The sequence below is a fragment of the Marmota flaviventris genome, chromosome 11 (assembly GCF_047511675.1).
Source record: "Marmota flaviventris isolate mMarFla1 chromosome 11, mMarFla1.hap1, whole genome shotgun sequence".
Taxonomy (NCBI): Eukaryota; Metazoa; Chordata; class Mammalia; order Rodentia; family Sciuridae; genus Marmota; species Marmota flaviventris.
In genome coordinates this window covers 91315705-92469137 of record NC_092508.1, presented here as the reverse complement: position 1 = coordinate 92469137, position 1153433 = coordinate 91315705, and the positions used below count along the sequence as shown (strand labels likewise).

Below are 1153433 nucleotides of genomic sequence, written 5' to 3'. Positions count from 1 at the left end.
AGAGTGCCAGATGAGATTATCTCTGATTCTAAAAGTCTAGTCTTCTAACTTAAAGTTTTGCTTGACCACATTTTGAAGTACGATATCTAAATGTAAAATGGTCTGAATCTTTGAAGCATTTGAAGCAGAAATGATAATGTTACATTGAAGGAATGTGCTATTAGAAGGAGGTGCTAAACTAGTTTAGATTAGGACTTCTTTTGGGTTAGACACAAAGTTCTCAGAGAGAGAGACTGTCTATTGACTTTTGGGTCCCTTCCCAGTCAAGGCAAATTCCCTCACCACCAGTGTGTCCAATGGAAGATCATTAACCCAAGAAAACCAAGCCAAATAACTTCAAAAAAGGAGAAGCATAAAATCTTAGCTGCTCAGATCAGAACCCATTTTGGATGTCAGTGACTGCTAAAGTCTCCTGACTCAAGGCTGGCTTGTTAACAGTCTTCCCCAAGCTTGTGAGTAGGTGTTGGGTTTGTGTGTCTAGATAGCATGAGCTCAAAGATTCAAGAGCTAGTTAATTCTACCTTGTATTTATGAACTTCTTATGCCAGGTCATGAGCATGATCTTGTAAACCAAACTCAAGACATTTCAATAGAAAAAAAAATATGTTGTTTTAGAAAATTGAAGGTCTGTCATGGTTAATTTGTACTCAAAAGACTAGTTTTATAAACATGGCGGCTACAAGTTTGCAAGGTCTGCTCCTTGGCCAAGGTCCATAAGAGAGAGGAATATTTCACCTGCTGCCCAGAGCTTTTGTCCTAAGTCATGACCCTTCCAGCATTACTGAGTTGCCTCCAAACTGCCAGGTTTCTCCAGCCTCTTGGTCTCTGCCTTCACATAGGATCTCTACATCTGTTTTAGGTCCAGTTTTGCACCTTGCCTCTCCCAACTCTTCACTCTATCCTCTGAACTTCCTGATAGTTTTCCTCTTATGCAGCATGCCTGCTGATGAATTGTTCAAAACCCCTACAGTTGGCAACTCTCTTCTCTCATTCACTGTTGTGGAAGGCAGCCCCCCAACACCCACTCTACCATACGGTTTTCCCAGTTCTTTCCTATACTAAGTCCCCTAATCATACCCAGATACCATCTGGCAGAACTCTAGAAAGTCATATCTGACATTTTTTATTTCTAAATAAAAAGAGGAGGAGAAGCAACAGCACATCTTAATGGACCATGACAAATGCAGGCTACTTCCTAACAATGCTTGGTATTTGTCTTTATTTTTAGAATGTCCTCCTGCTGCTTTTACTATCATTCTCTATTTGTTCTCGATAAGGTTCATAGAACGGGAGAGAAGGGAAGGAGTCAGGAGGGAGTGTAGAGAAACAGTTCATTTAAAAGAAAAAAATAATGTTTAAAAGATAAGATAAGCTGCCATCCCTACCACAACCCCAGCTAGTAGGAGCCTAGTGATGCTCTGGTTTCTCTCCTCGGTGTTACACAACACCAGCTGTGACCTTGACTCTTCGTTCTTCAGTGCTGGTCTGATGAGTCCCACGTGGCAGCCCCTGTGGTCCTATGATAAGCAGCAGCTTCTTGAACTGACAAGTGACACACAAATCCTGATGGTGAGAACAATAGAAAAAGGAGGCAGTGTTCAGTAAAAAGAAGGGGTTTTTTTTTTTCTTATATTTTCAATAATTAAGATGATGGAAGCTCATCAGATGGTTCTTTCAGTCAAAGGAGGGTCAGAAATCAGACAATCCATCTGAAAACTGGGGTCTTGTGTCTTCTCTGGAAAGCTTTGCTTGAGTATTCACACAAGCATTCCTGACTCCTAGCTTTCCACCAAAATCCAACAACTATTTTATATCTTCCCCAAATCTAGAACTATATTAGAGCTAGAAACTGTTATGAATCAGTGGTGCTAATACAGTTTATCATCTGATTAGAGATACAAAATATATACAAATGTATATAGAGAGAATGTCATCAGATGTGTACATTACAAGGCTTCACATAGAATTATGTTAGAATACAAGGTTAAGATGCTGGATAAATTTTTTCTGTATTCTCTCTCCTCTCCACATGACCCCAAACCACATGCCACTCTTTATAAGCAAGCAACACACACACACACACACACACACACACACACCCTGATCCTGTCCAGTGATGGGAATCCCAAATCATCACTCCATTCAATCTGCCTTCTCTCTGATTTTTAGACTCCTGCCCCTTAGACTATTTTCTTGGACCTTTGTTATGAGACCTATGGCCCTTTATTGTACATATTTATCTTTTGTCTGTTTTTCTCTAGTATATTTTGGTGCATTGACCCAAGTTCAACGCACCAAAATCTACTAGAGGTTCTTGAGGGCAGAGGTCTTTCTTATCCATCACAAGTTCTAGAGCTGATATAACTAGATATGTGAACCTAGGCAAGCAATATAACCCCTTTGGATCTCAGATATCCACATATATTAATTAGGGATTAATGTTGTCCTTATTGCATGAAGGGTTGTTGAACCTTTAAGACAATAAAGTTAATTTATGCAGCCTAATGCCTCACACAGAATAAGTATTCAATACGATATAAATGAAACACACAATAGGACATATATATTCTCAATTATGTTGCAACCTGGGCTCACACATAAAGGTTCTAATTAATGGCCAATGAATGACTGAACTAAGTGCTTCATTCAAGGGAGTTTCCCTGCAGGCGAACATTTCTAGATGCATCACTCTCAAGCTGGAGATAAATAGTGATGCCTAAATTTTTTTCAATTAAACATAAATCTTCATACCTTTTTCTGACTCCTTGTAAGAAAGAAATGCAAACTTTGCTAAATCGGGATTACAGACCCACTGAACAGTTCTGAAGGAATTGCTGATCAGGCAAAGAAAAGCACCAATGTCAGTTAATCTGAAATTTTGGTCAATGCACCACTGGGTAGAGGTTAAAAAGTGGTCTGATCTTTCTCTGAGCCAATCCCAGATTGCATGGGTCCCTGACCCAGACCTGTGGGCTATGCATGATAGTCAGAGAAGACCACTGAACCTTATTACTTTCTAGATTTCTGACAGCACATTTGCCCCACTTAAAAGGAGGTGAATTGGGGTCAGGGTCTCCACATTATACTAGTATAAATGGGCTGTGAACTACCCACATTTCAGTCAATTCTGAATAAATAGGAAATTAGAGGGCAAGTAAGGTGTGCAGGTGGGATGGGTCAGAGGGGAAATGGAAAAGCAGGTGAAATGTGTTGGTTACTACCTTTCTGTGTCCTGCTTTTGGTACTTTCTTCTTTTTGCTGGGTCTCGGTATCCCTGTGCTCTTGGTTTGTCTCTGCTGATTTCAGCTAGCTCAATCAGAGTCAGGGAGATGTGGTACCTAAAGAAGTAGCCCCATGAATTTATAGCTCTAGCACAACCAAGACTGGGAAGTTGCATCAAGCTGAACCTAAAATTTGGCAGGAACACTGGCATTCTGCTTGATCTTTGAGCTCTAGTGTCATGTTTTGCATACATCTAGCTGGCATTCTCTTTCAAGTTCCATAGACACCACTGCCTCCTTCCTGACTCTGTGATTCTTCACAGGAGACTCCTACTGCTATGTCTTAACCCATAGATTAGAATCCCATCAATGTGGACACACATCTAGTTCAAGTTCATCATTCCTCTTGGACAGTTAAATCTGAAAGAACCGTAGATATGCAGTCCCCTATTCCATAGGCTGCAGATTTTAGAACTTCCTATTCCCACTGCTTACCACCTGTTTGTCCTAGACTCTGCCTTTCAACTAGAAGGTGAGTTAGAAAGGGATATATGAACTAGAGAGAGAGAGAGAGAGAGAGAGAGAGAGAGAGAGGAGAGAGTGCTAGCGAGAGTGAGTGAGCGATAGTGGAATTTTATGCTCTAATGAGTGGGGAAATTAGCAAGAGGTAATGTAGACCCTCTTGGCCCCTTTTAAATTACCCTACTAAGTGGTTGGCTACTCCACTGCCAACCCAAACTGACTTGGTAAAAATATATTTAGTAAATTAACATTATAAATGCTTCACTCTGTGCTTCCTCTCACATCACAGGGTTTTTGCTAATTTTAAATGACATTGCCTCTTCACTGGAGATTAACAAGATATGAAGCAATCCCAATATTTTAATCAGTGTTTGGGGATGATTCTTGCTGAATAGCAGGAAATGCAGTTCTTCTGGAAATCCATTTTTCATTTGTTTTCTCATTTGCATCCCTAGTTTAAAGAAAATTGACTTTTAAAAAGTGAATGATAATTAATCTTTGAAAATACTGCAATTGGTTGGCTTTACTGCTGTTTCAGAATTCCCAGCACATACCCAAGCCAAGAAGAGAACTGCCATGAGAGAGGCTAGAATGACAGAGGAGGAGCCTCAGTGGCCTACAGGTACTTTGGTATTAGGCAGAGTGCCCGCCCAGCAGGTGGGGAGGAACTGCGAGGCCAGAGCCCAGCTCTCTACAGCCCCTTTATGTGGTCTGGGGGAAAAGTTTGTGCTCTTTGGAGGCACTTCACATTCTTTCCACAAGTAGAGAAATGGCCTGTTCAATTCAAATGAACTGCAAGGGCAGATTGATGGATGGTTCAGAAATGTATTATAAAAGTTAAATTATAAAGGAATGGATTTCATCCCCAGCAATAAGATGGGGAGATAAACCCCATCCAGGTATAGAGCAGATAGAAATTCTGGATAAAATGCTTCAACATGTATTTGTAAAGCATGGATGAGTTTGCAGTGAATTAAGGGAAACCATTGAAGACTATAAATGATAAGAATATGTTCTTCTATGAAGGTAAGTAAGCATTAGAGCTGGTAATTGTCCTGAGGGCATGTGCTTCCAAGAGGACATGGTCAAAGTCATATATATGCAGACCATATCTGCTTGTGCCTATTTAATAGGACCTTAGAGGTCTGGAATCTTAGAGTCTGGGTTTTCAGCCATCACCAGGATACACAGTATATAGTTGATAAAGCTTGGAGGCCTTACCAGCTTGGCAGGTTGGGATATAAAATCATGAATAAAGTATAATCCTCAAAGTTCAACACCTTGGTAGGTGAGCTAGAACATAATCTGCCCTTCTGAAGGGGGATTGTTTGTCTTTGCCTCATTTCTGTGTGGAGTAAAAACAAAAGGAAAGAAAGCAAGTTGCACCAAGAATTTCTTTCTCTTATGCCTGCCCTTCAGATTTGAGGGTACCTGTGTAGTTATAATGAAAAAGACAAAACACATAAACTCATTAAACTTAATGGGCCCTGGATTGACAAAGAGCTTAGAAAAAGTAAATGTTAATTCTCTATGAAATAATACACTTTAATCCCAGATCCTCAAATTCCTATAGACTAATCTGAAGGAAAAGGAGATCACAGCCCGAACCTGCCAAGTACACATGGAAAAAAGCCACCATGAGTGTCACTCAATAGAAACAGCAGGCTATGGACTTAGACCCGCAAGGAATGATGTTTGTAATAATCTGATATAGAATGTAAAAACATCTGTGCTTCATATGCTTAAAGAAAGATATGAGAGGGCTGCAAAGGTGACAAAACATAAGGTTAGAAGATTTAGAAAGAGGTAAAACAGAAGATTTAGAAGTAAGAATAGTAATTGAAAAAAAATCATTATACACAGACTAAACTGCAGATTGGATATAAAGGAAGAGTGAATCAATGTTCCAGAAAATAGATCTGAAGAAAGTATCCAAATGCAATTTAAACACAAAGTGATGGAAACTATGAAAGAGGTTAAGAATTACAAAGAACAGAATGAATAAATCTTCCCTCTGGAGAGAGAGAGAGAGAGAGAGAGAGAGAGAGAGAGAGAGAGAGAGAGAGAGAGGAGCGCGAGCAGTGAGAATGGTGGAGAGGCAATATTCAAATTAATAATAGATGAAAAACTTCCAGAACTGGTAGAGAAACTGAACAAGTTGAATCACACCCCAAACTAGGACAACTCAAATCAAGAAAATTGCAGGCTATTTTCATTCATGAACCCATAAATGAAAAATTCCACCACAGAGTTCTAAAATAAATCTGGCAATGTGTAAAGAAGATAACAATACAGTATGATTGGTCCTAGGCTGTCTTTTCTTCCTTTCTTGGTCATGTTGTCAGATTTTGTGTACTTAAATGCCATATTTCTGATGATGACTTTCTAGTTGAGAACTACCTAACATCTAACTTCCTAAGCATCACAGTTATCCCAATCAAAACAAGTTCTAAGTGAAGACTTTCATTTTTCCTCCTGAGTCTGTTTCCCTCTCACTTCTAGGTCTTTCCCTTGGCTATTCTAACTTGCATTGCATTCTGTTTATCTAACCCATTTCTATTGTTCTTCACATCTCAAATTCATCCACCAAGAAGTTTTTCCTTATCTACCTCCCCTCTTCCCCTAAAATCAGGGTGAGTTGTCTCTCCTATGCCTGCCTCATAGCTTCCTGAAGGTTTTAGCATAGTATTTATGCAGTATAGCAAAGAGGGTCTGTCTCTCTCTGGAAGCATCTTGAGATAGCATCAGCTGTGAGCACAGTGTTTGTCCCTTATTTCTCAAGAGTTCAGTAAATGTTAGACGACTACCTGAATGAACAGAATAGGATAATAGTTTAGTAGAGGTATGTGCAGGGAAATAAAGGAGTTCATGAGAGAGACTAGAGGAATGTTTCCCACCCAATCCAAAAGTTGCAGCCCAGGAAATTTTTGATCATAGTACACTTAGGGTAAGTATAACCTTTGACCATTTTGAGAGGAAAGTTGGAGTATGGAGAATATTTTAGGTAAGAGAATACAGGGAGCAAAAGCTAGTGTGGGAAAACGTAACCAAGGTACCTGGAGCTGAGAGAAGTATTTGGAGAGCACAAAAATGTCTCCAAAGAGGTCGGATTCTCTGTAACTTGGGAGGTCAAGCCCTCAAGCGAAAGGAGAATTTTGCTATTCTCCTTGGGACAGAAAAGCTTTGGAAGGATTTTGATTGTGGGATTTATGTGACCACATTTATAGTCAACCTATCCCCCTAAAAATCATTCTGGAAGCAGCAAGGAGAATAGCCCAAAGGTGTGGAATTGGGCCCAGGAAGGGAAGTTGCAGGACTTTCAGCCATCAGTTGATAAATGACAAGAGCTGAATAGGACAGCAGTGGTTCCTTAGCAAGGGAGGAGTCGATTGTTCTGATCAGAGTGCTGGGGAAGGTGCTGGTGGCAAAATTAAATATTCTGCTAGGACTGTCATTCAGGGGATTATCCAGCTGTCAGCACAGTCACTGGCCTGGCTGGGGCTAAGCCGATCCTGTTTGTGTCTCCCAGGAACTACTGCTGGAATCGGCAGAGACATCCCCCTCATCCAAGAACCATCTGGAGAAGGTCACTCTGACTTGAGGGATTCATATTCATTAAAAAGTTTCAAAAGCACAAACCATTGCTCAGAAAGGGAGAGATTACATCAACATTCATTCTTTCTCTTGTTCCTTGTCTTCTGCTGGTTTTATGACTATGTTGGCACCACCCTTGATTTTGAAGCTGAAAACAAATAGTACCTACAATTCCCAATATTCATTAAAGGTGAGAAGATAGCTTAATCCTCAGGAATCTAATTCTGATATTAAAATTAAAACTCTTGCAGACTGCTCTTAGCATTTTGAATGTCTTTTGTGGAAACTGTTGACTAATTATTAAAGACAGGTTACACCTTATAGGATGATTATGGTGCATTTTTCTTTTATCATCTTCCTTTTTTATATTTTAGAAAATACTAATTTATTAAGTAAACAGTGATATCCACACTGTTATCTAAATATTTAATTTGCATATTGAATCATACATCTGATAGGGTGGAATAAATGTGATTAAATTCATTAATATAGATGTTCCAAGATGAATGTTTTCCTTGCTGCGCTGTGATGTTTTCCAACCCAGATTTGAATTAGAGCCCACTGGCTCTTAATGCCACACATTACTATCTCTTCTGTCTTTAATGGATAATGCTGTCAATACAGCTAAGCAAACAAGCACCAGCCAAGGCGTTGTATGTGCTGGCTCTTAGCAGGAGGCCCCTGAGTGGCATGGATTTAGATGAGCACATTCCAGGAGCCTTACCATAGGCTTGGGCACATTTTGGTGTTTTTTTTTTTTTTTTTTTTTTGTGCCTAGCCTGCCTAACAGGGTGGGTCAGCCAGCCCTTAAGGCAAGCTGTTAGACTAGGCCATGGTATGGACTCCAGAGGAAAATAGCTTTTGGGAATCCAGAAGAAAACCTACTAAGTTAAAGTATGTCACCAGTTATCAGATAGGGTTGACTAGAAGAGAAAAATATGCCCATAAACATTTGCTAAAGTACAATGTGCTCTACAAATGGGTCCGTATACTAATTTTTACTGAGAAGCAGCATGGCATAGAGTCGAAGGAGACAGACTTTTACACAGACTTCCTTGTTTTTAATCTATGCCTCAGTTTCCTCATTTGTAAATGGGGATTTTAATATGAGTTCTCTCAGGTTAATGTGAGGGTAAATGAGCTAATGAATATAGAGTGCTTAGAAACCAACTGTCACAATGTAGTCTTTTTCTTTTGCCTGCTGGTATGTTGCCCTCTAGCACAGGGGTTGATCAATAGTTAGCACTCAGTGTGCCTAAATTCAGTCCCCCAGAATTTTGTACCCACTCACTAGGACCAGGCACCAGGACAATGATGAATAAGACACTCTCTGCCTCAAGGAAACAGAATCTAGTAGAAGAGACAGATTTGTAAACAGTGGGTCAATTCTGTGCTTGGAAAGTGATAACTGAGGCAGGTAGAATATTCTAGAAGGAGTAGAGGAGAGGAGCCTTGGTTCTGACTTAAGTGGTGTTATGGTTTAGATATGAGGCATTCTCTAAAATCTCACATGTGAGACAAAGCAAGAATGTTCTGAAGTTTTAACTGGGTGGTAACTATAGGCAGGTAGGGTATGGCTGGAGGAGGTAGGTCACTGGGGGCCCTTTGAGGTTTATATTTTGTCCTTGCTGAGCAGAGCTCTCTACTTTCTAACTATCATGTTCTGAGCTCCTTTCCTCCTCCATCCCCTTCTGCCATGATGTTCTGCCTCATGTACAGAGCTATGGAGTCAGCCATCTGTGGCCTGAGACCTCTGAAACCCTGGACCACAACTAAACTTTCTATCCTTTATATTGTTCTTGTCAGGTCTTTTGGTTACAACAACAACAATAACAATAACAACAAAAAGCATCTGACTAAAACAGGAGTTTGTGCAGGAAGTGATTTGTATAGGTTTCAAGTACTGAGTTTTGAAATGTGACTAAGAGTTGGATTGCCAGAAGTGTGAGTGATGAGAAAGAAGGAAGGGGTTAAAGATGTCAAGAATAGAATGCAGTATGTGGGAGAAAAAATATGCCATATCTTCTATCCCTTTTGTTGTTTCTCTGATTTGGCCATGGGATTTATGGTTCTGGATTATTACCAGTTCCTAATCTAACTTTGGAAAGAATTGCATGCCTAATGGAAGAATCAAACTAGAGAATTCCCTCCTATTTTGGTACTGGCATGCTAATGTCCAGCTGTATGTGTACTGCCATTTATAGACCACTGGCTTGCCTCCAAAGCCAGAGTCTAGACTTGGTGCATTATTTTGTTTCTGAGACCGTCTTCTGGCCAAACCAAATCAAGAAACAGTTTTCATAGCAAGTCCAAACCCCTTAACTATTCAGAGTTTCATTCTTCTGAGAGAAATGGAATGGCAAAAATTGGAGACAGTTTATGTATTTCAAAATATAACCATTTCCTTTGAGGGAGGGAGACTGGGGTGGGAGTAACAATTCTACAGTCACCTTCTCCATTTCTTCTGCCCTTCAGTCACTTGCCTGTCTTTCAATGTACCATCATACTGAGAAATGGATTTAAAAAAAAAAAAAAAAAACCTTGGTTTCCAATTCATTAAAATTAAATGTGTCACATCTTACAAGTGAAAATACAATTTCTCAGATGGAAAATGAAAACATTTTCCCCTCCTATCTTGCTATTACTGTCCCCAAGGACTCATAGTTGACAGTTTTAACTTTAAAAGGCTGTTTTACACAAATATGCATAGAATTCATATTGGGAGCATTAGGAATCAAGGAGAAGTGCACACTGTTGCTCTCAGGAGAACCAGACTATGTGAAGGACCTTTGAATTGACCATGAGAACTATACCCCCTTTTTGATGGCTTCACTTGGCTGAAGGATGGATCATTTAAGCCAAACCAACGTATCCACAGCACATTGTTAAACATGAAAGGATGTGTATTGTGTCTAGGTTGCTATGGTTCTTCTACCTGCTCTGCCTGTAAGCCAATGGAGAAACAGAGATCTTTTCATTTTCTCTCTAAATATCTTCCAGTTCTTGGATTCACAGTCTTAATGAGAATCATCTTGCCTTCTGAGAAATTTGGAAATCTCTTGACCTAATTTGTCAGTGTTATTTCTACCTCTTTTTTGTTTCTCTTCCTCCCTCCTCCTCCTCCCTCCTCCTCCTTCTCCTCCTCCTCCTCCTTCTTTTTCTTTCTCTCTTCCTCTCTCCCCCCTCCCCCTCCCCTTTTCCCCCTCTCTCTTTTTTCCTCTCTCTCCCCACCCCTTTGTGGCTGTATGAATGGAGGAAGACCCTTGAGAAAAATCTCCATTTCATGACATATTTCAAATCATTACCTATCTGAGTTTCTGTAATAACTCAGCACCAAGTCTTTCTGCTTTGGTCTCCTACTTCCATTTGAAAAAATGATTGTGTTTTGCACTGTAGTGTATAAGACCAGTTTGTATACCACTTCCAACTTTTAACGTGGACTAGATGGCAGTAATTCATCCCATATGTCTTGCAGTTTTCCTTTGTGTCTTTCCATTGCTGTTCCTGCTATTTGATGTCCCTTTCTTCTCCAATCTTCCTGTTTAACCCTTTAACTCATCTCCATATAATTTTTCTTTAATCACATGGCAATTACCTTATGTCAGGGCATAGCTCATTTGAAATGGGTGACTTAAGAAGTGTCTGGTAAAGAAATTCCTTACAGATATGTGGGAAGAATATGGGAAACCATCAAGACTAAAGTAGTGAGTACCCTGAGGCCAAAACAAAGGCTCTCATCTGCCTCCTCCCTGGGCAAGGGAAATATTACTTAAACCTAGAGAAAAGAGTGCTGTGCGAGGGATGTGAACAGCCCACAGTTATCTTCTGCAGGAAAAAAGCCTAGGGAAAAAGTATCCTCACTCTTTTCCCTGCTTCAGGTCTCCTGCAAACACTCACCAGCAGGGGTAACTCAAGAGGAGCAGGGAAGGAGAGAGCAATGGAGTCAGGTCAGCCACCTGGCCCACAGCAGCATGAAGGAGAGGAACAGATGCAAAAGGGCCAACTAAAAATATCTGGCACCCAAGCAGAAACGATCACTTTGTGCTTCAAAGGGCCTGGTTCATACTTCTTTTACTTGCATTATAATGCCACATTTAAATCACTTGTTTTTGTCTTTCCCCTACTATGTTATAACATCTTGAATAGCAGGATATCTGTTGTTGTTGTTTTCCTAAAAGTTTTTGGTCTTTGTATTCTTTTTTTTAATAGAGAATTTTTTAATATTTATTTTTTAGTTTTCAGTGGACACAACATCTTTATTTTATTTTTATGTGGTGCTGAGGATGGAATCCAGTGTCCCGCGCATGCCAGGTGAGCGCGCTACCGCTTGAGCCACATCCCCGGCCCCTGATCTTTGTATTCTTGTTTCTCACCCAAATGCCTTGCATATAGCAGAGATTCAATAAAATTTTCCCTAAATGGACCAGTTTCTCCAGACAACCATGAAGAAAGTGACAGCCCTAGAGGGTAAGAGAACTGACTGTCCCTCAGGTGATACATCAAATGACATTAACAACACCTTCATGTCCTCTCCATCTCCTTTGCCTGATATTTTCCACTCCTATCCTCAGTTCCTCCCTCCAGTCTGTGGATTTCTTTCTCAAAGGACACCAATGTCTGAAATCCTTAAATCTCAAGTCATTATCCAGTCACTTCGAGGAAATGAAAAAGACATGAGACTATTGCAGATAAATGAGAATTCATTTCTTCCCCAGTTTCTATACCAAGTCATTGATACACTTGTGCTGTTTCCTTTGAAGGTTCCACCTCAGTTTCTACCTGGCCTTCCTAGCAATTTATTGTGATTACATTTTTCACGTCTGTCTCTCCCACTAGACTACATATGCATGAGGTTAGGGAATTTGTTGTAAGCCCAGTATTTAACACAGCACCTGACGGACACTCAACAATTACTTGTGTGAAAGAATGGCTTCACACTGTTTGAAGGACATGTTTGTGCCAATAGGAGGCTTTCACTCTGTTCAGTAAAAGAGACCAAGTAAAGAGTGTTGCCATGGTCAGGATGATTCTTTCATTTCTTCTGACTCTCATGAAGGGATAAGGCATTCAAGTTAATTTTGTACACCAATATAATAAGACCTAGAAAAGTGAGATTATTATGATTCGAAGGCTGTTGTGGCCTCAAAATATTGCCTTTTACTATTTGCATTAGTTATTACTATCCTATGTCAAGATGAAAATATATATTATTGGTCAGAAACACAGAGATACATCATAATTAATTTCCATAACTTGTGAAACTGGAATAACATGTCGGGTAAAATGTGGATGTGGGGCACAGGATAGATCAATTTTCATTACAGCGAAGAAAAAGGGAGACCTTTTTTTTTTTTTCAACAGTATCTTTATTTTATTTTTATGTGGTGTTGAGGATCGAACCCAGCGCCCTGCACATACCAGGCGAGCGCACCACTGCTTGAGCCACATCTCCAGCCTGGGAGACCTTTTTTATATTGGTCCTCCATGTAGGGTGAGTATGAAGGAAGGAAGTTCTGTAAGTTATAGAATCTGACAACTGATCCTCTGACCACGGTAGAGTGTTGTCATGGGGAGGAACACTTGAGCAGATAAAGAGCCAGGAGAGAGCAGGATGAGAGGAGGGGCCTGCAAATATTTCAAATGTTGACCTGACACTCTGCTGGGAAATGTGTAAGATGAACTAGGACAAATGACTCTGACATCAGGGTCTCTGACATCAATGGCCCTTAAAACACCATCAAGTCCTATATGAACTCGGAGAAACGTGGCTAAAATGGATCCAATATAATTCAAAGTGATTGTAAGTGCCTATTGAATATCTGCAAGATACAGTTTCAGATTTTTGTGGGACATACAAGAAGCATGTAAGACACCATCCTGTCCCCCAGGGATCTCACGGTATCATTTTGAAGACTTCATAACAGAATATCAAACCAACCACTTCTTTCCCTTGTATTTAAAACATATCAGTCTTTGCTCAATCAATAACATAGACCATCTGCCTTCCAGACACTTGTCAGAGAGAATAACCTCAAATTGTCAGCTCTCCTTTATCTAGCCTTTATCAGAATCCAATCTGAGAGAAGAGATACTTAGGAAGATAGTCTCTAAGGAATGGTTTCATACTTTTTTATTTTCGCAACAGGTTTTTTTCTTCCAGTGATATCTTACAGGAAACGAAGCATAAGAAGTAGAGAAAAGTGAAGGTGCTCTGGTTAAAGAGGGCAAGAAATTCCTGAAGCCCCTAACCCTTTTGTGTGGCTGTAGCCCCTAAGGATTATAGTTTAGGTCTAAGGGAAATGCAAGATCTTTACTCCTTCCAATGCTCTGCCCTTGCAAGTATGTAGTAGAGAGCTAGAATCAGGCCTCATTTAACTTTGCACACACAAAACTGCCTTTTCTGAATTATGCCTTTAGCTTACCCTTAGGGCAAGAGTAAAAAGTATCTTATGGATTTTTTTTCTCTTTATATATTTTTTAATTGATAGGAAAAAAATAAGGCAAGTGTGTTACTTTTGTAGTTCAAAAGAAAAAACAACAGAAACAGATGATGTAATAAAAGCAGTATCATAAGAAGGTAGATCTGGCAGTAGAATTAGAATAAGTTGGAAATATTAGAGTCTGCAAGCAGACAGAAGTTTGGAAGCCAGTGTCATCAGCCAAGAGCAACATTGTAGCCACCTGGATCAGGGTGGTGACACATACAAGATGGAAATCATTGTCTATGACACCCATTCCGTGTGACGGTAGATGGATTGGGGAATATCACAAATTAGCGGGACAGAAGGACAGCAGAGCCAACGTAAAAATGGCAGAGGGTATCAGTGAAGAAATCCTGAGAGATCTGATGTGTGGGGTTTGTACAAGGAGGCAGTGCTTGAGCAGTCAGGCTCAGAGAAAGCCACAGTTGGTGAGATGATTATGCTGCCTTGACTGATGAGGGCTGTGGAGGTGAAGGGGGTTGAACACTTGGAAGTGGTATTACCAAGCACTCTCTTGGGACTCTAGTTTACATATAAAATCCTTCTACTAAAACTCCTTGAGGATGAGAGAGTTGTCTACACTCTATGATCTTCTCTGAATAATGCATTCTGGCCAGATCCTAGTGATTCAATAAAAATAATAACCATTACAGAATGAATGATACGCAGTTCTTCTCCAAAGGGGTTTCACACCCACTCTCTTGTTTAGCCCTTCCAACAACTCTGTGAAGGAAGTAAGCTGAGGGTGTCTTGATTTCTTGGAAAAGATAGATTGAAATTTAAGTAACCCACTTCTATATGGTCTAGCCATGCTAGGACCTGTGTCTTTTGCTTGCAGTACTGCATTTAGTCTACACCACCCCCCTACACACACACATTCACATAAAAGCTCATCTGGGGGGCTTTGCATCCCTGTATGTCTACTAGTACTTAGGAAATAGCAAACTCTTGAAGTCATTCAGAGTTTCTGCTGTGTTTGGTAGTCCATGCATCACCTTTTCTGAATTGGATATTGATGTTGGCTACTTGGCTCAAAGGACTGTGTTTCATTTTTCCAATGTCTCAATTTTATTCATTTAGTTGGTATCTCGTCTCTCCTTATCCATATTTTATCCACATTAGCACCATCTTGCGTGTCTGAGCTCTCATTTAATATGCACAGGCAGGTGTGGTCTGCATGTAGATGCCTTTGAGGATGTCTTCCTTGAAGTTTCCTGTCCTCCCACTCTGGATACTTTGGCTGGTCCTGTGGCCTGTCTCTGTTTCTTGTCAAAGCACTTATGGTGATGTCCTATATATTTTGTGTAAATGTGACCTTTGAAGTGTTTTGAGTTGGTCTCTTTTACTAATGAAGAATGATTCCTCTTGTTTGTGAAGTAGTGTGTAATGAGGCATTGAAAACACACACATAGTATATACACTCTATGTGTGTATGTTTTGTGTGTTTGTGTAGCATATAAATGTATACATAGATTATTTGGGATGTAGTCTATAGCATATGTGTGGTTGTGTGCAAATGAATGTTTGTGATTCTCTAGTTCCCTACTTACCTACTTTCCATCCAGCCAATCTATCTGTTCACACACCTGTATATATATTACATTCAAGACTTGGTCCTGAAATCTAGGAATAGAAATGTCCCTGAGAATGACCTTGAATATGAAATGTCTGTGGGAGAACATGGCCAGTTTGACTTATTCAGTCCCCTGAAGAGCTTATTTATACAAAGAGGAATCATTTATTTAGAAGCACTGAGATTTAGACATAAAAGTGTTCTTAAAGGTCATCAAGTCCAAACTCATGTTTTAGCTAAAAAATAAAGTTTATGGAGTTAGCTCAAAGTCAACCACCTTACTATGATTTATAACTCAGCTGGGATTGGAGCCTGGGAGTTCCCTTCCTTCTGTCCCTCTGTTTCTTCCCTGCATGTAACTTTGTTTCAAGGATATGTAATAGCTTAGTAGAGTAATTAAAATTAGAGTTTAACATCATCAACCTATAACATTTTATTGTGAGAGTTGTTATGAATGATAATGTTTGACTCTGAATTCTCCTGGGACCACAGAGTAGCCAGAGACGTGGAAGGCAGAGGCAGAGAATAGAGAACCTCATTGGTGAAAAAGAAGTCTTCGAAGTGGTAAAGTGCTTAGAGCTACATCTAATCTGAGGTATTCCTTCCTAGCCCTTGGTCTTCTAACCTTCTCCCCTAACCTGTTCATTTCCCCCATCAAGTTCTAGATACAGGAGCCCAATCATTGGTATATAGACATATGTCATTGTCCTTCACAGAAAAGAGATACAATTACCAAAGGCTATTTTCTTCCCATCATCCTAAGGCTGTTTTTTGTTTGTTTGTTTGTTTTTGTTTTTTTGCAAGTACCTCAGATTATGGGGCAATTTTTGCATTGGATAATTAGGTTTTCCTGATATTGAAACCACATTTAATTTATGCAATTTAGTCAGATCCTTGGTAAAAATCACTGAGTGGAAACCCTGATGTAATTAGTGTGTAAAATAACTGGTTATTTGAATTTGAACCCTCAGATGGGTAGTTTTGTGCTGCTATAATACATAGAGAGCACCAAACTGAGCTGTGTCCTCATGCAATTTTGATGTAGCAGTAAAGCATAAACTTGCATAGAAACTTTGTAAGGGGCTTTTCTCTAAATGGGCTTGTTAGTGGGGATTTTCTGTTTTACAGAGAGAGAGATAAATTTGAGCTGGGCACAGGATTGCCACTCATTGGCACTAATTTTTGTATCCATTGATGATTCTTGCCTTATTTCTTTTTGAATGGCTAACTTAGTGATTACCTACCGTGCTTCAGCTATTGAAGTAGTAATCCCAGTGACTTGGGAGGCTGAGGCAAGAGGATCAAAAGTTTGAAACCAGCCTCAGCAACTTAGCAAGATCTTGTCTCAAAATAAAAAGCAAAAAGAACAGGGGATGTGGCTCAGTGGTAAAGCACCCATGAATTCAATCCCCAGTAGTAAAAGGAAAAAAAAATTGAAAGAAGAAAACTACCAAGGGGTTGTGTTGACATGGCACCTATGTACCTGGAGAGGAGAGAGCTGGCTAAAGGGCAGGCAGCTAATGCTTTCCCATGGCTGGTGGTGATTCAGACTATGTAGACTATTTTGGACTTTTGACTGGATGGCCTGATCACCAACCAACTTGAAACTACTAAGTAATTCATCAGTTTATCTAAATGATATGGACTGTTTACAGATATAGCTAAAGTCTCCTAGTTTTGCTGGTTTTTGGACAGAGCAGGTCCAGGCTTCATTCCTGCCTGTGATTTTGGAACCAAAATACCTAAGCATTCTTAATGTAAATTACATAATGCCATCTAGTTATCTCTATGACTAACCAGACATAAGATAGTGTTGTCTTCAATTTATTCGTTTTTAATTTTGTATTTAGAAATGGTTTTATATTTTAAAAAGAGTTACATTTCTCTCTCTCCTCCCTTCCTTCCAATACTTGAGTGTCTATTTTCTAAAATTAGAAGTATGCTCTAATATAACTAGTGTACACTACCTAAATATCTAGATTCTCATTAAAGTTTCACCCACTAATTTTTGTATCCATTGATGATTCTTGCCTTATTTCTTTTGGAATGGCTAACTTAGTGACTATCTACCGTGCTTCAGCTATTGAAGTAGGTACATGCATGACTCCAACTCACCCACATCAGTAGCACACACTAACCAGTTATGGGAATGGAGCTCCTACAGCTCACGCTCTCACTTCAATCCATTAGAAAAAACAGGCACATAAGCCAATGCATTATAGTCAGAGAGGCAAGTGCAATAAGGGCAGTGAAAGAGCAGCTCAGAGAGGTCAGGATGCACTCTCCCTGGGGGAGAGGTCAGGGAGGACCACCCCAAAGAGGGAATTTCTGGACAAATGTCTCCAATTAGAGCTAAGGACACATTGTTGGCCCTATACATTATGGTGATGTGAAGTCCTAGCTACTCTAAATTTAAGACATCACTACTGCCTGAATTGTTTTTTTTTTTTTTTTTTTTTTTAACTTCTGCCCACAGGAATAAATACATTTTACATCGTGGGGTGTGTGTGTGTGTGTGTAAGTGTGGTGTGGTGCATGCATGCATACATTCACAGAAATAAAATCTTCAGAAACAACTTCTAACCTTAGTTCTTTTGAGGCAGCCTCATATTGTTATTCTAATCTCTCCTGTTCTATTCCATTTTTAAAGTGAGTGTAGGACAAATACACCCAGTGCATTTGTGGAATCTGCATTTCTAACAAATTTCCATGTCATTCTGGTGCTGGCCCAGGACATTGTCCTAAGAAGGGTCGAGTGTATCCTAAGACAAAGCAATTGACCCTTAGTGGTTCCGTTCAATAGGTAAGTCGGCAGATCTCAGTTTGCTCCTTGGGAAACCCTGCTCTGGTTGATGTGCTAGATCCATGTCCTCAGAAGGCTCATTTCCTAGATACTGGCAAAGGCAACGGAACTACTGTCAAGTGTTACTTGAAAGCTCAAGTCCATCTATGTTTGTGGATGGATGAGGATTCTCTAGAAAATACAGGAGAGTTCTCCCATGAAAGAGAATAAAGATTTCAGTGTGAAGTGATTCATTCTATTCTTTATCTCAGGCTTCATCCACCTCCATTAGGCTTTTGTAGAGATGTAAGGTGCTGTGTTGAAAGGCAGTAAGAACAGGGGAAAGACTGTGTAATTCTGGAGCTCCGAAAAGAGATTTCTTGTGCTTATTGTAAGATGCTTAAAGCCAGCTCTCTCCTCTCCAGGTACATAGGTCCCATGTCAACACAACTCCTTGGTAGTTTTCTTCTTTCAATTCTTTTTCCTTTCAATACTGGGGATTGAATTCATGGGTGCTTGATCAAATGTCAGCTTACCTCAGATGAACAGATACTTTCCCTATAATTCCTTTTCTCCAAATAATTAAGACTTCCAAATTCCTGTGAGCCAGACTGTCCTTTATTTTAAAGATATAAGATCCCAAAGGACTAGGAACACAGAACAGGGGGTATTTGAAAAAAACATAGAAGACCATCCAGCAGTCAAGAGGGAAGATGGAGAGAAACTGGATGTAGTCATGCAGGTATCTACTTCAATAGCAGATAGTCACTAAGTTAGCCATTCAAAAAGAAATAAGGCAAGAACTCGTAAATTACTAGTGGGAATGTAAAACAGTATGGCCACTTTAGAAAACCATTTGGCAATTTCACGTAAAAATAAACATACAACTACCATACGACCAAAAAAAAAATATACTTTTGAAAATTTATCTCAGAGATGAAAATTTATTTTTACTCAAAAAAGTATAGATAAATATCATAATAGCATAAAACATGAAACAATGCAGATGTCCTTCAAGAGGCAAACTGTTACACAAACTATGGAATACTACTAAGCAATATATAGGAACAAAGTATTGATGTATACAACAATTTAGATAAATCTCAATCAAATTATATTGAGTGAATAAAGTTAATCCAAAGTAGTCACAAACTGTATTGGTTCCATTTTCACAACATTCTAGAAATGACAAACTATAAAAATGAACAACTGATTATTGGGTAACCAGAGCTTACTTAAGAGGTGGGAGAGAAGCAGATATTCCCAGAGCAGAGAGTGACATGAGGGTTCCTCATGATGATGACTGTTGTGTATCTTCACATCATCAGTGTTAGAGTTCTATTGTGAAATTGTACTATAGTTCTGCAAGGTATTGCCATACAAGGAAACTGGGTAACTAACACATGGGATCTCTATTTTTTCATACAACTCCATGTGAATATATAATTGGCTCAATGTTAAGACTTAGTAGTAATAAAAAAAATCCTAAGATTTGAAAAGTGCTGGTGTTCAGTTCTCCCAAAACACCTTATTTTTCAGATTTTGATACAATTGATTTGGAATAGGATCTATACAATTGTATGTTTGAAGTTTTCCATGTGATCCTCATGTTTGGTGGGGGTTATGAATGAGTTCTGGCAACATGGCTATGAACAAAGTATTGATATATACAACAATTTAGATAAATCTCAAGCAAATTATATTGAGTGAATAAAGCTAATTCAGAGTAGTCACAAACTGTATTGGTTCCATTTTCACAATATTCTAGAAATGACAAACTATAAAAAAAAAATGAACAACTGATTATTGAGTAACCAGAGCACTGGCCACAAGCACCTAGCATCTAGCCACAAGCACCATTCTTTCTTCCTCCTTTTGGGTCACTTGACCTTGAGATCTTTCCACGTACATGGACTGTATGAATCCCTGGTATAACCTTCATTCTTTTTGAAGATGCTTCTGCTAAAGACGATGGTGACGATGCTGGTGGCTGTGGTAGGTATGGTGGTAATAATAAAAATCATTGATCTGATTGAATTTCTATTTCATTTTTCAAGCTTCCAAATATAAAAATAAAATGATAAAATTTTAAGAGTATTTTCATATTGGATTCACAGGGAGTCTGAGAATGGGAAAGGATAGATATGCATGCAGACTTCTTTTCTTGCGTAAATCATAGCTACTGGCTTATCCCATTCTGAACATATGTTTGGTAACAGTTATGAGTTGAGCATATGTTGTTTTAGGAGATTATTTAAATCTTACTCTAAATCCAAAAGATCTTGTCTGAATATAAAGAGGCCTACAAAGCACTGAGCAATGAGAAGTGGTGTCATGAATTCTGGCCTATTTTTCTCCCTGATTGCGTTGAATCATGTGCAAGTGTACTGAATTTAACATTTGTCATCTCTTGTTGGTCTAGCACAAAATTAGAGAAGCTATTTTAGTGATATGATTGGCTATTACTTTTAATTATTAGTAATTAGGACTAATTAGTATATTGGTTTCATTATAATCAAAATTTATGACTGTCAGGAATAAAGATGTTCTAAAGGTACTGATCAGGCTCCAGAATCATACAGCAATCATTATTTCTGAGTGCCTCTCATGGGTCAAGCATTGTGCTAGGCACAGGTTTGTCAAAATAGATAACTACCAGGATACTGTGGAGTTCTCACAATTTGGGAGCAAACATATCTTTCTAAAAAAAGAATATTATCCCTGGGCATAGGTATATTTTCTGGCATGTTGTTTTTGTTAAGCTTCACTTAAAAGTTACAGCTCTCTTTCTCTCTTCCCTTTTCCCTTTTAAACACAAATCCATGCTGATTTGTACAATCCTTCACCTCCAAAACCCTAACAAAAGCTGAGTGTGGTAGTGCATGCCTGTAATCCCAGCAGCTTAGGAGGCTGAGGTACGAGGATCACAAATTCAAAGCAAGACTCAGCATCTTAGCAAGAACCTTCTCAAAATGAAGCAAAACAAAAATAAAATAAAATAAAATGGGCTGGGGATGTGGCTCAGGGGTTAAGCACCCCTGGCTTTAATCCCTGGTACAAAAAACCAGACAAACATCCCAAAACAAAACTACAACAACAAAATAGACCTAATAGTGCTTGCTACTCATGCACAATACTCTTCCTCTTGCCAACCCCTCCCTCCCCACTACAGATATAATTTTTACCTGTATATTTCCTTGCCACCCGAACAGTAGAAGAATTCTTTCACCTCCTGTCAACAGCTCTTTCTATCCAGTGAACTTACTACCTGTCTCCTCTGTAATTTTGCTTCAATTTTCTCCTTCCTAACTTCAACTTTTCCTGCCCTTCTTCAAGAAAACACGCCCAACTCTCTCCTTTTCTAAATAGAATTTTTGGACCTCTATGATGCCCCCTTCTTGCTATTGACCTATTTCTCTTTTTTCCTTCTCATCAACATTTTATGAAATTGTTGTCTTAAACCCATTGTCCTGACTTCCTGATCTCCCATTCACTTCTCAATCCATTGCAATCTGTCTTCTTCCTCCCTGAATCTGTTGCAACTAACTTCTGTCCACGTTGATGATTCCGCTCAGAATGCATTTTCTCTTACGGTCTCCACCATGACCCTTTCTTCCACCTCCCAGTTGGGTTGTGTGCCCTCTCAGACCTCCCTGGGCATATCATTTTCAGAGTGCCTATTACATTTTAGTCCTCTTATGGAACTCTGAGACATTTGAAGGCATCTTCATAAGTCTAACCCCCTAGTATGGTATTTAATAAGGGGAACATGCAATAAATGTTTATTTCATGGATGAAACAACAAATGGATGAATAGCAGAATCCCAAATCTATGTCTACAGCTCAGTTCTTTTTCATAAGTTTTAAAATATATAATCAACTGTGTACCAGATATCTGAATGCTTTATAAAAATTTCAAGCTCAACATATACAAAACAGAACTTATCATTTTCTTCTGAAAACTGGTTTGAGTGGCCAATCTTTGTGAATAACACCATTATCAATTTTGTAAGATAAGAAAAAAATATTAGAGTCTTCGATTCTTTCTTTCCACCACCCACCTACCTGAATAATTCACTTGGTCACACCAATTTATCCTTCTACATGTATTTCAAAATCACGCTCCCTTTTCTACTCTGCCACTGCCTTAGCTTAAAAATACATCGTCTCACACCTGAACAGTTTTAATAGCCTCCTAGCAGGCCACTAAGCAATCATTATCTTCCCCTCCATTTTGTTATCTCTACTTCCTTGGCAATTCTCATTTTAAAACTTAAATTTTATACGTCTGTTCAGTACCTACTATTTATTGAGTACCTACAGAAATCCAAGTTGTTTCAAAGGCATTAAGGATGCAGTGGTGATCAAAACAGTCCTTGACCCCAAGGAGCATCCACCCTACTGAGATATGATCATACTGAAGTACAACTTTTCACCTATTCCCAATTGCCTGTGTGGTAAAATGAAATAAAGGATTCCTAAAATGGTACACAAAGTCCTCCACTATCCAGCCAGGTCTCTTTCAACCTGTTGTGCATATTTGAATCATTTGAGTTATTATTTAAAGCGTATCTTTGGATCCTCTTAAGAGATTCTGTTGGTTCTAGAAGCCTTGTATGGAGCCCCTGTAGCTCTATATTATTAATTAGACTCCCAAGTGATTTTTATTTAGGTTATTTATGAACCACACCTTGAGAAACACCTTTTTTTTTTTTTGCCTACCTCACAGCCTCACTTTCTACTTCTCCCAGCTCATCTTCTGTTTTAATAGTATTACATTATTTTAGTTTCTTCACCAGAATGTGACGTTTCTTCCTTCCATGCACTTGGCCTATCCCAGTTCTGTCAGGCAGGCTAATTAACATCAGCTGCTGTAAGGACACCAATGAAATCACAGTGAATTGAGGTGACAAAATTTCTCTTTTACTCAAAGTCTGGTGTAGCTCTTCCTGAGTACCTTTTCTAGGTGACTCTCTTTGAAGTGGATACTCTGGGACTCGACAGCAGACTTGAGGTGCTGCTAGTAGGTGGCCTGTAAAGGAAAAGATTTTGGGAAGGAAGCCTCACAAAATACTAACTACCACAGACTGGAAGGGACACGCTTCATTTTTGCTCTCATTCCGTGGCCAGAACTAGTCATGTGATCCTTTGGCAAAGCAACAGGGCAGTGTAGCCTAGGCTGGAAAGCTTCTTCCTAGCTTAAACTCCACTTGTAAACCTATAACAATCAGAAAGACGTCCCTACCTCCATCTGCCCCTCTGGTCACTAACTATCCACATGCCTCTGTGTTCCCACATATAACAGTTCATTCCCTCTCCCACAGGGCCAACCCCAAGCCAGTTTATTCATTGTATCCAACTAAAAAAACCTATGATTTTTGAGTGACGTGTGGTCTTCCTCACCAGGTTTGGATTACGGACTAAAAGGACGATTTATGCTTTCCACATTCAATGTCTAGTGGTAGAGCAGAGGCAGAGTAACCTCAGGACAGATTCCCATTTGGAAAAAGGAAGGATGCCAGACACAGCTGTCATGGAACTGCAAGTATTTTTGAAGCCCCCCTAATTTGACAGTGTGTAAATTTTCTTGCTTAAGTCATGATAGTTCTTTCTAGAGACAGCTTTCTTGCCCATTGGTTTCCTTGACCCCTGGATTTATCCTTTGGGAGTTTTTGCCCCTCTTTCTCCTTTTGCACGTCTTCTATGTCCACAGCTGAAGGTGTTGGGGAGCATGCCCTCCTTAGGGACTGAAGAGCTTTCATACACCTCTTCTTGCTCATGAAAACTAGAGAATCCAGGGGTTATTGTATTATTGGAGTACTCAAAGTCTTTCATTTATTAATGAAGTTTCTTCAAAGCTTGATAGTCTTCCGATATATTTACTTATAAGCAATATATTATATTCCAGGTACCTATAAGCCTGTTCAAGAATTACCAGACATAACACTTGAAGCCGATTTGTTTCATTGCATCTTCTCATGCTCCTTTCTTATTTCAACTTAATTAAGGCCACCTTACTGCTCTCTGAAACTATGGATGGAATGGTTATAAACTTAATGTGATCTTTATATTGAACCCCTTTAATCATCTGAACGAAGACTTAAATGTTTCTCATTTAGAACTCTTTAGTTTTTAAATTCTCTTCCCGTAGTATTTGGGGTCTTGAAGCAGTTTTTTAACTATCCAAAGCATGTTGTATTGTTTCTCTACCTTTCTTATCTCATTTCTGTTTGCAAATTAGATGATTATTTTTTCTATTTAAAATAAAAATTTAAAAGTGATACCTATAAATTATACATATGGGGTACCACGTGATGTTTCGATACATGTATACATTGTGTAATGTTCAAATCAGGGTAAACATATCTATCTTTTCAAACATTTATCATTTCTTTTTTTTAAAGAGAGAGAGAGAATTTTTTTGATATTTATTTTTTAGTTTTTGGTGGACACAACATTTTTATTTTATTTGTATGTGGTTCTGAGGATCGAACCCAGCGCCCCGCGCATGCCAGGCGAGCGCGTTACCACTTGAGCCACATCCCCAGCCCCCATTTATCATTTCTTTATGGTGAAAACACAAAATCCGTTCTTCTAACTTTTAAAAAGTATACATCACATTATTATTGTCTATACTCATTCTATGGTGCAATAGCACACCAGAACTCCTTGCTCTTATCTAACTATAATTTAGTACCTGCTAAACAACATTTCCCCTCCCTTCACTTTCTCTGCTGTACCCAGTCTCTGGTAACCACTATTCCAACTATTCTATTCTCATCTTCAAAGAGATGAACTTTTTTTTATTCCACATATGAATGAGTAGTGTAGTGCTTATCTTTCTCTGTCTACTGATTTCACTTGACACAATGACCTCCAGTTCCATTGATGTTGTTGCAAGTGTCAGTATATTTTTTTATGGCCAAATAGTATTCAGTTGTGTATCTGTATCATTGTTTTGCAAGTCAGCCAATTGTTTAACTAATCCAACAGATCACTAACTGTTTAACCTCTTCTTAGAACTGTAGACCAAGTAGTAATGTCTGCTCCTCAATTCACCACATGAAAAATGTAACCAGGTGTTTTGTTCTAAATAACATGAACTGCCATATTTCCAGCCCCAGATATTAGTTTTCTTGCCACCCAAGAGCAAAGCCAATGTCATATTTCTCGATTTTATTCTTTAAAACATAAATGCCAATTGAACCTGTGGATAGCAACAGAATTCCATTAATAACATTAAATAATGTCACTTGATCACATCCACAATCTTTCAGGAAGAATCTGTAGAGCCCTGGAAGGTCTTATACTTTGGGAGACATAGTGATTTGACAAGCATGTTTGCTTGCCCTAGAGTGCCTCTGCTCTTCTTCCAGAATCCTCTGGGCACTGCACGTTGGTCCTGCTTCCACTCTTTTCTGCTAGGCACTTGCTAGGCATTTCCACGTTCACGGGGCATCTGCCATCTCCTGCTAAACATCTCATTTTCTACTAGTACCTTCCACCCCCATCGTTTTTAGTTGTCAATGGTTCTTTATTTTATTTATGTATATGTGGTGCTGAGAATCAAACCCAGGGCCTCACACATGCTAGGCAAGTGCTCTACCATTGAGCCACAACCCCAACCCCTACTAACTTGCACTTCCAGAATACACTAAGTTTTTCTGTGCCTAAGGGGTATTGCATTTTGCATTGATTTGTCTTGTATATTTGGTATCACTATTTCATGTCATTCATAATGTTTATTCATCATACTTCAAGATAAATTCATATACATGGTTCCTGCCTCTGACTTTGGCAGCACTCTTTGTTCACAGAGCTTATACTGTGCCATCAGGTCCAGCTTTAGCACATGTGCCATCTCCTCTCTATGTGGGCTTCCTCCAGGCACAGACACAAAGCTTTTTCCTTGCTGATCCTTCTCTGGGCAACTGGACTCTGAGGAGCCCTGGGCTCATACCTGTAGGTATTTAAAAATCGTAGCCTAGATTCTCCTATAATTGCTCCTACAAATATATTTTGTCATGTGAGCGAATAAGTATTCTGTCTTCCTAGATTATCACTCCTACCTTGTTTAGCCAGAGAACTGCTGTTCAGTCTTCAAAACCTTAGCTCAGGATAATCTTAGTGCACCATCACAACCATGTCCCCTCGCCAGAGAATCTCCTGCTCTGTGCTCACTTGGCTTACAGCTTATTAGACTGATTATCTTGCTTGTCTCTCTCCCTGGTGTTATAGTGAAACCTTTAACTGTATCCTGTGTCTTCCATTTAGAAGGCATTTGGTCAATAAATGTTGCATTTAATTTCATCAAATTCCCTTCCTTGAAGCATGTCTCATCTTCGCAGGTGAAGGCTTTTCCACTCTGCTCTCCCTCTCTGTCATACACCTGTGGGTTAACTGTCTACCTCCAGCCAGTTCCTGGAAGGCTGTGAGGTGAGGGAAACACCTGGTAAGACCTAACATGATTTTGAGAGTCATGTCGAAAATATAGATATACCTCCTCCACCCCCACTCCTTGTTATCTGAGCAGCTCCTATCCTTGGTGTGCTAAGGTTTTATCTGTTCCTGGTATTTCAGAAGTTCTGAAATGATCTGTAGAGCTGTGTGTGGCAGGGAACAGCACTTTGTCTTACAACATTATTCGAGTTGTGACACAAGTCTCCTTGACCTAATTCATGAGAAAGCATGATACCATTTTGATCTGAAAACTGCTATAGAAAGTAATTGTCCTCTGAAACACATCTCAGACAATGCTGGTACCAACTTAATTTTTCTCCTTCAGTACTGTTATTTATGAGGCAAAGGCGAGGAGAAGAGAGATGTTTTTAGATGAAAGGTGAAATATTCTATTGTGGAGTATGTTTTATGAGGAAAGGAAAGCGATATATAATTTCTGACTCTGGGTTTGCATAGGCTCCAGATATCTTTTAAGTTACCATCTCCACACATTATTTAAGGCTCTGTTCTTTGGGATCTTGAAGTCCTAGTTTATTTTTTGATATAAAATCCTATCACCGACATGGTAGATTCTCCCCTAACATCACCAAGTCAACAGCATTGTTTTTCCATGACCCCTCAAGGTTAGAGGGTTCCTTTGACTCAGAATGTGTTTAATGAACATTTCATCATACAATATATTCTTTGGGCTTATCCTATGTTATAGTCCATTAATTTCTTTGATGGTGGTAACCTTTCAGCTGTGATTTGAACTGCAGAGGTAGAATCATGAGTGGAATAGAGATTTTAAAGCAAAACTGAGGCCTTATATGAGAGAGGCATTTTCAAGGAATTCTTCCAATATACCTGGTTCCAGCACTGAATGGTCACAGGTATAGGCTCCAAACCCAGCCCCAAGCCCCACCATCGCATAGATGAGGTAATTATTATAGGGGTGGTGGCAAAGGAAAGCGTTTGAGATAGCTGGGGAGTGAGGAAGGTCCTTTTCTTATTCCTTCTTAAGCAAGGTGAAGTCTAAAACTGACCATGAAAGGAGCAGAGGATGTGAGCTGATACATTCTGGGAAGGATGCGAGAGGAAGACCAAAGGCAGAAGGAAGGGCCTGAGAGAGTTTTGAGCAGGCTGGTAGATACAAAATGGAGATAAGAAGAGGGCAATGGAGAAGGCAAAGGAGGAATTGGGTATAACAGCAATGACAGGGGACAGCTTTGGATTGCAAGGTCATATGTTCTTATAGAAACCGTTGGGGGGTATCAGATTCAGGCATGGTCCTGAAGTCCCCGGAGCGGTCCCCAAATAGATGTGGCCAGACCACATTCTCAGGGCTACACAGGTGCCAGCCATGATTTTAATGTCTCCCCTTATCTTGGATACCCCAAACTGAAGGGTGACATCATCTGCAGGAGGAAGAAAGCAATGGTCCTCTAATATCTATAATACTAACAACAGGGGTGGTTGGAGCTGCCTCAGGGAAGGGGTGTTAACATTTTCTTCCCTCTTGGCCTGGGTTTCTCAATGTGTCAGTATTGACCTTTCAGGCTGGATAATTCTTGGATGGGGAGGATTTGTCTTATGCATTGTAGGCTGTTTAGCAACATCCCCGACTCTCTGTACTAGATGTTACTATCCATAGCCAACTTCTCAGTTGTGACAACAAAAAGTGTCTTCAGACTTTGTGTATCCTGGGTCTTAGAGAAAGTGGGATTTGAGTTCCACTTTTCAGTTCTTTGAATAACCATGGAAGAAGCTAGATAGACACTCCAGATGCCAAGCAGGGACATTTTTGGTGTCTTGGGGGAAGGCAGGAGTGGTCAGCAGCTCTGTTTGGCTGGGCCAGAGGAAAGCAGGATAGGAAGTCTGGGTTGTGCTGCTGTTAGGGCTGGGCTCATGGAAGGTGGTTCATGGCCCATGGGTGAGCAACTGTCTCTGGCAGAGTGAGGATAAGTTAAGAATAAAGCTCAGGCCCAGAGAAGACCCAGAACTGAGCAGCCAGGTAGAGGCATGAGGACGATGGAATGATTATGTATATAAAATCACTGTTCAAATTATAGAGGTTTCAAAAACCTAGTTTTATCTGATAACTAAATATTAATAAGGTACTAGAAGTTTGAATTGCTAAAGCATTACTAAATTTTTAAACCAGTTTGCCCTTTTCTTATTTCATCTTAGCTAATATTTTCTTCTGCAATATTCATTTTCTTTTTAATCGCAGTGTAGGCTTATTGAGAATCTACCATCTTTAGGCCTTTCATTTGTAACATAGAAAATGCAACCCCATTTCTTACATAATATATATTTAAAGAGCAATGATGAATCTTTTGGAGTTTTTAACTGGCTATTTAATGGTAGACTTACCTTGAGCTCTAAACTTTTCCAGACAATCAATAATTGTTCTATAAAAATGCAGGAATATTCATTATTACGGATAATAACTCTCTTATGCTCCCAGCTGCATGATCTAACATACTTAAAGCATTATTTGTCTTACACGTGAGGCTGCAAATAAATACAAGCAGAAAGTGCTAAATTAATGATGACTTCACTTTGAGACAGTCGGACTCTTCTGTTTTTCTGAGTATGTTTTTGAGGTTGAAGAAGAGTGCTGCTGATCCCTGTGTAAAGTGGTTAGACATGATAAAAGACCTGAGAGGTCTCATGTAGGAGATGAGACCTGAGAAAAGACTGACTTTGAAGGTTTCTAAATAGAGATGGATTCCTGCAGGGCAGGAGAGGCTGTGTGTGTGTGTGTGTGTGTGTGTGTGTGTGTGTGTGTGTCTCTGAATGAGCATATGTATCTGCATTTATGTGTTTTGTAAACTTACTGAGGAAGTGGAGGCTACAGGCCAGATTTTGATCAGAAGGCAAGCTAAGGAGCATCATTGTTGATAGAGAAAGCAAAAGATCATTTCTTAGGTCCAGTGAAGATCAAAGTAGTGTCTCGATCCTGGAATCAACCTGAGGCACTTAGATCTAAGCAAACTGTCTAACACAAGATCACAAGGAATTTCTACAATGTTCTGTTTTAGAAGTTTCGTAGTCTTAAGTGTGGCATTTAGATGGCATTCTGTCCATATCCAAGTACTTATGTGGCAAGTACTATTCTAGGTACTGAGGATTTGGTGGTGAACAAAAAAGACAAGGTTTTGTCCTCTTAAAGTTTATATTCAGATGGAGGACAAATTTTACATACAGACAAATATAAGATGATTCTAGAAGATGGGGGAAATGAAACAGGGTAATGTGATAGAGTGAGTGGGGCTCAGATTCTCGGGGTGAAAATTGGAGAAATATCCCCAAGTGTTCCCTGCAGGGAGATGGGAAAAGTAATCATTGTGAGGTGCACCCAGAACATTCTGTTCTCTTAACCAAAGGAAAATTGTTTTACTAGTGTCTCACCAACATGGGATTGGCGAAATGTGCAACACCGACCTTCTCTAGGCTTCCTGTCTTACCTCAGGAGGACAAAAACTGAGAAGCTCATGTGAAGGTTTTAGCCCAGGGGCACAGACCCACTAAAAGATGGAGACCTAAGCATGGATCATAGAATACTTCCTCTTTCTTCACACATTAATGCCACATCCCCTGCTGTATTATGTGGGGATTATAACTAAAAGACCTGTAAAGTTCAGGCTGTACTTAAGGAGCACTCTCTAGGGAATTCCAAAGATAACACAGAAGACAAAGACCAGACCACTGCAGAAAATTTTAGTCTCTTTATCCATATCCACAGAAAATAATAAATGCAGCCTAACTCCTAGCCAGGACAAACAATAGAGCTCACAGGATAGGCCCATCACCCAAAATGTACTGTCTGACTTTAAACAAACCCAATAAAGGCATTAGACTCCAGTAAATGGGGTGACCCTGGGAACTTCTAAGTAGGTGACCCAGAGCTAGCTGAGTCTTAAATTCTGCATGCGGAGAGAACCAGTCTCCATTAGAGGAAGAGTAAACAACAACAAAGTCAAGGCCCCAGGCTGGGAATGAGCTTAGTCCAATCAGGAAGCAACATGTGATTGGTGGTAACTGAGCAAAAGGACAATTGGCTTGAGATGAGGTTAGAGACAGAGGCAGGGCCATGCCATGTAGAATCTTGTAGACCATGGTTAATGATTTTATTTTACTGACTCTAGTTCCGGTATCTCCAAATCTTTCTTTCCCATCCCTAATGGCTGCTCCTGGATGACATGCAAAACCAGACCCTGTCCTGTTCCTTCTCCATGACAGGCCAGGTTCCCGTAAGATGAGCGCTGTCTTCTTGTGGGATGCTGATCAATCCTACTGTCCTTAACCATCTGCGGCAACTCTCTATTGACCAACTTCCGTGGCAGCTGGTTACACCTTTAGCCTCCTGTGCCCCCAACTGTGTCCTGATGATCAAGCATTTGCCTGTTCTGCCCTCCATACAAGTGTGATTCCCATCTTAACTTCTTTCAGCCAACTGAAAAGAACTCCTGCTGAGCCCCTTATTCCTAATAATTATTTTGTTCTGACACTTTTCTTAATAAGAAAGGTCCAAAATACAGTGGATGGTCTGTTCCTGTTTTAGGCTTTATCCATTGTCCTAAACTTGCTGTGGTGTCTGGGACAGGGGGAAGGAGCAGCATGTGTCTAGCCCTGCACCATCCAGACACCTCCACTGTGCTGCCCCCTTGGTACCCGAGGTGAGCCTTGGTCCTCTTTCCACCTCCAAACTTGATCCCCCTATAGTGAGGTAAATCCCCTGGAGTCCACCTTCAGGTACTACTGTGACAGATGGCATAGAGACAGATAAACAGATCAAATAAAACAATTGTCAGGCTCTGTCATTTCTAGATTCTACATTTTATTGATTGATTTCCATAGAATAGACCTGTTCTTTAATATACTGCATTTATCTGAATATCCTAGCTGACAGAGATAATCACAGGCTCCATAAAACAAGAGAAGGCACATTTATGCTCATAAGTATAGCAGATATTTAGCTATTTGTTCTGGTTTACTCTTATTCTTTATGAGCTTATCTTTTCCCTTAGTGATAAATTGAGGAGCCCTCTCAAATATTTATCATCCTCCATGGCTGTTTTTGTCAATAATAACGAGGTCATGACAACCATTCATTGGGCTCCTTCCATGTGCTAGCACAGTAACAAGACATACATTCTCCCACCTTCATTCCCACCTCTATCCACACAATCCTATAGCAAACTGCAATACAGGCACTTTTATTCCTGTTTTTCAGATTAGAAAACTGACGCCTCCTAGACATAGGCAGGTCACCCAATGTTGCCCGTCAAGAAAGAAGTAGAATTAGAATTTAAACTATAGCCATTTGAATTTGAAATCTATGCTTTCTTAGGTGTTCTCAGGGAGAGGGACCTGAGACCATCTGCAGAGCTCATGCAGTTGTGGAAATTTAGTGTTTGGGGATGCTAATGGGTGAAACATTTTGCGGGGAAAATGCCTTTGTTTGGTGTTCTAAGGGTAGAAAGATGAATTTGTTTGCAGCAAATAAACACATAGTGGGTTTAGCTACTCAAATGAGAATGTATCACCCCATATTTCTGCCTCTCTTACCACTTATCAGGTTGCATTTTTTTTTCCTCGACATTTGAGCTTCTGAATCCTCCACTTGTCTATGACCTTTTCTAAGCCATTCATCATGCTTCACCTATTGCTGTTGAGTCAGATGCTTGGTGCAGTCAGCATTCTGTTGAATGAATGGCTTCTATACCATCTCGATCAGTGTTCAGTGTAATTCCCTGCAGTGCACCTCCACCTTGAATGTACCCTCTACTCAATCCCTCACTCACCTCCAGACTTTGATCCTTCATCTTCATAGTAAAAAATATAAGAATGTTGCTATACTCTTAAGCCAGCTGGCATTATCTGATTTTAAAATTTTTATGTTAAATTCTATTAATTTATTTTTAATGGATAATCACATGCACATAAGATAAGTTTCAAAAACTTCCAAAGAGCCTATGGTTAAAAATCTAGCTTCTTCTATTTCTTATACATCCTCATGTTTCTCATGCAGAGATAGTCTATGCACATATAAGCCTGTGGGGAGGAGGTACAGTTAAAATTACTCCTTCCAAGAACTGTGTGTCAAATATGGTGCTATATATGAAAATATATATAAATGTTTAGATGACTTCTTATGCCAAAGTACCCAATACATTTACTTAAAATAACATTGTAGTATTTGGTACAGTGTCATAAAACTAATCATATCATCTCTACTTTGGACTAGATACAAAGTCATATGCAGTGAAAATACTGAATGGCTTCCTAGTGATTCCAATGGACTGTGGCAGCTTCCAAATGTGCCTTCACAGCTTAAGCCCAAACAAAACTCTTCTATGATTCCACTGATGCAAATAAATTCAAGTGGCCTTCAGTAGCCCCTGGTCCCTGGTTAATAATCTTGACTTCACTAATGTCCTTGCTACAGGAAAAGTTAACGAACCAATTTGTAAGACAGAAAAAAATTATTGCAGAAAAATCACTTCACTAACAAGCATCAACTTTGATGAAATGTTTAATGTTCATGAATGTAAAAATAATGAATAAAAAATATGAAAAGAGAAGTTTTATTTAAGTCCAATGAAACACTTTTTTTCTTTTTCTGTTTTTTTTTTTTTAAGAAACTTATATTTCTCAGGTTTTATCTTAGCTAACAGTGATGCCCTAAAGTATGAAAATGTTTTGAAAGTAGTTTGTCCTTACATGACGATGGGTCTAAAACATTTTGTTATTGCAATCCTGAGGGCCAGGTCCAGTGAGAGAATCAAATAAAAGGAAACTCAGCCTAGAGAAAGGAAAAAGAAAAAGGTTCATTTTTTTTTCTTTTTGTCAGGTTCTCTGACTTCATAAGGGATCTCTGCAAACATTCTCCCCAAACTGTCCCTAACTGTGAGTCTGCTTTTGGTGAGCAAGCAAGGTAGTACCTGTGATCTGGACTCCAGCAGGATCTGCCATCCATCAATCCCCTGAAGATAGTCCAAGGGTCTGTGTCCATTGCTCGGGCACACTGTAGAAGATGGCCCATGTTATCTATTTGATTTTTTTCCTCCTCTTTGTGCTACAGCTGAACCATTTTTATTTGTAGTCTCTCATTCTATTGTAGGAAGACTAATCTTTCAGTATTATGGAAAGAAAAGTGCTCCAGTTCATCAGCCTCTTGAGCAATATCATAACCTGGAGCAAAGGCAGAGCTCAGCAATCTCTGCCTGGCTATTTCTGTATTTCGTCACTTAGCACCAGGTGAAGATTTCTGTTGAAACTATCCTGATGAACCCTTTTCCTTTTCTACCATGAACAAAGGAAATTTGGTAGGTTGATCCTAGGGGAAACTGGAGAAGGCAATTACCCTTGATGAGAGGGAGAGGGAGCCAGTAACCAAAATGACAAGAGCCAAGTGAAGCTTAAACCAGATTGGACTACAGCTGGTGAATCTTGTGCAGGACCTCTAGGGGTTGTGTACAACAGAGTTATTTGTTTGTTTGAATATCTCAGAAGTTTCTTTCTGGATACTGTAACGGGAGCGGGAGAACTAAGGATAGAGGAGGCACTTGTTAAATATTAGTTTTCTTGTCTGGCATGGTGGTGCATACCTGTAATCCTAGCACCTTGGGAGGCTGAGGCAGGAGGATCAAGAGTTCAAAGCTAGCCTCAGCAATTTATCAAGGTTCTAAGCAACTCAGTGAGACCCTGTCTCTAAATAAAATACAAAAAAGGGCTGAGAATGTGGCTCACTGGTTGAGTGCCCCCGAGTTCAATCCCCAGTACCAAATATACATATAGGTTTTCTTTCTTGCCCTTTTCTTATGTATTAGCTTCTCACTTTTTCCATTTTCTTAGATAGCTGAAATCAAGCTATCTCTGTGTAGATATTTCCACTTAAACCAGACATGAGTCTTGCTTGGAGCTCTATGTCAATAAGCACCTTCTCAAGGAGAGAAGAAGACACAGTAGGAAATTGAAGAAAATGGTTGCATATAGCACAAGTAGTCTAACTTTGGTGCCTAGGTGGAGCAGGTGTGTCATGGAGACAGAGATGACAATATATTCCTCATTTTGGCACAGAGCTCTGGCCTCATGATTACTCCCTGGATTCTGATTCCTCCAGCACCTTGCAATTTACAGCTTTGAGAACATGGAAAGGCAACCCTTCTGGCACAAATGCCATTAGTTCTCTGATGGGCACCAGTAGTCATAGATCTGTGAGCTTTATATATTCTGACACTGGGAGTCAAGAGTGATTATAAGAACCCATGAGAGAGACTATGGAGGTGCAGAAAAGAAATATGCTGTAGATGACTTTGTTAACCATTCAGGAGAAAGATCCAGAGAAATTCAAGGTTTTGCCTTTAATGTGACCTTGTTTGCATGTCCTGACAAGTTGTAGTGAATTCAGGACAAGACAAGCAATCCATAGAAAATACTTTGGCTTATTGTTCCATATCCAGGTGCTATTGAATGAAGACATGAAATTAAACATCAGTGGGGTATTATGTTATACAAGAAAATGCCCATTGAAAAGAAGCAGGGAATAAACATGAACACTATACTCCTACTCTGCTATCTAACACTAATTGAGTGTATATAATGTACAATCCTCTTCTAAACATTTTACATAAATCAACTCATTAATCCTCCCTGAAACTCAATGAGGTAGTACTGTTTCCCTTATTTTATAGATGAGAAAATGGAGATTTAGACGTGATAGATGATTTGCCCAAAGTAGCATAATCAATAATTTGTGGACCTAAAATGTGAAGGCAAGTGTGTCTGGCTCCAAAGACTTGCAGAATTTTTTAATTCTTAAATTCCTTTTAATTTTATTTTTAATTGACTTAGAATTGAATTATCATATAATCTAGCAATCACACTTCTGGGTACATAAAAAAAAGGAATTGAATCAGTATGCCAAAAATATAGCTTCACTGTATGCTCTTTGTAGCATTATTCATAATAACTAAGATATAAAAGGTACCTAGGTGTCCATAATTGGGTGAATGGAAAAAGAAAATGTGATTTTATATATATATATATACACACACACATATGTATATATATACACATATATATATGTATATATAATATAATGATATATATGTATCTCTCTGTCTCTCTCTCTATATATATACATATTTATATATATATATATTATATATATATATATATATATATATATATATATATATCCCCACACACATACACATATGCAATGAAATATTATTTGGTATTTAAAAAGAAAATTTTATCATTTGAAAAAACATGGATGAACCTGCAGATGACACTACACCAAAAGAAATAGCCAGATATACACCAATTTTATGCTTTTAACAATAGGCTAAGTTACCTCCCCTGTTGTTTACCTAATATTATATGATTCCCTAATCAGATTGGAAAGGAAGCACTAGCTGTATACTATCCAGGTAGGGGAGCTACTAGAGAATATTTAACATTCTGAACTTTCTCATTGTACTTATGGTATACAGTGAAAATAATTATAGCTCCTATGATTTTTGCTTCTATATCAAAAATAAGTAGAGGTAGTGGGAGAGATATTGCTCTCTTAAGAAAGAAAAGAGCTAGGACACTATCATGTATTGAGTAGATACTATGGGCAGGATCTAGGTTGGACACTATGCGTATTTCTGGTGAATAGAAGTAACAGGTGAATCTATTTCTACTTTTTTTTAAAATTTTTTATTGTTGGTTGTTCAAAACATTACATAGTTCTTGACATATCATATTTCACACTTTGATTCAAATGGGTTATGAACTCCCATTTTTACCCCGTATACAGATTGCAGAATCATAATCTACTTATTTTTGATCTCTAAGTTTTCCACACAGGAATAGAATGCAATATAAATGTTAGATCTTAGGATCTTGAGGAACTTAGAAGTGTGCTGGTATATCAGTTGTTTTAGTTAGCTTTTTTGTCACTGTGGCCAAAAGACCAGAAAAGAACAATTAGGAAAAGAAAAGTTCATTTGGGGTTCACTCTTTCATAGGTTTCAGTCCATAGACAGTCAACTCCATTGCTCTTAGCCTGAGGTGAGGCTAAATATCATGGCAGAAGGGTGGAAGTGTTGTGGAGGAAATCAGCCATCAAGAAGCAGAGGGAGAATAAACTCAGCTTACAAAATGTATACTCCAAAGGCACGCCCCCAGTGAACCTGTTCTGTAGTCACACCCTACCTGCCTATAGTTACCCCCCCCCAGTTAATTCCTATCAGTGGATTAGTGCACTGATTAGATTAACATTTTAATAACCCAATCATTTCACCTCTAAACTTTCTTGTATTGTCTCACACATGAGCTTTTAGGGGAGGTACACTTCACATCTAAACCATAACATAATTTATAATTCTACATATATAATAATAACAACATTACAATGTATATAATCTTCTACATATTGTTATAGTAACATAATTGTTATTTCTCCTATTAGAGGAAAATAAGAGAATGGAACTGTGTACTAAAAGACATAAAGTAGAACTAAAAATGTCATTACAGTCCATAGATGGAAGAGCACCCCAGGGACCAGAGTAAGTATATAGAAAAGACTCGGAGGAGGTAAGAACTGAGCTCAACTTTTGCTGGTTAAAAACATGTTGGTTGGGGTTTGGCAGACAGCTTGCATACAACCAACACTTCCAGCACTAGAAAAGTGGATTTTAAAACCATAATTTGAAGGCATTAGAAAGCTTCTTAGCAGCAAAGACTTCCAGACACCAGAAAAGAGAGTCCAAAGAAGCAAGCATTAATGTTTGGCGTTGCCTCATATTCCAAGATCTTAGCCAACTCTAAAGTAATAGCTGATAGGTTTTGGTAATATCATGGGGATAAGGGAATGATGAAATCCAGTATTTGCCAAGGGGAGAAAGCTCTCATAAGTACTTGAGACCTTTGGCCAGGACCCTTAAAGGCAGCATTCTGGGAATAAGGACAAACTGGAAATAGACTTGAAAAAACTAAAACTTCACTTAAATCACCTCAATCTCAGATTGGAAGAAGATGTGCTCCTACATTAACTGCCTGCCATAGGCAAAACTGAATTCACATTGGAAAAATATAAAATCATTCAGAGACTCAAGATGACGTTGGTGTTTAGTTTATAAAAAAAAATAAGCAAAGACAAAAGCAAAACTAGGCATGCAAAAGTAGAAAAATTAATCCAAGAACCATGAGGTCAAAGGTATATAGAAATTTTCACAGAGGAAACCCACATGTTCAGTTTTTAGACTCAAATAACTGTGGTTACTGTGTTTAAGATATGAGCAAAATGGATATTTTAAGCAGAGAAGTGAAAATTTTAAAATAGTGTCAAGTGGAAAGCCTAAAATTGAAAAACATAGTAATTAGATTTAAGAGCTTAGTAGATAGATTTAACAGCAGATTAAGCACAATTTAAAAGTAGAAAAAGTAAGGTAAAACATAGACAGGAAAAAAATAATATAGGAAACAAGTATAATAGATATACAGAATATGGTATAAAGCCCAAGTATGCCCTTGTATTTAAGCCATTGAAGTCCAGAAAGGCTAGGGTGAAAAACAATATTTGAAGAACTATTGCTAAGATTTTTTTCATTACAAGACATCAAGCCACAAGATCTAAGCACTACTTCAAACCTAAAGAAGTATAAATACAAGACACACATGCTAAGAATATAATAGTAAACCTTTTGAAAACTAAACACAAAAGAAGATCTTAAAAGTATCTAGTAGAAAAAATATTACCTTCAAAGAAGTAAGAATATAAAGAAAAAATGGAAACCAGAACACTATGATTGACAGCTGTAATGTGTGTGTATGGGAGGGTATCATTTATAACCTAGAGTTCTATACCCAACAAAAGTATTCTTGAAAATCAGCCAAAGTAAATATCATTTCAGACAAACAGAACCAGAGAATTTATCACCAGTAGATACATGCTGAAAGTAATAATGATGAATCTTCTCTCAAGTAGAAGGAGAATAATCCCAGGTAGAAGCAGGGAAATAAAGGAGGAAATAAGAATTCCTGGAAAGAGTAAATACATGGATAAATCTAAACAAACACACCCCATATAAAACAAATGCTAATATACTATTGAGTTTAAAGTATATTTAAAATATGACAATAAAATCCCAAAGAGGGTGGATGAAGTAAAAATATCCTAAGATTTTGAGTTGTCTGAGATGGTATGTGTCTATTAATTTACATTAGATTTTAATAACTTTTATAACAAAATATGTACATGTATATGCCAAAGATACATGGAAATATATATACATATATTTATATATATTAGTATTAGTATATTGACCCCAAACTAGAAACAAATCACATTTCCCAACAGTAGAATGGATAGATGTTAATATACTCATACAATATCATATCATACAGCAATTAAAACTAACTATAGCCATTAACAAGAAATAAATATTTCTCAGAAATACAGTGGCAAACAAAAGTCAGATGCTTCCATTATTTACAAATTTTAGAAATCTGCAGGATATATGGGGAATTGTGAAGAAGCTGCTCTACAGGAACTACAAGACATATACTAAACATTTTGGGGAATATCAGGCTCAGTTAGAGGTTAAGACTGGTTGCAGTAAGTAAAGACATTTGTCCTTGACATCATAGGTATTATAAATTCATTTTTGCCTGTGAAACTCCAGGCTTTGTTCCAACTGCCATTATTGGCTCTTCACATGTAACCCCATATTAGAAATAGAAGTTTCTTCAAGTTTACTAGCTTTAGTAAAGTGTATAACCCAAGTAAGAATTTAATGGGTAGTGATGAAATTAAAACAAATAATAATGGGGAACTTTGATTTATTTAAAATCAAAATGAGGACAATATTGCATACATCATTAAATCATTGTGAAAATTATTCATTTGAAAATTTCAGCCTTCTGTCTTAAAGATCCTAAATTAGGCAGCAGTAGCACAATGATGAATTCAGCTCTGCAGACACATCTGACTATCTGTGGTTGATTTCAAGAGAAAGTGAATAGGGACACAAATTTAAAGTAACTTGGTGTAATTTCTGGTGGAAAGTGTTTTGAACACAGATATGAACAGATTTTATCAACTGTGTTTGGGGGCAAGTCAACATATATTTAAGGAGGTGCCATTATTGTGACAGACAGACGCTTTCTTATAAAAAGAGTGTTATTCTGATCTGTCTGTCACTTTGTCTTTTCTTTCTCTGACTAACACAAAAGACAAGTGAAAATTAAAATGGAAACTTCTGGAGGGGGCAAATCATGAGTATTCTAATTATTAAAGATTCCTTTCAAGCCTCCTGATAAGACATAGGGTTGAACTGTCTCTCTTCAAATTCCATTAAGCGCAGAACAGATATGCCTGAAAATGTTATGATGGTGTTTCATGCCCAGCCTTCTCTGTCAGCCCCCAACCCGAGGAAAAAGGGAAGTGTCTTTCTGGTTAGATTGTGATTCATTTTTTTTGGGGGGGGGGAAATTAAGTTCCTCGCTGATAAGGTGATACAATAGATGCCTACTTAGTGTTGACTATTTGCCTGTGAAGCATCACCTAGCAGAGAATCAGAAGGCAGCTTTTCTCCTTCACATGGAAGATGGGACAGATGATGTGATTCATGCAGCCAGACACTTTATAGAGCTGGGTGAGTGAGAGATGTTTCCAGTTTCCAAAGAGCCCTACAGTGGAGAGATTATTATTTTTTCAGAATAGTAGAAATCCATATGAATTTAATGGTGATTACTTGTTTATTGACTGTTTTTGTTGCAAGAACAGTTCACCTTCTCATGAGCAAAAATAACCACCTTCAAATTCCAATCACTTCAACTAACATTTGTCAGCAGAAGGGACTCAAGTTCAAATGACTGTGACAACCAGCTCTCTACTTTAATTGCTTCAAAACCCAAAGTCAGATCTGTTAAGTATTTGTTTTGGTAAAATCTAGTGCCCACAGGTGGTCCTGGTCAGAAGTTGGGGAGGGGAGATTGGGAGAGGGCTGTGGACCCCCGCTGCCAGACACACACCTGGTTTCCTGAGCTTCCCAGTCTTACTTTCCTGGCTGGATACCACATTCAGCCCTCAGGGTTTCTATCAATGTCTGGGCTGATACACAGAGTAGCTTTGTCAGAGAGCATAATACAAACACATGGGCAGCACTGGAAAGCTGCCCGCTAGGAGTGACAAAGAAGCCCTCAGTGCAGTACTGGCATATTGAAAGTAAGCATGAAATTATCCTGTGCTGAGGCTTAGAACTGTGCAGCGTTCTAAGTTATACTGAGCTCAGAATTCTGGGTGGTTACAAGCTCTTCTTTGTTCCAGCTGTGAAAGGGTTGGCCAGGTTGTCTTTCTTTGACAAAAACATTACTAATGTTGAACAAAATTTTCCATCTTCCTTCTCATCCTTCTATTTTGCTTTGGCCTTTAAGTTGCAGTTTACTTCCTGTATTCACAAGCAAATGCAGTATGTGTGTATATATTATGTATGTATGTATGTATATGTATGTATACACACACATACATATACACACACAAATTATTACAGTTTTAAAGTTCCTTCTTGATGATCAATTGGTTAGCTTTCCTTAAGAAAGGGATCTTCTCCATATGGTCCTCCCATGCAATGCCATTGTACTAGAGAGAACATTAATCCAAAGAGATGCACTTTTATCTTCAGAGATATTTTTGAATCTCCCTTGGGTAGTGGTACCTTGGGCAATGATAAGAACAGTGGCCACTACTAGAGGATCCTCTTCCATGACTTTACTTTTTCTTTGGAAGCAGACAAAGCAAGATGGAGAAAGGAACTCTATACTTGGCCCCATTTGAACATTGGTTGTATGGTAATTATAGAAGTCAGAGTGGCCAGTTAAAGCTGGGTAAGCACTTCTAGATTTTCTGTTTCCAGATTTTTATAACCCAACCATAAATATTCACTAGCAGGAAGAAATTAAACACATGGTATCTAAAAGGAAAAGATATTTTTTTCTTTTGAATAGTCTTTCTAAAGGAAAAGGAGAGTTTGTGCTGGTCCCTGGTGTCCTGTGAGCTTTTCTAAAACTTTAAACTGGACATTTTTGTTTTCTTCACTCTGTAGTGTTAATATAAATAATCTCAAATTGAATACTTTGAGTGTTCTTTTATTCTTCCAATTTGTGGCCTGAGATGAAAACCCATAAATGTTCAACATAATTGAAAAGAAAATTTCTGTTCTGATTCTCCCACCTGATTTTTCCCCTATCCAGCTACCAAACATTTATTCAGCATCTTTTTCTGTGTGTCAATCACTTTGCTAGACTTTGAGGACCAGCATGCATAAGGCAACATCCTTGCCCTTGAGAACAACAGATAAACTCAATAAACTGTAATTCATATAATAATAGAAATGGTCACTTAATGGTTTAGAATTATGGTGAATGGGGTCTTAGACAAGAATAGAAAGTTGATTTGTCTCAGGGGTGACTCCTGGTAGGAAACAACCCTAAACTTTTAAAGAGTAGAACCTAGTCATGCAGAGTGGAGTCAGGATTTCAGGTAGCGAGAACAACATGATCTAAGACATGGAAGAATTGTAAATAGGTTAATAATGCTGAGATGCAGGGACAGAAGGGAGATTGGGATGCGGAGGCTGATAGGCAATAGACCCTAAAGAATCTTGTAAACTACACTAAAGGTTGGGATAACTGTTGGGAAGCTATTATTGGCATCCATGTTAAAGATAAAGGGCTGAGTTAGAGCAGTGTTGATTAGATTGACAAGCAGAAAAAATAGAAATTTGAAACATATTTAGGAGATAAACACAGCAGAACTTGGTAGGGGATGAAGAGTTAAGAAAAATATAGGATGCTTCCCAGATTTCTAGCATAGGTATCAGATCAGATGTTGGTTTGTAGGTAGCAGATAAGATGGTAATGTACACAGTTTAGGCTTAGTTCAATTTAAAGTGCCTGTGGATATCTAGGTCAGCATGTCTCAGAGAGTTGGATTTATGATTCTGAGGCTTAGAAGAGAAGTCTAGCCTAGAGATGAATACTTGGATATTACTGACATCTAGGTGGTGGTTGAAACTACAAGTGTAGGAAGATTAGATTATCCATAGGCGAGGATAACAATATGCTGAAAACAAAGACTATGAGAAAGACCATTCTTCAGGAGATGATAGAGGGAAAAGAAAATAAAGAAGACAAAACAGGAATCATCAAAGTATGAAGAGATAAGCACATTGTCACAGAAGGTGAGCAGGTTAAAATAATGAAAGATCAACCAATAAATGCTACCGAGAAATCCAAAATAATAAAACCTGTAATGTGTCTAACAGATTTGATGTAGCATGCTAAGTCCTGACCTCTCCTGAAGGAAGAAGCCAGTTGTTCTTTACCAAAGATTTTATTAAGAGAGAAATAATGGGACCCAGAAACACATAGATGGTCCTACCTGCTTCACACTTGGTGCTTTGCCCTGAAGACTAAACTCTCCACAAGCCTGCAATTTTTAGCTAGTATGTGTGCCTGTGTCTCTGCATGATTCCTCATCAAATAGTGGGAACTATATGTAGGTCATGTGATAATTCTAGGAATAAGATTAAAAATATTTCATTCCGTCAACCAGGTAGCATCTTCTTATTTTACATTAAGATGAGCAATAACTAGAGGCTCTATAACAAACCCTTATAATTCAGGGTCTTGTTTATCATGCAAGAGAGTTGCTGTGGTACTGGAGATATCTAATCCTATCCCAGAGTGATTCAGATCACTGCTCAACTTGTTTTCTTGTTTTCAATTGTAGTTTCATGATTTCCCACTAGTACGTCCAAGGTCTGCCTCCAACAGCTTCCAACCTTTTCTAGACTCAATAATGCATGTACTTGGTGGGCATAAGACACAAGACAAAAATATTCTTTTTAAAGTGGTTAAGTTTTCATTTTTTGGAATGACTTATCAAGATAGGGAATGTCATGCTTTCTGCAGGTCATCCCTATGTGAGAGATAATTTTGCCCCTATACACAATATTTGAAATGTCTTTTCATGTTTATAAATTTTGAGAATACACTAAAATGGCTCATTTGTGTTGCCACGTACCTATTCCAAGTTGCCATGTCTCCAAATATTGTTTCTATGAAAATATAGATATCACATCACAGGTTGGTTACTGTGCTATCTTGTCTATAATGCACTATTTTAGCCAGTGCAAATTAACCCAATGTCATGTCAGATAAAAGCAATTTACTGGCTATGACCGACTGAAGTCTAGTGCTGAATCAAGAGCTAAACATATAATGAAAAAACACATTTATTTTCTAGTTTGTTTATAATCATACTGAAGAAGCAAAATATATTTCAGTATCAAAAGATAGTATTCAAATGTTTTTTTTTCCTCTAGAAGTAGTAGGATTAGTCACTGTATTTGGTTCTTTACCCTGATATTAAAGAATTAGCTAGAGCATTGGTATTTATATTACTCAAACTTCTCCAGAGAAACAGAACCAATTGGAATAGGTTCTTCAGAGAAACAGAACACACACACAAAAGGGGATTTTTTAAAATGAGGGATTCATGCAGTTGTAGAGACTGAGAAGTCGCATGGTCTGCCATTATGTAAGCTGGAGACCTGGGAAAGCTGATGGTGTCTTTTAGTCTGAGTTCAAAGCACTGAGAGTTCAGGGAAGCAAGGATGTAAGTCCCAGTCTGAGGGCAAGAGAAGAAGAGATGAGATGTAATGAGGTGGGGAGAATAAAAGGGGGACCTAAATTCCTCCCTCTTTGCCTTTAGTTCTATTTAGGACCTCAAATGGATTAGGTGGTGTCTAACCAAATTGTGGGAAGGCAATCTACTGAGTACACTGAATCATATGCTAACTGTTATGGTTCACATATTAGTTATCCCTTAAAAGCTCATGTGTGAAACCATACAAGAAAGTTTAGATCAGATTATGAGAATCTTAACCTAATCAATGTGTTAATACCCTGAGATGGATTAACTGGTTGGTAACCATAGGCAGGTAGGGTGTGGCTGCAGGAGGTGGGTTCCTGAGGGCATGCCTTTGGGGTTTATATTTTGTCCTTGTTGAGCACAGTTCACTCTCTGCTTCCTGATGTGAGGTCCTGAGCTGCTTTCCTCCATCACACTCTCCATGATATTCTGCTTCACTTAAAGCATCATGGAATGGAACTGGCTGTCTGTGGACTGAGACCTCTGAAACTGTGAGCCCCCAGATCTACGTTTTGGCCTTGAAATTTGTTCTTGTCAGGTATTTTGGTCACAGCGGTGAGAAAGCTGTCTAAAGCAGTAACTTTTCCAGAAAGTTTCTCACAGATGCATCCAGAAATATGGCTTGATCTAGGTGCCCTAAAGCCAATTCAAGTTGATGCATAAAATTAATCACCCCTGATCAAGGGGTAGGAGGCAGGGAAAGTGCTGGGGAGTGATATTGGCCAAATTATATTGTTATATTGTGTGCACGTTTGAATATGCAACAATAAATGCCATCATTATGTACAACTGTAACACACCAATAAAAAGTGTAGAAAAAGATAAAAAAAAAATTAATCACCCCTGATTAAATGCCATTGATGAGCTCTTGTAACTTTGGGAGCAATTGTTATATTAAGGTGCATGTAGCCCTGAAAGCAGTGGCTATCAACATTGAGATGTGTAAGGGTTACATTAAAGTTCATTTAATGCAAATTCCCTGTATCCTACCCCAGATTCCTACTCAGTAAATATGGATATAAGCCTAGAAATCCAGATTCTTATAACAACCCTTTGATTCTGATATAGTCTGAGGGCTCCAATGTGCAAAATATTCAACTAGAGGAATGATCTCTAAAGTAGGTTATGCATGTCCTGCTACAGGAGAGAGTAGTACAGGAAATGTTTTACAACTTACTTTTGTTGTAAAACATCTTAGGTTGATCTTAACTGGAAATTCCTAAGCTTTGCCATTGATTTTCACTAGTGCCCTCATTGAACCTATATAAAAATCAGCAGATAATGTCCTAGACAAAACATGCAGAATCCCAGAAAGTTCGGTAGGAGTAGAAGTTGCTTTGAGCTTAGCTTTCTGTGATGTACTATATATATTGCCTGGGAAAATATATCAAAGGGACAATGATCTTGTAGAACTAAACTTTCCCTAATAAAATAGGCAGGTGACTTAAATAGATTTCTATAAAGAACACGTGACTAGATGATAATGCCAAAGGGACATCCAACAGGGAGCAAAAGAAAATGGCCATCCTGGCACTTGTCCTACTCATTAATAGCTCCTGGTCAGCTACATTAAGTGGTAAAATGCAATGACAACCTAATCAGATATGATTACTAAGAAGACTGGTTGAAATATGGAATTACAGCCACTATCAAGAATGATTAACCTCTCCCAAAGTGCACATCATGCCTCGAAAAATTAGCTAATACCATCCTGATCAGCATAGCAGAAGAGCAATTAGAGAGGCAGGAGAGTGCAGCACAGAGGTTAGGACTCACATGTTAGAACCTGATGACTAGGTTTGAATCCAGTCACTGATGCTTATCAGCTCTATGACCTCACGTGAGTTAATTATCTGCATTGTCTTAGTCTGCATCTGCTGCTGTAACAGAATGACCTTTAACTGCGTAGTTTCTAACAATAAATATTAAAAAATATAGAAATTTATATTATTATCTGAGGAGCTCTATCTGCTTCAAAGATAGTGCCTCTTGCTGCATCCCTACTTGGTGGAAGGGAGAATGGCCCCATCTCTTAATCCTATTACATTGGAGATTCAATTTCAACAAAAATTTTAGAGGGACACAAACATTCAAATTATAGCATTTTAGCCCCTGGCCCCTCAAATTCATGTTCTGCTCACATACAAAATATATTCATTCTATCCCAATAGCCCCCAATGTCTTAATTAGTTCCACGTTGACTTCAAGGCCAAAGTTCCAAATCTCATCTGAATATCATCTACATCCGATACGGGTGAGACCCAAAGGACAGTATATCATGAGGCAAATTCCCTCCCCTCCAGCTGTGAGCCTGTGAAATCAAACCGAGGGTTTGTGAAGTGAAGGATTTCTCAGGCTCACAGCTCGAGGGGGCAATTTGTCTCAAGAGGAATTGTACTTTGAGTCTCATCCATATCTGTTATAAAATATAATGGTAGGATGGACATAGGGCATACTTTCCTATTTTAAAAAAGAGCAATAGAAAGAAAGAAAAAGACATAGAGAAAGAAGAAAGAAAGAGAAAGAGATAATTTGTTCCAAGTAATTCCAAAACCCAACAGGATAAATATTAAATTTTATGACTCTAAAATAATATTCTCCATGTCCTACCTTCTGGAAACACTGGGTTAGGGACTGGGCCTAAAGGCCCTGGGAAATGCAGCCCTCATGGATTTGCTGGGTGCAACCCAGAGTGCAGCTCACATCTCAGAGCTCACATGTTTCAGAGTCGTTTTCCTATGACTGTCCCAGGCTGAAGTTGCACATTGGTGGTTCTATAGTTATGTGGTCATGGGAGCAGTCTAGCCCCTATGACTCTGTGGGATATTGCCCCAATGGGGACTCCATGATAGCCCTGACCCTGTGGTAGTTCTCTGCCTGGGCCCCAATGCTCTCTAGGGACTTTTTGTAAATCCACTTGGAGGCAGCCATGCTCTCATAGTTTGTGCACTCTGCATCTGGTGGAGATGGCACCATGCACATGCCATCAAGGTTTATACCTGTGCCTTGTGGAGAGATGACCACTGCCGCTCACACTGTTATGGGCCAGGGTACATGGTCAATGACCAAACAGACTCCATTTTACCCTGAGACTCCATGTCATATAAGAAATGCTTCTTCTATGAGAAAACTCCATTTCTGCCATCCTGATCCTGCTTAGCACACCCTGCTTAGAAATGCAAATGTTTCTGTTCTTAGACAATGTAAAATTGTTCTCTTTTTGGTTCCCATTTTTCTTGGACAATGTACCCTGTCAGAGAATGATTGTCTAGACATTAGTAACCATTCTTTAACTGTACTCAACTAGGGTCGTTTTGACCCACTTTCCCTTTTGCTTATGATTTTAGATCTCATGTTTTTTTATGGTCTTAAATCATAGCAACAACCACTGTGATTAATGTACTGACATGCTTTACTTATGGTATAAAAGATTTGTTCTAATCCCTGGAGTGGATCAGAGGGTATAGACTTGCAGCCTTTCCCTTGACCCACCAGCAGGTGAATAAAGATGCTTGAAGATCGATTCAGTGATTTATTGCCATCTCATCATAAAAATACTATACTTGGGATCAGTGGAGTCATACCTGGAATGGTTAAGGAGCAGCATCCCAGAAGGCAAGGGCCAGAGAATTCAGGTGGCTCACTACAGTGAGTACTAGAGTTTCATGGGTATCGAAAGCTTCTCTTGTCACCATTCTGTCCTCAAAGCCTTTGGCACTCTAGGGCTAAGTTGGAAGTGACAGCATCCAAGACTCTCAGAAATGCCTTTGGGTTTGTTTTCTCCCTTTGTCTTGATGAATTGCATTTAGCTTCTTTCTATATCCTTGGTGTTTTCTCATTTTTTACAGACCAAGAATTTTCCAAATCTTTAAATTCTGCCTCCCTTTCAATTACAAATACCATCTGTAATTTGTTTCTATTTTCTTGCGTTTTAGTTTAAGCAGTCAAGAGAAGCCATGCCATATCCTCAACGATTTGCTTAGAGATATATTCTGCCAACTATCCTAATTCATCACTCTTAAGCTCTGCCTTCCACACTAGGACTTGAGCACAATTCAACCAAGTTCTTTGTCACTTTATAACAAGGCTAGACTTCCTTTCATTTTCTAATAATGTATCCCTACATTTCCTCTTAGATCTTATTAGAAAGACATTTACAGTTCAAATTTCTATCTACATTCTGATTATAATCCCTTAATCTTTAACAAGATCAAGGCTCTACTATAGTTCTCCTCTTCTGAGTCCTCACTGGGTAGTTGTTTATAGTCCAGAGTCTATTTGCTATGAGTTCTGAAGATGTATCTACATTTTTAGATATCTACAATAGCAGCACCCCATTTCTTGATACCAATTTTCTATCTTAAGCAGTTCATGCTGCCATAATAAAATACCTTTGGACTGGGTAATGTATGAGTAATAGACTTTTTTTCTCACAGTTTTGCAGAAACTGAAGTTCAGGATCAAGATGCTACTGGATTTTGTGTCTGGTAAGAGCATACTCTGCTTCAAGTACTGTTTATAAATTTCTAATTAGTTGAAAAAGTGTGGAAAATATATAAAATATGAGTTTATAGGTCATATGTAAATTATTTTTGGATAGCCAGGTTTTATGTAAATTATTTTTCTTATTTTCTGTTATTTTACAAATTGTGTAGAATAAATATATGCAGTCAAATGCCACCTAATGATGTTTTGGTCAATGATAGTCATGGAGGTCCCATAAGGTTATATTAAATAGTGTATCACACACACACACACATAAAAAGAGCATACTCTGCTTCTAAGATGATGCTTCTTGCTGCATCCTCATATGACAGAAGGGGCAAGAAAGGGATGAATGCTGTGTCTTCACATGATGGAAGGGGCAGAAGGTCCTGGTAGCTCTCTGAAACCTCATTTCATAAGGACATTAATCCCAATTACCAGGATGGAGCTCTTATGACTGAATCACTTGTCCAAGAGCCCTACCACTTACAACAATGGGGTCATCCCATTTCAACATGAATATTGGAGGCACACAAACATTCAAACTATTCAAACTGAAGCCCTATGCTTCAGTTTCCCTATTTTAGTTGAGGGCTAGTGTGAGCATTAAATGGTTAATATGTATACTGTACTTAGACTAGTGAACAAAGTATATACAATTCAAATTTAGTTTTTAAAAATAGTTTGCTGCATTTTATGTCATCCTTTAAGGATTTCTAGTTTTTAAATATTTTATATGGGTATGTGGTATTATAAATTGTAAGTAAATATATTGATTTTTCAGTTATATGCTTAAACATTGTTGCTAACAGGAATGAATGAGTAAAATATATATAGTGGGTATTGATATATCTAAAATACCCACTTTCCAGCAGATAATGGTACCCTTGAAAGTTCACATCCCTGGAAGCATACACAGTTACTAATGTCATCTTCCATTGGTGGGCACGACTGTTGGTGCAGGTAGGTACTAGGTATAAAAGCAAAAACATGTTGCCTTTCAACAATCCCTTTCACACATCTCTTCTGTATATTAAGCATTCTGACCTAATTGTCACTTCGTTCTGCTTCATTTCAGACCCTTTTATTCTAGTTCTCATGACTACCATGCCAAGATGTTACCTGAAAAGTAAATGCACCAATTTGGAGTAATGAGATTCTGGAAGCTCCCTTGCTCCTCTGCTACTTATTCCCCTCCACCAGGCACCAATCCTCAGTCCTGAGACCTCTGTTCATGAGCATGAAGGCTCCCCTGAGCCAGGCATGCCTACACCTCATGTACAAATGCACATACAATTTATTTTCTTTTGCATTTAGTACAAGTATAAGACTGAAGCTTTTTTCAAAAGTACCATTTCTGAGAAGAACATAACATGAAATGATCAAACACCAAACCAACAAAGTAAATGGGAATGTCCACTATTTTCTCCAGTCATCATTTATGAACACAAAATCTTCTCTTTCCTCAATCTGCTATAGCAAACTACTGCCCAAGGTGAATTCAGGTCAGATCCTTTGTTTCCACCCAGTAAATATTTTTTAGTTGCCATTGCCTGTTGGTCAGAATCTAGACTCTGCCAATTTTCATGTGGTTTCTTCCATATTTTGCATGTATTTTAAGGTCTCATGTACAGGATGGTAGTAGAAAGCCTTTAGTGCCCCCCCCGCCAACTTTGTCTTCTTATTTCTCTATACAGACTTTTCCTCCAAGATTGTTTTACCTGTTTCTAAGCCATCATTATCACTTGCTTATGGCCTCTTCTTAGAGTCTTCCCCGAATGCTCTCAGCTGATGCAAAACACTGCAAGCTTCCTAGGACACTTCAAATCCCTCCTTATCTGACTCTCCAGACCAAGGAGAAAGGCAACTTTTGCTCCATTTCAAATCATACCCCAGAGTTGGTTGGCTGCTTTGTCTGAAGAAATTGATAGTATATCTTCATTCAGGGTTACTTTGTATGGAATAGAGCCTTCAAGGAACTTTTACAGAATAAATTTCCTTCTAGTACAGTGAAATGATATCCAGAAAATTCTAAACATTATGATATCATTATTATGGCATTGCATCTCAGGTTTGGAAAAGAGCTTAGCTTCTACTTTTGTCCAACATGTGAGCACCCTTGCGCATGATTGTCCATATGTCAAAACCCCTCAAATGGTGGTGACCTCACTAACTCTTCATCCATCTCATTTCTCAAAGCAGAATAGCTTCTATTTATTTTAGAATTGGTATCATAAAACATAAGTCTAGATTTCAAGACAACACAGCAAAGTGTAAAAAAAAATAATGTTGAACTAGTGATGAATTTGGAACATGATCAGACATTTTGGGTGATTTGGGAACATATATTGAATATAGCCAGGTTACTGAGGCTTAACATTTGATTAATATGTGTGCCTGGCTACTTTCTCCTCAAAGTGAATGTTGAAAAGGTAATGTCCTTTGAAGCAGATGAGGTTGTATTGGAAAGTACATAGCTTTCTAAAATGGTTGAAGGCCAGAGAGGACAGAGATCTCAGGTCCTTTTTCTAAAACCTAAATTTCTTTTCTGGGCAGTAAAATATTTACTAAACTGAAGCATTATAATTTGTTGGTTCAGTGTTCATTCAAACAACAGTCTCGTTGCCTGTAAAATATAAACATACATTAGCTTTGCCTTAAGGACATTGGAGATAGGTAGGGAACACTTCTTGACAAGGTTGATAAGATTATATTTTTTAAAATTTTAAACACATGGTCATTTGTGCTTTATTTTTCCCCTTGCTTTGATATTGTTTTTGTCTTTACATCTGGTCTTATTCTCAGGGGAATCCTGTTAACTGTGATTCTTCAAAGTCCTTTATCAGTTCTTGCCTTGTTCTTCAGCTTCCACTTGCCCCAGATTTTCATACTAAGTTTCACTGTTGGCTTGATCTGCCAGGATTGACTTCTTCATTGATTTTTCATTCCGTGGAGTACTTGATGATAGTGAGAACACATTCAAGACCTTGACACATTTTTCAACTGAGGATTGAAAGCAGCTTATGATTTTAAATTAAGGATTTATGCATCTTGTCAAATTCTTTAAGTGAGTAGAGTCAATGATATACCAAAGTAGATAAAACTATACTACATTTTGTTATAAAATTGTTTTTCACTGGTCATAATACAATAAAAGACAGGAGAAGCCAGGCATGGTGGCACAGACCTGTAATCCCAACAACTAGGGAGGCTGAGACAGGAGGATTACAAATTCAAGTCCAGCCTCAGCAACCTAAGGGAGACCCTAAGAAACTTAGTGAGACCCTGTCTCAAAATTACAAAAAAAAAAAAAAAAAAAAAAATAGGACCAGGGATGTTGCTTAGTGGTAAAGTGCCCCTGGGTTCAATACTCAGTACCAAAAGGGTGGAGGGCAAAATTACCAAATCTTTCTGTGGTAGAATAATGCTTCTCCTGCTTACCACCCCAAGATGCCTATACCCTAATCCCTGAACCCATGAAAACATTAACTTCGATTACACATATGATTAAGTGTACAGACCAAGGGATGGGGGGATGATTCTGGATTATCCAGATGAGCCCAAACTAATCACACTATGATTAGATTAAAAGTGGAGACCCTTTCCCAGCTGTACTCAGAATGTTATGGAAGAAAGGGGATATGTATCAAGGAATTCAGGCATCCTCTAGGAAAAGGCAAGGAAAAACATTATTCTCTTGAGGCTCCAGAAAGAATCACAGCTCTGTTGACACATTGCCTCAGCCTGAATGAGACCCACGTCAGACTTCTGACCTTTTGGAAAAAATAAATAAAATTACATAGATCCAGTAACTTTGTGATGATTTGTTATCAACAATAGAAAGCTGGTGCATTGTAGTTTGAAGATCCCTCTCTATCTTGGAAATATGGTCATTATGGATTGGATATGGAAGAACTTGCAGCAAAGTCAAATGCTGCCCATCTATGTAAAGCTAAGGGTCTTGGGCAACACAAGTGTCTGCATGTTCTGAATGCTGTTTGTCTTGGAATCATTCAGTTAAATGACTGACACCTCTTCTATGAAGTCTTAGAACTATTGGTCAATCAAGCAATTACTTTAATTTTGCACCCTCAAGTGACTTTTATAGAATGCTAACTGGATGGTACTCTTTATCTTAAAGTCTGTTTGTTGCTTTTCTTTTCCTTCAACAAAACCCAAGCTTCTTAGCATAATTTACAAGGTTATTACAGAAATAGCTCTTGTCTACTCATCCATCCTCCTCTTTCGCCCTTTTCTATATGGTGGACATACCACTGCTTGCTGTTCTCTGAAAGCCTCACACCCTTTCTGACCTCCATACATTGCACATGCTGTGCCAGCCTCCTTCTTCCCAAGACTTGCTCCTATTTGTTCATGACTCAGGTCAGGGATTATTTCTGTATGGAGATTTTCTTGTTACTATCTAGCCATTTACATTCCTTGATTCTTTGTACTTCCATACAACATTCACCTTAGTCTCCATGTTAACATTTATCATACTTCATTGTAATACAATATTTGTCTATATTTTATGAGTTATTTATAGATCAGAAAAACATCTTTAATGTCTAACCAAAGTGATCACCATGTCACCTGGCACCTGAGAGGCATTCAGTAAGTATCTGATGAATGGAAGAATACATCGTGTACTCATTATCCTTGAAAATTCTGTAGCTTGATCAGGAGTTGGGTTCAGATGTTAAGAAGGTACAATGGTTTCTTTTCACACTTCAAAAATGGCTCAGGATTTCCTAAATCTTCTATTGTTTTCCATTTTTTTTTTTTTTTCAGATTACATTTCTCCAGTTTGACCAATCTAGGATGTATAGGGAAAAAAAGCAAGATTTGGTGCAAGAATCTTTAACCTAGGGCCCAGGTATCCCCTAGAATTTCATGAATAGGCTTCATGGAGCTCTGTAAACCATCTGAAATGTTTACATTTCCTGTTTATATGTGTATTTCTGAGAGAAATGCTTTTATAATATTCTCAAACAAAAGTCACCCAGGGATTCTGTTCTAACAAGGAATTGTGCAATTATGAAGAAATATACTCCAATGAGATCAACTTTTCCTTAATCTTGGGTAGCTCCAGTTTAACTCCAGGTTCCTCCATTTTGGGAGTTTTTATCCTCACATTTGTACTCAAAGAAAGAAATTATCTCTCTTTTTGCATAACAGGCAGGTTGAGGCTGTAGCTTCACTGGGGTGGTAGTCTATACTGATAACTCTTCTCTGTTCGCAGCGGAGGTTGTTACTATAGCACACTTCTGATAAACACATGGAATATAAGGATCAGGGTGGCTTAACAAGTGTAATTTAAGTGGGGTTTTATATTTTCTTAGGACTGACAGGGAACTTTGAAAGTCACTTTGCTGTACTACCTGCTTTGAAAAAAAAAAAAAAGCCAGATAAATTTTAAGTATTAGGCTACATTCATCCCATATGTAAGTACAGTTTGGTTGTCTCTGAAAAGGTAATGGCCTAATCCCAATTAGGTCATTCCAAACTCACAGAGCCATTTGGAATGAAACCAGAGGTCAGCCACTTGAACAACATCCTGTGCCTTTCCTTTCCCATCAAGCGTAATGAAGTGGGGAGAGTAAAACCTGTGACCATGGATTTAAATCCTTTGGTTAAATGCTGAGCAGTCTTCCGAATCTTGGTGCATGGTGCATTCTCCAAATAGGCAGTACACTTGCACATGAAAGCTCTTGTGCAAACAAACCACAAAGCTACAAACTTGGACACTGCATTTGAATAAGAGAGAGAGAGAGAGAGAGAGAGAGAGAGAGAGAGAGAGAGCAAGAGAGCGAGCACACAAAGTATCCCTTCCTCAATGGTCAGTTATCTATGCCTCCATGAATTCTTCATTCAGGGAACATGAAGAAACTCTGTAATTGGGAGATTTTCCTTGGTGAATGACAATTTTCTGATTGCTGCATCCAAAACTAATTTACCATTGTTAAAGCTGTGAAGTGAGAGCTGGGAAAAGCTGGCCTTTGTACCTTAGTTAATATCTGTGACTGCAAATACAGCACTAATGTTTTGGAGGTGTGTAAGAAGCAAGATGAGAGAGCCAATCCTATGATTTGAATCAATTGTGTTCCTCTGTTCATTCATTCACATGTCAGTTAAGTGTTTAGAGCATCTACAGTGAAAAAAGTATTGTGTTAAGAACTGAGATTCTCCCAAGAGAGATGGCCACAAGGGACTCAGTTATTCATAGAATAGAAAAAGCCAATGCTTGCCTCTTACCTTTGTTTATACTGCTGAATGTTAATTAATCCATATACATCCATTTAGGTTATATTAATCCTACCTCTGTCATGTACAGAGCCCAGAGTATTATTTTGTTAGAGATAGCGATGACAGAGTGCCCATCCCTAAGGAATTCACTGTCTACTGTTTAGTTTCTTCTTAGCCCCTTTTAGAAACAGGCAAGTAATACACCATTTTTTTAAAAAAGTGTTTTCACCTGCCCTGCTCTCCCTTTCCTTTTGAAGGAAGCACTTCAGTATAAATGTTGGGTTTTTAGATTCTTTTAAGAATTAAGACAAACTCAGCTGGTTTGTAAGGGATTGGTGCACTCTTGTTTTTATTCAAGGTCACCAAAATTCTTGAATCTTCATAAAATCAGCTGGTGGACTTAGCAAGTAGAACATAATCTTAGGAATCTGTTTTCCTTCTTTATTTCTTTACATAGTGAAATATTTTAACTAGTTTGGTCGATTGCGTTATTTTCTCTTCATCGTACCCATTATGAGTTATGCATGTATCTCTGAAGCCTGCCTTCTTTCTGCTATTCTAGCATCCTTTAACTATTGGTTTATGGGTTCATATTAAATGTTCCGTATTTCCTGGGAGATAGGACTTTTTTCTTTGTATTATGTTGATGTCTACATAATCTTGGTGTTCCTTCCCTTTGAGGATCCTTTGTTCCTGTCTTTGGCTCCTATGTGGCTCCAACTTTTTTTTCTTAGCAACATTCCTTTTACTTTTGTAGAAACCTCTTGACAGTTATTTGTTTTAATGATAAATCCTATTCAACATTTTTCATCAAGTTTTAATTTTTTTACTTTTAATTTGATATATATGACAACAGAATGCATTACAATTCATATTACACATATATAGCACAATTTTTCATATTGCTGGTTGTACATAGAGTCACATCCTTCGTGTCTTCATACTTGTACTTAGGGTAATGATTACCACCACATTCCACTGTCTTTCCTACCCTTATGACCCCTCCCTTCCCCTCCCTCCCCTTTTCCCCTTTGCCCTATCTAGAATTCATTTAATTCCCCACCTGCTGCAGCATATTATGAATCAGTATCCTTAAATCAGAAAAATCATTTGGTATTTTTTGGGGGGGATTGGCTAATTTCACTTAGCATTATATTTTCCAGCTCTATCCATTTACCTATAAATGCCATGATTTTATAGATGCTGAATAATATTCCATTGTGTATACATACTGCATTTTCTTCATCCATTCATCTACTGAAGGGCCTCTAGGTTGGTTCCACAATTTAGCTATTGTGAATTGTTCTGCTATAAACATTGATGTGGTTGTGTCCCTGTAGTGTGCTCTTTTTAAATCCTTTGGGTATAGATCAGGGAGTGGGATAGCTGGGTCAAATGGTGGTTCTGTTCCCACTTTTCTAAGGAATCTCCATACTGCTTTCCATACTGGCTGCACCAATTTGCAGTCTCACCAATAATGTATGAGTGTGCCTTTTTCCCCACATCCTCACCAACACTTACTGTTGTTTGTATTCTTAATAGCTGCCATTCTAACAGGAGTGAGATGAAATCTTAGAGTAGTTTTGATTTGCATTCCTCTAATTGCTAGAGGTGTTGAACCTTTTGTCATATATTTGCTGATTGATTATATATTCTCTTCTGAGAAGTGTCTGGTCAGTTCCTTGACCCATTTGGTTGATTGGGTTATTTGTTTTTTGGTGTTAAGATTTTTGAGTTCTTTATATATTCTAGAGATTAATGTACTCTATCTGACGTGCGGGTGGTAAGAATTTGTTTCCAATTAGTAGGCTCTGTATTCACCTCACTGATTTTTTTTTTTTTTTTGCTGAGAAGAACCTTTTTAATTTGAATCCATCCCATTTATTGATTCTTGATATAATTCTTGTGCTACAAGAGTCTTTTTTTTAACTAGTCACATGTTCCTTCTAATACTTCTCCATGAATTTTCTTCTTTTTTTTTACTTTATTTAATTTATTTATTCATTTTTATGTGGTGCTCAGGATGGAACCCAGGACCTTGCACATGCGAGGTGAGCGCTCTGCCGCTGAGCCAAAATCCCAGCCCTACAGGAGTCTTATTGAGGAAGTTGGGGCCTAATCCGACATGATGGAGATTTTTGGCCTACTTTTTCTTCTAATAGAGTGTGTCTGGTTTTATTCGTAGGTCCTTGATCCACTTTGAATTGAGTTTTGTGCATGGTGAGAGATAGGGGTTAATTTCATTTTGTTGCATAGGGATTTCCAATTTTCCCAGCACCATTTGTTGAAGAGGCTATCTTTTCTGCAATGTATGTTTTTGGCACCTTTGTCAAATATAAGATAACTGTAATTATTCTGTACCATTGGTCTACAAGTCTATTTTGGTGCCAATACCATGCTGTTTTTGTTATTCTTGCTCTGTAGTATAGTTTAAGGTCTGGTATAGTGATACCACCTGCTTTACTCTTCTTGCTAAGGATTGCTTTAGCTGTTCTGGGTCTCATATTTTCCAGATGAATTTAATGACTGCTTTTTATATTTCTATGAGGAATGTCATTGGGATTTTGATTGGAATTGCATTAAATCTGTATAGTGCTTTTGGTAGTATGGTCATTTTGACAATATTAATTCTGTCTATCCAAGAACAAGGGAGATCTTTCCATCTTCTAAGGTGATCTTTCATTTCTTTCTTTAGACTTCTGTAGTTTTCACTGTAGAGGTCTTTAACCTCTTTCCTTGATTCCCAAGTATTTTTTTTTTTTTTATGTAATTGGGGTAGTTTTTCTCATTTCCCTTTCAGAGGATTTGTCACTGATATACAGGAATGCCTTTGATTTATGGGTGTTGATTTTGTATCCTGATACTTTGCTGAATTCTTTTACTAGTTCTACAAGTTTTCTGATGGTATTTTTTGGGTCTTCTAGGTATAGAATCATATTGTCGGCAAATAGTACTAATTTGAGTTCTTCTTAACCTATCTGTATCCCTTTAATTTCTTTCATCTAATTTCTCTGGCCAGTGTTTCAAGAACTATGTTAAATACAAGTGGTGGAAGAGGGCATCCGTGTCTTGTTCCAGTTGTTAGAGGGAATGCTTTCAATTTTTTTCCATGTAGAATGATATTGGCCTGGGGCTTAGCATAGATAGCTTTTATGATGTTGAGATATGTTCCTGTTATCCCAGTTTTTCTAGTGTTTTGAACATGATGGGGTGCTGTATTTTGTCAAATGCTTTTTCTGCATCTATTGAGATGATCATATGATTTTTATCTTTAAGTCTATTGATGGGATGATTTATTGATTTCTGTATGTCAAACCAATCTTGCATCCCTGGAATGAACCCCACTTGATTGTGGTGTACTATCTTCCTGATATGTTTTTGTATTCAATTTCTCAGAATTTTATTGAGAATTTTTGCATCTATGTTCATTAGAGATCTTGGTCTGACGTTTTCTTTTTTTGATGTGTCTTTGCCTGGTTTTGGAGTCAGGGTGATATTGGCCTCATAGAATGAATTTGGAAGTTCTCCCTCTTTTTCTATTTCCTGAAATAAATTGTAGAGTATTTGTCTTAGTTGCTCGTTAAAGGTCTTGTAGAACTTGGCTATGTATCCATCTGGTCCTGGGCTTTTCTTGGTTGGCTTCTGATGGCATTCTTCTATTTCATTGCTTAAAATTGATCTGTTTAAATTGTGTGTATCATCCTGATTCAATTTTGGCAAATCATATGACTCTAAAAATTTGTTGATGCCTTCAATATTTTCTATTTTTTTGGAATAAAAGTTTTCAAAATAATTTCTAATTATCTTTTATGTATTTCTGTGGTGTCTGTTGTGGTATTTCCTTTTTCATCACATATGTTAGTAATTTGAGTTTTTCTCTCTCCTTCTCTTCTTTAGCATGGCTAAGGGTCTGTCAATTTTATTTATTTTTTCAAAGAACCAACTTTTTGTTTTTCAAGTTTTTTAATTATTTCTTTTGTTTCAATTTCATTGATCTCAGCTCTGATTTTAATTATTTTCTGTCTTCTACTGCTTTTGGTGTAGATTTGTTCTTTTTCTAGGACATTGAGATGTAATATTAAGTAATTTATTTGTTGACTTTTTTTTTCTGTTAAGGAATGAACTCCATGCAATGAACTTTCCTCTTAGAATTGCCTTTATAGTGTCCCAGAGATTTCAATATGTTGTACTTGTGTTCTCATTCACCTCTAAAAAATTTTAGTCTCCTGCTTGATGTCTTCTGCAACCCATTGTTCATTCAGTAGCATATTATTTAGTCTCTTGGTGTTGGAGTAGCTTTTATTTCTTATTTTATCATTGATTTGTAGTTTCATTTCATTATGATCTGATAGAATACAGAGTAGTATCTCTACTTTTTTATATCTGCTAAGAGTTGCTTTGTGGCATAGTATATGGTCTATTTTAGAGAAGGACCCATGTGCTGTTGAGAAGAAAGTGTATTCGCTTGATGAAGGATGAAATATTCTATGTATGTCAGTTAAGTCTAAGTTACTGATTTTATTATTGAGTTCTAAAGTTTCTTTGTTCAGCTTTTGTTTGGAAGATCTATCAGTGGTGAAAGAGGTATGTTAAAGTCACCCAAAATTATTTTGTTGTTGAGTCTATTTGACTCTTGAACTTGAGAAGGGTTTGTTTGATGAACGTAGATGCTCCATTGTTTGGGGCATATATATTTATAATTGTCAAGTCTTGTTGGTGTATAATTCCCTTGGTTAGTATATAGTGTCCTTCTTTATCCCTTTTATCTACTTTATTTTGATTTGAGGATGGAAACTCCTGCTTGTTTCTGCAGTGCATGTGAGTGGTATGATTTTCCCCAACCTATCACCTTCAGTCTGTGGATATCTTTCCCTATGAGATGAGATTTTTTTGGAGGCAGCATATTGTTGGGTATTTTTTTTTTAAAAAATCCAATCTGCTAGTCTATGTCTTTTTATTGGTGAATTTAGTAATTCAGTAACTTTCAGGGTTATTATTGAGACATGATTTGTATTCCAAGCCATTTTTGTTTATTTTTGGTATTTAACTTGATTTGGTTTTCCTCTGAATAGTTTTTCCTTTAGTGTAATACCTCCCTCTCTGATTTTCATTATTGTTTTTCATTTCCTCTTTGTGGAGGAAATATTTTGCTGAGGATGTTCTATAGTGCAGGCTTTCTAGTTATAAATTCTTTTAACTTTTGTTTATCATGAAAGGTTTTTATTTCATCATCAAATCTAAAGCTTAATTTTGCTGAATATAAGATTCTTGGTTGGCATCCATTTTCTTTCAGAGCTTGGTATATATTGTTTCATAATCTCCTGGCTTTGAGGTTCTGGGTTGAAAAATCTGCTCAGATATGAATTGGTCTTCCCCTGTATGTGATCTGATTCCTCTCTCTTGCAGCTTTTAAGATTCTGTCCTTATTCTGTATGCTAGGCATTTTCATTATAATGTGCCTTGGTGTAGACCTGTTGTAATTTTGTACATTTGGTATCCTGTAAGCCTCTTGTATTTGGTTTTCCAATTCATTCTTCATGCTTGGGAAATTTTCTGATATTATCTCAGAAGAGATTGTGCATTCCTTTGGTTTGAAACTCTGCGTCTTCCTCTATCCCAATAACTCTTAGATTTGGTCTTTTAATGCTGCCCCCAAATTCTTGGATGTTCAGTTCATGATTTCTTACTATCTTCACTATGTGGCCAACTTTATTTTCCAGATTGTATACTTTGTCTTCATTATCTGACATTCTTTCTTCCAAGTGATCTAGTCTATTGGTTGGTTATGCTTTCTTTCTTTTTTTTTTTTCAGAATTTTATTTTTTGGGGATACTGGGGAATGAACCCAGAGGGGCTTAACCACTGAGCCAAATCCCCATCCCCTTTTTTATTTATTTTTTTTTTATTTATTTTTTTTTTTTTTGGTTATGCTTTCTATTGAGTTTTTTTTTTATTTGGTTTATTGTTTCATTCATTTCAAGGATTTCTGACTGGATTTTTTTCAGAGTTTTTCAGAATTTCTCTATCTCTTTCTTGAAGTAATCTTTTGCTACCTGTATTTCCTCTCTCATCTCTTTGTTGGAATGATCAATTTTTGCCTGTATTTGCTCATTCTTCAATTCACAGATCATTTTAATTATGAACCTTCTGAACTCCTTCTCTAACATTTTATCAACTTCGCTGTCTAAGGGTTCTGTTATTGTAGTATTTTGGTTTGTTTGCAACACTTTTCTCCCTTGTTTTTTCATGTTGTCTATGTGTCTTCCTTTATTGCAGTGTGGATCTGAGATATTACAGTTTCTACCCTATATTCTTGTAGTACTCATGCAGATTGTCTGTACCTCACCTTGATGTTGGGCTTCCAGACCCTTTTGGTGTCACTCAATGGATGCTACTGCAACTAAAGGTGGTGGCAGCAATAGCTGAGGTAACTCAAGATAATAGTGGAGGTGCCTGAAGATGGTTGCAATGTCTTCCAGAGATGGGGCTGAAAGGGTGGGCCTCACACTGTCTTTGGTATGCTTGTCTGAAAAGCTTCTTCTAGGTCCTGTCTGTTGTCAAAAGGTAGGGGGTACTACTTGAGGAAGGCTATGGCAATGTCTGCAGCGTCCCAAGATGGAAGTGGGTTAGGCTTGGGCTCCTAGGTGGGAGGGTTGGCAAACTTGGACCTACCCTGGGCCTGGGTCCCCTGTATGTTGGTGTGGGTGGATCTGGGATAGGCATGAGCTTCTGCAGTGGTCTGCTGGTTGGAAGAGGTGGTCCTGTGCTGGAGCCTAAGCTCTGGCGGGTGTCTGCCAGTGGTGGGATGGATCAGGGCCTCCTATGAGCCTGGGTACCACGCAGGTCCTTCGCTCTAACTTTGAGTCAACCTGCACATGATGGGTGGGTGCCCTTCTGTCTATTACCATAGTTGACATAATATGCATATGATTATTGTGTAAAATTATCTCCTCTCAAGTTCTTCTCCTTTCTTCATTTTGTACTCTCTTTCCCTAGGTATATTCTCTGAAGGCTAAAAACAAGCTATAACAATTTTCAGTGGATATTTATCTAACTCCTGAAAGTGTCTGGAACTAGGATCTTTACTGAATTGGGTATTTTCTATTTAGAGAATAAAGGATTTTTAAGAGGATATAAATAGCACTTTTTATGTTGAGTTTAAAAAATGTTTTCCTAGCCAAGAAAGGCCTTATTTAAAATTCCTTGTAAATTATAACTTCATTAATAAATCAAGAAGGTAAAGGAAGATGCATACAAATCATTTTGGTGGGCTCTGTGCCATTTATTATGTTTTACACTATGTATTTAGAAGAAAACATATGCTGATTGATTTAAATATTTTTATATATTTATAATAGAGGGAAATATGTTTTGAGAACATAAAGGCTAATAAATCCCTACTTTACAGTGGTAGAGTCTTATCATTTATAAATCTACATAAGGAATAAGGTGGTCCTCTTCTGTGCTAAGGTTGTATCTAGTGTTTGCATTTATGATGACATTTATCAGACTGCATTATAATTATTAGTGTTCTTATTTGTCTAACCATAAGCTTTTTGATTATAGTAAATATATTTCACTCTATATCACTGCTTACTGGTTAAAATGTTTTTTGACCAAAATAAGAAAAGATAATCTTTTATCAGGTATGGTTTGAGGGGCCTTTAATTACTGCATTGCTCTCTGGTGTTCCAACAATTATCTACAAGATTTAGTAATCTTGAAAGAGTGGGTTATAAACATCTGTTAAATGTTTAGAAAAAACAAAAACAAAAAAACAAAACTCAGACCTGCTAACCATAAAAGGAAATTTACTTGTTTAAATATTGACAATGTCTGAGCTCCAAGCAGGCCTTGGTCCAGAGAGTCCAAGGTTTTTCTGACAGTATTTCCTTTTCTTCTGAATGCCTCTCATGCAATTGAAACATTAACTGCATTTCTCCTCATGGAAAAAGACTTCTTCCATACAACCAATTAAGATGGTGTATGCAGCTGTAGCATGCTTGTAATAATCTTTGGTTTCTTGATTTCCATTCAAATTATCTAATATTATCTCCCTCCAAAATTCATAATGAATTCTTTTTTTCCAGACAACTCATTCGTTCATTGTGACCATGATCTGCCTTTTGGCCGTTAGATAACTAGTTGATTTTTTTGGCCCTTTATTTGGGAGTGGGAATTTTCTTGAAGCTTTTCCACATTGTTCTCTTGCTTTGATATCTGATTCTTAGATTACTATTTAACTTTTAATATACATAAGAGAGCATCATTAAATTTTTACTAATTTGATTTGCTAGAAAGAACTATATAGCATGGAAATTTTTGCATAATTTATTCCTTAAAACCCAACATTTAAGGTTTGGGGATGAATGTACTCTATATATGTTTGAATCTTTTTCCATGATAGAAGTTATGTGGGTAGGTAGTTTGAATTAAGCTAATGGTTCTCTTTCTTACTGGGTAGTGAGGAAATTTTCATCTTATTGCCCTAAATCCCTCCATATATAAAACACAGATAACAGAAGATAAAACACAGATAACATAGATAAAACACAGCCTTCTACTTCAGGCTTTTGCAATAATGAATTAAGTCACATTTTATTTCACTGTCATTGTTCTGAGTGCTATATTTTGCCAGCAATGAAAGGTGGCTGCTGTCCATAGTGCTGAACAAAGCCCATTATTGTAGGATCAGGTAGTGTAGGTCCTCAGTTTGGTTGGGTATCTTTTTTCAAACAGTGGGTGTAGGCAGATCTGAGATAAAAATAAATGGATCAAAGTTATCTTTAATACTTATTTGCCCTACATTTACATAATTTTCATTCTTTAATTATTCACATATTATTTAACCAACAAATATGTATTTGTTGCCAAGAACAAGTAAGACAAGATGCCTGGCTTACCTTTCTCCAACAGTGGTTTTAGCAAGGCAGGTAATTGTTCTGAAACATATGTGTGTGTAAGACTCACACAGGGACCTTGTTAAAATACAAACTACAGGATCCTATTCCTAGAGACTCTGATGCAGTAAGTCTGATGTGAGATTCCCTAAACCTCTATTTGCTCATACCCTAGGTGGTCTTTGGATCACACTTTGAAAGCCAGTGATTTAATACATGTGAAAAGTCTGTGAATTATAATAATTATTCTGAGACGATAATAAGAATATTCTGTTTGATTTCATTAACGGCATGGATTAATGGCATTAGGGAAGAAACTTTCCATCCAATAATGCTGAAATCATTCCATAATGGGTTAGAATAATGCTCAACTATACCATGGAGGAATCTAATGCCCTTTAATAAAGGTGCTCAGACAGAAGTTATGAGACTGAACTGACATTAGCAGTTGTATTGTCAAGTAGAAATAATAGTGAGGGAATCCCTGAATCATTTTCATTTAGCTTTCTAACAGAATTCATCCTTATGAAACTTTTGGATAAGTTGAAACTTGCATCCCTCCAGTCGTTGGGAGAAAAAAAAAGGAATACAGGAGATTTTTCTGATTCTCCATCTTGATTCTGCCAAACCCCTTAATCTTTTATCAGGTATGGTTTGAGGGGCCTTTAATTACTGCATTGCACTCTGGTGTTCCAACAATTATCTACAAGATCTAGTAAGCTTGAAAGAGTAGGTTATAAACATCTGTTATGGTTTGGGTGTGAGGTGTCCCCCAAAAGCTCATGTGTGAGACAATGCAAGGAGAAATAAGTGGGTTGTAAAGTCTTAACTCAATTGGTGATTTAATTCCTGAGAGGGATTAACTCAAGTGATAGGGTGTGGCTGAAGGGGGTAGGACTTGGGGCATGGCTTTGGGGTATATATTTGTATCTGGCAAGTGGCGCTCTCTCTCTGCTTCCTGATCACCATGTAAGCTACTTCCCTCTGCCATACTCTTCCACCATGTTGTTTTGCCTCACCTTCACCCCTGAGGAATAGAGGTTTGTGGGCTTAGACCTCTGAAGCTGTGAGCCCTCAAATAAATTTTTCCTCCTCTATAATTGTGTTGGTTGTGTTCTTTAGTCGCAGCCGCAAAAATAGCTGACTAAAACAACATCCTACATTTTTAATAGTCTTTTCAGATGCACATGGCATTACCTAAATATAGATCATCTCAACCATTTTCCCAGTTCAGCAGGCCTGTCTCTGCAGCCTCTTTGTTGACTTTACCCTATTGATGGCTGCTTGACTTCTGGGTTCTAAATGACTGCAGAGTATTATTTCTTTTCTCCATCAAGAGATAGTCATAGACAACAAAATTTTTCTTGGATTCTGCCCTTCTAGATCTACTTTCTTAAAATAAAAAAAAATTAAAATCAATACTGCATTTTTCTTCATTTTCTGAAGCATCAGTTTTTACTTCAGTTGTAGGAATAATTAAATATAATGGATATTTTTTTTTAAACTACAAAACAGTATAGAAACACTACTCATAGCAATAGTATTTTCTCTTAAATAATCTACATACATGCTCTCTTATATTCACCAAACTCAGTAGTTTAGTAGATTTTGTGAAATTAATACTTAAATTTTTAACAATTTGTATAGTTTGCTTTGTTGTCTACATCATTCTCTCTTAATATGCTGAGGTAATATAAAAGCACATAATCTGCAAATTAGATTCTAGACAAAAATGGAACATGATTTATCAACTTTCTAGGCACTAGAAATGTAATGTTCATGTAATCCCATGCTCCAATGTCATAATAGCCACCAATTAAATAAGCCAACATTTTCTTTGAGATATTGCCTATAGAGATACCATTTAATAACTTGCATATTTCTGAAGACAACTGGATGATGGATTTTTTTTAATTAAAAGAGACAATATTATGGAGTAGAGTTTTCTTTTACAAAATCTGAACAGAAGCACTTTGGCATGCATGAATTTACTTTAAGGGATCTAAGATTTAGAAACAAATCCCATACTATCCTTGACTTCTAATAACCCTCTGAATCAGGTGGGTCCTTTTCTTGGGGATCCACCAGGTGTCTTTCCTTTCCTCTTTCTATGGGTAAACAAATATTTGCACAAATCAGTACAAACAGACTATTTGTCAGAACTTGCTATACATCAAGGAAGTGAGCCACACTTGCATTCACAGAGACTTAAGGCAAGAAGAACAGTAGGAAAGACTTATTAAAAAAAAGATATGGCTTCAGGTATGCTCTGATTAGAAGTTGTTGGCATGGGGAAGCTGGAGATGAACTAAACAGAAGTGAAGTGATTGGTTCACAGAACATATTTGGCCCTCTCTGATTGGTTCTATATTGGGAAAGGAACACTAAATAGGGAAGCCAGAAGTCATTGACTAAGTCCTGACCAATCTGGAATGATTGCTGCAAAGGTTGTGTGATTTGGCTTCCTGAGTTGGTTGCTACAAAATTTGTGGGTCAGAGTTCTACTGTGGTATATGGTCTGGCCATTGTCTGTATATTCAGTCTCTTCTTTACCTCTTCTGCCCCTTGTGGTTATTCTGTCTCTTGTGAGAGGTTGAATAATTCATCAAAAGTTAGGCTTCAGATATTCATCTCCTGGGGATTGTTTAGTTGTCTCTAGTCAATAGTATTATGATATTTTCTTGACTTTTTGTTGCTATATCATGATAGCAATCATCTTAAGAAACAGCCTCTGTGTAGAAGAATTTAATCCTCTGGATAGAATGGTCCACCATAACAAAAATTAGAACAATTTAACCGTCTCTGTATGAGGCTTTGGAACTAGGAACTCCAACTGCCCAATCCAAGCCAAGAGAACAAATCCGATAGGCCATAAGTTTTGTGGCCTGTTCTACATTGTCTGTTTCATCAGTCTAAGTACAGCAGGAAGTATTAACTATGGAAAAGACACCACCATGGCTAGCCAAGGAGAAATCTAGAGCACTTTGATTTCACATAATTACTTTGGCCAAAGAGTTTAGATGAATACCTATGACATCCAGATAAGTGGTGATATTATTAACCACTTCTGCCTGAGTTACTAACACGTTTATTAGAGTCATTTCTATTGGCATAATTGCCACCAATGGAAACACCAATCTGTTTGTTTGCATGAAGAATAAAATGTTAATTGTTCCAGATATTGTACCTATAAAGGAATGGGCTTCATTTTGGAGCTCATCTTGAGTTGGAATGCCCACTCTTAGCGATTTATAGAATTGAGATTTCTATGTGCAGACAAGAGTCAGAATATTATTCCTAATATACATGAAGTATTCGTCTTAGGCAAACAATACCAAACATTCTGAATGCAAATGAAGTATTATCCTGTAGGAGCCTCAGGAATAATAATAAGAGTTGTTGAGTTAGCTGGGTTTACACATTTATCTCTTTATTAGCCCCTTACCATTGGCAATTAGTTGGCCTATCAACTAAGAAGGTTGTTGAATTCAAGCTTAGAATTACCTCAATCTGACCAATAGATTATAATAACTGGTTATATTTTTTTCCAGAGAGAGGTACATTATCAAAGTCATAGGTTAATTTGTTTAAGGTCATTTTTCCATGTAGGTGCAAGAGGAAATGACATTAGCTACAATTCCCTGTGGTCTCATTTGGTAAGACTAGAATTTCCCAGGGGTTTTCATCATGGGAATCTGGTAATCAACAACATATCTATAGTCAGTAAGATCAGCTGCTATTTGGAATGAGTAAAGAATGGGTTATTAGAATGAGTATGTTTTGACCTACCAGATAATAGTGTGGAGAAAAAGTGCCCTTATACGTGAAGGGCCACTAGACATCTATAGAAAATGGGGGAAAATATTATGAGTAAGAAGATGAAATAAGTAAATCAGGAAAATTAGACATGGGTCTTTGTCTAATATTTCTGGGGAGTGGTGTCAACTGTCTGAAGTTATTAGCTTGTTCTGAGGTTGTAGGTCAGTGACATGCTTGTGAAGATTGGTTGCTCCTAGAGGTTCTGTAAGAACACTTAGTTTGGAAATCCCTCTTGGGGTACTCTTCCAATCATTCAAATTCAGAATTGTTTCTATAGTTGTGAAACAGGAACTGAAGAATGGAGTCCCTAGAGTTTCACTGTTGTGGCTGTTGTTAAAGGTACTTCATAAGGTCCTTTCCAATGAGATTCAAAATTAATTTTTCCATGATGTCTCTTCCAGTAGACAAAGTCTTCTGGTTTACGATCATGAAGAGGCTGTGTAGGAAGATTTTGTCCCTTGCAATATTCTGATATGTTTGTATGTGGTAGGCCTACTATCAGAGGAGAAATCCCAAAATACATGGACCAATTAGTAGGGTTAGTGGGAATGCCTTTGGCAAAAGTAGTTCAAGGATTTCTGAGAGCTTTACAAATATTAATATAAAAATGCTATCAGTTCTTTCAAACTTAAATAAGATTGCAAGTGATCAGAAAAATGTAATTTTTAAATAAGAGGTAACACTTCACAGAGTTGTTGTTTTAAAATAATTCTCATGAATTGTATTCCCCAGCCACTTGATATAAAGTTGATCAAATCAAGGTTGGAAACACAAAATCAAGTAGCATTTTGGTGAATATAATTTGTAGCATTTTCCCAAGGAAGCATCCTATAAGTAAACACATGATCACTAAAAATTATTTAAAGCTTCTGGAAAGCTGACATCTGAAGGTGTCCAAAATGGCTTTTGTGGTTCCTGGCCATGTCCCACCTCAAAAGTTTTTCCAGGATTTTGTTGTTGATACGTAACACATGATCCAAAAATAACCTCAACTTTCTTTTACAAGTTTTCCCACTGATATTGATTTAAGATACTAAGTATTTAGTCTATTTCATTAGGAGTAGTTTCATGTAGAAACTTAGCTAATAGCTATTTGAAATTATCTGGTGCTATGAAGCAGTTATCCTGGAAGAGCCAGAAATTAGATTTTCCCCATTCTTTTAAAAACCAGGGGTTAAACATTAATATTTCATAAGGGGTTCCTTGAATTATTTCAGAGATTTACCCACTGAAGGTTTAGATTGAATTATAATCTAGGTTAAGGCTGCAGGTTTGGCACATGATCTGCTAGTGCATTTTCTGTTGCTTCCATGTAATTTCTTTCTGCATGAGCTACAACCATTAGGATGTACACCTGTCTTGGATGTGGAGTGCATTTATAAGCTTCATAAAGAGGCTATGTAGAAAGATGTTGTGAGAAGTCTCTTGCAATACTTTGATATATTTGTATGTAGTAGGTCTAGTATTAGAGTAGAAATCTCAAAATACATGGACCAATTAGTAGAGTGACATCAGACATGTCCTCAGAAGAGTTAGTGGGACTACCTTTGGCCAAAGGAGCTCAGGGGTTTCTGAGAGTTTTGCTAATTAGCTTGCCCATTTTTTTATGGAGATTCCAGTGAAAGTAAGAATTAGCATTTATTTCCAATGCATCCCAAAGTCATGAACTTGTCCAAAAGCATAGTTTCTCTCTGCATATGTGCTTCCTCCCAGGTCTTTGACTAGTTGATAAGCTCTTAGTAAGTGCAAAACATTCTGCTATTGGGGCTGATTTTATCTCACAGAGGGGAGAATCTTCCAACAAAGAACTTAATTTAACAATGTTAAATTCTGCTTGATAAACTCACATTTCAGTTTTCCATCAACAATATTAGGTCAAAGTCCTCAGTGAGATTCTGTAATAAATCTGAATGAGTCACAAGGTTCTCTAGCTTATTTAAAGTAATCATGAAGGTGTTTTTCTTGTAGGGACAAGACAGTAGTAGAGTTCAGGATGTTGCTACACTGGATAGTAATGTGAGCTGGAGAGATTAAAGGAACCTCACAAAGTTTAGTGACTGGCAGAAAAGCTCTCTGTTCTCTGTCAGTAGTAATGTCTGTACTCTATGCAGAACTATGTGGTTCTTATCCCTAAGACAAGGAAGAAATCCTTTTCAACAAAGTCCATGAGGTTATAGCAGGCAATGTATTTTTGTTGGTTCCCATGAAGTTGAGTTAAAAGCCCAAAGGCTTGTCTAGCTCACCTAAGTTCAAATGGACAAAGTCCCTGCTGGTCTGGGTCATTATTTTGTGTAGAATATGTACTTCTCTATTCAATCTTCCCTACAATGCCTTTCACCATTTGTCACACCATGCATTTGACTTTTTATATTTATCTTCTACCACTAGAATATAAACTTCATGAAGGCAATGAATTTGTCTTATTTCCTGATGTATCTCTATGCTGAGAGCAATCCCTGATACCACATGTATTGAAGGAAATTAACCATTATCTAAAATATTATTATCTAAAAACCATTATCTAAATATAAATACTTAATAGAACCCATTATGTGATTCTGCTACTATGCTAAATACTCTGGCAGATCCTAAAGAAATAGAAGACAGTCCACAACTGAGAGACAAGACTGTCAAAAAATTTTAAAAATAAAAAACAAAGGTTAGGGAATGATTGGGTGCTAGCACAACTACAAGTGCTATAGAAATTCAGAGCAAGAAAGGACCTTCAAGTTTAAGTGGGGAGGACTTTGTAGAGAATGAGAAAATGGCCCAATAAGTACCTCAGAATTGAGAAGGAGGAGCTCAACTGAGAAAGAAGGCATCAACTGTAATCAGCCATTCCTTCTTTATATTATGTAAATAATCAAGGTCCATATTGGATGGGGAGGGATTCAACCACCCTTCGTGGTCAAAAGTTCTGGTTTCAGAGTTCTTAGGGTAAATTATAAAGGTTTACCACCTAACATGTCATTCTTTGTTCATTTGTTCTTTTCAAGCATTTATTGAACACTTATTTTTTTATTCAGTATTGTGCATATATCAAATAAATGGTATGATTTTTGGAAGCTTTTATAAGGCAATTGGAGAAAGAAGAAACATAATATATACTCAAAGTAGACACGTAAAAGGACAAGGAGTCCTATAATTACAAGCCTAATGAGTTGCTCAGTCAATGTCTGGTTTGGGTTTAAGTGTCTCACGGTTCACTGTTGAACAGATATAATATTGCCTGCAGCATGGAATTTCTGTGCTTTACGTGAGCTATCATACAGGAAAGTACTTTATATACTGTGAAGTACTATCACATTTTTTATCACTCTCTGGAAGCATGGGAGGGTAAAGACTGCTGAATTTATCTATACTTCTGATGAGAAATTATGAAGCTTGAGAATCACTAATATGAAGATCTTTAGAACTCAGCAACTTAAAACTGTGGAGAAAATTGATGGCAAATTCAAAATTTTTCTTTCATCCCAGAGAAGGCAATAAACTTATCCCCAAACTTCCAACACAAATAAGAACATTTCAAACTCAGAAGCCAGTGAGAGTCTACCTTTTTCTTGAATTATTCTGGGGAAAATGCATTATTTAAAGGCCTTCCATGAAATCAAAGTTAATTGGTTCCATTATTTTTAAAAAGCCTGTTAAGCAAAATTGCTTTGGTGCAGCACTTCTTATTTTCTCCCTTCTATCCTAGAAGGGAGCTTGGTTGCTAATGTGATTCTTCTGGATGAACTTGGACTTCCCCTGAGCTCCTACCTTTCAGATGGTACCTTTTTCCAAAATGCATATATTTGCAAGAATTACCCCTCAGGAAATTGTCATTACCAGAGAGAACAAACTATAGGAACCCATTTTCTCTCCTTTATCAACAAAGGTGGGTTGAATAGGTTTTTTTTTTTTTTCAATTTCAAGAATTGATGAAATAGGGGTAAAGAAGCACTTAGATTTTTAGAAGCAAGAAATTGAATGAAACTTTTTAAAGCTTGAGAAAGTTCACACTGGAAAAGGGGTAGGGGCAGTTTGATACATACTCTTTTAAAGTATTGATTTTTTTCTTTCAAAATTGATCTGAAAGCATGACAAATGTTTACTTGGACACCCAATACAATATTAAAAACCCAAATGTCAGGATGAAAATCCGATGGGCTGCAACTTTAGTGGAAAGAAGGATAAAATATCTTATGTGACCCACAGTTCCTGAAAATGCTTTGTCTATATTTTTGCTATTTTTTTTTTTTTTGGTCTTTATTTATTTACCTCAATTTCACTCATCTAGGAGAGAAGAGGAGGAAATCATTTCTAATACTAGTGTTGCCAATGAAATTTTGCTTCTCCCCAATTTGTTTAAATAGGAATGACCAAACTTGTTAATATTGTTCATTACTTACTCTTCAGTAATAGATGTTCAATCATTAGGCATCTACTTAAGGTGATGAATCAGCACTCTATAGAATCAAAGGGCAGCCATGCCATACTAAATAGTTTTCCTTACAGACATCACAAAGGTTCTTTCCACCCAAGAATATATTGATTTCATTAGATGTGCTAATTTAGCAGTTCTCTGGTTTAAAGACCAAAATTACAACTCAGTGCACAACCCATGTATGTATATAGGCTTATTGTAGGGAGAAAAACTTTTGCTTTCAATTTATTAACAGCAAATGTACACATTTTTTTTTTCTGCAAACACTAGCTATAAATCTCCCTTATGTACCCACAAGTCTCTGTTTTTATAGTCTTTTATTAATAAAGTGAACAATTTCATACTGTGTTAATGAGTTAGAGCTTATCTCTTGCTCCCTTTTATGGTTAAAATGTGCTGGAGAACTGGACAATTTATCTAAGCATGTGGGTGACTAAGGTACATGACAGTTTTAATAATTAGGTTCCATCTATCTCTATTTTCACTGATGGAAAAATGTTACACTTGATTTTCTCATTTTCATAGCTGTATCAGAGTTCAGAGAAAACAAATCAAACACAGTAATATGATAATAGAGCTGAATTATAGAGCATCTTCACTATAAGTGGATTTTTACTGCATTCTGTGTACACTGTGTATTTGAAACAATTACTAAGGCATGAGGAATAAATTAGGTTGCTCTTTGTTATCTTTCAGAATACTAATTTTACTTAAGGCACATCTGCCTGTTTGTAAATGTTTGCTTCCTTGCCACTCCATGTTTATTTTATTTGTTTATTTATTTTTAAAGAATCAATTGCAAATCTACCATGTGCTGGATGGATCCTGTGAAAAGAACAGTTTCACTCTTTTTTTTTTTTTTTTTACTTTGTTCTATCTACATGGTTGGATTTATTGGTGGTAAGGGGTATAGTGGAAGTGTGTGTGTGTGTGTGTGTGTGTGTGTGTGTGTGTGTGTTCGCTGCCCTCTACTGGACTTCATTTCTAAGTAAGTACTTAGAAGATTAATATATATATATATATATATATATATATATATATATATATATATAAAATTTATAGGAAGGAAAAGGCAAAAGAAAATCTAGAGAAGACTGCATTTCTTCTTATCTAGTTATAAGTTCTTTGGGAGTTGGGACTGTATTTTATACAGGCCAGGAATCCCTCAGTTCTGCGTAGCACCTTGTGCATAGTAGGCACTTGATACATGTTTGTTAAGTAAATGAGTTAGAGAGCTTACCAGAATTTTCTTTCCCCAATAGATGGGAGTTTTCAGGTATTTAACCCAAAGGACATTATCTGACCTTGGAATTTATAATAGATTTAGAAAAGAAAAGCCACAAAGCTTATTAAAAACAAGTAGGTCTTCATAAAACCCCACATTTGAGTAACCAAATTTCCTTGCAAATGTCAAATTAACAATTTGTAGTTAGGGATCCAGAAGCAAGAAGAGCAGCCACTTAGATATTTGCCAAAGATTTTATCCAAGTAAACAACAATGTGAGACTTTAATTTGGCCATGCGTATTTCCAATTTATATAGGGGAGAAATTAACCTTTCATCAAGTGTCTTGAACTTCGGTCACATAGCAAATTTCACCTATTTGAAACCCAGCAAACAAACAACCAATAAAAGTAATGACCTTGTGCTCTAAAGGGAAAATAAACAGTGGGAAAGATTTCTATCTACCCAAATCTGTGTGCATCATCCACATTATGAAACTTTAGCTGGAAGATGGCTAAATTCAAGGGCTGAATTTCCCAACCCTCCTTGCGTCTAAGAATGGCCCTCCAGTTATACCAGTCACAAACTAAATGACAATGTGAGAGATGAGAGCCACATCTAACCCAGGACTTTAGAGAAGGTAGTAAGTACATCCTTTTATCCTTTTTCCATTCTCTTTCCTTTTCCATTGATCAGAGCTGACAGCAGTGTGACACAAGATAGCACGTGAAACTGTATCTATTGTATTTGAGCAAGATTGGATACTAGTAAAAAATAAAATTTTTGTATTAAGCCTTCAGGACTTGTTTGTTACATCAGCTAGCATTTCTTACCTAACTGATACAGAAATAAATATTCAGTATATTCTTCCAGATTAACAAGGCCAGTATAAAACTGAAGCCTGTAGTAGGTTTTAATTGGGTCTGTAGATCCAGTAAGAAAAACCACAACAGAAAGGGCACAGTCTATGGATATACACAATAAATGGCAAGGTATATATACCAAGCCCTTGGTCTAAGTAAAAGCGAGGCAACCTTGAAAGTGCTAGTGGGAACCAGATATGAGGGACAAGGGAGAAAATTACTACTGTGTTTTTATGCTAACTCATTGTGGAAAAACCAATTTCTATTATCATTAAATATCTGACTCTCCACAAAAATCAGTATCCTTATCTTCAATGGACTACATGGCAGATATTTTTAAGATATCTTTAATTAATTAGTTAGTTAATTATATTCATTTACCATCTTCATTCATTTGTAGTGAATGAAAATATTTGAGTATGTTTTTTAATAAACCTGATTCTGTGCTTCACTGAATATAGTTGAGATGTCTCAGAAGAGACACCTTGACCTATGCTGTGTGCAAAACAACATCTAATAATGAACTAGTTTATAATGGAGTTCGGATGCATGCACTTTGGGCCCCATTATTATCATCCTATTTTCATAAATGATCTTTACATTTTTAATGGAAAAAGTAGACATAAAAACTCACTTGTTGGGTTAGAAGGTGCTTGAAGATATTATCTTTCTCTTTCTTTTCTTGTTCATGTTTTATTGTACATTTGCCCAGGGGCTATGGAACAAGATCATGTTTATTAATCCAATAAAGAAGTACATGTAATGATGATCATTTACTCCTGACCTATAAGAGATAGGTATTTATTTTATTAGTGTAATGAAGTGTTGTAGTTTCCGAATTTCTTTGCTCTTTAATTCCTCTTAGATTCCCAGGTGTTCAAAAAGAAAAGAAAGAGCATGTTGATGCAAATCCACTCTCTCAAAGTCTTCAGTCTTTATATAGCTTTTTGAAATTCTTCTCGTGTTTTTTTGAGTTTTCATTTTCTAGCTCACGAAAATGTTTCTTTCTGGGATTTTACCTTATCAAACACTGCTTGAAATAAACTGGCCAATTTCTGGATCAGAGGGATCTTTTTATCATTTGGAGATCTGAATTATCATGGGTTATAATAAGATTTGACCTGTAGACACAGATAGAAATGTGCTCGTGATAGCTTTGTTGCAGTTCTGCCTGGAGGCAAGGTTATAAACCAGATAACCTCCTGAGGTTCCCTATAACTCCATAATTCCATGATACCAATCTCTTTGAGTGAATCCTACATTTTTATTTCTCCTTTGAAGATACTACTATTTTGTGCTTTGAAAATATGTTTCTCTTTGTTCTTTTGGGGCTTCAGAATATGTTACCAAAGAACAAAGTGGAAATTTTCAGGAAACTCATGAGTATGAGGCTCATTTCATTTTTCTGAAAAGAAATGGGAAGATGGAACAGATCCATGGTTTCCAAAATTTATTTCAGTTTAATTTAATTCAAAAAACAAGTACAGGGCTGGGGTTGTAGCTCAGCAGTAGAGCGCTCGCTTAGCACATGTGAGGCCCTGGGTTCAATCCTCAGCACCACACACACACAAAAAAAATAAATGAAAAAAATATATATTGTGTCCATATATATATATGAAACACATACAGGATGAAGATTGTTTATTTGGCAAGCACAGTGGTAGGATGGGCTACCTCATCCACAGCAATGGGGAAATACGATCCAGCTTAATGGTGAAAAGAAAAGATCACAAATATGTACAGATCTTGGCACAAAGAAAGTCCTTAATAAATATAGCTGTTATTGTCAATATTAGGAAGTACCTGGATAACCTGAAAGCACTTGGACATGTAAAGTTTTGTTGATGTCAAGGTTTCAATCCTTCAAAGTGCTTTCTGAATAGTACTGAATGGGGAGGTGATATCAACAGTTTCTAGCAGAGCTGAGTGTGAGACTTACATCCTCATTATACTATTCAGTGTCAATTTTCTTATTTAGGACTCTAAGTTTTCTGAATAAACTATCTCGAGACAGGCTCACACTCAGAGATAACCCAGCCTAGGATACTATAATCATAACCATGGTTATCTTCAAAGCAGAGCAGGAGTCAGAGTTTTGGAAAATGACCCTAGGGAGTAAGAGTTGGGGGTGGGGGAAGATTGGGAAAATGGAATAGGGAGACATGGAAAACTAATAAAATTTATTGAGTTGGTCTGTGCTACAGGGGACATGTTCACTCTCATCAGAGTGTTCTAGAGATTCTTATGAAATATATCAAAAGAAGGAAGTATTTTTTCAATGGCTCTCAGGCAGTGATGGGCAAGAAGGAAGGGATATGGAGATAGATCTTGGGCTTGGATCAGGGTATTGACACAGTCATGTGGCATATGAATAGAGCTGATTGATCAGAAAACTAGGCATCCCAGTCGATCAAGCAAGGGATGAGGTCAAGAGAACATGCAGTGTTGCACAGAGGTGTCCATTAGGCTGCAGGACAGTCCACAGCCAAGAGGCACAAATAAGGCAGTCACATTGCCTGCTAATAGGGAAGATGAAACATGTGTGTAAAGTATAAAACACATTTAAAGGAATCAAAAGCTAAACCTTAAATGAGAATTCAGGGATCCATTGGTCATAGTAGGCATGTTTCATTTGTTTTTGCTGCACATCCTTTGAACTCTTCTCATATCACATCAGCTGTTGGTGATTGGGGAAATAAAAAGAACAGAGAAAGTTCCCAACCTTGAAATGTAATAAAATCTCTGAGAGTAGATCATTTTTGCTGTCTCTTCCCACTTTCTAATATTGTGTACATCATTCTCCTAAAGCAGAGCTCCAACAAGAGAACTCCCTGGATTTAGGTTGGTCAGCAAATCTTTAGAGGAGAAAAATGAAATGTAGATGTCTTGAATTGTAGCTGTATTCAGAAGAAAGCCCTCTTTACAAATTCCTTGAACCAAAAGATTGTTTAAACTTCACTGACTGATGGAAAATAATTTTAAAAAGAGAAACAGAAATGCCTTCTATTCTGCTATCCCTGAAACTATTAGAATTCACATTTATAACATTTTGTCTTCTCCAGAAGAAAACCTTTATTCACCTTTAAGAACCATCCCTGTAATATTAGCCTTAGCAGGATTTCTGTAGTGTTCTGGTGGAGGTTTTGGGCATTTGAAGTAACATTTACAATGAGGAAAAATTTGAGGCTCTCAAATTTTTCAGGCTCTCAAATTTTTCAGCTTTGTTTTTTGAATACCATATAAGAGGAATAAAGTTTCTCTCTAGGGGCTGGGGTTGTGGCTCAGTGGTAGAGCACTTGCCTAGCATGTGCGAGACCCTGGGTTCGATCCTCAGCACCACATAAAAATAAATAAACAAAATAAAGTTTCTCTCTAATAAGCTTGTCATTTAAAGAAATAAAATATTCAAACACATTACTACACACCTCTGAGTAGGCAGTATGTATAAACCTAAACAATTAAAAAGTTATAGTTCTTTACTACTAAGTTAAAATTTACTATGTAGTGAAAATTTAAGAGCTCAGGATTAGCAAGGAATAGTGAGTAAAAACTTTCATCTCATTTTAATGTTATGTCAAAATTCAAAGATTTTTTTAATAATATAAGCTCTCCAAAAGGAAAGAAACCTATGGTTTGATATTTCTAATTTATTGACAGTCATTTTTATCAAACTATCGCGTTTGTCAAAGAAAACATGCTTTTTAATAACATTTATAATACTTTGTTTAAAATTAAAATTTTCTTTGAATCAAAATGTATGTCAGTATTATCTTAGCATATTAATTAATTATCTTTTTAAAAACTGATTATGGTTCAAAATTCTAATCTTCCTTAAATGTTTAGAGTTTAAAAGAAGCTTTCATTATAAAAGAATTTAATGCTTTGGAGATTCTCTTCCAAAAGCATAAAAAAAAAATTGTAGGATTTCTTTGACTTACATGAGACTTTAATCTCTCATGGGTTTAAAATGATGGCTTCAAATTAACTCTTACCGTGGAAGAAGAAAATCTAAATTGCATAGTTGTATTAATAGTATACTGGTAAAACGTGTTTAATAATAGAGTTTTGTCATTCGCAGATATCTTTTGTCTTAATGATCAGAAAGATGTTGTGAAACTCAGAAACTGAATCACAAGATAAAATACTGAAAATGAAATACTAAATCTTTTGTCCTTCTTGTTCTGTTAGCTTGAAAATGAGGAATGGCTTTCTGATTTTCACAATAATGAGCCAGCGTGCTGATTTTAAGATAAAGTAGAATATTCTGGATTAAAATTCGGAGTGAATTTGTGCCATTTCCCGAATCAATCAGCAGTTGCTGTGCCTGCACAGAATCATTTGTTCATCTCTTTTAACTGAAATAAGTGGTCTCTTCCAACATCAGATTTAAGAGATTTTTAAGGTCAGAATGAAAAGAGACAAACATTGTTTGCATGTATTACATAATCATTGGGACGAAATTTTCCACTGTATTGACTAAATGAACTAATTAATAGCTAGATTTTGTGTTCTGTGCACATAGGGTGACCTTCCAAGCATAGTTTGCACATGGAGAGTGGAAGGCCAGTGTCCCTAGAGGTTTATTTGGTGTGAGGACATGACCTTATTTTGGAGGAAAGCCAGCTTTAATGTTGCTAATTGTGTCTAAGCTTGTGTTCTCCTTTTAATTCAGAACCATTGCTGCTTGTTATGTATCTATAAACACCAGGAAAATGACATTTCTAAGAATAAGAATAATACTCCCTTGGGAGATAAAGATTGGTCAAAAAGCCTTTCATCTCCTATAATTTTGGAGTCCAGCCTGAGTAAACTGTTGGCCTCATTTCAAGGGCTATGTCTCTATCACACATCACACATCATGTGGGGATGTCAAATAAAATATTTAGGTGGTGTTTTTGGAGACTTCCACGTATTTTGGTATTTTTTTAATCTCCTCTTTCAGACAAAACCTCTGAACAAATGAATGCAGTTGCTCTCTTAAATTGAGCAAATCTAAAAGCTGAACCACATACTTTCAAAGTGAACTCATAGATTAAAAGAAGTATAGTATTATGTTTTCCTCTGGCACTTTTTGTAGAGGTTTCATCTCCCTTCAGACCCATGTGTACGTGTCAGGAATTACTTATCAGTTCATTGTTATCAACTCTCTTGGAAGGATTCATTAATTTTATAACACAACATCCCTTTACAATGAATAGTTCTGCAAACTGGGAGCTTCGTTATTTTATTCATCTCGAGCCTGCTTGGCATGCTGCATGATTCTTTGGGAATAGAGTTTTGCAGGATGAGACTATTCCCATTTTCAATAACCCATGCATCTGTTCATGCAGCGTCATCAGTAAAGCAAATAATAAACCACTCTCAAGGAAACCCATAAAAGCCCCTCCTCCCCATCCTGAGCTGGAGTGTAATCCTCCCAAAGATCCACTCTTATTGGGCTCAACAAAACAGTGTAAGTAAATTATTGTGGCTATTAACCATGCAAATCATGGAAAGAGAATGGGAAAAAAAAGCAGTTGAATTAGGAAGACCTGTATTTAAATCCTAAATCATGAAAATATTATTCAATCTCTCTAAACTTTAGTTTGCACATCAGTAAAATAGAACAAACAGAGTCTTCCCTGAAGAACTGATATATTATCATGTGTGATAATGTATGTAAAATGTGAGTATACATAACCAATTATTGGATGATATTTTAGTCAACAAAATAATCAGACTACTTCTGGTTCCAAGTAGTGAAAATGCAACTTGAATAGTTTAATATGATTTCTATGTCACATTACAAGAAGTCTGAAGGTAAACCTGGCTCAAGGTTGACAATTTCTACAGCACGATAATCCCACAGAGATTTAGGTCCTTCCAGCTTTCCAAACATTCTGATTATTTTCCTGAGTATAATTGCTCATAGGTCACAATATGCTCTGTTTATTTTTAGGGATCATATCTTTATCAAGGATTGTTCAGTCAGAAAATGGGGCTTTATAGCTCAGTATCTCATAATTTTTAGAAGCCTTTCCCCAAATCTTCCTGTTTCCCTCATCAGTAACTTGGCGAGAATTGTGTCGCATGCACAGACTCCCGCTCCAGTCATTATGGAAAGTTATCCCCTGATTAGCATAGACCAATCCTGATTTGTCCATGGACCTGGGGCTGGAAATGGGCTTGAGTCCCATTCCCTTGGTGGCACCTGGATATGCCTACCTGATAGAAGTCTAGGAAGTATTAAAGAGAAATAATGAACAGGTACCCAATGATCCTGGCTGCACATTTATCATCTTTAACTCCACCATAGACTTCTCAAGATGCCAAATGCTATGAAAACACAAAAGTTGCCGCCTGTAAGGGTGACGAATTCAGTTGCAGGAGATAAGATCCTAAGCAGACTCAGTAAAGTTGTATATGGCACAGAGATATACTTCTAAAACCTTAATGTACCTATGAATCACTTGGGGATCTTGATGTAAATGTAAATTCTCATACAGTAGTCTAGAGTCCTGCTGAGATTCTGCATTTCTAAAAGCTTCCAGGTGATACTGATACTGCTGGTATGAGGACCACACTTGGAATAGCAAGGACACAGACCATATGTGATGCTTGATGTATAGGAAGAAAAGAATCTAGCTCAATCTGGAGTGCTTTCCAGTGGTAGGAGAATACTGTGTAGGACCTAAAGATTTTAGGATTTTGATGGAAGTGACAAAATACAGTTCTCTTTGGGATCTTTTATGGAAATCTGATATTAACAAGGAAACTAATGTAACTATAAAGATATTTCAAAAGAGCATTCATTTTCCATACAAGCACAATGTGCTGGAAAGCCATGGGCTCTTAGGATAACCTGCTCTTCTTTTCTTTAAGACTTAATGACCAAGACATGTGACAGTACACCTGAATCACAGAGCAAAACAGTAAGCCTGGATTTGAGTTTATTTTTACAAATGGGAGTGGACCTTTGCCTAAAAATAAATTAATATATTTGGGGTTGTTTTTAATGTCCTCTGCCCTTCAAAATAACCAAAACAAAACTCTATCACTGTCTTGTTACATTTTTTTTTCTTTTTAAATACTTTCTGTTTTGTGAATAAATTAGTCAAATGAGTTCTTAGCAAATCAAGAATGCAAGGCGGGTAACTAAAGAAAACAGCTGATGTGTTCTCAAAACTCATCTGCCTCTTCACAGTGAGTACATAGGGACTATCCTCCCATCAAGTCCATGAGGCTGGGGTTTAGAATATCAGGAGACTACTTTACTTTTACATGAATCAAGATGACCAGTGATGGATGGTGGAGAAAATAGAAGAGATCCTAGCACCAAATTCTGGATTCTTCTGCATTTGCACTCCGGGACACTGTATTTTTCCATCATCCAATGTTGTTGATCAAATGAAAAAAATAATAGCAGTGAGCAATAAAAATAAATGAGGCATGGAGTTTAGGATGCTAGCTCTGGCATTCCTATGAATTACTGCCTGGTTCTCAGGTTTCTCACCTATGAAATCAAAAAGTTGCACTTGATAGTTTTTCCCAAACATACTTGGCATCAAAATAATACTTGGGCTTTGGACCCACCTGATACCTGATGAATTGGAATTCTTAGGAGTGAGGCAGGTCTTAGGAAAAGGTCCTAGGGATAGGTAGTTTTATAAAGTCCCTGGCTGATTTTCTTCACTCCTCATGTTGGAGGACTCCACATTTGGAAAACACTGAAAAGCATCTTTTAGGCTCCAATTCAGTGCTCACATCCTATGATTGTAATGCAACAGTTATGGTGGTGAATAGCAATAGAGAATGACTGAAGGGAAATTATTTGGATAACCATGATAGTGTTCTTAAGTTATCAGTTTACCCTGAAATGGTTTCCACAGTGACTTTTCTCAATTTTGCTGCACCTCACCTTTGCCTTTGGGAATGGCCGCCCATCAGTGCAAAGCTGATTTGGAGGTAGAGAGGAGGGGGAAACCACTTTATTTGTACTCATAGATCCTGATCTGCGTTTATTCAAGCACAATTAAAAACAGTAGGGTTTCCCAGTTAACATTTGGTAAAGCTCACAAAAGATTGTTTCTTTGCTTATTGCTTTGAAAAGCCTGTGGGGGAGGAAGCATGTTTTGAGGAAAGTAGTGTCTTAAATCTCCAAATGTGAATTTCTGTAATGGCTTATGTATCTGAGTGTTGGTTATAAAGTACTCTGTGGTCAGCTCTGTGGACCCCTTGGGAGTAGGAACTCTTTTTGCATCTCTTTTTCATTATCTGCTGTGCATGTTTCTTAAAAGGATGGGAGTCTTTTCTTAAAAGATGTTATTGGAGTTATTTATTTCTATTTGCATTTATTTATTTATTTTTGGTGGTGCTTTTGCCTTATTGACTCTGCAAAAGGTGTTCTAGACATCTCATTTTAGGGAAATAAATATACATCTCATCAGATAGGTCTATCTTCTCTATGTGTGCCTGTAACCAGGCCAGTTCCTGCTCAACACAGTTGGCACCAGTGCAAGGAGATTGTCCTTCTGGGTTTTATGTTTACAACAACTGTCTTGTCTCTGGCTCCCAGGCCTGCCCTCACATCCCTGTCATGTTAGCTATGTCCCCTCTACTCCATGCCTGTATTTACCTTGTCTTGGGCCTTCTGCCTTGTCTTCGGCTCTTGGTCCCAAGGATGGAGTTGAACTTCAGTGTTGTTTATTTCCCTTTTTATGAGATCTGAATTGTTTACCTTCTAATTGTATATGTTACTTCAGAAAACTAACTGATGAAGAAAATTCCAGTCCCTACTATCAAATCATTGCTGGCTATATCCATCTCCCTTCTATCACCCACCCTCAGACACCTTCTAACATTGTTCTGTGTGCTTGTGCGTGGAGACTAGAATTGAGTATTGGATCTATCCAAGAACTATCACAGGGTGGTAGAATTAACGTTATAATTCACTACCCTCAAACTTCAAAATGCAAATGAATGGCCTGGAGACCTTATTAAAAATGCAGATTCTAATTCAGTGGGCTTGGAATGAACTTTTTGAACAATCTCCCAGCTGATGCAGTGCTGCTAGTCTGCAAATCACATTTTTCATAGTAGAATATAGCTAATCCCAGAGGCAATAGAGCAGGGGTTTTCAGTCTCTGCCCTATTGAAAGTTAGGACTGGATAATTCTTTGCTGAGGGTGGCTGTTCTGTGCATTAGAGGCTAGATGCCAGTACTATTCTCTTTCCCCAGTTATGAGATTAAAACTATCTTCAGACATTGCCAAATGTTCCCTGAAGGGTAAAACCTCTCTGGGTTGAGAAACACTGGTATAGATGTTATTACTAAGGGCTCTAAATTAAAATGCTCAAATTCAAATTCTGTCTTACCACCTTACTGAATGAATGGCTTTGAGTGTCTTTGGACTATTCACTTTTCTGCACCTTACTTTCCTCCTCTGTAAAATGGGAATAATATTTACATTAGAGACTTGATAGAAGGATTAAATGATTAAATATCCATGAAATGCTTAGAACTACACACATGTGAGTACCATGTATATATTTAGCAAATATCATTAACATTTTCCTCTGTCTGGCTTTTACATTAAAGGATACCAATTTACCATCTGAAAACATACATTGATTAATCAAAATAAAATATATAATCAAAAATATATGTTTTTATATTCTTGAATTAATACAATGTAGTTTATTTATCTATCCACATTAAGAAATGACCCATTCAAATACACCATGGCATTGTGTATTGACTTGATTTAGTTAATTATGATCCTGAATTCAATACCTAATTAATTTCACTTGAATCTCATACAACAATGCGGTGGGGGTGAGAAGATATAGCATGTTGATATATCTGACTCCTAACTACATAAGCTAATCTAACTTCCATCCAATCTGAGGAAATCTGAGACAGATGGTAGTCCTGCAGTTTTCCAACCTTCTTCTAAGTTTGGGTGCTAGATAATTCTATGAAGTATGAGGGTTTAATATTTTGGGATGCATTTGACAAAGGGGAAGAGATATAAAAAAATAAATCATCAAGCACTGGGGACTGAAATGGAGCAAATTAAATTCCATGCATGTAGGATTATGTCAAAACGAACCCCACTATTATGTATAATTATAAGGTACTAATAGAAGCATTTAAGGAATTTTAAAAAAATAAAGATATCTTTAAAAAAATAAAGCATACATTCCTGCTGCTTTGGGATTGAAATTGCCTGGGGAAGGTCCACCAAAGAGAGTTGTGCTAGTGGCTAAAAAATAGGAGTGAAACAAACCTGCCAGGTGTGGAGTTTCAAACTTTGTGTGTCCGGCCTGTAGGCTGCTCTGAAACACAAAGCTCCCATCTAGGAAACAGGGCTGTTTTAACTAATTTAGGCTGTATGTTAGCTAGATTTTAGTCCCAAATATACTTCTAATGAGTTTTTGAGCACTATCAAGTTTGTGATAAGTCACTAAAACTCTCTGGTCACCTCATACCTAGTATAGGTTAACCCTTCCAGTGGCCTCCCCTAAGCAGAACTGAATATCCCTTACTACCTGCTGATTAGTCAATCAACCCTTCGCTCAGAGCATGCTGCCCACACCCTCTCTGGTAGCAGTAAATATAATATTTTCCAGATTTCTAGGGGTATGCCTTGATTTAGTCAATTATGAGTTTATAGTCAATACCAAATTAGTCCCAACTGCTTGTTGGGAGTTTTAGGAAGAATCTTTCTTTTCATTTGCAATACTTTTTGCCAGAATGGCATATAATTTACTTTGGAGAGAACTCTCAAACATGATATTTGAATTGTTCTTTCCAAGCATATGCTTCCACTGACCTTGCACAGAAACTTTCAGAGTGAATTTTCTTTAGAATTTGCAGGTCTCTGAGGCATCTAGGTGTATGGAACAGGAAAGCATAAAGCATTTACTCTTAGAACATTTCCACATGGTGTTAGAATAGCTGGTCATTTCAGTGGAATAAAAGTCTACTGGTATTTGTTTTTACATAGATCAAAAACAAATGGATGAATAGATGAAATTTTAAATTGTTGTCTGAAGTTTTCACGTGGTTTCACTGCATTGGATATTTCAGCAAAATGAAGTGAGATTCATAGCCTTCTTTCCTGTTGTCTATTCATAATCCTGAGCAGACAATCCTTGTGGAGTGCTTATTGTGAGCTAGGTACTGTGTAAGGCACATTTTGTGCATTCTGTTGACTTCGTCCTAATTCCCAAACAATATTTCCTCATTTTACAGTTGTTTAAAAGGAAAGATTTCATATCTAAAAAGATTTAGTATCTTGTGCAGGATTGCCGGGCTAGAAGGTGATTGTAAGCAACATCTGGACTGAAGTATTTAGACTTCAGATTTCTTGTCCTGGATACTATCTTCATCAAGACTTACACAGGGACTTTATTTTAAAATGTCCTCCATATTTACCCACGAGATGACACTAACTTCACTCTGAATATGTTAAATGGAAATTTCCTAGTGCTTTTGGCTGAAGAATCATCGAATTCACACAAAAATAAATAAATAAATATATTCTGCTTGAAAGTCATTGGCACATTGCCCAATCTCATTGTTGATATTTTGAAGACATCTCTAACAATATCTTGACTCCTTTGAACGCTTATCTTTCTTTAATAGAATACTATGTTTGCTATCTGTTTTCATTGTCATAGCAAGAGAAAACCAATTTGCTACTCTACCAACTACCCTCTTTCACTTATTAAAATGACTGTAAATTCAGAGCTGGTGAAAAGTGTCAGATTGATAGCGCTGCTTTAGAAAGCCACAAAAAGGAAATGTAAATCTTTCCCTCACTTCCTGCCAATAATCTCTAACCAAAACCTGAGGGTGCACTTTTAAAAAGAAGCTACTAATTCGTGGTCTGAGGCAGTCACTCTAAAATTTCCTTGAAAGCCCCAATTAGAAAGTAAAAGTACACACTAAAATAAAGAGGAGATGAATTCTTCAGAGTTCTAATGATTAAAAGGGAAAACACCTTTTGAAAAAAAAAAAGACTTTGTATATATTAATCACCATTAAACTGTTAGGAAGGATGAGATCTTTTATTATTTTCAAGTGTGTGGTAAAGTCATGAAGAGCTTTTTAAGGGTCCAGAGTTGTTAACCAGGATGGAGAACCATTCTCAATGTGACTTTTAGACTGATTATAGGAAGTGGAATGTTTGAATTGAAGAAGTAAATAATAGGAAGGGGGGTGTCTTACTATAATTATCCTAAAATATTTAAAGAACTATCATGTTAATAATAGTAATATTAACAATGATAATAAGATCTACCTTTAGTTGGTGCAGTGAGGTATTCAGTCATTGCACATATCTCTTATAATTTAAATTCCACCATAGCCCAAAGCATTATCTGCCATTATCATCTTTATTTGACTGATAAGAAAATAGAGTTTCTGGGGTTGAGAACCATGTTCACAATGGTAGTTTCTGGTGGAATCAAGACTCAACCAGGCTCCATCTGTTCTCAGAACCCTTTCAGCCATAATATGTAGTCCTTTTTTTGAATGAAAGTGTGCATTGATTATTATTCTGTTCACTTCTTAAGAGCAGAACGATTACTAATGGGTAAAAGCTATAGGATGGTGTAGTGTATATTCAAATTTAAAATAAGTAGATTTAAAGTAATCTTTAATAAAGAAATAGCAGTGAAATAGCAACAGTAAGCCACAAAGGGCTTTTAAACAACAGTCTTGCATTTGAACAAGGTAGGGAAAATAAGATTGTTATCTTTTTGGAAGATTATTATAATAGTGTAGGCAATAGATGGTGAAATCTAGACTTTGGGCAGATGAGAAGGGGATGGTGTATCATAAGTATATTCCAGAGCTACCCAAGAGGTAGGTACAGGAGACTATTGATCAGCCGAAAGTGGTAGATGACTGATTTGGTGTTATGGAGAAAAAGTGATGCATGTAATCTTAGACTTCCTGAGTTGCAATGTCTGTGGCACATCAAGGTAGAGATATAACTTGGGCAGTAACAAATGAATCTAAAGTTCAAGGGAACATTCAGAGCTGAAGATGAAGTTTAGGACCCTCAAATTGCAGCTGTGGAGTGGGTAGAAGCTTCAAGGGAGAGTCAGAGTGAGAAGGCTGGAGGGCCAAGGACCGTTAACAAAGTAGTCATGTCTGTTCTGACCATTTAGCAGGTGGTTGTTGGTGAAGAACCACAAAGAGAAAATTAGATAATCAAGCCTCAAATCACAAGAGAACATGTTGTTTTTCTGAGATTGTCTGCTAAATAAAGCAATCTGTGTGCAGCTGAACATTTCCAGTCTTCTTTTACAAAAGGCTCCCAATAGGATAGAAGCAGTAGAAGCAGGTTCCAGGGACTGTGATTTAACCTGGTATTCGTAAGACCTCTTCTCTTCTCCTCCCACTGCCTCCCATGACCATTCACCCCAATCATCTGGAAACGAACCTCTCTTTTCAAAATTATGATTTGCCAATATTCTTATGTTCTGAAATTGTTTTCTGTGTTAATGACATACTATACTTGAAGTGTAATAAAATATGTGAGAAGGCCTCAGATTTTCTGTTATTTTGTAAGAGCCTGGAGCTATTTCTCTTCCTTTTTATCTTTTTAAAATAGTTTTCTTCAACTATAGGAGAATGGTAAGAAATCTGTCTCACATGTTTTCTCCCTTTCTATTTCTTGACAATCTGTGTGACCTTGTACAAGACACCTCAGCTATCTGGGGCTCAACTTTCCTTATCTTTTAAACACAGGAATTGGACCATATTTTCTCTGAGGTCCCTTTCAGCTTAAAAGTTTTGTGATTCCATAATTCAAGCTCTGCACATAAATGCCATTTAAATGTCATTGGTTAGATCACCAAAAGGCTAATAATTGTATAATCAGGGATAGATCAAATACCATTGCAATAAGGGTTCCTCAAAGATTGAATAAGTCCTCTTAATAGGAGTAAAATCAAAAGTTTTTTTTGTCACAAGGTCAAATTTTCCATTTAAGTACAAGCTCTAATTAAATTAAAAATGCTGAGAAGTTTACACTATATATATAGGAGACCCCTTCTTTCCCCTGGCTGACTCTAAAGGTTACAAGATAATAGAACATGTTCTTTGGGGGAATGTACAGGCTTTTAAGACAGGTGAACAACTAACTTGTTGAGGAAGTTGTAGCTCTAAGTTACCATTTAAAGTGGGTAAACTTAGCTGGAATATCTGCTTTGACAATAAGGACTTGGAGATTAGACTAGATGAACTAGAGTGTTGTCCTCAAACAGCTGACCGTAGTATCACCTGCAAGAAGGGCCAAATCGTGATTGGCATGAGCAGCACATTTTCCAAGTAAAAGGCACATGCTGAGTGTTGCTCTTAGTATCAGGGTTAAAAGAGGCCATAAACACAAAGCAAAACCAAGGACTCAGTGATTGGGAAGAAAGTCAAGAAGAAAGGTATTGCTGGGCACGGTGGCACACACCTGTAATCCCTGTGGCTCAGGAGGCTCAGACAGGAAGATCTCAAGTTCAAAGCTAGCCTCAGCAAAAGCAAGGTGCTAAGCAACTCAGTGAGACCCTGTCTCTAAATAAAATACAAGCTAGGGCCAGGGATTGGCTCAGTGGCCAAGTGCCCCTGAGTTCAATCCTCAGTACCCAAACAAAACAAGACAAAACAAAACAAGAATGAAGAAGAAGTAGAAGAAGAAAGGCCTGAGGATGTTTTCAGAGAAAGCAGAGCTGGACAAAGTACATCTTGAGGGCCTCTTTTATATGGCCCTAGCAACATGTCCTGACAATTTGGAGAAGCAAGGTGGAATCATAGGCTTGAAGATTGTTACATTAGAGCTGTAGGAAAGAGGAGTCCACAGTCTAAGAAGAGGAGACTGCTAAGCACATGGAAGTCTTTCCTTCCTTGACAGTTCTAGAAATCGGGCCAATGGTGCATGCACGTGATGTGATGCTGTGATATTGGGATATGCCATTTATTATGGCACCTGTCCTTTCTGTATATTATGGCACCTGAACTTTCTGTTTATTTCAGCGGACTTAAAAAATGGGCCCTTGGGTCAATCCTGTCTCCCATCCTGTCACTGCTCCCCCCTCCACCTTGGGTGAGTCATCTCCTTCCAGAACAGTGACAGCCATCACCAAAATTGAGAACTCCGTGTGACAAAAGGGTTGTTTTCACAGTTCTCTGGCAACATAATATAAAAGTTCACCACATCAGGCACATCATCTTAATCACCAGGGTCAAAAGAACTTTTAGCTGTGACAAGGAGCTTCCTCCTTAGTTAACTTCTTCCTTCTGATTGGCAAGAAGAAGACTGCAAACTCCCAATACACAGATGATCTCTTCACTGTTTCATTTCTTTAGATTTGTCTCTATCAGTGGCAAATAGGGATTTTTTCCAGAGTCTTTTGTATTAAAAGGGCAGATGAAAAGAAAGCCAATACTTACTTTTAAAATAAAAGATGAAAATGATCAGTGGCAACAGGGTTTGGAAGTAAACTAGTGAATGTGTTTCTTTTGTTTACCTTTATTGAGCAACTACATTGTGCCTGGTACTGTTCCTCTGGGCCCTGGACAGTGACAAGAGTGAATACACAAAAATTCAGCTCTAATGCAGCTTACATTTCAGTGGACAACCAAGTATAAAAATAGCAAAATATTACATAGAAGTAGTCAAAGAATCAAGTAGTCACCAAGAGACTGGCTACTGCTGGCTACTTTATTTAAGAATCCCAAAAGCCCTCTCTGAACAAATTTGGAATTATCACTGAGATCTGAATGATTAGAGAGAGAGAGGCGGCGGCATGCAGGTCTGAGATTGGGAGATCCAGGCACACCACAAAATTCATGCCACAGCCTCAAAGTGGCACATACACTGGCACCTAAGACTGCAGTTCAGTGACGACAAAACAGAAGAGTAGGTGATGGCTTCCCAGAAAAAGAATGGTCAGATAATATGAAGATTTCAGAATGAATTCTAAGTTTATTTTTATCAGAGGGTTTTAAGCAAGGAAATGATTTTATTCAGTGTGACTTTTGAAAAGATCATTCGAGTTTCTATGTGGAAAATGTATTTATAAGGACAAGTGTGTAGGAAAAGAAGTTAGTTACAAAGCTACTGTTCAACCACTCACCATGAAAGACCACCATGGCTTAGATCAGAGTCACTGGAATGGAAATGGAGAGAAGCGCATCCATGTGTATTCATTTAGGAAATAGATCTAGCAGAGCCTGTTATTTCCATATACGTAAAGTAAGAGGAAGAAAGAATGAAGGGTCATTCCTAGAGTTTTGGGTTGAGCAAAATATGTTCCGTTTGAAGTGTAATGTTAAAGCAGAAGTCAAGCAAGTGCTTGGATATAGAATTGCAGCACTGAAGAGAAAATTATTGCTCTTTGCACATTCATAAGCTTTCCCATATTTTTGAACATCCTGCATTTTGATAGAATGACTCATTCTGGTCAATGAGCTATGCCACTTTGGGTTGAAACATACAAGACAGAATTTGGGTTTTTTTATGATTTCTCCTAATGCCCCAGGCAATTGCCACCAGCAATGTTCCAGATGGCAGAGACTTTTCAGCCTGTTTCCCTGAGTGGGTTATGTAAAGCAGAGTCACCATTTCCTCTGCTAAACAGTATTAGTCAGATGGGATGAGAAGAGGAAAAAACCTTTTTGTGTGAAGCCACTAAGATTTGAGGGTTAATTTGTTACTACAGTGAAACTTAGCCTCTACTGACTACTATAACCAGACAAATAGATTAAGGCACTGATAGTAAAAGAATTCTCTCTAAAATCATGGGAATAGACATGTGCACTTAAGGAAAAGGTGTGGATGGGAAAGAAAAGAGAGTCTAGTCTAGAAACCTAATCTATTTTAACAAGTAGGAATTGAGCAAAAGATGAAAGTAAGGGTTGTGTTATACTTGGGAAGCACAAGGAAGAAGAGGTATATTAGGATTATCACCGTTGATGTGGCAAGTGAGCAGAAGGGCTGATTTTGTAGCATGCATAGACATTGCAATAACAATTGTGATTTCCCTTGACTATTGGTTATAAGAGAACCTGTGCTTTGACTTCGTAGAATTAATTTATGATTGGAGTACAACACACTAAAAATGTTACAGTGATGAAACAAACCCTTTCAAGATAGAAGATCACAAAATCTGAGGAAATTGTTCCTGGCTCTGAATTTGAGCAGATGCAGATGTATTCTAGCTGGCAAGCTTTTACCGACTTGCTCCCGACTAGGTTAGATGATCTGTCTTGGAGTTTGCATTGTGACCATGGAATACCTCCTAGGCTTGTTATGTTGCGATGTAAGTGTCTGTTTCCTCAGATAATAATTTCCTTCAGGACTCTCTCCAGTGCTTACAATGGTGCCTGCCACAAAGTGATTCTCAGTCTGTTTGTTCAACGAATGCACAGTCTTGCCTGGCACCTGGCAAGATCAGCTTCTGTAAACATAAGGTGATAAGGGTGCTGGTTGTTACAAACATAAGGTGATAAGTGTTTCTATTAATGTCACATGACCAAGGGAAGCCTGACCCTCTCGTTCAGAGTCTTCACACATCTTAGTCCATCAACAAGTACTTACTGAGTGCCTGCTGGGTACCAGAAATTGTGTATTGCAGGAAAAAAAAAGAACTATCTTCCTTATTCTCAAGGAACTAACATTGCAGTTGAGGGGACTTGACTAATGGCTACATAACTACTAGAGAACAGTATGAGATGGTATACAGTTAATTGAAAAGCTGAATGGCATATACAATGCATATTAAAGGAGTCTGATAAAGCGAAGAAATAGATAACTGTAAAGTAAAATTAGATCCAGGACAATTTCTTAGAGGAGGTGGGACTGTAAGGGGAGGTAAGGTTTGCAAGGCTGGAGAGGGTGACACAGAGACCCCTGAAATCAAAGTAAAGGGCAGGGGTGATAAGCATGGGTAGAAAGTTAAGGTGGGCCAGATTAGGAAGGACCCCAAAGAGAGTGAGATTATAACTCACACCATTCATTGATTCATGGAACATGTATTGAGGACCCATCGAGTGCCAGGCATGGAAGGTGTGTGTGTGTGTGTGTGTGTGTGTGTGTGTCCTCATGGGATTCACACTTTTGATGAGATGATACATAATGAACAACCATGTAGCAAAATTTCAGACTGTGATAAGTGCTATGAGGAAAAATAAGACGTAATAAAGAAATACGGAGAGATGGAACATGCTATTTTCTATAGGAAAAAGGTTAGGGAAGTCTTTTTCTGTTGAGCTGGTATTTATGAAGGGACCCATATAAAGTGACAAGATGAGACAATAGTAGCTTTCTGGGAATCAAAGTGATATGACAGAGTATTTTAGGAAGATAACACATAATATAGAGAAAGGTAGAGAGTCAATGAGGTAGCCAGCAGCAAGGGAAATGGCATAATTCAGAATTTATGAAGAATAAACTAGAAAGGTTTAGTTACAAAGGGCTTCTTTTATATATTTTCCTTCCAATACCAAGTGCATTGGTTTCATTCCCCTATATAATTGGGCACTGCAGTTTAAACCATAAGGGAAAAAAAAAAACAGCTCTTCTATTCATCCCACCACCCCTCACATCTCACTTTTGTGCACTGCAGCTTGTGATCTGTTGACAACACTGTCATTTTTTAGCGTTTTCTATCACTCCTACCTGAAAGGGACCTGCTACCTATTAGATAGACTGATGTCCTTGGAAAACAGCAAAATAGAAGATACACGTTCTCTTGCCCATCTTGTGAAACTTAGGCCTGTGAGTATTGAATGGCTTTGTGCCCAGTAGAAGAGGATTAAGGTTGCCAAATCTTTGGATAATAACAAGCTCCAATCTACATAACACCTGGTCTTTACAGCCCAAGTCATTATGAATGTAGTCCAAGTTGTCACTCCAGGGGTTTTATTATTTCCACATCAGTTGGAGTTGTTTCTTATATGTATGGAAGTTACCTGCCTATGTTATTTACCTTGGTTAGTATAAATTGAGTGAGTGCCTCTCCCAACTTGGCTGTGGTCTGGTTATTTTACAGAGCAGTGGGGAAGAAGGGATGATCACACACCAGATCTCTTGGTCAGTAAATAGTATTGGAGGCTGAGCAGACAAAGAAAGAACTCAGATAATGTTGGGATTTGAGTGGGGAGGAGGGGGCTGCTAGGACAGGGATCAGAAGCAAAGGTCTCAGAGTTGGCCAAATGGGAGACTCATTGCTGTTAATCTTCTCTGTAACACTCGTGTATGACAAGTGAACAGACCCAAGATCTAGAAGTTCAGATGAAGAATTTAGGATTTAGAATTTTTCAAAAGAGACTTTAGATCTTGAGGTAACACGTAGATGTCAGACTTGGGGAGAGATGGAGAAGTAGAAGTAGAAATGAAGATATTAACAATACCTTCCAAATATCCATCAAATCCACTTGGTTCTCTCCCTTTCCTTTAAGTTACCATCATCTCTTGTCTTGACCACTGGTCTCCTTGCATTTTATTTGCTCATGCATAGCACCAGTGTGATCTTTTTAAGAGTCTGAACTAGCTGGGTGTGTTGATGCACACCTATAATCCCAGAGGCTCATAAGGCTGAGGCAGGAGGATCACAGGTTCAAAGCCAGTCTTAGCAACTTAATGAGGCTGTAAGCAACCTAGTGAGACCCTGTCTCAAAACAAAAACAAAAACAAAATCAAAACTCTGGAGATATAGCTTAGTGGTTAACTGACATTAGGTCAATCCCTTGTCCAGCCCCCCCCCCCAAAAAAAAAGTCTAAATTGGATCACATTGTTTAGATGGTTAAAGCCACCTGTCGGCTTACAAACCTGCCAGCTCTGCTCTTTCCCTGTCTCTCCCAGCCTGCCTTATGGCCCTCCTCACTATTCTTCAGTTACTTCAGCTCCTGATGGGTTCTTTATGTGCTAAGCAATTCCAGCCACAGAATCTTTGGCCATGCTATTCCTCTTTCCCCCCTTTTCTTGGCTGATGCCTACTTATATGAGATGCAATGTATCTTGGAAGCCAAAAAAACGCACACATTCGTGCCAGGCTGCCTGGCCAAATCCAAACTTTTCTACTCATCAGTTGTGTGACTTTCGGTAACTTGATTAAACTCTCTATGCCTTTTGTGTAACATGGAGCTGATAATAAGGTCTTGGGGTGATAATAAGGTTATGGGGACCCAATAGTATATGTAAAGGATCTATACTTAATACCTACTATCTAGAGAAATCTCAGTGTTACTTTCCATTATCTTTGAGGTTTGAGCCTAAAGGTCATTTCCTCTGATTTTGTCTAATCCTGACCCTTTCTTTTCACGCCCTCCCTGGTATTTCATTTCTTTTACACAGAACTCTTCAATATTATATATTTATAAGAATTTATATACCTGTGTACTTATTGCCCCTATTAGACTATATACTCCACAAGGTCAAGGACTTAGCCCAGTATATCACTTAATAATCCATACCTACGGTAGTGACAAGCACATAGGAGACACTCAGCAAATATGCTTTTGAATGAAACTGAGGCTGATGGTTCAGGACTAAGCTTGTGAATGCTGACAGTCTGCTGGGAAAGCTTGGGCACCTCAGAGGAACCAAGCTGGGCCACAGGCCAGTGGAATTCCACTACACTACTTTTTAAGATATTATCTTTACATTGTATTTTAAGATGTTGACATATCAAAATCAAATTACTGGACCAAGCTCAAAACTTACATTAATATGCCAGAATTAAATGTTCTTTTTTGGCAGAAATTTTTTTTTTTTTTCAGATTTGCCATAGGATCTCATCCAACCTGGAATTGGCTTGAATGAATTTTGTAAACGAGACAATCATGGTTCTTTTTCTCTTCCCTGCTCCTCCTGTTCTGTTCTCCAAAGTGACTGAATATTTGACTCAATTCACTGCTTCTGTGGATGGGCTATAGTAGACATGAGCAGCGACTTCCCGGGTGAAAAGCTAAAAATACTGGCTCCTACTTGCATTCCTCACTCCTGTTTGAAATGGGCTTCTTTATCTCTGATTTGTTTAATGCCACTGACTGTTTATTTCATTTACACAGTGTTTTCCCATCCAAGCTTGTTAGACTGTATGGAGAACATCATGTTCAGAAAGAGCAATGGAAAACATACACAGCAACAGAAATGGAAATTTAAACTCCATCAGTTCTAGAATAGCATCAGGTTACTTGCTCTATAGCTCCCCTTTGAATTTCACTACAGAATCTACTCCCAACAGACCTTCTCCTCCTACCCCTCCCCTCCTCTCCCATTGTTCTATTGTTTTGCTTCCTGCTCATTAGAAGCCTGGTGGTGACTGTGGCCTTTGGCATCTGTGCATTCAGGGTTAGGGGGATTTCTTATCTCCAGCTTATTTTTCACCCCTATTGATCTATTTCTTACACCTATTTTTCAAGACTACCTTCTTCCAAATTCTTTATTTTGTCCCTTCTTTGGTAAAATTTCTGTTCCCCTCTTCATTTTCTACATTTCTTTCCCTGTCTAGGCTATACTTTAAATGTTTTAAACCCTAATCTGAATTTTAAGGGCAGTGTTTTTATCAGCACCAAGTTGACTGTGTTGGCAAGAAACTCAAATTATCAGTAAAATCTTTATTAAAAATATAAACTGGGAGTTTGGGCTACAAGAGGAAAGCAGGAGTTGGAAAAATCTGTATCTGTATTTTTTTGTCTAACAGATTTGTATGCAATTGAATAATATCAGATAAGGTTCAGGCATCTTATACACTTTGACTTTGCTGATATACCTGCTGTCTGTGCAGTGCCTCAAAGAAAAGTGACTATTCTGTAGAAATGAAAGAATTGGATATAATATTCATGGATTTCATATTTTAGAAAAACCTTACATTTCATTCTTATAAATTACTTTTTTTATTTTAAGAAGCCAAATATGTAGAACATAATTGCTATATAATTACTCTCTCATATCCTAGATTAAAAAACTGGGAGACCAAGTACAAACAACATGACAGAGGAAAGTTGTGTCTTAAGAACCAAGTATCCTTATGAGAATTATGTTATTGTTGAGGTAGAGTACAGGGTTAATGAGAATAGGCTAGCATATTAAATTTAGAATGCATATTGAAATGGCCAGGCTAAAGAAAAATAATATATGTTATTGCATCTGAAGAGGAAGGTGAACCATAATTCCTATGACATCCATAAATGACATATTCAGAGGTCATCGCTGAAAACTTTTTTCCAGAAAGGTTGCAAAAATAAGTATTTATGTGTGCATGGATGTGATCTGAAAATGTGGCACTGATTCGGGAAGACTGAAACCTGGGAAGCCTGGGTGTAACTGTTCAGGAAAGCGGAAATGTTTTTCTTTGGCTGTTGTTCCTCAAGTTACTTAAATGAGACTCATTGACTATTGATCTGTATATATCGAGATTACAATAAAACATAATGGACCGGTTTCTCTTTCGCCTGGCTCATAGGACTGGCATTTTACCTCTCAGGAGTAACAAATCATGGTCTTGAATCTGGGGAAATATTCTGGGGTCTAGATAATAGTTGATATATTTTTAAGACAATGATGTCAGAAAGAAAAGCATAAACTAGAATGTGACAGTAGCGCTCCTGGGGAAAATAATGACTGCTGCCTAAAGTATTCAGGCTTTCCCACGTTCAGAAGCTGTCCCACTGCAAGCTGGGTTGAAGCTCCTCACCAAAGTATTCACGTTTCCCTTTACAATGCCACTTATATTCTTTTGATTTGTTTTTTTTCCCCCCTGGTGACAGATCCTGGCTGCTCTATTTATCTCTTTAATCTAATTTGTGCTATGACATCAAGCTTTAATTCATCATTATTATTTTGCTTCTCTTTAAGCACCCATGGTGTGCCAGGCATTGGATAAAATAGAAAAGATACATTCCCTGCTGTCGCTGGGCTCACACATTTAAACAGAGATGACAGGCAAAATATCCAGTAATTGGCAATAGTAGTCCTCATGCTTTTTTCCCCTTCTCCCTTTTGAAGCAACTTCATCTCTCTGAACAAGCTTAAGAAGTTCCCTGGATCAAAGGTGTCAAAAACCTGGAGGGTTTGAAACAAGTGTCAGAGTAGGCAAACGACTTTCAGATGTGACTCTGCTCCTCGCCTACCCACGTGCTCTTTGCTCTGCACTCCTACCTCACCTGGGTGCACTCTGACTTTACAGCTCCTGGGCTGTCTCAGGTGTCCCTACTTGGCTGGGGAAGGCTCTCTTGCCTGGCCTCCCGGCAGCTTCCCCAGAATTAATACCCCCCACCCCCTACCCCCGCAAATCCTTTAGACAAGATGCCCCAGAGCTAGAGATTTTCTGAGGCTCTGGTTGAGGTGGGTTGACAACCGCTGGGAACCTCTCAACCAGGGATGTTCAGGCAGGTGCGGACCCAGTTCCTGGCGTTTCCCCAGAGATGCCCTCAATGTATATTCTTCATCTTTTTTTCCCCTTCTCTTTGTCTCGCCCACATATCTTGCTAGGACCTTCTTTTGTCATTTTCCTAATAACCCTGAAGCCCTCTCCTGCCTGGGGACTGCAGAGGAACACTGGGCCATTCGGACCGTGCGGGATGGCTCAGTGAGAGTGTGCTTTATCTCTGAATGTTGGCATTCATGACTGTTAGGGTGAGTTATAAGTGGGGGCCAAGAACAACCGGACTCTTTTCCTCTTTTTCTCCCATCATTTCGCGAAACCTGGAGGAGCAAAGCGCTCGCTCTTTTCCGCAGCGCTCAGCGGGTTGGATACCCGGGGCTGACTGGAGAGTCTCACTCAGACCATACCTGCACCCCGAAGCTTTAAAGTTGCGGAAAACAGTTGCGGGGAGCAGAGGAGGCTAGGTTGCGGTTAATGCATCCGCTGCTGCTCGCCAAAAGGAGCGGGCTAAGTCGAGGGTCAGGCGGGTACGCTGCTGGAGGGAGGGGAGGAGGATCTAGCGGCTGGGAGGAGAGAGAAGGGAGGGGCGGCGGGGAGCAGCTGCTGGGGGAGGCGAGGCGCAAGGTGGCTCCCCGCGGCCCCGCGCCCCGCGGCTCCCGGGGACGCACCAGGCAGCCAATGGCTGCACAGAGGTGTACAGCAGATGGCGTCCGACTGCGCGGTTCCTTCCTTCCTCCTCTTCTTCCTCCTCCTCCAGTGCTGAGGAGCCAGAGTCGCCGCCGGGTTGCCAGACGCTGGAATGGGTGGTCTCCCGACACACACCACCATCTTTCTTGCACTCGAGAAGCTTGGGGCTCGGCGGCTCCCAGAGGCTGCGGCTGCGGCTCGGGCGAGGCGGGTGAGTGCGGCCGCGCTGCGCCCGGAGCTGGGGATGCCGGGTCCACTTGGCCGGCCAGCGGGGGCGTGAGGTGACAGCGCCCGGGGTTGGGGGCGCGCTACCAGCACAGACTTTGCTCTTTCCTCACCCGGCTGCCTCCCTCGCTCCTTCTTGCCTGACAGAGCGGGAACTTGGAAGCGGAGCTTCTTGGACGCCTCTGGCTTGGATCTGCGGAAAGGAAGGCTACCTAGGGCGCAGCGTGCGGGATCCCTTCAGCCGGCTGGCTGGGCAGACTGGGACACCCCCGCTCGCAGCTTGGGAACCGACCTTAGGCAGTAGGATTAGCGATGGGATGGGGGCGTCAGAGCTCTGTTCACTCCACCTCTAGCTTGCTTTGGAGGGTGCCCATAAAGGGAGCCGTGTTCCCCATCCTGCGCCGGGAGCCTAGGAGCCAAAGATTGAGGGCGGGGAGTTCTGTGGGCTTTGCGAACAGGTTAACTGAGGGGATCCCTTTCCATAGCGCTGACTGCGAAATCTGCGCGTGGGCGTTCAGTGGCCCTGGAGGATAGCTGAGCAAGCCAAGAAGTTTTGTATCTTCCTCTGATTTATCGGCAGAGTGTTAGTAGGCTGTAGCAACAGTTTACATTTCCATGTCTGTGTGGGGTCGAGGGTATGCTGGAGAGAATGGGACTTGCGGGTCCGACGTGACAGCCTGTTATTTATCAAGAGAAAACTGGGAATGGTACGCGTGAATGAGAGGCAAGGAGGACGACAAACATATTTTCAAGAGCACCACCCATCTGCACCTGTCACCTTTCGTGCTGTATGTTCCGCTGTATTAAAGTTATTTGAATATGAAAATGAAATCTCCCTTTTTAGGCGTCTGCATGTTTTGACTATTGAAGTTGGGAAGCTTGGAGTGGTGTGTGTGTGTGTGTGTGTGTGTGTGTGTGTGTTGGGGACAGGAACATTAAGCTCTCTGGCTCTTTAAATACAAGAAGAAAAAAACTTTATTTAAAGGGAGGGACAGATGATCTAATGATATATATTTTTTTCTTTTTGGAATACCTGAACTCTAAACATCTCTTAAGAGCTCTTGCGATTCAATTCTGTACAGGAAGGTGGAGTTTGTCTAAGATTGTGGGGTTTTGGCATGGTCTAGGGAGGATTCCAGTGTTCATTGGAGTGCTCTATTTATTGCCAGAGTGGTCTGCTGGTAGCCTGCAGTTTCCCACCTTCAAGTGTACTGGTAATCTTATAAATGACAATCTGGTAAAGAGCCTGCCTGGCTTTTCAGTACACCTGTGAGTGCTCTGTTATTATGGAAATGGCAATCCAAACAGACAGGCAGGGGTCACACCAATCAGGTTGTGGGGTGTGTGTGTGTGTAGTGTCTGTCTGGAGTTTCCTTTTAGCAGGCAAACTTTGGGTGTCAAAGTGATATACTTATTCCCCTGACAGTGTTGAGACCATCTGGGTTTGTTGGATAACTGGGGGGGGGGGGGGCAGGTGATCTCCAGGGAAGCCTTTTTGTGTTTTTGACCATACTCAGCTGCTGGTTAAGGCTTCCTGGAAGCCACTTAGGATGTTACTAACCAAATCAAGAGATCCTGTTCAGTGGTGAGTGAATGCTCATGTCTTAGTGGGCTAAAAGCTATCTAAATTCCCTGTCTTGAGGCTTCACTTTGATGCACTGCTGTTTTTAAACCTCAGTGCCATTAATAACAGGAATGCTCTTTTAAAACTTAATGTGACCGGTTCTCTGTTTTCCTTGGGTAGATGAGCCAGGGGAGTAAATTCCCTGTAATTGACATTTACCTTCCTGGCTTTTTGTTGTTGTTTGTTCTAAACCTATCTGCTGGGAGTGAAGGACTGGAAACTTTTTTATGCAAATTTAAGTAAAATTATAAAGATGATTCTTTTGACCCTGTAACAACATAATTATTTCCACAGAGTTGTGGATGTAATTGTTAATTTTAAAAAATGGTCACATTACCATAGACACTATTGGAAGCCATTCAGGTTTCTCAAGATTGGAGATTAATCCATGGTAAGAACTTGGAGATGTGTGGTCCGGGAAAGGACTGATACTGTTGGTAGATTTCAATAGTCTATTTGAGGGTTCTTAACACAGTGGGTTCACTTTATATATACCTTTAATAGTAAATCGATAGTTGAAAAGTGATATTTCTGATGTTTCTCAATCTCCCACCATGTTTTAATCAAAGTTGTTGCTTGTTAAAGAGTTGAAAGGCTGAGAAACAGGAACACTATTAAATAGTAAATGATTACTGATTATGAAAACCATATAAACCCCAACTCTACTGTTCAAGGACTGACATTAATACACTGGTAACTAGATGTACCATTCTGTTCTCTGTTGAGTGTTCCTTTTAAGAGAAAGAGATAGAAAAGTGGTACTGCTAAAATGCTCATCAGAAAGGCTATTAAGGTCTTCGTCTACTTGCTGCAGATCCTATTTCTGAAGGAACAATTGTTTTATTAGCATCTGTTAAAAAAGTTTGTCTTTAAATCACAGACTACAGAAGCAGAATGAAAAGATAGGAGTTAAATTAATAGAAGAGGAGTGTCCAAACAAGACAAATTCTAAGGCATGTCGGCTCATTTTAATTACACTTCACAAGTTGAGACTGAAGTCATGTGCTTCTTTCAGAGAAAAACAATCTTGCCCAATCTGAATTTTGCTGTTCTGCACACGTTTGTAAAGATTAGGCATTAAAATAATAACACTGATTTTCAGAAGTTTGAATAGAATGATGAAGAATAGTTGACTGGTCCTATTGAGTCAACAGTCAAAATGACAAATATATATGATTAAAATAAACAGATTAAAGAATTCCAAGCAGTGACAACTATACTAGTTGGTAGGGGAAAAGAACAGCACCATGAAAATCAAAGCTTTTGAGACCCTCCACAAATGAAGTGTAAAGGGTGGATCTTTGAATAAAAAGAGTAGGGGTATTGCAGTATCAAAAACTATTTATATGAGCTCCTTAGATGTGATTTTGGATTTTTCAGTATGGGTTGCATAAATGCTTTGTTTTCAAAAGAAGACATTTCCTATGTATAACTCCAAAAGAAGCAGCTGTAATCACTTCACCACCAGTCAGCTTCCTAAATATACCACAGGTCCTTAATTTAGAGCTGTTAACAGGATTAATATCTAAGTGATAATTAACACATTAAACCTGTGAAAGTAGGAGGACTTTTTTTTTTTAAACTCCACTTTTAATTGTAGAAATCTATTGTCAGTTTCATAGGACTCTGGTTTTGCAGATCTGAAATCATTGGCACCCTTGCTTTAAGATAAACATTTTATTCACCCTTTAAAACTTCTCCATTAATTGAGATTATCTTGTTGATGGTTTTAGTGGGAAAATAACAGTGAATAATCACGAATAGTAAACAGTGACTATTGATGAAATGAGGGGTATTGAGTACAGTTCCCTGGTAAGCTTGTTTGTACCTCTTGAGAAAGAAGGAAATAGGAGTCCTGGTAATGGAACTCCTAGGCTCATGCTTTCATTTTGAGTCATGATTCCAGGAGAGGACCATTCATGCAAAATATTTACACGTAGTTATTTTTCTGCTTTATAATCTACTGTGATTTCTAATGAGCATTCTATAGCTACTAGATCAAGCGTTTGAGAGGGAAATAGAATATTAGTGAAATTTTAGTTACTTCATACCTTTTGGTGAAATTGTGAAACCAACTCTGAAGGTATTATAGAATAGAGTTTCGCAGCGTGCATGTCAGTGTTATTGCTGGAGGGGAGGAGTTAAACAATTCAGTCATCTGGTACACATTAGAGCTATATATTTTAAGAGTGTAAACATGCTGGTATGAATAGAGACATTTGAGAGCATTATGAAATTTGTATTACTTTTTTCGTCATTATGTATTTTCACAACATGTTCCAAAAGCACAACTTTTTGCTAAAATGTGGAAATCTAGAATTTTTGGAAGTTTAAAAAAGAGGTCTTCATAGCAGAAAAGATTATACATTAACCTAGATGTGGGGAATTGGTGAAAATATGGAAATGTTTCCTGTATGGAACAGTAGGCTATCATTTTTAAACTTGTTTTTTTTTTTTTTTTTGCAGCAAGGGCCGTGATGCATCTTTTGATTTTGCCTCTCTAGGCATATTTTAATTGTGAATCTCTTATAATTAAATGTGCTGTAGCTAAAAACAGAATCCTACACAGCTAATGCACAAACAATTCTTTAGTTCCTTGACTGGTAAGAAGCTTGTTGCTCTGTTCCACTTGCCTGCATGAGGATTGGCTGCAAATTTGTGCCCAAGTGTTATGTTAGCAAACAGTTCATTACTTCCAGAGGAATCACAATGTTGAAAAAAGCTCTAGACTTCACGGCAGTTAGGCAGGATTGGTCTTAGACTGTAGTTTTGTAGTAATGCATATTTTAATTTTGTGTTCTTTCAAATGGTTATTTTAAAAAGCAAACCATGGAGTATGCATAAATGAAGGATTTAATTATAGTAAGATTAAGACTTGCAGTAATCTCTTGCAGAATTTGCTTCTGGGCTCTCTTGTATTGATTTCTACCTTTTGTGCTTACATTAGACATATTCAGGGAGATCTGGCCAGTGTGCATTGATACAGCCTTACAGGATGTAAAAGTATTGAAGTATTTCTGTGCTATTAGGTAAATGGGTACTCTCTGAACTCCCACCCTCCCCACCCCCCATAGATGCCATTTCCTGGGTGTCCTACAGAACACCATTTGGCCACTTCTTGATATAGTCACTAAGAGTATTAACTCACTTGGCATGACAATGGAGCCTTGGGTCCTGCTCCAGGGATATTGTCAGAATCTTCTAATTGGTTTGTGCCTGACACTACCAGTTGGCAAATATTTTTAATATTATTCCTTGGTATTTTTACTTATAAATGTAACCATTGGCATTGTGCATAGTTTAACTTGAAATTTGTTTACATTTACATTTTAGTGTTTTCTAACACATGTATCCATTACAGTACTGAAATATTGTTATTCTATTGCATATATTTACATTACCTAAGAGCCCAAGGATATTGAAACCTCTTTCAACTGATTTTCAATTCATATAAAGCCACTCTACTTTCAAATTAATTTGCTTTCTTGGAAAACGTAAAATAAGAATGCTAAAATGTAAAACAAGAATATTCTTAGGGGCAGAGCTAAATTTCTAACCCAGATCATCTGTCAAAACATTAAGTCCTTCTCCCTCACATCTGTCTTAGACCAAAATCTATGTATACAAGAATAATTTAACAATGCTTTTCTTTTAGAAAAAAATAATTATTTTTTTTCCACCTCCTCCATTTTCAGTCTTCAGATAATTTAGTTCATATTGACTTTCATTCATTGCTTTGATTCAGTATTGCTAATGGGGCTTCATTTGACCTGAATTGATGCATTCCTTGAGCTGAAATATGTCTGGCTGATCACAGAGAAGCTAGGGATATTGATGACTTTGAGGACCAAGGGATACTTGGATGCTTTCTTCTGGATCTCTTGTGGCTAAAACTAAAACATTGTTAGATAGGCCCTGAAAAAAGCATAAAGTATGCTTCTTGAACAGAAAAAAAAAATAGTATTCCACATCCCATCTAAGTTTAACTCATGCCACTCAAGAATTTTGTATCTCATTCTGTATTCTCTCAGGCCTGTCTCCCACAAGATTCACACTCCCTCTGTCCCTAGTTATCCACAGTTTGCCCATTAGTCAAGATCCAGTTTTAATTATACTTCCACTGGGCTTTCTCTGATCATACCAGTTTGCAAAGCGCTGTCTTTGGCTGAATAACTGAGGTGGTAAATTCTGATTTTAATGTTGAGTCTGTTTTCTTTAGCATCTACTTGTAGAGTTCTGATGGTTAAGACTTTGAGTGGGAAAAGGCACTATTCTCTACTGAGAATTTGGAGGGGAAAATGTGAAAGAGAATTGGGACAAGATGACATTAGTCATTTGAGGATTCATAAGTACAGGATGTACACCAGGCTAAGTGCATTAACATTAGAATTGCTTTGTCTAATCCTCATAATGTTGCAAAGAGGGTATTGTTATCTAGTTCCATTTTTTTTAAATGCTAGAAAACAGAGGCTGAGGGACTTTATACTTTGTCTAATGCCAGTACAACTTGAAAACCACAGAATCATGATTTGCATCATGGCCTAGTTTATTGGCCTACAAGGATTATTCATGTACTGATTCACTAGGCTACTCTAGAGTCTAAAGTTTGGGCAACAAGTTCAGTCTTGACCTCTGCAGGAATTTCTTCAAAATGAATGAGTGCATATACTCACCAGCTGCCAGAGTCTCTGCAAACAATGGAGGTGGCTGATGGAAAGAGTATTGCTGAATCACTTCTACCTGGAGGTGGAAGTGTCATTTGGAGATATGAGGAAAAGCTGTGTTTGGTTTTGGCACAGACCTTGTGTGTGAAGATTATATCTTAGAGTTGTAAAGAGCTTAAGATGTTCACATATAAAAATGTTGACTTCTGGAGGAGCCATTGGAAAATTCAGGAAATAGAAAATGTACACCATATTCCTATTGATTAATGGTTTATCATTAAGAGGGAACTATTTTTGACAAGTGTGCAAAACCTTAGCTTTGAAATTGGCATAAAGAGGAGAAAAGAGGGGAAAATAATTTTTCAGATATGGGTGGGTGTGGATGAACAGTGGCCTTGGTTATTCCTGAGATTTGGCCCTTGTCTGTCTTCTTTGTGTGTATTCCCATGGAAGGTGTCCTTGGTCAAAGGGGACAACTTAGAAGAACTGTTCTGTGGTTAAGCATGCATGACAAGTCATAGTTTTAAAGATCTCTTAGAAGTATGAGATCTCCTGATGTGAAATTCCATGGAATGTATAATAAACCCATTTCCAATATCAATGCCTCTTAATTTTTATAGAAATATGCTGTTGGAATATGACCAGTTTCTTTTTGCCTCTGGCAGAATCATATATAAAGAAGTGCAGAAGAGTTGTAAAGAGATTTTTTTTTTACTCATTCCAGGAATGAACTTTTTCACATTCAGAACTGTCTGGAAGTGTGATAGGCTGTCTCAAGGAAATGTGAGTTTCCTATCTCTGAGTGTATTCAAGCAGAGGATGAGCAACTACATGTCAAGATATTTGCAGAGTGGACACATGCATTGAAGATTTATTGAGCACATACTGTGTGCCAAACACTGCTCTTCATGTACTGATTTATGAAGTCCTCTCAAAAAATGTGTGAGGCTGGTTGTATTACGATTATTTTCCCACATCATATTAGTAAGTAACTTACCCTAGGTCAGGATTTACACCTAGGCAGTCTTGTTCTAGAGCAGCACTATTGAAATGAAGTATAAATGCAAGCTACAAATACATTTCCCAAATTCACTCTTACATTTTTTAGTAGCCACATTAGAGAAAGAAAACAAGCATTGAAATTTTTTATTAATAAATTTTGTTGATTATAATTTTATTAATATATCTAGAATTTTTCATTTCAACATGTACTGATTATGAAAAGTTATTAATGTGCTGCTTTAGATCTTGCATGTACCAAGTATTAAAATCCAGTCTGTGTTTTATTACATTGGAAGAACATCTTGGTTCAGTCTAGTCATGTTCTAATTGCTCAATAGCCACTCGTGGCCAACATACTGGATATGCCCAGAACCCATGCTACTGACAGTCCCTTTCTTTTGCCTGCCTGTTAACTGCCAGGTTTTCTTCTAATGGATATACCATCAGTTGCTGCACAGACAACTGATTCTATTAAGTTTTCCCTTAAATATCCGCACAAATAATATATTAGAAAAAATGCTTAAAACACTCCCATGACTTCTTTCGGAACACATTTACTTTTAAACCTATAAGATAAGGTTCCTTTATATCTCATCTGTAAAAACTACTGAATACCATATACCTTTCATTGGTGAAGACCGAGCACATCTGGCTTTCATTCACTTTGCCATTATATATACATGTTACATCACCAAATCACCTTGCCCATCTTGTTTCCAGGCTAAAGAATCTGTTTCTTTTGTCGTTTTTGTTTATGAGTTGTAGTATGTGTGTAGCCAGCTGCATATGAAATGGGCATAGATTAGGATCTGTTTATGGGGCATGAGAAAGGAAAAATAAACTTTTAAGACTGAGCCTAACCGGTTTTTCTAATTTGCACCTGATGCCCATTTCTCAGCCCTCTTTTACTATGTCACTATTATGATTACTGTAGTCAGAAATTACATGTGGCCCACCAAAGTGATATTTCTGATCAAATTGTAATTTTTTGGTAGGGTTGTTCGTTTCCTGGCAGGTTGCGTTCTTCCCAGTGATCTGAAGGACTTTTCTCAAGTTGAATTTCTGACAGTAACCGACCCTCTGGGCTGTGACATGCTTCAGTTGAAAAAACAGAATGCGACATGATTTTCATTGTGTGGAACATGTTAAAAAAAATCCTGTATTTCCTTTGTGAGTGCAACATCTATCAAACTATATGTGAAACTATATGTGTGAAACATTTTAATAATTTAAAATCTTTCGGTGTGGGGGGCATATTACATACATAGCTTAAATCTGACTTTAATTGTTTAAAAAAGACTATTAAGAAAAAGGCTTCTGTTAGAAAAATTCTAAACTTCACGGGGAGGAATTTTCTTGTGAAGACAGAGTCTATGAATGTGTCATCTAATATTATGTGCATTATTATTAGATATTTCATTTGGAATTAAAACATAATGCTTGTGGACATAATATATTTCCAGTTACTTCTTTTAGGTTTTTTAAAATATAACTAAGCAGTTTGTACACAGCAAGGTAAATTAATGTAAAGTAAATGATGTGCTTGTAAGCTATATGAATAAATTCAAAGTTTATTTATTGAGCACCTGCTGTGTTCATGGCACAGAGTAGATAAAAGTAAGTATAAGATACCAACCCAATTTCTAGAAATTACAGCCTACCTGGGGAGATGGGACATACACATCCTTTGCCCATAGCAAAACCAAATCACTTTGTTTATATATGTCTATCTTTCCAAGTAGGAGCTCCATAAGAGCAGATAATGTGTCTTAATCTTATTTGTATCCTCATCACCTTGCAGAGAGTAACTATACATAGCTATGTGCTGAGATAAATGAAAGGGGTATGCTGGTTTTATTTACACATATTAATTAAAGTATAGCTACAATGCTATTATTTATAATGGGATCACCTACATTAAATTTGCATTTTAAATAAAGAAGAGGAATAAAGTCTAGTCTCAATCCCTTTTGTGCTCCTCTGACCAGATCAGCTTTGCTGACTCTATTGACTTCTAACAGCTCAGCTGCACTAAGGAAAAAAAATTATGTTCACCTAAAGGCAGTATGTGGATATGGATCTCTTTTTCAAAATGCCAAGATCATACTTTGATTTAAACTGAGTCATGGACTCCTTCAATATAAAATTTTTTGTTTGTTTGTTTAGAGGCTGAAGAACCCAAACTGGGCTCCCAATGTCTGTTGAAGAATACACTGCTAAACACTTCCAGGACAACCACTAAAAATTAGTAAAGCTATGTAACCTGCAGAGCTGGAGCCCTCTTGGACTATTCAGTTAAGGGCATCTAGCCGGCTGTGCTACCATTTGGGCCATTTGAGCTGGTTACAAAAGTGGATGCAGTGAGGAGACTAGATCACAGGGAAGACATTTCTTTGGCATTTTACATGCAAAGACTTCAGTGCCCTTTGATAGATTGAAATAATTCTTCTTAGCCTATTGGGTTCCTCAAGCAAAATTTAGCCAATGATTATGTACTATTTGTCTACAGTGTGTCATATATTATGCTTGGCCTGGTTGGGGTATATGGCAGTACTTGAAAATTGGCCATGCACTTATAGAATTTTTATGGGGCTTGTGTGGAGGTAGGAAGGAAATGGCAAGGATGCTTCAGAGATACAAATTGCATCTGTGGGATTTTATAGATGAGTAGATCCAGGATGAGAAGGAAGGAACTGGTCTCCCTGTGTATCTATTTGTTTTTGCTACACTTTTCTTGACATTATTTTTGATTCTAGACTACTTATGTTATTCTTTCAATCTGATTTTTGATATCCTCTTTAATATAAAATCTTATTGCACAGTGTTTGAAGCTGATGGCTTAAGAAAACTCTTTAAGATTAATTAAAAACAACAATGATAAGAATACTCCTCTGTAGCCTGGTAATGCAAGCAGAATAGTTTATTGGTCCACATAAAACTTAATAGCATTCTCAAACTCTGTTTTGAAAACTTGTGATGCTCACAGTGTAAATAAGTGAGACCCAAAACTTCATAATCTAAAGTAAACAGTTTTGTCCAGGTGTGTCAGAGTGTGACAGGGAAGTGTACACAAGGACAGAATTATCCATTAATTTGGCAATAGGTTGGCAATCATAAATGGATGGTGAGTGCCTACAAGATAAAAGCACCTGGTATGGCAACATAGTCGTTCAGCCCCAACAACTGAAAACTGAGATGCTCAAAATAGTATGAAGTCATTCATGCTGTGATGCCTGAGGAAGTGAAAATAGAATAATGGAAATTTAGTAGGGCATACATGTACAGGTACATGCCCCCCCCCAAAGGAAATGTACACCTATTTGAATGATAGGAAAGAGAATTCAAGATGAGAGATGAAGGAAAATAGAGAAGAGGAAGCAGAAAATTTAACTGAAATTGAAAAAAAGCAGCTGTTGGGATTGGACATGTTTAGAAATATTATTTGATTGAAATTAACAAATGGAATGATTAAAATGGATGGAGGGAAAGAAAGCATAGTGCTCCAGAGACGTAGACAGTTACAAAGGTGGGAGGAATTTGTACAATCTAGTTAGATTATGCATTGTCTTGACTTTAGAGAAACTTTATGAACAAGAACAAAAACAAAGAGGAGAGAAATGAAACAGTGAATGGTGTAGTGAAAGTTATTGCTGTTTATAACGTACTGTCAGGAATTCATTCATAGTACTTATGTAAGCTCAAGTCTTCCCCATTTAAAACCAGGGGGATACTCTTTCCAGTTATATTCTCATCTTGTGTTGACTTTTCAAAATTCTAGCTTTTGAAAGTAGAATTTGCTCATCTTTGTGCTCCCCCTTCATATCACCCAGTGAGGATTCTGCCCCTACTTCTCCAACTGACGTAGTTCTTTCCAGAGTCACAAATTATTTTCCAGTTGTCAAATCTAATGGACACTTTCCAATCTTCATTATGATTATTAAAAGAAAAATCTTAGTATATAAAAGGAGCCAAGAATGGATTGGCAAAGTCTCCATGATCCTGCCATTTTGATTTTCCTTTTAAAGTTGCCAAAAATAACTACTGAGGATTTACACAAGGGAAACGGGTCATTTTGAAATAAATGTGAACTGAAAAAGATTAAAATGTAAAATTTTGCCAATAAAGCATAACTCCAAAGTAGAGTTGAAATTGGTCGATTAGCCTTTGGAAATTGAACAATACATGGGTAAGTAAAGGGAAATTTCATTAGAACTTATTAACATAAAATAGAAGTGTTTTATGGCAGATACCCTATTAACTCTATGGGGAAGTGTTGCCGGTGTAGTCATATTTCTCTTCCTGGAGGGCGTTGACATCAAAATGTGTAAAGGGGCAATGTTTTGAAGGGATGCATAAAGATGGTCATGTGCTTAGACATAGATGCCCAATGAGCACCCAGTGTTTATTGATCAAGAGTGTGGAGAGAACAAAGGATATACTTTGTGCTTGTAGAATACTCTGGTTGACAGTGTTACCAATGAAATTGTCTTTATAAGAACACCTGCCAACTCGTTTGAGTAGTTCTGCATTTCTTTGATTGCATCCTCTTCATTGTTCCTTAATTTCCTGCTTAAAATCTGTCATCAGATTTATTTGGTTAGACACTGTATTATCTAGACTGTCATCTGGAGGTCTCATGCTTAGTTTTGTAACATTTTCTGCTAGTGTCCTTGCATAGTTCTGGGGTGGCTACACTTGTCCTTGAAACACATTGTGTGTTTCTCCTTTCTGTGGCTCGGTGCAGCTTTGGTGAATGTTTTGCCCATCTCTGTATCTGATTCATCCAGTCCTAGTTGAAATAAGCAGAATTTCCATCCTCTATGACCAGCCTCAGGAGTAGATCTTGCCTTCCCCAAGAATTCTTCAGTGTCCTGCCCAGGAAAAAGACAAGGTGAGCTAGGGCCTTTGCAGTTATGTAAGAAGAGTTTTGATGCACCTTTAATGATAATAAAACACCACTGTCACCTATCTAATAATTGCTGCTTGGGTTTTTTGATTAAATTTTTAGATCTTCTCTTATAGATTCTGATTTTACTCTAGATTTACTTTTTTCTCATCTTTTTTATTTGGTTAGACACTGTTACTTTAAAGGAATTCAAGAGTGAGGAGTGTTGAAGAAGAGAAATGTTAAGTCAGTTCTTTTAAAAGAGAAGGGACATACTAATGCCACTATAACCATTAGGCACAGACATTTATTAAATACCTGCACTGGGACTTTAAGTCAGCTCTAAGGTTGGGGAGGAATTCTGAGTGCCTGGACACTCCACAGGGAGATTTATCTGGAGGAAAAGAATGTATCAGCTCATTTTAAAAAGAGACTCAGGACATCAAAGTCATCCCCAAAGTACCCTTTCAAATCTAACAAGTCAAGCAAAACTATGGTTAATGATATACTTGTGTTTATCACTGCTGGCATTAAGTAAAATTTATAATGCATTCGAGTTTACATTATAGTTTTATTTTTGTGCTATGTGCACACTTGAGTACATTGGATCCCATTGTATGATTTCTACATTATTATTACTTCTTTTTGGGGACTCTTATATTACATTAAATTGCTACTGGAGTGTCTTGCATTTTTTTTTTGTTTTGTTTTGTGATGTTACTGAATGTGTGTGTGTGTGTTCTTTTTAATTCCAAGTCCTTGATCAGAAAAACACTCCCTCAAGTTGTAATTTATAATGTTTTTTTTTCTTCAGGAAATGTAGTCCAATTTATGACCCAGTTTTTCAACACACATTAGAGCAGAAAGAAAAGTATCTTCATTGGTGTGTGGCATTAGTATAAATATTGTTATGTTGAAGTGTAATTTATGTTCTGGCTTTTCTTTTCATATGAGTATTGTAACTGCTTTCAAGTCCCAAACCTTGTAGTATATTTGGTTTCTCTCCATTATGCTGAGCATATTATTATGTATATAGTAGGAACTAATTTAAGAATTTCTTAAATGAATCATATTAGAGTAAGAAAAAAAATCTTAACTTCATTGAATGTAGGTTAATCTTGCTTTGATAATTTAGAGTTCTTTTAGGAACTTGGAGTATTCCCAGAAACACTGAGAAAATCAATTACCATTGAATAGGACTATAAATTCTGTTTATTTAAGTTTTCTGGGGTTTTAGACGTATATAAATGGGATTTTACTATAAATAGGAAAGATAAGTAGATCCATTCAGTCTACAACAAATTTATCAAAGAATACAAACCTAAATTAGTTACTGATGCAAATGGGGCCGACCTGTGGAGAAGTTGGTGTTAAGCCTGTTTTTATTTTTTTTTTAATTTAAGGTCCTGTATTCAGAGTATAATGGGTAGAAATTGTGGAAGAGAAGAGGTGTCGGGTTTGAATCTAGGTAAACATAAAAGCCAGAGTTGAAGGAGTGGGTTGGCAAAGGTTGTAGACTCCCTGTTCACCAGAGATATGGTGGATTTTTGTGGAGGTATGTGCATGTTTATCTTAGTCCCTTCTATGATGTTACAATGGAACACTCAATAATGGGTAATTTATGAAGAACAGAAACTTATTCTCTGGCAGTTCTGGAAGCTGGGTAGTCCAAGATTGAGACACTGGCAGGTTCACACCCTGGGGTCAAGGTGGTACCTCATGGCTGCATCCTGTAGAGAGAAGGAAGGTTGTGTTCTCACATGGAAGAAGAAGAAGAGAACAAATGCCTGCAACCTTTTATATAATGGCATGAATCTACTCATGATCTAAACACTTCCCTTAGGCACTGTTTGCCAACACTATTGCTTGAATTTTGGAAGGGACAAAACCATTCAAACCATAGCAGTGTCCATTTGGGCTGTTACAACAAAAATACAATCAACAGATGGCTTAAGACCACAGAAATTCATTTCTAACAGTAGGTGGAGACCTCCAAGATCAAGTTGACAGCAGATTCAGTCTCTGGTGAGGGCTGCTTCCTAGTTCATAGATGGTTCCATCTCCCTGTATCCTCTCAGGGTAGAAGGGACAACTCTCCGGGGCCTCTTTTATAAGGCTGCTTACTAATCTTCTTTAGGAGGACCCAGTCTCCATGACCTAATTGCCTCCCCAAAGGTTCTACCTCCAAATATCATATCACATCAAGGGTTGGGATTCCAATATGTGAACTTTGGAGGACACAGACATTCAGATTGTAGCTTTGTGTATGCGTGCATGTGTGTTCAGCTTTTCTCTTTCTAGCTCTATACCCCAAACCCCCACTGAATTTGATTTCCTTTATTCAAGTGAGTAGATTCCAGTTTTCCCCCATCTCTAATGTCTAATGTAGACTTTTCATTCTCACTTATGTAGGGGTTTTCCCCTTTCCCAAATTATTCTGTAAAGTAGCAAGAATCATAGAGTCTTTCATATAAGGCTGCCTTTTGTACATTTAATTTTTTGATCAGGGTTTAAATAAACCTTTTAGATTTTTTTATCCAAAATCCAGAGGCATTAATGGCTTTTCATATTCTCTGAATAATCAAGGTGACAGTTTGCTAGTGCACCTCACAATTTGAGAGAGGCATAAAATAGGTCCATGTTTCTGGTATAATTAAAGGGTTAAAATCATAGAAAGAGGGCTAGACTCAGGGGAGGTAAAAACTTAGGGGATCAATGCATGTAGGTTATGTGAAGGTGCATGTAAATTGCTTTATGTGCATGTGAAAAGCAACATTTTAAAGTCACCAAATGATCTCTTCTGATTTTAAATATGCATGTGTAACAGGATTAATCAATTTTATAAGTAGATATTTTCAATTTAACATACATATCAAAAGTATATGTGTGTCTATTCAAGTTGACTCAAACCACTTTCTTTTGCATTTTATCACTGGGAAAATGGGGCCTTCATTATACTCTAGTCCTCTATGCATGGCTTCTGTATCCAAACTTCCTCTAATTGAAAATTTCTTTTGTTTTGTTTTTTTTTACTGCATCTGCACTAAAAGTGTACAGACTCTTTTCTTGGCATTACTCCCTGAACACTGCAGTATAACAACTATTTAGATAGCATTTCCATTGTATTAGGTATGATAAGTCATCTAGAGATGATTTGAAGTATATAGGAGAATGTGCATAGAGTATATGCAAATACTATGTCATTTTATGTAAGGGACTTGAACCACCTCAATTTTGGTATTTGTAGGGGATCCTGGAACCAAGCCCCCGTGGATCCTGAAGGATGACTGTATTTACAGGCCTACTTACCACTTCCTTTGGAGACTTGTTGGGAGTCCAGCTCCCTCCTGCCAGTCCACTTTCTATACCTAGCAGGCTGCACATGCAGCCCCTGCCTAACACTCCAGCTTTCTGATTTCCTCTCTCATCATGTATCTATTTTCCTGCTCCCTCATCCTGGTCTTCTTTTAGTTCCTGTCCCCTTTCACTTTTCAGGACAGTGTCCATTCCCTTCTTCTCTCCTAGTATAAGTATCATTGCCCTTTCTTTCAAAGTATGTTCTGTTCCATTATAAAGCAGCATACACCTATTTCAAAACCACCACACTGTGCAAAATCACACAATAAAAATTCACAGGACTTATGGGAAAAGAGTGTAGGTCACAGCATTCAAAAACTTCCCCCAGTCACCCATAAAATAAAAGATAAGAAATTAACACAAAATGGTAGTATGTTTTGCACATATAAAATAGTTAAGAAATATCTAAATACTGCAAATGTGGTATTTTACCTTGAAGAAAGATATGAAATTTACTTGTGAAGTTGGTTTCAAGAGGGCTGTTGCTTGTCCGTAGTGAAATGGTGTAAGGAGATTTATTGGAAATCTGTCAGAAAGTGGTAGAAAGTTGTGACACCAACAGGGTGTGGCTTAAGGTGAACTGAGGTCCCTGGAGAGGTCTGTGCTTTTGTTCTGTTTGTGTATTACTGCCTGGCTCTGTTCTGCTGGGTGCAGATTTTTGCATGTTCATGTACTGTTTCTCACAGATGCAGCTGCTGCATAAGCAAACAGAAAATCATGCCATGCTCAAATAGCTCCCTAATATATCAATTTCATGTTTTCAAAATAAGCGCCATGGCAGAATATAAAAATTTAAAACTGTACACTGTTGTGAACTTATGTGGATTTGCATGACTTTCTGTAACTGTCCATCTTTCCCATTTTACTAGATATTTGAAGGCAGGGCTGGTTTTTTTGCTTTTGCTTAAGCCCCCAACCAATTTGTAGCCCTATCATCTAGTGCATTGCCTGGTTAGTGGTAGGCGCTTCAAAAATTGAATGAATCTTTTAGTGCATCCTTTTCTATTTTCTCAAGACCTTCATGTCTGTTTTTTGCCTTGCAAGTGAAAGGGTTAATGGCGGATTATGGTATAGTGTATCCCTCTTCCTAGTGAGCAAAACCTTGGGATGGTTCTTTCATGAATTAAGCACGGTCCCTGTATCAGGCCAAATTGAACTGAAAAAATAGTGCATGTCAGATCATTCAATGGATGGATTTAAGAGAGGTCCTTGTTCAAAAGTTATTTTTGAGAATTGAAAAACAGAGGATAGTAAATAAATTCTTTACTGAAGGAAGCTGTCACCCAACTAAGGACTAGAGAGACCAATACAGTTGGTGCTGTTACCAGCCCCTAGGAATGGAGCTACACAGAGGGACCTAGAACCACGAAGAAGTCAATAGCTGTTGCTAAAAATGCTGCAGAGAGAAGGAGGTATTTCTGTCTTCCCACTGCCAGTTTCCTACCGGGTCTTCTATTGGGAGCACTGAATGAGAAGCCAGTTAGTAGGTGAGTATCAGAAATGTAGTTTGTAGGAACCAGCTGCCTGTTCCACAGAGAGGAGCAGGAGGTAAGGCAGAGGGCAATGGGGGCAAATGATGGGTATGCTCCCCCCACCCCCCGTTTTCATTGCCTTTTTTTTCAGCCCATCAGTGGTATCAATGCTGACTTATGAATCACTTTGTGAAAGGCTTCCTAATCAGTTCAGTAAGATGCACGATGCTTTGGACTTTAATTAAGTTTCCTTGAGAGAGCTCATTGGGTGATGGATTATTTATGTCAAAAGTGTGAAGTGTCAGCTGTGCAGATCCAGTGAACCAGAGGGGTGCAATATTTCTCATGAAGAATTACCCCCCACCCCAAATCAGTTGATCATAATGCAATTTTTTTTTTAAAAGGTGAAGTCTCTTTCTGGCATGGAGTCATGATGGCAATGTGGCACACCTCACCTTTAACCTGTCTTATTGTCCTTGTGGTTTATAGGAAATATCGTCCTCCAGAAATTATATTAACAGCTGAATATCAAAAGTATTCTCCAGGGCAAAGCAAAAGTAATCAAAGCAGAGCTTTTACAAATAACAATTTGAGCAAAAGTTCTCCACGAGACTGAGGACATTCTTTCTACTCTGGCTGCTTTTTTATTTCATTCATTCCTTGTATTATTTAACACAAGGCTCTATACTGCAGAAATGGAAGGCACAGATTTCTTTTTGCAAGATATTAAAGGGCTCAAGCCATTGAAAAGACAATATTTTATAAGCTCCATTCTTTGTTTTTATTTTTGTAAAATATAAAAATTTAAAACATGGAAATAAGGAGCTTTAAAGTCATTGGCTGATTCTTTCCAGAAGAAATTAGTATTATAATGCAAAATGGAAATTAATGTTAATAAATTATCTTAAATTTCCAAAAAAAAATTTGACTTTTTTCTATCTGGAAATATTTAGTTCTAAACTTGAAAGACATTATGTGTAAGATAATATTTTATTCTTAGTCTATAAAATTGTCATCATGATGAAATATTTTTTTAACCTTTCCTCTGTTGGTAGCTCTGTGAAGTGCAATTTATAAGGCAAGTTACAGTGACATCCACTGGCTCTGTGAAGAGGGATAAGTTATTTCAGCTACCATATTTTTAAGTCACATATTTAACAGGGCAAATAAACAAATTTCTTTATATATATTGTTTTATCTTGAATGGCAATCTGTTTTCATAATGCCAGTCAGCCTAATGGCAGCAAATGTAACCTTAGCTAATTGTAGCTTATCTTCACCATGTCTCCTTCTTTCCCTCATTCAGTTCCAGTTATTCCTCTCACCTCTGGTCCCTGGATGGTACCTTCTGTGGGAGGGGTATTTGGCCCACAGTGATCTACCCTTGTCTGAACTGGCTCCTGCTTTGCTGGTCCTTGGGCCTTGCCAAACTTTCCTAATACTAGCTTCTGCCCAGTACACCAGTTCCCACCTGCTGCCACACAGCCTTTGGTATAGCATGCTCTACCATTGGAGGCCTTTCCATCTGCTGCTTGCCCTGTGTGCCACAGCCTTGCCCCTTGCCCCTCTTAGCCTGGAGGATGATGTTCAGCTGCTTCCCCTGCTCCAGCAGTCATGCAGAAAGCTTTGTGAGACAGAGTAACCCCTCTGCCCGGCCTCTGCTGTCTTTGCTTCTGGGCCGCAGCAGTACCAGGACAGTGAGATGTAGGACTTACCATTTCTGAAGGCTCCAGAAGGAAAGCTGGATGAAGCTCTGAGGGTCTGATTGTTCTCCTCCACTCATTCCTTTCTTAGAAATTCAAACCACATCTAACTTTTATTTCCTTTTAAATATATGTGCACTGTTTCAAGCAGAACATAAGACCAGTTTGCAAACTTGATAATCAAGAATTGGAGATTTCTTTTTTCTGATTCTCATAGAATCCCTTTGAGGCAATGAGCAATTCAGAAGATGGCTTCTGGATTGGGTAAAGGGGTCCTAAGATCCCAGTTAAGAAATTTGTCAAAACCAGGGAAAGGCCACCACAGCCAATACCAAGGTTGCTTTCTGAAACCACATTGTATTATTCCTGGGAGTCTATTTTCTTAGATCTCAAAGAGGGATTATAATACTGAGCTCGAATGGTTTTTATTAAGATTTAGTGTGATTGATTAGTCCAGTTACCAAAGAAAAGATTTCTTTTCCTCCCACTTGTTCCCGTGACCCTATAGTTTAGAGACAGAAAAAGATTTAACTGAAGGATCAAATAAAATCAGAAACCAACTCAGGGCTGTATTACCCATGTAATCACGCAGAGGCAAAACCATCATAAAGTAGCCTAGTGCTGTTGCAGAAGCAGCATGTATGCAGGGTAGAAAATCAGACAATGCAGACAAGCAAAAGTAGAAAATCATCACTGTATTCCATAAAGAGAATACCACTTTTAACATGTTAGTGTATATCCACTGTAATCTCCCTCTGTCTATATGTATATAATGTGTGTGTGTATGTACATACACACACACACAATTTTATAAATGTTTTCATCCTGTTCAGTATCAAAGAACATGGAAATTTCCCAAATTGTCTCCAAAATGTCTTTCACTGCTGTTTATCCAAAGTAGCATCCAAAAGAGGACCGCAGATTGCTTCTGTTTGTTATGCCTTGAGTTTCCTTCAACTAAGAACTGGCAGTTTTTAATGATGTTAGCTGGTTTAAGAATCCTGTCTAGTTGTCCTGTCAAATGTCTCACCTTCTGGATTTGTCTGATTGTTTTTCCAAGGCCTTGTTGGATTGTTTCTTTCTTTGAGTGGATGTTTTATCTAAAATGTTTTTCAATATTTTGGACTTTAGGACTTCTGTGGTGATTTTGCCTACTGCGTTTGCATCAAATTGGAAGGCACACAGTCTTATCGATGTTAAACCTGATGGCTGGATTGGAACGATGATGCCCTGACCCTTCCATCACACAGTGTGTGTCCCTTCTGTGTAGAAAGTAATTGTGGGCTTACTTTGGCATTAAATAAATGTCTGATTTCTTGCCAACTCCTGTACCTAATAGTTTAGCATCCATTAAATAAAAGTAGTTGGATAGAAAGGGATGGTTAGGTATGCTGTAGAAATAGAGATTGGCATGGAACATTTGTAGTAAGGGGGCTTCCTCAGCTCTCTGTGTAGGTTAGGAAGGTGGAGAGATTTCAGTAGTCTTAGGTGAGAGACACATCTTGGTGATCAAAGCACAGGGGATTGCCAGAATTATCAACAACTGATCCCCAAATTCAGAAGAATACATCAGGAATTGTTAACAGAGATGATTACTTTGGATTTGTATCTGGGATGAGTGTAAGGAGAGGGTCAAAGTTTAGAAAATGATGGAATTCATAATCCAGCATTACTCAAGAAGTTTAAAGGACTATAAAAATAAAATCCAAGAAGCTTTAAAAAATGATACTGGTGACTTTTTTTTCGAGGAAAGTCTTGAGTTTGGAATATATTTTCCTTTATATCTATATAGCCTACTTTTGATTAAGTACCAGAGTTTTATGAGCTCTGACAATTTTTTCATAAGCCCTCTCTTTTCAGCTCTCCAGGTGTAAATTATTCTTTTCTGTTTGCCAGGAGTAAATTATCCTGTACTCTGGCACAGTGACTATTTCTGAGTCTGCTGGGAAGATTCCATGGTTCTGGATCCTTAAAGAGTTTCAAGGTCTGGTTTTAGAAATAAGCTCCTTTAAGTGTGCCTGAAATGGAAGTTCACAAAAGGGACTTACTTGGCTGGTCTTCTTGTCCCCCTGAGCAAGGTTCAAAATCCCTTGGAGATTGAGAGACAAATCTAGACTTTTCCTTGGCAAATGTAAAGATCTGTGGTTTTAGAGGATATGGTATATCACATTATTGTTCTTTTATTACCTATTGTATTATTAGAAATATATTGCTGTCCTTTGTTCTAGGTGCTTCCCCTCTATAATTGAGTCACGGAACTTATTTTGGCCAAGGAAATATTAGAGGAAGTTATGAGTGCTCCTTCTTAGTAGAAGTTTTAAGCCATTGCATGGTTCTACCAATGCTCTTTCCCCTCTCTTTCCTAAAAATGGCATGTCAGAAAGAGATTGCTCTTTCAGCCTGGCTTTCAGATCTGTGAATGTATAACAAGTGTGAGAAATGAACCTTTTGGGTTGAAAGCCACTATAATTTTGACACGTTTGCTAATGCAGCATAATTTAGCTAACCCAACTGATAGGAGAAATGTGAGGTGTGAAGATAAGACAGGGCTGTGCTGAAGTCCATGAGAGAGTAAGATTGAGAAATTTAAAGTTGGTGACCAGCTTTGCTTAATTGACTTGAAGCCACCTGAATTTCCCTTTTCATCCTATGAGTCAATGAATTTGGTTGCCAGACCAGAATGGGGTTAAGGTTCCCAATGGGAGATAACTGAAGCTGCAAGGGATATGCCTGCCACTACACATCACGGTTGTTTATGAGGGTGAGAAGGGACTTCCTCTGTTTGGAGCATGATTCTACTTTGAGGTTAATACTAGTGGTCATTCAGAACAATTAGCTGAAAGTGAGCTGGGACTTTTTAATTATTTTTCTTCCAGATATGCTATCAGAGATAGTTATTTGAATTGCAATGTCACATTGTGAAATAACACAATCTGTTGCTTTTATAGTCACACAAATTAATTTTTAAATGGAATATAAATGTCAGATGATGTATGTCTTACTCAGCTTAGGAGAAAAAAGTCCTTTATTTGTTTTTTTTTTTTCCTTTAGGAGAAAACATGCTTAGAATAAACTGAGAGCTGTGAATCGAGGAGAAACCATTCTCTCTTCAATTCAAATTAATTTCTCAGAACTGAAGCAGGATAAATACTCCTGTTGAAGTGTGTGCCTTAATTACAAACCTCAAGGATCTTAAGTTTTATGGCTCAGTTTAAGAATCCAAATCTGTGTAGCATGCCTTAAGCTAGCCAAGTTACCTACAAGGTGGCTATAAAGCATTCTTCCACATAAGGGGTGTTATATAAAAATCAAGAATTAGTGATCCATCCCTTTTTGCCTCACCTGTGAATGAAGCTTATCTTCAAAAAGGATGTTCTTTTTAGCAGATCATTTTGCCATGGGTTGGAAATTTCTGGATATAAGTTATTCAGGCAATCAAGAAACAGAGATGAGGGTCTATAATTCATAATTGAAATTTAGCCTTTAGATTAACTTCATTAGTATGCAGTTGATTAGGAGGTATGTGTTTATTAAATGAAATGACCTCTAGATTTGCATATTCAGTAGAAAATTAGGTTATTGAAGGCGTAAGGATTTTTAAAATCACTCTTTAAAGGGATATTATTGCCAAGAATGAATAATTAAAATTTTAACAGTTTGGTTTTTAAAGTTTTTATAGTTTTGAAATTGCTTCCAGGCCATTTCTTTCTACACTTGAGTCCTCACCAAAATGCATTTTTTTTAATATACAAAAAAGTGAATGCAAATTTCCCCATCCTAAAGAGCTGATAATTACCACTTAGTTTTACTTTGAATAAAAAATTCAGTTCAATAAGTGTATCAATCATGTGCTAAGTTGGTGACACAAAGATAAGATTTGCTCTCTGCCCTCAGGAGGCTTGCAATCTCATCAAGAAGATAGATACTTAGAAAGTATACAATGGACAGCTCTGTATGTGCCATCATGAGAATATCATAGGACAGAGAGCAACTCTATCATGAGGAATTGCAGAAAGATGAATGACTAGTTCTGAAATCTAATTTTAGCCCCGAGAGTGGCATTTGTATCTAAATAACAGCAATTTTAGGATGGGTACAGAAAAAAACTTTGTGGGATAGTTTAGATAGCAAGGGATGTGTTAGTTTTTATTCCTAGTTCTCCTAACACGTGACATTGCATGAGCAGGGACCCTTTAGTTAAAAGTGGAAGAAAGGATGGGGCATTCTACCAAGATGTCCTGTACTCTTTTATTCCCTAAACTTATTGGGGAACTTTAGTGCCTTGAGGAAGGAAATTTGTTTTCAGGCCTTTTCCACATTCTTAATTTACCTAATTCTAATTTACCTAATTTGTGGCCCCTAGTGCCTGGTGATTTTTCCTTGTTAGTGTTACACATCCTACTTGCCCTGGGTTTCTTTGGGAACTAGGCTTATGAAATTCACTCCCCTCCCCACCCACCAGCCCCACTTTTGATGAATGATGTTTCCCCACTGACTCAATGGTCAGTGAAAAAAAATAGAGAATATACCAAATATGGAGGAAGAAAAACCCCATGTTATTTAATATTTCAAAAGAAAACTAAAATAGTATCTGTCTACTTTGTTTTAGTATTTAATTTTTTTTTAGTTGTAGTTGGACACGATACATTTATTTATTTTTTATTTATTTTTATGCGGTGCTGAGGATAGAACCCAGGGCCTTACATGTGATAGGCGAGCGCTCTATGGCTGAGTTCCAGCCCCAGCCCTCTGTTTACTTTTATTGAACTAGCTATTGTTAAAAAGCTCCCGATTTCAATTCTACAACAAATCATATTTGTTTATGAAAGGTAAAGTACAATCCTGCCTTCTTTTTGAAGCTTTTATCAATAATTTAAGTCACAGTGATCTCTACTTTTATTACAAATATCTGTAACATTTTCAGTTTGTGTAGTTAATAGAGCTCTCCACTGCCTTGCGTTTTGTTTCCTATTGTGTATTGAAACGTTTCCTCCCTGAAAAAGATGAAAGTCCTTGGAGATTTCAGGGACTGCGATTTACACTTATTTCCACTATGATAGTTAGCATATTGGCAGTGGTAAAAAAAAATGGTACTTAGGGCTTCTGAGTAATGCATCTACCTAAATCCAAATCTATCCACACATATTTCAAAGAAAGAATACAGATCAATAAGAAGAGCAAGTGAAACCACAGCACAGCTAAGAGACAGAGGACACTACAAACTTTATCTTTATATAGACACTCAGCTCCAGCAAAGGAAACTGAGCAAAGGGGTTGAGAGAAACAAAGAGTATTCATTCTAAAGAAGGAAAGTATTGCCTAGGTTGGGGGTTCTTAGCAGGAGGGCTAAGATGTGGTAGGTCTGCAAGCTGGCTACCAGGGAAGTAAAAGGAAATGAATGCTATCTCAGGACTGTTGTACCTCTGATGGTCAAGGAGTGATGTGGCATGGGGGGCATAATGGGAAAGAGAGAAAAGGGCTAGTATATTTGTAAAGTTGTCTAGCTATCACCACAATAAATTTTAGAATATCGCCCCCCCCAAAGAAATCCCATGTCTATTATTACCAATTTCCTTTTATTCCTAGGCAACCCTAATGTTTCTGTCTCTATAGATTTAGCTACTCTTGATTTTTTCATATGAATAGAATTTTATGATATGTGCTCTTCTGCGACTGGTTTCTTTCATGAAATATGATGTTTTCCAAGTAAAGCCTATTAAAAATTCTTTTGGAATCATTTCCTCCCATTATGATCACCATTTCAAACTCAGGCAACCATTGATTTTTTTTCCCCTTATCATTACAGTTTCATTGCCTGTTCTGAAAATTTTATATAAATGAAATCATAGCATTTGTGTCAAGCTTCTTATCTTAGGATGTTTTGAAATTTCATCCATGTTATTGCCTGTATCAGCAGTTAATTCCTTTTTATTGCCAGGTAGTGTTGTATGATTACATGGATATATGGCATTTTGATCACTCTTTCACCATTTGAATGCCATTTGGATTATTTCCAGTTTGGGGCTTTTATGAAAATGCTTCTATGAACATTTGGGTGCAAGACTGTTTGTGTGGGCTTCTGTTTTCATTTCCTTTGAGTAAATAATACATGAGTGAGATTGCTGTGTAGAATAGTAGTATATGTTTAACTTAAAAGAAACTTCTAAATTCTACCAAAATAGCAGTACCATTTTGTATTTTTACCAGTAATGTGTGGAGTGCCCAGTTTCTCCACATCCTTGTCAACCCTTGTAATGTCCATCATTTTGCTTTTAACCATTCTTGTGAGTGTGCAGTGGTTCCTCATTTTTGTTTTTTATTTACATTTGCTTAATAAGTTACGATGTTGAGTATCTTTTCATGTGCTTACATTTCATTTGAATATCTTGTAAAATATTTGCTCAAGTTATTTGTCAATTTTTTATTTTGTAAAGCAGTTAAGCTCAGTCTTCCTGAAGTATTCAGCTGATTTTTCATTGTTTCTTGCCTATTTAGAAAATTGAGTTCTTTGATGTACGTATATGGATACACCACAGTGAATTCCACCTTTATAGCTACAAAGCACCAGTTTAAAAAATAATATATAAATATAAAGCAGAACAGTAGAGTAGAGGACAGGGAGCAGGGAAATGGAGGAGTGGAGAAAAAGGGGGAATTATTTGGGATCATGATGGAGCAAATTATATTTCATTCATATGTCTAAATGAACCCCATTATTATGCATAACTATATTACACTAAATAAAAACATAAAAAAGTTGTTTGTATTCTTATTAACTTATAAGGGTTCTTTGTTTATCCTGGATGAGAAGTCCTTTTGTTGTATATATAGGATTCATAGATATTTTCCTCAGTGTTTTTTTTTCTTTTGCCTAACAGTGTCTTTTGAAGATGAAATTTATTTAATTTTAATACAGAAAACTCTCAAATTTTGTCTTATGTTATTCTTGCTGCATTGAATTTTGACTATTAAATCAATCTTGCATCAGTGGAATAAAATTACTTGATCATGTAGTATCATCTATTTTTATGTATAGCTAAATTTGTTAATATTTTGTTTAGGAACTTGTATCTATATTCATGAGCAATAATGATCTATAATTTACTTAATAATATCCTTTTTAGGTTTCAGTGTCAGGATTATTCCAGCTTCATAAAACAAACTGGAAAGTATTTTCACTTTATTTATTCCATAAGGAGTATATTTAAGTTTGACATTGTTTCTTCCTTAAGTGTCTGGAGGTGTTATGGTTTGGGTCTAAAAATGTCTCCCAAAGAGCTCATGTGTTAGGCAATGTAGCAATTTTCAGAGGGGAGAAGATGAACTATAGACAGGTGGAGCTTAGCTGGAGGAAATAGATCATTGAGGGCATGGCCTTGGACTGTATCTGTTCCTAGCCTCTTTCTCCCGCTTCATTTCTCTTTCTCTGCCTCTTTCTGCCTTTGTTTCCTTGCTGCCGTGAGCTGAGCCAAGTACCCTCCTCCACCAAGCCCTTCCACCATGATATTCTGCCTCAGCTCATTCCCGGAGCCGTGGAACTGACTGAAACCTGAGCCCCTAATAAACTTCTCCTTCCCTAAGTTCCCTAAGTTTCTTTTTTATTCCTCATAGCAATGAAAAGCTGGCTAACCAAGGAGGCATCCATCAGTAAAGCCTTCTGGGCATTTGTGGAAAGAATTTTAATTATGGATTCAGATTTTCATTATTTTTCCATGAGTTTTGGTAATTTTTATTTTTTAGTGAATTTATCCCTATCATCAAGATTGACAGATTTATCGCTATAAATTTGTTCATGATATCTTCTCATTATCTTTTTGTGTGTAGTGATATCCCTCATTAATTCCTGATATGTGGGCTTTGTTTTCTTTTTTTTTTTTCCTTGTTCGGTCTTGCTAAGGAAGATTGTAAAATAGATTTTACAAAGGATTTCAAAGAAGTAGTCTTTAACTCTATCGAATTCCATATATCTGCTTTCTATTTCATTAATTTTTATCCTCCTTATTTCCTTTCTCAATGTTTAATTTTCTCTTTGAGAGAGAACCTTGGAAATTGATCTTCCTTCCACCTTTATACTTTTCTAACATACATTAAAAGCTAAATTCCCTCTTTAGCTACATTTCATACATTCTAATATATTGCACTTTCATTCACTTCAAAATATTTTGTAATTACCATTTTTTTCCTATTTAGGTATATATTATTAAGTTTTCAAGCAGTTGGTGAATTTTTCTAGTTATCTTTTGGCTTTTAGTTTATAAATTATTTCCACTGTGATCAGAGCACATAATCTATATGATGCAATCCCTTGAGATTTATTGAGTTCTGCTTTATGATCAAATGCATGAATTATTTTGGAACTGTTTTATGTGTACTTGAAAATAATTCATTCTTTTTTTATTGGTTCTTTTTAGTTATATATTACAGCAGAATCTATTTTGATATATTTATACAAGCATAGAATATATCTTATTAGGATCCCAGTCTTGTGGATATACAACATGTTGAGATTCACTGTGGTGTACTCATATTTGTGCATAGGAATGGTATGTCAGATTCATTCCACTGTCTTTCCTATTTCTATCCCTGCCCTCCCCTTCATTCCCCTTTGCCTAATCCACTGAACTCCTGTTCTTGCTCCCCTTCTGTATTTTGGGTTAGCATCCACATATCAGAGAAATTTCAACCTTTGAGTTTTGGGGATTGGCTTATTTTACTTATCATGAGTCTCCAGATTCATCCATTTACTGGTGAATATCCTAAAGTCATTCTTCTGAGCGAGTAATATTCCATTATGTACATTTACCACAACTTCTTTTATCCATTTGTCTGTTGATGGGAATCTAGGCTGATTTCAGAACTTAGCTATTGTGAATTGTGCTACTATAAAAATTGATGTGGCTGCATCACCTCAGTATGCTGATTTTAACTCCTTTGGATAGATATATACTGAGAAATGCAATAACTAGGTCAAATAGTGGTTCCATTCCCAGTTTTTTGGAGAATCTCCATATTGCTTTCCAGTGTGGTTGCACTAATTTGCAGTCCCACCAATGTATGAGAGCGCCTTTTCCCACACATTTATCATTGCTTGTATTCTTGATAATTGCCATTCTGGAAGGGGTGAGATGAAATCGCAGTGTAGTTTTAATTTGTGTTTCTCTAATTGCTGGAGATGTTGAACATTTTTTCATATATTTGTTGACTGTTCATATTTCTTCTTTTGAGAAGTGTCTATTTAGTTCCTTTTGCCCTTTATTGTTTAGGTTGTTTGGTTTTTTTTTTTTTTTGTGTGTGTGTGTGAAGGTTTTTGAATTCTTTGTATATCCTGGAAATTAACACCCTGTCTGAGGTGTGGGTGGCAAAGATTTGAAAATAATTTATATTCTGCCATTGTTGGATATTCTATATGTTTTGTATTATGTCAGTTTAACTAACTGAGTTCTTCAGGTCTTCTGCATTCTTACTGAGTTTAAAAAAATTAGTTATAGATGGACACAATACCTTTATTTTATTTATTTATTTTTATGTGGTGCTGAGGATTGAACCCAGTGCCTCAAACATGCTAGGGAAGCGCTTTACCATTGAGCAACAACTGCAGCCGCTTTACTGAGTTTTTTCTGCCATTCTTCAGTTCCTGAGAGAAGGGTTATTTTTGACATTTATTTAATTCTTGATTCTTTTTTAAAAATAAATTACAGCAGAATGTGTTATAATTGTTACTACACATATAGAGCACATCTTTTTATATTTCTGGTTGTATACACAGTATATTCACATCAATTCGTGTCTTCATACATGTACTTTGGATAATGATGTCCAACACATTCCACCATCCTTGCTACCCCCTGCCCCTTCCCTTCCCCTCCCACCCTATCTAGAATTCATCTAATCTTCTCATGCTCCCCCACCCCACCCCACCCCACTATGAATCAGCCTCCTTATATCAGAGAAAACATTCACCATTTGTTTTTGTGGGGTTTGGCTAACTTCACTTAGCATTATCTTCTCCAATGCCATCCAGATAGGTGCAAATGCCATGATTTTATTCTCTTTTATTGCTGAGTAATATTCCATTGTGTATATATGCCACATTTTTTAAAATCCATTCATCTACTGAAGGGCATTGAAATCTCCTGTGATGACAGTGGATTTGTCTAGTTCTCTGCTTTTTTCCCCTTGAGTTTAAAGATTTAGAACTTCCATGTTTTTTGGTTAAACTCACACTTTATACTTATATAACAAGCATATATGTATATATATATATATATATATTATAAACATGTATTTGTATATAAAAATGTATTTAAAGTATATATATGTATATATACATGTATATATGTGTGTGTGTGTATGTATATATATATATATATATATATATATATATATATATATACACACACACACACACTTTATATATATACTTGGCAAAGAGTCAGGTTTTTGTAGTGTTAACATAGCTACACCTCTTTTGGTTAATATTTGTTTGATGTATCTTTACATTTATCTTATTTATCTTACAGTGAACTTTATCTTACAGTGAACTTTATTAGTTTCCTCTTTCTGCTATAAAAAAATCACAACTTTTTTCCTTACAACAGCAAAAAATTATTTTCTTGAAGTTCTGAAAGTCACAAATTTAAAATGCATCTCACTGGGCTAAAAGTCCCGTGAAGGCTGCATTCCTTCAGGAGCCTCTAGGGAAAAACCATTTTCTTTCCTTTTCCAGCTTGTCGAGGCTGTCCACAGTCCTTGGCTCATGCCATTTTCCATCTTTAAAGATGCTGGTCAAGTCTTTCTCATGCTGCATCAACCTGATGCTGACTCTCTCCCATCCTTCTTTCACTTCTAAGGCCTCTTGTGATGATACTGGGCCCACCTGGACAATCCAGAGTAATCTTCCTGTGTTTAGATCTCTGCAAAGTCCCTTCAGACATGAAAGGTAACATATCACAGATTCTGGAATTCGGACATGGACATCTTTGTGGCGTCATTATCCTGCCTGCTACATCAGCATGGAGTTACTCTGACAGTTTTTGTCTTGTACTTTGATTATTCATCCATTCACATAATTTAATGGCATAGATGAATTACATCTACAATTTTCTATTTGTTGCATTTGTTACTGATTTTTTTCCCTACTCCCCCTCTTCTACTTTTCTATAGATTAAACAAGTATCTCATTCTATTTTTCTCTTCGAATCTTTTTAGTTAAGTTAGTTTTATGATCTTTAGTGGTAGTGTTCACAGATTTCAGTACGCATACTTCCTTTTGTCCATTTTGAATTGTTATTTTTATCATCTTTTAAAGTCCTTGTGGCTAACACTTATAGCTGGCTCATGTGTGAGACTGCTTCTATTTTTTCCCTTTTACCAATCTCACTTGCCTATTGAATACACACACACACACACACACACACACACACACTCACACACTCACATACTCACTCCACCGTCATTTACCCCTCTCACCTAGAGAATGTTTTTCCCTTGCTGGAGTTTTAGTTCATGTAAATGTCATTGCTTCTATTGCTTTTTGATGTTTTTCAAAGTATGTTTTTTTTTGGAAGTTTTCTTTTGATTTGTAAATAGTTTCAGCAGGACCACTTCAGGTTGCCCTGACCTCTCCAACTACCCTAAAATGAGCATGAGTCAGGGAATTTTGTTTATGGGGGAGAAAAGTTAAATAAAGAGCTTGGAAGGCAGGTGGTTAGGGAACCTAATATAGACACTGGCTTGACCTCAGGGGGGATGTTCACTGGTCTTTGGTGACACTTTCATCTTTGTTTTCCTAGGATCCTACTAACTACTTCATGGAAAGATTTGTAAATTTTTATACCTTATGGAAACCTACTGGGTACTGGAAACTTCAACGGTACACTAGAGGGACATCTAATACACATAATTGAGGGGTTGTTTGTCGTCAAGTTCAGTTTTACTAAACTGTCATTTAAATCTTTTCACATTGAATGGTGACATTTGGGTTCTACCTGTAGGTGATAGTAGAGAGTCATTCAGTTGTGATAGTATGAGATTCGAGATCTTCAGAAGTTAATTACTGAATTGTGCATTTGAAATATTTATTTCAGTATTTTCACCTTGTACTTCTGATCAGTTCTGAAAATTTTGAGTACATTTACGATCAATATTTAGCTTTGGAAAGAGACTTTATGAAGTTATAGATCTGTCTGTCAAGAGTGAGATCATAAACTTGTCTTTCTCTTTGAAAAGCTTCCATTTTTAGGATGTGTGGTTTGTAGAAATAGTAATTGAAAATAATAAATGAAACTTTCTATTGTTCTATAACTGGGGCATTTATGATGAAACCATAGATGAGCTATGGAAGAATTCAGCAGAATACAACTTAAATTTTACTGGCTAAAATATGGCTAATGTATTTGGTCTTACGCACATGGAAACAACACATTTATTTATTCATTTATTTTCCAAGCTCCGTACCAGTCTCTTTATTTAACTTTTCTCCCCCATAAACAAAATTCCCTGACTCATGCTCATTTTAGGGTAGTTGGAGAGATCAGGGCAACCTGAAGTGGCCCTGCTGAAACTATTTACAAAGGAGATACATATTAATTAGTAATATGTGATGTATCTGGTTCTTTTTTTAAATAAAAAAACAATTTTTGTTCATTTTGAAGCCTTGGAAGGACAATGGTCTGACACTTCTGTGTATCGCTAACCTTCATCTACAACAACAGGTTATTGAGAGAGAGAGAGAGAGAGAGAGAGAGAGAGAGAGAGAGAGAGAGAGAGAGAGAGAAAAGTTTTTCTTTCTGGAAATTATTCAAGTCTCTTCTAGTTGGTTTAAATACTCATCATTCCTACCTGCCTACAAGTCAGAGGAAAAATCCAAATGAACACTTTCTCTCAATCTCTCAAGGTCATAAGTCAGTAAAACACACAAATTAATTAAACAACCTCTTGGAATTTTGAGTAGATGGACTTAAAACTGACTGGAAAGGGCATATATCTTTTCATAGGTGCTTCCATTGAATGCATAAACTTCAAGCAGATGTCTGCCTAGAGGGGGTCTCAGGAGCGCAGATGAAACTTCACAGAAAGACCATGGAGTAAGACTTAGTTAAAATGGGCTTGTTCTTGTGTTGCAGATGGATAGGCCATTGATTAGACATATTGCTTTTTCTTGATCTTTTTGAGACTGGTCAGATGGAAAACAATATAGTTCTGCACACATTTTAATCATTTTTATTGTGTGTTGGCACCCCATTTATTTGAGCCTTTAGAGGGATATTTCATGGCTTTTTTCATGTTTTTTCCCCCTTTGTCTTATGATTCAAACAAGGAAGGTATTTATCCTGATAACAAGTGATGCATATTTTGAAGCATTAATATCTTCTTATGAGGAAAATGATATTGCCAAGGACTTCCTACCATATAAAAATACTTAGTTATTAAAACTAAAATTTTTTTTGATAACCAGGGATGGATTGAACCTAGAAGTGCTTAACCACTAAGCCACATCCCCAACCCTTTAAAAAATGATTTATTTTGAGATAGGATCTCACTAAGTTGCAAAGTTGCTGAGGTTGCCTTTGAACTTGCGATCCTCTTGTGTCAGCCTCCTGGGTGGCTGGGATTATAGGCATGCACCACCATGCCTGGCAAAAACTAGAACTTTTATATGGGTTTGTTCCATATTTATACCAAATGGTCTGATGGATTTTTCCATGACATTTGATATGTCTGACTCTTGTTGAGAGGTGGTTTATGTACAAGATAAGTCACTTCTTTGATAAAACTAGTATGTGGGATGTTCTTCAGAGAAATAAAAAGACTTTCTTTACTACAATTACATATAAGTATCAAGCAAAATTATGCATTCCATTTGATTTGTTCTTTCTTTCCTATATTCTCTTCTATGACCCTTTTCTACCTGGATTATAATTTCTTTGGCCCCTATCTGAGGGTGTCTACGGATGGATGTTGTACATTAAGCTGTGAAATCATATCTTTTATCCAAACTGTATTTCTTCAGCATGTCTGTCTTTCCTCCCTCTTAGGAGAGGTCTCACTTACTTTCTTTTTTGGTACTAGGGGTTAAGCCCAGGGGTGCTTAACCACTGAGCCACATTCCCATCCCCAGCCCCTTTTATTTTTGATTTTGAGACAGAGTCTAACAAAGTTGCTTAGGGCCTCACTAAATGGCTGAGGCTGGCTTCAAACTTGCAGTCTTCCTGCCTCAGCCTCCTAAGCTGTTAGGAGTACAGGCAGGCACCATCAACACCCAGCAGATGTTGGGTTTTGATGGTGGATTAGGTTTAACTGGATCCTAACCTCTTAAGAAAATTTCCTTAAAAGTTTTCTCTTTAATACTTTGGTTTCTTCACAGAGTTATAAAATTAAAAGAATTGCTTTTGACACAGCCAGTTTTCTTTGGGAATATAATTTCCCATAAAATAAAAGAATTGCTTTAGACCTCCATAAATTGGATTTTGAGGAGGAGGGAAGTATGGTGGATAGGGAACCATTTCAGTGCCCCTTAATGGAAGCACTAACAGCATTTTGGGTGGGACAGTTTTTGTCCTGTGAGATGATCTCATATATTCCTGAATGGTTATCATCCTTGTCCCCTTCCCTATCTGTGGAATGATAATTTCTACCTTCAGTCAACCACAACTGCTGCACATATCTCCAGAGGACCTCTGTGAGAGGTGGCATCATTCTAGATTGAGAACCACAAACATAATATTGACATTGTGCCCCAAACAAAAACAACACCACAACAAAACTGGCCAGTTGACATCTTTACTCCTTTGCTAAATCATCCCTGGCCAATGGCACACTGTCTTTTTGAAAACACTGATCATTCTCTCTGGAGCTTAGTTAAAAATAACATAATCACTTATCTGCAGTTGACCCAGCCAGTTTTCTTTGGAAATATAATTTCCCATAAACCTTGACCGGATTCACTAGAAGCAGTTATTAATGCTTTTTTGTTTGTTTGTTTTTGTTTTATAATCTACACACATTTCCTAATTTCATTCCTAGACATTCATGCACCAAGTTTTGACAGCTTATCCCACTTGACTTTTACATGTCTGCTTTTGAGGAAAGTTCATAGGTAAAGGTTCTTTTGGGCTTTGCTGGCTTGCTGCTATCTCTTCTGATGAAAGAACTTTCTCTTCTCTGCTCTCCTTCACTAAGCAGAAGCAATATCTTCCATCTAGGTGTGCCCTGAAGGGTAGTGTTAACATTCCTCTGTTAGCTGAGTAAGAAAAATAATTTGTTTTCATATAGCAAAAAAAAAAAAAAAATGTTGGCAGGCCTTGGGGTTTTCTATATTGTTATTACTGCTCTACACTATAATCATCTAATTTATTAGCACAAAATGCATTTTTGAAGTATTTTGGGAGATTGAAGAAATAATTTTAACGTTTAAGATTCACAAATTTTACATGTGTTTCAGTTTGAACAGTTAGAACAATTAATTAGAACTGATTTATTCCTGTGACAGAAAAATTCCTTGTTTATCAATAGTTTCATGGACTGCATTTTTTTTGGTTTGCAATCCAAATTCACCTTCAGTTCTACTGACCTGTGTTCCAATTATGTCTGTAATATAATTCAGATAAGTTCAGATGTACTGTAAGTCATTACCTTCTTTCCAATCAGCATTTGATTTTCTGAAGTCATTTGTTTTTTTAAGCCAATGTTCTGTGGATTTTCTTTTATTTATTTTATTTGTTGTATTTAGATATACATGAACATGACAATGGTGTGTATTTTGACATAGTATACATACATGGAGTGCAACCTATTTCGATTTGGATCCCATTCTTGTGGTTGGACGTGATGTGGAGTTACACTGGTGGTGTATTCATATATTAACATAGGAAAGTTTGTGTACAATTAAAACTGACTTCAATGTTTGAGTCCCCGCTTCTCACTCTCATAGATACTAAATATACTTTTATGTAAATATCATACACTCTTTTTGTCACTGTGAGATGCTTCTCTGGAATTCATGTTCCTTTGAAAGAAACATAATTTTCAAAGATTTGAACGTCACCTTTTCAATAGTATCACTATGAAAAGTGATATTATTCTTATATTCTGTAATTGCATATAAGATACTCTTAACATGCCTGTTTCTATTTCATATATCATATATACAAGGGTGTGTCCCACTATTCTAGATCCCAAGATAAGTCTTAGGATCCATGTGGGATTTGGTTTTATTTCTGCCCTCAATAATATGGCATATATTGAATATATTGAATAATTGTGCCCATGAAATGACTGTCAATATTGCCATAACAAACTAATTAAAAGAAGAAAGCTTTTAAAACATATGGCGTTCCCTTTGAGATATGCATCCACTCTAGGTAGATTAAAATATTCTGATGTGTGAAGGTCTGTAGAAAATTAATTTCTTTTTTTTATTGGTTGTTCAAAACATTACAAAACTCTTGACATATCATATTTCATACATTAGATTCAGGTGGATTATGAACTCCCATTTTTACCCCAAATACAGATTGCAGAATCACATCGGTTACACATCCACATTTTTACATAATGCCATATTAGTAACTGTTGTATTCTACTACCTTTCCTATCCTCTACTATCCCCCCTTCCCTCCCCTCCCATCTTCTCTCTCTACCCCATCTACTGTAATTCATTTCTCTCCTTGTTTTTTTTTCCCATTCCCCTCATAACCTCTTATATGTAATTTTGTATAACAATGAGGGTCTCCTTCCATTTCCATGCAATTTCCCTTTTCTCTCCCTTTCCCTCCCACCTCATGTCTCTGTTTAATGTTAATCTTTTCCTCCTGCTCTTCCTCCCTGCTCTGTTCTTAGTTGCTCTCATTATATCAAAGAAGACATTTGGCATTTGTTTTTTAGGGATTGGCTAGCTTCACTTAGCATAATCTGCTCTAGTGCCATCCATTTCCCTGCAAATTCCATGATTTTGTCATTTTTTAATGGTGCGTAATACTCCATTGTGTATAAATGCCACATTTTTTTTTTATCCATTCATCTATTGAAGGGCATCTGGGTTGGTTCCACAGTCTAGCTATTGTGAATTGTGCTGCTATGAACATCGATGTGGCAGTATCCCTGTAGTACACTCTTTTTAATGTCTTCAGGGAATACGACTCCCTATGCCCGCGCAGCTGAAGAGGTCAGAGACTTGATCTCTCTGTGCCCGCCGCCATGTTGGATCCTAGAAAATTAATTTCATTTGAAAAAACAATTTTATATACTATGACTTAAGGAAACCCTAATAACATAGAAACTCAAACATTATTTCTGATGTTAAAATCTATACTATTTTATGTAGAATACAAAAAATAGTTCAACTCCCAGAACACTAATTTTTTTCCAGTCAGTATATTTCATCAGTTTTAATTATTTTTATAATGACTCCCTCCTTTTGCGATGTAGTTAAGCCTCATCTTTAGGAACACAGTGGGCTTAAGCTGCCTGGATCTGAAAATTCCCTCCATCATCTTATGGCTTATTTTACCTCTCTGTGGCTCACATTCAGTATCTGTCAGTAAGTGAATATTTTATGGTATCTTCCCTGCAGAGCAGGTTGTATAATATGACTGGTGGCTTCCAACTCTGAATAGAAAACTTAAAACTGGTAGCCAAGGGAGAATGACTGTTTTTATCTGTTAATCACAAAGCTATGCAAAACTGTTTAGTGCAATGCATTGTTCAGTTTTATCAAACCTGCTGAAATTGTTGTACTTTGAAAGTAAAATGTTTGCCAAGATGAGCCATTTTTCAAGTAGGGGCAGATTTTTCTAGGTTTCCATAATTGTCTCTTGTTTTCCATCTCGAGGGAGCGGGTATCAACAGATTTTCTTCTCTTTCTTGTGTCTCAGATAACACAGAACTTATGTAGAGGTTAAAGATATTTGTTTTTTTGCCTATTCAGTTCCCTGGGTTTATCATGAGCTCCCCATGTTCGTGTGCCATGTAAATGCCCACTCATCCTTCAAAACACATTCAGAGTCACCTCATTCATTCATGAAGTCTTTTCTGACTTTGCCAGGTAAACATCAAGTTTTTTCTCTGGAGTCCCCCTTTACTCTCTGTACATGTGTCTATTCTAAGAATAGTCTTTAAGTCTTATTTTATTTGCATATATCTGCCTCTCCAGATAATCATGCAAAGATGCTCATTCCGGCAAATGATGTAACTTGCAGTGAAATTGACCTTGACCAGTGGGGACCATGGACACCAATAATTTTAGAATTAAAAGAAATCCTGAAACATTTTCAGTTAATATTTCTCATTTTACAGATGAGGAAAAAACTGAGAACCCCTAAAATCCCATTTTCCATTCTGTAAGTTTGGTTGTATCTAGAATCGGTTGAGATGTCATTGGATGGGTCATTTAAAATAGAACCCATTTTAAGAAAAAGCTCATTCCTGAGCTTCCTAGAAAGGTTTACGTTGGTCTCAACCTGATGTAGTCATGGCCACCTCTTCAAATAAGGTTTACATGGTCATTCATCTGCCTTCTGCTCTCTGTTTCAATATTCTCTGGTTAGCATCTGCATTAGAAGGAAAAAATGGCAGCAGAGCAAAGGCAGAGCCCATTAAAGAGGCCCTAGCTAGTATAAGAGCATTTTGAAAGAGAGGAGGATGGTTTGAATAGTATTTTAATGCAATTGGCAGGCTAGTGGAGTTGTGTCTGAAGGCTGGGGTATGATTGTGCAGCTTTGAATGGCTAAAACGAAGGCAGTAATTTTCAGCACATGCTGTGATCTGGAGGGCTAGAACGAAGAGGAGACTTCAGAGAAGGAAATGATAGCATCTTAAACCAGAGCGTTATTTCATTCCGGTTGCATAATGCAGACGTGGTGGTTAAACTGTTATTGTAGAGAAATAGCTTATGCATATTTAGTGAGCTGCTGCTATTGAAATGAGTGGCTGTTCCAATAACACAAATGCATGTGTGGTTTCCGAATAGTTAATAATTGTTTAATAAGCAATTCCTTGTAAACCTCCCGGTGTCATTGTAACTCTGGTAGAGATGGATTGTTCTTCTCCATTATTAGGGACAGAATAAGAAATAGCTGGTAATGTGAAAAACACTTTAAATGTAAGGGGAACACTAATGAGGTAAACTGCCAATTACCATCACGAGAAATTTTCAAAGCCAACAGCAATGTACCATGTGGGGAAGGAAGTGAGAATAGCCAGAGGCAACACAATCCCATGGATCCTTGGAGAATTAACTTTCTTTTATTTCCAAATAGATTTTAGCAGTACATGTACAATGAAGGCAAAGAGGAAAGCCATGTCCTCATAGAGAGCCAGAATATTTTGGCTCAAGTACTGAATTCCTTTGTAACATGAGCAATGAATATAGCTTCTCTTGATTTCAGAAATATACAGAGCAGGAACTGAAGTGTACGTGGGTTGTTTCTCCCGAGAGGCTAACAAAATATTTAACAAATAAAATGCTGTAATTTCTTTTGATAAGCTGGTGTTGGAGTCCTTCACGTATTCCTATATGTGTCCTATTGACTCTAATGCCTTTAAAACTGATTTATGATTTAAATTTCTATAGGTGTTGTACTAGATCACTGGTTTTGTACCCAGGAGTAGGCAAAACCTTCTATGATTTGTCTACAATGAAATATTAAGCAACTCACTAAATATTTAATCCATCTGCTGAGTGTAACAGAATAGTTTAGAAATGTGAGACCTTCCTCTTCACTTAGAGGGACACTTGCTGTATAACCAAATGAATTATTAACACCACTGTTATTATTTTGATCTCTATTATCACCCAATGATGGGTATGCTAGGAACCATTGTGCCTGCAATAGATAGCAATGACTCAGATTGTTAGAAATTAGCTCTATTATTTTTCAGAGAGTACATCAAAGCTCATAAAAATTATGAGCCATGGTACAGATCAAGGAAAAGATGCTTATTTTTAAAAACATTTGACAATCCACCCAGCAAGATCCTCACTATTATGGATTCCTATTTCATGGATTTAGATATATCATGGATCAAATAATATTTCTTGGAATATAAATACATATATAGTAAAAAAAGACTGCTAATGTGCTCTGTTGCATTTTCAGTAAGCATATAATAAGTTTGATGAACACACAGGACCATGAATAGAAGGAAAAACAAACACCACCGACAACCCAATACAGCTGTTGTGATTCAGTCTTATATTTGATGCTTTCTTGGCAGTCAAGACTGGGAGGCATATTATGATTTGTTGCAAAATTCTTGTTATCAGGAAGGAGGGAACATGCTCATTTTAACAGTAAATGTCTGTCTACACTGAATTCTAAAAGAAATTTTTACATAAAGCAACATGTAGAGGACTTTAGGAGTGATGGTAGTTAAATGTTCTCAGCTGTTTTATAGGAAATGCAGAGATAATTTTTAATCTGGCTGTTTAATATAGAATTAAAATGAGATTATATAATCATATCAGAGTTATCCAGAGAAACTGGTTTTATGTGTGTGTGTGTGTGTGTATGTGTGTATACACACACATATATAAATACATACATATATATATATATAAATACATATATATAAACACATATATATATAAACACATATATATATATAAACACATATATATATATATATATATAAACACATATATATAAACACATATATATAAACACATATATATATAAATATAAATATATATATATATATAAATATATATATATATATGAAGAGATTTATTATAGGAGTTGACTGTCATGATTATAGAGGTTGAGAAGCCCCACAGCATGCCATTTGCAAGCTGGACATCCAGGATATCCACTGGTGTAATTCAGTCTGAGTTCTAAGGTCTGAGAATCAAGGGGCTATTGGAGTAAGTCCTGATCTGAGTCTGCAACCTGAGAGGGAATGCCAACAACTGAGGGCAGTAGAAGACAGATGTCTCAGACATCCCTGAGAGGGAATTTGCCCTTTCTTCACCCTTTGGTTTTATTTAGGTTCTCAGTGAATTGGATGATGCCCATGTGCATTGGTGAAGGCATCTGCTTTGCTCAGCTCACCAATTCCAATGGTCATATCTTTTGAAATGTCCAATAATGCTTTGTCTGGGTATCCCTTAGCCAAGTCATATTGACACATAAAATGAACACCAAAATACTCCTGAAGAAAGCTTAATATGATCTGTCTTCTGAAGGAAACATAGTACATTGGAAGGGCTTGCTCTATGAACACTGGCTTGGTCGTTGACAGCTGTGGGATTTTCCACATTGTAATTCTTTTTCGTGCTGTTTCTTCAGCTGCACAGATGTTCCTTGAAGAGTTATTGTGAGAGTGCAATGAATTAATGTGCATATGTAGAAGTTGAGGCTCAGTGTTAGTTTATCACTTCGTCCCTTAGCACCAGTACTCTGAATGAATCAGTGCATCGTACACACATGTCATTTTCATTTGAAATTTATCCATAACAAGGTTAATGCTGGAGAAAGCAGAGCTGATTTCTTATTAAATATAAGGGCATGAAGATCAATATGAATATCAAAGTTTAACTTGGGATGTTTCAGTCATGTTACAGCGTTTTGCAAGACAGCTTCAGATAATATTGAAGGAGTGGGTAAAGATCATCCTACAGAAAACTTGGATTTCTTCGCCATTTGCATTTCTTTTCTTGAAGTCACTTTTTTTTTTTCCTGTTGGGGACTTCAAAGATCTTTAAAAATTAATTATTCAGACTGACAGGTCATGATGTTGCCAGAGAGTTATGAATATAACTTTTGGGGCTTTGGAATTATGGCCAGCACTTTGAACCATGCACTCTGTGTTCACTTTTGGTTCTGGGGAAATGGTTATCCTGGTGTTGGGCCACCCAGGTCCATCCCTTTGGGGACGGTGGCTAAATTGACTATTAAATTGAGCTAGACTTTAAAGAATTGAGGATGTGACTGTTCTTCCTTCACTCTCCCTAGAAAAATACTGCAAGTGTAAGCGGTCTCACACAGTCCTCCTCTTTATTACTCCTGGGAGAAACTGGGTGAACTAACAAGTGCCATCTCTTATCAGCCCCCTTCAACTGCTACAACATGTGTTGAAGTAGACTCTTGTGTAGTTGGCTGTTAAACAACCTAGAGATCAAATTTGAAGCTTTTTTCATTTGCTTAAAGTAGAATCAGAAGAAAAATGTAGTATGTTAAAATAGCATTCAGCAGAAGTATGTAATGTTTTGAACAACCAATAATAAAAATTTAAAAAAATAGCATTCAGCATTTTTTACAGTTTTATTTTTAATTAACAGATAATATTTGGGATCTGTAGCTCATGTCAGGTGGTCTCCTCCTCCTCCTGTTCCTCCTTCTTACTGCTTCTTTTGTAGGACTGGGGATTGATTGCAGGACCTCATACATTCTTGGGAAATACTCTTGCATGGAGTCACATCCCCAGCCCCACCTGGTTATTTTCTTAAGCTCTAGTAACTGTTCTGTCCTCTAGTTTCTTCCATCTGAAAGGGAGTGATAACTATGGTACCTCCATGGAACTGTTCTGTTCCTTGTGGCTTCCCTAAACCCAGCTATCACCTTTTAAAATCATGCCTTTGTTGACCTGTCCCTATATTACCCAGAGTGTGCTATCTGCCTCTGCCAGGGCCTTGGATTGCTGCAGTCATGTAGTGCTGGTATCTACTTAGAGGGTGGGGCCCCCAGGAGTAAATCTGTCTAAATATTACTTGCCAAAGTTGACTCTTGTTCTCTGGAAGGCCATAATGTTGAAGCTACTTTTTTAAGATTGTGGAGTTACAAAGATTTTTTTCCCCCCTCATTTTTCCAGCCCATTGTATTTTAGACTTAAGGAATAATGTCATAAAAGTCAGAATAGTGTACTAGATAGAAAGTGGACTTTGGAGTCAGGGAGATATAGGTTTGAATTCCACCTCCCCTGTTTCCTAGCTGCATAGTTCTAGATGACTTTACATAATCTTTGTTGCTCTATCTGTAAAGTGTGAGCCTAATATTTGGCTTCTAGGGCTGTCATAAGACTAAATAATAAGATGAAGTATGAAAACCACCAAATATGGGTTTGTGTCTAAATATAACTTGTTTTTAAATATAACTTGTAGATGATTGTGGAAGATTACCTGGCTTAGGAAGATGTTCAATTTTGCTTTCTTTTTGAAATAAAGTTGATTTTAGAGTAATCTTACATTAACAGAAAACGTACAAAGATAGTACAGAGAGTTCCTACATTTCCTGCAACCAGCCTTCCCTATGGTAGCACATCACTGTGGTACATTTATTACAACTAAAGAATAAATACTAATCTATTATTAACTGAATTCTATCTTTTATTCAGATTTCATTAGTTGTTCCCTAAGGGTCTGTTTCTGTTCCAGGATCCCATCTAGGGGAATTATTCGTTGGATTTTGCAGGAGGATCCTTATTTGGGTCTACCTGATACTTTTTGGTGATTCATATGTTGTTCTGGGGAGGAAGACCACGGGGGAAAAGTGCTCTTCTCAACCCACACTCTCAATAGTACATACCATCATCTGACCCATGGCTGTTCATATTAACCTTTTAACCTTGCTCTCCTGACTGAGGTAGTATTCCAGGTTCCTCCATTGTAAAGTTACTTTGTAATTTGTCCCCCTTGCTATACTGTGTTCCTTGGAAGCAAATCACTAAGGAGAGCTCAAAGGTAAGGGATGGAAAGTTATGTTCCACCTCCTTGAGAATAGAAGGAATGCTTACCTAAATTGTTTAGAATTTTTCTACACAGGATATTTGTTCTCCATTTACTTACTCAAGCATTTATTTCTGTCAGCATGGCCTCAGGAATATGCATCTTATACTTTGAGTTTTCATCCTGTAGTTCCCTATATGTTCTTTGCTCACCTTGTTCTGACTGTAGCCATTGGGTGTTCTTTGGGTTGGCTCCTGTGTTCCCTTGATATACCCCCCTATTTTTTTTTTTTTGGCACCATGAGATATTTCTAGCTTACTTTGTGTATTTCTTGCATCAGTCCTAGGACCAAACATTCTCCAGGAAACTCTGGTTCCTTCTATTGGGAATTGGAAATTAAGGTCTGGGAAACGGGCTCTCTGCTACCAGGGCGTCACAGATTGGGGACCCTTTCAGGGGATGGAGCTGGAAAATATATGCATATAAGCACTGTCTCCATTATGTGAAATGTGACTTCCTACAGTTGTCTCCACTTCTGTTCTGATATCACATTTTATCCTGGCTTTCTCCCCTTGCTTTCCCCTAACATCCTACACCAGTAGTGAGAAACCATTCCTTTATTTACATGATCAATCTAAGTCTACACGTGCAACATTCAGAATTGCTAACTGTGCCTGTGTAAGGAATAACTTCACAAGGTTCCCCGTGCCTATGTACAGGTCCTTCTGTCTTTAGTCTTACAGTTTCTAGTCATTTCCAAAGTTATTTAGGTCAGTGCCTCTTTTTCCTTACTCTTTTCCGTGAGGTTATGGCAGACATTCGTAATAGACTCAGACTCATTTTCCCATTTCATTCTGGGATTGGTATCTTCCTGTTTTTATTTTTCTTTTTGCAGAAATTAGGTGTGCATATAAGATTCATCCATATGTTGAATTGCTCTCATAGCATTTTCCTTTTCATCACTTCAGTGTCATTCATTTTATTAATGTACTTCAGTTTATTGAAGGTACGTGTCCTTCACCTATTGAAGAATATCTTGGTGGTGTCTAGGTTTTGGTGATTATTAATAAAGCCGCTATGAATTTTTATGTGTAGGTTTTTCTGTGCAGATATATTTTCAAATCAGTTGGGTAGATGCCTATGTGTGGGACTTCCCAAGTGACTGTCCCATTTTGCCTTCCTGCCAGCAGTGAATGAGTGTTCCTGCTGTTCCACATCCTCATTAGTACTTGGTATTGCCAATTCTTTTCATCCCCAGAAATATCTAAATTTAAACACATGTATTTCTTATGTTTGAACTATTGTATAGCTTCTGGCTGCAGCTCAAGCTTCCTGGAGTCACCTGGTCTTTTGTAGATCTGTCCCCTTGCTATGGAGATTTGACCAAGACTCCTTGTCAGCTACAGCTAATTTTCTTTCAGAAATCAGCAGTGCCTTAGATATTTTTTTCAAGGTCTGTAAAAACAAGTTTGGATACTTGCCTAAGCCACTGTTCATTAGAAGCGCTAGTTTCATATATTCACTTGTTCATCAAATATTTATTGAATACCTACTGTATGCTGGGCCATGGGGATACAGCAGTGAAATAAATAAATGACAAGGTCCTTGCAGTTATGGGGCTTATATTGGTAGGGGAGAACAATTTTTCATCTAAGCATATAATATAATGTAATATATAAAGAAGTGATAAATACCATGATCAAATCAAAGCAGGATGCAGGAATCCAGGAAATACTGGAGTTGGCAGGGGAGAATGGGGCTGGTGAGGGAAGAGCTGAGAAAATGACAGTTGGTGTCACAGAAGGAGAGAGTAGCATAGAGGTCACTTGAGGCTGGGAAGGGTGGAGGTGATAAAAGGAGGTTGGATCACAGTTACCAAAATATGGTTGGAAACGAGTAAATTCTAGTGTTCTATAGCAACTGATTATATATTTCAAAATAACTGGAAGAGAGGATTTTGAATGTTCCCATCACAAAGAAATGATAAATGATTGAGGCAATAGAAAAGGTAATTACCCTGATTTGATCGTTATATGATGTATACACGTGTTGACCTGTCACACTGTACTCTGTAAATGTGTATAATTATGTCAATTAAAAAAAATGATGGCAGTAACAGGAATCTGAAAGTGGTGAGCTACCTATGTCAGCCAGGACAGTTTCCTGAGGGATGGACGTTCCAGGCAGAGGAAAGAGTTAGAGCAGGTGCCATAGTATGATGAGGCTTGCCACATATCAGGAAGAGCAAGGAGTCCAGTGGCTGGGGCTGAGTAAGCAAAGGTGGTAGTATGCACAGTTGGGGTGGGGGAGGGAGCTCAGTCTTGTTTGATTTGGTAGACGGGTGATCTTCAAACTTCAATGTGTCTGCACATCACCTGGGAATCCTATTAAAATGCCGAGACTGATTTATGTGGTCTGGGGTGGGACCTGAGACTCTGCATTTTATTTTAATTTTTTTTCCATTTGTTTTATTTAGTGATACATGACAGTAGAATGCATTTATGCCCCTTGATATATCATACATAGATGGGATATAATTTTCTCATTTTTCTGAGCGTACATGTTGCAAATTCATATTGGTCATGCAGTCACAAATATACATAACAGTAATAATGTCTGGTTCATTCTACTATATGAGTTCCTAGGTGATAGTGTTCCTGCTGCTTCATGGATGAATAGCAACATTGGAGACTGGTCAGGGTTTTGTTCTGAATAGACTAAAAGTCTTAGGTGGATTGTTAGCATGGGAATGATGTGATTTGAGTTTATATTTTTTTTAAGTCTTACTCTCCCTTGAATAGAGAATCTGCTGAGGAAGCAAGGCAGAAAGCACATTGACTGCTTAGGAGTCTATAGCTGCAGTCTGAGTGAAAGATTCCAGTGTTCACACTTGAGTGGTGGTGATGGCAGTAGTGGGAACAGTGCCCATCCTCACAGTTGCATGCTTTGTGCGCTGCCCAAGGTACTCAGAGTGGGCATGTTGGGCTGGCGATTCAGTTACATTTCTTTTGGGTAATCCATCCTTTAGGTGAGTCATAGCTCAAATGGGACATCAATTCTGCAATTCCTTCTTTGAGAAGTTGAGGGATGCCTTTTTATTATTCATGCAAAGGCAGGATATGTGTTTGTTGGACTCTCCTTTTAGAAGGGGTTGGATTTACCATAGGAGACTGGACAGTTAACACACAGAGAAGGCAAGTGTGACAAAAGCCTTTGTCTTTCAGTTTTTCTTTGTTCTGTCATGTGCTGCTGCCTGAGTTCATGGCCCATGAAAGCTTTTCCTGGAAAGTAGTACAGCCACAAGAACTAAGCTGAACTTTGAATTTTCCAGAGAGTAGTCTTTCAAAGAAATTGCTCCTGCCAGAGGAGATGGAAAACAGACCCAAGTCATTTGTTTTAGGCTTCTCTCTGTGAGCAGATAGAAGTGAAATCTCTTTTTAAAATGTCTCTGTAGGACTATAAAAGTGGTCACTAAATATAAGAGGAGAGAGCCATAGCTACCTATGCCAGTTTCTAAACTACATCTGCTAGTTAATCTCCTACTCCCCACGGGCAGAAGTGGTCTGAAAATATGTCTTGCCAGAGAAGCGAACCTGTGAAGAGATGCATCATGTGTTCGGAGCTGGTGAAATGGTGTGGTTCCTCCGAGAATGTCTTCATCAAGCTGGCCAGTGGCTGGTGCTTGCCTTGGGTTGAAGAACTAAAGGTTGTATCACCCTTATAGGTTTTCTGGTAGTGCAAGTTATGTTCCTTGGCACTATGTATGTTAATTAAATGCTGCTCCTTGAGGACACATTCCTTGTGGACTGGACATTGGCATAGCACCAACGCTACTTGAAATATAAACAACAACAAAAACAAAATACAAAACCAAAGCAAAACAATGATGTTGTTGTAACCTTTGGACCAGTGATGCTCATAGCATGGGTTATTTGAGTTCTGGTTCGGGGGTATCGTGTTCAACCTGTGTCCTTCACTGAATGTGGACTGATAGATCCTGATGACAGGCAAGGGTATGACATTCACCAGGACTCTATGTATTGTTTTAGAAAAGAAGTCAAATGAATAGAGACCACCTCGACAGAAACGGGTGATGCAGTGGGCCCCCCAATACGGAAGGTTCTGGGGAGTCACATTCACAGCTTGGGACCCCTAAAAGGGGGCTTAGTCAAGGGGAGATCTGGGTGTTTTTTTTGTTTTTTTTTTCACTGTGGTGTTCACTGTTAGGTCTCCCAGATCTGGTTGGGACTCTGGGTCCCCCGCCCCCCACCCCACATTGGATTAAATGTCTTTCTTCTTTGTTGAGAATTTGAATTTTATTTCACATCATATTTGTTAAGTAGATATAGGAGTAGTATTTCCCTCATTTCTGGAACCTCAGGCTTTAGAATAAAGACACAGTATATGGTAGGTAAATAGTTGTCCAATGAAATAGAGAATGAGTGTGAGGACTTGGACTCTTCCTAGTTTGGATCTCTGCCTTGTTGGAATGGTTTAATTATCTAGATCATGGACCATTGGGTTACTTCTTTAAATTATAAAAATTAATTCCCTAGTTTACAAGAATTCTTTATCATGAAAATTTCTTTCCCTCAGTTCTCTTGCAGCTCACTAGCTTACTGGTATTTTAATACGTTTCATTTTTAACAAAGCAGGATATCCCTGCACTAGGGTTGAGCTTGGAGTATGCATTTCAGTGGCTGAATCCTGAATCCAGACTTTAGATAAGATTTGGTCTGAACAGTGCTTAAAATCTTTTTGAATGGATTTCTATCTTTTAGATCTCAGAAGATTTTGCCCCAAGACTCTGGATTTCTGATTTTTGTTGAAATGTTTCCAAATGACAACATAGGGACCTTTTTTTGCATGTGGTGACTGTTAGCATGTGCTCAGTGGTGGCTGTCCTCCATGTTCACTGTTATTTGCCTTCTCTCAGTTGGTGTTGGATTTTGGGTTCTCTGGTCCAAGATTATGCTTTCCTGTGAGGAGTTAGTTCCAACTCCAATTTAAACTAACATAAAATGAATTATTAATTGCAATAGGAAGCTGATTACTTGATAAAAACAGTTTTTCCCCCCGAACTTCTTAGGGTTTTGTGAATTAAGTGATTTATTTGTTCTAAAGTGTAGCTTTGGTTTTAAAATACCAATAATTTGAAGGCTCATTCTGGTGCCCTTCTAAAGTTGCTAGAGCCTGTTTTGAGCATGCCCAGTTATTTCAGACTAGAAATGGAGGGTTTTTTTCCTTGTTTAATTGTCTAACACCTTAATATGTTTGCACAATTGTTGTCTAGATAAATTTTAATGGCATATACTCTGAATTATCTCAACATAATAGAAAAAGTTTGTGATACTAAATAGATATGAAACTTGATAGTTGATGATGTTATCGTATTTGTCTGGTTCTTTGTAATATAAAAACAACATTTTCATTCTCTGGCTTACATGATTCTGATAAAGGCTTGATAAGGTAGTTGTAAGTTAAAACTCAGAAGCTAAGCAACATGATAATAAGTATTATTCTTCATTAACGTCTCTATATTACTAACATAGTGCTAAATATCTCATGTACATTATCCTATTTATTCATCAAGCAATTCAAAGAAGTCATCAACATGCTCATGCCAAGATGAAGACTTGAGAAATCTTAAACAGTTTGTAGTAGTTTACATGAAAATAGATAGCATAGTGGAACTCAGCTTCAAATCTCTGCCTTACTTTGATGTCACCACCATGACTACTTTAAATTATACTATAAATTGAATAGTACTAGGACTCACAGATCTAAGCCAGATACCACAGTTCTTTGGACTATTGTATATCTTGCTATAAAAGCACAATATTTTTGAAAGTTCATAGAAGCAGTCATTACTGAGTAAATAAATATGAATCTGTTTGTATATATCTGCTGATGCAAATGAGAATCGTTAGCATTTAGCCAGCAGAAAGTTAAATTCTTTCCCTATTTTTCAATCTGTTGATTTACAAGTTAAAATAATGCTGTTGGATAAAAGTGTGTTGTATGCACCATGCTTTTCTTCTGTTAAGTATTTTCTTTTGTTTAATTGATATCTTTTCTGTGTCCTCATATTTACTTTCCTTTGATGAATATTCAGTGATTTTTTTTCTCAGTATGGTTACCTTGGTTTGAAGGAAAAATATTGACCTATGTGTCAAATAATCTTTCATTTTTATTATTATTCTTAATTAAAGCTATTTAACCTGACCTCAGACCTGCTGTGACTTACCAGACACTGCTGTGCATTCAAACCCTTTGGATTAGCCCCATAGTGTGACTGCAGAGATCATGTTGGCTGGAAAGTTAATGATGGAAGCTCTTCATTTCCCAAGAGAAGAAAAAAATAGAGAGACTGCTCTTGCAGATGACTTAAACATACACGTGGCATTGACAAATGGCTTGACTGTACTTACATTGATATTAGTTTGGAGACAACAGAAGGTTTTTAACTCCTAATTTCAAGTTTGAACTCATATGACTTTGAACTTCAACTATAAAATTGCAAATAATATTTATGAAAATGCCATGATTCAACTCCCATGCTATTCTGTCGTTGGGTTTCAGTGAGCTCCACAAATCAATACAATAGCTCAGAGTGATTTTCTTGTTGTTTCCAGAAACAGTGTGTGAAATGATGGCTGTGTTCTACTAAGTGAGGTTGCTTATTATATTATTTAATGAGGGTTATCAGGTTATTTCTCTACTTCTGACTTGACGAAATTTCTCTCTACATTTTATTAACTTTTCTGTCACCTTCGTAGGTTTACAGATTTTTTTTTCTCATTTTAATTTTTCTTAATTTTTTGGTTGTGTGTGTGTGTGTGTATGTATGTGTGTGTGTGTGTATGCTACCTGATTGCCATTTGTCCAACAAGAGAACACAGTGATTTTGCTGGTGGCCTCAGGTTTCCTGACTCTGAATCTTGAAATTTCCAATATCATATAGTGTTTTATAGTGTTTGCTACATGAACTCTCCAGAACCACCAGGCAGGAACTTTTTTTTTTAACATCTATTTTCCTTTGATCTTTGAACTTAGAATTCCCATAAGGTAATTGTTGAATACCATCACATGCACTGCATAAATTGCTTTGTTCCTTGGATGAGGATGTCTAAATTCTCATATAAGGTAAAAACAGACTTTTAGTGGGGAGAAGTGGAAAAATTAAAGCTCTGTTATTAATGTGCATTCACTTTGATTATCTTCAGATTTGATTTTAATGTTTAAGCATATATGCACAGAAATCTTAAGGGAAAATATAACAAATAGTTGGATCTTTGCCTTCTATCACTTTATATGGTGGCAATAAAAATTGCCAACCCTGTTGGTGGAAAGCAGGACTTGACAAACTATGGCCAATAGGCAAGTATGGTCTACTACCTTTTTTGGTATGACTCTGGAGTTTTGAGGGAAATGATAGTATAAGGGAATGCCCAGATAAATGTGAGGCTGTTCTTCTAGGTGGAGGTGAGCATCATGGAAGGGATGCTAGGATTTGATTTAGGATTGGTGGAACCTGAAGAAAACATTTTTTATTTTTTGCCCCATGTTCTTTAGTTTATCTAGGCAGGTGTTACATGATTTCATTATACCTGATTGGATTTTATGAGAGAAATTATTTGTTATTCTTACAGATTTGGGGATTTGAGAAGCATGGAAGCTACCTTCTAATAATGCTAAGTGTAGATTTCATGCATATATTTATGAAATGGAGACTGCTCTCTTTCTAATTGGGTAACTTTCTTTAATAGCATATTATTTAAGATTTGCTTAAGACTGTTCTTGAAAACTATGACCTTTAATAGCTGCATAGGGTTTCATTTGCTTTGATGAGAAATAGTGTCGTTAATTAATTGTTCTTAAAATTTGGATTTTTATTGTTTTTGTTTTGTTTGCCAATATAAATAACACCGGGAAAGACAGCCTTCCTTTAATATAGGATGATAATTCCTTGGGATATTTTCCTTAGGATAGGTTTTTTACACAGGGTTCCTTGGGTTAATGAGAATTTAATACCAATTTGCTCTCCAGAAATTTCTTTCTGTTGGAATATATATAAGTGCAATGTTATTGTGTTTTACTGTCTGCATATTTATCACTTTATCACTCAGAAAAGTTTTATAATTAAAAAATATAAAACTGGCACATTTCTTGTGAATACTATACCCAAAGTTATCTGTTGGTAGGGTAATTAGGAATATTTATTCCATTATTTTCCACAGGGTTATTGCTGGTGCGTTAAGATAAATTTTATATAGGGATATAGTGCTTAACTCTCCTATTTCCAAAGTTTTTAGTTTTTCTCTCAGTTTGCATCAGGCCACAGAGAGGTGAGAGTGCACTTTGAAGTGTACAAGTCTTCAGCTTCCCTTACCATGTGTGAAAAGGCACACTAAAGTCTCTATTTTTGGTCCATTCTCATCTAAGCTCCCTCCAAAACATTACTGGTAAGTATCATGCTGATAGGATCTAAATTGGGGGAATACAGCTCGATTAATCTGTCACTTTTAATGCTTCTGTTTTTAGAGTAGATGTTTAGAAATATTAAGGTTTTGTTTTGTGTTAGTTGTTTTTTTTTTTTTTTTTTTCCAGATATGATTTTTTTCTTTTTTTAAAGAAGAGAATCCTGAATTGTGTTCGTCATTACAAGAACTTAGAATGGGTTCGGAAATGACTATAGTCTCTTGCTTCTTTTAGCCTAAAACAGAATTTATGTTTTAATTTAGTTTGTGAAATTGTTTTAACATGAGTGTTAAGGCCAATGGTATAATAAAATGTCACTGATTTCTCATTTCTAATTTTTTTCATTTAACAATGTCCATTGGCTTTCAGATACGTTGATTTTTAGGGGATTGGATTTGACTGCTTATAGCTCTTATAAAATTATGCTGTTATAATGGTGAATTGTCATTTTAGGTGCTATCCGACTTTTATGTTCTCTATACTCTGGCATTTCAATGGAAAATTAGGTATTTATGTGTGGGTGAAAGCAGATTTAATGAACACAAAAACCATTATCCTTGCTCCTTCAAAGCTGTCTCCATACTTACCATACAAAAACCACAGAGAAGCTGTATGCTTAATATTTTGTTTTGCTTATTTTGTCTCAGTCCTCTAATGTCAATATTAGGAGGATCAAAAACTAGTGTCCTTGAAAAAAATATGATAGGTCCAATTGCTATTTATCAGGGACTTTGAAGATCAAGACCATTATTATATGTTTATAATAATTTATAAGGAGACAAAGTGTAATTGTGTAAACGCACTAATAATGCACCTCGGTTGTTTTCCACTGTGGACATCATCTTCCTTTGCTCAAAGTAAAGACCTTTGAGTCACCCTTCTGTGATTCGTTCACTGTGTTCTGGGGTGAGATTGGTGTGTTTGGAGGTTCAGTTTTAATCCAGCTGTTGTCAATCCAAACCCCTCTACCTGCCATTCTTCCTCTTATCTCCAGCCCCCATCCCATAGGAATTTACTTGGGAAGAGTACAGCAACCATGGTAACCAGGAACCAGGACTCTCTAAGTAGTTGCTCTTAGGAACTGTCCTTGGTCTGTTGGAAAGTGATACTTATTTCCCCCAGGATGATGGAATGAGAATCTTGAAAGGCTATACCTGGGCTGGTCATCTCTACCCACATTTGGGGAGCAGAAATCAGAGGCAAGAGCTTGAAAGAGACAGGCTCTTGAGGAGTCCCTTATGACCCTCAAGCCGTCTAAGACTGAAGTGAGCTCTGCTTTTGACATCAAAATGACATTCTTATACATTTTCTTCCCCCCTCCACTCCCTTTTCATTTGTTGTAGGAATTTAGGGAATGCTTTGGTCATCCCTAAAGGAAAGAATACTTTCCCCTTCGCTCAGCTCACTTGGTTCCAGGCACACTGGCTCTTTGCTGTCCCTTAGACATACCAGGCACCTAGGGCCATTTACATTTGCTGGGACTTCTTTCTGGAAAGCTCTCCCCATGGTCTTGGTCCTTACCCCTTCAAGTTATTGCTCAAATCTCAACTCAATGAGGACTTCCCTGACTATCTTATTTAGAATAAAGCCCGTTCATCTCTTCACAAATTCCATCTACCTTCAAGTATGCTAAATATGTTGTTCACTGTCAGTAGTTCTTCACTGTCACTGGGTCTTTGAATCAAGAGATTTTTTTTTATCAGTTTTATTTCCTGTGAAACCTCCGGCACCTCAAATGGTGTTGGATACGGTGGGTACTCAAGGAATACTGTTGAACTATATATGCTAACAGCCGGTTGTTTCTCTGTCCCGAGATTATTTGTTAATTACAAGGGAAAAGTAGTTTATGCAGCGGAATTACCTGGAAGTCACACTCTTAACTGAGTGATTAAAAAGTGTGCATCCCCAACAAGGGGACAAAAAGGCAATCCTTGCCTCTGAGTGTGAGGCACTGGGAAGGACACAGCACCACTTCTGTATTATCATCATAAGTGCCAGGAAACATAGGAAAGCATCAGACGAATCCACTGTGAGGAATGGTCTATAGTAAACAATTGGGGTGTACTCTTCAAGAACATTTGTATAATAAATGACAAGGAAAGGCTGGAAAGTTTTTGGATTAAAGCCAACAAAAAAAGATGTGGTGAACAAAGGCAGTGTGTGATCCTGAATTAGAAAATGATGTTATGAAGGGTCATTATTGGAGCAATTGGAATAATTTGAATATAGGCTATATATTAGATACTTGTAGCACATGGATGTCAAATTCCTGAATTTGACAATTATACTGTGATTATATAAATTAGTGTCCTTGTCCTTACCAAACACTCACTGAAGTAGTTAGGAGTCAAGCGTTAAGGTGTGTGCAACTTTAAAAAAACTCAGCACTATCTTTATGTCTCTGAATACATTATATTTACATGTGTCTTTAGAGAAAGAAGCAAAAAATCAAGTGCTGTGATGTTAGCAATAGAGAATTTAGGTGAAAGGTGAATGAAAATTCATTGTGTCAAAAAGAAAATTTACAGATAAATTTCAATAATAATAGGTGGGACAATATGAAATAACTAATATCTGGTAATTTTTTATTTTTATAAGTGATAATTTCATATGGTCCATCTAATGCAACTTTTCTGTAGGTTTGATTTTTTTTTTTAATGAAAACATAGTGCAAATGTGGTAGGTATGACAATCTTCTGAGTCATGTATTTCTGTGGATCACTTTTCCCCCAGTAATTTTATATCAGCCTGACTTTTTAAGCTCCCATATCCTGTGTACTTACTGAGGGAAAGAAAGAAAATGTAAAGTTGCCAATTAGTGGCTTTTCAGTTCATGATAATTTTGTCATACTTGATATTCATTTATAATCAGTTTGAAACTTCAAACTTCATCCTGCATGACAGTTCAGGGCTCCCTGGGCCTGGCTCCTCTAGAGTGTGTTTCTTGGATTGGCTCTCATGGACTGCATTCTCTCCTCTCCCTTCTCTACTTTAGTCTTCTGGGAAGCTGGTGGGGTTGGGGATGATAATGGCTCTGGAGGGCAGGGAGAATCCTCTTTTGTGGTTGACAAGCACAGAAACTGGCTGAGGTGGAGGAAGTTGCTTTCTTTGGTATCATCTGCTTCTCAGGCAGGTGCTGTGGATGGATGACTGTGACCTCTGCAAAGACTCTTTTCTCAGTTTAGCTGGTGTGTGCTCTGAGCTTCTCCTGCCTTGAAGTTCTCAAAACAATGTGTGCATTCAGTCCTAACTCCAAATTCTGACCTCTGAGGGAACCTTTACATCTCATACCACTAGTCCATTAGTTGGCTACAGCCCAACTTCAACTAAGAATTTCTTTCCTTTGCTGCAAACTTGAGGAGGGCAGAGCCTTGCAGTATGCATGGATGGGACCTGGTAAGAGTTCAGTCAGTGTGCACTGTTTATAGAGAATACAGTACTTGATGTCTGGTTTTGAATGACCAGGAATATAATGAGATGTCTGGGGCCTGGATCATAGATCAAGGTTCATCACTTAGTTTTGAGCCTGTTTTAAGTAGAAGGAGCTGTATTCGCTCTAGACAGAACAAAGTAACTAGGTCATGATTGGAGAAGGACGTGGGAGTTACAAAGCAGTCCTCTTCCCTTTTGTATTTCTCTGAGTAATGAAGAGGCTTGTTCACTGCCATTGTCACTGAAGTGATTGGTCAGAATTTTAGGATCATGGAACTGAGATTCCATCCAGACTGGCCTCCATCAAGGCCACTTTAAGATGATTTAATGTTAGCATAGAACCCACTGGTGTTTGTGTGGGTATGTGTATAGACATACAAAAGCCCAAGGACCTCATTCTTCTAGAAGTAATTGTGGACCCATGCTGAGACTGAGTCCTGCTGGTGTTGGCAGTAGCTGATGGCCCTCCCTGAAGGATAAGTGAGTGTCAAATACTCCCTCAAGTACCTTAAGCAGTTGGAATCATTTAGTCCTCAGCTGAACAAAGCAAACTTGTAAAATAGGCATTATTTCCGCCATTGTGTAAAGGGAGATTTTGACTCTAGTTCTGATTGATTCTGAGTCTGTTGCTTTAAAACCCTGAAAACATGCATGTTACTTAATAAAAGAAGGGACGAAGTATCCTGGGAAGGAGCAAGTGGATGAAGGCTGGGGGCACATGCTAAACATCTCCATGGGACATTTTAAAAGGGAGACTTTTTTATTAATTAATTTCTTTGCCTCATGGTTCAGAGGATAGAGTAGAGAATATAGTAAGTTTCAAAGCACCCCAGATAATTCAGATGTCCTAGCCCTAGAAAGTTAGCTAGATTTAGCCCTGTACCTCAAAGTGTTTATTCTAAATAAATGTGTGAATTCTAATTTATTTTTGTAGTACTCTTTGGGACCAGTCTTTGAAGAGTTTGGAGTCTAATTACAAGGGAATATTATCACTAAGCAACTGTTTTATACTTCTTTTATGACGTGGGTAAATTTAGATCAATGGTAGGCACGTAATGCATGCTTTCCAGTTGCTCGGTTAACTGCAAGCAGGAAGAGGTGCATATCATCTGCAAGAGGGGCATTAACATGTGGGATGTCCTTGCATGAGATGGGTTTTCAGAGATGAAGACAGAATTGATGACGGATAACCAAAGAGAATGGGCTCCTTGTAGAAACATTTGGAAATTCCTTAACTATCTCATTCCAATGGGCTATTGACGTTCTAATTTGAAGACATCCAGCTGTTTGAGGAACATTTCTCTCTCCATTTTGGCTGTATTTTCCTTTTCCTTGTGATAGCCGGCACTTGCTTTGGTTGGCAGAAAGCAGATGACACTTGTTTGTAAAGGCACAGTTGAAAGCACAAGCCTGCTTCCCTCTGAGTCTGCTCCTTCAGGTCTTCTGTGTCTTTTGCTAGTAACATTAATCAATTTTATCTCTTCACAGATTTCCTTCTTTAAATTTAAAACCTGGCTTAACTTACTTTTCATGACTTTACCGTTTATTCTTTATTCTCCATAAAGATCTCATTTTAGCCAATTTATTACTTGGGCAAAAATTTCTAAAGTTCATTTTTATTATTTTTCTGAGTTTTGTCTTCTTTTCCTGGGGTTTAGAATTTATTACTGTGGAATCGCATCTAACAATGATATCCCACTGAGATTCCTCTGTGACTCGTAACTAAATTAATAAAGAACACTTGGGTAAGCCCCTTTCTTTGAATTGTTCCTATTAGTATCAAGAAATTGTCTAAGACACGGCAAAAATGAATCTGGTTAACTGTGGTTCATTTCCTGGGTTTTCTAGCAAATTCTGTAGTAAATTGTTCCTATCGAAAAATTGAGTGTGATACTAATAACTGATGATAATAATGCTAATATGTATTAAGGGCTTCCTGGGGATCAAATATTGTACTAAATATTTTGTACCTCTTATCTCCTTTAATCTCCACAACAGTGTGCTGAATTCAGTATGCATTTATCACGATCATACACAGATGGAAACTGAGGCATAAAGAAATTACAAAACTTTCCCAAAAAGGTAAAGGTAGTAAGTGTTGTGTACATAGTTGCTTTAAAAATATTTTTGTCCCTTCTCTGTTTTGTTTTTTAAAAAACTTACCTACATTTAAATACATTTTATTTTTGGATTTTGTACATTTTTGTTATCTAAGCACACTCTGATTACTTAATATTGTATGAGACTGAGATCCTGTCTTTGTTCATATCCACAAGGAGATTTTTCTGTTAGGTTAGTGTGGAAGTTCAGTTTATCTAATGTGTGAATCCCAAAGTTATCTCCTTTAAAGCGCTGTTCTGGAATGTTGACAAATCATTTTGTGTGGCTGGGCTTCAGTATTTTGAGTATACCAAATATAATCAATGTTTGACTGATTAAATATGTTTCTTGCAAAATATTTTATTAGGTTTGCAAGCTCTAATACATGGCCTGCTGTCCTGTTTCTGATAGCTAAGGGTGGATGTGGAAACTTTTTAATACATGGAGTGTCTCCTCTTTGCTGATAGATGTTTCTGTAAAAAATGGATAAGGTGATGAGATCAGAATCAACTGTGTTTCTTATGCAGAACCAGTGCTTGAGATGCATGCTAAGTCCCTAGCTATGCATCTCATTAACTTGCCTAGCAGTTGGAGATCTGCATACTGACTTTGAAAATATTTCATTACAGTATTTTTCTAAGGGAGGCTTTACATTTGCCAAAGAACTGACAAGATATGTGTCTCTATAACTCACCTAGTTTTATATTATGATCAATATGAAAGATTGCCTCTGATTACCTGGGGATGCCATGGAACTGTTAAGATATATTAAGTTTCTAGTTTATTTTCTGATTGACTGGATCTTGTAAAATACAGGAAAAGGAAGTGCATTGAAGGAAATTTCAGACTGCTATTTCTTCCTACTCGGCTCTTTTCTTTAAAAATCTTTGTCCAGTATTTGTCTTTTAATGTTTACAACCACTTATAAGAAATGAAAAGATTTTTTTCCCATTTTACAGTTGACCCAATATAAAGGAAAGCATGATAGTTTTCTGTTGCTGCTGTTAACAGATCACCACAGATTTCAATGACTTAAAGCAAATTTATTACCTTTGTATTAGTTAGCTGTTTGTTACTGTTACACGATGCCAGAGATAGACAACATAAAAAGAGGAAAGGTTTATTTTGGCTTATAGTTTCAGAGATTCCAGCCCATGGTTGGTTGGCCCTGTTGCTCCAGGCATGTGTTGAGCTATCACATCATAGCAGGAAACACTGGTGGAACAATGTTCTCATCGTAAGAGAGACAGGCAGGGATGGGAGCCTCTAGTGACCTAAGACTTCCCACTAAGCTCACCTCTTAAAGGTGCCACCTCCTTCCACCACCAAGGGGGACCAGACCCTTAACATATAGGCCTTTGGGGGACATTTTAAATCCAAACTGTAGTATCTTATTAATCTTTATGTCAGAAATCTGCCATGAGTCTCACTCAGGGGCTGTAATCAAAGTGTTGGCAGGGCTGTGTTCTGTCTGCAGTCTCTCAAGGAGAACGTTTCCTCACCTTTCTTATGAACTAGAGGCCAATTGCATTCTTTGCTCATGTTCCCTTCTTCTGTCTTTGAAGCCTGCAACAATATTCCAGTCTCTTGAATGCTTCCAGTCTTCCTTCTAACCTCTTTAACACAGCCAGGATGGATCTTTTGCTTTCAAGGACTCATGATTAGATTGGGCCTGCCTTTCTAATCCCAAATCATCTTGCCATCTCACAACCCTCTTCTCTCACAACATATGCAGTCTCCTTCTGTGATGTAAAATAGCACATTCACAGGTTCTGGGGATTAAGACGCAGACATCTTTTGGGATGGAGACATTATTCTGCCTACATCAGTTTCCCCAGTATTATGTCAGGATTGTTTTTACATAGTGTTAGTCTCATTCCTTTCATTATGAAGCAATATGCTCTGAAGTAGATTTTTCAGACATGTAAAATAGTTCATAATTATTTAATTGGACTGTAATGACATAGATTTTTAAGAAATGACAGATATGAAGTAGGGTGTCTTTGTTTAATAAATTTCCTCAGACTAAGAAGACCGTTTCCCAGGATTGACATTGACAGGATTCATCATCATCTTCTGCAGAACTTATTTTAGAGATTTGTCACAGGTCCCAAATAAACTTTTAAGTTCCTTAAAGGAGGTGATTCTGATCCATCCTGTTCCCCAATGGATCCTGCTCAGTGCTGAGCTGGTAGTTTCATGTTTGTTTCTCAACTGCTCTTAAAGAGCTGTTTGAATACTAACTCCAATAGGACTGGCCCAGAGAACATTGGAAAAGGTGCGGACTGTCTTTCCTGGCTCCAGCCTCTTTCTACCCCTCTCTCTTCCTAGGCCACACTGTCCCATCTCACCACCTCGGATGGTATGGGGAGCCTTTTTTCCTAGCAAGATCCTTACTCACGATGTCTGGAAAAATTAGTTTGCTTGCATCGTAATAGTAAAAACACCAAGAGAGGTGTGATGGAATATTTAGATGCAACCAGTAAATAGAGAATTTCTTTAAAATAAAGCCTTCCTGGAACCCCTAACTCACACTCTATTACCTCTCAGAAGATATCTCAAAAGGAGTGATCTTGGATATATTTTAGCAATATCCTTGAGGGTAGAATCTAATTCTGGGATAGACTTAATGATTAACTGACGTATTTACATCCCCATGTCTTTGAGAATAGAGTTTCTGAATTTCCTTGACAAAGGGTATATTCTAATAAATAGAAACTTAGAAAATAAGAACAAGTGCAAAAGAAGAAAACATGCTAAATCTTAATGGAGCCAATATAGTTTCTGTGATCAGTGATCAGCTTTAACCTTACTAACCACAGCACAAAGAGAATCATGAGAAGCTGCCAGTCCCTCTGGCAACATTAGTCAACTCCAGACATTTCCAGGATCTCTGTCCAGCGTTTCTGGAGATCTTCTGTTGACTTGGAATGCTGGGTACAATATCCAAGACCTTGAGAAAACCCCCGTTTGTGGTATTCCAGTGTCCAGATCTGTGCGTGCCAGAAAAGAGGGATGAATGGATATTCTTGAACTGTTTGGGACAGAGACCAAGACATTGTGCGGTTCTAGGCAGCAAAGGGAGAGAAACTTAACTCTAGTTGTCCAGCCCAGGGTGACAATTCATCTGTACACTAGGGGATGAAAGGGAAGTCTTATTTGAGGAAAGAATAACTCGGTGTCCTCAGAGGGCCTGACTCTGTTGCCACAGTGGTGCTGCCCTTTAGTGGAGGTTGACCATGGGGTGATGGGCGTGAGGAAGCACCTCCCAGCTTCAGAGGCTGGGCTGAAAACCCAGCTACGGCGTGTCACAGACCCTCTCTAGGGGAAGATCCAGGTACATTTCTTAAGACTTAAATGTAGTTGTTATTTGTCAACAGAAATGTGTGAGAGATTTAGAGATAGTTGTATTGAAGGGAGGGGGAGGGAGAGAATAAAAGAAGCTCATTTTTTTATGCTTTGTCTGATTGCACATTACTGAAATTAAATTCAGTCCAATTCTTTTAGTACTCAGGAACAATGTCTAGTAGGTCGCGCGTGTGTGTTTTGTATGTGTGTGTTGTATACAGGTGCCCTCAAGGTGCTAAGGTGACTGAAGATGGGCTTGCATTACACTCTCTGCTCTTCGTTTCTTGATCTCTAGTTTTTCAGTCCACTCTTACCTGTCACCTGACCCTTCTTCACTCCACTTAAAATTACTGACGTCTGTCTCTAATAACCTTCATGTCTTGAAACTCAAAAGTCCTCATTTAACCTCTTAAGAGCATTCAGCTCTTATCATCCTCTCCTCCTCTAAGTAGCTTTTTTTCCCCGTGTTTCTTCCTCATTTAATAGCAGGTGTCATTCATTTTGTTACGCAAATCAGAAGCCAAGGAGCTGTCCTTGAGGACCCCTCTTCCATATACCCGCATCTATCCCATGGGCAAATTTGGCCATCTCATTCCGACACCCTCCTGGCTTCTTTCCTTGTCTAACATGATATCATTTCCTACCTGAAGTAGTCTCTTCAGTATCTCCCCATCTCCAATCTTGCTCTATTTCTTCCCTCACATTGTTGCCAGAAATTTACATCTGATAGTGGTGTTCTTTCACAGTGAAACCTGTAACATGACCAACAAGGCCCTGGGTGCCTGTGTTTGCCTTCCTCTCCAGCAGCATCTTGTGTCCCTCGTTCTTTGCACTGGAGCCTTCTTTCATTTCCCCAGAATTGCCAAGCGTCCATTGGCCACAGGGCTTTTGCACTTGCAATGTACTCTGTGAGATTCTTACCTCTTGTGTTTTACCTCGTTGGTGTCTTTTTGTCTTTAGATTTTAGCAACACTGTTGCTTCTTCTGGAATATTCCCTCTGAATTTCCTTTCTAGGCTCCTTCCCCCTTTTACCTCCGACATAGCAGCCTATCAATGCATGTCTCTTACTAGACTGTGAGCTCTCTGAGAGAAGGAGGTATGTCTGTTTTGGTACCTGATACAGTATGAACTCAGTAAATATTTTTGAGTGAAATCCTGTTTCTTCTCTGATTCTTCATTCATTGTTCATATCCTTGAGACATCTTCCTATCTCAAGATTTCTCTAGCCCCCGTCACTGAAGCAGGAGTCCTCTTGTGTTCTCATTCTCAATGTAGTGTTCTTCTAACAAGACAGTAAGTTCTTTAAGGACTAAGTGTAAGTCTGTGGGAGCAAGGGAAATGTCCTGTGTTTTAAAGACCCCCCTCCAGCGTTTTAGACTGCTGCTGGGCACACAGGGGAGTTTACACCTAGATATGGGGATCCATCTGCTTTCATCCAAATGCATGTGGGAATCCAATCATAATCTTCTGCACACGACACCTCTTCTATTGGCTTTTTCCTATAGCCACCTCAGATATGGAGCGGGTTGGGGTAAAGGAGATGTGGAAATAAAACCATTAGTTTGGATCCCTTCCATGTGGGAGGTGGGGGAGCCTTAGGGAGCACAGGTTTCAACTCTTTTACCTTTTAGATCAGGAAACTGAGACCTGGAGAGAAGAAACTCGTGCTTTACAGGAGGCAGGTGTGCAATAACTTGTACCAGGTTACACGACTAATGAGAAGACAAATCATGGCCATAACATGGGTCCCCTGACTCCGGGCCCATTGTTCTTTACTAGATTGTCTCATTTAAATTTAGAGAGGGAAGATTAAGTTCTCATTAATACAAAGAGGAATACATGCTGGGAATTGAAATTAATAGGGACAGGGAAAGCCAGGAAAATCCTGGGGGAAAGTACAGGTGTATGGGTGAGGCCAGGTGGAGCAGGGGTGGGTTATGTATTTGGTTAAAGTCATTACCTATAGTTTATTTTTGTTTGAAGAATATACATTACATTTATTTCCCTTATCGCTTACCACTTTAATCTTTATTTGTAGAATAATTATACAATAAAAAATCCCTTTTAAAATTATCCTTTTCCCTCTTGACTCTTTTTTATCTTTTTAATATTTTTATTATACAAACTCCAGCTCATGACCCTACAGAGTCTCATGGTCTGTAAACGCCAGCAGTTGTGTATGCTCAACACAACACAAAACTTGTTGCTTTATTGTATACCTCTTTCTTCCTTTGTTTTTCTAGGTACCAGATGCAATTGTTTTTCTTTGCAAACCTGTGCCATGCCTGTGTGTATGTGCACATGAGTATACACACACACACACACAGACGCACGCACACACACACACACACACACACACACCTCTACCTGAATGTGCATAAACAAAAACTTAAGCCGAAGTGAAATAATGTGACATATGGTACCTGATAAGCCAGAGTCTCAATAGCAGATCTGTAATCAAGGGTGCAGATGTTTGGCATTTGACAAATGAAATTTTTTTTTATGTAAAACTGTTTTAGCACATTAAGTTAAAAGATGGAAAATTAGCTGCATTCTATAATGAACATTTTCTTCTCCTGAAAAGAAATAAAATGAGAAACTTAACCAAACAAATAAGTTAGGCCCCTAGTGATCCTCTGAATATGTTTTTCAAAGGACTCAGATTTCATTTTTATTGCCTCTTGGGGGTTCTTTTATTCTGTTTTCAGTATTCACTTTATGTAGATAATAAAGGTGTTCTGAGTTTTGTTAACCTTAAAGTATTTGGAAATCATTTCAATAGGATATTGTTATGTTTTTTTTTTCCTCCAGTGTTGAACTTTGCCATAAATGAAATTTTTCAATACCTGTTGAATCTTTTCAGGTATCCCTTTTCTCCCCATTTATGAGACCTCTTTTCCCTTCTAAACAACTATATTTACATGTTTTAAATGGATAATGGTTTATTTTTCAATATGTGTTGTTGTTTAAATTATTGTCATCAAATTTAGTTCTACATACAATTTGGTCTTAGTTATCCCCTACGCAGAATTACTTCTTGTTTAAGAGTATGCTAGTCTCTTAACTGTACCTTGCCTGTAAATCCCTTTAAATTAGGAGTGAGATCTTATGATAAGTGATCCAAGACACCTTTATTTCTTTTAGATTCCTTTTGGAAAAGGGAAGAATTGAACTGCTTAGCAGAAAATGACACATGTAGATCAATTATGAATACATAAAGCAATCATAAGAGAATAATTGCTGTCAATAAAACTATTTGGCATTTTATCTATGAAGTCCTCAAAAATGGTGCCACCACTTTCCTCCTTCTCTTCATTTGCTTGGTTCTCTGGAGTTTTAGGCCTGCAGAATAATCAGGTCAAAAAATAAAGGGCTTCTCTTTGCCAATGAAATTTTTTAAAATTTCTTTTTATCAGAAGCAGCTCAAAATGATATTTCTATCACACTGTTATCTTTACAGTGGGAGGAAATAAATATCACAGTTAAAGATTGAACATAATTTACATATTTAGTAATTAATATTTGTATAAAAATTTATTTTATTATTTGAGCCTTCCAACTACCTAATCCAATAACTAGAGAGACATTTACATTCTCTGTTTTCGTATGAAGAAACTACCATATTAAATGATCATGCAAATGTACGTATGTTGAATAGCAGACCTTGAGCTCCAACCCAGATATCTGACTTTAGATCCTTTGGGATTCCCACCATGGCTTACGTCTTTGGCAGAATAGCTAAGCTGTAAGTGGACACTGTTATTTCTGAAGTTAGCTGTTCTTCAATGTGTATAATAATAGCATTTCTATATGGCAAACAAACCCATTAAAATCCATCTGCCTAGGAGCTCAGATTTCATTAGAAAAATGTGGACATCAGTTGTTAGTGTACCAAATAGAAATACTTGGTAGTTAGGGTCAAATGGTTTATGAGATTTTGAGAATTTGAAGCTCTACCAAATATCAACTTTTGTGGGGTGGGAGTTAGAGATTTTAGCAGCTATATTTATTGGTTTTGGCAAATGGTCCTTGGTATTCATCATCTCCCTCTTATGCGTCAGCCCCCTTTTGTGAGGCTTCTTCTTCATTCAAGCCCAAGACAGTACTTCTGTAGAGAACTTTTCTCTGTTGATCAGGATGCTGGAATCTCTTCCTTCTAGGAAACTCCTGTAATAATTGTAGGTCCTCCTCTTTTAGCACTTAGCAAATGTGTTAGCTTAATTCCCTTGTAAATGTTCTGCCTCCTCAACTGGACTTAAGGTCCCCTGTGGATAAAACAGTGCTTTTTCTTCTTTACAATATTAGTTTGACCATAGTGCCTTATATATAGTAGGCAGTAATAAATACTGGTTTCCTCCAGAGGAAGACTGAAGTATAGGAAGAGAAAAAGAGGAAGAGCGGGATGGAGGAGGAAGGGAGGGAGGAGAGAAGGAAGGTAGGAAGAAATTTATCATGAGGAATTGGCTCCTAGTTTCAGACCATGAGAATCCCCAGGTCTGCCATCTGTAAACTGGAGCCCTGAGAAAATTGCTGGTATAGCTTAGCCCAAGTCTGCAGACCTGAGACCAGGGGACCTGTGGTGCAGGTCTCAGTTTGAGGGCCTGGGAAGACTCATGTTCTAGCTTGTGCACTCAAGCAGAAGGGATGAATTCTCTTTCCTTCTGCCTTTTGTTCTATTTAAGACCTCCGCGGATTGGATGACACTCACCCATGTGTGGAGTTCAGTCTACTTTACTAAGATAAGTTGCTAATCTTATCTGGAAACACCTGCATGGACATACCCAGGAATAATGTTTAATCTGGATATCCCATGTCCCAGTCAATTTTTGAATGGTTATAAGATGGTACTATAATGAATGGATAAAGAAAATGTAGAATATATACACAATGGAATATTCATATAAATAATGAAAATATGGCATTTGCTGGTAAATGGATGGAATTGGAGGCTTTCATGTGAAGTGAAATAAGCCAATCCTCCAAAAACAAAGGCCGAATTTTCTCTCTGACTTGCAGATGCTGACTCACAATGGCCGGGTTGGAGGGGAAGAGTGGAGGTTCACCGGGCCCGACAGGAGGGAATGGTGGGAAGACATGATGAGAATGGGAGAGGCAGTAGGATAATCGGACATAGCTTTCCTATGTTCGTATTTGAATACGTGACCAGTGTGACTCCACATCATGTTCAACCACAAGAATGGGAAGTTATACCTACATGTGTGTATGATATGTCAAAATACATTCTACTGTCAAGTACCAAAAAGAACAAATAAAAACATTAAAAGAAAAAGATGGTACTGTACCTGTGGCCTTAATACGCTTGCCATCGGCTATCCTGGTCTCCAACTTTCATATAACATAAGTATATATAGCTATAATTTATTTTGCATCTAAAATTTAGCAAGTACGAGGAAGGATGCTTATGAGAGCAGTCTCCCCTTTTTATAGTTCAGACACTGAAGCGTAGGTAACCTACCCAGGGTTGCCAATATGTAGCATATCTGGAATGCATTCTACTGTGTTGCCTCTGGAAGCCTGGCCAGTGTTTTCACTCCTCACGATACAGTTTTATTCTCAGTTGTATCTTTGCTCTCTGTCTGGAAATACTGGTAGCTAGACCAACAGAGGCAGATCATTCTTCTAAAATCTATTAATGGGCTATATTTGTGATGGGTGATTATCACACTGGTGGAAATTAATACTCTAATAAGTTTAAAACTAAAGGGCACTTACATGCATAGAGCTTGATTATTTTCTGGGAACTTTTTTTTTTTCCCACAAAAAGCTGGTACTTTTAATGACCCATCTCATTCCTTTTTAAATTTAAGACAGTAATTAGAGCTAATCTCAGCTGGGTGAACTATGAAGGGTCAAGTGTGAGTCTCATAATTTAAAGGCCTTTGTGATGAATATTATTAGAAATATCCTACTTTGCTATTTTACTTTTGTGTATGCGAAGCCACATTTTTGTAAACTGCTGATTTAGAGCTTGGTTTACGGAAAAAAAGGTTGTTTTTCATGCAGGCAAGTGCAAACAAAAGGCCGACTAGAATAATTTAGACTATCCTTAAGCATCTTTCTATGTATAATAGATCTACTTATTCAGCCTTTGATGAAGGCAAAGAAATGAATGATAGATCAGATGGGTGGAAAGATTGTTGAGATATGGTTAATGACTGTAACTTGAAACAATTATTAAATTTATAAAAAAAATAATAAAAGTATTCATGGCAAATTTTACTTGTCTAAAATGTGTGGCATTGTTTCCAAATTCTCATAATTTTTTTTTGAGATTTACTTTTGTAATTTTGGAGTTCAGTAGTTTAGCCAGATTCTGTATCAGAACATTTTCTACTGGGGACTTTCCCCTATAAGTAGCTAATACAAAGCAGTATGACCAAATAGCTTATCATATTGGCTGGTAAATGTCACTGCCCCAACCTGCTAAAACCCAAGAGCAAAAGGATTAATGTCTACAACATTGGGGCTACCAAGTACTGTGTTCCTGGCTAGCACCCATCCTGTTGGTGCAAAGTGTTTTGAATATCACCCTTGGTAGTTCCTGTATGATCTCTGCCTTAGAATGTGTAAGGTTGTGTAGCTCAGAGCCTGTGGCTCTTTTCTGCTCTCTGTCAAGCCAAGAGTTGGCTTCTGAATATTCTCTGACATTTCTAATTAAAGTTAATCATGGAGTCTTCCAAGGTGTATATATATCCCATACCTTGAAAAAGTTCCATGTATCTAGGCAAAAGTCAGTGGAATAAGGCTCGTGTTGTACATTCCTCATTTGCGATTGGCATTGTTTCCCAAGAAATTGTGTGTAGCTTGATTGTAAACTATTTGTAGGGGTCTTAGAATTTTATGCTGAAGGTATCTAGACTAGAGGAATAGAGGTTTGGATTTGGTGAGTGTAGATGGAAAATGTATTCCATAATTTGTGAAATGCTTTTTATTTAAAAGAAGAGGGTCTTAAACTCTTCATGTACATACAGTCATTATTATTGCAGTAGGAATGGCAACACTTAGCATTTGCTGAACACCTATTTGATGCCTGGTATCACATGGACAGCTGGCATTGGTCAAGTGCCACATTGATACTTATAATAAATCTATGTTCTGTAGCTTTTGTAGCAATAAACTGTTTAAAATAATTAATGAAATAAAGGTTTAATGTAAGGAAATGTTCTAGTGTAGCTAATTCTCATTTTATCCTCATGAAACGAGAGAGAGAGAGAGAGAGAGAGAGAGAGAGAGAGAGAATGAGAATATTAAGTGGCTTGACAGAAGCCAGATGCTTGTGATAGGTGGAGCTCATCTTGCCATACAGATCAGCCTCTGTAGCCCATATGCCAGTCTGTGCACCACTACTCTGATGCTAGGACATCTCCCAATAACCAGGGCCCTATTGCCATACAAAGCCCAATTTTTGAATGAGGAACTCTTTAAAGTTATGAAAAATTTCCAGCTATAAATGTAAAAAATATATAAATATAAAAAAGGGAAACTGTTTTGTGGTGTTTCCACATCATTCAAGAGATGAGAGGGAAGAAGGGAGATGTGTGGAATTTTTAAATTGAGTCCAGGTATAACTCTCCTGTGAATGCTAAAGCATATTTTCCTTAGTTATTGAAATAGAATTATTAACATTAGTTTGCCTCATAGGAGATGTTAATAATTGAGTGTTGAGAAACTTTTAAATTAGGAATATTGATGATGTAAATTATCATGATGTCGAAAGTGAATTCATTAAATTTCGCAGCTGGGAGGAGACCCTGGCTTTAACATCTGTCCCTCCATTAATGTCAGGAGAAGATTATGCCCTTGGGCAAGCTGACTTGGGTGCCCATTCTCCTTCTACACTCTGTGGGCAGCCTTTTGAATTATATCCTTGGTCTTTGGGGGGAAGTAATCCTGTAATCAGTAATTTGTTTTAGCTTCTTCTCTGCTCAGTTAGGAAGAATGTCTAAAATATCTCTTAGACTTCCACTTTCCCCACAAACAATGTAGACATAAAAGACTTCAGTACATTTTTTTTTCCCTTCCTGGAGCACTTGCCAAACTTCCTGAAGGCCCTGCGTTCTAAGAGAACTGGTACACATTTGGGTTGTTACATAAGGGACTGAATATATTTTGGATGTTGTTAAAAGAACACAGGGATTTTCATTATATAAGGACAGAGACAAGAGAATTAATGTGTGTTTATCTTTGATTTCAGGGAAGAAATTAAACTAATCTCGTCAAAATTATTTGGGAAGTTTCTAACTGTACTCTGAAATCTTTGTTTCCCAAAACAGCGGAGTGCATTGTTAGAAAGGAGATCATTGCATGTGGGAAGAGCATTCAGCTGGTGTCTGTTTTCAAATATGAAATTAAAGAATTTGAAGTTAATTTCAGAGCTGAAGAAAACTGCTAGTCAAAACAGCGTAGGCCATTTTGGAAGTGTTATTCCATTATTTAAATCATATTTACTCAAGAAGTATGTATGTGCAGTGCTATACAAGCATCCTATGAGTGTCATTGCAAATGAAAATTTCACCCATACTAATTGAGCTCCAGCTACTAATTGGACAGTGGGACCTGAGGTTTTTAATTTTATCTCACTTTTTTAGTTGATCTGTACTTTTGCCAGAGTTAAAATGTGACAGCTGAGAAGCCCCTTTCCCATCATCACAATAACGAGATGCCTGTGCATGTGCACACATCCTTAATGATTTACCCTGATATTGTCAGCTCTGAGGGCAGTATGGATGCCGTACAGTAGTTCACATGCATTAACTTGTTGTACCTACTATACCAAAAATGGTAAAATCGCCTTGCAACCTAGTATCCTCTCGGGGATCTTAGCACCTCCCTGGCCATTCTTTCCCTGTCACCTTTTTTGGACCACCATCTGTTGACCTCTGATTATTGCATGATCCTGGGATAATTCTTGGTCCATTGCTCTCTAACTGCACTCATTCCTTGGGTGATTTCAGCCACCATAGCTTTAAATAGCATCTACCTGCAGAAGATGTTCAGATTTTTTATTTCCAGTTCCAGGAGCTCCTGACTTTTGCTCATTTGTGTTGAATATATATCTCTTGTTGGGTGTCTGAAGTTATCACATGCATGGTGTGCCTGAGATGACAACTATTCATTCCTGCCACATGCACCTGTCGCTTATCTTGGTCCTCTCCTATCTCCTCCATCTTCCAATGGTACTACTGTTTTCCCTATTCCCCGGCCCCCCAAAATCTAGAGATTATTTTTGAACTTTATCTTTGTTTTACATTACACATTCTATCCAGTAGCATCTAAGTTCCATATGCTATACTTTCAAAATATGTTCCACATGTATCCCAAAGTTTGGCTTCATCTTCCCAAAAGATCTCCTTGTGTTCACTCCTAACACGATGGTACTCTGTATTCAGAGTGAATCTTCCAAAATATAAAACGAATCTTCCTGTCTTCCAAAGTGAGATTAGTCTTCCTGTCCCACTGAGAATTAAATCTCAAGTCTGAACCATGGGCCTGCCAGATCCTCCATGGTATGGCCATTACTTAGTGTTTTTCTTCATTGTTTTTTAAATTGCTCTCTTTTACACTCACCTAATTCACTCTGCCTTATTCATACTCATTTTGCTGACCAACTCTCTACTGGGGGGTCTCTGTTGCCTCCATTTATACTGTTTTCCCGCAAGATACATGCTTGTCTCACTCTTTTACATCGTGTGTGTGTGTGTGTGTGTGTGTGTGTGTGTGTGGAGGTGGGGGTGTACTGGGGATTGAACTCAGGGGCACTTGACCACTGAACCACATCCCCAGCCCTATTTTGTATTTTATTTACAGACAGGGTCTCATGGAGTTGCTTAGTGGCTTACTGTTGCTGAGGTTGGCTTTGAACTCGCGATCCTCCTTAACCAAACTCTTGAGCCGCTGGGATTACAGATGTGTGCCATTCTGCCCGGCCTCACTCTTTTGATTGAGAAATCCTTACTCTTCCCCTGGATACCTAGAATAACTCATGTATTACACTAAAACAGCAACTGTGCCTCTCTCTCTATCCTTGTTCCATGTTTCATAGCCCTTCTCCTTACCTGAAATAATATTGGTCATTTCACTTGCTCTTTCATTGTCTCCTTGGGAAGCGTGGAAACTCCATCTGGACGTGACTGTGTGTGTGTTGTTCACCACTGTGTGGCATCTACACATCTGGCACATAATGGGTGAGTAAATGATATGCTTACTCTAATCTTTTCTTGGATACTTTTACCTATTAGCTAGTCTTCATCTTGTGATGGTTTACATTATTTCTTTTACATCACATCTTACCGCTGTGAATACTAAACAGTACTTTGGTTCCCTTCGAATGAAGGAGCTTCTCATTTAAGAGATAGTCAGGAATCATAATGAGTCCAGCTACTGGAATTGGAGAGACAATCTTGGGTTAAATGCTGGATGTTTAACTATATATTTTGGGATTTATAAACAATTTGCTCCATTTCCTTTGCCCTCATTTTTATCATCTGTAAACTGGAAATAATGATATCACACTCATGATTGTTGAATAAATAAAATCATATGTGGAGCTCTTGTTATAGAGCAAATGCTCAAATATAGTACATGCTATTATTAGAGTTGGTCATAAAGAATTGGGTAAACTCTGTATGTATGTGATTAGATTATTGATTATCAAGTGACCACATTTGTGTGTGTGTGTGTGTGTGTGTGTATGTATATGTATGTATATGTATGTATATATATATATATATATATATATATATAAAATCTGATTATCTGAATGCGACTCTGGGTTTTCTTAGGAACCTCTTTCGTGGGCTGGGATTGTAATTCAGGCAGAGAAGGAAGGCAGGTAGGCAGTTTGTGGCCATTCTTAAATGAGAAGTCATGCTTCAGGCTTAGAGATACTATGTGCTATTTCCCTTTTATCATTAAATATGCAGTAGAGTCAAGATTTAAACCACCACAAATAAAGCTGTACAAGAAATGTTAGCTTCAGTATTTTCTATACTTGATCTCCCCTTGCTTGCAAGCCTTCCCACAAAATGTGCTAGGTCTTGATAAAACATAAATTTTCTGATTCCTTGTTTTAAAAAGTCATATTTTGTTATTGAAATTTTTTTTTTCATGTAAAAATAGCCAGCTTTCCTTTTTTTTTTTTTTTAAATCTTTTCTCGTTCTCCTTACCAAGATTGGGTTCATGAGTCAAGAGGAACCAAGGAGACTGACACATTAACTTCTGGGTGTCTGTGTGTGTGGGGGGTGGGTAATGGGCTATAGCTATTTTGGTGTGACCCTCGAAGTCTGACTTTGAACCTGAAGGGGTATGACATGACCCATCTGCAAGTTTTGGAGCACCATGCTGGCACTTGTAGCTGACCTGCGCAGCTGCCTTGTTCTATGAGCCTGGGTTCCTTCCTTTCTCTCAGCACCTAGAAAGCCCTGAAAGTGGCAGGACATTAGGATCCCTCCGCTGATTTAGCTCCAGCATGCTGGACATTCAGTACTCAATGAGAGAATGCTTTGGCCCGTCACCTAGAACTCTTTGGTATTTGTGTCTAAATTACTACAGACACTTTTCTGTTGCTCCCCATGCCAAGCTGGATAAAGGAGTTTGCAGATTTCTCTAGTCTGTGCTTCGAAGATTACTTGGGAGTTTCCTCACAAATTTGAGGATTTCTACCACATCATCCTTCTCTCCATTGCCCAAGAGTCACTTCTGTCTAGGAGGATACTCCTTCCACTTCTTGATTCTCCTGTGTCTCCGTAGTTTCTGCTAATGAGAAATACAAGAATTTCTGCTTCTAGAGTTTCATATCCTCCATCCCCAATACTATGGCTTATAGTAAAACTTTAATTTGAGTTTAACATGCTTGATATATAAATGGGGGGTTTTATAATGTAAAAAATAGAACTTTTTCTATCAACCCTGACCTTCAAGATTATTGTCTCATTATGGACTCATTCATTTTGTGCTCTGAGACTCTGTCTAGCACTGACCTCCTTCCTCTTGGCAGAAACCACCCACAGTTCCCAAGAGACACTTGACCTTCAAAGTGGAGTGTGAAAAAGGAAAAGACTTTCAAGGAAATAATCAATGACCTTTTTTTAACCTATTGATAATATTATTGTGTGAGAAATATCCAGTCCCCTTTTTGTGCTGGTTCTGTGCAGCCTGATAATCATCTAGACCTTTTCTGCTTATGCTGGTTTTGCTAATTCGTGATTTCCATCAAACAAATGGTTCTAGACAGATGCATGTACCTGAGTTGAGTCAAAGGGCTTTGCAGTGGTTTCTCTTACACATCCAGGATACAGATTGAATAAGCATGTATTGAGTATCACTTATGTGCTCGTCAGTATATTATGGTTTGGGGATATTGAGTTGAAATGACTTAAGGAGAATCCAATTTAGTAAAGGAAAAAGATACCAAAAAAAAAAAAAAAAGAGTAAAAGGCAGGTGAATTACATACAATTGTAGAATGTAAAAGGATACAGAGATGGAAGTCACTATTTCTCTTGGGTAGTTGCAGGGCAGATCAGAGAAGGCACTCTAAGTTCGAGGTTAAAGGGAAAAAAAAAGAATATAATGTCAAGAGGTATGCAGTAAGTAGAGTGATATGACAGGAGATTAGGTCTATAGGGAATGACAGGGAAAATATGAAATGACTCCAGATTTTTTGGTGTGTTTGACTGGATATTGTGGTACTACCAGAGGAGAGGGGGAAGACATCAAAAAGATCTTCCTATTCTGTTATTAATGCATGTAGCAGTTATTGAGCAGTTGCTGCCTGCCAAGTCCTTCACGTCCTTTACTCTTAGATCATTCTCCCAAAAACTCTATAAGAATCATTACCATCTTCCATTTTGCATAGCAGGAAGGAGAGCCTCAGTGGATTGGATGATCCACACAATGGAAGATGTCAGAACCAAGAATTGAACCCAGTCTGTGTGACTCTAGCTTGCTTAAAATATATTTTAAATGTCTGCATTTTAATGTTTAATATAATTCATGATAGAGAAAATTAATGATAGAGAAATGAGAAAAAAACTTAAAGCAAAAACGAGAGATATGGCCATTCAGAGTCTTACCACACAAAAACCTTGTGTTGGCTTTATTTTTCTAGATGAATATGCATGTGGAGATGAAGGTGTGTTAGACACCTACAGGTGGGACAGCTGAGAATATCATCTCTAGGTGGTTGATAATGAGTCTGGATCTCATGCCAGCAGTCACACTTAGAGACATATTTGGGAAGCATAGCTGGATGGATGGTAGATAAACTCTAAACATGGAGACATTACATTTAAAAGGGAAACCCCAAACCTAACTATTGCAACCATATGGACCTTGACCTTCTGTAGAGATCTCTCATTGTATTTGCAGAAATGAAAGGGTAGGTTCATACCAGCAAATTTTTAAGGAATCTCGTACTGTCATGATAACAAACTTCTCAATGATTCTAGAGATTTCTGGTGCTTTTTTCCCATGTTAGTTGATTGCGAATTTGTCAGTGTCTCCTGCTTTACCTATAATGGGACCTAAGTCGTCCTAGCAGGCTAATTGAACTATAAAAATGACACTCTGAGGCAGCTAAGTCTCTGGAAGCATGAATTTGTCAAATAAAAGGATTTAAAGACAATTGTTTTTAAAGAATAGCTTGCACTCTTGTGTTATCACTTCCTTTTTCATCCAAATGATTTCTGTGTTCTTGGGAAAATACCAGCATTCATCATTGTTAAGATGGAAAAAAAACCTGCACTGGGTTATTTTATAGATGTCAAAAGCTACACAGGAAGGAGAGAACACCACGAGGTACTAACAGTATGAAACAGTTTGTGTTCCTTGTACCTTGTCCAAAAATAATTGACTCATTAATCTCAACTATATCAATCTGGTCCTATTATGAGGGTCAAAGATAGGTTAATTCTAATAAGTGGATGAGTATCAGTTCACAGATAGGCATGCATTTAACAGATATTATCTTAGCAAGAAAGCAATAATTAGAAAAAATTATTTAGTGAGGTAATCTCAGGAAAAGATACCATAGTTAGTGAAACCCCTAGTATCTATCTCAGGACTACAGAATGAAAACTGAGTTATGTCCCTAAAAATGACATTTGAAAATTAGACTGTCCTTTTTGGAAAACACTTTATAAAATAATTAGCAAAACACTTTCAGTATGGGAACAATAATCTCACTCAAATCAGAGAACAGTTTGGATGAAAAAACATGGGGCTTTTGATGTTAGATTGCTTTGGCTGTACTGCCTGACCCTGTCACTTGGCTATTTAACTTTGGGCAAGTCATGTTACTACTAGTCTTTGTTTTTTTTCTCCATAAGAAGGTACAACAATCTATTTCTCAAACTTATTTTAGGAATTCAAGGAGAATATATCAAGCACTGTCTTTCATATATTGTAATTGTTCAATAAATGCTCCCTCAACAATAATGACCACTAATAAGGTACTGATTGGCATGGTCTCCCTTTCCAACAAAATGTTATTGTAATTTTAAAATTGAGCAAAATAACTTCACTGATACCAAGTGCTTTCTTTCTTTATGCTTCTTTGTTTCCTAGTAAGATGTTCCTTTCTTTTCTTTCATTTAACTTAACAGCTTCAAAAGCACTGTTTATACATCTATTGTCAAGGGTAATCATTCAGTTGAAGTAAGGCAATGTCCCATTGTTATAGTTATTGGTGCCTATTGGGAAGAAAGAATTTCATCAAATCTGCTTAAACATTGCATTTTCTTACATTTCCCAAGAGGAATCCTGGCTTCATCTAAAGTTCTCTGGGATGATACTTACATTAACACACTTATCCTGCATAATGGAGTCATACTTGTGAATGCCACACTGTTCTTTTCTCATGCATCATAACCATATCAAATGCAGAGGTAAACCACAAAAGTGGATAAAAAATATTAAATAAAACTTTAATAGTCAAGCGAAAATTAATGCAAATTTATGACCTATACTTTCTTAAGGGATGAAATTTGATGAAAAAGATGGAATTATCACCCTAATGGAAGAGATAGGCATGCAAAGAACCCATATTGAACTCATACCTTAATGGAGACATGCATCTATTTTTATAGATACGTGAAAATGATCCATTGCGACAACATGTCCCTTGGTGTGCAAATAAAAGGTGCATATTTTAATAAGGCTGTTTCTCTGTACTGGGCAGGTGAGGAGGGATCCAAAACAGGACACCCTGACAATTTTTGAGATGGCTGTTCTCTGGTGTATTGTCATATTTTGGGGGTTCTGTGTTACTTCTTGTTCTCATAGGAGCAAAGGGGAAAGTACTGTGCTTCCAAGTGCCTTTTGGCAGGGTTTGGTGACTTTGATCTTTTTTAGACATTGGGCTTCTGTATATGGGTTCATTTCTGAGAAAGATTTATTGATCAGAGTCCAGGCAGGCAAACTAAAGTCATTCTAAATTTCAAACAGAGAATTTTTAAAAAATTTATTCTACTTAGTTATACATGACAGCAGAATGCGTTTCAATTCATTGTACACAAATGGAGCCCAATTTTTCAATTCTCTGGTTGTACGTGATGTAGAGTCGCACCATTTATGCAATCATACATGTATCTAGGGTAATGATGTCCATCTCATTCCATGATCTTTTAATGCAGGAAGTTACCACAGGGGAATGGATGAGCTGAGAAGCCAAACAATGGGCAATTTTAACTGAAAACTGAAAGCTACTTACATCTTTAAATCCGGAAGAACAAAGGAGAGGGAGGTGTTGTTGCCAAAGCCCTGGAGCTGGGGCCAAGTGATGAAAGCTGGAATTACAGCGGGCCTGCCTGCTGAATGCTGGGAATACTTAGGGTGGAATTTTCCAGAAGGAGTTGGAACCAGAGAGAAGAGGCTCCTCAGATATCAAGACAAGGAGAGAGAAGAATCTTGGCTTTTTCCCCTCCTTCTTGCTATTCCCCTTTCAGTGCCTCCTGTTGGCCAAGCCTGGCAAGGGAATTGCAAATGTGTGGAAGGTAATTTTGAAGGAGAAGGGCTGAGATTGAATTTGAGGACAAACAGGTGATGGCCACTGAGGCAGACAGGAAATGAGCCCTCCTTCAAGGAGGAATCAGCAGGAGGTGGGGTCAGCAGACAGTCTCTGCCACTCAGCTCATTCAGCCTGTCTCAGAGAGTCAGATTGCCTAGGTCATGCCCAATTCAGTGCTGGCCTGCCTCTGGTGACTGAAGTAGGACAACTTGTAAGGGCTAGCTAGCCCTCTGACCTTAAGACACCATAACTCCCAACAAGTGTATCCTCTACCAAGACTTTGCTAAGCCTAAACAGCAGTTCAGCTTCTCCCTTTGTCTACTTCCCCTTCTTCCTTTCACAGGTATTGATACCATGTAAATGTGTTGCACCCCAACTCCATTTCAGTATATTTGTTAATTACTTGATGTTGAACAGAGAAATGTTTATCAACTCACACCTTGAACATGACGCAGAGTAGAGGGACTAAAGAGCAGGCTTGGGGTCTGGGAAGAGAAATTTGATTGTACTTTACATATTAGAGAAAAATGATTGTACTTTCACTCAGGCGAGGGAGAGGGCTTCAAGCATTGGATGAATTCACAGAGGAGGGAGAAAGATTGGGAGATGTTAAATAGGTGGGTAGTGGTGAAGTGAAGATTCTGGAGAGATGAAGAGCTCAAGGTGTTAACAGTGGGAATTAGTATGCTTAGTGCAAGTGGTACTACAAGAATTTAGGACCTGGCTGTGGTCCTAAATTCTGCTCCAAGGAAGGACAAGAAGTCATGATAAGTGAGACAGGTTTTCCTTTTTAACTTTGCAGCATCTGGGGGACATATATTTCACAGTGTGGCAAAAAGAGGCATGCAGATTTTAAATAAGCTTTATAACAAGGTTTTGTATACCACTTCACATTTTTGCCCCATAAATACTTTTAATTACAAAAGCATAACTGAGACAAGTGCAAAATATGATGTTTAAATGCAAACTTTCTCCCTCCTAGGGTTTCATATTAGGAAGAAAATCTGAAAGACACAATTATAGAATGCAGCATTGTGCTAACCTGTTGTGCACTTTGGTTTAGAAAAGGAGTTGTGGTAGTAATACACAGAGGGAAGGTGTAAGTTTTTGTTTTTTCCACTTAGATGTAGGTAGTCCGTGAACATGAATTTATCGTGCTTCTCAATTAAACTGAAGATAACTATGCTAAAAATTAAAATAATGTTGCATAGTTATTGAAGAAGAGAGGTGTCATTAAAAGTTATTCCTGAACATTTAGAAGTTTAAGTGGAAAATTTCCATTGTTTTCTTGTGACATTATATAGCACCTAGGATATGCTACTTATTTAAAAGACTATTTGGACTATTCCTGTTACTGACCTCATGAAGGAACTCTGGTGAGAACAGGAGGGAGTCAAACACCTTCCTATCATTGTCCCTGATCTTGGCTCTGGGATAATCAATAGACTTCCTGATGGATGTTCCTTAGTTAAGATCAATCAAGGAGTCAAATCAAGAGTGGAAAGTCTTCCTGACAAGATGAGACCTTTGTTTCCATCCAGGTCAACATCCACAATGATTTGGTGTGAGAGACTGAGCTTCTCAAGTCATTGCCTCTTCTGAAAGAGATCAGAATATGGCAATTAAGGAGGCACCAGCTACTGAGACAGATGCCTTAAGCCACGCTTAAGATTCTTTTTAATGTCATGTGGGAAAAGATCAGTAACTAGAAAATGAAATCATTTCTTTTCATTAAAGAAATGAAAACAATTTCTGCTACAGTAATTTGATAATAAAGTTTATATATTACAAGAAGCAAGAGCAACACCCCACTACCTGCCTGATTTTCTTTAGTTATAAGGCTGATGCTAAATAATTAACATGAAAATCGTTTATAGATGCCCTTATTTTATTGAAAAGCACTCTGTGATTCCATTTTAACCTTACTTAGTAATTCATTGCAGAGTGCAAGCAACAAAGGTATCATCATAATTATACATTGAAAATTGCTCTACTAGGGTGTAACTTTCTTATTCATATTATGAATGAGTTATGAATTATGTAGAATTCAGTTAGAATATGATCACAGCCAGTATATGGAGAAGAAAATCATCTACTGAATCACTGTATGGATTTTACAACACACAGATTTCCATAGTCACATTAAGATAGCTTTAGAATTTACTAGCAATTCTCTTTTCTAGGACTCCATTGATATGTAATAAATATCAATAATAAATAATAATGGCAAGGAGTTGACACTGCATTTATACATCCTGCTTGGTCTATATGTGATCATTTGGATTATTTAGAGTTCATGTAAAGATGAGCGCTGGCAACAAGAGACACATTTGAAAAGCTTTCATCTAACACAAATTTCCCATTTTTTTCCTCATGAGAAAGACTTACACTGCTTAATTAAAGGTGGGAATTAAGATGTCTTGTGAACACATCTTAATTTGGATGAAAATAAATGGAGTTACTTTGATTTGGAATAAACCTTCTGGTAAGGAAGTCTGCTGCCCTATTTAGAAAGGGTTCTGCCTCTGGCCAAGGTGCTACTGTGCTAATAAAGTCAAAGAGAACTGGGGATGAGCACAGCATACAGAAGTCAAAATGTGGTCAGTGGGATATGAGAGCAGTGGGTGAACTTTCCACGATGGAAATGAATATGCAAAGGAGTTGCTTGATTTTAGCTCCATCTAGAACTCTCTGGAAAGCAGGTCCTTGGAACGAGGAGGTTTTTTTCTGCAGGGGTAGAGTCCACAGGCTGAAAGGAGAAAGGATACTTTGGAGGGTTTGGGCGCTTTCTGTCTCTTGAAGCAAAAGAGATGATTGATTTTCCTGGGAGGGGCACCATGCCTTTCTAAGAAAGTCTTTAGTGCCTGGTTAAGAAAAGGTGAATGTATATTGAAATGGTAAAATATTCATTAAAATTTTTAAAAAATTAGCATATTATTATTTTTTGAGTGATTTCTTTGTAACTCTGATGAAAGATGGATATATAAGATGCATGATAAAGATGCATGTAGGGGACAGAACCCTCTCTTTCAAGGAGATCTACCTAAATCCCACCTTATAAAACCAAATCAGAGGACATTCAAGGCTATCTTTAACTTCTGAGATCTTCAGGTATCTTTGATTTTTAACTCACACATTGGCAGAGTGCTTGTTGCTGCTTCAGGGTTTTATTTAGTTGGACTAAACTAACTATGAAATAACTAACATTAGAAGCAGAACATTTGAAATTCTAAAACCATCCTTCATTCCCTTCTTCTTACAGGAAAATGTTTCCTAAGACTTCAGTGTGTATTTGAAGGTTTCCTTCGTGCCATGCTGGATCACCCATTATAGAACTTTTCAAGTGGAAGGGACCTAAAACATTGTCACGTGGAGTTGCCACCTATGTGTTTTAAAGCACATTAGGCAAATCCAGAGACCATTGTTTGTAACATCAAAGATGTAAGGGATCTTAGTAGTGTTTGAACCCAGTCTATAGACCAGTGTAAGGATTCCTTGTACAATGTCTCTGGAAGATGTGGTCAGAGCACTGTAAGCAGCACTGGGCTATTTTTATCAAACTTTTAAGACTGTGAATCTTTTATTATGCAACCTATTGCATCTCTAACTTGTATCAGAATCATCTGGAAAGCTGGTGAAACAGATTTGCTGGCTTCAGCCAGGGAATTTTGTATTCAGAAGGGCTGGGACAGGGCCCTAGAATTTGCGTTTCTAACATGTTTCCAGGTGTGGTTGATGCTACTATCCTAGAGATCATATTTTGGGACCCAACAATGTAACTTATAGTTTTGGATGATACCTGAGATTTGAAAGCTAACAAAAGGACATACAATGAAAAGATAGTTTATCAATAATATATATTCTAATAACTTTCTCAAGAATGCTGTTCGTTTGAAAATCTGAATTTTAGATTTTTTTTATGGTCCTCTGAATGTATTTGTTGAGGGCAATGAAGACTTAAGTATTTATTCTTTATTGTTCAGTTTTTTTTTTTTTTGCCAAAAAGCAAGTCTCTCAGTCATTTTGAGAAAGCTGTAGGGGTTTAGTTATGCAAAGGTGTGTTGAAGATGAAATGTTGTTATTCTCTTGAAAGTTCGTGCAGAGACACATTAGATTGAACAAGATTTTTCATGGTTTTAAAATTTGTAGTTAAACTTCTCACTTTGTGATCACAAATGCCCTATTTGTTTTCTTCTCTTTTTCTCTCCCTATTTTTAGAGAATGATAATACTGACAACAATGATACTAATAGCAGCTACTGTTTATTGACTTTTTTATGTCCAGCATTTTAACTTATGGAGGTCTTCAAATAACTCTGCAATTCTCATTTCTGAGTGAGGTGATTGGCACTGGGAAATATTACATGGTTTATTCAGAGACATATGCATTCTGATACCATAGGCTGAAAAGACTTGTATTTTCTTCAGTAACCGCCCCCATTAATTATATATAGCCATGTGCCACATAATGATGTTTCTATCAGGGATGGACCATGTGTACAACAGTGGTTTCATGAGATTCTAATTGACCTGAAACTTTTCCTTTAGACTAGCATGTTGGAACCTTCATTTTTTAAGTACACTATTTGGTATTTGTACAACAGTGAAAATGCCTACTGATAGTTTTTCAGTAAATGACCTGTTGTTAAGTGATACACAACTTTATCTGGTTTCTGAAGCATTTTGCCTTTTGTTTTTATCAGTTTCACTTGAAATCTAAGGGACTAACATATTGAGTACCTACTAGATGGATGTACATTTTATTTTTGTTGTTTCATTTCTTCCTTACATATTCTGAAAGTGTAGTAATTTTAAACTCATTTTATAGATGACACTTCTGAAGTTTTGAGAAGGCTAAGGGACTTAATATCTAACTAACCCTGGGAAAAGTTTTTGAACCCAAGCTGTTCTGCCTCCGAACCCTTTACAAGACCTGACAATGCTTCCCTAAGCCTTGAAGTGGTCTTACTGTGAGTCACTATTAAAAATGATAATTGTGACCAATCACCTTTAGTATTATTGTAAGTCTTATCCATAGGCAGAGCCTCTTCTTTCTAGAGAGATTTGAGCTGTTCAAGGAAGTCCTGCTCCATACTAACTAGTAAAACATGCCGAGTCTGGAGAGACTGGCATTTATGTATTAATGTTTCATTGCAAGCAGCCTCAGTGTCTCCAGTTGTGCAAATGTGTCCCCCTGGGGAGGACTAATGCACTAAAACCCTTAGAGATTACTTTTCATTTTCTTCAGAAATAGGCCAAATGATCCTGAGAAAAGTTGTTCAGGTATTTTTGTTACAGAATCCTAGAGACATACAGAAATGTACAGCAAATAATATACTACCTATGTATATAGCACACAGCTTTCTTGAATTTTAATAGTTTTCTATATTTGCTTCAGGAGCTTAACATTACTTTTACATTGAAGCATCATCTTTGTCCCAGGCCTATTCCCTTCCACCTTTCTTCTGACTTAAACACTATCTATTTGATATTTATAATTTCAATTTGTCTTTTTATACTATCACTGTACATATTCATCTGCAATCTGTATACGGGGTAAAAATGGGAGTTCATAACCCACTTGAATCAAAGTGTGAAATATGATATATCAAGAACTATGTAATGTTTTGAACAACCAACAATAAAAATAAATAAAAATAAGCATATTTTATGTTTTAAAAATTTTTGTAAGTGGTTTCATACTTTATATGTCAGGTTTTTTTGTATTCTTTTTTTTATTCTTAATTTCTTTTTTTTTGTCACAAAGGATCAAATTTATTATTTTTAAGCTTCAAAATTCAACTCAAAGCTTTTGTTCATAGCCTGTGTTCTAAATATTTCCAGACTTATAAACAAACTAATAGCAGTATAGAATATTTAAATCAGCAAGAAAATGAATTACATTGTCTCTTCCTTGTTTTCTTAAACTTTGAAATTATTTTATTTAATATATAAGAACAGAAAAAGTGTACCTATTTATAGAGGTACATGTGAAATTTTGATACACATATAATGTTGAACACAGGTACACATGTCTCACATATGGGAACAATGTTCCAATAGTTGAAATATTTTAAGACAGGATTAGAAAAATAGAAAGGAAAAGTTTTGCTCTGTTTGCTTTTTATTCTTAATTTCTCTAGTAGATATTTTTATTTTTTTTATTGGTTGTTCAAAACATTACAAAGCTCTTGACATATCATATTTCATACATTAGATTCAAGTGGGTTATGAACTCCCATTTTTACCCCAAATACAGATTGTATATGTCATTTTTCAATTTGTTTCTTTATGCAATCTTATTTTTTTGAGAATTATCTATGTTGATGAGTATTTTTTTCATTCATGTTTGTAAATTGAATGATCCTGTATTATGTATGTACACTTAAAATGACTTGTCCCTTTTGTGTAGTCTTTTAGATTCTTTTTATAATTTCTACTGTGAAAAACACTGAATAATGTGTAATACTTTTTTCTTTAATTATATTGGAAAGATTTTTCTACTGTATATAAAAGAAAGAAAAGAAATGAAATTGTAGGAATGAAGGGTATGTAAGTCTTCAACTTTTCTGTATGATACCAGTTTTCTAAAAGTGTTGTACCAGTGTGCTCTACCACAGGCAAGGACCTTTTTTTTTTTTTTTTTTTTTGTAAGACATTTCATTTTATTTAACCTGGGAAATATAAAGTGCATGACTTTGGTTTTAATTTTTTATTTTCCTAATTATACTGTGAAATATTTTTTCATCTGCTTATCAATGAATGAAATGTAATTTTACCTATTTTGAAGCAAATGATAATGGTCTTATTTCTAATCTTTGAAGATATTTTAAATTTACTGATGCATATTCATCAATATTTTGTGTTCATTTTCACTTCTTATGTCTTCAATAATTTGACTTTTCCTTCTGAAATATATTTTTTAGGAATTTTCTTAAATATATTTAACATTTAAGGGTCTAAAAATGTGTTTATTATGAACTCATTCAGGAGTGATAATTTAGCTGGTTATGAAATTAGATACTTCCACTTACTTTTTGTCAGTCATTTAAAGATATCGAGCTACTGTCTTCTGTTACTGATAAGAAATGTAAGACCAGGATCATTGTTCCATTATAAGTCATCTGTCTTTTCATTCTGAAAAACTTACTTGTTGTACTCTGTAGTTTTTTTCATAAGTCTAAATATGAATTCATCTTTAATTCTTACTCGGTATTCAACATACTGTATAGTTCCTAAATTATGACAAACTGTCATCTAATATCTCTAAGTATTCTTGCCCAACCCCTTTCTATTCTTTTTTTGTTTTTTGCAACTAGTGTCAGTTGTGAGCTCTTTGGCCCTTCAGTCTACCCCACCGTGTCTTTTAGCTACTCTTTGTAGTTATTATTTCCTCCTCTGTCTTCATATACTGGATTTGGGGTGAATTCTTCAGTTATGTTTTCTGATTATTTTATTTAATATATTGGGACTGGAATTTCTCTCACATTGTGAACTATTGCACAGGAAATTACCATACAAATTAATTGTGTAAAATTGCCTTTCATTGTGTTTTTGCAGTATCTGTTGTCAGATGGAAGTACCTAGTTTTGACTCAACTCAGCTGGAATAACTTTCTTCCACGAACCATGCTCCTCTTCTTTGATCCAGGGACCTAGGGAGAAATATTCTTCTTATGGCAACTGTAGAAATATAAGAGAGCAAGTAGACACACTCAAAATTTCTTAAGGCTTAGTATTGCATCATTTCAGCTTGTTTCTGTTGGACACAGTAATTAAAAAAAAAAAATTGTGACCAAAGTCAAGAGATGTGGAAATATATTCTGCTATTATGGGAAGAATTTTGAAAATCATTGCTAAGGGTATAACCAGAGGCAAATGTGAAGAACTGAGGCCAATAATGAGTCCGTAGCAACTAAAGTTTGTAATCTCTGAGGGAAGAGAATAAGGGTCCTCCAAAATTGTTCACACCCTATTCCCTGTTGATATGTTTTAAGGAAAAGGGACCTTGCAGATTTAATTACAGTCATGTATGGCCCCTTAAAATTGGGAAATGATCTTAGATGTGTACCCCATGTAATCAAATGAGCCATTAAATGCAGAGAGTCTTCTCTGACCCAAAAACATGTGGCAGAAGACAAAGGCAGAAAATATTTGAAAAAGAAAGGGGGAATTGAAGAGATTCCAAGTATGAGAAGGGCTCTGATGTATAGAGGGACACATGCCAGGAATAAAGAGATGTGTCTAGAGGATAATGTTGACCTGGGTTGACAACTATCAAGGAAATAGGACTACTTCAGTCTTCCCTCAAGGAACTGAATTCTGCCAACAACCTGAATAGCTGGCAGGTGGCCTCTTCCCCAAAGCTTTCAGAAAAGAGAAAACCCTGCAGACACTTTGCTTTTGATCTTGTGCCACCCAGAGAAGAGGAACCAGTTGAGTGACACTGAGCTACTTGTCCTTCAAAACCCATTAGATGATAATGAGTTTTGCTTTGAGCTAGCAAGTTTGTGGTTATTTGTTACAATAGCAATAGAAAACTAATATAATTGCCAAGGTTTCAATTTAGTTCTTTCACAAAATATTTTAAACTATAATTTCTGACTGCTTTATCATTTGTTTGATCTTTTTACTAAAAGCCTATTTTTATTCTATAAATGAAAAAGCGCCCAAATATTTTTATTTTTACAGTGCCACACGGAATTAATTTTGTGTTGAATTCACATTGTATGTGTTCAAATATTTGCCTTTCTTACCATTAATTTTTTTGTGTGTGTTTTGGCATTTGGTTAGAAAATTTTGTCTAGAATTTTTTTAAACTTTTAAAGTTGTTTCAAATCTACAGAAAAATTAAAAGAACAGGTAAAGCACTCCTGCAGCCCTAGCACTCAGTTTTCTCAATATTTAACTTTTTATTGTACTTCTCCATCTCTCTCTCTGTGTGTAAGCACAAATGAAGTAGTTCACACTTCCTGGAAATAAGAATTCTCTCTTAAATTATTGCTGACCAGCCTATGTATCCTCATAATCAGGAAATCAACATAGATACACTCATTATCTGTCCTGATGACCTCGTTCAAATTTAACCATCTGTTTCACCAAAGTCTCTTATTCCTCCTTGGTCCACATGCAATCTAGGATTTTGTGTTGCACTTAGTCATCAGGGATCAATGGCCACTTTAAATAACGGTTTCTCTTTCCTTCCATGTCTATCATGATCTCTACATTCTTAAAGAGTACAGGCCTTTATTCTACAGTGTGATCTTAATGTGGTCTGTCCACTGTTTCCCCATGACCAAACTCAGGGCATGTATTCTTGGCAGCATACCATTGGAATGACTGTATGGTTTTTCTCGGTACCTAGAATCAGCAGACACACAATATTGACGCATCAAATCACTGGTGATGCTATCCTCTATTATCTATTATATCTTCGGATCTTCATAGCATCTGTATCTTCCAGATAGTATCTAGGTTTCTTATTTTAAAAATGCCACTTTTTCTTTGTTTTCTATTAACCTTTTGTGGGGCAATATTGCTGTACTATGCAAAACCTCACAGATTAGGCTTGGCATTCATCGATGACTCCTGTTTCTCTTAACTACCACTACTCTGATTATCAAGTAATGATTATCTAACTTCTGGTTTCTTCTTTCTTTTTACATTTGCAGGTAAGCAGTCTACTATGAGAAAGAATTTCCCCTTCTCCCAAATCATTCAATTATATCAGCATGGATGCATTAATTCCTAGCTTATTCAACAGGGTGTTATTAGAGGGAGGTTTTTATTTTTATTTCTTTAATATTTGAATTGCCCTGAATTTGACCAGTGGTAGAAGGCTTGTGTCCTTTTGCCATATTCCCCAACCTTTTTCTGCCTCCATCCTTATTTTCTGGCATAACAGATTATACAAAACTCATCTTGTCATCTTGTATTTTCTTGAACCAGCCTAGAATAAGCTATTCTTCCTGAAGAATGGTTATTTCCAGACCAGATCTTGTCACTTAATGTGCTCATGGCTACTGGAATGTTATTGTTTCTAGGGCCTCTTAGGAAGTAGAGATGGGGAAATGTGTGTGTATGTGCGCACATGCATGTGTGCATGCACAGGCATGCTATCCATAATCATGTGTACATGTAATTATTTTTATATCTGGTATATGTATGCCTATATGTGTAAAAATATATAAATCCTATGAATTACAAATACTAGATAGTGAATATGGTCTCCACGATCTTTGATATATTTACCTAATCAGCACATTTGTTCAATTAACTAACTTTCCCACCATTCCACTTTTTCTACCACCAGCTAGCCTTCACATGACACCCCTGCTCCTCCTACTTTCTCAGGGAGTATCACCATGACTTCAACACAGTACCCATTTTCCCCATTGTCCTGTTTCTGCACGTGCTCTGTTTGGCAAGGTAGAAAAAGATAAGAAAGAAAGATGAGAAATTGGGAAGGGACATTTTGAAAGGAAAGACAGAGCACTTTAATTGAGTCCAACATTTTGTTTGGTTTTCTTCTTTCTCATTTTACCTATCCTTCTCGGCTAGGGTTTTAGAATGACATTTTGTGCTCCTGAATCATGGTGAAACTAGGAAGCAGTGAGTACCTTGGTTCGGATCTTCATAGCATCTATATCTTCCTTCTTCCTAATATTTTCTGTGAGTTGGTTCCCCAGTTGGTGGTCAGCAGGGGTTTTTATTTTATTGTTTAAATTCCTTTTCCAAATATGAAAAGCCCTTTCTTGGGCACTTGCTTCAAATAAGAAGCCTTAGTGTGAAGTGTCATATCATACAAAGACGTTTTTTCCTGTCTGCCTCAGATTATGATTTGGTCAACTTTTTCATCACTGTGACCAAAAGTCCTGAGAAGAAGAAGAATGTGGAGGAGGAAGAGCTTATTTGGGGCCCTCGGTTTTGGGGGTCTCAAACCCTATATGGCTGACTTCATTGTTCTGAGCTGGAGGTGAGGCAGAAGGGCATGACATCAGGAAGCAAAGAGAGCTTGCTCTTCTCACCAGGGACAAAATATAAACCCCAAAGTCATACCCCCAGTGACCTACCTCCTCCAACCATAATCTACCTGTTTATAGTTACTTCCAAGTTGATCTTTATCAGTAGATTAATGCACTGATTACATTAAGGATCTCATAACTCAATTATTTCACTTCTGAAAATTCTTGCTTTGTCTCACATGTGAGATTTGTGGAGACACCTTATATATAAATCATCATATTTCATCCTAGCCCCCCAAAGCTCATGTCCATGTCATAAAGCAAAATACATTTAGTCCATTTCTAAGAGTCCCCATTGTCTTAACAGTTCCAACATTACCCAAAAGTCCAAATCCAAAGTGTGAGCCTTTGTAAAAAATAATTTAAAAAAACCCAAGTTACTATATGCAATATATAATGGCACAGAGTAAACATTTTCATCCTAAAAGGGAGAAATAGGAAAATAGAAGAGATGGGGTCCAAACAAGAGCAAAATCCAGGTGGATAAACAAGTCCTTTAGCTCTGTGTTTAGCGTCTGGGGCATGTGGCATTGTGATATTCTTTTCAAAGGCCTTTTGCAGCTCCATCCCTATGGCCTTGCTGGTTGCAGCCCACATGACCTCTCTTTTGGATTGTTTCTCCTCTATTCCTGAAGCTTTCTTTGGCAGATGACCTATTTTAACTGACATCTGTTAATCTCAGTGATCTCTACTGCAGCTTCCTTCTCACATCTTCATGCATCACCCTTTTGGGCTAGATCAGAGGGACTTTGACCTTCCCATACTTTGCTTGGCCTCCAATGCCTTCCTTTGAATTTTTGGTGGAAGCCTACATGACTCTCCAACTCCTGCATCCTGCATTCCTGTATAACCAGCACCATGTAGTGTAGTTGATGCCAGGTTCTACCACGATCTCACAAAATAGCCAAGCCTTTCAAGATCAGAGCTGTATCCTCTGAGTACCTGATGGTAAAGCGTGATCAAACAACTACCTAGGTCCCCCTGTACAGGCAGGATTCCACAATAACCTAAAAGGAAGTTTTACTTTTATTTTTATTATTATTATTAGTTGTTCAAAACATTACAAAGCTCTTGACATATCATATTTCATACATTTGATTCAAGCAGATTATGAACTCCCAGTTTTACCCCGTATACATATTGCAGATTCACATCGGTTACACATCCACTTTTTTACATACTGCCATACTAGTGTCTGTTGTATTCTGCTACCCTTCCTATCCTCTATTAACCCCCTCCCCTCCCCTCCCCTCCCCTCCCATCTTCTCTCTCTACCCCATCTACTGTAATTCACTTCTCTCTCTCTCGTTTTTCCCCCTTTCCCCTCACTTCCTCTTATATGTAATTTTGTATAACAATGAGGGTCTCCTTCCTTTACCATGCAATTTCCCTTCTCTCTCTCTTTCCCTCCCACCTCTCGTCCCTGTTTAATGGTGATCTTCTCATGCTCTTCCTCCCTATTCTGTTCTTAGTTGCTCTCCTTATATCAAAGAAGACATTTGGCATTTGTTTTTTAGGGATTGGCTAGCTTCACTTAGCATAATCTGTTCTAGTGCCATCCATTTCCCTGCAAATTCTATGATTTTGTCATTTTTTTAGTGCAGAGTAATACTCCATTGTGTATAAATGCCACATTTTTTTTATCCATTCATCTATTGAAGGGCATCTAGGTTGGTTCCACAGTCTAGCTATTGTGAATTGTGCTGCTATGAACTTCGTTGAAGCAGTATCCCTATAGTATGATATCTTTGAGCCTGAGATGGGTGTTGTCTTGCCAATTCCTTGGATGCCTTCAAGCCATCTTTCCTAATTGTTTCTGAGTAAAGTGGTTAGGGTGTCTTTAGTGGTTGTAATCTTTTTAACAACCACACTTTCCTCTGCCTAAGTTTTACTTGCAGTTTTCTGACCAAACTGATTTTTTTAAAAAATCTTTTGGCTCTGGTTTCTGCTTTTGATTGTCACAGTAAACATGGCTAAAAACCACCAGTAATATCCATGCAACTGCCTGAATGCTGTGCTGCCTTGAAATTTCCTCCACCAGATTAATTTGTCCATCACCTTTAAATTCAGCCTCATAGAAAGTTTCAGGAACAGGCAAAATATAGACAATTTCTTTGCCAGAATGTAATATGAATGGCTTCTAGTCGAGTTTCCAACAGAGTCCTCCTTTTCCTCTGAAATCTCATGAGCCTGGTCTTTACCATCTGCAGTTCTATCAGCCTCCTGGTTTTCTGAGCCCCGACCAGAATTTCCTATTAAAATCCACTTAGAACATTCTAATAGTTTTCCAAATTGCATCTCTAAATTTTTCAACATTTCTCCTCCAACAAACCGGCTCCAAAAGCTTCTGATCCTCATGGTCAGGTTAGACACAGAAATAACCCCACTTCTTGGTACCAGTTTTGGCTTTAGTCAACTTTTTTTGTTACTATGACCAAAAGACCTGATCAGAACAATACAGAGAAGGAAAAGACTTTTAGGGGCTCATGGTTTTAGAGGTCTCAGTCCATAGATGGTTGACTCCATTGCTCTGAGCCTTAGGTCAGGCAGAACATCATGGCAGAAGGACGTGATGGAGGAGAGCAGCTCAGGACATAGCAACAGGAAGCAGAAAGAGAATCCTGCTCATCATGGACAAAATATAAACCCCAGCATCACTCCCTCAATGACCTACCTTCTTCAGCTGCCGCAGTCTGGCTGGGCACAAATCAGGAGCCACTGAAGCAGGAACAAACTTTATTTTTAAACTGCAGGAAAACACTTCACACAGCTCCCGGGGAATCCTCCTGAACCGCCATGAGGCTTGTCCAGGAACCCCCAGCCGGAAATATCTCTCCCGGAAATCCCTCCTCCTGCACTTCCCCAACCAATGGGAACTCTCGGGGAATCCCCGGAAATCCCCACGAGAACTCCAAAATAGTGCGAGAACTCAAAAGTTGCGGCAGAGGCGGACAGGCAGAGGCGCCTGTCAATCAATACTGTTGGCAAAATGCCAGGGGCCATACAGACTCAGCCGTGGCTCTCAGCATTCAGCCACACCCTTCCTGCCTATAATTACTGCCTAGTTAATCCGTATCAGTGGATTCATGCACTAAATTAAGGGTGTCATAACTTAGTCATTTCATTTCTGAAAATTCTTAACATTGTCTCATGCATGAGCATTTGGGGCCACCTCATATCTAAATCATAACAGATGAGTTTGTGGCTGGTTCTGCATACTTCCAAGCTTGGCACTTAGAATGCTTATGGTTTTGCTCTTCTTGGTGCTGCGCTATGGAGATAGCTTTATTTGATTTTCTGTATATTTATGTAAGCATTTTCCCTATTCTGATTTTATTTTTATGTATAAAGTGAACAATGGATATATCTTCACTAAAATTTGACTCTGTTTCTAGTATTCATCAGTGCTTGTCATCCTTCTACCCCATCCCATACTTCCTCCAATGAAAATCTTATAATGGTTTCACATTGTCCTATAATAAATTCAAACTATTTATCATTACTTAAAAGGGTCTATAATATGATCTGCCACATGCCTTTATTCCCTATTTTTTTTGTCAATATTCCCTCGTTCATTGTGATCCTACTTCAGGGTTGTGGGGAGGGTAGCATCAAATCACTGGCAATGTTCAATGAGTACCTTTTTGCCCTGAAAGACACAAGCCCTTTGTGGTCATTTTGAAGAAAATATGGAAAAGGATCATGACCCTGAATACAATAATATGAGCCTTGGTAGATCTTCCCTCTGCTTAAATTCCCCTTCTATCCTTCCCCAGATCTTTACCATCATATTTTATTTCCTTATTGCATTTATCATTTCACAAAGAATTCTGTGTATTTTTCAGTTGATATTTTTGTCCATTGCAAAGGTGGGAGAACACTTCTGAGTCACTGGTGTTATAAAGACTCTTAATAAAGTGCTGTTGAATGGATGAGTCCCGCGCTATCAAGAGGGAACCAGGTAAATATGGGCATTTAGGGAGTTGAGAGAACTCAAATGTAAGAAGAGGCTGAGGGGTCTTCCAAAACATACCCTACATTCATTTTCAACAGGCTGGGGTCAGCTATGATTTTATTCACCAAAAGGCTCACATTATTGTATTTAGGGTCATGATCCTTTTCCATATTTTCTTCAAAATGACTCTTAATGTCAGTGCTAAATCTTTTCTTGAACTTGGGTCAATTTACTTAGCTCTTGAAGTAAAAGATCACTCAATTACAATGAACTGGATATTTGAGTGGTATTCAGAATTTCTGTTAATTGTTTTCCTGGAATCTCCATTTAATTTTTTTCATAGAGAACACGTTCATAGTATTCATCAGTGCTTGTCATCCTTCTACCCCATCCCATACTTCCTCCAATGAAAATAAGCATTTCAGGGGCTCATGGTTTTAGAGGTCTCAAAACTGGTACCAAGAAGTGGGGTTATTTCTGAAATGCTTTTCTTACATGTTTACTTTTCATTCTTTTAGAATAGAGACCTAGATTGGTTTCTTGATGTGATATTCTGTTTTGAGATATTCATTTTATTTCCAGTTTTCATTCATTTTGGCTGATTTTATTTTTACAGTCACCAAAAAGTGTGGCATGGCTTCTATGAAAGATCATTTGGTGTATAAGCATTAAAATAAAATTTAATTGTCTATATTGGTTTTACATTGTCACCAATTAGGAAATGTCAGTTCATGAAATTATGTGTTCAAGTTTAAATGTTTAACAAGAAGAAGAATGACATATTCTTGAGTCCCCAGTGTCAGTCTCTCATTGTGACATTTGGTAAGTCCACTGTGGTTAAGACTATGGTTCTGTGCTACCATGGTAAGCAGAATGTATGTGTCCCACCAGATGTCACAGTAAAGTGACTAAAAGTGTCCATGACTCCTTTTCTCCGCTCTCTGATCCTGAAAGTGCTAAAGCAAAAGAAGTGCTAACACACCTTCCCAATTCTTCAAGGCATCCTGTGTTGTTTTTCTCCACTCTTCCTAAATTTTGAACTTAGTTCTGTCCTGTATGATGTCTATAAAGTGTTTCTACACTATGTAAAATTCGCTAATTTATATACTTATAATCATATATTTCTTTTTTTAAGAATCATATAATTCCTAATTTATATATTTACAAATGAATGAATTTAAGCTTAACTAAAATGATTCCAGTGCTATCGAGTGGTGACAAAATCATAAAACTGCAGGAGCAACCTGAAGTTCTACCAGATACAAACATAATATTGACTCCAACAAAATAAATAACCATATTATAAAATATGACCATATTTTAAAATATGATCATAGTTTAAGATAATTTGAGGAAAATGGAGTTCTTCTTTTTCATAATAATGGTTCTCTATTGTTGAACATTGATATATCATTTTTTTTTTCTGTCTAAACTAAATCCTCTCTCTCACACCTACAGGTTAAACCTGTTTCTTGCTGCTCGGGCATCTGTAGAGAATAGCTGTTTGCCTCTCTTCCCATTGTATTACTTGAAGGTGACTGTATTTATGCACTGGCATCCTGCCTTTTAATTCTGAAGTATCTGCAGTTCCTTGAGCCTTCTTCTTAAACCTTATATTATGCACTCCTTATTTTGGTTGAGAATAGTGTTAGAAACAGATGTCTTAAAACCATGGTTGAACACAGCAGTTGAGGAAAATAATTAACAGTGCAAGGGAACAGAGATTTGTTACTTAGATAGGCTAATTAAAAAACAATTTTAAAGTGATGATTATTAAATTAATAGTATCCTAGGCTTGGACAGAACATTTTTACTACGTTTTAGAATGATTCCTTGGGAGAATTGCAAATGTCTAGTTTGAAAAAAAAAATCAAGAAATAGTAGCTATTTAAAAAGGGAATCGATAGGTGTGTCCAGCGATGGCTGGACCTGCCATGGGACTTGCAGACATGCCGAATTGTGGTTCGTCCCAGGCTTACATCCTCATTGTCATTGTCTGTTCATTCCATGCAATATAAGGCTAATGGCCCTTCACATTTTTGTCCATTTTTCTGATCATCCCTGGGCATCCTGTGAAATGCTTAAGTAATACATCAAAAACATGTTCTTTCAGACGATATACTACTAACACTATTATTTTCTTTATACTATCTAAAATATTGATGCCATTGTTGCTTCACAAGTCTAGTCCATTTGCGTTAATATTTTCATATTCCTTTCCAATACGTGTGGGAATGCTGCCCTGAGAAACTGACCTAATATTTCCAGATGATCAAGTCCTCTTTTTCCTCCCATCATCTGAATTGCTCTCGCCACCCAGTGTGAAGATGAAAAAAAAAAAATAGTAGGCTGATGTCCCATAATATCTTCCCGTGGTGCACCCTTATTGAATTATTTCCAGGTGGATGCGACAGATGTTCATCAAGTTGCTCCCGGCTTCCACTGTTAATTGAACCATAATGGGAGTGACAGCAGGGAAGGACAAATTACAGGAGTTGAGATACAATTTGAACCCTGGGTTCTTATGACCTTCCTAGAAACGTTGGTTGGGCTAACAATTCTTGTTTCTTTCCCATGTGTGGGAAGAAATGTGAGATGGTTTCAGCTACACTACATCAATGAACTAATGTCCTTGGAAATTAGGAGTGTCTTACTGTTGACACTTGTTATCAATCAACTTGTTATTTCCTTCACAGTGATGTGTTAACACGTTACAAATCAAGAGTCATAACTCCTAAGTATGAATCATGTCTTTAGAGAAGTCACTTAATCTTGATGAACCATAATTTCATCATTTTCAGAAGAAGCAAACATTAGCTCTTTTTAAAGTGTCAGAAATAAGGCCTCCACATGCCCGTGAATATTCTTTGTAAGGATATAACTGTTATGCGTGTGCCTGTTTTAAAAGCCACTTAACTAGGATTAAAAAGTCGCTACTCAAATAATTGAATCTGGTGCAGAGAAAAATGGATTTGAAGTTAACCAGCTCTGTGCCAATATGCTAATCGATGATGACGATAGTTAAAGAAGAGACTATTTTGAGAATAGAAAACAGGGATGGCAATGTAGTTTAGTGGTAGAACACTTACCTAGCATGCATGGGTCTTTGGGTTCAGTCCCTAGCACTGGAATAAAGGAGAAAAGAGAAAGAAAAGAGAGAATAGAAGAACTTATAGTTTCTAGAGATGAGTTCATGGTAAGAGTGAGTGGCATTCTTCAAATAAGGTGGGATGAAGGGGTTGATGAGAGGGCTGGTGTGGGTGTGAGCCCCCTGCCTCTGGGAAGAACCCCAGAGGGGAAGACACTGCAAACCTGTCCAGGTTTGGATGCTACTGTGTTCATTAGGAAAGGCTTCTCTTCAAGTTCTTTGGTATTTTTTCTTAAGAGGAATGATATGAACCCAAAAGGGAAACCCAGAACTAAAGTTGTCATCAAGGAAGGGGAGGAAGGGTCAAGACCCATTAGTTGAGCCATAGTGGAAAAGGAATAGGACCAGCCATCAGTTCTCCCAGTGGATACCAGGGGGTAAAAGAGCATAAAAAGAAACCAAATCAATCTCTAAAATCTGGTATTGCAAGAAGTGAGTGTGGAGCCCAATGTCATGCTGGAGTGGATTGGAGAAGAGGACTGTTTTATCTGAGGAGTTGAGGGCAGGGGTTGGGAGGCCAGGGAGGTGGAATGAGGGAGGACTCGAGGAGACAGGGCCATGAGCCGATGGAACACGCAATTGCTGTGTTACAGCCCTTGACCTCCTCTACCACGTTCACAGACTATGTGGGGAGTGCCTCCCAAATCTACCCCACCAACCCAGGGCTTGCCCTCAAACCATAGTCATGTGTACAACTTCCTATCTGCTCTCTCTACTTGGAGGTGTGATAAACAGTCTCAACATCAAAAATTGAATTCCCAGTGTCCCTTCCTACCCCAAACCTCTTTGTTGCATCTCATAGCTTTCCTGTTAGTTAGCAGTTCCATTCTTCAAGTTGCTGGTATCCAAAAGAAGTCATCCTGACTCCTCTTTTGTACTCTCATTTCATCCATCAGCAAATCTTATTGTCACTACCTTAAAAATATTTCTAGAATTTAAATAATTCTTTCAACCTCCACTCATAACTACCTTTATAAATAAATCTCCCTGTTCCTATATTTACTCCTCCTATAGTTTCTTCTTAACACAGCAACCAGAGAAATCTTGCTAGAATGTAAGACAAATCATGTCACTCTTTTGTTCAAAATACTATTGTCACTCCTCTTCTTACTCATAGTAAAAGAAAAAAATCATTACAGTGGCTTACCTGTGCTCTTTTGCTCTTCTGAAATTATTTCCTCTATATCTCCTCTTACTCTTTCTACTCCACTCTCATAAATTTCCTACCTCAGGACCTTGGCACTTACTATTCCTTCTGCCTGAAATACTGATTCCCAGAGGGAAGCACAGCTTACCCTGCTATATTCTTACCACCAAGAATAATACTTGGTATATAGTAGGCACTCACTAATATGTATTGAGAGACTTAATTTAACTTAAATTAGGATAGGGGCCAGGAGGCTGGTGATGTGGGTAGGACAGGAAGTATCTGCTGAAGAAGCAAGAGTATGTTCTGTTACATGTAGGAGTCAGGATTTGGCATAGAAATATTTTGTGTAAGGCAGTAATCTAATTTTAGAATTTCACTGTATTATAGTTTACATTCTATTTTTTTCCTTCGCTTATTTTAAAATCTAGTTTCTCTTTGAACTGTTCTTAGATTGTTATTCAATTTATATTTATTGAACACCTACTATATGTCAGATTATATGTTGAGTGCTTAAAAATTTATCACATTTGAACCACAGAAAACCTGTGCATTAGGTATTATTTTCTCATTTTGCAGGGGAGGAAATGGAGTTTCAGTAAGGGCGAGGAGACCTACCTCGAGTCAGAGCAAGCCAGTTTTGAATATGGTTGAGTCCACTCTCCAGTCTTTACTCCATCAGCAGAATCATCAAGCCTTTGTGGGAGTTACTATTTTTGGACTATCCATATTTATCTTCTTCCATTTTGGTAGGAGATCGAGAGAAATAGAAAGAATCTAGGTATGCTAGTCATTTATTGCATAGTAAATTACTCCAAAGTTTAGTATCTTAAAACAGAACTCTCATTGAGTCTCTGGTGCAGCATTTTTTGAGAAGGATTAGTGCCGGTGTCAGCTGCAGGTTCATCTGGCTTCTAAGGAGACGACCATACAAGTGTGGAACTTAGTGGTGGCCATTGGCAGGGGCTCTCATCTCCTTACTGTATGGACTCCGTAGTTGGTGTGTCTGCACAATAGGGCAGGTGAATAAGAGAGTGCAGGGCAAAAGTATTAAGATCTTTAATGACCCAGCTCAGGAACTCACATGAGGTCACTTTCACATTTTCCCATTCAGTGAGGGGGCAGAACTGTGCCAAGTGTGGCCGTGGGGAGGTGAGAATCATCAGGAGCCATTGTGGAATGGCTCAGCCTGAATACCTCAGCCTGCTCTGTGGGCCCAGCAACTCCCAGCTCTCCCACACAGGTCCCTGGATCTACTTTCCCAAATCCCCAAAGTCTGCACTTATAACATCAAGTCCATGTCCAGAACCCCATCATCTGAATTCAGTCAGGCATTATTAATATTATTCCACAAAATTTTGCTGTTTTAGATTCTCTTCTACGTATCAGATCACTTTTATTTCTTTGCTGGACATTGAACATTTGATAAGCATTGATTAAGTGTCTAGGCACTGAGATAGGAATATAAAAATTGATAACACAGAATCCTTACCTCTGGGAAGCTCACTGTGTGATGTATGAGAGAGATGCATAAATAATTATTGCACAGCATGCTTTGGGATCATATGTTGGGCAGTTAATAATTTGTCAAGATGAAGGAGAAGACCCTAGATGAGGGGCCATTTATGCTTCCTGTGTGTCCCAGAGAAGTTCGTAAAGCAATTGAATTCATAAAGGCATTTAACCTAGAAGAGAGAACATGAAGCAAAATCTACTTATTCTTCCTCTTAAATATGATCAGCCCTTTGCCCTCTGCTCTTTCTGTACTTCTTTCTCTTACCCTGAGAACTTGTTCTATTTTCTACTTTCATGGACTTAACTACCAATTTAATGGGCCTGAATTTCCAAATCCATTGCTCATTGAGTTACATCAAAAGCTCTTGGTTCAGATCCTTTACCGTGAGGCTTCCCTCTATTTCTAAGGCTCTAGTCTTAGCACTTTAGTGTGTGCCATTCCTGTACTGGATGCTTCATGCTTTCCTGTGGTCCAACCTTGTCTGAACTCTCCTCATCTTTCAGACTCTGCCCCTGGAACTCATTCTAGAAGCTCCTAGAACACTTATGATCTGCAATGAGAGATTGGCACTTACACAGGGTACCTTGTTAATGAAACCTTTATTATGTGGCCAGTAATTGTCAATTAGTTGATAAGCAGCCTCAGAGGAGGGGCCACATACAGTTTTTCTTGTTTTCACCTGAGCACAAAACTGTTTTTCTCTGTTTTCTGGTAATTATTAAATAATTGATGATGGCAATGTTTGATATGAAGTATGGTGTTAGAGGAGGGAGCAGGATTATGAGGCTCTGCTCACTGTGTCGCCTGAGACATAATACCACGAAGTTAGGTGTGTGTCAGATTTTCACAGCATCAGAGGGACCATCCAGATTCTTGTGCATTCGAAATTCATCAAATATTAAATGAAATCAGCTGGCAGTTGGCTGCAGCACTGACTGTCACTGTGAGAGAATTTGGACTCAGTTCTTTGAATGGATAGCCAATTGCAACAGAGAATATTGAGGGAAGAAGGTATTGCAGTGGACTTTGGTTGACTTAGGGCACTGAGAAGAACAACTCTTAGGGGTGAGAAGGATAAACAGAGAGAAGCAGGCATTTCTAGCTCTGCTTGACTTTAAGCCTTCATTACCAAACACAGGAGCAGCTTCAACAAAAATAAATCAAACTGAGGATACCTTCTTGAAAGAGGCAAATCATTTACATTTATTTCAATTTTCATGATAAACAATATCAAAGTTATTCTGCAACAAACCTTGATTATATACACTGGGCCACGAAGCCCAAGGGTCTGCTTCCTGTCTTGCTCCAGGCATTTCCATTAAAAGTTGATGGTAACTCTGAGTTTAGATGAGCTTTGTATAGCACAAAAGAGAGGGAAAGCATGCCCCTCTTTGCTACTTGGAGAAGAATGGCTACATGGGGAAACAATACTATTTTTAAAGTAGTCATTAAAGTTTCTTTTGCAGCAAGATTATTTTCCTTCCTGGGAAAAACATCGTTTCACTGACAAATTGCCAAAATCCACACAGTGCAGTGAGATGGTCTTGCTGAGCTGGCTTCTTCCAGCAGAGAGCAGGTACTTTTACTAAGCACTCAGTATGTGCTGCAAATTGTGCTCATGTTGGTGTTGGGTACACACAGTGTGTCCTCCAAAATTTAAAAAAAAATGTAAAATTGAGGTGTTTTGAAATACACATTGTTATTAAAATTGAAGTTTGAAAAGAGGACAAAGAAGAATAAAATCTCTATTTCTACTGTGCATACACAACTAACATTTTTAGTATATTATTTCTTTTGAAATTTAATGTGTAGATTTTTTCCTCATAATTTTAGACAAACATAATATTGAAGATTTTTCAAGTCACCATGTACACATTTTCCATAATTTTATTCTCTTCGTAGCTAAAACAATGTGGTTATACAATATTCCATTGAGAAGGTAGTAGCAAAGTTAATCATTTCCCCATAATACGCTTTTGGGTTACTGCCTTTCTAATTAATGTTATTATGTTCCTAATTAATATTTATAATAAACCCTGACATGAACACTTACGTGCACCAGTTTATTTTTTATACTTATTTTTGGAGGACCCTTAATTGGGAATCAGTTTTCCATAGTGTTTGAGAATTTTTACTCTCCTAGCCCAATTGTTCATGATAATCTTATTTCTGGCATGGGTATTATGCCACCCTGTACCCTTTACCTGCTGGCTGCCTGTCTCTCACAGCCCTGTCCCTCAGAGAATTGCCCTTCACCTCCTGGAGAAAAAAGCTATTTTGATGAAGGATTGAAACCCTGATTAATGGGCAGTGGCTGAATGAGCTGGACAGGCTTAACCTAGAAAAGTTAAGTCTTGGAGTTTTATCATTTGTCAGAAAGATGAGAAATACTTTAGCTCTAACTGTAAAGGGAAGAGTTAAGATCAAAGGCTTTAGATTAAGAAAGGAAAACAATCATTACAATTTGAGATGAACATCCTAATAATTAAGAGCTGTCCAAAACTGGAATGTACTGCTTTAGGGGGCATTGTATTAATTTCTCTGTCATTGGAAGTATTCATTCCTGCAAAGAATAGTGGAGAAGCTTTGAGCTGTGGAGATGTCTTCCCACACGCTTTCAATTTCTTGATCCTTCTAGAGTACCTATCAGTGCTATTAATGTTCTCTTATATGTTTTGATATTGATTTTAACATTCATTCCTTCTTGTGTTTGTGAGTTAGAAGATGTAAGGAGATTTGCCTTAGAGGGAGAGGAGGAGGAAGTTTACAAAAACAGTGGAGATGGTTGAGGAAGGGTACAGTCATCCCCTCGGAAGATATCTGCACTGGATCTGATTATAAAATGAACACTATTAACAATGGTGTTTTTTCCCGAAGTGACCGATCCTCTTTAAGAATTATGCTATGGTATTTTTCTAAATGGTGACAAAGATTTATTGGAGTGCAGCCTTCCACCTTGTCTCCTACCCTGTGACCAATGACAAGCATTTTTTTTTTTTTAAAGCAGGTGGAGGATTCAAGTGCAGTGGTGGCCACAGACCAGACAGACACCTGACCCACAAGGTGACACTGTGTTACTTTTTGTCTCATAAATATACAATTCCATGCAAAATAGGATTTGCTCAGCTTGGAGGATATGCTTTAGCTCTGGTTTCCCAAAAGGATTATCAACACCTATTGAGTAAGTGTGATTATCACTTCCAACAATGTACCCAACCAGGAAAAAGTGAGATTTCTTTTTTAAACATTGTGAGAGTATCATTTCATTCTTGTCATTTACCCAGTGCTTCATAAGCTCACCTTATGTGGGTACTAATGTATTTAGATTGTGTCATTTTGTTTTAAAGCGTTGAAGAATCTCTGCTATTTCTTTCTCTGTGTCAGACAATTGCTTCATTCCCATGGGTACCTCTTTTTGACCTTCAGATTTCTGAGTGTTATTTCTTTTTCCCCAGCTTACAGAGGTCATATTTGTGTTGCTGTTAATATCTAGTGCAATGATACAGCAGAAATCAGGCCTGAAGGAAGTTATGTTCTGAACTTTAATAGAAAATGATTGTATTAAAACTTGTTATCTTAAAAGACCCACGTTCCTTGAAGCTTTCGTAACTCTTCCTCACTCTTAACTCTGAAAAAATATGAGTGACTATTTGTAGAAATTATAAGGCATCTGACATTCCAAGACTGTTAGTCCAGGGGATATAATTCATTTATTTTCTTTAAGAACTTTACTTAATCATTAATTAAGGCTTGCTTATTAAAGCTTCAGTTTGACATTTTATTTTCCACGTACCATCACATTCAGAAAAAGCATCTCTCTTTGAAGCCTTAGAGATCTTCCAACATCGTACCTGTCAGAGCTTACTTCAGCTTTGGAATTGCCTGTGACCTGGAAAATATTTGCTTTTTAAATGTGTCATGATGATAGGGTGAAATGAAAGAAGTTAGGTATCTAAGGTCTGTGAAAAACGGAATGTTGTAATGTTTTGGGAGGACCCAGAACTGGGAATCAGTTTTCCCTAAGTGTTTGAGAATTTGGGCTCTTCTAGCCTTATTGTTCATTATAATCTTATTATACTATGATCTATTATTATAATGGAACGTATCTATTTGCTTCATTCATTCCTTCATTTATTTAACATCTTCAGTGTCCTTACTGGGTCCAGATGTTGGACTACAAGCTAGGAATACAAGATAAAGAAAATAAAGCCTCTCTAAACTCTTGTTTGGATGCCACACTTCAGGGATTTTTAAGTTTTTGAAAATGCATGTCTTCAGCGTGCTAGCATTCCATGTAAGTGAGTTAGTTTATGCCAAGAAGGAAATGATAGTAAAGCCATCTTTCTTTTCCTGGCTGTCCCGTTTGGGCCTTGCTACTTCAGTGGATACCTTGGTGATCAATATTGGCTTATTTGCCTTCTTCTGAAGCCCGTGTGTCTCCATGCAGTGTGGGGCTATATCAGTGTGGCTTGCAAAGACAGTGCACAAAGAAATTATTTTTTAGTCCCACAGTTCTTCATTGGTCCTCTTCTCTCCTCAGTTTTCTTCCCTCTTAAATGAGAGTGAAAGGTTTAAACATACTTTTCAGAGTGGAGTAATTTCGAATAAGATAGTAAATAGTTTTAATGAACTATGTGGGTAACAGTAATATCATTTCACAGAAGAGATCCGTCCTATTGCTGTTTAATTAAAATCTTACTGCTGATGGAAAGTTCTCTCTCTGGTGTTTTCTTTAATGCATTCATGATGCATCTGTCTGGGCTCCCTTGCTAGAGATATCTTTCATTATAATCCACTTATCTAAGTTTGTAATTAAACTTGTGAATGTAAAATTTCCGGTGGCAAATTGCCAGGATACCCAGTGAACTTTTGTTCTGTTTCTGAGACAAATCACTCTGAAATTTTTGGTTTTGTGTTTTGGCCAGTTGAGCATTTTAAAAGTATTGTGTTTGTAATTGGTGAGAATATAAATTAGTGAAACCATTATGGAAAACAGATTCCTCAGAAAACTAAAAACAGAACTAGTGTATGATCCAGCTATCCCCCTGCTGGGTATGTATCCAAAGGAAGTGAAGTCAGCATACCAAAGAGATAGCTACAGCACTGTGGGTGGAGAGCCAAGATAGGGAATCAACTAAGGTACCCATCAACAAATAAATTGATAAGAAAAGGTGGTATATATACACAACAAATATTATTCATCTATTAAAAAGGTCAAAATCTTGAAATTTGCAATAGCATGGATTGAACTGGAGGACATTATATTAAGTGGAGTAAGCCAGGCACAGAAAGACAGATACCACATGTTCTTTTTGATATCCAGAAGATAAAAGAGTTGATTTCATGGATGTAGAGAGTAGAATGTGATTATTAGATGGAAGGGTTGGGGAATGAGGGACAGAAAGATGTCAGATAACAGGTACAAAAATACTGTCAGTATGAATAAGTTATAGTGTTCATCAGCACTGTAGGGTAACTATAGTTTACAACAATTTATTTATATAAATTGAGAGAAGTAAAAAAGTTGGCAGGCTCCCAACACACACACACACACACAAATAAATGTTTAAGGAGATGGAAATGCCCATTTCCCTGTTTTGACCATTATACATTATGTACATATGGCAAATTGTAACATTATACCTGATAAATGTGTATGTTTATGTACACATACATTTTAATATTGTGATATGATAATGAAGATGAAGAGCATTAATTTCTGTTCTTTGGGATTGGAATTAGATAGTATTGATTGAATGCACTGCAGTTTTTTAAGGTAGGAAAATGATAAATGAAATGTACTTTGAGACAGTTGCCTTCAGGCTGTGTTCATCTGTTTAAAACATTCACAGTTTTGAAGATGCCAGTACAAAGGATATAGTGTGTCTTCTGTTGATCAAACATATTCTTGCAACTTTCCTTGTGGTCTCTGTAAAAATAAAAAGTCTGGGGCTGGGGTTGTGGCTCAGTGGTAGAGCATTTGCCTAGCATGTGTGAGGTACTGGGTTTGATTCTCAGCACCTCATATAAATAAATGAATAAAATAAAGGTTCACCAACATCTAAAAAAATTAAAGAAAATATAAACAGTCCTTTTGCATTTCAACGTTGTTTGGGATGTTTGCTTTCAGAATTACTCCACTGTTTGGGGAAGTGGAGATGACACAGGACCAAAGAACATTCTACCAAAGAATCTAATGAGCAAATTATTAATGGTCAGTGCACTGCCATAATAAATGAAAACTATTAAAATACAATGGAGGAGCCTGCTAGAAAATTTTACAGGCTTATAAACACGTTATTATTTTCATGTCAATTGTGGACACATTTTTCAATAAATTCCTTTGCAACAGTGGATGCATAATTAATCAAGAGAACACAAAGCTATGTTTACAGTTTAACTGGATAATTGTCCTGACATTAAATATTTAGAATTTTATATTGTAGGAAATATTAATGAGTAATTAAGTATTTTTAATTTTAAAGGTCAACACATTTGAAAAAAAGGATGCATCTTATTCATACAGTCTAGTTATCCTAAAATCTTATAAAGTTCTTTAGAGTAACTATTAAATATTAGCCCACATAAATTCCCTTCTCTGCATAATTTGCATAATGTGTGTATGCATATATAATGTGCACGTATGTATACAATTTGGTAAAAAGAGATTATTAAATCCCTGTACCTTCAAGAAGGACGGACTGTAGACTAACACCATAGGTACCTATTTTATTTCTTAAACTATCTACAGAAGGCATTATATCTATTTTATCACTCTTTTTACAATGTAAGATTTTCAAATGGAATGTGTTTTCTTTACATAATTAACCTAAACTCCTCTAAGTAGGATATTATAGATTTTTGTTTTTTCTTTAGTGACTATGTTTTTAAACTTATTTCTATTACAGTATTAAACTTTTACATTTTCTCTATAGAAATCTTCTACTTAAGACATTTAAAAGTTTAGACAATATTCAACATTTTCTTTTCAATGTTTGGGGCTGATACAGTGAAATATTAATAACTTATTTCTAAAATAGGAGTAATTTGTCAGATATCTGGCACAGGGCTGTATGACTACATGAATTAACTTCTGGTTTGTGTCTGAATTCTCTTTTCCATACTTAGTAACATTCTTAGTTGTGCAAATCTTCCACTACTCCCTCATTTTCAAACACTTTCTTCAATTGAGAGAGAAACATTAAATTCTTCCATATATACATGCATACATACATATGGCTACCTCTTTTGGGCCTCCATTCCTGACTTCTAAATTGGTGTGGCTCTGACTCTGTCATTTCTTTCCCAGCTTTGTTCACTCTCCAAGATGAACTTATTTATTCCTACAGCTTCATAACAAAGCTCATTTCTCCGTATTCATTCCCATATCTCTTGTTTTGACTTCTTCTCTGACCTCATGCATCCACTTACCAATCAACAGCTCCACGTTGATATCTGGTAGACAGCTCTCACATAAGTATCTGAGAGCAGAGTTCTTCATTTCCTGCATATCCCACAGCCCAGTTCTTGCCTCCATATCACCATCTCAATAATGGCTGCATGCTTCACCAGACCAGAAGCCCAGAAATCATCCTGAAAACCCTTCACATCTTAAAATTGATCCATTAGCACTTCTCATTTGGCACAGGCCAACAGTAAACTTAAGAATGTTAGGAGTAATGAGATGATTCTTTCAGGAAATGAGATGACTTTCCATGGAGCGATGACAAGCTGGTTCTGAAATCACAAGAATGTGCCATGATACCTTCAAGAGGGTATGGCATCTGCATAGAAGGAAGTTGTATAGATGTATTCTTTCTTTAGAATGGAGGGAGTAGTGGAAGATTTGCACATTCTGCCTGTGTGAATGGATTTGTTCTCACTGAGGAATCTGGGGCATTTAACCAGAGTAATTGCTACCTTTCTTTGGTCGGCAGCCTCAGATCCCTCAATGAGAACAAACTCATTTATATAGCTTCTTTGTATGCAGTTACCATCATAAATTAAGCACCTCTTTCTTCGCTGGAGTAACAGGTATGAGAAATGCAACAGATGCAAATAATTTTCTGGGACTAACGTGTGTATTATATGAAATAGCTAACCATGTTCAGGTCATCAGGATGTTCCAAAGTGTTGCTTGAATCACATGAGATGAAAAGTTGTATTTCAGTTTGTGTAAGTTAGAGAGACACATTCATATGGATAGATGTGTATGTATAGAACATCTGCCCCTAGTGACATGGATACTGTAGGACTTAAGTTGCTTTTAGTTCATGCAATGGAATACACACAAAATAGTAGCTTTAAAATAAAGGGATTATTGTTTTCACAAAACAGAAAGTCTACTAGTTCGTGTTCTAAAACAGTAGCTGTAGCCCCATGATGAAGCTGAGTCTGACTCTCAGGATTCTTTTGTATTTCTGAACTCATTTATTTTTAGAAGATGATATTCAATCTCTGGTCTGAAGATAATTCTAGCAACTTAAGGTATTATATCTGTGTTCTTTGGAAAAGAGGCCAATGGCAAAAGATCATATTTTCTTTGGGGCTTTTATATTTTCATTTAACAGCAAGGTCTTCACACCTCTAGACACTTATGCCTACAAATCATTGACCAGAACCATGTCTTATGACTGGTTTGGTGACAAGCAAATCTGGGAATATGATTTCTTTCTTTTTCAAACAGGGCTTGCAGACTTCCTAAAAAGCTGTAGCTCTAGAAGAAAGTGATAATATAGTAATATCTGTCACCATACCAAGTTGTAGCTTTGAAAGTGTCAGAAAACCTATTTCAAGCTCTCCTTCTATTATGTCCCCTGGCAAAAGTTTGTTCAGAGATACGTAAAATATTTGGGTCAACTTTTCTGCAGAATTTTCTGTGGCTTTATACATGATGCAACTGACTGCATTTATTAATGCAGCAAACCCCAAACAGTGCAATTTAATATTTTTTTAATGATACATAACTATGCATTACATGCTCACATTTGATGTCATGACCTTTCACTACTGTTCTGGAGTCTGCAGACTGAGGTTCATGGCAGTAGTTGGTGGTTAAAAGGCCTGAGAACGTTACTAAACGTCTTGTCATTGCAAGGCCAGAGGTTACTTTCTCATTAAATAGAGATGATAATACCTGTTTTCTCCTTCACAGGGTCAGTGTGAATCTTTAATGAGACTCTTGGTAGAAGAGTGTTCTTAGCTCTTCAGAAATAAAGCACAAGTCACAAGATTAGGATGTTGAAAAATCATCTCCTGTTTCTTTGCTGCAGGGCAGGATTGCACTGGAAGTGTTCCTTAAGTATAGCTGGAGTAAGGGTTTTTCTTAATGTTGAGAGACCAATGACAGTGGGAACAATGACAACTCCTTAGTGAGAACACATCCTCTGGCATGCCCTCACCTGCAACACTTTCTATATTTTATTTCATCTTTACTCCCCTAAAGGTTGTGGGAGGACTGTTGCCCTCATTTTATAGTTGAGGACCCTCAGCTTGGAGGTCATCTGGTACCTCAGGAGTACTGTGGTAAATGCAAGTGCTGTGGTGTCTGGGCTGTTTTCTGGCCCAACTTTAACACCTTCTGGCTGAGGTGACTTTCAGCATACTTATTTAACATGCTTCATAATAATTCTCTTTTGCAACAAAATAGGAATAATTGCTCACAGTTTTATTATGAGGATTTAGTGAAATGGTATGTGACTTGCCTCATACAATCTTCTAACAGAACCCACAGGGTTGAAAAGGATATACTTTTTCAGGGACATGAGGAATTGCTTGTATCAATGTTGACTCACAACATTAGTTTCTCTTGTTTCCGAGGAAGATTGCTGAGGTTCCTTGCAAACAACTAACTACCTTTGTGAGCTCAGTTTGTCACTTAATTCTGTATGCCTCAGTTTCCTCATCTCTAAAATGAGAGGTAATGTGGATAAGTACTTCATAGGACTATGGAGTACTGAGGACTGAGGTCAATATTTGTATATAGTAGCATATGGTAAGCACATGATAGAAGATGAAATGGAATGTGTAACGTTGTTATCAAAAATTAGCCTGTTAATCGCCCATCATTATTGAGCCCTCTTCTCTGCACACTTGCCATGAGATGGCACTATGGGGATATGCATAATCACAGTTTGCTTTTCTCCCATTCATTGCTATTCCTTCAGGCTGAAAGCAAATTGGAACAGTTTTTATTTTATTTTTTAAGGTTTGTACCTTCTAAATATTCAAGGGCTTCAATGATAAGAATATATTTAAAGGAAAATGAAATGCATATGAAGTATAAGGCACATTTTTCATAGTTTGGGTTTTAAATTATTAGAAAACTAAGGCTAAAGGGAGAAAACTGTGTTTTTATTTCTCTTAGTATTCATCAGTTTAGAGCTAACCTTGCAAATACATTTTGGATGCTAAGATATATAGTAAATAAGTTGATTTGGAAATTCGACGACCTTCATGATATAAATTATTCATGCCATCATGGATAGCACATCTCCTGCATACCATATTTTATCATAGCTATAGCATTTTTTCATTTGTGTTATACAAACAGTGGAGTGGAATGTGTGTCTTGTCCTTTCATTTTGTTACAGTGAACTTTTGTGTGGCTCCTCAAGTTAAAGACATCAGAATGAATCCCAGTGTCTTCTAAGGCATAATTTAGTGAGATTCAGGCATTTGGGGAAAAGAAAGGCAACATGGTTTAGTAAGACAAACCTGTGTTCAAATTCCATCTTGCATTTTCCATCAGCTCAGCAGAGTCTCCTTTTATTTATGTGTGAAATGTTAGCAGCAGGTTCAATGGAGAAAGCTCCATCAATGCTGGTCTCCTATTCTCTGCCCTCAAGCTTCTTGGGAAAGGGATGTAATGAGGAAGAGCAGTGTGGTCAGTGTAAAACCTAAAACATGTGGGTGTTTTTAGGAGGAATCTTGCTGTTACTTCCTGAATCAAAATCTTTTTCTTATTACCTAGGATCTGTTGTAGATTTTTCTTTTGTTCCAGATCTGTCTTAGGTTTCCTACTGGTACTCTGCTTTGTTAGTGACAGCTAGGAGATATGATGATTGCAGGAGTCCAGAAGGTTCTGCAAGCCACTCTGCCCTAGCATCTTCCACGCTGAGAGTTGGGTCCTGGCCTAGGTAATCACAGAAGGAGCTGTGAAGGCATTAGTTTCCTTTGCAGTGTTCATACAGAGCTTTTGGCTGGCGAGACAGCTTAAGAGGAGACCAAGGCTCATAGTAACCTGTGTTAAGATAATATTAATATTTTTTTTCCAAGAAAAATACAAAGATTGATGAAAAATTAAAAATATTTATGTGTGAATCTTTGGCTACTCATCCTGGATCATTCATTCTTTGGCTACTCATTCTAAAAATCTCTTTTTAGCTTCCTAACTACAGCCATTCATAGTAGAGCAAATATGCTTTTGGTCCATCTTTTCCTTAATTTACATTTTAATGACCTTAATAGATTTTAGATGTGCTGAATACATGCCTCCCACTAATGAGAATGGACAAAGTTTTCTATTTCAGGGTGATTCTTTTTTTTTTTTTTGTACCAGGGATTGAATTCAGGGGCACTCAACCACTGAGCCACATCCCCAGCCTTTTTTTGTATTTTATTTAGAGACAGAGTCTCACTGAGTTGATTAGGGCCTCACTAAATTGCTGAGGCTGGTTTTGAACTTGTGATCCTCTTGCCTCAGCCTCCCCTGCCACTAGGATTACAGAAGTGTGCCACCGTGTCTGGCCCAGGGTGATTCTGTGTCATGAAAAGGGCGGCTTCAACAGAGAGCTGGTCCTACAACATAGTTACTTTATAACTTTGGAAATAGCTTGGAATCAACAACCCTAAAATATAATCATTTTTATCAAACACACTCTAATGTGGCACTGACTCAAATTCATTTTTATGTATAAGGCCAGCTTTCCCATGGGTATGTTTGTCACCAGGAAGAAACTTTGTAACTTCACCAGGAAGTTATTTTATTTTATGGTGACAAGATAGATGTAGATTTTTTTTTTCCTACTGCTTCTGTGGCATAATTGGCCATGATATTTTCTGAAAAATATTCACTCTAAAGTGTTTGTTTCAATTCCATATTATACAGTTGTAATCACATCTCTCACTGTGTGTGTGTGTGTGTGTACACGCATTTGCATGTCTGGCAAAAACCCTGTGTTGGAGTTTCTAATGAAATAATAGCCTGATTTCAGTCCATCTTTCAGTAAAAGTGGAGTGACCATCCATTGATACACGAAAGTAAAGTTGAAAATATCATGATACAATGCCCTTTGTTTCTTAATAGCATGTGAATTTGTCATTATCAATGTGTTATATCCATATTTGAGGGTATGTCTGGATATTCAAAGATATGTCATAAAGGGGCCACAATTCATTGATAGATGCTAACTTGCAAGGGAGCATGTGGAGGGGAATTGAGATTCCAGGGCTTCTAGGGTAGAAGGGGGAATTCTTTCCCCCATAAACCCATTGCTGAGCCCATGGCCTTGTGCACTCGATATAGCAGGTACTGACTTGTGAACACATAAGCCTGTGGTTGTGCCCTGTCCCCTACCACTCCCAGAGGTCCTTCTTTAGCTCTGTGGCAGCTCCAATCTGAAATGTAGCAGTCTTTTCACCTGCAGAATGGGAGGGAGGGCATGCAGTGTGCTTCCCCGTGGTGATGAAATGTGTCTGTGAATCGTCACATTGGCAAGGGAGCTAGAGTGGGCCTGTATGTGCATGCTGGCTGCTGTCCATGGGGTTCTGGAAAATAGCTCATGGCCAGAACAATTAAGGTTCTGTAAAAATATACTAATTTTAACATATTTTTCTGCCTCACAAAGAAGTGCCATATGGGCTATCAATGGACTTAGAACAAACTATATTTTAGTATCTATGTTGCTTGGCCCTTAGCAAAAGCGCAGCTACGATCAGACATATTCTTGATTGTTTGCCCCAAGTAAATTTGTCTAGTTCAGTTCTCCTGGGGCAGAGGATTTAGAATTGTGTCTAGTGATGTCCCTTAAGTTCCATGAAATCCTCCAAGAGGCCACTCTTGAAGACAAACATCAGCAAAGTGGGTCTCATTTTATTTCAGCCAGAGCCCTCTGCTTTTACTATTCTCAGTACTGGTTTGTAATATGGAACGTTGAAGAAAAGCTTCTGGTTGTCTTTCAAAGTATTCTCTTCATCCCTGAAATGATACAGGCCATTTGAGAGCTGTGTACTTGAACTTCATTGCTTGACTCCTTGTAGAATAACTTTTACTGACTTGTACTTTGTTACTGTACCCTAGGAGTGTTCCAGGAGTGCCAAGAGACTCCGCCATATGCAACTTGCGGTTGTCTGTTTTATTTGATGAAGTAATGTGCTCATCTGTATTTATGAGGACTCCTGGGGTAAATCTCTTCAGTGCTTGAGAGAAGGACAATGGCTTTTCTTGGAGAGAAAAGAAAAAAAGGAGTTATACACATGAGGACTATAGGACTATAGTAGCTATTTCTTTTCTTTGGTCACTAGGAAGCTCATGTTTAGATTTGTTACCCACCTTTAGCAATATTGCAGATGGATATTTAGGGTTATTAACTTCTATCCTTGGTATCCTTTTGTACTGTTCAAGATTTTTATCCTCTATGCCTATGTGTCTTTACATATTTTTTTCATAATTCATGCATTATGGAATGTTATCTCAGCTGTCTTTAACACCAGGCAGCATTTCTCTCTTTCTTTCATCTTATTATTTTGCATTGCTGGGGATTGAATCCAGGGTTTCACACTTGCTAGGAAAGCACTCTACCACTGTCCTACATTTCAACCTTTTATTATATTTTAGAAGGTTGTACCTGGAGGTTATAGTTCTATGGCACAGCATGGCCTAGAATGCACATGGCCTTGGATTCAGTACTATCCACCCAAAACAAAAACAAGAACCAAGCAAACAAACAAATAAAAAAAATTCTATTGGATATCTAGCATCACATTGGACTTCAACTACTCTAAAGTAAATGCCTTTTATCTTCCCTTTCAAATCCATCTCTTTTCTTCTTTCTCCTCTTTGGGTTCCATGGGTTCAGTCATCTAGGTTTGCAGTCATGCTGTCCTATTTAATCTCCTTCCTCTTATATAACACACCCAATTGTCAACCAGATCCTTTTAATCCAACCTGAGCCCTACCTCTCAAATCTCTCCAGGTCTTTTTCATCCATGAGTAGTTACCTGGACTGTTTTACCAGTTTCCTAACTGCCCCTGATTTCTGTAACATCATCCACTAATAATCCTTATGCACACCGATTTCAATTTTTTCAAAGTCATTCTCTTCCCAGAATTCTTCTTGTTACTATCCACAGCATGAGCTCAAATCCCCCAAGGATCTTTATAATTTGGTCCCCAGTCTGTGTTGTGTCTCTCATCTCTGTGCATTTCTTCCTGCTCCTTGTGTCCTTCCCTGCAACCACCCACCTCACCACTAGTTCCCCAACATGATATGCATTTCCACGCCTTGTGGTTCATTCTGCCTGATGTGTCCTTCCTGACTCCTTCTAGCCCTTATGATTCCCTGGGTTCTTCTCAGCTATTATCTTGTGTGAGGTTCCCCCCTCTTTTTCTCAGCACAGAAGAGTAATTGCCTTGTCTTCAGTCTTCCCATCTATTTTTTTATGCTACTTTTAGAGGATTCTTTACCCTTTTTTGAACTTTGTTGTGTTTACTTACCTTTCTTCTCCATTTGTGAACTATTTGGAATTTGGCTGAGTGGAAGGGAACATGCATACCAGTTTTCTGCCAATCTTGCTTTCTCTTAAGAATAAAATGCAACTGACTGAGGGGCTACCAAGTCCATAGAATCAATGATGGCTTCTGTGGGTCTGTGGGTAAGGATTGAAAGTGTGACTGATTAACTGCTGACCTTCAAATATTGGTATTGTATGTGTTATCATCTTCAGGTTAATGGAAGATTTCTAATACTATCATGATAAAGGTGCCAGAAGTCAAAGTGAGTTTTCATCATTTATGAACAGAATAAACTTAATCTGATTTTCTTTTATTCTTTTAGGAATAGGCAAGTCAAGAGGCTGAGAAGTCTGAAGAATGTTTCCAAAGGATAATCTGGCTGTTACTTGCTGGGTATGGAGGAGCATGAGGAAGCTGTTTCTATTACTGTCTCTCTTGCTGCCCCATGCAGCTCATTTGGAAGGCAAAAGAGATAATCAGTTCATCTGGAAACCAGGTAGGAATGTCCTGGCTGTTCCTTTGTCCCATTGTTATTAATGAGAAATCATGCTTTCCATCCTTGATCTTATTATGGAATAGTGGGAAATATACAGGCAGGAAAAATAAACCCTTTATTTTATAGCTTACATTGGATTTTTATTCTTGCATAATTGTCACCGCTATCCGTGATGCTTGTTATGCTTCAAAATTTTCATGTTGTTGTCAATTAAAGTTATGATTTCCATAGTTACATCTACTTCTCCTTTGTGAAATATTTCACCACTGTGCAGCACAGTTGCAGCAAAAATGACATCTGAATTTAGCAGGTATCCTTTGCTACAAATGCTTTGGAACAGTCCTGTATGAGTCTTTCTTTCAGGGTTCAAACTAGTTAGCTACTTAGTATTAAATACTTTCCAGCATACATCCTGTATATCTAGGTTTGGGGGCATGAAATATTATTCTAATAGCTTTGCTTACTAGTTGTGACTATAAAGTCATCTTAATGATGTTGGTGATCCTTAGCTATATTATGTATAAACTTTTCATATATATGAATAAGTTGAGCTTGGTGTTTGGAAGCTTATATATAACTTACATTCTTCCTTAAATATTTCCTTAATTTAGCTGTGAAAAAAATTTGTTAATTTAATTTCAAAGTTAATAATTTATTAAGTTAAATTATGAGCCCCATATATCTTGGCTCTTTGTGTCACTGATACTTTTTTGTTCTTCTGGATTTTAATTTTCTTAACATTTCACAATCAGATCGTTTAAAATATTTATTACTGTTTCAAGAATCCTTTCTTGCAAATACAGATAACTTATACTCCTAATATAGTGGAAGGAAAATGTGATGTTGTAGAAGATCTATGGTTCTCAGAGTTTTCATTTTGGTCTCATCATCTGTAAATTAAATAGACTGTGAACGTATTGTCACCATGGAAATATGTATAAAAGTGATATTTGTAATATTTAAATGACTTTTCAAAAATGAAAGTGAATTATGCTTTAAAGGATATTAAGTAAAAAACTCCAGCACCATTAGAGAGATAGTCTAGAGGAAATTTAATTGCATCAAAGCCCCTATAAATTAATTTAATTGTGGCTCCAAAACCACAGTAGTGATTTGTGTTTTTCCCCCTTTACAGTAGTTTTAGGAGGCTTTGAAAATAGTTTTAAAAGTCAATGTTGCTTTTCTGCAAATGGAGCTATTTGGTTTTAATAACAAAAGACAAATATTTTATCACATTAAAATAAGCACATTTATCTGATTCTACTCCTGTCTAAATTTCTCCAAAAAATGCAATTAAAATGACAAATAGCAAATTTGAGATGAATGAGATATGTTAAGAGAATGGGCTTAATTTGAAGTAAATTTAAAAAATATCTGCTTTTTCAAAAGTAGGTCATTAGAACAGGAAGGAGCAGAATCAACTCTACACTGAATGAATACATTGATAACTGTCAAACTTGAGGTTTAGCAATGAGGATCCTTCCTATCAGATACATTGCATGTTCAAATGACTATCCAGGTCATTATTTTCATTTTCCCTGGTATTCTTTGCTTCCTTCCCTTCTTGCTGTTACATTACAAAGGTAGTAAGATACATTTCTCTCATTTCTGAATTCAATTCTAAACCAAATTATTTGTACCTGATCATATATTTTAAAATAGGAAAGTTGAAGCAGTATAAAATTAAAGCAAAAATCCAGACTATGTATTGAATTCACCAATCTCTTTAGGGTTCTAAAATATTCCTTTCATGTGTACATATATATTGTACATATTTATGTATATAAATTACAACACACAAGTATTGCTATTAATGTTGTTTAGGATTTTTCCAGGAAAGAAATGGCTAGGGAAAAACACTATTCATGAAAGTGGGCGAGGCCGAGGAGAGTTTGAAGACAGCCACCAGGATTGTGCAGTGCCCCTAATTACATCAGTTGGGGGGGTCTTTACAATTTGTAGGCCAACAGGGGTAAGGAAAAAGAATGGTTTCTAGAATCTCAAGAAAAAAGCATTCATCTGTAGATGCAGTGCCTTCCAGATGCCTTGGCCTTTAGAGGACTAGAACCAACCAAAGGTAGAAACTAGGAAAGGAACTGGAGAGTGAATGGACCTTGCCTCATCTTTCCTTCTGTTTCATCTTCTCCCGAAGTTTCCATTGTCTGAACTCTACCAGAAGCCACAAGAGAGGAGAGCCTATTGAATCCATGTAGATGGGCCTCCTGGGCAGGGAGGATGGTGGAGAATGATGGATATGAAAATACCTAATTAATACACATACACAACTAGAATCATGCTCTCAGCTTTCTTTTTTTGCAGCTTCATTTATCTCATATAATTTATCATGTAATTGACATATAATGGTCTTGATGAATATTACATCATAGAGCCCATAGGTCAGCCTCATCTTTTAATGATTGTCTAGTATTTTTGCATGTTTTAATTCAATAAGTTATTTCACTAGTTTCCTTTTCATTTATTTTTTCTTTCCCCGTTGCTTTGCATTTCTGTGGTTTCTAGTTTCTTTGCTTTTATAAAAACTAATGACCTGGATGAATCAGGATTTTAAAGGTAAGAAGTAGATTTATTTACTTGAGGAACCATATATCCTGGAGCAGTTCTGGATCACCCCTTTCATAGTCAACTTTGAAACCTTAAAATCTGTTACCTATTGATGAGTTTACTATATTTCATTTCGATTTTAAAGCTGTTTTTAGTTGAAACTAGTAATAATTTTTACAGCATGTTATCACATCACAAGACCAATGTAATCTGGAATTTGAATAGACTTCCATGGAGACTCAGATAAGTATATTTTAGAAACCTGGAAACCATTCTCTTGGTTTAGATTGTAGTGTCATCCACTTAAACTCTTTGTTAGTGTCTATTGTTTTTTCTTTGAATCAGAACATTAGATGTTAGTCAACTTTACCCAAATTAGTGGCATTTCTAGGTGAGTCATGGTTTCAGAAAAACAATGGATTGATAAATAATAATATATGTTGCTAAAGATTTCTGTACTAAAGGAGAGTCTAGTGTATCATAGACTGTGGGGTCATTGATCTGGCAAGGCTGTTGAATGCCTGATCAGTTAGTTAGTGTCAGGCTATCTACCATTCATGTGAAGAAAGAAGGGTCACGTTAGGAAGAGTATCAGTTAAGGAATAAGGTTGCCTTCTGTTGTAAGTTTAGGTATGTAATTATTCATGTGTACCTTCTTTGTAGGAGACAGTAAATGGTAGTTTGTAAAAAGTTCTAAGTATTAATTCTAAGAGGTGCACTCATCACTCATTCCACTAATACCTACTGAGTGCTGACTGTGTGTCAGACACTGTTACAAGGATGTGAGATAAATGGATAATTGAGAGTAAGTCAGACAAATCCTTGGTTTTCAGGAACTGGGTACTAAACATGATCAGTAGTTAGAGAACAGGTTAGATGATGAGAAGTGCTAAGAAGCACAGACAGGGCAAAGAAGACAGATATATGGTGGTAGATGAGAGACTGATAGTTTTAGTTGGTTGTCCATGGGATACCTCAAGAAGGAAGTGAATTTGAGTGAAGACCTTCAGGAAGTGAGGGAGCCAGTCATGGGGATATTGACAGATGGATGGTGCAATAGGGCAATGGCTCTGAGACAGGAGTGCTTGGGACACGTTTAAAGACCAAGAGAGGAGCCCAGCATGCTGCAGCAGAGAGAACATGGGCATAGTGATAGGAGATAAGGACAGAGAGGTAAGGGGGCCAGATCAGTTGTGTTCCTCAGAGGACAAGGTTTTTACTTTGGATGATACACAAAGACGCTAGAGGGATTTCAGTGAGCAGTGACATGATCTAACTTTCTTTTTAGTAAAATTTGAAAAGGGTCCTTGTGGTAGGTAGGTAGTTGAAAAGGGTAGAGCAGAAAGACCAGTTAGGCAGCTAGAGAAATAAGGAGTGATGATAATGATCTGAACCAAGGTCATGGCATGAAGAAGGTGAGAAAGGGTTGAGTTCTGGATATAGGTAGGGCCATGTTTTTCTGCCAGAGGTGATTTTGGCCATGTATGAAGACATTTCTGGTTGGCACAACTAGGTGTGCTACTAAATATCCTACAATGCACAGAATGGCCCTCCTCAAGAAAGGAATTATCAAGCCTCCAAATATCAATGGTGCTCAGGTTGAAAACCCTGATTCAGGGCACAGCCCTCAGGATTTGTGATGGGGTGGGAGGGAAGAGACATTAGGTGATTTGGACTTTTCCTTGAGCAGCTGGAAGAGTGGAGTTGACATATTTAAGATGGGCTGTCTGGGAAGGAGCTGCTATGGAGAGAATGCAGTATTAGGAGGTAGGTATTGGGCAGTGTGTTAGAAATTCATGTGGAAGTGTTGACCAGAAAGTGAGATGTGTAGGGTCTGATTCAGTAGGAGACTTTTGCTGGAGAAATTAATTTGGGAACCGCAAGCAAAGTGGTAGAATTTAAACGTGAAGCCTTAGAAATGAAGAGATGAGCTTGAAATATGTGATCCTAAATATGTAGTGGATCACATTCTAATTACTTCCATTTGGAAGCCAAATGACATTAAAAAATTATTTTGGTAAATGCATATAAACTTTGCCATTTTAGCAGTTTTAAAGGTGTAAAATTCAGTGATATTTAGTACATTTGCAGTGTGGTGGAACCATTACAGCTATCTAGATCCAGAACATTTTCATTATCTAAAATTACATTTGCAACTGATCTTATAAAAACTAGGAAACAAATTTTTTTTTTTTTTGGAAAACAAGTTCCAAAAGAAAAAGATATTCTGTATTCGTTTTTTTGTGACAGACTTTTTAAATAGCCTAAGTCATTCTAAGAGATCACTCTGGCGTAATGAAACGTGCTAAAGTTTTGTGCACAAGCTGAATCCTCAAATCCTGAGTGTTTAATGGGGAGAAAGTTATTGAACCTCTATGGGCCTTATTTATCTGAAAATGGGTAAACAATCAACATTTCACAGGATTGTTTTGAGAAGCAAGATACTATTTTGAAATGCTTATTGTGTAAGTGGTTACTCAGATGTTACTATTTCTATCATTATGTTATAATTTCATATTTGAAATATTTGATTTTATTATACAACTTTTGCATGCATTAGACACACAAAAGGAAAGTTTGTTTTATAGTTTTATATACTTATTAATAAATAATTATAAGTAATATTATAGACATTTACTTTCTTGCCATATGCCAAATCCTTGGAAAGTTTTAATTTTCATAGTTTCTACCCAGTGAATAAAAAGGGTGAGAAGAATGACCTATGTTCTAAGAACTAAGTAGAAAGATTGGAATTATTCTTTTGGGGAAAAAAAAAGGAGATGATCGAAATCACATTGCATAAGGAGAAAAGGATCTTACATACGTTCATATTTATTATAGTTTAAGTAATATTTTCAATGTTGAAAGTACTTTAAGGAAAAATTGCATTATATATTATACATATATTATATTAAAGTTCAGAAGTATTTAGAGAAAATAAAATGTTCTTGGAAGAAAGCTATTTTTTGATAGTGCAATAAGCCCATGAAATATTTTCTCTGGATCATTTTAATTTCTTCCATGGGTTTTAGTTAATGGAGAAGGCACATGTTTATTATACTTTCAGTGGTGGTGTTTCTGTGATAGCAAAAATTTTAAACATATGGGGCTTGGGATTTACTGCTAAAATTTTTAATCATTTTTCATTAGAGACTACAAGCGCTAATTTCATGATATTGCCAATAAGTCAGAAAAAATGTATATTACCCAAATAACATAAAATATATTTCTCTGCTATTTTTTCCTAAATAGCACTAAAATGTAGGTTTCATGAGAACAGGGGATTTTGTTGGATTTGTTCACTAATATATTTAAGAACTTAGAACACCAATAACTACTGTATAAAAATATACCCAGCCCATTAATAAGGGGCACTGTTTTTTGGTGTGTGTGTGCATGCATACATGTTTGTGTGTGTGTTGTGTGTCTGAGATGTGAGGAGACAAAAATGTATGATCTATGTTATTCTGGAGCTTGAAGATATTGAGGATCTATGAAATGACTGAAACCAAAGTCACACTTTACAGATTAGTGAATGTGGAAATAAAGTCTATATTTCCACATTGCTTGATTTTACTAGCAGTGGTGATCATATGTGGAAAAATGTTTTCAACTCATTTTCTTAAAAAATAGAATACAATATTCTGGAAAATAACGTTAGAGATAAAATAGCGTTAAAAATAAAAATATTACTACCACACTTAGGTGAGATAGACCTATAGTATCTCATCTTACCAGTTCCATTCCACAGAGGGAATGGAAAATAACGAGATAATAAGTTTCTGTTATTTTGATGTTTATTAACTCCATATTTCTAAGCAGCATTTTCATTATTGATACTTCTTGATTTATAAATATTAGATATTTCCTATCAATCTGCTGTTATGCTAAATGAGGATTTGATCTCTCATCCATCTACCTCTCCCGTCCTACCTGCAGTCTTCCAAACTAGTTGTATCAAGATCTTTAAGTCAATGGGTGCTCATTTCCTATGTAGATATTGTTCTATGCTGAGCCAACAAGTGTACCCTCTCTCTTTCAGCTCTTTGTTTTATACAGAAATGAAAAGTTGCCTCATTTTGTTTTCTGTGTGGTCTTTGAGCCTATTGCTGTTTTTCCCCAAATACTCCATTAGAGATGTCACATGCCCAAACATTCCAGTGCAGCTCTTAAGAATAATTACATTATTTTCTTTGGGAGATCTTTGTGCAGCCATCTGTCCCCTGAATTCAGTCTGGACTACAGTGTCTAGGTGTTTTCTGTGGAACTTCCCTTCACTCCCTTTCGTCTTGAATTCCTTCTTTCCTGTGCTTGTTTCTCTCCCTTGCGTTATTTTCCAGAATGGCTAAGTTTATCTTCTGGTACTGCTGAAACAGGGTGTGTTGAAAGTAATTTTCAAACCCTCTTAGGTTGTGAAGGGTCTGTGTGCTTGTGTTGGATTGATACCTTGGGTGTGGAGTTCAAGATTAAAAAGTGCATTTTCCTTCAGAATTTTGAAAGTCTTACTCCATCGTGTTATGGCTTCCAGTGTGGTTAGCGAGAAGTTCAGTGCCACTCAGATCTCATCTGTTCCTTATGAAACTCTTCATGGAGACATATGAACTCTCTAACTAATGTTCAACTTTGAGACATTTCCCATTTTTGTTTTTGTTTACATTTTTATTCCAGTTTCTAAAATTTTTCTTCTATTTTCAACCATCCTTTTTGAATTTTTTTTAGTCATCCCATTTTTTTTTTGTTATATGATCTTTTAGTTATTCTAAGATTTGAAAAAGATTGTATCCTGTGGTCACAGATATAGGGCTTATTCATTCAGGGATTTTAATGCTTGCTTTTTTCCCCTTGGGTTCTATCCACCATTTATTCTTCTTTTAATGCACGGTTCCTGTTTTATTCACTTGTTTCTTCAAGGGTGGCCATAGAGATGGATAGCTTTCTTCTAATGCATATTGATTATTGACAGTCTCATTAGTGTCTCACTTTATTAAAAATGAAATACTAAAAACTGATTGGTTATTCCTTGCAACTGACTCAGTTGTTGGACTTCGCTGTCAGAACTTCTTGAGTGGCGAGCTAGCTTTTTTATTGAAGGTGGGTTTCTCAAAAATCTATATCCATCAGTACTTAAAAGTCTTTTCTCTGAGGCTGGTTTTATTTAAGGTGAAGATTAAGCAGCTATAACAAAGATGCTCCCAAATATAATGGCTTAAAACCCCAGAAGCTCATATCTCTTTTATGTGAAGGTCACAGAGTTAGTGGTCCAGAATGACTGATGGGCAGCTCTGCTCTCTGTGTTTATTCAGCCAGGCATTTTTCTTTTATTTTCCTGAAGGACATTATCTTTCTCCATCCATCCAAGATGGACTACAGGCATTTCTACTATCTATTGGATGAAAAGGGCACAGAGCTGAAGTCAGGAACAAGAGGTTTCACATAAGTGACAGAAGTTGAACACATGTTCTGTTTCTCTATATCAACTAGCCACAAGATAGTGACTTGGAACAATAATTGTCATTGATTTTGTTCACACATTGAGGGGGTGACTGGATTCAGCTAGGAATGATCACTTCATAGTGGAGTCTGCAGTTATCTGGGAGGATTCTTCACTTATGTACCTAGTAACTGGACTGGGAAGACTCAAACAGGGGTTGGAGCAGCTGGAACTCTTTTGGGTATCTTTTTCCTTGTGTGTTCTCTTCATATGGGGCTGCAGAATCCCAAAGGAAGCTTCTGCCGAGAAATAAGAAGGCATTGCATGGCTTGTGGTTGCTCAGCCTGGGAGTCATGTGTGGACACCAAAGCTGCATTCCATTGTTTCCAAGTAAGTCTCTGAAAAGAGAGCTGAGGTTCCATCTTCTGATCAGAGGTGTGGCAAAGGATTTCCAGACTGGTTTTAAATCACAATTCATCACTTCTCTTTAGAATTCACTGGTAACAGGGGAGTCACCTGGTCACAAAGGAAGGTGGAAGGTATAGCCTGTGTTTGAGTAGCAATGTCAGAAGGGAAAATAGATTTATCATAATAGGCAGCCTTCATTCCAGGGGCTATCCTGTGTCTCCTGTACTGCATGACTGAAAAGAGAGCAAGGGGAGAGTTCTTGGCCCAACATAGATACTTCTTCTTTTTACTTCATTGCTGTCTTTTGAGCTAACTCATGGTTGCCTTCTCCTTTGTCTGCTCTTCTCAAAAATGTTTACTTGACTTGAATTTTGCTCTTTGCCTGCTGAGATTGGGTAAGGGACAGAGGAAGGGGACTAGAGGGCTAATTAACTCGATTTGTAGATTTTAAATTATTCTCTATTTCAAGTCACAAGCCTAGTTCCTCATCAATGTCTCTAATTCTCCAGCCATCTCATACTTTTTTCAGTATAAATTTCTTTTTTGTTGTTACCATGCCCTTCTGTAATGACTTAATCTTCAGCATCCTCTACCTTAAAAAGAGGTGTAGAGCTCCTCTCTCTGCTCTTCAGGTCTCAGAACTCATTTCTTTGGGACCACTGTCTCTGTATTTCTGATCCTTTTTGGGTTATATCTTTTAGTACCTTTACTGTTGTTTCAACAGGGTAACAGGAGGGTGTGAAAAAACATATCATCCCCACACAATGGGGATGTCTTCACTGTTTTGTTTTTATTGGTGCATTATAATGATACATAATAGTGTGGGATTCATTGTGACATATCTGTACATGTATCTATCTATCTATGTATGTATGTATATATATATATATATATATATATATATATATATATATATATTACATAATCTCATCAATTTAATTCTCCTTGCCTTCCCCTGGACCCTTCTATGCTACTGGTCTCATATTTTATTTAGTTTTTATATAAACTGGGTTAATTGTGATTATTTATACATGACATAGCAAAATACTGTCAATTTTGTTTCCCAATACCCTTCCTCTGCCCCTATTCCTTATCCTCTATTCTGCTGATCTCTCTTCTATTTTTGTGAAATCCCTTTTTTGTTCTCCTTTTTCCCCCTAGCTTCCTCATTGAGAGAACATTTGACCCTTGACTTTCCAAGTCTGACTTCTTTCACTTAGCACAATGTTCTACAGTTCCATCCATTTACTAGCAAATGACATAATTGAATTTGTCTTTAAGGTGGAGTAAAACTCCATTGAGTGCAAATACATCACATTTTCTTTGTCCATTCATCTGTTGACACTTGGGCTGGTTCCATTACTTGGTTAATTCATTTACTTTTTATGACTTTTAGTAACTTTTGGTTGTTTATTCTGGATAGGAAACATGGTGAACTAGGTGAATCTTAAGGAAATTGACCTAGATGTTCTCTTTGAGCATGTGTTACAAAATGTATCTATTATAGAATCAACTGACCACCAAACTTTTTCCAGATTAAAAGTTTTTTTTTTTTAAAAAGCTTTATTCAAATGTTCATTGGTTATACAGGAGTGAGTGTGTGTGTGTGTGTGTGTGTGTGTGTGTGTGTATGTATGTGTGTGTCAAATTGAGCTACTGGATTGGTGATTGCTATAGGAAAGGTTTCTGACTGGTGGTCAGATTATCAAGGGACAAACACCATTATGGCACCTGCAAATATATCCATTCAACTTTGTCTTCTATGACAGTATTTTGACATCAAACTCGTTTGAATTATGATTAACTAAGAAATAAAGGTTTCTAAGCAAAGAAAGATAAGAGTAAAGTTCAAAATAAGTCATACCTATCAAAGTGAAATTGAAACATGAATTAAAGACAATGAGAGTATTATACATTCATGAAACAACTTTAGAAGCTTATTTAGTTAACATCTTCATGGTCATGACCTTAGGTGCTATAAAGTACCACCACTCTTGAATGGAATGAAAATGCCCACATTCCTGTGGGCTCCTTATTTACTCTATTCATGCAATTATTTTATATTTCAACAAAGTCCTAAAAATTTATACACAGATGACATCTGTGCAGCATACATTAGTGCCACACTGAGGTTCAGAAGAATAATTTAAAAATGTGTATTTAACTTCACTCATAATTATTACTTTCTTTCAATAATATTTACATTAAAGCTTATTTTCTTGGTGTTCAAGTATTTTGAGTTCTTTATATATCCTGGAGATTAATGCTGTATTTGAGGCAAAGATTTTCCTCCATTCTGTGGATTCTCTCTTCACACTCTTGATTGTTTCCTTTGCTGTGAAGAAGCTTTTTAGTTTGCTTTAGTTTTTTTTTCCCCTGCTGTGACTAAAGGTCCCTACCAGAACAATTGTAAAGCAGGAAATGTTTATTTGAGGGCTCACGGTTTCAGAAGTCTCAGTCCATAGAAGTCCAGTTCCATTTCTTGGGGCTCAAGGGGTGAACACCACGGTAGAAGAATGTGGCAGAGAAAAAGCAGCTCTCATGATGGTCAGGAAGCAGAGAGAGACTCCACTCTCCAGATACAAACTGTATACCACATAGACATGCCCCCAGAGACCCACTTCCTCCAGCCACACCCCACCCACCTCTAGCAACTACTTAGTTAATTCCATCAGGGATTAATTCACTGAGATTAGGTTAAAGCTACAACCCAGTCATTTCTCCTCTGAACCTTCCTGCATTGTGTCACATAGGAGCTTTTGGGGGACACCTCATATCCAAACCATAATAGTTTGTTACCATCCCATTTATTGATTCTTGATTTTAATTCTTGTGCTTTACGAGTCTTGTGGAGAAAGTCAATTCCTAAACAGACATGATGGAAAGTCGGGCCTATTTTTCTTCTAGTATATGCAGGCTTTCTGGTCTAATGCCTAGGTCTTGCTTGATACACTTTGAGTTGACTTTTGTGAAGGGTGCGAGATAAGGTTCAATTTCATTCTGCTATGTATGGATTTCCAATTTTCCAGTCTGGTATCATGATGCCTTTGGCTTTGCTTTTCTCAGTAAGGATTGCTTTGGCTATTCTGGGTCTCTTATTTTTCAAATGAATTTCATGACTTAACACCAAAAACAAAACAAAAACCAAACCCAATCAATAAATGGGCAAAGGAACTGCACAGGCACTTCCCAGAAGAAATACAAATGGTCAATAAATATATGAAAAAGTGTTCAACTTCTTTAGCAATGAGAGAAATGCAAATTAAAACTACACTAAGATTCAAGAATACAAGTAACAACAAATGGTGCTGAGAAAATTGGAAATCCATATGCAACAAAATGAAATTAAACCCCTATCTTTCACCATGCACAAAACTGAAGTGGATCAAGGACCTAGGAATTAAACCAAAGACGCTGCATCTATTAGAAGAAAAAGTAGGCCTAAATCTCCATCATGTTGGATTAGGCCTCAACTTCCTCAATAAGACTCCTATAGCACAAGAATTAATATCAAGAATCAATAAATGAGATGGATTCAAACTAAAAAGCTTCTTCTCAGCAAAAGAAACAATCAGTGAAGTGAATAGAGAGCCTACTAATTGGGAACAAATTCTTACCACACATACATCAGATACAGCACTAATCTCTAGAACTCAAAAATCTTAACACAAAAAAAGAAAATAAAACCAAATAACCCAATCAATAAATGGGCCAAGGAACTGAACAGACACTTCTCAGAAGAGGACATACAATCACTCAACAAATATATGACAGAACGTTCAATATCTCTAGCAATTAAAGAAATGCAAATCAAAACTACTCTAAAATTTTATCTCACTCCAGTCATAATGGGAGCTATTAAGAATACAAACAACAATAAGTGTTGGTGAGGATGTGGGGAAAAAGGCACACTCATACATTGCTGGTGGGAGTGCAAATTGGTGCAGCCAATATGGAAAGCAGTATGGAAAAGTAGGAATGGAATCACCATTTGACCCAGCTATCCCTCTCCTCAGACTATACCCAAAGGACTTAAAATCAGCATACTATGGGAACACAGCCACATCAATGTTTATAATAGCACAATTCACAATAGCTAAACTGTGGAACCAACCTAGATGTCCTTCAGTAGATAAATGGGTAAAGAAAATGTGGTATACATACACAATGGAATATTATTCAGCATTGAAAGAGAATAAAATCATGTCATTTTCAGGTAAATGGATGGAGCTGGAGAATATAATGCTAAGTGAAATTAGCCAATCCCCAAAAGCTAAATGCCAAATGATTTCTCTGATTTAAGGATGCTGATCCATATTATGCTGTGGGGGTTGGGAGGATTAAATGAATTCTAGATAGGGCAAAGAGGAAAAGGGGAGGGAGGGAAAGGGAGGAGTCATAGGGATAGGAAAGACTGTGAAATGCAATGGTCATCATTACTATAACTACAAGTACGAAGACACGAATGATGTGACTCTACTTTGTGTACAACCAGAGATATGAAAAATTGTGCTCTATATGTGTAATATGAATTGTAATGCATCCTGTTGTCATATATAACAAAACAAAATAAAAAAATTTAAAAAAAGAATATAAGTAACAATAAATGTTGATGAGGATGTGGGGAAAAAAGTACACTCATATATTGCTGGTAGGACTGAAAATGGTGCAACCACTCTGTAGAGCAGTATGAAGATTCCTCAAAAAATTAGGTACAGAACCACCATTTGACCCAGTTTTCCACCGCTTGGTATATATCCAAAGAACTTAAAATCAGCATACTACAGTGATTCAGCTACATCAGTGTTTGTAGCAGCTCAATTCACAATAGCTAAGCAATGGAATCAATCTAGGTGCCCTTCAAAAAATGAATGGATAAGGAAATTGTGGTATATATACACACTGGAATATCACTCAGCCATAAAAAAGAATGACTTTATGACTTATGCCAATAAATGTAAAGATATAGAGTCTATCGTATTAAACGAAATAACCAATCCCAAAATACCAAAAGCTAAATGTTCTTTTTGATGTGATGTTGCTAATACACAATAAGGGGATGAAGAGGGAAGAATAGAATTTCAGTGGATTAGACAATGGGGAATGAAGGAAAGAGAAGGGACATGTTAATAGGAAAGATAGTAGAATGAACTGGACATAACTTTTCTATGTCCATATATGAACACACCATCAGTGAAACTCCACAGGTACAACCACAATAATGGGATCCTAAGTAGATTGAGTTGTACTCCACCTATGTACAATATGTCAAAATGTATTCTATTGTCATGTATATCTAAAAAGACAAATAAAAATAAAGCTTATTTTCTTCACCAAAGTATGATCATGAAATAGTCATCTCATTCTTTTGTTTTTTTTCCCCCTTTTTAAAGTTAATATAGGAATAAAACTGTGGATTATGTAGGGAATCTGTGATATTGGAACCCACTTATATTGATAAGTCCAGTTTCCCCAAAAGTACAAAATAAAAGCCATTATGGATATAATTTGTTTTATCATCAAATGATAGATTTCATTCATGAACACTCTTTACTACAAAACTAACAATAAATGATAAAAATAACATGGTTTTTTTCCCTCAGGGTTAATAATTTTTAATGGAATGCAGCTGCTCAAAGTTTTCTATTGCTAAGTACATGCACTATGTTGAAAAGGATGCTACATTTTGAATCTTTTTTAGAAAACGTATTTGAGGCTTAATTACCTAGCTATATATGTACAGAGTTTTATACCATTTTCAAATATTAATGTTTATAAATCATACAGAAGCTGACAGTACATACCAAGCAGGGTGGTGGAATGGTTCAGAGCATGAGCACTGAAATCAGACTGCTAGCTTCTGTGACAAACTGTGTGTGACCTTGGGTAAAGTCCTTAACTTCATGCCTCTACTTTCTCATCAGCACAATGGAAATAAGAAAAACTGACTTCATATTCTGTAGTACATGCTCAAACTAAATTTTGTGTATTCAAAAGTAAATATTACAAGCTCAAAGTCATAGTAAGCACTTAAGTAATTTTATTCTTTATTACTGGAAAAGGAGTGTTACTTGATAAGACTTATTCCCTATCCTCTACCTCTGACATGTAGAATATATTCTAGTTTGGATAAATAGGCATGCATTTAATAATAAATGTCATTTCTCTAAAGAGGCAATTAATTATTCTTTATCTGTACTGTATCTTTCAAAATAAGTGTACAAGTTTCCCTTTTACCGTGTGTTTCTGGTGGCATGCCTCATGTACCTTAGCCGTTTCAAATATTGTACCTTCGATATTTTCCCCTGACGTTCCTATTCATAAAACTCTATTTTATTGTTTTCAAAGCAAGAGCTGTGGGATTCTTTTCAAAGCAATAACCATGCAGGATGCAGTCTCAGAGCTTTCTTAGAACTGATAATGTATGTGGCCAGTTCAACCAAGCCTGGGTTCAGGCTTTGATAAGTGCTCTGCATTGACTTCTATCATCTTCAGACTGAAAAGAGGGAAAGCCAGCGTGCAAGTGGCACCATTATATTTGGCAATAAGTTAAAAATTATAATATTCTAGAACCCCTTCCTCTTTCATTTATCTTACATGGGCTTCACCCTAGGAAGTTGTAGGCAGGGCAAGGATCCCAATTGCTTTACTGTTGAAGAAACTGCATTAGAATACCATAGATATTATGCAGTGGAGTCTTTCACTACTTGAACTTCCACGATGAACAGGCCTTAGGTTCACCTCTTTGAAACTTTGAACTTACAGCTGCTTACGATGTTGCCAGTCTCCCCAGAGGCTCTCATGAACACAAACAACAACAACAATAACAACAACAAAAATGGAAAACCCCCCACACATTTGTATTTTCTAAATTCCACGTTAATTGCTTTAATTTTGGGTGATTGGTGATCTAGATGAACACATGTTTTATATGGAAGCTTCTCATTTATAGCATTTTATACTGTTTAATACTAGTAATTATTAGTCTGAGAGACTGGCTATTTTTAAACAAGTTTATTGAGGCCTAGTTTATATAACAAAATTTATTCATTTAAAATGTATAAATTCATTGTTGAAGCACATTAACAAGCTGTGCAACCATTTCCACTATTTTCATTTTTATCACTTCAAATTAACTTCTGCATGCCCATTTGTAGTTAATCCCTGTTCCTACCCCTAGTCCTCAACCACGAATCTACTTTCTGTCTCTATTAATTTTCTTTTCTGGATATTTCACATAAATAGAATCATATAACATTGGTCTTTTATAACTAGTCTCTTTTATTTCACATTTTTAAGGTTCATTGATATTATAGCATATACCAACACTCATTCATTCATGTCACTGAATTCCATTGTATGGCTATAGCACTTCTTTTTAATCCACTCATAAGTGGATGGACATTTGAATTGTTTCTACTTTTTTGTTTTTTGTACCAGGGATTGAACTTAGGAGCACTTGGCCACTGAGTCCCAAATCCAGCCTTATTTTGTATTTTATTTTGAAACAGGGTCTCACTGAGTTGTTTAGGGCCTCAATTTTGCTGAGGCTGGCTTTGAAGTTGAAATCCTCTACCTCAGCCTCTCAAGCCAGTGGAATTAGGTGCATGCACAACCGCCCCCCCCCCCCACCAGTGAATTGTTTTCACTTTTGAATACTGTTGTGAGCATAGTATGCAAAACTTGGTGTAGGCATCTACTTTCACTTCTCTTGGGAGTGGAATTGATTGGACTGCATGACAAATACATGTTTAATTTTTTAAGAAATGCAACCTGTTTTCCAAATGTGGCTCTACCATTTTATGTTCCCACCAGCAATACATGAAGATCCCTGTTTGTCCATATTCTTGCACATAGGATTGTCTGTTGTTGTGTTTTTTTAAAATTGTAGTCAGTTTAGTGGATATAAAATAGTATCTCATTATGATTTAGATTTGCATTTCACTAAAGGCTAATGATATTTTCTTTGCAAGTACTTATTTGCCCTTGTATTTTTTCTTTAGTGAAATGTCTTAGCAAATCTTTTTGTATTTCTAAATTGACTGATTTGTCTTATTATTGAGTTTCATGAGTTTTTGTATATTCTGGATGAGATTTCTTTATTGAATATGAGGTTTGCAGATAATTTCTCAAAGTATATGGCCTGTCTTTTCAGGTTTGGGTGATGTCTTTTGAAGTGCAAATATTTTATATTCTGGTGAGGTCCAATTTACCAATTTTTTTCCAATTATGGATTATACATTTGGCCCTACATCTAAGAAATATTTGCCTTACTCAAGAACTCAAAGATTTTTTTCTTATGTTTTCTTCTAAAATTTTTGTAGTTTTAGTCTTATACTTAGGTATGTCATCTATTTGGAATTAATTTTTCATATTGGAAGGAGTAAGGTTGTAAGTTCAGTCTTTATTTTATTTGTGTGTTTTTTTTTTTTTGGCATGTAGATATCCAATTATACCAGCATAATTTGCTGGGGGAAAAAAACAACAACTATACTTTCCTTATCAAATGGTCTTTGCCTCTTTTTTCAAAAATCAGTTAACCATAAATGGAAAGTTATCTCTGGACTGTCAGATATGAACTATTATGAAAAATGTTGTTGTGAACATAGTGTGAAAATCTTGGTGTGGGCATGTATTTTTACTTCTCTTGGGAGTGGAATTGAGTATGGTAAACATCCATCTTCATGCTAGTATTTTTCTTTCTTGATATATGTAGCTTTATAATAAATTTTTAAATTGACAAGTGAAAGTCTTTCATGTGCATCTTTTAAAAAAGTTTTTTGGCTATTCTGAAGTCTTTTTAATTTCCATTTCCATTTTAGCATCATTTTGATAATTTCCACAGAACACCTGCTGAAATTTTGATAGCAATTTGGTCGAATCTATAGATAAATTTAGAAAGAATTTTTATCTTAATGATAGTAAGCTTCCCGATCCATGAACATGGAATGTCTCTTCATGTCTTTAATTTCCTCCAGCAATGTTTTGTAGCTTTCAGTGTACAAGCTTTCTCTTTTAAACTTACTTATGTTCAAAATAAAATAAATATCTTATTTTGAACAGATATTTTTCCTTAATTTCACTTTCAGAACATTGACTGTTAGTACAAACAAATACAATATATTTCTAAAAGGTTATAGACATTTATCTTATTGTCGTGGTTGGTCTTTAAATTTATTATTCCGTGATTAAGCTGCTATGATTAAAAATTGATAATATTTTGGAATTATGCAGATTGAACAAATCTTCTGGATATTAAACATGCATGTAAAACAAACTTGCAGTAGTCTCTGTCTTATAGAAACTCACAGTTTGTTAAAATTCACATGGATTATAATACTCAGGAACTGGCTTCTAATGATTATTGCTATTCCTCATGTCCTGAAGGATGCTCCTTGACCCTTGTCATCAGAAGATTTTTCCCCAGGAAACAAAACAATAGAGCAAATACCCCTTAAAGTATCAATGAACCATGTTAAATGAAATAGTCTTAGTAAAAAAATGAAATGGACTATTAATATCAGAACCTGGCCAAGGTCTTTAGGTTAGTATGCTGTTGAGAGTACCTGGCTCACCTAGGGAAGAATGATCACTCCTGTAGGCAGTCTAGTATTCTAAAGTTCTAGCCCCTTGAGGATTAAGTGTTGTTTTTGTTTTAATATTTCTTTGTATTGTGTATTATTATATGCTTTAAGTAGCTGCTGTTTATCATCCAACTATTTGGGTCATGATAAATGCTTATTGCATCCTTAAATGTGATTTTTCACACTAACTTTTCTTCTGGGAAAACATGTCCAATTTTACAAGATAAGTCAATTGGACAATGTATTTTAGTTAACATAATTTGTGTACTGTAGTTTAGAGTGAAGCACAGTGTTTAACTCACTCAAGTAGTTTGAAGTTTCATAAAGTTCAGAACGTTACAAGTAAGAATTTGTGCATTTCGGTAGATTTACTTACATTGTTCTAAGTTGGATAGCTGGTGGGAAAATTCAAAGATTAGAAGTTACTGGGCATTCGTGTGTTTGACACTTAAAGCATTTCTGTTAAATTCAGAGAATTAGATGGATTCTTTCATGTTGGGTATTCTAAACTGATTTGAAGATCGAGTCATTGGACAATTCAAACAAAGTATAAGTTCTGTAGTTGTTCAGGAGTTGATAATACGCTAGTGGATACTTAGCTGGCAGCTGTGGTAGTGCAGCCTCCTGCTCATAGAATGTCTTGTATGGCTAGTCATGAAAAATCACTTTTGAAATTAGAACTTAATAAAAACTTTCCTGCTTTGAACACTAAGCTCGACTCCCTGTGCGATTAGTGGTTTCATTTCTTTCTCAGCAGTTGGGTAATGATTATGGCTCCAGATGCAGTGAGAGTGATAAAGAGATTGATTAATTTCACTTGAAAGGGCATATGTTCAAAGAGAATCCAATTGGAACACCATGAATGAGGAGCTGACATCTCTGCAGCTGGGAGTTGTACTCTTACTGGTGTCTGATGGATGCTGAGAATAGGATCTCCAAACCAATGTCACTAATCCACTTGGTCCAGAAAATTTGGGGTCTGGCTCATATCTGCTGTTCATATGTGAGTATTTGTGTGTTCTTGCTGCCTTTCTCTCTGTAATGAGCTTCGTGTGACAGCTAAAAAGGTTATTTTGGCTTCTTTGCCCTAGGGATGCCTTCAAGTTATTGGTTGTTATTGATCAGTAGGACCAAGGTTGCCTCTAAACCATGGCTTAATTTAGAGCGCGCGCACACACACACACACACACACACACACGTACTCACGCACTCAGAATACAACATTCCACACATTAAGACCTCTCTATATTTTAGTGTGAAAAACATTCTCAATATTATTGTATCCATTGAAAAAAGACTTTTATTACATTTTATAAAAGAGAAAAAGGAGGTCTGTTCTCTTTAAGGTTTTATTAGCTTACATTTATTTGATGCTTCATATTTCTAAGAAACTCTTTTAAACAGAAAAGTATCTTTTCGTATACACCCCTTTTTATTTGCATGGATTATATAACCTCTAAAATAAATATTTTATGACGACTTAAAAGTGATTCAAGACTTGTTTTTGAGAGAAAAATTTTAATATCCACAAGAAAAGATTGGCTCAGAGTTTGATGATAGATTAGGCTGCATAGCAGTGGTTTTAGTATGGAACTTGAATTTAGAAAGCTTTGATTCTGAGTTTGAAAATGAGGAGGGTGGGTGTTTCTCAATAAAGAAAAATCCTGGTACCCTCCATTCAGAAAGTGTCTGTTGTATACAATCTCTATTGTTAGGCATGAGTACACAAGTACATGGTACCTAGAAAACCATCATTATAAACTTTTATTCAGTGCTTATGTAAATCATGATTCTCATTCCTTGGATTTTCTTATTTTTTAAAAATTAATTAATTAATTTTTTACAGACATGACAATAGTGTTTTAATAGAGGAGAGAAGTTTTGATCTGAAAGGCCGTAAGTTCTTTTTTTCTTGCCTTTATCTGTGAATCCTAAGATTCTGTTCATGCTGTAAATAGTTTTTGGACACTATATGTTGGTGTTGTGCTGTGACTTACAAAGCAAAGCAAGACCTAGTTCTGTTTCCAAGTAGGAAGGGCAGTGTTAACTGATCCCAGTGTGGAAAAACTGGCCCATAAGGACCGATTCTGAAAGAGCATCTAAAGGAATTTACCGCTAAGTTGTATTGATGCAAAACATTTGATATTTTAATGACATATTCTTTTTTAAAAAAATATGTATTTAGATGTTGATGAACCTTTATTTTATTCATTTATTTCTATGTGGTGCTGAGAATCGAACCCAGTGCCTCACACATACTAGGCAAGGGCTCTGCCACTGAGCCACAACCCCAGCCCAGGACATATTCTTTCTATAGACCTTTTTCAAAGGTCTAGAATATTATCCAAGGAAGCTCGTGTGCTTCCTTATCATTAAATTCTAAAATAGAAAATATGGTCAATAAAGGATGATGTTGAGATGAGTAGAAAAAGGAAGTTTGAGACAAATTCCATGGATATTTAAAAACTCCTCCCTGCTTAAATTTTTCAAAATTATTGGGGAAGTGACTTTCACTCTTTAAACCTTTTGATATTTTGAAGACATTTCCATTAGAGTAAACTTTGATAAGGAGAGACTTCCCTAGAGAGTCTTATTTATAACACTCAAGAAAGGAACTCTGTGTTCTCACCAGGCTTTTTACAAATCAAGGATACTTTCTTGAAAAGTTTTTTGAAAAGCATTCTGTATTCAGTATTAAAGCTAGTGATGCTTTCAAAGTTAAGCTTTGCCATCTCTTATTCATCTTTGTTAAACTCTCTGATTTGTTTGCCCTTGATTGATTTTGAAATAGGTGAGCCAGCTTTTAGAGGAGAAAGATTTAATTATTACAGAACCCAAGGCCCAAAATCAGATTTGAGGGTATGTGGAAGCAGCATTCAGAATGTATTAGTGAACAGATGTCGAGTACATGTTGCTGATACTTGATATCCCTACGCTGGCCTGAAAGTACTGACGTTTCTTGTAGGTCTTCAACTCCAAATGTCAAAGGGTTGAATTTAATGGTGGCACTTAATCTACAGTGACTACACTTAAGTCACATAATAGAAATCCTGAGACCATTAAGGAGCCTAGAGCTTAGAAAATGTAGGAAAGGGCAAATGCATGATATACTGAATTTATTGGGTGGTTAGGGACCATGTTTTAGGATGATTAAATTATCAATCAACACTGAAGTCAATACTGACATCAGAGATCAGCTAAAGTACAATCCATTTTTTATTAGTTTGAAAGGTTATGATTATTTGGATCATTATAAGATATATTTTTAAACCAGCTTTTTTTTGTAGGATTTTTGAGCTAGGAGAGACCTTGAGATCAGTAAAACTGGCTTCCTCATTAACCAGTGAGCAAAATGAGGGCCAGAAAGACAACTTGGAGCAGCAGAAACAGAACAAGGGCATGTGCCCTCTGAGTTCATTCTCCCTGCCCCATTTTAAGTGTAGACCACATTCTTCTTCCACATGGACTGTTGATGGGGAGGGGAGCAGAGCCTTATGTGAGGGAGGGAGCAGATGGTGGACTTCATGGCACACATTTCACTTTTTACAGTGGAAGTAGTAGTTCATTAAACATGGGAGCTATCATCAATGATTTAGATGAGTATTTTGAGTTAGAAAAAACAGGTGAAAAAGAGAGTACATATATCTAGGATTATATCATTAAACACTTGAGTGTCTGGGCCATAATAGATAGCTCTGAGACCTGGGGAGAAAAAGCAACCATCCCAGTATATTTACATCATTTTAAAATCAAAGGCAAAAGAAAGGTCAACATTATAAATTAGGATTCTTTTTTGGGAGGAGGGTATACTAGTGATTGAACTCAGGGGCACGTGACCACTGAGCCACATCCTTAGCCCTATTTTGTATTTTATTTAGAGACAGGGTCTCACTGAGTTGCTTAGCACCTTGCTTTTGCTGAGGCTGGCTTTGAACTCACGATCCTCCTGTATCAACCTCCAGAGCTGCTGGGATTACAGGTGCGCACCACCATGCCTGACAGTCTAGAGGCTTCTTGATGTTAGACGGATACTGGTCTGTGTCCAGTTTCTTTCTTACTAGTGTGTGAGCTTTAGCCAGTTGTGCATAGCTTTATGTTCCTTCCCTAATTTATCTGGTATACATGAATGTAGCATTTATGGTAGCCTTTACCATATTATGTAAATAAGGTTATTGATAGCTACACTAGACAGTTTTCTTTTTGAGTATGAAATTGGATAATACATTAAAGTCCTTAGCACAGTGCCTAGCATACATTAAATGCTCCATAGGCTATAGAATGGTTGCTAGGATTGCTTTTCTGTCAAAGGAAAACCAAGTTTTTTGCTGGAGAAGAGGAGTAATGTGATATAGCATCTGGCATAAAGATGATCAAAAATGTGGCTGTGCAGAGAGAATATGGCGTGGAGGTGGCCTCTGCCTGACACCGGGAGGCACTGGCTTCATGTTTGTTGTTGAATGTTTGCTTTCAGAACTACATTTCTTTTTTAAATTTAAGAGGAGAATAAAGGATTTTAAAATACAACTCCCTTGTGTACTTGTATAAAGCAGGAGTATGGACAGGGTGGAGGTCTTTAAGTGCTCTCTACCTCATTCCTCTATGGTGGGTGGTAGAGGCACATGGAGGGCCAGGCCCTGCCCCCTAATCAATGATCAGAACTGGCCCAAATAGGAAGAGCCCAGCTTCCAGCTCATATCATGGTGCCAAAGAGATATGCTGATGCCTCCAGGGAGGTTGGGAATGCATGTTAAGAAAACCCTTTTCCCATTAGAAATAGGTAATACATGAGGTTGCCTCTGAACCCAGCACCCCAGGGTCAGTGGGCTTTATACCAGACTCTGTATCCACCACCCCTGCCTTTTTTTTTTTTTTTTTGTCTCAGGACAGGCAGAAGAAAAATAGAACTTTGAAAGGAATTCTCAGTACTCAATAGAGTCTCCTTGAATGTGTGTGTGTGTGTGTGTGTGTGTGGTGTGTGTGCGCGCGCTGGGAGGGGGTGGTGTGTGGGGGTATCTGAGCTGAGCCAGAGGCAAGATATTTGAAGTTTTAAAGCAAGTGACTAAATCCATAGGCACAGTTGTGTCCCCAAATGCTCCCAAGGAGTGAGGAAGGTAAAAGTAGGCATTTTATTGGAAAAAAATCTTGTTGTTTCCCTATGCCCGAGTTCAATACTATGTGGTATTGGGTGAGAGTATATAGCAACCCTACAAAAGTGGGAAGGGAATAGAATTAGGGTCATTGACTAGTGGCATCCTGACATGGCAGAAGTATATGGCTAGCCTGGGCTGTGGGAACTGTCTATATGAATGAGCCATCTTGATCCTTGAGACAGAGCAGGTGCACAGGAGAGGAGGCAGAACCCAAGATGAATGGGTCTGCAGTAGTGTATATTCATGAGGATGCCTTACCACCCTGATGCCTGGAAGAGTTCCCACGTCCAAGTCCTTCCACAGCTGGCTCTGGGTGGGTGACAGGGCCACATTGTTGTGTGGCTGTGATGGATGCCTCCTTCTCCTCCTCTGATGACTGCAAATCTGTTATAGACTAAGGATCCATGAGGAGAAACCACACACCCTTAAGTTGAGAGCCAAGGTGCTTGGGCCTTGGTATGTCCCAAGCCATCTCTGACCTGGTTGGAACACTAGGTTGGGACAGCTGATGCTCAGGCAATGACAGTGCATCCCAGTAGGAGAAACCCTCTGTGGTCTGTAGACCCCCAGGAACCTTTAATGATTGACCCTGGGATCCTAATGGGAGATAATTTTGGAATAAATAAAAAAAAAAACATTGGATAAAATATAGAGAAAAATGAAGGGGGGGGGGAATCCTTCTAGTGAATGCATATTTCATTTGATGTGATTTTTTTTTGTTTTATTCATCTGAAAACCTTGGTGTTTGGCTTAGGAATTCGAAGTACTTACTCATACAACTCTGTGTGGTACAACTACCAATTTTATAGTTCAGGAAATTGAGTCTGTGGGAGAGGAAGTGACTCTCATTTACTCCTTCTTTGGCCTCTCCCTTCACATTTTCTCTCTGATGTGATCTTCATCAGAACTGTATGAATGATATGGGTGGCTATGTGTGGGTTGCCTAAGACAAGACAAAAAAATCATTGGTGGAGATAGAATCAGAAGGCAAGTCATTGACTATCGTCCTTTAAAATTTAGTAGTAAAATCTTTCTTTTTTTAAAGAGAGAGAGAATTTTTTAATATTTATTTTTTAGTTTTCGGCGGACACAACATCTTTGTTTGTATGTGGTGCTGAGAATCGAACCCAGGCGGCACGCATGCCAGGCGAGCGCGCTACCACTTGAGCCACATCCCCAGCTCTAGTAGTAAAACCTTAAAAAAACACTTAACCTTCATTCTTTCAATTGGCTCTCAAGTTTTTATGAGTCATTTTCCATGCCTTAAGGATATAATGATGGTACCCTGTTCCTCTATTCTCCAGAAGTTTCCAGTCTGGTTGGTGAGGCAGTAAAGAAATAGACAATTACAGAAAGAATTCCTAAAAGCAATATATCAAAGACATTATGTGAACCCAAAGATTATATGAGAAATACAGTTTAAACAATGCAATGTATATCAGGAACAGTGTGTCGTTTGTGGTTGTAGGCAGATACACCAATAATAACCAACAATTTGAGGCAATTACATCATTGTGCCTGGAGACAAGTGGCAATCTAAAATCGAGGGAGCATGTGGCCTCATGCAAAGACAGAACTCCAGGGACAGTCAGACAGAGGGAGACAGTTGGGGCTAGTGATGGAGCCTCTTATATTCGGGTGGGGGAGGGAAAGGCACACATGCTACTCTGAATCTTGAATACCCAGTGGGGATACTCATAGCTAACCACAGAATCAAGCTGTGTCATTCTGCTTGCTGGGCAGCCTTTGTGTAGACAGGTTCTTACTCAGTGGTGGAAGAGCAGTTCCCACAGTCCAGCTCCTTCAATCTGCTCTTCCCTGCCTTTCAGTCCCTCTGCTCTGCTTTCTCTGAATCCTTTTCTCAGTAGAAGTAAATAATAGGGGCTTTAAAAATATTCTGTATTCCCTCTTTTATCCAATTTTGCTTGATTGGAGTGAATTTTCAAAAAAAAAATCTGTTTGGAGTGAGCATTTAGTATTCAGCTGCCGGTATAGTTTTATGAGACCTTCCTAGTTTAAAAATGCCTCGTGGTTCAAAGTGCACTCTGAATATTGGTTAGACAGAAAAAGCACATGTGTGTGTCTTGTGCATATATGATGTATGTGCATGTTTACATTTATATATCCATATCTTTATTAATCTACCTACCCACAAGCTATAAATAGTATGGAGGGAGAAGTACCCACACTGGTATCTATCTATAGATACATATTTTTTGTAGTACATAGGGCTTTCCTGATGAGAAACAAAAGATTTATTGGGGAAGAGTGTGTGGGGAGGATTCACATAAAAGAAACCTGAGAACTTTGGGGAGTCCTTTTTTATATATTTTTAATTTATTGATTATACTAACACAAAGCAAGAATATGGAAACATCAAAACGGTAATTTAAAACAATGATATATTTGTTTTGGGAGTTCTAGTGATACTTTTGCAAAGTCTTCTGTTTCCTGCTATGAAAATAAATAAATGAAAGGTGACTCTGTGTAGGGAAGAGAAGAAATATGGCACAATTGATACTGCTCTTTCTTTTATAGTAATCGTTTTAGATTTTCTATAAAATCTTTGCAAAAGTCATCTATGGAACTATTTAGTTTTAAAAACTAAATAAAATAATTGTGAAAATTATTGTTAAACTTTGTATATGAAATTGAACAAACTATTGTTCACACTTAAAAATTTCCCTACATAATTATGAAATGTCATTTTTACAAAATGTTTCTTTTTTTGTGGCTTTAATTTATATTTCTTTTTTTAAAATTTTTATTGTTGGTTGTTCAAAACATTACATAGTTCTTGATATATCATATTTCACACTTTGATTCAAGTGGGTTATGAACTCCCATTTTTACCCCGTATACAGATTGCAGAATCACATCAGTTACACATCCATTGATTTACATATTGCCATACTAGTGTCTGTTGTATTCTGCTGCCTTTCCTATCCTCTACTATCCCCCATCCCCTCCCCTCCCCTCCCCTCTTCTCTCTCTACCCCCTCTACTGTCATTCATTTCTCCCCCTTGTATTATTTTTTCCTTTTCCCCTCACTTCCTCTTGTATGTAATTTTGTATAACCCTGAGGGTCTCCTTCCATTTCCATGCAATTTCCCTTCTCTCTCCCTTTCCCTCCCACCTCTCATCCCTGCTTAATGTTAATCTTCTTCTCATGCTCTTTCGTCCCTACTCTGTTTTTAGTTACTCTCCTTATATCAAAGAAGACATTTGGCATTTGTTTTTTAGGGATTGGCTAGCTTCACTTAGCATAATCTGCTCTAATGCCATCCATTTCCCTGCAAATTCTATGATTTTGTCATTTTTTAATGCAGAGTAATACTCCATTGTGTATAAATGCCACATTCTTTTTATCCATTCGTCTATTACAAAATGTTTCTTGACAAGAGATTCAAAAGTCTAAATATTTCAGTGTTTCTCATTAAAAATGAGAAAAAAAGGAAACCTGGAAGAGAATTAAGCAATCACTAATGTTTATTTCCGGGATTAGTTACCGAGGAAGAAAATAGATTTTTAAAAATTTTAAGTGAATTTTTAAAAAAATTTCAAATAGACATATTTTAGTCCACATATTGGATTAAATAAATTGTAAACTAAGAAACAACAGAAAACATAACAAGAAAAAGATAAAATGATAAATAAAATTCATTAAATATTTATGACGATTACCTTAATAGCTTCTTACCTAGAAGTAATCATCAATTTAGTTCCATTAAGTGATTTAGCAACTTATTAAAAATCTCCTATAATTTATTTTGCTTAATAGAAGCTGAAGTAATAATTATGGTCTCAGATACTGATAAATTATTTTTTTTCTACTTTTGAAAGGCAACTGCTGTAAATCCCTAACCTACAAAGTTTTCAATGTATTATTATTATATTATTATTTTAGTTTAAAATTTCAATTTTGGGGGTTGTTTTTTCCCCCTATTAAGGTGAAAAGTAAATGTCATCAACATTAAACAGGAAGATGTCTACTTTGGTGTGAGATTTTAGGTAATAGTGATGACATTAATAGGGGGAATGTGACATAGGAAAACAGAACAGATGGAAATTTTTGTATTTGCATGAAAATTTAGCATCTTAAAATTATTAAAATCGTGTGATTTACTTTTCATTCTTTCAGGGAATTTATTTGACATCTTTGGTTTAAAACACTTGGTGTAATTTTATCATTTTTGTTTATTTGTTTTCTGTAGGAAACTTGAGTATAGCAACCACAATTTGCTTCCTAGGGCTCATTTTAACTCTCTAGAGCTACATAAGATACTATGCCACACACAGAATTAATAATAAGACAAATCTTACAAAAATTCCTGCAAGATGTGATAGAGAGAATAGCAGCAATAGTAATGGTAATGTTGATAGATAGGTTATTATTAGATCCCTGATTGCTTTTATTTTCATTTTTTGGGGTATTGAGTATTGAGCTTAGAAAATGCACAAGAATTGTTACTTTCAGCTTATGGCACCTGAAACAAGGACAGGAATGCCAGGTAGAGTTTAGATACCTAAGAGATGGCAAGAAGGGCAAAGAGGTTGAAGAAACAGGGGTAGCAGGTGAGAAATGAGGTAGGGAAAAGGACATGGAGGGACAGCAGAGAACTGTCCTTGCTTTATCCATCACTGATACTGACTGATGCTCCACCATTGGCACTCCTGGAATATCTTTCAGGGCAACATGGTATTTTATTCATCTTTATACGAGACTTGCCACAAAGTTCTGTTTCCAGAGTTCAGCTTACGTTTAAGCTCAATAAATGTGTGTAGCAAATAGAGGAATGAATCTGTGCCGAAATGCACAAATGACTTACTTATTAGGATGTCTCTAAAATATAGTCCAAAATCATAGTAGAAATGAAGGAGAAAAGTTGATGTCATTGTAAACATGAGCTAAATGATGTTGAAAAGTCATTGAATCAGAAGAATCCACAAGCTACTTCAGTAATTACAATGTGACCCAATTATTGACCGTTGTCAGTTGTTTTGTTCTGATGTTGGTTATCATTGCTATACAGCTTTCTTCACTATTTCCTTAGGGGGTAAACGTGAATTTATGGAATAATGGGATGACTTGCTGAGAAACCCAAGAGAATAGGAATGTGGTTGGCACAGAGAACTGAAAGGATCATGTTCTTCCCTACAGATTGATTCCAGGTCCCCTCAGGCTTGTGGCAAGGTATCTCCCCTGGTTTGAGCTACTTTCCAGAGCAGGATCTGGGTTTTGGGAATCATGGAGCAGGTTCGTGGAGAAAGAAAAGTCTCTTAGTGTGTCATCAGTCCACAGAGGAGCTCTGTTGGAAGGGTGAAGACAATTTGAACCACACAAATTTTAGAAGAGAGTGTAAACTGAACATGCTGTTAAACGAGGTATGCAGGGCAGGAGAAGGAGTCAAGGAAAAATCAAGAGTTTAATGTGTAGGGAATTTGTAGCTGGTTCTCCAGCTAGTTCTGGCCACAGTGCATCATTCTGGAATATGCAGACTTTTAGGAATGAGAACCAGTATTTCGGAAGGGACTTAGTCACCTCCATGTGGGAATATAATTAATAGGAATCTGAAATAACAAGTTGATCCTCAATAAGATGTTCTTTTTCTAAAATTGTCCTGTTTTCTAACCTGCACAAGGGTTTTGCTCAATTAGTCCAAATATCTGTGATTCCAAGACTCTCATGAATGTTATGAAAATATTTGCTTATTCAATGATTTTTTAATAGAGAGAAGAATCAAAGTGCTTTGTATATATTAACAGTTCAGAGTTACCAATGTAACTGGAAAGAGAACCATGAATTTTAATGCTATTTCTCAGATCTGAAAATTATAAAACTTGGGAAAATTTTTTAAAATTCTCTAAATCTATTTCCTTTATACATAAAATTAGGTTTTAAGGTATTTATAGGATAGTTACAAAGATCAGATGAGATAACACATGGGTCATCATGCTTTGTTCAATAACTAGTATATAACAAAAGATCATGTGAAAAGAATTTGAAGAGATAGTAATTTTGGTCAGCAAACTCTAAGGCTGGCTTTTGGCCAAGATACATATTGCTCTTTCTGCTAAGGGCAGGCAAATTCCTGTTTTGCTCTTGGAAATCTTTAATGTTTATACCCACTGAGAACATTTGGAGAGATGATTATGTTGATATGACCCATATTCACATTGAAATTGCTCTTTAAATGCCATTCATTAATAATTCTCTGATCATCTTTGTGCTTAACAAAATTGATAAAATTGCTTTTGCTGTTTCTCTCTAATAAAAACCTTTTGGCATTCCTCTGGAGATTTTATTGATAAACTCTCCCTTAAGCATACATCCAAATTAAATGTGAGAACCTGCAGCTAAAAGAAATTGCTTCAAGGCAATGATTCACTAGGATGAAAAATCAATAGCAGTTTCATTAAGGAAGGAAAGATAGTTTAGACTTACTCCTACCTTGCTTTCTTCCCATAGAAAGCAAAGGAACAATTGTTGATTATGTCTTTCCTTTTAGATATAATGTTAATATCTTAGTAACATGGCTGCTGTATAGCAAGATTGTACAAGTCCTTTCAAGTCTGCTGGGTTCCTTGAATAGAGCAAGGTTTTGCATTTTGAAAAACTGACACTTATTTAAGGCACTGTTTCTTTAATAATGCATGCCCTGCTGAGTCTACTACAAGGGAGTATTTTATAGCCACCAGATCCTACTGGTCTATTTGAATTAGTTAAATTCCAAATTTCTTTCTAAATATATGCTTTAATTAATTCTTTCTTCCCATATAATGCTTGATTGATAGCTTGATGGTGTGATGGACAGGTGAATATATGGACAGATGGAAGGGTGGTAGATGAACAGATGGATGATGAACAGATGGAAGAAGGAAGAAAGGGAAGTGGGGAGGAAGAGATTAAAAAAGTGCATAGGAATTAGAGTCTAGTGTAGTGGTATGTGAACTTTTCAGCTGCATGACTCTGGGCAGTTGATTCAGATTCTCTATCTCACTTTTGTAACCTGTACAAAGGTCATAATAATACTTACTGCCTCATAATACTGTGAGAATTGAAATCAGTTGTGTGAAGTGATGCGTTCACTGTCTCTTTCATGAGAGTCTCTCTACAGGTGTATAATCTTGAGCTTTAGAGCTAGTAACATTATTAAAGAAAGATGAAGAAATAGGTAAGGTAAGCAACGAATTGACAAAATGCCATTTTAGGCTAGCAATTAAGGGTTTTAAAAAATGCCTTTTAACTAAAAGAAACACAAAGAAGATTTCTGGGTTATCTTAGGTGAGATTTGTACTATTCAGGCAATGAGATGTCACAAACAGAAGGTGATTTTTTCTTTTTTTTTGTCCACAGGGTGGGATCAACATGGAGTGGAATTCATTCAATAGAATGAGATACCAGTGTTCTTCATGACATTTTAGTATCCAGGAAACATTCATATGAGGTCCATACTGTGTTCCAAAATGAGATAAGGGGTTGTAAAAAGTCTTTTCCAAAGCAAGGTGAAATGGTAAATTTTTCATAGTATGGGAATAATCAGTGCACTCGTTCCAGAGATGGGGACAGAACTTGATCATAAACTGCTGCACCTCCCCTCTCAGGTATGAATGTGGCACTGTGCCATTGTTTCTCCTGTGATCACAGTAGGTAACATAACTATCAAAGAGTTTTTCAGGAACTTTATTATAAGATACTCTTTCAAGACTCTCAAAGTTCAACTAGTCCATCTAGTCCTAACTTATCACATTGCCCTCAAGACCTGTGAGATTTCACTCAGTAATAGCTACCCCAAATTGCTAACATTTGCTGCTTTTTTCTGGACAGGTCCTATTCCAAGTGCTTTGAATGGGTTTTTACATTATTTTGCTTACTTGGATTGTTAGAAGGTTAGTGCTATTATTAGTATTTTGATTTTATAGATGAGGCACTACAGCACAGAAAGGTTAAGCACCTGGCCCAAGGTCACAAGCAATTTAGTTGCAGAACTAAGTTCAAACTCACTGTGATTCCAGAACCTGAGTCCTAAATCAATGCCTCATATAGAAAGTACTTACATTTTTGGATGACTATAGTAAGACCTAAGATCTAGGATCAAACATATGGAATAAAAGATTTCTGCTCAACCTGACAGTTTACTTAATAGATTTATATTACATGTGTAGACTTGAAAAACGTTTTAAGAACTAACCATCCATCACCTTCTCTTTATTTTAAAATATAATGGACAAAGACATGATGAACCAACCACTCTTACTTTTCCTAATAATTGCTTAATTACTTTTTTTGTTGTAAACTTCACTAGAGAAAAGATGACAACTGTTTTTTATTTCTTAAGTACATTTCCAGCTACCAAAATGAAAAGCTGGCTAGGCACAGTGGCGCAGACCTATGTAATCCCAGCAGATCCAGAGGCTGAGGCAGGAGGATCATGAGTTCAAAGCCAACCTCAGCAAAAGCAAGGTGCTAAGCAGCTCAGTGAGACCCCATCTCTAAATATAATACAAAATAGGGCTGGGGATGTGGCTCAGTGGTCGAGTGCACCTGAGTTCAAGTCCTGGTACCACTCCTACTCCCCACCCCCATCTAACCTCACCCCCCGGAAAAAAGAAAGACTGGAAGAGCTGAAGAGCCAGTTTCATTGTACTTGTTAGGTGGTTAGGTGTGGTAATGCTCTGTCTATGGCCATGGGGAATTAGGTGGGAAGGATGTGTACTAGTCTCTGCTATGAGAAGCAGGGGGATATTGCTTTAGACTTAATTTGTGGCCTTAAAAGATGGGTTGGCCTCAGGCACACACAGAAAGTGCCTTATGTGCAGTACCTACTATGCCAGGGACACTGGTTAATATGCGTTCATTCATTTCCTAAAATAGTAATGGAAAAGAAGCGTGATTAGTCTGGTACTACGGATGAGAAGACTCAGGCAAAAAAGAAGCCCGATACTTTGCTCAAAATTATACAGCTTATGAGCAGCAGAGCTCAGTTGGGGCTTGGGTGGCTGGAACTCTTGCCCACTTTCCTTCCCGTAGAGTCTTTTATTGTGGTCCACGTGTGTAATCTAAAACATTGCTTCTCGGCATGAAGTGCAGCTTCTTAATGGGCAAGTGTTTTGGAGTTTTCTGCCTTCCCTTCCCCGTTTGCCTCATATAGTTCAGCAGTGGGCAGGCTGTTTTAAAGTGCTTCTGGTTCCGTTTCCACACTCTTAGGCAGGGATGGAGGAGGCACATAACACTGTGTACAATGGAAAAGGATCTGAATCCTGAGGCCATGTGTATCAAATCAGTGGTTTCATTTAGTTGTGACATTGCACAAACTTGAGTAGACCTTAGAGCCCCATCTGTGAAATGACAAATAGAGACAGCACTATTATGAAGCTCTAAAAAAAGAGTTTGTAGAAATATCGAGAAAAACGGCATTCAAGTAGACACTAGTTTTATCAGTCTCATGTAAGTGGCTATTTAGGTAAATAATCAATTACTTTCATGAGGAACATTTTTGACTATGATGTGATTTTTATAAATGGTTTAAATACCAAATTTCAAACTTTACAGCACAAGGTAACCCCCTTATTGAATTGATATGGGATGGACATATAGTCACACTGAAGCTGTGTACGTAGGTATTATTAGTTTATAGAGATTGCCCATGTTGCTGGGTTCTTTCAGCAGGAAAGGACAGGGATGCATGGCTTTGTCTGTGGACTCGCACGTCAGCTCTTGTCTAATTGAGTCAGTGAGTCAACTTCCATTTATTGAACTCTCAGCTGGGGGTGAGGTGAAACTAGGCATTTTAACCAGAATTGAGCATCTGCTCAGTGCTTAAGTGGCATGAGCCTCCAGACTCTGGCTGGCCTAATGGACTCTCCACCGCATCTCTGCTATTGAGCAGTGATTAGTATACAGATTGGGACATATTTGGTTTCACTTCAGTCTGTTCCCACAGATGAGACCTGAGAGTGATCACATCGTATGAATTATTTAAGGTGCAGTGTCTATGTAACCTGAGCCATAAGTAGAAGTTGGCCTACCGTCTGTTCTGTCACCCTGGAGGACTCTTTATTTTCCAAAGGAAATAGTCCATCTTGTGAACTGACATCATTAGAGTCATAAAAATTCAAATGTGCCTTGAGCGATTTCTTTTCTTTGGCATAAAGTCTCAAGTACAATATCCAAAGCTTAACATCCTTTAACTGAAATATAATGGTTTAGAATTAGGTGGAAGGAGTTTCTAGAACACTAATTGCAGTTCTAGAGCCACGTGCCTACTTGTAATCTGAAGATATTTGAATCTCTAAATTGTATCAGTTTCACAGATTCTGAAAAAGTTAAGTTTTATTTTCATTTGTGAATCTAGTTTGCTTATTAATACATTTGGCTATCAATTTGGGGGCTGGAGCACAGAATAGACTCAGAGATTATTTCTGTATAATCTTTCGGTTTGTACCTGAAGAACTTTGGGGCTAGAAATAAAATGGACTTTCTGAAGCCTGCATTCTGGAGAACCAGAGCCCAGATCACCAGATTTTTAAGGAAGGACTTTTCTATTACATCATCTCCCATCATATCCTATTTTAGGCAGGCACCAAAACCTAGGTCTCTTTCATTTTCATTTTCCCACTCTGGTTCAGCCAGTTGGACAAGGGAAAGTCAAGGAGAACTCAATCCATCTTCCCTTTCTTCTTGTCGAATCCCCTTGCCAAATAAAGTTTCTATATTCTGTTTATTCTTATCCTTGTCTGGATGAGACCTGGTGCCTGAGTCTGTCCTCCTCGTTTGTCCTGATTGGCTGTAAATGAAGATATTGGGATAGATTGTGGCAAGGGGCAGTCTTCCTGAAGTTAAAGATCTGGTAGTTACAGCCTCATTGCTGAGAGGGTCTTTAAGTCATACTTCTTAGAGGAAGGGGTAACAACAAGAAGAACCCAGAACTTTGTCTTTCTCTGTGAAAGGATTTTCTGAATTGGAGCAGTGGGGACCATATGGTTTCTCCTATCATATGAGGCAGCCTGGCATCTTGAGTGATTTTCCAGAAATGAAACTTTTAAGTCGGCTAGCCTATTTAAAATACTAGTTGGTATAGTTAGAAGAAACCTTAGTTTCTTAGGCATGACATCTATCTTTTTTTAAAAAACAAAATTTTTTTTAGTTGTAGTTGGACACAATACCTTTATTTTATTTAATTATTTTCATGTGGTGCTGAGGATCGAACCTTGCACTTGCTAGGTGAGCACTTTACCGCTGAGCCACAACCCCAGACTGATATCTTTCTTTATATATGCCACACTGGTTTTCTGATCTGGCTGAATAAAATAGCTCCTTTTACTCTGGGAGACGTACTTGGGACATGAATACTGTGCCTTGTGGTGACTAGGAGTTGGAATTCTCCTCATGGAGGCATTTATACCTCAGGTCTTCTTGCTTGTTCTGCACTCAATTTAGAACTCCTTTTAAAAGTGGACTTAGTTCTAGTCTCTTAAATTGGTGCTTCTCAAGCCCCAAAGCAAAACAGTTTCACAATGATGAATTCCTTAAAAATGCATGCAGTTTAGGACAGCAGTAGTAAATAATTGGCAATTCAATAGCTTTAGTCCTTTTTACTCTCCTAAAGCTCTTGAGATGGCACTGGAATAAAACACACACAAAAGTAGTAGTTGCCTATAAAGTAATACCATGGAGTACCTTTCTTTCTCCTGCCAAGATACATTCTTGATGATTTCCTGGTAATTAGAACTAGCCTCAGGCAATTCTCAAGCAGCTAATTTCTCTGGTAGCATTTCCTGCCCTTTCTTCTCCACACTTCTCACCTGCAGGAGTCTGTTTTTGTAGGAGAAGAGCTTGCTTTGGACTGATGACCCACACCAAATTATGGAAATGACTGTTTATAGGAACTGTTACTGTCCAACAGATTTATGTTAAATGTGCAACATCTTGGTTGATATTGAGGTCAGATTGGTGTCAGGACATTCCTATAAAAAGACCCTTCCTGAAACATTTAATTAGGTAGAAGAGAAAATACAATCGAATTTGTTAAGAGAAATCTGTGTAGGAGAAATGGGGAAAAAGTTCATGTGCTTATATATATTTAAAAATTTTACATATGAGCATTTTAAAAGAATCCTCTAAAGAAAGAAGACATGGCCCTTAGACATGGGCATGTACATGATCACGGTAAATTGAAACTTCCATATTATAAATAATGGAAAATAGAAGGAATACCACTGGAAACTGTTGAGGGGAGATGTTTGTAGGAGGGTGAAGGAACCCAGTGGCCGTATGAGTGGCATTACGAGTAGTGTTCCCTTTGTTATTGCATTATTAAAAGGATTCTAATGGGGATTTTTTGCATTTGTGGTAGCTATAGAGCTTAATATTACCTGGAGTCCCAGAATAAAGGTAGAAAGCATCACTGAAGAAAGTACCTGAAAGTATCTTAATTAATTCTTAACTCTTATAAAAATAAGATTTCTTCACTGCAGCCTACCTGTCTGTGTTTGTGCCTTAAAGAATACTAGTAAGATTTCATGAAGTAAGAAAAACATTGCAAAAAATTGTGTAACAACTAAACTGAAAGGGCTAACTCTATGATTGGGGCAGTGGGCTTGCCCAAATGGAAGTTCAGGGCACTTTTACCTCTAAGAGACCCACAAGGAACACATGTAGGCAGGCTTCTTATTTTGCTTATGTGCAAGCCTGCTTCTGTAGATACTGGGTTTTGTTTCTCTTATGAGCCTGGCTGGTCATAGGCCAAGAAAGATATGCTATGCTAAGGAGGGTGGAAAATAGTTTATGAAGGAGGTGGAATGTTTGGCTTTTGTTCCAGGTGTTGCTATTGAATACTGCCTTAAGGACTGGATAGAAATTTCAATTTAGCATTTTCTTGATTTTTGAAAAAAAAATAGGTTCTGAACATTTTCTTTAATTAGAATTAATTAGCATGTTTATGGAAAAAGCACTGGATGGTGGAATTCATAAAGTTCAGTTTTTGCAAACAATTATTTGCAAAACAGAATTCTATAGATTTTATTACAGCCAATAGAACAATTGGGTCAAATTGTACTCTGACCTTAGATTGTGCAAATTCACATGTCTCTTATCTTTCTGACTGGTTATCACCTGGCCCAGAGGCATCAAGTTTCCTTATCAACTTTCCAAGCTGCAAAGATATGTTATGGAAGGTACAGCCTGGGATTGCTTTTGTGCTTTCTCGTATTCATTTCTCCTTAGTTTTTACTACCTAATGTCAGGTAAGATTTTCTACACATTAGCAAAGGAATAAACGGTCCTCATGTTCTTTGCAGAGCTCCTATTTCCTCTTCACCCACAGCCTCTTGGTTCCCTGGTACCTGCCATCATCTCTGTTGGACATGAGAAACCAAGTCCAAGGTCAATGTTCCCAGCATTGACTTTCACTTAATTCCCACTTGGTTGCCTGGCCCACTAGGGGAACTCAGTAGGGATGGTCAGTAGTGTTAAGTATATTCAAATTATCTTGCAACAGACCACTAGAACTTTTTCATTTTGCAAAACTGAAACTCTGTACCTATTAAACATACAGTCATATTCTCTGACCAGAGGGGATTCGTACCACATAGTATTACACGATACTATGTAATTATAGTATTATGATATCTGCCCCATATTTTCCCACCTGATTCTACTGAGAAGATGCTGTGCTTACCCATCAGTAATCAATTTCTCTTGTCTGGAAATCTTGCCATTTCCATCTTCTAAAGGTGGTAGAAAGAGGAAGGAAAGTGTGTTTAACAAAGCCACATTATTTGGGAGAGAGCATCAACTTAGCTGACCATGATGTAATTTGCAGTTGACAATCTTTTTTAATCTGTCAGTCAGAAATTGTATCTAAAAATGCAATAAGTTTCTTTATCTCTATGTGTTTCTATTTTCAGTTCCTCCAGTGTGCTTCAAATATAAATATGAGATACACATTCTGTTTGTTGTACTTGATTAATGAACCCTTGTTGGCTATAGTAGGTAACTTTGACAGAATTATATATTTCTCTAAAATAAACCCAATAAAATGTTTAAAAAAAACCCTTTTTTGTGACTAATCTTTGTTAGTCAAGCTCACTATAACCTGCTTTTTTAATTAAAATAGCACAGCCACTTTTAACCTTCTTCTTCATATATCAGAGATGAATGATGCTCTGTAACACTTTGTGAAAGAGAGAAATTGCACTTGGGGAAGTGGCATCCCTCTGCATATTCATGTATCTGAGGTGCACATGGGTAACCAACTATGTTTTTTTCAGTATCTTTTTAAAAATTGTGGCAAAATACATAATATTAAATTTGCCATCTTATCCATTTTAAGTGTACAGTTCAGTAGTGTTAAGTATATTCAAATTATCTTGCAAAAGACCACTAGAACTTTTTCATTTTGCAAAACTGAAACTATGTACCCATTAAACGTTAATTCCCCTCCTCTCTACCCCTCAGATCTTGGTAACCACCTCTCTCCTTTAAATGTGTAACTTTGACCACTTTAGATATTTATTTTTTTTAAAAAAAAAAAGTATTTATTTTTTAGTTGTAGTTGGACACAACACCTTTGTTTTAATTACTTATTTTTATGTGGTGCTGAGGATCAAACTCAGGTCCTCACATGTGCTAGGTGAGCACACTACCACTGAGCCACAATTCCAGCCCTACTTTAGATATTCCATGTGAATAGAATCATACAGTACTTGCCTTGTATGACTGGGTTTTCCTTGGTGTAATATCCTAGTGGTTTATTCAGATTGTATCCTGTGAGGGGATCCTCCCCCTTTTTTAAAAGGCTTCACAAATTCAGTCATACATACAGGCCCCGCATTTTCTTTATCCATTTATCTGTTGACAGACGTTTGAACTATCCCCCTCTTGGCTATATTGAGTAATGTCATGATGAATATGGATGTGACATAAATTTTATGATTCCTGTTTAATTTTGAATATTTTGAATATTTTAAGGAAACTCTGTAATATTCCTATCATTCTGGCTCCAATTTATATGCTTGCAAACAGTACATGGAGGTTCCAGTTTTTTTCCTTCCTCACTAACACTTGTTATTTCTGTTCTTTTGATAGTGACACTCCTGATGGCTTATGGTGCCATCTCGGTTATTTTGGATGGTATTTATCTTACAGTTAGTGATGTGGAGCATCTCTCATGTGTTTGCTGGCCATTTATACGTCGTCTTTGGAGAATGGTCAATTGTTTACCCATTTTTAATCAGGTTTTACACTTTTTTGTATTGTCATTGAGTTGTACAAGTTCCTTATGTGTTCTGGATATTAAACCCTTATCAAAAGTATAATTTGCATGGACTTCCTGTCATAAATAGGCTGTCTTTTCACTCTTTTGAATGTTTATATAAGTTTGGTAGTTTCATTTATTTATTTTTCCTTTTTCTTATCTGCTTTTGGAGTCATATCCAAGAAATCAATTCCAAACCAAATATCGTGAAGCTTTCATGGGTTTTCTTCTGGAAGTTTTACAGTTTTAGGTCTTATATTTAGGTCTTTAATCCATTTTGATTTAATTTTTTTTGTATATGGTTTAAGTTAAGGCTCCAACTTCATTTTTTTTTCTTTTGCATATGTATATCCAGGTTTTCCAATACCACTTGTTAAAGAAACTGTTCTCTGTCTACTGTGTAGTCTTTACAATTTTGTCAAAAGTCATTTGGCCAGATATGTGTGGGTTTATGCCTTGACCCTTGATTCTGTTTTACTGGGTGATATATCTGTTTTTATTCCAGTGCCACAGCATTTTAATTACTATTCGTTTATATTATGTTTTGAAATTGCGATATATGAGAGCCAATTTCTTCTTTTTCAGAAGTGTTTTGGCTATTTGGGATCCCATGAGATTCCATTGGATTTTAGGATTTTTCCATTTCTATACAAAAAAGCTATTAGATTTTTTATAGGGATTTCATTGAATGCATACATCACTTTGGGTAGTATTTTAATAATATAACATGTGTCTTGTAGTATATGCCTTTCCGTCGATGTGTCTTTTCTTGCTCTCTTTTGTAGTATTTTGTAGATTTCAGCATATGGTTCTTTAAAATCTCCTTTGCAAAGTTTTTTTTTCTAAGTGATTACTTTTGATTCTGAGGTAAATTTTTTTTAAATGTTTTGCTAATTGGTCATTATTACTGTATATAGATGCAATTGTTTGCATGTTAACTTTGCACTCTGCAAATTTGCTGAAATGTTCACCATGACAAGGTGTGTGTTTGTGTTTATGTGGTCCTTAGGGCTTTCTACAGTAAGATCATATAAGATCTCCTCTCCCTCTCTCTCTCTTGTCTGTAAACAATACTTTCATTTTCAATCTTAATTTACCTCTAATGTCCCAATGGTATTTTCTACAGTCAAACTGTATAAAGGCTATGATAGAAAGATCAAACTGAGGATGTGGTACCCTGAATACTGTCATGTCATGTTGGACAAATGAATATATACCTTTCACACTTTTATTTTCGTCTTTAAGATAAGGATAATAGTAACAATAATAGTGGTAATATCTCCCTTATAGGATGGGAATTGTGAAGATTATAAACTTATACTTTGTTCTTGATCTCTTTTGATATCTCTGATACAGTTGACATTATTGGAGTATATTTTTTCCTGGGAATTTTTCCCTCTCTTAAAAACTGTTCTGATTCTCTTCCTCCATCTCTGGCCACTCATTTTAAAAAAAAACATTAATACATGTCATACAGAATAATTTCATTGTGACATATTCCTACATGCACATAAAATATTTGATCATATCTAACCTCCCATTCTCTCCCTCCCCCTCACCCCTTCATTTTCTCTTATATCTATATTTTTAATCTTTATTTGGGATACATAACATATACATGGGAGAAACACAGACATAACACACACTTCCAAATTCTGAAATCAAGATGTGCTTCTGGTCTGTAGATCTTCTCAGATCCTGAGCAGTAGTTTCAAACTCACTTGTCCAAACCTGTGCTCATCAGCAGCATTGAGAACCTCTTCTGTCTACTTTGCTTGCTATTTCTGTGAATTGCTGTGAGATCTTCTTGGCCAAGCTAGTAATAGACACATCCCCAGCCCAGTACTCTAAACACCTTTCCCTTGTCTGTATCATAAATATTCCTATAATTTCTCCTTGTTTCTCAAATGTGTTGCTCTTCTATTGTCCTCAAATGTTCTTGTCTACAAATTATGAATTGGTTCATTCCTTTTATTAACAGAAACTTATTTCTAACACTTCTTTGCTTAAAATCCTTTGATAATTTTTTACTTGTTTTAGGATAAACTGTATATTTCCTTTTATGCTGAGAAGATGCTTTAGGATTTATCTTTTGCTTCAGCTGAAGTCTGAATTCACATACAATTTTGAGCAATATGGAACTTCTTGTCCTTCTAGGAAAATGTATTCTCTTCCCTGCTCTTTGTTTTTGCTCCTCCCTCTTCTTCCTCCCTCTCTCCTTTAACCCTTCTTTCCCTCCTTATCTCTCTCCTCATATCTCCTCATAATTAATTTGTTTTAGTCTGTTAAGAGCATCTAACAGTCACCCGCTGGGTGGACTTTTTCCTGACCCCCACCTCACATCTGTACACTTCCTTAGAGTAAGCTTAACTCAGTCAGGTGCCCAGGCATGGTGACTTTCAGGAAAAGTTGTCTTTTCACTGTTAAGCAGCCTAGGAAATGATTTGAGTTGCAAGCTAGTTTACTTCTGCAACAAGGATTTTCTGTAACAAGGATTTTCTTCTGTTTCCTCAGCCCCATTAAACCACACATATATTTTGACATTTAAATAATGTTGTGGGATCCTTATTAAATAACTGGCTTTGGTGATGGAATTCTTATTCCGTGTTGAACAGATAAGGTCACCTATGTACCTAGCATAAGGTTTAAGTTTGTTAAGCTGCTGCAGGACATGTAGTTAGTATTCCTGAGAAATGAGTGTTGCCTTCTGAGCTTGTTTTTGTCTCTGGGGAATGGAGTTAACTTTGGTGCAATAAGTAGACTGTAGATAGGGAGGAATGACTGATGGCGGACACAGGGCAACCAGAGCTTAGGAGTGCAAGGAGGTCAAGAGAAGATTTTCCAGCTTATTTTTTGACACTAGTTATTTCACTTTTTTTTTTTTTTGCTTCTTAATATGATCACCATCTTAAAGCCCTTTAGATTATTTGTTAAGGCACATTGGGTCTTATCCATTGTTATCCTAGTGTCCCTACGGGGGAGAGGGCAGATGTTTTGCATATGTTTTTACCTAAGAAAGTCAGCATAGAACTGATATTTTTGTATATACTTTAATATTCTGAAAGCATTTGGGTAGGAGATTTTAGTGTAACCCACTGTACCTTGTGTTTGACATTGTCACCATCTAGTTTGTAATCATGTTAACAAGATTATGTGTCTGTATCTCTGATATGCCCCAAAGGATATACATTTAATGGTCTAGGTTTAAAGAGGCATTCTTGATATGAAAAAGTGATTGTTTCTTTGGCTAATGACTTATACAGTCAATAGCCAATTTTACATATTAATTAATTATTTTTTTTAGTTGTAGATGGACACAGTGTATTCATTTATTTATTTTTATGTGGTGCTGAGGATCGAACCCAGTGCCTCACATGTGTGAGACAAGCGCTCCACCACTGAGCTACAGCCCCAGCCAATTTTATATACAAGTTTAAATACCTAAAATTGAATGGTATGTTTCTTATTTTGATTTCAAAAAGTCTGACGTTAAAAAAATTCATGCAGAATAAAACCACAGTAAACCTTTTAAGAAAGAAGTTATAAAAACAAGTTTATGGTAGAGTTTTGAGAAGCCCGATTTAAATATGTGTACACAGTGGGTTGATAGAAGAGTCATAAAATCTAGCACATGTAAAAGGAAAAACTTGATTATTCACATTCTTCTTTTTACCCTTTTTTAATCATAAAAAATCATGAAGATTGTTCTATAAACATGAGTGAGCTAAAAAATATTACCAGAGTATTAGTTACTAGAGAAACAGAAATGAAATTTGGAGATGAGATTTATCATCTTCTCACTTTAATTTGTACTCCTGCTGTACTGTAAATGTAATAACCATCAACATGAAAAATGTAACAGATTGATAATACCATTGAGTTTTAATTAAACCACTGAAATGAAAAGGACCCAGATGGATAACTGGGAAATGTAGTTATCCTTTATGAAATGTGCAGGATTGCCCGTTGTTTGTTCTGTTTCTTACGAATTAATGCTCTGCCAAAAATACTGCCCCATCAGAAGATTTACTAAAAATTAATCATTTAAGTTTGTAAAGCAGATGGTTGCTTTAGTTTATTCAATTTAGTTTTGAAACACTTATCACTCTAAATCAGCCATTGTTCCCTTTTCTGTTCCTGTGCCAACTGTGACTTCCCATTTCTGTGGCTTTCTACATAAATAGTACTAATGGATGTGCATCTTGTTTTTGTATGAAGTCAGAGGTCTAATGTAATTGTTTCCAAATGTCATGTTTTTGCATGTGATCAGTAGGGTTTTGGTACTGTGAATTCATAAATTTTAAAAATATGAAATGACACTTTAAGAATCCACTCTGTTGGAAAGTTTTCATCATTTTATCACAATAACAACCACTGACATCAGGTCTGGTAAGGTATGAAGGAATGGTGTATTTTCTTATTAGCTTGATGGAATGCTGAATTAGCTACTTAAGATTCAGGAGATGAAATTTTTCTGATGTCTTTAGGAGACAGTTGCTGGTGTCTGTAACTGCCAACATTGCAGACTACTGACCTGTTTGTGAACTAGAGTATCAGGTCTCCCTGGGGAATAGCGCATGCACTGAAGTTCTCGTAAACATGTGCAGATTTCCAGTTTCTAAGCACCCCTAAGTCACATGAGCATATGAAAATGACCTTTATTCAGTAGTAGAACTGGAGTTAAATGTGGGGGCATGAAAATTGAGTGTTTGTAGTTGAGTGGGCATTATATCCAACCATGACAATGAGATCCCTGAGGCATGTCTGTATTCTTAAGCACTTATAACCTGAGAAATGGTAGAACCAATAGGAAACAATAAATTATTACAAAATTGATTGCACCTGGATGCTATAAGAGTTCAAAGAAGGAAAAAAATAGCATGAGTTGCATCCAAAAATAGAACAGAATTCGAGCATTTGGTTGTATTGAGTTATTGGATTTGGAGTGGAGAGATTAGAGCATTTTGAATAATAAGATTAACATAATCAGGAGACTGATGGAGAATGAGTAACATGGTCAGGGAATATTAAGTATCCCAGAAGAATGGTTTAACTTAAGCAATAGTAGCAGATAAAGTGGGCTGGATACGGGTGGGCCAGACATTGAAGGAGCTTTAAGGCTGAGTGGCAGAGGTTTGATCTCTTATGATAGGTCACAAAAAATCCATGTTAGTTCTTGAATCTGCAAGTAATGTGACAGATGGTGGTGGGAAGTTGAGTCTGAAAGTGGTATCCAGCCAGAATATGTCTGCAGTCATCCAGGCTGATGGATTTACTTTCAGAAATGAATAATGATTTGTGACTTTAAAGATATGTAAGAGTTTATTGATTGTACAGAGTGAGGAATTCAAGATGCAGACATGGTTCTGCACAGGCTGGTATTTGTGTCTGCTCAGAAGCCTGCCCAGCCTCCATCAGCTAAGACCTGTGTCCCTTCAATCACAGATGAAGGTAGTTCGAGACAGTACTACCTTCTCTAGGGAAAAGTAATTTGTTTTGCAATGAATATTTAACTCTGGGTGGGCCAACAAGAGTGCTTTCCCAATTATTATATTTTCCTCTGATTATCTGGTTAGGAAAAGTCCTGCTTTTCTTGCAGTCATGAGGTCATAAAGATATAAGACCAGATCTGTCTGTTACTATTGTTACACTTGCATGGAGCACCAAGTCCGAGAGAATGAAGCCAGAATGCAGAAACTTGCAGTGATTAGATCAGGAATTGGAAATACATGCATGCAAACTTGTGTGTATTAGTGCAGTCCTAGAGTAAGTTTTACTAGTCATATTTTACAGGTTAGAAAATCAATGCTGGAAGAACTTACCAATTTGGTTAAGGTTAAATATCTACTTATAAGGTAGGTTAAGAATTGAAATCTAAATTTGGCTCCAAATCAGCATTCTTTTCTCTTTATGAAATTTCCTGTACTCACAGTGGTAGAGAGTACCCTTTCTTGTTTGAGCTAATGCTAATTATATTAATTGCACTTTTCTGGTGCTTCTCTCATGCTGGGAGGGTAGATTCTTGGCAAATGTATCACTGTAGTTCTGTTCTGTGCTCTAGGAAAAGGACTCTTTGTTTTTCATGTCCAGATGATTCTCCGTTGTATGAAATATGGAAAGCTTTTCCTTATAGAAATAAATATCACTAAAAGTCTTTAGTCAAACACTGCCAATAAAAATGTATATAATCCCCCAAATAGTCTGTTTTAGGGAAGAAAGAAGTAGACAACATTGTTTCCCAAGCTGAAAATTTGTAAAAATTAAACCAGAACTAGCTTGTAATTAATAACATCTTTAGTATATAGGCACATTTGTTTCAAAGGTTTTGATAGGAGGAAAATAGTTGTAGAGATTTTAAATGACATTTTAGGTCCTTTTAAAGTAATTCAATATAGACAGTAATAGGTCAGATATATTTTCAATTACATATAATGTAGATTTACTAGATCTAGCATTTAAAAAATTATACTTAATATAGATAATACCGGTTCTGCTATTTTTTTAATTGCTTTTGTAGCTTTCCTTTATCTTGATATGCAGGCAGTCTCCACTTGACAAGGTTCCACAACTTAAACAACTTTTTGACTTTCAGAGGATGTGAAAGTTATATGCATTCAGGAGAAACCATACCTCAAGTTTAGAATTTTGGTCTGCTCTCGGACTGACCATAATATGTAGTTAGATCCTCTTGTGCGATGCTCTGAGCTGGACGATTAGGAGGGTAAGTGCCTGGCCCTCTACAGTATTCCGTGTTGCTAAGCTGTGGTGTTTTGGAAGTGAAGTGTGTTAAATACATTTTCAACTGATAATATTTTCAACTTACAAAGAGTGTATCAGGACATAACCCTGTCATAAATTGAGGATCCTGTGCAGTTAGATCCCATTTTAAACCTCTTTGGCATAATTTTCTAAAGTTCTATCACTGGAAATAATGTACTTACTTGTGAGGAATTACTTGAACTTTACCTCTAAACCCAGTGGTCATTTTCAGCTCACTGTACCTAAGGGATGGGAAAAAGAAAAAAGAGATAATTTTCTTAAGGAAATTTACCAAAAATTGGAAGAGATAAAGAAGTCTGAACAAAATGGACAGTTAGTTATACAAATGAATCTGAAAATTGACTCTTGCGATGGAATTATTTATGCCAGAGGATGGTATTGAAACAGTGAAAATAACTGAATTTGTAGAGTGAGGTAGGGAAATAAGGTGATAGGATGCAAGAAGCTCAAGAGGTCCCCCTCCTGGCCACCAGGGGGTGGTAATGTCCTAGAGAAGCTTGGAAGGTAACGGGCAATAGGCCCAACTCAGGTGTAAAGCATTACGGGTAGTAGCATTGAGAGTGGTTAAAGAAAAGAAGGACAGTATTTGTAAATCTGTCAGGGAATGTCCTAATATCAGGCTTTTTTCATGAAATAATTTCCCCTTTTCTAGATTATCCATTCTCTCTCCTGTTCATCAGTTGGCTATTTAATTGTTCTTTAATATATGCTTAAGTAGGTTGGATTTAGAAATAAAAGATAAGCTCTAGTCTGTTGTGATTACTGTCTAGCAGCTAGCATAGAATATTCTTGGTTGGTGGAGAGACTCCAGCAGGGGGGCTTTTTGTTGTTGTTGCATTTTTGTTAAATCACTCTTTTTTTCCACAACCGATCTCTTTCTCTCCTCTTCCTCCTTTCTCTGCTCCGTGTCCCCCATCCTCCAGAATTGTCACAGAAATCCAGTCTCTACTTACTTTTTTCATATTCTAATGCTAAATTGTATTAACCTAATTGACAGTAAACCTAACTGAAAAATTTAACCAGTTTATCTCTTCTACTCACTTAAAGGGACAAATAACTAAGGACCAAGCGAAACCACATGATCCTCCAAATCCATAGCTATTTAAGTTGTGCTATTAACTGACATTCCCAAGCCAGAAGTGTATTAACTTCCCCTTTTAGGAGATAAAGCAATTCAGAATTCAGGCAGTTTGTCAGGCAATCTTTTTCTATAAGCTCTGTTCACACAAAAGGTATTAGTCTAATTAAATTAGGGGCTATTAAATTCACAAATTAGCATACAAAGTTAGAAAAATCAATATCTTATTAGTTTCAAAATCTTTTATCTAACTCCTGTAGAATTTTGTTTCAGAACTTTTTGTAGTAAATGACATGAAAATTGATTTAAAGCTTTCCAAAAATTGGTGATCAATAATTGTTTTCTAGTCACGGAGAAATTCATTAACTTCTATACTTATTGCGTTGCCACATATTCTTATTGAACTCTCTTCTAATCACCACATTATTCTTGGCTGAAAACACATTAGCTATAAAAATTCATGAAATGAGAAACATAACATTATAAAGACTTTGTTTAGGTATAGCAGTTAATGGATTGTGCAGAACAGTGGAACACTCTCTCATTTCCAGTAAAAATAAATTTATGTCTTCCATTGTTTTACACTTAAACATGGATAACTTCACTGCTTTATCATTGCATAAACAAATTATTGCCAAATGAATTTGTAGACCCACAGAATTTTTATTTGTCTGGAAAGATGTCGGATACCCAGGATCTTCTGGAGAGGAAGACAGACAACATTTACATGTGCACTAGGGAAAATGAATTTTAAATAAGAGATTATTTGTCAGCATTAACTTTAGAAGATAACTGTAGTGTAGCAAAAAGAAATTAGGCATACCTAAGTTGTTTCAGAATTTTTAACACATAATTCATCTTTTCGGGAGTTAGACTTAAAATAATCATTTTAACCTATGGCAGAGTTTCTACCAATTCTATAAAAATGCTGAATCAGTTACATTTAGAATTTTATTTCTTAAATCACATCAAAATACCAGTTAATAGACTAATACTAATTTATAATTTAGTATATCTAAAGCATTCAGGAAACTTTGAAATTCAGGTGACTATAAAGGATGTTGACATTCCTCTGGGTTAAAACTGCAGTATTTATGAGAACGTGATCATGAGAAAAGGCTTATGGATTGAAAGACAATTAGAGGTCGATATTCATTCTTAAAAACATCCAAAGACTTGAATGAAATGATCCAGATGTAAAACTATCTTCTTTTCTATGCTCTAACTTCAGTTAATATTTGTACTTACATACAGCTTTATTTTCTTTCCCCTTTGAACCTTTCTTGGTTGGCTTTGGAGTCAGCTAGACCTGTCAGAACATTGATTTTATCACTTACTAGTAGTGGAGAAAATCACTACACATTTCTGAGCCTCAGTCTTTTTCTCTATGTGATGGGTTTTATTACCTTTCAAACATGGAATTTTGAAGAGAACCTGTAGGAAATACTTAGTACATGCTAAGGATGGAGTAGATTAATATTGCATCATTTTTATTCTCAACAATGTTGGGGATAAAACTGGATGGAATATATAGAATATATCCTAAGAACCAGCAATCTTTGACATTTTTAGGACATTTGCATATCAACAGGAAGGATAGGTGTAAGAGTAAATATTTTTGACTTGAAAAAATTCCACTGGCTATAAGAAATAGCATATTGGATTCAGAGGTATTGTGACCACAAAATCATTTGTCCAATATACAATATCAGATGTGACTAGTTTCATTTATTCTTTCCAAAGCCTTGAGGCCTGCTAACTAAGTCTGTGGTGCTTTGGAGGGTTGCTAAGATGTGGAAGTGGGTGCTGTGAGGACTGCCAGGGGAAAGAGCAAGAGACAATGATGCCCAAGTGTTTGGGGGGCAGTTGCAGGGATATTTTTAAGATTTTAGGATATTTATACCAAAGATAATTTTGAAAACTCTAGTGACAGTGACTAGTCAAGGCCTTTTGCTCTCACATTTTTTAAACAGCTTTATGGATATGGGATTTATATAGCACATTTACCTACTGAAAATGTTCATTTCACTGCTTTCTAGAAGATTCTCAAAGTTGTGAAGCTGCTTTTCTAATTTAAAAATTTCCATCAATTGCATGGTAAAGGAAGGAGACCCTCATTGTTATACAAAATTACATATAAGAGGAAGTGAGGGGAAAGGGGATAAAAAAACAAGAGAGAGAAATGAATTATAGTAGATGGGGTAGGGAGAAAAGATGGGAGGGGAGGGGAGGGGGGATAGTAGAGGATAGGAAAGGCAGCAGAATACAACATACACTAGTATGGCAGTAGGTAAAAAAGTGGATGTGTAACCGATGTGAATCTGCAATATGTATATAGGGTAAAAATGGGAGTTCATAATCCGCTTGAATCAAATGTATGAAATATGTCAAGAACTTTGTAATGTTTTGAACAACTAATAAAAAAAAAAAGAAAAAAAAATTCCATCATCCCCAGAAGAAATATCATTGTTTTTAATTTTAGAGTGACACATGATATTTGTGTTTATGGAGAAAAGATGCAAGACTCAGTTACGTTGGGATTTATATGTATATTAGATAGTGGTCATTTCAAAGCAATTAGCATACCCATCATTCTCCATTCTCCCCTGCACTCATAGGTAGGCAACCACTAATCTACTGACTCTTTTCTTACTTGTGAGACTTTCTCCTGCTTTTCCTCTGATTAGAATTCCTACTGTAGCCACTCTGATTTACATAAGTTCTCTACTCCATGGTTTTTGCTTTGGCGTCTCTGCCTTTTTATCATATAGTTTGCTTTGTATACCTCTTACTTGGTATTCGTGTCCCTATCTTGTTCTACCTATGCAGATCCAATAATCCCAGCTCACCTCTCATCATCTTTGTGATATCTTTGCTCATGTCTCAGAATGAATTGGTATATGTCTTTTCAGAACTCGAATTGCCCCATATGGCGAGCATATATTACATGGTCTTGTGTCAAACCTGCTGTTTTAGATTGAGATCACATTTGATTGTTCATTCATTGGCATTAACTTCCCAAATTAATTGCAAGATGCTTGACCCACATGTATACTGCAGAGGGAATGTGCCTTGTGTAAAGTTGATATTCAACAAAATATTTGTTGATTTTTCCTCAATGCATGAGTTAGTATTAACTGTTACCTATCTTCACTCACCAGTTTGATATAGTTGCCTAATTTGGCCAAAAAATCATCTTCACTTTCTCATAACAAAAGAAATCTGATTCTTGGGCATATGATGGATATTTTTCTGTGCAGAAAAAAACTGTCCTCCTTTGCAGTTGAAGAGATCTTGAATTGAACTGTTGAATAAACAGTTGAGTAGAGCAGTTGCTTGAATTTGTAATTGAATACATGAAATACCTGCCCTAGTTAAGCATATGGCATTTGGTAAGTATATCCCATATAGGTTGGGTATGCATCAAGCCATGTTCTACTTCTGTTACAATTTTATACAGGTAGAATAAGATAAAGGGAAAATAAAAATACTTCAAGAGGTAAAAAAAAAAGTCCATAAAAGAGTATGAGATGCAGCCCAAGCTAACTTGAGCTATACTTTGGAATCTGCATCTTGACTCTTGCTGAAGTGGGTGCTGACACAAGTGGTCTGCAGCTCAACCTGGAGAGTGCTTAGAGTGAATGAAGTGCCCATCCTTTCTATAGAATCTGAATGTAAAATTTTCAGGGAAGTTGGAGTTGAGTGGAAAATAAGCCTGGATCATTGAGCAGCCACAAATGCTAAGAAAGAAAGAAGAAAGAGAAAAGATACAAAACTCACAGATGAAGTAGCTGACAAACTAAGTTTATCCTGCAATGGAGAAGGACAAACAGGTATTTTACTTCTTTGAAACTCTAAAATCTTAATATTGAACCCTTCCATTAAACCCTTCCTTTTGTTCCCCAAATATATATTTTATTTATTTTTTAATATATACATATATGTGTGTGTGTGTACATAACACACACACACACACACACACACACACATATATATATATATATATATATATATATATATATATATATATACACACACACACACATACATATATGCATTTGGCATTTGTTCAGACACTTCTAGAACATAGTATATGGGGAAAGATGTTCACTTCCTTTAGTTTGGAGTCAAACATGATGATATTCTGTTTTTGTTGAAGCAGAGATCTTAATTTGTACTGAGACATACTTTGCATTTTTGTACCACAGTGAATCACTAGGAAGTTTGTGTTGGAGGCTGCAAGGCCTTGACAGAGCTTTTGAAGGGAAGAGTACGATGAGAATCCAACTGGTGATGCCCCCGTGTGTCCATGTCTGTCAAAGAGTAATTTGATGAATAAACCAATCTGAGTTGGTGTAGCATCACACAGGTGACTGCCAACATAGAATATTTGTTCTCATGTAGATTCTAATTACTAGAAAATTAAGTTAAATAATACAATCTACACTGCTAGAGAAATGAAGATGCATCTGTGCAATGTGAAAATGGTGCCGGGAGGAAATCTTACACAACTCCTTTGCTGTTTGTGTGATTCCTATTGGCCAGCAGCCCACCTGGCCATGCAAAACAGGATTCCATGGCCTCGTTCCTAAATATCTTCCTTTCACACAGATTTCAATTAAAAAATGACTACATCATTTGGTTACCTGGACCTGTCTTCCTGTAGCTGGCTTTGGCTCAGTTTCCTCATTCATTTTTCAAGTCCAATTAATCACCATGTTATGTGGAGAATTTCTTCAAATTACCTTTGGGTACCTTTCACTACTACCCTAACAACAGCCCCTTAGTTGTTCTCTGCTCTTTGGTCATATCCTTTTCCAGGCACTTGAATGGCAAATAATGGGTTTATCTTTACCCCCCAAATGCTAGCATGTTATCGTGGTACTTCAATTAAATTTTTTTCCCCATTACTGCAATAAATAGTTCCATTTACTTTCATCTGGCATACTGGCCTTTACAGCTTGTGCTTCATGATTTTATCATATTCCTGCTAGGTTGGATCTTCCCTTTTACCATGAAGATGGGTGGCTCTTTCCAACTGGGAGCCATTCCCCAAGCTTTTCTCCTCCTCCCTTCTTTTCTCTCTGACGAGTTGTGGTGATCTTTCTTTTCTGTGAACCCTGGTGTGCACATTGTTCTTCTGTTAGAGCTGCTGTAGGCATTATACATGTTTCACTTCCAAAGACTTCCTTCCTTGCTCTTTATTTCACAGGCACAGCTTACACTGTCTAACCATGCCATCCATCTTGTGACTTTGCACCATCTATCACGAGGAATCTCTAGGCAAAAGAATTGTGATTATTTAGCAGTCTCCACTACCACCAGGGCCACCCTGTGGTGTCACATGGCTTTTATATTTGTATGTAAGGACAGTACTTCTTAGCTCATGGAACTAGTATCCTAGTCAGGAAGTCCTTCCTGCTGTATGATAAACAGGATCTGTAAAATTAATACGTCCGTTCTTTTTGATTTAATCCTAATGTAGGCAGCTGAGAGAGTCTTTTTTTTTTCTTCTACCAGGAAAAGTATTTGAAGCTTTGTCCCTTTATTCATTGTTGCTTTTTCAGCTATTACCACATTTAAAGTCAGAAAGGAAGGTGATAGATGGCATTAGAAATAATGGGCAGATAGAGATATTTAAATGAGGTAGCTGAAGAATTATGAAGATGATTTTTCTTCCTACCGTGTGTAATCTCTTTGATATTTATTATTCCTTCCTCCTTTTTATAAAACCCTGAAGTAGACAGGCAAAGGGATTGTATTTTAGATCATTTTCTGAATTTGTTAGAATGCTTCCATAAACAATGCTGCCTTTTTAATAACAACAACAACAACAAATTGTCATATGACAGTCAGGGGTTGAGTCACCTTTTAAGTTTCTCTGTTATGTATATGATTCATTGGAGGGTAGACCCCTTAAACCCAGGGCTCCATGATAGCCGGTCACTCTGACCAGAAATTATGCAATCTGCAGATATTTTGGTTTCTTTCTCTCCTATATAAATGTATATACACATATGTATATTTGAAGTTTTATAAATATAAAATCAGATTGCAATTGAATCCTAGATAAAATGAAATAAACACTGTGTTATACAGAGTTCTAAGAGATTTACTGCTATTTTCTTCATCTCATCTTTACTACAATTCTAAGATACAGAGAACATGTGGGTCACATTTTATATGAGAGAGATGCTGTAGATGGAGGAAAGCATACAGAATTAAAGAGTACTCCTGCAAAACCTTGGTGTTGTGTTACCAGGTGGTGATAATATAGATGTAACTTGAAATTCATTGACTCTCTTAGTTTAGAAATTAATCGATTTTCCTAAAAAAAAAAAAAAAAAGATTGGGCAGTTCATGTTATTTCTGCTATTTTGAATATTATACGACCTTATTGCAGTTTGTCATTTACATAATTCAATTTTGCACAGAGACCTCTTGCCATAGGACTGTAGTATTGATTGAATATAATTTGGATAGGTGGAAAAGAGTAGGGAACATCTCCTCTCATGTATTAAATAAATGCAGTAGAATTGTATTATGTATGGTTTTAGCTTACACAACCTCAACAATACAGTGTTAATGACAAAAAGTTTACAGAGAATACCAATACAAGCAATTTATACAGTTCTATTCAGCTTTCCTTTTAATGATCATACCTCCTGGATTAAACTTGTGATAGGGGGATTTGATTGTATTTTCCCCTCATTGGTCTTTATAATTTTGCCTTTCTCAATGAGATTCTTTGAGAGAGAATCACAGTTGATTGTTAAAACAAAATGTGGTCCTGTTTAATGTGGCCCCAGAAATAGAAATCAAATATTTCATGTGCTGCTCAACTAAAGAAATAGAAATCTGTTCTGAACATTCAGGAAAAGCTAGCTGTGTTAGAATTACTGAGATCTAGTATGTGAGCATTATGTTAGCATGATAGCTTTTAAATTCACTTTCCAAAGTTGCTTTGTGCTATACATAATTTCTGCTTCATGCACCAGTTTTGGAACTTAGATTTTGTAAGATGCATTGTCTATGGCTGCAAGTCAGCTTGTGAGGTTATTTGTTCTGTGCTCTCTGCAGCATATTGGTTCAGGAGTGCTTGCAGACAGAAAAACCCTGTGTATGCTCAATTCCCTAATATAAAATGAAGGAGTCTTTGTCTATAATCTAATGCAAATCCTCCTGCATACTTTAACTCATCTCATCTTTAGGTTATTTATAATACCTAAAAATATATAGAGTAGTTGTTACACTGCATTGTTTAGGGAATTATGACAAGAAAAAAATCTGTATATGTTCAGTATGGACACAAATATATTTCCAAATATTTTTGATCTACAATTGGTTCAATATGTGGATTCAGAACCCATTGATACGAATACTGACTACACATTTCCAGGGGGCTTCTTAAAGCTTACCTTTTCTCAGTTTTAATGGCCTTTAGGAACACTGGAAGTAAGCTGGTAGATTATTGGGGTTACCATTTGTACTGACCACCAAAGATATCTGGCTCTCTGCCGCTGCATCTTATTATATCATATGGTGCAATTATATCTCCATGCCCCTTTGGAACTGAATGTCACACAGAGACTTACTTCTCCAAAAAAAAAAAAAAAAAAAAAAATGCAAGTTAGGGCTTGAAGAAAGCTCTGTGAGCAATGTGATTCTCTACATTCATTTTTTCCCTGCCTGGGTCTCTGTGTGAGAATGGACATGGGGTACATATTAGTTTGGTGTCCAAAGAATGACATAAAGAAAAACCTAGATGAAATGCATTTTAAACTTCTCAAATTTGTTGTTTTGAGCCTCTGATATTTTGAGGGTTGTTTATTACTGCAGCATATCCTAGATTATCCTGACTGATAAAACTAAGTTTTGCACTTGATTGTCTTCTAGCATGGCTGCTATAGGGCTCTGTGTATATCCCTCAGACTGCTGTTGAAATTTCAACTTAGTGGTTTAAGGGGTTCATGTAGTCACTATAGACCAGGAATTCTCAACCCTGGTGTTTGTTAGATTCATCAGTGAGTTTAGAACACATCATGTAAGGTAAAAGCCCCCCCAGAGTTTATAGTTTAGGTAGTCTGTGATGGGTCCTTAGTATCCAGACTTTTTTTTTTTTTTTTGTACTGGGGATTGAACTCAGGGGCACTTCACACTGGCCACGTCCCCAGCCCTATTTTGTATTTTATTTTAGACCCAGGGTCTCACTGAGTTGCTTAGAACCTCGCTTTTTGAGGCTGGCTTTGAACTTGTGATACTCCTGCCTCAACCTCTCCAGCAGCTGGGATTACAGGCATGTGCCACTGCACCTGGCTCTCTTAGTATCCAGATTTTTAAAAGCTCCCATGATGATACTAATTTTCTACCAGAATTGAGACTCACTGATCCAAAAGTTGGCTGTTATCTCCTGGCCTCTCTTAACTGTCTTTATGATATAGTGACTTTAAGTCTGATTATTAAGACTAAGTTTAGGTGGAATAAATTTACCCTTGATTATGTCTAAATTATTTAATTAGTAAAATTATGCATGGGAGGTCTTGCCCCCACTCATATCACCATAAAAAATGAATGATTAGTTTTCTAGGATGAAGTGGACAGAGAAAATGACATCTTTAAGCACAAATAGTGGTGTTCTATTAGTCTATGATTAATGCTCCCACAATTATTTTCACAGATTCTGTCAGGTACACTGAATAAAGACAGCAGACCAGTGGTTGTGCATGGCATTCTCTTGATCCTGAGGAAAGCAACCAATTAATAACTCCCTTCTTTTTTTTTAAAAAACAGAATATGTTGTGTTTTGGACAGGTAGTGGGGAGAGATACAAATGTGTTGTGGTTGTGGTACAGACCTGTATGGTGGTAGCCAGAGACTGAAAGTACTTTAGAAAAACTGCTTATTTAGATAACTTTGAGGTTTCCATCATTATCTTGCTTCTCAGTGCTAGCATTTCCACACCTGGGAGGATCAAGAAAGGGTGAGATCCAGGAGAGGGGCCTCACAGCATCACTAATTATAGTAGGTCTCATGAAACCAATTGGGAATCAGTCTACCTAGGGATGAAGCATGCACTGAGAGCTGGCTTTCGAGAGAGAGGTTTATTGAGTATCTAAAACTGTTTTGTTTTGGATAAGTGTCTCCCAGAGGCCCATATATTTAAGGTCTCCAGCCCATAGTGCTCCTGGGAGCTGGTGGAACCTTTAAGAGGTTGGACCTGGAAGTGTGCTCTCAAAGGGGCTGGTGAGACCTGGCCCCTTCCTTGTCTTCTATTTTACATCCTGGACACAAGTTGAATGTTTTTCTCTGTTGTGTTTTCCCTCCCTGATGTGCTGCCTCAGGACAGGGACAGAAAAAAATGGGCCAACCATTCACAAACTGGAACCTCTCTAACTGTGAGCCAAAACAAACTGTCCTCTCTTTAAATTGGTTATGTCAGGCATTTAATTGGTGTCAGAAAGGTAACAAAGTTTGAGAGATACCAAATAATATTCTCTCTCTCCTTCACCTCATTTTCTTATCATTATCTGTACTCTACATACACACTATGTACACATTTAACTAGTTTGATTGTTAATGTGTCCTGAAAATCTATTTAGATAAAAATGTAAATATAGTTCTACTTCTAATGTAGCAAAGTCTAGAGAAACATCCCCCTCCCCAAAAAATCAGGAATACTATTAAAATTCATGTGTATATCTAAACTGTGCTCTTGGCCAATAGGACTTTGGGGACAAAAAAATCCCTCCAGATAATTGTATCTTGTTCTCTAGTAAATAAACTAGAAAGAAAAATGTGGCATGACTCCAGAAGGAGGGAAGAATAGTTAAATATTTTTTTCTCTGACTTTCTGAGTTTTGTTTTTCATCTTTTGCCAGTACTCAGAGATGCAGATGGTGCTGTATTAGGAAAGATGGTTTAATTGTTTTGAATTCAGATATTTGAGATAGGACGGTCATGAACATTGTAATTGTTAGTTGGTGGTCAGAAAAAAGAACTGGCAAAATATTAAACTAAATCATAAATCAACTTTTATTTGCTATCTGTGATGCAGGTAATTCATCAAGATTTTTCTTTCTCTCTTTCCTTCCTTCCTTCCTTCCTTCTTTCTTTCTTTTTTTATTTTTTGTAGTGCTGGAGATTAAACCCAGGGCCTTGTGCATGCAGGGCTCTCTCTCTCTCTCTCTCTTTTCTTTCTTTTTAAATAACTAATGTGTTTTAAATGAGGAACCTGAAAAGAAAAATATTTATTTTGAACTCATTGATATTACATCAACAAAATATTTCAACAGGTTGAGACTTTCTTGTGTGTATCATTTCTTTGTTATAAATTATTTAATTTCCTTTCCTAAAATTGTCTGATATAATTTAAGTATAGAGTCATTCAGTGCCAGATGACCAATCTTTGGAAGTTTTTTCAGGTCATTACAGTAAATCATCTAACAGCACAAAGTCCTTTTAATATTTTATTCTTTGTGAATTACTATATAATCTGCAGGATATATCAGTGATGGTGAGATACAGGAGAGGGGCCTCACAGCATTACTAATTATAGCAGGTCTCAGAACCTTTAAAGAGGTTCTCAAAGAGCTTAAGCTGTCTCTTACATTTTATGTTTAGTTTGGTAACAAAGGGGATATGGCCTCTTCTTGCCTTGAGTGTGCTCTCTAGGACCAAGTGTGAAGACTTTGAGCCCATTTTACCTTTGACCTTGTGATTCTCTGGAGGAATGTTAGGATAGTGGGTTACCTTCCCCTTGGGTATATGTAATATTTGCTATTAGTAGGTATAAAAAATTCAGAAACTACTTAGAATTACAGTGTCATATGGATTCTGCCAAAGCAAATGTTTGTGATAATTTATATCTACCTAAATGATATATAACTCATGTGACATTTTTTTAGGAAAAATGAAGACTTTTGTAATATACGTGTGTGTATGTATACACACATATGTATATAAAACAATATTGGCAAATGACAAGAAACTTTGTTACAGATCCAGTAAAAAGTCACAAAATATTTTTTAAATACTGGAAATTATGACTAGAACACATATGTTCATGATTAATTGTGATTTTTAACTTGTACTTTGAGAACAAAGTAGAGTACCTCTTCCTACAGATGAGATTTTGTAGGAAAGATAAACTTATTTATTGGACTTAAAGGCTTGCTAACTCCTTTGAAGACACTGCTACTTAGTCAGATTATTGGCTTTGAAGAACACATTAAGCTATTTTAAAGAGCAACTCTTTTCAGCCTCAGGGACTTCTGCCTGTATTAGGCTACGATATTTACTACCCAAATAAGAAGTGACCTAAACAGAGAAGCAGAAAGAAAGAATTATATATCCTTATCTTTAAGCTTTTCTTGTAAATGCTGAGATTATATCTGGTTTTTTTTTCATTATTATGCCACTTATGTACCAATGTATAAAAAAATCATTAATAGAGTTCACAAGGATCAGGTTTAAATGGAGCACCACAGTGGGAAGAGAAATGACCCCAGAACCACTCCACCATTTTCATGCATTCACATCCTTTATAAATTAATCTCATCAATCCTAAAGCACACACAAACACAAAGCCTGCAAATAAGCATTTATTCCTAGAAACACCAATGATTCCTAATCCTTAAAAGCTTTTTAAAATTCTCCCCTGAGAGTCTCATGGACATTATTTTGTTTACTGTGCTTGCTCTTCTCCAAGGTATTGGGAGTCCTGAAAGTCACCCACATTTCTAGAGTTCAATATGAAGAGATGTAAGGGATTTGCTTAATGACAAATGTATTTGAAATACAGCCTCACCTAGTTGTCTGAATAGTGATATGCCCTCAGATTTTATTTTAGAGTCACATTCTAGGGAATGAGGGAATTAGATGGTTCATTCAGTTATTCGCTAAAAAATTACTTATTGGGTTATTTATTGATACTGCTAGGTGCTGGGAACATGAGCTGAATCTCTGCAGTCATTCAGTTTGCAACAGAATAATCAGGTATTTTAAAAATCATTACAGTATTCATTATGGAGTCTCAATTGTGAAATGTGCTCTGAAAGAGGAAAACAGGCTACTGTAGATGTATAATGGAAGGGAGGCTCATCTGGTTTGGGGGTTAGGAAGGCTCCCTAAGGAGGTAATGTTTCAGCTGAGATTTAAAGAAACCCATCAAAGGGTAGTCAGGTGAGAAAAGGTAAGAGTTTTGCAGATCTTGCCTGTTCAACTCATCTTAGTGATTTTCCTCCTCATTTGATGTATTGACCAGTTAGTGTCTCTGCCTTGCTTATTTTTTTCTACTTTGTTTTTAAGACATCACATAACAACATTTCTATTCTTTTTTTTAATAGACTCTTTTACTAGACTGTGAGAGCATTCATTTCTGAGTTCTTAGTCTTTTGCTATAAAATTCATATATATATATATATTTATTTTACATAGTGTATATAAAGTCATTCTTTTTGTATTTCAACAGGCTCTGAGGCCAAACCATTTTACTTTGTATCAGTAAATTGTAATTTAGCTTTCTTAATTGCAGTTATCCCTCAAATCCACATATTCAGATTAAGTTTTATCAGAGGAACCCCAGAAAACTATAATGGAGAAAAAAGGAAAGAGCAGTCTCACTAATGAGGTAGATTGAGGACCAGTGATCACCCTACCTGAATCACAGCTTGGGGAACTGCGCCTTTGTTAAGAACCAAGGACTTAGCAATATAATTGTGTGCCATTTATGGTGATTTTTGGATAGCTGGAAAATACTGAATCACCTTGATAGAGCTGATGTATAAATGAAAATGTAAAGAACCATTGTTTGCCCAGATCTTGTACCGAGTAAGTTTCAAGTCTATAACAGCAAATTGTTGTAGCTTAATTTAAGAAAATCGCCTAGCTAAATTAGCCTTGCTCCAGAAGGGAATTGAATTGATATGACTAAACGTAGTCTACTCTGTATAGATTCTTCCTATGTGTTAACAATAGCTTACCATGCTTGTTAAAAAGGAAACTCTCAGAGAAACAAAAATGCCATCTCACGAAACTCAGTCATAGAACCACCCATCAGATTCCCTTAAAGTTTTAGTTTCCTTTAAAACATGTTAATATCCATTAGTGTTTGAGTGCGTGGATTTAAAATTTTGAATCTGAATTTTCAGAATTTAAATTGATATAGAAATTTCAGAACATGGTATGAGAGATGTGAATGTTTAAGCAAGGAAAAAGTGAAGGTATTTAATTTATAGGAGGTAGCAGCAGAAGCAATAGAAAATCTAAATGTTTTCTTAAACATGAAAACACTGAAGTTCTTACTCTCAGGCAGTAGGAATATAATAAATCAGGCATGTAGGAAGATTAACTTTACTCTAAATTCTTTAAATATGTAAAAAACCAGCTGCATGAAATCCTGAAGGAAACCTTTGATCTTAAAGGTACTCTGAGAAGCAGATATAACTGCTTTTTAACTTGGGGTGAGCCAAATAATTTATTGAGCAGCCTACAGTGCCAACTTGGCCCAGAGTCAGAATGGATCGTATGCTGGTTGAAATGGAAAATGTGGTGGCATAGTTTGTTAATCTGGGAGAAATCATTGCTCATTTGTATCTGGAAACATCTGAAGTTTTCTTATACGTCTAACTGATATCACCACTTTGCTCCTTTTTCATCTGGCAAGGTGTTCTCCCATGGTTAGTGTGCCATAAAAATTTTATTATGCATATTTAGTGGTCATTTCAGGTTTTGGGTCCTCTGCCCCACAGTATCCATTCACCCTTCTTCTGGTGACAGTACCTCAAATGCCTACTGCCTCCTTCTGATTGTGTTCCAAAGGGTTTCCTTCCTGGTTCCAGAGGGGAATGTGTAACTTGGTCTGAACATACAGTGTTATTTAGTCTATTTGCTGCATCACTTTTTGGAGATCCTTGAGCTTGTAATATCAGAAAGAGATTTTTTTTTCCCCCACTAAGGATTGATTCCAAGAGGACACAGGACAGTTGCTGCTGACAGCCATCTTGCTCCTATATGCAATTGGAGAATGAGCTGGTGTGGAAGAGAGCAGAGCTGAAGGGTGAGAGGAAGATCAGGGACCAGTTCTGATAGTAGTACAGGAGCCAGGACTGTGCTGTGCTTACTTTGGCCTGTTCAGTTACGTGAACCAATACCTCTTTTGTAATTTTTATTTTTTTTTTGCATTTATTAGTTAAATTATCATTATTATTGATATTTTATTTTTGAACCTTTTAGAAGACAGACTCCTGACAAACATGGTTTCCTTTGGTGTGGCTGAACTATTTCTCTTTCTTTGTTATTGTATCAAATAGAAATTTGGATTTTATATTTGAATTAAAGCACTCTACATAATGTAATAAAATTATGTAGTTATATGCATTATAGTACTTTATGTGTTATCATACCTCATTACTTCTTGGATCAATGTGGGCAAAATTTGGGACAAATTGATAGCACATAGCTAGAAAGGTTATTGACTAATTGAAAGACTGTACTCAAATTGTGGGGATTAAATTTGCAATATTAACATTATATTTGTTGCTCACAGTGTGTTAGTCCAATCTGGCCAGTATTTTTCTTAATCTTGAAGTTAGCCACTAATGAAAGTATTTATTAGTTGGACACAAAACTGAATGGGATGATTGATATTTCACGTATCTAAATCAGAAATGCTAGGAGTCTCCAACAACTAAAATAATTATTTGTATGTAACAAGAAAAAAATTAAAGAGGTCTGCTTTTTTGCAATGGTACAAATTTAGTAAGATTCGTGTTAAGTCTTTTTTTCTTTTTAATTATATCGCTTTTAATCCATTTGCCCAAACAAATTAATGTTCCCATCTTAATTAATTTACTTTGTGGAAATAAGGTGAAAATTAAAAGTAACGAATGAAGAAATAAAAAGAGATCAGAAGAGAGATATTTTGAAGTTTATGAAAATGCAAATATTGGAAACTCAAATTTTTAAAAACAAAATGAAAAAGTAATTCTAAAGTTTCTATTAAGTAAAGATTTATCATTTTGTCATAAAGTTTAGCCTGCATGAACACAGGGTGAAGGACTTATGTGATTTACCAGCAGCATTGTGAAAACAATTTAGTGAATTTATTTGATTTTGAACATATACAATTTAACAACTTGTTTACTAGCCAAAATGATGAATTTAAAAGCATTGATTCAGATGTAGAGTAGTTTAATCTTCCCCATGTGTGGGTGGTAATAATCACCTGTAATTCTGGGATGAGGTCCATAGTCTAGAATCAGATTGCTTTTGGCACTGTGTTTGAGGAATGTTGACAAGGGTATATGTTTCAGAGGAAAGGCTGAGCAAGGGTGAGAGGAACTGTCACTATTCTCAGTGATTCAGGAAAGTTTACTTCAGAGGTAGAATGAGTATTTGAACAGCATTTATGTGGGAGAATGTTGTCTTAGTCTGTTTTGTGTTTCTATAATATAAGTCCTGAGCCCAAGTATATTTTAAAGAATAGAAGTTTATTTAATTCAGAGTTCTAGAAACTGGGAAATTGAGAAGCATGTCACTGGCATCTGATGAGGGCCTTCTTCCTGCATTCTAATGTGTTGGAGGGTGTTGCATGGTAAAACAGAGCAAGCATGCTAGCTCAAGTCTCCCTTTTCTTATAAAGCTACTAATGCCAACGTGCCCCCCACCACGGCACTATCTAATCCAATTACCTCTCAAAGGCCCTATCTCCAAATACCATTGATGATTTTGGGGACGAGGTGTCCAACACATGAAATTTTGGGAGACACATTCAAACATACCCTTGAGTAACGTGGAGAGCACACATGGGCCCTATTTATGGAGGTAGGTTTCAGCTGACTAGACCAAGCTTAGCAGACCAAGCAGTCCAATAGACAGAATTGGCCCCACTGTGAGGTAAATTTCATGTAGAGCAGGTATTTTGAGATCTCTGAGCTCCCCATTTACTCTCAGGTGGGAAAGCATTACTTGGAAATAAGAGAGGGTATTCACACAGACAGGCCTTTGAGAGCATAGTAATGGTGCTGAGTGGGGAACAAGAGTGTATATTTAAGATTCCCTCCAACCTGGGATTCTGGTAAATTCCTTTAGAATTTTACTTGATTTCAAGTGATATTAGAAAACAGAGACATAAGGAAACTTTGAGGTCTGATGCTATTTAGGGACCATGAGCACATCTTAGAACCAGGAGGTACTTCAATATAATACAGTTAGAACTAATTTCCTTCAGTCATTGTGAATTTCTTAATGATTTCTTGCTTTTTTTGTTTGGTAGGACAGCATTCTGCCAAGATTCCTCCAGCTTGTGGTGGCTTAAGGGAGTGGAAGTGGAGATAAACTCTGGCTCTCTTCTGTTACACAAGAGCTTAGCATCCTTTTTTTCTCCAATTTATAGCCTTTGTTGAAGTGAATTACTGAAATGACACTCCTACTTCTTGTCATAGAACTTGCTCATTCTCTAAATTTACTATGCCCTCAATGCAGTTTTGTAGAAACCTACTACTTTCCACATCATCTTAAAATTACCTGGTTGTCAAAACACTTACTTCATGTACTTTTTGAATAATACATTTGGTTTGGTCAGAGAAAACAACTTGAATATTCTTGTTGATCTTTTAGCAGGGTTGGCTGAATTTGAAGTTAATTAAAGTCATTATTCTTCCTTGGTCAAATGCTTTGCAGCCTAATATCTGGTGGACTAGAAATCGAATACATAGCCAGGAGGGGTGTGTTTGCCCCTGCCATTTACCTCCCTAAATATATTGTAGAGATAGTCAGGGGCATTTCTCAGCTTATTTGGTAAAAGTACTTTGTCCTCAACTAGAGTGGAATATTTAGCAAGGAAGATACTCTGTAGGAATTTTCATAGGCAGGAATTGGATACTAAGTTTGTGAAAAGAACCAAGACACTAGCCTGAAGGAAGGCATACTGACTCAGGATTATAATTCTGATTCTAATTCAGCTATGAGCTGAACTGCTAACCATTATTGAGTTGGTAAGTTCTGGTTGTTTATCTGCGACTGAAGGGATATTGCAGTGGATAGATGACCCATCATATGAGTACTCATTTGAGAACACTCTTGAGATGTATTGGAGACAGGAATGGTTTTTGAGTCTCTTCTAAATAGAGTCATGTGCTGCTTAATGATAGAGATATGTTCTGAGAAGTGTGTTTGGTGATTTCACTGGTGAACATCATGGAGTGCACTTACACAAACAAAGATGGCTATGAAGACATTAGGTGATAGAATCTACTGGGACCATCACTGCATATGCAGTTCATGCCTATAAAGTTTCCATGGTCTTTGTCCATCCATGGTAGTAGCAACAGGCTAATTTGGGGAGGGAGATGCATTTAGCCTTCTCAGGGTCACCTTTAGCTTTACTCTTCTCCTTGAAATAGATAACTTCAACACACTTTCTGAGAAGTGCTCTTGAAGCAACAACTTTAACATATATCCTCTAATGTCAGGTCTTTCCTATTCCATGATATTCCCATCTTGAATTGCCTTATGTAGAAAATATGGGAGCTGCCACTGTCACTGATGCTCTTATGAAAGAATGGAGGATGAAACGTGGGCTTGGGGAGAAGGAAGACTGATAGTGTGAAAACGAAATACCATGGTCATTTCAGAAAATTCTCTGGTAAGAATTAAGGTATTAGTTTTGGACACAGCAAAGTGGTTATGTTAACTTACAGACATTATTGGATTCTACTTTCCAGTGGGAGTTGGAAAACCATGAGGGAATGCCCTAAATGAATAATTCTTGGCCGGACTCAGTGTCTCCTACTAAATGGAAATCTTTATATCTCACTTGTCCAGTGGGAAGCAAAGACAAACTTGGTATTATGGATGTATCATTTTTAGTTTTATGTTTAAGAAAGATAAATTACCATAGACAAGGGGCGTCCACATGGGTTCTGTAAGAATGAAGGAATGTGGTAGTTTCCATTTTCTGAATGACAGGAGAGAGTTGAAGTCTCATACAACTTTCAGCTACTTATCATATCAGCAAGAGAATTGGGAACTAAAGAAAATGACTTTAAGATCATAAAAATATTTCTTAAATTTTCTAATATTCCCATCAGTCCAATTACCACTAAAATTCCCATTTCCTAATGCCTGAAACTTACTAATATGTTAGGTTATATGGCTTAAAGTGAATTAAGGTTGAAGATGGAATTAAAGGTGCTAATCAGCTGAAACTGAGATGGACAGGGTGTCCTGATTCTTTGGACAGATCCAATGTAACAACCAGAGTTTTTATTACTGGGAAAAGAAGGCTAAAAAAGAGTGATTATCCAAGGAATGCAGTGTGAGAGACAATCAGCCATCGCTGGTTTTTAATGTGGAATGAGGTAATGGAGTGCAGATGGCCTCTGGAGAATGGAAAAGACAAGAGAACATATCTTCATTGCAGCTTTCAGAAGGAACCCAGCCCTAACAGCACCTCAATTTTAGGCCAGCAAGACTAGTTTTAGATGTTTGAACCCACGAATTGTAAGATAACAATTTGTGTTAGGTCATCAACTTTGTGGTAATTGGTTACAGAGGCATTAGGAAACTAACATGCATGTTCTCTCTCTCTCTCTCATATACATATACATATATATATATGTATATATGTATATTTTGCACATATATATATATACACAGATGATATGTATTTGATCTTTTAATTCATATATATCCCATAAATATGTTCACTTGGCAATCAGCAGACCTGTGGGGAGTTTGGATAGCATTACTCTACTCCATGATCTTCCTGGATGTAAAGGAGGAGGAAAGTATCTCTCCAGTAAGGTATATCTCCCAATAAGGTGAACCCAGTGCCTCACACATGCTTAGCAAGAGCTCTACCACTCACTCCTATAATGAAGGCAATGGAGTTCATGAGAATAGTTGGATAGAAAAAAGGGATGACCTAAGAGCTAATCTGGGCTTGAGAAACTACAACTTAAAGTAGAAATGCTCAAGACACATTTAATGAAAAGTGCCAGCAAAATTATGTGAGAGTATTACAGTAAACTGTATATGTATTCATATGTGTGTGTGTATGTGTGTGTGTGTGTGTGTGTGTGTGTATTTCTCAGCCAATATATATGTATACTCATACATAAATATTGGCTGAGAAATATAACTTTATAAAAATAAGTGATTCATTACTTTTTAAATTTAATTTTACTTTTTATTCTCATTAGTTATAAATGATATCAGAATGCATTTCTATTCATTGTACACAAATGCAGCACAACTTTTCATTTCTCTGGTCATACATGATGTAGAGTCATACCACATGTGCAGTCATACTTGCACCTAGGGTGGTGATGTTCATATTCCTGTTCCCATGACCCCTCCTCTTACCTCTCTCCCTGTTGCCCAATCAAAGTTCCTCCATTCTACCCATGTTCCCTACCCCCATCATGTATCACCATCCACTTATCAGAGAGAACATTCGGTCTTTTGTTTTTTGGGATTGGCTTACTTTGCTTAGCATGATATTATTCTCCAACTTCATCCATATACCTGCAAATGCCATAATTTTATTTTCTTTTAATGCTGAGAAATATTTCATTGTGTACATGTACCACAGTTTCTTTATCAATTTATCTGGTGAAGGGCATCTAGGTTGGTCCCACAGTTTAGCTAGTATGAATTGAACTGCTATGAACATTGATGTGGCTGTGCCCTATAGCATGCTGATTTTAAATCTTTTGGTATAGACTGAGGAATAGGATAGCTCTGTCAAATAGTGGTTCCATTGCAAGTTTTTTAAGGAATCTCCATATTGCTTTCCATAGTGGTCGCACCAACTTGCAGTGCCACCAGCAATATATAAGTGTACCTTTTCTTCACATCCTTACCAACACTTATTATTACTTGTATTCTTATTTTTAAAATATTTTTAGTTGTTAATTGACTTTTATTTAATTTATTTATTTTTATGTGGTGCTGAGAATCGAACCCAGTGCCTCACACATGCTTAGCAAGTGCTCTACCACTGAGCTTCTACCCCAGCCCTATTGCTTGTATTCTTTTTTTTTCTTATTCTAGGTGTTATCATTTTACTTTTTATGTTGTAAAGCTAATAATTAAATTCTGTATTTCATAAATTGGTATCTTAAAGAAGAGATAGATGTAACGCAAATACCAATGTCATAATATACATATAGAAGCATGTAGTTTTGTACACAACATGTATTTCTACATAATCATTCTTATGACTTCACTATTATAGTGAGACAACTAGTTTAAAAACATGGTAAAATTTTCTATCTTAGTTCAATAAAATCTGTTTTGCTTTATGACTCTTTTTTTAAATTTTTTATTGTTGGTTGTTCAAAACATTACAAATTTCTTGATATATCATATTTCACACTTTGATTCAAGTGGGTTATGAACTCCCATTTTTACCCCATATACAGATTGCAGAATCACATCAGTTACACATCCATTGATTTACATATTGCCATACTAGTGTCTGTTGTGTTCTGCTGCCTTTCCTATCCTCTACTATCCCCCCTCCCCTCCCCTCCCCTCTTCTCTCTCTACCCCCTCTACTGTCATTCATTTCTCCCCCTTGTATTATTTTTCCCTTTCCCCTCACTTCCTCTTGTATGTACTTTTGTGTAACCCTGAGGGTCTCCTTCCATTTTCATGCAATTTCCCTTCTCTCTCCCTTTCCCTCCCACCTCTCATCCCTGTTTAATGTTAATCTTCTTCTCCTGCTCTTAGTCCCTACTGTGTTCTTAGTTACTCTCCTTATATCAAAGAAGACATTTGGCATTTGTTTTTTAGGGATTGGCTAGCTTCACTTAGCATAATCTGCTCTAATGCCATCCATTTCCCTGCAAATTCTATGATTTTGTCATTTTTTAATGCCATTCTGACTGAAATGAGATGAAATCTTATCTGCATTTCTCTAATTTCTAGAGAAGTTGAACACTTTTCATATGTTTGTTGATCAATTGTATATCTTCTTAGAAGTGTTTGTTCAGTTCCTTAGCCCATTGATCGATTGGTTATTTACTTTTTTTGTGTGTCAAGTTTTTTTTTTTTTTTTGAGTTTTTTATACTTCTAGAGATTAGTGCTCTATCTAATATGCATGTAGTGAAAATTTTCTCCCACTCTCTTTACATTATTGATTGTTTCCTTTGCTGAGAAGAAGCTTTTTAGTTTGAATCCATCCCATTTATTGATTCTTGATTTTGTTCTTGTTCTTTAGGAGTCTGGTTAAGGAAGTCAGGACCTAAACTGACATGATGAAGATTTGGACCTACTTTTTCTTCTATTAGGTGCAGGATCTCTGGTGTAATTCCTACGTCCTTGATCAACTTTGAGTTGAGTTTTGTGTAGGGTAAGAGATAGGGGTTTAATTTCATTTTGCTACACATGGATTTCCAGTTTTCCCAGAACTGTTTGTTGAAAAGGCTATTTTTTCTCCAATGTATGTTTTTGGTGCCTTTGTCTAGTATGAGATAACTGCATTTATGTAGGTTTGTCTCTGTGTTTTCTATTTTGTACCATTGGTCTACATGTCTATTTTGGTGCCAATACCATGACATTTTTGTTACTATGTCTCTGTAGTGTAGTTAAAGGTCTGATACAGTGATGCCTCCTGTTTCATTTTTCTTGATAAGGGTTGCTTTGGCTAGTCTGGGTCTCTTATTTTTCCAAATCAATTTCATAATTGCTTTTTCTATTTCTGTGAGGAATGTTGTTGGGATTTTACTTGGAATTACATTAAGTCTGTATAATGCTTTTGGTAGTATGGTGATTTTGACAATATTAATTCTTCCTATCCAAGAACATGGGAGATCTTTCCATCTTCTAAGGTATTCTTCAATGTCTTTATGTAGTGTTCTGTAGTTTTCATTGTATAAGTCTTTTACCTCTTTTGTTAGATTGATTCCCAGGTATTTTTTTAAAAGCTATTGTGAATGGCATAATTTTCCTAATTTCTGTTTCTGAAGGTTCATCACTGATGTGTAGAAATGCATTTACTTTATTGGTGTTGATTTTATATCCTGCTACTTTGCTGAATTCATTTATTAATTCTAGAATTTTCTGGTGGAGTTTTTTGGATCCTCTTAAGTATACAATCATGTCATTGGCAAATAGTGATAGTTTGAGTTCTTCTTTTCCTATTCATTCATATCCCTTTAATTTCTTTTGTCTGAATAATTGCTCAAGTTAGAATTTCAAGGACTATGTTGAATAGGAGTGGTGAGAGAGGGCATCCTTGTCTTGTTCCAGTTCTTAGAAGGAATGCCTCCAAATTTTCTCCATTTAGAATCATGCTGGCCTTGGGCTTAGCATAGCTAGCTTTTACAATGTTGAGGTAAGTTCCTACTATCCTTAATTTTTCTAGTGTTCTGAACATGAAAGGGTGTTGTATTTTATCAAATGCTTTTTCTGCATCTATTGAGATGATCATATGATTTTTATCTTTAAGTCTATTGATGTGATAAATTGTGGCTATTGATTTCCATATGTTGAACCAACAATCTTGCATCCCTGGGATGCACTTGATAATGATGCACTATCTTTTCAATATGTTTTTGTATTCAATTTGCCAGAATTTTATTGAGAATCAGTGTTATTGGTCTGAAGTTTCCTTTCCTTAATGTGTCTTTTTCTGGCTTAAGAGTGACACTAGCCTTATAGAATGAGTTTGGAAAGTTTTCCTCCTTTTTCTATTTCATGGAATAATTTGAGGGATATTAGTATTAGTTCTTCTTTGTAGGTCTTGTAAAACTTGGCTGAGAATCCATCTGGTCCTGGGCTTTACTTAGTTGGTAGGCTTTTGATGGTGTCTTCTATTTCATTGCTCAAAATTGATCTGTTTAAAATGTTTGTCTTCTAGATTCAGTTGGCAGCTCACATTTCTCTAGAAATTTGTTGATGTCTTTGATATTTTTTTATTTTAATGGAGTATAAATTTTCAAAATAGTTTCTAATTATCTTCTTTATTTCAATGGTATCTATCATATTTCCTTTATCATAATGAATTTTAGTAATATATGTCTTCTGTCTCCTTTTTGTTAGGGTGGTTTAGGGTTTATCAATTTTCTTTAGTTTTTCAAAGAACCAGATTTTTTTTGAATTGTTGCTTTTGTTTAATTTTCATTGATTTCAGGCCTGATTTTAATTATTTCCTTTCTTTTACAACTGTTGGTGTTAATTTGTTCTTCTTTTTCTAGGGCTTTGGGATGTAATTTCAGGTAATTTATTTGTTGACATTTTCTTTTTTTAATGAATGAGCTCAACTCACTGAACTTTTCTCTCAGCAATGCTTTCATAGTGTCCCAGAGATTTCTTGTTGCATAGGAATTCTCATTTACTTCAAATAATTTTTTTTATTTCTTCCCTGATGTCTTCTGCTATCCATGCATCATTCAGTAGCATATTATTTAATGTCCAGGTGTTGGAATAGCTTCTATTTTTTATTTTCTCATTGATTTATAATTTCATTCCATTATGGTTTGAAAGAATACAGAGTAATATCTCTATTTTTTTTTTGTATTTGCTAAGAGTTGCTTTGTGGCATAACATATGGTGTATTTTAGAGAAGGATCCATGTGCTGCTGAGAAAATGTGTATTTGCTCATTGATGGATGAAATATTCTATATATGTCTGTTAAGTCTAAACTATTAATTGTATTATTGAGTTATATAATTTATTAGTTTAGTTTTTGTTTGGAAGATCTATCCAGTGGTGAGAGAGGTTTGTTAGTCACCCAGTATTATTGTGTTATGGTGTATTTGATTCTTTTTTTTTTTTTTTTTACTATTATCTATATTTCTTTTTTTTTTAATTTTTTATTGTTGGCTGTTCAAAACATTACATAGTATATTTGATTCTTAAAATTCAGAAGGGTTTGTTTGATGTTCATAGATGCTCCATTGTTTGGGGCATAAATATTTACAATTTTTATGTCTTGTTGATGTCTGATTCCCTTAAGCAGTATGAAATGTACTTCTTTATCTCTTCTGACTAACTTTGATTTAAAGTTCACTTTTTCTGATATGAGGATGGAAACCCCTGTTTGTTTATGCAGTCCATGTGAGTGGTATGATTTTTCACATCCTTTCACGTTGAGTCTTCCTATTTTTTAATCCAATCTGCCAGTCTATGTATTTTAATTGATGAGTTTAGACCTTTAACATTATTGAAGTATGGTTTGTATTCCCAGTCATTTTGGTTTCTTTTGTTTTTTTTTACTTGCCTTGGTTTTTTTCCTTTGATTGGTTTTTCCTTTAATGCAGCTCCTCCCTTTTTTGATTTTCATTTTTGTTTTTTATTTCCTCTTCATAAAATATTTTGCTGAGAATGTTCTGTAGAGCAGACTTTCTTGCTATAAATTCTTTTAACTTTTGTTTATCATGGAAGGTTTTTATTTCATTATCAAATATGAAGCTTAATCTTGCTGGATATAAGATTGTTGGTTGGTATCCCTTTTCTTTCAGAGCTTGGTATATGTTGTTCCAGGACCTTCTACCTTTGAGGGTCTGGGTTGTGAAATCTGCTGAGGTCCAAACTGGTTTCCCCCGTTTGTATTCTGAAACTCTTCTCTTGCAGCTTTTCAAGTTCTATCTTTATTCTGTATGCTAGTTGTTTTTATTATAATGTGCCCTGGTGTAGATCTGTTTTAATTTTGTACATTTGGTGTCCTATAAACATTTTGTATTTGATTTTCCAATTCATTCTTCATGTTTCGGAAATTTTCTGATATTATTTCATTGAATAGAGTATAAATTCCTCTGTGCCTGCCTTTATTCTGAGAGATCTTAGATTTGGTCTTTAATATTATCCCATAATTTCTGAAGGTTCTGTTCATGGTTTCTTACCATCTTCACTGTGTGGTCTTTATTTTCAGGAGTATATATTTTATCTTCATTGTCAGAGATTCTGTCTTCCATGTGATTTAGTTTGTTGTTGATGCTTTCTATTGAGTTATTTTATTTGGCTTATTGTTTTTCTGCTTTTTTTTTTCTTCAGAATCTCTGTCTCTTGAAGTAATCTTTTGCCACCTGTATTTGCTCCCTTCTCTCTTTGTTGCAGTGATCAATTGTTGCCTGAATTTTCTCACTTAGGTCATTCTTTAATTTGCAGATTATGTTAATTATGTACATTCTGAACTCCTTTTCTGACATTTCATCTATTGTGCTGTCAGTGGATTCTATTGTTGTATCATCTTGGTTTGTTTCGGGGCACTTTTTTTCACTGGTCTTTTTCAAGCATTCCGTGGGTCTTCCTTTCTAGCAGTGCGGATCCTAGGTATTACAGTTTCTATCCTATAATCTTATAGTGTCCTTGCAGGTTACCACTGTCTCACCTATAAGGGGGAGATCAATATTAATAGCACCCTATGCAAACGATATACAGTCTTAGACCAAATAGTTCCTATTTAGATGATTACAGTTTTATCACAATAAACAGGAATGATGTGTTCAATTACCATCTGCAATATAAACAGTAGGTTTGCAAAAGGGTCTACAGATTCTAATGGTGGATAAAGAGAGAAACAGGGTGTTATAGGGTGTGATGTTTATGAAGTAAGAGGTAAGAATACAGAGGTATTAGATTATAGGAAGAATGAAAGATGAATCAAAAGAAGTTGGCTGTAAAGAGGAGAAAAGAGAAAGAGGTGACCCAGTACAAGACTCCCTCCTACCTCTGCAACAAGATGGTGGCTATTAGCATACTTAGCAGGGATGCCTCTGGTGTAACCAAGGGACCTTGGTGCGATATTCCATGTCCTGGCTGCTGTCTTTATATGGAAGTGGCCATGTCTGTAGTTGGTGGTGGGGTAGTATCAAACCTGAGATGGCATTGGAGGTGTCCCAAGATGGCGGCCACCACTTTTAGAGATGGTACTGAATGGGTGGGCTCTAAAGGGGTCAGCAAGACTGCCCTGGGCCTGCCTGGGCTCTGCGGGGGGTCAGCTAGAATCATGATCTATTACTTTTCTTATAGGAATTATAAATTGTGGGGCATTGTTTTTGCTAGTTTAAAAGCATATGTGCAGTTTTAAAGAAGTAAAATAAAAGTTAATACTTTCAGAATGATTATGAAGTATTTATTATAAAATTCAAGTTTTTATGGTGTTTTTTCTCTTGAGACAAGATGATAAAAGAAATCCAAATGGAAAGGAAAATAGAGATGTATTACTGTTTCTGAATTTCATGTTCTAGAGATGGATGCAACATGTAAAAATATTGATTTTTTTTTTGAGGGTATGCTAATGAAACTGTAACAGGGACAAATGTATGAATATTCACCATCCCTTTCCTGTACTTACTCTTTTTGGATAACTTTGGTTCGGCCATATTGGTACTGCTTTCTCACTTGGTTTCCCTGACTCCAGTCCTTCCATTTTATTTTGTAGACAAGACTAGAGAAGAATAGAAATAGAAGAGAATAGACAGTTGGCATGGGAAAGAGAAATGAAAAAGAATAAAGACAACAGAAGAAAAACTGAGAGGAAAATCAGAGCCCAGACCATCCTGTGCCAGGGCTGGGTTTAGACTGGGAAAGTCATGAGTAAATGGTGATGAGAAATTTCAAGGATGTTTTAGTCAGCTTTTGTGTTGCTGTGACCAAAATACCTGACAAAAACAACTTAGAGGATGAAAAGTTTATTTGGTGCTCCTAGTTTCAGAGGTCTTAGTCCAAAGATGGCTGATTCTGTCTGGGCCCAAGTGGAGGCAATACATCATGGAGGAAGGGCTCAGCATAAGAAAACTACTTAGCTCATGGAGGGGTCAGGAAGCGGAGAGAGAGAGATGAGAATGACCACACAGAAGATGTACCCCTCCAGATACACCCCAAAGAACCCACTTCCTTCAGCCATGCCCCATGTGCTCACAGTTTTCACCCAGTCAATCCATTTGATATAGAATGCATTCATTAGGGTACAGCTCTCATGACCTAATCATTTTATCTCTGAATATTTCTGCATTTACTGGAACTTTTGGGGGACACCTTATATCCAAACCATAAGAAAGAATATTAGGTGATTATATTGGTGTATTGGCCAGCTTTTCTTTGTTGTGACAAAATATCTGAGAGAAATAATTTTAAAAGGAGGAAACATTTATTTAGCTCCCAGTTTCAGAGGTTTTAGTTCATGCAATCCACAGTTTTCCTCCTTGATTTGGGCCTATGGTGTGGTAAAATATCATGGAGAAAGATTGCGTGTTGCAGGAGGCTGCTCACCTCATGGTCTCCAGGAGGCCAAGTGAAAAAGAGGAAGAGGCCCAGAACAAAATAAACCCTTCAGAGTCACACCCCAGTGACCTACTTCTTTCAACGAGGCCCCACTTTGTGAGGTTTCCACCACTTACCCAGTAACCCCAGCTGCCAACCACACCTTCAGCACATGAGCCTTTGGGGGACTTTCCAGATTAAACTACTGAGAGAATTAAAAGATTAAGAAAGTGACATTTGTGTCTTTTGCATTGAATCTTCTTTAAAAGATAAATAATTTCTTTTGATAATTTGATTCTATGTATGGGGTTATTACTCTGCTGAAATGCTGGAGTAATCTATGTGAAGCTCAGCTCTTTACGGTTACAGCCACATGTGGCAGCATTTCATGACAACATAGAAGATATTGGAGATCATAGTTTAACACCTAGATCTTCCTCAGCTCTACAGTTGTGCCCTTGCAACTGAACAAAGCTGGAGAAGAATATCCAATTTTGTTGTTCAATGATTTATTTTAAATTCCTGTGGGTGGTACCAAGAGATTCTATCTCATCTCCTTAGTAAATTCATGTTTTCCTGCCCAAGACAACTGCTTCACATCTTCTTTCTTAAATATCTAGCTGACTCAATGCTTCTTTCATGGAGAGTAATCAGAAGAGGATATTGTCTTATCATTTCATCTGTTCTAGTCTTTGCTCCTTTCACAATGGGAGGATTTCCTCTGTTTCTGTCTAGGTCTATCCCCAACCTTCCAGAATCCACCTCCCTTCATTTCTCAAGGGTGTCCCTTTATTAACTATCCCATATTTTTTTCATTATCAACATATTTTCTTTCTACTTGAACATTTTAATCTCTGAGCTAAAATTGTATAACATCTTTTATTTGTATAACAAAAAGAAAAACATCTCCCTAGATATCATCTCCTTTGTCTTGCATATAGATCAAACCTCCTTTGAAAAGTTATTTACACTGTTTTACTATGTCACTACCCTTTTATATTTTTACACACTTCATTTTTTTCACATTGTTTTCTTGAAATTGCCCTTGCTAAGATCATCTTCCAAAATTGGTTTATCAGTTCTCTGCCTTCATATTATCTGACCTTTTATGAAAGGTCATGATTATATGACCTTTCATAAAAGGTAAAACTATAAACATGATTTATAGTTAAGTAATGCTTCTTCACTTGATTTTTGAGAACATCTTCTATGTAGGCACTATTCTAAATACTGGAACTTGGAGCATACTAGACATGTATCCTTTGTTTCCATGGAGTTTATATTTAGACAGATAATAAACAAATATAAATGATTAAAATATTTGGTGCAAAGTGCTGAAGTGAAAAATTGAATGTTGGATTGGAAAAAGAGTGTTTGAAGGTTCACATATTAAATGGGATTAAGAAAGGGCTCTCAAAAACCATGGCATTTGAGCAAAAGTTCTCCAAGAGAAAGCAACACACCATGAAGAAAATGTCCTGAGCAGAGGGGTCAGGTACATAATTTTCTCCTCCCAATAAAGCACTTCCCAGGAAGCCTTGTGAATGATATTGTTTCCCGAAGTTCACTAATGACATTGAAGTTGACAGTGGCATTTCAAAGTCACCTTCTTTGTTCATTTTTCCTTGACATCTCTGTTGTATGTGCCTCTAATAGTCTGTCTTCAGCCATTTTTATAATTAGTGTTCAGTTGAGTTAATCTGATTTTCCTTTTGTTCTGATTTTTTATGTTTCCTTTTCTTTTCACCTATAAACTTGATATTACACTTTTTTCTGTATAACTCTTGTTCTGTCTTCTTCGTCAAAGTGCCTATTATGGTATTCATGTTGGGTAGGTACTACATACATGATTTTTTGATAAACTCATTAGAATTCTTTCCTCTGGATTCAGCTCTCCCTTCTATGTGCATATATCACAGTCCTTCTGCTGACTGACCTTTTTTCCTAAATAAATGTTCTAATTTTCCGCAGCCATATTGGGCTGTTTTGCTTGATTAATCAGCTTCTGTCTCATTGTCTTCCTAGTGCATGAAACTGAGCTCATGTCCTTCTCTAAACTCTCCTCCTTCTGGCAGCCTTCTCTCACACAGTGATCTTGGGCATCTTGCTGCCCAGACTTTAGACCTCAAAGCTGGTTTAATTTTTTTCCCTCTTCCCAAATTTATTTAAAAACAAATTCTTTCTAAACAACACTTCTTGAACCAGTTGCTTTATTTCTATTTATGCTGCCACATTTTAAAAAAATATTTATTTTTTTAGGTGTAAATGGACACAACACAATGCCTTTATTTTTATGTGGTGTTGAGGATCGAACCCGGGTCCCGCCCATGCTAAGCAAGCGCTCTACCACTGAGCCACAATCCCAGCCCCCACATTTTGTTTTTTTAATTAATTTTTTATTTGTTTTTATTAGTTATACATGACAGTAGAATGCACTTATATACTTTGATATATCATACATAGATGGGATATAATTATCTCATTTTTCTGAGTATACATATAATATAGTAGAATCATATTGGTCATGCAGTCACATATATACATAGAGTAATAATGTCTGTTTCATTCTAGTATCTTTCTTATCCCCACATCCCCTGCCTTCCCCTCCTTTCACTACTCTCTACCTAATCTAAGGTAATGCTATTCTTTATTTTTTGCCTTTATACATGTACCTTTTTTTGCATTACAATTATATATATATATATATATATATATATATATATATATATATATATATATATATAATATATAATACCCACAATTTTTTTATTGTTGTATATAAAGTATGTTGACACCTAATTTAAGTCTTCATACATGTACTCTGTATAATGATATTGATCACATTCCACCATCCTTGCTAATCCTCTGCGCCCTCCCTTTCCCTCCCACCAGTCTCTCCTATCTAGAATTCATCTATTCCTCCTGTGCTTTCCCACCCTACCCCACTATGAGTCACCTGTCCTTATACCAGAGAAACATTTGGGGTTTTGCTTTTTGGGGACTGGCTGACTTCACTTAGCACTATCTTCTCCAATGCCATCCATTTACCTGCAAATGCCATGGTTTGTTCTTTTTTAATGCTGAGTAAAATTCCATTGTGTGTATATGACACATTTTTTTTATCCATTCATTCACTGAAGGACACCTAGGTTGGCTCCATAGTTTAGCTATTGTGAATTTTGCTGCTATATACATTGATGTGGATATGTCCCTGTAGTATATTGTTTTTAAGTCCTTTAGGTATAGTCCAAAGAAATGAATAGCTGGGTCAAATGGTGGTTCCTTACCCACTTTTCCAAGGAATCTCCATACTGCTTCCCATATTGGATGCACCAATTTGCAGTCCCACCAACAGTGTATGAGTGTACCTTTTCCCCCACATCCTCGCCAATCCTTATTGTTGTTTGTGTTCATAATGGCTGCCGTTCTGATTGGAGTGAGATGATATATTAGAGTGGTTTTGTTTTGCATTTCTCTGATTGCTAGAGATGATGAGCATTTTTTCATATATTTGTTAATTGATTGTATAACCTCTTCTGAGAAGTGTCTGTTCAGGTCCTTCGCCTATCTGTTGATTGGGTTATTTGTTTTTTCGGTGTTTAGCTTTTTGAATCCTTTATATACCCTAGAGATTGGTGCTCTATCTGATGTGTGAGGGGTGAAAATTTGCTCCCAGGATGTAGGCTCTCTGTCTACCTCACAGATTGTTTCTTTTGCTGAAAAGAAACTTTTTAATTCAATTCATCCCATTTATTGATTCTTGGTTTTAATTCTTGTACTATAGGAGTCTTATTAAGGAAGTTGGGGCTTAATCCCATATGGTGAAGATTAGGGCCTATTTTTTCTTCTATTAGAGGCAGAGTCTCTGGTTTAATCCTAGGTCCTTGATCCATTTTGAGTTAATTTTTGTGCATGTGAGAGATAGGGGTTTAATTTTATTTTGTTGCTTAAGGATATACAGTTTCCCCAGCACCATTTGTTGAAGATGGTATCTTTTCTCCAGTGCATGTTTTTGGCACCTTTGTCTAATATAAGATAATTGTACTTTTGTGGGTTAGTCTCTTACCATTGTTCTACCGGTCTGTTTTCATGCCAATACTATGTTCTTTTTGTTACTATTGCTCTGTAGTATAGTTTAAGGTTTGGTATAGCAATACCACCTGCTTCATTCTTCCTGCTTAGGATTTCTTTAGCTATTCTGGGTCTCTTATTTCTCCAGATGAATTTCATGATTGCTTTTTTTTTATTTCTATGAGGAATGCCATTGGGGTTTTGATTGGAATTGCATTAAATCTGTATAGTGCTTTTGGTAGTATGGTCATTTTGATAATATTAATTCTGCCTATCCAAGAGCAAGGTAGATGCTTCCATCTTATAAGGTCTTCTTTGATTTCTTTCTTTAGGGTTCTGTAGTTTTCATTGTATAGATCTTTACCTCTTATGTTAAGTAGATTCCTAAGTATCTTATTTTTTTTTTTTGAGGATATTGTGAATGGGGTAGTTTTTCTCATTTCCTTCTTGGAGGATTTGTCACTGATATACAGAAATGCCTTTGATTTATGGGTGCTGGTTTTATATCCTGTTACTTTGTTGAATTCATTTACTAGTTCTAGAAGTTTTCTGGTGGAGTTCTTTGGGTCTTGTAAGTATAGTATCATATCATCAGCAAACAGAGCTAATTTGAGTTCTTATTTTCCTATATATACCCCTTTAATTTCTTTCATCTGTCTAATTGCTCTGGCCAGTGTTTCAAGAACTATGTTGAATAGAAGTGGTAAAACAGGGCATCCCTGTCTTGTTCCAGATTTTAGAGGGAATGCCTTCAGTTTTTCTCCTTTTAGAAAGATGTTGGCCTGAGGCTTAGCATAAATAGCCTTTACAATGTTGAGATATGTTCCTGTTATCCCAAATTTTTCTAGTGTTTTGAACATAAAGGCATGTTGTATTTTGTCAAATGCTTTTTCTGTGTCTATTGAGATGATCATAGGATTCTTTAAGTCTATTGATGTGATGAATTACATTTATTGATTTCCGTATGTTGAACCAACCTTGCATCCCTGGGATGAATCCCATTTGATCATGGTGCACAATCTTTTTGATAAGTTTTTGTATTCGATTTGCCAGAATTTTATTGAGAATTTTTGCATCTATGTTCATTAGAGATATTGGTCTGAAGTTTTCTTTCTTTGAAGTGTCTTTGTCTGGTTTTGGAATCAGGGTGATATTAGCGTGATAGAATTGAGTTTGGAAGTGCTCCCTCTTTTTCTATTTCCTGAAATAAATTGAAGAGTATTGGTATTTGTTCTTCTTTAAAGGTTTTGTAGAACTTGGCTGTGTATCCATCTGGTCGTGGGCTTTTCTTGGTTGGTAATCTTTTGATGGCTTCTTCAATTTCCTCACTTGATATTGGTCTGTATAAGTTGTGTATATCTTTCTGACTCAACCTGGGCAGATCATATGACTTGAGAAATTTGTGGATGCCTTCAATGTCTTCTATTTTATTGGAGTATAAGTTTTCAAAATAATTTTTAATTATCCTCTGTATTTCTGTAGTGTCTGTTGTGATATTGCCTTTTTCATCACATATGCTGGTAATTTGAGTACTCTCTCTCCTTCTCTTTGTTAGTGTAGCTAAGGGTCTGTCAATTTTATTTATTTTTTCAAAGAACCAACTTTTAGTTTTGTCAATTTTTTCAATTGTTTCTTTTGCTGCTGCCACATTTTAGATTAGGTCTTTTATATCTTTTTGTCTTAACTACGATAGCAACATGATCTTCAAACTGTGCTCCTTATACTTGCTCTGTTTTCTTGCCTCCTGTTCATTTGATGAAAAAAAATCACTGTTGTCTCTATTTTTTCTCTTATTCCCAGACTTTTTCTATTCACTGTCCTCTGAATATTAAACTACATTTCCTATTTGGGTAGACTTTCCTATCCTTTCTAAGTCCTATTTATGCTCTAACACACAGATAAAAAAACAAGTAGTAAGACATGGCTCTCTCTCTCTCTCTCATTATCTATCTATGTTTCTGCTTACCTGACTGTCCATCTGCTCATTGTTCTATTCACCTATTCTATCCACCATCCATCCATCCATCCCTTTATTTTCCTTCCTGCTTCCCCACTAAACCCTCCATTATTTATATTCTCTGCAGTTCATTTACCTGTGCCTCTTAAATGGTTGCCATTCCATTTATATGTATTCTATACCTATAGATAAAATATAAGCTTCCTAGGGAAGAGTATGCATTGTATATTTTATTGTATCCTCCACAATGCAAAGTATATACAAACCTTCCAAGGTTCAGGTACTAGGAAAAGAATTTATTGTTTGGCTATTTGAAATAAATGATTGCTGATTACCATGAAACTGTATTACAGATCAGTGTTTCAAGCCCATTGAACATCTCTAGATGAATGTCATACAGGGGCATTAAACTAAAGTGTCCAAACTGTTCCTATCACCACCCCTACCTTCTTCTGTTGCTTCTCTCTATGGCATATTCAGTTACCTGAATAAAATCTTGTAGACATATTTGTTTCTACTATTTCTTCATTACTGTAACCAAGCATTCACCAAGTTTAGTTACTTCTAATCACTGTAGAACTCTCCATCTCTCCATATCCTTCATCAATGTTCAAGACCACAGGTCCTTCCTCCTGGATTGTCACAATAGGTTTTCCCTTCGTTTTTGACAAATTTTCTGTCTCCCAATCCTATTCATGTATTTTATAATATTTATATATTTTATTTTATACTAGTATATATACTTAGAATACTACATATAAATGTAAGTTTGAAGAATAAGAACAAAGTGAGCCCTGAAACAACTCAGCCTTAGAAATAGAATATTGCCTGTGCTCCCTGTGTGTCTCTTACTTATCACCATCTATTCCTCCTCACCCAGAGGAAAGTGCTTCCTCTGATGTTTGTAATAATCTTTACATTCCTTTTTTTTTTTTTCAGTTACTGCAGATGGATGCTTCCCTAAAGAAAATATCTTGGTTTTGAACTTTATGTAGATTTATGTTAATGAAATTATACTGTATATGGATCTTCTGAGACTTGTTTCTTTCACTCCACAGTGTGATTCTGAGATTCATCCATACAGTGACATATTGTTGTATGTTTTTTTATTGCTGTTCATCTTTCTATGGAATGAATACACCACAATTTATCTCAGCTATTCTGTTATTAATGGACATTTAGGTTGTTTCCATTTTTACTATTTCATACACTGTTTCCCTGAATGTTTTATGAATATATCACAGTATGGATGTGCAAAAGATTGTATAGGATTTGTATCTTGGGGTGGATTTGCTGGCTCTGAATATCTTCAATCTACTATTAATGGCAAGCTCTTTTTCAAAGAGATTAAACCAGTTTATACTCCTATTTTTGTTATATGAACATCAATACTAATCGATAGTCTAACACTATGTGGTATCATCAGGGTTATATAAAATCTTATTTTTGTCTTATTTGTGTGGATATTTAAAGGCATCTTTGAATTTCATTTCGTGTTTTTGTAAATACTGATAAAGTTGGAGATTTTTTTATATATTATTGGCCATGTGTATTTCCTTTTTGTTAAATGCCTATTTGAGCTTTTTTTTGCCCATTTGTCTACTTTGTTTTCTCTTTATTTCTTATTGATTTTTAGGGAATACTTATATGTTCCTGAAATAAGTCCTCTGTTAGTTAAATAGGATGCAAACATATTTTCTTAATATGTCTAGATTTTAATTTCCTTTGTGAGGTCTTTTAAAAATAGAAGTTCTTAATTAATGTAGACCAACATATCAATAATTTACAGTTAGTGCTTTAACAATCTTGTTTAAGAAATCCCTTCCCACCCTGAGGTTTTGTAGATATTTTCCTATATTATCTTCTAAAAGCTTTTAATGTCTGAGTTAGCCACCTTTGATTTTTGCTAATGCTGTTTGTTAGGTGGTAGGCAATGGACTTGAACTCCCTTTGGCTCTCCCTGTAGTTCCTTCTCCTCTCATCTACCTCATGTTCTACAAGGAGACTTGAATTTCTAGAACATTGTATAAGTTTATATGTGAAGAGTATATAGAATTTTATTCAGCACACAGAATTAACTAAAGCAAGATTTTAAAATATTAATATCATTCAGTTACCCAGAGAATACATTCCAGTGTTTTTGCCCTAAAATGTAAGATATTGCTTGGGTCACCACAGTGGACATTTCACACATCTCTTGAGCTACTACAACTCTGCCAGCTCTCAGTCTGCTTGCCATTGTAGTAAAGGTTCTTGCTTTGATTCCCTAGACTTCTTGGGCTTTTCCTTGAAATTTCCCCTTAACTCTTTCTCCATCTGATTCTGGACTTTAAAATCGTTCACACCTAAAAATCTAGCTTATTCTCAAAGTCTTTTAATGTCCCTTTAAGGAGAAAAGTCTATTCCACGCTTACAGGACATGGTGTGGTATGCCCCTATTGTTAGACTTGCTCTCTGTACTAGTGTGAAACATAGGTCTCACATGAAGTGAAGGGTGGGGAGGGGGCTTGGGGGTAGGAAGGATAGTAGAATGAATCAGACATTATTACCCTATGTGAAGATATGACTACATGACCTGTGTAATTCCACATCATGTACAGCCAGAAGAGTGAGAAGTTATACTCCATTTATGTATGATGTGTCAAAATGCATTCTCCTGTCACGTATAACTAATTAGAATAAATAAAAAATTTAGTTATGCCAGGACATTTATCTCTAGCAGACAGTGAACTGTCTGGGGGCAAATATTTAATCCTATATATTTTTGGATTTCACAAAACATCAAAAATAATGTGGGATCTCAAAAATATTTTTTTTTTGGATCAGTTAACCAACTCATCTGTTTTACTTTTTTAAAGATGAGCTTATAGGTATTATCTGATGAGTAATATTTTTGTAAAAATATTTTGTGAAAATTTAAATGAAGTAGAAGTTGGAGACTCCGGGCCCTCAATTGCTGCTGTGTTTGTAGCACACATTGGTTAGAAGGTAGAAGATTTTTCTTTATAGACACTGAGTAAACTTAGAGGAAAGATCTAGAAATACCTATATTTGGGAATCCCTAGTTTCCATTTGGAAAAATAAAATAAAAAGGGTGTCACCTAATCACTGTTGGTGAAGCCCACCATGTGACAGTCTTTGTAAAGATTTTCAGTGCTTTGTGTTCAGTATGGGAAAACAAGACTCTCTATACATGGAAGGAAGCCTAGAGTCATAGCCTACATCAAGACAAAAACTGCAAACCTACAAAAAGAACTTGAAGTAATGGGAGTATAATAAAAGTATAATATTTTTAAAGCATTCTGATCTTATTTCATGAGTGCAATATTTTTAAAAATTAATTCCTTGAAATGAATAGGAAATTTTTACCCATGGGAAAAATCAGGATGCTTTAAAAACATAAATACTTAGAAAATATCAATGTATTCTAGAAAATTAGAGGAAAGAAAAACATCAAATGAAAAGTTGGATGATAAAGCATAAAATGTTTTATAAATTATTAGATCCATCTATGCCTTGGCTTTCTTAGTATTAGTTGTGATTTATGCCTATGGATTTGGCATAATCATGATAATACAAACTTTCACTTTCAGAAGTGGCCCAGGTAGGATATTGAATTACACAATCACCATGGACATGTTGTAACATGTGAAAAATGGCACTGAAAGGGACTTGCAGTATAGGAAGAAATAACTACAGGGAGAAAGCAATCTAAGTAATTGAAAAATGAAGCACATTTTAAATTCCAAGAAACACTAAATATTATGCAGAAAAGCAAATGTAATTATTGCTTATTACTGAAAAAAATTACATAGATACAGAACACTTTTATTTAATAATAAAAATTGTGTTGTGTGTACACACTGATATATATGTACACCTCTTAATATATATTTAATGAAATAATGTTAAATGGTGGAGAAGTATCCAAGGGTTAAGACATATGCAACTATAATACAAAATTACAAACTCAATTTAAATTTAAAGTTAAAACTAACATCTCACATGATAAATTTAGATATAGGGAAGGGACAAGATCAGTGTTGGCAAGGGTCTAGCTCCTGGATAAATGTTTAGCTCTCTCTTTCATTCTTTTGGCATTACCCTCAGGCAGATAGCAAAATGGCTATGGGGATTCCAACCATTACATCCAGTTATGATAAAGTCCAGAAACAGCAAGAGAACAAACTTTTCTGAGGTCTCCTTATAATCTGAGCTATCTTTCCCAGTGGCTCTTTACCTGAATTCCCTCAATTCTCTGTGACTAGGACAAGTTACATACCTATACTTAAAATCAATTGCTGTCAAGGCCATCACCTTGACAGGTTTGGAGTCTTAGTCCATGGGTGGACATTGGGCAGGCAACAAACACTTTCTGCTGACCTTGAGGTAGGAAATGTTTAGGGGTAATAAAAGCTAAGTTCTTATCTACCTAGGAAGTTAGCACATAGTGTCTAATATTGCTGAATTAAGATAAAGAAGTGTAAATGTGTGGTGGTTAGTATCAGCTGAGATAAAACCAAAAGTTACTCTTACGGAGAGTAGGCAGGAAGTGAATAAAACAATATTTTTTTGAAACTTTCATTATATCTCTCAGTGTCATTTGGTGTTTTCAACGATATATGTATTTGATAAAAATATTTTTTAAATGATGAATATTAAACCTCTCACCTTAATTATAAGTAAAATCATATATTTCACTATCTACTTTTCTATAATATTTAACCAGTCCTTCACTAAAAGGTATTTAGAATGTTGAAAATTTTTGCTAAGTGTCGAAGGGTAATCCTTGGTTCATTTAAAATACTTTCATCATAGACATGAAATAAACTTGGGATTAAGGCAAGTACTTTTTAAGGAGGAGATCTAAAGGGTTAAAATGTCATTATCAAATGCTATATTACCCATGAATCACTGGAGGGATTTTATAAAATGGGTTAGTTGTACCCAAACCAATAGATCAAGATGGGAGGGAGGTGTGGGGCACTTACATCAATATAGATTTATCTGGAAAAGTCTTCTAAGTAACCTAGTGAATAGCAAAGATTGAGAATCACTAGTTTGCTTTCTTCCTCTTCCTTATAAAAACATGATTTAAAAATATAATATGTCTAAATTTTCAAGTCTTAAATAGGTTCAAGGTCAGAGTGATATAATTTCTTCTGCCCCTTATTCTCTTCTTCACATTTTCTGTTCTCCAGCCTTGCCTTCTGGTCACTGTTACTGACAGTGCCAGTCTCAAGGCAGGCATCTTAGAAAGTGCTAGGTTGTACTAGGGGGATATTGTTTTTTCTCTTTTCCTTCTTTCAGTTTTTAATTTTTCTAGAGAAGCAGACAACATCTCATCTGTATTTTCCATTCTGAATTTTGTGCTTCCTTAACTGACTTCCTTTCCTTTCCAATGTATAGTTAATATATTGTCTGTTTTTATACCACTCACATTTGGAGTGCTTTCATATTATCTAATGGCTTTTGTTTTTCAGTGTGTAAGACTCTATATTGACATTCTACTTTGGCAAATAAGTTAAATTTAAAGACTAAATGCCTTTGTTTATGGTTTTTTTCTGCATTTTCCCCCTTCCAGTGGGATTTTATTTTGAAATGACATTTGTCATTATAGAGTAGGAAAATTCACCATTTTCCAAAATTATTTGTGAAAATGGATTTTCAAGTCTTTAACATATTCCTTCTATTATTGTACCAGTAGAAAAGTGTTTTCAATTTACTTTTTTGATAAAAAACCAAACTTGAAAAAAATACATTGTACTACTGTGCCATCTGTAGCAAACTGTTGTAATTACCCATCTGTTTCAAATTGCTGTTTTGCTAGTACATTCCTGCATTTGGTGTTTTGCATAATTAAGTTCATTAAAGTAACACCCTTGAGTTTTAATATTTAGGGTAATATTTTTGAACTTTGGCATTCTGGAGAGTATAAGATAGCATGTAGAATTTTGACAAAAACAGATATTTTATTCCTTACTAACTTATATTTGTGTAGAAAATTATTTTAAAACTAGTATCATGAGGTAATGTATCATATAATAACCTCATATTTCAAAAGGATTTTATATTTTAATGAAAGACTAACTAGAAGTGATTAAGTAATGATCATGTAAATTATGCTCCTTCTAATTATGATTTATATAAGAATTTAATGAAAGTTCATCTGATTTTATGTCATTTATTTTCATCATACTAATCATTGGCTCCTTGCATTGTATATTATTACATCTATAATATTTTAGTATCCTTATGACTTAAAAATGTTTATATATATAATTTATCTAAAATGTAGTGCTTTATTTTTATAAGAAGTTTTACATAATAAAAGAGTTAAATAGTGTGCACTAGGATATATGTAAAAGGATGAACATAATCTTATATGTAAAGGGTGAGCAGTGCTGACTAAGGAACTTGAGATTCTGATACTTGTTTTGAATGGAGGTTTTGTAGTTGATAGATGACTCTTATGATGACTTGCCTTATGAATGGTGGCAACTGCTGGAGACGAGGCTTCCAGTTTTGCCTGCCTGGAGAAGGAAGCTGAGGTGTTGAGAGAAAGCTGAGAATTGGACAAGAAGGCAGTGCTGCACATTGATCTGGGCCCTGTGGTGTGTGCATGTTGTGAGGGTTAATTTTCCACCTTTAGTTTTACATTTGGGTAGTTTCAGTGATCTACATGAATGCCTTTTTCATTTTGCTTCATTATTAACCTAGCGTGTTCTGTTCATGTTTTAGTTTAATTTTGCTGTAGCTATGTCTCCCTTGAGGGTAGCTGTGTGTTTCTGCTCTGGGCAGCTCTTAGGAACAGAGTGCCCTTACCCTGTAGCAAGGCCTGCAGAGGTTTGGGTGCTGCATCCATATCACCGCTGCTGCATCTTCGTGTTTTATTTGGGGATCTCTAGTTGGATGCCTACCGTTTGTTCACTATACAACTGTCCTCTTCACCATGAGCTTCTCTGGAAAACCTTGGTGACTCTTTCAGGCTGAGCAGGAACCCTCACTGTACCCTCAGGATTGCTTGCCACATGTGCAGCTCTTCCTGCACCATCTTGCAGTTATTCCTTTACCTAATTCTCCTTTATTGGCCTGTGAGCACCATGACTGGGAGAGCTTTGTCTTACTCATTTGTTGACCACTGAGTAACTGTCACACTTCCTGGCTTTTATAGAGGTCTTGAGAACCACTATGCAAGAAGTAAGTGCTGGGTAAAGTTCTAGGGATACCAAGGTGGACCTGATGTCCCTTAACTTTCAAGGGGCTCATAACATACTTTGGGAGATGGATACATAAACCACTAAATTTAACACCGTATTGTCTATTTGTTCATAAACTGTGACAGAGAAATGTGCCACATTAGAGTAAATACAGAACCTCATATCCACAAAGCAGTGGATGAAATGTGATAAGACCCTTCTTCTCTCAGGAACTTGCAGTTTTGCTAACCTGGACTTCATAAGGGAATTTAGTTTGTATCAACTACACAGAATGGGAAATTTCTGAACAACTTAAACATTTTAATGGATGGAATCAATGAAAACATTTTGAGCACTGACTGAGCTAGTTAACATGTTGGCAAGGTGCAAAGTACAGCACAGTCTCTGTTCCTAAGGCAGCAGTCCTCAGATGGGAAAATATGATGTGAAGGACTTTAAAGAAAAAAACAAATATTTTGTAAGTACCAACAAGGAAGTCTATGATGAATTATCAGCTGGACATATATCCTGGACAAAAAGTGTTAGGAGGCTCATGTTCTCTTTTCAATGGGTGTTATCCTTCTTATCCTCAGAATGGTCTAGTTGAAGAATGTGAAATAAGCAGGGATTTGGAAGCAAATAACAGGTTTCTAAATGGAGAGGTAGTTGGACTGTTCCTCCTGTATTTTTGTAAGACAGTGTCCAATAGCACTGGTGTTGTCATGGTATTTTTCAGAATCAGATAGTATACGTACTTAAGAAAATGAGTTACAGGGTAGATAGTCATCCTTGGAAACAGCAGCAAGTGGACCTTTGTAAATCATTTTTGAGAGTTTAATTCTGTCAATTTGTCAGCTCCCATAGGTAAAGACAGTATGATTATAAGCTTAGCTTATAATTTGAGAAACAGACCAAGGCTCTTTTGATGCACTAACAATTTCTCTAGTAGGTTTGGGAGTGACTTAGAGCAATCTCCAAGTCCAGAGGTGATGGATGACAGTAAAAGTATCGGTTAGGAGTTATTTGGCTACCCCCAAATTGAGCATCTACATTATGATTGCACTATGGTATGATCTCTGTATCTTTCAGTGATATTGAAAGGTAGCTATAATGACCTCCATTTCACAGATGAGAACACTTGGATTCACAATAGTTCAAACGGTATTTTAATATATCCTATTTCTGTTATAGGCTGTCACATTTAGCATATAGATCTGCCAGTCACATCTCTCATGTATATGCTAGAGAGCAAATAACAGATTCCTTCATTTTGATTTTGCAAAGCTGTTTAGCAAGGGCACACAATTGAAATTCCTGCAGAATGAAATACTGGTGTACTTTATTTGGCAAAGAATATCACACCTGTAGCATTTCCGGTTTGGAGAACCTCTGGGTCTTTTATTTAATTAGAACCTTGATAAAAAAGAATAAAAATGTAAAGTAATTTTTAAATGCTTTAAAAATGTGGAAACAGAATTGACAATTATTCGTAAATGGATCAGGTACACAACAGGCAGAATATTGCACATTTTAGGCTGTGTGAAAGGTGAGAAATGAGATCCACATGTCACTACAAGGAGAGAGGGATGAGGCAATGTGGACATTGAGAGACTGTAGTAAGGAATTGGGATGTTAGCGATTCTAGAATACTGATGGAGATTTACCCTTCTCACCAGCCTTTCCACCACACAGCATAAGGTGTCTGACTTCAACCTCAGAGAGGTGTCAAAATTTTAATTTGGTTTGCATTATTCCCTCAATCTTTCACATAGCCTCATAATTGTGTCCGTTTGCATTTGGTCAAGCACAGGACATATGCCAAAGATTTTACATTCAGCCAGTTTCCATTTGACAAAAAGAATGAAAGAAGAAAGGACACATTATTTTGGAGTGACACATTATTTGCCTTGCCTGGGAACCTCTGGTGATATTATTAAGCCGAGTTCCCCACATTCTTAGACTAAGATGAAGAAAGAAAAAAAAAAACATTTTAATATGGAGTCTTCTCTTCGAAACTTGAAGCCAGAGAATGCCACCTGATTAAGAACAAAAATTTCTTTTTAAAAAGCAAGCTTTCTAGAGATGTAATTTGCATTTCATGAAATTTATCCATGTTAAATAATACAATTTAATATTTAGTTAATGTATTGAGTTCAGCCATCATTATCATAGTCCAGTTTTAGAACATATTTATCACCTGATGTTCTTTTATATCTAGTTAATCCTCTTTCTCACTTCTAGCCTCAGATGATTACTAATGTACTTTATGTCTCTACAGGATTTGCCCAAGGCTTTAAGAAAAGAAAGGTGGTTTAGGAAGTTTTTAGGTTGGTGTTTGTTGTCTCTGGTCTCAGAGGTAGGGTAGCAGTGCTCCATGTGAGCTCAGGTACTTCATTCTGAGTTCTGTTGAGTCTTTTGATGTTACCTGTTATGGAGGAGAGTGGCCTTGAGAAGTGGAAGAAATGATACCTTATCCAAATCTTTAAAAAAAAAAAAAATATATATATATATATATATATATATATATATATATATATATATATATATATATATATATATCTCGATGGACCGTTATTTTATTAGTTTATTTATATATGGTGCTAAGACTTGAACCCAGTGCCTCACACTTGGTAGGTAGGTGCTGTACCACTGAGCCACAACCCCAGCCCACCATATCCAAATCTTATTTCACATTGGCCACAGTAATTGAAAACCATCTTTAAAAAGTAGTTTCAGATTGTTTAATTCTTTCTCTGGCCAGAGTATGACCCCTGGCAATCTTACTTGAGAAGGCCAGCCTCTACTGATGTGTGAGTAAACTGGTTCCACGTATAAGGAGCTTCCAGAAAAGACTGTCCTCAGGGTGTCCAAGGCTAGAAATCTTTGTTCTCACTCCCTGAAATATTTCTGCTTTCCAAAGAGAAAGTCTTGTTTGAGAAGTGAAAATTGTGGATTTTCACTTTGGGCATCTGAGTTTTTCCTAGTGGGAATGCTCTATTTTTTGTTCTCTATTCAAAATCTGCTCTATAAAATCTGCTCTGTTGAAGCCGAGCTCTAGAATCAAGTCTGTCATTTAACATATTGAAGAAGGCTTCACAACCCAGAACACTCTCATTAGTCCATTGAACAAGAATTTGTCATTTTGAGCATTGTTCTAGAGGATGGGATGCAGGTGTGAATAGGAAAAGCAATGTCCCTGATCTTTGAAAGTTTGCATTTAGTAGGGGGAGTAAAATAACAAACAAATAGGATGCCTTCAGAGGCAGGACAATAACAATGAAAAATTAAAACAGGAGGTTTAGGGAGAAATTATTGGTAGGGATAATATAGATGAGCTATCAGGAAAAAAGCTTCAGTGAGGGATGAGTATTCCCATTGAGGTTGAAATGTAACATAAGGAGCCTTCCAGATAAATATTTATTGGATGGGTATTCCAAGTAGACAACACAGGAAGTGAAGTACCAAGGCAGAATATCTGGGCATATGTTTGGTGTGTCTAAAGACCAAAGGGAGGTCAGTGTGGTTGCTACTCGGGAAGGAGATAGTGAACCAACATAGACAGACTGGGATCAGTGTTTGGAATTTATTCTGAGTACATTAGGCAACCATGCAGGAGAGGGCTACAATATAACCTGTGACTCTAATCCATGTGACTCTAAGGTCTGGGTATAAAATCTAGGTGTCATGGGGGTGATAATGATAGAGGTAAGTTCTGGTACTTTAGGTCTCTACAGGATTTGCTCAAGGCTTTAAGAAGAGAAAGCTGGTTTAGGAAGTTCTTAGGTTGGATTTTGGTATCCCTGGATTCAAAGATAGGATAACAATGCTTCATGTGAGTTCAGGTACTTCATTCTGAATTCTGGAGGCACCTAGGTGTTAATTCTTAAGCCCATGTTTCCTTTCTTCATTCTTTGTGCCTTTGTACTATTATAACATGACATGTCCTCTGCTTTCTTTCCTTTTTGTCAATGGTCTCAATTGAGTTGGCTAACCTAAAGTGATGAAGACTTTCAATCTTTGAGTTAGACACATTCTTAGAGATAATATAATGCAGGCCACTCATTTTAGAGTTGAAGCACCTATGTCAGAAAAAAAAATCAGTGGCATTTCAGATTTTATTCATCTGGTTAATGTCAGAGCCAATGGTAAAACTCAGAACTCTAGGTTTCTCTTGCTCTTTCTACTCATGTCCTGCCTGATTTATAATTTCATAAAGTATGCTTTTTTTCTTCTGTAATATGAGGAGCAGATATTCTGTCAGATTGGTCACTGGGCAGAGATACCTGAGCTGATAGAACAGGCTGGTGGAGTAGATCGTATGTCAGCCCAAGGTGATCAAAGATGCCTGAGCAAAGGTGGCAGAGTTGGGAAATCGACAGGACTTTAAAGGTCAGAGTGAGGAAGACAGCAGATGGACAGGGCTGCAGCGGGGGAGCGCCAGGCAGGGAGCAGATGAACCTGAGACTGTCTGAGGCATTAGAGGACAGTCAGCAGATGGGCTGCACCGGAATGTGGGGGTGAGAAACACTGTCACTGACACTAATTACTCGTGATGGAGGTGCTTTGCAAAACATGGGGGAAAATGGTCCCATTTCATAAGGCGTTTACTGTAACAGTGGACAAGTTTGCAACAGCTTTCTACATTAAATACACTAAATTGAGGAACTAGGGGAATATTTGCAGTTTGTATTTCCCCTTCGCTAACACCTTGTTTAAGATGGAGACACTGAAGAGGACATGCCACAGTGCCCAGCCAATGGCATTTCTTCTGAGCACTGAGCATTTTCACAAATTAAAATTCCTTGTTAAAGTAAAATAGTCAAAAATGAAACAATGCGTAACATGACTGGCGAGGCGATTTTGGAACACAAATCAGCAGGTAATGAGGAGAATGAGATGTGAGAGAGATGTTGACATTGTCACATGGTTTCTGCTAGCACAATTAAATACCTGAAAAAAAAAAAAAGAGGTGGTTATCTATTTAATACAATGGCCTGAACAAAGGTATCTGACATTCAATAGAAAGGCTATACATTGTTTTTTTCATCAGAAAGTTCTTGGTATATAATTTAGCATTTCAACTCAATAGATTTTTTTTAAAGTGATAATTTTTTTTACTGGGCTTTGTTGATGCATAATTGAGCGAGACAGGATCCTAAATTGCAAATAGCTCTCACCATTTAGTTAGAGCACATCAAAAAATAATCGTAACATAACTGCTGTTGTGGAGGGAAGTAGGATGTACTTTGGTCATATGAACAATGAATTCCTATGATAATAGTAAGAGTAAGGAATAAAAATATGAAGGTCAGCCATGATCTAGTGAAAGATTTTAGCTAAATTATGTATTTGCCAAAAAAAAAAAAATCTGTGCTTACATTTGTGTTGTTGGAAGTCACAAGCACATTTGGGTGTGCAATGGAGAGGGAACCTCTCTCTTGTCTTCTGAACTTCGATCACTTTGGCTCTAGAGTAGTGAATCCTAACTCGTAGGTGGGTGATTCCCAATGCATTTGAGTATCTGGAGAGATGGGTCAATTGAGTGCAGCGCATGAATGTGTTTGTAAACTCCTTCATTCACTGTTCATTTACAAGGCAGTGAGAATTAGGGTTTTTACTTAGCCTTATTGTTTGCATTCTGTCCTCATAGCCAATTCTTTCATCCCATTAATTTTTCTTCTGCTTCATTTCTCTCCTTCAAATTCTCTTATTTCCTCATCACTGCCCCAAGGCCAAATTAAATTTGTCAAGGGTATTTTGTAACTCACGTCCATAAACTTTGAATGCCAAACCGTAACTGTTTGGTTTTCACGATTTTCAGAAGCTTGTCTGGCCCTAAAACAGGATTTCTTATTTGGTTTCTGGTTTCTCCATTAGTCACTTTGCCATAATAAAGATTACAGAGACCCCTTCAGCAGTCACATAAGCTACAAAGTCACATTCATGAAAACAAATTAAAGTTTTATCCTCATTGTCTCTTTCTTCCAACACACCAACATATAATTTTATTTCAGACTTGGAAGAAATAATTTAGTTGATTGATATAGCAATAAAGAGACACATCAGATCAACCAAGATAAAAAGCTTGACTAAACTGTCTTTGTTTCACAATTATCTTTCTTCTCAAGTTACCAAGACCTTACTTAAATGACTAAAGTATGGTACATTAAAAAAAAAATGTTCTCTTTGCAAAACTTATACCAATTGAAGGCTGAAACAGATCTGAAGGAGTTTCTATCTTCCTGTCAATTTGGTTTTTTGAAAATCATGGGAACCAATTTAGTGGTTTGCTTTTTGGTAGCTTTTGCTCTTTCAGAGGTACATGTGTCTTACTGTGAAGGCTTCTAGCAGTGGATCTGATGAACAGAGGTGAGTGCCAGGAGCGTCCTTGGAAAGTAAGGAAAAGTCCCATAGGTAATGGAGAAGTAAAGTGGTACAGGAAAGAGAAAGAATAGTCAGTAAGGGTGAACTGTTAAATCAGTGGTGGGTTCCTGGAGCTTATTTCAGAGAAGATTTTAGGGAATACTGCAAAGTACACAATTGAGGGATGAAGTGGGTAGGACAGCTGCATACCACCTCTCAAGACTTGGACTTAATAGTACCCTGTCCCTAGGAGTGTTAACTCCTTGATGTTTCTGTCCTGCAATAGCACATTCTGGCAACTTTTGGTTTGATCCTTGTAGGAACAAATGTTTGCTGCTAGCATTAAAAAATCAAGCTGACACCCATACATGGAATAGTCCCATGATTGTGCATAGACCGTTGGCAGTGTGTGCCACAGCATCTATTTCCAACATTAGACTATCTGAAGAACGAAGGAATGGAGAGAACAAAGTTAAACCCTGAGATCTTTATTCTCTTGTATTCTCTTTTTTAAAGCATTATTTCCACCTTTTCCCCCTCATAAATAATCTTATCAAGAGATTTTAGTTCCTTCATCTTTCTAGTCATGCTCTTGCACAGGAGGAAATACGCAAGCAGGCAGTGGGCAAAATGAGGAGACACAAAGCTACCTGAATCATTCATAAACTGAGGAAGCAGACCATGAATAATCAAGGGTTGTCAGTGCAGGCCTCAGCAGCCAAGAGGGCGCCTTAGATGTTTCAGAGGTACATGAGAACAAATCACTGCCTGCTTGTATCACTGTCATTAATATCACACGTTTAGTAGGCATCTCCATTTGAATATGACACCTTTAGGCAGTATAAAAAGCACACCAAGCCAAGGCATTTCTTTGTCCTAGAATCTAAAATCCTAAACAATGAAATGGACATCAAATCATGGTCTATAGTGCACAAAATGAGATACCCACACGGGCTATGAAAGTAGCCAGGTGTAACAAGACAACTTAGCCATGTGGTCAGGAGCATAACAGTGAGTGTGAGAGCCTTTCCTTAGGAATGCAGGAAGCCTGGGCTCCACCCAGTGCAGTCAGGCTGCCTGCCAGATGGGGATGTCAGGCCAGTGGTTATGGATCAATCCAACTTCTCATAGTAGGCATATAGTTGTTCATGTGACACTGACAAAAACTTCTTTTTTAAGTATCTTTTTATAGTTGTAGATGGACAGAATGCCTTTATTTTATTTGTTTATTTTTATGTGGTGCTAAGGATGGAACTCAGTGCCTCACATGTGCTAGGCAAGCACTCTGCCACTGAGCTACAGCCCCAGCCCAAAAAAAACTTTAAATAAGAAAATATCTGTACATTTAAAACGGTATGTGGGGGACTGGGCCAGTGGCTCAGTGGTAGAACATTTGCCTAGCATATGTGAGGCACTGGGTTCGATTCTCAGTACCACATATAAATACATTAATAAAATAAAGATCTGTCAACAACTAAAAAATATTTAAAAAAACAAACAAACAGTATGTGGCTCAAATCTTTTCAGATTTTCTCAATGGAGAAAAATTGAAGGCATTCCCTCTAAAATCTGGAACAAGACAGGGATGCCCTCTCTCACCACTTCTGTTCAACATAGTTCTCGAAACACTGGCCAGAGCAATTAGACGAAAGAAATTAAAGGCATAAAAATAGGAAAAGAAGAACTTAAATTATCACTATTTGCAGGTGACATGATTCTATACCTAGAAGACCCAAAAGGGTCTACAAAGAAACTATTAGAGCTAATAAATGAATTCAGCAAAGTGGCAGGATATAAAATCAACACGCATAAATCAAAGGCATTCCTGTATATCAGCGACAAAACTTCTGAAACGGAAATGAGGAAAAACACCCCATTCACAATATCCTCAAAAAAAAATAAAATACTTGGGAATCAACCTAACAAAAGAGGTGAAATATTTATACAATGAAAACTACAGAACCCTAAAAAGAGAAGTAGAAGAAGATCTTAGAAGATGGAAAAATATACCCTGTTCATGGATAGGCAGAACTAACATCATCAAAATGGCGATATTATCAAAAGTTCTCTATAGGTTTAATGCAATGCCAATCAAAATCCCAACGGCATTTCTTGTAGAAATAGATAAAGCAATCATGAAATTCATATGGAAAAATAAAAGACCCAGAATAGCAAAAGCAATTCTAAGCAGGAAGTGTGAATCAGGCGGTATAGCGATACCAGATTTCAAACTATATTACAGAGCAATAGTAACAGAAACAGCATGGTACTGGTACCAAAACAGGCGGGTGAACCAATGGAACAGAATAGAGGACACAGAGACTAATCCACAAAGCTACAACTATCTTATATTTGATAAAGGGGCTAAAAACATGCAATGGAGGAAGGATAGCATCTTCAACAAATGGTGTTGGGAAAACTGGAAATCCATATGCAACAAAATGAAACTGAATCCCCTTATCTCACCATGCACAAAAGTTAACTCAAAATGGATCAAGGAGCTTGATATCAAATCAGAGACTCGGCGTCTGATAGAAGAAAAAGTTGGCTCCGATCTACATATTGTGGGGTCGGGCTCCAAATTCCTCAATGGGACACTCATAGCACAAGAGTTAATAACAAGAATCAACAAATAGGACTTACTCAAACTAAAAAGTTTTTTCTCAGCAAAAGAAACAATAAGAGAGGTAAATAGGGAGCCTACATCCTGGGAACAAATCTTTACTCCTCACACTTCAGATAGAGCCCTAATATCCAGAGTATGCAAAGAACTCAAAAAATTAAACAACAAGATAACAAATAACCCAATCAACAAATGGGCCAAGGACCTGAACAGACACTTCTCAGAGGAGGACATACAATCAATCAACAAGTACATGAAAAAATGCTCACCATCTCTAGCAGTCAGAGAAATGCAAATCAAAACCACCCTAAGATACCATCTCACTCCAGTAAGATTGGCAGCCATTATGAAGTCAAACAACAACAAGTGCTGGCGAGGATGTGGGGAAAAGGGTACACTTGTACATTGCTGGTGGGACTGCAAACTGGTGCGGCCAATTTGGAAAGCAGTATGGAGATTCCTGGGAAAGCTGGGAATGGAACCACCATTTGACCCAGCTATTGCCCTTCTCGGACTATTCCCTGAAGACCTTAAAAGAGCATACTACAGGGATACTGCCACATCGATGTTCATAGCAGCACAATTCACAATTGCTAGACTGTGGAACCAACCCAGATTCCCTTCAATAGATGAATGGTATGGCAATATGTAAATCAATGGATGTGTAACTGATGTGATTCTGCAATCTGTATACGGGGTACAAATGGGAGTTCATAACCCACTTGAATCAAAGTGTGATATACGATATATCAAGAAGTATGTAATGTTTTGAACAACCAACAATAAAAATAAAAAAATAGATGAATGGATAAAAAAATATGGCATTTATACACCATGGAGTATTGTGCAGCACTAAAAAATGACAAAATCATGGAATTTGCAGGGAAATGGATGGCACTAGAGCAGATTATGCTTCGTGAAGCTAGCCAATCCCTAAAAAACAAATACCAAATGTCTTCTTTGATATAATGAGAGCAACTAAGAACAGAGCAGGGAGGAAGAGCAGGAAGAAAAGATTAACATTAAACAGATACATGAGGTGGGAGGGAAAGGGAGAGAAAAGGGAAATTGCATGGTAATGGAGGGAGACCCTCATTGTTATACAAAATTACATTTAAGAGGTTGTGAGGGGAATGGGAAAATAAACAAGGAGAGAAATGAATTACAACAGTAGATGGGGTAGAGAGAGAAGATGGGAGGGGAGGGGAGGGGAGATAGTAGAGGATAGGAAAGGTAGCAGAATACAACAGTTACTAATAGGGCATTATGTAAAAATGTGGATGTATAACCGATGTGATTCTGCAATCTGTATATGGGGTAAAATTGGGAGTTCAAAACCAACTTGAATCTAATGTATGAAATATGATATGTCAAGAGCTTTTTAATGTTTTGAACAACCAATAAAAAAAACAACTAAAAATATTTAAAAAAACAAACAAACAGTATGTGGCTCAAATCTTTTCAGGTCAAATAAAACTTTTAGTGGCTAGAGATGGCATACAGATCAAATGGTATTTGGGCTTTCTGACAGAGAGGCGGCTATTTTGATAAGTATCTCCAGAGGCCCATTGCTAAAGGCTTAGTCACCAACCATTTCACTATTGGTAAGCTGCAAAAAAGGTAGGACCTATTTGGGAAGCCCCTGAAAGGGGATATTTAGACCCCAGCCCCTTCCTCCTTTTCTCTTCCAAGCTATCAAGAAGCGAACAGCTTTATTTCCCATGAGTTCTCTGCCATGATGTACTGCCTCACCATGGACCTAATAGCAATGGGACCAATTGATCATAGTGTGGAACAGAATAAACCTTTCCTTTTTCTAAGTGTATTATGTCAGGAGTTTTGTTACAGTAAGAAAAACCTGACTTAACACAGAGTTATATGAATACTAGGTTACTTACATTAGTAAAGATTGGGCTCTGTGTGTGTGGGAGGTGGTAGGGGGAGAGAAAGAAGGAAGAAAAGAAAAACTGATGTACTTGTAATGAATATGCTCATACACCTTTATATGTGTGTATTTATATAAAAATATGTACAAATATATTATGGAAAACAATGAGATATGATGAGTGGGGGAATAGTAGAGGTAACTATTTCTCACATACTTTTTCCATTTTAATCATATTCCCACTTTGAGGCCAACTCTGCCACTGCCACATCACTAATTCCTTGTCTTCGTAAGAAAGATTGCTGTAGGAGTCATTTGCTTGGTGGATTCATGGTGAGAAATACCTAACTGAATACTGCTGGCATGAGAAGTTTAAACTGTTCATTTTATTAAAAAAAAAAAAAAGATGGGAAAGCATGGAAAAGTATACAAGAACTTTGAAATGTAGATTAAGAATAACAGTATATATTGAGAATTCCTGGATGCTGAGTCCTGAGACAGGTAGTTGCCTCTCTTTTCTTGTTGAGTCCCCACAACCATCTTGCATGATGTTAAAAAAACACTTTTCAAGAAGAGAAAACCTATGTTCCTCTATACATGAGCACATGTTTCACATCAAATAAATAGTGAGCCTCAGCTCCAAGGTTCAAAACCAGATTACACTCTTTAAAGTATGTATATAGCCTAAACATAAGGTTTTCTAAGCCACAAGTATTGTCTACATTTTTTCAAATATAGGAAAATTGGCATTAAGTTTTATTTATCTCTGGTATTCCTGTTTGGAACATAGGTTGGTAAGAGTTCTTGATTTGGAGGTCTTCGGGTTGAGCATGTGGTGTGTCTCTTATGATGACTGAGCTAGCCTGACTCTGCATTGCTGCCATTGTTAAGAGGTTAGCTCCAGTTTGTAGAGCCAGATGTTAATCTGTGGCAAGCATCTCAAACAGTTGAAAGCTGGCTGCAGGAATAGGAAGAGAGGATCATTCCTATCCAGCCCAGAATTCCACAACTAAGAGTAGGTACCTCAGCTCGAATTCTGGTGGGATCTATGACCAGAAGTTGGAAATGGATGTTTGCAGGCATATGTTGAACATAATGTGTCATCAAAGCAGGAAAAGCTGAGGTGGAGTGGGGAAAGGAAGATGGTCAAATTGAGAGTAGTAAAGCTGAATCTCAGAGAGAGTCAGAGACCAGCAAACCTGCATCCCTGAGTTATGGAGAAAGCAATGACACCCTCTCACCTCTTCTCCAAGACTAAGTTTTTCTTCTGTCTATAGTTATATTCTCTTAATTCTTCCAATAAATACCTAGTTTTTATTTGAACTTAGGTCTGAGTATCTTTCTCTTCCTTGAAATTGGAGTGACCCCAGCAGAGGAGACACTTCTTGGGGAGGTGTGATGTGAATCAATATTGAAGGCACAGATTTTTACTTACTTTGAAAAAGAATAAGATGAGCAAATAATTGCTTTTTCTGACATTATCTTAAGGAGAGAAAAAAAAAAACTCTCCTAGACTCACCTAACAAAGAGAGGTAGTTGTTACCAGACTTTATCTTTCTCATTTAGAGAAAAATCAAGAAAATTTGCCAATAGTAGACTCTCTACACCATAATGAAACATTTTTCCCCCAAGTTATGTATTTTTAATCCTAAGCTTTATTTTTAGTTGGGTGGAGTGAAGAAAGTACATGTTATTATTGAGGTCAGAGCCAACAGTAGTGTGTCCTGCAGAGAAATGGTTTTCAGTCCTCATAATCTTGATCCATTATTTTTTCTCCTCAAGGGTTTTAAGGGATTATCTTTATTTTTAGTTTAATTTCACATAATATTTTGTATCTCTGAATAGCAGCATATAAAAATGATAGTGTTATCTGCAGTTGCACTCTTATTTTTTTTAGGTATAATACTGTGTGTGTTTTCATTTCTGCAGAGATGGTGTTGTCGTGTTAATGTTTTCCCAGTTCTGATCTGTGTTCACGAGTCTAGCCAACTGAAAAAGTTACTTAAAAATTCAGTGGGTAATTGGAAAAGACATGAAATCCTATTTTAATTTACTAAAAAAGGAGTCAGACTGTGTTTTTTTAACCTGTGATTTAGAAATACATTGAGAACAAATTTCTGCTTTAAATAAAATAATGTAATCACTTATTAATATTCATTGTGTATCCTTAGAATAAGTGTGTTTTATGCCAAAATACATGTATCTAAAAAAGGTATAGAATTGAATGTTTGAAAGATCTTTTAATTTTACTAATGAAATACTGTACTTTTTCTGATGAACTGAATTGGAAACATTTCCAATTAAACTTTCTGGACTGGAGTAATAGGGAGTGGGTTGTCTTTACTGATTACATTTTGTAAGTATTGATGGAAGCCTTTTACTTTTCTTTTCTGAAATATGTATGGTTGAAAATCTATAATACTATTATTTTTTTCAACTCCTTATCCTTGGAAACAAAGCTGATAATGTGATCAATCTCTCTCTGGATCCAGGATGGTTTGCTACCACTAAATGAGTCCTAGTCCCTTCAAAGGTTATTATAACTGTGTCAAGCTGAGAATCTTTCCAGGTGTGATAAACTCCGTTTCCCTTGCCCTTCTATCTTCATTTTTATTTCATTATACCTCTCTTTTCCTTTATTTACAATCCTACTCACAAAATTGTTTTATTGACATTTATTCTTCAAAATTAGAGTGTAAATAAAAGACAAAATCCACATTCTTAAAGATTTTGCTTAATTAGAGGTTAAAGTATAAAATATCTAACACAAGTTATATTCTTTATTTTGCTTGGATGTGGTCATGTCTTAGAATCACAGAGGATAATATTTTTAAAATATCAACCAAATGTGGTCATTGTAAAAAAATTACACTCATCCATTTATGTTCCACTTCTGTCATTTCAGATAGTGGAAAGCAGGTGCATAGGTGAACCGGAGGTGGAAAATCCCTTGGGTTAGTGAAAGTAGAAGAATAGAAGGGAAAGGCACCGAGGTGGCAGAAACAAACCATCTAATAGTTGAAGGGGCATGAGTTAAAGCAACCAGACCAGGCATGGATTCATTATGTGACAGGAGTGTTTTGCCTTTTGGGAGAAGGAGAACTCTGAGCTCAAAGCCTGGATCCCAGTCCCATATGTTGGCTACAGGGCATGTAGCTTAAGCCAGAGTCGAGCAGGAGGACTTGGCTTAGGCCCAAAGGGTTACCTGCACTAGCAAGAGCTGAGGGAGGGAAGAATTGGCAAGGGGAAGATAAGTGGGCCTGGACTAAGAGAAAAAGCCAGAAGTTTGCCAGTCACACCTTATCAAGCTACAATGTAAGTTGCCCAGGACAGGATGAGACAAGAGAGACACGCTGACCAAGACCTACACAAAAAGCAAAGACCCCACTCAACTGCTATGGCATCACATAAGCTTTTGCTGCTCTTAAGATGACATTTTGTGAAGAAGAAGCATTAGAAACCCTGAAAGCCTATAATTTGTCCTTAAAAAGCGCAGTTTACCTTCTAAAATAATCTTATAAATGGAAAAAGACTGAGGCCAAAAAGGTAAAAAAAGAAAAAGCAAAAAAGACACATTTACTAGCAAATTTATTTTTCCTCCACTGCTTTTTATTGCCGTAGGAATATGCTTTTCTGTACATTTTTGTGTATCATGTGGATTTCATCCCATGACTCTCACTAGTGTGGATAAGGTCAGCTGCTGCTTTTCCCCTCAGGTCATCAGTGCGAGAACACTCTAATGGCAGAGGTGGGAAGATCTTTGTAATGTCTTACAGAAGAGTTAGACTTAAACACAAAACTTCACCTTTTCCAGAGGGAGAGGGGGATCTGCTAGGTGCAGCCTGGAGTGTGGCCTCCTAGTGGAGGCGTATGCATTTGCTTTCATTTGGTACCATACTAAGCTCACCCCCCAAAACTCTGCTTCCGATTCCTTCCTGGTCTCAGGTTCTCAAGTTCCTGCACCTAAAGTTGTTTTATGAAATTGAAATATATGCTTTAAAAGCTTGAAAACATATCGGTGGTGGGTAAGAAGTGATTGGTGGCATTCATTGTGTCATCATCTATGTTTCTCGCTCCTTGAAATAATCCCCAATACAAACGTTCACTCATGCACACGCACACATTCACTCACACCTTGTTTACTTGCTTTCTTTTAAGTCTTAAGAATTCGTAATATTCCTATCAAGGTTTGCCTCCTCTTTGAAGTCTTGGTCAAGAATTCTCACCTCTTCTTTCCTGTCCACACCTGTATCCCTTGTGAAGGGACTGGTTGTATTTTGCCTCCAGAGTTCTCTGCAGTTTTAGGAGAAGTGAGTCTTCTCTCAGAAAGATTATAAGCCCCGTCAAAATAGCCACCCTCCATAGCTCCTGATCTTATCCTCTGAGCACAAAGAAGACAGCCAATTCTTGATAACTGAAATGGAAGCACTATAACTATCCACAATCAACAGCCTATTCTTACAAATTCCTGGTGAATCATTGTTCTTAGTTCTGCCAGGTTGTGGATTCCTTCATATTTAGTAAAAGGCAGAACTTGATAAACCTGGGGGTGGGAAGGAAAGCTAGGAAGGTTTGGGATAAAAGCAGTACATGATGATAAATTTGTGACAGAGATCTTGTTATTTTTTTTTTCCAAGGATAGTGTTGACTTTGATTTATCCCTTTTGTGCATTTATATGAACTGGGCTGAACTCACCCTAGAAATGCTGAAAAATGTCGGCAGGTAAGGGATCAGTTAATTCCCCAAATTTGAAAATCTGTTCCCCTGTCTTCCTAGCATGTGATTTTAGCATCTGTCCACCAGCAAGCTGCTATGAGTCTGCAGTATTGTGATAGAAACTCACAATATTCAAGAAATATGAGCATACTGTTGAGATTACATATTTCAAAAACTGCACCTCTCTCTTAATGTCTGACTAAAGCCCAGCTGGAAAGTAATTTTGGTACAGTGGAAGTTGTATGCCAATTTGTATTTTTCAAGTTTTACTTCAGGGCTCAGTCAAGAGAATCCATCCTGTGCTAACGTGTTCAATTTGGCACTTTCTGGAAATGGATGGAGAGCAGTTGGAGCTCTAAACCTAATTGTGTGCAATATTCCAGACCTGTTAGGGTAGATTCCAATTCCAATGAAGAAATTTCATTAGACAGCTCCACGTTAAGACAAATCACACTTAATATTTTTTTTTTTTGTAAATTCCAATAAAAATGTCCAGCTGAAGATATTGGCTACTAGTTTTTCTCCAGGAGGGTTGAATTATAAGGCTGAAAGAATAAATTCATAGAGCTTGAGTATCTTGGATGAGAGAGAAGTATAGATGCTGTTATGCTCATAAACTTGTAGAGCAGCAATATATATACTAAGTATCCCTGACTCCCCCACCCCTGGGTTGAGGACATGTTACTTTAACTTTTGAAAATTTAGGGGGGCTATAACCGATTATTGTTATGTGATCTGAGAATTGTAGATTTCCTCCTTCCTCAGACCTTATCTTGGGAGTTGTATTGACCTCATGGAACCTGCAGTATCTTGGAAAGTCTTTTATGTTCAATCTTATTAAGAGATCACATACTTTAATATGCATCATAATTGTGACTGCATGGTTATCTTTAGCATTTAAGATGAAAGACTCATCCCATGAGGATTGATTATTAACACTGTTATTATGTTCCTAGTGTACTCATGAAACTGTTTGGTAATGCACCCATAATTTATTTTTATTTTATATTTTGGAAGCATTGTTATGGGTTAATTGGCTCTATATTTTACAAGTCTGCATCACAAATACCAATAAAAATCTGTTTATATTGTTCTTTTGGGATTCTGATTGCATTAAGGAATGATTAGTCCTAATTAAGTCCTGTAGTCTGTACTAATTACAATCAAATAAGACTTTACATAAAAATGTGAACTGATGCTGAAGTAAATGCATTTTTTTGATCATTAATTAGAGAACTTCCAGGCATACCTTTGCAGATGTTATTTTATTTTTTATTTTCAGTCACTAGAAAGGTACCTCACCAACAAGCCATTGCATTTTGAAAGGGTGCCTCCCACAGTTGTAATGGAAGCCATCTAGTTAATTATAGATTTGAATGATGTTTCCTTATTTTATTCCTTATGATAACTAAAGTGTCCTCAGCTGTTCCCCATTCACCCTCCAGGTAGTAATATTATGTTTGCATTATAGGATGAAAACAAGAGGCTGAAGGTTTTAAGAGCATGTATTGTTTTATATTGCCTCGTTTAACTTTTATGCATTGCAGTCTTTTTCACGTTTTACATTTCCCTGATTTCTTCTTAATGCGGTGGATTCATTTGGACTTGCCTGTGTGAAGTGATAATGGTGCTTCTATTTGTTCTTACTGGTGTAGAGATGACTGATGAAGAGTATCCTCTTGGCATCCAATTGTTTAATACTCAGGCCTACAAGGAGGATTGAATTTCATTTATGGAAAGGATAAACAGGATAGGATCACATTTCTGGCCAGCCACATCTTTTTCTCTCCTCAAATAAAAAAGCACTGAATGAGATAGTGCCTTTAAAACACAGCATGGTTCCCAGTGCATGGAAGGGTTCAGTAAATGTTAGCTAAGAGAAAATAATTATTGTTAGGATTGCATCTCATTTGGTATTGCTGGAAGTCTAATTTTAGAACAATTAAGTTGGTTTTGGGCTCAGGAGGAAGAAAGTATTTCATCAGAATTATCCAACAATTTCACTTCCTGTTCTACATTCATCCTGCTTGTGGATGCTTTGAGTGTGACAGCTAAAACATTGCAGAAGCCAATTTTTTTGGCTGATGCATTGACCTCAAAATGCCCATTTTTGATGCAGTACTGAAGGCTCCAATTCAGAAATAATGCTCAAAGCTGATCATTCATCTATATTTAGCCTCAACCCACTTTTTCTGAACCTCCAACTCATTCATTTTCTCACAACCACTTGTTTTCATTGACACAAGAAATACTTTTCTTTCTACTTTTTTTTTTTTTGCTTTTAATTTTATCCCCTTTCTTTGTTCTCTTCGGTTCTTTTCAATATTCTCTCCATGATTTTATTCCTGTATATTTTCTGCTATTGTGCTGCCTTCAGATGAGTTGCTGGTTTCCAATACCTGACCTTGTTACTCATCTCATTACTGTTATTTCTGAATGAGTTCATCATCCAGCTAAGCAGGTGTAAATTTTGCCTTTCACACATGACTATTGTTTCTAACTCTGGGATTTTTGCATGACTTGTTTTCCCTGGAATTTGCTCTTTGACAGTTTGTCAATAACCCATTCATTTCCCCTCCCTTTTGGTTCTACTTCAGTGTTTTTTTCTTTCAATTTTTATTTTTTTACTTCCAGATTATGGGGCATGCCTCCCCTGTGCACTTGAATTACAGGATACTTTAAGTATTGTTGAAATCATGCAGGTGAGAAAACTGAGAATCAAAGGATTTCACCTGAGCTGCCCAAGATTATGAGACCCTGCAATACTGAAAAGGGGCATAGGACCAGGTGAACCCTAGCCCTGTGTTCTGTTTATTGTCCCTGTGATATCTCAGCATATAAGAATTGATTTCCCTTTGGTATCTTATGAATTTTATAAAACTTTGTTCATGCCTATGACTATCCCTGTCTCCACCATTATAATATCTTAGAAAAGAGAGACCTTACTTCTTTGCTTTTACTCTTTGTTTTCTGTCATCTTGTATAACACCTAACATAAATTGAATTCTCCATGGAGGTTCGCTAAATTGTCAATGTAAAATAACAATGTTGCTTTAAAAAAATAAATAATTTTATTTAATTTTTTAAATAAATTATTTCAACAATACTTAAAGTATCCTATAATTCAAGTGCACAGGGGAGGTATGCCCCATAATCTGGAAGAAAAAAAAAACTTGAAAGAAAGAAACACTGAGTCAAATATGAGTGACCATGGCCCAGGAACATGAGTTCAGGTTACCCTCATTGACATGTTCCACCTAAGAAGAGGTTAATGAGCTTTTGTAGTCACAGAAAAAATGAAATTCTTGTCAATACATTTTCCAATTACATTGGTTACACTCGTGACTTTGTGGAAGTGATAGGTAAGTAGGCAACAGAAAAGTTGGGAAATCTCTTCCATGAGATTCAGATATTATCACATTCCCATCTTGATGGAGGCTGGAGGTATTTCAAGCTTAGTGATGCTTTCCAAGAATTTTATCTAAATGTCACTAGGATGTTAGCTCACATACATAGTTTGATAGTAGATGGCTATTAAGTGGTCTAAAAATAGCCCAGATAACTTTGGTTCCTGATCTACAATATTCCCTCTTTACAATCATGATGTTCAGTCTGCCAAAGCCAAATAGGCTATCGAATCTGTAATACAGATGGAGATTCTCAGTGAATAAAATCTCATGAAATATAATTATCTATATCACCCAGCATCACTTTTATTTTGCCTTTGCCTTTATTTATATATATATATATATATATATATATATATATATACACACACACACACACACACACATATACACTCATATACATAACAGCAGAATGCATTTTGACACATTGTACACAAATGGAGCACAATTCTTCATTCCTCTGTACATGATGCAGAGTTACACTGGTTGTTGTGCAATTGTACATGAACATAGGATAATAATGTATGTCTCATTCCACCATCCTTCCCACCTCCACAACCCCTTCTCTCTCTCCCCTCTGCTCAAATTAATGTTCCTCCATTCTTTCCTAGCCCCCCACCTCCACCCCCTTTATGGATCAGCATCTGCATATCAGAGAGAACATTTGGCCTTTGGTTTTGGAGATTGGCTTATTTTGCTTAGCATGATATTCTACAGCTCCATCCATTTACTGATAAATGCCATAATTTCATTTTTCTTTCAGACTGAGTAGTATTCCATTGTGTATATATACTACAGTTTCTTTATTCATTCATCTGTTTAAGAACATAAAGTTAGTTCGAGTAGTTTAGCTATTATAAATTCGAGTAGTTTAGCTATTGTAAATTGAGCTGCTATAAACATTAATGTGGCTGTATCACTGTAGTATGCTAATTTTAAGTCCTTTGTGTATAAACTGAGGAATGGGATATATGGGTCAAATGGTCCTTCCATTCCAAGTTTTCTGAGGAATCTCCAAACTGCTTTCCAGAGTGGTTGCACCAATTTGCAGTTCCATCAGCAATGTATGAGTCCCCTAAATCTTTGCCAAACTTATTGTTGCTTACATTCTTAATAATTGCCATTCTGACTAGAGTGAGATTAAATCTCAGAGTGGTTTCAATTTGAATTACTCTAATTTCTAGAGATGTTGAACATTTTTACATATATTTGTTGATGGATTGTATTTCTTCATCTATGAAGTATCTGTTCAGTTCCTTAGCCCATTTATTGATTGAGTTATTTGTTTCCTTGTTAAATTTTTTGAATTCTTTACATATCCTGGAAATTAGTACTCTGTCTGAAGTACATGTGGTTAAGACTTTCACCCATTCTATAGGCTCTCTCTTCACATTATTGATTGTTTCTTTTGCTGAAAAGAAGCTTTTTAGTTTGAATTTGTTCCATTTATTGATTCTTGATTTTACTTCTTGTACTGAAGGAGTCTTTTTAAGGAAGTCAGGTCCTAAGCCAACAATATGAAGATTTGGGCCTACTTTTTCTTCTGTTAGGCACAGGGTCTCTGTTCTAGTGCCTAAGTCTTTGATCTTCTTTGAGTTGTTTTGTGCAGGTTGAGAGGTAGGGGTTTAATTTCATTTTGCTTCATATGGATTTCCAGTTTTCCTACTACCATTTGTTGAAGAAGCTATTTTTTCTCCAGTGTATCTTTTTGGTGGCTTTGTTTAGTATGAGTTAACTGCATTTATGTGGGTTTGTCTCTGTGTTTTCTATTTTGTACCATAGGTGTACATGTCTATTTTGATGGCAATATCATGTTGTTTTGTGACTATGGCTCTGTAGTATAGTTTAATGTCTGGTATTGTGACGTTTCCCGCTTTACTCTTCTTGCTAAGGATTTCTTTGGCTATTCTGGATCTCTTATTTTTCCAAGTGAATTTTATGATTGCTTTTTCTAGTGGTTCCTGATTGCTTTTCTCCTCCTATATGTAGTCTGATAACTTTTCTCTTGCAACTTTTAAAATTCAATCCCTGTTCTGTATGCTGGGTGTTTTGATCACAATGTACCATGGGGTGGGTCTGTTGTAATTTTGTACATTTGGTGTCCTGTAAGCCTCTTGTATTTTGTATTCCATTTCATTCTTCATGTTTGGGAAATTTTCTGATATTACTTCATTGAAAATATTGTACATTTCTTTGGTTTGTATCTACATGCCTTCCTCTATCCTGATAAATCTTAAATTTGATCTTTTCATGTTATCCCAAAATTCTTAGAAGTTCTGTTCATGTTCTCTTACCATCTTCGTCATGTGGTCAAATTTATTCTCAAGATTATATATTTTGAAAATCAAAGAAGAGCCAAAGGCTGCAGCTTAAATACATTCTTTGTAATGGAGAAGGAAATGATGTGGGGGTATGGGCAATTTTAGAGGGGCAATGAATGAATTGTAGGAGAAATAAAGGGACTAAAGAACAGAAAATAGCCTGGGATAAAGTTCACCAGAGCCATAACAATGTGACAAGTTTCCAGAAGTAGAGAGAATAGTCTGTCTGTGCTGAAGAATAGATGGTGTATTAAGTATAAATACGTGGGGACTTTTAGACCTCTTTCTATGAGTTAATCATCCCTTGTTAATGAGATTTCAGGATGGGGGTCCATGAAAAATTGCATATTTATATTTTTTTTTTGGAAGAACTTCTTTCTGTTAGTTAAGGAAGCTTTGGAGACATCCTCTCCTTGTGCTTGGAGAGTGAGAGGGAGAGAGACAGGAAAAGTCCCAGAGACCTTAATTCCAATTGCTCAGCCTGTCAAGGTGCCAAACTTTGGGTACCACTTTCTGAGTCCTAACATTATAACTAGGTTTCAGTTTGGGAAAAACAAAAGTTGATTGTTAAGGACTCTTTTTAGTGGGTGAGCAGCTAAAACCAGTAACATGGATGTCTATGGAGGTTGAAGCCATTGAAATTTATTCATACAGTGTCTGTATAAACTAACACTGCATATCCTAACTCAAGTCTTTTATCCAATTTATTTATTAGTTTGTAAGTCTGTTAACAATTATGTGTCAATCTGCATCATAGGAAGAATTGAACTACATGCCACACTGTGCTTCTGTGGAATGTGAAGACCCATGCTTTGCTTCTTTTTTTTAATGGTACTGGGGATTGAATTGAACCAGGGTGATTTACCACTGAGCTACATTCCCAGCCCTTTCTTATTTTGAGACAGTGTCTCTTTAAGTTACTGAGGCTAGCCTTGAACTTGGGATCCTCTTGCCTCAGCCTCCCAATTCCTGGGATTATAGGCATGTACCACCACGCCCAGCTCATGCATTGCTTTTTAAAAGGCATACTATATAAAACTCAGGGGTGTATTTTGATTGTCTTTAGGCTGTGTCTTTAAATTGTGCCCTTTTTTCCATCTTGAAAGGAGTTTGAAAGTTTTCCAAAGGAAAGTGGGGAAGAACAATCCAGGGATGAGAAAAGGCATAATTTAACTGTTTAAGAAGGAGTGAAAGAACAGGTTACTCTTTCTTTTTGCCTTTAATAGAAATTAGAGGATTATAGAGGTAAGAGAGATATAATAATAGAAGAGTTGCTCAAATTCTTAAAATCCATGACCAAAAATCTCCCATTTGAAATAAAGAGGATATATAAAGTATAGCAGCTCTCTGGAGGCAGAGTCATTAAATGAAATTGTCTCTGCCTTTGCAGGACTGGATGGAAGTCTCTGACTTCCATGTGATGATGATGATGATGATGATTATTATTTTGATAGAAGAGAGAGAGAAATTTTTTAATATTTATTTTTCAGTTTTCGGTGGACACAACATCTTTATTTTATTTTTATGTGGTGCTGAGGATTGAACCCAGCGCCCTGTGCATGCCAGGCGAGCGCGTTACTGCTTGAGCCACATTCCCAGCCCCTTCCATGTGATTATTAAAGCACCTTGTCCAGATGAATTTCATCTAGAAAGTATTTTTATTTATTTATATTTTCTGTGTGATGGTAGGAATTGAACCCAGAAGTCTCTACTACTAAGCTACATCCCAAGGCCTTTCTATTTTTAGGCAAAGATCTCCCTAAATTTCTGCTAATTTGTGATCCTCCTGCCTCACCCTCAGGAGCTGATGGGATTATAGGCCTGCACCACCAGGCCCAGCCAAAAGGATTCTTCATAAGCACCTGTTTACTGGATGCCTACTCTTTGTTAGCCCTGGCTTTTCATTTGTGAACTCACTAGTCAGCTTGATAATTCTGAGGTGAATAGTTGTAAGGATAAGGAAGTTACAAGGCATTGAAATAAAAAGCCCATCGTTAAACAATGAGTGCTCAGACCTGCACTTCACTGCATTTAAAATAATTTTTGCACTCCGTTACTTCTTGGTCTTAAAAATATCATGTATATTTTGTGAGTATTGCTCACAAAATCCTACACTGCCTGTCCTCTTCCACTTATGCCAAAAAATACCCTTCAGTGCCCCTCCTGAAAGTGACTGAATGAATGATAACTTGCAGAGTTATAATTCTGCCTCAGTGTCCTGATTGTTAAAAGATAGAAAATTTCTGTGGTAATCAGTATGAACTCATAATTATATATGAAAATATTTCCTTCATTAGAAGAAAAATATGATGAGGATTCAGTTTATTATTTTTGGGGGGGTTGGTAAAATGAGATGTATATGCATTTATGCATTCATAGATTGCTCTACTTACCTTAATCCACTTTTATCCTCCTTCCCCGATCCAGTATTGCAAACACTCTCTCTCTCTCTCTCTCTCTCTCTCTCTCTCTCTCTCTCTCTCTTGGCATTCTAGGAGCCACTGTAAGGTCATGTGACTAGTTTTGTTCTGCAGACCACATTATTGTTTTTCATTTTTTTTTTTTTTTTTGATGTCCTGGGGTCAGACCCAAGGCCTTGTGCATGCTTGGTAAACACCATAGTACTGAGGTACACCCCAGCCCAATCATGTTGTTCTTAAGGAATAATTGCTCTTACTTATGGATTCATGGAGACACAAGTCTTTTAATGTGCCTCCTATGATGGATTTTTTTTTTAAGTCAGTGAAATATAAAGAACAGACTAACTCATGGGAAAATTTGCTTGTCTGATAACTCATCTTTCTGGAAAATTGTGATCTTATACCAAACTTTCAAAAAAACCTACTTTTAAAATCCCAATAACTGTAAGTCTTTAAAGAAATATAGTAATTTAGATAGGATCTCATCTTCTGTTAAAATAATCATCCAGCTTTGCAGACAGTTTATTGGACCCAAATATTTGATTAAAACGTTTCTTTGTTTCCTTGTAAATATTTATTCTCAACAGTGTGTGATCCTCATTTTGTTTCTTTTTTGTAATGTTTTGAAATATATTCTAGAATAAACTGACTTTATTTTAAAACACACTCTAGCTTCCTTAGAACACATCTATCCTAAATATCCATAAATAGTTAACCATTATGGTATTATTCTATTTATTTTGAAGTGGGATTTCATATGACTGTATTATCTATGCACACATGCATGCATTTTGTAACTTTTCTTATAATTTTAAGAAGCAAACTTGGTCTTAATAAATAAATAATTGCCACTGCTCAGAAAATCCTAATGAAATATGAATACATATAACGTATCAGAAGAGATCTCATTCTGCCAGTCCTTAAAATCATTATTTGATATAAACCAGGAGAGCTGGATTATTGTCAGGCTTTTTATATGAAAATGTGATGTGATTTCAGTACTCATCAAACTTATTTTAGCAAAATTTCCCTCTCGAGCCACGAAATGTTTATGAACAAGTCAGATGGAGGAGTTGAAAGGTTCTGAAACCTGCCAAAACATGTCAGTTGTTTTATGTTTTGAATCCCCCAGAGAAAAGAAATGTAGGGATGATACAGAAAATATCATCTGCTGTCTTCTCTCCCCAGGGCAGTAGCTCGGCTTTGCCATCAGTGAAACTGCCCATCCTTTACTTTATTTGCCTGGCACCTTGTGACTTGGCAAATCAGTGGAGTTTTGAGATGTTATACTACTCTTAGATCAGACTGCAAGTGTTGGCATCATTGTAGAAGAAATTGAGATATCTTAACAGAAGTAATTATATACCTATATTGTTGGCTATTCTGTGTCATAATTCTGCCATTGCCAAGTTTCATGAATTTAAATTCATCCAATTAATTTGGCATCTATTGTAGAGGAAAAATGAACCTAAATCTAGAGTTTTCAATTATACAAAGAACAAGGAGACAAGCTCTTTTTGTTGGATTCCTTTGTATGTATTTCAGATGGTAGAGTCATATTATACTGTTAATGGAGATTTCACTTTCTAAAGTCTATGCTTTAAAATTAAATAAAATAAAAATAATGTCATCGAGTAAATGACATAATTTTTGGTGTTATCAGACTGAGAAGAAAACTCAACATAACTCTGTGTGTGTGTGTGTGTGTGTGTGTGTGTGTGTGTGTGTGTGTATGCATATACCATGTTTGCAATTAATCCTGATGGTTTAGTCAGCTTTTTCACTGCTGTGACTAAAAGACCTGACAAGAACAATTTTACAGGAGGAAAAGTTTACTCAGAGGTTCACGGTTTCAGAAGTCTCCATCCATAGAAGGCTGGCTCCATTCCTTGGGATTTGAGGTGAGGCAGAAGTGTGTAGTGGAAGGAAGCAAATCACATGATGATCAGGCAGCAGAGAGAGAGAGACTTCACTCTCTAGATACAAAATATGTACCTCATAGCCACCCCCGCCCCCATGATCCTCTTCCTCTAGCCACACTCCACCTGCCTCCAGTTACCACTCAATCTCATCAGGGATGATTTCACTGATTAGATTAAGGCTATAACCCAATTATTTTCCCCCAAACCTTATTGCATTGTCTCACATGTGAGCTTATGGGGGACACATCTCAACCATAACACCTGAATACAATCATTCCTCAGAATCTACAGGTAATTGATTCCATGAGTCCTACTAAGAGATATGAAAATCCACAGATACTCAAGTTCCTTATAAAAAAAAATAGTGTAATGTTTACATATAATCTTCATGCATCCTCCCATATACTTTAAATCATCTCTAGATTACTTGTAATACCTAACACAAGGTAAATGCTATATAATAGTTGTGTTTTCTAGAGAATTATGACATGAAGAAAAGTCTGTACATGTTCAGTATATATGAATTTATCTTTTGAATGTTTTCAATCCTCTGTTGGTTGAATCTGCTGATGAGGAACCTGTGGTTACGGAGTTTGGGCTGTATTATATCTTTTTAAATTATTGAGAGGAAAGATCTGACATACTCCCAAAGCTGAATAAAACATCGTTTCATACTTTTAAATGTAAAGAAATAAGGACTGCCTAAAAAACTATGCAACCAGAAGCCCCATCTGAACTGTTGAAGGAATACATATGTGGTGTATGAGAAGCCTGCCCACGTGGCTGAGACATGACCTGGAGTTTGTGTAAAGAAGGTTAAAGAACTCTTGTAATCTTCATTTTCTACTGGTTTGACACATCTCTTCTATATTGTCCAGCCATCCTCTACTATCAGTGCTGAAAACTAAAATAGCCAACTTCTCCAAATCCTTTTGGAAATAAGCAAATATTAATTAAATAGTTAAAAAATTTATCTAAACCACTAAAAATATAACACAATTTAATCAATGGGAGAGTGTATATCAACAGTTTTTGAACATTTTACTTTTGGCAGCGTGCTTTCATATGAAAAATCCCCCTACACAATAAGGAAAAGATTTTGCATTTTCTATTATCCAGTACTCTCTACAGCCATTCAGTTTTAAAATGTTACTCATCACATTGGGTGCTAGGAAATTGTGATTCAAATAGTGAGATATAAAGAATTTAAGGAGAATTTTTCCATGATAAAAATGTAATTTTTACACAAACTGGTATTATTGAAAACATTTTCTTCTAGCCATGTATATGAAAAACACAATAATCTTAATGTACTCTTAATTTCAAAGATGTTATATTCAAGTGTATTAGGGTAACTAAAGTTATTTTTTTCTGTCACATCATTGGATATGACTAACAGTGGAAATTTGTATGCAGACAGACATCCCTGAGGGTAAATGTGTAGGCTCTCTTACTTGTAGGTTGTAAATATTCATGTTGCTTGGGCAGAAGTGAATGAAACTCTGGTTAAATAATTTTAAGGGAGAGATTTTGTGGGCATCTTAAATTATACTTGAACATATTTAAATGGCTTAAATGTACACTAATTATCACAGAAAAGTTTAAATTACACTAAGAAACATTTTAGCAATTAATAGTTTCCTGTGGATTTGAATTGCATTAACAACTAATGGAGACAGATGACTGTCTTAATGGAGAAATGAAGACAGGAGCCCTATGGAAAAGATTAGAGGAGCCTCACTTGATTTATTTCCATATCCAGAGAATAAACAACTTATGAAGAAAGTATAAGCTGATAGATAAAATTTATGTTGGGGAAAGATAAATGAAGTTTGTGGCCGGGTCAAACCTTGAATTCTATACTGAGGTCATCAACTGTTGCAAAGGTATAACACCATGAGATAAGAATTGCAGAGATATACTCTTGTAACATTTTGGTGGTAACATTTAAAGAAGCAGAAATCAAGGCATGCATCAACAATAATATTTCTTCAGAGATCATATTACCAATGAAAAATCTGGGCAAAGAACTCTGTATGATTAATTAATTTCACCAGAAGTCTATTTATTTTACTATGAATCATCTAAATACTACTTTGATTCCAGGTCAACTCACATTATCATTAATTATTTTAGTATTTGTGAAACAAATCTCCATCATAAAATTTGGACTGATATATGAACCACTTTTCTGAGCATGATTGATATTAGTTGGCATAACTTCAACAATAATTAGTTGAAGGATTTAGCTATCTAGATAAGTTTTATATGATGTCAAGGCTATAAGACTTAATGGTTTCATAACTAATCTGTCTCTACTAGTAAAAACATGAATAAGTGGTGTATAATCAGAAGAGTGTATCCAAGTTGGACTTAATAAGAAAAATACCCTCTGGACAAAATTTCTGTTCGCAACAGAGAGCAGAAGGCTTTTCTGAATTCTGCACCCTTTGCAGTACACTGTTAAATGTTGTAATGATAGAGGAGTAGAGTAAAATGGGTCCTAATGAGAATGTCCTTTGGCAGACAGTGAATTGAATGTGTGGAAACAAATTAATGCAGAAGGCCCATTTTTGAAAAAGTTAAATGAAAAACAAGAAAGAAATCAGCTTTGGCTAAAAGGAAACTAAAATACAGACCCCTCAGCCCTATGAATACATTGTATCTTTAGATGTTTGCCTATAAAATATCTTCATTAGCTATTAAGAAAACTGAATGTGTGACCTAATGACCAATCTGAGCTTGATGTAGTTCTTTAGTTAACCAGGCAGAAGTAAGGTTTCTCAGAATAAGACTAAATTTGTGTATATTGCTCTGATTGATATTGCTGTTTCTCTGATGTGTGTGCAGGGTGTGGATGGGCGTTCTATTTCTATTCAATGTGAAAGGATTGGAATTCTTATTGTCTATAAGAATGTATAGAAATCCTTATATTTGCATGGACACCACAATTTCTGGAACATTTTCATTTTATGTAGGGGTGGAGAGTGTAATAAAACGGCTAATGAAGGAGATAGTGCTTGTTTATAAATAGTGAGAAATCTGTTATTAACCACTAGAGAGATAAATGATCTAAAATGGTTTCTTTTCATTCTCTTGTATTTGAACAAAGTCCTTTTTTCTACAACATATACAAAGTACAGTGTAATTTCTGTTATTTGAACATCAGTTTGGCCTGTGTAAAGTTTGACATAAAAATACTCTAGCCTAATATGCCACATGGTACATTTTCGTTCTTCAGCAGATAGAAAAGAACAGAAGAAGTTAAAAAACATTGAGCGAAAATTTGCAAACTTTTGGGGCTATGTGTTAAATGGCACCAACATTTACAACCTAGATAAATTATTATGTAGGATTGATATTGCATGTCAGAGAGGGTGGAGAACCATGAATTTCCCCTGGTGACTTCCAGAAATGTGGATATTGTGTGCCTAGGTCATCTATATACACTGCACCTTGAACTTACCATGTTCATGATCAATCACTGAGTCCTTAATAGGAGGAGTTATTTCTTTTGATCTTTGGATCTATAGCATGATTTCTCAGTCTTGAACCAGATGATTCTTTATTGTAGGAAGCTGTTGTGTACATTTTAGGATGTTTAGCAGCCACAAAATCCACTGAATGCCAGAAAATCCTCCTTCCCTCTTTCATGTCAACCAAGAATCTCACTAGATACTACCACATATCATTGTGGTGGGTGGCTCCAGGTCTGGTGCATAATTGTTTTTTTTTTGAAGAAGCAAGTGCAGATCTCATGGCAGCATACAACATTTACACTTTTAGCAGAGAACCCACAAGTTTGTTCTGGATTCAGACAGGTTATGAAAATGTGATTCAGTCACGTTGGCATTCTAAGAGCACATATTTCTTAAATCCAGTTCTGTTATCTAAATCTGAATACATTACGGTGACTTTTCCTTCTCCCCTCATCCTCACTTCCTCCCACCCCTCCCACCCCTCCCACTCCTCCCACACTTCTGCTTCCAGACTCCTAACTATGCAGTGCTGGCCAACCACCAACAAAAGGTCATCTCACTGTGTAGCCATCTTCAGCTCATTTTGATTCAAGGAGATGTGTAATCCATTACAATCAGATACAGAGTGGCGCACAGAAACCTTCACATCCTGCCTGCATGGAAAAGAATATATATTGACGCAGCATGTATATGGCTCGTACTTCAATTACATGTGTACTTCAAAAGAGTCCTATTAGTATTCACATCTAAGCAATCCATATTTCCTTACAAGAATCTCGAGTCTCATCTTCCTTTCTCAACCAAATCATTTGGAACAATTCTGCTAAGTTCTATGACTTGCTGTTTTCTCACTGATAAAATAACAGTTGTATCCATCTCCCCTGATGCTGCTCTGGGTTTCTTCCACATGCTGTGCTCGTCTGTCATACTTTCAGCATTCCATATTGGGATTCTTATCATGTTTATTTGTAATTATTTTTTTTTTCTACTGCCTGCCACCATTTCAGACCTGTAAAGTGAGCAAGGGGCAGGCTTGTATTTCTTTTACCATTGTCTCTATCCCAGTGCCAAATGTGTTTTTTTCCCCCATCAAATTATAGTAAAAGTGTTTTGTAACATTGCACACTATGTGCAAGTTATTGTTATTTCTTCGTTCAATAGACATTAATGCCTACTTTTCAAAGCCCAGAAGGGAAACTCTCTAGACTCAGGAATACAGTAGGTAATTAGACAAAGTTCCTGACTTCATGGAGTTCACATTCTAGTGGGCCTGCCAGTAAATAAGAATTAAAAATTCTATCCATTTATGTAATTTCAGGTACTTTTATGTAAGTAAGTGCTATGAAAAACATACAGCAATGTGGGATGAGAGTGATGGACAGTGGCAATGAAAGACCTCTCAGGGAGTAATTAACATTGGAATTTTTATCATTACCATGATTAACATTATCATCAAGATGCTGTTATTAGTCTTTCATTAGTATAACGTGTGCTTTGATTTATCTTCCTAATGGTGATGCTGAACTATTTATGTTCTCTCTGACCTGCTTCTCTTTGAGACCAATAGTAAGGAGTGTTAAACTTCGCAGGGTTTGGGATGGGTCTTATTGCTTTGGAATAGAGATTTTTGACTCTCTGGTGGGGTATGTTCCAAGGCCATCAGCTGATACCTAAATTTATGAATAGTACCATAGGTTTTTTTTTTTTTTTTGTGTGTGTGTGTACATGCATACTGTGGATAGTACCATAGAAATATACTCTGTTTTTTTCCTCTACATGCATTCTTATGATAAATTTTAATCGATAAATAAGGCACAGTGATTAACAACAGCTGTAATAAAATAGAGTAATTATACTGCAAAAAGTTATGTAAATGTGGTCTCTCACTTAAAATATCTCATTATGATATACTTATTCTTCATGTGATAATGTGAGATGATACAATGCCTATGTGACATGCAGGTGGTAAATGATTGGGCATTGAGATGTAGCGTTGGGCCACATATCAGGGTCACTTGAGTACAAGTGGTGTGGTAGTTGGGAGTTTGAGTACTAGGTAGCTGCTAACCAGATGGTAGTGTATACACTGCCTCTGTTGGACAAAGGGGTGATTCACATCCAGCATGAGGCATGTCAGATGGCATCACACTACTCAGAAATAAACTCAGTTTATTTCTGAAAATTTCCATTTAATATTTTGGAGCATGATTGATTATGGGTAACTGAAACCATGGAAAGAGAAACCGTGTACAGTGATTCAAACCTTTAATCCAGCCAGTCTGTACTTGAAGCCATCTATTTGGGCCTTGCTTCTAGTGCTTTACATACCATTTGTTGTTTAAACTGTACACCTCCTCCCCCCTTTAAATCTCTCAGCTGATTGAAGAAAGCACCTTTTAGTGAACTACTTCAAATAAATCATAATTGAATATTTTTAATTATGTGCCTAAGGACATAGAAATTGTGTTTTTAATGGTGTATTGTTATTTCTTTGTTCAATATGTATTAATGCCTACTTTTCAAAGCATTAATATTTATTGAATGGGGTGTTTGATGTTGTATGAATACTTTCTGTGATGCTCAAATTACATAAAGAGTTAATCTCTTTAAATGTTTATCATTTCATTATGATAAAACCCTTCAAAAATTTTTTTTCTAGCTTTTCAAGTGGACAGTACATTATTGTTATTTATAGTCACCGAGCTCTACAATAGCACTTCTTCCTCCTTTCTAACTGTAATTCAGTACCCATTGATCAACCTTTCCCCATCCTTTCCACCCCCTCCTCTCCCCATCCTCTGGTAACCCCATGTTCAACGTGTATTAGGGTTCCTCAGTGTTAGCAATTTTGATGCTTTAGGTGGGGGAAATTCTTTATTGTAGAGGATTGATCTGTTCATTGTAGGATATTTAGCAATATCTCTGACCCATATCAACTAAATTCCAGCAGCATCCTCTCTGTGTTTGCATAACAAAAATGACCCCAGATACTGGGATATTGCCAAATGTCTTTTGGGGACAGTATCAGCCTTGGCTGAAAACTGCTGCCTTAAATAGAGAGCTTCTTTCTCTAGCTACTGTGCACAGTGTATACTACAAGTCTTTGCTGTCCTGACTTATGTTTGCTTGTGCAGCACCCAAAGCTCCTTTGTCTTCTCCAGTGGTTTCAATCCCATCTATCCTTTGAGACTGAGCTTGAACTTCAACAGCTATACCAAGCCTCCTCTCAGCACTAGAGCCCATTTCATGTCTTCTACTTCTGAATTCCCATTGGGCTTATTTTCTGTTTGATAGTGGCAAGCTTCATCCATTAGCTGAGCCTATTGGTGCTTATTGAAAGGTTTACATATTTTTATTTCTACTAGGTTATAAATCCTTTGAAGAGAGAAATTACGCCTTAGATAACTTTGCATCTTGATAGATCACCTAGGAAAGCTCTTGGGATAAGGACACTCATTAAGTAATGGGTTGAATGTGGCATAAGCAATCTTATTGTAAAAAAAAAAAAATGCACCAACAAAATTATTCTCCATCTGGAGAAGTGAGAACATAAATTATATGGTCTCCATTGCAATCAGTTATTTTGGAAATTTTTTCTTTTACCCACCTACTGTGTAATTCAAGTGTAACTAATATCATGGAGGTGTAGTAACTGACATTGGTGAAACCAACTTTATAAGGCTACTTTTTCTTTATGGAAGTAGCAATCTAAGAGTCTCCAGAGTTTGGAAAGTCAGAACTCTATGAATATATGGTCTTCCACTTGAGCAAGAAAACTCCTGTTAATCATTGGCCCCTTGTCAAAAAAGATGGTTACATAACCACTGAAGACCCTGGGCTTGATTATTTTTGGTACAAGGTCCTTTAAAAACCCTAGAAGGAGCATCCATTCAGGTAAATCAAACATGCATCTTTCTAGAAGCTAATGGCTTGGTTTTACTACTGAAGGGAAGGTTAATAGATTAATAGGAAATCTTGCACAGTTAATTCTTTCTCTATCCAAATACAACTTGTTATTCAGAGTGTATCTGGTTGTTCAGTAAGTTCAGTACTCATGTGGCATTCAGGTGATTATTAAACATTGGAGAGCCAAACTCAAGGTCCTTTCAGTGACATTTTGAGAAGTGTAGGACAATCACAGCTTTCTAACATCACATACCAGTAGCTCAGGTTTCCCAATATGTTCACTTGTCATGGAGGATCTTCCTTCTGCTCCCACTAGCACATTTAAACGATTGTTTAGAGATTTCAGAAACATGGACATTGCTCATATCATCTCAAAAGTAAACTCTTTTAAATAGTAAAGCTAATTATATTCTTTCTTAACATAACAATGAGATATAAACTACCTGGCCTATGGTCACACCTGGGAAATGGTGAAGAATTTATGCATCAAACTCATCCAGGTCCATCCCTTTATGGATTCACTTTAGCCTGTCAGAATAACTCTGAGTACTTACAAAATTCTTCATAAGGTTACAAAGGTTATTACATAGTGACTTTTTATGTCCTATCTGCTCTATATAGAAAAAAATAAATCCTGAACTCAACCTTTTTTTGCAGTTTCCCTTTAGAGGATTCCCTTTGGTGGTATGTGTCAAGTCACAACAGTCTTTGTTAAAACCTTTCCCCCATTCCTGCCTTCTGTGCCTCTGTCCCAGGGAGGACTCCAGGAACCAGGCTAGTGTATGTGACCTTTCCCTTCTGAGGCAGAACAAGGGATCTCCTGGGATTTAGTAATGGATATTTATAGAAAGGAGTCAGTCTCCACTAATAACTAATGAAATATAAAACCGGGGGGTTCTGGGGAGCCATAGTCCATCATATTTATGTTGGGAAAGTAGAGGATGTGGAGGCAAGCATACATTAGAAGCAGAGAGAGACAGGGATTGCTTTCCACAACTTTTTAGCTTCTCATATTATCTTAGGAGGCCTGACTGTCCAGCCATTGAATTAGGCCCATCAGACTCATCATTAATGTCATCCCCTGTTGTTTATACTGGTTGACTGTGTTTCTGCCACCAGTGAAGCCTAGCAAAAAATCATATTTTCTCTGCTCTCCCGATGAGAAAAGTGAAGTTCAAAGATGTGGGCTATTCATCCAAAACAGTGTGGTTGGGATGTGGCTGAGTCAGTTTTCAAGCCCCATGCTCAACATTCCTGTCTGCAACTGCTTGTGCGATTCTGGTTTCTGTTGTACAGTTTAAGCTGACATAAAACATGTTGCAGAGTAAATGTCTTCAGAATAGCCCTGAGCTGGGCACTTGTGGGACGGGCTCTCTTCCTATGCTGCTGCAGCTGATGCTACTGTATATGCTTAGAGTCTGCTCATTGCTGAAGACAGGTCTCCTCACCTGTGGTTCCGGATCAACTGTTCTGTGCCACTTTTCCACAACTGCTCAGAGCCTTGCCTGTTTACTTATAGCCGTTCTCTTGGCTTGGAGTTTTCAATTATTATCAGCCCTGGAGTACTTTTATTTGGTCCATTAAAATTTAAATACTTATCTTTGTTAGGAGCCCCCATCTAGGCTGTTCTGCTGGGTGTTGGTGGTGTTGGCTTCTCCCTTATAGGCTCCCTCTGGGTGTTTGCTTGTTTTTTATTGTCATGACAACTAGCAGCTCTGACTCAACCATGAACTGCCCTGTCAATTTATCCAAGTTATTCAGAGGTTATCTCTCCAGATCAGACCTCTTCTCCCTCCAAGCCCACCCCATGGCATTTCCTCCCTTGTGTTGTGTGTGTCAGTCCAATTAGTCATCTCTATCCTTGACTGCATCATTGAGTTCTCTCTTCTCTCTGGAGCTTTGTGCATGCTGTTTTCCCTGCTGGGAGCACTTGCCTCTGTCTTTATCTGCTCTCCTTTTTCATATGCTTGAGCCTCAGCTTTATCTTCACTCCCTCTGAGAAGCCTTCCCTGAACCTAGGCTTGGTTCTCTTCTTTGGCATCCACTTTTGTCTCACACTTCCTGCATCATAACATAGTCTTAGTAAACTCTAGACTCCCAAGTAGTGATGCCCCTGCCTCTTGCTTACTGTGGTATACCTTGAGCCTGCCATAAATGGTAATAACAGAGTCATGAAAATAACATAGATAACTAAAGTAGACATGGGTCTCATACTAAGCACCAGATAGCCAAGACATGACTTTTATTTTTATTGCTATAAGTCAGTATTATTCGTGACTCTAAATTACTCAGAGGGACTGTTAGGAAACTCAGCTTGGCTGGCCTGGGCTCTCCCCAAACGGCTGTGCCACAGTATTGAGGCCTTTCTGGTTATCATTCATGTGTCCTCAGAGGTGACTGCTGAGATAGCTGTTGTTTCTAAAGCTCTCTGCTGCTTTGGTGCTATGAAGAGAACTGGAAGTCACTGGTGAGGAAGGGTACCTAGAGTTCTCTGAGCCCTTCTCTCTTGACACACTTATGATACTTTATTGCATATGAAACATTATGTAAATTTCATTTAGCTTTGATGTACCATTTTTTACTTTGTCACCATAGTGTCTGCTTCCCTGGCTGCAGCCAGTGTTATAAAACTGAGTCCTCACTATCTCAAAACCAAAACCCTCTCCTATACCATTAGGCTTGGGCTCTTTCTAAAGAGTCTTTCTTATCTCTGGAAGCTCTTCTTTGCCTCCTGATTCTCTGACTTTTTATCTCTTTCCTAAACATTCTTTATATATCATTATAAAGATATAAGATATACAAAGCCACTCTCTGTCTTTCAAAAATATACTTTGGCCAGTTGTGGTGGTATATACTTGTAATCCCAGTTACTTGGGAAGCTGAGTCAGGAGAATCCCAAATTCAAGGCCAGCATGAACAGTGTAGGCAGATCCTGTCTCAAAATTAAAAAAAAAAAAGAAAAAAGAAAGAAAAGAAAGAAACAAAAGGGCTTGGGATGAAGCTCAGTGGTAGAGTGCCTCTGTAATCAATCCACAGATCTAGGGGTGGTGGTGGTACATATCCTATAAATTTTAGAACCTGAACTATCAGCACACAGATATTAGTATCCCTTTCCTTGAGAGGAGGGAAGGCTTAGTGAAGAGAACTTCCAAGGAGATGAAGAGAAATGTAAATATCAGTATTCCCTTCTTTCTAGTATAGTAGCGAACAACAAAAAGACAGATGAATAACTTGCATAATGAAAGAGAATGTTCATATCCTATTACACTAACATTTGTGGAATGCTTTTCCTGTGCTTTGCATTGAAAAAATCAGGTCATAATGTGAAACATGAGGATTCCAGCCCAGCTGGTAGTACCTTGGAGCCTGCAGTTTCACTTCTGCGTTTTCCCTTCCAAAAACTGATAGGGTTTGCTGAATGAATAATTAGGTTAAAAACAACAACAAAACCCCCGAGATCTTTCCTAACTTAACAAATGATAAAAATGAATTTTTACAGATAAAAGTGATTTTGCCCGAGTGGGAACCCTATTTTTATTTTCTAAATGAAAGGAATAATCATAAATAGGAGAGTTGTACATTCTCCAAGAACATAATACTATCCAATTAATTTTGGAGTTTTTACAAGAAGCTACAACTTGAACTCAGTTAAGGATAATGGTAAAAATACTCTCACCTCCTGGGTCAGTTGGACAAACATCAAATTTACTTACCAGAGCACATATCTTTCTGTGAGGATGATACTCCAAAGTTCTTAGTTGGGAGGGATGCAGGTTGTAGTTATTTTATCTTTTTCTCAGTTTTTTGATTATCCTGAACATTATCAAGGCTTATTTCACTAATAAGTCTCCATATTTGGACCAGGATATTCTCTGAGAATATTGAATGATATATAAAAGAGTGTCTAGACATGTTAATGCACCTTAATGTTTTACTGTAACATGAATGAGACCACAGTTCAGTAGAAGAACTTCTTAAGTAGAAAACCACCAGTATATCATATTAGCCTCTATATTCATCAAGCACAATCTGTAAATACTTGTACAAGTCCTCCTGGCTATTAAGATTTATTTGAATGATAGTGCAGGTTCATAATCTTTTACCCCAAATCCTTGGGGCCATATATCTATAAAAATATGGACATTTACAATTTTATAAATGTAATATAGTGCATGTATGCTTTATTTTATAAAGTACCCCCAGTATGCTATAATCAGTCACAGTGATATTTCTATTCCAGAAAGTAAGAGTAGCTTCTCCAAGTGTCAAACTAGTGGATCAGGTTTTGCCTTCAAATGAATTGATTTTAGATATGTGTGTGTGTATGTGTATATGTGTGTGTGTGTATATACACACACATAATGTACACATATACACATACATACTTGTGTATTTTAAGATATTTTTTGCATTTTAGCAATGACACTATGGATGAGGGATTGTGAACTATAATATGTATTCACTATTCTGAATCAGAAAGCATCAAACATGGTATAATAAATTGAGGTAACATTGAAACTGAAAAAAGGAGTTTCTGTGGAAATCTTCATATCCCCTGCTTTTTGTATAAGAAATATTAGGAGGCTGAGAGAGAGGAGTCATTTCAAGAAGAGATTGGAAGAGAGATGCGTACCCTCTGAGAGAATAGGAGGGGAAGGATTGGCAATGGTAGCCAGAAGAGGGGTGTGTGTGTGTGTGTGTGTGTGTGTGTGTGTGTGTGAGAGAGAGAGAGAGAGAGAGAGAGAGAGAGAGAGAGAGAGAGAGAGAGAGAGAGAATAATGGCTCATGGAAGGTAGGAAGGAGGAAAGGCATGGAAGTGAGGGTCTGATGACCTGGTTTTCATACCATAGGGGCCAGGCTCATCTGCTCAGTGTCACAGGGGCAGTATTTAGGTTGGAAATGGCAAATCTGAATGTAGAAAACTGTTGCAGCCACAGCCAAAGGGGCCCCAGCAAACTTTCAGACTGCCAGCTGATGATTGGCTCACAGCAGCCGCAGCAACATCTAGCTGATTGGCTCCTCTGCAGTGATGCTCATTGGGCTGTTTCCCTGCCCTTTCAGACCATGGAGCTGCTCATTGGGGGACTTTTTTGGCTCCGCCCATGCGACCCAGCCAATCGGCCTCAAGAGCAGGAGGATTGTGGGAGGTGGAGAGGCTTGGGGTGGTGGGAGAGGCTTGTGGGAAGCCGGTGGTGGCAGTTGGGCTCTGAGGGTTTTTCCTGAGGAGCTGTTTTGTTTGGCGTGTGTGGTTCTAAAAATAAAGTTTGTTTCTTTTGACAAGTGGCTCCTGAATCGTTCCCAGCCAGACTGCGGCAGAAAACAGGTTGTTAGGCTGAACTGTGGGTATATCTGATATGTTGTTTTTACCAGTCAGCCACATGCCTGGCCTTTTTAAAAAAAATTTTTGAGACAAGGTCTCACTAAGTTGCTTAGGGTCTCAACAAGTTGCTGAGACTGGCTTTGAACTTAGGATCCTGCTATCTCAGCCTCCCGAGCCACTGGGATTACGGGTTTGCACCACTGTGCCCAGCCTGATGTGTTGATTCTTGCTTCTGAGATATTTTGATGTCACAATGTCCCTCATTCTCTGTCACCCAAACAGGCTTCCCTAGTCCATCAGGTATGGTGAGGCCCTTCTCTAGTCTCAACAGCAATAACATACCCTGTACTATGCTTCTATGACTTTTTCAATTTTAGTTTGAAAAGTTGCACAAAATCATTTATTAACTTTTGAAGATCTCATCAAAAAAGAATCTCCAAATCCTTTTTCTTTAAATTCTTAGAAATTGGATTCAAAGTTAATGCTGTACCTTAGCTTGCACTATTATAATATTTCCAAAGGTTCTGCCATGTAAGATGGGATAAGAGAAATTATTAGCATCTGTGAAGCTGAAGAAAAGATACTTTGTGTCTTATTTGCATTGTAAGTTTCTTTGGAGAAGATGCCTTCCTTTTATGAGTCAAGAATTTTGATCTTTTTTCAGCATCTTTAGATATAGATTGCTATGGGTAAAAGTGGGTATTCAGCTCTTTTTTTTTAAAGCCCATAATTATTCCTTGAATTTAAGGAAAATACAGTATAAATAAATTTTCATTATATAATTCAATACTTTTAAATTCCAAATGAACACTTATAGATAAAATTTTAAACTTTAGAATATTTTACAAAAATGTTAAGCTATTAGAAAGATCGCAAAAGTGTACTTAGTTCTTATTGTATTCCTGCATATGCATGAGAAAATATTCATGAGTTCAAAGAATGATTTATTTGTTGGTAATGAGATTGCCAAGATGAAAGCACATAAACCAAAGAAACATGTTAGGAGTTCATAAGTGCTGGGAACAAACAGATGATCTATGGAAATGTAAATATCTATTCCTTGAATCACAGAAAATCCTGGGAAAACAAAAGCATTCACTAGCACATGTGACATTCACTCTTAGAGTGATGCTATTGTCATATAACCTGGAAAGCTCTATTGTGTCCTGTAAATGCCCATTTGCAAATGTTCAGGGAATTTAATGTTCATAGGGTAAGATACCTGTGTAACAAGAAATCAAATAAAATAGGATTTATTATATTAGTAAGCTCATATATAGATTATTTTGAGAGCGAGAAAGCACCATGTTGACATTATCTGCTAAGTAATCTAATCATTAACATTAGAAAATGACAAAACATGAAGTTAATAAATTATTATCTTGTTTGCTGTTATCCTACTTCCAATGTTTTCTTTCTGTTCAGTTCTCCTTTTTGTTTGTGAATTATTGGTAGTTTCCCATTATTTTTTATGAACCTGTGCACAGACTCATTCCTCCACGAACTTTATCACTTTTTTAAAAAATATTTCTTGTATCTTAATATCCTCATCAACTCAGAAGGCTAAAGATTTTAGTTCCATCCCAGACTCTTCCCTCTACTTCTTTCTTGTCTGCCCACATTTCAGTAAGTCACTATTTTAATTGTTTCTAAGACATAATTCTCAAATAATGCTCTTCATAGCTGAACCCACTCTTTCAGGGACACCAGCCCCCTTCCTGTGGATGACACACATGCTTCCTCTCTCCATTCTAACATGTGTCCCCTCTTCTGTTCTCCATAATGTACTGCTAGGAGTTACTGTAGTTTTCTATATTTGTTGATTTATTTGATTCTAACATTCAGTTGAAGACTCTCATTTATGCCTCCAGTTTCAACACAATGCTTTGGTACTCCCTATCTACTTGAATAAATGAAAGAGGTGCCAATGTGGTCTTAAATATCCTTTTGTGATGGCTATCCACAGAATAACTTGAAATTCTTGGGTGTGACAAAGCAGACCCTCCTAAGCTGTCCTTGATAGTGTTTCTACTAATGCTGCTGAACAATTTCCAACACTCTGTGGAGTTCTATAATTCTTTGCCTTTGGACATGTATTCTTTCTCTCTCGAATTTATCATCTCATATTCCCACATCCCCATGCCATCCTTTTGACCAGGCCCTTTTTTGCCTGAAAAACTTTCATATATCTTGTAAATCCACTATAAATGTCACATTTTTGTGAGGCCTTATAATTCTTTGTATGTATCTTTACCTAATGCTTTTATATGACTGTGTTATAAGAACCTGGAATTTATCATTTACTGAGTTCTTTTTTTTTTTTTTAGTTGGTGATAGACCTTTATTTTATTTATTTATACATGGTGCTGAGAATCAAACCCAGTGCCTCACACATGCCAGGCAAGTGAGCTACCGCTGAGCCACAGCCTCAGCCCCTGGTATACCTCAGATTATTTTTTAAATGTGATTTGATTAAATTGCTATGTCCTCATTTAATAGAATAGTTCAGAGATCAAATATGTAAATTTTGGATTCAGAAGAAATATAGTTTGAATATGGCTGTCATAATTAGGTGCTGTGTGACTAGCCACTTAGTAGCTCTGATTTTCAGTTCACCTGCCTGTAATTAAGGGTAATGATTCCTGCCCAAGATTTGTGAGGATAAAGTTAGGGAGCATGAAGATGCCAGGCACAGAACTGGGAACATACAGTTGTCCGGTGAATAGTAGCTTTTTAAAAATTATTATTATTAGCTATGGAAATCCAGCAAAAGGTAAGATCATTTATAGATGGATTGGATTTCCAGGCAATGTAGTTTTAACTTTAAAGGATGAATAAGACTCTAGTAAAAGAAGATGGAACACATGCACAGACTGAATAGCACAGGCACAAGTACAGGGGCAATCCAACCCAGGTTCTGAGGGAATCAAGTAGACGAGCTTGAATGGAGCCTGGTGGCACATAAAGCCCAGAGACAGCAAGGCCAGATGGTGGAGGGCTTTGAACACTAGGCTGAATGGTTGTTGACTTCTTTCCAGACCTGCTAAATTGCTGCAGTTCCTTTAAAAAAAAAAAAATTGTTCTTGCTTATTTTCTCCTAACCTGATCCAATTGCTGTCCAGTTAAGATGTTACCTCATTCCAGCCCCACCACTGGGAACAGTCATGTAAGTAGCACAGTTATGCTGTATTAGGGTGTATCATTATTTCATTGAGAAGCTAATTGCAGCAGTCACTGCAGTGAGCAGAAACCTTTGGACCCTATGTATTCTTGCCTAGAGCTCTAGAAGCAGAAACCATCCCCACCTGCCTCCAGTGATTCTTCTGCATGGCAGGCAGCCAGATGCATGGAGGGACTGCAAGAACTCTTTTGCTTTGCCTCTGAGTTGTCTGCCTTGTCCTCCAATTGCATTTGTCAACTTGTCAAAGAGAGCGGCCTTCTGAGCCTGCCATCCCCTTTCCCCACTGTGACGATTGCCATTACCGCTTATAATCATACTGAACTCCATTGTCCACGCAGAGGTAGGGCTAGTAGGAAAAGCTATAGTCTAAAATAATTCATTTCATTTTAGCCATTCTTTTCTTAAAGAAGAAGCAAATTTAAGAAGGAAATGTGCGTCTTTTCCAGGCGACAGCATCATGTTAGTTGGGTAAGGAATTGTCCAGAGAGAATAGTGCATCTCTTTAAGTAGTTTGTCACAACTGGTTAGTGTTTAATACCCTGGAGGCTTCATTACCTTTTTTGGAATCACAGAGTTATTAGAGTATGAATGTGTGTTTCTTTGTAACAAGTGTGGTTTCTGAGATTAATTTTGTGTGGCCATTTTTTTCAGTTTAATGGCTCAAATTTAGCTATACTTTTAGCTGCTCTAACCCAGAAAGAAGATCTAAAGCTACCATGTCCAGTGCTTTAGCCACTGGCCACAAGTGGCTGTTGAGCACTTAAATTTAATGAGTGCAGCTAAAGATTGAAATTTTAATTTTATTTAATTAATTTAGATTTTAAAACACATTTGATTTTGTTATTGGGAAACTTTAAATTATCAACTTTTTCTTAAAGTTGAACTTTTTATTTTTTAAATTCCTCTGCAGATTTAAGAAGTAACCCAGGAATTCCAAATATCCCATACCTAATTTCTCCAGTACTAATATCTTGCAAAACTGTGGCACCATATTATAACTTGCATGCATTAGTCCACTTTCTATCACTGTAGCAAATACCTGCGATAATTAATTTATAAAGGGAAAAGGTTTATTTTGGCTCACATTTTTGGAGATTCCCATTTATGGTCTTATTGCTTTGGTCTTACTGCTTTGGGCATGTGGTGGTATAGCACATCACTGTGGGGGACATGTATCACAGTCAAGCTCTTCCCTTCATTGTCAAGAAGGAAAAGACAGGAAGAGGAAGAGACCAAGATCCACCATGTAGTATTTTTATTTTTGAGTCTGGGTTCTTTCTTATAATACATTTAAGATTTATTCATGTTGTTGTATATATTAATAATTTGTTCCTTTTTCTTGCTGGGTAATATTCTTTGGTATGGCAACTTGTTAACCATTAACCTGTTGAAGGAATTCTATTTTTTTCCCCATTTGAGAATATTATAGATTAAACTACAGTGAACATTTGTGAACATTTTTTTTGTGAACCAAATTTTGATTTAACTGGGATTAATACCAAGAGTATAATTGCTGCATCATATGGTAGTTGCCTGATTTGTTTCATAAGAAACTGTGTAACAATTTTCACTGTGGCTGTAATGTTATCAGTTACCACCAGTGATGTATAAATGAACCAAATTGTCTTCATCTTCTCCAGCATTTAGTGTTGTCTCTATTTTTATATCCACTTTACTGGATGTGTCATGTTACTTTTTCAACACTAAATTTGAAAAAGTCTACATAGGAATCTAGTATTTGTAATGAAAATTAAGCATCTAAAATGGGATTTGCTATAAGTATGAAGTACACACTGGGTTTTAGAAATAATACAAAACAGACTCAATAGTACTTTACATTGATAACATTGAATCTATTTTTTCAACTATTGCAATTAATTTTATCTGTTTTATTTTACTTTTCTAATGTGACTAGAAAATTTCAATTACATGATAGTGTACTCCATATTATTCTATTGGGCTAAATGATCACAGAGACTGGAAGGGCCTCTGGATTAGGGGTCTTTTAGTATTTATTTATTTAATTTTTAAGTGCAGGAATTACCAAGTTTTTTTTTTTTTTTTTTTTTTTGTAAAAAGCCAGCTAGAACCATTTAGTGAACCATTAAATCTCTATTGTTGGTTCTTATCTCTGTCATTGTAACACAAAACCAACTATAGATAATACAGTGGTTAAGTGAATGACCACATCTGTTTTCTAGTGAAATTATTTACAACCTCAGGCTAGGGGCCCAGTGCCCATCATGTACTAGTCCCTGGTATGAGGAATATAAAGAATCACACACAATGTGCTTGACTTGACCGGATTGGCTCTATCAGATATGCTCTAATTAATAAATGAGAAAACATCCTAGATATCTCAACAAAGGAATTTAATACGTGGTTATTTACAAAGAAGATGGAAAAGTTAAGAAGCTAAACAGGGGATGGTAAACCATCCCTGAAATTAGCATCCACTGTAAGCAGCTACTAATCCTAAACTTGGAATGTCAGGGAAAGAGATCAGGGATGTTCTCTGAGGTCATCTGAGGGCTGTCAGGGTCTGGGATTGCAGAAGAAATGGCCATCAGTGGGACCAGACACTGGAGGACATGTTGGAGCTGCTGGTGCCATGCAGTGGGTAAGGCTATATTAGGGAAGAAATCTGTGAAATGTAGCTGCTTGTCACTCAGAGCCAAGCTTGAGAAGCCTGGGGAAAGGATCTGAGAGCAATGCCTTCTTAGTTAACAGATTAAAACAAAATATAAAGTGTGTGTGTGTGTGGGGGGGGGCGGGCTGTAAGAAGCTTTGAGCTAGTTGGTGCCAAGAACAGAACCAATTTGTGTAGCAGATCTTTCTTTGTGTGGACTCTTTTTTCAGTAGTTTTGCTATTTAATCCCTAAGAGAAATTGGTTAGTCAAGAAAGAAGAAGATAAAAGCCCTGTGGACCAAGATCCATAGGTGGTAAAATCTCATTTTTTTTTAATCTGTTCCTGAGTTCCAAGAACTAGGTTAGAAACTATCAAGGGAAAGGCTACTTATCACACGTTCTTGCTTTTTGAATTGATACCCATCCCTTGAAATTTCTTTTCTTGCACCCTCATTGCATCCTGTGTTCTCATTTTCCAGACTTCTATTTGTTTTAAGAGAGAAACTCTTTTCTCTTTATTATTTTGGCTCAGAGTTTTGGAGGTTTCCATCCACAGCCAATTGGCCCTATTGCTTGTGGTCTGTTTCAGCTCAGTACACCATGGCAGGCAAAGAAAGAAAGAAAAATGTAGGAGAGAAAGAGACCTAAAATCTAGAGCATACCCTGGTGACCTAAGTCTTCCCACTAGGCACCGCCTGTTAAAGTTTCCCAATATTCCTGAGAACAAGCCCATAACACATGGGCCTTTGGGGAACATTCCAGATTCAAACCATAGCATTTATAATTCTCCTTAGTTAAACATTCTAAATTCATGATTGATTGCCTCACTCTCTTCTTGGGAGAATAGAGGAGAATACTTAACTGATGGGTGGTAGATTTGAGATGACATTGTAAGCATATGTGATTCAAACCCTTCTGAAAGCATGAAATGGGATGTGCTCTAACCTCACTATAGTGTCGGCATGCTTCTGTTCACAGATACCCATGGAAGTGTGTGTGGGGGGTATCAGCAAGGCTACTTAACTGAAGATGTAAGTTTACATGATCTGATCAGCATTACCCATGTTTACAGTGATATTTAAATCTCCCCATGACTGATTCCTGGTCTTAGTTGATTTCAAATTTAGGGAGTAGGGTGGAGTGATATATTTGTTGTTTCACTCAAAACCCTCCACCAATTAGCACCCTCTCCCATTAGAGTAGGGGCTAAAAGCAGGTATTAGCATGCCCATGTTAAAATTGATATTTAATATATTTACCACATTAAAGTACACACATAAAATTCCAATTTTTTTCCACACACAGTCATCTTTCTATTCCCTCAGTTTTCTTTCTCTCATCAAATTACACATCCATCTACTTGGTTTTTTTAGACCAAACATATAATAAGCATCAGTGGTTTCTTGGTTTTTCTTCACCTCCAATATCTAACCCATAATCGAACCCTTTCAGCTCTATCTTAACATTTATTCCAATTTGTTATCATCAGCACCATTACTGATGTAGGCAAGCTACCATGTCTCTCATACCTAGGGTCCTACAATGGTCTCCTGTTTGGCCCTATTCTTTCATCTTGCTTAGATAGCCATCCTTCACACTGTAGCCCAGAAAATGAACTAGATCATTTATGTCACTCTTTTCCTTAAAATCTGAATTTGAGAGTTAAAATCTTCTCACCACGCCACTGAGATCCACATACCAGCTTTGTCTGCCTCTCTCCATTTTCTCACTTGGCTTCCCTCTCTCTCGTGTTTGCTCTTCCTTAGAAGCATAGAGTTAGTTTATATCCTAAGAATTTTATATGTGCTATATTTTTGTCCACAATCCTTGTCCCACATTTTTGCCAGACTTCTGTCAAAGTGTGATCTCTTCAGAGAGAGGCTTTCCTCTGATCTTCCTATCTCAGTGAATCAACCCACCTCATTAACAAATGGCTTTATCCATTACGCAGTTTTAGTTTCTTCCTATTTCACTATTTGGAATGTGGATTGGATTGTTTAGCATTGACTAAGTTGGCAACAGGTCCCTAAATTGTGTGCTAATTCTATTGTGGCAGTTCATTTACTACTTAGGTTCAAAGTCTGTGTTCCTGGTTGGCGGACAGCTCTCCTGCATGTGAGGATTGAGGGTTTCAGATGCCTATTGTCTGTGACTCTGCTCTTCCCCTAAAAAGCAGAAGTGAGTATGTGGGAAGCATGTTCACTTCTTAAAATTTTTCGTCCCATAACTGGAACATATTATTTATGCTCAGATTCTTTTGATGATATCTCATCACATGGCCTTATCTACTTGCAAAAAGGTGGGGAAAATGGGGTGTAGCACCCCTGATTGGCAAGATGAAAACCACCAGTAATGCATTAAGAAGGAAAGAAAAAAAATTATTGGAAATTAGTCCTCTTTGTTATTTCTGTTCCTCTGGAAACCAATTTATTTATTTTTCTTTCTTTTTTAAATATTTCATTTAGTTGTAGATGGGCACAGTGCCTTTCTTTTATTTGTTTATTTTTATGTGGTGCCAGGGATCAAGCCCGGTGCCTCATGCATGCTAGGCAAGCACTTTACCACTGAGCCACAACCCCAGCCTGCAATTTCTTTACATAACATTTTTCTTGCATAAAACACATTCACTCCCTCCTCAAGCAAGACAACTAAATGTTTTGTTCAGATCCTGTTTCCATGTCCAAATCCAGAACTTTTGAGTGGTGCTCTGTTATTTCCATTGTCCACTTGTGATTTTTTTTTGTGTTCTGATGACTCAATTAAAAGTGAGCTATCACCCTGCCACCCCTACTGTCACATGGTAGGACAGTGACCACATATGGACAAGTCAGTTCCCATTCAATTCAGGGAAGATTGATATACACATACAATTGTTGTCCAGAGCAAGGATGGAAGGATGGATCCTTCTGGACAGGGATTGTAAAGTTTCTACTTTTCTACTGAAAGGAATTCCTGATTAAGAACCTAGATCATGTTTGGGGGGATCTTTCTTCTCCATTTTTTTTTCTGGAATTTTTTGCTTTGTTCTCTAGGAAGTTCTTTCTTGTCCACTTTCCTCTGTGGCCGCATCTGAAGAGAGCTTTAGGAGAACATTTTCCTTAGAGACTCGGCAATTTTTGCAAATTGCTTTCTGCTCATAAAACTTTGAGAGACCAAAGTTATCTTAAATATTTGGAAATCCAAGGCTTTTTTTTTTTTTAAAGGCTAGGCTAATGGTTTCTTTGAAAATACAAAATTTATTAATCTTTGACTTATTGGCTTGCACTTACTGGTATGTATCTGTATATTTCCTCCAATTCTTTCCTATATATCTTTCTTGAGTGCACTTTGCTTCTTTGCTTCTGAAAACCCATGCCTCTCCCTGTCAGCCTTATGGTGGCCACCTGTGACCATCTGAAACAGTATATATGAGCTGGAAATCACCACCTGTAATCTTTTTTTGTTTGTTTCTAGCTGAATCTCTTTGTTTAAATCATAATTTTAAATAAGAATTTATCCTTACTTTTCTGCCTCCTACCTACATTTATGGTCATAGATTATTTGATCTCTCTTTCTCAGCAGATTTGTTAATTCTGTTTCCAAGGCAGTTATCTATCCCCCTAGTGTTATCAGTTGCATTGGAAAAAGACAACTCCTTGCGGTTAGAGGTTTGGTATGTCCGTAGCTCACCTTCTTAGTTACCGTAGGCAGCAATTCTCTAATATATTAAAACTCCTGTGATACCTTTTCCGTACTACTCATTGCTTGGATATAAAATTAATACCACATACTTAGATTATTTTCACGTTAGCATCCAAATCAAGGGTACCAATTTCTGTAGGGTTTAGTATAGTGCTAATTGTTATAACAAATAAACCACATAGTAGAATGGATAAATTGGTAAATATCTATTTCTGGCTCACAAGGCAAGTCTTCCTAGTGGGCAAGCATCTTTTCTTCAAGTAGTGATTTTGGAGACTGAAGCATGTTCCAGCAGACTTGCCTCTCTTTCTTAGGCATTTGTCATTGTCATGCAGTTCATAAGAAGAGAAAGAGAAAAGGAAATACACTCCACAAGTGATTCCTCGAAGGCTTTGTCCAAAAAGAACATAAATCTCTTTAATTTGCATTCTGTTGGAAAAAGTAGCCACATGGCCATGTCTATATGGAAGAGGAAATGAAAAATTGAATGCTGGCTGACTTCCTCCTGATAACACAATATTCTGTGAAAGAGATCATATATGTTTTGGTGAATATTTTGGCTATCTTTCCACATTATGTCTGCATGCTGCATGCATGCGCTTAAATTTCCAATTGTCCTGATTAAAATTCCATTTGTCCTGATTAAAATTTAAGTTCTAGGAGTCTAGTGTCTTTCCTGTTTGTTCACTAGTATATTTTTAGAACAAAGGGCAGTAGAACTCAATAAATATTTTTAGAATGAATAAGCAATAAGATTAATAAGTCATAACTCTCACACTCGTTGGTCTTTTAAACTCAGGATACTTACTTCAGTTTTTCCATCATCAAAGCGGAAAATCAAATCATCTATCTGAGATTTAAATGAGATAATAGCTGCATATTTTTTAGCTTAGTGCCCAGCACATAGGAAACATTCAATAAGTGCTGCTTTCCTTCGTATTATCCTTCTTATTTTGTGTGTATATATGCCTATGCATATTCACCATATCATGAATTTTTGAGAATAATTGAATGGATTTTCATCTCTGGACTTTAAAGAGATTCCATTAGTAATATGGTTGTCTTTTGATCTAAGTAGCAGTTTGATGCTAAAACAATTCACTTTAATGGCCTCCTAAGCCTAGAGAAATGTATTCCAACTGAAGCAAATTGAGAGACTCCAACAGAAACATTTACAACCCAACAGTGCTAAAGCAGTTATGCTATAAAATTAGATAATGACTGGCAGGGATCCCTGTTACCATTTAAACTAGTTGGGGAGAAAATGACTTGTAGACAAAATTTCATAGGAAATATAAATTATTGACAAGTATATGAACAAGATCAGCTATGTTAATAGCAGTGTCATTTGAGAGAAAAATGTTGTTATTCCAAAATACAGATATTACATTTTTTTGCTTATGTTTTTAAATGTTTAGAAAATTTATACAGAGGAATTTTAAATTTTTTGCTTTTTTTTTAAAATTTTTTATTGTTGGCTGTTCAAAACATTACATAGTTCTTGATATATCATATTTCACAATTTGATTCAAGTGGGTTATGAGCTCCCATTTTTACCCCATATACAGATTGCAGAATCACATCAGTTACACATCCATTGATTTACATATTGCCATACTAGTGTCTGTTGTATTCTGCTGCCTTTCCTATCCTCTACTATCCCCCCTCCCCTCCCCTCCCCTCCCCTCTTCTCACTCTGCCCCCTCTACTGACATTCGTTTGTCCCCCTTGTATTATTTTTCCCCTTCCCCTCACTTCCTCTTGTATGTACTTTTGTATAACTCTGAGGGTCTCCTTCCATTTCCATGCATTTTCCCTTCTCTCTCCCTTTCCCTCCCACCTCTCATCCCTGTTTAATGTTAATCTTCTTCTCATGCTCTTCGACCCTACTCTGTTCTTAGTTACTCTCCTTATATCAAAGAAGACATTTGGCATTTGTTTTTTAGGGATTGGCTAGCTTCACTTAGCATAATCTGCTCTAATGCCATCCATTTCCCTGTAAATTCTATGATTTTGTCATTTTTTAATGCAGAGTAATACTCCATTGTGTATAAATGCCACATTTTTTTAATCCATTCATCCATTGAAGGGCATCGAGGTTGGTTCCACAGTCTAGCTATTGTGAATTGTGCTGCTATGAACATCGATGTAGCAGTGTCCCTGTAGCATGCTCTTTTTAGGTCTTTAGGGAATAGACCGAGAAGGGGAATAGCTGGGTCAAATGGTGGCTCCATTCCCAGCTTTCCAAGAAATCTCCATACTGTTTTCCAAATTGGCTGCACCAATTTGCAGTCCCACCAGCAATGTACAAGTCTGCCCTTTTCCCCACATCCTCGCCAGCACTTGTTGTTGTTTGACTTCATAATGGCTGCCAATCTAACTGGAGTGAGATGGTATCTTAGGGTGGTTTTGATTTGCATTTCTCTGACTGCTAGAGATGGTGAGCATTTTTTCATGTACTTGTTGATTGATTGTATGTCCTCCTCTGCGAAGTGTCTGTTCAGGTCCTTGGCCCATTTGTTGATTGGGTTGTTTGTTCTCTTATTGTCTAATTTTTTGAGTTCTTTGTATACTCTGGATATTAGGGCTCTATCTGAAGTGTGAGGAGTAAAGATTTGTTCCCAGGATGTAGGCTCTCTATTTACCTCTCTTATTGTATCTTTTGCTGAGAAAAAACTTTTTAGTTTGGGTAAGTCCCATTTGTTGATTCTAGTTATTAACTTTTGTGCTATGGGTGTCCTATTGAGGAATTTGGAGCCCGACCCCACAGTATGTAGATCGTAGCCAACTTTTTCTTCTATCAGACGGCGTGTCTCTGATTTGATATCAAGCTCCTTGATCCATTTTGAATTCACTTTTGTGCATGGCGAGAGAAAGGGATTCAGTTTCATTTTGTTGCATATGGATTTCCAGTTTTCCTAGCACCATTTGTTGAAGATGCTATCCTTCCTCCATTGCATGCTTTTAGCCCCTTTATCAAATATAAGGTAGTTGTAGTTTTGTGGATTGGTTTCTGTGTCCTCTATTCTGTACCATTGGTCCACCCGCCTGTTTTGGTACCAGTACCATGCTGTTTTTGTTACTATTGCTCTGTAGTATAGTTTGAAGTCTGGTATCGCTATACCGCCTGATTCACATTTCCTGCTTAGCATTGTTTTTGCTATTCTGGGTCTTTTATTTTTCCATATGAATTTCATGATTGCTTTATCTATTTCTACAAGAAATGCCGTTGGGATTTTGATTGGCATTGCATTAAACCTATAGAGAACTTTTGGTAATATCGCCATTTTGATGATGTTAGTTCTGCCTATCCATGAACAGGGTATATTTTTCCATCTTCTAAGATCTTCTTCTATTTCTCTCTTTAGGGTTCTGTAGTTTTCATTGTATAAGTCTTTCACCTCTTTTGTTAGGTTGATTCCCAAGTATTTTTTTTGAAGATATTGTGAATGGAGTGGTTGTCCTCATTTCCATTTCAGAGGATTTGTCGCTGATATACAGGAATGCCTTTGATTTATGCGTGTTGATTTTATATCCTGCCACTTTGCTGAATTCATTTATTAGCTCTAGTAGTTTCTTTGTAGACCCTTTTGGGTCTGCTAGGTATAGAATCATGTCATCTGCAAATAGTGATAATTTAAGTTCTTCTTTTCCTATTTTGATGCCTTTAATTTCTTTCGTCTGTCTAATTGCTCTGGCCAGTGTTTCGAGAACTATGTTGAACCGAAGTGGTGAGAGAGGGCATCCCTGTCTTGTTCCAGATTTTAGAGGGAATGCCTTCAATTTTTCTCCATTCAGAATGATGCTAGCCTGAGGCTTAGCATAGATTGCTTTTACAATATTGAGGTATGTTCCTGTTATCCCTAGTTTTTCTAGAGTTTTGAACATAAAGGGATGCTGTACTTTGTCGAATGCTTTTTCCGCATCTATCGAGATGATCATATGGTTCTTATTTTTAAGTCTATTGATGTGGTGAATAACATTTATTGATTTCCGTATATTGAACCAGCCTTGCATCCCAGGGATAAATCCTACTTGATCATGGTGCACAATTTTTTTGATATGTTTTTGTATGCGAGTGGCCAGAATTTTATTGAGGATTTTTGCATCTAGGTTCATTAGAGATATTGGTCTGTAGTTTTCTTTCTTTGAAGTGTCTTTGTCTGGTTTAGGTATCAGGGTGATGTTGGCCTCATAGAATGAATTTGGAAGTTCTCCCTCTTTTTCTATTTCCCGAAGTAGCTTGAAAAGTATTGGTATTAGTTCCTCTTTAAAGGTTTTGTAAAACTCTGCTGTATACCCATCCGGTCCTGGGCTTTTCTTAGTTGGTATTCTTTTGATGGTTTCTTCTATTTCCTCAATTGATATTGGTCTGTTTAGGTTGTCTATATCCTCCTGACTCAATCTGGGCAGATCATATGATTTAAGAAATTCATCTATGCCTTCACTATCTTCTAATTTATTGGAGTATAAGGATTCAAAATAATTTTTGATTATCTTCTGTATTTCTGAAGTGTCTGTTGTGATATTGCCTCTTTCATCCCGTATGTTAGTAATTTGAGTTCTCTCTCTTCTTCTCTTCGCTAGCATGGCTAAGGGTCTGTCGATTTTGTTTATTTTTTCAAAGAACCAACTTTTAGTTTTGTCAATTTTTTCAATTGTTTCTTTTGTTTCGATTTCATTAATTTCAGCTCTGATTTTAATTATTTCTTGCCTTCTACTTCTTTTGCTGTTGTTTTGCTCTTCTTTTTTCTAGGATTTTGAGATGAAGTATGAGATCATTTATTTGTTGGTTTTTTCTTTTTTTAAGGAATGAACTCCAAGCAATGAATTTTCCTCTTAGAACTGCTTTCAATGTGTCCCATAGATTCCGATATGTTGTGTCAGTGTTTTCATTAATCTCTAAGAATTTTTTAATTTCCTCCTTGATGTCTTCTATAACCCATTGATCATTCAGTAACCTATTGTTCATTCTCCAAGTGATGTATTCTTTTTCCTTCCTTCTTTTATCGTTGATTTTCAGTTCCATTCCATTATGATCAGATAGGATGCATGGTATTATCTCTACTCCTTTATATTGTCTAAGAGTTTCCCTGTGACATAATATATGATCTATTTTTGAGAAGGATCCATGTGCTTCTGAGAAAAAAAGTGTAACTGCTTGATGTTGGGTGGTATATTCTATATATGTCAATTAAGTCTAGGTTATTAATTGTGTTATTGAGTTCTATAGTTTCCTTATTCAACTTTTGTTTGGAAGATCTGTCCATTGGTGAGAGAGGTGTGTTGAAGTCTCCCATGATTATTGTATGGTGGTCTATTAGACTCTTGAACTTGAGAATAGTTTGTTTGATGAACATAGCTGCACCATTGTTTGGGGCATATATATTTATGATTGTTATGTCTTGTTGGTGTATGGTTCCCTTGAGCAGTACGTAGTGTCCCTCTTTATCCCTTTTGATTAACTTTGGCTTGAAATCTATTTTATTTGATATGAGTATGGATACTCCTGCTTGTTTCCGAAGTCCATATGAGTGATATGATTTTTCCCAACCTTTCACCTTCAGCCTATGTATGTCTTTTCCTATCAAATGCATCTCCTGTAGGCAGCATATTGTTGGGTCTTGTTTTGTGATCCATTCTACTAGCCTGTGTCTCTTGATTGGTGAGTTTAAGCCATTAACATTTAGGGTTATTATTGAGATATGGGTTGTTCTTCCAGCCATATTTGTTTATTTATGTTACTAAACATGGTTTGTTTTCCACTTTGATTATTTTCCCCCCTTTAGTGTCCTACCTCCCACTGTTGGTTTTCATTGTTATTTTCCATTTCCTCTTCCTGTAATGTTTTGCCAAGGATGTTTTGAAGAGATGGTTTTCTAGCTGCAAATTCTTTTAACTTTTATCGTGGAAGGTTTTAATTTCATCTTCCATCCTGAAGCTTAATTTCGCTGGAAACACAATTCTTGGTTGGAACCCATTTTCTTTCAGTGTTTGAAATATGTTATTCCAGGATCTTCTAGCTTTCAGAGTCTGTGTTGAAAGATCAGCTGTTATCCTGATTGGCTTACCCGTAAATGTGATCTGCTTCCTTTCTCTTGTAGCTTTTAAAATTCTCTCCTTATTCTGTATGTTGGGCATCTTCATTATAATGTGTCTAGGTGTGGGTCTCTTATGATTTTGCACATTCGGTGTCCTGTAGGCTTCTAGGATTTGGGGTTCTGTCTCATTCTTCAAGTCTGGGAAGTTTTCTCGTATTATTTCATTGAATAGATTGCTCATTCCTTTGGTTTGAAACTCTGTCCCTTCCTGTATCCAATGACTCTTAAATTTGGTCTCTTGATGTTATCCCATATTTCTTGGATGTTCTGCTCATGGTTTCTTAACAGTCTTGCTGAGCTGTCTATGTTCTTTTCAAGTTGAAATACTTTATCTTCATTGTCTGATGTTCTGTCTTCTAAGTGTTCTACTCTGCTGGTAGTATTCTCAATTGAGTTTTTAAGTTGGCTTATTGCTTCCTGCATTTCTAGGATTTCTGTTTGTTTGTTTTTTATAACCTCTATTTCCCTGTATAGTTGATCTTTTGCTTCTTGGATTTGTTTATGTAATTCATTGTTGAAGTGATCTTTCATTGTCTGATTTTGCTGTCTGATGTCTTCCTTGAGACTCCAGATCATCTGAAGCATGTATATCCTGAATTCTTTATCTGACATTCCATCTGCTGCAGCTATTACCTCTTCTAACGTTGAGTTGACCTGCATTGCTTGTGGTCCTTTCTTTCCTTGTCTCTTCATACTGTTCGCGTTCCTTTCTACTTGGTGAAACTGTTGTGCTATTGAATTTTCCCCCTATATATTTATATTGGTCTTGTATAGTTGCAAAGTCTCCCTCGCAGGCGCGGGCGGCGGCTCTGCCCCTCTTCCAATTGGGGCAATGTGCCTACCACGCCGGCAGGCCGCTGGGCCTGCTCTGCCGGTCGGTAGCAGGTCCGCCGACCTTGCAGGCGCGGGCGGCAGCTCTGTCCCTCTGCGGGCCGCTAGGCTTGTTCTGTCGGTGGTCGCAGTTCTGCCTACTTTGCAGGCGCAGGCAGCGGCACTGACCCTCTGTAGGCCTCTGGGGCTGTACTGCCAGTGGGTCGCAGGTCCGCCTACCTTGCAGGCGCGGGGGCGGGGGGCTCTACCCTTCCTCAGGCCACTGGGCCTGTTCTGTCTCTCGGTTGCAGGTCTGGCCTGTTCTGATGGTGGTCACAGTTCCGTCTACCTTGCAGGCGCCGGGGGGAGGGGGCGGCTCTGCCTCTCAGCATGCCGCTGCTCCTCTTCTGCCGGTGGGTCGCAGGCCCGCCTACCTTGCAGGAGTGATTGGAAGCTCTGCCCCTCCGCGGGCCACTGGGCCTTTTCTGTCGGTGGTCACAGTTCCGCCTACCTGGCAGGCGCGGGGGGTGGGGGGCGGCTCTGCCCCTCAGCAGGCCACTGGGCCTGTTCTGTGGGTGGTCACAGTTCCCTCTACCTTGCCGGCGCAGGGGGAGGGGGCGGCTCTGCCTCTCAGCAGGCCGCTGCTCCTCTTCTGCCTGTGGGTCGCAGGCCCGCCTACCTTGCAGGAGTGATTGGAAGCTCTGTCCCGCCGCGGGCCACTGGGCCTTTTCTGTCGGTGGTCACAGTTCCCCTACCTGGCAGGCGCGGGGTGTGTGGGGCGGCTCTTCCCCTCAGCAGGCCGCTGGGCCTGCTCTAATTTTTTGCTTTCATGTATACAAATATGTGATCTTTTTGTCCTTTGAAGATAATTTTGCAAATCTTTTAAAAATTTATTTATAATTTTTCATTCATTCAAAATTTGTTAAATACCTCATATATTTTGAATTTTTTTGTTCTTTTTGACTGTCCATGACAGTACAGTCTATTTTGACATATTTATACAAACATGGAGTATATCTTGCTCTAATTAGGATCCCAGTCTTGTGGATGTATGTGAGGTTGAGATTCACTGTGGTTGTATTTATATTTGTACATGGGAAATTTATGCCAGATTCATTCCACTGTCTTTCCTATTCCTATCCCCACTTCCTTCCCTTCATTCAATCCACTGAATTTCTATCCCCTTCTCCTTGTTGTGAGTTAGTCTCCACATAATAGAATATTGCATCTTTGAATTTTTGGGGATTGGCTTTTTTTACTTAGTGTAATATTCTCCAGATCCTTTCATTTACTGGAAAATGTCATAAAGTCATTCTTCCTTATGGCTGAGTAATAGTCCATTGTGTATATAGATCACATTTTCTTTATCCATTCATCATTTGAAGGGCACCTATGTTGGTTTCATAGCTTAGCTATTGTGAGTTGAATTGCTATAAACATTGATGTAGCTGTATCACTGTAGCATGCTGATTTAAACTTTATTGGATGCATACTGAGGAGTGGTATAGTTGGGTCAAATGGTGGTTTCATTCTTAGTTTTTTTTTTGTGTGTGTGTGGAATCTCCACACTGCCTTCCAGCATGGTTGTACCAATTTTTGATCCTACCTAAAGGATCTGGAGGATATTACGCTAAGTAAAATAAGCCAATCCCCCAAAATTCAAAGGTGAAGTATTCTATTATGTGGAGACTAACACAAAACAAAGGGAAGGGGATAGAAATTCAGTGAATTAGACAAAGGGGAATGTATGAGTGTATGTACCCTTTCCCCCCACCCCAATATTTCAGAATTGAAAAAACCCCCAAAATTTCAATTATTCAATAATAATTGAATATTCTAGTCACTAGGCCAGGCACTGGGATTACAGTGATGAATTAGAGAGAAATTATAGTCTATACAGTGTATAAGCAAGTAAATTTAAAAATGCAATGATAAGCACCATGAGAGGAGAGTGTAGTGTGCTATGGATTCTCTCATAATTATGTGATCCTGGATGGTTTCCCAGAAAAAAACCAAAAAACTTATATCTAAGTTTAACCTGAGAAATAGTTAGGAGCCACTCAGGCAAATATGCTTTGACTCTTTCTGATGACATAGAATTGACTTTTTAAATACACATTAAATCATATTAGAAGATGTAGAATTATATATGTATGTACATATAATACATATATATTATATAGTATGCATGTGTATTTTTTTCCATATCCCCCTGACTAAAGAAAAGCACTGTTAATATTATAGTTTATTTTATGGCTGTGTTTCTTTGTAAATTTTATATAATTGACATATGGCAGTATGAAATATTTTTCTATTTTTCATTTAGAATAGTATTAGAAGCTTTTTCCAAAGTCTTTATAAGCATTTTTTTTTTTTTTTTGGTCAAACATCTTTACTATGCCAGGCACCATTTAAAGCATCATATAAGCATTGTTTTATGGCGTAAAATAAATAACATCTTAAAGATAAATCCAACAATTGAATACTTACCTTGTTGCTATACATTTATTTTTTTTCTATTTTTTTACATCTTAAAATATCACTGGGGATTAAAATTCTATTTTAAATAAATTCAGAGTTATGCTAAAATACTTGTCATGATATAGCAATGTCTACACCTCAGAACAGCTTAAAAAGTAACATCAAGAAAGAATTCATTTTCCTTGGTCATTATAACTGCACAAGTGGAATCTCCTGATAGGTATAATCTCTCCAGATCTCTCTTCCTAAAGTTAGTGTCTCCTTGAGTGTTTTTCTGTGTTATGTGAACCAAGCTGTCCTTCAGGATGCTAATCAATATTGAAACAGCCGATTGTGGAAATTCTCAGAGCCACTAATGTGCTAACATGCACTGTTTGTCTGTGTGACAGAAGGTTTGTCACTGAGTTGCAATCCCAAAAGTTGTGTGAATGCAGTATCCTGTTTTTACAAAGCATTGGATTGGGCTATTTTTCTAGTGTTCCATGGAGCACAGCTTTGGAAACACACACTGACTTATTATAACATCATTGTAACATTGAAGAGACTGTTGCTGATTGAGAGTTTGTGGAAGCTAATTGAGTAACTGAAGTAATTAGGGTTGCTTTAATTCATCTTAGGTGGGTCATAAGTTCCTGCTCTGTATAAAACTGTGCTGCACCCCATGGGGCACATGTTAGGATATGAGAAGGAGCTCTTTCCCTCAGTTTTTTTTAATGTAACAAGGGAGTGTGTGTGTGTGTGTGTGTGTGTGTGTACTTATGTGCACGCGTTGCATGCACCTGTGTGTATACATAAATGAGTATACAGTCTATAATAAGTATTCCAGGAGAAGGGTATTAAAGATGCTCTAAGAGATCTGACAGCTCACTGAAGGGCTTAGGAAACATATTTTAACACACAAGGGGTACACAAATGATTCCTGTGAGCTCTTCTTCCTTACTGGGATATGCAGTATTAGGTTAGGTTAGCCATAATAATCTGACAATGGTCCGAGGAGTGTAGCCTACAAGGTAAGAGTTGGGCTGCGAGACAGAAAGTTGTGGGTGTAAATCTGAACTCTGTAATTCAGGATCTGTGTGACCTTAAACAGATACTTTAACCTTTCTCAGTCCTGGCTGCCCATAAGGGGATGATCTGTGTGTTGTGAAGATTTAGTGATAATTTTAAGCACTGATACTCAATAAGCACTACATTATAGTTCTTGTCAACACTGTTATTATATTTAATATTTCACATTTATACCAAGAGAAACTAGAGTGAAATTTAATGTAGGATAAAATGTAGACTTGTTGTTCACAATTCTCTACTGAAAATAGTCTCTTGCTTTTAATGAAACCCTTGTATTTTGTCACACGTCACCTCAGAGGCAGTACGACACAGATGAATCTAAGGGCATGCACATACTTGTGACTAGCACCATACCTAGCTCATGTAGGATCTCATTGACTACATTCACAAAGGAACATAACAAAATGTATTTATTTGTTAAAGTGACCCATGCCACCATATTACATTATTTTGCCCATTTCTTACATCATTGGGTAACCGACCATTGCTTTTCAGTGATCTTGGATATGGTCTAAGAAATGCTCTTAACCCAGCACTCCAACTGATAATAAGATAGCAGTTGGGATATGAAGTCCAAAAAATGTTTCTATTGATATTTGCCCTCAGGTCTTTTGTTTAGCCTGAAGATCCTTGACTTGGACTTGCCTGTCTCCTTAAACAGATTATGTTTCCCCAAGGACATGAACCTACCCATCTTAGTCATATCTGCATACATATACATACACAAAGTACCATACAAGGCACATAAGAAGTGCTCAGAAAGTGTTCTGTAAGTCTATGAGGGAGTGAGTGGTCCCCAGCTGGTCCTAAATCATAATATTCTGTGTCTATCTCAGGTCTTCCCAAGAGGGAAAAGGCATCTGTAGTCAATGCTTACCAATACTTCAGAACAGCCTTAGAATACCTTAGAATGTCTTAGAATTCCTTAGAATGTTTTAGGATAGACTTAGGTATTAATAGTTGTAGACCTGAGGTGCTTCTTATATCATGTAACCAATATGCTTCTGAAAAATTTGCTTGGAAAGTAGATTTCAGTAATTGGATCATAGCTTAAATGTGTCCTAGAGTCATTTAATAGATCATTTACAAGGCATAAAATATCATGTAATACATCTAGCACCATCTAATTTATCATGTTTATAATTCTGATCTTTGTTTCCAGCAAAATTAAGACTATAGTTGGCAACTTTGGGAATGAACTGCACTGGATAGCTGGTGTTTTCACAGGTTTTAGATTTTTCTTTATGTATTTTTAATGGCCACTTCAGATGAAAATTTCTCTAAAATGTCTTCATTCTTTTCTGCCTTATTAAACAGAAGATACTGGGAAGGATTTCAGTTTTTTTTCCAATGATTAATTTCATTGTTTTATGGAATAGTTAATATTTGCTGAAATCCAATTACATAAAGTAGTTATTACTTCGTAACTTAAGTTAGTGACTTAAAAAAATAAAAAAGTTAGTGACTTAAAACAATAAAATGTTATTTTTGTTTATGCATTTACATATCAGAGAAGTAGTTCTGCTGATCTGATCTACACCCAGCTGATTTGGGCTGAATTTTCTTTCAGCCCCTTTTAGGTCAAGGAAGAGTCTAGAAGCTGATGATGTAAGAGGGTTGTAATGACCTGAATACCATGTGGTCTCAGTCTCCTGCTGGCTAGCCCAGGCTTATTAACTTAGTAGTAGTGAGGTTCTATCACAGTGAGCAGAAATGAATAGGTCTCTCTTGACGTCACCTTCCATGCTTTTGCCCAAAGTAAGTCAACAGGTTAGCCCAATTTCAAGAATGGAGAAGTGGACTCCAAATCTTGTTGGAGTTGCTACAAAGTTCTCTTACAAATGGTGTAGATTCAGGGAGAGATGAACAGGTAGTGCTCTTTCTTTCAAAGGACCTAAAGCAGCAGCCTCATGAAGAACTAGCTCAGGTAGTGGGATCCTGAGGCTAATTGGTCTCTGACTGCTGTGAAACTTTGGGCTTTTTTGTTTGTCTTTTTTGTGGATATATGTGTCTCATTTCTTATCATTAGGCTGTCTCTAATACCTATTTACATAACCCTTTCTTTATTACTGTGACTAATTTCCTTAGAAATCAATTGACCAAAATCTGTTAAGGATTTGTCCAAAGTAATTCCTTGTAAGTTTTTGGTATGAGAAGACCTCATTTGTGATGTAGATTTGTGGCTGGAGACTTCAGTCTGCTGCTGCTAGCGGATATCCTACAGAGGTGTGTTTCCAGATGGCCTAGGGTGAGGTTCAGGATAAGAACAATGTCACCATGTTGGTTTCTTCCCCATGTAAGAAAGCATCTTACACTTAACACAGTGATTTCCAAGAGAGGGAAGATGGACATAGTGCTTCTGCTTAACTTTGTTTCATTCTATCTTTAGGCCCTGACACCTTCTTTAGGCCTTGTAATAGGTAGAATGAGTGAGTAAATGCATTGATGATTTGTAGTAGCTCTAAACCCAGCTGGACTTGCAAAAATTCCTAGTGCTTGCTGTAGCTTAAAAAAAAAAAAAAAAAAAAAAGCAGTGCAGGTAATACTTCCTTGCCTCTGAGGAGTATTACAAGGATTAACTAATGCTGGGAAAGGGTTTTGAGAGGCCTAGATGGAGGGCGTCCCATAACTATAATATTTTATTGTTATAATACCATAAAATGCTTTTTGGACATATAGCTTACATATTTTCCATAAAATTAATCCATAAATCATGAACAAAATGTATCAAATCCAAAAGCAATAGCTTTGACCTTAGAATTGCTGCAGCAGTAGTTTGATGATATACTGCCTACTACATCAGCAGTACTCCAAAGTACATAAAATGTGCTTCCATATATTCAAAATGTGCAAACACTTAGAACAAATGACTAGGTCCTTTAAAAAAAAAAGTAGATTAAATGATTCAGTGTTTTTCATATGCATTGTAGGTATTTTTTAGACATTATCATGAATCCTGAAATTTTTAGTTATTTTCACTAATCCACATGAAATATCCACTGTTCATATTCAAATGTTCCCTGGAACTACTTTACAACTTCTTTCTTTGAAAGATAATCCTTGTTTCCTGTACATTCTGCTTAACAGCCATACACAAATGGCCACAGAGCTATTAACAAAATGTCAGCATACATAATCTTTTTGTTACATCTTTGTTTTATGCCATCAACGTGAAAATATAATACTTGCAGTACCCCCCCCCCCAAATACTCATTTCTCTTCCTTAGTTGCAGTACCAAGTTTATGAGTAATATCTATGAATGATGAAAATATATTATCACTACCAATGTTACCCTAAAGTAGTTATTCATTTGAGTATACCTGAAGGAACTATTATGACTTTCTAAATATGAATTCCAGAAACCTGAAAAGATATCCCTGTCATAAATAGACTTTTGCTTAAATAAGGTTATCAAATACTTCCATTGCTCTATATGCTAGTAAAAATTCATTATATTATCCAAGTATTAAGTCAGAATTGTGTGTGCATTCATTTCCCAGAGGGATTTGGTGAAGTCTGGAATGTCACTGAAAGGGTATCTGTATCACAGATACAGGTAACCTTTAAATATTTGCATAGTGTACTAACAGGCAACAGGCTTAGAGAGACCATCACTCATCCCTGCAGGATTCCTGGTCAGTCCTCAGAGTAGCTGGGCTGAACTTTCTCACATGCTAAACTCACATCTTATTGATAAGGTCAAGAACACTTGGTATAAATTCCTTTAACTACTCCTCCCTTAAGATTTGCTTATATACTCCCATTCTCCTTTTCTTCTCTGAGAAGGAATAGAATATATGTAGTTATATATTCTATTGTCAGTGAAACATTCAATTTTCTGATTTATTTTCCTAACTTCCTGTTTCTAAAGCTTTTTTACATTGGTTGGTGTAACTACTTCATAATTCTTTGTTTTAATATTATTGTTGCCCAAGTCTTTTTTTTTTTTTAACTAATGCATTCTAAGCAATCTGAGGAACAGAGATATCATCTTAAGTATCTATGCCTGGTATTTCTGATACGATTATGACAACTGTGTTTTATACATAGAGGCTACTTAATGCTGATTGAATTAAGGTTACACATGGCAGTGATATAAATAGTACCATTTATAGTACTTAATACTGAATTGTATAATTTATATAGGTGGGTGCTAAAACTCTGAAATTTTATACTGAAATAAATATAAATGGATACTAGATTTTTTGTACGTAGACTAGTGATGAGTAATGAAAATAGAGATCATCTTTTTGAACTGAATGTATGCGTATGAGCATATATATATGGTGTATGTGTTTGCAGCACATTGTGAATACTGTACATTTATTTAAAAAGAACAGACATGTAAGAATACAGCTTTTTTCCATGTAAATATGTTTTGCTTTTTTCATTTTCACACCTTGTGTCTAAGAGAAGGTCTTATTTTTTTCCCAATGGGCCTTGACTTGGGATGGGAGAATCACAGTTCTGCTTTTTCTTTTTTGCCCATTCTCTTCAACTCTTAGGATGATAAATATGGATTTATCCAGCTACAGTACTTTCTGCACTAATTTTATCTTAAGATTGTTGTTTTTCTCACATTTCCAACTGTGTGACAAGGTGGTACAAACAGTGTAGTTTATATTAGCTGCATGATTTATAGAGACAGAAGAGAAAGCATTCAGAGGACATAAGGAGGATGCATTAAGTCAAGAATGATGGATAAATGGAATAAGTGTTGACTGTATTACCTACAAAAAGGATAATCCCACATGTATCTATGTATTAAAATTTTCACTTTAATACTTAAGAAAAATTAAAATGTTTCATCATTATTATTTATCTTGTAAAATTTTAATTCCAGATACAACTCTGACCCATGTTTTTATTTTTATTTTACTTTGTGTTTTCATTCCAAATCAGAGATATAATTATCATTTTGTAATTTTAAAAGGCTCTATGTCCTTAAAATTGTCCTTTCACAAGTACATTTCATGGCTTTTGATGCTCTAGGAAAGTGATCGAAATGTTTGCTATTTTATGATATTTTTACACATCTTAGTAAGACCTTCTCATTCAAGATCACTACCAAGAAGAGGTTTAAACATGAATGGTCATGTTCAAACCTGCCTGATGAAAAAGATTAATTTTGTCTCTGCTGGGTTATAGGTCTTCGCCTCCACTTTCTGAAAACACATACTCCTGATAACCTTGACTCTTTTTTAGAAAATAAATGCAACTGATGGACCCTTTCCAAAGTTTGATAGCAGAGAGAACAGTTGGGTTACCGGTGATTTGTATGAATTTCATTGGGAAGTTGGATTCTTTATAACGGGTGTTTCTTTGGAGAAGGTGAGATTACTCTTTGTAAACCTGTGAATCAGCCAGGGCACATTTAATGGAGGGTCAAGAATTCTACTGCCTCTGATAATGGTCCTGTAGATAAGGGTTGAGGAGCCAGGGCTGCACCCCACAACTGCAGTTTGTAACTTTCACCCCTGCCCTGCATAGTAGTCTGCAGGGGAGGTCTGGCTGTTAACTCCACTGTGAAGTTGACAAAACCTATTTGCTTTTCTGTGGGATATAAAGGTGAAATTCAGTTAAAGTGCCCAGGGTCACACAGCCAGAAAGTGGAGGAGCTGCTGTTCCAATCAAGGCTGTCTGAATCTAAAGTTTAGAGTCTATTTCTAGAGCAGGAAATGAGAAAGATAAAGTGAATTTGTTTAAATAGCACTCAAATGTGGCAATAGGGATGGTTCTGAAAACTTGTTTATTTGAGGATTAATAAAAATGGAGGGCAGGTGGTGCACACTATTGAATGTTTCTTTGGGAAGCCACAGTTGAACTTAGAGTGCTGAATAGACATTAGTGGTGCTCTGATATTCACCTTTATAAAGTACACATTTTAAAGGTATGTGACACAGAGATGTAGTCAAACCTTAGGCTGTCTGTCCTAAATCTCCCCTCATTTCTTTTTTTAAAATTTGTTTTAATTAGTTATACATGACAGTACAATGACTTTGATATATCATACATTTGAATCAGATGGGATATAATTTCTCATTTTTCTGAGTGTACAGATGATGTGGCTTCTTTGTAATATAGAAAAGTCACCCATCTCCTATGATTTTTGTTAGGATTAAATGATACAGTGTACATCAGTGACCTCTAATTATGGAGATATTGTTCCCTTGGGGGAAATTTGGCAATATCTGGAGACATTTTAGACTTTAATATAATTTTTAAAAACTCAATAGATACAATTAAATATATTGTGTACAACATGTTTTGAAGTTTTTGTACACACACACACACACACACACGAAATAACTAAATCTACCTATGGAGAGATTTTTGATTGTCATGATGGTAGTACTCCTGCCATTTGTTAGGTTGAGGCTAAGGATCTGCTAAGCATCCTGCAATGCATAAGGTTGCTCCTCACAGCAAAGATTTATCTGGCTTCACATGCACTGCATGTGAAGTGCATGCACATGCCTTCAGTTACATAAAAGTAGTGTACACCCTAATCATGTGTTTCATCAGGAAAGGAATTATGAGGTACTCAAAGTAAACTTTATTATTCTCCTCCTCTAGGTCAACAGCACAGGAGGTAGGTTGCATTTTTTTCTTTCTGAGATCCAGTAGATGGGGCATCCACCATACCCATGGTTTATATGGTAAACTGGGGAAAAAGTAAAAGAGAGAAACTCTTGTTGGGTGTCTTGAACAGGCTAAGATAAAACCTCAAGTAAACCTTGATGTAAATTAGAAGTGTTGCCTTCAGTTACATCAAAGTAGTGTACACCCTAATCATATGTTTCATCAGGAAAGGAATTATGAGGTACTCAAACTAATTCTCTGAAATCACAGGGGAGTAAAAAGTTTTGGTAGTGTGTTATGGTAAGTTAGTGCTTGGGGGATAAAATGTTATAGTCAACATTAAATCTCCATACTTAGACCAGAATTAAGTATTGATTTTTAGTGAACAGGGATATTACAGAGTACAGTTCACTCTAAAATGACAATAAATGTAATCTTTTTGGATGGTTCAGAAAAATCTTCCTGTATTTTATCAATTTCTCTGTGGTCACTATGAGGATAAAGAACTCAAATTTCTTAAATACTGGATATGTGTACTCATTTTCATATCATAACACAAGACTAAATGGGGTAGTATTCCATTTGTTTATATAAAAAACAAGAGAAACAGAAAAAGTCTCCTTGAGGGTGTTGGCCATGAGTGGATACAAGGGATGCTAATAAGCAATATCTTTGGTCATGGAAGTAATTAATGCAAATTAGGGGTGATTGATGTATGAACAAAATGTCCTAAGATGTTAAGAAAAACTAATACACATTCACATGTGTGTATATATACACACAAGACTATGTGTGTGTGTGTGTGTATCTAATATACATCTATGAAACAATTATACATGTATTTCATTAATACATGTACTTATATACAAAGATATGCATAACCAATAATTGGTTAAAATATATCTAATATATCAATATAATATTGATATTACATAATATATTGATACAATGATTCAAATATATAAGCCAATTCTGTTTAGTAAATATTATTACAGAATGTCAGATTCATGTACTGTTCCCTGATGTGGCACACAGAGTCAATAATAGTATGTTCTAAAATTGGAATCAATGATTGCATTGCTATAATTCACTAATGTATGGCTAGTAAAGTACATCCTATCATATCCTGAAATAAATCCTAGCATAGCATAAACTCTGCTTGAAATGATATAGAAAATCTAAAATTAGTCCCATATGCAAGACCTCTTCATTGTTTGAAGAGTTAGCAGCATATTCAGCGTTTATTCTGAATTGTTTTGTGCCTTTGCCTTGAACCTTGTCCCTATTCCATTCACTTTGGTTTTGTGTCTTGGGGTTTTGGAAATTGCTTAGCTAACACCTAACAAACATGCTGTCTCTACTGTGTGTTTTATAACCATCCACCTTTGTGAACATGTGGCAGATCTCTGACGTTTTCTCTTGTGTCCATTGCTTTTTGGTTTTTATTCTGGGAAGGATGTGAATAATGGGCTTTGGGTTCAAAGATGACATGGAACCTAGATGTATGAGATGTGATTTCTAAAATTAAAATTTTTAAATGTTTTCATCTCATGTTACCTATAATCATGGAAGTTAAAAACATTAAAAAGATGAACTGCCTCGTATAACAACCCAAAAGTATCATGTATGCAAAATATTTCTTTTTTTTCTTTTAAATATTCAGATTTTTAAATTTTTTTTAGTTGTTGATGGACCTTTATGTATTTATATGCGGTGTTAAGAATCGAACCCAGTGCTTCACATATGCTAGGCCAAGCGCTCTACCACTGAGCTCGACCCTAGCCCCAAAATATTCCTTTTTAAAAAATTATCTTTAGTAAAAAGGGTTACATACTTTGCGCACTAGAGTTCAGGTCTTGGGAATTCAAAATGTGTATTAAAATCCTTGAAGAGTCTTATAAAATGGAGAATTTTGAATTTTATTTAACCCTGCATTCTTCCCAAATGTATTTAATAACAGGGTCTCTCCTTGCCTACTGATCTCAGGAGATACACTCATTCCACTGAAAACAGTTTGGGAAATCCTGTCTGTAGTAGGAATAAGTACATTCTATCCGTAGTAGGAATAAGAGGAGGTGATTACTCCAGGAAAGGCAAGGACAACAGCTTTCCTTGTCTCCAGGAACTTGTATATCTCAGCATTTTTTTTTTTTTTCAGTAGTCTGCAAACTAACATTAAGTCTATCAAGTGAAAAAAAAAGAAACACCTTATAATAATTACTATTTTCATTATGGGAATGTAAAGTACCCCCTTAACTGAAATGACATTTATTCAATTCACTTTCTTTGGAAGCTGAATTCCCACAAAGCACTCTGGGAAATTCCAATCTTGAAAAAGCTAAAAAGAGTTGACACCAACTGCAGGTCATTGGTATGTGCTCACGCTGCTGCGAAAGGGTAATGAGGATGGATTTCTCAGTGAACTATTGAGCGAAGGCTTGCATGTCCTACAGGCTTGTCAGTCCCTGGACCAGAGGGAGACGCATTTATTAATACTTCTTTGATTCCCTTTAAAATTATAATTATATGTGCTAGTGATTGTTGCAGTAGGTATCAGTCTTAACCCCAAATATCTCGTGTATAAGAAATATAATTTTGTTTTTCTCTATCTTTATTTGATTATGTTTTGAGCCCTTTCTACCATGAAGTTCCCTGACTTTTTCTCTAAGAGGTCCACCTTTCTATGTCAGATTACAAGTGCATACTAATTCCTGAGAGGCCAGCTGGCAACACTCTGACTCTCTGGAGCTTCTGTGCTGGGCTAGTCCTTTATGGTACTTTTCTGCTACGTTGAGCCCTTCCAGGAGGTACTCAGTGGCTGTGGCTTGCTCTGCTTGGATAGAGCTGAGGCTTCTTTTCTGGGAAAACAAGGTACAGGGTCTGTCACGGACACTAGCATCTCTAGTCTAATCAGTTTTGCTCAAGGCAGGAGAAGGGGCAGGGAAGAGGGTTTTTTTGTTGTTGTTGTTATTGTTTTTTTTTTTTTTTGTGTGTGTGTGTGTATGTGTTATTGTTATTTTTGTTTTGTTTTGTCCCTTGAGCCAGGAAATACATACACTACTTCAGGGAAGAGAATCTGCCCCTCAGAAACACCCAACACCCCAGCGTAACCTATGTAATAAATTATACTACCAGAGACTTGGCTGTATTTACTTCTTCTTTATTGCACCTCTCTTCTAAAAAATATGAGCATGGGTCACTAATGACCATTTAAAAAGTTGCAAAACAGAAAAGAGAAATACCAGGAAGAAGGAAAACTCTTGTATATATAAATATTTTTAAAATGTCTTCTGACCACTCTCATTAATTTTTGTATTTCTATAATCAAAATTCATTTCTTTTTAATAATTTTTTACTTGTTTTAATTAGTTATACATGACAGTAAAATGGATTATGCACTTTTACATATCATACATAGATGGGATATAATTTCTCTTTTTCTGAGTGTACATGTTACATATATACATAAGGTAATAATGTCTGTTTCATTCTACTATCTTTCCTATTCCTACATCCCCTCCCCTCTTCTTCCATCACTTCCCTTTACCTAATATAAGGTAGTGCTATTCTTCTCTAGTGCCCCCACCCCCTGTCTTATTGTGAATTAGCATCTGCATATTAAAGAAAACATTGGGCCTTTGGTTTTTTGGGATTGGTTTATTGCACTTAGTATGATATTCTCTAACTCCTTCCATTTACTGGCGAATGCCATAATTTCACTCTTCTTTAAAGCTGAGTAATATTCCATTGAGTATATATACCACATTTTCTTTATCCATTCATCTATTGAGGGTCACCTAGGTTGCTTCCATAGTCTAGCTATTGTGAATTGAGCTGCTATAAACATTGATGTGGATGCATTACTGTAGCATGCTGATTTTATGTCTTTTGGGTATAAACCAAGGAGTGGGATAGCTGGGTCATGTTAGGGTCCATAAACAAGTCAAGTTGGCGCCTGGCACTTTGCCAGAGGGAGTGGTTTGTGAAGTAACGCCAGCGAGCCATTAGGATGATAGAGATTCCTTAATGACTGACTGCTGTGTCTAGATTATGTCAATTAAGTTAAGCTGTGTGTAATTATTAAGATGATGAGGATTCCTTAATGGCCAATTGATGTAAATTGAAACAAGTTGTGTATAATCAGTTAAGTGTATATATACCTCTACTGTCCGACAATAAAGCGGCTCCGGCTGTATCAATCTTCACAAGTTGCTTGTCACTCACCCCCCCCCCCCCCCCCCCCGTTATTTTGCCCAGCCAGCCGGGCTGCGGCAGGGTCAAATGGTGGTTCCATTCCCAGTTTTCTGAGGAATTTCCATACTGTTTTCCATAGTGGTTGTACCAATTTGCAGTCCCACCAGCAATGTATGAGTGTACCTTTTTCCCCACATCCTCACAAACATTTATTGTTTTCTGTATTCTTGATGATTGACCTCCTGACAGCAGTGAGATGAAATCTTAGTGTAGTTTTGATTTGCATTTCACTAATTGCTAGAGATATTGAACACCTTTTCATATATTTGCTGATTGATTGTATATCTTTTTCTGTGAAGTGTCTATTCAGTTCCTTAGCCCATTTATTTATTGGGTTATTTGGTTTTTTGGTATTAAGTTTTTTGAGTTCTTTATATATTCTAGAGATTAATGCTTTATTGGAGGTGCATGTGGTAAAGATTATCGCCCAGTCTGTAGGCTCTCTCCTCACATTACTTAGCTGAGAAGAAGCTTTTAAATTTGAATCCATCCCATTTATTGATTCTTGATTTTACTTCTTGCACTTTAAGAGTCCGGTTAAGGAAGTCAGATCCTAGACTGATGTGGTGAAGATTTGGGCCTATTTTTCTTCTATTAGGCACAGGGTCTCTGTTCTAGTGCATAAGTCTTTGATCCATTTGAGTTTATTTTTGTGCAAGGTGAGAGAGGTTTAATTTTATTTTGCTATATATGAATTTCCAGTTTTGCCAGCGCCACTTGTCGAATAGGCTGTCTTTTCTCCAGTGATTGTTTTTGGAAACTTTGTCTAGTATGAGATAACTATATTTGTGTGGGTTTGTCTCTGTATCATTGATACACAAGTTTATTTTGGTGCCAGTACCATGCCATTTTTGTTACTATAATTCTGTATTATAGTTTAAGGTCTGGTATTGTGAATTTAAGCTCCTACTTCACTTTTCTTGCTAAGGATTGCTTTAGCTATTCTGGGTCTTTTATTTTTCCAAATAAATCTCATGATTGCTTTTTCTATTTCTATGAAGAATGTCACTGGGATTTTAATAGGAATTGCATTAAATCTGTATAACACTTTTGGTAGTATGGCCATTTTGACAGTATTCTGCCTATCCAGGAGTATGGGAGATCTTTCCATCTTCTGAGGTTTGCTTCAATTTCTTTCTTTAATGTTCTGTAGTTTTCATTGTAGAGGTCTTTCACCTCTTTTATTTGATTGATTCCCAGGTTTTTTTTTGAGGCTATTGTGAATGGGGTAGTTTTCCTAATTTCTCTTTCAGTGGATTCATTGTTGATGTATAGGACTGGGTTGATTTATGGGTGTTGATTTTATATTCTGCTACTTTGCTGAAATCATGTATTAGTTCTAGAAATTTAGTGGTGGAATTTCAGGTATCTTCTAGATATAATATCATGTCATCAGCAAATAGTAATAGTTTGAGTTCTTCTTTACATATATGTATCCCTTTAATTTCTCTATTTTGTTTAATTGCTCTGGCTAGAGTTTCAAGGATGATGTTGAATAGAAGAGGTATTTTTGTATTTCTGTAATCAAAATTCATTTCTTAAACATGTTTCAAGGTGGGTCCTGGGTCTCTGATACAGATTCTCCCCCTCTGAATAAATAGTTCCATTGCCAGCCCTGCTAGGGTGCAAGCACGAGACATTTTCTTCAGAGTCTTCCAGGTTCTTGCTAGGAGTCTGCATCTGACAGCCTTCTCCCTGCTGTTGGGGTTTTCTGCATCTTTTAGTGCTTCATCATCAGGCAGAGGACAGGTCCACATTAATAGGCTTAAAACATACCTTCTATGCTCTTCCTTTAGGCATTTTCTTAGGCATCAGAGAATATCATCATGTCAACAATCTGTAAAAAGATCACATTCACCTTCATTTCCTTTGTTCTTTTAATATTCTTGAAAATATTCGGGAAACTTAAGGTACTTGGAGTTCTTATAAAGATTAGTCTGCTAATCTTTATAAGAACTGCATTACATGATTATTATAAATCATTGAGTATAGTGTGTAGTGTGTTGCTGCTGTTGTCATTGTAATGAGCCTGTGACCATCACAATTCCATCTCCCATTCTTCTTTAGTTTTGCCAATAGTAGCCAACTTGATAGGATCATATTTGCAATTCTCATTTATCTTTTCTTTTTCTCAAAGTATTTAAATAATTGCAATCTTACTTGTTGAGTGTGTTTCCTGGATCATTTTGATTAGACATATGCCTAAGACGAAATATGTTTTTATAAACTTGGGAATTTTAGTACATTAACATGCTAATCAAGAGAAGATTGGACACTCCATTACTAAATTCCATTGGATTTATGGAGGTTGGCAAGAAAGGGTCCACAGAGTCCAACAAAGAAAAATGGGCATTACAGATGGGATTTGTGAAAAAAACAGCATTTGAAAATTCTCTGGGGTACCATTTTTAGAGTTCTCTTCCTATAAGCATAAGTTAAGGCGACACAAAGGAAAGACTTTTTTTAAAATTTGTCCCCTATTTTCTCAAAACCAACATGCAATTGCCCTAGTGAGTTCACAGTTGTGATATTACTCCTAACTGTAGTTGTCCATGACTCTGCTACATACACTGCTACTTCTTCTAGCTTCAATGATACACAGTTCTGATTGAACACTCATCACATGCCAGGTGATGAGCTATTGCCAGGAATGGAGTAGTGAATGGGACCAACATGTTTCTGTCATAACAGAATTGTAGAGTCATGTGGGTGAGTCAAGGATCAAACAATGAATTACACAAATAAATTTGTAATGGCATGAGTGACAAATATTTTGAAGGAGAATAAAGTACTATCAGAGCACCAGAAAGAGTTTACTAAGGAAGTGATGTAAGATCTGAAGGATGAGTAGGAATGAATTTCATTGGAGTCTCAAGTGCAGTGGGTATGATTCGGTTTAAGACACAGTACATATGGATGCAGAGATAGAGGGGGAACGGGGCACATTAGAAGGATGCCAGAAGTGGCTGATATGATGGAACAGCAGTAGGTGACCCAAATGATCAGGACACTAAGGGAATAAGGTAGGGCCTGGTCAGATAGGTACTTGCATGTCATATTAACTATCTTGTAATTGTTTATTCTGGAAAGAACAGGAAACTGAGGTTTTTTTTTTAATTTTTTAATTGATTTTTTTAAAAATAAATGACAGTGGAATGCATTACAATGCTCATTATACATATACAGCACAATTTTTCATATCTCTAATTTGTATATAAAGTATGTTCACACCAATTCGTGTCTTTATATATGTACTTTGAATAATGATGCCCATCACATTCCACCATCTGGCCCCCTCCCTTCCCCTCCTACCCCTTTGCTCTATCTAGAGTTTGTCTATTCCTCCCATGCTCCCTCTCCCTATCCCACTATGAATCAGCCTCCTTATATCAGAGAAAACATTTCGACATTTGTTTTTCTTGGGATTGGGCTAACTTCACTTAACATTATCTTCTCCAACTCCATCCATTTACCTGCAGATGCCATGATTTTATTCTCTTTTATTGCTGAGTACATTCCATTGTGTATATATGCCAAATTTTTTATCCAGTCATCTACTGAAGGGCATCTAGGTTGGTTCCATAGTTAAGCTATTGTGAATTGTGCTGCTATAAACATTGATGTGGCTGTGTCCCTGTAAGTATGCTGTTTTAAAATCCTTTGAGTATAGCCTGAGAAGAGGGATAGCTGGGCCAAATGGTGGTTCCATTTCCAGTTTTCCAAGGAATCTCCATACTGCTTTCCATATTGGCTGCACCAACAGGAAGCTGTTGATGGGCTTTTAGCATGGGAATAACATCCAGATAATACATTGCACTAAATTTGAATTATTAAACAACACATGGTAATAGGGAAAAATAATTGATGACAGGGGTGGAATGAGGGTGGATCAATATATTGTGGAAGTTTATATGTTATTGGATTTCTAGCCATAGGCCAACTCTAGGGCTTCCAACAAATCACATACAGTCACTTACCCCAAAAACAAATGGAAAAAGTATTGTTAAAAAAGCAAGAAAAGAACTTTAATCAATATAGCTATACATAGAAGACCATGGACAAGTTTTTCCAGCCCTGTTTTAGGGGTTACTTGTATGAGCATTGTGTTTAAATAGAGGGAGAATTAGGGCAGCGGCAAGAGGGTATTGTAACTCTGCAGCCTTGGTCAAAATGATCTGGTCTTTTACCAGCTCAAGCCTGGTTCTTCAAGGTCCTGGAAGAAGTTGTTATCATCACTGCTTGAGGAAGCAATCCATTTCCCTTGGGATGATTGCTCATGTCAAAGGGGAGCATCCTCAGTTTCTGTATTGTGGTAATCACTGTAACTTAGTGGTTGATGTCATCAGGGGGGATGTCATCATGGGGGGATCTGTTTGTGAGGCTTCACTGTTCTTGCAATCCAAGGTTACTGCAGGTTTAGGGCAGTGGGTAAAGACTTTTATTCCATGTTCCAGGGGTGTGAAATGGGGCGTTTTAACATCTGGCAGTTGAAGATCCCCACAAATATTGATGATGTCTTGTGGTTTTTAGCAAAAGCAGCCTCTAAGTTCCTGTTACGTAAACAGGTAGTTCATCCTCTCACACATGAAACAGAGAGGGGAGCTGGGGCTAAGGTGGCCACAGCGGCGATGAAGAAGCATCAATAGGGTAGAGTGACATTTAGGAGGTAAAACTGATGAATGAGTGATCGGATGTGATCTTTAACATTGTTATGTACATCTTTAGCATACCCATTAGACTACATAGGTCAAATAGGTGATTTTAGTTGTTTCTAGATAGAAAAAAAAAAGTTAACATTGTGATTTTGCCACGATACTGCTATTTCTCAGACTTTTTTCCAAGCATAATAACTTGAAAATTATTTTCCCAACTAGAAAAGAATCTAAAATACTATTAAAATTGCTGTTTTGAAAGAGAAATAATTATTTCTTTTAAAAAAAATGAGACGAGCTATTCTGTCTGCCAAAATGCAGCTAGTGTTTTGTTCTCTCTCATTTGTACTTCATACAAATATCTGCTACTAGAAAGAGAATGTACTCTAAAGCAGATATACTCCATGTGACCATTACAGTGACAGTTTTTTCAAAGTCACAAAGAAAAATATTATCTTGAATATGCTCCTGTGCTATTTTTATTCTTAGGCAGTTATTTCTTAAGTTACCTAATGGAGAATGCCATGCTTGATACCATCCCACCCTTCTGGGTGTTTTTAAAGCCTGTTTGCCTGGCCCCATAACTGCAGTGCTGCCTTTTCCTGAATCTCTAGTAGAAAACATAGAAGGCCTCCAGGTAGTCCAACATTTACTGACTATAAGCAGAACTATATGCTCCGTTTTTGAGCAGAGACACATCTTAAATGTTTCCTCCTCCTTTGCATGTTTTCCAGTTTGCTTTCTGCACAGGGTAAAGGAAACAGAATTCTGACTCTCCTGGAGAGTCCAGAATGCCTAGGTGGTCAGTAAACTGAGCGAGGAAATCCTTGAGAACAACAATGTGTGGTATTGGCTTTATTCCATCTCTGGCTTATTTGCGATTGTCTTTTCCACTTAACTAACACAAAACAGCTGAGTAAATGATTTTCTTCCACCTCTCCAGGGAATCTGGAGAGCTGAGCTGAAGCATTTACTGTAAGTAAAGTCAAAGTTGAGTGGAGCCATATTTATGGGATGAGAATACCCCATAAATATCTCTTGACAAGTATCAGAGCCTTGGGAGTTCTGAGGCCACCACCTGAGCCAGCCCACTGAACTGGGACAGAGATGGGGCAAAGAGCTATAGGCAGATGGCGGGGGGGGGGTGGCAAAACCCTCAGTTCCTCATGCTAGCTGCATACCCATCAGACAGACCCCCTTCTAAATATCTTTTGCCTAATGGGCTTTGCAAGGCTTCATTTGTTCACCGGCTATCACTGCTAAGAATAGATTCACTGCAGTTGTGGGAAAGGTTTAGCATAAGAGCTTGAGAGGGCTCCTGAGCTGTTTACCTTGAGTGATTCTTGGATCTCAAGTATTGATGTTCTCATCCAGCAAAGCAGAACAATATCAACGATATGAATAATGCATGTGTGGCACAGGGAAGATAGTAGGTGTTCAGAAGGAACTGGTGCCTGTTACTGTTATTGCTGTAGCTAGTCTATGGACACATCATTTCTTATTGCTGCTTGAGGGTTCCTTCTTGTGTTAAGCCCCCAAACCTTAATGTATGTACTCAAGCAGGAATTCAGTCTGTTTTCATTGCATATAAAGGCACGATGTGTCACAATTCATATAATAAACTGTGAAGGGCCCTTGGGAGTAACTGTCTGCTCTGGGTAACAGTTCAGGGGGCTGAGAAGTCTCAATAGGCAGTTTGTTGCCTGTTATATGAGATTTAATATAATTTTCATGTGTTTTTTTCCCTCCGTTTTCTCCCCCACCCGTTAGATTGCAATCATTTATGGAGTACTTATTCTCCCCTTACATTCTTAGAAATGTAGTAATAGAGACCAGAGTATTATAGTATGCAGACCACTGGGTTAGGCGCATGGAAATGACATTGTCATTCTCATTTCCACTTGAAATGCTTGTGTGACCTTGAGAAAGTCATTGAATTTGTCTGGGCTTTATTTCCTCCTGCACAAACTGTGAGCTGTGAGATTCCCTTTCTACCCCTGCATTCTAGGGAGTTAGTAGGGTGTGGGTTTAGTGATCCTAAAAGACTCACTTGTGTCAGAATGCTGTGAAGTATAGTGGCTTGAGAGTCTCTTTTAGCCTTTAGAATTTTTAGAAAGTGGAGTTCAAATCACATATATTGATAAACAATTTTTTAAGGTGGTTTTCTGTCTCTCTGGTGTTCGCATCAGCTGATGAGTCATTCAGATACATTTCTAATCTATTTTTCCTGCCGAGCTACTTTTAATGGATGTTCTAGCCAGTGGCGACTAATACTTTGTAATCAAAAATGATAAATAACAGATGCAGTTTGATTTGAAGTCAGAGGTATCTGTCTATAAAGGTGAAATGGATAGAGAATATGTTATTAGTGTCAAACATAATATAATTCTTCAGAAAGAATCAGTGATGTTAGCAACAATGCCTATGCCTCCATGAAGTATGAATGTCCTGTCACAATTCTGTGACAGGAATCATGGATACCGTTGAAAGTAAGTTTTTATACCTATGAAAATGAAGTTGTATTTGGAAGCATTTATTTTTTTCCTGGGAAGATTTCTTAGGAGATTTATTGGAATGCTTTAGCATACATATTTTTTAGGCCATTGGACATGTTTTCTGAAAATAATTTTAGTGTTAAGGATTATTTGAATTATAAAAAATGCAAAAGGATGCTTTTAATGAATGGCCTTAAAACTTAAATTCCTTCCCACCTGAAAATATTTGTGTTTCTATATTCTCTGTTGTATTCTTAGCAGCATCTGGTGACAAATGACTCAGTAATGAGTATGTGAAATGAGCAGATTTTCTTTGAGAGTTCATAAAGTATTGAGTATTTCAGTGCATCCTCTGGTGGTGGATTTACTGATTATCCTGATAGATACAGAAATCTGGGCTTGGAACCTCACAACTCTTCTTTTTTTCATCAGTATACCTGCTTCCAAGATTCCCTCCCAGCTTTGGGTTTGCTGCTTCAGATCTAAAGAACTCTGGGAAACCATTCAGGTTGTTAATACAGTGTATGGTAGGTTGCAAATAGGCTTGTACAGGGGGTCATAAGACCTTCTCATGGGTAAACCAGCAGTACCTTTAGAATACAGATTGTGTAAGAGATAATGTCTCATTAACTTTCATATTCCCAGAGTCTGATGTACTACCTGTCAAATGGTTAGTGATGAATAATTGTTTAAATGAATGAATACCACTTTTTCTCATTCTTGTGTTCTTGGATGTATTTTATTAAGTGAAGTTTCTTATATAAGCATCTGCTAGGTAAGTGAGCTATTACTTTATTCTAAAGTTGTTGCAGATATCTTTGGAGCAATGAAAGTTACTACATAAATTTTGAGCTATTTCTTGAAGATGAAGTCTCTTGCAAGTGAGTCACTGTTGTTTTATATCAGATTTTATAATTCTGTGGTTTATGATAGTGCTCTGGTAGAATAATTATCCACAGATATTTTAACTTAAGATGGTAAAGTTCTGCATTATGATTCATGTCAGTCCTCAACCCTCTTTCCCAAGTTAAAACTACAACAATGCCAGGATAATAAAAGCTGTGGCTAGGAAAAATGAATAATAAGGCAAGCATCTCTTCCTACTGCGTGAATGATATTAAATCAGGGTTGCCACTTCAAACAGTGATACGTACTATGCAGAAGCAGTGGAGAGTGTGTTGATTTTCTCTGACCTGAAGAATCCCCCCTTTTTTGGCTGCAGACATTTTAGTGGGCACCACACCTAAATTGAAGGATATAGCAGTCTGTCTCAAATATGATAATTTAGATTGGGTAACATATTCATCTAAACTAATCAAGTTAAGGGATAACTTAATTAAGAGAATAAAATTTGCCAGCACTTTTCTGCTTCTGGCAGAATATTACATTAGAGCTTTCACATATTTGAACTTCCTGCCAAAACACAGGCCAAAGACAAAAAGGAACCAGTCAAGAATTTGAATGTGACCTCAGTTCATCAATGCTACCCTTCAACGTCCAAAGAACTTACTTGAAAACCACAATTTTAATTTGTTAATTAAAACTGATGTGGCTTAAAATACTTAGCAGTTTATTCGGTAGTAACTGAATTTAGTTGTACTGAAAGCATAGTAAGTTGCAGATAGAAGACAGATAATATATTCAAAACCACCATCCCTTTTGTATCATTGAAAATTGTTTTCAAGAATGCAATATAGCATGAGTTGAAGTTTAGAGCAATCTTAGTAACTAAACTTTTAAAATATTTTAGGTGTTCTAAATTTTGTTTGATTTTATAATCTGGTACCTGTGTTCTAATTAAGACAAAAGTTGGAACTGATATTTAAAATAATAATTTTATTATTTTTTCCTACATTACTTATCCCAAATATATATTCTGAATGTAATCACATTTTATGTATGTGGTAAATTTAAAGATGATATTCTTCTTTTTTTCTGCAACTGCTCAAATTTTTAATCTTCCATTTCTGAAATTGGACAAGAGATATAAGCTTTCTCCAACTACAGGCCACATTTTACTTCAATATGTTTTCTGAAAACCCCTCAGGGCTAGGTGATTTTCACTCTGTGTATTGAAAGTTTGTTGCCAATAAAAGTGAATAAATCATGGAACACATTTTCTTCCATGCCTGAGAAATGCAAATTATTACAGGTCAATTGCTGAAAGGTCTTGTCTCCATCTCCTATGTCTTTTTTTTTGCAATTTGTTTTTCATTTAGTTTAAGCATACACAATTTACTTTGCATTTACTTGTTATTTAAATGTTTTCAGCTGTCGCCAAAGTTTGCTTTAACATGAGGAACTGTTCTCACTTCACTCTGTTTTTCTAAATGTACCCTCTAATGTTTACAAATATATGCACTTTTTATCTCATGACAGCTACTGCCTAAATTTCCAGCTCTAGGAGGGAGAAATCATTGTTCATCCACCACTTTCATTTGTTGTTGCTTTTATGTCCAAAGGAATATTAACCTGCCAATAGGAGACCATGGCTAAGCTAACAAGCAAATCTGCAATAGTAGCAATTTTAATTTCTTAATAGTTATATTTTGTCTTCCACTGATTTAGGAAAATGTTACTATTTGGTAAAATTCTGTATGACTGGAGGATGTGAAATCTAAGAGAATAACAGTGACTTATCAATATAATTTATAAAGTGATAATTATTTCAAATAACAAAAAGGCTACCATAAATGTTTATAAGTAACTGGAGAACTTTTAATAAGAAATCAGTATTATAATGGTAAGAAAATATATTAGTCAAATGCTTTGAAAGGAAGAAGTAATAAATGAGTTAAATTTGATATTAAAATTTTCAAGATTGATTATAAGTGGCTTGACTTTTCTTGTCTTTATTTAATCCACATATCAAATATCCTGAATAGAAAGTTGCATGTTTTTAATATCTAAATAAATAGTGATAAAATGACAACATTGTTAAAAAGCCTCAGTGCTTTTCCAGAAAGTTTAATTTTATCCAAAACATTTTTTAATTTAAATAATTTTTTTCTTTCTATATGACAGCGAAATGCATTACAATTTTTATTACACATATAGAACACAATATTTCATATCTCTGGTTGTATATAAAGTATATTCACACCAATTCCTGTCTTCATATATGTACTTAGGATAATAATGCCCATCACATTCCACCATCATTTCTAACCCCATGCTCCCTTCCTTACCCTCCCACCATGGGAGGAAGAGATAAACTCATTTTATCCAAAACATTTTATGTTGTTTGAAACTGATTTTTAAAAGTTGGCTGCAAACTTCAAAATTTTAGACTTTTAAAGTTGTATAATTCTGAAATTTCTCTTTAGTAACTGGACTTTTTTTTAATAAATAGTAAAAAATTTACAAGTGTATTCTGACATGATAGAAGTTGCTAAGACAATTAAAGTGCTCCAGAATATCTGGACTATAGAGCATGTAATAACATGCCAAGTAATAACAACTATCCCAAATTTCAAAGTTCAAAACTGTAGGTAACTGTGGGAACATCCAGGGCAGGCAATGGAATCTGTTAGTGTTGAGATCATCATTTCCCACATGTGTTCTCTGAACCATGACCACTCAGTGCTGCCATGACACACCCCAGGATGTGAGTAGACAAACCCACAGGCATTTTCCTGAGTAAAATCTGACTTTCTAATCAATGAAACCCATTCTTGTGTTTCAGCAAGAGGAAACTCTTGCTTGTGGTGAGTGAAAGAAGATGAGGGTTATTTTTCCATGTTAATCACCCTTACAAAGTGACAGGAGTAATTATCAATGTAGCCCAACATGTTAATGCCAAGAATTATAGGTTTGTATGAACTAGAAGAGGATGTGAGGAAGAACTGGGATGACTGTAGTTTGAAACCGTTGTCTTATCGTCCTGCTTAAGTAAGACATCCTCGTTGTCACACATAGTCCCAAATGCAGATGCTTGTTTGTCTGGGGATACATGTTTCTGCCACAATGCATGTGGCTATGTACGTGCCCTACTGTTGCTACAAATGTAATGAAAATGTGCATGAAAATACAATTAATTAATTGGAAATTTGAGTGGATGATCAGATTTGGGGGGAAAGGGAGAAAATGTATTTCTCTAGTCCCTGTCAATTAATATGCTTCTCGACGTGTGAAGTACCTTAATGATCCTCACAGTTGTGCAGGGGCAGAGGTTAACTACTTAACCTTATAAAACTTTTTTCAGGTTCAGATGATATATTTAAATAAAGGGAAAGAGAGGCAGCCATTTTTTTTTCTCATTGACTCAATATATGATTACTTGCTATCCTTGGGAATAAATACACGATGAACCTTTTGGATAATGCCAAGGGGTATGTCTATAGATAGAAGCCAAAAATGTGATAAACATCAATAGGCAGCCCTCTGGTTTGCTCATTTCTTGATCTCTTTCCAATGAAGACTAATTAATCAAAAGATATGATAAATTATAAGCTAATGTTGTCAACTTCAATACCCACCAAATATTAAAACTGTCCAGCTGCATTGGTGCACACCTGTAGTCCTATGTAATTGAAGGCTGAGACAGGAGAACAGCCTAGGAGTTCAAGGCCAGACTGAGTAATATAGTGAGACCTAGTCTCAAAAAAAAAAGATAGCACATTTTATTTCTACGGTTCTAGGGGCAAAATTTCTATAGGCAATTCAGTGCTGTTGTTTCTTATACCACCTTACTTTTTCAATCCTGTATTAGTTTAAGTTTTTCTTCATGCAGTTTCCTCTGTAAGCACCAACTGAAACTGAGGACAGTTATTTAGAAAATGAAAATATATTTAGGATACTTCAGCAAGTTATTTTTTAAAACATATTTCTCTTCTGAGTCTCTTAGGGTATGAACTAAATCACTGGAAACATGAAAAATTCTGCTTTATTAAAATCCTGGCTTTAGGGCTTTGCTTTAAATGAACCATTGCCTAACTAGAAAAATATTAGTATTGAGCTAGATATATAGGCTTTGGAACATAGTAATTTTAATGGGAGCAATCATTTATTAAATGTGTATTGTCTTCTTGGCACCACATTGTATCATTGATCCTCATAACTGCCGTACAAGTTGGTGCATTTATTATTTTTAACCTAATGTAGGTAAGGAACTAAAGTTTGGAAAGTTGAAGTAATTCTTGCAAGTTTACACTACAGATCAGAGGCGGAATGAGATTTCAACAGGAGAAAACTGAGGCAGAACCCCCATTCTTAACTGCTACATTAAGTCTGTGTTCCACTGAAGTTTATCATTTCACACTGATTGGGTTGGGAAGTGTGTAAACTGATCTCCATCTTCATGTGCGTAGCAGAATGTGTCTCTTAGTATCCACACCCTTGTTTTTCTGCCTGTAGGTCCCTGGGGAAGGTGTACAGGAGACTGTGGGCCGGGAGGAGTCCAGAGTCGTGCAGTATGGTGTTTTCACGTTGAAGGGTGGACAAGTCACTTATCTAACTGTGATGAGAGCAGCAGGCCTCCAACGGAAAGAAGTTGTTTCCGAGTCTGTGACTGGCACAGTGACCTCTTCCAATGGGAGGTTTCTGATTGGCACCACTGTGTGCTTGTTCCTTATGCCCAGGGAGAAGTCAAGCCTAGGACTTCTGAGTGTGTGACCGCTCAACACGGACTGCAGCACCGAACAGTACGCTGTCTTCAGAAGTTGAACAGAACCATGGTGGCCAGTGACATCTGTGAACACTTTGCCCCTCAGCCCCCCACAGAACAAGCTTGCCTCATTCCTTGTCCCCGAGATTGTGTTGTATCAGAGTTCTCCCCATGGTCCAAGTGTAGCAAAGGATGTGGGAAGAAGCTGCAGCACAGAACTCGGGCGGCCATCGCGCCCCCTCTGTATGGCGGTGTGCAGTGTCCCAATCTGACCGAGTCCAGGGCTTGTGATGTTTCCATCTCCTGCCCTCTTGGGGAAGAGGAATATACTTTCAGCCTTAAGGTTGGACCGTGGAGTAAATGTAGACTTCCTCATCTTAAAGAAATTAGCCTCAGCGAAAGAACTGTTCTGGATTTTAGCTCTGATTCGAATGAGCAAGTCACCTTTAGACATCAAAGTTACAAAGCACATCACCATTCGCAGCCCTGGGACATAGAGATTGGCTATCAAACTCGACAGGTTTGGTGTACTAGAAGTGATGGGAAAAATGCCCTGTTGAGGTAGGTGGTCTTTCAGTGCTTTCTTTAATTGGCCTAAACTATTTTCTTATGTGATTTTATAAGGCTTTTTGGTGATTTTCTACAAAGGGAAAATTGTAATAAAGTTTATAACTTGGGTTTTTAGAAGTTTCATTGAAGAAATTTTAAATTTCCATTAAGAAATGTTAGAAGTCTCATAGTCAAAGCATCCATGCATTAAATTCTAATGTGATTCCTAGGGTGGTCATAAAGGGAGGTCAGCCATTTCCACATTTTATCAAGATAACAACCAATAGAAACACAGGTCTTTTGTTAGTTTAATAATCAGTATAACTGAGTATTTCTTTATAATAATTAACACATTCAAGTTCACTCCCAAAATTGTCATGGGAATTATGTCAATGTTTATTTATTTTTTTAACAATGATTTTGCTTTTTAAAATTTGTTTTGCAGAGTTCACGTTTTTTTTAAATGAAAATTCTCTCACCTCTGAGTTGTTGATTTTTTTAAAATATTAGTTAAAATACCAAAAGTTATTCTAATAGGGCTTTTTTTGGTATTGAACTGATAAAAAGGTCAACTTACCCCAGCAGTAATTAGAATTACCTATCTATAAATGGAATTAACTCTTAAAAGCAAAAGTTTAGATTTGAAAATTATATCTACGAAAATGTGGTCTCCTTAATATCCCATACTGTTTTTTCTGCTGTGAGTATTATAAAGAATTTTCTTATTCACTTTACTTGTTTTTACTATATATATTTTTTAAAATTAGACTTTATTTTTTAGATCAGTTTTAGGTTTTCTGGTTGGGTTATGAGGGTAATGCTTCCTAGAATCAATTGGAAAGTATTTTCTCTGCTTCTTTCTTCTGAAAGAAATTTTTAAGAGTTGGTATAATTTTTTTCCTTGAATATTTATAAATTTATTTGCATAACACAAATTGTGATGTTTTCTTTTTTGGATGGCTGTTAATTATTGACTGAACTATTTAATGTATTCACACATAATTCAGATTATCACTTGTCAATATCAATTTTATTAGATTGTGGCTTTTAGGGAATTAGTCTAATTCATGTAGATGTTTAGGCATAAAGTTGCTCTTAATAGTCCTTTATTGTCCTGTTAATAGTTATAGGATCATTAGGGTATCATTTTCTTTCATTTCTGATATTAATAATTTGTGTCTTTTTTGTGGCTAGTTACCCTGAATAGAGCTTTATCAATTTTGTCAGTATTTTCAAAGTACTCACTCTAGGTTTTAGTGATTTTTTGTCCATTGATTCCCTCTTTCTAATTAATTTGATTTTGCCTAAGATCTTGATCAATAATAATTTTATTGTTTTTAGATTATGAAAAATATAAAGTTAAGATATTAATATAACAGACATATTAAATATTATCTAAAAACAGAATCAACATACATTTTAAAAGAATATGAATTTAAATAGGAAAATTTTAATTATTTTCTTATGATTGCTTTATATTTACTCTTTTTCTAGTTTCATAACATTATCAGTTTTTGATATTTTTTAATTTTTTTTCTTGATGTATTTTGCTACTCAGGTAAGGTATATATCATGATTGCAATGTCGTCTTGGAGACTTAACCTCATTATTTTATAATGTCCCTATTAATCCCTGACAATTTTATTTTTTGATGTAAATTCTCCATTTTCTGAAACTATTAGAATTACTGTATTTGATTAGTGTAATTATCATATATTTTTCTTCATTCTTAACCTTTTAATCATCTGTGTATATATTGAAAGTGGGTTTCTTGTAGTTGACATGTAGTTGGATCTTCTTTTATTCACTGTCTTTAATTTGTATATTCAGACTATTGAAGTTTAAAGTGTTTGTTGAAATACTTGGATTAACATCCACCATATTTTTTTTACCATTTTCCATTCATTGATCTTGTTCTAGTTGATATTATTCTATTTTGGGGGGGGAGGGTTATCAGGGATTGAACTCAGGGGCACTCAACCACTGAGCCACATTTCCAGCCCTATTTTTGTATTTTATTTAGAGACAGGGTGTCACTGAGTTGCTTATCGCCTCACCATTGCTGAGGCTGGCTTTGAACTTGAGATCCGATCCCCTCATCAGCCAGCCTCCCAAGGTGCTGCTGGGATTACAGGCATGCTCTACCATGCCCGGCTGATATTATTCTATTTTATCTTTGCTCTTAGAGTATCATTTATATTTTTTAACCTTTTTTGATGGTTTCCCTAATGTGCTTGCAGGAAAATTGACTTTCAAACAAGACCCTGTGCTTTGCAAGTTGTGTAGGTAACTTATAGCAGTTTTTCCAGTTCTTCCAGCCAGCTATCCATCATACTATCACATCATTCATTTCACTTATTTATAACCTATAATCACTAAATACATTGGTGCTATCATTTTAAACAGTTTTTAATTATTATATCAACTATGGATAGGGAAAATAAAATATTTTATTTTATCTTCATTTTTTTCTCCAGTGACCAATCTTTGTTTTCTAGATTTGATCTGATCTATGTTGTTTCTCTTCTCTGAAGAACATATAACATATTTTTGCAAAGTCAGTCTACTGGTGACAAATTCTCTTAATTTTTGTTTGAGAAAGCCTTATTTCTTCTTCATGTTTGAAGGATAATTTCATTGGACATAAGATTTAATTTGATAGGGGTTTTTTTCTTTGAATACTCTAGTTGTTTTTACCATCTTCTTTAAAAAATTAGACTTTTTTTTTTTTTAGATCAGATTTAGATGTTTGAAGTGCATAGTGTTTGAAGAGAAGGTTGCTATAATTCAGATCCTTTTCAGTTGGATAACATGGATTTTCTTCTATTATCTGGCTTATTTCCAGATTTTTTTACCTTTGGGTTTGATTTTCTGAAGTTAAAATATAATTTGCCTAGATGTCATTTTTTGATATTTACCTTATGTGATATTTCCTGAGCTTCATATTCTTATGATATGGTGTCTGATATTAATTGTGGAAAATTATCTCCCATTACTGCTTGAAATATGTTTTTTCGCCTCTTTTTTCAGTACTGGTGGTTAAACCCTGAGCCCTAAAATATTTTTTTCTCTTCTTTTCTCTCCTTTTTCTCTCTGATATTCTCATGTGTACGTGTTTCACCATTTGTAATTATACTACATTTCTTGGATATGCTGTTATTTACAAGGTTTTTTTTTTTTCCTCTTTTTTTGCATGTTTGGAAATTTCTATTGACATTTCTTTAAGCTTAATGATTCTTTCATGGTCTGTCTATAATCTCTGGACAGGCCCATCAAAGACACCTTTCATTTCTGTTATAGTGCCTTTAATTTCAGTCATTTTCCCATTCCTTTTTAGAGTTTCCCTTTCACTGCTTACAGTGCTCATCTGTTCTTAAATATTGTTTATTTTTCCTGCTAGAATCTTTATTATACTAACCACAGTTTTACATCCCTAGTCTGATTACCCCAATATTGCATTGAATCTGGCCCATAGTCTAGCTAGAATACCATGTTAGTCCATTTAAGATTCTTAATTTATTTTTTAAATATTGTTATTCATCTTTTGGTATACCATGTAATATCTTATTAAAACTGGACATGATACACTGAGCAAAAGGACCTGAGCTAAATGGGTCTTTAATATGAAGTTTTATGTTCACCTGGTTTGGAGCTACACCAGGTCTGTTTTATTTGTTAGGTGTCAGAGGCTAAAATTTAATTGGTCTCCTCATTTCTTTTTGTTGATTTTTTTGTTATTATACTTTTTCCTATTATCTGTGAATTGTTACAAATACTTCTTCCTAAATAAGGTCTGAAAGATGCAAATATTTCAGTTGTAAACCGGTAATAAGTAGAGAAGCCATATATGTGATGTGCTAAATTTGGGGGATAGGGGAAGTTTCTGTAGTCCTGTTATTTGGACCTAATATTTTACCAAGCTTGAGTCTCTGGGTGTTGATATTATAAACGTTTTTTATCTCCCATCCTCAAATTTAGGTAAAATAAGAAGGTCATAAGGAGCTAGAGATGAATATTTTTCTTCTCCCATTTTGATTAAGGTCTGGTAAAATCTCAGTTGGTTTGGCCATGGTAAAATAGTTTCTTTGAGGGAAAATCTTAAGAAAAAAAAGAATTCTCTGGGTCACTTCAAAATGTCTAATTTTTTTCCTCCCCCTACTGGAAGCGTAAAGAGAATATTCTCTGATTTTTCACAGTGGTTTTTTTTTTTTTTTTTCTTTTTTGAGTAAAACTCATGAAAGTATCTAGCCCCCACTAGGGTTGGTGCCCTTTGAAGTTTCTGCCAGGCTTATCTACTTCTAACCTCCAGTAATTGTTAATCATATTTTAAAAATTGTTCTGCCCTGATGTTGACCCCATTGGTGATTTCTGTTCCTGGCTTTTCCATCAAATAACTTATGACTCTTTTTATCTGATACTTGTCTCTCCAATTTGAGGGGCAGTCATTTGCCTTTTGACTTCAAGTCTCTGATGGATCTAAGAAGGGTTGTTGATTTTCAGTTTGCATCACTTTTTTCTTATTGTGAGCATAAGAGTGACTTGCTCCTAATAGCTCTGAATGGAAGAGAGAATTCTCCATGATTCCTTTTGCATCTTAGATAGTATTTTAAACCAAAACAGCTTCCTTTGCACCATTCCATGAAATCAATAACATTCATTCATTTAGTAATCAAAGATTATGAAATGACTCATACACTATTATGAAAATATTAGAGTATTATAAAAATATATTATTAAGTGAGGCCATCTCTATTTCTGTAACTTCCACTTCCCAAAGCAGAAATGTTACTCTTGACAGCTGTGTGATCATGTAGTCAACACTATTGTCTCATTTCTTTTCAACTTGATGAACTGTGTTGACATTGCCTAATAAAGGAATTTTGCTAAAAAGCTCAAATTCATCTCTGAAAAAATACACATTGTTTTCTTTTGTGGATTTTATGCATTCAGAAAACAGTGATATTTTTGTGCATCTGTTCATTTCTAGTATGAACTTTAATCATTGTAATTTATCCTGATATAGATTTCTTGTACTCTGTACTTATATCTAACTTCAGATCTATTTCTTTTTGGTGATCTCCATGATACTCTAGGGACAAGAGGCATTTTGTTTTATATGTGTTGACTATGGTTGTCATCACATTTGGAATAAGAAGGGCCTATCTTTAGTACCATAATATAAGCTCCTGGTCTTGCTTTGCTGAAAGTCACTTTCTCACTCTAGAACACTACAGAGCTATAATTAATGCCCTTTATTAGCTATCTCATTGATCATTGTGACTTTTTTATAATCACCTTAAGTGGTTTTCCCTTCACAATTATTATTTGCAATGTGGTAGGCTGTTGTATTGTTCTTGGTGCTCCTCTGCTCCCTCATCATTGATTTCTCTCTTGTGTTTAAAGATATTTTGTTTTTAATTGTCTCAGCTCATATGTTAATTTTTGTCTTATTTTGACAAGATTTTCTCTCAAGTTCCACTGTTGCATTTTAGAATAGCTGCTGTACAGCCTGTTCATCATTTTTGCCCAGATAGAATTGATACCATTATCGACTTTTTACACTAACTTATTTTGTGAAATTAAATAGATTATTCAGTTTTTGTCTTTGTTTCATTCTTTTTCCATTTTTTCATAGAAACATATCTGATTAAGATATCTGAGTTGTAGACTAGTCAGACTGTTTATGAGAGCAGTGAATCATATTGTTTTTGAATAAATCTCAGATGAATGTGTTTTACTTTGATACAGAGGAGCATGTGGTATGGACAATCTTTAAGAGCTCTAATCATTTGTACATGTTAAACATACTTTAAATTCTCAGACCACTTTAATAATATAAATATTCTGTAATATCCCTGTAAAGGAGCATCCAAAATATAATAAATTTTAAATACTATATAAAGAACCATCAGCTCAAAAGCTCAGATCTTATTTTTACTTTGTTTGCTTGTTGCTTTTTCTTTTTTAATATGTACCACTAAAGTAGATTTGGAAATAAATTTTCCATTTCTATTCATCCCCAAACATGAACAAATACAGACCCCAAACAACACAAGTCCTTTTCATAATTTTTTCTTTGAAAGTAGTTGGGAAAAAATGGATATATTTCCTTTTGTTATGCTGGTGAGAATGCAAATGGAGGACATTTACTTTTCTTTTCCCCAATTCATTTTCAGTTTCATACTTTGTTTCCCCCCTCTTCATCTATACTGATATAATTTTAACTTGAATCTTTTGGATATTGATAGGTTTTTAAATCAAAACTATACATGGTTATACTCAGAAGAGTGAGTGAATTCCTTCATATATACATTCACCACCACCTCACTCCACCCCCGTCTTCTATTTCTTGCAATTAACCAGTTTCCTTGATTCAACCTTCCTTCTTTACATCTTCTTACTTTCCCTACATTCGTTCACAAAAGGTAGCACCTGGTACTGAGTTTTCCACTTAGTGTTATTTACTGGGAATTGCTTCATATCAGTTACTCAACATCTTTCCCATTCTCTTTTACAGTTCCATAGTCCTTTGTTGTGGTGTGCAGCCATAATTTTATTTGAACAACTTCTTATGCATGAATATTTAGGTATATTTGAATAATTGACAATTACAAATACTTTTGTCAATAAATTAACTTCTGCATACCTATTTTTGGTATTTTTGGGAATAATCGTCAGGGTAATTTCCTAGAAATGTGATTCCTGGGTAAAAAAAAAAAAAAAAAAAAAAGTAAATGCATTCAAATTTTATAAGATATTCCTAATTCTTTCATGGCGGTGTTGACTGTCAAATTCTCTTTCATGGTGGTCTTATTATCACTCACATCTGCTAAGTTACATTTTGCCATTTAAAATAACATTTCTCAGGTCTTGAGGATTACACATGGATCTATTGTGAGAAGGGCATTATCTTACTGTCATAAGGTTTATATATTTATTTCTGTGTTTGTGCACATGTGTGTATTTTGTATTTAATCATATTAAAGAGTTGTGTATCCATCCATTTCTTTTTTCTTTTACTTAATGTTTGTATTACTAATAGACATTGATTTCTGTCAAAAAGTTTTCCAGCATCTTTGTAGATAATCACATGATTTTTAAAATTTAATTATTTGGCAAATTGTGTGAATAAATTTTCTGATAATGAATCATCCCTGCATTCTATAACACCCTCCACTTTGACGTTTTCTTATTGCTCTATCAAGTGGAAATATTATTATTACATTAGCTTTGTAAAAAGTGTGGGCATTTTTTTCCATTTGTTGTTCATATGTTCTAAACAACTTACATATTATTGAGAATATATGGTCATTAAATGTTTGGTAGAATCCCTTTTTGAAACCATCTGTGCTTGATTCTGTTTTTGTGCATGCATAAAGTATTTCTTTGAAAACTCTATTTATGTTGGGTTTAGTTTTGGTCTGTTTGTGCTGGATTACTTTTGATAGACTGTATTCTTGAATGACTCAGTTCTAGATTTTCACATTTATTTTCATAAATATATATATATATATATATTCTTTATCAAGAGATTCAGTTGCTCCATTTTATACTTTTATGTGTTTTTTTCTCTCTTTCATTATTGTTTAATATAGTTAATGCTTTGCTTGTTTTTTTTTTAAATTTTTAACAGTATTTTGGGTTATTAATGTGATCTACTGGTTTTATGATCTCTACCTTATTGATTTCTTCATGTTTCTTTACTCTTTAGTTCCTCATGGTTCCTTTGTATTTTATTGTTGTTATCTTTCCAAAGTTTAGAATAGAGGTTTGATTAATTTATGTCCAGTTGTACTGATATACATATTTTCTTTGATCACTGCTTTAAGTGGATTCTATAGACACTGACATGTAGTATTTTACTGTAATTTTTATAGAAATTTGCTATTTTCTCTGTCTTCTTTCAATGAATTTTTTAATGCAAACCATTTTAATTTCCAAATAAAATGGACATTTTCTTTTTCTTGCTTCTAGTTTTATTGCTTTGTAGGCAGAAATAATTGTTTATGTTTGCTTTATAGAAAATATATTTTCTATTATTGGTAATGAGTTATTTCATAAATGTGTACACACAACATTTATTGATTATACTTTTTAGGTTTTTTAATAATTAGTATTTTTTCTGTATTTTAGTTAGTTGTTTTTTTTTTTTTAATCACTGTGACCTAAATACCCAACTTAGAGGAGGAAAAATTTTTTGGGCTCATGGTTTCAGAGGTCTCAGTCCATAAATGGCCAACTCTATTGTTCTGGTCCCAAGTTTAGTCAACACACCATGCAGGAAGGGCCCAGGGGAGGAAAGCTGATCAGCTAATGGTGGGGTCAGGAAGTAGATGGGGGTGCGGGATCAGCAAAGGGTTTCAGTAAACATATACCCTTCCAGGGCACATCCCCAGTGAACTGCCTCCTACAGCCATGCCCCACCTGTCTACAGTTACCACTCAGGCAGTCCATTCAAAGTAGGATGGACTGTTCAAGTTACAGCTCTCAAAATCTAATCTGTCTTAACTTTCCTATGCAGGGATGTAAATACATCACAGTGAATCTTTACATCATGTACCACCACCACAAGGCTGGGATTCTAATTAGAATAAGATTTACTTCATGTTTGTAAAAATATGTCAAAATATACTCTACTATCATGTATAATTATAAAAAACAAATTTTTAAAAAGTAGTTTAAAAAAATCTAATCATTCTGTCTGCATTAACAAAGGAACGTTTTGGGAACACCTCATACCTAAACCATAACACTCTACTTGGTCTGTTTTATAGTGAAAAGAGTTGTTAGAGTCTCTGATTATTTGTTTATATCTATTTCTCTGGAAATTTCTATATGTTCTCTATACTTTGTTCTTCTGTTATTTGGTTCATATCAAAACTGCTGTTTTTATTGTGAAATAATAATTTTAATATTTTAAGTATCTTTGTCTCTTCTAATGCTCTTTATTTGAACTTTGTCTGTAATTAGGATTGCAAAAATATAGATTTTTTTGTGTGTTTAAATTTACCTTACAAATCTGTGTCCATCTCCTTATTTTCTGCTCTTTTGAATCACACATTGTTAGGTTTGTCTCTTATTCAGCAGCAGCATGGTTTGGGCTTATCTTTATGAGTCAGTACAAACACTAAAATTATTTTATTAAATTAATTAACTTTACACTTATTAATGACTCTTTTCTCTGTTCTCAATTCTGTCATTTTATTTTGTAATTATAATAGGTATAACTTTACATATAACATATGTTTACTTGTTTCTTTGGGGAATAGTTTTTGATTTTTAAATGTAATTCTTTTATCTATTTAGGAATGGTAGACTTTGCATTTTAGGGGTTGCCTTTATATTTAACACTTGTTGTAATGCCCTTAATCTGTCACCTTTTCTACCCTAATGCTTTATTAATTATTATATTTGTTTTCAATGATTAGCACTTACTACCTATAATCTTACTCTTCGTTCTCTATTTTCTATACTTGTCTTTCCATATTATCCATTTTACTTTGTTAGAGAATGTGATATTTACATATTATTATTCTTCCCATTACATGCCTCATTGTTATCTTTTCTGTACAGTTATGTATTTGAAATGCTTAACTTCAGTCATTTTACTAAAGATTTCAAAGTGTTTTAGTCAGCTTTTTCATTGCTGTGACTTAAAGACCGGATAAGAACAATTTTAGAGGAGGAAAAGTTTATTTGGGAGCTCATAGTTTCAGAGATTTCAGTCCATAGATAGCTGGCTCCATTCCTCTGGGCCTGAGAAAACATCATGGGGGAAGTATGTGGCCCAGGGAAGTAGCTGACAATATGTTCAGGAAGCAGAGAGAGACTAAACTCAGCTCACCAAATCTATCCCCCCTAGGTACATCCCGATTGACCCACCTCCTCCAGTCACACCATACCCACTTTCAGCACTTAATCTCATCAGGGATTAGTTCACTAATTCAATCATTCCTTCTCCAAACCTTGTATTGTCTCAGACATGAGCTTTTGGGGAACACCTAATATCTAAACCATAACACCAAGTTATCTTTGCTTGGATAAGTCTCAACTTCTCATGGATTCTTGAGGAAGTTCACAATGTATAATATTTCCTCAGTTTGTTAAATTCACAACTGAAGAGTGGTTTATTTATATATAATATTCTTACCTTACACTTTCTTATTACTTTTCTTGAAAATGCAACTTCACTACAGCCTTGACATGTGTGATTCTTGTTTCGTTTTGTTTTGTTTGTTTTTGAGAACCCTCTGCTGGTTTAAGTTTTTTTTTAATGCATTTTTAAGTTATTCCATCTTTTTTTTTTCCTGAAAACTTGTTCTCCCTTTATTTTTTAAGGCTTAACAGTTTTACTAGTATGTACCTAAAAGTTGATTATTCTGGATCACATTTCTGTGGTATGTGGCATATACTTTCAATGTATAGAATCAGATCTTTTATTTTTTTTTTAATGGGAGGAATAGGTGAACTCTAGATAGGGCAGAGAGGTGGGAGGGAAGGGGTGGAGGCAGGACATTAGCAAGGATGACAGAATGTGATGTGCCGCAGTCTGGCTGGGCACAAATCACCCCCCGGTTCTTTTGCTGCAGCTGGACTGCGGCAGTGATGGACATCATTATCCAAAGTACATGTATGAAGACATGACTTGGTGTCAACATACTTTATATACAAACAGATATGAAAAATTGTGCTCTATATGTGTAATAAAAATTGTAATGCATTCTGCTGTCATTTATTTTAAAAAATCAATTAAAAATTGGGGGTTATAATGTATATATCACATAATATACAATATATAATATGTAATATATGTTATATTACATATATAAAATGTATAAATATATATATATATATAAAAATAATATATTTCATATAATATATATATTTTAAATAGTCACTTGGTAGAGTGTTTTGATTTTATCAAGGACATGAAATATATATAAGTTGGACCACTCATTTTCCATATTATTTATTTTCTCTTTTTAATTATTCCACTTTAAAAATAAATTAGAGCTTTACAGTTATACATGGTAGTTGGGTTCATCTGGACCAATTCATACATGCATGGAAATTGATTTCAGTTCATGACCCCCCTTTTTCCCTTTCCCATTTTACCTCCCATCCTCCCTCCCCTTTCCTATTCTTCTTTTACTACTGTACTTGACTTCCTTTCACTAGTTCTTTAATTTATATTTGATTGGTTATTTATATTATCCTTCACTCCCCCTTTCCTTTCATTTATTTTACTGTAGCTTTTGCATATGAGAGAAGATATTCAACCTTTGAGTTTCTAACTTTGTCCTATTTCAGTTAGCATGATGATGTTCTCTATTTCTATCCATTTACTGGCAAATACCATGATTTCATTCTTTTTTATTGATGATTAGAACTCCATTGTGTAGCACAATTTCTTAATCCATTGATCTCATCTATTTTACTTCTTCCTCATTTCTTTTTTTTCTTTTTTTTTACAGTTCTTTTTCTTTCCTTTAATATGCTCTATTTCCTTTGGATGTGTCTTTCTTGTGCATCTTTTAATTCAAAATTCATTTTTGAAATGATTTTTTCTTTTATTTTCTGAGAACAATCAACTCAAGGTCCACCCCCATCCCCAAATATTTGAGGATGTTTTCTTCAGTGTAGTGTGTTGTATTATATAATTTTCTCAGCTTTATGTTTGCTTTGGAGGAGATATTTTATTAGTAGAAACTCTTTTACAATTTCTAATACTGTATTGAAGTTGCAGTGTGTTTTGGTTAAATTTCTGTCCATTTCATTAATAGGCCTTCTGATTCAAAAGCAATTCTTTTGTCATTTCTGCCTTCATTTGTGAAGTTTCATTTATGGATATTGCTTCTGGTAATGTTATTGAGGAAAGGATACCATGTCTTATTTCTCCTTAATTCCCTCCCAATTTCCCTTTTTTCTTTTTTCTGTCTCATCTCTAAGGATTAACTACCAGCCCTTCTCTCTTTATGTGATTATCCCTCAAAGGAATGCTTCTCCAGGACTGCCTTTTCAGTCCCATACACTTCACAGCTTTTCTCAGTATCTGTGTTGTGATTCAGAACTGCCAAGTTCTGACCTGTATTCTGTGTTTTGAAGTCAGTGGTGAACTTTTCTATTTTGAAAGTGATCTTTTTCTATGTTTCATCTAAGTCGCTTATACCTCTGTAGCCCTTTTCATGTAATATCTTGGGACTCACCTCTTCTTTTCATACCCACTGGGTTGGCTCTATCATGTATAATCTGTTAGAATTTTTTTTTCACATATATAATTTGGAGGTGTGTGTATGTGTGCGCGCACACACGTGTGCATGTGTATATGTTTTCTGTTGCTAGTAATGGGGAATGCAAGGGTAATGTGTAGTTTTATTTGTTCGCTTTTTTTTTTTTTTTTTGTCAAGAGGGTGGTTTTGATAGAGGAATTTCCAAGTTAGGTAACTGCCATTGTTTTCCAAACCTGGAGGCCAAGTAGGCTTTTTCTTTTTAATGCAACTTTAGGATGTTATAAATTTGAGTCTGTAAACAAGCACAGTTCTCCCATGCCAACATGGTTTTGAACTAAAAGGCACAGTAATTCAGTTTTAGCCTTGGTCAATCTATAGTTTTGCTGTTTATTCATTACAAAATTGTTTCTCTTTTGGGGAGCCTCAGTTTCCATCTCTATAAAATGAAAGTAGTGGCCATAACCTTCAGATAATTGCTGATACAGCTTTCATCTCTAACTGGTTACATGCACACCCACAAATATGAACCAACATATCATACTTAGTGCTCTGTCCAAGAAATTTGGAGAAGATTAAATCTGTTATATTCTGAAACTTGCACTGCATTTTAAATCTGCTGAATAATGTTTTCTAGTGATGGGAAATGATCATAATACTGAACACATTCTATTTTGATATAACATCACACTCAAGGATATTCCTTTTCAAAAATTTAATATCTCCATATATCTGTATGCTTATGTCTATATCTATAGAACAATCTTTGTGTTCCACAGAAGAAACTGAACAGCACATTTAAAACCTAACTTCATATTGCTACTTTAGATTTACTATGTGATTTTAGGTTTATTACCTATTGAAAAATTTAAAATTGTATAAATGGAGATAAGAAATTAAGAGAGGTTTTAATCATACAGTTTTATCTGAGAAGTAAAAAAACAAACAAACAAAAAAAAAAAAACCAGGCTGTACATCCCAATTTGTGCCCCTGTTAGCTGTAAATACTAACCTTAGATAAATAAGTCATAAGTACCAGGTTAATTTGGCTAAGAAAGGAGGTCATAGAAAAAAGAAAGTTCATGCACTTTTCCAGCTAAGGTTTCTCAGTAATCCTCAATGATTTTTCTTGGTAGGTTAACATTCTTGGTAAACTAACATTTTCAAAATTATCTTCAAGTCTCTATTTATAAAACTCTGTTTATTGAAATATCTTTATTTGCTGAATCTCATGTTGTAGTAGGTGGCAAGGCTCATTTTGGGTTCTGTTTTCTCAAGCAGTTAGGGATTTACATAAGCCTTGGCATATGCATATTTTCCTTATTCCAGTTATCATACTTGTCATTTTTTTTTCATACATTCCTATTATCTGGACTTGTGGCAGACAAATGCTACCAGTTTGGAGTCAAAATCATTAAAAGTAATAGCATACATCCTGTCTGATTTCCCAGATCTAGGCTCCTTTAAGCTGGTCTCAGTTCTGGCTCATTTGTCTTCATTTTTTTTTTTTCACTCACATTTTTATTCCTTGGTGTTATTTTCATGATGTGATCTTGCAAACATTCCCCAAGTTAGAATCTGTAAGCTTCAGGAGCAACTGTTCCCTTGTTGTTATGCTCTGATTTGGGTATGGGGCTGCCATATGGATAGTAGTGTTTTTTGCTAAATAATTGCAAAACAATGCTTTTGTATGGCCCACGGTTTTATTAAGGGTTTCTAAAGTGCTTTCTTAGTTGCAATTTCACGTTTACAAAGAATTACTTTTTAACTATGAAGTCTATTTTGGAAATATTCAATTAGATACACTGATTTTATTTAATTTAGAACAAAAGTAAAATAAATGGAAATACTTTCACAATTAGACTCTTAACTCATACATTTTTAATTACTCTAATCAGTACTTTCTCCCTGTGTAAGGTAAATTTAGCTCTCTAGGAATACATTGATTTATAGATGGGATTAATATATGGCTTTAGCAAAGCTTTGTGTCACATAACTTTTCTGTTTCTGGTCATAAATTACAAAATGAACACAAACATGTATTTCTGCTCTTTTCTGGAAGCCTTTTTAAATGACAGTAATGAATAAAAAGACACAAACTCTTAAGCACAAATGCGATGGCAAAATATATCTCCACTGAAAAGAAAGATCAGCAAATTTAGGGAGCTGAAAACCAGATGAGTGGTAAATCATGCAGCAGCATGGAGGAAATAGAAAGCCCTCCTTCAGTTGGAAAATGTGTTAGAAGTGACACAATTTACATAGCATAATTGCATTAGACACACATCTATTGATTTATCACGTTTGCCTCTTCTATCGTGCATGGAAATTTATCTCACTGTCTTTTTTGTAGTTATATTAGAGCCAGTTGTCTGAGTTCTGGTCAGTGACATGGGCAGAAGTGAGAGAAGCCACTTCCAGTCAAAAGTCATGAGTCGCCCTGAGCCATCTTCCTGCTCGCCCCTCCCTTTTTAAAGGTGAACTTGGAAGCCACATATTCCAGATGGTGAATCTGTAAGGTAGACACAAGCTGAATCCTTAAGGCTTAAGTTAGAGGAATAAATGCAGAAAGCTGGATAACCTACAACAAATTTTATGAAGAGACAAAAATGGAATAAATAATGGAAATAAAAATAAAGGAAGACTTTTTTAAAAGACATTTTTATTGGTTCTTTTTAGTTATACATGACAGTAGAATTCATTTTGACATAATTATATAAACATGGTATATCTATTAATCTAGCTCACACCCCCCATTCTTAAGGATGTACATGATGGTAAGATTCATTATGGTGTATTCATTTAGGAAAATTATAAGATATTGATTTTGATAAAGTGTTGAGATTCCAGTTTGTTACAGTACTGTAGCTTATTCTGTTCCAACTTTAATATAAGATTCTTGGAAGTACTAGACATTATAGATGCTAAATGACCAAGGATGAGCATGTTTAATGGTTCTAAACATTAACCTCTTACCTGCAGAAGATCACATAAGTATAAAACATTATCCTTTGATCATGCATGTTCTCCAAAAATCCATACATAGTTTGTAAGCATGCTTCCTTTCTCTAGTCAGCTACCAAAAATCTAACATCCAGATCTACACAGGTGAAGCAAATGACAGGAGATTTTTATCTTGGGAAAGAAGCAAGCTAAAAGTAAAGCCTGATGGAGACCAATATTTAAATTGCTCCAGTAAAATGGCCTGACCTTTGCCTTGTTAGCTGATGGTAATATCTATCATTTGATAAGCCCTACCTATAACCAGAGGGCTTCCAGTTTGCATTTGCTATTTCTTATCCCAGTCCCTATCACAAAGGATCACCAGGTATTTGAGCGGAGTCCAATGTGAAACAGACCAAAATAAGCAGAAGTCAGAATAGAATGAGATAATGTAAGAAGCAAGAAATACTTTTAAAACTCACTTTAATATTGTGAAAGATACAAGATGAACTATGGTAGTCATGAAATAAAGATAGGATGATATTTTAAAAGAATAATTCAAAATAAATCATGAACATTAAAATCTAATTACAAAATATGCTTAAAATCAGTAGATAATTTTGGCAAAGTCATTTGGAAAGAAAAAAAACACATGGAAAGTAGGGCAAAGACATAAAAATTACATAGGTTAAACATCTGCCTGGTAATGGTTTAAAAAATGGAGGACCTATAAAACATACATGAAGATGAATATCAAATTGATGATTTAAATAATGAAGAAGGAAGGTATAAAATTTTTTTCTGGAAGAAAAATTATGAGAGTATGACATTATGGTACTGGGATAGGGGAAAATTCCAAAGTATGGCATAAAAAGCACAAGCTACAAGAGGAAAGGCTGAACAAGGGGAATTAACATTTTTGCCACAATAACATATCACATGAAAATCAAAAAACTAATTGTGGGAAATATAAGAAAAAAATAGAGGTAGAAACATAACAGATAAAAAAAAATATCTTAAATGGAGGTAAAGCAATGCATCTTCTTTCTGGAGGCTCTGGGGAGAAGCCATTTTCTAGCTTTTTCCTGCATCTGGAAGCTGTCTACATTCCTCAGTTCAGAGACCCTGCATTGCTTCAACCTTTGCTTCTATCTTCACATCTCCTTCTTTGACTCTCTGACCCTTCTTTCTCATTCTACAAGAACTCTGTGATAGCTTTGGGCTCACCTGGATACTCTGGAATTATCAAACCAACTCAGGATTCTTAATTACATCTGCAAAACCCCCTTTGCCACATAAGGTTACATATTCACAGATTCCAGCCAGTACTTGTGAACATCTTGGGTGGTGAGGGAGTGGGGCCATTATTCTGCATGCCCCAATATGCAGGCACTGTGGGCGGATTCACAGATTAGAAAATCTGAGTCATCACTAAAAGGATGAAGAGAACATGAAGCTCAATGGTAATCTGGAAAAGAAATGAATTTTCTCAATGTTTTTGAAAAGTAAGTTCAAGAATACCAAGAACTGAGAACAGGTAGGAAAGGAGAAATAAGATCATATCTAATACATTTGAGAATGCAAGTATTCATGACTCAACTCTAGGCAATAATAGTATCTCTTACATGTACAAGGAGGTTCAAAACATTACCTGTGGAATTGCAAGACATTGAGCACAACCAAAGAGCCCCTAATTGGGGAATGAATAAATGAATTGCTGCATATTAGAATATAAGTCAGCAATAAAAATAAGTGCACTCTATCCATATTTATTAACACGTAGATCTAGAAGTCACATTATTACACAAGGAAAATATTTTCTAGGACAAGTGGTGTAACAAAATAATATTGATTCAAGTTTTAAGAAACTTGTGGCAATGCTATTTGCTACTTATGAATATATGTATATTTATTTAAAGTGTAATATATAATCTAAAATAATGCAAATCAATTTGAGGAGTTAGGGATTAGTGGCAGAGAACTTGCCTAGCACATGCAAGGCCCTGGCCCTGAAACAAAAACAAAACAAAACAATTTGAGAATAGTGGTCATATAATGGAAAACAGAAATGTAACTACAATTGCAAAGATAATGTGAATTTTCCTGGATTTGTAATTTTTAAAAAATTTATATGAGAAAATTTTGAGCTAAATCTAAACCTTAGTATTTACTTGAAAGATATCAGAGTATTTGTTTTATTAATCTATTTTCTGTATATTTGAAATATTTAATATTGTTTTAAAGTGCTGGTAACTGAAGTACTAATGAATTAGGGGTACTTCACTACTCTTTTTTATTTTGGAAGCGTTTCTGACCTTATTTGTAAGTTGAGAGATTTCCTTATATTTTCAGAAAGAAAAAAAAAAAACTATAGTAATTTTTAGGTTTCAAAGATTCTCTTTACAGTTGAATACTTGCGAAGTAATTTACAGAAGACAGCATGCTCTGTAAATGTCAAGGAGGTATAATTACCATAGCATCTCCTGTTTAAAAGAAAAATCAACAGTGTCTGAGTGTCTGTTTCATTAAAAAGACACACCTGCCTTCTATGAAATAATTGATTCCCATTTCTGTCTCTGGACAGTTTTCTTTGTGGACTATAGTTTTTAAGGTGATTCTACTTACACTACCCTTGGGTGTGAGCAAATCACATTTTATTAGTATTTTATTCTTGTGCAGATTACAAAACTAGGTAGTCAAGAAATTAAAATCATGCTACTATATTGTGATACAGAATCTAGGATCCAGATATTTGTGATTTATCACCTATTGTTCCTTCCTCTATTCCAGTTAAATGTAATCTTACTAATCAAATTAGAAGGGGCCTGATGTTTTCATCATTTCAACCAAGGGGATGGATTGTTGTAGCTAACATTAAAATAAGTAAATCTGTAACCAATGGGACATATGATTTATCTTAACAAAAAAACTTCTTCAAAACAAAAGAAGATCCCTTTCTCAAAATGCAAAAGCCTCACTTAGTGTAATTCCATGCACTTACTTTTGTTGTTGGAGACTAGTGACTCCAGTGGGAACAGTCCAGTCTGTGTGAGAGAGATGGGAGTAGAATCTGGTAAGTGGGAAGAACCAGGCCACCACTTCTACCACAGGGAACTAAATCCTGCTGGACTTTATAGGAAGAAGAAAGTCCATCTTGTTAATTGAAACTCATTTCTAAAAACACGTACACGTTGAAAAACTTTATTAAGTTTATGCATTAGTTTGCTCAGGCTGCCATAATAAATGGCACAAACTGGATGGATAATCAACCAAAATATGTTTCCTATTTTTTGGAATCTGGCAGTAAAAAATGGAGGTGTTGGCAGCACTCCTTTCTTAGATCTCTCTCTTTCAATTTGTGGCTGTCTTCTCTGTGACTTTTCTTGATTTTTCTTCTGTGTGTGTCCTAATAACCTCTCATAAGGACACTAGTCATTTTGCATTAGACCCACCTTAATGCCTCATTTTTAATCAATTACCTCTTCAAAGACCCTATCTCCAAAAATGAGGTTGCATTTCGAGTTGCTGAGGGTTAGAACTTATTATAATGGTTTCAGAAAAGTCAAAACCTAGAAACTTCGTTGATTGACAGTTTTCTAATTATGTCACACTAAAGAATGAGGTGGTTCCCTTACTCCACTCCATAGTGCCCCCAAACAGTGACAATACATTCGTTGGGTGGTTGGGTGTAGCTTTGCAGGAGACATTCTTCCTAGTGCATTTTTATTCCAGGTCCCCCAAACACCACATTGGATTAATGGTAATGTAGTTTATACTGCTCTTTTCATTTTAGAATTGCTAATATGATCTAACTAGATTGTACAAAAGTAAATACTGTATCAAAATTTTGTTTTATGTTATTTTCTCTTTTTCTATTGGAATGACCTATTAACTGTCAATGGCTTACTGAGGGATGCCAGTATGGAAATCTCACTATAATTTATTCATCAATGTGGACAAGTATGAACTTGTTTTACTCCCTTCTGATTACTATCTTTTGTAAATAGTAGCTCCTTTATATGTGAGTTTTTCCATGTTAGGAACCCGGAAGCAATTTAAGACTTCTCTCTCTGAGCACATATGGAGGGGCCATTATTAAATTGACTGTAGCCCCTTATTCTACTAGAGTTCACAGGCTCAATTTTGGAAGTCAGCATTAGAATATTGACTTTTCTTTAGTGTACATTTCTATGAAAACTATACTTTTTCTCCCAAAGTAATGGATGCCTTTGAGTAAAAAATGAAAGGCTAACAATGAAGTGATGAAAAGAATGCCAATTAATGTTTTGAAATATTATATTTGCTATGAGTTTGATTTTATTGCACATACGGTCAAATCCATGTTTTCTAGGCCATGATGTGAAACCTTTCTAGGCCAGCTTTTGAAGAACTCTCATAATATCTATCTGATTTCTTAGTTTCAGCAAAACAAATTAGCTTTTAGTGTTTCCCAAGAGAGCTTGTAAAGGTTTAACAATTCATCCTCAGGGGTTAGGAAGAGAGGATTTGATTTATAGCAGTTGCCAATTTCTGTAGTGTAAATATTCCCAAATTGGCCAATTTCAGGTTACAGAAATATAGTCAAGCGTCTTGCAAAATTCCTAAAAGTTAAACAGCTGGCTCTTGGGAGATGTATAGCCATCTCCAGTATTTCCGTTTTCATGATGTGTGATTTCAAGGCTTGCATATGCTGCCCCTTGACTTATAATAGTGTTCTCTTTGTGCCTAAGAAGCTTCCATTTATCTTTAAAATTGCAGCTCAGATACCCTTCTCCCTAAACACTCCCTTTCTGCCCCTGGATTCATCTCCACTTTACCAGTACTGGTGCTCTTCCTCATAAATGCTTTTATGTTGGCTTCATCACCATGTCACATTATCTCATCCCATTATTTATATTTTGCAATTAAACTCTCAGTCTACTTGATTTCACTCAATTTTTGCAGATTAGGAAATTGATGCTCAGAGCCTAACAGTGTGAGGAAACAATCAATACCCTATTTTAAAAATTTCTAAATATTTATAGGAATAGGTAGATGGCTCTAAAGCTTCCCGTACCTGTTTGGTGAAGAACAGGTTATATAGCCTTCCTGGACTTAAATTTTCTTATCTGCAAAATGAAGATAATAAAATCTAAGTTCCTATAATTGTTGTGGCCTGTGAAGTGCAGCGCAGTTGGGAACCAGTCAATAAATGGTAATAGTGGGCTGCATCCTCAGTGAAACACCCTATTAAGGACTTCTGTTGTTTCTGATAATGCTCTGAACAGGGATAAGATGTACCCACATTCCATATGTATTTTGCCGAAGTAAAAGAGCTTCATTGTTTCCAGTAAAATAGAGTATACAATCTCGGGTTTTGTTTTTTTTTTTTTTTTGGTTCCAGGGATACTTAACCAAGGAGCCACACCCCAGTGCTTTTTAAATTTTTATTTTTTTTTAATTTTGAGATAGGTTTTTGCTATATTGAGGCAGACTTTAAACTTGTGATCTTCATGCCTTGGCCTTCTGAGTCACTGGGATTATAGGCATGCACCACCAAGCCTGCCTAGAGTACACATTCTTAAAAGTGATGTCCTCTAGTATGCTATCATTGATGCACTGTTAAGAAGTATATGTCTTCTTCTTTAAAGCTTACACTAAATTTAAATTTTTTCTTCTCATGGTCAGAACTTAAAATTATGTTGATTGCATTTATTTCATCTTGTCCTCATGTTTTCTGCTATTGTCCTTCAGCCTTTGTATGCAGGACTCCTTCCCGCTGACTGTTCAACCTTGCCTCATGCCAAAAGACTGTGAAACCTCCGAGTGGACCTCCTGGAGTCCCTGCTCCAAGACGTGCCGTTCAGGGAATCTATCACCAGGATTTAGGAGCAGGAGCCGGAAGGTGAAGCACATTGCCATTGGGGGTGGAAAGGAGTGTCCAGAACTTCTAGAGAAAGAGGCCTGCATTGTTGAAGGAGACCTTCTGCAACCATGTCCCAGGTAGTGTGCATTCTTTGGTACGAACATTTTTATTTTATTTTATGACTTCATTTGGAGCGGTGGTAGGGATGTTGACAATAATAAAATTAGCTAAGACTCACTTATTGAGTCTTTCCTTGGTATAGAAGTTCCATACTTGACATTATAGGGTGGTGGGTTAAGAGCATGGGTTTTGATGTCGACTCCTTGTGTTCAAGTCCTGCTTCTGTGGATTTCTAATTATATGGATTTAATCCAGTTACTTAATTCTAGTGCCTTGCTTTACTCATCTACAAGCAGTTCTTACTTCACCTAGTACTTGGCACATAGTAAATGCTTAGTAATTATTAGTTCTTATTATCTGACATGGCACACCTAACTCTAATAAAAACCTCTGAAACCTTCATACTAATTTTGAATGAGTCCATTAATGGTCATACGTTATATAATTCCTGAGGTTGCATTCTTCATGAGTGACAGCACTCTGGTTATAGTGCATTTTTGGCTGCAAATATTACTGCCATTCTGTGGCATGATTTCTATTCCAGAATCTTTAGGGAGCCAGAGGGAAAAAAGGGTTATCTATTAATAACTATATTTCATCATGTTGGTATCAGTTATAGTCCAGGTTATATTTCACTAGATAAAGGCCTCCTGCATATCCTCCTTTAGATTGTTGGCTTACTGGGGGCCAGGTGGGTCTGATACTAGCAGATCTTGTTTTTTTAAATATTTTTATCAGTTATTGATGTACCTTTATTTATTTATTTGCTTATATGTGGTTTTATTTGCTTATATCTGAGACTTGAACCCAGTGCCTCCCACATGGTAGGCAAGCGCTCTACCACTTAGCCACAACCCCAGCTCCCAGATGTTGATTTAAGCTGGCTGTTCATAAGTCTGTTAAGGTTGGATTTGTGGTAATTTCTGCTGGAAATCTGCCCTCAACTTTAAAAAATAATTTTTAAGTTATAGATGAACATGATACCTTTATTTTATTTATTTATTTTTATATGGTACTGAGGATCGAACCCAGGGCCTCATATGTGATAGGCAAGTGCTGTGCCATTGAGCTACAACTCCAGCCCCTGAACTTTATCTTTTAAACTCTTATCTATTTAAAATAAATATTTTTTTCATATTTTATGGCCTTAATAACATTTAAGAATCATGCCATCAAACAAAAGCAAAAACAAGGCAAAAGTAGTTTCTTGGGTGAATTAATTATTTGGTGTCGTGGGAAGGGCGGGTGGGTTATAAACCCAACAGGTGTGCCTGATGGGCTGAATCTGGCTGTTCCTTAACCCTGAAATAATGTGTTTTGAGGTAAGGGTTAGAAAGGCAAGTTTCTGTTGTGAGATTCTTTGTCATTCCATCCTTCACTTCACAAGTGGAATCAATTTTGATTGGAGTTGATTTTTTTTCCAAAAGACTTCTTACTTTACATGCAGAAGAGGTGAATGAAGTTCATGATCGTTTACACACTAACCCACAGTCTCACAGAATTCTTCTCTTTGTGTTCAGTATATATCCACCTTTCCAAACACTAATTTTTGAGCATACAAAGACTTGGAAAGGGCGTGTTTCTGGGGTCTCTGTCCCTTTTGAAAGTGGATATACTTGAATTAAAATTGCATCTCCATGACTTACTAGCTGTGTGAACTTAAACAAGCTATACAATATCCCTAAGACATTTCACATTTCAGTAGAATGTGTCTAAAAATATTGTTTGTAGTATACGGTTGAAAAATGAGACCAGATACTAACATGCCAGGCCCAGTGCTTGGCATACAGGGCCACTAATAAAGGGGTGACCATTATTGTTGCTATTTGCAGGTGGACTTTTTTTCCTCAATAAAGAGAACCCCTCCTTTCCTTGGACTGCATGCTATATTCATTTCATGAGATAGAAACTTATTTCTTCTGGGTAATTTGAAAATCATTTTTTCCCCATACAAGTGTAATTCAGAAGTTTTCTTAATGATTGGCAGGCAGGGATGGAATCTGGGTTAAATAGCATTGTATTTGTGCCTATGTCTTTATTCGTTTCATGGAATGGCAAGTGCCTACTTCCTGCCATTTCAATAGTTTATCAGTAGACTTACCCCATTTTTTTCTCAATAACTATTATTATTCTGTTGAAGTCAGAGTAAAACTTTCCTGATGATGCTAAGAAAGTTGGGTTGCATTTATATTTGTTAAACTATGCCTATGTTTCATTGAGTATTTATAGTGGACCAGTAATTATAACAGATTTAGAAATTAACTAAATATAAAGACTATTTAGAGTAATGACAGTTTATAATCCAAATGGGGAAATTTTGTGAGTGAAGGATGTATAAACCGACATTGTTAAGATTCGGTTCAAGCTGTCTCTGTTGAGATGGACTGTATTCTCCCTTGAATGGATTTTTTTCCTCCTTTACCCCAAAACACATCTCTCCCTTGAGATACTCTGCAATCTCCCTTGAATGTGTATCTACCTTCCTAAATAAATCTGTGTCTCTGAGGAAAAAAAAAAAAAAAGTTTCAGCTGAAGTCCTTTTGGCTCTTAAGTCAGTGTTCTTCCCAGTACATCACGCTGATTCTCATATAGGCTCAGTGAAGATTGCACCAAAATAACCAAGATAAGAAGAGGAGATATATATATATATATATACACACACACACATATATATATATATACATATATATATGCATGTATATGCATATATATATGTATATATGTATATACACACTCAGGTGATGAGGGGAAAACATTCCAAGGTATAGTAGAGATGTTCTTTATTCCCTACCTATTAGTGTGTGTGTGTGTGTGTGTGTGTGTGTGTGTGTGTGTGTGTGTATACACACAAAAAAATATATATATGCAGTTATATATTAGGATATGTATTTATTTGGAATATATATCTTGTATTTATATCTTATATAGAAGAAAAAGATATATATTATATATACATACATATATATATATGTGCATAATTAAATGCACCATCTTTTACTCCAAAAAGTTTGGAATTATTATAAGTTGATATGTATGCAAGATGAATTTCTTCATTGATCTTCATTTTTTTAAATTTGATTTTGTTTTTATATTTTTAATTTTTATTTATTTATTTTTAGGCATAATGATCTTCATTTGATTGATCCTTAATGTCTGAAAATTGAGACTGGCAAATTTCACTGGTGATGAACCTGGCCCCCTAATTCTATTTTTTGGAAATGTTGCTGATTTTGGAATTTAGTAAAAACAAAACAAAAAACCTTTCACATGATGAATCTTTAGGAAGTAGTTGTCTTGGAGAATTCACTGAAATATCAACCCCTGCATTTTCTGTTGAGAATGATGTGTAAACTAATGATTTTACTTGGTTGTCGGAAGAAGAATGAATAAATAACAGCAACAAAATTAACATCAGTTGACATTCTTATTTGTCTGAAACCTGAGCTGTGGCCTCTACCACAGGAAAGATATACCACACAGAATAAAGGTGTGCATTAACGTCTGTTTCTAGTTTGACATCAGTGATTGAAATTCATTGTGAACAAGGCAAATGGAAACAGAAATCTATTAGGGAACGGAAATACCCATTATCCTTTCCCAGAATTCATGAGCAATTCTTATGCATCAAATAATTAATTCACTCCATTTCTCCCCAGCAGGTAAATGTACATTTCTCTTGAGTCTTCATATTATTTTTTCAACTGTCTCAGAATGTGCTTTGGCTTTTACCCTCTGTCATGTTTGCAATTGAAGATATGTTGTTCATTCATTCAGCAAATACACATTGAGTTCTTGCTTTATGCCAAGTACTATGTTAAGTGTTTGGGGTATTTCAGAGAATACCATAGACTACTTTCCCTCCCCTTGTGAAACTTAATGAAGAAAATGAGTAAACTATTCACTTGATGTATACGTTATGGAAAAATATAAACTACTAGAGCAAGGTGAAAGTAAAAGCTTCTGGAATGCTGTGATGGGAGTCAGCACAGGTTATAGAATTACACAAAGCCTCATTTGAACAAACAGGGTTTGAGGAGGGGATTGGTATTTAAAAGCATATGATATGTCAAGAGCTTTGTAATGTTTTGAACAACCAATAAAAAAATAAAAAATAAATAAAAATAAAATAAAAGCAGTGAGTAAATTAGCTACTCAGGTGATGAGGGGAAAACATTCCAAGGTATAGTAGAGAAGTTCTTTAGTCCCTACCTATTAGTATTCTTCAGTTGCTTAGCTCTTTGGGACAGTCTCGTCAGCTGGGCTTTCTTCACCACCATTTTAACTATGAATCCTGCATGTCAGTCCCTGAGGCATGATACAAGGAATGTAACCAAGAAGAGTCCATCATAGAATTACTCTTTGGAATCAGTAGATATTGCCTTGGAACAAGTGACCAAACCTGAAAGGACATAGAGACCCATCTATGTTATGCTGATGCCAAAGGTTTAAAATAACATGGGGGTTAGCACTGGGTAGCCTTAAGTTTGTTTCAGAGGTGTGGGTTTTGACCAAAACTCACAGACCCCAGAAACTTCTTCCTCCAGCATTACACAGTTGACTGGCGATTTTATGCTCCCCTACCCCATCTACAACATAACACTCACAGAGTATATTGATATGGGGAATGGACATGAGAGAGTCACTTGTCACTTTCCACTTTCACTCTTGCTGCGGTTCTTTGTGATTACTGGGCATTGTCCTCTGTCCCCAAACTATGAGAAAATGCAGTGTGTGAGATGCCTTGCACTCGGTTCTTTCCTGTGTCCTGATTAACACCTAAATCATGAGCCCCTATGTCTCAATCAAGGGGAAGGAGAAATGTATTTTAACACCTTAAAGGTTGAGACAGCTTTGTTTACTAGACAGTATAAAGACAAGTGGCACAGGACTGTAATGTTTTAAATGCTTCATGTCACAGGTCTGAGACACAACCTGATTCTGGGACAGCTGTGATTCAAGATCCCTTGTGTTTAACCAGAGAACTCCAGTGTAACTGGAGCCACTGTGACTAACACACACGGATATTGATAAAACGTCAACTGCAGACATCTTTCTCAGAAGTGACACCTCAGATGACCCGCCAGCAACTTCTGCCACCCCACAGGGAGGCAGCTGTTTTCATGTGAAAATGGCTGTTCTATCTCTTAGATGATAATTTAAAGTTCAAAATTGAATAGGAGACAGCATTATTAAATGGTGACAGTGACCAATGCAGAGTAAAACTCTTAAGAAAATCTCAAGGCAAAAGTTTGATGGCTGACAAGTATTACATAGATAGATTGTGATATCACTATACAGAAAAGCCAATTTGTTAAAAATCCCTTCTATGCTCTGGTCTGGCACTGAATAGATAGGCTCTTTTAATCCATACTTCCTGTTTCTGGTGTGTATGAATTGATCCTAATTATGGGAAGGCTTGAAATTCTTTACAAAAATTCTGTCTGTGCAGACTCATGCTGATAGATTTCTCTGGGCCCCTTGCACACACACATACCCCATTGATTTGCTTGTTAAACAACCAGCCTGGTTCTCCTTGACATCTTTTTGAGGCACTGATCTCAATTTTAGATTTTCTAGATGGATTTATTCTTCTTGAGAAAATTCTGGAGATTAGCTGATGGAATTTCTGGATATGTATTCACACCAGAGGTGGTGCCCAGGAAAGAATGGAGAACGAGAACCTGCCTTGATTATGTGCGCCCTTTGCCAGTTGAAACAGACGGACATGTCTTTGAGGTGATGTTTGCTTAGCACCTTCTTGGGCCTGCCGCTGTGTTAATCACCAGAGAATTCAGAGAACTGACATTTTCAGTCACTTAGCTTATTTATGTTAGGAATCTTTTATCCTTTACTGTTTCAAACTAGAGCACACAAAATATTATCACCATGTTCACTAAGAATGTTTAGTGGTTGATAATGTTCTCATCCATCATCTCACACATGTGGATGTAACCTATTTTGTTTGTTTCTTTTTTCTCCACTTTCGAGTAGCACCTAGAAAAAGTGCGCAGCTTATAGTAAATGCTCAGTAAACACTGGATAAATGACATGATTGAGTGTAGCACCCCAGAACAGTACTGCTCACAGAGTACTTTATTCCATGCAAAGGGCTACTTAATAATGTGCACAAAGGACTCAGAGGTGTTTTTCCAAAGAGAAGATGAAATTTACATCATCAAAGAGATCAAATAAGGGAATCTATCCAGGACAGGAATGGACATGTGAAGCTTGCCATGGTCCAGAATGGTCCTCATGTTCCTGCTGACATTATGTTTGGTTTTCCAGGTGAAAATCATGGTTATATGAGTTGCTTCAGAAATGGTGAGGATAGAGTTTGCCTTCAGACACATTACCAACTGCGTTTTCTGAATCTTCTCCCATTGATTTCTATCACTGTACCTAATGTCCTCCACGTAACAGGGATTCACAGAAGGACTTTCAAATGAATTAAGGGATTCCTTTAGAAAGTGCTGGTTTTATTTAGGTAAGCAGCTTTTCTGCAGCAGTAGAGGACTGGAGGAAGTCTAACCTCAGGAGAATCTGGTTTAGGAAAGGAATAGCAATTTTTAAACCTTTTTATTGGGTCGGTCTGTTCTGGTGTGTGTTGTTTCATGAGTCCCCATCAGGCCACTTGATGTCCTCCTGGATGGAAGATTTGTTCCCCAGTTAGTCTAAGAAAGTTAACGTACTGTTAAGTGCTGTGCATAGCGATAGAAGTCCATTAATAATACATATGTGGAGTTTGGCAAGCAAAGCCATCTGCTGAAGAGCAAAGAGCTTTACACTTCAGAGTGGCTTTCCATAATCAATAGCCCCACTCTACCCAATAAAAAATTACTGGAGCATAAAATGCATGAAGCTTGATCAGTTCCCTTTATTTTGGTCGTCTGTTCAGCAAAATATGACAAGTTAATTCTTTTCTAAATGCCTTTACAACTTTAAAAGGACAACAGACATTATCATAAATTAGTCATGCTGCAGTACACTGATTTTTAATATACACACACATTTAATTTGAATACCTTGCACTAGCATTTCAGCCCAGGAGTGTTTGCAAATCTATATGTGCTCAGTCAAAACATGACTATTAACTGATGCAATTATTCTTTCAATCTGCCATCATTAAATCACTTAAGATTCTATTCCATGTTGCTGTGCCTTAAATCTAAGCCTTTGGAAGAAGGAAAAAAGAAAGCCATACTTGGTAAGCAATTCTAAGACTTATAAAAGTGACAATGCTTGGATTCTAAAGGGCAGAGGTTGCTGTAAATATGTGCTAGTCTGGGCATCTTATTGCTATTAGCATTACTTTCTGTCACATTAATAGGATGAAGGCCTTTTAAGAATTGTCACTGAATGTGCCAACTTTCCTAATTTAGACTTTGATAATTTAAGCTAGCTCTACTTATTGCTTTACAGCAATGAATTCTTACTTCTGACTCCCTTCCCCCCTCAATTTAGGGACTAGTTTAATTATGACTCTCTGGATCGCACAGCATGACTCCCAGGAAGCCAGGCTGGAAATCTAAGTTATTTAATTCCAAAATCTTGAGTAGGCTTTCTTAATCCAAAATTTGTTTCCTGTATCTCTTGATGAGGATATATATTTCCACAGTTAGAAGATCTCTTTCTTTGAGTTAATCTCTGTTTCTTTTTTTAAGCTACATATATATCTCCTGAGAATGATAGCATATTAAATCTTAACTGTTTCTACCTCGTGTGGATACATTTATTGACTATTTCCTAAGAGTACACTTAAAATAAGAAGAAATATGAAGAAGTTGGGTAATGAGTTTCAGGTACCAGGAGAAAAGTTATAATATATGATTGTTCTGATGTTGGGGATTTAGTTCCCTTCACTGGACTGTGTGACTTAAATACTCAGTGCCAAGAAATCACACTGCTAATATGTGGGGCAAAAAAAAAAACAAAACATTGAAGTCATTCATCACTCCTTTCTTTCTCTCCAATCCCATTTCTAATCTGTTAAAAGATTGATTCCTCCTTTAAAATATATCCAAGATCTAATCCCTGCCCACCATGCTCACTCTTATTGCTACAGCTGAAGCTGCCATGGTCTCCTCTAGACTTCCAGAGGCCTCCATAATTCTCTGGCTTCACCTCCCCCTTCTCCACCCAGTAGTTAGGATGGTGCTTTGAAAGGTTAAGGTTAAATTGCAATACCATGTCAACATTTTCCCCAAACCATCACATGATTTCCCATTGTGTTTGGAAAATATAATCCTTACTTGGACATGCAAGGTTCTGTATATGGCCTGACTCTTGACTTGTCCTCATGTCCTGCCTTTGCTCCTGTACCCTGATACCCTTGCCTCAGCCACACTGGCTTCCTGTTGTCCCTAGGGCATGCCAAGCACTCGTGCTCCTGGACATTTGAACATGCTCCTCTCTCTGCCTAGAACACTTCCAGTCCACCTAGTCTTGTGCTCATTTTATTCAGGATTCTGAGGATTTCCCCAGACCATGTCTCCCCTCTGCAGGTTATCTGATACTATGTTATGTATTGTTGCATTTTTGCCTGACTATCCCACTAGAAGACAGTCCTCCAAGGTTAGGGACTTTGTCATGCAGACTGTTATCCATCCCTACTGCCTGAAATCATCATCATGGCATAGTTGGAGCTCAAGAATTACTTGTTGAAGGAAAGGACAAGTGAGTGATTCATTTGCTATTTGGGACGGACTGTTTATTTTTGTAAAGCCGCCTGCTTCTTAACTCCTTTCTGGCTTCAGTCTCTTAACATATCTTTATCTTAACTAAAATGTCACTATAGCAGTTGTCTTCTCTGCAGATTCAGAATTTGAGTTGTTAGCATTGCCCTTTTTGGAGGTTTGGGGTTTCAGCGTGGCTGACAGTGGGTATGCTTCTCAGTGACAGTAGGGACATGGAAGTCAGTCCCACCGAATGGACCTCTGGATCACCTAACACTGAATGATTGGGGGGCTGTATGCAGTATTTGTGTTTGATTTCAGTGCTTTAAAGGGGCATTCACCTTTAGAAAGTTGACATGTATATTTGAATTTTTATTATTAGTGGGAATTTGAATTTTTATAATTAGAGATTCCTTTATTTGACTTACCTTTGGTTTTATTTCTAACTTACAATTGTCTCCTAAAAATGCTAAAATTAGTGGGTCTGTATTACCATAGTGCTGTAATCATAACATGTATGGCCATGAAATATTCTTAAATTGTGTTTATGTGTGAGAGTGGAAGAAAAATATTTTAGCAGTATGAAATATGTGATATTGGCAGTTGTCCCTGACAATATCATTATCACAACAGAAGGTGTACACACACACACACACACACACACACACATATACACACACACATTGTTTGTCAGTCAAAAGTGCACTTTATCCAAGTCATACCAATATTTTTTGTTCATGTCATAGTGAGACAAGTGGCTCTCTATTGTTTCCTGAAGTCCTGATTGGACTTCATGGGTTGTCCATTCACTGTTTTATTCACCAGAATGCCATTTCATTAAGAAGATGTGCTTTTAGAATCAGATCTACCTGACTTTGAACCCTATTCTTCCCTTTACTTTTGTGACCTTGGAAGAGTTACCTACTCTTTTTATTTTTATTTTTTTGAGAGAGAGAGAAAGAGAGAGAGAGAGACAGAGAGGGAACATGAATAATTTTTTAATATTTATTTTTTAGTTTTCGGTGGACACAACATCTTTATTTTATTTTTATGTGGTGCTGAGGATTGAACCCAGCGCCCCGCACATGCCAGGCAAGCGCGTTACCGCTTGAGCCACATCCCCAGCCCCAGAGTTACCTACTCTTTATACCAATTATTTTATCTGTAAAAGGGGAAGTGATATTTTTATCATGGGTTGTTAGGCGATTAAATGAAGCAATGCACCTAAACTCATTGGTGCAGTCCCTGGAATAGAATAAGCAGTCAGAAAATGTTGGCTGTTATTTTTATTACTTGAAGGATCTGTTATGATACCCTAGTAGCCAAATAAATAAATGCCATGTTTATTTTATTCAGACAGACCCTTTGTAAAAAGCAATTGATCCTGCACACTTGCAAGGGTAGGGGGCCACAAAGATTGATTCATTTCTTTATTCCATGTTCATCTGCTCAACTTGAGGCATTCACACAGCCAACTTCAAAGTGCTTCTCACTCCTAAGAGGTGGGACTCTGGTCTTTGAGGCTCTCCATGTTTCCCTCCTAAGCAGGAGGACAAAATGAGGACGTGTTGAAAGGCATCAGAGTGGCGTGGTCTTTGACACAGGCTTAGTCATTAAAGCAAGTGTCCTGGGCATCAAGAAGTGAAGTTTTCCGGAGGCCAGAGGACTATCATTGTAACAGCTTCTAAAGGAGAAGGGGAGTAACGTTTAGCTGAGCGGACTCCTTTGATTTCTTATTCTGTCAGATCCTGAGACACTTTCTCAGGTTGGTGGCGTTCAGGGTGCTCGGATTTTATGGCTGCCGAGTGATTTGTAACTAAACATAGATAGAGCTTTTGAAAAACATAAAGTAAAAGAGGATGAGCAAGGGCTATGAAATGATCCACATTCAAAAAGGAGTATAGAAGTTTCTGACTGGGTGCTTTTTTTCCCCCTCTGCTTCTTGCTGGGTTGGCATTTTCTCTGAGGTAGTAAACAATACCGATAGTGATAAATGTTCTAAATTTCTTTAGAGATTTTGCCAATTGCCGGTGAATGAAAGTTGGGTACTTTTGGTTAATGAACTACCAATAGAGTTTTTGTTACTTTATATAAAACCATAGTCATTAAACTTTCCTTTTCATTTTTCTCTCTAATGATTTCTCAGATCCCTCCATTGCTAATTTTTATAAGGTCATGATAAATTAATTGAAAAAGCAATTTATATAGTATGGCCTATTCATTTCAAACAGGCAAACAAATTACCCTGACTTGCTATAATTCTAAAACTTTGTTTTTTTAATGCTTTGGTGAACTTTGGTCGTCATAATGTACGCTGTGGTAATCCTGGATCCCTAATATTAGGGCATCTGATGAAATTTTCATAAATCAAATGTTAAGAGTGTGTGTGTGTGTTCATATGTGTGTGTCTGTCTGTCTGTCTTCTGAGGCAGCAAGGGGCAAATAGTACATGTAGAAGGATATTAGAAAGGGAATTGATATTTAGTGAATTTATATTCAGGGTCAATATTTGATATTATTTTTAACATTTTATAAATGTTCGGAAAAAGTCAAATTAGCAAAGCTCACATCCAGACAAGGTCAATTTGACACTAAAGCATGCTTGTCATCTATACCGCATGGCCCCAGTTTGCAGGTCTTTCTTATTGCTTGTACCATAGCAGCCCTGAAGTTACCTGCTGTATCTGACTCCTCTGGCTTTTGCCAGAGAGTTCTTTAGGGAAGTCCTTGAAGGGGAGGGTTCGAGAACTTAGTAACCATCCAGCAATACAGACCCTAGTCTGATTGCATTTACAGAGCTGCCTGTGTCCTGAGACTCAGAAACAAGAGGAACAAGTCCTCCACTTTGGTGACCATGCAGTTAAGATGAGAATTCTGTGAGAAGGAAGGGCTTCGGAGTTCTCCTCTGAAGAAGGGCTGTCTCTGGAGAGAACTGGTCCTCTCTTAATCCTAGGAATTAGAAACATATTGCTGTATCTACTCACCTGGCCGGAGTAGGACCTGAATTCCACCCTCCAAACTCTTCACGTACCTATGGATAAATTTTGAAGCTTGGAAAAGCCATGTGAGATTGAGGGAGAAAAATTGTGTTATAACAAGCCCCAAATGATTGTCTAAGTCCTTTTTTTCTACAATGATCTTTTTACAAGATGAATGGTTATCAGCTTTCAAGCTTTTTAGAATGATGTATTAATTGCAAGGGGTTTGGTCACTGTTAGGTTTCTTAGGGATTTGCTTCCTTATTTTGATAGCTATTACTTGATTTCAGTTTTACTCTAGTTTCTGTAAGGTTAGGGTCTTGGTGACATGATTTTTTTTTAAATTTTTATTTTAAACAATCATAAACCCAAGAAATTTTTCTTTATATCTGAACTAGGACAGAAGGTAGGAAACTGTCCTTAAATTTTTGTTACTATTTCAGTAGTTGGGCTGTTGGCCTTTTTTAAACATTTTTTTTAGTCTGTTGGTGTTTATGTGAAGGCTGTTTTGGGCTTGAGGAATGGTATAATAACCCACAAAAGAAAATTATTTCTGAAGTAATCATGCAGATATTAATACAGTGCTATGATAGTTCTGTTTTCTGTATGTTGTATACAAACTACATTGTGGGTTTCTGCCTTATTTGTGTGTGTATATGTGTATGTTTATGTGTATTAGAGAGTTTCCTAACCAATTATAAACCAGGAAGATATATTCCTGAGTCAGTTTAAGTAACAGCATGGCTGCATGTATAAGTGAGTATTCATCAGTTAAATGTAGTGACACTGTTTTAACTCATTTTTAACATATACTCCTTTGTCCCAGTAGCAGGGAGTCAATTCAATGGATACAAAAATTTTCCTGCTTCAAAAAGACTGAAATGTAGAAGATTATCTCTGCCTATTTGAAATAACATATTCACAAGTTCCTACATCCACACACTACACTGCTAATTAAAATGGAAAGGCTAACTTTCACACACTGTCATCTGGAAGGCTGTGAAGGGTTTCCAGTTCCTTCCTCTAATTCTTCACTCTTTTTTCATTTTTTTGGACCTGAGACATCCCAATGTTTAGCCATATTAGTTTCCCTCTTCAGGTTATCATCCCATGCTATTACAATGATGGACTGCTGTGGTTGTCTTGGGACTACTAGGGATTAGTCATTCAATGCCAGTAGACTTCTTTATCCATAAAGACTTGGCCCTAGAGAGACTTTCATATATACTTGATGTCATGACTTGTTTTATTTAGAACTGTATATTTTCCTTATTGCCTCTTCTTCTTTTAAATAAATCAAACAAAACAGGTATTCCTGGAGAACCTCTGAGTGGAAAGAATGCCAAGTCTCTCCCCTCCTGGAGCAGCAGGACCCCCATTGGCATGTGACAGGACCTGTTTGCGGCGGTGGGATCCAGACCCGTGAGGTGTACTGTGCCCAGAGCACACCAGCAGCCACTGCACAGAGGGCCAAGGAAGGTAGGCAGCCAGTTCCTGGATAGATGGTGCTGCTGGTTGGAAGGGAAATCAACTCCAACACCATCTCCTAGTCATCTTCTTGATAAATGGACCCTTAGCATTCAAAAACTTAATATTTGTTTTGTTGACCATTTGCAAACTACCCTCAATTGGGGAATAGTTAAACAATAGTAATAATAATAACATCTCTCACCAAAGGTTTGTTGTGAAATTTAAGAGAACAACAGTACCAAAGGTGTTTAGTGTAAATGGATTCTACATGCTAAGAGATTGGTGTGCTCAAGTGAGACTATTGGTAATGAATGAATAGCATTTGTTTTTCTCCTCAGAGTATTTTTTTTTAAATTTTGTGAGTGTGAAAATTTCTACAGGCATATCCCTTTCAAGTGTCAAAGAGCCACTTTTTATAAAAAATTATTTGTAAAACAAAAGAAGGGGAGCAGAGGAGTAGCTTTCTCCATATAAAACTCTCTCTTAGGCAGATACACCCTCAGCACTAGTCCCTTTGTTGCAAAGTTTAGGTGAGTGATAGCATGTAGAGTCTGGGAAACCTGCTTCAATTTAGGCAGGTCAATGGATTAAAAAGCCAAGCACGGACAGCAATACTTCTATCCTAGAAAAATGTGTGGCCTCTTCCAGCCATGTTGGAGAATATGGGCAGGGCCTATACAGAATTGGTAAAGGTAAGATGTTTCCTTGGACTTGCCGAGCATGAGTACGCCCTTACGCTGTGGACTTTGTTTAGGATGGAAGGTGAAAGCTTTCTTGGTGTGGTAAAGCATGACTTTAATTTAATTTATTTATTTATTTGGAGTTGGAGAATATCATGCCAAGTGAAGTAAGACAATCCCAAAGAACCAAAGGCCTGAATGTTTTCTCTAATAAGTGGATGCATTCCTTCTCTTGTGAAAACCTTTTTATGCTAGATACTTTTGTGGTATGGACTCTCAGAGTTGTAGAAATAGATGATCACCTTGTATCACAATTTTTATAGACTCCTTAGCATTTTGCTTCAATAATCAAATTTACAGATCTGCACTTGTGGGGCCAGCATTATAAATAATAGTAGCTATATTTTCTTTCTTCTCTAAATTCACTTTTGGAAAGTGAAGACTGACTTTCTATTTCAATACAAAACATGACTTTGCTTACTTCTCTGAATTTGGAGAAGCAGAATTTAGATAAAACACTCTAGGTTATTTTATCAAACTTTGGTGGTCTTTGCATTCCATCTCCTCTCTTCTTCCCTTTTATTACAATCTATAGTTCCAGAATCTTTTAGGAGGGACACATAAATTTTTTAAAATATAGAATTAATTTTTTATAGCCTACCTATCTATTTTCAGGTTCAGTGTTGAATCATGCATTGAAATTTGCATCTTCTGAAAGTTTCTTATGGATCACCTAAGTTTCTAAGTTTCTTTTACCTTAGTATTTCCAACTCTCTTAATTGAAACATACTGGGCAGAAAGATTGCAATTACGAAGAAAGTAGAAAGGTGGTATCTTAGACTTGGAAATTAGGTGCTGCATGGTGGGGGACAAATAAAGAATGGGGGTTACTTACAGGTTTAGCAGCCTACCTGCTTCAGGCATCCAAAAAAGAGGAAAATATCTTAGCATAATGCATACTTCAAAATTCGTACCAGGGTTAACATGGAAACAAAGTACTTCAAATCTCTCAGTCTGATAGCCCAATTCTCAGGAAGAGGAGGTCTAATGAGAAGCCAAGATGTAAACGTATCACTGTGTATCATGACCATGAACTCCTGAACAGCATTGAATGCAGTGAGTAAAACCATATTGGCATGGTCACATTAAACTCATGCTAGAGCTTACTACTCAACTTTGTAGTTGTTATCAAAGTCTTTATTTTGCTCTTTTGTGCAAGTAAAACTGAGGGTTATTCGACAATTACATCAATTAATTAAGCCTCACTTAGTTGCCTCAAATTTGCCATCCTCCTGCCTCAGCCTCCTAAGTGGTTGAAATTACAGGGTTCTCTATTGTGCCCAGCTATTCCTTTCTTTTAAATGCTTTCCTTTCTTCCTGTTATCATTTCTAGATTGTTTCATGACAAACCTGGCAACATGGAATTTCTTCTTGGCCCAAGATAAAATCAAGAGAACAATTGAGTTCCTGCTGTAAGAGGCCAGCTGAGGGTTTGAGAAATGAAATAGGCAGCATTTTAATTTTCTGACCCCTTCTGCTAATGTAATAAAGGTCAAAATCGATGCCATGTTTTGCATTTCAGTTTCTGTGATCAACTTTTAAAAACTATTATTATTTTAAATTATGGAGGAAGAAGGCATTTTTGTAGCATTGATTTCAGAAAGTCCTTTCTTAGTCATAGATGACTTCACCACAAGGTTAATTTTCCCTTAGACTCAGTTATTCTCTCTGTTGACTCCCTGGAGTGTAATTGCTTATCTTTCTTTCCTTATAACATTCGCCCATCCACTGTAGGTTAGCTACTATGCATTCCAAGACCCTGACCTTAGAGGAATCCACAGTTTTGGGAAGAAAAGACAAAACTCTATTTACATGGATCTCTCATGCATTAGAATGTAATAAAATTCCAGATGCCAGAATGAAAAAGAATGCTGATTCCCAACTGTTTCAAATTTCTTAAGCTAGCCTGGATCCTGAGGATGAATCATGATGTTGATGTGGTTCATTAATGACTTAACTTTGGGGATTGCCTGTCCCCTTTAGATCTCATTCATGGTGTTTGCAGAGCAATGTTTTGATACTTTTTGAAATATTTACCTGAAACTGTCGTTCAGTGTTCATGTGCTATTTTAAATGCAACCCAAATAATCCTGTAACAACCCATAAGAGAAGTATTACCAGTAGTATAAGCAAAGCCAATAGCATTGAGAATGAAATGAGGAATACTTATGATTTTGTTTACCAGTTGTTGTTTTATAACTTAGAGGCATCTGTAAAAGTGGATGCTTACCTTTAAATCTAGAATCTTGGATATGGTAAGACCACTTTCTTGTTGCTCTTTTCTCAAATAAAATTAAAGCCACTCAGTCTTCATTCAAGAATCGTTCTCAGAAGGTAACGTGTGAGACATATCTTCAAAATCTAATAAAGACTAGGGCAAATTTATTCTATTTATAACAATGTTTCCCAGAGCCTGGAATATCAACAAATATGGAAATATGTGTGTGTATGTGTAAATAAAATGTTTATGTTTATATATATATCAGACACACACATTTATATGTTTCACATTCATTGTTTGGCATCAAATAAACATAGCTATTTTAGGAGTGAGACTCTTAAGGAGCAGCTTTGAACTGTTTGTTAAATTAACTGGTCACCTCCTCTACCCCACTAGGGCTGTCTTCATTAGGCTTGGCCCAGAGTTGGTGTGAAGGGAGAACACGAGCAGATAAGGGACATGTCCTGGAATGCTAGGTGTTGTAGGAAGACATCATATTTTAGGTTTGAATTCTGACTTGGAAGGAAGTTTTATCAGCCACTTAAATGTTTGTACTATTCATAATTCATCCCATTGTAGGCACTATGGTGATTTGGTAAGTTAAAATAGATGATAATCATTATTTTTTTTTTATCCGTCCCCCAAACAATTTGTCACGTACCAATGTCACGTACTATGTTTTATGCTGTGTGCCATGCACTGCTTCTATAAAGGCACCCTTCTATAATTTACTAGAATTGGAAAAACAATTTTCCTGATAACCATGCTATTGTGTCTTAAGTCTTGTGATCACTGCATATATCATATGGCTAAAACCATTTAATGATGCCTAGAGATAATGTTTCAAAGAGGAGGCAGTGATTCTAGGAAGTTTGGAGGGTCAATAAGAAAAAATGTTTAAGTATGTGTGAGAGAACATATGGATAGGACTGGAGATGCCTGTGTTCAGTGGGGCATGCCCACTGGTGTGAGGAGAACTCAGAAAAGAAGGAAGCCACGAGGGCACTGGAAAACAAGGCTGCCTGTGCTATTCACAAGGTAATAATTCATTTTTTGAGAGTGTGAGTGCCTATTACAGCCTTTACCACCCACCCACCTCAGACTTTTAAATCAGGAAAGAAATTTCATATGCTTATCTCTCTCTCTCTCTTTATATATATATATATATGTAAAACTGACAGTAAGATTATTCTCATGAGTAGTCATGTCCTATTTGAAAACTTATCTGATTATTCGGTAATATTTTGAGATATGAAATAAAGTAATTTACAGTTTGAACAGAAGAACGGATTGCTTAAGGGGCAATTGGAAAAGATATTCCATCATCATTTGAGAGACTGGGAATGTCCTACACCTGTCTTTAGAAATTGATTTTAAAGTCAATAATATCATTTGGGTGTGAGAATAAGGTGTCAGGAAAGTGGTGAGCTGAGGACTTTTCTTCCTGTCAACCTGATAGGAGAAATGAGACTGTTTAAAGGGAGTGGTAGCATTTTCTCTCACTTTCTGCTAGCAGAAACGCAGAGATAACGGAATGAAATAACCTTTGCTAATTAACAGCAGGATACTTGATGACAATTCACATGAGGCCAAGAGAGATAAGGCTCTTGGCTAGCAACATTCCTCCTTGGAAACATCCTCAATTATAGGTATCATGGATGTAGCAAAAGTCAGCAAAGGGAACTAGAAGGTAATTATCAAGAGGCTTCTCTCCACACCCCCCCTTCTTCCTCTCTCTCTCCTGCCTCTCCTTCTTCCTCTTCCTTTCCCTTTACCCCCCTCTTCCTCTTCCTCTCTCTCCACCTTTTCTCATAATGAAGCGGGTAGTGATGGCAGTAGGGGAGGCATTTGAAGCCAGGTGGTTGTTCCTTTTCCTTAAGAAAAAGAAGGGAGGAGGAAAGGAGGAAGAAATGAGGGAGGAGGAGGGAAATGGATAACCTCTAGGACTTTTCCATTGTGCTATGTTATTTCTCAACTTATATCTTAAACCTACAAACTATATAGGATTAAATTTAGGGCTTTGAAATTTGGTTATTGGTATAGGATCCTAGCTGCACAGATGCTCAAGATTTATAGGATTGATTCCATCTCCTTCTTTTTGAGAAGAACACTTACAATGTCACCCTGCCAGGGATGACTGTGGGCCTTTCTGTAAATGAGAGAAATAGAACATCTGGTGTAAGCAATAATGTGTATTCCATTGTTTAAGCCCTACTCTATTTCAAAGGCAAACAAAGCAATGTAAGATATACATAGAGGCATATATATATAGATGAATATCGTTTAAATATTCTCTGAAAAAGAGTAAAAACCGAGAAAATTTTAGGGAAGGAGAAAAGGAGCATTAAATATTTAGAGGCAACTAGGTCACCAGGAATCTAAATTGAAATTGGTTTCCATTGTTTCTGTTTGATTGCTTTTGTATCTAAGTTTAGTGATTTTTTTTAAATCAAGTATAATAAAATTATATTAGTGTAATATAAAAATGTTTATTGACTTCCTATGCTTAGAAAAAATATTGGAGAATTATCACTGTAAGCATTCATTAAATTATCAGGTAGTTCTTGACATTAAATTTTCCTAATTTATTTAACTCAAGGTGTAATTTACATGATTTAAATGAGAGCAGGAGAGAGTTTCCCTGTACAGATGACAGAGGCACGGTATTTGAGAGACTTTCTTATACTGAGTAGAGGTTGTTTCTTGAAAACATAAATGGTTTGTGGAAAAAGAGCCTTCTTTGATGACACGTGGATCCCGCTTAATTTGATTTTCTAAAGAGGAAAAACAGATGTTCTCCTTTGCATAAGGTGTTATATATGTCTTTATAATTAACACAGCTAAGTTAATATTTCAAAACTGTGTGTTATGGAAATCAAAGCATGTGGTATCATGGAGGAGGTTGTTAAGGACCTAAAACTAGATATGAGCTTGGACTTTCCCTGTGGTTTTATACTGATATTTCAGCTTTCCTAATCTTGCAGCACTGAGTCCATACTTCTGCAGTAACACATCAGTTTCTGCCTGGTATCTAACCATTAATATTATTGACTTTGTTACCCAGTATGCCATCAGGGCCTTTGAAGGTCACGATTGGCTTCCTTCTTGTTTGTATTGCCAAGTGCCAGTGCCCATCATGTAAAAAGCAAACGAAAATCTCAAGATGAGAGAATAGTATGTTGAGTTTTGTTGAATTCCTCTTGCTTTTGGGTAGTGCTAAGAAAGGAATTGCTTTACTATTAAACAAATAAGCACGATCTGCTATCTGGATATCAGCATTCCATGCCAAGACCAGGTTGTCTAGAACTGCTAGAATGGAATGAGATAAAAGAGAAGATATGAGGAGCATGAAGTGATGGAAATGGTCTGTGGAAAATGGCCCATGACAACATTTTGAAATAATTTGCAGAGGTAAATATATTCCTCTGTTGTTTTCCTGAGAAAACCGATTAATGGTCTAATGTTGTTTATTTATGTCAGTGTTGCTTTTGATTTCTTGAGTAGCCTAGGAGGGGTGATGAGACAGTTAAACCAATAACTACAGAAATAAGTTCCTTGAAGGGAAAAAACAAGAATTTGAGGGAAGGAGAGTTTAAGCCAGTGGAGGTCAGAAAGACATAGGTTACGCTTGAGGAGAAGAAAGTTTTTACCTGGGCCTTAAAGAAAGGGCTTGGTTTATATAGGAGTTCAATGAAGCGTGTACAGAAAGACACAAAGGTGAAATATCATAGTGCACATTTAGAATGAAACTCATATTCAAACTGGACATAAATATAAGGTGGGTGAAGGCAGGGGCTGTGATTTAGGCTCGATAGGTGGATGGGTAGACTGTGACTTTAAGCTTTATGGTGATGGGAAGGTAGGACCTGAACTATTACCTTCTTCATTCTTGTCTATCACCTTAACTCTGATGCTGAACCTTTCTAGTGCTCTAGGTCTTTGCAGCCAGTTGCTCTCTGTCCACTGCCCATTATTCTGAGATGTCCATTGTTTACTCCACCCTTGCAAACTCACTCCCTGGCTCACGCTTATTACCTTGCTAAGCTTTACTTCTTAGAAGTCTTTTCTTGTGGGAACTCTGTGAGATGACATAGATCATCTCTGCTCTTCCACTGTCATAGCTCTTTATCTCACTCATTGTCACTGTGTATACTGTTCAACAGGATGCTGTGCAGGTTTATGAGATCAAGGGCCACATCTGTGTACCTGACACAGAATCTGGAAAATAGTAATGTTTGTATTGAATCCAAGTTTTATGTACCTCATAGTATTCCTTTCACCACATTTGTTCTTTTTATTTTTTTTTCTGGTTGATGTTCTACAAGCACAGGAATACCAATTCACTTTCATACTTGGATACATCAGCACATGGTGGTGTCTGGGACCTGACCTACTGAGAAGCAGCCAAGGTGCTGGATGTTCCAGTCTGGGAGATACAACTTGGAAGTGTAGGTAACGTGGCTCCCAGTGGAGTGAGCCTGGGCCAATAGGAAACAAGATCCAGGGGGAGACCCAATACTCGTCAGTGTATCTGTACATTATTCTGATATGGATTTCTTCTTGTACTTTTTACAGGAACATACTTTCTTGCCCCAAACACAGATCTACCATGAACTTGTTATATAACTTGGTGGTGGTTTGGTGTGAAATGATAGCACTGTAACACATCATGCACTCAGTCTCGTATTTTCTGTTCTGTTCCTGCTATTTCCTCACAGCCACTTCTGCTTGGCCTTGTGCTTCCCAAATAAAGTATTATCGACAGGGTCTCATTGTAGGCTCTGCTTTCTAAAGGACTTTGGCTACAGCAAAATATGATGAATATTTATCAAAGGAAAGAATGAGAGACACTGTTTTGTATGGTTTATTACAATAAATGGTACGTGATATGGGCCCAAAGGAGTGGGGAAGCTGTAAATAGTAAGTCTTCCTTCTCTTCCTCTATCTCACTTCTCTTTTCTATTCCTTAACTTCATTTTTTAATTTTTATTTTATATATTACTTCTTCCTCATAATCCAGTATTACCAATTCTTCCCCTCTCTCCTTCTTTCACCTTGTATAAATCTTGAGAGCGAGAACAATTTTAGTAATTGTGGTAGACTTCACAGCAGTTAGCACATTGCTTGGCAAAAGGTAGATAAAAACTCAGTAGATATTTCCTGAATAAATGAATATATTCTTCTGCCCACAGTCTTACCATTCAATTTTAGGCATTCACTTTTTAATTTAAGACAGTTTCCTCTTCATTCCATTGTTCACATACACCTGCACTCCATTAATGAACTGTTCAGGGAGCTAGGGATGATGCTCAGTGGCAAAGCATTTTTCAAGCATGTGCAAGGCCCGGGGATCAATACCCAGTACCACAGAGGGTAGGGGGAGAGAACAGTTAGGTTCTCTTTTACAGGGTAGAAAAACTACATTTGGGTAAACGTGCTGAGATTACATTTACAATCTTTAGTTGAATGTCTCACTCAGCTTCATTTTCCTAGCTGGCCTGGATTTTTCTTGAACACGGAGCCAAGAGGTAATGGTGTTCTTTTTGGCAATGGAATTTCTGACAGTAAGTGATTGTTTCCAAATCTGTTCCTCTAGCCTTGTTGAATATGTGAATTCACTAGCAAAGTAGGATGTGGAATAAATAGACACTTATTGCCCAAACCTTTCTGCAGGAAATCTTTAGCATTGGCAATATTCTATTTAGCACATTTTCTTTTTCTTTTTCTTCTTTTTCTTTTTTTTTTTTTTTTTTGAGAGAGAGAGAGAGAATTTTTTAATATTTATTTTTCAGTTTTCAGTGGACACAACATCTTTATTTTATTTTATGTGGTGCTGAGGATCAAACCCAGCACCCCGCGCATGCCAGGTGAACACGTTACCTCTTGAGCCACATCCCCAGCCCGTATTTAGCACATTTTTCCCCTAAGCTCTGATTTAAACTTCTCATTAGATTTTAGGCATTTGTTGAGATTTCCATGTACTTAAGCTTAGTTAAGTGACTCTGTCTGTCCTCTGGCCATTTTCTGAAGAATACTTTAGAAGTGATGGATTTCTACATCAAGAGGAAAGCTAGGAAATCAGCTGACTTGTGATGGTACTTCTAAGTACAAGATTTGTGCATCTTAGAAGGAGATACATAATTGTAGCTCATTTTATTTTTTTAATTTACTTCTTTCCTTTTTTATTGACAACTAAGTTGTATATATTTATGGTGTATGACATGTTTCTTTTTTATGCATACATTAATGAGTGTTGAATAACAACATCAAGCTATTTGAAGTATGCATCAGCTCACATACATATCTGTTTTTGTGGTGAGAATTCTTGAAATCTACTTTCATGACAATTTCTAAATATATGTAATTCAGTGGGCCACTTGAATTTTTTTCCCTTTATACCTGCTTTTCTATTTTGTTTTGTTTTATTTTGTAACAGGGAATGAACCCAGGGGCACTTAACCACTAAGCCACATTCCTAGCCCTTTTTTATATTTTATTTAGAGAGAGGGTTTTGCTGAGTTGCTTGGGGACATCGCTAAATTGCTGAGGCTGGCTTTGAACTTGTGATCCTCCTGCCTCAGCCTCCTGAGACACTGGGATTACAGGTGTGCACCACCACGCCCAGCTAATACTTGCTTTTCTAGGATAGTACTTGTGTTAGAGACCTCTGGTTTGATCCAGTTGTCCCAAAGCTTTCTAGGCTCAAGATCATTCTTGCACACAGCCTTTCGATTTGAATGATCTACAGGCATTTTTAATTCAGTGTTACCTTCATTCGACTCTTCTCTGTCTTCGCCATGCTCGTATCAGAGGTTCATCCAGGGTTTAAAAATTTGTGAAATGATGTCTTTTTGCCACACACTCAGCTGAAAGACTAGGAAATACCCCCACCATCACTGATGCCTTTACCTGCCTTCAGCTCATCACTAAGTTCTTTTCATTTTACCTACAAATAAAATGTGTTTATCATCTTCATTTAATTTCCATCTCCTTCCACTTCTAGCACTGTTTTTTTAATATAGACTGCAATAGTAGTTTCCTAACTGATTTGTCTCCTTCTGTTCTTACTCCTTCCTAAATACAGTGGGGCATGGTTTTTGTGCTTAGCACAAGGCTCTGCAGACAGGCTAACCTGTGCAGAGCCTCCATCACTTATAAGCTGTATGATTTTGTACAAGTTAGTCTGTTTTTATCCTTTAGTTTCCTCATCTGTAATATGGACATAATGATAATCCCTGGCACATAAGAATGCTGTAAGAAGTAAATGAACACATACCACACACATCACTGAGAACAGAACATTATATAATAAGCACTATTGTAACTGCTAAGTATTAGTTGTTACTGTTTTTCTTCTCCACATTCCTGCCATAGGCATCTTCCAAGTGTAACATTATTGTGCAAAGTTATTTCAGTGCTTTCCCTTGAACTCAAACTTCTTAACATTACTCATAGGGCCATGTATGATTTGGTCCTGCCTACCTCTCCAGCTTACTTTATTTTACCCTTTCTATCATTGTGTTCCAACTCATACTGAGAGGCCTTGAGCAAGTTAGTTAAAGTTTTGGTGCATGATTTTCCATTTTGTGGCCAGAATTGTGTCACCCAGGCAGTAGAGAGCAGGAAGATCACACACCAGAATGTAAATGTCTTGATTCAAGACTGATACACTTAGGTGGTCCACTGAGGATATTCTTTATTGTGACTCAACCCAGTGCAGAATAGTCAGGGCAGGAAACTGTGGCCCCTAGCAAGGTAGCCACTTTCTTTTTTATTATTATTTTTAATTTGTTCTATTTAGTTGCATTTCAATTCATCATACACAAATGGAGCACAGCATTTTAATTCTCTGGTTGTATACAATGTAGAGATGCACTATTCATGCAATCAGACATGTACCTTGGGTAATGATGTCCATCTTATTCCACCATCTTTCCTACCCTCACAACCCCTCCCTACCCTCACCTTTGCCCAATCCAAAGTTCCTTCATTCTTCCCAGGCCCCCTCATCATAGATTAGCATACACTAATCAGAGATAACATTCAGCCTTTAGTTTTGAGGGATTGGCTTACTTTGATAGCATAATATTCTCCAACTCCATACATTTACCTGCAAATGTCATAATGAATACCAAAAAACAACCCAATCAATAAATGGGCTAAGTAACTGAACAGAAACTTCTCAGAAGAAGATATACAAGCAATCAACAAATATATGAAAAAATGTTCAACATCTTTAGTAATTAGAGAAATGTAAATCAAAACTAAGATTTCATCTCATTTGAGTCAGAATAGCAGTCATCAAGAATACAAACAATAATAAGTGTTGGAGAGGATGTGGGGAAAAAGGGACACTCGTACATTGCTGTTGGGACTGTAAATTAGTGCAATCACTTTAAAAAACAGTGTGAAGATTCCTCAGAAAACATGGAATGGAACCACCATTTGACCCAGCTATCCCATTCCTCAGTATATACCCAAAGGACTTAAAATCATTACATAGCCACACTGATGTTTATATCAGCTGAATTCACAATAGCTAAAGTGTGGAACCAACCTAGATGCCCATCAATAGATGAATGGATAAAGTAACTGTGGTATATATACACAATGGAATATTACTCAGCATTAAAAGAATAAAATTATGGCATTTGCAGGGTAGCCCCTTTCTACCACTGACTCTGCTCTTTAGGAAGGAAGCATGGATCTTTGAGGGGCAGCTAGCTATTTCTTCTACAGGAATTTTCTGTTACACCCCTATGTTGGCTTCCTATTGCTGCTATAACAAATTAACACAAATTTAGTGACTTAAAACAATAAAACTTTATTATCTTACAGTTATGGAGTACTGTAGTCCAAACTGGGATTAACTGGGCCAAAGCCAAGATTGGAGCACTGCTGCATTCTTTCTGGAGGCCCTAGGGGAGAATCTGCTCCCATCTTTTAAAGGTTGCCCTTATGGGTTTTTTTGTTGTTATTTTGTTTTGTTTTTGTTGATGTTGTTATTTTTAGATAAACATGACAGTAGAGTATATTTTGACTTGTTTTATATATATGAAGTATGACTTATTCTAGTTTAGATCCCATTCTTGTGGTTGTACATGATATGCAGTTAACCTGGTTGTGTGTTCCTATACAGGATAGGAAACTTATGTCCAATTAATTCTTCTGCCTTCTTTTTCCATTTAAAAAGCAATGACGTTGGATCCACCTAGATAATCCAGGATGGGATAATATCCTCATCCAAAGGTCACTTTATTAGCAACCTTAATTCCATCTGAAACTTTAATGCCCCTTTGCCAAGTAATCTAAGATATTCACAGGTTCCAGGTGGTTAAGATTTAGACATCTTGGGGTGGCCAAAATTCTGCCCATCCAAAACCTTTTTCTTTATATTTGAGAAATAAATGGGATTTCTTAAAACTAACGGGAGTGCAGTCATTGTGACTTTATGGATTTTGCTGTGTAATATAAGTGTACCGAGGTCTGATTTGCTTAATGGTTAAGACCTTAGGCTTTGAAGTGGGGATTGCCAGGTTTGACATTTCCAGCTTATGATGTTGGGAAAGTCACAAAGCTTCTATAAGCCTCCAGTTCTCCAGTTATTTTGTGTGTGTGTGTGTGTGTATATATATATATATACACATAAATACACACACACACATACATACATGCACACACACACACAATAGAGTTGTCAGGATGATCCCATTTTAAAGGAGAGAAAAATCATAGCACAGTGACTAAGAAATAGTAAGTATTCAAAAAGCAAAGATATTATTATTATTATTTTTCTTTCTTAAGTATTCACCTGTTTATTATAGCCTTTCTAAATGCTTGGCACCATGCCAGATTTTTCAAGATACACGGATGAACAAATCAACCTTAAATATCACAAACCAAAGTCAATTTGGACACCCAAACAAATTACATGAGTATTATATGATGAATCTTGTATTCCAGGTAGGTAAATACTATTTTTTGAAGGCCAGATTAAACAAGCATCCTGGAAAGGGAAAGAATATGTCCTTCGAATTTTCTATTAAAATGGAAAAAAAAAAAAAAACACTTCAGCTTCCTCATCTGTAAAATTAGAGTTATAATATGATCCAACAGGAATGTTTCTTCCTGTAATGCGATTATGTAACCTGTTCTCTCTGGGAAGATATAGAATTAAAAATGTTTAGGAGCCAGTAGAGCATGACTCAGGAATTGGCCTGGACATTTTACTGCCTGGCTTGTGATATGAGGTGTATATAAGATGTGCTCCTTTATCTCTGAGAACAAGACACTACTCTGAGTTCTTCAGCTGTGGGGTGCATTCAGAACTGATTTGTAACAAACGTGGAAGTACCTTAATAGGAATTTGCAAGTCAGCATCTCAGTTGATTTTAATGCAAGAAGTTTTCAGAACATGACTTAAGAAGCATTCTTTTGCAACAATTTGATACAGAAAAAGTGGTAAAGGTAAGGATGCAAGAATAGGTATAATAGAATTCACGAAAAAAATTTTGCACTTTTCAAAGAATTTCCCAGGGCTAGGTCATGCAATTGAAATGGATAGTTGTAAAATGAATCTCCAGGGTTTCTAAGAACACAGTTGAGAAACAACTGATTCTAAGGGAATTGTACAAAACTACTGTATTGACTATTTGTAAATTCAAATGTGAATAACTACTATTCACACATGTCAAGAACTTCAAAGAATCTAAGATATTACCCTACTGATGAGCTAACATGTTAATCTATGGCTTTTGCATAGATATTGGTAGAAGCAAAGGTACCTATGTCCAGGAGAAAGGGATATTTATTACTCAAAGTCGTGTCAAAGTGTCATCATTTATACCAGTTTCTTGAATCCCAGTTCCAACAGTAAAATTCAATGAAAGCCCTGTATGCCTACACACACAGTGATGTGAGACAAAAGAGGAACCCTGGGATTTGGGGCTTGAAGCACACCTGCCCAACCTTTGGCCCCAAGGGTTGAATTATCTCTCTTCCAAGCCCATTTGTTATACAGACATTTTTGAGATGGTAATCTGAAACAAAAGCTGTCTGTATCTGTGAACACAAGAAGTGTTGCCTTATATATATGACAGACCCAGAGAGTTTTGTCTTTCAATAACACGTTAACACACTCTGTGCATGAAAACTATACCTGTGATAATTACATATAGTGAGTCAACTGCTGATTTTCCAATTATAATCAGAAACCATTATTTATACCATATGAAACAATAAAATACCCACGTCCTCCAAAATATTTGATTGATTAAATGTAGCATGCATGTAAGAGGTTTTAGTTATATTGTTTTACAGCATTAACACATAGAAGGCAATGATTATAGATAAACTATATACACAATGAAAGTAATCATAACCTTTTTTGGAATATATTACATTTTCCTGAATCAAATGGGTTTGTAGAGTTATTAAGATATGTAAAGTATTTATATAAAATAAATATATAACAGTTTGGATTCTGCTGCAGAAACTCTGGAGATGCAAAATAAAATGATTCTATTCAACTTTTTGACCTGTGAAGCTGATATTCTGGAAATTCTACTCTAGATAATTAAAGGTTTACATTTATAGTTGATTTGCTTTCTATTGATCTTAGGTAACAGAAACAAAATTCCCCAAAGAATTACATAAAAGAATTTAAATTAAATGTATGGATCTTAGGAAATTAGAAATTTTTATTTCATAATGTTTTACAAAGTGAAAATGCTGTAAGTGAAATATAAGTTGAGCATCCCTAACTCCAAATCTGAGATGCTCTGAAATCTAAATTTTGAGAACCTTTTTTGATTTAGGAACATTTCAGAATTCAGAGTTTTAGATTAAGGATGCTAAACCAGTGAAGCCTATGCAAATATTCTCAAATCTGAAAACCTTTGAAATTACACATTTCTGATTCTAAGCAATTTAGATAAGGGATACTCAACCTTTAAAATGCAATTTGCTTATTTGGGGATTTTAACAGTAATTTTGTTGCTCTGGCTTTTTCCCTTAGGAAAATCTTCTTTCATTGAATAAATTATTTGGATTGAACTAAGGGGTGCACTACGCTGAGCTACATCTTCAGCCATTTTCATTTTTTAGTTTCAGAAAGTGTCTCACTAGGTTGTCCAAGCTGGCTGGCCCAGAACTTGAGAATTCCCCCTGCCTCAGTATCCCAAATAGCTGGGGCTACAGACGTATACCACATCACCCAGTGTGAATGTTACACATAATTAACCACCACCCTCAAATTATATCCTATAATTTTCTTTCCCTATTAGTTTGAATATACTGTAAACCTGATGAGACTCCTTTAGTATAGGGTTGACTAGATAAAGCTTACAACCTTTAAAAACTATCATTCCTAAATCTGATAACTTCATTAAAATAAATTAATTATTGACTTAATAATATCTTCCTACATTTATTTGTTTAGGTTAAGATAAAGTATAATTTTAACTAAGGTTTAAAGAATTGGGAGTGGGGAGAGAAAATTTAATTATCACTTAAGCAGGAATTATTAACACCTGTTGAAATAAGTAACCCTATGATACTCACCAAACACTTTGCTTCCTGAGCTCTTCTTGAGATTCTTGTCCTGAGTCTAGACTGAGCCTGAAAATGTTAAATTTTGCATAATACAATAGAGAATGTTAGAAAAATTGATATGATCTGATGCTTTTATCCTAAGATGTGCAAATTGAGACCTGCAGAAGTTGAAACGTGCATAAGTTCTCAAAATGGATCCATTGCAGACCTTAGACCCATGCCTTAAAATTCTTACCCTTGTCCGCTTTTCCACCATTACCCACGACCTGAAAGTCGAATGCCTGTGAAACATGTACCTTTTCTATTAACTTACACTAATTTTTCCCCCACACTAATTTACTCTGGTAAATAGCTAAACTGTGGAATTTCTTCTCAGCTAAATTCAGCAACTATTCAAGTTCCACAGCTTGGAAGGTGGCGCCAGGAGTCACAAAGCTCCCATGAGAATGTGTTTCCAGTGAAAATCACTTTAGGTGGGAGGGCTCAGTGTTGAGTTTGTGGCTTTAGCATCAAAGCTTTTAATGACTTGCTAACTCTAATTACTTTTTAGCTAAGACTTGCTGGATTTCTGTTTCCTAGTTGATCCTTATATCTTATATAATCCACATGACTTTTTTCTTTATGACCCTGCAGAAAACTCCTATTGTGATAATTCTATGTCAAAGATTTTTGAAAATCTGTAACCTTTTATACAAACAAAGATAATTATTTTTTATCCTATTTCCAAGTCATTCCAGGTGGAATCAAAGCCTAAAAGATGTGGCAGCTAAATACCATGCATCAATCAGCTTACTTTTGGAACTCTGTAGTTCCATGTATTAAATCTTTGTTGCTGACTTCTCTTTTATCCTTCTTAGAGGGGGAAACTGTGTAGTATAATTTAGGTCCTGTTGCAGATCAACACATTTTGCTCTTCTTTTCTTGTCAGATGTATGACTTCTTAAAGGAACTTTTTTTTTCTTTTGAGTCTTATTTTGAACTTTGTGTCATACTTTTAAGCTCAGCTTTACCCAGAGATTTCCTTATATCATTTATCATTCATTACAAGTATTCATTACCTGCATTTTGGCCATTTGTATTATGGGGTGGTTGGATTCAAACTTCTAAGATAAATCTATTTCTGAGTACTTTAATTTTGTTTCCATACAAGTATATGGGTAAACATTCTGAGCAGAAATGAAGGAACTAAAAGAGATTTGTATTCAAGTATACTTGATATATGGCATTAGATGACAGATGGCAGAATATGTCTGAGATTTTTGATTGTCACAGCCAGGAAAACAAGAGGTCTTTCAGAAGTCAACAAAGGAGCTAGGTTGGGAGGGGTTTGTCTTGAGGAGCAAGGGAAAGGAGGAACAAGAGGCAGGGGCAGAGAACTGGCAGATGGGTGATATTGCATAAGTAATATTGGGTGTGGGGAGCTGAGATTGGCATAAAGGATCTGGAATGGGGCAGTCACTGAAAAGAGAAATAGTATATGGTTAACTCATTGTTACATATTAATAGATATAGTAACCCAAGTCCTTTGTTCAAAGGGCTAAATTATATTATAATTTCAATCTCCGTAATTCTATAATGCCAATTTCCTCCCCACACTAATTCTTTTTGTAAGGAAAGCATACACACACACACACACACACACACACACACACATATATATATATATATATATATATATATAGAGAGAGAGAGAGAGAGAGAGAGAGAGAGAGTGTGAGTGAGTCTTTGGTAACTTTTTTTTTAACATAAGAATAATGGAATAGACCATTTCTTTTGGCAGGGTAGAGAAACTTTCTTGCTTGTGTTCATACTGCATACTGTCAAATTTTTTATTACTTGTGCCCAATATTAAGGGATTATCAATTCCAAACCTACCTTTTTTATGTTGGTAAAGGCTAGAAGTTATGGTGTAATATAACATTAATCTTATAATGACCATTCCTTGTTATCTTTGCTAACAAATATGGTGGAATCCTAATGTTTACAATTTGAAAGGGGATTGATTGGTGCAGATGTCTCCTAGACATAGTGAATTCCTCCTTGAAGTGACCCAGGGCATGGTTTCAGGTGGCATGCTAGTGATAAGTAATTCATTACAAAGTTGAAATTATTCCACAGAAATTCCCCTTGTATAAATTTGCCTCATTTTTATCCATTTCTTCCAATTTGGAGCTTACAAGCTACATAAAAAATAATCTATTTTTTTAATATAAATTCCTTCAAAAATGTAGAGACAACTATTCTGTACTTCATGTTTTCTTAATACCAAACACCCTTCTTCAACTTTGGCTTCATTAGTCATATTTTTATATTCTTTCATCACAGAGGATACCTAATTAATTCTAATTATCTCTTAATGAAATATGATTTCCTTTCTGTGTAGTTACTATCTATTTAAAAATAACATTTTGCTTTCAGTTATTATCACGCTGAATGCACTGTGGTATCTACCTCTTTTCCTTTTAAAATAAAAGTTCACCATTGGTTTGTTTAGACCTTCTACTTCCTCACCCCAATTCCTCATTGTAGTAAGGCCCCACATACTCTATTTTAAAGCATCCTGAAAGGATGAAAGGACAGAGTTCCTTTGAGGGATGGTGGAGAGTGGGGTTTTAATAGTCTTTCAGGTTCTACAGTCTGTAAAAGGAAGAGGTTGGGCAAATGGAACCTAAACTTCTCTATGTAATGAATTCCAAAGAAAGCCCCATTTCTTCAAAGCATTGTGAAATTAACTGATATTTCCTCTAAAATCGTGTTTTTCATATTCTAAGTACAATATAAATTACCTGGGAATCTTTAAAAATGAAGATTATGAATCACTAGGTCTGAGGCACATTCTCACAAGCATTTCTAATAAGCTCCCAGGAAGTACTTGTGATGTTAATCTGCAGATCACTTGGAGCAATACCTTCCTTTTGAAGATGTCACAAATGTGAACCACATAAGTAATATTAAGTTTCCTAACAGTCACATTAAAAAATAATTTAACAGTATACTTCATTTTACATAATATATCCAACTAACTGTCATTTCAACATAAAATCAGTATAATGATCAATGATATTTTAATTTCCCTTTAAAATTATTTTAAATTTATTTGAACTGATATTTGTATATATTTTATACTGGCAGCAATCTCTTAGTGGTTTAGCCACATTTCAAATGCTGAATAGCCATATGTGGCTATGTGACTACCAGTCACCATACTGGATAGTGCAGAACTATTTCTCAGAACTTGGAAATAACACAGATAACTAGTATTTGTTGAGTACTTACATTGTGGATGGCACTGCTGTGAAATGTAAATGCCTTATTGCTGCTTCAGATGAGTCATCTCAGAAGATTGTTGCAACATCCCTGTAGGGTGAGCTACAACACCATCCCTTTCATACTCAGCAAGAAAGCAAGGTGGCAGTAATTTGCATAAAGGTGCAATGACAGACCAGGATTTAGATCTCTGATTCTAGAGTGCATGCTCTTAACCACTTAATCCAGAGCACTTAATCCTCTGCACTTAATCCAGAACAGAGCACTCTGAGGGAAGGCAGTCCTCATCCTTCCCAATGGCCAGGAAAGGTAATCCCCTGTGAAGGGAAGAAACCACTAAGATCTGACACTAAGTATCAAATTTCTTTTTAGGTGATGTAGCCTTTTTATGGAAACCTTAAACCAGTGGCCTCTTTTTGGCAGTGCCTTCAGGAATTACAGTGAAGGTTAGTGGGGAAGGTGAGGGACGCTGTGTTCCAATGTGCCATAGAGTCCCAAAGAAACAGGGACATCTGGGTCAGCCGGAGTGGAACCCTGGAGGAGTTTTGGAGGTACCTTGGCTGAGATATGGCACTCTGGGGGATCCTCAAACTCCTCACCATGGGACCAGGGTTCCATAGCCTCATGGGGCAAGGGCTTGAATGTGGGATAAAGCCAACTCTTGTGCCCTCCTCTCTCTTCTCGGCAGCACGTAAGTCTTTGGTTATACACATTCCCTTTGTATTCTGGGCTATAATTGATCCAGAGTAAGAGGCTCAGATTATTATACATGATCTCCTTGCCTGCTTTAGAGTTTGATTCCTGCTTTCTAAGTTTCTACCTTTTCAGGTGTAGCCCAGGATTTCAGTAATAATAGCAACAATGAGAGTTTAAAAGGTAAATGACTGCATGGTGCTTACAAGGACAGGTTCTGCACTCAGAATGAAGTGACTCTGGCTGTTTCCCTGCAGGCTTTGCCTCAGAGACAAAAGCACTTACACTAGGAACCTCAATGTCTTCTGAGCATAAAGGAAAGATTGATGACAGTACTGGCCTCACAGGGCTGTTGTAAGCAACATGTAAAATAGTAATATACAGTTTGTATCTCAGTACCATTGAGAAAATATTCAATAAATATTAGACTTTTAAATCATTATTGCCCTTCTTACCCTTGTAATCTCACTATTCTCTCTGCTGAAACAGAAGTCATCTGATCCTTTCAGTTACTTTTCTTATCAACAATTTTTAAAGTACCCCTTCCACATTTGGGGGATTTCTTCAGTATTTTTACAAGCCTAGTCTATCAAGGTTTAGCCCTTCTAACATTCTAATGTCATTTTGAAGTCAAATCACTAATGATTCCCTTAGCTTTTGTCAAGCTTCTGTCTGAATTTTTTCAAGTCCTTAAAACATGTACTCCTAAGAAAACTCCCCGTACAGCTCCATGAGTCCTTAGAAACTTCCTTCTCTCAAATCCACTTTGAGGTTCCTGCAATTTGAGGTTCAGAATTCCTTTTTGGAGGAGTATACATCTTAAAATCCTTTTTAAAAATGTTTGTGCTCATAATTTTATTTCTGAATCGTCTGGGCAGAGGCTGGCGGACTAAGACGTTACTTTGTATGACTCAGTCATTCAAATTGTACTTATAACATTTACTATTTTTAATAACCACAAACTTTGCTTACATTTCATACCAGTTTCAACAATTTCTTCTCAAGAAATATCGTCCATTTCTTTTCTCTGACCCTTTGGGAACTTACCTTTCTGATGTTGAGGTTCAAGTTTAGCTCAGCTCTCTGTGTCTGTCACAAACCTTAAAGGAACTTGAAAAACCTGACAATACCTGAATCTCCACGAGTTTCGCCCACTTTTGACCTGCGTCTACCTGGGGACAAGACTTATTCTTAGAACACAGTCTCCAGATATAGCTCCAGTGATATGATGATTTAGTGAAAAATAGATGTTCCCAATGGTTTAATGAGAAATGGATATTTTTCTAAAGATTTGAGGGAAGAAGGAAGTGAAGAGTCATATCTTACATCAGACAATTATACGTAATGACATTCCTCATTAGGGCCATTAGACCCATTGTTTTTTCTTAATGTCATTCTCCATTTTTCTGTGTCATCTTTATAGACTTTTCCTCTTAAACACAAAACTTTCGAATTTTACTTAGAGATAATTCATTTCTTTTCATGTTAGCCATACTGTGTTTAGCAAATCCGTAGCCTAAGGGTTAGAAAAAATTGCTTTCTGCCAATGCTCACCATTTCTGAACTAATGAAAAATAACTTCATATTTGTAAGACTTTGTCTTGGAATAGCAACTTCTTTCCCTGCTTTCTTTACAATTTCAAATATGAATGCACCATCAGTAGGATTTTCCAGGTAGATATTTAGCTTTTATTTGAATGAAATTTCTAGAAAATATTTGCACAGCTGAAATCCTCACTTATATTATACCTCTGTGATTTTTAATTGCAATGTAATATAAATGCAATAAAATGTTTGGATTATAAGTGTGTGTTTTGACAGATGTTTATTAAAACACAAATATTTGCATCACCATGGATAGTTTCTCTGCCCCTTCCATTTGTTTCTTTCCACTTCCTCTCCCAACCCTCACTAGAAGCAGCCATTCATCTTTCCGTCACAAATTACTTTATCCTTCTCTAATATTTTCTATAAATTGTATCATATGTGCTTTTTGTGTTGTCAGGATAATGTCAGAGTTTTGGTCTTCTATGGCTGAATAATTCCATTGTATGAACATGGCACATTTCATTTGTCCAATCTGCTCATGAACATCAGGGTTTGGTGGTTGATAACCTTTCTACTATTATTTGTTGTGCCACTATGAACATTCTTGTACTAGGATTTTCGTGGTAAAAACAAATCAGCTTTTATTTCTTTGGTTTTATAACCGAGGATAAAATCGCTAGGTCATAGGGTAGATAAAGGTTTATAAAAATCTCCTAATAGATTACACCATTTCCCAATTGCTGGCTAGGTGTAAATATGAGGTCCTTGTTGCTTAATACTCTTATCAACATTCAGTGTTTTCAATTTTTTTTTTCTGACTATCTTGGTGTTTGTTGGCCGTGGGGAGTCGGGGGTACCTCCTAATGGTTTTAGTTTGTATTTCCCCAGTGACTAATGACGTTAAGGGCTTTTTCCTGTGCTTGTTGTAGATCTTCTTCCCTAAATATGGACCCCAAGCCCATTGTGAAGGGGTGGTGGACTTTCTTCCTGGGATAGAAATGTACTGTTCATGTCCTCCAGCACTTTGAGTGGGCTTACTAAGCTCTCTAGATCCATCTGTATTTTTGTGCCTCCCCATGTTTAGAGTCGTTGAGTCCCACAAAGGTGCACAGGGCTGTGACATTAATGAGAATATGTATGTAGGGGAAGCCAATGTATTTTGAAACTTCTACAACTTTGAAGTAGGTTCCTATGTCCTTTTTAATATCAAACTGGCTTCGTTTGAAGATAATTGAATGCTTTAGTTGTGCTCCTCAGTCCCATATATTTTCTGCTATTTATAGCATCCTACCTCACTTCTTTTGGATGTTTCAGGTGATATTATTGCCCATACTGTTTCCAAGTATTTGATCCTATATATTACCTAGCAGATCTTCAGTATTGCTTCTTTTTGTCCCGTCATTCAACATCATTTTCTCCATCTAGTGCATGTTGCATATTGTTATGTTTCTTTCCTTTCCTTTCCTTTTAAGCTTAAAGTATAGTCTATAATTATTTGTTGGGTGTTAAGTGCTGAGTTAATGTGCAACTTCTACCAAATTGTCATGTTGCTATTGGTTAAAGGTCAGTAACATATGATCAAGGAATTATTTCAAGTCATGCTAGCTCAGTTCCAATTAGTTAACACTATTTTCCTAGCAGATCATGTGAGAAACACCTTTGCTGATAAATTTCATGTCTTAAAAAGGAAAAAAAAATTGATTAAATAATGGGAGGATCTGCTATTCTGGCTCTAAACGAATGTAATTATGAGGCAGTTTGGATTGTGTGCAGAGTCAGTGTGACATGAATGTGAGTCTACTCACTGGGACCACAGGTAATATGTTGCAATCGTATGAGGAGGGTATCTAATTAAAGCAGGCATCTGGTATTTTTAGTCCTTTGAATGCTAGTTATAGAATCTCCAACTCCCCACGTCAAGCCCTTAAGCAGTTTGCCAGCCAATGAGCTGCAGTTAGTAGGTGGTGAAGAGTTGAGCCTCCCCCAGACTGCGCTTTGATTGATGCAGATATTGCATTGGTCTCAGTGATCTATTAAGGTGCTATAGGAAGCCCTTCGCACTACAGGGCTCTTGCTGAGATGCCCCACTGGCAATTTCTTCCTTTGATTTAAGAGAAACTGCCTTTAAAAGCAAGTATCTCCAGTGAACAGTTAATACAGTATGTCAAATACCTTATGGCGTTATGTGTCAAGGATACTTAAATTTGAACTAGTTCAATGAGACTACATTCTATTTAATTTTATTTTTTCCTGTTGAATTTTATTTATAAAAGAAATGTATTGTTATAAAACTTTACATAGAGTATATATAGTATATAAAATTTAAACATTCTTTTCAAGTCTGCCCCAATAATATCAGGAATACTTATTGTAAATGAATTGGCATAAATACTTCCTGGTCTGGTTTTGCATCTCTCTCCCTCCCTCCCTCCCCCCCCCTCTCTCTCACACACACACACACACACACACACACACACATACATATCTAAGTGTGCATATAGTATAGTCCTCCATATCTTCAGGTTTTACATCTGTATATTCACACAAATCAAAAATACTTTAAAAAGATTTGATTGCATTATTAAACATGTACAGTTTTTTCTTGTCATTATTCCTTAACAATATAGTATAATAATTAGTTACATAGCACTACAATGTATTAAGTATAATAATAGTCTAGATATGATTTAAGATTATGAGAGAATCACACAGGTCATATACAAATACTGCACCATTTTATATAAAGGTCTTGAACGGCCATGGATTTTCATTGGGGTGGGAGGTCCTACAGGATACCCACGGGGTCAGTTTATCAAAAATCAAATTGCCACTTGTCCCATCCCCCATGTAACTTAGTATGTACAAACCTCAGTATAGCAGTTGCTGCTTAATGTCCATGTATGGATGATATTAATTGATTTGATCATTTCCATTTAGAAGGCTCTTTAGGATTTTTTTCCCTTGTAACAAATAGTGTGTTGTAGGGCATCTAGCTATTCTCAAATAATATTGAAGAGAACATCTTTCTACTCCATGTTTCAAAAGTCACTATTGTAACACGATCCCATGGCATAAACTTGTTGGATATGAGCACTTCAAACTTAAGGAAGACATTTCCAAAATTTATTTTTAAAATGTTGTGCCATTTAAGTTTCTTTAACAGTGACAAGGCATGGCAGCTTCTTCACTTTCTTGCCTGTGCTAAATATTTTAATTAAAAAAAATACCCACTGATTAAAAAAGAAAATTGGAGTCTTGCGCTATTTATAGTTTATTTCCAATATCTTTTTTGGTAGTTAATTTATCCAATAAATATTTATTGAGACACACTCTATGGTAAAAAAAAAAAAAAACAAACTATTTTAGGTCCTTAGAATATAACAACAAAGCAATCAAACTCATTTTTGTAGTACAAAATTTTGATGAAAACAGAGAAAAATGGATAATTAAGGACAAAATAGATATCAAGGGCTGATAATTGTCTGGAAGAAAAATAAAACAGTTTCAGAGAAAAGAGAAAATAATAAGAGTTGAGTGAGAGTGTGCCACTTTTAAGATGAAAGTTGGAAAAGTTCTTCCCTCTGTGGTGATATTTGACCAGAGATTTAAGTAAAGTAGGAGAGTGTTGCTCTCTGGGAAAAGTGTTCCAAGCAGAGAAAAATCAAGTGCAAAGAAAGTCCTTTGGCACCAGATACCAGGGTGCTTAGACTGTTCCCCAAGGCAGCACAGAGCTTCTCACATGGAGGAGTGTGAGCCAAGGGAGAAGGGCAGGAGGTGAATCTTGGAGTCATCCAGGGCCAGGGTCAGAGAAGGCAGAGATGTGTTAGCCAGACAGGGGTTTGAGATTTCATGAGTGAGATGGGATGCCTGACTTCTCGGAGTTTTGTTGCAGCCCACAAGTGAACAATATGAATAATAAGCTCAGAAGCAGACAATAAAGAGAACATTTTAGAGAATTCACAAACAGAAATAAAATCAATAAAAAAGTAGAGGTCAATAGATTAGAGGTTTCTGGGGGTTAGTGTTGGGAGGGTTTGGGTGTGGTAACACATGAGAGCCTTGTGGTGATAGGACAGTTCTGTATAGAGATCTGGTACCAGCTACACAAATCTGCACAAGTGATAACACTGCATAGAAACATGTATACAAGAATGCACGTGAAACTGGAGAAATCTGAATGAGTATGTTGATTGTACCAATGTCAACTTCCCCTCAATATCATGCTGTGGTTATAAAGGATGTTAACATGAAGGAAACTTGGTTTAAAGTATCTGGAAACTTCATGCACCTTATAACTTTTTGATAACTTCCTGTAAATATATAATTATCTCAAAATGTGAGAAAACAAAGGTATCACCATGTGCCTAAAATTCTGAATGAATTTGTCACAAAAAGTACTCCTGCTCTTGGACAGACCACTGCATGTCCCCATCTTTGGTACTTAGTTTCACAGAGTGGAATTTACATTTATTGTTTCTGGCTCTCAGTCTTTTCTCCTAAATACTCAGGTACTAGATATGGTAAATACAAGATTTAATGTAAATAAATAGATAGAAAGAGCTTTAGTTTTTTAAAAAAATTTTTATAGATGGACATGTAACTTTATTTTATTTATTTATTTTTATGTAGTGCTGTGAGGATCAAACCCAGTGCTTCACACATGCTAGGCAAGCACTCTTCCACTAAGACACAACCCCAGCCCCATAGCTATAGTTTTGTTTTAGGGTTTTAACCATAAACTTCCCATAGAGTTTTATTACATATCACACTAAACATTCTGATAAACAATAATCCAACGATATTCTTTATCCAGAGAAAAAATTGTTATAAAATGTAGCAGATGATTTGAAAAAAAATGTAAAGGCAGTGTCAGTCTATGTTCTGCTGTTTATAATAGAAATGATAGATTGGCTGATTTATAATCACAAGTAATTAGTAACAAAAATGTTACTTCTCTGATAATAATAAATTACTGAATAATTTAGATGGAAATTTATGGGTTCACTGTTCTGGAACCTGGGGATTCCAGTAACAAGATTCTGAACAGAGAGGGCCTTCTTGTTGTGTCGTAACATGGCAGAAGGGCAAGAGGTGAAGAATCATAATCAATCCCTGGCTGCAACAGTCCATACATGGATGATGGCATTAGTCCATACACTAGAAGGGGGGCACTCATAATATGAGCACGTCTTAAAGATTCCACTTCTGAGTGCTATCATAATGACATAAAATTTCAATATGAGTTTTGGAGAAGACATGTACTCTGACCATATTGTAAGACTCTGAGAAATTAAAGACAAAAATCTTACCTGTTATATTATCTTATGAATTCTTAGTTTTTATTTGATGTTCCTGAATTTTCTAGACAATAATCATATGTAGGCATCAATATATATCTTTTATCATTTAATATTTATAACTTTTGTCTTTTTTGTGTTATTGCCTTGGGTAGGAAATCTGGTAGTGTTAGGTTGTAGCATGTTAGATGGAATTCCTTCTTTGTTTCTGACTTACTTTTTCACTTCTAGGTATGATTTGGTTGTGATATGTGTTAGATGGTGTTAATTAAGTAATGGTGGTTTTTTAAATTTCTTTAGGAGATTTGGGTGGTTAATTATTAATTATTGTGGAGTTAACAAAGACGAGTTTTTGAGTTTGCTCCTTCCATCTAGAGATGCAGTAAATTACACCAATATATATCCCAGTATTGAAACCATCCTTGCATTTTTGGTGGGTGAACAGTCTTATATACTACTAAGGTATGTAGAGTTGGCCAAAAGGCAGTGAGAACATTCTGGATTCCTGGAACCCTGAAAAATGAACCACCAGGAAAAAAAAGACAGGACTGAATATCAGTTTCACAGTTAGGCCCCAGTTATTTCAGAATCAATTAGAATTTCTCATGACAATCTTTCCTTCTCTGAACATCTATCTCATATGCAGTTGGTACTATATGCACATGGATGTCTGACCCTGTACCTGCTTTGTAGTAAAGCTCAGTTTTCATACGCAAATGTAATTCTTCCAGCTATATTATAAGCGCACTAAGATGTTCATGCAGTCTCTTCTTTGGTACTTTGTAGCAGTGCCTAGAAAATGGAAGGTCATTAGTAATAGATGCTTTGCCTCAAGGAAGTAGGCAGAAGTGTGAAAGGGGAAATTTGTAGCTCACCACTTTAATTCCAATTATATATCAGATGGCATGTTTGTGTTTTTTTTTTGACAGTGTTAAGGAATCTTATTTGACAGTGCATTAAGGAGGTATTTTCTGCTTTCAGAATATTTTCTTTTATGAACATATTCTTTCCTTTTATAATTATACTGTTTATTGCTAAGAGGTTATAAAAAGTAAAGGGCCCAATATGGGTACTTTAATACTTTCCTACTTAAGTTTTTAGACTTTTGTATCATTAGCCAATAAATTTATCATTCTGACCTTTAATCCATGCTTCTGTTAAACTCACTCTTTGTCCCTCTAGCCATTTTTTTCATTTTATATTAGTATCTTATTTCTAAGATGCTGTTATTGATTATATTTTCCATCTACTGTGTTTTCATTGGTGTGGGATTTTTAAAAAATTTATTAATTTAATCTAATTTGTTATACATGAAGCAGAATGCATTTCAACTCATAATACATATATAGAGCACAATTTTTCATATCTTTGGTTATACACAAAGTAGAGTCACGCTATTCATGTCTTCATATATGTACTTAGGGTAATGACGTCCATCTTATTCCACCATCTTTTCTACTCCCTTACTCTCCTTCCCCTTTGCCCTATCCAAAGTTCCTCCCTTTCTCCCATGACCCCCCACATTATGGATCAGCATCCACATATCAGAGAAAACATTTGGCCTTTGGTTTTTTGGGATTCTCCAACAATCCATTTACCTGCAAATGCCATAATTTTATTCTCTTTTAATGCTGAATAATATTTCATTGTGTATATATACCATGGTTTCTTTATCCATTCATCTATTGAAAAGCATCTAGATTGGCTTCACAATTTAGCTATTGTGAATTGTACTGCTATAAGCATTGATGTGGCGGCATCACTGTAGTATGTTGTCCTTTGGGTATAAACTGAGGAGTGGGATAGCTGGATCAAATGGTGGTTCCATTCCCAATTTTCCAAGGACTCTCCATACTGCTTTCCCAATTGGTTGCACTAATTTGCAGTTCTACAAGCAATGTATAAGTCTTCCTTTTCCCCCACATCCTCACCAACACTTATTGTTGTTTGTATTCTAAATAGCTGCCATTCTGCCTAGAGTGGGATGAAATCTTCGAGTAGTTTTTATTTTCATTTCTCTAATTGCTAGAGATGTTGAATATTTTTTTCATATATTTGTTAATTGATTGTATATCATCTTCTGAGAAGTGTCTGTTCAGTTCTTTAGCCCATTTATTGATTAGGTTATTTGTATTTTTTTGTGTTAACTTTTTTGACTTCTTTATATGTCCTAGAGATCAGTGCCCTGTCTGATGTGTGTGTGGTAAATATTTACTCCCATTCTGTAAACTCTCTCTTCACCTCACTTATTATTTCTTTTGCTGAGAAGAAGCTTTTCAGTCTGAATCCATCCCACTTATTGATTCTTGATTTTGTTTCTTGTGCTATAGGAGTCTTGTTAAGGAAGTTGAGGCCTAATCTGACATGATGAAGATCTGGGCCTACTTTTTCTTCTGTTAGGCACAGGGTGTCTGGTCTAATTCCTAGGTCCTTGATCCACTTTGAATTGAGTTTTGTGCAGGGTGAGAAATAGGGGCGTAGTTTCATTTGGATGCAAATGGATTTCCAGTTTTCCCAGCACATTTGTTGAAGAGGCTATATTTTCTCCAATGTGTGTTTGTGGAGCCTTTGTCTAATATGAGGTAACTGTTTATGCGGGTTCTTCTCTGTGTCCTCTATTCTGTACTATTGGTCTACAAGTCTACTTTGGTGCCAATACCATCCTGTTTTTGTTACTATTGCTCTGTAGCATAGTTTAAGGTCTGGTATTATTATGCCACCTGCTTCACTCATTTTGCTAAAGATTGCTTTGACTATTCTGGGTCTCTTATTTTTCCAAATGAATTTCATGATTGCTTTTTCTATTTCTCTGAGGAATGTCATTGGGATTTTGATTGGAATTGCATTGAATCTGTATAGTGCTTTTGGTTCGTATGGTCATTTTGACAATATTAATTCTGTCTATCCAAGAACTAAGGAGATCTTTTCATCTTCTAATATTTTCTTTAATTTCTTTATTTAGCATTCTGTACTTTTCATTGTAGAGGTCTTTCAAGTTGTTTTGTTTATTTATTTCATTTTGAATCTATGATAAATGAGGTAGTTTTCCTAGTTTCCCTTTTAGAGGATTTGTCACTGCTGTACAGAAATGCCTTTGATATATGGTGTTGATTTTATATACTGCTACTTTGCTGAATTTATTTATTAGTTATAGAAGTTTTCTGGTGGAATTTTTTTGATCCTTTAATTATAGAATCATGATAGTTTGATTTCTTCTTTTCCCATCCATATCCCTTTAATTCCTTACATCTGTCTAATTGCTCTGGCTAGAGTTTCAGAACTATGTTAAATAGAAGTGGTAAAAGAGGGTATCGCTGTCTTGTTCCAGTTTTTAGAGGTAATGTTTTCAATTTTTCTCCATTTAGAATTATGTGGGTCTTGGGCTTAGCATAGATAGCTTTTATAATGTTGAGATATATTCCTATTATTCCTAGTTTTTCTGATGTTTTGAATATGAAGGGGTGCTATATTTTGTTGAATGCTTTTTCTGTATCTATCGAGATAATCATGTGATTCTTATCTTTAGGTTTACTGATGTTATGAATTACATTTATTCCCATATGTTGAACCAACATTGAATCACTGGGATGAACTACACTTGATTGTGGTTCACTATCATTTTAATATGTGTTGATATTTGATTTACCAGAATTTTATTGAAAATTTTTGCATCTATGTTTATTAGAGATATTGCTCTGAAGTTTTCTTACTTTGATGTGTCTTTGTCTGGTTTTGGAATCAGAGTGATATTGGCCTCATAGAATGAGTTTAGAAGTGTTCCCTGTTTTTCTATTTCATGGACTAATTTGAGGAATATTGGTATTAGTTCTTCTTTGAAGGTCTTGTAGAACTCAGCTATTTATCCATTTGGTTCTGGGCATTTCTTGGTTGGTAGACTTCTGATGGCATCTTCTCTTTCATTGCTTGAAATTTATCAGTTTAACTTGTGTATATTGTCCTGATTTAGTTTTGGTAAATCACAGGATTCTAGAAATTTGTCAATGTTGTCGATATTTTCTATTTTATTGGAGTATGCAATGAATGGTCTTCTTAGCACTGCCTTCATAGTGTCCCAGAGATTTTGATATATTCTATCAGTGTTCTCATTTACTTCTAAGAATTTTTAAATGTCCTCTTTGATGTTTTCTGCAATTCATTATTCATTCAATAGCAAATTAGTCTCCACGTGTTGGAGTAGCTTCTACTTTTTATTTTATCATTGATTTCTAATTTCATTTCACTATGATCTGATAGAATGCAGGGTATTATCTCTACTTTTTAGTATTTGCTAAGAGTTGCTTTGTGACATAATATATGATGTATTTTAGAGAAGAATCCATGTGCTTCTCAGAAGGATGTGTATTTTCTCATTGATGGATGAAATATTCTACATATGTCTGTTAAGTCTGTTATTGATTGTATGATTGAGTTCTGTATTTTCTTTGTTTGGAAGATCTATTCATTGGTAGAAGTCACCCAGTATTATTGTGTTGTGGTCTATTTGACCCTTGAAATTGAGAAGAGTTTGTTTGATGAATGTAGATGCTCCTTTTGGGGGGCATATTTATTTATAATTTTTATGTCTTATTGATGTATGGTTCCCTTAAGCAGTGTGTAATGTCTTTCTTTATACCTTTTGATTAACTTTGACTTGAAGTCCACTTTATTTGATATGAAATTGGAAACCCCCTGCTTATTTCCACAATCCACATAAGTGGTGTGTTTTCTCCCAACCTTTCACCTTCAGTCTGTAGATGACTTTTCCTATGAGATGAGTCTCTTGAAGGAAGCATATTGTTGGGTCTTTTTTAAAGATCCAATCTGCCAGTCTATTTATTTCTTTTGATTGATGAGTTTAGGCCATTAACATGTAGGGGAATTATTAAGACATGATTTGTATTCCCAGTCATTTTTGATTATTTTTGGTATTTAATTTCACTTGGTTTTTCCTTTGATTAGTTTTTCCTTTACTATAATACCTCCATTTGCTGATTTTCATTGTTGTTTTTCATTTCCTCCTCATGGAATATTTTGCTCAGGATGTTCTGTAGAGCAGGTTAGTTGCAAATTCTTTTAACTTTTGTTTATAATGAAGGTTTTTATTTCATTATTAAATCTAAAGGTTAATTTTGTTGGATATAAGATTCTTGGTTGGCATCCATTTTACTTTCATAGCTTGGTATACATTATTACAGCTTTCACTGTCTGGGTTGAGAAATCTGCAGAGATCCTTATTTCTTTCCCACTATATGTAATCTGATTTCTTTCTCTTGTGGCTTTTAAAATTCTCTCCTTATTCTGTATGCCTGGCATTTTCATTATAACATGCCTTGGCGTAGATCTGTTGTGATTTTGTACATTTGATGTCCTGTAAGCCTCTTATATTTGATTTTTCAATTGATTCTTCATGTTTGTAAAATTTCTGATATTATTTCATTGCATAGATTTTTCATTCCTTTGGTTTGTAACTCTATGCCTTCCTCTATCTCAATAATTCTTAAATTCGATCTTTTTATGTTATCCCATAATTCTTGAATATTTTGCTCATGGTTTCTTACCATCTTCACTGTGTGGTCAATTTATTTTCAATATTATATCTTTTGTCTTCCTTGTTTGAGGTCCTGTCTTCCAAGTGATCTAATCCATTGGTGATGCTTTCTATTTAGTTTTTGATTTGTTTTATTGTTTCCTTCATTTCAAGGAATTCTGTTTTTTTTTTCAGAGCTACTATATTCATATTGAAGTAATATTTGGTTCCTGTATTTGCTTATGTAGCTCTTTATCAAAATGATCTTTTGTTGCCTCTATTTGCTGTCTTATATCATTCTTTAATTCACAGAACATTTTAATTATGTATATCCTGAACTCCTTCTCTGTCATTTCTTCAGCTGTGCTGGCCATGGATTCTAATAATGCAGTATTTTGGTTTGTCCGGGGCACTTTCTTTTCTTGTTTTTTCATGTTGTTCATGTGTCTTCCCTTCTAGCACTGCAGATACGCGGTGTTACAGTTTTTACTGTATAAGCTTATAGTATTCCTGCAGGGTTTCAATGCCTCCTCTTTAAGGGGGAAATCAATATTAACAGATCCTAACACAAACAATATACAGCCTTAAACCAAATAGCTGCTATTAAGACATTTACCGTTTTGTCACAATATACAGAAATGGTAAGTTCAGTTATTATCTCCTATATAAACAATAGGTTTCTAAAAGGGTCCACAGTTTCTGATGGTGGACAAACAGAACCAGGGATGGGGTGTAGGATGGTATGTTAAGGATGTAGAAGATGAGGATATAGAGTTATTAGATCTTAGGAGGTGTGAATGAGGAATCTAAAGAAGTTGGCTAGTAGCAGGAGAAAAGAAAGTGATTTGGGGGAGACAAGTAAGTTGGAATACAATAGAGAGAGCATAAAAAAACATAAAAATTAAGAAAAATAAGTAATGTACAAATAGGAGATAAAAGCATATACAACACAACTGTAATGTACTATTCAGACATCCCAGTCCTCAGTAGCCTAATCCAGGAAATGTACTTGGTTTCACAAGTACTGGGGATGCGAGGACAGGAGGAGAGAAAAAAATATTTGAAGGAAAATATAAGGATTGTTTTTATTGGAGTTCAGTACCTTTCCTGCTTCCCTTCTCATCCAATAGGTGGGCTTATCTGTTGTTTGCTGGTATCTCCACCCTCAGGATGATGAAGGTTTTTAGGGTCAGAGTGTTGGTCCAAGGATCTCCTTTGGGGCCCACTTATGGATGTTGGCACCTGGTCTTATCTCCTTATATCACCTGTAGACCTCACAATTCATGATCTCTAATTTAGTCTCTAAATTGTATCTCACTCACCCCTTCCCTTTCTACTTCCCAATCAGGAACCTCTCTCTCCAGTGCTCTGGGGGCTGCGGTGCACCTGTCATGGAGAGCTGTTTTGTATTGGGTAGTTCAGGACCGGCTGCATAGCCGCAAGCACTGGGCTGGGTTAGTGGTTGCCAGGGGGAGAGGATGGAGTTGGAGACTATATGTACCTTGATACTGCTTCTAGACCACAGCTGGTGTCCAAAGGTGGGAGTTGCCCAGCTAAAGATGGCAACAAAGGTGTCCCAAGATGGAGGTGGCTGCTTTCAGAGATGGGTTGTCCGGTCAGGTCAGGCCAGGTGGTGGCATTGGGTGGCATGTTCAGAGATGCAGCTCTGTGGTATGCAGTGTTGTGGCTGGTGACTGTCTCCAGACCCTATCCTGTGTCCCCAGGTACAGGCGACCGTGTATAGGGGACTGTGGCAGTGATTGCAGTGTCCCAAGATGGAGGCAGCCGAGGGAGTCCCATGTTGGTAGATGGGGGTCAACATGGGAGTGGTGGCTGGAGATCCTGTGTATGAGCAGTGACCGGGTGTCCTGTATGGGAGTGGTGGCTCTAACAGTAGGATATTTCATAAAATGGAATCATGATTCCTGCATGAGTATGTGGCCCGGGATCCTGCGCAAACACTGATGCTGGGGGTCCTGCTCAGGCACAGCCCAGGGTCCTGCGCAAATGAACAGCTGACCGGGAGCAACTGTGTGGGGTCCTCTAATAACTTGCAGAGAAACAGAATTCCTATTGTTTGAATTTCAGGTCACGGAGCGACACAGAATGCAGCCTCTCTCTAACCCACCAGGGATATATATATATATATATATTTGCCTAGTCATCTGATTTGGTGGTGTTACATCTCTCTGATATATTCATATATAGTAAGATAATTATACTTTTCAAAGTTCTAGATTAATTTTAAAACAAGTCTGAACTCAGAAATGCATGCCTATATGGGTGCCTTCTAATTTCCAGATGGTACTTTTAAACCAATCTGACCCTACAATGGACATGGCCTGTGGCAGCATACATGAGTCTCCAGTTGAATTAGAAAAAGTTTTCCCTCTTGGTGGAAGCATTAGAATGAGATGCCTTTCTGGACACAAACTAGACATCACAGCTTGGCAAGAAGAGAGTGGGCTGGATTTCAACCTTTGATTGTCCCTGTGGCTTGGTGAAGTTTTGCAGGCCCAACCTGTACCACCATGAGTGGTACTCTGTCTGTGTGGATTTTCAGCCATTTTCATATTCTTTCAGTTGTGCATCACATCTTTGCTATCACATTTCCCTTCCCCCTCCATTTTGTTTTAGCTATCTGAATTAGGATTATGAATTCAGATGACCATATTAAATTCATTATTTTTTGAGCGCTGACTATCTGCTTGTCAGAATTGGAACGAGCTGGATTCCACAAGGTGAGCAAGAGAGAGTTCCTGTGTTATAGGGGGATCTGATTCAATGTACATGTTACTGTCTAACTATCTACATAGTGTACACAGCCTTTCACCGTAGATATAATGTTTATTTTAAACTGCTTACTTTAAAAAAAGCAAGTAATTTTTTTCTTGGTCATAGGCACTTGACTAGCTGAAAACATGCTAATAATGATTCTCTGGTAGAAATAAATGAACTAGTCCTAAAAACAGTTTTTGCACCCTAATTGGAAAGGGAAGAAGTGCTGTTTCATGGAGAACATCATTATCTGCAAGATAAATTATGTCCTGAGTGTATGTGAAGTATAGGCTGAATTGGGGTACTCTAGGATAAATTAACATTTCAATTTTAATATGTTTTGAACAAAAGGCAGTATGAATGTATGAACTAATAAGCATCTGGATAGGGAGGTTGAGACTATTTCTTACACTAGCTGTTGATCCCAGATAAGTCGTATGACCACTCAATGCCTTGAGTTTCTCAGCTATAACAATAGGATATTTCATAAGATGGAATGATGATCTTTTTCATTCTTAGATTCTAAAAGGAAGCACATTCCTATGGGGAAAGATGTTCCAGGGAGGCTACCACTTTCTTTAGGTTCTGATTGTTACTCTTTGAGACATAAAGCTTCTTGTGCCAAGCAAATGTCAATCAGATAAGCTTTAACAACATCCTTTTCCTTGAAAAATATAGCAGTAGATGTCAGGTTATTTAGTATTATAGATAAAACAATCTAGATGAAAGTGACTGATATGATTACTTGATGATGTTAAGAAGCCAAGATTGGCTCTTGCATGTTGGCTGACAGGATGTGGTTTTGTCTTATTTTCAAGATAGACGTTACTAAACAGCATAAATGGTTCAATAGGAGTCCATGTTGTGTTTGGATTCTGCAGGACTGGATTGGAGGCAAGATGATTTTGGACAGGTAATGCTGATGGCTCCCAGATGAGGTGCTTCATCATCTGTATCCCTCACAGGGAGACCCAGAAATCTCCCTGACTTTCATGCGAGTAGAGTTCTTTATTGTAGAGATCTTGATCTTCCAAAGGCCTGAAAATTATCTGATACAAGACTACTGTTCTATTCAGGGTCCCCCCATTCCAATTATGAGGTATAATAAGCATATCTAATTTTTGAGCTACATTTGTTTGAACAAAAAAATAGTTGTTGAGAGTACCACAATTAAAAAAAAAATAGTAAAATGGTAGCTGCAGCTGTATTACTTTTTATGTTATAAAAGGTCTGCATTACCTTGAAAAGTTCAATTCACCTGCCCTTTTAAAAAAGGGTAAATAACACTGGCAGAATTAATGCTTACTTGAATTTGAGAACTTATAAATACATTCATGATGCTTTAATATAAAATTATCTAAGTGCAGTTTGAAATAAAATAATTATTATTGTTTCATTATTTTTATGCTTTCTCTCCAAAATTAAGATTTTAAGAGGCACTTACAACATTTTAAAATTTAAATCATTTTTGCTTTGATATATACAAAGTTAGAGTCTGCAACTTTGCAAGATAGCTTTTTGTAACATGACAGCTACTTAAGCTAAAAAATTCCATAAAATTCTGCAGCCTAATAGTTGTTTATTAGCCTTATTCTCCATGTGCATCAGAATTCTACCAGAAAATACCATATTTTACAGGTTAATGTTCTGTCTGCTGCTCATTACAGTGAAAATATCAGTACATAGATTCTAACTTCAAGCAAAACACAGCTATTGAGAAGCACCATAGTCAAATTAAAAGGATGCTTTCAGCCTATTCTTATGGCAATGAAATCCCAGAGCTTCCCATCCTTAGCTTGAAGGATAAGGAGATAAAGAGAGAAACTGGCCTTACTCTCTCTGGGTTGGAGTCTTGCCTCTGCCATTTACAAATTATAGAAATTTGAATAGAATTTTTAAACTTTAGTTTTTTTATTGGAAACTGGAGATACTAGTTGAACTCTTCTCATAGAATTGTTTTATTAACTAAATCAGATTCTATTTGTAAATTGCTTAGCATATAAAGCATTCTATATGTGTTTCAGCCCATTCTTTATCAGTGGGGGAAAGATATCCCCAAAGAGACAAAAATTGATTCTTAAGGTGAAATAAAAATCTTACACCTTTTATATTTAAAGCATAAGTATGCTTTTTAATATGCAGATATAGAGTATATCTGTATTATAAACATGTCAGGAGGCAGGGAGAGATTATTATGGAAAAATGTTTATAAAGGCTCCTTTGGGACTAGATAATGAAACAAAGGTAAGAAGCACTGTATAATCTAATCTATTTATTTTATTGAAGCTCTGTTGCTCAGAGATTTGTTGGGTTCACACAGGTAGTAGCAGATTCTGTGTATAATGGGTTTTTAATTAAAGTATTTTGCCAATTGGCCTTTTAAAATTATACATTATAAATTATTCAGAGGATTGACTCTCCAACTTGCTAATCATAAATATTTTGAAAAACTATGAATTCTTGTACTCTGCCTTATTCTGATCCACCATTCTCTCTTGGTTCCATATTAGGTTACATTGTTGTAGATAGGTTGAGAGTTGCCAGTATTGGCCTTGACATACTGAAGAGCTATAAAGGAAGGCTTACAATAAATGAATGGGCCCAGAGGAAGTAGCTTTCATCTATTTTTGCAAAGCAGGGGCTTTGGTTTGTAATTTTTCTAAAAACTACACCTTTTCTGATAAAAATTTATTATGTAGTTCCTCATTCTAAAGAATAAATTATTCTTCATTTTGAAAATTGTTGAAGAAAGCCCTTGTTCCTGTCCCTACTGGTGAATCCCATGAGCCTTCCTTTGAAGTTGAATTAACTTGTTCAGTCCAAATTGATTTGCAAATTTAAAGTAACACATACCAACAAGAACATCAGGTACAGTGAGGTTTTCTGTTTCCCCTCTTTTAAAAAAAGGTTTGTGTACATATTTACTGTAGAGACTCAGTTCTTTCTGGACTTTTAAAGTAATCATTGCATATCTTTCCTACCCAGCCTCCAGCCCCCTGCCACCCCTTAGGAAGAACTTTAAGCTTTAGGATTTGTGGTGGTGTTCTTGGGGGACAGTGTTGTTCAAGAATGTGGATTTCCCCTTCTTGGTTCTATTAGTAAACATTCCCATTCAAGTATTCCCAGGTTTTGATACCAGTTTTCTAAACCAACACAGGTGAAGGTCTCTCTTGGTTAGTTTTCCCTCAGTGGGTTACAGGGCATCTCATATTCAGTCTGAAATCTGGGGACCTTTTGCTTCCCTCACCTCTTTGATAACATGATCTTCCTGTGGCTTTTCCCTCCACACAGAATCTTACCTAAACCATGTTTTTTTTTTTTTTTGTATTTTTTAAAAACTATCCATTGTTCATTGCAGTTTCTGCCTATTGGTCTTAGGGACATATTACTGTCACCTCTGTCCATTCTCAGTTGATGATGGGAAAAAATTTATGCAAGCGATAAGATCTGTGTCTGGTGAAAGGTGAGTTTTGAAACCAGGTACCACCCCTTCCCTAGCTTCAGTGCTGCCTTAATTAGTTTGTTTGGTAATTGGCACTTTCATTGAGACTTTAGTGTAAAGGGAGAGGCTTGTAATGGATTTTTATCATTAGGAATTGTCCTAAAACTAAATTTTATTTAATTCTTAAAAATATTTCATTGTTTATTGGTACAGTATAACTGTACATAAAAGTGGGATTTATTATGACATATCTGTACATGCACATAATATGATTTGATCAATCTTATTTCCCATTTAAAATAAGAAGAATAGTTATAAGCCAGTTACCTCTACTCTTTCCTAAATCATTAGGAAAAACCGTAAGTAACTTTCAGAATCACAACAAAAATATCCATCTAGATCCTCATCTTCCTTTAACAACATACTCCTGAGATTTGGCATTTACTATTGATATTTTTCAACGTTTGTTTTACCACATTTCAAAAATTTTTTGGAGTGGGGTGAGGTTTTACATGCCTGTAATCCCAAATACTCAGTAGTCTCAGGCAGAAGGATCATGAGTTTGAGGTCAGCCTGGGGAACTTAGCAGAGTCTGTCTCAAAATTAAAAATAAAAAAGAGTTGGGATATAACTCAATGGCAGAGTGCTCTGGATTTAATCCCTGATAATACACACACACGCACATACACACAAATTAGAAGTAGATACAATGTTTATTTTTTCCTAATTATTGCTATAACAGGTGTTTTTTCTATCATGATCTTTATTGCAAATACAAAGCCATTGTATAGTATAATACTAAAGGATATAGGTTATTAAGAGCCCTGGAACTGTGTTTGTCACTTATTGTCCTTGTCATTTTTGACAAATAATTTATTCTCGGTCATTGCCTCTAAAATGAAATGATAATTGTAGTTACCTTAGAGTATCTGTGACGATTAAATGAGAAATTGAATTTAAGTACATAGCACCGTGCCTAGCACCCAGTGCATTGTCAGTGTTTATTAGCTGTTATTGTTAACATTAATCAGTTAAATAGGTATTTTGTTCATTCCTGGGAAGACTGGCTCTCATTTAGCTCTTGTCATTGTTCCTGTGGAAAATGAATTCCAGCTTTCAAAGTAAAAAGGAATCTTGGTCTAAAACACTTTAAAAGCTACACTTCCCTGACATTACATATTTCTGCCATTGATGTCTCTGAAGATAACTCTGTTCTTTTACCTGCTTTTCTGTCTTTCCACCTTTTCTCTTTGCCCTGACCACTTCCCCATCTCTCACTTACCTCCCTTCCCTTCACTCTCATCAATAATGGTATTTTTAACTTTGTCAAGTGTAAAAGATGCCATTTAGGTCAGCTCTTATTCTTCCCATCCTCTCCTTATCCTCCTTTTAGCCCTTAGCTGAAGGTCCATGAAGCAATCCAGAGGAACTTTTCAAAAGAGAACCAGAAGGGAGAATCTCTAATAGAAATAGATAAATACACGACTTAATGTTATAATATTTCTTATTTAATTATCTAATGGTTGCCTGTTGAGTCTAATTGCTTTGTAAAATTGCATGCGTATTTCATTTATTTGGACTTTTTTAAAAATTGTAAACATTGTTTTTCCATCTTTGCCTATAATGTTGTTACTTGGTAGCGCAGGGAATTCACTAGTCAATAGGCATTTTCTAATTGGCTATATGATATGAATGAAATTTAGAAACTTTTTGAAATGTGTCCAAATTTCACATAATTATTTCTAATTGCAGGAATTATTTTTAGGTATTAAATCTGCTGTGCACACACGCATCCTGCCAAATTGTACTGTGCAGTACTTTGCCAAGAGAGTCACAATATGGCTAAAATTAAGTTTTATTAAGTGTAATAGGATGAGTTGAGATTTAATTCTTTAAGCTGACTGTAAGTGCTAGAAGACAGATTGGCTTTTATTTTATCCACTAAGTTAAAAGAATGATACAGTATTTGCAAATCCCTGTGGCAAAAGGCAACTGAAATAATGCATGAAGCTTTGTGAAGGAAAATAGCTTTATGGTTAAAATTGTAATATTATTTATCTTTCCCTTTCACCCAGTTGACTCCTTCAGTCTGTAGAAGAGGCCTATTTATTTTAGCAGTAGGTGGATTGAGTTTCTGCCAAGTCAGTGTACTCCCTAAATGAATATGTCAGAGACAATATTGTTTCTCAAAAATCATTTAGAAAGCAGCATTTTTACATAAGTAGGCGCTTTCATTAGTTTTGAATTAAATTTGAGCAATTGCTGCTTCTATTAGGGTTGTTTCTCAGGGAGTCCATGGAAGGAGGGCGTCCTGAGTCCTTGAGTGAGAATTTTCTTTGGGGCTTATAGTGCCTGGATTTGATTTGGAAAATTGAAACGAATATAACTCCTTTGTCTAAATTCTTTGCGGAGGTTGGTGTTACTCATGAAATCAAATATCTTATAGACAGTCAACTGAAAATAGGTTTTATTTGTAGAATTATTTAGATCTCGCCAGTATAGAAAATGGGCAAAGTAATACAGGTTTGGGAGGCTCCCAAGAAGTGTCATTACCTTTATTTCTTTTCATTCCTATCTCCTTGAAAATGCTGGGAGTGAGGGGTGGAATCAGTATCTTGTGACTAATTCCTCAACCATCTTGAAGAAATTTCTTCCTGTCCTGAAAGAAATATGAGTTCCATTATGACAGAATTACCTCAAACACTTTCTGAATTTTGAAAGACTGACTTGATTTTTCATTCAGTAATAGATATACCAAGAAATAAGAAAGTGCCCTTGACTCCTCTAATAACTCTTTTTGCTTTAAGCAAATATGACTCATTATGTATAAACTAAAAAATGATATGTCAGTATTAATTAAAATTAACTAAATAATAATACTGTCCAGTTTTATTTGAATATCTTTTTGAGGAGTTAAAAATTAGATCTTACAAAATGTGGATCAGTAGGGGTGGGAATGGTATCCTCTTATTGAATCTTTGGCAACTTAACTTTGTTAATGCAAATTAGTTTGGATTAGAGCTTGATTTAATTTCAAAGAATAAAATGTGAAGCTTCTCATTTATCTTTACAGTTGCAATAGTGCTAATGATCACAACAGGCATTTTTCTTCTTAATTACAATTCAGTTTGTTTGAATTTGTGTGCTCATCTGAAATCACCTTGTCCTTGAAAATCATGAACTTTGTTCATTTCTAGGATTAAGAATGGTATTATATATTTCCAATGTTGAACATATCACCTACCTAGCATATTTTGCCCCTTGTTAATTAACATTCTTTGAGTTATTCATTATTTAAGGTGACTTTGCAATCATTAGTACCAGACTTCAACGTTTCTTGTAAGGCAGGTCAATTTAATCATTTTTTATTGCAAATGAAAAATTCCAGGCTAGCCCCTAAAATATCCAAAATATTAATGACTATGGCAGATGTGCAATCACTTATAATATTAAAATATGTTTCTTAGCATTTAGAAAGATGCTGCTACATAGTAATCTGAATTTATTCAAGTGATGAATTATTTTAGTAGTTTAATACTTTTTGACCATAAGAAATCTCTAAGGGAAGGGACATTGTTGTCTACAAAATCTAGATAGCCTATGAGAACTCAGATAATTGCTTATCTAGTCCAGCAAGTGGTCAGTGCAGGAATAATAGAAGGCTTCAAGAAGGCAGGGTCACAAAGGCAAATAATATGGAGAAAGGTGTGTAATCACAGACCTGCCCTCAGTAAGTGTGCTTATTTAACAGGGATTCGTTGCATCAGAAAAGACAGAATTATTTATTTATTTATTCATTATTTATTTATTTATATATGACAATAGAATACATTACAATTCTTATTACACATATAGAGCACAGGTTTTCATATCTCTGGTTGTATACACAGTATATTCACACTAATTCGTGTCTTCATACCTGCACTTTGGATAATAAAGATCATCACATTCCACCATTGTTAATAACCCCTTGCCCACTCCTTTTCCCTCCAATCCCTCTGCCCTATCTAGAGTTTGTCTATTCCTCCCATACTCTAGCTCCCTATTCCACTATGAATCAGCCTCCTTATATCAAAGAAAACATTCGGCATTTTTTTTGGGGGGGGGTTGGCTAACTTCACTTCGCATTATCTTCTCTACTCTATTTATTTACCTGCAAATGCTATGATCTTATTCTCTTTTATTGCTAAGTAATATTCCATTGTGTATATATGCCACATCTTTTTTTTTTAATCCATTCATCTATTGAAGGGCATCTGGGTTGGTTCGACAGTTTAGCTATTATGAATTGTGTTGCTATAAACATTGTTGTGGCTGTGTCCCTGTACTATGCTGTTTTTAAGTGCTTTGGGTATATTCTGAGGAGAGGGATAGCTGGGTCAAATGGTGGTTCCATTCCCAGTTTACCAAGGAATCTCCATACTGCTTTCCATATTGGCTGTACCAATTTGCAGTCCCACCAGCAGTGTATGAGTGTGCCTTTTCCCCGCCATCCTCGCCAACACTTATTGTTGTTTGTATGCATAATAGCTGCCATTCTGACTGGAGTGAGATGAAATCTCAGAGTGGTTTTGATTTTCATTTCTCTAATTGCTAGTTATGATGAACATTTCAGAAAAGACAGAATTAACAGAAATAAAGCTGTTAATAAAGTTTCATAGAACAGAATGCAGCTGAATAGAACCCCAGTAATTCTTACAACAAATATTATGACTGGCATTTTGCCAAGGGGAAATGAAGACTCAATAAAGAGTACACTCTGTAGAATATCCAACTCCTAGTGACTGGGGAATACCCGGACCCTATCCACCCACTGAGATAGTTTTAACAAAACATGAATAGCCATGAGTAAAAGGGTTTAACTCTCATAGGAAGCAGAGCAAATTTTGGTCTCTCTCTTTAGTGGGGCAGGTCTGGGAAAGAGTGGGAGTTTTACACCAGCAATATAGAAGGATTTAGATGTTGTTTTACAGATTAAATTAGGTCTATATGATTCATGGATTCTTTGAACCTGTCATCTCACTGGATACCTCTGGTTGTAGTCACTGTGATTCCTAAGCTAATTATCCATGGTACAAATGACCTCACCTGTCCTGTCTGAAGCCATCATATTATGGAAGGAAAACCAAAGACAGGTGGAGGTGAGTTGGCTACTGGGGACATGGCTCAGGTCTTACTTTGTTATAAATGTGCTGAACATGGGGGAAGCTACCCCAAGTCTTTGGAGCTTAGTTTTTCAGTAACATTGAATAATTCAACAGAATTATCTCTGAAGTTCCCTCCCAGAGCTAGCAGTCAATAGGTGTAGAAAGACCTCATAGTCACTTTTCTCTGCAGGATAACCCCCTAGGAAGAGGTAAATGTGACACTGGTAAGTGCTTTGTGACTTACTCATGATTTATTTCTAAAGCAAATCTAGCTTGGAGCAGAGATGGGACAAGGGTCTGTAATAAAGATAGTTTGACCCCAGCACATTGATTCAGTGTCTGTAGGAAGCATCTTAGACATATCACCAGGAACTAAGAAATTTATTGATATGAATTGAGATCCACAGTTCATCAATGCAGCAGGTGCTGAAAAGACAGGACTGCTCTGACAAATGGCTTCCCTTCTCCCCCTGTGCCTCTAATCTGTCATTTGGTAGTCCCCAGGGATACCCCTTCCTGTTTTTTTCTCAGCATATAGAGTCATTCCCTATTTTCAAATCTTAGGAATATCTTTAGCTGCAATGTCCAATTCTACTGGATGTCCAGTTCTAGCTGTCAATTCTACTACTAAGCCTTCATCACCAGAGAGAGACTTAACTCCATAGTCCCTAATATTCCTCAGTTGTCCTCCAAAAAAAAAAATAAGTGGAATAAGCATGCTATCAGTGTTGACACAGTGTCCCCAACAAACGCAGCTCAGGACATATTCCTCGGATGTACTGCTTCCTGGAAGTCTTTCCTGCTCAGACATTCTGGGGGCTTAAAATGAGATTTAGTATGAGTCTACTGTGTGTTTGGTAGTTGCTCTCTCTGGTGCATTGAATAGTTTCAACTGCAGGGTCCATCCTCAAGTGCAGAGGTTGTAGAGGCAGCTGGCTCCTAGGTCTTGGAGCTCAAAGGTTTGGGTAGTTCGACAGACACTTAAGTTTGTCTGATGTTGAAGGGAGAAAGCCATGGAAAGGTAAAGGGGCAGCAGTAGAGCTTTCTCATCCTGTTGCATCTCCTGGACTCAACGTGAGTATTGGTAACAACTCATATGTGGGCTCCACTCAGACAAGGATTTTGTTTTACTTAGTATTGTGGATTCAGCAGCTAACTAACTGTTAACACATGGTATAAAGCAGATCACTTTGCACTGGTTACTAACTTTTCTGAGACCAGTGAAACAAAACTGACTCTTATGCAACTTGTTGCATGAAGCAAATTAATTACTCATAGGTAGACAGCAAGGAATAATAGAAGCCTAAGATTTATTATAAGCCAGTCTACGAGGTGCAGGAAGCCACCCACATGGATGTATTCTCAATTGTGCATGTCTTCCTTGAGTGGTAGATGAAGGATGCTCGAAAGTGGCCCATGCTGAGTTTGATATGCTGCGAGATATATGACATTTTGGGCTAACGTTTTGAAGAACATATTGTCGTTCTAGGGCAACTGGAATAGAGTTTGGGTTTTTCTGGCCAGTTCCCTTTTATTTAAGGATGTTTCATCCTAGCCTATTGTTTAGCTTTTTAAGAACTATAATCTACTGTGTGCATGTACAAATATGTGACAACAAATCACACCATTATGTACAACTATTAACATGCCAATAAAAAAATGCAGAAAAAAAAAGAATTATAATCAAGAAAGGATGAGCAAAAACTAAGTTAGTTTGGGGCCACCTAAAGAAGCATACTGTGCATGGTAGGCACGTAAGCAATGTAGGTTGAATGATCAATGAGGAAGTCACATAGTAAGTCACATTGTTAAGAGCACAGACTCACCAGGCGCAGTGGTGCATACCTGTAATCCTAGTGGCTTGGGAGGCTGAGGCAGGAGGATTGCAAGTTCAAACCCAGCCTCAGCAAAAACAAGTCACTAAGCAACTCAGTGAGACCCTGTTTCTAAATAAAACACAATATAGGGGTGGGGATGTGGCTCAGTGGTCAAGTTCCCCTGAGTTCAATCCCCCAGTAACACCCCCCCCCGCCCCTGCAACAAAAAAGAGCATAGACTCTGGAGCTCAAGTGCCTTGATCTAAATCCCATCCCCATCATTCACTAGCTGGGAATGTAGAAAAGTAAGCTAACATTTCAATGCTTCAGATTCTTCATTTAAAAACCAGAGATAGTAACTATATATCTCAAAGAGAAGTTATTCAGATTAAGTAATTTAACATTTTTATAGTGGTTATAACCAGAGTCTGATGGGCCTAGTAAATGTTTATTAAACAACTAGATTTTTCAGCTGATGAGTCCAATTCCTTTTCCCTCTGTATCAAAGTTGTGTTTTTAAATCAGATTCACATCACCATGGCAAAGTACTTGACATAATCAACTTAAAGGGAGGAAAGATTTATTTTGGTACACTTTGAGAAGGTTCAGTTCTTGGTTGCTTGACCCTTTGACATTGGGTCTGCTATGAGGCAGAACATCATGGCGGGGAGTATATACTGATAACAAAGCCACTAATCTCATGTCAACCAGGAAGAAAAGAGCATGACCCCAGTGACCTAACATCCTCTAAGTAGATCTTACATTCTAAAGTTCACCCCTTCCCAGTAGTGCCATGAGCTAAGGGCCAAAGCCTTCAATACGTGAGCGTTGGGTGGACATTTAAAACCATAACATCTCTGCTAATGTGCTACTTGACTTATTCTTGTAGACTGAGAGGTCCTTCAAACCAAATACCACCCAAGAATGTTTGCTTTAGATGGCTGGAATTATATGGCTTTACTCAAGGAATAACTGTCTTGCATAATTTATCTTCCTCACTCTGCAGGAGATAATCATAAACTCTTTAACCATCTCGCATGTTCTTCCTTAGACATGGTCTTTCATCCTCTTATGTACCAGTTCTGGCCACTGCAGCCTCTGTACCCCATAGTCATTTCCAGAACAGTCATTGTTTCATCACCTCCTGTCCTCCACCTCCTAGGTAACTGCCTTTTGCTTTTCTCTAATGTCTGTCCTCTCTCCACATGGCATGCAAACTCTAACATTTATATTGGTAATCTTGCTTTGCCCTTGCTTTCATATTAAGTCAGGTCAAATCCTTTTGGTAAACGTTAAAAAATAATTAATTGCAAACAAAACAGTATTTTTTCCCCCCACAACCTCTTTGTTTCTTTCACCTTCATGAGTAACTCAAGCTGCCTCATTGTTCATTAGAAAGACATTTTCCCCACAGGTTGTAACTTTTTCATCACAGTGTTTTGATTTTTCTGTTAGTTTGGTATTTGTTCGAAGTTCTGTTGGCCAGAGCTGTGATTGATTGCCACCTTTACCAGATTTGACTCTTACACACATGGAAAGGGCAAGGGCACAGAGTAGAAGGTATGATTTACCACCTGATCCTCTCATGCTAGTTTCCACCTTTGAGGTATTTATAATCCGCTCTTCTAGGTGGAAATGACATAGAAAACATTTAGGCATAGTACAAGCCACTCTATAAGTCTTCTGGACTTAAGCCGTTTACTCACAAACTCAGAATCATCCCAAATATTCTTAGCATGGGAATTACTTTATGCAAAAGTAGTTCATTCTGTGTTTGGCTATTCATTGCTGTATCATTTTCAAGGGCCCCCACTCTATTATAATGTGCACAAAGATGGGAATGGTATTCTCCTTTATCTGGGCTTTCTCAAGTTATTCAGAATGGGTGTAACATACAGAGGATGCTTGGTGAAAAGAACTGTGGACAGATGGTCACTGCATCTTGAAGGGACCAGACTCTTGGACCAGAATGGGTGCAGTTGTACACTAGGAAGAGCTGAGAGATCCTAGTTTTGTCCTTCCCTAGGAAGAGCCCTGCACCTCTGGGCAGCCTTACTAATGAAACTGATTTCCAGCGGCCAGGTCTGCAGTCACACAGCCTGATTTTTCTTCCTATCTAAGAACCATTTTTCTTCTGTTTCTTCACCAGTTCCACCCCTCCAGGGAGTCACAGCAGTAGATTGGTTATGCTAAACACTCTTCCTCAGGGGTTCGATTTTGATTTTTTCCACAGCGACCCAGTCATTTATATAGTCCAGATAGACTCATCTTGAAACTTCACAAAGCCATTTAATTTTGTTTTAAATCATAACTCTGGATAATTTGTATCTATGGTATTTCCAGTGCTCTCTTGCATTCCCAGGAAGTATTCTGTAATGCAGGAATCTCAAGTGCTTGCCCTCTGTTACTGTCTTCTTTTCCTTTCTTCGCCCCAAATGCTAATAATGTGTATTGGAGGGTGTTGATATTTAGTTTGTATATACTTTTTATTACCATGGAGCAAATGTGAGCAAAGTAGAAAAAGATACAGGTAAAGAGAGGAGCAATATTAAGGATGTCCAGAATGTGTGACATGGGCCATTATTTTTTTTTTGTCCTTCAGTCTTTAGACCTGTGGAAAATGCATTGTGTTTGGGACCCGCCCCCACGGCCTCTCAGCTCTGCAGTGTTCCTTGCTCTACTGACTGCATAGTATCCTCCTGGTCAGCCTGGGGCCTGTGCCTCCATGAAAACTGCCGTGATCCTCAGGGGAGAAAAGGTGAGTGCTTTGCTTGTGTGTGCTTCATTTACTTCCAGTGTACACACATTTATTCTGCTAGCTAAGTAGCTGATTAAGCCTGCTTAAGACAATATTTGTTTCTAAAATTTAGATAACTAGCTCAAGCCTAACAGCATTCAGGGAGGTAACTGGGGACATTTCTATGAAGCATAGAATCTGACCTTGATCAACTTTCCAGTTAGGCTCACAGCTGATGAAGTGACTGTCATTCAATTGGATATAAGTTAAAGTGAATATATATTTCATTCATATATATGAATGAAACATGATGAATGAAGTGGTTACACTGAGGGAATTAGATGAGATTTCTGTAATCATATCAGAATCCAACTGTTTTGATTAATATTCATTTTTAGACTTCCACATTTAAAATTTGATGTTATATTTTACATGCTTAAAAGAAGCATTATGTATGTTGTATACTTTTCAATATTGTCCTGATGCTTAAAATAAAATCTTCAAACCTTTTGTGCAAGCTTGATATTTTTTAGATCTTTGTAGTTTAGTTTTCTTTAGTTTTGATTAAATTGTGCATGTCCATCTTCCTTCTCCATTTTCAGAAACATCTTGTCTTTCCTTTCATTGATGTTTTGGTTTCTATTGATATTGTGTTCTCTTAAATTCTGGTGTTAAGACGAAATATGCCCTTTACTCAGAGAAATGTGATACAGGATATTCCAGACGTTACGCTGTTTGAAGAACAGTAATACTGAGTATTTTATATGCAAAAAAAGGAGCATAGGGCTTGCTTCTGCAGTCCTGGTGTTCCCTGATCCCTACACAGCTTTATGCCACATTCATTTGAAACCCCCCATTTCAATCATTTCTGCAGTGATCCCCGACACACACGTGCATTACCAGAGTTTACAGCCTGTTGTGGGGAGACTGCTCAGAAAACACACCAAGTCCAAATTTGAAATAATTTGAAGGATTTTTGTTTCACCAATTTTGCCAGTCATACCTGGCCGGGGTCTGAGTCTATCAGTGTACAAGTGGCTCTCTGAAAGAACAGCAGCCCCACTCTGAGGGAAATTTGCTATTTAAGGAGGAAAACCCCATCCTATGGAATTTTTCAGTTAGCAAGCAAGCAAGTTACAGAAGCTAAAAAGAACAACTCAATTAACTGCATCTTGGGTTCCAGCAGGTGCTAGAAAACTGTCGAGTGGGTGGTTAGTGGGGCGACAATCTATGTCAAAGTTATAGAGGTCACTAAGACCACCATATCCTGAGTAAATCTTGTGGGATACAAAATACAGAAGACTATATATATATATATATAAATTTAGCAGAAAACAGTTTTCATTTTGTTTTCTCAGAAATGGGTCCTGCAGCTGTCTCGTCACAGGAGCAATAACAGAAAAACTAAGGTGGAGTCTAGAATAGCTGAGATGGAGTCCCTATGGCCACATCTGTTTGCTCGTATAGCCATAGTGACTCCATTCTTGTTGCTCCAGCAAGGAGGGAACTGTTCCAAGTGATCAGGTGGTTTTACTACAGCAGTTGCTTTACACAACCAGTATTAGCAACTTATTGACTGTATTGATCAATTCACATCATAACAAGCCCATGTTCCCAGGCTCCTCACTTAATTCTGACACCTTGAAGGCAGAAGAGGAATACAGGTGTTGCTTCTTAGGCAAGAAGAAGCTAACTTTTATTCCTTTATCAAAGAATGGAAGTATGAGTCTCAATGGAACCTGGGGAGGGGAAGCTCCTGCTACTTTCTTTGACATGCAACTGGAATGTCCCCCAGGCTACTTTAATTTATGGGCAGATAAGATCACATTGTCATTAATGTCTAGACCTATGTGGTCTACACATACATAATCAGATCTTTGTGAGTCTTTTGCAGTTGATTATGAGACTCCTCAGGGAGACTTTCATGTTCTTAGACTCAGTGCTTCTGTGTCCCACCTGTTCCACACCTGTTTACTGTCACCATCTAGAAAACCACAAAAGGCTGGTCTGAGGCTCCACCACTTCAGCTATGGCTGTTGGTGTTTTGCCACATGGAGTCCTACTTCCTTTGTCTTCAAAGCTGTAGAACTTGCACTGGGTCAAGCGGGCTTTATATTACTCAGAGTGCCTTTGGCTATAAAGGATAGAAATCCAATTCACACTGACTTAGGCCAAAATTAGAGGCTCGTTAGCTCATACAGCTAAACATAGAAGGGACAACAGGGCTGCATCCAACAGTGTAAACCAGGTCAGTGGGTCTCAGTCTCTTCCTCTTGTTCTTTCTTTACCTTCATGATTCTTTGCTTCTCCATCTCTTTTCTACTTCTCTCTGTATGGGTTCAGTTTAAGGCAGGCTGTCTTCATAGAGTGAAGGTCAGCATGCTTTTCATTTTAGATAATAAATAACTAGTAAGAAATATCTTCCCAGTAGTTCAGGAAGAGTCCTGGAAATGACTGTTTCTGGCTGCTTTGTGGCATGTGCTCATTTCTGAGCTATTAACTGATAGGAGAAAGGACTCCAGTGACCAAGTCCAAGTCTCCAAGTTTGGAGAGGTACTGCTGCAAGCAGCCTCACAGACTGAGAATGGAGATGGGGAGAGGTGGCTTGCTCAAGGACACTACTAAAAAGTAGAAGCAATTCTGGGGTCCAGACTTAATTATGATGAATATTAAATTATAATGAATATTAAATAGATGTTTATTAAATGTATCATCCCCTTTGTTCTGTTCCATTGTTCCACTACTGAAATTTAGAAAATGTTCATTCTCTCCTTTTCCTAATTTTGTTTTGCATCTTTAGTCACTTTAGCCCAAATTTTCACCAAACCTCTGTATAAAACTATTACTTTAAGGTTTTTTTTTTCTTTTCAGTTTTTCTTTTCCACAAAACTCAGAACTAGTCCCTGCAAGTCATCTGGGAAACTCACAACTTTCTGTCCCATCTTCTATCTTACTCCAAGAAGGCTTTACACTAGCGTTTTTTTCTCATTGACCCTTATTACCCTGCTGTTTAAGTCAACTCCTGAAATTGTACTTTTTTCCATCATTCATTAGACACCACCTGTTGCAGATTGAATTGTGTCCCCCAAAGGATATGTTTCCATTCTAATGCCTGTTTTGTAGGCTTGTGACAATATTTGGGAATGGGGTCATTGCAGATGTAATCAAGGTAAGATGAGATCATACTAGAATAGGGTATATTCCAATGACTGGCATTTTTATGAAAAGAGGGATATTTGGTCACAAACATACTGAGAGAGGAGAGTGCTATGTGAGGATATAAGGACACAGAAGACAAGAAGAGAATACCAGATGAAGATGGCACCAGACATTGGGAATGATTCCTTACACGCCACAGGTTCCCAATTGCTGTCACTTACCAGAAGCTAGGAAAGGGGCATGAGAACGATCCTCCTCTAGAGTCTTTGGAATGAACACAGCCCCACTGAAACCTTGATTTCAGATTTCCAGCCTATAGAATTCTGAGATGTACATATCTGCCACTTTATTTTATTTGTGGGGGAGGGTGCTGGGGATTGAACTTAGGGGCACTCAACCACTGAGCCATATCCCCAGCCCAATTTTACTTTATTTAGAGACAGGGTCACACTGAGTTGCTCAGCACCTGGCTTTGCTGAGGCTGGCTTTGAACTTGTGATCTTCCAGTCTCAGCCTCCTGAGCTACTGGGATTATAGGTGTGTGCCACCACACCTGGCCGTATCTGCCATTTGAAACCACCCAATCTGCTGTACTTTGATATGGCAGTCCTAGGGAACTAATAAACCACCTATCTTGCCATTAACATTTAGGCTACGTGATGATGTGATGCTTCATAAAAATACTGTGGTGATTTAATAATGGCCAAGCCAGCACAGGGACTTCGGTTTCCTTTAATTCAGTCCACACTCCCACCAAATACTAATCATGCTTAGTTCATTTCCTCCAAAGAAGTTTGGATTGAAGCACAAGTTTACCTCTGAGAAGAAAAGCCAGCTGCCTTTTGTACCTCACTAGTCAAGGTAAACCATTGCCCTTGAGAGCAAATCCTTGAGCTGCTATAGGAGATAAGGAGTAGAGCTGGGATGGTCTGAGTGCATCCATAGTGTAGAAGAAAAGTGACAGGAATCCAGGAGTCTGCAATTGTGGGAGGGAGGGAGGGTGCTAGTGACATCTTGAGAGCATCAGGTAACCAGGGTGGGTATTTTTTCCCCCCAAACTACAGTTGTTTTTTTTTTTTTTTTTTTTTTTTCCTCAGAGGCTCAGTCTTTGGAGCCCAAGGTAAGGGCTGAAGCAGTGGAAGCTCTCACCTAAAGGTAGTGGTGGCTCTCAGGATTTGGGAATTGTTCAGAGAATATTGGAATAAATGAGGCTCCATTCCTGTTTCATAGGGCCCAGAGTGGGGAGAAATGATTTTCTCTCAGCACTAAGTAATCACAGACAGGAGAGAGTATGAGCCTCGATGATTGCTATTCAAGTCTAAGAGTTAGCTATTTTAAAATGCTTCCCTTAAAGCAGAGAGAATGTTGGTTTTTAAAGTCTTTCTAAAACCTGGCAGGACCACCTGCCTGTAATCCCTCTTGGGAAAAATAAAGAATGGAGTTTCCCCTCCAGGGAAATGATTTTGTGACTACAAGGTGTCCAAGCATGTTACAATGGCAGCAAGTGATCTTCTTGTTATTTCTACTGACTTGTCAGCATGAGCTGGAGATCGCCTCATTCTCCCTTTCTATCCTGTGATCCTGCTTGAGTTCCTTCAGAATCACTGAGGGGCAAAAACTAAATGTAGTTTTGAATTCTACAGAGTCTGGGGTGCACAGGCTTATGCATTAGACATTGCAAAACTCTGGAATGTCAACAGTCTCCAACTTCATGTTTTAATCCCTCCTCTAAAGAAATGCTGAGTCCACTGGCAGAAATCTAAGACATTCAATCATTTCTTATTTTTATACACTTTTAAAGTGCACATATATGCATATATGTTTATATTTACATGCATTTTTAATATATATGTGTATATATTCTATTATGTTTATACTTATATTTACAAAGAAATGTGGAGGATATGAGTGGGGAGGGGAGGAGAAAAATATCATCAAGAAAATAAATGGAGAAAGTTGGATATCCTTGAAATCATTCCATTTTTTCCTAGTCATCACGTTGTTCTTTTGGTATGTTCTTTTTGTTCATGGTTAAAAAAATAGTAGAAAGGAATGGGAAAGTAGGAAATGTTTTATTACCTAAGAGATTAGTTATTATAACAATTATCTATGTGTGACTGTCAGACACCCTTCAATCAGGCATCATCTGAGGTTCGTGGCTGTCAGCTATTTGGAAGTCACTAGAAAACCAGCCCATGTTCACTGGCTTCCTGGTCTTTCATCAAGTCAGTGACAGGCAGACATAAGGAGCAGTCCTCGGCAGGTCAGCGCATGTTGAATGACGCCAGGACACCTTTCAGAGGAATTAAAATTGGATCAGATTTTGTTTTTATTAGTTCATCTTTGAGACAAACCTAGAATGTTATAATTAGAGAAATCTGAAAGAGAATTAGCCTTAAAAATGCTGATGGGTAAAGTGCACGTGGATGTGATGCATTTGTAGATGCATACTTGATACCCAACACCCTTGCCACTCTCAAATTTCTATAAAGAGAAACTTCTAAAAAGAAATTTGAGAGCTGAAGGTGTAGTTCAGTGGTAGGATGCTTGCCTAGCATGTAGAAGGCCCTAGGTTTTAATCCCCAGGACTGTGAAAGACAGAGAAAGAGAAAGAGCCAGAGAGAAGTTAGGGAGGGAGAGAGGGAGGGAGGGAGGGAGGAAGGAAGCAAGGAAGGAAGGAAGGAAGGAGAGAGATAGGAAATTTGGTAGAGATTTCTCTATATGACATCACAATAGATATATGCTTATGTGGTAGGGCTTGAGGGATTTCTTTCTCCTCTAATACAGTATCCTCCTTAATCACAGCACCTAAGAACCTAAAAATTCCATAGGAAAAGGCATTTTGAAACAAAGAAGTGATGACTGTTGTTGAAGTCTTATTGTCTCAAACAAATTAATTTAGGTAATGCACTAAAATCCATACCATGACATGTCCTAGATCATATATAATAATAAAGGGGAAAAATCTCCATTTTCCACCCTTACTTGTAGATAGGCTCTACCTTTAATGAGAGGCATATAAAATCATTTTGCTTTATCACAAATAATATGCATGCCAAGTTACAGTTTTTTCATTGTCTTCTGCATCTGTGTGCTGGGACTGGCTGCAGGCTGTGCACTCTTATTCTAAGCATTGAGAATTCTCATACGGACTTTACCCTATCAGTGCTGTTGCTGCTGCTTTTCTGTGTTCACCACAGACTGGAAACCAATAATGATACTGTAACATGCTATGCCTGCAGAAATGGTGGTGGATATCTAAAGATTTGGAATCCAAGATTCAGTCGGCTTAGAATCTTTGACTCAGTTGTTTTCCTTGTCCGGAGCCACAAGAGACAAAGAGCAAATGGAATGTTTAAGATGGAATAAGCTTCTGTCATCTGTTTAATCTGCCGGATATTTCTTCAAGCCTGTCCCACTGGAGTCAGTGCAGAGACACAGTGTTGCCCACAGACAGCTCTGTGGAAGCTTACCAGGACACTTCTGGACTAAAAACAAAGCAGAAATATAGTCCTCAGACCTGTATGCCCCCTCTCGAGCTTTCTCTCATTGTTCCAAGGCTCCAATTAAAAAACATTGACCCCTCTTCTGCCATCTGTTCTTCTTCCCTTTTCTCTTCCCAGCCCATTATTCACTCTGCAAATTATCTCCAGTACAATGATGCACGTTTACCACAAGTCTTAGGGCCATAGAAAAATAGAAAATTCTACCAACATTACTTTTGCCAGAGGTGAGCTGAATTTCTGGTTAACTCTCTCTGCTCAGTGTCTCAAATTCCACTATTCATTCTGTTCAGCTTTAGGTTAACAAAGTAATCCCTGGTACCATTTGGGTTCACGCTGTGGAGTGGAGCTAAAGCACAACATATACAGCAGCCAATTTTGATCCTTTTTTTATGACAGGAAAGACCTGCTGTGTTTCATACCCATCCATATAATCAGTAAGGCACCTTTGGGGAAACAATGTAGTCTAGCCTTGGTTTTCCCATATATAAAATGGGAATAGTAACTTAAAAATAGTTTTGAGGATTTATTAAGTTAGGGTACTATAAGAACAGTGTCTATCCCAGTTTTGATAGAAGCTATTCCCTTTTTCCTAGAGTATGTGCTCTGTGAAGATTAGATGTGCTTTCTGTTCTTCCTGATCTGCACATGATAGTTAACATTTATTGAATCATACTACCTGATTAAAATGGAATTCAATAAATGAAGTGAGTGCTTGGCTAGCCCAGCCACTGTGGACATAGTTGTTGTATATCTTTCAGAACAAAACACCCAGGGGATGTCTGATGTCTATTGCAAGCATGAATGCCAATGCATGATTAAAGTTAAGTACTAAAAAGAGATTCCAAGGTTTTGTTTTATGCTGAGCTTGTGCTATGATTTGATCCTAGTTAGAGTCAGGACAAGGGCAACACAAATGAAAGACTAAAAAAAATTATTGACTGAGGAGATGTAATCTATAGATTTATGGCAAGGTGGATGCAGTGTGATTTATAGAGGAAAGCTGCACATGGCCCTCAATGGCATTAAGTTCCAGGAATAGGACACCCAAAATCCCTTAGTAGTGACAGCTAAGTTTCTGTGCTCAACTCTGAGCTGGTTGTCAAACAGCATAAATCATGAGGACTATACCATGACTTGCTCAAAGATAAAAACCAAACAAGCACAAACGTATGATGATAAATAAGCATCAGATAGTTTTGCATGTGATAACACAGACCGCTCAGATTGTATGACAACAGAAGCTTGGAGGTCATTGAAATTTCATGTTTACCAAATATAGTTTACATCCCTTTATGTCCCTTACTTCTCTTCTTGAGATGGCTTAATAAGGCAGCTGAGTCCTTTAGTTTTATTTTGTCTAGTTAATGATGTAGACTCGGAGACATGAATGAGGGCAATTGCCAATTTTTTTTTTAATTGCCCCTGATCTTGACATTTTCAATGTCATGAGAACATGGTCACTGATTGACTCAAAGATGCCTGCATATTCCTAGATGGTCCTTAAAGTGAGAGTCTAAGAGTCTCTTTCAAAGCGAGGGTATGGGTTACCCCAGATCAGGAGAACTCAAATAAAATACTTACAACTCCCAGCCCTGTACTATTCTAAGCAAGCTCATCTTCCTTCGTGTCCTGAAGCCACATTCATTGCATAATAGCCTTCCTGCCTATGTTGTATAAGTCTTTCTCTGACTATACTTCAGTTTTGTAACCTTCCGATCTCATTTCTCATGGTGGCAAAACTGTGAGGCAGCGTGCCTGGCTTTGTTACTTCTCATGGCCCCTAAGTTGTCCTCCTTGGCCTTATGGGAAGGATGGTAGAGAACCTCTCATTTGGGGAATTCTATGTTCTCTTCTTATCAAAACTCTCGTATTTTCTTTACTTACTCCAGGGTATATGCATGATCATCTCATAAAATATTATTTATGCAACAGATTGGATTTGTGAAACAAAAACAAAGGAAATTAAAGGAATTCAACTGGTTGGTTGAATTTGGAGTACAAATAATGAAAGATGATGTATGAGCTCTCCAGGAAGTAGAAGTAGGTTTTAAAAGTGACATCTCATGGCCGGCCATGGTGGCACATGCCTGTAATCCTAGCAGCTAGGGAGGCTGAGGCTGGAGAATTGTGAGTTCAAAGCCAACTTCAGCAACTTAGTGAGGCCCTAGGCCACTTAATGAGACCTTGTCTGAAAATAAAACATAAAAATAGGCCAAGGATATGGCACTGTAATTAAGCACCCCTGGGTTCAATCCCTGGTAATAAGTAGATAGATAGATAAAAATGACAAATTATGAGGGCCAGAGATTAAAGCCTAGAGGATTTCTGGTTCTCGGTCATTCTCTTTTAGTCATTTTTTAAAATGTGAATTTGTTTCCATTATTAAAAAATATTTTATATAAAAACAAAGCATAACTGATAGCTATGGTTTCTTACACAAAATTGAAAGGCCTATTAACTAAGGGTCTGTGTATTCTTGGGCTATACTCAATGGAAGCTGAATAATAGCATTTTAGAACAAACTCTAGACTTTGTCACTGTCTTCGGTTTTTAGATGGTTCCTTACCCTCAGCAAGTTCCTGCTTAACTGCTATTGATGTTAAGTTTGTGACTGAAGGTCCTTAAGGATTTAAATGTAAGGTCCACTTATGTCCTCATTATGGTCTTTGGCTGGTGGATTTGAGGACCTAGACTTACCGTATATATTTTCTAAAACTGAATAATAATCGAGAGACTCATGTTCAGTCAGGATGGAGAAGGAGGTCCAAAGAGATGCTGTCTTTACGGACCAGAGTGATGCGGAAATCTCAGTGAAGACATACATGGATGTCTTAAAGTAAGAAGCCCTGAACAGTCAGGCACCAGAGATATGCCAAAGTGTAGATGATTTTTCAGCTTACCGCAGACTATCAAGAGTATCAAAAACAACAGCAAAAACAAAATGTGGATTAATCTGTGATAAGGTCATTTTTATGAGTCTCCATTTATTTTGCTGGTTTATGAAACCCTGTGGATATACCCTATTTATTATTTCACTTGATATATGTGGCCTCTCCAATTTCCAGGTTGTAAACTCATGGAAGACAGATTTCTGCTCTAAATCGCTTTCATTTTCTTTTTCTCCTTTCAACTTCTTATTCCTCCGCATCCCATAAAAATTAAAACACATCAAGATAACATATGCTTTAAAGCTCTAAGTATTTATATAAAAGTCTCATCTCTCACATAACAGCTGCTTCTTTCCATTGTGGGCTAAGAGCGGATTCCTGTGAAATTTGTTTCCTTTTTTCCTTTTAGGATTTAGAACGAGGCAGCGCCATGTCCTCATGGAATCCACAGGGCCTGCAGGACATTGCCCTCATTTGGTGGAATCTGTTCCTTGTGAAGATCCAATGTGTTATCAATGGGTGGCTTTAGAAGGGATCTGTATCCCTGATCATGGAAAATGTGGCTTGGGACATCGCATCCTGAAGGCCGTCTGTCAGGATGACCGAGGTATGATCCAATGATGCACTAGAGGTGTTGTGACATCAGTCAGAGGACACATTGCCTCTCTCCAAAAGTCATTTGCTGAAGGAAGAGAAGCACAGCTTTTTCTTTGCTTGAATATTCGTGGTTCAATCAAGGGGCACATTATTGACAAAGGAAATGGCAGTCACTTTCTATGTGGCCATGTGCTTCAGAACATAAGAGTACCATTTGACTATGCCTAAGTGCAATGCAGTGGACTCTAAGCTCAGTGGACTCTAATGAGCTCCTCTCTAAGAGTTGTCTGGGGTTTTTAAGTTTCTCAAAACAGATACAAAACAGGAAACTCTTAGGTCGTCTTCAACTTATTAATACAAAACAAGTTTTACTTTCTTGTTTTTAGGTCCATATATATTATGTCCTTATATTATTGACAAGTGCCTCCTTATAAAGATTCCATGTTAAAAAGAAAAAAAAATAGTAAGTGAAATCTTTCCATTTTCATAGCATTAGAGCAGAATCAGTTCTAGACATAATACTAACATTTCTAAAGAACCATTTTTAAATATAAGTTGTCAAGACTTAGAAATCTATTAATAATTATGTCTTTCTGTGATCAGCAAGCTTCTGAAGGTACAATCCTTGTTAGGAGTTAAGGGGGATTTTAAAATATGTGAGTCACATGGCAGTGAGAAAAGTGACATTTAAAATCTTTATCCTAGAGATTAAAAAATATTCAGTCTCTTCACAAGGAACTAGGATATTGAGTATGTATGTCTACTAATCAGCTCTGCCATGAGAAGCCCCCTTTGTAACGTTCTTGGTGTGCAGGATGAAGTGTTTTGATTTATAGAGTGAAATAATCCATAGAAGAGAAGGAAATTGCATAGTGGATTCTGACTGTGTATTAGCATCCACACGGGGTCGACTTATAGCGCAGTATTTTCTTTTGTCTTTCTCTCTCTTTTCCTCTTTCCCCTTTCTTTTGTCCACTGTTTCTTCCTTTCTTCTTTCTTTTAAATCACAAGCATAATTAGGCAAATATACATTTTTTATCAAATGATTTAATTGGTTACCTCCAGATTCCAGATGGTGTTTTAATTAAATAGAAGGTGACAACAGATTGTAATAGCTACAGTAAATAGTAAAAAACTAATAGTGTCTGCTTCTAATATTACCAAATAATGTTTGAATTGTGGTAAGAGATGTCCAGCTTAATAACCTAGGCAAATGAGATCACCTTTGTGTTGTTTTTCTTTGTATTACACTGTGATTTATAATAAGAAATATATATTTTGGTCTTTATTCCTGGTTCCTGGCACAATGATTCTAAATCCTTGCTATTTCTTGAGCAATAGGGATGCATGTTTTAATATTTGGTCTTTGATCCTTGTTTCCTTGGGATTTCCCTAGGTGATGAAAGTGTCTTTTATCCTAATGAGATGGTTCTTGGTTGACTTTTGGAGGAATGGTAATCTGAAAGAGCAAGCCATGACTTGGAACTTTCAGCTCTACCCTGTGTCCTCTAGGAAAAGGAGAGGGGCTGGAGATTGAGCTTCCATAGGTAATGAAGTCTCCATAAAAATCTCTCAACTATGGGGCTCAGAGATTTTTTCCAGATTTCCAAACATGAGGTATAGGAACGGTGATGTACCCAGACCAGGCTAAGAAGCTCCATATTCTTTCCCCAGTACCTTGCCCTATCTCTTTCTTTTGGGTATTCATCTGCATCCTTTGTAATGTTCTCTGTAGTAAACCTGCAACATAAGTAAGGTATTTCTGTGAGTTTTGTCACCAATCTAGGCAAATTATGGGGTTCAACAAAAGGGCTGTAGGAATCCTGATTTATAACTCATCTGTCAAAAGCATAGATGACTGCCTAGGGCTTTTGATTGCCATATGAATCTGGGGTAGTCTTGGGGGAAGGAGCTCATTACTTGTTGGCTTTGGTGCTGTCTCCAAGTAGACAATGTGAAAATCAAAGTGAATTGTCGGACACACCTGCTATGGCAAAGTTGCTTGGAGTGGGGAAAACCTCACACATCTGCTCACAGACATCTTCAGTGTTGAGTGTGGTGTCAGATGTGAAGTGTTAGAGGTTTCAGATCTGGATCCAGAGTCACAAAGGTTGGAATTTTAACTCTGCCACTCACCTGCTGGATGGTTTCAGGGAAATTATTCAATTTGCGGTAACATCCTTCCCTTCAGTTATCAAGAGGAGATGATAAAAGCTACCTCTTATTGTCAAGATTGTGACAGTTAAATTCATTACACAAAAGTGATTAGTAAATTACCTGGCACAAAAGAATTGAAAATCAGCTTATAATACACGTTTATTATTACATTTTGTCCTGTGGAAATTGTTCAAAGAACATTCTTTTCTAAAATGAAAATAATACTGAAAATTTGAATAACCACTTTTTTCTCCCAGTCTCCAGCTGAGAAAATAAAAGATTCTGAATTTGGTTGGGACCCAGTGCCAGCAATGATGCTGTGTTGTGTAATAGCAGGTGTGGAGAGTGGTCATGTATCTTATGTTCATAGGTAGGGCTGTCTTTTGCAGTATGTGCTGCTATAGTTGTAGAGGTCTCAAAGTTACTGCAGTTTAAGAGCTTTTTTGTTCATTGTGTAATAATTAATTTTTGGTGTTTACATATGCTCTCCCCTTCTGGGGAGAAGTAGGAATTAATGCTGGCTCATATCAGCTCTATGATGTTTCGTAGTTTTAAATACCTGATGACTCCTTCATTGTTTGGGATACTGGGCACCTGATAGCTGAAGCCAACTTGTGTCCAGGGAGAAATTGAAATGAGCTCTGTTTGTACTTTTTTTGAATTAGCCTCTGTGTGATTCTGAATGATTGATGATGGAAGTTTGCAGAGAAGTTCTTATCTGAATCCACATGTTTTTAGGGTGTTTGCATAGTTATAAGGATTAACAGAAGTTTTAATGCTCATTTAAATGCCTGGAGAAAAAATAGGTAGTTTCCTGTGATTACTTTCTTCTTGTAACATTTTATAGTATTCTCAGGATTGGACAGGGAAGAATAGGGGGATGGGAATGGGAAACACAGTAGAATGAATTGGACAGCACTTCCCTGTGTTCATATATGAATACATGACCAGTGTAACTCTACATCATGTACAACCACAAGAATGGGGAGTTATATTCCATGTATGATATGTCAAAATATATTCTACTGTCATGTATAACTAAAAATAAAAATTAATAAAATAATTTTGAGATGCACACAAACACACACACACATACACACAAAGAATACTGTTGCCAGTTTGCCAGTGACTTCAATGTGACATAGATTATATATTTTTGAAGTTTCCAAGCTAATGAGCTGAACAAACTTCTGGAGAAGAGAATACATTTCACTGGTGGCAAGAGGAGCATCCAAGAAGACACTGGAAGGAGCTCTACAGAAGAGTGATCATAGTTGTGTAGAAAAATCTTGGTTCCACAGTCTGAATGGGACTTGATATTTTGTTGGGATGCTGAAAGTTTCTCTCTGTATGTTCAGGATACCTGAAGTGAATTCATATGGATAAGTATAAAAGTGGAGAGAAAGCAAGTCATTCTTGTAAATTCTGATAGGCCTCAAGTCTGATAAAATCTAATATAAATTTTGGAATTACTTTTAATCAAATATAAGATGATTTATTTTGGCCTCAACCATTTATTTCTGAATAAATTCTGAAGTAAATGACCTATGAAATAATTGCTAAACTCAGGATGATGAAAAGAAAACTATCACTACCTAGGTTGGTTCCATAGCTTATTTATTGTAAATTGAGTTGCTGTAAACATTGATATGGCAGTGTCACTATAGTATGGTGATTTTAAATCCTTTGGGTATAGACCAAGGAGTGGGATAGCTGGGTCAAATGGTGGTTCCATTCCAAGTTTACTGAGGAATCTTTGTACTGCTTTCCAGAAAGGTTGCACCAGTTTGCATTCCCATCAGCAATGTGTGTGTGTACTTCTCCTGCCACCCCCGCAGCATCCTCGCCAACATGTATTGTTGCATGTATTCTTGATAATTTCCATTCTGACTGGAGTGAGGTGAAATCTCAGTGTGGTTTTAATTTGCATTTCTCTACCTGCTAGAAATGGTGAACATTTTTTCATATATTTGTTGACCATTTGTATTTCTTCTTCTCTGAAGTGCCTGTTCAGTTCCTTTGCCTATTTATTGATTGGGTTGTTTTATTTTTTGGTGTTAAGTTTTTCAGTTCTTTGTATATCCTTGAGATTAATGCTCTGAGGTGCAGGTGGCAAAGATTTTCTCCTATTCTGTTGGCTCTCTCTTCACAGTCTTGATTGTCTCCTTTGTTGTGAAGTAGTTTTTAGTTTTATTCCATACCATTTATTGATTCTTGAGTTTACTCCTTGCACTTTAGGAGTCTGGTTGAGGAATTTGGTTCCTAAGCTGACATAATGAAGAGTTGGGCTTACTTGTTCCTCTAGTAGGCACAGAGTCTCTGGTTTAATGCCTAGGTCCTTGATCCACTTGAGTTGAGTTTTGTGCAAAGTGAGGATTAGTGTTGGTTATTCTTTGAAGGTCTGGTAGAACTTGGCTGAGAATCCATCTGGTCCTTGGTTTTTCTTTGTTGGTAGGCTTTTGATGGAATCTTCAATTTTGTTGCTTGAAATTGATCTGTTTAAATTTTTATGTTCTTCTGATTCAATTTGGACTAAATTTAATGTTTCTAGATATTTGTCAATGTCTTCAACATTTTCTATTTTATTAGAGTATAAATTTTCAAAGTAATTTTTGATTATCATCTATATTTCAGTAATATCCATAGTGATATTTCCTTTTTAATCACAAATTTTAGTAATTTGAGGTTTTTTTCCCTCTTCATTAGCTTGGCTATGGGTTTATCAATTTTATTTATTTTTTAAGGAAACAACTTTTTGTTTCATTGATTCTTAATTTTTTTGTGTTTCAATTTCATTGATTTTAGCTCTAATTTTAATTAGTACCTCTCTTCAACTGCCTTTGGTGTTGATTTGCTCTTTTTTCTACAACTTTGAGATGTAATGTTAGGTTATTTATTTTTTGTCTCTCTATTCTTTTGATGAATGCGCTCAATGCAATGAACTATCCTTTTAGCACTGCCTTTACAGTGTCCCAGAGATTTTGATATATTGTATTGCTATTCTTATTTACCTCTAAATAGCTTTTTATTTCATCTGTGATTTATTCTCCTATCCATTTGTTATTAAATAGCATACTATTTCATCCTCAGGTGTTATAGTACCTTCTATTTTTTATTTTAATGTTGATTTATACTTTCATTTCATTATGATCTGATAGGATGCAATGTATTATATTATTTTTGTATTTGCTAAGAGTTTCTTTGTGGCTTAAGATATGGTCTATTTCAGAGAATGATCCATGCAGGCTGAGAAGAAAAGTGTATTCAGACATTGATGGATGAAATAGTCTATATATGTCTGTTAAGTCTAAATCATTAATTATATTTTTTAGTTCTTTAGCTTTTTTATATAGTTTTTGTTTGGAGCCTCTATCCAGTGGTGAGAAAGGTGTGTTTAAGTCACCCAGTATTATTGTGGTGTTTCTGTTTGCATCTTGAAATTGAGAAGGGATTCTTTGATATATGTAGATGTTCTCTTAAGTAGTATGAAATTTCCTTCTTTGCCCCTTCTGATTAACTTTGGCTTAAAGTTCACTTTGATATGAGGATAGTAATCCCTATTTTTTTTCAAAATCCATGTGAATGGTATGTTTTTTTCCCCATCCTTTTACCTTCAGTCTGTGGGTGTCTTTGCCTATGAGGTATCTCTTCGAGACAGCTTATTATTGGGTATTGTTTTTTAATCCAATCTGCCAGTCTATGGTTTTTGATTGATGAATTTATATTCAGTGTTATTATTGAGATATGATTTTTATTTCCTGTCATTTTGATTCATTTCTGGTTTTTAATTTGGCTTAGTATCTCTATTGATTCATTGTTGTTTTTAATTTTTTATGTAAATTTTTTATTTATATGTGATAGTGGAATGCATTACAATTCTTATTACATATATAGAGCAAAATTTTTCATATCTCTGGTTGTGTACATAGTATATTCATACCAAGTTGTGTCTTCATACATGTACTTTGGATAGTAATGATCATCACATTCCACCATCATTAATTACCCCATTCCCCCTTCCTTCCCTTCCAACCCCTTTGCCCTATCTATAGTTCATCTATTCCTCCCATGTTCTGCTCCCTATCCCACTATGAATCAGCCTCCTTATATCAACGAAAACATTCAGCATTTGTTTTCTTAGGATTGACTAACTTTACTTAGCATTATCTTCTCTAACTCTATCCATTTACTTGCAAATGCCATGATTTTATCGCTGAGTAGTATTCCATTGTGTATATATGCCACAATTTTTTATCCATTCATCTATTGAAGGGCATCTAGTTTGGTTCCACAGTTTAGCTATTGTGAATTGTGCTGCTATAAACCTTGATGTGGCTGTGTCCCTGTAATATGCTGTTTTTAAGTCCTTTGAGTATAGACCGAGGAGAGGGACAGCTGGGTCAAATGGTGGTTCCATTCCCAATTTTCCAAGAAATCTCCATACTGCTTTCCATATTGGCTGCAGATTTATTGTTCTTTTAGTGTAGTTCCTCTCTTTGATGGTTTTCACTTTTCTTCCTTTCTTTATTAAAAATCTTGAGTATTTCTACTTGTGAATTCTTTTAATTTTTGTTTATCATGAAAGGTTTTTTATTTCATCATCAATTCTGAAACTTAATTTTGCTGGGTATAGTATTCTTAGCTGGCATCCATTTTCTTTCAGAGCTTGGCATATATTATTCCAAGACCTACTAGCTTTGAGGGTCTGGATTGAAAGATTAGCTGAGACCTAGATTGGTTTCCTACTAAATGTTACCTGTTTTTTTTTTTTTTTTTTTTTTTTTTTTTTTTTTTTATGGCAGCCTTTAAAATTCTATCCTTATTCTGTATGTTAGGCATTTTCATACTAATGTGCCTTGGTGTGAGTCTATTGTAATTTTGTATATTTGGGGTCCTGCAAGCCTCCTGTATTGGATTTTCCATTTCATTCTATAGGTCTGGGAAATTTTCTGATATAATTTCATTAAAAAGATTCTGTATTCCTTTGGTTTGTGTCTCTGAGTCTTCATATATTCCAGTAAATCTTTAAGTTTGGTCTTTTCAGGTTATCCTGTATTTCTTGGAAGTTCTGTTCATGGTCTCTTAATGTCTTTTCTCCACATTGAACTTTGTTTTCAAGGTTAGTATTTTGTCTTCATTGCCTGAAACTGTCTTCCAATTGATCTAGTTGGCTGGTGATGCTTTCAATTGAATTGTTAATTTGATCCCCTTCTTTTGAGGACTTGTGCTTGTTTTTTTTTTTTTTTTCCAGAATCTCTTTTTATTTTGGTGATCTTTCACTTCCTGTATTTTCTCTCTGATTTCACTCCTTATACTGTCCTTTACTTCACAGGTAAGTTTAACTAGTACATTCTAGACTCCTTCTCGAACATTTCTTCTACTGTGGTGTCAATGGGTTCTGTTATTGGAGTATGTTGGTTTGTGTGTGGTGCTTTGTTCACTTGATTTTTCATGTTGTTTGTTTGTGTGACTACCTATCCAACAGTATGGATCTGAGGCTGTGGAGTTTCTACCCTATAGACTTATAGTGTCTCTGACAGTTTCCCATACCTTACTTGCTGAGAAGCTGCTTGTGTGCTTTCTTAGTTTTATGCCATGGAGTAAACAGGAAAGCAACCTCCTCTATTCTGCCATTTTGAAAATCTCTAGCAATTCTTGATATGATTAAACCTGTGGATTTATTTAAGAATGTGATCTACCTTGGATCATCTACAATCCAAGTAGTCATGTATGAATTTCTACAGCTATGGAATATGATATTTATGTCTTCAATTGGTAGGACAGCTTTGTTTTCTCTCCCTGTACAATATCTTCTCAATGTCTACTGTGGGTCTACAGAAATTTACTGAGTGTAGACTATACATAGGTTATTCTTATTTCGTTGATAAGTACATTTCCTGATTTTAAATGAGACATTTTAAATGTAATGGAGTGTGATAAAAGAATCTGAGCCCAGCATATTTCTCTCCTAGATTAGATTATTAATGTGTCTTATTTTGACCTGAGTTTGTTTTATTTTTTTACAACCTTTTAAATGTGTATATTAACTATATAGAACAGTGAATTTCATTTGTGGCATATTTATATACACATATAACATTATTCACAATATTTTGAACTTTGACTCTCAAACATAACTGGCTCATTATTGCCAGGTTTCACTGGCAATTCACTAAAGTTTCCCACTATGTGACATCTTTGTTGAACAGGTTGAGAAAAACTCTGTAATGTGAGAGAAGTAGACAGTGTTCTCAGTGACTTGCAAGTGTTCACTGACTGTCATTGTTTGTGTATCTAATATGGAAGATGAGCAGGATCATTGGATAAACATGGATCTGTCTGATAGGCTCATCAGATCCTGAGCAATCACCTCCAGCTTTGTACCATAATTTGCCAAATAAGCTTCCTGGAAAAAAAATATATGTATTTTAGCAAACATATTTAATCCAAGATATTGATATATTCCCTTTTAGATATCAGGGTTTTATTTTCACCTCTGCACTGGGCTTTTTTAGAGCAAATATTTTCCTTCAGTTTTGTCTGTATTTGCACAGAAAGCGTGAAGAATGGTTTCCCATTATTAAGGGACTCTGTTTTTCATCCCAAGGCTATTTTACTAGGACTCCTTGTTTTTTCACTAATAACTTTGAAGAATCCAAGAAGGTGATCTTTAATTTTGTCTAAAGTGGCATGTCCTTGTAAGTTCTAATGCCGTAAGTACTTTTTAAAGGATGACTTTGATTGGTGGAAAACATGTCATAATAATAATTGATCTGAATTGGATGAACTATTTTTATTGTTTTAAAATCTGACCAGAAAGGAAGTTTTATTTTGTTCATATTATTTTTAGATCTCAAGAAATGTTCTTTGGCTTACCTTTGTGGATAATGTCAAACTCCATTCAGATAAAAGATTATTTTCTGACTCACTAGAATTCTAAATAAAACCCCTTTTGTATTTCCAAGTCTGTATTTTCTAAACCCTTTGATTATGCTGTATCTCATATTTTTTTTTGTCAAGTGCTGTTTTTCTCCTCCTCCCTATATTTTTTTATATCTCTTACAAGAATTTCTAAATTCTGTTTTACCACAATATTTATTTATTTATTTTTTTGTATTTTAGGAAGAAAAAGAAATAGGTTTTTCATCAAGTATTTTTTTTTGTCACATAAGTGGATGTCCTGCAGTGAATCAGCCTATTAAAGATACACTACAAATTTAGAACTATTACTGGGAATATAGAGGCTCCAAAACAAATTTCAATTATGAAGTTTTGAGCAGTGGCACCTTGGTTGAAATAGATCTGCACTTTATTAAGATGTGAATTTTGGAATATATAATAATTGCAATTTTTAAAAAGGATTACTTATCAGGTTTTTTAAAATTTCTTTTTATTTTGATATGAAAAAGCCTACTTTGCATGAGAATGGAAATCTTAACTTTATTGCCGGCTGTAAGAAGGGATCAAAGAAGGGTTTCAATAAACATAGGCATGTATGTAATGTAAGCAATGCAAATTCAGAGAAATGCACTTTCAGAATAGACAGATTTAGTGAACTGTAGCACTCAATGTAGTTTTCTGCCCACATCTTTTGGACCACTTAACAGAAATGCCAGCTGAAGCTTGCTGCACCTCTTTACCTGAGGACTTTAAATGGCCACTGTAGTCTTGCCAGGGACTTAAGGATCCCAGGAAGGAGCCTTTAGCCAGTGACTGAAAATTGGTATGAAATAATCTGAGGTATATTCCATATTGTTTCCCTCCTAGCAAGATGAAGCTCTTGCTTTCCTGGTGACTTGTTTTATTAAACACCCTTTATTATCTATCTTTTTATCACTTCCTACTGTTTTGCTGGTTGCCCAAGAGTCTTTGCCACAGTGTTTTTATATAGTACAAATGGAAACAAGTATGCTTGGAGAGGTATTTAGGAGATCCAGTCCTGCAGGAGATATGTGATCCAAATTAATCAAACCATATTGATGATGATTTTTAAAGAATCACTTTTCAGATAAAAATATGAAAGCCTATGAGAGACCTTTCAATATTTTGAAACACACTCACATTTTATTAATTATTTGATAATAAAGAGCTTCAACTGCTTCTGTTCTCCCTTTGAAGGCATAAAAAATATCATTGAATTCTGTTTATTTTTGAGTTAGGGCATCTGTGTAGCTTGTGCTATCCTCCTGACTCTTAAATTCTACCAACTGAGTCACTATATGGCTGTCTGGAGGGCAGGGAGAACTAGCTTCTTTACATGTTTATTGTAGTGGATTCTAGAGTGTTAGTATAATGATTCTGAGTGAGAACAAGAAAAACAGAACACTTTGGGGTGTTAAGGTGGTTATCTGTGCTGGAAATTTTGGTCTGAGATGCGAAAACTCATTGCTCAAGGCTACATCTTTGTTCTTATCCAGTGGTTCTAAAACTAGTGTTTCCCAGAATCATCTGGAAATTATAAAAAACACAAGGAATTTCAATGAGGAATTTCAGTGGCCACTATAGTCTTACCAGGGCCTTAAGGATCCCAGGAAGGAGCCACCACAGTTTCTGAATCAGTGGACCTGGGATGGGACGTGAGAATTTCTGTTTCTATCAAATTCATTAGAAATGCTGATGGTGCTGATGCAGAACCATAGTCTGGAAAGCACTGCTCTGGGCCAAATGGGGCCCTTGGGCAACCTCATAATATTTGAGGCCAGATTGGTATAAGGTGTATCTTACACTCAGTCAGAGTCAACAATAGTATTGATTGTAATCTGTTCTTTCTTTTTTTCCTGCTGCACAAGTTATTTTTTAAATCTTTGAAATATGATACTGTCTTTCTAGAAGCAAGCAGTGAGTAAATATTCTTTTATTTTGTTATCATTACCTAGATGGATTACTAAAAGATCAAATAGTGGAAAGCAATACTCTTTTCTTGCAAAAACAAGATATATAATATGGGAGATGAGTTATTTAGGTTTAAAGGAGAGAGTTTTCTATTTTCAGCAAGCTATCTTTTTCAGACCACCAACTGGTAGCCATTTGGTATCAGTGTCCTTCCTGAAGGAAGTGTGGTGATGACAAATACATTGTATTAAATTTTGAAATGAACCTGACATCGCAGTTGAAAGTGCCAGTAAGATCAGACTGTGCTATTGATGCTATACGAATAAGAATGTAAAGAAGATTAAATCTGAGAGTTCCTGTAGCCAAGTTTCTAATTCCCATTCATTTAGATGTCTCGCAGTAAAATTAAAGATGAAACTCTAAAAATGGTTGGCACTGAAGGGATCCAAAACAGAAAAATAGAGACTCATTCTAATCACAGTTTCCCTGTCCATGTTTGATGGGAAGATGGGGAATAGAAATAAACTGTGCATCAATTTAGGTGCTAAAGAGAGAACTACAATGCAGTTTTAAATGCATTGACTATGTGTTGTCTGTTGATAAACAGGTGTTGTATTTTAAATTACTTCTTCTTTTCACCCTGTTACATACATTGCAAGATAGTTTTCATCTTTTCTCTCCTTTATTGAGGTGCCTAAATAGATGATTGTGTTCCCATCACTACTCCACTGGTATTTCACAACCAGACTGTTTTTCCCAGGGTTTAATATTTAGATATAGCATAAAGTAAATTGCTTCCTAAGTGTGCCCATATCTCTTATAGGAAGACTGTCTCCTTTTCTCATCTCTAATGAAATTTTTAGATGGCAATATATTGTCTTTTCCCCTTCCATATCATTTAAAATAAAAATGAATCATCAATTGAACTGACATTTTAAAATGCAGTACATATGACTAAATGGTCAACCCAACCTTCTGTAGGAATTAATGTGAGATTTTTACCCTTTCCATCATGAGCAGCTTCTCCCAGGACATGGTCTAAGCATCCTATTCCATTGTATAATTCACGATAGTGTTAATAACAGAGATTAGTTATAATATTAGTCACAAGGATACAATTTGTTTTATCATTCAGAAATGTATTTTGAATGGTATTTGGCGGTTTCGTATCACCCAAGGTTGGTACTTCATAACACTGAATCTTATAGTTTTCCTTCCTTGCAGATATATAAAATGTAAAGAATATGGATTAAACCCGATTTATACTATGATGGAATAATTTTCACTGAGAGAATGGCCAATATGACTAGCTAAGGAAATGCAGTCAGAGATTCTTCTATACCCTACCCATCTGAGAGTTTTCAGGAAAATATAATGGAAAAAAAAAACTACTAGAAAGTTCTATCCATCCAGTGAAACACCAATTAGAAAATTTAATTTTATAATTTAAAACTTTTGAATTACTTAATAAAAAATATATACAGTAGTTTCCCCTAATCTGTAGAGGATATTTTGCAATAGTCTCAGTGGATGCTGAAACTGCAGATTGTATTAAACCCTATATGTACAGGTAATATGTATTTTCCTATATATACACACCTACAATAAAATTTATACATTAGGCACAAAAAAGATTAGCAACAAACTCAGTAACAAAACGAAAGTGATTTTAATAAAGTACTGTAATTAAAGTTATGTGAATATAGTTGGTGTCTTTTAGAATACCTTACTGTACTGTACTAACCATTCTTCCTGTGATGCTATGAGATGATACGTTGCCTATGTAATGAGATGGAGTGAGATAAATGACATGATGTTAGGCTACTACCTAAGAGTTACTTGAGCACAAGCACTACAATAATGACAGTTGGTCCCATAACCGCAAGGTTTTAAAAATGACTAACAGGCAGGTAGCATATACATAGTGTGTACAGACAGCACAAAGGGAACCAGGTGGAAGGGAACAGATTGATTTCAGTATACTGCTCAGAATGGCCTGCAATGTAAAATATATTTTATTTGTTGAATTTTCCATTTAATATTTTTTGACCACAGTAAACCTAAAGTAACTGAAACCATGAAAAGAAAACCACAGACAAGAGGGAACTACTGTCTGTATACTATAACTTATAATTAAATCAAAATTAAAAATATGTGTTCCATTATTCTTTCTATACTGGCTTTGTTGAGTGTCTACCATGCCCAGAGAAAAGCAAAATCTATGTAAAATATATAAGAAGTAGAAATTATTTTGTTCTTAGATTATACATTCCAAGAACACAAGAGTTAAAGAGGAAAAAGCAATGTGTTGTAAGTGAATTTAGGGATATCTTAAGACTATGATCCTTCTAGTACTCTAGAGGTGAATTTCAGCCAACAAATACCTAGAAATCCAACTCTCATAAGAAGTGATCCCCCTGCTGCTCTTACCTCAATGGTAACTTGCCTCTGTGATGTTGTTCCCCTACATAAGAATTCATCTTCTTCTTTGAGCTAATTCTTACTTATCCTTTAAAATTCTTGATTGTTGTCCTTTAGGAAACAGTCCCGCCACCCACTCCGGCTCTTTAACCTTGATCTAGATAATCAGGTAAATCTTATAGTCCTCACCCCGCAAATGATGTCATGTCCACTTTAGGTAATTTCATTTTTTCTTTCTCATGATTGATTCAGCCATGTGTAGAATGAGATCTACTTGGGGGCAACAAGATATCACAAGAGGGACTTGAGTAAAGAAGGGTGCTGTTTTAGTTTCTACCATGATCTATATTATGATCAAGGTTATGTGAAGGCATTACTTACTGAGTAGCATAGGGCAGAGATGGAAAAACACTCTGGGTCATGAAGGATGTTGTCAGACACCTGAAACAACATTTGAGTACTGGCTGCTATGTAAAACAATATGTTTCCTTGCTATTAAAGCCAGCTTCTATCATAGTTTGTATCAGCTGCTGCAGAAATCATCTGAATTGATAGCATGCCTGTCTTTTGTGTTCTCATAACACCTTGTGATTCAGTTATTGATGCCTTTACCACATTATATTGAAATTACCTGCTCACTTGTCTGCTTCTCCTATTTGACTCTTAGCTTCTCAAGGACAGAGACCTTGACTTATTTATTTTACTCTTGGCATGATGCCAGAGTGTCTGGTATGTTAAGATATACTCAATAAATGCTTACAATATTTAGGGGAGTTATTTCATTTACACATCAGCCCAGTTGGGAATTATTATTACTCCAGTTTTACTAATGAGAATATTCTGTGTAGCCCAGAGATATTAATAGTCTAAAATCACTCAACTAGTAATAGGTAATGTCAGAAATTTGAACTCCTAGGACTCCAGTACTTGTTGTTCTTAAATCAGTATTAACAAATGCATCTCACACATGCCAAAACATTGACATCACCCTGTACCAGTCTGAAGCAATAACTCTCATTAGTTAAGATGCAGTATATTTGTCAAGTCAGACATGGTCTGAGACTTTTTTTTTCTCAATGCAGCCCTAAAAGCAATCATGCCAACTCACTTACTTATTTGGACCCATGAAATATATTTCTAACCACTCACTAAACATAGTGCCTTTCTATTCCTTAGTGTGACCTAAGGGCAAGAGAGAGATCACCTGGTACAATGAAAACATAAAGCTCACACACATTTCCTTCTGGTACAAAGTGTATTTGAATTAGACATATAGTACTTAGTTATCTGTTTTCTATTGGTAACTGTAGCTCTAATCTTGATTGTATTCAGTCAGCTAAGTACTATGGAATTTATCCATCAGACTGGATGGGAATAGAGAGAGAAGGAGATATTCTGAAAAAGGAGATATTAGAAACCACAAAGCAGAAGGTCACAGACAGCTATTTAGGGACAAATAGCTTTACAATCTTTTATAGTAGAAGTGTTTCCTGAGGGAGATGAGAGCAGAGCTGCTAATACACAATGTCATGAAACTTGCGGGAGTTTGCTGAAATGTAAGCCAAATTCTATATGCAAAAGTGATCCTTCAAATTGCATCAGAGGTTACTAAAATACACTTAAGTAGTTGTTCACTGAGATTGAGGGGTGGTGCTGGTTTCTCTGCATTGTTCCAAAAGATAAACAGTTCGAAATAAAGGATGGCAAGCACTGGCTTAGCCTACCAACACATGTTCCATGTTAGCTGTGCAGCCATGTGAGTTGTGAGCTTGGGGCCCTGAAGCATTTTCACCTGGCTGGGTCCAGCTCTCAGTCCCTGCAGGAGACTCACCATATTGTTCCATAAGTTAGTGTGGCTCTGTGGACTTTCTGCTGTCATTCTGGACAGTGCAACTCTGTGTTTTCTTTTTCCTACTATTGAGGACATTAGCATCTCTGGCTCTCTCCAATAAAATGTCATTGTGTCTTTTAATGATTGTGTCAGACAAAATGACCCCACATATTTCCCGACACTCTAAAGTTTGATATTGATATTGATTTAATCTATGCCAAGTTAAGGCAGTTTCCAGCATGTATTGTTACCAAAAATATTGGCTGTTTTTTTTTTTTTTTTGGTATAATTATTATCTGAATTAATTTGCTTAGATACTTCATAGAATGAATTAGTGTTATTCTGATGGAAATCATAGATAGGAGATTTCCAGATTCTTTTCCTGAGATATCAAGAAAAGGCTATTTTAAATATTTTTTTTATTAAGTAACTTGAGGTAAAATTTATTAATTAACTTTAAATAATTAATAAAATGAAGATGAGAAAATTTGCAGTGTATTACACATGCATTGCAATTAAGGCCTAAAATAAGGTCATGTAGTAAATTAGTATCTGAGACATCAGGCAAATAGAAGATTCACTTATCTGGAAGGGCCAGCCAGCATCCTGGGTAATAAATAAGGTTTTTTCTTTAAAAAGTATCCTAAGGCATAAGAGAGTGCTCTGAGAAGTATGCCTTTCTCTTTAGCGGGCTATCAAGGCATGTGGACACTTGTTTATTGAGACAGGTAGAACCCTGTGCTTTTGGAACTTAAGAAGACACCTAATCATTTCTGTCCAACACTTACACTAGCTCAGCTGTCAAAAACAATGTTAGTTCAGATATTCTGAAATCTTTCCCTAGACTGAGTCATATCAGAGAGAACTGGGTACCTGGTAATATGAACCACCTACAGAATCGTTTTTGCAGCATTGTTTATTGCTATGATGTCAGTTGCCTGTAGTGTGTGAGCTGATGAGCCTCTTCCTGTGAAAATCATTATCATCCCCTCAAAGGACATCTGAGTTAGATTTTTACATGACATGCATCAGCATCCTGCCCGAGGAACCTTAAGGAAGCAATGGTCAATCCTAGATGAAGCATACATGCCCACCTCCTAACCATATGGCTGGCTTGCATGGAATGTACCCTGAGGATAGCCTGGTCCTCCAGACTTCCATATTGCCCCTCTCCTCCTATTAGCTACTGCCTTCCTCCCCTGCCACTCGAATGTCAAGTTGTGTACTGTGTATCATCCTCATTTCGCCACTTGCTGGATTAGTGCTCTTTAGCTAGCTGCTGATCTTGGCATCTCAGCTTTTTTATGAGACATGACAACTAGAATAGTACCTACACTATAAGTGTGATGCATATATTGAATTTCTCTCTGCCAACCAAGTTAATATGGTTTCTGGCATGAGATCACTTTTGCAAAAAAATATTAGCTATTTTTTCTTGTTAAAAATATTATTATTAATTTTACATAAATTAACTTCCTTAGACACTTGATAGACCGAATTGGTATAAAAACTTTTCAGCAAATGGTTAATTTCTTGAAGGCCTAGTTTCTATACTCATAGTTATTGGGACTCTATTTTGTAAAATGTTGCTTTTCTTATTTTACGGGGTGGGGGGGATGTCATGGGGAATTGAATTCTGGGGAGCTTTATCTCTAAGCCACATCCTCAGCAATTTTCATTTTTTAATTTTGGGACAGGGTCTTGCCGTGTTTCTTAGGGCCTCCCTAAGTTGCTGAGGTTGGCCTTGAACTTGTGATCCTCCTGTCTCAGCCTCCTGAGTTACTGGGATTACAGGCATGTGCTACTACTATATCTGCCTAAAAAAACTTTATTTTTAGCTTTACTTTTTTATTAGACAAATTTTTTAAACTTGCAGAAACATTTAATAGTCACAAAAGGACCACAAAGAGTTCCCTTATTATTTTTATCCACTTCCCCAGTGTTAACATCTCATTTATCCATAGTTCAGTTATCATGGAATGTACATTAATGGCAGTACAATATATCTTGTTAAATACCTAACAGCTATTTCATTGTTCTGGAAATTGCCATTGTCTCCATGTGTAGTTTTCAGTCAGTCTAGATGCTTGGAAATATTGTTTACTGATGATGATTATGAAAAGATCAGAACTTTTGAACTGAATGGTGTAGACATATGCTGAGCTTTAGGTTTATATCACATTTGGGGGGAAATGGCTTTAAAAAAAAATAATTAAGAAAATGCCTTGGTAACAGTACAACTTAATATGAATCTTGTCATTTCCCTTTGGTAAGAGAGAAGAAACTTAGTGGCTTCAGGCTCTGATAATAAAGTCAGCCTAGCAGCTATGTGATCAGCCATTATTATACCCAGTGTCAAAGCAGGGGACCTAGGCATTGATGGATATAGGTCTTTACAAGCAATAGGAAAGAACGTCTATGGAAAATCAATTTTTTGTTGTTGTTGTGAAAAATGTCTCATTGTCATTTCTAGCATTTTACTTTGGGCTGATTTCATTTTTAGGGTTTAAATTTGTTTATGGTGTCAATAAGGATGAAAAATGTCTATGTTCTCTTGAGGTTTTGATTAAAGATAATGGAACCTTCCATTTGTATACTAATTTACAGTTTCAAAACACTTACTTTCACTTACATTATTTCATTTTACTACTCACAATAGCCCTGCCAGGTTGTCAGAGATGGATGGCTCTCACAGTTTTGGAGGCTGGCAGTCCAAGATCAAAGTCCCAACAGCTTCTGTGTCTGGGCCTGGCCTCTGTTGTGATGGTGCTGTGTTACCACGTCCTCCATAGGGGAGGAACACTATCTCCTCACATGGTGGACAAGAAGAAATGGATAAAATATTGTGCAAAGCTTCTTTATAAGGGTCTTAATCTCTGTCATGAGGGAGGAGCCCTCATAACCTGATCACCTTCTAAAGGCCTCACCTTTTAGAACTATCCTAGTGACCATTATGTTTCAACACATGAATTTTTGAGGGAGCACATTCAAACCATAGCCATGACTTATGTCCATTTTTACAGTGGAGAAGTTTGAAAACAAGAGAGGTAATGTGACTTTCCTGAGGGTATAAGGCAAGCAACAGTTTCCTTCCCTTGACCCAGTATATGTCCAAGATTTTAGCTACTAAATCCTGGGATTCTGTACTGAAATTCAAATTTGAGATAATATAAAATAATAAAATTTACATATCTGGAAAATTGACTATTACTTCTATTCCTTCTGTAATCTAGGAGAACATTTTAAAATCCACGTCTATATATCCATCATTGTATATATTGTATCTGTCTATTATTCTCTCTCTGCAGCTGGCTATGTCCAAAACTCTGATATCCGACACAAATATCTTGAGGAAAAGAAGAAAAGGAAACTAGAGATCAGGCAAAATAATAAGAATGTCCAGTTTTAGGATCCTATTCTTAAGGCATAGGTGGTACAAACTAATTTGAGATTTATTTGGAGGTGATGATAGGCATCTATGGATGTGAGTCTTCATTCCACTTTCTCAAAATGAAAGTATTAGAAAGATCTCTTTATTCTCTTTTGATTTACATGTCCTTAATATTCACATATAAACAACTCTGAGCTCTTTTATTGTTTGCCTGTTCCCCTGTTGATTCATGTATTACAACAGTGTGCAACAGCATTATAAAAAAACAATGGCATGTTTGATCAGATGCACTGAGTATCCCCCAAAACAAGCATGGGAAGTAGCAGAAAAGAACTGATTCTTTTAATAATTGTGTGTATGTGTGTGCAAAAGGTGAAAATCAGTAGGAACTTGATAGCCATGAAGTTTTATTTTTGTTGCCTCTTTAAAAATTCTGTGTAGAAAATCACATGATTTGTGTGACTGGACAGAGTGTAAGCTTATTTCCTTGTGCTATCTTCCTGGTTTTTCTCTTAAGATGACATTTGAAATCATTGCAGTGCCTGTGAAGGTATTGCCAAGCCTCTGATTCTGGGTGGCTACCTCTCTGAACCACTGCTCTGTGAAACAGAAGTAGCTTGGGGAACAGAGGCTTAGGTCCTAGAGGGTTAAGATGAAAGATGGGCATGCACAGCACCCAGAGTGGCTCGGTGACTGCAGGGAAGGGCATGCCATTCCCCAGGAGGTTGTGTGCTTCACACTGTGACCCACTAAGTAGACTATGATATGCCGGATTTATACAAAGCTCAAGAGTTGCACTTCCTTTTTATGGTTTAGAGGGCAAGGAATGTTTTGAATTCTAAATTACTTCTTTTGGCTTAAGTATTTTTCTTGAACTGATATTAGTAATCTCAAATAAATGTGGTAGATCAGTATATAATAGGTTCTAGGACTTAGGCAGATACATTCTTCATCCCTCTGCTTATAAGAGGATAAGAAATGGAAGATTTCAGAATGTGATCTGGGAGGCTTGAGGAGAATACTGCTACCCTGGCCAAGGCACCGGAATCCTGAGCAAAGGAGTCAGAGCTGTGGTGAACGAACGAAGTGGGATGCGATGCCATTTCTTTTTCTTTTTCTTTTTTGTGTTCAGATAATACCTCATGTTGGCAAGGTATTATTGTGTTGTGAGGTTCTATGTATAGTTCAGTGTTTCTCAGTTTGACTAATTGGTTTTAATTATCTTTAATTTTCTTTTCAGTGTTTCTTACATCCGTATCTCTTCCTAGCTTTGTATATATTCCTGATCTGAAATTTTAATATCAATTTGCAAACACAATTCTTTATTTGCTTTTTGTGGGAAATTCCCCAGGAACAAAGACCCTAGCTAAATGGACTGCAAGATGGGTTTCAAGCCAGGCACAGTGGCATATACCTGTAATCCCAGCTGCTTAAGAGGCTGAGGTAGCAGGATTTCAAGTTTGAGGTCAGCTTAGGAAACTCAGTGAGACCCTGTCCTAACATTTAAAAAAGAAAAAAAAATTAAAGGGCTGGGGATATAGCGCAGTGGTAGAGACTTTTCAAGCATGGGTGAAGGCCCAGATTCCATTGTTAATTCTAAAATAAAAAAAAATGATAGACTTCATTGTTCATTCTGTATCCTTCATTCTTAATATGGTTCTTGACACATGGTAGGTACTTAATAGAGATGAATTATAAGAAATGTTCGATCTACCCAACGGCAATGTAGAAATCATAAGATTGAAGAGCTGACTTTGGCATTGAATTCAACCCTGTCATTATATTAGGATTCAAAGAGGTTTGCTTTTCCAAAAAGAAGTACTGAGACCAGAATCCAGGCGCCTTGCAGCCTGCCAGATATTCCATCACTCTATCAGCAAATGGGTATTACATTTCTCACATCAGTGCCACCTTTGATGTTCTTGTTTTTATGAATTGGAACATTGTGTATAGCAATTGTATCCGGAAATCTTCTAACCCATCCACTTAACAGAGCATTTTCCAAATCATATTCCATAGGACATTAGCTCCAGGACTTCCTAATGAATAACTTGGAAAAGAGATTCTCTGGTTAAATAAAAGTAGAAATTGCTGCATAATTTATCTCTCTTGCAGATGCTCATGGTACATATTAGGATAGAAAGGGCTCCAAGAAGAATACCTTCACAGAAACCTGCTTAATTGGGTTTCCTTGAGACTGTCCTAAAATTGAGCATTGAACACTTTATATGTAACATGTGCTCTAACACTTTGTAGAATAGTCAGTCTGGGAATGACCAATTGGGGATTGCTGCCATCTGACTTCCAGACTGACCACACATTGCCCAGTGATCTACAGTCTTTGATAACAACCTCTGTTAGCTATGCTCTGATGACCTGAAGGCTGACCCAGGTTTTTTTTTTTTTTTTTTTCTTTTTAATTTACCATAGGAAGCCTAGTTACATGAGACAATTTCAAGGAAGGTTATGAATTGTACTGAAGTTTTCATAGGAAACATAAAGGTAGAGTTGTTCATAGAGTGATTATTTGCCTGGTCAGCTCAGTAAGACCCAGCTATTCCCATTGTCCTCCCTATATTCCCAGTAACATTGCTCCCAGTATAGGTCCTATACTGGCCCAATGATGGATCCACTCTAGAGCCCGTTCTTTCTTACTGCACATGTAGATTCACCATTTAGGAGGCCACAAAGCCAATGTCATCCATGGCCTACAACCTCTGTAGCCTGGTTCAAGTTTGATCCATCCCTAGGATCCTCTGGATTGTTAACAGTGGTGTTCTGGTTTCTTCACTTCTGTCTTCTACTGCTTGCCTTCAGTCCCATGTGGTGTGCTGCAGGTGGAGCCTTCTCTGACTATGCTGCCCTCATTGCCTGCGCCCTTCTGTCCTATCCCATCTCATATCTAATTGTTGTCACACAGTTTCACACTTAATTGACATTCCTTCCGATACAGTTTTTGAAACTACAAACTGTCTTAATCATTCTGAACTACCTCCCATGTGTGACATTTTATAAAATGTGAACAAATCACAGAGTTACAATTAGAAGTACCTTAGACCTCATCATATTTAGCTCTTAAACATCTGCAGTGACATGCATAAGGTCACTATGTTAATCAGCTTTTTGACACTGTGACAAATACCTGAGAAAAACTACTTAAAGTGAAAAGGTTTTTTCATTTTGACTTATGGTTTCAGAGTTTTCAGTCCATGATAGGCTGGCTTCAAGGTAGAACATTATGGTGGAAAAGTGTTGCAGAACAAAAGTGCTCAGTTCATGACCTCAAGAAAGTAGAGTTAGAGAGAAAGGGGCCAGGAACAAGATGTAGTCCCCCAGGATACAAACCCAGTGTCCTACTTTATTCCACCACACCCTACCTGTCTGCAGAATCAACCACCTCCCAGTAATCCATTCAAATCATTAATCCATTAAGTGGATTAATCCACTGATGAAATTAAAGCCCTCATGTTCCAATTTTTTCCTAAAAATCCTCACTTCTGGACATTACTGCATTGTGGATCAAGCCTTTAGCACATGAACTTTTGGAGGACATTTCGGATATAAACTGTGTAGTTACCCATTTGTGGAAACCAATCTGGGTAACTAGCAAAAACTGGTAGATTAATAAGAGGCAATCATCCCATAGTAAAGGTGCAGAAATTCCAGGTTACAATGGCCTATGCTGGGCTTGACTGACTAGGGGATTTCTTCCTCTTATTGTCTCTTCTGTCTTCCTCTTATTTCTTTGCTGGCTTGTGGTTAGAATAACATGAGAAAATATATGTCACATGCTATTCTGAGTCTGGGACATATCAGGCACTTAGTTTGTTTTAGTTAATATCAACGGTTTTATTGTTAGCTTTAAATTCATTTGTGTTTGGATGTCTTGAACAACTGAAGCAAGTTGCTTGATTTGGGGCAGCTTCTGATGTAGAATCTGTAGCATAACATCTGCTCCTGCTGTCTCTGAGGAGGGACAGGAGTGTGGGATTGCCATAGTGACAAGAATTCTGCCAGACCTGCCTGCAGCAAGGGAGCTTGCTCTTTTTCTGAACCCGTTCGCTTTGATGACACTTGGCAAAAGTATCCTCAGGTGTTTGTGGCCTTGGTTTCTGTGCTGCATGGTTCTTCCGGTTATTCTTTCCTGGAATTTTATGGGTTGGAATGACAAATTCAGTGCTGAATATTAGGCAGAAATCCCCGGAGACTGGTTAAAGCACATATGCATATCTACCACTTTAATTCAGAGAAGAAGTGATTTGCAGTTCACAGTGTCAGCTAAGCACATTTTTGACAAGCATAGTTTTTTTCAGGGTTTTTAGGGGATTGCACCTTTTCCCTCATGTAGAGAGTTGATGAGGCACACCCTTGTCAGCTGTCACTGGTGCTCTGGGAAAAGGCTGCCCACTGACAGCCTGGCGGCTGTTTGCTGGCAGCGAATTGCTGCATGTCTCCTCAGGGCAGACCCTTTATCATGGAGCTAAACCAGCGCTGAGAAAAGCTGCAATTTCGCTGCCACGCTGTTGCTGACAGGTGATCACCCAAGCCAGGCTGCCCACTGCAGTGTGCCATGGCCCTTACCAAAGGTCTTGGGGCCCAGATGGAGTTTCTTTCATGACTGGCCTCCCACAGGGTCTGCTCAGTCTGTGGAGTTGCCAATGATAACCTCTGTGGGTGACACCAATCTCCCCAAGAATGGCAAGTAGGTGCAAAAGCACAAATATTCTTTCCTTTACTTCCTTCACCAAGTATTTATTCCACAAAACACTTTGTGTATTACTGGTGGGATTTGTATTTCCCTTCTCAATCAACTTCACCCTTTCCACATCAGTTTGCAACTACAAGATGTCACTGTGTTTCTTTATAATTCCTAGATAATTTTATTTTTAAAAGTTTATATAAATTACCTCATCACGACTTACTTTTTCATTATTCCCTTGCTGCATCCTCAAGGTTCAGATGGCAACTATATATGGGGCTTATGCTGGGACCAGGGGTTGCTGCACTGTTTTTTGACAGACTAACAAAAGGGTGGGGAGTCTTTTGCTACCAAATCCTGTGCTTTCTTTCTTTCTTCCCCTCCCCAGTTGTAGATGAACACAATACTTCTATTTTATTTATTTATTTTTATGTGGTGCTGAGGAACACAGTTCCTCACATGTGTAAGGCAAATGCTTTACCACTGAGCTACAACTTCAGCCCCCTGTTCCTTTTTTTTTTTTTTTTTTTGACACTAGGTGTCTGGGGATAATGTGTAGTAGCTACTTGAGAGGTGCCTCAAGCTTATGCTTGCTCCTGCCGCTGAACCTTTATTAACACTGGCCCATCTGCTGGTGCATGTGCTGTACTATACACTCATTGCTGCCCTCTGTCTTTTCTCAGTCACTCTTTTCAGCCTATTGGTGGTCACCTTTAGAAAGCTCTCTGACCCCCACCATTGGGTTTATTGGGGAGATACTCCTCCACTGTGACCTGTGCAAACACATAGCCCTGACTCTGCTGGTATGAATTATATTATATATGCTGAAAGATATCCTGCCACTTTGCTATGAACATTTTCCATGTTATTTGCATGTTTCTCTACATTTTTGTTTAATGGTCTCATTGTATATCACAGGATAACTGCATCATAGTTTATTTAAAAATTACCTACTGTTGGATTTGGGAGTTGTCTCAGTTTCTTTGGCAATTACAAATAATACTGAAATGAGTATTCTAGTAATTGAATCCTTATGCTATATTTAGGAAAAAATGTTAGAAGAGAAATTTCTAGTGTCATCATTTATGTTTTGTAGGTTTATACTACCTACATTATTATTGGAATTGGAGATTAGACCATAGAGTGAAACAAATGATAAAAGTGGAGAATGTTCCAGTAATTGAGTTTATCCCAGTTTGATTAAGAGTATGCCTAACCTAAATTATTTTCTAATACATATCATTTATTTATTAAAAAAATAACATATACACATGTGTTCCAGGATATGGCCATATGCATAAACAGTAAGAATTTTATACTACAACATATAAACATGATCAATATATAAATGCTATAAACAAGGAAATACAGTATATAATAAGAGTAAGGTGACATTCAAAATCAATGATGAATTTCTTCTCTAGCCAGAGTGATTAGGGTAGAGAAACTCTCTGTATAAGGTGATATTTGAAATGAGACTCAACATATTGGTGTGATTTATTTATTGGAGAAGAAAGATAGGAGATAGAAAATTTTCAGTGTAAGGAATTGTGAAAGTAAAGCTTGGAAGCAGGAAAGCAGTAGGCATTTTTTTAGAATAGTGTTTCCAATTTTTACATGAAAAGTAGCATTGCTTTTTTTCAAGTACCAAATTTTAATGATACACCTTCATATTAAATATAATGAGTGCAGATTAATTGTGAAAAACATTAAATTCTTTCAACAAAATAGTAGGACTTCTCATAATTCACTTAAGATAATATTTTGATTCTTTGTTTATAATTTTTGGTGTATCTATTATAATTATTTCTTTGTAGTTATCATGAAGCTTACAAGAAACATCTCGTTATTATAAAAGCTATTTTTTCTTTTTTAAATTTAATTTTACATGAAAATTATATTTATTTCTTCAAACATTTCTTTGTGGTGGAAGCTTTCAAAATTTTTCTTTTTTTGAAATGTACAGTTCATTATTGTTATCTACAGTTACCCTACCACACAGGATATACCAGAATTTCTTACTCTGATTTAACTGTAACTTAGTACCCATTGATTAATATTTCCCCATCCTTCCCTCCCTATTTAACTTTTATTTTGGGGTGCACAATATTTATACAGAATAGTGGGTGGGTTTCATTGTGGTATATTCATACATGCACAAACACAATCTGATCAATTGGCATTGTTTTTATGAACCTCTGCCATTTTTACACCAACTCTCTGTTTCTTGTTCTAACTACATACTGTTATTTCTGTAATATATGTGGACATATATTTCATATTTAATTTTTTTAATTATATGAATATATTAAAAACTAACTACATACTGTTATTTCTGTAATATATGTGGACATATATTTCATATTTAATTTTTTTAATTATATGAATATATTAAAAAGAATATTATTTTACCTTAAAGAAAACTCAGTGTTTACATGCAAACCTGCACATATTTGCATAAGCTGGGTTTTATGTATGTTAATTCATTTTTGAGACAGCTTTGAAGTTGGAAACAGAAACAACAAGATAGATGTGATTGATAAGAAAGCACCTTGAGGTAACAGACCTAGCTTCCGCAAATCAAGAAGATCTGCAGATGCTCTTGGCAGATCATGTGACTCACTTCTTGATACCCTGTGATAAGTGTGTCAACAGACTTTTACTAAGCAAAGTGGATTCCTGTTTGATCAAGATATATTGTTTAGAGGAATGTTAAGCTATATAACATGTAATGGCCTAGGGGATGCATGTCCAACTTTTCATCTGTCTTGAAGCATTAAAGATCCTTTCTTGGACCTAGATGGCAAATCACAGAAATAAACTTGTGCAGATGAGATTATTTCCTCATTCTAGAATTTTTCACTTCTGATCCCTATAGCTATTTGACAATAGATCAGAGCCTAAATTTTGAGCCTTAATTTCCTCATCTGAAAATGGGCTCAATGGTCTAACCTATCAGGGTTCTAATAAAGATTAAATGAGGTGGGCTGGGGTTGTAGCACAATGGTAGAATGCTTGCCTAGCATTTGTGAGGCATTGGGTTCAATCCTTAGCACCATAAATAAATAAATAAAGGTTTTTTAAAAAAAGATTAAATGAGGTAACAACCAAGGCAATGCAAATCATCTAAGATGAGAGTCCCAGCTTTTCCTCCAAAAACAATAGTAGACACCAACCCAGTGAGCTGCCTTCTGCACTCCCTGTACACAGGTAGCTGGTGGACTGGGGAAGGGTTGTGCTATAGGAAATACAGGGTGGAGGTGGGTAGCATTTTTTCTCCTATGAGTGCAAAATGTTGAAAGAATGAACTCCACTTTAGAGCATTCCTTCCTGGGAGGTGAGTTAAAAATGCATGCCTAACCTGTGTAGGCAGTCTTCTACTGGGGATGAAGAAATGTGTTAGTATTTTTGTTTGGATTACACTATCTTTATAAATTAAGGTAGGGAGAACTTTGTCTTTGTAATGTTGATTTTTCCTCTCAAATAACAAGAGTATCTTTACATAGGCTCAAGTCTCCCTTTGTATTATTCAGGACTGTTTCAATATTTTCCTGATATAGATTTAGACATTTCTTGTTAAAATTATTCCTAAATGTCTTATTCTTTTGTTTCTATTGTAATTGATGTTTTTGTTCCCTTTGTGTCCTCTAATTAATTATTATATGTGTAAATGATCACTGTTGGTTTCTTATGTTAATATTGTAGTTTCCTACATTTTTAATTATTTTTTATGATTTCATTTTATCACTGGTTCCCAATACACAATCACATCATCTGCATAAAATGTTTGTTCTACCTATTTTTATTCAGGCAATTAATGTCTCCTATCTAAATGCATTGAGTAATATGTGATTAATAGTGGTAATAAGGAAAGCTTGCTCTTATCAGATCTTAATGAATATACCTTTAGGTTTTCTCCATTAAGAAAACTGCTGACTTTAGTACTAAGGTAATTCTGTTTTGATAATCCAGTCATCATTTTTTATTTTCTTGTGTTTCTTTAAATTGGTGGTTATTATAGTTTGGATGTGAGATGTTCCTCACAAGCTCATATGTGAGGTTCAGAAGAGAAATGGTTAGATTATAAAAGCCTTAATCCAATCAGTGTATTAATCCCCTGATGGGGATTAACTAAGTGGTAACTGAAAGTAGGTAGGGAGTAGCTGGAGGAGGTGAGTCACTGGAGTGTAAATTTTATATCTTTAAGAATGAAGGATAAACTTAAGAAAAGTCAATATAAAACCCAGAGAATGCATGGAAAGATAATTTACACATACACACACATACACACACACACACACACACACAAAGATATGTAAGTGACCTTTAAATTATAAACACTTTTTCAGCTTTCCCTATTATGGTGCAAATGAAAACTATACAGATGCAATTTCTCACCTATCAGATTGGCTGATGTTAAAAAGCTTAACACCACATTCTGTTGTGAGGAAGCAAGCATTGCTATATGTTGCTGGTTGAAATGAAATTTGACCTTTATGCAGTGGAATTTGGAAATATCCAGAGACACTGTGTGTATGTTTATATTCTGATTTGGCATTCCCTTTTACAGATATTTACCCAAAAGACACAGCTTCAATAAAACAAAAATTAAAAATTAAAAAGAAAGAAAGACATGCACAAAGTTATTCACTATGACATTGTTTGGGATCACAAAATATAGGTATGAATGCTCACATTTAAGAGAATAGTTGAAAGGAGACTTGTTGAATAAATGATACATCCACCCATGAAGTTCTTTGAAGTTAGAAAAGAGGAACAATAAAGAATGCGTAAACTGATATAGATTGATTTTCAATGAGAAATTAAAGTGCAAAAGTGTTGTCATAGTATGATACATTTTGTGTAAGAAAAATTAAGATCCACAGAAATAAAAACATAGAAATTATTAAGACATGTATCTTTAATATATGATCAGGAACTGGATGGAAAGGGGAAGGGGGCTTGGGAGCAGGCCACTGGGGAATACTTGTGTGGGTATACCTTTTTCATAGACTTTGATTTTTAGGGCACTGTTAATACTACATATATTCAAACAGAAAAAAAAGAAAATCCATAAAAATAGGGAGAGTAGATATACAAGCAAAAGCAAATAGAAATAAATTGAACTGTATTTAAAGTGAATAAATATAATCACAGTGAGATAGAGCATAGGGAACTAACCCAAGTGACTTTTCAACAGAATTTGGATTATACTCCATCAAATAAAAGGCAAAAAACAAACTCTAAAGAAATATCAAAGTCTGATCTAATAATAAGAAATCTTGGCTAAAACAGGTTAGCAATTCTGAAACTATTTTAACATTCTGTAAGCCAAGTATTATGTTATTGAAGGGAGTTTCAAGTACGGACAGGACGTCATGGAATGAATGCTGTGGTTTCAATTTAGGATCAGGGTCATCTGTGAAATCATGATGATAAAAAAAAAGGCAATAAATGCATATAGAGACCTCTTGCTTCCTTTTCAACATGAGGAAGAACATGGATATCTTCATTCCCATGTTTACAAACAAGAAAAGCTAGCAAACTATAAGTCTATGGATTTTCTTGGACCAATTAAGGAACTGAGGTTCCAGAGCAAACTGCCATGCCGACGTCTGAAGAGACAGATGAATTCATAGAAATAAAACACCTAAGATCTGTGTATGTTGAGCAGAAGCTGCCAGAGCCATAAACTAGTAGGAATATATAAAGAGTAATTTGACAAGCTGCTAGAGGCAGTGTGTTGTCTAGCTTGACACTGGGGAACTCATAGGAGTCACAGTGTTGAGGTGTGTATGTAAGTACTTGTGTTTAATTAAAAAAAAATCAATTGAAACAAAGCAGGCGATCTGGGTAAATCACTACCAAAAGATGTGTCAATGAAAAAGTGCCCAACGAAAAAAATTAGGGACATCTGAGTTTAAGGACACTGAAATGGGGAGCTTTTGATGGTTGAGTCAGACATGTCAGAGTCATAAATTCTATGTAGATGAATGAGGGAGGCTGGAAGTACAGTTGGCACTCCAAAGATCCTCCAAAGACTAGAGGCAGGAGAATTCTCTTCTTGGGTTTTGGATGCTTAGGCATATCACTGAAATAGAATAGGTATTCTTTGCTCATAATCTTAGGTCATTAGCAATTTGTTTATAGTTTACTTCCCTTTGTGAAAGCTGAAATGTTTTGATTTCCTAAGGTATAAAGAACACCCATTATATTGATGAGAGTAAGACCATGTCTTTGGGGTCATTGATGGACGGCTGAATTCCATATGAACCAAATGTCCCAGGTCATTCAACACACAGTCCCTCACAATGAATACACAGGCACACTGGTGTTAGGGTGAAGATTTGTTATGGTTTGGATGTGAAGTGTCACCCAAAAGCTCAAGTGTGAGACAATGCAAGAAAGTTCAGAGAAGAAATGATTGGATTATGACAGCCTTAACCCAATCAGTGAATTAATCACCTGATAGGATTCAGTAGTAACTGAAGACAGGTAGGGTATGGTTAGAGGAGGTGGGGCATTGGGGGCTTGGCTTTGGGATATTCATATTTTGTATCTGGCTAGTGGAGTCTTTCTCTTTGCTTCCTGATTATCATGTGAGCCACTTCCCTCTGCTACACCCTTCCACGATGATGTCCTGTGTCACCTTGAGTCCTGAGGAATGGAGTTTGCTGAATTTGAACTGAGACCTCTAAAATTGTGAGCCCCCGTATAAACTTTTCCTCTCCTAAAACTGTTGTGGTTATATCTTTTAGTTGCAGCAAAAGAGCTGACTAAAACAGGATTGTTAATTCAGTTTTTACTTTGAAGGAGTAGGTCGTATTTCCTCCATACTTTTTACACCGTCTTCCTTTCTGTTTCCTTTCTGCTTGCTCTACAGTGATTTAGCTCCAACTTTTCATTATTTCTTACAAAAAGAAGAAATAGAAATTCTAATGAGTCTATGTAGTCATTTATCATAAAATTTTCACAGGTATGATGAGTCCAGAAATAAATGGTATTTGTGAGTTTATCTGATCCTCATTTGTTTTCTTCCTTCTGGGGTTCCCCTCTCCACTGCTTTACTACCCTCCTCCAATTTTGAATGGAGAATACGAGAATGGTATTTTTCCTTTACCTCTCAATGATAACCCACAATATCATCCTTCAAGCTCTGAAGAATAGATCAGGAAACTTAGGGAGAAATTACTTAACTAAAATCTGCTTACTGACAGTAAATGAAAAGTGCTTTGCTATAGTTACCTTCCTCCCTTACTTCTTGCTCAGGTAAGAAGCTGCACTTAGGAGCACCTTGTGCATAGGAGACAATTCTGCCGATACTGTCAACCTCCTAACCTTTGTAGAAGAGACTCAGGATTTCAGCTGCTAGTTTTCAACCATATGAATGAGGACCAGACAATACCTCCTCCCCCTCACTGCATATGTGTCTTGGAGTGGTAAAACTGCGTTAGGGAATAGGCTGAGGTGGGCCTTTTCCTGACCATAGCCTGCATATAAATTGGAATAGGCATTCTGATCAATTTCTCATTTCTGTGGATTCTCATTTAATTTCTATTTCTAAACACAAACATTTATTACAGGAAAAATTAGTAAGTGACCAGTTTTATATACATATGGAAAACTTTTGACAAGATTTTGATTTATGTGTTTTCAGACCAAGAATTTAAATTATCATTTAACCCTTATTATTTGAGTGCTATCATACCTTTGGTGGATTATTTTCATGGTTTTATTTAAGATCTTTGAGTTGAGGAGTTTGAATGTTCTGGATTTGCATTATTGACTTAAAATTTAATAAATTTTAAAAATTTATAATGTAGAAATTGATGCACATTGTAAACCTAAAAATATTCATATAAAATAAGTTCCCCTTTCAGACCTGCTCCTATTTACGCTGTCTTTCCAATTCCAATAATTAACAAAGCTTTGCTATTTTAATTTTTCATATTTGTGTATATGTTTACATTTGTCCTGTATTGTATTGAGATGCAGATATATTTGCCATTTCCTTCAGTGGTCTCCAAAGATATGATATACTTGCTTTTAGTGGTGCTTCCTCTGAACTGACTGAAAGCATATCCCAATACTCATTTTATGGAGTGGCAAAAAAATCATGCTGTGATGAATATCTCTAAAATAATTTTGATAATAAACATATCATACTGTGCTGTTGCTTTTGATAAGTGAGAATAATTCATTTCCCTATCTCAGATCTTTAAAAATTATTCTCTATGTTCTGCTTTAACTAAGGGAAATATGTAAATATGAGAATCTTGCATCACACTTCTGAACTTTGCCTGGAAGTGGGTTATAAAAGAAAAAATGAAAAATATCAAACTAGTCTAAGATATTTTTCCAAGTCCAGGTAGCTAAAATGATTAATGAGAAAATGATTGTGGTGGCCAAATATTTCTAGAGACACAAATAAGACTTGGGAGGAAATAGCCTTAGAAAATGAGTGTTGCACAATCTACACATAATCACATTCTTTCAACCCTTCAAGGAGCATTGAGACTTGAATATTTTTCAGTCTTTAAGGACTTTTTCCTTAACTCAAATCCTTAAATCTGAACCCTGTTAGATATTTCAGGCACACACATACACCTACATACCCAAACAGTTTTTTTCCTCTATGAAGGCTATAAAAATTATTCAAAAGCATAGGAGTGTCTCTTTATTCTTATGTATTCCTGTATATTAATTTGGGTATAATGTGGATGCTCTGAAATTTTTTGTATAATTAGTGAAAGAAAGTAATTATCACTTTGATTTAAATCTCCATTTAGCCCATTTTTAAAATTTATTATATACATATATCTATATAAATATTTTACATCAAATATTTGTTTTAGACCAGTTTTCACATTTTTCTTTCTTGGTTTGTCAGAAACTCAATTTTTAAAAATGAATTCATCTTGTTTATTTTTTAAAGAACATTGTCAGAAAGTATAACACACACATAGAAATAGACATAAATCATAATATTCCCTGAATGAATTTTTAAAGTATGAACACATACATATCCAGTGCTTACATTAAAAAAGTAGAAAATTCAAAACTCCCCATAATCCCTCCTTATGCCTCATCTCTGTTATACACATTATCCAAGGTAAACCACTCTTTTGACTTCAGATCTCATGGTTTGATTTTTGCCTGTTTTAGAAATACACACACACACACACACACACACACACACACACACTATTTTAATGCATTATGTTTCTGTGATTAATCAGTTGTGAATATTAGAGATAAATATATAGTTCATCACTTTTCATCTTAAATAACTCCCCACTGCTTAAAAAATATTAGATCTATCTATTCTATTTTGATGATCATTTCTGTATGTCTTCTGCATTTAGTTCTCAGTAAACATGACAGAATTTCCTTCTTTTTAAAACACTTTATAGTATTTCTCTGTGTGTATATGTGATACATTTTATTTATCTATGGATCATTGATAGATACTTAAATACGTTTTATATGTTGGCTTAAATGCTGCAATGAAAATGGAATTATATCTTTTTGAAATATTGATTTCAATTCCTTTGGCTATAGACCCAGCAGTGATTGCTGAATCATTGTATTTCTAGTTGTAGTTTTCAGAAGTACCTTCATGCTGTTTCCATAAAGGAAACACTAATTATATTCCTACCACCAATGATACATATATGAAAACATCATATTATGCCCCATAAGTATATGCAATTATTTGTCAATTTAAAATTATATTTAGAAAACTAAGCCAAACAAATCTCTCTGCAGATTTATGTCCTAGAGTGAATGCTGAGTAAATGTTCATTTTAAGTAGAATGTGCTGCACAGTCCTCCCAAATGATGGCCCCATAGCAGTGGGAGTGTTAGTGCTACACGCCGTGGTCAGTTTTAGGGCTGTCAGTCTTTTCCTGTTAGCCATTTGGGTGGCTCACTAACTGTATTTCATTTGTGGTTGAACTTGTATTTCTGTGATTAAAGAGCCTTAAGCTCATTTAATATTTTCATCGGTCATTTGTGATATTACTTCTGTGGTGTTCCTGATTAATTCTTCACCCTTTTTTCTGATGGTCTTTCCTCCTTTTTCTCATTACTCTTTCAGCATCTTTGGGTCTCTACATATTCTGGAATTAGGTCCTTTTTTTTTGCATAATCTTTCCCTCTTGTTGTATTTTGTGCAATTTCACTTTCACAACACTGTCTTTTGAAGAAGGTTCTTCACTGCCATGTAGTAAGCTCATAGCCATTTTTCCTTAAGGATTCTGATTTTGTTTTTGTTTGATTTTGAATGAGTCCATTAATGATTTTCTTTTTGTTATATTCTCTGAGTTTGTGGTAGGCGACAAAATTGGTTCCCAAAAAATATCCACATCAAATCCTTGGAACCTGTGAATGTTACCTTATTTGGAAAAAGTGTTGCAAATGTGATTAAGTTAAGGACTTTAGATAATGAGATAATCCCGGATTGTCTCAAGTGGGGTCCAGATGCTGTCCTGGTACCCTCATGAGAGAGGAGAGAAGATAGACAGCAGAGGAGAAGATACAGACCAAGAAGACAGTGTGGAAAGATGGCAGCAGAGCAGAGAGTGATGAGACCAGGAGCCAGGGAGAGCAGATGCCAGCAGGGGAGCTACAGAGGCAGGGAACACTCTCTTGGAAGCATCAGAAGGGAGCCTTGCCTTGGCAACACCTCGGCTTCAGACTCTGGTCTTCAGAACTATGTGGCAATAACTTTCTCTTGTTTTAAGCACCACATTTGTAGTGATTTATTATAGCAGCCTTAGGAAATGCATGCAGCTTTCTTAGGGTTTTTTTAAGATTGTGGCTCCATGAATTTGGTCCAGGTTCATATCAAGAATCAGCTGTGAGAGCACAGAGACTGCGGGCTGTAGTCAAGGCTCTTTGATTTCATCCTGCTGGGACCTAGACCTCAGATTCCTAGTTAACTCAGTAGTTGTCCTATGGCTTCAGACAGATAGATGGATGGATAGGAAGATGATAAATATATGAATGGCAGATAGATTGTTGAATAGCTAAATGTATGGACGGACAGAGAGTGATGAATAGATAGACAAGTATGTTAACCATCTTTACTAGTTGATCTCAGTGGGATTGCTGGTGTGTTTCAAGCTATTCCATGTAGCCAAAAGCCTGAGGTAAACTCTTTTTCAGTTGAAATTTCTCCCACTTTTTCTATAAATTCACTTTGTTCTATAGAAATAAAAATAATGAATGTTCCTAATTCTTAGGTAAAGTATTATCTGGTCTAGCGTACAAAGCAATAAATAGAACAAAATCTCCAATTTTCCTTATTGGTGCTTCATACCCTTGAAGTAAAAGTGCTTTTTGATTTATCCTTTTCTGAATAGAACAATAATAATTGAATTAGACTTCCTGGCATTAACATTGGTACAAGGAATAAGGATGGCTAATTCAAATAGTAATACGGTGTATTTCTCTTTCTCTTAATGGAATAGAAATATAACAGTAACAGGCTGGGCATAGAAGGTTTAATTGTAGTCTCTGCTATGCAGGAGTCTAAGGCAGGAGGATCACTTCAGCCTAGAAGTTCCAGATCAACCTGGGCACCTTAGTGAGACCTTGTCTCAAAAATAACAAGAAAACTAATTTTCTTTATTTGCTTATTTAATCATTTGTATGTAGAGCAGACTTTTCTTTTTCTTCCAGTTCACCCCCATACTTCATTTTTCTTTTTCATGGAGAAATAAGAAAACAAATATTTTTTCATTATTTTTAATAATTAAAAATGTAACTTATTAGTAGCTATGAGGATTGTTAAATGCCTGGAGGACAGAGATGGTTGCTTGATATTCCACTAGGGATTTTAAAACATATCAAGATGTAAAGACTGTGTGTGTGTGTGTGTGTGTGTGTGTGTGTGTGTGTTTTAAAAAGTAGGACGTTTAGAGTTGGGAATGTAGTTCAGTGGTAGAGTGCTTGCCTGGTGTTCAAGAGGCCCTGAGTTTAATCCCCAGCACAAATACAAAACAGCAACAACAGAAATTCTGAATATCTGAAAGTAGAATGTTGTTCACTAAATTTCTCTCTTTGAATAGCTATTGATTAAACTAAAATTTTTGAACAGAAACTTAGAAAGGTGTATCACTGTATATGAACCTTTGCAAGAACTCTTGTTATCCAGAGAGTGTGCAGACCACTTGGTGAGAACTGTAAAGTGTAGAAGGAGCACAAGCATAGACAATCTCAAGGGAAAAGTAAGAGTTGAAAACTTCAAGGGAATTATCATCAAATGTGATGGTGATATGATGATAATTGGCATAGAGGTACACTGTTTAGTCCTCTGGGATAATATGTGAAAGACAGGCTGTTGCATGGCACTTGGAGTTGGTATCATGGAAATAAATTTCCAATGGGGTCAAAGAGACACTTTTATTTAAAGAAAAATAAAGATATAAAAATGTATTTTAATGCTCCTCTAAATTAACTAAATAAATGAATACAATGAGCTCTTAATAAAGGGAACAAATCGGAAAAAAAAAAAGTTGAGTTTTCCTCTTACTTACTTGTCTTCAGTTGGGAACGCCTAGTCAGGAGGAGTATGGTGTATATTGTTGTTCTCTGGTGTTGTGATCTTCAAATTTCCTTTTCTTCTTTACTACATTATAAGCCATGAGTTTTGGTCAGGGATCTTTTGCCTGTCATGTTATCTGCTGTTCAGTTGTCTAAGTGTGATTGATATCTGAGAATAAAGACTAAGCCTTTGTGAGATTTGCTCATTGTCATTTTATAGTTGAGTTTTTTAAAGGAAACCATTTCATAAATGAGATATTTTTATTTATAAATGCATATATATTTGCATAAACATGGTGACTTTGATCTCCACATGCATCCATTCTCTTTGTTTACTCTGGGTAAATCCAAGATATGTCTGGCTTGCATTGGCTAAATCCCAATGGGACAAAGACAGCAGGGTGCTTCTGGACACCCTTTTCTAATTAATGCTAGGTTTATTGGTAAATACAATGTCAGTGAAGGCAAAAAAACTATAAGTGTTTTATAGAAGATTCTTGGGGATTATAAAAGTTGTCATTTGGTATTTAAAAGTTTGTCATGTTGAACAGGATTTAAATTTGTTCTGTAAGGTCCCAGAGGGACTCTGGAAAATCCCAAAGAGTCTCCTTCAGAAATAAATGGGTTTTATAAAAAATCCTTTCGGTAAACATAATTAAGATCTAAGTTTATCTTCACTGAAAAAGTTAAAGACAGACCACTAGCTGGGGATATTGCCAGGAAATTAATGAAATGGATGGTTAGACCCAATTCTTTAATTTAATTAATGTAGTTTTCTTTGTGTGTGTGTGTGTTTGGTACAACAGAGACTTTTGTATTATTAAGTTAAGCAGACTTGAGACTTTTACAATATTATGATTTTAAATGACATTCTCCTCTTTAGAAGTTCTTTTCCTCCAAGTTCATCCCTTTCTATAGAAGTTCAAACAGTTAGAAAATGATCCATCTTTAAAGGTTCTAATGTCCTGCAAATCCCCAATTTTTAATTTAAATATTTTTACTTTTAATACTATGTGCATCTTCAATCTAGAGAAATAATTCTATAGCAGCTTTACATTTACTCTATGGTAGTTTGCATTAATTCAGGTCCTGCTTGCTCTTCTAATACATTATTCATTCTTGTGTTAAGAATAGTGCCAGTGGTAGATTGCTATCAGCATCTTTCTACATATTAATACTATCTACCAACTTATTTCCTTACATTACTAGAATAAATAGACAATATGAACCTGTGCCTCTCCTGACAAAGTAGTTCATGTTTCCATCAAAGATTCTGCCCCACTCTCTTTCTTTCTTGATCTATATGTCTTTTGTATTCCTTTTTTTTTTTTTTTTTAAAGGGAGAAGCTTTATAGAGGATGATTTTGGAGGCAGAACATTATTTTTAGTAGTTGATTTTTAAGTAGCTGTTGACTGCTTTGTTTAGTCATTTTCTAACTATATCATTTAGTTCTTGACAGTATCCTCAAAGGGAGGAGGGCTCATTAAATTCTGAAGATCAGCACTCTATGGCTATGAGAGGTTAAATGACTTGCCTAAGGGAATGCATATAGTACCTGACACAAACTAAAGGGAAATGATCTTGACTTTCAGCAGTGTGGTTAATGAGGGAGAAACAATAAGCATAAGTGAACGCATTTAAAGTCCCAAGTATACAATCATATGTATCCAGTTGCCATACAAAGTTCTCATCCATGACTGCATATTAGGATTACCTTTTGTGCTTTTAAAAGATATCAATATAACTTATTCCAAAATAGTGATTTAGTTCTATATGGACTGAGTTCTAGCATTGAAAATTTTTATTTTAAAGATCCCCAGGTAATTCTAATATGCTAACAGTACTGAGAATTACTCCTTGTGTAAGAATTAAACACAGACATGTGTGGTCAGAGTATGACCATGGAACATTTTGTTTAGGAAAGAGTTATGGCTTGAAAGAAGGCATGTATTTTCTGAGCAAGGGCAGGGATATATTTTGTCTAACTTCATTAAGACAGTCATTATTCACAGACACATTGTTTACTGAATCCTTTTACTTGTAGTTAAATAAATGCAAACAAAATAATAGATGCATTTTTGTGGTTGAAGCTGTGAATACAAGTCATTATATTGAAAGAAATACAAGTACCAGGTAAGGAAGGAAAATCTAATTAGAGCAGGAAAATGTTCCTCATAAGCTTTCCAAGGAGGGATGTGAATTGATCAGGTGAAGCTTGAGGAAGGAAAATTCCTATTTGTCTAGAAAAGAAAGTTCAGAGTGGGCAGAGGATGTTGTACTGGAAAGGGGAACATATTTCAATAGGTAATTGAGGACTGTGTGTGAAGGAATGAAGAGCTGTGGAATATAAACTGAAGAGAAGAGGAGAAGAATTCATCTACTATTCAGGGCCACCTTCTCTGTTCTCCCTGCTTCTATCTGTTAACAGCTCAACCTGATAGTTTATTTATGGATATTTTATTATAAATGAGGAAGCTGAGGCTCAGCAAATTTAAATTATTTGCTCAAGGCTTGAAGATTAGAAATGGGTGACATCACTCAAATCTAGGTCCTTCTAGTCCAAAGCTTGGCTCATTTCACATCACTTTTCTCTCAAGCCCCACTGCCATATAACGGACACATATTACAAAGATCCATCAGTTAATCAAAAACTATTGAATTAATGAATATGAGGCAACAGGTGAGGACAAATTTCTAGCCAGTGCTTTGCTGTTAATCTTTTATCCACCAGAGCATAAGGCAAATAGTTTTCAGGAGGAAGAACATATTAATAAATAATGCAGTATGAAAGCAAGTGGAAAAAGAAATAGTTAGCTGTAAGGAGGAGTACCCAGATGGCTTTAGTAAAATTGGTGAGAGATGACATTGGATTAAATTATTTTTGGAGAGGAGGGAAGACACTTAAGAGGTGGGTGATGGAGCAAGAACACAAAGAGAACTTGAGTCTCCTATAGTCCTGTGTCTCCCCACTGACTTAAATGTTGGTTCCTTTCCACTTCTTCTGTGAAACCCTTCCTAACCCCTGCACATATTATGGACCACTTCCTCCTGTGTGCCATTGTTGCAACTTTCAAATGCTTCCTACAACAATGAACTAGTAGATCTCTGCTTACCTAACTGACTCTACTGTATTCTGGCCTTTGGAAGATAGGCACCATGCTTTCTTTCTCCTTGTATCTGTACCTATTGGCAAAGGGAGTCCCCCACCTCACATTAAAATATGTACATTAAAAATAAGGAGGATGGAGAATAGAAGTTAAGTATATTAGACAAAGGGAAATGAAGGGAAGGAAAAGAAATAGGAATGGGAAAGACAGTAGAATGAATCTAACAATTTTCCTAGGTACATATAAGAAAATACCTAAGTGAATCCCACCATCATGTGCACCCACAAGAATGGGGTCCTAATTAGAATACAATATATTCCATGCTTGTCTATTTATATCATAATTTATTCTACTGCTATGTATAACTAAAACGAACCAATAAAAATAGATAGAAAAATGAATGAATAGATGGAATTTTCTCTGTTCACTAGTGGCTAGTTTCTACCACATCCTACAGTATGTCAGATTTGTGATCAAAGATGCAAATTATAATTGCATTTCTTAACCGTAAATAATGTAAGGACTGGTATATCTGTGACTTGTTTTTAAAAATCTGAAAAATATGATGATATTTGCCAACTTATTTTTTGGAGTCAAATTTAATAACTTAAACTTGGTATTGCTAGATTCTGCAAATGATCAAATCACTATAATAATGGTCAAACAAAATGATATCATTGAACATGCAACTTTATTTTAACTACATAGAAGAGAAAGAGAGAGAGCATGAATTATCAAGTATTAACTATATTTAAGAAATGCTACCGTCATAGTAAGTTGGCATGTGTTATGGGGGTGAATGTTGTCCCTTCAAAATTCATATGTTGAAGTCCTAGCCTCTGGTACCTCATATTTGGAAATAGTGTCTTGAAAGAATGATTAAGTTAAAACTAAATCATGAAGGTGGACCTTAATCAAATCTGACTGATGTCCTTATAAAAAGAGAAAGTTTGGACAAAGAAGAACAATGTGGAGCTTATACACAGAGGAAAGATCAGTGAGGACATAGTAAGAAGATGGCCATCCACAGTCAAGAAGAAGGACCTCAGGAGGAATCACCCTGACCCTTTGTATTGGAGTTTCAGCCTCTAGACTGTGAGAAAATGAAGTGCTGTTGTTAAAGCCAACCTGTCTGAGGCATTTTGTTACGGCCATCTGAGCTGACTAAACAGCATGGCACTCATTTCCTCCTCAATCATGCAGCATTATCTAGGTTCTCAGTCTTATCAAGACTTCACTTGTGGGTATTTAAATGACTGTTACCATTAAATAATCCATAAATATAAGTAGACCACACCTAAGCACATAGGAATATCATATTAAAAATTCTGCCACGTGTAGCGGGAAAAATGCATAAATGTTTCCATGATGTATGAGGAAAACAAGTGCTCTATAAAAGTGATTTTAAAATATATGCATTTACTTAAAAATCATCTCCTGATTTGAAGTATTTGTTCTGATAGTCATGTAAGAACCTGTAGTTATTTTTTTTCAAGTTTAAATAATTAAAACATTCAAGGCTGTATCTCTTTGTAAAATACCTACAAGTCATTGTCAAATTTTTATAAATTTTCAGTGTAGGAATTCCATAATAAATTACTAGCTGCTTAGTGTGATTTATAGTAATGCATTTAAACAGCATTTAAGTGAAAATGAGAAGAGTATTAAAGACCAGCAATAAACATTAATTTCTCCCGAAAGTGTTTAACATTTCTCCTATACAACTTTTATGTTCGCTTTTGCATTATGTCATTTAATGAGATTATGTTCCACTTAAAGTTTTTTTTTTTTTTAAGTTATTCAGAACATAGAATTTAGCCCTCTAGGTATATAAGACTTTTGGATCTCATACAGCTTTTGAAGTCCTTATCTATCTTTCATTTATTCAGAAGGCTTGTTAGAATAATTCATTTGGAGAAAAAGGAGAACTTATTGATGATAGAGTTGTCTCTTCCAAACCTTGATTCTGCTGATTGCAGGAAAATTAACTACTCATTTTTAGTTAGATTTTTTTTGGTTTTTCATTTCTGGAGATGAGCAGCTTGTTAAAGAGAACATTCATTGAGAAGGTATTATTGCAAGATACTTCTCTGGCATTTAATGTTTCAAAGTATCATAGTGAGATCAAATAGCTTTCACTTTAGGAGGTGATATTTGCATAAATAGAAATGGATACAGGCCAGAGAAAGCGTTTTATGATTTAACTGTTTGATATAAATTTGACATTGAGCAATAGGACATGGCCCAGTTGAAAATATGAACCCAGATTTCCTGTTACTTGACCAGTCTGCCTGTTCTACAGATGCCCGTATGTATGGTATGCACATGCCTTCGCGCGCGCGGGCGCACACACACACACACACACACACACACGAGACAATGTGTCAATTGTGTTCTCTCAATGTCCCAAATTCAAAATTTTCTCAGTGCCAGTATTTTCTAGGAAAAGGATTAAAAGCATTAACTTGCTTAGAGATTATATAAAAATTATGTTTATTTAATTTCAATTTATTTTCATATTACAATAATGTACCTTAATTCTTTGGCTAAACTTTTAGTACTTAGTACAGAAATTATAAATTCTCTTAATAAGAAGTCCTGTGTTTACTGACTAGTTGACTTGGAGCAACCCAATTAATCTTCTCTTATCTCAGTTTTCTTGGAAAATGAGACATGTTCGTATGCATGGTGTGTGAAAGTGTTTGGTGAACAATTCAGGGTGCCAATGGATTTGCTTTTTGTGATTTTTGCCACAGCAGTTATGAGTGTTGTTTTTAAGTTTCGTTCATGACACTTACATGAGCATGTGCCCATTATGGGATAATGGAGTGAAAATATAAGAATGTGTCAGCCTTCTTTGATAAGCCTTTATTCACTCATAATTCATTTAATAGTTGCTTATTGAGAGCATGCTCTGCGCTAGGTTCAGTGTTGGGGTGAAGATGCAAATCATGTTGAGAAGAAGAGGAACTAATTCTCCCTCTTGGAACTAGATAAAAAAAGGAGAAATACAAACATAAATCAATGCAATCATATACTTATAAAACCTTGCCAGTATTTTTTGTGATGTCTTCTAACTTGTTCTTGCAAAGGAAAAAAAATTAAATATTTGATTTTATTAAATATCCTTTAAATACTGTATTCTGTGTAAAGTATTCTACTTCTGTATTCACTACCCTTTGATTTGGGTCAGTTTTTACGTTTTGTTTCTTTTTGGCAGATAAAATAGTTTTACAGGGATTTTCCTGAATTAATTTAGTGATGTATAGACTTTATTAATTTTATTCTTAAAGCAGGTACAGACCTTTCTGAGCCCACTTTAGTAGTACAGAAACGGCTATCCTATCTGAATTATGAAAAGCCTTCATAAGAAAACATTATCAATACTGGCGAGATTTGAGAATGCTTAGAAATTATTCAAAGTCTACTTTGATTTGTCAAGATTTTCATCAAACTGGGTAATTGAAAAAGTGTCAAAGAGAAATAGTCTGTAGAATAATTTTAAAGCAAATTTAAACAGTCTGAATTGGAACCAAGTGGCTTTCAAAGTGGAATTCCCTGAGAACTCACAGGGTAGCACTAAATGCTAGAAGGTAGGCCTATTTCTAACCAGGCATTTTCTTTAATACACAAAGAATGTCATTTTTCCCCTGTGACTTATAGTTCAGAAATTGCTTAAGGCAATCCATAGTCATTCGTGAACATAAAACATTTTTAGGATGAGTATTGAATGTGTTTAATATGTAAAAAGATGTTCAGAGTCTTAAAGATGGCTTCAGGGACAACACCAAGATGCTATAAAGAATAGGGCTGGGGAAGAACAGCAAATGTAAAATTATGATCCTGAAATCCATATAAAACTATGAACCTTTTCTTCATAGTTGATATCTGAATAAAGGTTCAAGGATAGGAATGTAACTTAGCTCTAGATTTATGATATCTACCTATGCAGAAATTGTTTTACAAATTGTAAGATTGATCTTCTCTTTTCTGTCAAAGTTAAACCTGTAGTCTGAGTTTCCTAATATGTAACAAAAATATGTTTGCTGTGATCTAAACCATGTGGTTGAAGTGTAGCTATTTTGAACCTTCCAACATACCTCCCTTTGTCCATCATAATGTCTGCAGTGTAGTAAATGATCCAATCATAATGATTTCAGTCCCCAATTTTAAACTAGTCAGTTGTGTAGATTGTAACCTCAAACTCCTTCTATCAGAACAAGGGGCAGTGCTGCCTTATGGATAAAAACTTGAGCAGACTTCCTGCCCACTGGGCCTGCTTACCAGATTTTTTGGTAGCACACCCTTCTGTAGAAGAAAAATTGACCTTACCGAGTAATTTTTGAGTATGTGTCTGATTTCTTGTGGCACCTAAATATTTCTAACAATCTCTAAGCTAATGCCTATATGCTAAACAAAAAATATTATAGAAAAACTTTATCAGATATACAATATTTTTGAAAGCCTACATCGGAAGGAAGCTGAGAAGTACTTCAGAATGCATTGAAGACTATTAGTATATTGTCAGCAATAAACATGTATACTTGGGCCTCAAAAGTTTTTTGACTGTTTTTAAAATTTAAATTCCAACGGTAAATAGATATCAGCTAGATACTTGACAGAGCTTCAATGTATCTTGGGTCAAATATACTAATTATTTCCCTTGCATATTTTACTACTAATGGTAATTATATACAATACATGCACACTATTATTTTTGCTTTATAATGTGGATATGATATGCACTATTAAATATACTGTTATCTATTATAATACACTATAATATAGTATATGTTACATACTATTATATGTAATATTAGTTTAAGGTATAATATATAGGTTATATCTAATAATATAATATCAAATTTATATTAAGTTAATTATAGATTATATATAATATAAACTATAGCATACTATATATAGCATGATATATTTAAAGTGTGCTTTGGTATATATCATTTAGATATATAAGCTGGTAATCATTGATAAAAAATTCTTTTTAGTTTATGTGACAGTAGACTTTAATATAATAAAGTTATAAAATCAATGAGTACATCTTACTCTAATTAGAAACCCAGGCTTGTGGATGTACACAATGTTGAGATTCACTGTGGTGTGTTTATATATGTACTTAGGAAAGTTATGTCATATTCATTTCACTGTCTTTTCTATTCCTGTTCCCACTCCCTTACCTTCATTCCCTTTTCTCTAATCCATTGAACTTCTGTTCTTCCCCTTCCCACTCATCTTGTTGTGAGCCGGCATTCACATATCAGAGAGAACATTTGACCTTTGTTGTTTTGGGATTGGCTTATTTCACTTGGCATGACAGTTTCCAGACCCATTCAGTATGGAGATTCCTCAAAAACCCAGAAATGGACCCACGTATCCCAGTTCTGGGTAGATATCCAAAGAGTTAAAATCAGCATACTATAGCGACATAGCCACATCAATGTTTGTAGCAGGGTAATTCATAATAACTAAGCTATGAAACCAACCTAGGTGCCCTTCAACAAATGAATGGATAAAGCAAAAGTGGTACATATACACAATGGAGTATTAATCAGCCATAAAGAAGAATGACCTTTTGACATAAGCCAGTGATTATAATTTTAGACATAATATATCTGATTATTTACTAATAGTAAAAATGAAATTAAGTAGCAAGTCAGAGAGTTGACTCCTTATTACCAATATTCTCCTAGCCAGATTTAGCTGCCAAAACAGTGAACAGTTTTAAAACTGTGGTCTTGATTCTTGAAATTATAGTCAGCCTTAGGTCCTGGAATTATTCCTACTTCATGTTTTTTCGTTTGTTTGTTTTTGTTTTGTTTTGTGTTTTACATTATTGAGGTTTGAGCCCAAAGGCTGTTCCCCCAGAACTTTTTTGTTTTTTGAGACAGGATTGTGTTAAGTTGCTCAGCTGGCCTCAAACTAGCGATCCTCCTGACTCAGCCTCTGGAGTCACTATTATGCCTTACTTCCCATTGTCATTTCAACCAAGAGAGATCACAGCCACAGAATGTTGGCAAAACTGGTGGAGTTGGTCACAGAGCAGGTCCTGGACCACCTAGCTAATAGCCTACTCCATTCTATACATTTCACAATAAATTTGATTCTGTATCTTATGCACTTGAGATTTTTAGAATCCACTTATTGTGTAACTTACTAAATTTTCTAATGTAAAGCCATAAATTTAGATTCTCTTTAATGCTTTAATGTTTTGGCATGAACATTTATTTAATAGGCCCTATAGAATTAAACATAATTCTGTTCAAAATTAAATGAGATTTCATTTTTATCTTCTGAGAATATACAAAAAAATCTTTCCTTTTAAATGAAAAGAAAGCTAGGCATGGTGGTGAAGGCCTATAATCCTAGAGACTCCAGAGACGGAGGCAGGAGGATCACAAGTTCAAAGCCGGCCTTGGCAACTTATCAAGGCCCTAAGCAATTTAATGAAACTCTGTCTCAAAATAAAAAAAAAAAAATAGAAATGGCTGAGGATGTGGCTTAGTGCTTAAGTGCTGCTGGGTTCAATGTCTGGTACAAAAAAAAAAGTAAAAGAAATAAAAACTGTATTAGCAACCCAAACTAAACCAAGGCCTTAGCCAGTTTTCTTTGCTCACACTTATACCAGTACACAGTGTCTGAACTAAATAAATGATGTACAAAAATCCCATCCCATCCCAAAGAACACATTGTTTTATTTGCTATACAATTACTCTGATTGATACAAATGTGGATATATTACATATACACATAAGATAACATGTGTATTCATGTAGTGGCATATTATGCATGCCTTCTAGAGAATGATATTAGTTTGCTTTAACCAAACTATATTTTACTTCCTACAATGTGTAGAAGATCAGGTAGCATAATAGAGAGAAAAAAGGAAGAATATTGATAATGATATAACATTGAAAAGTAAAGTATATTCTTAATATTTCATTTATATTAAAATCCAGAGTCTCAAGTAATTAATAATAACAATAGTATTTTGTTCTGAAATAAAATTTGCATGTCAGAATGTTTAAAGGGAAGGAAAAGAAACTAATAAGTTGAAGACTGATTCTAACTAATAACTATATCCCATAGATTTTTTGAGTGCTAATGGTAGGATAATATAATTTCTTCACATGTGCTAAGTTGTGTTAAGTTGTTCTTTTGGAGAAACAATGAGCACTTAATACTGTTGGTATGCCTATTTATGTACTTTTATCTGGATTTTCCTTGGGTTTACCATCTTCTCCTTGTTTGAATCTTAAGTTTGTTGGTATCAGGTCCCAGAAAACAAATGGAAACAGACACTTAAATAAGATGAACATCTTCGCTGGTGTATAATAAATATGTGAATCATAGAAGTCATACCTTTGAGTCCAGGTTGAATGACACATGCCTGTAATTTCAGATACCCTGGAAGCTAAGCCAGAAGGATGGTAAGGCCATTCTCAATATAAAAAATAAAAAGGGCTGGAAATATAACAGTGATAGAGCTTGGATTTAATTTCCAATTTTTTTTTTTAAAGTGAAAGCATGTTAACAGAAACTTTTCTCATTCACTTCTACAAAAGCTGCAGATTCCAAGACAGGAAAACAGGTTGTATGAATTCTGCAACAGACATAATCAAGCCCTTATGGGGAGGAGTCACTCAGAATAAAGGGTTTGCCTAATGGAATATTTCCCCAAAGGAAGTGCAGTCCTGGGTGGGCAAATCAAACTGCCAACGCAGGCACACTGACAGATGAGTTGGTACTGCCCAAAGATCTGCAAAAATATCTGTTGTTCTGTCCATCACTTGGTACACATGTCCCTTCTCTCCTGTGTTAGGATAGTCTTTCACAGACTGGATTGTTTTTAATGTGAACTTACACAAAATCTAAAAGGCATTATAAAGGTTGGAAGAGAGCAGCATGCTGGCCTGGAGAGCTCCAAGGCCTTCAACAGTGGAAAAGGACCTGTTAATCAGGAAGTTAGAACATTGCAGTATTCTCCAAAATGATGATCAAATAAAGATGCCTGTCTAGAAGCATGCGTCTTTTCCTTGGAAGACTCCTTGGACTCTTTTCTAAAACTTTAAGGAGGGCAGAAAGGATTGTGTCAAGACATCAACCATATTGTCTTTTTTTAATCAGTTAATTCTCAGGAATTAACTTCTTTTGACTACTTTTGTACAAATGGATACAGTATTTCTGAATTTTAAGTATTTTTTTCCCTATGATACCCAAAGTAATTTATACAAAGAAGAACCCAGGAAATTATGCATTCCTTAAATAGGTTTTTAGATTAAACTAGGAGATAGACCCAGAAGTACATAAAGATAGTGAAATTCTATTTGCAGTGTCAGTGTTTCAATATTTTATGAAATTAGCAAAGCTTTATTGTATTTTCTGCCTGGGTACTCAATTGAATAAAAGGCATAATAAATAAGAATTAGAAGGTAGAATTTTGTTGAGGGGAAAAATAAATTAGAAACAGTAATGCAATCACACTCATATATATTTCATGAACTTCATGCATTCTGTATTTGAAAGTTTTTCAAGATATGCTTGGGTTTTAAAATATGGATTAACACTGAAAGTTTTAATATTTTTATCTGTTTACACACTTATTCCTTCATACATATAAGTTTAAGAAACTCTGCCAAAAGCAGTTGTCAGGAAATTATCTTCCATTATAACAACTGAATAGTAAGGATTGAAGAATATTTCTTAAGTTAGAGAAACAATATTGCTTTCTCTAACTCTGGGGCTTTTTGTATTTTGAGCAAATTTATCACACCTAGTCTTCTTTCATTTCTGCATACCAGTTTGGGAGAGTAGACCAAAATTATTCTTGACAGGCTTGAGATTTTTAGGTAAAGCAATGGACGAGGGAAATTGAACAGATTTCCCTTTCCACTTTGTTGGAAATTCATATATATGAAATTACAGACAGTTCTCTCACAGCTTGGCAGTAAACACTGCACAATTACTTCTGAGTTAAAAACAAGTGCCCTGTGGTACCCAGGTGTCCAAGATGGGCTTGGCATCTACAGCAAAGATCTCATAACTTAGCTCTGGCTGCATGTAGAGAATGGGTTGGTGATTAAGCTTTCAGAGTTTGTGAAATTTCACAGGAAAGGAAAATATGGTTTCCTAAGCTTGGCTGAGAGCCACAGACTAGAAGAGGAAAGTCATCTCAGGCCAGGTCTGGAAGCAGAATGATGTATGAGATGCTCAGACTGCCAATTCCAGTGTTCACATTTTTACAGATGCTCAGATAGCACTGCCTATGTTATCTCCTTTGATTGCCTTAGGGCAAGTTCACTCCTGTCTTCCAAAAAGTCTATATAATGGGAATTTAACTCTTGTGAAAATTCTACCATCTTCTGTCTTGGCACTTTGAGTCATTTTTGATTACTTAAATGAGAGACTCTGTTGCAAAATTTTCCTTTTGACAGGGCCTTCCTGCCATCCAGTATTCTTCTTCAGCATTTATCCCTGAGGAAACCTATACTAATAGGATGTTACCCCAAGAAAAATTAGTAGGCTGGACAGGCAAATTCAACTGTCCAAGTAAGCACACTGACAAATCAGATGGTGCCACTCAAAGCATTACACGAATGTTTTTTTTTTGGTATATCAATCATTTTTTATGTTCATCCTTTTTTCCTTCTTGCATTAGAATAGTGTTTCATAGACTTGACTGTAATATACAGTGAACTTGAACTTATGCAAAATATAAAGGCATTAATGAAGGTTGGTATTATGTACTTTGTCACCCTCCTCAGCACCATCATCATTATTACCAACACTTACTTGGTGCCTGTTACTTTAATCTTATTTCATCTAATCATCACATGGCTCCTGTGCTGTACTGGTAGAAATCATGAACATATTTAAAATGAGGGACCTAACATTGAAAGAGATGAAATAACTTTCCCAGAGACACATACTTAGTAAGGGTGTGCTAAAATTCAGACACAGATCTGTCCACTTCAAAACTGTTTTTACCAACATTCATAGTAGTTGGATGTTGATCAGATATATTGATGCTGGTACCTACATGGGAATTTAAAATTCCCTCAGTTTGTACTAGCTGTATGAATGTCAAAAATGTCTCAGATGCCAAAAGTGTGTTCATCCCTGTTATATTCAGTTCAGTTCAATTAGCATTTATTCAACACTAGTTATGAGCAAAGAAGGTTCTGTTCTAGGCACTAAGGATTCAGAAATAAATAAAATGTGTTGTTTTCTCTGACCAAGCAAATGATAAAATGGCTTAAAACTTTAAAAGATATTATGTAACCTTAAATTTATTGAGCAGGTATTTTCGATCATTTCTTATGTCTCAGTAAGTGTCTGAGTACAAGTAAACTAATAAATGCTAGTTTAGCTGCCTAAAAGGATTACAATCTTATTGTTTTTAACCAGTGGGCCAGTTAGAATAAGATAAATGATCAGAGATGTCTAATGTTCTGAAATTGCTTCTAAAGATACCATGCCTTGCAGGCAATAAATGTCAAAATAATTATTAATGATGTAATTATGGATTTGACCTCTTAAGTAAAGACAGCATCCAGTAAAATAATATTTAGTTCATGAAATAATAGCATGTTTCCTTTTGGTCTCAATGCAGAAGACAAAGGAATAAACCAGATTTGAAACATCCATATTGTTCATCCTTTATTCCTTTGAGCACACAGCTTGAATTGAATGTCACCATTTGGGTTATGAAGAGTTGAAGAAAATTTGTCCATGATATAAAGGGATGTTTAGATTTTTTGAAACATTGCTCCTTGTATGTTTGAAACTTCTCAGCATACATTTTATGCATATTTTAAACTTTTCTTAAGTTAAAGTTTTGAGTTTTTAAAGTTATTTGAGATGGGCTAGAAAAATGACAGTGCCAAATTGAGTTATTGTAATGACTAATAGATCCATTTGGGGAAGACAGAGCTTATTGTACTTTCAAATTCATTCCATATAAAAAGACATCACTATTAGTCTTAAGGCAATACTTTTGCAGTATACTATGCAAAAAATATTACAGTTGAAATCTATATATTATGCGACCTCATATCATCCATGTAATTGATTTAGGTGAAAACATTTTATTTACTATGTCTGCAATTTCCATCTAACATCAGTTTGTCTTGAATATATGCTTTAAAATTATGCCTTCAGTGTTTATGCTTTTTTATTCCAATTTTCTGATTGCTATTAGCCTAATTCTCATTTTGTGATTTTATTCTTTCATGTGTCTGATTTCACTAATGACTGAACTCAGCTTTTTCTGTTTGGTTCTCAAATTCTGATGGATAATGACACATTTCCTCAGCATTAGTTCCTATGCTGTCTGATCTACAGTTTTGTAATCTCATATCTGAAGTAAGTTTGTGAAGCATATTGGAAAAATGGTATGCAATCATTATTTTAGGGTCTTAATTAGTTTGTAACATTTTAATGAGAAAATTATATTGCTTGATTCTACCTTATTTCATAACTGCAATCCATCAGTGTAGTTGGGTGGTTTGTCATTTTATTTAACTTCTTCAATGTAGGACAAAACTAGTCATTTGCAGCAAAATGAAATAGAAGCAGTATAATATCCAGGGGATCAGGCATGGGAAAAACATCAACAAGGTTTTTAAAGGGAAGCATAAAACTCTGCAGTTATCCCTTAGAATTATATAGTCAAGCAAATGTACCTGCTTTAACATATTCTGTTTTGGTAAACGTATTCCCCAGTACAAGTATTCTTATATGTTGGTGAACTGCACATGTTCTTCATGGATCCTGAAATGTGTGGGATCTAAAGAAATCATGCGCATTTTTATGACAATATCATTCTTGCTATAATAGCAAACTTGCTATTCAGGAAAAGAATATGTACTTATCAACTTACGAACAAAGCAGCCTTATCTTTCCTTTTACTTTATTCAAAGACAAGCTTTGCAGAGGCTTGGGCTTACACATTTATTAGAACAAAAATAGTTTGTGACTTTTGGTATGTTGCTACCACAATTGTATTTTAAACATTGTTATGTTCATTATCATGTTGCAGCAGGCTCCCTTCTTAGGGTTTTATGTCTATCAACTGATTGAATTACTAAAATAACAAAGCAGAATAAGGGTGCAATGAAATAAGTCCTCTTGTTATTATGGTCATTCTATGAAATAGAAGTCTTCATCGTAAAATGAGGACACGAGGCACAGAGAAGTTAAGTAGTATTAGTAAGGAAGTGGTGAATACAGAATTTTAACTCAGGGCAATCTGACTCCAGAACACACGCTAGCTATACTGCCTTCTAGTTAATGTTGGGGTTAGAAGTCTGATCTTTGGGATGAAATACAGAATTATGGATGTATAGTATATATCATACATAAACTAACATCTTTTCTCCTACTCCTTTTTTATAACCTCAGCCATAATTCATTGAGACCCACTATGGCATTGTTCCAGATGTTTGATGCAATGTTATAAGACAAAACTCAAATCCTGTCTTAATAGATTATGCACTGTATTATATGAATACCACACAAACATCATTGTGGCCAGAGGCAATTTACATTGCATGGAACTCATTGTCAGGATGTTATGGTGCTAGAATCTCAGTTGTTACATCAGTAATTACTCACCATGGAAAAATTGTGCTTTAGTACCATATATGAAAAAATAGTGTTGGTTTTATATACTATGACACACTAGTTGTAGAATTCACTCCATCAACACTATGAAATTCTAGATCTAATATGTAAGTTTCAGCTCTTCGTTTTTTTTCCAGTAAGAAACATATATTTCATTCTTTCCTGAAAATTTGTCTTTTTCCTTAACATATATAGTCTTTACTGTACAGAAGTATAATTATGCATATTGAACTGCAATGTGACAAATTAGTGCAGTTGTTCTCCTGTATCCATTGATTTGTTCCCATGACATTCTACAAATGCTATAAACTGTTAGTACCAAACCCTTCAGAGTGCTATTTTTTTCCTATACATACATGCAATAAAGCTTAATTTAGAAACTAGACACAGTACAGTATTAACAATAAAAACTAATAATAAAATAGAATAATATAACAACATACTCTAGTGAAACGTATATAAATGTGGTGTCCCTCTCTCTTTCTTTCTTTATTATTATTTGTTCCTTTTAGGTATACATGACAGTAGTGCGTATTTTGACATAACATGTATATATGGAGTGTAACTTATTTTAATCAGGATTCTATTCTTGTGGTTATATATGATGTGGAGTTAGCCAGTTTGTGTATTCATAGACAAGGATAGGAAAGTTATGTCCAATTAATTCTACTGATTTTTTTTATTTTCCCTTCCCCACTTCCTTTCCTTCAATCCAGTGTACTTCTATACTTCTTCTCCCTGCCCTCCCTTGTTGTGGATTAACATCCAAACATCAGAGAAAATTTTGGCCTTTGGTTTTTTGGAATTGGCTTATTTCACTAAGCATGATATTCTGAAGCTCCATCCATTTACCAGCAAATGCCATTATTTCATTATTCTTTATGGCTGAATAGTATTCAATTGTGTATATATACCACAGGTTCTTTATCCATTCATCTGTTAAAGGACACCTAGGCATAGCTTAGCTATTGTGAATTGAGTTGCTATAAACATATGTGACTGGGTCACTGTAGTAGGCTGATTTTAAGTCCTTTGGATATAAACGCAAGAGTGGGAAAACTGAATCAAATGGTGGTTCCATTCCAAATTTTCTCAGGAATCTCCATACTGCTTTCCAGAGTGTTTGCATCAGTGTAGTCCCACCAGCAATGTATTGCATGGGTGTTCTCTTGTCCAGCAAGGAGGTCCACGGAAGAGGGTAGAGGTAAGTGTGGCTGCGAAGTCACTAATTAAGACCTGCAGAGACCAAGCAGTAAGCAGGTCTAATTTTATTGCTCAGTTACCATGTATATATACTCAGGCAGTAGCTAAGCAGATTACAGGCAGTCACCAATACAATTTCTTGCCAACTGTCCTTGCAGTGACCAATCAAGCGGGCCACAGAGCAAGCACAGGGACTATAACACGTGGCCTATGCCAAGGGCTGTGCCTATGGGGTAAGGGGTTTGCTGCCAATGCTGTAAGGGGTTTGCTGCCTAGCATGAGGGGAGTGGCCTGCCACTCAGACACCCTTAATATATGCCATGTATGCAGTACTCCATGCACTTGTTCCCACAATGTATGAGTGTACCTTTTTCCCCATATCCTCACCAACATTTATTTTCACTGACTAGAGATGAAATCTCTGTTTTGTATTAACTTGCATTTATCTAATGGTCGAGATGTTGAACATTTTTTATTTATTTTTTGAGCGTCCCTTTTTGGTTTCTGTGAAATGTTTGTCCAGTTTCTTTGCTCATTTATTGATTGGGTTATTTGGGTTTTTTATGTTAAATTTTTTTCAGTTCTTTATATATACTGGAGATTAATGCTCTATCCGAGGTGCATGTGGTAAAGATTCTCTCCTATTCTATAGGATCTCTCTTCAAGTTCTTGATTATTTCCTTTGAAGTGAAGAAGCTTTTTAGTTTGATACCATTGCATTTGCTGATTCTTGATTTTACTTCTTGCACTTTAGGAGTCTTAATAAGACTTGGTTTCTAAATTCTTATGATGGAGAGTTGGGCCTACTTTTTCTTCTAGTAAGTTCAGGTTCTCTGTTCTAATGCCTTGGTTCTTAATCTCCTTTGAGCTGAGTTTTGTGCAGGGTGAGAGATAGGGGTTCAAATTGGTTCTACTATATATGAAAATTTTTTCCTTTTAAAGCATTCTCATAAAATTCCAAAGTGTAATCAATAAAGGGAAAAGTTGATAAATTGTACTTTTGTAAAATTAAAGCTTTTTATTTTGCACAAGGCATTGTGAAGAAAATGGAAAGCCCCATACCATGAGAATACATTTGCAAATCACATATCTAACAGAGAATTTCTATCTAGAATATATAAAGAACTTTTCAAACTCAACAATAAGAAAGTAAGCATCCCAATTAAAAAAAAAAAAGTGAGATTTGGAAAACATCTTTCACCAAAGAAGATATTCAAATGGCAAATAAATGCATTAAAACATTCTTTTTTAAAATTTTTTATTTTTGGTTGTTCAAAACATTAAAAATTTCTTGATATATCATATTTCACACTTTGATTCAAGTGGGATATGAACTCCCATTTTTACCCCATATACAGATTGCAGAATTACATCAGTTACACATCCATTGATTTACATATTGCCATACTAGTGTCTGTTGTATTCTGCTGCCTTTCCTATCCTCTACTATCCCCCCTCCCCTCCCCTCCCCTCCCCTCTTCTCTCTCTACCCCCTCTACTGTCATTCATTTCTCCCCCTTGTATTATTTTTCCCTTTCCCCTAACTTCCTCTTGTATGTACTTTTGTATAACCCTGAGGGTCTCCTTCTATTTCCATGCAATTTCCCCTTCTCTCTCCCTTTCCCTCCCACCTCTCATCCCTGTTTAATGTTAATCTTCTTCTCCTGCTCTTCGTCCCTACTCTGTTCTTAGTTACTCTCCTTATATCAAAGAAGACATTTGGCATTTGTTTTTTAGGGATTGGCTAGCTTCACTTAGCATAATCTGCTCTAATGCCATCCATTTCCCTGCAAATTCTATGATTTTGTCATTTTTTAATGCAGAGTAATACTCCATTGTGTATAAATGCCACATTTTTTTAATCCATTCGTCTATTGAAGGGCATCTAGGTTGGTTCCACAGTTTTGCTATTGTGAATTGTGCTGCTGTGAACATCGATGTAGCAGTGTCCCTGTAGCATGCTCTTTTTAGGTCTTTAGGGAATAGACCAAGAAGGGGAATAGCTGGGTCAAATGGTGGCTCCATTCCCAGCTTTCCAAGAAATCTCCATACTGCTTTCCAAATTGGCTGCACCAATTTGCAGTCCCACCAGCAATGTACAAGTGTACCCTTTTCCCCACATCCTCGCCAGCACTTGTTGTTGTTTGACTTCCTAATGGCTGCCAATCTTACTGGAGTGAGATGGTATCTTAGGGTGGTTTTGATTTGCATTTCTCTGACTGCTAGAGATGGTGAGCATTTTTTCATGTACTTGTTGATTGATTGTATATCCTCCTCTGAGAAGTGTCTGTTCAGGTCCTTGGCCCATTTGTTGATTGGGTTGTTTGTTTTCTTATTGTCTAATTTTTTGAATTCTTTGTATACTCTAGATATTAGAGCTCTATCTGAGGTGTGAGGAGTAAAGATTTGTTCCTGGGGTGTAGGCTCCCTATTTACCTCTCTTATTGTTTCTTTTGCTGAGAAAAAACTTTTTAGTTTGAGTAAGTCCCATTTGTTGATTCTAGTTATTAACATTTGTGCTATGGGTGTCCTATTGAGGAATTTGGAGCCCGACCCCACCGTATGTAGATCATAGCCAACTTTTTCTTCTATCAGACGCCGTGTCTCTGATTTGATATCAAGCTCCTTGATCCATTTTGAATTAACTTTTGTGCATGGTGAGAGAAAGGGATTCAGTTTCATTTTGTTGCATATGGATTTCCAGTTTTCCCGGCACCATTTATTGAAGATGCTATCCTTCCTCCATTGCATGCTTTTAGCCCCTTTATCAAATATAAGATAGTTGTAGTTTTGTGGATTGGTTTCTGTGTCCTCTATTCTGTACCATTGGTCCACCCGCCTGTTTTGGTACCAGTACCATGCTGTTTTTGTTACTATTGCTCTGTAGTATAGTTTGAAGTCTGGTATCACTATACCGCCTGATTCACACTTCCTGCTTAGCATTGTTTTTGCTATTCTGGGTCTTTTATTTTTCCATATGAATTTCATGATTGCTTTCTCTATTTCTACAAGAAATGCCATTGGGATTTTGATTGGCATTGCATTAAACCTATAGAGAACTTTTGGTAATATCGCCATTTTGATGATGTTAGTTCTGCCTATCCATGAACAGGGTATATTTTTCCATCTTCTAAGATCTTCTTCAATTTCTCTCTTTAGGGTTCTGTAGTTTTCATTGTATAAGTCTTTCACCTCTTTTGTTAGGTTGATTCCCAAGTATTTTATTTTTTTTGAAGATATTTTGAATGGAGTGGTTGTCCTCATTTCCATTTCAGAGGATTTGTCGCTGATATACAGGAATGCCTTTGATTTATGCGTGTTGATTTTATATCCTGCCACTTTGCTGAATTCATTTATTAGCTCTAATAGTTCCTTTGTAGACCCTTTTGGGTCTGCTAGGTATAGAATCATATCATCTGCAAATAGTGATAATTTAAGTTCTTCTTTTCCTATTTTTATGCCTTTAATTTCTTTCGTCTGTCTAATTGCTCTGGCCAGTGTTTCGAGAACTATGTTGAACAGAAGTGGAGATAGAGGGCATCCCTGTCTTGTTCCAGATTTTAGAGGGAATGCCTTCAATTTTTCTCCATTCAGAATGATGCTAGCCTGAGGCTTAGCATAGATTGCTTTTACAATATTGAGGTATGTTCCTGTTATCCCTAGTTTTTCTAGAGTTTTGAACATAAAGGGATGCTGTACTTTGTCGAATGCTTTTTCCGCATCTATCGAGATGATCATATGGTTCTTATTTTTAAGTCTATTGATGTGGTGAATAACATTTATTGATTTCCGTATATTGAACCAACCTTGCATCCCAGGGATGAATCCTACTTGATCATGGTTCACAATTTTTTTGATATGTTTTTGTATCCGATTCGCCAGAATTTTATTGAGGATTTTTGCATCTAGGTTCATTAGAGATATTGGTCTGAAGTTTTCTTTCTTTGAAGTGTCTTTGTCTGGTTTAGGTATCAGGGTGATGTTGGCCTCATAGAATGAATTTGGAAGTTCTCCCTCCTTTTCTATTTCCTGAAGTAGCTTGAAAAGTATTGGTATTAGTTCCTCTTTAAAGGTTTTGTAAAACTCTGCTGTATACCCTTCCGGTCCTGGGCTTTTCTTAGTTGGTAGTCTTTTGATGGTTTCTTCTATTTCCTCAATTGATATTGGTCTGTTTAGGTTGTCTATATCCTCCTGACTCAATCTGGGCAGATCATATGACTTAAGAAATTTATCTATGCCTTCACTATCTTCTAATTTATTGGAGTATAAGGATTCAAAATAATTTTTGATTATCTTCTGTATTTCTGAAGTGTCTGTTGTGATATTGCCTTTTTCATTCCGTATGCTAGTAATTTGAGTTCTTTCTCTTCTTCTCTTCGCTAGCATGGCTAAGGGTCTGTCGATTTTGTTTATTTTTTCAAAGAACCAATTTTTAGTTTTGTCAATTTTTTAAATTGTTTCTTTTGTTTCTATTTCATTAATTTCAGCTCTGATTTTAATTATTTCTTGCCTTCTACTTCTTTTGCTGTTGTTTTGCTCTTCTTTTTCTAGGATTTTGAGATGAAGTATGAGATCATTTATTTGTTGTTTTTTTTTTTCTTTTTTTAAGGAATGAACTCCAAGCAATGAATTTTCCTCTTAGAACTGCTTTCAATGTGTCCCATAGATTCCAATATGTTGTGTCTGTGTTTTCATTTATCTCTAAGAATTTTTTAATTTCCTCCTTGATGTCTTCTATAACCCATTGATCATTCAGTAACCTATTGTTCATTCTCCAAGTGATGTGTGCTTTTTCCTTCCTTCTTTTATTGTTGATTTTCAGTTTCATTCCATTATGATCAGATAAGATGCTTGGTATTATCTCTACTCCTTTATATTGTCTAAGAGTTACCCTGTGACATAGTATATGATCTATTTTTGAGAAGGATCCATGTGCTGCTGAGAAAAAAGTGTAACTGCTTGATGTTAGGTGGTATATTCTATATATGTCAATTAAGTCTAGGTTATTAATTGTGTTATTGAGTTCTATAGTATCCTTATTCAACTTTTGTTTGGAACATCTGTCTAGTGGCGAGAGAGGTGTGTTGAAGTCTCCCATGATTATTGTATGGTGGTCTATTAGACTCTTGAACTTGAGAAGAGTTTGTTTGATGAACATAGCTGCACCATTGTTTGGGGCATATATATTTATGATTTTTATGTCTTGTTGGTTTATGGTTCCCTTAAGCAGTATGTAGTGTTCCTCTTTATCCCTTTTGATTAAGTTTGGCTTCAAATCTATTTTATTTGATATGAGTATGGACACTCCTGCTTGTTTCCGAAGTCCATATGAGTGATATGATTTTTCCCAACCTTTCACCTTCAGCATATGTATGTCTTTTCCTATCAAATGCGTTTCCTGTAGGCAGCATATTGTTGGGTCTTGTTTTGTGATCCATTCTACTAGCCTGTGTCTCTTGATTGGTGAGTTTAAGCCATTAACATTTAGGGTTATTATTGAGATATGGGTTGTTCTTCCAGCCATATTTGTTTATTTCTGTTACTAAACATGGTTTGTTTTCCTCTTTGATTATTTCCCCCCCTTTACTGTCCTACCTCCCACTGTTGGTTTTCATTGTTATTTTCCATTTCCTCTTCCTGTAATGTTTTGCCGAGGATGTTTTGAAGAGATGGTTTTCTAGCTGCAAATTCTTTTAACTTTTGTTTATCGTGGAAGGTTTTAATTTCATCTTCCATCCTGAAGCTTAATTTCGCTGGAAACACAATTCTTGGTTGGAACCCATTTTCTTTCAGTGTTTGAAATATGTTATTCCAGGATCTTCTAGCTTTCAGAGTCTGTGTTGAAAGATCAGCTGTTATCCTGATTGGCTTACCCCTAAATGTAATCTGCTTCCTTTCTCTTGTAGCTTTTAAAATTCTCTCCTTATTCTGTATGTTGGGCATCTTCATTATAATATGTCTAGGTGTGGATCTCTTATGATTTTGCACATTCGGCGTCCTGTAGGCTTCTAGGATTTGGCATTCTGTTTCATTCTTCAAGTCTGGGAAGTTTTCTCATATTATTTCATTGAATAGATTGCTCATTCCTTTGGTTTGGAGCTCTGTACCTTCCTGTATCCCAATGACTCTTAAGTTTGGTCTCTTAATGTTATCCCATATTTCTAGGATGTTGTGCTCATGGTTTCTTAACAGTCTTGCTGAGCTGGCTATGTGCTTTTCAAGTTGAAATACTTTGTCTTCATTGTCTGATGTTCTATCTTCTAAGTGTTCTACTCTGCTGGTAGTATTCTCCATTGAGTTTTTAAGTTGGTTTATTGCTTCCTGCATTTCTAGGATTTCTGTTTGTTTGTTTTTTATAACCTCTATCTCCCTGTATAGTTGATCCTTTGCTTCCTGGATTTGTTTGTGTAATTCATTGTCGAAGTGATCTTTCATTGTCTGATTTTGCTGTCTAATGTCTTCCTTGAGAGTCCAGATCATCTGAAGTATGTATATCCTGAATTCTTTATCTGACATTCCATCTGCTGCAGCTGTTACCTCTTCTAAAGTTGAGTTGACCTGCATTGCTTGTGGTCCTTTCTTTCCTTGTCTTTTCATACTGCTTGCGTTTCTTTCTGCTTGGTGAAACTGTTGTGTTTTTGAAATGTTTTTTTCCCCTATATATTTATATTGCTCTTGTATAGTTGAAAAGTCTCCCTTGCAGGGTCGGGCGGCAGTCTGCCTACCTTGCATGTGCCGGTGGCGGCTCTGCTCTCTCCTTACTCCAATTGGAGTGTCGTGACTACCACGCCGGCAGGTCACTGGGCCTGTTCCCGGCGCGTGAGGCGGCTCTGTTCTGCCCCTACTCCAATTGGGGTGACGAGTGTACCACGCCGGCAGGCCACCGGGCCTGATCCGCCGGTCGGTTGCAGGTCTGCCTACCCTGCAGGCGCGGATGGCTGCTCTGCTCTGCCCCCCATCCAATTGGTGTGACTTGTCTACCACACCCGCGGACCGCTGAGCCTGTTCCGGGTGCGGGCTAAGGCTCTGTTCTGTTCCTACTCCAATTGGGGTGACGTGCCTACCACCCCTGCCGGCCGCTGGGTCTGTTCCACCGGTCGGTCGCAGGTCTGCCTACCTTGCGGGTGCGGGCGGCGGCTCTGCTCTGCCCCTACTCCAAATGGGGTGACGTGACTGTCGCTCCGGCACGCCACTGGGCCTGTCCCGCTGGTCGGTCGCGGGTCTGCCCACCTTTCGGGCACGGGTGGTGGCTCTGCTCCGCCCCTACTCCAATTGGGGTGTCGTGACTACCACGCCGGCAGGTCGCTGGGCCTGTTCCTGGCACGGGCGGTGACTCTGCTCTGCCCCTACTCCAATTGGGGTGACATGTGTACCACGCCGGCAGGCTCCTCGGCCTGATCCGCCGGTCTGTCACAGGTCTGCCTACCTTGCAGGTGCAGGCGGCGGCTCTGCCCTGCCCCTCCTACCACGGCTGCGGACCGCTGGGCCTGATCTGCAGGTTGGTCGCAGGTCTGCTCACCCTGTGGGCACGGGTGGCGTTTCCGCTCCGCCCCCACTCCAATTGGGGTCACGTGACCACCACACCGGCGGGTCCTGATCCGGGCGTGGGCGAAGGCTCTGCTCTGCCCCTACACCAGTTGGGGTGACGTGTGTACCACGCTGGCAGGCCGCTGGGCCTGACCCTCCAGTCTGTCGCAGGTCTGCTTACCTTGCAGGCACGGGCGGCGGCTCTGCCCTGCCCCTCCTACCACGCCCATGTACCACTGGGTCGCGGGTCTGCCCACCTTGCGGGCGCGGGTGGCGGCTCCGCTCCGCCCCCTCTCCAATTGGGGTCCCGCAACCACCACGCCGGAGAGCCACTGGGCCTGCTCCAGGCACGGGCGGTGGCCTGGCTCCTCCCCTCATTAAAACATTCTTAACATCATTAGTCATTAGGAAAATGAAATTTAAAATTACAGTGTAATATCATTATGCACCTGTAAGAGTGATGAAAATTAAACAGAACAAAAAGTAATGTTCGTACCAAGTGCTGCTATGGGTGCAGAACAACTGGAACACTCATGCATTTGCCCATGGGAAGGCAAAATGGTACACCCACTTTGGAAAACAGGTTGTCAATTAAAAAAAATCTACATTTTTCATATGAATGAGAAATTTCACTCATAATTATGTATATATACCCAAGAGAAATGAAAACTTCTATTCACAGAAAAACCTGTTTAGAAGATTTATTTATTCATAACTACGAGAATTTGGAAACAAACCAAATGTCCTTCACCAGAGGAACAGATCAAAAAATGTGCTACATCCACCCAATGTGATACTACTCAGCAGTAAAACAAGAATGAATTCTTGATTGACACAATATGGATGAACCCCTATGCACTTTGCTAAGTGAAAGAAGTGATACCTAAAGGAATACAAACTTATAGTTTTATTTATATGATGATCTCTGAGAAAAACAAAATTTTCAGGACAGAAAACAGATCAATGGTTGCCAAGAGTTAGTACTGTGGAAGGAATTGACTCCAAAGGAACAGTGCTTGGGGAATTTTGTGGTGATAGATTAATTCTGTCATGACTTGTTAAGTATAAGACTGCATTTGCTCAAATCTATAGAACTACACAACCCGAAAAGTGAATTTTACTCTAAGTAAATTCAAAGCTATGGGTGATGATAAGTAATGGGGGGTGGGAGAAGCAAATTGGCATCCTTATTTCTTGTAAGAATCTTCATGGAGTTCTTATACCTTGACTTTGGTTTTCCACTTCTGGAAATATATTCTTAGGAAAATAATCAATATGGTTATGGATGATCTTTGCATCGTTATTTATCACAGAGAAATTGAAAACCTCTTAATTTCGCTATTATAGTGATGTATTTAAATAAATTATGATGCCTTTTCCATTTACAGGCATTTAAATTATGTTTCTGAAGGTTAATCACAGAGACAAATGATTATTCTTTACTGATGTCTTATCACTTTGCTGACTTAACCCAGTCTAATTTAAAAATATTGATTTTTCAAATTAAAAAAAAAAAAAAAAAACTTCTGGACTACTTGAAGTACACCTCATACACATATATACCTCATATGCAGGTTGGTCCAAATCCCTTTCTGCACCCCTCGTTGACCAGGTAGATAGACAGATAAAGTGCATACAACTAACTTTACAATCATTTCATTTCCTTTGGTACTTTTCTATTTCAACAAAACTGGGATGGAGAAGGGAGTATTATCTTTGGTACAAATTATCTTTCTATTTGGAACATCCTTTATTTTCATTTTCACTAATTATAAAAAACTGCCTTATGGATAAATGTTGCTTTGTGATTCTATAAGTATTATTTAACATTAACTTCTTTGATCTGTCCCCGGATCCAATAATATAATCAGAAATGACAGTACCTTTTGCACACATTTAAAGCCTGAAGAAGCTTAACAATTTCCCAAGGCCATGGTCTGGTAAGTGTCAAATGCTAAGCAAATCCTGATGACCCTGTTCCTCATTAGACCCCCTGTACATTATATTGCAATATTTTGTTCCAAGATGTCCCCTTTAAAGATCACTTACTATATTAAAAGGGTACTTGTTTACTTATTATTATTCTGGATTCATCTTTTTAAGATTTTGCAGTTTGTCTATAAAACTCTCAAGGGAATCCAGATTTCCACATTAAGTAGATGCCATCAGACCATATTTTGAGATATATGGGTGTGTTTTTCTCTTCTGTGCTTTTTGGGCAAGACCCCTCTCCTCTTTTGATTTCTGAGGCATCCACTATGTCTAAAAAAGTTAGGATTATTATACTTTGAATATAAACAGAAAGTCAGTGCCACAGAATGGAATCTTGAATCTCATTTCAGGGACAATAAACCTGAAAAACAGACTTTCATATACAGAAGCCAGGCTTATGGGAGAAAGTGTTTTAAAAAAATCCAAATGGTTTCCTTCATATATCAAGAAGGAGGGCCTCATGTCTCAGAATGCAATGTTAGCATAAGCCAGGATGCCACATTGGCCAGAAAGGGTCTTGTGGAAGATATACAGAAGAGAGTAGATTCATGAGGGTCTCCAGCCTCTGCCTCATTCTGTAGATGGAATATTATGCAGAGGAAATGCATGCATGGAGATTTCATATAGACAAAATTGAAGGGAGAGGCAGAGAAAGTGATGCATGTGTTTAGCACAGAGTGGGCTTGAGCTGGCTGGTGCTCCCCCTTCCTAAGTCTGTTATGATGTGGGAGCGATCCCCAAATCCTTGTATGTTTCTGTAGAATGTGGAAATGCTGCCTGTCAGAGAAACTGGAACTTGCCGGGAGTCAGTACTAGGTGAGTGCAAAGTCATTAGACCAGAAAATCAGGAACTGACCCTACAGATTAGCAGTGGATGCAGGTGTACAGTCAAAGATCAGTTTGATTTGATGGAAATAACTCAGAGAACCAGGAAAATTTCCAAGAGAGTATGTAATAATGATACACGTTTCTCTAACACTTGGAAAGAAAAGAATAAAGAGAAGAGAAAGAAGCATTTAAAAAAGGAGCCTGAATTAACTTAGAAAAGATTTAGTTTTATATGGTATGAAGTTACTTTAAATGGATACCTGCGTATTCCCCTCTCATCCACCTCCATCCAGGCTTTTAAGCAACTTGACGTCATTTTTTAGGGGAAAAGCGTTTGCTATTTGTTTGTTTGTTTGTTTTTTGTTTGTTTTCCCTACACTTAAGTCATAGTGCATGATTTCAAACTTTTTTCACACACACGCACACACACACACACACACATGTACACACACGGACAACTGTGGTTGCTTCTCCCTGGAGTGTGTGACTGGACTGAAAGAAATGTGACCTATCTATCAGTCCTACGACACTTGGTTAGATTTTATGTGATTCTTTCTTTTTTGAGAAATCATAGTTTGCCTCTCAGTCCTTCTGTCTTGGCACTGTGGCATCTAATCTCACCTTGACATTTACTGCAGTATTCATGGACTAAGGTTTTGTGTTATAGTTTTGATTTGGAATGCCCCTCAGAGTTTCATGTGTTGGAGCTTGGCCCTTAATGCAGCAGTGTTCAGAGGTGGGACTTTAGGGAAGTAATTGTACCTTGAGAGCCCTGATCTCATCCGAGGATTAATTCGTTGAGGGATCCAAAACTTGAATGGACTATTGGGAAGTGTTGGCAAATGTAGGAGGTGGGACCTAGTCTAAGGGGGTGACTTGGTTTTGGGGGTGTACCTTTGAGTCCCGTGTTTTGCTCCAGCACCTTTATTACTCTTCTGACTTCCAAGTGCCATGAGCTGAGCAGTGTTTCTCTACCATTGCCTCCCATCATGATGTTCTGCCCAGAGCAATGGAACCAGCCAATCATGGATTGAAACCTCTGAAATCATGACCTCAAATAAATCTTTCCATTTTTAAAGTTGTTCATGATCAGTATTTTGGCCATACTGATGAAAAACTGATTAACATATGATAGTGCTTGTTATTGACTGATTTTCTACCAGATGGATCCTTCCATATGAAAGTGCCTAGTTTTTCCTGAGAAAGAATAGAAGATATGAGTATCAATAAAACATCATGATTAAAAAATGAGCTTTGGGGCTTGGTTGCCCACATTCAAATCCAAGCTCCACTATCATACTTGCATAAGTTATTTAACTTATTTCCCTTTCATAAGTTATTTAATTTATCTAAATCTCAGGGTATTTATCTATAAAATGAGTATAATGATAGTTCCCACCTAGCTAGATTTTTGTGAAGTTTAAATGAATTGATATATGTAAGTCATCTGGAGCAGACATCTGTCAGTGTCATGGATGCACTCATTGTTATTAATGTTGTGAGGACTAGGTTGATGCATGTGGGATATTACAGCATTGTGCTGTGTAACTTCTAAGTGATTAGAGTATTAGCTGCTCCAATCATGGAATTGTGCGCTGCAGAACCTGAGTAGCTGTTCAGTTAGAAGGGGTTCTGAAAAGAACAGCCCACTTGTTACATAGAAGTGGTTCCAGTGAACTCTTGGCCTTTGTAAACATCTTTATCGTGGAGATATTCTTTTCCTTTTTTAGCTGTTATTATTTCTGTTTTGGCATTTGTCTTGGACTATCTTTCCCAGGTTCATTTTAACCTTTTCTCTGATTCATATTCTCATTCTCTCTCTCTGTCTCTCTCTCTCTGTCTCTCTCTCTCTCTCTCTCTCTCCATTAGAGCTTTATAATTTTTCACTTAATATCATTATTATATTTTTTTGCATGTCTGTGTCCTTTTCTCATCATACATTGTACTATTTTTGCTGAATGTTTCTACCTCACTATTTTTCTTTTTGTCCTTTCTTTCTCTCTCACTCTTTTTCTCTCTGTATTATTTTCACTTGCTTTATGTTTTCTATTTTTGAAAAGCACTGTCTTGCTATTTCCATCCCATGATACTATCCCCAGGTAATGAAGGTACGTATTCCTTTGGGCTTACTCCCTCTGGTGACCTAACTTGGCTTGATATCTGCTAAAATAATTTAAAGTAAAAGACATACATAAGATATGAACCCGTGGGCACTATAGCATAATGGATAGGAAAGTAGTTGCAACATCTTACAGATTTGTTTTCCAGGCCCAGGACAGAAACTTACTAGATATATAAATAAAATACCTGGAGCAGTTATTTAGCTTATCCATGCTTCATGTGTTAAAATAGTGCCAAACTAATGATGTTAATATGGACATTCAATAAAACTTTACATGTAATGTGATTGATTAGCATCTAGCTAACTCTGAGCTCTCCTATATACCATTTGCTATTGTTATCTTAATTCAGTTGTTGATGTTGTTTTTATTGTTATTAATATTATGATATTGTGAAGTTCCTTTTTGTGTGTGTGTATGTGTGTGTGTGTGTGTGTGTGTGTATATATATATATTTCTGAAGTAAACTAAGTAAACTAGGTAGACAAATAAGCTTTAAATTCAGAAATAAGCAAGCAGAAACTTTAATCTCATTGCTGGCAATATTAAGATGTTGCAAATAGCTTTTGTTTTGCCCTTAGCTTTTTTGTTGCATGTTCTATTGGATTGAAATATAAACATATTCTTAGTTGATTAGGATCTTAGCCCATAAGTGGCCAGAGGCTACTTGCTTTTGAGAAAGTAACATTTAGATTTAAAAAAAAAATGGAATTAAATGCATATAAATTCCACTAAGTCTGCTCTGTACTATCTGTTGATAGCTTACTCCACTATCGGCAAGCATTTAATCAACATATATTGGCATTCTTCTCTGAGATTTAAATAGGACGTAAAATCTTATGGCATGTAGAGTGTTTTTGATAACTGTTTCATTATTTCCATAGATAGTGTAATAGCATATAAGAGGAAATATCAATAAAATATCCAATGTGTATTAATTTTAGAAGAGTAAGGTTGTCTGAAGTTTGATAACAAAGGGATGGTATTCTTTTTAAATCATTTGAAGATGTCTGGGTTTATCTTCCTATTTTGTCCATATCCCTTTTTTTTTTTTTTTAAATCATTTTGGACATTTGAGACTAGGGTCAGAAAATAAGAATTATAGACTGTATTGTTTATTCATTGTTATATAAAAGAGTTGGTAGCTCGTAATATTAATTTATAGTTTCTTAGAATTCACAAAACTAAGATTGCCACAGGATGTAGTCTATAGCATATATGTTGCTTAAATATTAGTTCAATGTGGAAAGCCCAACCTCTGATAATTATGTTATTGTTAAATTGGAAACAGATGCTCAACCCTGCCATGAATGATGTATACTTTAACTGATATATACCTCTCTCTCTCTCTCTCTCTCTCTCTCTCTCTCTCTCTCTCTCTCTTTCTCTCTCTGTATATGTGTGTGTGTGTATATATATATATATATATATATATATATATATATATATATATATATGAATGAACTGGATAAAGAGACATTCATAACGAAGCTTGAGTATATTTATATATGTGCAGGATTCTTTTCCTTGTCTAAGTATTTTGTATTTTAGTTGGAAATGGGCTGGCATTAGAATAGCGGTATGAACTGAATACAGGACCCAGTCACTGGCTATTTGGGGTACAATCCCCAGAATCACAAGCAGACAACATGGAGTGATGAGTATGATCCCAGATTTCCACTCATAGGTACAAACCCCAAAGAACTGAAAACAAAATCACAAGTTCACACACATGCACATTCATAGTAGGTAATACTATTTATAATAACCCAAAAATGAAAACAGCCCAATTGACCATCAAAAGATGAATACATAAATTCTGGTATCTATGTACAATGAAATGTTATTCTGTTGTAAAATGGAACTAAGTACTGAAACATGCCACAATGGGAATAAGCCTCCAAAATTACTGTAGAAACCAGAGTCAAAAGGTCACAAATTAAATGTATATGAAATATACAAAAAAGATAAATCCATAAATACAGAATTAAGTTTGTGGTTTCCCGAACCTGAAGGGAAGCAGTAACAGGGAGAAACTGCTTATCAGGTACAAGACTTTGCTTTGGAGTGAAAAAAATATTTTACAACTTCATAAAGCTGATGGTTCTACACCACTGTGAATATTCTAAAGGCTGCTGAAATGTTTAATTTATGATGGATAACTTTAATGTTTCGGTGTCAGGGGAGGTACTGGGGATTGAACCCAGGGATGCTTTGCCGCTGAGCTATACCCTCTTCCCTTTTTAATTTTGAGACAGGGTCTTGCTGAATTGATGAAGCTGGCCTCAAACTTGTGATCCTCCTGCTTCCGTCTCCAGTGTCACTGGTATTATAGGGATGAGCTACCAGGCCCGGGTGATTAACATTATCTTATGAATTTCACCATGTTACATTATTTTTTCCCATAGTCCCATAATCACAACTGGTTTAAAGAAATCCCCTCCATGAGGAAAAAACACAGTCTGTCATTATTGATCCCAGGTAATCTGGTAAGGGCTAACAGTAATTATATAGAGTCATCTTGAAAGATGCCTTCAATTTCCTTCTTAAATATATTCTGTTTCATTATGACATTAGATTATCAGAGCTAGTGAATAACCACATAATGACTAAGCTTTTGTCCTGTGTGATACTTTATTTTTCATGCTTGTCTGAGGTTTCAGTTGGTCTCATCCAAGAACATGAAAACAGAAAAGCATAAATGCTCCTTTTTCAATGGGTTCTCTATGTGTGATGGGAACATAATTATAACAACATAGGTGAGCAGATGAGGTTTTTCAGACCTAGGTACTTTATCTGGGCCCTTAAATAGTTTTCATTAGCCAACCGTATCAATGAAACAATCTGGATAATTATAAATATTCTTTATGCTTTATATGAGCTTGTCTGTGGAGCTGGTGGTAGTTGTTTGTACCCAATATGAATGATGGAGCTAGTGCTTTCTATGGTCATGATGTAAATCTCCAGATTTTTCAGTTCAAGGCTCTCAGTTTTTTGTGCTAAGTATCTTTGCAAACAACATTTTAAATGTTTCTAACTATTTAAAACCTGCCGTATGTTAGATACCTTAATATGTGTGCTGCATAAATGATTCTAATCCTTAGACTGTCCCTGAAAGGTGAATGTCATGATTTCATTATTTCAGTGAAATAACTGAGATTCAAAAAAGTCAAATGATATGCTTAAGAGGGTGAGTGTTAGTGGCTAGTGTTCACCATCTCACCCTTACCTGTGCTTGGCTAGGAAGCATTGCAGCTAAAATTCACTGTGAAGTTTTTCTTTTGCTAGATTTGTTATACAGTAGGTCACACAGCTGTGGAGAATTTCAGAGTCTCCTTATGACTGTTAGTTTGGCTTCCTCAAAAAAAGTCTGCTCTGTGGGTTGGGGTTGTGGCTCAGTGGTAGAGCACTCACCTTACACATGTGACATCCTGGGTTTGATCCTCAGAACCACATATAAATAAATAAATAAATGTATTGTGTCGACTACAAATATATATATATATACACACTACAAATATATACACACACACACATACACATACACATACGTATATATAGTGCTCTGGGACTGGGGAAGTAGCCTAATAGTGGATAAACTGCCCAGTACAGAAAAAAAATGAAAGTCTGATCTGTTTGATCACACTCCTGAATTAGCCTGTGTAAACAAACTATCAAAATATTGGTGGGAGTATTGACATTTAACTGTACTGATGTAACAGGTGTATCAGATTACAAGAAAACTTGGGTTGTAAAAGATGTTTGGTTCAATCACCTGAAGTCAATCCTAAAGGCCCTGGATATGTAAGGACTGGGATGCCAGGAATGGTGTGTGTGTGTGTGTGTGTGTGTGTGAAATTTGAATCATGGGAAACCAAAACAACTGGGATCTTAAGGAAGACCGATAAAACAATACTTGTGCCCATATCACTCATTCAGAATTTGATGTCCGATAACTCTTCCCATATGTTTTTCTCTTTTCTTCATGTATCATCAACATTAACTGCCTTTCAAATAGCTTTATTTTCCTACACTGTACCTTAGTTGATGCTTCTCCTGCCAGACATACCCCCTCATTGCTGGCAACCTCAGCCCTTCTCTGTACTCTATTAAAAGGTTTATTCCGTTTCCGAGCAGATGTTTCTATTCTATGAATCACTACAATATTTTCTCTTTGAATCATGTATTTTCAATGTGACATTTACTTTTGGATTTTCTTTTATGTGTGCATGTTGCACCTCCATCATTAATCATGAGCTTGAGGAAGGTAAATAATAGTAATCTCCATCTATTTTTATCCCATTATTGGTCTTGGACATAATATGTGCTCATTAAATAGTAATTGATATTTTATGATTGTTCAAGACAGAATTTTCTTAAAGTTTTTTCATAAAAATGCCACTTCCGGGTGAGTGGATACTCCTAAAACCAGATGGCCATTGATGAAATGAGATAGAAGTGCCCTACATCTCATTTCCTGCCTAGAATATTTCTTGTGTGTATTTGCATTTTCAACACTGAAAAGTTTTCAAATATGGGACCAGTTTTGCTATTTTTAACCAAGCATTTCTCAACTCCCCCCTGTACTTTTTCTTCATAAGACTCCTATGGACATCCCTTATTCCTCGAAATGCTCTTTGCAAGACACTGCGTTAGAGTGTTTTGTGTAAAAAATTATGCTAATGGAATTCACAAGTGTTGGAATTAAATTTTGATTAGATGTAGGTTAGGCTTCTCTTTGGCCTGCCTGCTTCTGTACTTGAGAAAGTGCTGCCCCTTAGCTGTATTGGCGTGGGGGTGGGGTGGGGTAGGGGCAGGGTGTGCACACAATGTGGACTCAACCTGAAATTAGATTGTTACTGAAAAGAGAATGATTGAAACTGGTCTTTCAGCTTGATTATCTGCTGGAATCTCTATTACTTCTCATAATATGCTTGAAAAGTTTTATTTGTACCTCAAGGGCACTGAGCCTGGCCTCATTTACAAATATGAATGCGGATATGAGCTGTGCAGGATCTTCTCCTTCAGGCAGTCTTGCAACTGTCAGCTTGTTTTATTTACTTCCTCAGAAAAAGGAATATCCATCTCCTTGGAATTAGACACAGCACAGCTAATAGGAAAAACAGAGTTCTAAAGTCAGGGGGTTTGGATGTAATTCCCAGCTCAGGCTTGTGACCTGAGCCAATTTACCCCTCTGAGCTTCTGACTCCTCATTGGTGAGATGAGATGGATTACTCCTGCCTATCAGAGCTTCTAATGAGGATTCAATGACACATCGTAAGCCTGAAAAATGTGTGCAAAACACAGAGACTTACACCAAGGAGGTCCTCAATAAATACTTGTCCCCTTTGCAATTATTTTTTGCAGGAGACAATTCATGACAAGAGAATTCCAAAACTATAAAGTCACTCCGATAAAACTGCCTGTCTCCTATGGTTGCCATTCCACATTTTATGTTGTTATTTCAAACAATAAATGGTGTCACTATTCTTTCTGTCCTTTGTTTTTATGAGGAGACTGTGGATGGGGGAATAATAAGAATCAAATCATTATCTCTAAAGATTTGTAATAGTGAATAAAGAACCTGAAAGAGAATTTTTTTATAAATCTTTGTAATCTTTTGAGATACAGAAAAGCAAATTAGAAACCATCCTGTTAGTCTTAATATCTGTTCGTTATTAAAAAAATATCCTTCATTATTTTATTTAAAATGTCTGTATGCATATATATTGGTAGTGAGGACTCAACCCAATTTGGGGGTGCTTTGCCACTAAGCTGCATCCCTAGATTCCTAGTGCTTCAGTAGTTTTTCTTTTTTCTTTTTTTTCTTTCCTTCTTTCTTTTTTTTTCTTTCCATGTTGGGAATCAAACCCAGGGTCCCACATCTGCTAGACAATGGCTCTATCACTAAGACACATACCCAGACCACAGTCCTTTTAATTTTTTTATTTTGAAACAGAATCTCACTAAGTTGCTGGTGCTGGCCTTGAACTTGAAATCCTCCTGCTTTAGCTTTCCAGTTCACTGGGATTACAGGCTAGTGCCACCAAATCTGGAAAAAGCTTCATTATTTTAAAGTTTCTGAAAAATCTTGCACTGTGATATATCAGAGGATTGTTAGGTAGTATTTATAAAAAGATAAATAGCAAATATCAATATCAATAGCAAAATTGGTAATTCTTGATATCTGATGTGTCTCTTTCCCTTTTTTTAAAAAAAAAATTGAGTTATGTTTTTGGGTTAGCAATCATTAGATTATTCAAAGGGGAAATAGTAAATTCACCAGGGATAACTTCAGACTGACTTTCAACTTTTGGGTCAGTGCATTATATAATTTCAGCTACAGGCAGGTTCTATAGCTTCAGATTATTTACCACTGTGCACCAAGATGACAAAGTCATCAAGTGAAAAGATTATGTTTTTAGAGGTGAAAGCACCCAAAGGAGAATTAGAATAATAAAATTCTTTTTAGGGTAGACTATAATGTTCAGCATAATTTCAGTTTTTAGGCTACTCTGACCTCCATTTTGAAGAAAAGTGTATACTTGTTACTTTTGTTTGTCAATAACATGTGAATCATAGTTATCTTTGATCATCTGTATCTACATTTTTTTTTCTGGAAGAAATCATCTGCGTCCCTATTAATAATGACAAATGGAATTTTGCTGTGGTATCTGCCTTCCTAAATTCCAAATTATCTCTTGGTAGTTTTTCTTGATGCAAACACGAATAGCTGAAGAAAACATAATTTTTGTTGCATTATCGATTTAGACACTGGATGAAGTCTTCTGAGCGAAACTGAAATAATAGGGGAAACAATGAATCTAAATGTTCCTTGGACTGACATAGATTGTGAATTAATCAGTGTCTGTCTCTATCTGGTTGATCACAGGTGAAGATGTAGCAGGGAGTCTTTGCCCCATACCTCCTCCTCCAGAGCGGATGGCCTGTGAAATTCCCTGCCGAATGGATTGTGTAGTGAGCGAGTGGACAGTATGGTCATCCTGTTCCCAGTCCTGTTCAAATAAAAACTCAGATGGGAAACAGACCAGATCAAGATCTATCCTGGCACTGGCTGGAGAAGGTGAGCAACAGAAAAGGTTTCAGCTCTGGATTCACTGGCTAGATTCTTATTTTTTTTCCAATAGACAAGTACATGTATGCTGTGGAAATAGCTACACCTGGGTGTTATCTCTATTCCCTGACTCCACATTAACAATTTCATTTCCATGCATCCTTTCTTTTTCTTTATTCTTAGTCTTCTAGTTGATCTAAGCTGCAGTTACTTAGTCATATAAATTACTTTAGACGATCCATACATGGCTCACCTCAAAGAATTGAATATTGTTTTTCTTTATATATGTCTTAGAGAAGAAAGCAAAGTTGAAACTCCTCCAGTTGAAATTCTTCCAGTTTCAGATTAGGTAACTGGGGCATATTGAATATGCCTGTAAGAAGAGTTCCAAATTAGGAATCAGGAGACCTGGTTCCTTGATCAAGAGCTGCCAGTGACATCAATAGGCTACCTTATCCAGGTCCCCTGGCTTCCGGTTCTGCCTTACCTGCCTGCCAAGGGCAGAGAGAGTGTATGGCGGCTGTGGAGATGGTTTTGAAGATGGTAAAAAAGTGTGGTGGAAATGTGAGCAGTGACTTCAGAACAAATTAGAGGAGCAGCTGTTCTTATCATTCATAACAATGATCTCTGTCCCCAGATACACACATCATTGCTTTCATGATTTCTGTTGACTCTGACTTCAGCTCCACTAGAGCGACAGGATAGTGAGGCCATGGCTGTGAGGAACTCCTTCTTAACCAAGATTTTGCTCTGTGAGCCCCAGAAATGGGGCCAGTGTCAAGATAAAGGAACATTTTCATATTTTTAAAATGTAGTTCTGTACCTCTCTTGTTCTGTATTTCTGGAAAAAGAAAACAAAAAGTTAGTAGTATTTAATTGGATAAAAAAAACAATAATGAGAATAATAGAACCAGAGTTACAAATCTTGTGCATTTAGCCTACTGAATAAAACATTATAGTGTAGAAGAGTAGGAAAAGATCAATACTTCAGATAAATACCACTTTTTACATTAATAGTAAAATGTGAACAAAAAGACAGTAATGGTATTTGATTATCTGATTCACCTAAGACTGTAAGGATATACATCTGTCTGGTCTCCCTCCCAGTGGATCACACTGTCAGATATAATTTCAGAGCTCTAGGTTGAGCCCTCTACTCCCAGACTGCAACAGATACTTTTGGATTTCTCAAGTTGCAATAAAATGCACTGCTTGCTGGAGAATGGGTATATTAAAAATGGTTCTCTGAGAAAAATAATGCCTTTCTTAGGAAAGGGAATCTATGTATAGATACACATGTATATATCACGCATGTCTCATGTAATATTATTTCAAGGTCAAGGACTGTTCTGTCTGACTGATTAATTCATGTAGGCATAATAATATTAAATGTTTTCTTTGTGAGTTTATCTCAGAGGCGCATGCTCCAGAGGCGGAGAGGCTAGTCCATTAATTTTATAATCTATTTGGTGTGGACAGATGCCTATAATATATTATCCTGAGGTTGATGTCAAGACCGAAATCCTTGATCTTAGAGTGGAACAAAAGGTTCAGTGGCTCAGGTCTTTGGATCATTAAAACATCTAAAATCATAAGAACAGCAATAACAGCAAAACCAACAGTTATGTATGATGCTATATTTTAATTTTCTGCAGGTGGAAAGCCATGTCCTCCTAGTCAGGCTCTTCAAGAATATCGTGTATGCAACGACCACCCCTGTATGCAACTTTATTGGGAGACATCGCCTTGGGGCCCCTGTTCTGAAAACACATTGGTAACTGCACTTAATGCAACTGTTGGCTGGAATGGAGAAGCTACATGTGGTGTGGGCATTCAGACACGGAGGGTCTTCTGTGTCAAAAGTCACGTGGGACAAGTGATGACCAAAAGGTATATTAGCCTATTAGTGAAAGTGCATATCATTATTGCATACTTGCATATTTTTAATTGAAAAAATTTATCAGACAACTGATATGCTTGGGTCAGTGGTAGCATAAGAGGTATTTTATTGTTATTATTTTTGTTTGACCCTTGAAGACCTAAAGGAAGATATGCTTTAAAGAGGAACACACTTATAATAGGTACAACTAGTTTTGTTTATGTTATATGTATTATTCAATATGTAAAAGTGAGCAATGTCCAAAAACACTGAATGTATTTGAATAATCAAACAAGCATTCTAGTACTGATCTTATTATTATTGACTCTTCTCAAATCACATAGATTCAGTGAACAAAAAGGTACTAAACTTTGAATTATAGGGTTGTTCACTCTGACCTTTCCAGAAGTGAGCAGATAAATCCAGACAGCTATTTTGATTGGACTAATTCATACCCTAAAGGAAAATATAATTGCATGCTTTTTATACTCTCTGAACTTGGAGATACTATTTTTTTTAAAACAGGAAGAAATATGAACATAGTAACTAGAATATAGATTTCAAAAAGGGTCAAAGAGAATTGTAAGTGATGGAAGGGAAAAAGTAATTGACTGCAGAACTCAGCTGTGGAAATTTCTTCTCTAGATATTTCTTTTTCATGGGAAGACTGGTAAAGAAGAAAATATAGGGACCTATGCTCTGTTCAAAGTGATGACTGCCATAACCACAGATATTATCCAGTGGCTGAATTTGGAGACCCCATCCCAGCCACAGGAGTTGCAGGTCACCAGGATGGGCTGGTGGAATCTTTGGTCTGATATGAAAAGATCAACCACGTAGTCTGTTTCTCCAGGAATTTTCAAATTGGGAAAATCTAAGTCTTCTTTCTTTCTGTGCCTAGTTTTTCTAAGCCTTTGAACTAGAAACTGTGACAGCCATGATCAGGACTGGTGGAAAAGGCAGGAGAGAATATGCTGATGCTCAGAAAGAAGCAGAAATGTAGGCAGAAAAAATTCTGACAGCATCAAACTCTGGTCCCATCCCTCCTTCCTACACCCCGGCCCTTTGTGGCAACATAGATATGCCCTTTTGCTCCTCTACCTATTGTGGTCTAATTTGGGTCCCTGTCATTGGCAAACTCAAACAGCAGAATAGTTTCATCTGTAGCCCTGTGGTGAAGGGCCCTGGACCTTATTCATAATTTTGTGTACTTTGGGCATGTGTAAGGAAAGTCCTAGAAGCTCAGTTAAAGAAAAGGAGATGCTCATAGAAGAAAGAGTGAAGACTGACGAGATTTTGCCCACTGCTTGTGCCCCAGCAGCCAAGTAACAGGTAGTTCTGCAAATACATGCAAAGGTAAGCATAACTTGAAGCTAAGCATGGCCAGGCAGACCTTACCAATCCTTCCTCCTAAATATGGCTTACAGAGAGCTGGGATTGAGTGTTTTTAATGTGTTTTTCTCATATATATATATATATATATATATATATATATATATATATATAAAATATATATATAAATATATATATATATATAAATATATATATATAAAATATATATATATAAATTATCACATATATATACACATATATGCATACCTTTTTTAAAAATTTATGTTTATGTGGTGTTGAGGATAGAACCCAGTACTTCATATGTGTGAAGCATGCACTCTACAATCCCAGCCCCTTGATTGTTTTTTATTGTTGCAACAATAAATAATCTTTAGTAGCATTTGTCATGTAGTTAATGTCCCGTAAGCATTTCTGGAATTCATGAGTGAACCACACCTCTGGGTAGGGGAGCAATAGGGTTTGACAAGGATTGGATATGAAAGGCAGGGAATCAAGAGAAGTTAAATGTTTATCATTTGCTTCAATAAACAAAGGAAATATATATTTACCATAGCTAAATTTGGGCAAAGGGGGCTATCATGAAGAGCAATGAGTGGTCATACACTTGATGTACTCTTATTGACCCATAAATATTATTTCTGCCCTAGAATAAAGCTGTATAAGATTTATGATGTTTGGGGGAATATCAGTGTTTTTCACTTCTATTTTTCAACTTGCCTTTTAGTCATAGTGCCACATAGATCAAATGCAATTGATGAATCAGTGCGGTTATGGACAAACATGGACTGTAACATTTTATGTCACCTGATTCAGGTGGTAATCTAATTCAGGAGGCTAAACAGAAATGCTGAAATCCTGAAAGGCTTTTGATGGCATTATGCAGAGTTGGGGACTCCTTTATCTGAGAAGGACTGCAGCCTTGATAATGTTTAGTTTTATGACCCAGATTTTCAACTTTTTTAAAAAGATGTTGGAAACATTATGATGGACGTAAAAATAAGTATGGCTTAGGTATAGGAATAAACCCCACACAGAATGCAGTAAGCTATTATTCTTTATAGTGATAAGAAAATTTAGTATTCCTGAAGTTTGATCTCTCTTCTAAGAAACTTTTCTGCTCTGAACAGCAGTTAAAATCTACTTGACGTGAATATAATTTGTTCATTTCTTAGCAAAGGGGCATTAGAATTGAGACTGACATCTACTGAATAAATTATCACATTTTAAAGGACTATTTGGACAGGAAAAGCTGAGTTATATGTTCAAAATAGTCCTCAATTTCCTTTTGTATCTAATAATTACTTTGAATAACAATTTTAATAAAGGTTTCTGAGCACAGTTTACTTGTATGTTAACTTAAAGATGCGTGAAGCATGACTGGGCCACAGTGAAACCTCCCATTCTGCATAATTAACATGCACCAACAAATACATTTAAAAAAATGATGTGTGATTACTGGAGGTTTACATTTTAAAGTATAATTCATAAACTAATATGTATTTGTTTGAAAATTCACATATGTGAGACTGAAATATTATTACAGTGAATAACTTCTAGTTTGCTACAGCTTATCAACACAGAAAAATCATTCACACAAATCTTTCCCCAATCTCCCCCCACACATATGTGTGTGTGTGTGTGTGTGTGTGTGTGTGTGTCCTGAAAGGCATTGCTAATGCTAGTTACTCTTTGCACTGTCAGTGAGACTGGAGACTTAACAACCTAATTTTGATTCTTAATGTATGTATGTCTCTAAACAATCCTGCTTAAAATGAGCAGCCTTCCTTGACTTCCATCAATTTACTTAATTAAAATTCTTGAGGTTAATGAAATTAATTGAGCTAAGAAAATAATACCTAATGTCCAGTGAAGCATCTAGTAAGATTATCAGCAGTAGAAAGTATTCATTGCTCTATTCTTTCCAAAAAATATGTATTTTATTCTTTTTCACATGAAAGCCATTACAATGGAAGTAGACCCCTAGTAACTTGTGAACTCCTGAGGGTGGGAATATGGGAATAGAAACAGGCAGGAAGAAGAAAGTTTCCTAAAGAATATTTCAGAGTAGAGAAAAGGAAGTCTGTCTCCATGGAATAAATGGGCTAAAATAATGTGTTTTTATCTGTAAATTCACTGTACTGTGAAGCCCAGAGTTTCTTGCAAGTTCTTGCCACCCTGGGTTGGTGCTTCCGTTTCCATGTAATTGTGTCGGTGAGAAAGTTACCATTGTATGTGTAATAGAACTGATCATATCAGAAAATGAGAACTAGCTAGGGCCCAACTGAACCAGAAGTGAGAGCTTGTTGGGATATTTTTGGAGTATTATTTGGTTTTGTTTCACTATTCAATGTTTTTTTTTTTTTTTGCACTTACAATGTCCAAAAATTAATAATAACAAAGATTCAAACACACGATTAAAAGTCTTCGAAAGTTCCTGATAAGGCACTTTCTGCCTTCAGTGTGAAAACACCTGGCATTTGTGTGAGATATAGTAATAAATAGATCCATTTAAACACTTAATGTATAAAAAGTTGGCAGATTTGCCCCATCTAGCTGAGGGAGATGAATACACTCTGTCCTGGGTCGGACGAGTGATCAGGGAGATGGAGCGTTGTGTGTGCATCTTGTTGATAGAGGCATCATGAAGAATGGCAGGCTAGGTAGCTCAGCTTGATGCATTTCTGCACAGTGCTTATAAAAAGCTGGGGCCTACAGGATAACCAAGAGACAATACAACAGAGCATCCCAGTGCAAGTTCAGGAAAATAAATGTACTGAAATGAATAAATTCACATTTTATCAACAGCAGTGCCAATCCAGGATCAACATGTTTTCCTGAAAGTAGGATGCATAAATTATCACAAAAGGTGCAGAGCATTAATTTGATTACTGACCAAAAAGTGAATCCTTACGTTTTCCTGGTTTTTAAGCATGCAATTCTTATTTTAGAAATGGCTGAAAAAGTTTCCCACATATTCTCCAGGGATTTGTCTTTTGGCTTCAATAGTATAAAATAGTATTTAATGATTTATTTACTGCTTCTGATTATACCAAGGAAAGATCTGGCATTTTAAAGATATGGTGTAAGGGAATTACACCCTCAAGACATTCAAAATCAGTGTATGCACAGCACCTGTCTTGTGTATAGCACACACATACCTCAAACAGCATGAAAGATGTCAAAGGCCTTGTTTTGGTCAGTGTCCAAAATAATACAGAAAATAAACTTTGTATTGTTTTGGAAATCAAAGACACTTAAGTTGCTAATAGTCGATGATTTTTTTTTGAACACTGACAAGAAATTAAAATGTGTCGATACATGAAGGGATAGAAACATGTAGATAAATAGGAAGAGGAAGTTGAACCCATGAGGAAAAGGTAAACCTTACTAGCAGAAAAAATGAACAAAAAGACAATTTCACAGGCAAGAGAAAATTTGGCCCTTCTCAGACCAGAAATCACTTGCACGTCCAGGAAAGCCCTCAGTTCATTGCTTCTATAAAAACACTGTAAGCCCAGGCCTGACCTTTGCCACTGAGACAGTGAGGCTGTTTCTGTTCACTCTCTCCCTTATGGAGAGTGGACGTTATTTCCGGTGAACCTTTATTGTGAGTGCTTCTAGTAAATAGTCAATGAAGAAGGCAATATCAGCTCCCCCCAAAGACTTTAACACCTACTCCTAATTGCAGTGAAGGAAGTCCTTCAGTATGATCAACCCTCTGTAGAAAGCTTCACTCCTGGCACTCATCTTTCTGGGCTGTTGGGTGAGCTTTTGAAGGAGTGTTTGATGGGAAAGTTTCGGAGGAAGTGGGTCCCCTACCCTGTGACCCTCAGTTTATACAAGAATAGGCATTACTCAAGTGGCACTTCATCACTTGCAACAGTGTACCAGGAGAGGTTGCAGAGGCGTTAGAATAAATGGCAGTTCAATTTATTTTTAGTAGACCTCAGGGTATGAACAATGGATTTAGGAATGATTTTAGTGGGTTTTGCTATCTTTACTAAGGTATGATATAAATTTCCCTTACCAGAGTGGCTTGCTTAAGTGAAACTATATCCTTCAACTCTCATACTCTTCTTTCTATTGTTTCGCTCATGGAATGGATGCATTTGATTGAACTGAATGTGTATTTGTGTGTGTATTAGGAATGGTTAATAATAATGCCACTAATAGTAATTTATTGAGTGATATTTTTGTGGATATATACATTTTTTACTTTTGTTATTTTTATGAAAGCATTATATGTTCCAGAATAGAATAAAATAATACAAAGGGATTGATGATCAAAAGCAATAGATTTCTAACCATCCGCCTATTTCACTTTCTATCCCACTTCCCAAACAAAACCCATTTTTTTTTTTTGACAATGTTGCTTTTTCTCTCTTTTGGTTTAGTGAGTACCCAGTTAGTTCACCAATCATAAGTCTATAAAGGTGAAAAGTGTGAAGCCTAGTGCCACCCCTGCTGCCATCCACCCTTCCCTCCTTCCGTCCTGCCCAGTACTACTGTGTTAGTGCCTTATCTATTTGTGCTGTGTCTTATGTCTAAATGGCAAACACTGATATACCCTCTTCCCTATTCTCCCTTTCTGTTGCTGACCTCCTAACTTCTAATGATGTTTTTTATATTTATATTAATTATTCACATCACCTCTTTGTTTATCAATTTTAAATGGTCATCCCTTGATTAGTTCCCATAAAAGTAATGAGCCTTAGCTCCTTTCTGCTAACTCCATCCATCATGTGGCATTCTGTTTGTTGGTTACATTAGTACTTTTGATTAATATTCTTAAGGGCATCTGTCTTAGTTTGGATGGCTATACCAAAAGTGCCATAGACCAAGTGGCCTAAACAACAAACATTTATTTCTCATAGTTTTAGAGGAGGGAAGTCTCTAGGGTGACAGTCTGGTCAGTTCTAGTTCAGGTTCCTGCCTCTTCCAGGTTTGCCATTGGCCTTGGTATGTCTGCACAGAGCAGAGGGAGGGAGCAAGTTTTCTTGTTTCTGTCCTTGTAAGGGTACTAGTCCCATTCATGAGAGCTCTATCTTCCTGAGCTAGTCACCTCCTAACGGCCTCAGCTTCCAATGCCATCACATGGAGGCTTAGGATTTCAACAGGTGAATTTTGGGGATGCAAACATTGCATCCCTAACAACTTTGCTTTCTCACTTCACTTACACTCAGGTGAAGTCTCTCAATACCTGCTTATTTGGACAAGAACACTCAAACTTCCACCCTCTCCTACCCCTTCTATCTCCATCTTTCATCCACTGCATCTTTATCTCACTGTGGCAGCAATGATGTTTTGGAACATTCCTTTCCAAAGCAAAATTCAATCTCCCATACTTTATAGTGTTCCTAAAATTTTAAAACTGTGCAAATGCTTTCATTTTGATAGCAATGCCAGTTGTGGTCTGATGTCAGTCAGATTCTTCTCCCTTAAGTAATCTATTTTTCTTTTTGTATCAACCATGATTAATTCTTCTCATATTCTGTGTTTAAAATTTGAACAGTCCTTGTGTTATAGATCTGGGGCCTTCTGAGACATTGAGGCAACATGAAGACCCCCTCTTTAAACTCCAATTCTTATGATGAAGTTAGAGAGATTTTAGACATGTCCCTCAGAGTAACAAGAATGAATTTATTGAAGGAATAGGAAAAAGGGAAAAGGGATACTCTCAAGGTAGAGAGTGGGTCCTCTCAGTCTTAATTTTGACTGACAGCAGGTTGACATCAGACTTTCTAGTCTCCCATGTCATGGCAATTCTAGGTCACCTTGGCCCATGTTGATTGGTTCTAATTGGATTCTTAACCATATATTCTTACAGAATTTATAGTTAGAATTATCCTTATCTCCCAGAGTTTCAGGATCTGGTCACAAAAGTCTCCCCTTTCAGGGTAACCTGGGTTCCTCTTATCAACATTATTTTGGGCCTGCATTTCTCTTGCAGTAAACAGGTAGTTTACTGAGGAATGTGACATTTCCTGTCCATTGAGGCCAGGCGGGGCTGCAGGTAAATTGCTTCTTAGAAAAGAAAGACTGTGGGGGTCAGCTAGAATTATTCTCTTAACCTCTTGTTCCCACCATCCTCATCTGTCTGTTCCCTAACACTAGTGTTTTCATGTTGAATATTTTGTATACACTTGGTGGATCTTTCACTCTGAATTTTCATCTGTGTGTTGGCTCTGTGACATTATAGCCTATTATTTCCTTGTTAGAATTATCACCTCCATTTTCTCTGTTTTCTCCCACTGAAGCAGAGCGCAGCATGCGTAGAACTTAACACATGAACTGAGCAGCGGCTGCCTGGTGCACAGCTTATAAGTACTTCACCTATGTTATGATTTATATATGAGGTGTCTATTGATTATCAGGTTAAAATTGATAGACTGTGATTTTTCTATCATAATTCTGTGCAAGTGCATTGTCTTCATGTGCCCTTGGGCCCACTACTTATTTCAGCATATCAGTTTATCATATGAAAATTAAGATTTACACTGCTGTTAGGAGCAAATGGAAAAAAAAATGTAGGCTGTTTTAGTCAGATTTTACATTGCTGTGATGAAAGACCTGAAAGGAACAATGTTGAAGAGGAAAATTTTATTTCTAGTTCCTAGTTTTAGAGGTCTCAGTCCACCTTTGACCAACACCACAGTTTTGGTCCAGAGGTGAGGCAGAACATTGTGATGGAAAGGTGTGATGAAGGAAGGCAGCTCAGAACATGGCAATGAGGAAGCAGAGAGTTCTGTTCACCAGGGACGAAACACAAACCTGAAAGGCACAACCCCAGTGACCACCTCCATCTCTACCCTACTTGTCCTGCAGAAACCACCAAGTTAATCCATATCATTGAATTAATGCATTGATTAGGTTAAAGTTCTCATAACCCAAACATTTTACTTCCAAAATTTCTTGCATTGTCTCACACATGAGCTTCTGGAGGACACCTCATATATAAATCGTAACATAGGTGAAGTACTTATAAGCTGTGCACCAGGTAGCTGCTGCTCAGTTCATGTGTTAAATTCTATGCATGCTGCGCTCTGCTTCATAGGAAGCCTAGGGAAACAGCATTGGAAACCCAAATACATGTTGTTGCAAAGTGCTTCCCTGTTTCCTTCATGGAGTATCACAGTTGTAGGTAAAGCTGATTTTTAGCCCTCTGTGCCCTTGGAAACAATGAGGCAAACAAAACTATTTTGCTGTTTTCTGAACTTCATTTCTTCTAAGTGCCTATGAGTCCATTGACTATATGTATTAATTTCCTTCCACATATGCACATCCAATTAATTATCCACATAATAACAAAATTGATGTTTCTAGCCAGTATATTATTTTCAGACTATCATATCTTACTTTCTTCATCAACCTATATGTTCTATAGAAAATGTATTGATTATTTATTCTTTTATTAATGATCAAAGATGCACAATATTTTTAAGTGATGTTTGATGTTTTTTGTCTCAGTATATCCATATATGACTTTGCATTTTTCTTTTCCTTTTGTGGGATATCATCACGTATTTGCTGTGTCACCTTGAATAATACACTTTTCAAAAAAAATCTCATTTGTTCTGAAAAAGAAATCAAATACTATTTGAATTGATGCTGATGACCAGACACTTATTTGGTATTTGACTTTCTTTAGTGTCAGGGAATGTTGTATTCCTGGTTTAGAGAAAAGTGTTTTGGGTCTGGGTCAAGAGAGTCCAGTGTGCTTTGGGCTCTGCCTCTAGCTGTGAGCACCTGAGCATGTAGCTTTACATCCCTGGATCCTTCTTCCCTCATCTATAAAAGGAACAAGAGGGCCTCAGTATCCTCAGTTCTATTGAAATGCTGCAATTCTGTTAAATCACTTATAGTCCCCCAGAGGCAATGACATAGTCTCTTCATACTGACAGATGTCCAGATTCGACTCGACCAGAAACTGTGCGACCTTGCTTCCTCTCATGCAAGAAAGACTGCATTGTGACTGCTTTCAGCAAGTGGACGCCCTGCCCACGGTTGTGTCAACCAGGTATGCTGACACTGCTTTCCTGTTGCTCTCCCTCCCACCCATTTAATTGTTTCCTCACTGCTACATGGGTAGAAGGGTGTGGAATGTGCATGTCCTTATCTTCCATTTGTCTGTCTTCTTGAGAACAAGGTTGATAAAAGAGTGTAAATGTAGTCTGCATTTCCAGATTTATCGGAACTTGGAAAGGAAAACCTATTTAGTTATCACACATCATAATTCCACTGGTCCACATTTCAGGAGTATTCATCTTCTACTAAAACTGTTGTGGCATTTTGAACATTTAATCCAATGTTATTCCTTCTAAATCACCATCACTGTCACAGTTTCTATGTGGCCCTGTGTGCTTGGAGCACAGTTCCAAGCACCTTTATTAAGATACAGTGTTTAAGTACTATGCTTATATCACTCATCAGTATAACCATGTGGGAGAACAAGAGAGAAGATATTAAAGTGTTGAACAAAGTGCAAACACTGGCCTTATAAATTTTATATATTTCTTCCTTTTAGTGGTGATGCATCTCACACCTGTCTATATTTGGAGGGTTCTGGCCCAGGGCATTTGGTACCCAGGTCCTAACTGAATACAGAGGGGTGTTTTAGTGAAGTGACCCTCTATCTTGCAATAGTTCTTTTCCCAAAGCTTATTGCAGTGCCCTGATGAGCTAGTCTATGTGGAAATACAAGTACTCATAATCTGGAAGCTTCATTTTGGAGTTGAAAATTTGGTCCTTTTCCCCTAGTCTCATACCCATGGCCTTTGTTCACGGGCTTTTACCCATTGCCACAGCATGAAAAGGCAAATCCAAGAAAGAATATTAATGCTAGTGCTGAGTGAATTAAGTGGATCTCCTCCACTGGTATCTGGCCTTTCCTTAGTGCTCAGGTGCTCTCAAGCAGGCATGGCTTTTACACTCTTGCTGTGCAGCTGCTGCCAGAAGAAATAGGGAAATACACAGGGAGAACCTGTCAGAGATTTAAAGCATTAGCACTTTTTCTTAGAAAATCTCAGCCCTGTGCCTCTAGAATCTCCCAAATGTTTTTCTATTCGTACATCTATTGTGTCAATTCATGAGAGCGACATTAAAATATGACCAACATCAGCACAGATATAATGGCCCTTCAGACTACCTGTAAGTATTTGGCAAAAGGATAGTGACAGCTCTTGAAGACTGTCATTATTTGTGTCTTGTATCTCAATGGTGGGGTACCTGCACAAAGTTTTTTTATTTCTGCCATTCATCTTCTTATTACTTTGCCCCAGAAATAATGAAGAAGCATCCAATGAACTTTGCTTACCAACAGAATCAGAAATAAATATATTAATGTGAATTTGAGGATGTAGCTCAGTGATAGAACACTTGCCTAGCATCTGTGAGGGGCCCTGGGTTCTAAGCAACACACATAAATACTATATATATATATATACACACACACACTCACACATATGTACATACGTACACATACACTATTTCTTTCTATAAACACACAAATATATATGTATAGATATAAATATATGTTAAAATGTGTGTATTAAGTGAAGAGGAACTTTGAAACCACAGTTTATTGTGTTTATGATCTTTTCTTTAATAAGAGTTTTATTTGTTAGCAGTTGGGTTCATCCTGACAAATGCATACATGCATGGAATTCAATTTCAGTTCATGATCTATCCATTAAACTCTCATACTCTCTCTCTCTTTCCCATTCTCCTTCCTCTACCTAGCAGACTTCCTTTTGCTCATCTATTAATTTATATTTGGTCCTTTATCCATCTGCATAAAGGTGAAGTTCCCCGTGATATATTTATGTCTTCACATAACATTACTTTTTAAGAATTCATTCTGCATTGTCACCCTTACCTATCCCTCTGCTCTGCCTCTTGATCTCCTTCTTCTACATTGCTGACCTTCACTTATGTTATCCTATCCTTCTCTCCCCATTTTGTTTATTTTACTCTAGCTTTCTTTCACATATGAGAGAAAGCCTTTGACCTTTGAGTTTCTGACTTATTGCACTTAGCATGATATTCTCCATTTCCGCCCATTTACCAGCAAATGCCATAATTTAATTCATTTTTACAGTTAAATTAGAACTCCATACACACACACACACACACACACACATGCATATGTATACATCAATCACAATTTCTTAATCCATTCTTCTATTGACTGGCATCTGGGTTGATTCCATTATGTAGCTATTGTGAATTTTACTGCTATAACATTGAGGTGCCTGTATCACTGTAGTGTGCCAATTTTAGATCTTTTGGGAAAACACCAAGGAGCATAATGGCTGGGTCATATGCTGGTTCCATCCCTGTATTGTTGAGGAATCTCCATACTGCTTTCGAGAGTGGTTGTACTAGGCTACAGTCCCACCAACAATGGAACACTTTTCCCTACAACCTTGCCAGCATTCATTATTGTTCATATTTTTTTATCATTGTCATTCTTACTGGAATGAGATGGAATCTTACTTGATTTGTATTTCTTGGATTGCTAGAAATATTGAACTTTTTTTCCATATATTGGTTGACTAGTTACATTTCTTGAAAAATTTCTGTTTAGTTCTTTTCCCCATATATTGATTGGGTTATTTTTATTTTGGTGATAAGTTTTTTTAAGTTCTTTGTACATTCTGATGTTAATTTCCTATCAGAGAAGTAGTTGGTCACGATTTTCTCCCACTCTGTAGGCTCTCTCTTCACACTCTTGTTTCCTTTGCTTTGCTGAAGATTTTCAGTTTTATGGCATCCCACTTATTGCTTGTTGGTTTGGGTTTTTTTTCAGGGGGAGGGTCTTGTTAAGGAAGTTTGTGCCAGCACCTGCATGATGTGTATTGACCCTATTTTTTTCTTCTAGCAGTTACTAGGTCCCCAGTCTAATTCCTAAGTCTTTGATCTGTTTCAATTTGAGTTTTGTGCAGGGTGAGAGATAGGGTGCTAGTGTCATTTTTCTACATATAGCTACCCAGTTGTCCCAGTACCATTTGTTAAAAAGTCTTTTTGCCAAAATATATTTTTGGTGCCTTTGTCAAATATTAGACAGCTATATTTAAGTGGGTTTGTAGCTGTGTATTTTATTCTGTTCCATTGGTCATTGGACTTTGTGTCTATTTTGATGCCAATAGTGTTTTTGTTACAAAAGTGTTACAGGATAATGCAAGTCCAAATATTATGATACCTCTTGCATTTTTTTAGTATTGTTTTGGCTATTCTGGTCTCTTATTCTTCCAAATAAATTTAAGATTTTTTTTTTTCTAATTCTGTTAAGATCATCATTGGTATTTCAATGGGAATTGCATTGGATGTGTATATTGCTTGTGGGTGGTATGGCCATTTTGACAATATTGATTCTTCCTGTCTAAGAACATGGCAAGTCTTTCTATATTCTAAGATTTTTTTTTTTTTTTAGTATTCTATAATTTTCATTTTAGAGCTCTTTTGCCTCTTGGTTAGATTAATACTACAGTTTTTTTTTTTCTTTTTAAGGTTTATTAGGTTATTGCGAATGGGATGGTTTTCCTGATTTCTTATTTGGCTAAATTACTATTGGACTATAGGAAAACTATTGATTTCTGATCATTTGAGGAGTGAAAATAACAATCTCTTCCAGAAACTCTCCCATTTTTTTTTTTTTTGGAATGAAGATCCAAAGTGTGTGAACTGATTGAACAGGTTTTGTTGAACAGCCAGGGAAGTGTCATTTCCAGACAGAGTGATATAGAAAAGCCACCATCTCTAACCTGATCCATTCAAAAGGCAGCATTTAGGAAGCCAACTTTGGGAATTTTAATGGTAATGTTCCCCAAAATATTTCAGGCACTTAAAGATAAATATTGGAAAAATGCAGAGGAATTATATAATTTATGATATTGGAGTTTTATTGAGGGTCAGCTTTTTTTTTTCCCTTAGTTTCTTACTTGTGGAAGATTAGCATAATTCCTAGGCTACATGGTTATAAGAAAGGAAAAGACTAAATTAAAAACAATATCCTACTGACAGCTTAAACTTGGTGTTGGGGCTATCAAAGTCCCCTGATGCATTCTTAGGTGGGACAATTAATTTTGTTGAGCCAATGCACCCTGGCGATTAGAGATTACTTCTGCCACTGCTATTCCATGTATTCAACATTCAAGAAAATTTTTTATGCTGCCTGAGAGTCTTCTAACTATAACTGAGAGTGGAGGAATCATAGGCATGTAAAGTTTTTGTCAAAGCTGTTTCTTATTTAATATATACACACACACTATATATATATATATATGAATTGCATTGGATGTGTATATTGCTTGTGGGTGATATGGCCATTTTGACAATATTGATTCTTCCTATCCAAGAACATGGGAAGTCTTTCTATCTTCTAAGATCTTTTTTTTTTCTTTATATATACATACACACTCATACACACACACACACATACATATCTACATGTAAATATATAGTATACAAATAACTATACATTAAAAATTATATATATATATATATATATATATATATATATATATATATATATATATATGGTTTGTATATTGAAGCAACTTTAAATTTCACTCCAATTTTTGAAGTTTCAATTAGTCTAAGGACTGGCATTGGAATGAAAATAGTTCTAAGTCTCTGTGGCATCTCCTTTTGCTTCCCAACTTTCAAGCCTAGGTAACTCTTTACACAGCTTGGCAGCCAGGGACTAGAAGAGTAAAGATTCAATTTTCAGATTTCTTCCATTTTTCCACTTCATTCTTATTTACCCTCATGTTTAGTTCATACCTTGGGACTGAGATATTATTAAATAACCATGAGTTAATTAGAGGATGCCATGAGAAGGGAGGAATTTTGCAGGAAATGGTACATCTAAATCAATGGTTCTCAAACATCAGTGCTTCTGAATCACCTGCAAACACTGTTAAAATGCAGATTAGCAGGTCTTTGTTTAGAAATTCTCTGCCAATAACTGTGGGATCAGTGCCAGAATCTGCAGTTGTAAGAAAGCAAAGCCTCTGAGTGGTGATTTCACCACCTCCATTCTAAAGAAAAATGCTCACAGCTCTAAGAACATGCTCTACCTCAGGGCCTAAGTCCCTTTCTTTAGCTTCTTGAATATGTCTTGTTTTTCCCAGGTCAAAAGGCTGTAGGTTGGAGGCAGATGGCTAGAGTTGGATTCCCAGGTTTTCTCTGTCACAGAACTTTGCTTGCTCTCTGCCTCAGTTTACTTATTTGTAAAATGGGGTCACTAATCATACCTGCCTACAAGGAAAGCATTGAGACCTCTGCCTGGCACAGAGTAGGCATGAGGCAGGTGTTTCTATAGGTGTTTGGAGCCCTTGCACCTGCTGTGTGTGAGGCTGGAAAGCTACTCAGCTGTCTTCCTGGGCCCTCAACAAGTGCATCCACTCCATCCTGCCTTTCCCCAGGAATATTGCTTTCATCTCCCAGATAACCCTGGCTCTTCCCTGTCGACCTAAGTAAATCATCTCACAGCATCCTACACATTCCCTTCCTGAGCTCACCATACTTATCTTTCCCTGTTAATCCCTGCTGGATTGTAAATCCACGAATGGAATGTAGGGTCCACTTTTGGTGTCTTCACCACTTGATCCTTTAAACCCAGCACAGTATGGGTATATAGTTGTCAATTAATAGATATGTTTAAAGTGTACAGATGTCCTGTAAGAAGATAGAAAATTTGAATATAGCAGTGGGTTTTCTATCCTTGAGCATTTTCTTCCAGGATACTTTGGAGACTGGTGCTCTAAAACAGTATTACTCAAACTTACATGTGCATACACATCCCTTGAGGATTTGAATAAATGCAGATTCTAATTCAGTAGACCCAGATGGGCCTGGAAATGTGCCCTTATATAAACTCCCCTGTGATTTCTTTGGGTATAAAGCTCTAGGTGGAGTGGTGTTCATTAGAAATTTCTAAGCAAGGAAATGTCACTGTCAAAGTTGTAAAATGAGAAGCATGAATCTGGGACACACCCGTCAGTAAGGACACAGGTGAGGTCATGGTGGGGTGGAGAAAAATAGTTTGACTCTGAGAAATGAGAAAAGGTGTCCTAGGAGAAGGAGGACCCTGAGTAAGTTGTAACCTCAACTAATGAGGACAGAGTAACTTTTTTACAGCTTTGGTTTTAGGGTGGGTCATCAAAGTTGAAAAGAGGTTACATTCATGGTCCTCAAACTTGGCTGTATGATAAAATCACCTGGCAAATCTCTAAAAAATACTGATGCCTGGATCCTACTCTCAGCTGCTCTGATTTAGTAGGTCCATGGTGTGACTGGGAAATCACTTGATTATATGACTCAGACCAAATCCATGCTAAACTTCTTGGAGAGCCAAGGTAGTTCCAGAGGGCCAGGTGTGTCAGCACTGATTTGTGTCTTAGCCATGGAGGAGCTGTGTCGGGTTTTATTTTGTCCTGACTTGGTTTAGGAGCTAAATCCTTGAGACTTAAAGGGATTTTCAAGCCTTGAATAATCTGTGGCTTGTAGCCAACCATGCTGCTTTTCTTTTATTCTTCCTTATCTGAGTTTCTCCTTAAAGGATTAGTGAGAGTCCCCTATTCTTCTAAGCAAACCAAAGGTCCATCAAGCTCAAACTCTGTTGTGGCCCAATTTCAAAGTCCCTGTAATAAATTAACTAAATGATTAAGAACAATGTCTTGGTATTTTTCTTGCTATTTTCTCCTATTCTTTCTTCAGCCCATAAAGCAAATGGCTGCCTGAAGGATCCAATGTCCTTTCCTTAACAATAGCAACAGCTTGCAAATTGCAGTGTTTCTCAGCCCCATGGAGTTTTTTGTTTTGTTTTGTTTTTTTTGCCCCCAATGCACAGATGTCTGAGAAGCATCCCTGCCCACCTCAGGCTGAATCTCTTCAGATTGAAAGGACATCTGCATATTTCACTTTATTGATCACAGCAACTGTATGGAAAGCAATATATGACAAATATATGGATTTATGTCTTTGATTCTCAATTCTGTGTCTTTGATCTTTACCTTTATGTTATTATCACACATTTGATTACCATAGCATTGTAAGCTTTAACACATAGAAGTATCAGTTCTCCAAATTATTTGTCCTTGATCATTCATAGTTTCTTGCAATTGCATATGAATTTTAGGACCAGTTTGTCCATTTCTGTAAAACAAATGTAGTTAGAGTTTTAGTAAAGATCTCAGTAAATATGCATGCAAAAAAAAACCCAAAACACCTCTTTATAGGTGACTTCATTGGTGGAGGATAGGGCACTCTTTTGGCCCTTAGATCACTACTTAGAAAGGAAATATGGCTTAATGTACATTTTAACCTTATATAGGAGATCACTACTAACTGTACGCTTGGGCAGTGTCACAAAGTAATTATCATAGCCACTGCTCTCATCACTATCATACTTCCTCATTTTTGCTTTTAATCTTTTAAAGTCTCAAATCAATAGTGTTTTCTAAGATTCTTATCAGGCTATCTCTCAAGAGGCCCAGTTTATACATTTAATTACTACATGAAATTTCAAATGTATACATAAATTAATACAATGTTAAATAAAAAGTATTGATAATTTTGAGAGGGTGGGTCCTGGGGATTGAACTCAAGGACACTCAACCCCTGAGCCACATCTCCAGCCCTATTTTGTATTTTATTTAGAGACAGGGTCTCACTGAGTTGCTCAGCGCCTCGCTGTTGCTGAAGCTGGCTTTGATATCACAATCCTCCTTTCTCAGCCTCCCAAGCCACTGGGATTGCAGACATGTGCCATGGTGCCTGGCTAAATGTATTGAAAATTATTATGTCCTCTGTGCAGTGACGATTGTACAAAACAATTATCAAAGCATGGGCATTCTTATTTTGTCTATATTACTGGTTTTTACCCTGTACCCCCAGAGGACTAATTGAAATAATTCCCAAATGTGTTGTTCTCTACTTTATGGAAAGGAAGAATGTAGAAGAGATAAAGTTAATAGACTAGAAAATAAAGTGAAACATATTCAAAATAGATCTTTCTATAAATTCCTAGAAACCATGGAGCTAATAGTTAATTATTACTCAGTCTCAATAATTAGAGGATGATAGGGCTCTTTTAACTCTCATCTCTAGGGGTGAGCTCCACAGGAGTGTCATGGTAACAGGAAGGCCAGCAGCACTGTAGGAAACCTCCTTTGGTGGTATCCATTTCTTCCCCTGTCAGTCCTCTCGGAGTTAGGCCTTGAGGCTCCAGTATCAAAGACAGTCAGTGATATGTGTGTGTGTGTGTGTGTGTGTATACACACACACTTTAAAAAAAACCAAAAAACACTTATCTTAATGGTTAAGAGCATGGATTTTTATTTTTATTTTTTTTAATGTTGTGCTGAGGATCAAAGCCAGGACCTTGAACATGCTAGGCAAGTGCTCTACCACTGAGCCACAACCCCAGCCCTGAGAGATGGATTCTTAAGTTAGAATCCTAAGTTCAAGTTCCATCTTTGCCATGCAAATCACTTGATACATGCTGTTATAATTTCAATTCCCAAAGTGAGAAAATATCACTGCTTACTTCATACAGCTGTTATAAGAAGAACAGGTGGAACTATGCCAGGTACATAGACATGTATTGTCATTATTATCATTGAATAATGATGGAAATTAGTATTGTGTGGCTCTCCTATAGTACTAGGCCCACCACATGTAGGAATCTTGACACTTTACTTGCCTCTTTTAAGTACTTGTGATCTTCTCTCATTTCTCTGGGCCTACTTTTGTCCACCTTGGAAGTAGACAATGGAATGCTAATTTATTCACAAATAATAAAGAATCTGTTGTTTGTGTTATTAAGACATTGAACTTGGAACACTGGCCCCAAAATAATGTTGGAGATAATCCAACACCTTTTCTTCCTTGGTAAAGTGGCTACAATCTAAACTAAATCTACAATTAAATCTGTTACTTCCTCTGTAAATTCTGGATAATGGTTTCTTTTTCAAAAATTTTTTTGAGAAATTAATTAATATATTAAATATAATATAGTATAATTTATAAGCTATAAATCTTATTGATATATAGCTTATATATGTCTTCACACTTAGTCCTGATACAAGAGTACAGACACCTTTGTCTTTATTGTGCCACTGGGTGTGCATTGCTCTTTTTAGTCTGTAATTTAAAGCTCATAGATCCCTATGTGGTCCTAGTACTCAATAAATATTCCTGATAATTTAGGAGGAGGAATGACAAACACTTGAACCTGTAGAGATTACAGTTCTCAATCACACTTCTGCCAAACTGTGGAGTTCTGCAGATAAAATTCATAAAAGATGCCTTCTCTCAATTCATAGAGGGGTGATAAAATGCTCTTGATTAAAATTTCTTTTTCTTTTTGTCCTCCCTTTTATTTTTTCCTTAAATTATGACATTTCTAATTGTCTCTTTTAAAACATGGTATAACATATCATCATTTGGGAAAAAAAATGTTTTTAAGAAGATTTGCTCAGAGTCCAGGACTATCATATTCTGACAAGTACGAACATTGGGTTAGAACAAGAACTGCTACTCAGAGCTCAGAACTCTTAGTTGGTGTGGCTTATACTTCCTCAGATAAACCCAGTAATACCTGATAGTGGAAGCATTCTCAGTTCAAACTCCTTCCTCCTACCCATTCCCCTTGTCTTGCTTCTGGATCAGAGTTTGATGTATGTTTATAAACATCTGGAGTGCACAGAATTATCAACTGGATTTTTCTTTACCTCCTACAGTGGCCCAAGGAGATAAACCTGAGCTTATATGACTAACAGATGAGAAACTGCAAGCTCAGAAAGATGAAATAACTGTTCTGAGGTTACTCAGCATCTTCTCATCAGAGCAGGTTGAGAGTCCAGGTTTCCTTGATTCTGAAGTGCCGCAGTCTGGCTGGGCACAAAATCAGGAGCCACTCAAGCAGGAACAAACTTTATTTCCAAAACTCCCCCTCCTACCGCACTTCCCCAACCAATGGGAACTCTCTGGGAGTCCCATGAGAGCTCCAAAGTAGCAGGCCCAGGCGGACAGCAGGGGTCTAATCTCCAATTGAATGCACATCTTAACATAATCATTATCATCTCAATGGCTTGCTGGCCTCACCTTTCAACCAAAAATGCCATGCGTCATTCCTACTTGGCTATGGCTCTCAGCACTGAAGCCTGTTTTGCTCCCATGACCAGTCATTTCCTACATTGAGAGGCACAATCTTAGCTTGCCTGTCTGTTAGCACATCAAGAATTTGAAGTCTGGTACCTGTGATGCAGACTTTGCATCTTACAAATCACACACACCATTTCATAGACAGTCTGGACTGGGGGATGACAAAGGAAAGGCTATTTTGTTAGTCCTACTCTGTAGCTAAGACAAATGACTCCTCAAGGTGAGCATTGTGAACACAGAGTTCAAAAGGAGCAAAGTCAAGAAACCCAGTGTTCAAACTTGCTACATTGTCTTGCCTGGTGTCTCTAAATGCTTATATAAGAGAAGACTTTTTTATAGAAAATTCAACTTTTACCACTAAAATTTGGTACCATGAAACAACAGATTTTACTTTACCTCACTGCCTTTTCTTATCAAATTTGTAATAGCTGAACTTTATTAATATTATCTTTATTTTCATTTTACTTACTTTTATATTTTATTATATTTTCATGAACAAATAAGAATTAATATATTTACAGAGTACAATGTAATGTTTTGATAGATGTATAAGTTATGGAATGTTTAAATCAAGCTAATTAGCATATTGATTATCTCACCTAAATCTAGTTAAAAATAATATATTGTATATTTCAAAATTGTTAAAAGAGTAGTACACTATTTAATTCTTACCTTTACTTTATATAGAAAGAACTATTACTACCCCATTTTACACATGAGGAAGTAGAGGCTTAAAGATAAAGCCCGTGATTGCAAAGCTAAGGAATGTCAAACCATGTGCAATCCTAAACTCCTAATCATTTGCTGAACCATCAGTGGGTTCCAGGTACCATGCACCTGGGTTCCAGGTGTTCCATATATATTCATAGAGTGGGGAGTAAAAGATACAGTTCCTGCATTATGGAAAGTTCGATTGAGTGAGGGAAGATAGAGGCATTGAATATATAACTCCCTAAATGAACATGTGGTGTGTGCTATGCAGAAGATTAGAGGGTTATGGCAGAAGATGATAAGGAAAACCTGATTTCCTCTTTGTTCTGAATATCTTTTTCATCATCTCTCCTGCTTGCCCAAATGTTACCAAGGTGTACGCTCTTGTCTCCTCCATAGAACTTGTCTTGATGCTTCTTCTAAAAATAATCACTTTCCCTTTTAAGTTTTGTAATCTGTCTGAATCGCTTACATTCTAGCTGTTGGGAAAGGTGTTTCATACTCCTGTGAAGAATAATCTCCTTGAGATCTGAAATCTTGCCCTTTTCAGGTTTTATTCCCCAAACTTCCTTAGTAGTAAACTTATTCAAAATGGGACTCAGTAAATCTATGATAAATAAAGAGATGTCAGTAGGAAACAACCCTAATAAACTACTGAAATAGAATTTGGTCTACCTTTATGACTAAGTTTCTCTGATAATACTTTGCAGGAATAAGTGTCATGATGCACAAATATAGGAGACTTAACTGATTTGTGACTATTTTCCTGGAAAACACAGTTAAAAGGAAAACAATTCAATTATTTTTATTTATTTATTTTTTGTTCATTTGTCCATTATCTTATTATTTATAGGGAACTTGTAGGGCTAGCTCATGGAAGCAAAGCCTACTGAATTGAATTTCATTGAATTTCACATTTTAACAGGTTGCCAACTGAGGTAGAGATCACCATTGTCCACAGTATGGCTAAAGAAAATTTAATACAAAGTTTTATGGATGTTGTGATAAAAATTCAAGGCTACAAGATTATAATGCAAAGTTATGGTCATGGGCAATCTTTCCGTAGGCTTTACTGACCCAAGGGTAAAACAAAAATCACTGGAACAGGTTTCTGTAAGTGTGGTCCATGAAAATTCAGCTAGATCTACATGGGATGCTGGCTACTAGAACAATAAATTCTGATTTTGAAGTCAGTCAGAACTAGAACCCACAAATCTTCATTGTTAAACAAACTTTCCTATTGATTCTAAGACTCATGAAAGTTTGAAAATCACTGTGTTGGAGAAACATTTGAGTTTAACATTTAACAATAGATATATTTTAAGGAATACATGATGAGCACTTACTATAATTATTGTAATAAGTCTATATTTGGGTTTTTAAGAATCAAAGAACTTTCAGTCACATTGGGCAAAAAGGGACTTGTTGAAAAGTTATAGGAGGAAATCTTACAAATATCTAAAAATAAGAAAACAAAATCCCTCTGGGCATTATAGAAACTGGATATACAAGCAGAAACTCAGGCTTCTATCCTCAGCTCTCTGTGTTTGTGTGCTTCCACTGGTCTGTGATGCTCTACAGTTTCAAACAGCAGGAAAATGGCCCTAGAATGGCTACGCAGTCTTCCTCTACACAACTTAACTCAAGCACTCAATATCAGCAGAACCTTCCCTTCAGACTTTATTTACCATGAAAGAAAATCTGGTGTTCTAGTTTATATTTTTGTGCTTGGTCCTTTAATGGCTATCAGCCTGCTGGAGAAGCCCCTCAGGTAGAGACCTATCTGAAAGGGAAAGGAGACAGTGGGGCCCAAAGCCAACAGACACCAATGCAGGAGCATTCCCCAGGTGAGGGCCTTAGGTGGTCAGGGATGTAGGGTGGCATAAAATGTTATACTCCATTTATATATGATGTGTCAAAATGCATCTTACTGTCATGTATAACTAATTAGAACAAAAAAAGAAAGAAAGAACACTTTCGGGAGCCAGGCATGGTAATACCTATTTGTAGTCCCAGTGACCACAGGGAAGCAGCAGGATCTCCAGCCCAGGCAACTTAGCAAGACACTGTCTCAAAAGAAACGACTGGAGGTGTAGCTCATTGGTAAAGCACCCTGGATTTAATCCCTAGTATAAAATGAAATGAGAAAGACAGAGGGACAGAGGGAGAAAAGGAGAGAGGGAGAGGGAGGGAGAGACGGAGAGAGAGGCTTTTTGGTTGAGAAGTAGATCCTGAGCTCCCTCCTAGTTGTATAGATATTTCTACAGGAATGGGCTAAGCAGAGAGGGTCATGAATATTCATCTGTTTCTAATAAATGTTTATAGGCCTTTAAAAAAAAAATCAAGCTCAGCTTATTGGAGGAAATCCATCCTCTTCCTTGTGCCCCACCAGCTCTTCTGGGCACTGTTCTCAATAGGCTAAAGAGCCATTTACTTCTAATGCAGAAGTCACCCTCTTTGTATTTCACAGTTTTAATTTGGGAAGAGAGATATTGTAATTTGGTAGAAATATAGAAGAGGAAAATGTACCTCCAGAGGCTATAAATGCAGTAAAAATAATACCTTCATGTGGACTGGAAAGTGGGAGGAGAAAGCCCTCACTGTTAGCATGATCTGGGTCAGGTATTTTACTACAAACAAACAAAATATGCAGTCTGAGTGTACTTTAATTCTTAACAAAATGCTTCAAATATGATTATTATCAATGCTTTATCATGAGCAGTGTTGTATTATAACATAAACCAACATACTGAACAAAGCAAATAAATAAAGCAAACAAAATAAATAAATGCAAATTTGTTACATGGAGTTTTGTTCTTATACTTGAATTCCAGTGTTATGCCTCCTTAGTTTGCATCTAATAGTTGTTTTTAAAGCACTATTAATTTTCTTTACTCAACAGCCAAGCTACATTACCATAAATAAATCCTGTGGCACACATGGATATTCAAAATGATTTATTGTTAGCACTGTGGCAAAAATTTGTGTTCCTTTAGATCCAATTTTTTTTTTCTTTTCAAACTGCTTTTACTTCACGCTGGTTTCACTTTTACATCTCTAGAATTTTCTTTGTGTGTACACTGCAATATGATCCTATGTGTCTATAGAGGTATATTAGTTGCTTTTTAGAAACCAAGGTACCTATTTTAATTAGAAGATTATTTTTAGACTTTCAGTCTACATCCCATAAAAACATGTAATAAATGAGTTTGATTTAGCTGGGGTTTTACCTTAAGTTTATGAAATAATCTTGTACAATTAAAATTAATAAATTGTTTTTATTTCCTCAGCTATGGTCATTTTTATATGATTCTAAATTAGAGTGTAATTTCTGGAGAGTTTTGACTCAGTGGAGTCACTATACAATGGTAGATTTATAAACTGCTTAATTTGTAGTACAGTATCAAAGATTAGAGTTAGAGGTATACATTGGGATCTTGATTTGTCAATTTGAAACTCCAGATTTTATAGGAACAATGAAAAATTTATAGATGGTCTCAAATCAAGAAGATACTAAGTTCATTCTCAAAATGAATAAGATTGTTCCTGGATGTTCTACCAATATCTTAAAGTTTTTGTTTTTTTTTAAATTCAATTGCTGCATACAGATGGTTCATATAGAATATCTGATGATATGTTTTCAATAATAAGGAATAAAATATTCAAAACTGAGTATGCTAGGAATGATAGACTATCTTATCACTTGAGATATTCCAAGTTTAAATTTAATTTGCTGATACCTAAAATATGCTTATCACCAATTACTTTGACACCTATGGATAGAAACTAAAGTGGAAATGAAGATGATGTGAACATGGTGACAAGTCCTATTGGAAGTGTGTTTCTAACTTGAGTCAATGATATCCTCTCCCATTGCTGAATGACCAGTGACTACTGAATTGACATTTGACTGTGTTCAGTTTAGCACTTAATTATATTCTGTCTTGAGCATCTTTCTAATTTGCTTTCATGTAGTAGGAAGAAGTTGACTGTGACCTTTTAGATCTAACAGATTTGTGGTGGACTCCTGGTGTGGCTACTTCTCAGCTGTGTTTTGAATTTAATTACCCTCCCCAAGACTTAGTGGGCTTATTTGTAACAGATATAAAATGTAATATCTGTAAGCCAACTTCTTAGTAGGATTTTCTTATGCCCTGTGAAGAGGCTACTTTAGCAATAGTTGATCAGTATGATAATTCCCTCCTTCGTCTTCCATGATGTATTTTATGTCTCCTAAAAAAGTTATAGGTTTTATGAGTATTAAAGCTCAAATCACAAACATTATGAATTTCATCAGCACAGGTGAGTGTATACCTCTGCACGTAAAGAGAGAAAAACACATTTTATAGCAGAATAATATTAGGAGTTTAGTAAGGTATCTTGAATTCCCTTGCCATGGTATAGGAAATAACTTGATATATGACCAACAAGGTCATACATGATCTTGGACTTTGAAGAGTCCTGTCTTTCCCCACAATCTTTCTTTCTGCTTGAATCCACAACAACTGAGAGAGCAGACGAACATCACAATTTTAGCTGATTCTCAACCCTAGAATTAGACTTTCCTACCTGGTCATACCATGTACTGGACAACGAAAGTCTCCTTGAACAAGCACAATTGTGAACAGAGCAGAATACCTGTGTCTTCTGAGCAAAGAAAGAGGAGAGAGAAATCCAAGTCCATAGGTCCATTTATTTCTTCCAAAATCATGATTCAGGTGCCACTCGGCCTTCCCAAAGGAGCCATAGGTGAGAGAGGTGGAGAGAATCCAGGGACAAGAGGGCTCCACCCTCACTGTCTGGTGCTGTGAAGCTGTGAACCCACACCCTGCCCTCTGCCACTGCCTGCTCTTCCCTCTAGCTGTGTCGATCTTCTTTCTGATCAAGTTGTTCCATCTGGTTTATGCTGCTTCTTGTACTCCCTCCCCTGGAAAACTCTTCTCCCAGTACTATTCATAGATGACTTTGATCTAGACTTTGTTTCAGTTCAAATACCACCACCTCAAAGAGCCTTTTCCTGACTACCTTACTTAAAAGGTCTCTTTCCCCTGTGCTCTCTTTTCTTCATCATTACTTTATACAAATGGTCCCTGACTTAAAATCATTCAATTTGACTTTTTTTTTTACTTTAATTTTTTTAATAATTTTTATTGTTGGTTGTTCAAAACATTACATAGTTCTTGATATATCATATTTCACATTTTGATTCAAGTGGGTTATGAACTCCCATTTTCACCCCGTATACATATGGCAGAATCACATCGGTTACACATCCACTGATTTACATGTTGCCATACTAGTGTCTGTTGTATTCTGCTGCCTTTCATATCCTCTACTATCCCCCCTCCCCTCCCCTCCCCTCCCCTCTTCTCTTTCTACCCCATCTACTGTAATTCATTTCTCCCCCTTGTTTTTTTTTCCCTTTCCCCTCACTTCCTCTTGTATGTAATTTTGTATAACCCTGAGGGTCTCCTTCCATTTCCATGCAATTTCCCTTCTCTCTCCCTTTCCCTCCCACCTCTCATCCCTGTTTAATGTTAATCTTCTTCTCATGCTCTTCTTCCCTACTCTGTTCTTAGTTACTCTCCTTATATCAAAGAAGACATTTGGCATTTGTTTTTTAGGGATTGGCTAGCTTCACTTAGCATAATCTGCTCTAATGCCATCCATTTCCCTGCAAATTCTATGATTTTGTCATTTTTTAATGCAGAGTAATACTCCATTGTGTATAAATGCCACATTTTTTTTTATCCATTCGTCTACTGAAGGGCATCTAGGTTTTTTACTTTAAAATGGTGTAAAAGTGATAGACGTTCAGTAGAAGTGGCACTTCGTGCCATTTTGAATTTTGATCTTTTCCTGGGATAGTGATATATAGTTTGATAATCTCTCACAACACTGGGCAAAGATGGTGAGCCCCATCTCCCCATCAGCCACATGGTCCTGAGGGTAAACAACTGACATGGTACAGTGTATCATGTTGCTAACTATGCCTTTCCATAGGTTAAGGGTGTCAAATACAAATTGACTTAGATATCTTCAATTTAATATAGGTTTATCAGGACATAATCCCACCATAAATTGAAGAGCATCTATATTCTTTTCTTCATGGCACTTGCCATTATTCTGAATAGAATGTAAGTTCTGTATTATATTCTTTTTTATTGGCGCATTATAATTATACATAATAGTGGGATTGATTATACCGTATTCATACATGCACATGATTTGATCAATCTCATTTCCCAGTACTTTCCCTTTCCTGCCTGTTTCTTATTATTCTTGAGACATTTTGAATTGTGGCTGCCACAGTCAATACCTAAATCTTTATTCAATGAATATTAACATATGAATATATCATTAATTCATCAAGCAAGCCCTTTTTCAGAACTTACTGTATATCAAGTTTTATGCCAGTTACTAATTATATTAATAAGGCTGAAATGAGGTTACTTTAATCAAGAGTTTTTAAAATAAATGCTTTAGGAATGTAAATACGTGTTTGCTGTAACTGGGAGGAACACAGGGAATTCTGGAGGCAGAATGATCAGACCTTGCTCTAGCAAAGTGATGGGAAGATATTACAGAGAAGTTGAGATCTGGCAGATCAGGAATCACCAGGCAAACATGGGGTAGAAACGTTGAGGTAGAAATTAGCAAAGGGGATGTGTGTGCAGTAGGTGAGTGTTTGGAAACTACAGTGTAAATGAATGGATTACAGACAGCTCAGGATGCTTGGGATGCATGATCCATATGGGGGAGTAATGGGAAACAGGGTTTGAAAGATATGTGGGAGCCAGCTCATGAAAAGTTTCAATTCATTCTGAGGAGTTTGGACATCATCTGAAATTTTGATGGAACCGTTTAAAATTGAACATAGGTGTGATAAAGTCACATCTGTGTTTTTTAAAACATAGTACAGAAATTAATGAGGTGAGACAGCATTGGAAAGTAGCAGGAGAATTAGATGACCATTCAATTACCCGAGCAAGAAATAGGAGTGTATTTTCTTGAATAGAAAAGTGAATCATATGTAGGCATATAAATGGCCACAATTCAACATTGTTTAATAGTGTGCCTTAATGATCTGGAGCACAATGAGTTTTTCACCCATTCTGGGGAGTTCACATAACTGGTGATTACATGGACACTTTCCTGATCAAGAAATTTAAATGCTAAGAGAGGAACAAGAAAAAGCAGCAGTCAGAACTCCCAAGAAGCAAACTTTTCTTAGCTACTTCTCCTCAGTATGTGCTTCCAAGAAGTAAAATGGTCTCGAATACCTATGGGATCTCAGTATTTTTCCACATCCCTTCTGTTCTTATCAGGAAAAGTAATAATTTTTAGGGTGTCATGCATAATGAAAATCGGGAGTCCCTTGTTCAAATATTGTTGAAAATTTCAAAAGTCTGTCACAGAGCATGAAACCATCCAAGAATCCGCATAGGTCATGTGCCCAAGATGCTGGCCCCAATTCTTATTGGCTTTTTAGCAGCTGAGATCATTATGAGCTTTAAATTTTGATTCCTAGAAAGAGTTGTCACGTGAGTGACTGACCCCTTACCCAGGTATTTTTAATGGCTTGCATTTTTTGTGCTCAGCTGACAACATCCAAGGGCTGGAGGAAATAGGACTTCAAAGAGGTATAATTTTGAGACAGGCAGCAAAGCAGAGTAGATCACAGCACACATTCTGGACCCAGACTTCTTGGGTTTCAAATGCTCTGAACCACTTACTGGAACCTTGCACAAGGTATAGAACCTCTCCATGCTTCCATTTTCTTATCTGCAAAATGGGATTGACAAGAAAAAACTGTGTTTTAGGATTGTTACAAGGATCAATTTGATTCATGTAAAGCACTTTCTAGTGTATGAAGTGCTTGAATTGTTTTATTGAAGGTTATAGTTTCCATAGTAAATATTTTTGGGTACAATTATCATTTCAGACTAAAGTTGGTGCACAGAAATGCTTAATTTTTAAACCTGGTGTTGCATGCCTGCAATCCCAGCAACTTGTAAGGCTGAGGCAGGAAGATCACAAGTTCTATGCCAGCCTGAGCAACTTTAGTGAAACCCTGTATCAAAATATTTTTTTTTAAAAGATCTGGGAATGTAGCATACTGGTAAATCATTCCTGGTTTCAATCCCTAGTTAATAAAAATAAAACTTAATTTTAAGGTAGCTGAATTTATTATCAGTTTTTTACAGTAATTTTCATTTCTGTGTTTCAAGATACTTTTTTTTTCAATCCTAAAGGTATTATTCTTTTTCTTTGAAATGTTTACATCTGTTTTTAATTAATTCCTATACAAGGTATTGGATAAGATTCCAATCTCTTCTTCCAAGTGGAGAAACTGACCTCATTTTCTCTCATCCCCCTCACCCTTCTTACTGATCTGCCTGCCCTTGCTCTACTTGGAATTAGACTCTGGGTATTTGCATTATGCCATTGGCTCTGCTTTGGATTCTCCTTCCTTAGCTATTACATAGATGACTCTCTACCTCCTTCATGCTCTGACTCAAATATTCCATTTTTATTGAAGCTTTTCAGGCTTAAAATTATCACCCTCCTCCCCAACACGTACAGGCATGCATTCCCTATTATTCCCTGCCAGTTTTTCTTATTGCAGAACATTGAGTTCCCAAATGAAACACTAAATTTGAACTTCTTTTTTCTGTTCTTTTCCTCTCCCTCTACATTTTTCCTCTCCCTCTTACATTCCCTAGAATGTAAGGTCCTTGAGAATAGAAATACTTTTCTTCTTTTGTTCTATTCTCAATTTCTAGAACAGTTTCTTCTTAGGAGAGTTCATATTTTCCATCCAGAACAGTCCAGAGAAGCTGCAGTGTTTTTATCTTAGGTTTTCTTCTAGTGTGAATTCTGATTCAACAAGTAGAGACATTGTTGAAAGTCTTTGGTGGTGTCCTTCTGTTCTTCCTAGATTTAAGGCCAAGATGGACGAGCAACCCCTCTCTTTCTCTATGTTAGACATATGGGTTTTTTCCCTAGTTTACATACAAATAAGTTCAGTATTATGTGTATGTTGCCCGTGTGTGGGGCTGTTTTGTGCTCTGGTCACAGGCTTTGTCTCCTGTTTCCTGATTTACCACATCCATTAAAACCCATGCTCTTACCACCAGTGATCTAAAAATTTTCCCCAAGGACCAGTTCTCTGAAATGCTTTTTTTACTTTCTTGTTTTTTTATAACCATGCATTTAAACAACATTTCAAAGAGAACAACAAGGGAAACAAAAAGTAAAGGGGGTGGGAATGTATAGTTACCCTTGGGTATTAGTACTTTAGGAGAATTAGTTTCAATATATATATAACTAGACACCACCGTAGTGTCACTGTGGATGTGGTTCAAAAAAGCCTATACCCTTTCAAACTCTATTCTGAAATATTTGCATATAAATACTATGATGTCTGAATATTCTTGAACTAATTTGGGTCTGAGTGAGTGGGTAGGGTTGTTGATGAAATAAGTATGGCCATGTATTAATGATTATTAAATCTGGGGGACATGGACGCAGCTTCATTTGATAAGCTATAAAATTTCCAAAATAAAAGTGATATAAATTTTAAATTGTATTCCACATAAATTTCAGCATTCTAGTTGTCCTGTGTCAGAGACATGTCTACTATGTTATAAGAAAGTAATGTCTTCATCTCCCCACTCAAGAAAAAAAAAAATATGTTGTAAATGGCTCCATGTTCCTTCAATCATGATTTTCAATGATTCTTCCCCAATTATCTTTGATGTACCTATTAGGCAGAATTACAGTAAGACCTGGAGAGGGTTAGTGAGGCAGAGAATGCCAGTGGTGCTTGGTGGAGACGTGGGATCAGGGCAAGAGGCTGCCTGTGAGGTGGGCTGGGAAGGACTTACTGAAGAAGGTTACCCTCTTCTTAGTCTCCAGGAGAACTTAGGGGTTTTTCAGACACAGAGAGAGGAAATATGCTTAATGCAATCCCCAGAAATCTGTCCCCCAACTAACACTGTTGCATACTCTCTTGATGGCAGACTCTGTACTCACCTCTTCACACTTCTTATAGGCTGAGTGTGCTATATCTGAAATGCTTAAGAGCAGAAGTGCTTCAGATTTGTGATTTTTTTGGAGTATTTACATATATACATGATGATATATCTTGGAGATAGGAACAAGAATCTAACCATGAAATTCATTTGTAACTTACATATGTCTTATATACACATGCTCTGAAGGTAATTTTATATGAACTTTTTAATGATTTTCTACATGAAACAAAGATTCATGGCACAAAATTTCCATGGCATGTCAGCCCTCAAAAAGATCTTGGATTTTGGAACAATTCAGATTGCAGATTTTTATATCAGAATTGCTTAGCTTGAACCTGATTATTATTCTTCAAAACCTCAGAATGAGGTATTCTTATTATTTCCCTTTGAGGTACCAGAAGATAACTAATTTTCACAATTTTGCAGATCCACGATTCTGTATTCACTGACTCTAAAAAGTCATATTATTACATCAACTCTGAGCCTGACAAGGAATTTCAAAATCTAGTGGCTTTATATTGAGGCTGAACACACACTGAAGGCAGAAAGACAGGAAATAACATGTACTTTTTGCATAAACACAATCAGTAAGAGTCTTTGCCTGCCTTGTGCTAAAATTTATGCTTAAAAATGAAAAACTTAGTTTTATTTGGTTTTCTTTCTCAGACTTATTGTCCCCTAATCTGTCCAACTATTATCCCCAGAACAAAAACATCAATATCACAACTAATGTCTACTCTCTGTGTGATTTCTTATACCTTACATTAGGGTAAACCAGCATTTATATGTGTACACATCTTTGAAGGGTCATCTAAAAGGAATTTTTACAAACAAGGATTCATGTGGTTAAGCCACAGTGACTACTGGTAGATATAGAACATAGAAGACTCTAAGTAACACAGCCGATTGCCAAGTGATACATGTCACTCTTCTATGAGAACACAGGGTCTGATGACCCACGGCTGCTAGCTGTGTTTAAGTGTGTCTTCATTCTGCTATGACATGGAAGGTGAAGCCCTATGTCCTCCAGCTATCTGCAGGATACTAGGTTTGAGGAGCATTGTTTAATGCCCGCAAGGACTTTATAGTACTAATGGAGTAGGGCAACATGGATTATTTTGAAGAGGGTTTTGTGTGTGTGTGTGTGTGTGTGTGTGTGTGTGTGTGTGTGAGAGAGAGAGAGAGAGAGAGAGAGAGAGAGAGAGAGAGAGAGAATATATTGTTAGTTCTCATGCCAGTAATGATGACTGCATCTTGACATTTGTTCACCCCAAACATGTCTGTAAATGGACTAACATGGGGTTTCAATCTTAATGCTAATTGAACACAACTCGTTAGCAAGCCTTATAACAGGCAGTCAGGACACACAGCGTCTGCTGAAATGAAAGGGGGTCAGGATAGGGAACAAAGTACATCCCTGTCATATCAGCACATGTTGGCAAGAAGAAAATGCATGTGCAACTCATCATTCTAAATTGCAGTGTTGACCCTCCTTTATAGTACACATTTCCAATTATACCCATTATGATGTACTTAGCTGGAGGGCAAGTGGCATTATTTAAATGTGTTGAGAGTGGTAATAATTCAGCTAGTACTCATTTGTTTTCTGTGGCTTGGTTAAGCATACTGCATGGTCTTTTTCCTGTTTTACGTATTGGGTGAATAAGAGGCTCTGCTTTAATTATGCTACATCAGTGGATCTCTTGCCCTGAGGATTTTTAAAAACATACTAGTGTTTGGGCCTTATCCACAAGAAATTCTGAATAAATTGGTTTGTGTTAGGGGACATTAGGAGTTTACAAAAGTGTTCCTTGCCATTCTGATATACTGCCAGGATTGAGAACCACATGGGTTGAGGAGACAGATCAGGTGTGGGTGATTTCCCTTGTGAAGTGTAGAGAGTGAGAAGAGGGCCCAGATTCAAAGATCTTATCCACCATTGGATAAGATTAATTCTCTAAATGGGAGATGTTTGAGGGCAGCAGAGGTTGAGGATAGGAATTAGAATTGGAGAGAAACCCTGGAAATTTAGAACTGTTGTGGAGACTTTTGTAAGCATACAATATCTACTATGGAGAGGAAATGTTTGTAATTCTTATCCTGGATATTTATGTAGATATAAACATGTTATGTTTGTAGCATAGAGTCTATTTAAAGGGCTTGCATATAAGGAATTTTAAGTTCTTTTTTTTTTTTTTTTACAAGATGCTTTAAATCCCATTTAATTAGGCATTCCTAACAGCTGTCCTGTGAATTGGCTAGGCAATATTACCCACATAGGACAAGTAAGAAAATTGAAGCTCTGAAAGGTTAAGTGCATTGCCCAAGGTCATATAGCAATTGGGTAATGAGCTGGGATTAGAAATCCGAGCCCTGGAGGTCCTGTCTGTTTCCAATTCCATTGAATTTGGCTTCTGTTGCAAAATGAATGATGATTATGAAAATTTAAGCATATAGAATACATTTTTTTCAGGCACCACTTCAAAATGAAAGAAGTGTATGGATATCCTGGAGCCTATTTTCAACATTCCTGGAAAGTTTAGTAAAAAAGCATTGCAATTTGTGCTTAATTTCATCCATATGTAGACAGGGTCTTTAGTTCAGTGTTTTTTCTGAAGTACTGCAAGGTTTAGGCTGGGAGGGAATTTAGTGGTGGGAAGAGGCTGCTATCAATGTATCTGCTCTTTATATGGAATACCATGATGCATAAGAAGGACATAAAAACTTCCTGCCTATAGTTATTCTAGGGCATTGCATTTTTTTAACCACTAAGCTTTCATTTGTCCTTGATCAAAGAAAGAAAATGCTGGGGTAATGGCTTTTGGATAATTTATACAAAGTTTTTAATATCATTTCTGAATCCTTATAAGACTACGGAGAAGTTTGGCATTATTATCCATCCATGAGGCTTCACTTCTGCTGCTCTGCAGAGATTTAATAATGCATGTATGTACATTTCAGTCTAATACTCAGCACCTAGGTGAATCTCCCACATATAGCAGACAGCTGATAAATATTTATCCATGATGACAACACAGTATGCGGTAAACACTTCCCTCTGAGAATTCAGTCACAGTATTTGTTTTTCCAGATTTAAGCGGGAATGATGGTAAATCCTTGGTTTTGTAAAAAAGGAACTCAACTTGGTGTGACTGTCAATAGTGGTTGTGAAGAAATTTAAAAAGGATTGTTTTCTTGCACATAATTAGTAGAGAGAATGTATTTTCTGGAGTATTCAATGTTAAAGAAACTTCAACTGCCTAACATCATACTGCAGTCTTTGTCTCTCTGTAGCGTTGACTCAGAAATAGACTGCTTAACAAGCCAAGTTCAAGTTGTTATTCTCCCTTCATATTAATGCTCTTCTTTGACAAAATTCCAGTTCTTTCTAGTTGTGATGTTTCTATCACCATCACATATATAAGTCACTATAGTCAATTATATTATGATAAGCTCTGTACTTTTCTTTTCCTTTAAGTTCTAATTTTATGATTCATGAGCAAGAGTTACTTTGGGTTACCAAAGTCATCTCCAAATGCAGGACTTGCTATCTCAAACAGAATTCCTTGGCGAGCCATCTGAAGACCCAGTGGTCAGATTGAATAATTTTAAAAATAGTAGTGCAGTCTGCCTTTTCCACACTTAAAATGCAATGCGATGCATTTCAAGGAGAAACAGACATGCTATTTACTTACATTCACATGGAGATGGGAGTCATGATTGTTTTTGTTAGGGTAGTCATGTGATTTTTCATACAGAGACATCTCTAAGAGTGAATGGAAGAGCCATTATTAATATTTAAGGTGGGATAATAGGCATTAATCAGGACTGCCCTGAGCAAACAGGGGTTTGATCACCCTATCTATTCCTGTCCATTAGATGAGAGGGTAGATGGAGGTACTAATGGCCTTGCAAAAGCAGTTTAGTTTACAGGAATATGGAAAAAATTCTAGTCTCTCATGATCTCCTAGATGCACAGAGATGTGTAGAACATTGGTGAGACCCTGCTGTGAATAGAAGGCTACTTTGTCATTTTTTTCTTTTTTAAGTCACTGGTAACTAACTCATTTACTGAAATGTTTTTTCTACTATTTTTTTTCCTTTCTTCTTCCCTTCATTCCGAAATTCAAATTACACTAAAGAAAATTTCCTAAATCAATCAATGTATATATGCTTTTCATTCAGTATCTCATGAAATCCTTACAGTAATCATAAGAACTACAAACTTTTTGTGGGCCTATGTTTTGATAAATGGTGTTCCCCAAAAGTTACACTGTGATACCATGCAAGGAGTTTAGAGATGAAGTGATTGGGTTTTGAGAGCTTTAACCTATTTAGTGCATTAATCCCCTGATGGGGATTAACTGGGCAGTAACTGTAGGCAGGTAGTGTGTGGCTGGAGGAGTTAGGTCACTGTGGATGCACTTTTGGGGTATATATTTTGTCCCTGGTGAGCAGAGCTCTCTCTTTGCTTTCTGGTTGCATGGCCCATCCTGCTTTACTTCTGCACATACTTCCACCCATGAAGTGCTACCTCACCTCTAGCCCAGAACAATGGAGTTGGCCATCTGTGAACTGACACCCCTGAAACTCTGAGCTCCCAATAAACTTTTCCTCCTCTATGTTGTTCTTGTCAGGTATTTTGGTCACAGCGACGCAGAAATTCTTTTAGAGGCAGGGAAGCTGAGACTTAGCAATGTTAAAGGAATTGCCTGAATCCAACAGGTAGTGTTGTAACTTCACACTGAGAGGTGTTTAACTCATGACCATTTATGCAATGTAAATCATAGCATATCATTAGTGCCATATTTTTAATAAAATATCTTAAAGGGGAATTATCAACGAATTTTTTGTGCATGTGCAAGCATGTGTGTTTGAATGATGAACTGGATGTAGAACAGAAGAAGAAAGAAGAGAGCCAGACCATGAACCTAGAATGACAATAAGCCTGGAGGAATATCAGTGTCATGAAGCATAAGGGATCCCTGAGGTCTTTTAGTGATGGGGATATTTGAGAAACAAGGAAAAGCCCTAGAGTTATAATTCAGGTATTTACAGATCATTATTCTGCAGATGAACAATAACTGCTATGCATTGCTGATACGTAGCCATCTGCATCCTCCATCTACTTTGCTTTCCTCTGAGATCCTCCTGCCATGTGTTCATCTTCTACTCTGCCTCTCTTATCAGCCAGTGGCTACCTAGTTCACTGATGCTCTACCAAGTACTAGCATTTTTCCTATGCTCACTTATTCAGTCAGTTGGACACTTACAGCCAAGTCTCCAAAACACTGATTAATTCTCCAAAACATTGATTAAGTAACACTGGCTTTAATTCACTGTGGTGTGTTCATTGCAAATCACCCAAAGGGACTCTTCATATACTTATTTCTTCCACTTTTGCCACTGTCTTTCTAGAAAAGACTGGTACAGAAGTTCACAAAGAATCTGTAGCTATCCTATAATGTTTGTGTCTCCACTCATATTTTCTATGTTAAATATGGTTCTTGATCTTTAAATTGTAATCTTTTCTCAGTGTTACTTCTTTTGGACTGTATTTAATAACTTAAGTTTCATTATACCTAATGACTTAGTGACAATCGAATATGCATAAATCAAAACTGAATTTAAATTAGTTGTTTATTAGTCACAATCATTCTTGTGCAGTTGTTTAGTTTGCAACCAATCACTTTAATTTATTGTTGTTTTTTTATAAGCATAATGAGGTGGGAAGCAACATTCACAAAAACCTACAAATACTCTGTTTTTATTGACATGTAAGCTTTCTGCAAACAGGGTGTTATTAAAGAATTTCTTAGAAAAGAAGCAGTATCTCTTTGGAATAACAGAGGAGTTTTGATGTGAACCCTTCCCCCTAACATGTCCCTTTCTTTTTTAAAAATTTATTTTAATTAGGTATATATGACAGCAAAACCCATTTTGATTCATTGTACATAATTGCAGCACAACTTTTCATTTCTCTGTCTGTACATGATATAGCACCACACCCTATTTGCAGTTTTATATATACCTAGGGTAATGATGTTCATCTCATTTCACCATCTTTCCTGCCCCACTGCACCCTCCCCACACCAACTCCCCTTTGACCAACAAAGTTCCTCCATTTTTCCCATGCCTCCCCCCTCCCCATTTTGGATTAGCATCCACTTATCAGAGAGAACATTCAGCCTTTGTTTTTTTGGGATTGGCTTACTTCACTTAGCATGATATTCTCCAACTCCATCCATTTACCTGCAAATGCCATGATTTTATTCTCTTTCAATGCTGAGTAATATTCTATTGTGTATATATACCACAGTTTCTTTATCCATTCATCTATGGAAGGGCATCAAGGTTGCTTCTGCAGTTTAGCTATTGTGAATTGAGCTGCTATGAACATTGATGTGGCTGCATTAGTATAGTATGCTGATTTTAAGCCCTTTGGGTATAGATTAAGGAGTGGGATAGCTGGGTCAATGGTGGTTCCAGTCCAAGTTTTCTGAGGAATCTCCATACTGCTTTCCATAGTGGTTGCACCAATTTGCAGTCCCACCAGAAATATATGAGTGTACCTTTTCCCCCACATCCTCATCCCTTTCTTTTCTTTCTGACTATAAAGTCTCTTTTTAGTGGAAAGATCATGGGCCTTGATGCCTGCCTAGTGCAGTTTAATTCTAGTAATGTGACTTTGGATAATTATTGACCTCTTTCCTCTGTCCATATTTGTATCTGTGAAATGGGAATAACAACAACAACAATAGCTATCTCATAAGATGTTATAATAAAACAAGGCAGCTTTTGATTATGTGACTTTTCACATATACATAACACCAATTTCTTATATTTAAAAAGCCACTATCACCTCTCTGTGCCTATGTCCTAGAAATCACTTTTCTTATGTGATCAGTAGAATAGTGAGGCTTTGTTTAAGATCACTTTGGGAGAGTATCTTCGATATTTGCTCATTCTCTCTTGCCTGTCTTCAAACCATGTTATTGAGGGCTGCCTCAGGCATCTGCTTCTTTTGTTCATTGTTACCTCCTGGATTTCCAGGACTTTGTTCTTCTCCCTTGACAAAAGTGCCACTCTCACAGTGGCTTCAAAGTAGAAGTATACTGGAGAGACCTCCAATGCCCCATTTCCAGTGTGCACATTGCCTGCTCTTGCAATTGCCACAGCGTCTGCTATGGAAACCTACAGCATTTGTGACAATGTGGAGAGGGAAAATTCTTCAAAACTGAATTCTGAATATGAACATTCCAAAGTTCAAGGGAAAAGGAGTACACAAAAACATCGCTTAATAGGTATCTCACACATCTTGGTGTTTCCCTGTCTGGAGATCCAAAGGCATGTACAATGATTTCTTCATTTCTCTACAGTGAGTCATTTTCCCCTCTGAAGAATCTTACCTCTGTGTCAGTATTTGTTTCACTATGGAATCCATCCTTCTCAACCTTGACCTGAACAACTGTAGGGCATGAAAATCAATGTAACTCTCTTACACAAACTTTTGTTATTTGACCTGTATTGAGTGTGTGGCATGTGCCGGTGTGCATATGAAAGGGAGAAGCATTGATCCATGCTGTACAGCTAGTCCCCTTTAGGATTTCTATCCCAATATGAGGTGAAGGCAACCCTTTCATTCTTTCTACTATCTTCAATCTTTGTTTATAGTCTCCTAAAATAATACTTAGACAAAAAACATACACACATAAGCCCACAGTCATGTATACATTCTAAGTTAATTTGCAGAGTAAGTACAATGTAATTTGAATTAATTGGGAAAGCAGAAGAGACTTCTTCCTAGAGGCATAATTATTTATAAAGATCTCCCTACCCAAATGAAGATAGCTTTTTATGTTATTATGCAGAATTGTTTCACTTACTTTTTTTATACTTCTGTTTCTATACTCCTCACAGGGACTTCACTGCATCTTAAAAAAGGCTAATTATAGCACTCCCACTTTTTATAGCAGCATCTCTCCTTTGTCTATATTGGGATATCCTGGCAGGATATCCCTCAAATTGGGCAATTAAGGAAAATTTAATGAAGAGATGATTTACACTGGAATGGGGATTATCAGTGTAAGTTAACAGCAGGTGATGATTTTGTACCTGGGCTAGTTACAGATGGGATCCTGGAAGTCAATAGAGAAAAGTACAATTAGTGGCATCAAAAGAAAGTAACTAGAGTCAAGTGCCAATCCATAGAAACTACAGCTTTTGATATAGAGGTGGTAAATCTAGTGGAATAAACATTCTGACCTCTCTCTCCTCTTTTTCTCTTTTTTCCTTCCATTGTGTGTTCCATCTTCCCATTGGACACACTCAACAGGAGCCATTAGGCAAGTGGTCACCAACACAGTCCTTCTGTTGTTAGCTTCCTAGATATAGAGCAGATTAAAGATGGATACAGAGGGGATGTGGAGATCCTGTTCACCTTTACTTGTACCTCAAGGTCATAAAATGTGCCTGTGTGTGTCATTCTCTGGTTCTTCTGAAAATCTTGTTAAAAATTATTTATTAAGAAAGAAATTTTGAAGCCTTAATTCCTTTTTAAAGAAAAAGGAAAGGACCATCACTAGATGGGAGATCTAAACTCACTTGAGAAAGACAGACTTTGATGGATAAAGACTGAGGAATAGAGAAACTGATAACATGGCAGCTGGAACCATGACCTAACCTAGCAGGAAGGTGATGGCAGTGGAGGAGAAAGCCTATACACTCAGGAGGACTCCACAAACTCATGGTGGCCACCCTGATGGAAGACAGGAGCAAGGAGTAGGCTGAAAACTATATGGGTTAAAGACTTTAAATAACCAGTAGAGGCATTAAAAATAGGTATGCAGTTATAAAAAATTGAAAGGAGATACAAAGTAAATTCTCTTCAATTGTAGCAGAAAGTCAATAGATAATCTCTAAAGTTCATAAATTAAGAAATAATGGCATAGGTATATTAGGTATAAATTTGGAGATAACCACAGAGCTAAATATAGAAACCAAGAGTTAAAAGTGTTCCCTCTGAGGAGGAAGACCAAGTAAGGGAGTTTGGATTGTGGGTCAGTTGTTTTTCATTGTTGAGTCTTGTTTTAATCATTTTCTAAAAAACTTATGTATATATAACTTCAATAAATGCTCATTTTTAGTTGACCTTCTTTCTAGAAATTAATGTCTTAACATGGTTAGGTCCACTGCCTGTCCCAAACCTACCAATTAACTCCATGTTCTCCTTCACTTCCCCCTTTCTTATTCTTTATAACACTCACTATGAGTTTTCCCTCCCTCAGCCCTTCATTGGCATGCAGGCAAGAAATCCACAGAAACCTTTCCTCTGAATGTACTTATGTGTCTTTCTCTGTAAATTTCTTGCACTTCTGTGTCTTGGTGCCTCTTCTCAAACTGGTTCCATGTCCAGTTATATATATAATTTTTTTTTTAATTTTCCTATTCAGTTTTCAAGAATCAGGATAAAATCTAACTCCTCAATGAACTGTTTCTGATTTCCAGAGTCATAAAGGATCATTCTATCTTCTGTACCCATATAACATCATCTCACTGCTTACCAAACCCTATATTCTGCAGAGTCTTATAACTGGTTATGTATACATTTGCCCTCTTTCTTCTGTGGGTCAGAGATTTGCATCTGCATATCTAGTACATGTCACTTATCTTGCATTTAGTAATTGAAGTAATTGCTAAACACTATAAAGATAATTGACTTTTGTTGTTGATTCCGAAAACATCTAAAGATTGTGAAGTGATGAAGTAACACATTAAATTGATCAGTTTTATTTTTTCTTATTTTTTTTTGAGAGAGAGAGACAGAGAGAATTTTTTTAATATTTATTTTTTAGTTTTCGGTGGACACAACATCTTTATTTTATGTGGTGCTGAGGATTGAACTCAGCGCCCCCGCATGCCAGGCGAGCACCTTTCCACTTGAGCCACAACCCCAGCCCAATCAGTTTTCTTTTTAAGGTGCTTATTAAGAGTTCTACTTCTCAGAAATACCTTGAAGTAAACAACACTTCTTCCCTAAATTCCAATTCTATATACATGCATATATATATATATATATATATATATATATATATATATATATATGTATGTATACATATATATACACACACGTGTGTGTATGTGTGTGTGTATATATATATGTATATGTATATATATATATATATTATATATTGGTTATAAGGTTATGAGCAATAAGAAATCTAATAAACTAATATGTAATATAAACCATAGGCTACTAAATATTAATTTGTTAGGTGAATTTCTATTATATAAAATAGTCTAAAGAGGAAAACACCTTATTAGATGGAATAAATTAATAAGAAAACCACAGAGTAGTCAGCTGTTGTTTGAGATTCAGGAGGGTTTCTGAGACCCCTCAGATCATGCCCTGTATATCTTATGTCATTTGAAATGTAGATTCTAATTAATTGAAAATAAATCAAAAGAGTAGCAAGGTATATTTACATATTAGAATAACATATATTTAAAATTACAGTTGCTAATAGTGTGTCTGTGTCACAGAAGCAAACTTGGGCATTAACTCCTAGTATTTGCTAATTCTTATTCCTTGGCTGTCTTTCCACATATGCTTACTTCAATTCTGTCTCTCTACCTTTGTGTCTTTTATTCTCTCCCCTCTAATGCTACCTGGATTTTGGTCTGTATCAATATACAAGGGCACTATAATTTTATTTCTCCTTTACTTCAGGAAATACCACAATAAAACAGTCTCGATACAGAATTATCATCCAAGAAGCAGCCAATGGAGGCCAGGAATGCCCAGATACCTTATATGAAGAGAGAGAGTGTGAAGATGTCTCCTTGTGCCCCACATATCGGTAATTAGTTACCTTTTCAAATTATCATTAGATCTAAGTATAAATCCTACTGTTTTCTTGCATTTAATATACAGTTGCTTAGTGAAAAATAAGACGAGGTAATGTATTTTTCAAATGCTTCAGTGTTTTTTCCCCAAAATGTATTTGAAAGGACTAAAGGATGTTAACATCTAATTAAAATGCAAAAATCAAAACATGTTCGACTCCAAGTGAGCTACTAGATTTCTGTCACTTCTGCAGTCAAATTTAGGCTCATGATCCAAACAGACTCACGATGGAAGGTATTAAACTAGAGGGAAACACATCATCCCCCACCCACACACAAACCAACCACACACCACACACAAACAGAGAAGGGTAACATCTTTATTGTTTCCGTCTTAAAATCTTTAATAAAGAATTAGAAAAAAATTGTAGTAATTTAATAATTATTTTAATAAAAATAGGTTGTCAATTTTTATCACAATTACAGAAACAACCAGTTAAATGTTTAACCTATGGAGAAAACATTTTTTTTTAAAGGGGAGAAAATTAATATATTTTTAAACTCTATTATGTTCACTCTGTTGTCTTTCTTGGAAAATTGCTAATTTTTATTCACTAAAACAAAGTTTCAGGTTTCTGTGTTGTGTCATAACCTCCTACTCTTTTTAACACTTACATGTTTTAAATATGCATCATTGCTTTAAAGTATTTTTGAATTAAATTCAATCACTGTTGGATTGTAAACAGCTCATGGTCTTAACAATCATACAGTTTTATCAGCACCCTTAAAAATACTGTTAGCAAAGATGTTTAGAGTTTTCCTGATTATTTGAGAAACTATATTTTAAAGCTGTGAAATTCAAGGGCTAATTTGTTCAGGAAAATGCAAGTTCTTTTCGGATAAAGTCCTCACTTTAAATAAAGTTCAAGAGGGTCATTGAAGGAGTCCAAATACCTATCGATTTCATCATGCTTTACTTTGGGGCTTTTTGTCTGGTGCCCAATTTGGGGAGGATGTTAAAAAAAAAAAATTGGAATCAAGCCTAGAGTACCATTTTTTCTTCAGTAACCACAGGACCATTGTGGAAACACTGTCAATATCCATCCTTTACTGCTATGTCTAAATATTGAAACTTCTGAGGCCTGCAAAAGAGCTCTCAAAGAAGGTAGCCAAGTGAAAAATTAGCCAAATCAAATATTATTAGACATCAGTATGAACCCAGGGCTATTATAATCAGATGTAATTATAGAAACTATTAGCAGGCTATTCTATTGTCCATCTCTTTACTATCTGGTTGCACTTCAATTTAACCACTTATGTTTGACCTAGTTTTTGTTATTGACCTCCTGCCATTTCCCCCAGAAATCAGTTCCACTGTGTGTGAACTGGAAGATTGTATCGTATCTCCTGATGTGTAGTTCAAACTGTATCCAAGTTAACATAAAATTCTTCTCCTTAGAAAACCATTCTTTAGTTTTGAGCAATATGGTTCCACTTTAGATTTTACTTTCCCCCTTATTGGTATTATCTTAAGATGCAAGTTAAGGTAGAGACATTATCTTAAGATGCAAGTTTATCATTATCTTCATCTTTCTTTTAAACTTTATTAATGTATCATATTTATATGTTTACCAAATCAAAACAGAAGTGCCTAATTATTTGTTCTGTGAATTAGAGCATATCTCAACTCATTAAAGTAGTAAGAAAAGGGGAACAAGCATGAGAACCTTATTCCTAGATAGACTTGGCAGTGGGCTGCAACCAAGGGTCTATAGCTGAGTATTCAGAGACTGAGGACTGAAAACTGGCCCGTGCTGATTTAGGCTGTCTCAAATTATCACTTAACCTGTCTGACCTCAGGTTTATCATCCTAAACCTGAAAGTTTCACATGGGAGTTCTGAAAATTTCTTCCTTCCCTTTCAGTCTGTACAGCAAACTATTTAACTAGATTAAATGTCTGGTCTTGCATTCGTCTAAGAAGCCTATGGAAACTCAGAGAACCCGAATAAACTACACATCTTGGTAGAAAAGCTGAATTAAAACCCTTTATCATTGTAGTGTCTATGTTTTCGAATTATGCTGAATAAATCTGTCCATGTCCAAAGTAAATGTGTGACTAAGATTAAAAGGTGACTTCTTGAAGCAGGGTATATTTTTGTTTAGTTGTTTCCTGATTTTTCTCATAACTCCTCAGTTATTCCCTTTATGGTGGCCATTTGAATAAGGTCAATGATATTTTTAGTTCGTATTTCTTCTTTTTAAGTAGCTCTCTTAACAAAAGTTGCTCTTATTGAAAAATGAGATACACTAAATAATAGAATCTATGATTAGATTTAGAGGTTGGCTTTTCTGAAACACTATACAGTAACAGGATTAAGGATTAAATTAACCAAGTTATAATCTGCCCTCCTGAGTCATAAAAGTAGGAGTTTTATTAGCCTGAGAAAGGGCGGAAAAAAGTGGAAAGCCAGATGACTGTCTTAAAAACTATTTCCTCATAGGGAAAGAAATCTTGACATTTCAACAAAGGTGCCTTTCCTCTTCTTTCCTCTGATGAACTATCAGTTAAGATGCTCCCCAGGGCTCCTCTTTACCTTTTATTCTATAACCTGTTGAGATGTTTGAGTTACTTCTGAGTCCTAGGAAGCATCATATAAAAAATTGTGAAGCAGAAGGCTGAGTATTGAAGGGTTTTCCCTCCAGGGTTTCAGAGGTTCAAATTGAGATTCTCTAATTAATGCTCCAGTAGGACACAGGGTCTTTCCCCCAACCCCATTTCTCTCTTTTGTACGCAATCTCAAGTTCATAAGGCACCCATTTGACCTGTGCTTCTAGGGCTTTTTGTTAACACTTTTCTATGCGAGATACAGTTGTTTGTTTCTGTATGAGTTTTTATGCAAAACATTCAAAACCAAAAAATATTAATTATTACATTAATCATGAATTTGGATCATGATTAATAGGAGACTATTTGTCATCCCCAGTGCTCCCCAGGGCTTGGTTTTATGACATTGGTTTCAAGTCCATTTTTATTGAATTATTATCTTTCAGATTTTGGATTTCAGATCCATTTATTTCAAGTATTTCTGTTGCATGTTTGTCATGGTGGAAATTATAGAATTTCTAGTTCACTTTTTCTTTATAATCACAGATGGAAACCACAGAAATGGAGTCCTTGTATCCTAGTGCCTGAGTCTGTCAGACAGGGAATAATGGGCACCAGCGAAGCCTGCGGAAAGGGGTTACAAACAAGAGGTAAGGAGATTTTCTATTTATATGTGGTTTAAAATAGTTTTCTCTTTATATGTTATTAAAATCATGTTACTCTTAAAATGAGTAAGTCCATCTCAGATTATCATTCCAGTATTAGGGAAATGTGAAAATATTTGCAGAAAGCAAATTCTCCAAAAGTTTACCCTCAATGTATTTTGTTTCCAGAGGGCAACTAGAAGATGTGCTTCACTAAGGTGAGCAAAACAGGAAAATTTGGTCTGCTACCTGGAAGAGAGTCCATTCACATTCAAGGGCAGAAAGGGAAAGGAAGTCCTGGGACCAAAGTGGTCTCATACCTAGAGAGCAGCTAATGTTGGTAGGAACAAGAGACCTACACAGTGTCAAAATGAAAATCTTAAATAAATGGACAGAATAGATCATTTGTCATGTTTAACTTGAAAAACTGCATGAGAAATATTTTGCAAGTGCAGAAACACTCAGACTCAGAGAAGGTGTGCAAATAAAATGTGAAAGAACTCCAGGAAACACAAAAAGTTGTAGGTGGTGGTAAGACATATCTTCAGCTCCCCTGCCAATGGTGTTGTCAAGGAAAAACACCCAAGTATGTATTCTAGCAAAAATTGCGATTTCAACGATATTGACACTTTGGTGGAAGGGCTTGGGAAGAGCTCTAAGAAGGCATCAATAGAAAATGTCTAACAATGAGGAATTAATAGATGGAAACATATGCACATTTGCATAAATAAGAAGTATACATCAAAGGAAACTGTAAAAGGGTCTAAAATAATTGACTCAAGATAGGGACTTGGGTAATTATTTTTCACCATTATGCAAATTTGAAAGCTATGTATATGTATTACTTAGACAAAAATATACTTTAAATGGTGATTTATTTAATGTACTAAATAGTTATGTAAGTGAACACACTACAAAAGATGGAAAATCTAACTCCAGGAAAAAAATATTACGCTGGAGGAGGAATGAGGCAAGATTTTCACTGTGTTCATTTCTTGTTGTCCTCACAGATGAGGTCTACTTTTTGCATGCTTATTTGTTGGTTGAATTGTGGATCCCCAAAATATATATCCATATATCACCCCCTATACCCTTTGCATGTGGCTTTACTTCAAAAAAAAAAGATCTTAATTAAAAATAGGCAGGGTTAATACTATCAAAGAATGATATATGCATCTCTGAAAATGCCATGGTGAAACACATTATTTTGTATAATTATGATGTGCTATTATGATAAATAAAAGTAAGAATCTGATGGTAAGATTATCCTGCACTTTAAATCCAATGACAAGTGTCTCTGTGAGACACAGAAGACAAGGGATATTGGAATGATGTAGCCAGAAGCCAAGGACCATCTAGTTCCACTGAAAGCTGGAAAGATCTAGAATGGATTCTCCCATGCAGACTTTGGAGGTTGTAGGGTCCTGCTGGTACCTTGATTTTGGACACTTAGTCTCCAGAGTGTGATAAAGAATATTTTCTTGTTTTCAGCTACCAATATGTAGAAGTTCTCATGGCTGTCTTAGGAAACCAATGCAGTGTTATTGTTGTTGTTAACTTGACAATGAGGTTCTTATTTTATCACTGCAAGGAATCTCATCAATGGGAATTTCTTGAGGTTTGGATTACTATTGAGCGCCCCTAGAAAGGGTTTGTCTGTGTTTCTTCTGTACACTCACATGGAGTCCATATCTATCTGGAAAAAAAATCTAAAAATTAATGTTCTCTTTGAGGACCCATTGTAGAAGAGCATAAACTCAGACCAGGTAGTCTTAAGAAAATCAGCTTAAGGTTGTAAATTCTCAAGAGACATTCTTTCCTTTTGTTATCCAATGCAAAGTTTTAGAATTGCAAATGGACTTACTGGGACCTTTTGATAGGCAAGTTTATTTTTATCTAGTTTCCCCTTAAACTCTGAAGACTAATCTTGTGATCTCTATTTCTAGTGTGGGGCCTTTTAAAAAAGTCCCTATTTAAAGTCCAATCTATGAGGTTTAATAGAAACCTTCACAACAAAAGTTGTCTTTCTTGCTTACCTTGCAGGGTCTCATCCTTTCATTTTGTTTGGGACTTTATTGATTCTTTTCTTTCCAACAAACCTAGCAATAAATTTAGAAGATGTGTATTTTATTCAATGTTTGTATCTTTTTCATTTGAAAGGATTGTTTATGTGGCTAACTTTTAAAATTGGTGCATAGTTAGGAATCCATTTGTGTAATTATTCTTCTATTTAAAAAAAGAAGAAAATAAAGAAATCAGCAGAACATGTAGAATTACAGCCATGGCTAAAAGTCTCTGTCATCTCCAAGGAGATGGACATCTTGAGTTGTGTTGTCCCATCCTTTACGGAGAACCAGGCAGGCCTTCTGCCCAGTTTCTTTTTTTTTTAATCTGAATAAAGAAATACTGGTTGTTCAGCTTAATGGAAAAGGAAAGTATAAAAAGAAACATACATATTCTAATACTTAAAAGAAATTGCTCTTACAAGGGTCAAATTTCGGTACTAAAACAAGAAGGAAAAAGCGAAGGTGCTGGCATTCCTAGAAGTGTGAATTAATCTGTAGATGAATTCTTTTTTAATTATCCAAAGTCGCTGCTTTAAAACTGGTTTAATAAGATTTCTGAGTACTTTCATCTCATTCATCAGCTGTGAGCATCCTCTATCAGCATAAAGACTCAACATGTGGCACTGGAATGGAGACACAGTAGGTACTAGAGATTAAAGGTGTCTTGTCTGCAATAGCCTGGACTTCCTGCATTCTTTTAGGGTCACTTTCATTGAATAATGTTATGTGGACCAAAGGAGGTAGATCTCTAATCACTGTCAAATCTTTTGTTCTTCCATAATTAGTTTTTGTGACAGTGAGAAACTTAGTCTTCTTACATAAACATTTTGATGGAATCTGTGTGTTTTCTTCACATTCAAAGAATGTCTTTTAAATAAAAGTATTTTCCAGAACAAAACCATGGCATTTGCAGGGAAATGGATGGCATTGGAGAAGATAATGCTAAGTGAAGTCAGCCAATCCCCCCAAAACAAATATTGAATGTTTTCTCTGATATAGAGAGGTTGACTCAAAGTGGGATTAGGAGTGAGAGCATGGGAGGAATACATGAATTCAAGATAGGGAAGAAGGGTAGGAGGGAAAGGGAGAGGGTAGGGGAGTAACAAGGATGGTGGAATGTAATAGTCATCATTATACAAAGTACATGCATGAAGACTTGAATTGGATGTCAACATATTTTATATACAAACAGAAATACAAAAAGTATGGTATTCATGTGTATTAAGAATTGTGGTGCAAAAAAAAAAAAAAGTTACCTTAGGTAGAGGGAAGTGAAAGGAAGAGAAATCAGAGAATGTGGGGATAAGAAAAATAGTAGAATGAAACAGACATTATTACTATATGTATTTATGTGACTGTATGACCAATGTGATTCTACAATATGTATACTCAGAAAAATGAGAAATTATATCCCATCTATGTATGAAACATCAAAATATATAAGTGCATTCTATTCTCATGTGTAACTAATTAGAACAAATAAAAAAAGAAAGAACCCCCTAGACTAGCACACCTAAGTGGCAACCTGCTCTCAGGTCCCCTCTTGCCCCTGTGAGAATTTCACACTTGAATAAATCCTATTCCTTTAAAAAATAAAAGTATCTTTTATTTTTTTAAAACTGAGCAAAATAGTTCAATATCAAAATAAGTTCTGGGATACCTTTGCTTTCGAATAGGGTAAAGTAATATATAGGAAGAGGTTAAAAAATAGTATAGTCTTAATAGTATAGCAATTTATACCTTATGTCCAAAAATGTAAATACATATGAAAAAAAATATATATATATGTATATATGTGTGTATATATATATATATATATATATATATATATATGTTTATGTCTCCCATTTTAGCAAGGTATTTTTATTTCATGCTTTTTCAGAATGTAATTTTTAAGGTTTTAATGTAACTGAATATTCTTGAAAAACAGAAGTAAATGCATTACATGAACAAAACTCAAAGGAAACAATTCATACTGTATGTCTCAGTACTGTATTTTCTGACTGAAAATTGTTTTTAAATGGTGTTGTCTTCATAGAAAGAGAGAGTTAAAGCTTACTAGCCAAATCTGTCTAAAAAACAAAGAAATATACCAAAAAGCTCACACTTTGAAAAGCCCCATGTATCATCACAACCTGTCCGTAAAAATGTCCAAACCCTCAATGTGCTAGTTTTCTACCAATTATGATAAAATACCTGAGATAATCAACTTAAGGAAGGACAGATTTATTTTGGCTCACAGTCTTAAAAGTTTCAGTCCACAGTTGTCCCATTACTTCTGGGCCTCTGGTGAGGCATATCTTCATAGCAGGAGCACATGGCAGAAGAGGCTGCTCACTCAAAGTAGCCAGAAAGCAAAAAAAAAAAAAAAAAAAAAAAAAAGACAGGAAGGGGCCAGAGTGCCCTTCAAAGGTACATCTCTAATAACCTAACTTGCTTTCCCTAGGCCCCACATCCTGAAGGTACCCCCACTTCCCATGGTGCCACACACATGCTGGGGAACGGGCCTCTGGACAACATTCCAGACCCAAACTGTGGCAATCAGCTAGTCATGTTTTCCTATCTGATACCAGGAGTACTTTTTAGGAGACAAAGAAGATACTTTTAAACTATTGGACATTCATTCTCCAAATGTAGAATAAAAACTTATAATTACATAAGTTTGTTCTGTTATGTTCATTTATATAAATCACAAACAAAAAGGCATTTCAGTAGATTCATAAAGGGAAACACATACCAGTTTTTGTTGTGACTGGGTAATAACAGAGAGAGATGGTCATAACCATTTTTATTTGAAAATGAAACTTTTTTTTTTTGTATGGGAGGGGAGAGGAAAATTTCTCCTTGGAAGAAAAGTGGAGTCATTTCATCTATTTTCTTCAGAACTTGGACAGAAATGACCTACATTAGGACAGGGGATGTAGCTCAGTGGTAGAATGCTTGCTTAGCATGCAGAAAGCCCTGAGTTCTATCCTCAGCATTGCCTAATACTATTACTAATAATAGAAATGACCTACATTAGTTGTGGGATATGGGAATTTCCGGTAGGGAATGGGAGCAACTGCAATCTACCCCAAAGACCCTTCTTCCAATGTCACTTTCTTAAAAGAGCAAAGACATCTGGCAATACTTTTCCTGTGTATTTAATGAAAGGAGAACTTGTCCCCACTTCCCAGATCAACCTACTGAAATTTCTGATTTAGATGACAAGCAAATAATTATCCAAATATATTGTTATCAGTACCTTTTGTGAGGGCAGTTTTCAATGTTTTAATGCTCCACAGTTTAATTCCCAGCACTTCCTCTTTCCTTCCTCCTCCTCCCTTTCCCTGTTTCCTTTCATCTACTCTTCTAATCTTTCTTGTATTTACTTATAGTGTGGGGTTTTTTAGGGGGGCAGTGGTACTGGGGAGTGAACTTGGGCACTCCACCACTGAGCCGCATCCCCAGCCCTGTTTTGTATTTTATTTAGAGACAGGGTCTCACTGAGTTGCTTAGTGCTTTGCCATTGCTGAGGCTGGCTTTGAACTCAAGATCCTCCTGAGCCACTGGGATTACAGGCATGTTATAGTCTGTTTTTTAGTTGGATTTATAGATATACACAATGGTGAAACTTACTGTGGTATACTCATATGTGTGCATAGCATAATTTGTTCAATTTCATTCTGCTCTTTCTGTCCAGCTTCCCTTCCCCCTCTATCCCCCTTTTTTTTTTACTCCATTTTTGTTCTTTCTTTTTTCTTGGGATCCCTCTGCCCTTTTTTTCCCCTTAGTTTGTTCTAACTTTTGTATAGGAGAGAGAATATTTGACCCTTGATTTTCTGAGTCTACCTTATTTCACTTAGCTTGATGTTCTCCAGTTCCATCCATTTTACCAGCAAATGCCATCATTTCATTCTTCTTTATGGTTGAGTCAAACTCCATTGGGTATACATATACCACATTTTATTTATCCATTAATTTGTTGATAGGGCACCTAATTTCATTCCATAACTTAGCTATTGAGAATTGCACTGCTGTACCTCTATCACTCACTATAGGATGCTAATTTTAGATTTTTAAGACATATACCAAAAAGTAAGTCACAGGGTCATATGGTGGTTTCCTTTCTAGTCTTTTGGAAATCTCCATATTGCTTTCCAAAGTGGTTATAACTTGTAGTCCCACCAATAATGAATGAGTGATATTTGTTCATATGCTGACTCAGATATTTATTTTTCTTTTCTTCTGCATGCAATATTTCATTGAGTATGTTTTGTAGTGCAGGCTTAGTGGTTACTAGTTCTTTTACTTTTTATTTATCATGGAGGTTTTTTTTTTTTTTTTTTTGCATCTTCCATTCCAAAGGATAGTTTTACTAGACACAGTAATCTTGATTGCCACCTTTTTTCTTTTATGGCTTGGTGTATATTATTCCAAGCCTTTCTGCTTTAAAATTCCAGTCTGACAAATTCATTGAAATTCTAGTTGGCTTACCTCTAAAAATGACCTTCCATTTTTCTCTGGCAGCTTTTAAAATTCTATCCTCATTATGTATATTAAGCATGTTAATTATACCAGGTCTTAGAAACTTTTTTGATCTTGACTATTTGGGTTTAAAAATGACTCTTGTGTTTGAGTTTTCATCTTATTCATAAGTTTCAAGTTTTCTCTGATAATATTTTATTGGAATGGTTGAACATTCCTTTCCTTTGTATTTCAGTGCCTTCATCTGCAACAAAGATTCCTACATTTGGTCTCTTAATGTTATCCCAAATTTCATGAATCTTCTGGTCATGGTCTTTAAAAATCTTTTCCTTATTCTTGACTTTATTTTCAAGATTATATACTTTGTCTTTAAGACCTGATAATCTGTCTTCTATGTGGTTTAAATTATCAGTGATGCTTTCAATTGAATTTTTAATTAGATGCATTGGGTCTTTAATTTCCAGGATTTCTGTTTGTTTCTTTTTCAAAATCTCTAGCTCTTTATTAGAAAGATCTTTCACTTCCTTTTAAGTTCCTTCATTATATCTTCTTTTAACTCATTGAAGAATTTAATTGTAATGTTTGTAAATTCTATCTGAATTTATACACTACTCTGTATCTTTGGTATATATAAGTACCTACTAGCTTTCTGTTGAGTCAGAGGAAAAGACAGTTCCTAATTGTCTGTGACTTAGCAGCCCAATTATTTTCTGTTAGGAGGTGCAAGCTTGTGTACCCTCCTGAAGAAAAGCTCCATATATCTAGTGCTGTCAAATCTAGTGTGGGCTGCTCTAGGTATATTTTGGAGTGTGTAGGGTGTGGAATGTAAGGTAGATGCATTGCACTCTGTTTGATGTTTCACTGGGTGACCCATGGAGAGGCTGTCAGGCTACTGCCTTCTCTGGAATGCACTGGTCACAAGTCTGTGGGTTTGTATCTGGACACACTGGGCAGTGACTAGTGTCTGTGAGATTCTCCTCTGTAAGCCCTGTTGTAGGCTACACTGCCATCATGTATATGTAAGGTTCAATATGGATGCTTGGGATTATCCTCAGGATTTGCCTTCTATGGGTGTTATGGTTTGGATGTGAGGTGTCCCCCAAAAGCTCACGTGTGAGACAATACAAGAAAGTTCAGAGGAGAAGTGATCGGATTATGAAAATGATAACCCAGTCAGTGAATTGATCCCTAATGGGATTTGCTGGATGGTAACTGAAGGCAGGTAGGGTGTGGCTGGAGGAAGTGGGGCATTAGGGGTATGGCTTTGGCTATTTGTATCTGGCAAGTGGAGATCTCTCTCTCCACTTTCTGAGCATCATGTGAGCTGCTTCTCTCCTCCACGTTCTTCCTCCATGATGTCCTGCCTCACTTTGAGCCCTGAGGAATGGAGCCAGTTGTCTGTGGACTGAGACCTCGGAAACTGTGAGCCTCCAAATAAACTTTTCCTCCATTACAATTGTTTTGCTTGGTTCCTTTAGTCACAGTGGTGAAAATGCTGATTAAATCAGTGGGTTCATGTGAATGAATGAGAACTGAATTAAGTGGCAACTCTGGGATTCATAGCTTTGGCTCCTCCTAGAGATGCTGGGGTACAGGAGCTACTTCCCTGGTTGCTATGATTTTCTTGTTAAGACAGCCCAAGGTTTCAAGCCTGCATGCTTGGAGGGTGCTGAGCTGTTTCAGCTGACTCTTTCAGTTGGTTGTGGCAGCACCAGACATAGGGCCCAGAACTGTTGATGACTGCTGTAGGATACTATATGCCTGCTCCCTTCATGTAACTTTCTTTAAAGTGCTGTAGAGCTTGGTAGCTGTCAAATGTGTGAGATGTTTGACTGTAGGCTTTTTGTTGGTGGTCTGTGATGTAGAAGCCTCCATGATGGCTAATGTAGATCACTGGGGTACCATCCCTGTGTCTGCGATAGAGCATCAGTTGCCCTGCCTTTGAACTACTGTTAGTAGGTGGTTGTAAATTGTTGGGTGCTTACTCCCCTCTGCTGGGACTTCTATATACTGGTGCTCTGTAAGTGCTTGGTGACTATCTCCAATTGTGGGGCCTGCAGATGCAGGTTCTTTGTGGCCATCTGAGGCACAGAAGCCTCTGCTGTCACTGGTGCACTCAACATAGTTTTGCCTAGCACTAGGTTGCTGGTAGAATGTCAGTTGGCCCGTCTTTGATTGAGCTCCTTCTGAGCTGGGTGCTTTGATGGGTGCGGGTTAGCACTCCCTGGGAGTAGTTCTCAGATCAGTTCTACCCCACTTCCCTTGTCCCTGGTGATAGGGAGGGGACTTCACAATTCTCAGCCAGCAACAATCCCTCTAAAAGTTCTTTCTAGGTGAATTGCTGGGATAACCCACTTCAGAGGTATTCTCTCTGGTTGTATTGGTTACTATCTTAAGGACAGGAGAAATGGTATTGATTTAATTCCTTCTAGGGAGGCTGTCCAGCTGTGGTCTCTACACAAAGACTGCCCTGCCCAGCACAGCTTTCAGTTCAGAATTATGGCTAAGCTATATGATATCCTTTACTGTCATGCTGCTCCTATTCTGTTTAACTTGATCTGCTTTTCTTTCTAGCCATTGTTAAGGAAGTACTCGATAGGCTTTTCTCTCCCTTTTTCTCTCCTCCTACCCCTCCCTTAAATTCCACGCCCATTGGGGTTTAAGATAAAGGAATTGTGTCCTTATTTTCTACTCTGGCAACCAAACTCCAAGTTTCTCCAAGTCTCAAGCTGTCCAATGTTGAATTTTAGAGAATTCTGTCACCCACCTCTCTGATCAACTATTCTTTACTACTTCTTCACTGGGTCATGGAGAGGTCAAGAGCTCCTGCCCAGATCTGTTCTGCCATGCCCCATTTTTATTGTGAGATCACCTTTAATAAATGTGATAATCTCATAGGAAAAAGTGATCAGACCCCAATATTCTTTGCATTAAAGAATCCTCTTGGGGAGGCTTCTAACTTCCAGTCTGATATCCAGAACAGAATACACTATTAGAAGGCATAATGTTAGTTATCAATAAGCTTCAGATACCAAGTGATGCATTATAAATATTTTAAGGAACTTTCATGAGATCTCTCCAAAATATAATTGCTAAAAATGTAAAAATAAGGAAGGTCAGGTTAGAATATAGACATTAAATCGACAGCATATGCCAACTCTCAAAATTAAAATATCCTCAGAGTGTAACAAAAGGATGGGTTTTATAATACCCTAGGCACTAGGTTTTGAGAGTCAAGTGTTAGATTCAGAGTAGAGATTGCATTTTAATGTAAGTGAATATTTTTTCATTTCCTTTACATGTTTCTGGGTAGGATTATCTTTGTGGCTTTCATGGTTGCTGCAGGTAAAATATGCACATTTAAAAAACTGGTGATAAATTTCAAATAAATATTTTAAAAAATGGGCAATCAAAAGCAGAATGCTTTAGGGCTGGGGTTGTGACTCAGTGGTATAGCACTTGCCTCACATGTGTGAGGTACTGGGTTCAATCCTCAGCACCGCATAAAATCAGATGAAATAAAAAAATATTGTGTCCATCTACAACTAAAACAATATTTTAAAAAATCAGAATTCTTTAGTCACAAAATGGTACTAACTGCGGATGCAGAAATGTATTATATCAACCTCTCAATTTCTAGCATAAGCTGTGATGCAAAGTACGGAGTTGCCTTCTTCCTCCCTTTAGCCAATTCTCATCTCTAGCAATATTTCCCTGATGGAATGGATGTTGGGGATGAAGATGGGTGGGTGACAAGTAAAGATTGTTCAACAGAAGAATGTAAAACTCTGATCAAGAAATTTCTCTGTTAGCCATGTGGGTCTCAAGACTATCTTCCCTTCAGGAATGCTAATATGAATTTCAAAGTCTACTGCAAACTGTGTAAATGTAATAGGATTACTTGTCTCTTGTCCAGGACCGAAATTCTCTCTCTTCAAATAGATGCATATCCCCTGGCTTCCCTCAAGGTCAAGGTGTTCATTTTTGTTTAACCTACATACCATCTCAAGATTGTATTAGGAGGAGGTAAAATGAGTGCATTTTTTATTTGCATCTCTAAACAGAACAGAAACACCAATCCTCCTTCTGGGTAGCAGCAAGAGAATGTGGGGCCCACAGTTACACCAGTTACACTAGGGATTATAAAAACTAACACAAGAGCCTCAAATAGCTCTACTGCTACTGTGAATCCAAACAGAAGCAGAAGTTACTAAACAGTATATTTTTAGGCCAACCATATTATGAAAGATTAACAGATGCAAAAAAAAATTAAATAAAATAACACTCTTAATCCAGGTTATATGGGGAACAAGAATTGAAAACCTATTACAGTCAATTAATCTCAATAAGTACACGAGGTGATCTGCTTCATAATAGGATATAAATCATAGACGCTGAAAATAGGCAGGCTGGGGTTCATGAGGCTTTGTAATTATGGCAAGAAGGGTTTTAGAAACCTGTGCTGGAATAGTAATATTTTGAAAGGATTAGAAAGAATACACATAAAAGGCATTTTAATGGGCTGGGGTTGTGGTTCAGTGGTAGAGAGCTTGCCTAGCATGTGTGAGGTACTGGGTTCAATCCTCAGCACCACAATAAATATATAAATAAATAAATAAATAAAATAAAGGTATTATTTCCATCTAAACTAATTTTTTTTTAAAAAAAGGCATTTTAAGAAAAAAAAAAAAACCAATAGCAATACTTACTAGCTATCTTATATTCAGAGCAAAGTATAGTGATGAATTGAAAAAACTCAGTGGTTTTAGGCCAATGAGAATGGGATAGTATTGACATAAAAAGCTAACAGAACTTATACAAAAATGCACATACACACATACAGTGAGAGAGAGACATTCTTAAATATCCAAGAGTAGTCATTCCTCTGCCTAAAGGAATCCTCTATCTATATCCTCTGCCTATGTAGTTGATGCCACTTGTTTCCTCCAGTTGAACATAAAAAGTGTAGAAGCCTAACATGGAGAGGCGGTCTCCTGTGATGAAAGCAGGGAGCATTCATGGGAATGCTTCAGTGAGAAGCAGCTCCACTCAAGCCCTGGATTGGCCACTCACTACTTGTGTGAGGTTGGTCCAACTGCTTACCCTGTCTGGGTCTCAGCTGTCCTATCTACAATGGGGATAATAATTCTAGTTTCTTGGTGATTTTGCCAGTGATCATGTTTATGAAGGAAACCTTAATTCCCTTTGTTTTTTCAACCCTTAGACGATGGTGATAATCAGAAGCTAGGGGAAATGTAAATATCGCAAAGCATTTTTTTTTTTTTTTTTTTTTTTTTAGTAAAAGTAACTAGTGATGAGTAGAGAAATTCATCAGTTATTTGAAGGGAATGTAATGTGTGACCAAACAACCTTCCTTTGGGAAATTTTCCATGTAGAGTTAGCATATGCTAGAATTGCTGCAATTAAGAAATTTTTATTACCTTCTTTTTATGTAACAGAGTTTTCCAAGCTCATTTGCCGATAGCCTATTTTTCAAGAAATACCAACTAAAATCGTTATGTTATTGTGAAATAACAATATAAATATAGTATCATAAAAATCACAGAGGTAAAATTTTTATGAAGAATCAGTGTAGGATTCTCAAATGTTTTTGTACCAGTTAAAAAATAGATAGGTAAATAGGTAAGTAGGTAGGTAAGTAGGTAAGCAGAAGGGAGACCAGTAGAGTTGAGGACAAGCATCAAGAGAGCAGGGAGGGAAAGGGGAAGTACTAAGGAATTAAATAGAGCAAATTCTATACATGTATGAATATATCACAATAAATCTCAATATTAGTTATAATTTACTAATAAAAACATATTACATAAAATAATTGTATAAAAACAGAAGTACGAAATTGACAGTTGGTGGACATAGCTCAGTATCCAGAATATAATTTCAGCAGAGTAATTGTAGGTTAAAAAAATCGTAGTTTTGAGACCAATGGTTGAGAAGAAATAGATATTAAGTAGATGAAATTACAAAATATTTGTCAAAGAAAACCAGGAAAGAAGGATGACAGCTCAGGTTTTGAAGAGCAAAGACAAGACCACCCTGTACACATCTAAAGACAAAGTAGAATTAAGTGGCGGGGAAAGATCTTGAAACTGTCAGGAGGGGGGAAATCCTTGAGTGAGTCAGTGCTGGAGATGGGGATGGGATGTGACCCACTGTAGAGGTGACTTCAGGAACTGAAAAAGAAGGAGCTCCTCTCTCTTTCGTTCTGAAGTCCAGGGGGAAGTAGAGCACAGGTTCTGGGGTACCGAGGAAGAAAGATAAAAGCTTTTACAGAATGGTTCAGTGTTCACAGAGACCCCTTTCTCAGCAGTCACTCATGATCTTCTTTACATCCAGTAATCTCTTCAGCCCACAGAGGTCTGCTTCCTTAGACTCTTAACCTCTACTCCTGTGTTGTGGTTTTATCCTGGAACTCATGCTACCCTGTACTGAGCCTGATCCCTGTTCTGAGCCTGGCTTCTCCTTTCCACTCAAACCTTAGTGTGCCATCAGTCTTCATAGTTCTCTGTTCCATCTGCCCAGGTCACCCCAACTTTCCCAGGATTTAAACTCTAGGGATCATCCTAAACCTTTATTTCAGTGAAGTCATTTCTCTCAATTCCAGGTTTAGGATTTGCCCCTGAAAATATCAGTTGCTGTACAAGCACTATACCATGGTTTACAAGTGTTATTTTAATTATGAACCTTTTTTCTACCTCCAGAAACTGGACTTCTCTTCCTGAGTTTCCAATACCAGGGAGTTGCATCTTTAGCTGTCCATGAACCAAGAGCATCAGCCTTAGCATCCTGTTAGTCCCATCTTCCTAAGGCCTCTGCATCTACCTGGGTATCACAGCGCCTCCCGATGGCTCTCCCTATTTCCTGACACTTTTTTTTTTTTTTTTTTTTAAATAATCTATCTTAGCTTGAAGTCAGAATCACCTGTGTAGGGGAACTCATCTGATTATCTTACCTTCTTAAGACATTTCAGTGGCTCTGTCTTCACCGCCATTGTCATATGCCTCAAAGGGCCGCCTCAGTCTAGTGCTGTTTTACTTCTCGAAGACCCCATCCGTTGGCCAGGTGTTGCCCAAGGCCACAAAACACTCATCACCTCTGGGCTTTTTATATCAGGAAACCTTTACACCTACCTCCATTTATTGGGATCTCTAATGTCCCCACTCCATCTCCGATATCACCCCCTTCTTCAAATGATTCCATTCTGCCGCAGTCTGGCTGGGCACAAAATAACCGAGCCACCACAAAGCCTTGTAGATTCAAACAGCAACTCTTTATTCCCGAACTCTCACCAACACTCTACTCACACTTCCCGTGAACACCCTGCCTCCACTCGGCGCTGTGCACCAATTCTCTCAGAACCCCGGGAGAACTCCAAAGGAGCGGGTGCCTGAGGCAGCAGGATCCCAGCAGGATCCACCCTAAACCTGGAGCCACCCTAATCCCTGAGCAGGGTCACCTTTCAACCCAAAATGCCATGCATCATTCCTACTTGGCTATGGCTCTCAGCACCATTCTTCCAGCTGTAGTTAAGCACTTCTGAGCATATACTCCATAGTTTTGTGTACTTTATGTATCATAGTCACATTATAACTTAAATGTTCTCTTATCAGGTTTTGTTTTGTTTTTAGTACTGGGATTAAACCCAAGGGTACTTTACCATTGAGCAGCTACATCCCAAGCTCTTTTTATTTATTTATTTGTTTATTTATTTTTAAATTTTGAGGCATGATCTCTGTAAGTTGCTTAGGGCCTCACTAAGTTGCTGAGAGTGGCCTCTAACTTGTGATCCTCTTGCCTTAGCGTCCATCTCACTGGGATTTAGGTGTGTGCCACCATGCTAGGATCCCTATTAGGTTTTTTAGCTCCTGACATATAGAGATTGTGCCTTATTCATCTTTATATCTCCAATTCCCCAAATACCTCTATATTGCATAAATAACTGCCACTGTTTAGGTGTTTGCTCAATAAGTATGAATCAAGAAGAAGCTAAGAACTTTTGTAAAAATATAACGAACAGAAATACATATAATGAATGCATGATTTTATTCTGTAGAGTCAAAACCAGAAATAATAACACATTAAACTTATTGTTATAAACTAGCTTTTTAAACATTTAAATCAAATTATGGAAACAGGAAATGTGCTTATAAAGTTGAATCTCCTGGAGAGCAGAGGCTATATCAATCTAACTCCATATTGGGCAGATTTTATAATTTGCTTCAAAAGTGTATTTGTAATGAAAGAAAAATGAGGTGGTATCACACAACTTGATGTTCGAATGCCAGGATCATGAATTGAACTTATATAATTTATCAAGTGTCTCACAAATGTCCTTGAAATTTGGAGGACTTTGTCCCTTACATAGGAGAAAGCAGGAGAAAAATGCTGATTCTCTTTCTCTAGACCACTGTATTCACTTGGTGATGAATTCACCACCACCATCACCAAGGGCTATTTGGCGGCATCTGGAGGCATTTTTTATTGTTCATAAGTGGATTGCAGAGGGTGATACTGGCCTGGCCCTGGATATCAATAGTGCTGAGGTTAACGATTTCTGTTTTAGAACCCCAAGTGGAATATTAGCTTTGCTTTCCCTCAGTCAGACAGATCTAATTTGAAAATGTCGTCTGTATTTTCTGGATTGCTCAATAGTTTACCATACAAATAATATTTCTGACAATGTGTGCCTATTGTTAATAACAAGCTAATTGGTTAACAGTGTGTATAGCTGTAAATTGATTACAAATGTATTTTAATCTGTAGCAGTGCTAACCACTTCTTTAAAGAACCATTTGTTTCAACGTGTGGATCTGAGACACTTCAGAATTCACAATTGGACAGCGGATGGTAATGTGACAGTTGCAAAGCTGCAAACTCGTAATTAAATTCTGAAACACTTGTGCAGAATGAAATTTTGAGTACTGTGCCATCTTATCAGCGGCCTCCCCGGGAAGTTAAGGTTTTGGAGTGACATGTATGATATAATTACACTCCACATAAAGAGCTATTTATTCTGTGTTTGTATTTTAGAACCTGCTAAGTTTGATTTGTGTTGGTATTATTCTAACAACCCAATCTATGCTTAGCACAGTCAGTACTTAATAAGTAGTTTTTCTTCTTAATGTTACCAGAAAAATAATTTTGTCTCCATGGTGGTTGTTATCTACTAATATATTTTCCATATTAGGCGTTTATTCCCTGATGCTGATTATTGGTATTTTTTGAACTTAATGACACTTGTCCCTTTTCTGAGTCCCAAAAGAAAATTACCCCAGTCACATTTGTGTGTGTGTGTGTGTGTGGGGTAATGGGTGCCTTTATCATTGAGTCACACCCTTGGCCCTTTTATATATTTTGTTCAGAGACAAGATCTCGCTGAGTTGCTTAGGACCTCTCTAAGTTGCTGAGGCTGGCTTTGAATTTGCTATCCCCCTGCCTCAGCTTCCCAAGTGCTGGGATTACACATGTGCACCACTGCACAGGCGTTATCCCAGTTTTCTCTAATAGCTCTAGATCCCTTCTTCCTTGTGACCTTATTCTTTGTTGCCTTTTCTATGTATAGTACAGCTTGTCCTTCGGTTACTTAATCTACTAGGTTAAATTGTACACTAATACTCCCTGTCCCCACCAGTACCTAATCTGAGCAGTGACTTTTCTTCTTTCTCAGTGGAACTATGAATCAAATAGTGTGCCTTCTGCTCACCTTCTGCTTGCCAAGGGATAGGCTGCATAATTTTCCAGCCAGTGTAGGCTCTAGTTTCCTAGATTTGACTATCAAGTTGAGTGAGCCAAGGTAGATTTAATCACATCTCTGTGCTTTTCAAATTCAAGGACTGCCCTAGTTTTTGTTCTTGGCATGTAGATTGTTGTTTTTCCCTTCCTGTTCTGTGAAATAACTTGTGCCCTCTCTTCTCCCCTCCTCCTCCTCCTCTCCCCTCCCCCTCCCCCTCCTCTTTTCCTCTGTATCTCTTCTGTCTCTAGCTCTACTTTCTGTCATTCTCTTTTTGCTAAGTAAATCAGAATTGGCTCTCTCAATTACAATTTTAAACACTTAATATCATACTCTTAATAACTTGAATATATGCGACACATTATTACTATATTCTGTATTCAAAAGAATGGAATAACTGGGGAATTGCTCTGCACTCTTTCCAATTCTTAAATAAATATATCTTATTAAGTATAAGACCTACACATCAGATCCCAAATCTCTTATTTCTTACTGATGCCAACTTAATGTAAGCCATATCATCATACTGGACTATGATATGAATCTCCAAATCTACACCTGATATTTCTTAAATGACTAAATGTAATTATTTCTCATTACTTGTTTAATGTTTTTAACATATCACTATACACTTATAAAATATAAAATGTAGGGCAGTTCATGATGTGGTTCCTATTTTCATTTCTTAAAAAAAAAAAAAAAAAAAAAAAAAACTTGATTTATTTATTTTTATGTGGTACTGAGGCAAGCACATGCTAGGCAAGCACTCTACCACTGAGCCCCAGCCCCAGCCCCTCCTATTTTTCTTTTTTACCTTACCTGATACTGGCCCTCTAATGCCTAATTCACACTTCATTTTCCCCAGGTGGTCTGTTTTCTCTGCTTTGCCTAACATTGTCCTGATGCTTTCAAGGTAGGAGTTTCTCTCTTTTCCCATGGTGTCCTCCTTTCAGGCTTGTATAGTGATTAGTTGGAATTATTGGCTAACTTATTCCTCTATCCTAATGATTTTTAAAATTTCTGTGAGCAGAAAGTATGTTTCATTTGTTTTTTTTGTTTTTTTTTTGTATACACTATATATAGCGTCTGACTCATTCTAGGTACTCAATAAGTATCCAGAAAATTAATATGTTGATGCTTATCTTTCCTTGTGGTCACAAAATGTTAACTAATGTTGACAATTTTCTACTTCTAAAAAGTTTTCAAATATGAACCCATAACTGGTGTTGAGTAATTCTTAGAATACTACTTTTAGGTTTCATTTTTCTTCCTAGCCACTATCTCCTCAGTATCATGGTTAACAATTGCTCATACATCTCAGATGTAATTTCTTAGGATTCAGCAAAGAAAGTATGTCCATGTTTTTCACATAGTTTTATTATAATCATAATAGAATGTGTTCCAGTTAAAATGGTAGCACAACTAGTATCACAAAAACAAATACTATGAACGTATTCTTAATAAACAATGACACTTGACTATTGAGTGCATATTTATTTTTCTATTTTACTTAGTTTATAGTTGTTTTGAAGTGACAGATTTTAGTTTCTGCCTCTAAAATATACTCAATATACAAATGCACCTACTTTTTTTCTTTGCATCTGTTCTATTTGAATAATTTTCTTCAGTTTTGAACTTGGCTACCCTTCTCATGCCCCAGCCATCAAAGTGTTCAACATATTCATCTCAAATAGGGCAAATTGACCTCCTAAAATAAATGTCCTAAAAAGTCTTTAGTTAGTAGAATTCCCCTGATTATATTTCTTCAAATGTTGAAGTTCATGATGACGAATTTGTTCCCAATAATATCTTTTATCTTCTGATGGACAAGATAGATTAGTATTTACAAATTCATATGCTATGTGACCTGACCTCTTCTACTCACTGAAGACTGGTGCTCCTTCAAATTTTTTATTTTGGTACATACTTTATGGTTACCATTGAATACTTATTAAACAGGTTAACTCAGAATACCAAAAATAAATTTTTTATTTTCCCCTGTAAATTGATTGAGATTCTTTGGATAAAAAATCCATTGGGATTGAAAATGACTTTTTAGCTTCATATATTCCATATCACGAGTTTCTTTTATATGTTCTCTACCAACCTGTAAGCCCTAGACTATGAAAATAATTGGTTGTATATGTTGTTTATAAATTTAAGTCATTCATATTATGTTCAACTAGAATTTTTTCATTACTTCTAATCAGTTTAACTCAATTACACATAAGGGTTGTTTTTCTTAATTTATTTCTTAAAGATCATTTGGTCTTTCTTTCTTAGTTACAGAGATGCCATTCACTTCCTAAACTGACATAGAACTTTATATGAAATGGGGGTATTTTGCAGTGCAAGGGCTAACATGTGAGTTAGTGAGGCTCCAATATGAGGCTACCAAAGCTAGGAAACTATATACACTCTTTCTTTGTGATTCTAGGATTGAGAGCAATGTAGTTACCAAAACTCTAAACTAGTGCCAGAGAGGGTTTTAAATAATATTATGAAACTCATTTTTAGTAACAGTTATCACCAATGTGATAATTGAATGTTATGTGGCAGTTTCTACAAATACCCTGTAGAGTAAGATAAAAAGTAGATATTTTGAAGAACTTTCCCAACTCTCATATCATTGTCACTGGAAATACAAAGGACCCAGAAGTGTCAGTGGCAGAGTACAGAATAAACTCTTTCCACCTGATCCCTATCTGGTTTTTATAGATTGTCGCTAGGGGGAAGCTCCAGTGGCTGGGAACTTCCCCTGGGTGTTGTGGCTTCCTTGCTGGTTGATTGGTACATTCTAATACATTCAGCTTTTCTCAGCCAGGACCACATCTTCAAAATGAATTCCTTATAATTAGTATGTAACAAATTCAACTGAGTGGCCCACATTTATTGCTTTGAGTTTTTTGTCTTGGTCTCCAGAGAAATTTAAAAATATATTTTGTAATACTTGTTTTTATGCATATTTTTAGATTTGTTGTCTTTTGCAAAGACTCATAGATATGAAGGTTGGAGGGACCTCAGAACATATCCAGTGGAATGACTCCCTGACTAGTCACCCTTACCTGCTGACCAGTCACCCTTATTCAACCTTCCAAATATTTTATAGCTAACATACTGAGTTCAGTTTGGTCAGATTTTAAAAATTTTTAAAAGCCAAAAATTTCAAGTAAAAACCTTAGATTCTATATGACCTTGATGTTGGTATTGTCCATCATCTCTCTTCTTATACTCTTGGACTAAACCAGCATGCCTAGCTTCTTCTATAGCACAGATAATAGTCTATGACAACTTTACTAAACACTAATATGGTGTAGTCTTTATTTAAAAGTGAATAAATATATGGTGAGCTATAAGAGCTATTGAAGTGTTGTGTTCATAATTTTAAGATCAAGATATCTCAGTGGGTCTGAATACAAAATAACAAAATTTGAATGCAACTGTCAACTTCTTTATTGAGATATAGAAAAATTTTGAGAAACATATTTCATTGAAAAACAGTAATGTACTGTTATTCTATTTTAAATAATATTTAAACATGAAGACTTAATTGATTGTTAAATTTAAATATTAGACATAATTTCAAATTGACGAGTTGTTGTTGTATCATGGTTTTTCTCTATTTGGTATAGGACATTGATTTGGTACAAGTGAATGATAGATAGAAGCTTTAAACTTTCTCTCTGTATGGATTTGTTATATTTTTGAGGAATTGCTTTTAAACCATAAAACATGATAGTATATGCAATCTTTTACATCAGTTCTTTCAATTGGGCAATAAAATATTGAACAATATTTCCTTACAGAAGCATTGCTATTTCACTGTTACATGCCTGACGAAAATATTTTATCTACTTTATGGAATGAATAGGAGCAAATAAAGGTTGATTATGATTTCACAAAAATATGTTTCATGGATGGAATGATTCCTCCATATTTCATGTGCTAAGGGAAATAAAATGGGAATGTCATTATACTTAGCATTTAAAAACCTAATGCTGTTTTAATTGCTTCTTATTTCTTCTTGCCCCTGCCCTCTGCAAGTTTCTAAACTAAAAGAAAGAGAAAAGTTAATATATTCAATTTATTCTGGAAAAATAGCCATACTTATTATGGTAATATCACTTAATCAGTTATAATGAAAAACTGAACCCTGGCAAGATTTTTTGTAATTTACAGAAAATTATCAAAACTTAGAACTCTGTCTCCATTCATCCTGCCCTCCCTTCCCTCTTTTCTTCCTTTTGTAGAATGATAATTTTGCAACATGCCGTCTCTGTTTTTAAGTATAGACAGAGGTTTATGTAGGAAGGTAGATGCATATTCAAGGGAGAATGCAGGTTATCTCAAGATTAAGAAGCAGCCCTGATTATTGAAGGGATGTATCAGAGGCCAGAATGGAGGTGGACCGAGGGTGGAGCTGCACAATTTCACACCACTTTTCATTGAGCTTTTGTATTTCTCTCATTTTACAAGGGCATGTCTGTCTGTCTGTCTGTCTCTCTGTCTGTCTGTCTGTCTCTCTGTCTCTCTCTTAATCTACTATTTGAATTATACAATTTAACCAGTAATAATAGGATAAGGGTAAGTGTTTTCTATGCAAATATTGGGCATAATAGCTAATCCATGTGGAAAATGAAATTCTCAAAGTTTGTTACCAAGTCTATGGAACAAAAGCAATAAGTTCCCCCAATATGAACCTCATACTGCCTGAAAAATTTAGAGATGATAAGTTTAATAAGAATTCATGGGAGGACAACATTGTTATAATAGAAGACATGTTCTTCAATGGGTAATAAATGAAATCATCCATGGAAAAAAAAATAAACTTATGCTTGTAATCATAAATAGATGACTAGCTGATTTGATACTAAAATTTAGGAAAAGCAAGAGAGTGACTGAGCTAGTATGTATGGGAAGAAAGGTTGAAAGAGTTCTTGGGGTGACTGAGGAGAGCTGAGGAGAGGGTAGGTCCAAGATGACAGAGACTGCAGGGCTTATGTGGGAGGTGTGTATGGAAGCTCTAGAAACTGTGTTGGGTAGGAGGTACAGATGGAGAATAAAGATTATGTGCATGTGTTAAGTTTGAAGTTCATTGTTGCAATTCTAATCACTGTCAAAAAGAAAGAAAATCTTTTTACAATTGGAATCTGTAACCTTTCTTGTAATTCATATAGCAATATAAAAACCTCCGTCCCACTTACTATTTTTTAAAAAAATGGGCCACCCAGCTCTGCATCACAGCTGGACCATTAATGTTTATGATGGGCATTAACCCAGCTGCCCTCAACTTCTTTTTGAACAGCTGCTATTGCTTTTCTCTTTGTGGTTCCCAGGATCTGGCTCTGGTCCTTGTCAGTTCTTAGTACTTGCTTTTGGCTCTATTCTAATACAATTGTTTGTCTATTCCCTTACTGATTGTCATTAATTTAATAATTATTTAATGAGCACTTCCTATGTTATAAGCACTGGTTCTAGATACTAAAATACAGAAATAAAATAAAAACCCCATCACTCCTATAATTATTAGCATGATGAAAGGAAAGAGATTATCAACAAAATTAATGAATGGTTTGTATCAGTGTTAAGTTCTATGGAGAAATAGGAATGAAAATTGGAAGAGTGCAGAAGGCAGGAGGGAGGTGAAATGAATAGTTCAATTCGTACTGTGTTGATCAGGGAGACTCTTGCTAAAAAAGTGACATTAAGCAAAGATGTAAAGGAAGGGAAGCAGTGAACAATGCTCTCTTGGCAATGCAAAAGCTCTCAGTTATAAAGTGCCTATTACATCCAGTGAATAGCAAAAGACAGTGAAGCTTGAGAACAAAAAGCAAGGAGGAGAAAAGGGAGAGAAGAAGCCAGAAAAGTGGACGTGGACAAGAAAAGCAAATTATATGGAACCATTGGATGGATTTTAATTTTTGCTGTGAGTGGACTGGGCAGCCATTGTACGGCATTACTCAGAAGACTGCTATGATCTGACTCACATGGGTGTTGAGTAGACAATCAGCCATGAAAGGAAGGACCCATGCAAGAACCCCAATTAGGAATTTACCAGAACCATCCAGGGAAATGATGATGGTGATCTGGATTCAAGTGGTACCAACAGAAATAAGAAATGGTCAGGTTTTGAATAGGATTGATGGATTTGCAAATATTATGAGAGAATAGTTGTCCTGGAATGACTAGAGATGTAATTTTGGGAAACATCAATGCATAGTTTATATTGAAACCATGAGACTATATGGATCACTTGTCAGTGACTGCGTGTAGCTAGGGAAGAGTTCAAGGACTAAACCAGAACTAAGAGGTCAGGGAATTGAGAAACAACTGGTAAAGGGGACTGAGAAGAGGCCTGTGGTGTCCTCAGAAAAACTCAGAGTATGGGGTCTTGGATACCAAGAAAAGAAAATGTATAAAGGAAGATAGATAGGGAACAACTAATTCTGCTAAATGTTGTTGGAGCACTAGTAAAAACAACATTCAAGTCTTTGTTGACCTTATAAGAACAGTGATTGGAGGTGACTGAAAATTTGTAGGAGCAGAATTTTAGGAGCATTACAAAATAACTGGGGAGAAATAACAAAAGACCTTGGGGCCAGGCACAGTGGTGCATGCCTGTAATCCCAGAGGCTCTGGAGGCTGAAGCAGGTAAATCATGAGTTCAAAGCCAGCTTCAGCAATGGCAAGGCGCTAAGCAACTCATTGAGACCCTGTCTCTAAATAAAAATACAAAATAGGAGTGGGGATGTGGCTCAATGGTTGAGTGCCCCTGAGTTCAATCCCTGGTTCCAAAAAAAGAGAGAGAGAGAGAGAGAGAGAGAGAGAGAGAGAGAGAGAGAGAGAGAGAAAAAGAAAAGACCTTGGGACCAATTTTGATGTGAAGGGAATAGAGAAGTGGAGCAGTGGTGGGGGAGGGGAGATGCAATCAAGGAACTTGTTTTGTTCTAATATTGAAAATAATAATAATTAGAAGGAATGATTCCAAGAAGAGGCAAACTCATGATGGATAAAAAGGAGGAGTTGGTGGAAGGAGGTTCTAAACGATAAGAGGTTTTAATTTTTTAAATTTTCTGTGTTAAAAACAAACTTAAGAGCATTAAAAAAGAAAGAAAGAAAAAGAAATGAAAAGAAAAACAGTACATTGTAAATTCACCTTTTCCTTTCATTCCCCAAACACAGTCATATATATATATATATATATATATATATATATATATATATATATATATATATGCCTGCAAGTATCCACACAAACAAGGAAGCACTATTAAAATTAAGATTTATGCCATATTTCATTCATTGTGTTTTAATAAAATACATTTCTATAACAACAAAGCATTGGAAAATTCTCATTCTTTTCCTGGCACCAGGGATTGAACTCAGGGGCACTTACCCACTGAGCCACTTCCCCAGCCCTTTTTTTTTTTTTTTTTTTTGAGACAAGGTCTCATTAAGTTGCTTAGTTTTTCACTATGTTGCTTAGACTGACTTTGAACTCATGATCCTTCTGCCTCAGCCTCCCAAGCCACTGGCTTCACAGGTATAACCACTGCACCCATCTCATCATATTTTTTTTCATTTGCATTTAATATTTCTTTCTGTTTATGGAATTGATACTTGTTGTTAAAAAAAATACTTAGAAAAAGAAAATTTATGCATTATATTAAGAACATATATTTTGTTCTCAATTTGTTTACCAGAAGCTACTATTGACAATTTTATTCTAAGATGCTGTATTTTATTTACATGGATTTAATAGAATAAAAGGAAATTGAAATGCACCTGATAGAATTGTTAAACTTTAAATACTTTATTATGTTTTTAAAAACAAAATAATTTTGTTCTCAAAGTTTACGTTTCTACTAAAAGTTGAGGTAAATATTGAATTTCTTATTTGTAAATTTACTTATGTGTTTGTTAATGGTCATCAATTTATTTTCATTAATAATACTTGATTCAAAAAACCCACAAAAAATTAAAGAAAACCAGAATGCACCCCTACTGTCCAAATACCACACTAAATCTTACTGATTTTTTTTAACATTAACTAATTAATGAAATATTTGTTAAACCCTGATTATGTAGTACATATGATTCTCTGAACTTGAGATACAATAATTGCTGCAGGTGAAGCCCTTGCCTTATTAAGCTTACATTTATTTCAAAATAAGAAATTTTCAAATGTAAATCTAGATTGGTAAATAATAGGGAATGGTTGAGTTGAAGGCAAAATTTCTATACCTGACAAAATTATACAGCATGGAATAATTATTGTACTTACTGCATATTAAAAGTTGAATAGAAATCACACTTGTCTTCCTATTCTCAGCAGGTCTCCCATCCTTCTGCAGTTTTGCCATTGGTATATGGATGTTCTTGTTTCTATAGAAAACTCTGTTCTAGCCTGTCATAGTGCAATCAGCGTGTTTTATCTATGAATGATGACTTTATTCTTTTCCCAGAGTTTCCTTTTTTGTTTTTCTTTTCATTTAACCCATGATGATGTATACTTTTTCTTTTAATATAAGTAGACTTTATTGAAGTCAGCACCTCTATACTGAGGAGAGTTTGTCTACATGAGCACAACTTGTAACTTTTCCCAATTTCTTTAAGCAGTATCAACAGTGACAATGATCATGCACATCCTGATTTAGACAGGTACATTTTTTAGCAACTGTGTATCATATAATACTTTTTCCTGGATATTGATGATATTGTCTATATATTGTTGAATGGTGTTTTCTTGAAGACACATCATGAGGCTGTCACACCTGCTACATGATTATAAAATAGAACTTGAACTTAGGTATAGTTGTATTTTCTTTTTCTTGGATTTATATTTAATTTTACTTGAGTTATTTTTCAGAAGTCCTGAGGTGATATATGTTCTGAGGTCTTACGTGTTCAAAAAGGATTTTATTTTCCCTTCAAACTGAAGTGACGGTTTGATTGAGTATAGAATTCTGGCTTTAAAACAATTCACCCCATGTTCAGGTCAAAATTTTTATACCAGTGAGGCATTCTGTATCAGTTGGGATCAACTATGGAAACAGAACCAGTAAGAGATATGAATTTATTACAAGAATGTGGCTTATACAATGGTAGAAACAGATTAATGAGGCTTTGTAAGGCTGCTGTCTCTGTATTTGATGCTAAGGCTTAGAGTCTACAGCTCAGGCAGTCAGTTTGTATCTATCAGTAACAAGCTAAAAACCCAAAAGCTCTAGTTGGAACCATCTGAGGAAGAATTGACATTCACCTTTGTTCCTGTTATCTCTGACACTGGTTAGGAAGGCATCCTCCAGAAGCTGGAGACTGTCAAGAATTATATAAGCAACTTGGCCCAGGAGTTCAAGAAGCTAAAGGAGGATGGAGGGGAAGTCAGAGCAATTGTAATTTTAACTTTGGTTTATGCCACAGTGGTAAGTCAACAGAGAGCAATGTAACTGAAAGCTCCATTCTTGTCCCCAATGCCAATTAATGCCAATTTAATAATAAGAACATAGTTTTGAGAAAAAGGATAAAACCTTATTGCTTTGCTACCAAAGGAGAAACACAGGGGACTTCTGTCCCAAGGGTTGTGACTCTGCCCATCAAAAGGAGCTCTTCAAAGGTTACATTCCAGGTGTGCTTCTGTAGCAGGTCCCAGGGTGCCCTGATGTGTGTTAGGATTCACTTGTTAATTTGGGAGACATTCACTTACCAGATCCTTAGCAGGCATCTCCTTCCAGTAGTGGGTGTGTTCAAGGGCAGTTAACTAGGGGAAGAAAAGAGAACAGTGTCTCCCTAATCTTATTAGGGAAGGGGAAAGGGGAGAAGAGAGAAAAAAAATGTTATTAAAAAAAAAATAAGCCACAGAGCAATGAGGGCTATTTAAAGAGCAAAATTGTGTATAAACTACAAAAGGGCTGCTGCCTCTCTTTCTTCTTCAAAGCTGTAAGGCTCTCCCTGTGACCTAATCCAACCTGAAATATAAACCACAGGGAACTTGGGGAAATGTAGTTTTAGAGTAGCCACACTGCACATTACAAAGCCATTACACCATATAGTTTTAGGTAAACTGTTTTTGTGCCTTCTTTATTCCTTTTTCTCTAGACTTTTTTTTTTTTAAGTGTCCCCCTCACCTGCCACTCTGGAGTTATTAAAGTTTACAAGAATTTGTCAATGTGTTTATCATCACCATCATCCTCAGAGTCATTTATATCATTTATTATTATAATAAAATATTTTCTTCTTATTTTAACTTCTGCTATAAGTGGGCAAACTTTTAAAAGTTATTTTGTCAAAGAATTATATTTTATTATTGCTATAGTTTTGTTTCTATTCTTTTTTCTGTGATATCTTTAGACTTATAATCTTCTATCATTTCCCTCTACACGTTGACTTTTTCATATTGTTTATCTTTTTTTTTTCCTCTTGAAAAGGGGAAATATTTTACTGTCCAGATCTCAAATATGGTTTACAGCCATATCTATTCTTTTTTACAAGTGTTTGTAAGTAAGTACTAGTCTTTGTAAGTAAGTACTAGTTCTCATAATCCTTCCTTATTTTCCAATTATCTCTTTTTCAAAGTAAGTCTAGTACTAATAAGACATTAATAGGTAGGTGGAACATAATATATTCAAATAGCATCCTTTTAAAAAATTGATGCAATGTGCTCTTAAATTTTTGAAAGCAGGATTACATTCATTCTCTTTTATATTATGCATTACCTCAGTTCCTGGACTTTTTCTGTTAAGCTGCTGGTTTTCCAAATGCATCCTCAGAGTCTTGGTTATTCATTGATGTTTACAATTGAAGGGCTTGTTTGAAATGTGATACTTTGCATTAGCTTTAGGAAACAGGAAGATCCTTAAAAAGGAAGAATTATTTGGGGTCAGTAGCCCTTTCAACATAGCAACAACAGCTATGTTAGTTGATGTTAATGGATAAGAAATTCAAGTTGACTTTTGACTTTCTCATGCTTTTGAGATTGGTGCTGCTAGCAGCTCTGAGAAAGGCTGTCTTTTCAGTACCTATCACAGACCACCTTCAGTCAGGGTAACTTCCAGACTTCCTCTTGGAGAGAGAACAGGATGTGGTGACAAGCAGGAAGAGAACAAAAAACACCAAACTTTCTAGAGACATGTCTTGACACCCCAGAAATAAGATGAAGCTATGATCAATACCAATTTCCACTTCGTCTCCAATCCAAAGGTGCTATTAATTTACCATCTGAAGACACACACACACACATTAGAAAATCTATAGAATGCTTAGGACAAATTGCAACATTTTTTATTGGAGTGTGGAAATGGGATTTTCAAGTACCAAATGTGAAATGTGGTTCCTAAAATTGCTATCAGGCATCCACTCCTGAAAAACCATACAGACATTTTAATGAAAAATGAAAGAACGAGAAAGAGGAAAGGGAAGAGTGCAGGGGGGAGGGAAGAAGGAAAGATCATGCATCACTAATACCATTTTCTATTCTATATGCAGTTTGGACATTGCTAGGCAGAGATTGGATTTATACTGCACAGCATAAATTGTATTCTTCTCAGAGTAAATCCTAGGGTTAGCATGTATTTAGGATTTATCTTATTTGACTTTGGTTACTTTGTCCTCAGAAAACTCCAATAGCTGATCTTGGGTGTCCCTCTTTGGGGACTCTCTCTGACTAACAGAAGACACCTTAGCATTTACTCACATTAGCTGCTACCACTTTACTGGAAGATTCATTTCTCTGGGAGACAGGGATGCAAATAGGATAGTCATCACAAATATCCAGACTCTTTATCAATCTATCTGTGTACTCCCCTCTCATATATATATGATGCACTGTAAGAAAAAGAATTGAGGTTTCCTATTATTATTTCCTCTAGGTGTTAAATTAACCCCTTCCTGAAGCCTCTACTTTCTCTTGGACAGTGTACACACATAAAATCATGTCTTGACCCCAGCAATGATGGAATAGCTGTGCTCTATTTGAGTTCCAAGCAGGAAAGCATCAGAAATAAGGGAACAGGAATCTCCAAAGAGCGTATGATGATTTTTACTGGCTCTGAGCTTCTTGATCATGTTCCCGACCAGCTTAGTTTCTGTTTGGACTTCTTTCATCTATGAATAAAAGATCTGGTGGAAACAATTCTGTACTTTGAAACTGTGTGGGAGCTTTATAAATGATGGAGAACCATTACATCTAACACATGACAATCAACAAAACCTATTTCATATTTCATTCAAAATCATTATGAATAGTAGGAGTAGCATACAGTTAGCATACATTAGCATATAGTTGTCAAGTTTCAGGTAGCAGGTAAGCAACATTGTATTTAAGATTTATATAATTTTTCCTAAAAGCAATTTAGTTTATTTACACTTATAAAAATATTGTGTATTTTTGAAAAAATCCCATTGTTAACACAGAATTTGTTGAGAAAATATTATAGTAAAAATCATGCAAAATCTCACCAGCCTAGGGCTGGGGATGTGGCTCAAGCGGTAGCGCGCTCGCCTGGCATGTGTGCGGCCCAGGTTTGATCCTCAGCACCAGATACAAACAAAGATGTTGTGTCCGCCGAAAACTAAAAAATAAATATTAAAAATTCTCTCCCTCTCTTCCCCCACCCTCTCTCTCACTCTCTCTTTAAAAAAAAAAAAAAAATCTCACCAGCCTAAGGAGAGAGTTACTTTATTGATTGATTGGTTGTGGGGCTAGGAATTGAACCCAGAGCCGTGCACATGCTAGGCAAATATTCTACCACTGAGTTATACCCCTGGTCTTATTTTAGTGAACGATCTTCCAAACATCTTTTTATACACATGTAAATAGTTTCCTAATAGTTTGTAGACATTTCTAAGTGTCATTTTATTTTTGATGGAAAGCTTCTGATTATGGATGTTCCTTATTGCAGTAGCCAATTTACCACTGGATGGTGTGATGTGGTGTCTCCACTAGGAATGGCACGGAACTAGAAAATATCCACTCTAGGACCTACTTCTACTAGTGCAATTGCTGGTGGGACAGTATGTATCTTTAAAAGTTTTAGGAAATTGACTTCTATAAATATTGTATCACTTTATTAATAACAACACAGTGTCATTCACTTCTTTATCTCTTATTAGGTCTAGCCAATACTTTTAATACTTGTCAATCAAAAATGTATGTATAACGGTGTTTGTACTTGTGTTTCTTTTATTGTTAATATTTCTTTGTCAATTATATTCTTTATCGAAGTGTACTAATCAAAATTGTGTCTATTTTTATATTAGCTATTTGTCTAGCTTTTTTCTTATAATTTGAAAGATATTTTATATATTTTGGATATTAAACCTTTTAGTTTTTCAGCTATAACCCCAGTTTGAAATTTATCTTTTAAACTTGTTTGTGGACTTATTTTTGTGTGCTTTAAAAAAAAAGGAAACAAAATAGGGCTTGAAATGAACGAATTTTAATCACTTTCTCGTAGTATATCTATAAATTTTTACTATATTGTTTCTAGATTTGGTATTAAACTAGAAAAGCTTTTCTATCTCAAGATTATAAAAACTATCTTACTATATTTTCTTCCTCTGAATATAGTTAGGGAAAATAATGATGTATAGATAGTGTGTTTTGTTTTCCAAGTAGATAGCTAGTTATTCCCAACTGCTCTATGATTTGAAAAGCTGTCATAATTTTTCATGTTAGAATCTCTTTCTGGACCTTATTATTTTTTAATCTATTTATAAATGAGTATAATTCCCCTGCTATACCATCACTAATGTTATATTTTAACATTTAGTGAGCCAGTATTTTCATATTGAACACTTATTTTTTAGAATATTATATATTTCTACTTCCATGTGAATTTATTTTTTTACTTCATTGTCTTTTGATAATATCTCAGAATGACTGCTTTCATAAAAATATTACTATGGCAGGATAAATCTTGTGGAAATATATTGACAATTTTAGCCAAGAGGTGTATATTATCACACATACATATTTGAAGTTATAGTCTTTGCTTACTCTGCATGCATGGAAACAAAATGAACATAAATGGTAGCTTCCAATGAACCCTTAAAACTGAGAAGCTGTAAGATATAGTGAAGGCTACTTATTTATTTTAAAAAAATACCACAAACTTGATTTTTGTGATAAAAATAACCTCTGAATTTAGCAAAAAAGGAAAAAAAAAAAGATTATTTAAGAATTTGCCCCAGGCCATTTGTGGTGGTGCACACCTGTAATAACAGCAGGCTGAGGCAGGAAGATCATGAGTTCAAAGCCAGCCTCAGCAAAGGTGAGGCACTAAGCAACTCAGGGAGACCCTGTCTCTAAATAAAATACAAAAAAATAGGGTTGTGGATGTGGATCAGTAGTTGAGTGCCCCTAAGTTCAATGCCTGATAAAAAAAAAAAAAAAAAAAAAAGAATTTGCACCAAAGTTTCCCTGATGGGTTAATACTCTACTTCCCATTTTTTGCATATATTTCTCAAAGTACTGAAAAAAGAAGTTCTAGGTCCACACAATTTAATCATATAAATGAGGACTAACTTCCTTGGAGTACCAGTGATGAGGATCCTGTGATTTGATGACTTGGGTAGGCAGAAGATGGGAAGAGGAAAGTGAGCCGGTAATAGAAACAGGGTTTGTAATCATTGGCTGCTGTTAACATTGCATTCATTTATTAATCTCAGTGGATACTTAGGGCTTTTTAATTCTTTGCCTTGGCAGGTTCTGACACAATGAATATTTCAGGAGTAAAAGAAAAAGCCACAGTGCAAAACTTGAGCATTTAGAGCATACATTGAAATATTAGTAAAAATATTTCTTATTCACAGTATTAAAATGAATGCAACTGACCGTTTTTTTTCCCAAATGTTTAAGTAAATTTTTTTAGTATCTTGATTTTTTTTTTCATCTTCTATCTTTGTAGACTATTGATTAGGTATTATTTTTATCAGTAATGAAACTAGAATCTCCTACATAGTAGTTTTTCAATCTATTTTTATTTTCCCAAGACTTATATGAGCAATAAAATCTTTTCAGATACTAAAATAAGGTACTCTTTATGAGTGCTAGGTGATCAAATGGTGGTTATTGATATTGTATAATGAATTTATTTCTCATAAACTTTGAGAATGGTATGTGTAACTCTATTTTCTGCAGTTACCTAACACATAACAGGCACCTTCTGAAATGCAGTAACTGGACTCCTGTTTTAAAGGAACAAGTAATGTTAAGGTAAAATAAATAAACCATAAGAACCTCAGAACATTCTGATCAATGTTTATCCACACTTATCTCCAGCAGAAAAAATTTCCAAGTCTTCCCAGAGTATAGCAGTTTTATGGACTCATAACAAATGGGTTATGAAAAGTGCTGAGGTAGATACAGCTATTCCTGACTGAGTTCTCAATAAGTCAGTATTAATTACATCATATAGTTGCATCATATTTTATCTTCCATAATGTAACTTTATTAGCTGAATTTTTCATTACAAAATCAGAAAATATAACTTGAATTAGGCTAATTACATAAAAAAGTACCTTACACATTTACATAATTTAAATTATAGAATCTAAATTTTGCATCAAGTATGACTTCTAGGGGCTCAGAAGATGTCATCAGGGACTAGGTTTCTTCCTGGCTTACCTAATATTGACTACATTCTCAGGCTGTCCATGCATAAAGAAGTACTTCCTGGTCCATGCTTAATAACCATAGGATAATGAGAACTTTTCCTTTTCAAGGGTTTTCAGAAAAAGTGGAGGAACTGAGACTTAATGCCCTGATTAAAGGTCGTATCCTTGAACCAGTCAAAGTTCATTGGCAAAGCCTAAGTCTAACAATTAATCCATGTAAAGCTTATGGAATGGGTGTATGCCATAGATTTCAGTGGAAGGTCTTGACTTCAGTGTGTTTGCAGGATGCTGGCTTTTTTCTTCAGATGATAATGACCACGGCTCTGTGATGCCACCCACGGCTGTCACTCTTATAGGAGAAAGATGTGACTCTGTTCCTCTGCCACTTTGTCTGCTGTGGCCACAGTGAAGCAGTTTTAAATGCTCTTTAAGGAAAGAGTTACTTCTTAGGAATCACTCAGTAAACGTGCAGGGTTAGTGTTTCTGTGTCACAGTATATACATGCCCAAGCCCCTTTACTCTTTACCTAAGCCCCATTGCTGTTTCATTGGCTCGGTGTTCAATATTACATGAACTACCAAAGCACTTTATCAAGTACCAAGCACCACAAAGACGCTATCATGATTCTTGCTGCTATTTTCTCATAAGATCCACTCAATTTATTTATCAATTTGGATTTTTCTATTTTGCCTTCACAATTTTAATTTTCTTCTTATTGCCTAATAACAGAAACTTGATTTTTTAAATGCTTCCCAATTAAATTTTTTTTTTCTTCTGACATTTCCTTGAAGCTAGAGGTAGTGAGTTATACACAGAATTTTTGGGTAGAGCTTCTGGAAAATGTTTGTAAATGGAGCTGACTCAGCTTGCTGTCCTTTTGCTCTTGCCTGGCTCATAGATGAAACTGTCAAAGTCCCATCTGCCATTTTATGGCCTAGAAGATGGGCACGCACTAAAGATTACAGAACAGGATGATAGAACCTGGGCAGCTGCTCTATCAGCCTTGGACCATTACCACTAGATTTGTTTTACAAGAGAAATAAAATTGGAAGAAAGTATGTGTAAGCCACTGTACTCAGGTTTCTATTATTAGAAGCTGATATAATTCCTAACTTATATATATTGTCTTTTTATTTTTCTTGTCAGAGAACCCACATTTAAGTAAATGATTACACACATGGATAATGATGTCATAATTATGACTCCAAAGCCCAGTTGATACATTTAAATAAGTATACTTCAAATATTGGTACATTTTATTAGCATAGCATCAATAACCATTTTTGCCTACTACTTTGTACTTATACTGAAAAAATTCCCTTTTTCTCTAAAAAGAATAATGTAAGTTTATTGGAAAAGTAGAAATATTTTGAAATCACACATTTGAAATGAGATTCATCAGACTTTGATTAAGAAAGTAATATTAGATGCATATTTTTCTCATAAAATCTTATTAATTTCAAGTAAATTTCCATTTATATAGGCCATGTGCGAAATAAATATAATGTGTAAAGTAATGCCGGGGTTGTAGTTGTACCCAAAGCCCAAGATCATACTTTTCACATTTAAATGGAAGAAGTTTGATTCTATTTCTTGTTGACAGGCCATACTGTGAACTCATCATCCATCTAAAAGTGTGTACAATGAGAAATTAAAAGGAAATCTAGCAAATGTATTAATTTTTCTTTGCCCCTGGCTCTGGGCCAACTATTCCTTTACACTGAATGCCCTTCTCTTCTTCTTTCTCTGATAAAATCCCTCATCCTAGACATTCTAATCAGATGGCCCTTCTCTGTGAAGGCTTCCCCAATTCAAGGACAGAAGAATTATCCCTTTCATTCTCTAGCTTCCAGGAACAATCAGAAAATGCATCTGGAATCACATGAGGGTTCTCTAGACAGGTTTCCTTACTTTCCTTAAGACTCAAGTTTCTCACCTTTAAAAATAAGAACAGTAATGATAATATGCCATGAAGTATCTGTAAAATAAAAGAGGTTAGTAGTATAAGGTCTGCACAAAGAAGTTGGCCAATATTTAACCCTCGAAATACAGAATTTTTCATCATCATTATCTTCATTAGCCTTTTAAAAAGTACTAATTCTGTCTTAACACCTAACATATGCTATATGATTTAGCATTGTTTATCTTATAAGTTTTAGGCAGTGTATAAAGAAATTCTCACTCATCTTTGAATGCCCAGGACCTGAATAGTGAATAATTAATTTATTAAACTGGATGATCCTAAATTAAGTGTCTTCAGAATTGAATAAATTAATAATGATTTTCCCTTGCCTTATATGCTTTGTATATGAGAATCATGCACGTGTATTCTGAGCTGTTATGGAATGGCTGTGTTTGGGTTAATGAATCTTCACATTCTTATCTGGACACCTACTCCAGGAGGGTTGGGAATTCCTTACCATGATATTGAAGATTTCCCCTAAATGAGGAAGCTACCTATATGCCCATCTTCCTGTCTGGCACATCAGTAACCGAGCCAATGAGTCATAGATACTATAGGAATGAGACAATGTGGTCATCTCAGTGTGTTAAATGGATTCTTCTGGACTGAGATGTAATGTGAAGTGGTTGGCAGTAGAAAATCGGGCCCTAAAGAGCCTTCCTGGGAACACTCTGGGAAAGTGAGCAGTGTGCTCTTTTCGACAACCACACAAAAAACAAATATACCAACCATATTGTGTTGTTTCAGTCCATGCTGGATTTCATGGAGTATAAATTCTTGTCCAATCTAAGCACATCTGTTCATAATAATTAACTTCTGTGCCTTGTGAGCAGAAAAGCAGCATCAGCTATACAGTGAGATGCATTGGCTTTATTTTTGTTTGTCATAATGATTCATTGAGACATTATGGGGAAGCAGATGCTTTTTATGCACTCTAAGACTCTGCATTGTGGCTGCCTCTGCACTGCCATTACTCCTCATATGTTGAATTAAGCAGGGTTTTAAGGTTGTAGAGCATTAAGGTTGTCAAGTGTTAATACCACTGTGGGAATATAATTTTGAAACCTTAAAAAGTCATTTGCTCATTCCAAAACTCAACTCCCTTTTCTTCCCCAGTGTAGGATCATAATTTAAGCTCTAATCTTAAATTTGAGTGGAAGCTTTTATAAAGTTGCAAATCATTGGACTGGAAGTTCCTGTGAAAATTTAATTCCAGTCCCAGATCAACCACCTTCTCTGTCAAAGACAGGTAATAACAGTTTCCCAGTAGAGACGTTATGATGATTAAAATGAAATTATAGGAGTAGAGCACATAGCAGGGAACCTGACATATAGCAATGGTAACAGCTAGTGGCAGTTACTTTTCAGGCTTTGTTCTAACCCTTTATATCGGTCTTTGCATTTAGTCCTCACGAAATTCTATAAGGTGGATATTGTTATTATACCCATTTATGTATTAGCAAATCGAATGTCAGAGAAATTGACTTCAGCAAAGTCTTCCCTTATGGAGAAACTAGGATTCAAGTCCAGTCAGAGTCCAAACTTGGCGTTGTTAACTGTTTTCTTCTTCACTTCATAAATGGTAGTTGGAAAATCTTTGACTAAACTGACATGAGGAAGATTTAAATCTGGACGAGATTTGATCAGATATTGGTCAGCTAGAGCCATAATTATGGTTGTGATCAATTTAGGAAGGATATATTGATGCCCTCAAAAAATGCTCTCATCCATTCTGGTTTCCAAGCTTGGATCCTTTCTGTCACAGAAGCCTGGTATGTATTAATGTGGGAAGATGTGGAGGAGAGTATTTTGTCATCTTTTTCATCAATCCCACCAGATTTGTGAATGGAAGTCCTTGGAAGCAACAGACTACCTCTCTTGCTATTGGGCTGCACATTTCCAACTTCACAGTGAGCTCACTGTCCCATGCCAGTCAGTGCATGATTAGATCAATGACACAATAGAAACTTAAGGAAAGTAGTGTGAGCAGGTCAAAAAGGTCATAAAGGATCAAGTTCTTTCTGGAATGTTAAAGGAGAGCTGTGGTAAATGAGCAGAAACCATAGGATAAATAATACCTACAAAATTAGAAGAATGAAAAATCAGCATAGTTGACAGAAAGTAGACAAGAACAGATAAGAAGGCAGAGGCAGAGGTGGCATGATAGAGATATCATGATAGGGATCCAGGAGCCAGGGAACCAAGAGCCTGACCTTCTGGCTTCCATTGACCCTAGTTCCCATCTTTTCTACAAAGATCGGTGTACAAAGCCCCCTCATGTATTCCTATGTAATCCTCCTCATTTATTGCCCGAGTGTGGGGGCGGGGGAGGAACTTTTAGTTATCCCCTACTCTATTGAGATATCATAAATAATTTTCTTTTCTTTTCAATGAAAAGAATGAATTAAAACATCTACTCTTCACTGGCTATGTTGGGGGGTAGTGTGGCATTAAGCAGAGAATTTTGGCTGCATCCCGCTCTGGGCTTGGATCTCTTCTTTGACACTTATTACCTATTGAGGGAGTAGGGGAGACTATTTTGATTAAGTAGTAATGACTAGGTGAGTGTTTAGTTGCTTGCTTATGTGAATGAATTTGACTGGAAACCTGGTGACAAATTTGTCTCCAAGCCAAACTGGCAGCAAACTGTGGAGAATTGGTAATTTTGAAAGGTATTAATTCCATAAATTTCACAGACGAATATTCATCACTTTATATGAGAAAATTTAGGAAGATAAATGAGATTCTGTTTGACAAAAATAAATGTTCTGGCTCTAGCAAAGCAAAATGCCACATTATTGTCAATAGTAATACCTTTCATTTATTTCCATGTTTTCCCTAAGTCATAATCATTTTGAAAGTGAATTTTAAATAGGGAAATACATCACTCTCTGAGGTTCGTAGCAATGAGTGTCCAAGAAAGAGATTTTGTCACTACAGACTTAGATCACCTTTTCTCCTGTTATCAAAACTCTTGGAGATTTAACACATTTCAGAGGTGAAAGTGACAAGTTTAATGACAAGGTTAATGCACAGTGCAATTTTCCTTTTACTTATCACAGTTTTGTAATATTTGCTTACTTCTCTGTAATATTAGGATATTACATATTAGGATACTTCTCTGTATCCTAATGTTTAGGATGTGAGAGGTATTTAGGATTATGAGACACCAAGCCCTTTATCACATTCATCCCTGGAGACTAGTGTAATATGGGCACACAGTTGGTACTCAATGAATGTGTATTCTATGAATGGATAAAAAAATGAAATGATATTGTATCTCTTTCCTAATGGGTTATACAGCCATGTTTATATCTACACTGATTGAATTCTTGACAAAAAATTCAGTCAACAAATAATTATGTTTATTTCATTTGATGACAGCTACCATTTTAAAATATATTCATTCATTGCTTTGAATTTTACAAGGCCCCTTGTGAGATAACAAAAAGCCTCTACAGTTCCTACCCTCACAATGACTGTAGTTAACAGAGATATAAATGATATGGTGACTACCAGACATACCATTTAGAGTGATTGCCACTGTCTCCTATTGATTCTTACAGCAAAGTTTTTCTCCCTTGTTAGGTAACTGTGGATAAATGAAGGGGGAAAAGTGTATGCCTATAGAGAAATAAAAGGTCTAAAAATTATTTTTATATAAACCAAGGGAAATACTAATCAAATCAAGGTTACAAAAACAAGAAAGGACCAAGGCTACAAATTAAAATTAGCAGGCAGAACAAAATCAAAACTCCATGTAACTGACCCTTTTCCAAGGAGCTTTCTCCCGGGAGGAAGCAAGCCCAGACCTTGAGTCAGCTTGATCAATGTGTGCCTCTTCTCTCTGAGTAGAGGTCAGCAAACTCCATTTCATACTTAACTGCATCCAACCGGTTGTTCAGTTTTCATGATATGGTATGACAGACTTCCTCGGGTTCAATGGTTTTGTTTCTAATGTGGCCTGTGGTTTTACCATAGGTATTGGTATGAAATGGTTTGACTGTCAAGATGTTGTTGCTATAGAAAGAAGCCACTGGACAGGTGGCTTCAGGTTAATAAGAAATCGTTTCTCTGAATTCCAGTTCTCTTCCCCCTTCCCCATTTTGTCTTTTTTTTTTTTTTTTTTAAATCCAGTTATAGGCCGAAATTCCATATCTGGGCAGCCAGAAGGGAAAGCAAGCAGTTAACCTCTATTCTGGCTTGCTTTCAGACATGACTTTAAAAAATTGCCTTTTAAAGTTTTGCTTTTTTAAATTTTTTTCCTTCTGGATTAAAAAAAAAAAACGGAAGACACCTACTTTAGGAAAAATTGGAGATGAGACAGAGGTGTTTTCACCAGACTTGTAACTTTCATGCATTAGTTGCCTTATCATGGGAACATGATTTATCCTCCATCAGCTTCATACTCAGTAAAATGATGAGAATAATGACATAACCCCAGAGAGTTGTTCTGTGAGGTAAATGAGATCACACACACACACACACACACACACACACACACTCTCACTCACACACACACACATACTCACAATCACACACAATGTTTAGCACAGTGCCTGAGGCTTGACATGTCAGCTAAGTTAATGCCTATAAAATGGCAACACTATCTACGTCTCATATTTTGTAGGATAAAAATGAGATAACAAATATATTTGGAGGGAATTTGAAAATAATTTAAAACTCTCCTCAAGTTATTCTACTGCACAGATTTCAAGACTGAGCCTCTGCTTTACTTTTTCTCTGATCCTCTTGACTCTGTCCCATATAGTCTTCCTTTGCTCTTCCAGAATTCACTTCCACATGTTACCATACCATCCAAAGAGGAGACAAAGAGGTACCAGTGCCCTCTCTACAGTGTGAGGGAGCAGTTTTCCATGAAGCCCCCAGAAATCTTCCCTCTTATATTGTTGAGTTGGATTGGGTCACAATCCCATTGCAGGTCACGAATTGATTAGCTTAAGTTTGAGTTCTTGACCCAATGGATATTAGAAAGGGGATTACCCTCATACCTGTGAAGCCTTCCCCTACACTGAACAGGGGCTTAGCACCTGTTGAGGCACATGATAGTAGCAGAGAGGGCTAGATACCCAAAGGAAAACCTAGGTTACTTTCAGGAGGGGAAGAATAAATAAACACTGCATGAAAAATGAATAACATTAAACCTATATGAACATGCTTATATATGACTATTGCTTGACATGTAACTGATACATAATGCAGATTATTTTCTTGACCATCCATTGTTTTCTCCTTTTGGCTTTGTCTCATTCTTCTAAAATTATAAGCATGCAACTAATAGAAATTTGACCTAAACACAGCTTCATAGCAGCTCTACAAGACCATTCCATTTTCTAAAAGCAGAAAGCCGAATAACTGTCTCATTTTGTTGTTGTTGTTGTTTTAAATCATGAAATCTACCTGTATCTATACCTGCCAGTTCCTCCATATTGTCCTTCTTAGTAAAAAAAAAAAAAAAAAAACTATCAGTTAGTCCAAGGCATTGATTTGGGGCCTATCAAATGCAGAGTCATTTGGAGATATCAAAATAAATAGAAGACACTGAAGTGAAAGTTCCTTGGAAACTTAAAATACAGTTGACAAAATTGGATGTAGACAAGTGAAAATGACTTGAGTCCTTACAAAATAGCAAGTATACCAACACAAATCAATATAAGAATGTCAGGAAAATGCACCACCTCCCTTGATAAATGGAGTTAAAAAACAGTAGTTTAAAAAGAAGTTTGTCACTCTGTTAGCTTGTGTGTCTATATGTGTCCTATTTCTTTGTAAACACAAGGTTTTGTAAATATAAAATAGAAAGCAGTTTCTTGCACACAGGCAGGCCTAAATGTGTTTTGTGATAAATGTTTAAGTGTAAAAATAATAAATGACTAACATCTGTTTGTGGGTCAATGCTGGAACACTTAAGGTTGTTGATTCTTTCCTGGAAAACACATTTATCCACATATTTAATGGTTTTATTTCTATTTGACTGAGTCATCCTTCCTTCCTTTAGTGGTGAATAGTTATTTGTCATCTCTGTATGAAAGCTGAACGTACTTTCTGCAGTATTTGCATATTTTCTGGTGAAGTCCCTGATTTAAAGAGCAAGCCTGTGTCAGACAGTGTTGGGCAATCAGGCCAGGTGAGGCCCCTGCCAAGGCCAGGATATTCAGTGATCTGCCTAGCATTGTAGACCTTATTGATCTTGCCCAATTGCATTGGCCCATATCAATTTCCCAATTCATTCAAGATTCGATTGCTTAGCTTTGATTTGTTAAGTGTTTGTACTAAAATTGCTTCCTAATAGTGATTTTTTTTTTTTTTACTTCTAATATAGTTCGATTAGAAACCAATCACTGACAGATACTTTCTAATAATGTCTTTCTTCCCTTCCTTTCATTCATTCCTTTCTCTTTCCTCTTTGTTCTCTTTTTCTATCCCGTCTCCTCTGCATCTCCCTGCCTTCCACCATTTTCTCATACTTCCTTTGTTATGGTTTAGATATGAGGTATCCCCCCAAAAACTCATGTGTGAGACAATGCAAGAGAGATTAAAGATGAAATGATTAGGTTATGAGACCCTTAACCTAATCAGTGAATTAATCCATGACATGGATTACCTGGGAAGTAACTATAGAGAGGCAGGGTGTGACTGGAGGCGGTGGGTTACTGGGCAATCCTTTAGGGTTTGTATTTTTTCCTTGGTGAATTGACCTCTCTCTCTGGTTCCCAAATGCCATGTCCTGAGCGGCTTTCTTCCTCTCTACCCTTGTTCCATGGTGTTCTGTCTCACCTTGGCCCCAGATCGATGGAGTTTGCCACTTACAGAATGAAGTCTTTAAAACCATAAGCACCAAATAAACCCTTCCGCCTCGAAAATTGTTCCTGTCAAGTCTTTTGGTCACAGTGAGGAAAACATGCTTGCTCCCTTTATGCCCCACATTTTTGTTCCTTTCTCCACCATTAAATATTTACTGCAAGCTTATCATATATAAATCAATAAAACGGAGACAATTATTTATAGAACATAGTTTTAAGGCAGCTCTGACTTTGAAGCATGTAAGGCTAGATGAGTAAAAATATGTTTTCAAGCAACAGCATCAGAACTGTTAGAAAATGACTTTAATTATAATTTCTCATTGCACACGTGTATTTCTTTTCAGCACAATAGCTATACAGTTAATTAATTATTTTAAATAAAAACTGTCAAAATCTACAGATGGGGCCTTTAGAGTTTCCAGATTATTCTTCAGGATCTTTTTGGTGAAAGGCAAGCTGACATTTCTAAAAACAGTTAGTCAAAGTTAACATTTTTTTTTTTTCTCAGCTGGATGAAATTTCAAGACACCATGTAGACAATGAATTACAAAGCTCGTGCCATGTTTCTCCCTTGTTGATATGGGGATTTTTGCTTCCTAATCAGGTTCTTACAAGTCATTGGCCTTTTCACTGCTGCTTTTTTTGCAAGGGGAACATGGTTCCATGAAATCTGACATCTTCCTCTTAGATAAACATGCTTGGTATAATCTATTAGATAAAGGCAACATATTTTTAAAAATCGACCTGAAAAGTTGCTTGTTTTGTCATTGAATGTCTTTCACCTCATAAGAGCTTCCCTACTCAAAATTAAAGACCTTTGTGAACAAATATGCTCACCAGTTTCTAGTAGCAACAGCCTTACTCCGAGGCTTATTTGTATTGAATTTCATGGAGAGTGCTTGCAAATTTTATTTTGAAACATTTACATGTTAAATAGGACACTACTAATTATCTCCTTATTTTATGGAGACAAATCAACAAAGACAAAATTCTCTATTCTCAACCTAAGCCATGAATCCAGGGAACACAGCAGCAGAATGCATAGTAGCCATACTTCTTCCTTTGAAAATGAACACCAGCAAGTGGGATTCTGTCTATGATGTCTGATTGGTTTTATTTTTCAGCACCAGGTCTTCACAAATCCTCTTAGTATGGAAAGTTTCAGTAAGCAATGGAATGGATTAGGTGGTTATGTGGCATCTAATTGTATGCCTCCAAGAACAAAGATGCATGCTTCAATTCATCAGAACTTGTCCAGAAAAATTGTGCAAGGGTAAGTCTGGTAGAGGAAGTAGCTTCTGCAAGTGGAGAGGTAAATTAATGCATGTTCAGAGGTCTGGAGTCATCCTGGATCTCTAGCCCTTCTTTGTTGCCAGCCAGCATCAGGTTCTAACACATCTGCCTTCTGTGTTCACTCCACCACCACCATCACTACAGTCTAAACTAGCATTTCAACCCATTTTTTGTTCTGCATCCCAAATGACCTGTAAGTATAGAAATCAAAGGGTGTAATTTGCTTGCCTAAAACTTTTCAATGGTTTTCCTTTACTCTTAACACAAAGGCACAAATGTTTGCATGACAGGCAAAGTCTTCTGTGCTCCTTTCTAAGCCAGGTAAGCACTTTCCTCCCTCAGCCCACTTTCAAGCCATATTGGCTTTCCTCAGTATCCAGAATACACAATATTCTCTTCAGTGTCTCACTTTGTAGACTTGACCTTCATCCCCAAACACTATCTTCACCTTTCTTCCCCTCCAGAGTACTCAGTTCACCTCATGACACTTTGTGTTCTCAGGGAACTTGTACTATTTTGTGATTAATTAATATCAACTCTTTAATTGATGATGTGATAAAATCAGATTATAAACTCCCCAATAACCAAATTAAAATCTCATGTCTGTTGATTCTACTCCTGATTTCCCAGCATCTAGTATAATGCTCAGAAACTCTGGTATATTAGCATATAAATAAATAGCTATGCAACTTGGAAGGGAAGTGAAGGATAGTAAATGTGTAATCTCATCAGTTATCAGACTGACGAGAATTCCAAACCTGGTCTCCTTGCTCACTAGCATTGTAACCTTGGTCAAATTACATGATCTTTATTGGACTCAGTTTCCAACAGAATTAATAATGTCTGATATTCAAAGTGTTTGCAAAGATTACATTAGATAACATCTCAATAAAATTACTCACATCAACCCAGTCAAATGCACTGTTAGTATGACACTAAAGAGCAAAATCTTGTTGGGGAGTAGTCCTCGGAAACACTTAAGAGCCATCGGAGACCAGGGACTGAAAATTACTTCCTTTTGGAACACCTCAGGGGTGTCTTATCTTAGTAAGTAAACCCTCAGAGTATAATACATGATGGCATAACAGTCATGCCATGGAGAACCAATTAAAGACAAAAAAAATGATAACATTTCAGCTTTCTCAGACAGTGGTCTCCTCAAATGATTTTTTTAAAAAATTAATAAAATGCATGTATTTTATGGTGGTTAAGTTTTTGAAATTTAGGAAAATTTAGAGTAGATTGATAAAAAATAAGTCTTTAATTGGTAAATTCTCAGAATATTTGCTAACTAAATTAAATTATGTTTTTTCTTCTCTCTGAGTGTGTCAATTCTCAGAATTTTCTTGAATGCTTGCCTAGAAAATTGCACATTTTCTTATCTCTGAGTGTGTATAACTAGATTCTGCATATAATCTATCAAAGAGTCATTCTTGATTATGCTAATCAACAAGGGCCTACTTTGTATCCCGTTGCCATGGAACACACAATTCATACATAATCATATATCACTTAATGACAAGGATGTGGGCTGAGAACTGTGCTGTTAGGTCATATCATTCTGCAACTATCATCATAGAGTGTCCTCACACAGACCTAGATGGAGATAATTCAATCATTGCTGTAGTCTTTTGATCCATTCAAGAGATGTGCACCAACACTGAAAAGAGAGACAGAGAGAGAGAGAGAGAGAGAGAGAGAGAGAGATATGGATAGACAAGATATATGAGACTGCGGACAGCATAACATGGCATACTATTTCATACTGATTTTTTCTTTAATAAGTACAGGAGTATACTCTATAATAAAAGTTCAGCCTAGTAAATACATGAACAAGTTGTTTATCATCATTATCAAGTATTAAGTACTGTATGAAATTGTGTATGTTGTACTTTTATCTGACTGATAGAGAAGTGGGCTTGTGCACACCAGCACCATCACAAACAAGTTGCACTTCTGTGGCTTTGATATTACTGGGTGATAGAAAATGTTCAGCCTCATTATAATCTTATGGGATCGCTGTCACATATGTATTCAAGTTCTTATACAAATCGTGACTACAGCTCATGCAGTTAAAGAGATAGTTATTAAGAAAACAAGATTCTTAGAGGTACTTGTGATTAGGCAGAAAGGAGTGAAGGGAGTGGGGGTATTGGGGTAGGGATGACAGTAGAATGAATCAGACATTATTACCCTGTGTGCATATGTGATTACATGACTGTGTAACTACATCATGTACAACCAGAAAAATGAGAAGTTATACTCTGTTTATATATTATGTACCAAAATGCATTCTACTGTCATGTATAACTAATTAGAACAAATTTTTAAAAATTATAAAACAAAACAAGATTCTTGGCAGGATTAAAGATGGAACCTATGGCACATAAAATTTTGTAGCATCAACAGTGAGAGAAAAGAAAGCCAGCAAGAGAGTCCCAGGGAGTATTTATTTGACCTTTTGTATGAAAGGTACTTTTCTTCAGTTTGCTAGAATGGTTACTCTGTTCCTTTCTAATGCCTCAGATAGTTTCTCCTCATTCACTATCCTTAGTTCTGAACCTTGCATCACTGCTTAGAAACCTTTTCTTTTCTCTTATTCATGTTTTCCTCCAATTATATCTTCCCAAACTCACAGCAGCCGTAGGAGGAAAAGTAGGACATGCTTGGTGATGATGGGTGAGATGATCAAGAGGGCCTCATATGGAAATGCTTTATCCCTTGATATGACTGCTACCACTCCATGCTTAAGCTCCTTCTCCTGTAGAGTTCAGAGCCAAGAATTAGCAAGTTTCTACTACTTTGGGATAAATAGTAGATATTTTTGGTTTTACAGATCATGTTGTCTTTGTCACAACTATTCAGAACTACTTGTCCTGTGTCTGTGTAACAGGTGTGGGTGTGATTCAGTAATACTTATTTATAGACAGGCAACACTCAGGTGTGACTCACAGGCTAAGATTTACTGAGTCATGGTCTACACCATCCCTTTTCTACCGCAATGCTAGTGGAAAAAAAAAAAGTTGGGGAAAGAAAGAATATTTGGCAATTTGGGTTTCACCATCAGTCTTCTTCCCATTCATTCTCAACTCATCCCGGCCCAGTATCAACTCTATGGGAGTTAGAAGGTAAGTGGAAAGAGAAAAGAACAATATTGGAGACGGGCCAACAGATCTTCTCATATTCTCTACCTACTGATTCCATAGCCCAAACCCTCAATCCCTTCTGTCCTCCTCACATGACTTGTGCCAAATTTTCCATGAACCTGCAGTCTAATATTAACTCCTCATTTTGCTCCTCCCATCAAATATTTTCATTCCTCCCTATCCCCAGCCCCACTCTCCTGGGGCCTCTAACCCTGCAAGCCAGCCCCAGTCACCTACCCAATAGTAACATCTGGTATAAATGTGCACTCACTGAGTGCCAATTTCTGAATGCATTCTCTCCAAATAGATACTCTTCAGGAAGGTAGGGAAATATTATGAGAAGTAGGTTGAGTAGGTTTCTAAAACTTATCCCCATGACTTTTCACTTCTATAAGAAAATGCAATGATTATTTGGACATTCAAGTAGAGTTAATCATAGCATATGAACTTTTAGAAAGCTTTTAGAAACTACCACTCTATGCTATTTAAGCCATGAATTGCCTGGTATTAAGGTCTTAGGCATATCCACAGGTAGGCTGATGAGAACACTGTGAGTTAAAAGAGGCCAAGGAAGAAGGAGCTCTCAATGGGCTCTGTAAATAGTATCTGATCTTCCTCCTCCTGGTCTTTCCATGAATGCAGGTAAAACAACAAGGAAGAGATTAGCAACCGATGCATCAGTTTCTGCTTATTTTATTCTAACCTCTCGTTTGTCCCTCCCTTTTGGAAGGAGTTTTTTTTTTTTTTTTTCCACATTGAATTTCCCTGCCAAAGTTAATAGCCCATGCTCACAACCTTTAAATAAATGAGCACCAGTTGGTGATAATATTGGATTGGGGAGAAAAATAATGCTTGGCATGTATTATAGTAGTTAGACAGATTGGAACCAGCTTAAACACAGAGCAGGAAGTAGGGCGATTGTGAGTTGTAGTTACTGCCCCCAGTGCACTTTGAGTAAATAGATCAAATACTGGTTTCCAAGATAGCAACAGCCTAAGAAAGGCCACAATATTGATTTTAAGTGATTTTACCTGCACAGAGAATAGTGATTAGCATTCTAACCACAGCGCATTTAACAGGAAAGTTTCTAGGATTTTAAGTGAAAAAAATATTACCCTCCCAAGTTTAAAATTCTTATTTTTCCCTTCCCTTTTCTGCTCCTCCTCCCCACATCCTCCCTCTATTTCTCCTTCTTTCTGCTAGTTTTCTCTTCTCTGCCTTTCCATCCTTTCCTTCCATTTTCTTAATTTCCTTGTGGCTTCATTCTGGTGGTGAAATAGCTCACTAGTGAACCATTGATGAACATTATTTAATAGCCTTGATTTTCAAAGACAGCAGATGCGTACTAATTAGAGAAGTATAAAAGTTTATTGGTTAACTAAACATTGAGTGTCGTTCTTTTGAGATAGCAAAAGACGAAAGTTCTCAATTATTAATATGAAAGTGTCAGAGGAGTAATTAATCATGAGGATTAGATTATCAAAAATATTCAAGGTGATTTTATAATTTGGGAGCTATTTATACCTTAATATCTATGTGTGATCTCAAGGAAATTAAACGCCTGCTAAAACTGCAATATAAAGCATTGTCACAGGAAAAGTTGGTAAGTGATCTCCCCAACCTGTTATCCTCTGAGTTCTGCCAGAGCTAGATGATGATATTATCTGATTCTGCTTCAACTCAGGTAAGTTTAGTTTTCCTCCCTTCAACTCTTGGTCCTTTCTGCTATGAGCCTACAGTAGGGCAGCCTTTTGCTCTATCAGTATAACAAAGATGAACCAGGTGCATCCAGAGATATGTACAGAGATGGTGTCAGAGAACTCCAACCTCATTCACTTCCTTTCTCCACCTCCAGAATGGTTTGCATATCAAAAACCAAACTAAAGACTACAACAAAACTGTTACCAGATCAATTGCAACAACAGCAACTCTTTTCGGGTCTTGCACCCTGTGCTTTGAATATAAAGAAGTACAATGAGACAGAACAAGCAGGGGAGGCCATTAAGTAGTAAGGCTGTATTCTTGGAGAGAAGACCCCACAACAGTGTGTCAACCTGATAGAGGTATCTATCAATATCTTATTTTTTGAGCTTTTAATTGAAGCATTACATACATAATTTCCCCATTGTTTTTTAAAACAGTCTCAAATAATTTAAATGTTAGTTTTTTAAATTTTTTGTTGTTGTTGTAGTTGGACACAATACCTTTATTTTATTTATTTATTTGTATGTAGTGCTGAGGATCAAACCCAGGGCCTCGCATGTGCTAGGTGAGTGCTCTACCAATGAGCCACAACCCCAGCCCCTAAATGTATGTTTTTCAAAGAATCAAATGAAGCCATTGTTATATCACACTTCATCCTCCTCACTATTTTGTAATGGGTCAACTTTATATTTATTTTCTATTTAAAGTACTAAGTCATCCAAAAAAATTTGTGCGACAACACTGATTTCTTACATGCCAGAGTCCCTGTTGTTAACACTTTGCAATAATAACAGTGTAATAATCTAAATCAGGAAATGGCTGTTGACATAGTACTCTCAAATCTTTGGACTTTATTCCAAACTCATCAGTTATCACGCTAATCTTGTTCTGACTCTCCAGTTCAAGAGCCAATCCAGATCTCACATTGCCTTCATAGACAAGCATCCTTCATTTTCTAGTCTGGGGTAGGTTTGGATCCTTATGCCTCATGACCCTGACAACTGGGAAGATCACTCCTGATTTATATTCCCCAGCTAGGATTTTGCCTGACGTTTTCTCAAAATGAGCTTGAGAGTATACATTTTTGTCAAGAATGGCATCAAATCAGGAGTTATATGACATCAGCATGTCTTACTACAGGTTAATTTCTATCACTTTTTTAATGTGGTATCTGGAAGCTTTTTCCACCACAAAGTGATATATTTTTCTGTTATAATTTTTAAACATTATGTGTGAAGTTACTTTAACTGTGAAAATATCCTATTTCTCATCATTCTTTTGCTCATTAATTTTAGCAACCATCAACAATTCTTACCAGCAAAATTTATAAATGTATTTGTCAGATAGTGTTTATCGGATTCCATCATTCTCACTTTTTATTAATTTGGGTTCTACTGAAAAGAATTATCTCTTTTCCCTCATTTATTCATTCAATTATGTATATCAGAATGAGTCCGTTTCTAGAACAACTTGGTTATTCAGATTGCCCTACATTTGGCCTTTGGAAGTCCTTTCAGGTTACATCTTTATATTAGTACTTTTTAAGAGGAAAAAATAAAATCTCATGGATGCTGATCATTTAATGCTGTAGAACAAATAATCTCAAAACTTAGTGGTTTAGAACAGCATGGTATTGTTAGCCCTCATGCTTCAGTGAATTTGCTGTGTGAGTTTAGTGGTTCTCGATTGGTTTCCCTCTAACAGTTACAATCAGACCCTGGCTGAGACAATGCTGCAGGCTTCTTTATGCATTGAAGTCTGACTTAGAATAGGTGGCAATACCTTGGGGCTAGTCGGCTATTTTTTTCTTTACATAATTCCTCCAAAAAGGCTTATTAGGCTTCCTCACATTACAGTCATTTCAGAACAAACGGTCATTTGACATGGTAGGAAGCTCCTTCAGGAACATGTGCTCCAAGGGACCCAGGTGAAAGCGATACGTCTCTTGATGAGTGAGCCTAGATATCATTCATCCCGTGCATCTGCCATATTCTGTTGGTCAAAGCAGTTTTAGGCCATGGGATTCAAGATTGGAGATGGGTGCATTGACTAATAACTCTCATGGGAAAAAGGTCTGCTCAAAAATGGAGGAAAAAAATCAATAAAGCTGTTTTGGAGATAAACCACACATACCTGGCAGTGATTTAAATCAACTTAATACCATCTGTACATCTACATGCATTCAATTAAGGAAATATCTATTTTACTATGCTTATGAATTATAAAGGAATAAAAGTTAAATGCAAGAGAAACTTCATTATCACTCTAGTAATTTAATATGATGTTGTTGTGGTACTAAATGCTGTACAGAAAGAGGTTTGAATCTGACACACTAAACCCCACCTTTTAATCCATTCTGTGTTCTCTGTGTAGACTGCACATTGTGAAATCTTTTGCTGATGGAGGGCGATAGAAGGACAGAAAACGTATTGAAGTTCATGGTCATGTTAGTCAGCTTTCTCTCACTGTAACAAAGACTGAGGTCATCAAATTATGAAGAGGGAAAGTTTATTTTGGCTAACAATTTTCAGCTGTGTTGCTTTCAATGAGCAGCAGCACATCCTGGTGGGAAATGAACAAAATGGCTGACGTGACCAGAACACAAAAGAAAGAAGAAGGGGTTGGAGTCCCATTATCCCCTTCAAGGGCACACCCCAAGTGACTTGAAGATCTCTCCCTATGCCCTACGTCTGAAAGCTTTCACCATTGCCCATTAGCGCCATTCATAGAACTAAGCCTTTGACACTTGGCCTTTGGGGGACATATAAGATCCAAAGTATATCATATGCTTTTATGCTTATATAAACTTACAGCATATACTTCAATGTTATGCATATGTACTAAGATGGCGGTTTTGTTCCTTAGAGATTTTATTAGGGCCCTTTTCCCTCTGGAAGTTGTTTGTTCCATGATTCTGTAGTCCATTGTTGACTTGTGTATATTCATAAGATAGTGTATAAAATAGATTTGGAATCTGCCCTCTTAAGAAACCCATAATCTGTTTTATCTAATGAAGAATACAGTCTGAATTTTCTCTTAAAATTTATAAAAAAAAAACCAAATATATTATTTTCCAATAAGTACTTTGGAAGCCTGAATAAAGACTGACCCCTGGTACTTTTCTTCCAAGAACTGTGTCATTAGTCAGAATCTTGTACCATTAGAAATGCAGTCCTTCTGTTCAAACAAATGGGCACAAATGTTCCTGTCAGATGGTGAGCATGCAGTGCATCCAGAAGCCACTGGAGCAGGTGTTTTGTCATAGGTACAAAAATAACTAGAGAAGAACAATTGAGCACAAGATCCTTAATGCTCTGCTGAGTACTAGGAGAGAGGAAGAAATTAAAACATCAAGATAAAGTCTTTCTAGCCATGCTTGGGAATGTGAGAATGTGTGGAGCAGTGGGTAAAGCAGACTATTAGGAAGGGATGGATTGGGAACTGGATCCCAAATTTCTAAATGGAATAATAGTAAGAAATGCATGTTGTATGTGATTTAAGGTTTTAGAGAAATTTACAAAGCAGCCATTGTTGATAAATTGCACTATCAATGAGAGTAATGAAAGGAAGTCTTTGAGCTAATTGATTATCTCAATGGGGCTTTAGAAGAAGGGCTAACCCTGTGCGGAGCTAATCATATGACTTACTAGGTGACTCTGTTGAGATTTGAGACAGATAGGTAAAGGTTGCTGCTTTTTAACTATCAGACAGAGGTGTCTTTCGTGTTCTACTTGTATCTCTTTCTTTAGGAATTCATTGCTAACTAATCTAACAGTGAAGAAAGTCAGAATTGAGTCAAAAGAAGATTGCTAGGTTCCCTAATTTGATGATATTTCTCCTCTTCTAGTGTAAAGATTTGATAATTATGCCATATCATTGTTGATATGGAAACTTACTGATTTTGGTGTGGTATATTGGAGATGTACATTGTATAGTGGATATCATTGTGATTTATGGTCAATAAAAGTTGAAATCATTTCCTTTTTCATAGAAATTTTATCTTGAGCTGATATTTTACTTCCAGTAATTTCCTTTAATCAAATAGGCACAAATCTAAGATATAGTCTATATATTGTATTATTTAAGAAAAAAATCTAACTTTCCTGAAAATTTCTAATTTCAGGTAAAATATACCTTAAAACTCATGTGCAAAGGATGTATAAGTTTTAGAAGGAATTCAAAGGAGAACTTTTTAAGTAACTGAAGTATCCTGAGCAGGGTTCTCAACATGGGCCTTGTTGCTATTTTGGTCAGGATGACTCTGCATGACTGTCTGTGTCAATGCAAATTTTTACACTCTTTTCCCCCAGTTAGTTAGTAACATAAGAGCCACCAATCCTGTGACAACCAAAAGCCACTTCTCTCTCTTTCTCTTTGAGGTACTCCCCAGTTGGGGATTGAACTCAGGGCTTCATATATACTAGGCAAGATATCTACTTCTTAACTACACCTGACCCCCCTACTTTTCATTTTAAAACTGTATCTAGTGAAGCACTGTTATCCCAAGCTGAGAATCTCTGGAGTAGGATATATATATATATATATATATATATATATATATATATATATATATATATATTTATATTTATTTGTTTGTTTGTTTTAGAAGAGGATATACATTCCAGGTGTTAGGCTGAGCACATGCGATTTCCATACATTTGTCCTTAGAAATGATGGTTAAGAAAATTTAACATGTAACTTCCTTGTTTCACAATTCTTTTACAATACATTAATCTCTTGGTGGAGCAAAAATTGTTAATAATGAAGAATTAGATGAAATCGCAAATAGGTAGATTAGGTTCATTGGGGTGACCTCATCAATATCATCCCTTTTCTTCTCTGAGTTCTGAATCAATTGAGAAGAAAGACAAGGAGCTAAGACACAGGGAGCTAAATATTTCATGTGTTGAGCTGATATAAAAGAACGTGGCTTATATCTGAGGGCAATTGAGCTTCCTTATATGATAATGAAAGAGTCTTACAACTCAATCATGGCAACATTGACTGGATCAGACCTTCCTGCGTTAGGAGATGTTTCTGCTGCCTGGGGAACATCCGCAGTATAGAAGAGCAAAGGAGAACTCGTGATTTCTGTAACAGACTTGCTTGTGAGCAAGACAAAAAGGAAGGTGTTGCATTATGTATGGCCATGTTCTTACAAATACTACAATTAATTCCCTTCCCTCAGCGATGGAATACATGAAGAGGGACAGACCAGCAGGGATACAGCTAGCAGAGCTTCCATTCTGTGGGAGATGCATCACAAGTTGAGAAGAATCAGATTTCTCTAATTTTTATATAGAAATGAAAAGACAAGGTGCCCCTTCAGATGGGGTGGATATAAGGAGCTGAAAGAACATGATGATGGTCTCAGAGCAAATTAGGGTGGGTAGTTATCAGAACAGAAATAAATAGGCTAACTCCTGCACACCCTCTCTACTCCAACCTGGGTCAATTCACAGGGTTGAGCATATATTATCAGAGAGAATCTGATATTTGATGGCTTATGTGGAAAAGACAAGTTGTGGTACACAAGTGAAATAGGGAGTCCCTTATCTAGAGTCTGACTCTCAAATAGTTTTTTGGCTACACAGGCAGCTACTCAATACCTTCCTCCTTATGGAAAATGGGCTGGGATACAAGCTACAAAAGTTACTTCTTGCCTTCATAGCCCCCACTTTCAGGTATGTGTACAGATTGATGCATCAAACAGTCTAATAGCAAATCTTAATTATAAACACATGCAAATAATTTTTAGTCATCACATATTTAAGGAAAGTGGATATCTCCAAAGCAGGGAACTCAACAAATAGAAGAAACTACTCCCAAGAAAAGGGTTTAATTGAGTAAGCATACCAAGTATAATAAAAAAGATTTGGCATTGCTTTTCTGATTAGCCATTCTGGCTATACAAAGATAAAGGTGAAACAGCAAACTCAGAAAACAAAAGAGAAATTACTTGTAACCTAGAATTTCAAGACAAATTCTAATTATCTTGCCAGTATGTGAGAAAAAAAATTAGAAAACTTAAAAACATTAGGCATATGAAGTGAGTAATGCTTTCTTGACTTGAAGTTCTCTGAAAGAGTTGAAAGATGTGCTTTAGAAATCAGAAAAATTATTTAAGAAAATAATGGGATGTCAGAGTCAATGCTTCTTGAGGATATACTCAGTCAAAATGAGAAAGAATATGGGTCCAAGAAATGGTGACTGTGACTTAGAAAAGCAATTAAAGATAAAAATAGCAAAGCAGCCGACCTAAAGAATCTAAATTAGGGCCAAAGGAAGAGAGGACATGAAATCAGACTGAAATTGTATGTGAGTTAGGAAACAACTTCAGGATGTGAGCAATTCAGACATGAACAACAAAATAGAAGGACAAATTAATAATAGCGTAGGTAATAAAAATAGATCAAATAATAATAATAAATCACATAGGTAATAAAAATAAATTAGGAATCGATTAAATAGCATAGGAATAATAAGTATGAATGATAATTTATTGTATAAATATTTTGTACAAGCATATATATAACTTTCGAAGAATACCTGCACTCTCCTTTGATGATGCATCCAGGTTTCTTGGTGTGGTGGGGAGAATGGGCATAAGGTGAGACACTTGCCTTTTCATTTGTTTTAGGGGCCAGGATGCTCTTACTGCTTCTTATCGTTCTCCTGCATTTCTCTTTAACTTCTTTATTCTTTGTTTTTAGGGACATTTTCTTCTTGATAAAAAGCATGAAATTTACTATCCTAATAATTTTTAATGTACATACAGTCGTGTAAACTATATGCATATTGTTGTGCAACAAATCTCTAGAACTCTTTTATCTTGCAAAACAGAAACTCGATGCTCACTGAGCCACTCCACTTTTCCTTCTCCCCCCAGATGTCTAGTGACCATGATTCTACATTCAATTTCTTAGAGTTTGACTCTTTTAGATACTTAACTAGAATTGTGCCAATTTGTGTGTGTATGTGTGTGTGTGTGTGTGTGTGTGAGAGAGAGAGAGAGAGAGAGAGAGAGAGAGAGAGAGAAAGCTTATTTTATCTGGAATGATATCCTCAAGATGCATCCACATTGTAGCATATGGAAGTTCTATATTTAACTTTTTGACGAACCTCCATACTGTTTTCCATAGGTATCACACCATTTCGCATCCCCACCAACAGTGCACACAGACTGATTTTCCCACAACGTCGTAAACACTTGCTATTTTCCATGAAACCTAAAATGCGTACTATATCTTTGGAGGAAGAAAAAAAATGGTGTCTGAATCCTGCTTGAAGATAAATTAGCAAAATATTTAGTTATAGATTGTAGATATTTACCAACTTTTATAATGTAAAATTAAAGGGGACTGAGTTGAGATAGAAGGAGAAAGGATAGATGAAGGTCAGTGCAGAAAATGAATGCTCTCACCTTATAAAGTGGTTGAAGAGACATAATATTTCTATGAGTGGGTATAAGTTGAATGTTATTATAGTGGGAAGTCAGTAACATTCCATTAATGGATAAATCAATGGCAGTGTAAGTATAGAATGTATAGTTATGAAACATATGGCTTTAAAAACAGAAGCTTTAGAAAGTGTGGACCCTGGAGAGATGCAGTGATGGTACAGAGCACTAGAGCAAGGGGTAGCTTCTTTTCACTTTGTTCAATCTGAATGGCTTGTATTTAGTGATACTTCATTTTTAAAAATACCAAAGGGATGTGTATTAGGTAATAAAGAGGTACTGGTCTCAAGTTATCCTTTGCTCAGTCACAATCTAGTTGTGTGATTTAGGGCAGATGTAGCATATGGTCTTTAGTTTCCTCATTTGTAAAAATATTTGAACTTGATTTTCATGACTAAATTTGGGCTTGTAGAACATTTGGGTTTTTTTCACTGCTATAATTAGGATGGTGAGTTTATAAAGTAACTGAAAAGCTATTTATGTGGAGATATATACACACACGTATATATACATATTATATAAATATATAGAGAGATATATAGATAGATAGTGTATGTGTGTGTGTATATATATATATATATATTTTTTTTTTTTCAAATCTGCCAAGGCACATTAAATCAAAGTGTCTATCTGAAACAGTAGTAGAATTTAATGAACTGTGTGTGTAGAATAGTTAGTTATCTCTATGAACTCTTTTTTTTTCTTTCCAATTTTACTAGAAAGGTGGGAATGGAGGGCATAAAAGTATAAGTTAACGTTAAAGTCAAGGTCAAGGCAGTGAAACCCAAAAGCTGCGTTTTTCACTTCTAGCATTTTGAAAATTTAGCAATGTGTCCATAAAGATAGCATATCAAAGACTGAGAGAATAATGTTCTTTACTTTCTTAAAGTCTTAAAATAAATATGTGTGTATACACACACATACACACACATATTTATTTTCTTTAAGAACGAATATATATATGCCTATAGCAATACTGGGAATTGAAACCAGGGCCTTGCACATAGCAGGTACGTGCTCTACCTCTCAGCTACATTCCTGTACTTTTTATTTTATTTTAAAAACAGGGTAAAGCTAAGTTGCACAGTCTGACTTTGAACTCATGATCTTCCTGCCTTGGCCTCCAAAAATAGCTTGGATTATAAGTATGCATCACCACACCCAGCCACAAATATTTTTAATGTTATAATTCTACTAGAATTACCATGCTTAATTGTTGATCTCAAAAGCATTAGAATTAGACACAATCATTATGAACAAATCACAGGGAGGAATTATAGAACACTGTTGTACTATACCTTGAATTTAATTTGGACTTTATTTAAAAAAAACAAAAACAGCATTAGTTGAAGAAATTTAGACCAGGGTTTCACAGTAATTGTATTTAATTGGACCATCGATCATTTGCTTCTGTTAATTCAACAATGTGGAAAAAATCTACATGGAGGTATTTGGCCCATCTTAAAAGCTCTTATGTAACGATGTTATAATGCAGAATTATGATATTACAAAAATTCCATGGATATACACTTGTAGACACTTCATAGACGGCTGCAGCAAAATAACCGGAGGGTGACGAACAACTTGTGTAGATTGATACAGCAGGAGTGGGAGCCGTTTATTGTAGGACAAGAGGGGTATATATACATTCCACACAGCTTATCTTAATTAACATAAACTAGATGCAGCAGTCAACCAATAAGGAATCTCCACACTTAATGGCTAGCTGGCGTTACTTCACAAACCACTCCCTCTGGCAAAATGCCAGGCGCCATCTTGACTTGTTTACAGACTCTAACAGAGGACATGATTAAAACAACACCAATAAGCACTTGCCTGCCATTGTAAGGAGGCCCTGGGTTCAATCCCCAGCACAGGATGAAGGGGTGGATTTACCCATAGATTCTCTAGCTTCATCTTACTCAAGATGGTGTCAAAAGCCCAGCATGATTTAATAACTAGAAAGCAATTTTTTGCCTCTGAATTCCTAGTGAGAATATCCATAAATGCAAGACCAGATGTTCATGTTCATGCTTTTTTGGTGTTTTTTCTGGTTTTTGATTTTCTGAGTGCTGTTAATCATATGCCATAGATATGCAGTGTTCACTCCATTTTGTTAGCCTTTTATCATTTTAAACAGTTACAGATTATGTCTCCATGGAGTGTGCTAGAAATGTCCTTATGTTGCACCAGCCCATGCTTTATGAGATAAACAAATGAGTAATTCAAGCTTTGTAGCGGGTATGTGTGTCACATAAGGGCTAAGTCATAATTTTCAAATTGTCTGCCAATGACATTAAATCAAAGTGTCTATCTGAAATAGTAGTAGTATTTCATGAGCTGTGTAGAACAGTTAGTTATCTTATCTCTATGAACTCTTTTTTTTTTCCTTTCCAATTTTACTAGGAAGATGGGAATGGAGGGTACAAAAGTATAACTTAATGTCAAAGTCAAGGTCAAGACAGAGAAACCCAAATGCTGCATTTTTCACTTCTGGCATTTTGAAAATTTAGCAATTTGTGCATAAAGATAGCATATCAAAGACTGAGAGAATAGTTTTCTTTACCTTTTTAAGAAAGGTAAATTTTGAAGAAAATAAATTTGAAAATTTTGAAAAATTAATAACATTCTAAAATAATTATGAAATTATATTTTTCTAGCCTAAAATGGTGAATTTCTGTATATAAAAATATATGTTCATGTACATGTCGTGGGTGTGTGTTTGTGTCTGTGTATAAGTATTTCCACAGACTGGGATAAAGATCTAGGAGGTTAGTGATACATATCATTCCCGTGACAAAATCTTTTTTATTTGACTTCATGACCAAAATGGAAAATGGCCTCAGAAGCATCCGTTCAAGTCTGCTGTTCTGGGAAATCATGTGTAAGCAATCACCGGCGTCTTCAAACTAAACTAACTTATGTCCCCCATGGAGACATTATTTTGTGATTTTTAACAGTATTTTTACCCATTTGTCACTTCTTTATGGAATAAAATGATCATGAAAAGGAATATTATTAATTTGTGATGCTGATTGCATTCATTTCAGCTGATTAAAGCCAGCTGGGAAACAGTACCCCAATCCTGCTTGTAAGAATCATGTATGGCATGTACAAGATTCATAAAAATCCTTAGCAATTTGTTAAATAATGTGCCAGGTGATAGCAATGGATTTGTAATATTTTAGAAAGGCCTATCTTTAATTCATGAACATTTCAATTACCTTAAAAACTTATGCCAGGAGGGCAAAGCTGTCTGACCCACTTATAGTTATTGCAAACTCTGTTTCTAGTTACAGTTTCAAAATTAGGCTATTGCTATTGCCTGCTGTATTCAAAATTTTATTGAGAACATTTCTCTTTTACTCTTGAATGCCTAGGTAGTTTCTTGGGATAGTTATTTTGAATTTCTGTCCTCTTTTTCTTTCTTGTTTATTTTTAAATGAGCCCGTGTTTTTTAATAAAAATTTGCTGAGTGATCAACCAGTGACAACCATCATATGCTAAAGTCAAATTATCAAGAGAACCACCAGAGATGAACAGGGGGAAATGCCATTAGAGGTACCTGTCTTGTCTGCTAAATCCCAGAATAACTATAAAGCATGGCAATTGTTAGTCTTATTTTCTATTTTCTTATTTTATAAGTTTTTTTCTATTTTCTTATTTTATAAGTTTCTTATACCTGTATTTATCAAATCCACAGCTAAGAAGCTAGAAACAGTGATAGTGCAATCAAGTGTCACTAAAAAAAAAAAAAAAAGTCTCCTAACTCATAGACATTTCTTATGATTTTTTTTTTGAAAAAGTACTATTGATAAGCTGTAATGTACCCCAGGGTACTAGGAATAGAACAGAGAATAAACAGAGAATAAAGTATAAGCAATAATGCCCATGTGGATATTTTAACATAATGGTGAAGTTATGTATCATTCAAGTAATTATAAAAATAACTGATTATTGTTCTGATAAGCATCAGAAAGAATAAGTTTGGAGTATAATGAGTGACTTTAATAAGGCTATAAAAACTTTGAAGGTGTTCTGAGGAAGTATAATTAAAACTAAGAATGGATGAAGAGAATTTGATCAAGAATGAAGAAAGCTTATTTCCAACAAAGGAAATGCTGTGTGCAAATCCGTAAGTAATGAAGATCCTCCAGGAACTGAAATAATTGAAAGAGAATCATTGTGGCTAAATTAGTGCCAGCAATGTAATCAGAGAATAGTACAATTGGGGGAGGGCAGGGAGATTACATAGGAATTTGTAAGACACCCTAATTTATATATTTTTATACTTCACAATACAAGCAATAGAACTATTGCAGAATGTTAAGTTGAAGAGTGGCGTGATTAGATTTATGTTTTAAAAAGATCACTGACATCAATGTAGAGAATGAGCTGGAGGTGATTGGGGAGAAAGACTGGGTTCAGAGAGATCAGTCAAGAGTCTACTTTCATAATTCACAGAGATAGGATCGTGGAGATTATTAAGATGTCAGTGGAAGTGGAGAAAAAAATGATATGCTGAAGAAATGTGTGAAAAATGGAGTACCAAAGACACATTGGACATGGGAGTAAAAAGAAAGAACACCCAGATTTCCGGCTTCTGCAACAATTGCATTGATTTGTGCCACAAAATGAGTTAGACAGAGGAATAAAGCAGGCTGCAAAGATCATTAATTGAACTTTGGTTGAAGAGCCTAGAAAAATAGCCTTGTGATGATGTCATATAGGTAAGCTAACTGGAAAGCTAAGTGGAAAAGTAACCCTGGTAACCACCGGTGTCACGGTTGGTAATTGAATGCATGGGATTGGATGAGATCCATGAGTGTAAGAAAAAGAAGGAATGTCTAATAAAAAGAGATGAAGGCTTAAAACTATACCATGGGACCTTTAGAATTTAAAGCTCAAGTGGCAGTATATGGTAAGAGTTTCAAGTTTAATAATGTATGTCAATAATTAGCAAGGTGTACTTAACAAAGAATAATCAAGTCTTACACTGGATATCGATTTTTGTTATGATCAAGGAAGTCCTGTATTTTCAGCAGGACCCGTGATATTTCTGACTTTAGATAAGTTTTACTCTCTAAAACTTCAGTTTGTCTGTTGGTAAAATCAAAGATTACCCAACTGCAGAGTAGCTTATCACTTTAGCAGACATTTCTACTAGGGATCATTTCCAACTAAATAGAATATAAATGATCTGATACAAGAGGCAATGGATGAGTAAGTCTTGATAGAGTTTAGGAAATAAATAATATATAGAAGATTACCAACATGGGATTCTGCCCAGCTTGCAACATTAGGCCACTGAGTACATGGGAGGTAGTGGGGAAGCCCTGGGTTGTAGCTAAAACAAATAGAAGTTGCAAAAACTTGAGAATAAATGTTGCCAATTGAACATTTTTTGTAAGGTTTGCATTTTAATAATAATGGTAGTTTTCTTTTAGTCTACCTCAAAGCACTAAATAATTGCATTTATTCTATCCCCAAAGCAATACTGTACCTAATAAAAGGGAAAAGAAAAGAGAGAAAATTACATAAATACAAAGAAAGGACAAAATATAATCACTGGGCAAGACAGAATTGAGATCCTATTCTCCATCCTTTTTCCTGCATGATCCAAATGGAAGTTAATGGACAGAGAGTAACATAGGATGCACTGAGATTTTTGTTAAAGTCTACATGCCTGATGATGTCTCTTAAGAAGGAGGGTTTAAAAACTTGTTTCCTTTTCCTCTCAAAAATAGCTTTATCATTTCTATCTCTGCTGGGCCTTGAGATATCAGAGCTGTCTTGTGGCTTAAGCAACTTAATACACCTAGCCTTAGATACTCCTTAATCAGTTTTATTTTTTAATTTATTGCTCTATGGTTTATGGGGTACCTGGAGTGATTATAGGATTTATATTTTATGCTATGAACACAGCTTCTTTTTTAGGCAAATGTCCAGTGTGACTCCTTTTTTTTTATTAGCTACACATGACAGTACAATGATCTTGACAATTCATACATTTGAATCAAATGGGGTATAATTTCTCATTTTTCTGATTGTACAGGTTGCAGAATCACAGTGACTCTTGACATGTAAATAGCTGAGCACTGTAGCATGTGTCTGTCTCTGACACTGTTCACAAACCATGGACTAGATATGGGTGGTCCTGTTGAAACCAACTGAAGTAGTGCTTAAAAACGAAATAAAAATGTAGGTAACCTCACTGTGTAAATGTTTTAAAAGATTTGGAAGAAGAAAAGTTATTCAGAAAAAATTAAGTCTTAACTTTAAAATAAATCCCCGTATTATATTAGGTATTTTTTTTACTTGAAAATTTTAGAGCCTTAATGCATGAATTTGTGTAATGTGCTTATACCAGATTTGGCATGCATTTGCTCCAGAGTATAGATGGTCCATGTTTCCTAGAATGCATATTCCTTGGAATATAGTAGAAATGTTGAGTTAACCAAAAATGAGACTAGGTACCTATCAATTGGCCTAGTTCTAGATTTCTGTTCAATTGATTTATGTTTTGTATTGGGCAATCACTATTGATTCAGTTGGATTCTCCTTTCTGGAAGATGGAAATGGTGCTGGAAAAAATCAGGAGTAAGTAGAGATGAGCTTAAAAAGCAGAGTCAGAAAGCAACTGTGTAATGAGTGTGGTGGAGTCCCACTGCATGGACAGAGCAATTCAACTGAGAGTTCAGCAACATGTGTCATTTACTAGAGGTGTTTTCAAAACATCTCTGTTGCTGTTAGGCTCTCAGTGACAGTGGCTGATACTTGTCCTGGTTTTCCATAGACTGTGGTGGTCTCTATGTCCCAGTTTCCTCTGCATTTATCACTGACCTAACTGACCCTACTTCTTGTCCTTGCAACCTGAAGAGTCCCCACAACAGGACTTCACTCTATTAAATCCTAGATGATGGCATGGATTTCCATGAAAAATACAATAATTCTAGAGCTCTTGGTGAAACTGGGTTGCTCACTCTCTTGCCTGGCATTCTCTTTATCCTTTTGAAAACAAGAATTCACTTGGATTTATCCTTTTGCTTTATTCAGATAAGGTCTTATGTATAAATGCATAGGAATAGAAAGATCTTATACCTAATCTGCCAGTTTCCTTTCTTCCTTCCTTCCTTCCTTCCTTTTTTAAGATGGATTAGCATTTTAGTTTTCTGAAATAGTGAAATTTAGATTCTAGTGACCCTTAATATTTTTCTTATTCTTATTAGATACACATGACAGAGAGTGTATTTTGACATATTATACATACATAGAGTATAACTTATGCTAATTAGGATACCATTCTGTGGACATACATGATATGGAGTTTCATTGGTGCTATGCTCATAAATGAACTAGGAAAGTTATGTCTGATTCATTCCACTGACTTTCCTATTCCCATCCCACCTCACTTCCCTTCATTCCCCTTAGTCTAATCCTCTGAACTTCTCTTTTTCTCTCCCTGCCTTATTGTGTATTATCATATGCACATCAGAGAAAACATTTTGCCTCTGGTTTTTCAGGATTGGCTTATTTCACTTAGCATGATAATCTCCAGATCCATCCATTTACTGGCAAAAATCACTGTCATTATTTTTATGCCAGAGTAATATTTCATTGTGTATATATACACCACATTTTCTGTATCAGTCCATCTGTTGAAGAGCACCTAGGTTGGTTCCATAGCTTAGCTGTTGTGAATTGAGCTGCTATAAATATTGATATAGCTGTATCACTATATTATGATGATTTTTAAAGTCTTTTGGTATATACCCACAAATGGGATAACTGGGACAAATGGTGGTCCTATCCCAAGTTTTCTGAGGAATCTCATACTGCTTTCTAGAGTGGTTGCACCAATTTGCAGTCCCACCAGCAATGTATGAGTGCACCTTTTTCCCAGTGTCCTCCAACATTGTATTCTTAATAAATGCCATTCTGACTGGATTGAGATAGAATCTCAGTGCAGTTTTAAATTGCATTTCTCTAATTGCTAGAGGTGTTGAGCATTTTTTAATGCATTTGTTGCCGATTCCAATTGCTGCTTCTGTCAAGTGCCTGTTCATTTCTTTTGCCCTTTTATTGATTGGGTTATTTGATTTTTGGTGTTACATGTTTTGAGTTCTTTATATATCCTGGAGATTAATGCTCTATCTGAGTTGCAGGTGGCAAAGTTGTTTTTTTTTTTCCCATTCTACAGGCTTTCTCTTCATGCTTTTGACAGTTTCCTTGGTTATGAAAAAGCTTTTTTAGTTTCATACTGTTTCATTTATTTGACTCTTAATTTTACTTCTTGCACTTCAGGGGTCTTGTTGAGGAAGTTGGTTGCTAAGCCAACATGATAAGAAGTTGTGGCTATATTTTCTTCTGTTAGACCAGATAATCTCTGGTCTAAATGGAGAAAAACTGAAAGCATTCCCTCTAAACATTAGAACAAGACAGGGATGCCCTCTTTCACCACATCTGTTAACACAATCCTGAAACTCTAGCCAGAGCAATTAGGCAAAAGAAAGAGATTAAAGGGATATTGATAGGAAAAGAAGAGCTCAATCTATCCCTATTTGCCAACAACATGATTCTTTATTTAGAAGACCTAAAACACTCCACCATAAAACTTCTAGAACTCACAAATGAATTCAGGAAAGTAGCAGCTTATAAAATTAACACCCATACATCAATTGTGTCCCTATACACCAATGATGCATCAGCTGAAAGAGAAATTAGGAAAACTACTCCATTCAACAACAGCCTCAAAAAATGCTTTGGAATCAACCTAACAAAAGAGGTGAAAGACCTCTTCAAGGAAAACTACAGAACACTAAAGAAAGAAATTGAAGAAGACTTTAGAAGATAGATGGATTTCCCTTGTTCTTGGATAGGCAGAATTAATATTGCTAAAATGGCCATACTACCAAAGTGCTATACAGATTAAATTCAATGCTTATTAAAATTCAAATGGCATTTATCATAGAAATAGAAAAAAGCAGCAATGAAATTCATTTGGAAAAAGAAAAGGCCCAGAATAACCAAAGCAATCCTTAGCGAGAAAAGTGAAGCAAGAGATGTCACAATACCAGACTTTAAATTATACTATAGACCTATAGTTACAAAAGCAGCATGGTATTGGAACCAAAGCAGACATGAAGAACAATGGAACAAAAGAGAGGACATAGAGAAAAACTCTCATAAATAAATTTATATTAGATTAAACAAAAGTGCCATCAGCATAAATTGGAGAAAAAAATAGCCTCTATAACAAATGGTGCTGGGAAAAATGGGAAATTCATATGAAGCAGAATGAAATTGAACTCCTATCTCTCACCCTGCACAAAAAATAATCTACCAGTTTTAACTATACAAAGGCTTTCTTCCTAAGCTTTCAGAATATGGTGCTATCCTCATCTTACTTGAGGAGATTCCAAATATGATTAATAAAGAAAGTTTTGGAAGAATGAGAAACTGTCATTACAGAGAAGGGGAAAAGGACCAAGAGAAGGAAGTGGAGGAGTGGGGGACTATTGGAAGGAAGAATAGTATGCAATTATTTCAATCTCAGGATCCCTTTATACTAGAGAGAGGCAAACTCAAATCCATACTGCCCATTTTTCTTGTCTCCCAGACGATCTGATATTTGATTATTCTCTGTCTTAGATTAATCCTGTCTGTAACTACATGGCTGTCCCTCCAGGCAAAACTGGTACTTCTCTCACCACCTCTGAAATAACTTATTATCCTATTCATAGTTAGACCAACTGGATGGATTTTTCTTTAATGCTCTATTCAAATCCTTTCCTAAACAATTTGATAGTAATATGATGTTATATTTACCTTTTTAAATTTATTAGTTGTCCATGTACTGAATTTTATATTTTTTTCTTGTAGGATATACTTTAACCATAGGGTATATCTGGTGGATAGTAAAGAGTGTCAAGTTAACAGTTTTGAATATAAATTTGATCATTGGTCGTTTTTGACTGAGTCATTGAGCAGTTATCTTTATGGTTATATATTATGGAATCTATAGCAATTTTACATATTGTTTTGAAGTTATAAAATTTAGAATTAATGTGGAATTACTTTTATTCAAAAAATATCCTATAAACTCATCTTGTTTCTACTGAAATTTGGATTCCAAGTCCCTCAGGGTATCTGAACAGCCATTATTTTCTAATCCTGATCATCTAATCAAAAGAGAATATTCTGAATGCATTATCATTTTGCCTGAAATTAACAGGCTTCAAGCAGATGTTATGAAAAATTGGAAATAACTGTTAAATTAAAAAAAGAAACAGCAAGAGACCTCTGCAGTCTAGCAAGGAAATGGCAAAGTAAACAACCAAATAAAAACAAAATTTAGTAAGCATTCACTGCAAGTATCTTTAATAGCTTTACTTGGAATGATTCGGGTTTTTGATGGTTTATGAAAGGAGTAAGCATGAATGAATTTCAGATCTCAAATATTTATGCTTTTTTAAGAAGAGCCACAAACTTTAAAGCTTTTTAAGAGCTTCATAGTCCTCTGTTAGGTTTTATTTTTGCTGGATTCAGAGCAATAAATATAAACCAGTTGCCATCTAGTCTTAACATTAAATTGTGGATGGCCATTTAAATACCACTAAGCCAAAAGTACAGAATGGTCCATGGAAGCTTCGTTGCAAGATAAGTGATATCATATGATTGGTATTTATTTTACAAAGAAATAAGTGATACAGTCATAAACAGGAACATTTCAATAAGAATAAGGAATTTGTTTTGTACAGGTATCTTGTAACAGCTATATATTCTTAGAAGTGTCTCAGTACATGATAAAGTATAAGAAATGTCATCTCACTGTGGACAAAAATGAATATTGTATAGATTTTGCAGATCTAGGAGGGGACCAAAGAGTAGTTAAGATTAAAATGCACTACTATGCAATTCTCAATTTTGTAAGTGCTTTAAAATTTTTTTTAGAAGAGTTGCAAATTAATCACACCATTTATTTGTCTAACTCATTGATTCCTAGGAAGACAGTATGACTAGGGTTCAGAGTCCAGACTCTGGAGCCAGGCTGCCTGGTTTGGAGTCCTAGATTTGCTGTGTAATAGCTACTTGGATTTAAAAAGTTAATTAATCTTTTTTTTATACCCCTGTTTCATTCTCTATAAAATAAGAACTTCTGCTTCCCTCTTATCTTCAGGAATGAGTCTACCTTAAAAATTTGATACCCTTTCCCCATATATCCTCAAACATGAAGTTCCTTTAGAAGACTAGGAGACTATTCTACCTTCTTTCTTTTTTAAATTTTGTTTTTGTAGTTGAGGATGGCCAAGAATGCCTTTATTTTATTTTTTAATTTTTTTATGTGGTGCTGAGGATTGAATCCAGTGCCTCACACATGCAAGGCAAGCACTCTACCATGGAGCTAAAGCTAAAGCCCCAGCCCATATTCTACCATATTTCTCATGAAAATTATCTTGAAGTCTATCTGTGATAAATTGATACTTTAGTAAGTCCTATGGATCTCAGATCCTGATACTATGTTCTTGGATTTGTCTTCTCCAACATTAAATCTGTGCTTGCCTGGGTGACTTGTTTTGGCCAACAGGACATTAGCAGTCATGACACAAGCACAGATTTGATGGGAGCTTGCCTTCTTGGGTAGATGCCACCCTCAGACAAGGAGGCCCTGTATAGATTTATTCAATGTGCAAATCCATATGGAAAACAAACCTAGCTACCACATTGTAACAAGCCTGTTTAACTAAGTGCATTCCTTTAGATGAATCCAGACAAAATCAGAAGAACTTCCCAAGCAATCTACATTTGTTTAAGCCTTTATTTTCAGGTAGCTTATATACAATAATATGTAACCAGTATAGTAGGTGTTAGTAAGCTTTCTCTTGCTGTGACAAAAATAGTTGAGACAAATGAATTTAAAGGAGGAAAGGTATATTTTGGCTCAGGAGTGCAGATTTCTAGTCAATAGTCATTTGGCTTCATCACTTTGGGCCTGAGGTCTGCAAATATCTTGGCAGAAAGCACATGGAAGAGAAATTTTTCTTATCTCATGGTGACTGAGAGGCAGAAAAGAGTTTGTTTTTATAACAAAGTTCTTCTCCCCAAACCTATTAAACTATGAGTCCACAAGTGGACTAGTCTGTTCATGAATTCAGAGCCCTCATGAACCATTTGCCTCCCAAATAAATGTCACAGCTCTGAAAGCTGATCCACTGGGGACTAAGATTTCATTTAACACATGAGATTTGGGGGAAAGTTAAGATCCAAACTATAACACACTGCCAGTGTCTACTTTTTCATATCAAACTACTTTCAAACACCTCTCTCTCTCTCAAGGGAAGAAACACACATACACACACACACACACACACACACACACACACACACACACATATTTTGACTCTTCAGGAATAGATTTTGCTGAAGTTGGCTTGGAAATATATTATGCGTTCATAGGAAATATATTTTCTGATCATGTGTCAAAACATATTATTGGCATTAGGTGGGTATTATTCACTACATCACATATTCCATAAATACAAAGCAAATATTTTGCTGAGTATTAAGAAAAGCCAGTCTTAAAGAAAATATGTGAAAAGGAAAAAAAAAATTTATATTTACAATTAAATACCTTTAAATGTACCTATGCTTCAAAATTATCTTTTTCTTTCTGAAAATTCCTAAGTGTATCACAGTGACCACATGCTATGAAGTTTGATGACCTGAGGTTTAAATCTTTCCACCTCCATCTACTGTTTTTTTTTTTTTAATTTTGGGGGAAAAATAATAGACTTTTCTTAGCATTATTCTCTTCATTTGTAAACTAAAAACTATATTATCCCCCTCATAAAGTTGTTCTAAGTATTAGACCATGATCATATAAGGCATATACCAAAATAGTAAAACCTGAATGTCTTCATTGTTGGTGAGTATGTTCAGCACTCTCTTCTAGCCATTACCAGTTTGCCAGTTTTGAAGCCATCTGGATATACTCCAGATACAATCATTGGAAAGAGTTGCTGTTTGAGAAAAGGAATTTGGAGAAAATGGGTAATCTGTGTGTCTTTTTTGAGGATTGATATATAACTAGCACCTCCCGCCCTTCTCTCTAATCTCCCATCCCCAAATGTCAAGATATTGATCAACAATGATATAAGAGGAGACACATGATAATAGTAAGGATGAAATTTCAATGGTATAATTATAATAACTATGGGGAGAGCAGAAAGGATAAGTCACCTACTATTCAACTGTCTCTCATTCACATCAGATAGATCTCAAATGGATAGAGAGGCTTTATTCTGTTTCAAATAATCCTCTTCTAAGTGTGCATTCTAATCTTGCACTTGTTCCATATTTCAGAGCAAAACATTTCTCTGTTTATTCTCATATGCCTTTGCCTGACACTTTTCTTTTTCTTTATGGTGATTTTCTTTCTTTTTTCTTCTTCTTTTTTTTTTTTTCCTGCTTAAGTGAGCATTTGTGCCCTTAGGCAGCAATCTTGAGATGTTGCTTCTTTCAAACACCTGAAAACAAGTAAGATAAGCTCTTTTGTTGGGTAGAAGACTCATCTGTCAGTTTTTTTTTTCCCTAAGAGAAAAATCTAAGATTTCCACTCAAATTTCTTCATGGACATATTCTCTGAAAAGATGCATTTTAAAAAAAATTTTCTAGTCAAGGCTCTAATGAGAAACTTGTTTCTCTTTCTCTTATTTTATAGTTTCAAAATAGAGCTGACCTTTCAATCTCATGTAATAGCATCTGTGAGAGCATTTTTGGTTATGATTGAGGGCAGATTTAATTTGAAGACAGTAGATGATTTAGATGTAAACTTATTACAACTACTCAGGGTACAAGGAAAATGTTTATTAAAGGATGAATGTGAGTATGCCAAATTGATTTGACAAAATATCTTAAACAAAACCAAGCCTGTTCCTGAATTATGAAAAATGGCATCATCGAAAACTGGGAGAGTCCATTCTAGAGAACAGCTCTCAGTTAAGCAGCCCTATTGGCAGCTTCAGTGACTCATGAACACTATGTTTGGTATCACCTCTTACCATACGGATGTACGTGGGAAGCCAGCTGGAGAGCATTTGGAGTCAGATGCCATATCTTATACTGTGGACCTCCTTTAGTGCCAAACACAGTATCTTGTGTTGAGAAGATGCTTAGAAAACAGGCACTCATTGAAGGATTGGTTTGCTATGGGTTTGGTAGCCTTACTTTTCTAGTCATCCTTGATGGTTGACTTTCAAAAGTAGTTTCTCTAGTGCCCTTGGTTGTGAATTATGGACTTATGGGCTAAGTGCCTGCAGCTATTTTCCAAAAAGGTTTTCATTTATATCCTAAAACATGTTTCCCTACTGAAACCGAGACCGATTCCACAGATTCCCATTACCTCCAGGGACAAAAGCCTAGGAGGGTACCAGGGCCTTCTACAGTGTCATGTGTGCATCCTTTTATAGTCTTATTTCCCACTGAAAGTTTGGATTCAGTCCAAAGAGGATGAATTTGTCATGCATGTCCTCTTCCTCTTTCCTCCTATCGTCAGGCAAAATTGTATCCATCATCCCTAGGGGATGGTGTGACTTCTGGGAAGGAGTGACTTCCAGGAGCATCTCAGTGCCTGTTCTGCTTGGATGTGGGGTGAGCTGCATAGGGAGAGTGAACCAGAAGTTCAACAGGTTGTATTTTAATAAAAGCTCTGGTGGGCCTTAGAGCCAGGACACAGAAAGACCAGCTTTATCTGAAAGTGGCACAAGAAGAAAACTGGAACAAAGGGACATCAGTATCAAGGCATGAGAGCAGAGGAAGAGGTAGGCTTTATGATTAAGTTAAATTGTGTCCCTTACCAAAGAAGACCCCTCCCCAAGAGGGGGATGGGATGGTTTGGGGACAGCCTGTGAGTGAAGGAAGGTGGCAGAATATAGACGGCCAGATGCTGCACCAGGTGCCTGTCTTTTTGTCTGGTCTGGTTTTGCTCATGACTTGCATTTTAAAGGGGAATGGTAATCTGTGGGCAATTTTAACTGTCAGCACTAGCTAGAACATTCAGTCCTCTCACTAGCACTATGAATTTCCAGGACTACATTTCACCTGCCAGGTACTCCTGCTAAATGTATTTATGTCCTATCTTTCCTGCTGTCCTGCAGGGTCCCATTTACATGGTTGAGTTTGTGCTGTGTTCACCTTTCTATCCTTCCTCCAATCTTTGGATCCTGTATTCACAAACCCATACATGCTTCCAAGACACTTGTTTTTCAGAATACCTTACTGAATTAATGAATGAATCAATGAATAACTAATTCACTCATAGGATCAATGTGAAATCCCACAGTATTGGTAAAAGTAAACTTAAAATATACCTAGCATGGCCACATTAAGTGGACAACTACTATATATTTTAAGCTTAGGGAATTAATACTAAGTCAACAGTAAAGCTAATTAATTATCTTTGCCAAGCAGATCATATTAAAGCCCATGAGCTTTTTAAATAATAATTTTTTAAACAATAATTTTAGAAATATTATTTCACAGGTATGAAATACAGGATGGAATGGCTAAAGAAAACTTGAGTTCTTTGGCAAGAGAGTTAATGTTTCTCAGCCCAGTCTCATCTTCTCTGAAAGGAGGGAATTCTCAAAGTCTTGGGAGGGATCAAATAAAATAATATCTGTGGATATTTTATGGTCAAGGACCTGTCATTTAGTTAATAATTTTTTATTACTTACCTTATTTAGATCTTTGGAAGATTTTCAAGGAAGGCATTTCAATGGTCTAGTATTGTTTTTTATTTCACTAATTATAGGTTAGTAATATATTTTGAGAAGAAAAAAATATCAGTAGGAAATGTAGCAGAAAAGAGGAGGTGGGAAGAGAAACTTGGGATAAGGACTGAAATAATTCTTTAATATTTCTTGGGGACTTAAATAATGTGATCACATTTAAATATAGCATTTATACTATTTTCCTTTTTATGTTTTTCCCATACTATAATCTCTATTATTAGTTTCCTTCTAAAAACTTTAAACTCTTTCAAACTTAAAATTAAGAGAAAGACTTCAAGAAATATAGTTTGAAGCTTTTTCCTCCTTTACTTTCTAGCTAATTATATTTCAGCTTCAAAGTTACAAGATACCTATTTTAGAATTAATCCATCTGAGTAGATAAGTAAAATGAAAAATGAATAGCTGTTTTTTTTCTTCTGGCCTGAACTTTTTTCCTGATATCTATGCTTTGGGGTGGTCAAATGATCTGCTATTCTCAGGCACTGGTGCTGTAACTAACTAGTACATCTCCTAGAGAGATTGTGCAAGAGAAAATTCAGGTAGGATAGCTGGAGATCTGGATTCTAGAATCATTTCTCTTTTAATATCTTGCCACAGCTTGGACAAGTCAGCTTACATTTCTGAACTCCAGTTTCTTCATGTACAAAAGGAGAAGTCAGCAGAAATCAGTCACAGGCTTGAAGTGGTTATGCAAATGTGTTATTAGAGTGGAAGTAATGCAATTGACAGTGATGAGTGTGTAAAATTGCAGAGTTATCACCCTAATCCAAAATGGTTTTCAAAGCATTTTTAATTCTATGCACACAAAACAAAGCACGTCCTGAGGCTAACCAATTATTAACCCTTAGAAGGAGTCATCACTAAGTTCTCACAGACTTTAAAATTCTGTAATATTTATAACCTACATTAGTCTGCTCAATCTGCTATACCAAAATGCCATGGTCTGGTGGTTTAAACAACAGACATTACTTTTCTCATTGTTCTAGAGGCTGGACATCTGAGGCCAGGGTACCAGCACAGTCAGGTTCTCATGAGGACCCTCTTTCTGTTTTGCAGAGTGATACCTTGCTATGAGGTCCTCACATGACCTGAACGAGGAGGGAAAGAGTGGTCTTCCTCATCTTACAAGGCTACCAGTTCTGTCATGAGGGCCCCACCATCATGGCCTCATCTAACCTTAATTACCTACCAAAGGCCTCATCTCCAAAATACCATCACATTGGGGAGTTGGGCTTCAATAGCTGGATTTCAGGATGCAAACATTCACACCACACAAAAACTATAGGTTTTATAGATGTTGAAGATTATGCAGAGAATATGGGCCTGCCATTTTTTTGTGTTATTTGGTGGGGGGGTAACAACCTTGTAAAATTAAGGAATGATGAACTTGGGGTATATAAAAGAAAAATTATCTCTAAATTAACCCAAATCTCCAGATTAAAAAAAGAGAAATAGAATATTGATCCTTGATTTCCTTTCAAAAGACCAAGGTATCTTTCCTTCTATATCCTTTTGTCCTTCTTCTTTCATTTTAAAAATAAAGTGGGAATCAGAAATTCAGGCATTTATTTAAACCTTTTGATTTATCCTAGCCCAGTAAAAGTTATGTTGTCAATAACAACAGTATTAGTTAGTTAACTCTGTTTTTTTTCAGATTGCTTACAATTAATTTGTTGTAAAAATCACATGTCAACTCAGTTTATTTTAATAAAAGTCATCACACTGATTTCATATTCAAATACTGAATTACTTTCTAGACTATTTTTCTACTAGTTTAGAGAGTCAGAATCAAAGATGATAGAACCATAAGAATTTGCCTGTTAAAAAACAGATGTGGTCTAAGCTTCTACAATTTGGAAAATAAGAGGAAACTCATTTTCATCTTGACCCATGAGGTAGAAAGAAGACTGCATGTTGAGTTTTAGCTTTATCATGATTCATTAATTCCCAATTATGAATGATGAAATTGTGAATAATTAAAGTGTGTTCATTATGTTACTTGCATTTGGAATTCTGACCACAAAAAGATTGCCTTCATACACTTTTCAGAATCCTCAATCATATTTAAGTAAGACAGTCTTAGAACTCTGCTTGGAATTTCTTGGACATATTTTGATACTGACTACTTAAAGTTGCCTTGGCTTCATTTATAGTGCTATACATTTTCCAAGTCAACAGACTACTAGGACATTTGAATGTTAACAATTCCTAAAATGTTTTCCAGCAAAGAATACTTTTACCATTTTTACACCTAGGCCACCAACTGCCTACACAGTTGTTTTGATATGAACTTGCCATTACCCTTCCTGGTTTTGTTGTTGTTGTTTTAAATAACCTTAGACAGTGATGTGTATATGCATCCCGTTTCCCCACAAGGTTACACAGTTTTGGAAGGAAGCAGATACCTCATAGTCACTAATGAGTTTATCTTGGCTGAGAATAAAATGAGATTATTTTGGCATGGGTATGTCCATTGCTGTCAGCAGTCTTTCATATTGCTTTCTGAAATAATTTACTTTAGCTGGCAGTGGCTTGGAGGACTAGAGATGCCCAAGATACCAGAAATTGTGCCTCCTGCTTTGAATTGCACGGACTGCTTCTTTGTGCTAGATGACTTCAAGGAATGCAAATTAATGCTATTCTCCTAGAATGGAGTAAAAGGGACATGATAAATGAAATCTGAAGTGAAATGACTTCTGAATTGGTAATCTTGAGTATTGAGTGCCCTGAAATGGGTTCAATAATTCTAAATAAGAAAAGTGAACCGAGAATGGCTGAGTAACCCATGTTTGTCTTTCCATACAGCTCAGTCTCAATAACTCCTTTGCAGGCCCTGCTGTTTCTAGCTAATTCACCCCTCATCACCAGCAAATCACCATTGCTTTCATCCTCATCATTTTGACCTCTGTTATTGACAGTTTTCGATGGGACCTCTTTTCATCTCTCCCTTGGGAGGTTAATATGAATTACCTCACCCAACCAACCAACGTCTTCTCAACTAACTGCTTAAGTGGTCAGAAGCAAAGGACTGGGATTCTTCTACGTGTTTTTTGCTTTGTAATATTTAGTGGAGAACCAACAACATAGTGAGCCATTAATTAACAAAATAAGTGAATAGCTGTCCCTGTTACTTTACAAAGTCAAAAGAAAAGAGCTTTATCACTTTTTTTTAAAGTAAGAAATAAACAGAGTAGCTGAAGAACCAAAATATGTATTTATGCTCCATTATATTTTATTGGAAAAATGAAGCAAATTGGAAAGATTTTTGTCTATAAAAATACATTTATAATATATAATCTAGTGTATTATGTATTTGATTTGATATACTATTTTATGTAATTGTGAATATTTTAAAGATGTTAGATTTGATCTCTTATTCAGTCTCTTATTCATTTTGATTTTTGTTACTACTATTTTGATAAAATGACCACAATTTGAAGAGTCAAGTAGTTCTATACAAGAAACTAAAATGGAAATAGTTCTATTATTTACCTTTTGTCCCTCCTCAGTGTCAACTACTTTTATTTATTTTAGATGATTATATTGGTTTTTTTAAACTTTAACTCCAATTTTTTTTTTTTTGCTTTGTGATTGATAGTTTCAGAGTTAAGCAGTACCTCTTGGTTAAATCTGAAACTATGAATCACAAATAATAAGGATTTGCCCTCTTGTCTCACTTTGCCTTAACTATGTATGAAAACTTTTCATCTTCCCGAATTATTATAATGTCACTTCCTTACATCAGTATATTCAGTATTTGATTGATATGACTATAAATTTTTGAAAGTATTGCCATCTGTAAGCAAATGTTGATAATCTCATTTTCCACCTATTATCCCTGAAATTATTAATATTCTGAAGTTTTCTTTTTTTTTTTACTTTGACATATTTTTTATCTTTTTATCACTAACAAAAAAATTCAAACTCTCCACTGATTCAGTAAATATTTTCTGAGGATGATAAAGGATGACCAGATCTGTCATTTTCATGTTCTAGAAAGCTGTCATGGCTTGCTCTGACCTATTCAATCTAGATTAATTCTCTATACCTATTTCATATTTCTTATCACAGGATTTCCCCTCCACACCATCCCCTCTTCTTCCATCCCCCACTCTTTCTTTGTTTACTTTCTTCTTTCAGTGAAGTTTCTTCTCCTGGGTAGTTGCTGAGAAAGTATGTGGAGGTAAATTGTTCTGTTTCCATGAAGGTCTGAAAATGTCTTCATGCTGTTCTCATACTTGAATGCGTGATGACTTGGTGAGGTATAAAATTCTAAGTTGGATACAATTTTCCTTCAGAATTTTGCAGATATTTTTCTTCTAAATGTCATCAGGGGTAAGAAATCAAACTCAGATCTTTGTCTCATTTGTTCTGAAATCTTAAGAAGTTGTACCTTCATGTAGATCTGTATTGACTTGAAACTCCATGATCCATTTTCATTTAGAAATGTGTATTCTTGAAATATTCTGAAATTATATTTTAATTTGTTCCTCTGAATGTTTTTGTTCTCTAGAACAAGAACTCGTACAATCCAGATGTAAGATTCCTCAGATGGATTTTCTGATTTTTATGTTTTGCTGGTTTTCATCTATTTGCCTTTTTACTCCACTTTTGAAAGATTTCCTTGATCTAGTTTTGCAAACTATTGGATTGCTCTTTTTAATTTTAATTTTTTTAAAAATTTCTAAAAGATCTTTATTTGCTATTTTTTTTTTTTCCTGAGCATTCTCTACGGGTTTTTCTCTCAAAAATCTATAATGGTTTTAGTGATTGTCTTTTGGTTTCAGTTTTCTCCCACTGAAAATGTTGTCATTTGTTCCAGATCATTCTTCTGTCAAACTTTGTCTGCCTTTCTTTAGAAGTGAGGTGAAAAGGTGAACTTACATGAGTTTGGCTGCCCATGCGGACTTCAGTAGGGTGATCTGGCTGGGCTACTCATGTTGGAAACTTTTCATGTCAATGTGGCTGAACCTTTCTTCTTTTACTGCTTGAATACCCTAGAAAAAAACTTTTAAATCGGTGACCTGACTGGGGAGACCTGATTGTCAGGATGTTAGGAGCTGAGTTGGGGAAGAAGGTGAGGAGGTCTCAGCAATCATGTGACCCTGGTCCAGTAATCCTTTCAATTATGCCTCTGAACCCCAGTCTAGCAAGCCTCTACTGTCATTTTAACCTCCAATCTTGCAACAAGAAAGGGGAGGTCAATATCCTAGCTCTGTGGCAGGAAAGAGAGAGAGAAGACAGGGCAGTGAGCTAGAGGGTCTAAATGCTTTGTAAATATACTGTGGGGTATTTCTGATTTTTAGCTCATCCCTTGACTTCATTCAACATTGCTTCCAGAGATTCTGTGATATGAATCAAATTAATCTGTGGCTTTCACTGTTTCTGTCTTAGTTGAATATTTTCTTAGGTCTCTTGTCTCTTAGAATATTTTTGTAGTTCTTGGCTTCCTTTCCATTGTTTACAGCAACTGTGATCCCATTCTGTTTCTTTTCTTTTCTTTCTTTTTCCTGTTCTCTTTGTTCTTAAAGTGTTAAAGACTCACAAAGTTTTAGTGAGGTCTTAGAAGGAAGTGGAAGTATGTTCAAATTTCTACTCTGTACTCTTTACCTGGAAGGCTAACTAATTTAAATTGTTATGTGAATTGCCTTCTGAATTAAGACATTGAATTTTTTTTAAACCAAGATATTAGAATATTGTCCATTGTATGTTACCATGTTCCGTGTATGTAACAACATGTCACTAAGTGAAATAAATATAAAATAATTATACATGAATGCTTGCTTTAAGGACCAGCTGATTCTGCTAATCTTGAAAGTTCTCAATAGCTCTGTCAATTGTAATAGTACACATGAGAATGTTCTGTACATGCTGTGACCATAATGTATCCATGGAGTATCTCATCTAGAAGGAACCGAGATTCTCCTTGTCTAACTTCTTCATTTTGAATATAAATACAATTTAGTATCAGTGAACCTAGCTCAGTAGGTCATGCAGCTATCATAGGCAAAGCCTGAGCTAGACTAGTTCCTAGACCACGTTGTCTCTGACACTAGGGTCTTGGTCAGGGCATGAAACTCTGTGACCAAAAAGCAAGTTCCACTTGGGCAGTAGGAAGATTGGAAGCAAACATATAACATTTATAATAATGTACTATGAAAAGGTCTGGTTATAGGCCTGATTAGCCTTGGTGATCTGAATTGCACAAATGTCCACTACTACTTCAAAGTAGTCAGATATATGAACTGAATTCACATTAAGGTGAATTATTTTCAGTGCTTACAGGTAAAAATAAGTCAAGCTCTTGACTTAAAGAACTTATAATTGGTAAGGCATCTGAAGGCAGTTTTACTCTTAATTGATTTTAGCAGGTAAAAATTATGTAAGAAATCAGAAAATCAGTTTTATATTTTGAAACATACATCATTTTAAACTATTTCAATTTTACATAAGTATAAGAGTGGTTGTTTACACTCAAGAATAAATCTTTGAAGTTAAATACCTTTATCTTGGATGAAATGTCCTTCAATAATAGGCTTTCCTATTGCACTAAAATATATTAATTTCCTTCATGTTTTTCTTCACAACTTTTCAGGAATCCATCTACATATTATATGATTATGTTTTTCTTCACTAAAAAGTCTTGTATGAGAACTAAGTTGTATGACTGATGGGTATCAGAAGTATCATCCTCTGAATCCACCATTACTTTTATTATAAGATTTTATTAAGTTTGAAATTCTAAAACAGAACTGAAGTATTAACACATTTGTTTTTCATAAAGGATGTAGCAAATGTATGGTCTCCAGAGGGACCAAAGAGAATATGAAGATGAATAAACATAATTTCAGCAGCATTTTGGCAGGGTCTTTGCAGGCGGAGACTAAAGAAAATGAAAACAAATGCCTTCTTGATATGGCATCAGCTTTATACATACAGACAATATATTATAATGATTACATGTAAAGCATGAGTACTTAGTGATCTGCAAAGAAATCATTTGTAAAATAAGGAACATTCTTATCTAACCAATAGGCAGAATAACTTCTAATGTTTTAATGTGCAGTGGGATAACTGCTGTTGACAACGCTAAATTGCATATTTCAAAATAACTAGAAGAGAGGATTTTGAATGTCCTCAACAAAGAAATGTTATAAATCTGAGGTGGTAGTTATGCCAGTTACCCTGATCTGATCATTACACATTGTTTACCTGTTCTAAAATGTCACACTGTACCCCAGAAAGATGTACAATTACTAGGTGTCAATTAAAATAGAAATAAATTTAAAAATGAAAAGAAAAGTTCCTTAGAGGATGTTTTAAGGAACCAAACCCACGAGAAAATGTAGCATACTCTGGTGAGTGGGGAAAATAAATGTGGATGGATATCGGGTTGATTTATTGTTTCTCTGTAGCAATGTGATAATTAATGTCTTGGCTCCTTGAAGTTGTTTTTCAATAGAGAACACCATATTATTTCTAAATTTGAGTTTCACATCTCATTTGTTACTTAGTTACTGTTACTAGAATGATTATGTGATGTGAAGTTCAGCTTCCTGATAAATGATAGAGCATTCATTATCCAGATAACTTATTTCATGTGAGATACAGTTAGAATTTTAGTTCCACACAGGCTTTTAAGGAATCTTACCTCTGAGACTCCAAGTGCTAGTACTTCTTTAAAAAAAATCTATAATTATTTTCTGGAGTGATTTGGTCCAACTCTTTTGGTGCATTTCTGTGAAGTATAGCAAGTGACTAAAGCACATCCATCTGTCAAAACCACAGCCTCTGTTAGAAACTACCCAGCCCATTTTTTCTTCCTGATTTGAAAGTTAGTTGCACAACAGCTGTTTGCAGAGATACAGGTGAAACTTATGTAAATACTGCCATATTCCTTCAAAAATGGAATAAATCACCTTCCGCATGCAGTGTGAATTAGCATATTTATTCTTTCATACCTGCCAAATATGCATTTCCCTTGTACATGTACATAAAATAGGGGTTTGAGAAGCATAAAGCTTCTAGTGTATTGCATAGTTATAGGCCATACTCTGAAGAATGAAATGTACATGACTTTTTTTCATACATATAAAAGAAATGTCAAAAACTTTCATATAGTTTGAGTTGAGGACCTCATTCAGCAGAATGCATGGAATTTAGAGGCAGGGGGTATTTCTGAAGGAATCTGATATCTTTTAGTGGCTGTGACAAAAATGACTTGGAAATACCAGTGATTCTCTCATCATTAGTTTACTCCTCTAATAAAGCTGTGATTTAGAAAGAAATAAAAAGTAAAGGAACCACGTTTATAAGAGGAGTTAGAAATTTCTTACCTGTCAGTTTTTATAACACAGTAACTATAAGCAGCATCTAATGTTTAAATATTCTGAATATATTCAAATGCAGTTGATTCATAGGTATCTATATATTTATTGATTTTTCCCTATAGGATAGAAATCGAGTATTCTATGTAGATTATGGGCCTTTTTTAAGGCAGACATTTCATTTATATTGCTGTTATGTCTCATCATTCAGCTGACTGCATTCTCCAAATAGTGTTCTGCAGAGTTCTAACATGGTCAACAATGCTGCAATTGAGGTGGCTGTTGTTGTTTTTCCTTATTAATGAAGAACATTTAAAAATGAAACTTTACAGATCATCTGAAAAAAAAAACATTAATAATAAAATATAATGCCTTGCTTATGTGAACACTCCTGTTTATAAAATTTAATATAAATGATTTTGAGCATAACTTTTGGGAGAACAATTTCTTTGCTAACTGGTAAATGCTGTGATTCCCATGATTTCTACAATGCAGCATCAAATTGACACGATCTTTTGACATTATATCTGCCCTCTTTCTGAAATCACATCTATTAAGATTCAGAATATTTAAATTGTTAATTTTTATAACAACTTTGAGATAAAGTTTACCTTTTGAAGTGTACATTTTGGTAGGTTTTAGTGTATTTACAGAGTTGTGCAACCATTACTAATATCTGATTCTAGAACATTTTCATCACCCTGAAAAGAAACAGCATGGTCATTAATAGTCATTCCCCATCAAATTATTTTTAATGGAAGAAAGTCAGCTGAAATAAATGGGGCTACCCCGAGGTGTTATAAAACCAGGGAGAGAGAATCACTGATCCGCTAAGAAAAAAGAAAAAAAAAAAAACAAAAAAAAACTTGGTTGCAATTGTCCCTTCTTCACATTAGGTTCCATGTCTTAATTTAGAATGATTGTTTCCAAATATCCTGCTGAATGTGATGATTTACATGCATTCATAATGGTTTTCTTCAGTTTAGGCTTTGTATTTCCTGAGGACTCAGGCAATCTAAATGGAAGGAGTGGCTAAGGATTTTTTTTTTTTTTTAAGAGAGAGAGAGAGAGAGAGAGAGAGAGAATGAGAATGAATTATTTTTTAGTTTTCGGTGAACACAACATCTTTATTTTTTTATTTTTTATGTGGTACGGAGGATCGAACACAGTGCCCTGTGCCTGCCAGGCGAGCTCGCTACTGCTTGAGCCACATCCCCAGCCCAGGAAATTCTTTTAAAACAATTTTTACAGCACATCCTTTATTTCTTTGCAGATTGAATATTTATCTGGTCTAGTTTAGGGGGGAAGTGGTTTAAGAGACTTGCCTTGCAATCTTGTTAATAAACAAACATATATTTATGTCATTGGTTTCTCTGTGGCTGATGGGGATTGTTAGGGTTCAGAACCACTTATTGCCATGTAAACATCATCCTCAGGATGCGCTTTGTCCTATAGGAGGACAAGTTAGTTGTTTTGTTGTTTTTTTTTCCTTGATAGAGTTCTCAACAGTTACTCCAACATACCTTTATTTTATTTATTTTTTTATGTGGTGCTTAGGATTGAACCCAGTGCCTCATATGTGTGAGGCAAGCACTCTACCACTGAGCCACAAACCCAGCCCCTCCATTCCAGTTCATGACAGTCTTCAATCTATTTGACTAGATATTTCTGACTTCCTTAATGGCTGGAAATTAATTTAGATCACCTCTGGTTTCCAGGCCTGCCAACATACCCAAATCCCACAGCTGATCCGAATCACTTTCCTCCTAGCATGAGTGGGTAAATTTACCCGATTTCTGGCATTTCCTTCTGAAATTGACCGTGACACATCAGAAGCCAGAGTTTTGAGATCTTTCTCTCTTTTTCTTTTGCACAGATATTAGCTATTCTTTATGAATTGTTTGCAATGTTTTCTTTTTTCCTGAAATGTTTATTTTTGTTGGTGATTTTCAATGAGAGGTCAAGTAACTTAAAGCCAAGAGTCATAGCTGCACACATTTTTTGGTTAGCTGGGAACACAGAGGGCTCCAGGGCTCAACAAATGCCTTATAAAAGGGGGAAGCAACATTTTTCAACGGCACTGTTCCCAATCTTGTATTAGAACCTAAATAAAATGATTCCAGGTTACCTAGGGACTAAGTATGTGTTATTAGCTTACTAAGTATTTTGTATTTATTTGAAAAGTCTTATTTTCTGAGAGGGCAGCAATAATTGGGGAATATATTTCCAACATGCAAAATGAGTTGTATCTTTCCATAAGCAAGCTTATAATTGGGCTCCTGCAGCCAGGCAGCTTCACATATGGCACTTATGAGTCAATTAAAGTACCCTAACAAGCAATTACAGGTTTATTGTTTAATTCAATTTCCACAACTCATGCTGTTCACACTCAAAAGTTGCATAGATGTCAGTCAGCATGCAATCATAAGCACACACTTCCTTCAAATACTAGTTTTGAAGAATGGGACCTCCCAACACTCTACCCACATACTGGGCACTGTAAAGAGAAAGATGAAATACCAGGAGAAAAACACAGTCCCCAGGGTATACCCAAGACCAGCTCTTTAACTTCCAACAGACTTATCTGAATAATAGCAAGTAAAAGTGTCTTCTCTACTACTGACAGTTGCCACTGAAAAGGAATTTCTGGGACATTTTCTGAATCAAACAGAGTATATGGAGTGGTTGGTTAGTTAGCTATTGGACAGAAAGACCCTACTGACTGCCCAATCCCTGAGGCTCCAGTTCCAGGGGAAGGGATAAGGAAGGACACAGATGTAATGTGGGTAGAATCTCCTTTGGACAGTAAAGAAAACATTTTGTTATTTTTTCACCAGGTGATTGATGGGAAGGAAAAGGAACAAAACTGGGCCAACTCCTATTGAGTCCCCTCAATTTTACTCTATTGTGCTCAAGAAAAAAAAAAGGGAAGAAAATTTAAATTTTTTCTTAAAAAGGAAAGAGGGAAAGAGAACAGGTAAGCAGAGCAGAAGGAATATGGGTCAAGAGTTTTCTTAACTCAGAACTGATAGTTTAGGGCTAGAATTTGACTGAATAAAAGGAAGAAAGCAAGGGATTTGGATCCTTGACCTGTTTCAAACTCTGGGAAGTGATGGCCTACAAGGACCCCACTCCAATATAGCAGGGACCTCAGAGGGTAGCCATGATCTGGGCTCACTAGGCAGACAGAGGGCCTTAATGCATCCCAGGTGCTCCTGAGCTTCCCTGACCAGAAACTCCTGAAGAGTTTCTCTCTACCTCACCTGAGGAGAGGTTGGCAACTGGTATGTTGACTGGTAGATTTCATAGGAGCCCATCCTTGACTTCCCAGGCAACTCATCAGTTGGCCTCAGCTAGGCACTTAGGCAGGTAAGATCTCCTCAGGTATGTGGGAGGGCAATGCTCCCAGAGAGGAAATCCGTTCTGAGATCTTTAGCCTGAGTCTTCCACCGTGGATGTTACCAGGGCAAGCAGCCACTGGGCACACAAGGACCCATCTCATTGCAGTTGCTGGCAAAGACCTAGAAAGCTTCTGAAGGGCCTTTACACAGACCATAAGCGCATACTGCCTGTGTGGGACACTCAGATGTAGGCTTGGGAGGAGAAGTGCAAATAGCTTAGAGAGACTCCCTATTTCCTGAAAAGAACCAGGAAGGAAACAAAATAATGAAAACTAAGATAGTGTTCATTAGCCTTTTTATGTTTCCTCAGTACCTAGAAGTGAAAGGGTTTTTAAGGAAGATTCATCAGGCCATAATAAAATAATTGCAGTGGACTTCTTTTCTTTCCCCAGCAGGAAGCTGGTATTCTTATATGGGTGCACCCCAGCCCAAGGTGGGGATACTTCAAATGTAGCTTTTATCTCTTTGGATTTGTAGCTGTGAACTCCTCTTGTATTCTAACCTTGGTCCCCACACATATGGGCAGCCTGGTATAGTCATTACATTAGCAGCCTCACTACACAGACACTGCACATGTCCTTAGAATCTTATCAAAGGGCAAGTAAAGGGTCTTAGTGAAATGAGTATCAGAAACAGAAAGCCAGCTCATCACATCATGTGTTTCTCTGCTCAGGGACCATGGTGTTCCAAGCCTCTGTTCTGGCTTGGGCTGTTCTCCATAGACACATCCTGCTCACCATTCATGTGTTGCTCCTTGTAGAAAGACCCCACTGATTACCCAATACCTGAGGCTCCAGTGCTGTGCCCTTGCAGCACCCTGAGTGCTGTGAATCTGATTTCCATGTTTCTTCTGTCTGTGTCCCTGGCCATTAGTTCAGGGCCTGACATACAGGACATGGTGTATGAATATCAGTTAAGCTGAGCAATTGCTGCCTACCTTTCAGCTTCTGAATGTGCCTGTAAATCGACCTCTGCACCTGAATTGAAGTAGTCCACTACTGCAGGACAGCAACCCTTATGGAAAGAACCCTTCTATTTTCCAGCTTGTCACCCCCATTTCCTGGAAATTATGACCTCTTGAGAGAAATTCTCTCTACCCTTCTCTTTCAGTGATTAGAGTTGAACTCTGGTCAGAAGCAACTTCAGGAAAGTAATTTGGGTGTCCTTGGCAAGGGTGATGAGCGTGGGCAAATATGCAGTAGCAGGCACCATCCTTATTTTGTCTTCTCAGGCAGAACATTATAATTTATGATAAGGGCAGTGACCCCTGTCCTCTTCATATCATAATTGAAAAGAAGAAAAACTTATCACAGCATGTCTGACTATTAAAGTTCAGAGGTGATACGGGGCAGAAAGACCCGCCATTTAGTAATGGTTAATAATCTGCTGGTTTTAGTCAGCATTTAAGCATAAGAGAGCTGGCCTGACCATCCCACATTAACAGCAATTCTTTTTAAAAAATTAACTGTGAGACTCACTGAGAATGCAAACCAGTCTTTGCTTCATTTCTTTTGCAAAATTCTCAAATTATTCTCTTTATGTGTTGGGGCATTTCTTCCTCTTCATGCTGCTAGGATGGAAAAGAATTAGATAACAAGGAAAGAAACTGGTCACTCTGCTCCCCACCCCACCTTTCCTTTTTTGGTGCCTTTATCCCAAGATTCATCCTGTGTAGCAGTGAAGAGAAAAATGAAGTAGCAGAACTTAATGCTATATATCATGTACCTTCCTAGACACTATGAATACACAAGTGTGACCTCAGACATCAAGGAGAGGTTTTTAGGATTCCAGGTCACCCTGTCACACCCATTTGCTAGGTGACTGTTCTTGTCTGAGTGCCTTGGCTCGGACACCTGCTTCCCTGTCATTCCTTACCAAGGAATCCAGCTGTTGCTCACAACTCCTTGGAGAGATTTCTTCCCAGAGCTTAGGATAGCTAAATTTCCAACAATAGCCAATAATAATATCTTTTCACATCTCTTTAGATAATATTACCTAGGAGTACAGTTTTCCTTCATTGATAATTATAATTATTCCAATTTTAATAAATGAAATATAGTTAAAAATATTTAATTCCAAGTCCCCTTAGACAATTCAGTTCAGGTGGAAATATAGCAAGGGTCCGAAGAAGATGTCTCTCCCTTTCCTGATGGAAAAACGCTTCCCACTAGTGCAGTACTTGAAAGCAACAAAAGAGAAATATTTTTTCTCTGGATTAAGGCTTACAAGTGACTTTCTTTGATCTGAAGAACTCAGGACTCAGACTTCAACAAAATAGTAGCTACCTGACAGATAAATTCTACATAAGCACTTATTTTTTCCTGCCTGCCCATTATATAACCTTTAATTTTAGATTGAAGAACCTACTTTCCCCTTCTACACCAATTTTCCTTGGGTTATCACCATTAGGAAACTGATGTATTACCATCTGTCTTGTTCCTTGCTACTTCCATTACTGTGGCTTCCTGGATGTTAGATTATTTATATATAGGTATAGCTAAATATACATATGTGCATGTATATCTGTGTACATACACACAATGCTTTTGTGATTATTCATAGTTTTATATATATTTTTGTGACCAAGTGAGTGAATAGATAAATGGAGGGGTCATGTTTAGTAAGGTCCATCAAGGAAGAAGGTATAGATAATTATGATTCAGTGTATACTCATGGTTTCATGTTTAAATGACAATGGCAGTGGAGAAAATGACCTTAATAAGATTCATTTTTGATCTTAAGACGTAAAAACCTTGTTTTGTCCTGTGCTCTCTCCTTTTCTGATTAGTAATAAGGCCCACATCCTTTCAATATTCAGAAAACTTTTGACATATGCTTTAAATCATGCTTAGATATTCAAATCTTCATTAATTAAATTTTAGCAAAGAGGGATGTGGTACCTCTTTCTGCTGTGTGGCCATCTCAGGAAATGAGGTACAAAAGGTGCAAAGATGGCCAGCACTCTCCTGTGCAAATGTCTATTCTCAATTCATGAAACTCTTCACTGTTTTCAAAGATCTCGATCTTGGTGCTTTTAGAAAGAATTCTCAAAAGGCCTAATATTTCAATTTTCTGGGGATGTGATTTTATGTGACAGCATACAGCCTCATTTTTAGAGATACCCTAAGACACATAATTTAGCACTTGGAATGAGAACAGAAAATATCTGTGGGAGGGTCATATAGTCTTTGGAAGAGGCTACTCTCCTCAACATTATGATTCAAAAGAGACTCCAGTCACACTTCTTAGGGCTCAAGAGAGTTGGGTGGGATTTGAAAAATTCTTTCTGAGCCAAGAACCAAGAAAGGTGATGGTGGACTTTCCTTTCCTGCCTGTTCTCACAATTTATTTCCAATTGCTTTTTTCATAATACTTTGCTCTTATGGATCATGTACTAATGTGTAATGTACTTGGTTTTGTAAAAGGCACTTTATCTGTGTCAATTTATAACATGGGCATTATAATCATTCTCATTTCTTGGAAGAGAGTCTAAAGAGAGTTTCATAATTTACTAAAGGTAACAGTAAAAAAGGGTCACTCAGTTCTGTTTGAGACCAAAACTTGCATTTTTTTTCAGTATACTATACTACATTTGATTTACTCTTCAAAAGACTTAAGGAGACTATATTCCTTTAATATTGGTCCCAGAACTATATTGTAGGTTACATATAATTCATATATTTTAAAAATGCTTTTGCCCATGATGTGTATGATGGAAGGGTCCTTTGAACTTGCAGTACCTTTGGCTATTAGTTATCTCTATTTACTTTCAATGTCTTCTCATTTTCTTTGCATAATTGTTTTGTTTTCTGTGCCAATTTTCCAGTCCTGTAGCCTTCTTGTCATATTTTCTTTGGTATTTTCTTCGCCAGTAGAGCTCAATACAGTTATTTAATAAACCTTTGATAATGGAATGATTTCTTTTATATTATGATATTCCTAAGAAGGAAATTATTTTCACTTAATTTATTCATGCTTTCAGAACTTGTGATTCTTTTCACACTGGAGAGGAAATTAGACTCTCAAATCTGAAAACCATAATTCCTGGTCTAAACTCATGTTTGCATTGCCTATGGTTCTTTATTTATCACTCACCCTTAGGTTTTCCTTAATAAAGACATGGTCTTCAGACTAATGTGGGTTTTATTCAAACTCCATACTCCAACTTCATATGCATTCTGTGGCCCATAGAAACCTTGAGTGTCTGCATTCGACTACTCCACTACACCAGTTTGTACAAGAGTGACAGATCTTATCTGGTCTGAATAGCCTCATTAGTATACTGAGAGAATGGACAAGGAAAAAAAATGAGGCCTTGGGAAGAGAATATGGTGTGTGTGTGTGTGTGTGTGTCTATGTGTATACTTACTTGAAGAATTATCATCCTGCTGTAATAAAAAAAGAAATGTAAAAGATAATCATACTTAGTGGCACTTATTTAGCCTGTGGTATGTACAAGACATTGTTTAGAATTTTCACCACTACTGTTTATACATGATCTTGTTATACTCACTTTAAAGACAAGGAGAATAAGCAAAGCAGTTAAATAACTTATCTTAGTTCTCCTAGCTTTCAGTGTTTTAGTTGGAATTTGTACTCATTGCCATTTGACTACAATATCTGTGAATTCCACCATATGCTGTAGCTATCCTTTCTTAATTTCTTAGGCTTTCCTTTATTAAGTCAGATCAGTTCAATATAGACTTTCATAAATGCAGTATATTCTAATTCATAAGTTTGCAGAGCTTCAAAATATCATTAAGTAGAACTTCAAAATATCATTAAGTTTTCATTTATCAGAGTTTTCAAATTCTGAAGTTATTCAAAAGAAATTACAGAAAATGAATGAAGTATTTTAAAATTATTTTCATTGGAAAAATTCCTCATTTATATATATATATATATATATATATATATATATATATATATATATATATATATATATATATATTAGAGGTTTACATTTCAGAAAGTAATGCTTCTTAAAAGTATTTAAAATTCCTTGTGATGCTATTCAGTGCATTGTCATCTTGGAAAAAATTAACTTGGCAAGATGATAGTTCTCTAAATGATTCCAAATTGGTTATCTAAACATGTGATTCAAATAACATTTGCTTGTACCCTACTTAAGATAATGTATTTTGCTGTATTCATCATTAATGGCTGCAATATTCCCAACAAAGAAAATGCAGGTGATGTTGGCTTGATGTACAATGGATTTTAGTCCTAGGATGTGGATAAAAACAAAAACAAAAAAATAATCGAAATGAATGAATAGCTCCACCTGCCACAGAACAGATGTACAAGCTGGAAAGTATTGTGTGTGCGTCCTTTGTCATCATAGCTAATTCCTTGGCCCTGAAGCATTAGATAGCTTTGGCTTTCACCAGTTCTAAAAAAAGATTTGTGGAATTCAGATGGACTTGTTGTGCTGAGAATAGAAAAATAAATTCAGAATATAAGAATGGACAACTGAAAGGAGCTCTATGTACACTTGTTGTGTAATGGAGGTGTTTACATAAGAGTTGTTAATGACATTGATCTTTTGTGGAAGTCTCTTTATTCCTTATCACATCGTGGATTTTAAGGAGCTGCAATAAACGTTTTCCTAAACTATGATTTCTTTAGGATGATGAACTCAGCATATATCCGTTAATGCACGCCTTGTCTAATGGCACTGTTTTAGTCAGCTTTCATTGCTGTGAGCACATTACTTGACAAGAACAACTTGGAAAAGGAAAAGTTTACTTGGGGCTCATAGATTCCAATATCTCATTCCATGGTCAGCTGACTCCATTGCTCTGGGTCTCAGGTTAGGCAGAAGGCCATGGCCAAAGAAAGGTGCTCAGCTCTTAGCGGCTGGGAAACAGAGAGGAAGCAGAAGCCAGCAACATGTTATAGTCCCCAAAGACAGGCCCACAGTGACCTACTTCCTACAGTCATGTCCTGCTTGCCTACAGTTACCGCCCAGTAGCCCATTCAAATTATTAATTCATTGAATGGATTAATCCACAAATGATATCACAACTCTCATAATCCAGTCTTTTTACCTTTGAACATTGCTTTGAAGCCTAAAACATGACCTTTTCAGGGAACATTTCGAGATCCTAAACCATTAACCATTAATGGGCTTTCAGTATAGGCTAGATTTGGAACCACAAAGAACAATTCAAGACAAAGATATTTCCAGACTTCCTGCTCAGAAAGGTTGATAGAGAGATATGAAGTGTTGCCATGGAGTCTGTGTATTCAAAATACAGCCATGTTAGAAAACAGTTTAGGATAATAGTTTTCTAAACCAGACTGACCCTCCCTGTCACCTTCCCCACATCCCCAATGACATTTGTTAATGTCTGTAGACATTTTGGCTGTCACAATTTAGAGGGCATGTGTGCTTCTGGCGTCTAATGGATAGAGGCAAGGATGCTGCTACATGTCTTACCAAATACAAGACAGGCTCAGGCATCTCCCTCCCAAAATGGGCAATATTTAATAATGCCCAGTCTCAAAAAATGCTGATCTGGAGAATATAAAGATATATCTAACTAATCAGCATAAATAAAAGTTGCACCAAAGTATCTTGCATTCATAATCAAATAAAATAAATGGCATTGTTCCAAATAATGAAAAACTTAAGTGATATTTTATAAATTTTCTGCTCAAAGTTATTATTTTTTTTATGACTAGAGACATGCTAGTTGAAAAGGTAGGTGAGAGAAACTTTGAGAAGTCACCTATAACTAATGGGAACATCTGGATAGATTATGGCTGTGCTTGAATAAAGTCATTTAAAATTTTAACTGATCCTTAAATATTAATGAGAAAAAAAAGTTTATTTATAGTCAGCAAATTTAAAAAAAAATACTGTGACATGAAAATAAGACTACTTCCATAATTCCATCTAAACAAAGAAACAATAAAAATCAAGCTTAGGGGGACTTTACACAGTCTTTTAAAACTGGTTTTGTCCTTTATTGTCCTCATCTTATCTCCTTTCCAGATATGTAATTCCATTTTCTGGACTTATATCATTTCTAAAGATCAGATGATCATGAGCAGGAAGTATAATAAATTACTTCCAAGTTATTTTGGTTGTTGTCAATGCAGAGTTTAGATTAATAATGAAACCAATTAAATACTCCGATATTTCCATGGCAACAATAAAAATTTAATTTCCAGGGAGCAATAAGGTTAGCTATGAACACTGTGTGCAATCGTAGCAAAGAACAAATTTTCAAACATTGGAGAATTCTGTTTTGTCAGAGAACCAGAAGTCGACTGAAAAATCAAAATAATAACAAAAGAATTCCTACTGTTCTTTTCTGTTTTTAGCTGTCTCATGCATCTCTGATGATAACCAGTCTGAAGAAATAATGGAATGCCTCAAGCAGACACACGGCATGCCACCCCTTGTGCAGGAATGTACCGTCCCGTGTAGAGAGGACTGCACCTTCACCACCTGGTCCAAGTTCACACCCTGCTCCAGGAATTGTGAAGCCACCCAAAGCAGGCGGCGACAGCTCACAGGTAGGGCATAACTTTCACTCCTCAACTTCAGACACACTGTGCTTCTCTGAATCTACCATGTAGAATAAATTTGTGTCTGGTATCTCCTTTTTCCCTCATCCCCCAGGGTATACCCTCAAAACCTAATATAACTAACATATAACATGGACCCAATGAGCATTTGTGAAATGAATGAAAGGTGTGAGCCACTGTAGGACAATCAAGTTCTTTTCTATGTAGTTTCATAGTCTTTGTAGTCTGAAAGGGCACTTTATCTGCTTACTTCTTTCGAGTAACTAATGGGAAAGTTTCTGGTGCTTCATCATGCCAGTTTCTCAATGATCATAAGAGCAGTCACTGATTTGGAAAAAAAAAAAAAAAAACAACATAAAGGCAGATCTGACCTACATTATTTCTTTTTGCCATTATCTTGCAAGCAAATTGAACCTTTAAAATTTTAGTACTGTAAGGTAAAAAACAAATTCCACATCTAGATTCTGTTTTTGTGATATATCATTGTTTTTCAGTCTGTGCATATCTACAAAAGTGGAATGGAAATTAGAGCAAGCAGTACTTTGTTTGAAGTCCATTTTTTGCCAGCAGTATATAAATAACTGATGTAGTAGTGTTTTACCATTTATATGGATCATATGCTAGAACTTCTCTTAACTGCATTCTATTTGTATATGCAGAAAACTTAACCCAGGGACTAGAGAACCAACAGAAAAACACAGGAATGATCATTGAGAGAATAATCTTGGTGTTGATATCGGAGCATTAAGTATAGGGTGACCATTTGTTCTCATGAGCAGTTCATCTGCTAACTCCCTTGGTTTCAAGACCCCTTTGTTTGAATGCATTGCTTACCTGATCACATTTATAATTTAATTGATTACAATGAATTTATGTAACTGATTAGAACCTTTCACAGGATTTATGCATACAAACTAGATGTGTGTGTGCTTTCCTGAATGGAGGTGAAATGTATAATTATGATAGAAACATCAAATAAGATATGCTGTACTTTGTGCTCTAACTTCCACAAAACTGTGCACATATAGCTTGATGCAACATTGCCTGTAATACCAAGATAAAATAAATCTCTTATGGGAAAACAATAAAATAGGAAAGTATGTGGGTGAAGAGAATAATATGAAGTTCAGGGACCAACTTCTTTACAATTGGTTTTCATGTACATATAGAATGCTTCAGAAGCCATTTTACTAATAAATTTGTGTCTCTGAGATGAGAGAAAATTTACTGTAGAGGGAACAAAGTTTTTAATTAGTGGCTGTTTTTTTTTTTTTCTTTCTCTTGAAAGTTTGCTAATGATATTTGGCACCTGCAAAATGAGGATGAAAAAATGCTAAAAATCCTTGAATATTTATCCATTTTACAACCAGCACAGTTTGTTATGATTTGTTAAAACATTAATGAATTTGATTTTTATTTAAGTAGACTTTTTATAAAAGTAAATATTGAAGAACAGTTATACATTTTTCTGCAAACTCTAACCCGAGGATTACTCACGCTAAAAGACTATTTAGAATTCCTTTTCTAAGTTAACTGCTGTTCACTTAGGTGGGTAATTGATATTTGTGTGTCTTCATGTCTAGGTGACAACAAAACAACTCATTAGTTTCACAAATGCATTAGTCATTAAAAAAAAAAACAAAAAACAGTCAAATGAGTCGTTTAGTGTCAATGTTGAAAAAACATAAAAACCCAGTGGTGAATTAAAAGTTTTATAGATTACAAGACATTTTTATTATTTTGAAGTTAATGCTTCCATTTTGGAATCTCTAGGTAACTTGGTGGTTACTTATTATTATTATCATCTCCTGTCATTGCTATAACAAATTATTGCAGAATTGCAGTAATAAACCAATCTCTTCCATGAAAGACAATAGAAGCCAGGGACTCACACTTGAGCACCACATCATAATTTTTCTCTGTTTAACATAGCCACCTATAAAGAAGCATATGGACCCAAATATAGGCCACACCCTTGAATATTGGACCATCTAGCATCTCTTTTCTTGTTTACATTTTTAATATGAGACCTTAATTCATTATCTGGTTGTTTTCAAACTGGATCCCCACAGACTTTAGACTGGTAAGTAAAGCAGTTTATACAATGCTGAAATAGTCAGTTCATTGGATAAAAAATTTATCCAGATATGTGTGTGTAAGTGCTCATGTGTGTTTATATACACAAACATATATATGGTATTATAAACATATATATATATATATATATATATATATATCACATAGGCACACATGCTGGACAATTTTAGCAAATGATTAGATATTTAAAATATCTAGATAACTAATACATACTGTAACTTAAGTGGAAAAAGTCTTTAGATTTGTACTAGCAATTGATCTTTTAGTACTAGTTGGTTCTGAATAGAAAAGTCATTGCTGACTTTGATTTAATGTTATCAAAGGATGACTGATAATTTGGGTTTTATTGTATCATAAATATAAAGACAGCATCCATGTGTACTGAATATTTGTTCTGGCTGAATATTTCTTCCATTTGCCTTGTAAATGAACATTTTTCTGTTTCTATCCCCTTCTTTTCCTCCTCCTCCTCTTCCTTCTTCTCCTTCTCTCTCTCTCTCTCTCTCCCTCTCCCCCCTCCCCCCCTCCCCCCTCATCCTCCATTTTCTCTTTCTTCTTCCCCCTGCAACTTCTTGTATTCTCAATTACTCAATGAATACTTTCTGTTGATCTCTCATGCATGCTAGGCTTTGGCAATACAATGAGGGAAGAGAGAGGAAAGAATCCAACTTGACAGAGCATATAGACTTACTAGGAGATATGGCAAGCTTTTTACTATACATAATTACCACAGTGTAATATCTGCTGTGTCAGCTTTTATATTGGGAACTGCATTCATCTCCTGTCATTACTATAACAAATTACTGCAGAATTGCAGGCCTAAAACAACACAGATTTATAATTTATTATTTTATACTTCTACAGTTTGAAGTCTGATGTGTACTAAGAAAAGATTGTGGCTAGGAGCCATTCCTTTCTGGAGGTATATTTCCTGTCCTTTTTAAAGCCATTCCTTTCTGGAGTATATTTCTTGTCCTTTTTAAGTTTAGAGAGAGACCAAATTCCTTGACTCATGGTCCCATTCCTCCATCTTCAAAGCTAGTATTACTACCTCTCTGATTACTCTTTCATAGTCATATTCCCTGTGACCACCTTCTCATCCAGGAAGAGTCCTCTGATTTTAATGATTCATGGGTTAGATTGAATTTACCCAAATAATCCAGAATAATCTCGTAACTCATGATCTATAATCTTAGTCACATCCAGAAAGTCTGATTTTCCATATTCAGGGTTACAGGGATTAGAGTGTAGACATCCTTGGACAGCCATTGTTCTGTCTACCACAAACTATGAAAGTGTAGAGGCAAAGAAGTTCCTCAATCCTGATATGTGGAGCATGTTCAAGGATGACTTTCTGGTTGATTGGGGAGGGTATCTCTGAGCTACGTCCTCAGCCCTTGCTATTGTATTTGTTAAGATTGAGTCTTGCTAAGTTGCCCAAGCTGGCCTCAAAATTGTGATTCTCCTGCCCCGGCCTCCAAATTGCTAAGATTATAAGTAGGAACCACTATGCCCAGCAGGGGTGGCTTTCTGGAAGGAGTAATTTATTAGTTGGTATCTGAAGGACAAGTATGCTTAAAAGGGAAGGTAGAACCTGTGGGCATTACTAGAGTAAAACATGTAAATGCCACAAGCCAGAAGAGCAATTTCTAGGAACTGAAAAATGTTCAATATTGCCACATTGTAACGTACCAGAGACAGAGTGGTTTACTGCAGGTGTGAGGGAGATACTAATGGCCTATGTCAGCTGGAGCCTTGATAACCATGTGAGGAGTCTGGGCTTCATTCTATGAACTACAGGAAGTTACTGAAGAGATTTTAGTAGACAAGTGATGTGTGCAGATTTATATCATTGAAAGGTGGCTCTTAGTGCAGTGTAGGGAGCAGAAGAAAGAGAGCTAGGTATAGCGGCAACAGGTTCTCGGGGAAAGTTGCTGTAGTGATTTCAGCTAGAGATTTGGAAAGGACCAATATGGGTGGTATTGGTTGGTATAAAAACCAATCAACCAAATTTAAGAGATCCTTAATCATTCAAAACATAGTAACTTTTAAATCATTAATTATATGTAAGGATTGCAACAGAACAATAGTGTGGCATTTCTGTTTCTACTTAGTCATGCTGGGAAATGCAGAAGTGCCGCAGTCTGGCTGGGCACAAATGCCGCAGTCTGGCTGGGCACACAATCACGAGCCACCACACAGCTTGTAGATTCAAACAGCAACTCTTTATTCCCGAACTCACACCAGCCGTCTACAATCACGTTCTGGGGAAATCCACGTTCTCTGCCCAAATCCAAATCCACTGGGCTTCTATCTCCAAAATATACTGTCTGAATCCCCTGAGAACTCAAGGGGAACTTAGGCAGCAGGATACGCCCTATTCCCAGCAGGAATAATCTTAAACCTTAAACCTGGAACCTAAACCGGGAACGCCCTAATCCACCTTGGTCCTTGAGCAAGGTCACCTACATTCAATGTCACTGCAACATGGGGTACGCTGGCAAGGAAATTGTCATACCTACTTGGCTAATGGCTCCCAGCATCTCCCCCCTTCTGATTAATTAAACAACAAGCAATATGGATCCGAATTATTATTATTTTTTTTTATTCCCGTGATTTAAATGGTTTAATTTAAATTAGGTAAACAGCTGTTAAGGATTGTTTTTAAAGGTGGTTAACAGATCTGTTTGTTTACTAGTTTAAATTAGGTAAAAGGCTGTTAAGGATTGTTTTTAAAGTAGGTTAACAGATCTGTTTGTTTACTTTCACCTTTCCTTTTCATTATATTTAATAATTCTTTTCAGGATAATGTCTCTTTAGCATCATTGCCAGAATTCCTATCTCCATCCCAGTGCCGGTGAAGAACTCAACAAGTAATGCTCAATCAAAGAGTCAACTTACTTTGGGAGGAAATGGATTTTGGGAGGAAATGGACATATTGATAGATTCCTCTGCTTTGAACTGCTTGCAGAACTTGCCTGGACTATGTAACTATCGTTTGGTGCAGCGAATTGTGGTAATGCTGGCATATCTTTGCTGATGGTGTCACTAGTGATGCAATTTTTATTTCCTTGCCAGCGCACCCCATGTTAATTGTGGTAGTGCTGACATATCTTTGCTGATGGTGTCACCAGTGATGCAATTTTTTCCCAAGGAGCCGTCAATTGGCTTGGTGTCATGGCATTTCTGTATCCTCCTCCCTTCTGCTAGTGATGGTCTAAAATTTGGGGGCCAATGGCTTATGCTGGACCGGTAGTCAGTGACGGGTATGATCCAATTGCAGTGGTATCAACCTAAGACAGGAGGCTGACGCCTAAAGGTCAGTTTTCCGATGACGGGTAAGAACCATATGTTGAATTGGACAACCTACCAGGCACGGTCCATAAGCCACATTGCTTGTTGTTTAATTAATCAGAAGGGGGGAGATGCTGGGAGCCATTAGCCAAGTAGGTATGACAATTTCCTTGCCAGCGTACCCCATGTTGCTGACATGTTGCAGTGACATTGAATGTAGGTGACCTTGCTCAAGGACCAAGGCAGATTAGGGTGTTCCCGGTTTTAAGATAATCCTGTTTAGGGCGTTCCCAGTTTAGGTTCCAGGTTTAAGGTTTAAGATTATTCCTGCTGGGAATAGGGTGTATCCTGCTGCCTGAGTTCCCCTTGAGTTCTCAGGGGATTCAGACAGTATATTTTGGAGATAGAAGCCCAGTGGATTTGGATTTGGGCAGAGAACGTGGATTTGGGCAGAGAACGTGGATTTCCCCAGAACGTGATTGTAGACGGCTGGTGTGAGTTCGGGAATAAAGAGTTGCTGTTTGAATCTACAAGCTGTGTGGTGGCTCGTGATTGTGTGCCCAGCCAGACTGCGGCATTTGTGCCCAGCCAGACTGCGGCACAGGAGGAAAGAAAATGATTGTGGTGTGAAATGAAGATGAAGAGTGGTAGATTTTGTCACATAACTTTCAATTGGTCCTTGAAAGCTTACACAAGCAACCTGTGAGGAAGATATTAATTTGGAACTTAAGAGACATAGATGCTAATTAAATCTTTTTAGTTAGCATAAAGTTGTAAGCTCAGAAGAGAAGAGACCCTAGCTGGTCCCTTGAGGAACTTCATCAGTTAAGAGAGATACACAAAGAGAAAAGTTATCAGATAAAAAAAAAATCAATAAAAAATGTAGCTAGAGAGATGGTGAGGATTTGGGGTAAGGCTAAAAGTATATTATGATGAAACTTTGGAAGGCCATTTTAAAAGTATAGTCAAAGTAAACGCTGAATTTTTATTGATCAAGTCTGAAAGATAAGGAATTGTTTCCTGTGGCACTTTTGTTCGTCACTTTGGAAAGAGTAGTTTTAAGGCAATGGCAGTTTCAGAATATAAGGTTAAGTGGAAGAAGAAGAGAGTGGAAATTGAGGAGATGGAGACTGGGAGTTTCAGAGCAGTACTGTATGAAAGTTTGTGAAGAGTATAGACTCGGGCATTCTACTCGCTGATAGCAAGGAACTAATCACTACTGACTGATATCTCTTTCAACAGTAATTTCTCATGGCTGTACTGTACTTCTCAAGCTTATTCTAAATGTTCCTAATGATAGCGGCAACTGGATACATCATCTCAAAGATGAATTAAGCTATTACCTGATGAACTTCAGGCCTCACAGGATTTTTTTTTTTTTATATGAACATAAGCATCATGGCAGACGATAGAATCTATTATCCAGCTAACACCTACAGAATTGTGTGTGATGCAAACCATCTGACAGTAAGGAAGGAGCTCATGCATCAACTTGCAGCAGGCATTTATAAAACATTTAGAGATTGGGAATTGACCAATAAAACTGCCTACATTTTTTTTTATAACCCAGGATGACTCTAGCTAATGGCTTATTAGTGAGAAAACAAAGTATAGAATTATGGAAAATTTTTAGTAATCTAGAGGAAGTGTGTTGGCAACATAGTTGAATCAAGTTACAGCTTGAATCAGAATCCATTTAACATGATTATCAAGTATTCATAGCTGAGAAAAAATACTGTATTATCATTATTCAAATTCAGGGTAATATCTCAAAGGTCCATCAAATCAACTGGTAAGGTAAACTTATATTCTAGAATACTTAAGTTAAATGGATCTCTCAGGATGAACGTTATAGCTTTTATTCAGATTATCCAACATCTTTTGACCATTTATTTAAATTTATTGTTTGTGTCAACATTGAGCTATATGATAGCAGGAGCCAAAATGAGCTCAGTTTGGTCCATCATAGCTGAAATGATCCCTATGCTCATTTTAAGATCCAGTTTTAAAAACTTACTTGTAAGAAAAGAAAAAAAAAAAGAGAGAGATTTAGTACTTGAACTCTTTTGTTTCATGGCAACCATTATTTTCTAGGAGAATACACATAAGGTTAATCAATTTGTTATTATAAATAGAATACAGAGAGTACAATATTAAATAAATTAATAAGAAATTTTTCTAGTCCTTGAGTCACTGTGTAAAACATCTAAGCATTTTGTACTGTATTCCCACAAGAAATTATTTTTATCTTCAAATTAACTTGAGTTTTCCAGTTGCCCTTGGAGTTTCTTCCTTGTCCTAGGATTTATTTTCAAGCCAAAAGAAAAAGAAAATCTATCTGAATTGAGGTTTAATATTCTGAGACTTGTAAATGCAAAAATATGAGTGACTCTTAACAAAACAGCTTATATGAAATTAATGCATCAATGTCTCTTGTTGGAACAGGAAAAAGCAGAAAGAAGGAGAAATGCCAGGATGCTCACCTGTACCCTCTAGTGGAAGCAGAGCTCTGTCCTTGTGATGTATTTATATCCCAACCTTATGGAAACTGGTCAGATTGCATTCTTCCAGAAGATAAAAGGGAGCCCCAGCGAGGACTGCGGATACATGGAGAGAGCAAAGAGTGTGGAGAAGGCATGCGCTTTCAAGCAATCGCCTGCTCTGATAAAAATGGAAGGCCTGTTGACCCCTCGTACTGCAGCAGCTCTGGTAAGGAGATGGATGAGGAGTAACAGATGAGAACAGTGGCACACAGCTCAGGAGGTTTGTCCAAGGTCTAGAATCTGTAGCTCTGTCATTCCATTGTTTTTCATTCTTCTTTGTCAGTAGCACACTTCCACTCATGAAATACACACATATGAAATGCATGCATCCATATCTCAGTGATTGCACTATGATGATTTGGGATGTTTGACTCTTCACTCTGTGCTTCACCTTGGTCTCTTGGCCACTGGTTCACTAAGGGTAAGCACAGTTGTTCTACTTAACCCAGAAAAACCAAAACTCAGGACAAATGAATATATTTTATGGTATTTGGGTTGAGGGGCTCTGACCTGCTACATGGAAGGCATTAGACCTTGGATTTCTTTTGATGTAGTTGATAAAATATCAATGTGAAGAGTTTATTTTAACTCTTTCACAATACAAGGTATAAATACACCCAAGTAAATAATGGAAATGAGATGAGGCAATCTAGGAAAATATGAGCTATAAATCAGAAAGCTGCCTCTTTTTAAAGATTCCTCAAGGGAATTTGAAATATATCTGTGAATGGAGAGGGAATGAAAGTTAAGTAGGGAAAGGGTGAGAGGTGGTAGAGGAGGCTGAGACTCATCACTAACATGTAGCTGATGAATGTCCTGCTCCATTTTTCTTTTTGTTGTTACCTTTTATTTTTAAGACTAAATAAGTTAGGAATTCTAAAGAGGAAAGAGATATTTTGTGTTTTAGTGGGAAATTATGTAGACAAATATATAACTTTGGTCTTAGCTATGACAGTCTTAGTCCTAAAATGCTTTCTCGATAGTACTAAAAATGGCAAACTGAATTCAGTTCTAATGTCCCAGTCAGATAAATGGTAGTTCTTCTTTATAGCCAGTGTATTCATTCATCTTTGTTTAAGCCATACCCATATCAGAATGATATTGGCCAAACTAAATTGTTATATTGTGTGCATGTACAAGTATGTAGCCACAAATTTCACCATTATGTACAACTATAATGCACCAACAAAAATGTTCATAAAAAGACATACCCGTATTATTATATGAATGCAATTTAAGGTTTAGTGATTCTTTAAATTAATGTCATTGTTGCCCTATTTCTACTGCCCTGGTTAGTCTACAGAATTTTTGTAAGTGATTTGAGTTTCAGAAACATTGAACACCTCATGAACAGGAAATACACCCATTTTAAGGAAATCAAAGCTGGTGACTTTACTCTGTTTTTTAGCTTTTATGTGCATATTGATATGTTTATTCATTCATTTGACCAGAACCTATATGCCAAACACCTGCTATGAACCTGATCTCTGTAACTTGGGTTTCACAGTCTTAGAATTATAAATTAGGGACCTGTGGAGCTCATTGAATAGTGAGGGGTTGAAATAAAACAAATGTATAAAAAGAATCTTAAAGTTTTATGAGTTATGAGGATATTGAATTAAAAAAAGACTTTAGATAAACTTTAGGGAAATCCTCACTTAAATGACATAAATCTGAGTTGTGAAGGGTGAGGAGGAGGTAGCCATGGGAAAAATACATAATAAGGTTAAGGTCATTTCAGTTAGAGGGATGTCTACAACACAAAAGGCAAGAAAGATGCTCTGGTTAAAAAAAAAAACAAAAAACAATAACAGAATCCTATGACTGTAAATAATGAACAGAGAAGTAAGGTTTAAGATCTAGGAAGAATCTGAGTCAAACCAAGGAGTTTCGATCTAATTCAAGTACAGTTGTCAGCTGGGAAGTGGAGTGGGTGATGTAATCCCATTTATGTTTTTAAAAGATCACTTGTAGGGCTGGGGTTGTGGCTCAGTGGTAGAACTCTTGCCTAGCATGTGTGAGGCACTGGGTTTGATCCTAAGCACCACATAAAAACAAATAAGTAAGTAAGTAAATAAATAAAGGTATTGCTTCCATCCATCTATGACTAAAAGTATATTTTTAAAAAATCACTTTTAACTACTTTCTGGAGAATGACAAGGAAGTCATTGGGAGATTCCTGCAGTTAGGGTAAGGCATTGTGGTAGGTTAGAATACCATGGTGGCAATCAAGATTTGGAGAACTGGCTTGAAGGTGTGGTCTAAAGATAGAATTGATAAATTGACAAGATTATTCCAAATGCAAATCACCTTTTTATAAGTCATCTTTCATTTGTTTCTAATTTTCCATGGATTTGAATGTGTGTGTTTTAATTTTGAAAAATATTTCAGGTTAGAAATGAAAATATCTTCAGGGAAGAAGAGATAGTTATAATCAACCAATTTGCAGTACAATAGCAAAAGCTATTAGGGAATTCTAAAAGATTTTCACCAAATGACAATAGTTCTTTAATCAAAATTTACTTTAGAGTCATAACTTTTATGGTATTTGTGTCAAGATGCTTTTATAGCATATCTTTTCAAAAATGGATTTTCTAAAAGCGTGAATGAAAACACTGTTGTGTCACCTGTGGGGATGTGATACATTCCTATTGATCAAGGAAAGAAAATTTTAATGGTAACTAATACATAGTATTTCTATGTGTTAAATATTGTGTATTAAGAATTATATGTTTATCTTAGACAAACTGAGGCACAGAATAGTGACCCTAGTCTGATTCTTTCAGTTGAATTGTACATGCTTTGCCTTTTAAAGCTCTTATATGGACTTGGTCTTCCATTTGCATTTGGAAGACATACATGGGATTTCCCAGGATGATATCAGGCAAACTTCCCCAGGAGAACAGTTATTCCTCATGCCCAGGTATCTTACACATTCCATCTGGCACATTTGGCTATAGAACAGAACCTCAAAATTCTGAATCATCCATTTTAATACCAATAATTGAAATCCAGATAATTACAGCCAAGTCTGTTTGTCCTTAAGAAAATCACTGTGGGGGCAAATATTAATATTGCACTCTATTTAGAAAAAAACTTAAAAGTGAGGTTTGTATCTATTTTTGTCATCTACTGTGGATGGCTAACGAACCACATCACTGACTGATGATAAAGTCCATGGCATATTTCCCACCTTTTTGTTGCCTGGGGACTACCTTGTTTTGGCAGCAAAATAGCAGGTGCCTACATTAAGGTACTTGAGGTGAGTTACTTCCAATTATGTCTCTTACTACAGAATTTTGCCAAAGAATGAGACACACAGCACCATATGCCCCAATTCACTACATTCTTCTCTCTTTCTTTATCTCGCCTTTCATTCATGTTTTCACTCAGTATCTGCTCATGTCAAGTCTAACTCCTTTAACAAAATAATCCACTTCATCTCTTCATTTTCCCCTTAACAGTCTTTATTCTATTTCTTGGTATTTACTGACATATTATGTACTTATTTTTAATTATTCATTATCAGTAATAAATAGTGACAATACATGATAGTAAATGCAGGACTGAATCATTAGTTCTTAATATTTTTTTATTTCCTAACTATCTCTCAAGCTTTTCCTTTTCTCTTGCTATACATTACTATCTATTGGTAGTGAATGATATATTATTTTGTCTTGACTTAGTCACCTAATATCTATCATGCCAATAGACAACAATCATCATACTAAAATGTAAATGGGACCATGTCACTGGCCTGTTTGCAGTCTTCATCTGTCTCTGCTTTCATACTTACTCCTTAGTGGGACTTTAAGAGTTCCCAAGGGTATATAGTTTAGCTGACATGCCACTTCTTTCTCAAGATCCTCATATTGTGAGTAAGATCAGGTGCTTTCTATTTCAGGAAGCATTGCCTCTTCTTCTCTTGTGCTTCTCATTAGGACTATATTTAGCTTTATTTTTTAGAAATTCTCCATATATATGTCTATTTCTCTTACTAAATTTGGAGCTCATTGGAGTTCAGGACAGAACCATGTTTATTTTTCCATCCCCACTACCTAACATAGTGTCTTGTTTCTCAAAGGCCCTCAGCAGGTGTTGGCTGAATGAATAAAAGGACTATTTTAGACACGGTGACTCCTCAATACATATGACTATATAAAAGTTTTAAAGTGTATATATATGTGCTTGTGTGTGATTGTGTGTGTTAAAATCTTTTTTTTTTTTTTTGTAGAATAGCTGTGTATAAGAAAAGCAGATCTATAGAGAAGTCAGTCATACAATATGTGGTTAGACGAACAGTACAGAAAATCTGGCTCTGTTTTGCCCTTTTTATATGGTGTGGGATTAAAGGAAATAAATTGCATTGCTACAAGTGGATAAATAATGGATGAATATAGGAAAACCCATACTCCAAAAACCCAGTGTTAACTATGTGAATAAACTTTAATTCATCAAATAGTAAAATGAAATGTAATTTGTGTTATACCAAATTCCAGATAAATTATGATTGGCTTTGATAGGTAATTAATTATACTCATAAATATTTCAACCAGAAATAACTTACCATTTGCTGCTTAACTTTATTATAATTTAATTAATTTAATGTCATACATAAGGTATGTGGATAATAGACATCAAAATCATCACCATCATCATCATCAAAGAATCTTTTATTTGGGGATAGTGGAGAGTGTTTGCATAGCATGTTTGAGGCCCTGAGTTCAATCACCAGTATTGGAAAACAAACAAAAATCAGTGGAAAATCTCTTCGTGATTTAAAGAACAATATAGGTTATATATTTGCAATCCATGGGAAATATTAATACATTAGTAAGTTTGTATCATCTCTGTGTTAATTTTGTATAATTGAACTATTTCAGTTATAGCTACATATGAACAGGTTTATTTGGGCTGGGCTGCACAGGGAAAACATGTTCAGGGACTGCAGATTCCATGGTTCTTGAGATAGGTGATTAAGAGATTATTTTATAAAGTACTTTGGAAAAGATTTGTGGACACCAAAGAAGAGACAAACTTTTTGAACTATTGGGAGCTCTCCTCATCAATCAATCACCCAGCTGTGACCAGATGATTAGAAATCACCTTCTCTTGCAGAAAGAGAAATGTTTTAGTCATCAATGACTTTGCTAAATGACCTGTTTACCAAATCCTATATACTCTTATGTTTTCTAAGATGCTGAAAATCTCTTCAAATCACTACTCAAGTAGGAATAATCATGCCTGGGTCAAGAAAACATAAATTTGAAAGATGAAGAATATTTTTCACATTGATATTTTGCTTTTTATGTTTTTTTTTTGTTTTAACATGATTTTAATATGATTTTTAAGTAAAATTTATATAATATTGCTACTTTAGGGGTGCTTTTCTTTTCCATTTTTCTCCATCCCCCTTGCTTGCCTTCAGGCTGTTCCTTTTTACTAAACTAAAGTTCAGGCTGCTTATTGCTCCAAAGCCAATATTTGGGAAATGAGAGTAGGTAGGAAAAAATCAGGTGTGTTCAAAGGCTGGCACCTTGGAAGAGGGAGGGGGCTGTTAGGTCTTCACAAGAGAGGAAGGAGGAGCAGGGCAGGAAGGCTGCATGCTGAGCAGCCTTCCTGGAGCTACCTGGAGCAGCCTTCCTGGAGAACTACCTCCTGGAGCTAGTTCTTTTCTTTCTTTTCAGACAGACATATCACTTTTCCACAAGTTAAGTCTCACAGCAATTTACATGCTTTATCTTAGTTGATGTACAAGACTAAAAGAATAAAAGAGAGGCCTTACATATTTTATTGTTATCTGAGGGTCACCAGATAGTCTCAGTTCTATAAATCTAAAGAAAGATTATTTAGCAATTAACATCCTAAATCATGTTAGGTATTATTATCAATACCTAACATTAGGTAATAATACTATATTATATTAGGTAATGATATTTAGTGGAGCTTCTTTTTATAATTAAGAATTCCACTTAATTAAGAATATAAAAGGGACATAGTCTTTGCAAGAGGATTGGAGGGGGGAGTCTTGTGGAAGGGCAAAGAGAGGGGAAATGGAAGTAATCCTGTCAAAGACAATTCCCAAGGAACATTCATGGTTACTGTTAGATTTGTGTAGATTTTCTGCAGTGGCTGACTGTTGTTATGATTTGGATGTGAGGTGTCTCCCTCACATGTGTTTCTGCACATTCAGTAATAGAGGTGAAGTGATTGAATTCTGAGAACTGCAACTTGATCAGTCTATCCTAGTTTGAATGGACTGATTTGGTGGTGGTTTTGGGCAGGTGGTGCAGGGCTAGAGGAGTAGGTCACTGGGGTGTGCCCTGGAAGGGTTCACCTTCTCTGTCAGGTCTTCCTCCCACCCTCTAATTTCTGATCCTGCCACGAGGGGAATAGCTTTCTTCTGGGCCCTTGAAGTCAGACATCCATGGACTGAGACCTCTGAAACCATGACCCCCAAATAAAGTTTTCCTCCTGTTGTTCTTGTTATGCATTTTGGTAAAATCAGCAAAAAAAGCTAAATAAAACACACACCTACTGACCTCATCAGCACTTCTTCTTGTCATCTTTTCTCCTATTCCTGTAAAAGAACCTTTCCAAAAGGCAAATATATTTATCACTCTCATAAATTTTAAACTCTAAGTAGCAACACTAACAACTCATTATATCCAGACCCGTTAGCAAGACTTTACCCTTTTTAACCCCTGAAGTCTCATTCTTCATCTACCTCCATTGAACTCCAGCAGTCTCTAGTCGTTGCATATCTTAAAACATAACAGTCAGCTAACCAATCCCTAAAAAACAAATGCCAAATGTCTTCTTTGATATAAGGAGAGTAACTAAGAACAGAGTAGGGACGAAGAGCATGAGAAGAAGATTAACATTAAACTGGGATGAGAGATGGGAGGGAAAGGGAGAGAGAAGGGAAATTGCATGGAAATGGAAGGAGACCCTCAGGGTTATACAAAATTTCATACCAGAGGAAGTGAGGGGAAAGGGGAAAATAATACAAGGGGGAAAAATGAATGACAGTAGACGGGGTAGAGAGAGAAGAGGGGAGGGGAGGGGAGGGGAGGGGGGATAGTAGAGGATAGGAAAGGCAGCAGAATACAACAGACATTAGTATGGCAATATGTAAATCAATGGATGTGTAACTGATGTGATTCTGCAATCTGTATATGGGGTAAAAATGGGAGTTCATAACCCACTTGAATCAAAGTGTGAAATATGATATATCAAGAACTATGTAGTGTTTTGAACAACCAACAATAAAAAATTAAAAAAAAAAACATAACAGTCAATTTCCCTATACTGTGAATTTAATCATCCCCATCCACAACCTAATTTCTAGTGGATTCCTAATATTCTTTCTGGATTTCCATTAAAAATGTTAGTTACCCTCTCTGAAAAACCATAGATGGTCTTACCAGGCAGCTTTTCCCCAACCACTAAAACCTACTAAGAGCTAGGCTTATTGGCTTTATTCCTTTCCACAAAATACAGATCTCTAACCTCAGAGCTTTCCCTCTTACCAGCCTTATTGATAGATTGATAGTTCATTCCTCCACAGAGGACTGTGTACTCTAGAAGGAGGAATTGTGGCTATTCATCACTCTACCATTTCAAACACAGGCAAAGTGTCTGCTAAAGCTAAGCACTAGCTTTTTCTTTTATTTATTTATTTTTTTTATTGTACTAGGAATTGAGCCCAAGGCCTTGAATATTTTAGGCAAGTGCTCTACCATTAAGCTATATCTGCAGTCCATTTTCTTTTATTCTTGAGACAAGGTGTCACTAAATTGCCCAAACTGGCCTTGAACTTGCAATCCTCCTGCTATGGTCACTCGAGTACAAGTATGTGCCACCAGGCTTGTCAACACTATATTTTGGTTTGGGCTAGGCAGAGTATTTTGACACTACACCAAAAGCATTGGCAAAAAATGAAAAAATAAATTAGACTACATCAAAATTAAAAAGTTATGTGTTCCAAGGGATCCTATGAAGACTGGATGGAAATGGAGACTAGCATTATTCTGACACCAATATGGAAAAGTACACTAAAAGAAAAGAAAATTATAGGTCAATATTTCTGATGAACATAGATTCATAAATCCTCAACAAAATACTAATAGACCAATTTTAATAGCACCTCGAAATGATCATATACCATGATCCAGTGGGATGTATACCTGTGATGCAAGGATGTTTCAATATACACAAATTAATCAATGTGAGACACCAGATTAACAGAATGAAGATAAAAATCATGATGATCTCAAGAGACAGAAAAAGAATTTGACAAAACTCAACATCCTTCATGACACAAATTCTAAAAATATTAACTATGGAAAGAATGAACTCAATACAATAAAGGGCATTATACAAGCCCACAGCTATCATGATACTCAGTGGTGAAAAATCAACATATAAAAATTATTGTGGGGCTGGGGATGTGGCTAAAGCGGTAGCGCACTCGTCTGGCATGCGCAGGGCGCTGGGTTCGGTCCTTAGCACGACATAAAAATAAAATAAAGATGTTGTGTCCACTGAAAACTAAAAAATAAATATTAAAAAAATTCTCTCTCTCCCCCCCCCACCCCCCCCCCAAAAAAAATCACCGTTGCCAGGCACAGTGACACACACCTGTAATCCCAGGGGCTTGGGAGGCTGAGGCAGGAGCATTGCAAGTTCAAAGCCAGCTTTAGCAACTTAATGAGGCTCTAAGCATCTCAGTCAGACCCCAACCTCTAAATAAAACATAAAAAAAGGGCTGGGGATGTGTCTCAGTGGTTAAAAACCTCTAGGTTCAATCCTAGATACCCCTCCCCCACCAAAAAAAAAGTTGTTACCTACATACAAAAAAACTGAATTAAGGAAATAATCTGTTTACAGCAGCAGATAATTAGTAATAAATTTTAAAGTTATTTTAAATTATTAGTAATAAATTTTAGAGTTAAGTAAGCGATCTTTACAATGGAATCTATAAAACATTAATGAAAGAAATTGAAGATAACACAGTAAATGAAACGATATCCTACGTTCAAGGATTAGAAGAACCAACATTGTCAAAGTGCCCATACTACCCAAAGTGGTTTACAGATTTGATGCAACTGCTAGCAAAATTCTAATAACATTTTTCACAACAAAAGTAATCAAACCAGTAGGGTATCAGCCTAAAAACAGATATATCAACCTTTGTACCAAAATGGAAAGCTTAGAAATAAACCTACATATGTATACTCTTCTAATCTTCCACAAAGGTGCCAAGAATATACAGTGGACCAAAAAAAAAAAAAAAAATGTCTCTTCAGTAAATAGTGTTGGGTAAACCAGATATCCACATGCAGAACAAGAGTGAATTCTTATCTTCCATCATACACAGAAATAAACTCATAGTAGATTAAAGATTTGAACATTGGATCTGAAACATAAAACTTTTTTATTTAATTGATTTTATTTTTTTAAATACACGACAGAATGCATTACAATTCTTATTACACATATAAAGCACAGTTTTTTATATCTTTGTATATAAAGTATGTTCATGCCAACTCATGTCTTTATATATGTACTTTGTTATATTTTTGCATTAAAATTCTTATTATACATATATACCACAATTTTTCATATCTGTTTGTATATAAAGTAGATTGACACCCAATTTTTTGTCTTCATACATGTATTTTGGATAATGATGTCTATCACATTCTAACATCCTTGCTAATCCCCTGCCTCCTCCCTTTCCCTCCCTCCCCTCTTCCCTCTCTACACTTCATCTATTCCTCTCATGCTCCCCCTCCCTATCTCACTATGAGTCAGCCTCCTTATATCAGAGAAAACATTCGGCATTTGTTTTTTGGGGATTGGCTAACTTCACTTAGCATTATCTTCTCCAGTGCCATCCATTTACCTGCAGATGCCATGATTTTATTCCATTGTGTATATATGCCACATTTTTTTTATCCATTTATCCACTGAAGGGAATGTAGGTTGGCTCCACAGTTTAGCTATTGTTAATTGTGCTGCTATAAATATTGATGTGGCAGTGTCCCTGTACTATGCTGTTTTTAAGTCCTTTGGGTATAGTCTGAGGAGAGGGACAGTTGGGTCAAATGGTGGTTCCATTCCCAGATTTCCAAGGAATCTTTATACTGCTTTTCATATTAGCTGCACCAATTTGCAATCCCACCAAAGGTGTATAAGTGTACCTTTTCCCCCACATCCTCGCCAACACTTATTGTTGTTTGTCTTCATGATAGCTGCCATTCTGACTGGAGTGAGATGATATCTAAAAGTAGTTTTAACTTGCATTTCTCTGATTGCTAGAGATGATGAGCATTTTTTTTTATATATTTGTTGATTGATTTTATGTTCTCTTCTGAGAAGTGTCTGTTCAGGTCCTTGGCCCATTTGTTGATTGGGTTATTTGTTTTTTCAGTGCTTAGATTTTTGAATTCTTTATATATCCTAGAGATTAGTGCTCTCTCTGATGTGTGAGGGGTAAAAATTTGCTCCCAGGATGTAGGCTGTCTGTTCACCTCACAGATTGAAACATAAAACTTCTAAAAGGAAAAAAAAAGGGGGGGGGAATCTCTGTGATATTTGTCTTATTGATTTTTTAGATATGACACCAAAAGCAAGGAGATCACGGCAAAACTATACACACACATGCACACATATGTATGTTCACACTTATTGGCACTAGGTATTTGGACTCAAAGTATTTTCTGGGAAATTTTTTATGATAAAAATAGATTTGTTAATTAATTTAAAATGTGGACTATATCTGAGGAGAAATATGAAAATAGTGTCTCTTTCTCTCCTATTTTCAGTATTAGGGATTGAACCTAGGGCCTCAAGCATCCTAGACAATTGCTCAACCACATCTCATTTTTGATACAAGGTCTTACTAAGTTTCTAAGTATGGCCTTGAACATGTGATTCTTCTGCCTCAATCTTATGAGTAGCTGGGATTACAGGTGTGCTTCATAGTGCCTGGCTTTAATCTGAGTCTTGAAGGAAGGAAGTGGGAATTGTGGTTTAATAACACAGACTATCACAAGTGTGAGTAGCATATATAGAGAAGACTAGGTAGGGAATTAACTTGGCTAGGAGCTCATATGTTGAACAGATTTCATTATTCAAGTCAGTTTTATTTTTCCTCTACTTGAGTAACATTTGAACTCATTTTTAAGGGACTAATTTCTAACATAGCTTTACTGTTATCTACAAATCAAGGTTATGATAAAATTTCTTTCAGTGTGTATCAACATAAAGCTAAGCATAGCTTCCTCATGTCTCTATGACATAAGCTACGTCATAGAGATACACAAAATTTTAAATTATTAAACTTAAAATTGACTTTCCTCTGAAAAATAGCTGCTGATGCCAACATAACTCAACTTTAGGCCAGTAATTCTCAGCGTTTTTTACTCTGGTGATACACTTACCCAGTAATCTTTACCTAGAAGACATCCTAAGGGTTGCCCCCTGGGTACACTCAAGACATTCAGGAGCCTTTGCCCCATGTATCTTGATCTCTCTCACGGATTCTTTAAAACCTAAACTGCTTCAAAACTGCTGCTTTGGAGCTGGGGTTGGGGCTCAGTGGTAGAGCACTCGCCTAGCACATGCAAGGTGCTGGGTTCAATCCTCAGCACCACATAAAAATAAAGGTGTAAAAAATATTTAAAGAGAAAAACCCTGCTGCTTTAGAATATAGTAGAGGCATTAACTGGGCTGTTATTGGATTCCATGCTTTTTTGATGAGAAGAATTCTGACTTCATGGTTGAGGTTAGATTAGATAAGATTAAAGTTAGAGAAACCAGCCAGGGGAGGAAGAGGAACTGGGGGCTGGTGAGGGTGTCCCCATGAAAGTAGAAAAAGGCAGAGACTGGGGGGATGGGGAGGAAAACAGTTTCTGAAAGTCCAGAGGATGACAGTGACTGGAGGTGCAGAACTAGGATGGGACCAGGAATAATTGAAAACTGAGTTACAGATGGATAGTAACACTGACAAGGGTGAAGATCTAGTTTACGAGTAGAAAACGAGGAAAATTTTTGGATGATTTGAACACTGCACAGAACAATTACTAGAGATGAGAAAAAGACTAACATATTTGAAGTCAAAAGAAAAAAATTCTCTTTTTCTTTGATTATAGATTTGAGATATAGGTTTTAGAATAGTTATAGATGGCAAGGTAGGTGATAAGTATGATGTAGATGTGGGAAGAAGTAGTTTGATTTGAGATTGTGTTGGGAAAGTCTGCTTAAAATTCCATAGGAGCTGTTTCTACAAAACTCAGCTGATTAGCTCTAAAACTGGAAGAATATCTATTTGTTATATTTAAATATAGCTCCATCTACGCCTTGGTTTCAAGTTAACTGTATTCAATTGAATCTAAAACACGGTCTACATAAGAACATTTCAGAAACCTGAAAATGTATGTAATGCCTCCTCTACTTACAAATGTTTTCATTTTCAGGCTAAATGCCCCGAGTTTTTGTGCTCTGATTCATATGACAGTTTCTAGCTCCTTTTGTCACTGTGCTCAGTTTTCTTCAATATGTTTCCATTTGGCAACAAACATTTAAATGATAGTAGAGAGAACACAGTGTCCCCATGTCATTTCGGAGCATGTTTCCTGTACCATATGCTGCAGTCATACTGGACTTCCTCCCATGTCCCCCACACACCGTCTGTCCTTCCCTGACTCTATCCCTTTATCTGTGTTCTTTCCTCAGCTCAGTGTCTAAACCTTTTTAAGGTCAACCATTACTCATCTTTTGAGCCCTAACCCAAGTTATTTGTTTTAGAAAGCCTTTTCTCCAGCTTCACCAGATGGTTTCTATCCTCTCACAGAAAATTTACTAGTACCTTCATGTGAAATATGATTATATCAGGCTTTATCTCTTTGCACGTTATTATCCTCTTCCAGATTGTTAGTTCTGAATTCTCGGCTCTTTCACTTGTTAAAGTAGGGCATATATATTGAACACCTACTGTGTGCCAAGGACTATAGTTTGGTTACACAGGGTTAAACACTGTTTTAAACAAGGGACTATTATGTATAATTATAATGTACCAATAAACATTTTTAAAAATGTGACTTCTGTGAAGTTTGGTAGTTGACATATCAAGAAAATATATACACAGGATCCATAATTTGAAATTACCTTAAATGCCATGACCAAAATGACTGGGGTTATACAAGAGAATAACAAAGAATGGAGGACAAAATTTAAGTTGGTAAACAGAGAAGACCACTCAATGAAAGAAAATGTGATGTGGGGAAAAAAATGAAAGATGCAGATAATAGGTAAAGAATGCTTTTGGTCGGGGAGGCTCAAATAACATCTTGTGAATAAATGGGAACACAATATTTGCAATATTGTACTATATTTTCCTACTTTGGGCCATTTGAATACTACTTTTACACATGATTTGTTTTGTAAGCCATCTCAAATACTTCTTGATAAATGATATTTACATTAAAATTAATACAATGAATAATTTAATTGGTAAAGTGACTATAGATGCATTTTCAGTTTGCATTGAAAAAAAAAATTCCTACATTCTGTTTTTTAGGAACTGCTATAAAATTTTGTATTCTCTATTCTGAGTGTTCAGGTGCCTTTTGGGTACCATTATGGAGAACTGTGCTTTTACCTGTCTTCCTTTTCACATTAGTTGCAGCTTGTTATTCCAGCTTGTTAAGAGCTCTAAATCTTGATTCTGACATCCAACGTATTAGCTATAACTCTCAGCTTTATATCATCCCAGAATTTGATAAGCATGCCATCTGTGTCTTTATCCAAGTTGTTAATCAAAACGTTGAACAAAATAGGACCAAGTATTTCCCATCAGCATTCGGTTGCAGAGAGACATCTCTCAGGATGGCCCTGATCCATTAATCAACATGTTTTGGGGAGCTACAAAAATCCATCTAGCTCCTTACATTTGTTTGTGAGAGTATCAGGAGAATTTCTGTCAGATTTCTTCCTGCTGATAGCCTTCTTTTTCTCCTTTTCTACCAGTGTAGTAACCCAGTAAAAAGAAATCAGATGACTTTCTCTGACTTGACCTGAGACCATTTTGATACCTGATACCCACTTCTTTATCAAAACACAAGTTCTTTATAATTTTTCAGAATCTGATACTGCAATAGGTTTGTGTGAAGCCCCTGTAACACTATACTTCTGGTTAGGCCAAAATTTTCTTGGCAAAGGTAATGTCTCCATGATTTGAAACTGAGGCTGTTATATAACTTTCAAGGAGAATGGGTCTTTTGCCAGCCCATAGTTCCTAGCAGGTACTGATGCTGTTCAATAAGCAGACCTTTTAACGTGGGGATGTAATTGCAGAATATATCTTCTACAGATTTGATCTCAATCTTTGCTTCACTATGTTTATTTTCCACATTCTTTGTGTTGGTATATGGATAATAGTGACTGTAGTTTTGTTCTGCATTTTCTACTTGATTTTCCACTTATGACAATTTGCACCTTCATTCCTCTTCATTCAAGTCTTGTTCTCAGTTTGATACTTTTATCTGTCCATTTGCCCTCTTCTTTTCCGGGTTTGGCTTAAGGCCCTACAATTCAGATCAATTGCAAAACACATTTTTCCTCTGTTTAAGATGCACTCAACCATTTGCCGGGAGGCCCATTAGATTCCATTGCCTAAAAATCTTAACTATAATTTTCAGTACTGTCTACACTGAAAACATTACTTTTCATGCTCCTCTTCCTTTTCTTTTTCAAAGCTTTTTTCTAAGAAAAATAAATGTTAATACTACCTGTATTTCCTTTGTCCCTATATCTAAGAGTATATAGTCCCAAGAGCTACAATTCAGGTTTTTCACCAGTTATATTCCTTCTCACTTACATTATATAATAGAATTAGCAGATAATTAATTTGATAAGTTTTGATGGCCTTCTTTTGATTATTAGAGCCATGATATTGTTGATGATGTTGTTGTTGTTTTAGGATGTGCTGTGTTAGGTATTGTGTCAGTTGCTTATGCTATTTTATAATATCTATTTACCAGAAATAGACCTCAGGTCCACAGAGCCCCATTTTACTCTGGTGCCACATTGTAAGAAATCTATTTTTCATATTCTTCATGTAATATAAAGTAGTGGAATGGTGAATCTTCATTCACAGAGATGTTTAAAATACAGCCCTCAATATTCATATAGGGTTGGTTCCAGGACACCCACCAATACACAATTCCAAGGATGCTCAAGTCTTTTATATAAAATAAGGCAGTATTTGAATATAACCCACACACATCCTCCTGTATACTTTAAATCACTCTAAATTATTTATACTACCTAATGCAATATAAATGCTATATAAATAGCTGTTGTATTGTTTAGGGACTGATGACAAATAAAAAGGTCTCAATAAGTTCAGAACAGATGTGATCTTTCTCCCAATTATTTTGGATTAGCTGTTGGTTGAATCCCTGGATATAGAACCTGTAGATATGAAGGGTCTACTGCACTGTCTTCTCCAATGTGGCCCCTCTCATTGTCCCCTGCAGGGCATTGCGAAGAAGAAAAATAACAACAATTATCTTGAAGGTCATTATAATAGCTTTCTGTGTCCTTATGTTTTATGTCTCAAGTTGAACAAATGTGCTTTATCACATCCCTGGGCAATGTTCTCTGTGGAGTACCTAATCAAACTGATGAATTATAAGGCTATTTTTAATTTCAAAGTAGAACACTCACTGAAGTAACCTCAGGTCTTGGTGCCCATTGCTGGATACTCAGGGAGCTCAGAAAGCAAAGAAAAACCCCCGTCTGTCTCACTAGGAGATATATAATGGCTCCTGGCTCAGCCTTGATTATTGCTCACATCTCTGTATCTTTTGGTCTTCTGAATCTTGCTTATGAATCTTTGCCTTCCATTTCTTCCCTTGTCTCTGCCATAGTCTCAGTGTCTTGCCTTACAAGTCCTAAGAGAGGATATCAGTTGCTGCACACTGTCTACTTCAGTTCACACATAGCTTCCTTTTAGTTGCAATTCAATTTCATAATTTTCCCTTTCACTATATATCTCTAATCCTATTAGTTCCCCTCATATTTAATTGATAACCTCCAATTCAATCTTCATCTATTTATATAAATGGTATACTCGATATATAGATCTAAATAAGTTATTTACATGCAATTATTTAACTTTTGGTTTAATCTACAAGTGTTATATCCATTCATGTGGTTTTCTTTCTGATAAATGATTATAGCTAACATTTATTGAGCATTTATAATATGTGATATCTTTCTTGCTTGCTTTCTTTTTTGCACCAGGAATTAAATCCAGGGGCCCGTAACATTTGAGCCATATCCTTAGCTCATTTTTTAATTTTTTCTTTTGAGAAAGAGTCTTGTTACATTGCTTAGGGCCTTGCTAAATTGCTGAGGCTAGCTTTGAACTTGTGATCCTCCTGCCTTAGCCTCCTGAATGGCTACAATTACAGGCATGTGCTTTTAAGCCCAGCAATAATATATGATATCTTTAAATGCTCTCTTTATTAACAATGTTTACTCCATTAGTATCAGGTACATATGATTTATGTATTTATTTATTTATGTTGGTATATTGAATTATGCATAATAGCGGACTTTATTGTGACATGATCTGTGTGTGCAGATAACATAATTTGATCCATTCCATTTCTCAGTACCTCACTTTTTCTTCTCCTCCTCTGTCCCACTGGACCCCTTCCTCTTGGTCTCCCTTCTATCTTCATGAGGTTATTTTTTTTATTTTTAATTCTTTTCTCTATAAATTCAACATGCAAGAGAAAACATAAAACCCTTGGCTTTCTGAGGCTGGCTTATTTCACTCAATAAGATGCTCTCCAGTTCCATCCACTTTTTTTTTCAAATTACACAATTTCATTTTTCTTGATAACTTAATAAAATTCCATTGTGTTTTTATGCCACATTTTCTTTATTCATTTGTCTGTCAAACATACATAGGCTAGTTCCAAAACTTGGCTACTGTGAATTGTGCTGCTATAAACATATGGGTATACATGTATCTCTATGGTGTTGCTGACTTTAATTACTTTGGAAGAATCCTGAAGAGTGGGTATAGCAAGGTCATATGGCATTTCAATTTTTAGCATTTTGAGGAACCTCCACAGTGATTTCCATAGGAGTTGTACTAATTTACAATTGCACCAACAGTGTATAAGTGTTCCATTTTCCCTGCATCCTCTCCAGTATTCATTATTACTTGTATTCTTGATGATTGTCTTTATAACTGGAGTAAAATGGAATTTCAGTGTAATTTTGATTAGCATTTCCCTCATGGGTAAAGATGTGGAAATATATATATATATTTGTTGGTCATTTGAATTTCTTATTATGAGAAAAATTCTCTCTCATTCATTTATTGATAGGGTTAATTGTTTTTTAGCGTAAAGATTTTAGAGTTCTTTATATAGTCTCAATATTAATCCTATGTCAAAAGAGTAACTGGAAAGGTTTTTTCCCACTCTGTAGGATCTCTCTATACTATCAATTGTTTCTTTTTCCTGAGCAGAAGCCTTTTAATTTGATGCCTGACATTTAGGAGCCCTCAAACAGGTATACTATGATACAATAAAGAAAATCAACAAAGAAGCAGGTTAAGGGCATGTCAGACGTGGTTTCTCATCCATAAAATTTGGTTCCAGAGCTTATCTCCTGATCAGCATATTTAAATTCCTCTATTCATGGTACTATAGATACATTAGTTTTTTTTCTTTGGGGGTAACTGTATAGTTAGTGCTGTTTGTACTCAGCATTTTATATTTCTTTCTTATTAGTGATAAATTATTTAGGCTTCATTCAACTATAAGACAATCAGCTAGCACTGTTATGAACAGTCCTACAAAGCTCTTTTGTGTTGTATCACTAGATGGCTAATATAAATATAATTTTCACATAAACATTTAAGCAGGAAAATAATCAAAAAAGAGAAACACATTAAAATGTTAATTGTTGGTAACCTTTGAACAGTGTGACATTTAGATATGAGGTGTTCCCCCCCAAATCATGTGTGAGCCAATGCAAGAAATTTCAGAGATGAAATGATTGGGTTATGATAGCTATAACATAATCAATGCATTAACCCATTGATAAAGATTAACTAGGTGCTAACTTTAGGCAGGTAGGGTGTGGCTGGAGGACGTAGTTCTCTGGGGTCACACCTTTGGGGTATATATTTTGTCCCTGGTGAGCCAAACTTAGTCTCTCTCTGCTTCCTGATTGTCATGTCCTGTGCTGCCTTCCTTCATTACAACCTTCCGCCATGATGTTCTGTCTCACCTTGGGCAGAGCAATGGAATCAGCCATCTGTGGACTGAGAACTTTGAAACTATAAGCCCCAAATAAACTTTTCTTCCTCTATGTTGTTCTTGTCAGGCCTTTTGGTCACAGCCATTAAAAAGCTAGCTAAAACAAATGAAGATCATATTTTTCTTTCTCCAACTCTTTTCTCTTTATGCTTTCTATTTTACCTTTCCCTACATTTAGATTTGAGTGTCTTATGGAATTAAAGCCAGAACCAAATTTTTACCTCTGTAGCCTAGATATTGTGTCATTGAGTTTTATATATGGATGAATTGGTTTCACTGGGTTATTTTAAACAGCAGCAAAGCAAAAATTCATACCCTAATATAGTGTAGATGGTACTCAGTTTTCTTGAATGATAAGAATTGAAAATTTTATCTCAATTTTATCCAATTTTCTTGAAATCATCATTTGGAAACACTAGCATGAATAGTATGAAGTACACTCTAACCTCAGAATAATTCAATTTCCTGGGCCAGAACTGTACTTAAAATATGTATAGCTATACCTTAATGCCTTAAATTCTGGCCTGACTTTTAAAAAAGAAAATAAAGCTGATAAAATGAAAAGGCTTACTAACCACATTGGCCATACCCTATTGTTTCAGGCATATTCTGCTTAGATAGTTGGCACAGGAGGTGGTCTTGCTTGTGCCCTCAGTGATCAATGTTCATCTTTAAGAAAATAATAACTAAAAATAGATCCACATAAAACATGTTTGCAAAGATTAGGAGGCAAACCAAGGAAACTGTCTTTGACACTTTCTGAGTTTTAGTCACCACTGTGTGAGATTATTACCACATGTTGATCAGTGTGAAGTTATAGAATTGCACATACCCTTAAAGCAATGGAAGCAAAGATTTATGAAATCCCTGTGAGTCATTGCAAAGAGATTGGACTTCTATGTAGAAGCAAGATAGGGAACATGAGAAGAGGAACATGACTGGGAAGAGTTAGGGTTTGATAATGAGTTCAGTGTTTTTCTTCAAGGTATTATGACCTCATCCCCTTCCACAGTGTCCTTCAGGCTCTGTTTAACATTTTAAATAATTTTGTTGATTATTTAAAATTACTTAAACTATTGATGACCATATATCAAATGTTAATCATGGCATGATCAATTTGTTGGATCAACAAATAGACAAAAATTCATAGGAACACTCTACCCTTCCCTGCGTTCCACAGAGATTTTCACCTCAGGAAGTAAATATTATTCTTGGAAGACTTTAAGATGTTGGGTATTTTTCTGTATGGTATTTATTGAGGTGGAACTCATCCTACCTCCCTCAGATATTGAAGATGATGTTATTCTCATTTTGTTGGAGGTCAATAGTAGTAGCAGGAATACCTAATCTCTTTTTTCCCAGACCCTCTGATCTAGAGAGCGATTCTTGTAGTAGATGTGATCATTATCTCCATTTTACAGATGAGAAAAGTGAAGCCTAGAGAGATTCATTATCAGGCATCAGATAATGCCACAAGTAATACATATTCATCTTGATATCAGCCTTTCTAAGGCCTATTTATTATCCATCATGGCACTGAGCCTCTGTATTAGAATCAGGAAGTTATCCTTTATGAAGTGTGCACTGTGACGTCAGCATTATGTAGTGCTCTCATTTGATCCTCCACATAATCTGATGCAGTAGGAACTTATCCCCATTTTATAGATGAAGGAGTGCAAATATGGTCTATAAAGATTGAGACAGGAAATATATTCAATTTTATGAGCCACAGGGCTTCTGTCATAACCAGTCACCTCTGCTATTGTAGTGTGAAAATAGACATAGGCAATGCTTAAGCAAACAGTGGAGGCTTTGCTCTAATAAAACTGTACTTAAAAAACAGAATCTGGATTTGACCTGCAGGTCAAAGTTTGCCAATGCCTAATATAGATGTTAAAATTGGAAGTTAGAGAATTTAATCAGCTCATGTTGAAATGGGATGTGGGCCTAGGTCATCCGTGTGTTCACGTTATCTTCACTCTCTTCTCTCTAATAGACTGTACCCCCAAAGATATGCTTAAGTTATAAACCCCAGTATCAATGCATGTGACCTTATTTACGAATATAGGGTCTTTGTAGATATGATTAAGTTAAGGAACTTACAATGAGTTCATTCCAGGGTTAGAGTGGGCTCTAAATCCAGTGACTGGTGTCCTTATAAGGGAAAGAGATTTGAGATACAGAGACACAAAGGGAAGACAAACAGGCAGACACTGGAGATATGCTGCCACAAAACAAGAAACACCAGGGAGCACCAGAAACCAGAAAAGGCAGGGGAGGAATTTTCTCCTATAAACTTCAGAGGGAGCACAGACCTGGCAATACCTTAATTTTCAGACTTCTGGAATACATCAGAATGAATTCAGAAGGCTTTATGGCAGAACTAGAGAATACATTTTTCTTATCTTATGCTACCAAGTTTCTGTTAACTTGTTATAACAGCCCTAGGAAACAAATAAGCTGTTGTTTTTTTTTTTTTTTTCTGTTGCATTTTGCTTTTTCTTCAGTGAAATACTGTTGGATGCTCATAATACCTTTCCTTGTTTAAAAGACCTTCTGTCTGTATGAATTGGGATTATCCACAGTCCCCTGACGCTTCCATTAGTGTAGTTAGAAGATTGCTGACTATTTAAATTTTCCTAGAGAATAAAATTAAATAAGTAAATAAATGTAAATTTCTTTACTTTCTTGTAAAACCATTAAATAAAAGTATAGGATATCTGCTTGCTAATTGAAGGCAGGAAAAGCCTAAATATAAATTTCTAGATTAGATAATACACAATCTGTTAGGAAACGAATTTATTGATAAGTAAAACAAATTCACCAGTATGAGTGTGCTATATAAATCAAGCCTGGGAGTCATATTTAATTTTGCACCTTGGCTAGGGTTCAAAGGTTTTTACAGTAACTTACAAGAAGTTAATGTACTGTGAATTCATTCCAGTACATTGATTTCTGCATTATCTCAGTGAAAGATGCAGTTCTTTGGCAAAAGCAAACTTTTGGAGGTAAATTTTCTTTGGCATATAATCCATAATTGAAAATTTGTAATCTTGTGTTTCCTTGTTCTTGAATACAAATTGTTGTTGGAATGACCAAGCAGTTCAGCCAAAAAAGAAAAAAAAAGAGTCTCATCTCTGAAGTTGTGTCCACACCCTATCACACTGTGAACTTTGCTCTGTGCTACAAGACTGATTTGGAGAAGTTTGGCTCTGAATGAAAAAGGCTTGCACTCTCCTCATTCTAGATGTTCATGCAGTTCCAGGTATTCTTCATGTCTCTTGTTGCCATGTGTGTAAATGCTGGTGCGGTAGTATACAGGATACTAATGGCAGCAGAAGTCTTGTCACCTCAGGAAGTTGAAGCTTCAGGAACTTGTACTTGCATGAACCCGTTTCAAATCATTGCACCTACATTTGTATTCCTTATTTTATCTTTGTTTAAAAATATCCTCCATTATATAACCTTCTGAGCCCACACACCCAGCTCCAACAGCAGCTAGTAGTGTCGAGAGTCTGGCTTTTCCTGAAGCTAAGATTCTTTCAAGTAACAAACATGGTGAGTGAGAGAGGGAGGTCTCTTAATCTTCCATTTTTTTCTAGCCTCACCTATATCTGTTTTCCTATTGGCTATCTGAGTAAGCTTTTACTTTGTTTTAGTGGGGGTAGAAATCCTAGGTTAGGTATGTCAAAGGACTGTGAAGGCACATTTCATTTGAAGAAGCCTGTTATTCAGTTCCAGTGGTTGGTAAATATGCTGGAAAGGGAACTCCCAGATTATCCACATTTTCAAGAGAAGTTGTAGATCTTTATTTTCATGTAAAAATCACTCGATTTTGAACTCTAGAACTCTAATGCAAAAATTAGCAACCAAATAAATGAGCAGATAGACAATAAATAAATTTATGGTCCTGGCACAATAGAATGGCTGAATTCAGGTCACAGCTTCCTCAGGGACAAAAGAGATGAACCTAAAAGAACAAACACTCTTCTTCTAAGCTTTTGTATTTCAGAATCCCATGGAATGCATTGGGGTATCTGACTACTCATAAATTGGCTATGATTGTCAGAATGTGTTATGTTAGACTTAGCACTTGGAAAATGAAGCTGTTGAGGGGAGATTTCACTGGTCATTTTGAAGACAGTCCTTTCTCCATTTAGATAACATATTAGCTAGTTAATTATAGAGTATTCCTTCATCTTTCATGATATTGTTTCCTAATAACATATGTATCTCATTTTTTTATTTCATATAAAAAGAGTATTTTAAAGTCTAGGCTTTTGTCAGTTCACTTCTGAATTCTCCAGTCATCTCTTAACCAAGTGCCCTGAGCTCATACTACCTTTTCTTCCATCCAGCAGCATGCCAAAATTAATGCCAACATCCTTAATCAGTTTTCTAAGCCTGTCATGATGACCTTCAGTCTGGTGCCCTACTAACCCAGCCAAATTTTATACTCGTCTTCAAATTTAAGTTCTTTTATAGAAGTTCTCTCTATTGAGGGGTTAACTTCCATCTTCATTTAATGTGGTTTCTCCCCTGCTTAGATTGCCATAAAAATTCTGCCATGCTATGAAAGTTATTTATTTTAAGTGATATATTTAGAGTTTTGCTTTAGGGATATACATATGGCAGCCGATCAGACATGGAATGGATTATGAGAACGAAATTTGAGATCTGGAGTCCAGTTAAGGGACCATTATAATGGTCCAACTGAGAGTAATGAGTGTCTGGCCTTGGCTGCTGGCAGCAGATTTGGAAAGACAGAGATGGACTCAAACAACAGCTGATTTACTGACCCAATACAAAAATCTCTCATTTTTGTCAATGTTATCCTAGCCTTTCATTTACATGAAAATGATCTGGAATGAGAAATGACATCCAAATTTGAAAAATATTACCCTATAATTTCTCTGCTAGAGCATCTTAACAGAATTATATTCTCTATCAATCACTAACCCCCAAAACATGATAAAGAACATTTCTACTTTGCTATATAGCTTTTAGTAGTAGTAAATTATTAGTATGTAATTTATATCATATGTTAATTTTCCATAATGTTCTACTTATTATATCTTTTGACCTTATAAATTATAGGAAATTACAAAGAAGACATATGGTTACATTTTTATTTTAATGCAAAGAAACACAACTATTATGGTTTCATATTTTATCCCAGATCACATAAGATCAGACCTTGATTTATCACGTTTATTACTAGTTTTTTTTAAATAACAAATTATAATGTTCCTTAGTTATATATAATACACACACACACAACACACAATATAGGCTTAATTTTTGCAAAGTCATATTCTAATTTGATAGTGCTGTTGTTCAGACTTTTTAAACTGCTTATATAACAATGTTATTTTCTCAGAACACCATACAGATTCTCAAAGTACTCTAAATATTTGTTTCACAGTGCTCTGTATTCTTTTTGAATGCACACTTTTCTATGCCAATATTGATAAGTGATATTATAGTTTCAAATGAAACAGACACATTCAAATCTCAGTGACTGAAAGTCACAGAGTTCACTCACCATCTGTGTCTATCTCAGGTTGGCTGGAAACTCTGTGTCACTTTCACGCCAGGACCCTGATGTATACAACAGCACTGTATGGCACATTGCTGGCCCTTGTGGCATAGGGAAAGAAAAACTATGGTTAATAATGGTCCAGAGAGATCTTAAACTTTCCACTTAGAGGTGCACACTTCATCTCTGCTTACAGTGTATTTGCTAAAGCAAGTTATGTGATCACACCTAACTTCAAGGAGGAGGAAAATGCATTTGTACTGGGTATCTGAGAACTGAGCTTGAAATATTTAAAGAATAGCTTGATGAATGTAAGATGCACTCCTAGATAACTTTAGAAGTTTTAAAGGAAATATGAAGTACACAGTCTGTAATGCAGTTAAAGATGCAATTCTCTCAAGGCAAGAAGGTGTAATGACAAGATTTCATATAGGTCCTTGAAGCCACAGTTCTAGAAATTTCTCAGTAGTATCAACTTGCCAACAATCTGTGTGCTTTTATAGTGCTGAAAATGACAAGTTACTGATGCAATTAACCATTAAGTCAATTTAATTTTAACAACACTTATTTATAGTAAGAATAGAAACTGTGTATGTGTGGACCTAACTGAACAGTTCTGATTGTTATGTGTCAGTTATACCCCAATATCCTCAATATCTTTTCAGAACAAAAAGAAGGAAGAAAGAAAAAACATCTCTCTTCTATGCCTGGAGGAAACTGGCACAAGGGAATTAATGTTGAAAGTCTGTCTATATGAGCAACTGCAGCTCCTGATTAAATTGTCTGGATGATTCAATTTAAAAGATCGGTTCTTTATATTGTTATATTAATTTGGCACTGAGACATTTAGTTATAGCAAGTGAACTAGTTTGAGCAATTAGTCAAAAACCTGGATCTACTATAATAAGTACTTTTTACAAGAATTTTTAGAAAATTGAAGCTGAAATCCATTCATGTTGCCTCAAATCACCATAGAATTTTGTACATATTATTTGTGTCATAATTTGATATACACATATAATCAAATGTATGTGTCATATAACTCATTATAATTTTTTCTCTTATTTATAAAACTGATCTTTTCCAAAATATAAATTTCTTCAAAGGCAGGTTGATTCTGTACCTTGTCACTCTAACACTAAAGAGAGCATTCTGAGATCATAAATTTTTTTTCTACTTGGTAGCTGAATATCACTTTAAAGTGCATAAAAGGAAGCTTTTGGCCTATGTGACTTTGAATAACTTAACGGCATATAAATCTACATTTAAAATAAAGAAAAGTAAAAATAAATTTAACCACACACACAAACACATGCGTATGTGTGTGCCTGTGCACACACACACTTTTTTGGGCAGTACTGGGAATTGAGCCTGTGGCTCAAAGTACTATACGGTGAGCTACAACCACAGCCTTTTATTTTGCTTTTGAGGTAAGATCTCACTAAGTTGTTCAAACTGGCTTCAAATTTTCAATCATCTTCCCTCAGCCTCCTTAGTAGGTGGGATTATAGGTGTGCATCACTGCGCCTGATTTGAGTTATATTTTTAATTAAGGATACTGGTTAACATCTACATGATTTCTTCAGCAGAGGTAGTGACAATTAATAAGTAATTGTGCTGTAAAAGTAACACAATTTGAGTTTTAAGGAGCCTAGTAAACCTTTTATTTGTCAATAAATTATTTGAACTTTGTGTAACTTCTATATTTTAAGTATCTTATTAGATTCTGGATCCAAATGAGAGATGTTGGTAATTTTAATACATCACCATCTTTTCAATTTTATAAAATGCAGTAAAATATTTTTCTACTTAGTAGGGAGTATTTTCAAAGACTTGCACCTAATAATTCAAAAATTGATAGATAAGATATAATAATAATTTAGGCACTTTCTCAATCTTCCCTCCCAAACCTCACAGAGACCTTAATAGGGTTGGAACCCTCTCTGAGAGTATAGAACTGCTGTTCATAAGCCGTATATATATACTCTCTGAGAGTATAGAACTGCTGTTCATAAGCAGTATTTCACAGTCCAAAGCCACCCAGTTGTATTTGTTCTATACTTCCACCTGCTAATGGATTGATATTCTAAATAAATATTTAGCACCATCAGTTTCTCCCTTGAAAAGTATGACAACAGCTGGGTGCAGTGGTGCACCTGTAATCCCAGTGCTTCAGGAGGCTGAGGCAGGAAGACTACAAGTTCAAAGCCAGCCTCAGCAGCTTAGCAAGGCCTTAAGCAACTCAGTGAGACCCTGTCTCTAAATTAAAAAGTACAAAAAAAAAAAAAAAAAAAGGCTGGGGATGTGGCTTAGTAGTTAAGCATTGCTAGGTTGTTCAATCCCTGGTACCAAAAAGAAAACTATGGCCAGGTATTGATATAACTTCTCAAATTGTCTTTCTTGGACCAATATTAAAACATTTCTCCCCATTTTTTTCCCCAACTCTCTGAAACAAATATACTTCTAAAGCTAACAGGAGCTTTGTAGTAGGGTACACTTTTACTAAATGAATAGAATAACAAATTCTAATAGCACTGAAATGTACAAACTAAAACAGCAAATCTTTAGTGAGAAATGAAACATGATATCATTTTAACATAATTCTCCCAGATCTTAGTTTGTTAAACATTTAAGTTTTCTCTCAAAAGTTTTTGAGATTTTATTATGTAATGTATGTTTTCTTTTTTCCCTATTTTTAATTTTTTTTAAATTTATATATGACAGCAGAATGCATTACAATTCTTATTACATATATAAAGCACAATTTTTCATATCTCCAGTTGTACACATAGTATATTCACACCAATTCATGTCTTCATACCTGTACTTTAGATAATAATGATCATCACATTCAATCATCATTAATTACCCCATGCCCCCTTCCTTCCCCTCCAACCCCTCTGCCCTAACTAGAGTTCATCTATTCCTCCCATGCCCCTGCTCCCTATCCCACTATGAATCAATCATCTTATATATATAAAAAAAATGGCATTTGGCTTTTTTGGGATTGGCTACCTTCACTTTCACTTAGCATTATTTCTCTAACTCCATCCATTTACCTGAAAATGCCATGATTTTATTCTCTTTTATTGCTGAGTAATATTCCATTGTGTATATATGCCACATATTTTTTTTAATTCATTCATCTATTGAAGGGCATCTAGGTTGGTTCCACAATTTAGCTATTGTGAATTGTGCTGCTATAAAAATTGATGTGGCTGTGTCCCTGAAGTATGCTGTTTTTAAGTCCTTTGGGTATAGACAGCTGGGTCAAATGGTGGTTTCATTCCCAATTTTCCAAGAAATCTCCATACTGCTTTCCATATTGGCTGCACCAATTTGCAGTACCACCAGCAATGTATCTCTCAGTATGCACAAAACTCAACTCAAAATGGATCAAGGACTTAGGAATACAACCAGAGACCCTGTGTCTAATAGAAGAAAAAGTAGGCCCTAATCTCCAGCATGTGGGATTAGGCCCCAATTTCCTTAATAAGACTCCTGTGACACAAGAATTAAAATCAAGAATCAATAAATGGGATGGACTCAAACTAAAAAGTTTCTTCTCAGCAAAAGAAACAATCTATGAGGTGAATAGAGAGCCTATATCTTGGGAGCAAATCTTTACTCCTCACACATCAGATAGAGTACTAATCTCTAGGGTATATAAAGAACTCAAAAAGCTAAACACCAAAAAAAAAAAAAACAAAAAAACACAAATAACCCAATCAATAAATGGGCCAAGGACCTGTAGAAACACTTCTCAGAAGATGATGTACAATCAGTCAACAAATACATGAAAAAATGTTCATCATTACTAGCAATTAGAGAAATGCAAATCAAAACCACTCTAAGATTTCATCTCACTTCAGTCAGAATGGCAGCTATTATGCATACAAACAACATTAAGTATCGGTGAGGATGTGGGTAAAAATGTGTGTGTTTTCTAATGCTGTGTTTCAATTATTGAGCACAAGGTTAGTATATGTAACCGGGACTGTCCAATAAAACGTTTGCTGTCACTTTACATGGTAGAAAAATATAAGGGAATTGACATAGATTATTTTATCAGGTTTACTATCATCAGTATTTTCTTTCATATGCTTTAGAATATTAAATTTGGATATTATGCTTTAGAATATGAAATTTGAATGTTATTCACATATGTATTTGAATGTTAGAAGGGTGGGAGAAGAAATGCATATAAACAAAGTTAGTCAACTTTGCATTGCTATGATCAAAATACCCTACCAAAACAAACAAACAAACAAACTTACAGAAGGGAAAGTTTACTTGAGGCTCACTGTTTCAGAGTCTATGATGGCTAACTTCATATCTTTTACGGGGAGGTGGGTACTGGGGGTTGAACTCAAGGGCACCCAACCACTGAGCCACACCCCAGCCCTATTTTGTGTTTTATTTGGACCTACCACAAGGCAGAATATCATGGATGAAGGCAGAGGAGATAAAAGCTATTCAACTCATGGCAGTCAGGAACCAGGGGAGGGAGGTGGAGAGAAAGAGGGAGGAAGAGAGAAAGGGGGAGAGATGGGGGCTATGGGAAGGAGGGAGTGAGTGGGAGGGAGGGACCACAGACCACAGGGAAAATGAACTATTCCAGGGCATGCCCACCTCCTCCAGCCACACCTCACCTGACTACGGTTACTTCCCAGTTAGTCAGTTCAAATTAGGATGGATTAGTTACAGTTTTCACAATCTGATAAATTTACCCCTGAACATTCTTCTGTTATCACAGGAGCATTTGGGGAACACATCATATTCAAATCATGACACTAACCTAGAAAGTAGTTGTATTAAAGAGACTACCTTGTTCAGGAAACAGTTTGGATGTTCATTGTGCTGAAATCAAAGAGGTCAGTGTTAGAGGATTAGTAATATTGTTTGAAAATGAGTTCCATTCCAGGTTCCTGGGCTTAAACTCCTTTGGGTATGTCATTAAATTAATATTTCTGGTTTTAACATAGATAGAGATACTATAATGGATCTTTTTCACTCCATCTTTATCCATAGTCAGATTTTTTTTGTGTGTGTGATTCTATAGGTAATGTGTGTGTTTTGCAAATTGGGTACATGCTTTACTGATTATTCTATTATGACTACTTCATACTTATATGCAGACACCTAAAGTAAAACACTAAAGCATCCTTAGACAACGTAACATGATGGTTCAAGCCATGTGTTCTGTATAACCTGTAGTATTAAATACTTATTGGTAAAAACACTGCTGTTCTCATAGCAATTGAGATTAGATTTATGAGAATGTTTCCAGTGAAGTATTATCTAGATGGAAACAGCTATTCTGTGGTATATTTTGTGGAAATGAGTTTGATAATACATCAGTAAGGTTTCTATAGTTAGAAATTGGAATTCTCATCAAGGAGGTTAACCTTGTAATGGTTATATTTCATCATTGTGTTGCCAAAAACTGTATTAAGTGTGAGGGTAAAACTAATCCTTTCAATGATGAGGTAGGTATGTGAATATGTAATTATTAATAGCTCTAACTATGAAATTTCCTTTGAGGTATATTATAGCATGGGGATTTTTCTGAAAAAATAAATAGCACTGTCGCTTAGTCCTTTTGAATTTAAAAATTATTTTATACTCATTGAGAGAGAAAGTATTGCTAGAGGCTTGCAAATTAAAATCATTCAATATGTAAGTATAGATGAAGATGATTTAAAATTTTATTTCATTAAAAGAAGGACTCAAGGGCTAGGGATATAGCTCAGTTGGTAGAGTACTTGCCTTGTGTGCATAAGGCCCTGGGTTCAATCCCCAGCACTGGGGGGGGGGGGGGGCGGGGATAAAAAAGAAGGACTCATTCTAAAGATCCTTTATTTGTTTAGACACTCAAAATATTTAAAATTTATTTAAATGAAATCTTCTGGAATTTCATATTTGCCTATTCTAAGCACACCTGCCATGAAGGTGAATCCCACCTAATTTCCAACCATATTCATTTCATTTGGTAGCTAATGAAATCATTAAATGACCCAGTTTCTCTGTAAAATTATACAATGCCGTGTCCTCTCTTTAATTCTTTATGTATCTTTTACTATGTACTTAATACTGAATTGGTGATCACCAATTCAGTATTAAGTACATACATAAAGTCATCTTTACAGATGACTATAGAATTAAAATTCTTAAACAGTAATTAATTTATTACTTTTGAGCAATTATTCTTTTGCAATCTCGAGAATCTTTTCCTGATGACTCTTATTTTGGGTATATTTTGTCTTCAGAGAACAACCAAGGAGAGAAAGTTCTAATAAAGTCCAAAGTTCTAAAGAGATAACAGGTGAAAATGAAGACTATGCCTTATGTAGGAAAATGGATGCCTTTTCTATTTTAATATGAAGGAAGAAAAGAAAGACTAGGAATACATATAGATATATTTATAAGAAATTGCAGTTGAAGGAGTTCACATTAATTTCTTTTTGTCCCCTCCCCCATTGTAGAAGAGGTTAATTTCTTTCTGTTCTCCACCCCCATTGTGGAAGAGGTGATGGTAGAAGAAGAAATTTGAAGACAGAGGTAGAAGGTTTAGGGGAGCTGTTAGGCAAAACAAGAGTGAGAAGAAAACTCAAAATAATGACCAGGGAATTAGAGAAATTGGTTGAAAAAAGAGTACCAGAAGTGTGGTATTAGCATTTTCTTCATCTCTCTTTCCTGCTTTAAGTGCAGAGGAAGAAGAATGGATGGACTGACATCCAAGATTTTGCCAGTTAAGCATGGCCAAAGGATGCTGGGACAGTGTTCAACTCTATTGGCAAGAGAGAATTGAAGTAATAGATAAGGGACATTAACTTGGTTAGGGAAAGAACTTCTTTTGCATAAGTAAAGGTATAACAATTTTTGGAGATGATGGAGTAGTCTGTGTAGATAGAATTTGAGATACAGGAGAGGGAAGAGCCAGAGATTTAAACAAACAAACAAAAAAAACCCAACCTCTGAGGTTCTTTAAAAATTGACAATGCCTGTGTTCCAAATTTCTTGCTAAGTTGGTTTATAGTACATCTTAGACAATGGAGTTATGTTTTACAGAGTTGAAAACCATTGCTTAGAAATATTCTTAAGCAAACTGGGTTTGGTTTGGTTTCGTTTTTGCAAAGTAGGTTGTCATTTTCTCTTTAAGGCAATAGAATCAGCAAAGATTTTAAAGAAGGGAACAGTATAAGTCTTTACATAATTAAAATATGGTTTTTCCTCAGAGTTATTGACAGATAACAAAAGAGGACAGTTAGGCAAATAGGAGATTCACAGAGAGAACACTGCATCCTTCTGAGCTAGGAATGATCAGATCTTAAAGGAGGGACTGACAAAGAAATTATAGAGTATGTATTTGTGAGCTTTAGTATTTATTTTACTACATGTACTAATATATGTGTAGAATTATAAAACAGGGTATAAGGAAACAAGAAAATATGATATTTTTATTTTGATAATTTCTTAGATTTTAATGGGACCAGACTGCAGCTCAAAATAGTCTTTATTATCTCAGTTTCCATGTGTCAGGAATCCAGGGATGGTTTTCTCTAGATCCTCAGCTTAGGGGTCTTACTGAACTATCAAGGTGTGGGCCAAGGATGAGGACTCATTAGAGTCTGGATTAGGGAAAACTCCCCATTTAAACTCTCAGGTTTTGGCCAAATTCATCTTCATACACACATAGGACTGTTTTGTTTGTTTATTTTTGCTGACTGACAGCCAAGGGCTACCCTCAGGATCTATAGGCTGCTTGGAGTTCGCTGCCATGTCACTCCATTGGCATGTTATAGCATGGCTGTTTGCAGGCCAAAAAAAGAGAATCTGTCTACAAAAAGGGTACTTTCCCTCTTTTATTTCACCTGATTAACTCAAACACACTCAAGATATTCTCCCTTTTGATTAACTCAAACTAATTAATGAATTTGGCACATTAATATATTTCCCTTAAAAATTATCAGTACATAATAATTATGCAGAATAATATATTTCATTGTGACATATCCATACATAAACGTAATATAATTTGTTCAGTTTAAGTCCCCAGTACTTCCCCATTCCCCTCCCTCCTCTCTCACCCTGGTCCCCCATATATTTTTATGGGATCCATTTTTTAATTTTTTTTTATTTCTGGCTTCCTCATATGAGAGAAAATGTACAACCTTGATTTTCTGAGTCTGACACCATTTAACAAGATATTCTGCTCCATCCATTTTCCTACAAATTACATAATTTCATTCTTTATGGCTGAATAAAATTCCATTGTATATGTACATGTTTTCTTTACTCATTTATCTGTTGACAGATGCCTAAGCTGGTTCCATAACTTGGCTATTGTGAATTAATGCTGCTACAAACATGGGTGTGCGTTTTTCTGTGTAGTATTGTGAATTTAGTTATATTGGGTAAATGCCTAGTGGTGGCAATAGTTCAAAGAGATGAAGAATACAAGAGAATTATAATGTTTTTGAAGGACATTAATGATATCCATTTTAGACATGGAGCAAATTGGGCATCAATAATAGTGACTTCATAAATGGTATACAACTCAGTAGAGAAATCAGGATTAGAGACATTTACTTGGTAGCAATCAGTAGAGGTGAGCATTAAAACAAGGAGATCATCCAGAGAAAGATTATAGCAAGAGGTAATCCAAATAGTGGAGGAAGAACAAGTAAAACTGGAACTTCTGTAGCTATACTGTAGTCCATATGTCTTGATTCCAGTGCAATATCCTATTATACTTTTTTTTTTTTTACTTTCCTTTTACTTTCTTCTTTCAGTAATATCCTGCCTTTCTTAATTTGTGGTCTGTTCTCTGTTCTTGTTCTACTTTCAAGTCACACTGCCTGGAAGGAGAATCAACACCTATATTAGTGAAAGCCTTGGTGGTCACAGACAGAAGAAAGATTGACTCTATTATACTTCCTGTTCCAGAGGGTGACTTTCAGGATTGTAGGATGGAGAACTCAAGGCCCAATAAGAGAAGATGGCCCATGAACTGCTTCATACTTTATCAGAAACCAAAAATAAACGTACTTTTTCCTGTCTCTTCCATCTCAGATTGTCTATGAAAAAAACAGAATAGCACACATTTGAATGCACATGTAATCACATTGATTTATCTCTTAAAACTTTGGTATGTTTATCTAAGTACAAGACTGAAGCCACTGTAGAAATATTGTTAAAAAAAATTCTGAGCTCTAATAGGAAATAGAATTTGATAAGAACATTTTAATCCGACTTTCCTCCCTCGTCTTAATTCTTCTTTCAGGTTATATTCAAGAAGAATGTGTCATCCCCTGCCCGTTTGATTGCAAGTTAAGTGATTGGTCTAGCTGGGGTTCTTGCAGTTCATCTTGTGGGATTGGAGTGAGAATTAGATCCAAATGGCTAAAGGAAAAACCTTATAATGGAGGTCGACCATGTCCCAAACTGGATCTCAAGAATCAGGTAAAGTGCATGGAACAACAACTACAAAGCTAAAAACTCTCCTCATTGCTAATTCCTGTTGAAATTGAAGTTGTCCTCTTACCGCAGGTAGCTTGCTGAGCTTGGAAGAAAGATGAGAAGGGCATAAATTAAGATAATAGAACCAGTAATAGAAGCTTTGCCAGCTCAGAGGTAACATCAAGACCAACTTGATTTTCTTAGCAGTAGTAGGGTTTACAGAATTAAATGCAATTTTTTAAAATCTTGAAATGTCATTTGATATTTAAAAGTTCATACACACACACACACACACACGCTCCCTACATATGTATGCATGATTTGGGGGTGTATGTATATATTTGTTTATATTATAAAATGTTGGAAGAATATCTATTACTATATGCAGTATAATTAGTGGCCTTATCTGTCAGTTCCAAAAGTGGTATTTTTTTTCCCCTTACCTAACTCTTTATCCTAATTTTCTTCATTCTCAATCTTATCTGTTTGATAGCTCTCCAAATCTTTTTTGGCTATTTCTCCACCTTTTTTCCCCAAAGTCATGCCTATTTCCAAATGAAATCCTGATGGATGCCTTCCCATATGGATGTCTAATAAAGTTACCATCTTAAGCCATCAAAATTGCTTAGAATATTTCAGTCTGCTTTACTAATGTCACAACAGTATAAGATTTAGTTAAGAACTATAGTAAGAACTTAAATTTCACCTATGGTTGTATACAAATTATTAGCTTATGAGTGATATTTCAGTTTTAATTTTTTAATGATTCGAGTAGGTGGAACACAAGGCAATGTTAGTTAAAACTCCTTTATTCTGAGAGAGGTGAAGTTTGTCTCATGTGGGGGTAGATACTTTGTGAGTAGGAAACTCTTAATAGAATAGCTACTTAAGCTTCTATCACTAATTCTATTATATTAATTTCTTTCCTTTAAACCCCATTCTGATCAGATGCTCTACAGATTTCTAAGGGTAGAAAAATTCCATATGTCTGTTCTTATTGATTTATTTATTTTTGGTACTGGGGATTGAACCCAGGGATGTATAATAACTGAGCCATATCCCAAGCCCTTTTAATATTTTATTTAGACACAGGGTCTTGCTGAGTTTCTTAGGGCCTTGCTAAGTTGCTGAAGCTATCTTTGAACTGGTGAGCTTCCTGCGCCAGCCTCCTGATCCACTGAGATTACAGGCATGTGTCACCATGCCCAGCAATATGTCTGTTCTTGATTAATTTGAGTAGCATATGTAGTACTACTTGGACTTAAATATCCCATGTTATTTCAAGACGAGTATTGCTAGCTATTTTTCTCAAGTTTTTGTATAAGATGTATAATTCACTGAAATGAAAAATTATCCTAGTGAGAAATATTTAAATTCTATTACAGAGACTAGTTAGTATTCCAGTCTTGTTTTATAAGGTTATGTGTTAAAATAATGACCATAGTTTCTTCCCTCAAAGAGGATGTAAATCTTTTGAGGACAGTAGAACAGAGGTTCTTAAGAGCAGAGGTCTTCTGTGGAGTTAAGCCTTACAGAGAAAGGAAGCATGCAGGTTTCTGGTCAGGAAGATAGATTTTGAGAATATTCTGCAAGAAAATGATTTCATCATTCTTAGGGATTTTACAGGCATTTAAAAGAACTACTAAGCATTTTTATGTATAATAACTAATGACAATTCTTATCATATCTTCTTCACAACCATCAATGAAATCCTAGCCTTTATAATGCTAGTGTTTAACACTTATTTTAATATTCTAATTTTATAAATGAGAAAATTATCGAAGGGATAAAAGACTTCATTGAAACACAGACATTATGACTATATTCTCAGTGTTGGAATGCAATTGAATAGAAGAATGTGTATAAAAATTGAGAATATGAAGAAGTTAATGGTACTTGTATGCCTGTTATGACTTAAAGAAAACTTGTTCCAGGCACTTAATTGACACATAACACACCTTTGAGAAGCAGTACAAGCTAGAAATGAAATCCAGTTTCAAGATTAGTTAGATAAATATAATAACTGAAAATTAAGTGAAAGTAGGCCCGTCTGCAGAAGATGTTTCTATTGTTTGATTTTTTATTGTTGGCTGTTCAAAACATTACATAGTTCTTGATATATCATATTTCACACTTTGCGTTTGAGTTCAAGAAGGCAATTGTAGCCTTTCAAACACATTTGTTTTGTTATGATGCTTAGATATGAATCCTGGGTTTTAATAATCACAAATAGAATTTAGTATGGCATTTATTCTAATATAAAAGGTTTCAGATATCTGGCATGTGTATGGCCTAATTAAAGTTGAATAATTAAAGGCACCCCACTCCATACTTTATATATTTTTAATATTAATTTTATTATAAATTGACAAATTGTAGTTGTATATATTTCTAGTGTACAAAATGAATACAATCAGAAACAATTCAGTCCATATAGTCAACATACATATTCATCACCTCAAATGCTTATCATTTTTTATGGTGAGAACTTTCTTAGCAATTTTGAAATGTAAAATACATTTTAGTAACTGTATTTGTCATTCCATGTAATAGATTTCTTTAAAAAAACACACACCTATTTCTTGCTAATTGATGTTTCATACTCTCTGACCATCATCTCTCTATTACCTCACCTCCCATCACCTGGTAACCATCATTCTCCTCTCTCTGAGTTCAAAGGTATTGATACCACTCATGATAATATGTGGTGTTTTCCTTCTGTGCCAGGCTTATTTCACTTTACATAATATTCTGTAGTTCCATTCATCTTGTCATAAATGACTAAATTTGTATTTTTTCTCAAGGCCATATAGTATTCCACTATATGTTTGGACTACATTTTCTTTGTTCATTTATCTGTTGTTGAACACTTAGGTTGATTATCAGGCTTGGCTGTTGTAAATAATGCTGTGTTGAGCATGGTAGTACAGTTGTCCTTCAACATACTAATTTCAGATCTTTGGGGTAAATTACCCAGATCTGGGATTTTTGGCACATAGGGTAATTCCATTTTCAGTTTTTTGAGAACATCCCATACTGTTTTCCATAATAGCTGTTGTACTTTATATTCCCATGAAAATGTACAAGGATTCCCTGTTTTCCATACATACTTTATATTAGGACAATAGGTAATAAATCCTCTCTCTCACAATGAGTCTGTGAATGTCAAGGGAAAACAATATTAAGAAAAATCCTAAAATTAAAAGAATTTTTTTTTTTTTTTTTTTTTTTTTTTAGAACCGATTGCTTCTCTAAAGCAAGCACACTTATTCCTGTAAGCTTGTCTGTGGAAAAATATTTGTGGGGACTTTGTTGTATATCTGCCCTTCTATATAGTAAACTCTTTTTTTATGCATGTCATGTATGTTATACTATATTATATAATTTTATTTGGACTTCTTTGTGTTTATGTGTGTGTTTTGCTGATCAAACCCAGGGCCTCATGTATGCCAAGAAAACACTCCACAACTGAGCCACATCCCCAGCCCTGAAGTAATTCCTATTTCCTTAATCCTTCTGACAATAACTTGGGTTGTCAGGGATTTTTATTATTTAGAAAATACTGCCCAGCTTCTATTATGAATGGCACTTCTTTAGAAGAGACTGTGATTGGTTTCTCTGCACCAGAAATCTGATGAATTAGAGACGTGCTGACTGAGGCTCTTTTGTAAAGTTCAATTTTACTGTTGACTTTAGGTTTATTTCCAATTGCTTTATAAGTTTCAATTTATTTTCCTATTTTTTGAATCAGATTAATCTCCTATTGTCTATCACACATATGTAAGAGCTTTAATAGAGTTATCAAATTGTAACAGTAAGAGAGAAACATAATTTTAGTACCTGGGCATGAGAAAAATACATTATGTGTCAAATTGAGCCTAACATAGTGTTCATAAAAATACTGCATTTGTTTTGTGTGTCTATTTATGTATATACTTATTCTATGAATATTTATCCTTTGATTCTCTTTAAAAAGAGGTCTTTTTGAGGACAAGAGTGGTTTTTCTGTTTTTGTAACTCAATCCATCCCCTAGTGCACTCTCTTGTGGGTTGTCATCTTATATTCATTGGATGCCTAATTTGAAAAATAGCCTTTTCTTAGATGACTGGGTGTCTAGCTTCATAGAAACCAACAAATGCATTAAGATGCTGATATCTTATGCTGTGATTTGTCATTTGAATTCTTAAAAGCATGAGCTCTTCCAGGAGAAGAAATAAGAACCTCCAAATTATTATTGCCCAAAGAGAGTCTTTTAAGATTTTCTTGAAAAATCAGTGTTTAGATCCCCATTGAAATCTAACACAATGATATAAATGGAAAGGTCGGTATTATGTACACAAGCTCATAAGCTGTTCCGAATCTGTGAGTGAAATCAATATTTATAATCCCTCATAAAAGCCTCTCTTTTAAGCCAACACCTATCATCCTGATAGCTCTTTCTCTGGAAGTGCCTAAGTGACAGCCATCCTTGAGTAGCTTTCTGCTAAACATATTTGTGATGCTAAATAGTTTGAATATGCAGCTTGTCCAAAGCTCTTATCTAGGCATAAATGTCTTCTCTGTAGGTTATTGGATTATCAGGTCAGTTGGCTGATGCCCTTGACTCTTCTTGCATAATAAAAAACATAATGTGTTTTAATTTTACAGTCTATAATGTGTTGAGTGGATTTAAGCATACTTGTACTGTGTACTTTTTGCTTTGAAATGCTGCCATCGGAAGATGAAATATGAGCATGTTAAAGCTCAATTGGGCTTACATTTTCCTTTATTAGATCATCATACAATTGAAGCCAAGGGAATTTTAGAAAACTATGTTTTGTTTATAAGTTGTAAGGCATTGATATTTACAATTTGAATAAAAATCTTGTATGGAGGTTTATTTCCTGTACTTTTTAAAAATACATTCTACTTCAGTACATTCTTGAAAGATCTTTTATGTTTGCAACTTATTGAGAAAATATAAATTAAATGTGTGTGTTTTCTAGAAACAATTTGCTATTTTAAAGATGCATCTTCTCCCCACCCCAAAGAGAGGTTATCTGAATTTGGAAATCACTAGAATTTGATTTTTCAAATCAGGGCAATTATGTTTTTAAGTGTGCTTTCTTTCTCAAGTGTTATGGTTTAAATGTGGTGTCCCCCAAAAGCTCACACGTGAGACAATGCAAGAAGGTTTGGAGGAGAAATAATTGTCTTCTAGCCTTAATCTAATCAATGACTTAATTCTTGATGGGATTAATTGAGTGGTGGCTGGAGGCAGGTGGGGTGTGACTGGGGGGGGGGGAAGGGATTCATTGGGGGTGTAGCTATATATTTTTTATCTGGAGCATGGATCCTCTCTCTGCTTTCTGATTATCTTGTGAGCCGCTTCCCTCTGTGACACTCTTTCACCATAATGTTTGTCTCACCTCAAGCCCCAAGGAATGGAGCTGACCTTCTAGGGATTAAGATCTCTGAAACCATGAGCCCTCTAATAAGCTTTTCCTCCCCTAAATTTGTTCAGGTTAGATCTTTTAAAACACCAAGATATACAAATATATTTCAACATGAACATGACTTCCTTAGAAGAAGACTTTGGGATGAGCAAAAGTTTCTGTGTGAAATTACCTCGTACTCATTTTGATTCTGTTTCATTCACTGCTAGCATCATGTTACAATGCAGATAGGATAACTCTCATTCTATTTGGATGTTTGTTTACCCAGAAAAATATGGCAACACTTAAGGTTTAATTTCACTTAACCAGTTTTATTTTCCTGCTTCTTTTCAACCAGCCTGCCTCCCACAGATTGTGACCTAAACCAAATCATTCCTAGCAGTGTGCTACTCACTTTGGACTTGGTCCTTTGGCAAGAGCCCCAAACTGTTTGGAACAAGAAGCCTTCTTCATGAGAGAGTTAATATAGAAGGAAGCTCTAACTGTCCCATGGCTAAATACATTCAGGTGTATTCTTCTTGCATGAGGAGTGGCAATTGGTGGTCGTAACTTTGATAAGAATTTGTTTCTAATACAAAATATCACGTGGAATGAAGGGCTGCAGTGTGATTTAGTGATTGGTGTTATTTGAGAGGATGCAAACTCCCCTCTTTCTGACATTGCAGTTATTGCAATGCCCAGGTACACAGCATCCTATCTCAGAGGCAGCATTAAATAGTCTGTGTGAGTTGGTATTCTTGCATTTGTAGCCTTGATACCTCTCTGCCAGCCCCCTCTGTGCTCTCAAGTTGTGGTGGTGCACTAATTGAGCCGAGTGGAGCTCATTTTTGCCCTGTTGCCATGTCCACAAAAAAAAAAAAAAAAAAAAAAAAAAAAATTCTTCTCAAGAGATTCCCCTCCCCCAAAACATTTGCATTTACATTTAATCATTCCAAAGTAATACCATTCAGCTTGTCAAAATTCTTAAAAGCTGCCAGAATTCCTCATGAGAAGCAATTTTCTTATATCTGTTGTCCACTTGGTATTACCTTTTACTCTTCTTTAATACTGGGTATCACTACTCTGCATGTTTCCAAACTCACTTATACTTGGTATTCAAGATGTTCACTGTGCAACCATAGAATGTTCGATGGAAGGTTAAGCAATGTCTTTAATGCTGCCTCCAGGCTGACAAGTTTTGTTGGATTTGATTTAGGAACTCTTTCATTGTCCTCCCCCAACTTGTATTCTCCTTGGCCTCTAATTCAAGTTCTGAAATGCTAGGTAGCATCAGTTTAAATAGGAAAATCACGTCATGTCTATTTTTAATTTTATAAAACTTAAACAAGTGTATAAAATAAAAGGTTTTTGGAAATTTGCTAGGAAGATATTGATTGAACCTGCTTTTCATATCTTTACTGGGTATGTTATTTAAGCTTTAAATATAGAATGCAAAGCCCCTTCTGTCTTTCAGGCTTTGAAAAAATATGGACCTGACTTTAACTGTGAGTATAAATTTATTTGACTAAAATGCATGTTAAAAATTAAACCAAACTGAAGGGAATGCAGCACTTTCTTTTTTTAATATTTATTTTTTAGCTTTAGGTGGACACAATATCTTTATTTTATTTTTATGTGGTGCTGAGGAAGGAACCCAATGCCTCACGCATGCCAGGTGAGCGCGCTACTGCTCGAGCCATATCCCCAGCCCCTGCACTTTCTTTTAAAAACAATAAAAAATAAAAATTTGCTTAAGATCTATTTGAGAATAAGATCCTAAATTGCATTCTAATTTTGCAGTTCTTTACTTTTTAAAGCTTTATCCCAATATTAAGTTAAATAACCAGAAAGCAAGTAACCTAGATCCTATCACAGGTCCTTGCAGAAAAGTATATGTTGAATCATGATTTATTTTTTCTGCATGACTTAAGTGTCAAGATAAAAATGTTCTCTCTGAGAACCTATCTATCAAGTCTTCTGATACCCAGAGTTTACTGTTTCATAACCATTTTTGATCAAAAATACATCAAAAACTTTGGGATTAAGAGGAGGTTGTTGTAAAAATACTTTCCCAAGTAACTGCTCAGGATACTGGGGTTCAGTACAATGAGGTGGAGATAGGAATACGAATTTGTTTTAAAATAAAAAGTTTGTTTAGGTAGTTTCTTCTGATCAGGCAGGCAGGGTTGTGAATACAGCCCCAGTTGAGATTCTTGCCCACTGAAGCCAACATTTCTGGTAAATTCAGTCCTGAAATCAATTCTTCTCCAGAGTTGACTCAGTCTGCCCTTATTCAAACAATGAATTACTTGTTTTCATAGTTGTGTACTCCAAGCAAGTCTGTGAGGACTCTTCCATTTCATAGAGCAGGAGACCAAGGTTGAGAGCAGTGTAATAACTTGTTCAATGTCACTAACTGGTGTATATAAAGGATTAATTATATAATGGAGGGCACATAAGGGGTTAATTGAGTCTTTCTGAGTCTTGATTTCATAGTCTATCAAATGGGTATAACTGATAACTGCTTCATCAGCTTATTATGAGTATTAAATAAGATTAAATGAATATAATATGAACGTTCTATCTCATTGCTTGGCACATAAGTATTGGACAAATGTTAAATACAATCGTTTTCCCTTGGTCTCTAATATATAACTTGATTTCAGTTCGGTTTACTTTTACTTGTTGCCTTTTAGAATTAAGTTATACAGATTGTTCTTCATTTTGTGGTTAGTTACCGGAATGTTTGTAGTCACATACTTTAGTTGTAATGACTCAGCTTAGATGCATATTAAAAGCTAGTCACCACTTCCTGAACGGAAATCGGCTTTATTTCATTTCTGAACCTCCTATCTGGCATTTCACTTTACTTGTGGGAGGAAATAATATAACTTTTATGTAGTTATATTCACTTCACATGAATTTGTGATTCTTTGGTCCTTTTATGTAAATAATTTTATTAAGGAGTATGTACAGAAGGTTGAAAAAAAAAAAAGAAACATTAGGAGCAAAACTCCATGAAGTTCCACAAAGAAAATTTTGCCACTCAGTCACTACCCTGGTGAAGAAATAAAACATCATTAATATCTCAGATGTCGTCTTCATGCCTTGACCCCTTTACTGCAATCTTTTCTCACCAAATATAACTGTAATTCATATTTAAAACACCCATTTTATCATTTATATATAAAAAAAACTTTTTGTAAATGAAATTCTGCAATGGACACTTGTGTCTGTCTTTTCTCCTTAACTTTATTTGTGAGATTTATCCATGTCATGGTGTGTAACAATATTTTGTACATTTTCAGTGCTTTATATTATTTCATTATGTATACCATGATTTTGTTAAGTATACCATATTTTATCTATTTTCCTGTTGGTGGGCATTTGACTTGTTTCCAGTTTGGAGCTATTACCAGTAACACTGTTGTGACCATTTGTGTCCATGTCTGGTGCACATGTGTGCATTTTTTGTCTGGTATATACTAAGAGTTGAATTCCTAGATATAGAATATGATATAATCAACTTCAGTGATCATTTCATTTTTACTTCTGTACCATTGCAGAGCTTCCTAAATACAGATAATTTCCAATTTTTGACAGATTTGAAATCTGAAATGTCTGATACTATGAAATCAGTGTAAGGCCATACAGACACATTAAATGTATATCTCTGCACCTTTTCTAGCACAGCGTGTCAGTGATTGCTGCCCACACCTGGGCCTGTATCTGTCTCCAAGCAGAAAAAGTACATGAGCACTGTCTTCCTCCTGTATCTGCTTCCCTCTCTCCAAGATAACCCTCATGTTTCCTCCTTCTGTATTGTCCTTCTCTCCCCTTCATTGTACACACAGCAACCTTTAATGAACTTTCTACTTCACAAACCCGATCATGTTTAAAAATCTTTCAAGTTTTTCTACATCTTTGGTATAAAGTTTAAATTTCATAATATATGTTGCAAGGCAAAGTTTTGTGGTCTGACACCAATTGCATCTCTCTGAGCCCAGTGGCATGCTCACACAGCAGGGTCCTCGCCCTCTGGCTAGGGAAGCTATTGAAGTTGGAAGAAAGGGACCTCTTCTATCTTTCTCTCTCCTCAGAAGCCCTCATCTAGACTTTCTAATAAAGTGGGAGAGTTGCACATTCTTAGGCTAATCACATAAACCCATTGATTGATGTCAAATACAGTGTCTTTTAAGAGAAATTATCTTTCAATTTATTTGCAAGTCACCAGACAATCTTTAATGAAATTAGATATTTGTGGTTACTCTCTTGCCCTTTCTCTGGGAACTACTCATCAAATTCTTCTACTTGCATTAAAATTTTGCTCCACTGTCATTTAGTATAGACTGCTTGGGACAGAGGGGAGTTATTGTCTTCTTTTCAGAAGTGAAGTCTCTTTCTCTTAGATGACAAGTAAGGGACACTGCAAATCATCAATGCTGAAAATACGTATGGTACCAGTTATAAAGTATGCCTTCTAAGAATGGCCCCCCACATACGCACAAGAGTTGTCCAAAGTTATCGCCACCCCAATAGGCAACAACCCTTAGAAATGAAGATAAATTAATTTGGGAAGCAATATTAGGGAAGAAGTATGAATTGACCTGACTCTTCAGGCTACTCTTTGTCAATTAGGGGACCACCAGAGACCATGAGGCATAAATCAGAGTGGCAACCACAACACACAGAGCGAAACTGCTATTGCTTTTCTGTTTTCGAAGCAAAGAGATACAAGTTTGAAGTTATAGTTGGTCAATTTTTTAAAATTATTTTGTTCATTTAGGAGGACATTTACTCAAATTCTACTTCTTAATGTGTCCTACTTGTCCACTTATTTAATACCACTTCTTGTCCTCCACACCTTGCCTCTCCTCCCATTTACCCTGCCTTGCCTTTTCTTTTCCTACCAAAATGATTTCATCATTTATTATTATTTACTGGTTTTTATTTTTGGATGTGTCTTCTTCACCACACACCTCAAAACAGATATTTTGCTGGATTTCCATGAACACCTTTAAGGCCGGTCACGGTGTTGTCTTAGGTTCTCCTAGAAGCAGAATCAGAGACAGGATTCAAGAACAAGAATTTTACTTCTCAAATCCAAGGAACACTACTCTAGAGGTGCTGAATAAGGAGTGTTGCAGCAAAGGGATGAAGCCAGTAGGGGACAGGGGGTATTATTAACCCAGGAACATCAGGGCATCAAGGCTTAAGCTTGAAGGTGACTCTCGGGAAATGAAAAATACATGTCTCAGATTTATTACACCTGAAGGAACAGGGAGCTGGGATTTTCACAAAGAAATTTCCAAGATTCCCTGGTTGAAGGAAAAATATAAAGTATGCCTCCAAGGAATGTTCCCACATACTTGGTAAATCTAAGCTATGATTTGATGTCATGGGGGTCCTGACTTTCAACCCATAGTTTCTTCCCTCTCTGAACGCCTCTTTCATCCAATTTAACTCAAATATAATAAGAAACACCATGCTTATTGTTTTCATAGACAAATAAGTAAGGGGAATTTGACTTCATCCTGTAAAATTCCCTCTCACATAAAGCCTACAAGCACAGAAATACAGATGTTGGTCATTGGAATTTGTCCAGAACACAGTAAAAACTTGCCCCTAGAATTATCCCTGTGTGACCACAGGTACCTAGAAAAACTGAAGTTACTAGATTGGCATTTTTCACTGGGAGTAGCATATTATCTGTGTTATCCATGGTCAAGCCAGAAATCCATTCCTTTTCTACTGTAAAAATACATTTAATATAGCTCGGGGGCTGGCTAATGTAGAATTTGTGTAGCTTATTTTGGAGTAAAACAGATAGATATGCATGTGGCTAGGAGTCTCATGTGGTCTCTCTTGAAACAGATTCCATACTCTTTGTGGATATTGGATCAAAAAGCAAGGGAACTGAATAAATCTGGGTACAAAGACCAAACTATGCCCCAATTCATAAGACAGAAATAAGGATACGCAAAGCACTTCAGAGTACCCTGCACATATCCTCTTTATTCTCCCTTAGGAACTATGCTATATATTGAGTCCTTTTTTCTTTATCATTTCTGCTCAGTATAATTTTGGCTATCTAGAACTGGGAATAAGCAGAAGGCAGAATAAGGCAGAACTGGTACATTTCCCCCTTTTTGAAAACAGTGTCTGAACATACCTAAGATATTCCAGGGCAATACTATAATATAAACAGTTCAAGTGAAAAGAAACCTAAAAACATCTAAGCTACTAGTTCTTAGGGCTACACATGGGATTTACTGAAGATTTACATCCCTACCCCTCTCCCAGACTCATTAAATCAAATTTTCTAGTGATGGGACCCAACTGTTTCTATTTGTAAAAATCCCCAGGTAATTCTAATGTGCATCCAGGGATGAGAATTGCTGTCTTATCATCTTGTAAATAAGGTAACTGGGGCTCAAAGAGGTGACTTGACATTTAATCACCAACTAGAATGGGGGTCCTGTCTTTCAACCTATGATGCCTTCCCTCTTTGAACACCTCTTTCATCCAAATGAACTCAAGTATAATAAGAAACATCATGCTTATTGTTTTCATAGGCAAATCAGTAGGGAACATTTGACTTCATCTGTAATATTCCCTCTGACATTGACTCCATTTGAACCACCAACATAGAGTGTCCTCTACTATGAACGAGAAATCCATTTTGGAAGATAGTTTATTTAACTGAACATGTTACTTGCCTCAGACAGGGAAAGGGGGTCCTGACTTTCAACCCATAGTTTCTTCCCTCTCTGAACGCCTCTTTCATCCAATTTAACTCAAATATAATAGCTGCACATATACCTCTCAATGTGTAGGGGAAAAAAGTACATAGAATCCAATGGCTTCAAGGTTTTGAGTACTATGAATACTGAGGTGCTTTACTTTGTATCATTCAATAACTTTCCATATATATATCATCATGCTCCATAGTTAGGGAATTAAAAGCAGACATGTAGAAATGTTATACAAGTGAGTAAAATGATGTAAAAGTATGATGTATATATTGGTTAGTCTTTTGTTGCCATAACAAATGCTCAAGAAAATCAATGAGAAAAGGTTTACTTGAGCTCACAGTTTGGGAGGTTTCCATCCCTGATTGGTTGGCCCCATTACTTTGGGCCCTCTGGTAAAGCAGCATGTTTATGATGGAAGCACATGACAAAGCCAAATCACTCACCTTATGACTGGGAAGCATAAAAGGGAACAACAGAATGGGGATGCCACAAGGTGCTTCAAGGTCATACTCATAATGACCACAAGACCTCCCACTAGGTGCCACCTCTTAATGGTTCTACTTCCTTCAAATAGCACCAAGCTGAGGATCAAGCCTTTAGTACATGGACATTTGGTGGACATTTTAAGATCATAATTATAGCAATATGGATAAGGACTTCTTAGTAAGAGTTATTTGTTGATGATCCCTGGTAGCTTTCCACAACAGAAATAACAATAAAGTGGAGTTCAAAATAGTGAACATTTTGAAAGGCAACATTAATTCCACATCCATTCCTTTTGTCAGTCCTTCACCACATATTTTTTTGACACTCTGCCAGGAGGAGAGTTCTATTCTTCAGGGTGTTTCCACTGGAAGCTTACATTCCTGGAAACTTGGGTGGGGGATTAGATAGGTCTAAAGTAGGGATAATGCTGCTGTGGTTATTGGTGACATCAGAACTACTCCACATACATGATGCCAGTTCAAACCCAATTTATAAAATTGTATTTCCTTTCCAGTACTGGCACGATTTGCAACCAACAGAAACCTTGGCCCAAATTGGTTTAAACAATAAGGCAAACCATTTCCTGATGTAAAAAGAAGGCCAGTGGAAACCCAGGCTGCAGGTGGTTGTTTCTGGATTTGGGCAATGTTGTCAAGGACAGAGCTTCTTTCATTCTGTCTTGTTGGCAGTAGGCAATATTGGCATCTTCTTCCTCAGGTCGTCAGCAGGATGGCTCAGCAGTTTCTGACTTAGCTTTCAGAGGCATCAGTGACCAAAAGAATAAGTGTCTCTTTTTTAGAATCTTAGGAACAACAAAAATTTCCCCCCGGCCCAAGCTAACACAAAAGACTTTTCTTCACATGCCATTGGCTGAAGTTGGATTTTGTGTCCATTCCTGAACAGATCACTGGAAGAAGTGATGTCAAGAACTTGATTAGCTCAAACAAGTGCTTTCCATCTTAATGTTTTTAAAACTGCATGGCATGTAGAACTCTATGTATGTATGGCAAACTGGGATACCTGTTTAAAGCTGTCTATGGTACTCCTGGATGGCTTGAGACCCACACACTTTGTGGGGTGGTGACAACAGAGTGTCAGTCACACTTAAAATGTATTTCTTGATATGCTAGTGTGTCAGGGCAGTGCTTCTCAACCTTAAAAGTGTAAGTAAATCATTTGAGGGATCATGCTAAAATGCAGACTCTAATTGAATGGAACTGGGGTAAAGGAGATAGACCCCATTCAAACAAGCTCCCAGATGGTGGCAAAGCTGCTGATTTGCTCTGAGATGCTAATGAGTACCAGTTGGGGAGCACCTTCATAGACTAATCACTATGGAATGTACATTGAGAAGTGAACCAGTATTTCTCTACATACTCTTAATTTTATTCTTTTTGTTGAGAGTATAATTAGTTTTAAGTAACATTTTTGAGCTTTATGCTGAGAAGGAAAAATTAAGTAATATTTGAAATCAATTATCAGATCTCTTTTGTGTTAAGGAAAAGTGACATAATGCTTTCCCTATGAGGATACAAAATTGCCTTGACCAAGACTTCTGTGACACTTTATTTTTGGCTAGAGCATCATTCCATTTTGCAAGTTATTTGGTAGAAACAGTCATCCAATGCCTCACTCATAATAAGCAAAATCCAAACCAGATGATCAATAGATTCATGTACCCCATTGCTTTTCCCATTACCTTTCCCTCTGTAGCCATGCAATCCTTTCTTGGGTTGCTCACCAACAAGTTAAAGGCATTTTAAGATTATCCATATACTTGTGAGGGCTCATAACAATACTCATGAGGGAAGCCAAGTCTAATAGTTTCTTTAGATTCCTCTGAATGTTTCAATGTTTCAATCCAAACCTTCCATAGACCATTAAAATTTGCACCACCATTTGGTAGTGGCATTACAATATTGTATCATTGTAATGTACTATTACAATGTATCAAAATTGTATCATTACAATAGCAGATGGTAATGATAAATAGAGCTGCATATTATTTTGTATGGGAGTGAAGTAAGAGCTTATATTTATGAAAAAGAAATCCCTGTGAAATTATTCATTTAAGGAGTTTTTTACATATATATATAATTTATATTTATACATAGAAATTTTTTTAAGTTAAAAAATAACCCTGAGGGATAACGCATGTAGAATAAGTGAAGGTGGAATCTGAGAAAATGTAAAGCAGTGAGACATCGCACACTTACAGCTTGCTTTAATCTGTACCATTGTTCTTATATTTCCATGTGTTCATCTGATCTGAGGCTACCTGAAGCAGGTGTCTTATCTTCCATTGCCCACAATTCGCTCAAGGGCTGAGCACTCTCAACCATATCAGTGGATTCCATGTGTCCTAACAACAAAAACAGAAGAGGGAAAAAAATAAGAGTTTTAGAGGCAAACAGAATATTGTTGAGTTAATAGGACTTTTGACGTAGTGAAGTTACTAAGTTCTTTGCTTGAGTAAATTAAGAGTCACTAGAGAAAAGAGTTAGCATGTGTATTTAGGTATTTTATATTCAGATTCTAATGTTAGCCTTACATTTGCTGTTCTTATGGCTTCTTTATTGTGTTTGCATTATCCCCTGAATAATTACCCAAAGTTAGAAACAGACAGACAAGCAGAATCAAGCCCTGAGATACAGAATAAAAGGGGAAATGATAGATTCAACCACTGTGATTTATTGGTGTGATTCATTCTTCTCTTGTGGTGAGAAAGCGATTAGAGGTTTTTGTTGACCACTTACTTGCATATTACATATTTTTCCAGTTGTTTAAAAAACATGTTGGTTTTTATGTAGTTGACTGAGGCCATGTCTACATTTGCTGCATGGCAAATGACAAGGTTAATAAAGTCCAGGGATACAGGCCATGAAAATGGAAAATTTGGATTTTTTTAGATTCCGTTCCCCATACCCTTAGAATTATAAGCATTGGAATCTAAGTTCACTATGTCTAGGAAAACAAACCAGAAAGGTAATTGAATAAAATTACTATAATTCTGTGGGGAAAAAAATTGGTCAGAGTAGCTACTTATTGCTAAATATGGATAGGAAAGAACTAAGGGAGAGAAATAGAATAGAAACAGCTTTAAAATGGAAAAGTGAAATATGAATATCTTGAACTCAATATATGATCTTCTTTGCATGAATTATTGCCTGTCATTTGAAATGCACATTATTCAGAACTACTGAAAAATATGTTCTGGCTTATTACTTAATTAAAAGTAAGTTATGATCATTTTCAATCTTTATATAATTTATATTTTTATAAGTCACAAATTTCCCATAATTCTATTGGCCCTAATCATCAAAAAAGTATTGATATCCTGACGTACAATCATCATACATCCTTTCTTCTCTCCAGCCAATGTAACAAAAGAAACTATCACAGCTGGGAAAATTGATATTCAAAAGTATAAAACTTGGCAGTGAAAAGATTAATTTTCTGTACTTAATGCCCTTAATTTTTGAAAAACTTTCAACTTTCTTCATAGTAAGGCCAGTGGTTTCATTTTCTGGTTGGCAGTGGGCAGATGATAATGTTCTGCTCTATTTTACTTTATGAAGAACCAAGAGGATCAGTTGTTTCTCTAATGAGTTTGTAAGAGATGCTTCAATGCTGAGCCATTAGCTTCATCTTTTGGACAACTACAATAGAGAAGTAAGAAGTGGTTTTAACAACTTGCAAAAATTATCACCATTAGAGTGAATGAAGCACTAATACACACACACACACACACACACACACACACACACACATACATATATACCAGATGTTTCAGATGACTAGATTTGGGAGAAAACATACAATTAATTTACATTTTAGCACTAAGTACAAATTTTAATTTATTCTGATTAACTACTTTATGGCCCATCTAGAAGGCCATTTGAAGGAGTTATGGAAAGGCTATAAAAGAAATCATAATCAAGAGATGACACTTCCTTGGCATTGAAGGAGAAGAGTTCCATGTCTAATGCTTGTATTGTTCAGAAGCATTCAAGTTTCACTTGCCCAAAACCTGTCATTGAATTACAGACCTGGAATCAAAACATGAGAAGCAGATTATTACACTTACTTACAACATGTGCCAAAGTTTAATCCTTCCACAGACCAGATAAATTTTTCAAGTCTATGCTACATTCTATATACTTACTGTAGTCAAGGTGCTGAGCAAAAAACATAAACAGATTTCTTGATAAGAATTAATATAAAGGATCCAGGTGCAGTGGCACACACCTGTAATCCTAACTTCTCAGCAGGTAAAGTATGTTCATGCCAATTCATGCCTTTATACATGTTCTTTTTTTTTTTTTTTTTTTTTTTTTGCATTACAATACCAATACTCTTCAATTTATTTCATAAAATATTTATTTTTTTGCCCATTTATTAATTGTGTTGGTTTTGGTGTTAATTTCTAGAGTTTCTTATATATTCTGGATATTAATGCCCTATCTGAAGAGAAGGTGACGAAACTCTTCTATTTTGTAGGCTCTCTGTTCACTCTCTTGATTCCTTTGCTGTGTAGGAGCTTTTCAATTTGATGCCATTCTACTTAATGATTTTCGGTTGTATTTCTTGGGCTTTAGGAGTCTTGTTAAGGAAGTCAATGCCTATGTAAATAAGTTGGGGTATCAGGCCTATACTTTCTTCTTTAGTTGCAGTTTTTGGTCTACTTCCCTGATGTTTGAATCACTTTGAGTTGACTTTTTGCAGGATGAGAGAGAAGGATCAAGTTTCATTGTTCTACAGATGGATATCCAGTTTTCCCAGCACCATTTGTTTAAAAGGCTATCTTTTCTCCAACCTGTTATTGGCAGCTTGTCTAATATGAAGTCACTGTATCTATGTGGGTTTGTCTCTATGTCTTCTATTATATTCCACTGGTCTTCGTGTCTGTTTCAGTGTTAGTACTATGCTGTTTTTGTCATAGCTCTGTAGTACAATTTGAGGTCTGATATTGTGATGCTTTCAGTATTATTCTTTTTGTTCAGGATTGCTTTGGCTATTCTGGGTCTCTTACTTTTCCAAATAAACTTTAGGATTGCCTTTTCTAGTTCTTTGAAGAATGTTATTGATATTTTGATGGGGGTTTCATTGAATCTGTACAATATTTTTGGTAGTGTGGCCATTTTGATAATATTAATTCTGCCTAACCAAGAACACGGAAGGTATTTCTATCTTCTAAGGTCTCCTTCAATTTCTTTCTTCAGTGTTCAATAGTTTTAATTGTAAAGGTCCTTTACCTTCTTTGGTAGATTAATTCCCAGGGTTTTTTTTAATAAGTTAATATGATGGGATAATTTTTCTAATTACATTTTCAGCAGATTCATTATTAGAGTATATATAAGAAAGTAATTGATTTACTCTACTAAATTAATTTGTCAGCTCTAAAAGTCTTGTGGTAGAGTTTTTGGGGTCTTCTAATATACGATCAGCAAACAGATAATTTGAGTTACTCTTTGCCTATTTGTATTCCTTTATTTCCTTCTCTTGTCTGATTGATCTGGCTTCAGTTTCAAGAACCATATTGAATAGGAGTAGTAGAATGGGTATCCTTATCTTGTTCCTGGGTTTTCGGAAGAAATGCTTTCAGTTTTTCTTCATTTAGTATGATGCTGTCCTTGGGTTTGTCATATATAGTCTTTACAATGTTGAGATAAGTTCCTTCTATCCCTAGATTATCTTGTATTTTAAGCATGAATGGGTGCCATACTTTGCCAAATGCTTTTTCTCCATCTATTGAGATAATCATGTGATTCTTGTCTTTAACCTCTGTTTGTGTGATGACTTGTATTTATTGATTTCCATATGTTAAACCAACCTTGTAGCCAAGGTTAGGATTAAACCAACTTGATCATGTTTTATTATCTTAATGTGTGTTTGAATGCAGTTTGCCATTATTTTGTTAAGAATTTTTGCATCTATGTTCATCTAGAATATTGGCTTGAAGTTTTCTTGATGTATTTGTCTGTCTGGTTTTGGTATCAGGGTGATACTGACTTCATAATATGAATTTAGCATTATTCCCTTCTTTTCTAATTTATGGAATAATTTGAAGAAGAAAGGTATCAGTTCTTTAAACATGTGGTAGAACTTGGCTGAGAATCCATCTGATCCTAGAGTTTTCTTTGTTGGAAAGTTTTTGATGGCTGCTTCAATTTTATTATTTGACGTTGATCTGTCTATGTTTTCTATATCCTCATGGTCCAGTTTGGGTAGGTCATATATCTCCAGGAATTTGTCAATATCTTCAAGATTTTTTAACTTATTGGAGTATAAACTTTCAAAAGAGTTTCTAATGATCATCTGGATTTCAGTAATATCTGTAATGTTATTTCATTTTTATATGTAATTTTGTTAATTTAGGTCTTCTCTTTTTTTGGTTAGTTTCGCTAGGGGTTTCTTAATCTTGTTTATCAATTAAAAAGCAACTCTTTGTTTTATTGATCCTTTGAATTGTTTTTTATTCTCAATTTTATTGATTTTTGTCTCTGATTTTAACAATTTCCTGACTTCTACTGATTTTGTTGTTAGTTTGTTGTTCTTTTTCTAGGGCCTTGAAGTGTAATGTTAGATTATTTACTTAGTAACTTTCTTTTTTTTTAAACTTATAAACTTAGTGTTATAAACTCTCCTTTTAGAACTGCCTTTATATTGTGTTGACATTACTATTAATCACCATGTTGTTGAGGGGGCTAGGATAAGAACTTTGGAAACCGCACAATACTATAAACTTTCTTCATGCCCAGGTATTATAATCTAGTGGACCACTGGCTAGATTTTTGCTACAGAGTGCATTAGCTGGAATGTTCAGTGTTCAGCTAAACCTGAGAATGCCTCTTCTCTTTAGACAAGATATACCAATATTAATGGCCATCTTCCTTCCCTCTCCTCACAGTCCTCCTTAGACCTATGACAAGCATCAAGAGCTAGGCTCATCCCTGACAATCTGTGATCCAAATCCATGCCCACATTTCATTTGTTTTAATAATTAAACTATAAACTAAGCAAACTGTTATATAAAATGTGTTTTAGCTTCCTGTCTTGCTGAGTATGCCTTTATAACAACCCAGAAGGCTATGTTCAAATTTAGGGATTCTTAAAGTTCTGTATCAAATTGGGCAGAGCTGATATTCAGTCTGTGCTCTGTGCCCCTTCTTTTCTAGTCCCAACTCTGGCTCACCTCCATCTGCCTGTACCATTCTCTGTTGACTCCAAAAACACTCCCCAGACTGACTCCCAGGGCATAAGGGCACTCACACAAAGGGGTGCAGTACTCACCCTCAGGAGGACAAATCTAGGGAAGAGGTTCACACAAATTATCAGCTCAAACCCATTTGGCAGCAAATTCTGTAATCTAATCATATAATCTAATAGACTCTAGAGGGAATCAGGGACCCCCTTGACTCTGTGGGTTCTTCCATCATGGGAGAAACATAACTAGACAAGAACTGAGAGGGCTCTCTCTGCTCAGGCGTAAAGACAGAAGGCAGTACTGTCAGTGACCATTTATAAGAAGATTTATAGTATTATTTTCTTATAGTACCTTCAAGAAAGCATCATTCTTGAAATTCAAGTGTCTCTTAAAATTTTTAACATGAAAAGACAGAAAAGTAATGTGGAGAGTTTCAAGAAAATGGAAAGGGCTTTGTTCTTAGATGGAGATTATTTTGCTCACTATGTCCTGCACCTAGAATTTGCAGGCATTTGAATTCAAAGTCCTTAATTTAGTCATCTTCCTCCTGCCCAAGTAGGAGTTCATGGAATTTAGTTGCTGCTCATGCATATCAATATCTTGTCTTTATGCCAGCATGTGAGAAGTGTGGAACACTTATTACCTTATTCAATTGAAATATGACAGAGATTAGGAAGGTTTCACCTTTTAGAAAAGTGCCCTTGAATCAGAGATCCTCATATTTTCTGGTTTCAGGATCCTTTCAACTAAAAAAAAAAATCACTGAATATTCAAAAGAGCTTTTGTTTATACAAATTATATCCATGTTTACTGTAATCAAAATTTAAAGAGAGAAATTGAAAACGTATGTATGAATTTACTTAAAATTAGTTAAAATTAACCATCATACATGCTGACATTAAAATACTTCTATGAAAAATAAATATATATTCCAAAAAAAAAAAACAACAAAAAAGTTTTAAAAAGTGGCATCTTTATTTACTATCTAGAATCTGAAATCATTACAGTATAATTTACATATGCTGTTACCTTAAAGTCCATTGGTCTCTCTGGCACTCTGAATAAGTCTTAAGTCCATGTATTTTTTAACATCATGTGTTAGTCATTAAAAAAAATTTTCCACTGAGTTATGCCAAAATGCTGATATATTTTGTTACTCAAAAGCAAAAATTCATATATATTATTTCACATCATCATTGATATTATCAGGAGTCTAAGCATCAGGAAGCTTCCAATCTCTTGGTGGCAGATACATGTTTTGCAAAATTCTAAATTTTGCTTGAAAGCTTGAATTTTATCATTGCAAACATGTACTATTAGTTTTTTTCCCTTAAAGTGACAGACTGACTTCATTCATTTTGAGAAATCATATGCAAGTCTACATAGCCACAGATTTTCTGCAAAACTTTGTTTTTAGCGAAAGTGCTGTTCCACAATCAAAGAAGCTAGTTCAACTTGGAATTTAATAGCACTCATGCCTTTTCTCAAGAGAACCATCAAACTTCAGTGTGCAGCAGAACTGCTTTATACTCACTTCAAAATTAGTCATATAGAATGTTATAAAGGTAATTGAGTGTGTTGTGGTGAAGACTACAATGACTCCTATTAGTACAATTTTTTTTTTGTCACTCTTTGATTCATTTTAGGTACCAGCAATTTACCCTGTAATGCTTCTTTAGTAAACATGTATGAATTGTACATATTAATGAGTTTTTGCATTATCATTACAAATGTCATGAATGAAAAGAAGAGCAAATAACTTTTAGACCCTCTGAAAGAGTCTCAGGGGCTCTACATTTTGACAGGTAATATCTTAAAAGCAGAATGGAAATGTCCTGAAAAGAAGGGGTTGTGAGCACAATAGAGGAGTGGAGGAAATGAAACTGTACTCTCCTCCTAGATTTCCACAGTCATAGTAAATCCATTATTAAAAAAAAAAAAAAAAAAACTATAAGTTTTTAGAAGGATCCTGCTTATTACCTTTTGCCAAGACAACAATTCTTATGTTCCTCTCTTTCAGAAAGCTATTTTTCTTTTTAAAAAAAATTATTTATTTTAATTAGGTCTATATGACAGCAGAATGCATTTTGATTCACTGACACAATTGCTGCACATTTTTCATTTCTCTGGTTGTACATGATGCAGTGTCTCACCATATGTACAGTCATACATGTACCTAGGGCACAGAAAACTATTTTTCATTAATTATAAACTTCCTAGAAGTTTAAGTTACATGTTTATCATGCCACCTATAATTTCTTTAAGTACTTCTCAAAAATTATTCCTTAGTCTCCCAGTTTTTGGTAAACTTAAACTTTTCCAAAAACTTACTTATATGCTATTAATCAGTCTTTTCCCCTGATTTCCTTCCTGTGTGTTTCCATTTTCATTGGAGTCCTCAGACCCAGAAGAAAAAAAAAATTGAATTGTTTTAGGTTTTACTTGTGGAAACCTAATCACTTGGGTCTGCCTTTTCTCCACTTTTTTCTAGCTTTACCCATGATACTTTTTGTCTCAAGCTTCCAAACTTTGCCAGGAAATATGGTAATGTCAAGTTAACAAGAATTGTTCATTTCGCCCTATATGCTTTGCCTTAGTTCAAACCTCTGAACACATGACACGGACACCTCAAATGATAGCCAAACTTTTTAAACAGCTATTTTTTTTCTTTCTTTGTTACGTATTTTTCTCAGCTCTCATCAGCAAGTTTCTCCATCATGCTCCCAGGGCACAGTTACTTGGGCCTAGTTTTGTAATCCAGCAATTGGGTCTTAAAATTCTTAGTCATTTACTAATAGTTCAGACACTTAGCAAGATTAAATTCTCAAAATTCTAGCAACCTCATCATAATGGTGATAATAGTATCAACATTATGTGAAATATGAATGCATAAAAAATCACATCTAACAGTAGCTTATAATGAACCTCAATAAATGATAACCATGATTGTAGTTATAATAAATCATTCCAAATGGACTTATATCCCATTTCTACTCATCACTTCTCTTAGCTCTTTGTAATTCTGTTCAAGTGTAGGTTTCTCTAGGATTGAATATTCTTTTACTGAAACTCCATAAAGAAAATAAGCTGTTTCTCACAAAGGCCAGTGCCCTCTATGTACTTGACTGATGTCATTTACTCTCCTTGTGTATTTCAAACAAACAATCATATGTGAGATTTTTTCGTATATACTTAGATAGATGCTCAATGTCGAAGTCTTTGGGCTTATCACTTTGAAAATACTTTTGCAACACCCCTTAGCATTTAGGATAAGAACACAATATGTATTAGGCTACCATTATCAGTTCTTCAAAGAATATGTTTAACATATGTTTCCATCAGAATTTTGAATCAGAACTATCATTTCAATATTGACAAAAAGTCCATAGCAGTGTTCTCTTTTAGAGTTGTGGAAAACTTATTTTGATTTACAGTAGTACATTATGCTAATTTGAAACATCAACATTTATCAAGGCATCCATGTAGGTCTCATCAAATTCTTCAATTCAATAAAAAAATTAGTTATAAGTATTCAATTATTTTATTAAATTTATATGTAGAGTGTTCTCCATTTTGAGTAATTACATTGAAGTTCTATCTTCATTGAAAAAAGATGAGAATTTTCACTTTTGATTAAGCTAAATTGCATGTTTCAAGAACCTCCCAATTAATTATAACTCAAGTAGAGATTTTTCATTAGTGTTCAGAAGAGGCTAAATTTAAGTGCATTAATAAATTAGCAAGATTAAAATTTTAACTATGCAAAGGGCCATGGGAAGTCTCTAGATTTTTTTAAAAGACACTTTGTAAAGCTTTGGAAATCAAACCAGAATTTCAAAGTAATTTCTCCCAGAAGTACTGCGTACTATGGTTTGAATGTGTGTCTTCTCTAAAATTCATGTTGAAACTGCCCCAAGGGAAACAGTATTAGGAGGTGGAATCTTTAAGAAGCTGGGTAGGCCATGAGTGTGAAGTCCACATGGATCAGATTAGCACTCTACAAAAGGCTTGAGTCACAACTCAGCCACTTGTCTCTTCTGCCCTATGAGGACACAGCATTTGTTCCTTCTGGGCGAAGCAGCCTTCAGGGCATCTTCTGAAGTAAAATGCAGCACCCACCAGACACTGGACATTTTGGTGCCTTGATCTTGGATTTCCCAGTCTCCAGAAGTGTAACACATATGTTTCTATTGTTTATAAATTACCCAGTCTCAGATATTTTGTTGTAGTGCACTAAGAGACTAATACCTGTATTTACAACTCTTAGTTACTCTTAGAACTCTGAGATTTTTCTTCATGCCATGACTTTTACAGCTTATAGAGAATTGTCAGTTTTTGATGTTTTAGTTTTATATCTATGACAATTTGAAGATCTGTCCTGGCAATAGATAAGGTTATTAGCTAGACATTTTCCAAACTGAATTATTATGGATAACATCTTCTCTAAGATTACTTTTAGAAAGTTGTCATCTGATTTTTAAATAAAAAGTAAACCTAGATATCAGGGTCAGCAAGCTGCTTCTATAAAGGACCAGATAGGAAATATTTTAGGTTTTGCCCCATGGTCATTGTCATGGCAACTAGCTCTGTTGCTATATTGCAAAAACAACCATGAACTGTAAGTCAACATTGATAAGGTTGTGTTTCAATATAACTTATTTTCAAAACAGTAGACTGAATTTGGTCTAAGGACTGAATTTTGCACTCCCCACACCCCTCTAATAAATTAATAATTTCTTGAAATATCTGCATTTTGGGGTATTAAAAATCAGATATTACATAAATAAAATAGGAGACCCTTCTAGCCCTTCAGAATCTCAGGAACAATGCTTATAAATATGGATGGAGTGGTTTCTTTGGGCTAAAGAAATTAGCCTTCTGTGAGAACTTAGCGATTAGTTAACTGTTGACTACCTTAATTATTTAGGTCAGATTTTCATCTATATTTTGCATGTTCATTAAGAAGTTAATTGATTTTCTAAATATAAGGGTAATTGCTTTTATTTTCACATCCAGATAATTTTTAGAAACAAAAGACTGAATGAAAATAAACTGATCTATTCACTTGGCAGGACTTAGTAAAGTTTTTAATATACTAATATGCAGTATGAATGCCCAAGTGACGGGGTAGACATGGTATCTTATATTTCTTATACTTATTTTATCATAGAATCCCTATTGAATAACTATAGATGGTACATGGAGTGTAGATTGAAAAACGCACTGAGCTAGTTTGCCTGACAATATTCTTGAAATGCTTGGCCATCTGGAAATACGGTTCCCAGCTGAAAGACTCATTAACCATTCAGTGCATTAACCTGTCAATGGAAACTATTCTTTTTTCCTCAACCACTGTTTAAAGTTCAGTATCATTGTTGCTTTTCTCTTCTCAGCTACACTCCTTTTCCACCCGGAGTGTGTTCCAACTTTTCACTTTGTCTGAGAGCAAAGACAAGAACAGATAGGGTGGAAGGAAAGGCAGAAAATTGTGGATCTCTATGCCCAATGCTGCCTAGGTTTTCTGAAATATAGATGGTTGTACTTCAGTCTCCTGGGACATAAAAACATTTCAAGGTTCTCTGGTTTTTAGCAGACAGTTTGATGAAGGGCAAATGACAGGATATTTTCAAGCAAAAGTCATGCAGAAGCACTGTGAGAGTATGTTGTCCCATTTGGGACTGAGATTTGTCCCGGTAGGATACCTTGGGATATGCAGTTTCTTATCCATTGATGTTCAGCTGCCCCAAACCACCAGTCATTCTGTTGACTCTACTGCTAAAGGAATAATAGTATTAAGAGTTCAAATTAATAAGCAGAAGCCTTTACCTGTATTATCTGTTTTAGTTCTTTCACTGGAAGGAGCTGCTATCATACATGTCTCCTTCCACCCACGCAATACTGGAAATTGAACCCAGGGCCTTTTGTAATGCTCTGTAACTGAGATACATACTCATTTCCCTCCCTCCCTCCCTCCCTTCCTCCCTCCCTTCCTTCCTTCCTTCCTTTGTGAGGAGTGATTCTCAGGGAAGTTTAAGTAATTGACAAGAGTTACATACCTAGAAAGTCATGGATCTAAGACCACAATGCAAGGGAATCTGTCTCCAGATTTTTAGCTAATACTTATCCCTATTGATCCATTGTGTGAGGGGGGAGAACCCCCTAACCCCCTTGAAATATTTATTAATCATCAAATATGCTAGGCACTGTGTCAGAAGCAGTGTATTCAGAAGTGAATATGATCTAACCCTAACTTGAAGGCACTTATGCAACAGGTTATCTAGCATCTGTTTATTTATTTACACTGTGTTTATTTATTTAGTAGATGGAGACAATTAATTCTAGTCAATGAAATGAGAGAAGGTTTCTTAGAAGTAACAGATGAGCTGATACTGATTCTAACAAATAGAGAATGCAAGAAATGCTTTCTGAGTAAGAGAACACACAAAGACACACAAACTCCAAGTGAAGGCAGGCAGCAGCGTATTGTCAATTACAACAAGCTATAGTCTAGCATTTCATAGACAGAATTTAGAGGACATGTTGATATATTGGAACTTCAGGGAGGACTAAGGGAGAGTCATTTATCAAGTTTATACAATGCCAGCACCATTAGTGAACAGAGAACACCTTGAGGGCTGGACATGATGTGATTAGTTCCAGACATGCTACTTTGAGGTTCCTTAAGGTAGTTTGCTGCAGATTTCTGATCAATAGCTGGGTATTTAGAACTGAAGCATAACAGAATGCTCAATACAGAAGAGATTGAGATAGAACTAAAACTGTGAAATATTTCAACTAATATTAGCTTGTAAAATATAATCAAAAGTAACTTTTATAAATATATTATGAAATAAATACTTTTAATAACTAGATATGAATATTATGAACATACAATATATACATATTATGTACTTGCCAAAATATATATGATCTATAACCCATATATAAATTTAACATATGTATAATATGCAATAAAATATTTTACATATTTATAATAATATATAATGTATTATGTATTCTTTTAGAAAACTGTATTCTATAGAAGACATATGTAAATAGTTAAAGTACTTTAAGTTTCAGACAATTAGTATAGAAGCAAATCTTTAAAAAAAGATTGGATTCAACTATAATTTTATCAACTGTTTGCCATAATAATGTGTTTTCAATGGAATGATAATAAAATTGGAAGTAGAGGTGCTAGTACTCATAGGAAGTTTTTCAGTTTTTTTCTCTCCCTCTTTTTCCCTTTTATGTATGCATGTGTACACAAACATAATTTACCACATCAATAGACTCAAAGATAAGAACTATTTGATTCTATCAATAGATGCAGATAAAGCATTTGACAAAATACAGCACCCTTTCATGTTCAAAACACTAGAAAAACTAGGGATATTAGGAACATACATTAACATTGTAAAAACTATCTATGCAAAACCCAAGGCCAACATCATTCTAAATGGAGAAAAATTGGAAGCATTCCCTCTAAAAACTTGAACAAGTCAGGGATGCCCTCTTTCATCACTTCTATTCAACCTAGTCCTTGAAACTCTAGCCAGAACAATTAGACAAAAGAAATTAAAGTGATAAGAATAGGAAAAGAAGAATTCAAACTATCATTATTTGCTGAGGGGATGATTCTGTACTTAAGAGGATCAAGTTTTTAGTAGGGTTATGGAGGATTTTTTCGTTCTCTTCTATTTAAATACTTTCTTTTTTATTTATTAAAATTACATTTTTAGGTGATACATGAAAAACTAAAAATTGCACATACCATGTGCTGTTTTGATACATATGTACAGTACATAAGCAGGTTAAATAGATCTATCTCCTAAATAGATCTATCTCCTTAAACAGTATTTATTTCCTTAGAGTGAAAACATTCAAAATCTTTTGTTCCTTTTGAAATACATAGTACATAATTATTTAATTTTTTTTTAGCTTTTTTTTATTTTAGATGATACATACAAATGGGTACTATAGGGATGTCTCTGTACCTATTCTCCTTAAACATTTATCATTTTTTTGTGGTGAAAACATCCAAATCCTTTCTTCTAGCTTTCTGATATATACAATATATGATCAGTCTCTATAGTCACCTTTCTGTGTGCTAGCACTCCAGAACTTCTTACTTACATCTAACCATAACTCAGTACCCATTGATTGAAATTTCCACTTCTCTAGCTCTTTCCATTGTCTCTCTCCAGCCTCTGGCAACCACCATTCTGCTCTCAACTTCCATGAGACCAATGATTTTCGATTCTGCATATGTGTGAGATCATGCAGTACTTATCTTTCTATGTCTAAATGATTTTACTTAATGATCTCCAGTTTCATTTATGTTGTCAGAAATGACAGATTTTCAATTTTTTAATGGATGAATTGTATGGTATATATAACACATGTATTTTTTATTAATTCATTGACTGATGGACAATTATGTTGTTTTCATCTCTTGGCTATTGAACAATGAACATGGGAGTACAGATATATCTTTGATATGTTGATTGGATTTCTTTTGGATAGATGCCCAGTAGTGAGATTCCTGGATCATATGGTAGTTCTTCTATTTTTACTTTTCTGCACAACCTCCATGTTATTTTCTGTACTGGCTGCTCTGGTTTATATTCCCACAAACAGCAATCAAAGATTCCCTTTCCTCCACGTCATTGACAGCACTTGTAATCATTTTTTTTTTTTTTATTGACTATACTCCTCTTACTGGAATGAAGTGATAGTCCATTGTGGTTTTGATTTGCATTTCCCTAATGATTAGTAATTTTGAGCATTTTTTTTTATATTTATGCTGACCATTTGAGAAATGTTTATTGGGTCAATTGTCCATATTTTATTAGTGTATGTTAATTATATGGAATCATGGGTTTTTTGGTGGCAAATCCATACATTTATATAACCTAATTGGATCCTTTCTACCCCTCAAAATCTCTTTGTACACACTTCTTCCTCCCCTTCATCTTCTTTGATAGTCTTCCTTCTGTTTTCATGTTGTCCTTCTTTTCCCCCTAGATTCCACATATGAAAGAAAATACAGAATACTTTTTTTTTTCTGAGTCTGACTCTTTTAGCTTAACATGATGGTCTCTAGTTCTATCCATTTTCTTGCAAATGACTTGATTCTATTCTTCTTTTTTGTATATGTAACACACTTATTTTGTATTGCCCATTTTAAAATATGAGGTTTTTTTAATTTGTTTGTTTGTTTGCTATTGACTTTTTTGTGTTCTTAAATGTTCTGGATATCAGCCATTTTCAGATGTATAGTTTGCAAATATTTTCTCCCGTTTTCTATAGATAGTCTTTTCACTGTGATGTTTCTGTTGCCATACAGAAGCTTTTTAGTTTGATGTAATCTCATTTGTATATTTTTGCTTCAGTTTTTTTTTTTTTTTTTTTTTTGTGATTTGGGGCTCTTCTTCAAAAATTTCTTGCCCATTCCAATATCCTAAAGCATTTCCCCTATATTTGCATCCAAAGTTTCATGTCTTGTCTTAAATTTATACCTTTAATCCATTTAACTTGATTTCTATAACTGATGAGAGACAGGAGTCTGATATCATTCTTCTGCATGCAGATATCCAAATCTCCCAGAACCATTTATTTAAAAGACTGTTCTTTCTCCAACAAGTGTTCTTAGCAGCTTTGTCAAAATTCAATTGACTGTAGATGTCTGGCTCTCTATTCTGTTTCACTCATCTATGTGTCTGTTTTTATGCCAGTCCTTTGCTGTTTTGATTATTAAAGCTCTGTAGTGTATTTTGAAGTCAAGTTGTGAAGTGCCTCCTTCTTTGTTTTTGTTTTGTTTTTTTTTTCCCTCAAGATAGCATTGGTTATTTGTTGTTGTTGTTGTTTCGTTGTTGTTGTTCCATATAATTTTAGGGCTTTTTTTTCTGGGTCTTTGAAGAATATCATTGGTATTCTGATAGGAAATATATTGAATCTGCATATCACTTTGGGGAGAATGGACATTTTTAACAATATTGATGCTCCCAATCCATGAACACAAGATTTCTTTACAGTTTTGGTGCCCTCTTTAGTTTCCTTTATTGATGTTTTATGGTTTTATTTGTAGCAGTCTTTCACCTCTTTGGATAAATTTATTCCTAGGCATTTTTGTTTGTAGTTATTATAAAAGGGATTGCTTTCTTGATTTATATTCTAGATAATTTGCTGTTACTATATAAAAAGTTACTAATTATTTGCATTTTGATTTTGCATCCTACAACTTTGCTGATGTTTTAATAAATTTTTGGTGGTATCTTTGCAGTTTTCTAGATATAAGATGATGTCATCAGCATCATTATTCTTTTCTAATGCATATGCCTTTCTTTCTTTCCTGAATGTTCTGGTTAGGACTTCCAGTATTATGATAAATGAAAGTGGTGACAGTAGGCATCCTTATCTTCTAGATCTTGAGAGAAAGCATTCAACTTTTCACCATCAAGTATTCTGTTAGCTTTTGGCTAATTATAACACTATAAATGGTCTTCATTATGTTGAGGTACATTCATTCTATATCTAATTTGCTCAGTGGTTTTAATCATGAAAGGATGTCAAATTTTATCAAAAAGGTTTTTGTGCATCTTGAAATAGTATGGCAAGTATATTGATTTATGTATGTTAAACCATCATTGCATCTCAAAGATAAATCCTACTGGATATGGTGAATATTTTTTTAATGTGCTATTGGACTTGGTTTGCTAGTATTTTGTTAAGGACTTCTGCATTTAGGATACTGGCCTGCAATTTTCTTCTTTTTTTCCTTTCTGTGTGTGTATGTATATGTCTTTGTCTTTGTCTAGTTTTGATATAAGAGTAATGATGGCCCCATAGGGTATATTGTGAAAAACTACTCATCTTCAGAATTTTGCCATAATAACAAGAATTGATATTTAAATATTTGGTATAATTCACCAGTGAAGCACTCTGATGCTAGGCTTAGGTAGGAAGATTTTTATTACTGAGTCAGTCTTGTTACTTATTATTGTTTTGTTCAGATTTTCTGTTTCTTCATGATTTAATCTTGGTAATGCATATGTATCTAGGAATTTTTCCATTTCTAGGTTATCAAATTTGTTGGCATATAGTTAATTAATAATAATCTCTAAAGATTCTTTGTGTTTCTGTGGTGTCAATTATTATACCTCCCTTTTTATATCTGATTTTGGGTCTTCTCTTTGGTTTTCTTGTTAATTTAGCTAAGGGTTTGCAAATATTATCTTTTTGAATAACCAGATTTTTACTTAATTATCTTTTGAATATTTTTAGTGTTTATTTCATTTACTTATGCTCTGATTTTTATTATTTCTTTACTTATACTAATTTGGGGTTTTGTTTTTGTTTTTTTAGTTCCCTGATATGTAGTGATAGTCTGTTTTTCCATGTGAGCATTGATCACCATTTTAATATTTTATTTTCCTTTTAAATAAAATTTATTTTTTAGATAAAATGTATATTCACAGCAAAATCAAGCAGAACATCAAGAGATTTTCCACATGCTCTCTGCCGCATTAGCAACATCTCTCCACTCAGGGCTACATACATTACAGTTGACTTAATTATATTCTCACATCATTATCATACAGAGCTCACAGTTTACATCAGGGTTCTGTCTATTTTCAATTTAATTTTTTCCTCACTCAAAAATGGTAAAACAAGCATTGTTGGAGAAAGTGGTAAATATACTAATCCTATATAATGAAAGTATCATACTTGGATCTAAGGATAAAGAATATAGCTCAGGAAAGCCATGAGTTATCTAAAATAACTACACACACACACACACACACACACACACACACACACATATATATGATTGTGTTTTAATTATAAAATAATTCTCATAAAAAAGATAATTCTCATAATTCAAAAATTCTGGATTATACAAATAAACATTTTACATCCCAATATAGTCTTTCTAAACCTTAATTTCCCTTTGGGCTTCTGATCACATGCCTGACAAATAATCACCTGAAAAGTTTACTTTAAAATTTGAATCTTAGATCCACATACTACTGGAAGTTTATAAAATTATTGAGATCATTATTTTTTTTAAGTTTTAGAAACATTGACCTAGATTCTTACACTTAATCTGTATTCTTTATTTATATAATGTATTTATAATTTATATAATGTATTATATAATGTATAATGTGTTATATATAATAATATATAGTAGAATAGGGTCCCTATTCTATTTGCAGAATCTCTATTATTCTCTAGTACATAGGTGTTTGAAATTTGAGTACATTGTATTTTCATATCATAGAAGTTCTTAATAAAACAGAGTTACAATTAACCCTGAAGGAAACACACACACACACACACACACACACACACACAAAAAAAAAACCTGCATGCATACACATGAAAGAAATAGTGCCCCCACCATCCCACCAATCAGATTTAAAGTAAGAGGAGGAAAAAGTGAAGAGGAAGGGGGAGAAAAGGAAAAACATTTATCTTTTTTTTAAATAAATTAACTATGGGAAAAAACTATCAAGAATTACAGATGTGGCTAACTTTTCTTTATAAAACTATTACTGTTTCAGACCTTTCCCATTCATCTGCGTTTATGTAATAGGAACCAGAAAAATATATTTCTAATATATAGACAATCCTTTTGACATTGTGAAGATCAGGTGCAGTGTTGGTTAAAGACTCAGCTGTTGATGAGCTTCTTCCTCCCAGGTTGCTGGAAGTCAGTTTGTTTTTTTGGACACAACTTGGAGCAGAGACCAAGTTTTATGCTACACTGATAAAAATCATATTGTAGCTCCTTTTCAAAAGGTTTTTGCCCTTCCTACTTTAGTATCAATTGAAATAAAGGCTATTTAAGAGTCAAGTTTGGGAAAAATTCATTGAAGAAAGTGAATTAAGTTGGGTACAACTCTATCAGTTTCCAGTATTCTACAGGTCATCGCTATCATTTGATTTTTATTAAGCAGTCAGTAATGAGTGTGATTTTTACAAAATCTAAAACTTGTCTTTTTCTTTATTTCTTCTTTTCTTTCTTTCTTGTTATTTTTTGTTTGTTTTTGGTACCAGAGAGAGATTGAACCCAGTGGTACTTAACCACTGAACTACGTCTCCAGCCATTTTTATATTATTTATTTTGAAACAGGGTCTTGCTAAGTTGCCTAGGACCTTGCTAAGTTGCTGAGGCCAGATATGAACTCACAATCCTCCTGCCTCAGCCTTTGGAGTCACTGCAATCATAGTCATGTGCAACCACATTCAGCTCTTTCTTTTTTTCTCCTAGGCATACTACTTCTTGCGTCTCAGTAAGGAAAACCATGGCAATTTCTGATTAACTCCATTTTCAGTCACAATCCATCATTTATAGTTTGACATTTAGCTCTGAATGCCTTTTTAGCTTCTTTAGGATACACGCACCTACCTAATACTGCAAAGTAAGAGAAATGAGACTTAATTTGTCCTCACTGCTTATTTCAAAATGGGTTCCAATCCTAGTTAAATAAGGCAAGCTAATAACAAAAGGATGGCATTTAGGTTTTGAAATGTCTTTTTTTTTTTTCACCCACATCTTGTATCTGTTTCCCAGGATTCACCATTTCTACTCGTAACTCCCAACTTCCAAGGAGGCTCTTACTGTCCCCTTTTCTTTTAGGCTAATCAGCCTCCTCTCTCTTGCTCCTGCATCACCTTAACCAGTACTAAGTGAACTCTGAATTGACACAAGTTACACTACGGCCTAAGCAGCTGGTATTCATAATATTCTTATCTTCTCAGGATAAAAAAATTCTAAATACAAAAGAAAAATCCCTAATTCCAGGTTAGTAAAGTAAAAGAAGGTATGGCTTAATGGAGAGAACTTGAACTTTGGAGACAGGAAGACTTGGACAGTCATGCCAGGACCCAATTATTCCTTCCTAGTTTTCTCCTCTGTAAAATGGTAAAACAATGGTTATTTTTTCAGGAATCTTACCAGGATTAAATTACATAATATATTCAAAGCTCCACAAATAGGAATTAATTAGCAGTTAAGAAATAATAAAAAGAATCAATACTTATAACAAGGTATGATTTTAAGTACTATGGCAATAAGCTTCAAGAAAGTATTTCGGACAGCAGTTCTTTATTGTTCTTTATATTTCATTCATATTAGTGCTGGAGTCTTCCTTATTATTCTGAAAAGAGATTTATAGGAAGTCAGGTGCCAAATCTACTGAAGCCTTTCCTTCAGTTTTAACAATTCCTTTCTCTAACTGCTTGTAGAACGAGTCTTATTATTTTGGCCACAAAGATGCAAGTTAAATGTCAGCAAGAGATTAACTTTATTATATGTAATCAGAGAACATTCTGAAGTTAATAAACTGTGATGTGGCCATATCTGTCTGCTGTTTTCCTAAGAGCTCCTCTTCAATCTCTCTGCCTGCTATCGCCACTTCACACACTGGAACAGCAAGATAAGTGAGGACACTCATGACTCACAGTTTCCATCATAAGGAAAATCCATTATCATCCTCAAATAAAAGAATGGCTGGTAGTAAAGGTCAGCTCATGAGTCCAAAATTACCTTTGGTTTATAGATGGGAGAGAAACAAAGCCAGACAGATGTGAGTCAAAAATGCTGACCACCTTTAAAGTCTGAAATTTTCTAAAACCCAGATGAGAGGATAGTAACACAATGGAAATGTTTTATCTTCTGCCCCTACTTCTTTCATTTAAACTTTCCATTCTTTAATTTTGATCAAAATGTATTTTTAAGAAAAGTGATACCAATGCTTAGAAGCAATCTAGCTATTATTGGGTATTTACCCTCTGCCTATTTGGAAATGATTCTGTTAATGTATCTCAGCTTAAATGTTTATACTTCATAGCACTTTGCCCATTTTTATATGGAATCATGTTAGTAATTTCATTTGATGCCTGAAGTTTTTGAATATAAAATTTTACTAGTAAATAAATTGAACAATAGAACATCATTTTCCCAAGAGAAATCAATCTTTCTGCCTCTTGACTAACCAGAAGTCATGTAGAGACAGCATTAATTATTAAATTTTAAATTTGTGGTTAACAGAAAGTTACTAATTTAATATTTGCTATTAAAAACCGCTTAACATGTCTACATCACACCCTTATTAAATAGAGCATGGTATGATGAATGAAATAGATGGAGCAGTTTCCAATTATTGGACCACTTATTTTCCCTTAATATCATCATTTTTGTACCTGAAAATGCACTAGATTAAGATTCATAAAGTATAGGAGAGTAGACTATAACAACTGCAACATATGCTTTAGAATTTACTGCTTAAAAAAATAAATTTGTATTTATTACCAGTTTTTCTTCAAATTTCCTTATTTCTGTGAGTCAAGTATAAAACAAACAAAATGAGGATAGTATTTAGTGAGGTCCTACACCTTAATCAGAAATGCATCTGTAATCATATAATATATGAACAGGGATTACATTACTGTCTCCTGCCTTTTTAAGGATCTTGTATAGCAAGTAGAAACAAAGTGGCAATCCCTTTTATCTTAGGAAGCCTTTATTAAGCTTCATCTGACCACTTATTTCTGCCACTCCCCTACCTTTTAAGAATATTTTTATCCTATGCCTACTTTTAGTTCTTAAGCCATATTTTACTTCCATAATAATTTTTTAGCTGCCATTTAAATCACAAAAAGATTTATCCTCCTTAGCTTCGTAACCATTTCCCTCTGTGAGCTGATGCTGTGCCTCTATAGACACCCATTCTCCAGTCATCTAACTTTCTTCCCCACAAACAATGCACTTTGTTTAATTTCCATCCTGCCTACCTAATCCAGTTTCCATTTTGTACCTGATTTGTGTACTGTAGTACTTAAATTTTGTGTCATCTTCTCCAATAATGCTGACCTAATCACCTCCTCCATCCCAAACTCACTGCTGCTACTTTGCAATTGGGTGCAGCACTGGGGAAACTTCCACCTCTAGTTACTTTTCATAGTGTAACTATTGTTACTTCTTTGTCTCTGTACATATAGATTGAATACCTTGCACAATGCTGAATATTATGTTACCATAGGATCATGTTATTTCCACCAATGTGAGGTGTATTTTTCCTGTTTAATAAGGGGGAAATGTGCAGTAACTTCAGTGAATTTAGTATTTCAAATTAATGAATACTCAGGAAAAACCAATAGGTTGGATATTTACTATAGTTTTTCCTTCTTTTCCTTAAGAGCCATTGTTTTCTAAAAACTATTTTATGGCCCCTTTACCACCTAAATCCTTCTCCCTTCTTGTTATTGGCAGGAAGAAGGTAGACCCTCCCTCAGGCCCTTACAATAATTTTTAAATCCAGGATGGTTTATACTTCTCTAAAGAATTCTCTACACAGTAGCTGCTTCAAAGGGTGAACTTTCCATCACCCCAAGGGCTTTATTGAGAGCAACTCTGGAGTGAGTGCGTTAGAGATTTACAGGACCCAAACCTCATCTCTCATTAACCACCCAACGATTGCTGCAAAAGCTTGTCCACAGTTCCCTAGTGTCTAGCTATCTATCAGTTTCTGCAAATATCCTGTTACCTCATACGTCTGAACTGTACTGCTACAAGGACTGCACACCTGGTTCTTCTCGGAACAAAAACATTCTGCTCCAATATCTTTGATAACTGCATTGAAATAAAATTATGCCTTTCAACTTTTAAATGATATATTCTGCCAAAAATAACAAAATTATAGTTCTACCCCCTTGTAATTCTACTACATTCATTTGCAAATTTTGTTTGTCACAAGTAACTTTGAGATTTTATTTTCCACATTAAAACATGAAAATAATTTTCCTTTGAAGGAAGCACATTTCAATTTAGATTCAATTATTTGTTTTTCATCTTTTTTACTCTTTTTTCCCCAAAATATTATATGCCCCAAATCAGCGTCAGAAATGGAAGAGAAAAAAATTTGGAATTAGTGAATAATACTTTGAGCCATCTTTTGAAATACTTCAAGTAGAGAAGTATCAAAGAATGATAAAATTTTAAAGATACCCAAAACTTCCAAGCTCAGCTAATGAGCTCTCTTATTTTGCAAGTGATGGAAAGATTCCAGACCCAGGGCTCCTGGATGACTTTTCTAAGATCTCCTATAGCCCAAGAGGAACAGATTCGGACTAAAACTGGTCTTCTGACAACCAAATTAATGCACTTTCACTGTAGCTAATCTAGCCTTCTTACATTATAAAGAAAAATTTAAATCTAGACATGTTAATCAAGGCTTCCAGCCAGAATTTTCTCCCCTGCCACCAGTGGGCCAATTTTCTATCTCTTAAGTTCTCTTTCTTTTGTGTTTGCCTTTTTCCTTCTTTTTTATCCTTCTCAATATATGATCAGCTTTTATTGTATGCAGATTTCTCTCATATGGCCAGCTCTTTTAGGTTATTTTCAGCTATAATTATCATTGCATCAGTAATTTCTCTCCTTCAGCTGCACTCTTTCAGAACCACAGCTAGTGCTTGATCTCTTCTGACAGCATATATCTCTGATCCATTTATTTATAATATAAATTCATGCAATTGGAAGGATTTAAAAGTGATCATTATATTATAAATACCAAGTGAGTAGGGACCGTTTACAAAGTGGTTTGAATTTCTTTACATGGAGTTGTGACTTATCATTAAGTTTTGTTCATAAAGATGATCTTTAATTCAGCCATATTTTTAAATGCTTATAAAGTGACTGGAACCAGGAACTATTTTAATCACTGAGGCTTTACTCTTCAGTTACTTACTTTAGTTACCCAGACCTTACTTTTTTAGCTACTAAGTTCCAATCACCTGATCCCTGTGTTCTGCTGGAAGAATGGCTCATCTAAAATGGTGTGTGAAACGTTATATGATTGTATATCCATTCTTTTTTTTTTTTCTTGAGACAATAGTCATAATTTTCATTAGGTTCTACAAAGAATCATAATCCAAGATTAATAAATACTACTAATTCGGAGTATCCATCACCTACACTGTAATACAGGTAAATATTTATAGAAAAAAAAATGCTTATTACTTTTATAGGCTTCTTGTGAGTCAAACTCTACACACACATACACACACACACTAGGCTCTTCCTGATTTTTAAGGAAGATTAAAATTCTGTTAATTAAGATCAGTGGTACACTGTAATGCATATATGTAGTGTACATTATACTTTACAATAATTTTTATTGTAATTTTAATTTTAATTTTTCTTCAACTGCATCCTAGCAAAAGAATCTTAGGTCCTAAAACATTTCATTTTGACTTAATTTTTTCAACTTGATAAATTGTATAGATATCCCCTGAAATTCATTTTATTAACCATAAAAATTTTAGCCAAATTCCCTATGTTTTGTTTTGAGATACATGTCTAAAAAAGAGAAAGCAACACCCTTCTTACATGTAGAAAGTATACGTTATGATTTTGGATAATTTGAATTTATTTCATAACAAAAGCTATGAGACATTGGCCATGCCTCTTAGGTTTCCATCTCCTGTCCTTGGAATCCTATATATCTTCTCAAATCAAATAATTTAGAACACACTGAACCAACAGCCCACACAGGGCTTTAGAGTTTCTTGGCCTGTGGCCTTTCTATTGAAAAGGAGTTTTTGTTTGTTTGTTTGTTTGTTTGTTTTTGTTGTTGTTGGTGGTGGTGGTGTTTTGTTGTTGTTGTTTGTTTGTTTGTTTTGTCAAAGAAAGTGCAGAATGGTGAGGGCAGGAGCTTTTAATTGTTGGTTATAGGAACTCACTAGTGGTAATCCTGCATTCAGCCAGACAGGGAGGGAAAAGAGGAAGGAGGAGAAAGTAGCTACTTTGACCTGTCATGAATGAGAAGGGAAAGAGAGACAAGTACTATATCTTGAAGCAATTACCTTCACTTTAGCCCTTGTGAAACTTGGGAAAAGAGAAGTATCTTAGGGCCTAAATTAAAGTAAGCTCCATTATGTTGAGGAAAGTAATAACTCCCCACTTCTCTCAGGAATCCCATGTTTTTCTGTGAAGGAAGCATATGAGGCATGGGTATATAGTACTGTTACCATGCTCACCAGGAGGGACAATACTGAGGCTCCCCCAGGAAGAGGAAAAGGAAATGCTGGAGCTCCCATGGTGGTTTTGGGAAGATCCTGCTCACAAGCATCCTATCCAGAGCTACCAAGAAGCACGCAGTAGGTTTGGGGCCTCTTGCAGAACAGCAATAAATGTGGAGGTCAGGTATAAGCAAAGGAGTCATGATTAGGAAATCTTAATTATTGGTGTAATAAGACCAATTATATGTTTATAATGGTGAGATTCAGAGAATGGCATTTGCTTCTCATATCTACTTTATTACTGTCCAATTCCCATTTCATTCTCAATGGTTCATTATAAGTGCAAGATAATGTACTGATTACAGAAACTTGTCCTGTCTGCAGAATTTTGAGAAATTCTGACTATATCTTGGTATTTGTGGGTGCGGGGCGGGGGGGGGGTGGTTAAGGTTATTTTCAGCCTGAATAAATCCTGAATATATTGTAATCAGTTCTTATATAAGCAACAACAAAATAATTTCCTCATTTCAACATTTCATTATCTTATCTCCATTCATTCCTTTAATTTTGTAATTACTCCCAAGTTTGCATTGGAGGATCCTTCTTGTCTTCTACTTATTAGTATGTGTGTGTGAGTAGGAGGGCACTGGGGATCAAACCTAGGGCTCTGTGTATGCTAGACACATGCTCTAGTGTACTGAGCCAAGCCCCCCAGTTCTCTTCTACTTACGATCTTTCAACACATTGTGGCTGGTATTACTAGCCTGTCAACACTGAATGATTTTCAAAAGATCCAAGTGTCATTTGCTTCCAAGAATCATTGAATTGGTAAGTTCTCACCAATGCTCATCAGTGGATGGAAACCATGAGAGTATTAAAGTTCCTTCAAGTGTCTTCACAAACAGATCATATCAACAGTAGGGAACATGAACTGGAGCAGAAAAGGACAGACTGGGAAATACCATGTGGTAACTGTAGCTCAAAGCAAATGCATGAGTACAGGTAAAGCCCACCTGCCCCACTCTGCCATACAGCATATACACACTTGAAAACTAGCAGAAATCCTAGTGGGAGGAAGAAATTCCTTGAGAATAGGCAATACAGTATGACCCAGAATCAACTAGGAGCATATTGAAACTATATAAATCCTGGAGTAAAAGGTGAAGGTAGATAGATATTCTAAGTCAAAAGAAATGCAGTTTGTGAAAAAAATATAGGGTGGTAAGGGACTGTAACAGTTCTAATCCCTGATAATACAGGGTGTACTTAACAAAACCAGATGTTTCAAGATACCCACTGTTTAAGCATGGAGTTTAGACAGAAACCCTCAATTCCAGTCAAAGGCTTCCATCTCCTTGAAAAACCATCAGTTGTGAAACCCTGACCTAATTAAATTACCTTTTGAACTTTCAGAAAAAGAAATTAAATGTTGAGAAATGAACCTATCTAGGTGCATAAAATGTAATAAGGTCACAACAACCAAATGTAACCTAAGTGTGAACTATGACTCCAAGTTTAGATCTTCTAGAGGAAATACGAATGAGAGCAGTTATTTAGGTAACTCAGATGTATGTCATTTTTGACTCAGTAGCAAAGATTTAGACATCTTTGTCTAAATGTCTTCAGGCTGAGAGCCAGGCTCTCACTTCAATTTAATGGGTATCACAGTTTGTTCTTTAGGGTTTGCAGAGTCTAGAAGGTAGCACACCAACAAAGCAAATGAAATAAATTGGAGTTATTGTAAGTCAGGCACACTTTAGTTTGCTTTCTAGCTCTGTCATTTTAGCCCTGTGCAGTTCTGAGAATCATGTAATACTCTGGAGCTATTTTTTAAATCTAAAAAGTGGACATAGTAATATATATTTCTGAGAGTTTCTGTGGGAATTAAAATGAGAGTGGGTGCAGTTTCAAGTATAGAATGTGACATTCAGTAAGCACCCATTAATAGATTTCATTTTGTTTATACTGTCAGTAAAGCATCAGGGACACTTCCAAGCAATTTAGCACACCTATAAATTCTTATCGTATTATACCAAGTCCACCCTTCAGTGCATCCTTATCGCCTCATCTGGATCCTAGAATTTGTTAATTGCACAAGAAAAGATTATTGAAAAGGGGGATTGTGACTAAAGTTTGTACCCTTCAGCTTTCACAAGACACTTGGTATTAAAAAGAAAAAACAAAGAATCATAAATGTTCATTTTTTTTAGATTTTTAAGAATAAAAATCTCAATATGTCATTCAGGAATAAAATCAATTGTATGGCAGGAACAGTTAACATTTAGAATCACCACAAACTGTGACATTTACGTTAAAAGCACAGTTTCATAAAATCATAAAACTAAGGATTTACTACATCCACTCTTTTTGAGATTAGATACCACTGATACATGAAAATGTGTCCTTTATCAACATTGACCAGCATTATCATTCTAAATAGAATATGGTGGATCTTCCCATGAAGTACCAATGACAGAATGCAGGCCTGGGAAGTATAGAACAATGAATGGATTCATTACTAGTATTAAAATCATTTCAATATTACATCAAGGTGTTTTGTATCTACCTTAGAAAAAGATAAAAAGTAAAAAGGTACTTTGTTAAAGAGGCCAAACTATGTAATCTCGAAAAAGTTTTTGATTGGGTTTTATTCTATGGCATAAAAATGATCCATATTTCCATTTATTTTGCTTTTATTCATATTAGTTGATAGTTCTTTTGGTTGTTTCAGACATGGAAAACTCGTCTTAAGGTTGAAAGTTGGAGTCACAACCCCCACCCCCAAAGATATCATTGTTACAGTACCAATATAATTGTACTTAGAAGAATCACTCAAGTAATTTGCAATTAATTCAAGATTTCTTCAAGAAAATTGTCTATGAGTTTCTCCTCTAATTGTGGTTTAGTAAGGAAATTAATATCTCTGTAGCATCAAAGAACAGAGGTAAGTTAAATTCAGTGGTTAATTGTGGTGCTAGTTACAGAAATCTGAGCAGGGCTTTTGCTAATCAAGAATGTGAGCTTCCCCTGACTGCTACTGGAAGTGCTTTGGTGGCTGTGGTCTGGCTAATGAATTAAGTAATTTAAACAGGAAAGCATTAAATGAGCACTGATGATCAATGTACAAGCTCAAAGTGTTGATTTGTCTGCTCTCAGTTCTTGTCCTAAACCTAAATATGAGAAACTCATAAACCAGTAAATGATGTGTAGTGAAACACTTTAGTATAGTCTGAACATAATATTAGACAAAACCAATGATGATGAAGTAATTTTCTTTACATTTGAGGATAGGATTCTTTGATTTATCATTCTTCCAACCTTGTTCTTTCATCATAATGATTTTTAATTTCAACAGTTCTCTTATTCAGATATTAAGTGAGATTAGTAGTTCACTATAGAACATGAATCCTTAATGATAGATACATATATGTGCACTTACCTATATTCATACATACATACATACATATATATATATATATATATATATATATGTATATATATGTGTGTGTGTGTATATGTGTGTATATGTATGTACATATATTTCTATTTAGCCATCATACATATACATGCACATGTTTATATGTGCATGCATGTTCATATATAGAAAAAGAAACAGACATAGGGACAAACAGAAAATAGAGAAAGAAAGATCCAGAAAGGTAAGAAACAAATCTGACATTTGAAATAGAGTACATCTATTCCATTAAGGAATCCTTGAGGGCAAAGTGAATACAACCTAGCCTCTTGCCAAACTTGACCTTTGTACTAAGACAGTGCTTCAGAATCAAGTTACCTTTCTTAAATATTAAGAGTAAAATGTGGTGAAACTAGTGATTCTGGGAGTTGAAAAGTTCATCTACAGAAATATTAGTACTGCTAATTTAAATGAATTTTTAGTTCTTGAGATCATTGAAAAGTTGATTAATTTAGTGCCACATATGTCCTCAAATTCCTCTTATTATGAAGACTACTTGTGTTCAATCTCAGCCCTTATACAATTCTCTGACTCCATTTTCATAGCTTATATATTTACTTTTACATTGATGAATTTAAAATATTCTTAGAGCATTGCATAAAAACATACAAAGTATACATTTTCATTTATAGAATATAATGGAGTTGAGCAAAAATCTTTTCCCTGTATAATTTTTAGAAGATGCCAATCATTATTGCATATTACCTAAATTATGTAATAATGGGTTGTCAATAGCAGGAAACTGTTCCAAAGAGGCAGCAGGATAAAAACACATATTTTAAAGCAAAATCTTCATTCTATCAGTGCTATTTGCATTGTATCATGTACCCAAATGCAGTATATATTATAATCTCTAAGCAAGCATATCAGTGTTATAACCTGATGCTGAGGTTTAATTTCTATTAACAAAATGTAGTTATACATAACAGTATGGTTTAATGAGTTGTGACACATTTATACACCTGTGTAGCTACCAATCTAGTCAAAGCACTGAACATTTCTACCAACCCAGTCAGTATGTAACACATTTCTCCCCTGAAATCCTTTCTCCCATTCTTCATAGAGCTATTCCCTGATGTCTCACACTCTGTACAGATAAATAGTGTATGTGTTGGAGGTCAGACACACAAAAAACTGTTTTAACAATTCTATGTTGCTACACATGTAGACACTCTAGTTAAGAAATTTTATATTTATGCCTTTCTCATGAGAAGAATATTAAGCAATATAGTTGGAGAATTACAGAAATAACACTGGGCTTGATAAGAAACAGATCTTCTTTCAAGTTCCAGATTATGTACTTTTTTTGCTGTATAGTGCTCATTTCAAGTTATATAATGTTGGTGAACACTGGTTTCCTCCTGTGTTAAATGGAGTTGAGAGTATAGACTAGACAAAATGAGATCCAATGAATGATTCACCTAGTGCAAAGATTGTCACCTTCATGATACTGTGTGTACCCTTCGCTAAAATTACTCTTACTTTGAAGACCACTTCTGATCAATCTCAGCTATGTACCACATCTCTGACTCCACGGGTCATAGTGTGTGATGTTTACTTCTAAGATGATGAATTGAATTTATAACATTATTAGACTACTTCAGAAATTCCTAGAAAGCATATATATTAATACATAGAACCCAATGTCATTGGAAAAAAGTGTTTTCCCTAGTATTTTTGAGACAGTCGAACACCTACCCATTCTCCCTCACTTGCCCATGTGCTGCTAAAAGGATCTGTGTTAGATTATTTTCCTCCCACCTACTCCATTGTAGGTAGACTATTCTTCTTTATGAACATTACCACACCAGAGGCAACATTCTAATACCTGTCCTTTAAACAAGAAGACATTATATTTATCTAAAATCACTATTGCTATAATACAAATATGTTTAGATACCCTCTGAAGATCTACTAGACTGTACACTTTTTGTCTTTTCTTTGGAGTCTTCTTGGGTCCAACATGTCCTTAACGTTTAGATTTAGGTCATAACTACAGGAAGGGATATGGATTCCTCAGAAAACTTGGTATGGAACCAACATTCGACCCAGTTATTCCACTCTTCAGATCCTTTCTCATACCTTCTAAATCAGAATTTATACCCAAAGTACTTTAAACCAGCATGCTACAGTGATACAGCCACATCAATGTTTATAGCAGCTAAATTCACAATAGCTAAACTATGGAACCAACCTAGGTGCCCTTTAACAGATGAATGGATAAAGAAAACTTGGTATGTATACACAAAAGAATATTACTCAGCCTTAAAGAAGAATGAAATTATGGCATTTGCCAGTAAATGGATGGAACTGGAGAATATCATGCTAAGTGAAATAAACCAATCCCGGAGGAACCAAACAAAAATGTTCTCTCTGATATGCAGATGCTAATTCACAATAGGGGGTGGGGCACTAGGGAAGAATAGAGGTAATTTGAATTAGATAGAGGGAAATGAAAGGATGGGAGAGAGTATGGGGGTAATGGTAGTAGAATGATTTGTACATTATTACCCTATGTGTATATATGAATATACAACTGGTGTAACTCTACATCAAGCACAACCAGAAGAATGAGAAGTTATAATCCATTTATGTATGATGTGTCAAAAAGCATTCTACTCTCATGTATAACTAATTAGAATTTAAACAGATATAAAATTTTAAAAATAGGGTAAAATACTGTGTAAGTTTAGACTGTTCAATAGGCATAAACAAAGTGTTGTGAAAAATATCCATGAGATTAAAAAAAAAAGTAATGGTGTTGGGAAAACCACTGAATTCTGATGCAGGTCTGACCTTAAGTGAAGGAGAAGGGGATGGAAGGAAGGTTTGTGCAAACATCTTAGAATACGGTTCAAAGGGAAATTCAGCAAAGCCATTGGAGGGTCCTTGAGCTGAATTTGCCTGTTGCACATTCCCCAAGAATGGGTCTCCTATCAACACCTCTTCTGAGTTAGATGGGAGCAGTCAGTGGGTACCATGGCCTACTCTATGTAACAGATGCAAATGCAATGAAGGATTTCAAATTTCAAAAGTTTGTCATGCTGAGAGGCTTATCCTCATGACCATAAGCAATCTTTTCCAAACTTAAGGAGCACAAATATCACATGGGAATTCTCATTAAAGTTCAAATTCTGATGTAGAAGATATGGGAAAGGATCTGAGATTCTCCATCTCTAACAAGCTCCTACACACTGCTGATGCCAGTGGATTGAGGACCACAGGTTGAGATTCAATAGTAGGAACACTTTGCTACTGATGGGACCATTGTTTTTCCACTCATTTGCAAGCAAGGAAACCCAGATCCATAGAATGGATCGTACCTTCCCAACTGATATATCACTGTCCAGTCTAAAGATGACCACTCTGTGTCACATGATCTTCCTTGTCTCAAAAATCTGTAACTAGCCTTGTGAGATCATGTTGCATAAGCAGTGGTAGCCTTGTATAATAAACAGCCAGTGTTTTAAAATATATTATAGTAATAGGAAATTGGAGGAATAGTATCAAAAACAGATCCACGGTTGAAAGAACAGTTTGTCTATGTATACTTCCAAAGAGAGAAGGGGTCGCCACACTAGGAGGGTTTTGTAGGAGAGCACCTGGATGGGCAGGAAGCAAAGAGAGAGGGGAGGACTATGGTGAGAGCTTTTATTGTGGTTTCCTGGGAAGGGATGAGTGAAGTAGGATAAGTGGACTTATACTTGGCTGGTTTGAATAACTGGCGTAAGAGCTCTCTCTAGAGTTAAGGGTCCTTGGCCGCTGATGATTAGAATAGGTAGGTGGAGGTACTGAGACCGCGCAATAAAGGACGTGAGGAATGGGCTCTGGATTGACTGGTTTCTATCTGAAAAATATACCCTTGAGGAAGAGGGTTCCTCCTAGGAGGGCTACGGGTGTTTTCAGGGAGGCTTGGGGGCAAAGCAAAGTGATTCTGGCGTATTATCAGGTTGACCAGAACAAGCCATGGCTGAAGTAAGCTCGCAGGGCAGGGATTAAAGTGTCAAATTGACAGACGCTAGAACACGGTTAATGCAGCCCTTGGCTTTGTTTCAGAAACGAGTTGTGCACATAAAAGGCCCTTCGATGGCTCTTCATCATAAGCATTGTCATTACACCTGAGGAACTGTGTCTGGAGATTGTTTATGTCCTGGGGAAAACCTGTTTTTTTTTTTTTTTTTTCTACTCAGCGTAAGAATTTTCTTCTATCTTCTTGGACTTTTTAAATTTTCTTGAATAAACACTTATTCAAATCCTTGTTTCTGTTCAATTAAAATCACCCTGATATTTCTTTAAGTAGATTGATGCTACCTGCCTTCTACTCTGTAGCTTTGTCTCTGGACCTTTGCTTTGTGGAAAGCAAGGGGCCATGGGAATGCTTAGATAAGAACTCAGGAGGGAGGGTCAAAGAAAGCCCACAAAACAGACTTAGCCATTAGCATTTACCACAAAAAAATGTTTCAGAGAGTAGACATATTTCTCTCCATCCCTGTCTTCTTTCAGCTCTCTTTCAAGTTTTGTGATGAAAACCTGATTCAGTGCTAATGGATTTTAAGTTCTTGCTGTCTGGGAATGTTCTGGAAGCTGCTGTAGGTCTGCTCAGCTCTGGGGCTCAATAGTCTGCTATTAGTAAAAATATCTGTACCTGAATAGAGTCCCACACAGTACATTTCCAGAAAGGTGAATTAGCAACGTTAAACTCAGCAGAGCACTCATCTCCAGAGGCTTGCGAGAAATAACAATCATATATAATTGGTGTTTTCTGAAGAAAATAGCATGGACTTTGGCATAACAACACAAGCTCAGCTGGCAGGCTCCCAGTGCTTAAAGAGATTTGGGAGAGAAGCACAGTACATAATTATGTCCTTGAATGGAAACAAGATAACCCCTCCGGTAATGGACTAGTCTCATTCATAAAGAATCTGGCCTGTTTGTCCACCATCATCTTATAATGACAGCCAGCAGTGGGAGGGAAATTACAAATGGGGCTCACTCCCGTGGCACAAAGTCATAATCCTATATTCTGTCTTCTCTTCCAGCCACTGAAATTAGAGCCACCTCCACACAAAGTCAAATAATTGTCAGCTGCAGGGGAGGTCAAACCTCAGTCACCCATTATGGTTCAGGGATGTTCAGAATATAAATCATACCAACAAGTTCACTTTCTTTCTCCTGTGGGGGAAAAAAAAGGAAACTCCCCTGAGTTTGGAATTTCATGATTTAAAAATTCTTGAGTGAGGTTTGAAAGAGTAAGCTCAGTTGGGCTTGGACTCAGAACTGCTGTGTTACTACCTAGCTTTGCCATTTGAGGCAGGTGGCTAAACTCCATGAAGTCATAAATCCCATTTCTTCCATCATGAATTTAATAAGAACCTAAATTAAGCAATAAATGGCAATAAAGCTCTTTGTAAAGTTATACTTACACTTCAAATAGGAGATTAATTTCCAGGTCTGATTCCTACTCACTGTGTTTAAATATATTTTCCTGCCTTGTGATCTGTCCTTCCTTCCTCATAACCTTGTGTCCTTCCTTATTTCTATCTTTGTTTTTAGAAAACAATGGATTTTAAAAAAATGAGCTAAAAATGACCCAAATCAATTAATTTTATATAGATATAATCTTTAATTTATATAGCATAACACTGAGAGAATCACAGAAGTCCTGGCTCCCTGGGATTGAATCCTGTAGTTACTAAATGACTATAAATATGGATAATTACTTAGCCTCTCTGTGCATTTCCTATTTTAAAAATCTTGAAAAGATAATAGTATTTACCTCACAAGATTCTTAAAATATACAGGCACCAAAACAAGACATGAAGACCAATGGTACAGGATAGAGAACACAGAGACAAACCCATATAAATACAGTTATCTTATACTAGATAAAGGCACCACAAACATACGTTGGAGAAAAGATAACCTATTTAACAAATAGTGCTTGGAAAACCATCTTTAACTAAATGAAATTAGACCCCTCTCTCTCTCACCCTGCACAAAACTCAACTCTAAATGGATCAAGGACCTCGACAGACCAGAGACCTTGTGCCTACTAGAAGAAAGAGTAGGCCCAACTCTCTACCATGTTGGCTTAGGAACAAGATTCGTCAACAAGACTTCTAAAGGGCAAGAAGTAAAATCAAGGATCAATAAATGGTATTAAACTAAAAAAAATCTTCTTCACAAGGAAGGATACAATAAAGAATGTGAAGAAACAGCCAACAGAATGGGGGAAAATCGTTGCCATCTGCAACTCACAGCATTAATCTCCAGGATATATAGAGAACTCAAAAAACTTAACACCAAAAATAAACAAGTAAATAACCCAATCAATAAATGGGCAAAGGAAATGAACAGACACTTTACAGAAGAAGAAATATGATTGGTCTACAAATATATGAAAAAATGTTCAAAATCACTAGCAATTAGAGAAATGTAAATTAAAACTACAATGAGATTTCATCTCACTCCAGTCAGAATGGCAATTATCAAGAATATAAGTAACTGTAAGTATTGGCAAGGATGTTGGGAAAAAGGTACACTCATACATTTTTGGTGGGACTGCAAATTGGTGCAACCACTTTGGAAAGAAGTATGGAGATTCTTTGGAAAACTTGGAATGGAACCACCATTTGATCCAGTTTTCCCACTCCTTGGTATATACCCAGAGGGCTTAAAATCAGCATACTATAGCGATGTGGCAATTTCAGTGTTTATAGAAGCTCAATTCCCAATAGCTAAGCAAAGGAACCAACCTAGGTGCCCTTCAACAGATGAATAGATAAAGAAAATGTGGTGCATATACACAATGGAATATTACTCAGCCTTAAAGAAGAATGAAATTTTGACATTTGCCAGTAAAAAGATGGAACAGGATACTATCTGGAGACTCTCTGGTTCACTGGATTGTACAGGGAAGAGTGGGGGGAAGGGAGGAGAAATAGGAACCGTAAAGACAGTAGAATGAATCAGGCTAACTTTCCTATGTTCACATAAATACATGACCAGAATAACTGCACATCATGTGAAACCTCAAAAATGGGAGTTTATACTGCATGTATGTATATGATATGTCAAAACTCTATGGTCATGGATAACTAAATAGAACAAATTTAAAAAATTAAAAAAAAATTTATAATAATGAAATAAATCTACATTTGCAAAACATTAAAGCACTGTATGGCATATAGTAATTGCATTATTTGATAAATGAGACACCCTAAAGTGTTATTTAAAAACCAGTAAACTGAGATGAACTGAGCTTATACTTTAGTTGTTTAAAAAAGCCATTTTTAAACTTACTTAGTCAAATAGAATTTATATGCATAAAGCTGGTTTCAGTAGTTCCCATAGATCTGGGCAAGCCAGACCCTATCACTTCTCAAGAGACATTATATTTTGGGTTACCCTTTTTGATAGAAAGCACCTAGTAACCTAGTACCTAGAATCATCCAAGCTCAGCAGTGTAGTCAGGGCAAGCTTCTGAGCCCTGGTTAGACCTAGAACTGGAGCAAGACGGGGCTGTCTTCAACCTTCTATTCCATGCCCTATTAATCTGAGCTGGAAGGCATCCAAGACTTGCCATAGTGAGGTCCCCCTAGGGTCCGGTGAGCAGGTCTGATTACTGAGAGACAACTGGGCAAGTGAATCACTTTCACTGGCCAAAGCAATATTTCTTTGCATGACCATATGAAATCAGGCCGCCAGAAGAGTACTCTCATACTAATTTTGGAGGACTCAAATTGCACACATAGTATAGGTAGAGGCCACACACACCAAAAACATTTGTCCAGTTCCCTGTATATCCTATGACAACACTGTGTGATTAAGAGTTGCCTTTCTTTTTTCTTCCCCTTCATTTCTTTGATTTAATTTGAATAGCTTTTTTATATATAGTAAAATTCAGCCACTTAAATATATAGTCAGAGGAGTTTTGGCTACTATCAGAAGCAAGTTTTAGAACACTTCCATTATACAAAACATTTGCCAAGTCTGCCTCTTCGTAATTACTCTGGTGGTTAGGTGCTTAGACTTTTATAATTATTACATGTTTGCAATTTATTGTTCCTTGGATCATTAAATATGAAATCACTTTCTCTAAGAATATTTCTTCTCTTGAAGTCTATTTTTCCTAGAATTCACAGAGCCCCACTAGCTGTCTTCTGCTTATCATTTTGTTGGTTTAACTTTCCCATTCCTATATTTTCAATCTATCTGTGCCTTTGAATTGAAACTGCATCTCCTGTATATATTATATATGTATGGTTTATTCTTTATACAGTTTGAAAATCTCTGTGATTTAGTATGTTTGGTGGGTTCATATTTAATGTAATAATTTATACAGTTGGATTTAGATATGGAATTTGGCTACCTGTTTTCTATTTCGCTCCTTTATGTTTTAAACCTGTTCTTTCTTTCTTTCAAGTTTCTTGTATGTATTTCAACAACCCTTTCTTTATTTTTTAGCCAAATTCCTCCCTTTTAAAAAAGTAATTACTCTTGGGGTTAGAATATACCCATCATGAATTTATTATAATCTAATATAAATAACACTGACCTCTAATAAAATACAGGAACTTTGTACAAGAATAGCTCCATTGTGCTCTGTTGTCTTGGTATCATCATATATATTATATCTGTATGCATTTAAGCTCCAGAATGCAGTACAATTTTTTTTTACCCAAGTATAAGACATAAACAAATTAAGAGAAATACGTATGTGTGCATGTGTTTTATATATGGTCACCATTTCTGGTTCTCTTCATTTCTTCCATTATAAATGAGTTATCATTTTTTGTTATTTTCTTTAGCTAAATGGATGTTTTAGTACATCATATAGTGCAATTCTCTTGGAAACAGGTTACTTTTTGTTTTTCTTTGGAAAACATTTGATTTCCCCTTCAAGTTTGAATAATGATTTTTCTGGATATAAAATTCTTGGTTCTTTTTTTGATTATTCTGTCAATGAGATTCGAATGTCACTTCAAATATCTCCTCTAGCTGCCATTGTTTGTGGATGAATTCTGCCACTAACCATTAAGTTTCTCCCTTATAGGTGATTTGTCATTTCTCTTTTGCTGCTTTCAAGATTTCTATTTATTTTTGGCTATCAGGAGTTAGACACTGTGTGTTTGGGGCAATCTCCTTTGTGTTTATCCTATTTGGGATTTGTTGAGCTTCTTGTATGTATTTTCACCTGTTTGGGAACTTCAGGTATAATTTGTAAAATCTTTTTCTTCCTCTTTTCCTTCCTTACCTTGCTCTAGAACTCTAATTATAATTGGTGGAATGCTTGATATTGTCACAGATTTCTGTTCAAATGTTGAAAATATTTGTTTTCCATTCTGTTCTTTGAATTGGATAACATATTGTCCACATATTGATTTGTTTTGCTTATTATTTCTATGTTTTTCTAATTCTTTGAACATACATTCCTCTAATTCCTTGAATATAATTTTCTTAAACTTGGAAATATCAAAAATAGCACTTGAAATCTTGGTCTGCTTATGTTCACTCCTAGCCAATTTTTGTAAACTGTTCCTTTTTTTTTCTTGTGCATTATTCTTATTTCTTTGCAGGATATTAGTTTATTTTGTGAGAAACTGGACAATGAAGATGATTTGGTGCAGTTACTTTAATCAATTTCTTTTTTTATTCTTTCTTTGAGGGTTTTTGTAATTTTTTATAGAAAATTAATGTTTTGGGACCTACATAAGCTGGAAAATATTTCTGCTGTAGAGTGTGTAGTACCTAATGTAGCCACTCAGTGCTTGGTAGCCTGTTCTCCTGCAGTTTCATGGACAGCCAATGACATATGTAAGATTAGAGTTATACACCCCAATTCAGTAAGGCTTCCATCCCCTGTCACCTGAATTTATGGGTTGACAAATGGCTCCAAAGACATGGCAAATCCTTAATTCTTCCTCAGACTTTTAAATTTTACCTTGACTATGCTGTGTTCTACCTGCAGGAGGTCTAAGAGTAAATGAGGGATGTATGGAGAGTTTATTATTTCAGCCTTTCTTCATCTCCCTTACATTTCCCACTTATGTTCCTCATTGCTTGTCACCTTCTCTTAACTGAGTCTGCAAACATCAACTGGAAAGCTAAGAAATTTTTCCACCTGAACCGGAGAAATAAAAATGTCCTCATAACATGGCCAAAAAAAAAAAAAAAAAAAATCACCACTTTCACTTGGTGGAAAGAACTAATAGTGTTTCCTGAATAAATAATTCTTAAACCATTGCCTATACTGGTCCATTTTAAATGACCTGAAATAATTATTTTTGATAATTATGACCAATTTGATTTCTAATCATCCATCTCTCTCATCAAGTCATTATTAAAAGCTAAATTCTTTCGTTTTATTATAAATGCTTTTATAAGTCACTTATAAAATCAGTTTTATAATTGAGGGTTTATTATTATTATTATTATTGAGGACTTTAAAAGCCTGTAATAAAAGATATCATATATTTTAAAGTTAACTTAGGCATATTTCTAAGTCCCTTACACATAATGATTCATTTTATCTTCATCCCCACAAGGCAATATTTTTTGTCTTCATTTTTGATGAGAAAACTAAGCACAGGCAGAATTAAGTGACTTGCCCAAGGCCACCTGGCTACTTAAATGAAAGAGCCAGGCTTCGAATTCAGGCATTATAAGATAGTCACCATTGTATACATTCTCTTAATTTCACACTATTAGAGAGGGAAAACTATATGAAAAAATTCTCAAGGACTTCTGACATTGGCTAAATCATACTTTTTAAAAAAGAAAAAATTAAAATGTCCAGTTAACACTATTAAAAACCTCGTAAGAATATACATGATAGACACTTAGTATTCCCTGTGTCTTTCTCAACTTATCACATTAAAGAACTTGAGTTCTTTAAACCATTGGGGCTTATTTGTCATATACTTTAACAATGATGTTTATGTCTCTAATTAATCCCTCATACTAGTAAGTAAGCTGGTGAATAATAATAAGCTGTAGGTTACATTGAAATTCTGCGTGTATTTTTTGAGATTAGGAGATAGTAAAAAATTTTGCAGCAACACATACCTAAAAGGGCATAATAAAGTGAATAGTTAAAAAATTGATGACTTTGCTATAGGTTGATGTTTTCATTGGAGGAGGAGGATTTGTAAAGTGTAAGATTCAGCATCACATGAAAGTCTAGGTTTCATCAGTGGAGCATAAAAATAAAGATAAAATCCTCTAATAATTTGTGATCAGAATATTATGATCCAAACACTGTAAACTACTAATTAATATATGATGTACTTTGATAATTGGAAGCTGTGGAATACTTATAAAGTATATAGTCATGTATTGAATGTAATAAAGACCTTATGGTTTCAGGGGGATGGATGACGGCCAGCATTTCAATAAGGGGTCCTTCTTCCTGCCCAAGGAAATCTAAGCCACCCTAAAACTTACAATTTTAGATAATTAGTAACAAAACACAAATACTCAGAAATATATTTACAGAATGCAAATCCCCTGATAGATCTAGTCCACATGGGTTCTGGAACTAGACAAAAGGAAAACGGCTCTGGTGATTTAAGGAGGTACATCAAAGACAGGGATATAGTTTCAAGGGCGGAGTCTTGCTTCCTGATGTCTTAAAGTCAGCAGGTTGATTGACATCTTGGCATATTACACCCATCTCAGGTATTGTGTGGGCCACTGCTGAGAAGGAAAGAGATTCATGTTGTCCCTGGGAAATTGACCAGAGGAAATGTCCATAGCCATTCCCAGATACTAGATACCTCTATCCCCAAGGCTTCCATGTGTGGTAACCCACACACAACCCACAGATGGCTCGTGACATTATGGTATAAATTTCACTGAAAATAATGTAACTAAAATATGTAAACATTTCATTAAGAATGAGTTTCTTTCCTGTCTGAATCAGATTGCACTAGAAATCAGATCCTGAAACAAAGATAGAGCCAGCATGATGAGGGCTGTTTTGGAACTGACGCTTAATCAGAGGTTACCCAGAGAGCCAGCAGAGTTTGCAGATGAGGAAGTAAAGTTTGGAGTCTCTAGGAGAAAAACTGAGTACTGGGAGACAGACTATGTCTAGAGGATCTGAAACCAGACATGAATTGTGTCAGACACACATTCTTTGATTATATCTTTCCATTTACTTTTGTAAAATGTAATTTTATATCTCAAAGTAGTAATACAGCTGCTTTCTATCTCTGTGACTCACTGTATTTCTTTTTCTCATCCTTTCTGTGACTCTCTTGTTTCATCATTGATAGTATTTTCCCATGAGACATCAACTGAAAATTGATGGATGACTTAAAATTGACCTTGCACCCTCTAGTACTGCTGATCTCTATGACAGTGTATGTAACATAAACTTTATCACATATCACAGCAATAAAAGGCTCTGGGGATATTATTGGGGGGGGAGTCCCTCAATTCATTTGAAGACTTAAAAGGAAATTATTGTTTCCTGTATTTTTTCAAATTTTATATATTTTCTGTATATTATTTTAAAGTTAGAATAAAATCCACTTACTGTTTTCATAACATGCTGAAACAGACAGTTCTTAATATTGAATGATAAGAGTATCTGAATCCAATAGTACTATAGTTCTGATTCTAGCTCTTCTATTTGTTAGAATACAAGTCAAGTCACTTCACTATTTTAATAATTATCTTCCTCAATTATAAAGCACAGATAACAATACCTGCTTGAAGAGCCATTGTGAAGATAGGTTGTATCTAAAAGTCAGTCATTGTCCAGTCAGAAAATTCACACCAACAGAAGTGTTTCAATAAGAGAAGAACTAATTATAGAAGGTTTCAAAGGTATTAGATGAGCTAGAAAAGAAAAGGGGGAAGGGAGCTTATGCCCATAAAAACATTCTTGCCACTAACATTGTTAGAACAGTTATTTTCAATGCCACTGGTGTCATGGGAGGTGGTATGAGCAGGAGACAGCAGTCTCTTCATTTGATGGAATTAGCTGCTGATTCTAAAATGCTTAATTAACAGAACATGGGCTCCTGCTGCTGCTGCTGCTGTTGATGCTGCTACAGAAGGGTTTGCCAGAAGCAAATGTCTAACTCCTTAATGATTTCCATTTTGGCATGAGTACTTCCAGTTGACAGAATATAACCAGAAATGTGCTAGCAAGGAAGCCTACAACTTGTAGTTTTCAGGCTTCTGGCCCCATCGATTTGAAAGTGAAAAGAGAACAAGTTTGGACCTTCATCTTAATAGGTAAATGTCTAACATATGAACAGGAAGCAAAACATGAAAGCATCTGTCATAACATAGAGGCCCCATTGGTTTTGTTTTATTACTTTTAGGGCTTCTTACAATTTCTTTCAAATCTTTCTTGGAATCAGTTTAATAATTACTTATTATGTAAGAGCAACCACTTTATTTGGGCACTAGTACATTAAGAGAAAACATGTTTCAGAGAATGTGTGAATCTCAGCAAAGGAATATAAAAAGCTTTTCTTCCCTGTGGTCCCTTTCTTTCTCAAATTGAAAGACAGCTAAACAGTTGAAGACATAGAACTCTGGGTGTGTTCTGCATTATCAAAGGACCACAGTGAGAGAGATGCTAATAGGTAGAGACTCTCCATTTCCTGATATTGTCCAAAGCCCTTAATAACCTGAAGACATTCTATGTTCCTTAATAGTGGAATGAAAAATCCCTAGACTGATGTTTAGGATACAATTTTGTTCTCAGTTTTTCTCACTGATTAGTTGGATGACATTAGTAATACTTTTGGTAAGTAGAGTATGGGCTATTCTTTTCCTATGGAGAATAAAGCAAGTTTGGATTAGTTAGTCCTACTGAGGTCTTGTCCAACTTCATTGTTGTTGCAAAAGATGATGATGACTTCTGTAACTAATAGAATAAATGTTTATTGCATGCTAGCCATATGTCAGGCACAAGAGTAAGCACACTATACATATAATAATAGCAATCCATTGCTAATGTGTTTAAAGCACTTCTATTTAACCAAGGAGAAAATTAGGACGGTTCCTCTGCATATGAGATGATAGCTGAATGCGAAACTGAAAATCTTTCTCAATTCTCCATTGAAATCAGTGAATATATAGAGAAAGATGCTTATAAATATGGATGCATTTTATGTCCAGAGATTTCCAAGCAGGCAGTGTTACAGCCAGAGCTCATGCAAGAATGGTAACCTCATTTATTGCTTAATTTGTTTTTATCAGTCCATTCACGTACTGTTGTTTGGTATAAGGTCCTTTAATCCTCAGCATCCTTGTAGCACAATGTATGCACCAGGAAACCAATAAACATGCAATGTTTTATATTAAAATTGCTGTTATATATTAATACTTTAATATTGCTTGAGGGTGATAAATTTCTACAAATTACATTTCATAATCTAATATGCTGGATGAATATTTAAAAATTATCAGCACTTAGATTTTTAGCACACTCTTCAAGTTGCTTTAAATTTGTGCTTAATGCACCATTGTGGCTGAACTCTGTGGTCAGACAGAAGTGAAATATTAGTCTTGTTACGATGTCTGGACATTTCTCTGGCATGGGATGGGGCTGAGGTTGTGGTTTTTGCTGCCTGGTAGCATTGCTGGCAGAGGAATAAAATTGCTATAGAAGCCAAAGAGCCACTTAGGCATTGATCATGGGATGATGTGTTGTTTTTATCCTTTCTGGGTGAGAAGCAGCCTCTTCAGGGATCTCAGGTTCTATATGACAGGAATTCTGAAGTCCTTACTTAACTGGTATTTTATCTCCATTCATCATCATAGAACTTGTTTTTTTAACAAAATTTTAAAAAAAGATATTTTATGAGCTCTCACTCTGTGCCACTCATAGTGCTAGATAGGGGCTATGACAACCCTCAAGAAACTTGACTGTATAGGTAGAGAAATTCTGGATTATAATAGGTCATGCAGAGTACAGCACACCATTATCTAAGGAGAAAATAGCAGAGAAAAGAAAAAGCACACTTGCCTCATCCTTCTGTCTTCACTTTGGAATCCATTGCTCATTGAGTCCTGTCTCACTGGCAGGGCTGTATTGATCTTGGGGGATAGAGTTGTTAGTGTCTTGACCTGTTTGTTTTCTGTGATCAGAGCAGGGTAGGAGGAGGTGAGATGCCATCTGGCAAGACCATTTCTGGTTGATCAGGGACAGTAGAGAGGACGCTGGCATCTGCCTGAATTTTGAGACTCCTTTGGCGATCTGGATCCCCATAAAGCAGGAGTGCTTCTTAGCATATGGTCATTGTGTCACAAGACAGTGCATCAGAAGGCCTGTCAGTCATAAGATGTCCACACAGTGGGGCAGACTCTTCTGACACGTTCCCAAGTTGTTGAATAGCCTCACTCCATACTTTTTTATTATTTTCAAGCCTAAGACACAGAATGCTCTCACATATCTTTCTGGGGGTGTCTTGGAGGAAATTTCACAAGTCCTGGTTGGGTCTTCTCTTTATAAACAGGGAGAGCCGCCTAGATAGAGGTCCACTTCCCTTTTATCTGAACTCAGCCTGATGACCATGTAGTTTGGGCCATTTTTACTCCTCTTAGTACAACACCTATGGCATCCCACGGGTGCCCCATTGTGAACCATGCAGATTCTTCTTTGTGTGTAATTCTAAGAATCCAGACAGAGTCCATTGTAGACTACATGTGCTCTGTAGGATGATAACATGCAAACAGGATTAGAGTGGAAAAGATATTAGCTTAATTTCTTGCACTTTGTTCTTATATCGTTTTGTAACAACAGCAAGTGAATGAATGTGTCTCAATTTGTTTATCTAAAAATCATAATAACAACCCAGAAATCCCAGAGTTTTGACTTGGTGAGAAAGAAAGAAAACAATTCCTTATGACTTTTTTCCTTTTCTTTTCTTTTTTTTTTTTTTTTTTTAGGAATAGAGAGGGAAGAATAAGATAAAGCAGTTAGACACCTTAGCTACTGCTCTTTGGGCTCTGGACTTTCTACTCCTTTGTATTATTTCATTGACATTGTTATAAATTTAGCTTCATAAAGGCAAAGATTTGTAGCAGACCTACCTGAGACTTAAATGAGAACAAGGCAGATTTTGATTAGAAATCTCTCAGTGGAGCAGAACAGAGCACTTAGGGAATTATATGTTGTGTCACAATATACTTTTACTTGATATAGATCATTTTTGCATTTAAGACTCTGCCAATTACCACCATTTGTGCTGGGTGATTGCATTCAAACTAGTCGTTTATCTGTCTGAAAGCAAGGATTGCATCTCATTTATCTTTAAATATTCCTAATGCATAGCAGAAGACTGTCCACATAGTAGCTACTAAGCATACTAAGTGTTTTAAATGAACATACTGGAGAATTAAAGAGTCAAACACTTTTCTTAAACCAATGCAAGAGTATAAATATAATTTCAAATTCTTAGATATAGAAATGTACTGTGTATATAGTCAGTGTTCTAGTCATAGGTCATAGTTGTTTTTTGTTGATAAGCTCGTCTGTTATTAATTCAAGTTGTAATCTTTGAAACATTTAATTTTATTTGTTTATTTATTTTCTGATAGAGTCTTTAGTTGCATTCCCTGTGTCCATAATATGTCTTCATAAGATGATCACATTTTTCAAGGCCAGAAATGTCTATTTCTTCTCACAGTTAAAATTTCCTACTAGGTCTTAAATCATGGCTTTGTATAGGTAGGAAGGAGCTTAAAAAATTATTGAATCTAATTCCACAGTTTCCTGAGACATTTTCAGATATTGGTATGTATTCACATAGAATAGAAAGGGTACTGGAAGAACTTATTTGATAAATATTATCATATTCAAACTCTGCTCTGGTGAAATTCCCATTTCACTCTGAATTTTCAAGAACAGTTTGAAGTACTTGTAGTATTTGGCAGACACAGTTGGCTGCCTACTCAATGGTTGCCTGCTCAGTAGCCATTTTTCTCCCTTTCCCATGCTGTTGGAACCAATATGTGCTCAGTCAGGTATAGGCCCAGCACCACTGGGATAATCAAGGTGGCACTGAGCCACTCTGGTTATTGCATTATGGTGTTTCATATACAGCCTATGACCTAGTTCTTACAATTCCTACTTAGAGCTCTCTAGGGCACAATCTTTTAAGTTCTGGGGTAGATCATGGGAACCATCATTTTTTTTTTAAAGATCATTATATAGTTCTAAATTTGAATACAGGGTTGAAGAACATGGCTGTAGCAGATTTTGAATAAATAAGTTTTCAACATGTGACTTTATGTTAAAAATATAGAGAGGGGATTTAACTTTATGTTAAGTTTGTTCTTAATGAATTTTCCCATTGAAATTCACTACTAATCAATTTCTGGGTTTTAATTCACTGTATTTACAGTCTACTAAGTGAAATTGCATGTATTTACTGCATTAATACCTAAGGCTACATTTAGGATGGAAAGTTTTGCTGCTTTGAATTTGGTAGTCTGTCAAAATGTCAAAAGATTTGGCATCAAAACCTCATTTTAAAAGAATGCCTTGAGGTACTAATAGGATATTCAAAAAAACCACCAGAAAATCCCAAGCCAGCTTGGGGAGGCTTTGCAGTTAGCCTAAGAGACATTTTCCAACTCATGAAGAAGTTCCTCATGTGGAACTGCCTCCTTGCCATCCCTGCCATGGGCCACTGGAGATTGCTGCTTGACTGGCAGAGCATGGGGCTCTCTGTTGTTAGAGTTCACTGCTCGTTTCTCATTCTTTCCTGTTTACTACTTTTCTGGGGTCAGAGCTATTTTGGAGTAAGAAGGTATCTCATCACCTCCCCACACAGTCTGCTACAGAAACATCTGAAATTTTAATAAGGGACTGCTGCGTCCTTGATTATGTTTGCCAAAACAGTCTTAAAAGAGTCAAGTGCTATGTATTAAAGGTGGAACAAGAAATCATCTCAACTCTCAAAGAGTTTAGAATCTATCCTGTAAGTATCAAGTATGCAGAAAAAAAAAAAAGTATGTGTTTACACTATCAGAAAGGTGATGTTACAGTGGCAGAAGTGAGCTTTCCAAACAGGTCATTTGTACCACCCCTCCTCTTTGAACTGATATTCCATGGATGTGTACCTGTCTGGCTTGTTAGCTGGCCCTCCCTCAGATTGATGACTTTTCTGATTGGTGGATTCCAGCCATATTTAGGTTGTTAAATATTTTGAATAGCATTACTGCTCTAGAACTTGCATCTGTTAGACATGTTGCTTTTCACACTTTTTCACAACTAGATTGGAGAAAAAGAGAGTCTATTCTTCATGCTTTGTATTGTTGTTGTCGTTATGTATTTTGTATTCTTTTGTTTTTGATTGTTCTGTGTTTTATTTACTTTTCCACATGCTTGGCAGGCTTCTTGGTACTTAGTATGAGACGAATATTTGTTGTTTGGTTAAGAGATTCAAACGACCAAAAATACTAGACCACACGTGACCATTACATTGAAATGAGCAGTATACTCACAATAAATAACATCTGAAAATGGACTGTTGCAGAGCAAATAAAAGGCCAAACACTGGTTTCTTCTAACTCTTAACATTCCAGGGGCAAACAATTGCTCCAGAGTCTAGCTGAGGGAAGAGCTGCCAGCTCCTGGGTAGCTGCAAAATCTCTTCACTTGGACAGTTTATTAGCCTATCTTTGGGACATGCATTTGATTAGTCAAATCCTTTTCCCAGAACTAGTTACTTATTTTTATTTATCCATTTCCAAGCCATGTGTAATTCAATTCTCTCTTCCTCTGGAATTCCTAACTGCCACTCAGGGATGCATTTTAAAATATGCTGTCATTATGCAGTTTAAGGAGTGTTTTGCATTCGTAATTTGTCATGTTGATCCATGTAGGGCCACACTTTGCAAACATAATAATGCAATTTAATTTGTTTAAATATCATTAATACGGTATTTCATAATGTGCCATACTTAGAAATGAAAATATTATAGTCAGAAAGTATAACACCTAATGGGAAGAAAGCCAGAGAGCAAAGAGCTGCTGGTGAATTCACACATGTGTAAGTATTTAATGAGTCAGAGGGTGTTAGATATGTATCTATGTAACCGAATTATTCCCTCAGTTCCCACTCTTAATACAGTCAGTTATATATCCCCAGTAAAGAGGCAGCTGAAAGCCAACTTCACCCAGCTCTGTCACAGTTGGTAGGCCAGCCTGCCCCTCTCCTCCCTAGTCTGTAAGTGCCTCTTTTCTTGTCCTGGGTCAGCCATTCAGCCTGATCCTCTGACTCACTCCTCTGTCCTCCTCCTAGTTTCATACTCTTATTGCCTGAAGAAAGAGAGAGAGAAAAGTTGGGGGGGGGGGGGCTGTGTCCCTGACCATGCCCTGCCTTGTAGCTTTAAATAGGGGACACCTGGCTATACTGAATACTTTTCTTTCCTAACCTTTGTACCCAGGAAGATTGAACGAAATCAGCTTTTGAAAAAGTAAATTATTCCGTTAGCACATGAGTGACCGTAACATGTCTTTTCATTGGCTGTGAGAAACTGTGCTAAGGGCTGAGAATGCAGAGCTCCAACCTCAATGAGCCTTCAGTTAATAGAGAAGGAAACAAAATTTTTTAAAAAATTTAATTAGTGTGAACTTACTTGGGCGTGGTGGTATAGAACTGGTAATTCCGGTGACTCAGGAGGTAGATTACAAGTTCAAGGCCAACCTCAGCAATTTAGCGAGATCCTCAGCAGCTTAATTCGATCTTATTGCAAAATAAAAATAGGACTGGAGGTGCAGCTCATTGGTAAAACACCCCCAGACTTAATCCCCAGTACACTCCCCCAAGAAAAGTTTAATTAATGTGAATCTGTGTAATTAGCTAATTTCATTATTGTAGTATTAGTAATTAATTGTGGTATACTTATAAATATTTTTGAATAAGGGTTCTTGATAGAGAGGGGACAGGTGTCTTAGAAGCTCAAACTGTGCATTAAAGAATTAGCAGTTTGAAAATTAGTACACACACTGATGTGAACATAAAATATCACCAAAGACAAACATCCAAGAATTGTGGAATGCTTATCCAATTCATAATCACCAAAGAGATGAGTCAGTAAAACCTTCTACTTTTCTTGGAGAAATGATTTTTGCAAAAGAGAAAAAAGATATGTATGAATTGCTCGAGGGAAGTATTGATTAAAGGATTAAAGGCACCAGTGTATTGTGGCTGAAGAATGACTATGACTATATGTACATTATATGTAATTAATTTAAAGCTTAAAAAAGTGCTTGTCTTCGATTGAATAGGGGGTTATTTTGAAAAGAGATTTTAGTCAGTTATTTACAGAATAATCTTATTTGAATAGATTTGATCTATATCTAGAAACAATCTTATAGAAATTGTGTGTGTGTTTAAATTATGTAAAAATAAATATCCTGTTAAAATAAATTTCCATCCATGCAATGGTCTGTCCTAAGGAAATAAAGAAATTTAGAAAAGTATCATCTAATTCATCAATGAATTTAGTTGAGTCTGTCATAGCAATAAAAATCAAGGACAGTTACTTGCTCTTACTTTAGCTGAACATTGTGGATTTTGTTAGTGTTATTTCCCTTAATTTGAAACTTCTCTCTTTTTTTTTTTTTTCATCAACCAAATTTTAAAGAATCACCTGTCTCCCACTCATAGTCTTCAACATTTGAATAGCATTGACTCTATACTGGACCTAAAGGTAAATGTTACACCCATATTGACAAATAGAGCATTGATTTACCTGGCTACAGGTATTGACTCAAGGATGCACCATGGACCCAGTTAGAACTGCGAACCAAGTCTTTGACAGAAATTTTTGGGAAAAAAAGAAAAGTTCTATTTTCCACTGGACATGAACTTCAAAGTATATGAAGCTAGCTCTCTGGAGGAAGCCATCTTACCAGGACTGGGGGAAATTAACATAGAAACAAGAAAGAGAAAGCAGTAAAGATATCGAGAGGGAGAAAGTGATTTCTACAGTCACTTTTTGGTTTCCTAGATTCTACTATAGACTTTCCAGCCATGAGAATTAATAAATATACATTTTCTTTAAATAAGTCGGGCTTGATTTTTTTAATCATTTGCAATAGGAAGAATCTTAGCATAAACTAATTGAATACTTGTATTTTTAACTTCAATACTAACAAATTCATATTCAACTAATTATAGACAAAATTGATGTCTGATGTATTTCATTGTGTATTGAGATATTCCCTCAGTTATTTGGAACTGCTCTATGTATGCATTGTGTAGCACTAAGGCTATCATTTCAACTCTCTGAACTCTTGTTTTTGCATCTTTTAAACAGAGATAATAATGAACTACCTCATCAGATTTTTGTAAGGCTTTACCTGGGACAATATATTGTATAACAAGAGAAGAATAATGATTGCTGGAATATGGTGAAGCATACACATGATTTTAATGTGTTTACTTATGTGTCCACTAAGGTACCATCTTTCAAGAATAGTAGCAAGTAACTAAATAAATAAAGTTGTTTGTAGATAGACATCATTCTTATAATCAATATCATTTGCCTGATCAGTTCCCAAAATCCCTGCACAGTTTACTAGCCACTTCCCCCAAGGTAATCCATCCCCACACATCTATTGAATCACCCCCTTAAGGTTTCCATTGCATCCAGGTGGTGTTTATCATAATTTTATCTGAGGAAAACTTGTATTGGAATCACTAGAGATGTTAAAAATACACATTTCCACATTCCACTGTAGACCTCAAACTTCCGCTTTCTTAAGAGCTTCTAAAATACATATCGAAATTCTAGACCTGCTGGTACAGGGGATGAAGACCACACTAGTTGATGTGGTGCGGAAGCACTTCACAGTCTGGCACTTTCCAGACTAATCTTTTTGCTGTTCACTTTCTACTGTCGAGCCACACTAAAAATTTTCTGAACATTTCTTGAGCACACATGTATTCCTTCAGCATATCATATGAATTTTGTTTCTTTTCATCTTTTAGCAAACTATTTATCACTAGTGAAAGAAATTTAACTCAGTCTTCCGAGATTCTCACACTTTTCACAGGAGAAGTTCTTCTTTCCAGGGCACTTTTCACTTCATGAATTATTTTTTTTACATGACTCTCATCTGCCACACCTCCTCCATTTCAGTAGACTATAAGCAATTCTGATATGATCACTGTTTTTTAATGAGGCACTCTGTAGATGTCTAGTGAATAAGAGAAAGAATGAAAGAAGAAGTGAAAGGCCCTGGGAATGCAATGATTTTAGGAAATGTGGGAATATTCTATGTATCTGGACATTAGTTCACTCCCCAAAATTTTATTTAAAAACAAGTCCTGGGCTGAGGATGTGGCTCAAGCAGTAGCGTGCTCACCTGTCATGTGCAGGGTGCTGGGTTCGATCCTCAGCACCATATAAAAATAAAATAAAAATGTTGTGTCCACTGAAAACTAAAAATTAAATATTAAAAAATCCTCTCTCTCTTTAAAAAAAAAATCAAGTCCTGCCTGTGCTAAGGGACTAATGATTAATGATTATCCCCAAAATAAATGCTGAGTAACTTCATCAAGCAGGCCTCCTAAAGGAGGTACGAGTCCAGCCTTAAAGGAAAAGAATAAACAAGCATTAGAAAGAGAGTAATATAGAACGTTCAAAGAATCTGGATATTTTAAGGAATTTACAGACTTCTGAAGAGATTAAAAAAGAAACAGGACATTCACAGTGCACCTGCATTTTAAGAGATCATAGGAAACTTCATAAAATAGAAATTCAAATTGAAAGGTTCTTCTAAAGCAATATGAAAAAAAAATAAAGTAAATTAAACTGTTCTTTAGATTCTAAAGCAGAATGAAAAAAATCTGGTAAATTAAACTATCCTTTAGATTAATCACACCTGTTTTTTCTGCTGTTGTTAAGATGAGACAGTAGAGACGTGACCATCTAATTATATGGCATCATTAGACATATCCACATATGTGAAATTTGAGAGCTGCTGGTGTAGCTTGGCAATGGAGCCCTTATTTAGCATGAGTTGAAGCCCTGGTTTTGAGCCCCTTCACCATGTGCATAGAAAACATTGAGTGACAAGATGATAACAATCCAATTAACATTGAAAGGGATAGAAAGTGCCTTTTAAGTAGTGTATGGGAAAAATTAAGTGGAAAAGAGCTTTTTTTTTTTTTTTTTCCTTGATCCCTCCTAATATAGACTGGTAATTGAAAAACATTACTGTTAGTAGTAAAGCATGTACTGTATTACACGTGGGAGATTTAGAGTTAAAATCTGTGCAGGCCTAAGAAAACAATCAGCTTCTTACTATTGTTCTTGCAATCCTCTACAGAGATGTGTCTGCCTCTTCAATGCTTTGCAATAGTTAATTATGGACTAAATAATAGGTAGAGAAGCTCATGGGAATAAGCCATGTTTACAACTGGAACATTTGAACATTGTTTCCTAGAGCATGTTCTACAGATGGTATAGAGGCTATCATTAGTTGTTCTGTTCCCAGAAGGAATCTCTTCTGAAATAAGATTTAAAAACATGATTTTAAAATGAATTTAAACCTATTTCTGTAATTCTGGAAATCATATATCTGTACCTAAGTTACAGATAGCTATCTCATAAAAATATCAAAAATATTTGACTACAGAGTTTTTGTGATGTTGGGGATCAAATCAAGGGCCTTACACATGCTATGCAAGCATTTTATCATTGTGCTAAATCCCCAGCCCTACAGATTTTTTTTTTTTATAACTGAGTATTTTATAGATTTACAGCTTTTTCTTCTGATGATGAAGATGTTCCAATCTGATTGAGATTTTTTTTTTTTTATAATTGACCATTTTGAGATTTATATGGGACATTGCTAAATGACCTGTCAGGCTGACTGTGATTTTCAGTGATAATGTGGATGACATATTATTGCCCCTGACAATGAATGGTATCACTGGATCACAACTGTCATGGGACTAGACAATAATATGAGTGATACAAATCACAATATGAATTGGGATTTCCTGGATATATAAAATGACCTTTACCATGACAGTAAGCTTCAAGTCTGTTTGGCCATCAGCCTTCCTCGGATAATGTTGCTGTCACTAGGCTGGGACAGCAGGATAAACTTTCAGAGGCATATTGTTACAGGCAAAATTGGGAATCCTAAAGAGGCAGCAGTGAGGAGTGTGTCTTACTTAGCCCGTTTTGTGGTGCACCAGCAGACTACCACAGACTGGATAATTTATTTAGAAAACAAAAATTTATTTTATTTATTTAGAAAACAAAAATTGATGTCTCAGTTCGGGAGGCTGGGAGATCAACATCAAGGTGCCACAGATTCATTTGTCTGGTGAGAGCTCCCTCCAAAGGGAAAGATGCTGTATCCTCACATGGCAGAAGAGTAAGAGACCAAATGCTTCATTCAGCCATTCTTATATGGGCCTGATGCCATTCACAGGGGAGGAGTCCCCAGGATCTCATCACCTCTGATGGGCCCTCCTCATCACATTGGCAACACCTCAACTTTGGAGGGCACACATGCAGATGATAGCAGTGGGTAACAGGGTAAATGATTCACAGGCCTGATCTCAGGAGCAGGATGCAGAAGCAGAGTGCCAGAAACCTGGAAAGAGAAACTAGGGTTCTGTAAAGCATAGAATAGACTAAAGCTTAAGGGAACAAGCGTAGGCCCTATTATTAGAATTGTTTGCTCCCACAAGGAGAATGGCAAGAGCTGCATTGCTGAAATTAGGTTGTGGAGGAATGCAGGCATCATTGATCCTTGAATTTCAATATACAAGAATCCAGAATAAAGAGAACTCCATTCATCAGTTTTCAAATATACAGACAGACAATATTTATAATAGATTTTCTATCAATACAAAGCATCTTTCTAGTCTTCATCTTCCTACTATGCAATGGTATCTTTAATGATTGCAACTCCATTGTTTGCATAACTAGAAAATAAAATATCACGCTGAGCAAGCTCATTCTACTAGGGGGAATACCGCCATTGTGTTCCAAAGCAGTAAGGCCTGACCTCTTAAAAAAATACCCCACTTTCCTCTGAAATGCAGAACTCAACTGTGAAATACATGCATTGCCTATGTTCTGAAGATCTGTAAGGCAGTCTTATCAGAGTATATTTTCGACAATTAAAGATGGCATTGAGGTTCAGTGCTAAACCAAGACAATACCCTGACAAGATGTTCTTGCCACATCCCTTCGTTAGATAAAGAATGGGTATGATTCATGTAAACAATGATTGAGGATAGAGGCTGGCTACCAGGCTATGAACTCTTAGTGTGAAATTCACTTCTGAAGTGCTTGAAACCCATCAAGCAAACAGCACTGTCATTTAATGAAGTTTTTATGAAAGCTTATGTTCATATCTTGTTTTCTGAACTAGAGTTCTTTAAAGCAATGAAATTGCATGGAAACATGTATAATTATACCTGTAATTATCTAATAATGGACATAATCAACTAGGGACTCCCTTGAGAGAATACAACTGACCAGTTATACTTGTATTTGGTAATTTCAGGTGCAATTATTTCTGCATGTAATTTTTTTACACCTGTAGTTCTGTAAAGCATAAAATAGATTAAAGCTTAAGGGAACTATAGTTAATTTCAAGGGCTAAATGTGAGCTTAAAACAAAGACACCTATGTGGCCATTTTCCCTAATGTTGGGTGTTTTTTACCACTATGCTCATGACTTAAGTTGTCATCGCAGGGTTTTAAATTCTTAGTCAAGTGCCTTCTGGAGTGACCTGAAGACTTTAGGTAAATTGTGGTATTTTGCTCTCAGAATATCAAATAGTACTTTCCTGAAGGAGAAATGAGCTCACATCTAAGTCTCATCGCCAAATAGAGATGATTAGACTTCTATAAAATAAACATAGAGTGTATTTGGCAGAGCAAGGTCTACTTTAAAGGGAGAGTTCATAGTAATTTTATTCTTGGAGTCCACTGTTAAGAAGTGAGGAGTTTTGATTTACCCAGTTAATTGCTTAGTATAATGTTGAAAAGACAATAGGAGTTCAATAAACATTTGGTGAATGAACAAACGAGCTTTGCAATTATTTTAGGACCAGAGATTTTGAAAATGCTTCTTGTTATGCCACCAGAAGCATTCTTTTTCTTTTTCTTTTTTTGTAACAGTAGTTGAATTCAAGGGTGCTTATCACTGAGCAACATCCCTAACCCTTTTGATTGATTTTCTAAATTATTGAGATGAGTCTCACTTGTTGCTTGGGGTCTCACTAAGTTTGCTGAGGCTGGCTTGGAAGTTGTGATCCTCCTTTGTCAGCCTCCCGAGATTACAGGCATGTACCACCACACCCAGCTTAGAAACATCTTAAATGCCAATAAAGGATAATTTTCTAAATACAGGAAACCATTACTATCTTGGTTTCTAAAGGAAAAATTCTTCAATCTTTTCTATCACTAATCATTGAAGAAGCTGGAGATACTCTAATTATCGGAAAGGAGAAACTTTTAGATTAAGTGAAAAAGGAATTATTTTAGATTATTTTGTTTCTCTGCACTTTATAACTCATTAAATTCCTCAAAACACATTTAATTTAAATTTAATTTGATTAGATCATAGCCCTTGGGGAAAAATTCACATCTTTGAGATAAGACTTCCTTATTAGAGAATGTAACAAATTAAATGATTTGCTATAAACCATTAAATCGCTCGGTTATGGAATAGACACAATATGTTGTTTATGTACCTCAGAGTTTGTCTCAAGATTCAGAATACAGCTAGATTTCTCTTTACATTCTTATTCTGCTTTCTTATTTTGTTTCCAATTCTATATGTAGGGTTTTTGATTCTCCTTGTATTTTTCTAATAATTAATATCATGATTTTTGTAATTGAAAATAAGCCTTATTAATCAATTGAATGTACAGATAAAAGAAGGCAATAGATAAATATATATCTATATAATAGGTCATATATAATATGTACAATATATAATACTACTCACATATAAACATATAATGATGCGTATAAACATAATAAACTAACATTCTTAGCAAAGATTCTTAGAAGTATTAGAGAAGACTATTTCTTTTCATTTCAATCGCCTTCAAATGTAAATGACTTTCTGTTACTTAATTTCTTTGGAAAAAAAATTACTCCTGACTCATCCCTGTAGTATTTGGAATGTTCTCTGTCACATATTTATTCAGAATCTTGTCTTCTACAAAATTAGTAGAATACAGAGAAAAACCTCTTTCTCCTACACTGGTTAAATTGACCTCTTGTCTCTGTAGTCACATAAAAAACTGTGTTGTGATGTTATTTTATTAGTTTCAACTTTAAATCCAATGTCATTACTCCTCCATGTCAGTTCCACACACACATAACCATATTTATGTATACAGACATTTTGAAGCTAGCAAGGAGTTAGTAGAACAGTTGAAACGTTTATTGTTGATACTTTTGTTGTCCTTGTTTGTTTTAGATCTTTCATTCTTAAAAAGAATTTATTTAATGATATAGTTCAAAGCAGGGCATCATAAAGGTGGTATAAATTGCCCTGTTCAAAAGACCAAGCTAGTTGGTCTTTTGAATATAATTTCCTCAAATGGATATTATATTTGTCTTAACATAGTCATAGTCTATGAGTTCTTAGTTGGGCTGTCACCAACTGGTCTACTCAGGTTATGAAGATGTCAGCAAGTTGTAGATGATGAAAAGAGTCTTAGAGAGGCAAGCCTAGGTCAGCCCTGCTGACCTGGCGCAGAGTACAGGCAAGCCCAGGAGAACCCCACTAACACCCACAGACTGTGCCTGGGTCCAAACTACGTCTTTGAACACATTGCCTGACACCATCGCTGGGGCCCACCTGACCGACCTGACACGCCATTACAGAATGCAGCCACCTCCATCATGGGATAACATCATTTCCATCTTTAGTTGTGGCAAATACCAGGTTGGAACACCAGCTAAGCAGGAAAGGTATTGAACCCTGCAGGGGCACTAATAGCCTAAAGCATGAAAAACAGTAACGCTGTGGATCTCAGTACTAGAAGGAAAGACACAGGAACAACACGAAAGAACAAGGGGAAAAAGTACCCAAACAAATCAAGATACTACATTATTAGAATCCCTTGCTAGCACAACAAAAGAAATTACAGAGATGCACATAATTAAAGTGTTCTGTGAATTTTAGGATGATATAAGAGAACAAAATACAAACAGCACAAGATCATTTTGATAAAGAGCTACATAAGCAAATAAAGGAAGCAAAAGATTACTTCAATAAGAAAATGGAGGTTCTGAAACAAAAACAAACAGAAATCCTTGAAATGAAAGAAACAATAAACCAAATTAAAAGCTCAATAGAAAGCATCACCAACAGATTAGACCACTTGAAGGACAGAACCTCAGACAATAAGACAAAATACATAATCTCTAAAAGAATGTAGATCACAAAGTGAAGATGGTAAAATGCCATGAGTAGAACATTTAAGAAATATGGGATAATATAAAAAGACCAAATTTAAGAGGCATTAGGATAGAGGAAGGCATAGTTTCAAACCAAAGGAATGAGCAATCTATTCAATGAATTAATATTAGAAATTTTTCCAAACATGAAGAATGAATTGGAAAAACAAATACAAGTGGATTACAGGATGCCAAATGTACAAAATCACAACAGACCAACACCAAGGAACATTATAATGAAAATGCCTAGCATACAGAATAAGTACTGAATCTTAAAAGCCATGAAAGGAATAAGATTATATATAGGGGGAAACCAATTAGGATATCAGCAGATTTTTCAACCCAGACCCTAAAACCTAGAAAATCAAGCTCTGAAAGAAAATGGATGTCAACCAAGAATCTCATATCCAGCAAAATTAAGCTTTCGATGTGATGATGAAATAAAAACCTTCCATGGTAAACAAAAGTTAAAAGAATTTAAAGCTAAAAAGCCGGCACTACAGAACATCCTTGGCAAAATATTCCACAAGGAGAAAATAAAAAACAATGAAAATCAGCAGAGGGATGTATTACACAAAAGGAAAAAACTTTATTTTTTCTTTCAAAGGAGAAACCAAGTCAGTCAAATATCAAAAATAAACAAGAAAGGCTGAAAATACAAATCATGTCTCAATAATAACCGTGAATATTAATGTCCTGAACTCACCAATCAAGACATAGACTAGCAGATTGATTAAAAGAAAATACCCAACAATATGCTCCCTCTAAGAGACTCATCTCATAGGAAAAGACAACCACAGACTGAAGGTGAAAGATTGGGAAAAAACATACAACTTGGGGCTCAGGATGTGGCTCAAGCAGTAGCGTGCTTGCCTAGCATGCGCAGGGTGCTGGGTTCGATCCTCAACACCACATAAAAATAAAATAAAGATGTTGTGTCCACCGAAAACTAAAAATAAATAAATAAATAAATATTAAATCTCTCTCTCTCTCTCTCTCAAAATAAATACCACTCACATGGACTGCAGAAATAAGCAGGGGTTTCCATCCTCATATCAAATAAAGTAGATTTCAAGCCAAAGTTAATCAGAAGAGATACAGAAGGACATTTCATGATGCTCAAGGGAACCATACATCAACAAGACATAACAATAATAGATATATATGCCTCCAAAGTGGAGCGTCTATGTTCATCAAACAAACTCTTGTCAAGTTCAACAGTCAAATAGACCACAACACAATAATTCTGGGTGACTGTAACACACTTCTTTCACCACTGAATAGATCTTCCAAACAAAAACTGAACAAAGAAACTATAGAACCCAAACAATCAATAACTTAAACTTAACCGACATATATGGACTATTTCATCCATCAACAAGTGAATACATTTTCTGCTCAGCAGCACATGGATCTTTCTCTAAAATAGACCATATAGTATGCCAAAAAGCAACTCTTAGCAAATACAAAAAACTACAGATACATTCTATAAGATCATAGTGGAATGAAATTAGAAATCAATGATAAAATAAAAAATAAAAGTTACTCCAACACCTGGAGACTAAGTAATATGCTATTGAATGAACAATGGCTTACAAAAGACATCGAAAAAGAGATTAAAAAATTCTTAGAGTTGAATAAGAACACTGATACAACATATCAATATCTCTGGGACACTATGAAGACAGTACAGAGAGGAAAGTTCATTGCATGGAGTTCGTTCCTTAATAGAAGAAAAAGTCAACAAATAAATTACCTAACATTATATCTGAAAGCCCTAGAAAAACAAGAACAAATCAGTACCAAAAGCAATAGAAGACAGGAAATAGTTAAAATTAGAGCTAAAGCAATGAAACTGAAACAATTGAAAAAATTGACAGAACAAAAGGTTGGTTCTTTGAAAAAAATAAACAAAATAGATAACCATTTAGACATGCTAACGAAGAGAAGGAGAAAGAAAAGTCATTCCTAACATCCGTGATGAAAAAGGAAATATCGTGACATACACTACAGAAATACAGAAGACAATTAGAAATTATTTTGAAAATTTGTAGAAAATCCCAAACATATCAACAAATTTCTAGAGCCACATGATTCACCCAAACTGAACCAGAATGATCTACACAATTTAAACAGATCAGTTTCAAGCAATGAAAGAAGATGCCATCAGAAGCCTATGAACCAAGAAAAGCCCAGGACTGGATGGATACACAGCCGAGTTCTACAAGACCTTTAAAGAAGAAGTAATACCACTTACTCCTCAAATTATTTCATGAAATAGGGAAAAAAGGGGGGGGGGGACACTTCCAAACTTATTCTATGAGGGCAATATTACCCTGATTTTAAAACCAAGCAAAGGCACATCAAACAAAGAAAACTTCAGAACAATATCTCTAATGAACATAGATGCAAAAATTCTCAATAAAATTCTGCCAAATCGAGTACGGAAACATATAAAAAGTGTACCATGATCAAGTGGGTTTCATCCCAGGGATGCAAGGTTGTTTCAACATACGGAAATCAATAAATGTAATTCATCACATCAGTAGCCTTAAAGATAGGAATCATATGATCATTTCAATAGATGCAGAAAAAGCATTTGACAAACTACAGCACCCCTTCAGTTTTAAAACGGTAGAAAAACTAGGGATAACAGGTACTTATCTCAACATTGTAAAAGCTATCTATGATAAGTTTCAGGCCAACATCATTCTAAATGGAGACAATTTGAAAGCATTTCATCTAAAAACTGGATCATGACAGGGATGCCATCTTTCACTACTTCTATTTTAACATAGTTTTTGAAATGCTAGCCAGAGCAATTAGACAGATGAAGGAAATTAAAGGGATACGGATAGGAAAAGAAGAACTCAAATTAGCACTATTTGCTGACAATATGATTCTATAGATAGAAGACCCAAAAAATTCCACCAGGAGTCTTCTAGAACTAGTGAATGTATTTGGAAATTCAACACCCATAAATCAAAGGCATTTCTGTATATCAGTGACAAGTCCTCTGAAAGGGAAATGAACAAAACTAACCCATTTACAATAGCCTCAAAATAAATAAAATACTTGGGAATCTACTTAATGAAAGAAGTGAGACTTGTAAAGTTAAAACTACAGAATGCTAAAGAAAGAAATTAAAGAAGACCTTAGAAGATGGAAATATCTCCCTTGTTCTTGGACAGGCACAATTAATATTGTCAAAATAACAGTGTTACCAAAAGCACTATACAGATTTAATGCAATTCCAATCAAAATTCCAATGACATTCCTCATAGAAATAGAAAAAGCAATCATGAAATTCATTTGGAAAAATAAGAGACCTAGAATAGCTAAAGCAAAATCCTTAGCAAGAAGAGTAAAGCAGGTGGCACCACCATACCAGACCTTAAGCTATACTACAAAGCTATAGTAATAAAAGCGGCATTGTACTGACACCAAAATAAACTTGATCAATGATACAGAATAGAAGGCATAGAACCAAACCCACATAAACACAATTATCTTAGATAAAGTCACCAGAACATACATTGGTGAAAGGATAGCCTCTTCAACAAATGGTGCTGGGAAAACTGGAAATCTATATGCAACCAAATGAAATTAAACCCCTGTCTCTCACCATGCACAAATCTCAACTCAAATTGGATCAAGGACCTGGGATTTAAACCAGAGACCCTGTGTCTAATAAAATAAAAAAATACGCCCAAATCTTCATCATGTCAGATTAGACTCTAACTTTCTTAATAAGACTCCTGTAGTGCAATAATAAAATCAAGAATCAATAAATCAGATGGATTCAAACTCAAAAGCTTCTTCTCAGCAAAAGAAACAAACAGCAAGGTGACAGAAAGCCTACAGAATTGGAGCAAATTTTTACCACATGCACATCAGATACAGCAGTAATCTCTAGGATATATAAAAAACTCAAAAATCTTAACACCCCCCCCAAATAATCCAATCAGAACATGGGCCAAGGAACTGAACAGACACTTCTCAGAAGATGATGTACAATCTATCAATAGATATGTGAAAAAATGTCCAATATCTCTAGCAATTAGAGAAATTCAAATCAAAACTACTTTAAGATTTCACCTCCCACCAGTCAGAATGGCAACAATTAAGAATACCAACCATAATAAGTGTTTGTGAGTATGTGGGGAAAAAGTCACATTCTCACATGGCTGGTGGGACTGCAAATTGGTGCAACCAATCTGGAAAGCAGTATGTAGATTCCTTGGAAAAGTTTGAATGGAACCATCATTTGATCCAGCTATCCCACTCAGTTTATACCCAAAGGACTTAAAGACAGCATATTATAGTGACACAGCCACATCAATGTTTATAATAGCAACGTTTATAATAGCGCGCGTGCGCGCGCGCATATATATATATATATATATATATATATATATATATACACACATATACACACACACACACACACACATTACTCAGCAATAAAAGAGAATAAAATCATGGCATTTGCAAGTAAATGGATAGAGTGGGAGAATATAATGCTAAGTGAATTAAACAAATCTGAAAAAAAAAAAATGCCAAATGTCTTCTCTGATATAAGGATGCTGATTCATAATGGGGATGGGGGAGCATGGGAGGAATAGACAAACCATAGACAGGGTAAAGGGGAGGGAGGGGAAGGGAGGGGGCATGAGGGTAGGAAAGATGGTCAAATGAGATGGACATTATTACCCTCAGTACATATATGGAAACACAAATGGTGTGACTCTACTTTGTGTTCAACCAGAGACCTGAAAAATTGTGTTCTGTTTGTGTAATATTTAATGAATTGTATTCTGCTGTCATATATAACTAATTAGAATAAATAAAATTTTAAAATTAAAAAAATACACTCTTAGAACCAGGCCTTTGTCTCTGACAGTCTTTTTGGCGATTTCTTATTACATGGATGCACAATGAAAACTTTGACTAAACCTTTAATTTGGAAACTACACTCTTAAAAGTTTATTCTCTCCAATATCACTTTTGTTTATTCTAATACATAAAAGTAAATACAGTAACTCTGCCCATACGCACATGTGAAAACACACACACACACACACACACACACACACACAATTGTATTGGGAAGAAAGCTGGTTTTGTTCCAACTTTGTTCTTCCACAGTGTTTGAAGCACTGATTATTTCTTTAACCCTTCCGTTTCCCCTTTTGTTCTGATCCGGTTGTCTTCCTTGATTTTTTGGTTTTTGTATCATGAAAGAAAAATAGTTGTCTCTTTTTCTGTCTTCTTATGTATTATGGAGAGGTTAGAGGATTAATGAGAACCAGGGTTCTAACAGCAGTATGTCTATTTTTAGAGTTCTTAGTGCTTATTAAGTCATGTATAGCAATCCCTTTTATGTCACTGTGAGCATAGATAGAATTTTATGGCCAACTAGAAGTTGCATTCACAAAAATATCATCAGTGAGATATCTGGGCAATGCATTTCTTTTTTCTCATTTGGAGTCTGAGGAGAGAGCAAAATATAGTGCTCTAAAGAAAGAAGAAGTGAGTCTTGAGTTATCTTTGTTTAACTCTTCTTTAATTGTAAAATGTAAATATTACCTAATTTATTCTTACACAAAATAAATACTTAAATTATGGGAAAGTTTCTGTACCATATTTAAAATACATGCTACAAATATAGTTTTTAATCTTCCCCCAAATTCTAAGACATGTAGAAATAAATACACAGGCCTATGAGTCATAAATATATCATTAGCATCTCTATGTGAGTTTCTAAAATAAGAAAATGAAAAGCATATTTCTTAAGAACATATCACATAGAAAATCACTTTCAATTGATTCCACATTAAAATACTTAGAATGGCTATATGTGGTATGCCTTAATTTAATTATAAAATTTCACAAGAAGAAAAACACATATTTACTTTGTATAGAATTGAAATCTGTTTTGTCTATTGATATCCTTCTTAATTATATATTCATCAAAATTCTTATTTTTCAGTCTGGGGATATAGCTTAGTGATAGAATCCTTGTCTATAATGTGCAGAGGCTCTGGGTTCAATCCCTACTACTGAAAAAAAAATCTTGTTTTCTCCATCATTTTTGGAAGGAATATTTCAAATATCCTTTAGCCTTTGATTCAACACTATGGTGTTTGGTGCTTTAAAATTTCTGAAAAAGACAATATTATGGAAGTTTTCTAATCTGTAATTTGATAACAAATTTGTTCATTTTTTTCTTATGTTCAATATTTTAGATTCATATTCACCTAGATAAGCATTCATTATTTATGTGGGTATATACCACTTCTATTTATTCATGGTAACACACTTCAAGGAAAATTCATAATTTGTGGAAATGCAGACAAGGTATGTGCTGGAATGCATGAAACAAAGAAGGGATGGTGTTCATGTCTCCTAGTGAACTTTCTTAATTATTACCATTTGGGTTAACTGTCACTGATATTGAATCTTATGCAATGAGTAAATCAGATATTATGAAAATGGATACAAACACATATCCCTATTTCTTTAAGTATAACCATGTATGTTTAGTTTTATAGTATCTTTTTACCAAATACTCTTTAATTACCAATCCTCACAGTCCTTGCTTAAGATGTTATACCAGTTGCCTAACATATGAAGAGATAATTATTTGTGGAACACACAATTATTACGTGCATCCCAGGTGCCACTTGCTCAGATACATCTAAGAATAAGGCAGTCAAAATTCTAACGAAGCTTATAGTGAAGGAATAAACTATTCCTTAGAAAAAGGGAAGAGACTCAGACAGACACTCACTTGTTCTGGCTGAGGAGCAATGTAAAGGTTGGTGTGGCTGGAATGCATAAGCTACACGGTGAGTATTGGAGATTTTTAAAGAAATACACCAGGTTTGGGTCATTTAGGGATCAGTAGGCCATTCATATGAGTATTTGGGGTATGATTCTATGTGTGATGGGGCCCCTGCAGTGTTTTGAGTAGGAGAGAGAACTGGTTTAATCTTGTCTGATGAAGTATGTACTACTGATCCTACTCTCAAAACACAACTGGGATTCCATCTAGGGAGATAGAACATGTGTATAGAAAGCCAAATCTGCGGTTCTGTGTGTTGCATCTCAGGAATTCAGGGGACAATAAAAGCACAAAAGTGAGGAAATGCAGGGTGAGAAAGTAAGGTCTAAAATTATTTTTAAAGAAAGAGTAATATTTTTTTAAATATCTATATTTATTTATTTATTTATTTTTATATGGTGCTCAGGATTGAACCCAGGGCCTCACATGTGATAGGTGAGCGCTCTACTGGGGAGCCACAACCCCAGCCCCAAGAAAGAGTAATATTTTGATATGTGGAAATGTAGTTGGCCCTGTGAGGAAATTAAACCATTTCCATTTTGACACATTGATGTTAACACAGTAGCCATATTTTATATTAGAAATAGCCAAAAGCAGCTTGAACAAAGCCAAGGACATAGATTAAGACTATATAGAAAGGTAAAAACAGTTGAAATATCTGAAAGATTTTTGAGCAAGAACAATACAGAATTAATCTTATATAGAAATTATATATTTTAACAAGAGATTAGGTAATTATGATGAAAAGATTATTTTTAAAGACAGAAAGGGAAAATAATACACATTATTTCAGGAAAACAACTTAGTTTGTCATAGTACATTCAAATTCTTATGTCTAATATAATTATTCATGCTTTTGAACACTTCTTCAGTATATATCCTGAGGAAAGACAAAGAGGTACTTTTGATTGCTTTTATTTATTGCCCCGTGGAAATTTAACTATCCATATCAAAGAAATTACCCATTATTATTCATCAAGAATATTTTCCCCTTTGGTATTAATAATGCATTCATTATTTGCCCAACACATATTTCATGTAGTGATGCAGTGAACTGAAATCCAATAATTCTAGCAACCCTTGAACTGTGGAGCTGGATTCCTAAGTTCTGGACAGACCAAAATTCCTGGGTGATCTATACAAAATCAGGAGTATACAAACTGGGGATGTAGTTCTGTGATAGTAGGCTTGCCTAGCACACTTGAAGACATGGGTTCAATCCACTTATTAAGAGAGAGAAAGAGAGAGAGAGAGAAGGAGAGTGAATCAGATAATATACTGAAGTTTCCATGGTCAGTGATCTGAATTTTAATCTTTGGGCAGCTGTTACCAAGATTTGGTAGTAATATTAAGACAGCACATAACTCATCTCCATAGATGTGATACTAATGTGCAATAAAATAATCCTGTGAGCATGGTTCATTGTTCACTGATCACTTAACTCTGAGTTAATTATGTCCACCATTTATCATGAAGCAGACATTTCACTAATGTTAGGAATTTTCTTCAGCTTCTTATCATTAAGTATTTTTTAATGGTTTATATTTCTATCTAAGGACATATCTAAAGCCAACAATGTTCTTATTTTGATTAGCCTATATAATTATAACTATTAAATGATCTATTTTAATACTATTTTTGAAATAGTGATAATAAATGTGGCCACCTGCTGAGTTTGTGAAGCCCTGTTGTCTCAATGATTTACTTGACAACTTCTTCTTTATAGATTGATGATGATGATGATGATGATGATGATGATTTGATTCAAAAGCAATTAAAATGCCAGATAGAAGGATGTTTAATTGACCCACCCAATTTATTTGGAATTATTATTCTGTTTATTAAGATTTTGATCTATTGCAATGCAAACTGAAAATGGATTGTGGATTCGGGTTATAATTTTTCAGATATGTGCAAGTATAATTTATGTGACCTTAGAACTATACTCATTTACTCATTCATTCATCTTTCAAAAAAAGTTTTTTGAAATATTTACTGTATACCAGGTACTGTATATTCAGAATAAAATGCTAGACATAAAAATGGTTCCAGATCTGTCCTCTGGGAACATACAGTCTAATGTTAGAGATGATAGTAGTTAACATATCACTCAAGTTCAAAATTAAAGTTGCGGTAAAGTTAAGGAAGAAAGAAAGATCCATGATAGAGAGGAAGGACCAGTTTGAGTGTCATGGAATCTACGTTGTAAAAGTCTGGTCTATAAGTGCTATAACTGCAAAAATAACAATTCTTGTATCTTTTGCCATGAGTAATCAACTGTGACTGTTATACTCTTAGGGCATTTGAGTTAGGCCTCAGATATTTATGTCATTCCCACTAAGACCCTTGATCTTAGGAATCAGCTCTCATAACAAGAGGACAACTAGTGAAAATCTACTCAGCCTTTTCAGATCCATTTGTTCTTGTTGCTACATAATCCTAAGTTTGATATCCACTTAGAAGGGTATTTTACTTTTGAACTGAAAGGGAAACATTCAAATTCTAGCTGAAATGTAGCCATCAATTTTGAATAATCAGGGAAAAGGATTTTTTTTTTACTTTTTAAAAATTTTTGTTATAATAGCAGCTCTACTAATGCCTATATAATTTTCTTTCCCTTTTGCTTATCCTTCACTGCTAACATGGACTTCTACAAAGGCTCAGGTTGGTGTTGCAATCTGTTCTGATCTTTACTGTTTTCATTTAGTGAAAAGAAGCTTTGATGTTTTCCTTTACAAATCAGCTTTTTTTTCTCTTTGTAAATCCTGATCAAAACATTGTTCACACACGGAAGGAAAAAAAAAATTCTCCCATAGGAGAATCAGTTTTTTATGTGTTGCTGTTGAATGAGTTCTTTTACTTCAGCAGAATAACTATTTCAGAAACTCCCCAAAATGATTTATATCTGCTTAAATTTTCCATGCCTGGCTTATTTTATGATAGGAAGGAAACAATGTTCTGGGCTTTCAAAAATAGAAGAATATACCAGTCTCTGAAAAGATTTCTGGTATCAGATCTAGTCTTTATTTTCAGAATGTATTAGACAGCACTGTGCATGGTCAGTATTATTCCAAACAGTGTTTGAGGATTCTATACATGGATTTTCTACCCAGACACTAATTCTAGGATTACCAAATTCTCAGCTATTGCACTCAGAAAATTGATGATCTCTGTGTCTGTCTCTGTTTCTGACTCTCCATCTCACTCTCACTCTTTTTTATGAACATTAATCTACTTTCAAGATTACATCAATATCTCAATAAATGTCAAGTTCTTTACTTTTATAGTTTGAATAAATCCAAATGCTATTTCTGTCCACCCCAAATTTTGTTTGAAATATTGTTGGTCATATAATGAATAAAAACATCACTAATGCTTTTAGAGACTACATGTATCATCAACTGGAGTGATGTTTATGATGCCTTAGGGGCCAAAAGCTAAGTACAGCTAACGTGAGTTTGTCAGCCACAGGAGAATTCAGATTTTTCTCATGTACAGAGTTTTTATAAGGACTGAAGAGGGAAAATAAAATAGCAAGGTAGTTTAGGTCCAACATCCTGGGAAATATATAAAATGTGCCATTCCAGACCTACACTCCCTTCTGATTGGTAGCTAGGTCACAGATTTTAAGATTATGATGTCATACCTTCTGTGGTGCCTAAACTCTATTTAAATGCTGAAGTTGTTTTTTCTAGTCATATGGTGTGTAAAACCATTGCATGATATTCTTAGAATTGGCCACCATTTCACATTCTGGGCATACACAGCCAGATTATGTTTGCTAAAATTTAATATTCATTTCACATTTTCTTATTTTACTTCCAAGATTGTTACAATGATTTGTCAAGATGAATAGTTAGAGTTCTATAGAGAATTTTTTTCTATGGGTGAGAGTAACGATTTTTTGCTAGGCATTTTGCAGGCATATACCCTGGTGTGTGGCACTTGCAATGTTGTAACATTGTGGAATGTTTTAGCTTACTGCCCCAAAGTGTTTCATTGTGTTGACTTTAAATCATTCCTTTTTAATAGTTTGAGGATGGTTGGTGGACATTTTCCTCCTAATTTGCAACAAATTTATTTGTGAATAACTGATTCTTCATCTTATTGATTAGTATCTCTTATTTTATTTAACTTTACAATATAAACAATCACATTTGAAATTTTCCTCCCAGTCCTGACTACATGGCATAAAAACTATACAAGTTTAAATAAACTAAAAGTTTGATATAGTTTATGTCTCATGTAAAAGGAACTATGAGGCATAGGGAAGAGATTAGCAAATATGACTTTACAGGCAACATGATCTTGTCACGAGGGCTCAGCTCTGTGATAAGAGCCCAAAAGAACTCTGGTTAATACATGCGTGAATGAGCAGGGCTGTGACTCCTTAAAACCTGATTTAAAGAAGTAGGCAATATCAGCAAAAACAGTGGAGAGAAAAATCTCTCAAAATCTTCTCTTGCATAAAAATAACAAAAACACTGGCAAAACTTGTCAAAATACAGCTTCTTAGAATTCTGAAAATTAGTCTCGCAACAATCTGGGGATCATTTATTCAGGGAAAAACAATTGAATCTAAATAAGAAGAAAGAGCTTTCTTATACTTTTACTTGTTCCATTTCAATGTCCCCAGCCCCAGCTCTAGGGTAGCCTTCAACAAAGCTGCTCACAATTGTGGTTAAACAAGAACTACAGCAACACAGCAGCCTGGGAGCCACTAGAGTGGGCGGGGAAGCCTTGGATCGCCTTCCAAGTCCTGTTCTTGAAGAACAGGACAGTAGTTTGAACTGTCTGGAGATTCCTCCTTGGAATACTGCACTCTCCAGGATCTCCTGACACATAGTCTGAATAACTTTTACCGTGGGGACACTAGACAAAGACTTTGAATCAGCTATTTTAAGTTGGTTCAAAGAACTGAAGGGAACCACGTCTAAAGGACTGAAGTTTGAGAATGTTGTCAAATCAAATAAAGAATGTTAATAAGCACTTGGAAATGATAAGAAAGAACTAAATAAGTAGTGTAGATGTAAAAATCAAAAATTGAAATGAAAATTCCCTAGAGGGCCTGCACAGCAGATTTGGGCAGGCAAAATAAAAGATTCAATAAATGGGAAGATATGATGATGAGATTACCTGTCTGATGAACCAAAAGAAAAATGGAACACTCAGAAATCTGTAACACACTACTAAGCATTCAGACACACACATGATTGGAATCCTAGAAAAATAGAGGAGAGACACAAATGAGAATAAAGATTATTTGAAGAAACAGTGACCAAAAACTTCCTAAAGTTGATTTTAAAAAGTTCAGGAAACTCTTTGTAAAAGAAACTCTTGAGAGATCTAAACCTAGACACAGCATGATGAAAACTGCCAAAGCCAAACACAGAGGGAGAATTCCCGTGGCAGTAAAAGTGACTCATTTTATACAAGTGATCATCAACTTCAGGATTAACAGCTAAGTTTCATTAAAAACCACAGAGGCCAGAAAGCAATAGGAAGACCTGCAAAGTATTGAAAGGAAGGCTGACAACCAAGAATTCTATGTTCAGTCAAGACATTTTTTTGAAAATGAAGACAAAATTAAAATAAAACTGAGAGAATGAATGGCTACATGACCAACATGAAATATTAAAGGAAATTCTACAGGCTGAAATGAGAAGACACTAGAAGTAATTAAAGTCCACATAAAGAAAATAAAGAACAGCAGCAAAGGTAAAACTCACAAAGTTATTTTATAATACCAAACACTGTGCCCAACAACAGCAGAATACGCATTTTTCTCAATTACATAGGGAACATTCTCCAGGACACAACACATGTTAGGATATGTAACAGTCCCGATGATCTTAAAATTATTGCATTGGAATCATACAATACAAAGTAAACATAATAGCCAAAACAACCTTGAGAAAGAACAAAATTGGAGGACTTTCTCATCTCAAAGCTTACTGAACAGCTACAGGATCAAGACTTTTTCATTGATGGAAGATGGGTCTACAGCTCAAAGGAATGGAACTGACAGCCAGGAAATAAAATTGATTTTTAAGTTTATTTCTTATACATGATGCCATATTTATACATGCTCATTATATAATTTGAGAAATAAATTGATTTTGATTAATTGGTTTTTGATGAGGTTATTACTTTAGTTTTCAGTTGCTATTATGTCAAATTATCACAAATTTAGTGGCATAAAACCATGTAAATTTATTATTTGGTAATTTTGGAAGTCAAAAGTCCGAAGTCCATCTCATGAGTTTAAAGGCAAGGCACTGGTAGGACTGGCTCCCTCCTAAGACTCTAGGGGAGTTGTCTTTCTTGTCTCCTCTCAGCTCTAGAAGTTGCCAGTAACTGTGGCCATGTCACTAACCTTGGCTTTCTCGACACCTTGTCCTGGATTGGACTTTTCTGTGTTCCACTCATAATGACCTTTTTTTTTTCTTTAATTTTTATTGTTGGTTGTTTGAAACATTACATAGTTCTTGACAAATCATATTTCACACTTTGATTCAAGTGGGTTATGAACTCCCATTTTTACCCCGTATACAGATTGCAGAATCACATCAGTTACACATCCACTGTTTTACATATTGATATACTAGTGTCTGTTGTATTCTGCTGCCTTTCCTATCCTCTACTATCCCCCCTCCCCTCCCCTCCCCTCTTCTCTCTCTACCCCCTCTACTGTCATTCATTTCTCCCCCTTGTATTATTTTTCCCTTTCCCCTCACTTCCTCTTGTATGTAATTTTGTATAACCCTGAGGGTCTCCTTCCATTTCCATGCAATTTCCCTTCTCTCTCCCTTTCCCTCCCACCTCTCATCCCTGTTTAATGTTAATCTTCTTCTCATGCTCTTCGTCCCTACTCTGTTCTTAGTTACTCTCCTTATATCAAAGAAAACATTTGGCATTTGTTTTTTAGGGATTGGGTAGCTTCACTTAGCATAATCTGCTCTAATGCCATCCATTTCCCTGCAAATTCTATGATTTTGTCATTTTTTAATGCAGAGTAATACTCCATTGTGTATAAATGCCACATTTTTTTATCCATTCATCTATTGAAGGGCATCTAGATTGGTTCCACAGTCTTGCTATTGTGAATTGTGCTGCTATGAACATTGATGTAGCAGTGTCCCTGTAGCATGCTCTTTTTAGGTCTTTAGGGAATAGACCAGACCGAGAAGGGGAATAGCTGGGTCAAATGGTGGTTCCATTCCCAGCTTTCCAAGAAATCTCCATACTGCTTTCCAAATTGGCTGCATCAATTTGCAGTCCCACCAGCAATGTACAAGTGTACCCTTTTCCCCACATCCTCGCCAGCACTTGTTGTTGTTTGACTTCATAATGGCTGCCAATCTTACTGGAGTGAGATGGTATCTTAGGGTGGTTTTGATTTGCATTTCTCTAACTGCTAGAGATGGTGAGCATTTTTTCATGTACTTATTGATTGATTGTATGTCCTCCTCTGAGAAGTGTCTGTTCAGGTCCTTGGCCCATTTGTTGATTGGGTTATTCATTTTCTTATTGTTTAATTTTTTGCGTTCTTTGTATACTCTGGATATTAGGGCTCTATCTGAAGTGTGAGGAGTAAAGATTTGTTCCCAGGATGTAGGCTCCCTATTTACCTCTCTTATTGTTTCTTTTGCTGAGAAAAAACTTTTTAGTTTGAGTAAGTCCCATTTGTTGATTCTAGTTATTAACTCTTGTGCTATGGGTGTCCTATTGAGGAATTTGGAGCCCGACCCCACAGTATGTAGATCGTAGCCAACTTTTTCTTGTATCAGACGCCGTGTCTCTGATTTGATATCAAGCTCCTTGATCCATTTTGAGTTAACTTTTGTGCATGGTGAGAGAAAGGGATTCAGTTTCATTTTGTTGCATATGGATTTCCAGTTTTCCCAGCACCATTTGTTGAAGATGCTATCCTTCCTCCATTGCATGCTTTTAGCCCCTTTATCAAATATAAGATAGTTGTAGTTTTGTGGATTGGTTTCTGTGTCCTCTATTCTGTACCATTGGTCCACCCGCCTGTTTTGGTACCAGTACCATGCTGTTTTTGTTACTATTGCTCTGTAGTATAGTTTGAGGTCTGGTATCGCTATACCGCCTGATTCACACTTCCTGCTTAGAGTTGTTTTTGCTATTCTGGGTCTTTTATTTTTCCATATGAATTTCATAATTGCTTTATCTACTTCTACAAGAAATGCCGTTGGGATTTTGATTGGCATCGCATTAAACCTATAGAGAACTTTTGGTTATATCGCCATTTTGATGATGTTAGTTCTGCCTATCCATGAACAGGGTATATTTTTCCATCTTCTAAGATCTTCTTCTATTTCTCTCTTTAGGGTTCTGTAGTTTTCATTGTATAAGTCTTTCACCTCTTTTGTTAGGTTGATTCCCAAGTATTTTTTTTTTTTTTTGAGGATATTGTGAATGGAGTGGTTGTCCTCATTTCCATTTCAGAGGATTTGTCACTGATATACAGGAATGCCTTTGATTTATGCTGCGACCCATCGGCAGGCCCAGCTCATAATGACCTTTTGAATTAGATTTTTTCCACTTAGATAATTCAGGATAATCTTCTGAACACAAGATCCTTAACTTAATCTGCAAAGTCTCTTTTGCTCTGTAAAGAAACATTAGCAGATTCTAGGAACAAGGGTGTAGGTATTTGTGAGGTCATTGTTCAGCCTAGTACAGGCACCATGTGTTTTGTGTCTAACCAATGGTGCTTGGACAGTTGGATGTCCACATACAAAGAATAAATTTGGACTACTCCCTCAAATCCTACAAAGATATTAGTTAAAAATTGATCAAAGACCAAAATTTAAGAGATGAAATATAAAATACTTAGAAGAAAACCTAAATGTTAAGCCAGGTGTGGTGGCACACACCTATAATCACAGCAGCTCTGGAGGCTGAGATAGAAGGATCGAGAGTTCAAAGCCAGCCTCAGCAATGGCGAGGCACAAAGTAATTCAATGAGACCAAGTTTCTAATAAAATACAAAATTGGGCTGGTTGAGTGCTCTGAGTTCAATCCCTGGTTACCCCCCAACACCTCCCAAAAAAGAAAACCTAAGTATTAATATCTATGATCTAGGATCAGAAAGAAAACACCTAAAGCTCAAATAGTCAAGGAAAAAAGAGACAAATTGGAAAAACTGATATGATTTTTTGTTGGGGATGATGAACTCTTATTATCTATAATTCTGGAATTATAGACAGTGCCTATGGCTTTTTAAAGATTGATTATATTTTTTAAAGATTGAATTTTATACTTTGCAATAGTGAATTTATGGTATGTAAATTATGTTTCATTTTTATAAAAAAAGAAATAGGAGGCAAGCCAGTTTTGGCCCATTGCCAACCCCTATGCAAGAGAAAAAGATTTATGTCATTTTTATTTATTCACCATCAAGGAAATTTGAGTTCTTACTTAGTAGAGCACCCATAATATCTGCTGATAAATGCATGAGTAATTAAATAAGTATAAGAGATCTAACACCAACTATTGAAAGAGTATAATCCATAACTGTTGTTACCAGATGACATTTATCTTTAATGAAGAGTAATCTTCATGATATTTATACACTTTTCTTTTGATTCTTTATTAATACTTATCCTCTTAGTTAATGGTTTAATTTTAATTAAGTAAATAAGCATAGGGCCCTTTATCTAACACCTATAAAATCAAAGATTTTTTAGGAAGAATTATTACATAATCAAGAAAAATGGCATAAATTGACATGGCTAGGAATTGTAAACGCCCCCCCCCCCCACCTCCACCCACCCACCCCCGTCTCTTTATGAGAAATAGCAGTGCTATTTTGGCAATGACTGAGGTAGTTTTGCTGGCTTAACTGTTACTGTTGGCATCTCTTGTACTAAGCAGCTTATCAGGTGCTACAGAAGATAAGAAAGCATAAAGCTTTAGGGCATGTGTCTGTCTCTTTCAGTCACTTCTTCCAGTTTTGAGGATGCAAAGCTAGCAAGAGTTCAAAGTTTTTTAAATTAGACCACCTAGAGTTCTGGCATATTTTTTGATGAGGAAAATGAGGTAACTGGGATAGATGATCACATACTTTTTTCCTTGCTCCAAAGTTCCTTCACTTCCGTGTCTCAATATCACTCAGAACAAATGTAACTTAATGCAATGAACTCTCAAAGTTTCTAAAGCTGTACTATATCATTGTACTGTACTTCTTGAAAATGGTAAGTATTCGTTTCAGGTTATGAAGAGAAAAACTAGACCCCAAGACTCCAGTAAGTAAGTTACCAGAAAATCAATGGAGGAACCTGAAACAAAGTCCCTTTCCCACAGCTTCCTTCAGATTGGTCTGCTCACCAGACCACAGATAATCTTTAGCACAGTATAAAAGTACACTTCACCCATTGCTGCAATGAAGCCACCCCAAAGACAACTGCATTATCAATTTAATAGGACCCAACCCAGGAATCCAATAATGAAGGACAGGAATCCAATACAAGTAAACTACTTGATGTTGCCCATCACCTAAATTGCTCTACAGATGTCATTTTGTCAATCCAAAGCAGTGAGTTTCCTGCTAAGAAGGAATATTTTAACAGATACTCCTCTCCCAAATGAAAAGCCTGCTCAGATCTAGAACCATAAGCTCTATCCTTCCTGGAGTTCAGTCCATATGCATTTATTTATCATGAGCCTATCATGAATTCAGCACATGCCAGATGCTAGGTGCTGAATTATAAGAAATAAAAAATGTGCAAGACCTAGTCACTGTTCTCTATGAGAGCAGATTGTCAGTATGAGCCTGGCTGGGTCATATTAGCAGGGTCTGCTGGCTACTTTGAATATTACCTACCTCCACTGGAAAAAAATATATATCAATCCTTTTAGAAGCTTATATTCATCCTATATAATTTAAGACATACCTAATTGGGATACGTAAATGGGGTAATACTTTGCAGTTACCTTCATCTATATTCAGAGAAATCAGAAGTGAATTTGTGAGAGAATTTTTAATTCTTATACATATAAGAACTCTAAGAAAGGCTGTGAATTCATTTGGGCATCAAGTTTCCAGAATGATAAAAATCTAGAGACAAGACTTCAGTGACAAATAATTACATTTGAATTATTTATTATTGATGCCTAAGACTAAAATTTTTACTCATTAATAACAAAGGTGGTAGAAATTTTGGCTTTGGATGATACAAGTATCATAATTTGATCTAGATAGGCTTTTCAGGAAGCATTTTCAGAGAATTTCAGCTTTCATTTATTTAGTGTGTATGGTAATAAACACCTGTTGAGCACAGAGCATAAATCAATGTATAAAGTTTTTTCCTGCCCTTCCTTCCTGTCTTTTTTATTGAGCCAGGGGTTAGGTGATATTTATTTATTTATTTTTTGCACAAAATATGGTTTGTCAGTGTTCTTAATTTTCAATCAGTATTTGTTGTTGGTATATTTATATTTTTATTATCAAGGACCAGTTTGTAGAAACTTTTTATAAATAGGTTAATGGACCACTTTATAATACAATATACAATTTTCATTGTTTATGTTCTCTATCATGACATTTGCACCTGTTATAAGTTGCTTCTACATTATTATCAGCTATCTTTCTTTTGGTCAGCCAAGTAAGTTTACTAAAATGAAGGCCAAGAACAGGTTGGCCTTAAATTATCACTTTTATTTAGCAATTTTCTGCTTTTATTTTGTGAAAAGCTGAAGAGTTCTTCATATAATAAAAAAAAAGTATGAGTCTTTATCTCTACCTCGCTGTCTGCCTCAGAAGAGGAACTGTTTGCAACAAAATGTTCTTTATTCCATAAAACAGCAGCATTCAATTAGTCCTTAATAAGAGTCTCCAACTGACGGAATTAGGGTGGAAATCAGAGCCAAGATCCCAATTTATCACCATGTAAGTGAATGGCAGGGATTCCATTATCCAATCAATCTTGCCTCTTAATTCTGCAAAGGTCAGGCTGTGCCATTGTTGGTTATAAAACACCACTTCTGGCTCCATGGTCCACTTTAACTTTGTGCTAGACAGATCAAGTTCATTACAGGAGGCCTCATTCTAAGGGTTCATATTTTAAAATGCCATTCTGTGCTGTACTTGGCCTTATATGTTAACATGTTAGAGAATAATGCAAATTGAGGACTACTTCCTCAAACATTTATTCCTGTCATCTGTACATAGAGTCCCTTTAGCAGTATTTTATAATAATTATCTTCATTTTTCTCTTTTTTTCCCCAAAGTACAAGGATATAATGGTTTGTCCAGTTTTTCTTGAATATAATGACAATGAATATTATTTTAGCAGCATCAATTCCATTCCAAATTAGACAAATTTGGAATGGGATTTACAACCAGAATATTTATTTTCCCTTCTTTTAAAATTGGTCTTTCTAGACAGAAGGAAGGCCATTTTTTATGGCTGCTTCTTTTCTTCCATTTTCTTTCATTTCCTGATAGACTGTGGAATAAGCTATATGCAAAAACTCTGATACATTTCAAAGTAAAAAAGGTTTGTTAGTGGCAGTGATTAATAGACTGTCACACTGTGCCTTGGGCCCTCATGGCATAAGAAAACGGGAAAAGGGATTTCTTACCAATTATGGGCTTTCCTTTTGGACATAATCCAGGAATTCAAGCCAGACCCAGTTTTGGTCTTGCCTACTGAGAATATTGGTAAGTTCTGAACAAATACTTCAAAGATCAGATTGCTTTTCAGGTCACACATGGCATCCAGTCTATCCCAAGTAAGCCAACGTAAGATGAAATAAGATGACAAATATGTTATGAAAAGTTTTCTTGGCATGTTCCCAAGAGTATCTGTTGCTGTACTCTTGAACGGCACTTCTGGAATTTTTAGGACATAAGAAGCTGTCACCTTGTGTTTTTCTCACAGTGTTGTTGGTGAAAAAGAGGAAACTTGTGTCCCTAGATTCTAGAATATATTACTCATAAATGATTCCTAAAAGTAACGCTGGTGTTTTGCTTGTCTCTTTCATATTTACTACCAAATCTTGAGATCTCTTCCTTCTTGCTATATAGTGGCCACTCTCTGGAACCAATATTGAAAAATAGTGGTTATGATGACCATTATTTCATAGCCATAACCTCATTCAGAGACCATAGCAATTTCTTCTTTTGTCAGCCACACTCTCACCTCTCTCACATTCAAGATGACTTATTCTTCCCCAAACTTTGCTTGGAATATCTCTTGATATAAATAACAGACAGCTTAGTGGCCCCCATTGTCTACAAACAAAATTCCACCTCATTATATTTTCCCATTTACCTACCCGACTAGCTGCAGTCTCCAGACCTTCATTCTTTATGCATCATGGCCCTTGTGTACCATTTATGAGAATTGCATTTAGATTTTGGTTTGTCTGCTTGATTGATTGACAAATCTCCCATCCAAAGCAGTTCATATTAGACTAATCCTAGCTGGGCCATTCATCCTTGTCCATTTGTATTTGATAGTCCAGCTACACAAATACAGGATTTCTCTGCCTAAGGAATGTGAATCTTAGATTATGTTGCTTTGTTATAGAAATACACTTTTATAATCCACATTATACTGATTTCCAGGGCATGCTCCACAGGCTTCTTACATATATTGAGTTAGAAGATAATTGCATATATTCTAGAAAGCAGGCAAAGCATGAAACATTTATCCACTGAGAATAAGGAATTGTAAGGTCTCCTCTCCCAAAAAAAAAAAACCCATAATGAAGCAATGTTTTCCCTAAAACTTTCATTTCTTAGATAACAAAAAGTTGCAGCCTAGTACGTAAGCTCATTCTTTCTCCTTTCTTGATTAACCCCAAATAGCACCAAATTCTTATATGATTTACTTACCCTTAGAATATTTGTTTCTAAGGACCGAGATCTGCTAAACGAGACCTGTCTCCTTTTCAAACATTCTTCTCTATTAACACAGAAAGAAAACTTCCCTTACTTACTTAATTTCTGGTGGTGATATTATAGAATCCAGACTCACTCATTCTCTATACACATTCTTCTCTCCATCTGTCTTTTCCCTAGACTCCAGAGACTATTCCAGGTTTCTAACCCATTCTAAGACACTAAGCTCTTTTCAAACTTAAAAAAAAATTCTATGTTAATCTACCCTCTTAAGAGGAGCTTTTCACATGTACAATAGAGTACTGTTATCTATAGGCACAATGTCATACAGCAGATTTACATAACTTATTCATCTCATGTAACTGAAATATTATATCCATCAATGAGCAGCTCTTACTTCCTCAGCCCCCAAGTACCTGGAAGCCACCATCCTATCCCTTTCTTCTATGAGTTTGACTATTTTAGATACCTTATATAAGTAGAACCTGGTAGTATTTTCTTCAGAGATTGTTTTATTTCCACAGAGTATAATGTCTATAAAGTTCATCCATGACCTCTTTTCTATTCTCTTCTGAAGCGCTAAGAATTCAGCTCTTCCAGTATCTTCTGAAAGTTTATCCATCATTCCTAGTTTGGTGGGATTTTTTTTTTCTTTTTGAATTTGACAGATAACCACAATCTGTTCTATTGAAATCCAGAAGAGCCACCATACCTATAGTCCCTGGCATTCTGTAAACAACCTCCAAAATCCCATCTGATTTTTTGCCACCACTTAGCATGGCAGTAGGAGGCATCTCCCAGGGTAGTGGAGAAAGCAGTCAGATTCTGGAGTACGTTTCCCCCTCTCATGCTATTTGTAGTCATTGTTTGCATAGAATGGTGATAGAGAATGTGAGCTTCACAGTTCAATTTGTCCCAAGTTGCCTATGTTACTATGTACCCCCTGTTCTGTAAAATGTAGCAGAGAGAAAGAGTCTGATCAATGCTCATGTGTGTTTGTGCACGTGTGTGTTAGTGCTTTCCTTGTAGACTAACATGCACTTTATAGAACCTGCTGACTGACTGCCCTTTACTGTGTAGTTCACTTTGAGACCATGATTTACTTTCATATCTCTTAAGTGACACAGAATAAGAATATGAGCCTGATTCAGGTGGAAATATAAGTTGAGTATCCTTTCACTGAAGTGCTTGGGAATAGAAGTATTTCAGATTGGGGATTTTTTTTTTTTTCAGATTTTGGAATATTTGCCTGTATATCGTAAGATACCTTGAGAATGGGACCACATATACTTTTTATGCATACCCTGAAGGTAATTTTATACAGTATTTTAACACCTATGTTTTGACTGTGGCCCATTGCATGAGGTCTGATGTAGAATTTTTTTAACTATGGCATCATGTGGTCACTCCAAAAATTTAAGATTTTGAAGCATTTCACATTCTTAATTTTCAGATTAGGGATGTTCAGACTATATACAATTTAAAAAAAAAACTAAAATGTTTCTACTTCTTTGCCATTATAAATCATTTAAATTATTTGTAATACAATTTAGATAATTGTGATTTTCCAAATGAGGGCCTTGTGGCTCCCCTCTATTAAATACATACTATAATGGGGAAAAGGTACTATGTGTGACATCCTTGAAGGAGGCAGGAACCATGAAAGAAAGGGGAAATATTTGCATAATTTAGGGATGTATTTATTCAGTCTAAATCTCCCTCCATGAGGAGGAAAATAAGACCATGTCAGTGATACATGTTTTAGTCACTTTCTCATTATTGTTACCGAAAGAGCCTACTTTATAGAGAAAGGTTTTTGGTTTTGTTTTTTTCAACTCACAGTTTTGAAGTCCAGAAGTCCAAACAGCATGGCACAGCTCTGGCAAGGGCCCCCTTGATTGCATCACATCATGTTAAGAGACCAGGTGTATCTTTCAGTGTGTTCTCTCCCCCTCTCCTTATAAAGCCTCCCGTGTGCAGTCATGGGGGCTCCTCCCTAATAACCTAAGTTAATCAAATCACATCCTAAAGGTCCCACCTCAGAACACTAGTCAGACTGTTTCAACCCTCTTACTACCACCAGCATAAGACTTTGAGGGTTAAACTCATGCATAAACCATTAAAAAATGAACCTTAAAAAACATGGTATACAGAACTTCTCAGTAAAAAATACTCTTCAATATTCTCTTTTAGAAGGAGGACTTTACATGCCTTTTATCAAATATAAGCAATAATGTGATTTAGATTATAGCCTCTTATTAATCAATTTCTTCTCTTATTTATATGAAAAGACAGAAGCTCCCTACGTTTTTGTTCTACAAGGATCTTATCCTCTCAGTCAGACTAGTTTGGGAAAGAACCTAATGAGAGAAAAGCTAATTCAAATTCATCAGTGCTGTCAAATGAAATTAAAATTTCATTAATCACAACAGTGCCATATTCATTTGACAAGAGATGATCCCAACTTGTCTCAGATTATGTTATTCATTGAGACTACAGGCAAGGTGTGGTATATGAATGCATTTGTGGGCCCCTTGTAATTAGGCTACATCCTTAGAGTCTGCACATCCAGGTTGGAAACAACTGTTCTTAGGAGACAGGAAATAAAGCTGCTACAGTTACTGTTTTAATAAACTTCCCATTGGCTTTAAAGTTCAGTAATTTATTTGTTAGTAATTTTTTTTTGCATAAGGCTCATTCAAATTATTTGGCTCATCTTTAGATTTTTAATATCAAAATTGAAAACATAATGTAATTTAAAATGAATAGTGAATCTTAATAGCTAAGCCTGATAGGAAGCTCAGGGCATTCTGAGAACGGCTTTGCAACTTCTGTGGAACTACAGAAGCTAGTGTGTGACAATTCATAGAAGCAGAGGGCAGCAGGGCCTCACACTTGAGTATCATAACTAACATTGGCAGTTACAACACCTCTGAGTATTGATCAGTGGACCTAGGATCTCCAGAAAAACCTAACTCTAAATGCCGCCCTTGCAAATGACCCATAGCACAAAGTGACAGGCATAGTGGTTTTCCTGCTGATTCTACTTTTTAAACTTTGGTGGATTTTTTTTTTTAAATCTGCCCATTTTCACATAAAGAAGTTCAATCACCCTAAAAACATAGGCCCGTCTTGCTTTGAACTTGGAAATTAGTTTTCTGAAAGTCATTCTGACATTTTGAAATTGTCAAAGGAGTCTTCCTTCCAAAGATTAATCCTAAATTGCATATGCAAATTTTTTTTCTGTATAAGAAAATTGGCATCATTTAACTGATAAATAACTTGCCTGCCTAGAGGCAAACACCTATAATAACTTGGAAAGCTGAGGCAAGAAGATCACAAGTTTAAGGCCAGCCCAGGCAACTTAGCAGACTCTGTCTCAAAATAAAAATAAAAAGAACTAAGGATCTGGATCAGTGGTAGACCATCCCTGGGATCAATACCCAGCAACAACCTGCCTCCAAAAAAACAAAAAATCAGTTTGTGGCTTTCCTTTTTCAGGAATTTAGAACTACATTTATCTGTTATTATTCTTAGGGGAACTGGTTCCAGGTCTTTCTATGGATACAGAAATTTGCAGATGCTGAAGTTTCTTATGTAAAACAGCATATTATTTGCATATAATCCATATATATCTTTAAATCATGTCTAGATTACTGAAAATATCTAATACAATGTAAATGATATGTTATATTGTATTGCTTAGGGAATAATGACAAGGAAAAATTTGTCCATGTTCAGTGCAAATTCAGTTTTTTTCTTTTAGAATATTTATGATCTGCAGTTGTTTGAATCTGAATATGTGCTCCTGGTTACAGAAGGCTGACTATATTAGCATTGAAAACATAGTTTCTTTTGGTGTATGGTGATAAACCCAAACAAGCTAAACGGGAAGAGCTGGTGGGAAGAGCTGATCACTGGCCTCTTCAAAACGTGATTCTCAAGCTTGATCACCAACTCAGCCATTGCCTTCTTCAGAGTTTATTATTTTCTGTAAATAAGGATCATACAAACTTTGACCAAGATTTAAGACATAGAATATATTTTATAAGATATAAAGTTCTACACAACATTATTTTGATAACATTGCTGACCAGAGATTATTAATGGGCACAGTTGTATAGCATGTGGATATAGTTGCATTAGGACTGAACTTTAGCATTTCATTTATTGCATTGTGTGTAAGCAGTTATAAATGCATGATTGACAACAATAGAAACAAAAGTTCTTTGTATAAATGTGATACTTTCCAGTCTTCTGTACCCATCAGAATGGAAGAACAACTTAGTTACTGACTGAATAAGAAAAAGGTCAGAATTTTGTAAGTTGAGGGAGCATGTATCCCGGGGAACCCCTGTGGAGGAAAAGTATGAGCCAAAGGGAAAGAGAGAAAGCATGGATAGATAGAGAAGGGCTAGGAGGGAAATTATTTGAATTAAGGACTGAAGATCCTGGACTTTATCAGAGGCAAATTTGTACATCTTATATAAAGGGCTCACAACAATTGGAAGAGAAAGGACCCCATAGTTCTTTACTAAAAGACCTCACTACTCCTCAGGATCATTTACTCTCACATTCCAATGGGACAGACCTGGTCTGACCTGTTAGCATCTCTGGTTCCAGAAGGGTCTTGGAATTGATTTCCAATTTCTACTGTATAGTCACAGTAGCCAACATGGAGGAAATGTCAAGCCTGAATTCTACCTGGGTCTTGACTGGGAGCCTCACTGGAGCAGAAGTTGATTGCAATAGAAAATCAGATCCATGAAATTCCTTCCCAGTGAGACCATGGTCCCAGGTTTATGCCGGGTAGTCAGTCTACATATCAGAAAGAAGTACATCATTAAAAATGATCAATTGCAATGAGCGGAGGCTTATTTAATATTTAAAAAAAACTAAATGAATGCATTTATGATATGAATCTGGAACTGGCAAAATTATAAAAACCCATGTCCCCAATTCAGAAGTAAAAAATAAATCTGTTTCTAGAATGAAACCATGTTGTTCTCAGAGGATGTAGGGTTTTTCCCCCTCAAAATTTATTTATTTATTTATTTAACTATCTACCTACCTATCTATTTATTTATTTACTTTTATACAATTGTAGCACAACTTTACATTTCTCTGATTGTACACAACATAGCATCACACTGTATGTGCAGTCATACATGTACCTAGGGTAATGATGTCCATCTGATTCCACCATCTTGCCTGCCCCCATGCACCCTCTTTACCCTCCTTCCCCTTTGCCCATCAACCATCTCCATTTTTCCCATGCCTCCCCTCTCCCTGTTATGGATCAGCATCCACTTATCAGAGAGAACATTCAGCCTTTGGTTTTTTGAGATTGTCTTACTTCACTTAGTATGATATTCTCCAACTCCATACATTTACCTACAAATGCCATGATTTTATTCTCTTTTAATGCTGAATAGTATTCCATTGTGTATATATATATCATAGTTTCTTTATCCATTCATCTATTGAAGGGCATCTAGTTTGCTTCCACAGTTTACCTTTTGTGAATTGAGCTGCTGTGGCTCAATTGATGTGGCTGTGCTACTATAATATGCTGATTTTAAGTCCTTTGAGTATAGAATGAGGAGTGGGATAGCTGGGTCAAATGGTGGTTCCATTCCAAGTTTTCTAAAGAATCTCCATACTGCATTCCAGATTGGTTGCACCAATTAACAATCCTACCAGCAATGTATGAGAGTGTACCTTTTTCCCCACATCCTCGCCAACATTTATTGTTGTCTGTATTGATATAACTGCATTCTGACTGGAATCAGATGAAATCTTAGAGTAGTTTTGATTTGCACTTCTCTAATTACTAGAGATTTTGAAATTTTTTTCATATATTTGTTGATTGAATGGTATCTTCTTCTGAGAAGTATCTGTTCAACTCCTTAGCCCATTTATTGATTGGGTTGTTTGTATTTTGTGTTAATTTTTTGAGTTCTTTATATATCCTGGAGATTAGTACCCTGTCTGACATATATGTAGCAAAAATTTACTTTCAAAATGTAGGATCTCTATTCACCTCATTGATTGTTTCTTTTGCTGAGAAGAAGCTTTTTAATTTGAATCCATCCCATTTATTAATTATTGATTTTATTTCTTGCACTTTAGGAGTCTTAAGGAAGTTAGGGCATAATTTGATGTGATAGGGATTTGGGCCTACCTTTTTTCTCTATTAGGTGCAGGGTCTCTAGACTAATTCCTAGGTCCTTGATCCACTTTGAGTTGAGTTTTGTATATGGTGAGAGAGAGAGTTTAATTTCATTTTGTTGCAGATGGATTTCCAGTTTTCCCAGTACCATTTGTTGAAGAGGCTATTTTTTCTCTAATATATGTTTTTTGGCACCTTTGTCTGATATGAAATAACTGTATTTATGTGGGTTTTTCTCTATGCCTTCTATTCTGTACCATTGGTCTGCAAGTCTATTTTGGTGCCAATACCATGTCATTTTTGTTACTATAGCTTTGTAGTATAGTTTGAGGCCTGGTATTGTGATGCCTCCTGCTTCTCTCTTCCTGATGAGGATCACTTTGGCTATTCTGAGTATCTTGTTTTTTCTAAATGAATTTCATGATTACTTTTTCTATTTCTATAAGGAATGACGTTAGGATTTTAATTGGAATTGCATTGAATCTGCATAGCACATTGAGTAGTATGGCCATTTTGACAGTATTAATTTTGCCTATCCAAGAAGCATGGGAGATCTTTCCAACTTCTGAAGTCTTCTTTAATTTCTTTCTTTAGTGTCCTATAGTTTTCATTGTAGAGGTCTTTTTTACCTGTTTTGTTTAAGTTGATTCCCAAGTATTTGATTTTTTTTTTTTTTTGAGGCTACTGTGAATGGGTAGTTTTCCTAATTTCTCTTTCAGGGGATTCACCACTGATGTACAGATATGCCTTTGATTTATGGGTATTGATTTTATATCTTGCTACTTTGCTGAATTAGTTAATTCTAGAAATTTTCTGGTGGAGTTTTTGGATCATCTAAGTATGGAATCATGTTGTCAGCAAATAATGGTAGTTTGAGTTCTTTTTTTCCTATTTGTATTCCTTTAATTTCCTGTGTCTGTCTAATTGTATTGCCTAGCGTTTTAAGGACTATGTTGAATAGAAGTGGCAAATGAGAACATCCCTGTCTTGTTCCAGTTTTTAGAGGGAATGCTTCCAATTTTTCTCCATTTAGAATGATGTTGACCTTGAGTTTTGCATAGATAGTTTTTACAATGTTGAGGTATGTTTCTACTATCCCTAGTTTTTTTTGTGTGTGTTTTAAGCATAAAAGTCTGCTTTATTTTGTCAAATGCTTTCTCTGCATCGATTGATTTAATCATATTGTTCTTATCTTTAAATCTATTGATGTGATGAATTATATTTATTGATTTCCATATGTTGAACCAACCTTGCATCTCTAAAATGAAGCCCACTTGATCAGGGTGCACTATTTTTTAAATATGTTTTTGTATTCAATTTGCCAGAATTTTATTGAGAATTTTTGCATCAATGTTCATCAGGGATATTGGTCTGACATTTTCTTTGATGTGTCTCTGCCTTGGTTTTGGTATCAGGATGATACTAGCTTTATAGAATAAATTTGGAAGGCTTTCTTCCTTTTCTATTTCATGGAATAATATGAGAAGTATTGGTATTAATTCTTCTTTGTAAGTCTTATAGAACTAAACTGTGAATTCGTCTGGTCCTGGACTTTTCATGGTTGGTAGGCTTTTGATGGTATTTTCTATTTCCTTCCTTGAAATTTATCTGTTTAAATTTTGTATGTCCTCTTGAGTCAGTTTGTGTTGATTGTATGCCTCTAGGAATTTGTCAGTGCCTTGAGGTTTTCTATTTTCCTGAAATATAAATTTTCAAAATTGTTTCTAATTTTCTTCTGTATTTCAATAGTGTCTGTCATGATATTTCCTTTTTCATAACAAATTTTAGTAATTTGAATTTCCTCCCTCCTTATTTTCATTAGAGTGGCTAAGAGTTTGTCAATTTTATTTATTTTTTCAAAGAACCAGCTTTATTGTTTTGTCAATTTTTCAAATTGTTTTTTTAGTTTCAATTGCATTAATAGGATTTAGATTTTTCCCTGGCATTTTCTTTCTTTCTTTCTTTTTTTTTTTTTTTTTTTTTTTTTTTAGTATCTAAAAAACCCTGTTATTTTCCTTCTAATTTGTGATTTTCATTTAATTTTATCATGACTCATTTCTCTCCTTCAGAACATTTTCTTATGATTCCCTGATAAAGTCCATGCTGTAACACATTCCCATTATAAAACTACAATAATATATAAACACCAACTAAAGGACAATATGCAATAACTAGAACATTAAAGACTTAGGAGAAGAAATCAGGCACCTAGGTAGTAAATTTCTATCCTTGAATGCCCTGTTTCATTCTTGCCTTTTGTGAGTGTTTTTGGTCCTCCAGGTAAGAGTCCTTGCCCAGTAGACTGGAGTTTTAAGGAGCCAGTTCTTGCAATTCTCCCAGGCCAGCCTTTCCTTTCTACAGAATTGTGAAGCTGCACTTTTTAGTGACAGAGTGATAGCTATTCTTCAACCAAGTTACATTACAGAAAGACAACATTTCCATTTGTGTTCCTTCTTACTGTGCTTTGTGCATTAAGCGCCTCTTTGGGCCTGTTTTCTCTAGAGAATTAAATGAAGGCTACTTACAGCCTGGGACTCTTCAAAAAGTGGTTTCAACTCAATAAATACTGATTAGACACCTCCATTCACCCCATGTCTTGGAAAATATAGACTTCACGAATACATAACCCCTCCCTGCCTGAGACTCACTAGTTATTATTTTTCTTTTCCCCAGGAGACACACAGGACTACAGGCCTGTGCAGGTATATAGAGTACAAATTGCATTTCTGTGAGCAGTATTTAAAGTCCAAAGTGGCCATACGTGTATTTAGGACTAAGGTGAGGAAAAGAAAAAAGTAGTGAGAGGAAAAGAAACACAGAGAAGGAGTCAAGGTGATGACTTTCAAACACGTTTGTTCTCCTAGCAGCACTGCTGGGCCCTAACCACCACACACGCCTCAGCCCAAAGCATGCCAACCCTGAACTATGGAGGTGGAAGGATTTACTTGGGCTTTGAAAGAAGAGCAAAGATTTGTTAGGTAGAATGAATAGCATGAAGACATTTTTAAATAGCAGATGGGCTGGGACTATAGCTCAGTGGTAGAGCACTTGCCTAGCATTTGCAAGGACCTGGATTTCATCCCCGGTACCAAAAAATATAAAACATAAGGGGCAACAGATCAAGTAATTCCATGTGGATGGGAAATCTTTTTTTTTAAGAAATACTGTTTTCACAGTTAAGAAAAATAGCTTAATATCTTCCTACAAAGACCTGTCCTGTCTTCCAATAGCCTGTCCTTGTGGTTAGCTACACTGCCACAGGGGGAAGCATGGGAGCATACAGAGTTAAAGCAGTTAGCTAATACATGAATAAGGAATCAAATGCTTAGACCAAAGGAACATGAAACTTGACAGGTTTTCCTTCTCATTCTGACCTTGGGTTTCATATGAAAGAGAAGGGGACATAAACGCTCTACCTTCTATTGATAGCTTTAGAAAAAATACATCCATGTCAAAGAGGATAGCCATCCATTTGTTCTTAGGTTCATGAGTGAAATGTAGGGGAAATGCTTTTTGAATAAATTTTTAGTCTATTATTTGTAAAAAGGGTTTTTTTTTGGTGGAGGTACTTTCTTATATTTCATATGAAAGCCAAAATGCTTTGTTTAAATTAATTTACATTGATATTTATTGAAGATTATAGAAACAACCCATAAAGTCAATGAAAGCTTCATGTACATGGTTCAATCAGGCCAGCTTTCCACCTTCTACTGCTAGCTCTGTTTCCTAGGATCTGTTGTGTTGGGGTCATGCATTTTCATTTTTGTAGATTTTTTTTTCTTCTTTACTACCCTATGAGTTTTGGAGGGCAGTTACAAACTCTCACCTCCTTATTCATATTGGAGCCTCTCCTGACCCTTTCATTCCCCTCCTGTCCGCATTCACAGCATGAGATGCAATCCATTTATTACTTAATTCTTTACTTTCCTCACGCCCATTTCCACTTCTCTTTTCCCATCTCCTTTGATTTTGCCCTCACATATCCTTTACCTTGTGGTTTCTCTTTTCCCTGGGAGCTGTGCGGGAGAGAGCCAAATAGAACCCCATGGTTAAAAATAGTTTCTGACGTTATTTGTGATTCCCAAGAAATAGTCTCACAAATCACCTTTTCTCATTTGATTTCTAGCTAACGTGCTGACAGAGCTCCAATCTTGTTTTCTGATTATCCCATTACAGAGTGCTCGCCCTCGATTTTAGTGGGAACATACAACCAGTGGTTGTGTTTGGAAAGCACTTTCTAGTCATCATTCACACTTTTATGGAATTAGGAAGGCAAAAGGAGGGAAGGACTGCTATTAAATTCTTATTTAAAAGGAAGAGCATTAATTAATCGTATTGGTAATTGGTGAGCCGTTCGTTCTTTTCCAGTACACCTGTACTAGCGCCATCTTTGGAGACTTCTGGGTGGAATCATGCTATGAAGCAGCCTTCTTTTCCTTACTTCTCTTACTTACAGAGAAGGTTCTGTTCCATATTGAGAAGACATGACTGATAAATGCAGCTTCAAAAAGATTGACCCACTGAACTGGCTGCCCATTCAAATGCCATTTCAGGGGAAAAAAAAGTCCCACAAACAAATGCAAAAGAAATTACCTAAGAATTTATTAAATTTACTCATTGTTTTCACCATAAAATTATAAATGTTGATAGTCAGTAATCACAAGGAACCACTAACAGTCTGGCAGTAACTGTCTTGTGAGGTGTGGTGTGTGTGTGTGTGTGTTAGCTATGCTATGAAAACATCCTACAAACAACTTCATTCATATGAAGCCACAGTGCCCAAGAGGCTAAATGATTGCCTGTTAGCATTGATTGTTTGAAGGCATAAGAAGAAATTTCCAGTGCAAATAATACCACTTTCCTTATGCATTCTTAGGAATGCTTATATTCAGCAGGAAATTTCTTAATACATAATTGTTTCAATTGACATGCAAAAGTACATCTGAGAATACAATATGCCATGTAGTTGAGAGTTGGACCATCTCACAGATACCATGTGAGCTCTTTGAGGAAATGATAATGGAATTTCTATTCATGGTGCTAAGAAATTCCTGTCCTTTGTTCTCTTCTGTGAAGGCATAGATCATATTTTAGTTGAAGCATTCCCCTGTATGCTTCTTCAGGCAAGTCAGTAAATTCAGATAAGTCAACCACATCTTCCAAGGAATGTAATTTGGCAGTCTGGGCCAGAGTGTTATTTCTTGGGTTATATTCAGCAGGTATTACTAACAGATAAGTGATTTTTCTATAACTTAGAGAGTTCCACATAATTTTTTTTTTATTCTTTCCTGTTCTTGACAGGTGCATGAGGCAGTCCCGTGTTACAGTGAGTGCAATCAGTATTCCTGGGTTGTAGAAAACTGGTCTCCATGCAAAATCAATAATGAGCTGAGGTCTCCGCGTTGTGGAAGAGGAACACAAACTAGGAAAATCAGGTGTGTGAAAACGGAGAGATTTGGGAGGTGGGAACATCGGAACTTACATTTAAAAAAAAAATAAAAACAACAGTGTTCCCTATCCAACTATACTTGCTTTTTATCACCATGTACTCTGGCTTTTGCTCATCTTCGTGGCATCCTTGGAAGCATATGTATTTTAACCAGCCCTGTTTTAATGAGATTTCCTCTGCAATGCAGCCCCAGTAGTGTTTCCTGCATTTCAACTGGTAGGAAAGCCAGCGCATGGATTAAGCTGGTATCACTCCACTGATGCTTGGCCACCAGTGATGACAGATTAGGATATTTTAACTCACTCTCTCTGTGTCTGTTTCTCTCTCTATCTCTCTCCACACTATCATTAGTGTAGTTGATGGATGTTTACTACTTTGGGATGCCTATAGATTGAAAAAGTCAATTTAAAACTCCACAATTAGCTTTGGAAACTAAAATATGACATACCTATGAATAGTAGCTGTGGATTTTAATATAAAAAGAGCACATCTCTAAGGGAATTTGGAAATGCTGTGCTGAGAGATCTTGCTTAAAGGTTTTGTTTTGTAAATACAGCAGTGGTAACCAAAGGGTACACTTGATATGAGTTTGTCAAGTTGGTTTGTTTATAAATGACTTGAAAGAATAAAGAATCATTTCTTTATCCAATAAGGATAATGGCAATAAACATAAAAGACCTTACAATCAAAATTTAAAATATTTCTACACAATAATTATTATGTAAAATAAAGAAAACATAGTATAGTCAACTATTTAGTTGTATACGAATAGTATTTTTGCCAGAATTATGAAATGCCATTTTAAATTGGCAGAAAGTGCCTAAATCAGCTGGCTGTTGAGTTAACTGTTAGATGAAAATCAGTTGTCAAAGCAGAGCTTGAGTGTGTTGACCATTATTCAACATTAGTGAAACTTTATTCAGTAATTCAGTATATAACCACCTTTTCTTGGGTCTGGTACTGGGAATTGAATCCAGGGTGCACTACCACTAAGCTACACCTCCATAATTCTATTTTTATTCTGAGATAGTGTTATGGTTTGGATGTGAAGTGTGCCCCAAAACTCATGTGTGAAACAAGGCAAGAATGTTAGAGGAGAAATGATTGGATTATGAAAGCCTTAAAGTAATCAGTAAATTAATACTCTGATGGAGATTAACTGAGTGATAACTGAAGGCAGGAAGGATGTGGCTGGAGGAGGTGGGCATTGGGGGTTGTGTTGGTGTAGGTATTTTGTATCTGGCGAGTGAAGTCTTCAACTTCCTGATCATCACGTGCAACCCCTTGCCATAGTGTTCTGCCTCACCCTGAGCCCCAAGGAATGGAGTCAGTCTTCTGAAGACTGAATCCTCTGGAACCATGAGCCCCCCAAATAAACTTTTCTTCCTCTACAATTGTTCTGGTCAGGTCTTTTAATCACAGGAACAAAAAAGCTGACTAAAACAGAAATGGTCTTGTTGAGTTACCCAGACTCCCTTGACCTTGTGATCCTCCTGCCTTGGATCCCACAGTAGCTGGGAGTACAGGTGTGTGCCACTGTGAGCAGCACATACCTTTGACCTTCTTTAAGTTGTGAAATCACTGGTAGGCATGTAGTCTAACTGAAGGCAAAATTATTAAGGTGCTTCTTATCACCAACCCAAGAAAATGGCTAGTAGACGAAGTCCCTTTCTTTCCTTCTGTCTGTTGCTCTTTCTCCTAGAAATCATGTGCTTAGGTTTTCACAAACTTTGTGCTTTTACCGTTTTCTGTTCAAAAATCTCCTCCTATGTCTTATTCTCACATGGTTTTGAAGAAAGACTGGCCAACCCAGTTGATACAGTAATATGCAAATGAGATGTGGCATCTCTTACTCTTGTTCCGTTCCCACTTCTTAGCAATATTAAAAGAAAATCTCAAGAGAGACAGAATACTTTAAGAAAACAAATTAGTACTGGCAGAATTGCAATCAGGTTGAAGAAAATACACAGGAGGGTCTTTCAGCCATACTGCTCAGCTCAAACCTCTGGAGCCTGATTTAAAAAACAAAATAAACAAACAAAAAAAAAAAACAACAACAACAACAAAAAAAAACAAAACACATACACACAACCAAATATGAGTTCTGAAATGGGTTAATGATTCCCCCACCAAATTCATGAGTCAGGGCTCTAATCTCTTATCTTATAAGGTGACTATGTTTGGAGATGAAGAGATAGTTAAGGTAATGAAGTCCTAGGCTCCGGTCCTAAACCAATCTGACTGGTGTCCTTATAAGGGGAGACTAGGACACAGATACATACAGAAAAAAGACCACATGAAAACACAAGAGCCAGGCACAGTGGTGCATACCTGCAATCCCAGAAGTTCAGGAGGCTGAGGCAAGAGAATTGCAAGTTCAAAGCCAGCTTCAGCAACTTATCAAGGCCCTAAGTATCTGACCGAGATCCTGCTCTAAAATTAAACATAAAAAAGGTCTGGGTATGTGGCTCAGTGGTTAATCACCTCTGTGTTTCATCCCTGGTACCAAAAAAAAAAAAAAAAGGACACAGGAGAGAAGATGGCCATCTGCAAGCCAACGAGAGAGGCCTCAGAAGAAACCAATCTTACCAACACCTTGAACTCATACTTTTAACCTCCAGAATTAGGAGAAAATAAATTTATGCCCTTGATATCACCCTGTATATGGTATTTGATTATGCAGTCCTAGCAAAATAGTATGTAATCATTGTATAACATGCTTCATGTGCATGGTTACGTTTAAATACGTGAAGCTAATCTTCCAGGCACCTTGCATTCCAAACTATTATAAAAACTATTAATAAAACAGTTTATATATTATTTTAGACAGCTTTTTGGCTGCTGTGACTGAAAGAGCAGCAAGAACAATTTTAGAGGAGGAAAAGTTTATTTCAGGGCTCACAGTTTAAGAGGTCACAATCCATAGAATCCAGATCCATTCTTAAGGGCTGGAGGTGAGGCAGAATATCATGGCGGAAGAGTGTGGCAGAAGAAAGCAACTCACATGATGATCAGAAGTAGAGAGAGACTAAGCTCAGCTCAACAAATATATACCCCAAAGGCATGTCCCCAGTGACCCACCACCTCCAGCCACACCTTACCTGCCTTCAGTTACCACTCAGTTAATTCTATCAAGGAATCAATTCACTGATTGGGTTAAGGCTCTCATACACAATCATTTCTCCTCTGAACCTTCTTTCATTTTTTCACATATGACCTTTTAGAAGACATCTCACATCCAAACCATAACATATCTTTCTTAAAACCTCTGAGCTAAAGAATATCTTTATGGTTTGTCCTGGATTGCAATCACTTGACCACTCAAAGCACATTTAGGATCATTTGCTTTCTATACATTAGATGCTGCTCAAGGCATATAACATAAAAAAAAAAATGTTTATCTCATCAAGGAACTCACAATATATCAGTAGAGAAAAAATAAGCTCAGAAGTTCATATATAATGAGATGTCTTTGCTATGAAATGTCAAGAAGAAAAAATAAAACTGAGTTGGAATGATGGGGGTTACTGTTTTAGAAAGATACAATTTTATGATATATAAGCATAGACCCAAATAAACTGAGAAACCTGAATGAATGTGAAGATGTACAGAAGGAGAATCCTAGGGGGAAGGACTATGTAAAACTGGAAACTTCTTGGCTTGTTGGAAGAATAGTAAGATGTCCCATATGGCTAGTGCCAGTATTCAGAGCATGTGGTATATTCTAAAATAAAGTAAAGACAGGGTGTTGTTCTAACAGCAGCATGACTCCATGAAGCTATGGAAGGTTTGGGATAGAAGGGAATTACATTGTCTTATTTAAATTTGAAAACAGTATTTTAGAAGCAAGGATATCGATTTGGGTCCTTGCAGAATTCCTGGTGAGAGGGGTTGATAGTTGGATTAGATTTTAGTAGCAGTGGAGATGATGATATTTGGATTGGATTTTAATAGCAGTGGAGGTGATGAGAAAGTCAAACTTTGAATACACCTTGAAGATCTAAAACATAGGATTTGCTGAAGAAGAAGGAGGGGTGGGGGAGGGGAGGATTAAAAAAGATTGTTAGTTTGTAGGGCCTGAGCAAGAGTAGGAAAGATGGCGCCATTTTGTTGAATTGGGAAACATTAGAAGTGGATTTGAGAAAAAAGCAAAAGTCAACTTTTGTATATACCAGATCTGGTGTGACTTTAGCCTACTGGCTGAGCTATTACAGGTTGCAGTTCAAGAGAGACAGTGGGGTTATCAATTTGAGTGTCGTTAACTTATAAATTTAGTATATTTTGATAAAATTTTGAGCCCTGAGGAACTACCACTTTCAAGGTTAGAAAGAGTCAAAGAGAAAGGTTCTACAAATGAAACTTAGAGTCTGGGGAATTGGAGGAAAACAAAGAAAATGAGAAGACAAGCCAGAGAATTTTTTCAAGAAAGATAAAGTAATCAGTTGTTTCAGATGTTTACTGAGCTAAGAATTGACCACTGAATTTGGCAATGGGGAGTCTGTTGATGATTTTGATAAGAAGTTTATCTTCAGTGGCAATAACAACACAATTAAAGTGTGTTCAGGAAGTAATAATGGAGTGGAGGGAGAGTGACACTGATAGCAAATACAGAAAATTCCCTGAAGTTTGAATACAAGTGCAATGATGACCGAGGAGAGAGAGGCAAGGAATCTGTAGGGGAGGACTCTTTCCTTTTGAGAACATCCTTAATTTCAGTCTTTTACATCTTACCCTTAGACAGGAAAGAATCCCCAGAAAAGTCTATCATGTGTAAAATAGATAATTCTAACACCCAGTATTTGCAAACCCAATGAAAGAAGAAATGGTGTGTGGCAGATAGAATGATGATCCCCAAAGATATCCACATCATAATCCTAGAATCTGTAAGTAGGTTACCAGTGGCTAAATGGACCTGGCAGATGTGATTAAGGTAAGGAACTTGAAATGGGAGATTTTTCTGGGTTGCCTGGGGGAGGCACCGTTTGCCCGCAAGGGTTCTTAAGAGCAGAAGTGAGGAAGATGTGACTACAAAAGCCAGTCACAGAGGGATGTAAGGCTGCTGGCTTCAAAGGTGAAGAAGGGGCTTCTAAGGGATGTGATGCAAAAGTCAAGAAAACAGATTTATCCCTGGAAACAAAGCTCTGATGCACCTGCTATATTGATGTAGTGCAGTGAGGCCCATGTTGGATGTCTATGCTGCAGAATTATAAATACATTTCGTTGTTTAAGCCCCCAAATTGTGATGATTTTTTTTTTTAGACATGTAAACTTTTACTTAAACTCCTCTTTTCATTATGGTGTTCTCTAGTCTGTAAATCTTTTGAGACCCTCTCCAAATAACAAACCTTCAGCTACCCACAGGGGTGGGGGAGGGGCAACCACTCAACTGCATGGGTTAAGGGAGGGGATATGGGGAGCTGGGTACTTCTTAAAACATACTTCAATAAAACCTCCAGTTTTTCAGCTTAATTTTCATTCCCATGTCTAGAGATACTTGGTGCTACATATTCCGGAATTTTTTATGTGTTCTGTAGTGGGAATGGAGTAATTTTATTGTTGTTGCTTGAAAGCTTAGAAATCAGTTTTCTCGGTATGTTAAGGCAGTTACTATGAGCCTGTCTATCATCCATTTTTGCAGTTGTCCTCTCCCATGTTTTCATTCTTGTAAGGTAATGCCTTTCCATCCCCCACTATTATTATTGTTGTTGTTGCTTTGGTAACAAATTCCTTTATTATTGCTTTTGTGGCATATTGGTAGTGAACAGAAAATAATGCATACATTCATAAGATATCATTACCCAGAAGTCTTCTCTCTTCTTTTCTTAGTGAAATAATAAAAGAACATCAGCTGAGTATGCATAGGCAGGAAGGAAAGCAATTTCTGCATTTTTCAGTTTGTCCAGGGACAGATCCAAACCATCCCATGGACCCTCCTTCCCCTGCTGACAACAACCACAGGAGAGAACAAAGTCCATAGATGACACTGTACCACGCCTCTCTACATTAGAAGGCATTGCTTACATTTCATGTCTACCTCTCTCTGATAACCTCCTTCATACAATATCGAATTTTTCATCACTTACATCTCATAAATCTGTATTTTTCACTGTCTGATAAGAGACTGCACACTTCTCGAGTCATCTTTTCCGATTTTTAATTTGAATGTAAAGAAGCTTCTAAGTCATAGGATAAAATTTATTAGTATACCGTGATTTGGGGAGCATCCAAGCTCCTCAGGACAGCACAGTTATGACTTTGTCATACCTGAACTTACCAGATCAGCTAAGGGCATTGTCATATTTATATTCTCCTTTATCAATATTATTAGAGCAAAACACCCATAAAGAAAGGGACCATGTCTGTTTTTTTGTTTTGTTTTGTTTTGTTTTTATTTCTGTATCCCAACCCCTCAGCTAGAGCATGGTATGTAAAACATAATATGCCCTCAAAAATATTTACTAAATATATCATTATTAATAAATAATAACTGTATCTCAACACCCAGCAAAGAAGACTTGCACATAGCCTGACTCTGTTCAATATTTTTGAAAAAAAAAATATTTTTTATATCAAGTTATGACACTGGGCACAGTGGCATAAGCCTGTAATCCCAGGGACTTGATAGGCTGAAATAGAAAGATCATGATTTCAAAGCCAGCCTGAACAACTTATCCAGGCCCTAAGCAAATTATTGAGACCCTGTCCCTAAACAAAATACAAAAAAGGGCTGGGGATATGGCTCAGTGTTTAAGTGCCTCTGGGTATGAAAAAATAAGTACCATAAAAAATAAACTTATGGGATATAAGCAGAGAGAAATGTTTCCATCATGGAGGGGAGTGTTCTTGTTGGATGAATTCTCACTGTAAACACCTGTGTAACCAGACTAGATGTCAAGAAACAAAATATTACCTGGACCATCTAAGCCCTTCTCAATCATTAATCATTCCCCCCCAGGGTAACCACTATTCTAACATGTGACACAATACATTAATATTGCCTCTATTTTTTCCTACCTTTGTATAAATGGAATCATAATGTGTGTGTGTGTGTGTGTGTGTGTGTATTTTTTCTGGCTTTCTTTATCCAATTCTGCATTTATGAGCATCACCCATTCATGCTCTTTTATATAACAGTAGTCTATATATTCTAATTATTCTTTGGTATTTAACCCAATGAATTTAGCACAATATATTTATTTTATTATTAAGAACAATTGAGTTGTTTCAAGTTTGGTTGATTATGATTAGTGCTCCTGTAAACATTTCCCATCAGCTTTTGCTCTTGTTTTGATATGAATTTGTATGTATTTCTTTTTTTAAAAAATTATTTATTTATTCTAATTTGCTATACATGATGTCAGAATGCAATTCATTTCATATTACACATATAGAGCACAATTTTTCAAGTCATTGATTGTACACAAAATATTTTCACGCCATTCTTGTCTTCATACATGTACTTAGGGTAATGATGTCTAACTCATTTCACCATCATTCCCACCCCTTGACCCCCTTCCTTTTTCTCCCTCCCCTAAAGTTCCTCCATTCCTCATGCTACCCCATCACCATTATGAGTTATATTAATGTTGGCTTATATAGGGTAGTTACTGCTAGCCAGTTTTCAAAACAGTTTACATTCCACCAGCAGAGTAAGATTACAGTTGCTCCACATTTTTGCCAACTCTTAATATTTTCAACATTTACTTAAACCATTTGTAGGTGTGTATAGTGATCTAATTCTTTAGTTTTGATTGAATCTTCATTATCCATAACCATAGCATTATGATTCTCATCAGTTCCTGGGCATACCTCAAATCCTGATGTATAGTGTTGGCCAAGCAAGTTTAGGTACACATCTATGCTCAGTGCTTCTGAGCTGTGTGACAGTGCTTGATAATGGCCTTTGCTTTGTGATAGCAAAATTCCATACTGAAATGTAAAAAATGCCTGAAAGAATAACATATTCAATTGATTTTCATATTACTTTCCTATTACCTTAAATGTGTGGGACAAAGATTAGGGAGGTTTGGCAAATATATTTGGAAACTTCTAGGAAATACACAGGAAGTACAAAGGCTCTGGTTATTACAAAGTGATGGATTTACTCAGAAAAGCCTTCAAGATTCATTACAGTAAAAGGCATATTCCCTCAGTGCTAGACCTGAGTAAATATATTCTAGGACTCTTGAGACTGGGAGTTCTTCAAGGATAACCATCTTCTGTAATCTTTCCATTTTTCTTTTTTGCTCTGCTAAATAAAGAGTTCTGCACTGAGTTATTGCTCAATAAAGGACCACTGACTAAGGAAGGAAAGTTTTTCTTTGCTTAGCTTTTCTGCTAATCTTTTTTCTTTAATATAAGTATCTTTGAAGGGTCAGTAGCTATGACACATCATAAGTGTTTTGACGCTCTACTCTTTTAAGCAATCAAGCTATCTTGTGGTCTTGCCTAACAGGTGTGTGAATACAGCTGATAGTGAAGGTGGAGCTGTGGACAGTACCCTGTGCAACCATGATGAAACACCCCTGGAAACTCAGTCCTGTTCCCTCCTGTGCCCTAGTGAATGTGTCATGTCTGAATGGGGAACATGGAACAAATGCCCACAGGTAATTTTCCTTTCTTTGTCCGTGCCCTCATTCTCCAGTGCTGCCCTTGCTGTCGTTCTTTGTACATTCACACTGCTGCTTTACAAGCCATTCTTCTAGTAACATGGGAAAATAATTTTTCCTGGGAACACCAAAAAGAGGGAGAAAAAAAAAATTGCAAGTGATGCTGAGCAATTTAAAATGCCATTGCTTCTTTTGAGGCTTTTATCTTGGGAACATGAACAAGGAAAATGAGCCTATGATAATCACACTAGAATCTGACTGTATGCCCATTGTTAAAAGGGTCTTCTCTAGCACCAAAATGATTCTCATTATCATATCTTGGTTCTGTTCCATTTTTATTCTGGTGGAATCAATTATATTTTGAGTTCAACTCTGCTGTGCCATTTTTCTTCTGTTAGTGATGATCTGTTTCTGCCTTTAGCTGTTTTTCCAAAGAGAAAGTCTTTTTTACTGTGTTCCTACTTCTTCCAAAGCTGACCCCTCCCCCCCCAAAAAAACCCACTTAAATTGAAAGCATTTGCCTGTATTCTTTTTATTGAAATTGAAACAAAAGGAAAATGACAAAATAAATATTCTTTGAGTAGCATACTTCAACTCGATATTTCAAGAAGATAAATTATGATATTTTAAACTTTCATTTATGCATAAAGTTTGGAACAAGAAAATGGGAATTATCAACATATTATATGAGTTCTAATATTAAGAAGTAAAGAATAGAATAAATTGAATTCAACTGTCATACTGACAATTTGTGGAAAGATAATGGAAATATTTTTAATGACAATGAAGAGGTTTAATTAAATGTAGAGGTCATGATCTTTCTCAATTTTTTTTTTAAGTCAAGAAGTCCTTTTAATAAAAAGCATAAAATCTAGTAATGATAAAAGCTTTTGATAAATTTGGGTACCTCAAAAATTTAAATACTCTTTTTTTAATTCATATTTTATTTTATTTTTTTTTTAATTTTTATTGTTGGTTGTTCAAAACATTACATAGTTCTTGATATATCATATTTCACACTTTGATTCAAGTGGGTTATGAACTCCCATTTTTACCCCATATACAGATTGCAGAATCACATCAGTTACACATCCATTGATTTACATATTGCCATACTAGTGTCTGTTGTGTTCTGCTGCCTTTCCTATCCTCTACTACCCCCCCTCCCCTCCCCTCTTCTCTCTCTACCCCCTCCTCCCCTCCCCTCTTCTCTCTCTACCCCCTCTACTGTCATTCATTTCTCCCCCTTGTATTATTTTCCCCTCATTTCCTCTTATATGTAATTTTGTATAACCCTGACGGTCTCCTTCCATTTCCATGCAATTTCCCTTCTCTCTCCCTTTCCCTCCCACCTCTCATCCCAGTTTAATGTTAATCTTCTTCTCATGCTCTTTGTCCCTACTCTGTTCTTAGTTACTCTCCTTATATCAAAGAAGACATTTGGCATTTGTTTTTTAGGGATTGGCTAGCTTCACTTAGCATAATCTGCTCTAATGCCATCCATTTCCCTGCAAATTCTATGATTTTGTCATTTTTTAATGCAGAGTAATACTCCATTGTGTATAAATGCCACATTTTTTTTATCCATTCGTCTATTGAAGGGCATCTAGGTTGGTTCCACAGTCTTGCTACTGTGAATTGTACTATATCGAAAACTGCATTAAGGGTAGTCACTTTGCAATGAAACTGTTGCTCTCTCAAGTCGAGGTCTCTGGCCACTGAGCTAAAATTTTTACTGCAGGGACATTTGCATAAGATTATGATGACTCAGAAATCTGCATTTGCTTCTTTGGGCTGGCTATTTTCTCTAAGATTTATTTTCCACATACAATGATTCTATTTTTGGACCGTTTAGAAGTTGCAGATGGCAAAAAAATCTTAACCTCCTTCCATGTATCTGGAAGATGACAATTACTCCCATGTCAACATAACATGAGAGGGTTGTTCCTTCAACTCCTTGTGGACTTTCAAAGTTACATAATAATAAGAAGAATAATAACAGCTCTGACAACAATAACAGTAACTTTCACTGAGTATGTCTTATGTGACCAATACAGTCCTAAAACTATGCAAGGCTGTTTCCTAACAACACACTACTAAGAAGTTGGAACACTTGTTCATGGTCATCTCGTCTGTCTGACCACATTGGGCTCATCCTCTAGAAGTAAATAGGACTTCAAAATAGAATGAGAGAGAGACGACTTGATAATTTTCCCTGTATCTAGATATGTTGCATGATTTTGACATGTTGCGCGGTCTTGGCATAATGCCCTGACATCACAGGAGCATAATCAGTGCTTGACAAAGATGATGATCACAGGAAAGGCTGAATCTCTGTGTCTAAATTTCAACTGGCTCTTTGATGTGTATTTCTTACGAAAAAGGAACAATTGTTTAACGATTATTCTCTATACCATGTGCTAATTTAAGGATTGTGTTTACTGTTATTTTATTCAATTCTCCCTTGATAGTCTGCAGTGACACTGTGCTAAGGGCACCAATTCACTATGTGCATTCCCTCCTCCCAGGGCAACTCTTTTAAGTTAAACACATAAATAAGTTTATGATTTTACGTATGACTGTGGTAAGTTACTTAAACTTCTGAGTTAGAGATTCCTTATCAGGAAATGAGGACAATGATGGCTGTTTTTCCAGATTGTTAAAGCTTAGAGATAATAAGTATAAAGTAAATAATGGAGCATAACTTGATATAGTATTGATGGAAGAGGAGGAAGAGGACAGCTATGATGAACAAAATAAGATCAAAGCTTCCCCTTAACTTAATTACAATGTGTTTGTAAAACAAGAGACAGATAGCAGTACATTTTTAAGCTGTACACCCCCAAAGTTATTACTTGATCTACAGAAATAAAATGCCACTTTCCTTAGTGAAATATGACTTTTGTCTAATTTAATAGTAGTCCCCCCAGATAAGGCCTTAGATAAATACTTTTGAATGACTAGGTTACTGACCTGAAAGTTCCTACCAATTGCAAACAGTTTAGAAGAACAAACAAGGCCAAAGATATCAAAAATTGTAGAGAGAGCATTTTAAAACTGTACAGGGAAGAACTGGAGATTATAAATGAATCAAGCAGAACCAAACACAATTCAAGGAGGAATTTGAAGAAAATTGAAAGCTTTGTGTTTTATTTATTTCATATTCCTGTTTTTTGCTTATTCCCATAGCATACAGATGTGTCATTTATATTTTGACTCCAACTTGCTCACTTTCCTACAATGCTTCACTTTGAAAAGTAGCTTATATAAGAAATTGTATAGACAAAATGTTTCTCAGTAGTATTTACCCTTTAAAGGTAGGCTTATGTGTGTATAAATGCACATATGTAATTACACATACATACAAACATATGTATACACACACACATATATATATATATATATATATATATATATATATATATACATACATACATATATATACACATATATATCATAGTTCGTTATTTATTATACATTTTTTTCTAATTTTTACATATTTTATCCTGGCCCTCCATCCTTCAAAATAATGCTGATGTGTATTCATAGAGTCATATATTATTCACTAGAGTTTATAAATTTCTAAACTCAGATGTCTTAGAATATTTGAATCAGTTCAGCCCCTCATATATCTGAAGGAATATCTGATTTACTTCATTTATGTTACCAATCCCTACAAAAATTTTCCATTGAGAAATATAGGTTTTATATTTATGGCTCTCTGGAAGTTTGCCAAAGGGATTACTTAAACAATAATATTGATAGAAGAAAGGAAGGAAAGTCTTGGAAATGAATTTCCAAATTGCTGTGTATTTTTCAGAAGCCAGACTTTGAAAGGCATCTCTAGAATGTTGACTTAGGTCTAGCAAACCTATTTGAACTATAATTGATTTGCTTCTTGCTGAGTGCCTCAGGGGAAGGCTGGAACTAGCTAGGTATCCCCTCAGACAGTGGATTCATTGGAGAGTTCTCCAGACAAAACCTCATCATCAAACAGTCACTTGAATTTTTATGTTGTCACCAGAACAATACCTAAAGAAGTATCACAAAGGAAAACTTAGCAAAGAAACTACATAGGACTTAGGCAGGCTAGAACCTGGATTTTATCAGTATAATAGTAGTATAATAAGTTCGTTCCTCCCCATTTCTCATAGTCTTACTATTGTGCTTCTAAAAACACCTTATTTCTATACTTCATCCTTTTTTCCAACTCTTTATGTGTACAGGATCCTCTAGTGAAGCCAGTGCAGAATGCTGTCAATATTCCTTCAGGCAGAGATTGCTCTAAAAGAGAAGGAGAATTGCAATGCCAGTTTTTTAAGTGATCCATAATTAAGTATTTGGGTTTAACAAGAACTTTTTTCATGGTGCCCAGCATTATTTTAGGGAAGGACTGTGAGCCAGTGACATTTTGCTATTGATGACTCAGTATTTTCAGCACTTAGTGCCACTTCTCTAAGTTTGATGTCAAAGAAATTTGTCCCAATACTTAATGCCAGCGCTCAGCTTCAAGCACATACTCAACCTCTCCTAGCAGTCTCTAACAAGCAGATGGCAACGTGGATTTACCCCTAGGGGACATGTCCGATGGTAAAGACCCTCAAACTGCCTAATGTTTTGTCCCCCAGCTGAAAGCCAGAGGAGAATGTTGATGATTTGCTATAATCTGGACTGTAAATTCTGGTTCCTTTTGCTAAATTGGTATTGGTGCTTGTAAAAATGTGGTTGTTCATTGTGCTGGAGTTTACCAAGGAGTATTATACCCAGTATGCAGAAGATTTAATACCACTTAGAGCAGTCTTATTTCCAGGACCACATGAGGCATTGCAGGAAGGGTGCCTGTTTCATGTATTGGTGCAGAAAATGAAAATAGGATAAAGGCAGTCCCTGGGCTGCTCCAGTTTTTTAAATTTAATATGCTTTTTTATCAATCTTTCTCATACAGTCTGATTGCTTTGATTCTCAATACTATCAATTTGGAGTACAAAATATAGGTTCCATTGTTCTCAGTCTTCTTCTTTCTCCTCTCCCTCTTTACCTCTTTTTCTATTTCTGTTTTATAATAGAAATTCTCAGTTAAAACAGCAGTAAGTTTACTCCTCTCCATTTCTCATCCTTTTTTTTCCTCCCTGTGGTTTTACATCCGCAGATTCAACCAACTGTGAATCAAAAATATTTGAAGAAAAAAGTATCTATATTGAAAATATATAGACTTTCTTTATTCTTATTTTTCCCAAACAATGCAGTGTAACAACTATTTATATAGTATTTACATTGTATTAGGTATTATAGTGTTCTAGAGGTGATTTAAAGCATTCAGGAAGATGTGTGTAGGTTACATGAAAATACTATACCATTTTTTAATAAGGCACTTAGGACTCCATGGATTTCTGTATGCTTAAAGGTGGGAGGTTCTGGAACCAATCCCTAGCAATACCCACCGATACTCTATATCCCACATTTGATTTCATTTCATTCATAAAGACTTCTTTCTTCCTGAGAGATAATGATTAATCACAACAACTGAACATAACTAAAATATTTTTACACTTTTAAAAATTTAAAAGCATGATTCTCATACAAAGTGTCACAAGTTAATTGACTTACTAATCATTAAACCTGTGTGATTATAAGGCCAGTTCAAAGACAATTGGATGTAGGGGTTCTGTGTTTGTGATTGGGATTCCTGATGACTTCATGGCTGTGGCATGCTTGGTGCCTGAGAAAGTTTCTGTGCAAAGGCATAGGATGCCTGGTTGCTATGGTAATACCATGCTAGAGTTTTATCAGCTTTGACCTTATTCTTAGGCACATAACTTCTGGGAATAAAGGAACTTGCTTGCTTGATAAATACAATGTTCCACCAAACTCTGGTGCTCCTGGATCTACTTGCCTAACAGTAACTTCAGACAATGGACTTTCTTAAGAACTGCACAAAGCTCCTGACATTGCATATTGTAACTGTGAAATGTAACTGCAGAATAAGCAACCTGACTGATACTCTAAACAATAATGTAGTTATGGTACTAATGACCTAATGTAACCTATTAGTATAATAAACGGGGCCACTTGGACAAAGAGCCACTCTGCCACCTTCCCTGCCTCTGCACCTTGTCTGTCTCCTCTTTATTGTTATTATTTTTTACAATTGGAGAGGACAGAGAACTTTCACTTCTAGCAGTGATGGAATATAACTGGACTTGTTTGTGTTGGATTGGATTTATGCTACTATTGTAAACAACTTTAAAAAGGATAAAACGACATTGGATGTTAGATAGCAGTGATCATGAGATGGTGACCCTGAGAGACAATAGCCAAATGAGATGAGCTTTACAATCACTAAGGTTTTCTGACAAGAGGCATGTTTCTAAAAGTTATGCAGGGAGTGTGATCCTGCCAAGAACATGGCACCCATCCACAGAGTCTGAGTGATGGAGGAAGTAGAAACCTGAATGCCAAAATGCTGAAGAAGAAGGAGAAACACAAGGAAAAAAATCTAGATATCTGCACAGTGATTCCCTTGAATTCTTGACTAAATATTAACTTGCATGCAGTGAAACTCCCCAGTATAAGCAAACATTGACTTCTGGGGAATTGCAAGAAATACCCATTGCAAAGTGCATACAAGTCTAGGAGACATTTTAATTCTATGTAGTATGGTAGAGATAACTCCCTCAGCCTCCACCAGGCCATTTGATAATGACCCAACAAGACTTGTGCATTAGAAGGAGGGCTACCATAGTCTACCTTAGCACTTTCCCAATTAAGTTTAAACCCAAAACTCAGAAGACTCAAGCTGATCCAATAAGTAACTGCAGATTTCTAAAACAAACGTCAACACACTCAAATGGAAGATAAACCCCAAACATTCAGTAGTGTCTAGGAATGGTTTATGATGCAGCATAATAGTAACCAAGGTAGTTCTGGTTAGAAATTGTTGGTTAGTTTGTTTCCTTTTGTAAAGTTAGTATTTTGTTTCTGACCTAATTACATAGGTGTTTTCACATTATTAAAAGTCATTGAGCTTCATTCTTATGTTATGCAAATTTTTATGTGTCTTATGCCTGATTACTGTACATATGAAGAGGCAGAAATTGTGATTCATAACCAAAAGGAAAATTAATCAATTGAAATAAAACCAGAAAAATCAGTGATCATGGATTTGAAGGCAAGGGACTTACAAACAGCTATAATAAATATTTTAAGAGCACTGTAGAATGTAAAGGAAAACATGAGCATATTGAAATAGAAGATATTATAGAAGATATTAAAAAGCACCAGAAGCATTTTTAGACACATTAGACCCTGCAGGAAAAAAAAAGAACCTGAAGATTCGGAATGAAATACAGAAAGAATAAAAACTGCAAAAAATGACCAGAAAAAAAAGTTATCTAAATAAGCAAGTGTAATTGAAGTTCTCATAGGAAAGTAGGGAATGGACAGGGGAAAAAATGAACAAGGAATGGCTGAAAATATTCCAGATCTTTAGCTAGTTGAAATCATCAGAAAAAAAATCTCTGGATCACATAATTCCAGTTGACAATATTTTGAGAAAAAAAATAGGATGAAGTGCTGCTGGAAGGTCTCAATATCTAACATAAAGGCAGCTTTTCACTTAATCCCATTATTTTTAAAATGGCAGCACCATGCTCAATTGTACTAAGATTCTCTGCTTTATCTTTCCAAATAACAGAGTCACAGTCCTTAGCTGCAATTGAGGAAGTTGGGCATTTTGCTGTGCTAATTGTACAGAAGCTTTATGAGGGTGTACTGATTAATTGTATATGTCAATGTGACTGGGCCACAGGATGCCCAAACATTTGGTCCAACATTATTCTGGCTGTTCCTGGATCAGATTAACATTTCACTCTTTAGAATGAGCATACCAGATTGCCCTTCCCAGTATAAATGGCCCTCATCTAATCAGTTGAGGGTCAGAATATGACAAAAAGCCTGACCTTCTATCAATTGGGAATTCCCATTGCCTGACAGCCTGTGGGAGACCAACCTTGCAAGTGACTGAGTCACACTCCCTGGCTGGGTGCTGGGGCACTCAGTCACAGAAATGTGGCAGAGCTTTCCCCATCCTTCTTGGGTTTGAGGGTCAGTGTCTCGTGCATGGGTGTGAAGCTGTGCTCACCTGTTCCTTTGTAATATAACCCCTTGCCCTGTTTAGGATAGAATCTTCCATGGAAGTGCCTTGTGTGTGCCCCCTTCTCTTACTGCGCCCTTGGGTGTGGCCTACCCAGATGTCAGTCAACCTGCTGACAGTGGACATCATGAAGATAGACTCAGCCCTCTGAAGCCTGACCCCTTGCCTCATTTGAATAGCTTCTCATCAATAAAAGGGGTCAGCGCGTTCTCTTGCTCTCTCTCTTTCTGCGGACCCTTAAGGTCAGAGGAGCCGTCACAGTGACCCCAAACAAAAAGGTATTTGTGTCTCTTGTGTGGTTATTTTGCGCAGCCAGTTAGCCCAGTTCAACTGGAATGACCCCTGAGCCTTTTAGTCACGAGAACAGAAACCTGGCAACAGCCTTGCTCTGGAACAACATACTTTTCCTGCTTTTGTGCTCAAAGTAAAACATGGGCTTCTCTGGATCTCAAGCCAGCAGGTCTTTATATGGAACCACATGGGTCTTCTCTCCTGGGCCTCCAGCCTGCCAGTTACAGATCTTGAGATTTGTTAGTCTCCATAATCATGTGAGCCAATTTCTCATAATAAGCAAATATACAAACAAATAAACACTTATACACATACCCTGCAGTTTCTGTTTCTCTGGAGGACATTAACTAAGTTGTGGGATTGAATGGCTTTACAAACATTTTAATCAGTACTCCAGTTTCGACCACTGCTTTTACCTCATTTTCCAGATGTATTTGATGCTCAAATCCCCAGTCTTTTGAGACATTACAGTCCAAATCAAGCTGCAATTTTTCCTTGCATCCTAGTTTGGGACTCGGTACTCTCCAATATCCAAATCAGTTATCATATCAGTTTTCTAGCATGCTAAATGTTACTTTGTCAGATCCTTATAGGATTATTTTTGCTCCTTGTACACCTTTAAAAATAAATATTCTTATTCTCATTCTAATCCCTTAAGTAAAATTTAGTGATATTTCTCAAATCATGTATAATTTTTCATCTTTAATATCTAGAAAAGATAAATATCAAAAAATGTCCTATTGTAATCTACCGCATGGTAAAATACCTTATGCCATAGAAAAGCATTTAGTTTTTAGGGTTCTTAGTTTATTGCTTGCTTGAAAAAAATATATAGATTTATTATTTTAAGTATGTCTCTACCCTTCAGAATACATAAAGATAATTGATTCATCTGATACTTAGTTTTATATATAGTATGCAACCCATTTTTGTGTGAAATTCCAAATGAATAGTTCCCGATTGTTTAATTTCTGGATTCTGTATTTTAGGTGTGTTTTTTTACTTGTTCATGAGAGTTTACTTTGTATCTTTACTTTTTTAATTACATTTATTCTGGTACATATTTAGAATTTTTAAAATCACCATTATTTAGGGGATTTTTTTTCCATGTGTGTTTCTAACTGTGGAGTGCTAGCATCTAAGGAATTGCTAGGTATTACATGTGTATCCTGGTTTGGGATACACATCTAGTCACCTAGATCAATGACTGAGCTATTTATCATGGCTAATACTTGGCAAAACTTTTTTTTTAGTTGTAGATGGATATAATATTATATTATATCCAATATCAGTACTCTCCAATATCCAAATCAGTTATCACTCAGCAATGTTTTCTAAATACTTATTTATTCTACTAGTAGCTTTTTTATTAGTTTGTATTTTTAGATTTTTCTTATAATCATATAATTGGATTGGATGAGGGCCATTCACACTGGGAAGGGCAATCTGCTATACTTAGTCTACAGAGTGAAATGTTAATCTGATATAAATTATAAATTATTTTTATAATATAAAAATCATATGGTATTGTGTCATGATGTTTTTGATATTTATCTTTTCTAGACAGACTTTATTAGGAAAACTTTTCAAATGGTACAAAATCAAATAAAAACCATGTCTGTCTTTGTCCTCATTTCAATCAGAATATGATGCTTGATAATGTGCTTAAGACATATTCTTTTTTAAAAAATTCTTTTATTTGTTTTAATTAGTTTAATTGTTTTAATCAGTAGAATGCATTATGCACTTTGATATATCATACATAGATGGGATATAATTGCTCATTTTTCTGAGTGTACATGTTGCAGAATCATATTGGTCATGAGTCACATATATACATACAGTAATAATGTCTGTTTCATTCTACTATCTTTCCTATCCCCACATCCCCCCCAATCACTTCCATTTACTAGCAAATTACATAAATTTTACTCTTATTTAAAGCTGAACATATTCTTTTTATTTCTCATTTTTGTTTAAAAATTTCAGTGACTTTTATATATGTGTGTGTGTGCTCAGAAATGATTACCCAGTTGTATCAAATGCTTTGTAGAATTACTGATATACTTGTTGGTGTTTGTTTTTTATAAATATTATAATTTTAAAGTAGGTCTTCCAATTTTGAAATATGCGTTTATCCTTTAAAGTCAATTTTAATTTAAATTGTAATAAAGTAAACTCTATGTTAAATATCATTATTATATTTAATTGTACTTTAAAAGAAAAACAATACCTAGATATTTATTACTTTTTTATTTTATCAATATTTTGTTTGGAAAGAGATTTTACCTCTTTTGTTCTTTTTAATATATTTTCTTTCTCTTTTTTAATTATGAAAAACCTTAAGCATACAGAAAAGTACACATAATAATATAAATAAAACATTACAACTTGTATCTTTGTAAGATCTTAACCACTTACATACTTCATTTTTCAATTCAATACTTCTTTTATGTACATAACTTTGTAAAATGTTGTGACCTTCTTCACATAGGAATTTACATTAAATTTATACTTAGGCATGCCTGTTTTCAACCGCACTGTTGTAAATGTTATTGCTGGTGTGGTGGCATAATACTGGGTTTTTATTTTTGTTTTTTTAGATTTCTACTCACTTCACTAGACTTATAATTTCTTTTGTACATCCTGTGTTTGGGGTCCTGATATTTTAAGGGACACAATTACATTATCTGAAATGATTAATGTGTTTTATTCTGATGTGTATGAGTCAATGTGTTTAATTATTTTTGTCAGCCCTCACTTAGTTTGGTAAACAACATCCATGACTCTTAGATACTCTGATCATTGGCCATCCTGGTGCATCCCTGAATTTCCCAACAATGCCGAGTGATTCACAAATATTAAAACTGAGTTTTTGGCTTCAAAGAGCAAAAGACTAAGACCTAAACTGCCACTTATATTAAAGAGTATCGAAAATCAAGGTGATATTCTTGACTTTTGAGTCCTTATTTTTCTTCGAGGGTTCTCCTGTTTTTCTCCTTTGTTATCAGGACCCATGCTTCACTTTGCATGTCTGAGCTGTGCTTTTGTTATTTCTTTGTGCAAGTCCTGGGAAGACCTAAATCAATGACTGAGCTATTTATCATGGGTAATACTTGGCAAAACTTTTTTTTTTTTTTTTTTTTTTTTTTTTTTTTTAGTTGTAGATGGATACAATACCTTTTTTATTTATTTTATTTTTACGTAGTGCTGAGGATTAAACCCACTACCTCACATGTGCCAGGTAAGCATTCTACCCCTGAGTCACAACCCCAGTCCACTTGGAAAAACTTTTTAATATAAGCAGCTAATATAAGATACAGCAATATGGGACATATGTTGGTCATTTTCCTTTATGTGTATGTTTTATATAAGTTTACTAATATTTTTGTTCATTTTTGTCTGTTCCTGTTTTATAATAATGACTTCCTATTGCAAATATAGATTAACTTTCTAAGTTATTCACAGGAGACTTTAAATTTTATTTTAATTGTTATCACTGATATTTGTTTTATTTTATACTATTGAAAAAGGATCGGATTGTGGTTGTAGCTCAGTGGTAGAGTGCTTGCCTAGCATGTGTGAAGCAATGGGCTTAATCTTCAGCACCACATAAAAATAAATAAAGGCCTTATGTCCATATACAACTAAAAAAAATTTAAAAAAGAGAAAAAGGATCATTGACATTTCTACTTCCAGTGGCTTTATAGATATGCCTTATATTTGTATGTTGATTATATTAAATTTTTATGAAAAACTCTGAATATATACTTCTCTGCATATAAATCTATAAACAAAATATTGTGATCTTAAGTTATGAATATAATTATCAATGATTAAGTCACATCAAAGATTTTTAGCAAAGATGGCTAATATAAAAACTTTCAAAATATGAGAGTTCATTGATTAATACACAGGCATATACTCATTGTAATAGACATTAAATACTTAAGAAAATATAAAATCTATGCTATACGTATAGAAATAAATATGTTATTATCATAGGTATGAAAATGGCTAGGTCAGTCATGGGTGCCTGCAATTCCCATTCTAGCAGGTCTCAGCCTGTCCACAATTCTAGCTCTGAAAAATGACTATGGGCTGATTCTTCTTGTGACCATCAGGGTTGAGTGTGTCCCACATTTTTAGATTATACACACAATTCCTGACCCAAATTTAGCCACTATTTATACTCTGTTAAGCCTATTAATCTTTCCTCCTTGAACTTCATGAGTTAGAATAATACAATATCTACCCTTTTGTGTCTGATGTTATTAGCTCAACATTATGTCTTGAACTTCATACAGAAGGATCCACATAGTTTTTTTATATTTAATTGTTTTTGTTCAAGATAACATTTTTCAGATTTATAAGTGTTGTTTGGAAAGCCAATAGATTGTTCCTTTTGGCACTTAATAGTATGCATTATAGGACTACAGCATCATTTATTTATGTATTCTCTTGTTAAAGGACATTTGGGTCATTTTCAGTTTAGAGTCAATATGAACATAGCTACTGTAAACTTTCTTTAGGAGTCATTTTGTGAATAGGTACCCTCATTTCTATTTTTTTAAAGAGTATAATTCAGTGGCATTTAGTACATTCACAATGTTGAATTACAAGAGTGATGACAAAACATTTTCATTACTTAAAAAGAAACCTTATACCCATTAAATTGTTGGTCTGTATCCCCTCCTTCACCTAGGCCCTAATAACCACCAATCTATGTTCTAAGAGTGTACCTATTTTAACTATTTCACTTAAATAGAATGATACAATATGTGATATTTTGTACCTGGCTTCTTATATTTAACATGTTTTTGAGGTTCATCTACACTGTAACATGTATCAATACTTCATTTTATTACTGAATAATACACTCATTTGTTTCAAGCACATATTTAGTAACTGGGATAGGTCCATTCGGGCAGTTGTAGATTTATTTTTAGAAATTCCAAACAGTTTTAGAAGTTATAGTACCATTTTTTACTATTTCCAATTGTAATACAAACTCATCAACATTTGGTGCTTTCAAGTTTTTGTTTTGGTTTTGTTTTTCTTCTTCTCCTTCTCCTTCTCTTTCTCCTTCTCCTTCTGTTAAATTTTAGCTATTCTGTTGGGTGTGTAGTAATATCTCATTGTGATTTCATTTCCATTTCTGTCACAATCAGTAATGTTGAATAACTTCATTGGCTTATAGGTATTTGGATATCTTATTAATTATTATATCTTATTTATTGGTCAAGTCATTTGCCAATTTTTTGATAAGTTCTTTTTAAATTATTGGTTAAAGAAGTTCTGCATGTATTCTGGATGTCAAACATATACAATGTTAATATTTTTCTCAATATTTAGCTTATCATTTTACTTTGCTTATAATATTTTTGTTTTAGTAGAGGATTTTAGTTTCGTTGATAGTTTATTGCTTTATTTTATGGTTAATATAAATTCTGTCCTAAAAATGTTTTTTCTAAACCAAAGCCATAAGATCATTTTACTAAATTTTCTCTTAAAAGTATTGTAGGTATAATTTTCACATTTAGGTATATGGCCCATCTCAAATAAGTTTTTTTGTGTAATGGTTTAATAGTGATTGAGTTCTTCCAAAGATGTTTCCTGAACTAATAATTCAGTTCAAATTATTTATTAAAGAAGTGTTAAGAGTTCTCAGAAGTAAGAATAAGGTAGTAGATAAGCAGATTTGAAAAGGGAAAGAAGCCAAGCAAGAATGCCATTTCAAAGGAAGTACTAAACTAAACTTCATCTTAAAAGAATCTCTAGCGCTTAATTGTACCACAGCGATATCCTTTTTTGAGGCAAAGAATCTGAACTAGTGTCTCCTATCACTAGTAACTCAATAGCCATTGGCTACCTGGAAGTAGGAAGAAGAGCTCTTAAATTCTCTAGGTGCTTTTGGTTCTCCTGAGAGTTTTGGAAATGTGAGATAAGTTCCCAAGGGCAATCACTGGAGTGTGTCTGGTGCAATTTATTAACAGCAAATCTTGGAGAAAAGATAAGATGGGGCTGTTAAAAAGTCCAAAGCAATATGGATGGAACACCAGGAGTATGAGGAGTATGTGCTATAGGATTAATGCTCCTCATTCCCATGTATATAACTAGTATCTCCAGCATCATTTGACAAGATCTTAAGACTGCATGCTTGCTTCACAGACCATCGAGTGTAGTTATGAGCATTCTCTCTCTAGACGGTCTATTCAAATCCTATGATCTCTGTAGCTATCCACATACTGATATCACATTGTCTTAATTATTATACGTTTAGAACAAAGTCTCAAAATCTAATGTAAATCATTCAGTATTTTAATTCTTCAGAAATGTCTTAGCTATTGCATTTCTTATAAATTTTAGAATTGGGTTGACAATTTCTTAGAAAAATCCTGCTGTGATTTTACTGATATCATATGGAATCTATAAATCAATTTGGAGAGGACCATTATCTTAAGAATTGTCTCCCAATCCATTACATAATATCTCTCTCCATTGTTAAGGTTTTCTCTAATTCCTTTTAGCAATGTTTTCTAGTTTTTAACATAGAGGTCTTACACATCTTATTACTGTGTTTTTATGTTTTTAATATTGCTGCAAGTTGTTTTTCTATTTTCATTTTCCTATTGTTGGTTGGTACTGTGCAGATATTCAATTAAATTTTAAATATTAACTTTATATGCTAAACCTATGATCAATTTGCTAATTTTTTCCATCTGGATAATATGGACTCCTTCATGATGTATAACATATATTATGTCCTCAAAAAACCCAAATCCTCCTCCTTGCCATGTTTGTTTTTAATCTATATCTTCCAATGTGACAATATTTAATTACAAGAAAATGTGAAAATGCTACACTGACTCCTTTTATTTTCAGTCTCTCAACACTTCTACTTTCTTTGTCATATTTTATCATGGACTATAACATGAGTATATCGCTGTAGAGGGTTTTAAGCCTCAACATGCTTTCTATCATATTTCTAGCACATGACCAACTAGATAGCGCTAAAGCAGACATGTTGTAAGAATAAAGTAATTAGTATTTTCTCAAAGGGATGAAGTAACTTGTAAAAAAAGGCTCTGGTTTCTTATACAGTGGTTGCTTGTATAATTCTAAATCAACTTCTGTTTAGTTAAAAATTATTTCAAATAAGAATCAAAAAAAGTTTAAGTAGAGATTTATATATATATATATATATATATATATATATATATATATATATATATATATATATATATATTTAGTTTTCACTTTGACACAGAAAATGAACTACCTTTCATATGCTAACATCTCTTTTCATTAGATATCCTCTGGGAGAATCTTATTTTAAAAGTATATTTGTATACAGAAAGCACTCATTTCCTTATGTATCAATGAATATATATGTGTGCTTATATCAATAATGAATGATTTATTAATCACACAAAACTTTATAAAGAATGCAATTTATTATAGACTTCTTTAGGCAAAAGTTTTAATTAGATGCTTATTTAATATTTTAATTCAACTTATTAAGTATATTTACATGAGCTCATACCAAGTTTGGTACGTTTGAAGGTTTTATTATATCATTCTAATCCTTAAAAACTCAGTATCCTGGTGAAGGACAAAAATATTTGTGCAAGTTTCAAAAACAGTAATACAAAATGTCATATGTGTTTCAGCCTTTAAGCCTTTTCTGGAGGAGGGAATAAAAACACCAAGAGTTTGAAATAACCATAAGTCAAAGAATAAGGAAAATAGCTGATTAAAGTTTTGTATCTTGCAAGTTTGGAGAACACTTAGAAAATTGCCGAGCACAGGCAAAAACCATGAGCACATGCATTCTCCAGGGACAGGGCTGAAGCTACCTTGTCTGATGTGCAGTATGGTTAACAAAATGCAGGAATTTGGTTAAGTAGACACAGACAACAAAAACTTGAACCTTAGATGAAAGATTTGTTTTGGTATTTTCAGTATATAGAATCAATAAGTGTTTTGCAAACTGCACACTTTCTAAAAATTTCTATTAGAGATATTCTTTTAATTATACTTCATTTAGCTGTGTGTTTAAACATCATATTCTGATTGCTCCTGAAACAAAAAATGTTATAATAATGGTTAGGCTTACTCTGATCAAATATCAAACAGTTACAACCGTGTCACAACTTTTATCTTACACTGAAAAAGAATGAATTGATTTCAATCAAATTCTTCAGAGCACATACAAAGTGAGTTAATGTGGAGTTGTGCTATGAGTCATATGTGCTATGATATAAGAATAGTTTATTTTTCTTCTTTCTTTTCCCTTTCTTATTCACCTCCTTCCCTCTCACCTTGTTTATTTTTCAAAGTTGATAGTACCACGTGGCTATATTCCATGGTTTAATTATTGGGTGGATTGAGCAGCATATTTCATCCTTTGTTTCTGTGCTTTTCAATTATTTTCAAGTTTTAAATGAGATGATGAAGCAAGGTGATTATGTACAAATTTAAGATATGCTAGAGAATATGCATTGCCATAAAAATGATAGGCTACACTTGCAATTGTTCATTAGTTTCATGAACATTTAAGAGACTACTATGTGTTTTTCTTTTAACCAAAAGGAAGAATTGAAACTAGAATTTCTGGTATTCCAGGCTCCAAAGTCATAGATCTGAGGTAATGCAGAGCATGCTTTGAGATAAAGTCAGAGGATTGTATACTAGTACATTATTGAAATTATAGAAAACAAATTACTGTTGCCAAAGACAAAAAAAATGGAACATAGAAACAGATTGTTGGATATAATCTTCGTTGTAATGACTTTAAGATCATGAAATTCTGCCTATATTATCAAACACCTGTATAATTGAGTTATGGTTCCCTGGTCCTAAAACAATATTAGGCCATAGAACTCTTCTATGTCCATCAGACCAGAAGGCATGATGTTTTAGTGTTTGCAGACAGGTTTCTTTGTGCTCAGAATACATCCTGGTTTTACAAGCTGGCTTTCAGAATCATTTACCAATGCAAGAATGTCCAGTGGAAAAAAGAGGAGGAAAATGGTTACTTTTTAAGATGTTATTGTTTGCAGGTATCTTATCATTGGAAATCATAGGAAGGAAAAATTTTAGTTCACTGAAGCATTTACATAGAAGTAAGGAAAGACTCAACCAACGGCCATAAAACAGAGAGCATACAATCTGCAATTGGAAGCATCCCAAAGAACCAAGGACATTGGCATGTATTGTTTCAAACACATATTATAATTCCATTTTGGGAAAACTCAGCTGTCCAAATTTGTAGAAGGCAAATATATTCTGTACTGTGAGCAACCATAATTGTGTATTCCTCACGCACAGTTTTCTGAAGGAAGACCTGCAAAGGAGACACAGTGTTGGTAGATATATTTTAACTATTTTAAAATAGTGCTACACTGTTAATTGGTAAAAGATTAACTTATTAGAATTGTAATTGCACTATATATATCTAGAGATAGTCCTCACTCTTCATATCCATAATGGTTATTTACCATTTATTCCTTAAAGGGTTTCTGAGAGAAATAGAAGATAGAACACATTAAAGCCCCTGGTAATTCCACATGGAGCTCTCTCTCCCTGTCTCCTACCTCTCCTACTTCCTCAACTTCTCTCATCTCTACTCTTATCTTTCCAGCTCTCCTTTCTTTCTCTCCTTGCTCTTCACCCTGCACTTCCTCATATGCAGATTTTTATAAAGAATTCATTTTGTTCTTGATGTAGGTAGAATGCATACTTGGTCAATAACACTGTATGTTTACCACATTTTCCAGAAGTAGCCAATATGCATAGCCTCAGAACCTTGAAAGATATCATGCTGCTACATCCGAAAAAAAAAAAAAAATTTAGTCTGGTATCAGGAGTAAAAGATAAATTCTTTTTCATGATGTAGCAAAATTTCAACAAGAAAAGTAGATTCTTTAACATGCAGGTTCTTTGTCATTTAGGGTCCAGTCTAAAGTTGTTCCAGACTGTTTCATTAATTCGTAGAATAAAGTGCCTATAGGATGACTGGTGAATATTTACATTGGCTTGTACAGGAAGTGAGGATATGAGCATTTATTAGACAGTTATAACTGTTCAAAACCCACTAGAGATGCATTTACTTTAGTTTAAGGGTTGCACATTTCCCTATAAATGGCTTGTTGTGAATAATGTAAATGTGCATCCCTGAGAATAAATTAAATGCATTTCCTGATATTGTTAATGTGTTAGAACAGTTGTACCATAAATCACTTGAATAGCATTTATAGATTACAATACTCTATCTGGGCCAAGCTTGTAAATATCAGTGTAACTCATATTCCATGATTTGCAACCCTCTAAAGAAAACCTTAGAGATTTTTCTTCTGTTTTTTTTCCCTCCCTCTCTCTTCTTGTGTGATATCGACAAATATCTAGCTCAAGAAATTCATTTTGAATGCTTTCATAAAGCTTTACTGTTTTAATAGAAATTGCAGGATTTAGTGTAAAACAAGAAGAAACCAAACAAAAGCATATAAAATGACTCTCACTGCATGTGGTTGGGTCACCATTCATGTGTATTTCTTCCCTTTCTATACTGAGTTATCCTTTTGGAAGGCTCAGGTATTTCCCCCAGGCCTGCGCCCATGCAGGGAGTGACAGTTTCCCAACACTTCTCAGCTTCCAGCTTCCATGTCCTCCTCCTCCTTTTTTTATCTCACCCCCTTCCTCCTTTTCATCCCAACACACACAGAAATCTACATACAAACACAGACAAAAACACTAATTATCTTGTAGGAACCAATTATCTGCTTCAGCCACCAGCAGTTTCATTAGAACTCAGAATATGTCAGAAGCAAAATGAGGATTCAGCTTTGGAAATAATATAGACCATTATTTTCAGTACATATCCCTGAAACCATTCTTCTAAGTAGAAGGGAATTTAAAAACTAACAAAGCAAAACAAAAGCACCGTTTCTCTGTTCTAGCTATTTTGTATACATGATCTCACTTAATACTGACAGTTGAGCATTATTAACACCTTTTCTGTTAGTGAGGAAAGGGAAGATAAAGAAGTGAAATAACTAATCAAATTCCTACTATTTGAACTTTTGGGGTCAGAATTTGAAATTGAGCCTTATTCCAAAGCCAGCACCTGTATTCTTTCAGTTCCATCTAATTGTTCATAACTGTAGCAAGCTATTTTAATGTAATGAAAAAAAAATTTTTTTTTAATTATGTTGGGCTGGGGTTGTAGCTCAGCGGTAGAGGGCTCTCCTAGCACATGAGAGGCCCTGGGTTCAATCCTCAGCACCACATAAAATAAATAAATAAATAAATGTAATATATCTAACTAAAAGATAAATATTAATAAATATTTTTAAAATAAAATTTATTATGTATATTCAATAGACATAATAAAAATTTACCTCCATTACCTGTGTTTACATTTCCAAATTTTCAGTGGCTGCTTCATCCCCCATATACCTATGTTGCCTTCATTCACCTTTTTCCCCTCATGTTGGTCCTCTAACTTAGAAAGAATAAACCATGCTGCTAGAGGGGAAGTCATCCAAATTGTCCTTCAACACATTGCTTGTTTCTGAGGCTCCATAGAGACCGAGTAGAGAATGCTTGCAAAGTGATGCCACAGATCTGCATCTGCCATCCCTGAAGCCCCAGTTTTAGCAGTCCTCAGCTGTCCACATGCACACTGCCTCACGTCTGAGTCTCACTATCATCTATTTTGTGCTCCACCAGTTTTCAATTTGTTTCTCATGGCATTTGATCGAATTGCTCTGAACATCACATAATCAGTGATGAGTTGGACCTTGATGGCTCTTCATTCAGATGATGTTTTGCTGAGCTGTGGTCTTACAGCAGTCAGCATGAACCCCTCCCCTCCTGGGAGGGTCCCACAAGTACAAAATGGATAGTGCCACTTTCTTTATAGACTTCTTTGTGTTATTCAAAGTGCTCCAAAACTTACTTCATTGTCTTCAAATCATTATGAGTTATATAGAGTGAATCTATGAATAAAGAAACTGGAGGCTCAGGATGTAGTTCAGTGGTAGAGCACTTGCCTGGCATGTGTGAGGACCTGGGTTGGATCCCCAGCACTGCAGAAAAAAAGAAATGTAACTGAGACAGAGAAATGACTCTTGCTTGTAAAGGCAATGACTTCCTTTTTTTAAAGAAATAGACCTCTCTGAACAATTACTTCACAATCACAATGTGCTGAAAATAGGGCCTTTAAACCTTTAACTTTTGTTAGGATAATTTAGACATGCCAACATCCAGATCATTGCACAAGTGTAATTAGAAGAATTTAGCCATCTATATATTTTAGAAATGAGACTGAATACTCATTAGCTATCATAATAAAGTTATTCTTCTTGGTTTTGAATTAATGCTCATAGAGCAAGTATATGAAGATCACACTTGATGCAGTATTTCACATCTAAGAAGAGATCAAGAAGGTATATCTGGATTTTGTCCTCTGTTCTACTATTATGCTAACTGAATTTGACAGGTTGCTGACATCATTTGAAGCTCACTTTACTGACATACAAAAGTGAATATGATTATTACTTTTTGTAATATCAAATATGATTTTGCTGGAGATTACATGTTTATCAAAATTATTAATATTGAAAAAAAAAACAACAGAACCCAGATTCACTTATAATAAGTAATTCTAATTGCTTTTAGCCTTCTGAAAGTAAGTACAGAATTTTTCTTCAAGAAATATGAAAAGAGTGAACGTTTTAATTTTCTAAAATGGTGAAAATATAAAATTTAATTTTTTGAAATGACTCTATTTCTTTCTGATCTGTATGAGATCTGTCTTTACTAGTAATGATATTTCATTATTATGGTGGCTATTATTAAAACTTTAGTACCAAACTACTGTGTATTACTGGTTTTGAACTCAGATGTATGATCTATAATCCACTTTACTTGTGATTTCTATTTCATCTCAAGTGTATGTTTCATGTCCAAGAAGAAAAGGGCAGATTTTCACTTTGAATTTTAAACATGTATTTAGAGTACAGGAAGGTTATCTTACAAGTCCTTCTCTGCATCCTTTTCAACCTCAAAGTTGCTAATATGAAAAAGAATGTGAAAATGCTTTTACCTCATGGCATATCACAGCACTGGTTGCCAGGGAACCTCTGAATAAAATGGCATGTCAAGTGAGTCATATGGACAGAGTGGGCTTTCTTGATTATTTTCATGCTTTTCAACTTTTCTAAATTAATGCATTTATCTTCAAATTTTAAGTTTTTTTTTTATCTGCATTGTGATATACATATTATCTTGGAAAAAAAACTCTGAATAATTTTAAGCAAATGATAGTTTCTTAATGAATGATGTAATATTTCTGTCCATGTTGGATTTCTCTTATCCCATTAGTAATCCATAGTTCTGCATAGTTATCTTTAGGGCTTTTATTTTTAAGTTAATATATTTATTATATGGTTATAATAAATAGAAAAATAGTAATAATTCTGAAATTTCAGATGAAAGTCCTATGGTGTTTTTACCTACAAATTTGCTTATTAGAATAGATTTTATAGAGATCACTTTACCCACCTCTCATATTTTTTTCTTTAGATTTCCAAATAATTCCTTTTCAGTACATTATGTGCTAATTTCCACGTCGAAAAGGCAGTTGTTAAGTACATAGCAACGCTGAGTGAACAACTGTGTGAAATAAGTTTGAGATTTAAAATCAGCTTAAATGCACTATAGTCTCTTCTTGTGTCCCTTCATGTTGTAGACAGTGGGCCACTGGCATTTTGGAAAAGTTCTTTAACCTAAGTCAGAGAAACGGGAATAATAGTCTACTACTCCAAAATTAGATGGGGATTACACATGTAAACCATTTAGCAGGGTGTCTGGTGCGTTAGTACTGGAATAAATTTTAAATATTATCTTCTAAGCCAATATTAAGTGACTAGTATGTGACAGATTTTCTTTTAAGCACTGGGACGAAAATGCTGAGGACTCCTTGACCTTAAGGAACCTAGAGTCTAATAAGGAATGCAGAAAATTCCAAATCAATTTCTACAGAGTAGTAGGTGTTAGAAGAAAGCTAAGGTTATCAAGAAAGGAAGCATTTGTATTTTTTGTTTTGTGTTGTTATTTTTGTGGTACTGAGGATCAAACCCAGGGCCTTGTGCATTCTAGGCAAGCATTCTACCACTGAGCTACATTGTCAGCCCAAGAGAACTTATATTCATTGGCACATTTCCCAACCCCTGAGAGGACCAGAGAAGTTCTTCAGGAAGAGAATAGTTGCCTGGAAAACTAAGAGATTAATAAGTGTTAGTTAGACAAAATGGAGTAGAGGTTGAAAGAGAAAAGAGGGGGAAAAAAAAGTAGGAATCCAGAGTGGCAGTGTAACCAGAAAGAATGGACCAGATCAGAGTTCATGCAGGACCTCTATGTTGTCAGCCTCATGGGCACAACTGAATATCACTTTTCCCAGGAGCAGGTCAGGTGGCTCTCACCAACCAAGGTTGATATTCTTCTGAGAGGGAAGGGACCCAAAATTCTGTGGTGGGGCAGCATAGGTAACGGCAAAGATATTCTAGATGCATTGTTTGGCCCATTTCTGTTGGTTTATGGTGGGGCATGGAAATGGAGGAGACACAAACATTAAAACAAAAATGCTACTCAAAGTGTTCCCTTCATCTTTCTATACCAGGAAAGAGTCCTAGTACTCCCACACTGATGGAAGAGGCCAACATTTTTGTCCTGGGATTCTCATTTGAGATAGCACTCTGGATCCCCTCACAGGCCAGGTGACTTAATGTGACTTATTGAATACTTTGATTTGACTTTCTATTTGGTCCTTGAATGACTGGAGCTTAGAGTGAAGGAAAAGAAATAAGGATAAGATGGGCAAGAGAATGAGGAGGAGGAAAGGAGAGAGAGGGAAAGTGACTGAGATAGAAATTAAGGGTGTTGTTTACCCTGAGTTCAAATAGCAATTTCTACATAAGGATCCTCTAGGTGGACTATGGAGAATTATCAGTGTATGCTTCATTTATGTTCATCAATGTCTGTGTTCTGGTGCCATTTATACAGCTCTCAGTGAAAAGAAAATCTTCCCAAATAAACTCAAAATATACATAAAATTTGTACATCAAGATTTTAAGTTTACTACATATACTTTCCCTCTCTCTGCCTCCCTATCTGCCTCCCCACGATGGATATGTGTGTGTATGTGTGTGTGTATATATATATGTGTGTGTGTGTGTGTGTGTGTAATATGTGTATATAGACATATACACATGCACGCTATTATTTTTTCTGAACCATTTGTGTATTGCAAGCATTATCCCTTTTGCTCTTTAATGTTGATAATGTATCATGTACTCCTATGTACAGGAATATTCTCTGCTAATTACAGCAGAGTTAAGACAGTCAAGGAACATACCATTGTTACAATGCTTAAAATTAACCTGTAGGCCATATTTTTATGTTCTCAATGCCCTTAATAATGTCTAATCCAGTAATTGTAGTTTTTGATTTTAGAATCTAAACCTTATTGCATTTAATAATCATGGATCTATAATCTCTTCACTTTTTCTTTCTCTTTCAGAAAAAAGAATGGCTTTTTTTTTTTAAGAATACAGACCAGTATTTTGTCCGATTGCTAGATCATCTGCCTGATTTCATTGCCTTGCTCCAACAGTAATATAAATAGGAGACAACCTTGAATTCTGTGGTTAGATGTGTCATGTGTCACTCAGATATTCAAAGGCCTGTGATTTGATTGTGAATATGTACCTTCACAGCTCCTTCGTGTCATAAAATGCCGGTGGGAATGTCCTTATCCATTATAAAATTTTGCCTCAAACATCTTACCTAAGCCAAACCCTACTGATATTTATGGACTATGCTAACTTCCTCTTAACCGCATGCTAGTAAACCTTTACAAGGAATGTTATATCATCTTGATGATATCATAGCTTCTGTACCTGCTCTTGTCAGTCCTATTATATGGAGACATGTATCTGGCACTCCTTCTTCCAATTAGTTCTCTAAGTATGACAAGTCAGACTCCTAGATGGGGTGCATCTTTTATGAGCTGTGGGTTTCTCAGCAAGCCTCTATTCATTGTCCTATATTTAGCTTGTCTCTCCTATTCTGGAATCTGTTTGATGTAGCTATTTGGTTAGCTTATAAACTGTGCTTCCTTGTTTCTAGTCTTTCTCTGCTATATCCTCAATTACCATGAACATGCTAAACACTTTCCAGGATACAGTGGTAGTAGCAGTTACAATAATTTCTGTCCTGACACAAGACTTGGGTGAACTGATTTGCCCATTGTGTGTACCTCAACAGAGTGGTACCATGACAAGTGCAAGAATTGAAAATACTTAGGAACAAATTAACCCTCCCTGATTTAAATCCTGGTTTGAGTACCTTGTATAAAGATTTTATATTCTTTGAGCTTCAATTTTACTATCTGCAAAAACAGAGATAGACCGGATTGTAGGATTTGTAGGAATCCTCAAATCTAAGGTAAAATATATGAAAAGATAGTGCATTCCAGTAGGAACCAGGAATCTAAATCTCTGGTCTTCCTGATTGATTAGTTTCTTTCACTTTACTATTTTTAATTTCTGATCAGTTTTGCCATAATATCATAATAAATATACTTTTGTGCTACAATTTTACCTGTGTAAAAGTCATAATAAGCATGTATGGCACTTGCAAAATCTGAAACTCCCAGGAACTTAGAATACTTATATCCATCCAGACTTCTCTTGGAGAACTTGAGTTGTTACTCACTAGCATATTGTCTTTTGAAATCTATTTATTGAGTATCTCTTACAGGCATGAGTTTATTACAGGCCTTAAAAATATCAATAATCAATAAGATCAAATCCTGACCCTTGTGGAGCCTATGTTATAGTGGAGGGGAGAGAGGACTAAAAATAAACAAAATATACAAAAAAGCGCATTGATTTAATATATAGCATAAAAAGTGTGATAAATGATTTGGAAATAGCAATGTATTGAGGACAAGGAGCATCCTGGAGAGGTAGTTGATAGTGTTATAATAGCACAGTGGATGAAGATTTCTTGTAGGTGAGCATTTGAGCAATAGTTGAAGGAAGTAAAGGACACATTATAGGAGGAAGAACACTGCAGGCAGAGGGAAGAGCAAGAATGAAAGCCTGAGGCAAGGGAATGCTTGGAGTTCTCCAAGAACAGCTAGGAGGCCAGTGGTGAATGGGGGAGACGACATTAATAGATGAATTAATAACCGTGAGCATTCAGAGGTAGGACTGGGCCAGGTGGTTATAGGATTTTGAAGGCCTAGATTAGGTCTTGGTTTTCACTCTAGTAAGTTTGGAAATAGTTAAAGGTATGAAAGAGAGGAGTTAACTGATCTGACTTAAATTATTTTTAAAAGATCATTCAAACTATTCTGTAGAATGGGAAACACAGGATTTATTATGAGGTTATTGTTATAATCTTAGTAAAATTCAACAACAACTTTGTCCAAGGGAGGGATGGTGCATGTGGTGAGAAGTAGATGGGTCATGCCCTTTACTTTGATTTAAAGATGAAAAGATTTGCTCAGGGTCTGGTAGAAAGGGGTGAGAAAAATAAAGAAGTCGATGATGACTACAAAATTTTTGACTCATACCTCTGGATCTTTGGAGTTTCCATTAACAAAGATGAGAAAGATGAGGATGCTGGAAAGGGGGAAATTGAGATTTTGTTATTGTACATATAAAGTTCAAACACAGTGGTTTGGGGGGCAGTAGTTTTCAGACTATGGTGTTCATTAGAATTACCTGGAGGACTCATTAAAACATGGATTGCTGAATCTAAACACTGGGGTTGATTTTTGTTTTAGTTTGTTTTATTTTTGTCTTTCCCCAAATTTTTAATTTAGTGGATTTGGGAAATCTGGGAAGGGGGCCCATGAATTGGTGTTTCTAACAAATTCCCAAGAGACGTCAATGCTGTGGGTATTGGGACAGCCCTTGGAGAAGGAATATACCAGTACTGACAGTGTTTATAGAAGACAATGTTGAGGTAAAGAAGGACAGGTCATTAGAAGAGAGGAGTTAAACAGAGATACTGGAAGGTTTCTGTGTCTTAACTGCCGGAGGACTCATGTAGTTCCCCTTTCTTCAGATTTGTGGCCAATACGATGTCTGTTGGCTCAGGCCTAAGTGGTAGACCACAACTTTTGAGTTTTAAACTACACTTCATATTCCATAAAAGGGAACACAGATGATTCTTGACTTATAATGTGGTTATATAAATTGAATATATCATAAACTGAATTTGTGTTTAGAGACTGGGAGAGTACTTCAGTGGTATAGCATGAGCTTAGTATCCACGAGGACCTGGGTTCAATCCCACCATTGAAGAAAAAGAAAATGCATTTAGTATATGCTGAACACCATAGATCAACAACACTGCACACCATGAAATATCCATCAGTGTTCCTTGTGATTTTGAGGACTGACTGGGAGCTGGGGCTCACTACCACTGCCTAGCATTACCAGACAGTATTGTACGACACATTGCTAGCCTACAAAAATATCAAAATTCAAAACTCTAAGTACAGTTTCTACTAAATTCATATCACTTTTGCACCATTGTAAAGTTGAAAAGTCATAAGTCAAAACACATTCCATCAGAGACCATCTGTATCCTAAATAGTCAATTTATAGTTGAATCAACTACCCTCATTTGCAATCCCTTCTAATTAACCCCAATTGGTCTTGTCAGGGTGTACATATACCCACCTCTTATGAGAAGGGTACACCTAGAAATTAATCTATCTTACAAGTTTACACCTAATAACTGTATTTGCGCTTTCAGCCCCAGGTAGTTGAAAATACATGTGAGTTTTGTAGGTACAAAGTTAATTCAGTAATTGTTTTATCCTGAAATTAACCCTGGTATTTAAAGCAGAAATTAGTTTCTATGCTATTAGAGAAATACTCTGGAGAGAAAAATAGAGTGATTATCATTCACTTTAAAAAATCCATAGCTTATACTTATCAAACAAAAACCAGACCAATCTGTGTAATAAAAACACAGTTTTGATACACAGGCAAATACACAAAATCATATAGCTATGCATTTCGTTTGTAGCTCTTTTCTTCTCATATCTGATTTAAAGGTAAAGTAATAATTATAAAACTGTGATGATGGTCTTATAATAAATAAAGATGCAATTTGTATAAACAAAAAAGAGTTTTTAAACAATGATCATGATAATCTATTTAATGTGAAATTCTTTTGATACAGATTTTTAATTAGATTAGATGGACTATAAATATTTTGGACCATAGAGAAATACATTTTTTATTATAACAGAGCATATACCTTGTTGTTTACTTATGTGTATATAGGAATGCATATATATATGTGTATGTATATATATATATATATATATATATATATATATATATACACACACACACACACACACACATATTAAATAAAAGTTCTATTAAATAAATTTGAATATGTGATACACATTTTCTATATTATGCCTTATTAGTATTTAAATTGCTAATTTTGACCCAATAATTGAGAATCAAGATGGCATAGTTACAAACATGGAGTTATAAGAATTACAGGGTTGGGATCTAGGCTCCTCTAGAGCTGCATGATCTTAAGGAAATTACTTAACCTCTGTGTCCTCAGTAAAATGGGGTTAATAATATATGTAGTTCATAAGACAGTTATACGGATGAAATGAATTAATTTAAAGGACTTAGAACAGTGGCTGGCACATAGTAAACACTATGAAAGTATTAGCTATTAATACTGGTTTTACAACCCACTGATGTATAATGACTTCAGTTTTAAAAAACACTTCTTTGAATGACTAACATCACTTGCCTGCCACCTTACTTTTCAATACATACGAAATTAGTAAATTAAACTTAACTTTTTCTGAGCCAAATTCAATAAGTACTTTTCTTTTGAAGGGAGGATGAAATAGCTCTATTTTTTTTTAAAAAACTTTAATATGTTCTTTTAAAATATAATTGTATGTCTTTTGGGGAAACAAGGTATGATCTCTTGAAAATCCAGACGATAAAAGAAAAATCCTCCCAGAGATGATGTTTTATTCATTGGCTTGGTGCCGTGCATTTAATGTGTTCTCCAATACTGTTTGTTTAAAGTGAATGGAAACCTTAACAGAAGAGTTTTCAAGGAGACCAAGGGATTCACATAGATAATAAATTAATAATTTTATAATTCACAAAGAATTTCTCATTCCTTTATGTGTAAATCTGTAACCCAAGTTGTGGTGCATAGAATACTAAGTTGATAAATAAAAGTTTGAGAGTCTTGGAGAGCCATGATGCACAGTGTAGCTGTTGTAGCTAATTTGTAAAAACAACCCCAAACTGTAATAGTTCAAATGCAATATAACGGTATCAACTGGCCATGAAACAGTCCTTAGTGTTTTTTCAGATGTGGAAAGGATAATGTCTGCTCCATGCAATCATTCTAGGGCCCAGGAGGTTGGCGCATCTACCATCTTCCGGCTTGGCTTCTGATAATCACTATTCCAGCTCCCTCAAGAGGGAGAAAACATGGAAGATGACATGTGGATTTTAGGATGAAGAGTATAGATGTCACACATGGCCCTCACTTACTGTGATTATCAACTCATTTATTACCTAGTCATATCCAACTGCAAGGAAAGCTGGGATATTTGGTCCGGCCCTGTGCCCAGGAAGAAACGAGGAAGAGGGGAAAAAGTTTAATGAGCAAAAACAGACTGTACCAAGCATGTAGATTTCTACTGTAAAAATCTTTACTTAACACCATTTATTTGACTGTTTCCTAAGTATATTTGACCAAGACCCTTGTTTTTTTCTCTTGTTACCTATCAAAGCACTGTAGAAAACAAGACACTTTGGTAAAGCCTGTGGTCAGAGGACCATTAACTCCCATAATAAAAACAAGCTTAACTTTTCAAAGGTTCATAAGAGGAAGATTTTATTTAATTAAAAAAATGTTGATTATAACACAAATACAGAAAACCACATAAAGCAAATAGATAGTTAAATCTTGTGTAACAACCACCTAGAAGGTAAAATCTTCCTGTTGCCCTAGAGTAGCTTCACAGTTTCTTGTAATTATAAACTCTTCTCTCAGAAGTAAATGCTGTAGTGATTTCTACAATAATCTCTTACTTATAGATCTGTGGTCTGAGTGGCTTAAACAGTTGAGGTTAATTCTGCCTCTCTTCAAATCTCTTTTAATCTAGTTTTCTTCTCACTTCTCTCCCACCACATCCTGATAATTTATTGGTAAGGAAAATAAGTCACCTGTCCTATGAAAATTTCCAGCCGGTCTACATAGTGAGGTTTAGCGTGTTCTGCTATTCTTGAATTTCCTGTAAATTGGTTGCTGGCTATAGAGGCTTCCTCAGTCTTTGGCTAGACTCCTTCATAGAAGGTATGCTCTACCATGAAGCACATAATGTATGGTTATTGCTTTTTGTGAGCGTAACTTTCATTAATGGACAATATGTAGCATCTTTATAGTTTGGAAATACAAAACAACAACATTTCAATTCTGTTATCCTTCCTCATTTATTTGTGAAACTACTTCTTTTTTTATTTGTTTAGATTCAGATGGGATATAATTTTTCATTTTTCTGAGTGTACAGGTTGCAGAATTACAGTGGTCATGCAGTCACATATATACCCACAGCAATAATAATGTCTATTTTATTCTGCTGTCCTTCCATTCCCCCCCTTCCTCTCCCCTCCCCTCCCATCACTTCTCTGTACCCAATCTAATGTGACCCACTTCTTTTTTTTTTCCTCACATCATCATACCTGAATTCTGTATGACAAAGGGGGTCTCCTTCCCTCTTCCATGCAATTCCCCTTCTTCCTCCGTTTCCCTCCCACCTCTCTTCCCTATCTAGAGGTAATTTTCTTCTTATGCTCTTCCTCCCTACCCCATTTTGAGTGACCTCCCTTATATCAGAGAAGACATTCGGCATTTGTGGGGTTTTTTTGGAAATTTTGCCCCAACCACTACTTAATTATCAGATGATACATTTTGTATAAAGAAGGTAAGAAAAAAATACATAGCCTTAAATACCCTATTTAAGATGATTTTAGTCGCTTTCACTACAAGTGCTCTGTGTCATTTTAAAAAATATAGATTTTTAAACACATTTTTATCTTCTTTAGTTATCATCCATACTAACACTTAAGCTGTCGTAGTGGAAGTATTTTTAAATGTGTTCTATAAACATTTAAATACACATTGTGGTGGTCTTTGTTCACTTTCTCGCTATATGACGTGGCAAGATGTTTTAGGTTCATCTTGGACATATCTTTTGTCAGACTTGGAATCAGCTATTTCTCTAAAAATTCCTGCCTTATTTTACGGGAATGGCTCTTCAGTGCCACAGTAAGTGCTCTAAGGAGCTAGGGATAATCACATTCATTTTTATTCCATATTAACAGGAAAGCATTCTCAGAATAATCATACCTACACTACCAGCAATATAATACTTAAAAACATTAACAATTTTTATATAAGCACTCCTAATTCTTTTCCATTTATATTTTATCTATGTCTTCAGTGCATCCAGCTTTTAAATAAGTTCTGCATAGGAACCTGGCTTCTTACCAGTCTGTAAACTGATGTCCTTCTAGCCAGCCATATGGATGTAGAAAACTCAGTTTCCAGTAAATCACAAAGTACTCGTGGAAACAATTTTGAGTTCTTGCATGCTCTTAAGTTTATAGTCTTTATAATTGAAAGTTAGCTTTGCTGTCTGTAAAACTCTTGGATCAATTTTTCTTTGTGTATCTTTATTATATTTCCGCATTTTTCTGACATACAGTTTTCCTGTCAAAATATGAGAATATGATTTTATTTCCTTTATAAACCATCTGGTATTCTTGCCTAGGCATTCAAAGTTTTTTATTTTTTCTTCTGTAAAGCACAATAATTATACTAGGATATGTTTCAGTATTGGGGATTCTGATATGCTCTTTCAATAGGCAGTTTCAAATTTTTTCTTTGCTTTTATTGGAATGGTTTCTTGAATCTTTTTTTATTAAATTCTGTGGTCTTGCTTTTGTTTTCTTTTCATGAAATCTTATTATATGCATGTGGCATCTGTTTTGCCTCAGTATCTATCTGGCAGGTTTTCTCAAATTCTTGTAGACTCTTTTTTCATATTTCTTACTTCAATTTTTTTTCATTTTACACTTTGTTTATCTAAAGACTTTTTTATTATAGTTCTCATTTCTGAAAATGATTTATCATTCTAATGTTTTACTGAGGTCTTTCATCTGAGTTTTTCTAATTCTTATTTGTGTTCATATTTTTATATTTTGTGTCACATTCTAAGGGTTTTAGTTCCTTTTTGGAATGATAGTTTTCATCTTGTTTTGCATGCTTGTCTTTCTGGTGTACTTTCTTCCTGCCCTTTATTCTCTTTTTTTTCCTTATAATACCCTTCTGTGACATTTGAATTTGTTCTCTTTCTTCACTTCTCACTCTGGGAAATCAGTTTTTTTGTGAACTTTTAGAAGGGGCTGTTCATAAACAAAGCAGCTTGCTTTCTGAGATTTGCTGGTTCCTTTTCCTTCCCCACCTTCTTACTGATCTATTCTTTGCTTCATTACTAATATCTCGCTTTTGCTCAGTTTGGAAATTCTTGCCCTATTTCACTTTAGTGGAGGGGTAGGGGAGGGGCGTGGATTATCCAAAAAGGGAGTTTTGGCTTGTTAATGTGAAGAGTTGTATTGGATCTGAGCTATATGGACTGTCAAGAGCTCTTCAGGGACCCTCTCTCTCCTCTGCTTTTGTTCAGAATCCTCCAACTCTCACGTTCTGGTGGTCATTCATCTATCAGTTGCCCCTTTTGTTTTCTCCCGTCAGATGCTGGTATCAACAGGTCCAGTAGCTCTGCTCATTGGTCTCCACCTTCCTTTGAGGGTTTGTGGGGATGACTTCTCACTTAATTCTACTGAGCATAGTGTCTATTTCTTCTTTTATTTTTTACTTCATTCTGCTATTGCACTGTGATGTGCAAAGAATGTTTTCACATCTGTAACCATCTTCCCAGAGTCTCTGACATTTTTTTAAACAGATTTTTCTTACTCCTATGACTTTTTAGAATCAGGATTTAATTCATTTTTTTTTTAATCTTTCAAAACTTTATTTCCTTGTGAACTTTCTACCTCATTTTCCATATTAAAAAACAAAATGAAAAAACCAAAGCTAAAGTTCATAGAGTATGTATCCATTTTTGCCTTATGAAAGCTTTTAGAAACAGCAAAACTGTTTGACAGTAGGGCTAACTGGCGAAATGAGGGGGAAACTTTCTCAGAATTATCAGATGAACCCCATTACAAAATGAAAAGTGTTGGCTTTCAGTATCTGATGGGATCTGGCAAGGCCAGGCCTTGGAGTCATGCTCATCTCCAGATGAGAAATCTGCAGAGTAACTTAAATTCCCAAGTGCCAGGATTTATCACAGGTTCTATTAAACTGCGATTATTAATAGTTCAGTGATAGAAAGATATCAAATTATACCTCCTTGTTTGGATTTACTTAAAATGTTTTATCTAAATTATTATCTTTTTAAGTGGGAAATAAAAACTTATTCATTGATAGGTCTTAAAATTTGATTATTATTCTGAGAAATACCCCCTAGATTATGTGAAATGTATGGAAGTTTGAGGAAACAGTCTACTCTTTTTATCCGATACACAGACTTTTGGAAACCTTTACATTCAGGCAATATGATCATAATCTAGTGTTTAATATGTGTCTTCTAATGGCAGTTTACACAAATGTCAAATTTCCTGGGATTAACTAAATTATGCTACATCAAAGTATTTATTATTTGCATTCTCTGTGCCAGACATGATACAAGACTTCTTTATAAAAGAAAATTAAGACATGGAATCTCTGAAGGACCCACAGGAAGGGTTTTTGTGTGATGAACACACATCAGTATGTACTAGAATTAGAGCAGAAAGGCTTACTAGATGAAGTGATTCTATCTGTTATGGATCTGAGGAAGCCAGGGGAGGTCCACAGATGGGACATCTAACTTTATTTTGATGGATGGATTCAGTATTTGGGATGGTAAGAAAGTAGCCTTGCGGCTAGAGAGAACAAAGGTATGAATGTCATCGGGAAGAAATGAACTTTAAGATAAACCCTGTTTACAAAGGTAATAAGTTAGAAAATCTAGTTTCATAAAGGGTTTATGTACTGGAAACAAACTCATTTTTTTCTTGGTCACCTTCTATTCTACCAAATGAATTTTAACTGCATATCCTTTATCTTTATAATGAAACTAGTTCAAAGTTGGCTTTGGGTTAGTTCCTACATTGTTTTCTCACTTCTGTACTTAGGAAGTTGACAGTATCTACGTGCGTGCGCGCGCACACACACACACACACACACACACACACACATATATACACACACTAGAAAAAGAGATATAGGTGTGGGTTTGAGGAGTTTTGATCCCATGAAGAAGCCATTAAGATATAACTTCCTTTGTCCTTGTCCCTACACTTGTGGACAATTTAGTATTTTGTGAACTTCCTATGCATAGCTAATAGAAAGAAATGAGGAGAAACAGTAATCAGCCACTTGTAACCAGTACCAGAACAATATTTACAAAATGGAGTATGAAACTTCTCCTAAGGTGAGATTGTCTCATATTTATGGATTCCAGGGACCTCACACTTCCTTCTATTGCTTCTATGGATAAAGATTAGCTTCAGTATTGGTTTTTAATAATTCCTATAAAATTGATTTCTAATAATTATCAAAGATTACATGATATGAATGTTAGGTTAGGTTGGGTTAAGCCCAAGAAGATATTTTAAAGCCATGTTTAGCAAACTTGGAGACAGAATGAGATCTGAGGAAGGAAATTCTTAAATGTTATCAAATTACACCTATCATCACCCCCTTTTCTCACGTAGGTTTTTTTTGTTGTTGTTGTTTGCTTTTCTTTTTGGTACTAGGGATTGAACCCAGGGGAACTAAACCACTGAGCCCCATCCCCAGTCCTTTTCACTTTGAATTTCAAGACAGAGTCTCACTAAGTTGCTTAGGGCCTTGCTAAATTGCTGAGGCTGACCTTGAACCTGTGATCTACCTGCCTCAGCCTCCTGAGCTGCTGGGATTACAAGTGTGTACCACCACACCCAGCTCCCACATAGGTTTAGTAGTTATGTGGGTTATAGTACATAAGTGCATTGTTCAAAATTACATAGCCTAAAATTCCAATTTCAGAGCATTTCAGACTTTGGATTTTCAGATCAGGAAGCTTCTGCCTGCAAATATTAGAAAATATGAAAAACACTGAATTCTGAAACATTTCAGGTCTCAAGTCTTTTGGATAAGGGTTGTATTTTATTTTCTCTTTTATTTGGTAGCTTAACTAACCAGGTACATAAATCCTTACATATGTATACTTGTTCTAAACATTAATTAATTATTTTCTAAGAGAAATGCTGCAGAGCACTGATCAGAAGTTATCTACAGAGATACCTTCATTTTCTTCTATTGGATAATGATTTAAGTTATTATTTCTCCTCATGATAGCAAACATTCGAATTAGTTAATAAAATAGAAATAAACTATTGGTAAACACATAATATAGGATTCCTGTGCAGATAATTAAGAATAATTGTTTTGCTCTTTTTGATAATCTAGAAAAAATTTGATATGATTAAATGTAAAATTACAAGTAATAACAGATTATTCAAGTTTGAAGTCAGCTGGATACTAAATGTGTTTCAATGGTCCAAACTTTTATGATTAGAATAAAAATTTGTGGCCTTATTTTTTCCATATTTCATTGTAATTCAACAATGTAAATCACTTTGACTCATAGCCATGATCAGTGTATGGGTTGTGTTCTTACTATAGTATCTGAAAAGGTAAAAGGAAAAAAAAAAATAAAAACTACTATATACTAAAAATCGAAATGGTGCTTTGGTAATCAAAATTTAATGACTTTGATATCTCCTGACTGTAGGTATCTTTAAATTTTTGTTTTCTGGAAATGTGTTGGGAATATAGTTAATGATATTTACTGAAAAACCGCTATGCATTATTTATATTGAGATTTTAGTGAGGGGCAAGAAAAGTAGAAGCCATCATTCATTATTCCCTAAATAATTTGTAAAGAAATGAAGGATCAGGGTAATAAAGAAATGAAGAATGAAATATAAGGATAGGTTTGGCATATATGTTTGTGAATGTATATGTGTTTAGAAGCAAATCTATAGAAAACTCCCTGAACATGAACAGAAGTTTGCACAAAGAGGAAAAGAAGAATTTGACAATAATAAAGAGAAGACTATGAAATAAGTAAGCCTGGAGCAGTGTTCTGACAAAGGTGGAGGGTAGGGTTTGGAAGAACATGGAAAGATTATTCTAGTAGAAGAAGCTTAAAGGGGCTACTGTGGGTAGACCAGTTGGATATGATGTGGCTCAAGAGCAATATGTGAGCTGTGGTTATAGGAGAACATGTGGACCCACGTGTATTGTGAGATGTTCGCATCTTTGGAGCTCACAGGCATGCATTCATTTTGTGGAAAGGGCAAAAGTATGCAAAGGCTCATGCTGTGAATCAAGAGGGCCTCCCCCCACACACACAAAAAAAGTTTGGTTATATTGTCTGTATTGATTCATAATTATTTCTCTATACTTGTTCTGGGATATTAAAAATGATTTTCTCATTAAAGTTCTCTGTGTACTGATTTCTATTGGACTAGACTATCTAAGGTCACAGAGGCAGTGTCTTCCTTTTTTCATTCATTTAAACATTAAAAATGTATTGATTTCTTATTTTGTGGCAGACTATTTCAGAGTACAGAGTGAATTTGTAATGATGAAAATAGTCTCCATGTTTTTAATTATACATGGTAGAGAGAAATGTAGCATTCAAGACAACACCAAAAAAAGAAAAGAAAAAGAAAAAAAGAGAGAGTTGTCTCATGAAAAACAAAATAGAATTTACAGTGTATCAGAATGATATTGTCTCCAAATACTGTATTTGTCACTCTCAACCGTCTTTTCTCTGTAGTTGTTATGTATGTGCCTACTTGTTTACATACAATCATGTATCATTTATGAACTACCCTTGGGCCTAATTGATGCTGTTTGATTTTCATAGTCATGTGATCCACACACAATGCAGAGAAGAACTCGCCATCTTCTGAGGCCCTCACTGAGCTCAAGGACTTGTGCTGAAGACTCTCAGGTGCGACCCTGCCTCCTTAATGAAAATTGCTTCCAGTTCCAGTACAATCTAACAGGTATAGTTGAAATCCATGATCTTGCTCTTTTCTCTGAACATTGGCTGTGGAAGAATGTGTTTTCCTTCTTGGTGCCAAGGAGAAAGAGTAGAATATGTGACCGTGACGCATGAAAGGCCCAATAACATGATGCATGTTATTACCTATGTTTCTTCATAAAATGAAATGCCTGTTTCTCGCATGTAGATCCAGAAAGGCCACCTGGAATCTTCAAAGTAAAAAAAAAAATGCTTAGAAAAACTTGTCAGCATTTGAAAATAAGGTTGAAGTAAGCCATTATATACTGAAACAACAAAAATAAATAGCAAAGGACTTATTTCCATTGAGAGAAGGGTATAATCATACTATCAGAGAGTTTGGCTTTTATTATTTCAGAAATTCAAGATTAATATACTTTCTCCATATGTCTCAAAAAAGATGAACAAGCCCTAAGTGGTCAGGGATGTTTGGAAAGTAGTGAGAATCTCAACCTAGTTATTCAGCTACTGCTTGGGGTTTTCCTGGGTACCACAGTGCTCAGTGTCTAAAAACCAAAGCACTACTATAGCTACATTGATCTGCTACCTACCATTCTCTGCAGCAGCAAATGTACAAAATCACCACAAAATGTGGAACCATGTTAAGTCTCAGCATCAAATTCATTACTGAGGACCACACTGCCATATGCCTGCAGAGGCATAGTAATCTCCTTTCCTGAAAAAATATTCCCTGCAGTGGCCACATTGACTCAGCTGAGATTCCTGATATAGGAAACCCCACAGTAAATGCTGTGAAGCTGTCTGGTTGTTTTTATGGGTGAAATATGACGTGGTGGCTTTTTCTTTTCTTTTCTTTTTTTTTTTTTAGATCCTTGGTTTTTATAGTAGTTTTTCAGAAATACAGCAAAATTTGCTTTATGGGAGAAGCATATATTTTTATAACTGTCTTTACTATATCTGAGTTTGCTAATCCTATTAAACTCTTAGTCATTTACCAGATATGGACCATCTCCTTCAAGAGATTCTATTGGTGTGGTCAAGGATCTTCTTTTCTAAATAATTACAGAGTAATTTATTTTTTATTTCTTATTGTCTAGTTTGAAATATGACTATTCAAATTTGTAAAACCTTCTCTAATGGTAGAATAATTTGAAAAACTTAAAGAGTTTCTGTTTATCTTTCCTTTTTTTTTCTTTCTGGGACATCTCTCTTGTCTACACTGTATCAAATGTACAAAATAGTTGGTGATTAAATTTGTTCTTTGGAAGCATTTTCAAGTTGACATCAAAGACTGATGTCTTTGTCCATTCTGGCTGCTCTAACAAAGTGCCATAGACTGAATAGCTTATAAACAATAGAAATTTATTTTTCATAGTTCTGGGGACTTGGAATTCCAAGATGATGGTCTTAAAGATTTGATGTCTTGATGTTGAGAGCCCTTACTCATAAATGGTGCCTTCTGGCTCTCTCACACAGTAGAAGGCACACACAAGCTCCCTAGGACCTCTTTTACAAAGAAATTAACCCCATTCGTGAGCTTTCAATCCTCATTACCAAATCACCTTCCAAAGGTTCTGCTTTCTGCTTCTGTCACCGTGGGGTTTGGGTTTCCGTGGGGCTGACATAAACATTCAGGCTGTGGAAACTGTCATCATTTCTGGGTTATTTTGCCTCTGGATTATCCCAGTGTAGTTGGTCCCAAGCTCATTCTCTTTCACCATCCGGGTTAGTGTTTTTCTCTTCCACTACAACCAGTGTGAGATGATATCTAACAAACCATTTGTCTCTCTGCCTCTGGAAGGCAAACTTAGGAAAGTAACCCGTGTTCATTTATTTAGTCTTTTTGTGTCTATGTTCATTTGTTTAACTATAAAATAATTGCACAATGCTTTCCAAAGTCACCTGAGAGTGGTTTTAGGATTATGTGTGCCCTTAGCCTTCTCCACCAGTGCAGATAATGAAAGATTGGTTGCATTGTTCTCACATGGCCATACTTTTGAAACTCAGTGTGGGTGATCCTATGCCTATAGAGTGGAGCACATGCCAGCTGAGTGAAAATGCTTCCTGCGGTCAAGGTGTCAGGACCCGCCTGCTGAGCTGTGTGCGCAGTGACGGCAAGCCGGTCAGCATGGACCAGTGTGAACAGGTAACTTATTTATACTGGGATCACACACCTGGTGCTTTCTTTTTCTTAATATTGGTCTACATCCCTTATGATGTTTGCTATAGAAGACAGACTCTGATCTGTTCTTAGCTTAGATTCAGTTACAGTGAAAGGTACGAGAAAGTACAATTAGACCTCACTAATTAGGACTTGTTAAAAATTATGCAGAATGGTCATTTTGGTAGTGGGGAAGTGGTGTGTGTGTGTGTGTGTGTGTGTGTGTGTGTATGTGTGTAACCTCTAAGAACACCTAGCTTAACTCTACTTGCTTGCCAACAAGCTGTTCACATTGGTGACTTTATCATTTTTATAAGAGTGGGATGGGAAGGCAGTTAATTTGTATATGTGATACATACTGTCCCCTGAATGTAAAATGGACATTGACACTTGCTGTTAGAACACTTTGCTACTTTAATTAGCAAATGATTGTTGGATAAATGGCATAATTGTACTTTTCTTTTCAATCTACATAAAATGCCTTCCTGTCAAGTTTCAAGTTAGAGAGTTCTGAATTTTTAAATTTTATTGCTCCTTTTTTCCTGTGACAAACTATATGGAATTTGGAAGATAGCTGTATTCAGGCCAGTGCCAAAGAAATTGGCATTTCCTTCCCAATATATAAATAAAAAGTACAATAGGGTCAGTTTAATACAAATAAAGATGTTATCACATTATAAGAATCACTGGAGCAATTTTCAGAATAAATTGAAAACAGGGGGCCAGTGAACTAAAATTGCCACAGAAACTTCTGTAACAAACTGGCAACATAAAAATTGGTCCTGTTTCTCCTAACAGGTGAAGTAAATTCATGGAAATTAAAATAAAACACAACCAAGTTCCTTGACTATCCTGACTTAACCCTAAACGCTATCACATCACATTCTCTATGCCAACAGCACGGTCATTGACCAGCACACCATCCTGGACCAGACCACCTGAAATTGGATGCCTCACCCACTGAAATTATGGACTGTTTAGTACAATGTAGAGTGCTACCTGTCAAGTGTCAGTGATTTAACATTTTGTTTTATTTAATTTGCCTCTTAAGCTGTTTGCCTCAGAAAGAAATCACCCATCTACATTAATTTCAAATACAAATTTAGTATATATAATAAATCTTTGGAAACTAAGAAAGATAAACTATTCATTAATAGAAAATCATTTTTATCTTCCAAATAGCAAATATCCAACAAATATTTAAAGAATATCAGTTTAAAAAGGTCCCAAATCATTACCCTAACTGGACTTATCTATAGTTTACAAATGAATCATGGATCCCTTTGTGGTAATTTTTATTGTACACCCTTGACAAATCATCATCATGCTATAATAATCAACTTTATAAAATTATTATAATGATTTTAGCTTGGTGTGGATATATTACTAATACTTAACCTGTGTCAAATGTCAAAGTTTTTCTAATTAAGCACACGATGTATGATTGAACAGCACGTTATTCCATTATTCTTTCCATGTTTCTTAAGTGATTTATTCTTTCACTAAGACCCCTTCTACATTGGTCACTAGAAACCATGTATATTTTGATTGTATGCTGATTTCACAGAGGACAAGAAGAAAATAAATGGTACCACCAATTTGTCCCAAAGTTAGCACTATGATGGGTTTATTAGCCTGTGGAGTCCAGATGGGTTATTTATTCCTATTTTATGTATATTTTTTAGTATTGGCAGCTATTAGTTTTAAGCTCTTTATGTACTTTTGGACCATTCCAGGGTGCCTGCATTTAGCATTGAGATGTCCTCCTGGTTCCTTGCTGACTAAGCAACAGGAAGACTCCTGTGTCTTGTGACCTTCTGATTTCCCAGCACCCTAACAGCAGGTCCATTCTAGAGTTTAGGGTTTTATAAAAAGAAATTTGGACTGACAAAATTTTGTTCATGAAGTTAAGACAACCATCTTCTGTGAATGCCTCCAATTTATATGAGAAAGGATATTTTCCCCTACTAAAGTATAGAAAAGTTATTTATCACAGAATAAAGAATAGTCTTTCCTATAAAAGGACAGCGATTTTATCTGAGCTATATGATTTCTCCTGTGAAGTTGTATTTCATTTTCATTTACAGATTAATTTAGAGAAGCCCCAGAGAATGAGTATTCCCTGCTTGGTGGAATGTGTGGTCAACTGTCAGCTCTCAGTGTGGACGGCTTGGACAGAGTGTTCGCAAACCTGTGGCCAAGGAGGTATTTTGGTTCCCTGTGTTTGTTCTTACTAAATAATTTGATTTAAAAAAAATATTTTTCAGTATGTGAAAGCTTGATAAGTGCCATACAGCATGTTGGCCAGATGAAGGCAATGAGACTCATTTAGAGGGGAAGCAAGACAGAACCTGGTCTCATATTGGACTAGTGGGACTAAACAAAGGTTTGAGAACTGACCTCATAACAGTGACAAATTCCAAAGTGATTGCTGGACCTATGAGATGACATTCATTCAGAAGATCCTAAACTGTACCAGTTGAAAAATATGTTGACCTCATTGGATTTGGACGACATGTGTATTATACTAGTGAAACTGACCACTGCTTCATGTAAACCCTCCAAAGTCCAGTGGCCTAATATAATAGAAAGAAGATTGATTTTCCACCCACATACGGGGGGGGGGGGCACTTGAGCTTCAAAAAATCAATCAAGAACAGGTTGACAGAGGTTCTGCCACTTTAACATAACCAGTTTCTCTGGATGGTGGCATCTGCTGCCTCTGTGGAGGCTCTAATGGACCAAATTGGAAGCTGCACGCTTTTCTTCCATACATACTGTATTAGACAATGTTTAGTCCATGTCCCATCTCAGTGCAAGTGGACAGGGAAGGAAATGTGGTTTCCAGGTGGCCAGTGACTTCTTAACAACAGAAAAGGAAGAAAAGGAGTGTGAGTCCCTGGCAAAGAGAGAGCTATTACTGCTATAAGGCTCAGGACCTCAATATGTAACATCACATGATGACAAGGGATTCAGCAGTAGATGAATATGCAGAAACTAGGCAAATGGAAAGACATGGCAGTCCAGCCACTAGGCTAAAATAAGAGCCAAGACAGGCGGCCATGCCAAGAGAGAGCACCAAGAGCATAATAGGAAAGCTCAGAGCAACTTTAGAACAGAACTCTGGTCTTGAAATAGGGTTAATAATTTACCATAAAGTAAATGTCAGAAATTCAAAGTAGAGACCTAAGGAGAAATCCTGATATGTGGTTAGGCAGCAAGCAGGGGAAGAAAAGGAAAGAGCTGATATTTGTAGAAATTATAGAATCAGATGGGAGAAGAGGATACAAAGACCTTGATCTATGCCAACTACAGATATTTGGAAGCATTTTCCTAGAAGTCTTGAGACTGGGCCACCAGTGCAAGGGTATGAGCTTATTTTCAAGCTCCTCCTAAATGGATATGCTGGGATGGTTGATAATTCTGTTTTAGTTGCGATTGTCAGGAACGAGGCAGGACTTAGTATGTGAACATGGCTACACAATTCTAAAGAGAGCAGAGCTGAAAAAAAAAAAAAATAGCCAATATTTATATTTGGAAATTATAGGTAAAAAAAAAAAAACTGACAACATTTTTTAAGTATACTAAAATAATGTATTTTGAAATGCAGTTTTGTGGACTTCAGTTATAAACAAATCTTTTTTAAATATTTAATTGATTTTACTTTTTAAATACATGATAGTAGAATGCATTACAATCTTATTACACATACAGAGCACAATTTTTCATATCTCTGTATATAAAATATATTCACACCAATTCATGTCTTCATACATTTACTTTGGATAATGATGTCTATCACATTCCACCATCATTGCTAACCCCCTGCCCCCTCCCTTCCGCTCCTACCCCTCTGCCCTATCTAGAGTTCTTCTGTTCCTCCCATGCTCCCCCTCCCTACCCCATTATGGGTCAGTAACCTTATATCAGAGAAAACATTCGGCATTGGCTAACTTTTAGCATTATTTTCTCGAATGTCATCCATTTACCTGCAAATGCCATAATTTTATTCTCTTTTATTGCTGAGTAATATTCCATTGTGTATATATACCACATTTTTAATCCATTCATCTACTGAGGGGCATCTAGGTTGGTTCCGCAATTTAGCTATTGTGAATTGTGCTGCTATAAACATTGATGTGGCTGTGTCCCTGTAGTATGCTGTTTTTAAGTCCTTTGGGTATAGACTGAGGAGAGGGATAGCTGGGTCAAATTGTGGTTCCATTCCCAGTTTTCCAAGGAATCTCCATACTGCTTTCTATATTGGCTGCACCAATTTGCAGTCCCACCAGCAATATATGAGTTTACCTTTTCCCCCACATCCTCACCAACACTTATTATTGTTTGAAACTGACTACTTTTTACAGAGAACATCATTTTCAATGAAAAATGTGGGAATCGCAATGCCCTAATGATATGCCTTTTTCTATACAAATGGAGCAAGAACCTTAGGAAATCATGTGACAAATCTTAGGACCAAGATTTCAATAGTCAATCTATAGCTCCTACACTGTTTGGAGAGGCAACAATGGGGTTTCATTTAGGCATTCACTGTAAATTGCATAAAACTAGGTACAAATTGCTGCTGTTTAAGTAAGTGATTTAATCTTTTGAGTCTCAGTGTCTTCATCTATAAATTGGACTTAATGCACACATTAGAGGCTGCTAATGTTTGGATTGTAAGTGACCCCAAAAGCCTATGTGTTAAAGGCTTAGTCCCCAGTGTGGCACTATTCAGAGGTGGTGGAAGAGGTGGCACCTGGTGGGAGATCTTTAGGGAATATACACTTGGAGGGAATAATGGGACCCCAGCCCTCTTCTTCTCTTTCACTTCTGAGTCATGAGGGGAATGGTTCTTCTCTGCCACATGCTTCTACCATAATATAACACCATAGGCCCAAAATAATGGTCTAAGCAATCATAGACTAAAACCATGAGCCGATACAACACCTTTTCTCTTTTTAAGTTGATAATCTCAAGTATTTGTTATATTGATAGAAAACTATCCAACACAGAGGCTTTGTTTATGGTTTGAGGACTAAGTGATACAAAGCTTATGAAGATATCTAGCATAATAATTCACACAGTGTGGGTGTTTAGTGTATGTTAATTTCTACTTCTTTCTTTCTACCCACCAGTAGTAGAGAGGGTTACAAGAAGACTCCCTAGGATCTTCAAATATTCTTTCATAGACTTAGTCATCTTCATCTCTCCATTTTCTATATCATCTTTTTACCCCCACTCAATATACATGGACTCTCATCATGGCTGAATAATATTTTAAAAGGGAAAATATGATCAAGTGTTTTCCTAGTGACGCACTAGTCATGCATCTGCTATGCATCCATTAAATACATACGTTCTGTTTCTAGTTCTATATTTTGGGGATACAACAGTAGGAAGAAAAAAACAGTTTTCCTAAATTCACGGAGCTTACAATTTGGTTGAGGGAGAACAGACAGCAAACAAATAAGTAATAAGAGTCACATTGAATAATTCACTGAAGACACAGGCAAATGGGAGATGTTACTCACATTAGAGATGCCTGTTCTCAGAGCACTTGGTTGTTCCTCTGTCAAAGATCCCCCACCTGGTTATCCCATAGCCAGTCACCACAATCTTGTCCTGAAGGGCCCCTGCTAGAATGCGTTTCTTCTATCCCATCAGGAAAGGGTAGTATGTAAAAATTTGGAAGATAAAGTTCTTTAATGGAGAGTATGTCCCCCTCCCCAAGGACCTGTAGGATTTCACCTCTGCTCCTTCTCTGTCTCCATTGCCTTCCACTGCCCTGCTGGCTCTATTTGCCCAAAGCTCTATATTCCAGCTACACCCTTATTGTGTTGCAATGTTCATCCTCTCACCCTAACACTTTTCCTTGCAAGGGGCATCTCACCATCACCCCTGGTAAGGACCCTTATGACATTTATTGAGCATGAACTGAATTGGTTTTAATGTTTATAAAAGAACCAAAAGCTCTGCTTGGATTTTACATGGACTGACCTCTTCACCTCTGATGAAACATAGTACTTGGTACATTAGAAGAATTTTATTTAACATTTATCCTTGGCCAGGTGGTTCTGGACCATAGGAGAAAACACAGGGCTAGAGCTTACAGACTGGATTGTGAGTTCAAAGGCAGTCAGTCCCTGGAGTGGCTGTTTTCCCATCCTCTGCCTCATTATGTAGGTTCTTAGGTCTCACCTCCCAAGAATGTATCCAGTGAAAATAGATAGAAAATCTGTTTATTGTGTGTGTGTTTTTTTTTTAACCTGGAAGCCCTAATTCTGCCACTGTAATAACAAGACATCAAAAAAAATGACGGATTGTATTATTCCAACACATCGCAAATCATACACTTAGTATTATTAAATGTTACTTTAATTTTTAAGCAGTTGTGTTAACGTTGTGGATTCATCAAGACCCTGTTTGCTAATAGAAACAAACAAGCAAAACCTTCGAAATCTGAATCTCGCTGTTGGAGAAATCTAGGCAAATATAGTCTGAGCTTAAATTCTACTTCCTCAAATCTTACACTGATAAACAGACAATCATTGATCAAAGATTTTATAAGCAGGGACATTAAATGAACTGAGGTACAGAGGGACTAAGGGAGGAATGTCGATTACTAGGAAAAATCAAGTTCCGCAAAGCACTTGAGAAGCATTTAGATAGTGTCCACTAGCTAGTGAATATGAGGCCAGTCATCAAGAGCCCCTAGCTAGTTTTGAAGGGTTGGGAAGGATAACTTCTTGGGAATCCTTTCCTGATCTCTAGATATCTTAATCTTCCGAACTTTTAAATATAATAATACAGTTTCAGAAATCATTTCATAATCCTGATATCTAATAAACCCTCCAGCCATCCAAGTATGTATGCATTTGGTTGCTCCTTTTTCCATTCAACAAAGTTTTAATAAGTTTACACCTATTATCCTGGCACCTAATGGCATCCTATTTCATTTTCAGAAGTGGAAATGTGGGAAACAAATTGTCTGGTGACTTTACTCCTTGGATTTTTTGGAGTGCAAGTCACCTTCCCTGGCACTGAGAATATATTATGCATGGAATGGTTAAGATTTCAGATGAACAAAGCTCTATTCATACCTTCATAAAATGAATGTTCTAGTGGAAAGTTGAGTAGGAAGACCAAGAGAGAGAAAGCAAATGAGCAAGTAAATAAACACAAAAGTAAATGCTGAGTGCTATGATAAACCAAAACTTGCAGAAAATCACAAGTATCTTGCAGGAGAGTGAAGGGTAGGGAAAGAAAGACCCCCAAGGAGGCAATGATTATGCCAAAGTTGAATGTGAAGATGATGCCTTAGTGTTTATAACTAGTTTTTTCTTTGCTAGAGTGCTTGATGGTATAACCTCACAAGCAGTTTTTGTCTACCCAATATATACATACATTGATATATATATATATATATATATATATATATATATATATATATATATATATATATATGTGTGTGTATATATGTATATATTATATATACACACATATGTGTGTGTATATATATGTGTGTATATATACATATATATATATAATTATTTATATATATATATATATATATATATATATATATATATATGTAATTATTTTCAGTGCTGAGGTTTAAATCCAGGGGTGCTGTACTACAGAGCTGCATCCCAGCCCTTTTAATTTATTTTGAGGCAGAATCTCACTAAGTTGCTGAGGCTGTTCCTGAACTTGTTATCCTCCTGTCTCAGCCTCCAGAGTGAGGCTTCCCCAGTGTTACCAGTATGCTCCACTGCACCCAGCTACCTCTTATATTAAAGGCTTTATGTTAGGACCTGCTGGCACAAATATAGAAATGACTGTTTTTCTATCTGTATTTATTTTTGCCTGACCTCAATTTAAGACAAAAAAAGAAGGAGAGAGAGAGAGAGAGAAGGAGGGAGAAGAAAGGGAGGCAGTGGGGGGTGGACAGATAGGACACTGGGTCCTTGACTTTTTAAGCTCCTACCCTTGGGGTTGTATTGAGGGAGTCTGTGGTTGTGTCATACCTCGCCAGCTGTGTACATTTCCTTGATTCTGCCTTCCTGCTCTGGTGTTAAAACACTGATTGCTTTTCCCTGATCATCATCCCCGTGGTCCATGGTAATATTTCCAAAATGAGAGAATTCTATATTTAAATCACATCTTAATCCTCACCCAGCACAACCTGAAAACAATAAACAGCAGTCATCAAAAGCAGAAATGAGTGGTACAGATTAACTTATTTCTTAAGGGACCAAATTCTGGAGCTGAAAGGTAAGAACCTATCATTGGAAAACACCTGCAGCTTGGCTCTTCAAAGCAGTGTGCCAGCAGCTTGTCTTTTGTATGAGCCACTTTCTTTTTTCCAACGGCTGCAGCAGTGGGACAGAGACTGCAAGAAGAGATGACGGTTTACATAGTCATATTAAAGTGGGCTAGTGAGTTACATGGGAGTCAGACGTCAGCACCTGCAACTCTGGGCTTACTTCTCCATCAAAGGCAAAACTCCACATAGTTACCTGTGTTTATGAATTCACTGAGCTTTTGGGCAAAACCCAGTGAGCCACACTTTACTATAAAACTCACAGAACTACAGTGATTTGAGGGGAAATTTCGAAATGACCTCTTACTTTATTTTCCAAGCTTCTGGATTGCCCCTTTAATGTACACCTGAAGCTTGCCATATACTTTCTAATTGTGTTAAAGATTTCAAAGTCAGAAACAGTTTGAATCCAATTTATTTCAGGACAGAGAGAAACTGATTCTAAGCTTCCACTAAGGGATCATTTTAGATAGATTTCAAAGATCAAAGCTTGTAGTAGAAGAGCTTAATATTTGGATTAGGCATGTTCTTTGTCTATTCAATTTTCATCAGTTCAGTGAAATGTAGAACTCCCTAAATTTAGCATATCATGAATTATTCATAATTATTATTTAACCAATAAGACTCTAAGAATGTTATGAATTTCAGACTATATTAATTTTATATTTTTAATTCAGTATATATGAGTTTATAATATTTTTCTCTACTATATAATCCTGCCTGCCTCTTGTGTTTCCCAGGTGGTGCATAATGTTTCTATCAGTTTTACCCAATAATGAAAAACTAATTTATTAACTCCAATACACTATGGCTTTTTATTTCCAGATTTTTTCCCCCCAGATTTCAAGGGCAAGTCAGTAAGCTTCATTTTTGGTATCTGCATCAAATTTTTGGTCACTGAGGTATCTGTGGGCAAAGTCTGATAGTTATAACAATTCAAACTTATTTACTGTATTAAGTGATTAATTCCTATGAAAAGTCGGTAAGAAGCTAAATAATGAAATGTAAAAGAGAACTAGACGAGAAAGCAGAGGATTTGAGCTTTAGAGGCTGCTTTCCCAACGGCATGTGTAGGAATTGGGGGTGCTCACTAATCCCTTGCAAAACTCATACTATTTTTATTTATGAAATATTAGAGTTATTACTTTTTAATATCTGTTGGTTAAGGGCCTGCTTATTAATGCCATGGGTATGCTAGTAATAATTCATAACAGTACTCTGTAGTACAGGCCTAATTTACAATGTGATGATAGACAATTAAGTAATCTGTACAGGATTATACAGCTTGTCAGTCATGGTGGCTAGATATGAACCCAGGTCTGGGTACCTCCAAAGCCCTCATTTGTTCCACTTTATACCCCTTTGTATCTGACATTCTGTAATCACCTCTTATGTACATGGACCTGGGTTATCATTTTTTTTAACTTATAGATATATTTAAGGGTAAGCAGAAAAAAAATGGTTCTTAGATTGGAATGTAGAGTTATATTGGTGTTTTAAGAAGTTCCTCTGAATTTTGTCTCCCAAGTATATACTTATATTATTATCAATATTATTGGATAGGACAGGGGCTATAACTCAGTGGCAGGGTACAACCCTGAGTGCAATCCTAGCACTGCTAAAAGAAAATTTAAAAGTTGCTTAATATCTAGTCCATCTGCTAGAAATATAGCTATTAGTCTTACAGATGGAAAATGTGTGATTCTGATGGTTTTGTCTAAAAAGAAGGTAGCTCTGAGATTTCCAAAATCATTCTTTCTGACCTCATCTTGATTCCCATAGGGACTCCTCATTGGGATATTGCTGCCATTTGTAAGTATTCACAGTGCTGCACCAAGTTTTGCTAGTTTTTACTGGGACTAATGTGATTGTTGAGAATAGAACTGGAGGTAAGCAGTTAAAATGCATATACATATACACACTGTGCCACTGGAAGTTTGGAATTCTTTACATCTAAGCAAAGACAAAGGTGCTCAGTTTTTCTCCATTAAAATATGACCCCCCTATAAATCATAGTCAATCTTGAGCTCTAAAACTGTTTTCTCATTATTTCTTCAAGTAACTAGGCTCACTTCTGGAGGGATGATTCTGGCTGAGTCTAGAGTCTGTTGGTTCTGAATGGCCTATGGAATATTTATCTTGCCTAAGTTGTATGTTCTCCAGAATTAAAGTTGTCTATGTATCTGAAGCAATTTTCAGATAGGGCAAGGAATTCCTCTGTAGGGGAAACCCACCAGACCCAACCATCTCTAACAATACCAAAAACAAGCTTAAGAGCTATTTTTAGATCAAGACATTGACTTCTCCACCCTGTTTACATTAGAAAATAACCTTGATCTCAATCCATATTCACCAAGGCACACATTTAAAATAAATCTGAACTTGAATAAAAATTCTAGAAATCTTTAAAAGAAGTGAAAAATATATTTTCAATCATTTTAGTGCGTGTCCAGCATAAAGTTCTGCATGGAATTAATTGAGCATTTTATATACAATCTGACTTTTTACTGTTCTTGAAAATTTGGTCTGATGAATAGCCAAGAACAAATAAAAAGTTATTGTATGGGAAACATGTTAGTACATTAATCTTAATCGTTTTTTTTTTTTGCTGGAGAAAAATATGAAGTGTATGAATACAGGAGCAAGTTTACTTCATAGAGCAGGGTTAAGTGTGGTTCTCAAACTTGTTCAACACCTAATGCAAAGGTCCATGATATGGAACAGATGAGGTTTATTGGAAAGCACATGCATTTTGAGTAAGCCAAATTTTTGTTCCAATCCTTCTAACTGTGTGATTTTGCAAAACTTAACGTTGCTTAGCTTCAGTTTATCATATATTAAGAATATTTTATGTCTGAAGCACATCCTGAGACAGAGGTTTTGTTGAAGTGACTTACTTGGCATGACACTGGGGATGGCATGTGGGAGGGAAAATTACTCTCAGGGGAAGTAGAATGAAAGAATGTGTGATAAGGAAGAGACTGAGGTTAAGTAGACATCTTCTTAAATATTTTATTATTCTTGTATTTCCTTTTCCCCTCTACCTTACATAGGTAATTTGGATTGTTTACCAAATTGTCCAGAATTTTCCAAAACACATTTTGAAGCTAATTCAATGACAGCACATCAGGGCCAAAGAATTATTGTTTAAACCATGTCACTAGAAAGGGCATGGTGGCTGGCTGCTTGGATCTAAAAGTATGCTCAGTCGTCATGGTATTTGATTCCCTTTCATATTCTAAAAGACAATTTTTAAGTGACTAATCTTTTTATTCACTTTATTTCTAAGTGACAAATCTTGACAAATATTAAACCTGTTTTGAGATTTTCATTAGTTGCTTTAAATTTCCTTGTAGACCTTGTTAGTAGAGCTCCAGTGTGCAGTCGGATGACTGCTAAATTCAGTGAGACTGTAATCTGGCTCCTTGTGCTTTAACAATATGTGTGAGTTTCAGGATTGGCATTTCTCTGTTGGGGGTTTTTACAACTAATATGCCACTTCACTGTCTGCTTTTCATGAAGGTTTTGCCAAACTGATATGAAATAGTACTTATCTTCTTCATTTCATGTAATTATTGCTAATTTAATAGATAGTAACCCAGTGTCACTGTTGCTTATAATGAGATACCTATATTCCCCAAAGAAAGAAAGGACAGTCCTGTCCTAAGCAGAGTGATCCACCATAGCAAGTAATTCAGACTTCCAGGATAGACTAAGAAATGATGATATCCCAAATTAACAAATGAATTACAACTTTGGACAAAGACCCTGTGGAATGAAGCATTTGAATCACCTTTAAAAGCTCTCAAGTCCCCCAGATAGAATAACAAACTCTGGGACTGAAGTCCCTTGTATTTCTCCTTTACTACCAAAGCTATTAAACTTCTTTTTCTTTTCTCTCAAAAAAACGAAAGAATGAAAGGAAGGAAGGAAGAAAATGGCTCAGAGAGATGAATTTCTAGCAAATAGTAATCTTATCCTACCATAATTTAAGTCTATATTAAATTGAAAACACTTTATGTAGGTAGTGGATGAGTAGAGAAAAAGTCCGCTTCAGTTCTTTCATTTTATTGGTGTAAGGAAAGAAGTCAGCAAGAGAAGAGAGTCAACTCCACAGTAATGTGCAAATTTATTTGGGAGCACCTGCAGAGGGAGGCCCAGTAGAGACTGAGATTGGTCTTCTGCTGTGGGTGGGGGATTTTGCAGTTAGGCCATTGCTAGGGAGTTGTCAGGGAAGGGTCCTTGTGGTGTCACCTTCATGATAAACTATATGTTTTCCGGATTCTAGTCCCAGATAACAATTTCCTTTCTTAGATAATGGAGTGTTTGGGGTTTCTTCGCAAGACGATGGAGTATTATCTGGGGTTTAGTCAGAGTGACCTTGAGATGACTCTTGCTCTAAGATGGAGAATATGTTTAAAAATGGTTTTCCTTGTGTCAAGTTCTGCCTAACACTTGGCATTGCCTATCAGGTATAGTGTCCATCTTTATCATTGAACTAAGTTTCCTAGAGATGGCTAGACTTGTATCTTGTTCTTTTATTGAAAAAACTATTATAAACAAAAAAAATCCAGAGAGTGGACAAGGAAATTCGCCTGCTTACATTTTGGAAGCACAAGCATATGTATGGTAATAAGCTTCACTCTTACTCTGTGGGCAGAAGGAGTCCAGGATAGAGTGTAAATGATTTGGTGAGTTGGGAACTGGATGAATAATTATGAATTTCAATTTGTGTGCATTTAGTAATAAACCCCAGAAAAATACAGCTAAGAACAGTATTGCCCATATTGTACTATTTCATATCAGTTTCTAAAACTCTAAAGTTTTAGAAACTGATATGAAATAATACTTTAACAAGCATTTTCTATATTTTAAATATTCTATAAGGTGCTATTTATAAAATGTTTATTTTAATCATACAACCTATGGGAAATATATCCAACTAGTCCCCATCATCTGAATATTCTTTACCTGAATCTCCATCATTGTGAGTTCTACATGAAACAAAATCCCACTTAATATAAAAGTATTCACTAAAGAGCTGATCATTTACAAAAATCCTTCCCTCCATCAGTCAGCATCCATCATTAACACATGTATTTTGTCATTGCTTATTGAGATTTGTTGATCAATCTCTGGCGACAAATGGAATGTGTACCCACAACAAAAGGAGCTACACAATGGAGAGGGCTTCCCACCAGACAGTAAAGGGAGGTCAAGGAATATTGCTGAAAAGTGCCTCAAAGGCCAAAGGCATTGTGATCAAGCTGCAAATGTCAGTCATGAAACATGGGTTTTCAATAGTACAATCATAAAATTATATAAGTAATGTTCAATGGCTTTTTATTCTTTGTTCTAATAATGAGTGCATAATTGTAATTATAATCTGTATAGCAGTTGATATTAGATTAAATTAACCCAGTTGTATAATTGTTAGTTCCAGAAAAAATCCCATTTAAATATTTGCATTACTTATTAAAAATAATTTAATTGCCATTTAAAAGAGATTCACTTTTAAGTGACACTTTTCCCAACATGAATTATCCTCTTGTAACAAGGACTTTCTGTATGCTTAGTTGTATTTTTTTAGAAGAGGAAATTCTTGCTCAGAAGAATTACACTACTTTTATGCAGTCACGTCATTTTCTAGCTGTTAATTTCAGAGAACTATTTCCAACTACAGACTTTTGATGCCAAGTCTAGTACTCTTTATACCATACATCAGCTGTTTTAAAATACTCTTCCTCTTATGTTCGACTCCATCATAATTTTAAATGCCTTTAATTTGACCACTGATTCTCTCTTCCATCAAAATCTAGTATCACAAGAACAATGCGTCCAGGTTCCTGCTCTTTGAGGTTCCTAACAGATTAATCATTGCTTAGAGAGTGGCTTGGTTGAGTAATGTTTGACCTTGGGAAGTGTTGGGTCCCCACATATAGAGGATCTGCATTTTGTGTTGCTTGATTTTTATTTATAACTACAGAATATGCGACAGCCTCTAATTTGAGGGATCCTCTCTCAGGTTATTTAACTTAAACAAAATACCTTTGACTTTAAAAGAAACAAGAAACATACTGGAAGATTTCAAGTACCCCACAAAAATATCAGATCTATTAGTTTTTGTTTACCCTCTCATTTCTTTATTTGCAATACTTTTTACTGAATTTTAATAGGCAATTATAAATGACAAGATACTTCCGAATATAGATTGGCTATTCTCTCAGTTTTTTAAAAAAAGTCATGGAAGTAATGATTATTGTTTAAAGAGCTTTGTGTTTGAATAGCAAAAGATGTAAATATCATTTGGTTATGACTCCAATGAATGGTCATAAGATTTTACTATTTAAAATGATAACAGGCTGGGGATAAAGCTCAGTGGTAGAGTGCTTGCTTAGCACATGCAAGGCCCTAGGTTCAATTTCCAGCACAACAATATAAGTAATAATTATGGCATCATTTTTTTTCCTATTGAATTCATTTGGTCATTAGGTTTCCTATACACACACACACACGCACACACACATGTCTCATTACAGTGGTCATAAATAAAATGCTTCTAATATACTGACCTTCAGCATGCCATTAATTTAAGGACATACTTAAGTTATCTGGTAAAAATCAAATAAAGCCTCTTTGTGATAAAAGCAATGCCACATTTTCAATATTTTAAAAGATGGCTAGGAAGCAATGTAATTATGATGACATGAGGATAATAGGCATTTAGGTCAAGAGAATAAACATAAAAATTAAAACTGGGGAGTATTTGAGCAAGAATTATTGTAAAATCTTGAGCCAAATGTATTTATTAGGCAGAGACAGCATTTCAAATGAATGAGGTCTCACCTCTAATGTGATTCGAGTGATGCTGGTGAGAACATCTGCCCAAACACATATGCTCCACTCAGAAGCTGGGTACCTAAGGATAAAGAGTGGGTGGATTCTGTGGTTCACCAAGCCCAGATTATCGCTGATGCAAAATTTACCCTCATCCAAAGTTTCTTTTTCTCATAAAATATCTGAGAAGGAGCTCTCCCTGCTCTCTGGCCTGTGTCCTCCCAGGAACACAGTTGATGCTGCAGCTTGTAGAGCAAAACATCCTGGGTTTTAATCCTATTCTACAACTCACTAGTGTTCTGACCTCAGATAAGTATCTTCAATGTCTCATGCTTCACTTTCCTCATCTATAATATGGCAAAATAATAGAATTTTCTGCAGGGATTTTCTGACCATTCAGTTAGTCCGTCAGACAATGCCTATAAAATGTTTTAAAATATTGCTTAGCATACAGGATACCAGCTCAGTGAGTGTCACTGATATCACGATATTATCACACATTTTCAGAGAACTTAATATCATGAAAACATTTCTAAAAATATGAGTTAAGCAAATATTCAATTGCTACTTAATATATATGAAGAATCATGCCAAGAATAGAAACTTGAACTTAAAGAAATTTAAAACCCAGCGATTAGAATTTCCAAATTCTCTTCAAGGGTATTCTCAGATTATCATAGATAATCTCTAATAGAAAATCTTTCCATTTCTCTTATGATATAAACATAGAAACTTAGGTAAAGCTCTTCTCTTCCTCATTCTCTGTTTCACCCACACTGGCCTATTGGGTCCTCAGGCGTGTTACACTCCCTTGTGTCTCGTGACCTCTTCTCATGACATACTCTCCTCACATCACGTCTGGCTTACTACTGCCTCAGGTATCCGCTTCAAGTCCAGCCTCTTAGGAGAAGGATTCATTCCAGAGTAAACTGTTCCCACAGAACCCTCTGTCTTTCCTTTAATATTTGTCACCAAAAAAATGACATAATTAACTTTTTTTTTTCTTTTTTGTGGTGCTAGGGATTGAACCCAGGGCCTCATGCATGTGAGGCAAGCACTGTACCAATTGAGCTATATCCCCAGCCCCCCTGACATAATTAATTTTACAACATCAATGGAAGGTCAGCATATTCACACAATAAATTATAGTAATTAAGTTAAATGCACTTATTAGCTCCTTAGTAAAAAGAAAAAAAAAAAGGAGTAGGAGTGAAAGTACAAAAGAGAGAGAAAGAAAGAAAGAAAGAAAGAGATTCAAATAGTGTCGGTTATTTTATCCACAAATCCACTTGAGCTAACGATCTGATACCAGGAGTGGTCATAAGATGATAAAGAGAACCTCTTCTCTCTTCAGCCACTCTTATTATCCAACCATTTTTCATTGTGGAATGGAATGTGAGCATTTGATGACATGTTGTTCAAACATCATGGTTCTTTCATATAAACCAACAAACCTTTTCTTCTGTTCAATGAAGGAAGAAACTGATCTTCAATCTCTAGGAAAATTGGCCATGTTGAACTAACTGAGGAACATGATTGAGACCTCAAGGGGGTACCTTCCAATAAAACTTTTTAGACTAATTTGGATTATTTGTGATTTATACCTAATTTATTATGTAAGAGACAAAAAAAAACAAACAGATGCAACTTTCTCTATTTTTGTTTAATATTTATAATCCTTACCTAAAAGATAATGTCTGTGGGGGCAGAAGATACATCTGACAATGTTGCCGCTGCACGTAGCACAGAGCAAGATGCTTTGATCATGCGAGAGCTTAATAAGTAATCATTTGTTAAATAAATTTACATTCAACCAGTGTTTACACAATCAGTCTGTTTGGAAACAATATAATTTTTGGATTTGGGAAGATGAAAGAAGTAGAAGACAGGCAGAATTTTGGATCCTTAAAGCATAATGAAGACGTGGATCGCCTGTGTGTCTGTGGAAATCTAAATTAAAATGGCAGGAAACTCAAGGGGTGACTGGACAGAGTTTGGTGTATTATAATGAAGACTTACGTGTGTAAGGCAACGTCCTTCCCTCCAACTCCCTTTCCAAGTCAAACTATAACTGAAAAGCTGACCACATCCCTTATCATTTTAGGTCGAATGAGCCGGACTCGATTTATCATTATGCCAACCCAAGGAGAAGGACGGCCATGCCCCACACAGCTTACCCAGCAGAAAACCTGCCCAGTGACCCCCTGCTACAGCTGGGTCCTTGGCAACTGGTCTGCATGTAAATTGGAGGTAGGTCATGTAATGACACTTAGAGAAATGCTTCTCAGTATATCCAAAGCACTTGTCTGGTCAAAAGCGCTGATAGAATAAATTTCATAGCACCAGGGGTCTAACACACTGTACTTTTAGTATAACAGAGAACATAGAAAAATACACATGTGACTTAACCTCATGCAAAGTGATATTGCTAAGAAAATAAATAGCTATTCATTAGGCACTGATTATACTAAGCTGGGTCATGGGGCTGTCAATCTCTTTGGCATCTTCAATAATTCTATGATATTTTTTTTTTGGCTTCTTTGGGAATATCAAAATAGTATTTAATTAGGCAAAAGTCTGATACTGTGGAAATGCACAGCTTGTGTTAGACTGTATTTCTTACATAGGCACTTTAGGCTTAGACAAAATCTTGCATAAGAGCAGAAAACGAAAAGTGTATGAAAGTTATATTTTAACATTATTACGCGAACCAAGGTTACTACATTTTCCTCAATGATTACTTTTTTATTGGCCTAAAGTATAAATGCCTAGCAACATCATAATATATCACATACCCAGAGCTTCTGCTGGATCAGCAAAGATCCTCTACTGCGCGTTCTCTCTGGCTTTTTGCTTAAAAAAAAAAGTGCATTGATTTTCCCTCTTTTCTATTTTACTAGTTTATCCTTCTATTTCTGTTCCAAAACATACTCTAATTAGGTAATAGTAATTTTGACTACGCATTAAGAAATCTGCAGAGTATTCTCATAGAGATGTTTAGTGCTCCTGTCAGAATGACATTGTCATGCAACGTTATTATCTTGCAGAAGTAAATGCCCATGTATTTTAATAGGTCCCAGAGGAGCAAAAATGTGAGGTACATTTGTTCAGTCTTCTTTTTATGGAAAATAAGGTAACCGTGATGGTGATTTAGAAGTAACCTAATAGCCTTAAATAATACTTTCTCTACTAGTCTAAACATCTTCTTTCCTAAGTCTTTAATTTTTAAATGTTGTTTAGTATCATTTACAATTGAGGAAATGGAAGGTATAGTTTCCCTTCCAGTTGTGGTAGCTTTGACAGAATAGAGAAAAGAAGTTCAAATAATTCAGGGCGCCATTGCTGGGGAAGGGAGAGGAATGAAAGTTGGGGTAAAAGAGAAGGAGGGAAGAGGGAGGTAATGGTCTGCAGAGGACTGATGACAGGGTCTCTGCTCCCCACCTCACCAGGCACACAACTACCTCTGTCTGCTTCTTTTTTTTTTTTCATCTTCTCAGGTGACAGGCATCTTTTTGTTTTTGATAGACCAGTCTGCCAACTTGTCTCATAGGAACATTATAGGAAAATGCCAAATATAATGTTTTGCTGTCAAATGTTGAGCTGCTTCTGCCAGAAACACAGGGACAGAGTGATGGGCTGTGACCATTCTCTGTAATAGTGCTGGTGGTGGGTAGAGGGTTGTGGCACATTTTAGAGACCTGGTTTTAGAGGCTCCAGATACCCACAAAAGGTGACTGACTTTGCCTCCAGAAATCTCAGAGTTGCCTCAGGTTCTAGATGGGGTTAGTCTTATTCCTTGACACTTCCAGTCAGGAAGAAACTCTGAAAGCCCTCAAAAATCAAGTCTCTAGTTAATTATTCTGGGTACCCACCCTGCCTACAGACCGCCAATCAAGGTTCTTTCCCAAGAATTTGAAGTAGATTTAAAGCTGTTATAAGATACTATAATTGGGCCCTCTTAGCTGCTGACTTTTTCTGCCTTATAGATAGTCAAGTTACTCAGAAGCAAGAAAGCACAAACTAGAGGACACAAAAGAAAGAAAAGGCCAAAGACAAAGGGAATCTTGACTATATTGGAGCTGATTTCTTCCTGAGTTCCAGATGCATTCTTACTTTCCTAAAGCCTGATTTTTAATTCTTCGTGAAATAGATAATACAATATCTTTTCAATGAATTGTCTTTTCTTCAAGTTAAGTGTAAACTGAGTTTTTGGCATTACTGCTCAAAACACAAGCAGGCCTCTCCCACAAAGGAAGAACATCTCTCTGCAACTGCTTTTCTATTTCTCCATGTCCTGGCATGCCCTGACATGCCAAATGCAGGTTAGGAGCTCTTTCATTGAGGGTGATGATGACATTTTGGTGGCTGCTTGCCATCCTGAGGTACCAAGGCATAATAAGAGAAGCTTACATAAAGCGCAGTGGTGTGCCAATTCCACTACTATCTCTTATGGAAAGATATTAGCAAAAGGAAGTATTTATCCTCATGCATCACTTTTGTTTTAGTAGTTCCTAACTGTATTCCTGTTTTCTCAGCTGCTAATGTGTATACACACATATGCAGGGAACTCAAGACTCTGGAGTCCAGCAGATTTTGGTCATGGTGATACTGCCAGTTACCGAGTTCTGATCCCTCAAATGTTGAAGTTTGAACATTAGAGAAGCACACTGAGGCAAGCATATAAAGCAGGGTTTATTCAAAAAGAAGTAGCAGACTTCTTCCTTGAGGGAGAAGGGGGCCATAGCTGGTATCCTGGTATCCCAAGAAGCGAGGTATTCTACCCTTTTTATGTGTTCTAGGTGTCCTTTGTTCTCCTACCCCCTTCCCCTAAACTTTCTCCTTCCTGCCTAGTGAGTACACCCAAGAATCCTCAGTGGGAGGGCCAAAAGGTGGGAAACTGGTGGGCTGAGGGGGAAGGGCTGGATGGAGCAGTCAAGGACACCTTAACAAATTTATAGCTCCCTGTAGGAAGGCACAATTCCTGGGAAAGGTTACCTTGGTAACAGGTTGCAGCAGGGGGAGGTTCTGCAGGAATTATAATTATATAAGGTGGAGGAAGGGCTCTGAAGGAATTAACATTTCAGTCCCTGGGGGACAGTCTCCAACTTGCTGGACTCACTCAAAATTGGCCTCCTTGATGGACCTGATTCGGTTTACCTATCTGTACTGATTGCCTGTCTAATTCTGGCTTCAATGGTTCTGGAAGTTCCTCAATGGTCCAGCACACAAACACACCCCAATATCCATGGAAGCTCAAGTCCTTCATATCAAATGATATACCCGATATTACCTCCGCACATTCTCCCCAAAATTTTAAACCATCTCTAGATTATTTATAATAGTAATACAATGTGAATACTCTGTTAAGAGTGGTTATATTGTACTTTTTTTGAAATAATGACAAGAGGAAAATCTGTACATGTTCAATACAGATGCAGTTTTCTAAAAATGCATTTTTCAATCCTCAGCTGGCTGAATCTGAAATTGTAGAATGTGGACCTCCCCACCCCACTATGGATGGCCAATTGTGCCTATTTTGATGAGGTTCTGGTAGGAATTAGATAAATTGTATAAAGTACTTAGTACCTGACATAAAAAAGAGCTCAATAAATTGTGGTCGCTATTGTTATTTTAATTAAAAGTATGATTATGTTTATTAGTTCCATCTGCCTATCTGCATCTGGTTGAGATGCCAATTCAGTAAAAAGAAAACCTCCATTAATGATGTGGGCCTTGGAAGGTTGTGAGAGAATCCTGGTTGTTTATAATCTTGCTCTAAGAAGCCCAGTCTGTTTTCAAGTGTGTGAATCTGATTGAGTGAATGCTTGTTTTATGAATGAAATTATCATTCTGATACCGATTTCTCTTCATATTGTAGCTGTTGTCAAAGGTATAAGAGATTAAGGTTGAATATAGGCTGATCCCAAGATACATACTAGGAGACTATTGCTGTTTGTCTTGGTCTTAAAAGTGATCCCTGTGTAGGCTTGTTTCCTGTCATTTTTTCACACTTTGCCTCATGGAGTGTCGAACAAAACTCCCATCAATTGCAACTTCTCTTACCTGAGGTTCCAGATATCCAGACTTTCAGACTTCACACATGCTGCAGTATCTTTGGATTCTTCTTTTCTTTATCTAGAAAATTCACTAACAGATTCATCATCTGGATAATAAGTTAGGAAATACCCCCCTCCAAAAAAAGAAAATCTAGTTTAAATGTTATTTTCCATTTTAGAGAGTAAAGGTTGACCAGAACATCTTTTCTGAATGAAACTATCAATTGATTTTGAACCTCCTATTAACTAAAAAAAAAAAATGCAGTTAGTTTTTAACTTATGGTGTTTTTTAAAAATTTCAAAGTAACTATACAAATAATCAGAGCAATTATAATTAGTATAAGAAACACACTCACCTGTTGAAGCCCAAAGAATGGACTAAGACACACAAGATACAATGAAAAGTGAGACTTGACTTTAATGAAGATCTTGCAAGCTCTGGTACCTGATGGTCCAGGGACACATATTGGGTATAAACAGCATTTTGTCCCCTAGCATGCAAGATCCCTCTCCTAATTCCTCATTGTCTGAGTACTATGGTGTGCACGATCTTTCTGAATGTCTCCTAGGTTTTATTAGTTTATTTAAAGAAATACGCCTTTAGTTGTCCTCACCTTTTTTGTTCTCTGTGGCAGGACAGTCAGTCCCCATGGGTTGAGAGCCTTTGGGGAAGTATTCAGTTTATCTCTGTTGGTCAGGTTGGGCCTCTTCCTTCTCACCTCCTGGTATCCCAAGAAGCAAGGTGTTCTGCCCTTTTTATATGTCCTGGGCTTCCTTTGTTCTCCTGCCCTCTTCTCCTTATCTTTCCCCTTCCTGCCTAGGTGACTAGGCCCAGTAATCTCACCTCCTGTTTGTCAAGAGGCTGCGAAATTTTATACTTCCGTGTTAACTGCTTGAAACTTTTTATTCTGCCCTGTCTTTCTTGCCTCCTAATCATTTGACATTTAGAACTAAATACTGTATTCCGAAAATGGACCACCAGACTTTCTGTTTCTCACATTGGTAAATCAAGTGTGGGAATTGTCATCTGCTATGGCTGACTGTTTGGGTGCCCTAAAAATGCATACGTTGGACCTTACCCTCCAAGATAATAGAATTAAGAGGCAGAGTCCTTGGAAGGTGATTAGGTCATGAGGGTTCTGCCATCACGAATGGGATTAATGTCTTATAAAAGAGGCCTGAGGTACTCGTTCTTCCCTTCTGCCATGTGAGGACACATAGAAGTAGCCATCTGTGAGGAGAAGATCCTCACCAAACATCAAATCTGCTGGCACCTTATCTTGGATTTCTACTTCTAGAACTGTGAACAATTAATTTATGTTGTTCTGAATTACTCAGTTCAAGGTATTTTGTTATAGCAGCTTGAGCAGAATAAGATGCTATCCTTCTAAACCAATTAAAATTTCTGTTAAAACATCTCTAAAAGAAGGTTTAATGTTCCCGATTTATGTGCTGCCTCAGGTTATTTAGGCTTTAATTTGCTACAACTTTGACTTCCCCAAAATGTACTATTCTTATTTGCCAATATAGTAGTCCCCTCCTATCCATGATACATTCCAACTTCCCCAGTGAATGCCTGAATTCATGCACAAATGCATACAATGAGGTTTAATTAAATCAGGCACAGTAAGAGATTAACAACAATACTAGAATAGAACACATAACAAAATACTGCAAAAACATGAAAATATTACTAATCTTTTTCTTTGGGGTCATTATTAAGTAAGTAAGAGTTTCTTGGACATGAGCACTGTGATACCAAGATGGCAAATCTGATTACCAAGATATCTGCTAACTGACTAACAGATAGATAGTATCATATAGCCCGGGCACACTTTAAAAATGGATGATTCAGATCCAGGGCAGGACTGAAATGGGATGGCTCAAGATTTTATTATGCTATTTAGAAGGGCATATCATCCAAAACATAGATTGCTTATTTCTGGAATTTCCCATTTCATATTTTCAGACTGTGTTTAAGTGTGGGTAACTGAAACCTTGGAAAGTGAAGCCACAGATGGGGGTGGGATGAAGGTTACAGCAGATCCTTAAGTCACAAATCCCTTCATGTTGAAAATCTTTCTCAGCAGCCACTTTGTGCCATCCTACCCCTTAAGCAGTCAGCCCATGAAATTCCCTTGATGCCCAGCAGCTGTTACCACTGTGCCTTGGCCTGGCTGGTACCCAGCTAACCCATCATTTTGTAGATCACAGGTTCCATGCCCTGCAACACTATCTTGACTGCTTTAGCTGACCAGGTTGGTCCTTTTTCTCTCCTATCACAACATTCCTAAGGTCTATGTGGTACAGTTTCTACAGGGTGGAAGGGATAAGAAGGAGATCAAACCCAGTTTTGCAGCCTAGATTTCTTAGACTGTCACCTAATGATGGGTTGTAGTATACCACATCTCTGACTGCACAGCAAAAGGGCAAAGGCTGAGAACTTGTAGGCCTGAAATTCTACTAGATGCCTGTCTGTCTGTCTCCCCCCAACCCCAGCACACACATACATATGCAACCCCAGAAGCAGTAATAATTACAAAGACTCCAACTCTTCACCAACTTCTGGACTTAGTGGAACCTGGGTAATACAATTTGTAAGTGCAGAGGAGTTAATAATAGAATGATCAATGAGAACTAGAACCAAGGAGTTGCTAGCATTTCAATGCCTCTCCATTATTCCCTCCCCTCCCCATTCTTGGTGGTAGTACTGAAACATGGTGGTACCACATGACCTGCATGGAAGGTGTTCTGGGTATCCAAGATTTGTTTGTGCTGATTTATCAAGTTGAGGCCAGTTTGGGAGCTCACTAAATGTGTTTGCCTCCCTTCCTTTCCCCCTTCCATTCACTGTGACCCTCACTCTTTCCAACCTGGGATTGTACCTCCTTAGCATAAAAACTTTGCCTTGGGCTCAGTTTTCCAGAGTGTCTATGTGAAAATAGAGCCATCCGCTGAAGTTATCCAAACATCCAATGGACTTTATTTGAAGTATGAGCACCTGACTAAAATTGAGATGAGGATAGTCATCTCATGAGTTTCTGCCAGAAATTTTATAATAGGGAACCTTTCATCAAGCAGATGATTGGGCCAGATAACCACTAAAAGCTTCTATTTCTATGAGAAACCATACAAAATTTTTCTAATTTCCCAGAATATCTGAGTGAGATTGGTATAAAATACCCTCAAAGACTATCATTGGACACAGAAGGCATGCTAGAAAAATAACTCTTTGAGGCAATAGAGAAAAACAGTGTTTACTGGAAACCCCAACCTAATCCATATAAGAAAGCACTGAATTCTCTACAAAGGAAAAACAAGAAAAATGAAAGAGAAATTTGTGCCCTGTGGCTGTACATGTTCTTTTGGGAGGTAATTATGGATTAGGCCATTTTACCACATACACCTACACAAATTATGTATTGTTTTTACTTGTTTAGTCAATTCTGGCTGAGTTCCACAATGAATAGTCATATTCTGAGTACATAAATTCTATGGCCGTAAATTTGAATGTCTACTTCATTTTCTTTATCAGCTCTAGAAATATTGCTCAGGGAGGCTGTATTGTCAACAACTGAGAGAGAACTTCTAAGAGGAGACTGCTGAAATGTGCAACTAAGGTTTTCTTAGGCACATGTGGAACCTAAACTTTGAGATGTTAATTACTGGGGCAATTTTGGGAATGTCCTTTCTTCTTTCAGGGTGGAGACTGTGGGGAAGGAATTCAGGTACGCAGCCCTTCCTGTATGGTTCACAATGGTTCAATCTCTCATCCGCCTATCCATGTCGAGGATTCACTGTGTGGAGAAATGCCCTTTCAAGACAGCATCCTGAAGCAGCCATGCTCTGTGCCTTGCCCAGGTATGTGATCCAAGTGATTAGGGTACCGTTCATGGTGATGTTATTTATTTTTTCGATTTACATTTTTTTCTGGAGAAGCCTTATTTTTATCAAAGTGGAGTTTTTAATTAACTTTTATTTATTTTGAACTGCGATTATCATTTTGGAACAGACAACTGCTTTGATGAAGGTGAAGTAAACAAATGGGGAAAGAAAAAAAAAAAAAAGGCCTGAATTAGAAACCTAAGGATCCTGTTTCTGTCACTTCATTGTTGTTTTACCTAACATGTATAGTCTAACTCTCTGAGCAGTGGTTTCTCCATCCAGATAATGGGTTTGGCTCACAGCCATAGCACATTGGCCAACACTCAAAGAATATGGACTTAATCCATGAATGGATCAGTCTTGGGAATGACAGTCTGGTAATCAGTAAGGTTATGAATTTGTGAAAGCATTCAATAAATCTTCAAGTTCTGTGTACATGTGAAGGTTTTCATTAGTTACATAAACTGTATGAGTTTTTCATTCTAGTAACACAACTTGTATAGAATAACTTTAAGATGTTTTAATATATTCTTTTTTTCTCTTTTGTAGTACTGAGAATTGAACCCAGGGTCTGTGCTTGCTAGGCAAGCACTATACCACTGAATTACACCCCCAGACCCAATATATCCTTATAACATACTGTGTATGTGTACATACACATACATGTATATGTAATATGTAGAAACACAGATATGTACACACACAAACGTGTGCATTTAATTAATATGCAAATGTGTTTACATTTATAAATTACGTATGTTTAAAGTGTTTAATTAAATATTCTTTAGGCCAACAGATATTTCATTCTGGTGACCTACTTATTCTCTTTTATATGGTTTCTATCAACATCCATTTTACAATGTTACACTGATCTTTGAATACTGAGTTACTATAATCTTTACATCTCCCTTTTAAAAATTTTATTACCACTAGCAGACACACAGTATTCTCTAGCTATGGCTACTGTGATTTGAAACAAAGTGATGGCACTCTAGCCTTTGGCCCCCTCTTTGTGAATTACTTGATCATTCTTAGTATTTCCTAATTAGGATGTTGATCCAGTATAATATGCAGTACCTAGAACCTGTCCACCACGCTGCACTTCCACCACAGATCTCTGTATGTGTCCTGTCCAGGGAGATTTTATTCAGTGCCAGTTCTCACGCTGTTTCTCCCACCCTGCGCTACCTTTCTGTCCAGGAGACTGCCACTTAACTGCATGGTCAGAATGGAGCACATGCGAATTAACCTGCATAGATGGAAGAAGCTTCGAGACTACAGGCCGCCAATCTAGGTCAAGGACATTTATAATTCAGTCTTTTGAGAATCAAGACACCTGTCCCCAACAGGTTCTAGAAACACGGCCTTGTACAGGTACCCAGAGCACTTTTCAGTTCTTTGTCCTTAATTGAACGAGGCTTCTGCTGTTTTGAAGTGAGATCTAATAGAACTTCTGTTGTCCCTGTTCACCTGCAGGAGGCAAATGTTATCACTACGTATGGAAAGCAAGTCTTTGGAACAATAATGAGCGAACTGTGTGGTGCCAACGTTCAGATGGCATGAATGTCACAGGTATGCCTTCCTAATATGCATGTGGACACTTCACAAAGGTCTTGGAGTGTGGAGTTTGTGAGAAGAATTACCTTACAAATTATAAACAAAGGATGACTGGGCAGGTTGCTTCGTGATCTTTTGGCAAATTTTCATTAGACCTTGACATCTTCAAAAGCAAACAATTGTTTTTGAAGACCCATAAAATGTCATATAAGCTAAAGAAATAAACTGAAATACAATAAAATGTTCTTAAATTTTATTACCTCAGACAAAACCCCAAAACGATAGATGCTAGTTCAAAACAATGGTCTCTAAAATTTTAAATCATGTACCTTCTCAGTCAAAAGGTTTTAAGGATATAGTCCAACATTATCAGCCTGCATTGCTTTGCTGTTATGTTATAAAATATACTAAAAAATGAAATTAAAAAATTGAAAAAGATTTTAAAATTAAGTATTGTCTATGTTGATGATAAAAAAATGTTCTTACTGTAACAGATGCTTGTATTTATGCACTGTAAACTTAGTTTTGAACATTTTGCTGATTATGGTTATTATTTAGTACCTAAAAATAGAGTGAAGAAAAGGTTCCTCATTCCTAACAGTGATACAATTTGATTGAACAGATGGTCTCCTCAATAATTTTAAGGATTTTTTTGATGCCTCTTGTCAGGGCAAATGAAGTTGACATTGATTTTCCTTAGTACTGCCACTGACAAACAGCTTATTCAAAGGTGAGAGTAGCTTCTATGGAAATAGAAGGATGTCAGCTCCTCCCTTTTCTTGTTTACATGTCTTTGCATTATTTATGTTTCTTTTAATCCATAGTTTATCCATACAATAACTTATTTTAAGCTACCTTTTCATTTTGTAAGTTGTTGTTAAAACTCAATATACTGTAAGTCTTCCTGGCCAGGAGTACAAAAAGCACCTCTTGTTCTGCAGAGTGCTGAGAGCTGGCATAATGATGAGGGTCAGGTTCTCAAGTTCTCAGCATGGTAGTCCTTCTGCACAGCATGCAGCCATCTGATGAATGAGCTCAGATCACCAGTATCATCTGCTAAATTTCATTAGAGCTTAATTTTGTTCCTAAAATTTCTAAACATGGTTTATAATCTATGTAATTTCCAATATTTTCTTTCTGGTCCCCAGGAGGATGTGCCCTGGGGTACCTTGCTTTGGAGATCACCAGTTTAAAGAGTAGAAACCCCTTTCCCAAACATAATGACAGCATAATGTTGGTTATGGCCACTAACATCCAAATTATCAGTTTCACATCCAAGTGCTAATTCTCAATAGTAGGGTTTTTCTTTTCAGTGTGGTTTATTTGTTTTATTTTTGAAGTAATAGTGATAACTTAGCTGCTTCATGAGAAACGTAGGTCTGAGTATTCCCTACAATGCCTTGGGTTGGCTAGCTACAAAAATCATAAAATGTGATTTCTTGAAAATTATGGTAATAAAAAGACTAGAACCTATAAATGCAACCAATACTATATAAATATAGTTGAAATACTGCCCTTGAATAATAAGTTAAGTTTTCAGTCTATCTCTAGGCTTTTCCCCATGTCTGTTGTACTGCCTTGATTTCAAGAAGGCAAGATCAGTATTTAGACTATTTTCAGATTACAAAAACATACATTATCCACCCATTTACTCTAAAGGATTTACTGATATCCTATAAGTCCATTGTCAGATGTCCCCTGATCCCAGCCACCAGAATTTATGTATTTGTTTCTAAAAATCTCTGTGGGGCTCTATATGTGGCTCTTTGTATTTATTCTGGCTGGTACATGTGTAAAAAGTTTCCAAAGGTTTTGTTACTATGGTCCCATCAATTCACTATTAACATTTCTTTTAGCATGTGATTATTGGAATCAGCCTAGTCTCTAGCTGGGTTACAGGAGCTGGATTTTCTGCTCCTGAACTTAAATTGACATTTCATCAATTCTTTTATTGATTCTGGTACACATAGACTCTTCCCTCAAATGTAGCCACATTGCCATTGAACATGGAAAAAATTCCACCATAAACATTGTCTTTTGGCAGATCCCCCATCTGAAGCAACACATCCTGGTATAATCAATAAGATGGGTCTGGACCACATTGTTGATATGTAGATTTAAAATAATAATGATAATATCATTATAAGATGACCATAGCCAGAGGGCAAAAAATATTCCCAAATATAAAAATTTCTTTCTATTGTATAGATATCTGTAAATGATGGTGGTATTTCTTTTGTAGGAGGTTGCTCCCCTCAGGCACGCCCTGCTGCTATTCGGCAGTGTATCCCAGCCTGCAGAAAACCTTTCTCCTACTGCACACAGGTAAGCCACATGCTGGAGTCCTCCACAGGTATTTTAATTGTCGTGTTACACATATGCATTTAGATGTGCTCCTGTCTGCTACAGCCCAGGCAACAGTTCCATGTGCCCATGATACCATCTAGAGGCACTTTCAGGACTCACCACAGATATGAGAAATTCTGTGTAGTATTACATGTATTAAGGAAAGCAGTCTTTTCCTTATAAATCTATTTATAATCAAATCATCAAATCTACCTTTCAGATATCTAATTTATATTAGTTCTATCTACTAGGACTAGTCGATTTATGTCTTCTATTCTTAGCCTTCATACATTTACATTAAAAGATGTAAATGCTGTTCATATTTGATAAAATTATTTTGTAAAATTTATTACCCCAGGATGATTATGGTGTGAGTGAATTTTTAGTTCATTTTAAATAAGCTAAATGTTGCCATGGTTGAAAAATGTGTGTGTGTGTGTGTGTGTGTCTGTTTTCAAGCAGAAATCTTACATCCCTTCTTCTCCCATAACTCCTATCTACTGCTGCTCAGGAATTAATTCAAAATGTGTAATGTATTCAAATAAATGTCACTCATAATGTGCAGTACATAAATAATCTTTAAAAGTTAAATTACATTTCTTTTAAGAAACAGGTTTTTTCCTAGAGTGTGCTTATTCTAAAAATTATTTGATTAAAAATAATGCTAGCACTCAATCCTATTTTATGGTTCTTCTCCTTCAAAATGGGTTAATTCTTTAAAGATATGTCAATTCTTTACCATAGAAAAGACAATGGGCAAGCTTTCAGGGTGTAATAGAAGAAGAAAAAAGGCAGAAGATAAGTAACAACTTCATTTGGGCTAATGATGTTTGCAAAATAGAAGTTGTAGCTTTCTGCCAACTCCCTTGATTCTCTTTCTAATAAAAACATAAATTGCTCTTTTCCTTGAACCCTTGACACAGGGGACTGACTCGTTACAACTTTTCTCTCAGAAATCCACCTAGAAAAGATTGCTTTAATAGCTGAGAATATCCACATTTTCTTAATTAGATCTCTCCATTGAACTCCATGTGGTAACTTCAATTAAAACCAGCTAAAACCCCCATGATAATTTTCATTATTTTATGACTGCAACCTGTATCGAATGATGGGCAGCTAATTACAACATTTGCTTTTCTGACCTTTTTCTTTTTTGGAAAAGATCAAGGTGTCTTACTTAGTTACAGTATCTATTGCTCCTTCAGATCATATGTTTAGTCAACAATTAATGACCTAAATAAAGCTGGCTGACTAATGAGGATTGGCATTAGCTAGAAGAGGATAAGGTCTATTCGTAAAATGTCAAATAAATAGTTTTAGTAAGAAGCCATAATAGCAAAGACAGAGTAGAGATATATAATCTTATGTTGTTTCTTTTCTATTCTCTGTTTTTTGTTTGTTAGGAGAAGAACAATTATTTTCAGATTCACTTCCAAGGATAGATAGGAATCCATGTCTATCATACCTCATCATAACTTCTTAAAGACATTCATGTGAAAGTGACCAGGAATTTCATAGACAAATATAAAGGACACAATGTCCTAGTACCAATGAGGAAGGTGATGTCATATGACACGCAAGTTGTTACATGAAAGAGTCATTGAAATAGATATATGACTTTTTTCTTGGATATGTTCCTTTAATAAATTCTCTTCTTCCACTTGGACTGCACTCCTATGAGCAGTTAGGGACTAGGGATAGATGGGACTAGTTAGCAGGCAGTTGTAGGAGGTAATAGAAGCATTCTGCAACTGTGGTAATTACAGACTTCAGAGAGCACCTAATCTGCAGAAAGTAGATACATAATCCCTACTGCTTTGCTTTTCAGTAGGAAGGGGTGGTTGGAACCAATGAACATATATCTAAAACAATTGGGGGACAAGGACAGTCAAATATGATTTGATTAAATGTCATAAACATCTCTAAAAAAAAGAGGAGGAGAAGACAGAGTTAATATAATATATTCACAAAGAGCTGTAATTTCATATTTGGTAGATGTCCAAATTATAAACACATTATAAAAATGTGACAACTTATTTAATATTGACTTTGTAATTCAGAAAAAAATGAATTATATATTTGATTTTCATCTCATTGGTAAAACAGTTGCTGAAAACCCTAAATTGTCATGACACATTGTACAAAAATTAAGTGATTTCAGCATTCGAATTGTTCCTTATTCATCTGCACAACTCACTGTGTAACCATAAAAATACTTTTTATGCTACAGGGTGGAGTCTGTGGTTGTGAGAAGGGCTATACAGAGATAATGAGATCAAATGGCTTCCTGGATTACTGCATGAAAGTACCAGGCTCAGAGGATAAAAAAGCAGATGTGAAAAACCTTTCTGGGAAAAATAGACCTGTAAATTCAAAAATACATGATATTTTTAAAGGATGGTCCCTTCAACTACTTGATCCAGGTGTGTCTCGGTTATAAATAAGAAATGCAAATTTTCTTGTGGGGGTTCCTATTTTGATTTGTGGTTCATTATGGAAAGAGTGGAGGGGAAGAAGAGGAGAGAGGAAAATGCAATATAGCTCAGCTCAAGGTTTCTAAAATGTGGAGTGTTGTATGATATGAGTCCTCCTTAAATGTGAAATATTTTCAAGGATGATTATTAGTCTGTCAATCATAGTCTAAGAAGCACTTGTGAGTTAAGTCACAAAATGGTATCCTTTTAATTGTGAATTATCACTGCTTATATAACTAAATTTCTATGCATAATTGAAATTCAAGGAAAAAATGGAATAGAATGTCAGAAACTTGTAGGAAATGTTCAGAGGCATGGTCTGGTTTGAGAAACACAGGTGAAATGGTAAGAGCACCAAAGGAAGCAGCACCAGTTTCAAGGCAGACAGACCTTACTGGCATCATGGCTTAAACTCACCTGTTTTGTAATTAGGTACAATCAACTCTTAACTTCTCTGGGTCTCAGTTTCTCATCTATAAAATCAATCTACTGGCACCTGCCCTGCAAAATTGTCCCAGATATTGCAGATTGTCAGGTCTAAGAAATTAGTATTTATTAAGAATAGGAAAGAAAATGTATTGAATGCTTGCTGTGTGCCCCGTGGTTCTGTGCTAGCTGGCTTTGTTGCAGGAATCATCATTACATTCTTCCAGTCTAAAGAGATGTCATCCTCATCTGAGAAATGAGGAAACTGCAAACTAATTTTACCAGGGTCACACTAGAAGTGATAGGAAAATTTGAAGAAGGCAGGTCATTAAGGAGTTTATGTGCCACTGTGTGAAGTGGGCAGAAAAAAATAGTAAGAGTCTCTGTGCCTCTCACACATACTCTTCTAGGAAGCAAAATACTATAAATTAATTACTAAGCAACTCGTTGTAACTGGTGGGGCATGGAAGGAAAGAGATAAAGCTCAGGCAGATACACCCTGGGGGCTTTCTTCTAGACCTGAAGACTTGACCATACCAATGGGGGCTTGATGACATATGTAAATGAAGCAAAAATCAGAGCATGGGTACAAAGGACTCTGGATCTAACTGGAGAATTATATACCTCAACCAACTTTTAAGGAAGAATACAGTATTTTTTTGAACTTTGATTTCCCTACATGTCTTGAAAAGTAAAAAGTGTTTAAAAATATCTCATTAGTTTTATGACTAAAGTAGAAGTGGCTCTAAGTTTGAGGGAAAATTATGTTGCCCTTAGACCTGATTTCAGAAAAAGAATTGGGGTAAAGTCCTCTTCAAATACATAAGTGAGGTCCTTAATCTTTACTCATAGATAGACTCTCGGAGTCTAACTAGAGTATCAAAAGTACAAGGTGTGTGAGTATATGTGCACACCTGTGTAGGTATACATATACACACAAGCATATGTATATGCACATATATGTATAGTATGTATGCATGTGTTTATAGCAGTATACATATAAATATATGTTTGTTGATAGTATAAATTAGAACAACCTCTCAGGAAGAAAGACTATCCTAATGTGTATACTATCATAGATTTGACCTAAAATTTTCTTCTAGGATATTTCATTCTGCAGATATATAGATATATACTAAAAGAATTATGTAAATTATATTCAGTACATTATTTCTTGTTATAGTAAATGATTAGAAAAAAATTCTCTTAAATGCAATAATATAAAAACAAAAATATGGTATAGCTGTGCAGTGGTATCTCACAGGGGTACTAAAATAAGGTAGACCTGGTTTTATGAACTAACATGGACATATATTTTTAGTGAATTTTTATTTTTTAGTGAAGGAAAAAGTACAGATCAAAAGGAATGATATGCATCATTTGTAGTTCTCAAAGAAGGTTATGAATTTGTGTGTGTATTCATATGCTTGAATATGCAAACCAAAACTGAAAATACAAATTGGGAATGTTGTAGCTCCTAAGTAGGGAACTGAGAGAGAATGATGAAAAGACATTTTTACTATATATTTTTAACTGCTTTAATGGTATAATAGACTGAGTAGTTATGCTATCCATTATTGTATCATAAAAATGCTTATTAAAGTTATTTATTCATTAAATTCATTTTAAAGTAACACAACTTAAAGGTCTTGGACCATTACATGTATCTACATTGGGGATTTAAAAGCACTGGATCATCCCAATACATCAACTCTGTGAGGTTTTACAGTCAAAGAGATAGAAAGAACATTCTTGCCCAAAGAAGACTTTTTACTTATTCATTTATTTGTTTATTGTTGCCAATGTGAAATATGAAAATAGGACATTTCATAATTAGTGTTTCAGAGAAATTGGAATCAAAAGTTTTATGATCATAGAAAAATATCCTTACTGCACTCAAAACCCACTAAGGCTTAAAAGTGTCCAATAAGCAAAAACTATAATATGTAATTGTACTAGAACTGAAAGTGATTGTGGTTGTTTCAGTCAGCTTTTTTGTCTCTGTGACCAAAAGACCTGACAAGAACAATGTATTGGAGGAAAAGTTTATTTTGCTCAGTTTCAGAGGTTCTGTCCATGGTACTGACTCTAAAGCTCTGGGCCCCAGGTGAGGCAGAACATCATGGCAGAATGGTGTGGGGAGAAAAGCAGTCAAGACATGGCAACAGAAAGCTGAGAGCTCTCTGCTTACCAGAGACAAAACATAACCCCCAAAGATAAGCCCCCAGAGACTTACTTTCTCTAGCCACACCCTATCTGCCAAATGATCAGACTAGTTCCTTTGCGTGCAGAATTAAGAGACATTCAGGATTATCTTTTGATTATAATTTTTGATCTTTTTATGTTGTCAAAATGTTTTGCAATATTTTTTCTGATATGCATAAGACTATTAGCAACTTCAAATAAATTCAAAATTTCCTGCAAATTGATTTGATTGGAGAAATAGTGATTGTAAGTATTGCCTTCACATTATGAAAATATTTGATGATATCATAGCTTACATCTCTACCTGATTTTGTTGTTATTGTTATTGTCATTTACCCTTGGCATCTTCACCTATTGGTATTTCCACCTATACTTATAACTATCCAAATCTCTCAGTTTAGGTGAAAAATAAAACATTCAGCAAAATAAATGTTTTAGTGCCATATAGTTACAACCTAATGTTTTTAGGGTCAATTTGACAGAGGTCAGACATAGCAAATCAAATTGTTTGTATCTATAAAATTCTATGAAAAGCAGTACAATGTAATACAATTTGGAGTTTGTCTTTTCCCAAAGAGATTTTCTAGTAGAGATCGCATATCCCTTAAGATGTTCAAAAGAAAACATTGTCACTTCCTAACAATTCACAGATAATACCAGGATGTTGCTAATTTATGCAGTTGAGTGCTCAGTTGGCTTAAGGTGCTGGTGTTCATTTCAAGTCTTGAACTGATAATCAGCTTATGATTGTTAGACATTATGTTACACACTCTCTCTCTGTCTGAAATGCTGTAGACATCTTATGCTAAGCTTGTTATGTTATCTCTATCTTAAACAGATGGCCGAGTAAAAATTTGGGTTTATGGCGTTTCAGGTGGCGGTTTTCTTATCATGATTTTCCTAATATTTACTTCCTACCTTGTTTGGTAAGTACTAAATAGTAAAAAACATATACTCTATTTTTAAATGTGTGGTATGTTAAACTAAAAGCAAACATATTTCAAGATCACTGACCATTATAATAGGATCCTTGAGACCATAGTCTCCAGTAGTAGAGTGATTAAATAGTTGAAATAGAGGATTGTTATGGTGTTGCTCCCATAAATATATAAATATATAAATAGTTTTATTTTATTTGGTATTTGAATAATACCAGGTGTCTAGGAAAAATTGTTCATTAGAGATTTTCTACTTAATACTTTGATTTAGAAGAGTAGGTTTTAGTCTCAATGCATATTGGTCCAGAGATTTTAATTCAATTAATTTAAGGTATGGCTGTGTCATTTGGGTGTATAAAAGCTGCCCAGTTGATTCTAATCTGCTCCCTAAACTGAAAACACTACTCAATTCTAGTTTTTAAATTTTGTTTTTAACTTGATCTATTTTGACCAGTTATGTTATACTAACCAGTTGGTTTAAACTACCTCTTATTGCATCTTAAGTAGTAGAGTCAAGTACTTGTCAACACTGACAGGTTATAAGAGAAAATTTAATTATCAATCTCAGGAAGCCCATTCTGTGACTAGTTCTTAATAGAAATTATAAAAAAATTATTATTCTCAGAAAATGATAATTAGTTTACTGTATAGAATATATTTTAGTTGATGTGCAGACCTCTTGAAATCATATAGAAGTAAATACATTTAAACAGTTTCAAGTATGCTAAGAATATTTTATTGCCTTACAAAGCATAATTTTTGAGGATTTTTTCATAAAGTCAAAGTGTTATTTCATATTTTTCTACAAATTAAGATATTCATAGTCATCATTGGCCTCATAAACTACTTCCTTGAAAATTTTAACCCAAATCTTAATTCAAATCTAGCCTTTGTATATTTAGCCTCAACTGCTGTTTCCAAGGCTACACAGGTTTTTAAATCTTTGCTCTTGGTCAGTAAAAGTTGGCAAAGAAAATAAGATGACTTTAATTCTTTCTGCCACCTATTGTGATAAAAATTGATTCCCTAGAAATTGGATTTCCAGCCAACTAACATTTCTAGAATGTTGTAGTGAAAAGTAATAAATGTCTTCAGCTAGTCATTCACCCTATAATCAAATGATTTGACCAGTTTATATGTTTCAATTGATAAGCTTGGCAACTACTACCTAGAACCAATCTTAATGATCAAATGTGAATTTGAAAACTTTGTATGAGGTTTAGAATGACCAGAAACTTTCATCATCAGAAAAGTTTAGGAAAAGGAGAAAAGACTAAATTGCAATAGAGGGCATGGAGGTTTGACATACAGGAAACAGCTCTTAAAGTAACAGGTAACTAAGACACAAGATAATCAGGTAGTCTATTGGTCTGTATGGGGAGAAAATTATATTCCATGCATGTGTGATTTGGTACCAGTGAACCCCACTATTATGTACAGGTGTGATTTGGTCCCAGTGAACCCCACTATTATGTACAGGTAGAATGCACTAATAAAAAACATTTAAAGATCCTCAATGGGCTGTGGTTGTGGCTCAGTGGTAGACAGATTGCCTCAAACATGTGAGGCACTGGGTTTGATTCTCAGCACCACATATAAATAAATGAATAAAATAAGGTCCATCAACAATATATATATATATATATATCAAAAAAACAAAATATCTTGGATAAATTTTAACTATTAATAACCACATTTCCAAAACCAGATTTTATTGTAGAATTTATACAAGTTGTTTTTTTTTTTTTTTTTGAGAGAAAGAGAGAGAGAGTTTTTTTAGTAGTTTTCGGCAGACACAACATCTTTGTTTGTGGTGCTGAGGATCGAACCCAGGCTGCACGCATGCCAGGCGAGCGTGCTACCACTTGAGCCACATCCCCAGCCCAAGTTTTTTTTTTTTTTTTTTTTTTTTTTTTTTTTTTTTTTTTTTATCTAAGAGAAAAAAACAAACATGTAGCTGCACATAAATTTTTGCCATTTTTGCTTTCCCCATTATCTCCAACTTAAAAATGTATTAACCTCATCCATTCCTTTAGTAACAAATATTTAGTAATGCCCTTTTCTGTATAACTTGTCTCTGGGGGTTAATTTGTTACATCACTGAATTCTGGTAACATAGTTTCCCATATCAGTAGAACTTACCCCTTATTTTCCAAGGACCAAATAATATACATATTTATGCATATTATTTCTCTTCTCTATTTCTTCATCTCCAATGCCTGTCCTTAATAATTCCCTTCCGGGCATTGCATAATAGCCACATATTTGTCTACAGCAGGATTAATCGTCCTAAACTTTGCTCCAGGTGGTCAGCCCTCTCCCACTGACACAGCAGTGGCATCTAATCCCACTGGCAGCAAAATCAAAGTCATGTTCTGGGTTTTTAACCAATCAGCCAAAATCTTCACAATCGGATCCCAAACAACTCTTTCAATTTCATTTTGTACTGACTCCCTGTATTCTGGAAAATCTAGTGTGCTGTGTGGGCCCAAATATATTTGTCTTCATTTTCTCATTGAGGAAAATAAAATGCCCAAAATGAAAATATTAGGTGAAATTAATAAAAGTTTCCATTTCAATTAAAATAGTAAGTTTTCTGCTCTAATATTTAATTGATGTGCTTAATTCTACAGTCCCATCACTGATCCTTCATTATATATTAATATTTTATTCTAAAATACTAAATGTCTTTAACTTTATATTCATAACAGTTTTATTCCACATTCACATCTTTCACATAAGTTACTTTGTCATTGCTTCAGTCTCCTTATTCACAAATTTGATTTCTGATGTTTAGCATATTCACTTTCATCCAAGTGTTTTGAGATATAGCGCTTCTTTCTATCTGTGCTGCTCTCTTGGAGATTTCATTCTAATGCCCAACTACCTATTCACCTATTTTAAGAGACATGGTCATTTTATGTGTTTTGTGTTTATATTTATAATGGCTATTTTTTAAAAGAAACTTTTTTGCACCATGTGGTATAAAAGATTTTATAAGAGTTGGATATAAGGCGTGGGTTTAGTTAGCTTTTTCATTGCCATGAACAAAAGACCTGACAAAAACAATTATGAGAGAGGAAAAATTTCTTTAGGGGCTCATGGTTTCGGAGGTCTCAGTCCATAGACAGCCAGCTCCATTCCTTGGGGTTCCAGCTGAAGCAGATATCATGACAAAAGTGTGTGATGGAGGTTTGATGATCAGAAAGCAGAGCAATACACTCCACTCACCAGATACAAATTATGTACCCCATCAGCATGCTTGCAAGGCCACACCCTATCTGCTTTGTTACCACTCAGTGAATCCTGATAAGAGAATTAATTCACTGATTGAGTTAAGGCTGTCATAACCCAATCATTTCACCTCTAAATGTTCTTGCATTGTCTCACACATGAGTTTTGGGGGGACACCTCACATCTGAACCAGAACAGACCTCTTTCTTAGGGATCATTTTCAGGGTGGAATAACTTAATATTAGGGCACTGAGGAAGTTATCCTTCCAATTTCCTTGGAAGGCTATAGCTTCCATGGGTTACTCTAGAATGAACTTTTCATCATCAGCTATTGGCATTCAACCTGTTCCTCCAGTCAAACTCAATTATCAACCTTCTCTTCCAAAACAGTCTGCAATAACTTATTCATGTCTCTTCCCCTATAATATTTACTTCATGCTGACATTGTAGTTATTTTCATAAACTTCTTCCAACTCCACTAAACCCCAAGAACTCCAGAGGGGGGCTGTAACAACTATATTCTCATGTTTAGCACATTTATTTTCATCCAAGTGTTTTGAGATACAGCCCAATAAAATATGTAATAACTATATTTTATTGATTTTTTAAAGCAGACATTTGAAAAGTTATCTACTGAACACATGAATTAGTGAATGAATAAATGAGTAAATGAGTAGATTAGTGAAATAAATGAGTAGATTAGTGAAAACTAACTTATTACACATGGCTTTTAGGAAAATGTCAAGGAAAAAAATCTAATATTTATATGTCACATAAAGCACTTTATATACATTGCCTTATACAGTCCTCATGATGGTCTAATGAGATGTTGCTATTGTCATCCCTATTTTGGAGTGAGTAATTGATCCTCAGAGAAATTAAATAATATCTCTGCAGTCACCAACCTGGTAGAATTAACTGTAGGTTTGCCTAACCCCTGAGTGGAAGCCACTTCTGCTGTTCTTTCAGTCTCTATAGTTTCTTGAGTCATCCTGAAAACTTCAGATTCAATGTCATGTCTCCAGCTGTCACCTTTCCTACAGGTTCCTGATTTCACAGGTCAAGTAAGCTATAGACCTGGAAGCATATGCCGTTTACTGCTACATATGAGCTGCCTAAAGAAATCCAAATAGATGTTTTCACAGCACCTAATCCTATTAAATAGCTTTCAGGAGAGTTCCAGGATGACAGTTTTGGAGATTTTCTATTTTCCACCCAAATAAAAGGCTTAGGACAAGAGAACTGCTGTAATATGGCAGGTCTTAGGTATATACTTTAGATGAAAGCAATTTATAATAAAACTTGGAAATGGCTTTGAGAAAATGTAGAAAAATAGTCTTCTTCAGGATGTTTGCTTTAATATACAACCCTTTGAACATCTGCCATTAGTATTAGGAGTTTTAGAAATATCACTGATGCCCCAGTTTACCCTGGAAATAAATATCAGTGAGGCAATTTAGTGGAGATGACCACTGGGTGAGAGCTTGTAGTTAACCCTTGAGGACATAGTGCCTGGAAGTTACTCCAGATATGGTGTCCATTTTTCCCTGCCCAGCACGATTTAGTAACATGCTCTCAGAATTCTCATTTCTTTCCAAGTTTAAAAGTGGTGGCACTTCCAGAAGCTCGCCTTTCAGGAATAGCTGCCAAAACAAGATTTTGCTGCTTTCTTCCAATTATTTAGTCTCTATTTGCCTAAAGATGAGCCCTCATGGCCTGAATTCAAGGGTTCTAAGAAGTAAAATAGCTCGCCTGACAGTCCACAATGAGCTCACTCTTCTGTCGGAATGTGTTTTTATGCTTTGCTAAAATGCAAATAAATGGCCCTGGAAGAGGACACTTCAAATGTGTTAGTCAATGATCTCTCACAGCTAGGACAGGAAAATGGTCTTATCCTTTGTGCTAACTCTAACAGCAGTGGTGGCAGTCAGAAGTGCTCAGTTAGGAAGAGTGATGAGCTGTACTTTGGCTCAACAGGAAGGAAGAGTATGATGGATTAGAGGTGTAGGCTAGGCACAAATGGCTGGTGGTGGTGATGGCCTATGTGCCAGGCATTTTTGGGTCCTGATTTAGTGTGGCCCCACCTTTCCTAATACCAGAGTTGGAGAGAAAAAAACAAAAACAAAAATTGTATTCCTTAAGGGTGGGGAAAAAAAAAACAGAGATTATAGTAAGGAAAAAGGAAAGGACCCTACAGGCTCCAAGAACAAGCCTCCTAATAGCTCCTCTTTTTAGGAGGCTGTTTAACTGGCCAGGAAGCTTTGGAAAGCCACAGATGGCCAGCAGTGTGCAACCATATTCAGAGATTAATTTCAAGAAGATGTTGATTTCTTTTAAATTCTATAAAAGTTCTCAGATATTACATATTCTAAGTTGAGATTTTCAGAATCTGTCAGTGGAGAGATTACACGATATGGAAAGGTCTACAATTAAAAAAGCTCTAATCATACCCATCCCAGCATGCTCCATGGCCCCAAAAGTCCTAGGCCCTCTTGTCTGTCCAGAGATGGATACAATGTTCATAAGTCCACACAGGGAAACTGGCATAAAAACATCTATTTATATTTTCAGCAGAATATCCCAGACTCAGTTCACAGAGCCTGGCCAAGTTTACCTGTCTCCCCAGGTGATATTATTATCTCTATATACAGCCTTCTTTATTGTTCCACCTCTCTCCTTTTTCTAGATCTCCCATTTCCTTAGATTCAATCTCTTTTTTAATTGATTTTTAAAAAGTAAATGACAGTGGAATGCATTGCAATTCTTATTACACATATACAGCACAATTTTTTATATTGCTGGTTGTATATAAAGTATTGACACTAATTCATGTCTTCATACATGTACTTTGGATAATGATGTCCATCACATTCCAACATCCTTGCTAACCCCCTGCCCCCTTCCTTTCCCTCCCACCCCTCTGCCCTAGAGTTCAAAAGGATGGTGTTGGAGAAGATAATTCTAAGTGAAGTTAGCCAATCCTAAAAAAAACAAATGTCAAATGTTTTCTCTGATATAAGGAGGCCGATTCATAGTGGGGTAGGGAGGGGGAGATGATCAATCTCTATTTCTCTTTGTGCAGTAACCTTCAGTAAATGCCAGCGAAGGGTGGGTTGCAAAAAATTTTTTGAGAGCACTTACATTTCTTTCCCCTTTCTTCTCTGTGCTCAACCACTCCTCTCCTCACGCCACCCCCCCCCACACACACACACACAGAAACAGCACAGGAGAGGTGGGAAGGGAAGATACTTATTGTCACTTCAGCTAAAATTCGTCATGCTCATTTTATCATTAGGGAAACATACACCACCACCAGGGTCGATACACCAACTGTCACTTCCAGGTTGTCCCAACTTCAACTTCGTGTGTGACTTCTTTGTACCTTGAAATGCTGTGCATGAGCATGATCAGGATGCTGTATGAAGCTGGGTTTATTATCCACTCTAGAGCCTGGACTGGTATATAATCAGAGCTACTGGAACATGCTTATAGATTAAAATGGATAAAGTTAAATTGGATGTTATTCAGGTAATTATGTAAGACCCCTTGAAAGCTGGAGAGGGCCTAGAAAGCAGGATATGGGAAGCTGAGACTCCCTCTCCAGAGGATTCTATCAATCACACAGCTGCCTCTCCTTAGCTTCTCTGGCTGGGAGCCATTCACCCACTGTCCATGCACCCAGCAACTCCTCAGTGAACACCCATCACATGTCAGGTACTGGGGTGAGGGTCACTTGGATGATCTGTGGTTCCTTTGAGTAGTTTTTTAAAATATCCTTTTTTATCTCTTTAACTTCTGCGATTTATTTCAAACATCAACCTGAAGACTTAATTTTACTCCTTAAATTAGAACGTGAGCATTTTAAACTAGAGGATTCTCCCTATTATTATTTCATCAAACTTTTTTATTGTGGTAAAATTCACATAGCATAAATTTCACCATTTTACCATTAAGTGAAAGAGGCTGGACATGAAAGGCCACATAGGGTAGAACTGACGTGAGATATTCAGAATGGACAAATCCACCAAGGCAGAAAGTTGGTTAGTGGTTCCCCTAGAATACGGGAACATGGAAATGGGGAGAGACTGCTCAGTGAGAACAGAATTACCTTTTGGGTGAGGAAAATGTTCTGGTCCTAGGTAGTGGTAACAGTGGACAACATTGTTACTGTGTTAATGCCACTAAATGTCACACATTAAAATTTTTTGTTTTTAATTTATATCCAGATAAACCCATCATTTCTTTTTTTTTTGTTGTTTTTCTTTTTGTGACAGCAGAATGCATTTATAATTCTTATTCCACATATAGAGCACAATTTTTCATATTTCTGGTTGTATACAAGTATATTCACACCAATTCGTGTCTTCATACCTGTACTTTGGATAATAATGATCATCACATTCCACCATCATTAATAACCCTATGTCCCCTCCCTTCCCCTCCAACTCCTTTGCCCTATCTAGAGTGCATCTATTTCTCCCATGCTCCTGCTCCCTATCCCACTATGTATCAGCCTCCTTAAACTCCTCATTTCTAATAAGTACCAAATAAGTGACACATACATACGGAATGTGTGGTGACCTGGTTAAAAACTTAGGTCTTGTTAGATTTCCATAAAATCTGTGCTCTGCTGCTCACCCAATGACCTGTGGGAAGGTAAATAATCTCTCTAGTCCTTCTTTGTAAATTAACGTTAATCTTAATGCCTCCTTCTTAGGGTCATTCTAGGGTTTATGGAGAGATTAAGATGTAAGCTGCTCAGCACAGAACTTGCCACTTAGTATGCATCCAAAAAATAAGTGATGCTGCTATAAAATATGTAGCCTAGATATGTGGAGACCAGAAAAGAGATGGGTCCCTGCCGAGAATGGCCCAAGAGAGAGCCAGGCTCTGAAGGCATGGAAAAGCAAAGGCATGGAGGGGGAAAGACAACCATGGGACAAGGGAGTGCATGGTAGAATTTTAGTTACAAATATTTATAAATAGAAATTTATGCACACTAAAAAACAAGCAATAAAATGCCTCCCTGTGTGAATTGGGAATGTTACTCAATTTTAGCTTCTCTTTATGAGAAGGAAAAATAGCCCTTCCTGGCAAAATCACAGACTGCAGATAAAGCATACACCAGGTGACAATGGCTTTGCCTGGAACTTGTGAAATTTTCCTGACAGATTATGGTGACGTGGCAGCTAAATGTCAGGTTTCAGACCAGAGCTGAAACATATTTGCTTAAAAACAAGATCAGAGTTAGGCACAGGAGCCTGGCTACTCCAGCTGCTTACAATGTTAAACATCTGTGATGTGGAGGTCACAGTCGCTTAGGAATTGGTGAGCAGCAGATGTCCATGTTCTGTGTATAAATAAGAAATGAAAATACCCTTCTACCAAGTTCCTTGATTCCTCTAAACCATTCTGGAGATAAAAAAAAAAAAAAAAAGAGGAAGAAGAAGATGACTTCTTTCTTAAAAAGGGCTAAAGTATATAATACAGTCACATACCACATGATAGTGTTTCTGATAAAGATAGGCTGCATAGATGACTGTGGTCTCATTAAACTCAATTGCCTAGTGGTGTTGTCACTGGCTTAGTTTGTATAAGTATACACTATTATTCTCACACAATGACAAAATCACCTAACAACAATTTCTCAGAATGTATTCCTGTTGATAAGTGATGCATGACTGTATTCAAAAAAGAAACCCACACATACATCCAGAGAAATGAATCTTTTGTCACTTTAATACTTGAATTTCTCTACTTCAAAATTGTCATTGGCAGATGAAACAGAGCTCTGTGAATTTTATCTAAGGAATTCTTTTCCCTTTGCAGCAAGAAGCCAAAACCACATCAAAGCACACCTCCCCATCAGAAGCCTCTGACCTTAGCCTACGATGGAGACTTAGACATGTAACCTGAAAAAGAAATCCAAATGTAGACATCAACTGCCTTAACTGCTTTCACTTTTGTAGCTCTCAGACTTCTCAGTTTTTTGAGGAATCTCATGATGTGATATATTGGGCAGAATACAAATATTGCAAAAGTAATATTGCCTCAACTTCATTTGGACATGGAGTCAAGGATTATTAGGTCTGCCATTTTGTTTTCAAGTTGTTTGTGGGTGTGAGTGTTTTTTTGTTTTTTTTTTTGGTTTTCCCAAGGGACCCAAAACCCTTCTCTTCCTGTTTGGAAATGAAAGGAAGAAAACATGATGGAATTCCCACAGACTTGAGTAAACTTGATCTTCAGCCGCATAATGACAATCCAGAGGAAGTCCAATCAAGGCATTTACTGTAAATGATGAGTCTGACATTGCATTGTTATGCACTATATTAGTGCAAAGTCTTTATTCTTCCCATACTTCAACATGAGTTTTCTAGAGTTTACATTGGTTCAAAGACTTTCAAATTGGATTGCCTATTTTCATGAACACAGAGAATGGGTTACCATTTCAAAAATTCTCTGAGTTTTTACCTTTAAATATTGTATTTTGTTTTGTAGCCAGGGGATGATGGCACTTCATGGGTTGCATCTGTTGATAATAGCGTGTGTGTAATTGCTGGGCTAGTTGAAAGCTAGGTGGTTTCTGAATGAAATGTGTACCGAATGTTAGAGTGTATAAATGAAAATAGGTGGCTATATTGGAGAATGAGGTAATTATTTGGTTACTAAAACTGTATTTTAACAAAAACTTAGCTGTGTAGATATAACATTAACCACACACAGTTGTAATTCAGTTTAATGATGACAAACTCTGCTTTTGTAATTTCAATTTTCTTATCTGAATATTTATAAATTCTTTTCTTGAATTTAATTATCTGACCTCATTTAATATACATTGAACACCAATCCTGTTTGTAGTAAGTCTTGCTTTTATAAGGTTTCAATAATACCTAAAACAACACATTAAAAAGCTGAGACCATTTTATGAAGATAATTGTTTGTAATCCTAGGTGTTGAAAGTAAGAAGGTGCCATCTTGTGGTATTGACTTGTATTTATAACAAATAAAGTGCTCAAGAGACTGCAGTGTTGGCTCTTTTACATTTATTCATTTCCAAAACACCTTTGCTTTGACAAAAACGGTTTAATACCAGTTTTCCTGTATTGTTGTTTTTCGGGCTAACAGATGAAATCACTGACCGAGAAAGCTAATCTTATCCAGATTCTCAACACTCTCAGGTGTACTGTGAAGCAGAGTCAGTCATAGGGACACAGAGAGGCTTTTAAGGAACATTTATAGCCCAGATGATGTTAGAACAAAACACTGTAATAATGCAAATATCAATATGTAAATTACCAAGAGAGCTGAGAAAATGGGAATCTTAGAAATGTGATGCAGTGAGGAGGGTAGAGGATATTTTCATTTGTATTATGGCTTTCACCAGCCATTTATCAGCTAAGTGAGCCCTTGGATGAACTGATTGTGCCCAATGTCACCATGGTTTTAAAGAAAAAAAAAAAGTGAATGCAAAGGGAATACCTTATTTCAATCATGTGATTGAGGAAACAAGAGTTGGGCTTTGCTTCAGGTAAAGCTCAATAGTCTTCAGAGTAGTTCGAGAGCATCAAACCCTGGCTTTGCCCTTTACTGCCTGTGTGACCCTGGACAAAGACTATAAATTATTCACACCTTAGTTGTTTGATGCCAAAAGTAAAGATAATAAAGTTTTCCTTTCAAGGTAAACATTAATGATAAATGTAAAATACTTGGCATTCACCATCTATAATTAGCATTTTATAGCACACTCAGAATTGAGACCTTAGGTCATTTAATAATTTCATTTGGTACAGATTCAGCTCTTATCCATATATATTGAATTTGTGTTAAAATATTAGATTTTAACATTCATGGTTGAGTAAAATTGTTTCTCCAATAGTACAGAGTTATTCAAAATATTCTTAACTCAGTTACACCTATTTTTCAAATATCATAATTAATGCATATTCTATTGATTCAAACAATACATATTTATAAAATATCATAGGCACAGTGCTCAGAGGTACACTGTTGAATCAATGAAATATGATCCTTTCTGTTATTTTACGTGCAAATTATGCCACAAATATCCAAAGTTTTGGGAATTTTACCTCTATAGGCAAACCCAAGTAAAAATCATGAGTGAAAAAAAAATTCCATAAGGTAATATATTTTCTGAAATTTTATGCTTGAAATGCATGCACACATTTCTTTAGAGTATATTGATTCCTCAGTAAAAAACAATTTTAACTTGTAGTTCTTATAGGAATAGAATAAGAGTAGGAGCCAGAAGTTGTTAGTACTACAGTACCCAGCCATTGGCCTTTGATAACAAGTCATTTAAGTCACCTTTCACATTGCACATTGCAGAAGATACTTTACTAAAAACGTCAGCTGGTTTAACCCATGATTGTGTATGGCAGAAGTCTCAGGGAACTAGCTTGCTGAACTATTTAGTTTAATATGCAAAGTATTTTTATAGTTTTGAATTAAAGTCATTTAAAATTGAGTTGTTTCACATAAAAATTTGGATTTCTAGCTCTTGAAAACTTAGAATATCTGGTAACAAATATCTCAATCTTTTATGTAATAATTTGCTAGAACTGAATGTTGGATGGTCTCTTTGGGAATGACATCCATTTATCATTCATTTAACAATATTTATAGAATACTTATGGTGTGCCAGACACTACTGGAGGTGCTGAGCATATGCTAGACGTGTGAAAAGAGAACAGCTTGCTGCCCTCATGGAACTTACACACTCAGAGAGAGATAAAAACAGATTTCTAACAGACTCACTAATTAAAAAATATTTATCACCTGGTGATAAATCTCATGATCAAAACCGTATGGGATAATGGGATGGAGAGTACTTTGAGTGGGGTATGCTACTTTGTGTAGGGTCTTCAGGAAGGACACTTAAGAAGATAATCTTTGGTTTGGTGACATACAATTTGAGAACTAGATGAAAAGAAAAAAATCGATAATCTGGGGTAGAAAGTTTCGGGTAGAAGGATTAATTAATGTAAAAGCCTCAAAACAAAAACAACCTTGGTTTGATTTATAGACATGATTAGCAGAATGGAGCAATGTGAGCCAGATGAGAGTGATATGAAAGATCCTTCAAGTCTTTCTCACCTTCTCAATGAGGCATCTCTCAGCCATCAGTTTATTGTCCAGATCAGTCCAGTTTCCTAAAATTTTATTAAGGCAAAGCCACACCCATTAATGTGTTGTCTATGTCTTCCTTTGAGCAAAGGGCAGAGCTGAGTGCTCATGTGACAGATACTGTATGATCTACAAAGCCTGAAATATTATCTAAGTGTTAAAATAAAAGTATTATTTTTGTAGAAAAAAAATCGCTGTCCTCATTTCTGCTGTTATAATCCATGCCCTTTAACTCCCCCAACTTTTTCTTCAAGAGCCTGATCACCTCTAACATTCTATTTACTAAGCCTGTTTATTTTACAGTTTATTGTCTGTTTTCTCTTTGCATTATAATGTTAATACCATAAGGACAAGGATCTTATTTTTCTTCACTTATGTATCCCAAATGCTTGGAATTGGTACATATTTAATATTGATAGAATGATTGTATGAGGTTAGAGACATAAGCAATGTACACCATACATCCATGGAAGCCATGTTAAGGACTTTGTATAAGAAATGTAATGGACAGCTGCTGGAATGTTTGGCAGAGTGACATGACATGATGCGGTTTCTTACCCTGGATTGACCAGACCCATTCATTTATGCACCTAGCCTGTGCTATAAATCAGCATATCCTTCATGAACAAGAAATTTTTATGCTAGTAGAATCTCAAAAGATCCATGTTCAATGTCTTTGCTTCAGAAGATTCCCCTGAGAGCAGAAGCCCTAGGGTAAAATAGATTTAGTGACAAGTTCTGCAGTTTTTCAATAACCATTAAACAGCAAACTCAATGATTTTAGGAAAGAGATTTTGTGGGAGTTTTGTGTTAAGTATTACATTTGTTATAATACTTATAGGGTTTCTTCTGTAAATTTTACACAAAGTTGTTAGTATAACTGAAATATAATAAAATTCAGCTTATTAATTAATATATTGGAGTGCACAGTATGCCGCAGGTGGCTTAAAGGTGTGCTGAAATATGGATACCTCTCCAATGTGGGAGTGGCCGGAGCCAGTCAGCCTCATAGTCACAACCTCATGCAATTACTCTATCATGTTAGAGGACTGGTTATCATTTCTGATATGTCTCATAATATTTAAGAAATACTGCAGTGGGTAATAATAATAACTTGTTAATGAAATTTTTTGAAAAGAAAGATTATTGTGTGTTAAGTCCTAAGATTATGAGGGCTATTAGAACAATTTGAAAAAAAATTCCTGAGAAATTCCTATTTCGAACTAAATTTATAAGCTAGGAAGAAACCCCATAGAAACAATAACAGTGAATAAATATATGCACAAAGAAAGACTTTACAAATTGCATCTGGGAAACTAAGGAAGAACTTCAGAAGAAATGGGAATTTGAGTTACACACCAAAGAGTGAAGACTTTGATGATGGTGAAGGGAAAGGTACCAATAATTGGGTAGACAATGCTGCCCCAAAGATTTAAGATAATTTTCACTGTCCTCAAGATAAGGACCAGGATGAGGGTGATTTTCATTTCTTTGGTTGATTCAGAAATGAAATGCCAAACTGAGAAGTATCAATTTCTCCACCAAGCAGCATGAAATGCTTCTCCATTTATAGCTTCAGATGACTTGGGTTCTCAGAACCAAATCACTAGGAGTTGCCCTACTAAAGGGTTTCTATCCCATGTTTACTATGTGCAATTTCAGAAGTCTGACTCCATAAAAGAGAGTTGTGGAAAGGAGTACATACTGCTCAAATACCTAAGAAAACCCTGCCTCCGTTCATTGATAAATGGGGAACTGGGGAATATTTAACTACAGATTTAGGGAATCATATGTATGCATATGTACACATACTGAATAAACTTCCTAAAGTGTCACTTGGCCGTTTTGATTGTTTTCAAAGAAAAATAAACAGATTTAATAGTGTCAAATAATAAAATTATGTGACTCAGAGTTTCCCAAACCTTCTTGTTTCCCAGGATTCTTAATGTGTCCATAATTGTTTCATGGCACTTGATAGGCCAAAAGAAATACTTAACCATTCTGTTTATGAAGTAGTTCAACTTAATCATGTACAAACAACTTAATAATATGTCTTAAGAATGCAGTGGTATTTTGAAAAGAATAGCAATACTCATGAATTAAAATAAAAGTATTTTAAGTTGAATTTTAGATAGCTACAGTTAATAAATTACTAGAAGTCTAAGGGATTTGTGCTCCTGGAACCTCTCAAACATAGAATCAAATTGGCTGCTGCCACCTTCATTTCCTTTTCCAGATTGATTTCTATGGACTATCCACTTGTGTCTCAGTGATCAATAAAAATCTAGCTTCATAAAGATGTGACATCATCGAAAGGAATGAAATGTGATCTAATGTTGAAATATGAACTATCTTAAGCAAGTAGTTCACACTTGTCAGTTGCTACATTTTGCTCTATTATCCTCCTAAATTTGAAGTCTAGTGGATGTAATCCCAAAGAGACCTTTGATGCAAAGTGAATCAGAGGTGAGTTTGTGAATAGCCATAAGTATGTCAGGGTTTTCAATACCCTTGTTGATTTTCTATGAGCTTGCTTTTCATTTCAGGGATGAAAAACTGCTTGAGACTCATTTTTTGTTGTTGTTGTTTTTGTTCCTAAAAATATTGCTTCCATTTATTTCTCAAATCTCCAAATATCTCTGTAACAAACCCTATTGATTTGTTACATATTTAAAAGCACAAAGGGAACAGTCAAAGGGCTTTTTGTGTATGTGAACTCGCACCCCCAGCAAATATATTCTGTGCAGATACTATTTTTATAGAAGATTTCTTTAAAGTGGAAGAACATGCTTTCTCCATCCCCATGCTCTCCCCGCATTCTTCATCCAAACACTTCTCACTTAACACCTTTTTAATATGACCATATATTATAACAATAAAGTAAAACAATAGATGGGAATTGGCAAAAAGCTCCAAAGAAATTGAAAGAATTAATGTAAATAATAGAGAGAAACCTCAGCTTCTGATTATTATACCATAAGTTGAATGGACCCCAAGTCATTGCCATAAAAAATATTTATAAAAATTTTAGGGCTCAGGATGTAGCTCTAGCATTGCAAAAATAATTTTTATAGCTAAAATTCCTGAGATTACATATATGTATATATATATATATATAATGATTACATGTGTATATGTGTATGTACACACAAATACTGATGCATATCTCCAGGGAAATTAAAATAAGATGAATAAGAAAAGATCTGAGACTACTTAAGAATTAATTACTCTGTCCCAGCTCATATGTTAGGCAACAAATAAATTATTATTTTCATTTTACAGGAGTTACTGTTACCATTCCTTCATTTTAACAGAATGAGAGCATAGTTCTTCTTGATGGCTCTGTACTCTATCTTCCTTTGGACAGGAAACCTGACAATGAGTCTAATCACCAACAAGATAAAGAAGATACTCAGGCAGCTTAAAGTACTGGAAGTAGAATAAGGTGGTGGGGAAGATAGGGAGGGGGAAAGGAAGTGGGACACATTAGAAAACTAGCGAAGAATGTCAGGTCTCCTCTTTTGTGTATTTGATACAAAGAATAGGAACCATAAGAAACATCTATGGTCCTCATGCAGGCTCTGGGACTTTGCCCAGTGCCTCAGATGGATTCATATTCCATACTACACAACAGGGGTTGCCATTCCCAGTTGTTGCTACATTGAGTTGTATGATGTTAGGCCTTGATGGTCTCCCTTGCTTGATGGTATGCAATAACTTCCCATTAATTCTTTAATTGGGAGGAATTTATTATATTTTATATTTTAAATAAGGAATAACAATGTTTTATACTGAAATAGAGGCTTTAAGAAAAAAATTCAGGGCCTATGAATTTACTTTTTACTAAAAAAAAAACATATTTCATTGTTTCTATTCTTTCAATAGAGAATGACTTTATGTATAAGATCTTACATTTGTCATCATTACAAATCTTTCAAATATCATGACAATGGGCCAGTATCTTGCCTCATACTAAGATTAAGAAAAGATAAAAAAATGTTTTTAAAATGAAATTTAATCCTAATTCCTTGACTTCTCAAATTTTCTTTAAAAAATAATGTTCTATTCCAACAATGTATAGAAAAACTAAATGTATATATGACTGAACATTTGGCATGTTAATCGCCATCAGACTGATCTGACACTAGGCTTTATATACCACAACTAATTTACTTAATCCATCTCCCAAAGACAATGAATAAACTAATACTTGAATCTTAAAATTGTAGTAATTAACCTTATAGTAATTACAAATTATATGGAAATTGAAAATCTAGAAAGGCAACATTAGTAACTTTTGAGAACATAAACTATTTTCTTGTATCTCCTGGGATAGACCTTTCCATTTAAGAAACATGGCAAATTTTTGCCTCTCTCTAATCAAGTTTAAGGAAGACTTTCATTGCAAATAATCCTTAGAAATCCTTGGAGGGATATGCAGAGTGCAGATACACAAGACTGGATTTATTTGAATTCCATTGAAATACAGAATTGGTTTTCATTCCCGGCAGTTTTCTGAAATGTACATTGTGGCTTTGTTTAGTTAAACTAGTTATGACACTTGAGCCTCTGAAATGCTAATATACCTGCACCCAGCCTGTGTGTGTGTTGGTTTAGCTTCTTTGGTGGAACAAATTTCAATCCCTTTCAAGCAAAAAAGTAAGATGAGCAGATATTTGTATAATGTATATGTTAATTAAATCACATTATTCCCTAGGGGCCAGACATAAAAGAATGTATTATCATAGTTATTTTAAGCCAGATATTTACTCATATAAATCTCAGGAGCAATAAGGCAGGACAGTGTACTGCCAGATTCTGTGAAGTGACCTGTTATTAATAAAAACATATAAAAATGAAAGAAAAGCATATCCTAAAAATAAATTTAGTTGCATTAATGTGGCACAAATGTGGCTTCCATCAAGTTTTGTGTCATGCAGATGGTCACTAAGTTACCTGACTCTGGGCTGTTAACAGCTCTGCTCTACCTAAAGTTGGTAGATTTATGTTACCATAAAGGATTCACTCTTCCATAAGAGTTGAAATCTATCTTCAGACTCTAGCACCATTCTTCCTATTAGCATATCATGGGCTTATAGATCAAGAGATAAAGCCAGCATGTCCCAATTTCTGCTTTACTTTCATGGCCACCTAATACAGCACATAATGACCATCCCAAAAGCAATTCATCGAAAATCATCTGGGCTTCAGGCAGTCATCCCAGAACATGTTCACTATATTCTTACTTGTCTACAGACTGATAATTGATCCAATTTCCAAATTTTGAGATTTTTTAACTTATTATTATTTTTTACATTTTGATTCTGGTGTTAGTATCTCTCACTCAGATGCCTATCAAGCACAATGTGTTGGAACTGCCAATAAACTTACTCTCCTTCAGACCAGCATGACTTTGCTGATTCCTCCACAACCAATACAAAGTTCTCCCATTTAAGTCTGGCTTTGAAGAAAGAGATTTCTGGTAAGCATATGTATCTTTGAAAGAAAATATGGGTAAAATCAGTGATGTTTCAAAGTGATCCACAGTTTTATTTATATTTATAGAGTATTTGGGTTCAAATACTCTATAAATATAAATAATGTGCATGTAAGTGACTGACCACCAACACATGGAAGTTCTTGAGTCATTTCACCAGTTTTACATAGTAAATGTGTATCTCCATAATTCCAGAAAAATGTATTTCTATTTGTGTTTATTGGTTTGTTAATTTAGGGAAAAAATTGATTTCATCATATTGAATAAGAATCAATAACAGCCAGGCAATCAGGGTAATGGGACCTATAAAGGCCTTTCCTTTTTCAAATGTAAAGACCATGAGGCTTACCTGTTGGTAGTTCCAGCCAATTCCTTTGTTCCAGAGAGGTGGGAAAATGGAAGTTGGAGGTGAACCTGGATGGGAGTTACAGGAAGGATTATAACTCAAAGGCTAAAGGACACAGTCAATGACTTTGGTTCTTTTTTAATGCCTGTTTAACATAGATTTTTATTAATGTTCATCACCACCCCGCCAAAAGAAGAAAAAAAAAAGTTTTTCCTGCTATCAGGTCCCCTACCACCTTGTGTGAGTTCTAACTCTTCTCTTCTCACTGAAATGAATCCTACTCCTTTGGTACCTAAATATTGTTCCCTGTCCCCCTTGCCAATCCAAGAATGAGGACATGGTTTTAAGAAAAAGGAAAAGGAAGTCTTATTGCTTTGCTAGCAAAGGAGAAACATAGGAGACTCCTGTCCCAGAGGCTCGATTCTGCCCATCAAGAGGAAAGAAAATTTTTTAAAAAGTGATTCAATGGCTACATTTAATATATTCTCTGTCTTGTTAATTTTGAGTCATTTTGAGATCTCCTGGTACATCCCAGAAGACTGAATTACTTTCGGTGGTGAGTGTGTGCTTAAGGACAGATAAAATTCTGCCTGGGGTGGGAAGAAAGGTAATCTTTTTCCTAAGATTACCAAGGGTGGGGGAGGTGAGATTAGGGAGGAGGAGGAAGAGAGGAAGAAAAAGAAATATGTCTATTTTAAAAATAAGTTGCCTTGGGCTGGGGTTGTGGCTCAGTGGTAGAGCACTTGCCTAGCATGTGTGGGGCACTGGGTTTGATCCTCAGAACCACATACATAAATAAAATGAAGGAATTGTGTCCATCTATAACTAAACATTAAAAAACAAAAATAAGTTGCAGTGGCAAAGCTGAAAAGGCTATATTCAAAGCATAAAGTGGACCACTGTTACGGTTACTCTTTCCTTCCATTATTGTACATGGATTTTATTATTCAAACTTGTGAGGTAAATAACCCAGAAAGAAATTGGCAAAATAAAAAATCTAGTTTCTTCTCAAAACTCTGGTTCAATATGAAAGAGTACTGAGCTCGCAGATGAATTCTCTTCTTTCTAATTTTTCATATTCATGTTATTTTAGATATTCTACATATTTTAAATTTAAAATATATTCAAACCTCTATATTCAACTTCCTTGACACCTCTTTCAATAAAAATAGTAATGCTTCTCTCTCCCCTTCCCTCATCTATATCCCACAGTTATTTTTTAATGACCAAATATTATAACTCAATTGGTCAAGTAGAATATTAGAATATATTTTCTGCACTAGGCATCCAATCCAAAAGTTGATTTCTTTCATAAATTATTTAAAAAATTTTTTTAATTTTTTAAAATTATTTATTATTTGTGCATATTAATTATACAGAATAATGGGTCTCATTATGGCATATTTGTACATGCATATAACATAGTTGGATCAATTCTACTCCTCGATTCCTCCCCTTTCCTCTCCCTTCTCCCTCTTCTGTGAATAATTTTTGATATACACATGTGGTCCTATTAGTCTGTTTTTATTATTTTTTTTTTTTCACAACTTGGAAATTTTTATTATATCAGGATTAAGAATTTCCATTCATCCAAAGACAGGTGAAATGACAATGTAAAAAGTGGGAAAAGCAACCCATGACACCTTAACCTCGCTAAAGTATTGACCAAAACAATGAATCCCTACAAATCCCTGAGGAAAAAAAAAAAAAAAAAAAGGCAATCTAGAAGAAAAAGTATCAACTGAAAGGAACAAATATTTCCCAGGAAAGGAAATAAGAATTTCTCAAAAATAAATGAAGTTATGGCTTATATTCTCAGCAGTCATGAAATTGTAAGTTTAGTTCAGGCTGAACTACTAATTTGCATTCATTAGCTTGTCAAGACATTTAGTAATACCAAGCATTGTTGACAGTGTAGATCAATAAAGCACATACACTTCAGCTGAGGTTATGACATGGTACAACTTCTGTAGAATACAACACATTGTCTCATTGATTTAAATGTTTGTATACAGCCAGTAACAGCCAGTAACTTAGCTCCATTGCATTTTCATGAGAAACTTATACATGTGTACTTGGTAACATACACAGAAGAATTTTTATTTTTTTATTTTATTTATTTTTTGTATTGGTTGTTCAAAACATTACAAAGCTCATGATATATCATCTTTCATACATTTGACTCAATTGGGTTATGAACTCCCTTTTTTACCCCAAACACAAATTGCAGAATCACATCGGTTACACACTCACATTTTTACATAATGGCATATTAGTGACTGTTGTATTCTGCTACTTTTCCTATCCCCTACTATCCACCCTCCCCTCCCCTCCCATCTTCGCTCTCTACCTCATCTGCTGTTGTTCAATTCTCTCCCTTGTCCCACCCCCTTTTCCCTCACAACCTCTTATATGTAATTTTATGTAACATTGAGGGTCTCCTACCATTTCCATATGCTTTCCCTTCTCTCTCCCTTTCTCTCCCCCCACTCGTCTTTGTTTAATGTTAATCTTTTCCTCATGCTCTTCCTCCCTGTTCTGTTCTTAGTTGCTCTCTTTATATCAAAGAAGACATTTGGCATTTGTTTTTTAAGGATTGGCTAGCTTCGCTTAGCATAATCTGCTCTAATGCCATCCATTTTCCTGCAAATTCTATGATTTTGTCATTTTTTAGTGCTGTGTAATACTCCATTGTGTATAGATGCCACATTTTTTTTATCCATTCATCTATTGAAGGGCATCTAGGTTGGTTCCACAATCTAGCTATTGTGGATTGTGCCGCTATGATCATTGATGTGGCAGTATCCCTATAGTGAGCTCTTTTAAGATCCTCAGGGAATAGTCCGAGAAGGGCGATAGCTGGGTCAAATGGTGGATCCATTCCCAGCTTTCCCAGGAATCTCCATACTGCTTTCCAAATTGGCCTCACCAATTTTCAGTCCCACCAGCAGTGTACAAGTGTACCCTTTTCCCCACATCCTCGCCAACACTTATTGTTGTTTGACTTCAAAATGGCTGCCAATCTTACTGAAGTGAGATGGTATCTTAGGGTGGTTTTGATTTGCATTTCTCTGACTGCTAGAGATGGTGAGCATTTTTTCATGTACTTGTTGATTGATTGTATGTCCTCCTCTGTGAAGTGTCCGTTCAGGTCCTTGGCCCATTTGTTGATTGGGTTGTTATCTTATTGTTTAATTTTTGGAGTTCTTTGTATATTCTGGATATCAGGGCTCTATCTAAAGTGTGAGGGGTAAAAATTTGTTCCCAGGATGTAGGCTCTCTATTTACCTCTCTTATTGTTTCTCTTGCTGAGAAAAAACTTTTTAGTTTAAGTAGGTCCCATTTGTTTATTCTTGTTATTACCTCTTGGGCTATGAGTGTCCCATTAAGGAATTTGGAGCCCGACCCCACCAAATGTAGATCGTAGCCAACTTTTTCTTCTATCAGACGCAGTGTCTCTGATTTGATATCTAGGTCCTTGATCCATTTTGAGTTAACTTTTGTGCATGGCAAGAGAAAGGGATTCAGTTTCATTTTGTTGCATATGGATTGCCAGTTTTCCCAGCACCATTTGTTGAAGATGCTATCCTTCCTCCATTGTATGTTTTTGGCCCCTTTATCAAATATAAGAAAGTTGTAATTTTGTGGATTGGTTTCTGTGTCCTCTATTCTGTACCATTGGTCCACCTGCCTGTTTTGGTACCAGTACCATGCTGTTTTTGTTACTATTGCTCTGTAGTACAGTATGAACTCTGGTATCGCTATACCTCCCGATTCACACTTCTTGCTTAGAATTGCTTTTGCTATTCTGGGTCTTTTGTTTTTCCATATGAATTTCATGATTGCTTTATCTATTTCTACAAGAAATGCCGTTGGGATTTTGATTGGCATCGCATTAAACCTGTAGAGAACTTTGGGTAATATCGCCATTTTGATGATGTTAGTTCTGCCTATCCATGAACAGGGTACATTTTTCCATCTTCTAAGATCTTCTTCTATCTCTCTCTTTAGGGTTCTGTAGTTTTCATTATATAAATCTTTCACCTCTTTTGTTAGGTTGATTCCCAAGTATCTTATTTTCTTTGAGGATATTGTGAATGGAGTGGTTTTCCTCATTTCCATTTCATAAGTTTTGTTGCTGATATACAGGAATGCCTTTAATTTATACATGTTGATTTTATATCCTGCCACTTTGCTGAATTCATTTATTATCTCTAGCAGTTTCTTTGTAGACCCATTTGGGTCTGTTAAATATATTATCATGTCAACCGCAAATAGTGATAATTTAAGTTCTTCTTTTCCTGTTTTTATGCCTTTAATTTCTTTTGTCTGTCTAATTGCTCTGGCTAGTATTTCAAGAACTAAATTGAATAGAAGTGGTGATAGAGGGCATCCCTGTCTTGTTCCAGATTTTAGAGGGAATGCCTTCAGTTTTTCTCCATTTAGGATGATGCTAGCCTGAGGTTTAGCATATATAGCTTTTACAATGTTGAGGTAAGTTCCTGTTATCCCTAATTTTTCTAGTGTTTTGAACATAAAGGGATGCTGTACTTTGTCAAATGCTTTTTCTGCATCTATTGAGATGATCATATGGTTCTTGTCTTTAAGTCTATTGATGTGGTGAATAGCATTTATTGATTTCCGTATATTGAACCAGCCTTGCATCCCAGGGATGAATCCTACTTGATCATGGTGCACAATTTTTTTGATATGCTTTTGTATTCGATTTGCCAGGATTTTATTGAGAATTTTTGAATCCAAGTTCATTAGAGATATTGGTCTGTAGTTTTCTTTCTTTGAAGTGTCTTTGTCTGGTTTCGGGATCAGGGTGATGTTGGCCTCATAGAATGAATTTGGAAGAGCTCCTTCTTTTTCTATTTCTTGAAATAGCGTGAAAAGTATTGGTATTAATTCTTCTTTGAAGGTTTTGTAGAACTCCGCTGTATACCCATCTGGTCCAGGGCTTTTTTTGGTTGGTAGTCTTTTGATGGCTTCTTCTATTTCTTCCTTTGTTATTGGTCTGTTTAAATTGTGTGTGTCTTCCTGACTCAATCTGGGCAGATCGTATGACTTAAGAAATTTATCGATATCTTCACTATCTTCTATTTTATTGGAATATAGGGTTTCAAAATACTTTCTAATTATCTTCTGTATTTCTGTAGTGTCTGTTGTGATATTGCCTTTTTCATCCCGTATGTTAGTAATTTGAGTTCTCTCTCTTCTTCTCTTCGTTAGCATGGCTAAGGGCCTGTCGATCTTATTTATTTTTTCAAAGAACCAACTTTTAGTTTTATCAATTTTTTCAATGGTTTTTTTGTTTCAATTTCATTGATTTCGTTGATTTCTGCTCTAATTTTAATTATTTCTTGTCTTCTACTACATTTGCTGTTGTTTTGCTCTTCCTTTTCTAGGTTTTTGAGGTGTAGTGTGAGTTCATTTATTTGTTAGTTTTTTCTTTTTTTGAGGAAAGAACTCCAAGAAATGAATTTCCCTCTTAAAACTGCTTTCATTGTGTCCCATAGATTCCGGTATGTTGTATCTGTATTGTCATTTGTCTCTAAGAATTTTTTTATCTCCTCCTTGATGTCTTCTGTAACCCATTGATCATTCAGTAGCATATTGTTCATTTTCCATGTTGTGTAGGATTTTTCCTTCTTTCTTTTATCATTGATTTCCAGTTTCATTCCATTATGATCTGATATGGTGCATGGTATTATCTCCACACCTTTATATTTACTAAGAGTTGCCCTATGGCATAATATATGGTCTATCTTTGAGTAGGATCCATGTGCTGCTGAGAAGAACGTGTATCCACTTGATGATGGTTGATATATTCTATATATGTCGGTTTTCTATATATGTCGGTTAAGTCTAGGTTATTGATTGTGTCATTGAGTTCTATAGTTTCTTTATTCAGTTTTTGTCTAGAGGATCTGTCTAATGGCGAGAGCGGTGTGTTGAAGTCACCCATAATTATTGTGTTGTAGTCTATTTGGCTCTTGAACTTGAGGAGAGTTTGTTTTATGAACGTTGCAACCATATTGTTTGGTGCATACAAATTGATAATTGTTATGTCTTGTTGGTGGATGGTTCCTTTTAACAGTATATAGTGTCCTTCTTTATCCCTTTTGATTAACTTAGGTTTGAAGTTGATTTTATTCTATATGAGTATGGCCACTCCTGCTTGCTTCCGAGGGCCATGCGAGTGGTATGATTTTTCCCAACCTTTTACCTTCAGCCTGTGTATGTCTTTTCCTATCATATGAGTCTCCTGAAGGCAGCATATTGTTGGATTTGTGTTTTTGATCCAGGTTACTAGCCTATGTCTCTTGATTGGTGAGTTTAGGCCATTAACATTTAAGGTTACAATTGAAATATGATTTGTACTTCCAGTCATGTTTATTTATTTATTTATTTTAGTTTGGCTAGTTTTTACTTTTTGCTTATTTTCCTCCCCCTTTACTGAGATACCTCCTGCTGTTAGTTTGGGGCACTAATTTTCAATTCCTCTTCTTGTAGTATTTTGCTCAAAATGCTTTGCAGTGCTGGTTTTCTGGCTGCGAATTCTTTTAGCTTTTGTTTATCATGAAAGATTTTAAATTCATTGTCAAATCTGAAGCTTAATTTTGCTGGATACAATATTCTTGGTTGGAATCCATTATTTTTCAGCGTTTGAAATACATTGTTCCAGGATCCTCTCGCTTTCAAAGTCTGTGATGAAAAATCAGTCGTTAACCTAATTGGTTTACCCCGAATGTAATCTGCCTCCTTTCCCTCGTAGCTTTTAATATTCTCTCCTTGTTCTGTATGTTGGCTATCTTCATAATTATATGTCTTGGAGTTGGTCTATTATGGTTTTGAATGTTTGGGGTCCTGTAGGCTTCCAGGATTTGGCAATCCATTCCATCTTTCATCTCTGGGAAGTTTTCTAGAATTATTTCATTTAATATGTTGTCCATTCCTTTGGTTTGAATCTCTATGCCTTCTTCTATCCCGATGACTCTCAAATTTGGTTTTTTTATGACATCCCATATCTCTTGAATAGATTGCTCGTGGGATTTAAGCATCTTTTCTGTGTTGACTATATTCTTTTCAAGTTGATAAACTTTGTCTTCATTATCTGATATTCTGACTTCTACTTGATCTAGTCTATTTGTAATATTCTCGTTTGAGTTTTTAATTTGGTTTATAGTTTCCTGCATTTCTAGCATTACTGTTTGATTTTTTAAGATCTCTATCTCCTGGTAAAGCTCGTTCTTTGCCATTTGAATTTGTTTGTTTAATTCATTTTCAAAATATACTTTTATTGCTTGGACTTGCTGCCTCATGTCTTCTCTAATATTCCTTTCCATCTGAGTTAGGTATGCCTTGAGTTCTTTCCCTATCCCTGTTTCTGATGCTTCTAGGTCCTCCTGTAGAATTAAGTTGTTCTGCATTGTTTGTAATCCTTTTTTCCCTTGTTTTTTCACGATGTTCACATTACTTTCCAGCTCTATTTGATTGCTGTGTTTCTGCTCTCTTCTATAGATTTGTTTTGGTTTTGTATATCTCTGTTGTCTCTCCTTTGTGTTGGTAGACTATGCCTGTTAAAGTGGAATTTGCTGGGAAGGAATTCTGATGGCCGAGCTCCAGTGACGTCACCTCTCTGCTATGGCTGGCCCCAGGCTCCTTGCCGGGGTGTCCGAATGGGGGTGGGGTGGGACTGGACTGTCTCTGGTTGGTTTCAGCTCCCAGTCGCTGGCGGGTAGGCGGTCTCCAGCCGCCTAGTCGCGCGAGCGGGTGGGCTGTCGCTGGCGGGCAGGCGATCTCTAGCTGCCCAGTCGCGCGGTCGATCGCCGGAGGGCGGGCGATCTCCAGCCGTCCAGTCGCGTGGTCGGTCACCGGCGGGCGGGCGGTCTCCAGCTGCCCAGTCACTTGGGCAGCGGGCTGGCTGTCGCCGGCGGGAGGGCGATCTCTAGCCACCCAGTCACGCAGTCGGTCGCCAGCGGGCAGGCGTTCTCCAGCCGCCCAGTCCGAGGGTCTGGCCTCTAGTCCCCTGGTTTCTCCTGTTAGTCCTGGTTTCTCCTGCTAGACCAGATTTCCCCTGAGTGATGCCTCTCGGCAATTCAAACTGTACTCTGGGCCTGCCGTTTGTTGGGTGTGGAGGGTGTCTATTGGGAACCCCAGCACTCTATTGTTTTGATTTTTTCTGCTTGCCCCTCCCCCAGCGCTGACTAGACAGGTTTCGTTTTCACCGCTAATGGGAGGGGGAGTTGAAGGTCAGGTGTCTCTAGTTTTCCAGGCTTGCTCTGATAATCCCACCCCCAGAAAGCCTAGTTAAGATTTTATGCAAATTCCCCGCTGTATGGGAGCTGAGCTGAGTAACACACACCTGTTTTATTGTTTCAATCTGTCGGAGAGTGGTGGTGGTTACTTCAGCTCTCCAAGATGGTGGCCGCTGGTTTCCTTGGTGGAGTTTCCGTTTTGGGGGATAGAACTGTACCGCCTCCTTCCCCGTCTGAAATCCCGAACTCAGCCCCGGGGCTCAGTGGGTGCTCAGCTGGCAGGATTCCACAGAATCTGCAGCAATGTTTCTTCCTGCTTGCTGGTCGCTTCTCGGTGGTGCCCCGCCGTCTGTAGCCGCGGGGTGGGCAGCGCGGATCAGTCAGCCCGGATCTCCGGTGGGAACCCCGGCACTCTACTAATTATTTAAAATTATGTGCTTTTTATTTTAATCATATTTGGAAGATCTTTCTCACCTAATTCTCCACCCCTTAGAATTTCTATTTCTTTCCCTCCATACTATTATCTGTCTTAGTTATAGCCTATTTTTTTTTTTTATCTCACAGATAAAGATTATCTTCCGCAAAGGCTTCTCCCCCCGCCCCCACCCAGTTACCAAATGCCAGGAGTCTTTGATTGTCTTTCTTTATTCCAAACTGGTTCTACTTTAGTATTTTTTAGAGATTTCATTCTGGGACTTCCCATTGTTGATTGACTAGATTGATTCACTGTTTTTTACTCCCCTGAATTCCCTTTTCTGGCATTATTGCATTATTTTGATGAAGAATAGCCTCAAGCCATTTCCTTAGAAGGGATGCAGAAAAGAATAAGGAACAAAAAGTGGATTGATTGCTTAAGGGTTAAATCCCAGAGAACTTTCTTATAACAGCCAGCACAAGTTGATTGGGCACCTTGCATTGGTTGCTATTAATCTTGTATTTTTGGAAAATGGACCTATTGAATCTAAGTTCAGTATAATCACATGGCATCTAGCAAGAGTTACTCCATTCTTGATTGGTTCCAGTGCAGGAACTCAGTTAAAAACAGAGACCTCCCATAAATTTTTATATTTCATTTTTACATTTTTATATTTCTCATATTTCACTGGGCTGATCTGTATACTCAATAAGATATTGTGAAGGTAACAGTGTGTGATTTTCAAGGCTGTTATAAAAACATTTTGCTTTCTGTCTTATGGTCCCTGATTGTACCTTTTGAGTGGAACAGACCTGAAGCCTCCATCCAAAACAAGTATCAACTTGCCAGTCATGTGTGCAGACCATTTCTGAAGCCAAAACTCCAGTTCTGCTCAAAGTTTCATATGACTACAACTCTGGCTAATATTTGGATTTCAACTTTTGAGATACAAGGCAGAATCAAACACCTAAGGTGCTCCAGATTAATTATTTCACAGGTAATATGATATATATATATATATATATATATATATATATATATATATATATATATATATATATATATATATATTTATTTTAAGCCACTAATTTTTAAAGTGCTTGTTTTTAAGCAATCAATAACTAATACACCTGATAAAATAGTTTGTAAAAACTTAGAGCACTCTTAGGTAAAACAATAAACTATTAAAATAATCACTTTAAATCAGGTACAAAACAAGGAAGGCTGGTATGTCAGCATTTGTTTTTAATATTGTATATTAAGAAGTATGCTGTTTTTAGGTCTTTTGGGTATAGTCCAAAAAGAGGAATAGCTGGGTCAAATGGTGGTTCCATTCCCAGCTTTCCAAGGAATCTTCATACTGCTTTCCAAATTGGCTGCAGCAATTTGCAGTCCCACCAGCAATGTATGAGTGTACCTTTTTCCCTGCATCCTCACCAGCACTTGTTTGACTTCATAATGGCTGCCATTCTTACTGGAGTGAGATGGTATCTTAGAGTAATTTTAATTTGCATTTCTCTGATTGCTAAGGATGATGAGCAATTTTGGATATTTGTTGATTGATTATATATCCTCTTCTGAGAAGTGTCTGTTCAGGTCCTTGGCCCATTTTTTGATTGGGTTATTTGTATTTTTTAGTGTTTAACTTTTTGAGTTCTTTGTATACCCTAGAGATTAGAGCTCTTTCTGATGTGTGAGGGGTAAAAATTTGTTCCTAGGTTGTAGGATCCCTACTCACCTCACATATTATTTCTCTTGCTGAGAAAAAACTTTTTAGTTTGAATTCATCCCATTTGTTGATTCTTGGTTTTAATTCTTGTGCTATAGGTGTTGTATTAAGAAAATTGGGGCCTAGCCCCACATGATGGAGATTAGGACCTACTTTTTCTTCTATTAGACACAGAGTCTCTGGTTTAATTCCTAGATCCTTGATCCATTTTGAGTTAACTTTTGTGCATGGTGAGAGATAGGGATTCAATTTCATTTTGTTGCATATGGATTTCCAGTTTTCCCAACACCATTTGTTGAAGATGCTATCCTTTCTTCATTGCATGCTTTTAGCACCTTTGTCTAATATAAAATAGTTGTAGTTTTGTGGGTTAGTCTCTGTGTCCTCTATCCTGTACCATTGGTCCACCAGCCTGTTTTGGTGCTAGTACCATGCTGTTTTTGTTACTATTGCTCTGTAGTATATTTTAAGATCTGGTATAGCGATACCATCTACCATCTGTTTCACTCTTCCTGTTTAGAATTGCTTTAGCTATTCTGGGTCTCTTATTTTTCCAGATGAATTTCATAATTGCTTTTTCTTCTGTGAGGAATGCCATTGGGATTTTGATTGAAATTGCATTGAATCTGTATAGTGCTTTTGGTAATATGGTCATTTTAATAATATTAATTCTGCCTATCCATGAGCAAGGTAGATCTTTCCATCTTCTAAGGTCTTCTTCTATTTCTCTCTTTAGGGTTCTATAGTTTTCATTGTGTAGATCTTTCACCTCTTTTGTTAAGTTGATTCCAAAGTATTTTATTTATTTATTTATTTATTTATTTTAGGACATTGTGAATGGGGTAGTTTTCCTCATTTCCTTTTCAGAGGGTTTGTCACGATATACAGAATAGTCTTTGATTTATGGGTGTTGATTTTATATCCTGCCACTTTGCTGAATTCATTTACTAGTTCTAGAAGTTTCTTGGTAGAGTTTTTAGGGTCTTCTAGGTATAGAATCATATCAGCAACAGCCATATCAATATTTATAGCAGCACAATTCACAATAGCTAGACTGTGGAGTCAACCTAGATGCCCTTCAATGGAGGAATGGATAAAAAAATGTGGCATATATACACAATGGAATATTACTCAGTGCTAAAAAATAATAAGATCATGGCATTTGCAGGAAAATGGATGGCATTAGAGCAGATTATGCTAAGTGAAGTTAGCCAATCCCCCCAAAAAACAAATGCTGAATGTCTTCTCTGATATAAGGGGGGTGACTCCAAATGGGGAAGAGAGGAAGAGCATGGGAAGAAGATTAAATCTACATAGGGAAGAGGGGTGGTAAGGAAAGGGAGGGAGAAAGGGAATTGCATAGATGGTGGAAGGAGACCCTCATTGTTATACAAAATACATGTATGAAGATGTGAGAAAAAAAAAAAAGAATAGTGTTACCCTAGATTAGGTAGAGAGAAATGATGGGAGGGGAGGGGAGGGGTTGGGGAGATAGGAAGGATAGTAGAATGAAACAGACATTATTATTACTGTGTGTATGTATGTGAATGCATGACCAATGTGATTGTGCAACCTGTATACTCAGAAAAATGAGATATTATATCACATCTTATTCAAATGTATGATATGTCAAGGTCATTGTACTGTCATGTGTAACTAAATAAAACAATTTAAAAAAGTAAAAAAATAAAGAAGAAGAAGAAGAAGAAGAAGAAGAAGAAGAAGAAGAAGAAGAAGAAGAAGAAGAAGAAGAAGGTCTTAGTGACTCTCAAAGCCCCATGTGTTAAAGGTTTGGTTCACAGGCCGTGGCACTATTGGGAGGTGGTATAACTTTTAAGAGATGGGGTCTAGTTGGAAATCTTCTGGTCATATGGTAGCATACCCATAAAAGGGATATTGGTACCTGGACCTTCCTCTTCCTCTTTGCTTCCTGGCCACCAGGAGGTGAAAAGCTTGCTGTACCATCTATTTCCCACCGTGATATACTGCCTTGCCACAAATCCAAAGCCATTGGAGTCAAGTAACCATGGACTAAAGCCTCTAAAATCATGAGCCAAAATAAAGTTTTCCTCCTTATAAGTCAATTTCAGGTATTTTTTCCAGTGATAAAAAGTGTACATACAGTTGGGGAAAAATTATTATAGATGAAAAGTTATCTTAATAGAGAATGCAGCAGAATTTACAGATAAGTTTTCAAAACTAATAAGAGCTTAGTTTTTCTGACAGGAAATCAAAACACTGTTGTCCATTCAAACTCTTTACACCAACAATAAATAAATAGTTAGAAATGCAATACAAAGAAATGCCATTTGGAATGCCAGCCCCTCCCCATCCAGCAAAAAAGCTAGGAATTCACCCTAGCTTATTTAAGAACTTTTTGAAGAATAACACTTTATTTAAAGGTTATAAAGAAAATTTAAATAAATGAGAATATGTGCTGTGTGTTTTCTATGTTTTCCCTCTAATCCCATTCTCAAGTCTTTCCCACCAATTTTTGAAGAGTGAATCTATGAACTACACCAATGGGTTCCCTTGAACTCTGGATTTGGGTAGACCAGTGAATGAGAAGCACTAGCAGGAGATCAGAGAGCAATAAAGGAATATTCAGCCAACTGCCTTCCTGGTGATGGCTATGGATTGATTAAATCCATTGAATGAAGACCACATCTTATATCAAGTAGCTTGGTTTTCAGCTACAGATTCTGCCTCTGGGTTGCAGGAACTACTCCCTCCACTACCTTTGTTTTCTCCTTTAAGCATAAGAGTAATAATTATTTATGACTGTTGTTTTCCCTCAATTCATTCATTTAAAATTCTTTAATTAAACTCAAATCAATCACTCTGAGTAAGCCATTCTTTCCTGTTTCAACTCTGAGTACTAAAATAATTTGTATTAGGGTGACTCCAGGAAATGGGAGTTTTATACCATATTGCTCAAATGTTTAAGGAGAGTGCAAATTACTTTCTTGCCCTAGTAATTACTGGCATGAAGTAGATTCACACTTATCCAGATTAACAATGGTGGCATGCTATGAAATGCAAATGAAGAGCAAGACATTGGGAGGTCACCTACAGCCCTTCATTGTTACAAAGACAAAAATGATTATAATGTAGGAGAGCATGTGCTCTCGATGTGTTCACAGGTGCGTGTGCGAGCACACAAACACACACACACACACACACACACAAGAAAAGAAAGAAAAAAATTAAAGGCCTTGCATGTCAACTCAGATTATGGGCAAAAATTAGAACATTTATATGATAGCTGGTAGCTTGGGACAATTATGATTGACATATAAGTCCAAAGCTTGATTGTAAGCACTGCAGGTATCTGATACCCAAATAAAGCCTTTGGTCTGAGAGGAGTGAAAATCTGAGCTATGGGGCAGAGCAATTGAACAGACACTTAACAATTTTGTTCTTCTGTGTTTCAAATAGCCCTGGATCTCTTTAATGGTACATATTCTCTTCCTCTTTGAGGAGACTAGACCTTTCCCTGCATACTTTCCCTCATCAGGGATGCTGATTATCTTCAGGACCCACCACTACCACTATTTCCTTAGGCTCATAAGAAGAGATTGATCACAACTTGAAGTATAAATGTGATCCAGGAAATGAAAATATTCGCTGAATTTGTTTTGGCAGGAGTCTGAGGAGCATCCATGAGTGGATTACAAGGATGTTAGACCAAAAATGGGAGAAAAATGACTTGACTAAATACCTTTATTAAAACTAAGGCATTTTTCATGTACAAAATTATTGACAGAAACACAGTGGACTAAGATTCATGATTAAACATGTTACCTTGAACTTTAAGACTTGTGTTAAGAGACATCAACTGTGACCAAATTAAGCCTGAACTTGACAGTGAGTGAGATGTGCTCTTGGGGAAGAGGACAAAAGCTCAAGAAATTGGGATTTGGGTGGAAATACTTTGGACCTACTAAGTCATCAACTAACTTGGCCTCATGGAAGGTTTAGAAGGTACTGTCTTTACCAAGGCATTAGGGAATTCACTGGAAGTAGAGCACCAGTTTCCATGATGAATTCTGTGGTAGCTGACATCTGGAGGTCCAGGATGATGGTGGTGTATGCCATACTAAAATTGACTTTTTCTGGTTTTAATGACAATAATATCTTATGAAAGAAAGCTACTTAAAAAATCAGCAATAAAATTAAGCACAATTGCTACAAAAATTTACAAGTTACAATGAGAATACTTTGATACACAGGAATTTGTGGTAATCTTTCATTGATCATGAGCCTCCTGGAATGAAATCGATGCAAGATTCATTAAAGTACTACTTTTCATATAAAGGAAGGAAAATGGTACCAGTCTTGGATCACTGTAAAAGGTAATTGTGACCACTCACACAAGTTTTGAACCTGAGTAATTTATGGACCTGCAATTCTTGACAAAGGAGACCCAGCAACATGATTAACTTAGTTGACTCTGTATCATTGGTCAAACCTTCCTCAGAGATGCTTGTGACCATTTTCTATGATGTTTTGCACTACATAAATGGAAACATACCAACGTGCTAGACTAATTAGGCACTCAGATTAACTGATGCTAATCACTAGTTTTTAAAACATTAACATGCTCCAAAAGTCAAAGAGGGTATTTATGGAGCTCTACTGATAAACTGCTGACTCCATGTCACAATCAGTTCAGTCAGTCAAAGCTCAAACACATCCTGTTGAGATTTAGCCTGTCCAAGAATTAAGACTAAGTGGGAGTATAGCAAGTAAATTGAATAGGAGTATAATAAGTAAATTCAAACCTTACCACACACCAGAATCATGTGAATGAGTCCATAAAATGCAGATTGCTAGACAGCATCACCTAAGTCTGCTTTTGTAGGTCTGAAATGGAGCCTATAAATTTGCATGACAGTTTTCAAGTGCTACTAATGCCTGTATTTTGAGTATGTCTGAGAAACCTTAGTTCTAGTTCTATGGTTCAGGTAACTGAATGTTTTTCTAGCTAAGAGCCTCTCGGAAATATGGTCCCCTGACAAGTGGAAATTCATTCCCTTTCAAATAAATGGTGTAAAAGCCAGATGTCTTCTGGCATACATCAGCACAAACAATCAAGTAGTGACATTAATTACAATTGTCTTTTTAAGTGTGGTTATTTTTCAGAGGCAAAAACAACACAGCCCATGCCTGTAATTCCAGCAACTCAGGAGACTGAAGCAGGAGGACTGCAAGTTTAAGGACATCTCCAGCAATATAGTGAGACTCTATCTCAAAATTAAAAAAAATAAAGGACTGGGAATGTAACTCATTGATAAAGTACCCTGGGTTCAATTCTCAGTACCAAAAAATAACGGCTACAACAAAATAAAACATGCCCACAGCCATTGGAACCCAGTTTACAAATATTTACTTAATATTTTTTGATTTATGGTTATCAATAAAGATAATTAGAAGGACTTCATCTCATAAATTAGGAAAAAATACTATTATGATCTTGTCATTAGATTTAATCACCTTTCTTGTTCTCTGTCCATGCCATATTACTAAAAAGGTCTTGATCTTACTAACAGCCCATGAAATGTACTTATTCATTATATTGAAAAAATATTCCTCATTGCACCTCATGAGTAGGAAATAACACATGTGTGCTCCAGAGAAGGAGAAAAAAAAAACCCACAAAAATTCAGAGTTCTACCACACTGGTAAAGTTTCCAGACACGTTCATCTATAACTTAGGAGAATGTCTTTTATAAAGTAAAAATCCAATTGCCTGATTGTTTCCTGCCCATCAATGAAGAAAGCAATCCAATAATGGTGATACTCTAAACTAGTGGGAATTTTTTACTTAATCAGACTTGCTATTTCAAGATGTTTCCTGGGTTAGCTTAAAGGAAGCTGCATAGCCATGATTATTTCAGAAAGATCTGTGGTAGAGATGCTCAATGAAACCCCCAGCAGAACTCCAGTTCTCCCAGCAGAAGAACTGGAGTTCAGACCATGAGGACTTTGGAGTCAGGCCACATTCTCATTCCCCTCTCTCTTTGACAATTATACTTCATTTAAAAATCAGCCCCTGCTTTACTACTGAATGCATAACCCTGGGAAATCAAGTATATATGCAATCTAAACTGCCTATTAGGTACTTGGTGTTATATAATTTACAAAAATAATAAAATTGAAACATTTTTGGCAGCTGTTGCCTTGTATCATGGAAATAGCATGCAATCCAGCACCAGTAGATCTATAACACATGAGTAAACTGCACAACAAAGGTCAGATTTGGATGCCTACTCTTACTGCTTCTCTGTCTCATTCTTCCCACTTATAGCCTCATGAAAAGTGTCCTAAGACCAGTTCATGGAAAGGGAAACAAAGCAGACCTGGATAATAAATGATCTGTGTAGTGTTCTGCCACAATCTGGAAATGGAGAAAAGAGAAAGTGGGGAAGGAGTATCTTCCCAGTAGGTGGTTTGCTCACACTATGTGAGAGAGACAGATGCTTGTGGTAAAGATTAACACCAATTCATAAAGCATTGCTATACACTGCCTGGTTTAGGGCATTGAAAATTGGAAACTGGTGACAATGAAGTAGAAGAGTAAAATATATTGGTGACTATCCTGGAACAGAGTATAAAGATATTCATGTTCTGCTAAATGTCCATCAGAGGGTATTCATAACTCAGGATACTCTTAATAATTAGATAGTATCTTTTCTCTGATGTCTCTCAGCCTCTTTCTCAGCCACTGTGGTGTTTGGTCAATGCATTCATGTACAGTGACGTCCTAATGACCCCACTGTAGAGGCATAGAGGCTATACATAGTTCAACCTGAAGCTATTTCTCAAGCTGTTCACCTCATGGCAGTCAAGAAGCAAAAAGGAAAACAGGAAGGGACCTGGTTCCCAATCTTTCCAGTGACCTAACTTCCTCCCACCAGGCCCTATTTTCTAAAGGTTCCACCCTCTGTCTCCCAACAGAGCCACAGGCTGAGGATCAAGTCTTTCAACATATCACCTTTGGAAGATATTCAAGATCCCAATTTTATCATAATGTTTTATCGCTATTTTATTTTTAAAAAATTATTATAGATGTAATCTGCGTAAGTCATGGCAATACTTATTGGCCAAAAAGGACATCTCATTTTCTAAAGTGTTTGTTCAAATCTTTTGCTCATTTAGAAAAAGTTGCCATTTTATTGTTGATTTGTAGAGTTTCTTTATATATTCCTGACATAAATCTTTTGTCACAGATACAGCTATTGAATATATTTTCTTAGCCTATGGCTTGCCTCTTCATTTCCTTATCTTTTAGTGTAAAGATTAATTTTAAGCTTCATTTTTCAACATGTTTATACTTTATGCCTTTTTTTTGTCCTAATTAAAAAACATTTGCTATACCAGGAGATTTGTTTCCTTCTGAAAGCTTTAAGGCTTTTACTTTGACGTTTATATTTATGTTCTATTTTGAAATAATTTTAGTGTGAAGGGAAAAAGTAGGTATAATGCTATGGTTTGTATCTTGAATGTTCCCCTAAGGCCACTGTGTTGAATGCTTGGTCCCCAGCCTGCTGTGCTATTGGGAAGGGGTAGAGCTATTGTGAGGTGGTACCTAGTGGGAGGAAGTCAGGTCACTGGGGGCAAGCCATTGGAGGGGATATGGGTACTCAAACCTCACACTCTCTTTCTTTTGGTTTCCTGGCTGACATGAAGTGAGAACTCCTCTTCCACTGTGCACTCTTGCCATCGTGCCTGTCACAGTCCCAAAGGCAATGAGCAAAGTGACCATGAACTGAAACCTCTGAAACCATCATCTAAAGTAAGCCTTTCCTCCTTATAAGTTGATTATCTTGGGTGTTTTGTAACACAGATGCAAAGCTGATTAACACATCAATGTTAACTAATTTTAACATTTTTTTCCATCTGAATATCCAACTTCTCCAAAAATATGTGTGTCTTAAATTGAAGAATAATCCACTCCTCCACTGAACTACATTGATGCCTTTGTGTAATCAAGTAATTTAAGTGTTTACTTTTAGGCTCACAATGCATTTTACTCTCTCTTTACAAACATCTCAGTTAAATCTTCATGTTAGTTTTATCCTAAGTCTTAAAATATGGTAAGTCCTCTATCTTTATTCTCCTTTTTCAAAAATTACCTTGGATCCTCTGCCTCTGCATTTCCACATAAACTACAGAACACACTTTTCTAGTATGAAAATTTATAAAAAACTGCTAGAATTTAGAAAGGTAGGGCTATGATTTTATAGATTAATTTCAGATAAGACATCTTAATATTTAGATGTCCATTCTCCATTTATTTCCAATAATTCTCAATGTACAGGTTTAAGTATGGTATTTTTAAAAATGTTTTCATCTTTTGATTATTTATTATTTTACTTATATAGGAACATTTGACATTATTTTATAGAGTTCTGATCACAATTTTAAAAATCATTAGTCCATTCCCTCTTCATGCTTCAGTTTAGATCATTTTAAATGAACTTCTTTGAAGTCTCTGACATTTCTTCTTTGTCCAGTCTACTATTAATCAAATTTTTAGTTCTAGAATCTCCATTTTTTAGTTAATTTTTCCTGCAGCTACAATATATCTTGATACTATTTCATGCATTTTTTTCTCTAAATAACCTACTTATAAAATTTAGTTTTACATTTTTTTTGTCATCTATGATTCTGCTTACTTTTAATCTTACTTTTATTATGAATCACGTTGTCCTGCTGCTTTATATGTCTACTAGGTTTTGGATGTGGCCTACATTAGGGATAATATTCCAGAAAAAAACTTGCCTTGCTCTCCTGTGAGGCTGCTAGGGACTTGTATCTTTAATCAGTAGTCTAGTTCATTTGAGTTCTGGGTTTCAGTCTCCGCAGGGAGGTCAGACCCTACCTTTCCTAATCAAGAATATACAGCAACTTCTCTTCATTTTCCAATGCACGTTCACTTTCCACTGCTCAGTCACTCAAATTACTAACAGAGAATTGGTTAGCATCCCTGTTGGCCAATTTGCAATGGTAAATGCCTCAGCTGATCTCTCCTTCCTCATTAATGTTCCACTGTCTATAATGGTCTTACTTTTCTACCTGAGTATTCCTGAAGAATCAACAATTTCATTTAGAAATAGAGAATGTTATGAACTTTGTTCACCTTTAAAGAGTTAACATATATCTTAATTATTTTATTTTGATTTCTCTGTGCCCATAACTCTTTGATGACTTTAAATGCACACACACACACACACACACACACACAAATCTGTGTGATTTATTATAATTTAATTGAGATCAGAGTTCCAACAGGTATGTTTTAGGTTAATTTATTTTTCTACTGTCCCTCACTCTCTTTTTACTGATGTCTTTTTTAGGCAATGGACAGTGCTGGGGAACAAACCCAGGTCATTGCACATACTAGACAAGCATCCTGCCACTGAGCTACATCTCCAGTCATTTGATGTCTTATATGAAGAGTAAAGAACTATGTTTTAGGTTTAATGAAGAGGAATGGCTAGATTGATATTTTAGCATGATGTAATAGATACTGGGATGTTTGCAGAGGGATTTTTTAATAGAACAAAAGGCAATAATGAATTCTGAGGCAGAAAAAGATGAATATTTACATTCATCCTTGCACATTTAACTCTCATTTCCCCCACCATGCTCTATGCTCCAGAAAATGATTAATGAATTTTTTCTGGACGACCCCTTATCCATTTAATGTCAGTTGAGCACAGTCACTGAGTCAGAGATGCTGGCAGAAATGGGAGGAGACTTATGTAACACATGTGGAATGATAGGAATGTGCTATATTTTGATCCAGGATGGTTACAAAATTGTGTGTGTGTGTGTGTGTGTGTGTGTACTTTAATTAATATGAGCACTTAATACTTGAATACTTCATTGTAGGGGAGCTTTAACTCAATTAAAATAGCATGAAATGATATTTGTAACTGTAATATTTCATAGTGAAGTATTGAGTTTTCTTCATGAAAATAAAAAACAAGACAATGATGTCCACTATCACCACCTCTACTCAACATTATACAACATTATGAAAAGCCCTCTTTATTGCAGCATGGCAATAAAGAAAGTGAAAGAAAAGAGAGAGAAAAGGAACATGAATATGGTTTGGGGAAAAATATTTAAAATAGTGATCATTCATATATGTCACTGTGTATATGAAAAAGACCCCAAAATATTAAGAACATAATTTTAAAAGTGAATTTAATAAAGTTTCTAGAAACAAAGTCAGTGTATAAATAAATATAACAGGTAAAATTATAAAATAATTTTTTTCTTAAAATGATACCATTTACATTAACAACAAGAACTATCATTCACTAAGTTGTGTAAGACATAGACACAAGAAAATTAGACAACACTGAGATAAATCAGTCTTTCTGAGTAAATGGAGCTTTATAAATTGCAGTATTCAGAATAATAAAGATGGAAATTATCTTCAAATTGATCCGTAAGTTAAAGAACATCCCAGAATATATGTATGAATTCCTAAGCTTGTCCTAAAATATACATGAGAAAATGCAATGGACCAAGAATAAACAAGACAAATCTGTAGAAGAAAAATAAAGTTGGAGGAATTTTATTACCAGATATCAAAACTGTGTCTAAAGCTGCACTAATTAAGACCATGTGGTGTAGGTATAAAAACAGACTAATAAATCAAAGAAACAAAATAGAAAATGTGAAAATGACAGCCACTTAATTTATATCAAAGATGACTCTGTAATACAGTGTGGAAAAGAATAGTCTTTTCAATAATTGATGCTGAGTCAATTGGATATTCATATAGAAAAATATTTTAATCTTGACACGTTCCTCACACCATATGCAAAAATCAATTCCAGGATGACTGTAAATCCAAATGTGATTAAATAAAGCAATAAACTTCCTGAAGAAAATATGTTAGACTACCTTTATAAGCTTAGAGTTGGCAAAGACTTCTTATACTAGACATGAAACCATAATAAAATAAAAGATTGGTGGATGAAATACTTTAAAATTTAAGATATATACTAATTAAAAGACACCATTATAGAGCAAAAAGGTAAAGCAAGAAGAGGGAGAAGTATATACAGTATACATATATGTGTGTGTGTGTGTGTGTGTGTGTGTGTGTGTGTATCATATATCTAAAACATACAAGGAACCAATAAAAGGAAGTCAACCCAACAGGAAAATTTATAATAGGCAATTTATAAATGACAATATCCAAATGGCCAACACATGAAAAATTGCTAAATTTTATTAGTCCCCAACATATTGGAATCAAAACCACAATGAGATACCCACTATGCGTATGTCAAATGACTAAAATAAAACTAAATTTAAAAATGACAATATAAGATATTGGTAATAACTGGTAAAAATATGACACAAAAGGAGCCCTCATATACATCATTGGGAGTATAAACTGGTTCAGAAACTTTAAACAAATCTTGTGGCCATTTCTACCAGAGTGGAATATAAGCATGGCTTGTGACACACTGTTCTTCCTACACATTATGAGCTTACACATTCCAAAATATATGTACAAGAATGTACATAACAGTACTACTACTAATATCTCTGTTTTAGTCAGCTTTTTCATTGCTGTGACCAAAAGAAATGACAAGAACAATTTTAAGGAGGAAAATTTTATTCAGGGGCTCAGTTTCAGAGGACTCATTCCAGAGACTGCTGGCTCTGTGATAGTAAAGCAAAAAGTGACTCCATTTTGTTTACTAACTTTATTTTGTAAAACAACCATGCCAAGTAGAAGGGTCATGACAAGGGCAAGTTGTTCTCTTCCTTTTGCTATAGAAACCCTTAAGAACACAGAACTAGCTAATGGGGCATTGTTTCTGTAACTAGGGTAATGGGGGTCTGTTTCTGTAACTGAGGTGACTGGGCCAATTGTGATTGGTTAAGCTTCCTTACGCCTGACTGCACTCTCCCGCTTCTGTAACTTGGCTTGCTTGCATTGGCTAGACCCCCAAATGTCCCTTTTGTGGTTTTCATGCTTATAAGGAGCTCCCTGGCAATTGTTTGGGGCTAATCAGGGGAACAGCTTTATGTTCTGGTCAGTCGCCACCGGTGTGCTTCAATAAAGGCTTGATTCGATTATACGTAAGTGGTCTGGAAGTCAATTTATGAAACCCCAGGATGATGCTTTCACTATAACAGCTCTATTCCTTGGGGCTCAAGGTGACACTGAACATCATGGAGGAAGAGTGGGGTAGAGGGAAGTAGCTCAAGACATGACACCAGGAAACAGAGGAAAAACTAAACTCAGCTTACAAAATATACACACCCCAAAAGCAGCTCCCAGTGACCCACTTCATCCAGGCACATCCCAACATAAGGCAAATACTGCTCAGTTTATCCCTGTCAAGGTATTAATTCACTGATTGGTTAAGTTGCTCATAACCCAATCATTTACCTCTAAATCTTCTTGCATTGTTTTACTCATGAACATTTGGAGGACACCTAATATCTAAAGCATAATAATTTCCAAGATAGAAACAATGTTTAATTGTTTAATTATGATCTGTTCATATAATGGAATATCATACAATGGGGAATGATGAAAACATTTTATATATAAGAAGAACTTATTTAACAAATACATTTTAAGCAAAATAAGTCAGACAGGAAGTATACACTTTATCATATTATGTAAAGTTTAATAGTAGGATATTGTTAGTGTTCTGTATTTTATACTATGTAGTGTATACATATGATTTGTGCACTTCTACATGTATGATATACATTAGTAAAAGCTAACTAGAAAAGAACCAAATATATATTTGCATATTTCCAGGAATCCATCTCCTAGAAAACTATATGATTGAAATTAAAGCATTGCCACATACAGACATATGTATAATGATATTAATTGCTGCCTATTATGGTTTAAATACGAGGTGTCCCTGAAAAGTTCATGTGTAAGATAAGGCAAGAGTGTTCAGAGGTTAAATGATTAGCTTAGGAGAACCTTAACCTAATTAGTGGATTAATCCACTGATATGTATTAACTGGGTGGTAACTGAAGGTAGGTAGGGTGTGGCTGGAAGAAGTAGGTCATTTTCATATATCTATATATGTATGCATATAGGGAAACATTTTGAATAATGACTATATTTTTGAATATGAGGGGAAGATTATACCTGGAAAGATAAGGAAAGGAGGAGAATTAGACAAATTTATGATCAAATTTATTACATATGGAAATGCATGATAAAATAGAAAATGAATGTTCTAAGGAATTAGAGATCCAAAAGTAAAGACAAAGAAAAATTACAGACCAAACTCTTTCTGAGCATCAAGGAAAAACTGTTAAAAAAACATTAGCTAACCAAATCTACTCATTTCTTTTTAAAAATATAGCACAGCAATATCAGGTTTTCCGAATAATGCAATGATAGTTTACGTTTAAAAACAAATTTGTAGATGTGATTTGATACATGTATAAATTGAAGAAAGGAAAACAAATCATGTCAAAACTGAAAAATATTTGATTCGACCACTATTAATGGTAACAACTGCAAGCAAACTAATAATATATAGGAACTACCTTAAAATATCATCTATTAAAATTGTATGTAGGTTATCATTAGTAGTGGAGAGATATTAGAAGTATTCCCCATTAAAATCAGGAATAAGTCAAGCACATAATTATTAACTGTATTATTGGTACTAAAAGTTCTATCTGGTGGGGTAGCATCTATCCAGTGTGGTAAGATGAGAAAAGATGAATAAAAGACATTGTCATTATTTAAAATGATGAATTTGTTAACACATAAAGGGCAAAATCAATGAGCAAATTATAATTTTAAAAGGAATAGAATGGTATTTTTTTCTAATATAAACATACCCAAATATATACTTTAGGGAGTAAAATGAAAGTTCTATTTCTTCTTTTTGATGGAGCCTTGACATCAGGAGAATAATAAAATTTCACAAGCCACTGAAATCTGGCATGACTTTGTCTTTTCTAGTTTATGAAAAACATCGTACAGCTGAACCTAACACCAAGAGGAAATAGATATTAGTATTATCTCTAAAGAATTGATGATCTGTTATGGTAGACAAAGTATCATAAACGGTATGGTACAATAAAATGTTTAGGTAGTACTATAAAGGTATGTTCAGAATATTTTGGCAACTCAAAGACACTATTAACTTGTTGGAATTATTTGGAAATGTCTTTACAATGGATTTGAAGCTAAGTTATGAGACAGATTAGGGAATGGCATTTCAAGCAAAGTAAATAGAAAGCAAACTACCTGAGATATTTGGGAACTATTGCTAGAACAGCATAACAGGGCAGGTGAATGTAGGACTATGGAATCAACCTCTTGGGGTGGAAGGAAAGCAGAATTATAGAGTCACTGATAGAATACTGTGTGGACACTGACCAAAGGCTATAGAGATCCATTCAGTAGGCTTAAGCAGAATACTACTCAGATCTGTGTTTTGGTAACATGGAAATGAAAGCAGGATACGAATCTGATTTGAGGGGAAAAAAATGTTGAGATGAGATGAAGATATATCTAATCTCAGATACCAGTAAGATGACCAGGTCAAGATTTTTAAATCTGCAACACTGGAAAAGGAGACTCCACCTCTGTTACTCTTGTGTTTTTTGTTTATTTGTTTGTTTGGGTTTTTATTTTTTTATTTTTGTACTAAGGATTGAATCCAGGGGCACTCAGCCACTTAGATACATCCCCAGCCCTTTTTATATTTTATTTTGAGATAGGCTCTCACTTAGTTGCTTAGGGCCTTGCTAAATTGCTGAGGCTGACTTTTAATTTGTGATCCTCCTGCCTCAGCCTCCCAAAATGTTGGGATTACAAGCATGCACCACCATGCCTGATTAGAATTTTTGACTTCTATTTCCACCTACATTGGGTTGAAAACCTCTTCATGTGAGCTTTGATTGATAAATAAATAAATAAATGCACTATACTGCTTGTGATAACTCAAGATATTTAAATTATCTACTGAAAATTATTTTCCTGATGGAATTTGTTTAACTGTTATAATTGAAGCATTTATCTCCTAATTCCAGTGGAATGTTATTTTCAGTTCAATTACATCCGATCTGAAACACTCAAAACACTCAATAAAAGATTGTTTCATGAAGGGGTCCTGTATTTTGTGAAATGCTTTTTGTGCATCCATTGAGATGATAATATGATTCTTGTTTTTAAGTATATGTGATGAATTGTGTTTATTGATTTTCGTATGTTGAACAAACCTTGCATCCCTGGGATGAACCCAACTTGATTGTGGTGCACTATTTTTTAATATGTTTTAGCTTGTGATTTGCCAGAATTTTCTTGAGAATTTTTGCATCATCTATGTTCATCAGGAATATTGGTCTAAAGTTTTCTTTCTTTTATGTATCTCTGTCTGATTTTGGTATTAGGGTGATATTAACCTAAGAGGATGAGCTTGGAAGGGTTCCCTCCTTTGCTATTTCATAGAATATTTTGGAAAATATTGATGTTAATTCTTCTTTGAAGGCCGAGAGTCTGTCTGGTCCTGGGATTTTCTTGGTTGGTACACTTTTGTTGGCATTTTCTTTTTCATTACTAGTAGTTAATCTGTTTAAATTATGTACATCCTCCTGATTCAGTTTGGATAGGTCATATGTCTCTAGAAATTTGTTGATGTCTTCAAGATTTTCTATTTTATTGGAGTATAAATTTTCAAAATAGTTTCTGGTTATCTTCTGTATTTCAGTTGTGTTCATTGTAATATTTCCTTTTTCATCATGTATTTTAGCAGGAACCTACCTCAACGTCATAAAAGCTATATATGCAAAACCTAAGAATGCCCTCTTTCACCACTTCTATTACAACATCATCCTTGAAACTCTAGCCAGAGCAATTAGACAGGGAAAAGAAATTAAAGAAATACAAATAGGAAAAGAAGAACTCAAACTATTACTGTTTGCTGATAATGTGATTCTATATTTAGAAGATACAAAAAACTCCACCAAAAAACTTCTAGAGCTCAAATGAATTTAGCCAAGTAGCAGGTTTTATAATCAACACCCATAAGTCAAATATCCCTATACATCAGTGATGAATCTACTGAAAGAAAAATTAGGAGAACTACCCCATTTACAATAGCAAAAAAAAAAAAAAAACTTGGAAATCAACCTAACAAAAGAGATGAAAGACCTCCACAATGAAAATGACAGAACTCTAAAGAAAGAAATTGAAAAAGACCTTAGAAGATGGAAAGAACTTCCATGCTCCTGCCTAGACAGAATTAATATTGACAAAATGGCCATACTACTCAAGGTGCCACACATATTTAATGTAATACCTATTAAAAGCCCAATGACATTCTTCATAGAACTAGAAAAAGCAATCATGAAATTCATTTGGAAAAATAAAAGACCCCGAATAGCCAAAGCAATCCTTAGCAAGAAAAGTGAAGCAGGAGGTATCACTATTTCAGATCTTAAACCATACTATAGAGCCATAGTAACAAAAATAGCATGGTACTGGCACCAAATCAAGATGTAACAATTATAAATATATATGCCCCAAACAATGGAGCAGCTATGTTAATCAAACAAACTTTTCTCAAGTTCAAGAGTAAAATAGACCACAACATAATAATTCTGGGTGACTTTAATACAACTCTTTTACTACTGGATAGATCTTCCAAACAAAAAGTGAACAAAGAAAGTATAGAACTCAATAATACAATCAATAACTTAGACTTAACTGACATATATAGAATATTTCATCCTTCAATAAGCGAATACACTTTCTTCTCAGCAGCACATGGATCTTTCTCTAAAATAGACCATATATTATGCCACAAAGCAACTCTTAGCAAATATAAAAAAGTAGAAATACTACTACCCTGCATTTTATCAGATCATAATGGAATGAAATTAGAAATCAATAATAAAATAAAAAATAAAATGTACTCCAACACCTGGAGACTAAACAAAATGCTACTGAATGAACAATTAGTTGCAAAAGACATCAAGGAGGAGATTAAAAATTTCTTAGAGGTGAATGAGAACAGATATGACATATTGAAATCTCTGGGACACTATGAAGGCAGTACTAAAAGGAAAGTTCATTGCATGGATTTCATTCCTTAAATGAAGAAAAAGTCAACAAATAAATGACTTAATATCACATCTTAATGCCCTAGAAAAAAAAGAACAAATCAACACCAAAAGCAATAGAATACAAGAAATAATTAAAATCAGGGCTAAAATCAATGAAATTGAAACAAAAGAAACAATTGAAAACATTGACAAAACAAAAAGTTGGTTCTTTGAAAAAATAAATATAATTGAGAAACCCTTAGCCAGGCTAATGAAGAGAAAGAGAGAGAAAAGTCAAATTACTAATATCCATGATGGAAAAGGAAAAATCACAACAAACCCTACAGAAATACAGAAGATAATTAGAAATTATTTTGAAAACTTGTACTCCAATAAAATAGAAAATATTGAAGGCATTGACAAATTTCTAGGGTGATATGATTTGCCCAAATTGAATCAGGATGATATACACCATTTAAACAGATCAGTTTCATGCAGTGAAATAGAACATGCCATCAGAAGCCTACCAACCAAGAAAAACCCAGGACAGGATGAATACACAGCTGAGTTCTATAAGACCCTTAAAGAAGAACTAAAACAACAGAACTCTTTCTCCTATTTATGCTTTTTGTAAATTTATATATGATAGCACTATGCATTACAATTCTTACTACTCATATAGAGCACAATTTTTCATATCTCTGGTTGTATACAAAGTATATTGCACAGTAGGAAGACTATAGATACCAATGATGTACCATGTATTTAAAAAAAGCTAGAAGAAAAGATTTAGAATGTTTTCATCATAAAGAAATGATAAATGTTTGCAGGGGTAGATATGTTTAATCTGATTTAAAATATTATACAAAATGTATACATATATTGAAATACCACATTGTAGTCCCTTACTATCTACATTTTTTATATTTTATGCATCAGTTTTAAAAATAAATTTAATTAAAAAATAAAAAAGGACTAATACCAATACTCTTCAATTTATTTCAGAAAATAGAAAAAGAGGGAGCACTTCTAAATGCATTCTATGAGGCCAATATCATCCTGATTCGAAAACCCGGCAAAGACACATCAAAGAAAGAAAACTACAGACCAATATCTCTAATGAACATAGATGCAAAATCCTCAATAAAATACTGGCAAATAGAATACAAAAACATATAAAAAGATAGTGTACCACAATCAAATGGGATTCTTCCCAGGGAAGAAAGGTTGGTTCAACATAGGGAAATCAATAAATGTAATCCATCACATCAATACTTAAAGATAAGAATCATATGATCATCTCAATACATGCAGAAAAAAATATTCAACAAAATACAGCATTCTTTCATGTTCAAAACACTAGAAAAACTAGGGTTGGTAGGAATATACCTCAACATTGTGTACATATAGTCTCCTTCTTTGTTACTATAAAGGAAAATAATTGGTTCCTTTACGTTAGATATTCATTCAAGATGCTGGGGCCTAACTTTCTATGGCTAACTAGACTTTGTAAGCTTACTTTGCTCTATCTAAATAGTTTTCAATTAACTTCTGTTTGCACCAATTTGTATTTTTAAATAATTATGTATTTTCCCAACTCATACTGGATATTATCATTTATCACAATGATATTCTGCATTTATTATCTTTTGTTATTTAAGATGAGTTGATATTTATAACTGATTTGCAACAAAACATAGTTAAGATAATTCCAGAGTCCAAAACAGCAGTATTTATTAAAATATGGAAATCACAGAGTTGTTATTTTTTTCTTAGTTTCATTAATAAATACTGTGATTTCAATGAAAAGAATTCAACATTATAATTATCTTACTTCTAACTCAATTTTGAGTGATTGTTTTTCTGGGCAGGTAGAGCATCTTTTAATAATATGGCATATCAAAGTTCATTTCCTTATTAGATATTCTAAAAATTAAGTTTTTATTTGTTTTAGTCTTGAAAAAAATGAACTTCCTACCAGTTGGATGATTGCATCTTTCAGTAGTTACCATTGAAATACCTTTGATACATTTTACAGATCCTCTCTAGTACTCTTTTATGAGGACCTTCCCTCAGATTCATAGGCATGAAGGCTCTATATGGTATAGAGCTTTGGGTCTAAGTCCAGATTCCATGGGTTTCCATAAAAGCTCTTCTACTTAACTATTTTATCACTTTGAACAGCGATCTTAACCTCGCTGGTGCAGTGAGGATAATAATTATACTATTTCTTCATTGAATTCCTTGGTGAATTAACTAAGAAATACAATACTAATACTTCAACTAAATAACATAATACTAATATAAGCATTACTTCTAAAAAAGGTATCTGACATGATGATGACTACTTTGAATAAACTCAAAGTTCTAGTTCCTCCTCTCCACTAAGAGACCACAACTTAGTTTCTATTAATAATTTGAACTGTAACATGTGAATTTGGAAGTTGTGAAGTGACAGCGCCCTCTAGTTCTCTTTCTTTTGGTGAAGGTCAAGTTTGGGTGGTATTTCTTCTACCTTTGAGTTCTAGAGAACACCCCAGAATTCTTATATTTAGTATTTATATTTTTTTACTTGATTTTTTTAACAAAAAGAATTTATTAATACAGTATGTATAAGAGTTAAATTTCTTGACTGTACCAAACATTTCAGTATTACTTAAATGTTAAGCTGATGAGAGTGATATTTCCAACTTCTGTTGTATCAACATGTCAGTTACCAGTTGTGTGCTGCAGAGCACAAATCAGCTAACTGTGTAATCTGCTCAAGGCTGACCTAACTCAAAGTTATTGCCTTCATGAAGACTTCCTTAAACATTCAACACACACAAGTGAATTGCTTTCTTTGGATCTAAAAAATAGGGGTCTCAGATATAGTATTTGGATTTCTTGTCATGTAAAAGAGAATCTGAATCCATTATAGGATTCCCCACCTAATCATTGATATCACCATATGTTCACAAAATTAAAAAGAAAATTTACTTCAAAAAATTAGACAGGATTCTTTATCTTAGAAATAAGTTCAAGTCTTTCATTTAGGTATATTCACCCTTGTATCTACATTTTCCTTATTCATTGATCATGCATGATCAACTGACTTCAAAACCTTCATCTAATGGAACTTTTGATTCTTTACTTTTATCACCTTTAAATTTATAGTTGGCATTGTAGTTATTAAGGAATCGTCTCTCTCCTTTCTCTTATTCATCTTTGTCTTATGCATCATATTCAGACACATCTAGTACTTGCCTTAAATATAGCTGATGCTAATTAATACATTGCTGAAGATGGCACTATGCAAAAAAGTCTAGAGAAACTGATTTTTTTGATTATTATTTGTATTGCAGCAGGAGGTTGAGTGAGAAATAGGTGAGAGTAAAATTTGGGCATACCAAACCTGCTTTTCCATGTAATATTCAAGTCTTTATTCTAGGTACTGAATTTCAACACTGAAATAGACTTAAAGCAAAGTCTAATTTCAATAATTATCTTTGCTTTTAGAATCCAGTGATCACCTGAAGGTATTTTAATGGCCATTCCTGATTGCTTAGTTTTTATTTTCAAAAGCCTTACTATTTTTCTAGTTTAAACAATTTTAAGAGCTCTAGGGTAGACAATAATAAGTGTCTGAGAAATAAATTGTAGGCTAACTGCCTTGTTGGCCCATTTGCATTTGAAACTAATTTGCTGAAATTATCAGTCTGGGTTACAATAGACTGTGGCTGAGGCACTGGCCATTTAAGAATTTCAAGGGCGACATTGATTTGGAAATGATTTCAAAAGTAAGCAGTGAGCTTTCTCTAATAAGAATGTGAACTGAGGACATACTTAATAGCTTTGATCTGTCATCAAAGATAGAGTTCTTAGATCTAATCTCTAACTAGGGCATTTAGCATGGAAGAGAGAACCAAAAACTTTTGCCTTCATTTTGGAGACCTGAATGTGGCAAGCCAGTAGAGCTCTGGTGTGAGCTGTCCAGTCTCTGGGCATCTCTCTGGTGTGGCAATGAATGAGTCTCAGGAGCTGTAATCCTTCAGGTAGCTGACCACTAGGGATGGGAAAAATTAAGAGACAACACTATTCTTTTCTGAGCAAGATATGAAGCTTATTTAGAGGTCGGTTTTACATATTCATGAATACATTATCTAATGTTTACTTTCACCAACATATATTTCCAGCAATAGGTTCAACATAGGTAGCTTCTGCATAAGCTCCAAAGAAATACTTTCCTATAATCAATTGAATGCACCTAACTCCATTGCTCTATGACTGCCAATATGCATATTAAGTCATTACTTTATGGCAATTTGTTCTGTAATTATTTGATGTAGTAAAATTAATGACCTGGAAGCATTACAAAGTGGACTCTCTCTCCTTATCTCCCTTTTTCCAGGTACAAAAAGAGGGCTGCAAGCATCATGCTGCATGTGCTCTCCTCCTGTTCTTCACTATTGTGGATTCACACCATTATTTTCTTCCATCCTTCTCTCCAGCCTCACTGTGCATGATCATTATGGTCTAACATATTGGCAATATATCTCAGGGGTTCCCAAATCTGTGCTTCTTCAAGTCCTCACAAACACTTTTCATTAGTTGACTGTTCAAGTACCTGACTCCAAGTCATCATTGTAGCCTCGGCTTTAAAGTTGCTTCTTCAGAGAGCCTTTCCCAACATTCAGGATTAGGTAAGGTGAAGCTATTAAGATGAAAATGCTGTCATTTTCATTACAAAATTATTTACTTAATTTTTGCTTTTTCTCACTAGATTACAAAGTTTGTGTAGATAGGGTGCTTTGCCTTGTTGTTTTGAGATCTGTGTTCAACAGTTTCCACAATGGTGGTTACAGCAGTATTGTTCTTTTCTATGAAATTGACATGCAGAATATAATATCAGCATTGAATTTTCCAGGCTATTCTTTTAGGGCATTACCAGCAATCTCCTATTTTACACATTGTGATGCAACCAAGATGGCAGTAGCCCAAACTCTCTTGGACAACTACACTTGAGACCAGGGGTTTATAGAGCTCCTGACAGGATTACATGGCTTGCTGTTCTACTGGGAAAGAAGAACTGCAAGTCTTACTAAATTCTCATTCATGGACAGATACAATGTGCATTTGTAGGGAATTTTGGAGATATTTCTAGAGGTTGAATCTTTCAGTCTATATGTTCTCATAAGTCTAAGAAATGGAAGCTGAGTCTACAGGTTTTGGAAAATTGAACAATGGTGACTGTCTTCTATATATTTGTTTGCTAGGGCATAGCAAAATATCACAATCACAAAGTAGATGGCTTTAGCAACAGAAATTTATGGTTTCATTGTTCTGAGGCTGCAAGTTTCTGGTCAAGGTGTTAGCAAGTTTAGGTTCTCCTGAGATTTCTCTTCTTGGCATGAGGATGACCATCTTTCCATGTCTTCATGTGGCTTTCCTCTGAGTGCACATCCATGGTTTTTCCCTTTTCTTATAGGGACACTAGTCATAGTGAATTAGAGCCTCATCCTTATAAGTTCATTTAACTTTAATTACTTCTCCAAAGGACCTGTCTCCAAATACAGCCATCAAGGGAGTTTGAGCTTCAATTTAATGAATTATGGGGGAACATAATTTAGTTCTTAATATCTAATGAAACCTGGGGTGTTCTGTTTGCATGGGCATCTGCTCTTTCAAAGGATTGATCTTTAGTCCTGATGCATTTTGATTCCATCTATATTAAAGATCATATACAAAGATTAATATGATACTTATATAGAATAATTATAAGGCTCACAATTCTGACCTAGACCTCAAAATAGACTACATTTGCTATTAAAGTTGCACTGCCAGTTCACTTCAATAGATAGCAGTACATACTTATTTTTGGAAAGGTCTTAAGGGGAAATAAAATTTCTCATAAAATATTAGAAAAATACAATGTCTCAAAGATACATACATGCAGTCAGCTACATTCTTTTCTTACACCATCCATTGGACTTAAATGAATAAAAAGAAATTTCCATCTTCTGCCACAAGACAGCCCTTATACCTTCTGCATATGTGAATTTAGACTACATATTTAGGCCATGGATATGATTGCTTATTGCACATTTTAATGTTTATTTATGTGGAAAAAATACAAAATTCACTATTATTTTGAACGGATTTATCTAAAATTGTTTTTAGATACTGACCAGATGTTCATTGTTTTTCTTAATCATTTTGTCTTAATCTGGGGTAGATTCTCAGCCTATTCCTAAGTCAAGGGACTTGCTTTGTGTACCATATTGTGGAGCCTCGTTCATCCATGGGAAGTAAAAAAGCTCAACCGGAGTGAACAAATTGCTGCATGACAAAACTGTTGTTTTTCTTGACAGGAGAAACTCCAATCCCTTGCTTAATGCAATCAGTGGAGGAAGTCTATGAACTGTTTGAATTGAAATGAAAAACCATAATGACAACGTTTATAACATCTGTCACATTAGATTTGCTTGGTCTGTATATCTCTCTCTGGAATAATAGTGATTTATACAAATTGCTTCTCACTGCAATTTATATCAGTGTAAAGATGCCACCAGATATATGGAGGATTTTATTTGCTTCAAACCGAATGTCTGTTTAATTGTATTTGCCACTAAATGAAAATACTACCCTCTGGCATATCTGTTGAGATATAATGGTTAATTTATTTTTCAGCTTCATAACTTCAGCCTCTTCCACTTGTTAGGCACTTGAAAGCATAACTTTCTCTCTGAAAATATATGTATGTATTTATGTATATGTGACACCTTTATGTCACAAATCTGGTAACAATAATTTTATCACTCCAGGAACTTTATTGTCTAGGTATCTTTTCTTTCCCTTGTAGAAGAAGAAAGAAAAATTATTATGCCTATTATTAAGCTATAGCAATAGTTCCAATGCAGGGGGAAGGTGACAGTGTTTTTCCCTCAGAGATTATTTGGTGGGGACATTTTGTATAGTGACAAATGGGGAGTGAGGCTACTGAATGGAAGCCATGGATTCTGCTAAGGGTCTTACAGTCTATAGGATAGAATACCCAGCCCAGAGTGGCAGTCATGCCAAGGCTGATAAACCTGAAACTACACAATGGTTTCCTCAGTGCACTGTGGTTGCATTATCAAAACAAGTCTATGTACATCTAGACATTTCCACTCTAAGTGAACAACTTTTAAAGATCCAAAGCGATAAATGAGTAGGGAAGAGACAATGAAGGGTGACTGAAAGTCACAGGGAGCTTTAGCTGACAGATTGCACCTGGAAGATAGGAGCTTAGTATGACAAAAACTCTCCCAGCCATAGTTACATACCCTTAAGAAAATTAAACTCTTGTTTCAAGATCATGTCATTCCCTACCAGATGGCCAGGATCCTCTCATCACTTCAACTGTGTCACCACCCCCATCACCCTGATAGCCCAAACATCAAAGAAAGTTTGATAGGGGCTATTCAAAGGGTAATGAAGAGATTAAAGGGATCAGATATTGAGACAAAACAGGGGGACTCAATTTTCTTAAAAACTACTCTGTGAGCACCACTCCACCCTCCTCTTGGCAGTGGTCCATTCTTATGATGTCAGTCAGAGGTCAAGAGGTGAACTTGAACAGGACTCTGGAAACATTCTGGAACTCCCAATAAAACTGGAGAACAAAAGGGGCTTGCTGTCCCGCTCCTCTCTGAAAGGTCGGTCTCTCTCTCTCTCTCTCCTCTCTCTCGTCCTCCTTTCCCTTTTCCAATCCTGCTACTCTGAACAAAATATTTTAAAAATAAAATAAAAATCCAAAGAGGTCAGTTGATACAGGTGTACATCATATAGAAGCATATCCAAGAAGTCTCACTGCATTTTTAGTTACAGTTTAGAGGATTTTGAATCCTTTCTAACTGCTCCTAATTTGCCTCCTACAGTTCAGCCTCTTTCTCAGAAGTGGACAGAGCTCAGTGTTGTCTTCTTTTTCCACAGAACCCTTTTATTTGATGACAAAAGAATGAAGGAGTTCCCAGGAACTCAGCCCCAATCATGATTTGGCTCTCTGCCGCCCAGCTCTCTGGTGTCCGTGTTTGCACGACACAACACTGTCCCAGAATCCCTTCTACTGCAATAACCTCTTTTTCTCTGTCCCATTCACTAACTTTATTCTTCTTCCTTCCATGTAGCTGTCACAGCTTTGACACAGAATCTTTCTTTCCTTCTGAATTTGTTTCCCCAACCACCCCATTTACTTTCTAGTTTCATCCATGATTTGTAGGTGATTACTAAATTTGCAGTTTTAGCCCTGACCTCTTTTCTGAATTACAGTAATATTTCTTCCTGGCTACCATCTGCTTTGTTCAACTTTGCCGCTTTGCTTAAAGACAGTTTTCCTATTCTTCTCCTTTGAGTTTATCATCGTCACGAAACCAGACAGATTGTACTTTACAAACTTTCCATTCACATGCCTTCTCCTCTACTCCATCCTATATAAAATGCCATAGAAATCCTTGACACGCAGAACTTCTTTGTTTTAACTACATTCCCAAAATGCTCAGTTCGAACTCTTCGCCTTATACATTAAATGAAAAGTCTTCATTTTGACATCCGAGGCCCTCTCTAAGTGTCTCAGCCACTTTCCTGCTTTACATAGTGCATCCCCAGGAACGTCCCCATTTGAACCAAACTAACAGGATTCTTGATTCCACCTGTGCCCTACACCCAATTGTGTTATCCCTGCCCCAGTGCATTTTCTTCAGCCCCCTCTCTCCTAGTTAAACTCTGTACCATATCCCTGTATATCTTGGGGTACATGGGGGGTGCAGGGCATGAGTTTTAAGTAAACTATATTTTTTGTTGAAGAGCATGGGTTGCATTTTACATACCTGTTTCCCTCTGAAAGCACTGAACATAAGGAGTGGCACACCATTCACTGTTTAGGGACTGTTGTCATGTATAAATGGCAATCTACCTCTTGCCCTACCTCTTCAACTGCTGACAGGACATTTTACTTTATTTATTAACTGGCATTCCACCAACATCTAAAGCTGAACTCATCTTTGTCTTATCACAAGATTCTTCATTTCTAATTCCTTATTTTTGTCAAAGTAGGACATTTTTCTTATTATCCAAGTTTAGAAAAAGACCTCAGTCTTTACTTTTATGCTTTTCTTATCTTTTTAAAAAAAGACTACTAAATGCCCTCTATTTTCACTGAATAATTTACACCTGCAGTTTAGATTGACCTTTTATCCAGTGTTTCTGCCACTCAGTTCCCTTATCTGAACACTAATAATAATAGCTAACAGTGTTTTAAATGCTTCCCGTGTGCTAGGTACTACTGGGGCACTTCATAATCAGTTAATCTTCAAAGCATCTTATTATCATGAAACCCAAGGAGATAAAATGACTTCTCCATAATTATAGAATTATAAAGTGGTGAGTTAAATGCAAACTTAGGCAATCCAGCACCAAAGATGAGGTGCCTCAAACATTTGTATGTACCACTTCCCATTCTTGAGTTCATTCTCCATTAGTATAAAATTAAGTATTTCATTTTCCATGATAATTTTTTTTCTCATTTTCTATGGAAGAAAAATTCCATTTCTTAAAAAGTAGACCATGCTCAATTTCTTCCAGTAGTTCTGACTCAAGCTTGTCTCCTGTAAGTGTGATTCTCTTCAGAAGAGTCACACTCTACCTGGAGCTTGTCCACCTGGTCATTCCAGCCTCTACAACTTGTTCAAGCTCCTCACTCCAACTTTTCTACTAAGACCTCTTCACTGATTAATTCAGAAGTTGCAAACGAATAACCTGTAAGTCAGAAATGGCCTATGCAGTATGGGTTTCATGGTGTTTAATAGAAAATATTTAAAAATTAGATTTCACAGGAATTAGAAAATAAAATGTTAAACAAAATGCTTTTTTATGATCCTGGAAATAGAAAAGAGGGCTGGGGTTGTGGCTCAGCAGTGGAGCCCTGGCCTGGGACGTGTGGAATGTTGGGTTCGATCCTCAGCACCACATAAAAATAAATAAATAAAATGAAGGTATTGTATCCAACTACAACCAAAATAAATATTTTTTTTAAAAAAATGGGAAATACATATTTCATAAAGTCACTAAAATATTCTTGTGTATTTGTTAAACAATATTTGTTAACAATGAATAAAAATAAATAAGTAGGGAACTAAATATACTTAACTTTTACTGTATGGAGTACAATATCTATGTTATTTTGTAATATTCACTAGATCTTAGAGGGTCGATGGTATCATTTCCATTTAAGAAATATGGCAACTGAAACTCAGAAAGGAAGAATAAGTTACCCATAATCACATGAAGCTATTTCCTAGTGAGGCCAGGTTTCCATTCTGATTGACCTGAAAAGTCTAAGAAGTCCTCCCCATACCGTCTCTTATTTTGGTCACAAATTAATCATTAAATTAATTACTAATGCAGAGCACAGACATTGTTACTAATTACCATCGAGTCTGTGATGTTCTTGCTCATACTGGCTAATGAGAGCCTTTGTGTACATCTCATCCCAACACACTTTAATGGTAACTTGAAATCGATCATGGAAAGAATATTTAAACCACAGAATTGACAAAAAAAATGACAGAAATTAGGACTAATTTTTTGTTTTGCTTGGTTTTGTGGACAGCCTGTCATTAAGCATTTACCAACACAGCTTTTTAAGTAAGAAATCTGGCCATTCGAGGTTTGATTGGAAGAGTTATATTTTTCAATTATTGGGAAAGCCTGCTCTAATACTAAGAATAGCATGTCAGAAAATCAGCTTTGTGGTTGATTAAAGCTGACTTAACTTAAACTATCAAAATTTAATTAAGCTTTCAAAAGTAGAAACATTATCTACAAAATTAGAAAAAAAATTCATTTTCTCCATAATAATAAATAATAGAAATATTACACAGTTTTAATCAAGGTTAAAGGCTTTCTTTAGGCCCTATTCTTCCCAATTTTAGTTATACTCTGATTCAGATTTCTATTTCAGGGGGCTAGGGATATAGCTCAATGGTGGAGTGCTTGCCTACCATGTGTGAGGCTCTGGGTTTGAACCCAGTATCTCAAAAAAACAAAACACATGGAAATAACCTAGTTCATAGAACTGTTTAGAGGATGAAATGGAATGGTGTCTGTAAGGTCCAACACCATGCTTGGCACACAGAGGTGGAGTAAATGGTAATTACTTCTGTAAGTCCTTTGAGGAGCAGAACTTCTGGTACTGTTGGAAAATATCAGACATATTTATGCCTCTCATGTTTGTTATAAAAGCCACTGTGAACATGTGCATAGGAAATACTATAGAATGGTATTTGTTGAAAGAAATCAATCACCATGGATTGTATCTCTTCTATTGTGAAGTGTCTTTTCAGTTCCTTAGCCCATATATTAATTGGGCTATTTATTTTTATGTTGTTAGTTTTTTGAGTTCTTTATATATCCTGGAGATGAATGTTCTATTTGAGGTGCATGTAGTAAATAAAGATTTTCTCCTGTTCTGTAGGCTCTCTCTTCACGTTATTCATTGTTTCCTTTGCTAAGAAGCTTTTTAGTTTAAATCCATACCATCTATTGATTCTTGATCAACAAATATATGAAAAAATGTTCAACATCTTTAGCAATTAGAGAAATGCAAATCAAAACTACTCTAAGACTTCACTTCACCCCAGTCAGAATGGCAATTAGTAAAATGCAAACAATAATAAATGTTGGTGAGGATGTGGAGAAAAAGGTACATTCATGCATTGCTGGTAGGAATGCAAATTGGTGAAACCATTATGGAAAGTGGTATGAAGATTCCTCAGAAAACTTGGAATGGAAACTCCATTTGACCTAGCTATCCCACTCCTTGGTTTATACCCACAGGACCTAAACTCAACATACTACAGTGATGCAGCCACATCAATGTTTATAGCAGCTCAACTCACAATAGCTAAACTAAGGAACTAGGTGCCCTTTACAGATAAATGAATAAAAAATGTGATATAGATATATAGATATATCCCCCACATATATATGATGTAACATTACTCAGCCTTAAAGAAGAATGAAATTATTTTCTGGTAGATGGATGGGTGGAGCTGGAGAATATCATGCTAAGTGAAATAAGCTAATCCCCCAAAACTGAAGGCTGAATATTTTCTGTGATATGTGGATGCTAATTCACAATAAGGGGTGGATCTAAGGAAAAATAGAGTTACTTTAGATTAGGTAGAGGGCAGTAAAGGGAGAAGAGGGGGTATGGGAATAGGAAAGATAGTAGAACAAATCAGACATCGTTGCCCTATGTACATATATAACTATACAACTGTAGGATTCTAATCATGTGCAATCAGAAGACTGAGAAAGTATACTCTATCTATATATGATATATCAAAGGGCATTCTACTGTCAAGTATAACTAATTAGAACAAATTTTAAAAATCACCTTGGAAAGAACATTAAATTACAGGCAAGCTATGTTGGGTCCCATCAGAGAAACAGGCAAGACTTGCTTATGAAGAGCTCATTGATACTCACAGCAGTTACTGTTAACTCAGGAGAACAAACCTTGGTCCTTGTGGAGTTTACATTCTACATTCCTCTAAAAACTCCTGGAATCTACCAATAACCTTAATAGGAATTTGTTCACTATTGAGAATGTAAAACTTTCCTATATCCAAAACATTTAATAGGTATTTAATATGTGTGAAAGTAATTAAGGGACATCATGTAGTCTTCAATTGGAGAATGTCTGGGCTTGCTGTTGGTTTTGAAGTGGATGAGCTAAGAAAGTTTTGGAAATATGAGTAGGTGTTTGATCTGAGCAGAAGGCAGGAGATGATCCTGAGAGCAGCTTGCAGGGAGTCATTGGGAGAAAATTCTGGTTTAAAGTGATTTTGAGAAATATTCCCTGCATTGTGTGCAAAGTGATCATCCTTTCCTTCCCTACACAAAATTTCATGGTCATATGTGTTACTCTACAGTCTCTGACCATGTTTTGTGCTCATGTTCAGGTAAGCATTAGCATCTGGTAACATCTCCCCACATCCCTAAATATCTAAACTTGACTGTTCACTCTTCATTCAACTGTGTGTGAGCAGGCTGTGATCAATAGTAAAATGCTAGATCTAATCAATGTCTTTTTCTTACTGGCCTTAAGGGGATAGATCAATCTGATTCCCATCAGGCAAGACAGAGTCAGTTCTAAGGTGGTCCAACTCTTTCCTTCTCCAAGGAAAAGTGAGGGAGTGTGCAGAGGTTCCTCTCAATCATACGGTGTGGTCAGGAGTAGGAATTCTGGCGAGAGTGTGTCTTGGATTTCCTTAAGAGTTTCTATGTGAAAGAAAGTGACCATGACACTCAGAGTGACCAAGAGATGTTTATTATGGCAGTGTCTGATTAACAGGGAAGGAGGAGAAGACAGGGAGGGAGGGGGAAGGGAAAGCAAGAGTGGGGAGAACAAAGTGCAAGAGAGAGAGAGAGAGAAAGAGAGGAAAGAGAGAAGAAAGAGAAAGAGTGAGAGGGAGATGGAGAGAGAGAGCAAAAGCGAGAGAAGAAAGAGAGAGCATGGAGGGGGGATGGCAGGAGAGAGTTTTTATAGCCAAAATCTAATGGGGTCTCTGGATCTGCAAGTTGCCTTGTTGGTGAACAGTGATTGGATCATACAGTAGTTGCTAAGGGTGTCATCTTCTACCTTCAGGCAGATAGGGCAGGGGCCAGATGAGGGTTTCCATTGCACCAGAGGGGTGGGGGTCAAGTGTTCAACCTTGAGTGGGGTTGAGTGTTCAGCCTTGAGTGTGTTTGAGTGTTCAGCCTTGATTGGGGTTGAGTGTTCAGACTTGAGGCAAACAAGCAATAAGGAACCAGACGGGTAAGGGTGAAGGTCAAGTGTTCAGCCCACCCTGCAGCTAACATTCCTTCAGCCTGCTCTGCAACTAACATTTCTCCCTTTTTGTTTTTCTAGGTGGTGTAGGGATGGTGTAATTCCATCTGGCTACTTACAGCTGAGAGGGGGCAGCGTGGGCCCTTCCTGGGAGAGTGGGGGCAATGTTCAGGGGACAGGCTTGAGAATAATAGGGCAGCTAAAGCTAACATCTAGTGGCTATAGACAGTTATCTCGGAAGGGGCAAAGTCCATAAAGGTTCCTTGAAGCCATAAGTTGTCAAAGGCATCAAACCATTCCTGATTAATGGAGATCATTGACATCAGCCATTGGTCCTGTCTTAAGGACTCTAGTAAATATTGGAGGTGGCTTGGTTGAATCTAGTAATGTTAAGTGTGACTGCCCAATTGCAGCCAGTGTAAGGGCAATCACCTTGATAATGGGTGGTGCCATGTCACTTGGATGTAAAAGTGCCATGTGTGGTTTGGGATAGAATCTTGAGAGACATTAATGGTTAGTAAAAGAAGAAGAGGGTTGGTGAGAAATCTTGAGTTTGGTGGGCATGTTAGAAGTCCAGGACTGGACATTTGGAACAGGTGCCTTTTTAAGACAGGAGACATGGTACCAGGGTGAGTGGCCCAAAAGCTTGGCCGCCATTGGGGTAGTAAGTATGACTGTATGGGGTCCTGTCCAGTGAGGTTCCAACTATTGAGGATGCAGTTCCTGAAATAAGACTGCATCACCCAGTTGAAGAGGGTCCAATTTGGTTTGTGATTGCGTTGGGATTGAGGCAGCTGATGGCACAGGAAGACTCTGGTCTGAGTGTTCCCTTAGGAGTTTGCTTAGAAGTGTGAGATAGGGCAGGTAGGACACAAGGGGAGGAAGAGTGATTGGGAAGTTTTGGTTGGTTAAGAAAGGGCACTCGTAGAACTCAAAGAGGCTAAGGCCTGAGGGGGTTCTGGGAGTTGCCTGAATTCGGGTGAGGGTCAATATCAATGGCAGGAAATTGGGCCAGGAGAGCCAGAGTTGGCCTGAGTTCAATAGCAAGTTTAGTGAGATGATCCTTGAGAATGCTGTTAGGCCTCTCAACCTTACCTGAGGACTGGGGTCAGTAGGGGATGTGGAGCCTCTAAATGATGTTGAGGCCTTTGGAAACTAGTTGAACAACCTGAGAAGTCAAGGCGGATCTGTTGTCTGACTGGATAGAGGTGGGAAGTCCAAACATGGGAATGATCTGCTCGATGAGGATGGAGGCAACAGTGTCAGCAATTTCCCTGGAGGTAGGGAAGGCTTCTATCCAACCTGAAAAAGTATCACCCAAAGTAAGTAGGTAGTGAAGCCTTTTGTGCCTAGGTATGTGAGTGAAGTTGATCTGCCAGTCTTCACCTGGCTGGTGGCTCCTCATCTGATGCAGGGGGAGTTTAGGTTTGATGCTTCCTTGTGGGGATAGTGTAGAGCAGACAGAACAAGAAGAGTGGACCTGCTGAAGAGTAGTTCTCATTCCTAGGAAGTAAAAGAGGGGTTGTAAAAACTGGAAAAGAGGTCAGGGAGGGTTTTAGGTGGGGGCAGAGTCTCTGGAGCTGGAGGAGTTGGTCATGAGTCGTAGGTCTCCGTCTTGGGGATCAGGGGCTGGTAGTCTTGGTTTAACTGTTTTTGGTAGGTGTTTAAGATGAAGCTGGTCAAAATTGACTTTTTCTCTATCTATTTTTAAGAGTCAACCAAGTTCCCATAGGAGTAACTCATGGAAGAACTTGAGAGCAGCTTCTTAGTTCCACTAGTGCCATTTGCACTAGGGTGGGCCCATGCTTGACCATGTGGCTTCTCTTGGAAGCATCAGGGATGTCTTTGTCCAATGACCCTCCTATTCACAGCAAGTGCACTGATTGGCTTTTCATTCTCCAGTGGTGTCATTAATCTTCCTGATTGGGAAGTTATGTGGTCCAGAGTTGCAAAGCTCTTTAGAGAAGTTCCTTGTCCCCTGGATTCAGGCTGACTCAGAAGGTAAGAGCCAAATATTGGGTGTTTTTTTTTTTTTTTTGGCCTTTTTAATTTAAAGTCTTAATCTTAAACATCTAACAAGTTAATCTCACCAGTCTTAAATTAAGAGTATTGGGTTTTACCTGAAGTCTGGCCTACTTTGGAGTCATTCTGTCATGTAGTAAGATGGGAAGCAGAGCCTAATCTCAGGTGAGGCGGGGCTCTTTTTAAATCTTAGGTAAAGTGTTCTAGTATTGAAGCTAATCTTTGTTTCTTGAATATCATTTTATAAAATTTACATATATTGTTGTTCGAGGTCACATGAATATTAGCTAACACAATATAATATTATATTTAAATTGTATCCCAGTATGTAGAACTTTATATTAATCTTATTGATAACAGGTCCAGTTAAAGAACATTAAATGATATAAATAAATCTCCAATATGTTATTCTTATATGCCTAAAATTACCATGCAACTTTTTGGAGAACATAAGCTTGATATAATGCTATTTTAAAGCTTCTATGTTAAAGACTTATATACCTGAAAAATATGAACATACTTAATATACAAAGAAGAGTAATAGTACCACCATTACGTTGATATTTTTATATTAATCAAGTTTAGCTCTTAAAGAAATAACATATCATAATATTGCAAAATAACAGTTGTTGTTTAGCCACAGTTGTATAACCTTAATTCATTCAAGATTACTTGCTAAAAAAAACTTACATATATAACCAATTTACACAGACCTTATTTGTCACTTACTTAAACCTATATAGCCAACATACACAGATCTTTTTTATCACTTCTTAAACCTATATAGCCAACTTACACAGACCTTCTTTATCACTTACTTAAACCTATATATAGCCAACTTACACAGACCTTCTTTATCACTTACCTAAACCCTCTTATTTATTTTATCACATAGACTCTCTTATCCAGAAACACCTTTTCCCCTTCTATTAAATCCATACCTAGAACCTTTTAATTTCTCTTTCCCATCTGTTAACCCCTACTTTATTCACATTTTGAAAAAATCATTGTAAATTTCTGAATTTAGGCAAATTATTCCATTTTGATAAGAAATATTTTGTTATTTCTAGTATACAGTTATTCATATCTGCTTACCATTTCATGAAAACATAAGCAATATTTAAGTACATAGAATTATACTATTGTAGGAATGGACCAGGCAAGGCACCTAAGATAGCAGGAAATAGTTTTATTTGGCTGGAGCCAGATTCAGAGGGCACAGCTTCTGCTGTTATCAATTAATGCCCTGAACCCCAAGTTCAGGTAGTTTCAGAATTTTATACGAAGAATGTAAGGGGAGGAACTCAGAAGTTCACATAAAAGCAGTTTTTTTTTTTTTTTTTTTTCCACTTGCTTTGAAGGCAAGTTAACCCTTCAAGGACACCGGAGAAGAGGAGAGCTTCTTTCCTCTTTCTTTCCTCCCCCTGCCAGCTGTTACCAGGGAGCCCATTTGGCTGATTTGTCTAGCCAATGGCCAAGTAAAAAAGGACAACATAAAAAGAGGAAGTTTATCTGCATTGAAACTTTTTGCAGAAACTCTTTTGCTGACAGTCCTACAATCAGCCATAGTGAAGATTTCTGGAGAAGGTCAGTTAAGACTTTTCTGTGGGCCCTGGGTAGGGAAGGGGAAGACAGGAAGGTGGGGCTGAGAGCATCTCCGGTGGATCTGAGAATGAGGAAGGAGATGTAAAAGAATAATGGGAAAGAGGTTTGGAATTTTCCCTAGCAAGAAAAACTTGAGCAGTAGATCAGGTAGAATAGAGGGAAAGTCAGGAGTGAATATCCCAAAAAGCCTCTAAGGGACTTTAAATTCTTAGTAAACTGTTTTCAGTGATAACAAAGCAACTTTAAAGGCCATTTTCACTAGATCTCCAGGTAGGAGTCTGAGGGCCCTCCTCAGCTCATTTGAGCTTTGGGTTAGCTGGTAAAACAGCCTGGTGGGACCAGGTGTGGGCACTGACAGGAGAAGAGAGGAGTGAGTGGGTGGAGCGACACCTACAGTACCTTCTACCTCACACAACGATCTGAGGAAGGGCAGTGGTATAGGTTTTTGATCTAGTAGTTGGAAGGGAGAAAGCAGGTTGTTGAGGTGGGGGTGACCATGGAGGGACTGGGGCAAAAGGTTGAAAGTGAGGACTTATTTGAGCTGGGTGATAGGGTGGAGGTTCATCAGCAGGGTAAAAAGTAGTGGATGAGTCGGGAGGAGGAGAGGTTGGGGATCTGTGGTTGTGGGGGTTGGTTTACAAGCTAGAAGAATTTGTAGAGGTTTGCAAGAGGTGCAGAGAGCAGGATTGGATTGGAGCAAAAAGAAAGCTTGGACATTGGGCTCTTTACCCATTTTTTTTTTTTTTGAATGCTCACAGTAGTTGTAAAGATCCCTTAGAATGGAGGGATCCAGAGACCCAAAAATGAGTCATTTATTTTGGTTGTCTGGGGGAAAAATGAGCCGATCCTGGGTGCTATATTTGACCAGTTTTTTTTAGTTTAATGTCTGGTGTCAAGGAGAGGGTCTTGAGGTTGTCTAAAAGGCACTGTAAGGAAGAGTCGACTGGCAGAGAGGATGCATTACCCATGTCGCAAACGTAGTATAAGGGCGGGGGGGGGGGGGAAGCTGCAAACATAGTGTAAGGGATGGGAAAGGAACTGATTTATTGGCAAAAGGTGTGTCCCTGCTAGAGCCAAAAATCAAGCAGTGCCTAGTGGCAGGTTTGAGCTGTAGAGATTAGTTGTCACCAATTCCTGACAGTGGAGGCTCCCGTCCTGGACGGAGCCAAAACCGTGAGAGACCTTGGCCAAGGTTTTTCAGGACCCCTTCTGGAGAGGCCGGTGACTCTCAGGGCCAGAGAGAGGAGAGTGGGAGGGGAGGGCAAGAGAATCTCGAGCAGCTGAGTCTTAAAGGTGAGAGGACTTTAGGCCACTGCAACCACGAAGGTCTGGATGGGGTGCGATCTTCAGTTCTCCGTTATGTGTTCCTTGAGGTTACACAATCCTTTGAGGGTGACCTATAAAGTCTATGCTGGGGAAAGGGAAGGGAAATAATTTTTGGACCCAAGAGTTGAATCTGCCCAAGGAGGGAGTCCCTGAGGACCACTGTGGCCTTGAAGGCTGTGATGGGATATTTTCCTCCCCGCAGGTGGGCGAAGAGGTTTGCTAGACGATCAACAGTCAAATTCTCCCAAGATCACCATTGGGTTTAGGACTCCAGGAAGGGGAAACTAACTCACCAGTTGAAGGCCGGTGGTGAATGTAGTTCTGGTGGTCGAGAAAATGGTTCAGGTCGTCTGGTGAATGGTGCTTCCAAAGGAAGAGGGACCCAAAAGTGGGTTTTCACACTCTTCCCGGGTTTTGGCACCAGATGAAAGGAAAGTGACCATGACGCTCAGAGCAACCAAGAGATCTTTATTATGGCAGTGTCTGATTAACAGGAAGGAGGAGAAAAAATGAGGAGGGGGGAGCTAGGCGGGGAGAGCAAAGCTCCAGAAAGAGAGAGTGAGACTGAGAGGGAGAGAGAGAGTAAAAGCAAGAGAAGAAAAAGAGAGCAAGAGAGGGGGACTGTGGCAGGAGAAAGTTTTTATAGCCAAAATCTAATGGGGTCTTTGGGTCTGCAAGCTGCCTTGTTGGTGAACAGTGATTGGATCATACAGCAGTTGCTAAGGGTGTCATCTTCTGCCTTCAGGCAGATGGGGCAGGGTCCAGATGTGGGTTTCCATTGCACCAGAGGGGTGGGGGTCAAGTGTTCAACCTGGAGTGTGGTTGAGTGTTTAGCCTTGAGTGGGTTTGAGTGTAAAGCCTTGAGTGTGACTGAGTGTTCAGACTTGAGGCAAACAAGCAATAAGGAACCAGACAGGTGAGGGTGAGGGTTGAGTGTTCAGCGCACCCTGCAGCTAACATTTGTTCAGCTTGCTCAGCAAATAACACTATGTAGCTAGTTTTGTGTTCACCCAAGGTGCAATAGCCTCTCAACTTGTTTCTCAGTCCTCACGATGAGAATTTATTCAGGAGGTGATGTTGATTTGGTGTGTTTCTGGGAGGTAAGGAGGATCTAGGGCTTCCTTCTCTGTCATTTTCCTGACCTGAATTATTTTTTGGAAGGCATAAATATTCACTGAAAAATAATACTTTTATATCCCTAGCAAAGCAAATAGTAAAACCAGTCCAAACTATTATTATTGCTGCTTCAGTAAATTTAATTTATGTAGCCCCCAAATAGCTACTGATCTGGTATTCATTCTCTGCTTTACTGACATTCTGATTTTGTGGGAAGCCAAAAAGAGCTCAGCAGAAAAGAGAATAAAGAAAGACAGAAAGAAAATGGCATGATCCTTTCTGTCTTCCGAACAGGATGGCCAAATGATGAAATTGTGGCTAACTAGGATGTAAGATGAAGTAGTTGACAGAGCTGCCTGAATATCTTCTTTACAGGGGTAGACCCAAGTGGGTTCACGAACTTTTACCCACTCTTATCTCCTTTCCTCCTCTCTTGTATGCGTGTGAATCTGGTTCTGGGGCAGCTATCTTAAGACCATTAATGAAAAGCCAGGAGAGTCAGAGAGACTCAGAGGCAGCTGTCTTTGAGCAGCAGGACCCATGCTTGCAAATACCTGCCTTCAGACTTCCCATTGTGTGAGGGGACTATATATCCTCAATTTGTTGAAGTTAAGGGCAATCAGGCAGACAAATTCAATCCCTAAAAGTTACAAGACTACAGGGAAAAATAAATAAATAAAGAGGAGCTGAATTATGTGTATTTCAGGAGGTGGAGTATAAGAGATGATGATTTTTTCAAAACTATTTTCAAGACTGCTTTCTGTACTTTTAGTTGAGGGTTGGCAAGATTTCATTTTCCCCATTATCTCTTCAATCATGCTAGAAGCAGTAGTCATTTCCTTCTTTTTTTTTTTTTTTCTATCCCATTCTTTATCAAAGATGTTCTTCCCTCAGGTACTATTTCTGAGCATCTTACTCATGGATAATTGAGACTGTGGTTCCTCATTCTTTTTTTTTAGCTTCTTTTCCTAATCCCCCAACTCTTTTCCTTTAGCATCCCATTACTTTCCTTCTCCTCTACATTTCTGCTTTGATTTTTTCTTAACTTCTCTTCATTTACATTTTCTTTTTCTTTAATCTGTTTCCATTTTGTATAATAAGTTTTGATATATATATTGCAACAAAAAAAATAAGTTTGTTACTTTCTCTTTCTCTCCCACCACTCCAAATATTTGCATTACTAGAATTTTAGAAAACACAAAGAAGAGTCATTTTAGCTGTTTTTTTTCCCAAACATTTTTCTTCTTTTATAATGCTGGGGATATAACTCAGGGCCTTGTGCATGTCAGGCAATTTCTCTACCACTGAGCTACATTCCCAGCCCCTGTTTCAACTATTTAATAGACAAACACAGTAACCAATGACTGATATAGTTATTAATACTATAAACTCACTTTATGTATGTATGAATGTACTCTCTCTTTTTAGAGAACCTTTCTTAATAAATAGAGTACATATTATTAACTTAAAAGAAAAGAAAGGAAATCCCTCTTGATATGATTGATCTCAATGATTTTCATAGAACGGCATACTTCTTGATAGTTATGAAAGATTCATGAGTGTAAATACGTGTTAATTTAAAAAATTATTCCATACTGGATTTCGAGAAATTTCTCTCATTTTGCATTTACATTAAACATGATGGGAAATCCTAAGAGTGTTTGCTCATTTGAACATTATTGGTCTAATTCTTCAATAAATTTACAGATTTTTCTCTGCAACTTCCTCCTCCCATTCTCTCTCAAATTGAAAGTAAATAAAAATGGAATAGCCACTCACCATGTTTACAACAATTTAGGTGATAAATTAATCTTGCCACAGAATTGCAGGTAAATCTGATGGGAAGATAACAGTGCCTCTCAATAATTTTATTAGTTGTTTATAACTTCAACCTCTTACCAGGTTTTAAAGATAATTCATGATTTCTTGCCTTAGGGTCAAATGTGGTTTTCCTGATATAAAAATGCCACACAGTAACTAAATGAATATAAAACAGTTACCTCAACTAAAAAGAATAAAACTGGGTTCTGACAACCTTTTATTCTGAAAGGAAAATGGGCAAGAAAGAAAACTGAATTGACAAAGTGATATAAACAATATCATCTCATTAATTTACTGAAAAATTTTGACCCCTCACAACACCGGGAATAGTTAAGCAGTGTGAAGTGCTCGGCTGCTTTGCCTCAATAGCCATTTTCCTGCAGAAGTCTGGAAATCAGTATGCACCAAGTAAATCTTGGTGACACAGGGAATTAGTGAAGAACGTGCTATGAAAATTGTCAAGAAGTTTTGTTAATTCATCAAACATGGAAAGAAAAAGACAATAACAGGAATCATCTTTCAGTTCTGCTTGTGTGGAAATCTGTCACTGTCCTTTAAGCACATTCCCAGGTGGTGCCATGTACCAGAGATCTCTTGGTCATCTTCTCTCCTATTATCACCTACCCAAGTCCTCATTTAGGAAGGAACACATAAAGGGACCACATTAGCACCCACGTTCTCAGGCTTAAGAGAAAGCATAGGATCCCAAAGGCTTTTCCCTCAGCCTAGCCACATACCCGGATGTGGGAGACAAGAGAAATCACAGGGAACATTTGTGGATCATGGGCTCTGTGCCAAGCATGGGCATAACCAGTTTATATCCATCATCTGCTGTTTGCCTTGCCACAATGCTATTCCCTCATTTTCTGGATGAGAAAACAAAGTCATGGAAAAGTTAAAAGTTACTCCATGTCACATGGGTCACAGAGCTGGAATTTTAACCTATATCATAGGTTCAACTTCTGACTCCAGAAGTTTCCTCTTAGCACTAACCAATACTGCTTTAAGAAAAAAAAAAATCCTATACAGCCTAAGCATAGCTTCCTAAATGCTGACCTGGATATTCAGCCTGTTACATGCCTATTTGTTCAGCTCCTCCTCCTCAGTCACTTTAATACCAGCCCTGCCGCTGCAAGGCTGAGTGCTCCTGTAAATGAAAGGGCACCCAGACTTCTAAGCAGCCTGAAAGCCCTGAGGTTTCTGCCTGATATTTTAGGAAGTGTGTTCCTTAGAAGGCTGATCCTTTCCCAGCCCTAAAGGACAATTAGGACTTGTCAGTTGAAGACATGGCCCATTATTCTTCCCCTTCAGCCCTGTCACATTTGCCTTTCCTTATCGCAGTCTGCAGGCTGTTACTGATCTGATTATTAACTAGACACTGCGCCCTGCTGCAGGGTCTTGAATCTGTATGGACCAGCTTAGCCTGTCCCTTCTGGGGTGAAAGGATGGTGTCTACCCACCCAGATCACTGTATTCTTTGTCCTCTGCCTCTGACTTCTTCCCTGTTACCCACAAAAGCTCCCTCTATGCTCTCTTCTTTGCCTCCTGGAAATCATTCTGAAGATGTTTTTTCTGCCCAAGACACTGAAAGTACTTGCAAGCTGCAGTCCTTTTCTGTCTGTGCCTTCCAGGTATTGAAGCCCATTGAGCAAAACTAAAACACGCCAAAACAGAACTGTCTGGCTTTCATAGCCTGTAGCAGCCTCTCTGACCCTGACAGAAACTTCCAAAATGACTATGGAGATAGAAAGGAGATGCAAGAACAAAGTTCATAATGAAATCAGTATGCTTCTTCTCTGGCAGAAAGTTCTAGAAAGTTCTATAGCAATCTATCCATTCAGGCCCTAGAAATTTACTACTAGAGTCTAACATAGCAGAAAGGGTCCCACTTGATGTATTATTTCTGGGTTACTTGTTTTAACTAATCAGGCTTCTAAATTCCATCAAGTAAAGGGTAATTCAATCAAGGAACTGATCGACCTATGGCTTATAGATAATCGGTGTGTTTTGAGGAAGTGATGAAAACTATTGTTGGCATATTAGTTGACTGAATCTGGGGACCAGGGTGCCAAGGATTCTATTTCATTTTGTAACCAGGAAAAATGGCCCAAATATTAGCTCCAATAATAGACTGGGTTTAAGGAACAAGCATATTGTTATCATACCTCTAGAACTCAAAATAGAGCTGAAGCTTTTTTGAAAACCTGACCTGACCTGAGTATGCAAGAGTAGGCAAACAATTGTGTCTCTACAAGCACAAGGTTGGCTGGAAAGTACCCTTAATTTGTTGCTCTCCTGTGTCAAGTGCCACCTTCATAGAAGAAATAGATACTTTATTTGGATTGTCTTTAGCTTAAAATTGTACCTTTCATCTATCGATCTACTTAGAACTGAAATTGACCATTGTATTTGAAGCTGAAAAACCAGCACCCTTAGTGTGTAGTTTGTAACAAACTAAATGTTCTGATGGCACTGCTGAGCTGAATCAAAGGACTTCACACTTGAAGGTCACCACAAAGGCTGTGCTAAATTACAGAGTTCTTACTAACAGGAAAGGTCCTTTAGTTCATGGTTCAGTTCATCTACATGCCATGGCTTCACAAGAACTAGCAGCAAGAGCTCAATGCTCTTTAGTGGTTTTTAAACATAAAGAAAAGTGAGAGAGAGAGAGAGAGAGAGAGAGAGAGAGAGAGAGAGAGAGAGAGAGAGAGAGAGAGGAAGAGAAATGGAAGAATGTTTAGAAACTGCATTCATTTTAAGAATAGAACTATGCAATCTAAGAGCCTGAATAAAATATATAAATTTCTGTTTTGTGTCTGTGAATAATCAAACTCTAAAGAACCCAAAAGCCATGAAATTTGCTCCCATGAAGTGTTGCAAGACACATTTATACTTGGCAATGAAATGCTGTATCTTCAGGAAAACTTGTGAGCTACTGATGCTGAATACAAGCCTCTAAGAATGTGTCACACCGAAATGCTTGTTTCTAAATACTCTTTAAAAAGTATTGATAACAGAGCCTGAATCTGAAAATTTGGTTTTATACAAAGTATGAAATGCCCTATTACTTGAAAAGCCTCATAATCCAGAACATAAGGTAATGAAAGAGGAAGGCCTCATGATACTGCTGCTGAAGAGAAGTTACTGGTTTATGCAGAAAGGGATTTGCTATTCAGGTACTGCATTATAGGGAGGGTCTGTTTTATTATATTTGATTTTTAAGTGCCTCAGGCAATGTACGTGTGTGTTATTTCTAATCTATAACTTAGGGACAGTTAGTGAACATTGAAAGTACCTATAACCAACCTATAACCCTACAAGCCTCCAGGCTAGGGGCTTTAATTTTCTTTATCTATAATCCACTTCCAAACCCTTAAAAGTGAAGGTACTGAATGATGAACTAAATAGAGCTTAGAATGAGTTGAGTTTAGAGGAGAGTTGCCTCTCCTGGCAACATGGCCCACCCCAACATCTTTGTAAGAATAGAGAGTAAGAATCAGAAAACCAAAGAGGCTAAATCCTAAAGAGTAAGATAATACATTTAGGTTCTGAAATTAGAGAGAGAAAGAAAGAGAAGGAAGAGAGAACTTTTTTCATAAAAAATTTGACTCACGAGGTTATGAAGTTGACAAATGTCCAATCTACAGTCAGTAGGCTTAAGACCCAGGAAGAGCAGAGATTAGGTTCCAGTCTTAAGGCATAAAATAGAAACAACAATGTATGAGTTTAGAAGAAGTCAGTAGGAAGAATTATTTGGGGGAAGGGGCAGGCTATCAGGCTTTTTTTTTTTTTTTTAGTCAGGACTTCAACTGAATGGAAGAGACCCACTTATATTAGGGTGGACCATCACCTTTACTCAGTCTATCCATTAAATTTTTAATTCATCCAAAACAACCCCACATAAACATGCAGAATATATGTTTAACCAAATGTCTAAGCACCCCGCTAAGTCAGTCAAGTTCACAGTTACTTATCACAGAATTTGACATGAACCTCAATATATTATGTTGAGTGAATGCTGCCTCTGGAATGGATGTCACATCCGCAATCATGTAAAGTGATGTTGGAACAAGGAAATGGACAGAGGCTTCAGACCTTATTGATATTACTGAAAATGTTCTATGATAATTTCTGTGTATAACTGCTAATCAATGTTGATGTGTATGGCAGAATTTGCTTTCATTGTTGCCAACTCTCTGGTAGTGAATCTGTGTAGCAGGATGCCTATAGCTCTCAATTATCTTGATCCTACTAGAGTCCGCCCTGTGTCAACCAAAAAGAACCTCAAAATTGTGAATGACCATATTACATTGGCTTAGGTCAAAATGCAGTGCTTTTCCTACAAAGCCTCTGGGCAGAAAATGATTTTCCCAACAGATGAAGTTTTGAAATGTCCTTTCCATCTCAATAGCACCTGACAGAATCTTAATCTCACAGAAAGGCCATGGATGACCGAGAGCACAGACCCAGGCCTCAAGGGGAGTAGGGACTTGCAGGATGCCACAGCTATTTCTGATAATATGAAAAAAAGAAGAAGCTGGCATTGAGCAGAGCCTGTGGGGGTAAAATACAGGTTCTGTAAAAATCCATTGCTAAAGGTCCCAGAAGTAAAAGAAGAAACTAAATAAGTCATTGAAGTCCTAAGAAAGAAATAGCTGTTGTAGGACTCCCAAAAAGAGAAGGCTCAGTGTTATCTCCCTATCATGTGGCATAGAGATTAGCAACACTACCACAATCAGCATTACAAATACATATCAAAAGCCACTAATCACTTCAGAGTTCATTATATATGTGTAAATTAATTGTCATATGTTTCCTATTGTCTTTCCTTTGTCCTCTCATATATTTTTGAAATAAGATCTCCATATTTTGCTACAAGATGAATGGAAACCATCTTATTAAATTAGTCAAGATTCTGGTGCTCAGAGAAGACTAAACAAGGTGAGGAGCTGTATGTCCTGATGACTAAACAGTAGAATATTTAAGAGATTACAGCCTTAATGAGGCTTAATTCTTCCCTTGCATACTCCATCAAAGTAAAGAACAATTGGTCAACAAACAAAAATCAATGATTAGTCCAAAGAAATGTGTATTTCATTCAAAACTGTATCTTTTAACCTTTTGGAAAACAATATATGTTCCAAATTATTTTATAGTTACCTTTGAATACAGTTCCCCAGTTCTCTGTTCTTTGGCTGAAATCTACAGCAGGGTTGGAAAGTAGAGGAAATTACAGAATTACTTTACATATTGCCCTCTAAACTGACTTAATGACAATGTATGTTTTGAGAACTTTCGAGACTTTAGGTGCCTTTGGAAGACATAGCAACTGGAATCAGCCTTGCAGTATTTGCTTTAGTAAGTCACTACATCAGTGGCTAAAACTGCATCCTAATACTAAGTACTTTCCTTCTTATAGCATTTTGTGTACTTGATGTCTCTTGTTCAATTTACATTCAGCCTTCTACTCATTTCTTCATATCTTATCTCCTCAGGGCAGTTGGGAATTATTTGAACTATTACAGTCTCCTTCTTAGAGATATTTTTCCCCATGAAGCTATCTCTTGTTCTGCCATGAGCGCACAAAGCTAATATAAATATAGGGGCATCATGGATGTTAAAGCAAAAATATGTTCAGAAAACATCACTAAGAGATGGCAAAAGAACGCCAACAACACACTAACGATCACAACATGCGCTCCTATCAATCCAAATCTTCAGGCAGATCTCAGACTGGTTTTAGGATGAACGTTTTCATTACATGAAAAAATCAAAGCATCTTTTATTTTAGGTATCAATTATTTTCATAAGTTAGAGTTACTGAAGTTGAATTTGTTTTTAAGAGTAGAGTTTACTTCAGATTCTTATAAGCAATGTACATATCTATGTATTGAGAAGCCATATACAATGTAGGTTCTTTGTATTATAACTAAATTATGTATTTGGAGTTTTACTTCCTGGACAAGATAAGCTTTTCTATTACACTCAAGGCTACATGCAAGAATTAGAAAGTTTAGTAGGGAGTAAAAGGCATCTGAATATTTTGATTACGCTGGTAGGGCAAATTCAGCTGACAAATAGGAGACAAAAACTTTGTTAATGAAGTTTGTAGAAACTCAATTTCTTTTCTCTAATGATTTATTTCGATTTTGGCCATTTCTCATAATTTAAGACTCTGGATGGGAGCTCTCTGCCCACTCTGGAACCCATTTGTCACTAATTGAGGCCAAATTGAGAGAGGGAAAAAGAAAATCAAATAGACTTTGTTTGCTTCCTTTATGACAATCACTAAAATTACAGAATTAACTCAAAGAAGGGTTACTTGCTCAATAAAACGTTAATTTGAAAATGCCACTGTAAGTCCAGAGCCATTTTTTACTTTTATGTCTCATTCTGTATCTAGTGTGTCAATTACAGTATTTTTTCTTTTGAAATTTCTTTCATTTTTTTTTCTTATTAGGTCATAGGTAGAACTATATTCCTGTCTTTAATAATATAATAATCATAATGATAATGACAATGAACTCTAGTTTGCCTTGTTGCTTGAGTTTCAACACTTTTAAAAAAATATTTATTTATTTATTTTAGTTGTAGTTGGACACAATACCTTTATTTTATTTACTTATTCTTATGTGGTGCTAAGGATGGAACCCAGGGCCTTGCATGTGCTAGGCGAGCGCTCACTACCACTGAGCCACAACCCCAAGTTCGATGCTTTTACCATTAAATATTTACAACTAATTTAAGGCTTAAGTTAAACTACCTAAGATAGAATCCCTGTTGTCTATGAGAACTCAACTACAAATTAGCATGTGTGTGTGTGTGTGTGTGTGTGTGTATGGCACTGCGAATTAAACCCAGGGGCACTCTACCACTGAGCTACATCTCTAGTCTTTGTGAAAATTTTTATTTTTATTTTGAGTCAGGGTATTGCTAAGCCACTGAGGCTGACCTCCAATTTGTAATCCTCCTGCCTCAGCCTTGGAGTAGCTAGAATAACAGACAGGCCATTGTGCCCATCCTAATTTTATAAGTAAAATGAATCTTTTTGAGAAGTAAGTAGCTTCTTATCTAATCTGACATTTTGTTCCATTTAAATTTTTGTGTTACTTTGCTCCTTCTTTTCTTCCAAATTTTGGGTTAAACAAATGTGTTTTCCATATTCCAATTTGATTCTTCTGCTTTTTTTTTTGTTGTGCTACCTTGCTTATTTTCTTCAGTGGTTGTTCTAGAGATTATAGTATGAATCTTTAATCACAATCTACTTAGAATTAATATTGCACTAAACAATAAGAATCTTGTAACAATAGATTAATTCAACTTACCACATTACTCTTTGTGCTATTGTCATATATTCACATTTTTATATGACACGCATCATACAATGTTAAAAGTTTTCTCTAAACCTATGCCATTATAAAACCTAAGAAAATTACATATAGTGTTTTATATTTGCTGCATAGATACCATTTTTAATGATCTTCATTTGTTTTGAAGATCTGTATTTTATCATGTGATGTTACTTTCCTTCAGAGTGAAGAACTAATAACCTTTCTTACAATTCAAGGTACTCTTCCTTTTTCATAATCTGGGAAAATGTCTTTATTTTGCCTTCCTATTCCTAAGATAGTTTTTCTGGATAGAGAATTTTTCCCCAGCAATTTAAAGATGTTATTCCATTATCTTCTGATCTTAATAATTCTTAAAGAGAAATTGATGATCATTCTTACTTCTATTACCCTTTATAAAATGTATCACTTTTTTCTCTTACTGCTTCAAATATTTCCTTTTTAATTCTTGGATGTTACCATACTGGCTAAGATTTACCGAGGTCTGGTTTTCTTTGGATTTATCTTTTTTAAATTTCTCTAATGACCCTTCAAACCACAAATACCTATGACTAATGATTTTGCTGAGTGGATCCCCTAGCAAAGAAAGGTAATATCCATCTGAAGGCATCCTGTTGAGTTTTAAATTGGCTGCCTTTTTGACATGGTTACTGCGCACACTCTTGGTAAAGGGGCTATTAGCTTGTTATGGGGTTCTTGTTCAAACTGAACCCTGGATTCATGTTGAGTTTATGACAACCCACCCTCATATTTCTACTTTGGCATTGGTCGGTTTAGATTAAATGACCTTCCAGATGGGAAAGGTCCATCAAGCCTCATTTGTAGAAAAAAAAAAACTGTTATGTTTTAGAACTCTACCTCTATGGTAGCATCATATATTTATATTAATTCTAACAAGTATAGCTTTGGGGAATCTCTATCCTCTCCTCCATTGCCCTAAGCAAAACTGCTGGCTCATTTGTGCCTTTAGTTCATTGCTTGGGCCTAGTTCACTAAAGGCACAGTTAAAGTGAAATCTAGTGACTTCCACTAGCTGCTGCTTTGTTCAACCTCAGTACCAGCTGTACAGAGCAAAAATGGACTTAATGGCTCTGTTTAGTAGGTAATAACTACCCTTAATGAATCTTCCTACATTTTTACTGACTATTGAGTACTTGTCTTGCTACTTGGTCTCCTATTTGGCACACTACAGACTGAAATGTTAGAGTAAAATCCCCTTTAGATTCACAAACTATAAAAATATATCATAGCTACTAATGGACACATCAGAGTCACTTATGTGACCTTAGATGTCCATGGTAAGGGTCTGGCTACAAGTGTGGCACTAAAACTAATCCATGTCATATATTGGCCTTTCACACCATTTGCCAACTGGTAAGTGTGTTTTCTTTAATCATAAAAGTTTCTTAATAATTAGCTGATTATCAAATTAGTAGATGGATTTCTATATTCCCTTCTCACCACAGACATCTGATATTGTTACACATGCTCTGCAACTACTTCCACAAAAATTTGCTCAAACTATTACTGACTCAACCTTTCTCACTTTCTCCTGGTTCATATGACATAGTAAGGAAGTGTGGTGACTAAATTCCATTGTCCCCAGAAAGGGATCATCTTCTTGTGATCAGGATCAAAGAGGGCAGTAGGTTATATAGAAATATTTTGAAAATTCAGGATTCTTTCTTGATCATTCTTAGATATGAAGTTTCTTACTTTTCCCTAGTGACAAACCTATGCCACTTTTATATATATATATATATATATATATATCCCTTGAATGGCAAAAAGGAGGGCCAAAGGTATAAACCTAATTCTGACGCAGCTGACAATTTTTTTGTTGTTGTTGGATTGATATGGCCCCAGGTCATAGGATAATGATCTCTTAATTGGCAATATTGTTATTGACTCTTCCCACAGCAGTCCACACAGAACAAATTGGTGAATATATCAGGTGTCTATTTTATAAAAATTCTCTTATTTCTCTCATACCTGTACTTTCTGGATGAGAAGTCTAGGTGTGAGCAGGAAATGATTGTTTAACAGGTGAAATTACTGATACTAATATCAGACACATCTATTTTGTGGTGGAGAATAATATCTTGTCACCACGTGGAAGAATAACTAGGTTGAAATATTAGTGATAATATTCATTAATTTTGTTAATGACATCATTAATATTATTAATGATAATAAGTTCTGAAATAAGCTCTAAATCATGGTTTTCAACATATTTTAATGCACCTGTGTCAATTTCATTGCACGATTGAAAACTCAGACAATGGGTTAACCTTCCAAAGAAGTCTGTTGGAAAAAGCATCTCCTTTACCTCTCGTGGAGAACATTCACACACACACATCTAGAATGTCTAATCCCTCCCCACACCTGTGGCCCTTGATCAGTCCCGAAAGGCAAACTAATTCCATCCAACAGGTGGAATAGATAAATGGACAATTTGACCAACTGGCCTCAAGCAGGTCCTCTAAATCAAGGACTTAATGCAGCTATACTAACTGAACTGGTCTGATTTCAAAGATCTACTCGTCAGACAGAAGATCATGTTAGATGCCCTGTCTAATTGTATCTTTCATCAATGTTAGTACTACTTTGGAGACAACAATTTTAAACAATGCTCTGTTTCTAAGTGTGTCTTATACATTTGCTTCTTATGTGTAAGTCATGTATTACTGATACTCTCCTGAAAGCATAGTTACTTGACCTTAGAAGTTTTTCAAGTATTTAAGAAAACACAGATCATGTTGCTCATATATGACTGTAGAAATCTCTCTAAAATTTGGCTACCCTGAATTACTCAAGGGAGATTCCTGGTGAGATGAATGATTCAATATTTATTTACATGCTGTGGCCAGTTATCCTAAAGTAGGAGGAATCCAATTACAAATTTGTCCTTAATCGAGCTATAGTGATCAATAATACCAGCTCACTTCTGGAAAATATTCCGATCATTCATAACTTAATGACTAGAGTTATGCTAGAAGATGGAAATGCCCTACATTTTTCTTGTTATAAGACAAGGTGGATTCTGTGTGATTGCTGATACATCTTGCTGCATGTGAATTAAGATTTTGGAAAAAATGGAAAAGTCAATGCAATTTTTAGAAGAAAATGATGTAAATTTCTAAGGTAGACCTTGATGCTTTGTGGAATTCATTTAATTGGTTGGGTCCTGCTGGAGATAATGCAGACTGACTTCTGTTTGCTTCTTGGAATCCTGGTGATAGCAGTCTTAAGTGATAATCTTACATAAGTTAATATATTGGTTCCAGCTTATGTTGTTGAGATTAGAGTGGCCAATTGAATGGCATGGCCATGAGGTAAATATGCCAGAAGTCACATCAAAATAGCAATGAGAGAGAGATATTGTTTGGGAGATATGGGAGATAATTCCACAGAGATATCTTAGGTTTTTGCATGTCTTGTGAGGAAGCATTTACTAATCTTTATTCTGAAATATATTTTTTAAAAATGTCTTCACATACCTGTAAATCCAGAGGCTCAGGAGGAAGAAGCAGGAGGATTGTGAGTTCAAAGCCAGCCTCAGCAATTTAGTGAGGTGCTAAGCAACTCAGTGAGACCCTGTCTCTAACAAAATACAAAATAGGACTAGGAATGTGGCTCAGTGGTTGAGTGCCCCTGAGTTCAATCCCCAACACCTCCCCGCCAAAATAAATAAATAAATATGTTTATACATAGATCAACTTTGGAAGGTAGAGATAGCATTTCCTTCTAGACCAAACAGCAAGAATTCTTAGTGTCAAATATAATGAAGACATCATCTCCCTCTTCAGCAAATAATAGACATGTTCATTGCCTATTATAAAATGTTAGGATCCTAAGCACAGAGTTCCTATAATACAAATGACAGCATGTGTCAGTGCTTTCTGGCCCTCATCACTTAGTCCTGTGGAAACTGGGACTTGGATGAACAGTAGAAAAAGTGTTGATACTCTAGCTAATTATATTATCATTAGTCCATCTTTTCTAAATCAGGAGTCACATGTAATCTATCCGTGCAACTTGGTAAAACTTGTTAGCTTACAAATAAGCAAATCTCAGGGCCTTCTGAGTTCTTGACAATAAGATTGGGTGAGATATCATACATTGACTGCTAATATAGGTTCTGGTGCAATGAATAACCTTTAAATATGATGTTGTTAGGTATCATTTCCCATGCATATAACACCACCTGACATAGAGTTGGTGCTTAGTATGTATTGCCAGAAGGATTGGTTAAAATTTTCATGAAATGCTAGAAATTGCTTACTTGACACCATACCATAGAAGAATAACTTCCAAACCAGAACATCAGTTCTCACTTGTCAGCTACATTTTTTTTTTCTTAATTTTCCATCCAGTAGATGTCAGCAGTGATCTTGCTGAGCTGACAAAGCTACTTTTCTCTATTTCTCTCTAAAGTGAATTCTTCATAACTTTTCTGTCTTAGACTTCAGAAATTCTCCCTCAAGTTAGGTTTTAATAATAATCAAAATATTTTGGTAGCTTCATAATCCATATCTGCTAAGGAAAATGTTTTGATAGCATCACGAAAGGTCCCGTGCTCAGTTTTTACATAGCACATGCATCAGCCAGACACTTGAGGGAGTTTGTTTGCTGAGGATCTACCTGACATGTAAGGAAAGGAGATTTGTGTCTACAACAGACAAAAAAAAAAAAACAATTAGAATAAAATATTGACATGTTCTTAATATCTTTAGTAATATATAAGTACTTATTTAATTTGTAAGATTCTCCTTTTTTGTAAGGATGAATCCTTTATTAGTTTTACATTATTACACAAAATATTTTCTACTCTTTCTTCTGGGAGGATCATATACCCCAATCTATTGACTTCAATCTTATCTATCACTTGTTTTGAGCAATAAAATGTGAATAGAAATGATGTATATTGTTGATGAATAGAAGCTTCTGGAGCCATCGTGTCCTTCTGTTGTCATTCTTTTCCTGCTGCCATGACATTGGAAATACCCTAAACAAACATTGTTTTTTCATCTTGTTTGTGTCCTAGAACAAAGACAATGGATTACATAGAACCTACAATGACCATGTAATACGACCAAAGATTAAACTATTGAGGACACTGAAATTTGGGGGTTATTTAGTACTGCAGCACAATTTGGCTTGAGCTACCTGATATAGGAGCAATAAAAAGGGTATTTATCACCACAGAAGGTGAATATCATTAGACAATATGTAAGAGCAGCTTAAATAGAAAGTACCACAAATGTTATATATTTGATGATGAATCACACTCCTCTGAAGGTAGACAGTTATTAGTTTTCTCTCTTTTTCATTTGTTCTTCTTAACATTGCCTTCCCATGCCTCTGTTTGTATCTCCAAAGTAATTAAATGTCCTCAGTCTCTGCATATCTTTCTGTTACTCTTTTTAGGTGAAGGACTCATTGCATATCCATTATGTTCAGCCATGTGTGAACACTCTCTGTTCATTTCTTCCTCATACCTTATAGAGAAACTTCTTACAAGAGTTGTAGCCATTAATTAAACAACTTCCCTGTGTCAGGTTCTGCCTTAATGGCTTTGGAATTTGTACATTTCACAACAACAAGTCATGTGCTGTGTACTTTTTTTTAATATTCCATATGGCTCAACTGAAGTGAAGCCAGATGAACAATTTATTAAAATTTATCTTGCTATTTGGAATGAGGTAGGGATCCAACTCTGTCATTTTCTGATAGGCAGCCAGAATTTTATTTATTATACTTATTCATCTGTTCATTTATTTGCCTGTCCAAAACATGGTCAGGTACTGTATTTTACACTACACCTAGCAGAGTAATTCTATAATAGTTTATTAAATGAATGAACGAATGAAGAATCTATTCTATGAATTATTATCTCATTGAAGATAAATAAAGCAAATGACATAATTGTGAAGATCTGAAAAATAAACTATGACATGCTGAAAATTGAAAAACATTATATTGCCCCTCCCCCTTTGGATCTTACACAAATCTTTGCAGAATAAGTACTTTTAAAAGAGCTGACCAAGGATTAAAAATCCTAAACTTTCTTCAAATTGAAAATTGCCATTCCCCAACTCCTCTCAAAGTAAAATGTCTCTAACCATTGTTTAGTTTTTCTGATTCTTCAGCTTAATAAAAACTTTCCTCTTTCATTAAGTTTCAGTTAGTCTTTGAAAAGACATTCTAGCTTTGTGGCTGTGCTTTACTTTGTGTCCTGTCTGCCACTCCAGGCTTGAAAGGAGGAGGCATGGGGCCACTGCAGTCCTCACTGGCTGCCATATCCTCCCTGTTCTGCACCGACACAGCTGCCAGGGCTGAGATGATTAAAGGATTTGGGCGATCTGTGAAGAGCCAAGCATGGATTTTTGAATGTGTGAGCCACTTGTCAAAATTTTATAGTAATTAGGAGCTAGTGAAGAAAAAAAAAAAAAGTGGCTGCTCAGAACTTTAGTGGCGTTTCAATCTTGCAATATTCCTTTTGAGATTTTTAAATGGCCTGAATTCATTAAGACACATCAAATTCACATTCCACTGGGAGAAAAATATTTTATTTGTGAGGTATCCTAGCTTTGGTGTCCTTGAGAGGTGGCTCAGTATCTGGCAGTAGTGTTCTGAAACTGATTCTGCTTGAGGACCGACTCTGCTCCTTTTCTTAGGAGAGTGGCCAGGTTCATTGTTGATCCTTCACGGTGTTGGCACTGCCAGATACTATGCTGGTCATGAGCATAAAATGGGGATCAAAACAGACACTTGTAGACCTGACAGCTGCATTAGAACTTTTATCACGATTTTCCCTATTATGTTTACAGCTATTTAAACACAAGATTTTAAACTTCCTTGATTAAGAGCTTACCATTGTGTACACAATTGTTTCTCTATTTGGGAACAAGAAAGTTGCTAGAAGATCAGTAGATTAGACAAAGGGGAGTGAAAGGACATAGGAGAGATAGAATCAGACAGACAGTGGCATGAATCTGACATAAATTTCCTATGTACATATATGAGTACACCAGAGTGAATCTCCATATCTTGTACAACCACGAGCCTGGAATCCTAATTAGAATAGGATATACTCTATGTTTGTATAAATATGTCAAAATATAATCCTCTGTCTTGTATAACTAAAAATAACAACAGTAACTAAAAGAACCCAACTTGGGAAAACTTGCTAATGTTAAAAAAAAAAAAGAGCTTACCATTGTTTATACAATTGTTTCTCTACTTGAGAAGAAGAAGTTTTCTTCCATTTTTTCATGATTACATCTAATTTTGCCACAAATGTCTTTTTCTTTAAATCTTGATTCGCCTTGTCAAAGGAAGAGTTTTGGTGCTTAAAAATAAAAATTTCCTCATGATAGGGCTCTATTCAATTTAACCAAGACATTTTTTTTTTTTTTCCTTTAGGGAATTCCTAAATTTTTCATGTGGCTTGGGCCAAACGAAATAAATTGCCAAACCGATGGGTTTGTGATTTAGGAATTACTGGTCCTGTATTGAGGATTTAAAATAAGATGACTTATTCTGTAGAAGTCTTTCATTTGTCCCCTTGTTCATAGTCAGGGGACCTCAGGTGATGTTTGGTTTCCTTAATGTTCTTGAATGATGATAGATGTTTCCTCTAATTTCTGAACTACCAGGGAAATGGAGCAACTTGAAAAATGAGATCACATTGGACATTCTGAATTATATAGCAGGAAAGAATGCTGGGAATCTCTGTAATGGGAAATAGAAAAAAAAATAAAGTAGGGAACTGACCTTCTTGGAGAGACATGAGGTGATCTGGACTCCAAGGGAAGGGTGTTTCCCACATTCTTCTCCTTGACCAGGGACCATGGATCCTGGAACACCAATCTATCCTGATTGGAGCACTGTCACCAGCTTGCCTTGGCCCCAACTAGGAGGAATAAAAGTTACTGATCTATTTTTCCTCTTGCCAAAATCTCAGAAGAAAGATTAGATCCCAGCTATTCCAGCTAAAATCACACACTCCCTCAGCTTAGTTTTGCCCATCTCTTTTTCATCTCCTCCGGCTGTAGAAAATTATTACAAACTACACAGCTCTTGCCATATAGCTTATGGTGAAATAGAAAAGGAAAAAATGAGGAAAAAAAAAGAAATAATGCCTAAAAATACATGTGTGGGGTTCACCATGCTCTATTACAACAAATATGTCATAAAATGTACAGACAGAGACTCCCCAAAAGGAGATACATAGAAAATAAAACAATCTTGGCAAATAGGTAAACCTAAGGTTAAAAAAAAAAAAAAGAATAGAAAAAAAAGGAAGACAAGAAAGAAAAAAACAAGGAAAGGAAGAAAACAGGAAATAAAGAAGAATTGTCTAAAGCAATAAATAAAAATGCATGGATAAATAAATAAAAGGTCTAATTAAGACAAATAAAAATCATAGGAACCAGATTTTGAAGATTACTGCTTAGTTCCATCAAAAGACAAAATCACAATACATTTAAAGATGCAATTGGCTTTTATTTGGGACTCTAGAATAGGGTAACATTTCATTCCATGAAAGAGGGTGAGAGCTGTACTGAGCAGAGCAGAGTGGTTGTCTTTTTAGGTACAAAAGAGTTGAAGAAAGCAGAAATAGGAAACAAGAAGTGGAACCATCATTTGAAGGTTACTTTCCTTATAGACTTTAAACAGAGAGGACTACCTTATTGCCCTGGTTGACAGGAATCTCCTGATTTGGGAGAAACTAGTCTACTTCAAAGTTCAGTTTGTTTGTATGACACCTAGCATGGACAACTGGGTTCCGATTTGGTCTAACCTGCTGGAGACAGAGCAGGAGGCTACTCACAACAATGGTCTCACATGAACTTTGCTTTATAGTATCATGTCCCTTAAGTCTAGAAATTAAACCAATTATTGAAATCATACTTAAAAATTAAATGCTAATATCATAAACGTTGATGGTGTAGGAAAACCAATAACTGAAATCCAGAGGAAAAGGGGAGCACAGTTAGTATTGCTAAGATTGCTGATATCCTTCTAAAGCACAGTCAGTTACAGAAATGGCCTAAAATTAAAACATTTTGAAAAAGCATAATGACCCCAGTTTATGCAAAATATTTCATGGTATCTGTTTTAGTAAACTTTTTCATTGCTGTGACCAAAGGACTTGACGGGAACAATTAGAGGAGGAAATGTTTACGTGGCTCATGGTTTCAGAGGTTTTAGTCCACAGATGGCTGAATCCATTCCTCAGGTAGAGAAGTGAGGCAGGACATCATGGCAGAAAAGTATGGTGGTGGAAAGCAGCTGGGAACATGGCACCAGGAAGCAGAGAAGAGAGAGCTCTAATCAATAAGGAAAAAATATGTACCCCAAAGTCACACCTCTAGTGACCCAACTCCTCCAGCCATACAGTACATGCCTTCAGTTACCAGCTAATTCCTATCAGGGGATTAATTCACTAATTGGGTTAAGGCTCTTATAACCTAATCATGTCACCTCTAAATCTTCTCACATTTTCTTATACATGACCTTTTCAGGGCTGCCTAATATCTAAACCATGACGGTATCTTGTAAAAAACATAGTTGGATCTTTTAGAAATATTTCTTACAATATTTCTTTTAATTTCTTATAATGACTTCAATTTTTTAACTTTACTTCCACTTCTTTAGTCTTCAACTTTAAGTAACAGTGTCATTTTATTCAAATAATATACTTTATGAATTCTTGTTAGGCAAATATTTGCTTCTATTTATTCTTAGCTGTCTGTTTATAAATCTACCCATCATCTCGGCATCTAAAAAAATGACATGCAATTATGTGAATAACAAAAATGTATTGATGTTAAGAATTAGTTTTCTTTCTCTTCTATATTTTTATGGTGCTGGGGATTGAACCCTGGGTTTGTGCGTGCTAGGCAAGCGCTCTACCACTGAGCCACATCCCCAGCTGGCTCATTTAAAAACAAAACAAAACAAAAAAACTTTATCTTTGTGCTTTTAAAAAGAATAGACTTTATAATTTTGAGAAGTTTTAATTTTACAGCAAAACTGAGAGGAATGTAGAGTGAGTTCCCACATATTCCCTAATTCCATATACACATGGCTCCCCTAGTATTAACATCTCATGTAAGAGCAGTACATTTGTTACAACTGATGAACCTACATTGACATCACCATTATCACCATCCAAAGTAAATATTTTACATTAAGTTTCATTCTTGGAGTTGTACAGTTGATGATTTTGACATAATGAACAATGACATGTATTTTAGTCCATTTGGTCTGCAATAGCAAAATACCCAAATCTAGGTGGCTTATAAGCAATATAATTTTATTTCTTATAGTTCTGGAGTCTAAAAGAGAGGGCATTGGCAGGTCTGGTGTTTATTGAGGGCCCATTTTCTTGATCATAGATGGTGCCTTCTAGCCATGTCCTTGCATGATAGAGATAAGGCCAATTTCTGGGGCCTCTATTATAAGGACACTGATTTCATTCATGCAGATTCCACCCTTATGGCCTAGTGATCTTTTTGTTTTTCACCTCTTTATATAATCACATTTGGAATTAGGTTCAGCATATAAATTTTGGGGACATATTCGCATTTAGACCATAGCAATATGTAGTTGTCATTATCATATCATATAGGATAGTTCCATTACCTTAAAACCCCTCTATGTTCCACCTGGTCTTATTCCCTGGACTCTGAAAACTGCTGATATTTTTATTGTGTCCATAGTTTTGCTTTTTCTAGGATATCATATAATTGGAATTATACAGTATGTAGCTTTTTCAGATTGGTTTCTTTCACTTAGTAATATGCATTTAAGTGCCCTCATGTCTTTCCATGACTTGATAGGGTATTTCTTTTTAGTTCTGAATAAAATACCATTGTCTATATGTACCACAGACTTTACTCATCTATTCATCTTCCAAGTTTTGGCAATTATGAATAAAGCTGTCATAAATAATGATATAAAGATTTTTATGTGGACATACATTTTCAACTCTTTTGAATAAATACACAGAAGTGAGACTTCTGGATTATAAGGCAAGAATGTATTGAGTTTGGTAAGAAACTCTTGAACAGGCTTCCAAAGAGGCTGTTTGCATTCCTACCAGCAATTACTGAGAGTTCCTGTTGCTCAACATCATTACCGCCATTTGGTGGTGTCAGTATTTTGGATTTTGGCCATTCTGAGAGGTGTGTAGGTGTATATCTTAGTTGTTTAAATTTGCAACTCTATGATGGCGTATGATGGTAAACATCTTTTCATATGCCTTATGTGTATTTTTTTAAATATTTATTTTTTAGCTTTAGGTGGACACAATATCTTTATTTTATTTTTATGTGTTGCTGAGGATCGAACCCAGTGCCTCACGCATGCCAGGCGAACGTGCTACTACTTGAACCATATCCCCAACCGTTTTGTGTATTTTTAATTGTTTAAACAGTTCTATAAAATCATTTTTAATTTTATAAAATCAATGTTTAAGCGAGTAATGTTTAAACAACAACAAAAAAAATAAGAAAAAGAAAAGAAAAAAAAAAGAAAGAAAAACTGGCTCAAAGCAAATATACCAAAATTTAACAATGGAATTAACCACTGTAAAAAATGGAGTAGAAAATGTGAATTTTCTCTCTTTTCTCTTTCTGTTTGCTTTTAAATTTAAGAAAAAGCAAGAGAAAAGATGTGGGGTGACTTTATTTAAACTACTCTGCCTGGCACAGATAAGGAGACATTCAAGTGTAAGATGAGGGATATTACTCAAACATGTATCTTTTTACCTAGATTTCTCAGCTTTACCTGAATACATCTTGTCAGAGCCTGTAAGTCTAAGAAAACCTTTTGACTTGGCATTTTATGCCACTCTTCCCCAACAACAGGTGAGGGAATAGTGTCCTTTTGGGCCCAGGCAGACTTGGTTTCATTTTTGGAATGCAAAGCTGTGTCCGAAAAAAACTGCCTCCTATTGTGCAATCTGCTCTACTTCCTTTTCTCTTTCCAGCACCAATCTTCCCTGTTTATATTATTTCCAAATAGCAATAAAAGTGTTAGGATGATAAGTAAAACCTCATGTCAAATGTGTAAGCATGGAAGAGCCTGTTGTCACTACTAAACAGCCAAGGCCACAGGGGATGTTAGTTCTGAGACATTTCCAATTTGTCAGCATTAATACTTTATGATAAGACTGGGGCAGGGACCTCGAAACTGCTTTAAAAAAGCACCCATGATGGCAGTTGGTTAATGTGGGCTGTGGATAAAAGGAGCTTAACAACAGTCTGGCTGGTCTTTGATTCCCTGGGTCTCCAGGGCAACTTCTCCCTCCTGGTATTCCACTGTTCAACTCTAGGATAAGCCTTTTGTGGGTGACTCTCATTAAACTTCTTAGGCAGAGCTTGTGCCACAGTGCTTGTTCACTGGCATTCAAGCAGCTTCCTGTTTGATAATTCTTATTGTTTTATAAGATAAGCTGAAAAAATAACCTTAGCAAGACAGAAGAAATATCCACTGATTAAAGGCCTAGTCCCCAGGATTATCAACAGCCCAGCAGCGCTTGCTGCACGTTAGAGTGCTAAACCTCAAATTAAATGCCTCATCAAAAGGCCCACCTAATCCCAGGCCTTCATGAAATCATATGACATCTGCCTTCCTAGCTTAGTTTCGGAGCGGTGGCATCAGGAGGGAGCCTGATTCTCTTGGTTGACTAGACATGTTTTCACAGCCAAGGAGAATGGTTAGACATTCAACTTGGAAGCTAGGCAAGGTCTAAAAGATCAGCTTTCCTCATAAATGCTATGGTACAAGGCAGATCTGAGCAACCAGAACTGTGGCCCTTCTTCCTTAACATTCCCAAGGATAGAATAGTGTGAAAACTCTATTAAATATAATTAACTCAGAGTTCATTTACTAAAAATAATAGTAATTTGAAATACAGAATATGATAATAAAAAAAATATATGGACTGGGCTGGGGTTGTAGCTCAGTAGTAGGGCATTTGCCTAGCATTTGTGAGGCACTGGGTTTGATCCTAAGCAACACACACACACACACACACACACACACACGCAGAGTAAATAAAATAAAGGTATTGTGTCTATCTACTATATATATATGTGTGTGTGTGTGTGTGTATATATATATATATATATATATATATATATATATATACACACACACACACACACATGGATTTTACTGTCCTCTTTAATCTCTCTGAGCCTCAGTTTCCTCATTTATAAAATGGGAATATTGAGCCTGGATAATATTTGTAAGGATTAGAAACAATGAATGCAGCAAAGCTGAGACAGTGGCTACACAAAGCAGGCACTAAATAAATGTTGATTTAAGTACTATGTATGATACTGGTCTTAAAATCAGGATCAGGTCCTTGTTCCCCCAGTGTTGATGATTAAAAACCTGAGAAATGCTGAGGCAAGAGTAAAAAGTAAATTTTATCTAAAAGACAGAATGGGGAGAAAAGGAGAAATTCCTTCAGAGAGGAGGGGACCTACAGAGCTGTTGCCTGTGGAAGTGGGGGTGTCTTGCTCCTTTATAGATTCTAGGTTTCCTTTCTTCTCATGTCCCCTCCTCCTCTCCTGCCTATATAACCAAAAGTTGACAAAAAGGCAGGAAGAGAGCCATCTAGGCGGTGATTGCTTGTTTTAGAAAGTACAATCCTTCCCCCCTGGAGAAGGCTGTTAGCAAGAGTGCTATCTGCCCATTTCCTTTTCTTTGATAGTCGGCTACCTGTCCTTTGCCCTGGTCTCAGTTACAGACTACTTTTTCAGGTCAACACTAATGATTAGACAATGAGGAAAAAATGGAAGCAATTTTAGCCATGCGATAGTGGTGAGTTGAAGAATCCATAAAAATCGTAAATCATTAAGAAGCTATGTGTTACACATATGAGGCCAAGTTTTGCTATTGCTTTAATTTATATATGAAATAAAAGATATGTTTTGCAATAAAAAGCATGAAGCCAACAAACCATCAAAAAAAAAAAAAAAAAGAAGAAGCAAAACAAAACAAAATGTAAAAGGAAAACTTCTCTGACCTGCGAGAGGAGAACTGAAGTTCCTTCTTAAGCCAGTGGGCTTCAGCTTTCAGAGAGGGCTCAAAAGGTAAGATTAAAGAGAATAAAGGTGATCCCTGGACAATTTTGTAGACATTACCTTGTAATCACCTTGTCACTCCGAATCAGCTCTACTGGTATTTAGAAATTTCCTACCGAGCTACATTTTCTCTTATATCCTGTTCTCCCGCAGCTACCATAAATTTTGGAAGTATTATAGAGAATTTCAGCTTCCAGGAAATTATTGCCAGACATTACCGTCTCTATTCTTAACACCCATATCCTCTCTTTGATGCTCTGGGTAACATTTCCCCAACACAGACAAAGAAAGCAGCACTGGAGGCTGATCAAAGCTTGCACATATGGGACAAAAGATCGGGACATCTCATTACTCTCTAATTGTCATTTGAGTCCAAAGTCTTCCTGAGAGTGGCTCTGCTTTGCTCACCAGAACTTCATGCTATGATATGTCTCTGGAATTCACAATTAGAATAAAAAATTTAAGAGGGGACAATTTTAGAGTAACTTGCTTATAAAGGATGCGTGCTGTTCCTACTTAATGTGGCATTTATTTGTCCCCCGCAGACACCATGTTCTGAGGTGAGAACATTTATTATTTATTTCACTTTAAAATGAATGTACACATCTTTTTCCTTCAAAGCATATATGCAAAACTCTAAACATACAATAATTCCTAGATCAGGATTGAGAAAAGTGCGCAGAGAATTTTACTTGTCATTTTCTTGCCTTTGTGGATGTGAATATTTATTATATTCATAATTGTATTTACTTAGACGATAAAGAAATTAAAATGCGTGTGCCTGAAAACTAATGGTTTTGCTCAGCCATTCTGTGAAGGTGTTCATGATTTATAGCACTCTGATCAGAAAGGCAGATTGGCTTCGTTATGCCTAATCTTAGTCACAGTGGTCTCTGAAAATAAATGACTTAATTTATTTAAAACTCAACAAATGGTTTTCAAGTGTGTACTCTCTGCAAGCCCTGGAGATGCAGAGATATATCAACTCTGGTCCATACTTTCCAGGAGCACACTATCAATAATAATAATCTCATTAGGGATGATTTTGACAAAGTTACCCTTTTGTTGAACTCTCACCATGAACCTGGCACTGTGCTGAGGCCTGCATGCACATTTTCACATAGAAACTTGTGATCGACATGGTGATGAAGGTAACTATTAGTATCTCAACTTAAGAAAAAAAAAAGGTTCAGAGAGGTTAAAGAAATTTCCCAAGAGTTTTAAAATGTCAGTTTTATTATTATTCAGGTGTGCTCGAAGCCAGCAGATCAGATGACTGTCATTAAAAAGATAGTTGTTACTCACAATTCCCAAGGGGGCATGACCCCCACACAGGGCCATTTCTGGGAGCACTAGGGTCAGCTGGGAGGTGGAGGGAGCAGGAGGGAAACGTGGTCAGAAACTGCATTGTGTTTTTCCATGGGAGGGGATGGGCAAAGCAGGGTAAGTCATCCAAGCAGTTTAAAATTGACCACCTTGAAACATTTCAGTGGGCTTTAGCCTGTGAGGGTGTCCCAGTTGTCTGGCACTGGCCCTGGGGTTAATAAGGCAGAAGGATAATTGCCTGAACTGTAGGAGTGAAAGAGGAGGTATGAGGTGTGGGATCCAGATTGGACAGTTTGCATATGAAAGCCACACATGAGGAAGAATCCTTACTAATCTCTAAGAATCTGCAAACCCTGGAACAGCCAAGTCTCCAGTGTCAGCAAGGCCACAGATGTCAAAACATCAAAAACGCATGACTAATACACAAGGACACAAAGCAAGTAACTGGCAATACAGAATGTGATCCAAGGTCTGACAATAGAGCAATCAATCTCTTCATGAATCTGCAGTAAATTCCCAGAGGGATGCCTTAATATTGCTTCACCGATGCATTCATTCTCTGTCCAGTTTGCTCCACGTAAAGTCTGTACTCTGTAATAAAGGAGTCATATTTTCCATTCATTCTGTTAAACAAATTTATAGGAGGACAATGTTTTACGCTGAGCTCCTGTACTAGGCTCCAAAGACCAGACCAAACCAAAATGGAGTCACTTGTGCTAAGTGCCATATAATCAAACAAAAACTATAAAGAAAGCAGGTAGGTTCTAATAGACCATTTCCCCCCACCCTGAAAACAGGAGTTTTCAGTGTACTAGAATTGATATAATAGGGAAGTTCCCTTCATTTTATCTCTTACGAAAAAATCTTACATAACTTGATGTAATTTAATAACTTTTTTCCTATCAGTTCTATTTACTTGTTACTATCTTATAAAACTTCCTATTCTGCTGTTTCCCACTGGGTTTTCTCCTTCTATTTTGTTGAATTTGAGGCTGCTCCATTCTTGAATAGCAAATAAAAACTAATTAGATCTGTAACTAGATTCATTGTAATTTTGTCTTTTGACATTATCTCTGAACAGAGGGGCTCTAGTTCTTGGGGGTTAAATTTTGCTGGCTCTACAGACTGCCTTTTTATAATTATTATTACCACTGGAGCATTATAGTTATACATAGTGGTTGGGATCATTTGGGCAAAATCATATGTGTATGGAACTTCATTCGATCCCTGTTCCCCTCTTTCCCTCCTGTCCTCCCTTCCCCTATTCTCGTTCCTCTACTCTATTGGTGTTGTTGCATTCACTTATTTTTGATTGGTGCTTTCTACATATACGTCAAGGTTAAATTCCCTATGGTACATTTATATATGAATAAAATGTGATTTTGATAAATTCATTCCATATTTTCTCCCCCTTTCTACCCTTCCTCCCTCTATCTCGATTTCCTTCTATTCCGCTGATATTCTCTATATGTTTATAATATCTGTTCCCCACCCTACCACCATATTCTTTCCCTTAATTTGATCTGGCTTCCACATATGAGAGAACACATTCATTCCTTGATTTTTCTGTCTGGCTTATCTACTTAGCATGATGTTCTCTATTTCATCCATTTACCAGGAAAATTTATTGTTTCATTCTTTATGACTGAATAAAATTCCATTGTGTACATAAACTACATTTTCTTGATTCATTCACCTATTGACAGGCATCTGGGCTGATTCCATCATTTGGCAATTGTACTGCTATAAACATTGATTTGGCTGTATTTTTATAGTATGCCAATTTTAGTTCTATTGAATAAATACCAAGGAGTGGGATAGCTGGTTCATAAAGTAGTTCCGTTCTACTTTATTTCCAGGAATCTCCATATTGCTTTCTACAGTGGTTGTACTAATTTCCAGCCATACCAACAATTTATGAATGTACATATTTCCCCACATCCTCATCAATATTCATGATTATTCATGTTCTTGATCATTGCCATTCTGACTGGAGTGAGATATCTTAGTGCAGTTTTGATTTGTATTCCCCTGATTGCTAGAGATGTTGAAAAAAAAATGGTTTTTTTTTGTATATTTGTTGGCAATTTGTGTTCTTTTGCCCATTTATTGATTGAGTTATTAGTTTTTTGGCATTAAATATATATATATATATATATATATATATATATATATATATATATATATATATTTATTTATTCTGGGTATTAATCCCCTATCAGAGGATCAGTTGGCAAAAATTTTTATTCTCCCATTGTGTAGGCTCTATCCTCACATTCTTATTATTTCCTTTTCTGTGCACAAGTTTTTTGATTTCATGCCATCCTACTTATTGATTCATTTTTTAAAAAATGTTTATTGTTTAGTTTTAGTTGGACACAATACCTTTATTTCAATTATTTATTTTTATGTGGTTCTGAGGATCAAACCCAGGGTCTTGCACGTGCGAGGTGAGCACTTTACCACTGAGCTACAACCCCAGCCCCCACTTATTGATTTGTGATTTTATTTCTTAAACTTTAGGAGTCTTATTGAGGAAGTTGGTGTCAGCACCTGTATGATGGAATCTTGACCCTATATTTTCTTCTAGCATTGCAAGGTTTATTTCTGGTCTAATTACTAAGCCCTTGATCCATTTTGATTTAACTTTTGTGCAGGGTGAGAGGGATTTAATTCGTTTACATATGGATATCCACTTTTCTATATTTATTAGGGAGCTTGCTCTGTTGTTTTCTTTCATTGTTGTGTCTTTGTTTGGTTTTAATATCAGGACTATATTGGCTTTATCCAATATATAAAAGGAGTGTTTCCTCCCTTTGAATTTCATGGAATAATTTGAGAAAGAGTTGAGTTCTTCTTTAAAGATCTGGAAGAACTCAGCTGAGAATCCATCTGGTACTGTGCTTTTCTTTGTTGGAAGGCTCTTAATTTTAGTTTCAATTTCATTACTTGATATTGGTCTATTTAGGTTTCCTGTATCTTCTTGATTCAGTTTCAGTAGATTATATGTATCTAGAAATTTGTCCATGTCTTCTAGATTTTTCAATTTATTGGAGTATAAATTTTCAGAAAGTTTCTACCTTTCTGTAGATTTCAGAGAATCTGAATCTATGGTGATATCTCCTTTTCACCTCTGATTTTGTTTATTTGGGTCTTCTCTTTTTTGTTAGTTTGGCTAAGGGTTTATCAATCTTGCTTATCTTTTCAAATTAACTGATTCTTTTTTATATTAATCTTGTGTATTTTTTAAATTTTAAAGTCATTGATATTTGGCTCTGATCTTTATTATTTTCTGTTTTCTACTGATTTTGCAATTACTTTGTTCTTCCTTTTTTTAAGGCCTTGAAGTGGAGCATAAGTTTATTTGAGATCTGATTTTTTTTTAATGTAGACAATCAATGCTACAAATTTGCCTCTTGGAACTGCCTTCATACTGTCCCAGAGAATTTGATATGTTGTATCTTTTCTTGTTTATTTCTAAGATTTTCTTGATTTCTTCTTTCATTTTTTCTATAATCCATCCAAGATTATTGCTCAATCTTCAAATGTTTATGTGATTTCTTATATTTTTCTTACTGTTGACTTCTACTTTAATTCCATTATTATCTGATAGGATGCATGGGACTATGTAAATATTTTTGTATTTGCTAAGACTTCCCTTGTGTCCTATAATATGGTGTATTTTGGAAAAGATTCTATGAGATGCTGAAAAGGAAGTAGATTCAGTTGTTTTGGGGTGAAATATTCTGTAGATGTTTATTAGGTCCATTGATTTATAGTATTATATATGTCAGTAATATCTTTATTGATTTTATGTTTGTATGACCTGTATAGTTGTGATAAGGGTATATTGAAATCTGCCAGCATTATTGTTTGGGGGTCTAACTGGAATTTCATGTCAAAAAAGTGTGTGTGTGTGTGTGTGTGTGTGTGTGTGTGTGTTTTAATGTAATTAGGTACACTGATATGTGGGGCATATATATTTAGTATCATTATATCATCCTGCTGGATGGTTCCCTTTCAAAGGATGTAATGGCCTTTCTTGTTCCATCTGATTAATTTTTGTCTGAAATCTGCTTTGTCAGATACTAGTATAGTTACTCCTGCTTGTTTTTGAATTTCATTGCACGGAATATATTTTTTCCATCCTTTTACCTTCATAATGTGGGTGTCTTTACCTATGAGATGAATCTGCTATAAACAGCATATAGTCAGAACTTGTTTTTTTTTTTTTTATCCATTCTGATAATCTATGTCTTTTAATTGGAAGTTGAGACCATTTATATTCAGTGTTATAATGGATATTTGTGGTTTTATGGCATCTCAAATTGTTTGCTATATTTAATTCTGTTTTGATAATTATTTGGCTGATTACTCTTCACATAATTTTCATTTAATTGAGGGGTTGGAGGATTGTTTTTCTTTGAGTGCAGTATGTCTTGGAGTATTATTTTAGTTTATCCATGTTATGGAGTGTTTTAATTTTCCTGTCTATTTTAAAAGAGAACTTTGTTGGATATAGCAATCTTGTCTCACAATTGTTTTATTTTAGAGCTTTGAATATCACATTTTAAGCCACTCTTGATTTTAGGGTCTGAGTTGAGAAGTTGGAGGTAAGCTTTATTGATTTGCCTCTAAATGTGAGTTGACATTTTCCATTGCAGATTTTAATATTCTTTCCTTATTTTCTATGTTAGCATTTTGATTTTGATGTTTTTTAAAGAATTTCTTCTTCTGATATTGCTTCCTCTATGTTGATGTGTATCTCATTTCTGACACATGAAAAATTTTGTTACTATCTCCTTGAAAATATTCTTGATGCCTGTAGCCCATATCTATATGTTCTCACTTATTCCAATGATGATTAGGTTTGTTCTCTTGATATCTTGATGATGTACCAGAGTTCTTCTACAATCTGATTGTGGTCTTTTTCTTTTCCTTCATTGCATACTGAATATTCAATTTTTCATACCCCATCTTCAAGGGCTGAAGTTCTATTTTTTATGCAATTTAACCTATTGGTAATGCTTTCAAGTGAATTTTTAATTTGATTCATGTGTCTTTCATTTCCAGAAGTTCTGATTGGTTTCTTTTCAATATCTTTGTTTCTTTTTGGAAATAGTCTTTTAACTTCTATATTTGCTGTCTTAATTCATTCCTTAGTTCTTCTTTTAGTTCTTTGAAAATTTTAATAATGTTATTTGTAATATTTCTCTGAAATTTCATCTACTTTCATATCTGTGGATTCCTATGTTAGGGGATTGTGAATTTGGGGGGAAGATTTGTTTTTAGAGATCTTGGACTTATGCATCATTGAGATGGATTTCCCTTCCCCTTTTATATGCACGTTCTTTGTGTATAGGTTTCTCCCTTTCCCCAGGGAATTCTCTCTGATTTTGATATATTAGTAAAAGTCCAGGGGTGTGAACTGAGAACCCCTGTTGTTGTTCCTCCTTGCAGCCTGGTTGTTGTGTGGGAGATTTTATTTCACCAATTCTGTGTGACAATGTTGAGATGCAGGTGGGGCAAGATCTTGCTGTTAATTGGCTGAGTCATGAGTATTGCTCTTCAGCAGGATCTACACTCTGTTAACTTGAAGTGTCTCAATCGCTCATAGAAGAAAGAGGGAACCAGGAATAGCACTAAGGTTAAAAACGGACGTACAGTCTTAAGGTAAATGTCTGGTGTCTACTTTGATATCTATAACACTAGTTGCTACCTATATAGAATTGTTCAAATCAGCATTTAACAATAGTATGAACAGTTAAAAAATTATGGACTATATCAAGCATTAGACAGCAAGTGTTTACTACGTTGTCCACCGCATTAATAATCACAATGAATGGGGTAGGAATTCCATAAACTATATAATTCTAATTGAGTGGAACTACAGTTTCTTAAGTGAAGAACAAATAGGGTAAGAAGGCAAGAGAAAATTTGGATTAGTTAAAAAGTGCATACATGAGAGGCATAAGATAAGTAGTAGATGTCAGCTGTAAAGAAGAAAGAATAAGAAAAATTAAATAAAAGTATTGAGAAAACCAAAAGAAAATTTGTCTGTTAGTGAGGGAAGATATGGAAGAAGGGGCAATGAGAGGGACAAAAACCAAGCAAGCAAATATAAGATCAAAATAATTCAAATTCACGTGTAGTTTCATCTTACCTATATCAAACCAATATTAAATAATAAACAGGGAAAGAGGAAGCGGTTAAAGTGAAAGTAAAATTATATATGTATATATGTGTGTGTGTGTGTGTGTGTGTGTATTTTTCAAACCTATTTGCACAGTGAGAACATACACATACCTCCACACATCCACAGCAAAACCTTGTAGAATAAAAAAAATTAAAAAAATACAATGAAATGATATTTGAAAAAATTTAAAATGTTAAAATTTTTAAAAACTAGAGTAAAAATATTTTTAACAATGGGGTAAACATGGAGGGAAAAAAAGATAAGAAAATGAAAGAAAAATTTTACTGAGAAATAAAGGACTTGTTTCTGATGAGGCAGCAAAACTTTTGTTAGGGATGGATTTTTTTTTTTTTTTTTTCTTTTTGCTTTACAACCCTTGAGTCAATGGCTGGGGTTTGTTAAGTCCAATGCCTTGTGTTGCTTTCTTAGCTGCCAGTTATTGTGGTTAGGAGCCAAGGCTGATCATAGTAGATCTCAGCTTCCAGTCTCCCAGCATAGGGTGGAATACACTGGGGGGAATCTACTACAAATTGTGTATTTTTGTAGTAGGGTTGGTGCAGAGTTCTAAATTGGATGTTCCAGTAGTTGGGTTTAGCCTCTGCCAAATTTTGGAACTCTGTAGGAGTGTTTTTGAGATTTGATTCACACCCCAAACAGCTGGGGAGATGCTAGTCTCTATAGGAGAACTGGAAACCTAGGTCCTGGGGTTAAATCCACTTTTAGGGTGTGGGGACTAAACCTCCGCAGGTTGCACCTTTACCGCTATGAATGTGAAATACCATGTATCCACCCCATGGCTGCTATAGATGTCTCCCTCATACAGCAGCAAAGGGGGCTTTATCTCTCGATATTTGGTGACTGAATGGTCCAGGTGTATTTTTCTTGGTGCCTGTTTCAATCTCTCTGGTTCACACATCCTCTGGGAATTTTAATAAGGCAACTGCGGGGATCTTCCTTTATGAATCCACAAGCTCCTGCCTCTGCTCGCTGGGGCGCCACACTTAGAGATGTTTCCTGCACTGTGCGCTTTGACCAATTTCCATGGATAACACTCACACCTGCGGAATATTTCCCGCCCCTGAAATGAGCAATATTTGGGGGTTAGTTTTTACTGAACCGCTTTTCCCACTGATTCTATGTCCATTAAACTTGGTGTTCCTTTCTAATCCACAGGTTTCCCCAAACCATTTTTTCTTTATTTATTTTTTTTATTTTTTATTTTTTTAGTTGCATATGACAATACAATGATCTAAATTTCTTTATCTGCTGGCTATTTTGTCTCCTTGTCTGCCTGCACCCCAGCCTCCCTTCTGCTGCTCCCACAACCACCGCTGGCAGCCATGCTGGTTCATCTCTAAAGTATTATTTCTTGTATGATGTTCAAGGTTCTGATTTTCTGGGTCTCTGTGGTTTCTTTTACAGACCAGTATTAAGTTTCCATGAGTTCTCTTAGTTACCCAGCTTGCTGAGGAGTAATCTTTCCACTTTGTAAGTCTGGTGCTGAGAACTGCTGGGAAGTGCATCCATCCTATATCTTCCATCTTCATTCTCTATTACTGACTAGCTTTTTTTTTTTTAAATTTTTATTTATTTATTTACTTACTGACTAGCTTTTTAACGTTAGGTAATGTGCTAAAGCTCACTGATATTTAGTTTTCTTACCTGCAAAGAAGAATTAATAATGTTTACACAGAATAGTTGTTTTAGAGATTAGAACCTATATTAGCATGGTTTTTGAAGTGTAATAAACACTCTCTGCTTAATAATTACCCAGGAATGTGGAGAGAGAGGGGAGTGCTGGGGAGTGATATTGGCCAAATTGTCTTATTATATTGTGTGCATGTATGAATATGTAAATATAAATACAAATACCATAAATACATACAACTATAATACACCAATAAAATGTGGGGAAAAATAATATGGAAAGCAAAAAATCTATTAAAATATAAAGAAAAATTATATATATGAATTCATATATATATATATGTGTGTGTGTGTGTGTGTATGTGTATATATATATATATATATATATATATATATATATATATTTTTTTTTTTTTTTTTTTTTTAGAGAGACAAAGATGAATTACACAGGAAGGTTACCTCTTTGGAGGTTCTTATTGGAAGGGAAACAGCAGCATATAGGTAATAACTAATTTTTAATGAGGATAATTCTAGTGATGGTTAGACAAGGTAAAAAGATTCCTCTTTTCCTGAATTACATTGAATCATAAGGAAGTAGCAATCCAGAGTTCTAAAACTGTCCTACAATCTAGTAAACAAGTCTTATAGAGATTAAATATCTTTATTTAAAAAGGCCTACTTTACCAATAGCCAATGTTATAATAAGTCTTGTATTAAATTACTGAAACGGTGCTTTCTCCTTTGTCCACGTTGACTTTGTATGCACATATGCCTCAGAAAATAATATTATTTGAGGTATGAAGGATAGATGTGTTTCTCTACATAATTTCCTGCACTTGTAACTTGGAGCTGCATAGCCCAAATATTCGACTCATTCCACTCTGTCAAGAGTATCTGCTGATAATTCCTTGTTAAAATGCTCACATCTAGTCTAAGTGGTAGCCCTGTGTAGAAAGCAGTCACAAAGTTAAACAGGGTGGAGTCCTCAACCAGGTAACTGAAATTTGTTTCATTGTTTCTTTAATTATGATCTTGCACCTTACCTGGCCGGTTCAGTTGGGTCTGTAGCCTGATCAGCTGAGTATATGGTGGTGTTATTTAACACTTACCATTAAGGAGAAGGAATTGGACAGATTTGTTCTGATTAATTTCTACCTGGTTCTGTCAATCTGGTGATTCTGGATCATTCTGGAAACAATTATGGACTACATAGAATGACTCATGTTAACTGAATCCAATTCTTGATATCATTCCTATGTCTCACTTTTGTCTGAACTGACCACTGTTTCTGGTTTTCTAGACCTCATTGTCCATAACTGATAGGGGCTCTTCCATCATAATGAGCTCATAAACCACTTTAAGCAGGTATCCTCCTCATGTTTCACTGCAGTATTCTCAATTCTTTGCACTTTGTGTTCAGAAGGAAGTTTTAAAGCATATTGAGAATATTCATAATTAAAATAGAATATTCATTTAACCCTAATATGCTAATCTGCCTTTGTAAGATGATGGAAAAAAATTATGGATTACACTAGATCAGGAAATGAAATGGAACCAGTTGCATTTCTCCCCAAAATCCTAATAAAGCAAACACTGAGTGATAACACCAATTCTAAAATTGGTGTTACCTTTATGTACTTAACATGCAGCTGCAAATGTTCACTAATTTGACTGAAGTCAGAGTTGATGGCTCAGGAAGTCCTTTCAGGTGGTTGCTGCTGAGCATTAGGACATTTAAAGCAAAGGTTAGTTTCTTCATTCTATGTCTACTCATGGGAGCTCTTACACCAAAGGCTGAGTCAGGAAAGAGTAGGAGTGTAATTGGGCTCTGTAGTCAGTCAGCCACGAGTTCATATACTGCAGTGACATGAAATATGTGTGTGATTATTATAGCATTTTTCTGGGCTATAAAACTCTCATGGGAAAAATGTAAATAATAGGACTTCTGTAGTGGATGTCTGCTATTTTTTTTTCTTATTTAGGGTTTCCAGATTTAGTCAATAAAAATAGGTGACATCCATTTAAATTCAAATTTTGTGTCAACAATGATATTTAGTTTTGTCTCAAATATTGCATGAGATATATTTGTGCTAAAAGTTACGCAATATTTGAAGTTATAATAAAATTTATTTATTGTTGATCTAAAATTCAAATTTAAATGAGTATCTTGAATGTTATGGCATAATGCTATTCTTGTCCCTTCTCTCCACTTCTGATTTTTCCCTGGGAAATCACCCCTCCTCCACTCTAAGCCCACAATGATTCCAGTAGAGTTTCTCTTCTCTGGGTATTAAGTAGGCAACAGGACACAGGTTTGTTCAATTTAGCAACAAATTCTCCTTGTGGTGTTTCTTATTCAAAACTACTTACATGATCATGATGATCAGATGGAACCCATTCCTGGGATTGGATAAAGCAAGTCTCAAGGAGGACATGACTTTCTGTTGCTGTAACTGCACAAGGTTCTTTTCGCTGCCATCTGATAGAATCAATGAATCAAGAGATAAGAGTGACAGAGAAAGAAAGAGCTTTCCTACCAACAATGCACCATGTTGGAAGATGGTAAGCTTCCCTTTCAACAACCTTTCCCTAAGGGAAAAAATCTTATGTGAGTTTTTTTTTTTTTCAAAGGAAGAACCCAGACAGGCAGACACCCCAGTTGTCCAATGTTTCAAAAAATAGCCTCTTCTGAAGTGAGGGCCTTGTGCATTTTGTCTCATTTGCATAGGTCAGTGAGAGTTGCAATCCAATGGATAAAAAGAAGACATCAATGATCAAACCTTCTGTGTTGACTAGATGGCTTTGGTCTGTTTTTTGTTGAGGTCAGCATTCTTCTAGATGTGACCTTCTCCTGTAATTCAGAACTGTGGAGTATTTGGGAAGGGGTTTCTAGCTAACTTTAGTATGCAGTTAATCTGTAAGAAATGGAGCAGGTGGAAGCAAAGAGAAACTTATGAGAATTGTGTTTCTATAAGGGGTGGTTGGGTAGGGGAGGTTATGTGTGTTTTCATTGCAACTGATACATGTTGAAGCCAGGAGTTGTTGTCAGTCATTTTCCAGGACTTAAAGAATTGGCTCAAGTGTAGACCTTGGACTTGGACAGTAAGATTGTGCACCAATGATATTACTTGAGCCCCTGGATTTGCCTGTGCTTATAGTCAGTCCATTGTGTGTTTATGGTTATATTAGCTTATTTTACAAGCCACTTTTTAAGGCATTTTGAGTTAGATTCCTGCCACTTGTAACTGGAAGAGTCCTGAACATTATAGAGCATTATCAAATTTCTTGAGTACTGTGAAGAGCAAACAGGTTAGTCATATAGAAGATGTTTACCAAATATCAGGTCCAGGCCCCCTGCCTCCTTCCAACACCTTCAGCACCACACACAATCCCTGTGCCAACAGCAATATATGAGTGACAATGGATAGACTCATTTAAATTTACTCAAAACAAGGAAGACGATATTAAGAAAGAAAACACTCTTAATAACTCTGGGGCTAGGCACTTATTTTTTAATAAACAATGTTACTACTTTTGTATTTCCTTTGGGCACGAGATATATCAGCTCCTCTCCAAATATATGAAAAGTAAATGCTGACTTGTTGATTAGTAAGACTCATAATACTAAAATATGAGAAGCTTTAATCTTCTTGAGATCGTGCAATATTGACATGATTGCTAGTTAGACTGCAATATTTACTTTCCTAAAAGTTTGTAGGAAATATAATCATTTGCAAACTTATGATAACCTTAAACATTAGGGGAATTGGCTCATCTTTAATTCTGCATATTGAGATGAAAATATGGTTCTGTTTGAATCTGTGTTACAGTGTGTAATGAAGTGTAGCTTAGTGTTTCTACTGGGAAATACTGTGAGAATATATCCAATGAAGAGAGTTCAGTGATCTGGTTTTAGGGAAAGATGCTTAAATATTGCCCAAGTCATAAGGCTAATCACAGTATATTCTAATGGATTATAGGATCATCCTGATTCTTTAATTACAATAATTCCTTTATCATCGATTTTCCAATCATGTAATACAAGCAATGATTTATAGTAAAGTCTTTGTTGCTTGAAGAACTTGCAATAAAATCCTTGTCTGATAACCAATAGTTTCGTGCGTGCTAGAAATCACCTAATCATTCTGATAATTTAATCATTCTGATACCTTGTAACTCCTGTAAAACAGGTTGCTGTGAGAATGAGAATTAATGCATGATGGGTATCCAGCAAAAGATCTGGAACAAGGTAGGTGTTCACAAAATGATAAAATACAGAGATAGATGAATCATAGCTATGTTGGGTTTTTATAGGCTAGTCTCTAATCTGGCAAATGGTTGCAAGGTCAATAAATCAGCAATTTTTCTTTTGTATCATTTTAATCTTCTCAATTTAGAACATGCTACTACCCACAGCTTCTTCTAGCTACACTTCAGGTAATTGTTGGACCATAATCCCAGGCAAAGATCATAACACCTTTTTAAATTCCAAAACACTTCCCCCATCCCAATTGCTTTATGATATTTTCCTAGAGTCTCCTCCATTTCTTCACTCACTACTATGTTGACATTTTAGCTTCCAGTATGAATTTTTTCTTTTTGCTTTTGATCCATTCCTATCCATTACACACCTTTAATCAGACATATATAGGCCTGAGTTGTTTACTATAACATAGATGGTAAAGGGTCAGTGTAGACAGCACCACAGTACTTGGTTCAAGAAAGTGTGGCAGATCATTGATTGGTAAAAAGTGTGGAGCTCAACAAGGAGCTAGGGGCTGTATCTGTAAATGAGGCTGGTAGGGTATAAAATTTAAGGAAACACTTCGCTTGGAGGATCATGCAAGTCCAATGTCAGAGCTGAGAGCCAGTCTCTCTCAAATTCTGGGCCCTAGAGCCTTATTACTCTCTTCACCCTAGTCCTGGCACTGAATTACCGACAGCATGTTACATTGGCTACAAATGTGTGATAGCATTTGAAACTTGGAAAAATAAACATATTAACTACAAATTTTAGTGAATTATATTATATTTACATACACACATACACATACAGGAATACACACACACACACACACACACATACACAGCATTCTATTTTTAGAATACATATTAAATAGTACTGGAGAAAATGTTAAAGTTTTATGGCTAGGTCTTAAAAAACATGAATAATGATAAAGGATCACTACCACACATTGACAAAAACAGAGCAAATCAATGGTGTACACAACTTCATCGATTCAGGGATTTGAATGCACATTAAACATCATGATCAAATGTGAAGGTTCATCACCCAAAAGAATTAAGTACCTTTGAGTGTTTAAAAAAACATTTTAATAGGCAATATAACCATGATCAGTATAAGCAAGGCACAGGAAGTACAAAAACATGCTTTACTTAATTGATTTTTATGGCATGCTCCCTCAAAGAACATACCTAAAATTTATGTTTCTAGTATAATTATATATGTCTTGTTTTTCTTATAAGGCAAGTAGACATTTTTCACTCTTCCTAATAAATATATATGATACATTTCTATACATTTCTAAGTATTAAGATTGAATGTTAATTTTGAAGCCCTTAAAAGTCTTTTAACTTATAAAATACCATACATATACACATATACGTATGTCTACATACACATATATGTTAATACATTTCAGTAGCAAATCTTTTATAATTAATTAGCATACATTTCTTTGGTTCCAGGCATCATTTTAGTTCAGCAAAATAAGAAAATCGGGATACATTGAAGCAGTGGTTTTCAAAAAAGACATAGCATAAATTATTTTTAACTTCATTTAGTTGTCATGTAAAGTGTCAACTTTTCCCTGAGATATTCAAACCATAAAAATCTAGCATTTTCTTTTCTATGTGTACTGATTTTTCTAAATTGGCACATTGCAAAATCCAACTTTGTGAATGAATGCATTTGAAAAGAGAAAACATGTGAAATATATATATTGTTTTTTAGTTGTAGTTGGACATAATACCTTTATTTATTTATTTTTATGTGGTGCTGAGGATCGAACCCAGGGTCTCGCACATGCTAGGCTGGTGCTCTACCGCTGAGCCCCAGCCCCAGCCTGCAATATTTTAAGGCAGTTCTGATGACTTCCTAGACCCACAGAGATTAAAAAAAAAAAAAAAAAAACTAGCCAGGCAGGGTGGCACATACCAGTAATACCAGCAGCTCAGGAGCCTAAGACAGAAGGATCACAAGTTCAAAGCCAGCCTCAGCAAAAGTGAGGTACTAATCAACTCAGTGAGACCCTGTCTCTAAATAAAATACAAAATAGGGGTGGGGGTGTGGCTCAGTGGTCAAGTGCCCCTGAGTTCAATCCAAGGTAACCCCCTCAAAAAAAAAAAAAAAAAAAAACACACAAAAACTAAAATAAGTTTAAAAATTAAGGAGTTAATTAGCTGTCCTGTAAGTTTCCAAACTTAGGAGTAATTGGTTGGTCAATTCTCTTCCTTGAAACTAAGAGTCTGCTATTTGTTCAGGATTCAAGGAGAATTTCTACTTTTTATAAATTTCTCAAAGAACATGTGTAATTCACTATCATTGCTACTTTCAAGCAGCTTTTATTCAATGCTCAGTGTGCACTAAGTGTGATTCTTTGAGGCTATTCTTTGCTGTCAGGTTTGAAGAAATCCAGTTGTTCTGTGTCTTTAGTGGCTCATACCTATGCCTATATCCTGGCAGTTGGCACCTATGGGTGAGGTCTCAGGTGGCGTGGGGACAGGCAATATAAGCTTTGCAAAAGAGAGACATCTCTAGTGCTTTCTTTTGCTTTGTGCTTTTTGTCTGCCTTTTCCTTGCCTTCTCTCACTGTGCATTTGTATCCTTTTCTTTGAAAGAAAGTTCATATGCTGCTGAGAAGATGCTGAGTAAGCTATACCGGAAAGGGATGCAGGTTTCAGATGTAGTCTCAAGTTATAGCTGGAACTTGTCCACCTGACAATTGACACCACATTAATACATTTCCTAACCACTAGAGAAGACACAAAGATGGTCTCACAGTCAGATAGAGTGATTTAGTTTAAACCCTCCTTCTTGCTGGTTATTAGAAAAAACCAAAGAGCAGAGACATTGCTTAGAAAAATCAAAGTCATACAAAAATCAAGCTCAGACAAAAATGGATTAAATTTGAGGGAAACTCTAGTTTTCCAATTTTTAAAACCGGAAAAAAAAATAGATACATTCTGATCTTATATTTTAAGGAATGCTTCTAGGAATTTTAAGAAGTACAAAGTAATTAAATTTGTCTCATTAGATATCAAATCTTAGAGGCTATCTGTTATAATAGAAAAGGCATTAGGCTTGGGTAATTTTATACTCCAATTTTGACATTGTAATTAACTCTTTGAAGCATTAAAAAGTGATTTTTTTCACCCTGGTTCTAAGTTGCCTCATCTTTAAATATAGGATTTAAAAATCAAACCTCTGTTCCAGCTTACATATTTCTCTTATTCTATGTTCAGTGATATGGGTATATCACAGTCATGGAGACAGGAACATATGATCTAGTTGAAGATGTAAGGCTGCCCATGTAAAATAATAGCAAACACTATAAAACACACTTCATTTGAATTATGAATTGAATGGAGCAGATTACAAGTGTCATACTATTTCAGAAGAGAGACAGATTGGAATGCACACAGAAGATAGTTTCCTAGAAAGCGTTAGACTTGTGTTGGGCCTTTAAGGGTGGTATCATGTAGATTGATAAAAGAGAAAAGGTAATGGGTAACAGTAATTCAGTTAATAAAGATACATGCCAGGGCTCAGATTTGAGAGTGGATAAAGTCAACTAAGCTGATAGCTCAAATTATCTTTAATAATAGTGGATACTTGTTTAATTTTAACTGATGTGACTTAGATAAAATTAGTTCTTCTATGATAGAATATAATGGATTGCATGGCATAAGCTACAAACAGTTATTTCTAACAATTCTAGAAGCTAGAAAGCCCAAGATCAAGGTGCTGACAGACTCATTGTCAGGTAGGTGGTAAAGTCCTGCATCCTGATTCATAGATATTCTTCATTGTGTCTTCACATGGTGGAGGGGGCAAGATAGCTCTCCAGGGTCTGTTTTAGAAAGGCTTTAACCCCATTAACAAGAGATCCGCTTTCAAGGCTTAATTACCCCCAAAGGCTCCATCGTTTAATAGCATGATTTTGTGGATTAAGGTTTTAACATATGAGTTTTGAGAGGAATTCAATCATTCAGTCAATAACATTGCACAACTCTGATTTCCAATATCTGACCAACTTGGGTAACAGGCACAAACTTAGGACCTGGAGCACAATCAACTCTGTTATCTATAAACATTTGTGGGTTTTCACACTTTGGAGAGCTTTCCCCGTATTAAAAGGCATCCTTCCTTTCTTCCCCTCTCATTGAGTCTTTTCTTGCTAAATTTCTCAGACACTATCAGTGAAATTTGCATTGCTAGCACTTAAAAGTTTATTCTATTCTCTTTGAAACTTCCCAAGGTTTCAGATACAAGTTACAGAAAAATATAAAGAATACTTAACCTTTCCATTAGAACCACAGTAATTGCATCTGTGCCTGTTGCCTCATCCCACATTATCTCACCTTCAATAATCCTTCTGCATGTTGAAACTCCTAGGCTATGACCTTGGTTTCCTGTCTTTGGGGACTGAGGGAACCTCAGAATATCTGTTGCTCTTACTATATGGAAATTCTGTCATCAGTGATATGCTTCAGCTGTGGATATATAACTGACCTTGTGGAGTAACAGTTGACAATTGTTTCTGTATTTAGCCACAAGGAATAAGATGGGTTACTTTCTTCCTTTTATAGACTCCCTCTGTCTCTGTCTCTGTCTCGGTATGTCTCTTTCTCTCTCCTCCCCTACCTCCCTTCTCTCTCTCCCTGTCTCCATCTCTTTCTTTTGGTACCAGCATTGCACCCACACGTGTTTAACCCCTGAACAACATCCCCAGCCCTTTTTTTTTTTTTTATTATTTTGAGACAGATCTCACAAAGTTGCTCAGGGCTTCTCTAAATTTCTGAGGCTGGCCTCAAACTTGTGATCATCTGCCCTCAGCCTCCTGAGCCACTGGAATTATAAGTGTGCACCACCATACTGAGCTCTTCCTTTTATAGATTCTCAAAATTATTCTTTCTTCCTAGTGGAGGAAAAGAAAAACTACTTGTAGATATTTGGAACAAGGTCATAAAAGCTTGCATTAGAAACAAATGGATAGAAGAAAAGCACAGTGTCTAATATTTGGGTATCAGAGAGGCCAAGGTATGCATTCAGCTTTCCTCTAAAATATTTAAAAATGGAACTAAGGACCTTCTTTGAACCAAGACGAAAGGAGGTAAAAACTTCCCAAGCTCAGCCTCATTTAACTCTGAGAAAACACCTCCTGATGGATGTGGCCCTGTGTGTTTCATATTCCATCTGGTGTTCATTAATTACCGAGAGCATTAATGATGACTCAAAAGCCATTTTGCAAAACAATAAAGTGGAAGATGCTCCACCGAATATTTAATGCTCTCGACATTCATTTTATTCCACCTATTTTGAACAGGTGGGTCTATTATACTTTTGACTATTCGTCTCATATGACTGATTCTCACTCTGACAACTTTCACAACTTCCTGCTAAGTGACTAAAAAGGTGCTTAATTAAATCTCTGCCTAGTAATTAAAGAGTTTTCACAAGCAAGTACAGATGGAGTAAACGTAATTGAATGGAGGAACACAGCAATCCAGTGAGCTTTTATATAGATAGGGAATGGCATGAGCAAGATATTAGGAGAGGATCTTAGTAGAATTCCAATAGTGAAAGTTTTTTTCACCCCCTCCCCCAATGCTAATACTTTTGAACTCTTTAGACTCATGCTTAATTCTGGGAGAGATGAGCAACTAATTCTAGACAGTCTATCACTTCATTTATTTGCAATCTCCCCAGAGACTGATGATTCCACTTGCTTCAGACACCTCTAGGGAGTTAGACTCTTTTATCTCTATTTCATACGATTTTACTAATACATCTATGGCTTACATGTTAGCATAATACACCACAATGACAATTTACATAAGTGTCTCTTCTACTAGATTGTAAATTCCTCCAGGCCTCCTCCAGGCTTCAGGACAGGGTTTTATTTCCAGAATATAATTTAGTACCTGAACATGTGTACATGATATTAATCCAATGACTGAATGAACAAATTAATGAATGAGATACATGCATAAATTCTTAAGTTTATTCCCTTTGGAAATTGCGTCTGGATTAGAGAAAGAATGTTTACTAGATAATGAAGCCTTACATTGTTGCCATAAACCCACTTAGCATTGCAGGAATAAAGTTGCAAAAATAACTGAGGCTAATGTATTAGATAACATCTAATTTTTCTTTTTATTAACTCACCAGGTCAGGGATTAGAAACGGAAGAGAATGCAGTCTCTTAAAAAAACAGAGACCAGCTGGCTCTAAAATAGCTCAAGGGAAGAACTCTGCCCATTAGAGTTAGGTGGTGGACAAGGATTCTATCAGTCCTTTCCTCTGGAAATGAAGTCCTAAATAAAGGAGAAGACAACATACATATAGTATAGATCCTAAAGAATTCTGTGGAATTTCTCCAGTTGTTCATAAAACCTACTATATATCCCAGTCTTGGAAGTTATGGAAACCTAAAACACTAGTATATGCAATAAGGAAGTGCTTTCCCTCCCTACATTTGTGAGTATCTTTGTAAAAGCCTTGTTAAAAAAATATGCAACTATTTATTCCTCCTGCTTGTTACCTGACAGAACCAAAGGAATGCAGATAGAGTGGATAAACCCCCTGGGGCCAAGGGGAGAGATCATTGTATAAAAATGAGTAAGAAGAGAAGCAGGAATATCCCAGTCTAGAGTACCTTACTTCTTGAGTTTTCCAACTTGATTCTTGGCTCTGGTGAGCCTCGGGTTTCAATTTTTGTCATCTCATTTATGAAGGTATCTAAATCACTTGCTTTGTGGAATAATAAGTGCTATTCTTAGGCTGTTTGAGATTCTCTTAAGGAACACACACACTTAGCACCTGTCAATCTAAAGACAGAATGACTGAGACAAGGCAAGGAAATATCCAGTCAGGGACACATGAGCATCCATGTCCTAGGGCATGCAGAGGCTGACACTCCTGTACATCTATGGGCCTTAGTGACAACTAACATATAACTTTTTGTTTCAGCATTGCAGAAATTTTTCATTTAGGGGGGTGGGTGGTACTGGAGATTGAACTTAGGGGCCCTACCATTCAGCTATACCTCTATCTCTTTTGTATTTTTTTTATTTTGTGAGACAGAGTCTGGCTAAGTTGCCAAGGCTAGTCTAGAACTTGCCATCCTCCTTAGATAATATGCATGCACCACCAGGCTTGGCAAACTTCCTATTTTGAAACTCAAAATTCTCAGGTGTGAAATGATACCAGAAGCCATCAAAGCCAGACTGTGACATGGTAAAGGGGAAATACTTAAAATAATCAAAATCTGAAACTCATCAAACAAAAATTGGAAGAAATCAAATAACCTAATTATGTACAGAATTGTAAAAGTTTAATTTTTTTTATTATCTTGCTGTATTTTATTCTCACAATAAACACAGTCAGTGGGAAGGGAAGACAAGATGCCAGGAAATAGGAAGATTAACCATTCAGCTAGTTATTAAGTAAATCAAAACATGAGCTCTTTGTTGTCTCACTGTACTGATAGCACATCTGTAGGTGAATCCTTCATGGTCTCCTCCACCCCTAGAAAACTACTCCTTCCTTAAGGTGCTTCTCTCAGGCTATGGAAATGTCCACATATCTCCAGCATAGCCAATCATTATAACCCTTTCACTGAACAATAGTGATTGGTCCAAGAGATAGATATTAATTTTTTGTGGACTTATCTTTTGCTTATTTAAAAAATGTTAATATGCAGATGCCAAGAGAATTCTGCCATTTTTTCAATGGGGATTGCTAAAATGGTGGAATGGATCTGGAACTATTGGAAGCATCTGTCAACCATGAGGACAGACTATATCTTCAATGTGAGAATTTAAAAAGGAGAAATAGGATCTGAATCCCAGTGATAGCCCATGATGTGCTACCTTGGCTCCTATAGCTCTTTTGCTTTGGGTATCCTTTCTAGCTTCCGGTGTTGTTTGTGTGCTTAAACTGCTGTGGGTGGGGTGTTTCTCTCTTACAAATTTTGACCTATTATAAAGATAATTAAACCCAGTAAAAACAATGACTTAACCACCAATGAGAACATGAGGCTTAAGGAATTAGAAGAATGATTTAGCTAAGACCTGAAGAAGGCAGAGTTGCTAGAGTGTAGGGAAGCTTCTGTGCCAAGGAAAGGAAGCTGAAGGATATGTTGGAAAGGTGGAGGGAAAGGGAGTACTGCTAGGGAGGTGAAGCTGGGTGAAGGCTGAGAAACGTGTCAGCATCAAAGGCCTAAGGGTTTATGACGAGTCAGAACATAGTCTGATGCACACAAGTTAACTAACTCACCCAGCACATCATTTAAAGCACTGCAGGCTGTGCCAGCCCACAAGTTCTTAGTAACCAAGGTCTTTGCCTCTTGACTCTGTTCTTGAAGGTTGCACCTTTAGCCAGTCCAGTGACTCAAAGGGTTTACTAGTCAAATGCTTCTCCTTTTACAAGTGTAATAGCTAATTTCACTTAACCCTGCAAACATGTAAAAATCCATAGAATGCGTAAGCTTAATTTCTCAAGAAAGTACTGGGCTAACTTAACTCCTATTTAAGGAAGCAGGAAATTAATTGCAAAATGAGGATGCTCAAATTTTGTACCAATTTTATGAAGTATTCATAAAATTTCTTGACTGCTAGAAGGATCGCTGGATATGAAGTGAAACCATTGCCTTGTGGAGGGATTAAATGAGGGTAGAAAATCAGGCATTTTTGTATGAAGCCTTCCTGTATCACAAAATGTCACGGAACATTTTATAAAGGCACATTTTTTTTTAAAACCTATTAGTTCTGAAGTTGCTTTGGTAAATAGAATCTCCATAGTAACAACCACCAGTTCATAGTTGGTTGAGCCAGAAAGTGCTGAAGTAGGAATCTGATCTTTACAAACTTTGAGAATTTCAGTCTAATTTAACAGTTTTTTTTTTTCCTTAGCCAACGTATTAGATCCTAAAGATACAATCGGACATAGTACATTATGTCATACACCTGCTACCGTAATGGAAGGGAAGATAGTAAAGCAAGAAATATTGACAATGTGAGGAAAGATGGGAGGGTTGGGAAGCTAGAAGAAGTTTGAAAGGGGACCTGAATAACCTAGGGGCCAAAGACAGTCTTCCTTTCAAAACTGATGTTTAAATCAAGACTATAGGTACCAATGGGATTAGCCAAGTGAAAAGAGCTAGAGAGACTGTTTAAAGGACAAGGGAAGAGCAGGGGAAAACTGACCTTGGTGGAATACAATATGTTTAGTATTGTTTGCATACAATGGTGAAGTGAGGGGAAATAGTGGTGATGGATCAGGCATAGAAACTAGCATAAATAGGTACTCAAAAATATCATATCAGTTTGTGTTTCTAGGATAGGATCAGTGTATTCTTAGGTAGAAGAATCAAATTCTATCTCCAAGATCATGTGGTTCAGTCATGCATTGATTGGTCACCCAAGTAAGATTGTGGAAGGTCTTGTAAATGTTTTAAGAGATTTGGATTTTCTGTTTGAAGTTTCTTCACCCACCTGTCCACCTTCTTATTTAACAAATATATATTAAGCTTCATTTATGTGGCAGGTACTGCGGCAGGATTTAGCTTTCCATTAGAGAACAAAGTAGACATCGTTCCTGTGTGTAAACCTTATAGAGAAAGTGGAAGAATGGACAATAAATAGGTAGAGCAAACAAACAAATATGTGACATAACTTATCGGTACAATGAAGGAAATAGCCTGCTTCTAGAAACAGAGGATAATAGCATCTAACTCATCTAGATAAGGTGGCATGGGAAGTTTCTCTGAGCCCGGGTAATTTATGCCAATGGTAAATGAAGGATTAGAAGGCAGCAGCCATGTGAGGAGTAGGTGAAGATTCTAGGCAAAGGAAGGCCCAGAGAATTATCTTGAGATGTTTGCAGAAATGATACAGATAGAGCAATTGAGATATGAAGGAAAAAGATATTTCAAGGTGAAATTGAAGGTGCATCAGGTCAGGCAGCGGCTTTGCAGGCAATAGTAAGGAATTTAGGTTTTATTTGACTAGCACTAAGAAGCTGTTGAAAATTTAAGCATAAAGTAACATGACCCACTATATTATCTTTATGCTTTATGTCTCTGAAGATTCTTTTAATAATCTGTGTGGAGAATAGATTTGCATTAGTCAGTTTGAACTGCCATAGCAAGACTCCACACAGACTGACTGGCTTAAAAGATACACATTTATTTCCTAGGAGCTATTGTAAGGGCTGAAAGCCCAAGATCAAGAGGCCAGAAGGACTGGGATCCTGTGAGGCCTCTTTCCTTGGCTCATAGTTGGCCACATTCTCACATGGCCTTTCTTTGGGAGCCCAAGATGGGCTGGGGACAGGGGGGAGGTGGATCTGGTGTCTCTTCTCTTTCTTATAAGCAGACTAGTCCTATCAGATTTCATTTAACCTTGATTATCTCCTTAAAAGCACTATCTCCAAATCTAGTCACAACGAGGATTAGGGCTTCAATGTCTGAATAGGGGGTAGACACAATTCAGTTCAGAATAAGATTATGGATTGAGAACAGAAATGCAAACACACACATATACTAGGTCATGACGGTGCCTGAAGTGAGTAGTGCTCATGGGTTGGCGACGGAGATGATCTCAGAAATGTTTAAAGGTTTAACCATTAAAACCTGCAGGTGGTCTGGACATGGGAAGTGGTGCCACTGCTGAGGTGGGAAAGTCTTGGGATTTGGAGAAGGGAATCTAGGGTATGGTATTGGAACTGTTATGTTTGAGAAATCCGAGAGCCACCGAATTGGAGATGTTTGTTGACAATAAAATATGAACATATGATGAGATGTTTATGTCAGGGGAGATACCCAGAGACACGTAATAATTTGGGGAATCATTGGCATAAAAACTGAGCAAGGCTCCTGGAGGTAGAGTTTTTGAGGGTGGCTGTCTGAAGACATGCCTCTAGACCACTCCCTTCTAGAAGGGCTCTTCTAGAAGGACTCAGAGGACTCAGCATGTACTTGTACTTATGACTGACTCACCGTGTGATAGGAAAGGATATGAAGCAAAATCATCCAATAGTCAGGAGATGGGATAAGTCCAGAGAAAAGCAAATGCAAACTTTCTAGGGTCCTCTCCCAGGAGTGCCAGTCACACAGAACACAGTTAATTTCCCCCTGCAACAAGTTGTAGCAACATGTGTGACATGTTGGAAACCTGCCCAGAAAGCTTGTGAGAAACTCAAAGTCTCTCTCTCTCTCTCTCTCTTTTTTTAAATGGGGTGTTTGTCATACAGAAACCCAGTTCCTGGAATATATGAAAATGCCAGCTTCCCTGAAGGAAATATGGTATTCAGCATAAAGCATGTTGTGCACAAAGTGGTTTGTATAGTTAACCTTTTATTCTTGAGCCAGTCTTATTGACCTTTATTTGATATATAAAAAACTGCACATGTTGCTTGCACAGAATATAGTAGAGTTTGGACATAAGCGCTGCAATTAAGGTAACAGACATCCATTGCCTCAAAAAATGTCCTTGTGTCCTTTTGTGTTTTGTTGTTGCTGTTTGTAAGAACATTTAACATGAGATTTACTCCTTTAACAACTAAATGTTTAAGTGTACTCTGTGTTTCAGATGTGATTTGTCCCCCAAGGGACACATGTTGGAGGCTTAGTCCACAGTATGATGATTTAAGAGGTGATGGGGACTTCAAGATGTAGGGCATAGGGCGGGGGGGGGGGGGCATTATTGGCCCCTCCTCTCACTCTGGCTTCCTGTACATTATAATGTGATCTGCTTCTGACACAGGAGCTCCCAGCCTCTGTGAGATGATGCAGCTGGGAACACTGGCCAGAGCTGGCACTATGCTATTTTGACTTTAAGCCTCCAAAACTCTTAATTTCTTTCTACCTTTGGGAACACTTTTTCCTGATTTTCTTCCTGCTTTTCTGTCTTTCCTTTATCTCTCTTCTTTATAAGTACCTCTCCCCAGGTGTATTGCTATAGCAATAGGAAATAGACCAATACAGTGCATGATAAAATATTGCTGGCTATAGGCATGATGTTGTGGGCCAACTTCTAGAGCTAATTCATCTTGCATAACTTGTAACTGCCTGTTGAACAAACAGTCTTCATTTTCCTACCCCCGGCCTCTGGTAACCATCATTCTATATTTCAATTACTCTGGGCACCTCATATATGGGAAATCCTGTAGTGTCCTTCTCTGTGTCACTTAAGTTACCTAGCATAACATCCTCCAGGTACATTCATATATCAGATGGCATAATTCCTTTTTGTTTAAGGCCTACTAATATCCCTTTGTTTGTATATACCACATTTTCTTTATCCATTCTTCTGTCAATGAACATTTAAGTAACTTCATAACTTGGCTATTATAAGTAGTGCTTCAATGAACATGGAAGTACAAATATCTCTTTATAATCCTGATTTCAATGATCAGTTCTGGGAATTGTGGGGAAACCGTCCCAAATCCAAGTTCCTAGATGCCTGCCAGGGGCATGTCTTTCTGAGGACACACAATCAAGGCTCTGCTTTGTTAAGTTCTTTTACTTTTTATTTTATTTTTTTTTTGTACTGGAGTTTAACCCAGGGTAACTTAACCACTGAACCACATCCCTAGCCCTTTTTTATTTCTCATTTTGAGACAGAGTCTCACTAAGTTGCTTAGGGCCTCGCTAAGTTGCTGAGGCTGGCCTCAAATTGCCATCCTCCTAAGCCACTGGGATTACAGGTGTGCATCAACATGCCCAGCAAATTCTTTTACTTTTATTATTTTTTTTTCACTTAAATTTCATTTATTTGGTGTTACTTTTTTTTTCTTTTTTTATTTATTTCTTACATATATGAAAATAGTGGAGTGCATTACATTCATAATTATCTGTAACTCTGTATATAAAGTATGTTCACACCAAATTATGCCATTACACATGAGCTTTCTTATTTTTTGCATATAATTCTTAATACACCTTTACACCACCATTTATCATATCTCTGTTTGTATATAAGGTATGTTGACACCAAATTCACATCTTCATACATGCATTTTGTATAAGGATGACCCTCTCCTTCCACCATCCTAGCTATTCCCCTTCTCCCTTCCTTGCCCTCCCACCCCTATTCCCTATCTAGAGGTAATTTTCCTCCCATGCTCTCCCTCCCTATCCCACTTTGAGTCACCCCCCCTTATATCAGAGAAAACATTCAGCATTTGTTTTTTGGGGATTGGCTAACTTCACTTGGCATAATCTGTTCTAATGCCATCCATTTCCCTGTAAATGCCATGATCTTATTCTTTTTTAGTGCTGAGTAATATTCCATTGTGAATAAATGCCACATTTTTTTTAATGTATTCATCCACTGAAGGACATCTTGATTAGCTCCACAGTTTAGCTATTGTGAATTGTGCTGCTATAAACATTAAATGTCAAAGCGTCAGGTGCAGTTTTTAAGGATGAAAGCTGTAGAGTCACCAAAGACTATAAGCAAGGAAGTTATTTAGGTATGGCATAAAATTAGTTTCCATCCAGTGCAAGGTAGTCTAACAGGGGTTGAGGCATATGGAAAGGTTAAAAAAACAAAAGAGTAAGGATACACATTTTTTTTCCCAGAAACATTGATTGTGAAGGTGAACACCAGGAATATAGTAGCCAGAAGTGAAAGTAAGGTAAAGTATGATTTATTGTATTTAAACATAGAATTCTGGACCCTACTGAAAAGCTAGCATGCATAAGCTGGTAGAGAAAAAGAGGCTGAAAGTACCACAAATAATGAAGATAATCAAAAGGATGAAAGTTCTGAAGGGGTTCCAGCATAGCAGAAGGAAGTCAGGACTTAAAAGGTAGGAGGGATGTATCTTTCATTTTGAGGCCAGGCAATATGGAGGCATCGAAGGGCATAGAGATGTAAGGTTTTCATAGAAACTCATTAGAATCATTTCCTTCTGGTAGCATTTGTTTTCTCAAAGAAATGGAGGGTTAGATTTTCTGCTGGGAGTCCCACAGATGTAAATGTCGGAGGATTAAAAAAAGAGAGAGAGAGAGAGAGTTGGGCCCGCCCGGGAGTGTGGTTCAGTGGTAGAGCTCTTGCTGAGCATGCCTGTGGCACTGGCTTCGATCCCAGCACCACATAAAAATAAACAACATAAAGGTATTGTGTCCATCTAGAACTAAAAATATAGAGAGATATATTTCAAAAAGAGAGAGAGAGTTGAGAAACACTACAAAACAGTCTGTTGGTGAAAAATTTATCACTGCAATAAATGGACAGATGATTGCTTCCTTCGAAGAAAATTGAGAGGGAAGAGTTAATGTTGTGCATCGTCAAAGACCCACTACAGTTCAGCTTGTGAATATGATAGACAGGGGACATGGCCTTTCTGTCCTGTTTCTCAGATAATGGGCTAAGAAGTTCAATTCTGATCAACTAATATTCATTGAGTGTTTATTATGTGCCAGAAACATGTTCTGGATGACAGAAATGGAAACACGGAGAGAAGCTGTTTTGCGTAAGAAGAGTGCAAAAGTTTCATTTATCCCAGTATAAAAAGAGATCATTTTTAAGAATTAAACTAAAATTAATAAAATCATACAATACTTGCTCTTTCAGGTAACTCAGTGCTTCACATTATTTAGCAGTAGTATGGTACTTCCCTGCAGTGCCCTTTTGATTATATCCAATATATTCTGGCCTTCTGCAAATTGGGATTTATTTCCTAACTTCTGGATTCATTCTAATTCATTTCACAAATTACTTATTTCCTACTCTGCATCATTCGAGTCTTATTTATTGTGTGTGCTATAGATAGGCACACCATAGAAGCAAGGCTGGGAGTTGCCATCTCCTCTATTTTAATAAACCAAAGCTTTAATGAGGTGTCTGTCTGATATACAGCACAGAACTTAGAACACAAATCAAACCTTCATTTGAAAATGAGAATCTAGACTGCTAAAAATGCCACAATACTTTGGCAGTCTGGATTGACAAAAGAACAAAAAGTTATTTTTAACATTCACTTCATGGTGATATTATTCTTGAATATGTAGACACATTCTGATGAAAGCTTTCTGCTTTGAACTGAGGGAAAGTTTAGAATATAAAAATAATTTGAGAAGTACTGTAGCATTTCATTTATATTTCTTATTCAGTGTCAGCATCTCCAAAAGAGAAAAATTCTAGAATCAGATGTGCAAAAATTCATGTGACAGAAATAAATACATCTACAATGACAGTGTATTTATCCCTTTTGCCAATATCCTATGAAGTAGATTATCACAGACTTATCACATTGTATTTATTAAATATGTTTCTAAACATTTTAATGTAACAACTCTGTATAACTATGTATAACTATAACTAGCACCATGATATATCAAGGACTGTACTATTGTCTACGTAAGATGCAAATAAACTGAAATCTCTGTGTCCTAGATTATGGGGTCTTTCCAAGGAAAAAAATAGACATGTACACGACAATTTGAAGAGTGTAGGACAATGCTGGTAAGACCCTGAACATGTGGCATAAAGACACTTAGGGAGAAACTGTCATTGGGCACTAGCTTGCAATGGCTGCTTCAGGAAACAACAGCTTTAGAACAAAGCTTTAGAATAAACTCTGCCACCAATATTTGCAACTCTGATCTAATCTTCTCTCATATTTCCTCACCTGAAATATCTAGATTTAGGCATGTCAACTACTTAATGTTACCCAAAATTCCATTCTTGTTTGATACCTCCATGATAATTCTGTGTGCGGTGGTGGGGTAATGGGGGTTGAACTCAGGGGCACTCAAATACTGAGCCACATCCCCAGTCCTATTTTGTATTTTATTTAGAGACAAGGTCTCACTGAGTTGCTTAGCTGAGGCTGGCTTTGATCTTTTGATACTCCTATCTCAGCCTCCCAAGCCACTGGGATTATAGACATGTGCCACTTTAGCCTACAAAGCAGCACCCAAATCTGCAAACTGTTTTGGTCACAATTTTCTAGCCTGTAATGAGCAACTCAAGTGTCACTTTCTCTGGGCCTCTCAAACCCAGCATGACTAGATCTAGAAAACCCTCTTCTGTGTTGTTAAGGTATCTTCACATACCTCTGAGCTAGAAGTTACCATAGTATTCTGAAATTGCTTCCTCCCTGATAATTTGTAAGCTCCTCTGAGGCAATGTATCCCTGGTAGCCACCTTTATGGATGATACTGTCACCAGCCCCTAGCACATGGCTCTTTCAAAATTATCTCATGGTTGAGTGAAAGGGAACATTTGACAAGGAGTATATTCTAGATCAAATTGTCAATGATTCAGAAAAATAGAACTAAGACATGAAGAACAAAAGCAGTGTGATTTTCTCTAGGACCTGTGAGGAAGTAAATCTTCTTGTAATAAAGCAGTATAACTGAGCTTTGGAAAAAATCAGGGTACTTTCTATAAATTAGGAGAAAAAACAGAATTTTGTAGTTCTCTTATATATTATGTGCCTATCATTTCTCAATTCACTATCTCATTAAATCCTGAAATAACTTTGCCAGATACAGGTTATTAATGATAGCTTGTAATCACTTTCTACATTGAAATTATCTAATCCTATCATACATTTGTTCTAATTTGATCAACATTTTTATTATGAAAATAATATGTGCACATATGGTATTAAAAGCTATTATGATGTTGGCATTTCCAGCTACCTCCCAGGTAACCAATTTAACAATATTGATATGACTCCATTGCTTGATTTAATGACTTTAGGTGCATGTGAGAACTAAAATTCAGCTCACTAATTCTACCACCTATCAAATATTTCCCTTCATTCTGAGTTATAAGAGTTATTATTTTAGGTCTTCTACAAAAATCACACACATATATATATATATATATATATATATATATATATATATATATATACACACATATATATATGGGCCAATATTTTTGTTCCATCAACTTTAAAACTAAAAATGAGAAGGAAATTTATATCCCTTCAACAACCTACTTTTCTTTCATCCTGTCTTCTCATGTATCAAGACTTATGACATATACTTTCTGATTTAAAACCATAATTAATTCAGCTAGCTCAATAGTTTGAGGTTCTAAAAGTCTGAACACCAATAAATTGGATTAATATTATTTTTATTGTGTAAATACTTCTCCTTTTAGAACCAAGTAATGTGCTTAAACTCACAGAAAGAAAAGTCATTTGACATAATATTAAATATGCTACTGAAAAGAGAATGTTCCTAACACCTGTCAAAATAATTCTGGTTTTCTCTATCAATTTTTGATGCATGAAATTTTGTTTTTCTTTATATTTTCAGCATCACCTTCTTAGGTAGACATGTCTTCCTAAAAGTTTCTAATCACATCTCTATTCTATTGGCTAGAGGAAATTATACATTCTTTATGACATAACTGTAATCTTCCAGCTTTAATCACAATATTTGATGAATAAGACTTTTGTCTTTCAGTCTTTGTTACACTGTTTTCCTCTACCACCAAGACAGCCATATTCTAGGAAGGGACCTGAGTCTTAGGGTAGAGACACAGCCACCCACAAAGGATATGTAACTTAAGTATGTGGGAGTTATTTGTTACCTCAGCACTACTTAGACTATTCTTCCTGATACAGGCTTTATATGTGTGATTGAGACATTCTTTTTCCACAATTGGGAATTACCATTTCAGTATCTGGGGCTTTTGATCAAAGATTAGGTACCAATTTAATTATTATTTCTTTGCTAATTGAGATTTTTAAAACCTTATTCTTTCATGTAGGTTTCAGGATTTTTAGTGTTCCAAAATTCCATAAAATATCTCTAGATATCAGCCTCTAGATATTTCAATCTAGATATCAGTCTCTATATATTTCAGTTAAAGGCTTCTTTATTTTCCAGTTCCAGTAAATTTTCTTATTCCTTCTCCACTTTTTCAATCCATGTTTTCTAGTCCTAACTGAAATATTTCTGCCTTTGAATCACAAAAAGGTGAAATTATTAACAGGTACAAAACTTCTAACTTCTTCTATTTTGACTTTTAATTTAATTGGAAATTAAATGAATTACAGTTTTAAAAATTGCTCAGATCATGAGATAGTATTCTTCTGGCTGAAGTTCTATGAGTTTTCCTCAAGCTTATTTCTCTTTTATTTTTGTTTTGTCAATTACAATTTTTAAGTGTTTTCTATGCCTTCCCAATGCTCTATTTTCATAGTTGTCCTTGCAATAAAGATTAATATCTTTGCAATTCTCCATGAAAATAAAACTTGGAATAAAAAGTTGACTGAATCTATGCATATTTTTCCTTTTGATCAGCTGATCTGTGTGCTCATTTTGGTACTCCTATAGTAAGCCTTTCCTGAAGTGTCTTGTTGTCTTTAATTTTCTACCATGTTTGTGAGTAAATGAGGAGATGAATGACCCATAGATAATTGGCTACTTGATCTAAGCTTCTCACAAAACCAATGTCTGATTCTTATTTTAAAATAATCCAACTAAAGGCAAATAAACAAACCTTCTGTGAACAAGAAGAGCTGAGTGCAATGGCGATAGGTCCTGGGTGCCTGGGGAGGGCAGGCTGGTTTTTAGGTTTCTTGTTGTGATGTACAGGTGGGGAGTGGGTGGGCAAACCACACTTTCCTTCTACAGAAATAAAAGTGCTTTTTATTGTTGAGCAAACATACCATGTTAGGAATCCTAACCTTATACAAATAGGTCATTCAAATTCATTAGAGAACGATATTCCAGGTTTAGCTATGGAGGCTACCAATTCTTGATATATGTAAGTATCTTTGAATTAAAAGTTTTCATAGGGACAGTTTTTAAATTAATTACTCAAGTTATTATCCTACAACACTTTTTGCTTTCCTTGCCTGATGATTCTGAGCCTAAGACCTTCCTGTGGTCCTACTAGGAAACAGCTCCTACTTCCAATATAGCCTTCTTTGGGGATTTTTTTCTTCCTCCTCCATTCTGGTTTATATATCAACGTCATCCCGAGGTACTCATTATCCCCTTTCTTATGAGGAGTTATTCCACTTAGTACTTTCTCACTCTACTTTCAATGGTATTTTCATACCTATGTGTCAGTCTGCCATTTCAAACAGCAAACTACCAAATTTAATTTTTCAAATATCTATCTAGTAAAGCTGTGAACCTGCACATTACTAGATAAAAGTTTTAAATTATTTTAATAAATTTAGGCAAAAATGATGTAAGAAGGGAAGGAAATAGGACTGGCGCTTGTTAGTCACCTAGTGAGTGACCAGCACTAAATGAAAGGGCCTTTACTTTCATGACCTCACTGAATCTGCACAATAACTATATATGGTGCCACTGCCACTGCTTTTAAAAGATATATATTGAGTCTCAGGCAGTTTAAATAAATTGTCCAGATCATAGGTCTAGTGAGCATCACCTTCTTGTTCTTTCACAGGGTATGAAATGATTTTGAGTGGTTTAGACTGGATGCATTAACACTGTAAATTGTTATTATCATCTTTTTTACAGGCGAATAACATAATAACATAAGACATAGTAGATTTTATTTTACTTCCAATCTCCAAAGTCATAGAATTCCTATGGAAATGGAAGATTTAAAAAAAAATGAACTTAAAGTCTGGCATAAATGGTGGAACACACAATGTATCCTTGCCTTTCATCAAACCCAACCAAGAGATACCCTTTTCCTCTCTTTAGTTAGATTTTACAAAAACAGTGATAAATGTGTAAATGTTTGTGTTCTTCAATGTCAAATCAAAGCCCAAACAAAGATGTTATGCACTGGTGCTCACCAAATATGTGACAGTGATATAAAGGAGGATAAACTTTCAATCCTCCCTCACTATATCCCCCTCACAGTTAAAATGTGAGAAAAAATAGCTCATGTGTTATGCTCTGCATTCAGTCATAGGATATTCTCAGGGTATGTGAATTTTACAGTCTTATTTCTTCTTAAGTGGTCTTTTCCATACAAAAAAGGGAGCTTTAAAATAGCAAATAACAACAGCTACAAACAAACAAACTCTTTCTGAAGGATGGTTCATGAGTAAGCATCACATTACATTTTTCATAGAAAAAAGAAATTCCAATAAATGACCACAATGACCAGGTTTTTGGTCAGTTTATTATTAAAGACCTTTCATATGTGGTTCACATATAAATGGTCTTTATGCTAGGACATTATGAAAATAGACCATTGTTGTTTTGATATGGTTAGGTATAAATCTGCCATATTCTTTTTTCTTTTTGTTTGTTCAATCTATTATTTGTTAACTTTACACACTTATGCCACCATCTGCTTGAAGAATTGAGTATTTATTCTAATTTACCTCTTTATTGCCTTATTTACCATGCAAATCTTTGGTTTTTAGTGGGTGCTCTAGATCTTTTATTTCTATTGATTGATTTTCCTCTTCATTACAGGTCATATTTTACAGCTTCTTCCATGCTTGAGAGATTTTTTTTACAGGATGCCAGACATTGTGAATTTTATGTTGGATGCTGGCCTCTTTTTTTTTTTAATTCCTTAAATATTTTGGAGCTTTGCTCTCATTTGTTTTATCATCCATTTGATGATTGCTTTCCAACATTTGAGTTTAGGATAGAACAGCCTTTTATTACATGGCTAATTTATACTACTCTACAGTGTAGACTTTTGAAGACTTTGCTTGATGCATATGTATTAGGAGATGTTTCCATTCTGGTTGGTAAAAACAAAACTATTTCTAGCCTTGTGTGAGCTCTGAGGATTATTCTACCCACAAATTTCTGATGGTTCTTTGCTCAGTTTTGTTGGTTGTTTTCACATGCACTGAGCACTCAACTATAGATCTAGGGAAACCCTCTCAGGAGGGTCTTTCTCTTTCTCTTGAGGATTTTTTTTCTTCCAGGTATTCTTCCCCACAGATCCTAGTTGCCTTGGCTTCCTGAACTCCAAACTTGGTCTCTTTTACTCAGGAAAACCTCATACTCCATTTTGGTTCTCCCTCTGAGATGGTTAATTGTATGTGTCAACTTCACTGGCCTAAAGGATTCCCAGATAGCAAGCAAAACATTATTTCTGAGTGTGTCTGTGAAGGTGCTTCCAGATGAGATTACCATTTGAATCAGTAGATGCAGTAAAGATCACCTTCATGAATGTGGGTGGGCATTATCCAATCCATTGAGGGCCAAATAGAATAAAAAAGTGGATGAATGGCATATTTGTTCACTATTCTTGAACTGGAGCATCCATCTTCTTCAGCCCTTGGACATCAGAGTTCTTGGTTCTTGGGATTTTTACTCCAGGACATACACCAACAGTTTCCCTGGTTCTCAGGCCTTGAGACACAGATTGGGAATTACTCTATGGGTTCCCCTAGGTCTCAGGAATTTAGACTCAGTATGAATTACACCATCAACTTTCCTTGTCCCCCAGTTTGCAGATGACAGGTAGTTGACTTCTCAGCCTCCATAATCACATGAACCAATTCTCATAAGACAAATCACTCACCTTTTATCTACAGTCTACCTATCTATCTATCCTCAGCCATGTATTGGTTCTGTTTCTCTGGAGAACCCTAATCCCCTCTCAACAATATTGTCTGATAATTCTCCAGTTAACATACTGTGGCTCTCATAGGTCTTACCTTGTTTCGTTTCTTTCTCTCAAAGATCACTATTCTTCACCATCTGTTGTCTAATGTCTGAGATCTATTGATTCACATATTTTTATTTATTTTAGTTGCTTCCAAAGGGGAATAAATTCAGTTCCAGTTGCTCTAGAAAACTGTGACTTTTAGTTATTTTATGTCGATTTGCATTTGGTAAAAACAAATAAAACAGCCGTTGGAGTATGAATACAGACAGCTTTGCTTTCCAGTCCTCTGCATTTTAGGTCAAAATAAATCAATCCAAAGATCACAAATCATGAAATAAAATTTATCTTAAAGAATACCATACATCTTCAGGAAAAATAAGAGTAAACATTGCTGGGGCTAGGGCTGGGGCTCAGTGGTAGTGCACTTGCCTGGCATGTGTGAGGCACTGGGCTCGATTCTCAGCACCATGTATAAATAAATGTCTATCAACAACTAAAAAAAATTATTAAAAAAGAGCAAATATTGAAGGATATATGGCTTATGTCTAATATCTTTGTTGTTTTGACATTACATCCAGAAGTTTGACACAGCCTTATTTTACACCTGATAAAAGACATTTTATCATAAAGTCTTTTTCTCAAGTATTCACTCATATTTGAGATATATTTGAATATAAAAAACAGCAAGGAGTAAAATAAGTTTAGTGTTCCACATACATAAATGAGCTGGTGTTTTGATAAGCAGTGTACTGGGAAGTGAGGCTCACTGTCCACAAAAATAGCTTACGGGTAATTTAAGGACCAAACACAATCAAATAAAAATATAGTGGCTATTCATTTTGTGTAGCCAAGAAAAAAACAAAAAATCAGAAGACTTGCCAGCTCTTTAGACTTGGATGATACAGCTTCAGTGAGTCAGAATGTCAGAAAAAGACGACAGTTATAGTTTGCATTCAGTAATTCGCTGGCTTGTAGAGCCTTCAAATTCAAGAAAACCTTTGTGTTCATTTTGAAAGCCCAAAACATTATCAATGGGCCATGTTTTTTCTTGTTACATGCCAGGAAAAATAAGTTCTATTTTTTTCACATTTTATCGAATACTTCAAGCCAAGCTGTGTGTGCTAACTATTGGACCATACAATGATAAAGTTTTATTCCTTGAAGATTTTGTAATTAAGAAGAGATTTAAAAAGGAATGTCCAAACTTTCACCAATCACATCACAGTGTATGAAGTACTGAAAGGATGATCTGAAGGTGAATCTCTAGGGAAGAGACCTTACCAGAACTGGTCTCCAGGGCAAGCTTCCCCAAAGCAGGTGGCCTTTAAAGTACAATGGGGGAGGGTGGCAGATGTCCGAAGGAGGACACAGGTGTGGGATGACAACTTACTTACTAAGGGCAGAGGGAGCAGATCATAAGATGGTTATTTAAAAATATAAGTACCTCCTTGTATATTGAATGTTCACTGGAAAAAAAAAATGGAAGAAGCTGGAGAGAAAAAGCTGGTCACAGAATTATCAGTGGCTTTATAGGGCAGCTTTATATGGAGAACTCCTTCTGAATTCTCCTTGTTGCTTTGCTTTTTATAGGAGAAGTTTGGGAAATCGACCCAGACTGGATGAATATGCAGAACTGTCACATGGAGTCTGAATTTGAAGTGTAAGCTATTCATAGAGCATGAGTGGGGAAACCAGATAGTCAGAACTGAGAGACCGTATGACCCAAGGGATGTTACAGTGTCCTCCACGGCATGCGGATGGAGTCGGTGATTTGGATGCAGGAGTTCCCACTGAGTGCATTCTAAATCCCAGGTATGTCTTCGAGTCACATTTTGGAAATTTGTTCTTATTATGCCATCAAAGAACTGGAATTATTATCTGAAATTGCAAATTAAAAGTAGCTTAGAGGTCAGAATTTAAAAAATAAAATAAAAGGAGGGAGAGACTTAAAACCTATTAGAAAAATTAAGCACATTCAAAGTTAAATTTAGCAGGAACCTGAATAACAAATCAACAAAACTTGCTGACCCATCAGATGTTCAGATATAGAGTGAAAAAAAAAAAAAAAGCATAGAATTAAGGAAGACTCAACTCCTGAAAACAGTTGACTAAGAATGTGACAGTTCTATTAATGGTAAGGAGAGATTTAGAAGAGGAGTTAATTTAGTTAATTTGTGTGGAAGGCTTAGCCATCTTAGTTTAAAGAGGTCCAATAGAATGGTTAGAATACAGTCTATACTGCAGGCACTTTGCTAAGCATTTTACACACAAAAAGAAAATCTATTCAATTCTTACAATTACTTTATGAAGTAGAAATTATTATTATTGCCCCTATTTTATTAAGAGTAAAACTAAGACTTAGAAAAATTAAGAATAATCACGCATTATATAATGACATTTTGATTGATGATGGACCACACATATAATAGTGGTCCCATGAGATTATAATAAAACTGAAAAATACCTACCTCATATGTCATGGAAGTCATGGTAATGTTAGAGTATAGCACATTGCTCATGTGCTTGTAGGGCTGCTGGTATAATAAAGCTACTATGCTATCAGCTGTATAAAAGTTTAGCACATACAATTAGTGTATAGTATATCACATTTGATAGTGATAATAACTATGCATTTATATATTTACTATACAATAATTCTTATTGTTATTTTAGTGTATAATCCTTTATTTATAAAAAAAAAAAGGAAACAATTTGCAATAAAACATGTTGTGCTATGCTGACAGAAGCCTTTTTGTTTTTTTATGGCCCTAAGAGCAATAGGCTATGCCACATAGCTCAAGTATGGATGGGTATAGCATTTAGGCTTGTGTCAGTACAGTCTATGATGTTTGCACAATGATGAAATTGCTCAAAGGTGCCCTTCTCAGAATATGTCCCCACTACATTGCTATAATTTGCTAATTGTAGGTAGTAACATTCGCTAGTAAGTAGCAAAGTCCAAAATCTTCTGATGCAAAGCTGATCAGCTACTGAATCAATGGACAAATTCCAACCCAAAGGCCAGATCTCAAAGCCTATTTGAGTCATCTTTCTATTCATGAGAGAAGGAACTACAGGAAGAAAGTAAAGTTGTTCAAAGGGAATATGGAGAGATTAAAAGAAAGGCAGCTATGACCAGGACATTGGGATGATCCAAGATGATTGAATAATGAGAAACAGAGGAAAAGACTTGGAGAAGGTGAGAAATCAGAGAAAGGAGAAGCAGATCTGACTCACAGACAACCAGAAAAGAAATTTCAGGGTAAATTCATAGTCCTGAATGCAGCTGCTGCCAATGGGCAATGACAGCTGAAAAGTTATTGAGAATTTTGGAATAATAATTACAAATAAGCAAAAGATGCTTATTATATGCCAGAAATTATTTTAAGTACTTTACAAATATTAATCATAACCACCACAAGTTTATTATCCCATTTTACAAATCAGAAGTTGATGTACAGAGAGACAATGCTTTGTGGAAATAATTAAATGGGAAGCCATTAAACCAAGGTGATCCTGATGCCCTGTGTACGTAACCAAGCCTGAAACCTAACTCAGATTTTAGAAGAAAATAAAACTTCAGCTCAGCTAATTATAGATGAGTAACTGGGCACTTGTCAAATTGCCTTCAACATCTCACCAGGATAATCCAAAGAAGGTATTGTTGAATCTTTAATCCATTTGGTAATTTCTTTGCCCTTCTGCACTCACTCACCCTGTAAAAGCTTCCCCTCATTCCCTTTGTGGGAAATGGGAAATACTTGTATTTTGGAGCTCCCTGATTCATGAATTGCTGTCAGCTTCAATAAGCTCTTTAATATTTTAATGTGCCAAAGTTTATCTTATAACAGCTCCAGATCACTCACGTAGTCAGCAGCAGAGCTTGATCCCACCCTTGGGTCTAGTCCAAGCATTCTTCATCACAGGGAGAATGGCACCAGCACTGCCCCCAATGTGTTAAGAAATGACTAAACAATATCATCTCCTGTCTTGCTCTATATCAGTGGCTTATGGGAGAGCCTGGATCAGGGATCCACCTTTCTTGGAGAATCATTTCTTTTTTAAATGCCAATGAATTAGAGTCCAGAAAGTATACAGCTTCTGTGGCTCTGAGAGCATCTGGACTCCTGACATGTGGGCCACAGCCTTGAAGGTCAGGTTCACTACTTCTGTGAGAGTTTCTATGCCTTTCTAACATATATCCCCCAACGCAGCAGAGAGGTCAAGTGGACCCACACCTTTGGGAAGAGGGAAAAGAGAGAATGCTAGAGAACAAGGGTTGGAGTCAATAGTCAGTGATGAACAAGAGGAGGCCCCATGGTCAAGTACAAGAACCACTTTATGTGTCAGCCTTTTAGTACCCGCTTCGAAGCCTAGCACACACAGGCTTAGCCTTAGTTCTATCTAAACAGAGAAGCAGCTGCTGGCACCAACGGAAGGGATAGATCATAAATAACTCTTACCAGTTTTCTATCACCGCAAGATTACCCTCTCAGGCATCTCTTATCTCTCCCAATCATTAATTCATTTGAGAGGAGGCATTGCTTTTGTTGGAAAAACTCAGCATTTTTCCTGGGAGGAATGCTACCTTAGCCCATTATCTGGAGCAAAGTGGGAGTGAGATCATCCTGGAGATTTTGAAAGAGCTTTGGTTCAGAAGAGGGACTAACCAGCATTTGGTTGACTGCTCTTACCAGCTTGAAGCCTCAAAACCATGAATTCTTCATGCCTTGTATTTCTGGGGTCTCCAGAACCTACCCATCTGCTACTTTCTTAATATTCTCTCCTCTTTTGTCTTTGCCATTTTATCAAAGAAGCATTCACTAGGCCTTCCAATGATGGAGTCAATGTACCAAAGAGAAGGCCAAACCAGGTAGGGAAGATGGGTCCCTGCCCTTCCCTGGTGGAGGCTGGAGTATGTGTGGAGAGGTTTGAGTCCTTGAAATAGTAGTTGGAGGCCAGTCATGGTGGTGCATTCCTGTAATCCCAGTGATTTAGGAGGCTGAGGCAGAAGGATTGAAAGTTCAAAGCTAGCCTCAACAAAAGCAAGGTGCTAAGCAACCCTGTGAGACTCTGTCTCTAAATAAAATAGGGCTGGGGATGTGGCTCCATGGTTGAGTGCTCCCAAGTTCAATCCCCAGCACCAAAAAAAAAAAAAAAGAAGGAGAAGGAGAAGAAGAAGAAGGAGGAGGAGGAGGAGGAGGAAAAATAGGAGTTGGAAAAATTGAAAGCAACTCCATTTCAGTGTTTCCCAAACTTTTGAACCACACTGGAATCACCTGTGTTTCTTTGTAAAGTATGGTCACCGAGTTCCCACTCCTAGACACTCTGATTAAACAGGGAAAGATGAACACTGGAATTTCAAAGAGCTCCACTGAGTCCTGACATGCAGTAAATTTAGGAACCACCATTCTATATCACACTTAGCTCCTCAGGCAACTGCAGTGGCATTTTGAAAAGACTAATAAATCTTCAGAGATCTTATGCCTGAAACTCTTAGTGGTTAAAGCGTTTGATAATACAAGCAACAGCCTCGTTGAGTACTCAACAGGTAACAAAAGTTTCATGTCCATTAATGCATGTGAACAACCCTTAGTAGACATTGTATCTTCACTGTTGTAAATGGGACATCTTGAGGCTCAATATTTTAAAACATGGTCCAAACTTACATGATGTATTAGAAATGGAGCCAGGATCTGCACACAATGCTCACCCTCAAACCAGTCAGTAGTATTTTTCCCCTGCTACCTGCCCCTACCTGGGACTGCTTGCTTTGGAATGCTTGAAGAGTAGTTTCAAATATCTTGAGTTGACTCAGGTACAGCTGTATTTAACAAACAGATGTATTCACATTGTTCTGTTGGGCTTTCTCTGTGGCTCTAGTATGATGTTTTGTTTTTTTCAGTGGCCTTCCTGACCACTAGATCTCTTAGCCAAAGTGGTCCAGGGTCATGCTTGGTCAAGCCTAGAACTGAGCTTAGACAAGATACAAGAGTCAGGGGCCAAAATAGTGAATTTTAAATGAAAGCAAAAGTCCTGAGAGGCAGATGGTGAAGAATATAGGAGAGATTCAAAGACAGACAAAACCTAATTCCACAATCTTTGATAGATAAGAAATATCATTGAATGCATAGAGCTTGATTCTAAAGGAAAGACAATTCATGTAGAAGGAAATTACCACCAGATGAACTAGGTTGCAAGCAAAAGAGGAATTTGGTAGTCATGGGAGTTGCATTGGCTCGGATTATCTAATCTTCATTGTATTCATTTTGTATGGATGTGTGAGTGATCTGTGTTCAGAGTAAAACTTAAATGAATACTCTCATGCACCAGTGCTGGTAATATACATATTTGGGCACAGTCATCTGCTGGATGACACATGAGGACCTAGAACAGGTGGAAAGACTTTGCAAAAGATGGATGTTACAGTGTTGTGTCATGAAATGAGCTCCGAAGGTAGGCAACCTGGGAGAGTGTGGCCAAATACTTGATGGTTATGTGACCTTGGCCAGATTACATACACTTTCTAAGTCTTAAGTTTTCTTATCTGTAAAATGAGGACATGATTTGCTCTCATAAATTTGCTGTTGGAGTAGGTGAGAAAATGGCACAAACATTTTATACCTTTCTTGGCATATGAGTACAATAATACCAGTTTCCTGGCCTTCCTGTGTTATCTTGTTCCTTTATCTCTGGAATAGTAACCATTAAAACATTTTTATATTATGCAGCAATTTCAGTATTACTTAAATTTTAAAATATTGTAAGTGATTAAATATAATAATATATGTAAGAGTATTTTGAAAGTATAAAGTACTAAGTGACTCTAAGGTATCATTATTTTAATCATGTAATTATACAGCAGCAGATCCTATCTCTTAGCTCTTTTACCTCCTGCTGCTGACTCTCAAATCTGCATTTGTAGGACAAATCCCTGGAGGCTTCTTATCCTTAGGGCTACACATCTCTGTCCTGTATTTCCTAAAAACAAACATATCACCATCCCTCCAAATGTGTCTTCCTCTTTCAACTTTTTTCTTTGAACAGAGTAATACTCTGTGTTTTTGTGAGGGATGATGTGTCTGGGAATGCAGATCTGGGTGGTAGAATGAATTGAGCAAGATACCTGAAGTGTTAGAAAGTCTGAATTTGAAATCTTTTTATAGGAAGAGAGCATAAAACAGAAACACAATTTGACATCTGGGACAGGTAAATATAGCATATTCTAGAACTTAATTGCCTTGGTTCAAATCCCAGCCTTCTCTCCTATGAGCTGTGTGTCTCCAGAGAAGCTACTAGACTTTAATGTGTATCAGTTTGTTAACCCATGAAATGGAGGTATAAAAACCAGCATTACCCTACAGGGTTATAGTATTGATTGCATGACCTAGCATAGTTAAATTACATTATTACTGTTTTATCTATCATTATCATTAGCCTTTATACTTACATAGTCTTGGATGAAGCAGCTAGACTGGGAGCCAGTAGCTTATCCATGAAGAGGAGCAACACTGATTGCCTGCTAGAGAGTGTGATGGTTAAATGGGAAAGTCAGGAGTTGGAGTCACTCCTAAGCTAAAGTCACTATCAAGAAGGTGGGTTGAGTTCTGGTGCCTCGAGAAGACAGAGGACATGGATGTGGCCCCCTTGTTGATTCTTTTCTATGGTACCCTTGCTTGTGTTTGGTCAACTAGCTGTGAATTTGGACACTCCCTTTCATCTCACCTGAATGCCCATGAGGCTTGTACCTGGTTTCTGGGCAGGCCAGCCCATCACACACACTGCAGGAAAATGCTTTCTCATTTGCTGTCTGCCCACTTCCCTTTCCCTATAATGGTTTGGATGGCATTAGATTTAATCAGGATTAGACTTAAGGAAAAAAAATCTTCTAACTTGAGCAACATGAGTTCTATATATGGTGGGCTCCAGATTATGACAGTTCCCCTTTGGGGACTTGTAGAGAGCCCCTATAACAAGAAGCATGATTTCCCTTCAATTTGTTAGATGTATATTTTCCTTTGGCATCTCCTAAAAACTGGTCTAGGTTAAGTTGGGTATCCTTAGATGCTGATTATTATATGGCCATAGAAGGACCCCAGTCTCTTCCTGATAATCTAACTATTATAAGCACTGGAATTGTTAGCAATTCTGTTTTCATGTATGATATGGTCAATCAGATTGGAAAGAGGGCATTTTTCTTCTCCAACAATGTAATGTGCTCTCCTTTGAGGTTCAGAGCCAATACCATGTGTATACATTTTCCTACAAACAGGAGGAAATGTACTTCTGAGGTACATTGCCTCAGTTACATGAGCTCAAAATCCCTGTTGGCTGGGATTTCTGCTCTCTGTCATTGACCATGCTGTATTTGTCATATAATGACTGCTGATTCTCTTTCTAGTACCTCTCTCTTTCTTGACTTCTAAATGGTGGTCTCTCCACATTCAGTTGTTTTTCTAGTTTAACAACACGAGCTGCATCTTCCTAAGACAATAGTTCTGATAATTCACTCCAATGGTTTCCCTTTTATCCATTTGCAGGGGTGAATTTTCTATAAAGCCGAAGAAGTGCAAGGTTAAGGGCTACTCACTGTCAGGGACTCTGGCATTATATTATTATAAAATAAAGGTAACCTTCTAACCTATATAAATTATGACTTCCATGTCTTTTTTCAATTTATCCTTGTTTGCATAGCCCACTGTATCAGAAGGTGATGGAGTAGTGAATATTCGTAAATCAGTATACCAGTAATTTTAGTTGAAAATACATTACAGTTTAATTTAGAGGCACATGTCCTTTTCTGGTTCATGATCATATTGTGCTATTGTGCTGTTTTTCTGAATTTTGTGATGGTTTTGAAATCTATCAGATTTTAAAACTTTTTAACATATTGTGACTTATTTCCTCACATAAAATAAGTATTCATTTATGTTCCTAATTTTGCAAGAAAACTTTTAAGAGGATACCCAAAATTAAATATTTCAAACTCTCAATGACAATGATCATTTATCCCTGCTTAGATTTTTTAATTTGGAATCTAAATCCCTATTTTCTTGACTATTCATGTTTTTCCCCCCTAAACTTCTCCAAACTTTAGCCCTTTCAGCATGGAAATTCTACTTCTGTTATTCACTCCTTTCCCTACAACATGTCATACACACTCTGGTGTCAAAGTCTTGTGTGTCTCTAAGTTCTATTCATTCTTTCAAAACTTCACCATATTGCATGTCAAGAATGAACATAACTAAGATGTAGGCTCTCTATTCACCTCAGATTGTTTCTTTTGCTGAGAAGAAACTTTTTAGTTTGAATCCATCCCATTTATTGATTCTTAGTTTTAATTCTTGTGCTATAGAAGACTTATTAAGGAAGCTGGGGCCTGATCCCACATGATAAAGATTAGGGTGTATTTTTTCTTCTATTAGACGCAGAGTCTCTGGTTTAATTCCTAGGTCCTTGACCCACTTTGAGTTGAGTTTTGTGCATGATGAGAGATAGAGGTTTAATTTCATCTTGTTGCCTATGGATTTCCAGTTTTCCCAGCACCATTTGTTGAAGAGGCTATCTTTTCTCCAATGCATGTTTTGGGCACCTTTGTCTAATATAAGATAATTGTAATTTTGTGGGCTAGTCTCTGTGTCCTCTATTCTGTAACATTGGTCTACCAGTCTGTTTTGGTGCCAATACCATGCTGTTTTTGTTACTATTGCTTTGTAGTGTTGTTTAAGGTCTGGTATAGTGATGCCTCCTGCTTCACTCTTCCTGCTAAAGATTTAAAAATGTGGCATATGGAATATTACTCAGCAAGAAAAGAGAATAAAATCATGGCATTTGCAGGTAAATGGATGCAGTTGGAGAAGATAATGCTAAGTGAAGTTAGCCAATCCCCCCAAAACAAATGTTTTGTCTGATATAAGGTGACTGACTCATAGTGGGGTAGGGAATAGGAGCATAGGATAAATAGATGAATTCTAGATAGAGCAGAGGGGTGGGAGAGGAATGGAGGGGGCAGGGGCTTAGCAATGATGGTGGACTATGATGGACATCATTATCCAAAGTACATGCATGAAGACATGAATGGGGGGCTGGGGATGTGGCTCAAGTGGTAGCGCCCTCGCCTGGCATGTGTGTGGCGTGGGTTTGATCCTCAGCACCACATACAAACAAAGATGTAATGTCTGCCTATAACTAAAAAATAAATATTAAAACTCTCTCTCTCTCTCTCTCTCTCTCTCTCTGTCTCTCTCTTCTAAAAAAAAGACATGAATTAATGTGAACATACTTTATACACAGAGATATGAAAAATTGTGTTCTATATGTGTAATAAGAATTGTGACACATTCCACTGTCATGTATTTAAAAAATAAAAGCAATTAAAAAAAAGAATGAACATAACCAGGTTCATGGTTATTGACTATTTTCAATACCACAGATATTGTCATACTTTCTTTAACCTTGCTGTCACCAAGAGAGGAGGCATCATTATGATCATTTTCATGTTGTTTCCCTGCCCAACATGACAGAGCATATAAGTCAGGAATCAGCATTTGCTATCACCTTGAGACAGCACCTCTTCAGGGTGACATCAGTCAAGAGCTATCTCTGAACCTCAAATGCCACCTTATAAACAACTTTTTGTGCTATCAATTATTTTGTAGATATATTCCTTACTTCCATCTTCTTTCTCCACCCTGACTAGAGTATATTAACCTGGACCACTGCAATGAGATCTTATGCTCTCCTGTTATCTTCTACAGCCTCTAAAGCCTACTGAGTGAAGACAAGTTCATGTTGACTAAATCAATGTATTAACAAAAAATGCTTGAAAAGCAGTTAAAGGGAGAATGCATTTCAAGTTCATAGGTGCTACAAAAACTAAGAAAATAGTAGCCTCTGCCCTAAAATTTTAATACCAGAATAGAAGAGAGATACTAAATAATGCAGCATGAATTGGTTTGAATATACTTTGCATACAACCAGAGATATGAAAAATTGTGCTCTATAAGTGTAATAAGAATTGTAATGCATTCTGCTGTCACATATAAATTTAAAAAATGAAAAAAGAGAGAAACATTTGAATTGACAATGTCAGGAAATACTTTCTAAAATATTATTTACAGAGAAAAGAAGTTCAGATGTGTCTTGATTCTGACATTTTAGTGTTGGTGATTAGACTGAGGAGGAATTCATAGTTTTTAGAATGTAACTGAAAAATTACATAGGGATTTTAAAATGAATTTCTGTCCATCCACCTGAAAAATGCATAGGTTTTCAAAACCAACACAAATGTGATGACGATGAGAATGAACAAATATGTTGCATATCAGAAAGATGATGATGATGATGATGATGATGCCGATGCAGTCTTTTCTTCTTTTCTAAAAATCTCTTTTGATACCTAGTTGTCTATGTGTTGTTTTGTGCAACAGCGGGAATGAGATTTATAAGCTTCAAATTAAAGTATTTATTCTCTCTCTCTGCTGTCTCTCTCTTCATTAGTATATTAAATTAGATGGAATATTTTGTTTCCATGCTGCATACACAAGTTATAGGTCTCTGCCCCCACAGAGTATGTAGGAAAGTCTTTTAATATCTGGCCTGTGATTTTGTCACAGAATCATGGGTTTTATAAAAATCTTAGCCATTTAGTAATTTAAAACATTACATCAAACTAATAATCCTGGTGTCAAACACCATGCTAAATACTCTACAAATTTAGTTTCTTTTTTTTTCAAATCAAATCCATGGGGAACATATTATCTGTTTACTATGGAGGAAACAGGCTAAGGTAGTTAAATAATGACATTAATTGTTAACATCTATGCAATGCTTTCCATAGGTCAGGTAGGATTCTGAGAGTTTGTGTAACTGGCTCGCTTAATCCTTGCATAATGCTGTGAGTTGTACTTGGTAGGGAGGTCCTTTGTCCACATTTTACAGATGTAATCAGTGAGGCCAGGAGATGTGTAAGGACATGGTAAGGTCAATCAGCTACAAGTAGCAGACTTAGATTGGAAATTAGGCCATTCAGCTCCAGAAACCACCATCCACTCAAAGAATCTATTTAGAGAGTTTTTGAACTTAAGTCTTTCTTTTATTCCAAAGCCTATTCCCTTAGTTACACTATTTCAATCTCCCCTTTCCAATTACCTTACAAAAGGTTATTAAGCCTCTAGCTAGATCTCCTGAATTGCAGGGGTGGTGGGGACTGGGAGCTGGCTGCTCCTGGAGAAAGTTCATTCTATTTTTGAACAGCTCTGTTAGAAAAAGTCTTCTTTATATTGAGCTAAAATCTGCCTCTCTGTTACCTCTGTGTAGGGAGCAGGTTAGCAGAGAATGTCACTGGATGTGAGGCTCCGAGGGAAGGTGAAGGCCAGGCTGCCCGATGTGCCAGGCCACATGGCCTTGTGAGACTGTGTGAGATGGGCTGTAGAGACTCACCCCAGGAAATGCCCAGCTGTGAAGACACGCCCCCTGCTGCAGTTTAGAAGTGGATGCTCCACAAAGGCTGGTGTGTTAAGGGCTTTGTCCCCAGAGTGACACTATTGGGAAATGGAAGAATCTTTAAGAGGTGGGGCCTAGTGGGAGGTCTTAGATCATCCAGCGTGTGACCTTGAGGGGATTTTGGGACCCCAGGCCCTTCCTGATACCCTCTTTTGATTCCTGGACATGAAATGCCCAGTTCTGTTCTGCCATGTGCTCTCACTATGATGTGCTGCCTCACCACCGGCCCAAAGCAATGGAACCAACTGATCATGGACCGGAACCTCCAAAACTGTGAGCCAAAATAAAACGTTCCTCTTTACAAGTGGGTCATCTCAGATATTTTGTTATAGTGATAGAAACCTGACTAATACACTTCCCTGTGCTGCATCTGGGCAAATGTAAGATATTCCATCTGTAGGACAGGCATTGACATTTATCTACTGAACATTGCTGACTTTCATCATCATTCTAATGTACATGTTTTTTTGTTTCTCTACTCTGACTTTTAGTGTATTAGCTACCTTTTTCAGCTTTCTACATTTATTAATACTATTTTTATTCAAGCTATTAATAATCTTCCAAGAAAGATCTTATTGGTTGGTCCCTAAAATACAGGTGGACATTGTCAATTGCTGCCATGCTGCAGTATTGTTGCCTAGTGATTGATTGCCTGCCATTTTTTTTTTTTTCTCACCAGACACTATGCTAAGATTTTCAGCAGCCAAGTGACTACTGGGTGACAAATAATAAAACTCATAAACCTTGGACTGCAGAAGCCAGGGACAATGTTTAATGCTGTTGCACAGCAAATAAAATGGTATTTATGTTTTTGCTTAATGGAGAATCAATATTCAGCTATGACCTAATTGGAAAGTTCTTCTTTACATGCCCAAAAGGGGGAAAACGCTATGGATCTTAAAAGCTTTCTCACTGCCACAGTTTCGAGAAGAACAAGGAGTTAACTGGGCAGAACACAGAGCAAATAGATGAGGCCTAGACAGAACTAGGACACTGACCCAAGAAAGCAGAGAGAGGACCTTTGCCAGTCCATTAGTAACCCACAGCTAGCAGCTGGCCTTTTCCAGCTTCCACTAGAGTAAGAGGCTTTCCCTGAAAATACCTGGTCCTTTATTACTTAAAATATGGACTTTCAGTGAATTGTCAGAGAGGCAGGAAAAATTCTCTGCAATTACAATAATGATCATGGAATCAGGAAGCAATCTTGCCAGCCACCTGGACAGGGCTCACTTGGGGATATATCCCACTAAGGAAATTAGCTGAGTCTGTTCAGAGTAAAGAGTAAAGAACTCTGGGATAAACCCAAACAAATCCATTCCTTTCATCACTCCCATATGAACCAGAATTTAACCAGATATTAGTGAAGAGAGAATTAAATTTAATAGAGTGTGCCCTATATACCTTTTAGTTTACCGTACAATTATTATCACATGACTTCTTTAATAAGCTGGATACAATCTTCATCCTGAAATGGCTCATATTTTTCTTATAAATTATCTTGTTATTAAAAATTAATATTGTCTCTCTGTGTCATGTCAGAGAGAGATTGATCTAAGCCAACCCAAAGTGAAACTTAAAAATCATGTTTACAACTCTGGAGGCTAAAGTGGGTATCCCAGATACGCAGTCCCTTTTAGAATGTTCAGTATGGATTATTCCTCCCCTAGACATGTCCCACATTTCATTTCCATTCATACATAGGTAGGTGTCCATGCAAGCTCAATATCGTAAAACAGTTTGATTTACTTCTTCAGACATCTGATGCTTTTGAGCAAGTTGTCCGGTCCATTGCTTTATCTCATGCTCAAGTATCATCCTAAAGTCTCAGGAATTTCAGAAGATAAATTGTCAATAGTCAAAACATGGAAAGTTACAATTTAGTGTGTGCCCCCATTTAAAGTAATGACTTCGGTTTGCTCCTTTTTGTATTCTCATGATGGCTCTTTGATGAGGTTTAATTACCTAATTTAAAATTACCCAATTTTACATTTTAAGAACCTGTACTTCCAAAGTTTAAAGCATCTTTTCTAAAGTCAAATGGCTGAGAGATAGGGAGCCTGTATCTGTCGTCTGTAATGAAGTCATCTCCATACTTGATGTCATCCTTAAGTTTTACTACCACTCCTTCCTGAACGCCTTTCTCCTGTGGGCACTCCGGCACTGTGATTCTGTTTTTATGCGCTCCTTTTGATGGACTACTGTGTGCTCACTTCTCCACTGCATAGAGTGCTTTCACAGCACTGCATATCTCAGAGTCAGGGACACCATAGATTTTTTTCTGGGCCCAGGGAAAGGGTGCAAATGTAAGGCCTACATTCCATTTGTCTAAATATTTAATTTATGAGCCACGTTAACAAATTACTTAATAAAACATGTTCAGTCATTCTACCTTGACAAATATACCTTTATGTAGAACAAGAAAGCTGTGTTTGAGTTAATAATTATCAAGTTCCTCATCCAGAATAAGGTAGTGCCACTTCCAGGCCCATAATATTCTGTATGTTCATCAACACTGAGCCTAGGGGAATGCACACTGTTAGTACTGTCTATTTTAGATGGCACAGAGATAGAGGAAAAGGCTGCAGGGACCTTGGGAAAGGTCTAAGGGTCCATTTGGGTAAGGAACTCTGGGCTCTGGGTACCTGCATCATGGTCTGGGAAGGGAAGGTGCTACATCTGTGGACCTGTTCCATTAGCCCATGGATACCTCAGCTCATGGTAAAGGGGATACTGAAATTTGTCCAGAGTCTTTGTAGATGAGTCTAAAAGCAATACTTCTTGGGATTTCTCCAAATCTTGGCTTTTCTCACTGAGGAACATTGAATGATGAGAAACTTCTAGGTCAACTGCCAGACAAGTTGCACTGTAATAAGTCAAGCTAATTTTTAGAGCCAGTTCTCTGCACTTTTTTTAGAATCACTCTCTTCCAAGTATCCAGTGCTTTCCTGCAAATCCAGGACATCCACTCCCATAGCATAAAATGTAAAATGTTCATTCTTTAAATGACAACCTGTTTTCCAAGGTACGTGTGTAGTTTACTTTAAAAGAATTGGCATTTAAACAAAGGAATGTATTTACTAATGATGGAATTTCTACCATCAAATATATTTGGAGGATAGGGACTTTCTTGCTATAAATCTGTATCATTTTCCTAGGGTTGCTATAACAAATGGCCACAAACATGGTAGTTTAAGAGAGCAAAAATCTATTCACTGATGGGTTGTAAAGACTGGAAGTGTGAAGTTAAGGTGTGGGCAGACACTTCCTCCGACATTCTATAGAAGCATTCTCCCCTGCCACTTGCAGCTGATGGCTCTAGGAATTCCCTGGTTTATGACTGCATCACTCTTGCCTCTGCCTCCATCTTCATGATCTTTTTTTTTCTGTCTCACATCTCCCTCTTCCTTCGTAAGGGTACCTGTCTCTGGGTTTAAGGCCTACTTGGACAATCTAGGATGATCTCAGCTGGGGATCCTTAGCTTAATTACATCAGCAAGGATCTTTTTATTCAAATAAGATCACATTCACAGGTCCTGGGTGATCATATATTTCTTTTTTTTTTTTTTTTTTGCAGGGGGTCACTAATCGATTCACAACAGTATCAAGTCCCCATTGTGACCTCCTCCTTCAACAAGGCCATGGGTATTAGTCTAGAATGGCAGATTGCTGGGAAAGTTGACAGTCGTTCTCACGGGAAACGAACTTCAGTTGTTCTGGAGAGATGTGGAAGAGAACATTCATATTTGAGAGCACGCAGAGAAGGTCCTGGTAATACTTTTTGGAAAGTTTTAGCAAAACTGAAAGCAGAGTAAAGAATAAATCAACTCTCATTACTTTTCAAAACCCTTCATTTTGTCACACTAATTCCTAGAGATTAAACAAATTTAAGGTCCAAAACTTAAATTCTATTTATTTTTCCCCTGGGCAGGGAATAGAAAGAACTATTAGCGACTGATATCCTATTAAGTTGAAAGTTTTTTAATTATATTACTTCATTTTATCTTCATATTAACACTGCAATAAAGATATCAATGTTCATACCCACTATACAATTGTGGAAACTGAGTCCTCCAGACATCAAGTAACTTGCCAGGATCCCACAGCTGGGCATTACAGGAGCTGAGACACATGGGTGCATGCTCTTCCTAGGACTCCACCACCCATCATTAGTCTAGAGCAAACCCATCTCTCCTCATTGACGAGCTTGACATGATAGATTTTCCTCCTGAAACAACTCTGAAGTGTCCTTTACCACCAGCAAGAGAAGCTTGAGGCTGAGGAATAGATTTTCTTTCTACTTACACTATACTGCCATCCAGTGGGGAAATACTTGATGGCAGAAGATAACATTTCTGATTTTTTCATGTTTTGGTATTGGTACCTAATTGGCATTAAAATTCCCCTTTTCAGATGTGACCCTATCAAAATTCAAAATCCACGTCCACTTCCCACCTCTGCCTCTGCACACACATGCACGCTCCTCTTGTTCACCTCTTCTACAAATGTGTACCTATCCAGCCATCTTCCGTATAGCAGAGGAGTGAAAAGGTCAGGCCCACCTTTACCACTAGGAAAATGATTACAAATGTAGAGTAGTTAAAAATCACAAGCAAATACACATCTTCCACCAGTTACTTCCCTATGAAACATTGCCCCTTTTGGAATCTTCTAATTTGACCAAAGGGGAAAAAAATTTTAAGGAACAGTTTAGACAACAACAATTGATAGATTTGCTTTGGAACATTTTTTATACCTCATGACACAATTTATTTCCATTGAAGATATATACTAAGCCATGATGGAGATAACACCAGTACTCATGGTGCTTAGGGCACTTGGATTTGCATTAGCTGCCAGGATGAGACCAATATAACACGGAAAGCCTCTGTGTAAGTGTGAAGAGGGAAGTGGCAGATCTGATCACCCCATTATAAACTACACATTCTCAGCCCAATTCTCATTGCTGCCATAAAAAATCACCACAAACATCATGGCTTTAAACAATATACTTGCACACTGTTACTGTTTGGGAGGTCAGAAGTTTAAAATGGGTCTCACTGGCTAAAAAGCCAAGATATCAGCATGCTGATTCTTCTGGAGGCTCTAGGGCAAAATCTATCCTCTTGCTTTTCCAGCCTCCAAGGCCACCTGCATGACAGATAGCATGGGCTTCTTCCATCTTCAAAACCAGTCAGTTCTCTTCACACTGCTGTCCTGATGGTTCATTCTCTTTTGGGTCTCCTTCCACTTTGAAGGACCCTATAATTACATTGTTTTCACTTCAATAATTCAAAATAATATGCAATAGTCTTATATTCAGGGAAGCTGATTAGTAACCTTAGTTTCATTTGCTACCTTAATTCCCCTTTGCCAAATATGATATAACTTATGCACCAGGTGTAGAAATAAAGGCTTGGATTTTGGTGACAGGGTGGGACTTTATTTTACTTCCTCAACATCCAAGAGAAGAAAAATATACGCTGGAATATTCTGGCCTAGGGTGATGGCAGCCTGTGAGAGCCAGTCTCTGTCCCAAGCGCTTTCTTAACTCTCCCTCGTCCTTCCCATCATCACATTCTGCACAGCACTTCATAAACATGAGGACACACCGCCAGGTGCTACCTTCGTTTTTTTGGAAGCCACATTTTGTAGGCAGGTGCATAGATTCCAATGGTATTAAATTTAAATCTCAGATTCATCTCAAGATGGGAGAATCTGAATTATTACTCAGCATTTCTAAGTTCAGTTTTTTTCTTTTATTTATTTATTTTTTGTATGAGGGATTGAACTCAGGGACTCTTGACCACTGAGCCACATCCCAGCCTTATTTTGTATTTTATTTAGAGACAGGGTCTCACTGAGTTGCTTTAGTGCCTCATTGTTCCTGAGGGTGGCTTTGAACTTGCAATTCTCCTGCCTCAGCCTCCTGAGCCCCTAGCATTATAGGCATGTGCCACCATGCCTGGCTAAATTCAATTTCTTTATCCTTAGAAGTAATTTTTATAACTATTGCAAAGTTTTATGAATTTGTAGTATCAAATACGTTTTGAATGCATATTTTATTTTCAGGTTTTTTATAATATTCAAAAGTCGTAAAGCATGAATTCCCTGAATATAGAAACTAAGGAGTAAGATGCTGTTTTGCACAATAAAATTTTTTAAAAAGACACCAAAAGCCAAAGTTTTACTTTTATCCCTATGGTCTTTTTTGATTCCCCCAACAGAATCAGACATCTGAACACTTCCCACCAGGCCAATGAAACTTCACTGGAATAAATAGGGAGATAAGGGCATGACCATTTCTTTCTGGATTTTTGCCACCCCTCACACTTATAGGTGGTAATATTAAGAAGGGCCACTGTGTTTTGGCTGTAGCCTCAGCTCTGCTCCTGATCTTTGTAAACATCAGGAGATGGAGACCTAGATGAAGACTAGAAAACCTAAAACTCTTGTCACACAGTTCTCAGGTTGTGGGAACTTGTTCATCAAACACTGGGGACTTTGGTAAGAGGAGTTAAAGGTATAGTGACAAACCCACCCTGCCTCCTGTGTTTACCGGGCTGAGGCTGAGAGGAGTTGGAGGGAGGTGGCCCTGGCTTAGGTAATGAGGGCATTGCAGAGGTGTGGACAATTGTACTTTGGAAAGAGCATTTTGTGGCACAGTTGTGAATATGTCAAGCACCTCTTCCAGAGAAAGCCATGGAGCCTGATATTTGAAAATTCCAACACTCAGTTTGATGTAAATGCCACAGACACAAAGCTGATTCAGTTTGACAAGACTGTGAGTCCAATCCAGTTAGGCTGAGGCTAGGGCCACGTTCCAGCAGATGTGGGGAGTTAGTAAACCCTACCAGAGGAATTCTACAAACAATACACTCAGGAATCCAACACAGTCTGTTCCTCTCTGCCTCACTGGGAACATTTTAAAATCTGAAGTTATCTTGACGTTAGCTTTCAGAAAGAAGCAGCTAGTTCATCTCAGAACTTGACATGTATTGGACTAGTTGATGGTATTTGTCTATTTAGTTGATAATTTATGACAGGTATTAATAAATGAAAAGCATGCTACTAAGAAACATACACATGCATTATTTATTTAAAGTATTCAATCCCACTATAAGGTGTATAGAATTAGTAGTCAATGAAGCAGAAGCCTAAAGAAGTCAAATGACAACACCCAAGTTCACATAGAGGGTAAAGAGTAGTATTAATCTCCTTGCATATCTAGCTCCTATGATTTCCACTGGTACTTGTGAATAAAGAACCCAATATATATAAGCAAATTAATTAAATTGTTTAATATTAAACAGATTTAGTAGCCTTTTATTTCTTATTCAAATGCTCAGTCTTTCTCAGACACAGTCTTCTCTCTAGATTTTGGTTGCCACCAAACCCTCCCAGTTAGAACCCCCCAGAGGGGGGCCAGATTTGGATGGCTCAAGGAATGGAGATAATTAAGAACATTCTTAATGGATCAGGAACTAACATTTGCCCTTTGTTTGGGATTAAAATATCCAGGTGATAAAAGATTTATTTAATAAAATAATAAGTGGATAGGTGAGTAAATGGCTGTAATAGTTCTAAGGTATAACCAACAGGAGAAAGTAAGGATTAAGACCCTGTTCTCTTTGATCCCATTCATGAGATCAAGAAAGAATGACTTGTGTGATAATTTCTACCACATGTTACATATTCATTATGAAAAAATTTCTTGGTTGTCAATCCATTAAATTAAAATTGTCTTTCTACTCTATGATTCTTTTTTAAATTTCTACAATCAGGGGAAAGGGATCAATGGGGTTTTGTGATAAGCTTCTGTGAATAAATGCAGTAAGCCAAAAGGAGCATTCTGCTTAAATTTGTTTTTTAACAGACACATAAAAAATATAAAAATTGAACGTATTTAGGGAGACCCATGTTATGTTTCAAGAAATGTAAACATTGTAGTATAATGTTTAAATCGGAGTAAACATCTCTCTTCAAACACCTATTATTTCTTTCCTCTAGCTTTTTTAAATGTATAGTATAGCTGGTTGCTTTGGCTCGTGCCTATAATCCCAGAGGCTCAGGAGACTGAAACAGAAGGATTCCAACTTTGAGAACAGATTTAGCAGTTTGGCAAAGCCAGAAACAATTTAGCAAGACCCTGTCTCAGAATCAAAAATGAAAAGAGCTAGGATGTGGCTCAGTTGTTAAGTGCCTGGTTTCAATTCCTATGTCAAAAAAAAAAAAAAAAAAAAAAAAGGACTGTACAATATTTTATTGTTATCTATAGTCACCCTGTGCACCAGTACTTCCTGCTTCTTTAGTGCTGGCTCCTCATTGGTAGCCCAACCCATCCTTCCCCCCATGGCACAGGATTGTTTTGAAGTCAACTCTCAGTGTTTTCCCCTTCATTGGCCTAGACTAGCAGTGAAACTCAATCATCCCATCACAGTATACTTGTTTTTCCTGTAATGAGGAGAAGATGATGAGTAGAAATATATTAACTGATAACAAGTCCCAGAATGTATCATAAAATATTAAGTAATATGTTCCCTTTCCTAGTAATGGAATTTGATATAGTTGCCCATCTGTTAAAGAAACAAGTTGCATTTGTCTCAAGGTCACGTTGACTCAATGTTCTGAAATCACATGGACCCAGTTTTAAACTGACTAGCTTCTTGCCTGTTAAGTCATTCGGTTTTTTTGAATGATTAAAAATAAAAGTTAAAGGCTAGGGTTGTAGCTCACTGGTAGAGTGCTTGCCTAGCATGTGTGAGGCCCTGGTTTTGATTCTCTGCACCACATATACATAAATAAAATAAAGGTCCATTGACAACTAAAAAAAAAATAAATAAAAAAAATACAAGTTAACAAGTTAATAATGATTAAATGTTTTTTTAATTTTTTTTTAGGTGAGGACAGCGGTATGAGGAAATGGTTAATTACAATGAGAGACTAATAATAAATAGTTGACGAGATATATTTTTTTCAGCAACAAAACTGAATAAAAGCTATCCAAGCTGGGAGATTTTCTAATTCATAGCAATTAAGTAGTTAATTAGAATCTGTAATTATCTTTGCCACTTCATTAAGAACTCTGTACAGATTTCCTAATATAACTTGTTGGAAACCCTACTTATCTTGGGTATTGGGATTTCATGAGGAGATTGCTTTCAGTGTATTTAAGGACTGCCTCATTAAAACTTTGGTTGGCCATCCATGGAAGCACAAGTTAACTCATTAGAGTCTAATCGTTCTTGGTTTGCTGGTGAAGTGTGACCAAAAGGGCACAAGGCAGTACAAGTAACTTTCTTGTCCTCAGTCACTAGGGCAGATATATACCCATGATGCACAGCTATGCTTTCACTGCCCACTTAAATTGCATGAATTCCATTGACCATGGATATGGGTTATTATCAAACAGTTCACATGCTAAACATTATGGTCATCACTTGTCTTGTAAATGGGTGACAACCCACAGGGAAAAAGAGAACCTATGAGAACATGTGACTCCAAGTCACCTACCATGGCAATGACAAGAGCTCTAACTTACTTCATGAATTCATGAAGACTAGCCCCAGAAAAGAAGTCAAAATGCAAAATGGCACTAGAGGATCTATGCTAATTTTTTTAACAGATATGCTTGGTAATTATCATCAACATTGTTGGCAAACCTTTACAAGGGGCTTGCAAATGTGGTGCTGTGAATAGACAAAATAGTAAAATGGGAGAAATTTCAACTTTATCAGGTAGCCCAGGAAGGAAGAAGTTAATATGTGTAACTGCTTAACCTACTCCAATATCGAATATATACTTACTTGTAAGGAATATGGTGAAAAGAATTTTTCAATGTTTTTCAAACTGATTACAACCTAACTTTTAGCAATATGCAGTTCTTCACCAAATGCATGCACTGTGATGTTTTTATCCATCTTATTACAGTTGAACATTATAATTCAAAATTTTTGCAATTAAAAACAATCTCATCATGAACATCTGCATACTTCACACTATCTCTGCATTTCAAGTTATCTCTCATCTAGATTTTGCCAAGTGGATCTGCTGCATCAAAATGTGCAGATATTATAAAAATCCCATTACAAACAATCTCCCTGTCCTTATTTGCCATCTACTTATTGATAATGGCAAAGTACATCTGGTACTTGACTCTTTAAGTTTAAAAATTTGTTAGTGAAAAGATTAATAAAAGTACAAGATATCATGCCATAAATTTGAAAAATGTGGGGAAAAAAAAAACAATGAAGCAGAAACTAGTGGCCACAGATTCTTAGGGTTTGAGTAGGAACTGAGGTTATAATTGGTAATGCAAGAAAAAATTTAGGTCATTTCATCAGGAAAAAGACAGGTACAGGAATATATAACAGTATGCTTATAGACAATCAAACAACTTGTGCTGAAAAGAACAACTCATTCATATATGGAAAAAATAGAGCATTAATTAGTCTAAAAGAAAAAGTAGATAGAGACTAGATAAATAAGCATCTTTGGGGCTAAAGTTGTGGCTCAGTTGTAGAGTGCTTGCCTAGCATGTGTGAGGCACTGGGTTTGATCCCCATAACCTCATAAATAAAATTTTTAAAAAGTTAATTTTAAAAAAGCATCTTTAATATAAACAAAAGCTTTGGACTTTATTATCCAGGCAATTGGCAAAAATCAGAATTGTCCAGATGAGGTTGGCATGTGAAAGTCATTATAGGAATTCGTGATATTTTAAGAGTATGGGTTAGCTACAAGTGGCCAAAAATAGAGACACCAACTTTTTCATGCACTGCTGACCATTTGTGTGTCTTCCTTTGAGAAATGTCTATTCAGGTCCTTTGCCCATTTTTCAGGTTGTTGATTTCTTGCTATTAAGTTATTTGAGTTCCTTATATATATTGAATATTAAACCCGAATCTGATTTATAGTTTGTGAATGTTTTCTCCCAGTCTGTAGGTAGTCTCTTCACTCTGTTGTTTCCTTTGATGTACAGAAACCATTAAATTTAGTATGATCCCATTTGTCTGTTTTTGCTTATGTTGTCTAAACTTTTGGAGTCAATTCCCCCCAAAAAGTCCAATTCCCCCCCAAAATGCCCAGACCAAAATTGAACAGCTTTGTGTCCATATTTTCTTCTAGTAGTTTTATAGTTTCAGTTCCTATGTTTTAGTCTCTAGTCAATTTTGAGTTGATTTTTTATTCCTGGTGTGAAATGAAGGCTCAATTTTATTCTGCATGTGGATATCCAGTTTCCCCAAACTGCTTATTGAAGAAATTGTGCAGTTCCCATTGTGTGTTCTTGACACCCTTGTTGAAAATCCACTGACCATAAATGTCTGGGTTTATTTCTATACTTTCTATTCTGTTCCACTGGTAGATGTGTCTATTTTCATGCTAGTACTATGTGTACTATATTTGGTAATCAGGTAATGTGATGCTTCCATCTTAATTCTTTCTATTCAAGATTGCTTTGGCTTTTTGACGTATTTTGTTGTTCCATAGAAATTTTAGAATTTTTTTCTACTTCTCTAAAAAATGACACTGGGATTTCAACAGGGGTTGCATTGAATCTGCAGGTTACTCTATGTAATATGACTACTTTAACAATGTTATTTCTAAAGCATTAGAACTGAGTTTTTTCCATGTATTTGTGTCACCTTCAATTTCTTTTATCAATATTTTATATTTTTAGTCTCTAATCTTTCACTGATTTGGTTAAATTTGGTCCTAAGTATTTTTTTTAGCTATTGTAAACAAGATTGTTTTCTTGATTTCTGTTTCAAATAATTCATTGTTAGTGTATAGAAATGCTACTGATTTGTGTATTAATTTTACACCTGTCGATTTTATTGAATTTGTTTGCCAGTACTGTCAGTAATTTATTAAAGTCTTTGTCATATCACTAATCATTAAGAAAATGGGTTTTCTTTTTATATATCTCTAATCATTAAGGAAATGCAAATCAAAGCCACAATAAGATATCAACTCACTCCTGTTTCAATGACTATTATGAAAGTTAACAGTTTTGGCAAGGATATTGAGAAAAGGGAACACTTTTACATTGTTGGTGGGAATATAAGTTAGTACGGTGATTATTCAAAATTGTATGGAGGTTCACCCAAAAAACCTGAAAAAATGGAATTACCAAATGATCCAGTAATCCCATTTCTGGTTATATATCCAAAGGAAATGAAACCACTATTTCAAAGAGACATCTATATTCCCATGTTCATTTCAGCATCATTCACAATATACAAGGTATGGAAGCAACCTAAAGGTTCATTGATGAATGAGTGAAGAATGAAAATATGATGTATATGCAGAGTAGAATAGTATTAAGCCTTAAGAAAGAATGAAATCCTGCCATTGCTGCAACATAGACAAATGTGGAGGACATCATGCTAAGTGAAACAAGCCAGATACAAATATTGCACAATCTGACTTGTAACTGAAGTCTTAAAAAGTCAAACTCCAAGAAACAATAAAATGATGGTTGAGGTTGGGGGAAATGGGAGGGGAATTCAAGGGTACAAAGTTTCAGTTAGACTGGAAGAATAAGTTTTTTGCTGTCAGAGAGCATGGTGACTATAGTTAATATATTCTATACTTCAAAATGTCTAAAAGAGTGATTTTAAATGTTCTCATCACAAAAATTTATAAGTATAGGAGTTGATGGATATATTAATTAGCTCAATTTATCATTCCAAATTGTATTCATACATCATAACATCATGTTGTAATACATAAATATACACATTCATAATTTTCCAGTTAAAATAAATTTTTAAAAATAGAAACAACAAAATGTTGGCAGCCATCTATTTGTCTTTAAAAATCTAGAAGTGACTTGCTACACAAAAGACTTGAATTAAATAACTGTAGTTCCTATTTTTATGGATTTGGAATGTTGGCTTAAATGTAATACTTAAAAATTGACTGGTAATAAAATTCAAAAATAATAATAGTTAACATGTCTTGGGTATCAACTCTGTGCCAGACACTGTTTGAAGGGCCTTATCTTCTTTATTTTATTTAATATTTTCCAAACTTACATATGACAGGAATTTATTTCAGCTTTGTATAAGAGAAAGTAGTAGCTTAAAGAGAATAAGATTCTTATTTCCTATACATAAATGATAAATCCAGGATTTAAACTCTGTCTTCAGAATGTATTCTTTCTTGGGGTTTGGGCATATTCATGACAAATATGACTTATATATTATAACTACTTTATAGAAATTCATGCAAAAGGTGGTTCCAGAGGAAAGGGAAAAAAGGAAAAGTCCAAGATACATTAGTAAACTGAATACAAGAGGAGTCGAGGACAAATTCAAGTGCTTGATATGGAATAAAGGAAAGGAATAGAATAGTGTTGAACGTATTACAAACCAGAGATAGACTTGTTTCCAGTAATAAAATAAGTTTTTGGTTTAATAATAGCAACATAGCACGGCCTCATTTTAGACCAAAGTCTTTGTTTTACAATTGTATCCCTTCAATCTGGCTGCTCCCCAAATAATGTTTACAGGTGTGAGAGACAAGGTGTTCCTAGATGGTAGCTTAAACACATTGATTATCTTCTCCTAAGACACACAGAAATCACTACATCCAACATGTGTTGAGCTAGCTTAATTACTGCGGGCATTGGCACCCTGGGTTAAAGGTATTCGTTTCAATCACAAAGAACTTTCCTGGCTAATAAGTTTACTTCTCCTTTAATTATTCTAGTCAATAACAATCCCACTTTATATAAACTGAAACTCCAATCAACTTTTCAGCTACTTGTTCTTAAATATAAATGAGGAACCAAAAATTTACAGGCCACAGAAGAAAAATGGACCAAATAAATGAATGCATTTTTATTTAAATAAATATAAAATATGAAAGAAGGAGGGGAAAGTAGATAATTCAAACAATAAAAAGTCACATAACAAAGAACAAACAATATTGATTACTACTCACAGATTCCAGAAAATATTGAATTTATAAAACTAGTATAATAGACCTTAGAAAGCATCACTTTTGAAGTCTTTTGTTGATAGTGTTTGTTCAAAAGAAAAGTATTTAGATGAATGCTAGTAGCCTAAGGGCTTTTGGATTGAAAATTGCAATATTGTCAGTAGTTTTTTGGAAAATATCTTTGAATGCCATGGAGGAGATAGGTTTTATTTAAGGCATTTTTCTCTTTATTCTGAATTATATACCTGGCAGAGTTCACACCCTTCAAATGAGGTTTGCAATTATCTTATTTGAAAGAAACTTAGCTCTCCAAAGCCCCGGAGACGCCGTGGAATAAATTGTATGATCCTAGCAGGTGTGCCTTAGAGGAACCACATCTTACAGAACTCATCAAAGTTCTGCCCAGACAATTCTATAGAAGTACAATGAAGCTTAGAGTTCATCCCCATGAAGTATTCACTTGTTACTGGAAGTCTCTCATTCTAGGTTATTAATCTACAAAGTGAATTTCCTTCAAATTCTCAAAACTTTGTATCTGTAATATAAAAAATCTAGATAAGGAATTAGGAATGAAGATTAAAATTACAGCCATTTCCTATTTGACTTAAAAATATCTGTTATTGCTGTGAGTCTTGGTTCCTAGCTGTAACATGGGTGGAATAATATCTGTAGCATGAACTGTTCAAAGAATATATACAGATTTTTTAAGTGATTATTGTGATGATTCGTATACAGAAAGCCCATTGTATTAAGGATACATCTTTTACATAGGCATTAAATAAAATTTCCACATAAAATCATAATATATATATATATATATATATATATATATATATATATATATATATATATAGTTTTATTACCAGCAAAAAGTCATACAATATATATACATGTTATTTTATTCACACCAAACAGATCAAGCTTTATTGAGAAAAATCTGTGTGTACTTTATATATTAGAGTGATTTCTACTACTAGTTTGAGCAGATAACCCCCAAACATAAAATACAACATAAACCATGTTGTCCTTATGATAGGAAATGGGGTTTTGACAGTATAAATACCCAAGTTTTCTCCTAATTCTGTCATAATTCAGCAATAATTATTTCCTTAAGTATAAAATAAAGACATTTGAAATGATGATTTTTAAGATCTGTGTCACTTTGGAACTCAGATTCTTAAGTATTTCTAATAATCATTCATCCTGGATCATAATCAAAATGGAGTTGGTCCAAAATATGTATGTTATGGTTTGGATATGGTTTAAGTGTATCTTAATGGTTTGTTTGCTAAAAGCGTGGTCCCTGCTGTGGTGATGTTGTGAGATGTTGGGACCTTTAAGGGGTGGGACCTAATGGAAATTAATTAGGTTATTGGGAGTATTGCACTTGTGAGGGATTAATGCTAGTCTTGTAGAGTGAGTTAGTTCTCATAGAGGGGGAAGGTCATTATTAAAAAAAAATGTCACACTCACATACTGGGTCCTACTGCATGTGGCTGGTTCCTTTCTGTTTTATGTTCCTCTGCCATGTTGTAATGCCTCCAGCAGGCTGGTGCTCTGTTTGGACCATCTAGCCAATAGAATAATGAGTCAAATAAGTATCTTTTCATTATAAAGTATCCAGCCTCCAGTATTTTTTTATACAACAGAAAATAAACAAACACAATGCATTCTTTTTTACAGTTTTAGAAGAATAGTTTTAGAAGAAAACTACCCATTTTGAACACAATTATTTCTTGATTAGTCACACAGAGAAAATTTTTGATGCTCAAAAAACATTTATATATGTTCATAAAACATATATATGCCTTTTAATGATATCTGTATATGGTAAACAATAGACATATGAAGGCATACTTTCATATGATATTTTTAAGGTTTACATGATATGCATATGACACACAATTATACATTTAATATATGTTAATAATGATGTTAGAAACAAAAATAAGCTATGCACAGGATACAAGTACCTGTATATGGACAAAGGCATTTTGGCAGGGGATGAATGAGACCTAGCCAGTTGCCAAAGCACAGTTTGTTCTTTCAAGGGACTGAAGTAAGTAATATTGGGAGGTAACAAAGAGGATTTTTAACTTTTCATTTGTAAGCTTAATATCATTTAAATCTTATGAATAATAAAATATTCCTATATTGCCTATGCCACTAGAAAGGGAGATTAATGTTTTTTTAAATAAAAATAGTAGGGATAAATGATAAATGATAATTTTCCCATTGGCAAGTCTACTTCATATCATAATGTAGCAAAACTCCTTTGCCTCTTTGAAATGATTTTAACTAAATAGATTATTCCAAAATGCTATAAAATCCAAGCAAGCAGATAAACTACGTGGAGTTTCTTGGGAGATTTCAGGTCCCCTCAGGTTCAACAAGTCAAAGGGCCAGACATATAGGTCAGCTCCAGTCTCAGGAAAACATGGGGGATAAGTCTGTTAGAAAGAGAGGTTGGGTTCAGTTGAATCTCATCATCATAACTTAAAATAGACTTAATAGTTGGAAAACAATAATTTATTAATATCTTGGCCATTTTTATTGAAAAAACTTTTAAAGGACACAGTGCATCATAGATGATAGTATAAGCCATGGCCTTGGACAGAAATCCTATCACATCATCATCAAGGACCACTGGATAAGTTTAATGAAGAGACAGCTGGAGGCAGAGGTAAGGGAATGCACAAGAAAAGGGGAAGCACAGAGGAATAAGACATCTAGGTAGAACTTTGAGACCCCAGAAAAAGGTGAGAAAGGGATTGCCAGAGCCTGTGAGAACTATAACTGTAGTTATGAAAGAGGGCCTGCCCAACCAGAGCTGTGGCTGTAGGTCAGAGAGCACAGTGCCTGCTACACTGCAGCCCAGGCAGGGGTAACCTGAAGAACACACAGCTTTCTCACCTCTTGCCTTCTTCTTTTTTTTCCCCTGTCTCATTTATTTTATTGTTGTGATCATTGCAATAGTAATAAATCTGAATAAAAATAGACACTAGTATTGCTGTATGTATATATGTGGCTGTATAACTAATGTGATTCTGCAAACTGTACACTTGGAAAAATGAGAAATTATACCCCATTTGATTCAAATGTATGATATATCAAGATCATTGTATTGTCATGAGAAACTAATAAAAAAATAAAATAAATCTGAAGACCATAAAGAATTCATGGATATGGAGACCAAACACTAACAAAGATTTTTCTACATAATTCTCCAAACAACTTAACATCCCCAAACATGTAAAAGCAGAGATTGGAGCAACTAAGTAAATAATCAGATTGAGTTCTGGGTTTTGGACTATACATTTTAAAAAATTTCTGATGCATAAAGAGAATAAACTATTTGGTACTAAACCGAAAATGTCTGATACATAAAGAGAATAAACTGTTTGGTACTAAACTGAAAGTTTAAATGATTCCTTCATAGAAGGTGTTCTGAAAACAACATAAAATTATATACTTAGAAAAACAATGCCTGGTTTCTCTGCAAATTTTAGTATATATTGCAAAGCAGTGAAAACAAATAGACTTTAAGATAAACAACCAACTTATTAAGAAATCAACCTCTGTTGAATTCCTAGCTTTTTAGTGAACCTCAGTGTTCCGATAAAGTATGAGCAATGTTCAGGAGTACGAGACAGGGAAATAAATTTAATGTTAGCTTTACTTAAAATATTTGTTAGAGATGCTAGCTGTTCTCTTCTCCTGTTTTGATATTTGCTCAAAGCAAAACTCCAAACAAATTTGTTAGAGTAGTAAGTATATACTCCATAAGGCAGTAGTTCTAGGGTGGGACACATGCATTTTATAAATTCAAAGATGTTCTCAATTTTAAAACTTATTGATTCTATATTAAATTTGGGTAACCACTTCATTGAATGCTTCATTAAAATTTAAGATGTTTTCCATGATCAGAACAATCATAAAATATTATCTACAGAAATTTATTCAGTTACATGCATGAACATGATGAAGCCATCCAAGAATATATTTATTTGCTCTTTGTGGAGAACTCTCTGCCATTTCTAAGATTTCATCTCACTCCAGTCAGAATGGCAGCTATTATGAAGACAAACAGCATTAAGTGTTGGCGAGGATGTGGGGAAAAAGGTACACTCATGCACTGCTGGTGAGCATGCAAATTGGTGCAGCAAATATGGAAAGCAGTATGGAGATTTCTTGGAAAATTGGGAATGGAACCACCATTTGACCCAGCTATCTCTCTCCTCGGTCTATACCTGAAGGACTTAAAAACAGCATACTACAGGGACACAGCCACACCAATGTTTATAGCAGCACAATTCACAATAGCTAAACTGTGGAACCAATAGATAAGTAGATAAGAAAAATGTGGCATATATACACAATGGAATATTACTCAGCAATAAAAGAGAATAAAATCTTGCCTTCTTCTGCCAGTGCCCTCTTCTGGCCAAATCCAAAGAGCAAGTGTTGAGGGGAAAAATTAATGCCCAATGCTTTTGCCTATTTTAATTACAAGGTAACTCATACTTTTAAAATGAACTGATATTTGGGCCAGGGCTATGTTATTCTGGTTGTGTCTTACTTTGCCATTGTCATGTAAATTTCATGAAAAATAAAATGCAAAATGACTTGCGCTTAACTATTCAAACATAATGGAAATGTGTTTGAAAGAGGCAAGCAAAGGCTCTAAAAAATTTAGAATATTTCAGGGAAAATTCACATTTCTGCTGTAGCTGATATAATTAGAAACCACAAAGTGATTCTCCCATCTTTGTCACTGGGATTAAATAATTTTCAGCTGTCCTATTATTCCCTGTGATAAAGAAGATATTATGTAGTCCACAGTTATATTTTGCAAGGGTTTTTTATTTTTTATTTTTGTAGGAAGACATTTCTAGATTTGAAATTCAAATGATGTGCACAGAATAAACCAATTGCCACTCTTCAGGAATCCTAAGTATCGGGCAGGAAAATCCCATGTGCAAGTAATTACCTCTGAATATGAGGAAAATTAAATTTGGTAAAATAACATTGGTTGACTAATCATAATGTCACCTCTGTCTATGGTAAAAACAAATGTTATTCTATATTATGTCGAATAACCAGGTGAAAATTAATATTGAATGAAAGACACTCGATGATTTTTCTTTCAAGTTGAGTTACTTTTGCAAATAATGAATGTGCACTCCTAGTAGAAGAAACAGCCACTTCCACGTCATAGCAACATGAGCATGTTTGCCATGTTTGAAAAACAGCATAAAGCCAGTGTAACTGCAGCAGCCTGAGCAAGAGAGAGGGGCCCAATTCATGCAGGAGGTTAGCTGAACAAAACATGTAGGGTCTTGTAGGCCAACCTGAGGTCTTTAGTTTTTATTCCAGGTGAGAATGGGCCAAAGATTCTGAAAGCCTTGCTTGTGTTTGCCTGTTTCTACTTATACTCCTGACATCTGTCATAAGAAAAGCAGACCCCAGAAAGCTTCTGCCCCTTCTCTTTGGGTACCAGGGACAACCTACCAATTGTTGGCATTTACTGAATTAAGCTCTTGGTATTTTGAGGTTGGTTTGTTGCCAGGGCATAAACTGAGTAGTATCCACACCTACACTGTGAGCTTCACGTATGCATCCTCTATCAGTCTCTGATCAACATTGGGATACTCAGTTCCAGCATGATTCCCATCCAACAGCAGGGACTCAGAAAATGAATGAGAGAGGTGTTTCAGCTGAGGCTGCTATAACAAAATACCATAGTGTGGGTGACTTAAACAACAGAGATTTGTTTCTCACAGTTCTGAGGATAAGAAGATCAAGATCAAGCTGCTGGCAGATTCAGTTCTTGGTGAGAATGCTTTTTCTGGGATGGCAGATGGCCACTTTCTTGGTTCATTTTCACATCTCAAGGAGAGGAAGCTCTGATATCTCTGCTTCCTCTTACAAGGGCATGAAACCCATCATGGAGATTCCTCTCTGTTGACTCCACCTAAACCCAATTACCTCCCAAAAGGCCTGTTTAGTCCATAATGGGCAGTCTCCATCAAAATCAGAGATTCTAAACTTATAAAGGTAGTTGGGCCATACCTCAGAGGTATTGAACCAGAATCTCCAAGCATTATCCTTAAACATTGCATTAAGTATTGTAATTGATATTAGAGAAAACATGTTCTTTTAAATGAACAAATATTTAATAAAACATACTAAATACAAAATAGGTCTCCTGAAATCATCTCCTGTTCTGTGTTCTTTGTGAAGATCAATCAGGTGAGGATACAGGAGAGGCTAAGGAAAAAAAAAAAAGTTTATTATACTTCAAGGTCCTGGAAACAGCATGCATTGCATGGGAAAGTATCAGGATCAGACAAGAGTCAGAAAGGCCCTGAGAGTAGAGAACAAAGGGGCCACATCCTTCATAGGAGTTTCTGCAGGGAAGGCAAGGCAGTGCAAGGTGAATGGCTTAGACTAGGTTGGCTTGAATAATGTTGATGGATTCTAAATTATTTGGGAGGTCCCTAGTTGCCTGGTACCTGATGCTGGAATGTTAAAGATGGGAATATTGCTTCCTGGTTGTAAAAGCCAGACAAAGAAGTAGTTTGCATGCCAAAGGTATCCTTCAGACTGAACTCTTTGCTGTCTGGCAACCTCGAAGGAAGTACCAGAAAGGTTTCTGAAGGTGTCAAAACATCCCAATATACTGAAAATTAAAAATCTTAATAATGACTTTCCCCATATAGTTACTAACAATTTTGTGGGTACGCATCAGGTATTTTTATAAACATGTGTGTATGTATGTACATGTATGTGTGTATTTATGCCTATATCTGTGCATACATTTACACATATGCATGTATTCACATAAATGACATTGCAGCATCTATTGATTTGCAATTTGTTTTATCACATGGGAAATTGAAGCATTTTATGCTGTTTTTTCTCATTGTTTTTAAAAACTAAATAATATTTCGTAGTAAATCTATACCATTATTTGAATAATCTCTTATGACTATTTTTTTAATCTCCTAAACATTTTTATGCAAATTTGCAGGTGCACATCTACTTGTGTATATGTAGTGCAGATTTGTGGAAGTATAAATGCTGAGTCCAGAGCATGCATGATTTGTATTTTCATACTGACAGATTGCTCTCCAAAAAATTGTTCCATGTTTATTGTTAGAAATCCTCAGAGATAATGAGGATGCACCCTTGTGGTTGGAAACCACTAGTTCAAATGGAGAAACCCAGAGGAAGCTTGGGTTAGCATAATAAGTTTTCAACTATGTCATGCTTAATTGAAGATGAAGAAAATACTGCTTTGGTCATTTCAGGAATAACTTTCTCAGAAATAGTTTTCTAGTGAATTATTGCCTTGTAATTTTCTGTATATCTAGACCTTTCTCCCTTTGAACATTAATGGTAAAAATGCAAATATTCTGAGTTCCTTTAATTCTTTGCTTTTGAAAGATAATCTGAGTATTATGTTCTTTTTATTCAACTGTCCATGGACTCAAACTACATTAAGTGCCAATGAACTGATATATGGCTGAATATTAACACTTTGCATAGATGTAGAGCAAATTTGAACATAGATTTTTAAATGTATTTTCCTTCAATACTGTCACATACCTCGAAGTTTTGTGTTACTACCTTCTTTTAGACAAAACATTTAAAATTAATAATACATGTCCATGTAATGGCAAAGGGAGATGAGATGATCACTTTTACTGGATCCCAAAGAGATGGCAAGATATACCTGTTCTTTACCTTATATTTCTTAAAACTTGGATGTTTAATTTTTGTTGAAAGGGCAATACATTTATTACATTTTAATCATCTAAATGCCATGATAACCTTGGAGTAGTAATTAAAGATGCATTTGCCAATATTTTATTTTAAGATATGAATAGCTTATAAATGCTATTGAGGTATAGACCAAGAAGTGTCAAAATATAATAAATTATCTATCAAACCAAATAGGTTAAAGTTATATGAAATAGCAATTCAACTATAAGATAAAAGCAAATTATTGCAAAGTGAGAACATTCCTATGACTAGCATGACTTACGTTTTCTTCTTTTATCTGACAAACTGTAATATGCTGTTTAAGACAACCTAATGGACCATATGAAGTCAAATCAAAGAGCATATGTATTCTACTAACTTTTTGTGATGTTTGGCCAAACCATATTAATAATATTAGCTCTCAACCTAGTAAATATCTATTTAATGGGAAAAAAATTCTTAAATCACTGTGAAAATAAAAATAAATTCTTCTTATAATAATTATTATTAGACTATTGTGTCATTAATTTAATCTCTACTAATTAAAATGTATTATAATTAACATAGAACAAACTAAAATAAATCTCCCTATTAATTTAGAAACACCTCATCAAGGAGAAGTTTGAAAAGATAACAGCCCTGTAACTTCAAATCTTATCAGATATCATGAAAAACTTCATATACATAGACTATCCTACATGCCAAATGAAATGCATGTTGTATATCTGTATGTTCATACAACTGAATAGAGACCAGAGAGAAAAAGCCACATAGAGAAAAGAACACATTGAATATAACATAAAAAATAGAGAGCTAAGACCAAAATAACAGCCAAATAATAAAAATATTATAAATAAAAATAAGTGGGTCTGATGGTTCTATTAAGGCAAGAAGATTTTTCAATTCACCTGCAAAGCCAAATACTAATCTACACTATGTGATAGAGTTAAACCTAAACCAAGTGGTTCACAACAGCTGAATGAAGGCATGAAGGATGTATCCCTTGTAAGTGCACACATCAATAAAAAGGGGCTCTGGTTTCCATAGTTGAAAATATAATCATTCAGGTCAATAAGCAGTAAAGTAGACAAAAAAGACCCTCATTACATTAACAATAAGGGACATAACTTTCAAAAAAGATAGAAAAATCATCAGTAATGTTAACATATCCAACATCATGATACACCCTGAACATATAAGAAATATAAACATTGAAAATAGAAATTTTGGATAAAATTAAGTATATAGAAAGCCAGGCGTTTAATGTGGTTGGTACATATTGAACTTTGCACCCTATTCATGATGAATACACCTTTTTTTTTCAAATGTGTATGAAAAGGTCATGAATATTGACCAATTTCTAGGAGCAAAGAAAATCCAGTAAATTCAAGTAGAAATAGAATATTAGCATTGTCTGATCTCAACATAATAAAACCAGAAAGTTAAGTGAATTTTTTTAGAATTACAGATAAAACATTCACACAAAAAGAAATCGTATCAAAAAAATTAAACTTTAGAGTTCCTAACATAAATAATGAGAACACTACCTATGGGGTATAATTAAAGTAATGATTTTAAAAAGTCCTAAATATAAACATCAATAAAAAATAAAGAACTAACACAAATGAACTTAATATCTAACTAAAAATATTAGAGATAATAGACTGTTCTGTTTTCTGAAAGGAAAGAAGAAAGCTAGGATATTAAAAAAAAATTATGACTTAAGAAAAAAAAAGAAATATGCATAAATAATGAATAGTTTTTTGGCAAACAAAAGAGATTGGAAAATAAACTGGCCAACAAAATATGAGAAGGAACGGAGGGAGTAGTGACAAGGTAAATAACTTTTGAAAGAAAATATTTAAAGAATCGTGGGAATCTACTTCACCCAATTCTATGCAAATAATTTTAAAACCCAAATGCATGGATAGTTTTGTAGAACATGTAACCTGTCTTATTTTTCCTGAAAGTTTTAGAAAAACTGACCAAGACATTTCCCTGCAAAAGAACCAGCTCTGATGATTTTACAGGGAGGATTTTCTTATCCAATCTTCACAGACAAAACCATATCTCAAATGCTCGAATTATTCCAAAAATTTTTTTAATTTAATTTTTATGTTTTAGTTCCAGGGATTGAACCCCAGGGCACTTAACTACTTGACCCACATCCCCAGCCCTTTTTAAAATTTTTATTTTGAGACAGAGTCTTGCTAAGTTGCTTAGGTCCTCACTAAATTGCTGAGACTAGCTTTGGACTGCCTCAGCTTCTGGAGCCACTGTGACCACAGATGTGCACCACCACTCCCAGCATATCTTATATATTTATCGTTATAAAGACACTTTCTGTTTTACTGTATACACCACAATTAATTTCATGTAAAGGATCCCCCTCCCCACCCCCCGCCGCCAGGGGTGATATCAATGAAAATGACAGAGTAAAACCTCATTTTCTAGAAATGAGAATCCTCCTTTCTAGAAAAACAATGGGAAAACTGACGAACATGTCCTGAATCAACTTTTTCAGACCTCTGAAAATTATTTAAAGGACTCAATTTATTCAACAAGTATTTACTGAAAGAAAATGGCAGTATTTCAGTAATAACAGTGAAGTTTGTTTCATTTTTGCCTACCCAAATGCCATCTTACCCCTCTAAATCTGTGCTGAAATTAACCACGGTGCCCTGCAATCAATCCCCCCACAGATACTGAGGAATGATTGTTCAAAGAAAAACCTACAGTTTATACACACAAATTCAGCAACGTTGTATGCTACAAAAATCAATATACAAAACCATTATACTTCATAAGTATACTTCATTAGCAATTTTGAAAATGAAATTAAGAAATTATTTTATTCATAATAGTATGAAAAACTAAAATGCTAAGAATGAATTTCACAAAACTAGGGAAAGATTTATACTCCAAAATTTATAAAACATTGTTGAAAGAAATTAAAGAAGACCTAAATAAATAAGAAAACTATCTTGTTCATAGATTAGAAGATTTGATATTGTCAAGACGAAAATATTTCACAAATTGACTATAGATTTGGTGTAATCCCTAACAACGTCCCTGATTACATTTTGTAGAAATTGATGAATTAATCCTATAATTCACATGAAAGTTCAGGAGATCCATAGTAGCCAAAACAATCTATCAAAAGAAAAAAAGAATAATGTTTTGGATTCCTCATTTTCAAAATTACTACAAAACCTACAGTAATAAGACAGTGTGGTACTCATGTAAGGACATAAATATAGACAAGTGGAAGATAGTTGAGAATGCAAAAGCAGACCCATAAATTTCTGCTCTATTGATTTTCAATCAAGTTTCCTAGACAATTCAATGGATAAAGAGTGATCTTCCTACAAATGGTGCTGGAACACTGGATAGTCATTTGCATGAGAATAAAGTCGAAACAACCTTACCTCCCACTTTATACAAAAATACACTCAAAATTCATTAAAGTCCTAACTGTAAAACCTAAAACTATAAATTATATCTTAGAGGAAAACATAGGCATATAAGTCTTCATAACTTTGATTAGGCAATTTTTTTAAGATACGAAACTTAAAGCATAAAGAAGCACAGGAAAAAAAATTGATAAATTGAACATCATCAAAATTAAATAAAAATAGTTCAAAAGACACCACTTTGGATGGAAATTTTGTGCACCCCTAAAATTTGTGTGCTAAAGTCCTGTCCTCACTGTGAAAATGATATTAGGAGGTGGGACTTTGGGGAGATAATTAGGTCTACATAAGGTAAGGAGGATACAGCAACACAGCAGCCTTCTATAAGCCAGAAAGAGGACCCTCACCAAGAATCAAATTTTCCAGCACCTTGATCTTAGATTTCTTAGTCTCCAGAACTTTGAGAATAAATGTCTGTGGTTTAAGCTATCTAGCCTCTGATATTTTGGTATAACATCTTAAGCTGACTAAGATAGACTCTATCAAGGAAGTAAAAAGTATAAAGATGATCCACAGACTAGCATAAAATATTTTCAAGGAACAAAGGTCTAGTGTCTGGCAAAGGTCTAGTGTCTCGAGTATATAAAGAATACTTATAACTTGAAATTAAAAGACATATACTCTGGAAACAGTCAAGGTGTCCACCAACAGACGAACGGATAAAGGAAAAGAAAATGTGATATATAAAATGGAGTTTTATTCAGCCACAGACAAGAATGAAATTATGTAATATGCATGAAAATGAATGGAACATGAGAACAATAGGATAAGTGAAATAAGCCAAACTCAAAAAGTGAAGCATCATATGTTTTCTCTCATATGTGGAAGCTAGAGAGGAAAAAGGAAAAGAAAGATGGTGGGTGAATCTCATGAAAATTAGAGGGAGATAAGCAGAGTAGAAGAAAGAGATTAGGGGCAGGTAGGAGAGGAGAAAAAGGGAAAATAGTGGGGAATGATATTGGCCAAATTATATTGTTATATTCTGTGCATGAACTAATATGTAACAACAAATCCTAACATCATGTATAACTATAATGCACCAATAAAAATATGGAAAATATAAAAAGTGGATGACTATAAAAAGAGCAAAGAATTAGATATGCATGACTTTGAAGAAGACATATGAATAGCCAATTAGTACATAAAAAAAGATGATCAATATAATTAACCATTTGGAAAACGCAAATTAAAATGAAATACCAATTCACAACTACTAGATTAGTTAAAACAAAAATGATACATTATAGCAAGGGTGGACAAGGATGTGGGAAAAAGTGGAATACTTATCCAATGCTCATGGGAAAGTGAAATGATGCAGACACTTTGACAATTTCATACACCAAAAGGTTAAACATAGATTTACCATTTGACCTAGTAACTTCATTATTAGGAAAAAGTGAGACAGAAAGGAGATTAGAAGTTGTCCAGGGTTGGGCAGAGAAAAGGTGATGGGGGATTGTGAGGTTAGAACTGAGGGGCTCGGGTTTCTTTTGGAGACAATGATAATGGCAATGGATGCTCAATCCCTTGAATATACTAAAAAAGCCATTGAAATTTACACTTTAAACGTGTGAATTATTTTGATACGGGGATTGTGTCTCTGTGAAGCATTTCAAAAAGTGGGGAGAAGTCCTGATACAATGTGTGTGAACTTTGGGAATGTTATGCTAAATGAAAGAAGTCAGACATAAAAGGCCACTTATTGTCACATTCAGTTTATATGAAATGTCAAAAATAGGCAAATCAATAGAGACAGAAAGTAGATTAGTACTTGCAAAGGACTAGGGGAAGGAAGAAATGGGGAGTGACTACTAATGGGATTGGGATTTATTTTGAGAATGATGAAAGCATTATAGGTTTTGGTAATAGTAAAGTTTGCATATATAGTTTGCATATAATATTTGCATGTTCACCCTGTGAATATATTAAAAACCACTGGATTATAATTTTTAAAAGAAAGCAAATCATAATTTTCAATTAAATTTTCAGTTTTTAGTGTATATTGCATTAATTATTTGACTTTGTCTTTAGTCTCCTCAAGATATTTCAGGTGGCTTTTAAACCAATTAGAGGGTTCTTTCTAACTAAAGCCCATTAAACTTTATGGTAAATGGGTAATGATTAACATTTATGGATTTAAAAAATTCTTAAAGAACAGATAGTAGAATTCAAATAGCCCTGCCACCCACACTTTACTATTTTGCTGAAATGTATTAGTTTCAAATTCAAATACAGACCTGGCTGAGTCATGAAGGCAAATCTGAATGCACCCAATTAAGCCATTAAGAACTTTTGATAAGAGGAATTCTGTATATATAATAATTACCAATTGTCATATATTTGGATAATGATCTTATGATAAGAGTTCAACACCCACAGTTATGATTGTATTAGCAGTAATGCCACCTATGAAAGCAGAGATTGTATTGACATACCAGAGGTTTTTGACATAAAATCTCCCACAGAACAGTTTAATTGGATGTAATCAAATAATTTATATTTTCTCAAATGAGTTCATAAAAATAACTTGGCTGAATTTTAAACCTTTTCAGCTGTTTGTTTTGACATAGCATACAGTGGACATTAGGAAGAGGAATCAAACCTGAAAAGAAGATTGATTAGAGTGGCACTTGGAAATATTTGGAGATTTTTAAACATTCACTGAAGTAATGTGATTTGAAACTAAGTGGAATCTCTGTTTTAGATTATTAGATACAATACTGAAAAAGTGGACAAAGATTTCCATTCCCAGTGATCTTCTATTTTAATTGGGGTAAGGGATTAAAATATATATAAACCTGTTGAAAAACAAATAAATACATATTTTTGCATAGTATTTAAGGTGACAAATGATCTAGAAAGAAGTGAGTGGAGTACATTGAGAAGAACAGAATGTATAAGAAAGAGGGTTCAGATAAATAACAGTGTTAAACATTATGATCAGAGTTAAGCCTTAAGAAATGGAAGTTGTACAGAGGTTCCTCAAAAAAAATAAAATAAAAATAGAACTTGGATGTGATCCAGTAATCCCACTTCCATGTATATACCCAGAGGAAGTGAGATCAGTATTGTTGAAGAGATATCTACTATTCCATGTTCATTTCAAAATTACTTCCAATAGCCAAGATAGGGAAGCAAACTAAGTGTCTAGCAATAGATGAATGGAAAACAAAATATGGTATGTATATGCGATAGAATACTACTGTCTTTATAAAAGGACATTCTGTCATTTATATTGACATAGATGAGTTTGGAGGACATTATGCTAAGTGAAATGAGCCAGGCACATAAAAACAAGTACTGCATGATTTCACTTATAAATAGGGTCTAAAGAAGTTGAAATCAGCAGTATAGCATAGAATAGTTTGAACACCAATTTCATTTCTTTGTGACCACAATAATCTGTTTATATCCAATGGCTTGAATATGGGTTTTAAGCAAAGGAAAGTGTGTATTGTGCAATGATCTGTTCCAAATGGATGATATGTTCCCTGTGGTGTCATTAAAGACTAATTCTTCAAACCTTATTCAGCAATATTGTTGATTTACACATTTGTGGTCCATTATGAGACATAAAAGTATGAGAGGGATGCAAGAGTCAGCAGGATCTAACTAAAATGGCAATAGATCTGTTGTTGACAATACAGATATTAAATAGAAAATTCAAGAACTTGGGGTTGGGTTCAAATTTTTTTCTAGCAAAAATACCCATTAACACTTTAAAAAACTCTCTATCTTGGCTATTGGAAGTAATTTTGAAATGAACATGGAATGGCAGATTCCGTGGGTAGGGGATAGAATACAAGACCAAATTTCAAATGAGAAGCATGAACTTTATCTGCTGGCTGACATAGTAACTACAAAAAAGATGGAAAATTATTCTAGTAGAGTTCACTTCTCTATCTCAAGTTCAAAATGATAAGCATTATGTGAAACCTCAGCATTTTAAATGAATAACATCAGGCAACTGGTATGTCATTGAAAAGATTTAAATGAGATTATATCACTTAAAAATCTGGAGCACTGGGTAGGCAAATAAAAATGTATAGGTTGTGTTAACACAGAATACTAACATTTTGTGTTAAATTTGGGATGATCTGTATACATTATTAAAATATTTGGAATGTTGAAAGATTTTAATGCATTAGTTTTGTGATTTTTCAGCAGTGAGAAAATGTGAATAAGTTTGTAAACTGAATTGGCATATTTATGAGACCTTAGTTTGCAGTATTTGTTCAATTATTTATCAGATTAATAAAGTTTCTTATCATACTTAAAAATTAATTATCTTTAAACATTCAGTTTAGTATTCTTAAGAAAATGCACTTCATTAAGTTTGTAAGTGGGAGCCACTGGTTAGGAGACAGTATCAGTTTAACTTGGGTTTATCAGTCACTAATTTAAAAAATAGACTGCTCTAATTTTTATTTAAGTATTACTTTAAATTTATAAAAAAATTGTTAGGTAAACTAAAAGACAAGGAAAAGTAATATTTTAGTAAAATCAAATATTAATTTGAAACCCCCAAGCATTAAAACCCGTGTTAACCTGGCACAATCTATAACATCAATTTGCATATTACCCAATTCTATCCTTTCTCAGGTGTCAGAGAGTGTACACTTCTAGATGCTTTTGGATGTGAGGAAGAGTGGACAGGGACTAGGAAAATGAGGTAGGCAGGGAAAAGCCAGAAAGTGTACTGCATTTTGCGAGGCATGGAGTTCCAGGGAAATCTCATTTTTAGTTTTCTCTAGACCTAATTCCCTGTGTCTGTTGGTGGAGAGCTTCCTGGATTTCCTCCTGAGGTCCAGTAAGCCCCAACCATCCACAAGACTCAGAATCATCCATATATATAACATATTAAATGTAAATATAAGTGTAATAAATACATATGTGTGTATACACATGCATGTGTAAAGATAGATGAAAGAGAAATAGTGTGGAGGTACTGAAAAGTTAAACTTACTGAGCTACATTTCCTGCTCCTCCTTTTTTAAAAAAAAATTTAAGATGGGGTCTCACTAAATTGCCCAGGCTGACCTTGAACTTGTGATCCTTTTGCTTCAGTCTCCAGAGTCAGGGGGTTGGGGTGGGGTAGGGTACAAATCCATGGCAACCAGCTCTTCTGCATCTATATTTAAACTAAAATGGGTAATAACCACCAGGTGGTGCCAAACTACAGTCGAAGCCAGTATAGATTGAGTTCATAGAACCAGATCTTGAGAACTCATTCATGCCAAACACATAGATTTACAACAGTTAGCTCATTATTAATAGCACATTAATTTAATCCCACGTTTTCATAAAATTAAATCTTTACACTTTAATCATTGCTATATTGGGATTTCACTGTAACTACACATAGGTTATTTTGATTCTCAAAGTCCTATGAGGAATTTTAAACTTCACATTAATAGTTGCCTACAGAAGATAGGTATTGAATAATGCACCCAAACCATTTCTTTATGTCTAAAATTATTAAAACTGTGTACAATTTTCTGGTGCTACTAAGAATGTTAATTTGATCTACATAATCAGTAACACTAAAGAATATCTCAGGAAAGTGTTTCATAACTTAGCCTTTTACAAAGACAATGGAATTATATATTGATAAATACCCAAAATATTGAATCTACTATAGATAGCCTGCTAGATATTTACATGAAGATACCAATGTTTAGAAAGTTATACATACTGTTTATAAGTAACTAGTGAAACTAAAACTCTGACACTAAAAGTCCATCTCTAATGATAGAGAACATAATGGTAATAATCATCTTTATGATTCTGTGACAGTGAAAATGTTAGTGCTGTCTTATGATCTTTGACATCCATCCAGGTTTGATTGTGTATTAGATCAGAGTGGATAAGCCGTTTCATGGGATTAAAGCAAATATGCAAATTATAAGAAGTTCCTTGTATCTATGTGTATTGTTAATAAATGTTGAGATTTGCACATATCTCTATACTTCTAATACATATAATTAATTATTTTTATGTTTTGATATTTCTGTTTATTTTCCTAATAGATTTGTGCTAATCTGTGCATTACAGAAATATACATTTTCTTATAGGTCATGGAATGCCTAGGAAAGTGTGGCCCTATGTCACATCTAACTGTGAGGAGCATTTATCACTGGGGCTGAACATTCCTGAGTTTCTCCTCTGGGTTTGCTTCCTATCTCTTTTCAAGACAATCTATCTTCAAAGGGATTGCTTGTATTTAGAGCTGATATTAGCATAACTGACCAAAGTAGAACTTCATTTCAAAGAGATTCCATGCTCTTTACTTGTAATTTATAGCAGTTCTGTGTGCACAACCTTGAAAAGAGGTCCTCAATAAGCAAGAAGCTATGAAATGTCTGATAATTTATGTCAACCTGGACAGAACTGGTTGATTTGATCACCCAACACTCTGTATAAGAACACCCTGATGTATTAAACAGAATATGTAGTGGGAACTACACTTTCTTTAACATCATGCATTGAAGGTTATTATCATATGAGTAGGTCTAATGTCTGCAGTGGGAGAAGTCAAAACTCTCTGTGTAGCTCAAATGGGGATAAAAATTTGGCTAGACCCTGCAGAGTCAAACATCTTGACACCATCCTAAAAACCAAGACTCAACACCTTTCATCATCTCTTTAGAAACTCTCCAATATGTGCTTAAGAGCATATCACATTTGGATTTAATTATGACTCAAATTCAGCTGGTGACAGCCTGCCAAGTACATAAACTAAGGGAGTTGGAGAAGAATCCTTCAGTCAATCATCTAATCCAGGGAACAGACTGTGATCTCTGACACAGTTTGAAAATAAGCATAGCACTAACCTTGGAAGCTCTTGTTTGGACACATCTTCAAAATCATTTCAATGGCAGGACTCCAAAAAAATTCAGCAATACTCCATTTGCTTTCTTCCCAAGCAGATAACAACAGTAAGCAGTATTTAAGATGACTGGAAGGCTCATGAGGAAGCTTCACAATATTTTAATGATAAAATTTGGGTTGGAGGAATGCGCATTTTAAAAGGCTTGCCTTTCTTTCAATGGAGCAATAATTTAAACTATTATTTTTTATGAACTACATAGGGCAAAAAAGTTAACACTAGGTATATTAGCTGAATGAGTTGAGTTTTAGTACTATAAGATAATATTAGTCAAACAGGAAGTAAAAATATTTATACCTGAAAAGTATAAATTTTTGTATTAGCAAATAAGACTCTGATTTTTTTGTAGGGGAGGGATAATCCCTTTGTCAAGTTATAAATAGTCAGAAACTGCATATTTCTTAAAGATGTAGAGCATGTAGTATTTTTTTTAAATATCCCAATTACCTAATATTTTACTAAGAACTTTCAGATCTTCAGTAAAGTCTGAAAATTCATAAACTCGAGTGAGTCATATTTTTTGCAACCTCCGTACCAATAATTTTTAGTTGAATAAATGTTTGGCCATATTACTGTCAAATTTGTGCATGACAGAATGGAATCAGAAAGTAGGTCTCTTTTTGTCTCTAAAACTCTACACAGAAAGAATTGATCTACCAATTGCAAGTACAAGAAGTAATCAATTATTTGTGTATATCTCTCTGCAGACAACACACACACACACACGAGATGCTCCTGTACTTACAGTGGGATTATGTTCCAATAACTCATCATAACTTGAAAATATCATAAGTCAAGAATGCTTTTATACACCTAACCTAGCAACAAGATTACGTACAGCATATGGGTTGTTACCCTCACAAATCATGTGGCTGGGAACTGGGGCTCATTACTACTGCCCAGCATTGCAGAGAGCATTGCACCAAGCAATGGTCCACATTTCAACAGCCTGGGAGACTATCAAACATCAAAATTCAAAGTATGGTTTCTAATGAATGCATGTTGCTTTCATATGTTCATAAAACTGAAAAATCTTATGCTGAACCATTGTAAATTGGGGACAATCTGTAATTATCATAATGAGTGTTTTAACTAAATGGCAGAAAAATGAATAAGATGCGATCTCGACTGGAGTCCTTGGGGGAGACAGGCCTATTAGTGGTATGGTAGAGGTCCTCAATAAGCAAAAAGCTACAAGGTAGAAAATACCTAGAGGTATATATATGTCTATATACCATTTATAAAAATAAGATGAAGTGCCAGTTGTGGGACTTTAAAAGGTTAAGTACATGTTCACTAAACTTGTTATTCTGTAGTAGGTAGAACTGCCTTAAATTGAAGGCAAGTAAACTAAAGATTTCTGCTGAGTAGTATATTGTGTGTTGTATATCTTTCTCAGAATATCTGGAATTATATGAGTCTACTCAGTTTGTCTTTCTACCTATCCAGATTGGTTATCCTCACTAAGTAGCAAAGAAATTTATCTTTGTAGATTCATAAGGAGTCTAACAGAAACTTTCAGTGACTTCAATCAGAAAAGCAAATCTACCTGCATCCAAGATGGTCAATCACCACTATCTAAAGCACAGGTAGATATCAAAGTATGAGTTTAGTTTGATTAATATTATTCTGTGGTTTTAACAAACAAATAATTCTATCTCATCTCCAACAGGTTAACTAGAATTAAATTCATCTCTTACATGGGTCTATTGATTAATTAGAAAGATATCTTTGAACTCAGTAAAGACATTTATTTACTGGTTTCTGTACCATGTATTTATTGGTCACTTATAACAAATGTGTATGGTGCCAGGTGGTAGAGGAAACAGACTTGCAGCAAACAAACAAAATGTTTGCATTTATCAAGCTTATTTTCTAGTGTGAGGGACAAGCACTAAATAGTATAAATATATAAAGCATATGGTTAATGATACACATGCACTGTAGAAAAATTGAAGCAATGAAAAGCAGTGGTTAAGGATTTATGAAAGGGTGTGATACTTTTCTAAATTCATGTTTGTTGCATTATAATTATACACAATCATGGGTATCATTGCGCCCTGTTTGTAAATGCACAAAGCATAATTTAATTCAATCTCCATTCCTGGTACTTTCCCTTTCCCTCCTCTCCTCCCTTCTCTGATCACCTTTCTCTACTGATCTCTTTTATTGTTATTATTTTAACTAGTGCATCATAATTTTATATGTGTGTGTGTGATCCATTGTGGTATATTTGTACTTGGACATAGCATATTTTGGTAGATTTCATTCTCCAGTACTTCCCCATGCCCACCCCTCCTCCCTCTCTCTGGATCCCCTTCCTCTACTCTATTGGTCTCCCTTGTAATATAAGATCACCTTTTAAAATCACCCCCTTCGATAAAGAGGGACACTACATACTGCTCAAGGGAACCATACACCAACAAGACATAACAATCATAAATATATATGCCCCAAACAATGGTGCAGCTATGTTCATCAAACAAACTCTTCTCAAGTTCAAGAGTCTAACAGACCACCATACAATAATCATGGGAGACTTCAACACACCTCTCTCACCACTGGACAGATCTTCCAAACAAAAGTTGAATAAGGAAACTATAGAACTCAATAACACAATTAATAACCTAGACTTAATTGACATATATAGAATATACCACCCAACATCAAGCAGTTACACTTTTTTTCTCAGCAGCACATGGATCCTTCTCAAAAATAGATCATATATTATGTCACAGGGCAACTCTTAGACAATATAAAGGAGTAGAGATAATACCATGCATCTTATCTGATCATAATGGGATGAAACTGAAAATCAACGATAATAGAAGGAAGGAAAAAGCATGCATCACTTGGAGAATGAACAATAGGTTACTGAATGATCAATGGGTTATAGAAGATATCAAGGAGGAAATTAAAAAATTCTTAGAGATAAATGAAAACACAGACACAACATATCGGAATCTATGGGACACATTGAAAGCAGTTCTAAGAGGAAAATTCATTGCTTGGAGTTCATTCCTTAAAAAAAGAAAAAAAAAAACAACAAATAAATGATCTCATACTTCATCTCAAAATCCTAGAAAAAGAAGAGCAAAACAACAGCAAAAGAAGTAGAAGGCAAGAAATAATTAAAATCAGAGCTAAAATTAATGAAATCGAAACAAAAGAAACAATTGAAAAAATTGACAAAACTAAAAGTTGGTTCTTTGAAAAAATAAATAAAATCGACAGACCCTTAGCCATGCTAACGAAGAGAAGAAGAGAGAGAACTCAAATTACTAGCATACGGGATGAAAAAGGCAATATCACAACAGACACGTCAGAAATACAGAAGATAATCAGAAATTATTTTGAATCCTTATACTCCAATAAATTAGAAGATAGTGAAGGCATTGATAAATTTCTTAAGTCATATGATCTGCCCAGATTGAGTCAGGAGGATATAGACAACCTAAACAGACCAATATCAATTGAGGAAATAGAAGAAACCATCAAAAGAGTACCAACTAAGAAAAGCCCATGACCGGATGGGAATACAGCAGAGTTTTACAAAACCTTTAAAGAGGAGCTAATACCAATACTTTTCAAGCTACTTCAGGAAATAGAAAAAGAGGGAGAACTTCCAAATTCATTCTACGAGGCCAACATCATCCTGATACCTAAACCAGACAAAGACACTTCAAAGAAAGAAAACTACAGACCAGTATCTCTAATGAACCTAGATGCAAAAATCCTCAATAAAATTCTGGCGAATCGGATACAAAAACATATCAAAAAAATTGTGCACCATGATCAAATAGGATTCATCCCTGGGATGCAAGGCTGGTTCAATATACAGAAATCAATAAATGTTATTCACCACATCAATAGACTTAAAAATAAGAACCATATGATCATCTTGATAGATGCAGAAAAAGCATTAGACAAAGTACAGCATCCCTTTATGTTCAAAACTCTAGAAAAACTAGGGATAACAGGAACATACCTCAATATTGTAAAAGCAATCTATGCTAAGCTTCAAGCTAGCATCATTCTGAATGGAGAAAAATTGAAGGCATTCCCTGTAAAATCTGGAACAAGACAGGGATGCCGTCTCTCACCACTTCTGTTCATCATAGTTCTCGAAACACTGGCCAGAGCAATTAGACAGACGAAAGAAATTAAAGGCATAAAAATAGGAAAAGAAGAACTTAAATTATCACTATTTGTAGATGACATGATTCTGTACCTAGCAGACCCAAAAGGGTCTACAAAGAAACTATTAGAGCTAATAAATGAATTCAGCAAAGTGGCAGGATATAAAATCAACACGCATAAATCAAAGGCATTCCTGTATATCAGTGACAAATCCTCTGAAATGGAAATGAGGACAACCACTCCATTCACAATATCCTCAAAAAAAAATAAAATACTTGGGAATCAACCTAACAAAAGAGGTGAAAGACTTATACAATGAAAACTACAGAACCCTAAAGAGAGAAATAGAAGAAGATCTTAGAAGATGGAAAAATATACCCTGTTCATGGATAGGCAGAACTAACATCATCAAAATGCCGATATTACCAAAAGTTCTCTATAAGTTTAATGCAATGCCAATCAAAATCCCAATGGCATTTCTTGTAGAAATAGAGAAAGCAATCATGAAATTCATATGGAAAAATAAAAGACCCAGAATAGCAAAAACAATGCTAAGCAGGAAGTGTGAATCAGGCGGTATAGCGATACCAGACTTCAAACTATACTACAGAGCAATAGTAACAAAAACAGCATGGTACTGGTACCAAAACAGGTGGGTGGACCAATGGTACAGAATAGAGGACACAGAAACCAATCCACAAAACTACAACTATCTTATATTTGATAAAGGGTCTAAAAGCATGCAATGGAGGAAGGATAGCATCTTCAACAAATGGTGCTGGGAAAACTGGAAATCCATATGCAACAAAATGAAACTGAATCCCTTTCTCTCGCCATGCACAAAAGTTAACTCAAAATGGATCAAGGAGCTTGATATCAAATCAGAGACACGCCGTGTCATAGAAGAAAAAGTTGGCTACGATCTACATAATGTGGGGTCGGGCTCCAAATTCCTCAATAGGACACCCATAGCACAAAAGTTAATAACTAGAATCAACAAATGGGACTTACTCAAACTAAAAAGTTTTTTCTCAGCTAAAGAAACAATAAGGGAGGTAAATAGAGAGCCTACATCCTGGGAACAAATCTTTACTCCTCACACTTCAGATAGAGCCCTAATATCCAGAGTATACAAAGAACTCCAAAAATTAGACAATAAGATAACAAACAACCCAATCAACAAATGGGCCAAGGACCTGAACAGACAATTCTCAAAGGAGGATATACAATCAATCAACAAGTACATGAAAAAATGCTCACCATCTCTAGCAGTCAGAGAAATGCAAATCAAAACCACCCTAAGATACCATCTCACTCCAGTAAGATTGGCAGCCATTATGAAGTCAAACAACAACAAGTGCTGGCGAGGATGTGGGGAAAAGTGTACACTTGTACATTGCTGGTGGGACTGCAAATTGGTGCAGCCAATTTGGAAAGCAGTATGGAGATTTCTTGGAAAGCTGGGAATGGAGCCACCATTTGACCCAGCTATTCCCCTTCTTGGTCTATTCCCTAAAGACCTAAAAAGAGCATGCTACAGGGACACTGCTACATCAATGTTCATAGCAGCTCAATTCACAATAGCAAGACTGTGGAACCAACCCAGATGCCCTTCAATAGACGAATGGATTAAAAAAATGTGGCATTTATACACAATGGAGTATTACTCTGCATTAAAAAATGACAAAATCATAGAATTTGCAGGGAAATGGATGGCACTAGAGCAGATTATGCTAAGTGAAGCTAGCCAATCCCTAAAAAACAAATGTCAAATGTCTTCTTTGATATAAGGAGAGTAACTAAGAACAGAGTAGGGACGAAGAGCATGAGAAGAAGATTAACATTAAACAGAGATGAGATGTGGGAGGGAAAGGGAGAGAAAACGGAAATTGCATGGAAATGGAAGGAGACCCTCAGGGTTATACAAAAGAACATACAAGAGGAAATGAGGGGAAAGGGAAAAATAGTACAAGGGGGAGAAATGAAGGTCAGTAGAGGGGGTAGAGAGAGAAGAGGGGAGGGGAGGGGAGAGGAGGGGCGATAGTAGAGGATAGGAAAGGTAGCAGAACACGACAGTCACTAGTATGGCAATATGTAAATCAATGGATGTGTAATTGATGTGATTCTGCAATTTGTATATTGGCTAAAAATGGGAGTTCATAACCCACTTGAAGCAAAGTGTGAAAGATGATATATCAAGAACTATGTAATGTTTTGAACAACCAACAATAAAAAAAAATAAAGTACCATACATTTGTAAAACAGCAAGGAAATCATTGAGAGTCAGCGAAGGTCAACACATATAGGGCTATTAAATGCATAGTTCCCCAAACTTGTATTCAAACATTTGAAGCACTAACCATATGTTGAAATGAACAGTTCATCTGTGCATGATGTTTCTTGTCAATAAATTCTCTGAAAGCTGCTGTCATTTTAATTTTAATCACTATTTTATTTTTTTTTACCTAGCATGATTCCTGATAATAGCATGCACAAACTACACACACACTTACACACACACACACACACACACACACACACCCATACACATTATATATACGGTTACTGGCACGTTGGATGACCATGTGCATGAATGAAAGAAGAAAATCATTTCTTTCTCCATGTACGTATATGGGTCAGAAAACAGGAACAACTGATAAAACCAAAGGAGATTAATAAACACAATTTTAAAAATAATGTTCACCAAGAGAAATACCTATGTTGGTAATGGATATTTATTTATAATGAGAAATGAACAGCAGAGGCCAAATGGCCCTTATAATTGTCATTTTAAGAACTAGAAAAGTGGGTGCTCAAGGTAATACCTATGATCCTTTATAATAGTCAGAGATATTTAAACCACGATGAAACAACATACTCTTTGGGAATTGGGTAATTAAAATGTTCAACTATATAGAATTACCTCTCCTTAATAGGCTGTTGTATTGTACTCTATTTCCTTATTGAAATAGACCGTACTAGTAAGCATTTTCCTCCTTATCAGTTGGAATAAGACCAAAAATTTTGTTGAAAAATTAACAGGGACCAAGGGATTCACCAATATGACCTCTATTGACCTTAATATCTTTTAAAAAATCTCAAAAATGCTTTTTGCCATCACAAGAGTTCTGGAGGTAAAAGTGGGAGCTGGCTGACAAGCAGAGAGTGGCGGGCATTAGTTCTAAATGCTGAGTAATGGAGCTTAACGTTTCTCATCAAGAACATCAGGAGAAATGGTCCTTAACATACTTACAGCATCAAGTATTATAAATGAGCAAGTACCATGTAAGCAGAGTGGGTTCTCACAGGTTGCTTGTTATTACTGCAGTTCATTCAAATTTCTGAGGGAATGACATTCCCTTTGTACCTAGGAAAAGTACTTAGACTTTTACATGCATGTGAGGGCTGATTCCTTAAAAAGCAGCTAAATTCAGTCCCAGAGAAATACTGCAGTCAAATGCACTATTTAAAAAAATCACAGAATCATGAAATTAGAAAGGTCAGAGCGACATTAGAGATCAATCCTTTTTATCTCACATTTCAGATTGATTACATGGTTCGCAATTGCCAAGTAAGTTTTTTTTTTTTTTGTATCTCTGTTTGTATATAAAAGTATGTTGACACCCAATTCAAGTCTTCATACATGTACTTTGTATAATGGTCCTTAATCTTAGTCTAAGATACCTCAAGTGATCACACAGATGCAATCATTCAAAGATTGATTGTGCTAAGATAACTAAATGGCCTATTTCAGTATACTGGGTAAATTGACCTTTGACTTTAAATCTCTTCCTTCACCATCTTTCCACCCCCACCCCAAACTCCATAGTGAAATATTTATACCACACTGGAAATAGAGGAAGAATGCCACCTGCATGCCAGAAGTATTATGTAATAATTGCAAGAGAGAGCACAGGTGGCATTGGAATGAGGAGTAGACCAACAGTTTAGACATCAAAGATAAAGTCAAAGTTCAATAATTTCTGGTAGAATCTAATACTGTCAAATTAAGGAGGAAGGGGTTGGGCACAAGAGCAGTAGACGAAAATAATCATTAATCTCTCCAGACCTTCTGAGTGTAGTGTTCATGTGCTGGTATAGAGAGTGTAGCCAGAGTTCTCATTCCCAGTGTGCACTTGTGGGTGAGGCTGTGTAGATTTGGTTGGAGTGGGGGATGGATCAGCTACTGCCATCTTTGGGCTTTTAGGAGAAAAGCAGCAATAAGAAAACTTTAGCAGAGAGCTCCACTGAATACTCATCATGTCTCATTTACCTATTACAGAAAAATGGACTTTTCACCTGGCGTCATAATACTGTATGATTGATCCCCAGTGTTTTTCATTCTCTTGTATTCTGGGCCCCAAGTGTTTGAATAGAGACCCAGAATAATCTGTTAAAACCATGTCATAACCATAAACATGAAAAATTTATGTCAGTTCAAATAAAAAAAGAAAAACTTAAACTACATTTATCTATAATTTGTTTTTAGAACAATTGCCAAATATATATGATTATTAAAATAAAGAAAAGTACGTATTCCAAGAAACACATGAGTGATTCAGTTTTGAGAAAGCATTAGATTCTATCATATTGGCTATGCCTAATGAAAGCTGGGGCCCAGTCTTGAAATTTGGTCCATCAGTCTCGGGTACAGGATAGGAGTTAACAGTCTTCCTCAAGAGTATCTGCTTTGTATTGAGCAAAACTCAAACGTTTAACGTGATAAAGTAAATATTAAACACAACATGGTTAAAAAAGAAACGGAACTTCAGCCTATAAACTTTGAACATTTTCTCTTTTTGAGTCATTCAATACAAAGATACACGTGTTACCTCTTGGCAGAAAATCATTGTGTTTGGGCATCCAACTAACTACTCTTATTTGATTCCCTCCTCACAATCAAACATCTCATTATAAATAGTATAGCTTTGCTTTCAAAATCTTTTTTACTAGTACGTATTAATTATATTGAAGAGTGGTTTCATGTGGCATATTCATACATGAAAATAACATAATTAGATCAATTTCACTCTCCTGTACTTCCCTTTTCTTATTCTCCTTTCACCCCATCTCCTTCCTCAACTCTCCCTGCTACTTTCGTAAGATACCTTTTTTAATTGTTTTCTCTAGCTTCTACATATGATAAAAATCATATGACACACAACTTTCTGAGTCTGTTTTTCTTCATTTAACATGACATTCTCCAGATCCATACAGTTTACTGTAAATTTCATAATTTCGTTCTTTATGGCTGAATAAAACTCCACTACTATGTGTATGTCTGTTTATTATATATATATATATGTATATATATACATATATACATAATAATGTATATAATATGTATATTATACATAACATATATATAAAATAATATGTACATAAAATATATGTTTCACATATTCATTCATCTGTTGATGAACATTCTATGCTGATTCCATTTCTTAGCTATTGTGAGTTGCACTTCCATAAACATAGACTTGCAAGAATCTCTAAAATATGCTGACTTTAATTCTTTGGGCTAAATATAGTTGGATTATATAGTAGTTCAATTTTTAGTTTTGTAAGGAACCTGCACACTGATGTCCATAGTGCCTGTACTAATTTACATTCCCAACAGTATGTGATGGTTCCATTTTCCTTGCATCCTTGTCAGTATTTATTGTATTTGTATTCTTGATGATTGACATTCTGACTAGAGTGAGATGGAATCTCAGTGTAGTTTGACCTGCAATTCTCTGATTGCTAAGGATGTTGAATATTTTTTTCATATAATCGTTAGCCATTTTTACTTCTTTTGAGAAGTGTCTGTTTTTTCACTTGTCCATTTATGGAATGAGATTTTTATTTTTGTTTTTATTTTTAGTGTTTTTGAGTTCTTTGTATAATATGGATATTAATCCTGTGTTAGAGAGATAGGTGGTATAAAATTTTCTCCCAGCTTGTAGAATCCCTCCTCATGCTGTTTTTCCTTTGCTGTTCAGAAACTTTTTAACTTGATGCCAACCTATTTATTGATTTTTGGTATCATTTCCTGAGCTATAGGAGTTTATTGAGAAAGTCTGCCTGGAACTGTATGTCAGAAAATTTCCCCCAGTTTTTCTTCTGGTGGTTGCAAAGTTTCTGATTTTTTTCTTAGATCTTTGACCTATTTTGTGTTATCTTTTTTTTTTTTTTTTTTGCAGAGCAAGAGATATAATGATATCCATTTTCCCTGAAAAATCATTTGTTAAAGAAGCTGCTTTTCTCCAATGTATGTTTTTGGCACCTTTGTCAAAAATCAGATGACTTTTTGTGTTTGTCTCTTTGTCTTCTACTCTATTTCACTGGTCTATGTTTTTATTCTGGTATCCTGCTGTCTTTATTACAGTAGATCTACAGTATGTGATGACTCCAGCATTGCTGTTTTTTGGTCAGAATTGCTCAGGATATGCCTGGTCTTTGGTCTTCCCTATGAATTTCAGGAATGTTTTTTCTAGTTCTGTGAGGACTGTCATCAAAGCCCAAAACCATACTATCATTTCAATAGATGCAGTAAAAGTCTTTGACAAAATTCAACACCCTTTTATGATAAAAATTCTGAAGAAACTAGAAGTATAAAGAACTTAATGAAAGCTATATAGTACAAACTCAAAGCCAACATCATACTAAATGGGGAAAAACTGAAAGTTTTTCCTTTAAATTAGGAACAATGCAAGGATTTCCTCTCTCACCACTTCTATTCAATATAGTACTTGAAATTTTAGCCAGAGCAATTAAGCAAGAGAAAGAAATAAAAGGGACACAAATAGGAAAGAAAGAAGTCAATTTTCTCTATTTGTGGATGATATGATCCCATACTTAGAATACCCTAAAGTTTCCACCAGAATACTTCTGGTCAGCTAAACAAATTAAGTAAAGTAGCAGGACACAAAATCAGCATATAAAAATCAATAACTTATAAACACAAATAATGAACCTACTAAGAAAGAAAGCACAAAAACAATTCCTTTCAAAATAGCCTAAAAATATCCCTACAGATAAATTTAAACAAAAAGATGAAAGACCTCCTCAAGGAAAATGACAGAATACTGACAAAAGAAATAGAAGAAGACAAAAGAAGACAGAAGTACATCTCATGTTCATGGATAGGTGAATTAATAGAATTAAATTGGCCATATTATGAGCAGTCTTTTTTTTTTGAGAGAGAGAGAGAGAGAGAATTTTTTTAATATTTATTTTTTTTAGTTTTGGGTGGACACAACATCTTTATTTTTATGTGGTGCTGAGGATCGAACCCAGCACCCTGCACATGCCAGGCGAGCATGTTACTGCTAGAGCCACCTCCCCAGCCCAGTCTTGCTTTTAATAATAAAAACATCCTAAAATGCAATTGATTGCACTTGCATCCTATAAATGCAATTGATTGATCCTTTGATTTTATGGAGTGGTGTAGAGGATAAAATATGGTACAAATATTAATCAATAAAGAGTGAAAAGGCAATAATATGAATATAGAAGTAATAAAACTTAAAGCCAAAATAATTAAACTGCATATAAAGTTTCCTTGTAAATAACTGTAAGTTTCTAAGCATTTACCCATATAATAACAGCATTGCAAATACATAATACCCAATGAAATGCTTAGAAAAAGACCTTAACATTTATTCTTCAATCATTTTTTTATTTTATTGGTTGTTCAAAACATTACAAAGCTCTTGATATATCATATTTCATACATTTGATTCAAGTGGGTTATGAACTCCCATTTTTTCCCCATATACAGATTGCAGAATCACATCGGTTACACATCCACGTTTTTACATATTGCCATACTAGTGACTATTGTATTATGCTATCTTTCCTATCCTCTACTATCCCCCCTCCTCTCCCCTCCCATCTTCTCTCTCTACCCCATCTACTGTAATTCATTTCTCTCCCTTGATTTTTTTCCCTTTCCCCTCACATCCTCTTACATGTAATTTTGTATAACAATGAGGGTCTCCTTCCATTTCCATGCAATTTCCCTTCTTTCTCCCTTTCCCTCCAACCTCTCGTCCTTGTTTAATATTAATCTTTTTCTCATGCTCTTCCTCCCTGCTATGTTTTTAGTTGCTCTCCTTATATCAAAGAAGACATTTGGCATTTGTTTTTTAGGGATTGGCTAGCTTCATTTAGCATAATCTGCTCTAATGCCATCCATTTCCCTAAAAATTCCATGATTTTGTCATTTTTTAATGCAGAGTAATACTCCATTGTGTATAAATGCCACATTATTTTAATCCATTCATCTATTGAAGGACATCTAGGTTGGTTCCACAGTCTAGCTATTGTGAATTGTGCTGCTAGGAACATCGATGTAGCAATATCCCTATAGTACGCTCTTTTAAGATCTTCAGGGAATAGTCCGAGAAGGGCAATAGCTGGGTCAAATGTTGGTTCCATTCCCAGCTTTCCAAGAAATCTCCATACTGCTTTCCAAATTGGCTGCACCAATTTGCAGTCCCACCAGCAATGTACAAGTGTACCCTTTTCCCCACATCCTGGCCAGCACTTGTTGTTGTTTGACTTCATAATGGCTGCCAATCTTACTGGAGTGAGATGGTATCTTAGGGTGGTTTTGATTTGCATTTCTCTGACTGCTAGAGATGGTGAGCATTTTTTCATGTACTTGTTGATTGATTGTATATCCTCCTCTGAGAAGTGTCTGTTCAGGTCCTTGGCCCATTTGTTGATTGGGTTAGTTGTTTTCTTATTGCTTAATTTTTTGAGTTCTTTGTATACTCTGGATATTAGGGCTCTATCTGAAGTGTGAGGAGTAAAGATTTGTTCCCAGGATGTAGGCTCCCTATTTACCTCTCTTATTGTTTCTCTTGCTGAGAAAAAACTTTTTAGACTGAGTAAGTCCCATTTGTTGATTCTTGTTTTTAACTCTGGTGCTATGGGTGTCCTATTAAGGAATTTGGAGCCCGACCCCACAATATGTAGATCGGAGCCAACTTTTTCTTCTATCAGAGGCAGAGTCTCTGATTTGATATCAAGCTCCTTGATCCATTTTGAGTTAACTTTTGTGCATGGTGAGAGAAAGGGATTCAGTTTCATTTTGTTGCATATGGATTTCCAGTTTTCCCAGCACCATTTGTTGAAGATGCTATCCTTCCTCCATTGCATGTTTTTAGCCCCTTTATCGAATATAAGATAGTTGTAATTTTGTGGATTGGTTTTTGTGTCCTCTATTCTGTACCATTGGTCCACCCACCTGTTTTGGTACCAGTACCACGCTGTTTTTGTTACTATTGCTCTGTAGTATAAAAGCTATATATGCTAAGCCTCAGGCTAGCATCATTCTAAATGGAGAAAAATTGAAGGCATTCCCTCTAAAATCTGGAACAAGACAGGGATGCCCTCTCTCACCACTTCTATTCAATATAGTTCTCAAAATACTGGCCAGAGCAATTAGACAGACAAAAGAAATTAAAGGCATTAAGATAGGAAAAGAAGAACTTAAGTTATCACTATTTGCGGATGATATGATCCTATACCTAGAAGACCCAAAAGGGTCTACAAAGAAACTACTAGAGCTAATAAATGAATTCAGCAAAGTAGCAGGATGTAAAATCAATACGCATAAATCAAAGGCATTCCTGTATATCAGTGACAAATCTTCTGAACTGGAAATGAGGAAAACCATCCCATTCACAATATCCTCAAAAAAAAAAAAATAAAATAAAATACTTGGGAATCAACCTAACAAAAGAGGTGAAAGATTTATACAATGAAAAGTACAGAACCCTAAAGAGAGAGAGAGAAGAAGACTTTAGAAGATGGAAAAATGTACCCTGTTCATGGATAGGCAGAACCAACATCATCAAAATGGCGATATTACCCAAAGTTCTCTACAGGTTTAATGCGATGCCAATGAAAATCCCAACGGCATTTCTTGTAGAAATAGATAAAGCAATCATGAAATTCATATGGAAAAATAAAAGACCCAGAATAGCAAAAGCAATTCTAAGCAGGAAGTGTGAATCAGGAGGTATAGCGATACCAGAGTTCAAACTGTACTATTCTTCAATCATTTGTGAACAATTTAAACCAAAGGAAAGCATTCATATAATGTATCTGAATAACATAATTGATAGCCTTATAAAATATGGGAAAATATTTTTCCTAATATCGATGGAACTTGTATTCAGATTAACATACTAAGCTATTGAGAAAAATCTAAATCATGAAATTTTAGTATTCCACACTGAAATTAATTGAGCAATATAAAATGAAAAAAATCCCCAAAATATCTTACTGAAAAATTTAAAAGTTTCAAATTACTCACATCCAATAAAAAATAAAAGCTACATTGGCACACTGCTTCAAAACTAAAAACAGTAACAAACTTATTCTTATCAAAAATTGTATACAACCAAATTGAATTTAGAACAATATCACTTCAAGTGTCTTTATTATTTGAAGAAAGGATTAAAAATTTATTGCCATGAGCATTGCAAGACCCAGAATGCTTTACCTACAGGGAATTTAAGCACCAAGTGAAATGAATAAATAAAAAGCTTAAAATTCTTTCTGGGAAGTGCAGATTAACAAAAGAAACATTAAAAATAAAACAATATCACTTAAAAACATAAAACAAAAATGTATATGTAGTAACATTGAATTCAGTGTCATGTCACAAAGAATATAAAATAGAATCAAGTACTTTTTACTCTAGAACTTCCAGATTGATTCCATATGAAGTCAAATCATTGTATTTTCTATAATATCAGCAAGTCAGATTTAGAAAAAGCTAACCATATGGATAGAGGTCAAAAATAATAAATTAAATTTGAAGCCCCATTTCAATGTGAAAAAATATGAAACTACACAATTTTAATGACTAGCATGTTTTCTTGAATTGACAGAGACTGTGTAACTCAAAATAGTCAATATTATACAAGTTGGAGCAAAACAAGAAGCCCTCCTTGTATGCTGCTTCTGCTTCTCTAAGAAAATTAATGAAATTAGGAGAGAAAGAAAAAAGGAGAAGTGGTGTATTTGGTGGTGCCTTGAATTTATGGAATACTATTTATATCCTGTTAAAATCTTATCCATAAATAGAATATGTTCTCAGTTAATTGCATGAAAGACAAGCTTACAATCATTTACAAAAGAAGTGCCTTCAATCAGAATCTATGTGTGTATAATCTCTCAACTTCATTCTGTTTAAATAAAAAATAAGACTGAGCAGGGGGAAAGTACTAAAAGTGAAATTTGTTCCATATAGTTTCAGCGAGTAAAAATGCTTTTCAACAAATTGTAAGTTAAAAAAAGAATCAGTGTTCCCCAAATACATATATATTGGTATTAGCGTGATTATTTTATCAATATATGTTGGAGGATGTAGCAATTATCTCGCTTAAAAGAGTGAATTACAGGGGTTGGGGTTGTGGCTCAGTAGTACAGCTCTCGTCTAGCAGGTGCAAGGTGCTGGGTTCAGTCCTCAGTACCACTTAAAAAATAAATAAATAAATAAATAAATAAAAAGCATTGTGTCCATCCACAACTAAAAAAAAATATTCTTTAAAAAAAAGAGTGAATTACAGTGTTCTATAGTTCCTATTCTGTCTGTACTCTCTTAAAATAGTTGAAAACTGAGAAATCTGACAGTTTTTTACGTCTCTATAAGATATATTGTCTAACATAGTTAAACAAATTGAAATCAGTTCACAAAACAGAAAGGGCATGAAGTCAAATCTAAATATGTTTTAAGAAACCAAATGTTTCTGCTAAGAAAAGAAAAATTTTAACTCTGATTTTTTATTATTATATTTTGTGGCTTTTATTAGTGCATTGTATGGTTATATATTATATTGCAGTTCATTTTGACGTAATCATATATGCATGGAATGTCATTTGCTCCACTTCAGTTCCCAGTACTTTGTCTTTCCTTTCCCTCTTCACTTTCCTTGTTCCTCTTCCCCTACTCTATTGGTTTAAATTCTATTTAGTTATAATTTTTTAAAATTAGAGTTCTATAGATAAACATGCAGGTGAAATTCCCTGTGATATTTTCAATATGTTCACAGCATAATTTGGTCAATTTCATTACACTCTTCCTCCCTTTTCCTCTCCCTCCTCCTTCTCCCTAATCCCTTTTCTCTGTCCACTGATCTCTCTTCTATTTTCATGGAATTTCTCCACCCACTACACTTTCCTTATTTTATTTATTCTTAATAGTAAAAGCTTAGAAACTACCCATCAACAGTAAAATGGGGGATATCTTTCCCTTTTAGCACGCATTCTTCAGTTCTGCTTAAGTGCATGGATCAGTGGTCCTCAGGAAGATCCATTTTTCTGTATTTTGAATCCTAGGGAGAGCAGCTGGGGTCTTTCAACTGCAGCATGAAGCAAGATTCCTGTAGCCACACTGCCCACTTTGTGTGGAGTGAATGCACTTGCTATGGGGCACCCCTGCGTTGCAAGAGGCTGAATACTGTGCTTTGTCTCTCCTATTGATGAAATAAAATGCCACCCTACTTGAGCATGTTATCTGTTCTCAGTGACCCCAAATCCTGCACTGATCCCCTTTTGGGTGAAACTTAATCTGCCTGTGAACTTTGGTCGAAACAGAGCCTGACCATCCAGAACATCAAAACAAGCAGATCCTGCCAAATGTTTTTCCCAAGGGGTTGTACAATTCTACACTGCAATCCTCTGTGTATGAGAGTTCTAGTTGGTCTATTTCCTCTTATTAAATTTTACAAAGTAAATAGTTTTTTAACCTTGAGCCTATAATCATATAGTGGTATCTCATTGTATTTCCTACTAAGTAATGATGTTGAAGACTTTTTTTGTATGTTTATTGACTGTGTCTATGTATATTAGATGCCTATTCTAGTCTTTTGACCATTTTTGGGGAACTATTTGCTCTTTATACATTTGGAATACTAACAATTTAGATATAAATGTAGATATCACATTATTTTCCCCCAACATTTATTGTAAAGACCATTCTATTCAGGTGTGGTGGCCCATGCCTTTAATCCCAGCAAAGTGGGAGGCTGGTCAGACAATTGCAAGTTTGAGGCCAAACTATCTCAAAATAAAATATAGAAAGGGCTGGGATAATAAATCAGTGGTAAAACACCCCTTGGTTCAATTCCTAATACCACACACACAAAAACAAAATACAAAATTGTATGCACTAAAATATAGAAGTGCTATTGTCAAAACTCAGGTGTTACATGTAGGCAGGTCTGTTTCTGGGCTATGTTCTGTGCCATTGTCCCCTTGTCCATGATGGTTCTGATGCCATATTGTTTTACTTAGGTTACAGTAAGCTTTGATAGTTGAAAATTAAATCCTCAGACTTTTTGCTCTTTTTCAAAATTGTCTTGGCTGTTATATCCTTGGTAATTGCAAATAGGTTTTTAATATGTGCCAGATATGGCATTTTATTACCTGAAGTGAGATATTCAACATCTGAACATGACCAGAAAAATTCTGTGCCTTTCTCAAACTCACCTCCAGGTGGTGAAGAAAGATGCATTAAAGGGCATTTGAAAGTTAGTGGATAAAAGAATACATATATTTTTTTTGCTCGTACCCTACCAAGACCAGTCAATAACCAAATTGCAATAACACGGTGATGTTATTGCAATTATATAGTAAATCCTGCAACCGAATTACAATACTAAATCTTGTAGTAAGATTATGTGTGATTTGCTGTGTGTTGAAAGAGAAGTAAAAATTATTCAACTGTAAATGCTGATGAAGGTAAAACTTAACTGTGTATCGAGAGGAAGAAAGGGGAGAAGAAACAACTAAACCTCAAGAGAACATGAAAGATCACAGAACAACACAATAGGTGTGTGTGAGTATACTATTAGTAGTAGTAGTCAGGGAGAAGATTCCAAAGTGAAATGTAAGGGACAGGAAAGAAAATCCTGAGCATTGCAATCAGTAGTGGTTTAAGACAGGGTAGAAAAGCCTTGGTCGCTGGGCTGTGGCTCTGGTGCTCCCCTGAGGACCAAGGCTGTGTTCAGCTTTGCCTCCTATGACTTAATCCTGCTCTTTCATCTATAACTCTCTCTGTAACAGAGTGCCTGAACCAGCACTTCTAACAAATGCTGCAAATCTTAGGGTCGGGGGGGGGGGGGGGGGGGGGGGCGGGAAATCCAGTTGGTTTCAGCATAATCCAAGAATAGGAAAATTATAAAATTTTATTTCAGATTTGGAAATTTTAAAAACACAATTTTTTAGTTCAACATTTATTTCAAAAATCTAAAACCTATTGTGTGCCAGGTACTCTTTTAAATGTTTGGGCTGTGGGGAAACAAGAAAACAGGCAAAATCTCTATTCCTGTGGAGCATCCATTCTATGGAGGAAAAAAAAATGACAAAAGTTAAGAGATAAAGATGATGTAGTGTGAGGTTGTGAGGGAAAAATAAAACATGTCTAAGTACAGAAAGATATAAGGGGTGTGTGTGTGTGTGTGTGTGTGTGTGTGTGTGTGTGTGTTAGAGAGAAGGCTCAGAAGTGAAAGTCATGACAAAGACCCACATCAGTATTTGGGGGAATAAGAATATCCAGAGGTCATAAGGCAGCAAGAACTGGGGTTGGAGGGTCAATAACAGCAGGAAATTTCCTGAAAAAGTTATTGAGTGATTGAAGGAAAAGTTCAAGGCAGCAGGTCCAAAAGATAAGTGGACCAGACTGCCTAGGTCCTGGTAGATTCAAGTGAAGACTTTGGGTTTATCCTTAGTAGAGTGGATATTCTTTGTATATTTAATATATGCTTTTGTATATTTAATATATGCTTTTATTTTTGGCAGGTGGGGTGTTGGGATCTTTCTGACTCCTGTTTCAAAACATTGGGTAGTAAATAAATAATGGAAGTAGGGAAAGCAGTCAGAATTTATTGCAGAACTTTAGAAGAAGTATAATGGAAGCATGTTCTGGGATGGTACCTACAGAAAGAGGTGAGAACTTGATGTAGGATGTTATGCAAATAAAACTGATTGGCTTTGCCAGTGGATGTGGAGGAGTGGGAAACAGGGAATCCAGGATGACTCCTAAATATGGAGGCTGCATAAATGAATGATTAGAGATCATAGTTCCACTAAGGCTGGATGTAAGGGGAAGCATCACATTTAGAGCATGAAGGAGAACTAGTTTCTGTTTGGACTTGTTAAATTCAAGATGCATGTTAGACATCCCAGTGAGGCATTAACTTGGCAGTTAGATATCCAAATCTGGAGGGCAAGACTAGGTATGTGATTTGGAAATAGTCAGCATTTAGGTAATATTATAACATTGGATGAAATTATCTAGAGAGAACACGTTCTTAGAGAACCCTCAATATTCAGGAAAACAAGTCCATCTAGAATGGTTTGGGATAAATGACATTTTATGTAGAAGACAAACACGAGTCCATATTGCTCTGTAGAACCAAAGAAAAGGCACAAATGAATCTCAGGCTATCATCTTCCTTGTTTATTAGGAACATGTGAGGCAGGGTACCAGCTAAGCTCAAGATGTGGAGTCAGACATACCTGAGTTCTAATGGATCTGTTTCCCAATATAAAATGAGCATGACATTATTCCTAGCTCAAGGAACTTTATGAAGAATCAACAAAGGGATGAATGTGAAGGACTCAGCATGAGGCTTGACACATAGTAAGTGCTCAGAAAGCCAGCATTAGTGAGCACTCTCACATACCGCATTCCCCCATGGGCGCGGGACCTTTAAACTTGCTTCATTAAGTGAGGGCAATTAAAGACCTTAGTTTGGTAAGAGGGTAAGGAAAAGGAAAAACATGTTAGTTTAAATTTATTTTATATATAGCAGGTAATAAAAATAAATTAGAACCTGAGAATTACAAATTTTAATCACAGAGAGAAAGGTTTTGTGAGAAAAACATGATTTCATATTCAGAAAAGCCAATCTTTAGCAAATTCTTTATTTAAAGCAGTGACAAGAACCATTTTGGGGAAAAAAATGATGTTTTTATGACAACTTTACTGGTGAAGTTTTTGAAAGATTTGCATTTGACAAATTTAGCATCAGTTAGTCCCCCTCCACAGACAATAATTACAAAATTCTGGAGGGTGGATAAAATGTAATATTCCCCAAGAATGAGAACAAAGGAAGAAAATGCTTTTGGCCATACTGGACATAATCATTTTTGCACATGCATTTTTTCAGAAGAGAACTCACACTGTGGACGGAAGTTAAAATGAATAAAATAATTATCTCTAGTATTAAATACCCATAGGCATATTTTTACAGCACATATTAGTGTTTGCCAGAGACATAACAATGTGTGCGTATATTTTAAGAGAATTCTAATGCGATGGAGAAATAGCAATCAAATTGTTCACAAAATTTCAGGAGCTAAATTGAAAAGAAGGAAATTATTTTTTTTTAATACAAAATTGTATCCCAGAGAGAGTGATACAAAGTTGAGAGCTAATGCAAATTAAAATGAAGTCTGAGAAGCGACTGGCCCCAATCTCAGCCCCTCCTCCCCTCCATCTTCTCTGTATTACAGAGTTGAACCACAGTTCCTACCTCCTGGGAATGAGCTGGGATAGGGCAGAGAGCAAGGCTAGTGGGAAAATGACAGGCAACCAACCCCTTTTTAGGAATCAGAGAGTGAGAGGGTAGGGAATGGAATACATTTTTTTGTTTTCTAATTTAGGCTGAAGGTCTCTCTATGGAGAACAGCTATAAACTTTAGCCCCATCCAGGGGACTCCATCATGGATGTTTAGAATCTACCTTTTATAGAATGCTTCTTTATGCTAATGGATGGCCCAATGCCTGAGTGTCTCACCCGTGACCAGCTATTCCTGTTACAGGAGATGTGTTTACATGTACAGGCCCTTGTGCTTCTTGTCTGCTGAGCTGTGTCCAGTTTATTTCTACCAAGACAGCCACTCTCCAGGAGAGCCCTGACTAGGCAGGAAGTTAGGTTCAGGTGAGTGGGTCAGATGAAACGCAGAGGAGATAGCCCAACAAGACACTAGCAGAAGCAGTGTCTGATTGACAGGTCCCAAAGAGAAGAGGCAGCACCCATCACAGGGCCATGGGAATGGGCAGCCATCCAGGACCCCAGCACTCATCAGCAGGCGGGGAGCAAAAGAAAAGGCCAAGGGACTCATGAGCTGAAGCTTGTACTGGGAATAGGGAAACTGCAAGGGTTTAGAGCAAGCTGGATCAAGTCCCCAGAGGTCACATTGTGACTGAGAGGTCGTCACTGCAACAAATCTGCACAGTTTAGATGGAATGTGAACAGTAGCCAAATAGGCTTTATCTAGCTTTCCCATAGGCAGGGCAGTCACTTGGCAGAGGCTACATGAGACACATACTTGAATCAACCACACTGAGGAACTGGGAGGAAAAGAGAATTGAAAAACTGTGTGAAAGTGACTAGGCTCTGCTTCTAGTATTAGAAAGCCAGCTTAAATTCCAAAGGAACTCTGAGGCAACATAAAATTAAAGGAATGCGCTACTATGGGCCCCATTCATTGCTTCAATTCCAAACTCCTCATACATGACTGATAATATGGGTGCCAGGTAATCATAAATCCCTGGAATTTGCACTGCAAATCAGAAGTCCAAACCCATTTTGTTTGACATGATCCATCTTTAACTTTGTGTCTGGTGTTGGCATTTCATAGCATTTAAGGACTCTCACAAGAAGGTGCACGTATACAAAGAGGTTTACCATGGAGAATACATACCCTCAGTGTTTCAGTGAGGCAAACCTGCCACAGGAGAGTGGCCTGAGCAGCTGGAGGCATTGTGAACTATAGACCTTGGACACTTGGGTGACTTACTGGGACAATGTGAAACCAAGTTAGAGATAGTCTCTAAGAATATCTTCTACAGCACAAAACAGTCTAAAACTTTTCAGGTATAAAATTCTCTTCTTCCTCGCTGTGATGTGTCTTTGGTGAAAAGGGATAACAAATCATGGTACTCAGAAACACACTGTAATCCCAGTTACTCAGAAGGCCAAGGCAGGGCAGATGATTGAGAGTTTGAAGTCAGCCTGGGCAACTTACAGAGACCTTGTCTTTAAATAAATTTTTAAAAGAGCTGGAGATGTGGCTCAGTGGGAGAATGCCCTGGGTTCAATCCACAGTACCACTACCAAAAAAAAAAAAAAAAACATAGTACAGGAGCACAATTAGATCCACTTTAGTTCATATCCCTTGTTATTGAGCTATTTCTTGCTACAGCATATTCACTGAATATAATTCACCCAAGGTAATAATTGATCAACGTTATAAAAAAGAAGGTAATAAATATGTTTATAATAAAAATATACTATAAGATAGAATATAAGATAAATGTAAAATTATAAAACCAAATTTAATATATAGGCTCAATTATATGTCATATATGTACATATAGTGAAAATACGAATATAAAAGAAGGAAAAATAAATACAATTACAGTAGAAGTAAGTATTAAGATTGTGGTGACTTAATTTTTCCTGTGTCCCAATATTTTTAATTATTATCATATAAGTTAAAAGAACTGTAAAATAGCTTCTCTTTCTTAGAAGCAGCATGGAGAAAAGCCAAAACTTGTAGAAGTGGGTAGATATGATTTGATCAATATTGATAATTCAACTTGCAGGACTCCTCTTCTGTGAAGAGCTCGCATTAAAAAGAGTAAGCACCACCCGGTGCAGTGGCACACACCTGTAATCTCAGCGGCTTGGTAGGCTGAGGCAGGAGGATCCTGAGTTCAAAGCCAGCCTCTGCAAAAGCAAGGTGCTACACAACTCTGTGAGACCCTGTCACTGAATAAAATACAAAATAGGGCTGGAGATGTGGCTCAGCAGGCGAGTGCCCCTGAGTTCAATTCCTGGTATGGGTACCCCACCTCCAAATAAGCACGGCTCTTGCAGAGCATAAATTCAGTGCTCTTCTTGTCGTAAAGCGAAGGTCAGATTATGGTCGTAGGAAAGCAATAGTCATTTGGAAGTCTCATTTCAGTCTAGTGCTCTCAAGCAAACATTCCCAAATCTTTTTCTGATGCTACTTTGTCAAATGAGAATGAAAAGTGCCCTCAGAGTAGAAACATTCTATTAAAAAAAACACAATCTTGCTTAAGTTAAAATTTGAAGTTAGCTTCTCTGACAGTTGGAATGTGAAGAATGGTGAAAGAATCCCTATTTTGTCACAATCAGCAGTTTGCACTGAGGGGGGCCTCATCTTCCTGCAACCCCTTTTTTGGCGGGTAATGAACCGTTGCGATCTTTGGCCACCAGAGGGCGCGCTCACCAAGGGAGAGAAAGGGCCCCGTGCAGGCGCCAGGAAGGCGAAATGCAAGCATCATTTCCTCTGTGGTTTCAGCATTCCAGTTTATAACATTTTAGACTTGACTTTGGGGATATTACGTTCACACGTCTCCAAAACACATTACAAGCGTTATTTCAGCGGCTTGGAGAAATCCCAAACACAAACCGGGAAGTTACTTCCTTCAGACACTTGCTGCCTTAGCCTTGAATGGACCTCCTGAGAGCTTCCTTTCAGTGGTCATAGATCCTTTGTAACAAGATACAAGTGACCGAAATACTTGAAAACTGCAAGACACCACTTTGTTGCTGAAAGGTCAAATGCAGGAGAGAGAATTGCCCAGCTGTAGCAAAGCTGATGTTAATTTGCCTAAGCAGCAAGTGCAACAATGTGCTGATGTTGGCTTGATTTATAGATTATAGATTTTATATGAAGATAATTTATGGCATCCACAGGCAATAAGGAGAGAGTGGGTAGGAGGATGCAGGCACAGCCGAGGGCTATGGTTGTGAGACTCTAAGTCGAGGATTTGCCATAGAATATTCTGTTAGCCAAAGAGATACCTACTTCTTACTAAAATTCTTCTTAGATATTTTTACATGTTTTTTTGCTTCAAACCCTGCAGCTGTATAATTCTGGGAAAAAAATAAAACCCCTCCCTGAACCTCAGTGTCTTCAAATATATATTATCTGTACTCCCAAGACCTCAACTCAAGAGAAACTTAAATCACTTGGGCACAGAGCATTCAGACAGTTGTTATTCTCACCCTGCCCACCTGTCATGCTTCAAAGAGAGAGTGTACATAACGTTTTTCCTCATGTATCCCTGGTTTGAAATCTACTTTCAAGTAAATTTCTACGTCTTCCTGCCCCTTTCTGGTTTCTGTTAATTACTATTTTCAAATTAATCTATTTCTTCAAACTCTTTTCCATCCACTAAATCTTTCTAATGAGCCTTTCGAATCTTTCTGTATCATTGTAGAAAAAAAATAAATTATTATCTTTAACAAAGGATTGTCACACTTATCTAACATTAAAAAGATGGGGGAAATGACATATTAAAAATAGTAAGCATTAATTTCTCTGGCTGTACCTGCAGATCTATTTTTTGCAAGCACTTCAGTGCATTTCCACTGACATTTCTCTTGCATTTGTCTTTGGAAGTCTTAGGGGAATCTCATAGATAGGGTCTCACTCAGGACCTACTGCTGCTGCTTTATCCCATTGACCTAGGGGGCTGATTCTTGCAGTGTTCCACTGCAGTTGCTTTTGTTCTGAGAACTCTGCCAGGCACCTCCCTCCCATTCAATGGTACCTGACTTCCAGGACATGCTGAATTCTATCATAAGGCATTCCTTGTCTTCCTGAGGAAACTGTTTTATTTGAAAAACTCATGTAGTGAAGGCAGTAGGCTTTGCACACACATGAGAAGAAGTATATTCCTTCATGTAGTGAACTCTATCCACACTCCCCCCAGGTCACCTCCAATCTATTTCAACAGCTATGTGCATTTATATTAAACTTTCTCTTTGTTTTTTTGCAAATTGATTGTCCTTGCAACCTTTATTTAGAGAGCTGGTATTGAGCCAATCTGACCCACACAGAAAAGGCCTGAAATGCACTGAGGCTTGGGTTTGTCTGGGAAGCACTAGCCAATGACTGCTGCAAAAGTCTGAAAGCATGACGTTTGCCTTACAGTGGCCCACTTCTGACACAAGTCTGGGGAGTTGTCTAGAATTGCACCTTCTCTATTCTTCACCCGCTTCATTTTTATACATTTCTCCTGGCCATTAATAAGTCCCTTGCTCATGAGTCTTTATCTGAGAGTCTGTTTCGGGAAGGCATTAAGATTCTTGGCACCAGGAGTGCAGGATGGTTTTTGGAACAGAATCTAAAGATGGGATTATCAAGTTAATTCACTAGTCAAATGCCAATAAAGATGTCATCAGATTTCATCTCACTCCAGTCAGGATGGCAATTATCAAGAATAGAAGCAACAATAAATATTGGTGAGGATGATTCACTCATACATTGCTGGTAAGAATGCAAACTGATGCAACCATGATGGAAAACAGTATGGAAATTCCTCAGAAAAATTGGAATAGAATCACGGTTTGACCCAGTCATCCCATTCCTTGGTTTATACCCAAAGGACTTAAAATGAGCATACTAGAGATATAGCCACATCAATATTTGTAGCAGCTCGATTCACAATAGCTAAGCTATGAAACAACCCTAGGTGTCCTTACACAGATGAAAGGATAAAGAAAATGTAGGTGTCCTTAAACAGATTAATGGATAAAGAAAATGTGGAATATTACTAAGCCTTAAAGAAGAATGAAATTATGGCATTTGCCAGTAAATGGATAGAGCTGGAGAGTATCATGCTAATTGAAATAAGCCAATCCCCCCAAAACAATGACTGAATATTTTTTCTGAGATGTGGATGCTAATTCACAATGGGGGTGTGTGCTAGGGAAGGATAGAGTTACTTTAGATTAGGTAGAGGACAGTAAAGGGAAGGGAGGGGTAGTGGGGGAGGAAGGCCAGTAGAATAAATCTGACATTATTACCCTATGTACATATATGACTATATGACCTGTGTGATTATGCATAATGTACAACCATAAAAATAAGAAATTATACTTCATTTATGTATTTTGTGTCAGAATGCATCCTACTGTCACATATAACTAATTAGAATAAACAATAAAAAAGAAAAAAAAAAAGATGTTATCAGAAGTGGAGTTCACAGCCACTGTCATATAATAGTTGAATTTCACCCATGGTGAATGAGGGTGATGTTTATAGTATGAATTATATAACCCCAAATGAAATGTAAGTTCTTCCCCAATATGTGTGAATGTGACCATATTAGGAAGGAGGGTTTTTGCAGATGATCAAGCTAAGATGACATCATTAGAGTGGGCCTTAATCCAATATAACCATTATACTTATTGGAAGGGGAGTTTTGGATACAGAGATGTACACAGAGAAGATGGTATGAAACACAGGGAGAATACCATCTCCAAGCCAAGGAACATCTGAGGCTACCAGAGGCTCTGGGAGGCAAGTAATAGATTCTTTTTGTTACAGAAGCCCTAGGTACAAATACAGATGGGATCTGACAGGAGAGGTATGCTACCTTGTGCAATCATATTTGGCTTTGGGACCTGCAAGTTAAATGGTAACTATACAGACTGTGGCTAGGTTCAATAATGAATCAAAAACAGAAGATGACAGGTGCCAGTTGGTCAACTTCAGGCATGATGAGAAAGTCACAAGACCCCTTTATACCTTGTAAACAGATCCTCTTCTCCTACAGCCAGAGGAGGACCTTTCTGAAGACCAGACCCAGAAGCAACTATGGGAAAAGCACCCCTAAAGAGAAACCAAGTTGTTTTCTCAGCTGTTCTCCCCTGCTGGACAGGGACCTTGGTAAGGAAGGGATGGCCTTTGAGGCTTGGAGTTTGAACACATGAACAGATGTTCTGGAGAAACGGGAAACTGTGCAGGTACCCCGTCCTGCAGAAGGGACTCACATCCTCTTGCTGGAGGTCAGGGCTCCCTTGCATAGATTGCAACTAAGTGCACAAATGAAATCATAGAAGCCAAACAAGAGCTTTATGGCTTATATCCTTCTTCAGACTTTAAGTCCAATAAGTGTTTCAGCCCCTACAGTTCCCTCTGTGAGAGAAAAGAGAGACTCAAATTGTCACTCCCCAGGATTTGTGACCATGGGTAAGCTACTTAATAGATCTGAGCTTCCATTTTCTTATCTGACACACAAAAAAAGTGGTTAATGATACTTACCATAATGTATGCGATGTGAAACTACTTCACAAAGAGGGTGTTGGGCAATTATAATCTATTAGATTCTTTCCAGCTTCAAATGTCCCTGATTCTAATAATGGATAAGAGGTCTACTACCTTGTAAAGAGCACTTCTGAAAGGTAGCCAGGCAGGGGAGATGGAGGGACGCTTTCCTTTTTATCTCTCTCTTTTCATCCATTGAGAGGGAGATGAAGTCAACAGCTGTTGAAACAAACAAGCTCACTTAGTGAGTTGAATAATATCAAACTATTGCTCAAATGAAAAGAGCAGCTGGCTTTCTACCAAGGCGCCATTGTCACACACACACCCTCACATTTGGGATCATTAGAAATTTACATGGGGTGAATAGCCCTGGAAAACTATATTTACTTTTCCATAAATCATCAGAAAAATGATAGCACACCCTCAGTGAGATGTGACGGAGGGCGGGGGGGGGGGGGACACAGCACAGCAGATGAGTATTTTTCATGTGACTGTGAAGAAAACTGCTGGAAATAAATTTAAGCTTTCCTGAGACAAAGAAGTGGCAGGCATTCAAAGGAAGATAGATGCTTAAAGGAAAATGGGGAAGTGGAGCAAAGAAAAATTCGACCCATCTGAAAGCATAAATTGGCTCAAATGTTGTGGATGGATCTAATTATTTCCAGGCATGCTGAGACCAGGACCTTAGGATGCTAGCATTTCAGATCTAGGTGTAGCTGAGTGCACACCTCCAAGGGGCATTAAGATTATTTTTGTCTGATTGTAATAATTCTGTACAGAATATTCATAAGATAGAAGTAACAATAAAAATCCATAACTTCACAAGGTAGTAAAAATTAACTCATGATGGTTTTAACAATATAATTCCTCTTTTACGTATTTTCTACCCATTTTAATTAGAATATCAAATAGCAACATACAATTTTGAACCCTGTCTTTGTTATCTCATGATATCTTTTTATGACAATATAAGATACTTCATGGACATTGTTTTTAATGACTGCACAATCTTCCCTGTGCGGTCACTGAAAATAATGCACAATGTTCCCTAATATGAACGTTCACAGTTATTAATAATACCTGAACCATGCAAATTTAGTTTTATTTTTAAATATAAGTTATGAAGTAATCAGAATTTAATTCACTTTTATAAAATTAATACATGTAATTGTAGAAAATAAGGACAGTAGACAAAATCATAGCAAATCAAAAACAAGCTTACCTCCATTTCCTCTAAGTTAATCGCTTGTATCATTTCAGTGTATTTTTTCCAGTTTCCAGGAATCTTTCTGCCATTTTTACTTCTTGCTAGGTCCATCTTTCTTATGCTCCCTTGTCTCAGCTCTCTTATTCAAATTCAATAATTCCCCTAATTAAAATTTACGCTCAAAGAGAACCTGTGAAGACACTTTCTAGCTTTGTGTTCCAAATTTAGACATAATACAAGTTTCCAGGTTCCTTTACCTTTTGGGCTGGTCCCACTACCTAGTTAAGGTGTACAATGCTGTACTTACTTCTTGGGGCTTGAGTAACCTGTGAGCACAAATGGGGCTGATGTAGTAAGCCCTCTTTCATTGATTTAGGTTCCCAGTCTTTGCTATTCATTTCCACCTAATCTTACCTAAATATTTCTGAAGGATACCTAAGGAGTATTACACTGCTGTTGGTTTAAGATAAAATTTTTCTGTACCGAGTACAGAACAAAGGGATCTTCTTATATTTTGGTTTAAAAAGTTCCTATTTTATTGTAAAGCTCTGTGTGTACCTATTGTCCTTTCATGTTCCGGAGCAGCCCCTGAGATAAGGAGGTACTTGAAAGTGACTTGTTAAGGAGGTGATCTCAGGAGGCTGGGGTTGTGGCTCAGTGGTAGAGCACTCTCCTAGCATGTGTGAGGCCCTGGGCTTGATCCTCAGCACCACATAAGAATAAATAAATAAAATAAAGATATATATATATATATATATATATATATATATATATATATATATATATATTTTTAAAGAAGGTGATCTCAGAGGAAAGGGGCAAAATAGAGAACAGAGACACCAAGCAGAACAGAGACACCAAGCTTGCTTGTAGGTTTAGACCAAGTCCAGCTTGAGCTTCACCCAGCTTGAGGCCAGGGAACTAACCTTCAGGCACGTGAAACTGCGAGTCATTGCCTAAGGCTGCTCAAAGGGCTTCAACTCCCCAGGACCCAAGCCCTCCATAGAACTCTTCAGAGAGTCACTCCTAGGAGCAGCCTGCAAAGCATGAAGCAGCTGGCAGAGGCTCACAGAAAAAAGGATCCAGGGTATCTAAGTGGAGTGTCAAGAGGGTTCATTCACCCCTGCATGGACGGCATGTTTGTGGTCTGCCGAAATTCATATATTGAAACTAAACCTCCAAGATGATTATGTGGGGAGGGAGAACTGTAAAGGTGATTGGGTCCTGAGTGTGGGGCCCTCAGAAATGGTATTAGTGCCCTTATAAATAGAGATATAAGAGACATGGATTCTCTCTCCATCACGTGAGGATACAATGAAAAGACAGCTGTATGAAAAACAGGGAGAGGGCCCTCACCAGACACCAAATCTACTGGCACCCTGATCTTAGACTTTTCCACCTCTAGGACTATGAGAAATAAATTCCCTTTCTTTAAGCCATTTAGTTCTATGGTATCTTGTTATAGTAGCCTGAATTGACCTAAGACAATCACATGTCAAAATATTTAGTAAACCTATATCTGGGCTTTGTGACTTTTCATCTTTCATAGCTAGCAGAGGATTCCTTATTTATGATAATGCATATCAAATTCAATCCTATGAGAAGTTTTCATAAAATCAATTTATTTTTCATAATTTAACCATCAAACTTGTTGATTGTCAAAACAGTTTATCTTAAAAGCAAGTTTTTTTGAAAGATGATTTTAGCTACAGAGAAAATGAAAAATTATAAGAAGCATATGTGGGGATCCAACATGGCGGCCGGCGAGGAAGCAGCACTTTCAGTATCTCCACATTAACGGGATCAGAAAGACCCATTAAAACAGCTACATTCTACCTACTGAGGAACTTCTAGCAAAATTCCGCTGAAAGGAGACCTGCTGGGAATTAGTAAGGTTATTAGAGGTGACAGTTCGTCCCAGACAAGTGAATCTTGGTCAGCCACGTGGGCGCAGAGGTCCAATCCCGCAGCCACCACCCGCCCGGCTCTGCAAGTGGCCCCCGGCGGCCTGGCGCGGCGCAGAGAAAAGGGTCCCCGCCCGGTCAGACAGACGGCCCCCGCCATCCCGGCTCTCCTGGCAGCCCTGCTCGCTCTGCAAATGGCCACCCCGCCCGCCCGGCTCTTAGCCACACGGCCGCCGCCTGCCCGGCTCTATGAGCGGCCCCCGGTGGCCTGGCGCAGCGAGAAGGGTCCCCGCCTGGCCCGGCAGACGGCCTGCGCCCTCCTGGCTCTGCTAACGGCCCTGCCCACCCAGCAAACGGCTCCCCCCCCTTGAGAGGACGTGAAGGGAATCTAACCAAGCCTTTATGAAATAGCGAACTGGGAACTAAAACCAGAGATTGAGTCAGACCAGAGACAAGCCAGTTCCACCCCTCCCTTCGGACACTCCGGCAAGGAGCCAGGGGCCCGCCATAGCAGAGAGGGGAAGTCACCAAAGTTCGGCCAAAGAGATTCCTTCCCAGCGGAATCTACTTTAGCAGGTGTGTGACTCCCACCCACATCAGATACAAACAACCGGGAAACTTCAAAATCTTTCCGTGGGCGTGACCTTAAGGGCCAAAGGACTCTCGACCCCCAACTCCCCCTACTGCCAGTGACGTGGGTGTGACTGTAGGGGCGGAGGGAAGCAGAGAAGACTCCCCACCCCCAACTCCTCCAACTGCCAATTGAGAGGGCGTGACGGTAGGGGCGGAGGGAAACAGAGGACACTCCACACCCCCAACTCCTCCTACCGCCAGCAGAGTGGTCATGATTGTAGGGGCTGAGGGAAGCAGAGGGGATCTTCGACCCCCAACTCCCATTACCACCAGCATCGACACCAATGTTCTTAGCTGCCAGATTCCGAAGGTGTGCCCACCAAAGGGGTCCGGAAAAATTAAACTATTGACTCCCAGACCACAGCTCCACAGCACTGGGGCTTAGATGAATGACAGAGAGAGTGCTCAGTCGTTAGGGAAATAGAGCACTCGGTGGGGCTGAAAGTGTAACCAAATCCTTGGGGAACCGCCTCCGGTGAGTAGGTCCTGGCTGGCTGGCAGGAGGAAGGGGAGGAGGGGCCGGAGAAGTGAAACGGCTCTGGACCAACAGGATTGAGAGACTCCCAGGAGCCGCCTTACAGGGATTGCTGTTGACACATTGAGGGCAAAACTCAGCCCGGAGGGCACAGCTTTGCCTAAGGGAAGAGAATAAAATGGATCTCTAAGACCTAATTTTATTTCTTATTTTATTTTATTTTTTCTCTCCCTTTTTCCCTCTTTCTCTCCCCTTCCAAGTTTTATTGTTCTTTCCATTCTCCTCTATGCTATCTCCCTCTCCTTCTTTCTTTTCAAGAGCATCTTCCTTCCCCTTCCCCCCAACTTTCATCCCAAGCATTACGTCCTCCATTTCGTGTAACTGTCTAAATGCAAATAGGTGAATGTTTCGAGGCCGTCTATAGTGCTTCTAAATACCTAGCTACTACCAACACCCTGATCCAATCGATGGTTAGTATCCCCCTTCAGTAGAGCAATCTTCTAAAGTAGCCAAGACATACTAACCCTTATACCTTCATAGCACCTAACCTAAAGTCCTAAGAACAAAAAACAAATCACTATATGCATACAAAATCTGGAAGCCCTTTATAAATTGAATGAATCAGCTCTAAAGTACAATAAAGCCCAACATCTATAGGCATAATCTCCCACCACAAAGGAGAGACAACAGAGATAAACAAAGCCAAAACAAATGTATAGGAGAAAGCAGTTACAAAGCAGTCAAACAGAGCTGGAAAGTAACGTGAACAACATGAAAAAACAAGGGAAAAAAGGATTACAGATAATGCAGGACAACTTAAATCTACAGGAGGACCTAGAAGCATCAGAAACATGGACAGGGAAAGAAATCAAGGCATACCTAACTCAGATGGAACGGAATTTTAGAGACGACATGAGACAGCAAGTCCAAGAATTTAAAGTATATTTTGAAAACGAACTAAACAAACAAATTCAAACTGCAAAGAACGAGCTTTACCAGGAGATAGAGATCTTAAAAAAAAACCAAACAGTAATTTTAGAAATGCAAGAAACCATAAACCAGATTAAAAACGCTAACGAGAATATTACAAATAGACTAGATCAAGTAGAAGTCAGAACATCAGATAATGAAGACAAAGTTTGTCAACTTGAAAAGAATATAGTCAACACTGAAAAGATGCTTAAATCTCACGAGCAATCTATCCAAGAGATATGGGATCTCATCAAAAAACCAAATTTGAGAGTCATTGGGATAGAAGAAGGCACAGAGGTTCAAACCAAAGGAATGGACAACCTATTAAATGAAATAATCCTAGAAAACTTCCCAGAGATGAAAGATGGAATGGATTGCCAAATCCTGGAAGCCTACAGGACCCCAAACATCCAAAACTGTAATAGACCAACTCCAAGACATATAATTATGAAGATAGCCAACATACAGTATAAGGAGAAAATATTAAAAGCTACGAGAGAAAGGAGGCAGATTACATTCAGGGGTAAACCAATTAGGTTAACGGCTGATTTTTCATCACAGACTTTGAAAGCGAGAAGATTCTGGAACAATGTATTTCAAACGCTGAAAAATAATGGATTCCAACCAAGAATACTGTATCCAGCAAAATTAAGCTTAAGATTTGACAATGAAATTAAAATCTTTCATGATAAACAAAAGCTAAAAGAATTTGCAGCCAGAAAACCAGCACTGCAAAGCATTTTGGGCAAAATTCTACAAGAAGAGGAATGGAAAAATAGTGCCCAAAACCAACAACAGGAGGTATCTCAGTAAAGGGGGAGGAAAACAACCAAAAAGTAAAAACTAGCCAAACTAAAATAAATAAATAAATAAACATGACTGGAAGTACAAATCATATTTCAATTGTAACCTTAAATGTTAATGGACTAAACTCACCAATCAAGAGACACAGGCTGGTAACCTGGATCAAAAAAACAAATCCAACAATATGCTGCCTTCAGGAGACTCATATGATAGGAAAAGACATACACAGGCTGAAGGTGACAGATTGGGAAAAATCATACCACTCACATGGCCCTCGGAAGCAAGCAGGAGTGGCCATACTCATATCGAATAAAATCAACTTCAAACCTAAGTTAATCAAAAGGGATAAAGAAGGACACTATATCCTGTTAAAAGGAACTATCCACCAACAAGACATAACAATTATCAATTTATATGCACCAAATAATGGTGCAGCAACGTTCATAAAACAAACTCTCCTCAAGTTCAAGAGTCAAATTGACCACAACACAATAATTATGGGTGACTTCAACACACCCCTCTCGCCATTAGACAGATCCTCCAGACAAAAGCTGAATAAAGAAACTATAGAACTCAATGACACAATCAATAACCTAGACTTAACCGACATATATAGAATATATCAACCATCATCAAGTGGATACACGTTCTTCTCAGCAGCACATGGATCTTACTCAAAGATAGATCATATATTATGCCATAGGGCAACTCTTAGTAAATATAAAGAAGTGGAGATAATACCATGCACCATATCTGATCATAATGGAATGAAACTGGAAATCAATGATAAAAGAAGGAAGGAAAAATCCTACATCACATGGAAAATAAACAATATGTTACTGAATGATCAATGGGTTACAGAAGACATAAAGGAGGAAATCAAAAAATTCTTAGAGATAAATGACAATTCAGACACAACATACCAGAATCTATGGGACACAATGAAAGCAGTTTTAAGAGGGAAATTTATTTCCTGGAGTTCATTCCTCAAAAAAAGAAAAAAACCAACAAATAAACGAACTCACACTACATCTCTAAACCCTAGAAAAGGAAGAGCAAAACAACAGCAAATATAACAGAAGACAAGAAATAATTAAAATGAGAGCGGAAATCAACGAAATTGAAACAAAAAAAAAACATTGAAAAAATTGATAAAACTAAAAGTTGGTTCTTTGAAAAAATAAATAAGATCGACAGACCCTTAGCCATGCTAACGAAGAGAAGAAGAGAGAAAACTCAAATTACTAACATACGGGATGAAAAAGGCAATATCACAACAGACACTACAGAAATACAGAAGATAATTAGAAAGTATTTTGAAACCCTATATTCTAATAAAATAGAAGACAGTGAAGACATCGATAAATTTCTTAAGTCATATGGTTTGCCCAGATTGAGTCAGGAAGATACACACAATTTAACAGACCAATATCAAAGGAAGAAATAGAAGAAGCCATCAAAAGACTACCAACCAAGAAAAGTCCTGGACCGGATGGGTATACAGCAGAGTTTTACAAAACCTTCAAAGAAGAATAAATACCAATACTGTTCAAGCTATTTCAAGAAATAGAAAAAGGAGGAGCTCTTCCAAATTCATTCTATGAGGCCAACATCACCCTGATTCTGAAACCAGACAAAGACACTTCAAAGAAAGAAAACTACAGACCAATATCTCTAATGAATTTAGATGCAAAAATTCTCAATAAAATCCTGGCGAATCGAATACAAAAGCATATCAAAAAAATTGTGCACCATGATCAAGTAGGATTCATCCCTGGGATGCAAGGTTGGTTCAATATACGGAAATCAATAAATATTATTCACCACATCAATAGACTTAAAGATAAGAACCATATGATCGTCTCGATAGATGCAGAAAAAGCATTTGACAAAGTACAGCATCCTTTTATGTTCAAAACACTAGAAAAACTGGGGATAACAGGAACGTACCTCAACATTGTAAAAGCTATATATGCTAAGCCTCAGGCTAGCATCATTCTAAATGGAGAAAAACTGAAGGCATTCCCGCTAAAATCTGGAACAAGACAGGGATGCCCTCTCTCACCACTTCTATTTAATTTAGTCCTTGAAATACTAGCCAGAGCAATTAGACAGACAAAAGAAATTAAAGGCATAAAAATAGGAAAAGAAGAACTTAAAATATCACTATTTGTGGAAGATATGATCCTATACCTAGAAGACCCAAAAGGGTCTACAAAGAAACTACTAGAACTAATAAATGAATTCAGCAAAGTGGCAGGATATAAAATCAACACGCATAAATCAAAGGCATTCCTGTATATCAGCAACAAAACTTCTGAAGTGGAAATGAGGAAAACCACCCCATTCACAATATCCTCAAAAAAAATAAAATACTTGGGAATCAACCTAACAAAAGAGGTGAAAGATTTATACAATGAAAACTACAGAACCCTAAAAAGAGAGATACAAGAAGATCTTAGAAGATGGAAAAAATGTACCCTGTTAATGGATAGGCAGAACCAACATCATCAAAATGGCAATATTACCCAAAGTTCTCTACAGGTTCAACGCAATGCCAATCAAAATCCCAACGGCATTTCTGGTAGAAATAGATAAAGCTATCATGAAATTCATATGGAAAAACAAAAGACCCAGAATAGCAAAAGCAATTCTAAGCAGGAAGTGTGAATCGGGAGGTATAGCGATACCATATTTCAAACTGTACTAAAGAGCAATAGTAACAAAAACAGCATGGTACTGGTACCAAAACAGGCAGGTGGACCAATGGTACAGAATAGAGGACACAGAGACCAATCCACAAAATTACAACTTTCTTATATTTGATAAAGGCGCTAAAAGCATGCAATGGAGAAAGGATAGCATCTTCAACAAATGGTGCTGGGAAAACTGGCAATCCATATGCAACAAAATGAAGCTGAACCCCTTTCTCTCGCCATGCACAAAAGTTAATTCAAAATGGATCAAGGAGCTAGATATCAAATCAGAGACTCTGCACCTGATAGAAGAAAAAGTTGGTTCCGATCTACATATTGTGGGGTCGGGCTCCAAATTCCTTAATAGGACGCCCATAGCCCAAGAGTTAAATACAAGAATAAACAAATGGGACTTACTTAAACTAAAAAGTTTTTTCTCAGCAATAGAAACAATAAGAGAGGTAAATAGGGAACCTACATCCTGGGAACAAATTTTTACTCCTCACACTTCAGATAAAGCCCTAATATCCAGAGTATACAAAGAACTCAAAAAATTAAACAATAAGATAACAAACAACCCTATCAACAAATGGGCCAAGGACCTGAACAGACACTTCTCAGAGGAGGACATACAATCAATCAATAAGTACATGAAAAAATGCTCACCATCTCTAGCAGTCAGAGAAATGCAAATCAAAACCACCCTAAGATACCATCTCACTCCAGTAAGATTGGCAGCCATTATGAAGTCAAGCAACAATAAGTGCTGGCGAGGATGTGGGGAAAAGGGTACACTTGTACATTGCTGGTGGAACTGCAAATTGGTGCGGCCAATATGGAAAGCAGTATGGAGATTCCTAGGAAAGCTGGGAATGGAACCACCATTTGACCCAGCTATCGCCCTTCTCGGTCTATTTCCTGAGGACCTTAAAAGAGCATACTATAGGGATACTGCCACATCAATGATCATAGCAGCACAATTCACAATAGCTAGACTTTGGAATCAACGTAGATGCCCTTCAATAGATGAATGGATTAAAAAACTGTGGCATTTATACACAATGGAGTATTACGCAGCACTAAAAAACGACAAAATCATGGATTTTGCAGGGAAATGGATGGCATTAGAGCAGATTATGCTAAGTGAAGCTAGCCAATCCTTAAAAAACAAATGCCAAATGTCTTCTTTGATATAAAGAGAGCAACTAAGATCAGAACAGGGAAGAAGAGCATGAGGAAAAGATTAACATTAAACAGAGACGAGTGGGGGGAGAGAAAGGGAGAGAGAAGGGAAACTGTATGGAAATGGAAAGAGACCCTCATTGTTACACAAAATTACATATAAGAGTTTGTGAGGGGAAAGGGGAAAAAAAAACAAGGGAGAGAATTAAAAAACAGCAGATGGGGTAGAGAGGGAAGATGAGAGGGAAGGGGAGGGGGGATAGTAGGGGATAGGAAAGGCATCAGAATACAACAGTCATTAATATGGTATTATGTAAAAATGTGGATGTGTAACCGATGTGATTCTGCAACTTGTATTTGGGTAAAAAAATGGGAGTTCATAACCCACTTGAATCAAATGTATGGAAGATGATATGTCATGAGCTTTGTAATGTTTTGAACAACCAATAAAAAAAGAATAAATATTCATTATTTCTGAATATAAAAATAAACATTGATTGTATCACTATGCTTCCCTTTCACAAAAGGGAAAGGATGGCAAACTGCCAGAATTCAATTTCTGAAAATTTATAAAATGGAAAAAGTTATTCAATAACCAACTTGTCACAATGAGTATCATTCACAATTTCGATGCAACCACTTTTTATGTGACTGGAAAAGAAATACAATAACATATATAATAAAAATATAAAATTCTATAAATTCATTTCTCAAACTAAACGTAAGAGAACATATTCTTATAAAAAATGTCTATGCATGTCACCAAGGCATAGTGATGGAAAATAAAATAATAAAAAAAGAAACATATGTAAGGCATGTGGCTAGCACTGAGGTTAATGCATGAAGTCTAATATCTATATGCAAGGTAATCATTGGTGTTGAATTTCATGGGAAAGATGAATCCTTAAAGCAGTTTGTATCCAGCTTAACAAGAGAGGTGTTTCTGCAGTTTGTTGGGATTATGGAATGGCACTGAGATATCTCTTTTCCTTCATATCCTGATATATAGAAAATGAACCCAGTCTCCATTTGGCAACATTGAAGGTTAAATGCATGCACAAAGGTCTGGAAATTTCTAGAGGATAGGCTTCTTTATTATAGCTGTTGGAAACAGTTCTGGGAACAGGCCATAGTGGATGTATGAATAATGAGAGGTGATTCTAAGAGACGGAGCAACTTGCCCATCAAAACTCAGGCAGAAAAGTTGAAAAACGGTGGAGTTTCTTCCCCAGTGGCCTACACTGTGGGGTCAAAGTATAAGTACATGCTATGATTGACTCTAGACAGGGCAAAGTGAAATAAGCTACATTAAAACAACAATAACAACAAACACTCAAGTAAGGCCTATTCTTCTTTTTTGAGGCCTAGTTTCCCTCTGCCCTAATAAAGCAACCCCAAATTTAGCACACATATAAACACAAGTCTTACAAAATAAGTGTCTTTTTAGTGTGGAGAGACAATAAGACTAGAATAGTAGTGCTCTTCACACTCTCTGAGCTGGGAGAGAAGCAAAAATCAACTTGTCTGTAAGCTGAAGCGGAAATATTTTTTAAAAAAGAAATTATTTTGCACCTGCCACTCATCCTATTTTTCACCCTGGTTTTTGTTGATAGCTGACCTGGGGTGTTCAAGTTCCATCAAGAAATTGAATACCAGAGGAGAAATCGTGCATTCACAGGCACAGCTCGCAGGGCTGTCTTGCCATCTGTCACAGGCCACACATGGCCAGCACAATTCTAGGGCAGCATAGTGCCTGTTTATGTAAGACCACCTAATCCACCTCGTGATCTCCCTTTGATATTTAGAAGAAACATGTGACATTGCCCCTGATTGTGAGACACTGATTTGCCATCCCCATTGAAAGGAAATTTTGAAGGTATCAGGATTTTATCAAGGTAAGTGTAGGTGATATGTGATATGGGACACACCCATCCCATGCCACTCAAGAATACTTTTTCATAACTTCTTACATGCCCCCCAATTTTTTCTTTCCTTATACAACAATATTCCACCTACTCAGTTGAGGACCAAAATAGTGTGAGAAGTCAACTATAGAAAACTGCAAATTTGGGAAGAATGCCTTTGTGACGTGAGTTTGTACAAGAGAGATCAGGGAAGGGTGTTGTTGAACTCTGGGACCGTGGAGAAACAGGGCAAAAGCGATTCTTGGGCTTTGTTTAGGCATCAACAGAGAACATAAACATGGGAGTTTCCCTCCTGTGCGTGGGCAAGGCACAAAAGGATGAGGGAACTATATCAGAGCTGAGGGATGAGTAGTGGCAAAGAAATGTACTCCTCAGGGAGGAGGGTGGCTTCCAAAGATCTTAGGGGACAGCTGGCAATATAGGTCTCCTGTGAGGAGTTAGATTTCTAGATCCCTAAGAAGTCAAGAGTACAAATGAGTAAGTGGAGGATTTAATGCATTTGCAGAAATAGAGTATTTTCAATCCAAGCATCCCAGAGGCTTCCTCCTGCTACCTTGGTATAGACCTGACAACGAGACTACAGGGACAAGCCTTTCTGCCTTTTGCCACCTTCTACGACTCCAATAATCCACAATGAGTCTCAGTGACATGGTCAAAGCAGGAATAAAAATGAAAGAAGAAACCAGGCAGGACAATCAGAATACACACCTAGTGAAATAAAATTGCTATATAAAAAGCAGAAAACCTAACAGAAATAAATTATATGTGGAGATCCAAGTACAACACACACATGCACACACATACACAGACACACACACACACACAATGAGAATATGGAACTCTATAAAAATGCACTTGAAACTTTAGAGAAAATTAATGAATTCCCATTGTCAATTAAGAAATAGGAAATTTGTACAGACCAAAGGTAAAAGAAGAGAGTTAAAAGGATTCAGAAAAACTATAAAATACTTAGGAATGGATTTAACATGAATGGCACAGTCTTTATGTAATTCTCAACTTTGGCCATATGTTAAAACTGCCTTGAGGGGCTTAAAAAATCCTGATGTCCAGGCTGCACATCACAAAGCAAATTAGAATTTCTGGGTGTGAAACCCAGGCATGCATGTTTTAGAGCTTGTAAATAATTCTAGCGTGTTACTTAGTTTAAGAGCCACTGGTCCATAGGAAGAAGATTATTAAAATTGTGTTGAAGGATATAATACTAAACCTAAATACAGTGTGAAAGAAATACACAATCTTTTCTAAGAATGCTTAATTTCATGATATTGCTCATTCCCCTGAATTAATGTATGAATTTCATATAATATAAATCAGAAAGTCAATCACTTTTCTAAATAAGAAGGTGATCTTAAAATTATATTAAAACCAATTACCATTACCAAATAATAGCCAAGAAAATGATCATGATAACTTAGCAGATATTAGAAAACATGAATAGTTAATTCAGTATTATATAAGGCAGAACAAATAGACACTGGAAAAAAATAGAAAATCTAAAAATGACACCCAGTCTAGATGAGAAGTAATAAATCATCTATGAAGTATTTTAATTACTTGAAAAAATAATGAATAATTTAATATAATACTGATGCAACTGGATGTACACCCAGAAGAGAACAAAACTAGATTTTCATCTTAATCCTCACCATAGTAAAATTAAAAATGATTAGCATTTTAAATTTGCTGTAAAATAATAAATAAAAATATATATGCATACATATTGTTTTATACAGGTTTGCATCACTGTGACCAAAAGACCTGACAATAATAATTAGAAGAGGAAAAATTTATTTAGGGCTCAGAGTTTCAAAGAACTCAGTTTATAGATAGTCAACTCCATAGCTCTGGGCCCAAAGTGAAACAGAACATCTAGGTACAAGGGCACGGCAGAGGAAAGCAGCTCAGAACCTGGCAATCAGGAAGCAGACAGAGCTCCACTCAGCAGGGACAAAATATTTGCTCCAAAGGCATGTACCCAGTGACCTTCCTCCTCCAGCCCACCCAACCTGCCTACACTTACCACCCAGTTCATCTCTATCAGTGAATTAATCTACTGATTAGGTTACACCTTTCAATCCAACCATTCTGCTTTGAACAATTCTTGCATTGTCTCACACATGAGCTTTTGGGATCACCCTAACACATATTTAGACTTTCTAGGGGATTTCATGTTAAAAACAAGGTGGGTGTGACCTGCTCAACCAGGACAGCTTGACAACTTCCCTTCTCTATTTCTCTCTGGTGGTCATCTCAATTCTTCCTCTTCTTTAGATCCATCAGACTGTACCATCTAGAAAGGGTCTGGTCATTCAAAGAGCATAATGGTTAGTTAGTTTCAGCTGGCTAGGACCCATTGGGATGATGTACAACATTTAATTTTGCTGTCTCCTAGGCAAGAGCTGCTGCAAGTGAAAAATCTCCTTTTTATAGAGAAGAAAACTTGGAGGGGCAGCCAAAGGTAAATCCCACAGGCAACTCTAGACAAGGATTGACGAAAGATAGAGATCCATCAGACTATACCACCCAGTTCATCTCTATAGGTGATAATTGGTGGTAACTTCCTGATTGCCAGATCCACCAGACTGAACCTCCAACAGTGTTCTGTTCCATTCAACTGCTTAGAAATACTTACTGTTGTCATCATCTCTTCTACCAGAGGCTTTGGACACACAAGAAGGTCAGTGGAACACAGAAAATGGATTCATATCCTCATGCAGCATCTTCCGTGGATACCCCTACCACAGCCTGAAGTGTCAGGGCCTGGAGACCCGCTGTCAGTCTAAACCTATCATAAAAATAAGGTTTCATCATTACTGGAAAAAATGGTTGAGCATGGTAGCTCATGCTTATAATTCCAGTGACTCAAGAGGCTGAGGCAGAAAGTACAAGGTCAGTCTGTGCAATTTATTAAGACCCTTCCTCAAAATCAAATTAAAAAGACTGGGGATGTAACTCAGTGGTAGGTTGCCCCTGGATTCAATCCCTAGTACCACTAAAGGAAAAAAGATAGACAGTTACTTTGCCATTCATTTTTCATATTCATGCAATTAGATTTTTCTCTTTGATTTTTCAATTAAAGGTATTTGATGTCTTAAGCTGCTTAATTGGTCTAGAAATTAATTCTGTTAATTTAGAAAATCTCTATGGTAAATTGGCTTCAGTATATTGGCTAACCCAGTGGAAGAGCCATTGGGAAATTATATTGACCTTCATTATAGAGTATAGACATATTGGATACCTGTGGATGGTTTGGTTCTAATTTCTTCTGCTTTCTAAACACTTATCAACATTTTATAATGATGAAAATGGAGAGACTCAGAATTGCTTTATTAAGGATTTTTTTCCTTTATCAAACACACCAGAATTTATATATCCAAATAAGTTCTGTCTCTCCAAACTATTCCTAGGCATCATTACTGTTGTTCCTAATCATACGTTTGTTGCTTTTCTCAGAATTTTCCTTATAGCCTATCAAATTCTTTGAATCTCCTTAATGGTTCTTCAAAATAGTTTGGGAAATTTAGAAAAAAGGCCAAGTCATGTGGAGTAAAATCAGTATAGTCATATGGAATAAGGTTGGGAGAAATATATACAGTTATTCCCTGTTATCTGTGGATAATTGGTTCTGGGTTCCTTGACAGATATAAAAATCTGAAGATGTTCAAACTTCCAATATAAAATGGCATGGTATCTGTATTTAGTCTACATACATCTTCCCACATACTATATATTAGCTCTAGATCACTTAAAACACCTAATATAATGTAAATAGTTGTTATTCTGTATTGTTTAAGGAGTCTGGTTTTTAAAAAGTCTGTACATGTCCAATACAGGGGCACTAATTAAAAAAAAATTTTTCTTTTGCTCCACTATTAGTTGAATCCACATGGATGTAAATCCCATGGATTTAGAAGATGAGTGTATAGTCACGTAGAACATTGAAAAATTTCTACATACACAAGTAACAACATAATAAGTTCTATTTTTTGTGTGTCTCAAAATTTATTTTGAACAGAATTCTAAATATTTACTGTTCCTAGGTAACTATTTTGAAGCGACCATTCACTGGGACATGACAGTCATTATTTTTGTGATTATACTTGCCATTTTATGGTCACATCTTTTAAATACTGCATTAATATCTTTATTTCTCCTTTCAGACTCATGTCATTCCTTCCCTGAGATCAAACACAATCTGTTCAACAATAAGAGTCTTGCCATCTCCAATTTGAGGATACTTTTATGTCATAAATCCCTGGTGCCAATGAACTCTTCTCTATCTTTTGTCAATCCTTGTCTGGCGTTGCCTGTGGGATTTACCTTTGGCTGCCCCTCCAAGTTTTCTTCTCTATAAAAAGGAGATTTTTCACTTGCAGCAGCTCTTGCCTAGGAGACAGCAAAATTAAATGTTGTACATCATCCCAATGGGTCCTAGCCAGCTGAAACTGATTAACCACTATGCTCTTTGACCAGACCCTTTGTAGATCTAACTGAAGACTCTTTAATGATCAAGAAACAAGGGGACTAGTTTACCCCACCACACCTCACAGTACTGAGGACTGAACCCAGGGACATTTTACCACTGACCTACATCTCTAGTCCCCTATCATTAAAAAAAAAAAAATGAGGCAGGATCTTTCCAAATTGCTGAGGCTCACCTTGAACATGTTATCCTCTCGTCTCAGCCTCCACAGTAGCTGGAATTATAGCTGTGCACCAACATGCCTGGTTAAGGAGTGATTCTTAGTTGGCATAAATAACCATGGTCCTTCACTTTCTAGTATTTAAAACCTTGAGTTTTGTCCTTGGGTCCAAAGGCTCAATTGTTCTCTAACAAACTCAGCTCCACTCACCATCACTGCTCCTGTGATTCATGGTCTTGACATTATTCTTGTTATTTCTAACCAGTCTCTTCGGCCTCATTACTAATTCATTTTGTGTCCTTCTCGGAACTTCTGGAATGTTCTGTACTATATTTTACTTTTAAAATATGTTACTTGCTAGTATTCTTACTTTATCATGTATATGACAAAATACATCCCCAACACAATGCCTTAAGCAATCTCATTAAGGATAGAGTGCTGATAACTCCATTTCATTTTTCATCCCTAGAGGCAGTGGTCCTTAATGTGTGATGTCCACATAGCAACATCAGTGTCACCCAGGAATTTGCTAAAAATGCAAAAGTTCAAGCCCCAGTTCAGACCTGATAAATCAGAAATCCTGGGAATGGGACTCAACAGTCTGTTTAGGCAAGGCTTCTACTTGTGTCTGATCATATATTCATATTCAACAACTGTTCCCCAGGGTATTTCCTCCTGTTTCACAGAAAATGCCTGTTAGGCTAACTCTGATAATCCTTTCTCTCAAGCTATCATTAAAATTTAGGGAATCCAACTATTCCAGGCAGACATGGGTAAAAGACGCAAAGAATAAAACAGGACATTTAGACCCATGGTATGTCAGAGGGAATGGAGTCTTCAAAAAGAAATAGCATATTCATTTCTTGTGTCCTGCCCGTTTTTCTCACTTTGTCTCACTCTGCCGCACCTCTCTGACCCTCCTTGCTGCCTTCTGCAAGGATATATGAGCTCAAAGAAAAAAATTAACTTTCTTCCCTGTATCTCATCACAAGAAATCAACTATCATTGCAAAGCTGAATCATTTCTAGGGAATCTTAGATCACTCAAAGATTATCTAGTGGGACCTGCTTCCCTTGGCACTTCTTCACTAAAGATTGGGTTTTCTGATGTCTCACATTTGCTGTTGTTATTGTAGTCTTGAGCTGTCCAGTGGCACAGTCCCTCATCTGATAGTTCCTTGTACAGGGTACATGGGGAAAAGATGAGAGGAGGAAGGGAGGAAAATTCTGGAGGAGCTGGATGCTGGATGGTGAAGCAAAACACTACTATACTGCTTTTGACATTTATGCCTTGTGCTGAATTTTTCTAAGTCCTGTGGGCACCTGTTAAAATTCATTTAATTATGTTGAGCTCCTTGAAGCAATGGCTCTCAGCCTTGGTAGGGATGTCAGAATCATCTGGGGGAATATTTTTAAAAAATCTCTGAGCATGGGATGCAAGAATAGTGTTTTTTAATTTCCCAGGTGGTTCCAATAAGCAGTGCAGGCTGGGAATCATGGTTTGGGACTTCCTACTTAAAGTTTCTTTAAAAATAAAGTCTCTGCTTTTTTTTTTTCTTGGTGTTTCTGTTCCTCTACTCACATTCCAAAGGTCAGAAATCTAAATCACAGAACTGCACAAGAAAATGGAAATGAAGCCATCCCTCAATGACTCTAGGAACAAAGCAAGATGCCATCATGAGATAGAAAATGCTGATATCCTTGCTATGGCTTGAGTAGTTTGTCCCTGTGAAACTCATGTTGAAATATATTCCCTTTATGAAGAATTAGGAGGTAGAGCCTTTCAGAGGTGAGTAGAGTTCTGGTATCATGAATGGATTTGTCCATTATGCAGGTGATGGATTAATGGTTTACTAGGTTATCTTAAGAGTGAATTGGCGATGAAAGCCAATTTGTCTGGGTCTTTCTCACACTCCCTTTCTCTTGCCATGTGATAACCTGTTCTGCCTGGAACTCTACCAAGAAAACTGTAACCAGATGTGGGCTTCAAACTTGGAACAGAACCATGAGCCAAAATGAAAGTCATTTCTTTACAATTTATGGAACGTGTAGTATTGTGTCATTAGCAAGACAAAGTGACTTAAGTCAATTGTCTGTCTTCTTTTATTGTACCTCTTCTCCCCATCAATTTCCTATCTGCTCGGGCTCTCCATTCTGCCTTTACAGTGGAGTATCCAAATCCTGAAGCATATTATCTGCCAAACCCACTAAAATGAAAGCTTCAGTAATCTAAAAAGGTAACTGCTTTTCTCTTTGATGGACATTTGCATTTTCAAAGAAGTTATCTGAAGAGAAAAATGACTAACTCAGTGGATGGAAATGCTAATTGCTACATTTCAGGCTAGGGGAGATATCTGATCCAAGGGTCTTTCTATCATGCTCTGTGAAATGATGTGCTGCTTCAAGGAAAGGTAACTTGTGGGTTTCCAGATTCTGCCTGCAGGAAAGGATACAGCAGTGTTAGCTGAGAGATGAGAGATTGATTGCTGATATACGTAGGGTACAACACAAGAATACACCTGCCTGGTGCATAGTAGGCATTCAACAAATGCTTCTTACATTCATGAACTCTTCACTCATTCATTAATTGCCTCCCTTTTAGAAGCTTTGAAAATATTTTACAAAATTTTCAAATACTAAGGCAGCTTAAACCAATGTCAGATTTAGAAATATCTAATATCTGAACCTATAAGTTATTTTAATTATGTGATAGATAATATCTGAACCTATAAGTTATTTTAATTATGTGATAGATAATATCTGAACCTATAAGTTATTTTAATTATGTGATGGGAATCTCTTCAGTTTTAGAAGAATATTGACACATCAATTTCAAGTTGACTGAATCATCCCATCCCAAGACCAGGGGTGTAGCTGGAAATTTAACCATAAAATTAGATATCCGGTATAATTAGTCACCAAATTGCACATCCAAATGTATTCTGAATCTGCACATTTAATTAATTATGTTTTAATTGAAAGCATTCTGCTTATAATGATTTGTTCTAATTTTCTTTCAAATTAAATTACCAAGGGTGAAATTCAGTTTTAAAATTCACTTGTAAAGAATTTTTTATACATATTGAATAAAAAGTAAAAATAATGAACTTGAAATTCTTAAAAGTCACTTCCTTTAGTGGTATAAAGAAAAACATTAAGGACATTCCAGATGAATAAATTGGATTTCATCTGATTAAGCATCTGACTTTGGAGATGGGGAGAATATTCTTTTGTATTGTTGTAGATGTGCCCATTATAATATTGGTATAATTAGTCTTTCAGCTAGAACTCAGAGTCCTGGGTCAGTGCAAAAGACCTTGTTTATTTAGAAAAGGTAATTCTCTGAGAAAGTGGCTCATTAGTTTCAGATTTCAGGAGTACAGAGTCTGGTCTACAAATTAAAACAACTATTTTTTTTTCCTTTTATGAAAATCGTGCCTGTAGGACACTTCCACATGCACTGAGGTCTGCATTTGCAATCTGGAGTTTCCAGGAAATCAGAGAAGGTGGGTTTTGTGTCTTTAGATATGCTACAGTTGCTAAACCCTAAGATTTGGATATTAACAATTATGTAAGCTCTTGCATTTCCCATGAATTTAGCTTTGAAGCCCTTCATTAACTCAGTACTAAGAAAAAATGTCAGGAAATGCCAAGAGAGAAGGTTTCCAGTCATGATTTTTTTGGACATACAATTGGAAAGTAGTCAGATTCGATTTTAAAATTCATGCCATATAATGTCACACAAAATATTTCCTACAGTATGTTCAAAGAGGTCAATTTGTGATTCATTTGAGACATGGTTCTGAAATTACTGACTTGTGTGTATGACAATTTCACTTTAACTTAGGCATTTAATTTATATCCATCATAGTTTCTCTTCCATACTGATCCTTGCCCTGAACAAGATGTCATTTCATAAACTCAATTAAACATGGTACTTAGTCTGGTTTAAATACCAAGACAGATTTAATGCATTGTCCAATTTCACAGATCAGCAATGTTTCTGTTCCTGCATCACTTACCCATGACAGTATCATCAGGGAACAGTCTGTGCTAGTGGATAGGCCAGAATTAGAACTGTAAAAAATTGCTGTCCTGTAGGTAAGACAACCGGGAGTTCTTCTCCCAAGATTTCAGAGTTGTCTGAGTTCCACATAATAAAGTTTTGGCTAATGATGGACCACTTGCTCGACATTCTCAACATTTCTTAATATCATCTTGTTGTTTTAATTTTTCTTGCTGTAGCATTTCAAATATATACATATTTTACGTTTTGAAATATTGTCAAGTTCAGACAAAAGTTGCAAGTAAAAACACAAAGAAATCTTTTCTTGAACCATTTGAAAAATAAGTTGCGGACTTGATGCCAAATCACTATTAAAATCTTTGGGGTTTGTTTCATAAAATAAGGCTTCTCCTACAGAGCCACAACATTAACTGTCAGCATTGGTTGTGTTATTTTTAATGCATAGCTGTTATTTCATCCTCAGAACCATTCAAGACCTTTGGGCTCTACACTAAGGTTCACCTATCTGTACTCACCCTCCTTACTCTACTCTGGCTTCAATACCCCCTGCTTACCTTCCTTCATTCTTAAATGTCATTCTGACCCCTGCCCTAGGTTACTACCCTTTTCACATAGACACTCTTCTCATTGGTCCTGGACTAACCCCATGTCAGTGTTTGCTGCACACTGCTCAGGCTGTGACATCTTAACCACCTATGCCTCTGAGGTAATGCACTTTCCATCTTGCTTGGGCTCTGATATTCCTTGATGGCCTGCCACTACTTGTACACAAATTCCTTCTCCTGTTGCTTGGCTTCAATAATGGTCACCATGGAGCCCTCTGCAGATGGCTATGAAGATGAATATAGATGTCATCTCCCTCCTGCTTGGACTCTAAAAATCACACACTGAGCTGCTTCTTAAACACAATACCCTTTCTTACCCGCTCTTTCTTTATGGAGCTGTACTCTGTGCCAGGGCTCTGTGTGAATGCTTGCTTCTCACCAGCTCTTTGAGCTTAGACCACAAATGCTAGAAAATAACCTCTATCTAGACTCTGTCTTATATCCTGGTTGGGTTTTGACACCCCATGTCGGGCCATCTGCATGCATTAAAAGCACTAGTTAAAAAGAATTCTGAAGAAAACAAATTTACAGATCTGGTGGTAGGAAATGAAGGAATTTTTCATGTTCAACACTAATTAACTCTCAAAAATAGAAGATAGATCATTAGTTGAGTATAAATGGAATTGGAAGGGGCAAGCTTTGAGGAAAATGGAGGTTTATAAAGTTAACATAATTGTTGCTAATAACAGGAAATAGACCTTATTAAAGAACAAGGCTTACCTAATAATAGGAAATAGAGTTTATTAAAGAACAAAGCCTACCTGGCTGCTCTATCATCTTTCAGATGATTTCACATTGATAACTGAAAAATCATGTTCAGTCTAAGGCCATCTCACCAATGCCATTCTCAGCCTCTACCGTATCTCTGCCTCTTCCTGCTTCTTCCTAGTGTGCCTAGGTCTGGGAACTTAAACTTCTTGCTCTACATGCTGAGTGATTCAGCTCCCACTGGCAACTGATGTCCTCCATATCTTGCCAGCATGGACTACAACGATTTTTCTTTTTCTTTTTTTTTTTTTGCTTTGGAAAAATTTTACTAGGCAGAATTTTTGCATAAAACCTGATTTATAGAATCAGGACAAAAATTCTATGCTGATTCTAAACTTCTAGCATGCACAGGCTTCTAAGGACTATGTGGCAGATTACATACTTGCAAGATGAAGACAAGATATTCATAATTTTTTTTTCATTCACTCAATAGACAGCTACTAACAACCTACCATACTGAGATGGCAAAAACCAGACCCAGTTGTAAAATGAAATTACAAGAACATTATGCCTGGGGAAAGGATTAGTTCCCCTTCCCTTCTGTCAGCCTTTCTTCAGGAAACCTAATTAACCATAGATCCCTATATTTTGGACCTAGTCTCTAGGAGTCTGAGTACTCCTTTTTGAAAGGTAACATTCCTGTGCCGGGCTTTCAAAGCTAGAGATTTAACAGATGCCTGTGAAAAGAGCTATTTCTTTTTAACTGTTTCCTTAAGAATGCTTTATTTTAGAGACCCTGCATAATACCTTAAGTGAAATAGATTAAGAAACTTTTTAAAAGGAAAAAAAATATATATATATATATATATATATAGGGCAGGTCTAAGATGATGCCAAATAACATATAAATATTGTGAGAAACTGTGGATCAGGGCTCATAATTTGGAGTTTGTTCTTCTCTCGGCCTACCAGTATAAAATAAAGTTCAGAGTTCTCCTTCTCTTGAGTGCTGCTTGCTGCTTCTCAACTGGTCTGTTTGCTGCAACAATATCAGGATACCAAGGAGAAAAAGACAACTAGGACTTATAGATTGTGGTGAGTAGAGTGCTATGGTATCTCAGAAAGTGCAGGACAGGACCACCTAAGCAAACTAAAGGTGAGACAAGAAAGGAACTCCATGAACAGTGCAGGATATGAGAACCACACTCCAGCTTGGCTTCCTAAGCCTGTGTTTGGAGAGCTGTAGAATTAGAGTACTTCCTGGGATGTTAGAGGTCATCTAGTTTGATCACTTCTTTGTATGGACTGGGAGATGGAAGTCTGGCAGTCTAGGAGCTGAATGGAGTGGCAGAAGTCTCATGGCAAGTCAGTGGCAGGGCCAGGAACTGGAATCTGGGTCCACTGACAAATGGCCTAGGGAGACACCCTCATCAGGTGAGTTTCTAAGATCCTCTGAGCACTGCCACAGGTAGGGTGAGCCAGCACTAGGGCTGCTGGTGGGGTTGAGGCCTGAATCTGCATGACTTGCATCTCTGTCTCCAAGATGTGTGACTCACCTGAAGCCCTTACCATGCACCCCCCAGTAGCTCTGCCCAGGAAGAAGTGATAGGTTGGGGAGTGCTATGTAGATGGATTGTCTTGAGCATGGAGTGTGAGGGAAAGGTACATACTGAAAACAGGAAGGACAACAGGGAATCTGAAATAAGAACCTATCTAACAAATGCTAGGCTTTTGAATGACAAAGCAAGAGTATCCCAGGTAGATGGCATAGCTTTAGAATTTTACAGGATAATGAAGAAGAACAAGTAAAGTCAGAAACAGATGACTTTGGGATTTTGAATCTGAAATAAGTGAAAGGGCAGTTTGGGGAGAATCAATGAATACACACCTACTATAGTGGCACCCCCTTTCTCCACAGAAAAGTCTTAACTGGGCTTCTCCAGAAGTCTTCACCATGGCTGATTTTAGGAGTGTCAGCAAAAGAGTCTCTACAAAAGAGTTCAACGTAGATAAACTTCCTATTTTTGTGTTGCCCTGTTTACTTGGCCACTGGCTGGGAAGAAATCAGCACTCCAGGTGCTGAACACCCCCTTACTAGTTTTTAACAAACATGTATCCAGTATAGTAGTTTGTAGAAATGTGTAAACAGGCCTCTGGCCTTGAGCGGAGGCTTCAAAGAAATGTCTACATTTCCAAGATAAGAGAAGTCACCAACTGGGCTCCATGGTAACAGCTGGTAGGAGAAGGTAAGAAAGGGGAGAAGAAGCTCTCCCCTTCTCAGGTGTTGTCCTTGAAGGGTTAACTTGCCCAAAACAGTGAAAGAAAAAAATTGCTTTTACGTGAACTTCTGCAGACTGTGAACTTCTGAGCCCCTCCCCTTACATGCCAGGTATAAAATTCTGAAACTAATTGAACTCAGGGTTCAGGGGATTAATTGATTACACCAAAAGCCATGCCCTCTAAACCTGGCTGCAGCCAAATAAAAATGTGGCCTGCTATCTTCGGTGCCTTCCCTCGTCTGTCCCTACAACACTACCATCTGAAAAGGGGACTTGGGGAAATTCACAACAGGTCTTGTTTTAAAAATCCAGTTTATATGGAGTCAACTGGGGAGGGTAGATCATTTCTCAACTCACTGTGTTTTCAGTAGCTTAAAATCTGACCCAATCAGACAAAAACAGTATTGAATGGGACTGTGCCACGGTCAGTGGTTTTAACCTTTTACTTACCCACCACAAAGAACTAAAATTAAACATTCTCTCTGTTCAGTTAGTTAATTTCATATTTCCCAATATCCACATTTGTAATTATAACTTAGGCAACTTCTTTACTTAGAAAGATAGTCTTACTTTGAAACATAAAACTATTCCCAAGCGTCCACTAGTTCATCCAATGAGCAATTTCTTCATTACACACCAGAGGTCAGTATTGGCTTATTAATTTACATGAGCTATTAATTTTTATTTTCTCAGTTAATAAGAATGAGAAACAAAATGCCAAGGATCCTTGTTCTATTAGAGCTTCGGTATTACTCCCTTAAGCAAACATCATCTGGGTAGGCACGCATAGATCACAAATGGATTAAGAAAAAAAAATAGAAAATCAAAGGGAAACCATCAACAACAGAAGAGGCCTTTGTTCTTTAAGAAAACATTCATAACTCACTCCAGGCACATTAATTAAGCAACTTGCACATGATAATTACTACGATGTGTAAGAAATGTTCCCAATTAGCAGGGTTGCACATGCTGAAGGTGAATTGGGAAGGTAACTGTGGTGTTTAGAGGCAGAGACTAAGATTCCCATTCAGATCCTCATACCTACTACAGTGCCTCAATTTAGAAGGGCAGAAGTTACAGATAATTTGGACAAATGATATGAGTCCAGCAGCATAATGAGAACTGTGAATACCTAGAGAAGTGTAAAGATTTAATAAAAAGAAGAAAAGATGAAAGGCAGATCAAGCCACCAAGCTGACTACAGAAATATTAAAGACTTTCCACAGGATAAAAACATAGATTAGTGTTGCTTTGTTCCAGTCTTCAAGAGGTAGAAGAATTGCAGAGATGGAGATTTCATGTGTATGTGAGGTAGAATTTTTAAGAACCATAACTGTTCAAATATTTTTGCCCAGGATGGCATGGAAACAATTCCAGCATCAGGTGTCAGTATTAACTAGATTTATTTTATTATATATATTTTTTGCTTTCTAAGGTTGTAAGAGTATGTGATAAGAGTCAAAATTCTCATGGATTCTAAGCATCTCCCAGGCACATATATTCCATGTGCTACCTACTTCAAAAAGTCTCCCAGAACCCTCTAGAACATAGTTTGTTCATTTTAAAATCCCTAATGCTTATCCATATGTCACCTTTTGTACCATATTATACAGCTTTGTGGTTTTTTGTCTTATCTGAAAATAAGATTCTTTTAGGAATATACTATTTTATCCCCCATAACACCTTATACAATACAATGGAGTTAGCAGATACTCAGAAAATACTTGTGGAGTGAGTATGTTTCTTTATCTATAAAATAACCTATTAAAAACACCCACTTTGTCTACTTCACTGAATTGCTTTGAAAATCAAATGAGATAATGTGTCTGAGAGTACTTTGAAAAACATATAGAGTTATACAAATGTAAGCCATTATTATTTCAGAGGGGGGTTCTCTCAGATATAACCTTCCATGTCAGCTTGAAAGTAAAGGCAACTCAAGAACATTTTTTTAAAACTAAATCTGAAAAGGAACTTGTCCCTTCTAGGCACAAATTATAAGAGTCCTGAAAAAAATGTTTGTGCATATTTTTTGTTTGTTTCTAAATAGCATAATGAGCTGTGGTCTTTCAGGGAAAATGTTGCTCTGATAGAAGTAATTCACAATGTAGAAAATTGCCCTTGTGTACTTTCAGGAAGGAATTGCAAACAAATGAGCTATTTTGTCTTTTCAAGCAAAGGGACTTACCGGGCATGGGTGGCAGCTGTTCAAGTCCATCTGGTCAAGAATTCACTAAGATCATAATGTGAAAGTTGCTCAAATGCAGATTTGCACAACAGCCTGCAAATGTTCCTTAGGAGACAAAGTGGTTTCTCAGTCTAATAATCTGCATTTTTAAAAGTCTCTAAATACAGTTTTATGGAATAATTCATTATGACTAAGGAATTCATGGTACACCAGAAAAGTCATCCATATTGCAGGATAAACTTGTATTAGTGGCCGGCAAGCCTTTGTTTATAGTCTGCCTTGCCTGAGCTACAATTTTATAAATAGTTTCTTATTTTTAACAAAAAATAAGGCATTCATCCCAGGGGTGCATAACCACTGAGCAACATTCCCAGCCCTTTGTATTTTTTATTTTGAGACAGGGTGTTGCTAGTTGCTTGAGGGCTCACTAAGTTGCTGAGGCCTGCAATCCTCCTGCCTCAGCCTTCAGAGTTGCTTGGATTACAAGCCTGCACATGCCCTACATAATTAATGAATTTATAGTGCACAATAAAATATTGTGAAGAAATAAAAGACAACCAGATTTGCAAACACTTTTGGTAATTTACAAGTGATACTTTAAAACTGGAATGAGAGATATATGCTCATAAATAAGAGGGAAGGAGAAACATTTGACTCCAAGTTCATAAAAGTTTCTCAGTGTACAAGAAAATGAGAGAGATAAGAAATAGAACCACAATCTACCCAAATAGTATATATTTTACTTTCTCAACTCCTTAAAATATGTTTAGCACTTTAACAAGTTGTTGGTTTTTGGTGGAGGTGGTCCCAGGGATGGAACACAGGGGAATTTGACTGCTGAGCCACACACATCCCAAGCCTTAGTTTTCATTTTATTTAGAGACAGGGTCTCACTGAGTTACTTAGGCCTTGATTTTGCTAAGGCTGACTTTGAACTTGCAATCCTCCTGCCTCAGCCTTTCCAGCCACTGAGATTACAGCTGTGCACCATGGTACCCGACTTTTTTTTTTTCCTTAATAGAGTACATGAAGAATGAATGAATAGATGTTAAAAGAGGTTAAGTGACTAATTTTGTATTCCCATTATCTACAAAGCACAACTGAAAGTAACCCTTAGGATTACTGCTGGTGTCAGGGACCATGGCTTTAGTCTAATTTGCTATGTGTCTCTGGAGTGTTCTATGCCCTTCCACACTATAACTAAGGCCCCTCCCCCTTATTTTGGCTTTTCTACCTTCTCTCAGCCAAATACCTGAGTCTTCTCTTCAGAATCCTCATTAAACTTTAGATAAATTGACTAGATAAGAAAGTTATTTCCAGACTTGTTTCAAAATTGTCCTCCAGTATGCTAAGAATGGTTCAGAATTCAGTGAGAATTGCAATAGAGCATGGAAAAGTTTCTATTAGTTCTAGAGTGAGGGTGACAGGCAGCAGGGCAATACTCACATTTCCCTAGAATGTCTGAGGAATCCCTGATAAACCCATCTCAGACTCACATATCATTCCGTCAGTCAAAAGCCACAGGAGGCTTAGCAATGCAGAATTATGAAATGGTAAGTCCTGTCATAAGACACTTTGAGAGTCGCAGGGATGGGCCAGTTGTCTCTTCTGTGAGTTCTGAGGTAGGAGAGACATCATGGTGGGCATTTCCACATAAACTCAAGGCAATTGTGCCACTCAGAGTTTAATGCTGACTTTTGGAAGCTGAAGTGGATTTATCACCCCTATCTACTTCTACGTGTTCTGTCAGGCACTGCAGTCAGCTCAGAAAAATATCATGCCTTCAGAATACCTGATTCCAGCTAATCAGGAAGGGTGCAATGAAACATGCTGACATTCAGTTCAGAGTTTGGGAAAGAAATGTGACTCAACTTCCTATCCTCCATCCTACTATAATTACCAGAATCCAGTGTATGCATGGATGCAGAAGGAGCAGGAGACAGTCCTAGAGGCTATTATAAAGGGCTTTTATTGGAGTCTAAGTAACAGAAGTCAAATATCATTTGTATTTGGAGGAAAAAGATCTTGGGTGCTTCAGGCCAGGGTGAATGTCTGGGTCTGACAGTTTTCAGAAAGGTCCTCTTGGTCCATTGTTCATGTGTTAACAAAATGCCCTGAGCACACTAGGGTTTGAACAAATGAGAGTGGAATAAATGTTTATGGGAGAGCGATTATTTGATCTCCAGTATTATATCCTAGTGAGAAAAGTTTCTAGAACTTACCATTTAAGGCATTGTATTTCAATTGTCTGCTTTGTCATTTAGAATGAGTTTCTTTAGGAGAAGTGCTATCTTCTTCATTCCAGTGGCACATACGTATCCAGGTGTCCAGTAAACAATGCTTTCAAAATGAACAAACCAAATATGAAATCATAGGTCAGGCAAGAAAGAACTGGAATAATTTGGGGAAAGACCCTTCTTGAATAGGCTGTAGGTGGATGGATACTATCACAAATGTAAATAGAGACTAGAGCAACATGTCCAATAGGATCAGGTGACCACAGATATATGCCAGGTAAATAGATATCTGGAAAGAGTAATAAATGAAGCGTTGGCCTTCCAAAATGATGGGCAAAATAGGAGACTGGTTTAGATGTGGGGTGTACCTCAAAAATCTCATGTGTGAGATAATGCAAGAGGGTTTAGAGGTGAAATGATTAAATCGTATGTTTTAACATAATCAGCACATTAATCCTCTAATAGGAATGAACTGGGTAGTAGCCATAGGCAAATGGGGTATGGCTGGAGGAGGTGGATCATTAGGGGTGTGCCCTTGAGATTTGTATTTTGTCTGTGGTGAGCAGATCTTTCTCTCTGCTTCCTGTTGTGATGTCCTGCACTACTTTTCCTCACCACCCTTTTCCACCATGATGTTCTGCCTTACCTTGGCCCCTGAGGAACAGAGTCAGCCATCTATGGGTTGAAATCTCAGACACTATGAGCACCAAATAAATTTTTCTTCCTCTAAAATTCTTCTTGTCAGGTATTTTGGTTGCAGCTGTGAAAAAGTTGATTAAAACAGACAATTCTTACGAGTAGGATGGAAGGATACCTGTCCTTATGGAGAAAGGTCCAGAAACCAAGACTGAGATCCCCTTTTCCTGGGAAGGATGGTAGCAGGCAACAAAAGAGAATTAAGCCAAAGAGTAGTTATCAAATTTGGGTGCCTGGGGAACAGGCAAGAAAGACTTAGGAATAGACTGAAAACCATTTGCCAGAACCAAGACACTATATTCAAGAAGAGGAAAGAAAACAAGATCAAGCACAGCTTGCTGACATCCTGAAATGATCCAACGTTGCTGAAAGTCAAGTTGAAACTGCAGGAAGACTTTGGGTTGCCACAGGTCAGGGAGGAAGAGATGGAGACTAGAAACTAGGCCTAACCTTTACAAGAGTGGACTATATCGGGGATGTTCATTCTGCTAACAAATACCAATTTAATTTCCTGACATTTATTCCAGGATGTTTACAAGAGCTAATTTCCTTGGAAATGATTTTTTAAACATCCATTATAGGAAATTCTTTCTCTTACTTGTGCACACCTTGGAAAAAGTTGCCTTATTTATAAAAGTTGAGACTTATTGAACTATTAAAGAGAGCAAGGGGGAAAAAGCTTTCCCAAAGTGCATTCTCTGCACCTTACAGAGATATTCTTAAAATAATTACTTGACATATTTATATGTACATCTTTAGTTTAATATCTTACCTAATTGTCCAACAAACTAATTCAATGTTGTTTGCGATGCATTAAATGAACAAAAGATAAACTGGGTAATAGAGAATGCAGAGAGCCTAGTGGCCCATGAAATCACTGGATTTGCAAAGTGATTTTCTTTTCAGGGCTGTGCACTGTCTGAGAACAAAATCTGTTGGCAAAGCACTTTAGTGGCAACCACTGGATTAGAATATACAGACATTAGGAATGCCACACAGGGTCAAACTAATGGGCCATCCGGGCCCACCTATTAGAGGAAACATGAGAGCTGGGTTTTTTGGGTTTTTTTTGAGAACAAACTATCAGTTTATAATGTAGGAAGCATTTAATGCATTTTCCTGAAATTACCTGGTGAACTAACATGCAACATGGAACTCTAGCTACCATTTTATACAAACTCCTGGATTCTACTCCCCACCAGCTGTCTATCTTCATGTGACAAAACTTGGTCCTCCCTTTTCTACTTGCAGACTTCCAGGTAATTTCCAATTTTTTCTTAAAATCTATCCCTTCAGACAATCCTTATCCTTTTTTTTTTTTTTTTTTTTTGCAATAGTTCTCGAAGTGGAATTTACCAACCTTAACTGTAAAAGTGTTAGAAATGAAAATGTTCAAGTTTTGCCTCTGGATCTGCTGAATCAGAAAGTCTGGGGTGCAGCTCAGCACCCTGCATATTAACAAGCTCTCCAGAAGATAATGAGACATGATTACAATTGAGAACTACTACTCTGCCCTTTTTATCCATCCACCTTCTGATAAAAACATAATTCCATTTACTTTTTAGTTTGGTAATTATTGATCTGGTAATTGTCAATTCATCTGATGTTTCTCTTGGTAAAAATAAATAAATAAATAAAAATAAAAACACTGGAATTTAGTATGCTGAAATGTAAGATGGAAATGAAAAAAGTAATATTGGCAGTGAAATCAGTGACTATGTAGCTATTTAGGACCATTTCAGATTTAGACCTCAAAAATCTGATGAGTGTCACATTATAGAAACACAACCCAAGCAGATGATTTCAAATAATGTCCTTTAAGTCACAAGAAGATAAACTCATACATATTATATCCAAATTCCTCTAATCAAAGCACAGATTATTAAAGTATTTTAGAGGCATTCATATCAAAGTGAAAATAACAAATATATTTCAAAAATAATAAAGCAGAATTTGAATATTTACTTATTTGAATATCTGAAGATGCTAGAAACATGTGTTCTTATATTACTCTATTTGCCCTGTTTGAAATGTAAAACAGCATTGTCCATTAACTTCTAAGCATGTTTCCCTGAGGCATAAGACAAGACTGCGTAAACCTATGGTATTATACTAAATCTCACAAGTACACTGTCTTATCTGTTTTTTCATCATGGTGGCCATTCTTTACACATGAACACATGCATGCTTTCTTTTCTAATTTAAAGATTAATTTAAATGCTGACTTCACTTATACTCAGTTGTACCTCAGTACAGTAGAATTCTGACTTTGTGTTCAATGAGTGTTTGTTGAAGGAGAAAATGTGTTCCTGTGTTCTGTTGGGTAATTCTGAGTTCATATTGACAAGTGAAATACACAAATTCCAGACTAACCATGTTGTAGATCAGCACAATGGCAGAAAGAAGTCTCCTAGAGTCTACATCCTTGTAGAGACAGATCATTTTGTCAGTCAGGCAAGGAATTTGGTTCAAAAAATTATTAAATTCAGTGAGAAAAAAGTTGTAATTTTCTCATATTCTTTGTCACCTACTCTCTGACATGTTTTTATCCACTAAGTTGCTCTCTTCTGGATTTCAAATAGGATTTCTAATAATAAATGTGAACCAATTCCATCATCAAGTTTCTCATGTTCTTTACATTTCTGCCCTTGATAATTATGTGCTAGTCCTTGACTATGAAGGAAGATGCTGCCTTCCTTCAAAATGTGTGTGTGTGTTGAGTTATATTTTGCTAAAGGAATAGGTTTTACATTGATCGGATGCACTTTCTTTCCAAGTTTTCATGTGGCCAATAGCACCATTTAAGACAGTTGCCTGAACATGGCTCACAACTAATACTGCAAACACATCAGCCAAGGAGTTGTGGGAACTCAGGGAAGATCCTTCCTGAGCCTCACCAACAATAGGAACCAGCCAAAGGGTGTGGTTGCCCATCATTCATGTTAAATAGCACTTCAATTTATCCTCAGAAAAATCCAAAGTACAAAAATACAAGACTATATTACCATAAATTCATTGCCATAGATACTTGGATGATTGAATGTAAAATTGACAAACCTGGGACTTTGCAATGATCAAATTGTCAGGCAGGGATTAATAGTGTGTTCTAATAAGAGAAGAGGAGAAAGGAATGTCCTGGTGATATATGAATTTAAAATATAGTGGGGACATGTTAGGAAGAGGAGAGAGCAATCTAAAGACTCCAGAAGTTCTGAGAGAACTAGAGGTATCAAACTGGAGATATGACTTTACAATTAATTTGGTTTTGTTGTAATAGACCAGAAGTATGGAAAGTTTAATTTTACTATTATAGATAGTGCACATTCACACTAAAAGACTTGCAGAAATGTATCATCCAAATTATAAAGACCCTTAAATCAAGGTGGTTATATATAGTGGTTTCCTCTTAACAGCATCACACTGATGGTTTCTGTTAAATATTAGCAGTGTGTCCTTTTAACTCATAAAACTCTACAGGTGTGTGTGTGTGTGTGTGTGTGTGTGTGTTGCATGTGCACTCATGTGTGCATGTGCATGCACAAGTGTGTATATGCATGTAGCTTTTAAAAAAATCTTCATTTTGCAAAAATGGAATGAGTACTTATGCACTTGGTTGTGAAACTGTTTCCTGAATATGTATCTTAGAATCTTTATTTTTAACCTACTATATTACTCTCTATTGAACATAATTAGTTAACCCTCTATTAAAACTATTTGCATTGGTTCAAATTACGTTGTTCACTACTCCATATAATATTGCCACCCATATTTTTAATTATAACTTTGTTTTAGTGTTTCTGAAGGATAAGATTTTGAACATATTTTTTTCAGATCAAAGAACACTAATGTTAAAATCATAATTTATATTTTCCAGTATAGGCACATTTTGAATTTTCAATTAAATAACAGTCAACTAAACTTCAACTTTTTTCTGTAACAGTGTTGGCATTTTAAACTAAGGAGTTTCCTATTTTTTAAGACCACAAGAATTTCAATATGAAGTAGCTCAATAGATTAAAACAATTTATTATGAAACACATCATTCCTCTTTGGAAACTGTAAAATTGGCAAAACAATTGGCTGTCCTCATTGAGTTAAGATCCTTAGGAAGACTTGAGAGACTCTCTAGGACAGCTTTAAAAAGGGTCCTTTGTCTTTTTATAAAATGTGTGGAGGCAACCTATCCAGTATGGCTGAGTTTCCTTACATATGAAACGAGAATGACCTCTGTAGTAATACTATTCTGTGAATCTGCATTCATGGATCCTTAGATTTTTTAGGCCTGTATGAAATCAGTGAATGAGTAGGTGGTAGCCTCTTTTGTGGAGCTGGGGTTCTTGGTGGGAAGGAGTGCAACAATCCCAGAATGAGTCAGCATGTGGCTGCATTGCTGGGTGTGAGGGATGTGCCAGCTCCGTCAGAGATACCCTCTTGCTCACTGTCTTCTTGACTTTTTGGTGCAGAAGCCTGTGTCCATCTTCTTTTCCTCTTTTCTCTTTCTTTATTCCACCATGTAAAACCCAGTTTCTTTCTCACATTATCAACAAATGGCAAGTACAGGCCCTGAGGAAGACACAGAAGACTAAGTTGGAGCTCATGTCCATGATCTAGTAAGGGAGACAGACCTACAAACAGGATTAGACAGCCTGAAGGGGGCCATGATTAGGTACCTAAACCCATTAGAACAAAGAAAGTGGAACAACGAATGTTGCTAGGAGGAACTAAGACAACTTTATGCATAGGATATAGCATTTGTGAACTGTCTGGAAGCTCCTTCTTTTTTAATATGGGGATGGCAATTGGGCATACGAACCAGACTGTGGGCCCTGGGCTCTGACTGCACCAATACAGGCTGCAGCATGGAAGACAGGTGAAGCTATCGCTGGCCTCGCTTAACCCAGATGGCTGTAAATCAAGTTGCAATACAGAGGTTTCCACTTGTACTTAAATATGTCACTGCTAAATGAGGGGGAAGAAATGCTCTGGAAGAATTTTAGGACAGTGAAACTATTCTTTATGATAATAATGCTAGAAAGGTGATATAATGCATTTGTCCAAGTCCATAGAATCTTATGACACCAGGAGTGAACACTATTGTAAACTGAGGACTTTGGTTAATAAAAACAACATATCAGTATTGGTGCATCAATTTTAAAAAATGTCCCACATCCCAGGCAAACAGTTAGTAACAGGGAAAACTATAGGCTGAGGGTAAGGGAGATGGTATATGAGAACTCTGAATTATCTGCTCTAATTTTCTACAAACTTAAAAATGGTCTAAAAATCAAACTTTATTAATGTTTTAAAACACCCCTGAAACAAAGTGTCTAGCTTTTTTTGAGTGCCCTGCCTTTTAAAAATTAAGATCAGGGTTTTGGTTTTCCTTCTTTAGGAGAAGTATGATATTTTAAAAAGCAAACAAACAAAACTCCCCCCATTACTTTTGACACTTGTAATTATTTCTTCAATAATAGAGCCAAGCACTTCAATACCTCATTTTATACTGACTAATCTTCACTTGAAGCCTGTCTCCAAAGGCAGATGCAAAACCTTTAGATTAGTACTGATCATCCTGGCTTAGAAAGAAAAAACATTGATAAGACTCGTATCAGACGGGTGGGTAACCATAAACATCATTACAGTTATCTAAATCAAACACTGGAGCATTTGCTATGCCTTGGTTGAAAACTCTTAAGCATATTGTGTGTGTGTGTGTGTGTGTGTGTGTGTTTCCCTCAAAGTAATTAAAAACATATTTCTCAAAGGTTCAATATTTCCCATGAAGCTTAGATATTATTTTGCATAATTTATTCCATTGCAGAGGTATTCCTTAATGATCTTGCTTTTCAGTTAGAGGTAGCCTCATTTTATTAATCTGCACAGGCTATGCTACAGTAACAAATAAACCTCACATTTCAGTGTCTTTAGGAATCAAGGTTTATTTAATGACACTGCATGGTCATTGCGGGCCTGTGGGGGCTTTGCACCACATTATTCTTATTCCAGAACTTAGGCAAGTGGAAATTCCACTGCAGGAAGCATCTCCAAGTGTAGCAGCAGGAGAAAGGTTTCTGGAGCATCTCAACTCATGGTTAAATGCTGTAACCAGAGAATACCACCCATTATATCCTGCTGTAACCCATTGCCTAGAATTAGTTACATAGCCATGCTAGATTTCAAGAAGAAAGATAAGTACATCTTATGAAGATAGTATCCCACAAATATTAATTAAGGTTGAGGCAAAATAATTTCTTGATAGATTGGATGTAGGAATGAGAGAAACACAGGTGTAAAAGCTAAGGTTTTGGGCTTAAGCAGGTTGAAGCTGGCCTGGAACTAGGGTGAGGTTAGTGAGATGTTTCAGGCAAAAAAAAAAAAAATAAAATAAAATAATAAGGAAACATAGGATCATGCAAAATCAGGATAAGTTGTTACATGGCACTTACACATTGTGCCCAAGCCCTGGCTTTTTTCACTCTGTCCATTTCTTGACTGGAAGAATGACCTCCCCCTCAGCTGAGTTGGAGTCACCTATGCAAAAGCAGGTTTGGTAAGGAAGGGAGAATATGAGAATCCTGGTTCTAGATGTGCAGTTCAAGATGGCTACTGCACATCCGAGGGGAGAAATCAAACAGTAAGTTGGTCTGAGTCCCTATTTCAGGGCAAAGACCTAGACTGAAGCTATACATTTAGGAGTTACCAAGAGATTGGATGAATTCATAAGGGAAGTGAGTTTAGGTAGAGAGATTAGACAGGAGGTTCAAGGAATGAACCTCTTCACATTATACATTTTTTCAGAAAGAAGGAGAGGAACCAGGATCTTGAAAAGAAAAAGCCTATGAGAGGAAGAAGACTGGGAGTGGGGACTTCTGCAGAGAGAAAGTGTAGGACCCGTGGAGTAGGGAGTGATGGTGTGGTCGGTTAGACACAACCAAGAGAAAGGGAGAGCCAGGGTTAGAGAGAGAGAAAGAGACAGAGATAGATAGATATGAGGGAGCAGCTGGAGGGGCAATAGAGATCCAGAATCTAATTCTTTCCCATTTTCTCCAACTTGTATCCCAACCCCTCATCTCTGGGTTTAGCAAGGGACCTTTTGAGATCTTAACTTTTCTCTCTTGGAAGGTAGAATGCAGGGTAGAAGGATGGGGATTTGAAATAACCAACATTTTATTCTGACAGGCAAGAAAAATTCTATGAGAGTTTTTCTACCAAGTCACATGTGAAAGGAAGTGGCACCATGTGCCAATTCATCTGAGATCAGCAACTTTTTTCTTCTGTTTGAATTTGTTGATTTGGAAGTTATTTGTCTGGCTCTGCAACTGAATCATCATTTGCTCTCACAGTTTTTCTAAAGTCTTAACATGCTGATGCTAGTTAAGAAATAATACATTTTACTCTGTCAACTTTTGCTTACCAATGAGGATCTAAAAGTGTGTTCAGAGGTAATTTGAACAGACTCTTCCAAGATAGTGCATCTTTTAGTAGATCCACAGAACAGTAAATATAACTTGATAATCATGCCAACCATTTCTTTGCATTGTAAAATTGAATTGGCAGCTTTGCATAATAAAGGGCTAAAATTATGAACCACACAAGATTTGCCTGAAACTTGATTGTTCAGGCTCAAAATTCTCTGCTGAATACTCTTGTGCTTGCTTTTGTATTTAGCCATTTTCATGTGACTGCTTACAGCAGACATTTCTTTTTTTATCTATTTTCATAAAAATAAATTTAAATAAATATGCCCAAACCACTCCAATAGCGTCCATCATGTCACATGTATTATATACATACATATTTTACCATCATAATTGACAAACCAGCATTTATGAACTCTATTTTTTGTGGTAGTATTAGGAGCAGCATCCCTTTATAGGATGTAGTATTTTGTAATCTTTGATTCTTTTATTTTTTGCTATGCCTTTAAAACTTTGTAAAATGAGGTGGTTTTTGATGCAAAATGAGCAACCACAGAGTAAAAACATAAAAGGAGAGAAAGTAGAGTGAGGATCATGGGGAATTTATGTTTCTTTCTCAAAGTTGTACATTTCATTTCCATGGAACTTAAGAATCCAACAAGAGTAAAAACATGGAATGTTTGCTTTTCCCAAGAAGAAATTCTGGAACAGAATTATTTTGCTGCTTACAAGTTTTATTTTCTGTCTTTTAATTAAAATTAGAGAATCAGGAAAGGACCAGAAAGGATCTTAGAATTCATTTAACCTACACTTATTGTGCAGATGAGGAAACTGAGTCATGTTTTTCTGTAAGTCACACTAACATGACTTAGAAAACAACAGAACCTAGGGCTCTGACTGTGCTAAATATCAGTCTCCTAAACCTACATTTATCAAGCACTGACTAGGGAAAAGGATCATTTAAACCTGCTCCAAAGGATACACAGTTGAGGAAAACACTTTGCCCTTGAAAAACTCCTAATTCGTTAGCAGAGAAATTCATTATCACATCTGACAGAAATTTTAATTTGTTAAGTGCCAGGAAAATGATGGAAAGGTATAAGAAGGAAGAGAGAAGATGAAGTTTGGGCAAGTCAGTGTAAAGTTTTTGAAGGAATAGTGTTTAATTTGTAAAGCAAAGGTAGGATTTTAAAAAAGAAGGTGGAGGAGAGGGATGGTACATCTGACCAAGGGAATGTCACAAGGAAAAACAAAAATACACTCTAATGAAAAAGAGCTGCCTAGCATGTGTGAAGCCCTGGTTTTAATCCCCAGCACTGTAAATAAATAAATAAAGTATAAAAAGAGCAAGTAGTCTAATGTGACTGAATTCTAAGTTACTTCTCCTTTTTCCATCATGTGATTCCATGTCCATACATGATAGCAATATTGGAAAATAACTTGAATATATAAAAATATTGTCTTGTTGCAAATAATAATCCACTGGAGTCTCTAAATGAAGATCCCATCCTCTGAGCTTTGTGAACAAAAGTAAATCCTTTACTGAAGTTTGTAATGTACTTTGGAAGGAAAGAAACCAGATTCTCCATGTCTCTACCACATGGCTACCAATTAGGTTTGGCTAATGGTGTGGAGCTTGGAGGGGGACAGGCATCAAAGGAAAGGAGAAGCCACTCCCTATGCTTGAGGCAGTGGCTCAGTGGTGATCACATCTCTTCTCTGGTCTCAGCTCCTACAGTCTATACCACAGTTCCAACCTGACAATCTCAGCATTTGCTGGGAAACTCTTCTCCATTGTTACAGGTCCCACTGAAGCCTACCTTATAGACTGTCATGATGCTGACCACCTGTCTTTTGAGACCCACGTCTGGCATGACAGAGACTTTCTGCCTTTGCTGACCTCTAGATGCCTCACTGTTCCTTGCTTACAGCATAGTAGCAATGATCCCTTGCACTTTCTTTGACTCTTCTAATATCAGATATCCATTATCCATGTAACAGAAATGTTTAAAAGTGAGACTATCCTAAGATACAGTTAGACACACGGTCTCAGTCATTATGGATCTGTCTCTTTCTCCTCTCTTTGTTTTTCCTATTGTAAGGCCAGATCTTTCTTTTTAGCTGGAAAGATGATTGCTCATTGGCACAGGTCTACATCCTTGAGTCTCACAATCCAAATTTTAAAAAGACTCTTTTCCAGAAACGCTGTATTAAATTTCAAGGTTCTTTCTGACTAATTTACAAGAGAGCGAGCGGGAAGATGCCATTCTCTGCTCATGGTCATTGGGTGTAGCATGTTATAATTTCAACCTCATCAGAATTTTATTAAATAAGGAGCAGTGTTTACTAAAAAAGAAAGGATAAGGCAAACAATAAGCACATAACACAGGGAAATGCTAAAAGTTCTCCATTTGTCTGTCCGCATTCACCCTTTATCCTTTGTTAACCAGAATTTGTGCTTGAGGAATTGACATCTTTGCCCCTGTCTTCCTTTGCCTGTGACATTTTGCTGAGTGAAGCCAACAAGACACACCATTAGGGATTGGGAGGCCCGAGAACAGAAGCTGGGGGGTGTTTATTCCACCCCTCACCTCCAGACAGTGAGTTGGCAGTGGCTACATCCTTGAGGGTAGCAGCTTCTATTGAGCAGGCCCTCCTATCAACATTTTCTTCAATCTTCTGGTAAGACACCTCCTGTCCTGCCCCCATGGGCTGGATTGGAATAATGGCCTTCACCAATGTTAGTCCTTAGGATGCCACTCTAAGCCCTAAATTCTGTCAACACCCTAAATGACCTCTTCATCAGACTCCCTTCAGGTACTCTCTTTTAGCATGCCATCATCCCCAGCTAGACCTGAGAGTTATAGGTTCAATGGTTATTCCCACTTTATAGATGAAAAAGTCAAAGCTCCAACATTTTCAGAAACTTGCCAAAGGTCATATAATTAGGAGGGACTGAAACTGGAATGAAACCTCTGGTTTGCCTGCCTTCAGAATTTGGATAGTAAGAGGACAATTTCTCCTTTTGACAGAAACTGAAGAAGACAAAACCCATTGTCATTTGCCTTCTCTGACTACCAATGTGAGCTGGGAGGATGGAAGCTTTATTTAATGATGAGGTAACAAAAATGGAAAAAATATTTATAAAATTATGAAAATCTCACTTCTCCATGCATCCCTATGCCCCAACATTGGGTAGACATTTTTTTTCTAGAAGTATAGGTTCACAAAGGATTATTTTGAGGTAAGTTTGGAGCAGAGAAGGATGGACAGAGTCCCTTTGTGGTCAGTGTATGCTGTGAGAGGGGCCCTTGTCACTGTGAAGTGGGAAAATCAAAGTGAAGCATATGCACAGCATAGCAGCAATGATCCCTTGCACTTTCTTCTACAGAGTTTCAGTTACTCCCAGAGTCTCCAATGCCCATAAAGGTGGAAGTTCCCTGTAATGGAAAAAGTACTCCATATTTTGTATTTGTGTGTTTTGCTTCAAGGCTGCAGGCTCCTTTGCAGTTATGAGCACCTCAAGAGTAGAGGTCAGGGTTGGGGTTGTGGCCCAATGGTAGAGCGCTTGTCTAGCATGTGTGAGGCACTGGTTCAATTCTCAACACATTATATAAATAAATAAAGGTCCATTGACAACTAAAATGTATTTTAAAAAAGATTGGAGGTCACCTTTACTCATCATTGTTCTTATTCTTTAGCTCAATGCCTCGACACATACTAGGCACTTAATAAAGAGAGTTCTCTTAACCTAATTTTAAAATTTTGGTATTCTTTCTTCTTAGGAAAAGGACTTAGATCATACATACTCCAGAAAACTGAAACTGAGGCAAACTAATATCACATGCACACACACACGCGCGCGCGCACACACACACACACACCAATTAGTTTAAAAAACAATAATGGTAAATTGAAGGCAATAAAACATTCATTTATACTGAAATTTAAAATACGATATGAAAAATCTTAAAGGAAAAGATTGAAATAAATGGAAGCTATAGGAAAAGATAAATCCATAAGGAATTTTTTTCATGTCTCCATGTCGTTTTCCTCTAACATGGGGGTGAGATAGGATGCTAATGGCCGTGTTTGCTTTTATAGTAAGCATCTCAGCTGTTGCCCATAGATAGTCTTGTCAGTAAATAAACCTAAGACATTATGAATCAGATAGATAAGTTATTAAAATACAAAGAGGACTAGTGATTTGAATAGTTTCACCCCAAATTTATGTGCACTGGGAGTCTTAATTTATATTGGGATTTGTGTTTCAATATATGAATTTGAGAGGGACACACATATTTAGACTATAGCAACCTGTAACATCACAATGTGACCTGATAAGAAAACAGAGTTTTTGTAGATATAGTTTGGACATAAAAAAGATCTTGATGTGAAAAACACTCTGGATTTAGGGTACATCCAAAATCTAATGACTGGTGTCATTAGAAGAATGAAGCACACAGATGGGGGAATAAAGTGATTTGAAGGGAGAAGCAGAAAATTGGAGAGATGCTGTCACAAGCCGAGACATAGGGAAACTCCAAAAGCTGGAAGAGGCAAAGAAATCTTGGAACATTCAGGGGGAGTCTCTTCCTACCAATAGCATGATTTTGGATTTCTGACCTCCACAACTGTGCAGGAATATATTTCTGTTATTTAAGCCACTCAATTCTTGGTACTTTGTTCTGGCAACTCTAGGAAATGAACATAGGGGTTTGTATTTAGCATACTGTAGGACAGACTTGAGTAGGAAGTCAGATTCCAATGAAGAGATACTTCTATCAACTCTGTATGTCAATGCCACATTGAGCATTAAGAAATCGGCACTTCTAACAAGAACAACCCATGTTCTCATATTTTACGTAAATAAATTCTATGTGTCACATTCTAACAGCATTTGCATTTTTGAGACAAGGCTTTTTGTTCTATGAGATTCCTTTAAAAACTACATTATCAGCAAATATCTCACTATAAATGAAGGATAACCCTTTGCTTCATTTCTTTTTATTTTATTTTATTTTTTTTATTGTTGGTTGTTCAAAACATTACATAGTTCTTGATATATCATATTTCACACTTTGCTTCAAGTGGGTTATGAACTCCCATTTTTATATGAGTTTTATAGTTATCTAAATAATAGAACACACTGAAGTAATTTCTAAACATATGCATTATTAGATCTTCAATAAAATAATGAAATCCATTTAAATCCTCAGATCTGGGATTTTATCTTGATACCTCATCTCTCAAATATTCTGAAGCTTCACTATAGAAGACCAGATTTTTTTTTTTTTTTTTTTTTTTTTTTGGTATGAGGGATTGAACCCAGAGAGGTTTAACCACTAAGGGACATCCTCAGCACTCTCCCCAACTCTTTAAAAATATTTTATTTACTGAGAAAAAACTTTTTAGTTTGAGTAAGTCCCATTTGTTGATTCTAGTTATTAACTCTTGTGCTATGGGTGTCCTATTGAGGAATTTGGAGCTCAACCCCACAGTATTTTGATCGGAGCCAACTTTTTCTTCTATCAGACGCAGTGTCTCTGATTTGATATCAAGCTTCTTGATCCATTTTGAGTTAACTTTTGTGCATGGCAAGAGAAAGGGATTCAGTTTCATTTTGTTGCATATGGATTTCCAGTTTTCCCAGCACCATTTGTTGAAGATGCTATCCTTCCTCCATTGCATGCTTTTAGCCCCTTTATCAAATATAAGATAGTTGTAATTTTGTGGATTGGTCTCTGTGTCCTCTATTCTGTACCATTGGTCCACCCGGAAAGTTTTATCTCAGCAAGAGAAACAATAAGAGAGGTAAATAGGGAGCCTACATCCTGGGAACAAATCTTTACTCCTCACACTTCAGATAGAGTCCTAATATCCAGAGTATACAAAGAACTCAAAAAATTAAACAATAAGAAAACAAATAACCCAATCAACAAATGGGCCAAGGACCTGAACAGACACTTCTCAGAGGAGGACATACAATCAATCAACAAGTACATGAAAAAATGCTCACCATCTCTAGCAGTCAGAGAAATGCAAATCAAAACCACCCTAAGATACCATCTCACTCCAGTAAGATTGGCAGCCATTATGAAGTCAAACAACAACAAGTGCTGGCGAGGATGTGGGGAAAAGGGTACACTTGTACATTGCTGGTGGGACGGCAAATTGGTGCAGCCAATTTGGAAAGCAGTATGGAGATTTCTTGGAAAGCTGGGAATGGAGCCACCATTTGACCCAGCTATTCCCCTTCTCGGTCTGTTCCCTAAAGACCTAAAAAGAGCATACTACAGGGACACTGCTACATCGATGTTCATAATAGCACAATTCACAATAGCTAGACTGTGGAACCAACCTAGATGCCTTTCAATAGATGAATGGATAAAAAAAATGTGGCATTTATATACAATGGAGTATTACTCTGCATTAAAAAATGACAAATCATGGAATTTGCAGGGAAATGGATGGCATTAGAGCAGATTATGCTAAGTGAAGCTAGCCAATCCCTAAAAAACAAATGCCAAATGTCTTCTTTGATATTAGGAGAGCAACTAAGAACATAGCAGGGAGGAAGAGCATGAGAAGAAGATTAACATTAAACAGGGACGAGAGGTGGGAGGGAAAGGGAGAGAGAAGGGAAATTGCATGGAAATGGAAGGAGACCCTCATGGTTATACAAAATTACATACAAGAGGAAGTGAGGGGAAAGGGAAAAAAAAACAAGGGGGAGAAATGAATTACAGTAGATGGGGTAGAGAGAGAAGAGGGGAGGGTAGGAGAGGGGAGGGGGGATAGTAGAGGATAGGAAAGGCAGCAGAATACAACAGACACTAGTATGGCAATATGTAAAACAGTGTATGTGTAACCGATGTGATTCTGCAATCTGTATACAGGGTAAAACTGGGAGTTCATAACCCACTTGAATCAACGTGTGAAATATCATATGTCAAGAACTATGTAATGTTTTGAACAGCCAACAATAAAAATTAAAAAAAAATATATATGTATTTTATTTAGAGACAGGGCCTCACTAAATTGCTGAGACTGGATTTGAACTTGTAATCCTCCTGCCTCAGCTTCCCAGCTGCTGGGGTTACAGGTGTGCACTACTGCACCCAGCTGGAAGACCAGTTTATATCTACCTTTCCAGGGAGGTGTTTTTGAGGATTTCTGTTGGTAAACTGCCCCCCAACCCTCAGCAACATTAATTGCAGTTCAGGGGATGTTCAATTGGGACACATGCTTAAACCATTATAGCAGAACACATGCAGGACTATCTCTTTGACCCTTATATTCATTAATGTCATCATCCAACACAGGAAAGAATGACACTAAGGAGGGTTGAGTGAATTAGCCAAGGTTGACAAAGCTAGAAAATGGGAGAATCAAGTAGTAAACCCATCAGGCACTCTAGCCCAGAGCCCTGTGCCATGTTGCTTCCCTTAAAGTGTGCTTAAATCTGTTTTTGTTTTTTTTTAATTTCTTTTCTTCTTGAGTTTCAGAAGAGCAAACACAGTCTATTGAAAACAAATTACGGAGTGTCTCTTTTTTTGCCAGACACAGTGAGAGTAAACAGTGGTTTATAATCTAAGCTCAAATGTTGTATCAGATTAAATTTAATAATTCTTGTACTTCATTTAGATAGTCTGGTAGGATAACTGGAAATAAATTCCCTACATTTTCTAGTCCTACTTTTGACAAGCAGAGTGGCCATGGGAGATATAGCATGGAACAGTCAGGGGAAAAAGAACGCGGCTTTGATAAATCAAAGTCAAGTTTTTCTGGACACCTCTTTGTAAGTTATTCCCTCAAAGTGACTTAACAAGGGTCTTGTACTTCCAAGTTCCTTTATCTTAGTTAATTTTCAGTGTGAAAACAAATCTATGATACAATAAAAATTGACTACATGAATCATCTATAATTCGACAACCATTTCCCCCTTACTAAATAAATAAATAAATAAATAAATAATACTAATAGTAGGAAGACAAGATTAGAAATAAAATTTTGCCTATTTTTAAGGTATTTTTAAAAATTGTGGTAAAATTTAGTAAAATAAAGTTTACCATATATCCATTTTAAGCATACAATTCAGTAGTATTGAGTAAGTTTGCATGGTTATGCAATGGCCCAAACTCCATGTGGCAAAAATAAACTCTATAGCTGTTAAACAACTCTCCATTTTCTCCTTCCCTCCAGGCCCAGGAAATCACAGTTCTTTCTGTTTCTTATAAATCTGACTACACACAGTTCCTGATTTATAATGTTTAAACTTATGATTTTTTAACTTTATGATGGTGCAAAAGTGATATGCATATCTTACCTCAAATTATGAATTTTGATTTTTTTCCAGGTGCTATGCCAGGGGATACTCTCTTAAGATGTTGGGCATGAACAGTAAGCTACAGCTCTCAGTCAGTCATGTTGTCATGAGGGGGAAACAACAGACACTCCCACAATGTACTGTGTTAGTAAGCAAGGATGTTCTCAGCAGGTTAGGTGAATTAACTGTGTTTTCAATTTATGACATCGCTAACTTATGATGGATTTATTGAGGAGCATCTGTATTTTAGATCCCTTATATATACATGAAATCATACAGTATTTGTCTTTTTGTGACTGGCTTATTTACCTTAGTATAAAGTCTTCCAGGTTCTTCCATGTTGTAACATGTGTCAGTATTTCATTCCTTTTTAAGGATACATAGTAATATTCCTTTGTATGCAGATACTACATTTTCCTTATCCATTCATCCACAAATGGACTTTTGGGTTACTTCTACCTCTTGACTATCGTGATTAATGCTATTGTGAACATAGGTATACAATTTATCTAGTATTTTAAATCACAAATTAAGCCCTTCAATTTAGAGAGGATTTATAGATGAACAGAATATCTTTTTTTTTTTTTTTGGAAATGGAATTAGAATTTTAATCTTAGATGGAATAATAATTTTTTAAAAAAGTGATTTCTTCTTTGCATTTCAGAAAATACCATCGCATGATTTATCTCTACTTCCCCACCCTTCCTTACTGCCACTAATACCTTGTTTTGTTCCTTCAGACTTTTCATTCCTTTGGAAAAGTTAAATGAAATTCCAGAGTACTCTGTTGCTTTGTACTGAATTGTGTGTTTGTAAGTATCAGTCTCGTAAGGGGAAAAGGAGAACTGATAGTCAGCATTCACTTTCTCAAATCTGTCCCACCCAGAGAATAATGTCCTGGATGTTTCTGACATTCTTTTAGAGGCTGGTGATTACTAAATGTTCCCCCAGGGGTCATTTCCCACTCCTAAATTCACATATTTTATTATATCTCAGGAATCAAATTTTCTGAAGAAGTCTTTCCTTTGCTCTTGTTGGGTTGTAATGACTTTAGAAAGACTACCTTACGTAGGGAAGGCATCTTAGTCACATAGGTTGACACAACAGAAACACCCCAGGCTGGGTAGATTACAAACAACAGAAATTTAGTCTCCAAAAGATATAGTGTCTGGATTCTGGTTCCCAGAGGATGGCTGTTTTCTTGCTCTGTCCTTGTGCATTAGGAGTGAGGGATGCCTCTGGAGTCTCTTTTGTAAAGGCACAAATCCCATTCACATTCATGAGGCTCTGCCCACATTATCCAGTCCACACCCCCCTCCAAATGTCATGATATTAGGGGTCAAATTTTCAATATGTGAGCTTTGGAAAGACAACCATCCATTGAAGGTGGCATGATGATCTAATTCCCACTGTGGAACAGAAGCTCTTGGTTGGGCATATTAGATATGCTGTGTCTTACTCCTCCAGGAGATAAAGTTAATGTCCAGAAAATGTGGCCTTTCAAGAGAAATGGCTATTGGCTATACTTAATCTTACAAGTAGCCTCCTCCTCTTCTTCTTCCTCCATCTTTTTATTGTACCTTAAATTCACAAAGTATTTCTGGTAAGTATTATTATTATTATTATTATTATTATTATTATTATTATTATTAAAATATAAACTCTAGAGTTAGAAATCAGAGATATTATTACTATACAATCAGCAATATCTGTTAGGACGTAGTTCAGAGATATTATTACTATACAATCAGCAATATCTGTTAGTTGTCATAAAGTTACAATGCTTTGCTTCATTTGTTTTATTATAATTATACCATAACTTAAGAAACTTGAAATCACATTGTTCATGAGCACATAGACACGTCTTATATATAGACTGTTTCAATATGTCCACATTTTATGGATGAGTGTACTGAGGCTCAGTCAGTTATGGGACTTGGGTCATCTCTCTCTCTCTCTCTCTCTCTCTCTCTCTCTCTCTCTCTATATATATATATATATATATATATATATATATATAGAGAGAGAGAGAGAGAGAGAGAGAGAGAGAGAGGTATCCAAACCATTTCCATGTATTAAAATACCATCTATATGTACACACACATACAAACACACACACACACACACACACACACACACTCACAAAGGCATTAAGGGCTTAGAACAAAACTCTGAGAAAGTATAGTATTTAGATTTTGTTCTTTTTAATGAGATTGCATTATAATTTTACTATAATGCAATTTACAGCTAGATTTATATATAGTAATAAATAAATTTTTAACAATTTATTTTATATTTTAATACAGTTAAGTTCAGTCTTTGTGGTACACAGTTCCATGAATTTCAGCAAATGCATAATCTTGTATTTATAATTGTAATAGCATGCAAATACTTCCATTACCCTACAGTTTCCATGTATGTACATGTTTTGACACTTTGCTAAGCCTTTCCCCAGGAGATTATGCCACCATTTGCTAGAGTTTTTGTATATTAACCAAAGGAAAATGTTTACATCCTAATTCTCAGATTCTTGGAAAACCCATTGATCAGAGTATGTGCCATATGTAATATAGGTGAAATGTTATAAATGTTGGACTGAAAGTTTTGTTTGAAACACATCTGAAGAATGTTGAAAATGTGTGTGGACTTTTTAACTATACCTGCTCCACTTCTTGTTTTTTTTATTTTTAATCTGTCCCCAATCCAACTTTATGTTGGAAGCCTCTTCACATTAAACCAAGAAAATGTTAGCTCTTCATGTTGATGTGGAAAACTAAATATTGATAGAGCACTCATACACTTTAAAATATTTCCACGTTTGTTAACCACATGCTAATTTTCTGAGTTATGGCAGATAGTATTTTTCTTGTTTTATGGAGATAAAACTGAAGCCCCAAGAGGTGAGTGACTGGCTCAAGTTCTTCTTACTAAACTGGTTAGTTCAAGGGTGGACTGGAGCGGCAACCTAATTTCCCTGGCTTCCAGTCTTGAATTCATTCTGATGCTCCATGTTGTTGCTCTGACTGAAAAATGGTAATTCTGGGACTTTTCAACTAGTCAAATCTGTTTAAATATTCAACACTCTTTTTTTTTTTTCTTTTTCTGATTCCATATAAACCAAGTGATTCTTTGCCTGTGTAAAGTACACAGTAATCTGCCTTTAAGTGAGAGAGCAAGCACCTATGTGAACACCTAAGTCTTGTGTTATCAGTTCCCAGTTTGACATTACCACCACTTCCTTCAAAACTTTCCTCTGCTTTTCAGAGAGTTTGGGAACTACATTTGCATAATCGCCTTCTCCACGTGCTTACTGATTGGTTGATCTAGAAGAGGTTGCTTTCTCTGGGAGACTGAAAACAATGAGAGGCTATCATTTTCTAGAAGTGTTTGTAGGACAGATGTGAGATTCCGAGAAGCCATACTAGAAAACCACTCCCATCATGGTTGCAGACTGCAGTAGCTGCAGAGATATTTCTGGAGATTCAGGGACAAAGGTCAATGAATAAGGAACTGCTTTGTTAGTAGCTGAGGCTGAAGTTATCCATAGTGCTTTTTGGACCTCAGCTTTTTCTGTTTTCCAAGACTCGTGTACATTTCCTGGTCACTGTATGAAGACTTTTTTTATATATATAATTATGAAGAGCAATCAATTTTTCTTGACTCAACCTCAACTGATAATAATAATCATTCTTATGTAAGAATTAATATGAATTTGGAGGGGTGAGTACAGGGAATTGAACCTAGAGGCACTTGACCACTAGTTCACCTCCCCAGCTTTATTTTGTATTTTATTTAGAGACAGGGACTCACTGAATTGTTAGAGTCTGTAAACAAGTCAAAATAACACCTGGCATTTAGCCAGGGGAATGTTAGAGTTCGTAAACAAGTCTGGATGGTGCCTGGCAAAATGCCAGAGGGAGTGGTTTGAGAAGTAACAAAAACAAGCCATTAAGTGTGGAGATTCCTTATTGGTTGACTGATGTATCTAGTTTATGCTAATTAGATAAGCTGTGTGGAATGTATAAATACTGCTCCTGTCCTGCAATAAACGGCTCCTACTCCTGCTGTATCAACGTACACAAGTTATTCGTCACCCCCCTGGTTAGTTTGCCCAGCCAGCCGGGCTGCGGCACTGAATTGCTTAGCACTTCTTTTTTGCCGAGTCTGGTTTTGAACTCATGATCCACCTGCCTCAGCCTCCTGAGCTGCTGGGATTACAGGCATGCACCACAGTGCTCGGCTAAGTACTAACATTTTGACTATGAATTTTATTCCTATTGCTAAACTATAATTTCAAAAAGGTAAAATTAGGACTCTTATGCAAATATATGATGAATACATGTCAAGGATTTTGTTCAACTCTTTAATTAATGAAGAAATCAAGTAGAGGTTAAGACAAGTTCAAAGAACATTTGAGGTCTAGGTATTTATAGATAATTTAATAATTTTTTTGATAAGATATTTGAGATGTATTCAAAGAGAGTTAATATTTTATAGGGCAATATATAATTACCTTTGGAGTTATATATTCCACAAAATTTTTTGTCAGATGGACAAAAATCTACAAGTTATAATAAAACTTTTGGGGCCTTTAGTAAGGAATTTTAAAATCATCATTATCATCATCATCATTTTGCTCAGGTGGTTTTAAATACAATAATAACATAGTCCTATGCCAGCAGCTCAGGAGGCTGAGGCAGGAGGATTGAGAGTTCAAAGCCACCCTCAGCAATTTAGCAAGGCACTGAGCACTAAGTAACTCAGTGAAATCTTGCCTCTAAATAAATACAAAAAAGGGCTAGGGATATAGCTCAGTGATTAAGTGGCCCAGAGTTCAATCCCTGGTACAAAAAAAAAAAAAAAAAAAAGCATAGTCTTAAACAATCCAATTGTCCTTTCAACAATCCTGCATGTAGAATCTTATCACCCCTGTTTTTGAAGTTTGAAAACTGAGCCCAATTAACATGATACTTGCCCAGGTAAGGGCTATGTTAGAGCAAGAGTTTAAATCCAGAGTTGTCTGACCGACTCTGAGATCTGTAATTTCTTGCTGTCCCACTACCTGGTGTCCCAGTTAATTTGGACTCTCCTGACCCTGTCTTGGTAAATTAACACAATCAATTGGGAGATGACAAAGCTGAAAACTAAGTATAGGAGCATTATTGCACACAAAATATTATTAGAAAAGATCAGTGTTATTGAAAAAAAAACATAATCTAAGCCATGTAAACCTTAAAGGGGAAAAAATGGGTAAGGGCCTTTGATTATTTAGAAAAAGAAATTTTTTGAAAAAGTTTTATCAAGCTGGTATTAAAACTCCAAAATGACCATTTCTATCAGATTTTTAAAAAAATTTATTGCCTGTTGTATGTAAAGAATAAAGTATAGAATTCAGCATAAAATGCAAGCTTCTGCCCTTAAGGAGTCCCCATCTAATCAGAATTTTTCAGGTTTGAAGAGGGCCTGGAGTCTATCCAGTCTCTCAGATTCTGAGTCTCTGTCCTCTCATCTCAAGGTCGGTAGAGCACAGTTTGAGCCATGAATCATTGAGATTCATTGAGACCTAATTATTTCTGGTGTTAGAATAAAATGAATTATAAGTGCCTTTCAGTTGACATTTTCCCACTATTTGTAATATTCTTGTCTCATCTAAAGATAGTGTAAAACCAAAGTCTTTTAGTTTAAAAATAAATAAATAAAAACATGGACAAGGAAGATAAATGAATTAGTATGGGTAGTAGTTGAAAGCATAGAGGTCTGGAGTCAGGATGCCGGTGTTCAAATCTTGACTTTTCTAGCTTTGTGTCCTTGGATTGACCACTCAACCTCTTTGTGCCTCGGTATTCTCATCTGTGAAACAGAGTTAACAATAATTCTACCTCAGAGATTTCTATGAGGAAGAAATGATAATGTTCATGAAATATATGAAAGATTGAATTGGTTTGAAAAAAGTGCTCTGATTTAAAAGTATCTATTAAAGAAGCATTAAATTAAAAAAAAAAAAAATGAACTTGGGAAGTTAACCCCAAGGAACATTTTGCAGTACAGGAAAATTTGGATATAAAAACCAAACCTATATACTTCCAGAAAAGGGATATCACAAACTTGATTAGCTCTGCCTAGCCTTTGTATTAGAAATGTAAACACTAGCTGTTATAAGAG

At 36.3% G+C, this 1153433-nt stretch overlaps 1 protein-coding gene across 1 annotated transcript; it reads left to right on the top strand.

Annotated features, from left to right (window-relative positions):
- Positions 1–210220: 210220 nt before the first annotated feature.
- Positions 210221–915780, top strand: Thsd7b (thrombospondin type 1 domain containing 7B). The gene is made up of 27 exons (XM_027936850.2): positions 210221–210359; positions 378706–379516; positions 400408–400656; positions 413599–413768; positions 461391–461546; positions 471488–471685; positions 543862–544053; positions 545700–545934; positions 555178–555293; positions 586928–587057; positions 590196–590299; positions 679430–679624; positions 687473–687736; positions 720752–720930; positions 823928–824061; positions 832531–832681; positions 869305–869446; positions 871455–871570; positions 873673–873790; positions 888853–888998; positions 896506–896665; positions 897890–898063; positions 898166–898261; positions 900489–900571; positions 902823–903015; positions 906536–906623; positions 915699–915780. Exons 1-27 carry the CDS (start codon positions 210221–210223, stop codon positions 915778–915780), a joined length of 4821 nt encoding a protein of 1606 aa, XP_027792651.2.
- Positions 915781–1153433: the final 237653 nt, after the last annotated feature.

Excerpts from the sequence above, each read along its gene's own strand:
- Thsd7b (XM_027936850.2), top strand. The coding sequence starts at position 210,221 with ATGTTTCCAAAGGATAATCTGGCTGTTACTTGCTGGGTATGGAGGAGC. Across the intron at positions 545,935-555,177 it reads GGACAAGTGATGACCAAAAG|ATGTCCAGATTCGACTCGAC; the intron begins GTATATTAGCCT and ends TCATACTGACAG. Across the intron at positions 590,300-679,429 it reads AAAGGGGTTACAAACAAGAG|CTGTCTCATGCATCTCTGAT; the intron begins GTAAGGAGATTT and ends TTCTGTTTTTAG.